The 1,153,433-nt window shown below is 39.4% G+C and overlaps 13 protein-coding genes and 2 long non-coding RNA genes across 26 annotated transcripts; 6 read left to right on the top strand and 9 right to left on the bottom strand.

Moving 5' to 3' along the window:
• Nucleotides 1–13,333: 13,333 nt before the first annotated feature.
• ADSS2 (adenylosuccinate synthase 2) lies at nucleotides 13,334–51,534 on the bottom strand. Its single transcript, XM_050314635.1, has 13 exons — nucleotides 51,335–51,534; nucleotides 34,884–34,986; nucleotides 32,344–32,412; nucleotides 31,564–31,614; nucleotides 29,273–29,339; nucleotides 26,122–26,229; nucleotides 25,737–25,818; nucleotides 23,933–24,059; nucleotides 20,970–21,124; nucleotides 20,402–20,526; nucleotides 19,664–19,761; nucleotides 14,874–15,023; nucleotides 13,334–14,118 (listed from the first exon to the last, which is right to left on the bottom strand). Exons 1-13 carry the CDS (start codon nucleotides 51,494–51,496, stop codon nucleotides 14,066–14,068), a joined length of 1,350 nt encoding a protein of 449 aa, XP_050170592.1. The 5' UTR covers nucleotides 51,497–51,534; the 3' UTR covers nucleotides 13,334–14,065.
• Nucleotides 51,535–72,403: 20,869 nt separating this feature from the next.
• Nucleotides 72,404–87,395, top strand: DESI2 (desumoylating isopeptidase 2). Of its 2 annotated transcripts, none has more exons than XM_050315264.1 (5): nucleotides 72,404–72,724; nucleotides 79,271–79,343; nucleotides 81,192–81,285; nucleotides 81,775–81,916; nucleotides 83,770–87,395. In XM_050315264.1, the coding sequence occupies exons 1-5, from the start codon at nucleotides 72,686–72,688 to the stop codon at nucleotides 84,001–84,003; spliced, it is 582 nt and encodes a 193-aa protein (XP_050171221.1). In that variant the 5' UTR covers nucleotides 72,404–72,685; the 3' UTR covers nucleotides 84,004–87,395. The 2 variants fall into 2 exon arrangements, with proteins under 2 accessions (XP_050171221.1, XP_050171222.1); XM_050315265.1 differs by lacking the exon at nucleotides 72,404–72,724 and adding an exon at nucleotides 72,898–73,491.
• Nucleotides 84,975–107,635, bottom strand: LOC126639918 (uncharacterized). Its single transcript, XR_007628904.1, has 2 exons — nucleotides 106,922–107,635; nucleotides 84,975–104,668 (listed from the first exon to the last, which is right to left on the bottom strand). It is a non-coding gene; the product is annotated as an uncharacterized LOC126639918 (long non-coding RNA).
• Nucleotides 107,631–111,883, top strand: LOC126639917 (cytochrome c oxidase assembly protein COX20, mitochondrial). Its single transcript, XM_050315269.1, has 4 exons — nucleotides 107,631–107,831; nucleotides 109,653–109,767; nucleotides 109,896–109,959; nucleotides 110,424–111,883. Exons 1-4 carry the CDS (start codon nucleotides 107,799–107,801, stop codon nucleotides 110,563–110,565), a joined length of 354 nt encoding a protein of 117 aa, XP_050171226.1. The 5' UTR covers nucleotides 107,631–107,798; the 3' UTR covers nucleotides 110,566–111,883.
• Nucleotides 111,884–121,677: 9,794 nt separating this feature from the next.
• Nucleotides 121,678–136,119, bottom strand: HNRNPU (heterogeneous nuclear ribonucleoprotein U). Its single transcript, XM_050315252.1, has 14 exons — nucleotides 135,162–136,119; nucleotides 134,271–134,382; nucleotides 134,070–134,143; nucleotides 131,644–131,783; nucleotides 130,019–130,118; nucleotides 128,820–128,932; nucleotides 128,161–128,424; nucleotides 127,789–127,908; nucleotides 127,164–127,292; nucleotides 126,636–126,804; nucleotides 125,856–126,095; nucleotides 125,413–125,615; nucleotides 124,240–124,311; nucleotides 121,678–123,817 (listed from the first exon to the last, which is right to left on the bottom strand). Exons 1-14 carry the CDS (start codon nucleotides 135,895–135,897, stop codon nucleotides 123,764–123,766), a joined length of 2,526 nt encoding a protein of 841 aa, XP_050171209.1. The 5' UTR covers nucleotides 135,898–136,119; the 3' UTR covers nucleotides 121,678–123,763.
• An 18,715-nt stretch (nucleotides 136,120–154,834) lies between these two features.
• On the top strand, nucleotides 154,835–184,115 carry EFCAB2 (EF-hand calcium binding domain 2). Of its 2 annotated transcripts, none has more exons than XM_050315267.1 (7): nucleotides 154,835–154,861; nucleotides 172,946–173,030; nucleotides 176,921–176,993; nucleotides 181,040–181,131; nucleotides 182,774–182,816; nucleotides 182,917–182,983; nucleotides 183,793–184,115. In XM_050315267.1, the coding sequence occupies exons 1-7, from the start codon at nucleotides 154,837–154,839 to the stop codon at nucleotides 183,927–183,929; spliced, it is 522 nt and encodes a 173-aa protein (XP_050171224.1). In that variant the 5' UTR covers nucleotides 154,835–154,836; the 3' UTR covers nucleotides 183,930–184,115. The 2 variants fall into 2 exon arrangements, with proteins under 2 accessions (XP_050171224.1, XP_050171223.1); XM_050315266.1 differs by lacking the exon at nucleotides 154,835–154,861 and adding an exon at nucleotides 162,538–162,881.
• Nucleotides 184,116–204,859: 20,744 nt separating this feature from the next.
• On the bottom strand, nucleotides 204,860–205,825 carry LOC126639919 (uncharacterized). The gene is made up of 2 exons (XR_007628905.1): nucleotides 205,674–205,825; nucleotides 204,860–205,575 (listed from the first exon to the last, which is right to left on the bottom strand). It is a non-coding gene; the product is annotated as an uncharacterized LOC126639919 (long non-coding RNA).
• Nucleotides 205,574–489,532, top strand: KIF26B (kinesin family member 26B). Of its 2 annotated transcripts, XM_050315249.1 has the most exons (15): nucleotides 205,574–205,884; nucleotides 206,128–206,529; nucleotides 292,296–292,829; nucleotides 318,186–318,352; nucleotides 380,314–380,497; nucleotides 423,645–423,851; nucleotides 425,399–425,492; nucleotides 426,854–427,116; nucleotides 429,755–429,938; nucleotides 433,996–434,155; nucleotides 462,067–462,229; nucleotides 463,352–466,784; nucleotides 480,223–480,425; nucleotides 481,443–481,593; nucleotides 483,147–489,532. In XM_050315249.1, the coding sequence occupies exons 1-15, from the start codon at nucleotides 205,822–205,824 to the stop codon at nucleotides 483,293–483,295; spliced, it is 6,357 nt and encodes a 2,118-aa protein (XP_050171206.1). In that variant the 5' UTR covers nucleotides 205,574–205,821; the 3' UTR covers nucleotides 483,296–489,532. The 2 variants fall into 2 exon arrangements, with proteins under 2 accessions (XP_050171206.1, XP_050171207.1); XM_050315250.1 differs by lacking the exons at nucleotides 205,574–205,884; nucleotides 206,128–206,529 and adding an exon at nucleotides 252,245–252,356.
• Nucleotides 489,533–500,834: 11,302 nt separating this feature from the next.
• On the bottom strand, nucleotides 500,835–893,503 carry SMYD3 (SET and MYND domain containing 3). 5 transcript variants are annotated; one of them, XM_050315257.1, is made up of 12 exons: nucleotides 893,326–893,503; nucleotides 846,803–846,866; nucleotides 840,604–840,711; nucleotides 839,466–839,523; nucleotides 834,067–834,203; nucleotides 585,192–585,259; nucleotides 582,660–582,762; nucleotides 574,100–574,210; nucleotides 552,503–552,590; nucleotides 549,110–549,284; nucleotides 508,247–508,355; nucleotides 500,835–501,558 (listed from the first exon to the last, which is right to left on the bottom strand). In XM_050315257.1, exons 1-12 carry the CDS (start codon nucleotides 893,487–893,489, stop codon nucleotides 501,457–501,459), a joined length of 1,287 nt encoding a protein of 428 aa, XP_050171214.1. In that variant the 5' UTR covers nucleotides 893,490–893,503; the 3' UTR covers nucleotides 500,835–501,456. The 5 variants fall into 5 exon arrangements, with proteins under 5 accessions (XP_050171214.1, XP_050171217.1, XP_050171215.1 ...); XM_050315260.1 differs by lacking the exon at nucleotides 893,326–893,503 and adding an exon at nucleotides 891,130–891,146; XM_050315258.1 differs by lacking the exon at nucleotides 893,326–893,503 and adding an exon at nucleotides 880,018–880,064.
• A 6,741-nt stretch (nucleotides 893,504–900,244) lies between these two features.
• Nucleotides 900,245–910,884, bottom strand: TFB2M (transcription factor B2, mitochondrial). Its single transcript, XM_050315263.1, has 8 exons — nucleotides 910,569–910,884; nucleotides 909,707–909,795; nucleotides 908,671–908,824; nucleotides 908,120–908,268; nucleotides 906,430–906,519; nucleotides 904,038–904,100; nucleotides 902,617–902,768; nucleotides 900,245–901,183 (listed from the first exon to the last, which is right to left on the bottom strand). Exons 1-8 carry the CDS (start codon nucleotides 910,867–910,869, stop codon nucleotides 900,997–900,999), a joined length of 1,185 nt encoding a protein of 394 aa, XP_050171220.1. The 5' UTR covers nucleotides 910,870–910,884; the 3' UTR covers nucleotides 900,245–900,996.
• A 79-nt stretch (nucleotides 910,885–910,963) lies between these two features.
• Nucleotides 910,964–959,716, top strand: CNST (consortin, connexin sorting protein). 3 transcript variants are annotated; one of them, XM_050315253.1, is made up of 12 exons: nucleotides 910,964–911,130; nucleotides 912,834–912,930; nucleotides 924,670–925,104; nucleotides 931,711–931,916; nucleotides 935,218–935,248; nucleotides 937,222–937,308; nucleotides 937,790–937,904; nucleotides 939,917–939,938; nucleotides 940,116–940,212; nucleotides 945,221–946,089; nucleotides 953,555–953,690; nucleotides 955,364–959,716. In XM_050315253.1, the coding sequence occupies exons 3-12, from the start codon at nucleotides 924,720–924,722 to the stop codon at nucleotides 955,567–955,569; spliced, it is 2,154 nt and encodes a 717-aa protein (XP_050171210.1). In that variant the 5' UTR covers nucleotides 910,964–911,130; nucleotides 912,834–912,930; nucleotides 924,670–924,719; the 3' UTR covers nucleotides 955,570–959,716. The 3 variants fall into 3 exon arrangements, with proteins under 3 accessions (XP_050171210.1, XP_050171211.1, XP_050171212.1); XM_050315255.1 differs by lacking the exon at nucleotides 910,964–911,130 and adding an exon at nucleotides 911,535–911,865; XM_050315254.1 differs by lacking the exon at nucleotides 912,834–912,930 and having other exon boundaries at nucleotides 910,968–911,130.
• Nucleotides 959,717–984,816: 25,100 nt separating this feature from the next.
• Nucleotides 984,817–995,110, top strand: SCCPDH (saccharopine dehydrogenase (putative)). Its single transcript, XM_050315256.1, has 12 exons — nucleotides 984,817–985,064; nucleotides 985,240–985,352; nucleotides 986,157–986,237; nucleotides 986,684–986,813; nucleotides 988,353–988,402; nucleotides 989,913–990,043; nucleotides 990,561–990,678; nucleotides 991,616–991,735; nucleotides 991,864–991,920; nucleotides 992,644–992,755; nucleotides 993,581–993,662; nucleotides 994,105–995,110. The coding sequence occupies exons 1-12, from the start codon at nucleotides 984,839–984,841 to the stop codon at nucleotides 994,208–994,210; spliced, it is 1,326 nt and encodes a 441-aa protein (XP_050171213.1). The 5' UTR covers nucleotides 984,817–984,838; the 3' UTR covers nucleotides 994,211–995,110.
• Nucleotides 995,111–997,567: 2,457 nt separating this feature from the next.
• LOC126639908 (protein ELYS-like) lies at nucleotides 997,568–1,021,461 on the bottom strand. The gene is made up of 25 exons (XM_050315251.1): nucleotides 1,021,436–1,021,461; nucleotides 1,014,798–1,014,924; nucleotides 1,013,342–1,013,595; nucleotides 1,012,768–1,012,948; nucleotides 1,011,777–1,011,984; nucleotides 1,011,036–1,011,152; nucleotides 1,010,321–1,010,405; nucleotides 1,008,456–1,008,606; nucleotides 1,007,085–1,007,217; nucleotides 1,006,816–1,006,997; nucleotides 1,006,291–1,006,352; nucleotides 1,005,391–1,005,519; nucleotides 1,004,007–1,004,097; nucleotides 1,003,831–1,003,920; nucleotides 1,003,528–1,003,668; nucleotides 1,002,911–1,003,042; nucleotides 1,002,535–1,002,628; nucleotides 1,002,026–1,002,149; nucleotides 1,001,867–1,001,923; nucleotides 1,000,561–1,000,707; nucleotides 999,622–999,809; nucleotides 999,302–999,446; nucleotides 999,073–999,204; nucleotides 997,807–997,954; nucleotides 997,568–997,722 (listed from the first exon to the last, which is right to left on the bottom strand). The coding sequence occupies exons 2-25, from the start codon at nucleotides 1,014,916–1,014,918 to the stop codon at nucleotides 997,568–997,570; spliced, it is 3,267 nt and encodes a 1,088-aa protein (XP_050171208.1). The 5' UTR covers nucleotides 1,014,919–1,014,924; nucleotides 1,021,436–1,021,461.
• Nucleotides 1,021,462–1,025,243: 3,782 nt separating this feature from the next.
• On the bottom strand, nucleotides 1,025,244–1,069,426 carry LOC126639906 (protein ELYS-like). 3 transcript variants are annotated; one of them, XM_050315245.1, is made up of 36 exons: nucleotides 1,069,289–1,069,426; nucleotides 1,064,503–1,064,629; nucleotides 1,063,085–1,063,338; nucleotides 1,059,347–1,059,527; nucleotides 1,058,344–1,058,551; nucleotides 1,057,419–1,057,535; nucleotides 1,056,624–1,056,708; nucleotides 1,052,214–1,052,364; nucleotides 1,051,362–1,051,494; nucleotides 1,051,092–1,051,273; nucleotides 1,050,648–1,050,709; nucleotides 1,049,569–1,049,697; nucleotides 1,047,400–1,047,490; nucleotides 1,047,225–1,047,314; nucleotides 1,046,922–1,047,062; nucleotides 1,046,074–1,046,178; nucleotides 1,044,941–1,045,034; nucleotides 1,044,432–1,044,555; nucleotides 1,044,261–1,044,317; nucleotides 1,042,999–1,043,145; nucleotides 1,042,059–1,042,246; nucleotides 1,041,738–1,041,882; nucleotides 1,041,509–1,041,640; nucleotides 1,040,616–1,040,763; nucleotides 1,040,380–1,040,530; nucleotides 1,039,748–1,039,855; nucleotides 1,039,063–1,039,258; nucleotides 1,037,659–1,037,856; nucleotides 1,035,984–1,036,413; nucleotides 1,034,355–1,034,457; nucleotides 1,033,338–1,033,444; nucleotides 1,030,624–1,030,784; nucleotides 1,027,784–1,029,590; nucleotides 1,026,881–1,027,014; nucleotides 1,026,329–1,026,435; nucleotides 1,025,244–1,025,711 (listed from the first exon to the last, which is right to left on the bottom strand). In XM_050315245.1, exons 2-36 carry the CDS (start codon nucleotides 1,064,621–1,064,623, stop codon nucleotides 1,025,522–1,025,524), a joined length of 6,777 nt encoding a protein of 2,258 aa, XP_050171202.1. In that variant the 5' UTR covers nucleotides 1,064,624–1,064,629; nucleotides 1,069,289–1,069,426; the 3' UTR covers nucleotides 1,025,244–1,025,521. The 3 variants fall into 3 exon arrangements, with proteins under 3 accessions (XP_050171202.1, XP_050171204.1, XP_050171205.1); XM_050315247.1 differs by lacking the exon at nucleotides 1,069,289–1,069,426 and adding an exon at nucleotides 1,069,202–1,069,245; XM_050315248.1 differs by lacking the exon at nucleotides 1,069,289–1,069,426 and adding an exon at nucleotides 1,068,442–1,068,622.
• An 18,923-nt stretch (nucleotides 1,069,427–1,088,349) lies between these two features.
• On the bottom strand, nucleotides 1,088,350–1,112,088 carry SRD5A2 (steroid 5 alpha-reductase 2). The gene is given in 6 exon segments (XM_050315400.1): nucleotides 1,088,350–1,089,666; nucleotides 1,090,204–1,090,354; nucleotides 1,091,327–1,091,428; nucleotides 1,093,203–1,093,366; nucleotides 1,111,707–1,112,043; nucleotides 1,112,046–1,112,088. Coding segments are annotated over 6 exon segments (864 nt in total). The 3' UTR covers nucleotides 1,088,350–1,089,599.
• Nucleotides 1,112,089–1,153,433: the final 41,345 nt, after the last annotated feature.

Here is a 1,153,433-nt window from a genome sequence, read left to right as displayed (position 1 = left end):
TCTTCTGGGGAGAGCTCTGCACAAAGTTACACTCGTGCACGAGAGCTTAGAGCCGTGCAGTGCTGCTCCCCTTCCTCTCTTTAAGTGTTACATACAGGCTGTCAACCTCCTTCACTTTTTTTGCTATTGCAGGCCAGCCCGTCTTGCAGTGGTGGGGGTTGTCCCTGGAGTTAGGGGAAGGGGAGGGAGCAGCATCTCCAGGTGTGCCTGGGTGGCTGTTGGTGCAGAGCTGTGGGACCAGGACCATTCTGCCTGGGTGAGCCTCTAAGAGCAGTTTTCCCAGAGCTGCTGTTTATGTTAAACCACTTACTCTGTCATCTTCCAGGGGGAAATTATTTTATTTTTTCCACAGATGAAGAACATTAATGCCATTAAAAAAATAAGAGATTTAGAGCATCCCTTTGTTTATACAGTGACATGCCACAGTGACAGGCACAATGTAAATAGCTAAACACTGAGATAACCAAACACTTAGACTGATGAAAAAAAAACCAGCATTTTTCCAATTCCAAATTCTTTAGAGTAATCTGATTTGACTTCCAGTACAATGCATACTTTAATGACGCCTGAATAATGACTAGGCAAGGAATTAACTCCCACAGTGGGTTAATGCACTCACTTTCACCCAGAAGACCTAGGCTCAAATCCCAAATAAATAAAATGGATTTGGTGATCTCATTCCAATTCCTCATAGTCCTTTGTTCCCAGTCTGCGATTTGATAGAGCCCATGGCCCCTGCCTGCCTCCTGCAGAGAGGGGCCAGCCTTTGGGGAACAGAAATGGTGTGGGTTGGGGGCGGGGGGAGCATAGCAAAAACCAGCATGTCCCTCTAATCCAGGGATCTCAGCTGCTGAAACAACAGGGGTAGGGGTGGGAAGGGCTTTCACAGATCAACAGCATTGCCACACCACCTCCTGGGTGTTGGACATTCACTGCTGTCAAACACCTTGATGTCAAAAAAAAGCATTTTTAACTGCATGACAGATGCTCGAATATAAACTGCCTAAGTGTGACCAACCGCAGGTTTGCCTCTCCAGGTTTATGCACGGGAGAGCAAACATAATTCACTTAGGCTATGGCAGGGGTCGAGGGAGGTCTTCAGTAGGTGACTGTGCTGACAGCATTTATGCGTCCTATGAAGGTGGCAGTGCCAGCAGGGTGGGATGAAACCATGCACCTATCAAACAGGGAACATGGAGAAAAAACGTTTTTTCTGGTGTCTGATATTTTCTGCATTACTTTTGTGATCATTGCTAGGGTCACTTGGATGACAATGGGAACCTTTGAGTGGCATTTCCAAATCCTGTTACAGAAAGCCAGACTCCTGGCACCCATATTGAAACCTGCAGATTATACTGGTGAAAGCTGAAGTTCTCCACAGCTGTGAAAATTCCATCACTCCTGCCTTGGTGCTACACTTTGGTTAAAAAAATTGAAAGGCTTCTTTGTCTTCTTCTATTGTTTTTTATTTAATTTCTCCTGCTAAGACTGCACCCAAATCACAACCAGTATCACTACAGGCAAGTCCCAAGGAAATAACTGAGTCAGAATATTCTACTATTTTACCTTTCCAAATATGGAATGCAAAACAAGAAGGTCGATTAAACAAAGTGCATGTATCTATGCAAATGTAACTGGTATTAAAAACACCCGGTGGGTAGTGCTCCATCCCAAAGAAGACAGAAAGACAAACATTAAAAGTTTTCCATGAAAAGTGACTCATCATGTAAATCTACAAGGACTAAGTGCTTTTTAAGACATTAATATGGGCAAGTTTTAACGAGTTTAACTATGGGGTTTTTGTTCCTCAAGTGCCATTGACTGCAACTCAGAGGCCCACAGAGTGATGTGAAGATAGCTTATGACAGCTGAGTAGCAATGGTTGGTGACATTCTGGTCACACCAGCATCCATGGGAGCACATGCCATCATTTAAGTAGTGACAGGATGTCATCCCATCTTTTCAAATTCTTGTTGCACATATTAATAATGAAGTCTTTGTGATGATGCACATTACTGAAATACTCAGAAAATAGTTAGGTTTCAGTTAGGAAACCAGAGGAATGTTGCTGGTACCAAGCAGGATATCCTTCCTGTGCTGACTTGACAGAGAGAAGCTTTATTTCACATATGTGACACATATGGGGACAAATCAATGCAGCTGAATTGAGGAGCCCACACGATGTCTACCAACTTCAGCAGGCAGTCCTCAGCCTTTGTAGCATCAATCCTATTTATTAGTAGTGGTAGAGGGGGCTCACAGTTCTTTCCAAGCTGTAGCTCGGCAATTAGTGCCTTCTGGTCTTAGCTCGGTATTTGTGAGCAGTACCTGAGGCACAGATGCTGCGTGCTGAGGTGAGTAATCTGAAGCACGAAGGGATAACATGGCTCCTGAGCATCATCTCTGGGAGGAGTCACTGCTGGGGAGCAGAGCTGGAAGGCACTCTCAGCCTTCTTCCTACGTACTGAGCACCAATGGCTCTTGCCTTAGAAGAGCTGGGAAATCCACGCTGTCTCTCCAGGTATGGAAAACCACACCCACCCTATCACAGCTCTCTACCCAGCACAGCCAGTCACCAAGTTCTGGTTACAGGCAGAAAGCTGGAGCAGGAAACCACTGAGGTGGGCTGGAATGGTGGTGAAACCCAAGTACCCAAGTGAATCCACAAATATCCTGACCTTCTTGGTACCTCGCTAAGGAAAACTTAGCAACACTGGAAGTCCACAGCAGCTCCCAGGAAATGATTCCCGTAATCCGCTGCAGCAGCAGAGGGAGCAGACGTTTTGAAAATATCACACAGACCTGCAGCAGCCAGACAGGGAGAGTGCAGCCAGAGAGAGGACAGAGGTGACACAGACTGGCAGAGTGTGTGCTACCGCCACCCCTTCGCTCGCTTTGCTCCTGCCAGCCAGGAGTGACGAAGCCATGGAAGTGGACGGGGAAAGACCAAGCGAAATTAATCTCACCCAGTACGCTCAGCACTCACGGCAGGGGCATGTGCTCTCCCAGAGCCCCGGAGTCAGGAGCGAGAGGCTCTCTGAAAACGCTTCTCTGGGAGGAGGGCTTTGCAGCGCTGGGCAACGCCGAGCCCTGCCGCTCGAGGTAAAGCCCCTGGGGGCGCTCGGTTTGTGGCAGGGTCTTCTAAAGCTCTCTGCTTCCCCGAGGGATTTCCAGAGGCCGCCGTGGGCAGGCAGGCCGGCGGACACCGAGCCTTTGCGTTCGCCCCGTGCCTCCCGGGACAGGCATCGCGGCCCCGGGAGCCGCACACGCCGCGCTGTTTGCGATCGCGCTGTTTACACACACGAATTTAAAGCATCTCCCCCGGTTTCTCCGCAAATTGCTGCATTCAGATGAAGTGGCAGCTGCTGTAATTAAGACACAGTTAATTACATATCCCCTTAATTGCAATGATAGGATTTTGCCAATTTGGTAAATAAGAATTGTTAGGTTTCTTCCGGCAAGTGCAGCCTCAGCACGGCTCAGATGCGGCTTCCCTTTGTCTCCCGGCAAGTGGCGAGCTGATCGGCACTGGGCCGGGACAGCAGCTCTCAGGTGCCAGAGGTGCTCACTTTCCCCTGCCCAGCAAATTTCAGTTCTCTAGCTGCCTCTGCCTGAAAAGCCTTTGCAGAGGGCAGCATCCGAAGGGAAAGGTTTAGCCCGAGTTTCAGTGCAAGTGTGGTGTTGGGAAACTTAGTGGGCAGGGGGTAATTGACAGGAGAGGAAAATGTTCTCAGTCCTTTCCTTTTCTTTATTTAAGAAATTAGCTGATAATTGAAATTAATCGGACTCCTTACAATAAGGAATGAAATCTCTCACCCACCTGCTACTACTGGGCACAGACCATAGCTGTCACAACCTTTTAAATTCCAGCTCTGCCCTCTAGAATGGCTATAAAAAAAACTTTGCAGGTATCTTTATTTACTGTACCTATTTTTCTCCCTTACTAACTGTGCTGAATTTGGAAATTGCCCTTCTAAGTAGCCCAGCAAAGCCCAGGACCAGCTCAAGCAAGTGCCCTCTGTCTCATCAGTTTCTGGTTCTGCTCTCCTGTGCAGCCCCATCGCTGGCAGGCTGCTTTTCCAGGGACAAGTCTCCACCTGCACTGAGATTACCACATTGACACTATTTTGCCTGAAGGGAGAAAACAGGAAGACAGAAGGGTTGCAAAACGTCAGGGCTGAATCTGACCATCATCGCCTGTTTCTGAAAGAGAGTGAACTGGGCTCCCACAGGGACGGCCAAAGCCCAGAGTGAGCAGGGTGGTCAGTATGAAGAAAATCCATCTTTCCATTCTGCTCTGAAAGCAGCTTGATACCAATGAGATTATGTCCTTTTGGAATTTCTTTTTGGTGCTTCAGTAGACAGAGCTGTCATCATATTAATTAATGAATTGTGGTTGACTGAACAAGTATGTTCAGAGTACTCTCACACCAAAAAAAGTGGCACAAAAATCATCTATTTACAGCCAACTTTCTAAGATCACTCTAATAATTATTAAGTAACTTAAAAAGTTATGATTAGCTAGGAATTAGTGAAAATATTGTTTGTATTTGCCTCCCACTTGTTTATTCAACATGCAGACTCGACCTTTCTCCTCATGGGAAGCAGCAAGTACCACCTCCAGGTGAGCAAGGCAAACTGCTTTGGCACAAGACTCAGCAACCGCAAAGTGAAGATCAAGTTATTTTCTTGACAGCATTAGCAAGCTGTTGGTATCAGCTCACACTGTGACATATTCAGACTTGTAGGATGTTTTCAGAAGCAAACAAAGGAATGTGGTCTAGATAAAACTGCTTTGGGGTAGGTGCAGACTTGGTCAGGAGAAAAAAAAAAAATCACACCCTGGAAAATGGTGTTTTCAGTGGATGGGCCCTGCTTTCATACAACTTGAAATTTTCATTGGTGAAGCCAGCAATGGGATAAAGTGTGTCCTCAGTAAATGTGCAGGTGATGCAAAACTGAAAGCAACTGAAAGTACGTTAGAAAAGAGAGTTCAAAAGTATTTTAACATATTGGAGAAATGGTCTGAGAAAAATAGTCTACTATGCAGTAAGGCTGTGGACAAGTTTCTACACCTAAGCAAAAAAATATCAATAAAGCAAATGAAAAATGGACCAAAATATGAATCAGCAAAGCTGTGACATTGAAAAGCTGGGAAACATCATTCTAGAATCCATAATTAAGTTTCCTCCAGCAAGGTACATGATGTCATCCATCCCTTTCACTCAGCACAGCAAACATCAGTGAAAAAAAATGTGACCACTTTCAAGTCCCAACTCCTCAGTGACAGAGAAAAATAAACCAAAGACACAGCCTTGGAGATTTCTAAAAATAATGTCCAAGCAGAGCTTCAGAAAATTGTTCAGCCTTGGGGAAAAACAGGGACACAGCAAATACCCAAAACATTGCAGCAGAAAAATAGGGAATGATCTGTCCTCTCTATCCATAGCAAACAGACCACCAAACAGTAAGCCTGAACTGCAGCAGGAGGGCTCTGAGTGGCTCGTAGCAGAAACTTTCTAAGAGCGAAACACTGGAGCAGATCACCCCAGAGGCTGTGATGTCTCAGGTTAGGCAAGTGCCTGTCTGTGTCACTGAAGGCAGAGACCCTCCTCTCATAGTCCCTCCTGGTTCCAGGAGTCTGTGTTTCAGAAGCAAGGCTCTTCCTTCTTCCCTGCCCCACCTCATTTTTCCTGGTCTCCCTATTTCAGTGCTGAGATGTAGGTCGTAGCTCATATGACAGAAGGGTGCATAAAAAAATCTACTCAAATTACGCCTACATTTCTAATTCCAGAAAGGTTAAAGAAAGCTTTACCTTCTGTCTACAGCAAGTAAGACGTACTGGAGAGCAGGTCCAGTAAGACATCAGAAAAAGATTTCCCCTTTAAGACCAACCCTGGACTCTCTCTCCTGTGCCAGATCACCTTTTTTTAATCCCTTTGACTTTTGTCTCTAAAATTCACCAGTTAGTAGATGATCCTACCCTCAGACCTAGGAGTAACTTGAGGAGATGCAACCTGAGGATTACCAGACACTACAGTCTAATTTACCAAAGTGCAGCAGCACTCCGGATGGTGGCTTGGGTGTGCAGGGGCACAAGTTTCCAAGTGATTTGTTGATAGATTAGCTTCTCCCCTCCCCTGTCCTGCTCTTAAATCTCCCAAGACACCACTCTATTTTATTGTGTATAGTCAACTGCAACATTGCTAGTAAATTGGCTTAAACAGCACTCCAAAATGCACTCACACAAGGCTGATGCTGATGGGACTGCTCCCCTTGCCCCTTCCACAGTCATTAAGAAAAAAAGGAACCATCGCAAAAGCCAAGCCTAGAGAGGCAGAGGGACTTGCTCACACCATCTTAGCGAGGGAAAAGTTGCTCAGGCAGACAGCCCCTGGGACTGTGCCTGCAAGCTTTGCCTTTCCCGATCTTCACTCCATAATTTATCAAAGTCTGTAACCTCACTGCGTGAACCCGGAAAGGTAAGCTCACACTGCAGCCTCGGTCTTCATCCAGTCTGTAAGCAGAAATACTACTTAGTTAAACTTTACTGGTATGGGCTTCCTTGGTTTTCAAAAGTAGTATGGATTTCACATTGGAAAAATAATTCTTTTTCAGTGTGTTAAGTTACATAGGGTTCAAAACCAAGATGAGGCTATTTTTTAAATGGATTATTACTGTTTAGCACAAGCAAGCAGATTACAGATGGTCCTGCAATTTTAACTGTATGGCTGTAGCATTTGGACATGCTGATTCCCCTTGTCTGCACAGGCTCCCTGCAGGTCCCTACATGAACCCTTTAACCTCTGCCTTAGGCCTCTCTCCTATGGGGCTGTCTGTTAAGTCCAAAGCCACATTCACTCAGAGCATGATGAGGTTTTTTAATATAGCATGTTTCCAAAAGCTTCTGAAACTTGTAACTAAAGTTTTACGTGCAAAGTTACAAGAGAAAGATGTAACCTAAACATCCCAATGGCAAATTTCAAAACTATTTCTGGGCCAAGGATAAATTCTGACATGAAGGGCCCTTGAAGTGTACACCAGGAGACAGGCAAGCGACCCAGGGTTTGGGAGAAACCTTCTCAATTCTGTGGCAGACGTGGTTGCTACTGGCACTCTCTCAGGTAGCTGGGTTGGCAACCTGAATACAAGATTCCTGCTGGAGAAAGGAAGATGCAAACATCCCCCACTTCCCAAAGACGAGGGATGAAGAATGCTTCCCGCTGAAGCCATGCCAGGGTAAAACTGGAGAAGAAGAATCACCCCCGGGGACGAGATGGGGAGAGGAGAGGAATCTCTGTTGGTGCTGCTGACTATGATGAGGACAACAGTTGTGCAGAACTGGCTGACAGGGATATGGAAATGTTGGTAAATATAACAGTGATTCTCAACAGCTCATATTGTGTGTGAGTGTTGGAGTTGTCACTTTTGTATGTTGTATAGCTACATTTTCCAAGATTGACTGAAATTATCTAAAGCATGAAAATACATTCTTTTGTAGACTGAATTAGATAAGGAGTTTTTACATCGTGCTCTACAAGTAAGTGGAAGATGCAATGGTCTTAGTTTTAGGAATAAAAAAGAAAATGTAACTGTGGATGTGTTCAAGGAGTTTTTAAGATGGCTGTCATGACACTGTTCAAAACAATAGTCTGACCAAGATCTCTGGTGAGAACCAATTTTAACACCAAACTCCTGGAGCTGCAATATTAATTCACACTCCAGTGAACTAGCTGCCACGGAGTGGCCAAAACATAAATCGCCAACTTTGATGGGCAACAAAGTACAGAAAACATCTACTTTGTTTTCCAAATACTGGTGAGTCAGTGTTTTATACACAGCAGCCAAATTTCATTCTTCAGGAGGCAGAATAAATTATTACTTAATTGTGACAAACAAGCAGACCATATCAGACCACAGATATAATGAATCAGTCTGCAAAGAAATTCTGCCTCCAGTCACAGAGCAGCACGCTGTTGTTGTGCCATAAAATACTCTTTAAAAAGTTAACTGGTTCCTGCATTTGTTTCGTCTCTAGGAACTACCACTGATATTGGGCAACTCATTCTTGAAACTCCCATAGCTCTGCAAAATTAAACATTTTGTAGAATCTTTACTATTACATGCAGACACTTTCTTTTCTTCCTGGGGGATCCCTAATAGGCATGCTATCCCACAGAGATTTTGTTACCAAAATGGAGATTAATACATTCAAGCCATGTAAGCAAGTTATTTTAGGTCTACCAGCTCCTTAACAAAAAAAACCCAACCAACCAACCAATCAACCATCCAACCAACCAATCAAATATCCCCAAACATTTAACATCATTGCCTGGAGGAATTTGGCATGTTATACTCTGCAAAGAAACTAAGGGAGTTTATAGATCCTGCCTCTTGAACCACAGAGTACACAGCATGTGCACAGGCCAGGCTATCGGTTAGTTGTATAAAAAAATCTGCTCAAGAGATTTAGCATTTCAGAAGGTTATTTTCTTTTCTTTTTTTTTTTTGGGGTGGGGGTGAGGAAAGAATTGCCCAGCTCTTAGTTCTTAAGTTAAGAAAAAGTGCATTCATCTGCACAAACTCACATTTCTTCAAGAGAAGCAAGATTTTGCATTGTTATCAATGCCATCCCCTTATTCATTTGTAAGCTCTGTAGTAGCACAAAAATATTTTTTTTCCGTAACTGCCATACAAAATAAATTGCTTTTCCATAGCTTGAGTGGGATTCCTGCTCTCTGGCCTCCTGCTTATACCTTCACTAACTTCTATTTGCTTGATTCATCATCTCAGCTGTTCATCCTGGAAAGGATGTCCAATTTCTATCCCACACAACTAGAATGGGTCCACAAGGCACCTGCTTCCAGAGGAGCTCCAGGGTAAGCTTATACATCAAAGTATACCCATTAGACCTGTGGAATAAGCCCTACCCTTTTATGCCTATTGTGGGCAATGCTGCAACAACTTCTAATGATTTTTTAATGACTTTGGTCTACAAGAGAAACAAGAGAATCCAGGCAGAGTAAACCAAAACTACACCCCAAAGTTTTAGGCCATGGCCATACCAGGAGTGCTGCATGACTTTATCATGTATATGAGAATCTAGAATGGAAATCATTGTAAAAAAATCTGGACTTTTTCCCACCATGCAAATTTGTTGTACTGCACATTAACTTCAAAAATGTTTAATTAAAAAAAATAGTAGAATGTCATTGGCTATTTCTGTTGGGAAGTCAAGGCTTTGGAAATTCGAGTGATATTAAACTAATACAGTTAGTTGCTTGGCTGCAAGAGGCACAACCCTTATCAAGCTAATTACAAGTCAGAGCCAATTGAACAATACTGAATTATTAAGGTCTTACTGTACATTCTCAGGCTGTTAATATCTATTAGATTACAGCTGCATTATACTCAGCACTCATTTCAGCAGGAGATTAGAAAGTACATTTATAATGCTGGCTACTCTTTGGGTGGATCATGGCATTTACATACCATATGTCAGCATGACATTACAGAATGATTTATGCTTTTTGCCCAGACCTTTCAGTAAACTGCAACTGGCTCCAGTAAATTACGAAGCTGAAACCCCATTCCAACCTGACTGACAAATCAGCTCTCAGGGAAAGACCACTAGTGACTGGTACAATCAAACTTCCTAAAAAGTGGCATTTGACTTACCCTATCTAAACACAATTAAGCGATCCATGCTGGTTTTCCTGTCAAGAGGGACACACCAGATGAACTAGGGAGGTCTGCCTCACTGTAAATGAACTAATCCTAACTTGCATGCACAAAAAAAGTGAACAGTCATCTCACTTTTTGGAAAAAAGGGCTGCCCCCAAAGCCATACAAACTACCAACACTCAGGTATCCCAGTTCCCTCTGTAACAATGTAGAGGGCATCCAATGAACAAGGAAAATTACTTGTACTTTGTGGTTGTTATCTGAAAATAGTTACTCAAACACACTGTAGATAATGCCAGTAGTGTGCATCAAAAGAGCTAAAAAGTACCTGGATGCATGCACAAATTGAATTCTGTTTAAAGTTGAATGAACATATTTTAATGTGTATCTATTGCAAGGTATTTTAAAGATGATATGTCAAATAAGTTGTAACACTGAGTCCAACAAAAAGTGGTGTAAAACTTTAAGTCTTTTCAAATAATGCATCACCTGTGTGTACATGTGCATTCACAGCAATCTGTACTTTACCTTCAGTAGGTAAAGCTGTCACGCACCAAAAACAAGAGTGCTTGATTACTGTAACACCGGGTTTACTAAGTTTCACTGTTTCAGAGACTAGGAACAGTATGGGCAGAGGAAAACTCACCAGATTTAGTTGTCAATTTCATTCCCAGCTACTTTGGCTTTTATTTTTTCTAAACCAGTCAAACTTTCGATTATGTTTCATTAAGGGAGCTGGCCATGACAGCAAAAGCAAACTATCATCTTCTATTAGGATGTAGACTTCCAGGATGATGACAGGCAAAAGCAGCTGTCATGCAGGACATCAACATTATCTATCTGCCACTTTATCCGAAGGTTTTGTCCATTAGCTGCATGCCAAACCCCAATTACACATGGAACACAAATGAAAAGCTAAGCAGCAGAAGAATCCCTCACTTTCCTTCCTACCTAGTTAGTAAAGGAGGCTCACTAAACTGTAGGGACATAAGGGCTATTAATGCTCCAGTACAGCACAAGCCTGGAAGAATCAGCCTTGTAAATATTTCAGTGGCAGCAAGAACAGATTGAGATCAAAATACCCTGTCTATCATTGGCCTTGTTAGGTCTAACAGGTATCCATTCCTGCTGAAAACATCCCATTAGCGGGAGGGGACGCTTAGAGGAGAATCAATTTCAACTGCTATCCTATGCTGCCATCCTCTCCCCTTACAAGCCAACAACAGAAGAGACTTCAGAGAGGAAGCAAACAGGAAGGGCCTAAGAATACATGCTTGTCCAAGCATGAATGTTTTTCTTTTTGTTACAGCTCACTCCTAGCCTGTGACAGACAACTGAAAGCCTTTTGCCAGTGAGTATGGCAATTCCTTTCAGACCAAGGCGAGGGGGGGGCAGGATGAGGGAGTGGAATAAAGCAAAACACTGGATTTTATCTAGAGGAAAAAACTACATGTGTCTTCAAAGCTATTTAACTTTGCCCCTGATGAACACACTGCTGGTGGCAGAGTATTCGGCTACTGATCTCTTCTTCCTTCTTGCTTCCGCAGTTGAACATGAAGTTTGAAACAATCTCTGTAACTTTTAATATTTGTTTCCACAACAGTCAGGTTGGTGATAACACATCGCAACCTTTCACCCCTATGTGCAAATGAAATAAAAGGTAAAAAAGGCAGCATTGGAGGAGGAAGAAATTCTTTAACAGAAGGAAAGTGTTTGTGCAGCAGGTCCAAGAATTCACTCCAGGAAAACCTGGGCAAAACTAGCATGCAGGGACAACATGATACACTTTACAGATGTCAAGTTTAACCACCTGAAATTGTAAAAGACAAATTCTTTGCTCCAGGTCATAAAAGTAAATAGACACCAACAGATCCCAGACCACGCATATCCTGGACCAGTACTGGTAAGAGGATGTTTTTAACTTTCCAGGTCTGCACCTGGGTGGAAGAACCACAGAAAAATCTCTGCTGAAATTAAAAGAAAGCAAAAGAACATAAGTCACTGTTGCATCCAAGACAATTCTGTTTCATTTCTTTCAAAATACTGCACAAATACTTTGTATCATTGTAGGCTGCAGCTGTATTGCTTACAAATATTGCTGCATCTGGGAATATGAATTCCTCCGCTGAAAAACAACAGCCGTTTGTACAGTGGAGTAACAACAGTGGAAGAACTGAAACATGCCTTGAACTTGAAGGTCTCTGCTTCGAAGAAGTGAAACACAACTTCATGGCTGTGCTTTATTCACTCACTGCAGAAGCAAATGCACGTCCTCATTTATCTATTTACTCACTTCTGGAACCAGTTAGGCCCCTAGTCCTTGGACAGTAGTTTCACTGACAGCACAAATCCCCTTGTTGCCTCCTACAGCTACAGGAAAACAAGAATACTCAGTAATTATTACTCATTGTTCACATTGCAAGGTCGATTCTCTCTATTGCCCAGAAAATAGCAATTTATTTTTTATTTCTAAATACACTGCAATTTATGTTTCACACAGTTATATCCCTCCTTCTCTCCATCAGGGAATTAGAAAGATATTTTCAACTCAAGATGTCATTTAGCTAGGGAGGGATGGTATGGCTCCTTCCTGGACTGTGAGGCTGACAGCAAAACTAGATCCTCACGCCCTCGGAGAAGAAACAAGCGTCAAGTTATTTGATTTTAATGCATAGGACAATCATCTTTACATGCAATGCTGATGCAAGTGTCTCTCAATGTATTTGCCAATTTTCCAGCATTCTGTGGTATCCTACTCTTTCTACATATTACTCAAGTAAAATACACACCCTGCTAACTGCTCTGTCCCATGCAAGCAACTCAGTAGAAAATGTTCCTTACATATCAGTAGTTTTATCCTTCAACCCTCCCGTCCCTCCTCTTATGATAAGCAATTTCAGTTTGTGTCATTTTAGAATATAAACATTGTGCTAAACACCTAAACAGCAGCTCCAGTATAACAAATCTATTCCATTTCAGGCAGTATATGGTTACTCAAGACAAACCAGAAGGCCTTGTATCTTTTATTTTGCATTAGAAATTTCTTATATTCATCTGCATGGCTGAAATCTATTAAACTAAATCTAAAACTACTGCCCCACCCTGATACAAATTTGGTTTCAGGAAACAAAGTAAGTTTTATTTTAAAGTGAAAAGAAGCATATGAACATCATAGTATAATGTGTAAAAACAGTAATTCTCAACAAATCTAGAAAAGGAATATGTAACTATAGGGTTGTTGCAAAAAGAAATCAGATTCTTTGGAATATATAATAATGGTTATAAATTTAAATAATTCTAGAACATTTTCCCATTTCTCAACAATAAAAAGCCAAAATATGTCAGATATCTTGAGGTGAATACTTGTTATTTACCCTACATCTAAAGCAAATACATGAAATACTTTAAATGTTATTTCTAAAGCATCTTCAGCTTATAATCACTAAGTGTCTGCACTTTGGCAATTCTCCAGAGAAACATCTTTTATTGACTCTAAAGAAAGGAATTTAAAAGGGCATCAAAATGTTAGACTTCTCACCAAATATAAATATAACCTCATTTAATTAGGGAAACAGTTTAAGATCTGCGCCTTGGAAGCAGAGAAGCACAGTTAATAAAATGCCAGAAAAAAATTAACATTATAAAACAGTTAACTCAAAATCAGAATAGTTCTTTAATAATCGCAAATGAACTTTTTACAATATCAGTTTTCTAACTTTCTGGGCACACTTCCTGGTAAACACTTGAGTATACTCTGTGAGTTACAAAGAGTAAGTTTTCTGTGTTACACAGATAAAAAAACCTGGACATTCTTAACAACTTGGCATCACATCTTCCTTTAAAAAACAGATCACACAATAATTTAGACAGCATTTATAGCATTATAAAATCAGACTCCCCCTCTTTAATCACTCACAAGAGCAGTCATTTAGAATACAACAGCTTTAGGAATACAAATAATGAGGATGTAAAACTATCTGTGCAAAACTGCATTGTTTTTACTGTCTAAAATTTCAGGGAAGTAACACCGCCAGAAGCAGAGAGAGGATAACAAAGACAAACAGTCATGAAAGCAATGCTACCTTAGATTTTCAAACAGGAATTACATTATGAAGTAAGTATTCGGTAAAGAAAAAAAAAAATCTGATGGCACCTTGAACAACAATGACAAGTGTCCTGGAAATTGCAGTTGAACAAGAATTGATACACGTTCATGTGAAAGTCTCTTTCAGGAGTAGCGACTGATTTAGGGGTATCAACTCTAGCATTTCTTTCCATGCAAAAATCTATCTTTCCAACATCTTTGCTTTGCGGGCTACTAATGCATTTAAGAATGAGCAGTCTTTTGAGGAGTGTGCTTTCTTCCATGCATCTGAAATCTTTAAAACAGCTGGATCATTGATTCCCTGGATTTCCCTACTCCAATCCATTTAACTGCAGGAGAGAAAAGCAAACTTTTATTGTAAGTAATACAAAGCAAGAGCAAATTGTATCTTAAGAGGTAAACTTATCTTCTTAAGCAGTTAAGATTTTAAGTGCCATACTCTGAATAAAAGCACAGCATATACTATTTGCACATTAAGAAATTTCAACGATGTCTGTTGCTCTCAAAGTAAGAACACACTGATAACTTAGAAAGGTGGGTACAGCCTTGGAGCTGCCCTAATAAATGAATCACTTTTCCAGATAAAAAGACAAATAGAAACTGTCACAAAAGTAAAGATCTGCATCATCTCCAAATTCCCAGCTTTGGTGGGAATGACAGGATCATCTTTATTAGGGAGCATAAGAGAAACTTATTAGTTTAGGAACTCTTACTGTCACATATAATTAATCACATTAATTAATAAACAGTACTGACAACATAAAGTAGCAAAACTAAACCCCTTTTATAACCAATCTGAAAGACAGTTAAGCAACTTATAAAAAAAAAAATCTCAGTTGAACAAGAACTATAGTATAAGCCAAAGAAAGAAGCATATTAAAGCTTCTGAAAATTTTCAGTTCAACAACTAAAACAGATGGATAAAAAGAAGTAAAACCATCATCACAAGTGTCACCAGGTACATCACTATTATGACAGCAACAAACTAGTTTTCAGTATTTTGCATGTTCATTAATACAAAAATACCAGACAGGTTTCATGGAGCAGGAATAAACCAAATAACAAGAAAATCTGTTTTACTTACCAGGAACGCCCAACTCCATTTCTATAAAGCGAACATAATTTTGTGCATTTACAGGCAGCTCATCAAACGCCCTTGCATTCGATATGTCCGTATCCCATCCTGGGAGTGTCTCATACTGAACCTCTACTTTATTTAAGACCTCCTGGTTGGCTGAGAAGCAAACAAAACCAAAAATATTATGTCTCTGCATATTATATATTCTCTGTTATGAAACACATAACTATAAGGCTTTTTATTCTTTTCTTACACAAAGAGGTTTGCCCATAAGATAATACAAGCACTTGAAGATGTAAATTTTTGTTAATATAAGCAAAGGGAAAAAAATCCAGTAACTATCAGGACTTTAGGAATTCCAGTGCTCAGTCACATGCATTTATTTTGCTTAAACCACAATCTCTTCAGTTCAGAAAACAACTTTTCAGGGAAAATAATTCCCAAAAATGTTGATTTTTTTTCTGAACAAACACCAAGATCCAGCTCCCCCTTCATGAGGGAATTGTGAAAGCAAAATTAAGCACCAGCTTGTAAGGCAGTTAAAACACATTTTAAAATGGCATAGGAGCGTACTTTTTACAAACGTAGTCACAAGATGCAGTTTATACTTAAAAAAACTTTCGATGCCCACAGTCCCTTTACTCCAATACTCTGCAATAGATTTGTCAACCAGTGTGGAGTCCCACAGGATGTATGAACAGTAACTGTTCCAACTGCTTCTCAGAATAGAAACAATAAGCACATTCCATTTTGTCCTTCATTTAGTAACTTGCTACAATGTTGTCCATTAACTCTGAACCCGCTGATGATTTCAAGTACTGAAAAAGATGCTAGGCATATTGTTCTGGCAATCACTCCAGTAATTATCTGAACATTAGTCTTGGAATGACACAGGACAGCAAAAAAAAAAAATAAGCCCTAAGCCTGAAAATGGTCAAAATACACTGATTACAAAAAATGAGAGGTGGCAGGCATTCATTCTTGCCTTCCTAAAAAAGACAGGGGCCTGCCAAAGGCACTGTAATTTACATTATGTAGGCTCCCTGTCTCACATCAAGTCGCTCCTGCAAAGACATCTAGTCAGCCTGGGAGAGCGTTTTAGGTGCAAGAGGCACAGCAGAGGCACAAACGCGAAGCCACAGCTAATCCCCTCCAGCACGTGCGCAGCCAACAAACTCAGGCTCAGCCTATTGAACCATTTGTCCTGGTGCAGGCAGTAGTTCAACAGCAGCAACGCTGTAGAGACAGCCTTTACAAACCACCTTTTTTGAGTAAGACAGAAAGAAACTCTGCTCTACTGTCCTCAAAACAGCAAAGAAATGTGCCATTTTTGGACTGAGGTGTTCACAGGTTAAAGGCAAATGATCCTGACTCAGTACTTGTAGTAATCCAAACAGACAGACAGGCACATTAAGTATGTTGGTTGTAGAGGCCAAGGGTAAGCACATTCTTAAACGCCAGCAGTAACAACTGAGGTGTTGTCTGCTGTCCAGGTGATCTGTAAAACAGGACAGATAAACTCAAAGTGCAAAACCACAAACTAATCTCCAGGGAGTGCAGATTGTCACCAGCCTTTCTTTCTGAAGAGGGACAGTGACTAACACCTCATCTTTGAGGTCCACAGGCATTTTTACTTTGAAGCCTCTCTGATGAGGTTAGAGGGAGAAAGCTGAAAGCAACTGGAATTGAATGGTCTCATTTTGACTACCATCTTCCATTAGTCTGTACTAGCTCAATTCCCTACTTCCCCATAAGAGAGAAGAAAAAGAAGGGGTACATTTCTTGATATTTCAAATGATTCTTTAATTTTGTTCCAGCAGGTGTGATAGAAGATGGGTGGTAAAGATAAGCAGTAAACTGAGCTCAATGTAGTAACAGTAACAGATGTAGTCACCATCTAGATTTCTCTCAGCCCTTCACTAAGGGATTTATCTTTTAGGGTTTCTAGAATATTCCTTAACAGCTTAATGAAATAACAGACAGAACAAATATAATGATATAATTCAGAAAGTGATGTGATGTTACTTCCAGCTCAGAAATAATAGCTTGCATTTGAGACTTGACACCATTGTAAGCGAAAGATCCTCCAGCAATTTCCAGAAACTGAACATAAAAATGGTCATACAGATCACACAAAGGTGCATCTAGAATAGTGTCCCAGCTCTCTGATCTACAGCAAAAGTCCAGGGAAAAAGTACAAGAGAAAAAAAGTAAGCAAGAAGTAAAGCTTCTCCAAAATAACCTCCAAATTTCCTAAGGATTTGTGTTTTCAAAGTTTCCTGAGCTCTACAGAGGTTGTGTGTCTCTCTGATGAGATCAGCTGATGTCTGAACTTAGACAGGAGGCCTTAGCAGAAGTAGACCCCAGCTTTCACGTTCCTTTTAAACTGACCAGCTCAGAGCTACCAGAGAGTTCTACCTTCCATAAACTTCTATGACTGGTCAGCTCCACAGTAAAAGACTACAACCTCAATCATACCAATCGAGGTCAGCTGTAAATTTATAAGACATTTAAAGTTCTTTTTCAAGAAGCCATTATGAAATGCCCACAGAAAGTTAAGCTAAAAAAAAAACCAAGTGAGACTCGTATGATTCTCTGATCCAGGTGGAAAAAGGAACAATATATGAAATATGGCATGCTTTTCCTGAGATGGTGGGTACTGTGTGTGCTTCTAATTTAGAGACAGTCATTTCACAAGAAGAGTAAATCATGAACATCTCCAAGAGAGTGGGAGGATAGCAAGGGGAGAGAGAAAGAAATAGTATGCCAGTGAGAGATTCCCAGACTGGATCTTTTCTAAATTAAATTCAAATGTCAGTGGCAAGTTTGGGGAAAAAAAAAAAAGCACACAGCATGCAGAGATGCAGACATCAGAAACAGTCCAATAGCCTGCAAAAGAAAGGGGGAAGAAAGTTACCTTTTGTTTTTTTGTGCCAGGGGCAGGGGTAACCTGCAGCATATGTGCTGAAAATGCTGCCAAATGTTGAGGAGTATAGCAAAGAGAGGTGTGGAACACAGAGGCACTGTGAGAGACAGCATCTTCCAGCTTACCAGAAGTTCAGCTCAAACTCCTTCCTGACACTTTAAGGAAGACAGTATGTCAACAGCTTCTACTAAATTTCTACCAGAATTCTTAATTGTTCGTACAGTAAAGAAAAACACAGGCAGATGAGCCACATTATGCTGCTAGGACCAAAAGGTCAGCTACCTGTTACCTGGGCACATACAAAGGGAATGAAGTCTGCCTCCTCAGGAGGTGTCTATAACCACATTCTGGTTCTGAGACACACAATGAATAAAAAAAAAAAGTACTGGACAACAGTCTTAGTACTGGACAACATGGCCCCTGCTTATGTCATCTTTAATGATGGACTGCCAGGGAAGGTCTTCCTGGCTTGAGCACAAGACAGTCCAAATAGCCTCAGGTTAAATGACAGGGCTACAGGAAAAGCATTTACTGAGTCATTCTCAATTCAAATGTGCAATCTCCATTATGTTCAAAGGCCATTTTAAGCACATACAAATGTCCTTAATGTTTTGATATGGCTATTAATTGGGATTATCTGACTCTTAAAAAGGGAAAAGCATCCCCTGGTTTAGTGCAAGATAAGTACTAATTTCCTGAATAAAACTGCACAACATGTCTTTCAGCATGCATTCAGACTAACTGGCACTTCTGTTTGAAGATACTGAAGGGCAAATCAGAGAATTCCCACAAGCACATGGAGAAACAAAAGATTTTTTTTAATTTCTTATGAATTACCAGATATGTGCCATTTTCAAGGACTACTGGCAGATCATCACTTATTCCTTTATAAGTAATTACATCTTTGTACTTCATAAATCCTGCTGTGAGTTGTATCCAATTACTACAGTTCATCTCCTCACTCACAAAAAGTTCTCTGTTGATGATATCATATGAAAAACTGTAACCTGTGACCAGCCTCTACTCGAGTTACCAATTAGAATGAAAATGGGCATCTATGCACACATTAGAAAAACAAAAAAGCCCTGTCTTTCATATTCTATAATGTTCTTCCTTTTTTCTGGAGCATCTCTACTACTGCAAACTGAACAAGACGCACTATCTATAAAAACACTGGCTTGTGGTAGTTGAATATTGATATATTTACATTGATGAAGTAAAAATGACCGCTAAAATGACCACTGTCCTCCTCAGGGGCTACAGTTTCTATCATGCTGAGACAATGTACTTTTGTCGTGCATTAGAAAATACTTGCTTTAAACTAAACTAATTGTTCATTTCCTCCTCCACCCATTTTCCACTTCATAGGTGTAACAGGTTTTTGGTTGCTCTGTGAGCCATTTAAGGGAAGCAAATTATTAGAAAAGTAACACACTGAGAGAAAAATGTGGCTTTTCAACAGCACCATGTCTCTCTCGTGGTTCACAACACGCTTAAATGAAACTTGGCCTGCTAAAATTGGGGATCAATACAGTACAGTGGGAACAAGGTAACTGGGTTTAGAGTATGAACCAAGCTTCTAATTTAGCCTGAAGGTGATTCAGGCTGTATAAAAGAAAAGGGATAAAGTAGTAACAACATTTATGTTTTAGAAGCTTTATATAGCAATTTGCATCTTTCTAGCAAACAACAGTATTTGGTACAGGTGTCTTTAGGGTGTGGTATTACACGTCCCTGTCACATCTAGGAACACATTAATGGCTAGAAACAGAAGTAACACATTGCTGCCCTAAGTTTTACAAGTAAAATGCATTTAAAGTATCAGATTATATTTCACCAAAATCTAAAATTGTTAAAGAAGCAATCTTACCAGGAAAATGAGGTATGATTTCACCATCTAGTTTGTATGCAACACCAATTTTGATTTCTGGAAATACATCTAAGATATCCAATTTGGTAAGTGCCAATCTACAAAGAAACATTACTCCAGTTAATCAAGTTCAACAACTCATGAATCTTATCACTCGTAAACAACAACAACAAAGAAATATAATACTGATTTCTGCTAACTGCAATCCATTTCATGTGGCACTAATCTACTATTCGGTCTGACTTCAAAAAAAAAAACCAAAAAACAACCACCACCCAAACAAAGCAATAAAACAAAAAGCCTTAAACATCCTTTTTGTTGCATCCTTAGATCTAGTACAACAAGAAAATGGCAAAAATCAAAGAACAGGTATTCTCTGGTTGAAATGATTGGTCTATAGCTTAAAGTGGTATAATTTTAATGATAATATATAATTTGTATTTTTAATGAGCATGCTGCCAAGATACTTTATGACCATTCATGAGATGGTTTTATTTCATGATGCCTGTTGCTGTCTGTTCCTGTCCTCTGCCAATATTCCTGTCCTACAGCAACAGCAGCAAAATAACCAAACACTGGCTCAGCAAATACCTGGCTGCATCTTATTTTAAATTAACAATCAACAAATCAATACTAACAGTCTGAATGTTACTAATTAGCATATGTACAATTTACAGTAATCTGCATCATTTCATGATTTTATGTCAGTTTGCCAGCAAAGCTGTCGAAAACACTCACGCAGTAAATCCATTAATCATGTAGGCGTATCGGAGTGAGACGAGGTCCAGCCAGCCACATCTTCTCTTTCTACCAGTGGTAACACCAAACTCTTTACCTCTCAGTTGCAGCAATTCTCCAATTTCCTAACAAAGAGTAAGACTATCACATAAGTGTGTTGGGTTTTTTTGCTTTGAAATACATCATGCAGGTGACTACTTAACAACACTTTACAATATACAGTAAATTACCTTAAGAAATTTTCATAGTGCTGTCTGCTGCGATGAAAACAGAAACACAAAACGCTCTTCCTAATTCATGAGAATGTTTTTTTATGCAAACTTTTCAAAATTTGTTCCTCCTCTAGCCTTCTATTCCATAGAAAGGTTTAAGAAACTTACAACCATATTACAACGGTTTACAATGGTTTACAAACTTGTAAGCTCAGTATAGAGTCAGAAGGTGGAGACATCCAAACACAGTCATCTACTTGCATTTAACCATTAACTCTAATTTAACATAAGAGAGACGAGACACAGCAAGATATTTCACCCAGTCACAGGTCACATCTAGGGCTAATAATACTCACATTATCTTGTTCTGTAGGAAAGGCACCGATTCCAACTCTTGTTGTATATGCTTTCACAACTCCATACACTTCCCCAACATTCTGTGGTGGCATGCCCAGACCAGTACACACACCTCCAACTGTGCAGTTTGATGAAGTCACAAAGGGATACGTGCCTATTAAAAAATAAACTCAATTGTTTTAGAAAATTATTAAAACTTGGTTTTAAAGTGTCGGGTTTTTTCAAAGATCTAACCTGGTGATAAATAGTACTTGCATTGCACTTACCTAGGTTTTACAACACTAAAAACCAGAACACAAAAAAAATGTATTCTGCAATCAAGAACACATTCAACGAGCTCTTAGATTTGTACATACATTGTCCACCTCTACTGAAAAAGGTAGAAATCTTACCACTTACTTCAACTGGTACAGAGGGAAAAGTTGACTACATAACAATTCTGAACGATACAGGTAAAAAATTGGAGTAGGACACCAGAAAGCCATGCCTTGCTATCTTATATATGATATACTCACCAACAGAACAATGCAAAAATTTAAGTGGAGATTTAAGAAAACTGTATTAAAAGGTTAGAGAATACAGGTTTGCCATTTTTAATTTTGAGAGAAAAAATAAAATACAATCTCTACATACTGGTCAGCACACTATAAGGATAAGAAACCGCAATAAAACGCAGAGTTCTGGAATGAACAACTTTGCTTCCATAATCAAATGAAAAAAAATAATTTAAAACAGAAGACTTCTGGAAGGTAGTCTAGTTCATTAGTGGTAATAGTTTGTTTCTAGTTAAATAGTTATCCTTCATTTAAAATGCATCCTGGACTGCAAAGAGAAGAGTTAAACATCTCAAAATCCTTAGGTTTATAGCTTCTTTTTTTTTTCTTAAGTAATGGAAAAATGAAACAGAGTATGACCGTTCTTAGCTGAATTGTGAATAAATACTTCAGCCTCATAATAACTGCACATCATCAAGAAACTTCTACCTCACACATCAGACTTTTTTTCGTCTTTCAATACAAGTCAGAGATTGGTAAGAGAGGAACAACCAAGACAAAAGCAACTGAAAGCAATAGAGTTCTTTCAGCAATACAGACAACTTTAAAAAGTCAAAATCCTTCAGAGACTGTTCAGTGAGGTTTTGCAGATTAGCTTCAGGTATCTCTAGCTTCTTTTGCTTAATTCAAATTGCTCAAGAGGAGGAAAACCCAGGCTTAAAGGTGACAGTAACAGCAGTTTGCAAGCATTAGTCTTTATCTTTCTTAAAACACAAAGCAGTTGAGCTTTTCTTTACTGACAGGTAAATATAGCAAGTAGAGGTCAAAAACAGAGTCAGTGAGACAACTCTTACTCACTTTTACCTCCCAGTCCGATATATTTACATTGGTTTATTCTCACTCAGTGTTTAAAAACAGGAGACCACACATCCCCAGAGCTGCACCCCCACCCCCAGACAAATGCACATGTGAGCTTCATTACAGGCTACAGGAAAAGGTGAGGGACTGCAAGGCTGGGGATTTACCAACCTCACTGACAAGAGCCACATATTCATAAAACTCACTTCAGTATTAAGACTTCTGTGCAACCAGGCACAGATAAAGGCCTTATTCAGAATGCTTAATGATCAAATTTGGCATGGTCAAACCTTTTGACTAGGGCTTGTCTATTGTTAACCCAAGTGTCCAGTCTACTAAAGGTGCATACCTAAGGAGAGCAGATATTCTGTGTGTGGGTCTCACAGCACAGGCATAAAAAAAAGATATCTAAGTGACCAAAGCAACTCTGTATATATCACAGACACATCTGATGAGTTTCAGACTATTTGCATCTCCTATTTAATTGAAATCCAAAATCCTCACCACTTACAAAACAACCACCTAGAGTTTTCTGTAAATACCTCAGTTTTGCATCAAAGATTTCCCTGTGACAACTATATTTGAAGAATTCTTTTCTCTTTGTTTTTTGATTTGTTAAAAAAAGAATGCATCCTTCTAATATTCAGATAATCATCGGAAAACTTGGTGCACTTACGGTGACTAATCTAACACATATCTTTTCCTCTTAAAGGAAGAGGCTTTCAAATTCAGTATGTTTGGAAATGCCCAATATCAAAACTCCAATCAGTTGAAAGCAGAGTGTATGTCAATTTTGTATTTGTTTGACAGCACTCCTTAGAGGCTTCAATTTCAGGCTTTAGCATCTTTCTAGCAATAAAAATGATACAGTTACAAGGTTAAAGAGACTGAAGAAAAATGTGACAAAATGCAGGAGTCAATCACAGAGTCTATGAGATGTATATATATATATATATATACACACACACAGAGGTATAATAAATTACCTGTTCTTACAATATAATGACAACAAAGCATAAAAAATAAGAAGCTGCTTCTATCTAGAAGCTTCTGATTTTACTGGCAAAATTACAGTGTTTTAAGAAAACTGCACCATTTTTAATACCAAATTGATTGGGATAACCTTTTCACTCTTGCCTCATTAGAAATTAGTGACACCTTTCCTGACATTGTGAAACAGTAGAAAACTAAGTGTTATATAAAGACTTTAGAAAAAAGGCAAGTTGATATTCCAAAAGTCAGGAAGTATTTTGCATATACACTTTGCCTCTTAAAGTTCTCCATTGCTGTTCTCAAGTCTTTTGCATAGATGTATAGAATTGTGAGTTATTACAGACACTGACGTAATAGGTACACTCTAAGAAAAGCCACCTCATCATTACTGTTCTTCAAATAATTACTCTAGGGAGAGTCTAAACCTTTTTGAAATACTTTAATTAACACACCCACTCATCCACCCCTTACTATTTGCTAGTAATATAGAGCACTGTTCTTCCAAAATACAAAACACTTCTGCCATAAGAGCAGCTAAGCACGGAAGAGTTTATATTTAGTGTTCTTCTTTCACAACATAAGTGTATAGCAACGTGTCTCAAAAAGGTCATACCTACCAAAATCTATGTCCAGCAGTGCTGCATTTGCACCTTCTACTAAGATCTTCTTTGGTGGTCCATGTAAAGCCTCATACATGAAATAAACACCATCCCTTACCATTGGTTTTACTTTTTCCATGTAGCCCTGAATAATACAAAAGACTGGTTGTATAGCATAATTTCATTATGATAAAGACAGCCCGAGTAGAATTGCTATTGTTACCTCATAACAATGCTCATATTCCTTCCGAAAAGGAAAAGCAAATGAAGAAATGCTAAATATGACATAATATGTCATATTGGAAGGAAGAATGTGAGACTTAGATTTACACAACAGACATGTATGCTCTAGGAGGAAAGAAAGAAAAAAGAGGTGGGAGTGGGAGCAAAGAAATAAAATCTAAACTTCTGGAATACTTAAGAAATATTCAAGCATGATTATAATCACTATACTTTACTGTATTTGGTATTTCACTTCCGAGGGAATTTCACTTCTGTCCATCTGAAGCCAACAAATGCACACAATTGTAAATTGTAATTTGTAAGTAAAAGAAAAAAGTTACTTATTGGAATTGGGGGTCAAATGCTTGAATGCCACTGAGTAGCTGGATGCAAGAAGCCAGTAATTTTCAGATTATCACTTGGTACAGAGTCTTCTTCCCCATTAGAGACACGTGGAAGTTCTCACTTTAACAATTTACTTCACATGAAATATAACACTTTGTCTTTCAGAACTGAATCAAGTGCATTAGCATAACACAAGTAATTTTCCTCAAGCTACAAATACATGTTTTTTTCCACCCTAACAACGAGTTTTAGACATTCTAATCCTAATGTGCATTAAGTAAACTATAAAGCATTATGAAGAACTCAACTAACAGATTTCTAGGTCTAAATATTGATAAAAATACTACAACTCAACCTCTGCAACAGGCATTATTTAAAGTAACAAAAACAGAAGTGCTATGAACTTCCAAATATTCTATTCTAGAGCTGTAGAAATGAGTTTAGTGACAACTAAGGGTACAAGAAAAATGGTTTCTTTGGTCTGATTTTCTGAAAGAATTAAACATGTAGTAACTCCCTGTTCCACACATATCACAATGGTTTTAAACACTGTGTCACATTTCTAAAGGTAAAAAAAATCTCATATAGTTAAGTTCCTATAAAAATTATGAACAAAAAGGCTGCGTGTAAGGGTAAGACACTTCACAACTTTTTCAAATAAGTTGGATGAGTGCAAAAAAAAAAAGTGAACACTAGTGAGAAATCTCTCAGCTGTCCCAATTGCAGGGAAAACACCAAATCAGAAACTGTAATTTACCACAAGACTAGTTTGCTGGCAATAAGGTTTCATTAGCTCTGCTACTATCAACTTACATTTTTCTGTGTTGCTAGACACAGGTCGTTTTTCTTTTCTTAAGGCTTGTTACTTAGAATAACAATTTAGGTCAGTTTCTGACACAAGGAATTAATATTCCACTTCACAATGAAACATATTTTCCCCAGCTACAATCCTGGGTCTTTTAATCCTAGGTAGTATGTCTGAGCCAGGGGAATTAAGTAAAAAATGATTCTCCATATGCAAGCCTTTTTCTTAAAATTTACAGTATTTCTCTTGAAACCAAGTACTGAAATGCTGCATGAAGTGGGATCAAAAGTGTCCTTAAGGATAGCAGACTCTTCAAAATGGATACATAACGATTTTCCATGATATGTATTCTAACTTCTCCCACAAGCACAAGCATCAGTCCCCAAGGGATTTACATATCAGTATCTGCATACAGTGATCATAAATTTTAAGATACAGAAGCAGGCTTACCTTGAGCTTTTCCAATTCCCCTTCAATATCTATCTTTAAGGTAGGATATATTGCTTTGTACTGATTGGCTAACACTTTGAACCTGGAAGGCAAAAATGCTTCATTACAGTTTTTGTTTGTTTGTTTTCTGCCTCAATCCCCCACCATTAGGTTTTACTGGTTACATATCTGCAATAATTTGGTAATTTAACAATTTTAAGTAATAAATTACATTAATAATTGACTATGATTTAATAATATTTAGATAAAGGTATTTTTATATTTTAAAATAATCTTGATATAAAAAAAATTAAATTAGGAGGAACCAGATGTAATTGCTTACACTGGGTACTACCCAGAAGCTCAAAACTAGGCTTACAAGAGTGTATTAAAATACAGAAGTTACCTCTCAGAAAATTCATCGAAATCAGAGACAAGATCACACATCCTGAGTCCACTTCGAGCTGCCTTTGAAGAATACACTGGACCAATTCCTTTTTTGGTAGTTCCCAAACTTGCAAAAGATAATAACAGGAGTTATTCTTGATATAAAACTAAGGTTTTTCTTGAAAGGCAATACATCCTCAGCATAAAATAAAATGCTGTTAATTGTGAGCATTTAACCTTGTTTTAAGCATTTAAAACAAGATACTTCTAGTATGCGATCTAGTTTCAGAATATCACTGTTTATACACACAAATATGTTAATCTTATACATACTTCTGGTTTTAAACCAATAGCTTTTCATACTTAAGTGAATTCTTAAATATTTATTTGTACGCGATTCCCAACTTTTATACTCAAAGAACGGAATGCAAAGAAAACATCCTTCAGTACTAAGAACTGAAACTAATCAAATACCTTCTAAAACACTGTCCTGAAGACCTAAAGAAGTTCTCCATAAAGTAACAACAAAATCAGTATGGATTTCAAGTTTGTATACAAGAAATATTTAATTTAATTCCAAATACACGAGTTGGAGTCAGGAAAACAGAAAACACTGCCAAGCATCCAAGAGTGGCAATGATACTCAAAATGCTGCATGTTAAGAGTTTAGGGATGGATTTTCCACTGCAGTTGATTCTGAAAACCTGAATTCCTTCTTCTCCTTACCTGCCCACTTTGCCTGAAAAGCTTTTTTCAGCTTTAGTCCGTGATATCGTAACATGTAACTTGCTTGCACTGATTTTACTGTGAGAGAAGTACTAGTTCTTCTACCAGAGTCTTGCTAAACAGCTATCAAAACGGAGCCAACCTGCACTCGTTACGGGCAGATTATCAAATATCTTCCTCATAACTCTCAATAGATTTAAGGAACTTTCTAAAAAGTGCAATGGCTGCAGCATTTTCAGAAATCTGCTGTATATTGCTAAGCTGAGTTTTGCACTTAATTTAAACTATTTTGGTTTGTTTGTTTTTCCTGACCAGACACACAACCTTATTTTCTTCAATTATAAATTCCGCATACACAGAGGGGCCCATATTTCTTCCAACTGCCTTGAAGGTACTATACCAGAACCCAGTTCAAGAGGGTCTCCATTTCAAGTAGGAGGCACAGGTCATATCTGGATTTTATGTTAAAAAGTATCAATTGATACGTGAGTAAACAGAAATACAGTTCACTATTCGTTTTAATTAGGTCCTTAGTGGTTTGTATTGCATTCAACACAATAATTTTTTAAAAAATACCTGGAGTTCTTCCAATTAGACTCAAAATCATGTAATCTCAGGGACTGATGTTTACCTCCAGTCCCAAAAACCAGACATTCTAATCAACTTTGCATCACTCAGTATCATTTAGCCAGACCAGGATACTGTGGATTAAATAACTCACCCCAATTCATACCCTCCACAGAGAATCTTTTTAAGGAGGAAGAGTTTCCATTTATTTTGTTTCATTATGACATACCAGACAGTTAAGCTGTCAGAAGATTGTATTTACAGAAGTTATAACAACTGTATAAGTAGAACGTACTTTATTAGATTACCTTCTCTATAACATTCTCCAAGGAAAACTACATGAGCCTTACTTGTGACTGTTTTTGAGCTACATTTGAACAGGTAAAAGCATTTATTTATTAAAATAAAAAATAACCTTACCACTTACAATGTTCAAAGTGTTAGACACAAAAGAATTTAAACACCAGATATGCTATGTAGTCAAATCTACATGAAGACATAACAGCAGGCTATTTCAATTCCTCACCCCCAACAAACAGGAGACAATCTTTTGATAATCCACGATAGTCTGTTCTTAGCCAGCCTGCAGTGCTTCTCTCCCCACTACCGTCACTTAGACAGCCTTAAAATTTAGGAGGAAATCGAGAGTAGTTTTAACGAGTTTGGAAACTGTACGATTGTTGCAGAATTTCAAGAACTCCACAGAAAGAAGAAATACAGCATTTTTAAAAATGACTTGAGTTTTTTAGCTTTGAATGTAGCTTTTTTTCCTGTTTGGTTTTTTTTTTTTTTTTTTAAAAAACCTAATTGGGCTTTCCCTGACAATCATTAACACTAACGAACAAAGTAGTGCCTTCTCTCAAGTAGCTCATTGATCAACAGTGTTTTTCATTGCAAATATTGTCATACAGCAACGTTGGGTTTCACTCCATCAGTATTCAAGAATAGCTGATAACCACATACTGACTCAAGTATATTCTTCCATATACATATATGTGTTTGTGTAGTCTTTCTGATTGCTTTTTAATTCCTAAAATAACAGGTAAGGAGACAGCAGGTACAGCAAACTCATGTGAAAATGACCCAGTGTAAAAATAACTGACAATTATCACTCAACAGCAGCCTGTGTGAAGTTAAGATACACTCAAACCAGACACTCTCTTAAAGGTTATCAGTGGATGATACCTTTTACAGGTAAGGATGTCAGAATTACTTTTCATCCACACAATATCTCTTTTTGGAAGTTTGTCTAAGTTTACTGGTATCTGAGAAGTTTATAGCGTAACCATTACTTCCCAGTTGTAGACAGGTCACTGTTAATTCTGCCACCTTCTTCCCCAGCCCCAAGAACTAGGTAGCTACTTGGAAAGCACAATTTAAAAACACAGCAGATAGTTTCTGAAAGCTTCAAAAAGTCATTAGCAGCCCGTAGTAGACAATGTGAACATCTACTTGCACTTCTAACAATAAAGCATCATGAGATACTAAATTAGTTATATAAGACACCTTTCAGTTATTTGGAGATGACAGAAGTGTCCTTCTATCTTCATAGCAAGAAATATACTGTTACAGAAACTAATACCTCCAGTAAACAAAACATTTGGAAGCAGGAACTCATTTTATAAAGCAAATTAAGAACTAGGAACTTTTTCATAAGACAAAATATCAAGATAAAACTCTTTAATTAGGAATATAATCTTTCACTAGCCCCTGAAAGACAAAAGTGTAAGAAATGATCCCTGCATTCTCCACATTTAAGAGTTACATGGATAATTAATATTTTTTTTTAACTAAATGACAAACAGTAACAGATATTCAATGCATTAAGTCATGTTTGTACTAAGTCATCCCACATTTGACAAAATAAAACTACCTACTTCTTTCCTGCTTGTTCCTGCCTCTGTTGTTCTTGGATGCCATCAGCAGCTTGGTGGAAATCAAACACTAAGAAAATAAATAAGTTGAAAATTTGTGTGAAACAAATAACTGTATCATTATTTCTGCATTATTATTAATTATTTGGATTATTATTAATCAACTGCAGCCTATCTTTTTATCAATGTGGAAAAATAATACATACACTGAAGAAAGGCACGTAAAATGAGAAGAGTTTTTTTCTCCTCTTTTACAAGTAACATTTTTTCAGAGGGAAGAGTTATAAGGTTTTTCAGATACTTTCTTTAAAGTGTTTATTTTGTAGAATACTTGCAGACTGAGTATACAGATCCCACAGAATAACTAAGTCATTTCAGCTTTGTAGTAGCCCTAAAAATTATACAGATTAAAAAAATCATGCAGTAGAAAAAAATCCTGGAAATAGATTGTAGTAAAAAAAAAAAGGAATACTGCTGAAACTTAGGTGGGAACTTAAAGTGAACATTCTCACTTATTCTAAAGATTTCTTAAACCATTTTTATGTTCTAAACAACATCAATTAAAACACATCTGGAAATACAAAAACTCCTGCCAATATCTGTTATGATAACAGAGGTCATCTTCATAAGGCCTGATTTTTTATGCATTACATTGTTACTAACGACAAAGATTATGCAAAGTATCCCTTGCATCAAGTCTTTGTCTATCATAAAAGCCAAAAAATCCCCAACCAAAATCCCAAATCTTACAAGACTCATGTCAAATACAAACATCGGCACACAGTATACAGGTGAACAGAAGCCAGTTTAATCTTTTTAAGTGCTATCCTCCTGAAAGTTAAAAACTAATGTACACATTATACAGGAAAGATTGAAAACTTACAAGTACTTACTTCATTTAGTAAGTACTCATCTCTCTACAAGTGTGGTTTTCCTGTTTGCCTTATCAATTTGGTTTTGTGTTTATTTCCACACATTCCCGTGTTGTAAAGGATTACATTATGCCCAGCAGCCTGAACCTATCTTTGGTTGACCCTTTGTTACAAACTAATTATTCACAGAACAACAACAGCCCTTTTAGAGAAGACATTTTTATCATGACAACAGATCTTCAGATTGCCATCAAAATCTTCGTAAACAGAGGCAATCTGAAAGTTCATTTCTGTTAAGAGGCTGAATGATTATGAGTGACAGTCAGTTACTAAGCCTTCTTATTCACAATTTGTTTAGTGATAAAAACCTCCCACTATTGCCATTGCCATATAATCACCACAGAAAAGTTTTTCTAATAATCAAGCAAGTTCCAAGTCGTTCACCTACAGTGAGTCTACTATCAGAAAAGATATTGGTAACTTAGAAACAGTTACTAACTATTCAACTCATTAGTTACTCCAAAGTAAAAACATTTACTGTAAATAACATGTTCATTCACTACGCTACTCCGGAGTTGTTTAAGAAAACAACATACAAAAAACCCCAAAGAAAGCAAAACCAAAAGCAAAACCTTTTTTCAGTGTTATAAGCTTTAATCTCATAAAGTCCTAAACAGCTTGCATCTTCAGAAAACGACTACCAGAGCAGCAATAATGTTACAATATCCAAAGAGCTAATTTAAAGGATGAATCCATGTAATAAAGATGTGGTAGAGGAAGAGTCTCTGAAGCTCTGCATTGGTGGATTTGACTCTAAACACTATTTTACTCCAGGCTCTGAACTGCAGCGCTGTCTGGAGCATAGGCTGGAATCGGTGCTTGACTGATGAGCTCCTTGTGAGAAGGGCAGTCATTCTCTCCATCCCTACAGAGTCCTCACCACAAAATCTCCTTTCGGAAGCATGTGGCAATTTCCTTGGTAAGGAGACCATTAGTTTGAAGTCAAACCCGGTCATGTGGTTTCCCAACAGAAAAGTTGCTGTAAGCAACACAGCTTTTGCACCAAAAGGGTAAATGAATCCTCCAGTCAATTCACTTTTGAATGCTTTTTGACTGCTGCGTCTTCTCATCTTTGACTTACAGTGAACCTGCTTTCCTGACTAGGTGATGTGTATGGAGTAGGATTAAAGAGTCACTAGGATATAAAATTGGGAGGGTCCTGAGTGAGGAATGTTTTTTTCTAGGACCTTCAGTAAACCAAAGCAGCCCACAGAGACTTAATCCAAAGAAAAGTACAGACCTACGTAAAGAGATGGCTAAAAGTTGTCACACTTTTAATGCCACAAAAAGTTCAGAGAAATCAAAGAATAACAAAAAAAAAAAAAAAATCAACAGAAAACCAAACCCCAAACAGGAACTTACCAATATGAGCCCTGTCAGAAATTATTAGCCTTTTCTCCCAGCCTTCCAGCCCTTAAAAGACAAAAGTAAATAGTTAAAATTATGTTTTGTATAGTGTTTTTGTCTTCTGATGTATAAAGTATAAATGTTTTTCATGTTTAGTCTTCAGTCAATCTATTTAAAGACCAAGCAACCACATTGTAGAGTTTAAAAAAAAAAAAGTAATTCCAGTAATTAAAAGTTGGCATCAACATATAAAGTTGAGAAAATCAGGCTTATTCTGAAGAATTGAAGCTACTCTACTAATTCCTCAATTTTAGCAAATAATTAGGAGCTTTTCTGGTTTTGAATAATCTAGACCACTGCTGCCAAGCACAGCAATAGACATAACACAAAGTATCCAAAAACTGAGTTCTGAATCAAGAAGTGATTACCACAGCACTTGTTTACATTAACAAGGTCAAAGTGTACATCAAAACTGTAAAACGCAAAACAACTGTGAACCGGTTAACACACTTAAAGAAGTTGTTTCACTCCTTAAATTCACTTTTTTAAGCAAAGAAAAATGTCTGTAGGTAATTCGTATTTAGAATATATTCTGAAACTGTACAGAGACTTCTTTTATCTGTCTTCCCATAAGGGACATGAAACTTCTAGCAAGACTCCTGTCAGAAAGCAGCAGCTAAAGGGAGTTATGGAAAAATACATTGTATATAACCTCAACAGAGGCATTCTCCATCTAAATTTTTTGAGGAAAGACCCACAAAATATTTTAAAAGTAGTATGTTAAAATTTTCTCACCTTTTCCTTTCTTTAAGTTTTTTTCAGCTTCTTCAAAGAGTCCTGGCAAATGAATTACAACGCCATTTCCTGAAGAAAACCATTACATTACATTAATTTAATGCATTGTTGAGCATGGGAAAAAATAACAGCTCAAAGGCACTTCATGTTTTATGTGCAGAGTATTTTATTTAAGTTTTTTAACTTTCAAGATAAAGCAATTTTTTTCCTCAGGTATTTGTCTAAAAGACAGATTTACTCCTTTCTACCTACATGTGTTGAATCATTTTAATAAACTCAACTAAACTTTCAATTTAGATGAGGACAAACAGTAACAAAATCGTGGGACAGTCTGAAATGCAACTTCCTCCTCCTCTTACCTAAAATGAACTTCCTGCTTTATACTTCATTTTAATAACTCTATTGTTTTTTAAAAGCTTAGCACATTTCTATGATCATTATAAATGCTAGCATCCTCTCAGGCTGTGTTCCCTCAGCAGCAGACACAAGATATTCTGTACACAGAGTTGGGGTTGTTAACAGACTAGCAAAAATAACAGAGGAAAAAGATCTGTCAAAAGCAAGCTCACCTTCCTACAGCTGTCACACTGCTCAGAAAAAGACTACTAGCTCATACAATTAACTGGCATCACTGAGTGCCTAAGGAGGAGCATTCCCACATGGCAAAACTGAACCATCTTAAGGTCACGCTAAACTCAGTAGATCAAAAGCTACCAGTACAACACCTAGGTAAAAAAGGGACCTGCTGTTCAAAACTATTTACATAACACCTAATTTCACAGAAATAAAGGCATTTTAAGCATCAAAATATAAAGTATTTTATTTATATAAAATTTAAAGTATTTTAAAAATAAAGTATATTATTTATATATAATATAAAGTATTTTATTTATAACCTTCATGGTGCAGTCCTAATCAATGGGAATACTTTATTATAATACTTCAATCATTTTGCCCTTGCCCTTTTTTGAACCTATAAGCTCTTTCACTGGAATCCTAAGTTGGTTCTTTTTCCCCAAAAAGAGACTTTAGGCACCAGGCAAATCTGTAAGAAGCTAGAACAACAAGCTTCAGAACAGCCAAGATCAAAAGACAGAAGATACAGACAAGAGGTTCTGTAAAAAGCTCTCTACTAACTACTGTGTTTTAAAGGATGGGGGCTTTCCTACTCAACCAAGTCCACAAACAACACATGACAAAGAGGCATCCTTTTTTACTGTTTTCAAGCAATAATCTCCTTAAGAAACATAACTGCCTCAGCCCTCAAAATTAGAAACAGTTAACATCCCAAACTCCCTCTCATCAACAGGAATCTATTTCCATGCCCATTGGCTCAATTTCTATAGAAGTATTAGTCAGGGCAAGCTGATCCAAAACTATCCCATTAGCAAGTCACAATATAACAGCTGAAAAGAGGTAATTAACCACCAAATCCCATCAAATATAGAGTTAGTGCTGACTGAGAGTACACAGTCACTACAAACTGGACTGTTGATAATCGAGTAACTTGTGACAGAGACTCTCAAGCTGATGTTTAGCAAACTGTCAATACTGTCAATGACCACTTGCTCTTGGCACATGTACCAAGCTGAGAGGCAAGACTACAGGCTCAAAGCAATGAGGTGCAGGAAGAAGGGACAGGAAGAGCATGGTAACAGAGTCCTGATTTGGACAAGTACACTGTTTAAGGGACAGGAGTTCTGGGTATCAAAAAAGCAAGATGGAAGTGTTGTGAGGTCATAGTCTTTAGTGACCCAGAGATCCACCTACTTAGGGAAACAGCACTCAAGGATATACGTAGTTATAATGCTGTGTACACATTTTATATTTGTCTTCATTTTTAGAAGGAAATTGTATTGGCTACACAGTATTATTAAGCAGGTTGGTCATATAAACAATCTAAAGGAAAAAAAACAAACATGTAGGATTGGAAACAGGATTCCAAGACAAGGAGGGGAGTAAGTAGGTTTGTAGGGACAACATATAGAACAGTCTAAATCCCCTTTCAGGAATAAAACAAATCATAGATCCTGACATCACCTAATACTGCCGCTGCGCTAAACTTCTAATGTACTCTCCTGAGAGGACTTCTTGGTAAGAACTTTACAGTGAGGAAGTCTTTTGGAGTCAGCATTCATTTCACAATTCAATGGAAAAGAGAGGGAAGATCTGTGTTTCAAAAAGTACCGGTAGGGACTTAGCAGGGCTAAAAATTTAAACGGAGAGGAGGTATTTGGAGAATAAAATAAATAATTGATAAAGAAAATAAGAGTGAATAGGAAAATGAAGATATCCTGGGTGGCTAGCTGTTTGTATCGATAGATAAGAACAAATGTGAACTATCCAAGACAGTACAAGAAGCTTCCATAATCCAAACTTCAGAAATGAGTTAGGGCAGTATTAGGATGACAGCAGAACAGTTCAAGTCTATTAAAAATTGAAGAAAAAGAATCCTCACCTTGTATGTCCTCAGATACATTATTTTAACATGTCAGAAGGCTGTAACTACAGTACTCTATCTTTTAGAGATGTCCACTTACCAATGAATGCAGTGACCTTTGGATTGATGATCCCACTTGGCAGAAGGTGAAAGTCATACTCCACAGCATCCACAACAACTGTATGTCCTGCATTATTGCCTCCCTGAGTGGGAGGGAGAGAGGGAAGAAAAGAAAGTTTTTTATTAGTTTTTGACACTAAAGGCAAATGAACACAGTATAAATATGGAATAAACTTGTTTCCAGCTCCAATTCCACATTTTCATTTCTGTTACTGACAAAAGATCTTTCAGAGATTTCCTTTTCCCAGGAAGTCAGCCAAACTTCTGTCAAACTGGACAATTTCAACATCAGTATTATCTGCCATACAGACTTTGCACAGTGTTTTGGTTCATCAAAGGTACAGAAGCTTGGAATAAGATTAAAATGTTTCTAAAAATTATTGGACAGAAGCATGAATATTCTAGATAATGTAGTCATTTCTGAAAGCCATCATCAATTTCATTAGCTTTCTGTTACAATTATGGGAAGTGTTGAAAGTGGAACTGCAACCTTAGTAAAGTAAAAAAAAAAAACCTAATTAAACTCCATAAAACCATACAGTTATTGGGAAAGATAAGTCTAGCTGTTTGGCAACGTGCAAGCTTGTTGTTCTGAATTTTGAGTTCAGTCTTTTGAGTGCTTTTGTATGAACAGCAACCAGCAAAGTTAACTAGTTCATTCTACACCTCCTGTGTGATGAGAGAGGTTCTGTAACAGTACAAATTCATTTTTACCTAAAATGTTTCATTTAAGGAGAGAATCTAGAAACAACTATGACTTTGTGGTTTTGGAAGTTACCAGAAACCATTTACTTAAAACTAACACTTAACATTTCTAACTCTTTTCACTACCACAGAGAAAGAATTGAGAGATTTGTTAAAGTGTGAAATAGGTCTAAAATACAAAAAGAAGCTTGTGACTAAGTCTTAAAGAGGGTCAAGAAAGGCTTATGAAACTGAAAAGATTACGAAACAGTTACTAAATATCCCCAGATCTTGTTTGTTGTACTTTTGAAAATAAGCTTATACTCTCTTGTGACCCAGTCATTTGTGCAAGATAAGGTTACATACAAAATGGTTGTTTGTCATAACCACAGGAACAGGCACCTTGCACCAGAAATAAACAAACTGCTTCAAAGAAGGAAAACCTTAAAGCAAAGACTTTTAAACTCAGCTGCATTTCAGCACAAGACAAACTCAATAAAGCATTATATTAAAAGAAGAAGAAAAAGAAATTATATGAAGTATTAAGCCATGGAGTTATAAATCTGAAATATTTCAGAATATTGCCTCACATAAGATCTTTTCTAAGCAATGAACTCACTACTTCTACAATGTCAAAGCATGAATCCAATACATAAAGCCGTATCTGACAATACAAATAGAGAACAGTTGTAGATACCAAACATTTTTGCCAGTACATAAACACACATGCCACAGTTTTTTCCATGTAGTGAACACTACCTGGAAGCAGCTGTAAAGATTTCTGGATGCAGATTTTCACTGCAAGTGATCTGGGGGACTCAGGCAGAGAATGACAAATTTTTGATTCACAACATGTGAAACCAGGTCTTTCAAGTTTATTCTTTTAAGAAAATAATAAATGTTCAGGAATAATCCTCCTGCTTCCGTTTTTTCTACTCAATAGTAGCTCTAAGAAAGATTATTTCACAATCTACCACTCTACAACTGTATCTTTGATTTTAAAGTATGTTAACTAGCTGCATTAGCACATAGATCATTTACAGTTACTTTTGAAATGCAGTGCTGATACTCCTCAGCTACTGCAAGTTACTCCAAAACTAGATATTATTCTAAGAACCATTAAGTCCTATACTAGTAACTAAGTAACTAACTAAGTAACAAGAGACACCAGTTTTCTACTCAGTGTTTGAGAACCTAAGCAAAACGTTTCCTGGTGAAGAACAGTTATGCACTGAAGTAGCATTTATAGTCAAGTACATCTGCTGAAAGTGGTAATTAACTTCTTCCACATCAGGTTCCTTCAAATTATTTCTTTCTATTAGATCCACTGTTATTATCAGTCTAGTTAATATCAGTTTAACATGAACACCAAAGCACTTTAGATGAATATTCAATAGATAGGTCTAAGTACAACACTGAACTAATAAGGTACTAGTAATTTACAAATGGGAAGGTAAGTCCAAAGTCTCCCACTGCAGCATAAACAAACTGGACTAATCCATAAGCAATACTAAGATCAGTAAATTCATTTGAAATTCTCTACAAGCTGGATGAGTTAATGTTTTGCTTCTCAATTTAAGAAAAAAAAAAAAAGAGTTCTCTAGTGTCACGAATGTCAAATAAAGAAAAAAATGGTCACTATAGAGATTAGATCATGATCAACAATAAATTCTTAGTGTCAAAGTTTGCCAAGCCACTGGTGCCATTCAGACGCGGAAACTTAAAGTTCAGCAGTCACATGTGCTTGAGTAAGGTGTACAGCATGCAGCCTCTGACTCTGCTAATCACGAGAACACAGCTCCTGACTTTTGGTGGTGTCAAGATTTCTTCTTTGCACTGCTGAGTGATGCCAACGTGTGTTGGTTCCACGCTCACTGAAAAATACCCCACTGTTAACAGAATAAAAATGGTATTTTACCTTTTAAACCTTGAACTACTTACACAACAGCATTCATGATTCATCTAGAAGTAAGATAGTTCTATTTACTTCTGCATATTTACTGTGAGTATTCTTCAAGAGATTTTGCTAGAGACTAATGTAGAAAACGTGTGATGAATCACCCTCTGAAGACACTCTTAGACCATAACTAATACCTCAAGGTTTCCAAAAGCTTATTTTCAGAGTAGACTCAAATTTGAATCTCAGAATTTAGTTGTTGATAATATTATGATGCCAACAACCGGAAAAGATTCAGTCCCAAAAGTGCTATTGATAGCAGCTGTCTGGTAAAACATTAAGTCACTTCACGCTCTGCTTTGGATGTTACACTGTCATAATATGCCATTTTGAAAAATATTTTTAATTTCAAATGCTACTTTAGGAGCCATTAAAATAACAGCATGTCATGAACTCAGTTTTCAAAATTCTTCTGCTGATTTACAGGTAAGCTCTACCCTAACCACAGAAGTGCAAGCATATGAATTGTAATATATTAAAATAATGGTGCACACTTTACAGTGAACTTGCAGTAAAGTGTACACATGTGTGCTCAGACATTGCTCAACATGGGTTTGGTAAACAATTCTCATAACAGAAATCTGAACTCAGAGTTCTAGTGGTGGTGAGGTGAAGGAGAGTGTTGTTGTTAGGTTATGAGGTTTGAGTTTGTTTTGGGTTGTTTTTCCCTCATCCAGAAACTGATGTTAATGCAGGCAACTATTGCCTCTGAGTATAACTCCAGGTGTAAACTGATGATGTCGCTCCCGGTTTCTTTGCTTTCCATCTGGATTCCTCACTCCTCCTCCCTCAAACTAAACCAAATGGGATCAGTTAGGTCATTCAAACTAACATTCCTTTCATTCAAATGTTTAAACACTATTAATGGAGAACTAACTGTGGAATTTATTTTCACTATTACTTAAAGTTCATGCTCAAATGATCTTCAATATCTTGCATAAAGCTTTTGCCAGAGGGAAATTGAGACATACAAGTAACTTCTTGAGGTTGGTAATACTCCCTAGTTAAGTAAATAAAATAATCAGTTTACTACATCTCGGTAACCTTCTAGGTACCAAAAAAACAGAAGTTCTCTCCCATAAATGGGAGAGAAAAAACTGAAACACCCCTGTGCAAACACAAACAGCGGAGAAGTGTGCAGCAAGAGCAAAAGATGTTGCTACTCAGTCTGGAATACACTAAGTGCATGTAGCATTCTGCCTTTCACTTTGCACAACAAGACTTCCTTCAGCTGAGCCAGCACATGTGCCATGGCCAAGATACTCATGAGGGCAAGGCAACTCTGGATTCAGCTACAAATAGATGGATCGCACAAAAGGACAGAGAGGGAAAAGATGACTTCTTATATCTGAGAGGTACAAGAAGGCCCCAGTAGCACTCTGAACAAAGAGCTTCTTTACTGGGATGCTTCCTTCCCGTTCTGCAGAATGGTAGCAGAGAACTGGTAGAAGAATGGTAGCAGAATTCAGAATGCAGGCTATGAAGGACGACGTCAAGTAGCCCAGGCTTTGCCAGAGGAAGAGAAGTAATATTGTGCAGGTATAGAAAAACCAAGAAAAAAAATTAAGAAGGTAATCAATACAACAAAAGAGCATGATATAGTCAGCAATGTCTAACAGACTCAAGACTGTGCTTTCATGGTACTGCAATGTAATATTTTATTCCAAAATTACTCAAAAGACACTTTTTGAAGGACAGCAAAGACACAAATACCTAATAAAAAAGACAAGCAGAGAAGCCCTGTTGAGGAGAAAAACCAAAAAACCCTAACAAAACAGTCCAGGATAGGGGATATACATAGGACCAGAAGAGAGCTTTCAAGGTCAAAACACAGACCTCCTGAACCTTCTTCATAAATTTTTGTGTTCTCTCCCTCTGCTTCCATGGTTTCCACGCTCAGATACAGTTGTATAAGAGTGGTCTAAACCCACTGATCTAACATATGAAGAAGGAAAAAAAAAAAACCCCACACACCAAAACAAAGCAACCACACACACACACAAGACCTACTCATTTCTTTATGTGCTTCCTAAAACCATGTTTGTGAAAATTTTCTTTTTTCACTGCTGCATCTCACAGGATGTTACAATACCATATACAGCACTGTAAACTCTCAGATCACCTGACAGAACAGGAGAATCAAGATTTTGGACCTAAATAAGACTGTCTCAAGTCACTTAAAAACCCTTCCCTTCTCCCCAAAACCTCCTGCCTCTGTCAGTTTAAACAGTTATTACGAAGAAAATGTGTAATTAAAAAACAAAATTAAAAATTCATAATACTCTAAACATTAATCACAGAAATTCTGATTTTCTTTCAACTAACAACTGTGTATATTATTTTCTTAAATACAAAATTACCAAAGAGAAGATCAATCATTGTGTTCATTTCTAAGTATACCCCTGTGCACATTATTTAAGTTCACTTACATACAGCAGAATCCCTAAACAATGTGAGCTTCTCATTTCAATAGACACAATCTAGGATATCCCAACATTTTGTTATTTTAAGTCATCCTGGAATTCATGACAGAAGGTATTTGCTAGTTACCTGAACATTTTCTTAGCAGAGCATCATCCCAGAACATACCAAGGACACAAAATCAAAGAAACACAAGAGAAAAACAGGTGTTCATTGCCCAAAAGGCTGTATCGCCTGATATTCAAATTGTGTGAACTGACAGTATTATTGGAAAGTATTAGAAAAAAAAAAGTTGGAAAAGGTGGAAAGTATTAGAAAAAAAACAGTTGTTAATATTACACCAGAGACTAAGAACTTAATGAAGTTAATGTGCGTAATGCTTAACTTTTGCTTATTTAACACTGAAGTATCTCTCTAGATTAGGTTAGGTTATTACTAGGCTATTTAGGTAAGAATATGAACAGACTTCTTCATTAAGTTTAATACAGCTCACTTAGAAGAGAGTGACTTTTAAAAGAACACCCAAACCGTTTCTCTTTTGGTTTTCCTTACATTAGAAAACATCCTCTAGACTTGGGCTCATTTCATCACAGAAAAATTAGTATGTAGGAAAAGAACAAAGAACAGAGCACAAAACCGATTCTCCATCTAGCAACAAAGCAGTGACCCAAAACAAAGACCACTAAGAACCAGTAACAACACACTGTACTCCTATCTAGACGCTAATGTAGCCACGACTTGTGAAGTTCCAAGTATACTTTGTTTCAATATAGCACCATTTATTTGTGCATCTCTATCAAGGCATAGAACTGCAGTTTAAGCACACTCTGAGGTGTCCAAAATTGGATTTTCTGTTTCAGCAACCTTCTTAGCACTAAAAAGTTAAAAGCATTGTTTGTTTGACCCTTCTCCTTTTCTTCCATTATTTTTTATCTTGTATTTTTCAGCACAGTATTTGGAAAAGTTCTCTATCCTTTCCCAAAGGACTTTTTGGTGACCAAAGAAGCTGCACTTTCAGCAGCCCACAGATGTACCAAATTACAATGTTAAATTGTATCTCTAATTGAATTTCTCCAACTTTTCAACCACCAGGAGCATGAACTTCGTAATAGAAAGTAATATAAATATAAGCTGTCCTTCCTCAACTTTTTACTTCACCTTGGAGTCAACACCTAGGACCACTGCTGTTGCTCAAGACTTTGAAACACATCAAAGATAGGGCAGCTGGTCTCATCGTTGAACCTAGTCTCCAGTTTTCAAGATTCCCAGTTCCAGCCTGCAATGCTGAAGGAAGAACTGCCACCAGGTGACACTGAACACTTGGGCTGGTAACATAGAAAACACGAACTTGCTCCAAGCTGAGGGAAAACCAAACACCTATTTTTTTCCCCACAACAGTATCAGTTCAAACAATTCACGTAATTAGGAAGTTGGGCATCTTAGAAATACCTGCTTTAATCACAGTCTTCATGCAAAAAGAAACAAACCAAAATAGAACTGGAAAAAACACCTCAGCCATGAAAGTTTCCTAGTACAATTTAAAGAGCTGCTGGTTTGTTTGGGGGGGGGGAAGCTGTTTGTTTTTTAAAGCTTCTGCACTTTTCCAACTCAGAAGGGTACCAGTTGGATTGGAAAGAAAATATTTCTTTCCATCTATCTGAGGACACAGTGTGAAAGTCATCATGAATAACAAATGTGAAACTATGCTGTACGCCCCACATGACATGAACATGTTGGAGCAAGTCCAGCGTAGGGCCATGACGATGATCAGTTTTGCCAAATCTCTCCTGTGAACACAGGTTGAGAGCGTAGTGCTTGCTCAGCTTGGAGAAGAGAATGCTTTGGGGTGACCTTACTGAAGCCTCCCACTACCTGCAGACCTACAAGAGAGCTGGAGAGGGACTTCTGACAAGACCATGTAGCAACAGGACAAGAGGGAATGGCTTTAAACTGAATGCGGGTAGGTTTAGATTAGGTATTAGGAAGAAACTCCTTACTGTGAGGGTGGTGAGGCACTGGAACAGGTTGCCCAGAGAACTCGTGGATGCCCCACTGTTCAAGTGTCTAAGACCAGACTCGGATGGGGCTCTGAGCAACCTGGTCTAGTGGAAGTTGTCCCTGACAACAGTAAGGGTGTTGGCAGTTGATGATCTTTAAGGTCCCTTCCAACTCAAACCATTATATGTTTCTACGATTTCAGTATACAGATTTAGTTTAGGGACTTCTGATGGATGAACAATTTAAAATCCTATTAAGAGACAGTAGCTTTTTTTCTCCTTGCATAATCCTGACACTACTGAATTATAGTATTTTAGTATTATTTTAGAGTATTTCAAGTGGAATATTGAGAGTAAGATCAGGACCATGAGCTTTACACCCAGGCTATAATATTTTAAGCAAAACCTGTTGTAGGATAACCAAATACATAAGCTTTTTTAAAAAGCATTATTCCAGCTTTACTGGTACAGTACGCTTAAATCACTTTCTTGAAAAAACATACGATCCCTAACCAGTAGCTGGTAATCTTGAAATATCCAAGCTATTTAATATGTAGAAAAGCAAAGTATACAGGACATATGACAGAAAGTTGTACACTAAGAGACAAATTATCACACTAGTACTGTTAGAGCGACAGCAACCCTTGTAAAAAACCCCATATTTACCCGCTTTTCTAAAAGCCTAACTCCATAAAACAGTTCCCATGAAACACTACTTTTGAAATGTTTTACAGTGGTAAGCTGTTCAGAGATATAATTTTTTTAAGAAAAACAAACAAAAAAAACCAAACCAAACCAAACCAAAAGGGGGTGGTTTTTTCTTCAGCTCATTAAAGAATATTAAGTAGCCTAAAAATCCTTCTCCTTGTAAGCACCACACCCAAGAATCTGCATATTCAATTTAGATAGGCTGATCAGTACTACACACAAAACAAGATACTATTCTAAAACACACCTATCCTGGCAAATGTGAACGGAATCAGTGACACATGCACAGAGGGGTTATTAGATAGCAAAGGCTGCTGCAAGTATTGCTCATCTGGGGGCTGTTCGATAAACATACTTTGGAAACACCCTTTTTGCAATAGTTTTGAGTGCCTGAAAACAGTAACTTGGAAGTGGGAAAAGTCATTATCTGCTAGCTGACATTGGACTAGACACAAGCCTTGAAACATCAATAAATCAAACAAGTTACTCCCAGTAGCCAAAAACCACTATCAAAGCGCTGGAAGGCAACAAACACCACGCTCGTGCACCTGACACAAACACACCAGGTAACACAACACTGTGCCACAGTCCAGATGGTACCACTGGAAGACCTACAGAAGACTAATCAATAATATCGAAGAGGACACATTTAAACCACACTGACTGAACAGTGTTTCTAATAGGACATCTATGGTACTTTTAAGGTCAATCATGTCAGCACTTCTCCAATCTATGCAAAATTTACTTACTGCCTCTTGCATTCTATAGCTTTTAACTATCATAACAGCCACCTAAGTATTTTGGGTAAAGAACAGAATAGAGCTAGCAACAAAAGTAACGCAAGTACCTGACTACAGTTTTGTGACTTTTTGTTTTCCTTAGAGCTTTGAACAGTGAAACAATTTTTACAAGTGTAACTCTTAGAAAGGTATATTTTGGATCCAGACTGGTAAACTCATCCCTAAAGTTGTTCATGCATTCTTATAAGTCTTCTCCCTTTGAACCTTCCCACAGCACAAGAGTTCTTTAGCTTGTTATATTCTGTCCATGCGCAAGAGCTTTCAAATCAAATATAGAGCGTGGAGAAGGAGCATTGATAATAATATTTAACAGTACTTTTTCTTATGGAATTGCACTGCTGTACTAGCGAGAAGCCCCCAAGGAACATTCATGTATTGAGCTGATTCACTAGATAAGTAAGAAGCAATCTTTTTTTCTGGAGTTATAGTAGAGTTTTGATAATTTAATGAAGTTAATTTGACAAAACAGTAATGGCTTATGCTGGTCTTCAGAAAGTTGTACTGATGACTACTTCACCAGCCTTTTTGCAACATGACCTCTAGTGACAGGACTATAGAAGGATGCTCTTTTTAAACAAAAAGATTATTTTCTTGCTGAATTTAAATAGCACAATAAAGTTTATCAGCTAAGACTTCAAGTTTACAGTGCATAACCAGCACTAACCAAAACTCAGCTAATGGAACCGGGTGTTACAAGCTCTGGTTTATTCTACATGCCTGCTAACTTAGAAGCTCATCTGAAGCTAAGTACAGTCAAAAATTAAGGAAACATGGAATCTCCAAAAAGACACTGAAAATGATACAAAGCCCTATTCAAATGCTTACACAAGGACATTCTGAACCAGAACCTTTTTTCTCTGGTGAGTTTGATCAAAGAAGTTCCTTGCTCCTGGGTTTGCAGCCAATCTCACTGGTCTGCCTGAAAAGTATGCAAAGGACTTGACCACTCAAGGGATAAGGATTTGCAGTTCTTCCATTTTCCTGGCACATGGGACTCTTCCAGATAAAGTGTGCACATTTAATATATCCATTGTTCACTTAATTTCAAATTCATTCTAACTTAAAACTTTGGGGTTTTCCTATTCTTTTTTAGAAAAAACGTGCCAACAGTCTAATAGGAAACATGAACATACCAAGTTATATTTTCAGCAAAAACAAAAAGGAAAGCAGAGTTGCTTACTCTTAAAATGAAAGCAAAAATATGACTCCTCATATTCCTCGCTTTTTAAAACCTTTGTGTAGCGCACAAAGAGCAAGAATAAATGTGTGCCACGTGTGCTAGCCAAGGAAGTATACGCTTCAGTATGACACACATGCACATACATAAGTAGAACATGCAACTCAGAAATCACTGCACGTGAAACTAAGATGGAGGAATAGCAGTGTATCTTTCTCCATTTTAGATCTCTGCAAGTTGATTTATGTTTTTTATTTTCAGAGTATGTCTCCATTAGTCAAGGGCAGACTAGATGTTCGTATAACACCCAGAACAGTTAAGTTCATTTTGGATGCAACAAGACAGCAGTTCGAGCCCTGCTGCCCCACCTACAGCCAGCAGTACTCCTCTAACTGCTAAGACTGGTCTGCATTACTGCAACTTTAGCGGGCAGTGGAGGTGCACAGGGAAAAAAACATTTGAGGAAAGCAGACTGGAACTGCAAGTAACAGCATATTGTGAACGGCTTTCTATACTGGTATTAAATACAAAAGCATTTAAAGCAGCTCTGAAATACTGACATGTGCATTTAAGAGAACCATCTACCCAAAAAGTCTATGATGACAATCACTGCCTTTTCTTATGACACGATCATGCCAAGTTGTCTGTCTCAAAAATATGATGCCTCAGGGAAGAGCAAAGAAGTCTTTCAAGTTATTTCCTCTAGAATAAAAATTAGTTGTCTACTTTAAAGAGATGTTATCTCATGTAACGTTAAGGAAGAAGCCATACACTCCTTTCAACTCTCCCCATCAGATGTGTGTGTGCATAATTTTTTCTACAGTTTACTTTTATTGCTACCACATTCCAGCATTCATTTTTAGCTCAGGGCAACCACTGTTGTTTCTGAGCTAGCTGTCCAAGTGACTGCCAAGTTGGACAAGAAGCAAGTCGATGCTGCTTTGGCATCATATAGCTGTAAACATTTTCTTTTAACTCTTAGATGAAAAGTTAAAAATACTTTGAGAAAGCTGGATACTACCATTACTTACAAGAAACACACTAAAGGCTGCTTCTTGCCACAATCAGATTCTGGGAATGCTGAGCACATCTTTAGAAAGTTCATCAGTCTAGGGAAGAGATATACCTGAACCCCTGTGACACACCCCAACTAGGTACAGCTCTGCAATTTCTAGGCTATTTGCTTCTCATTTCAATACATATTGTCCAAAATCTATTTTGAACTTAAGACTGCAAAAAATCCCCCTTTCAAAAATGCATGAATAAGTAAAAAGAACTAAAAAATAAAGGTTTTGATAACAAATTCATTCTCTCACATCCCAGATCTTGTGATTAATTTCTTTCACCCCCCCTTCATCCCCAATTAATTAACATCTAACAAACTCTACTTTGTATAACATATTCCCAAACTTCAGTATGAACAACATCAAGCAGCTAGCCATTTTCTCCTTTAGCAAATCCATTCATGTTTGCAAGACCTAACCTAGTTAAAGGAGTCATTATGGCACTGACTTTATGAAGGTTTCTGAAACTTTGGCTAGACTTCAGAAATTTTTGAGCATGTAGTACAAGTATTGTTAAATCAGAACATGATCGAGATATAGTTTGAGGCAGAATATGACGGAATAAGCACGTTATGTTTTACACATTCACCTGTGTTCTAACAAATAAAACATTAACTTTACTGAAGTGTATTAATCTCAAGAAACTCCATCCATTTCTCTGTACTGACAGAATTAGCTCTGATGAACTGCTATTGAAAGATAATATTCAGAAAGACTCTTTAGAGTTGGTTTTGGCTTTATTTTATCTCACTTGCAAAACTTTATATTGTTGTAATGCCTGCATATGTTAGGTAGCCAAGAGGAGACATTATTCAAGTCCAGAATAAAGACCAATTTATCCCAAAGAGATAGAAGAGATCAAGTGAGGCAGGCAAATCAGGAACAAGAAAATGTTCAAAGCACAGATATGCCCAGCACTGCGTTGCTTCAGTGCACAAAACCCCACCAATGTTTGCTACAGTCACAAGAACATTTGAGAAAGGATATCAAAACCAAAAAGTGACTCTGTGAATACTTACAGAGAACACCTTCCAAATGTGTGAGGTAGTATAGTAGAAATAAAAAAATGCATTTGAAATCTTAATAAGCTGCTACAGATTACTGCATCTTAACCAACCAAATTAAGCTTTTGTACATTAAGCTTTTGTAATAACAGTAAGATTGAAAGAGCAATAAGAAATCAGTAGATCAAGGTGTAATTTGCTCTTCAGTGCTCTTAAGGCTACCTTTGTTAATTGTACAAACTTTATGAACTGGAAAATCAGATTTCAACTGTTGTTGTATTTAAAATAACGCAGACTTTGTGTGGTTGTTTACAATAACAAGAGATCACCTGTCAGTGATGCTCTAAAGCAGGTCTGTAAAGCATATGACTCACTGATGGAGTAGGCCAAAGAACTCATTTTACTGACCTCTCTCCTCACCAGAGCATATCACTGGCACATTGCCAACCACTACAAGGTCCAAAAGTGCACCCAGCACAGAAAAAAAGAAAGCTCTAGCTAGGCATCACTTACTAAATGCCTGAGCAGCTAAAAAAAGCACTAATAGCTACAGCTATTGATTCTGCTATTCCTAATTCTGCATGGTTTCCATAAGCTTTAGACTAAAACACTTTTTTAAATGAGAATATTTAGAAGAACAGTGGGCTTGGAGAATGGAAGATTAAAAAAAGTAGCCATATACAGACTAGTGATATGGAGGTATCAGGCAGCATTGGTGTGAGGACTTCAGTCAGCAGTTATCAGCTGGTCGATGGTAACTGCTTAACCCCAAGGATCTGCACACTGAAGACTTCTCTAGATCGTGCACTGCAGTTGCCACATAAAAAGTCATCAACAGTGGTGTTACTAAACAGTCTTATTGGGGCAGAAGGAAGAGGAAAAGGGAGTATAAAGACTTCACACATTGCTTAGCACTTCAGGAGTACGAATTGTGTGACCCCACAGCAGGCAGACCCCACTGAAACCGGATGAGAAGATGTGGTAAGAAGCTGTATATCTGTTTAGAAGTAGCAACAAGATGTACAACAGAACTGAAGAAGCAGGAAAATGGGATTTTTTAGCATGGGGAACATGGCATAGAAACAATGTGGAGGCTTAGCAATCTTACCTCTGTCAATTATGTTCTCTGAATAAATCAGCTCCCTCCAACAGTAAGAACAGGAAGTGAACAAAAATTTGTTGATGAAATGAATGAATGAGAACAGATTCAAGCAGTGCAGACATTACATATTTTGCTGCATGGCTTACATTGGTAGATTGGGTGGGAGTGGTGATGTTAATACAAGAGACATATAGCATATTCTGGTACCGTATTTGATAAAACTATTATCTAAAATAATTTGTTTGCATTAATTTGTCACTTCCATCATTCCCACAAATGAATGAAACGTGGTAATTAATTTCCCAATTTGGTTGCATTCTGCAATGGTGAGGAAGTCCCTTAATCAGAATAGGAAACTTTTTCCTTTAACTTTCCATTACCTGGGGAATTGACAAAAATACAGCGTATACTTTCAAAATTTCCAGGTTTGATGGCAGCAAGGTTAGCTGCTTACTCAGAGAAAACTATGTCGATCAAAACACACAAACCAAAAATTTCTCTGGCAACTATCTGTGAATCTCAAACCAGTTCTTGTTCTATTTTACTCTCTGGACTATGATTTATGTGATAGCAGGTAAACAGACCTTGTTTTTTAAGCCACTGAAAACAAGATGTAAGTTTAAGGGCAAAAGTCTCACCAACATGTTTGTTTTATCAACACCATCGTGTTACCAGATACCTCTTGGAGGTAAATCAAGACCAGTTCAAATTTTACAGTAGAAGAACAAGCACGTTATACAGACATGTTTGTTTAAACTGCATCTGAACCCTTGGTGCTAGCAAAATTTTCACAAAACTAACACAGTTGCCAGTGCCACAGCATTAGAAACAACATGCGGCCCCTTGGACCTATTTTAACTTTAGCTTAGCCTCTTCAAACAATTGGATTTGAAACCGTAATATTAATTCTGATAAATACAAAACTGTCTCCTGAAAAGAAAATACCATTCACTTTCTCTGAGCACAAGACTCCTTTCCACAAACTCTAAATCTAAGACAAAATACTTGGGAGGGTAGTGTTTAGAAGAAGTAAGTAGTCATATCGTAACTTATTTCCTGACACACATTCAGCTAACTGCGCCTAAGCAAGGACCTGGTTCCAAATGCCACAGCTAGTCAATCAAACAAATCACTGGAATCATTAGCACACCTGCTATGTAGGAGACAAGAAGGCATAGCCATAGATTTATTTGAGAGTACAACTTCTTGGAATGCCTTTACAGGCATTGTAAAATTAAGCAATAAGTTGCTTCTCATTTCTGCGGGAGGACCTTTTTAATGCTTTGCATCTGCCCAGAACAAGGGACAGTGCGCTCAACCCTAGAGTGCTTCACTGCAAGCATAACCCAAGTTTCTAAGACATCTTAGACCTGCTACAACAACTTCCCTAGTCCCCCAACAGATGTACTAATAAATTTTCCAGAAGAACACGCTGGAAATATGTGACGTCATCCACAGGCATTCTAGCAACTCTGGCATGATGAACAGAAAGAACTGTCCTGGAATACGTAAGAGTATAGCGTTGAAATAAGGATCAGAAGCTCCAGTTATGGAAAGCTGATATTAGCAAGGGCCAAACCAAGTGTGTTGTGATTTTTCTTTCTGGACTTGTACCACTACAAAAAGCGCAAGGGTCACACTCTGATTTACCAGTAGTAACAAAAGCATCGCAAATATGCTCGCACACATAAAAGATTATCTAATAATATTAAATTATTTAATAATTTAACAATAAATTTATTTAATAGCTCAGTACCACTGAAAGAAAATATTCCTATTTTCCCCTCTCATTCTGAGAAATTGTTCTTTGTGCTTACCCTGTCCTGGGCTCTTCTATTCACCAAAGTCCTCTAAGCCAATAAAGTTCAGTTTTATTTACTAAAACCATAGCAAGTAAATCCTACAGAAAAGAGTTTCCTGCCACTCTGATGAGTTTAATCAACTTACAGAAGTGTTCAAGTGCCAGAGCCAGTGCATGGGAGGAGACTCGGGGAGCACAGTCATCAACAGGAAAGGGAAGAAAAGAGGAAGAAAAACTCCTTCCTTCATCAGAAGCAACAAGCTGTTAGAAATGGCAGAACTGGCCAGGAAATTCAAGCCTGAAATAACACCATAATTTTTCCCTTTTCTTGATCCTTTACCTAGTGGATTCAAAACAAGTAACAAATACACTAAGACATGCACACAGAAATTCTCTGTTTGCCTCTCTGTTTCTCCTCCAAAACTTCCTAGCATTAAACATACACACTCACATAGGTGCCCTTCAAGTCTCAAGAACAAAGTCATAAAGGACGAACTGAGTCACTCTGTTCTATGACCCACAAAGCCAGGCAGTCATGCCCCAGCACCAAATCAGATTATTTAAAAAAAACCCCACGATCTAAGGGGGAAAAAAAATTTCATCTGTGAAAACATTATTTAGAAATATGTTTGTTTACTTCAAAATTAAATTCTCTGAAGTTCAAGGTATTGATTTGTCAGGTTTGCAAGGACTTGTTTTTGAAAACACCAGTCTATGTGCAGTTCTCATTGGATAACATCTCTTCAGCGTCTGCGCTCCCTGGGGAATGGTATGCTCTTCCAAAATATGTTTATTTAGGAGAAAATTTAAATTGTGCATTCAACGAAAGCACACAGATAACAACACTTACACGAAGCCTGCACGTGCTGTGGGCATTTTATGCTGCTGTATCTCTTAACTTTAAGAAAAAAACCGTGCAAGGCTTTAGCTCATTGTGTTGTACTCTACAGCACTACTACACTAGAGATGTTAAAAAAAATAACATCTCCTCAGATCTGTGTTGTTTTAACGTAGGCATTTAAGACTACTGTGCTTGTAGGCTAGACTCGTCTGGTTTCATGTCTTTTTTTTTTTCCCTCTTTTGCTGGAATAAGGCCTCAGCACAGAGAAGAAAAATTACAAATAAATAAACAAACACCTAATTGTAGGATTCCACTGACACAACAATCTCGAAAGAAAGGGCAGGCGAGTCCTTTAGCACCTCGTTTTGGCCGAATGAGCCCGAGCTGTGGCAGACTACAGGGATCCCCCCACGTGCATCCTGCAACTGGCGCTCGGCTCCGCGCAGCTCCCGGCGCCGCGGCCCGGGAGGGCTCCCGCCGACACAGCCGGCAACGGGATCCTGGACCCGCGGCGATGCTGCGGGAGCTGCCGAGCGCGGCCCCTTCCCCGACACAAAGAATGGGAAGCCTGAGGGAAGGGAGGACGCGATCCCGGGCGCGTTCCTCCTGCCAGGGGCCAGCTCTGGGCGACGAGGAGGGCGCCTTCCTCCTCCTCCTCCTCTTCCCCCGGCGCCGGGACAAAGAAGGCGCAGGAGGGCTGGAGGGCAGCGGAGCCTTCCCCGGCGAAAGCCCCACAGCCCCCGCCGACCCCGGCCCTGCGCCTCCCCGGTCGCTGGGGGCAGAACGGTGGCGGGCACGAGCGCCCGGCGGGTCAAGGTGACACCCGCGGCCTCCCCCGAGCCCCCGGCCGCCTCCTCCTCCTCCTCCTCCTCACCTGGCACCTGCAGACGATGTCGGCGTCCTGCGCCAGCAGATCCACCACCTTGCCCTTGCCCTCGTCGCCCCACTGCGCGCCCAGCACGACGGTGACCCTGTTGCCGGGGCGGCGGGCGGCGCACTCGCCGTTGGGGATGGCGGGGCCGCCGTGCTCCGCCATGGCTCGCGCTGCCCGCTCCGGCGCCGCTCCAGGCACATGCGGCAGCGCGCGGCGGCTCCGCTCCCCCCGCCTCCGCCTCCGCCTTCCCCTCCCCGCCGGCCGGGCGGGCGGTGCCGCCGCTCCCGCGGCCAGGTGGTGCCGCCGCCTACCGGCCTGGCCTGCCCCGCCGCTCCCCGCCAGCCCAACACCTCTGCTCTCAGCCAGAGGTCCCCTCTCACTCTCGCGAAAAACCGAAGCCGCCACTGCCCCCGGACGCCTTTTTTCCTCCTGCCACTCCCTCCGCGCCTCGCGGCCGCGACTACATTACCCAGCGTGCCGCGCGGCCTTCCCCGCGCGGAGGTCTGCGGGGAGGCAGGCGCAGTGCACGCTGGGGCGCGTAGTTCCCGTGGGCCACCTGCGGCAGGACGGCGCCCCGGCGGTTGCCCCGGGCGGCCCCGCGGCCACAGCGGCTGAGCCGGACCAGGGGGAGGGGCCGGGGGCGGCCATGGCGGGGCGGCCGGGGCGGGATGGCGGCGGCGCTTGGCAGGGGGGAAGGAGGAGACCGGGGGCGCAGATGTTGTGCCCGTTCCCCAGAGCTGGCGCCCGTTAGCCCTCGGGTTTCAGCTACGGCGGGGCTGCGGCCCCTGTCACGGGTGTCAGCGCTGCGTGTGTGCAGCGTGTCGGACCACTGCCCGCGTCCTTGGTGCTGCTGGATTAACGATCACAAGAGTGTAAATTAAAGTTTGGGGAGCCAGGGGGTGAATGTGAGAGGCCATTTTCTCATTATCTCCAGAGACACCGGAACATGGCCTCAAGCTTATTCATGAGAAAAAAAAAAAAGGAAAAACCCATAGCAGAGAAAGTACACACATTTCATCGTGTGTCCTTAGAAGTGGAACTGATGCCTCAGCGGCTGTTTTCATTCTTTCCTGCTTCACAGAACCAACAACCCTAGGGGAAGCCTTTTTTTTTTTTTTTTCCCTTGGTAAAGTAGCTATTAAAAAGACATAAAAATCAGAATGATGTAATTATTGCTAAGACAGTTATTCAAAGACCTGAGTCACTGAACAGTCACAGTCTGCAGCTGTCTGGCGGGCTGTAGTGCTTGATCTTAGTTGCTTTGCTCCTTCAGATTTACTCCAACCAAGAAATTTGGGATCTATAAAAGCCACTGGAGAAAAGTTTAACTGCATCTTCTAAAGCAAGGAAGACATATAACAGATAATTAAATACTAAGTCGTCAGCAATTTTTTAAACAACTGAAAATATCTAAGTCCTGAATGTCAGTACAGAGAGATTCTATGACCAAGTAGTCAGTTCAGAACAAAAATGTTGAGCAATTGCAAATGATGAGAGGCAACTGTGTGTATACATTTTAAAGAGTGTAGTTCCTTAAAGGTACCTTAAGAGCCCACATTTTGTCTGCTTATACTAAAAAAAATATATAGACACTGCTTGTGGGAGTCACTAAAAGCCACAAGGAGCTGCTGAAATCAGTTTCTCCAGTCTGGTTGACACAATGGCAAACTTTGTTTTAGTGCACTCACTTCTCAGGCCATCGATCATCTCACCACTCCCCAAACAATGGTCAAGATTAATGTTTCAGGATGTGATTTTCCAGTATAGCTGAATCATATTAACACCACACCGCTGCCAATGCAAATATTCCCTCGGATCTCAAAATAAATTCGAGCCTCTCATAGTGTCCCAGTAATGTGGTATTAGTGTAATGTCACTTTCCAAAGAGTCTCAGGCACAGGAATCCATTGTTCTGCTATTTTTATGGTGTAGAAGAGCTCTGAGATTATGTTTTAGTATGGTGCCTTGATAGGGAAGAAAGCTACAAACACTCCACTTCAAGAAAACCTTTAAGTATTTAATGAAGATCAAGTTAATCAGTACTGACTGGTACTGTTGGGTTGAGAATTTTTATTTAATATATGGTATTAACTGCATCCATCATCCACCCCCTTTTCCTTGCAAACCGAAGGCAAGCTTTCATTCTAATACTAAAAGATACTAAATACTCTTTATTGATACGACTCACTAACTGTATAATATAGTTCTAAAACATGGTAACTCTTGACCAAAGCACAAACACAACTGGTGTCTAATGCCCCTTACCAAAAACAGGCATTGCACTTGTGTTCACTCACTATAGGCAAGAAAAACAGCAAGAGCATGCAGTGGTACTGTGCTGGGTTTTCCCTCTAACACACTTTTTTTGCTACCTGGGCAAGCTGAGTCTGCTCTGTGAGAGGTCAGGTGGGCATTTAGAGGTGGCACAAAGCAGCAAGAGTTACATTCGAGGAATGAAGGAATGTCAATGCCTTTTCTGACATCAGCAAGATAGTACATAGGATTGACTTTGTGAAGCTGAATCCATGGTAGAAGCATACACTGATAAAGTTTAGGTTGTATTGTCTTCTGGATTCTTCAATGCTATTGACTAGGTATGAAAAACTAGAAAGTTACATTTATCACAAATTTCATTCTAATTTGGGTACATTCAGGCTTTTTGTGTGACTGCCTCCCAATAAATTGCAAGAGACTCAGGAACTTTTTATAAATGCTGAACAGAAGCAGTATGAGATGCATTTCATTCAGATGTGTCAAAGTTATACGTAGAATTGTTACATCTACATGTTTTCAGTTATATTGACAAAGCATTCCACATATTCTGATTGTGCATTTAAAAAATTACGTACAAAGTAGTTTAGAGGAGAATTTGGGTAAGATCTCCAGTAAATCAAAAGTAAGCATGAACAAAGGGAAAATGCTGTAACAACCAAGAAGGCCAGCTGGACTATTAGCTAATGGCTGATGGGTCATAGTGGGCTATTTCTTTCTCCTTAATAATACTTCTTAATTGTGTTGAAGGACTACTGAGTGATGTTAATACTTTTTTGATACTGTTTCTCCTAGTGTAAGCAATTTCTGAGTTTCAGGAAAAGTATAGATTGAAGAAATAACCGTTGGCAATGAAAATGTCAGGGCACGTGGTAGGAGCTTTCTGTTAAAATTGGTTCTGCCTGTGACAATGATGTATTACACAGATACTTTACACTGAGGTCTTATCTGCACTAGAACAGTGGTTGCAGAAAAGTAGTCTGTGGGCCATGGTTAGCTAATCTGCATATGCCCTACAGAACTGTGATAAAAAATAAAATTTTGAAGTTTTTCACTTATATCATTAAAACATTCAATGAAATGTAAGTTAGTTTTACTTCCTGATTATTTACAGCACCTTTAGAGCATTTTTCTCATTTAATTTGATGTTAAGATGTAGAGTGACTCACAAAAAAATATTAGGTATTGATAGTGTCATAGTCAAAAGAAGTCTAAGAATCACTGTGCCAGACACAGTTGGCATCTGTAGTGCTTCAAACTCTCCAGAATGCTGTCAGCTTAGCTTAGGAGGAAGAGAAATCATTATGCAGTTAGGACATACATAATTTTATTTGGAGAGTATGCTAATGTAATTGAACCCTGCTTGTTGCTTGTTATTACTATTTTTAAATTAGTTTTTCCCGTTAAAATGTCCCTTAATTGTTTTTGTTACTTTTTTATTTTGGTTAATATTTTTTATCATTATAAAAATAAGATTGAGAACATTATAATGTTTTTATATGTTGTCACAAATTATTTGGACACTCTAGCAAGTGTTTTCAACCTTTTGGCTAGGTGTACCTAGAATATGAAAGAACTTCATTTATTGAATGGGAGTTTCCTAATGTATGCACTGCACAAGATAATTGCTGTCTTTACAGAGCAGAAATGAAACGGAGATTTCTGTAGGTATGATACTGTAGTTTAAATATATATTTAAAATAGCTTATAATATGTTAAATATTAAAATGGACAGATATGTTACAAGTTGGCTTTTATTACAGTGTTCCCCCCTGATTTTCATTGCTTTTTGTGATTTGAGCAGCAGTTTATCCTTCAGGACGGGTGTAAATTAGTTCCCTGTTCCTTGATGTTACATGTTAAGTGTGCACAAAGACCCTGTGGTTCTGTCTCTCTCTTAGTCTCTAACAGCATCAGCCACTGAAAGTTTAATAGAATGGATATATGATAGATATTGGGTGATTTTTTTTTTCAGGACTTTTTGGATTTATAAATTTCTCAGAATATGTCTCTCTGAGTCAGAGAGAATGAAGCACTATGTAAGAGAAACAAACAAACAAACAAATCCATCCAACAGGTATAAATCCGTTTTGTTGTTTTTATTTACTAAAACAGGATGTCAAACATCACACAATGTTTAACAAAGAAGGATCTCGAATTCACTGAAGTATTTCTTTTCTCCAAAAACCAAAAATTCTGGTTTTTGGTCAGAATAGGTCCCTTATCTGGGTCATTGCAAAAGTGTCAGCTCAAGGCAGGGGAGCACAGTAGCCCCAGTTTACACAGTCTTAATCTGTTTGAAAACAGCACCCTGAGTTCACAATCTCTCAAAAGTGCAACTAGGGCTGTGGGTGAGAGCTGCTGCATCAACAAAAATTCTACTTGGTTGTTAAATACAGGTTAGAATAAAGGGTTTTATCTTTGTTAACCTGTAATCCATATACCCAAGCTCTGATAAACCCTCAATTTCTTTTGCTACTAGGTTTTGGGACATCACAGTATGAGACTAAACTGGTGAATGGGGTGAATTGTGACCTTAAAGGCGAGTGATCGAGATACGTCAGCTTTCAGAATGACCCATACCACATTCTTAGAGAGCTCAGGGGCTGGGAAATGTGCCCTGCCAGTTGTCTGTCATTAAGAGACTTGTTTATATACCTGTTGGGAGTCATCTTGTAGTTCCCCAGACTGTCACTGATATTGTACAGTAGTTAGGTTGTCTCACACATATGTAAGAAAAACTTGAGCCAAAAGCTGATGAATATTATACATACTTTTAGACTCAGGCTTCTCTCACATTCTTCTTTCTTTTTAGTTTTTTCCTTTTTCTTTTTTTTTAAGTTGGTCCAGTGTGCTTGTAAATAACACTATAATCATTCTTAGAAAGATAGATTATCTGTCACTGAAATGCTGAACTGTAGATGTATGCGTTGTTTAATAAAAATGTGAGGTTTTTCTCAGAGGACTCTGAAGTCCTAAATTTTCAAGATTTAATCTAAATACATTCTCAGATGCTCTTATCTCACATCAACTAGGGTTAAGCATCTGTGTTTTGTGTGGTGTTTTTTTTAAATTTTAGTTCACCAAAACCAACACTGAACTGTCCATTTGCTGGGCATTACAGAGCAAAACCTCAGGTAAAGTCTAAGGTAAGCTGTGTAAATACATTGTGAGAAAACTAATTGTGTTATTTTCATTGTATACTCATGATAGTTTGGATGCAGATGTCTCTGATAGCATCCATTGTCCACACAGAAATGGAGCTCCAGGATTGAAATATGCTATCTACAAAATAACCCATCTTTATTTCTAAAGGTTGTGAAGGAAAACTGCCAAGTAAGAACAGAGTTTAACTAGGGTAGAGGTGGTTTGATGAATCAATGAATCTGAGATTTCTGATAGGCTCAGGTTTTTTATTGCAATATTAAGTATTTTATACTTATGCCTTTATCATCCAGCTACTGTTTGCTCCACAGTCCTATCTGCATCCCATACTTTCTCCGGGGACAAAGGTCCGCTGCTTATCATGTACAGCTGCAAAACCCCTCAGCTTTCTTACAGGAGTTTTTGTAATGACCACTGAGTGGTTTCATAGCTCTTTCTGTATTTTCTAATATGATTAAAGCTTAAAAACAGTGTGGGACACTGTTAACAGATTTTAATCCTACATTTTGAGCCCCTTTTATAATTGCTGTTAATACAAAGCATCACGTGTTTGTCCTCAAAGCCACGTAACTGTTCTGTTTATTTGTATAGTAGCTAGCAAGCTCCTTACTTGGATTTTTTTCTGTCAACCCCATGGTAAATTGCTTGCATGTCCTCTGTTTGATTAGTGTTAATATTGCCTGAGAATGTCTTCCTACACTTACCAGATATTACTGCAGAAAGGAGCACTTAATTGCCTTTTTAAATTTTGCTTTGCTGGAAGGAATGCACCAACTATAGTTACCAAACTTAAACAAAACATGATTGACAAGAAGGTCTTGACAAAGACAGCCCTAATAGCAGCAATCTCTCTCATCCTAAAAGAACCATAGATCAAACTTTTTTCTCCTTCTTCAATCACAGTAGTTAAAATTACTTGTGTCTTTTTTTGAAAACTGCAAATTTAGTTTTGTAGTAATACAGATTTTTTTTCAGCAAATTTGAAGATAAGCTGTAGTTATAGAATAACAGAATCACAGAATTGTTAGGGTTGCAAGAGACCTCTGGAGATCATCCAGTCCAATCCCCCCTGCCAAGTCAGGGTCACCTAGAGTAGGCTACACAGGAACACATCCAGGTGGGTTTTGTATGTTTCTGGAGATTCCACAGCCTCCCTGGGCAGCCTGTTCCAGTGCTCTGCCACCCTCAGTGTAAAGACCTTATTCCTTGTTTTGAGGTAAAATTTCTTGTGGTTTAGTTTATGGTCATTGCTCCTTGTCCTGTGGCTGAGCACCACTGAAAAGAGTCTGGCACCATCCTCTTAGCACCTGCCTTTGAGATATTTATACAGAGTGATGAGGTCTCCTCTCAGTCTTTTCTTCTCTAAACTGGAGCAGCTCCCACAGTCTCTCTTCACAAGAGAGTTGCTCTAGACCTCTAATCATCTTTGTGGCCCTCCATTTAACCCTCTTCAGTTAGTCCTTTTGTTTTTTGTACTGAGGATCACAGAAATGGACCCAGTACTCCAGATGTGGCCTCGCTAAGGCCAAGTAGAGGAGCAGGATCATCTCCATTGACCTGCTGACCACACTTTTCCTGATGCACCCCAGGATACCATTTGCCCTCCTGGCTGCAAGGGCACACTGCTGGCTCATGGTCAACTTGTCATCCACCAAGACTCTGAGATCATTCTCAGCTGAGCTGCTCTCCAGTGGGTCAGCTCCCAGTCTGTACTGGTACTGGAGGTTATTCCCCCCCAGCTGCAGGGCCCTGCACTTGCCCTTGTTGAACCTCATCAGGTTTCTCTCCGCCCAGCACTCCAGCCTATCAAGGTCCCCCTGAATGGCAGCACAGCCTTCAGGTGCTTCAGCGACTACCCTGGGTTTCATATCATCAGCAAACTGGCTGAGGGTGCATTCTATCCTTCATCCAGGTCATTGATAAACAAGGGTTTCAGAGTTTATAAGACTGTAAGAGTTATAAGAGACTTAAAAATGTTTATCAAACTGGACCCAGTATTGATCCCTGGGAAATGCCACTGACTACAGGCCTCTATCTGGATTCTACTCTGCTGACCACGACCCTCTGAACTATGCCATAACTCTTTAACATTTTACTTGAATGGTGATTAAAATATGCTTCATATTCTAAACTCTGATCACTGGCTACAGCTTTTTTTTTCTGCTTTAACTGATGGATAAATTCTTGAACTCCTTGGGAGGCAGTGGATGTTTTAGCGTTCACTTCATCAGATTTAACATTTCATCCAGAATGTTTAATGGGGTTTGATTTCATGCAAACCAAATTCTATTTTATTTCTGACATCCAAGATGCAGCAGTTTCCCTGCCTTTCCCTCAACCTTGGACGTTGCCCACTCCAGCTGCAGCAAGACTGCAGAAGACTCGGAGTCCCTAATTTTGACACAAGCAGTACTTTTCTCCCTGTCATGTTACAGAGAGGGATGTGTCTCCTTTATTGGAGAAAGGAGTCTTCTCCTCACACAGGTCACAACACAGGGTCTCCATTGTGTACTCTGATACAACAAATGTACTTCCTTGCGAACTGATCTTTTTAATCTGATAACTTTAAATAAGAAGTCACGCTTCCTTTAAATAGTACATACTTCTGGTCAGAGAGAAATTATAAAAAAAGCCTATGACAGATGCTTAGAGCACGTTTTAAAATGAGAAACATCAGCAAATATGGATCTCTCTTTAAATATTAAAATATTTATGCAGTGGAACAACCAAAGCCAGTATGTTAAAAACATTATTTTAGACAGTGTATACATATCTGATACAAGCAGACTGATTTAAATTGTGTCAAATACTTTTATTCAATAGCAAGCTTTTTTAATGATAATTTAAAGTAATACATAATTTAGTATTTTTCTAGAACAGATCCACTCTCCATCAGTGAAAGAAAGGTAAATTTAAATTTGAATGTGTTCTTTGGTCTTATATCTTAATTTAGCTCCTCCGGTTTTTTTATTTTTATGGAAAACAATTTTGACACAAACTCAGGCTGATTATGGGAGACTTTGGCAGACAAACCTATTATTAATTTCTTTGAATTTCTGTACTTGTTTGAAATTTTTAAAATGTGTGTGGCATACAATGATTCTGATTAAACATTCCATTGGTACAGTAAACTAATATTGTCTTGCTTATGAAATTCCTTGTTTTATAGCATCTGCCAAATTTAATATAAAGAGATGATAACATACATTATTTCCTATCTCACCCCCTCTTTGAGAGATTGTGATCGTGTGGGGAAATATGAAAGCTTTAAATAATTTTTAAAAGTGTCCTTGCTAACAAACTGAATTCATAAGTAGTTTGCAGTCTGCTAAAAATGATTAAACTGCACAGCTGTGGAGGCAAGCCTTACATTCTCCCTGTGCAAGTTCTTCTACTCAGCCACCTCTGAGCAAGCAGCTGTATGATTACTCAGCTTGCCCTATTCTAAGGATGGATTGCAAGGCTTGGCATTTTGATTTGAGTAGATGAATAGGAAACTGCAGGATGTAAACTTGCAGCATGTCAGCTGTTTTATGATAATTGCCTCTGTGCACATCCTTGCACTGCTATACTTTGTGGTAAATGTGGTGAGTCTACCTCACCAAATGTTTATTCCTCTTGCACGTACCCTGATATGGAAATATCAGGTGTTTGTCTTCTTCCTGACCGAAACAGCAGTGTGTCAGCGATGTGCCAGTCATGGAAGCATACATGATGCATCTTGAAATAACAGCTTTGCAACATTTCCTTGACAAAAAAATTCAACAGTGACTAACCTCTCTTCCCCTGCTGCAGCAGAACAAGCTGTATGTAGCTGCACAGCCCACAAGAATGGAGAAAGACTGAGGAAGGGCTTCTGAGAGAAGTGTGATGTCATCAGAGGATAAAAAATTCTTCTGCATAAATTCTTACTCTTTCCTCCTTTATTTCTGAGAAAGAAGGTGCTGCGTCCCTCAGAGAATCACAGAATCTCAGAATGGGTCAGGTTGGAAGGGACCACAGTGGGCCCTATGGTTCCAACCTCCCTGCTCAAGCAGGGTCATCCTAGAGCACGTGGCACAGGATTGTGTCCAGAAGGTTCTTGAATATCTCTAGTCAGGGAGACTCCACAACCTCCCTGGTCAATCTGTTCCAGTGCTCAGTCACTTGCACAGTGAAGAAGTTCTTCCTCATGTTGAGGTAGAATTTCCCATGCCTCACTTTCTGCCCATTGCCTCTTGTCCTATTGCTCAGCACTGCTGAGCAGAGCCTGGCTGCATCCTCTTGGCGACCCCCTCCACCAGATACTTACAGACATTGAGGTTCCCCCTCAGTCATCTCTTCTCAAGGCTGAACAGGCCCAGCTTCCTCAGCCTGTTCTCATAAATAAGAGAGGTGCTCTTATTTATGCCCTTAATCATCTTTGTTACCCTACGTTGGACCCAATCCAGGAGCTCCATGTTTGCCTTGTACTGGGAAGCACAGAACTAACTGGACAGGTGCAGCCTCATGAGGGCTGAGTAGAGGGGCTGGATCACCTCCCTCAACCTGCTGGTAATGCTCTTCCTAAAGCACCCCAGGATAACACTGGCCTTGTTGGCCACCAGAGCACACTGCTGGCTCATGGAGAACTTGTTGTCCACCATGACCCCCCAGGTCCCTCTCCTCAGAGCTACTTTCCAGCAGGTCAGCACCCAGCCTGTACTGGTGCTTGGGATTATTCTTGCCCAGGTGCAGGACCCTGCATTTGCCTTTGCTGAATTTCAGAAGGTTCCTCTCTGCCCATCTTTCCAACCTGTCAGGGTCCTTCTGGAGGACTGTACAGCACTAAGGGGTATCACCCACTGCTACCGGTTCTGTCAGCAAACTCACAGAGGAGACACTCTGTCCCTTCATCTAAGACACTGATGAATAAGATAAACAATACTGGGGCCAGTACTGAACCTTGAGAGACACCACTAGTGACAGGCCTCCAGCTGGACCCTTTGCCCCTGATTTTGATCCTCTGGGATCTGCCATTCAGCCAGTTCTCAGTCCACCTCACTGTGCACTCATTCAGTCCACACTTCCTGAGTTTGCCCAGGAGGAAGTTATGAGATACTGTGTTTAAAGCCTTGACGAAGCTGAGGTAGACATTATCCTCTGCTTTCCCCTCATCCATCCAGGTAGTTGTTTCATTGTAGAAGGTTATAAGGTTGGTCAAGCATAATTTACCTTTAGTGAGTCCATGCTGACCTCTTGTCATCCCTATGGATAGAGGTTTTCTCCAGGATGGGGTGCTCCATCACCTTTCCAGGGATGAGGTGACTGAGCCAGTTGCTGTTGCCTGTTCAAATCAAAAAGAAATAAAACTACAAGACTAGCTTGCAGCACTTGCATTACCTGATTCAATATTGTTACACTATCTTATGTGTACACTATCTTGTCACAAGAGGAAATACCGTCACAGTGACAAATTAGTATTTCTTTAAAAACTATCCATTTGTGTCTCTTTTTTACTTGTTAGAAGTTAATTTTGTCACTATACGATCCTGAAAGTGCAGGTGCTTCCACACTGAGCAAACTGCAATTATTCCATCACAAGAACATTGCAATGATGCCACTTAAGAAATAAAGTTAAATGCATGTCTTGTGAAAATTTACCAGTTGAAAGTGGAAATGTCTCATTGAAATATACTGCCTGTATACATCTTTACTTATTTTTCTTTTACTGTGTTATGAAAAATAGATTTGCAGGGGGTTCTTTCCTGTTAATACTGCAGTAATAACACAGGTATAATGAGGTGAAGCCTATTATCTATTTCATAGGGATAGAATGCCACCACAATTTATTTTAATTTTTTCTTTATTCTTAAGGCGCCATAATTTTATCTTTTTTGGTTTTTTGCTTTTTTTGGGTTTCTTTCTAACCTTTGTAACTACCTCAAAAAAAACCTGAATAGTATTTTGAAGTAATTTTTGTTGCCTTTACTAGATGTTAGGAAAGTGATTTTGTTTTCTGTCTGCTGCTATGGAAAGAATGCAGTGATAACTGAACTTGGCTGTGAGTGTTGGGTATTCTGAAATTAATAGATTGACTAAATATTATCTTATTTTTTAGATATTAATTTTTCCCAGATATTATTTTTTAGTATGTCATTGTTTGAAAATTTATTTTATAATATCAAAGCTGATTCCAACTTAAGAATTTCAAAAAAGAAATGTTGTAATGTACTGCCTTAAGCTAGCTGGACAAAAATATAATTAATAACAACCTTTATTTTAATATATTAAACAGAGTTCTGAGACACTCTGTAGGCTGTTTTGGAACTTGAGACAGGAACCTGTTGTTCATACCTATTGCTCTACTTTTATCGCTGCTTACGGTATTTTAGTGCAATTACTTAATTTCCAAGAGTATGTACTATTCACCATATTTTGCAGCCTGCCATGAAAACACAAGAGGTCAGGAGTGACAAAAATTCAGTTTTTATTTGATTGTGAGTTTATGAGAAAACAGAACAAAGCAGTAACCAACAGTGATGTGAACATACCAGGAGTTATGTGTAGCAAAGGTATTTGTTACAAATTATGCTATCTGTAAAATTTTATCCTACATAGGTCTTCAGTGAAGCTAATCGAAATCCATCAAAGTTAATTTTTGTCACAGGGTAGTGACAGTGACCCCGGGTTTACATTTTACAAGGGATTCTCAACTGCAGATGTTTCCTGCAGCATATTTGCCATCTGACCCTAACCCATTTTATACACTCTCTTAATGCCAGTTACAAAAACTTCACTACTATTTTGTGGCTTCATCTTCTTCTTATTAAAGAGTTTAGTCTCAGCATGTAATTAGTACTATGTATTATACTGCAAGAAATGGGTACAGCTTTTAATGGAGTAAATAGTGCTGTTTGTGTAGGTTTGGTTTCCTCTCTATTGTACCTTTCTATTTTATCACTAGATGGCAACATAGCAACACTCCATATCAAAAGTTGCTATAACCAGAGACGGGCTTTTTCTATCCTGTTTTTCACGGCAGAGCTTAAATAATTCACCCCACCCCTTGAAATGGGGACATATGCATTGTGGCAATTTCAGTAAATTGCTTCTTAATGGTGTGAGCTCTAGTATTACTTACTAAATGATGCCCTCTTAGACAACTGAAGTGCAGAATAATCAAGTAAAGAAAAAAATAAAATTGCTTTATTTACGAAGTCTTTTTTTCTATCAAATGAGGAAGAGGGTCCATTGATTCAACTGAATCAACTCACATATGGTTGATTATTTTGTGGAAACACCTTTTATTGAAGCTAGTGGCACTTATGCTCACATCTACAGGAGCAGAATTAGCATAATTTTTGACTTTCCAAATATTTCATTTGTTAAGATAAGTCTGGAAGTTAATATATCTGTTGATAGAAACTACAAAAGTGAGTTTGGGGTGAAACAACTTGTATCCAATAATCATATGCAAGAGACGCCTTACCATCCTTCTTGAGAGCACTGACCCCAAAGACTAATTCAAATTCTAGTCAGATTGGAGAGGATGATTATCACTAGAAAAGATATGAAAACTGAAATCTCAAGGTCAGTTTCTCTGCAGATATATTTTCCAGTGAAATGAGAGAAAAAGAAACAAAACCAATCAACTGAGCTACCAGCTTATTTTGCTTTTGGAACCTTAAACAGACTAAACAGTTTTTCTTCAATACATCAAAATACAGCAGGGCTGAAACTAAAAAAATCAAACAATTCAGCTCAGTATTAAGCTTTCTAGTTTGGGCTTCTGGAGTAAAAGTGATGCAGGATAGAACCTAGTCCCACCCTGACAAACTGTGTTCAGTTCCCTGAGAAAGCTGAGTTTCAGAGAGGACTTAAGAAGCCTAAGAGCCTCTCACTGTTTACCAAGGCAGCAACACTCAAGAACAAGATACCTTTTTCTGTGTCGTGTTCTCCCTTTCTATACTGAGCCACAGCTTAATCTGATTTTTGTTACTGGTATAAAGTGGTTTGCTTAATATAGTCTTATGCAGCTGTAACTGAGAATAAAATTAGATCTTAGTGTGCTAACTGGGGCCCTGACCCAGAGGAGCAGTTAAGCACACACTTATGTTTTACAACAGCAAGTTTTGTTATAAAATTTTGGAACTGCCTACGCATACTATAGATTCAAAGCTTAGACAGAAATAAAAGTACCCCCAGATGCTTTGACCCAAGGTCTAAATAACAATATAACTGCTGTGACATAAGAAAAAAATGGAATCGTATTTTTAATAAATGGTACTTTTTGTAAGTCATAAATTAATATTTTTTTTCAACTTGGAGTAGAACACAAGCTTCCTGAAAGTGAAATAACTGGAATACAATCAAGATATTGATGTTCATCTGTCTATCTTGTGCAGGTAAGCTATCTGTAATTCTCATTTGACAGTTAAGATGTGGATGGTCTTCATTGAATATCTGCATAAATCTATTTTATATCTACTTTTCATTGATGTAATGCTGGTTTTAGAATTTAAAATGACCAGACAGCAACAAGTTTATTTAAAGAAAATTTTGACATAAGGTCATCACACTGTCTGTTGTTCTCACTGCATGAGCTCATGGCAGCCATATGAAATCATTTTTAGGATCACAGCTTAAATTTGTAAATGCATTTCAGTGAAGGGCTCCTAATTACATTAGCTGCAAATGTATCCCAAACCATCTTGATTTCTTAATGTACATCCCTGATATAACTTTAAGAGAAGTTACTATTTACCTAATCATTGTGTCATTTTTTTAACAGAGTGGAAAACAAGTATTTGGTAGCATGGACATCTAGGATATTTTGAAACATTTAATAAAATAGGAGATACAGAAAACTTAGTGAAGTTCTTCAATTTTCCATGCTGCTTCTTTATCTACAGAGACTGCTATCTATGACTCAGTCCCATCTGAATGTATGTTGTTGCTGATAATGCAGAGGCTGCAGCTCCTCCAGATTTTTTTTTTCCTGGATGTTTATAATGAAGACAGACAATTCTGGGGCTTAAGAAATTTTTAGTTACCTGTTCCTTGCAGATCTGTTATGAATATGACATGCATAAGGACAGCATTATCATCTGGGCTGCTGTGGGATGATGTGAACATTTTCTACACTTAGAAAAACAACACAGCTAATGGATATTTTCAAGTATTTAGATCAAAACCTTCTCCATCAGAAATGTTTCATGGGATCACTATTCATCAGATTATTCTCAGTTAAGTATATAATAAGTACTTATTATTTTTTTCTTAAGTTGTAAACTAATAGATCACTGAAGCTAACTTTTTATAAATGACAGCAGCAGAATAACACTCATTTCATTGGTGTGTTAAGACTGAAAATTATTACTTTTAGATGAACAGATACACCATGAAGAGAGTTAGCTAACTAGAGTTATGTATTCTTCAGATATTGTAAACTTGCATCTGTCTCAGTATGATTCTTAGAAGAAAATTATGGTTTTCAGCCTCAGCACTTGTTACAGGAAGACAATTTGACTTTTTTGTCAAATTCTGTTTGACTAGAAATTTATTGGCATGACAGCTTTGATTTCTCTTAAGAGGAGGTGACTAAAATGGCATGACAACTTTTTCAGTACACCAAAAAGAGATTATTTTGCAACTTTCTGTTACTTTAAGGTACATGTTTTAAGATTATAATCACAGCATCATATTGAAAATACCTGGAATTCCCAAGTAGAACACAACTGTTATTAATGAAAGTCCCTTTGTTCATTATTCCAGCTTCAGAAAACCCCATCAAGTCTTTTCCGAAGGTAGTTGTTCCACTTTAGTTGGCTGTTAAAGGAGAATTCAACAGGTGCCATTCACTCAACAGAATGTCTTTTTGGCTGCTTGAGTCACCTGGTGACTGCACAAAAGACCAATCAGAGTCCACCGCTATGAAGTTCAGAGTTCAGTGGAGCGGTTACGAACATTACCACAGCCATGTCCTACAAAATTGATCATGAAGCTTGAGAGATCTTACCCTACGGTTTTGAGCTGCTGTTCTATTAAAACATCCTTCAGACAGCAAAGGATCACATGGAAAAAAACTCTCAGACAAAATCAGCCAGTTCCAAAGGCCACGATAAATGCCCACTGGGACAAGGCTTGCAAGATGAAGGTATCAGGCTTACTGGACACTCAGTTTTACCTACTGATGCATCTTATGTGACACAGAGGATCGATCCTAACAAGGTAGCGTCGTGATGGCTTGAGAGGCAAGCTTATCCTGCACATACAGCAGCAGCTGGGGCACTACATACAAAGGACAAGAAGCATCCAGGCAGAGTACGGCAGAACTGCCAGCCCAACCACTGCACAGTGCCGGCAGCCAGGCCAAGGGTACTGGCAGGAAAATTTTCAAAAAGGACTTGACAAATTACTTCTGCTGAGAATAACCTCTGGATACCATAGAAATGCATACTGACAGTGCCACGAGAGGAGGTCAAGTACTGAAGCCGTTTTCTTCTTAGTCCTTTTTAAACACAAGTCAGGCTTGAAGGCTCACAAAAGACTACTCCAGTACCATTTCCATACTGATTCAGTAAGGAGAAGCATGAGAAGGAAACCGATTAACCAGTCTTCGAGTGCTCTTTGTTGAGAGAGTTTCTGCCACATGGTCACTGCAGCTTCCCTTGCCTGACTAGAGCTGACCCACAAAAGTCTTGTGTTACTACTCCTGGCATAGGCAAGAGAATTCTCTGTCCAAATGGAAAGACAGGCTAGCCTTTGACCTTTTTTCTCGATAGACTGTGGGATGTTTAAAATAGAAGTGCACTTTAATATACTGTAGCTATAAACAGATCTGCAGACTCAAAATCAGGTCCAGCAATGTACTCTACATGAGATAATGACTGAGCTCAAATGCAAAACCAAAATGTACAGTAGATGGAAGCAGGGCAAGCTACCAAGGACATGCAGGAACAGAACTGGGAAAATCTAAGTTTGGCTGGAATTTAAACTAGCAAGGAGTATGAAGGAATAACAAAAAATGCTTTTGTAGGTACATCAATAGCATAAAGAAGAAAACAGAAAAGGTGAGCCCACTGCTAGGTCAGGCTGGAGATCTACTGACTAAGGATAAAGAGAAGGCTGGAGTAGTTAGTGCCTTCCTCTTTCCATCAGTCTCTATTGACAAATTCTGTTTTCAGTCTTTCCAGACCTCCATTCACATTAGTAAATGTAGTGGGAGGGTTACTACACATAGTATCAGTGGATCTAAATAGGGACTCCTTAGATAAGCTGGACACACACACAGTTCACAGGATCAGACTGGATACCTTTATGACTGCTGGGAGATCTGGCAGATGTCATTGCAAGGCCACTCTTTGTTGTCTTTGAATAGTTGTGACAAACAGAGGAAAAAGGCAAACATCTCAGCCACCTGAAGGAGAGAAGGAAGACAAGGGAAACCTATGGGCCAATCAGCCTAACCTCAGTTCTTAGGAATATTATTGATCAAATCATCCTGGAAGGCATTTCCAGTCACAGAAAGAAGGAGAAAGCAATTGTAAACAGTCAGCATGGTTTTACCAGGAAAAAATCATGCTTGACCAACCTTTCAGCAAGATCACTTTCAGCAAGAAGATGACTGACTTGGTGGACGAGGTCGTAACACAAATGTCATTTACCTTAACCTTAGCAAAGCATTTGGTATATACAGTGAATAACTGGTGCACAAGTTGGGTGGAAAACTGGATGACCACTCAGGGTCACCACTTCAAAATCCAGCTGGCAGAGGTGGTCTGATAAGTTCCACATCTCCATCAGTGGGATGAAATGCACTCTCAGCAAAGTCATGAATAGTACAAAATTGGAGGCAGCAGCTGATAACCTGGAAATACCTCCTCATAATTTTGAAACTAGTTAGTGCATTTTTACCACCCCTTTCAGACTATACTAGATTAAGAGAGCCACAGTAAGTTTTCAGAAGGGCATAGGCCGTAACATGAAAAACAGTACCCAATACAGGGCCTGGAAAACGCATATATATCTGTGCCAGAAACAAAGTCAATGAAAATAAATACACCATCACTGGATTTGAGTAGTGTTTGAGCCACGTGGTTAGGGACAAGAAAATAAAAGGTAAATGAGGCTCTATTCGACCACCGATCAAAATAATATTATTGATAATAATGATGATGGATTGTCACTGTTAATTTCTGCTACATTTTCTATTTTGTTTGCCCAGTCATTGGCTTCACCAGAGGTGTCCCTCCAAGAAAAGATGATCTGATAGAAACCTTCAGCAGGGTTTCAGAGTATTCAAGGAAAGATATAGCAAACATCTGATTCCTGTAAAAAATTGATACTCCAAACTGTTGCATCCAGAGTAAAAGTTGGAGCAGTATTGCCTAAGGATGCTGACTAACAGAAGGAGAGTCTTCAGTACCTGAGTCAGAGATCTTCACTGCTTTGACATTCATTCAGAGTTGTGTTAAGTCTTCCCTCTGTCAGAACAGCCTGTTCTACAGCAGGAGTTACACTTGCTGCTCACAACTTTCCTAAACTAGAGATTTGAGCTTATGGTGATTTGATTTGTTCATTCACCTCTGTATAAACGTGGTCACCTCAACCACTGTGGAAAAAAAAAAAAAAAATCAAGGCACTAATGGTTGCTCTTCCTCCATGTGAAACAGTCTGGAACTCGTTCAAAATTTCAACCATATCTGAATTTCATTACATTAGGAAATCTGTGCTGTTTCCTAAACTCCCTGTAGTTTCAGGGCTGAGATGGACAGCAGACAGATCTTAATCTGAGCAGGACCAAATTATTTAGACATTGTTAATGGCAGTTGCTCTGTTTGTCCCAAAATAAGTTTAATAATGCTCCATAAGTAAATAAATGTCTGAAGTTCTCATAATTACTGTATTTTATATTCACAAGTTTATGAAAATTTTCTTAAAATATGATAAAAGATGTAGAAATCTGGCACAAAGAATACATGAGCATTTAAAAAAAATTGCTACTGATTTATTTTTCATGTTTCATATTCCATCTATTTCTGTACAGTTTGTACCAAGACAGAAATCAGAAAAAAAAATCAGAAATCAACTCCGAAATTTCACCTTCAGTGAAAAGTCTGGTCCTATTGAACATTAAGTCAGTCTTCCCTTAAGAGAGGATGGTTCCATGAGCTGTTGCACAGATGAGAGCCCTACAGTTTCTTCTGTAGCATTTGCACATCTTTGTTCCACCTTAGCTGCACCTATGCCAAGTGCAAGAGGCATACAGGAGCTGCAGGGCAACAACTGTGCAGGGTGCCTTAGGCTTCTCTAACTTCTCTTTTATGGCTGAAAATTGGTCCTCCTCTAATCATTACTATTTCCACACCTTTGAAAACTAAAACAGACACAATGACATTTTCCATAAAGACAAGAAAACAGACTCTTTGAGCATATTTCTCCCATAGAAGGATAGGAAAATGTCATGGCATAAAGTAAACGTAGCACAGATTGGTAGACAATGATTTTGGTTTGTGGTGTTCTCTAAGGAGAGGATTTTCTGTGTTCCCATTAAGGGCTCAGGCAGCTTGTCATTCAATTTTACAGTGCAGAAGTGCCTGGGTTCACCATATTATACTTTTGTGATGACAGTGCTCATGACTGATCTCTGCCCCTTTACCAAACTGCCAGACTGATGTTTGTGAGCATCTTGGAGTATCCCCATACCATACGTCCTCACTCTCCAAACTACTCAGAGATGTGCAAACTGCTGTAACACCAAACCATATACAGCATAACTTTCTGCAGTATTCACTCATGCTTAACATTACTTCTGACACATAGCTAATCACAGTCTTTTCACTCAAAAGAAGGATTTTCCTGCTTTTTGCAGATAACTGCATGAAAAGATAAACTGCATCACTGAGGAAGTCAGAGCTCTAATATTGTGTTACTCCCCTATGTATTAAGACTAGTATTTAAATGCCAAAATTCAATTTTTAAGTCAAATAAATGACACTTTGGGGGTTTATTCTTCACCTTTCATAGAACATGAATTTTCTGTTTCCTGGTTAGAAGTTATGTATTCCTCTCCTTCTGCTTCACAGTGCCTCTTGTAGACAGAAAATCAGGAGAGAATGAAGACCAAGTGACTCGCTACAAGTCATTCCAACACTCTGTATTTCTGTCTTGCAGCTAATGAATACTGTTAGTTGAAAATCAAGTCCCTGCCTTCTCAGATTTATGATATAATCGTATTTTCCTCAGTATTCCCTGACATGAAAGCAACTTTTTCCCACAAAACTTTTTGGTTTCATAACTACCAGTTTGTTTCCTAGCTTTCAGCCAAAGGAGTAAAGAACATGGCCCAGAGGAGTTATGGACCTGTCCCATGTTTACGGCTTTACTGGCAAAGTAAGGCATTACTGCCAAGTCCTCACATGGCTAAGGTGAACCTCCGTTTCACACACCAGTCTCTCAGGTGTCTGAATTACATATTCTGACACTCAGCAGCCAAACCTGTGGGAAGTTTTTGCAACAATTCATTTTGTCTAACCAAATATCACTCCCCAAAGCAGGAATTGCTTTTTCTAACTGCCAGGTACATCAGCTGTGCTGTAGTACCTGAGGGACAAAGCTGTTCTGCACACAAAATGGAGCTCAGCAGCCAAGCGAAATTTTAGCTAAGAAAGAGGGGCTAAAGATCTAAAAGTCTGCAGCCAGAAATGATAGTGGAAGCCAGGATACCCCTGGGGTGGTACATCCTCCTTCCTGCAGCACCTTCATCCCAAGGGTGCAACCACAGCCTGCTGTGAACAGCACCTTTTTTCAAGTGCTATAAAGGGCCATTATTATTTATTATTATAAAGGGGCAGTAGTTGTCTTTATAAACTGAATCTGCTGGGTTTTAGAGAGAAGGTATCTTTTCTCCTGCTTTTACCAAGTGGATTTTTGTTTTGCTGTTGCTTGACAAGGTTACAGGCAGAGGTTGCCTTACCACCAGGTTGTAAGACAAGGTTACTCTCGAAGGTGCCTGAAGCCTTAGGATCGACCACTCATTCACCAGCATCCACATGCCGGTTATCCGCCCGTCTACACGGCTCAAACGTTGCTGCTGTCGAGCCAGTTAAAATTCCCGTTCTTCCCTGAACTCAAACGTAAAATGGCGGTGCCGGGGGACGCTGGGAACGGACTGGGAACCGAAGAATCCTGCCGCTAGGAACTACGAGCCTTAACCGCACGTGTGGCATGTGCGGCATGGGACGGGGCGGCCGGGCAGTCCCGCGGCCGTCAGGCGGTGCCGGGGCGGGCTAGGCTGCGGTGTAGGGCGGGTCGCGTCTCCCCGCGACTCTCCCGCCATCCCTAACACCTCCCAGCAGGGAGACAGGACACACGCGTGTTTCCACAGCCCGGGCTGGGCTCCCGCGGGGCGGGGCGGGCCGTGGCGGCGCCGGGCACGCCGGGACCGCATTCCCGCGCTGCGCGCCGGGAGCTGTAGGCGCCGCCGTCCCGCTCGGCGCGGGCGCTGGGGGCGGGCTGGAGCGGCTCCATCTTGCGCCCATTGGCGGGGCTGCCCGGCCGTCCCGCGGCCCCGGCGCCGCCGCCAGCGCCAGGCAGGGCGCGACCTGCCGCCCGCGCCTCTCCCGCGCCTCCTCCTTCCCTTCTTCCCTCCCTTCTTCCCTCCTCCCACCCCCCCAGCCACCGGCACCGCCATCGCTACCGGGGTGGGGCCCGCGCCCGCTGCCCCCCGGCCCCCGCCGCCGGCCGCGGGCTGAGCGCGTCTCCCGGGGGCGCGGCCCGGTCCCTCCGCGGCGGCGGCTCCATGGTGCCCGCCGCCCGCCCCCGCCCCGCAGCAACAGGCAGGACGAGGAGGAAGCGGCCCCGGGGTCCGCACGGCCCCGCCGCCGGCCTGAGCGCCGCCGCCGCCGCAGCGGGAGCTCCGAGCGGGCGGGGGGCGCCCGCGGGCCGCCGGCGATGGCGAACCAGCTGGTCATCCTGAACGTCTACGACATGGTGAGCCAGGGCTCGGCACGGCCCGGCGGCGGCGGGGCGGGCGGGGGTCCCGGCCCCATCCCGGGAGGGCGGCGGCGGGGAGCGCCCTGTCCTCTCCTGTCCTCTCCTGTCCTCTCCTGTCCTGCGGGGGGCGGGGGCGGCCGGGAAACTTTTCGTGCCCTTCCTCTGCCTGTCCCCGCGGGAGCGGGCTCGGTGGGCGGCGGAGCGGGAGAAATAAGGAACCCGGGAAAGGGGGGTCGCGGGCGGTGATTTGAGAGGTCTTTCGATTTCTACAGATCTTTCATGACCTACGACCAAAGTTTGCCGGGACGGGTCTTCCAGCGGCAGGTGGATCCACTCCCTGTTGTAGGGAAAAGTTCCCCTGCCCCTGCCATGAGCGTCCCCGAGCTGTGCTGCTGCCCCTGCTGTTGCCCCAAAGCTCAGCAGCGGGGAGGCCCTGCCTTTCTGCTCACGGATACCATAAAAGTGTCTAATTTTACCAGCGGGATAGTTAGTTGGGGATATCCCACTGTCTCTGTAGGGATAAGAGCTTATTAGCGCAGTGTCAGTAAGGTGATTTTTTTTTTTTTTTTTAAATCAGAATTTTTGAACAGTTTTGGTGTGGCTGCGATTTGGTAGAAATAGAGGAATCGTTCCAGCTTGATTTGCAGCCCTATGAGCTCACCTTCCCACCCTCCTGGGTAATCTTTCTGTGACATCTACAGCAACTGTTGTATTGTCTTATGTTCAGCTGGAAGCTGCTCAAATGCCATGGTAACAAATGAGGTGTAAGTACCTGCATGGAACAGGAGGTGCGGATAAATAATATTAACAAAATATTATCCCTTAATGCGTTTCAGCTGCTGGAAATTAGAACGAGTGGCATTAGTTCTCTGGCCAAGTTTTGAGTCTACTGATAAAGGGGACAGTAAGATCAACAACTAGCTTCAGGTGATAGTGTTTGTATTACTTAGCTTGTTTTGGATAGGCTTTCCTACCACCATTTTAAAGTGACCTTTGGTGTTTTGAAAGGGTGAAGGTATATAGTGTAGAGTCAGTGACTGCTGGAAGGAGAAAATACAGCTTATTTGCTTGGGAGCAGTCATGTTCAAATGCTAAAATGTTTGATAGCAATCAATAGGGAGCTATCTGGCCTGAAATCAAATATGATATTTACAGGAACTAGCCTGATTTTTGTCATGATTATTTCACCCTAATAGTTCTTGTAGAAGTCAACATCCCTCTCAAAGGAGTTTCTTGGGCCTTTTTTTTTTGTCCACTCCTGTGTTTGAGTTCTGTCTCCAGTGAATATAACCTGTTACTTCGACTTTGGTTTGCCTTCTTTGTAGAGCATAAGGGGAGACAGGATCAGTTTGCTCACTGTGATTTTTCTGAGGAGGCGAGGGAGCTCACCTGGTTGAGCTCATATGTGGTGCTGATACGAGGAAGAAGTCACAGTGTGCCTTATACTAGACTTGAGGAGGGAAAGATGCTCTGTCACATGCATATATATGACTTCTCTAGATTACAGTGCAAAAATACACATTGTAGAATCCCTTTTAGCATGAAAAGAGATGGTTTTACATATATTAACTATAAATATTTGTACAGAGAAAGAAGTAGGGCTTCAGTTTCAGGACTCTTACATAAGAGAGTGTCTTTAAAGTCAAGGCTTGACGCACTTCTGACTCACCAAGATGGAAGACCTAGTGTTCCCACAAAGACTTGCTTAGCTGTGCAAAGTGTCACCTGGGCCCAGTTCACAGGCAGGCTGTGAAAACTCTACAGAATGGATTGTCTCCTGTATAAATGCCTGCCTGGAAAGTATGGCCGTGGCCTCTGTGAGAAACTCCATTCTCACTATGATGGTAGCACTGGTCGGGTGTGACTTCAGCATGCCGTTTCTTTTTTTCTTGTGATAGTCTACTCTTTCATTCACATGGTTCTCCTTCATCTCTTACTCCTTAGATTTCTGCAACCCATATCCTGCTTGCTTTTTCCTCCAGAGCTGAATTGCTGTGATCAGTTTTACTCCAGCCAACCTGGGAAGGCTGGCAGTTGACACAAAGGGAAGGGAGGTAAAAAAAGCAACGGGAAGGATGTGCTGATGGAAACTAGCGTCATACTTTTCCTTAGGATGTGTTAGGGAATGATCATTGTCCTGTTGTGATTGCTGAAGCTCTGCCTCCATTGAGAAGTTACATGGCCTTTAGAGACACCATTTGTGGAAGGAACTTACCCTCCAAAAAAGCAACCAAGTACATTTATTTGCAGGTGTTTGACTGCATGTAGGGGGTGACTTTTTTTTGCATTAGTCCACAGTTGTGGAATTTGTTAAAGCTGTACATCAGCACAAATTATACATAGTATAAGCTGAGGCCACAAAGGAGAATATTTCTATTATTTCTATTTCCTGCTTCAGTCCTGTTTGTTGTTTTATAGCAATGTCTACATTACTTGACCATTAGAGAAACACATTTCCTTTAAACGGGTAAGAAAAACCCCGGTTCCCGTGATGTCTGATACCGTCAGTGTACATCCTGCCTCAAACTCTTGTTAAATGACACCTCAGTCCATTTAAACTTGTTTGAAGCAGGAATTTAAACCAAAGCCTCACTTTCATGTTGCATAGCAGTCGTTACTGCATGTACACAGCCTGCTGAAATCAATGGTACTGCGTTATTTGGGGGCACTGAGAGCTGATGGAAGAAGGGAAGAGTCTTCTGTAAAGGCTATTTTGAAGTTCTGCTTGTTCATCAAATCCTGCCAGCTGTGTATTTGAGACATTAGCAGGTTTGCTGTTTGCTCCTGACATTCTGTGTCACTTGGAAGTGGATTTGGGGGTTTTCTGTATTTTAGGTCTGGGACTGGATTTTTTTCGTTTCTCTTTTGGAACAAGAGACCACTGTTACTCACCTGGTTGAGAATCAACACTACTGTAATAATTGCAAAGCCATATGAACAGCTTTACTTTAACCTGAATACTAATTGTAGCTTCATTTCCCAAGCAGCTGCTTAGGTGTGCGGGGAGTACTAGGTGACCTTGCTACTGCTGGATCTCCTTACATGACTGAGTCGTTGGTTTTGGAGCATATACCCTTCCAATGTCCTTATCACTTGAAAAAATGAAAATCTTTGATAAAACCAAAGAGGGACGAGGGTTGAGTGTATTGTACAAGAAAGTGGACTTTCAAGTGCTGGTGATTTTGTGGAGGGAGAAAAGCTTAAGGCCATATTTACATGGTGCAGTTCATACCTTTGAAAATCTTTTATGATCATTAAAAGGGTAGGGTGAAGACTTTGATATACTGTGTTTTGAGAACTGGAGTACTTTATAGTTTCATTTTAACTAACTTCTGTTTTTAGGAGTCTAGTTTTTTTGTGCCCAAAGAAGTATCCTATTTTTTCCCCTTGTCAAATAAGGTGATAACAAGCGAAAGTATTAACATAAATGAAAGCTCTGAAGATATTTTTGAAGCACTGGGATTAGTGCTTTTCTTTCATTGCAGTGACATGACTTTATTGTGCACATAGAAAAACACTTCTCTAATATTTTCATTATGATAGTTGCATTAAACCTGAAATCCTGTTTTACAAGACTGACATATTGCAAAATATCGAGGATATGGAATTGAAGCATTATACTATGGCAAAATTCATATCAAGACCAAAGGGAATCCAGTTTGGATGTAATGGAAGCAAGGATGTAGCGTTTGGGATGAGTTTGGGATTACAGAATTTATGGCATATTACTGAACTAGTGAGTTATATAGATGTCGTTTGATTTACAGTCTTTATTTTGTGAGTTATTATATAATCTTTTCAGCTATAACCAAATTCAGCACACTTTGTTGCACTGCTCCTGCATTTCTTCAATGAGAAAATGTGACCAACCTTCCAATAGCTCATCCAGATTAAGTAATAATTAGATATAATTACTGTTCCTAGGGGGAAAGTAATTCTGCCTCATTGAAATTCTTTTATCTTCAATTAACCTACTCTGTTCTTACTGGAAATACAAAGCGAAGTGCCAGCTTACTTCGGTCTCTTCTTCCAAAGCTCTGCTACCTTTTGTTTTATCTGCCACCAGTGCTCAGTTTTTGGAGTCTAGTGAGCCCTTTGTATTGAGGTGGCACCAGTACTGACTGCGTACTTGAATAGCACATGCTGAATACCTTGTTGGAGCAGCTTTCCTTCCTGTTCATCTGCTTCTGTGCAGATCGAAGAGAAGGGTTGGTGACTCACTTTTCTGTCCTCTCCCTATACTTTGTGTCAGGTTTCACAGGTTGTGGGTGGGCAGGAGCATGAATATTTTTTTTCCTCATTTTTTCTGTCTAGTAACCAATTAGGCTTTATTCTTCTGCTCCTTGTGGGGTATCTTGTCTAACTTTTGTTCCATTTTCAGGGAGCAGCCATAACCTTGCTTGTCATTAGCAGATCCAATAGGTATGTGACGTGTAGGTTGTTTGGAATTCAAAGGCCAGATTCTGAGTTTTCTGGTCAAAAGTGGTCAGGAGAGGGAAGGACTTCAGAGTACCAGGACCGTGTCTAGCTCAGTTTGAGATTAGGTTCATTTGGATACACCTCATTAGGCAAACTTACTTTCTTCCAGTGCTGACAAACTGTATGCTTACTGTGCCTACGGTTTTAACTATAAATATAAACCTGAGGCTATTTTGGAATGGTCAGCTGGTAAACTGTGAGATAGGACTGGGTTCAGAACTAAAACAGGTTTATATTGCAGTAGCTCTTCTGTTTTCCAGGAGATTTGCATTTCACCTCATGACCAGAATCCATTGTTTTATGGTCCCAAACCCATGAAGTTGGATGAGTAGTCCTAGCATCATTCTGCTTTCTTCTCCTGTTTGTTTTTTCCCTGTTCTATGTCTTTCTATACAGAGCAAATCAACTCCGTGTGTTTCTGGATGTAGTTTGTTCATACAAGACCAGCTCTTTGCTCTTTCCTGGGGAGTGGAAGGAAAGAACTGCTAAGCCCTTTAAATAGACTAAGGTGATGATTTAGTGTAGTCATCCATACCCCACTAGCTAACACAGCAATGCATTGACAAAACCAGAGATTAAAGCAAAGGGTAAAGTTAAGTCTTGAACAAAATTTATCCACAGATCACAATGAGCTTTAAAAAAATATAAGGTGCAAAAAACCTGTCTTCTGTTAATTCATGTTGACAAAATTTCTCACAAACTGGCCTGCCTATTTGTAGCTTTTTGCCATTGAACTTGTCTTAATTTTCATGAATAGCTTGTCAATATGAGGTTTAGTGTATGATTTTTATGGGGAGAAAACGAAGCTTTCAGAAATGCATGTTATACGTCATAACGTTTGCACTGTAAATTATGCAGTAACTGCTTTAATAGTGACACTGATTGTGTCAACAGGTTGTGCAGAGCTTCTTTTTTCTGTTTGCTAAACCAGTATTGATGCCAGTTGATGTTTTGGAGTCTGCTCTATAAAAGTTCGAAGTGAAACTCTCTGAGGAAAAAAAATCCTGTTACTGGAGTAATTGACAAAATACTTTCCTTGTATTTTCCAGAGGCTTTTCTTTCTAGTTAATTTGACTTTTAAGGGCACAACTGAGGCTTTTTTTTTAAAGACCTTGAGGTTCCTTTTAATTATGTGCCACTTGAAAATTTTTAATGCTTGGAGACTGATAGTTTGAGGGTGGTGATGTAGACAAGCAAAGAGTAATTTTGAGGTTTTCATTTTCCAGAACTCTCTGCATCTTTAAGGACTTGAGGGTAATAGCTTCTGATAGACACTCGTTGCTGGTACGGCTATTGTTAAAAGAAAAGAGAAAGCACTAAGGGAAATTTCACTTCTTTCCTGTTTTTTCCCTTTTAAAAAAAATTATCAATTCCTGTATTCCTTTTGAAATGCGTCTATTTTCTGTTGCCAACAATACAAGTGATATATTGGAAACTGGTGTTAGACCTACGCAAAAGACTTAAACCTGATATGGGAGACCCCTGCATCAGCAGCCTGGAGAGAGCTTTGTCTCTTGTATGGTGACCACTATTTAAGTATTCAAAGACAAAATACAGTAAGGTCATTTCATTCCATCTTACAGATCTCTGAGTATGTCTCATGCTCATCTGCTCATAAGCAAGTGTAATCATATATATGTAAGTGACAGTCAGTGTGTGTATATTACAGCCCTGCACTGTGATGTTATTTCTTAAAAATGTGCTCCTTCAAGATTACTGCAGTTGGTCCTAGAATGTGTTCCACCAAATGGAAAACTTTACAACCTACAACTTGTTGACAAATAGAAAGTTGATCTGGATTTCTTCTGGGTACAGACTCCTTGCTTGACAGACACTGACAGCACTAAAGCACTGGCATAGAACCTAATGGAATTAATTCAGTGCATACAGTTGGGGAATTTTAATGACATGTTCTGTTCTCATAAAATGAGTTATGCAGTTTCACTTTGTGGCAGGGTTTAAGGCTTTTCACGTGGGGGACAAATACATGTCAGTCTGCTATGAGAAGACAAATCTGTGTTGTAAACTAACTAGAGTTGTTCTTGTTTTCTTCTTTCCTTTTAGTACTGGATGAATGAATATACTTCTTCCCTTGGAATTGGAGTTTTTCATTCAGGTATAGAGGTGTATGGCCGAGGTACGTATAAAAAAAGTGTAACTTACTCTTTGTTTTGGGAATTCTGTTATTTAAAACCATTTTTCAGGTAGTGAGGGAAGTCTGGCTCCTGAAACCCATTCATCTCTTTTCTCATCCATTCTGCCTCTGGAAAAAATCTTGGACAGGAATAAACTGGTAGCCATCGTGCATTCTTTTGTATAAAGCTATGCAGCTATGGAAAAGTGTGCAATTTATTCAGCCAGGCATGGAAATCTCTAGGTTTGGAAACACCTGTTGCAAAAACAAATGTACACTTTATGTAAGCATGGTTGAATCATATTCTGCCAGCACTTAATGCAAGGAGGTAATTTTTAGGTACAGAAACAAGAGAGACACCCAAAAGTGCATGATGCTCAGGAAAAAGGTCCATTCCTTATTGGTAGGTTGGTCTGCTTTAAAGAGACTGTTTCTTTAAAAGACACCTCGTGCATGCTGTCCATAAAAGATACCCTAGTGGTAAATACAGCAATACATTTCGATTTTGCTAAATAGGTTGTACCGTGGGGCTGCAGCATCTTATCTGTTCAGGCCACTTTGAATCTGCACTGCTGCCACGAGGTGTTTCTGGGGAAGATGTAGAGCACAGGCTCAGGTCTGAGGTGTTTCTGCACAGCAGTATAATGATGCTCGGAAGGTGATGGTGTTGCTGAAAGTAGTTCGTTTAAAGAAGAAAAATCTACTTCAGTTCTTTTTTTGGAATGTGTTGGGAGGTGAGGGGAAGCAGCAAAAGGCATGGCGTGCACTGGAAAGACCAGGCTGCTCAAAATTATCCTAAACTATGTTTCAGCTACTATAATGGTCACATTGTAACTGGGTTTGCAAGTGTTACCAGAGCAACAAATTGACAATACCATGATTATCGTAAAAACTTTTTTTTTAAATTTGTTTTAATCCGAACCAGAAATACCTGACTCTTAATAGTGCTGTGCACTGAAACCCAGTTTTTGAGCTGTGCCAAATATATGTGCCTCCCTTCCTGTGGGATTATAACAGCTTTCTCATAGCAGGTCATGCCCCTGCTGGAACAATGACTTGCATTTTTCAAAGTACCTCAGACTTTTTATTCATTAACGTGTTGTAAAAAAGATTATCCACAAAACTGAGTGCTAGACTTGCATGATGTGTTACGAGTTTTGAGGAAAGGAAGCGTGAAGTCATACTTAAAGCCTTTTATTGCAGTCTGGGCATGGTGTGCTGTGTTATCTGACAGTCACAGATGGAAGCTACAGCATACCATGATATTGTCATGTACTGTGAGTGCTTGTCCCAGCAGATGCCACGTGCAGACTTCAGATGCGTGCACTGGTTTACTTTCTTGTTACAGTAAAAGAACTCGTGACAGTTCATGGACCTTTGCAAATCAAGACATTTAAAAACCTCTTAGGCCACTACTTGCTGCCACACTTAGAGCTGTAGTGCACTCTGAACAGAAGTGCCATCAGACCTTTGAGGATGCTGTACTTTGAATCCCCAATTTAGACATATCAAAGTGGGCTTTTAAAGACAAGCATGTATAAAGAACATTGGTAGGATTTACAATTTAACTTGTAAATCCTCACTTATACAACGAAAATTATATACTTACTGTAAAGTGAGTCAAGTTAAATCCATACACTGATGTAGGAAATTTCCTGTCAGTTTTTACTCAGGCTGACTAGTAACCGAACAAAACTACTCATTTCCAGCTCCTTTCATTTGTTACCCATGTAAATAAGATGCCTGGTTCCTAGCTTTAGATCCACATGAAGTTGTCTTTGGCCAGTGAGCCCTGCTGTTCTTTGCTGTCATCATATGCTGGTTTTGTTAAATCTGAACTTTCTCTTTTAGAATTTGCCTACGGTGGTCATCCATACCCTTTTTCTGGAATATTTGAAATTTCACCGGGAAATGCTTCTGAGCTAGGAGAAACATTTAAATTTAAGTAAGACAGTTACCTATTTTCTTGTTTTTTCGAGAAGGCATGTGAAAAAGACAATTTGTTGCATTTCTTTTTGAGGACGGAGGAGTTGTACAAGGATTTCTGACTTTCGGAGAAATTCATGTGTTTACTTAGAATTGAAAGATGGACAGAAGTGATGAGACAGTGAAGCGTCTGCAGCAAAGAACATTTTTTTAGCAAACCATTAAATTTCTTAAATGCATACAAATTTTGTGGACTTGTGGCTAACTTTTATTATTCATGCAGCGTATAAAATGCAGTAACTTTTTCAAGGTAGATAATAGGCAAGAAAACATAATATCTCATGATAAAGATGAAAGTGGTGCCATAAAATGGAATAGAAAGAGTTTATGTTGTTCTAGGAGGACCGAAAGATCTCACCATCTACAATGGGGTGACTTTTGATCAATGTATGAACAGTAATCCACCTATATCATGGAAGCCTGATCATTTACTCTGTTTCTCTTCTAGAGAGGCTGTGGTTCTAGGCAGCACTGACTTTATGGAAGATGACATAGAAAAAATAGTAGAAGAGCTTGGAAAAGAATTCAAAGGCAATGCTTATCATCTAATGCACAAAAACTGCAATCACTTTTCTTCAGCTTTATCCGAGGTAAACAAACATGAAGATCTATAGAAAGGTGCTTCCCAAGTGGCTACAGAGTGTCATCTTCCTGTCCTTTGGAATGTTTGGTCTAATTTCCAACTTCTTATCTCTGGTACTTTGGGCAAATGTCATCATTTTTCAGATTGTATTTGTGCTTATGTTCAGAGCACAAGATTATGCTGCCAAAAATGATAAATATTGTTCTCATACATAGCTTGTGTTCAAGCAAGGGTGCATTCCTAAATGAGAAACCTAGTAAATGAATTAACAGGATTTCAGAATCATTTCAGTTGCTTCAGAGATTGCTATCGAAGATAGAACCACAGTATTTTTATCAGTATTTCCCCACAGAAACATCACACTGAAAATAATTTTTAAAGTTAGGACCTGCTGTTAAAGAGTAACAGATCCATTGAAGTTACACAGACAGTGTTAATCTTCTGTTTGAAAGGCTTTTATCACGTTATTACTCTGCCAGCATCTGTGTCCCGGTCATGTAGATATTTGAGTCATGCAAAGTGTCTGATTGAGGAGTCAAACGGGCTTTGCTTTTCTCCCTTGGCAACGTGATCACAGTTTGCCAATATGACTGAATGCCTGATCATTCGCATGTGTATCAACACGAGGGGAGGGGTCAGGAACAAGTATCCCAGGACAAAGACGTGAATGGAAATTTTGATTTTTTTTATTGATAGATGGCTATCTGTGCTTGCCAGAATTTATGATGTTCCACTGAAACACCCCCAAACAAGAATGGCTGTTTTTTCTGTGGTGAACTGTCATAGATTTTAATTGGGGTTTTTTTTCCCAAAATAGTTAATGTACTCTTACTGTATAGCCTGTGTTTTGTGTAGACTGATCTTCCAGTGGTACTGGAAAATTTTATTGAGATGATGATTTGTGTGCAGTGCTGGTACAAGTAAAAGTAAGTAGGGTGAGACACTAACAAAGCTGCAGTTGGTGTGAAATCTGGCCTATATGGACAGGGTTTTGCTATACTCTTCAGCTGCATGGTCATATTATCTCTTATTTCAGTGTTTGTCCTATTTAGTGTTCTCTTTAGTGTTCAAATTGACTATAAAAATGAGTATAATTACAAGGTAAATGCTGCTGAGTTAGAGCAGAGTAATGCTCCCATTCTCCAGATTTGCACTGGAGTAAATAATACCAGAAGTGAACATGGAGGCAATTAAGTAAAACGGCTCACTTCTTGAATAGTGACAATGGAATTATTTAATGACCGATGTGCAGTAAAAATAAGTATTTAATGCTACTTTATATATTTTTGAGGAGTTGAAGCCAGCTGTTCAGTGTATATCTTCTTTTGTTCCAGTGAACCTAAGTGTGTGTGCTTGTTTTGTAAGATAGTGATATATCATGAAAGTTGTGAGAGGCCATCACAGTAAATCAGCTGTAGGTGTAACTACACACAGCTATCGTATTTTTGGCCATTTGATTTCAGGGTGCTTTTTTGTAACAATGAAGCTTCTCCGGCAATTTCTGTTTCTGAGGAATTAGCAGTGAATAGAAAACATACCTTAACTAATTTCTGTGCCTTTCGTAGAAGTTATTCAAGGAGAGTGAGGTGGTTAGGCTTTCCAGGACTTCTAAGAAAAGCACAGAACCATGTGTCCAAATTTCACAGTGAAAAATGAGTCTCCTTGTGGGACTTGGGATGCTGCTTTTACTGATGGAGAACACTTGTCTTAGTGCAGCTAAATTGGGTGCTTCTTGAGTGGCATTTGTGATACATCAACTGTAAGGCTGTTGCAGGTTTTGATTTTTATTTACCACACTGCAGTTTTGTTACTGCTGAATCCAGAAAACAAATTAATCCTTTCTTTTTCCTTCCCCTGTAGATTCTCTGTGGAAAAGAGATTCCACGATGGGTGAATCGCCTTGCCTACTTCAGCTCTTGTATACCCTTTCTCCAGAGCTGCCTGCCGAAGGAGTGGCTAACTCCTGCAGCTCTCCAGTCCAGTGTTAGCCAGGAGCTACACGATGAGCTGGAGGAAGCTGAGGATGCAGCAGCATCAGCTTCCTTGGCAAGCTCGGCATCTGGGTCTAGAACTGGACGCCACACCAAATTATAAGTCCTCCTCCAAAGTAAAAAGTGGTTTTGAAATACTTCAGTTTAATCTCTCCAGCAAGCAACTGACTTCCTGACAGAACATGAGAGCTGACTCTAGAACGTTGTTTTTATATGCAAAAAAAAAAAAAAAAGCTCTCAGCAACCCATGTTTCAGCTCAGGATTATTTATGTAGTGAGAGGAATTGCTGGGAGAAAAGGGAAGGATTTTGTGTGAAGCCACCCTTTTCATTTTCACCTGATGTTTGGTAGACCTGGATTAACTTAACATCTTGTATAAAGCAGAACTTAAATTATTTGTTTACAGTATTGTGTACTGCTGTTTACAAGTCCTGTAAGGACTCCTGCCACCATGGAAGAAGAAAGAATTTGAGTTTGATTTAACTGTTGGTGTAACTCAAAACAGTGGTATGATATCCTGGATGAACTCTCCCCTTTGTTTTCAAGATTTAAGGCAGGTGAACGTTAAATAGAGAAATGCCAGAAACTGCTGAATACTATATATGTGAACAGGGTATTGTGCACTTAAAGTGGCTGATGTAAGCAGGTAGATTCCAGGATGTAGGGAGACTGGTTCCGTCTGAGATCTGTTCCTAGAAGTATGACCTCTACATTAATGAAACTGTGGATTTTTGCACATATGAAGGGAAATTTCTATCTCATTACAATGCACATCGATCCTTCTCTTCTTTTTTAACTCAGCCATGTAGTTTACATCTGATCTCCCATCTTTATTTACAGTTTACTTCAATCAGGATTTAGACGTGCGAAAATCATCTGTTAGAAGCATGAAACGTTTTTTGCTGTTTGCTTTACTTGATTTCAAACTTGTATCTACAAGTTAGTACTTGTATTTCTTTTTAGTTTGTTTCATATAGTTTGGAATCGTGTAAAACAAGCCATTTAGGTTTGGAGAATGGCCTTGCTTCCTGCTGCTGATTTTGCTTCATTTTGAGTTTGTAAACTTTCATGTCCTTTTTATTTTTTATTTCTGAGCTATGAAGTGCTGCCCAGTTGTGCACGTCCGCACAAATGATAGAGAAATCCCAATTTATTTTCCCACCGTCTCTATCTGTGGCATTAACTTTTTTGTCAGATGTAATGAAGAAAAACCTGAAAACTGCTTATGCACCTGCGTATTTACACAGCAGAACCCACTAATCTGCACACACAATTATATCTGAAGGTAAGAGATATTATTTTCTAAAACACAGAAGTATGTTTGCTGGTAGAGTATAATTAGAGCTAAATTATAATTAGTGATCAGAATATATAATGGAATGCCTTATTCTTGTTCACTTACCAAGAGAATTAATGGATCTTCCAATCATTAGTGTAAATTAGTGAGGTTCTATTGTGCATATAAGGCTACAGTAGCACAAACATGAGGGAGGTGAGCTTGTGTATTTTGTAGGAGTTGCTGCCTTAAAGAAAAAACATACCATCCCTAAACTGATCAGCTCACAAAGAAGTGTGCATTACTAGAAATATAAATGATTCTTACAACTTTACTTTCAGTCTGTTGCTGGGTTTAGTTTTTCCACTAAGTGAAATACTGACTCTACAGTTTCTGCTGTTTAAAAGGAAAAAAAAAAAAGTCCTCTAGGGAGGCAGGAATGCTTCATGTTATGAATGCTCCCAGCCATGTGTAGTTGGTGCCATTGAATCCTACAGGAAGGTGCAATAGGCTGTATCCTAGTAAGAATTCTTCTGATGGCTAACTGTGACTCGTGCTAGAAACAAGTGCAAGTTTCTCTGCTGGCAGCTGAGTTGAATCCTTTGTCAGACAGGCTTTGTTTTCACTTATCTTCTGTGATGCCATGTAGGTACAGAGAGATGCTCAGTTCTGGAGGGGGAAAAATCATGTGAGACTCTTTGTGGAAAGAGTGAGGTAATAGTAGAGAGTCTCCTTAACTGTATTTTGGTACGTATTTTAATATCTCTTCTACTACATGGGAAAATGCTTAAGACTGATGAGTCTGCCACTGACTTCGTTCTCTGATCTCCAGAAGCTGGACATACTGACCCTCCCTGTTGAGTGCTTTTCACTTGAATCTCTGAGAATTTGAGTTCTCCTTTCCTTTTTTCCTCTGTAGTGAAAATGAATATGGTGGTCTCCAGTCAACTCTCAAGCATTACAGAACTGAATCTCGCACTACTCACAGCGAAGACAACAGGCTGCAGACAGGTTATTTTGTCTCTGCTGTGCAGCTGTGGTAGTAATGTGACTAAGTCTCTTGGCCAAGGCAGGTCCTTTATTTCAGCTCAGGGTTGAGGCCACTGATCTAGCAATGTACTGTAGCTTTTCCTAAGCTTTAGGAAAAATAAATAGAATGAATTTTCATTGCTACCTTTTATGTACCAAAATCAGCTTTTTAGGCTTCTGATACATCCAGAGCGCTAGGTCACAAATCTCTACACCTTCATTAACACACACAATTACAGCATGTACAATGCAAGAACGTGACAGATCACAGCACAGTTTTTATTTAGAAGTAAAACTAAGACTATTTTTTATAAAGCAGACTGGAAAGTTTGTAACAAAAACATTCATTTTATTGGTAGCTGTACAGGTGAAAATACTGTCTCATGCTCCATAATGATTTTTGTGTTTGTTTCAAAACCATCCATTTGTAAATCCTGTGAGGAAACTGACACCTGAACCCTGAAGGCTGTTGGGTATTGTATCGAAGCGAGTGGTACTGTAAACTCCAATCGTGTGCTGTCAGCTCAGCTTCCGCTGGATGCCTCCGAAAAGTTGCCCTGCCAGTGGTTACTCCGATTTGTTAGCAATAGAGCAAGTTACCTTTCACCAGCATTACTGCCAAGCAGGGATTACTTTAGTCTACTAATGACCACACTGTGCTAGGACTAGAACACTCCAAAATGCTGTGAGAAAGCTGGACACCTGTGGAATCTTTTCCATCAAAACGGGTAGAAAAATCACCACTTCAGGGTTCTGCTCTGTTTACTTTCTCATTCTTGTTTAGTCTTCTGTGAGATAGTACTTTTGATACTTAGGACATTGTTTAACTCGGTCATTTTATTTAAATGCCATTTTCTGTTCAGCAAGCCAAAAAAATCCAATGTACTGTCAGTGTGCACCAATAACTCCAGAGTGGCTTGGTAAAAAAAGGATAGTTGCATTACTTCTAAAATTGACAATGCAATTCTGATCACTATTGATAGATGATAATTTTCACTGTTGGAAGTTGCTTACAAGCTGAATATTCACTGATGCATTTTTTGTAAACTTGTATTCAAGTTTACTGTACTACATAGTATTTGTATAAAATTCGAAGAATTTTGACTTTTGTTACCTGTACATGGCAACAATTTGTCTAGCATCTTAAACTTAAATCCATCAGTTTATTAAAAATACTTTTATAAAAAAAAAAAAAAGACAGTTGGCTCTGTGTGTTACTCCCGTTGTACCTACAGCTTGTTTTGGCAGTGCCACCCAGGCTGATCTTTGGTTTAGAAATACGGTTTTGAGGACAGTAAAACTATCCAAGGGTTTCCTATAGTTAGGGTGTAGGCTGTTATGCTGACGTGAGCATCAGGTGGTATAGTTTGGTTTGTCTGAGGCGTTATTAAAAGCCACTAGTTTCCATCAGACTAAATTCAAAATGTGTTTAGATTTGGTGTACTAACTACATCTGTTGGGGTATCCAAACACCGCGCTGTGCTTGGGACACATCACAGGTACTGTGTGCCACATCCTACAGCTTGGTTTTAAAGCCTGGCTCTGTGGCCTGGATTTGCAGCAGACTGAGCAGCCACGAGGCATGTGGGGGCTGTGATGTCTGTGCCCTGCCAGTTCCTCTGAGCAGAGCAGAAGTACCAATGGCAACACCAGCCTCACTCTGGCTGCCTGTGCTGTGCCTGCTCCTGCAGCGGCAGCACCACTGGTGGCACAGTCCAGTGCTGACCCAGACCAGAGGAACTCCCCTGGCTGTTGAATTAAAAAGTTGCCAAGCTATTTCCTGGGCAGGGCCACATAACAGTTGGATTGCAGCCTGACAGAACCTGTGGGGTGGTGGCACCTCTGTTTAAAGCTGTGGTTGCTCTGGGCAGCAGAGCTGGCCTGCTCCTTGCAGCCACACTGGCTGTGAGGTGCTGTGGAGCAGCTGCATGGTGAACTAACTGGCACAGCCTGTTCCCCAGACTCTCCCAAGCTCTGGCACAGTGTTTGCCAGCACCCAGAGGAGTTGGCGTTGGAATTTGCAAAGGGCAGGTGGGTACACGTGTTCCAACAGGAGAGAGACTTCTCTGCACATTGAGGGCACTGATAAATGGGAGCACTCTCTGAGCTGGTGCTGCTCCTCCCTCTCTTGCCCCACAGCTCAGTGTAGTGGGTTGACCCTGGCTGGATACCAGGTACCCACTAAAGCTGCACTCTCCCTCTCCTGCTGCAACTGGACACAGGAGGGAGAAAAAAAAAACAAACTAAGGATTCGTGAGTAGAGATAGCTGGGAGAGGTCACTTACTGATTACCTTCCTGGGCAAAACAGACTCAAAGTGGGGACAGTACTTATATTTATTACTAACAGGACAAGAACCAAAGAGTAAGAAACAAAACAGTCTTAAAAACACCTTCCCCCCACCCCTCCTTCCATGTTCTCCCTCCTCCCCCCCCAGCAGTGCAGGGGCACAGGGAGTGGGGGTAACAGTCGGTTGTTGTTTCTGTTGCTGCTCAGGGAGAGGAGTCCTTCCCCTGCTCCCATGGGGTCCCTCCCATGGGACACAGTCCTTGATGGACCTCTTCACCATGAGTCCATCCCTTGGGCAGCAGTTCTTCCCAATCTGCTGTCCTCTGAGTTGCAGATGAGCTGTATCAATGTGGATCCCCCACAGGGGCCACAAGTCCTACCTGGGAAAAACCTTCTCCAGTGTGGGTTTCCCCTCCATGGGCTGCAGATCTCCAGCAGGACCCTGCTCCATCTTGTGCCTCCCATGGGGTCACAGCTTCCATGCATCCACCTGCTCCAGCATGGGCTCCCCCATGGGCTGCAGGGGGGTCTCTGCACCCCGATGTCCCTCCATAGGCTTCAGGGGCACAGCTGCCCCACCATGGTCTGCACCACAGGCTGCAGGGCCTCAGCTCTGGCACCTGGAGCATCTCCTGCCCCTCCTTCTGCACTGACCTTGGTGTCTGCATTGTTGTTCCCATGTTCTCACCCTGCTCTTCCCTGACCGGAATTCTTTCTACACAACAACCTTCTGTTCTTAAATACGTTATCACAGAGGTGTTACTATTACTCCTAATTGGCCAGCGGCAGGAAGTTCATGCTGGAGCCAGCTGGCATTGGCTCCAGGGGACAGGGGAAGCTTCTAGCAGCTTCTAACAGAAGCCATCCCTGTATCCTCCTCCCCCCTCTACCAAAACCCAGCCACAGAAACCCACAACGCTGGGAAAGGGACATGTTTTGCTATGGTTTGTGTGCTGCTCCTGGCATTGCTGTGTGCGTGGATAATGAAGATTGGCTAGAGCATGACCTGTTGGAGAAGCTGCCCAGACACAGGTGTGTTCCCTTTTCTGACTGCTAAAAGGGACCCTAATAACTAACAAAGATGCAAGGCAGTTTGAGGAACTTGTAACCTATTGAAAGGAAGGTTGACAAGAGTTCATCAAATAAAACTAATGTGACTTCCAGGTAAACTTATTTCTGGCATCCAATGGCCAAGAGTGCCTATCACTTCTAGGAAGGTGATCAATATGCAAAAATACATACTGCATAACATAACTAACCATTTGTTAATTGGTGAGTGGCTGAACTTAACTGAGCTGCTCTTGAAGAAAATAGAAATGTTTCAAATGAAAATTTTATTTTCTAAAAGTTTCTTCAGGCGTGCAGAAGTACATGACAAATTTGTCACTGGAACAGCTTCTCAACAGGCAAAGGTGTTTTCTGTGGCTAAAGGCACCTTAGTTTTATCACACCCCCAAAATAAATATATTCTTCCACAGTACTTCATAAAGTGCAATGAAAGTGGCTAGTGGACAGTTCCTGACTTGCTCTGATACCCTGTGGTTTGATCTAAATAAGATCACAAAAAAACCCTTCAAACTTGTCAATGTAACAACTCGTCAGGGAGGCCATGGCAGTTCTTTGGAAAAGCAGCTGTGCTCCACTAGCAACTCCCATTCCTGTTGGGCTAAAGTAGGAATCCTTTATTCTTCCCATAATCTGGTCCACTAAAATTAGCATGCAGCAAACTAAAAATAGGATCTGGCCATTAAGAAATGCTAGATCTTGCACCGGTGTGGTTTTTAGCTTGCCTTGGGGATGACAGAGGGCCGCATCTATCTCCATGTCTCCTTAGAAAGGTACATGGCTCACACCAGAGTGGCTCTCCATCCCTGTCCATCTCTGAGCAGCATCCTGGGACAAGCAGTACCAAGGTAACGCTGCTCCTTTTGCAGGTGGAAGATGAGTGGCCAGCAGTCCTCATAGTCTTTCCAAAGTGGTGTGTTGATCCTGGAATCCTGAAAGCAGAAAGTCTGCTGCACTTGCTGGTTACCTGGTGTGCTGCTTCTAGCCTGTGTGGTTATGTGAAAGGAGCCTCCTGAACGAAGCAAAGGTGGAGGAGGTGGAGGAGAGGGGCTTCCTGCATGCCCTGCAGGGGCTGTTCATGGGTTTCAACTCATGATTTCCTTTTAGGGAGCCGTTCTTAACTCTTTATCCCCTTTCACTCTTACACAGCCTGAAACAAGGCACCCAAATACTGGACTTCAAGAAGCCAGGGCTGTGTTGCTGAACTGTTCCTGCTGGGGCTCACCATAGCTTGAGTGGAGGAGTAGGAAGGGGTTCAAGCCATCTCAGATGAGAAAAGCCTTTCATGCATCCATGATGCCAGCCTCGTCTTCTGCCCCGGGTGACTGGGGCAGTAGCAGGGTGGGGCTAAAATGCACCTTTTGTGGAGTTCCCGTGTGGTCCCAGCGTGGCTGGTGGTCCATACGGGCCCTCCTTTGCAGTGAGGTAAGTGACGGGAATCAGGCTACCCCCGGCCAAACAGCACAGACCGGTTTTTATCAGGCTCCAGTAAAACACGTCCAGACTCCTGCACCAGGAAGAGGTGGGGGCGGAAGGGACCCTCTGTTTGCAGTGAGTGCCTGAGTGACATGGTGAATGCGGTTTCAGCTCCCTCCCTCGTGTTTCCCAGGTCTGAGCAGTCAATACTGTTAGCTCCAGCAGAGCCAGGGCTTTCCTCACAGCATAAGAATAAAGCCCCATTAAGCCCACCTAATGACAACACAAATCATGTTGAACAGAAAATGTCTTGTGTTCCCTACTCAGGCTTTGGAGGTTTGTGGGTTTTGTTCTGGTTTTCCCACTCCTAATTTGCCTGTGGGAAACGCTGCCTTCCCTCAGCCCTCCCAGTGCCAGCACACAATAGCTACTTGTTTTTTGCCTGGAAGGAGTTGCTGAGCCTTTAAATAGCTGGAACTGAGTTTATTACTCAGTCCTAGCATCCTAAAAGTGAAGATTTCCAAAAGAATTGGAATTTGCCTCCTTTTTTTCTTTACCTCAGAAGGATGCTCTGCATCTTAAATTCCCTACACCAGTGCTGTGTTAGTCTCTAACTAATCCTGCAGCAAAGTGTCAGCTTCCAACAAATTAATTCACATGCCATTAAGCAAACATGAACAGAGTAGTGAGGACTAGCAATGGCAGTGTAGCTGGCTCAAATACAACTGTAAAGATCAATTGTTTTTTGTGTCAGAGGGACTTGGAAAGTTTAGTAAAAGCACTGAACAAGAAATGATGATAGTAAAGGTGACTGGCTGAGTGGAGGCTGCTTGGGCTGGCTCTTCCCTCCAGCACTTTGGAGCCGAGGGCAGCGGAACACCTCAGGGAGTGCCCAGCTTTTGAGGATGCTCTCATCTCTTCAGTTGCTTTCTATAAACTGCTTTGCCCTTCTAGGAGCCCTGTGGCTTCTGTGCATTTTAAAAGGTTTAAAGGAAGGACAGGCTCTGTGGCCTAAAGCTCTCCCTCTGCTCCACGATTCACTGCGCAAACGCTCTCCCAGTGAAATGCCACACCAAGACGCACACAGGGATGCCACACTCGCCCCATGCTTTTGGAGAGTATGGAGAAGAATGCTGTGGTAACCTGCAATGCATCCTTCAGAGAGAAAAGCAGCCTTTAGCATCTCTCCAGGTTGCATTGAGCTTCAAAAATGTAATCAGTGGTGATGATATTGCTAAGATTATCTTCAAATGAGGGGGGGAAAAAAAGGCTTTTATACTGGCATGTCATTAGGTATTGATAATAAACTAAATACTGCATAATTCAACTAAGTACAAACAGGAATCCATTCAGAGACAGACTATGCATCTTCCCAGTCCTGGCCTGTAACATGACCTATATGTATAGTACATCCAGAGCAATTAGCTCCTGACAGTCATCTTTTTCTCCCTCACTCTGTCCTCTATAGACACTGAACTTCCAAAATGGTCTCTGAGGATCTGCTTTTTTTAGGGTTACTCAGGTAACCCTGTTGGTCATGACACTTCCCTGACTGTGTCACGAGCAAATCTATACTACTTCCTCCATATCTTCTGGGGAGGTTTACTGAGAATGTCTTGAGGCAGCAGCAACCCCTTCCTCCCCCCCCCCCAAAATGAGCTCTTGTTTAATGTCCACCAGGGGCAGCCTTTGCAGCACATCCCTAGTAGTCCGGAAAAGCTCGCTCCCTCCTCACAGGCTCCGAGGTGATTTTCTGGCCCCTTTCCAAGACAACAGTTGTCTTTAAGCCATGTTTGCAAACAGGATCAAAGTGCTGAAGTAGGTTACTTTTCAATTGATCCCCTTCATATATTTTAACATTTCAGTTTTATAGGAAAGAACCCTCACCCTAAAAACGCACTTCTGGTGACTGCTGCCTTCACTTTGAGAAGCCGGTCTGTGAAAAACATTAGAAACTCCATATCCATTGGCAGCTGGCAAGGCCAAAGTACTCTATTAACAGCTCTTTTAGTTTTTCAACTATGGAAGCCTGTTCTATTGACATCATTCTTCCGTGATGACCTCAGAACAAGGAAACCTTTGCCCTCCTATCTGAGAAGCCCACATAAGCTCTCTTGCTGCTCTTTTCCCAATGGCAACAGCAACCTGCTTTTGGGATAAGAGCCACAGGACACACTGTCTGCAAGGTTGCTGCTATTGGGGTGCTGCAGGGGACACAGAGCATGCCCTGCAAAGGGACCCGGGCCAGTGCCTCACAGCACTGAGCCACTCAGATGAGCAGGATGAGCTCCCAGAGACACAGCAATGGATTTCAAGGGCTCCATCTTGAAGGAAGGCTCCCCCTTCCCCATGGCATCACTCTACTCACCTCAGAAGCGGCCCCGACACAACTGTTCTAGCATTAAGTGACTTTCCAGGCCAAGGGCGAAAGCTGCTCTTAAAATTAAAACATGTTTTTAAGTAACATACTCCATGCTGGGGCCTGCAGTGTTTGAAGAAACCAAACAACCAAAAGCTGCAGCTGAGCCTGGGTCAGACAAGTTCCCCCTCTCTGCCCAAACACACAGACAAAACTGTTAGTTATTGAAGAGTGTGCCATGGGTTTGTGGCTCCTTAAGGAACACCACAGGTAATGGAACCTTCACCTAGAAAGCAGATACTTCTGGTAGTAGTAAGGAAGAATTCCAAGAATATTTGTAAATCAGGTGCCACCATGCATATAGGGCTGGTATTCACAAATATAAATCCTTTACAAGTTAACCTACAGGAATATTCTAGAAGCAGTGGAATAAATAGGTCAACAAAATACAGAGTAATGGGTAAGATGTCCAAAAAGGAAGAGGCACACACACGTTCAGAGCTTCCATCACAAGTCCTTCCATCACTGCTGGGGCCTGGGAATGATATAGGGGTGGGAGGGGGTGTGAAGACCTCTGCAGACCTTTCTTCCCTCTGCCCTCCTCCCCTGGCTACAGGACAAGCTGCCCTGAGAGGCAGGATGAGGTGGGATGAGGAGGATGGGCAGCAGCCCATCTGCACTCGGGGCAACAAGCTGAAGCACTTGGGCCTGGTCTCGTACACCCCACAGCAATGAGCAATGGATGTGCCTGTGCAAATGGAGGGAAGCCTGGCCACAGAGGCCAGGGAAGGACAATCAGGTCAGCTGTCTTCTTTACTATACAGGCTGCCAGTCGTTTCTCGGTTTCCATGGAAACCGGCTGCTGCAGAAATGATGTTATGGAAATTACCTCCAAGATTTAAAGCTCACAGATTTGCTTTGCTGTAATGAGAGCAGAGGGACCTGCCTCTGTATTGCCCTGCACGTGGTGTAAAAGCAGTTTCAGAGGAGTTGCAGGTACCCCCGAGACAACCTGCTGGCAGCGAATGCATCTTCTGCCCTGTGTCACTGAGAGCACGTGCAGCCCCAAATCCCAGGTAGCAGAGAAGGTGAGGAGGAGGAGGAGGTGGAGAAGGAAAAAGCAGAGACTTCCAGATCCCACTAGCTCCCTACCGCTGGGTACAGCTCACGCCAGCACAAGAGACAGCACTGTTGCCACCTCTGAGGGCTGAAATCTATTGTTTGCCCTGCAAAGGCCGAGCCAGCAAGTGCAGCATGTGGTGAGATGTCCAAGAGGCTGCAAGGTGACTGAGCTTCAGCACCTTCAGTGGAAACAGTAAAGGCAGCAATGGTGGCTTAGAGACAAGTGCAGCCACTGTGAGGCTGCCCATCCCTCGAACCCAGATACCGAGCAGGGAACACTTTATTCAGTGTTCGCTTTCGTATTTGACATGGCCACTGAATGGTCAAAAATCAGTCTTGAATGAAGACAAAGTTTGGATAGGCCAACTTATGTAAGTTGCTCTCAGAAATACATGTATTATTGAATAAACCAAGGTCGTGCCTCACTGAGAAGCTCTGTAGCAACAAAGCGAGCCAGTCTTTGATGGAATAATTGGCAGAAAAACAGGCAGAACTTAAAAAGCTTAACTCTCCCTCCATATTATTAATTAGTCAATCAAGTTTCATTTGGAAGGAGTCCATGAAAATATAAAGAGGCATTTAACCTAACAAGAGAAACGCCACAGCCCAAGTTCGGCAGCGTGGTGGAGGCCTGAGGTTGGTGCTCAGGGCTGGTGGCGTGAAGACAAGCTGTGCTCTCCACCACAACAGCAACTCACATCTCCTGTGGAAGGCAGCAGAACAGAGGTGTGGAGTGAGCCCTGTGCCTGCTCAACTTAATGCAGTATTTGCACCTTCTCCCTTCAGAGGAAGAACAGCCTTCCTAGTGGATGCTAATCAGGCAAGTCACAGAAAACATCTGGAAACAGGTGACAACAGGATGGAATTCATTTCAAGCATGAATTTTGATGTTTCTAGGAGCTGACCCAACATTTTACAAAAATGTTGTCAATAATACAGAAATGCTGAAGGCAGCAAAATCAGACATCAAATATTTTTGTTTAAGTCCTGCAAATGACAGCTGATCATAGCACTATCCAACAAGTGTTTGTTGTTGAAAAGTCCCCATGTTTCTTGGTGCAGGGAGAGAGCCACATGATCCTGGTACCTTCCTGTGAATATTTTTCTGCATCTCTGCTGTGAAATCCACTCAAAATGACTATGCCAGGTTACCCATGACTCAGTTTCTGGATGGAGTCCCTCAGCAAGGCTCTACAAAAATTGAGGATGTAAAACTAGAAATCCTGGGAGCAATGGGTACTCTGTTGTGGAGTGTTCCATCTCCTTATGCAGTGTTAAAGTGCTGCTTACGCAGGCCTGGGGAGTATTAACACCAAGTACTGTAGCCATGTAACCCAAGACATAAAGAACTTCACAGTACGACTATTTAAGCGATCAGATGCCTCTTAATCTTGAAGCAGAACTTGATGGTCTGTAGTCCATCAAAGGAGGAACAAGCCCCTCAGAAGACAGGTGTGGTATTTTATGGAAGAAGCGTGTAGCTCACAAATTCTGGTAACTGCAGCATTTGAAGATACACAGCACGAAGAGGCATATGATATTGCCAAAGACTTGATTTTACATGTAAGCTTAGCCTACCAATAAAGTGTTTAAAACAGCATGAATGGTCACTCCAGAGAAGAGGACAGCAAAAGAATAATACATTATATTTTTTATATATATAAAACAGTGATTAAATGTAGAGAGGGGAGCTGTGCTTGCATTCTTTGGACTCAAGCTGCTGGACAGTCAGGGCACTGTTCAGCTGCCTGCACCACTGGCATTGGGTCCCTCTTGGCTTAGTACGTAAGGTACTTTTCCAGCTGATTTAAATCTATTATGGGAGTAACAAAGCACACATACATGAAAGGAACTTGTTTGGCAAGGACAGGATTTGTAGGATTGAGCTCACCGTCATGTAGCCTTTCCCAGATTTCCTTCTCAACCTTCCTTCCAGCTCATGTCAGTAGAGGCTCAGATGTTCTTTGGAGCCTCGCCAGGGAGAGTAGAGGGTGATGTGAGGGAATCAGCTTTCCATCCAACTACCTTTCTTCCTGGATGAGCAATTTGTGTCAAAGCACTCCACCTCCTCTGAACACTACTCACCCACGTGGGCACATTCCCTGACAGAACAGCTCAGTGGTTTTCCTGATGAACTTGCAAAGTGCATGATGGCTTTGTGCTCCAGCTGGTCCAGCCATGGCTTAGCACTTCCAAGCTTCTAGGAAAAGCATAGTGCCAGGGTGCTGTCTAAATGGTTAGGATCAGAACAGAGTGAATCAGGTGGATCACGTAGGTCCCATAAAGGTTTTAGACAGCAACCTGAGAGGCCAGGTTTTGTATCAAACCAAGGATGTAAGGAGGAAGCTTGGTCAGAAGATAAGACGATGTTGAGAAGTCAAGGCGGGAGCCTGGACTGAGAACTAGAGGCACTCAAGGAAACCACAGCGCAAAGCCTTGTATTTATCTGCCTGAATACCCACTGAGTAAAGGATAGATGTGTTTTCAGAATCCCTTTTATTCTGTCTTACAGTGTAGTTTAGAGAGTTGTGTTGTCAGACTTAACTGTTTTTCTAGTCTAACAAAGCAGCCTTGAACAGCCATGTGAAGAAAAGTGGAGAACAGCAGCACATGCTCAGCTCAGCTCAGCACACTGGGTGACTTGTCCCAGCAGAGACATCAACCCTGCCAGCTTTGGGATACCAGTCCATACATCCCTCTTTGCTTCTCAAAGCCTCAAGCTGCCACTGAGACAGTCAAACCTTCAGATCAGGAAATGAATGCTCATGTCTGCCTCACAGATTGTTCAGATGGTCTTTCTTGCCTCTGTTCAGCCAAACACATGAACTTTCAAACCAATTTGCAGTCTAGAATTTGCCTGACCCACAGTTGTGATGGGAGTGTAGACTGAGTTTCAAAATTGGTTTCCCATAGCAGCACAGGAAGTATGGGAAAATCACACATCAGCCTTGTAAAGAGCAACTTGTGCAACTTCTCGACTGAGAATTTGACAAATATAATTTGTCACACAGAAATAACTGAACTCTCTCCCAAATCAATATTCTCTCCCAACACCAAGGCACTCTTTCAGCTCACTGATACTGTTGTGCAGCCACTGTCCCATAGAAGTGACACTTGAGTATCCTCAGCAGTGTGAGAAGAAACCAGGACTGGCAGATACACACCCAGAAGTGCTGCAGGCAAGCTGAGGAAATGACACAGATGAAGTCTGTATATCCTGATGAGTGATAAAACAATACAGGCATTTTGGTTTTTTAAAACCGACTCATGCATTCCGTTTCTTTGTCTAAAGATAATATGTATGTGAGAACTTCATTTCCAGGAACTAGGAGAGTTTTTCCCCTGATGGGAATTCCTTGGTCAGTAACTGCTGGCAAGCAGCCTGGGGAATTTCAAATGTGGTTGTAAAATAGTTTCTGAAGCAGGAAGAGACCTTGAAAAAGGTGGTAAAACTGAGTATTTCTGAACTGTCAACTAAGCCTGGACTAAGTGTGTTACCTTCTAACCATGGAAGATCTATGACAAGATCTGTAAGAGGAGCTTGGCACAGCTGGCATAGAGTGGGAATGGTACAGTGGTACCAGGAAGTCTTTGTGGTGGGCACTTTCACTGACCCACTTCTGTAACTATGCATCTGATCTGTGCCTAGAGCTGCACACTTTACTAGTATTTGTATTCTTTGGGGGACCTGGAAGGGGACAGAGAACATGGCCCAAGGGTTGCTGATAGCCTCTCCTGACCCTGGATGAATAGGTATCAAGAACTCTCCCAGGGTGAAAATATCTGCATATCTTGGTGCTTTTTCCTGCAGAAGGCAAAGTTTGTGGGACAAAAGGCCTATCAGGACCCTATGGGGAAGGAGCATGGGGCATGTGTGGTCATGATGCTGTCAGTGCAAGGATAGGTGATCTCTCCTGAGAGCTGAAATGGGGCAGAGACAGAAAGCTATTGAACCTTCCTTGCTGAGAAGGTTCCTTCAAACCTTCTGGGGCAGGAGCCATCAGCTCCACCTCCAGCCTCTCTAACCTTTATAAAATTTCCCATCTGTGGCTGTTGCTTGTAGTGCCTTTATCAAGTTTCCCTCCAATCTGCTTTTTCACAGAAGTTATACTAACAACCTCAATGTATTTTAAGTTATCAGAAAGCTTTAAGATTTTAGGAGGTTATTGTTTTGGTAAAATATCAGGGAATGCGTGTTAAATGGATTCTAGAAACTTTCCAGAAACGGAGCTGGTTTAATTATGAGAAAATTAGGTTTAACCAACACTTATATAAATTTGCAGATTCTGGACAACTTTTATCTGACAGGCCTTTACAAATTAGCTACAATCAATCCATATGCCATTCTTTGTAACTGCAGACTAAAATTGTCTAGGAATGTGAAATCAAGTCAAAAAGCAGCACTTTTGTGGATCACATAAAATATTAGCACTTTTCTCAACTGAAGTCTGCATGATTTTGTTAATTACCTGTCTTAGCTCTGTATCTGAAATCACAGTCACTTAAAAGTGCAGTGACAGGTTCTTAGCATTGTTCTTAGCAGGCACACCCCTAGCAACTAAGGAGCTGATGGTTACTGAGGTTTAAATAAAACCAAAGTGCTTTAATTCTATTCCTCTGAGTGCACAGCAGCTCTGTGTTTTTTGAAGAAAAACCTAATAAGTGAAATGGTGAAGGTTTGGGGACCATTCCATGATTTGACTTAAAAATAACAGTGTCATGCCCGAGGTTCTTCTTAGGGATTGGTCTTTCACCACGACTTGTCTGAGCAAATAATTATGCCAGTTATAGATAAGATTTTGAAGAAACCTCTAACATGTTCCAAATCTGAGGCTTGCCTGTTGTTAGGTTGGGGAAAAAAAGCAAAAACCCAGAAGTCTGAACAGCACTAGTCTTTTAGTACTCATTACAAGCATTTGAAGAAGATGGAGGATTTAAGAAAAACTGCTGTCTCGCAATGATCATCTTGTGTCACGAATTTGAAGTACCCACACGGGAAGCAAAGAAATGTAAAAAGGAAACCATAAACTCCAGGAATGTATTTCTTGCTCCCAAGCACAAGAATGAAGAGGGAATTGGATGGAACAGACACCATTATTCAGAATTACACTACTTTAAGCCCAAGTTAGCGCTCTGAAGGACCATTCATCACAATAAGCACTCCTTTCCTTTCCTCTCCTCGACTGAGAAAGGTCCCCTCTCTAAAGCACCCGATTTGGTGACGCTTGTTGTTGAAGATTCTTGCCAACACAGGCTTCCCTAGGACTGGAAGAACAGCTCACCAGCCACCTCTGACTGACGTTAGGCTACTTTAGCTTTAGCAGACCAGAAAAACCAATCTATCAGGCATCAATCACATCCAGCTACCTAAGAATTTTAAACAGTTTATAAGTGAGGCAATTAAGCATGTGTTTAGCTTCTGCACTTGTTCCTGCAGAGGTACTGAGAAGGCACAAGTCAGACATGCTGAGAAAATAGAGCTACCAGCATGGGAAAGTGTATGGGAAAATAAAAGCACCAGCATAAAGAAAGAAACCCTTCTGCACAGTTCAGTGGCCACTGAATAGATGCCCATGCTCAGGAGGTCTGAAACTCAATTTAGGGAGCCGCTAGCTGTCTCACTGGTGAGGACAACAGCAGCAGGCCCTGCACTAGGGAGTCTTCTGAAGGTTTCTCAAGCAGCACCACTGGGCACATGGAGGGGGACGGCAACAGTTCAGTGCAGAGAGTGCACACAAATCCTCCTGGCCCACTCACGAACAATTCCCCCAGCAACCCCAAGAGCTCCAGTTGTCCTACTATTTTCCAAAACCTCAGAACTCAGCTTGTGCACTACACGTACCCTCCCTCCTGCCAAATTCTGCTTGGCTGTCTCGCATCAGGTGCTCTGTAGAGTTAATGCATAGATGCGATTTTAGCCCAGCACCCAATTCTTTAGGCAGGAAACTAGGATCCTCCAAAACCAAAATATGACAGAAGGTTGTAGCCCTTGGTAGCCAGTCACCAACAGACTGACTCAGCCTTCAGGCCAGGTCACAGTGAGGCATCAGGAAAAGTGCAAAAAATACTGGATCCAAAACCACTAAGCAACGAGACATGAGGTATTTTTAATCTCTCCTTCTTCTCAAAAAGCAGCAGAAACCACACCAGGTACAGAAATATTTATATGCTAAACTAACACTCTCAGTGTGCAAGACATGAAGTCATTCCTGTCACGAATGAGAAAAATCCTTTAATTCTTGCCAGGGAATCTGGACACCACAGCGGGACACCTGAGGTGCCTGCAAATCTGGAACAACTGTTTGGAAATAATACATTGTGTTTGACTTTGAACTCTCAAATCTCAGCCTTGCAGACTGCCTGTTTCTTGTGAGATCCTTCTGAAGCCATGAGCAAATTATTTTCCTTTACCCCTTGCCAAACGTGCACTATTTTGTGTAGGAGATCCTGCCCTAGCAGACTGAAACCAGCCTTTGTAGCATGATGAAACAACATAGGCTGACTTCTCGGAATATTTCCATGTATTTTGGACAGTGGCTGTCTCAGGACTATACTGTAACTTCCAGTGCAACAAATCACCTTGCATCCGGCAGGGTACTAGCAGACAGTCGCGTTGCCAGACCATGTGGGGTGAAATCCACTTTAAACCTGATTACAAAATTAAAATCAAATCCACAAACTCCTTACCCTCCCCCACCTGCCAAATAGGAAAAAAAAAAAAAAAAGAGAGGAAAAAAATGGAAAAAAAACCCCAAACAAGATATAATGACATCTACCTGATGCATCATAATTTTCTCAAGATGATACAAGGCATGGCTTCTGAACATCCTCTCCAGTTGCCTGGTCTGAGCGTCTACTTTGACGTGCTCTGCTCCTTGAATGTGACTCCTCTCTTCCTCTCTGCTGCTAATTACACATCTTCTTGGACAGCACATTGCATGCAAAACACATTACCAAAATGGCTCCTGGCACACCATTTCTTTCCTCTCTTACCCTTAAGTTCAGAGATATCATTGTATTATATCCCTGTCTGTATTAGCAATGAACCAGCTGTCCAGCCTATAGTACATTAAAGCAATAAGAAGGACTTTTCCCTTTGCTGGGCTTTAGCCTAATCTTGGCAAAAATGCAAGAACCACAGCCAGTAATGCAAAAAAGTTAATTTATTTAGTGTTGGATACATAGGGAAAAGTGTAACGATAGGAGAAGCACACCATGATTCCTTCTCAGAATACCCTTGCAGCCTCCAGTGATTTGTGCCAAGGGAATTCTTATGTCTAAGAGGGTGCCTGAGCATTTAATAACCTTCAGTATATTTTTTCGCCATGAATTTTCTAATTTTGTTGTGCTATTTAAACACCTTATTTCTAAATAAATTTCTTAGTAGTGCAATCCTCTCCAGTTTGTTATGAATTCTCAGAAACCATGTCCCAAAAGAAACAATTATCATACAAATATCTTGTTAACTCCAGTCTCCGGTTTTCCCTCGGGAGCTAATAAAGATTAAGCCTGACACATTCACATGACAGACGTGGAACATGAGGCACAAAGTTCATAAGAAACCCCGTCCATACTGTTCATGATAGAAACCTCAGGACAGTTACTGTATTTTGAAAAATTAAGATGTGAAATGGAAGGGGAAGTTTAAAAGGAAAGTTAGATGAACAAAACAGGCCTAAGGAAAATAGCTCTGAGGCAAAAAGGGAGTCCCTTCCACTCCTGTTTCTGTGACCTTAAGGCTACTAGGTAATCATTCAAACTTGTTTCAGAAACAGTATAGATCTCCTAATGTTTTCAGTTTCAAAAGAAAAGTTCTACATCTTAAAATGATGCAACTTAAGAAAAAGGGCCAAAAATGGCAGAAATAAATAGTGCCATCATCTACTTGAAGTGGATTACAGTGACATACAAGAAAACTCAAGTGTCCATCAGTAATTGCCACTAATACATTCAAGACATGCCTTATAGACAAAGTAATTTACATTATATGAAAAAAAAGGGTTATCTAAGAAAAACTCTGTTCTTTTTTTAGTCAGAATCATCCTTAAGTCCAATTGATACTAATAAGTCAGGAAATTTTAAACGTAGCTCTATATCTAACAGTGCAATTTCAATTATAACCTTCATGTTTTATATAAGCCTCCTTTTATAATATAAACTCTTCTTCCTTTTTGAATCAAGTGTCTAAGTAACATAAACAGATTAAGACATCAGGCAGAAAAAAATAAAGCTATTAGGAGCCTGCCCTTGTTTCCTTAGCTTTCAGAAGAATACATTGAATTAAAATCTCTTGTGTGTTGCAGATGAAAAGATCATCTGTACAGGCAGTTAGGAATAAGTTAGGCAAAGTCAACCTACAGAAATGATCAGCAAAGCCAACCCGGAATAAAACTGCCATGCAGCTGAAATGTAATTTGCATTAACATTAATGCTCGAGGAAAAAAAAAAATAATTTTTTTTTATGTGATTGCATGAGTGTGGTTGATGACTGCCTTGGCAACAGGAGCCTGCTCACGCTCCTCGTGCCTGCCCTGTCCCCACAAGGGTGGTTACACAACCTACTGCACAGTATCTCTGCAGCCATCATAATAACCATTTACCCCCACAAAACCATCGCAGAGACACAGAATCATAGAGTACCTTGGGATGGAAGGAATTATAAAGGTCACCTAATCCACCCCACCCCCCCAATAATCAGGGTCATCTTCAATTAGATCAGGTTGCTCAGAGCCCCATCCAATCTGATGTTCAATTTTTCCAGGGACAGGGCATTTACCAGTTCTCTGGTCAAGCTGTTTCAGAGCCTCACCATGCTTATAGTGAAGAATTTCTTCCTAATATCCAATCTAAATGTACCCTCATTCAGTCTAAAGCCCTTTGTCCTATTGCAACAGACCCTGCTACAAAGTTCCTCTCCAGCTCTCTTGTAGGCTTCCTCTAGGTACTGGAAGGTGCTATAAGATATCCCAGAGCCTTTTCTCCTCCCAGCTGAATAACCCCAGCTCTCTCAGCCTGTCTCGACAGCAGAGGTGCTCCAGCCCTCTGATCATCTTCATGGCCCTCCTTTGAGCTCCCTCCAACAGGCCCATGTCTTCCCTGCGCTGAGGATCCCAGAGTGGGGTCTCAAGAGAGCAGAGTAGATTAGAACTCAACCAGGTGGCTCGATACAGTCCAGGACACAGTTGGCTTTCTGGGCTGCAAAGTACTCCTTGCTTTCAAGGCTTACAAAATGGTACATGGCCAGCACAAGCTACTCTTGACTGCTATTTAAGTAGCTTCAGGGTGACTATGAAGAGAGATAAAAAGTCCCACTGGACATCTCCAAAATTTGCCTTGAGGCATGCCTCAACTACTGATGGCCTGCTACTTAATAAACAACATCTTCAACAGAGCAATTTCTTGAGGCACTCGATCTAAATTGGCACTTGCTCTCAAAAAATAAAAAAACCACAACCACCCACTCCGTTTCTCCCCTCACCATGGCCAGGAAGCAGCTTTTTGTGTAGTGTTAACTTTCAGCTTCTCAGGAGGCAGGGCTGGTGGTACAAAGGAGAAGACAGGATTCCCAGCAGAGAAGAGGAAGGCCTGGTTTACCTCAGGTGTCAGCAGTCCCCCTCAGAACAGTTTAAGTTGCATGTGGAGCTGAAAGGATATCTACGGACACCAACAGACAGAACAGCCTCCACTGGTCATTAAAAACTGCTACAGATGGACCAGGAGGACCTTCACAAACTACCCAGGCAGAGCATGCAGCCCTCAGGAGATGCTGAATTCACCATGAAGGTTAGTTATCTGAAAGGTCTGTGGTGGCCATCAACCTAAAGTGGTTATCAATCATCCACAACCTAATAAATAGGACAGGCTGTCACAGCTTTTGCATGTGCTCGCTTTTCCACAAGGCTATATAATAACTTACATGACCAAGAGGTGCTAAAGGTAGCAATGTCCATGTTTGTGTGATGGCTTCCTCCTCCCTGAGAGTATAGCCCAAAATTGTTTCAGAAGTGACAAGATACATACCTACCAGTATGTAGGTTCAGATGCCTCAATAAAGTTCCCTGTGTGATGAAGGAAATAAGCACTGGAGAAGTCAGTGAGGTCGGTTTCTGTCTGCAGTACTGTGACATGACAACCTTCTGTCTGCTGCTTCATGTCCTGTACACAGTGGCCTTCTTCCTGCTGCTGGACTGGCAAGAGTTTTGCCTGGCCCGACCTTTAAATACAGAGGTGAAGGGTGACAGAACAGAAACTGCTGTTAAAAGCCAATCCAAACCATTCCCAATGTCAATTTCAAGACATACAGCTAAGGATGCTACACTTAATTGATCAATACAAATAAAAATAAGAACTGCATAAGTATAGGAAAAGCTCAAACTGCAGAGAGCAAGTGACAATCAGCACGTTATGACTGATAGAACTGAGGCAGGTTCTGTCAAGGGTATCCAGCTCCAAGAGGAGAAAGAAGAATATTTTTATATATCTATTTTGTCCTGTAGGTTCAGAAATCCAAGGCAACAATTCCAAACTTGCATATACCAGATGCCCAGCTTCCAGAAACAGCACAGGTCCCTGTTAATGGAGGAAGGCATGCAGGGCTCTCGCTCAACCACCTTCCCTGCAGGCACACTGGCAGGTACAATGGAAGATACTCTGGGATATGCCTTTGCTGGGCCAGGTGTACCAATGCCTTAAACCAAGGTTGGTCCAGCCCTTGCAGCAAGTCATGCTGGCAAGGCAGCAAGCATACCCAGCAGCTCTCACATTCCCTGTGCTATCACCCTCATAAATGCAACAGCACCACATGCCCACACAGCCTCATCCTGCTTTATCAACTTACAGACTAAAACCTGCATTTCAGCTAGCTAGAGCTATCTATCCGCACTTTTATTTGAATCCAGGATGTGAAAAAGAACATCCTACTTCCAGAGCTTCCAATGCACATCAGGGGAAAAGCAGCAGAAGTATGAGGCCCACACTTCAAGAGCCCTGCCTTCCTCATGTGCCGGAGGACGTCAGCTACCATCCCTCTGCACACACTCAGGCCCCTCTGGGACACAAGGGAATGATGGCTGCACACTTCAGGCTATCCCAAAGACCTGTCAATGGTCCCTCTGCTCTTAAGCTAAGGAGGCTCCAGCACCTTCACTGATCCCGAGGACTGAGAAGCAGCCGTCTGTGTACTTCTAACTCCACAAAGGGTAATAGTTATTAATTTTAGAACGGCTTCTGAATTAGATGAAGCAGAACCGTGAGGTGCAGCAGTAAAGTAGAGTAATGACTGAGTACCAAAAAGAGAGGGGGGGAAATTGAATATGTTTATTGGCAATGGGTATTTTAGTGTAATTCGTGTGACTTGGATGTTTGGAAAAGGGATACAAAACATACAGGCAAAACCACACACTTCCTAGCCTATTCTTGACTCTCAGTCAGAAGATGCTCTATTTGTGTTCTCTGCTCTCCAGCACCTTCATGCTAAAACCCATTTCCTCTTTCAAAGAAAAAAAGATCCTTCCACTCTTTTCCTTCAAAATATGAACTGCTGCAGGCCAGGACACCTCATCAGCAGTAAAAGCAGTGTCTCTCACCACTGTGGTGGTCTTGTTAATCTCAGACATATTAACACATTCCTGAGATTCCTTATTATATTCCTCAACGTTTGCCACTGCTTAATTTTTAAACCAAGATAAGACCAGACATTACAGACTTTTCCAATGAGAGATTATGCCAATAATTTTTCTTTTTCACATATTACAGCAAACGTTGTGTCTGCAGCACCACATCCATAATATACATTAGCTTTAAACAGGCCAAGCTACTCCAAGTGACTCCTACTGATCTTTTTAAAATGGATAGTAAATGCATTGAATCAGTGTGTTTCGTGAATTCAGAGCACTGCCTGCAAGATCTACAAAGATGACAAAACAGTGATAGATTGGGACTGTTGGGAAGGATTGAGATTTGTTTCTAATCCATCTGGGATTTAAAATAGCTCATGCAAATGTACAGTAGCACTTTTCAGCTAGTGATACATGAAAATCCATTACGTGTGAAAGTACATTGTTTCCAAAATCCTGCAAACACGTAAGTAATGAGATAAAATTAAAACTGCCAGAAATTTCAGTGTGTGAAAAAGACTGATTTATTTAGCATAGGATTAAAAAAAACCCAATACATAATAATATTCAACAAGGTCTGAAGACATCTCATGCCTCCTAGGTCAAGACGCACTATTTTTTAAATCAAAGAGCAGTATTACACGTCTCTCATTCTTGTGATACTTCACTGCTAAGATGGAAAAGATCCTAAATTGAACCTACCCTGTAATTCACTCCTTAGCGGGTAGAGACTTGTTTTCTTGCAGCAAAACGTATTTTTTTCAGTATCTTGCAGAACTGTAACTCTGTCCTGAGTCACCTGGCACTATTTATAACCTCTTCACACCCTTACTGCAGGTACAATTACATACCTAATAGGTCATTTCCACCATGTCCAAGTGATTTAACGCAGGCTTTGCCCCTGTCGAACCCACTGGGGTTTTGCCTGAAGTAGACGTACATGGCCTCCTCACAAGAGGCCATTTTCCAGACAAACAATTCTTCCTCCACCTCCTGCTTCCCGCTGCCACCGGGGTACTTTTCTGCCAGCCGCACAAGCCATCTTTTCCTCGTCCCTTTCCAGCACTCTGGGTCGCGGTCACGGACAGTCAGCTCTCCCCCATCGGCCGTGAGGGGTACATCCCCACATCCTCCAGGCTCCCTACACGCCCTGAGGGATCCCATCACCTCCTCCCAGTAGGTGCTGCCCACCGAGCGCGTTTACATCCCCCAGCCCCGTGATTCTCTTTTGGCTTTTAACAAGGCGGCTCGGCCGGGCTGCGGCAGGGCCTCTCTTCCAGCATTTATGGTACACCCGCGCACGGAATTCCCCGCAACCCTGCCGGGTGCCCGCCGGGAGCCAGGAATCGGGACGCAGACTCCATGCGCTGCCCACAGTCCCCGCCCCGCCGCGGCCCGCGGAGGCGCGCGCCGGGAGCGGGCAGGGAAGGGAAGGGAAGGGAAGGGGAGGGGAGGGGAGGGAAGGGGCGGGAGGATCCCGGCGCTCCGCCCCCCCCGCCCGCGTGCCCGCGCGCGCGCCCCCCGCGCCGTGACCCATTTCGCCGAACAAAGGATTTTCGCTGGAATCTCGCTCGGCGCCGGGACCTAAAATGGCGCCGGCGCGGCCGCCCCCGCCCCTTCCGCGGGCGCCATAGAGACGGGGCGGGCGGAGCGGCCGCTCCCCGGCGCCGCTCCCCACGCGGGCGCGGCCCCGGCTCGCTGGTGCGGGCGGGAAGGCGCTGCCGCGGCATGGCGGGCGAGGGCGACTCTGAGCCGAGGAAGGTAATGGAGAGGGGGGGCGGAGAGGGGCGAGGAGGAGGAGAAGGAGGAAGAGCTGCGCGGGCACCCGTGTCCCCGCGGGAGCCCCGCGCTGCGGACACGGGAGGTTGTGGCAGAGCGGCCGTGACCCCCAAACCCGCTGTTTTACCTCCAGAGGAAATAATTAGGGAACAATACACGGAAACTCACGGCGGAACCGAGGCTCTGTAGGGCCGAGTGGGTGTGGTGTGGGGGGGTGGCGTGTGTTTGTTTTTCCCCAGGCCGCCCCCTTTCTCCCCCCCCGCCCCGTAGGACTTTCTCTCTGTGGGCGAAACGCCGTCGTGGCACTCGAACCTCCTTAACACCGGTGGTTACAGTGCTTAGAGACATAACAAATGATTTCCAGTTCGGCAGCAGGTGAAATGCTATTTTAAAAGGGTGCATCACGCTGCACGGATGTGGCAGGGATGCCGCCTTGGCCAACGACAGCAGCGTATCCAGTGACTTCTTCCATGTGAGAGTACTTGAAATTGCTCTTTAGGAGATTCGACCAACACAGACCACATCCTTTCTGTCTGGCCTGTACACAGGGATTAATTATGTAGAAACAGCTGACGGTTTTCCATGGGGAACATGGATAAAACAAACTATGGGGATTTCCATACTTGCATACAAATCCAGCTGTTGTCAGATGCTTGCCATCCCTGTTACCACAGTTTTGTAATTACTTGTCTCAGACATGTGGGTCCTCCACGAACGTTTGATTGTAGTTCTCCATCTTTAAAATCCACTTTGACCAAGTAAAATACCTTCACGAAAAATAAACTGGTCATCTTTGGTGAATTTAGATACAGTTGCACACATGGCAGTTAATGCTCCAAGGATTTAAACACAACAGAACGGAGATGTATTCTCACATCATCACTGACAAAAGAATGATAGCAGAAAGATGTGAAGATGTTACTGCAGTGCAGACACCTTAACCCTGTCCCGTGTCATCTTGAGGCTTCTTTTCTGTATGCAGTTTCTCACTCCTGCTTGTGGTGCCAGCCTGCATTTGCAAGGATGTTCGTCGGGTGGGAAATAGAAGTTGCATGCAGAAGCCAGAGTGGGCGTCTCTGAAAGGAAAATCATACTTTTCAGTTCGCAGTTGACTTTGTGAATGCCACATGTAATTGCCATTTGAGTGAAATAAAAGGGTAGTTTATAGTTAGAAGACAGCATATGTAATAGTTTGATTCTTTTTACCAGTAGGTTAATTAAAAAAATTACTTGTTGTGTATAGAAGAATATCTGTGCCCAGCCCCTGTCTGTACATAGGGTTAGGTTAAAAATTACTGGTTTATAAAGGTTTCCATTCACTGTTCAGTACAAGATTGTCTATTACGTGCTCATTCTCTAGTAATTTCACTTTTTTTAAAGCACATTTGCCTTTTCAGATACTAAAATTACATGGCATGACTAACTGTGTACTTGATTGTAGCCTTATTTGTGTGTTGTCATGTAACAAAAATCCTGCATTCTTATGGTTTTCTCCCTTCCTTTTTTGGGGAATGTAAAGGGGAAAAATTAAGTGGTCATTTATAACATTCAGTAGAAAGGATGGATCAATAGGTTTGTAGAAAATATATTGCGTAAATTAGTAGTTAATTCTTCCAAAACCATTCCTGATACAGCTGTGTGTGTTCACTTTTCCTCAGCTATAACCCTGCAAGCAGTAAATCCTCAAGTGGTTACATTTGACTACTAAAATAACAAGTCAGTTTACAATGGAGTTGGCATCATAGACGTCTACAAAAGTGATTTTTTTTAAGTTTATGGTGTGTTTTTTATTTTGTCTTACAGTCCTTTAAACTGTTGGGATTTCTTGATGTTCAAAGTGTCCCATGTGCACGAGAATCCGTGCTCTATGGCTCCCTTGGGTCTTTAGTTGTGGGTCTTGGACATTTTTTAGCAACTAGTAAGTACTTATCTCTTCTGATTATATACTTATTCTCAAGAAAAAAGATTGCTATTTGCTGTTAGGTGTTACTAATAATGGGAAGTCCTCTAATGTTATGGAGAATTTTTGTTTGGTTTTTTTTTCAGGTAGAGTTAGAAGATCTTGTGACTTTGCAGTTGGTGGCTTTATTTCCACAATGTTAGGATACTGGTATGTAAAATGCTTCTTCAGTTTTGACAGGCCTGTGTTGGTTGAACTGTACTACATGATCCCCATGTTTGATTTCAGAAACAGTATTTCACATTGCTTTTGAAACTCCGTTAAAAAACTTGCCTAGCAAGGCATCCTCTTCCTTCTCCTCAAGATATTCCTCTTGTTTAAAGGGAAACGGTTCAATGTGATTGAATTTTTATGTTCATATATTTTAAAAAAACTCGCTATTGTTTCTTGACTCCTAAGAGATCAAGCCACCCAGTTATTTCCGTTTTTCTTAATTCTTTCTTTTTTATCTTTGCATACCCCATCCTTCTGTCCTAATTCCAAAGGCAGCATGCTGAATTTTACTAGCATTTTCATATGTGGCTGCAACTTTTCAACTGGCTGAGCAAGTCTGATTTTCTACTGTAACTCATATAAGGCAGGGAATCATGTTTTCTTTTCATCCCCTCCTCTAGGTTTTACTGCAGGTACAATTTGGCTCAACAAAGAATCCGGCAAAGAATGCTTAAAGAAGGAATGAAAAACAGAATTTTATTTGAAGGCAGTTATCTAGACCCAGAAAAAAAACAAACTGGCAATGAAAGAAGCGATTCATAGGCTGCTGTGGAGGAGTTGTGGTCTAAGACTGCTTTGGGAGAAGGTGGTCCAAAAATGTCAGTCTGCCTTGTAAACGTGTGAGGTGTCTAAAACTGGCAAATCATGGTTTTGCTGGCAAATGTGAGCAAGAAATTCATAGTGAATCTTTTAAGTCTGTACAAGCCTTGCTTTGTTTCATGTATGTATGTGTGTATGTGTGTGACTGTGCACATAGTTAGGAATGACCTCCTGTGAAACATCTGGAAACTGATGTGTTCTGTTACAGAGAGGATTAACGGCACTGATTTGGGACTGCTTTTAACTTCATTGCACACAGAGCGGTTCATTTTAGCAGAGTTGTAATTACATCTTATTTAAATACAGGAAAATATTTTCATCAGCTGTTGAGTAAATGTATCTTCCTTCAGAGGTACAGTTAACAGTGCTGTTTGTAAAACACAGGTATTTAAACTGTAGGTGAAGGCTTTGCTTGTGCAAGATGGGTGAGGTCAGCGGCCTTTGTAAGATTTCAGCTGCAGGATAACCAGATAACTTACATACACTGTGAAGTTGAAAGATTTCCACGTTTGTTCTGTCTATATGAAACCAAGAATAAAATCTGAATAAAATTCAGAAGCAATCTAAATTATGTAAGTAATTTTTTTACTTGATTGAAAATCGTGCTATTTAGGACAATCCCTACAATTGTGCAATAATAATTTGCATTATTTCTAAGTACCAGTGGTGAGTAGTTTGTTCTTGGTGGTTTTTTTTTAAAGGCGTGTTCTACTTAACCATTTCACTGTACATTTTATGGTTAAAAGAAATATCACTATAATTTCAAGGAAACAATCTTATTTGGAAATACAGTGTTAAGTCTAATTGAATATTGTTAAAAATATGACTGATGACATCATATTCCTTGCTTGCTTCTGTCTCCAGGACTGACACCTCTACTTACTTTTTCATAAAATGATTTATAGTCTATAATGCTTTAAGAATTTCTTGGCCTAAAGGTACTCACTGAGCCAAAATATTCCCTTCCCCGTGTTCTGTATGTAGTCTGAGAGAGTTTGTGATCTGTTATTGACTCAGGTTGGTGGGGGGAGGTTTGAGACTCCAGATGTAAACAGCAGTATTGCTCTACTGATTTATTTTGAAAATATATGCGAGAACACTAAGCAAACGTGTTATTTACACTGAGAAAATTAAACTTTTACCCTCTGTGGATTGGCCTCATACAAAAAGAGAACAAACCTGCATAATCTAATTCTTTTTTTTCCCCTCTATTCCCCTTGTTTCTTTTGGAGGAAAAAATAAAGATTCATTTTATTGAGGACATTAATTTCAGTGTTTTATATAAAAAAGTCTTCAGAAGACCTGAGTTAGTGCAATGAAACACTTCCTGTCCTCGCTGCAAAATCTGAGCTCAGAAGTGAATTGGTAGCTAATTCAGAAAAGTGTTTCCTCTGGTTCTGTGCTGGGCAGGGGGCCATGGGGGAGGGAGGCTCCTTCCCTTTGGGATGGGAGGTGTTGCTTCATAAAGCCCTTAGAGCAGCAGTGGGAAACTGAGCGAGCCATGAAGCAGGTCTTAGCAAGCTCCTATTTTAATACATGGTTGAGTTCTCTCCTATCGGACATGAGAAAAGAAAGTGCAGCCTAAGCAGCAGGTCTTTTGGCTGTGAGGTCATAGTTCAGCTTAGGGGAGTTAGGGTAACAAAAGCACGGGGATGAAAATGTACTCTTTGGCAAAGAGCAGTTGTAGAGAAAGAAGAGAATGGTGTTCTGTGCTGATGGGAGAGGAGGGAGCATGTGCATCGTGGCATCCTTCAAAACACACAAGTACTGTGACCAATGAGGAGGAAGGAGCAGCATTATGATACTGTGTAAATCAAAAAATCTGGGGAAGACTGCAGCATTAAATCCTCTCTGGTGTTAATTGGTATTGGTTTAAATTACTGCATTTAAGGATATTAGCTCAATAGTAGCTTAACTACAGTATTAGCAATTCTGGCCAGTAACTGTGAAATGCTGGACGTATCTGCATTGTGTAGATAACCAATCTAATACTTCTGCTTCACTGTGCAGAATGTAAAATGAGCCTGCCAGATGTGAACAGAAAAATGGGGAAAGAGGCAATATGCAGAGGCAGCCTGGCCAACATGTTTGAACTTCAGTATCTACTAAAAATTGAGGTGGAACTGAGCTAACTAAAAGTTGGGGCCTTTGCTGAATAGGACAGGGTGGGGATATAAGACAAGGAGGCTGTGCACAGGACTCGGTGTGAAAGGGGGGGCCTGCAACAGCAGAGGGAAGAATGCTTATGGCTAAACAAGCAGGGGAAAATGTCTCATATAATTCCTGAAAGTGCTGGCTAGGCTGCTTCCCTGCCAGCTGTGGAAAGTGAATTGAAAGTGACTGGTGGGTTACCACATTGAAAAGGTGAGAAACTGGATAAAACAAAAAAACTCAAAGCTATTAGTTGTTATAAATTAGGATACATTGATAAGAAAATAAAAATCACAGTAACTTTATAGAACTAATTTTAACATTTGAAAACAATACTATTTTTAAAAATTAGCGAGCTGTATCCCTACTTATCCCTTACTGCTAATTTCTTAAATCTGAGTCATTGGTGGAAATACACACTAAGCCTCTGTATTTTATTTTCAGACTTGATCTCTTTAAGTGTTGCTGCTAATGACATGTGATAGTTTTTGCTTACTCGATGTTCAAAATAGTCCTTAAATTAAAACTTTACTAGACAGTCGCTAGAAAGGAAGAGAAACAGTAGTTTTGAAGATGTTTGGTTTTCAGCCCTCTGAATGAGCCATAAGAAGGGAGAGAATGAAGTACAGCAACTTGAAATTGTAGAGCTGTTAAAATCCTGTTTATTTTACTGACAATTGTGGCAATTGGTCACTGAACAGTGACTGACAAGCACACTTAGTTTTTGTCCCTGAAGTTACTAAAATCCTTCCTTAAAGCAGCCTACAACACCAACAAAATAAAGAAATGGGTTTATGGCCTCCATAGCTCCTCCACACCTTGTCTCTTCCTGTTCCTTGCAGTAGTGATACCCTTGGGAAAAGGTGTGTGCCAGCCTTCTCCAGCAGGAGCGTGCACTTGGGACACTTGCGCAAGGGCACCGTGTGTGTGTCCTCCAGGTCCTTCAGGAAGGAAAGTCCATGTTGAGGCAACAGGCTGAAACGTGGCAATCCAAGGTTAATTGCCAACCCCATTGCCAGGGATGCATGTGAGCAGATTGACTGCTCTTCCATGCTTCTCACTTGCCTCAGCCATCGACAGCTGCAGACAGGCTCAGAACCCAGGAACTGTTTTGAAGGTGACAGCAATTACAGCTTGTTACATCTCAAACTCATAATTCATGTCTTTACTAGGTAGCAATTTTTGGGAGACATTGGCCCTCGCTGCATTTTGCAGGCTTCCATGCTATTCTGTGTGTGACACAGACCACCCCAAGTCCTCTGGTGCTGCAAAGGAAAGGGCATCTCCTGTCACTGAGTCTGGCTTTTGGTAGGTGGGGGTTTTTTTTAAGGCTTGGAGGAAGCACGTTTGTTATTTCTGGTGTAAGCAACCCAGGTAACAATGAACTACTGTGTGAATTCAGTTGTAATGAGCTCCCAAGCGAAAGATTTTCTCCAACTTAGTAGACTAATTCCCATACTTCTCTCATTCCTGTCCAGGCTTTTATATCAAGAGCTAGGTGGTTACCAGTGAAAGTTTTTGCTGTGTTCCATTTAAAGTTTGAAACAAATATGTTGCTCTTGCCTTGGAAAACTGATCAAACCAAAAGTTTTACAGTATGTGCAGATAGCAGGAAGATGATCCTTTGATGTGTTTTGTTTTTGGGTTTGTTTTTCCTAATTGAAGTACCAAGAATTTATTAAATATCAGAAGTGGAGCTGAGTTTTAATTAAGGTGACTCAAGGCCTGGGAACATACATCCTCCTTACCCTTAAAATGAAAATATTACACTATAAGCAAGTACGGCTGCTAAACCTTCAAATGGAGGGGGGGCAGCGGGCTGATGAGTGGTAGAACTTCAGATGAGACAATTTGGGGAATGCTCAGCCCTTTGTTCATGGCTAACAACACTCTGACTGAGACTATTTGTAGGCTCCCACTTTTTCACACGTTCTTTGTTTTTTCTCTGCTTAGGTTCATAGTTTGCCTGAGAGCCATCCAGCAGTGGGTCTGCCTGTTCCTGCAGGAATAGGTCACGGCATCCTTATGTCTGCTTGTTTTAAAGATTAAGAGCAGTTTGTTCTGAGGCTATTTTAATCCTTCCAGCTTCTGTCATCTATCATGAGCAAGGCTGCGTCAGAACCCTCAGCTTTCCTGAACATGCCAGGAGCCCACTGGCAGTACCTAAAATGTACTGTGGGAGCGAACAATTACCACTGCAGGGATCCTTTTCTTTAGATTGGCCACATCTCCAAAAATATCCAGCCTGTAAATTGTGCTGATCTGTTTAACAGAAGCAAAGGTTTCCCCCTCTTCCTGCTCTGGAGAGAAGGAAACACATGCTTTGCTTGTTGTTTAAACTTGTTTATCTTGTCAAATACTGTAAAATAGAGCAGCAGGTGCGCTCTTGGCCAGTGTGAGTTTTCTCCCTGGACAACATATCCTCATGTCCTACTGATGGCAAATGGCTTGTGATCAACTCTGGTGGTCATGGTGTGCATTTATCCCTGACACACCTTGGCCTTCAGTCTTGCATATACATATGTGACAGGTCTTTGGAGTTCACTTACAAGCTTTACAACTCTGGCTGATACTCGTGCTTTCTGTCATCCAGGTCAAGGGTTCTTACCACCTTTACCTTTGCCAGGTGGCAAAAACCAGAAAAATCTTCACCACCTCATCACTGTGACACTGCACAGATGCTGTGGAAACAGGATGAGAGATCTACCCAGCCCATCTGCCCGTTGCTCCTTGGTCTGAGCAAATTCACAGTCTGGGTGCCCCAGTCCCCACCAACAGAGCATTTAGGGTATGTTACTTACGTGATTAAAGGGAAGCGAACATCCCCTTCCCTGTCAGAAAACGCTCAGGCTCTGGCTGAGATTGTTACAATATTGCTGAAGATGAAAAGCCAATAACAGCTTTATTACTGGGCAGATACATTACCACAAATGGCTGTTGCAGGAATCCTTCACAGAGCAAATACAGAGGAAAAAAGCCAGCCAACAGCCTGTGCCTCAAAATAGAGGGGATAGTACCCTGTTCAGGTCCACCAAAGAAATCTGGAACTACCAATTGATTGTTACATGCTGTGCTTTCATCCAAGATTTAAAGCCCTTGAGGGTTGCCTTGAGGCAGCACTGGAGGCCATGACAAAACTTGTTTGACTTGGTTTCTTAGCTCTGATAGTAGTATCCCAGTGCCATGTTCTTCAGTAACTGCCTACTAAGACTCCCAGAGAGATGAAAAAAGCAAAAGCTCAGCCTTTCTTTCTATGCCTCACAAAGTCCCCTTGAACCACTAGAGGGGGTAGAAGGCTTCCTACCCCCGCTAACAAGCACAATAGTGCTCCCCAAAAGCCAGTCACCATTTATTTCTACTCACCATTTGCTGTATCACCATTCATCTTTCTACTAGGGACACCATATCGCAGTCTGTACATCTCTTGTCACCCACACCTGCACTCTCAAGATCTTCTAAGAGATGTATCTCAAGAGCATCTGAGTGGGTCACAGAGTGGCCACTTACCAGATGGTCAGGAAGCCGCTCCCTCAGAGCAATGTTCTGTTCCAGCAGAGTGAAGGATGGTATGGCAGCAAACTGGACAAAATTCGGAGGAGTTCAGTTTCTGATACATCAGCAACAGTGTCCATCAGCTGGTGGCCTCCAGTGGGATTCACACCAGTTGGAACACTTAAGACACAGCCACCATTCAAGGAGGAGCCCATCCACTCCCTGCCTTCTTCCCATCAGCCCTTCAGTTGCTTTCAGCCATGTAATTTCCATTGGTTTGTTCTCGAACTAGAGGATACTTGTACTTGCTAGATAACACACCTTTCAAGGCAGTAAGCACCTATAAATGCAAGATCACTCCTGAAAACTTTTCTTCATTGCCTGTGCTAGGATCTGCTGAAAGAAATGGTTGGAGCATCTCATTTCCCTTCTGCAGGTGTTTCCTTGAAGGAAAAAATAAAAAAGGACTGGCTGGCTAACTGCCAGGCTGTGGAGGCACATAAATATCCTGTGGCTGTGCCAACGTGGCTGCTGCAGCAGCCCCCTCCCGTGAATGTCTGGGAGCCACTGGGGAGATGTTAATCTTCAGGAAGTGTCTCCCGGCCTCCACCACCTTCTCCACTGCCAAACAGACTGTGGAGTTTTCTCAGTGCTGAGCAGGGCTGGGCTCAGCATGCAGCTCTTCTGAGTGGAACACTGGATCACAGTGATTCCTTCCACATCCTCCTTTCCTTTGGAGGAAGTGGCTCCTATCGCAGCCACATATGGGAACCAGCCGGTCATCTCGAGCGTCGGCAGCCGGTGTGGCACTTGGTGGCCCCTGCTCCACACAGGAGATAACTTTTGTAAAAAAGGGGCAGGCAGGTTCATGCAAAAGGTATGATTGAAGGAATGTCCTAGGCCTGGAATCCAGATGTGGTTTTTGATATTTAAGTGTAGCGTTTGCTGATGTGTAAGTACTGAAGTTGTTCTTATTGCATATCTTGGCTGCTTTCTCTGAGGTCTCCCAAAGTAAACGGGGAGAATACACAAGACATTTACTTTGCACAAGTAATTTAAAACTAATATTTCTTTTTGAGGTGCTTAACTTACTATTTATCCATTTAATAAGTTAGATTTTAAATATTGCTGTTATTATTATTGTTATAGTTATTTTTACATAGTGGCTGCTTGCATAATGGAGTGTCCACTAGAGGCTGGGAAGCAGCAAACTGAATAGCTGCCCTCCTGAAAGGGATAAGACTTACAGTGGATGCCAAGTTGAACATGGGCCAGGGGAGTGTTCTCTCTGCAAATAAGTCAAGCTGCAGTCTGGGCTCCATCAGGAAGTATGTGGCCAACAAATCAAGGGACGCGCTTATCCGCCAGCACGTGACACTGAGGAGGCAGTGCATCCAATATTGCTGTCCAGCGTTGGGCCTCTCACCTAACAAGGATGCTGAAAAACTGTAGAGGCTCCAATGATGGGCTCCTGAGGTATGTCTGCGGAGCTCAAGTGCCTACCCTCTGGAAGAACAGTGGAAGGAGCTGGACGTAGTCTGAGGACGAGGCGGCTGTGGGGTGACCTAATAACAGCCTAATATTATCTGCAGGACAGCTACAAAGATGGAGCCAAACACCACCTGATAGCTGCAGGTGACGTGGCAGAGGCAGCGGCCACAAACTCCGGCTTGGGAGCTCCAGGCCAGGCAGCAGGACAAACTGCTTTGCTCTGAGGACAATGCACTGGGCTGCCCAGAGAGATCATGCAGTTTCCACCCTTGCAGGTTTTCAAGCTTCATCCAGACAAAGCTACGGCTGACCTGGACACTAGTGCCAGTCCTGCTGCAAGCAGGAGGATGGACTGCATGTCCAGAAACAAAATTTCTGCAGTGCTACAACCTACAGAGAGACAGAGAATCTGCAAAACCCAAGGCAGAAAAAAACCATTTTGGTACAGAGGGTGACCTCGACTGAGACAGTAACATCCTGTTTGGCTTGTTCCCTCAGGTGCAGGGAGGATGTAGTGGAGAAGACACAGTATGCACAATGTGGGGGTGCCAGGCTTTGGGGTACATAGTTCTGCTGCTCACAACCTGCACATGATGCTGCATGTGGACTCGCCTCTGCTCGCTCAACTTTTCTCAACCTTGTTTCTCAGCATGATGTGAGCAAATCCCAAGTGTCGTTTGCTTCAGAACAAAATATTGCAGGAAATCCCTCCTTCTAGGCTTACTCATGTCTTCTCCCTCATCTCTTACTACTTTCTTATTACAAAGACAGAAATTCTTTTATAATACAAGGCTTATCTTACCTGCTTGCTCAACAGCCCCAAAATGCTGAAAGTTCAGCAGAGCCCAAATATAGCTCTAGCTGTGTCTGAGTAGGTTACAAGGAAACTAGAAAGAAAGAATCAGACCTTTCATGCATCTCTCACTTTGTAAACAATCATTGTACTTTAGGCATGCATTTACATCCAGGGAGATCTTTAGTACTATTCTGAGCCTATTTATTTTGCCATTGTCTTGGGCATCATCACCATTTCAGAACTCGTGGTCTGTTAAGTGCCAGCACAGACCTCCCCATGTCTAAGGCAAACAAGTATTTATTAAAACCTGGAGGAAAACCTCCAGAGCAGAGAGTAGCAGAGGAGTTAACATGGGCTAATGTGACATAAATGAAGGCCACACTCAGACCAGAGAACACACACTTGCATTTATATGCCACAGCAGTCACCAGCGGTGTCCTACTAAGCGGCCATCTGATCCTAGCAAAGGGAGAATTAACACTGAGAAAAACAAGTACACTTTGGATCCTTGTATGCTAACCAGACAAGAGATCCCCACGTCATTATTGTAAATTGGATCTGCCCTGAACTACCAAGTTGTAAAAATTTTTTGAGCATGAAAAAGTTTGAAGGAAAAATTGGCTGAGTTGTCTTACCCATAGTTTTGACTTCAGTAACTTCTAGGACCAAAATTACTCTGCAGGTCAAAGATTGTCAGTCAAACCAGAAGAGGGAACAAAAACCTTGGTCTAAAGTAACACCTGTATATCAAGTCACCCACACAAGTAATTGTGTTTCTAGGCTTTTTACACTGTTTTTCCACCTTTGATGTTGACAATGTGTTAAGTATTTAGCATCTTTTTTAAACCGCAGTTGAGTTTTTTTAAGCTACAACATAGCAACCGATTCACTGCCGAATCCTCCTGCCACTCCCAGTACTGGCAGAAAGACAAACTAAGGCAAGAGTTGCATCCAGATTAATTGTTGGTGTAGTCCTGATTTCAGCCAGTTTCCTGCGAGGGCTGGCTCTGGGGAGGCCTGCTGTGCTGGGGAAGATGGCTCATGCCTTGCAAAGGAGAAAAGCTGCACAAAACTAACCACTCATCTGCCACTGTTAAGAGTAGGTGTCCTTCCCCCTCCACCTGCACGGGGAGGTGGCTTTGCCCAGGATGAGAACTGCGCATGGCAGAGAGAGGCGCTACTTTAAGTTCACCACAGCCGGTTTGTTAACACCTGACTTACAAAGCTACTCTCGAGGGAGCTTTCCCCTCAGCAGTTTTTCTGACATCCTGGAGCTTTCCTTGTCCTCCACAGCGCTTTGGGCTGAATTGCCTCCAGCAGTTCTTGCTCCTCCCTTGCTAGTTCACAAATACAGTATATGCACACTTCTTCGCTTGGGAGAGCCCAGCCCCTGGCACTTAAACATCTGCAGGAGTCTCAAAGTACTTCACCTCTCTCTGTAACTCAGTTTGATTTCTTGTGGTTTAGTCTGAGGTTGCCCTTCTAGAAAGCACTGGCCTAGCTTTTCAAAAGGTCATGAACAAGGAAACTTCCTAATCTTAAAAGATGACTTCATCACCTATTTCTAATTAAAAACACTGCTCCAGTGTTGCGAGAAATTAAGAAAAATACCCAAACTAGTGGCTTACACCATGAATATTTTTTTAAATGCAAGTGGCTTGCACTGCATGTGGCATTGCCAGAACACTGGTTCATTCTGCTGTCTGAAAAATTGGGCACAATGTCTAAAAATGTCTTCACTGATGAAGAGTTATCCTGCAGTAGGCACAGAAAGTACAGGCACCACTTACACTGAGCTCCTACACACGTGGCAGCACTGCCAAGTACTCCCTGTGCAGCACAGGAAGCAGTGCAGCACTGGAAGGGCCAGCTCGTGACAGCAGAGCCAGGGTTTTGGGGTAGGGATCTCATATGGCACCCCAGAACCAAAGCCTGGCCTGGCTGTCCCACAGCTGAGTGCGTTTACCAAGTCCTTTGACCCAGGACAGATCTCCTTGCCAAGCCTGTTGCATGTCAGGGAAGCACCTCCCTGTACACAGTGTGTATCCTAGCGACTGTTACTAGCGAAGGCCGAAATACAACTGGAGTTTATGTTTCGTTGTTAAATGAGCACTTCCTCCCAGGATACCCAGCACAGACCTGCCTTCAGTGTGCAGCCAGACGAGCGTGGCCCCCTCATGTGATGCAGGGCGGCTACAGCCTGTTCTAGGATGGGGGATGTCAGCAGATTCAGCGGACAGGGCTGCAGGGAGAGTACCATCACCAGCAGTGCTCCTGCTGCCAGGAGCTGCACGGGCATCATAAGCCATGCTCCTCCTGCCACACAGCCAGGCCCAAGGTTCTCCAGCTTTGTACTCCGTTAGGAGAAAAAACCCATCTCAGTTAGGAAAAAAGCAAACTCAGTTTGCCCTCCAATATGAAAACCACCCAAAACCACAAACCCCAAACCCAGCTGTAGGTCAGTGCCTGCGCAGCTGCTGCCAGCAGCGTGGCTGCTGTAATCCAGGTACTTTTCTGCATGTAAACAAGCCCTCGTAAGCTGCAAGAAATCACTCAATATGACAGATGGCTCATCCCTCTTGTGTTGGCAGTGTATAGCTGTGCCTTCCTCACCTTTCTGTAGCCACCAGCCAAGTCTGATATTGTCCTTTTTAAATGCAAACCACAATTTTTTTTAGCATTACTGATTTTCTAGGTAATGTCTTCTCTATAAAAGCCATTTTCACATGGCAAACCAAATCTCTCTTCTATGAATCATCACAGCTATACTGAGGTGGTCTCTCTGGGCAGACCCAGGCTGAACACACAGCCTCACACAAGTGCTGGTCTCCACTCTAACGTGACAAATCACGAGCAGGACCTACATGGGACTTTTCTGTGCCCTCTCTGAACTACACGTGCCCCAGTGGTGCAATGTGCTAAAGCTCTTCTGAATTCTGTTCCTTAGAACACGAGCAGCACAGCCAGTGCTGAAGTTACCAAAACAGCTTTTGTCATACAGGAGCATTTTCAACAGAAACAAGATACTCCTCTTTTGAGACAAGTGAAAGCACTGTATGTGTGAGAAAGACTTGAAAACAAAACATCCCCAACTTTTGAATTAAAATACAAGCTTTACAACCACATAGTAAGTGTAGGCTCTTATATTTCAGTTTAAGACTATATCATTTTATAGAGTACCAAAATAAGCAAAGGATCAGCACTCCATACAAAGTGTTAGTTCTCGTGAAGAGGGTAGAAGGGAGATGGACTTTAATTACACTAAACTTTTTTTTTCAAGTCTAAAGAAAATTCCATTTCAGCAGAACAGATTTGGGTTTCAATTCCCCAAATTTCTAGTTCATTAAATAGCGTTTCTTTAAAGACAATTTACATTTTTTTCATTCAAAGGGATGATTTAAAGCAATATTAACAAGGAGGTGGTGCTGTTAATGTTTAATGTCAATATGCATCTGCTATAAAGGCTAGAAGAGCAACACAACTTTATCTTGACTTCTGAAAACTACTAGAAATTGACTAACATTTGAGAAAAGTTTGCAGCGCCCACTACACGGACTCCAGCTCTAGGCTGCTGCCAGGGAGCCTCTGCCAGTCCAAACGCTGCCGTGAGGACCCGGCCAGCACAGCCCGACGCCGGCAGTGACACGTGTTCTCGCACGCGTACGCCGAGCCCCACTTACAGCGGTTACATCTCTCCCCTGTCTCATGGCATTAAAATACAAGTCAGCAGCTAACATTGCCACTACAATTTTACAGAAGCGTAAAGCTGAACATAATAGCAGTTAAAACAAATTGAAGCTCTCTGTTAAACTTCATGACAAGCCTCCTTCCCATCCTACTCCCTGTCCAGTCCCTTCCCTAATGTCTATTTTACAATAAAGAGGATAAGTGGATTTACATGATGCAAGCCAACTCAAAGACTTTTGCCCTATACATATAACCATGTTAAACTGTGAAATTATACATGTGATAGATCTCTAACAGAGCGACCACCACTTCAGATTTTAAAGAAACACAAGTATTTGAGCATGTACACAGCAATGAGTTTTAAAACTGTCCAACATCGTCACTTTCATACATTCTCTTCCTCTTTATAGCCTTAAAGGGATTTTAGACCTTGATGGCGACAATCCCAAACAAGAGTAAAATGAATTTATTTTATTGCAAACAAACGTCTAGAGTTAAACTTCTCCACCCACCTTCTTTAAAGAGAAAAGGAATCAGCAGGCTAAGGAGATACACCCATTTGAGAATTGACATGATTAAAAATTAAGATATAAAATGGGTGACTCACAGTTTCATTAGCTTACAAAATGGTGGAGTAACTACTACAAGCACACTAGGTATACAGTATTTTGTGGGGAAAGAGTTATACAGACACACAGCTAACTTCATATAGATCCCATTAGACAACTGGATTTACAACAAGTTTTGTTTAATAAGAAATGGGCAAAGCCAGCTTCTTTTCAGAATCAAAATGCAGAACAAATGGAAAAGAAATTATGGTGTTGTACCTTCACAAGTTTGAGCCTCCACAAATAAAGCAACCGAGTTTTACAACTTTAAGAGCTTCTACATACACTCCACCTTCACTATTTAGCCCCAGGTTTCTGCTTTGCCCCCAACATCTTAAAGAGTTCCAAGTGTTACAAAAAAGTCCTAGTTATTGCCAGAAACTTTTACCTCCCCCTCCTCCCCTCCCGACCCAAAAGCTTCATAGTGAAGATGGAGTGTAATATGGAGCTTTACATAATCTCATGGTATTTGAGGGCTGCCGAGAAGCCTCCGTACGAATCTGGTTGCTAACATTGCTATCGTATTGTGACATGACTCACGACTGTTTCTTAGAAATCGGGGGATGGGGAAAAAGGAGAAAATTCTTTAATAAAAAGACACCAGGTACAAAGCAACGTTTTACTTTTGTTGTGGTAAAAAAAAAGTCACATTTTACAGATAAAATGCAGAACCCTGAAATACTGACACATTCTCTTATCGTGCACAATGCTGAGGTTCTCTTACGAATCACTTTAAAACTGCAATTAAAAATGTACAAAAAAAGAAAAGAAAAAAATCAACCCACAAAGCTTCTAAAAAAGGAACCCGCAGGCACTTCCTCTTGTGGAATGTTTAAAAAGTTAGCCTACTAAAGAAAACAGTCGACTTCTTGTGAAGGTTTTGGAGAAATATGTATCAGTTCATTTATTTGGGTATTCAATAATATCCTTGGTGATAATGCTGACTCCATGGCTTCTGACCCCAGAATTGCTGCAATAAAGAATAAATAGTTAGTTTTAATCTGCAATCACAAAATGGTTACATTTCTTACAGGAAAAAAAAAAAAAAAGCATTTAACAAACATCTAGTTCCCCTGGAACTTGAGAAGATTAAAATCCTCTCCAATAGCAGCAAGTTTCTGAACAACTGAAGGCAGTTATGAGCTCACTTCACAGCAGTAATGTGACACCAACTACTACATACCATTAAGGCCGTTAAGCCACAGCTGATATTTGATATATCAAGACCATGAAGCCAGATTAAATTTTGCACAGGAAACTATTTATAGTGATATTACCTAGCATTAGAAAATTTTAATATCCAGTTTTGATTACACATTTATTTATTTCAGTCAGCATTTTGAAATATTCAAGTTAAAAAATCAGCAAAAAGGTAAAGTTGGGACTACTTACACCCTGCTGCCACTGGTTGTAGCCCTGAGATTGGTTTTTGTAGCCACGATTATTTCCCCTTCCTCTGAAGTTCTGCAAGAGGACAACAGCTTTTAACAACTTCATCTATGTGTGTTTTTCAGAAGTGTACTAATACTAATCTTTATTTCCACTGAAACACCACACAGCGTATAGAAGCTTTCAAATACAAGCTACCAGTCCTGGGTTAAAACAAAGCAACAAAAAAAACTACACAAAAAAACCCTCCTGAGAAACACTAGAATATCAAAAGCCTCCCCTCTCTAAGCAACTCCTTTTCTAACATGGGGCAAGAACATCAGAATTAATAAGCCAGCTCAAACTGTTGTTGCCAGTGGTCTGGAAAGCTGGCTAATCCCGTTTTGACTCACCCTATTTTCAGCTGCTAAACTGCACCAGGACAACTAAAAATACAAGAGCTTGTCTATTTTCAGTTAGGAAAGGCTGTAGTTGCTACAAGGATATGTTATCTGATCAGACAAAAGGATGTGGGTCACACAACTGAAAATAGAAGAGCTAGCCCACAGAACTTTAAACAGAAGTTATGGTACAACAAAAGGACATTGACATTAGTAGATAAAATATTGCATTTCTCCTGTTTGTCAGTATTATGCAAACCTGAGCCATGTTTACTGGCTTGGGCTCCATCTGCTGGCTTTTCAGTAATCCAAATTTTTTTCCATTAATTCCACTGATATTCCACCAGGTAAGACCTAGGCTAGTGTCTTTACTAGCTGTGGTTGATACCAGACACCAAGACAAGTCTGAGTCATTTCCATAAGTTCCCTAAATATTTGATAAAGATACATCTTGACCCTGAAGTCAAACAACAGTTACTACTATTGTCAGGATGGAGAGGGGAAGACATGTGACAAAAAATCCCAAACGCAAGCCTTCACATACATGCCCTAGAAATCTTGGTCTTTAACAGGACAGAGGCACAGCCTTAACATGGAACCTCCACATCCCTATCACCACTTCTTACATTCAGAGCCCTGGGCACATGCACTGAACTGGAAAGGCCTTGCAGTGTGGCAGTGCTGTAGCACCACAACCAAGCGTGCGGCTGTTTACAGCCACCAAACCTTTCAAACAACCTCATCCACAGTACTTGCAGTTAACCCAGTCAATCCCCCCTCCCCACCCAAGCATCACCTGGTTGTAGTTCCCCCTGTTGGGCATTCCACCTCTGTTATAGTTTCCTCTGTTTGAGTAGCCACCTCTGCTTGGAAAGACAGGGCCGCGAGGATACGGGTAGCCAATCGCACCGCTGCTGCCACCACCACCACCGCCACCTCCACCACCTCGCTGAGGCATGTTGCCTCCCCTTCTGTTGTATCCACCACGATTGCCAGGGACTGCAGGGAGAGAGTTACTTCAGGTCTTACGCATTTCCTACATGAAGTCAACAGTGCCATCCAGGATTTTGACAATTTTCTCATTTAAGCGGGACAATTAACTCTGCACTAGAACATTAAAACTTGCTGAAATTGAAAGCAAGATTGCCGCTAAATAATAACTGCATTGCAAGTACTACACCCTTTTTTCCCCTCAGTATCAGCAACCTCCAGAATTCACAGCCTTATTTTTAGGCTCACCTCCTCCTCTGAAGTTGCCCCGCATGTTGAATCCTCCACGTCCTCTCTGACCCCTATTAAACTGATTTTTATTGCTCTTCTTGTTCTTCTTTGAGCCAGTGTTCTGTTTCTTTTCTGGCGGAAGAGCTTTCTTACTTTCTTCTTTGTACTGTTCCAAAAGCTTCTGAGCTTCTTCTTTTTGCAACTCTACATAGATTATTTCATCAAAACATTCTGCTACCTCTGGCAGTGTGAAGTTCCCTATAATTGCAAAAACACTGAGTATTCAGCATCTACATCCAGCTACAATCAAAGCTGCAATTTAACCACCTTTCTCCCATTCTTCCTCCCACCCCCTGCATTCCCTCAAGCACAGGGACAAAATTACATAATTTGAGCATTTAGGAAATGTAACAGTGACAAAAGAAATAAACAGGTCTTCATGGAGTTACCAGTACTGTTCCAAACCTCAAAAACATTCTGCCTGTATCTTTTTTTTTTTCTTTTATAAGCCTCCACTCAGAATACCAGTTTCTGCCAAATATATCACTCATATAGGGCACTTTATGCCAAGACAGCTTTGTGCATCTGCATGAAGCGTATCAGCATAACTGAGTAGTGTTAAGGACTGCAGCAGAGGGAACACAATATAGTGTTATCCTACCAAGTTACAATAGTCTTCCAGTTTTGTTTAAGTACAACTGTTTAAGATAAAGTGATTTTTTTTAGACTTCACGTTTACTTAATCCTTTAAACAGATAGTCAGCATCCTAAAACACAGTATAGGATTATGTTCCATGCCTTTCATTTTGAGAACTGCATGCTCTGGAAGATCTTTTCCCTCCACCTCTGCCTTCTTTTGTGTTCTTTGCTTGTAGTCTTCATCTTTTGGGCAAACAACAACTGCTTTGCGCTGGAAGCCTGCAAACAGGCACATTTTTCTCCTCTGCGCAGCTGCAGACACATTTGTCTGAAAAAAATGCAGTAACTTACTACACGTAGCTGTCATTGTAAGAGTTAAGGAAGTCAACTTATGGTGTATAGACTTCACCTCTACAAGAGCTTGCAATGAAGTTTACAAATAACTGGACATAAAGATGCTGCACAATGCAAAGTTACGAACTCATATCCACGTGTTAAAACACTATTCCTCCCACATCCCATAAATCTAAAGAAGTTCAGACAAGCACTTGTAGTAATATCTCAACTTTGTGTCCCCTGAACAGTAAGTAAGTGAAACTGCTATTACAATGTAACTTTAATCCCAGTTAATTACTACATTACAGCCTATAACAAATTTCCTTAACCGTTTTTCACTGAAGTTTCTACCTGATCCAAAATGAAATTCCGCTTCTTACGAGCTGCAATCTCAATGAACTTCCCAAGACACTGTGGAGCTCTCTGCAACAGTGTGTTAAGTTTCCCAGTGTCTGCCATCTGACGCTTAAAACCTGCAACCTACGGAGAGATTTTCCAGAGTTAAAGTAGTCCTGAAACACATGGCTAACATTTTCTTTGCCAACTACTTTCCACCTCAATTCATGGATTGTTCAGTTGAAGGCCATAGCTGCAAACTCATAACTAAAACTCTCAAGCCTCCATAAGACACAGAGCTTTATAAACAAATACTCTAGGCGAATCAATACAGTTCAGTTCAAGGTATGCTCACCACAATACTAAGTCCAGCTAAACATTCTATTCTCTGAACAGTAACATAGAAATAGAAATACATTAAAGAGTCAACAACAGCTATTTCTTATATATTACCACAAAAAGCTTCAGAATTCTGCTGTGCCACATACAAATGAGCAGCTCAGCAGGGCAAAAAGACTTTTACCAGTCACTAGCTAACATGTAGCCAGTTTGATATAAAAGAATCCCACAGCAGCCAGAGACCTTGGATTTATAACAAGTCTTTATATATCAAAAAATCAAGTGTCGCATTTTCACTTACCATCATTTTGTCCATAATAGTATTTGTCCCAAGAATGTTGTATTTCCCAGGATTTGCTGCTGCATGTTTAGTAACCCATGTAGTCTTGCCAGCCCCAGGCAAACCAATCATCATCACCACCTATGACAAAAAGTTCTGTACTTGAGACACTAGTTCAAAGATTTTCTTTAATATGCAACTTAGCCCAGAAAGCCTAATGAATACTGAGAGGGAATGTGGGAGTGTCAGGGGGGGTGGTGGTAGTGAACAGTCACAGGATACCAAGTATTAAAGCTCCCAAACATCAGAGAGTGTGGTGTAATAGTCTGCTTAGGTCTATCACTGCCATGCATCTTATTTTAACAACGTTGAGATTATCAAGAAGAAACTTACCTCACAGTCTTTCTTTTGCTCAGGTCCCTTTGGTCCTCGGACCCTATCCTCCAGGGGGACCTTCTGGATGAAGGTATACTCTTCAGGAACAGGAAAGTAAGGTTCCTCCTTCTGACCAAAGTTAAACTCAACCGCACAGTTATGGCAGAGAACATGTGGAAAGAGTGGTCGCCCATCAAGAACTTCCTTGCTTATTTTGAATGCAACACCAAGCTCTTGTCCATTCTTGGAATATGAGAGTTCCACTTCATCACCATCAAAATTCTGTTTTTCAGACAAAAGATCAAGTTGGATACAGTTACCTACTCTATAGTTGTATTAGTCACTTCACAATACTCACTATATTTATTTAACTTCTGTAACACTGCTATATCATAAAGGAACTAAAACAAATTTTCTCTTACAATGTGTTACTGCCAATGATCATCTTGTTTAAGATCTGATTTTTTGTTAAAGGTTTTGAAGACATTTGTTTATGAATACAAAATCATGCTGCCAGCAGCCACTGTTGATAATAGCTGCTGCTTCTACCGTTTTCCTGTTAAACAACTTGTCTTGCTCCTACGATTTTATGTATTTGCTTTACCGCTTATCACATCAAAGGAGTCTAAAAATTCAAGGATGTTTTTCCTCAAAAGAGAATATAAGTGAAAACTTACAGCAAAACATCCAATCACATCATTTTCATCAAACTTCTCACCAAAGTCTTCAGTCTCACAATTGCAAGTCTTTATTCCTTTTAGAGAATACCCATAAGAAAATTCTTCTTCACCTGAAGAAATAATTTAAACTAATTAAAAACAGGCATTCCCACCTAACTTTTTAGAAATAAGTTACTTTACAGCTACTTAGGTAAGCTGCAGTTCAGAGTATTTTTATTAATGCCAAAACAAGCTATGACTCCAAACAGTTACACAAACTCAATTTTCTGCTCAAGAATACTCTCACTTGAGATGGAATGGCAGTGTTTCCTCATCCCAGTTTTAAGAGCCTTATGCTGCTGGTTCCAGTATCATGCTGGCAATAAAGCTGAACTGCCCGATAAAGACATAAGCAAGTATTTTTAAACTCTAAAGACCTCACATTATGCACTGGTATACCTGCTGTAACGTAGTCAGAAAGGCTTTCTAAATGCTCCAGTAGCACTTACCCCTCCCATTTTAAAGGGAGTTTAGCAGACAGTCAGCCTATGCGACAGCTGAGGATGAAGCTGCAAGGAACAAGCTAACAGGAAGTGTCAAACACAAGCACTCAGGTGGAACTTAAGTACTTAACTAGAAAGCTGTTGCTGATGTCAGAACATCCCAACTCATACACATTTCCCACAAAGATGTGTTTCAGCAACAAATATGATCTGTCAATATTATTATGACTATTTGCCATATATTTAAGAAGTTGTACTTCTTTCTTTCCAACTATTTTCAAAAATTAGGATTTCCCCTCCCAAGCCGAAAGATTGATAATGGAGTTATCCATTAATTTCTTTCACTGGTTAAATCTTACACTACACCCCACCCTTGAAGAAAAATGGGGGAGAGGGAAGGGCAGCCCCTGTTCCCACTTAAGACACTACATGAAAAGGAGAAATCCTTATCTTGTCAAGTATTTGATAATGTTCTCCACAAGCCATACCTGACCACTGGAAATTATGTACTCCTTACAAGCCTGTAAAACTTAATGGTTTCATTTGAGTCATTTACAGGACATGGTGCAGGAAGTTTATTACTAGGACCAAATAAAGACTTTCAGAACAAACAGACTACTAAGCTTGCCCCACCTGCTTCAGAAAAAGATGATTTAAAACTTCAGCCATATTCAGCATATACAACACAAAAGCAATCAAACATTTAAGTCTTACCAAGCAACATTCCACTTGTGTTCAGTGACCAGCCAACTCGCACTTCATGTATGTCAATGTCTTTTGTATACAGGTGTTTAACAGGAATCTTTTCTGTAACCTATTTTTAAATTATTCAGCAAAAGGTAAGCGATATTTATTAGACACTAACAAGATGGAAACACAAAAGGTAGTATTTGGAACCTTTACACATTGGTTAAATCTTTGCTAGGTCTAAGTAATCACCTTCTGCAAAAATAAAACATTCTGAAACCACAAGCCAATGACTAAATAGTTTCATCTCCTGACTTAGAAAGGAAGACTGAAGCCAAAAGCCTTAAGTCCTTTTGACACTGTATTAATATCACAAACAAGATGTATACATATTTATAAAAATCAAAAGAGCTGCCATAAAGGTGGGATTAACAGTAAATTACTCTGCTAAAAAAATATGCAATGGATAAAAAAAATTGCTTTTTATAGACTGGGGCAAATATTACACTCATCCCTTTCCGCTGTAAGCAGACTTCCTGGGCAAACTGCCAACTTCCAAACAACATAACCAGATTTAAACAAAAAAAACCCAACAAACCACCTAAAAGCACTGGAAATCTGTAGGCAATCAGTTATTTCTTAACTGCATTTACAAACTTCACCAAATTCAAGTGAAAAACCCATCAGTATCGTACCAGCTTCCACTATTATTCAAGTCATGTGACTGAGGTCAAACTGATTTGAAAGCAAACAGGGCAATAGTGACATTAATTTCACTTCACTGGCCTCTCAAAGCTAAAGGTACCAACAGACACAGAAATCACTCCATGCAACAGCATGGAGAATGGGATTACTACCTAGTTCTCATGGTAGGAGTTACATTTGGAAGCACTAGAGGAAGAGAAGAGTAAGCATTTGTATACACAGGCACATCATATGCAAAGAAGCCTTTAACATGGTTTAATTAAAAAAAAAAAAGTAATAAAAAAACCATTCAAGTTTTGTGCTCCTGTTACTCTTCCATCCACAAGTTGGAGAAATCAGTTTATTACAAGGCAGATTGCTCTTTGCTGTTTTTAGCCTTAAGGAGAACTTTTGTTCTCAAATTTTAACTACCTGCTAAATACTCACATTCAATGCATCAAGTCAAGAGTTAATCATGTTGAAAGGGACCTCTGGAGGTCATCCAGCCCAAATCTCTACCTGAAGCAAGTCAAACTCAAGGACTAAGTGGAAATGGAAAGGACTGCTGGGATAATTTATATTCCCTTTTTAAAGAAAAAGTCAAGCTCTCTGTAATCTTCAGAAAGTCCATGCAAACTTCTGACTAGACAGTATAAAAATTCTGCAAGCGTTGATGCATGAGATGCCAAACAGAATTCTTGGTTAAAAAATGAGACAAGAAGTCTCATTCAGATGAAATGAAGGGGTTTGTGGGGGTTTGTTTGGGGTTTTTTTTGCTGTTAAATGAAAGTTCTTATAATTGAGCCATCTTTTATCAAGAATATTTCACAGGCACGTAAGACAGGGCCTTTCCAGAGTGCTGTTCACATGAAACAGTTTTAACTTAACTAAGTGCAGAAAATCTGACAAATATAAACAACATATTTAAGCATGCAAAACAGTCTCCTGTAAGCATCAGTTTAACTCACCTTCATCTCAAAGCAGACTTTGCCTTTAGAAACTCCATAGGAGGCTCTCCCTCCAGCCCAAAGGAAAGCAAAGCTTTCCATGGTCAGAGAGGAAGCACTAAACCGGTCTCTTGAGATTTTAAAATGCAGGTCACAGTTATCTGTTAACATAAAAATCATTCTGTTTACTCTGATTACAAAATAACGCACAGGTGTCCAATTGTATGCATTAAAGGTGACGTCAGCTTTCAAAAGTGATATTCAAGACAAACTGCCAGCAAGTACTCAGCAGCTTTCAGAAAAGCAACTCGCAACTCAACACATGCTTAGATGGAGCTGCAGGCTGAAGCTCAGCATGAAGTCTTAAAAGAAAAACAGCTAAGAAGAGCAATTTTTCAAGGTGTTATCTTCACTTTTGTCACCCATTTCCCCTCTGTTTTTTCCATCTGCTTAAAAGCCCCTGAATTTCACCTTATCTACCTACTTGAGTCTTCTTTGTTGATTACCTATATCTGCCAGTATAGAGCAATCTGCATCGTGCTCTTGGCAGTATGTGCTAGAGACCTGGTTTTGAAGTATTCTTACGGCTCACCCCCAAATTTAAGGGCTGCTAAGAAGTAAACATGAATGAAAGTATTTCTGAGTCCTGAAAATGGTCTCTGGTTAATACAGTCAATTAGGGAGTCCCATTAGATTAAGCCAATTAAAATACAGGTGTTTAAGTCAAACACTCTCTGTGTTTAGCCTGAGAGCCTACTTCAGACCAGAAACAAGACCTACACTATGAATTCGCCTATCACTCTAAGAACTTAAGTGGAACCCTGCTTTTACAGGCATCTTCAGAGCTGAACACCATCAAATTCCTAATGAATCTTTTAAGAGGCTTCAGAAAGACAACGCCAAATGGTAAGATGGGGTGCAGCATCGAGCATTTTAATTCTCCGGATCAGGGAATCCATAGAGGAAGCTCCAAACCTATTTGATGGTTACAAAAAAGGTGAGAAAGGAGCTAACAGTGAGTTCTCCTCTAGTGTAAAACCTGCATGCTGCCTGAGCACACCAAATGCAGTCTGCCCTGTATTACTGGCAACTGTCGTGCACAAGATCTTTTGTTTGCATACAGCCATCCCCAACTGCAACAGTATTTGTTTTCCAAGTGTTTCCTCATTAGTACTTCTAACTTTTATTTGTTGTGTGAAAATCAGATAAAATCACACTGAAGAAACCCACCTTTGCATGTTACTTATAGAACAGGAAATAACATAATTTCAAATTACAGCTTCCTTGTAACCATGAGAAATGAAACGCATTTTAGGTCTTTAAGATACATTTGAATCTTATCTCCAAACAGTCTGTTAACACTTTAAATCACAGTTTGTCCAGTAAGAAAACTTTTCACTAGGAATTATTTTTATTACTAGAAATAGTAATAATTAACAACAGCCATTTACTCAGTCATTGGGAAAATCCAAAGCTGCCACAGAGGTGGCTACTCACCAGGTTAGCAGCTAGAGACTTGAGATTTAGTTACCAAAATGTCAAGGATGGCATATTCAGTAGTTTATGTGGGTTATAAACTAACACCTCCTTCCTTTTCAGAGCATTTGTTGGGGGAACAAAACCACCTGGAACTACTAACAAATATGCGAGATAATGCCAGAAGTTAAGCGTTCCTTCCAGGCACTTTAAGAATCCAACAAGTTCAAGCACTACTTTTTCCAGTTTTCTAATACTGCACTAAGTTCTTATACTTACCCTCAAGAATACAAATGCCAGCTCTGCTCTTACAGTACATCCCAGTTAATGGCAATGTTTATAATCTGCCCCAAAAACCCCATTTGCAGGTACTTTTTAACGTCTGCGCTCTGCCAACCAATTCTCTCTGCCTTCTCACTTACACAAATCACCACCCAAGCCCATAAATCCCCAGGTTGCACAAATGGGTCACTTTTCAGGAGGCCTTACCAGATTTTGTTAAATTTCTCAAAAGATGTGAAAGAACACCTGACTGGTTGGTACATAAATAGTGCAAGCTATGCAAGAAGCTCACTTCACCAACCACACTATTGTAACCACCTACACTACTGACTATCTTTCTGAAGCATTAGTGTTGGACAACTATTTTCTCAAGCTGTTTCCAGGGTGTTCTATGTTCACTCCACATCTGGCCACTCAAGCTTCCATAGTAGATAAGAGTTTTGGTTAAGATTTCTTCACAGAACTGTCACCACAGACTCTGCAGGACAACCAAGCTTATTACTGCTAATATACCTGCATATCCTTCTGATCTCTGTATACTGAAAATGGGTAGAAACACTTTTTTTTTTAGTTACCTGGTAATGAAAGTCAACAAATGTATTCTCCCTGCATTTCAGAAAGTGTGGCATTAAGATTATATATATATAACATCACATCTTTCCAGAGCAAAGGAAAGCATGTCTACTCACAAGTATCAAGACAAACCACTGTGTCATCAAAATGTTCATCTTCTTCTTCAACAGGTGGCTGAGGGGACTTGGCCCTGACAAAACAAAGACCAAAGAAAAGATAATAAAGCTACACGTATTTTCACAATATTAAAACAGACACTTTTCTGTACTTTACCCCTCCTCATTCCCAAAATGCTGCCCAGCATCAAGTCTGTTTACCTGCTATACTTATTTTCCTCAATGTATTCGAAATATCCACGGCCATGGTCTTCACGTGGTCTTTTCACTCCCCTCTTCTTCTCACCAGGTTTTTGTTCCATTTTACCATCTCCTGTAACAAAATCAATGATTCATTTTAATTATTTCAAGTTTTAATCTAATTAGGAATAAAATCCATCCGATGGCTACAAGCTTGTTAATTGTAAGAACCTATACTATAGGAAAAGCAATAATATCCTAAAAAAGAGTCTTCCTTTTTTATTAAGATAAAACCCCGTATCTCGAATTTTCTCGGGAGACTCAAAATCTGTCGTGGGTCAGAAGTGATTTAGCAGACAGAAATGGCCAGTACACCACGCAGCAGCCGGTACGGCCGTCGGTGTTAAGATCCCCACGGAAAAGCCAGAAAAATAAAAGGACCACAAAAAGAAAAAAAAATCGGACCCGCCGCGACGCCGCACCCCCATCCTCCCCCCCGCGGGGACAGCGGGACATTCCCGTCCGCTCGCAAGGGCACGGCGCGATCCGCACGACTGCGCCTCCTCCCGGTGGGCCGCGGGCGGGAGCCCCAGGGCAGGAATTCCTCCTCCTCCTCCCGCCTCCATTGTACCGCCGGGCCTTCCCAGCGCCATCCCCTGCGCCCAGACAGGAAGTGACGTCACGCGCGCCGCGCGCCCCCCGGCGCACAATGCGCAGCGCGCCCCAGCGGCCCCTCGGCCGCCCCTCCCCCACGGCCCCTCCCCCGCGCGGCCCCCCCGCCGGCCCGCACGAGGCGCGGGGCCGCCAACGGCCTCCCGCGCGCGCCCCGGAAGCCGCCCCCACACCCCCTGCGGGCAGCCCCGCCATGGCGGGCGGGGGATGGGATTAATGGCCCCCCCCGCGCTCACTCACCCCCTGCGCCCTGAGCCCCGGGGCGGCCGCCGCCGCCGCCTTCCGCTTTCTTCTGCTGCTGCTGCTGCTTGGCGGGGCCCGCCGGGCCGGAGGCAGCGGCCGCGGCGGGCCCCGAGGCGTCCCCGGCGCTCTTGCCCGGGGCCTCCTTGGCGGCGGCGGCGCCGCGCGGCGGGAGGAGCGGCGGGGGCTGCTGCAGCTGCTGGGGCTGTGGCGGCTGCTGGTCGCCGTGCCCGTTGGCGTCTCCGGCCACGGCCTCCTCCTCGTCGGCCAGCTCGTCCTCCCCCTCTTGGAATCCCTGGTCATCGCCGTTCTCATCCTCCTCCTCCTCCTCTTCCTCCTCCTCGCCGCCCGCCTCCTCCTCCATGGGGCCGCCCCCGGCCCCCGCCCGCTCGCCGTTCTCCTCGCCCAGCTCCATGGCGTCGCCATCGGCGGCCTCCAGCCCTTCCTCGTCGTCGTCCTCCATGGCGGAGGCCGCGGCCTGGCCGGGGCCTCCCCCCTGGCGGAGCTGCGCGGCGCCTCCGCCGCTCTCGGCCGCCTCCCCCTCCACGCTGCCGTTGCCGGGCTCGGCCGCGCCGCTGGCGGGGCCGCCCCCGCCGGCCTCCTCCTGGTCAAGCGCGGCCTGGAGCCGCTCCATGAGCTCGGCCTTGAGGCCCTTGTCGGAGAGGCGCCGCTTTTTCAGCTCCTCCTTCAGCTCCGACACCTTCAGCTTCTTCACGTTCACGGGCGAGCAGCTCATGGCGGCGGCGCTGGCGGCTCGGTCCCTGGGCGGCGCGCGGGCGGCGGCGGGCAGGGACGGTCGGGCGGCTCTGGCTGTGCCTGCGGAGTGTGGGTGCCCCGGCGGGCGGTGGGAGCGGGCGGGAGGCGCGGGGGGCCGGTGCGGCTGCGGCGGCTGCGGGAGCTGCGGAGCGGGACCCGCCTGGCGCCAAATCCTTTCACCGCGAGCTCGCGAGGGAGACGCGCCTCGCGGGGCCGCGCACGCACCGCCGCCGCGCGCGCGCCGCCCCGCCCCGCCCCCGCGCACGTAGGCCCTCCCGCGCTACCGTAACCACCCTGTTACCGTAAATGCCCGGCCGAGCGCAGCGGGGCCCGCCGCCCCTTTCCTGGCGGCAGAGTCACCGGCACGCCGCTCCGGCACGCCGACCCATCCCCCGCTCGCTGACATGAGGCCACGGCCCGACCGAAATGCCCCCCCGCGTTCGAGCCGCCGCCTCGCAGCGCTGTGCCCTGCTTCCCCTCGCTCCCCGGCGCCCATCTCGGGCCTAGTCCCGCACGGTTTATTGCGCAGAGGCTTCCAAAAGGGGCACTGCCGCCCGAAATAGCTCCCCTGGCACAGCCCTGCTAACGCGGTTATGTAAGGGCAGGAGCGGGGCGAGCGACCCGCGTCCCCGCAGCAGCGGGAGGAAGCGGGCGCGGGGCTGACCCTACAGCACAGCCCGGCCATAACAAAGGTTCGCGAGTGCCTCAGCCGGGGCTCGGCACAGAGCCCGCCCGCCAACCAACATCGCTCAGCTTTCCCTCCTGTCCCCCACCCCCCTCTGCGCAGCATCAACTGGGGGCTCTCCCCAGCCACCCAAGTGGCACAGTGGATGAATTCTGGCTTTTACCAATTCGGTCAGAACTAACATGAGAACTAACAAGGGAGAGGATTTCGCATGAACAGGAAGGCAGCACTGATCTACGACTCGGCTTCCTTAGGGAGCAGGAATAAAAAACTAATTTTCCCTTGCAGGAAAAGGAAAGCAAGTCAAAACCATCGGTATGAGGCGCAACAGAAGGGAAGGCGTGTTTGGCACGAAGTTGCCTTGTGTTGGTGCACATCGCGTGGCCTTCTGAACCAGAACAAATTACTTTTACCTGCCCCGAGAGGAAGGGAGGAGAGACAAGGAAGTCACTCTCTTTTAACCGCACAAGGAAAGGGCTCTTTCAAGCACATACAGGCACACACTGCTCTCTCCTCAGTCAGGCTACATCGATTGCGAGGAAACACGACTCAGTCAGCAAGGTTAGCTCAACCCAGCGCTACAGAACAGCTTGCTGGAACTGAGACAGGACGAGATGAAATATGTACAGATGAGAAAAAGGTTGCCAGAACCTTTCCCTTACTATAAGTGCAAGTTAGTAGATTTTATCTCACTCCAGTAGGTCAGAGTCATCTCAATAGGGGAAGAAAAGGGTAAGAGTGCATCAGTGCAAGGGAGAGATTAGTGTGTGAGGAAGCTGTGCTACTATAAATCATTACCTTTGTTCATTTCTTCATGAAAGAACTCTCTTAGCTAGTCCGCTGAGGAATTCTTGATGTATGCTGTTCTGCCAAGGTGGCAACAAAAGTAAACAGAGATCACCTAGTTAATATTGCAGGATTACTGACTAAAACTTACAGACAGCTCTGTATTAATTTAGATGTCATCTGCTTGTCCAACCTCCATGTTCTTTTTTTGTATGTAAACAAATTTAAACAGAAAAGACATCATTAAGTCTTTCTGATTTCTGTTATATCAGATGGAGCTCTACATTTAGACCTTGATCGGGCATAGCCCTTTTCACATGTTCAGCCACGTTTCTGTAAGAGCCTAATCGACCTGTCTGCAAACTTTATAGACTGATAGAGTGTTTTAGGCCAGCTTTGGGTTCATAAGCCTTGACTTTATTTAGCTCATCTGCACACATTCACAGCACCTGTGTATTAGAAAACACCTAATTCAGAATCACTCCAGAGCTGCAGTCCTAACATGTAATCCCATTCCTAAACAATGTCATGTCTCCCTACTTCAGTAATATGCTCATACTGCTTTATACTCCTGTTACCATGGAGAAACAAAACACCTAACAGCTTTGAGGCACATGGAGAGATTTCTTATCCTAAAGCATTCAAGCCTGTTTAAAAAGGCACAAGTACATAAAGTCAAAATCATATTCCTCCCTCTACCCCCCCGAATTTTAGCACTACTAACTTTTTTTTTTTTTTTCAGTTATTACAGCTATCTGTTTATTAAACCACTTAGAAGGCTAAACATATTTTTAAAGGAGATTAATTCGTACCATCATAGTACGGCTAATGCTTATTATCTAACCACACACTTAACTAACTACCAAACAAGTGTAGCAGGACTGTTTTCAGACTACAGTTACGTTACCTATTGTTATAGAAGTGAGAAATTTCAGTTGATTTTCAGATGTCAGGCGCTTCAACTGTAAATAATAAATTGTAAATAAATAGTTGCAAATAATCATAAAGCTAACAAAATACACGTATAACTGAAATAGATATGTAACCTGAATGACTGCCTCTCAGTACAAAAAAAAAATATGTTTAAGTTAAATACGTATTTCTTACATATCTGTGCCTGGGAAAAGAATCTAAGATTCTTTCCCTTGTCCTCTTTGAATCCTGTGTTTCAGATGTTTGCCTTTTCCTTATTCATACTTTGAAGAAGACAAATGAGTTAGAGGGATATGCTCTCCTAATTGCTGTACCCTCTCTTAATTCAGATAGTAAATAGATGCTTCAACTCTGCTTTTCACAGACCATGCAGATAAACAGATGCCAGCCATGTCAAAAATTAGTGTTTGGTAATGCGAACTCCTGAAACAAGAAAGTTCTAGAAGAAAGCACATTAACCTTTAATTTGCAAAGCTGCTACTTGTATGATTATGGCCACATGAAAAACAAAACATCATTGCTGATAACCACAAGTACACCTCCATTAAAATTGTGTTCTGTCTCTCTCTCTATATAAAAAAAAAAAATATATAAAAACTTCTTTTCCATTCAAATTAGAAGTGACATCTCCCTATATGCAATCCTATGCACTTTTTACCATCAGATAACGTTTTCCTCCTAACTGTTTTACTTTCTAACCTAAACTGTTCTTCTCCAAACCAGTCTCCCCTCTCAAATGTAATTTGGGATCCTCCCTCTGGAACTTGGCCCTTCAACAGATCCCTTGCTCTGGTTTCCCTCACTTCTTTAGCTTTAATTCATTGATCTCTTCACCTTTAATGTTCTTCCCATTATGCACCCTTAGTCCTTCCAAATCTCTCTCCTCCTCCAGTTTGCCAAGAGCAGTCACAAAGGCGTAACAAAAAGAAGAGCAGGCTTTCAGGAGGGGACTGAACAGTCTCAAGAGTCCATCCCACCTGGGTTTTGAACCTTTATATACACTGTCAGTGTTGCAGGGGAACCCAGGCATTTATCTTGCCCTGTTCTGTTCTCCTACAGGCCTTATCTGTCCCTTTCTGGCTTTTCTTCTCATGCTTTACCCTATGTCTAACCATCACTGAACCATGTTCTTGGTCTCTTCTGCCCGTCCTTAACCCATCTACCCTCAATTAATATTGCCTTCAGAGTTCCACATTCACCATACTGTTACTTTAAAAGAGAATATCATTCTTGCAATACTCTGCTGCCTTTTATGATAGCAAGCAACATGTGGAACAAGTCTTTTTCTTTCTCCCTTTTCATCTCTCCTTGCCAAATCTTCATCAATCATTATTAGAACCAGTCAGAAATTTTCAGACATTTTTAAAGTGCTAATTTGTCACAAGTGAGGTTTCATGACAAAGGGTCAGTTCTGATGATTTCTTAGCCCAGAGAAACCCCCTATCTATATATCTCCATAGGCAGGCTCTATCTGTAGAGGATATCTTTAGGCTCTATCTGCCAGGAGGCTGGGAGTTTGTTTTGGAGAAATACCACTACCCTTGCCCTGTGCTCCTCTTTCCCTGACATGCACTACCGCTCACTATCAGGGTCAGGATGCTGAACTAGACTGACCTTGCCTTGTACTATCTATAATCTCTCCATGACATTTTAATATCAAAGGAGTTCAATTTGTCTCAGAAATAAGGTGGTCATATGTCACACCTAGGCCTATTATTTGCAAAGGAACTAGATCAGTCAGGTCCTGAGGATGCTTTCAGACCTAAGGGTAGTTACTGCCTAATTACAAGTAGATCTAACAGTATTCAAGGGACTGAAATTCAGCTTTCTGGCACTGATTTGGTTAGCCAGTCCTCCTCCGTAGCAGCTTTCTCTTACTACACTTCCTGGGCCTCCATGTGGGCTGTCAGTCCTGATGCTATTTTGTTTTTCCTTTGCTGGATGAAGTGTTTGAACAACCCCATCAAGCAGAAGTACTGAAAAGCTACACTGGGACATTACAAATTAGCCACAAGCCACGTTTCTCACAGTTTAAAGGGCAAGCGCTCACTGACCCCATAGCAACAAGAATCTCTCTCTCTCCCTTTTCAAGAAGTAACTTTTCTTACAGAAAAAAAAAAAAGAAAAAAAGAAAAGCCAAAACCCAAGCCCATGAGTTTCTAAGAGAAACAGTTTCTCAATTCAGAGCATTCTAAGACTTACAGCTTTTAAGCCTGGCCTTGAAAAAAAGGGCTGCATTCTCCAACATAAAAGCCAGGATTCATTTGGCTTTATTCAGAACCATACAGAAGTTTACTGACTACACAATTCTTGAGTGTTGCATATGAACTAGTTCATAAGAAGATATTCAGCTCCACAAATCAGACATCTGCAGTTCCTTAAGATTTTTTTGTAACTTGCCAGATATACACATTCACTAGAGTGGAGCTGTGAACTCTGGAAATTTAGACAAGCTAAACTCCTCTGCACAGCAGTCAGTCTGTGAAAGAGGAGGTAGCATTGTAAATCAGCTTCCAAAATATACAGTTTTCTTGTGAGAAGACTACGTGAAACAAGTATTTCAAGAGAGTATCAATTAATCTCACTAAGGGACTATTAAAACAATCATAAGTAGGTTTTGCAGTTGAGCTCCAGTGTACCTTTCTGCTCATTTATGAGGACACATGTGGTCAATATATGTAACTAAACCCAAACAATCATGGAAGGCAGATGCAAAAAGTGCAGGTGACAGGACAATTCACAATAGGCAGCCAGTTGATCAGCTCTTGCATAATACAACTTTTCTGTTCAATCTGACTTTAAAAAAAACAACGCCCACTAATGTCCAGATTACTATGTTTTTGAGTTGTTTTTCCGTCCTGTTCTGGTACTCTACACCCTCTGTAGTACACACAGTATACACCTATCATAATTTTACTCTTTAAACCTTATTAATACAACTTTCTCTTTCCCCTCTTGAGATGTTTTGGTCAAAGAAGAGAAGTAGCCACACACTTTTTGTGGCACCAGAGCACTGGCAGCTCTTAGGCCATTTCGTCTGTCCCCTCAGTTCACAAAGAATGGCTTCTACAGATTGCGAAGGCTGTGCTAAACAAAATCCCATAAGTGACCCAGAACTTATAAGAATATTGTATGCTAACAAAAGGTGCCACCATGGTCCAATTGAATACCTTGAATCTGTGGTGGGCAAAACTGAGTAAGCAAACTATTTTTGAATATTCATTAACCCATTACTTGTTCGCTTATTTGTTTTGAAGTTCTACAGCATCAAGAGAACTACATGCAGAGAGAAGCAGTAACTTGAACTTCTCCGCAGCATTACTTTCTAGATAGGAAAATTGTCCAGCCCATTAAAAAAAAAATTAAAAAAAAAAAGAAAAAAAAAAGAAATAAAGGGGGAAGAAAGCTAGGTGCCATGTAGCTTTCCTGTTTAGGCACTGCTCTGGCAATCCTACAAGGCAGCTGGTAAAAAATTCTGAGGTCTACTAAGCAGACTCCTAAGCACCAGAAAATAACTTGGAAAGTACAAAACTGCCTTTTCCCAGAGTCTTGGTCTTTGGAAGCAGTATCCCAAAGTCCAGTTCTGTTAAGCCCCAGAAGAAGTCAGCTCAAAGAAGAAAATTAAAACCTCCCTACACAGAGAGTGAGAGAAGGAAATGGAGCCTTTTTCTTTCTGCCCACTCACCTCCCATCACACATGCACGGGCTCAGGAGAATACACAAAAACTAACTACGCACCAGGGAACAGCAGTTCAAGCATTAGCAACACTTAAAGACTGTACACAATATCATCTTTAAATCAAAAAATATAGACAAGCAGGATAAAGAAAGAGATCAGAAGTTTGGTCAGTTGATTCTTTTTAGGAAACTGCATTTTATCCAGCTGAGTTAACCTCGAAGAACGGCCCCTGGAAAGAAAGTCATTTTGTCCTAGACTGCTCTTTAACCCACTCTGCTGGAGCACATTCGCTCAGCCTTTCTTTTTTTTTTTTTTTCAATCTGAGAAGAACCAGCATCATTTCATATGACAGACTAAGGCACAACAGAAACTTTTTTTGGCAACACAGAAAAGTAACTGCTAGCAATCAACTACAGGTTTTCCTAGGAAAGCATCAAAAAACTCAGTTCCCTGCAAACGAAGAACAATTATTTGACCATAAGCATCAGAGGAAAAGCACTGTCACCTAACCTTGCTATCCAGCATCCATAGGCTAAGGATAGTCCCGGGAGCTCACCCTGGCCAGAAAGCAGGCAGCTTTTCCAGCAGGTATTATAAACCACAACCAGGTATCCCATCAGGTCTCGCTGCTTTAAAGGAACAGTGCCAGCAAAGCCTTGGGGAGGAAAAGGGTCAAAAGTTTTCTAGAACTTTTCTGCTAATCCAAGACTTAAAAAGCTCTAAAAGTATCTAACCGAAATTTTCTGATAGGAACATAAAGCAAGCTATCATTTTAAATAACATCAGGCCATCATGTTTTGTGCAGTGTCCTGAATTATCAGTATTTGCAATAGAGGGCTCTCAATCCTACAGCTTTTAAAACGTCCCAGGACCCATGTGACTCTGCTGAGTTCATTACAGGGTCAGGGCCTCAATGAGATTCTGGATTTTATGAATTCTTTTCCATACAAAAGAAAACAGAACTGCCTGGCAGTTTCTCTATGAGACAAGGCATCTGCACCTGTTGCTCCTGCTCTGCACACCAGCGAAGTAAGAGATCCTCAACAGCAAAAGTTAAGAAAGTAAGAAGGAAGGTGAGCACAGCATGCCAATCTTAACAGGGAACTGTTTTAACAATACTCTTATCATAGACAGGATAGTGTTTCTAAAATTAAATAAGAGTTAGTTGCTCTTTGACAACAGTGAGCTTGTCTATTATTTACAAACTTGAAGAACTTGTAACCAAAAGTATTATTAAAAAGGACTGAAAACAGGCATGCACTGCAAGCACAAATCTCACACCTTCAAAAGAGGGAAGAATCAGATTGTCCACAGTATCTAGAAATTTTTTTTAATCACCAGTATGTTCCACATGGGAAAGTCTCGGATGCTTTAGTTATGGATAGCACTGTGAAATCATAATATACTGACACAAAAAAGGCAATTAAGAGTAAAAGAAAAGAAAACAAAACCAAAACCTGACAAAACACTTAAAAAATAAGCAATTACATGAGAAAATAATGTTGTAACTGTTCAGCTTTAAAGGAAATGAATGCAGAGTATTCAGATGGGAAATCTTTAAATGAATGTTTAAAACCAGCTTTTTTCCTTTATCCTCTGTTTCTTCTCTGAAGCTGATCTCATCACAAAAGCCAACATGTTGTTCTCAGTAGATAGCACATATGCTCTCTCCAGCTTCTAGATATTAGCACTTTTATTCTTGATTTCCAAGTGACAATGTAAGTGATTAATTATGTGCAATTATTTGTGATCACAAAGTTGACAGAAAAAAGAGCTCTTACAAGCTAGTTTTGTCTGTGAAATCCTATGCTTAATATAAAACAAGCTCTTATCTGCTGCAATCCACCAGGCTACTGAATGATGTGGGGAGGATGGAAAAAAGAATTGGTGATGGATCTGTTAAAAGCAGAAGATACTTCCCAGCCATTGACTTCCTGCTAATGGCACTGGCCCCTTCAAAACTAACCACACCTTATGCAGATGAAATGCCAGGCCTGGAGCTTTGAATGATCTGTGAATTTATGGAGCTCCTCCCTACCCCTGTGTCCTTTTTAACTCTGATATTACTGAAGATTGTCTCTACTGAGAAAAAGAGTATTTACTTCTTACAAAGTCTCAAATCAGAGATTCTCCTCTGTGTTTCTCATTTCTCAAATCTATGGGGAAGCCAATAGCTTTAGGCTGATAACTTTATGCATTCATATTTCATGGCAATGAATATAGGTTGGAAAGTGATATAAACAGAGCTCTGAAAATCAGTTTCTTGCTTCTATTACTGAATCAAAGTAATCCCGCAAAGACAAACCCCCTCTTTTATTCCTTTCTGTGTCATATTTATTGAAGAAGTCTTCAGTCTTCAGTTACTTTGGAAGACTGGACTTCTGAAAATATACTCAAAAAATTGGCTGCTAGAGTTGTTTAGGAGAACAAGAGGTTCTCAGACTTGTCAAATTTTAGATCAGAATAATCATGTGTATCTCCATGGTTACCAGATCAGTTTATGAGCATCCTGGCAGATTTCTGGTAGCCATTTTGGAAGGTTTCATAGATAAATTGCTTAGTGAAAAGACTAGTCTAGCCATGCAGGCTTGCTGGGGAGACCAAGGGAGGTTGGACCAGATGACCCTACTGGTGATCTCTTCCGACCTTAACCATTCTGTGATTCTGTGAAGGCTGTATATATCTGACCATCCATTAGAAAGGAGAACATGTTGCTGCACCACCTTGTTATTCGACCTTGTTAAACTTGCTGGTGTCACGGCAACAGATCAACAAAGTGGTCGGTTTAGTGTCTTGTGATCTGGCCATCATGAGTCTGTCTACACGTCTGTGAAGCCTGGACTTGTAGCCCGCAGGTATTTCACTAAGGGAGCAAGAAAAGTGGTGGTGGTGCCACTGAAGGGAAGGCTTTGTTGCAAGTGGGATTGGAAGGCTTAGACAAAGTTATTAAAAAGCAAAGCCTCGCTGGTGACTCTCGAGGTATGGAAAGGACTCCCTTGCTTTCTAAACTCCTTCGCAGAGAAGGGTTTAGGTGCGATTAAACCCAGTCTTAGCCTTGGACTGTGTTAATGGTTTAAATTTAAAGGAATTATATAGGTGTGATTGAACCACTTTTGTCCTGCAGGTTTTAATGTTTGGCAAAATGACAAGTATTTATATAAAGTGAATAATTTATTTTATATGAATGATCAGACAAAAGATCTTAATCAGAACTATTTACTACACAATATAAACACTAAAAATCTACTGGTAGATAGTAAAGTAGTAAAGTAGTATAGTGCTCTGTAACAAAGCAATTATTGAAACAGTTATATTAAAGCTGGCAAAAAGAAATAATTCTTAAGTAGAGAGCTGAGGTAACTCACCCATACCAACCCTTGTGGGGAGATCTCTTTCTCTCAGCCTTGAGGAGTATCCTTGGAGGGTGTCATCAGCCCAAGGGAGGAATCTCCACACACATCCCCCAAGAAGGGTTATGTCAAAAGAACGTGACTGCAGGAGAGGGGACTGGACTTCTATAGTAAAAAAAGTGACTGACTGCTAGTCACACCTTTACAGGCCAGCTATCAGCTTATCTGGATGCTAGCTGGCAGAGGAAGGTAAGGTCACCAAGAGACAACAGTAGTGCCTCAAATCACAGGTAGCAACGTTTGGTCTTCAGGCTCCCAGAACTTGCAGCTTAGTTAAAAACTATTCTCCTTCTTGAACTCTGTCTGGTTGAGTTAATGTGAACTGACAGTAACTATAGCTCTCAAGGTGGCAAAGATGTATACAGCAATGCCAACAAATACTGTTATTTCATGGAAGTGTATATAAACCAGATAAAAAACTGTGTTCTGTTTTACTTACATACTTCAATAAACAATTAGAAGAAAATAACTATCTCACACTGTGATATCACTTTTAGGTTTATTTTCATAGCCATCCTGTTCCTAAGGGTAAATCATGGTGCCAATGACATAGAACTGAGAAGTTACCTATCTAGGACTTACAGATCCTCACTTTCAGGTGGTTTATTAAACTTATATTTCCACTTTGTAAAATTCAGTTAGCACGTAAAACTTATGCATATATTCGGTAGTCCATTTTCACTGTCCTGCATAATCTTAGCCATGGCTCTTTCCTACGCTGTTAAACTTTATATGTTGGAATAATCTTACATACTGATCTGTGTGTGATCAATGTGTCTAACCAGCAACCATAGGTTAAGCAGTTACTCCCCATCTTATTCTGTGCAAGTATTTATGTGGCTATTCAACAAATTCGTTTCATGGAGAAAAAGCCCATTAGTATTTTGTTGCCTATTTGTATTTCCTGGGTTATTTTTCACGTTGTTTGTCATTTCCCTGGTGTGGTTCATTGCACAGTTTCATAAATTCATTAGCGATACAGCTCTGAATGTCCATACTGAAGACAATTTAAATGGCTTTATCAGGATATTTAAGTGCCTTTAAGTGCCTTTAAGTCTCCTTTATTTGCATCTATCTACAGTATCTATTAGAATCAGTTTAGTATGTTGCAGTTTTCCCTGCTCCTTAGGGCTCTGGATGGGATAACTGCTTGTCTTTCTGTTCCTTAAGCTAATGTCCTTATCACGTTTTCCTTTGCAAACACTCACCTGTACCTTGCAAGTAAGTTCCAACTAGCCATTTCACTCCAATAGTCCAAATGATGTAACATAATAAAGCTAAATCTATTTGAAAGTGAGACCACTGTACTCTGGTGAAGGGATGCAATTTCTGCTTCAGAGCTGAAAAAGGGATTTTATGTCCAAAACCACTGTTGGTTGGTTTGTTTATTTGTTTTTATCCCTCCAGCTAGTCTAATAATTTTCTTTTTCCAAGCTCTGCTTTTGCTTCCTCAGTGGCCTTCTGTGTGAATGGAGCATGACAGGAAAACAGTTCAAGACGGCAGCCATATGAGTTGGGAGAAGGCAAGCCAGTGATGGAACAAAATTCCCTTCTTGGAGGATCCTGTCAAAAGTCTCAGTCTGCTCCTTGGTGGCAGGTCTGTGTTTCGTCAGCCCCTGACAACCTGGTAACCACAATCACAAAAAAAAAAAAAAAAAAAAAGAGTATTTTTTTAGCTGAATCAGCTTCCTACTCAGATCCTTTCATGGCCATGCCTTGGGGCATTGCAGAGAAGGTGATACAAAAGGAGGTGATGCCTTTGCTTGCCCTGGCACAGTGCCTCTGCAAACTCGACCAATCCAAAGTATTTGTTACTTTGCTCTTAGTTTGAGTTACTCTGTCTGAATGGTGCAGCAGTCCCTTCCTATTTCTAGATTTATGCCATATCTAAATAGTTGCACTGGCAAAATTTACAAGAGGAGGAGCGGTTTTGATGGCTGATTTTTTCAGTTCCTGAGAATGAAGAATACAGCAAAATGTCAACTCTTCCTGGTAAAATTGGCTGAACTTCAGCTTTTGACAGTGTAAGAGTCTATTGTGGTATGAATATTTTACATTCATAGCCAACATGCAGTCTCTGAGAACAGATTCAATATTCATTAATACATCTATGTCTCTTCTGGCCACAGTGCATCAAAGTCCCCTATCCCTCCCAAGGGAATCAAATAGGAGTTCAATTTCTTTCTTATTCTGAAAGTAGACAAAATATTTCTGGGTTGCATCTTAGTTCTCTTCCTTTTTAAAATAACAAAGTATATTTTTATTTCAAAGCAACTTTCATTTTACAATAGTAAGTCTATATAGGAAAGTCTACAAAACATACCCTGTATTGTATCTTTAGTTAGAACAGAGATAACTTTTTTAAAATATGGAAATGAATTTAATAACTGCAAAGTTAAAGCTTATATTTCAGTAATAAATAAAATTTGTGAACCTGGAAAAACAAGCTAGCCATGCAATTAGCCCTTTGAATAAAAAACCACTGAGATGAAGCAGAATTGAGTTGATGCTTATGCTATAAAAACTAGTCTTCATCCTGTGCCACTTGTATCAGTAGACACAAATTGTGAATCAAATTAATATCTGTCACCCAGAACTTAACCTAATTCCCACAGAAATTCTAAAGTTAACATGAGCAGGTAGTAGGGTCAGATTTGTAAAGTAAAATCCTGAACACATTAATGGAATATAGTTTTCTCCCTTACAATCTTTCTACCGTAGCTTTAAAAGGTTAGTGCTACATCAGTTCTCCAAACATTATCTTCACAAGCAGATGGTCTAGAATTTTTTTTTAATAAATGAAAATTTGCATTCTGAAGAAAGCAGAATAATCAGAGGTGCTTAAATTGATGGATTTTCTATACCCTGGTTCATTTTGGCTTTGATTATTACTAACTTTGTGAGTACAGCAAAATCCCTATACCCAAATAATCTTGAGAGATGATTTAAATGAAAGTAGTTATGTTACTCATGAGCCAGAAGGGTTTTCCTAAGTATTAGAAAGTACTGTATCATGCCTCATGTAAAGTGGTTAAGTGCCATATACAATCAGTCAGATGTATAACCTCAGTTCCTTCTCTCATCCTGTGTCATGGCTGACAGCTTTGTAAAATTTACTTTGGGCCAACTTACCTACGTTACGGCCTTTATAACCTTAAATTTCATGTTATGACACAACAAACAACTAAGTAAGAGCGTTTTTTAATGTTAGCTTCACAATATTGGTAACAAAAAATTCCAGCGTTCAACATTCCCATTTGTGGCAGGATAGACCCAAGCTAAAGGATAAGACCTAGAATCTAATCAAGATATCAGTCAAGCTATCATAAAAGATCAATTGCTGGAGCCAGGGTGTTAATTATGGTCTTGGTGTTAATTATGCTAAAATCATCCTGGTTCACCACACTTTGAATACACACCCTGCTTTTCTGAAGTCTGGCAGATAAGCTGATAGATGGCCTGTAAAGGTGTGACTAGCAGTCAATCACTTTTTTTACTATAGAAGTCCAGTCCCCTCTCCTGCAGTCAGGTTCTTTTGACATAACCCTTCTTGGGGGGTGTGTGTGGAGATTCCTCCCTTGGGCTGGGAATGTCCTTCAAGGGTACTCCTCAAGGCTGAGAGAAAGAGATCTCCCCACAAGGGTTGGTATGTGTGAGTTACCTCAGCTCTCTACTTAAGAATTATTTCTTTTTGCCAGCTTTAATATCACTGCTTCAAGAATTGCTTTGTTACAGAGCACTATACTACTTTACTACTTTACTATCTACCAGTAGATTTTTAGTGTTTATATTGTGTAGTAAATAATTCTGATTGAAATCTTTCATCTCTTCACCTGTTTGCTAATTTGTCATAATAAATTCATTCATATAAATATATCTGTTTTGCCAGTCATTAAAACCTGCAGGACAAAGTGGTTTAATGATACGTCTATAATTCCTTTAAATTTAAACTGTTAACACAGTCCAAGGCTAAGGTAGGATTCAGCCTCACCTAGACTCCTCTCTCAGAAGGAGTTTAGAAAGCAAGGGGACTCCTTTCTGTACCTCGAGACTCACCAGCAAGGTTTTGCTTTTTAATAGCTTTGTATATGCCTTCCACTCCCACCTATGGCACCATTCAATTACAATTGTCTAAACATCAGTCTGACACTTTTGATTTTGTGTTTTCCTCATGTATCTCTATTTTTACACATCTTGTAGGTGACCACCTTATTAGAGGGCTCCCTTAAATATTAAACAATTATCAAATAATCTTTTGCTTTTTTAAGAATTCCAAAATGAGCCTTCTGGGACATGTCAAATGTTCATCTCTTTAAGAATCCTTTTTCTAGTGAGGCCTAAAGAAGGTGCTCAGTGGAGAATCAGGCAAATGAGTATCTTGAATACTCTGTCTCTCAGCCTCCTACAAATGGTTTGTGATTCAAGGATTTCCTGAGCTAGGGACATTATAGAGTATTTCCATGTGTTTAGTACCACTCAGGGGTTTTTCTTCCCTTCTTCCTAAATGTGTAAATTCAGTCACTTGATGGTATGTTATTCGGGATTTTTTTTTGGCATGGTATTGAAACATGCAAAGAACTTTCTCAAAAGAAACAGAGAAGGCAAGAATGGAGTTTGCATTGATGTTGCCAACATCACTGCTTTTGTCTCTTGCAAGAGGAGTTTCACTGACCTCCTCTCGGTACTCCAAAGTCCCTCATCCCTGAATGTCAGGCTGCTGGCTGATACATTCTAGGCTCCAGAGGAACACAGGCATCTTGGATATAGAATCCAAGATCTTCATTTGAGGAAGCAGGCTTTCTCTACCACTATGGGGCCCTTGAACTTGGCTCGGTGCTCAGTGGTGAGCCCCTGCTGCCTGTGGAGCACGGGGAGAAGTACTCATGGCAACCCATGTTGCTAGGCAGATGGATGATTGTGTTTTGTTCCTGCTACCGTGTTCTCAGGGATCCTGGCTTCACTTCTAGATATAATTAATGGTAATAAAGTCTGAAGGTTAAAATATATGGATCCCTAGGGCCATTTTTTTGCCTGGGTGGGATGGGGAACAGCATCCTGGCACTTACATATAAAAGAGAGAGCTTTTTTCTGCTGCAGCTCTTTAGGCGTAGTCCCAGAGGCCGAGCACTGCCAGCAACTCCTTGACATTGAAGAATATTGCTGCAGTAAAAAATGCGCTTTTTTTCCTAGTAACTCATTTTTAATGTATGTTCAGTCACTTTTCCTCAAGTGCAGCTTTGTTGAAGCTGGACAGGAGGAGCAAAAGATCCAAAAGATCCATAGCTGTACATGATAGGTATTTACCAGGACAGTTCCAAAGCAATCCCATGGACTGAGAAGGGTTTGAGATGCTGCTATTGTAAGCACACTTCAGACCTGATTTTTCCCCTTTCTTCCTTCTGTGTTTTACTTACAGACTTGGCCAATCACTGAGCCTTCCCCTGTAAAAGAATATCTCACCCTTTCTGCCTTCCTCTCTGTTTCTCCCTCTCTTCTAATTGCATGGTCCAACTTCCTGGATGTGCTGATTGAGGTACTTGTCAGACCCTTTTCTGAATTTCTTAATATGGCAGAACACTATTCACTTTTTGATGGATTGTTTTTTTAGTACTTTAGTGACTCATATCTGCTTGCAGTGAGTGGCAGAACAAGCACAAGGTAGAAGAAGGTTGTGCAGCCAGCAATAGGGAAGGAAGAGCAAGACTTGGATCTTCCCCTTTCAGCATTGGCGAATTCCACATTTGTCAGGGAATCATATGCTGACATTTTATTTAAGAGATCAGATTTTTTGCTTCGAGGTTTATGGCCTGTAGAAAAAGTAAAGGAACTCCCCAGCCAATTTATGTGTTCTTTGCTATTCTGTAGGTGAGAACAGGAAGACAAAGAAACCAAAATTTTGACAGATAAGGTTAATATAAACATACCAGTAGCCCAGAAGAGGTCAGTGGTAGAGCAGATAATGGTGGGCATGCCTATATATCTGTCTCTACCCACTCCTAGGGGTAGAAGCCTCCTAGACTTTTCTTCATCTGGTCCAAACATAGGATCAAAGCCTACTGTTACAAAGAGAACAAGACAGAAGAAAAGCTGTCTTCCCTCCCACTCATCAAGGAACTGAGCTAACTGCTCCCAGTGTAATTTACCTAAATTCTGTAGGGAAAGATACAGCAGAGGCAATGAATAACGGAGTTTTTTATCTGGTTGATGTGTATTTGGGCGAACAGATGTTTAGTTAATACTCTGTTTTGAAGAGTCTGTTTCTGAGTGACACAAATCAGCCCCTAATCCCAGAGAAAGAGTGGAATGAAGGTGCCAAATGCACTTGGGTCATTCATGTCACACTGGTTAAAAAGGGTACTGTGACATGGAAATGCCTGCTGAGTGGTATGGCTGTACCCATTTAGCTGCAGAGGAGTTACAGGTAGAGTCCTGTCACAGAATTACAGTTATCCACCTACTTTTTCTGGGAAGAGCAAATGAATATGCTTCTTTGTGCCTTCAGTTACATGGTCCCAGAGGACCCACAGAGGGAGTCCTGTAGTGAAGGTTTTCAGCAAGTGTTTGGAAAAAAGATGTGTCCAAATGCTGCAGCCCTGAAGCCATGGGCGGGACACTGCTTTGTCAGATGTTGCTACACCTCCTTGAACTGCTTTATCTTTTACGTCACTTCTCCCATTTTAGAGCTGTTTTTTGTTGATGAATAACATTTCTGAACATATGCATGGAAAATATGCAAAATGTGTGATAGGACCCTGATAGCTAACACGAATGTATGTGATTAAATTAGGTTCAAAAGTAAGGGTTCTTATGTCTATCAGACTTCAGTGGATCCAGGATTTGTATCAGTAATGCTGGATCTTTCCATATTTTCCCTGAGATATTTTCTGACATTTTTTAAATGAAAAATTACAATTTTAAAAGGGTATGTTCTCTTCAGAGAAGCTCTGTAAAGATCTTGCATGCAGCAGCTGATATTTCAAGCTGTTGAATTAGTAGTTCTGGGTTTCCTTTTGTACTTGGCTGTGCCAAAATGTGATTAGTTGTTTCAGCCCACTCATACCCTTGGTTTGAGATATCTGTGCATTAAGTTAGAAGGGAAACAGCCATGTGGTTTAGGTCCAATATTTGATCTGCATTATAATTGTTAACATTTTTTCCCTATATAGATTTTTCAAGATATGTTGCCAGGAAATTTTAAAGCAGTGAGTTCTCATTTTGAAGTGCTTTCTCATTCCATATTTTGTTCTGCTCTTGGAGACAGCCAAGATATCAGAGCCCTGTGTGTCAGGAGTTGCGAGAAGGAGAAACAGGTGCTGACACTTGGCTGCAAGCTACTGGAAGCAAAAGGAAACTCCATGCTGGAGCAGACAATGCAGATGAAGCACTTTGATTTACAGTAATTGTCCTGAGTGGAATCTCAACGACACAGACAGGACAGCTCAAAATACTGTTTGTTGAAATTAATATGAGCTCTGAGTCACTGAAGATTCTTCAGCTAGACTAAAGGTATCAAACTTAGCAAGTACAAACATCCAGAATTTGAGCAATACCTTTATACACTCAGAATGACACTCTCCCCAAGGAGCTGTAGTAGCAGCTCATGTGGGCCAGAGTCGGCTGCTGCAACAGGACGTAGATGTTGTGGTGTATATGACGTGTCATTGCTGTAGCATATTTCATGATTTCCCTTTTCTTCATCAGCTTTTGCACATTGCTTTCATTACCATCCCTCTTGGAGGAAGCAAAGGGGTAGCGAGGAAAGCCAAGTGCAAGCCCTGGTGAAATTGCTGGGAAGATGTTTTACAGGTGGATGCCTGAGTGGAGTTCCTGTCTTTTCACGTCACGTTTGCAGTAACTCACTTCAGTTCAAAGGCTACTTTAAACACCTAATAATCTCAATAAATTTGCACAATAACCAATATTTGTATTTATTTTAAACCTGAAAGCTGTTCATATTCTGCACATGGATTTATCATGAAAACCTGAATAACTAGAACAGGATTTTTTAGACCTTATTTTAGGGATATGTAGTAAACATTTGAATCAGTGTAGTGTTTGTAGAAGAGCTGTAAGTGTGCTATGATTAATTAGGTGATCTGGAAAATGACATAAGAAATGTAATTCTGGGTACAATATTCAAGAACCTGAAATTCCACATTTGGGGTAGGAGAGGGAAGAGATAAGAAAACTCCGTCCTTGCCAAAACAATGTATTTCACGCTTTTCTTCAATTTCAAACATGTGATTGATCCACCACCACATGCCTACAACCAGGAAAGACAAAAGTTTTCTGTGTAGAGAGGTTGAGGGAATAAGAAATGGGACCCTTGTGAGACTGAAAGATAAGGGTCTTTCTTTCTGCTGCCACTGCATCCTCTAAATTCGGCTGCCATGCTGTTCTCACAAAAATTTCTGTTAGCATTTGATAGGAAACAAATCTGTGTTCCTCTTGTAGTCAAATGTGTAATTTGAAATATTTAATTACTTTAATAAACTGCTCAAGTCGGTAGATAACCTTTCTGAGGGATCAGCTTTGTTCGAGAGCATAATCAGCTGTTTTCCCAGCAGAGTAAAGATGTATTCTCTTGGGTATCTATTACGCCCTCTTTATTCTGAGCCACATTCAATAAAAATGCAAAAAAAAGTGTCTGAAAGGCAAATAACAAATGCTAAAATGTTTTTAAAAAGTGATTCTTTTAAAGCAGAGAAGACCTCTTTTTGAACCAAACAAAATGTGTTTTTTTAAATTTCAGGCTTCCTGAATGTTCCAATGTTCAATACTGGGAACATTGTAACTGAGAGCTGGAAATGAATGTGTGAGGAGAAGTCGTCCACACGGGCTTTGCAAAAATTTAATATCTGACAAACAAGCACCTGCTGGGGTGAGGACAAGGTTTTAGTCCTAGGAATTTCATAAATATTTATTTTCTAGGAAAATATGATTGCATCTTGCCAGAATATTAATATTTATATTTTTTTTCTATCTTCACAGTTGTTTTAGAGTCAGAAGAACCAGGCATCACAACCCTGTCTGTTAAAACACACAGCTAAATTTAAACCACACAGTTTTATTTAATATCACTAAGACAGAATATTTTAGCTGTTCCAGAGCGATGGTATTTAGAATAAAATGTTCTTTCACTTTCTACAGCTGAGATAACGCGGAAATCTATGCGATTGCGAGGAAAACTCTTATTTTTAAGAGAAATGTAGTCCTCTGAAGTGTCAGGTTTAAGCGGCGGGTTTAACTTGATCCCTGGCCGGAAGGGCAGTGAGGTGCAGTGGGGGGTCAGACGGGAGTTTGGGCACGTTCTCCATCTCTAGCCCAGCGGGGAGCGGCCCTGTTACCCCGCCGGGGTGCGCAGGAGAGGGCCCGCCCGGGCCCGGCCAGGCCCGCGTCGCCATGGCGACAGCGCCGGCGGCTGCCATGGCGGAGAAGGAGGGCGGCGAGGGTAAGGCTGGGCCGGGGCCGGGCCGGGCCAACCCCGGGGCTCCCGCCTGTGCAGGCGGGCAGCGCGGGGCACGGGCCGCCGCCGGCCGCTACCGACAGAGGCCCGCCCGCCTCGGGCCTCCGGCGGCGGGAGAGGCGGCGGCGGCGGGGTCAGCCCTGGCCTAGGGCTGGTGCCAGAGTGGCACAGGGACACGCACTGAGCGACACAGGCACGCGTATGCATACACACCCTCACCCACACAAATATATATATATATATATAGGAGTGTGTGTACTGTAGTCTTCAACATCTTCACGAGGGAAAGCAGAGGGGCAAGCGCTGATCTCTTCGTTCTTGTGACCAGTGACAGGACTTGAGGAAATGGCCCGGAGCTGTGCCAGGGGAGGCTGAGGTTAGGCAGTAGGAAAAGGTGCTTCACGCAGAGGGTGGTTGGGCACTGGAACAGGCTCCCCAGGGAAGTGGTCGAGAGTTCAAGAAGCCTTCTGACAATGTTCTCAGGTACACGGTGTGATTCTTAGGGTGTCCTGTACAGAGCCAGGAGTTGGACTCAATGATCCTGATGGGTCCCTCCCAACTCAGCATAATCTATGATTCTGTGATGCTATATATGTATATATATATGTGTGTATGTATATATATATTTGCATATATCTGTGTGTACGTATGCACATATGTATATGAAAGCATGCACACGTGCATATTCACACACACACACACACACACACACACACAGAAATACACCCTCTGCCCCCCATACCATTCAGAGTGGCCACAGCCGTGCCTCCACCTCAGCTGCTCCCCAGCACTCCCAGCCACAGGGGATGCCACCAGTGGCCCACGGCCAGTGTCACCCATGGCCAGTGCCACCCGTGGGCAATGGCCACAGGCACTGGCAGCCTTATGGTTGTGTTGCTGCCACTCAGCTGAGCGGCTGAACTCACTGCTGGAGTCACTTGGTCATCACCTCTTCCAGTCATTTCTGGATGCATCGGACTCTCTCTGCCAGAAAAAAAGTAATCTGTGCTGCTGATAGCACTCTGGCTTATTTTTAGAGGCAAGTGTGTTCTACTTTGGGAGAGTTGCCAGAAATTATATTTTATAGGCTAAAGGTAATTCATTCTTCAAGGGTATTCAAGTACCATTTCAAGGAAAACGTATTTTCTGCAAAGCTCACAATATTGTGACTTCTGAAATCCATCCTTTCTGTAAGTAAACTTGGTGTGTTGCAGTAGTTTGCAAATTCTGAGCATTGTATTTTAAATAGTTTAAACAATGGATTATTTCATACTATTTAGAAAACAAATAATATATTCCACAGGGCAGTCCTGTATAAATAGTTGCTGTGGATAGTGCTAGATGAGTAATCTGATTTTGGTAGAAGTATTTCTAGCTGCACACACAGATACTTTACAGACATTAAAAAATAAGACTGATGTAGCTTCATTGAGGACTGTTCTAAAAGTGGTTGTTTTTAATATTGTCATTTTTGTTTAGTCTTGTGAAAGCGCATTTTTTGCATCTTTTCAGTGTTGCAAATGAAACTGAGATGCAGGGCTGGCAGAGGTGAATAGAGAGGATAGCAGCCTAGAAGTCTGCCAAACCGCCTGAGAAGGGAGAATCTGGTGTTCTGGCAGGATAACAGTAGTATTGGGAAGTTCTAGCTCCATATATGTGGGGCACCCATATGTGTAATACTGAGATTTTGCACCATTTTGGTAATCCACAACCAGAAACTCTCGGAGAAGAAAGGTCATGGGTTTTTGACTTCTCGAATTATGACTTTAAATGACTTTTTTTTGTAGCTTCAAAGTGAGAATACTTTCTAAGTTTAATTATTGTATTACTAAAGACAGATCTCTTGGGTTTTTTTACACTTCATGTTTTTTAACATCCTGTGAAACACTATTTCCAGTAGAGTATCAGATGCCATCTTCTAGAGGAAAATTGTACTGTCATCCTAAATACTCTTGATCCATAAACTCCATCCCTGGCCCTGCCAATGGTTCATGGAAAGTGACACTTAGTTTCTTATATATAGAATGAAGAAAATAACTTGTATCACAGGGAAAAGTCACTCAAGAGACTCACAGCAGTGTCTGCTGTTAGGCAAACCAGTTGCTTATCGCCCTATAAAGGTGCCTCATTATTATAAACACAGCTGAGGTAAGCTAAAAGTCTCATTAGCAGAAGCAATCCCCTAAGAATAAGTCGCTTACACCATTTTAGGCTTGCTATTAGCCTTCTTGCTGATAGCAGTTAGAGGGTTAATTAGGATTCCTCGACTTTGGATTCGCACGTTGATTATGCTTTCTTCTGACAAGTATCCCACATCTGTGCAAAGTGCAGCTTTTACTTTATTATGCTTCAAACTAATAACATTAGTTACATTGTCAAATAATTAGTCCTTAGAGTATTCCTCTCTGTTCTTTGTAGAACTGCAGTTCTACCAGCTTTCATGGAAAGGTTTCCCTTAGGTCCTATTATCTTCCAGGTTCTGTCTTCTTCAAAGTAGAAATGCCTGCTTAAATGTTTTACAGATGTACATGATGTACACAAGGAAAAATGGTGAAAGGCCAAATCCTTCTACCTATTGAACATGTTATTCACATGAATATTACCCTCTAACTTAAGCAAATGTTGTGAATAAAATCTTGTATGTGCGTAAGTGTTAATGGGATCGTGCCCATAATATCTGTAGCTCTGTGTTTTATGTATGAATTTATAGCCCTACATTTGTGCTTTCAACTATATTTAATGTTTTTTCATACCCATCTGATCATGCTAGACTGTTTGCTTAATGTTTCACTTTCGTACATTTATCCTTAACTTCCCTCCTATTATTCTGTTCCTTTCCCTTTTCTGCTACTTAATTCAGTCTGTCTGTTCTTCCATTTGCTCTCAGATACTGTCTTTGTAATTTGACACAATATGTCAGATTTTCTAAGTTTTAATACCTTTGATCTCAATACTGATGTTACCAGAACCTGAAAGCGAAATGTCAGACTGGTAGTGCCTCCAGTAAAATTAGACAGAAGACATATTTTTTTCCATATGGGATTTTAAAAAGTACATAAAGGAGAGAACGCTCAGTGTTCCTGTATCATTATGGAAATGTTCTGTAATTGATTGGTATTAGAGTTTTTGGTAAGACCATATTCTTTGTGCCAGACAGTGCATATTTAAAATGTAACTAGTAGGTCATTAATTTTAAATCCAAACAGAAGTATTTTAAATAATCTGAGTTCCTGGTTCACCCTGTTACGCCCACATGAAACCAAATAACTACTTCTGGATAACAGGTGTCCTTCAGAAAGTTACTCTTTTCAGATGTGAAGACTTATGGAGAATAACCTTATGGAGAATAACCTACTGCAATGATGGTTTTCTCTGGTAAATGATTAGTAGTTGTTCTGGGTAGTTTGAGTTACAGATGCCATATGTAATGGGGCGTCACAAAACATCTTCCTACCACATATGAAGACACACTGTCGAGTGGATGTTATAAGTGGACATGAGAGTTTTCACCCCAGTTTTAGTATGTAAATACAGTAACAGTGTGTTCATTCATACCTATATGTCTGCTCTTTACCTGCCCAGGTTGGCTGCCTGGCACGCTGGTGAAATCAGGGCTTTACTGGAGATAACATTTTGTAAGATCTAGCTACATATCCCGTTCAACTACTACCTTCTTGCAAAGAAGCAGAGTTGCCACTACATCACCTGCCATGCTGAATCTTCTTGTGTCCGGAATTAACATCTAAACCTTCCCTTTCCATGTCACCTGGCTCTGCCTGCCTTTTGATACTGCTAGAGATACTGAAAATGCGCTGTCACTGTTCGTTGTGTTTTAATAAAGTTTCAAGTCAAAGCTTAGGGAGCCTAGGAGCCACCATGAGCACTGTAGGCAGTCATAACCATTAATTCTGCTTGGAGCACACTTAATTAACATGAGAGTTTTAAACCTGACACAGAAAAGCACTTAAGCCTTGTAAGGCTTTGGGGAATCCCGCTGAATGGGATAACATGAGGCACATGATGGTTAAGCACATGAGTACATTTAAGGGTCTTGCTATACTGAGGATTTTAAAATATGTTTTTGAGAGTTTCATGAATGAGCATCAGCATTTGAAAGGTACAAAACCTATAAATTAAACACTCACAATAAACCTTCAGGCTAGAGTAGTCTATCAGACAGATTATCTCAATTTAAAAAGTGGAGTGTTTCATTTATGGGAAAATATACAAAATTAGTATGAGCTGTTAAAAATAAGTGGCTTTCATAGGGCTCAAGCAAGCAATATTTCAGCTCTGGAAGAAAATCTGAATATATGAGATCACTTAGGAAATCAGTGTGCAGTTTTATCACAGTGGAATTTACAGATGAACACTATGAATATTTTTATATTCTCCTGTTGACATTGCTGTAAGAAATTACATGAGAATAAGAGTTTATAGCCTTTATTAAACTGTAATGCAGTTTAAGATGCATCCTGGCATCAATCTGATTTATGTTTTAATATTTATACTTCTTTGAGAGTGAAACAAAAAATAAATTTTGTCCATGGACAAATACAGGTTGTAGATCTGATCCTCTTGGCTACACTTCCCCAGCAAAAATTGATCTCAAATGAATGTAGAATAGGTAATTGCAGATTGACTTGTTTCTTGTTTCCATGGTGCATAAAATGACAGAAGTTTTTCAGTTTGGCTCTACTTCTAGATGATTTATTGAATAAAAATTGGCTGGTGTGCAGAAAAAGGCTTTAAACTTTTTTGTCTTTTAAACAATACCAACCAGCAGATACACAGGGCTGACAGGGAGCTTGAGAACTCCCACAAATTAGCTTTCCAACAATAGTTAACATGTTATTAAGAATTTCCATGTCTACATACTAATTACTCTGAGATCTGAGAGGTTGGGAGGGGTTTTTTTTTGCAATTTAGGAGCACCTGTATTTTGTGTGAACGGATACCACTTCGTTGCTATTGGCAATAAAATGTGTTGGGCTAGAGGTTGTGGAAGGGAAATGGTCTTTTGGGTAACAGAGATCTGGCATGAACCTGTTGTCATGCCCAGTGTTTAGCCCCTAGGTGGGAGGTGGCCGTGCAGACAGGGTGCTGGTTACACCAATGCTCTGTCCTGGCCAAATCCCACCGTGGGGTTTGGCTGCCGCAGCTGTTTCTGCCTTGAGATTATGGCTGAGGTGAGGGGCAGAAGCTGAGAATATCTCCTACACATCCTGTGAGGTATCCTGAGGGAAGAAGGGGCTGTGGCAGCGGCATCCCAGCCCAGCCTATGTGGAGGTGGGCCTTGTACTCAGCATGGCAGTGACATGGGGAAGGGAATGAGATGGTCAGTGGAGGGCCTTGGAGTGTGCAGAGATGGCCAGAGAAGCAGAGCTCATAGGTACCCGATGCAAGGGTAAAAGCTAGTGGCACGATGAGGGGCTGGAGTTGCCAAACCTACCTCTGATCCCCACTGCTTTTGAGGTTGGATTAGACGCTGCCTGGTGGGTCTCAGAAGATATTTTTATAAACGGGCTTCAATTGTAAGTGTCCATCTCTAAGAAAGTATAGAGTACCCGATTTCTGAAAATGACAGCTTAGCCTGCCTCAAATGATTACAGGAATGTTGTTAATTGATTGTTAAATGTATATGTCTTGAATTTGTCAGTTGAAATGCTGTACAAATTCAGGATATTGCTCTTAGGCAAACAAAAAGAAAAATTCTAGGTTCATCTTCTTTCATGGTATATAAAGAAAGTGATTCAGGACTGTAAATGATACTTTCAAGACAGCTCCTTAAAAAGGAGCAGCTGCTGCAAACCCCTGTAATCCTTTGCCATTTTGTTTCCCTCTAAAAGTCTTCCTTTGCTTGGTCAAAGACAGAGTAGTACAGATAGAATTGCAACCAGTGTGGAAACTGTTTTTCTAACCCATTTAACACCCTATGAGGCAACTTGAAGGGCTTGTGCTACATTACATAATAACAGCATGCATTAAAAGTTATACTTAAACCCCTCATTCTGCTGTTATATTGTAGATTCAAAAGAAGAAAGCTTACAAACTGTTGTATTCTAGCAGCTATACTGTGGTACTGCAGTTAAACTTCATAATGGCTTTTGTTTAAAATACTTTAGTTCTCAGAGCACTAGTGTCCAGTCGATTCTGGTCCCTGGTTCTGGACCACTTGAGCAGTGTCTGTGCAGAGGCAGTTCAGTAGGCATATTCAATTTACGAGATGTTTGCTGCTGCCACACGTGCAGTCAGGTGTTCACTGTCAGTGTCAAGTGTCAGTGTGTCCTGTTGGGGCTGTCCCAGGTCCTTGGCAGAGTGAGCTGCTGTTTTGGGGCCGCAGCAGCATGTGCATTGATGCATGTTATTGGAACGTGGGGTGGTGCATGGGTGTAGTAAGCTGTGGATGTTGGAGTTGTCCTTTGTGGCTCTCCCATCTGCTTCTGGGGCCAGCACTGTGGAGAATCTGGGAGAAAAGGAGACAAATGCCTTCTGCGACCAGACAGCATGGGTTGTATTCTGCCAGTGTCACAGCCTATGTAAGCTTTTCCTTTTCAGCAGCAGCTGGAGACACAGTGAGACTTGGCATCACCGGGAGAGCTACATATCCTTGCAGGGCAGTTTGCTGGTGATGATGAAAGAGAATATAAGTATGGGCTACACATAGCTCTTTCGTTATATCTCAGGTGTGGCTGAGACTAAAGAAAGATATAGAACAAATTGCAACAGTGTAGATGGCTGTTTTCGCCAGCTCTGAGCTGCCACAGGGGTGCTGGTTGATGCCGCTGCCAGAGTTGGGACTTCAGGGATGTACAAGATATCCCTGATGGAGATTTTTCCTGCCTTATGAAAAGGGACACTGCATGCAGCTGGTATTGACTTTAAAAAAAGTGTCACAATTATTTTCTACAGGCTAGAAAACATCAAGTGCTGACATTTCTTTGACTTCTCTGAAGGAAGAATAACATCCTGACTTTCCTCAAGAGAAGTATAAGGTATTTGAATGTATATTACCTGTGAATCACAGGCATACAAGGAACAATCCAGATCTATGCATACATCAGAGTTCCTTGCTTTCTTTCTTTGGATGACTGGAGGCACATCTCCACATCATCTGATCAGAAGAGAAGACCTTTGTATCAAAAGGAAAGGATTTTCCCCCATCAATCTGCAACTCAGCGCAGAGCATGTTGTTTCACTGCCCTCAGTGTCGATTGCATGCAATGGCAAGTATCTGGCAACTTGTCTGTGGTCACCAGCTCGCAGAAGGAGAGCTTTGTTGTTAGAGCTGGACCTGTGCAAATGATTAGGGTGAGGGTGTTAGTCAGACCTTGCTGCTTTGGCTCATGAAGCTCCAGGTTTTGCTAAGTCAATCTCAGTCACCAGTGGAGTAGCTGCAAAATGATGATATGCTTGTCTGGCTCAAATTCAGGTCATAATTGAGACCAGTTAGGTCCAATTTGGATTCTTCCTGAGAGTCCTTATTGCATGCTGCTTCCAAAATAATAATCTGCAACAGTTGTGAGGCCTGTGGAACTAAAGCAGCATGGGCTATGGCCAACTGCTTGGGAAGACAGGCAGGGCCAGATCCTGAGAGCTGCAGTTGAACATTTCCTGCTGTGCCCCAATTATTGCTCTAAAAATGTTACAGCTACTCCTGACATAAAATGTTGGACATCTGTGATGCAGGGCTCAATAGCTTTCTCTGTCCTGTAATACTACTGTAACTGTCCTATCTTAAGGCCCGTCTCATCCAACATTTCCCTCCAAGAAGTGAGAAAAGGAAAAATGGATTTCAGGAAAAAAAATTTTTTTCAAGACTCAACCAAATATGAGAGACAAAAAAGAAGAAACTGGCTTTTCTTCAAGGATTCTGCAACAACAAATGCAGAACGTGTGGGCTGACAGACTCCTCTGAATGCTGGGAAGAGAGAAACCCCCATGGTCAGCCTGGGTGCTGTTGTATTTTGAAAGATGCGCAGGAGGACTGCCAAGCGTTTCTGCAGTAAGTAACGATGACTCCAGGTTCTTTCAAGCTCTAAAAGATTACCCTTACTTTTTATCTGAGGTTTGAGCGTATGCAGGGCAAACCCCATACGCATTCCTTGTGTTTCCTGGTGTTATGTATTCTGCAGAGGGCACGGGCAATAAGATGTATGTTACTGTTCACAGCATGACTATTTAAAATGGGGGTGGGGTGACAGTGTGTCAAGGCACAAGGAGTAAGGTGCTTAAGAAGATCAGGTCAGGGCATTAGCTCTCACTGTTGAGGGTTTCAGAGCTCAGAAGGACTTTGTACTCATGGTGATAAAAATCTGTAAGCTGCAGCTATAGGGAAAGGTGCAAGGCTGAGCTATGAAGTCACACAGCAGCAAGGTGCTTGTCACTGGGCACTGGCTCCCACAGGCAAGAGACTGTGAGAGATGACAGGAGGAGCTCAGGGCTATGACAAGGTGGAGCAGCAGCAGAGCAACTTGAAGTTGGAGCTGGAGGAGGGCTGTGTGCCAAGTATTTGCTTGCACACTTCCCTGCTACTTAAAGGTAGTAATCGTAGTAATCTTCCTGCCCAGTGTCATCCTGGCTGGTCAAAACAGAGAGCAGAAAACCTACCTGTGCTGCTGCCTATGTGGAAATCCAACTTGCTTTGCCATTTTCTGATGGAAGAGTTTCTCCCTATTACCACCAATCAGGTAGTGGATGATGACCTCCATTGGGCCATTTTCCTTACAGATGAAGAAGGAATGCTGTAGCATGGCTTACAAATTACTCTCTAGAAAATGTCTCAGAATTTTAACCAGAATTAGGCCAAATTACTGTTTTCTTTTTTTATTTTTTTCCCCCTGGACATGCTACTAGGTCCAGAACACTTAATCAGCAGATGTATCTAGTGCTGTAGCCAAGTCCTGGCCAAGCCTCCACACTTCCAAGACCTTCCACTTCCCATCTCAGCAAGCTGCTGCTATGAGCTGCTGCCTGGACTTGTGGCAGCTCAGGAATCCCTACCAGAGTCTTTGTCATTGTAATTGCTTTGACCTGGAACATGATGTGTGTTCCATCCCAGATGCATGGTCATACCAGCCGGCCAGCCACTGCACCTCCATTTTTCCTCTTTGATGGACACAGACCAAATCCAAAAGTCATTCTGTGAAGTGAAAGTAGGAAGGACTCCTTCCATACTATCCCTCCAAAAAAAAAAAAAAAAAAAAAAAAAAAAAAAAAAAAAAAAAATTTCTTACCTGAGTACAGTCAAGTGGTATTCTTTGATCATTTCCCAGGATTACAGGCTTTTCTGCTGATGCTTATGAAGACTGATGCTTCAGTATCTATAGATATATATGCAGATATAGCATACCCCACAGATTGTGTACTGTAAAAACATCAGGGCATATTTTGTTGAGCTTCTCCTGGGATTCATGAACTGCTGTCACTAACATGGATTGATAGGCACCTGTGTTGCATCATTCAGATGAGCTGCCTACAAGGGAATGATTTTTCCCTAACAAACCCTGTGATTGTAGTGTTTTGCCTCAATATGTCCCAGAACTGTGTAGACTGAGCTTGTCCTCACCAAAAAGGTCCTGAGGAATAATTTGAGCAGAAGGAAGGAAGGGATTTCTTGCCTGTGGGGTAGGGGAGAGACTCATCACAGACAGCATATGAAAAGAACTGGAGATTATGATGGGAAAAGCACGAGGCTGAGAAAGGAGATTCAGCAGAGCAAATGGGTGCTATCCTAGAGGAACAACAAAGCGAGCAGAGCTGAGGTAGTGTCAGTCACCCCTGCCTTTGTGCATTTCTGTGTAAAGGAGATCCACCAGATAATAGGAGGGGCAGATTCGTATTCCCTACCACATTCTCAGCATGTGCTGATACCTTTTTTTTTTTCTTTCCAGTGGCACCAGACTTGCAGTCTGTCTTTCATATCTCTTCCTCAGGAGCAAACACTCCACATGCCCAGTCCCAAAGAGCCTTTAGTGGAATTTTAGGGACTGTAAGAAACACTGTATCCCATTAGCAGGATTCTTGCTGGTTCCCAATCCCACTCAGCCACTCCTAACATTTAACATTGCCTTCACTAGCAAGTTCTGCTTGGCTATAAATAGTTTCAGTAAGTTTAAAGAAAGTTTGGTTTGCGTTTTGGGTGTAGGAGTTCCTTACGCCTTTTATTTCTTTGACAAATTGCAATCCTCCATTCTGGGGACTTCCCAAAAGAATTGGGTGGAACTAGGGAAATTAATGCTTCAGATTCAGGAGTCTGGGCACAGGGAGGCTGTCAGGGTTGTAGTATAGGAACTGATGCAGGAAAAAATGGTTTATTGGTCCCCTCCAACATATGGACAATTTTGTGTTGCAGCAAGCATCTGTTAAGGAATTTGGAGAGATAGCAAGGCTATTCCTTGTAATTTGCCCTTCTCCATTCCCTTAGGCAAATGCATTCTCTGCAGCAAGCCCAGGCAGTGGTTGTAGTTCCACTGTGGCTTCATGCTGACGTACTTTGCCATCTGCATCCCCTGGCTTTGAGAAATACAGTGCAAGCTCAGGACAGAGCAAGCAAACAGCAGCTCTGAATACAGCAGCTCTTCAAGCTGTTATATCCTAATGATTCGAGGCAGACAGGGATGACTTACCAGGTACTGAGGTTACTGAGTGATCTCTCTGTACTGGCGTGGGGGCTGCATGCCCAGCACAGACCGGGATAAACAATAGCATCTTGCAGGAGCAACCAGAAGTGACAGCATTATAATTGGCTTGATGACCTACAAGAATGTGTACCACGAGGGAAACAAATGTTTTTCCATTGATGAAGAACTGTGTTTGATCCAGAAGGGAGGGCAGCAGACAAGACTGACCATGACTCCAGCACTTCTGGGGAGAGATGAATGGGATAAGAACTTTGTGAATGGTGGCTATTCCCTTTCAAATCAATGACACTTTAATATGAATTGGGTTTTGAGGTAGTGTGAACTCTGGGTTTAAACACCTTTGGAAATACTGGGGGTGAGAGACATTGACTATTTATGCCTTCTTTTCCAGCTTGATGTGGCATCCTCCATGGCCTATTTTGTTCTGTGCTACAACAATTAGAAGCTTGACTGCTTATCAAGGCAGCAATAGCTTCTATACTTTGTTTCTCAAGAATTGAATTGGTTTGCTAATTGCCCCATTAGTTTTGTTAGTTGTTGTTCCCACATGCATTGAAACATCTGCATCTATGGTAGATTAGAATGCCCCCATTTAAAATAACACCTACTGAACAGTCAAAACCTAAGATAATATTCAGGATATCTTGTTTCATTAGGTGAAGTTACTGGCAACTTGTAACTTCAGTAGTTGCTGCCAACTGACTACCACAAACTAGGTATATTTTGCAAAGTGTTATATTGTTGCATTTTTCAACTTTGAGGTTGAAATGCACAGTTGCTATATTATTTTTTATAAGTCTTTAATGAATTTGTCAACTTCTAATGAAACTAAACAAGGTATTTCCATCGTGGTTGATCTGAACTCTTTTTACTTTTTAATGCTATCAGAATTGTATAAAATAATATCGTTTTCATAGTCAAAACTGGAGTCAAGGTAGTGCTTAATTTTTTACGTCACTTTATTATGTATTTTGTCCATGTTACAATTGTCTTATGTAAAGAAGATAAAAAGGAAAACTTGTGTTTAATATTTTTGTGTCAGAATTTGAAGTAGCTTTTGCAGTTAACTTTTCCACAGCTGTCATGAAACTGACAGCCTGTGTTTTATTATCAGACATCAAATTAATTACCTGATTTTTTCAAACTCTATTTGCTGCTGGCGGTTTTGTTCTTGTGGTTATTCTTATTAGGTACCATAGGGCTGTGCAAAGATTGTTCTGATTGCTCCACTCTGAAAGCTCCATTCTGTGTATCTATTTTTAAATATAGTCACTTTATTTTTATTCTCTATTAGTTTCCACGAGTCAGTTACTGTGATGGAAACACCCAGGTAACTTTTCAGCTCTCACATGTACTGCCATTAGGAAAAGAGGTATGACAATAGGGTGAGGTTATGCTTTTAGTCCAAGGTTGCTTGCATAGATGATGATGATGAGTGTAGGGTTTTGGTTTTGTTGATTCACAGTGATGATGGGGTTTGCTTGTTTATCTGCATACTGCATAGAATCATAGAATTGACCAGGTTGGAAAAGACGTCTGAGATCATCAAGTCCAACCCTTGATCCAACACCACCGTGGTTACTAGGCCATGGCACTAAGTGCCACATTCAGTCTCATCTTAAAAACCTCCAGGGATGGTTAATGCACCACCTCCCTGGGTTTCTCATTCCAGTGTCTGATTACTCTCTCCATAAAAAATTTTTTCCTAATATCCATCCTAAATTTCCCCTGGCACAGGTGGAGACCATGCCCTCTTATCCTACTGCTGGTTGTCTGGGAGAAGAGACCAACCCCCACCTGGCTACAACATCCTCTCAGTTAGATGTAGAGAGTGATGAGGTCACCCCTGAGCCTCCTCTTCTCCAGACTAAACAACCCCAGCTCCCTCAGCCTCTCCTCACAGGACTTGTACTCAAGTCCCTTCACCAGCCTGGTTGCTCTTCTCTGGACCTGCTCCAACACCTCAATATTCTTCCTGAACTGAGGGGCCCAGAACTGGACACAGCACTCCAGGTGTGGCCTCACCAGTGCTGAGTACAGGGGAAGAAGTACAGGTCCTGCTGGCCACACTGTTCCTGATCCAGGCCAGGATGCCATTGGCCTTCTTGGCCACCTGGACACACTGCTGGCTCATGTTCAGCTTCCTGTCAGTCCAGACTCCCACGTCCATACATGGTGTATGTTGTGACAAACATAAGCAATAAGGAACAATGACATGGCTAGTTCTCAAAAATTCTGAAAATTATGCACCAAAAAGCTTTTGCTGTTCTTGAGATTTCATTTTTATCTCTTTGAAAATGCATGGAATTGCCCTCTACATAAACCAGTTAAGCCTTTTTATTCTTCTACACCAACAGACTAAAATTCAGATTGTCTGAGTATTATTATATTAACATGGGATGCTTCTTATCTAGGAGAGAAAGCATTATCCCTCTCCTGAGTCTGCAAGCCATAGCTTGCATCCCCAAACTGGAATAGGTAGTACTGTCAGTGAAGACTGGTCATTTCTTGGGAACTGACGTTTACCAAATGCCATGAAGCTACTTGTTTTAGCTCTTCATTCAATTTTAATGGCTAAACTCAGGTGACAGATTTCCCATTGATGCCATCAATACATCAATACTTTTCATCAATTTATTTTCTTTGGGGTTGCACTTAAGGCATAGGTTTATCCCTTCTTTGGAGGACTCGAGCTGCTTTATAAACCTCGTTTTTCTTCAAAATATCCTTGATTTGTCTTTCTAGAATGCAGACTCTTCAATGATCACATATCTTCAATTACTTCATTATGTATCACAAAACACAGAGAAACAACATTGCATATTCTGCAAGCTTGCAGCTTAATCATATTCATTTATTTTCTGATACATAATACATTAATACCATACATGATGTAGAAGGTACAGAGTAAAGAAGGAAAAATATTTGTCTTACCTCAAAATTTTTAGAGCATGGCGTACAATTGCTGGTTCAGCACATTAGGCTGACTGTACATTAAGCTTCCTCTGGAATTAAGAAGGTCACTAGAAAAATATCTAATGCATGCCTTTTCCTCTACAGAGCAGAAAGGTCTTGCCAATAAGTCAGATTCAAATGGTCTCAGAATGGTTTTCTCTATGTTCCTTTGTCTTGGTAATTTTCTTAAAATAGAATTAGTTAAATGCTCTAAGGTTTTTTTCTTTGGGGTGCAGCAAGCTTTCTGAATTATTTTTAAGTCAATCAAGCTCCCCACATTTAACATGAAGGCAATGCAAATGTTTGTGGCAGAAAAATGTAGGAAGTTGTATACTTTGCTTTGAATCTAGGAAAGACAAGCAGTAGCATAGGAACAACTTATGCTGATACCATCACCAAGAATTCATGTTATGACACAACACTGGCTTTCCCTTTTTGTTCTGGAAACACAGCACCTTGATAAAACTGATGAGCTTAATTGAAAATGTTTGAGATTTCACCTGTACAGGTGATGCTGAGTATTGTGACAGCTCTTTAAATCTTGACCTAGGTGATGGTCCAGTTAAAACTTGCTTAAAATTCTGGTTAGATCTCGTAACTCAGAGTTTGAATTATGAAGTCTCTTACTGTTGTTGTTTGTTTGTTTGTTTTTCCTGCAAACATCAAAGACAAATCTCTTTTGGTTTTTAGTTCATCTCTTTCATCCTAAAAAGGGTGATTATAGGGGCCTTATAGAAGAGTGTTGGAGCAGTGTGGGGAGGGTGGTTAAAAACAGTCACTTGGATCCATGAGCAGAAAGAGAAGGTTTACTGAATTTGAGTGCAGATTGCAGGAGGCTTTAAGACTCAGATTTTTTTATATGGTTGACCGCATAGTCACATCCCCTTTTGTGTCCATTGCCTTCTTAAAAATGTTACTTTTACATCATGGCAGTCTTTGTATTTCATTCCCAGTTCAACTGACAGGATCAAGGTCACTGACCACTTATTTTGTTGAAATAGTGGTTAGTGGAAAAGAGAAGAAGTGGTGCTGTAGTATATTGCCACTGATATGATTTTGTACTTTGTGCTGATAAACTCCATTTAGTGGATGGGAGATCTACAAAAGAGCTGTTGATAACAGCACTTTAAGTAAAACTGGAACAACAACATGTAAATGATTCTAAACTGTCTTCCACTGAGTTGGAGTTACCTGCTTGTGTCCCTTGTCCTTTCAGACTGACTAGTTCCACAAGTCAGCCCCATCTGAGAAAGGGTTTCTGTCAGCAGAGACCTCAGGGGTTTCCTCACACCTCCTTGTAACCATAATATGGTACCATGAAGAGAGGATGGAGTAATTAGTGAGGTGTCCACATACACAGAAGAGTTTAAATATAAAATTGACTATATTTATTAAAATATACTTAAAATTAATGTTTCTAAAGACTAATGTTTCAAGTGTGTGAGCAGTAACACTAAGTAATAAAATCATCCAGTAAATGTTAATAGGTCCATCAGGCAGCACAGGGACTAAATGTTTTCCTCTGAGCAGCAGACAAATGCTGCTCCCCAGCATGTTAAGTGGTTGTTTAATGTTGGGCTATGTGTTCTTATGATAAGTCTTTTTTTCTCTTAAGTGAAAGGAAAGGTTAGGTTTTTGAACCATCAGATCAACGGGCCCAAGAAAGGAAAGACAGCAAGCTCATACAGTTAAATGAATGGTAGAATCTAGTCTAACTGCATCACCTAGAAAGCCCCTTTTAAAATCCTCCTTACTCAAGAGTCTGGCAGAGTCACATCCAGTTAATGGCTTCTGTTCCCTACAAAGACTCAAGTGTAGTCTTTGAAGAAGAAATGTCACAACCGAGGTAGGTGTGCTGCTTAAGGGCTGGCTTCAAGTGGGCCTCAGAGTGCTGGGCAATAGTGTGGACAAGCTGAAGAGGAGCAGTTCAATCTGAAAGAACCACCAGAATTGTTCTGGGAGTCCCAGATCCCCTCCAGTCTTATTTAACTCACAGTGTCTAGAGCTCTATCTAGTTCAGACTAAACAAACTGGGAAGATAGCAAAGGATAGTACAGGAAAGAAAATGATAATGAATACACTTTCAGTTAATGTGTCTGAGGAGTAGATTTTAAGACATTTTGTCTTCTTTTTGCGCGTGTGGTAGGAAGATAAATAAGAATGAGACAACAGTGACAAATATCTGAAGCATTTTAGCAGCATAGAATTGGAAATAATATATCATCTCTACAGGACTCATATGAGGGAATAAGTATTTGTAGGTATTGGAATCCTGTGTAGCATGGTATGTTTCAATATTTGTTTATTTAAACAATTAGAAGCAGATAATTTTATCTTTGATATTGTGTATTGTTTTTCTTGTTAGTAGAATAGGTGAGTGAAATCTTTTATTCAATCAAGGTGTAAGTATTTCTGTCCTGAAAAATAGATAAAACATTGTTCCACAGAGCAACACGTAACTTTCACTGATCTGCCCATGGTGCAGAGTCTCCTTGTACAGGAAGATTTCAGTACATTAGAGCATCACATCTGCTGGGTTAACTGCCTATCTGGTCTCTTGAGCCCTTCTTGAAGGTATAATTTTAAAATGTTACCCTTTTTTTATCCTAAAGCTGGAATCCGTCTTCTTTTCGCCTACAGGGAGGTTTAGAGTGAATCATAGAAGGCATTACTGTCAAGCTGTGAAAAGAATACAGCTTGTCCTGTGTCTGGGGACTGGACAGGGCTCTTCTTCCTCAGTGAGCTCCAGTCTCCAGTCCATTGTACGAGTTCCTGCCCATGCTTCCATCAGGGGAATAAAGTCCAAGGAAGGAATACAGGATATATTCATACCTCTCTTTTCTTTATGAATTCTCTGGGGAGTTCAGTACCAAACACAGATGGAAAGCAGCAGGCAGCTGTAGCTTTATAAGGGAATGCACCTCTGCTACATGAAGAAGAGGTTCCTTATAGCTGGTTCAATCCACTGCTGTACTGAAGAGTTTGCAGCCTGTGGTGAGCTGACCTTGGCAAGCTGTCAGGCACCCACCCAGCCTCTCTCTGCCCTCCTCAACAGCACAGAGGGAGAAAATATGATGAAAAAAGCTCATGGGTCAAGATAAAGAGGGAGATCACAAAGCCAGTGTATCATTCAACTATGTTCAGTTCTGATACCCTTTGCCAGCAGAAAGATACTTCTGTCACGAGGGCAAGAAATCAAATGAAAAAACTGCTTGCACACTACAGTCCCAGGGATTCCCTACTATTGGGATTGTAGAAAACTAGGTATGAATTTGTTATGCCTGTAGAAGAAAGGTCCAGTGGCTTAATGTTCGTCAGAGCTGCTCAACAAAACTTAACAATCACATCAGCTAAAGAAGAAAATAAATTGTCTACTAGAGGAGAACTGTGTTTTACTTATTGTGTTGAAAATACAGAAGTATGAAAACGAGAAAACAAGGGTCCCTCATACCAATCTAATTTTGACTGTCACTCAGATTTTCCTTGTGGCGTTGCTGTGGAGGCTGGGGACTAGCTCAAAAAATGCTGCCTCATGAGCTGCTTTGCCAAACAAAGTTTGGGGTTGTATTTAGCCACAGGAACCAAAAGTTCAGCTCCATGTGACTTTGCTTCCCATATTCTCTCACCTGGAGTCAAACATTCATAAATAAACATTCAGTTCACTCTTTATTTACCCCAACTTTCTTGCCAGGGGGATTTTCTTTTGAGACAGACCCTTTCCTCTCTTTACATTTTTTCTTCATAATTTATTTCCTGGTACTTATCTTGCCCCAAGAATGCAATTTCTGTCTTATACAAGATGTATCTGTGATAACTTGTGGTTCTTCTTCCCCTGTTCCTTGAGATTGAGATATGAAAAGAAAATGCAGCAAATTACTCCTTCCCCTTTGCTGAGATTGTCTTCTTTTCCAAACTGTTGCAATAAATTATTTACCATGAGCCGTATTCACTGTGCACCTATCTTAGCCATCTCTTTATCCCTGGTTCTCAGCTTTTCATACATTATGACTAACTCAGTGGACATGAGAGCACTTATGTTTCCCTGGATGCAGGAACCTGGATGAAGTGACTCAGCCCCGTCTCAGGGCAAGCCCATGTTTGCCTTGCTTCTTCCACTGACACTGTGGCATCCAGGAAGGGCTCAGGCCTGTGGTCCAGAGGGAGCTGTGGCACACTCTGGGCAGGGTCCACACCTGGGCAGCCTGGTTGGTGATCATGCAGTTCAGGCACACCATTGCCACCAGACTTGATGTGGCTGCAGAGTCGTAGCAAGGCCATATTACTAATACAAAATGAGAGATTCGGCATTTAGAGTGGATTTTTTTCAGAATAATTTCTGCTTTTTCAAGTATCTTTCCTGTCTGCTCCTTTATCAGTTTTGGTGCTTCTGCTGTTGCAAGTCTCAAAGTGGAAATAAAACAGTTTGCAACAGCACAGTGAATCTTTCTTTTTCTTATGTTTCTCTTTGCAGATGGCAAAGTAGCTGAAATTGAGAAAAAGATTAGAGAAGCTTTTGAGGTGTTTGACCGGGAAAGCAATAAAACTGTGGATGCCAGGTTTGTAAATATATTCACAAAGAAATATTACAGGGTCAAATATAGAGATAAATAACTCTGGCCAGATTGGATAAGTATGTCTTTGCTGGTTTAATAGACATTTTGTATTGTTCACTGGTTGAAATTGGCTTGAGAAAGGAATGCTGGGACTGGTGGTGCAATGGGGCAAGAGGAAGCTGCAGCTAGACAAGAGGTCTAAGGCCACAATTACTGCTAGCAAATAAATCCCTGCTCTAATAGCTCATTTGGCACTACAGGACCTGGATCCCGTATGAAACTCCTTGCTTTTAGGATATTCCAGCACACCAAGGAGTGTCCCTGCCAGTGTGTGTCACAGGTACCTGCACTCAGTAGGTGTTTTCAATGGAAAGTGCATCCTTCCTCTGGGATAATGTGGGAGATGGATATTGCTATGGTAGGGAGGTGGTTTTAGGAGACTTGGGGGAAACTTGCCTATAATTTAGTTGTATATAGTAATAATGATAGCAACAACAATAATATAAAAACTAACATAAAGATGATCATACTTGATTGCACCAAAAGTCTATTTAGCCCAGTACCCTCAGTTGAGCTACCAGTAGTTTCCTAGGGGAGGAATATAAGGAATTGAACAAATATGCAGTATTTCTTGTTGGTTTTGTACATCTGCTACATTATGATTTGAGTGGCCCCTGGTTTAATTTTTTTCTATCCTATGATAAATAGCAAACACTTGTTCTCTATTATTAAAAATTCCTCAGTAATCTTAATTCTGCTATTTTTAAAGTTTGAATATTTAGCAGTGCTACATAAACTTCATTTTAATATAAGCATTCCTAGGCATAACTAAGGCTTTTGTTGTAAAATACATAAACCACATGTTTATGTGTCACAGAGCAGGTTGTTATAAGCTGTTGTCATAAAAGCTTACTGGAGTAATTTTTCATATTTCCAATTACTACTTTCAAAAGAATATCATCAGAGCTTTTAGTTATAAACCAATTATTGAGCATAAACACTACAAAGGAGTGTGAAAACTGGTGAAATTGTTGTCATTAAACATTCTTCATGAAGCCAAATTGGAAAATATCTTTAAATGTTCCAAACATCTTTTCTACATTCTAGAGCATAGGTGAGAGAGATGCAAAATATTTATATGATGGTTTTAGCAATGCATGCTTACTAGTGCCTCTAAATTTAAGAAATTGCCAGTACTTCATAGAAGGAATCATTTTTCATCTATATTAGATAGGGGGAATTTCAGGATATATCTCCACACACAGTATAATTGCTGTTCCCTTGTTCACAGGGCTCTTTAGGGAGGAGTGATCTTACATGTCCTGTCCCATGCCCAGAGAAGTACCTGATGCCCAGAGATGGAGCTGCCCCAGTGCCACCCAGGTGCCCTGCTTCTGGATGGGCCCTGGCTGCCTGACCCCCATGCAGAATCCCCACTACTACCACCCCACAGTCCTGGGGAGCCCCTAGCCCTCACTGCATCATGGCATACTCATTGCTTATTTGTTTGCCATTTACATCTGCAGTCTTGGCTAAATAGATGTACAATTTTCCACACTCCTCACTCTGTTATATCAAGGATATACAGCTTGATGAAATGTTACAACAATTAAATGATACAAATAGATCTTTTAAAAATGTATTCATTCAGACAGGAGACATCCAAAAGTGTATTTAACATAGTAAATGCCCAATTTCATGTTAATTTTTATTGTAGTACAGTTAAAGACAAAGAGCAACAGTTTATTGTCTGATTATTTCTAGGTTCATAGTGCAGGGCTGTATCACAGTAATGGGATTATTAATGACCGATTATCTTGTATCAGAAGGTGGCAGTACAGCACAATTCTTAACCACAGTTGCAGACGTATGAATATTATTGCCTGAAATATGAGATACCCAAGAAAAACATGGAAAATTACACTGGCTCGACAGGCTAACATTGGCATTGCATGACTCCTAATGCAAATACAAATTGGTAAGAAATTAAGCATGAGGAAGATAGTATTGTTTCATGCTGCTTACAACATACTCTCAGTCAAGGACTTCGGTGATTTTGCAAATCTTGCCATTGAAAGGGTGAAAACCATGACCCAATATTTTATTGTGATTATTTATTGACTTGTATGATCATGAATTTGATTTTAGATGTCATTTTTGTATTCTAGAAACTACACGGGAGAAATTGCAGCTGCTGAACTAAGTGAGAGGAAGTGGCTGGGAGCAAAATACAGTTTCCTATCAGGGTCCTTTAAACTCTGTGTTATTTCCAAATGGAACCTGACTTTTTTCACCACAGACACTGCAGACAACATCCTCATGTTGGCACGCATGCAGGCTGCCAGATACAGCACCAGGAATGCCAGATTTTGCAGACTCTTCTAGGCCTGCCTTACCTTAGTCACATCACAGTTTTGCTGGCTGTGAGTGAGGTGAGGCAGGAGGGTGACGGCAGCTTTACTATCTCTGACGTCGTGAGAGTAGAAATAGTGTGGGACAGGAAGGAGGCAGGATTTGTGTTGGGTGTTCCTCTGGGGGAGGCAAGGAATACTTAGAAATATCTTTTAGCTGGAAAAGGTGAGAGAGTGCAGGAGTGAGAACAACAAATGCAGTATATCCATATTAGAAATAGGATGGATGGACAAGAATTATGCCTAAACGAGTGACCTCCCTGACACCAATGACCATTTGCATCCACAGAGACAAGGCTTCACCTAGTCATTTGAGTAGATGGCCTCATTTCATAACAACTGGATCTGTGGGATTGGGTTTTGTTTTGTAACTAGTTTTGTCCAGCCTTTTCCTCTCTTTTGTCTGTTGTAGTGCTTCTCACATGTTTTCAGTCAGAATGGGAACTCCTTGGGACCTGTCTGAAGAGGTCAAAGACTTACAATTTTGCATGTACTTGGTGTTCCACATTCAGGGCCTTACTGTTCTAAGATTTTACAAAGGTCACTGCTCCTTGTATCTACCATTTTTATTAGGCAATCTGATTTTTCCACCAAATGGAAAAATTCACCACTGGTCAAGATGAAGAGACCACAGAGGTTTGGATCATGAGAACCACCAGCACTCTGAATAGATATTCAAATGTGCTTAAATTTCTGTGTTGCTGAATTGGATTGTAAATCACAAGCAATAGTGATTTTAAATTATTCTGTTTTTAATCGTACTGTAAGTCTCACTGAAGCTTTTTTACAGCTTTGCAGTACTTTTGTTTCTAATCTGTGATATTTTTCATCTTACACTATTTTGAGGCGTTGGCAGTTTGGTCAGAATTTTATTTAGAGCCTCAGAACAGCTGCACCAGGTTCAGCAGTAAAAGCAAGCTATGAATATATTTGCAGCATAAACAGAGTGGTGATAAGCCACTTTGTTGTTCTGTTTGACTGTTTCAGAGCACAGCAGGGACATAGCAGGGCTGTCTCCTTCCTGACCTTTTGTAATTGTTCTTTATTGCAGTTAGAATTTGTATCTTTATAGCATTTAATGTACACATATATATTTTTTCCTTTCTTCTCAGTATACTGCTTCCAAGTGATTTGTTAACTCTATACATGTAGACTTTACTGAAATAAAGCTTAACAATTAGAGAGCAGCAGTTGAAAATTAACTTGCACGCAGTACACTGCAACACAGTGGTAAAGAATTTTTTGGGAAAGTCACAAGAACAATTACACTCTTCCAAAGAGCTCCAGAGTATTTAATGTCTGTAAAAATAGACATTGGTTACTGAAACATCATCTTAAAAGTCCACATGCATATGCTTGTGCCTGCTTGTGGTCTTGTACAGTGCACATTCCTACATGCAAACTCTGAACTAGTATCTGGATTCTCCACAGAGACTCTTGTATTGCAGACTTATTGACAAAGATGTTCTTTCTTTCTTTCAGAGATATTGGTTGCATTGTCAGGTCACTGGGTTGCTTCCCAAGTGAGGTAGAACTACATGAATTGCTTGCAAAGGTAAACCCTTAGATCTTTTATGTTTTTTTCAGTCTTAAACTTGCACAAGTTTGGCCCTTCTGCCTTGCTGCAGTGGGAAACCTAAGTTCTGGAAGAGTCATGGAAGTGTGTGAGACAGACAGCCAATCTCTCAGGTTGCCCTGAAGCAAACCTTTAGGCTGGTGAAGTAACAACGCTGATGGGTAAAAATGAGGAGTATTTGACTCTCTATTACCCCAGAGGATCATTGTGACACTGTGCTAAGGTGGAGGAGCATTTATAGGAAATGGACAAAAATTGGTTTTGACTGATGAAAAAGAATGTCCTAAACCTCAGTCAGATTATGATCTCTAAACCCTGACCATCTCACTCCTCAGGACATGCAATGGACACACAGTGCGTGATTAGGTAATAAAAATTAATTCTTGAGAAGATGTTAAATTCCAAAAATACAGAGGGGGAAGGCAGGCCATTTTTTTCACTGGGTTATTGCTATCTTATAGCCAGACCTTTCAACTTTCTGCCCTTCATGAGGTCTCTCCCAGTCTTGAGATTTCTCAGTTGTAGATAGGTAATCTTGATTACTTAAGCCTGTAAATCAGGATTCAGGACATAAAACTCCACAAGACCTAGTGGTCCTCCCATTCTCTCACTGACATGCAGTGGTAAGGAAATCCAATGACATTTCTCCACAATATTTTCTTATCCTAGTTTTTGTCTCCTTACCCCATGCTTGCAATAGAAAGGATGATGTGCTGGTGCATTGGCAGGGTATGGCTAATAGATGGGATGAAGAAGTGGGAAAAAGTCTTCAGATTCTTTTTGTAAATGGGCATGCTGCCTTAAGGAGTGGATGATGCTGGAGCTGAGAGGTGGGGTAAGGATTTTTCTCCTTTTCATATGTAGCTCAGTCTACTGAGAATTGATTGCTCTTACTGTTTTCTTCCTGCCCCAACAAAAATTGGATGGTTGCAGTAGTAGTCTCTCCTCAGTAGGCTTGTCTGGTCTCTTGTAAGTCAGAATTTAGAGTGAGAAATCTTGTGCTAAGTCTTGTGAAAAATGACACAGCTGCTTCAGATGAGGAAGTGCAAAGCACCACCAGAGGAGAAAGCTCTTTTAACATGATACTGCAATCTGTCTGCTCTGGTTCTGTACTCTCAGTACCAGATTGTCCCAGCTCCCACTGACAAACAAGGCAAAATAGAAATTATGGTGCTTAATATAGATGATATTTTTAGTGTCCCACAGTAACTTTTCTTCACAGCAAATGAACAGTGCAACTGACTCAAGATACAGAATTGTGAAAAGGAAGGGGATCCTTTGACAACCCCCTTCAATTTCAGGAGAATCCTGAGAGTTTAAAGCCTGCCTCTGCCTTCCAAAGAGATTGGACTTTGTCTTCTTACCTGATTTTGAACATTACTGAAAATTTAAGATGAGTAATACATAACAAAGTACAGTGCAATGCAACCACAAGGCAGATGATTCTTGAGATATTGAAGTACAAATACTGCAAGAAGAAAGAATATATTCGAGAGTAATGGTTAACCTTAAAGAGCACTGAACAGGAAATCAAATAGCAAAGAACAATGCCTGTAAGTGAAATCTTGGCATAGGTTTAGTACTAGAAGAACACTGTCTTCTTGTAGAACCCTTCATATATTATGGTAATCACAAATGTATCTTAGTTTATATAAGATACCATTATAACTGACTGTGGTAATTCCATTTCATCTTAATCTAGATAAAGTAAAAATTGTGTCTGTTAGTTGGTTTGTAGCTAAGCTGTTTCTCCAGTATTACTGTCCAATGTAAATGGTGGTTTATTTCTCTTTCTCACTACTTGGGCCTCTCAGTCATCTGATCTTCCTGTTAGCCTTATTGTAGTTAAACTAGTGTATGCTGCTGTCAAATTATTCATATCTGTAAAATCAGCATTCATATAATTATGTTGTCTTTATAACTTATCATTACTGTTTCCTAGATTGCCCTATACTCAGTGTTATGCTTAATATCGTATCTTTAGGCCTACTTAGAAGTTTAAGATTAAATGATAAGCCTAGAGATGGTAAAAGCTAATCTAAGGGTCATTACAGTGCCTGGAGTTCGGTACGCTGCTCTGCCTGGATCACTCTGGAAGGTGTTTTTGTTTCTTTGTGACTCAAGTCCCCCAGTGTTATGTGGACAGAAATAGTGTGGGTGTAAGAGTAGAGATACAAAACATAAAGGGTGCCACAATACAATTGTTGTGGGAGCTATGGATGCACCCAAAGGAAAGAAAGAGAGTGAAGCTCACAGAGTGTGAACATCCAAATACTGTTATTGGGAAAAAAAGGAGGAATTACAGAAAAAGGAAAACAATGAGGAATGAGGTGTAGAACAGGAGTGAGCATGAGAAAGAGGATACATATACCTGCAGATCCCAATACTTAATGATTTAGGCAAAGTTAATATGTGCAATTTATCCACATATCAATCCAGTGTTAGAAATAGGATTGATTTTAACTGTTTAGGATGTTTCTGGACCTGTTGAGCCTCTGAAATGGAAGCTGTTTCTTCCATGTCAGAGGAAGGTGAGGTTGCTGATCACCTCCCAGGACTAGGTTTTGCCATGTATTTTTTACATCTTTTCAATCAAGCAAGCAGTAACACACATGGTTCTGTAATGGTAAAAGGTACCATAGCATGAACGCCTTCATTTCCTTGCTAAAGATCCTTTCACTAGGCTCACCAAACAGAAGGGAATATGGTTTTTCACAAGCCAATTTCCACTCTAAAGCAAGAGGTGATGACTGTTTTCTCTTAGCACCCAAGGCCCTTCAAGAACACCGTAGAAGAGCATGCAGCAGCTCTCTGTTTAAGCAAATGGATGTATCAGGAACCACCCCAGCTCTGACCCATCTCCCAGGAGGAAGATTCCATGTTAAGTGTTTCCTGGCTCAGTTAGAACATTTCAAATTAGTGCCTATTTGAGTTTTCCTTCAGTCTGAGCAGTGTCTCAGAGAGCCTAGCAAGGTGTTGATGCTGCCATGTGAGACCTCAAGGTGTGCATCCAGTTTCAACATAGACGGGAACAGGCTAGCTCCATTAACAGGACTCCTTTTGGGAGAAAAACTTGACATTTTCAGGGAAGGGGTGATGACAGGGAGCAGTTTTTACCATGTTGCTTATCTCCTGTGGAAGTATAGGAATGAAGTCAGAATGCTGCTAGAAGTCCCTGATGTTTTGGGACTAATCTGTTAATTTGCTTGGGAGGAAAAAGGAAGGTTTTCTTTGTGTAGCATTTTATGGGCTGCCTTATGACTGTTTTGGACAGCCCTGACTCAGTCTGCCTGCCTCTCTGGTCCTGATGACTCTCTTTGGCTATGAAATGTGTAGAGGCAACAAATTCCATCCTTGAGGTGTGCTAGACAGAGGCTATGTCCAAGCTAGCCCATTAAATATGCCCAGAAACATACTTGGGTGTTGAAGCCAGCTGGCACAGAGCAGCTTGTGTCTACCCTGGTAAATCTTTTATGCAGAGTGGCTGCACAACATATTCTACTGGGGAAAAGCCCTTAAGGTCCCAGCCAGGATCTGCTGAGGGTAATGTTGGGTGGCACAGGCCAAAATCATGCCAGGGAATGTGCTCATGGTTTGTTGTAATGTGTGGTCACATTATGCTTCTTGGGAATGTTCCAGATCCTGATAGACTTTAGTAGTATGAATTCAGTCTGAATGTTGAAACCTCTACTGAGTTATTGTGGGAGATAAGATCAGTTACACCGTGTCAGGTTGCTTTGCAAGAACGGTATCGAAGCACAAGAGGGCAATCTTGAGTTGTTGGAAGTGTCTGTAATAGCGGGCCTATGTTTTCCCTGGGATATTATTTCTTCCTCGAATTTCCTTCTGTTTGATCACAAGCATTTCACTCAGATGTTGTGGTGCCCTGTGGTTTTAAAGACTTGATATAAATATTCAGAGTCTAACTCTGTAATTTCAATGCAGGGACTACCCCAATTTTCGGTTTTTCTGTATTAGTTTACTAATGAATCATATACCTTGTGATACTTAAGTTTTATTTTTAGCTAGTAGAAAAAGAAGAAGAAGAAGAAGCAACCAGATTCATTCATCTGGAAAAATTTCTTCCAGTGATGACAAAAGTACTACTCGACAGAAGGTAATGGAAAGTGAATTTTATGTGTCTATAGTTTATTCCAGATTGACAGGGATGATTCTGAATAAATATATCAACAGAAATTGTATATAACTGGAAGAAGTACAGATTTTGTCTGTCATTTAAGCTCACTTTACATTAGCTAGATAGATTTTGTTTCAAAATTACTTTGTCTACATAAAATTATGTTATACTGATGATGTAAATATCATGAATTGTGATAACATGTAGCTTTTGTATTTTTGATGGGAATCAGAATTAACTTGCTATTCAACATTTTTTATGTACCTCTAAAATGTTTTGTATGCAAATTAGGGTCATAACTGTTACTTTCTGTGAACATATGGGTTACGGTTACTGAGAAGCACAGTCTGTTACGGTGTATTTTAAATAAGTCATGTAAACCAGCTTCATATTCATGTCTCAAAGTGACAGCCAGGTAAAGCTGAATGTATACAACTAGCACTCTAAAAGACTGCTGACCTAAAAGTCTCAAATAAAACCACTGTTCATTATACAAAGGTGCATGGAAGTCTTTGCATGTACACAGGAACTTGTGCTATTTTGACATTTGCACTAAAGCCAGATTACTTACAGGTAGTTTATCTTTCCTTGTAAAGATGGTAGTGAAGGCCTTTGAAAAACTCAGTCTTGTCCAATACCGAGGAGTTATTTTGCACACAGGGAGCCTTTAGTAGGAGGGTGTTCTAGGCATGAAATAGCTGTGGCTCCACACTGATATTCACCCTTTCACACAATGATGCCTTGCTGCTCTGGGCTCTCTTCTCCTCCTCCACAACCTCTCCACACAAACATACACACAAAAAAACCCCACCAATGTGCTTTCCCCAGGCTAGTTCAGGCTTGTCAAGACCCACTTTATCTTTTGGGGCACTCTGTCCATGGTTCACTTATCCAAGGGTACATGAGATTTGGATCATAAAAACCAAGACTACTTCTTAGAACGTTTGATTTTTAGATAGAAAAAGACTGAGGCGGGTCTGGACGAAGCAATGAAGCAGTTAGAATCTCCCTGGATTCAGCTCCTGTTTAGTATTCTGGGGGGTTGGTGAGAGTCTGCTGGGATGCAGAAGCTCTTGGTTGCTGCACAGAGCTTCTTTTCCGTCTCTGAAATCAAGCACGCATATGCATGCACACATGTGCCCAGTTCTCCCATCTCTCTGAAATTGTTAGTGACAGACCTTTTCTTTTAAAGCTACCAGCCTCCTTTGCTCATCATTGGCTCATTAGACTGCCCAAGTCCCACAGGTGATCTGTTGCCTAGCTACCAGTGTACCTGGACAAAACTTTGTTTTCTTGGTTTGGCCATCTTCTGTGCAGTGCATTGGCCATGTGAGTGATTCAGCTGTTACTGACTCCTGCTAACCCACTCAGCCAGCCCAGACATGCAGAAGCCATTCTTCTGGCTTCTCAGCACAAGGGAAGTTAAACAGTAGTACAACAAAAGACAAAAGAGTTAAATACGTGGACAATTCGAAAAAGTCCGTCTGGAATTAAATGTTTGATAGAAAAACTTGTCAGTTGTTATAGAAAAGTAAGTTTTCCTTTTCCTTTAGTACTCGTGTTTTGTTCTTTCAGAACACTGGCAAACAGTAACTTAACTTTTCTGATTCAATGGTTTCAGCTACTGGCCTATTCGAGAAGATGTTCTTCTACATGCATTTGAGGTCTGTAACTAAATATTCAAGTACCTAATTGCTGGGAAGAAGTTGCTGCTTCTTGATACAATATGGTTAAAACTACAAGTTTTATTCTTTTTCTTTAAAGGCCTTGGATGAGAATAAATGTGGATATATTACTAAAGAGGACTTGGTCAAATATTTGACTGAAGAAGGTAACATGACTTTTGTAATATCAGTATTTAAGTAAAAAGCATTACTTGTATATATGGCACTTTGAGGTCCTTAGTCTGAGTGCCAAAACCTGCGGGTTTTGTCTTCAAAATCTCTGAGCTTCCTAAGTTGCGACTCTTCTTCTGTCCTCCTGTAAAATTGTAGCTTAGATTTGCAGACGTGTAGTTTTCAGGCAGTTTCAGTGCTCATTCATTCCTCCATTATCTTGATCTTAATTCTAGAGCCATACACAAACCAAGAGATTCAAGGGCAAGATTGAAGTTGTACATCCTGTAATCCTCAATATCCCTTGAAGAGCCTGCTTTTCTTGCACGGCTGACTCATGCCCGCCTGCCTCAAGTACAAAACCTCAGATGGTAACCTGCTTCTCAAAGAGGGATGATGTGGGCCAGGAGCTCCTAAAAGAGAAAAACGAGAGGTCTTTCATGATGTAAATACAAGTGCAAGGATAGCCAAATGAGAGATCATGATAATGTGCACATTAGAAAAATTCCTTTTGACAAAAATGGTTGTTTCAAAATCCCCGTGGCAGAGAGGAATAGGCTGTTTTGGAGTCTGTGAACCAGAAGATCAAAAGATCCAGATCCTTTGCCTCCTTTCCCTTAGAATGGCTCACTTGGTGTGCAGGACTTACATTGGCAAAAGTGAAGGAATCAGATCCTTAGTTTTCCTCCTTTTCTTCTCTATGTGAGAACCAAAAGGAAATTCTTTCAAGGGAAAAGCAGTATAATTTGCTAATCCTGGAAAGAATACTTACCAAAACAAAGTGTTATTCTCTGCTGTCTTTCAGGTGAGCCCTTTACTCAGGAAGAAATGGAAGAAATGCTCTCTGTTGCTCTGGATCCAGAAACAGATACTCTTCACTACAGAGACTACCTTTCAAAGTTGGTAGTAGATGAAGCTAAGATCTTCCCCTTTCATGTTTGAGATGCCTCTTGGTAACAACAGTGAGCTTGGCAGATAGTTAAAATGTGTATTTTTAAGTATAACAAATCTCAGCTTGTGACTTGATGCTTATAATTAAAATAAAATCTGTGAAGTTATATTTCCTTGGGTTCTATGTATATATATATATGAATATATATATATATAAAAATATATTCACACCTGGCAAAAGAGCTCTTGACAGAAATATTGTGTAAGGTCTGGAAAAGAAATCATGGAATTTAGTTGGAAAATAAAAGGAAAAATAATGTTAATGGAGTCAAGAAATTACTTTACAATTGCTTTTGAAAAACTAGCAGAAAATGAGACCTGTGGAAACAGGTAACAAGTAGGTAAGTGAATATCTTAAGATGACTAATACTAGTAAGATAAAGCTTTTTTATTTAAATGTAATTCTTGTGTTTGTGTTTAGCTAGTCAGACCTCAGGTAGGGTACACCTTTTGAAATAATATAATATCTCAAATGAGGTGTCTGTAATTTCTAGTTGTTTTCAAATATTTTTGTTTTGTTTACCATAAGCAATTGATCTGGACCAGTTAGTTCCATTTTATGTAACTAACCTACTGACATATGCTTCCATATTTTTTCCTTCCATTTTAAACATGCAGGTAAGACTCCAACCATTGCCATAGTCAAGTTTACAGACAAAGTAATCCTTGAGAACATTACTGTAGGCGATAAACAGAGGTTCCCCTTTCAGAACCAGTTTGAAAGTCAGTAATTTCATCTTCAAAACTTAGGATCACAGGAAGGGAATTTGATTTTCATGAACTAATGAAGCACCATTTTTTGAAAGATGTTACTGTAGAATAGGTGTCTCAGCTTTCCTTGCTAGCAGACTACAACAGACCTCACAGCTCTTCTCACTTCTAGTTTAATAATTTTCTTGACTGTTACTGTACTTCTGTTCCTTAACTTGAGTTCAAGTTCCTTCCCATTGAGCTCTTGCCTTGTACATTATCTTCTAACAAGTGGCCAGCAATTGCCCTCAATTGATGAGGTCTCAGTTTGTAGAAGATTCTGTGGTCTGGTCCTCAAGGGCACCATCTTGCACTTTGTACTCCACACCTTCCACCCCATTTGTTTTCTATTCTCTATGAAGTTTGCTTTCCTCCTGTACTGTGTCCTACCACTCCTCTGTCTTAACTGCATATCCCAGCTCTGTGTCATCCACAGACCCACAGCTGATGAAATCTGGGGAAGACTGACACACAGAGGCACTGAGTGCCTTACCCCTATCATGCCTTTCTAGTGTCAGGGCTGAGAACAGAGACAGGACTCCTCCTCATGTCAGGTCTTTTGCTTTACCCATTTGTTTCCCTTGAGCTGGAAGTTCAGATGAGCTGTTCTCGTGTACAGCTGCAAGGGAGCTGCTGTGCTTCACGAGGAAGAGCTTGGCATGATCTAATTGTGGTGATGGAAGCAGTCTGAAAGAGATCATTTTTAAATTCAGTTTTTTCTTCTCTATCCCAAGTTGTCTTTCACTGATTTTTTTTTAAACAGCAGGGCAATGAAGAGTTAATGCAAGTAGACAACATTTGTCTAGTTCCAAGCTGAGTTTCCATCTGAGAAACACTGTTGCACTGGTCCAGAGACTTTGTGATGCACTCTGATTAACACATTTACTGTGTGTTTCACTTCATTGTCAGAAAGAATGAAAAACAAAGGCAATCACTGGTGTTATACTGGTTGAAGATAGAAGTTTTTGAAGATTAAAGCAAGAACAATAAAGACCCATTATTAGCCTTGTTCAGGCTCTCTGAGGAAGCTGAAATTATTTTCCCTAGATGAATTCTTCTTCCATTTGATATACAGTGTGTTATATTGGATTTCTGACCCAGCTGGCGGGAGTACAAGTTTCATTCGTATTCTGCAATCTTTGAGTCCTTGTCAGCCTCATGTGTGATGTCAGTGGGAAGATGCTTATTTCAGGGTGTCATTTCCTAGCTCCCAGTGCTCCACAGAGAGCACAATTTGTTTCTAGTGGTTCTGTCCCAGAGGCCACCTCAGCTGATGCTGTGTCAAATCAGGATGCCCATGTACAACACAGTTACAATTCATAGTGCAGATAGGTTCTTAACATACATCCTTTTATGATATATATATTTTTTTAACCTGCAGTCCTCAAATGCAAGAGAAGAGGGTATTCTGGCAAATGATTGTGTCTGAATTTATCATCTAGCATCTCCTCCAGCCTTGTCTTCTTATACCTGTCCCCAAGAAAGAAACGTGCAAACAGGACAGACAAAAGCGAGTTGCAGTCTTCCTTTTGGGCATACACAAGGATATTCCATTGCCTAGAGAGTTTCCAAACTGTAGGTGAAAGAGTTGTCAAGAACCAGTCTCAGGCTCGAGGGTCCTAAAAGCTGAGTTCTCCCTGCCAGCTAGGATCACATAGCAGTGACCTGACCGGCTCATGAAGGGGCTGCACCACGGGGTGCCCCAGAGGCACCTGAGCAGTGGTCACACGTGACTGTCCCCTTGCCTGTGTCTTTCATGACTTGCCAGCCCATGCTGTGCCCACCTATTTCCCCATGGTGGTGGTAGGCTGCATGAGGGGACTCTTCAAAGCTCCCTGGGGTGGGTTCTCTGAGTGCCCTGCATCTCCATGGTGCCTGGGGATGAGCAGGAACCCATACTCTAGGGGAAGGTAGAGAAGACTTAGGGAACCATTTTGCTGTAGCTAAAACCCCTCTTTGTTTCCCGATTTGAAGGGAAAAATATGTTACTTTGTCCTCATCTTTGAGGTGGACAAATTGAACTGCTTAGTGGTCTTGAGCTATCTCTTGCTACATGCGTGTCCTTACTAGCTGTTTTGCCCCTTCCCTCAAGATCAGGAACCAAGATAATGAATTGGATCACAAGGAGAAGTCTAGGGAGGAACCAGCCTAGCACCTGGACTAAATCCACACAGGGAAGTAGAGCCAAAGCTTTGAAGAAACTGGGGAAGTCAGAGGGTTTTTGACCTAGTTGAAGGAGGGAGAGGGAAGGGAACTCATTATCCAGATGTAAAGAAGAAAGCAAAAGCAAAAGAAGGAAGAAGCAAACACTGGAAACCATCTACAAGTACAACTGAATCAGCAGACTGTTTACTTCACTGCTGTGATTTGTAGGCTGGACAAGACTTTACATGTTTAAAACTAAGTAGGTTCAGCTGTGTCAGGGCTGGTATATAGTGGATAGTGGAGACCTTCTCCTTCATCTTACTGATACTGGAGAGAAATTCTTCCAGCTGCTAAACTTGTACTTGGGAGTCCAATTGCTCATATTCCAGGTAATGCATTGCTTTTTATGCTTCCTTCATCAGCTTGAAGTTGCTTCTTCAAAACAGTTTTCTGTCTGCTAGTGACAGTCCCATATATGTGCACACCTGAAGACTTCAGTATTTTCCCCCTACATTGAATACCAACATGGTATTTACAATTCTTTTAGACCCTCCACTGACTGTAGGCAGAAGAAGAAGTTGCCAGACTTTCCCCACCAAAATACTAAAGGGCCAGGATGAGACCTGGGACTCCAGGAAAAGAACTGGGCTGTTCACCTGTGCATCTCCACTCATCACAGAGGTAAGAGCCTGTAAAATGTTCAGGCTCCTACCTCTGTTCAGGGAATAAGAATTTGCTATATTTTTTTCCTTCTTTCTCTTGTTTCAGTCTGTCTTTTCTCCTGCTTCTCCTATATGTTTTTTCATTAATCCAGTTGCATGGTAACTTGTGAGGATTAAAATGCAAGAGAGTTTTGCTCTGCTCCACACTACTGATGCCCTGCTGCTTGCTCTGACAGCTGCCCATATCAGGATGGTGTTTATCACCGGATCTAGACTTGTTGCCACTGAAATCAACACTGGCAAAACACTCATCGCAGGTAGGGGGGAGAAGTGGCTGGGGATGTTGGAGTTGAGCCAAGGCTGTGATAAGCATGGGAAGGTATGATTTTTTAAGTCCTGTAATACACTGTTATCATTGTGTGAAAGGGGTAGTGTAATAATGGCCAGTCTTTGCGAGCGAAGATCCGGGGAAGGTCTTTTACACCTTCCAGCCTGCGCATTGGATTTTTTAGGTGAGACACAGTGTGCGCGGAACTGAGCCCACCCTTTAATCCTAAGGTTCATCTGCCGGGGCCAAGCGAGCTTGGACGGTGGCAGCGAGGTCCTTAGGACGTAGGTGGGTTGCCTTTAAGGGCTAACGAGCCCCACCTGCCCGGGAGTGGCCCTGACCGGGAATCGAACCCGGGTCTCCGCGGTGATAGCGCCGCGCCTTTACCACTAGACCACCAGGGGTAGTGTAGTCTTGACAATAAGGCACGAGGTTGGCAGGCAGGTTCATTCTAGACTTTGTGAGAGGTATTAGTAAGTCACACAGTCTCTCCCTAGTTGAACTTTCCATCTAAAAAGTCAGTGTAATTATAAGGAATGGGAGACAGGGAGTATCTGTCTTGCCTACCTGGACTGTTGACTTTTTATATCACTAATTCTGATGTTTGCACAGAGTCTGGTTCTGATGTTCTGATCAAAATCAGTGCCTAAAGTCCTCCCAATTGATAAAGGTCTCAGCCTTCAAGTCTTTTGTTCCAGAGTGTACATTCAGGTCACGACTTCTAAACATGTCAGTCTACTGCAAGTATGTTTGTTTCTCATTGAATACCACTCTGTTTCACAGTATCTCATGCCATGATAGGTTTGACTATAAAACTAACTACTGAAACGTATTGTCTTAGTATTGGAGTATTTTTTTGGGCAGGTCAGTACTAGGCATAGGGACTATGGTGATTTAAAAGCTCAATAAAGATGTAGGTTGAAACAAAGCAGATTCTCCCATTTAACCTATTTTGAATCCCTTGGGCTACTATTAGGCTTAGTGTAGTTCTGAAAGCCAAGAAGATGTTACTCATTATGCTCAAAAGATTGATCACAGTATTTATGACCTGAGGCCCAAATCCTGAAGTCCTTATTCAGACAGAACTCCCATTGACTTCAAAGGCAGTTCTGTCTGCAGAAGAACTTCAGAAATAGTGATGCACTGGCTCACAAGGCACTGTAAAAACCTGTTAGTCTCTTTAATGAAGCCTCCTCTGTGGAGGATCTAACAGAGAAGTGCAACCAGCAAGTAAGTTGTGTCGTTGAAATGCCACAAACTGTAAAACCATGGGCACAAGGAGTTAATTCTTGTCTATAGTAATGCAAGCAAGAATCAGTGAGAGTCAGCAGTCAGAACTTCTACTGTTGTTTAGAGCACAAAAAGTAAAATCTAGGGATGCTACTGCATGGAAACGTAAAGTTACTTTTTCCTGCTGTTATCCTGGAAGTGCTGCAGAGTTAAAAACACACACATGTCTCTTCTGTGATTTCATATACTATACCTATTCCTTTTATCCTGGACTCTATTTCTTTTAGAAGCCCTTTAGAAGAGGCTTCCCTGATGCAAAAACCTGCCTAAATGATAGCACAAAAGAAAAGTTTTAAATAATGTATTTCATGTAGAGGAAAGCCTTTGAATATTTGCTGTCAACAGCAGTCTCTTTCCTGCCAAGACAACAGCTTCCCCCAGTGTAGAATGGGTCCTAAGATGCCCTTATGTTGTGCAGCCATGTCTTCCCCTAGACACCACCCTAGTGATGAAAACAACCAGACTGGAGTTCTAAGGTTTTCTAGAGGTGTGATTTTGGAGCTGATAATGCCAGAATTTGAAGCTCTCTGAGATCTTCCATATTTGTAAGTGATCCCAGTCTTCTGCATTACAATAAATTTTACAGAAATGGAATGCTAAATATGGTCCAGATCAAAACTAGTAGCAAAGACTGAAATTTAGCTTCATTTTAATCCATAGTAACACAGCCAAGAAAAACTCAGTAGTGCAACTTTAAGGGCAACTTTGTTGGAACACCTTTTTGCCTGGTGAAGTTGTACTTAATACTGCACAGACAAAACTAAAAAAACCCCTGCTGTAGCCTGTTTTCATATAGTCTGAAGTTGTTGCCTTGAGAAGCAATGCCATTCTTCAGAGCTCCCTAAACACAAAGGTGCACAGAAATTCAGCTGAAATTTAATGGAAAACTGAGAACCTCTCTCTAGTTCTTTGGCATCATCAACGTTGGCATCGTCAACAGCCAACTAGAGATAGTTTTTTATGCTAAATTTGATGTTCTACTATCTTTGAGATCAGTAGAGGAGAACTTTCTGAGGAATTTGTATAACCAGGAGTGGGAAGAAGAGCACTCTAAATACACGGCCCTTGACTCAACTGATTCCAACAAAGAAAAAAGGAAAGAAAGAAGGAAAGAAGAAAAGAAGGCAAGAAAAAAGGCAAGAGGGAAGGAAAGAAGGAAAGAGAGAGGGAAGAAAGAGGCAAAGAGAGAGGGAAGAAAGGGACAAAGAAAGAAAGAGGGAAAGACAGAGGGAAAGAAAGAGGGAAAGGAAGAGGGAAGGAAAGGAAAAAGAAAGAGAAAGAGTAAAAGAAAAAGAGAGAGAAGGAGAAAGAGAGAGAGAGAGAGAAAGCAAGCAAGCAAGTAATCAAGAAAGAAAGAAAGAAAGAAAGAAAGAAAGAAAGAAAGAAAGAAAGAAAGAAAGAAAGAAAAAAAAAAAAACCAAGAGCCCCACCAGAGCCACAGTTTGTTGACTTTCATATGCTATAAGACATGTCTATTTGCTTATTATTCAGTTTACAGAGGCTGGCCTGAGCCTGAGGTTCAGCTGTTTGAATGCAGTTTGTTTTCATTGCAAGTCTCCTCTGGCACCTCCTCATTGGGAGGCACAATGCAGTTCTGCTCTCATTCACCTTTTATTACAGTAGCCCTCTGAATCTCAAATCAGGAAGAGTGTGTGCTCTCAAAAAACACCAGCTATCTAATCTAAGAACATCTATCATGAGAAGCAGGGGACAAACAGCAAAGAAACAGTTACATACTCTTTTTATAGCTATTTAATTACAGTGTTTTACAGTTTATATAAATAAGCTATGAGTTTCCCCTGCTGTTCTTTTGCCAAGACAGGTTTCTTTTTGATGTCACACCAGAGTACATATCCTGAAAGCATCTGTACAAATGCACTGGAAACAGAGGTAAAAGAAAGAAAGAATGTAAGCATTGGTTTTACAGGAATATGAAAAAAGAGATTCTTCCTCTTATTTCCTATTGGCATGTGCAGTTGGGTTTTCAGGAAGGTGTTCTCACAAAAATCGTGTGGCTCCAGTGGATACAACTAAGTGGCCATGAAGAAAGGCAGCACATGGAAATGTGTCTCTTGGATTTTCCCATATAAAGGCCTGAAACTTCTTTTTCCATCTTTCAAACCACAGAGGGATGCAATCTCTTTTGGCAAAGTAGTACAATATGAAATGTGCTTGTTGGTGACATCTCTGCTGTCCTCTTCAGAAATGCACCACTTCTCCAGCATAACATAGTGGATTAGTTGGAGCAGGGCATCTTTGCCCATAACTTAGTCTTTAAAACAGCTAAATGAACACCAGAGACAGTAACAGACACTGCAGAGCTTTGGGAAAAAAAGAAAAAAAAAAAGGTAAGAGGTAAATCCCTTCATATGGACTTTTCTAATTGTCAGGGGTGTGTGTTCTCTCTGGCAGAGATGATTTAACAATACCCACCAAGAGGATGAGTTGAAGTGTCAGAAAGGAGTAATGATAACTCTACTTTTGGATGGGTTGTCAGAATTTTAACAAACACCATAAACTTTCTCCCTAGCATCCTTATTTCAGAATCTGACCACTTGGTGTTGAGGGGAAAGGACCATTTAAATGTTCTGAGAATAGTCTATACCCACAGATATTAGTGCCTAATTGTGGAAGAACACAGTGACTATGTAAGCCGTGCTAGCTGGCCTTCGATAGCCAGAAACTGTTGCTCCCATGGGAGGCAATGTCAGCTGGAAACATACAGCTATAAATTGAAGAGAAAGTCTGTTCTGTTTCCTCGGGATAACACGGAAGTTGAACATCATTACTCACTCCCTGCCTGTTCTCACTGGGGAAGCAAAGCCTTTACAGTGATACAGTCTCAAGGGGAAATGCTGAACAACAAACTGCAGACATTTGGGACAAACGCAGAATTACAAAAAATTACCTACCAGCAGACATGTTGAGCCCATACACCTTTTACATGCAATGTTCATACCCAAGATAGCTAATGTCAATCATGCTATTATATGCTTACAAAAAGGTAAGCTCAGGAAACATGTTTGAATTCATAGAAAAAGTACACAAATCAAGATGGGAAGTAAAGTCCCATTCAGTGACCAGGGCTTGCCAAACCCAGTTCCTACAAAATGGGAAGGACCAAAACCTGCATTCAAAGACTGAGACACACACTGAAACAGTGGTTGCCTGGGCTAATATGACAACTTCAGGAGATAAATAACCATGGAAACCTCAGTAAAAGGAATGAATCTTCAATGACGTTAAGAAGAGAGACGAAGAAATGGTAACTGGAGAATTCTTCAGAGGCAAAAATACATGTATTTCCTTCCCCAGAGATGCTTGTGTTACAAACAGGTTTGATTTTTAAACAAAGTATGTTCTCGCTGGCATCCATGAGAAACTATTTGATGCAAAGACTTTGTAATTTATTGAGTTGCCATATTTTTGCATTTATGAAGGCCTTGATTTTAGAACCTCTTGGACAAACCCATATTCAGTTTTCATTTAAATAAGAAATAAGAAATAATCTGCCTTCCTCACTTCTGTCAATAGCTTCAAAAATAATAAACCCCATCTAAAGTAGCTCTGGAAGACTACAGCATGCCTTTCTAACTCATATTTAATGTGTGCCGTACTGTCCCTTGTTGGAAGCCAGATTCTGACTGCTGCTATTCAGATATGATTCTTATTTCTATACTCAGTATACTTTATATATTTATTTCTGTACTCTATATATCTCTTAGACTCAGTGAGGTCTGTGAGGTACACTGTTAGAAACTACAGGTAAATAATGGTGGGGAAAAGACCAGCTCTCTGCTTAAGCTAATAAATATGGCTCAGGGAGCAAAAGAAGAAACAATGCATTCATTACTGCTAAAATTTAACTTTGTAACTTTCCTTTCCGCAATAAAAATTCATAACAAGGACAATAAAAATGGCAACAGAGGAACATTTTCCCCCTTTCTCTATTGTTGTTTGTCTGGCACTCATGTGCACCGAGCCAAGACCAGCAAGTTCACTTTCCTTTTGTTATGCTCTGAACCAGATATAAACTGTAAGGTAAACTCTTGCACTAAACTTCTGCTCTGTCGATTAAATCTTTAAGCCTTACAATATTTGTTTAAGAACAACAGATAAGATTCTGTTTACAGGGCATTTTTCAGGTAGTGGGTGGATTAAATAAATTTGTTCAGAAATGGCTGCCTTCAGTCCCTGCCGATCAATGAGTGTTCCTCTGAACAGCGACATTTACAAACCATTGCAGTTCCCCACCTGGGGAGAAAGCCTTGCTTTGTCCCATGTAAAAGAAATTACATTAAGGACAAGCCAGGTTGCAGAATGTCACAATTGTCTCACTGAGGATTGTAAAAATAGAATAAACTCTCCACATTCATTCCCTTATTACTACAATGATGTTACCAACCACATCATTAATCTACTACAACAATCCATAAGGGAACAGCTTTGCTGTCCACTAAGTGTCCATCTCGCAGAGATGGTACAGTTTTTTATTATCCTTGCCTCTCATACTGAGGGTATTTACCTCATACAGATGCACGCAGATGCCTCTGGAGATGCCAGGGAGGGGTCTCAAAGTTCCCATCTCCCCGGCCTTTGTCAGAGGGGCTCACAATTAAAGTGACTGTATATAGTCAGCAAACTCTGTATCTTCTGTGTTCTCATCATAGACTATTTTCATATAAATCTGAAATCAACTGGTTATGTCCCCATAAAGGGTCACTCTATGTTGAGAAGAAATCAGTCTCTTTGAAAAGTGTGTATAACTGGGCTGCATGTACTGTGTCTGATTTGTACAATTAAGTTCTTGCTGGCCCATTGATACCTGTACAGCTGAATGCAGAATTAGGCTGTTCTGAAGGGAACAATGCAATAGAGGAATATACATTATATATATAATATGAGAATATACAATGCAATAGAGGAAAAGTACCTTTACCATTTCAGTTGTTGTGTGTCTAATCAACATCGACGTGCACAAGTGCAAATTACAGGAAGCACAAGGTCTTTAGCTTGGAGCCCAATCTAATGGGTTGTTGTAAAGTCTCTGCCTTGGACTTTACTAGAGGCAAACCAGGGGAACATGGTTAACCTATTCAATTTCATGGTATTGTGTAAATCTCTCTCATTGTTCTAGAAACTGCTGCTCTTGGTATTTCCTTTGAGTTCTCTTTGCCTATCTTGTTTCTAGGAGCGTGTCAGACACGTGCTGCTGAGGAATGAATAGTGCCAAACTGCTTTCTTGTCTTCTCCTACCTGTCCTCACACCAATGCTTCCCAAGAACATAATTATTTCCTATACTGAAAGTTCAGGGAGCAAGCTGAGCCTTCTTCAGCAGTACTTAGATGGGTCAAAAGTTCATATTCAAGAGCATACTTTGACTACCACCTTCCTCCTCCTGGAGAGAATGCCTCCTCCTGCAGAGGGTTCTGGTGGCGTCAAGCAGCATACTTTGGATGCCTGCTACTTAGAGAAATCTGTAGATTGGACACACACTGCTACATTCACAGATTAGAAATTGTTTCCATTTTTGCAGAACAGTCCTTCAACTCCTCATTAATTCGGGCTCCATGTTCCACTTTCTTCCATGGTCTGTATTTGCCAATCTGGTCCAAAGGTCAAAGGAAGGTATTTCCTTTAGCAGAGTTTGTTAAGATGGATTCTTCCCCTTACTGACATCTTCAAGACCCTGAAGAGAAGGTGAGACTGAGAAGGTAGCCTGGAACCTTTCTTGGAACAGATATGATGTCAAAGTGCACCAGCAAATAAATCTCATTAAGATGCCTCATCCTGGCACCAACTACTTGGCAGGTATGGTGAATAAGGAATGCAGGCCCTATTTAAATTTAAGGACCTTCTTAACCTGTTTGAAGAAGGTATGCAGAAGAATTTTAGGATTAGTCTTGTGCTTCATGAAAAAAAGTCTTTGTGGTTGTGATGTATGCAGGTTATCCTCATTTATCAAGACAAGAGCTATAAGGTTCTTGCATTTTAAGGATTGCTATTATCAGTATTCCATGTGGCTAAATCTTGAAGAGCAATTATGAATATACAGGATGTTGGGTTTAGTTAGAAAACTAACTTCATTTATGTAATCCACTAAAAACCACTTCCTTGGCCTGCTTGCTCAAAGGAATGTGAGTTGACCGTTATTCAGGACTGGTTTACGGGACTATTGCTGGTAATGCTTAAAAGACATATAAAATAAATATCTATGGATAAGTATCTATAATGATTTCTTGTGTCACTTCCCGAAGTTTTAGTATCTCCTTAGTAAGTCTGAATGCAACTCTAGTCCCTAATTAATCCTAGTTTTGTTTAATTAGTATGCTATAAACAAAAAGAGCAACAAGTGTCCAGGCAGGTAGGAAACCTTTAAACACTTCAGCTTAGGAGGAGACACAGTTATTTTTCTTTCAACACAAAAAATGGTAAACACACACCCACTCGACCATTGCCAGACTCCTGAATGTTGTCAGGACCTTCCCCTGAAGAAGCATTCAAGATTGTAGCCTTCATTTTATTGCTATTTGCATAGGAATTAGTAATCTTTAAGTCACCATGTGGCCCCGGCTGCCCATTCTTTTCCAGATGGACTTGAATTATATATAGCAATTGTTTTTCTTCCTAGTTTCTCAGAGACTCATGCAACAAAGATTCGTCAACTCATGTGGACCCCCCATTTACTAGTTAGAATCTGAGCAGCTTCCTAAAACACTTCCTTAAAAGTTTTTAACCTTCCTTTTGAAGTCTATGAAAAATTGTGTCCAGTCAAGCATGTGAAAGAACACAAAGAACTGGACAAACCTGACATATACAGGATAAAAGGTAAGTCAACTCATCTATACTTGCTAGACAAAGATGTTTGCACTCCAGGTAGTTCTGAGAACCACCTTCACGAGACATCAACATTTATAAGTGAGATCAGGGTGACTGTCTGACAGGATAGGATCTATATCTCCACACAGGTTCTCCAAATGCTGTGTGGCATCTAATAGGAGAGTTTCAACTTTATACATTTTGACAGTACTCTTACTGGTCCCTCTGGAGTTTTCTCCATACTTTTTAGCAATAAAAATGGTTTCTCTGTGATAAATTCTCAGCTTGAAGCCAAATAAGATGAAAATTCTTTGAATGATACAACCTTACACATATTTCTCTCTGGAGGGTGATCTTGGCATCAGCTGTCATCCCTACCCTGAGGCAGAGTGCAGCTTTTTTGAGGAAAAAAAAAGCACAGTTCATCAAAAATGGAACCAATTTTTCTTAAGATCTTCCACTCAGCGGTACTGGTTCATTTATTTATTTGTGTGCAAACAACACTGGAAGAACACACCTCCCAGGTTTGCAGTGTCTCCTCCAACTAGCAAAGCATCATCCTTGCACAGACTAAAGTGTAAATGACATGGGAGCAACAACATCAGCCTCCCACTGCCAACAAGAACACAGATCAATACAAAATCACCAGATCCTTTGGGATCCAAAAGGCACCCTGTCCTCAGGTTACCTCCCCAGCCTCACTTTTTTCCCATCAGTGAGCAACAACAGCTGCTCCAAGCAGTGTGGAAGGGCTCCTGTACACATTCACAAACAGAGATTTGCCACCTCCAGGGCACGGATTGGACTCTTTTGGACCAAAAGCCTGTTTCACTTTGCAGTCTCATTAAAGAAGTAACCGTGTGAACATAGTGGCACTCATAGCTTCTCAGTAAGCATGATTAACAAGTGATCTCACCTAGCAATGTTCATCCCAGAATATTAGTTCATACTTTCAGATGGGACAAGTCTCAGCTATCACTGCAGCCCACCCCATTTTCCTAATACCTGACTGCTGCCCAAAGCTCCTTGGCCACAGAATGGGAGTGTCACTCTCATATGCACCAGACACTTTCCAGTCTCTCACTCGGTCTGTACTAGGAGATTTGGACCAAATACTCTAAACTGATATTGTTGCATTATTGCAGATCAGGCATCATGCAATAGATACAGCAGTGAGGCTAGCACTGGTTAATGTGCTCAATAAGGTTAATTTCATGGGTGAACAATTCTTCAGTATGGACAAGACTAAACAACCAAATTAAAATGTAGGTGATCATAAATGCTTTGAAGCCTTATCTATGCATGCAGAGACATCCTGATGGGTCTGAAGAGAGGGAAACCTCCGGGAAAGAGGCAGTGGGGAGCAGTGCAGTCAGACTAAGAGCGCTAACCTCCTCCATCAGCACAGTTGTTTGTAAAATATTCATCTTTCTTCAGTGCAGTTATGGTTATGTGCTGGTTTTGCCTGGGGTAGAGTTAATTTTCTTCATGGCAGCTGGTATGCGACTCCATTTTCATTTGGGATGAAAATACTGTTGATGACAATGTTTTAGTTACTACTGAGCTGTGCTTACACAGAACCAAGGCCTTTTCTGCTTTTCACAGCACCCCACCAGTGAGTGGGCTGGGGGTGCACAAGAATGTGGGAGGGAACACAGCTGGGACAGCTGACCCCAACTGACCTAAGGGATGTCCCATACCATATCTGTCACTTTCAGCATAAAAGGTGCAGAAAGGTTGCCAAGGGCCCCACTGCTCAGGGACTGGCTGGACATCGGTTGGTGCCTATCAATAGTTTTCATTTGCATCGCTTGTCTTCTCTTTTTTTTTTTCTTTGTTATTTTCCTTTTTATTACAAATTTGTATTACTGCTATGTTTTATTTCAATTCAATTATTAAACTGATCTCAACACATGAGTTTTCTCACCTTTACGTTTCCAGTTCTCTTCCCTATGCTGCTGGGGGTGGCCTGAGCAAGTGGCTGTGTGATCCTCGGTTGTCGGCTGGGGTTAAACCACGGCAGGCTGTTAGGTTAAGCTGGCTTTTTCAAACAGATGCATCTTTATGTCTGAACACTGCTGCCAGCTTAAAGCTGGCGCTCTCCAGTTCAGCTTGCACCTGCTCACATGGGTGCAAGCTAAATGGGTGTCACTGGTAAAAGGGACTTTACATTCATACAAATAACCATCCAGGTTACATTGATTTCCTTAAGGCAATTGAACTTTGTTTAAAACTGGTGAAACTTTCACTAGCAGACAAGCCCTTTCTACAGAATAGAAGACCTAGTTCTGCTGGATTTGGTAACATGGGGTAATGCATTCCACGCTGCCAAAGCTTTCCAACAGGAAGAATTACCCATCAGTTTCTGCCAGTCCACCTCTGAAGCTGTGTTTGTGTTGACAGCTTCCAAGGCATGGGATTGTTTTCTCTCTGTCGTGGTGTTTAACAGAATAGTTATGGATCAGAAAAGAGCTACATCATTAAGGCAGCGGGTGGGGATATGCTGCTGAGCTCAGCTGCCCCTTGCTTGTGTTGCTTCCAGGGACAGAGCACAGCTTGAGAGGACAGACAGAGATTTTCCTAGAGCTGTGAGTATGCATGCCCTGGAACTGGGTATAGCAACACTTTACCACAGCCTGCCTGGGCACACAGACAGGCTGTTGGAGTCAGTTTGCCACACTGACATCTGTGCTCAGTGACAAGACTGCTCATTTGTTTAAACCTGAAAGAAGTTCCTGTGCAAACCATGTTCACCTGGAGCATGGTGTCCCTCTGAGGAACAGGTTTGCCTTATTCAGCCCTTGCTCTCCAGAGCTGTGCTGCCAGGTCTGAACATCCCTTGATGGGCAGACACAGAAACTGAAGTCATTTGGGTCTAGTCATGAAACCTCCTGGACTTCCCCACTTGGTTATTCATGCAGTCAGAGCAGGAGAATGAATATACTAGAGAAAAACTCGTTGTAGTGGACAGGGAAAGGCAAAGAGAGCAGCTCTGTACCTTTCTTAGCCACTGACCTGCATCCACAGATGTGAGGTCTAGCCATGGCTCTGCCTCCCCAGCTGCCAGCGAGCAGATGAAGAGAGGGATACAGAAACCAAACTGCGTCTCTCAAGCCAATGTGAAACTAGAGGCAGGTAACAAAGATGTTTGAGGGAAATGGCAGGCAGATAAGCCAGTCATTGGCTCTCTGTGGTTGCTTCATAAAGAATATAATCAGTGTGGAATGTACAGCAAAGAGAAAAAGGAACATTAACATTTTTTGGAAATCTGCATGCTCTAAAGTTCACTTTTAACCCTAACTTGGTGATAAAAGGAATGTATGAAGTGTTTGAAAAGGAGTTGAAAAAGGGTTACAGATGAAGCAGATGTTCACAGATCTGGAGTGCCTACTGTTATAAAAATCTCAGGAACATACTGCAGTGAGACCTCTGACGTAGTACATACATTATCATGAATGTAATTCTCTGTTGCTTGAGCACTGAATTGAATTAGCTCACCTCAGGTGAGCTGAGGGGCAGAAAAGAAATGCCTGCTGCCTTCTATATCATGTTTTGTTCGAGGCATTTACACATTCAAGGCTATGATAAACTCTTGCCTGTGATGCCAGATCTGTTGTTGCTCTGGGCTGCTATAAATTACTCCTGCAACAAGAAAGGATGCAGCATAAAAATGTGATGATATAAACCCTTCACTGTTTATTTCTCAGGGCTGCCTGTTCACTTTGCTGCGTTGTCTCCGCTTAGCTCCTTCCACACCATCTGCACTGCTTGCCTGTGTCCCTGGCTCCTAGGGTGAAGCAGGCACACATGCTGGCTTTGTGCTTGCTACCCTCCAGCAGCCACTTTGCCTGTTTTCTAGCTTTGGCACATGCTGGCCTATATTCCACCTGTTAATGCTGTTATTTGCTAACACCATTAATAGCATCTTCTCCCCTTTTCTGTCCAAGGAGGATTACTGAGAATAATTCTTTTGGAAGACACGTTTTTCCTCGGCACCTGAGGTAGTTAGGAGGTTCTCTGAAGAACATTTAAAAGAAAGCCTTTGCCCTCTAATGTCTCCAGCCATGTCTTTGTGCTCAGGGAAAAGTGCTAGCAGTATTCGAGAGCCAGGCCCTGGCAGTTCAGCAGGTCCACAGGAGCAAGCAAGGTTTCTAGACAAGAAGCAGCCTGTATCTTTCCCTATTAGAGCCTGTGACTGGCTGTTGGTACTCCAATAACTTCTTGCTCTGTTGCTGTTCTATGTAATATCTGCACTGCTAGGGCTTGGTGCTTTGCGATTCACAGGTACTTCTCCCTTTGTTCCATTTTTCAGACCCGTCTTTAGTTCTGGAGTTCCAATGAATGCTCATTGTGACTGAGAAACAGAAAATGGGATTCTGTCAAATTTCAGTATTTGAATTTATGAACTTAACCAAAATTGGCTGCAGACTTGTTACTGCAATGCACCCTGCTGCATAAAATGACTGCAAACTTCTCCATGCAATCCTGCTGTGTGAGTATATGTACGTGCATGATACCGCATCCTTTAGTACTTATGAAAAACATATCAATATTGTATAAATAAGTAGACATTGATTTTTACTGAGAACATAAAGATTTATGGAAGCAGGCAGTGCTGTGTGGCAGAAACTACGACAGCAGTTTCTAGAAAAATCTATGAAATATTTTACATTTGAGATATAGAAAAAAATTCCATTAAAAATGAATCCAAGTAGACAGGTCCCTTTGTGGAAAACAGATTGCTTCTGGTAGTGGACAAGGGTAAGTTTTAAAGGCAACTGGTTTACAACAAATGAAACTCTTTGTCCAAATTTGAACACAAATGGCTTCCTTTAAGATTCTGGAGATTTTCAAGGAGGCTCTCAGTGGAGCAAGAAGAGTACAGGCTAAACACCTGTGCAATGGCCCTGAGTCAAAAGGACTAAACTAAGCAAATAAGGAGATGTACCCGTGTCAGGCAGAGAGTAAAACTGTGCTGTTGTTTCAAGGTGGAAAAATGACATTCAAAGTTGACTGATTCAGGTTCTGCTGGTAACAGCAGTAAGTAGAAGCTGTAATAAGGACCACGTAGAGGGTTCCCTGTCCGTGATACACCATCCAGAACTAGGGATTGTAGCAGTGACTGAGAAGCACGTTTTCCAGTGTCAGTCGACTTTTACACTGACACACAAGGTAAATCTCGGGACTGATTTAGAAATCGTGCTACAGCAAACACCTCAGCAGCCAGCTCATACAGAGGAAATGCCCAACCTCAATTCTCCATGGCATCATGCTTTACAATTGTCAAGAGCAAGTAGAAGAACACAATGCAGAAGCATAGTATATACCAGATACTGTGGAAGGAACATAATCCACAACACCAGAAATACAAATGCATTCCATATAGCTGGTTTCCTCCTGTGCTGCATGTATTCATAAACCCTGCAGAATACTTGGGCTGTGGCTGTATGTGTTTCTGCTCACGTGTGGGCTATACAAAACAATAAGGGACTTAATTTTCTTGATGTGCTAGAGCTTTTTGCTGAAAATGTCCTATTTTTTGGGCAAGGGGAAGAGAACGAGAACTGGAATGGTTTTAGAGAAAAAAAATCATATAAAACTGGGAAAGTTCTGCTGATTTTATTTGTAGCTTTTAATGATTAGCAGCTTCTATCTTTACAATTAATTCTTTGTCAGTATTACTACAAATGCCTTCAATTTCCTTGCTGTCCCCCAACGGACTCCAGCTCATTAATATGCAGCTCTAAGCAAGTATTGAAGCTGTTGTGCATTTCAAATCTCCCCAAGGAAGCTTTTTAAAATTGTAAGTAAGACCTGATACTGAGAGTTATTAGCACCAAACCTGCAAAAAAAAAAGCTTCTGTGCAGGCAGCAATGACTCTTCAAGTTACAGTTGCTGTCACCTTTTTTATCCTGAAATTTATTATAAATGTGAATACCTCAAAGGATTTCTTTGATGCAGCCAACATTTCCAGCTCTCAAAAACTATTGTTTATGGATAGAACTGGGCTTGTGCCAGCATCTTAGATTTGAGTGATGAAGCTGAACTTCTAGGTCAGATTTAATTGCATCCACACTGAGAAATACTCAGAAGATATCCAATGAAGGCAGCAGAGGGATAGTACACCGTGTCAAATGCACTGCAGTGGGATGGAGAAACTGGAAGTTTGTAGACTTGCTAAAAGGCAGGTCATAACACTCCACAGATGTGTCAGATTTAGATCAAGATCAAAGTCCAGCCGCAATGCTTTGAGACCAGCTTTTGCTCAAACCTCTGATACTTAAGCCTGCATCCAAAGTTTGGATCTTGTCCACTTACTTATAAAAGTCTGAACAGCTCCATTTTTTCAGCTCTGTCTCGAATTAAGAAGAACAATCAGTCTAACTTCTAAACTGCTAGCAGAAATGATTTGCCAGGACTAAGGTGAAGGCAGACTCCCATGACTACAGTTATAATAACAGAAAGAATGTGTAAACTTGAAATTGAGAGGTAGCTGTGGAGCTGCCTGCCATTGGCATGTTGGTGATTCTGCTAACTAATCTTCTTTCATTAGTGACACATGGAGTGTGAGGTTTTTGTTAGAGGAAACCAAACCAACTTCCACATAAGGGAGCCTAAAGAGAGGGAGAAAGCCATTCCTCAACACTTCTCAGAGAGAAAGGTATTATTCCAGAGAAAGGGTTCTTAGCAGAGCATCTTGGTAGAGTGATACTATAGTGTCCCATACATTGTCCAGCACAAAATAACTGGAAAGATTTTTAGCAGCAAAATACCTCAAATTGGAATTTGGAATGTCCCTCAGCTTCCAAAAGTGTTCACAATTTAGTAAAGCCTTTATTGAATGACCCAAAATATCAGTAAATACTGACACCTATCAGGAGGGAGAGCTGATCCAACAGAGCTATTGCCCAATAAAGATGCAAAACCTCAAGTTGTGAGAGTCCTCTTCCATTGCACCTTCTTAACAGTTCCCCCAGACCTGAGAAATGAGGAAATGCAGATTTGCTACCGAGCCTCTTCAGGCTCAAATGACAATTTCATTGTGTCCTGAGGTCCCAATTTCCTGATTAGGGGTGTCCTTCTTCCTCACCAGCCCTGACCCTACTTCATTTCCAACCAAACTTAGCCATCAGCTACGGGCCGAGGAAGCCCCTCTCCTCTAGATCCTGCTGCGTGTATAGGTTCCACTCGTTTCCTGCTGGGCTACTCCATCTGCTCCAGCACCCCTTCAGCCACGCTGTTGCAGCCAACATCACCCGGGCTGCCGCTGCCTCCCGAAGGGCCTGGGTGTGAACACATCTCCTTTGGGATGCTGCGGGAGCCCTCACCCAGCCGGACAGCCCGCAGCACCTCCTGTCCTACATCTCCTAGGCGGAGTTCCGCCTGGGAAAACGCACGCTCCGGCAGCCTTTCGCAGCCGTGCCCGGGGGAGCCCCGGCTCAGCAAACCCTCCCCTGAAGGAGGGGCGGTGCCGCCCCCTCCCCGCCCGGCTCCTCACGGCCGCCGGCAGGGGGCGCTCGCCGCCCGCCAACGCCGCGGGGCCGCGCCCCGGCCCGGCCCAGCACGCCCGCCCGCCCGCCCCGCCCGGCTGCGGGGGCTCCCGAGGACCGGCGGGCGGCACCGTCCCGGACCGGCGTCCTGTCGCCGGAGCCGGGAAGGAGCGCAGCCACTCAGCCCACCTCGCCTCCCGCGGGACGGTGCCCGCCCTCCGCGCTCCCCCAGCCCGGCAGCCGCGGGCCCGCAGAGCCGCCGTGCGCCCCTGTCCCGCCGGCCCGCGGTCAGCGCTGCCGCACCGGGGTCCGCCCGCTGCCGTGGCCCCCGGGTCTGTGCGGAGAGCGCAGGCCGGGGTGCCGGCCGGCAGAGCCTCCCGGTCCCGGCCAGACCCAGCGCGCCCGGGGTGGAAGGGTCAGCCCGGCCCTGCCCGCAGGATCGCCCGCGGGCACGGCGCTGCGCCCGGGGCGGCGGTCCCTGGCAGCACGCGTGGTTAGGCAGGCATAGCTGGCATAGCTGGCAGCTTGGGAATTGAACGTCTGCCGAAAAACAAAGGAAATCTGCCAGCTCGCCACCAGAACCGCCGAGCCCAGAGAAGGAGCAGTTCCACGCCGCAGTGTGAGCGGCCCCTCGTCAGCGCCGTGGGGCCAGCGGAGGCTGCACTGCTCTGCACTGCTGCGGGCTCGCACGGCATTTCCCTGCCTTACCTTGTCATCCCTATCACGTCTGCCTACAGAACAAACCACGGGATTTCCGCATGCGGATTTATGTGAAACCTATTCGCATGCAGCAGCAGCTGGGGTGCACCTCCTTTTGTTTGCTCGTTTGTTCAAATTTTTGGGGTCACCCACGTAAACGCACAAGCACTACCGATGTAGCCTGGCTATCTTGGCTGGCATCACTTGTGTCAGCTTTAAATTAAAGCTTTCCTAACATGAATGGAATGGCTGTTCCACTCTAAGGGTGATAACATAGTAAAGTTAAAACACAGCAGAGCATCTTACACATCTTTACTATTGTCGGAGTATCTGTGAAGACAGACAAGGACTAGGAGATTCCTTGCTCAGTGATGCTGGTTTTGTTTCCGCACGGCTTTTATGGCCCAGGTACACTAGGGATGCTGGAAGGATGCATTTATATGGAAGCAACAATAGGAGGTTGGTAAGGTGGATGCAAGTCCCCTGTGTGTTCTGCCCTCTCATCTGCATCAACCTATCCATGTTATGACCCTATCAGGGGATCTGACATTTAGCTCTTTATTGCCTCCATTTCTGAGAAAATGAGCAACTTGTTTTGAGAGGGAAGATTTATTAGAGATGATTTTACGATCTACAGGATTTGAAATAAAATAGGATATGTAACTAGATACACATGACCATCAAATAGAAGTCATAATTAGAAGGAAAAGATTAACAGGGACACAAGTCTGGAGAATTTCATTGTTAAGAGATCAATTTATTATGCCCTTGGCTGCAAGTTGAATGAATAACATTTAAAATTACAACAAGGAAAAGAGATGCCACTGCCTGTCATAAATACAGCTTGCTTTTCTTTCCTAGTTATTTAGGGAAGATTGGAAACACTTGTGAATAAAGCCCGAATAGAGGCAACTAACCAATAACTGCGGTGAAAGCAACAAGGTTCTCCCCCCCACCCCGCCCCCGCACCCGCCCGCCTTTGCAAAAACGGGAGGAAAATCACAGATGTCAATCAAGGAATACTGCAAAATAAAATGGACCCTCCCGTCAGCCGAGGCACCGCGCAGAGCAGCGGTGAGCCTCTGGCAGTCTGCTCGCAGCCGCCGGCCCTGCAGCTCCGCCGCTGACCGGGGAGCGCACGGGGCTCCGCAGCCTGGGTCTTCCCTTCCCTCCCTTGCAAAACTGTCAGGCACAAATGGGCAGGAGGATATTGGCTGTAAGGGACGCGGAGGCTCCTCCCAGAGCCTGGATCCCGATATTTTCGGAGGATTTCTTTTAACTCAGTTACAAACCTTGGTGAAGGGAACAAGTTGCCGATGTAACGGAGGCGGAGAGCCCGGCTCCCACTCCTTCCTTTGCCTTCCTAGTGCTACCTTGGATGCTTCGCCTTACTTGCGGATAAGAGCTTTGCTGCCTGCCGGGGGATAGTTCCTGCTCTGGATGTTGCTGTTTCTGTGAAAACAAGGGTTGTAAGGGAATGAGAGGGAAGACAATGAAGAAAAACCGACCGGGAGAAAACCCCAGTCCCAAGCGTTTTCCTGAGAACTGACGGGTGTTTTGTGGCTGAGTGATTCCGTCGGAGGCGGAGGAGGGAGCAAGCCTGCCCGCTCCTCGGGGGACTTCCCGGGACCGGCTATTCCCTTCGGATGCGGACTGGGAAACCTGTAGGAAATTCTCCCGCCTCCCTACGAAGCCACCATGAATTCAGTGGCTGGAAATAAGGAGAGGATTGCGGTCACGGCTCGGAGCAGAAAATACGGGGTAAGTTGTAGGCGGAGAGGCGGCTCGGAGCGGTGGCCACCGCCGTGCTGGGGTTCCCGCGCCCGTCGCCCGCCGGCTGCCAGCGATCGCCCTGCCGCCTCGCGCAAGTTCCGCGGTGCGGGGCGGCAGCGGCTCCGGGCGGGGGAGGCGCGGGGGCCGCCGCGGGCGCGGAGCGTCCGAGCGAAACTTGGCGGCGCCGCTGGGCCTCCCTGCCTGACCCGCTGCTCCTTCTTCCCGCTCCAGGTGACCGACCCCTGCTCCCCCACCAAGCCCGCCGCTCCCTTCTCCCCCGAGAGCTGGTACAGGAAGGCATATGAGGAGTCCCGGGCGGGCGGTCGCCCGGCGCCGGAGGGAGCCGGCTCTGCCCTGGGCTCCTCCGGCACCCCGTCCCCAGGCTCCGGCACGTCCTCGCCGGGCTCCTTCACCGGCTCGCCGGGACCTGCCTCGCCCGGCATCGGCACCAGCTCCCCTGGCTCGCTGGGCGGCTCTCCGGGCTTCGGCACCGGCTCTCCGGGCTCCGGCAGCGGCGGCGGCTCCTCGCCGGGCTCGGACCGCGGCGTCTGGTGCGAGCACTGCAACGCCCGCCTGGCGGAGCTGAAGAGGCAGGCGCTGAAGCTCTTCATCCCCGGGCCCGTCAGCAGCAAGGTGAGCGCGGCGCCGAGGGGAGCGGGGCTTGCCTGTGCCCGGAGCGGCCTCCAGCAGCCCCTGGGGCTGTCGGCCATCTGGGCTCCCCTCTGACAGTGTCACCGCTGAGGGCTTTGGGTTTATTTGTGTTCGCCCCTTCTTGGTCTTGTTCTCTTTTCCCATCCCTTCCTCCTGCTTCGTGTGGAGAAGGGTGCCTCTGTCTCCGGAGAGTTGCCAGGCTTCCGGGGGCATTTGCGACAGTCCCTGCAGCTCAGGTCTTGTCTCCCTCTTTCATTGCACTGGTAGTGGTTCTGTGGTATTTCCTGCGTGCCTTTTTTTTTTTTTTTCCAAGTGGGAGGTAAGTAAGGGTGGGAATTCTACATGGAAGTCATTGGCCCCTTCCCATTCTGCTATCTTTGATCCCTACAGGATGGATTTACAAAATGCCCTGAGACTTGGCAGCCAACTTAGTGGTAAGGTGTGTATGTATGGTCTGGTGCCAGTGGTCTCTACCTCCATTGAGGGAGAGACTCTCCTGTAGCTCTGGATTCAGATGAGGCAGTGAAATGCTGTGTGAGCCCAAAGGTCACCCAGGGAGGCTGTGGCAGACTATGGCATTGAACCCAGCTCTCTTGGGTGTCATTAAAAGAAGGATAACTTGCTGATGCTTCTCTGTTATAGAGAAGTGTTGACTTTTTATTTTTTTTTATTCTTAAGAGGACTTGAAAATACTTGGAGCTTCAGGACCCTGAACACTGGGTTTAATAATCCTGTGTCTAAAGAGGATGTAAGCATTTCTGATATTTGGCACCAGGTTTTAAGAGCTGACTGATCCAGAATAGAGCTGGAAGTTTGCTTTCTGCCTCTGTTGGGGAATTTGGTACCTCCAAAAGCATACTCTGAAATTTCTTGGGTTTGTTTTTTTGGGCACTGTTTTTTGTTTTCCCTGTTTGTTGCCTATAGAAAGATTAGGGCTAACAGCCCTAAACGAGCGACCAGAAGCCCTTGGCTGACCTCATGCTACCAAAATAGTAAGCACTGGGTCCCTCCATAGCAACTCTGTGAGTGTTGTATTGTGAATGGGTCTATAGCTCCTGGAATGTAGTACAATACAATTTTGTTTGCCCTGTTGGGTCCAGGTACTATCAAATGAAAATATTTACTCTTCCACTTCAAAGACTTTTCATTAGTGGTTACAATAAAGAGGTATCGTGGAAAAGAGCAGACTGCTGAGAAAGGATCCCTGGTATTGCTGTTTTGTTGTACTCTCCATTATTTATTTATGTGCTTTTGAGAGGGAGTTGGTGCTCTCATGAACAAAAGACTCAAGGGCTGGTTGTTACCTTGTCTCAAGAGCTGACTTAACTGAATTATTCATGAAAAGGGAAAGGTAGAACCACCAAAATTAATAGTAAATTTAACCATTTAATACATGGCTGATTCACTGTAAACTGGCCCTGTACCAAAATCTTCACAAATTTCAGGCTGTGTGATTTGGTAGTGATTGCCAACTGTGAACATGGGTGGGAAATTACTGATACACATAGGGGAGCCACCAGAATAACAGAGATTATTGGGGTGGAGGGGAGGATAAAACTAGCATGAAGACATAGTGTTAATAGAAATTTTGCAATCATGTAAAGGTTTGCATAGCGTTCCCTTATTTCAGTAGTGGATGACATAGCCTTCCTGAGGTGTTACCCTTGTATTGCTATTATTATTTATTCTGTTGTTCACTACGTTGAGTTGATGCTGTTGTATGGGCCAGTCTTCATTTGTGTCAATACTAAGCCTTACTTCTCTTTTTTAGCCACTCTAACCTATGGGGTTTTTTATTTCTTACACCTCCTTTCCAAACCTTCCAGTTCTATAAGAGTGCCACTTACCAAACCATTGCTATCTAATCTGTGCATGTAGAGGCAAGGAAGGAGGCACAAGTAAGGTGGTCTTTGTGGGACCCTCTACCCTATTTGCTATGCTCAGTAGTACTTACAGGCTCAGTTCTTTTGAGATACTCCAGCCTTTTGCACACAGTTCTTTTCTGTGCCTGGGTGCTACTGGCTTTGACTGTTTGCTGAAGTATCCCTTTCTCTCATCCTTTCTGTTTTTTTTGTGACTATTAAGAACTTTCTGTCCTTGTGATTTTTGGCTTCAGCCAGCAGAGTGAAGCTTTGTCCTAGGTGATGTGATATACAGACATCATGGCTAGTGCCATTGATTTCTTTGGACCAGCTGTGATGGTCTTGCATGTTTGTTTTTGCTGGTGTCATTGGGTAGCTTTTTCAGTGTTTGCTTTGGGGAAAGTAAGGCATTGGAGGTGGGCTCTGTCAGGGCCTGTGAGCTGCCTTTGCAGGTGTGTGCCACAGTAACACAGTTGCCCTCTGAGGGCAAGATGTAGAGGGGCTCTCAAGAATGTGAAAATCTGTCTTTGTCTGGGGAGAACTTGGTTTGGGTTGAGGCAGGAGTCCACCACACTGTGTTTAATGGAGCTGGAATTTTTCAGGGTCCTGTGAGGTGTGCTCTTGATTGCTGGTATGGAAGTAGGTTTTTTGGGTGTAGAATGGATCCTGCCACTTAGTGGAAGTAGGAGCAGATCACATTTCTGGTTCTGGGTATTCCTTCAGAAATTGCAGAGTGTCTTACAACTCAAGACTGTGGTGCCCATGGGATATAGCTAATTGGCAATATGCCTTCATTAGAACAATTAAATGAAGCATTTAAAATGTATCTGCTGTCATCTAGTCACCCAGATCTGACTTGCATGTTTTGTGTTGTTGCTGTTGAAGACTGCCTAGAAATATCATTAGCATTACAGATACATTCTGTGGCACCTGATCCACATCTATACTGTATTTAGAAATAAATATAATTGGGGTATTATGTATTGCAGAACAAACAGAATATGAAGGTTTATCTCTTTATATGTTTTAGGCTATATCTAGTAGCATATACTGAAACCTACAGTAACTACCCAGATGTGAATCTACATTGATGTTTTCTATGTGTGCAATCACATAAAGGTTGGTGTGTGTCTGTAAACTGCATTAGTATACTTAATTGCTTCATACACAGACCAGGCTTTATGCATGAAGTTATGTACTGAAGTTTTTCATTTGACTGAGGAAAAGCCACACTTAACCTAGAGCAAACTGCTTCTGACTAGCTGATTGTTAATGCTGAGGTGTTGAGCTTCCAGTTTTAAATAGAAACATTCTCTCCTAATATGTCAACAGGATAGATTTTTTTTTTTTTTGGTGAGGCACAAAGGTGAAGAATATATAATTATGGTTGTGCTAACTTATTTTAATTGTTTAAAATGCCAGGTTCCCTGCCTATAGCAAAAAGAAAAGTGCTAAAAGCTTATTGTTTCCTTCTTCCTCCTCTTGTGATACAGATATGACTTAATGATGTTCAGCAATTATGTGCATACAAGGGGTTATGTTTTACGAGAATTAAATCTTATTCTATCCCTCATGTGAAGCAGGCCTATGGGAAATGACTAGTACAGGTGGTTGGTATAGTTGTACTCTGAGGGCATATTGGAGCATTTGGTGACTGTTGCTGGTGGGGTTTATTCTACATTTGCATGATGAGGAAGATTGCCTCAAAAATTACTAATACATATATATAATTTTTTTTTAAAATTTTAAGGTTTTACTTAGGCTATATTTTCAGAAGGGCACCAGACAAAATTCTAGCATAGGAGGTTATGGCATCATATTCCCTATTTATCAGAATGTGTGTGAAATATGTTTGCCATGAATTTAATCCTGTGATATCACCTGTCTTCAATGAAGACTAACCTCACAGGCATCTAACAATTGAAGAGTTACTATACTGATGTGTATCCAGTTATATTGTGTATAAATAAACAGTTGAATGGTAGTAAGAATACTCTTCAGCTGATGGCTATAAATTTGTACAGGATTCCGAAAATGCTGGATAGAGCATATAAACAAAGGTAATTGGAATGCGTAGATATGAATAGCCGCTTAGGCGTGTTGTGATCATGTTGGCAAGTAAGGATACTATTATAAACGGTAGAGATGGATAGCACTGATGTTATTGGGTGGCTTATATTGTGGGCTATCCCATAACTAAAAAGTCTGTGCTGCTTAGTATAAGAATTGAGTAAAGTCTGAGCACAGTGTGTCTGTGAAGAAGGAAGGAAAGGACTTGCATTCACTGTCAAGTTTTGTGGGTTTTTTTGTGAATTTACTGACACCGTCTCATTTTTTGCTTGCGTATTGTTGAATTAGCCTCTTCTTTCAGGAGAGTTCAGTGGTCAAAGACTTGACTAATAATTATTAATAATGAAGAAAGCCCCCAAGCTGATCTAATGAAAAATAGGTTCCCGTTAGCTTGTAGCTACTTTAGAAACGTTCCCAGTAGAGATAGGACAGTAATGAACCCTTCCTCAAAGCTTAGCAAGTGGCACAATAATGGAATTTCATTTCCGTCCAGACCTTTAATTTGTGAACAAGCACGGCCAGTCTGTATGGTGACTTAATTCACTGTGCAAAAAAATCTCAGGCACCTAATCATTTCATCCCAACTCATTGTAATGCAGATAGGATTATTGCATTAGAAATGTGATTTTAAATGGCCTGAGGCAGTAATTTGTCAGCATTTGGAAGGATTAACTCCATTAAAGTTTAGGCAACAACAACCATTCTTTTGTGTTGCATCACAGGTCACAATACCAAACATTTAGCATAACTCATCTGTGAATTTTCTTACAATTGTATGCTTCCTGGCAAGTTGGGAAGCCATGAGGTACTTCACTTGTGCTGGAATTACAGCTGCTTGCAGAGCTCCAGAGGAGACAAACGGATATGCCTTCACCTCTTATGAATTAATGTAAACCCTTTTCTAGGAGCAGCTGGAAATCTTGCTGCTGCAGTCCCCAGTGTTAACATGTGAAATAGTTATATAATTTCTTTCGAGCTTGCAAATGTCTTCGAGGTCATGGTGAAGATACTGTATATTAAAGACTGCTCTTTAGAAAGCTGTCAAAACTGTTAGCTCTGCAGCTTTCTCTGTGGGATGAAAAACACTTGCCACTGTTAAGTGCCCTGGAAATTAGAAATCGGCCTATAATCACAGATTATATTTAGTGAATTGAAACTATAGTGTTTCCTGTCAGAAAAGAAAATACTTCTGGACCATAGACAAAAGTCTTGAAGGTGGAGAGGGAAGTATTGATGTTTTAACTGAAGTAAATCTCTAGGGAGCAGAATTTTTTTTTTTTTTTGCAAGGACTTGTCTGTGCATCTGAAATATTGTGTTCAGAAATAGTCAATGCTGAGTATGTAATTGGCCTCTTCATACCAGGCTGTTATTAATTAACAATGCATCTTCAAGGTGTTTTATGCATGAAATCTGCACAGATCTCTAAAATACCCTTGTGTTTTAGAGAGTCTTGTATTTCCTTAGAAGTGACTGTAACATCCATAGGTATATTGTATAATAAGCACAGGATTTTGGCATATAGTTTTGGAAGGGGAGAAGGAAGAAAGGTAGTCCATCTGAGTTCCCCAGACAGTGTTTGAAATAGTGTCAAACATTCCTAGTGTGGGCCATCGGCATGTAATGGGAGTCACGACTGCATCAGCAGATTATTAGAACATTGCAGTGCTGTGTAGGTAGGGCTCAAAGACATAGCAGTTTTGCCACATCAGCAGCACATAGCCTTTGACATCATATAATTGGGGTGCTTCCAAGCACTGAACTTGCAGCCCGCCACCACAATAAACTTGACTGTCATGCTCTACATAATGATGTAGTAGGAACTGCAGCATTCTGTGACATGTGGTCTGCACGTCAAAAGCGTGAGAGATGTTCTAAGTTAAATTGCTAGCTTAGATCTTAAAGTGTCATGCTGTAGCTTGAGAGGCATAGATGTTATTAAAATGGAAAAACACAAGCGTATGTTTTCCCCTCCTGCCACTGAATAAATAATTCCTAGCCCACAGTGTTTGTTGTTGAAGCTGCAATTCAAGAACTATTCCTGATTGCAGAAAATTAGATTGTATGTTTACTTTGAACTAAACAAACTGTAGCTTGTAACAACACCGCGATAAACAAAGTAGTATCTCAGGAGCAGAAAGCTCTAAAGGGTATTTTACAGTGTGTCCCCTTGTACCAAATTTTGGCTGTGCTGTGACACTGATGGAAGTCACAATGAAAGCATGGCTCGTCTAGAAAGCAGTGATGAAGTAATAACTGCAAGCAGTCTGCTGCAGTCCCACACAGAAGCACTGCTCTGCTCTGGAAGCTTCAGCTTGCATGTTTGAAAGACACAGTAATGTTTCACCCAGCACTTTCTGTTAACATAGAATGGTCAATAGGTTGTTTTAATGATCATACCATTGCTGCATCCTTATCTGTAGGTTTATAGAACTCAAATCCCAGTGTCTTCTGTTGTTGATCTTTATTTTCAGTTGCTTTCTATACAACCTTCCTACATTAAACCAGGTTTAAAAAACCCCACAAATAGGTACTGAGCGTTACAAAGCTGTTAAGAGCTGTGTTTACCTCTAGTTTTGAAACCTGAAAAATATAATCAGACTGGCACAGATCAGACTCTGCACAGTTGTAAAATCTTGTAGTATCTACAGCCAGAATATGCATTTGCTTATGCTTCTTTTTTCTCCACTCTCCTCTTTAGATAACTTCACAACATAGCTTAGTAATATTTTGATGGGATTGTGTTTGAGGCTTCTTCAAGTAAAATCAGACCTACACAAGACTCTTAATAGAGTAGAGGAAAGTTGACTGGACCATTCTGAGCTTGACGTGAAGGCTGCTCGAAAGATCCTGCTTGAAATATCAAACATTGAAAATTCTTTGTATAACATAAACTATTGCTTGTTACTTGTAAAATAGTGGGGAAGGGGAGAGAGAGAAGTAGTCTGGATCTGAACCTTGTCAATCTACTGACTCACATGAAACTGACCTTAGTGAGGGCACTTTGGATTTCAGTGAAATCAGTAGGATTTCATTTAGGCCACAGCTCTTGTGTATCATATACCTCTAACCAGGGAATACTTGCTTGCATTCAAGGCAGCAGACATGCTGCTCAGGCTGAGCAGGGCTAAGATATCCTGTCTCCCTCTGGCCTTCCCGTGTGCCTTTTCTTTCTCTTCTCCATATGAAGGTCATAAGTTAGCATCACTGCAGGTCTCCTGTGTGAATACATGGTGGTTGCTCTCTGCTTTAGTTCTTATAAAAGTGATAGATAGTTCAAACGCTTTCAATAGTGCTGCTTTCTAAACTCGGATCTTTTTGATCACGATTATTACAACAGCAGATGTGAGGAGCTAGTGATCTCTGAGAAAGGTACTGATGTGAGTAGCACAATTCTGTAGCCTCTGCTAGGGATTACTTTTTAATTACTTTACAAAAGAGAAAGTAAAGGAAAATATGATACCAGCTATACGGAAGAATCAGTCTTAAGGAATTAGTGTGTTTAATTTCAGCTCAGATTTATTGTTATGCTATCAGAATTCAATTTATTTTAATTGAAATAATACAGGGTAGTAGGGTTGTTAAAAACTACTTGCCATTCCAGCAGTGGTGTACTTCTTAAAAATTATTTTAATCCTCAACTGTGTTTATTTTTATTGTCTGTTATGATTTAACCCCATCTGGCAACCAAGCCCCACATAGCCCCTCACTCACTCCCCCACCTGCAAGATCAGGGAGACAATTGCAAGGGTAAAAGCTAGAAAACTCAGGGGTTGAAATAAAGATTGCTTAAAAGTGAAAGCAAAAGCTGTGCCACAAGCAAAGCAAAACAAGGAATTAATTCACTCCTTCCAGTGGACAGGCTGGTGTTCAGCCATCTCCAGGAGCGCAGGGCCCCATCATGTGCAAAGGTTACTTGGGAAGACAAATGCCATTGCTCCAACCATCCCTTTCTTTCCCCCACTTTATGTGCTGAGCACAGTGTCACAGGGTATGGAATATTCCTTTGGTCAGTTTGGGTCACCTGTCCCAGCTGTGTCTCCTCCCTGCCTCCTCACCAGTGTGGCAGTATGAGAAAAGGCCTTGGCTCTGTGTAAGCTCTGCTCAGCAATGACTAAAACATCTCTATTTTATCAACCCTGTGTTCAGGCAAATCCAAAACATAGTCCCATAGTAGCCACTGGGAAGAAAATTAACTCTACCCTGGCCAAGACCAACCCATTGTCACTGAGACCTTCTGTTCAATCTGTATTATTAAATCACGTCGCATATGTTGATCTTGACTTTCTTACATATTATATAAAATATTTTGTGTTTTCTGGGAGAAAAAAAAATTCAGTCTGAAGAAAGCTTCAGACTGGTTTCCTCTTCTCACCTTTCTCCTGAAACTGTATTTGGTAGTAATCTCTGGGTTAAAAGAGTTAAATTGCCAAGGAATATTGCTCAAGAGATCTGAGGAAACTGCTGGGGTATTAAACTGACCTTTGTTTACAGTTCATGATGAAAACAAATGACTGCTCAGAAGGAGCTGGATGCTTCTAGATTCACACAAGTAAAGGAGTTGTTGATATAAGATTTTTGCATATTTAAAGTTGTCATGGCTTCCTATTAAACAAATAAGGTCTGAGTTTGCTCACTTTATTGCTCTACAAGTAGGAGAACTTAACAGATACCTACGGTATCTGTTTTGTTAGTGCCTGGTAAACCATCTTATTCAATGGATTTGTTGATTTGTGAAAAGAGGGTAAAATGCCTTTGAAAAATTATTTTATTCCAGTAAAAAAATACTGCAAGCTGAGTTGAACTTCAGATTTCTTGCTGGCCATATGTGTTGAAGGAACTGTGTCTGCTGAAGGTAGGATATCTTTATCCAGTGCAATATGAGTTATGTAAAGCATCCATCCAACTCTGGTGTCTGTAGGAAAATCTTAAATTGGGAATACAGTGTGTTTAAGTGTTTGGGCTTCCAGAGTACCTTCAAGTGGAACTTGCTTTATATGTCCTTATTTCCTACAAGTGTGTTTTGATCTTTGGATTTTCTATGATCTATTAAGAGCAAACCTCTACTCTAACTTATATTTCTTCATGGCCCCTAAATCATAAATAGTTTGATGTGATCATTTATTTGCACCTGAGTATTCACAACATTTTCTCTGTTCCATGGTCTTGCTCTGGAACAAAATTCTACTCACATGAATGTCTGGGGAAAAGCAAATGAAAGGGGACTTTGACATCCACCACAGTAAATATTTTCTTTTTCTGAAGAAAAAGTGAAATTAAACAGTGGTTTGGGAGTTTCAACTTTTGTTCAGAACTGTCTGAACAGAATCTGCCTCAGCAGTGCTATTGATTTTCCCCAAGTTGTGCATGCTTCACTCCCTCTCTCCCTACCAACCTCAAAATTGACTGAAGGTAAATGAGGACTCAAGATATAACCCCTCGATTTCTGTGGGCCTCTGCGACATTCTGTTGGGAATTGCCCATTCCTTTTACCAAAGGTGTACTTGAAGATATAAAAAAATTCCTGCAGTGCTGAAGATGGTGGTTGCTCTGGAGCCCTTTGTTAAAAGTGGGGCAGAACTTTTCAGAGGAGCCAGGAGAGAAATATGTGAGTCACCTGGGCAAACTCCTGTCTTATCAAAGCTAAGCTTTGGTATGCTGAAGCATAAGCTAAGCTTGGTTATGCTGAAGTTATTCAGAAGAGGGGACTTCTGCCTGCTAACTGATTGTCTGAATGATTGCACGCTACTATTTCTTTTGGACAGTTTTATTTTTCTGTGCCTCTTGGCTAAATGAACCTCTGACCTGTTAAGTGCCGAATGCTGAAAGAATTGCCCATTTACTCCGTCCACCTGATGGACTCCAGCAGAAAGCCTAGTGGGCAATAAGGCAGTCTTGGCCTTCATGCAGGCACTGAACATTGAGAATAGAAGTCATTACTCTTCATTTCTCTAGTAGTTTCACTGCTCATTTAATAGGGCCAGGCAAAGAAAACATTAATATCCTATTCAGGAGCTGAATGCACCAAAGCGGGAGTTGTGACTTGTGTGCTTTCCTCTTTTCTAATGGTATCATTAAAATTTAACAAGTCCTTTAAATCATGTTAGTATTCCCAGGGTTAATATGCTGAAATTGGTGGCAGCATTCCCACAGGAAGAGTTAACAGTGGCTGAGGCTGTGTGGCTGGCATTTGTTGCTCAGAGGGAGGTGCTGGGTCTGGAGAAGCCCTGGCACCAGAAAGGCACAATCAAGTCTTTGGCGACAGGGGGCATTTACAATACACATACATATTCTTTGCTATTTACCTCTCCCTTTTCACTCCCTCCTTGCTTTTCTCTCCCCATTAGCACTAAAGCTGTCATTTCAGCTCATATCCCGTTAGATGTCTAATGGAAATTCTTGACAATAAGGCTGCACGCATGTGAACCTAGCAGGAAGGCACACAAGTGTGCTAGTCAGTGTTAGTGTCAGATTTAAGAGATTGTTAGACCATAGATGGCTTTTACTGGAGGTCGAGAAGGCTAACAAAGTGGGAGATGCAATTAAAATGGTATTTGTTAGAAAGGAATAGCTAGCTGTCTGGGCAGACTGAACGTGGGGAAATGATGGGTAGCTGGAGGGCCATTAATGATGGCTTTGTAAGCAGTTCTGCAGCATGGGTGGTAAGCCTAAATCCAGAACTGCTCTTTTAGTATGCCTAATAAGACTTCCATTCTTTTCCTGTGTGTCAAATCCATTTTTGAATAATGGATTTGACAAAAGTTCTGTGGATTTTGGTTTAGATTTAGAGGTGAGTGAAAGATTGGTTCAGATCTAGAGGTTTAGGTTTAAAGGTGGGTGAGGTAAGAGAAGAAACTGGCTTTTGGGAGCACTCTCAACACCTTGAAAACAAAGCTTTGCAAGATTTTACAGAATTGGTTTTTACAAAGTCGTTGACTCAGTGCTCTTGAAAAGAGGCTGTTTGGTGAGGACTATGAGATGGGGCAGGCAACTCATCAAAATGCTTTCTTTTAGATGAACAATTTGGATCTGATTCTTGTAAGCTCTTGACAAGAGCTTTGATATTAAATAATAATACTATCTTCTCAGAATTACTTTTGCCACAGCAATCACCTTTAATTATTAGAGGTATTTGATCACATTTTTCCTTTATAATTTTTTTTTGACTGATGGGCAGTTGGGTATTTGGCTTCAACATCATGGTTAATAACTTCCAAAGTTGCAAGGAGCATGGTGGGCACTTACAGCAGGTTGGCCAATATATTTTGGTGTCCTGAAAGACATAAGCAGCTGTGCATATAGAAAAGGCCCATTACAAGGAGAAATATGGGGCTTTGAGAGGAAGAAGGCAAGCTATGGAGACAGAAATGCAGTGGGGAATGAAGTGTGCCTTGGTTGGTCCAGGCAGCAAAGCAACAGTGCTTTCATGGGAAAGGTGGCACACTGGGGAAGCAGGGAAAAACGGGTGATAAACCAGGGTTCTGTAAAAGCCTGAGCTCATTTTAAAGTTTTGAAGAACTGATTCATATGAAGGTTGTGTTTTGTTTTGTTTTTCTTTAAAAAGGCTATCCCTGTAATTTTTCGTCTCTCAATCTTTCTCTCTCTTAAAACAGAAACCAGCAAGCAGCCAGAAGAGTAGAAAGAGGTTAAACTGAAGTTGTCCTTGGTTTAATGCACTTCAGTATTTTTCATTCTGAAAATTATTGTTTTTTCCAAAGACTAAGGTACTGGTACATCCTGTGATCTAAAGGTGTAACAAGGTTTTCTTTCTTACCTCTAATTAATTTGTTTCTCTTTTTACCAGTCACAAAGACATATATGTTCCATACTGTCCATTTGAGATTTGGTATAAGATAGGGATTCAACCCACTGCACTAGCAATTTTATCTATCATGGCAAATAAATGACATGTTTTAGTGCATCAGCAATAGCTATGAATTCAGGCTGGCTTTCCCTTTCCCCGTTCCTGTCTCTGAAGGAAAAAAATGTTTGATTTCCAGATTAATTTGAATTCTTATAGTGTTAAGCTTGCTAATTCTGTAGTATTATTATACTAGACACTCTAAGGTCACATTATTAAGTAGCAGTACTTGTTTCAAATACTTTAAAAGCAGAATAGAAAAGACTTAAGGTGTGAGAGAAAAGCTGAAGGTGGTGGGGTATACATGAGGGCTGAATGCACAGGCATTGATGGCTCTAAATGAAGCACTTTACAGACTGAAGTGCTTTAAATTGCCATCCTTCTTTGTCAGTCCTAGTTACTTAGTTCTTCCTAGCCTGCTCTACCACTGTCTTGCCTGTTTAATATTCCACTTCAGTATAACAAGAGATGAAACATCCAAGATGCCTGTATCCTCCAGGAGTCAGCATTACTGATGTGAGTATTTGTGTTAGCTGTTTATAAGCAATGTGCCAAACAGGGCCATAAAGAGGAGAGGGAGCAGGGGAAGGGAAACTGTTGCGACTTCTCTTAATTTGCTGGGTTTTTTATCAGCGAAGGAAATAAATTCTGTCGCTTTCCTACTCCAAACGCACGTGCTCTGGATAATACAAATTGTTTCACTAAGCACACACTGCTGAGGCCTAGATAAGGGCTATTTCTGTGCCTGAAATATCAAGGACCAGTGTGTGCTATGTGGAAAGCTGGTGTGGAATCATGCTGCTGAGGAAGCTGTGTGTAGTAATGCGCATGGGTGACACTGATAAATGGCTCCTCTAAGCAGGCATCTGCAGCAAATTGTCAGATTGAGACTTCCCAGCATACCCCAGACCTCGACATGAATGAAATCTCTGTTGTGCCATTATTTACTCACCTCCATGTGAAATGAGAGGGTAGGATTCATTGCTTCAGTGCAGCTTTTATATGATTTTGCTCTCTTTATGTATGCATGTGTGTATATATTTCTTTTCCTGCACTTTCTGCAGCAATGGCTGCAGAACTCCCAGTGTTTTCTCACTGATCAGACAAACAGCATTTTGAAACAGGATAAAATGGTTTTCAGGGTAAAGGTTGGGTGTTTTACTTCTAGAAACCCAAAATGAATGTTCTATGTATTCTGTTTTTTTGGCTAGACACGTGTATGTTTAAAGGTAGGTGAGCATGGTTTGCTTTTTGTTGTTTTATTTTGTTGTGGCTATTCTAGTAGAGGTTGTGATGGTTGGGAAAGAAAAGGGAAAAGTCTTGGATTATTTTCCTTTTTGAAGAATTATGATTACTATCTTCAAAAGGCAGTGGGACAGTCAGCAAATCTATTTTGCATTGAAGTAGAGCCTCATCTTTTCCTTGTTACCACTGGACGTTACTGATGCATGAAAAGAATCAGACTTGCTTCTTGTCTTCCTTCAACATGTTGTTTGAGTTTTTATTTTTTCCTTCTTTGAGGTGATTTTCTAGAATCATCTTGTCATTGGAACTGAGACTCTGGTTATTTAAGCTTTGTTGGAAAGGTCTCTTGAGATCAGAGTAGAATTTCTGGCCAATTTAGTAGGAAAAAAAAGGAATTTTTTGTAGTTAGTGTATACTCCCAGTACATAAAGATCCTGATAAGTTCCCTACTCTTTGTAATTCCAACCAATATGTCAAACCTGAACCTGAACCTTGGGCTCTGAACTGCTTGAGTTAACCTACAACGATATAAAATGGTAACCTCTGACAATGCAGCAGAAAGGGAACACAAGTGTGTTGAGGCAGAAGGACTTATTGTGCACACAAAATTTAGCTATTAGATTGCACTAACAGCCACCCTACGTGAAGTTTGCCTTCACTGGCAGTGTGAATGTATCTGAAATGCAGCTGAGGTGAGGTGAGGATCTATGTCTTGTCCCACCACCCTGCTGTGGTGTTGATGGTTGTCTGCGGAGGTCTGCTCCACCCTTCTGCTGCAGCTCCCTTAAATTGTTGCTTCATTATCAGAGCCTTTAGCTTCTTGCTACCGTAGCCTTTGCCCTCAGGCTATTTCTCTATGTCTTTCTGGCTTTTAGTAAAAATGTTTAATATTTGCGGGTTATGTGGAATGGGACTTTCCACACAGAAATTTCCACAAGAAAAGACCTTTTTTAATCACTTGGTGGAGAAGGACAGATGGTCTTAGAGTAGACAAGTGGTTTCTAACACCAAGATGCTCATGGAAGTCACAGGGCTTCACACAGCTGCAAATATTCACACCAGCGTGCCCATTCCTGGTTTACACGTGTAGATCTCATCTCAGTAAAGTATTTACTTTTTCTGTCTTTACAGCTGAGGAGAAGAGATACAGAGCAACTTGGTGAATTAATTAGTTGCTTAGAACAGAGCCCAGAGTTCTTACATCCCTGTACTCTTGACTAACTGGCTTTTCCCTCTCTTTTTGATGTTGACCATCCCATTCTGCAGCAGCTCTTGTATGCTGGCTCAGTGTTGGCTCGTCTGACTCTGTACAGAGAGGAAGAAGGGAGGCGTAGTTTGCATTTCAAAGCTGTTGACCTTAGAGGGATTGCAATATGGCAGTTGAATATGTGCTAACTAATTATCCAGTTATGACAAAAAGTCTTTTGGAAAGACCTTGACTTCTGATTCCCCAGAAGCTGGCTGGTAGTTTAATTTAAAAAAAAAAAAAAAAAGCTAATGGGTTTGGTGTGGGGTTTTTTTGGTGGTTCTTCAAGAGGGTGTTTATTAATTCTCTTTCTTTTTCTTCCTACCTTGGACAGTTCATATCTATGAATAATTTAATTGTCCTTGGCTGTCTACTGTTGTGAATGGCATGCTGTTAGGCATTCTGTATTCATGTAGTATTTGTTAATGTTTGTTTTGTGTTCCGTCTGCTTCTCTGCCTTTCCAGAGATCAAATGGATGATGCAAGGCTTGACAACATATAAATGTTATTAAACTGGATCTGAAAGAACAGAAAAGGAGGCCTTTGTCATTTCATTACTTAGAGCATTAATTGGAATAGATTGTTCAGTGTTTTTCTTGCCAGTGGAGAAGAAATTTTTATGTGAAAGCATTTTTCTACTTTTTGAAAAGTTTGTCTTGAGAATATGTCTTGAATTTACAAGTAACAATTTATACTGGCTTACATGATATCTCAAATGTGTTCCCTCTGTTTTCTTGAGCTAGACATTCTTTTATACTGTCACTATTCACAGATTTCATGCTGCAGAAATACTAGTTTTGAGATGTTAATTCTTTTTGCATTGAGGATTGTATTGCTTTAACTGCTTTTGTCATGATCCTTGTTAAGCAAAAAAAAAAAAAGCAAACATCTGTAATTTTTTTTCTCTTTGCATTTTTTCTGATCCAAACATAAGCATTTTTATCAGTATTTATTAGATCTTGTCGGTAACTCTTATGAGCCTCAGGTTGAGACCTTGAGGACAGGAAGCAGAAAGCACATTCCAAGCTACCCTGTTGTCTGCAGTTTTGCCAGGTGAATGGGAAACCAGATTAAGGCCTTACTGCAAGTATAGAAAGTGATCTCATCCTTTTTGGAGAAAGCTTCATCTTTGAGAAAAAAAACATGCTGAAAACAAGAAATAATAACATTTTCTATCATGGTTAATTCACTTAATGACTGCTTTCCTGCTGTCTGTTAAATTAATAGTAACTTTTTAACATGACATTGAATTTTTTCATCATCCACAATTAAAGACTGTTTGAATGTATGTTGCTGATCTCACAGCCTCTGCTTTTGTAACTGTTTTGCCCAAGGTCCTCAGAGTTCCTCAAAGCTCTTTATCTTCGTATATTTTCTTGTGGTGCTTCCCAGAGTGACACTACACATTGCTGGTCTTCATAAAAACATTGCATAGCCCAGTAGGCAGCAGAGGGTCTTTTAAAATGTTTCTGATGCTGGGTGCATCTAATGCAGAGGGATAACTTCCTATAAAGTTCACCCCACTGCTGTTGGACATCTGGTAAGCAAGTATGTGATGTTTTGCTTGTTCTTTAGAGTCCGGTCCTGTAGCTGTTGTTAATGGGTGTTATCCAAGTGCCTGTGTGCTGTGGGGCTGTGTGTCGGTGCTGCAGTGTCTCCTGAGGCAGGCACGTTTGGAGACACCATTCTCAGTGTGGGCAGTGCTGGGTGTGCTGCCTCTTTGTCTGTGGAATGTCTTGTTAGGCTGCCTTTAATTTGAACCATCTGTGGCAACCTGCACGCTCTGTTATAATGCTGTTTTTATGTCAGACCTCCAGTGGCATGCTGTGAGAGTGCTGGAGACCAGCATGGGAATTAAGGTAAAAAATCCACGGGAAACATATTGCAGTGCGTGTACAATTAACTGGAAAATAATTGTGTTCATTGTGAGCTGTACATCCTGCACCAGACTCCATCTTTGTTTTTATTCTGTCAACAGTAGTGACTCTAATGAAATTACAGAGTGTAAAACAAGAGTGAAATGTATATGTAATTGTTCCAGTGTTTGTTAAAGGCCTCCCTTCTGTTGGGTGAAGCAGTATTGGACTTTGTGCTTCCCTTTATCATTGTCTGTTGAAGGACCCTTTCAGGTAGTCTGAGGCTTGTTAGAGCATCCAAAACATGGAGCTGCTAATTGGCTACAGCCCTGTCTTTTCTTTACATACTGCTGTTTCTCTTCCTGTAACTACCAAACATACTGTACGCCTCTTCCTTTAAAAAACTTCTATGCTGTTTTAACCTCTCTACCCCATTTTCTGCTCTGTTTTGATAATTTTCTTTTCCCTAACTAATGACTCACCTGGACAGGATTGCTGCTGGCTGTGTGATTATAGCAATTAACTCTAACCCTAAGGAAATGTCTTGCTGTGTTTCCTGGCAGCCAGGATCTATGGGAGCTGGTAAAACAGAATGGATCAGACTTCATTTTTCTTTCATTTTAATCTTGCTACTGATTTACAAGGAAAACAACTTACTGTGAAGGATCTTGTCAATCTTTGGACTGGCTAAGTTATTAAAAAATTTGTTTACTTGATTTTTTCAGAGTTGCTGTGACTTCCTTACAACTTCTAGCAATCTGCAATAGCTTTGGTTGTTCTGTAAACAGGGCTTCTTAAGCCTGGCTTAAAGGAATTGAGAACTACAACTGGAAACAGTGTCATAACAATTTTTTCTTCTGCATGTAAGGCTTGATTTTATAGTGGTGTTTAGCCAAGCCCTAAGATTGTCTTTGACTTGATGGTATAGAATAATGAAAATCCAGTTCTCAGTGAAGTTAGGACCTTGGGAATACATCATTGTCTTTAGCAAACTTGCTCACACGTTAATAACTCAAACCAGATGTGTAAGCAAGAGTTTTGAACATTGGACAAAATGGGAGTGAGAGGTGTTTACGTAGGTGTCTAAAAGCAGGCCTAACTCTGGGTACCAGGTGTTACCAAAGAGCACCTCTTAACTCACATCAGAGGTAATAATGTGAACAAGCCATCTGAACTGGGGCAATACGACACAATTAAATCTTTATAGGGCTAACCTCAGCCTGCTGAATTGGTTACATGAGAGGAAATGGAGATCTGCTTACAAACAAACGCTGAGCTAATAAACCTGCAATTTGTTTTTGTACCCCCATTGCCCCTTTTAATCATTCTTTTGCCAAATGTCAGCACAGATGGAAAATTCAAACCAAGCTCACAGAGCCAATTCTATGGAATTGGAAAGATGTGTAGTACACCAGTGCAGCTCTCCGGGGCTGGAGAGCTGCCAAGCTTGACAGCAGATGTTTTAGGGTTGGAAGAGACTACTGAAAACTACCTAGTCAGCCTCCACTTCAAAGCAGGGTGGACATCAGTGTTAAATCAACTTGTTTTGGGGCTCATGCAGTGAAATGATGAGCATCTCCAAGGCCAGAAACTGTACAATCTCTTGGGCCCCTGTTGCCCTTGCCTCCGCAGTCCCGTTCTCTCAAGTGCACATTCTTGCCCTGTCTCATGCCAGCAATTACTCATCTGATCTTTTGGCGAACTTCTTAGGGAGCTAACCTGGCAAAACCAATCCCTTCCCCAAAACCATTGAACTAGTGAAAAGGGAGCTTAATTAAAAGTTACACAGTAAATCAGACCTTGTTTCACCTATGTTCTCCTTCAGTCTGGAGGTATTTGTGTTTTCTAGAGCCAAATCTACACCCAGATGAGTGACTAAGACATGAACTGCTCGACTGACATCAGTATATTTGTAAACACTATGATTCTACACACAGCCACAGGCAAGTGATGTTTTTCTTTTCCCCCACAGTATATGACTGTGCAATGAAAAAAATGTGCCTGTAACTAGAGGGGAACAATCCAGCCTTTTCATATACTGCAGTCTTAGTGATTACACATCTGTTAGCATTTCTCATGGTATTTTGTTGGGTTACATTTTTTTTTTTTTAGGTGGTATAAAGGTGGTCAGAGATGCCAATTTAAATGACAATGCCTATGCTTAGAAATCAGTGTGAAGGCAGTGAATTTTCTATGGCAGTGCAAGTAGATGGACAAGTGCAGTATTGACAGTAACAGTTTAAATATATAGTGTTTCATGCTCTATTTATGTGTGGCCATGGGTGACCACTTGCGGTGACAAATAGTGGATTATGTATCATCCAATCGAAGAAAGTGTATAAGAAAGGAAAAGGTGCTCGAAATCCATAGATGCATCTTACAGACACATCGATGTTCCCCCATACTGAAAAGATGTGATTTAACTCTGCTGAGACCGAGGTGTTTGTGCTGGGCTCTACTGGTGTCAGTCCAGTGCAGGAGGCTTCTTTTCTGCAGCTGTACAATATGAAGACCTTTACCTTGAGATGCTTTTCCTAAGTGGCAAAACAGTCTGCTGCAGGTGTCTCTGCCTTTGGGAGGGAGTGTGACAACAAGCCTGGGGCTTGTCTAGGTTCTGTGTTTCTGATCACCACAGGCAACCGAGCCATTAAGCTTCTCTGGGACATGTACATTAGGTGTTCAGGGCTTTAGCCTTTGTGCTGTTAATTCACTTTCTCTTCATTCACCTGTGGTGAAAAAAGAGAACTAAGTGCAGGTCCCCTGGCTGTGACTGCTGATCATACTTTGGATTTAATACAAATAAAGGGCTGCTTGTACCTGTTAGAGGTATTTCAACAGGTTCAAGGAATCCTAGGAGTAGAGTAGATGTTGATCTATTTTGCTTGCATCATCCACTGCCCTTTTGTTTCCATTTCTGTCCCATATACCCAGTAACTCTGTCTCAGTGTTTCTTGGAATTACAGCTATTTTGAAAAGCTTACAAACATTCTTAGTAAAAATAAAACCATATATCTAATGGTCAAATTTAAAAGAGATAGCGGGACTCACCTCAGACCTGGGTGCCAGACACTTACACCAAGTAAGTGTATTTATATTTATCCTTTTGAATTCTGATGATTCTGAGGTTGGTCTATTCTTGCCCATTTCAAGGTGCAAATCCAAAGACTCACATATTACAATTATTGTCTCATGGGCCAAAAGAATAACTATGTACTGACAAAGTGGAAATGAGCTCTGACAAGGGCTTTCCCTCTCTGAATGGAGATGTGTGTGTGCCTGCAGTGGACGGAGCCCTGATGTGGTAGAGGAATAAGGATTCTAGATACTCAATTTTCTAGCTGGACATGTCCTCTAGAGGCTGGTCACCTGGGTTTGCTGGCAGAATTGACTAATGTTGTTTTGATTCCACAAGTGGCTCCACTATGGAAACATGGTGAGCATGTGTGATGGGAAAAGAAAAGGCCAGGGAAGAGAGGGGAAAAATCCACCCCATTTTTTTTTTTCATTGCAGTCAGTTTCTAATGTCTTTTGAGCTGCCTACTTATACCAACGAGAATCATGCTTCATAGAAACCTTTCCATGTTCAGACAGTTGAATTATTTAAAATGCATGAAGACTTTTTAAAATATCTGGACAGAGTTCTAGTAGTAAATATGTTAGTTCAGTTTTGAAAATGCACTCAAATAATTCACAAATATTAATGAATTATCCTCCAGCCTTCCATCTGCTGGAGGGATATATGACTAGAGATCAAAGGCATGGAGGAGTGAAATGACTTGTCACAGTCACAGGGAGCGTGATAGTGTGATTCCCAGGACCTGTGTTTTAATGACAAAAAGCAATGTGTCACAGTGAATAGCTGCTAAACTTCTATGTGGAAGCTGAAAATCTCTTACAGTAGCACAGACAAATCATGTGGCCTTGAACAAGCTGTGTTACCTACAAATTATTTTTACCTTTGTTTCTTTGCCCTAGCTCCTTTGTCTCCCTACTAAGACTGTAAATTCTAATTGGGGAAAAACTTGTGTCTTTGTACAGCTTAAGGGATCTTGGTGGTTTTTTAGTTTTTTCAGCTGTTGCCTCTAAGAGCTACCAAAATACAAAACATAAAAAAAAAAAAAGTAGAAAGCAATTTTCTGTGTTACATTCTTTCAGGCTTTACTTTCTTTGATGTATTTTTTTGCATTTCTACTTTAAGCACCGTGGCTGTCCATAGTGCTCTAGATAGCCATAAGTTTTTATATTCTACATACCTGCATACTAAATTACTTTCTGCAGTCTAGTTGCTGCTGTTACACAAATTAAATGCTCAAACAGCAGTCTTTTTCACCCTCTCTCATTTACCTTCCTTTTATTTTGAATCATGGAAAAAACTAGGTAGATTTGGTTTTGCTACTCCTGCTCTCATTTTTCTTTTTTTTTTTTAAATACACTGCATATAAATACACTGACAAATTTAAATTAGCTGCAACAGTAACTTACTGTTGAACCAGAAACTGACTCCATCTTACTCTATCCTGTAAAAAACAAGAAGCATGTGTTAATATCACAAACACATCCTCTCTCTAAAGGCTCTGTAGTTTTAAGCATCCTGGTTGCCTGTGTAATGCTTGCTGACACTCAGAATTTTGTCTTCTAATTGTAGCAGGGGAAAATACCACCTCAGTCAGAGTCAGTGGTGGGTCAGTGGAGAACAAAGGCAGTAATCAATCCAAGGCCTAATTAAAGGCAGTGGTACCAGGAGATGATAGGGAATTCAACAGCCTGACACTCAAGCTTCCCTAATTGGACTAGTGTTCTTTATTACTGCCCTGTGCCCCACTCCACATTGCCCCAGCTATGATAGCAGTATCTCACTCTGTGTTTAGTGTTTTGCTTTGCTCTGGAGTTCAAGGCAGAGATGGATAGAAGATCAATTAGCAGGGATTGTTGTAGGTTTATACACTTTCACTTCACTATTTTTGGTTTCTCAATGATAGTTATAGGCCAGTCAATACTCTATCACAGTTGATAAACTCATAAAAAGAGACAGAGTAGCTAAGAGAGGAACACAATGAGGCTGCTGCTGTTCTCACATTCTTTAAATGAGAAGCAAATAAGGGAAATGGTTCTTTTGGATGGAGAAGGTGACTTTGGTTCATTAGCTATTTCATTTGAAGTGTCATGTGTTCTACTTCATGAGATTAAAAGAAACTCTCTCTGAAGAACTTCAGGTCAAAAGTAGAGCTTAAAAGCGGATATTTGTGACCAAGAAACAAAAATGCTTTCTGCATCCTGTAAGTATATGATAAAGTGCAGCAGTTGATGCAGAAATCTGAGGAAAAAATCTTAAAAACCATTTATGAGTTCTCCATTAGTGTAAATACAATAAATACATGTTCACATAAGCTGTGCAATATGTTCTAGTTAAAGTTCTGTCAATCCTGCAGAACATCTTAAGTGTAAAAAAGAAGTCCCAACGGAATCTTCAGTACTTTTGCAGAAAATATGTTTTGAGCATCAGACTAGTTTGTACTGCAGAAATTCCTTCTCCCACACTTGATATTTTCCTGTCTATTGGAGGTTTCTGTACAAGAGTGAGAAATAGTTAATTCTTTCTTTCATGCAGAGAAAAAACTGCTTGGGAGTGAAGTGGAATTAATGTCTGGAAAAAATGTGAAGATCTAGATTTTTTTTTTACCCTGGATGTGAATATCTACAACTGAGGACAGGGAGAAGATTGTAGGTAATAATTTGCAGCACGACAAACAGTTGATATATGGTTGATATACCATGCAGGATTTGATTCTGAATTTTTGTGGTTGTATCACTCTTGTAATTCCCTCCTCAGCGATATAATAAGATGTCATAGCACAAGATAGTCAACTCTAAGTAATTTCATGGGCTTCAGTGGAATGTTGCCCATGTAACATATATGAACACGTTTTTGCAGGACTGGGCTGCAGGCTGGGCTGTGGTGTTAGCGTGTTCCTGGTAGCAGGGTGGTGGGACAGAAGCCTTCCCAGTGCCAGCTGCCTGTCAGTATCAGTGAAATGTGCGCCTGTTCAGTTTGCTTAGTAACGTGAATGCCATGTGTAGTGGAGAGAGCGATGTTTCCCTCTAAAGATGACTTAAAATAATTTTGTTTTCTTTTCAGAGAAATTGCAGGAGTTATAGCCACATCACTCAGTGGCATAGTTAAGTGAGTTACCCCTATGACTCTTATTCCCAGGTATTTTTCAACTGAGAGTTGGGTGTCACTGAGTAAAGGTATTCACTGTGAAGTGGAAAGACCATCGTAAAACAGCATTTAAAATATAGAGAAATGCAAGCTACACTATTTGTGTTAATAGCGATTTTTTTCATCCCAGAGCCATGTAAATGTTTCAAGAATTATTTAATTTTGTACGTAGGTGAAACAGATCTGAGGGAACTAGATAGTCTCTGGACACAAATGAAGCCAGGTCTCTAGTCTTTTTGCCATGTCTGCCACACCTGACTGCAAATAAGCTCTAGATGAAACTGTACTAAAGTAAGCACTGAGCAACCTTTTTTCCTGTTGTTGACCCTTCTAAACAGTTTTAAATTATGTAAATCTTCATGTAACAGAACAATTTTTTTTTGTCTACCAACAAATTTGAGCTGAGTTATTCTCTAGTTCCCTAATCACGGTAATGAAACGTAATCCAAGTTTGGACTTCAAACCATTTGAAGAATAACCAATAAACGCAACTAATAAGGGGTCTTCCTGTGTATATATGAGAAACAGTGTTTCTTTGTATGTTACTTTAAAAACTTGGAAATGTCTCAGTTGCCTGTTACAGGAGGTGTGGAAAACCCTCCACAGACTTGCCTGTCTCCTAAGCTGCCCAGACTCCTGCAAATTATGTACCTTGCAGGGAAGCATTATTAATTCCAGTGTATTGGCCTGTGGCACAGTCCAAATCTGTTTATAATCTTTCAGCACTCGGATATTGCCTACACTCCTAACAAGAAGGATCAGAGGCATGCAGAGGGAGAGATATGGACCCACATTTCAGTGTGATAAATACTTAAAAAAAAAAAAAAAGAACAGCAACTGCTCTCTGTTAAATATCTACTGGTGTTTAACTCTGTCTAGTGGCATAGGAGTTTTATAATTGTTCACAAATAAAAAACCAATTGAATAAACATATCTACCCAACCAGTTCCCAAGAGATGGAGTGCAGCCCTTTTTTATATCTGCGTGGTATTCTGATGGACTAAGTTATTGTTGAGATCATGAACCTCCTATAAAAAAAAAAAAAAATTGAAAGAGGGGAAGGCAACACCAAACCATAATGAAATAATAATATTGTATCTCAGGCTCTCAAAGACTTGTACCATTACTTATCTTCTTAGATTGATGAGTTTATTACTATGGTTTTTTGGTGCTCTAATAGGTTGCCATGTACTGGGACTTAATAGCTGCATATTATACATGTGTGTTTCTATATTTTGTGTATTAGTATATGATATTTAACTACAGATCTAGCTGAGTAGAAAATTTATTGAGCAGAAAGACCAGTCAAAATCAGGACTCTTTCTAATTGACAGGTCAATAATACAGCTCTGCTTCTATCTGGCAAGATAAGTTTTCCCAGCCTCATTCTGGTTTTCTGTTGTGCAGTGTGTAGTAGATGGATTTGAATCACAAGTTTGGCTGATGTACAGTATGGAATGAAGCACAAGATACATGTCTGTTTAAATTCTCCTAAACTTGGTGCAGAAAATAATGCTGACTGCAGTAAAACAGGATGAGTAGTTTTTTAAATAGACTTTAGAGGATTTGTCAATCCCAAATGGAGAATTTCCTCTGGCTTTTGAGCTGATAGAACACTTCAGTCACAACTGAGTTTCTCCAGTGCAGTGGTTCAAAGGCATCCATACTACAATTAGTCTGTGTTATTACTTGTAAACTTTACATGTGAATTAATTCAGAAAGCCTTCTGATGGAGTCCTGGTTTTTCATCATTGGTCTGTATCTGAGTCATGCACAATATTTGATACCTGCTGTTGTTCTGCAGAATTAGCAAGACTTACTTTTGCAAAGAGTCCATACTTCTTTCTGTGGTTCCAAAGTTGCCAGTTTTACTTCAAATTGCACTTTGACTATTCACATGAAAGGTTTGGGTTGTAATTGAGGTTTTTGTGAGTTAGTGGCTATTCACCACCATTTGGCTCTGAGTGGAAGTGGGCAAGTGAGAAGTTTTCAGTGGCAGAATTTGTCAGGTGAAGTGCAGCCCAGGACCAAGGCCTTTGCATGCCAGCACTTGACCTCATGCTGGACTTAGATGCTTGGAATGACATTCACACAGGGCTATTAACTCATGCTTACCTTCTTCTGAAATCTTCTTTTTGAATTGGCATCACTGAGAAAATTGTTATCTTCTTTCTTACTTGTGTTCAGATTTCCACTGCAATGCCTCCTAACCCACAGCCATCACTGAGCTTTTAAACTCATCTCATTACAATAATGTTTCTCCTTTCGGTTGTGTTTGCCATTAAAAATGAGTATTTGCTGACACTTACACAACATTCAAAGCTGAGGTTCACTGGTGTGAGCTATGAACACTTGCTGTCTATCATACACAGCAGGGCATTAATTAGAGGGAAATGACAGACTCCTTAACAATGTTGTTATACTTTGAAGGCCCAGCTTAATGTTATCTAGTGTCTTACATGAGATTGTTGTGTTCATAATAGGGCAGGTTAGGAGAATAAAAAATACAGCTCATTGAAATTGTTTATGGAAGTTTGTACACAATGTCATGTTCTTTCTTGCTTCATTAGTACTGGTTGAGTTGATTCCTGCTTTGTTTTACCTTTTCATGCCTCTCAGGCAGACTCCATCATGTTGGCTGATGTATTTCATTATTTGCATCTCATGCTAAATACTTTCTATGGAAAACAGCGTCCTATTATGGTGTGCACTGTATACACAACAGAAAGGAGTGCTCTCTGCTCTTAAATGATAGCAGCAACACTCAAACTAATCAGAATGTCTGAGGGTGTTGCTCTGAGTATTATTCTCTTGCTTGTGACATGGGAGTACTGATTAGTCATGTTACACTAGTAGTTACTCACCCTGACAGTTTTTCTGGATTATAAAGCTAACACTTCTATGTTGCAGAATGCTGTGTAGCCCCAGAAATGGGGTTGCCAAACCTAGAATATGGTACCTCCCTATGCTTCAAGAGTGTGCAAGAGGATCTGTAGAAGGATTTTAGGGCTGAGGCAATGAGATGGAAATTAAAGTTTCACAGACTTGCCATGTAATTTTCTGCAAATTCCACTGCCTGACTTTGACTGCCTGAAATACCACAAGAAAAGGACCTGTTATATAAGGGCCACAGGAAACTTTAGCTGTTTTATGTTTTCTTCAGAAATCTTTGGGGCAAATTACTTGCAAAACTTCTATGTGCTGTGGTTAAACAGTATTATCACTCTAACTTATCACCACAATTGCAATAGCATAAACGGATTTGATGATTAAGTTACCATGAATAATTTGACAAGGTAATAAAAAAAATTAATTCTAAGCTGTAAACTGTAAACACAGCTGTTTATTCTGGTTTTATTGTAGAAATAAATGAGGGATAAAATGCTGTTATATTGATATGAACTTCCCTCAAGTCTCTGAACTTTCAACTGGTAAGGCACTGGAGAGGAAGAAAATGTTTCTTCAAACATTTTTACTCCTTTTTCTTTTCCTCTAGGCAGCTGTTTTCATTACCATAGGGAATTCTGCTCTGCAAGGGTTATTTACCACCTGGATCATTATAGTACTGTAACTTTTAGGATGTTTCTACCCAGAGGCAGGAGGAGGCAACTTTGGTAAATGGCCTATAATTCTAGTTCTTGCATCTTTCACCCTACCCTTTACTTAATGCTCTCTTCTGTAGACACAGGTGGGGAGAAGCTTTTGGCCTGAGAAACCCAAAGTCATGAAATGCTCTCACAGGTTGTTATTTTGCTTTCAGATTAGCTAACACTGTCAACACAATCAAATCCTTGTGTTTGTGGTGGCAGCATTTTTCTAAGGATTGTTTTTCAGTAGTGAGTGTGTGTGGCTACAGCTCTGATCCCACAGGCAATTGAACTGGCAGGGTAATTCTGTGCCCATGTGACTGGAAACGTTGGTAATGGTTCCTGGGTGTAGGCAAGTGCAATGGCCAACTTGACATGCCAGCAAGCACTTTTTTATGGCCTTCCTTCTTCCCTCCTCTGGTGCCCAGAAGTTACACAGCATGGCGTGCTTCTCTTGTAGCATTCCACAATTTTTGCTAGATTTTCTGGCTGTAATGTATGGGCTTCCCCACTAAGCACTGGGAGGCTGATCTATGTCCACGTATGTGTGCCAATTTAATACCCTATGTTCAGATGCAACAGAGTGTTCTGGCATCTCTTTTGTCATTTGGTATGTCAATAAGGTATCTGATGTATGTGTTACTGCTACGATGCTAATGCACAGCCCTCTCTCCTCCTTCTCGCTTCTCTGAGCACCAGTGCATGGCATTTCAGCTGAATTCTGTGCTCATAGGAGTGTGACTCTTCAGTCTTTTAAAATCCATGGTAGGATTTTAGGTAGGTGTGTGGAAATCCTTGATTTGTGAATCAGAACACTTTGTCTAGACTCAGGCACAGCTTGGTTCTTAATTCTCTGTGGTCATTTGGGCTGGAACAAGATGAGTGCAAAAGGGTGGAAACGGTTATTTCATATTTTGCCTAACACAGCCTGGTCCTAATGAAAATGTGTAATGTTCAAGGCAGTAGGGAGCACAGGGTGCTCTCAAGTCCATTCTGTCATCAATGGCATCATATAATCAGATTAGATTTTAATACTTGGACTTGCTGGATTTGCTGTTATTTTCTTTCAAATGCCTATAAAATAGAGCCCCCCCCCCTTTTTTTTTTTTTTTTTTTTTTGTCCTGAAATCAGTGCTGTGCTGAGCTTAACACCTAGCCCACTGTTCGAGTAGGATCTGCAGAAATTATTAAGGCTTAAAAGTAAGTTCCGCTTGAATGAGGATTTAGTCCGGTGGATATAGCCTTAAAAGAAATACTTTGGAGGAAAGGGCACGGATGGGTTGCCTTTGCCCAAGGTTTTTGAAAAACTATTTTGCATGCAATACTTTATCTGTGTTGAAAACAGCTTTAAGTGTTTTACTGCTGTTGTGGTGCGGGTAGTAGTGGAGGGGAATTACGCAAATGGATAGAAGTGAGTTTTGACTTGACTTGCTGTGAATCACTTATCAGGTGTTGAGTGAGGGAGTAAATATTAACACCTTTCAGGACACTAAGCACCTATAAACTCTACAGTAAATTCCTGTAAGGGTACTTGGCATGGAGAGAGCAGAAGCAATTTGTTTGAAGGGTGGGCATGCATTTGAAAAGAGTTTGTTGATTTGAGAGGTAATTCCTAATTGGGCGCAATGATGAGCTAAATTTCTAATTCAAATGCAGCTGTATGTTAGTAATAATACTGAACAAATGCTGTTTTCTGGATGTTTGAAAGGAGTAGGTGATCAAATTGCATATGTATCGCCCTTCCGATCTAGCAAGACCCTCAGTGGTGAGCTGATCCTAACTTGAAGGTAAGCCCCGAATGATAGACTTGCTTCTGCCTCTAGCAGGATGGTGATGAGGGCAAAAACAAGGGGAAAACCCTTGTGGGTTGAGATAGAGACAGTTTAAGAAGAGAAAAAAGGATCCCCCTGCCCCTTACCTGCACCCTGAAAAACAAGTGATGTAAAACCAGTCACTTGCCACCAGCAGATCACTGCCCAGCTACTTTAGGAAACCTTCCTTCCCTGGTCTTACTGCTGAGCATGATGTTATATGTTCTGGAACATCCTTTTGGTTAGTTAGGGTGAGCTGTCCTGGGACTATGTCCCTTCCCAACCTCTTGTCCACCCTAAGCCTGCACACTGGGATGGCAGAGTGAGAAACAGGGAATACCTTGGGACTGCACAAAACTAGCAGAAACGTTGGGGTGTTATCGACACTGTTGTGGTCAACCATCTAAAACACAGATAGGCTGCTGTGAAGAAAATTATCTCCACCCTAGCTAAATCCAGTACACCCTGCCAGCTGACAGGTTGAACACTGGTTTTCAGAACACAGTAATGTGATGGTTTAGCCAAAGCCTCTTTTGAGAAGGACTTCAACAGTCAAGATTGCTAACCTGTCCACAACAACGTGCTGTTAAAAACTCAATTCTCCCTTTTGTTCGGAAGATTGTTTTTGTTTGTTTTTATTGAAGTTACCGAAAACAAAGAGGAAATTATACAAAATGCCTAAACAGATGTAGGGGATGGAGAGAAAAGGATGCAAGGCTCTATATGTTGTGCGAATAGTTTACTGGGCTTTTTGTTGTTGTTTGTTGTTTGGTTTTTTTTTTTTGGTAAGGTTTTTTATTTGAGGCTACTTGTAGGTACAGATTGTGGATACCCGATTTGTACAGAAACTAAAGGTAGAAGCGCATCTCCCATAACTATTATCTCCCCTTTTAAATACTAGTTTGTGACTTAGCCTTTACTTTTCCTTGTTTTAAGTCCTGTAATTAAAGTAGCTCCCATCACATTTCTAACCCTGCTATTGAATGGCAGCTGAAGAACTTGGTACAGGAAGGTATCTTGATCTGTCCACCTGCTCAGGTAGCACTACTTGTTTAAAAAAATTGGAGGCACAATTTTATTTTTATTGCCAAAGCTATGTGAACAAGTAGAAGTAAAAAAACAAGGCCAAAGTCCATATTCAGTTAACTTACTTATCCCAAGCTGCTGAAAGCATCTATTTTGGGTGAAGTTCTAGATCAACTCTCACTCTAGTCCTAAGCTTGAAAAATATCTGAATAACAAAATTATAATTGCTATTCTTCCCCATGACAGAGAGCTAGCTGCAATTATATAGAAAATACTGAGTGTGCCTGTGGGCTTTTTTGGCATGTAAAATAAACCTAAAGTGTGGCCTGCCTTTAAAAACATCAAGTGCTGTTGCTGGAGAGCCTATATTCTTTAGAATGAGCAAGAGGGCGTAGGAAAGGAAGAAAAGGGTCAAATTGCCTACAGCAAGTCTTGTGCTTTAGGTAGTGATGGACTGGCAGGTTGTCAAAACACAGACGGATGCTTCTGCAATGTATGAACAACATGGCATGAGAATGAATGAGCAGTGTTCTACTTTACCAGCCTCCTTCCACCCCTGTCGAGTTATTAGCTGCATTGCATAATTTGTGCGTGTGAAACATTTTATAAAGTCAATACGGTGCTTGTCAAACTACCTGTCATTATCCCCCTTGTAAGGCAGTTCCTCTGTCTGCTCCTGCTTTGGTCTGTTCCCTTCCCTTAGGGAGGTACAGCAGAGCTAACTTGGATTTCAGTTTCAGCGGCTGCCTAAAATTGTCCCTTCTGAAAGGCATTGTTCGACTCTTGATGGGAGCGTTGTTTGTAGATAGATCTATTGGTAAGCTAAGACTTAGGCACTTTCAGGCCAGCAAGAGAAAGCTGGTCACATTTTCTTTACTTGAATGACTCTATTAACTTTATTGAGTTAATTGAGTGCTGACAGGAGAGATGAATCTCTCCCTGGGTTTTGTACATCCCTTTTAATTTTGTTGTTTATTTTTCTATCTTTAATTTTTCTCAGTTCTCTTACAAAAGTGCTGTATATTTTTGCTTAAAACATGTATATTTTATGCTTTGGACAGTTTTACTTAGAAATCCTAATGAATGGGTTTTGGTTTTTTTGTTTAAAGTATTTAAACTCATGCTTACAAAGACTTGTAAGAACAAAGCAGTTCATCACTGTTAACAATTTATAAGACCAGATTTTTATCTCGGGAAATCAACAAGTGACAGTTGAGGAAAACTCCCCACATTCTTTCATGTGTCAGAATATATCCATGTGGAGTGAATGGGTGACAAAGCCTGGGAAGTTTCACTGCTGAAGAGAAAGTTAGATGCAGAAGATAAGTTTTCAGTTAACGTTTGCTGAGTGTTCTAGGACTTCACTTAAAGTTGTATTGTAAAAAATAGGAGATACAGCAACACACACAAACAGAGTGTAGTAAAAACTTAAATCCCAAATAAATGTTCACCAGATTTTCCTTATTACCTCTGTCTTTCCATTCTGACAGGTTTTAGGGAGCCTAAAATGCCACAGGCACTGGAGAATAGTCCCTGTCAGCAATGTGGGCAAGGTACCAAGTGTGCCATGTATATGCAGGAGATGGTGAAGTACCCAGCTGTTCTCATTTGAGTTTGTGCTCATTTCTGTCGTGGCTGCTTCTGCCTAAGTGGGCATAGCTCCCTGCGAAAACAAGGTTGGAGGTGTGCTCCAACTGAGGAGATTCTGACATTGCAGTGTTAAAAGTCACAGAAATAATTGGGCTGCCAGCAACTCTGTGCCTGTAAGACAGATGGGTGCCAGCAACAGGCAAGGAGGAGGTAGGAAGTGAAGGTGTGTGTAAGGTCAGAGGGAGGGATAGGCTATGGGAATCTTCAGGGAGGATGAAGGGACTGATGGAATTGTAATACAGGTTGTCTGGAAATGTGAACCATAGAACCAGGATATGTGTGGGAAAAAACAGTGGGTTTGGATGCAGATTGTGGGAGAGGAGACAGTTGACATCCAGCTGCTGTAAGATGTTTTCAGCCGTAGGTTCTATGTGGTGGTCTCTGCCCAGATTGCTGTGTCCCAGACTGAGCTCTGGCTCTGTTTGCTGTAGGTAAAAATAGAGGAGCACTGTTTGTTGCACAGCCTCCATAGTTATCAAGGAAAAAAGTATTTTATCTTGTTGTGTGACATTTCTGTGTTGGTGTGGTACAGCTCCAGAACTCTCCTATAGACAGTATGGTTTTCCTGGCAGTCTGTGATACCATTCTATGTTGGAGCATGCAGTGAGAGACTATTTTTGGCCAGTGATAAAATGACAATGATTACGCATAATTACTGAAAACAATTTTGAATTTTATTAATGAGATACTCCCAACAAGAACTTGTAGACTATTGTCTCAGTTAACAGCCAATTCCTAAGAGTTAAATGTTGTGTAATTTATGTTTATTTCCTCTACTGATATTGCAATGACACTTGCTGTCCGTAATTATCCATCCTCCAGATACAAGTTGTTGCTTTTGGGTTGCTATTTCCCTTAAAAGAAGTGAAAATAAACACACAATTTAGAGTCCTATTGATTAGTCTCATCCAGGGTATAAGCAGAGTTTTTACCATGCATCTGTTCTTCTACATTTTGGGAAGGCTAGCTGCAGGCACTAAGAATAATTCTAATAAAAATTTAAGTGCTAAGGCTGATCACAGGGAAGCGTTTTCTTTAAATGGCATGAAATGGTGCTATGAATCTTTCCTGTCTTAGTTCTTCAAGGGTTTCTATTTTGTGCTCTCATTAGGACTGTTTAAAGAAAAATAATCGAAGAATGAGCAGTAAAGAAAATGAAGGGAACAAATGTTAGCAGAGAGAAAAAAATCTAAGTTGTCCTGTCAATTTATGGTGTGGTTTGCCTCTCTCCTGGGAGGGACAAGCAAGTAGGAGTGACAGGTACAGTGAAGTGGTTGTGGGAATTCTTGATCTGGTAATTTGTATATGAAGTAAAGTCAAGAACATGTAACTCCCACAATTCTGTTCAGGAATAAAAGATTTTGTTGTGTGTCCTGCATGTAATGAACAATTTCTTCCCAAACTTTGATGTTACTCTTCAGGGTGAGTAGAGGGGTAACTGCTGCTGATTCTTCACATGTGCCAGGATTTTGGGTAGTAGGGCTCATTGGCACTCCACATCCCTCTTTTTCTTCCCTTCAATCTTCCGTGCAGTGAAATTATGGATGTACTGTCCTCAACATAGCTTGGTCCTAATTAGTATGAGAAAGTTCCTTGGTGATACTGAAATCAGCTCAGCTGAGTGTGTACTCCGATGAGCTAGTCCTGCTTTGGGAAGGAAGATGGATCTGAGGCTTCTTGAGATCCCTTTCAGTCTGAGGGGTTCTGTGATCGTATTCTGTGATTTATGCCTGTTTTACCACCCTGTTCTAGCCATACTGAATCCAATGTGAGAAACAGGTTTTACTGCCGGGTTATATGTAATGCTTACTTTCTTCAGTAGCAAGTTTATTTTAGGTTGAAGCTGTAGTAGTCATCTGGGATCAAAACATTAGGAAAAGTGGTTCTCCTCCAACAGAACAATAGAGAAGGCTTTTATGTACATAATTTCTTCTCACAAATATTACAGGTTTGAGGAAATACAGTCTGTTGCAGGAAAATGGAAGGAAGGTGAACTATTCCACTCTTTTTTGGTTTGTTCATCAACGCTCTTTGTTTCAGGATCGAGAGAACACAGAGGTAAACTCAATGCTTTGGGTTAACTCTCTCCCCACTTGTGACAGGTTTAATAGAAATGCATATGATTGATTTCTAGTTTGGTTTTGGTCTCCCTTCCATCAATTGCTGATGTACCTGGGGAGGTATTACTGCTCGTTTCCTTCAGGTGGTGTTAAGTGTTGTAGAATATTTTATCTGACTGTGGGGGAGGAGGAAGAGAAATTTCAATCAAGCAATTAATTTTTCTTTTGTGAAATCCTAATGCTGACAGATACCTATCCATTGATAGAGGAACTCCATCCACAGGCTTGATATTACCCTCTACAGGGGAAGAGCATGCAGGAAACTTCTGACATGAATCTGTCTCAGTTGCTAAACCTTCTTCAGATTTTTGTGTATCTTGGTAACTAAAGTTGTGTATACTTCTATGAAAAACATACCTGTCTAAATACTACCAGAGGGAATAGTATATGGAATAATCCAATTACTTGCTTAATCAAACAAGTGGTTATATTCAAATATAGTTTTTCAGAGGGCATACTGTAATCTTCTCATTCCCTGACCTCTTTGGGAACTGATATCTTAGTTGCCGTGGAATTCACAATTTGGGTCGTATAGGCTGAGGAAAAAGAACTGAAGACAGTCTTCCTTACTTTCTTCAACGATGTACAAATGGGATGTGTCACTGTACAGTTCTGGTGAACATCACAGTCTGGTAGACAGTTGAATTTCTTGCTTACATGATGAATTACAGGAATGTTTCCACAGATGCTACCTGATGCAATTAAGAATGGAAGCTACATCTCTCTCCCCTTTCTTTTCACTCTTCATTTGCTGTTGCTAGCTTTGCTTTTGTGCTGACTTGCTCAGGAGGAGCAGAAATGCGGGATTCAGAAATGTGTTGCTCAAAATAAAAGCATTCAGTGTAATCATTACATCTTTGAAGTTGATGATAAAAGACTGGTTTTGACTTTCTTTTGCTTGTGAATGTATGAATAAATTTGTTGGTGCACTTCTCATTAGGGAAGTCTCCCAGCAGTGAGTCTAACAACTACTACCTTCTCCTTGAAACAGGACCTCAAGAGTGCACCTTGAATGAAAAAAATATTGTTCTTGTAGGGGACTGAACTGGTGGAAAGAATGGAGTGAAGCACAGAAAGCTTGTAAGAGATTAGTTAATCAAACTTTGGACTTAATAATTTAATCATAGTTTCCTTCAGGTTTTTAAGAAAGCTGCAGTAACCATTAAAATGAAGAATTTCTTTCAACTTTGCAGGTAGAAGCACTGGAAATACTTTAGTTGGTTTGGTCAGTTTTGAAAAAACAATGCTATTAAACAGGTTTGTAATCAAACAGGCCTGCAAAAAGTAATCATTGGGTAAGAAATAATGGCCTCTTTGAAGCACAGGGAATATCTAATTAATCCCTGAAGCTATGGGTGGGCTAGAACACACCTGCTGTGATGTCTGGAAGATGACACCTTAGGTGTAAATGGGCAGGAGAGCAGGAGTATTAATCCTTTATTAAAAAAAGTTAAAACAAAATAAAACAAAAATTCATAGAAAAAAGACCACAGACAAAATACAAACCATAGTATTTATTTTTCTCCAAGTTCATTGTAGAATTTTCCATTCATGTTTCTTTTGTAAGGGTCTGTCTGTATCAGTTTTTGAGGAGACAATCAGTGCCAAATGCTAACAATCACAGCGTAAATATCTGTCTATCAAGCAGGCCTTGGATTATTCTTATTAACAGCCATTAATGAGTGTACACAGTAAGCATGCAGTCATTGTACTTGCAAGGTGAAAATGGTAGTTTTACCTTAGCCTAGTACAAGGCACCTCTCTGATGCACTTACCTGTAGTGGGAAGTGTGAGTCGGAGCCTTCCAATTTGGAGTAGTTCTGACTCCTAGAGATACGTATGCTTGCCTTACACCCCCCCTTTCCACCCCTCAAAGTCTTTATTAAAAGCATCCTCACAAGGCCTGCAGGGCTTGTATCACGTAGGAGTTAACTGATGTATAAAACACGAGTCTATGCATTTCCACAGAAAATCTTAGCTTTTCTGTTCCAAAAAATAACTTTTAGTCATCCACTGTAATGTCTTCTTGCCAAAGTTGAAAAGTATTGCACTATTAAAAATAGAAACATCTTATTTGCAAGATAATTTCAGCTGTGCTTGTGCTTGGATGTGAATGTGAGGTGAATCAGAAATATGAGGAATTAAGTTTCTTTTGGGCAGGTATGTAACTACTCATTCTGTGGTGCACACATTACTTTTTTTCTGTCTCTGTGTGTAGTTAAAACAGTTCCTTGGGTATTTGGATTTGTAAATTAAGCCAGTCCTAGGGATGGTATGAATTTTAAGTGAAGTAGGAAGGTGAAAAAAGGAACTGGGATTCAGGGGAATATATTTTCCTTAATCTTTGTACTGTCTCACACATACACTTCTGACAAACAAGATTTCCCCCCACATAGTCCTGATGTACTGTTTTGTTTGGGAGAAAAATTGATGGCTTGTTTACAAGTATTAGTGTCCTGATATTTATTTTAATTTTAAAATAGTTACATGCTCTACAAAGTTTAAAAAGGTTGGCACTGAGTAGGAGGTACAGCATCTGAAAACAAAAATCCAGCCCTGGATAGAGGCCCCATCAACATCTGCCATTCCAAGAGTGGACTGGTCCCAAGAACTGAAGAAGTTGTAGCATAAGTGATAGGACACCACCCATGGCCTGCAGATACTGTGTCTGAGCACTGTAAAAGTGTTTAATTTCTAAAAGCTTTAGTTACACTTGTTTTTTTACTGTATAGTCTATATTTTTCCCTTACTTTATAAACTATTGAGGTGTGGTTTTCTTCAGTCTGCAGGTTCAGTGAAGGATTGGGATTACTATCATGAAGTAATGTGTTCCTTTCTTAAAATCTTGAATTGGCAGATCTTCAGGAGACTAAATCTATAGTGAAATTGATAGTTTGTCAATCACTTCTCCCTTTACTTATTGACATAGCATTACCTATTTTTCTTCTAGCTATGAGGTTACATGCAGAGTACATTTTCCTCCCTTGTTCCTCTGATTTGCTGCTCCAAGGAAGGCATGGGACCTTGAAAAAGGGATTTGATTACATGAGTGAAGGAGAATCTGACCTTCAGATGTTTCACCCTCCACAACTGAGGGAGGGGAGATAACAGTTTAAGCATCTACTTGAGGGAAGAGAAATGTGCAAATCTTGCTTAGGGAGGCAAAACTCTTGTGCTCAATTACTGTTTTATCTGAACGAAGCTTGATGGTTTTGTCCCTGCTGTTTCATTCAGGAACAGTAACTGATGTGGCAGACAGAGTAATAGGAAAGAAATCCTTACAAAAGCTTTCCAGAAGCTGACATTTCATTCTGGGACTTTTTTGTCTGGTAGCAGCTGGTTTGCCAGCTTGCAATCTTGAGATCTGGGTGTCGCAGCACTTTCTTCTTTCCAAAACCCATCCTTTTATTCTACCTCATCTCCTCTAGCAGGTGATGTGTATCTTTACTTACAGGGGTGCTTATGGTTGCTGCTAATGGCTGAGGAGTGAGACGTTTCTGGGGTGCTAGCTGTTATCTAGACACAGGTGATGCTTGGAATGAAACTTTTTGACGTCAACTTCAAGTGGTCCTTAATCTCTGTGAGGTAATCCTCTTTGTCTCAGGTCACTATTGTTCATGTGAAAATGAACACGTGAAAGATGGTTTTGCAGGCATACTTTTATGTGCCCTTCAGAGCTGTTGTGATGCCAGTTTCAACCACTTCATGATAGTCAAAATCTAAGTGTCTCTTGAGACCCTCGTGGTTTCAAAAGTGTCATGGAACTCTTTATGTCTGAGTATTTCTGTTCTGCCTGAGAGCACCTCTCTCAACATGTGTTTGGGCCTAGCCTGTTAATCTAGTTGTCAGTACGAGGATCAGCTATTATTAAATTTCTCAAATTTATAATCAAGTTTTATAATAAACCATGACTCAGAACTTAGGTTATTGTTACCATTGCCTGTCAGAGCAATTTCCAAACTTGAGCCTATCAAATATTATGCTTCTCAGACATCAGCTTGAAGAATAACATCAAACCAGCAGGATAAGAGTGCTAGGAAGTGTTAGACTCTTTCTTCTTGAAATACTGCAAGACTACTGCTCAACACTTATAACTCTTCTTGAATCTGAGGGCTTCCTTTTCCATTTACTGGATCAGTCACTTTTAGTTGGAGAAAAAATGAAATGTTTTTATTTGGAAACAGAGAAATGCTGTTGCATGTTAGCCCTGGCCTTTAAGGTGCCTGTAATACTTCTCTGGACTGTAAAGTTCCACAAAATCTGCAAGTGCAGACAGTCTTTCATAAAATCACTGTTAAAAATATCATGAAGTACTGGACTGTGAGTAAAACCTTCTAGTGCCATGCTTCACACTTTCCTAGCTTGATAGTGAATGACCAAGAGTGATTGATCAAAAAAAATTTTTTTTCAGCCAGCTGTGTTCTTCTGTAGCTGTAATTGGATATAAACCATACTTCCATAGTCCACAAATGAAATATATGGTATAACTCAATTATATTCAGACAGTTGAGTGTTACATCTACTCCTTCTCTGCCATAATTTAAGTCACATATTGACTTGACAGTATTTGCTTTCTGTTGACTGTTGTTATTCCCTACATGATTCTAGGTTAAGTTTTCTTCTTTCCCTTGAGCGTTGTTAAGGGTATCAAAGCTATATGGACCATGCTGTCTCATCTCTTCCTTTCTACAGCAAGTGGTTCAGTTTGTCCTCTCAGGATTTTCTCTGTTCTTGATGAATTCTTAGAAACTAGTTTATTTCTTTAAGTGTTCTTGGTACCTCTCTTTAAACTATGCCAGCCTAAATATATACCCTGTACTTACCTATATTAATCTCTTTCTAATTTTTTTCCTAATTTACAATCTTAGTTTTTAATTTTTATTAAATATAATGTGAAGCTAAAGGTTAAAGTAATTGTCTGTGCTGTGTCATCAATATTTCTCCACATTGACAGTTAACAGAACACTTTCCTACAGTAATGGATTTGTCTATTCTGCTTCCTTTCACTTTTAATTATTAGTGTAACCTCCTTATTGTAATTTTTTATTTCCCTTGGTAGTTGCAACTTATAAGCAGCCTGTGCACTAGGCTTTCTGACTTTTGCATCTCTCTGTTTGTACTCTTTATACTCAGCCTTAACAATGTATCTTTGTTTGCGTTTTTGTACCACTCCTTTTTTGACTTTTAAGATCCTGAAAGGGCTCTTGATGAAACCTTATTGAGCTCCTGTTATATATCTTGACTTTCATCCCAGAAGAACATTTTGCCATTGAGTTTTTTTAATGCTACTCTCCTATAGAAAAGAGCAGCTTTTCATTTTTCCTCTCTGAGTTGCTTCCTATGGGATCACAAACTCCCTCACCTCTTCCCCCCCTCCCTATTCATACTCATTGTTGCAGAATCACTTCAATCTAAAATGCCTTTTATGCTTAGTCTGGCAACTAGAGGCATTTGTTGCAAAGGGGGTTACAAATGTGATCACTAATTTTGATATAATTGACAAACTAGGGTGACTAGAGGCTGAAGGAAACTTGAGCCCAGGAGGGTTTATGTTACTCAAAATCAGATTAAGTATCTAGAAGGGGACAAACTCTCATGCATCAGGGGACAAACGAACTCCTAAATGAATTGGTATAGAAGAGATAGATGGACCATTGCTATGATCAGATACAGCTGTTCCTGTGCTTTGCTGATAACGTGAGGGGTGACAGATTGGTGTATGGTCTGTCAGAAAGAGGGGAGAAAACAATTTCTTCTTCCACTGTCTGTCAACATGTGCGTATTTTGGGGATAAGGATTAAATAATCATAATACACATCAGCATTGCCACTGGCCGTGATAGGGAATTATTTAGGTATATGAGCTGTGTATGGGATCAGATACCAGTACCTCTAACGGTGGTGTCCATGGAGAGGAATTTCTTTCAAGGTTGGTGGAATTACTTTAAATCTACCCTTGTAACAATTCATTTGCTTGGAAACGAAATACATACAGCTGTATCTAGAAAATACATGTGTGAGGACAGATAACTGAAGATGCAGTAATTTTCATGTTGCCGATGTTCTGTGTTTGCCAGCAGGATTGGCTTCACGCTTATTGTCCATTCTGTGATATATGTGTCACAAATACCTGTAGGCACATGCTACTTCAGCACAGACCTGAGCTTCCTCAGTTGTTCCTGTGTCTGTGTTTGACAAGCATATGGCAAATAAGGATGGCAGCTTCAGCTATGGTGTTGCTCTGAAGTTCATGATTTTATCAAACTTTTTTCTGCTGAAAAAAAGTACCAGCTGTCCTTCAGCTGCTTATTGGTTTGTTGTTTTGATGGATTTTTTTAAACTGTTTAAATCATGTTCCCAAATAATTTTTTTTTTGTGGGAGGTTTATTTATTTATTTATTTATTTATTTATTTATTTATTTATTTTTTAAATTTGTCACTTGGTATAAAGTACATCACAAACTTTGGAAACTAGGAAATCGCTTTCCACAGAAATACTTTTTTGTTTTTGTTTTGTGATTTCTGATTGATCTCTTTATCAAAGAAAAATGGTTTTCCCATGTTAAACACATTGCTGTGGATGAGGGAGTGTTATGGGTCTTAAGCATGGTCTACTGTGAGGAAGACAGACCACCCATTTTCAAAACATTCCAGAGAACAAAAGATGTTCATACTGATGGATCATGTGTTCTCTCATTGTAACACCAAACTGTTAAGTAGAACTGTCCCTCAAGGCAAAGCATTTCATTTATTATCCTTTGAATGAGTATCATGTTTATTAAGATGTCTAAGTGGCTAAATCCAGATTGTACCGCAGGCAAGGAAAATTGATTTATCACAGTGCTTTCTTATTGGATGTTTTATATTTAGTGTTAGTGCCTTTAGTTTTAGGCTCAGGAGGATATTTTCAAATACCAAGTCCTGCTCCAGAATAAGCAATTTATTGTTTTTAAACTCTTCCACTCTAGAAGTTGTGGTGTTGCCCGAAAAGACAGTCTGACAACGGTTGCTTGCAGGAGTGAGCAAGGCACATGAGCAGCACGTGCACACCTGTCTTCATTGGAGCTCTTATACTGACTAAGGAAAAAACTTGACACTCTGATGCAGACACTGGATCGTCTTTTAGGGAATGAAAATAGATGTAGTCATGCTGAACTCAGTTTATGTAATCTCAGTGGGGGTCATCTGGTCGACATGGACTGTCATTGGAAGAAATGACATTAGCTTTCCTGTCTGAAACTGTTTCCCTGAGTGGTCAGAAGAGATGAGAGGGGGGAAGGGGTAAACTAAAGACAGCAAAGAAAGGAATTCTGTAAGGCATGGAAGTGTTTGAGAAACTATGTGCTTGTGAGTTATGTGGAGGTGGGAGGCAAAAATGTTCTCAGTGTTTGCATTTACGTCTATACATGGGATCTTGATCTGGCAGAAGGGACTAAAGCTCAGGGGCACACAAGAATTAGTGATAACAGTTAAAAATCAAAAGAAAGTAAAATCCCAGCACCAGATGGTCTAACCTTGTGCAGTGCTACTCAGTCATCTTGTGGGGACACATGGTGCTGATTAAGCTTAAAACTGCAAATAATGATATAAATTAGCTGGCTAGTTGTAGACTGTTTATGATTCCTAGCTTAGCAAGATTTTGTTACCTCATCTGAAAAACATCAGCTCAGACAATCATGTCTAAAGCTTTCAGGAAAGGGTTTAAGGAAAGCCAGTGGTATCACTGCTAATGATTTCTTCTCCCCATTCCCAGATGCTTCCAATCTTCCCCATTTTCTCTTTCCTTTAAAAGAGGAGAATTACTCACTGTTACATATACTGTAGCTCTTGGCATGCTGGAACTGCTCATGGGTTTTCATTCTGTCTGTAGACTGGGTCTTTGTCCTTTGCACTCTTTGAGTTTGGTTTGGACATGGCTTTGTGATCGAGCTATGCCACTGAGGTTGAGTAGTAAAACCTCCTCTGACAGACTGTGAAGCTGAGAAAGCCACAGTGATGTTGAGCATCATTTCTTCCATCTGTGAAAAGCTGAAGAAAAGGTGGAATGAAATATTACTTGTCTTGTTTCACAAGGATTGTGAGCTGCCCAAGGAAGGGGGGTGATCTTTAGCTGAGTACTTGAACAGTACGTAGCACACCCGCCTCCTAAGTTAGCAATTTCTCTAAACCATAGTACAACTGATGATGATAGTTTGTATCCCTTGGTTCTAGAATAGCAACAAGGACTATCTACTGAGGGATGAGATTTAGAAATTCCTGTTTTCCGATGACTAATAGAGCCGCCTCAAATATTGTTGTAAGATCTTTCTAAAACTTGAACTGAAGTCGACACTATAGCTGTCCCACGTGCTGTGTGTTGGAGTCTGTTAATTCTCACCTGTATGTGCTGGGTATCTTGCTGTGCAATCCTCCTAGACACCTGAGCAAACAGAGATAAAGCCTGAATCATCTGACTGACCAGGAATATGTCCACAGCAATTGTGTGGAAATCAGGAACACACTGGTTAGAGAATGCTAGTAGGCTACAGCTTTGTTTCCCATTCAAGATGTTTCTCTGTAGCACATGTGTGTTTTATCTTTCTCATTTGTACCTTTTAGGAGAGAGGGAGAGGGGGAGAGCAGTAATCTGCAGAGCCTTCCAATCCAATTTATTTTTTCTCCTCCCCTTTTGAAAGTCTTGTTTCCCCACTAGATGCAGACCACAGCCTTGTGTTCTAAGTACAAAATAGACTGTAGTCAATTCTGCCATCTGCTGATGATCTCTTCTGGCTGCTTACCAGCATGCTTATGATGTGTGGTTAAATCCAAATTGGTTGAGGACATTAGTAGGATTTGGCCTGTGCTAGAGGTAAAGAGAGGTAAAATATGTCCTGGCTTTTGATAAAACAATTATTTTTGTGCTACTAGAATTATTCTTCATGCTCTAAATCAGCATTCACAGGCAAGAACTATATATGTTTCTCTTACAGCTTTATTAACTATGTCATATTAATCTCTTAATTAATGCTGATTGCAAAAAAAGTAGAAGCTAGCCAGTATTTTGAATTTGAATGTCCTCGATTGCTGGGGAATATAGGCAGTAAGAGGGGAATTTCACTAGTAAGGGAGTTAAACTTTGCCTGTGTTGGTACTGGGGCATACCACACTTGCTTCTGTTGTAGTTTGGGCACAGCTAAAATGTCAACGATGTATTACTTATCTCCTGCTGATTTGTCGAGGGGACCTTCCAGAAATAGGGGATCTCACAGTGTTCATGGTTTTTTGGGAAAAATTACAGAAGAGAGTGGAAATGTATCTGGCTGTTGATTTTTATCTGCATTCCTAGTACTTGCCTTGCCCTGGGTCCCCAGTGATTTTTTTGAGTGTATCCCAGCATCAAAAGCTGCCTCTTGGGCTGATTTCTTCCTAACCATCGCACCACAAAGGCGACAAAAATGAGAGCAAACCTACCACAAGCCTGCAGCAGATAACTTACAGAACACGCTGTAGAGTTACAACACTAAAACAATCTCTGAAGATATACCTCCTTTATTTATTCTTTTATTAATTTTTCCTGTAAAAGAAACTGTTACTGTGGCTGCAGCAGTCAGGATGTAACTGCTCTAGACAGGCTGGTCACTGGAGAAGGGGGAAAATGACATCTGATATATTGCACATCAGGCTGCATTTTAAGTGTTTTGTGTCTCCCTCAAGAATATACAGTTAGTTGTTTAGAGCAGAAATTCTAGCTGGGCTGTGTTTCTGGTGTAACACGGCTTATGTGGTACTTCTAATGCTATATTCTAACTCCTTTTTAGTGGCTGAATATGTATAGAACATAGAGTTAGCAAAGGAATGATTTTAGAACACATGTATGCTGGCAAGGGTATGAAAATGATTTCAAGTAAATGGGAAGTATGGTAATATTTTAATAAACTGTACCCAGTCTTGTCTGTTTTGCTGCCATGTTATTCTTTCAAGTATTGCTGATATCTGCAGATAGCACCTTTTCTCGGGACAGGTGTAGCTTAGAGATTCTTCTCAGTTCTTTTCCTGTCTTTTTTTCCACATTGCTGTTTCCCAGCAGAGGCACCTGGAAACTCAATGACACACCTGAACATTTTCTTTCCTCTGGATTCCTCTTTAAGTTGTACTATGGCTTGGCCTCAATTTCTACTGGGCATGCCTTAGGTAAAGCTACCAAAAATAAGTGTAAAAGCAGAAAGAAGGCTATAGAAAGATATGAGCAGGTGTCAGATAATGACAAAATAATTGGATATTTTAGCCTCCAATCCTGGAAGTGCTTAAGTGTCTGCTTTATTTTATGCACCATGACTAACTGTATGAAAAGCAGTGGGACTGCAGAGACCCTAATGCTGTGCAAGGGAGTGATGTTACATAGCTTCATCCTGCAGTATAACTTTGATCTGTTAAATGGCATTTACTTTACAAAACGGCTCTCCACCTTCTTGCATCACACTATGCTGATACCTTTGTGTTTTAACTGAAATTCAGAAAGCACCTGGTGGTTGAGGAAGTACCTACCAAGAGGGAGAGCATTTTTCACCCACTGTGGTTTTCCAAATACCTTTTGTGCTTATTGCTTTTCAGTTCTAGATACTCCCTCTCTTCCTGCTCCTTGACTGGAGAAGGAGAAAGTTACCCATTTATTAACAACGTTTCACATTCTCAGTCAAAAAGACCAGTTGTAAGTAGGGGTGAGGGAAGGGAGGGGAGAGAGTGAGTGGGTATGAACTGAAGAGGTTCTTGGACTCTGCAGTAATTCAAGTTCTGGCTTGGATTACTGCCAGCCACTGGGGGTTACAGTGCAGTGGGAGGAGGAAAGGGGTAGGTATAGGGATTTATTTAGCAGTTAATTCAAGTGGTTTGTAAGCTTTTGAATGGTGAGCAATCAGCCCAGTAGGGGAGCTCTTCCACTGTGTCTTGTGATGTGTGCTTGCTATGAAGTGTTTATAACAGAATGAAAGCATGTTGTGTTAAAACACTGACTACTTAACAAGCAGCATGCCTCTTGGCTAATCTAACAGACATCCTGTGTTTGGTTGGAGAAGTATAAGAGGTCAGCATGGCCTTTTTTAAATGATGTTGTTTAAATTCTTGTTGACCTCCACCCTCTTATAAAATAACTGAAAAGTCAAACTCAGAAATTCAGCAGCTTTTCTTAAAACTATAAGTGGTTCACTGACACAGCCATTGAGAAAGAGGGAATCAGTGTCTCCCTGCCATGCCTGAATGCCAGTCAGTGTGCATATGTTCTTACTTGAGAAAGGGTCTAAATGCAATAGATGATGTACACAAAGTGATTGAGTGCACCCTCAGCAAATTTGCAGATGACACCAAACTGAGTGGTGTGGTTGACACACCTGAAGGATGGCATGCCATCCGGAGGGAGCTGGACAAGCTCAAGAAGTGGGGCCATGGGAATTTCATGTGGTTTAACAAGAGCAAGTGCAAGGGGCTATACCTGGGTCATAGCAGGTTGGGGGTTGTCAATACAACACCTGTTGTCAATACAGGCTGGGGGTTGAACAGACTGAGAGCTGCCCTGGTGAGAAGGACTTGGGGGTGCTGGTGGATGAGAGTCTGGACATGTCCCAGCACTGTGCACTTGCAGCTCAGAAAGCCGATTGTGTCCTGGGCTGCTTCCAAAGCAATGTGGGCCACAGATCAAGGGAGGGGATTCTCCCCCTCTGCTCTGCTTTTGTGAGACCCCTGGAGTGCTGCATCCAGCTCTGGGGTCCCCAGCACAGGAAGGACATCAGCCTGTTGGAGTGAGTCCAGAGGAGGGCCAACAATGTGACTGGAGGAATGAGGCACCTCTGTGATGAGGAAAGGCTGAGAGAATTGTGATTGTTCACCCTGGAAAAGAGAAGGCTTAGGAGTCACCTAATTACAGCCTTTCAGTACTTGAAGAGAGCCTGCAAGAAAGATAGAGAGAGTCTATTTACGAGAGCATGTAGTGACAGAACAAGGGGTAATGGATTTAAACTGAAACAGTGTAGGTTAAATTAGATATTAGGAAAAAATTCTGCACTGTGAGTGTGGTGAGGCACTGGAACAGGTTGCCGAGAGAAGCTGTGGATGCCCCATGCCTGAAAGTGTTCAAGGCAAGCTTGGATGGGTCTTCAAGCAATCTGGTCTAGTGGAAACTGTTCCTGTCCATGGTAGGGTGCTTGGAACTAGATAATCTTTAAGGTCCCCTCCAACCGAAACCATTCTGTGATACTTTTAAAGTGGCCTTTAAATAGCTGGGATTTGTAACTTTTGTTTATTTCTGTTTCCAGTACAAATGTTCAAGTTTGCCCTATTCTCTTCTGTGTCTGTACTCTTCGTTTGTGTCAGGAATATTAAGCTTATGATCTGTCTTATCAAAGCCAAGCTTAGAAATGCATGATCTGGGATGGCAAGAGGATGTATTAACTGAAGGTAATAAATCTTAGCTAAAGGGCCTTTATCTAAAATTTCAGTTGTATGGTTGTGTTAAATGAATGGAAATAAAATACTTGTAAAGTACTCTGACATAAAACATTATCTTTTCTTGACAGACTGTCTATGGCTGTCAGGATAGGTGGTGGCAAGATGCCTTTGGGATACAGGAGACTTGCAATGTGCTCTGTGAGCTATTTTAGTGTCAGAGTGAGTACGTGAGGTGCTATGTAATCCTATATCCCCAAAGGTGGTTGATATATAAGTTTGGAAAGACAGAGTAACAGGAGGAGTTCTCTAAGAACTTAAAAAGTACAGCACTTGATGTGAATATAGAGGTGAAAAATAGCATATGGATTTTTGCTGATTGTTTGTTTTGTCCAGCTACATTTTGTGAACTCCTTCCTGCTATAAGCAAGCTGTGCAAAGGAAAGAGTAGTGGTCAACCCATCATGAATCTCCTGTGCTCAAATGGGGAGTTTAAAAATATTTTTCTAGGCTTTCCTTCTGTTGGCTGTAGGCACAAAGCAATTCTTTAGCTGTAAGACTGGTGTTTAAGGACTGTGGAGAGGAAAGGGGCAGAGTTCCTGGGGAAAAGGAAAGATCTGTTTCTGCAGAGGAGCTGACCCAGTGCAAGCTGGTCTTACAGCAGTGCAGCTGCCAAGACTTGCGTGTGTTGTGAGGGAGGAAAGAGAGGGTGGTGTCTCCTGGCTCAAGATGGCAGATTTCTCTTCTGCTGTGGGAACTGGCTGGCAAGTTCTGAAGAAGTGCAAGTGCCTGCCCACAGGGGCATTCTCTGTTCTGAGACCAGAATCTCTGTTACCTGGTACAGGTAAGAATTAATTGTACTTGTCCCAAATCTTTAGAAAGAGCTGCTAGTGCTTCAGTGAATGTTGTGTGAAACCTGCTTTGGTTTAGATCAGATATATAAGGGAATGACTTTCTCTTGCAGTCCTTTATTTTGTTCCCCATGCAGCAAATGTTATGTTTCTACTAAACGCTAACAGCTACTGATAATAGACAGGTATCAAGCCTTCCACTGGTTCCCGTGCAATGTGAAGGTGTGTTCAAGGCTGCCACACCAAAACACCAACTATATAGCAAACTACTTACCTCCTTCCAGCTGTGTTTTTTTTAAAGAATATCTGGTTTTGCCTTCAGGATATGCTTCCATCATATTGAATTGAAAGTTTTATAGAACTTTAAAAGAGAAAAAAAAGTCTGTTTCAATACAGCTTTCCAAACAGTAGGTACCAAGCCCACTCCACCTTCTTTTATCTGTAATACTCAAATACCTTCTGCAAGTCATTGGTACCACTCATGTCTTTGTACTCTTTAACCTCTGGAGAGGTTACTATTAAAAGTCTTTTCAGTAAACATGGCAGCAGCTGTGAAAGTATGTTTTCCTTACAGGTAAATGAATGTTTACCTGCAAGAAAGTCAGTCCAGCATTTTGGGGCCAGAAGAGTCCTGGGTGTGAATAGTAAGAGTAGTGAAATATGCAGCCAATCTCTGAAATAATTCCAGATCAAGGCTGAACATATCGAACACAACAGTGTTTGTGTTGGAGCTGGATCAAAGCTCTCTTTTCTTCTGTTTTAAATAGCTGAAGAATAAACAGGTTAGTGATTAGAGATTAACATTCATTTTAGTAATTTCAGGTCTGCTTGATTAGGAGTGGGCTTCTTTCCAGGCTTCACCTGTTTCATGTTAGGCTACCAAACTGCAGGGTGTGCAAGTTCTGCAACTGAGTTTTCAGAAGAAAGAGACAGTGTTCAGCTAACACAGTTCTGGAGATCCACTTGCAGGAAAATATGCTTTAAAATAAGCCAAGGTACTTCAAAACTTACAGCTGATCTTTTGCTGTACTGAAGAGATGGCTCTGTCTTTTTATTTCTTGGTTCTTTGTTGATCCAAGATATTTGACTACATAGTGATTTACTTTCTGTAACAACCTTTACTAGGAAAGTTTCCTGACAGAGTTTTTTAGAAATAGAAATAAATGAGAAACTACTTGCCACTCATTTACTATCTACATGCTGAGGAACTTGAATAGGTGGTAGTAAAAGCCTTGCATGGTCTGTATTGACTAGCATGTTATGCTGTGTGTCTTTTCCTGTATTCTTCCTCCTGCTACAGAACAAATGGTAATGGCACACATTTGTGTCCAGAACACGGTGCAAAATGTTTTCCTGTGTGGAAAAACCTCCACTTTCCTGAGGAGTGGAGGCTTCCACATCTGACACTGCCAGCGAGCAGGTATTCCCGTGTTTATTATCTATCTTATCTGAGGTATTTGTGCAGGGCAGTTGTGCAGTGCAGCCTCCCACTGCCGAGGCTCAGGATGAGCCTGTTGGTAGAACGGATGCTGTGAAAGTTTGGTAGTGCCTATAGCTCACCTATCACACACACACAGAGAACATTCTGGGTTGGTGTGCATGATGCCACACAGAGTCAGGATCAAAAGTGGGACTAGGAGCTGGGCTAATGTATGAAACCCGCAGTGGTCCTCGAGGTAAAGCTTTGTGTATCGAGTTTTGTTTGCCTGTTCGTAAGGAATGGAAATAGGACGTGGTAGTTTAAACTGCACACAGTATCTCCATTGTAAAGTTCCTTCTATACACAATATTGGATTTATCTGGAGTGTTTATTACCTAAATCTTTCTGCCACTGGCTGCCCCTTCAGAGTGGTTGCTCTCCTAATCAAATCCCAAGACCACCATAGCACCAATTGACATATCTGTTATGCTTTTGTTTTGTTTTCTTTATTTGTTTGTTTTTTCCTTGTTTCCCCCCCCCCTTCAGTTTTTCATTTCTTAGAGAACAGAAACCTATGTCAAACAATAAATTGAAGCAAACCACAGTTGGGTTTGGCCCTTGACGCAAACCTGGTATGCCTTCTACCTTTCAGAAGTCTACATGTTCTACAGAAATCTAGGTTATAGATTTATTTTTTTATCAGTAAGATCTAGTGTGGTATTGGGACCAGTTGATGTTAAATATAAAACTCAGTGATCAGTTGGTTGTTGATTTTATAGGAAAAGATTTAACTCCTCCTGTGTTAGGAACATTAGTATTGACTACTAAACAGAACTACTATTTTGATGTGGTGATTTTATTAAAAAAACCCAAAAACAAAACAAGCCAAACCAGCACAAAAATAGTCTTTATCCTTAAGTCATCCTCTGTTACTAGATATAGCACTGCAGCACATCCAGAAAACTAGTTAGTATTACAAAGATTTGCCTGTTGGCATTTGTAAAGGTAAGCCACTCTGCAACTGTTACTGTATGTTTAGATTTCCTTTTTCTAAAGTAAATGAGTAAATTATTTGGCTTTCATTATTAGATACAGGAAAAAGTAATAATTGAAGTGATAAAGTGATGCTTTTAAATGGATTTTCTTTTACTGATATGGTTCTATATAGGTTTTTAGAAAAAAGAAGAATACTATCAACTGTTAGGACCAGGTTGCAATTTGGTGGTAAATACCAGTGATGGATCTTTTTCCTTACACATACTCTATACTTGAAAAAAATCCTGAGGATAGGGAAGTGTAGGGATCTGAAAACTGATTTACAGGGCAGCCATGAAATACTTGAGTTTGTGCATTTTAAGTGTACTCACAGTTTTTCAGAGATACCTCTGAGGTGGTGGCAATGCCTTATATGGAAGAGGTTTAGCTAATTAAGAATGTGATTCATGGCAATCCATAAGATATTCATATTTGCTTAGCAGATTTGCTGTTTGCAACGACTCAAAGAAGAGATCATGAGAAGAAAGTACAAGAAACTTTGTTGAAGGTTGGGTTTTGTCTGAGTTGTACCTGTGAGTTTTAGGTGTATTTTTTAAAATCGGACAACACACTGAAGACATCATGTTGTTTACAGATAATACAAATATCTAGTTGTATGGAGCTATCTGTTTTATAGTTAGGTAGAGTTTTATTCTTGTCAGCACCTACTGTTCTCAACATAACAACTGGGATGTGAGAATCAAGATAATAAATAACTGACTTAAAAACAACTTATTTGAAACTATACCCTGTTTTCTTCCATAAAGTTCAAGAGTTCAGAGCATTTTTGAGAAAAGTGTAATACAAGTAGGAGATGTTGTAAAGAAATGTGTTAAGGAATATTAAACCTGATAAAAGTTGCTTAACTGGTGGTTTCAGAGTATCTTTTGCAGTCTTCTGGTTGTAGCTGGAAACATTAGTCAAGATCTGATTTCTATCACTCCTGCTTTAGTGGCTCAAAGTCCTTGAACTACTTACTGTTTGTGTTTTCTTTTCCTAAACAGGACGTCCATAAATGACCATTTATTGCATGTCCCCTGGCTTGTGCTTTTCCAGGTTGCTTTGACTTCTGCTTCCAAGCTCTGAATCCTTTTTTTTTTTCTGTGCACCAGGCGAGTTTTATTTTGCGCTTTTGTTTGAGTCTTACCCTTTAATTCAGTATTCATGTGGGCAGCTTGACTGGGTCTCCAAACTGATTTTTGGAAGTAAAGCTCCACTGGAAGTAGATTGATTTGATTAGAATGTACCTGGACTCTCCTTCTTGGGACAGCAAACCTGAGAGAGTCAAAATAATTCTTGGCAGAAGAAGCCTGTAGATGTGCTCTGAGAGCACGATAGGAAAATTACTTAAACCTCAGTAAAGCATTCTACTGAGTTGCTGTTATAATGACTTTGGTAGATTTAACCTTGAAATTTTGTGTCTGAGAATGTAAGGCTAATTTGTAGGATTGCGAGAGACTTCAGTGACCCCTATCTTAACTCAGCTGTCGAAAAGACAAATTAACCCCTTTCCAAAATCTTTCTTATCATTCATCACTTCTGGTGTAGTCTGAGAGCTCAACCACTCACTTTCAGTTGCCCACAAAAATACTGCTTGTGTATGATAAGGAGGCATTTGTTAAATCATTTTGGGAAATGAAAGCTTAGAGAGGTAAGTTAATTTTGGTAATCTCTTGGTTAGTTTTCTTCCCTTATTCCCAAAATTACAAGTTACCTACAATACATGGTTTACTTAAAAAGTTACAATAGTTCTTAGTGTGAATGAAATATATGTCAAATTAAGTTAAATTTACTCTTCGGATATTGCAAGCCCATACCTATTCCTTCAGAGCCTAAGTCTAGTAATAGATGTAGGAGTAGAAATAACTTGTAAAGTTCCATAGCTAGTTGAATGTCCAGCATTGGTTGCTGCAGGCTCTCTTAGGTTAGTTATTTGTGTCTGAAGTGGGGAAAAATAATTCCATTGTATGTAACTTTTCCTACTTCCTTTGTTTCTCCTGTACTGGGAGAGAACTACATTCAAGAAAGGTTCTTATTTTGGGGCTGAGTACTGCTTAGGTTTCTCATGGAGCAGAAGTGGGTGGAGGTGGCTTGTTTTGTTGCTTTGGTATTTTTGTGGGTTTTAACTGTTGACATTATTTAGTAATGCAAAATTTTACATTGTCAGATTAATTTCTAGCAGAGTATTAAATTCAGATCTCCCTGTTACTATGCATGGCTTCTTAGTCTTTGTACATTTTAATAGTGTATGTGAAGGTATATTTCTGATTCCTTGCTTCTCTGGTAAGGAGGCAAACTTGGAGTTGCTTTGTTCTTTATTTACTCTTTGACTGATTCTGAGCTAACAGACAGGGAAGCTGGAAGAAGCAAAGTTGATGTGGAGAGTTTTATCACATCAAAACCAGTGTAAGAAGAAAACAAAGTCTTGGAAACTTTGCATCTGAGTATGTTTGCTTCTAAGCTGAGCAGTGAGAGTATGGTTTGAGTAAATCAGTTGCTATGATCATGCATTGCTCTTTCGATGCATAAGAACAGAAACTCAGAAAGACAGTTTGGAAGCAAAGCGAGGTTTACAAAATTTAAAAAGAAAGGTGTCAAGGAAAAGGATTCTAAGAGCAGTTCAAGGAAAAAACCAAAACACAAAGAGTGAAATATTACTGAATTATAATGCTGTAGTTTTTAACCTTTTCCACAGACTGCATTTCAGTCTTTGTGTATAAATGTTAGTGCAGAAGTCTTAATATTATTTATGTAGACAGCTTTTCAATCATCTGATTTCATTATCATAGGATAATATTCTTGGTTCATTCCACTCACTCCAAAATATTCCTTTTTAAAGTTCCACTGAGCCTTACAGGTAAACTTCAGTGTTTCATATCTGTTGCATGCTTCACGCTGTACTGATTTCTTTGGATCTGCTTGCACAGATAAGTACTTGGCTGCTTAGCAGCTGCTGTAGGTAAATCCAGAGCATTTGGTGTTTTGGGCTTCAGACCTCAGCCTTCCTCTGATGCACTTACTGGGATGAAGTTTTGAAAGATATGAGGTTTTGAAATCACTAAACATTCTGTGTGTAGTTTAAAAAAAAAAAACAAAACACACAAAAAGGGAGAATTCCTGCTCTTAAGTTTAAGAACATTTTGGAAAAAAACCTGACCTGATCTATTTTAGGGGGCGTGATGTGTTCTGAGAGACTATTGGCACAGAAAAGATGCAAAACCACTGGGTTAAAAGACCAATAGGGGAGAATGGGGAATCTACAGAACTTGTATGGGACAGAACTTCTTCCTCGGCTCTGTTATTGAAGGTTATAGGTTGCTGTTCAAGCACTTTTGCACAGCGTCCTACCTTGTATCATGAATGAGAGAATAAATAATGTCAAGAGCTGCTGAACTGGTGACTTATTTCCTTCTCCATAGTTCCAAGTGGTTGCTTTGGGGCTTGTTTTTATTTTTCATTGTTTCTCATTTTTAGTATTTGAATAGATGAGCTTGTTCTGTTTACTAGCTCTTGAGTCTGGAAAATATCCTATGTCATGGAGGCCCCCAACTTGTAGCTGACATAAGTTTAAGAATAAAGGAGAAATATTCTGGGCTATTATTGATGGAGACTTATCTCAGAAAACTGTTACTGGAAGAAGTTTTAAAGTAGACAAAATCTTTCCATGGCTTGATGTCATGATGACAAGTACAAAAGTCACCAAGCCTTCAAAATGACTGACATAATGAATACCGATATCCATAATATGGCACTTTAATTAAAAAAAAAAAATCTTTAAAATGTTGGTGTTTCGCAGTGTGAGAAGGAGGGGTGGGGGATAGTGTTTAGGTTTTCTGGATCTTTGGTACATTGTCTCTAAAATAGATCTTACCACCTTCTACTAGCATCACCATGTTGATCTCATACAATCTCCAAAAAATGCCATTCTCCCCTGCAGCCACCCTGCTGCTCTCCCAGACCTGGCTGAGATCTTGGGAAGGATGAGTAGCCATTGGTGGTTCCTTCTCTGGCAAATGACAGGGCTGAAGGGAATTGTCTCCAGGCAGTCTTCCCTGTCCTTTTTCCCCTGGCCTGCTCTGCTGGGCAGAAAAGAAGAAAACTCTCTCCTTCTGCAAGAAGGGAAAAATGCACTTCCCAGAACCTTGACAACAAATGGAGTTCTACTGGATCAAGATGTCTCTATTGACTTCGTGTGTTTAATGTACTGTATTTTAGGGTGTTTTTTTGAGGGAAGAGTTAATGTGAGTACTTGAATAAATAAAACAGCTTTAAAAATCACAAGATGACTTTGCCAAAGAAGTGTGACAGCAGCTAGAAACACTGATGTGCTTTGCAGTTACATCAGACACTGTTCCTTGTCATTGGCTTGCTCTGCTTTCATGATTAGGAGGCTATTAACTGATTGTATAGTACCTTTTAAGGATTATCTGTCTCTGGTGTAACTTCCATTAAAAAACCCAAATGAAAACAATCACCAAACAAAAAAACCTCTACACCCACAAGTAATACCTTTTCTGTTTTGCAAACAAACAATTGTGTTCTTCAATTGAACCACTTTAATTTAACTGCCACTGTAAAAAATATTTTTTCTGCTTTTTTTTTTCTCTCCACTTCCCTAGCTGATAAGCAATGTAATGAACGTAGCCAAGACAGTTTGACCAGGTTTGCTTGAGCAGTGAGATGATTCATTAATAGATAGGTGGGCTAGAGAGCCAGAAAGCTACACCAGGAATGGGCAAGGACCTGAAGAATACTGAGGCAAATCTGTGCTTATTAATCTCAAGTGAGACAAAGAGAAATCAATTTCTGAATAAACAGTTCTCTTTTAGGCTCTAGGTTTGGTTTTGCCTCTTATTCACTGGACATGATGGTTAACCCAGTCTTAAAGGGATAGAAGTCATCAGATCTAGCAGAGAAATGGTGTTTGCGTGAGTGTGGACAGTTTGTTCCCTCTTGCCTGGGAACTAGTGGAAGTCTCTGCATGCTCTCCCCTATTGGGCCATCTCCCATATTGCCCCATGACTTCTTTAGTGCCTGAACAAGCCTGGTACTTTAGAGTGTCTCAAGACAATTGGGCTTCAGTAGCCTGTGCAGTGATTCCAACCCACAGGGATAACTGAAAGGAAGAAGAGAAATCAAAATGGCCACATTTGCCTTGGAATATAAATTCTGAACCTGAATTTCTCATCAACTCATAAGCATGGGTGTGTGTACATGTAGGGTACTCTGTTTGTGTCTTTCTCTATATGTGGGTTTACAAAATTATCAAATGGATAAGAACAAAAATAATATATTTATTTGTAGTCTGAGCAGAATTATTCACAAATGGAAGATCTGGTTTTTTTTTCCCCATTTGTTTGCCATTAGTGGGTGTTTTCAAGAAAATACTGTGTTCTAGTAAAAACCTAAGAGTTGGTTTTTCATATGCATACACATAATCCACTCAAGCTATTCCCTGTTCACCTCATCCAACTCTGTTCCCTCCTTCCATTTAAGAAATTCAGTGTTCTCTGAAGCCCAGATAGGGGATATCAATCATGTTCAATATTAGGTTACTTGCAGAAGAGAGTCATTACCTTTAATGTGTAATAACTGTGCCATGAAGATAATACAATAAAATCTTAGAAATGTAATTTAGAAAGGCTTCCTGCTCAAGCTAAAAAAAATAAAAATGTTATAATCCCATCCTTAGGGTCACAGAAAATCTTGTTTATTTTATTCCTTCTACTTTGTTTGTGCCTTTTGGGGCTTCTTGCAGAGTAATGCATCATCTGCCTGGGATGGTTCTCAGTGTGGGTCTGCTGCATTCAGCTATATCTATAGAAACACCCAAGGTGTTTTAGTGTAGCTGCTGTGCTAAGGGCTGTGCAGCACAGAGAGCAACTGTTGGGTTGGATTGTGATTGTAACGGTCCTGATAAAAATCCCCAGTTTCATGGATTACGAGGAATAGGACTACGCTGTACTTTTGACATAGGTATGAATGGTGCCCAAATGGAGATACTGGAAACTTGGATAAATAAGAAAGTTTTTTGTGGTCAAATGTGCCCCTCGGGAAACAAATGGCTGTTTTTTTGGAGTGAGGTCTGTTGGAGTGAGAGTCAGGATGTGGAGCTGCTGTTACTACTTTTGTACTTTTCCCTCTGGCTTTGTTTTCCAGCATTGACACACTAGTGTGCCTGGCTGTCCCTCTGAAAGGGAACAAGATAGTGTCAGCTTTAGTAAATAGAAGAGTAATGAGGAGATAAATAGCAAGAGAACTTCTCTATCTTGGGAAGAGCAGTGTATCCTAGTTATTTCAACCAATCTTTTGTGAGAGATTCCCAGCTCTGACTGGATTTCTTAGGAACCGTTTAATGCAGTGGTTCAAAGTTTTTTTATTATTAATTTTTTAACCCAACAGTGGCAATGGCAGATCCAAACTCTGGTTTTGGGCTTTGTGTTTTTCCACTCCTAGAGATGATGTGGCTGTTAGACATTCTTGAATGAGGGGTCATTACTTTTTTTCCCCTCAGCATCTTGAATTAAAATTCTGACTCAGCTACCAGAATTCTTCTCCTTTCATTTACTTTATTGGAAAATGTTTACCTTTTCAAGTTTTTTTCAAAATGTTCATTTTAATTTTATTTCACATTTTTTTATCTCTTTTAGGTACCTTCCCACAAGGCTATATGTTGTTCTACTTACTATAATCCAAATTTCAGCAACTAACAGTTTCTGATAATTTGATAGATTCAGTGTTCCATGTTGGAATTTTCAACAGGGAGAGCACTTCCATGAACTATGCTCTCCAGAATTAAAGATGATGGTTTACAGTTAGCACGTGTCTTTGCTGTCATATACTTTGTTGTTAAACTTTTAATGGGGTTCTTACTATATTCTGTTGGAATATGCCTCCTCCTGCTGTTGTCTAATTGTACACATCTTGGAGAGCAAAGCAGCCTTGTTAGGCAAAGATGACCTTCTCTGGATTTACTCCTTTATTCCCTTTAGGTGCATGACTATAGGTAAGCAAGCAACCACACAAAGTAAAAAAATCAGTCAACTGAACTCAAGTCCTTTTGGATCTGAAATTATAACTAAGCAGCTGATGGAGTTTACAGTACTGGTTCTCTGTATTACTAGCAGAGGTACTGATCAATGTTTGAGAGGGAAGTCTAAACAAGGACTGGAGTACTACTGGAAAAACTTCACTGAGGATTTTATTCCGAAGGAGGATAACAAAAAGCAGGACAACTAAACAAGCTTCTGACCCACTCCTACATGAAGAATTTGGTCAGGTTGTGTGGTACCAAGGGGGCTCGGGTTGGTCCTGCTGGGAAGAAGTGGACTGTTAGTAAAGCTTCTAACAGTGTTTTGCCACTTCAGCTGCTTAATATTTAACGCTGACAACTATTGTTTCAGTAGGCAATACTAGGAATTATGCTTCTTTAACAGCCCCACTTCATACAGAGGTGCAAATTTGTAGTTTCAGTGGATAATTCTTTATATAAGTAGTTTGAAGGAAAACTGAATGAACTCAAATTTTCTCTCTATGGGCAGTGTCTCTTTTCCCCAGAACTCTGAAAAAATAGCTATCAATGAAAAATAGAGGCAGCTGAATATACAGAAAGCTCTCTCTTCTTCCTTAATTGTATTTCTTCCCACATGTACAGCCAAAACTCAAAATGAACTTGCCTTAACTCTTCTCATGTTGCGTTGATGTTGTGTTGTCTCTGGACACTGAAATAAGCCAGCAGACGTGCTCTCTGCTTAAGTGCAACTTTAATTTGAAAATCACATCCGTAGCAGTTCTCAGAAATCCTATCTGAAATTACTAAGCATGATTGCTCATGCTGTAAGTGCTTATAAGAATCAGTCCAGTCAGATACCAGAAGCTATTTCAAGTGACTTTTCTTTGTTACATAGCACGGGTCAAAATAAAAGACCCTGTACATCAAATATAGTCAACTCCCTGACTGTTCTGTAGAGTAGGAATCTTGAAAAAACACTATGGAATAAATTTTAAAAGAGAATCATGGTTGATATACCCTACAAAAATGTGAAGTAGCTTTGTCAAATTATATCTGCTGTGAATTAGTGTCTTGGCTTGAATTAATATGAGAAAATCATCTAGAGACAATTTTCTGGATGAAACTTGTTGAGGCAATGTTTAATCTATTAAATACCTTTTCTCTAATACTGCAACTATTGCTAGTCAACACTAGTTAGATGTTTCTTATTTTTCTAGCCTTAAAACTTTCTCCAAGACTTCCAGAAGCAAGCTTTGTTTCTCCCTCTAATAAAATAAATGTTGCATAAATGAGAGGGTAAATCTGTTGCCTGTGTATGTGCTCGTGGTCGGCTGTCAGATTTTGCTTAGCTGGAAACTGCATCTGACTAAGAACAGTAGTCTTTGGAAAGATGTTGGCATGTGATGAGTCCTGACGCAGTACTGGCGGAGTGCGTGTGTGGATGGGCAAATCAAGGTAACTGTATTTTGCTGTAAATTAAACAGGGCTATGACCTAAGCCTGCATTTCCTTAAAAGTTCTCACGAATTTTGTCTCAAATGCTTGGCTATATTTGTTGCTCTTACTTTGCATGAAACCAAGGCACCATAGCCCTAGTTGTAAATCATTCCAGTTTGTCCTGGGCTTTGTCGGTGTACCAGTTGGAGAAGAAGATGCCATTCAGTGTATCCTGCAGCTGTTTGAACTAGAATTGATTTGAAAGATAAAGATCTTAAAATTTGTCAACCAGCTGAGGTAGCTCATCTTTTTCAGTTTAAGTCTCTACTGAGTTGGTTGCAGATCCTGGTAGTTGGTACTTAGGTTCCCAACATTTCTTTTTGCTTGTATGTGAAGCAAAAAGCCTTCAATGAAGCTTCAAGTTGGTTGGAGGTGGTGTGAAAAAGTCTAAGAGTAAATCATGCACTCAACCACGCAACTTTCTGCATCCTGATTTCTGGCTCATAGTGGGTTTTTTTTGGAAGTATTCTATAAGCTGTGAGTTCACCAGGAGGATTGAACATAATCACAGACAGCAAATGAATATTAGCATTGCAATGTAGGAGTAATATCTCTCACTTCAGTACTCCTCTTTATGAGAGTTCAGTAGTGAGAGAAACTGTTGGAATAACCTTGAATTGTAGTGGAAACTGGAGATCTTTGCTTAACTGACACCCATTTTAGCTTTGATTATAATTACAGATAGAAAAGAAGGTAGAGGTAACCAGTTTAGATCTTAACTCATTAATAAGCAGAATGAGATTAACTGTGCTTTATTAAAGAATGCCAGTTTAGAGATTTCCATTTTGTGTGTTGTTGGAGAAATTCCTCACTTTAATCTGAGTATTAGTTTTTTGTGTTTTACATTTTTAAAATTGAAATAGCTTGTTAGAGAAATTATTTTTATGGCAAACTTCTGAATAACTTTGCTTAAAGGGATATGTCTCTTGTTTTCTTCAAGTTGCTGCCTTTCACTATAAGACTGCATAGTAGTGGATAGTGTCCCTTTTCTTAAGTTTATTTTTTGTGGGATTTTACTTACTGTATATGAACCCACAGAACAAAACCAAGACTCATATAAAAGTAGATAGCCCTTGTCTTCACGTATTTGTGTCCATGAGGTTTTGTGGTTTCCTCTGAAATGGAAACTGGACTTAGAAGTGTATGCTCTACTTCTGTAGCAGGGTGTCATGCAGGAGACCTTGTGAAACTGGGAAATAATTTTTTTCTCTGAAGGGAGAGGATATCTAGGGCTCCAACTCTTGTGTTCTTTGAATAGCAGTCTGCTTTTGTTTTGCTTTGAGAAAATGATTCTGTGGTCTATTTACTGTGACCAGAATCTCAAGCAAGGAGAGACGAAGAACTGGCAAAATCATCCATCTGGGGCTCCCAAACACAGTTTATTCGGGTTTGTGATTTAAAAAAAAAAAGACACTAAAATCCTAAAATTACACTTAAAGAGGATAGCTTTTACTTTGAACCCTTAATGGAACTGCAGTGGCTTGAGCAAAGCTAATTTATTTCCATAGTTTAACCTTGTGTCTGTTCCTTATGGTTTCTTTTAGCTTTGGATTTTGTTGTGATAGTTTTGCACAAATCTAATTTAAAATCTGCACTGGGAATAATGGGAATAGAGGCATCAGTAGTGTCAGGAGATGTGGGCACAACGTAACTTAGCATTTCTTTGGCTACCTTAGATTGAGCTTGCTGCCTGATTTTTATGTTGCTGGGTATCTGTGACTAGACTTCTGTCAAATACATGTAAACACGTAAAGTGGTTCTGCTAAGCTGAGTTTATTATTTTTATGCAGGTCAATGTAATGTATTAGTCAATTGTCTTAAGATCACAGGAGATGTTAAACATATGGCGCATGCTTAGTATGACAGGGTAGCGTTAACAAACTCTTCTTTTGCATTTGCTGCGTTTAAATTTGACAGTGGCTCCTGAGCTGTGGCTCACAACATACTCGTTAGTGGTTAAAGGGGAGCAGTAGTGCTCTGTGGCACTGACTGTCTCCATCTGCCATTCACATTGAGAGAAAACCACACACATGATGCCCTTGCCTAGTGTCAATCTGTGGTTCCTATAATTTCTGGATTGTCACATAATTATGGCTTGGAGAGATGTAGTCTTTGTGGTAGGGACTGTGCCTTCCAGTTCCTTCTGGTAAGCCATGCACTGTTTTGTGAAAGCGTTTTGGAAGCCTTGAAATGCTGCATTTTATGTTTCTTAAAAAAAATAATTATATAAAAAAATCCTGTGAGTTTCATCACAAGATTTATTTGAGCCGTTAACTGCTGTGATGAAGGTGATCCCTGAAGTCTTCAGCACAAGCTTGGTAACAGATGACTTTGTCAGAGTGGTATATTGAATCTGTTACAAGCAAATGATGTATGACTTGGTCAGATCGTGTTTGTCTTGGATTTCTGTTCTCTTGTAGTGGAAATTCTGTTGCACAGCCCTTCACCTGATTATTAAATAAGGACAGATACTCCAGAAGTATGTGCCACACATCCACTGGTGTTCAACAAACATTAAAGACCTAACTTTTTCTAATTTGAATTTAGATTTTCATTCAAGTCTATTGACAAAGGAGTTCTTAAATGGGAGACAGAAAAAGACTTGCCATGTAGTTCATGCTGCTTTTCATAAACCCTGTGGTCCCTTTGAGCTGACTGATCCATTTCTTCCAAAGAACAGGACATGGACTGGTCCTGTGCTCCTTGCTCTCTGTTTCTCAGTGGCGGCTGCCTTGTATTGGGCTTGAAGTGGGCACTGCTTTGGTTCTTAGTTGTATATAAAAATATGGCAAAACAAGAAAGAAATACTAATTTTGTATTCATCCTGGAAAAGTATTGTTTTCTTTGTCTGGCTAGTCCAAGGGAAAACAGCAGGATGGTGTTTGTGAGCCAGGCAAATTGGGTTTGTTCTTTGAATTTGTAACAGAAATACTTGTAACTTGAACAAAAACAATTAAAGTATCTGACCTGCTTATGGATTCATCATGTTTTTTTAGTACTTGATGAAGTAAAGCTTGGAGCAAACAGATGGAAAGTATCATGAGAATTGGAATGAATATAGCTTTCAGTAGAAACCAAAATATGATTTGATCTAGTAGCCTTTCTTTTCTATTATTTTAACTCTCACTATTTCATTCAGGGAACAAAATGAGTCTTCCTGTGGGTTATTCATCACCTGTAATTTTCCATAACTGTTTCTCAAAGTCTCCTGGAGTAACTCTATTTGTTTCACATATCAAAGGAAGTGAGAACAAATCCTGTTATGGTGTTCTTTTCCATCAGGTTAGCTGAGTTTTTTCATTTTAGAATAAACTTAGGGAGGGGGAAGGGCAAAAAAATTAAAGTAATATCCTATCAGCAATTGTTTGCATCTTAAATAATCCAAATAAAATTACACCTTGCAAAGACGATGTAAGGGATACCTTAGAGAAGATGAGCTATGAAAGACATCCCACAAATATTATGTGCCTATAAATGTGCTCCATGTGAATGTTACCATTAGTGGGCTCAGGCAAAGAACCTTGCCTGTGCAGTAGTGTGTAGGCCCTCACTCTAGTCCTTAATCTGTCCATTATAGAAGAAATTCTGTTGTTTCTGTAGCCGTTGGAAGGCAAACTGGTCATGCACAACACTTCTGTCTCCTAACTACCTGGAGAGTCCTGATTTTCTTCCAACCTTCCCTAATGACTAGCTTACTACTAGCCACGATCATAAAATTCCCTCCAACTATTCTTCTCTTCCTAACATCCCCTTCACTCAATCCCACCCTACTATTTACAATGGCTAATTGCTTCCACAGCTTTAGGGGGCTGAATAGGACTTAATCAAATCAAAGTCCACAAAATCATAGCCTTCTCATCTATCTCTCACCTAGGCTGAATAACTATTATCCTCATTTAAAACCCTAAACTCACACTAATTACTTTCTATCTTTATTCCCTAACAACAGCAGCCATTTTCTTCGCCCTCAACTCCACTAATACCCTAAAACTATTGACTCTAATAACTGCATGATCCAAAAGCCCTACACTAACTGCAACCCTCATACTTACCCTCCTAGTCAGAAGTATCAAGTGGTGGGGTTTTTGTTTTCTTTTTGCTTGTGGTTTTTTTTTTTTTTTTGTTGTTGGTTTTTTTGTTGTTTTTTTTGTTTGTTTGTTTGAGCAAACTTTTTATGGGATAGTGCCACTGTCAGAGCAAACTTGCTGTGGGAAGTGTTTGTACAACCTCTGTGGGCAATATGTTTTCTTGGAGTCTGAAGTGCAACATCTGAGAGAATAAGAAGAGATCCTAGAGAGTAAAATATGTTGCCAGGGTATTTGGCTAAGTGTGTTCGCTCACCTTGCCTAAGCAAGGCAGGGTGTCCGTCACAGGACTTAGGAGAAAGGTTGCCCTTTTAGAGCCATTTTGTATGAGGAGATAAAACTCTGTGGACAAGTGAGCAACTGAATGTATTGCTTGGTGGTTGAGGTATTCTCCATAAGAGTATACTGGCAGGAAACAACCTGTGCCTTACACAAACATCCAGACTGGCGGGTGGGGACACAGAAGACAGAAGCAAAATACTCTGTTTCATAGGCATGCATAAAAAGATGAAAATATTATGATTCTTCAAACTCTGCAGAGTTTGTCCTCATTCCATCTGATTAGCAGTGGCACAAAGGCATTCTCTACACTAGCAGGCCAGATTTTGGTGTCTGAAACTTTGTAGTTTTGGCAATGGCATTCACTTTGGAACCTGATGCTCTGTAACTGGGGTAGCGAGCTCTGTTTTTCTGCATTTGTCCTCCAAGTGCATGTCTTGTGTGGAAAAGTGTTGGGTAGGCTTTTTTGCTGGGTGCCTTACAGATGCTGATTGCAGAATCTCTCAGCAGGAAGTTGTGAAAGAAGAGGTTTCATATTGCATCAGAAGACAAGTAAGGTGAGAATTTCACCATTGACTCAACTCTTTGGTCATTGGCAGCAATATGAATTTTATCACTATCTTGGAGTTGCTGTGTCTCCTTGGAAGTCCCATTCTTGAGAAGCACAGTAGCCTAGATTTGGCTCCGGCTCTGGTCAGTTTTGTACTGTTCTTGTGGTTTTGAGAAAAGTCAAAGGGCTGGAACAGAACATGCAAAGCAGATATATAGGCATAATTTTAAAGGATGTATGCAGAATGGTGGTGGTGATGGTGATGAAATCACAGTTTAACTAACTATGGTAGTCTTGTTGGCTTTTCCCAATGATTTGACAGCTGCCTGTTGTCCAAAACCGGGGCAAGGCCATTTGCCTCTGGAGGCCAAGGCATATCCACAGGTGACTGGGCTGTGTTCTACATGTGGCAGAGAACAGACTCTGTGAACTCTCTCAGTGCTACTTACAAAGTACCTATTTACCTCAAAGTTGATGGTAATTCACCTCTGTTTCTAAAAGTGAAAGTCTTTTGCCACTCTAGGTTTATGAGAAGAAACCTCAGAGACTGGCTTTCAGTTAAATCAAAAAATCTCCCCCCATTTTACAGCTAATCCTTTTGTTTCAGAGTCGTGTTTCTGGACCCATTTTTTTCTCCCACTTGACAGACAGTCAGTAGCTGCCAGATGCTAATAAAATTGTAGGGAATGGAGATGCTGAAATGGCATCCCTTTGGTACAACTAGTGTATTCCAGGGGCAGCCATAAATGCAATCTATCAGGAGCAGGGAGCCATTTCACTCTAGCACAGATGGTTTAGTGTCGTTGGAAGAGAGGGGGAGATGATAAAACCCCACCTGAGGGCTGGGAGGAGAACTGTGGGCATTGCAGCCCTGCATTTGGGATACAGGACAGACAACATCAGAGAGATGTGACCTGCCATGAATAATGCACCTAGGTGGGATTTACAACTCTGTATTTGTCTGCTTGGGTGTATGATGCTCAGTGTAAATAGAAGTCTACTGAACTGCAGGAGACAATGTGTTGTTTGGCTGTGCTGTTGGCTTAGATTTCATAGAAAAAAGTAAAAAATCCAATCTTCCAAAGAACACCACCACTAAGAAACTCCTCTTTTAGTCCATGTGCCAGGAATAAGAGCCAGGCATGAAAGCTGTTTGGCACCAAGGACTGAGTGTTTTTAGTCTCCACACAACCTGTACATTTTGAGGTTTCTTTAATGTCTTCTGTAAGATAATCACTATGCTAACTTTGTTAAAATAGAAACAAAGCGGAAAATTGACAAAATGACTCTTTTTAACAGGATCATAAGGAGCAAGAACACTTCATTTTTGGGCCTGAAAACACTCTTTTTAGCCTGCTTCTCTGCTCACTCGCAGAGGACAAACTAAAGAACATCTACCAGGCTCTGAACATCCTTCCCAGGTCTAATTCCTGAGACCTGTGGAGGTACTCTCCTGAGGTAGAGCCTGATTGTTCTGCAGGAATTGCTTCCAAAGTCAGGTGCTAAGTCTCCACCACTGCTGGCGAAGACAACTTAGAAAAAAATAAGCTTTTACTACTTAATGATAGGCACCAACCTGATGAGTTTCCATTTTTATCCCTACTTCCATACCCCATTTTCCCAAAATATTTACTGTTGTTATCACTACACTGAGCTGGAATTTGTGAACAATTTGGGTGGCTGTCAGCTCACTGTGGTGGCTGTTGCTGTAGCCAAGAGGAATTACTTGAGAAGAGGTGCAATAATGGGAGAGACTGGTATTTTTCCAGGGGGAACTATTTTCCTACTTCTTTCTTTTGCCCTCTTCCATATTTTCCTCTTATTTTTGTCACCTCAAGACCTATATCTTTAAAGCCAAGTGGACAGCCACTCAACCACTAACCTCCAGTAGCAACAGCTATGTTTTATTTAGGCTGCATCCTAACTCTGTAAATCTCATAGAACAGGCATGTTGTATTACCTTGTGTACTGCTGGATGCTGCATTTCACCTGGAGGTAACTGTGAAGAAAGCAGGGCAGTGGACCAACTTGATGAGACCATGTGGTTAAGTTTGCAGACAAGGTGGACACGTTGGCTCATTGAAAGAGTGTATTTTTATTATTTAATTTAAACTTCTGGTTTTTAAGTGTCTGGGGAAGTGTATCAAGTACTAAAGTAGCAGAGCTACTCTTGTGGTCAAACTAAACTAACTTGCCAAGCTAAGAGTTGGAGGGTGCATTTATTCAGCTGTGGAGGTGCTTTGCCTTCTTATCTCCATCCTCTTGGTTTTCTTATCTCCATCCTTTTGGGTTTTTTTTTTTCAGCTGATCTCTGCTGCTGAGGGGCTCAGGGCTGCAGGTATTCTGGTGCTCAGTAGCAGAAGGAAGCTCTGAAAAGAAGCATGGGGGATGTGGGAGACTTTGGGCTGCTGAGCTGGCAGTAAAACCTTCCCTTTGCAAAGTGATGCAGGTTGCTTCTTACTCTTCTTTACCCTTCTCAGCATCTTTTAGGTTGCTCTGGTGCAACATTTGAAGAAATGTGGGAGATAAAAATTTTAACTTCCTGCCTTTTCTGGAAGGAAAGACAGATCATGCTGTCTGTCCATAAAGAGATGAAGACAAGTGAAATCTTGATTCTTAATGTTGTTATGGGTTACTCTTCTGCTCTTTTGTTCTGCTGTTCCTGCCTTGCTGTGGCAAAGATGACAGGTTTAGTTTGTAATGTGTCTCAAAGTACACTGCTCGTATGCTTTTAGATAAATATGCCATTGCATATAGACAATTTCAGTTTTATTTCCTGTTCATCAGGTGTTTAGTGGTGGTCCAATATTCCGTAGCGTAAATGTTTGTTTTCTCCCCAGTACATAGGATTTCCATGTTATTTCCCATCTGAGCATTAGCTATGTTTCCAGAATCAGATAAGTAGCTGTACTTTGTCCAGCTGTAGGCAGCAGTGGGTTGTAGGCTGTATATAAAGCTGGTTATTAAATGCTGTTTTCCCCTTTTCTCAATGTATTCCACTGTGAAGTGGAATTATCGAAGAGCTGCATATAGTCTGAGAAATTACACCCGAACTGTAGAAACAAAAAGTGTAAGAGATGTAGGGCAAACTTTAGTAGGACAATAGACCACACCTTGAGTAAGTACTGTGTCCAATTCTGGGTCCCTCACTATGAGAAGAACATTTGAGATACTGGAGTGTGTCCAGAGAATGGCAACAGAGCTGGTGAAAGATCTGGAACAGAAGCCTTATGAGAAGTGTCTGAGGTAGCTGGGGGTGTTTAGCCTGGAGAAAAGAAGGCTCAGCAGAAACCACTCTCTACAACTACCTGAAAGGAGGTTGTAGAGAGGTGGGAGTAGTCTCTCCTAGTTACAGATGACAGGGCAAGAGGAAATGGCCTCAAACTGTGCCAGTTGAGGTCTAGGTAGGATATTAAGAAAAATTTATTCATGGGAAAATTTGTCAAGTATTGGAAAAGGCTGCCCAGGGAAGTAGTTGAGTTGCCATCCCTGAAGGTATTTAAAAGCCATGTAGATGTTGCACTTAGGGGCATGGTTTAATCATGGACTTGGCAACTGTGGGTTAATGGTTGGACTCAGTGATCTTAAAACTCTTTTCTAACCTAAATGGTTCTATGATTCTTAACTCTCCTCTAATCTGTATCAGCACTGTGGCTATCAGAAACATGTTTGGTGAGGACAAGTAGGTGATTAGTGAATTCTAGATCAGAATGCTAGTCTGTCTTTCTTTTTTTTTATAAGTAGGTGCTGAAGTCTCAATGATTGTAAGGGTCTGTCCTGTGAATGATGCTAAAGCCGGAGCTGTTTCATGGTGCTGAATAACCACGATAAATTGTTAATCCTCTGCTCTTGAGAACAGGAGTGAGAGAGGGATCCATTCAGGAAGATATATTGCTTTCAAGAATAAGCCCAAAGAAAATCAATCCACAGCCAGCAGAAAAGGCCACTTCCTTGTTGGTTGAAACTGTTTATTGCAGAAGTTTTAGCCACTCTGGTCTAGAAATTGCTGTAAATTTTCAATTTTACAGTGAATTTTTTTTTAATACACTAGTGCTGTTTGCTTTACTGGTTTTGATTATTGTGAGGGTTTTTGTTCTATGAAAAGGTATATGTGTGTTTTGTTTGCTTTATTTTTCTTCTTTTATGCTCCTACATGTCATTTGTATTGTTTGGTGTTGTGCTTTTGCATCCCAGGGACCCATTAAATTTCATACATCAAATTTGTTGTGAGACTATTGTTCATTTCAGAATTCAGAAATCTCTATCTAATTTTAACATATTTACTGGTTTTGCAGTATTTTTTGCCTTTTAGTAAATTAAATGGCTTTAATGGTAATGAACAGCAATTAAGGAAGGACAAAGAACAGAAACACTCAATTTCCTGGTCGTTCAGTATTAACAGAATAATCTTGAAGGCATCCTCCTCACTTATCTGAAAACAATTGATGACTTTTTATAGGATTTGGAATATAAGGATTTGGTTCCTGACTCTGCACAGGCTCTCAGTTTAATCTGGCTGTGTTCTCTGAATGTTTCTGGGCTGTAAATACACCTGCCAGAGCAGTGGCAGATTCATCCTCTCATGAGAGAGACAGTATTCCTTTTCCCGTACCTGTCATTACTTGGACCAGAGGGTCAGGAATGCCTGACTCTGCTTTATTTACCAATATTTTACCAAAGGGAAGTCCAAGGTTGATATTCAACTTGTGGGCTAATGAAAAAAAAAAAAAAAGTGCAAGTGTGGTATTTTTCTGCCATCTTAGGGGTGCTGCAACACTTCTGTTGGTTATTCCAAAAACTTTAATAGATATATTTTTTGGAATATTCATCTGGTCATTTATGAACTGAGTAAATGAACCAAGCTATAAACCATACTGTTAGCCTTTGTTCTTTTGAGTAGGAGGTGGAGTTGTTCTTTAGTGCATAAGCTGATCTAATGGATGAGAGCTAACAGATAAAAATCACATTTCTGTGGTACTTAAGCTAAGAGTAAGTTGCCTGTTTGTGATTTGTATTTGACAGTAGTGTCACACAGATGCTTTGTGTGGTGATCTGGAGAGCCCCTTTATCTTGGTGATGTTTTTCAAAGTGAAAAAATGGTCTGACAATTGTGAGGTAAGAGTCTAAACTGAAACAAATTGACATGGTCTGTAGACTTTATCTTGTGCTAGACTGATTCGTTAAGTTTAAAACTTGCTCCTTTTAAAACTGCCTGTGGAAGAGAGAGGTGTAGTATTTCTTATATACTGTGTTGTTTTGTGAAGTTTTCTCCTGTGAAATAAAGTAATTTTTTTCCTTTTCCTTGTATTACTTTTGACCTTTCCTCTGCAGAGGTGCCGTATGGAGTCATATGGAATCCCCATACTTCTGACAGCGCTTAAGTAGGGCTGGTCAAACCAAAGTCTTTGTACTTTCTTTTCCTTGTGTGTAAGGAAACACAAAAGAGTGTGCTTGCACTAGAAGAAATCGGTCCCAGGTATTTTTCTTTTAGTAGCACTAATTAAATCATATCTCCAAAGCAGCTGGACTTGTCATTGAGGGGTCCCTAAATGAGAGATCCTGACCTTAACACAGATTCCAGGTCAGGAAGACTAATGCTTTCTCTGCTGAACTTTTTATGTGATGAATGAGCCTTTTCTTGGTCAATAAAGTTCCACCTTGCTGACTGTTTTGATTTTCTTTTCCATTTGCTTCAACTTCCTGCATCAATTCCATTTGCATTGGCTTATTGTTTTCCCCTCACCGTCTTAAGTTTCTGGTCTTATGTTAACAGCTTGGTTCGTAAGATACTATAAATCTTATGCTGGATGGAGAAAAGGGGGAATCTCATCAGTTCAGTAAGGGAGTCTTGGTAGGGGGAAAAAATAATGTACTCTCTCCACTCACAGAAGTGCTAGTTGATCTGCCACCTGGGCAGGATTTGGTTTTCAAGTGGGGTATAATATCTTCTAGTGTAGTATGGTCTCCCTCTGTTTCCTGATGGCTGGGCTCTGGTCACTTGTCAGACAAAGTGATGATCTGTATGGCAACATGGAGTAGAAGGACTTGGCATGTACCCTTGCTGGTCTGTGGGCTTGTGAGGTACTTAACTTTATGGAGAGCAAAGCAGAGAACCAATTTTTTTTTTCTTAATTATGAGTGCTAGTCCAGTAGACTGTTAACTAGTCTGTACTGCATGGAACATAACTTGGGAGGCATAAATCTGTATCTTTAGCTTTTATTATACCTTAAAGATTTCAGTTAGGCTTTAAAGATGAAATGGATATGCCTGAAGAAGAGCACGATGCACAAAGCCTTCAGTCTGACTATTTCTACTATTGCAGAAGCATTTCTTCTGCTGCTGAAGCATAGGAGCACCTTAGCAATGCAATCTGTCCTCCCCACTTAGCAATGACTTCCAGTGAAATACAGTGTCAAACTTGAAGTGCTCAGTGAGTGGCTTAGCATAACCAAACTGTTAATTAAAATTCTGGAACATAAACTGAAGATCCAAGGCTATTCAGAGTGAAACTACAAAACCTGCTTATTTCTGATTGAAATATAGCCCTTGTGCACCCAGCTTCAGGATGAGTCTTAGTCTTGAAATTCACTGCAAATCTCCCTGTAGCCTGTTTCATGTACAAAGTAATTTCTTTGATTTGGTTTTCTCTGGTGAGTGTATTGCGATTTGTGTGGTCGACGTCTGTTGGTCTAAACACCTGGTATGTTAAAAGAAGCGTTCATACTCTATTTCATCTGCTTCTCCATCTGGAGAGAAGATGAAAACTAACAGTTTAATTTTAGAGCTGAAAGATGATTGCATGTTGCTGTGGTGAGTGTAGTAGAATTTAAGCAGAGCAAAATGTCCAAATATCGACTTTCATCATGTCTGCTCACTAGTGTTTGTGTTTTACTTAAATCAACACCCTTCATCTCTTAATGTTTCTGCACCATACCTAAAATATAAATTATCTATTGAATCTTCCTTATGTGCACAGCTGAATGGGCAGGATGTTGGTTAGAAGCTCCGTTAAAAAAATTGAAATCTTGGGCAGCAGCTCCTTTAAAGTTACTCAGCTTTTCAAACTATGCCTCAATTGAGAAGCTGATATTCATGAGCTATGTAGAAGAAGTGGATGCTGAGGAAACAAATAAGTAACTGAATGGTAGTAATTTGCTCAGATATTTGACCAAAGGTTTCTTATGTAAGGAGAACCTGGTAAAAGACAGGAAACTTGCTTTTCTATTTGTTCTTTTTAAAAAGGTAAAATAAAATGCTCCAAGGAGCAAATGTTTCCTAATTTAAACTTCTCTAATTTTAAATGTGAACACTATTTTCTCCATTTTACAGAGAAAGTGGAAAATTAGTTAATTCTCAACATGCTGTGATCTTCTAGCATTTCCCTCGAGGTAGCTGTTGTGTGCTACATTGGCTGATAATCATTTGAAGTTTCATATACAAAGACATTCTGTGTTTTATGGAAAGGTTTTTTTAATTCACAGAAGACTGGAAAGAAAGTAAAGTTGTTCAGTGTCTATGCAATACTCATAGAAATGTGGAGGAGTAAGTACAGAAAAACTTTGGGACTCTGTGAGGGGGAAAAATGGAAAGATGCAGTCCTGAAATTTGGTACTAATGGAATTAGAGTGATCAAGACCAGGCCTTGAGTGTTTTAAAGGATATAGAGCACTTTAAAGAACTAAAGACCTGCTCTTGTTGTCTGACTGCAGTGAAAGTTGTTTATCGTTAAAGGCAAAAAATTGGATACCTTCTCGCTCTTGGAAGATTTAATTTCTTTTGGTTAGTATTTTACATTAAAAAACCCTACCTAGTGTGTTTCAAATTAGGATAATTTGAGGTTTTGGATAGGAGTTCTCTAATAAACATAATCAAGAAAAGATGTTCCATGGAGTAAGCTGTATAATATCTGGATTTGTTACTGTGTTTTTCTTCCCTGTCTTCCCCACCCGACCAATACCAGAATAGTTTACATTTATTTTTAGCTGTATAGGGTTTCTATTTTATTTTTTCTAGTTGCTTACATATTGCACTGGTATCTTGACTTCTGAAAAGTTTCTGGTAGCTGGAAACCCTGGGGAGCTCTGAGGGGCAGGAGAGGGGTGGGGGTGGCAGTGAAGGGAGAGGGGGTGGCTCAGCACACACAGGTGTTTGTCTGCATGGGGCCTCTGTGATCTCCAAGCGCAGAACTGAGACGGTAGTATACCAAATATCTTCTGAAAACTGCATTTTTTACTGGTATCAAGGCCCAGTGCTTCAAGTCAGGGAGCTCCACAGCTGGGAGTACAGGGCTGTGGGTCTGTGGCATGAGTACCCAGACACCATGTTTGTTGGCCAAGCTTTATTACAGCTCAGTGACCCCACTTCCCTCCCATGGTATTTTTCTGCATGTAGGACTGCTGTGATACCACTTAAAATTATTATCTTGGCTGTTTCTTATACTATTTACTTCTGTTTTCACACTTGTTTTAATATGAAATGAACAGACATTTGCAGAAGACAAAGGGACAAAATTTCTGTAAGTCACTGCATGCTATGAGCCCTTATGGCTGAAATACATCCCTCCTTGTGGAAGTGCTTTACAACCTTGTTTGGCTATGTGAGGAATCACCAGGTTGCAGACTGACTTTACCCTAAAAAAATCCTTCCCTTTGTAGACAGTGACTTAGGCAACCTGATTCATGGATGTATCTCATAAGTGATGTACTGAAGCTGTGAATGAAATGTGGTGCAGGAATTGCTTCATTGTAATGAGACCTGAAGGCATTTTAATGCATTTAATTAAGAATAGACTTAAGGCAGCATCCCAAATCTGTGGGCTGGACGATAGTTGCTTCCCACCCAGGCAGGGTGTGCATCACAGGGCTGCGCTGCACCGGTTTGCCCGTTTGCTCCTGTTTTGGACTGTGCCACAAAAACACTTCTAAATGTGATAGAGAGGAATAACTTGTGCTGTCTTCAAGACTTTGAGATGCATTTTTACATTGTCTTTGTTGACTTTGTATATTATTAAATAGCAAAGGAGCTTTTCTGTGTAAATTTTTTAAAAATACTAACTTGGGCAGGAGGAAACTAGCCATAACAGAGTTCTGGACAGAGACATTTTGATGCTTATTTGTGTGTAAGAAGACTGGGAGCAACCTATGCATCTGATATGTCTGGCATTGCCAAGAATAAATGTGAAAGCAATTGCATAAAAAGCCTGACTAGGAACAGGGGCAGGAGGTTGGGTGGGAAATGAGAGGTTCACATCTGTTGTGGAGGATGGTATAGAATGTTCTAGCTATGCAGGTATAATTCTCCCTAGAAAAAAAATGATCCTAAGTAGTAGGGTATACAATGCTTATTAAAAAAAAAAAAAAGCCATAAAAACTATGAATGTATATATACATGTCAGATTTCATTAGTTATATTTGTGCTGGATCCCAAGTGATGGCTCTGTAATCCTTCCCTTTCCACATCCTTTAAGTTTTACATAATAAATTAGAAAACTCTATAGAAGTGGATGCCAGAAAAGGTCTCTGGTGGAATTCTGTGAGCATGCCAGAAAACATTCTATGGATGGTAACAGGGGAGAGTAAGTTAAATTACAATACTAAATGCAGGGTTTAGTTGAGAACACGAAAAGCGTTTAAAATTAGAGGAGAGAGGGGGAGTTGAACTTCCCAGTAACTCCAGACTGCCAATCCCTTTGGTAATCAGTGGAGTCCTCAATGGGGAATCTGTAAGTGTTAATAAAACAAAAATATCCCAGTGTTCTAGTATCACTTCTGGAAAAGCCTTGAAGACCTTACATGTAGCTTGTGTAGTGTTGATGATAAAATAATTTCAGACAGAAACTGTGAGCTGGAGCCACAGTTCTGGTTATTAATATCAGACTGTACAAATGGTTGCAAAAATAGCTAAAGTGCTTGTAATTAAAAATGTCAAACAATTTTATTTTGCAATGCAACTACATTTCCATCCACCAAATTGAAATATGGGTAACAAAAAATCCCCTTCACTTCAAACACACTAAGTGGAGCCACTGTGTGCTTCCAAAGAGGACTGTCGGCATATAGGAATCAGGGACTTACCTACAGTAAGCAAATTGGAAGTTGGAAAATGCAGTTTGTTTTTCCTATGGGACACATCTAGTTTTCCTGCTAACTTGATTGGTGTTCTAGGGTTTTTCTTCCTTTTGGGGGCGTAGAGCAGCAAGATACAACCTTATGTTTGGCAGCTTTTCTTTGAGAGGTTGTGTTGTTCACTTCCAGATGTCACTTGCTCAAGTGTCCCTGTTGCTCCTCGTGGCCTATCTAATGGCTGCAGTCACTGAGGTCCAGGATGCAGATACTGCTATGGGAGCTGCTGGCAAAGGGCAAGCACAATGCTTCATGTTGCCGCACTTTGTGAAACCAGCCCAAACCCACAGTGCCACCATTAATCACTGCTGACCTGCTCAGGCTGCTTCAACCCTCCAACTCTACCTCCATCTTAGTGCAACTCTTCTGCAGAGCATCAGAAATAGCGAGATTTGGTGCTAATTCCAGGACATTATGCTCCTTAGCCCCTGCCTCATCAGCTTCAAAGAATGAAGAGCAACCTCTGACAAAAACCATCCAGGTTTGCCTGGATCAGAAGGTGTAAAGATGTGTATGGGAATTAAATAGAGAATAATAAAATAATGATAAATTTAAATAAATGAGACCCAGGCTCTGGAGATGAAACTAAGGAAAATAAGGTAATGCAACAGTAGGAGAGCATTCTATCTCACAGCTGTTTTCTTTCTTTATATGTAGCTTTCTGCTATTCAGAGAAAAATAAATTTAAGCCAGTAAAATAACAACTCCTTGTTTCCCCATTCCTTGCAATGTTTTCCTTGAAGCATCTTTCCAGGGTGATGTTGACACTATTCTTTTTGTTTGTTTGTTTAGGGATTTTTTTTTGGTTTAAAATCTAAATCCAGATGTTCTCTTGTCTGTCAATAAATAACAAAAATTAGATTTATTTTTTATTTTAGATCCAGGCTGCATGAATTATGTAGGTATGTAGATTTTATAATGTGTTTACCTAATCAGTGGTTGCTGAAATTCTTAAAAGGTGTTTTAAGAGGCCACTGGATTACCCTACTGATTGTAAATAATATTTTTAAGGAGTTATTTCTACATTTTCTTAAATTTGGTTTGATTTTTGTATCTATAGACCTGAATCAGCAGTGAAGAACCTGGAGCTGGAATTTAGAGGGTTACTCTGTAGATTAATTGCAGGGGGTGTCCTTGGGGAGAGGGGAGAGGGTGAGTAGCCTTACTCAGTGTATTTCAAGAGCAGTGTCATAGTGGCAGTGACTGCCTCTAGAACTATTAACTTCATTCTTTCAGATGAGATTCCCATATCCTTATTGGTTATGGTGTCACTGGGTATACAAGGAGTGCTGTATTAGTCTGAAATCACAGTCAGTGTCTTGTGTTTTTAATTTCTACAAAGGTTCGAAATCCATTCTTCTCCCCACTGGTTAGAGAGCTTTTCATCTGACACTGTAGCTCGAGGTACATTGTATTTTGGTTTAAGGACAGCTAATGTTACCAGCCCCTACTGGAAGTTTTTCACCCTCCTCCTCTCTTTTTCTCTGTGTGTGTGTGTGTATGTGGCTCACTTGGGGACTATTTGGAAAAAGATTTGTAATCTTAGCCTTCATCAGACCACACAAGTCAAGAGGCTGATCCCCTCTTGGGCTTGTCAGCAGTCAGCTTAATCAGGGGAGAACGTGAGCTGTGGTGAGAGTGGGGGAGGTATGTTTTTAGCCCACACTTGTAGATCAGTGTCACGGGGGGCCAGCAACACTGTGCTGTTTGACATTGAGGGCTCATTATGTGTCTGTCCCCTGTGGTCCCACAGCAAGGGCTTGAGGCTTCTGTTCACAGTGAATGGATGTGGGGAGGGGAGTGCTTGGCCTCCTTTAGCTCTGAATGCTTTCATTGAGACCTTGGTGAGAACTTTTTCCAACTGAGCCCTATTGCATCCTTCACCATTTGAATTGCTTGGGACCTTGTGAGGGGGTGGAGGATGGGATACTGGCTGTGGAGGCTATGACAGCCTGAGGTTGCACAGTGTGAGCAATCTTGAACAAACCCAATAGTTCTGAACTGAAACAACATCTACTTTTTGAGTTTGGGATGCTCTGTTTTTAGTAGGTGACAACAACAAGAGGTTATTAGCAGTACTCCAAAGCTCCAGCAGTGTCACAAATTTGACCGTAGGATACGTATAGAAATAAAGCATTTATCAGCTGTAGAAGTGCAGTGGTAAATGTCAGACCGTGTTTGCTTGCTCCTGGCTGTGAGTATCAGAAGCAGCAGTCTTCTCAGGGGGCTGACCAAGGCCCATGGAATCACACTGTACTCTGTACCAACTTCATTTGGCTTCAGATCCATGGCGGTTTCTTCTATACCCACATCACCAGATGCCTGGCAGCCAAGTAGCTTGTCAAGCTGCTGGACCCCAGCCAGTACTTTTCCTCAGAGCTGCCTTGCGTCATGCAGCTTGAGTCATTGCTGGTGTAGTAGGTGCCTTCTGGATCACCTGGCATGGAAGCAGCCCAAAGCAGGTTCTGCAAAAACCATAATGAGTGGAGTTGGAGCTCTCCTCGTGTAAAGCTGCACTCAGCAGCCCAACAGCTTCCATCCTGATCACGGCTTCCTATCTTCCCTGCACATCTTCCTGCACTCACCAGCCCCTCAAACCCAGACTGTCACTACCCTTGGCACAAAATACCAAACCCTGTGCAATCACTGCCTCAGCAGATGCAGGCAGAGTCCGCTGAATTGGAGCTGAAGCATACGCTGAAGTATACACATTAGTTTATAGTTTGTGTAGAAAGTCACGCACTGACAGTGTAATGAAATTCAGCAGGTATGTTTGCAGTGGACTTGAGAGAAAAAGGCTGTGTCATAGCACACTTTCTACCATGTGTGTTGGCATAGTTAAACAGTGCAACTACCCCAGGGCTGGAGAAAAGAGCTTTGCCTGGCAAAAAGGTGTCCTGTGCACAGCAGTTTATCTTCTTGATGTATTTTAGAGTCATGACAGAGTAATTCAGTTCCCACTGAGAGTTGTCAGATTCCAGTTACTTTCATTAGTTTCTTCAAGATTTTGTTTTGTTTTTTTTTCTTTTCTTTCTTTCCCTTTGCATACCACAAATATTTATACTGTGCTAACCAAACATAAGCTGATCTTGCAACTGAAGTGGAAATCTGCAAACAACTTTGCTCATGAAATTATTCCTAACTGAAAAGCTGAGGTGTGCTCCTGCCTCTTGCCCTTTATCCTAGGTGGAATACATGTTCTTCCATGGTTGCTGTAATGTGTTTAGATTTGGCTGCACAGCAGTTGGGGGCACTCAGCACCCTCTAAGACAGATTTTTACTTTTCTGGTGCATTTTTGTTTGTTTTCATATGTCTGTAGTATTTTTCTGCAAGCATAAAAACGGTATCAATATATCTAAACTATTGTACATAAGAAATATGTATAATGTGATGAGATCAGAAGTGGTAAAATTTTAGAGGGAGTAGTGTACTTACATTTTCAAATTTCACTTCCAAAGAAAAGCCATTGATATGATATCTCATTTTAGGTGTTCTAGGGATCACAGGCAATGATTATAAGTGATTTCATGTGCACAAAAGAAATTAAGCAAACCCATAATTAGACAATTTGATAATTATATCATTAATAAGCTCTTAATATAACTGTGTTAATGGAAACAGCTATAAATACAAAACTATATCTGGTTACTGTCTGTTATTTTGTCAAAGCTTCAAAGCTGAGGAGCTTTCACAAGCTAACATAACTCACTCTGAGGTAACCTAAAACTGTTAGAATAAAATGTCAGTGGGTTGTGCTGGGATTTTTCTTAGTTCACAGTATTAATACAAACAAACCCCCGTGCTAATAAAAACCGGTGAATAACGTCTTGCACACCTGAAGTGGTAAGTATGGTATCAGTTAACCTGAAGCTGGGATTAGTGTACAGAATGAGGTGGGGTGTCACAGCCGAGGGGCAGGAGGAGGGTCAAAGGGTATCTGCTGGGTTTGGGAGTTGTGCACCTGATAAGCCTGGGGAGCCTGAGGCTGGAATCCAAAAAGCCTACGCAAACCAGAAAGGGAGCATGGGAATTGTATTGCTGTCAGGAAAAGAATAGGATGGTGGTGCTTTTGCCTCTCTGAGGTAAAAAGGGGATTTCCAAGAGGCTGAGTCACTGAAATGTAGTTTTATCTTAGACGCCACTGGAGTTTGCAGAATCCTGATGCAGAAACAAGCAGAGCAGCCCTTCTGTGGATGAGTGAGAAGGAGGTGATAAATGATAACAGGCCAAATGTTACTGAGGGAGAAAGATTTAACAGATCGAAGTGAGACTGTGAGAGCCTGTATGGCTAGACAGCAGGGGATGTTAGCTGCCTGTGGAGCAAGTGACTGTCAACACCTGGTATGTGGCTACTATTTAAAGCAGCAGCCTGCTACAGGCCTGGTATGTGTCAAGGAGAATGTTTCAGACAGGTGCTGTGCTGTCAAACCTCAGGGTTGCTTACAGGATGCTCTTATGCAACCTCTGTCCACCCAAACCAGCATCAAGTCCTTTAGGAAAGCAGGGTGGCATACAGCTTATTAATAGGGATGTTGTGATCTTCCTTCTAGGTTAGCAATTGCATATCTTTGCTGACCCCATCAGGAGACCTTCAAATTACTTGTATCAGAAATTAAGGGGAAAAAATTCTTCCATAGATCTTTGCCTTGATTTCTCATTTTTCCCTCCTTCATCCCTTCTCTTTCATCCCCTTCCAGTCTCACCATCAGCTTCAAGTAGGTATTTCGTCATCTTCTTCTGCAGTCTAAAGGGTTGTACAGTCATCTAGGACTGTTCTCAACAGTCTTAACTAACCCTCCAGCTTTCTCAATGCCCATTTGCTTGATCTTGGGTCATTCCCTAAAGAAGGCATGTAACAACTCTGTGGGCACTGAGGTGTATGTTTACTTCAGTTGAGATAAAAAGCTTATAGAAATCCCCAGTCAATACTAGTGTGATATGTGACTACCACTGAGTGGTAAGAGCAGGTTTGTATGCAACTTGGAATGCTCTGCATGTACAAGGATTTGAGAATCAGTGCGGAGAGGAGACTCACTTCTGTTTCCAAATTGCATGTTTTTAACAAGTTATCTATCTAATCAAAAACATAAAGAAGAGACAAACACATTTCAGTTTTTCATGTGACCCTGACTGTGAATATGCGTGGGAGGGACTTCATTATTACTGTGAAGTGACTACTGCCTTCATGATCTACTTTCTCAGTGATTTGGAACAATATGAATTCTGTTGTTTCCTAGATGGCATGCAGAGAAGCTCCATCTGATTTGAAGAATTTTGTTTGTTAAGATTGAGATTACTTGAGTTACCTGGTGTTTTCATATGCAAGGACATGAAAGAAAGTCAATTTAAAATGTGAATGTCAAATGGCCTTGATAAACTTCAGCTCTTCAGGTTTTAACTGAGCATAATTAGTTCTTTACTAAGGTTTGCAATGTTCTAATTCTGGTCAATCTTTGACCTTCCCATCTCCTCTCCAGTCAAGCTGAGAACCATGGAAAAGAAACTGGAGAAGAGAGCCTGAATGACTATTGCTTGAGGAGAGGTTATCTAAGATGAATGAAAGGTAGATTTGCTGCACCACGTTGGAACATCAGTGTGAACTGGAGGAAATGGTAGAATTGTTTCCAAAAGTCAAGTGAATTAAAACAAACAGAAGAAGAGCCAGAGAAAGAGCAACCAGGCTGGTGAAGGGCCTTGAACACAAGCCCTATGAGGAGAGGCTGAGGGAGCTGAGGTTGTTTAGCCTGGAGAAGAGGAGGCTCAGGGGTGACCTCATCACTCTCGACAGCTCCCTGAAAGGAGGTTGTAGCCAGGTGGGGGTCGTTCTCTTCTCCCAGGCAGCTGTCAGTAAGACAAGAGGGCATGGTCTCAAGCTCTGCAAGGGAGGTTTTGATTGGATATTAGGAAGAAATTCATTACAGAGAGGATAATCAGGCATTGGAATGGGCTGCTCAGGGAGGTGGTGGATTCTCCATCCCTGGAGGTTTTTAAGGTGAGACTGGAGTGGCACTGAGTGCCATGGTCTAGTAACCACGGTGGTGTTGGATCAAGGGTTGGACCTGACCTCAGAGGTCCTTTCCAGCCTGGCTGATTCTATAATTCTGAGTCAAAATTAAAAGGAAGATTGGACATGCAAAGGCAATGTTTTTTACCCTTAGTAAAAGGTACCAATAACTTGTATCATTCTACTGACCTTTTTTTTCTTTTTTTTAATTTTCATGCCTCCCTCCCAGTGATTTTGAATGGAATTTAAAGATTGTAATGCTTCTTAGAGTGGAGAGAAAAGTGTAAGAGTGAGCCTGCAGAAATGGTTTAAAAAAGCAGGATACAGAAGTAAGCTAAGGAGACCAAAAGTTCCTGATTCTATGATGCATGTTAATTGTAGACATGTTGAAGCTGAACAAATTTGACAAAAAAAAAGGTAACATATTCAGTATTTCTTTCGAGAATGCTAAGTTATGAAATAAAATCCACAATAATCTTTCTAATGATTGTTTACCTAAAATAAAAGATTACAGTTACAAGAGATTTCAATTTGCTACAAACCTCTTTTTAAATCAGGAGAACAGTAAGTATATAGGTGTCACAAATACTGTCCTGACCTTTGCATCTGTGATGTTTAGTTACTGTACTTCAAGTACAACAGCTTTTTGAGAAATCAGTGGTTACTGTGTCAATAGTAGCTCTGTGCTGGCATTTGTCAAAGAATTATAATGCTCTTCTCTCAGGAAAAGCAAACTACTAAACTTTGAAAATGTGGAGGTGTGTCAGACCAAGAATTGCTACTGTAGCCTGGTTGCTCAAAGAGGAGGTTTGAGTGATCTGTTGATTTGGTGTTTATCAAAGCTTGAAATAATGGGAAGGTTTGAAAGGATCAAAGAAAAAATAATATTATTCCAGTATTTTAACGTGTCTGGCCCACATAATCATAGGTCTGTCATGCTTGTCCCAGATGGGTTTGAAAGGGTGGGTAACAGGATATCAACTGTACAGAACAATGTCTTTGTGAATGGTAATCAGAAGGATTTTATGAAAAAAGGTTATCATATTGCCACTGTGGTGACCAGTGAGAGTAACATTCTGTTGATAAAGCAAACACTTTGCAAGCTCACAAGAGCATCTAATCCTAACTTAGTAGCTAAGTCAAATTTATATCTGGACCCAAATTGAGTGAAGAGGCAGCAATAGCCAACAACTTCTGTGAGGTGATTGGAAACTTGACCAAAAATGCATCTGTAGTACATCTGGGTTCCATGCATGACACAAAACTCCTTATATCAATGATGCAGGAAAGTACCAGGGAGTCAAGGTGAACAGTCAGTTGAATACAAGCTCATAGTGTGCTCTGGTGGCTAAGAAAGCAAATGCAATCCTTCCACGTCCAGGCAGGAAAGTAGAAAACAAGGAAGAGAGAATAGAGCTGCTGCATTTTCCAGCATAAGGCATGAGGTTTCTGCAATTCTAAGTTTGTGTCTATTCTTTGTTCTATCAAAAGGATGCTGACAAATGCTGCCCTTTCAGCACCAGCTGAGTTTGTCTGCCACATAGCTGTAGAAGTAGCTTCCCTCCAGAAGACCCTGTGCGTGCCGTGGCCAGAGACTGAGTCTGGGCTGCAGGGCTCTAGACAACTGCAGAGCAGAGCTCATTGGGCAAGACTTGGACTTGCACCACTGAGTGTGTATTTAGATTTTCCTGCTGCTATTTCATCTCTTCTTCCCAACCCAATTAAAAATCTGGCTGCTGTCTAGCTATCGAATGCTAACGCAAACACCTGTGTGCCAGATGTGTACAGCTGCAAGTCCGTCAGTGCTGATCCATCATCAGAGCCGTGAGCCATAAGCCAATCCATGGAGCAATTAGAGAACACTCCTTATTTTTCTTCCCCTGTTTCTGTCCTTCCTCCCTATTTTTAATCCTCCTATTTTCCCAGAGTTTTCTCTCTTCTGCTGCAAGTTTGTAAGGTGAGCCCTGCTCAGACCTTCTGTCTCTTTCAGAAAAGAAAACCGCCTAAACCAAAGGAATAAATTTTTCTGGCTGCAGAGTGGCTGGTTTATACTGACAAGTGTTAAATTATAAAAGTCCAAATGTCAGTTGTATGTGCCAGCTCAAGAAAGACGCCTTGAAATACTAATGTTGTGAGTGCTACACCAGGCAGGATTAAGACTTGATTTTTGAATTCCTCCTCTTTCTGAAAAGAACTAGTCCCCTAGATGTGTTTTGGAAACACCAACTGGAGGACAGGGTGCACTCTTATTGCGTTTTTGAAAGTGAAGACTCAAATCAGCAGTAGAAAGTTTGAGGGACAAGAACGGTAATAGTTAAAATGGTGGGATATAATAAGACTGCAGAGATTTTACTGGTAAGACAGTCTTTTTACATGGGCTTACTGGAAATGGGCTGTTATAAAAAGCCTCTCTCTTATTCTACTATGCTTTCCTTGTGATCTCAGTTTCCTACTTAAAGTGCTCCACTTTAGGATTACCTCCTCTCTACTGTCCCCAACATGCAGTAACAGTGATTATGGGGGGATATTCCTGCTGGGGAAAGGAGAGAGTTTCAGAAGGACAAGAGGGAAATATGTTCTTCTCTAGTAGAGGAGATAAGATAGTTTTATTTGCTCAGGTGGTAGTGATAATGGAAGGCTTGTGTGAAAAAGACCTACTGGGTGTGAGGGATGACTGCTGTGGCAGGGAGGGTAAGGCAGTGTGCTTTTGCCCAGAGAAGGTGCCAGTTGCTGTGTACAGAGCAACAGAGCAAGGGAGGCCAGTTTGCTGGGCCCCTTGGTCTTACTCATGTGCAACTTTGGCTTTTACTTACCAAAACAGTGCTTGTGCTAGCAGACATCATGCCAAGTTGGATAATTCGGAGGATTCAGTCTTTCAGTCTACTTGGGTTACTTTACCAAAGCTAACTGATTTTTATCCAAGAGTTCCAGGCTTAGTTTGATGGTACAGTACTACTAATTTAGAGTCATAGCATGTATCCTGTCATGCTTTCTTTAAGGAAAAACTCCCATTGACTTCTGTATATTTGAAGATACTTTTGCTTTAATGGAAGTGGTACCATCATAACAGTGAGGGGCTCTGGAATGGTGAAAACAGCAAATCTCTAAAATGTAGCCTAGAAGATGATAGGCTTTTAAGTTAGGATGCAGAGTCTTGGAAAACAGACCAACTGCCTCTGGAAAACAAATTACAAGTATAATCTCTGTATTGAACTGGAAAGTACACCCTAAAGAGAGAAAGGAGAATGGAGGAGACTATTTTGTTTAAATTCCCCTCCCCGCCCCCATTTTTCCTAAATAGTAATCAACTATGGACTTGCAGGATTGTGTTTAGAGTAGACATGTTTGCACAATCATAGAATAACATGGGGTTTTTATCAGGTTAAGGCTTCCCTCCTACTGAAGTTTCTTAAGTTGTTCTACTCCTCACCTGTGGAGAGGGAGAATCTGGAAAACATACTTTTTCATGGGAAGAACTCTGATGCTTTTCCCTTTTCTCCTCACCTTGTGTGATGAATTACATACCAATAGTCATTCCTGTCTGGACCCTTTCAGAAACAAGAGAACTCCATAAATCTTTTGTGAGCATCTTCGAGTGGAAGCTGACCTCTGTGATTTAGTTAGTATTGACTCTTTGTTTTTCTGTAAAGGTTGGTGAGTAATATTGCTGTTGAAGAATGCAATTTGTTCAAGAAGGTCTTGAGATCCTTTGTGTATTTGAGTTTTCTCTGAGGTAACGAGGTAGGGTTACAATGTCTAACTTGCATAGCCTGTTACTGGCCAAATCAAATACAGTTGTGTATGAAATTTTAGAGAACATGTCCTGTATTAGTATCTGCCTGCTGTATGCTTGCAAAAGAGTAGAATGTATATGAGGTATTTGTATATGAATCTATGATCAACTAGGATCCATGTAACATATAAAAGTGCAAATAGTTCTTCTTATTTCTTGCCTGTCTCTCTGTCCACCAGTTGAGCTCATCCTACTTTCATCATGTCTCCTTATGAGCTTTGTGTAAATGTATGTGTGAAACAGATGGTGCTTCATGCTGGAAGTGGTTGTTTGCTCTCTCTCTTGAGGAAGACGGGCTCTAAGCTTTGTCATCTGCTTTCTTAGCAGTGGAGTTAAAACATCATGAGAACTATACAGTAAGGCACAGTTTTATGAAGGGAGATGAAAGAGAGGAGGATGCTTCTGCAGTCCCTTACATGATCATATAGTAATGCTGTTCCTCCTCCCCTGTGAAATTAGGATTGCATTTACTCTGGTAGAACTGTCTGTGCAAGAAGCACTTCAGTGTTTCTTAACTAGTGCCTCTACTCAGTACATTTGCACTGGTTAAAGCAGAAATTCCTCAACATACCTATGATGGGTCTCAAAAACGCAAAATTTTGTTCCCTCTTCTGTGTTTCCCATGTGGGTTTTTAGTTCAGGATCAAAGATAAGAATTTAGTGACTATTTGGTTACAGTGGAGAACATGACCAACTAAACATATCTGGAATTGGTGTTTGCTTGACCTGGAAAACTCAAAGGTAAGGTGAAAAGAGCCTTCTTGCAGGATAGATCAGTTAGTGCTCTGTTTAGTTCGCTGTTGCCGTGTGCATTTGTGCTATGGTCTGTGTTGTGTCTGATCTCCCGAAGCTTTCAGACCTCTTACACGCTTCCATTTGTTTATTATAGGAACAGGAGTTTACAGTAATGATGTTTATACTAAAGATGGGTGAACCATTACAGCAAGGAGAAAAACCATCATGAACATTTGCCCTGAACTCAAACCAAACTCTTTTGTGATTTTTAAAGTTCTGTTTCAGTTTTCAGTGTCACTGTACTTTGTTCTGTCAGGACTGGAAATGAGTGCCAAAACATAAATGGTATTTCCAATATCAACCTCAGATTTCACAAGCAAATCTGCTCTTTCGCCAGGGAGTGTGGAGTTTCTTAGACCTCACAAATTTCAGTAGTGAGTTTTCAACTTTTTCAACTCCTGCTGCTCAGTGCAGCTAGCTCAAAGTGCTTACCAGTGAGTCTTGCCCATCACTGTTTCGTATGGGACAAGATACTGTTTATTGAACTATTAAGCATTCCCAGGGGAATGTGTGCAGATGATTGCTTGCAGCTGAAATACTAAAACAGAAAGTGTGGTGTAGCTGCATTTCCTTGCTATTCCAACAAGGGTGTAGGGACTGTCCAGCTTTGTTCTCCTCCCTGCTAAATGTGTTGTAAATGTGTTGTCAGACACTTTGAAATTACAATGGATCTGCCCAGTGCAGAATATGAAAGTAAGCTCTTAGGCTCCATCAGTTTTGTTTTGAGAACAAAATGTGACTAATGTACTGAAACCTGTGTTCCTCCAAATTTATTTGCTGTCCTGTAGGCTTTTCTGTTTCATATCCCAGACTTGGATCCAGATAGAACTATCTGTCTAGTAGAGTCTGATAGATTACTAGGGCCAATCTTGGGAGCAACCATTTCAGGTTGTGCCTGTTTCTCCTTTCTGCTCCTGAGGAGGAACAGCTTTCCATCTTCCCTTCCTCCCTCTCTCTCTCTGTTTATTGTTGTATCAGAGAATGATCTGATGTTTGTTTTAACACTGAGATGAAACTGAATTCACTGCTGTCCAGTACTTTTTAAAGTTGGTGTGCTACTTGAATATTTATATCATGCTGACATTTGCTTACGTTAAAGAAGGCATTATTTCCTTGGAATATTTATCATAGTATCCTGGAATTTCTGCTGCTGGATCTGAATGTTGTATATAATTACCTGGGTCCAAGCCCAGTTGCCTAAGGGAAGTTAACTTTCAAAGAACAACAGCTACCTCTGTGACCCTTGCTAGCTGAAGGAAGAGCTGGCAAGGATTTTTCCTGGACTGACGTGGAGCAGCCTGGAAAGAAGGCACACACCTCACTTCAGCTATGTAGGTAGCTTTGTCTAGCTCATTATGGGAAAAGTAGAGAATCATTTCCCTGCACACCTGGCATCACAGAGTGGGTGCCTATATCTGATGTGATCTGTTGACCTAGTTATGGTCTGGGATGGAAAATGGGATTTGACATCCTTTGCATCCTGTCTTTTCCCCCTGATTTCCACCAGTGCCTTTCCCGAAGGTTAAGGGGGAAGGGTTGTTACAGAATCCAGTTCCTGCCTTCCTGACACACTTTGAAGCTCTGACCCCCTTTGTGCATAGAATAGAAATGACCAGCTTGAGGCTTGATCAGATCTCAGTCTCCTGTTGTTTCCCATCAGCTTATATGACTCTCCCGGGCTTCTGGGACTGGAACTGCTCTTTTGCTGCTGTGCATAAAGAGGCACCGTGATTTATGAATCAATTAATCACTGCATGCTGAGGAGCTGTTCACGGTAGTTAAACAGTGAAAATAAAATGCTCAAGTATATTATAAAGACGGATCATAATGAATATGACCCTCTACCAATGAATTCTCTCCCTCCCTATATTATACCCCCTACCCACTTTCCCAGCACAGCCAAACTATCTAGACATGAAATTTGTCTATCTCGATGGCATGGGGTTCATCAAATTACTTAATTACTTGATAAGGGTGCTGCCTATTTGTGGGATTTTTTTTCCCCCTCACACACACATGCGTTCTCTCAGTCTGATTTCATTTTGCTGTTTCAGTAAAGCTATTAGAGCCACAAAGATGGACAGAATAAAAAAGATTCTGATACTGCTGATTAAACCTTTTTGAGTAGTCATAAGAAAATCCAACAGTAAGTCTCCAAAAATTAAGGAGGGGCACGTAAAGTCTGCCCTACTTGGTCTCTAAAACCACAGAAATTTGGTGTGAAAATTCCAAGAAATATTTCCATCAAACCACTGTCACCTTTTTGCTCTGTGTAGCACACACATCATTGCTGTGAGTTTCTAAAACTGTGTGATACTGTGAGAACTAGGCAGGTTTGGTGCTAAGCCTCCATTAAGACTGCTGTTGGGCTTCAGAGCTCACTGAAGCACTTTGCAATTTGGGCCAGCATTCAGATCAGAGTGGCTTATTGCTCTGTGGGGAGCACCACTGGTGTTCGAATACCTACCCATGAAATAGGCATTTGCTATGAGGCAAAAGGCTTTAAACTTCATTATATGGTTTTGCACCAAAACTATGCTTTCCAAGGAGAAAATTAATCTTTACAGACTATTAACTCTATATGTGTTGTATTTTATAAGTAAAATTATTAGTTTATTTTACGTAATCAGCAGATGCTCAAAATAGTGGTAGAACATTTCAGTAACAGAAAGATGATTTGTTTTCATTTGGATATTTTTAGGGTTGTTTTGGGGGAGGATGGGATTTGGTGAAAAGTGTATTCTTGGTAAATGACTTTATCAACTATCCATCTGTTTTGAATTCTGAAAAGAATTTTGGGAGAGTGATAGTACTTCTGTTTTTTCATTTTGTTTCTTTACAGCAGTCTTTGAAGTGTGACATTTTTGTTGCAGAGTATTTCCTGGGTTTTCTGAGTACCAAAAGCTGGCACTGATGAGTAAATGGATTTATGAACCATGATACAAGTCCACTGGCTATAGTGGAGTTGCTCTTAATCTCACCTGTGTAACTAAGAGTAGGTTTCATTCAAGCCAGAAATTAGGTGCAGTGGCGTGAAGCAGGTTAATTCCTTTTCTCTGCTATGCATTGAAGCTTGCAGTGGAATTATAATATTTGCCACTTATCAGTAAAAGAATTTTTTTCTTTCCAACACAATCTAGTTTCTCAGTTTTGTTCAGCTCTGCTGCTGGCATATGTTGACTGTATCTAATGGCCTTTGTTTGCATTCTAAGCTTAGTTTGCATTCTAAGCTTATCTCATAAACTGGCTTTTGAAATACATTAATAGTGTTTCACTGTGGTGACCATGGTTAAACATTTCTCTTCTGTCCTCCCCTTACCCTTCTCTGTTTGATTTTCAGGACCCGGGTTTCTCTTCAGTGATTCACGAGAAGCTCCAAGTTCCCAATACCATTCGTAAGGCATGGAACGAGAAGGACAACAGATGTGATGTTTGTGCCACACACCTGAACCAGTTGAAGCAAGAGGCCATTCAGATGGTGCTGACCTTGGAGCAAGCTGCCAACTCAGAACATTACGATGCCTCGCCAAGCTCTCCCCCACCTCTCTCCAATATCCCCACGTTAGTGAGTCCCCGGCACATGGGCAGCCTGCAGCCCAGGGACTGGGCATACATGCCTTCTCCTTATGCTACATCTAACTACACAGGCTTTGTCGCCAACAAACACGGTGGAAAACCCAACAGTTTAGGAATCGGCAACGGGGTGGAGAAAAAAAATGGCTCTCCTGGACACCAAGCCAAGGTCAGCTTTCAAATGGCCACCAGCCCCAGCAACGGTAATGTTCTCAACTCTGTGGCCATCCAGGCCCATCAGTACCTTGACGGCTCCTGGTCTTTGTCAAGAACGAATGGAGTCACTCTATATCCCTACCAAGTAAGTATTTTCAAATGACAGAATGTGTTCGTTTCCCTCCCATTAAAGCTTGCATGGGCAGACTAACACGGCTTGCTCCTGGAGGGTAACAGTGGAGCCATTTGTGTAGGGAGCACCAGAACAAGGAATATTTATAAATTTGTGTTTTCCTGATGGGGGATTGAGTTGGGGGGGGGCACAGATTAAAAGCAGAGTTAATTAGAACACCTTTTATTAATTCAATTGTTATTAAGAGCAGAATTGTTATTCAACTGTTATTAAGAGCTGTTGTTTTTAAGTGCAGATAACTAATCATACATTATAGGCAATTATTTGCTTGTACAATTACTTACTCTCTCTCAGAATACTTGGTTGGAGGAATAGTTGGTAGCCAACCACACTTGTTTACTCACAAGTGGAAGGTGGCACTAGTGCACCAGTGACTGAGCTGGAACTCAGGAAGGACCCAGGAGTTTTTTTATCTCGTATGTATACGATCCTTTGACTACATATAGCAGGCACTAACTTCATCAGCATGTTCTAAGTTTCATGCAGTCTTGATGCTAGTGTGCTGGTGGCCTTCTGCAGGTTCAGCTGATTCTTGGTGTTTTGATTTTTATCTGTTCTCATGGATTCAGGAGGTCCAGTAACCTTCAGATCTTAGAAATTCTGGGAGATTTTCGAGTACTTCTCAGCACAGTCTTTTCCTCCTTCTTGGCCTACTGTTTTCTGGTACACCACACCCATAAATACCTGTAGAACCCATCCATAGCAGATGGCAGAGAAGAAGCTTTTGTATGACAGGAGGTAGGCTTTCTGATGCACGTAACTGTAGCTCGTGGGATTTTCAGAGTGCCCCAGTGCTTGCAGACTGGGACATATAAGCCTGTTCTTCCTGCGTTCTCCCAACCATCCCTGTTGGCTTCCTTAAGTCCATAAATAACTTTGAAAGTTGGACTTTCTATTAAGTTATGAACATAGTGCAAGGTAGATCCCTAAATTAATATTTAACCTTTGTTAGTATAAGTAACTGATATTACAGCCAGAAAAATGTGAAGTTATTCATAAGCATTAAGATATTGTCATGCACCAAAGCAAACTAGGTAAAACCAGAAGTGAACTACAGTTATTTTATCTGGAAAAATATGTGACTTTATGGTTTTGTAATTTATGCTCTAGTGAACCTGAATCACATTTGGGTAGGTCAGTATGTGGTCATATTTTTGATCTAAGAAAAAAAGTCTGATCTAAGTTTGAGCTAAGAAAAAAAAGCCTAAACAAAGAATGCACATTAACAAATCTGAATAACTATTGTTTGTATTAGGAAAATTAGTTGAATTTTGTTGCATTCACAGTCTCTTAGGTTCTTGAAAATGTGGGTTTTATTTACTTTTTTATAATTTTTGCATTTCCTAGATGATTCATTTTGACTTCAAAATATAAGAAGGAGAACCTAAGATTCAAAATTGTCCAAACTGATTTTGTAGTTTGGCTTCAGTTAAATTAAGGATTCTTCCCTGTCCTTCCCTTTCAAGAAACCTTGAAAGAAAAAAGATTGCCTACCCTCCAGACCCTCCTGCCAAAACTCCCCAAAAACAACACAAAAACCAAACTAACCACTCGGAAAACAGAAAACAAACAAAAAATCTGGCAAAGCCAAACAAAAAATCTGACAAATCCAAACTCTAACAATAAATGTCTTTGATAGAAGGTGTTTATTGTTTCATTGTTTTCTTTAAGACTGTACTTTCAAATGTTGAAATTCTCACTATACTCAAGTTGCCACGTTTAGTTCTCCAGTTCAGAAATAATAATGATAGCTTTCATCTTTAAACACACTAAAAGGAATTTAGTATTTGTTTACATAGTGTCTGTATTCTGTATCAAACTGGGAATTAGTCAAGTAAGAAGAAAAACTTTGAAATGTAATTTATTTGTAATTTCAAATATTGGCAAGATGCCAGCTTTGGGGTTTTTTTCTACTTTTGTGTGCAGAAATCAATCTTATTTGCTACAGATTTTAGATTTCTGTCCCATATCATTATATTTTTGTTATGCACTTACAAAACTCTGCTGGGGAAGAACACTAGGAAGTTGAATCTGTTATCTCATCTTAATTAGAACCCTTCTTGATTTGAAGGTGAATTAAAAAAAGAGTTGCCAGCTACTTACTTGTGAATGTCTATATATTAATTAAGTTTTCTTACCTTCCCTTAAGAATAGTGATTAGAAAAACCTCACTGTACATTAGCTAAGAGGAATAGAAGATAATTTCTTGGGATAAAAAGCCTTGCACTTCACACAAAGAAGTGCAGTATGCTTCTACATCATAATCTTGTTAAACACATGTCCAGGGAAAAGTCAGTCTCGTGGCTCTAGACTTAATGGCACCTGTGGTAGACACCTCCCACTGTAAATTAGCTTTTTATAGACAGTCTAGATAACTTGAGAGAAATGATTGAGTACCTTGAAAACTGACAATGATTTCTTCCCTAAAGTATCACCAAAAAGAGAAAATATTAGTTTGGAAGTGATTTTCTTAGGCTCAGAATTGACTCACTGCAATTTTAGGCACCAAAAAGTATTCCTAAAATTGTAAGTTGTATGATGTTATTCCTTTCCTAGCATCTTCTTTCCAGACTGCTTAAAATTAGAACCTTGTTATGGGGAATTAATTACAATTTTTGTTTTGGTTCCAGTAGAAAAATAATTTTAAAAAATAAAATAAAGGGATTGCTGTGGTATTTGAAGGCTTGGTTGCTACAATAGTGTAAGACAAGTCTTAAATGACTTACCACTATTAAATAATTTTGCAGAAAGAGCACTTGCTACAAGGAGTGTAAGTAAAACACGTGAATTTGTATATTATCAGATTTAGTAATGTATTATATGTTTAAAATCTGAAAAGTAGAAGTAGTGCTGTCTTCAACTGGAGATACATGCCGACTATAAAAGAAAGTTTCTAATAATTTTGTGGGTGCATAATTTGAACCAGTCAATGGAGTCTCCTAAGAACTTCAGAGAAGTTGCTACTAGCAATTTTTTAGGCAAAACTGATCCCACCTGGAGATTAGGAGATGATGTAGATGACCCCATCAGTCCTCCTTGTCCCTGTTTTATGTGATTCTATATTTAGTCACCCCTTGAAACACAAACAAAGATCTGGTTCTAAAGATCTGTGGTGTCCCCTAGGCCTGACAAAAAGGGGCTGAATCAAATTTTGCTGAGAAGTGGTCCTTTTGAAAAATCAGGGAATTAGATGCAGGGAAACGGAATTATTGATCTTGAACAAAGAGCATGGCCTGTTAAAACACTTCTATGACTACTGGAATTCTGAAGTGTTTACCTGGTCAGAGTAAAACTGACCCCTTGTTGTTTAATACATGTAAAAAAATACTAGCCAAAATTCATTAGAATTTGATTCAGAGTTTGAAAACTGTGCTCTTTCAGTGCTTGTTGCCGGGTAGTATTTGTAAACCCTGCAGATCAGACTGTGTTTTAACACTTGTAAAGGCTTCTGTTGATCTCTCTATCATTCAGAGGGATTTCAGTCCTTCCCTGCTCTGAGAAAACTAATTTACATTGGTGAGGTTTTGCCTGAGAAGGGCTGGAATTATTTGTCCAGCTTCTGATGTGAATTACAGGATACCACAGTGTTAAGTACACTTCTGTTGCTTATGCATTATTACATAACACTTCTAAAGAAAAAGAAACCTTTGGCCTTGGGGTAGTAATATAGGAGCCAAAAGTCCAAATTCCTTAATGAAATTATTGCTTCTTCTAATTTTTATAGAGAATGTGATATTAAATTGAATGCATAACATTTTCGTTACTTTATAATCCCAAGCTGATAAAGTAGCTAAAACAAAAACACCACTTTGGAGAATAAGATTTGAGCCCTTAGGAGTTCAGGCTGATTAAGGGTTTGTTTTCAAAGGGAAAGGACTTGAAAATAGTGACTAGATTAAGCTGGTTACACTTTTTCTGGAGTCAAAGCACTTCAGTATTTTACTAAAATATTAAATCAACTGCATGGTTGTCATGTGTTGGTGTGAGCTACAGAACATAAAATGATGGACACATTTCCTTGGTATTCTAGTTGTCCTTCTGGAGCTGCATAAGAATCTCTTCATGACTTTAAGTAGATAATTTCAAAAGGGAAACCAAAGGAAATTTAGCACAGTGTGTGTGGTAGATTTGAGTGACAGGAAGGTAAGAGTGAGCCTGAGAACTGGAGAAGGTCAACTGTTCCAGGAACAACTTAGACCATAAAAGGGAACGATGAGAAACAGAAAATGTAGCAGCTGATGTGGGTGAGCACTTCCTACTCCTGACTTTGAGGATGTAAAGTTTGATTCTGGTAAGGAAAAAGGTAGTGCATACAAGGATTTGAGTAGGGGCATTGTGAACATAACAATATTCATGGAAAAAGTGTTTCTTTCTCCCCTGCACTTAAAAAGACTCTTTTGACCAAAAGTTTGGAAAATGAGATCTTAAACTACTGAGAGCCTCTTGGCCTGGGGCATAATGATCTCAAGCCTATTCAGAATTATCAAAGGCTTTGCTTGTGCACAATTGATGAAAGTCTACAGAAAGTATGTGTTTTCTGTTTTCGTGTATAACATGTATAACACTCTTCTCTGAGAAAGTACCAGCTTGTTCTGGAGCTTTGCTGTGATGAATGATTTGTTTGGAGTTTACTTAGATTGTGGCTGTCTCATAATGCATCAGTTCATTCAGGCACAGGCTTTTAAAAAGAAACTGGTAATGATTAGAGTTGGGCACAAGATGGAGAATTCAGATACAGAGCCAATGCCTGTGTGGAGGGTATTCCAGTCCAGTACTTTGATTCCAAGCTTTTTTTACAAGTCTTTGCTGTCTAATTTATTTCTCTTCCATTTGCTGCTGCTTCTGTCACTTCTTAAAGTGTTCAGCAGGATAAAGATAAAATGTTAATGATTGCTACATCAGTGCCAGGGTAGTTTAAGTACCTTCTAAAGCATGTAATGCAAGGTAGAGAAATCAAGATACTTGCTCCATCTGTGAATTAACAGTGTCTTCTGTTAGTTATTCCATGCTTCCTAGAGTCAGACCTATTTTACCAAAGCATCTTAGAAACAAAAGAAAAGATTTGTGTACTGACCTTTCTAGTACCATGTTTTTATGCAACCAGACACTATACACCGAGATACCTAACGCTGGAGTAATTTTGCTTTTGTGCAGTTAGGTTTTGGTTCAGAATTTTTTGGATGGCTCATGTTTCAATAGCAGTTCAGTCACTGTATATATGAGATCCACATTTGAGTGTGATGACTCCCTGAACATAGCCAAAAACTTTTTGTTCCTATTACTGTGAGCCAACAAATGATGATGCTGAGCAAATGTGTGCAAATTCTTGCACTGATATTTTTTTTTTTCCTTCATTCTGTGACCTGGACTCTTAACAACAAAGTGACTCCATAGTGAGACTATATACTGAAAGTGCAGGAATTTTATTTATAAAGATTGTTTAACTGGGCCATGAAGCAGAATGTCAAACAAAGTCATTGGCACTGAAATTATATCCTTGCTTAATTATCTCTGTTGCCCTCTTCCCCCATGCATTAGTTTTTATCTCTGAAGTAGCTCTCTTCCGACTAAAAGCCTTTTTCAACTGAGTCGCTAATAATTAGATATGACCCTACCAAAGTCAGTGTATGTCATCAGCTGACATTTTGCCATGATTGTTTGATCATTCAGTTTGTATATTACAGGAGTTAGCTATTTGTATTTCATTCCTCCTGTCCACCCCCTCAACTAACAGCCCAGTTGTATACTGATTTTCTAATTTCATAAAGAGGGGAAACTGAAGTCTGTGTGAACCGGAGTGTGATTTGATCTCTTACGGCATTTTTATGCATGGCTTAATGACCTTAGAATCATTACTCTTCCCCTTCATGATGCTGGGGTGACTAAGGGAAGAAAGAGGTAAAGGGTATCCCATGGGCTGAAAAGAGCTAAATAGGCTTATCCTGCGAATATGAAAACCCCATGACTCAATTGTGATGTGAGGAAGAAATCTGGACTGTTATAGGAGTGAGTTAATCCTGTAAATTAGCAAAAGCCAGAAGATCACAATTAGTGAGGATTTGGAGTCTTGGTTTCCTTTCCTGGTCTGTAGCTTAAGGATTTTGTCCACATGTGAGACTAGTTTCTTTTCTGATATAATAGCTGTGCTGATTGCTTGTATCATTGAACAAAAATATAAACTGAGAGAAGTGATGTTTTAACTGTGAGAAAAATGATGTAGAGATGGAATGGAGCGAGGGAGAAGTAAGGAATAAATGGCTAGAGACTCATCTCACTCTGAAATGTGATTCCACACAGCTATCACGTGGAACCATTGTTTTCTTTTCTCTAAAGTGCTCCTGAAATGGTGTCAGAAAGGGAGCATCAACTTCTCTGTTGGGACTGCTCTCTTTAATTCAGTGGATTTGATTTACAGTGTGTAATCCAGAGTGTGAGAACAGTTGTGGTGATTGGAGTAAATGTGGTGTCTCGCGTTCATAGTGGGCTTCACTTCCCTTTTGGGTTGGTGAATGGGGGAACTTTCTTTTTCTATGCTCTTACGGTCTGACCTGACACTGAATAGCCTTTTGGAACTGCTCTTCTTGGCAAATGAAAACAGAAACCTGATTGTCCAGTGTCTTTTGAACTTTGAATGGACCTAGATGTGTCTTATGAAGAATAAGGAAGGATAGCATCTCTGCAGGGGTGAGAAAAAGCCCTTGCAGCTACTGAAAACATCTTTTAGGTCTGAAAACGGCTCTGAGAAGAAATGAAATTGCATTTCACCTTTCACTCCCACCTAATCTCTCAAATTGAATTCAGACGTGCTCCAAGGGTTGAAGGGAAAGGAACAGTAGTGAGCTTTCCTCTTCCATGGGGTTGGTTGTTGCTCATGGTGGTTAATGCTGCTAGCAAATCTCAGCAGAAACATCTGTAGCCCTTCATTGTGTGACTGCACCGGAGTCACCGTCACTTATGTCATTAAGGTGTCTGAGGACTTGGGTTCTATACACCAGGAAAGCCTCAGCTCTCTCTGGTGTCTCTGAACATCAGGTGACCAAGCTGCAACCAGTGCAAGGTTGTATGGATGGGTGTGCAAGTGAAGTGTTTCTATTGTGACAGCTCTTTGAATCAAATACGGCCAAGCTTTACTTCAAAGTGATACTTTTTAAACTGTATATATGTTTATTAAATATCTGGCTAAATTTGTGTACAGGCGTTTGGCTGATGGGAAAGGCAGAAAAAGAATTAAAGGTTGTAACTATGATGAAATCACTTCTGTTTCCCTAACTTCACTGTAGTTGCATGCTTGGTGTCACTGGATAATTGTAAAACACACCTGCAATGTGAATCCTGAAATTTGACACCTTTTACTTTCCAAGAAAGTCGAGACTATTAGTATAAGCAGATTTTAGGCCTAGTTTTGAAAAAAATTTCGGTTTTAAAGCATTTAGAGTGATACATTATTTCCTGTAAGAGAAAGGGAGTTGACAGATAGGGTTTATTATTGATTTCCTTCCTGACAGGTTTTAGGCTGCTGGAGCTAAGCAGTGTTGCTGGATTTAAACACAAATCATAAGCATAATAATTTCTGTGTTTTGTTCTTGTGGATTTTCTCAGTTACTGCAGTGCAACATAGAAGATGGAAATTTAATTCAAGTGCTATTAGAGAAATTGTACAGAACACATCAGAAGAATGTATAGTAATGAGATACTATCAGTGCTTAATTGATCAGACTCTATGATCCCTGAAGACTTTGCATGAAGTTTGTTGCCAGTGTGCAGGATGTAAAAATGGATGTAATGTGATCCTCAGTTGTACCATACAGATTTATTATGGCAGTGATCAGAGACAGGACTGACAGGGAAAACGCACTCAGAAAGCTTTGTCTGCATATGGACCAGCTTCTGTGAAAGTCATTGTGAAAAATCTTGCAACGTTAGGTAGGATTAACTGAGGCTTGATGTACAAGCTTGTGGAGATTTCTGTTCTTTTTTTCTTTGAATTAATGTAAATAAAAAATATCATCATTTGTCCTGGGCAGCAAGTAATATAACCAGATACTATTCAAATGACTTAGGAGAACACCACAGCAAAGGATTCCTGGCCACCAGGCTTCCCTCATAAATTATAAGAGCATCAGAGGGTGTCCTAAAGCTTATCTATTTTACTTTACTTTTAGACGTAAATGCTAAATGAGGGATCAAGTTGTTTTCATGTAGCTAAGTGCTTTGGAGGGAAAAATCTCATTCTCATGTTACTGGCTTTTCATTGTTTTCTCTCCTTAGTCCATCATCACAAAGGTTTTTGTCTGTGTAATCCTAAATGCTGGGATATGCCATTTTCAACTAGGATTTAGTAGTGATGCTTATGATCTCCTGGCTGTTGTCTTGCATTCAGAACCTTTGTAAAGATCCTTTTAAACATTGCCAGATCTCAGCTTACCAGGATTTATTCCTATTTATGTAAAAGTAGGTGAAATGCAGACACTTGGCCTGGGTTAGATGAAGATTTCTGGAAAGGGGCTTGAGATAAGGGTTATGTATGTACAGGTTATGTAGGTTACGAGATTTTTCCAAGCTGAGTGATGTGGGTTCCTCTGCTTCCTTTTCCATTGACTGCTCAATTACTTTAATCACATATTATGCATATTTGCTGCTTCTCCCTGCCACCTCAATTCTTTGTCTCTGAAGCAGGGACAGTCACTACTAGTGCAAGGGGACATTACTTCTGTAGCCTCTAGACATTTTATGATTCAATGAATATGAATAATAAAGTACCTTATTCCTCCTATGTTCTCCAGTAAAGGTGATTTTAAGTGTGCCAGTGGAGGATTATTATGGCTTGGTTTCCTTTTGAGTATGAGAGAGTGGGAGGGCATCTATTAATTATAAGAGCCTAATAGAAATGCTGGAAAACAGCTATTTGCTCCTCAGTATCCCATTCTATCTGCTGGAAAATTTGATATAATTAATTATAAAAAAAACTTTGTTAATAGTATTGGTGCTAGTATTCTTGTGCCAAATTTGAATACACCAAGTACAAATGTCTCTTTATAATTTCTTGAAGTATCTGTAGTAGATGATAACACAGAAAGCCAAAGGACCTATCAGTAGCCAAACTCTAATAGACCAAGAGAATGGTTTGTGCTTAGGTGATTAGAGAATGTGCTTCCGAGACTTTTAAAATGTTGCATGGGCATGAAGTGGGGGAAAAGGAAATTTTACCAAGAAAGATATAATATAAATTCAGCTGAGCTGTATAATATTTTGCAGACTTTAAAGTCCATTTCTGTAAAATGATCAAAAATGCTTGGAGGGAGGTAACAATTTTTTTTTGTGCTGCGTTTTACATAATAAGAAGTGGATATACTGGAAAGTGGAAGGATATGCCTGAGATGGCTGCTATGCAATTTGTAAAGAGTTGAGAAAATAACCTTTTTTCCCTTTTATACTCAGGATAAAAGGGCCATCTTGTCATTTCATATGCTGAGGTTAGATCATTCTGTGCCTGCCTGAAAGAATCAATATCAGAGTGAATTATGAAACAGACACATTTTAGGGGGCCAGAACTATTTGGAAAAATGCTAGTAACAGAAGGGACAGACTAAAAATATCTTGGTGGTTGATAGTTTTTATCTTCAAATACAACTTGAGCTGGAATTTTTATCAGCTGCACAGAGTTCATACACTTTGCCTTTTACAACAAGCTGCTACTGTGCTTTCTGAGAAGAAAAGAAACTTGCAAATAAGGACTTTGCTTTAGAGGGGTTCACTTGAAAGCATGCCCTTGGGAAAGAAAAAGACTGTAGAAGTTTTAAATTGACCTCTGAAGTTTTTAGGTTTTACCATCATTGAAACATATTCTTTCAAAAAGCTCCTGAGTCTAGGATATGTATTTCTTGTTTATCCTGCCTTAATTTCTGCCTTAATAAATGTAGTTCCAGCAAATATTAAAATCCTGTTGTTCTACTAGAATGCTCTGTTTTCAGCAAGGGAACCAAATGTAATGCTGTTCTGCTAGAAAACCGAGCTTTGAAACAATAATTTTTTTTTCCTGGAGTTTTATAATCATCCGTTCCCATTTGATAAGACTGAACCCTGTGTGAATGAAACCCACTGTCTCTAGGGCACACTCTGCAGGGATGGATGTTTTGGAGTTCCAGTCCTCTGGGTTGGTTGCAGGGCTAATCTGCACCTGTTATACATGACTCCTGTTCCTGTGGCCATGGTGAGCATAGCTACTTAGTAGTGGAAAGTATTTGGAGAATTATCCTAGAATTTTTTTGTTTGATGCATAAGTAGTATGGAGAATTTAATGGTTTAATGTATAAATACACTAATTCCACTTCTGATTTTTTGGGCATCCTTGATTTGTTTCTTTATTTGCTCGTGCATATGTTTATGAATATACACACACAAATAGATCTTCCACCTAATTTCCTCTAAGAAAGACTACTCTGCTGCTTTTCCAAAAGAAATTGCTGGTGAAGTTCAAAATAGGTTCTGATCTGAAATCAAGTTCACTCTGCTGGTGATAAGGCATCATCATGCTTTTTCCTTTTAGTGCCTGTATACCATTCTGAAAATGAGTCCACAGAGTGGGAGTGTTACAGCCCCTCTTTAGAATACACAGCAAGCATCAGTTCTAGAAGTGTTGCACGCTTAGTTCTTTCTTACCCTGCATGTGGAGTAGTGTTCTACATTTTTTGAGCTAGTTCATGCCCATCTTGTATTCCCTTTGTCTTAGTGTAAATGTCTGTTTGAGATGACATAGTAAATGCCTACAAAATACCTTGTGAAGGGACAGTGAGACCTTTTTCTTCAGTTATACAGATTGCAGCACTATACTTCCACTGAACTCTAGTCATTGATCGTTCTTTTGACATGTCAGTCCATGATACCTTATTAAAAAATAATACAATTAAGAGTTCCTTTCAAAAAACTGATTTAAAAGTAACTTCTGAAACTTTTACATTGCAAACCCATTAAACAACTTGGAGGGGAAAGATTTGAAACATTTCATGTGCAGATAAAAATTCTCTGAAGATAACAATGAGACATTTATTAGAGTTCAGAATGGATTACTAGAGTTCAGGCATCATTTCAGATGATGCACTGTTTTGTTGTTGTTATACTTGGGCTTCATTAAATGCATTTAATTAAATCTATTGTAGATCTGTTTTATTCCCAAAGCACCACTTAATGTAGTCTTGCTGTTTGCTTATTAAAAATATCAACCCATTGTTCTTCCACTAATTTTAATCACTGTTTATTTTTAAACCCTAGTGAAATGCATTTTGTCAGTTTAGTTTATTGTGTGAACTCCTTGGGGCGGTGACTTTTTGTCTTTTTTTTTGTGTCCTGTGTAGAAGAAACTTTATATTATTTGTCACTGTGTTTAACAGAAAAAAAAAGATAAAGGAAAAAAAGAAAAATAAGTAAAGCAATGCTATTTAAAGTTTATTTAGGCTGACTTCATTGAGAAAGAAATAAATGTAGCTATAAGACTTGAACTGTCAGACAGTAATAAAAATTAGTGAATGTCGGTACCAAAAATTGGGAAATAATAAGCCTATAAGAATACAAAAATTAAGAAAATTAGGAGCTTCTTAGACAATTCGCAAAGTATGAGTCTATTGGAGACTAGTGTAGTACAGAGACAGGAAATAATTTTTAACAAAAACTGGAAGAACATTCTGTGTATGTACTGTGAATAAGTTTTGCTGTGAAAGTATGCACAAAGTATAACTATGAGTAAAGAGTAAATAATTTGCTACATTTACTGTGTGCACTGCATTCCAGAGTTGAATGCATTAGGTAGTAAGATGCATAAGGCTTTGCATATGACTGTCTTCTATTTGTCTTTGACAGCTCTTCTCCTAGACTGGAAATCATACAAGATCATTAAAGCTGTATGGAGTCTACCCTTGGTTTGGTCTGAGTTCTATTTTAGTGGAAAGTAATCCCTGATGAATCAGGTTATCTTATTTCCACTCAAAATTCTCAGGATAGGCTATACTGTTGAAATTTGAAAGAATATCATCTCTTGAGGGGAATGATTGTTTGTTAGTGCTGCAGGTTATGGGTGTTCAATTGTTTCCTCTCCTACCTTTTCAGAAAGAGCTGTAGCACAGTCAGACTAAAGCCTGTGCCCCTTCCTCTCTATAATTAATTTTCCTGAGCTGTGCAATTTTGAGAATACCCATGCCTGTAGTTTATATCTTCTAAATGGATCACTGATTTTTTTTTTAATGCCCTCCAAGAAAAGTAAAGGAGATATATCTCAGCATTATCTAAAAAGATGCATTTAAAGTCACTGGTGAAAAGAAAATATTGTTCTTCATCTGACCTTATTTAGCTGGTCAATGGAGATAGGGATTAGTATTAATTACTCAGTCTGCAAGTGAATGTGCATGAAATTCCAGCTGAGAGTGGACAGTTAGCATGTTTAAAGTTCTCAGTGTACAAGGGCCCTAAGGGGAAACGTGGGAATGTCATCTTTGTACTGTAAAGCTGTCACAGTGAAGATGGATTATGATGGTTCCTGCAAACCAAAATGCAAATTGCATATACTGGGGAAAGATCATTGTGTGCATTTGAATTAAATGGTAGGTCAGCTTCAGATAATGAATATAGTGTTGAGTTAGAGCCTCAAAAACTGTGCTCAGCTTGGGTCCCTTCAAGGCTTGCAAATCAAACAAAGCCAGCTGCAACAAATAATTTGGACGGACAACATGATAGAAGTTGTAGCAAATAGGAAGAGACAAAAACATGATTTGCTTGGAAAATAGAATTAATCTAGGAGCATATGTAAAAAGCTGAGGCAGTTTGGTGTGGTGTATGAAAGATCCATCCCATTCAGCAGAGTACCCTAGCAAGTGTGTGGTCTGGTGGTCACAATTTGATCCTTTGTGCCACTGAAAGAGAACTACAACAGAGAGAGGCCCACTTAGTAACAATTTACAATATGCACCAGCAGTGGTTAATTTGTTTAGTTGAGGATGTGCTCCTCCTCTTTTTTGCTTTCATTAGCTGAGAGGGCTGTAAATCTAGAGCAAACAGAAGACAGTGTAGCATAACTGAACACCTTCTTGGCCTATGGAATTCACCCCAGGAAGCGGCCTCCAAGTCAAATGCTTATAGCTGAGTGATTTTTATGACTGTTAATAACAGCTGTAGCTATGCAAACTAAGGTTGTAGGGCAACCAATTGTATGACTGAAGGCATTCACCTTCAGGGTAGGAAGGAACTGTTTCTGTCCAGCTCTGCCCTCATTTGCAGGCTCTTCTGGCACCTTTGGAATTCTTCGCATGTATTGCTGTGAAAAATTAGGATTCCTGCTATGGTTTTAAAATTATTTTTTGACAGCAACACATTTTTATTATTAATATGAAAGTAAGACATGCTCATGTATTGTGACAGAGATTAGAAAGACCAACCTTGTCAGCTTTATAGAGGTCACTCCTGGTGCATAACTTCTGCAAGGGACTATTTATATAGGGACAGAAAAGAGGAAGGTAGCTACACAAAGCCAAAGGGCAGTGCAGTTTAGCATGACTGTTACATTGTGAGGTGGTGGCTTAAGTTTGTGGAATTCACTGCAAAGGTAGAAGTCTTCAGCATGGAAGTTGAGGCTAAATGTTGGTTCTCTGTGGGAAAAGAACGTGATACTGTTATGCTTTTTGACTTGAGATGTTGATTGCTGTCAAGGTCTTGTATTTGCATTGAAAAGCAGCTTCTGAAGAGTGTTGGCTTCTGAAGTGTGTATCAACATCTGCTTGTAGGAATGAAATAAGAGGGATTCCTAGGCAAGTGCAAGGCTCACAGTTCTGAGGCTTTTCTAGCTGGAATTTAGGCCCCTAAAAGTGCCTTTCTTGCAACACCACTCTGTTGGTATTTCTCATGTTTCCACTTCTGCACATCTTCAGTGCATTTTTGGAGGTTACACCACCATATGTTCAAACGGGCTCAGTGGGGCTAAATGTAAATGCAAGGGATTGGCTATTACTTGGTCCAAAAATCTTAAAAAGAACAATTTACCTCATTTCTGAAAAAGAAAGCATCTTTTCTATTTCCTCTATTTGGGCTTGACTCCCCAGGAAGCATTTAGAACTGCAAAGCCCAAAATATTCAAGCTTAGAATATTTAATGAGTTGAGAAAGATTTTCACTCTCTCAACTTAAATTTCCCAGGCTTCTTTATTGCTACTTCCAAAATATTCCTGGCTTCTAAATGACTCTTCTCTCCTAGAAGCTCTTTTGTATTTGTTCAAAAGTTCATGCCTCATTCAAGGTTCAAGTCCTCTGGTTTCTCCCTTTATAAAGGTACACTACTGATAGTCTTATGATCTAACACACAGAGAAAACAATTTGTATTGTTGTAGTATCTACCTGCACTAATTAAACCTGTGGCAGCAGTTCATAGAAAAGCTGATATCCATGATTTCTTTCTGATGGGGACGTCACTGGAATGGTAATAGTTTCCAAATAGATTCAAGGCATTTTCTAGATTCCTGGGGATCAAACCTGTGCACCCTTCCATGGGTAGCTTGGTAAGACACCCATCAGATATGTACTGATCTTATCCCCCCGAAAGGTCTGATATTGAAGTGATTATGTGTGTGGACTGAATTTGCACTGTGCCACATTGTTATGTAGTAATCATTGCAGGAATCTCTAAACCTGTCAGATTTTTTTTTCATACTGTAAATGTAGTAGTTCTCTCTCCTCATATATTCATGGTGGAATTTGACCATACATGTTTTAAATAAAAGCTAATGATCTGGTTCATAGATTTGTGTGGAGAAACTAATTGTAGTTTCTATTCCTTACTCTCTTGCTAGCTAGGGAAAGAAGTTCCTTTTGGGTCAATAATGCCATTTAAGTTAAGCCCACATGCTGACACACTCTCGTAGCTTCTAGAGCTGTTCTTGTCAACTGACAAGGGAAAGGTCAGTGGCTCACAGATTGTTGTTTGTGATAGGGAAACAGCTACAGTAAGATTTGAACTTCTTGTGATGTCTTGACATTGCTGGCAGTTAGTAACTGATCAGAGAAATGGAAGTTTGTTTTCATAACAAATACATTATTCCTGCCCACAGTGAACCAGAGAGACTTGTGCCTCGGCTTCAAAAGTGCAGTCACTTCACGGAGCTGCTGCCCTGTGTGTACACGTGTACAGACAGAAGTCAGACATGCTCATCTTTTGTAGTCTGCATACATTCTTCATTGCTGTGCTAGTTATTTTAGCACAATTAGCTTGGCTGCTGAGGACTCAAAAGGTAGCTGATACAACAAGGGATTACAGTGCAAATGCTGAATCTGGATGTATGAAATCAACTTTAACTGAGTCACACAAAAGAAAGGCCTTTTCTCTTGTAAAATGTTACTAATCTGATAGCAAACAAGTCATAGTAGCAAAAGATCCGATTATTTCCAGCTGCACAGCTTTATAATGCAACAAGACATACAGGTAATTAGGAGAATTAACAACTTCATAAAAACAGATTTAAAAAAAAAACTTCTGAAAGCTAGAGGCAGCCTCAGCTTTCCCACAGATTGCTGTGTTATTGTCATCTTCTTGACAAGAAAGGAAGCAATTTTATTGTGTTGCTGCACAGTGTCTTTTTTCATTGTTAAAATGCTTAGAGACACAAAATTGAGAACAGAACGTCTCTTTGCTAGCTGATGTTCCTACTTTTCATTTGCACAGTCAGTGTGGGAATATGCCAACTGGGAAATCTTAACATTGCTGTTCTGTCATCAGAGCCTCGGCTGGTGGAGCTTTGTGAACGAGAGGTGTATGTGGGCCTAGCTGGTGGTGCTTTATTGCTCTGCTCACAAGGGATGGTTCACAACCCTGCAGGGGTCTGCCTGTGGGCAGTCTGCTTTTCTGAGGGACCTGTGGCATGGGAAGGGCAAACAGATTTGTGCACCAGGATGGCTATCCAGCCTGTAGCTTCCTTGGAGAGGAATAGGAAAGGCTGTCATAACCCTGAGGGGACATCAGAAAACATTGAAGGTGTTCAGAAAGGTAGTTCTGATAGCTATTGCAGTTTTGTAATAAGATAGAGGCCTTACCTTTCAGAAAACAGTTTGACAGTTAAGTAGTAGCCAGTAGACAAAATTTGCAATCACTCAGACTAAAGGAACACTGCAGACTAGAATCTTCAACTTCTCTAGAAGGGTTGAGTTACCTCAAGGTTAGAATGCTTCAGATCATGAAATTTCTCCTCCTCTAATATTTTTTTCTTCTGTTTACTTTTCTGCTTATTAGAGCAGATTTCCTGTTTTATAATAAAGCTTTCATTGTTGCTAATGCAATTCTCATTTGATAGTGTTTCTGAGGGGTGTGTGCTCAAGAAGTAGCTCACAGACTTTTTGGGTATTACTGTTTCACTGTATGGTTTTGATTTTGCTTGTTTTGCTTTGCTTTTCATTTAAAAAGCTAGGGCAAGAGGGTGCACATAGTGACTGAGTGAGAGTGCTCTTCCTCTTGAGGAAGTTGTAGACTGTGATGATGTGTCCCCTCAGTCTTCTCTTCTCCAAGCTGAACAGACCAAGCTCAGCTACTCCTCATACGGCTTCCCCCCAAGGCCCCTCACCATCTTCCTTGATCTCGTTTGGACACTCTCTAAGAGCTTAATATCTTTCTATGTTATTGTGCCCAAAACTGCACACAATTTTCAAGGGAAGGCTGACCCTCAGGTCCGTTTCCACGCCCCTGCTTTCCAGCATCTCATTCCCCAGTCTGGACGTACATCCAGGGTTGCCACATCCCAGGTGCAGAATCTGTCACTTCCCCATGTTGAACTTCACGATTGGTGGTTGCCTCTCTCTTTGCAGGGCTTTTCTGACTTTAGGGGACCCAAAATCTCCTCCCAGTTTAGTATCTCCAGCAAATGTACTTATTATTCCTTTGAGTCCTGAGTCCAAGTTGTTTATGAAGATGTTAAAGACAACTGGCCCTAAAATGGAGCCCTGTAGAACCTGACTAGTGACAGGTCACCAGCCTGATGTTACCCCATTAACTATTCCCCTTGTGTCTGACCCAAGAGCCAGGTGCTCACCCATGATGTGTTTATCCAGCTGTGTGCTGGACACTTTGTCCAGAAGGATTCTGTGAGAGACAGTATCAAAAGCTTTACTAAAATCCAAAAAGATTACATCGACTGGCTTCCTTTGATCAGCCAGGGGGGTTACCTTGTCAAAAAGGAAATTCAGTTTGACAAGCAGGATTTTCCTCTCACAGAGCCATGCTGGCTGTGACCAATGACTGTGTTGTCCTTCAGGTGTTTTTCAGTAACTCCCATTATAATCTTCTTTGTGATTTTACCAGGCACTGAAGTGAGACTGACAGGCTTGTAGTTACCAAGGTCATTCCTCTTATCCTTCTTGAAAATTAGGACAGTGTTTGCCAGTTTTCAGTCAATCGGGACTTTGATTTCCAAGATTCATTTCCGAAAATCATTGTGAGAGGTCTCACAATGACATCACCCTGCTCTTTGAATAGTACTCTTGGATGAATCCCATCAGGCTCCATACACTTATAGGGATCCAGATTGAAAAAACCCCTCTCTTTTGTACGTCAGAATTCTTAGGAGTAAGAGTTGGAAGAAAATGTCTTACAGTAGAGAACTCCACTATTATTTGAATGTCCAGTTAGCCTCTAAGTAGCTGATCTTGAGACACTGTCATTTGTGGCAAAGTATTTAATTTAATGGGCTTTTGAGTGTGACATGGAACTAAGTATATCATAGCAGCTTTGATGGGAGGATATACCCATGCGTGCGAAAATTTGGATTTCACCTGTGCTGAGGAGTGCACATCTGTGTAATAACAACAACAACAACAACAACAATATCTGTTTTATAAAGGGATACGGGAGGGAGCTGCAACAGTCAAAGGTCATCTTTCTTTTGGACAGCAGGAAGCTGAAGGTTGCAATTAAGCTCTACATGCTGTCATGGTAATTAAGTTATGTTTAAATAGAAGTAGTTTATACTAAATACATTTTGACTCTTTCCTGTTAAATACAAAGCACGATCAGCATTTTTGCCATGCCAGTGATTCTGCCTTTGAAAAACCTCACTCTTTGTAAGATACATTGTTTTGTGTTTAGACACAATTTATGCCATTACAGTAGCCCATTCTGCTAGAAATATTTCAGATTTTGTGTGCAAATTTGCTTCAAGTAGGAGCAGAGCATGCCTGAAGATCCTCCCTAGAGCTTCAATATTCACAACTAATAGCAAGTTGCCTTTACTAAGCAGCATTCTGTATGTCTACCTTCAAGAAGGAGTCTGAACACAGCAGACTTTATGCATGTCCTTTTTCAGCCCCTTGCTCACTGAACACATTCTTTTGACAAGGAAAGGACTATGAAGATCTGATGTCTTGCTCTTGTTTGCACAGAGACTGTGTCAGCAGTTGCAGTGATCTCTAGCTATACAGCAGCTTAGTATTTTAATATGAGAGACAAAGGTCATAGTCAAATGGCAAGATGCTATATAAGATTATGCCAATGCCCTTAACTACAGGAACTTGCTACTGTTTCCAAATTATTTTCCCTAAAGGTGGATTTTGTCCCGAATAATTCCTTAAATGTTTCCTCTGTTGTAGAGGGTGATTTTTGAGAGATGAAGAGTACATCCTTGGTATTCCATGGTGTATTAAAAGATGACCGATTTAGCAAATCACCATCACTTTCAAGTTACTCTGATTGAATGGTGTAATTGTTCCTTTTTACCTTGTAAAGGCTACTTTAATTATTTGATAGTTGTGTGGGCAGCACAATATTCCTCTTTTCCTCTACATCTTCATCCTTAAAATCCCTCTTCAGTTTACTGGTAGTTCAGTAAATCCTCTACCAGATTTACCTCAAAGTATTTGTAGTTGTATTTAACAATGATATTTGAAATTGACCCTTTATTATTTTCCTTTCCTTTTTTCATGTTAATCTCTCCCAACAAGATGCTAAAATGATGAAAATGAAATATAGTAAATGTCAAATTATCCACCCTTTTAGTTTTTGGTACTGTGAATCCCAGCTGTTACTTGTGCTTTAAATGTTACTGAACATAAATTTATGCTGCAGTTTTTTATTACCTCACAGAGCTTAGTGCAGAACTTCCATGTTAGGCAGAAGTGATGAACAATATTACCAAGGGAGTTCAGAGAAAATAGCCAGACTGTAGGAAGGGAGCCTACTTCTTACTGATAAATTTCCATGTTGAGGGAAACCTTCTCCAGGTGAGGTAGAACTCCAATATTTCCTTCATTAACGTCCCTTCTGAAGAGGCTAAGAAGAATCAGTTCCTGCTCTGATTGTTTTCTGATGCTGCTTCCTATAGGCAAGTTGCTGTAATTTCACTGACAGTTTTAGCAGCTGGGAAGGTGGTATCTTACTGAAGACCTCAGATTTTTGTCTCATTCTATAATTCAGTACACCGTCACATCAGAGAACGAACACTTAAACACTAAAGAAAGTTGAAGAATTCTTTCAGTTTTCAAAATTAGTTTGTAAATTAGAGTCTTGCCTCAACCTTTAAGAATTAATAGGTAAAACCAATATAAAACAGGGTTGCTTGGTTCTCGGGAAAGTTTTCTGTGTGTATGTCAGAAGAAAGACAGGTGAATAATGTACTGTAAGTTGTATCTCCCAGTGCTTGTTTCGTCACTCCCATAGACCAGAAACCAGGCTTCTTGAGCCAAACAGGAAGAATAACTTTATCTTGTTATGACTGAGAGTAAACTGAAGAGCCAAAAGGAGCTGGACAGATGGTAAAAAATTAATATCTTAGAAGAGCCAGAATACCTGATTGTGTGTAATGGAAAACTTGGTATTTAGCTGTTCAGCTTGTGTTATAAACAGATTTATAAGAATTTATGATTTTCTGGTGTGCTAAAGCTTTGAGAGATCTATCTTTTAATGTTTCCCTCAACTCATCTTTAGAAGGGGAGTCTTTAAGAAGAGCCTTTTTCTTGGTTAATGTAGACATTTGCTGTCTAAAATAACCCAGGAAGTAATTTCATCAGTATTTATTGGGCAGAAAATTCAGTGCTGCTCTGAATAAAGAGTGGATTGCCAAAGAAGCCATTCATGAGTGTATGTGCATTTATGAAAGAGAGCTTTCTACCTTCACTTTCTTCTTGCTGGTGAGCTTCTCTCCTGAGGTTAGGAACTCTGGACACTGAGAATTGCTTTATAGAGAATTTAAATTTTTGAATTGAGCTTTAAACATGAATATATTTCACACATTTCTGTGCATCCAGTTAATTCATCAGTTACTGATGTTAACTAGATATTGGGGATATTCCTCATTGCTTTGCTACCTCCAGAGCAATGGAAGTTTCACATCTTTCAGAAATACTAACTTCCATTTGTACAGTAGTTTCAGTTGGGAGTCCTCAGTTAGGAGCTTTAGAAACCACTAATGAGCCTGGCTGTAAAATGCCCTTATGTAAATATAATTAACCTCATACTGCATGATGGCAAGTCTTATGCACAGAGAGACTCTGTAATTGGAATAGGAAGGGAATCTAGCCTGGCTGACACCTGTGGTTTAACTGTAGAACCATCTTTTTCCTATGAAGTAGGGAATTTAAATCATGATTTATCTCCAACTCTTGCTGTATACTGTCAGCAACCAGAGAAAGGGGAAGTTAATGGATGCCTTGCATTTATGAGACAGGAGAAAAAAATAGAGCCTTGGGAGGGATATCTGTCTTGTCCCACATGCACTTAGAAGGTTTTTATTGAGGCATGAAAGGTTGCGTTGTTTCATTCTTTGTCTTTTTGTTCCTTTTCCAGGCACTGATGTGCTGCCAGCAATTCTGTGAAGGAATTTCTCCTATTAAGTGATCTTAAACCTCTTGTATGTGCTATGTGGGTACTCACAGAAGAGAAGGGAAAGAAAATTTAAGAATCAGGTCTTTTCCCCCTTAAATACTGAAATAGCATCTAGTAAGAGAGATGGTGACACTAAAGAGGCAGATTTACGTGAACCGTACTTGCCAGACATATATTAGTGTGGAAAAAGGGAAAGGTAAAAAAGAAAAAGTGAGTTTGTTAATGCCAAAGTGCAATTTTCAACTAAGTCTTTGGCACTGGGACAGGGAAAACCAAATTCTCTAAGAACTTTGGAAATGTCTGTTCTATGAGTGTTTTTCCTTAAATACTTTATATATTTTGGGTGATTTACTTGGGTTTGTATATGCGTGAACTTCAGTGAGTAATGTCAGAAGATAAATGGATGATTTGCTATTGTGACTGGAGGACAGAACAAATGAGATGGTAAGATTACCTCCAAAGCCCGCTCTTCAGTTTGGTTTAACAGTTTGAATGATTTCTACACTCTTCAATCTATGAAGGAAAAGAAAGTAATGCAAAATAACTGAGTTAAAGTCATTGGTCTCTGGATATATGAATTGTCTGGATTTCTTTCTGCCCCCCTGCTTTATGTATTGAAGTCTGGGAATAAATGAGGATTTATTAGTCAAATATTGTGGGCACACATGTAGTGAGGTACTCAGTCTGTGGACTGACACACTTGTACAAATTTGTGCAGTATGAACAATACTCTGAAAACTACTGGATGCCAACAAGGTTCACAGCCTGGCCCATTGTTTGGAGTAGCACCATCTTTACCTTTCATCCCCACTGGCTGCACAACCAAAGGGATATAAGGCAAAGACAGCAACAGAGTGACTTGAACTTGTTTGGACAAAAGTTGTTCTGTTAGAGGCTATGGGTGTTGCAATATCACAAGATATATCTGTGAGCTTTTACCTTTGTAACACCAAGTGGTGTTGCAGGCTTCCCAGTTTAGGAGTTGGAGAATGTTTGAAATTCAAGAAAATATTTCAGCTTTCATTTCCCCTCGAGACATTTCACTGCTGAAAAAATCCCACATTGGAAGGAAGTAATAAAGTACTAAAACTGGAGATATTCCTACATTAGGAAATCCTGGACTGTGGCTTAAGACAGATTTTATTTTATCTTGATTTTTCTATGTCTTGTGTTAGAGAAAACAAAGTATGTTCCCATTTTAGTATCTCTATAATACACTGTTGACTATGAAGTGTCCCTGCTGAGGAAAAGAGTAAATCAAAGGAGCTCAAGGCCAGACAGTATGTACATGTAGAGTTTAGTTCTGAGCGACTTCATGCTGAGAAACAGATTTTTTTATTTGTCCAGGAAGTATGCCAGCATCTGTAAGGAAACCAGGCAGTGGTGCTGGACCCTCAGGATCAAGAAGGTGTTTAAGTAGTCCAACACACTGCATTGTGAGTGTCCATCCAGGGCTCCTCTAGGAGGTCTCTCAGGAATGCTGCTTTTCACAGCTGGTACATCAATGTCAAGAAGTAGCTTCCTGTGTTCTGCAACAAAGCAAGTGGTGTGAATGAACAGGAAGAAGAGCTGCTGCCTGTCCAGCAGGCTCTGGTGGTCAGTACCATACAGATGTTTCACAGCTTGCAGTTTGAGCAGTTGACATCCCCTGTAGTACTTGGACTGTTGTGTAGGAGACACAACAAAATAGCAGCAGTACTGAAAACCCTACTTTTATGTAGAAACAACCCCATTCTGCATCATGCAATTACTAAAAGAAGTATTATTTATCTCTTTTCTCTCAGTTCTATGGATAGCATGAACCTTCACAAATACAGCATTTGTAAATATGTTTGATTATTTCCAGCTTCTTCTTCAGTCTCTTTGCATTTCACTGTAAGAAAATGTGACCTAAATAACAGGCTTTATAAGATCTTCATCCCCATTTATTAAAAAAGCATTAACATTCCACTGGATGACTAAGATTCATTTCTCTCTAAGTACATAGGTGAGGAGCAGTGGTTTATATTTATAACTTTGTAAAACAATCTCATGTTTCTTTGGTAAGGGATTACTTTGGAGTGCTTGTGTATAAGAACTAATTATCCAATAAACTCAGGAACTAAGCATCTAAACAGATTCTGAGGAAGCTTGAGAGTAATACGTACAGGCAGTGTGAACAATCAGCTTGAAGCATTTTATTGCTCTGTGCTGTTCACATTAGTAGGACTTGTGGATGTGGACATAGATCACCTCAAAGTCTCTCTAATTGCAGAAACCATGTAACAAACATGACACGGGCTTTTACGCCCATGTCACCTTCTATGTTTTCTAGTTGTTCCAAATACCAATATACACTAATCCTTTCCTGTTTTGCAGTCTGCTCAAATGCCTCTCAAGCCTCACCATCTTAAAACTTCAGGGGATCTGCTGACACCAATAGAAATGTACTGCACTGTCTGTGGAAATTCATGTTTGGAGTTGTAAACATTTATTTGGCAGAACAGGGAGAGGTCATGATTGCAGTTGAGATAAATCCACTCATCAATTTCTTAACTGCTGTTCAGTTGCCATGGGAGTAGCATTTCCTAGTGACACTGTCAACAATGGTAATTAATTAATGATAATCCGTTCTGATTTCAGATATATGAGTTGGATGAACTAAGATGAGGTTAGGTTTATATGTACACTCTGCTCTGAAGAGCAGGCTTTTAAAATCTGTCTGCTTAGAACTTGATGAATTTGGTTTCGGGATAATTTGAGGGGACAGGGTAGAATCTTGTACTAGTTAATTGCAAATATAAATAGCTGAGTTAGGAGAAATTATGCAATATTTAAGGAATCATTGTTTAGTGAATTCAAGTGTGTTGGATGCCTCAAATGGACATACATAGGGTAGCAGAACACTGAAAAACTGTCTGCCTGCACACTGGAAATGTGGAGGTATCCTGGCAGACAGCCTAAATTCCTGCATTCTATCAGTAGTATGAGATGAATTAAGTCCAGGATTTCAACTATAGTCTTCCAAGAGCACTTCTCCAGTGTAGTGAATCCTGTAAATTAGAAGGGCTCAGCATGGGATTACCATGATGGGGCCACTTTCAGCAGTTTTACTGGTTCCTCCTGAAAATAAACTGGCTGCTTTAGCATTTATGTTCTTGAAGTATTACAGTTGATTGGTCTAAAAGTATGCAATTAAGGATAAACGCTTAGATTATCTTCTTAGCTGTAGTAGAATGGATAGCAATTCTCCATGAGAGAAAGAGAAGTTGTGTGATAGTTGGTCTAAAAACTGTTACCATATCACATCTTTTTCCCTTCCCAAACATAAATCTGTTCTTCAGCTTTGCTTTTAATAACTGAAGTGTTTAACAGCTGAAATAAAGCAAGTCTGAGTGGAAGAAGAACTACAGGATTATTTCAAGTACTTTTCTTGACATGCCTCACAAAATGTTCTGTTGTTATTGTGGAGAAAAGGAGAGGCATAGAAACAGAAATTGAACTGGTCAGAGATGGCCTCTTGCAAACTTTTTGCAGGGAGAAGGAAGTTATGCCTTGGATGATTGCTAGAGATAATTTGAGAGAGCTCTTTTAAGGCATATGTTGCAATTTTGTGACACACATTGGTGAACAAAAGCTAGTTGTCATTGAAACAAGGGAAAGAGGAAAGGGAATTTTTTAGGAATTGCATGAAGTACAGTAGATGACATTACATCGTTGTAAATTCATGCAGAAGAAATCAGGAAATTGAAATCAAAGTTTTGAGGAGGTGCTTCAGTAAAAGCTGAGCCAGGTTTCTCTGAAGTCAAAGGATATTTCAATTGGCTTGAGGAGAGCTGGGTCAGGTCAGTTTAAACTCTGGTTCTTTTTCAGACAATGAAAAGCTGAGATGAGCTTCCTAACAGGGAAAAAAATGGTAAATGGGCCATCAGAAGAATGAAGTCATGAGATGTTTAAAATCTTTTAATAAAGCCAATGAAAGTGAGTAGTAATGATCCCAGTTCTCCAGAGAGATGATAAATTGTCTAAGATCCCAAGGGACTTCTTCCTATGCTGTGTGTTGGGTTTGCTGGAGAAAGATCAACAAAAATACTTCATACACTAATGCTGTGTTATTTTACAGAGGTCTGAAGTAAAATATAAATATCTTGCACATAGCACGTAGCTAAGCTGTCTCTCTTGTACTATGAGGTAAAACCAAGCAAGGATTATGGTTTGCTCTTTCTTTTCTGTATGGATGGAAAACTACTGATATTATTGTCATTTATTGATGGGATAAATTTATCCTATTAGTTTTAATGCAGACAAGGTTAGAGCTGAGCTAAAGTACTGTAGATTAGCATGAAAGAAGCAACAAGCTTGTTCACAGAGCAGCAAAAGGTAGTGAATGAAATACCTCTCTTACTCCATCTGCAATCTGGAGGCACTTCTGGATTGGGAGGGGTCAGCTAGTGAGCTTTAGCTAATGACACTTCTGGTTTTTTTTTTTGTTTTCAGATATCTCAGCTTATGACAGAGACTAGTCGAGAGGGCCTGACTGAAGCAGCATTGAACCGCTACAATGCAGATAAACCCTCCCTGTACAGCTTCCCTGCTTCCCAGAGCACGTATGTTGCCAGTGAAGTATCCACGGGCACCTCAGTGGCAGCATCATTTTTTGCCAGGTAAGAGAGATTTCTCAGGTTTTCCTTCTCTGGAAACATAATTTCTTTCAAAGGAGGTGAGTCTGTAGCGAAGAAGGGGGATTGACAGACTACAGCATGCGTGTCAAAAACGTGGCTGTAGATACAGACCTATCGCAGACTGTCAGGAATGACCATGAAAATATTGTTCAATCCACCTGTATGCATTTATCTGTAAAATGGGGGTAGTACTTCTACCCTCTTCTGTAAAACACCTCTTTAATGCTTGATTTGGGGTATAATGGGATTGTGCTTCCAGAATAATGTTTTACTGACATTTTTAGAGGGGTGCATCCCTGAATGAGAAGGGCCCATCCAAGCAAGTTTTTGAGATAGGCAATTAATTATAGACCTAACTGGAGGTGTGTGGTTCTATTTGGTAGTGATCTTCAGACTTTATTGAATTTTACTTCCATCTAGGGAAATTATCAAGATTCCCAGGCTTAATTTTCAAGCTGAAAAATTAAGGTTTCTGATTTCAGCTCCTGTCCCTGTCATGTCATTAAATTGACCTGAGGGTCTAAATTCAGCCTTGGAACAGCCTTTTGGTTGAATATTCAGACAATGTTAAAAAAAAATATTGAGGTAAAATTTCATAAAAAAAGTCTTACAACTATCTTTATTAGTTTGTTAGTAAAAACGTTTTGTTAAATGGTCATAGCAGCTAATAAGTGAAATATCAATTTTCACCAATGGAAATATTTTTTTGTGCAGAAATACACTCTTTGCAGAACATAATCTCGTTAGCCCAGTTGAATCCTTATGTAACAAAAGACGTTGAAATAATCCTTGTCTTTTAATGCTTTTTATTAATTAAGAGATTGACTTGGGAAGAGTTGTGAAAGCAATGAAATAACAAGAGAATAAGCTATTATTATAGCACTTGCAAACCAATCCAGTGAGAGATCTTGATTTCAAAATGTGGAGTGAACTTTGAGTGAATGCCTCAAGCATTTTCAGATTAGCTTCCTTCCCTCGAGAGAGCCAAATTATTAGTAATTCCATATGATTCTATTTTATTTTAAAGGTAAATGGAAAATTTATAAAGTTGTTTGACTCCATAAATCTGGAAAGAATATTTTCCTCTCCTATTTTTCCTCGGCAACATGAGGGTAACATATGTTCAATCAGTGTCACACAGCAAGGGAGTCATGTAAAAGGATTAAGAGTAGAGTTTTAGAAGATCCAGTTTGGGACAGCTCTGAAATTCTTTTCTTTACAGATGTGATGCTGCAATAGCATATGTGAATGGTGACAGTGGTCTGCTGGCCTTTTCTGTTTAACTGCAGGCAATTTAAATTAAAATTGCTGAATGTACACACATGGTAATATGTAACTGGTGTGCAGATTGGGATCAGCACATATTTTAGCATGAGTTGATTTATGAAGATGGCTTTACTCATTTGTTCTTCATTGTTTCACTGTTTATGCTGAGAGAATTAATTTGCTCTTAGTATACTCTGCTGAAATGTAGGAAACTAATTAAATATACTCAAAATCCCTAGTGTAAATCACATAATTTTAAGTAGAACTCCGTTAGCTTCTAGCTGATGTTATGAATTCTTGGGTGTGCTTGGCCCTGCAGAGATCTCATGTTTAGGCTGTTTATTTTTAAACTCTACTTAGCAAGACAAAACCACCTGGTTTAGTTTGGGGTATTGCACAATTAGTTTATAAGTTTATATAAGTCAGTTTTGTCCTGGACTTCAAGTTACATCATCTGCAGGCAATTTAAGCATATTCAAGTCAGTTGTTCACTGCTTGACCTTTTAACAAGAAAATCCACACTTTGTTTTCAAAATGTGAATGTTTATTTTTTGTTTTGCATCTTATGTGTCTATTTGCATTTTTTTAAAGTTGGGGTAAGAAGCATAAGAACCCACATGTATGTGTATTATAAAACACAAGGTAGAAGGCAGTGGTTGTCTAACTCACTAAGATGCTGCACTGTTTACAATGTGAAACAGTACTTTGTACCAGGCCTGTGAATTCCAAACTTTTGCTTTTTTCTGATGGTTAGTGGCACATGGAATAGTTACTACCAACCACGTCTGGTTTTTTTGAATTTGTGTCACATACAATGTTTACACAGTCAGTAAGTGAGAAATTATTACAAAGCCAGAGAAATTTGCTAATGTGAAGCTGAAGTTCGAAGTAGAAAAGTGAAACACTTTCTTTTGAAATTTGAATAGTGTCCCATAGTATTTCACTCTAAGTTCCTTAACAAGCAAAGCAAACTTCAGATGAGGCTCACATATAAGTCATCCATAGTGAGGAAAAATCCCAATTAACTAAAATACCACAGTACAGAGGAAACGTCAAGGCATCCATGGGAAATTTTGGTTGTAATTACTTGAGAAACATCAAGAGTGGAACACTGGGAGCTTATGACTTTTCTGTTCTCAGGCATACTAGTCCAACATAGATAGTCACTTGATTGGTCTACAGCTGGCATTGAGCCATGAAGAAGTGTCCTGAGGCCATAGTGATTCTCAGGGTTTATAAAAAACAGGAGACTTATCAGATATCTCAATAATTGACTGTTATATTTCATGATCTATAGCTGACAGATTTCCAAACCAGCTAAAAGGGCTGCAACTCTTGTGAATTGTCATTTGTTGGAATATTGCTGCAAGGGAACTTATGACACATCAGAATTCCCAGGGAACAGCATGTGAATGTTTTAAAGGAAAAAACACTGAAAACTGTCCAAAGTGCTCAGCTGGTAGGCTTATGAATATTAGATGATACAGGTATGAATAATGAATTTCTAATGGTGATTCTGCCACAGAAACTGAATCTAATTAGTTGTGGTTTTAATGACAAGCACCAAATTTGCCTTTCAGTTCAGGGCTATCACTCATTTTTGTTTCAGATACATTTTAATCATGCTAATTTGGCATCAACTCGCTTCTTAGTGATACACATTTGTGATGAGAATAATTCACTTAGTGAATGTGAAATAATGTTAAGATTCTTTACAGACGAAGAATCATTTATAGAGCATTTTCAATTTTTTTGCTATGAATTGACTTTTGTCTCCAGTTTGGGTCTTTGTCACAGGGAGCGCTGTATCTTTGGGCCATTGCAGTTTGAGGTGTTCTAGCCTCTTACCTTATGTCCTTCAAGCACGATGTAAGAGTGTGCCACCCCTAGTCAGGGGATCAGTATATGCTGGTGCTGATGCTGCCGAAACACTGAGAGAGGAGCCTTCTGTTGTCTGTTCAGCTTGTCTCCCTGGTGTCTCTGTGAAGCTCTAATAGGCCAAGAGACACAGCACTGAATCTTATTCCTATCTAGGCTGGTTTCTACACAGAGAACTTCTGGGAATCTGACTTCAGCTTTGGCCTGACTACTCTGTAAACAAAGCTGCTCTTCTGAACAAAATTTCTCTCTTGTGACTGGGCTGTAGAGTTCCAATAGTCTCTCAAAGGGTGATAGGATGATACAGGAACTAAAAGGCAGAGCTGGACCAGAGCCTTTCAGTTGTCCTTTACAATACCTTAGAGTTTTTGAGATCTTGGTGCTGTTCCTTTTTACCCCATCACAGCAAGCTTGCTTTCTTGGAGAGGAGGAACTTTTATTGCATCAGGACAAAGGAGAAACATAACACTTGGAGTGTAAAAAAAAAAGTAATTTTTCAAGAAGGAGATATTTTTGAAGGTTAGTCTTGAAAGTTGTTTCCTGTTGCTAGTCAGAAGTGTAACAGTGTATTCTGAACAGAAGCCTGCCTCAGTCTGAAATCAGATATAGTCATATTTGTATTAATTGAGCCTAATGGGAATATAGATAGTCTTGAAAGTAGCCTGAAAAATCTGTTCTAGGGATCATTTTCCATGTCTTTCTATAGCTAAACACTAAACAGGGCCACACAATGCTACTGTTGTAGATGTAGCAAGGCATGTTTTTTTGAAAGAAATGCAGAAATGCCCAGATTTTTTAAAAACTTCTTATTTTAAAACAAAATTAGAATAGAAAAACTTAGTTTCATGTATAAATGAGATGCAGCTACTCAGCAAGGGATAAGCTGTACTTACAGTTACCTCCATTCTTGGAAAAACTGCAGGTGACCCTTTCCACACTCATTCTCCATTCCTGTGTGGTTTGGCAGCTGGAGGAGGAGGAGGAGGTGAGGGGCAGTGCCTTACTGCCAAGGGGTACTGTGGATGTTGTGTTCAAAATGCTGCTGAATGTTCCATAGATTTCCCTTTCCCTCCTGGGAATCCTTTTTGAATATTTTTTAAAATTCTCATGCATCTTACATGAGCTATAAAGCTTACAAGAGGATGGTATTTGTGGGGCCTCTTTTTAAAGTTGCTGTGCTGTTTTGATGACTTAACTCTCCTGAGCCTCTGGCATCTCATGTCTCCCTGTTTTTTGCATACATGTAGTAAACTTCAGTTTATCATACAACTTTTGATGTTTGCTGGTTTTTCTCATAGGTGCTATATTATGTGACCTGTGTTGAAATTTAAAGTAAGGAGCTAGTCTGTACAATCTTTCTTTAAAATAGACAATATATGCCTATTTTAAAGCCCTAAGGAACCCAGGAACACCAGAGTTTTAATTCCTTAAAGACTGTGTATTGTTTAAAATTAATCATTTCATTTTAATATCCTGGCTTCAGTTTGTCAGAGGTCCAGGGGAAGTTCATAAAACTGAACTTTTCCTGGCATTGCAACAGAGGATTTGTTGGACCATGTGCAGGAACAACAGGTAAGAAACAGAGGCAGCATCTAGTAGAGAAAGAAATGGGTTGGAGAGGATATCCTTGTACCACAGAGTCCAGCTTTGGCTTGGGAAGCTCCACAGGAGAAACGTTTGATTTGTGTCAGTACTCTGGCTACAGCTACTGGTGTAGCTGGAGTGTGACACCAGCAGAGGTGAGAGCCGGGTCAGGGGGTCAGGAATCTGCTGTTGATACTCCTGTAAGTGGTGCAGGTGCACAGCAGCTGTGCAGGTACACCCAGGGCATTGGTGCTGCTGAGGCCAGAGAGATCTCAGAAAAGAACCTGTGAACACTGTCAGAGAGTGAAAGCTGCTTGTCTGTGCCTTTCTGAAGAAAGTTGTGTTGAAGTTTTGAATGTTTTTGTCTGAACAGCAAATGACTTGGCTGAGAGTGTTTCTTCAGGCTGGAGAGGGATGGACCCAACTGCTCTTTCAAGCCATGGTTCCCTGGTTTGGGCACTGCCTGGGAGGTTCTTCATGTTAAATAGTTGTCACCTCAACATCCTTAGGAGAAAATTATTTTCTGAGACTTAGATGAAAACAATTTGGTTTCTTGCTGTCCAAACTATTCAGAATCTATCAGAATTTTCTTTCATTAGCTGAACAAACTAAATTTAACATTTAAATTCTGCTCACTGCCTTGGACATTTTGAAGAGCTATATATTAATAACTCTAATCTGAATTTCTACTCTTTTCCCTCATCCTCATCATATACTGAATAAGAAATACATAAAAAGAATGTTAAGATAAAAGATCTATAGACTGTCTTTCCATAGGAGTGCTGGCAGAAAGTTTTAAAACATCTGTAAATCATTTTCACAAGTATTTCTACCTTCAAAGCCTGTCTTGGGCTGACTAGTGGAGGAAATTTTAATCACAATGATCTCAGTCATCCTGAAAGACCATGAAAGGTCTTTTTGGAATTTGAGGGCACAACTTTGGTGGCTGATTTTTAATACTTGCTCAACATTCCTCAGAAATGTAGGAGATCCACGCTCATAGTCATTGCTTCTCTGTGTTCCCTGTTGCTGTGAGAGCCCCAACTATCAGGCTGTTTCTACTTTCTGTTATTGGTGTTATTTCATATATATAAATTAAATGCCAATCAAAAGGGAATTGTGACTCTCCTGAAGTGAAAGAAGGCTGGGAGTTGGGGCATAAAGAATATTCAGTGTAAACAAAATGAAAATATCCTGATGAGAAAGACTATGAGAGTTACATGCAAATTTAGCCAGTGTGTAGTAATGGAGGCAATAATCTGATTAGGACTTAAGTGCCACATTTGGAAGAGGGAAAGCAGATGTATTTGAATGATCTCTAATTTTGCATGGTAGCTCTATCTTGGATCCCCAGAAATTTCCAGTGATGGGTTTTATTTCAAAGCTAACACATTCCTCATGACACTTTTGTTTGAATCAGTTCATGTCATTTGATTACAAAAAAAAAAAAGAAAAGCTTAACAAGATTCCAGACTAGGTCCATTGCTAACACAAATTGTCTGGGGTACATACCTGAAACCATGGTGTTTGAATCTTTGGATACTTGCATGTCGCCATTATTTAAACAAAAGCTTAAGAAAATATATACACTCTTTAGACCTGGGTTGGAAATCTAGTTGTGATATGTTTAAGTTGGCACTGGGGTGTAAACAAAAATAATTTGAACCTTCATGCCAATTAGATCCACTATGTGTTGTCTGCAGATTACTAGCTTTCATTCACAGCTTAAAATACAGATAATGGACCTTGATTTTCAAACAGGGTTTTGTGAGTGATCCGTGGAGCTATAAAAAGAAATAAACTAAAGCTATCCTAGGTTACCATAGAATACTATACTTGCAGGGGCGTGCCATCTGCTTAGCCTCAAAGCATGTTCCTCGTATCAAACTAATCCACTTAAGGTAAACAACTCTGTACATTTGAAGTTAACAAACACCGTTTTCTGGTCTAAGCATGTTTTAAAAATGTGATTATTAAGAAGAAACTAAAGGAAAAATTACCATCCAGAACAATTTATTTAGCATTGAACAGAGAAATTAAAATTCCAGTCCGTGAAAGGTATGTTACTTTGATGTTTTGTCTGTATTGAAATATGCTACACCTGCTGCTGTGCACTGCACAAGGTGAGTGTTTTCTGACCTGCACTTGCCCCATATATGGTATATTTTGTATTGATGGAAATGGCAATCACTGAATAATGCCGTTATTGAAATGGTCATCAAGATTTGCAGTGTCTTGTGTAACTGACCTTTCATAGTTTGGAGAAAACTAGCCCTTTTCCTCCCTTTGTCTTTGGAAAGTTTTGAGATATGTTGTTTCTCTGTAATGCAATGAATATCTGGTTCTGTTAAGCAAAGGACACATACCATGAAATGTTTTCTGCTAAGAGATTATCTTAAAATGGATGTCTTGTCTCCTAAGTGAAATTCATTATATTATTTCTTTCTCATACATATTACCTGAAAACTAGAATCCCAGAGTTTTTCTCATTCCCGTAAGAATCTGTGGTGTTTAGTTATATCTTTTTGTTTCTATAAATGTGTCAATATTTTACACCATTTTAGCTTTTATTTTCTTATGTACACAAATTATAACTTGTGTCTGGAATTAATTTTCTCTATTAATTTTTATATGATCAGTTGTATTCAAATTTTAAATTTAAAAAAATAACCTGGGAGTACATTTGTATGTGCTCTTCCCTCCTTTTTTTCCTATCTGCTTATTTTCTCGCTTACAGTTCATGAAAATGCATGACAACTGAGGACCCGTTTACCTTGTAAACAAACACCGACCATCTCTTTGAGATCCTAGAGTCAATAGCTGATTGAATTACAATGAAAAGGGGCAGTAATGCAAACACCTACTTAATCTACTTCATGCAATGTAAAAGCTTTGTAGAAGCTCTTAAGTTTTACGTAGCCTCAATCAAGGTGGAAGGAGGTAACCAAGACACTTCCTATCTTCAGAAGTTAGCAATGGCCTTTGTCCGATGTTTCTGAGATGTTACCTTAGCCTGAAGTTTGCTTTCTCCATTTGTACCCCACTGATTGCTGCTATTACAGATAAGAAACTTTAGACCTGTAAATAACTGTGCTGGCCCCACTCTTGCTGGGACTGTTGTGTCTTAGGTGCTGTGTACCAATAAATGCTTCACATTGAAGGAAAGAGTATTGGATGATGGTGATATGGCACTGAAGCTCTGATTATTTTAGTGGTTTGCTAAGGATGGCACTGAAGCTCTGATTATTTTAGTGGTTTGCTAAGGACGGAGGGAATTTTTCATGGTTTTGTATTCCTAATTCTCCTCGGTGATTTCAAGCATTCAGTGCAAAAGTAGCTAGGTGTATGAAAGCTGAATTCCTGCTGCTCTCAATACACTATGCTAAAACAGAGGTAACTTCTTTTCTACTTCTTGTCACATCCTGTTGATTTCGATAGATTGCAAAGGGGGAGGCTAATTAAGCATAGGGTTTTGTCTTTTAATTTCTAACAGGGTTTCTGGAGTGTCAGAATACTTGCTACGTGAACATCCACTCCCTGCATTGATTTAAGAAAACTTAAAAGGAACTGAGGCTATTTCCTTCCCTCAGTGCTGCCTTTCCCTGAAATCTGACATATACATTGAGAAAAATTGCTAGCAGCATATGCAGTAATCCCTCAGCACCTGTTACCAAAGATTCCTGGTGTTCAATCTTGCTTTTTACTCTTAGGGCAGTGGAAATAAAAATGGTCAGCATTAATCTTCTGACTTCTAGTATAGTTGTGACTGCCAACTATAGTACAGGCAATCTCATGTTGATTTACTATTTTGCATATTTCTTGCTTCCCTTAAACCTTGACATGAGAGTTCTGATTTATAGTGTCTCTATCTTGACTTGTAGAGAGAGAAAGATGAATTGATGTAGTTGCACTGTCTATAGAAGAAAATTATGTACACTACCAGTTGTTTTTTCCCCTCTGTTTTTAAAAACATCAAACTAACCTTCACTCAAAGAGATCATAAATCCAGAGTAACAAGACTTTTTCCTAAACACCTGGAAGTTCAGAGTGGTGAACTTTTATTCTGATTACTGCTTTCCTGTTACAAGTACTGTTACAGTGCTGTCCCAGCAGTCTTGGAATTCCAGCTCTGCTTTACCTTGTCTGTAACGCTCTCCTTAGTCAGTGTTTTCTTAACCTTGAGAGCAATCTCTTCAACTGCTGAATAACTGACTTTTCCTTACAATTACCAAGGAACACACACCATTTTAGTTTTTTCTTTGCTCGTTGAATAAAAACTCTAAAAAGGAAATGTGCTGAAATGTTGAAGTAGTGGTTTATTGCCAAATAATTTAATATTAGGCAGACAACTGCCAGTTGGGCTTGTATACATTCACACCTAAATTGTATATAAGGACCACAGTACACCCGTATATGTGACTAAGTGGATCATAGCAAATAGAGATTTAGAATCTCTTTACTCAGCTGTGAATTGAACATGATGCCCATCTTACAACTGCTATCGATTGGCATATTTCAGTCAAACTATTGGTCTCTTCTGAGTTACTCAAGTTCAGGAATACATGAATGCACTGCATGCAGGAAAGGGACTCCAGAGCTTTCTACCACACATCTTGATTTGACAATACTAGTTGCCTCTCAGGAAACAGACCTGTTAAAGGATAAACCAAGAAACGAATGTACACACTCATAGGTAATTACAGGAACATTGCAACTAATAGAGATAATTTTCCCTGTGAATACATTTCTTGAGGTTTCATGAGTTTGGGGTGTAGCTTTAGAGATTTTCCTGTGATTGGGGAATTCTAGAGGCTTTTTCCTCAACTGTGTTTCCTGTTGTTTAATAAAGATATTTCAGCAATTTCTTCAATGAAAGCATTGACAGAATCTGCCTCTTCTATTCAGCTGTCTATTTTCAGGAGATGAACAAACACTTAATTTCTTTAGTGTCTCTGTTCTTCTGGTTAAAATTGGCCAATGGATTCAAGTCTCCTTTTAGGGTATAGTCAGACATTCATGTAGATTGTATATTAGTTCATTTTTTTTAATAACCAGGCTAAAAAACTTCTGCTGATAGTTAGTGACATGATCTTTGGTTTTATTATTCTAACAGTCATGAGAGGAAGGAACCAAGCTAGTTACTCCATTGTCAAAAATTACAGTAATAATCTCTTTGAATCTAAGAAAGAATGCTGAGTAAGTGAAAACTGGAAACCTAGGCAAAGACAGAAAATGCAACATTGGCAGAAATTATAGTTGTTTCTTTTCTGAATGCCTCTTTGTATGCAAATAAAGGGAAAAATCAGACAGCCTTTCATTAGAAAGGAAGAGGTATATTGAGATAAATTGGACAGCATTGTGTCTCTTGTTCAAGCCATCTGTAAGCAAGCCGCGTTCCTAACCTGTCCAGGATGAGCATATCAACACTGTATGAATGTTCAAAGTTTCTACTTTTGCTTCTTATTATGGAGAAACAAATTATTGTGAATCTAAGCTTTCTCATTACAATAGCTATTCCTTTTCCATCTAACTCTTCTACCATGTTTGTCCTTTCCTACAGCAACATCAACCTTTTATTAAGGCAGAACTACTTCAATGAGCTATGTTATGCCGTGGAAATATCAGACTAGTTGTGCAAGGTGAAAGACATTCGAGTTATGTCCAACAAAGTATTTCTAAAATGTGCAAGATAGCACTGTTCAGAGATTCCCAAGGGCCTCATGACCTTTTGTTCAGGTCTTTCAATTAGCCTTGGACTTTCTGTTTGAAACTTGCTTCTTCTGATTTATTTTGGTTATCTCCATAGGATACCACACGACAGGGTTTATGCTCCAAAACTGGCGTTTCTATCAGCCTTAACTATTACCTGTCATGAGTGAGATGCAAACCACTATGAGATTTGAAAAAAAAAGGATAATTTTTTTGATCTTTGAGTTATAAAAGTCTTTAAATTTTACGTATTAAGATTATGTTGGCTTTTTTTTTTTTCCCTTTTCCCTCTCTCTCTGCCTGTTTCAAGATCAGAATTGGACTTGCATAATGAAAGCTAAGAAGGGTATTCTTATGATTCCACAAGTTGAAGAGAAACATTTTATATTACAGAAGTCATGAAATAATGTTGAGAGCTGATAGGAGTAAGATATGGATGTACCTTCTCCATCAAACTATGAGTGAGAATGGGACTGGAAGGGGGAAAACAAAATAAAACTCTGAAAAGGAAATAGAAGTATTTCACTAAGTCACGAAATTCTGGGGAAACCAGTGAAGTTATATGGCATCATTTAAGGAATATTACCTTTATTGCTTAATTAGAGGTTTAGTGAAACAATCCAAGTCCCCATAAACAATACTAGACATTACATTGATCCAGGACAAACAGGAAAATTCATATGATAGGATAAAAAAAAAATTAAAAAAATATATTGCCAATGACTTTAGGATTACGGAAAGCAGGTGTTGGTTATACTGGCTTGAAATGTTATTCCTGAGATGATTACATATTTGGTTAATAAAATACTACTGATGCAATACAGTCTGTGTGTGTTTTACTGAGCTATTTGGGTTAACACACTTTGAGTTCTTGATCAATACATTGCAGCAATGTGAAAAAAAAATGGGAATACATTAAATAGACTAAACTAGATGAAATTCTGTATTATGTTAAATGACTGTTCCTCTTGGGACTCTGTAGAGAATACCCTAGAGCACTATCTGGAAAAATATTGCTAAACCTTTCAGGTGGTGTTGGGAAGGTTGCTGGTAAGAGATTGCTTAGTCATCTGTGCCAGCAACAGGTGTTACATCAGTGTCAAATGTAATGTCATGAAACCAATAGCAAAGAATGTAGGCCATGCTTACAGAGCAGGGACCAGTGGACTGAGCAGGGCTCACTGGAATAGATCTGTGTGTCATGATTAATTAGTTCCATATGAGCTCACAGTGGGACACTTTTACCAGGAGGGATAATGCAACTCTTGAATATCTGTAAGAATAAGAACATACGAAGAGAGTCTGGGAAGTTACTTTATCTCTACATTGGGAATAGATATGGCTACTGCTAGAATATTCTGTATAATTCTGATGTCCACGGTCAAGAAAGATGTTGAAAAAATGGAGAAGCCTCTGAGAAGAGGCACTGAGATGATTAAAAGTTTGGAAACCATACCTTCCAACAGCTTGACTTTAGTTTATCAAACAGATTTAGAGAGAGATGTGCTGACAGTGTGCAGGGAACCTCTGCAGGGAACAGAAACGTGATACTAGAGGACTTCAGTCTAGCAGACAAAAGCATGTCAGGATGTAATGGCAGGAAGTCAAATTTAGACAAACTCTGAATCGTAATGAAATGTGCATGTTTTGGAAAGGGCAGTGACCTGCTGAAATGAACAAGACTAGCAAAGAGTTGTCTTTTAGAGTCTGTTTTTTAAATCAGAATTGATATTTGAAAAAAAAAAAAAAAGCTGAAGTTAACCACACTTTGGGAGGCTTTAAGAGATTTAATGTAGGAAAGATCTATTGCTTTTGCTATGTGGGAAGCTACATTAGAGAGTCATAATAGTCTTAACAATCTGATAAGACATATTCACTTGTGTGTGAAGGTGCAACAACAAGGAAAACTATTTCTTCTGCTCCTTTACACAGCATTGCTGTAACAAAGCTTGAGAAAAAATTGCCATTGAAGAAAGGAGTAAACTATTATTTTTCTTAATTTATTTAGGAGTGATTAAAAATTAAGTATTCTAATTGTTGGTTTTGGTTTTTGTTTTGGGGGTTTTGTTTGTTTGTTTTTGTAGATGAACTTTTGAGGGTTTTGCTTGCCTGTTTCTGTTAAACCACCATTATCTGTCATTTTCATTTTTACCTTTTTATGCAACAAGATGTGGAAATCTTTGCTTTTTTTCAGAGCTTCTCTGGGCACACAGCTGCTGTAGTGGTGCATTGTTTTCCTGTTCTTTTGAAATTCCATCCATTGCTTGTCAGCTACAAAAAGTACATCAGTGTATATATCATTAGGGGAAAAGAAAAAAAAAAAAGAACCCTTCCTAAGGTTATAAATGCTTTACTTATTCCATTGCTTCTTGGGTTGAGGATGTCAGTCAGCAAAGGTGATGGATGATTCATGCCTGAGACAAATAGATGAGTAAAAGTCATGAAGAATGGGAAAAGAGCAGCTTAATATTTTGACATATAAATGAAGAGTAGAATTTAGCAGCAAAAGCTGAAATAAAAACATATTGCATCTGGAGGCAAACGCTTTGGGGGAAATGTCTGTGCTTGAAAATTATTGAACTGATTAAACCAACGGAAAAAAAAAAAGTCAAACAAAAAACCCCTACCAAAAAAATCCCAGCTGTTCCACTTGATGGCTCATAAAATCTGAATAAAGTCCTTCAAGGGCTTTTTTATAGGAAGATACTATTTTTTGTATGCATAGTTATGGTAGCATCTGGTTCCCATCTCTGGGAGTTCAGAGAATCCACAGGCACTGACACGCTGTCTGCTGCAGAGAAGCTCTACAACACAGATAAACGCTTCAGACAAGTGCGCAGTATGTACTGTAATGTAATTGTCTGCAAGCTGGAAAGATGTTGGGGTCTGCTGGAAGGAGGCAAAATCTGAATCAGTAAATTTTGATTAACATGAGCAATAGGAGCAGCCCTTGCATCAAATTTCCTTTGTTCACCTGTGAGGAGTGGACTGATAAGCTAACAACCCCTGAGTCAATAAGATTAATCGATCAGAGAAGGTAAGCAAGGAATGCCTAAGGCAAGAGGAATCATGGAATTTCCACAGAGGCTACATGCTTCACAGAGTGATCAAACAATGGGATCAGTAAACTAATTGTCCACAGATATGAGCAGGAAATACAAAAGGCCTTTTATGAATAATCACATTTACTTTATTATCAATGACAAAAGAAAGCTGAATTTGTCTCTGTTATTTCTGGCTCATCACATTTGTCCTGCTAATGCTTTATCCTCTTTATAAGCAGGATCTGTATGTAAGTAGTAATCACACTATTATGTGAAATTATCTTACATCATGCTAAGAGTTTGTTACGCATTGTTGACATCTAGTATCACAGAAAGCAAAATCTTCGGGATGCCTTGAATGTGGGCACGGACACAGCACTGAGTTTTCTGATTTTTTTGGTTTGTATTGTACTTGGCACATTGTTTTTGCGTAATGAGTAGTAGGAATGAGAAAATAGAACATACAGAGATTTTGCTTCTGTTAAAGCTGGTGATGGACTGAACCTCAAGAGGAGTCTAATCGATATGCCTGTAAATACAAATCTGTGCTTGGATGAAGCTTGCCTAGGCATCCCTGAACCTGAAAAGAGTAAAAGATGACAGCTCATGCAACCTTAAAGAATGTTTTTAAATGATACACAAAGATGGAGTAGTTGCTTTTTCTTGTCTCTGACAAGAATGTCGCTTGAGGATGCTTTGCTGCAGAGGGAGGAGTGTGGGATCCATAGGGTCGCTGGCAGCGAGTGAGAAGGAACGAGCTCTTGCTTAGATGGATGGATACTGTAGCTGCCATTCTCTTCCTCCAGCAGCCACACCTAAAAGAGAAGGGAGTTGCCAGCTATTATCTGCGACTTAGTGACCACACCAAGGAAGAAATTTGGGGTTGTAACTCGCTTTTCCACACAGGTGCCTAATTTTGTGCTACAAAAGTGCTGTGGTCTAGGAAAGAGGCATTGTTTCAGAAACGTCTGTCTTCAGTGTTTCCTATGGGTCAATTAATATGTTTGCAGCATGCGAAGCTGGAGTGATGTTAAGCCAAGTGCCTCAATCTTCCTATACTCTGTGTTTAGAAATTAGGTGCCTACCTGAGGTTTTAACTCTCCCATTAATGAAGATGCTAAGAAACTGCCATGCGTAAGGATGGCTTGGATCTAGGCTGAAGTTTACACCCGGATCTGAAGAGTCTGCACAGACTCAAAGTTTCAGATTTAACTTGCACTAAAAATGACAAGTACATTGTGAATATGGAACAATATATTCCTAAAGTAAAAAAATTCAAAATTGCAGAGAGATCAGGTTTAAAAGAGCAGTGAGATGGGTATAATTTAGAAGCCTCGATCCCATTTTCTAGAACTATTGATGTGCTTATGAGTCCAGTGATGACCATTGGAATCTAGATTCTTGCACATCTAGCTAACTTGTGAAATTGTACCTGTGAAGCAATTACAACTTTTTCAGTACTTCCAGGAGGCAGAGCTTATAGGTGTGTTCTGATTCAGATTTATCTCTGGTTCTGCCATGAAGTACTGTTCTCAAATTTTGGAAATTTTGTTTATATTCAATTCCTAAAAAATAATACACTTAAACCTCAAACACATTATACATTATGTTAGCTCCAAGGGACAATATCCTAAATGAAAACAGACCCTTTTCTTTTTCTTCATGCCAGCTCTTTGTTTAGCAGTGTGGCAATTGCACACACATATTCCAGATGTTCATGGAAACAAAATTCCTCTTTAATTTACAGCAGAAACTGGTTTTATCCCTTGCTTGCTTTGTATTTGTCAAACACACAAATGTTTAAAACCTTATACTCAAATACCTACAGTAGTATTTTTCATACTTAAAAACTAAACTAATGTTTGTAAAATCACGGAATAATTCAGATTGGAAGAAACATCTCAAGGTCTTTTAGTCCAATTCCCTACTCAGAGGAGGTCCAGTTACATCAAGTTGCTCAGGGCTGCATTTCGTGGAGTTTTGAATATATCTGGATGGACCTTCTACAACTTCTGAGGACAGATTCCAGTGGCTGGCCATGCTCATGATGGAAAGAAATGCTCTTTATGTATAATTTGACTTCCTCATTGCAATTTGTGTCCCTTGTCTCCCCTTCTGTTCTTTTGCACCTCCACGAAGGAGTCTGGCTCTATATTCTCTAAACCCTCTCATCAGTTTTAGACAGCACGAAGAGCTCCCCTTCACCTACTCAGTACTGAGTAAATCCTGTTGTCATGGTATTCCTCCCACATTACATGCTCCATGCCCTGACCATGCTGGGTTTTCATCTCAGTGGACAAAGAGATCATTGTCTCATTGGAGGGAAGATCATGGAGATAAGCCTTCAGTGAGGTACTGTTCTAGAAATTTAAACTGCTTATATGGGAGCTCTGGGTATTGTGCAGTTTATTTATTTGTTGGGACTGGTCTTGGAGATCACGCTCAAAATACGAACTTTGAGATTTGGGTTTTAATTTTTGACCCCAACTGTATTTTCCATTGCTTTTACCTAAGCAATGCATAGTCAGGAGGGGATGAAATGTTTAAATATTTGTAAAGAAGATGTGTGATTTCAGATGTAATAATTCCTATAACTAGTGTTTTCTTTGCTCTTCTAAGTAGTGAATGTGGGCAATACTGCAGAACACCCATGGCAGATCATTCATATTTGCTTTGCAAAGTTCTTGGCTGGAAGTCAAATAACCCTGACAGCTGAGCCTCTGTTTCACATACTCAGGAAGTATTAAATATTGATGTTTCTTGGAAAAAGCCATCATTGCAGATTGAGCCGATTTGGCCACCACATGACTGTGTAGGCCATAAAAGGATTTTTCCCTGGAGAGCTTTTCCATACAGACTGATGCTGTGGGCTATAGGAGGGTCAGGGCTTAGCCAATGCCATGGTCTTGTCAGGTGCTGCAGGGCTGGGACTCCCCATAGGGGTGACAGGGCTGGGGAGCCAGGGGCTGTCCTACCATCCAGCCAGGAGCAGCCCAGGGGCACTGGAGCAGCCCTGGGCATTGGGCTCCTTCCTGGGTACAGCCTGAGGCCAGGCAGCGATGTGGGCCCATGGCAAGGCTTGGCTCAGTAGGACCCACAGCATGCCTGGGCTGTGGGGAGCTGGAGCCCAGACCTGCAGTAGGTGCGAGGCTAGAAAGGGCTGCAAAACACCAGTGCAAGCTGTGGAAATGTTTGGGTTTTTTTTTCCGTGTCAGATGGGTCATCTGGGCCACAGTGCTGGGGGAGCTAAAGTTTAGCAAAGCCTAGGATTAGGATTAGAAGGTGGCATCTGTCATGGGGCTGTGAAGGGGCTGCAAAATCGTGGAGCAGTCTGCACAAAGATTTCTCCCCCCCAGTGATTTGCAGAGAAATTTGTCTGAGGATCACATTAATATAGATGATTGGAGGAATTGCTGCAAAACTCACCATACTGTGAGCATCTACCACATTCTCCGAGCACATCCCAATCTTGTGTTTGTAGCCCAGGAGAAACACACTAGGAAAGAGACCTGTCTGAACTTATCTGAACTGTAATTTTTTGCTGTAGTGCTCAGTTTGTTCAGTACTCTTTATTTTTCACAGTGGAACAAACATATTCTCAAACTTTTTTCACTCCCTCTGTGGAGAGTCATCAGATATGAATACAGATGTGACATTCATTTCCATGAACCTTTTTGCACTGGCAACACACTATCACTGCTTTGGTTTCCTTATTGCTTCAGCTGCTACTGAAAGGGGCAATAGGGAAGATTCAGAAAATTCAGCCCAGGCACAATTCATTTTGCATACAAGCCACAGAAAAACATCAGCAAGTGCTAATTATGTTTTTTAAGTTGAGCTCAAATTGTTTAGTGTCTGTTTGCAAACAGCAAATTCCCTCCGCACCAAAGTAGTTGAACACACAAAGAGGAAACTGGAGCATTCAAATACAGACTTGTCTATAAATTATCTTTCCTCCTTAGTACGGAGGAGTTTGTTTAGCTTACTTGGTAAGTCTTTCTTGACTAGTTGGATCTGCTAAATTTTAGCCCACACTTTCTGCACTGGCAAGCACAGGAAAGAATAGCTTTAAAAATCCTTTTGAGCAGTCAGAGGACGTGGTATTTTGTGTTACCTTATATAAGCTAGATCTTGCAGATTCAAGGGCAAAAGAATGCTTGATTCTCTGAGTCCTTCCTTTGTGCTTTGATAGGCAGAGAATTATTTTTTTCTCGGTATTTCTGCACCTCTTTCAATACACTGACTTGAAGTTCATAGTGCTTGTACTGATATGGCCAACAGCATTTCATTAGAGCCCAATGCAGACGTCTAAGTTTGCTTTTGACCTGCAGCTTCTACAGTGAAGTTCTTTGTTGCATTTTTCAGACTTCTCTACCATTTTGAAAACACACAGTTGCTCGTGGAGATCCAGTTATGCGCTCTTCAAAACAGAGCAGCATATTGAAATTAATAAAGATTAATTAAAAAAGAATTAAAAGAAGGCAATATAATTAATGCCAATCAACATGAACCTGTGGAAAATAGCTCTTGTCAAAATGACTTGTAATCTCATCAAAAAGAAATATCAAGTAGAGTTGATTAAATATAATTGCATTGATGTGAAATTTGGTAGTTGATGACTCTTAAGTCTACAGTGCGTGTAAAGACAGGCAATGGCTAGGAAATAAAGAAATGCTTGGAGTTGAAATAAAGTCTTTACTCTGATGACAGTTAACCATTGCAGATTGAAGGCTGGTAAAAGCTTATTAATTAAGGTATCTGTAAATGTGCATTGCAGATTTGTGGCCTGTTGTGTAAGAGAGCATGCATGGTGAGCGTGATGCTCTTTTCTGGGTATATAAACCAGCAGATCTCAAAATGGGAAGGCACTGAATGTTGGCTGGGGGAGAGTGAGAGGATGTTGGGCACACCTTGGAGCAGCATCAAGGAGGTTGTTAGAGATGGGGCCAGGAGAAAAATCTGAGCTGAGAAGCTCTGTGCTTTGAGGAGCAGTGAAGCAGCTTATTTGCTTTTCAGTGAATAGTCATTTCTGTTAAAATTTATGAAATTTTTAGTTTGTAAAATTGTTTCTCAAAATGTCTCTTAGTTTCATGAATTCTCATTTTTAAAATTATGGCTCTCTCTTCCACCTACTGTCATGGTGCACAGCACTTGATATTTGACCATCTGACTTTTTTTTTCTTCTTAGTTTTGAGTGAAGTTATTTGTGTAGAAAGTTTCTGCTGAATATGAACAAGGGACATACCAGTTGCTCTAGAAAATAGGAAAAATCATATAGCTAAATACTTGGTTGCTGCCACTTCTTATTTACATTATATAGTACCTTCTACTACTAATGCACCATTTAAGCCTGTGGAAAGACATTGGTCAGAGTATGACATAGTGTTCAAGATTCATCACCTTGACAACAGCTACAAGAAGTTTTTTGCCTTATAGGATAAACTTGAGTGAAAGTGGGCTTGGGAGAGCCATGGAGGATCCCTTAGGACAAAATTCCTTCCTTTCTATGCCCTTATTCTAGGTCAGATTTAGAAGCTTGTAATTTCTTTCTGACTGGCTTCCAACATCATGTTTTAGTATTCCTTAATCATTTCAATTCCACCAACTAATACAAAGGGAAAAAATAACCATTGAAATAATATGTTTCTTCCACCTTCTTACCTAGTTCTTGCATACCTGGTGCTGTGCAAAAGGGTCAGTTCTGATGAATTTTTTTTAAAAACCTTTTTCAACAGAAGCAGTGCCCTGTACTGAATCCTGTCTTTGCATCAGTGTGAAGCCAGTTAGAAGACCTGCCAAGAAAAAAAACCAGTATAATTGGTTTTTACAAATTGCAGACTGTCTTAGTGTGGCAAGAGAAATCTGAAACACAAACCATAACATTTGAAAATACATGATAAGCTTGTTGTGTTGTTTTGCTCTGTGTCATTGCCTTTTACTGAAGGGTTCTGAGGAAAAGGAGTCAGCCAGGTGAGCTCTTGGCTATGCAGTCAGTCTTTTGGCAAGCTCAGCACCTCAGTGCCACACCACTCAGGATGGTGGGGGTTTGTGTGTTTTTTCCCCTACTATGATAATAAGTGTGGCTTCTACTCATCTGTGATATGAACAACCACATTCAGAAGTTCAGAAAAAAAAGATGGATTTGCCTGTCAATTTGTCAGTTTTTGAACTTAGAAATAATGCAAAGCCTTTCTTTGTGTTTTTTAACAAATTTGACAGACTTAAGCACTTCAGGAGTATCAAGCCTATCTTTAATAAGACTCTTATGCTCCTCTCATGTTTCCTCATGTTGTCTTCCTGCGATCCATGCTTGCATTATCCAGTTATCACAGATTATTTTTGGCAGTACATGGATAGGTATTGGAGAGAGATCCAGTTCTCATGGAAACTAATATAGGTCTTTAATATGAAGGATCCAGTTCTTTTCAAGGTGTTAGATAACTATTGAGTGATAATTTATCACTTTTAAAGTAACATCAACAGATATTGCACTGCTTTCGATAAGGTAACCTTATCTCAGGTCTTCATCTTCTTTCTGGAATAAGTTTTTCTTTACTTGTGGAGAAAGAAGGCTTTAACTTACAGAAACTTTGTAAAAGAAGACTCTCTGAAGTTATAGCTGATAATTAATGGGATGCCAGACAAGATAGTTTAGTAATACAGTAAGAAGAACTCATATACATTAACTCCATATTCCTATTAAAATCAAATGTATTTTCTGTCTCTCTTTTTCTTTTTGGCATTTGGATTATAAATTGGACACAATGTCATGGGCCACTGGACAGTCATCTGAGTGCAGCTTGCTCTGAATAAATGATGCTGAACAGCATTAGGCAACCCTTGTTCCTTTAAAGGGATGATTTTTAATTTAAATTTCATTTGAACTAAAAAACAAGCAAAGAAAGCAATTAAAATTTTTAAGAGGTATTTCAGTTGGCATAATCTGTCAGTAAGAAAGAAAGAAAATCTATCTGTCACAGAGTTCTCTGGCACCATTTGTCCTCAAAGCCTTTGCATTATGATCTTGATTGGCAACCGCAGTGGAGGAGTTACCTAATTAGTAATATTAAATCAATACTTTTATTCTCTAAGTGGTTCTGTATAGTATTAGTGAAGCGTCTGTCTCAGTTAAATATATGTTAGTCAATGTTTTCTTAGTGCATGGTTTTCATCATGTATATTTAATACTGTTACTTCTGCTCCTCCTAAATGTCCCTGAACCAGTGGCCATGGTAACCCTTACTCTCTGTACTTTAGGTTACCTCCAGCACTGCCTTACTTGGGCTGGTTGCTAATGAGCATTGTTTGCTGGTTCATTTGTACAAGGTCATTCTTAATTTCCTTCTGGTTTTAGTGTCACCTCAGCATTGAAGAATCTCAGCACTAACATCCCTAGGGTGTTTTTTTCTGTCTGGGAGAAAAAAAATGGAATGTATACATATTTAAATATAAACAGTACTTTGTTTAGCATTTAACTAATGTGTCATCTTACCAGCTTGCTATTTATTTATTCATCTTTTAATTGTTGAAATATGACATTTTACCAATTCATCACTCTTCACTACATCTCTACATCCTCCCTGTATACAATCTAGTTCTGCAGATAAGAATTTAAAAATGCCATGGATTTATTGCTGTCTGTCTGCCTGTGGGCCACTGTATGGTAAATGGAGTACTATTAACATATGATTATATAGTTCTGCCCTTGTTGTTAATACATTAATTGTGCATCATTGACAGACCCCTATTTGACTTCAGCTTTTTCTGTAGACTGATTAGGCAGCGCTATCTGTATCAGAGTGGTTTTCAGCAGAGCCTCCCTTGCAGCTGCAAGGACACTTACTGAGCAGCAAGAAATCATGGCCAGAACTGCTGAATAGTTGAACATGGTTTCCTTTTAAAAATGTAGCCTCTTGGAACTATGACTGAAAATATTATCGGTCCCATTTTAAGTTCTGTTAGCATTACAGAGCTCATAGAGCCATGGGAGAGAGAGTTTTTTTGGCCCACACATGCAGGTTTTTCTTCAGGAAGCATAAAGCTGTGTGTGTACCCTTTGTGTGAAAGCAGGAGGCACAAGGCTGCTCACCTGTACCAGCACTCCCTTTGGAGCTGAACAAAAGAGTCAGAAAGGACACCATTTTCTTTTGACTTCAGCATTTTAGATTGGCGGTGGGAGAATAATAATCTTGTGAGTTTGAAAACAGAGCTAATTCGCTCAGGGTAATTAGAGGACAGTGAAGAAGGAATCTCATGCTGCCTCTTTTAGCAACATTTCAGAGTGGAAACAACTAGAAGGTTCGGGGTTTACCAGTATGAATGATATGCAAAGAAATTAATTGGTGCTTGAAACTTGTGGCTAACTTGTCTGTTCATTCCACAGGATACTTGTTTGGAGGTTATTTACTGGGCTTCCTTCTCCAGCCATTTCAGTGTCAACTCAGAAACCACTTATGTAACCATTTCTCAAAGGGAATAAGAAACCATATTTGGAAATTCAGTTCCTAAACAGTATTTCAAGTAGTTTGTGTGAGACTTGCTGGGTCTTCTAGTTCTGTCAGGGTCATGAAACTAATTAATAACTCTGTTGCAAGTGACATATCAGCTGGAGAAAATGACACTGAAAAGCTGGTTAAAGGTAAATATTTCTTATCCTTAAACATCATGAGGAAAGTGCAGTAACATAAAATAATCAATCTCAGTTGTCACTATTGTATGAGAAATAGAAATGGGGTTTCTGGAGTAAAGAGAAAGGCAAATGAAGGGTAATGTTTAAACTTGTTTTTATTGCATCTGAAGAAAAACCTGCAATTATACCTTAAAAATCCAAAAATGTTCAATTTATTTAACAGCAGAAACTGATTCATGCTTCTTTTGATGTCCCATGGTGGTGTCTATGCTGTGTACATTCATTGTTATATTTAGTCTGGGACATTTGATCTTTAAAGGTAAAAAGACTATGTACAAGACAGTGAAAATCTTGTGAAGACTTTGTGAAATCACTGCAAAAAAATGGCTAATTTCATTGACAAAGAAATGGACATGTTTCAGTGTATGTCTAATGTCTATTCAAAAAACCCCCAACAAACAAACTGTGAAGAACATATCATATTTCCATAGATGAGAAATGTCTGGAATGGAATGTCTGAAGTATTGATTCAAATTTAAAAAGAATAGGAATAAAATGCAAAAAAAAAGTCCAACATGCAGCCATTTTGTGCTGTTTTCTGCCCATAGATGGTGATGGAATACTTCCACAATGTGCCACTGTTGGCAATCCACCCCATTTCAACCACCATTGAAATAATCAAAAGAAACATTTCATTCCTTGTAAAGTGATGGTTTGGAAAGAATCTTCTCTATATCCAGAGGGTGTCCAAAGATTAGTTTTAAATACCTACAGAAAACACACAAATTTATGAAAGGCCAAGCCATAAATAATAAAAACTATGGGTTTTTTTCGGAGTCTTTTTAAGATGGAAAGCGACTGCAGAATAGTGGGTTGTAAGTACAAAGTACTGTGTTCATTTCTCTTTGTCATGGCTGTTGTTTTAGCACTGAGCTGTGTTAGCAGAAAACTATTAGCTGGGTTTAGTTAGGTCTGCTGGTGAGCAGGATTTGAACAAGCACCAAAGCCAGTGCTAGAGAAGAGGAGAAATTACAAAGCTGCTGTCAAGGGAAGAATAATGCTGAAAATCTGCAGTGAGAGGTGCTGGGAGCAGTTGTCTGTCAGTAAATGCCCCGTGTTGGGTGGCTCGTAAGCATGATGACAAACATGGCACCATCTGCCTATGTCCAGGTGGGTTGCTATGGATTAACTCTGCTAGGGAGGCTCCTTGGATTGAGGGTTAGCTACTGCTGCCTGTCATAGGAACGACTTGGTTTTGATGGCCATCAGAGAAGAACCTTCTCTCTTAGAGCATAGGTTGACTGTGATCCAAAAGTACCCATTGAGGACAAGTATACTGTTAATTCACTAAAAGATAAATAGCAAGAAAAGAGATAAAACAGCAAAAGGTCTCTGTGTTCTTTCTGAAACCTCCTTTCCTTGTAAATCTTTTAAAGTTAGCAGCTTATCCTCCTACTCATAGTACACAGTCTGCTGCATTGTTCACATGATGATATTAGGATCTTGCTTAGGCACCTTCTGCCATTTGTCTCAAGCTTTCTCCATAGATTGAAGTCTTTCATACATTGGTCTCCACTACATCCTACATTCTGTATTTTCTGAGGAAAGGAACCTACATCTGAGGAGACTGGCATTTCTTCAGTAGGTAGCTCTTCTTTTCTCTTGTTTTACTAAAGAGCCTGCTGTTCTTTCTGATAGCATCTTATATTTGGTGGTTTTTTTCCTGCTTCTTGCACATTACAGCTTCTCCTGATTTAATTCTGTAGGATCAGATTAGTTACTATCTTGATCTACCTCCAGTATAAAACTGATATGCAAAAAATGTCTAGTGATCTGATCACCCTCTTTCTCTGCAGGACAGTAATGGAGTAATAGCGTTCTCTGTAAAAAGAAAAAGATGGCTTTTAAGACTGAGCAGAGAGCTCTTTACAGCTGAAGTCTGAACTCTTTTATCACCCTACCTTTGGATGTTTTAACCAGATAACCCAAATAATATTAATAGTTCTTTTAAAAAGATGAAATATGCTGTACTATATATTTGCTACCTCTCAATGACAGCTGTCAGACTCCCAAGGCAATTCAACAGTGACAATAAATCATTCTATCAGCCTGCTGCAAGGTGGTGCCATTAGTTCTGTGTTGCTGGAATTGTACATGAGCTAAAGGACTTGAATTTCTGTGTGAGCTCACGTTTTTAGTTTCCATCGAACAGATGAAACCAGGGCTATGTACGTGCTGTCTCTGTGCATGTCTTATCTTGTGACTCTTAACATTTTCGCACTGGAACATCTGTGTTCATAGTATTCCCATTTTCTGTGTAGCATAAGCATGTATCAGAGGTTGAGGAATAAAAGCCAGTTGCTCTTATTATATTTTTTTAGTGACTCAGACTCTGCATGACTCAGGCACTACATATTTCATATACCTTAGGCTACTAAGGCATGGACTTTAAATGAAGCACTTGTTGGACTTTGTAGCTGGGCTTTAAAATGTTGAGCATTTTACTTCAGTGATTTCTGGAGCAGTATCTTTCAATATGAGAAGTGTTTCTTTCAGGGAGGGGCACCAAGTAAAAAAGTGCATCAAGCAGTGGTTTCACAAATTGATAAATTTGTTTTAAAGCACTCAGAACTGGCTGAAAAACAGCAGGTAAATGGTGCAAATCAGTGAAATTACGTCATTCATGTTTGTTTAAAGTTACATGAAGGGCTAATTTGCCTTTATAAGCCATTTTAACTAGATTGAGTATAATCTGTCCCCCCAGCATTCACAGAAATGTCAGCATGAACTCTCTAGACAGTGAATTAGGTAGGTCAAGAGAAATATAAGTTGTACTTTTATCCCAGTTAGAGAAAATTGTAGTGCTGAGTAAATAGGGAATATACGGACATTGTAGAACCATGACTGTAATCTTTAAGAATTAGAGAAAGAACAAAATACAGAGGCTCAGTGATGAAGTAAATTGTAGAAAAAATTAATTTGAGGAGCTGACTCAAACTTTTGTGTTGTTTACCCGTGCCCAGTTGGGACTGCATGCTGTCCTGGTGATACACAACCACACAAGAAGCTCGATATGTGGCACAGTCGAGGCTAATACATCTGCTGGGCTTATTAGCGAGGGCTCTGCAGTGGCACCACAGGAGGCAGCAGGAGGGATGCAGGTGTAAAAGGATGCTGATGAATCAACAACATGACTCCTGTGGAATGAGGAAACATCTGTGAAGTTTTTCTGAAAAAAAAAAAAAAAAGTGAGAAAACCAATACAGTCATGGATATTTGCTGACATTATGAACTTTCACACACCATTTTGTTTTTTCTTTGGTGTGGGTCATGGTCTGCTGCTATCACAGTGGGTGCTTAACAAGCCCTAGTAAAAGAGCACTGTGTTTGTGGAAGCTGCTGTGCAGATTTGGTAGGATGTTAGGATGGAGAAGAGGAACAATCAATATGCTGAGACGTAGCAACAGACAAAAACAAAGTGAAGATAAATATATTTTTTTGGTTTTGAAGTGGTGTGAATCTTTGTGCTGGGGAGCTCAAATGTTAAATGCCTTTCATTTTAATTCCAGGATGTCTACTTTGACCATGATGGCTTCAGAACAATCTCTATAACACACTGTAAGACACAGGGTCTGCAAAGGCTGTGCTAAGAAATTGGTAATCCTCTCTTTTAATTGCAGTCCTACAGTGTTAGTGGTAGCACAGCACTCTTGCTTTACTTTTTTCCTTTGTAATATATACTTCACTGGATTTTGAAAAAAATGCTGTAAAAGCTCTGAAGATGTATAACACAATTCCTTTTTCACAACACCACAAGCCTGCATTCTGAATGCAAGAAGCAATGAAGTATTCCAGCAGGAAACATATTTAGTGGATAAATGGACAAGAGGTTTGTTCAAATGTATTTCCAACAGTTGTCCAGAAGAAGGAGGATGATAATGCCATAGTACTGAGAGTTTTATTGCTATAAATACCCTACAGGTCCCTCTACTGGTTGTTCACAGTGGCTGTTTCACTCAGCAGCCTCCTAGTAGGCCACATTAGTTCTGAATAAGACTATGAAAAAGTGCCTGTACTGCCACATAGATTTTATGGTACTCAGCCTTTTGTGTTCATCAGAGACAGCTTGTGTTGGCTAGGCCAGAATCTCATGGAGAGGTTGCTGAAGGTTGGGTTGGCAGTTTCAAACACCAGAACCAAAACCATCAGATGCTATTTTTTGCTATTATTAGAGTATAGTAATTTTGTTCACAGTTTATTTAAAACATAACTTAAAGACTACAGTTTGATTTCCTGAGACTAAAATGAGAGTGCTTGATCATTTTCTCAAATTACATGAACATGTCGATTATTAATATACATGGAACACAGATGTAGACATAGAAAAATATATTGTACACTAACTGAATTATTCCCTTCTGAGTTCTTTTTGGTGAGAAATTAAATGAGATGTAATGAAGTCTTGGAGTGGAAATCAAAGAAATGTCACCCTGTATGATTGGGTGGAATGGCATCAGGGGAGTCTGAAAGTATTGTCTCAATTTATCATTTCCAAGACAAGCACCTTGCATTTGAAAACAGGAAAACCTTCAGAAACATTCAATAGCTCCTTTTCTGCATTTATAATTCTCATAGTATACTTGAATTCTTGGCTTTTAAACAGCCTTTTGGTTGCATTGACTCTCTTCTGGTCAAACGTACTTTTCCAGCTAGAAAAGGAAAAGAAAAATTCCCTTCCCTATTCTCCTTCACTCTCCACCAAATAAAAACCACTGACTAAAAATGTTCATTCTTCCTTAAGGGTTTTGTCTGATTGAGACCCATAGAATAAGGATCAGCATGAATGCCTCTGGATTATTGCCTACTCGGTATTTTCTTATGCTAATAAAACTCACATCTCATGTCCTCCTTTTCACTGGTGATTTTCCATCCATAACATTTTTAAATTCTTCATTCATTTATTATATAGTTCATAATTTCCTATCAGCTACTAAATCACATGAGTGGCTTTTCCCCCTGCTTCTCTCCTGCCTTTACTTGCACTGCTCTGTATAAGACCCCACCAAAATAAGAAGCTAAAATGAATTATTTTTCTAAAACACTTTCCAGTGCTCTTGTATGCCTTCTCCTCTTGCATTGCTTCTGGGGAGAGCTGGGGTATTTGTTTCATTGATTAAAAAGTCCTGTAGAATGTGTGGAGGGCTATATCCTATTCATAGCCCTCTTAAAGCAGCTCATGGGATTTATTAGGGTAATGCCTCTCTGCTATAGAATTCAGTTAGCTACATAAATATTTTTTTGAACTCTCCTATGACCCATATGATGTTTAGAGTAATTTCTATGGAGTTTGTTTAATTTCTTTCAAACTTTATTGGTTTCATCCTTATTATACTTAATGGGAATTTCCCATGAGAAGAGGATAAAAAAGCCAATGAAGTATGACTTGAAAAAAATACCCTCTAGTTGTATACATTCTTCGTAGAAGAGATGTAGAACTGTGTCCTTAATTGGTAACATAATAAATTGATGTATGTGCCTGCATTCTTTTAGGCTTATACTGTATTTGGGAAAAAATATGAAATTACAAATGTTTTTCAAATTATAAAATGTTTACTAAAGGATTGAGTGAAAACCTTTCTTAAAGAAAAAAAAATCCTTACTGTAATGCTGAGGTGTCTGCACTATTTTTCTCTACTTTCTGAGCTTCAGATTTGCATCATGATATTAAATACGCCATAGTATAAATAATATGTACTTTGTAAGATAAAACTTTATATCAGAGTACATGAAAGGCAAAATAACAATACAGATTGTAGCACTGTATGATCGGTATCACTTACTGTTTCCTATACATTTCAATATAAATGTAGAGAGTACCTGTTCTAAAAAAAGGTGAATTTTGTTATCTGTTGCACTTTCCTGATGAAAATACAGCAGCAGTGTCCTATCCAGTTTGAAGCTATTATTAACTTTTTAAATTTAGTCAGAGCTTTGGATTGTGGAAGGAAGCACAAAGGACAGATTCATCATACCGCCTACCATTCCTTAATGCAAATACATTCTGTCTCCTGTAGTAGTAGTTTATGTTGCACCTTTGTTCTACATTCAAGTAATCTATGACCAAGCTATGGCTCTGGAGCTGGAAGTGTGGTATTTTCTGGTAAAATATTTCACATATATTGCTGGAATTGCTGGAATTTCACATATATTCACATATATTCACACACACAGAACTCCAGACAGTGGTACCTGTGATGCAATAGTGCTTTTCATTGATTTAGGATATGATAATATTTTAGATACCACTAATATAAAAGCTCTGCTTTCTTTTTAAGAGATCTAATCTAGGGGTGTTGTAACTTCCTTTACATCTTGGCCATTGTGCAAAGCCAGCCATTAGACTGTGCACATGAGCTGAAGGAGAGGTGAGTATGCACATAATTGACTGGTTTGAACTGTGAGCGAGTACAGCTTTCCCATATCACGTTTAGAATTTCCAAGGCAAACCCCAGCACCAAAGCCTGGCTACTCAAGACTCCTTAGAGTTTTCAGGGTATTCAATGGTTTTTGATACCTTATAGAGACATACCTAGTAGAAGAAAACACATAAACTTCACCTGTCTACCTGTGTTTTCTCATTATGTCGAGACTGCAAACAAAACAATTCTTATACAACACATAGGCGGTGCTTTCATGTAATTTACACTCCCTTCATGTTGTAAAGTTGCACTTCATGGCCACATAATATGGGAGGGAAATGAGGAAATTTACAGAACACTTAACATCATAAAACTTTACCAAATCTACAGGTTTAGAAAAACATTAAGATTTCAGAACACAGGCGATTCTGATGCAGTAAAAATGCGGAACACAATTTTGTATATCTCCTATATGGAACAGCCAAGTACAGAAAGATCAGCAGATCAATTTACACACCTTTTCAAATGGAGAGGGTGTTTTTTGAACAAAGAGAAGTCCAGTGATTTCAAGCCTGCCAATATTTTAACATGGGTCAAATGGGAGACTACAATGAAAATATGTTTGTATCTTTGGTCACTGAAGTTCTTTTTGCCTTGGTCTTTCTCTTTTCACAGGGTTTTGTTTCTGCCACCTACATTTTACCCTGAGTACGGGGGTACCACTGAGGATGTGTGCCATATTGCACTATTTGCATTTTCAACCTCATTATTCTTGTGTGATTGGAGAAGACAGAAACTGAACTGGAAACCTTAAGGGCCTCTAAAGTGAAAAGTCAGGCAGAGGTGTTCAGGTTAACACTATCACATTTGTATGCTTAATTAGAAGTTCAGTCGCAGATTATCTTTTACTTAAGCTGTGTTGAAACCTTCATTAGAAATGAAACTATGATGAAGAGGAGCATGTGGCAAACAGTCTGTGAACCATAACTAAAGCCTGTTTATCTGAGGCAACCACTAGAGAGAATGAGAAGAGAGAATTGCTATGACTGTTGTTACGCTGCATGAATGAATTTAAGTTGGTACTTGTGTAGAGCTGTTGAAATGAGCGTGTAAGGGGGAAGGAAATAGTCTTAAAGACATTATGCTTTTCAGTTGCTGACATTTGCTTTTTCCTTAAAACAAAGTATTTAAAAACAGGACAGAAACAACAGGAGTCCAGTGCAGAGCCAGTGCCCAGATACATAAACTGGCATCAAGGTGAATCATGTTCCATGGCTGTGGATGGGACTGGGTGATTTTCCTCACTATCGGGATGCTTTGTCTCCTTGGAGCTCTTGTTTTAAAAACCTGCTCCCCAGACCCCGCAGTACCACATTGGTAGCTAGCAGCTAGTGAGCTTCATCTTACCTGTTCAGATATGTTCTTATTCCCTAAAAACAAAAACAAACCCCAAAGCCCCCAAACTAACCAAATGAAAAACCAACAAAACCCAAACCATCCTGGCTGTTAATTGTGAGAATGAAGGAGTACAGTCAGTTGAGGCTTGATGAGATGGACTCTTCCCAAGCCTCGGTGAGCGAGTCATCCCACTGTTCATGCAGAGGCTTGCAGGCAGGCTGGCTCTGTTAGCTCTGATAACCACAGCATTTGCATTTTCACCCTCAACTGCCGATTTACTCCAGTGCTTTTACATCAGATGACTTATTTAAATAATGATAACAGACAGGTGAGGAGCAATGACTAAGAAGGTTGTAATGGCCTAGGCAGGGAGATTTTAAGATATTTAAGGAAAGCAGATTTTAGTTAAAAATCATGAACAAATAGATGCATAAGGGAAGTACTGCCAGATATTTTCATTGTGTATTTTAAGTGTAGTTTCTGTCTATGGTAGATCTCTGGTGTATATTAGCAACAGCAGGAAATTCCCATTTTCCCCTAGCACAGACTGTTATATATTGAAGCAATTTTGAACAACAAGAAAAGCTTTCTCAAAATAGTGACTGGCAAGAGTTGGGTGTGTGATTTGGAATTAAATTCTGTTCCTAGTGCTAACATTGCTACTAGCTTAATGGGAGTATTTCAATATAGAAATATATAGAGAAAATAAGATCTTTCTTCTTCTGAATAGAGCAGTTCAGGTGGATGAAAGTCCTGTGGCAGCGTTCTGTATGTAGATGTTGTGTAATTGTGTTAGACAATGTGAGAAATAATGCCTTACTTATTCTTATTGCTGCTTATTCTTAAAAAATTGGCCTTTCACCCAAGCAAAGTGAATTGTCCTTGGGGCTTCAGAGATCTAAACTTGCTATTTTTTCCCTTTAATGGTTATAAGCAAGAAAACTTACCAGACTCATGAAATCCTTTTCTGTATGCCTCTGTTCCAAGAGAAAGCTTTGCCTACAAATGTAGCAAGACTTGCAGAGAGATTTGCTTGTTCCCTTTGCTTGAACCAGTGTGAAGAAGTCTGAGAAGACAACAATACCAAGCAGTCAAAAGTTGGTATCCAAAGATTTACCATGTGTTGCTGGTGCCTGGATAGCAACGATGCCCGTTCTGTTTTGTAGATACCTGTGGCTTGATGTAGCGTCTCCTCTCACATGACTAGACATGTTTCTATCCCAAGATCAGCCTTTACATTTCACCCATCGTTTTACAATGCTGACGTGTTTCTTGTTCATATAATGGATGTACATCAGGCCATGTGACAGGGAGAGGCAGCAGAGCCCTTATGGGGAAGAGAGGGGACAGGAGTCATCTGATGATGCTAAAACAATTGGGCTCCCTAGAGCCCACCCCTGTCCCTGGCTGAGGGCCCTGTGAGAAAACAAGGGTGGCAGGAAACCATATGTAGGTGGATGAAATGTCTTGACAGCCTGGTCCTTGCCAGCAATTTGTAGGTGTGGTGTGTGCTGATACTCTGGGGGTCGTTCCTTTATTAGGCTTTTTGAACTTTCTAGATTGGTGGCAATGGTGTGATGGTGATAGTGCTGACGATGCCAATGAGATAAAAGCTATTTTTTTCCTGAACTCCAAACACTATGAAAGGTAAATTCAACAGAATTAATATAAATGCGTCTGGTCCACTACCTGTTAACATATTAAATGCCTTGAGTGTGTTGGCAGTGCTTTTGGTATTATTGCCAGAACCTTCATTATTACCAACCGACTGGATTTTCTTTTAGAATGCCCAGAAAAATATCTAGGAGTACCTTGCAGAATACAGGTACCAGGATAATGGTCCCATGTTATCTTCAGACTCCATCACAGTAGAGACAAACTGCTGCCCAGCTCTGGGATCATGCTGAATTAGAAAAGCTAAGTTGCTACATTCTGAAGCATCTGTGAGCTCATGAAGGTACAAAAACATGCTCTAGCCCCAAGAGATAGAGTAGATGATTGCTTCATGCTTTATAAGCATGTCGAGTGGATGCCAAAGATGTTAGCTTTGCTGGCACGCCTCCTCTTTTATTTTTATTTTTTTTTAATTATTAATTTTTTTTGGTTTGTTTCTGTATAATATGCACACAGCTGGGACTACTAGCCATTTTCCTTAGTCTTAGCTGTGAAAGCAAGCTCCTTAATGAAACTTGAAATTAAATTCTTCCCTTTCCATTGGCAAGTTTTTAAATTTTTCCATTTAATTAAAAAAGATGCCACATGCGAAGAGGGGAATGTTCTCCACACAAATGTGTTCAATCTGTTTTGTTGTGGACCATATCTAAATGACTCAACGTTTTTTTGGATGTAATTTCTTGTTAAAATTATGAGGTTTTTATCATATAAAATACTTTAGGCAAATATTTTGAGCATGTTTTAATGCACGTATAGTGCTTTTTATGGTTCATGCCCAGTAAAACTGGATTTACAGTCATCTTGCGCATTACAGCAGGTACTATTTGTGCTTGTTGGTAGTGCCATCTTTGATTTGGTTTTCATGCATATTAATTAACTACCTGGGAACATATATATCCCATCAATGTTCCAAGTATCTGCGTAGAGTTAAAGAATAAGGCTTAGTGCTGTCAGTCTTAGAAGACTGGAAAAGACTTCTGCAGTGAATGATTTTTTTTTCCTCCCTAGCATATTTAAACAATCCATAGTATCTCAGCAGAAGGTGTGGGCTCATACCAATACTTCCTGAGTAAGTTTCCGTGGCTTGTATTATGCAGGAGGTCAGACAGGATTATAGGATGATGCTTTTGACTTTGATACAAAAAAATAGCTTCTTATATAGAATATAAGAATAGAAACTTACTCAAGTCTTCTATTTTGCATAATTTCATAAATTAGGGCTTTATTATTGCATCCCACTGTTTTCGTACAAGCTTTAAAAAGGCAGATTCAAACACAGACTGTGCCTTGAAAGGAGTATTTGTATGCTTTTTATACATTTGGCAGTTGCCATGGTTAGTTAGTGTCAGCACAACACAGTTTACAATATAATGAGCTATTTTGGAGAAAATTAATTGGCTGAAGAGCATGAGTTAGTGCATATGAGCTTGTGCACGTGCATGCACACAAGCATATGCCAGCACATAGCCATTTACACTGGTACATGCTCCTGACCCAAACATCCAGTTGAACTGGCCTGTTACTTCACACATACATGTTTTGGAAGGAATAGTATTGCTTGTTGTTTTTGGAAAGTATCTTACAGTACAAGAGAGGTATTATGTAGCTCATGAATGCTTTAACAGCATTTGACATAATTATGTGTTATAGTTGATTCCCCATTACAAAAGATAAGAAAGAAACTGAAACACCTTGAAAAATCCAGATTAGGTGGTAGTAAGGGGAGATAGCTGAGTGACCATTACTCATAGCCAACTCATCCACAATTTGGACAGCTTTGTGCGGGAGTTACTAATCCGGTGCTGACTTCTGTGGAGCAGGTAGGAGGCCGGGGCTATTGCTCTTCCAGAGTATCCATCTGTGCTGCTCTTCATTGCGGCTAAGATTGCTTCCAAGAGCTCGGAGATCTAGGAAGCATTGCCTGAGCGGCTCATGTGGAGGCACGTCAACTTGAGTCTGGCTTGTCAGCTCCAGGTGTCCTTCTGCGACTGATTCCAGCAGCAGCTGATGTATTGTGCTTCAGGGGCACTTGTGGTTGGTGTCATGAGTTTCATGGAGCTCCAGGGCTTCTAGCTTAGGTGGGTCAGGGATGGCAGGGCAGAAAGTCACTGTGAGAGTCTCTGCATCAATGTTACTGTTGATCTGTGATCGTTAAATTGTCCTGAAACACTGAAAGGTTGACTGAGTTTGCAGAGTGGTTATTAAGCACCAGAAGGTTTGGACTTAGAAAGCCCATTTTGTTACTTGAGCTAAAGGAATGAGTCTATTAACTGTGTATGAGAGGTAGGTTTTGATACTTTTTGAATTCAGCCACTGAAAGGAGGGATGTGATCTTGTGAATTAAAGCAAGTATAGTACATAGAAGATTGCACAATGGCCTTTCTGTAGCACGCCTTTATTTTCCGAGCAGCTGTGAATAGGACTTGTCTGAAAAGCAATGCAAGTAGACATTTTTGATTAAAATTTAAAACATTTTATTGCTGTCTAAAATTTAGGTTAGATTTTGTATTTTCTATTAAGTATTTTTTTAAGAAGTAGTAACCCTCCCTATCTCTTCCGTAAATAAAGAAAAAAAAACAACAAAAAAATGAAACCTATAAAAAGAAAGATTTGCAAAAAAAAATTGATACTGGAAACTAGTTGAAACTTTGCCTCATCAGAATAGTGATTTCTTCCCTAATCTTTTATGTGGCTTAAGTTCTACCTAGACTAGGTATTACTGATGGTGGAGAGCTGTGTTTGCCTTCCATGAAGGAAAAATTTCTAGTAGAAGATCCCAACCACTTACATTTCCTTAAAATAAGGTTTTGAGTTAGATCTTTTTCACAAGAATTGTTTTTGAGCAACCACGCTTACAAAAGACATTGAAAAAAAAATTGGTCCTCCCAGGAAGAATTTCTCTGGCATTCCATGACTACAAGGAAAGCTGGAGGCATTGTACCAAATAGTGCAGGGAAGGGTTAAAGAGCCCTATTTTTAGTCTCTCTCAAGCCCTTCAGAGGCTTGTAGATGTTATGTCCTTCATACTTCAGATATTCCTGGCACACACAGGCTGTTCTGGAGAATGTGCCCTCAGTGAGTGCTGAGGATCCTAGCAGTGTTGTTCCAAGGCTACAAATTGATCTGAAATGAAATTTCAGATAATTTCTCCATCTACATGTTATGGATCATTCCACTGTGTTGGTTAATTGTGATCCAGCGATGTAATTGGAATTCTGGAAATATAAATTAGTGTCATCCTCAAAAAGAACCAGAGCTAAGTGACATGTTTTATTGGTTATTCCATTTAGATGTAATGTAATTTCAGATGCTTGTAAAATTATAACATTGAGGCCTAATATGATAGATTCTGTAAGTGTGTAGACTTGGTGCTTGCATGCACAACATGAGAAGAGGAATAATTGGAAATGAGAGAAAAGGGGACCTGGGAGCACTGCATGTAAAGGTGACTGGGAGAGCCAAGGGTGGGGAAATGAGTTCAGTATTTTCTTTGAGTGGTTTCTATCAAATCAAGTTCTGCTTAGTGACCTGCCATACTCCTGACAGCTCCAAGGATTCTGCTCATTCTCATCCTAAATTGGTTTCTGCAGTTACAAATCCAAGAGGAAAAGTAAAGCTACTACTAATTGAATGTAAAGGCTTTCTGACTTGGCTCACAGCTTACTCCAGGGCTGCTGTGTGTCTACTTGCAAGCCGTAAGTAGGAATGTGCTTTGTGTTTACAAACAGTACATTTGGCTGGGCTGAGACTGCCCATTTAGAAAAAAAAAAAAGTTAAAAATTTACTGTTGTGACATATTTGAAACACAGTAAGCTATGCTACAGTCTAAACTGTATTTGCTTCATAGGCACATTGTCAGTGGAAAAGATGCAGAGCTGTTTTTAACCTTAAGAGCAGCAACTATTTTCTTCTTCTAAGATTTATGTCTCGAAGCTTTGAACAGTGCAGGTAGCATTTCCAAAGTTAAAACAGTTGGCTTGAAAGAATGAGATAACACTCCAGAAGTGTGAAAAAGAAAAAAAAAAAAGAAAAGACATTCGTGATGAAATCCCCCTCATCTCCCACAGCCTGCTCTTTCCTTATGGACCTCCTGGCTGTAACATGGACAGGCATGGGCCCAAGCAGTGACAGGTTTGGGTTTAAGAACTTAAAGCACCCAGATTATAGGGGTATATGAGCATGTCTTAAGCAATTTTGAAAAAACCTCACCACTTCCATATTTACTGCCAGCCTCTTTTTACCTCTTATTAAGCTGAAGTTGAGGGTTGTGTTTTCTTTTTGTGTGTTTACAGTCAGTGGGGTACACAATAGGGCAACAGAAAAGCATTAGTAGTTACAACCAAACCTTTAGCTATGATGGGAAAGGTCATGTGTCTGGGCTCTTTGCTTGCAGCAAGAAGTGAATGAACCAGGAAAAGGATAGAGGAGAGAAGGGAGCATATCTAAAAAATAAAGTCTCCAAGGATACACAGAAAGAAACAGAGCTATTTACAAAGAAGACTGAGAAATGATTCAATAATGGTCTAAAAAAGTAGTAGAGAATATCTCCACCATAGTTGTGATGAATGGGATAAATTATAGCAAGGATATTTCAGATAGGACATTTGAAAAACTTCCTGTATTGTAAGGATAATGGAGCACTGTGGTAGATAACCTAGGAAAGTTGTAGAGTTGCCATCAAAAGATATCTGTAAGAGCAGAATGGTCAAGCATCTGTCAAAAATGGCTTAGGTACAGTCAGCTGTGGTAGGAAAACTTGGATCTGTCAGTACATAGAAGATTAGAACTTTTTGAGGCAGGTTTTCAGAATACAAAAATAAATAAATAGGTTCTACCTGCTGACACTGTTATTCATGTAAAGAAGTGACCAAAATACAAAGGTATAACTGAGGGAAACCTGTGCTTATTGCAGGTTTAATTTGACTTTGAGTGGTTTTACACTGTGACCGTCTACAAAGAATGATTTTGATAATGCAGATAATTACAAGTGGAATTTCCTTCAAACTTTTAGCAAATCTTTTAATTCACTGTGAGTGGATATTGTTGCTGAAAGGCTTTTCCATGTGCAAAGGATGTTCATGATGAAAGATTTCTATTGAAAGGAGTTTCTGCAGAGGGGTTGCTCTGGTTGTCTGTTGTGGGAAAACTCTGTGCAGAAAAGTGTTTTCTGACTGTGGATGCAATATGCATAATAACTTCAGCAGAGAAATGGTTCTAGTCACCCACAGATAATGGCAGCTCCAGTGGACAGCAGGGTACTCAATGATGAATTGCATTTTGACACTTTTTCAGTGCTCCTTCATAATTTCTTTTTCAGTCAGTTGCCTCTATTTGCCTCTACTGTGATTTATCATTCACATCCCAGCACTTCTTACCCTTATTCTCTTCATGTGTTCTGGTTGTCTCCTTGCCTTTTGCACGTTCCCGGTAGTAGACTCTTTGTCACTGGCATGTCAGATGCTCTGATGTCTCCTTCTCCCTACAATTCCTCTGAATATTCCTTGATTCCCATGGACATGCAGTCCAAGCCCCAACAGGACTGGACCAGACTGCTGAAAAGCATGTTCTCTATAGCTAGTTCTGATGTTTTGAAGTTACAGTGTTCACTTGAAAGTTCATTGGTTAGTTGTCAGTGGCCCGGGAATGGAAGTACTAACTAGGATAAAAATCAGTCATTATGTATGTTCCCTTCCTGGTGGGTGTGCTTATGAATAAATATTTGGTTGTCTAATCATGAAAACTAAATATTTTGCTTCTTGCGATGTGGGCATACATTTTATTAAGGAGCCAATGCGAAAGAAAAAATACATTTTGAGTCAGAAAATGAAAACAGATTTTTGGAAAACATGTTTTTGAAAAGTGATTATGAAGGGCAGCAGATACTTAGAGCTGCTTCTAAATTTGAAGAAAACCTGCATGTGCAGCTAAGAACAGAAGTGATAGCCTTGTGATTTTCTGCAAGTCTCTGGAGCAGGCCATATCAGTTGTATGCTGAACTATTAAACTTATTTGTATGTGTTGTAGTTTAACCCCAGCCAGCAACCAAGCCCCACACAGCTGCTCGTTCACTCCCCATCAGTGGGATCAGGGAGAGAATGGGAAGGGTAAAATCCAGAAAAGTTATGGGTTGAGATAAAGACAGTTTAATAGGAAAAGCAAAACCGTGTGCACAAGCAAAACAAAGCAAGGAATTAATTCACTGCTTCCCAAGGGCAGGCAGGTGTTCAGCCATCTCCAGGAGAGCAGGGCCACATTAAATGTAACAGTTACTTGGGAAGACAAACACCATCACTCCAAATGTCTCCCACTTTCTTCTTCTCCCCACTCTGTTCCCTCCTTCATATACTGAGCATGATGTCACATGGTATGGAATATCCCTTTGGTCAGTTTGGGTCACCTGGCTGTGTCCCCTCCCAACCTCTCATGCACCCCCAGCCTCCTCACCAGCGTGGCAGTATGAAAAGCAGAAGAGGCCTTGGCTCTGTGTAAGCCCTGCTCAGTAATAACAAAAACATCTCTATATTATCAGCCAGGTGTTCAGCACAAACCCAAAACACAGTCCCATACTAGCCACTCTGAAGAAAATTACCTCTTCCCCAGCCAAAACCGGCACAGTACATGATGAAGGACATTCCTACCAAGCCAGCTGCTGAAATCCTTAATTTATGGGTAAGGAACTGAACTCTTACAGGCATCAACTTAGAGTAGAGACCAAACAGAAATGCTCTCAATGTCTTTTAGAGGAGTTTATCTCTCTCCACAGACTGTATAGAGGCTAGAAATACTATTTGGACAGCTAAATCAGATTCATGTGGTTCAGCATTACGTATACACCTAATTGTTTTCTATACACTTCCCCTCACTGGAGGTGACATAAATCTGAATTTATGTGCAGATCTATGGAGACAAAAGGAAGTTACTGATTCAGCATTTGGCTGTCTAATTATTTGTTGCTGCTGTCAGAATTACCTTTCTAAAAGAAACCTTACTGTGACTTTTGGTCTTGGGCTTCTTTCTGGGTTAGAGAATATTTGTGCTGCCTGAGGGGTGCCCCAGGGCCCTTTCCCAAACAGCACTTTTATTGTTTTAAACTCAAACAGTTTAGTGAATTGTGTAGGTCTGGTGAATTTACTAATAGACCAACCAACATGGAAGCTAGTCTCAGTTTAGTCATGCAATGTATCTTCTGTTTTAAATGAAGCTTTCCCAAATGAAAATTATATCCATTTAAATGAAAAACTCTCAAATAATGTTCTCCACAGACTGTAGTTGGAATAGTTACCTCTAAGCACTGTCTCCACTGATTGCTATTACATTACTCGTTGCAAGATTTTCTTTTCCTACAGTCTTTTCTGAATGTAAATGAATTTAGATTATTATAATCATTTGCCTCAGATCCTGCCAATTAAAAAAGAAGATGGAATAGAAGTATTGTTTTGCAAGTGACAATTAGATATCTTGCACTGCCTTAGGTTGCATTTCTGTTTGTTTTCCTAATTTCCTTTGAATACAGTTCCATGTTTTTCTTTCTTTTCACCTCTTTTATCTTCTGTGGGGATTGTCAGCAGAAAATTTTCATCTAATTATTCATGGATCACATTCATGCTATGGAATGCCTTTCTCACCACAAAGCCCTTTGATAGGTTCCCCACGGTATTTCTGGCTGACGTCTTCCTAGTCCTGGAGTTTTCGTATTCACATCCTGGTCATGTTATTGAGCAGAATGTGTAAAACAGCCTCTTTCACTGAAAGGTCTTCAAGATCCATACGTGTTAGTTTTTAAGTGGCTTGACTGGTGAACATGAAATGCTGCTGCCCATACCCTCATGCAGTATGGAATGTGGTAGGTCTGCTATGGACTATGAACAGTAGGTCTGAGGAGCCAGATGGTGGTCACAGTGTTACAGCACTGTCCTGTCTTACTAAATATGTGGTCATGCCTTACGAATCAGAGCTATGCTCACGTGAAACAAAAAGCGCTTCAGCTAATGAAGCAAAGGGTGCATCATTGCAGTAGGCAGAGCCAAAGTAGCATCAAATGGTTAAAGGGTTTCTGCAGAACAGGACGTGTGCTGGCACATCATCAAGTGGCAATTAGTCGGTGTGATGTTGCAGAACAGAAATAACTTCTGGATCAAGTTCACACTTGTTTAGTTCACTATCTTCTTTATAATGAGCACCTTGTAGCTTCTGAGGAAATGCAAGAAATTGTGTGGGGGTCAGGCATAAACACATCTTATGACTTCTAGTATAGCACTGCATGGTTCATTTGATCTGGATTCTTGATTAAGTAGCAATCCATGTATCATCAGCTTGACCAAGTGGTGCACAGCATTTTCCTGGCCAACACTAGTGGCTGCACACTGTTGGTTTTTCCCTAACAGATGAGGGTAGGGCAAGAAATACCCTGCAGAAATGAAAGAAATATTGTGAGTGCAAGTCCTTGGCTAGGTTGGAATGGCATTTAGTCAGCAGTCTGGATTTAATACCAAAGTTTGACTTTATAGTATCTCAACTATAGAGGACATATTAAGCTGTGAACAGCATTAAACTGCCTTTCTCCTTCCTATTTCTTCAGGTTTAACCTTCTTTATTTAATATTCTTGTTTACAGTAGATTTTTAGCAAAAAAAAAAAAAAAGACCAAAATTTTGATACAAATGATTAAAAACTGTTAACTTTAGACAGGATAAAATCTTAATTTTGGAAAGAAACGTATTTTTTTCCCCAACAACAACAAAGCCTTGATCCCTTTTTCAAAAGGACTTCTACAACTTAGCCTACTGCAATAGAAAAATTGCTTTTCTATATTACGGCCTGTCACATTGTACTTATAGACAACTTTAGTTTAATTGAGTAAAAATTTTGTGATCATGGGAGATAGGATCTAAAAAGCCATAGGAGATTTTTTTAGAGACAGAGACTAGTATATGAAGATAAAATGTAGCATGCATCTGAAGGTAAATCAGGGGTTGGTGAGCACAGGCATAGGATGTGTTACTGACGTTTGGACTTCATAACATAAATGGCTGAAACAGTCAGGTTTTTGCTAGAGAAAGAATGTAATGCCAACAGAGGAGAATATTTGGTTGATGTTTTGAGATGCTATTTAAATAGTGATGAGAACATTAAGAGTGTCATTGGAAAACAAAGTTCTTCACTGATATAGTCAAGGCTCCTCTGAGCTTTATAATGTTTCTGGCATACTCTGAAGTCGCAGCATCTGATAAAGGATATGTTGACCTGTCAGTTGAATTTGGATCTAATAAATTCAACTCTAGGTAGAGCTTCATCATTTCATCCTAGTCAGAGACTGTTCTTTTAGTAGCTATGGACATCTGTGCACAGCTCCTATACTCTTAGCCAAAGCTGCTCTGAAAGAGTGGAAGTTGTTTTTCTGATAAATGTTTTCCATTAACCACCAGGGCTGTTCAGCAGATGAGTATTTATGTCACCATCTCTCTTCTTGTCATGCCTTGAGATTTGCCTTCTCTTGCTGTGCTGAGGTCTCCGAGTATCAGTTATGTAGGTGTGAGCTAAGGCTGTGGGAGAAGTGGGGCAGGATGCTCCTTTGCCTTCACACAAAGGCAAAGGAGAGAAATCAGTTCACATTCTGTGCTCCCTCTTTACCTCTCCAAGGCTACAAAGCATCCCATTCCGCACGGGTGGAGAAAGGGATAAGAATTTGTTCTTTACTCACTTGGTCAACATATGCTGTAGCCACTGAGAAGGATTGATTCTATGGGAGATAAGATGTATCCTACAAATATGTGCTGTACCTACTCCCCAGTGCTTGCCTCTATAACCATCTTTCAGGTCAACGTGATTCAGAGTCATCTCCTTAGCATTTCAGGGCTTTTAGTGGTGTAAACTAAAGCCACTGATACCGGCAGTGAATCCATATTATTTTGTTTGGCCAGTGCTTCACTGAATGCACAAAATCAGTTTTTTTCTTAAATACTACCTCATTAATAAGAGCATTAGTTGCAGCAAGGCACTGCTTGTATTTTTTAAAAGGGAGTTTGGGGTTTTTTTTACAGCCAAAATGTACAGAAAGTGCCCATGGTGACAGAATCATTGAAATTCTAAAAATAAAGTAGGGCGGATGTGTGACATAAGTATACCTACCTTGTTATTGGAACTGAACTATGCAGCACTGAAAATACCATACTTGGAAAGAAAATTGATTCCTAAATATCAGTCTCTGAATTCTCAAGTGTACTGGCTTGAGCACAATATGGTGTTAATAGTATTTAAGCCAGATTTTAGGTATTTAGATGCTTAACATTCAGCAGCTTTAGATACTAATGAAAATATGTAAAAACCATTCAAAACTAGGGCCTTTTATTACTGCAAAAGTGAACATTGTACCAAACCTTGAAAGAGAGAACAATGAATTAAAGAAAAAAAAACAACTTTATAGAAGCCAACACAGTTTGAGATGCAGGTGAAAGCCAACTCTTAATCCTGTTTGTGGGCTTTGCTCCAGCTGGGCTAGTTGTGTGGGTGAGGGAAGCCAGATTTGGCACTGGGAAGCAATAACACTGAAGAAGATATAGGGATGAAAAGATGCAGTATGCAAGAGCTAAATTGCAGTCTATATTTCCAGGAACACTGGGATGAGGAGAGGAGAGTTCCTCTTTACAAAATTATGATGCAAAAGCATGGGCTACAATGATGTGAGAGAGACTGAGAAACCAGGGATTTCAGAGAAAGGGATTAAGAGTAATTAATGATCCTAATAAAAAGGACTAAATGTGTATAGTTTGGCTAAGTGGTGACTAATATAGCCCGAGGGATAGAACAGCCCACAAGTTTTTGAGGAATGGAACTCCCCTAAAGAGAGAGAGAAGAAGAATTATTTAGCATAAAGGATGAATTGCAACTATAAGTAAATGGAGAAAACAAGACAAAGGAAAATTTAATCTCAATATTGGGAACAAATTCCTGAATGAGAGTTCAGTTACTACCCCCTGGAATAATCATCCCAAAGAAGTGTGGGAGCCTAACTTTTCCCTGTATTAAACGCTTGGCTGGAAAAATACTACACACACAATTGGAGCAAACTTAATCTTGATCTGAGAGAAAAGAGAAGGTCTAGAGGTCCACTACTCTTATACTGTCTGAAGCAATAACATGTACATGGACATGCTCTTCTTCCCTGATGTTTGGGAGGTTTTTCTCTTAGAAATCAGTTCAAGTTTCAAACTATATTGGTAGAAATGCCTCTGTAGATGTAGCTACCCTGGGCAGGATGAAGCCCTTGTGCCATGGGAAGCCAGGCCCTGGCTACCTGGGGAGCAGTGGTGCAGGAGAGGACCCAGGGTGCTGCTGGACACTGAGTAGGCACAGCCTGCAGTGTGTCCAACAGCGAGGGACAGCATCGGTGTCCTGGGCTGTACTGGCAGGAGCAGAGCTATGGATCGAGGGCAATGATGATCCCTCTCATATCAGCATTTGTTATATTCTGTCTAGGCACTGAGTCCAGCTGGGAGGGAGTCTCCAGTGCAAGAGGGACAAATAAGTTGAAGGGAGTTAATCAGGGGCCACCAAGGCCCTGGTTTGAGCAGGAGGATGTACCAGAGACCACCCTTCCAGCCTGAATTATCCTACATAGTATCAGTCTTGTTTTGCTGTAGACAGTGATGCATACCAGATAACCATTAGAAGGTTTTATAAAAACAGTTTGTTCCACAGAAAGTGTGAGATTATGTCCAAGTTTAGGAAAAAGATGAAGAACATTTTTGCTTTTAACAGAATTTGTTCTGTTGGGCTGCATTGCTACACGTTTTTTACCTGGAAAAAAAGGGAACCTCAGAGAAATTGTAAACAGCATTGAATCCTTCAGACAATTCTGCCTCTCCAAGCCACAGTTGTGTATGAGGAGTGTGTGCTTCCCCACTGTCCCATAGTGACATATTCCTGACGCTGATTTCAGTTGCATCCCCTTTGTGCTGGTGCTGCCTTTGGCAATGCCTTTCTTTGGAGTGGACTGCAGTGTGCTTGCTGTGCTGTACTGTATGCAGTCTGGTACTACTGGGAGGTTATGTAAATGCCATCATTGGAGGTTCTTCCAACCATAGGGAGATGGTGCAGTGTTTCTCAGAGTGTCTCTTTGCTTATAGGCAGGACATGCTTCACTTGCTCTGACTTTCTGCCTCTTGTGCAAACATTAATACCTAAGCCAGCTGAGTTTATAATGTTTTCACATCTGAATTTTATGCAGGTGTAAACAATTAATGAGTTTGCAAGGTAATGAAAAATCAGGCCTTAGGTCCTCAGGAGCAGGCTCCATTGTTATTTGAATAAGGGGACATGGAACAGTGATTCTAAAATCTCAGGAGAGTTTTTGCAAACATGCTTAAATCAAACTGCAGTTAGAGAAATTAAATTGAAAGCTATGTTATGGCTGGGCTGGGAGGAAGATCAAAGGAAGGACCAAGGTGGCACAGAAAAAGAGAGAGGGGAAAAAGGGAATCACTCCGCATCATGCTTCTGGCTACACCTCCATTTCATGGCAGAGTTCACTGACCTCTCTTCCCCTTTCTTCTGCATGTTGTGCCAACATAACCCTTTGCGGGTCAGTGTTGTAAACTGGATCACTGGTAGGCTAAAAATGCATCCCTTCAGGGGTGGGCTTGCTCTCCTGACAAGGTAAACCACAACCATCAGTGCAGCAGAGGGAAATGCAGTTCATCTTGGCTGTTACATGTGAGCCTTGGCTTTTGCACTGCAGTAATTGGATGTGCCCTTTCCATCAGCTGTTCCAACAGCCAAGGTTTGCATGTATGCAAGAGAGATATGTGCTACTGTTCTTTATGTGTACTTTGCTATATAAACTATATTTAGCTCATTGCATTACAGAGGTAAAAATTACATTCTGTGCTTGTGTGTATAGAGAAACAGTGTTAAAGGCTTAACCTCTTCAGCCCTCTGCAAAGGGATTCTTGAGTTACACGCTAAATAGAGTCTCAGCAGGTGTTTGCATCTCTCTTTGCCTTTCCCAGTTACACACATGCTGTGTGTTTTGCTCTTTCACAACCACTCTTAAACACTGAATAGCGTGGTTGAGGGAAACTGAGACAGCTTCTTTCAGAAAGCTGTAGGGAGAAGTTTGTAGCGTGCTATTCAAAACCTCCTACAAATGAGAAACCTTTTGCTGGAGCAGGTACTATGTGGGGTGGGAAGTTAGCATGACATTCAGTCGAGATACCTTCTCAGATGAAATCTGTTAGGTGGTGGTAGTGTTTGCCCAGAGAATCATGACTCTTCCATTCCTTCTGGCTTTGTAGCATCTCTTGTGGATTTGGAGATCTTTCTGGCTTTCTGTCTTGACCTCCATACTGTTGCACTTCTGTGGGGGAAGCTACAGCTCTAACCAGGAACATCTGAACAAAATGTTTTATTATCAGACACAAAGAAAAGTTTCTTGCATTTGATTTTCTGGCCATAATGTAGTAATGATAATGATGGAATGGCAGGCAATATAAATAATGTGATTACACTTATTTGGATGGGGAACTGGAGGAGTTTTATTACCTTTGCTTCTTTCATAAGTTTCAGTATGCCCATTTAAAAAGTATAACCAAAACAATATGTTTCCTTGGTTTATACATTAGTCACTATGAAAAGTTCCTAGCATTGAGATATACAGATGTTTTTTCATGAAGGAAAAGCTTAATATTACATGTGAAAGACGTGCCTAAATGGATCTTTCTCTTTTTGAGTCAGCATACCAAGAACTAAATGGATAAAACCCAGTAAACATTACACTAACCTTTAGTAATATTCAGTTATTGTAATTTGCTATATTTATTTCTATTTTTATTAGCTGACCTAACTTTCATCCTTTCATCTTTTTTCTCCCATTTTCGCAGTCATTTGTGGATTAAGAGGCTTTTAGTTTTGTATCTAACTGGGACAAAGAGTGGGACAAATTTCAAGCTTTCCATGAACCAGCTGCTGTGAAATCATGCAGAAGTATTTGGAGCAAGGCTAGCTTAGATTTCCTGAAAATTTGCCCCATATGTGTTACGCACAGTTACATGTTAGTGCCTAAATTGTTTTCTTGTCTTGAGGTTTGCAAGTTCCTCTGTGGCATTGCTTTTCTGGATAATAAACCTGCACAGCCTTGGGAAAAGCAAAAGTGGCTGTTTGGGGTAAAGCTCCACAAACCTGTGCAGTGTCCACATAATTCCTTCTTTAACTCTTATCAGGTTAGTAACTAAAGCTGTATGAACCATCGATTTTTGGTTTGGCATCAGAAACGAAACCAAAAAAATTCTGGTTTAACTTAGACAGAACATTCTTTTCAATCTGATACAATTTTATTTCTCTTTCCATGTATGCTAAAGTTTTTCAAAAAATATGCATGCGCATGGCTTTAAGGCACTGAAGTGTTTCACTGGTGTTCTTAAAATTCTAGTACATCCTTTCATCTTAAACACTGTTTATGACCAAAGCTACTAGCCACATTTTAATGCATAACCTAGAATCTAAGAACCTGAGGACTGCATCCTATCCTTCTGTTCCATGTGTGTGAGTGTAGAGAGGAAAGGTAGAGGAGATGTGTTAGGTCTCTGCACCAGCAGCTGTGGGCACTACTGAAGCACTCCCAGGTTAAGCTGGAGTAGTGACTAATGAGCCATCTGGTCCACCACAACCTTGAGGGACACTTCTAGTGCTGCAGCTGGATCGTACATAGATAGCTGATGCTTCACTCATTATCTCTTGGACTCAAAGAAAAGTGCTTCTTTGCCTTCCTGAAAGTGTATATTCCTGCCATGAAGAATTCAGACCAATGTGAGTGCTTGCCACCTGTAGATACCACACACTGACTGCCAACCTCAACTCTGAGCTTGCCATTTGCAAAGACAGACCTATTTTCCCCATAGCTTTGGAATGATTTAGATATTGTGTGGGCTTAGTCTCAATGGCACTTTCTTCCTCTGATTCAACCTGCAAGGATTTATATAACCAACATTATTACAGACTAATTAAAACTAACAGTCTTCAAATGGTCTCACATACTTCTTTATACTTCCTTTGCTTGTGGCAATGTGACAGATAGTGTTCAAGCATCCAGAATAACTGTGCTTGCTTCCTGTTATATAAGATGACTCCTTAAAATAGACTGCTTAGGGATTTTTTGAGTTGGTGGTTGTTTTTTTTTTCCTTCCCCCCCAATTAGCTTCCTAATATCACAGTACTGTCCTCATATAAGCCAGTGTGACTGCCCTTCTGCTTCTGCTATAATCTTATTTAGCCTTGGAAAGGAACATAAAAATAGCTTTGTTTTTGTCATTCCATGTTTTCCTGTGGCATCAGAGAGAGAAGAGGAGACAGCATGCCCTATATTTATACTCCTTTAATTCCAAAATGTCTTGCCCTTGAAGTTCTTATGATAGTGAGTTTATCTGCAGCAAAGGCAGCCAGCCTCTCTGTGCTCATGAGCCAGTTTTACTCACAGCCAGGTGTTCAATTCAGTCGTGCTTGAAAAAATTCTGCATCTTGCTTGGTAAATAATGATTGTGTAATCATGTCTTGCACTCCTAACACACACAGTGGTGACTCCAGTTTGGCTGGCTGCCCCACCACCTAATTTTCTGGGAGCCTCCTAACAGTTGTATTGACGAGCATTCCATGCATGAGCTGGTTGTCTTGTGTTCTAACTTTAGGGCTTCTTGTAATCTCCCTCCCCAAGAGAATAAGTATTTTTTGCCTTTTTTTTTTTTTTTTTTTTTTTTTCCCCAGCAGCAATTCAGGACATACTTCATGGTATTGGATCAGGTCCACAGACAGGAATTGCTTTCATAATTTGAAAAATGCCTGTTCCTGAAATTTGTCCAGGCCCTTAAAGGTTCCATTAGTTTCAGTGAGAGCTAAAAGCATGCAGCACGTACTGCAGAAGGTAGTTGGGTCCTTGTGAAATTGAACTTGCAGAGCAAATTGATCATACATTCAGAAACAAGTGACCCAAGATTGGCCTCTGTGAGCTTCAAAGCATGATCATATCTCTGGAGAGTCGCTGAAACTGCCCCTTACATTATTGATTTGAATTTAATTTGAGAAGAGTGTGTCTCCTTGAAGTGAGACACTGTTTCTCCTGGTACAAAATGCTGTAATTGTGTCTAATTGTGTCACGTAGTCCACCGGTCTTCTTTCCAGATCTTCATTATCTAGAACAGAAAGTAAATCCAAAGGGGAGTATAAATGGACTCTAGCCAAGGGAACAGAATGGCAAATGAAAGTCTAACTTGGTGCAGTGGGGAGGAGTTAATCATAGAGCAAGGACTGTAACATAACTCCCAAATGGGCATCAGCCTGTTGGTGACGAGCTGAATGCATTTCATCCTCCTACTGTGTTTTCAATATTACCTGTTTAAGTGAATCGATGTGCCAGTAACCAGATAAAATGAAAACATGATGCATATGTAAATTAGCTACAAGAACACATAATAAAATGAAAGAAAAAAGGACTCAGTGATACTGGTGACTGAAAAGGAGAGATCTGTAGCCACTTGCTTTGTCTGGCATGGGCTTGTGCTGTCCCTGCTCAGGTGTGAAGCAGTGTGGTGATGCTTGCCCAAGCTAACAAAGTCCAGAATTGATTCCCTGTTCTGTGCTCCACAGTGCTTCTCTTCTTCTGTTTGTGTATGCAGGACTGGTGTGGGTGTTGATCTGTACAGGGGACAGTGAACTTTCTGTACTGCATGTGTGTGTTCATATATATACAAAGCACATATAAAAAAATATAAAATATATGTACATAACTCATATATCTAAAAATATATATAATACACACACACATACAAAGCAACAATTTTTGTTATGGGTCATATTCTTGCCAACATAATTATATCAGTATTGCTGCTCTTGAGTATCTGCTATTTTATCATTAAGTGCTACTCTACATTATATTCCCATATTCATCGTGCTGCTTAGGAATAAACTGACCAGAATAACTACTTTCACACTAAGAAGGCTATTTGCTGTAACCATACTGCTGTAATTACACTGGGATAGCTTATGTTTAGACAGGGGCAAAAAAATCTGTATTTATATAAGGTAAGTTAGGGCTTATCTGTCAGCATCAGCTTTACAGTGCTTCTGCACTGTGGGCATAGCATATACCTATTGCTTTCTTGCTGAAGAACCATATCAGGGAGAAGAATAACATTTATATTTAGAAATTTAGTGTTTCTTTTGGTATAAAAGGGTTGTGTTATCATCTACTTGAAGCTAAAGTACTTTACCCCTCTCTTCTTCCCCAATATTTGTAGTCTTCTGAGTTGTAACATTCATTCTTGAATGACTACTTGAGTGGGGCTGCTTCAGTGATGCCCACAGTTTATGGTGATGTTGCAAGTGTACAAAACAGAAGATTTACTAAAAATAACCTCAGTTCTGAGAGTGTGAAAGCCTGTGTGGCTGTGTACAAAGCTGTGCAGAGCCCCACTCTTTATTATGAGTCTAAAGGACTGGTTTTATACTCTGTGGCTCAGTGAGAGGGTGCAGGGAGCATTTTCTGGTTGTGAGAAATGAAAGTGCTATGATATGGTGATATCTGCAAAAAGTCCTTTAGAGAGGACTGATTGCAACCTACATTTCCTGGGTATTAGTTCACAGAACAATCAGGGTGGGAGGATGAGGGGACAGTCTGCTTGAAGTTCCTCAGAGAGTATTGCAGTTTTGTTTTGAGCCTAGAAGGCCTAAACTGATAAAGTTAGATGGCTTAAATAAGTCCCAAATGGATCAATACCCCACAGATAGAACGAAGTTTTAATTTTGTTCTGAAATTTCAACAGGAATATGTTTTACTCCAAAGAAATGGAGAGTTCCTTAATACAAGGAGGCAGCCCCAGACATGCCAGATCACTTGGTCAGCTTAATTTTAACTACACTACCCACTCAATAAGGTTTCCATCCTGTCTAGTGTAAATCAGATAAAAGCACTTCAAGTGAGAGCAGAGTCTTGTGATGTTGGAAACTAAATGCAAAGTTTTATTTCCTGACTAGTTTATGGTTATTTAAAATATAAATATTACCAATATACTGAATGTGTCAGGGTGATCAAATTTCCAGAATGGAAAATAGGGGCTTCTCTTGCTGCAAACACAGGGTGAGGAACTATTTGGATGGCTTGTGCCTTGCTGCAGGCAGCTGTAGTAGGCCAAAAGAAAGAAATTAATCTTTCTGTTTTCTTCTTTTCTGGAAAGCGAAGCATACTCAAATTTTTCTGTACGCAGAGTGTGCTCTCTTCTTCTCCTGTCCTCTCTCTGGTACAAAAGAAATATAGTAAAAAAATACAATTTTTGTCTTATTATTGGCCCGGGGAGATGGAGAGGGATGTACAAAGAGCTGCTGTTTGTTACACAGAAGAGAGATGGTAGGATCTGACTGCAGGCTGTCATACATCTTACTTCCTGTGTTTATAAACTTTTTTCTGTATAGCAAATAGGACAGGAGGATTAAATCTATTGTAGAACCATATAAATACACTTTTGCAATTGTAGGAATTTCTGAGGTAAGTGTGCAGAGAAAGAAGTACGGGAAATGGTTTCCAAGTTCAAAAGAAAACTGTCAATAACCCTAACTTGACTTTCTGGTTTCCTGACAATGGGATATTTATTATAAAGGAGGTAGATGAACCAATTTTCCAGGCCTTCTCATCAAAGAAAGTACTTCACAGAGCAGTGATTCTGCTATGATGGAGGCAATGCAGTGACTTGATCTGTGTCAGGGAGCTGCATTATTAAACAAGAGGTCTCTTGGAAGAACAATTCTATTCCTGTGTTTTTTTTTTTTTTTTTTTTTAAAGTATTCTCTGAGTTGTTGGTAATGTTTAGCCTACCTTTGCTTTGGTGATGAGGACCAGGATCTTTAGAAGAACACACTGTACCAAGATGCTGTAACGTGGGGGATGTGCCTTTTGATAGGATTGCACCAAGCAGTAGGTGCTGTGGGTCAGAAACCTACGGGTCACTGGAGAGGGAAGAACCAGAAGTCCCCAGCACAGAGAGAGCTGATTCAGCCTTCAGTAGGCCAGCTGTCCTGGAAGCAAAGCTTTAGGTACAGACAACTCTGGGAAAGCTTCAGGTATTCCCTGAGCGTGATTTGTCTTCTGAAAAACAAGAAACAGAAAGTTTATCATGCTTCTAACAATTAACTATAGAGAATAGTGGAGAAAGAAAATAGGATGGCAAGGGGAGAGCTCAGAGTTATGACCAAATCTACCTGCTTGGGAAATGAGCTTTCATTCTGACTGCACCAAGTGATACATTCATGCCTAGCTCTCATTAGAGCAAACAACAATATTTTGGCCTGCAGATGATAAAAATATATCACAGAAAAGCCTATATCCAAAAAGAAATAGGAGGATTATAAAAGGGAGCATTTATAAGAGGGAAAAGATTTTTCTCGGTAATATCGTTCCTTGTATTTGTAATACCTGCCATGGACCCATGAGATTCAGATACTTCAGTCTCTTTGGTGTTCTGACAATACCTTTTCTAATTCCTCTGATATCCCTTCCCACTGCATCTCTCAGTCTCAGCTGTATTTTAGCAGTACTGAACATGAGTTACTGGCACTTTTTTCAGGTGGAACAGAGGTGTGAATATGGGTGCTATCAACAAATCACAAAAGAGATTGAGATCCAAGTAAAATCAAAGAGCAAATACATTTTTCTGTCTTCTTTATATAAGACAGGATGAGTTTAAAAAACATTTTGGCATAAAATTTTGAGCCACTTTAAATAACTTATTTTCCACTTTTAGAGGTATTTTCAGGGATTTACTTTCCCTAAGAAATAAAAATACATGTCAACTGCTTGTTCAGTATAGCAGTATACCCAACTGTCTGAGAAGCCCTCAGAACTGAAAATTAATTAGTTTTCACTGAAATTTGTACAGGTAATAAGCAAAAAGCTGCTGATTAAATTCTTTACATTTCTTATAAATTCTACTTTTTGGTACCTGTGCCACACATCTGTACAGTTCATTTTTTTTTCTGGCAATAGCTTACTACTCTGTGTGGTGTGTTTAATTTCATTGGTGGGTTGTTTGTTGGTGGTTTTTTTTTTTTCACTTTACTGGAAATAGAAAAAAGAGAACAAAAGGTTTGTTTAAAAAAATTAGTATTTGCCAACACCAAGAGTGTTTTCCAGTTCTATAATTTTTCATATTAATTCATTTTGCAGTATGATTAAAGTAGGTTAAATATTAAGGTCAGCTCCCAAAGGAGGTGGGATCTGAGCCAGCAGAATGCTGAGCATTCCTGCAAGAGGCTGGGTGCATGGGACTTTCCCTGCAAATGGTAGGATATGAGGACATCTAGTATTGAGTAGAATTACTTCCTTCTGCTATCAGTAGATAGAGATAGAGGTCTTATCGCAAAACATTGAAGGGGACTTGGGTGAAATTTGTGTCAAATTTTTTTCTCAGCAGGATATGTGTATTTCATTCAGAATAAATTCATCAGTCTCTGCTGATTAGCTAATGTCCTCCCAGCAAGGCAACAATAATCAAGAAATTTTTTAATGTGCTTTGGTTACAGCCTTGCGAAAAGAAGTAGCCATTAACTTTTTCAGTATGAAATTGTAGTTTGACATTTCTCCAATTACATTTACATTAATATTCTAAAAATTAAAGCTTTAATTTTTGATTTCATGAATTTCTGAGACTGATGCCAAGTGAGTTTGTTGAAAAATTTCAGAGAAAATACATTTTGAAAGAAAAAATAAAACATAATATTTTATTGCTTTCAGAATTGCAGCAACATTTCTTTCGTAGGATCATTGGATCAGAGAGCGTTGAAGTGACCTCAGAATATTTTTAATCCAACTTCCAGCTCAAAGCAGGCTCAGCTCTGAAGTCAGGCACATTGCTCAGACCCTTATCCATTTAGATCTTACACTTTCCCAAGCACAAAAAATGCACTATGTTGCTTGGCTGCCCTCAGGATGAAAAAGCCTTTCGTTTTAACCTGTCCAAACTTCTCTTATTTCAATATATGTCTTTCAGTTCTTTTTCTCCTTCCATATCCTGGTACAGAGTGTAAGTCCATCATCTTGGTACCCTTCTTTTAGGTGCCAGGAGGTGGAGGTGGGGGGGGGGACGCTGAGTGTGGCATCTTCAAAACCATCGTAACTATTTGTGTGAATTTGCTGAGATGATCAAGATTAAATTATTGTTTCCCACCATTCATGAATCTCTTTGTGCTTCAGCCTATTTCCATGAAGGTGGGATCATAACATTTCTTTCTTTTGTTTTGTCTACTTTGCTTATTTGCTGTTGGGACTGGACTGATTTTAAGATGTGTGCAGTCTGTTATGAGAAGAACCTCAGTCTTGGACCGTATCATATTATATGTAGTAATGGCTATAGTCGCCAGTAGTTGAAAACAACTTGTCTCAAAGAATTATCACTATCTCAAGGGGGTGACTTAAATAAGTACAAGACAAGACTAACAGGAACTCTTAAAGGAAATAGTTTTTACTACGACAGGAGATTGCTTGTCAGAGCTGGGCTGAAGTGCATTGAATTTCAGTGCATCTGCATTGTCAGAATAGTTTACCATTTGTACGCTGGTGTTATTTTAAATGTGCTGACCTCAAAAATATTGATGAGGCAAAATCCCCTGTAAAACATACCTGCCTTTTAACCTTTTTATGGTTCTGCCAACTGGAAAGTTAAACAATGACAAAATGGACTGTGAATCTGTGTGCTGGCTGCTTTTCCTCCTGGTGTTATGAGAGGTTTTTGCTGAATGGGACAGAGACGAAGCAAAATAGCTTTCCACACAGTATGTGGTCAGGCTTTAGCATCCAAGGTAATAGAATAACCGTAATCATATAAGCTCCATAAAACTTACAGCTAAAGAATTTTCTTTATGTGATTTTAAGGACTGTTATTAAGTGGCCGGTGGTTTGCGGGCCTCTCATTGCAAAGCTTCTGTTAGTCATGTTTTTGAGCTGTCACGAAAGCTCATGAAAAGAGTCAGCTAGAGGCTAACTAACCAGGAGTCCTGTCCCCTGGTTTGGCATTTGCTATGTTGTCTCAGACATAGGGAAAATCTGCCAGCTATTCCTGGTGGAACTTTTATGAGAAGGCAGTGTAACTGTACATCTAAAGCCCTAATATATTATAGCTGACACTTGAAGACTGTCAGATCTGCATGTTTCTTGGTTTACACAACAACAGTATAAATATAAAACAGTGCACATCTCCTTTCTTATTGCTTAGTGGCCATGCCAGTGTCTTGCTTTATAAATCTTTATTATATATAGGTAATGCTTCTTAACATCCAAAGCTTGAGAGCCTGTTTCTGACCTTTCCTTGGAAGATACTAGAACCCTTGCCCTCAGCTCTGTGAGTCTGAAATTAAGACTACTCTAGTTTGTGGTTGTTGCTCTCTTGCCTATGCAGTTTTCCCACAGGGACTTGAAAATGCATTGTCAAGTCACCACGGCAGTAATTGGTAAGTTCTTACCTTTGAATTCGAGTTATAGTAAATATAGCTTGTTTTCTTCTCCTATTAAACTAATGCTAAACATCTGATTTTATTTTACCCAAGTATAACGGTTCAGCTTGCTTTGTGTATTAAGCATGCAGTGACACATGTCCAACTAATCCTCAGAGCTTTCCAAGAACGGGATAATGTAGTGCGCACTGTGATCTGTCTAACTACCATTTTTTATAAAAACATTTTTCATAAAACCATTTTTAGAGAGAAAAATAAGGTAGGTTAATAATTAAAAACAACTTTAACCCATTCTTAAAAAAATGGAATAGTGATTTCTCTACTGTTTTTGAATGCTGAACATTTTCTTAGAGTTGGGTTCTTTTGCTGGTCACCAAAATCACTTTTCTTTTTCTCTAAAGGTCCAGACTGATTATGTGTTTCTGCAATAACTCAGAAGGAGGGGTGAATCTGGTCATTTTTATAGTGTGTGTGGTGACATGAGTCAGTAATACCTCAAATTTAGGAACCATACTGAGATGAGAAAAAGAAAGGGAAGAAATCAGAAATGACCTTTCTTTAGCTAAATGTATCAAGATATTGAGTAAAGAAGTAGTTTCCTTGATAGGTAGTATTGAAGGACAAGGGTATGATCTTGTAAAAATTCCAAATGTGATGGTTCATTTGAGTTGTTACTTTTTTTGCCAACGTTACCTTGATGCATGAGTGCTAATTAATGGTCCCATTGCCAAAGGCAGAAGGACATCTGTCACTGAATCAGAGTTTTCCAGGAATTTTTAGGTTAGATAAAATGATCTTTACTGGAATACAGTGATTCTTGGTGCAGAGAATCTTGTGAATCAAATAGTAATGACACAAGAAGGCATTTGTTTCATATCTTGTTATATCCTTCCCTAAAACTGGGAGTTTCACTTAAGTAACAGCTATGTAGAATGTAAGTTCTCTGTCCCACAATGTGTAGGTGCATAGAATTTTGAGCTTTTGATTAAGCTACTGATCTTCAAGCATATTCATCATCTTTGTTTTGGTGCAGTCTAGGAGTAGCTGTGTTGCTAGCAAATTTACACAAATTTCAAGTTTGATGTAAGACCATGTCTGAGCTGTTAATTTTACTATTGTACATTTTACTGTTCACTATTGCCTGTGTGCAGCAAGCCTCAGCTTTCATAAGACCTGTCCTGAATAAAGTTTGAAACCCCATTTTGACTGTTTTATAATCAAATAAATTGAAAACAATGAGTTTCTGGACAGTTACAGCACAGTTCCTGGGGAGATTGCAGTCACTAAGGCTCTGTGGCCAAAATATCCTTACTACCACCCAAGATGTGAAAGATTACAGCCTGGGACAGCTTTATTGTTGCTATGAAATTGGATGCATCCATAAAAATAAAGAGAACAATAAGGGGCAAGTGTTTACTGGGCATTAGAGAGATGTTTATTATACCTTCTACAGCATAAGCAGAAAGCTCAAATTATCTCCAGATTTTAAAGGCATTGTAAAATAATTAAACAGGAATACTAAGAATCTTACTGGAAGTACAAATCTAGGAAGTGTTCCTCTGAGGATTCTTATTTCATTCTTTACATATCTTACTGGGCTGCAACACCACAGCCCAGGGTTTGGCCACACAGAGAATTAAAGGGGAGTAAAGTTGCCCTGATTCTTGTTTACAGCTTGTAACTTCCTGTTGGAAGGCAGGGAACGAGGACTGAGAAGTGACATGGCAAGCCAGCTGCAGGATTTGTTGCTCTGCCTTTTTGCTTTCACTCTGGGGGAGAAAAACTGTTCCATGTAGAGGTACGAGGAGAAGCTCTTGGAGGTTGTTCTCTCTCTGCCATGGAGCATGCTTCCCAGATGGTACCCCTGGTTTGCAGCAGATGGTGGAGAGGCAACCTGGCCCCTTGAAGCAGAGCGTGTCTGTTAGCTTGTTGGTTAAACATCCTGTACAGCATCTCTTTTTCTCTTTGCTTTAGAAGATGCAAGGAAAGGCACGGCACAAAGGAAGCCATGGCTCCTGGCCAGTTTGTTGCCCTCTAAAAGAGAAATAAGAGATTTGTATGAAACCACATTTCATACCACATGCCTCAGATTTTAAGGCTGGGAAAGTACTTGCCATAGTAGTTCAGGCATATTAGCTGTGTCAAATAAGTATGATTTGGAGAACTCTTGGCACAAGCCCACAGGAGGTTGAAGTAGTAGTGGTAAAGCCAAAATAAATGAAGAAAAAAAAAAAGAAAAAGAAGGAAGGGAGGGAAAGGAAGTGTGCAGACAGGGCCATGACAGGTGTAGGGTTTCCGCTTTTGATAGTAGTACTCAGGACAACTTGGTTGTAGCGTCACATTAGTAAGCCTGCATCGCCTATAGAGGTGATTGGCAGAAAAAGAATAATTTTTTGTGATGATTCAGAGAAGGTATATTAGATCCCCACAGTCAGAAAATGTGAACATCCCATTAAGTGCGCTGTGTCTACTTTTTATAGGCAGCAGGTGGCTGACGTAATTCAGTAATGGAAGATTATAGAGAAGACATTGTTGAATGGCCCTCTGTAACTGAAAATCAAGACTGACTTTTCTCATAGAAAACAAGTCTGCATAGTTGTAAATTTGCTGTATTCCGTTGTTTTTTACCTTCCAGCTACATGAGGACCTATATATGATATGATATGATATGATGACTCATTTTATAGAAACATAATTAGCCAAAGCAGAAAATACACTGTGAAACCATGTTTACAAACCTTTGAGTTGGAAATAATCAAAACTAATGGCAGGCTTCCAGTATACCTTTGTTTGACATTCTGTCACTTAAATAAAATACTATGCAGACTACATTTTACTTTGTAGCTGACAGGCAAGAGTTTCTACTTTTTCTGCAGGAAGAATTATGTCTGGGGTTTAAAAAAAAAAAAAAACACACAACAAAAACCCCCAGAACATAAGTAGGGTTTTTGATTTGAGGGTGAGGCTTGGGATATGAATGTTTCATGCTGGCTATCCAACACTTCTGGCCATAAATATCAATGTATTTTAGAACTGATGATACAGCTGCACAAATATGCTTAAAGAGTTTGCTCAGAAGACTCATTTCCAAACTAAACTTGCATCTATTTTCCAACCTAGCATTAAGATACAGCAGGCAAGGCAGTTTTGGATAAGTAAAGGTTGTGGTTTAGTTGCTAGGGAAGATTATTAACCTCCTTTGGTCTTGTCAAACCAGGACATCCTCTGGTAAGCCATTCCTTGCAAGGATAAAGTTCATACCTTACTCTTTGAACGTGTTCCCATCCAAGACTATTTGTGTCACAAAAGGAAATGTATGCCTCCAAATAAAAAAGAAAAATAGATTTTTAGTTTTAATTGAAATTGTAAATATTTACATTAAAGTCAGCTAAACCATGGCTGTTCAACCTCTGTAGCTTGAGAGCCGTTTTCTCTGTGGAAAATATGATATGCAAATGAGCATATTTCAGTTTCTATTTTGACACAGAAACTACAATGCTAGCTCAATGGCTCCTGTGATCTGAAATTGTGTTTCCAAGGGTTGTAAGTACTAAATGCCTTGTAGGGGAATATGAATATACAGTAAGGAATAATTATACAAAGATACACACCTAAGGAAATCTCTTCTGATGTCAGTGATGAAGAAGTAAGTCAGTCAGTGTTACTTATGAATGATGATCTTTGCTGACACAACTGTGAATAATATTTTAAGTATTCGCTCAGTGTTTCTCCTCCCTCTGAATTTAATGAACCAAGTTGCCTTAGTGACCTCTACTTTGACAGTGGGTTCTGAAGTTTTAACTTTGCCTTGGATGATGTGTTGCTGAAAAAACGTTTTCTTTTATGAAGCTGAAGATGTGTCCCTTGAATTTTATTAACATTAATTTAGAAAATATGAATTTTCCAACTGTTCCTTCCATGGAGTTTGCTTATATATGTTGTACTATAAGAAATGACTCAGTGACTTCTGTAAGGAAGGTATTTACAGAGCTTTCCATAATGGTTTTTATTTTGTCTAAAGAGTTTTGTCAACTTCATTTTTATATTTCTTATAAGTAGTAAGAATAACTTGAAGTGCCTTTGTTTTGTGTTAAAAATGATTTAATCCATTTATGCTCATTTGGCTCTCTAGACAAGTTTCCAAAGAGCATACTTTGTCCCCCTACATCTCAGAATTACCTCTAAGCTGGTTTATTTCCATTTCTTCAGTGAATCCTATAGAGGACCTTCAGCTTTCAGAAAGTTCCTATCAATCATGAATTGGCTTCCAGTGGAGGGGAGTTAGCTCTACAATCATATGTTTGAAAATCCCAGCCTGGTCGTGAATTTTAAAGGGAAAAAATATATCAGCTTTTCTGCATAGGTGGGAGGTGAAAAGTATTCTGACTGCCCAAAGATATACCTTATTAGACTTTTATTTTAAAGAACAAAAAGCAGAGAATGTTCTTTCAAGAAATGATCTTGGTCTTTGCAAAGGATCAGGTGAATTTTCAAAGTAGTTCCTCTTTGCTGCCAGCAATCTATCAGTTTTATTTGGACTGAACTTTAATCTGCTTTCTAATGTCCCTCCTGCAATTTCAGCTCTTGATCTTGTGATTATTTCTTCTGCCAAAAATCTTGTAAGCTTTCAAAAAGTCTGCAGATGCTTGTTTACATCCAGAAAAAATAGTCCAAAATATCTGAAGGCATTAATCCAAAGTATATTAGCTAAACTGAATTAAATCTGCATTATTTTGGAAGGTAATTCGGTAAAATGACATTAAAGAGAGTTCTGTTGTGAATGAGTGTGTCCATACAGTTTAATTTGCACGCTTCATAAATTTAGTTTGGATCAAGTTCCTTGTGTGCCTCTGGGGACACAATCCCTACCACACCCATGCCCCACACAGTGGGGAAGCGGTTTGTGATGCACTGGAACCCACTGCACACCCCTGCATAGTTCAGAGCTGATATCACTGGCCTCAAGCGGGAGCTAATATAACTTTTAGCGTGATCAGCTTATTGTCTGTACATAAAGCCGTGCTGCCATCATTGTCATTACCTTTACTGCAGTAGTGTGCAGAGTCTCGAGTGGAAATCAGAGTCCTATTATACCAGATATTAAATGAAAAAAAATAAAATAGCTGGCTCCTGTACAAAGTGCAGAGGCTAAACAGCTGCTGGCTGAGCTGGGCAGGCTGTGAGCAGGCAGCAGCATCAGGTCTCCCAAGGTCCAGCCTGGTGCTTTGCCTGAGGTGTCTAGTGATGCAGGGAGTCTGCATGGGAGAGCCAGGCCTCTGACTCCCTGAAAAAGTAAAATATGAGAATTTCTAACCTCCTGTGCTGGATCACAGAGCCAAATCAGCATCAGCTGGCATGACCAGCTGTATTCAGAGCAATACTAGCCACCCAAGTTGAATTATTTTACTCATGCAAATGTGCTCATAAGGAAGCCACACTCTATGTATTTGTGTCATACTGCAGGCTACATCTGGTTAAAATATCCTTCTCTTCCCAGTTAAATGCTCTGGGAATTACCTGATGCTTACTGCCTTTTTGATCCCCTTCAAAATTCAGTCAAGTCTGATAGGACTTGTAAATGATTTTCTAGCCTGCCATGCATTGATTTTTCTCTCCTTGGGGAAAAACAGAAAACCCTATGAAGTTCTGGGAAATAGTTTATTGGTTTTCATACATTTAACCAGTTTCAGGCCAAAAATATAAGAAAATGCAGGTTATTCCATCTGAATGCAATCTCAAAGGTTGTAACTGTCAAACAAGAATACAGTTCCAAGATTTTGAAAAGGCCAGGTACCTCCGACAACATTTTTCTTTAATAAAATGCCAGCTATGGGCTTGGTTGGGTCAAAAAGTGGTTTGTATTACATTGTCAGCTTTGTAAAAGGAACAGCAAAGTCTGGAGAAGCATTTTGTGGCAAGAGGAATAATACCTCTGTCAGTCAATTCAGAAAACAGCTTTTAGGAAATGTATTTTCACCCAAAGTGAGTCAGTGGGACCAGATGGATGGCCACAGTAAGTAGAGCCACTGCCTATATTTAAAACTGGACTAATGAGCTTGACCACAAGGGTAAATTTTTCAGTATGTTTGGCCCATATTTATGTTTTCAGTTGTTGCACATAGTACAAGATTGTTCTTGAAATAATTTCGTAATGAAACTTAAGGTATACAGAAGATCTTGACTCAACATGGACAACTTCATAAAAGTGTTAGTGATGGACAGTGTGGAAGCTGAAATCATTGAATTCTCTCAAACCATTGAAATGTTCCTAGGAACAGGAAAAATTGTTTTGACCAACATATTTTGATTATATTTTCTTTGAAAAAAGAAGCAGATGCTTAAATGAGGGGGATAGATTATAAACAGCAGTGTTTAGGGCAGAGTGAAAAGGAAGGACAAGGAGGTGGTACAGAAACTTCTGAGTTCTAATTCTGTGTCAGGTCAATTAAAATCTCTTAATGTTTTCCTTTTATTAGAAACTTGCCATAGGCTAAAAGAATATATACTGGTGGTGCACACACAGTGTGCACGTGACTAGCTGATATATGGTAGCTTCATGCCCAGCAGTAATTTGTTCATATTCCTGAGGCACTTGATACAAGTAGAGGTTACTTGTATACTGAAATATGTGTTTGTGTATCTATCTATCTATCTATCTATCTATCTATCTATCTATCTATCTATCTATCTATCAATCTTTTTTTCCCTTACTCTTGGGATAAAATGATGCAATTACTTTTGTAAGTTCAGAGTTGGATAATGTATACTGATACCAGTGGAAGGGAACTAAGGCTTCTTAAAACTTTTGAGAATTTAGAATTATTGGTCTTGACTGTCACACCTCAGCAAAGTGAGGAGAGCTACTGTCAGTAGAGACTGCTTTTATACCTATCTTAAGTCCCAGTTTGTCTGCCAAAGCAAACAACCTGAAATTGTTGTATCCATCTCTCCTTTGAGATGGTGTTCCCATCAACCTGATCTGTTTAAAGGAGTCATTTTACAAAAGGGAAGCCATGGGACAGCTTGATTAATTTTAATGTTATCCATGGGCAGTGCAGAATGCACAAGTGTTGGACCAAAACAGCTGCAACAAAGAGTGCATTTTGGATTATCTCTCAAAATAAAACATTTTAAAACCAGAAGTACTGAAGGTTTCTGTTCCAGAAAAGCTTAGTTTTTTAATCAAAGTCTATACAAACTTCAACATTCTTATCTAAGAATACTATACTATTAAAAACAGTCTTCACTGTTTTCCCTGCTTAGGGGTTTGGAGTTTGTATGATTCTCTCCGTCTCATCGCAAATAACAATATTTTCATTAGTCACCATTTGTTCAGTTTTTAGACCAACTTATATTTTAAGAGGTGATAAAAATTTTAAACAGCAAGTGCAATGCTTCTTACACCTCAGCAAATGCAGTGAGCATTTATTGCTAATTAACTAATTAATTAACAGTGGCTGCCTGCATCCAAACACTGCACAAATATTAATTTTCTAATTGGAGACTTTTGAATGAGACACAATTCTGTGTGAACCATTTTAAAACAGAAATTGCCAGATTGCTCACTGATTTAATTGGAGGGTTCGGAACGCTCTTGCAAGTTGAATTGTTTCAACAGATTAGATAGTGATAGAGGGCCAATGTGACCCTATTTGATGCAGATTGTAAATTTAGAGCAACTTTGCGATATCAATGGCATTAAACTAGTAATAATGAATGAAAAACAAGAATTATAAAACTGTTGGGATCGATAAGGTCCAAATTGAGAGCCTGCACAAGCAGTAACCTGAAAAATACCTTTATTCATTTTTCTTGATGAATTTGAGGATGCTTTAGCTTACTCTTGTTGTTTTTTCCACAGAGCTGCTCAGAAATTGAACCTGTCTTCCAAAAAGAAGAAGCACAGGCCTTCTGCATCATCTGTTCCTGAATCTCCTCTCTTCTCTACCTGCTTCAGCAGTATTCTTCAGACTTCCCCACCACCTGCACCACCATGTTTGTTGAGGGCAGTCAGCAAAGTGAAAGACACCCCTGGTTTGGGCAAGGTAGGCCTTGCAAATATCACTTAAACACTTGTTTTCTTTGGGATAAGATTTTATCCTTGTTCAAAACATTAGGGAATTGGAAGATCATGTCCTTTCTCAGTCGGATTTACTGCAGTTGGTCCCTGAACATGTGTACAAAGGCTTAATAACCTGAGTCACTTAGGGCAAATGAATTTCTAATGAAGTTGACTTGAACACAGACAGTAATTCTGTAGCAGTAATACAATTCAAGACCCAGCTACAGTAATGTGCTTTCACAGACCACAGTGTGGAGGTAATATCCATTCTGCCAGGATTTCAGGAGCATTTGGTCTCTGTAGCTGTGTTTAAACTGCATAGTAGTTGTTTGCTGTAGTATGTTTTGTATTCCTGATTCCCTGGCTTTCCAGACTGGTGTCTTGGCTGGACACACTGTAATTTGCTTCTGGCTCATGTTTCTTGGCTTTCTTCCAGTATATATACCTGAACAAAACCTATGCTGATAATGATAAATTGCTCCTATTTCCTTCTGTCATGTTATTTCCTCCCTTTCTGCATAATCATTCCCTCTTAAAATGCTGTTTAGGTGCACACTTATGCAGGGGCGATGGAGGAGGTGGCCACATAGTTTGCTGTTGCTTTGTAGTTCGTCTGAGTGGTCCTTCCTTTTTCCTTGTTATAATTGAAGAGCATGGCTTATTGCATCTGGGAATACATGCAGGCAGTTGCTGAGGACAGCAGTTTGCTTTAATCAAGGTAGTTTCTTATGCAAGCATCTGTGTGCGTGGCTTTTCCATATTCATTGAATACTAAGCAGTGACAATGAATTTGGTGAAAGTTTTTGTTTAGAGGAGAAATTGTAATGTGTGATCTAGGAGTGCTGAGGATGGGCTCCAGAATTTTCACTGCTGATTTTGGGTACTTCCTTTCTTATATTGTGCAGTTCCAGGGGTTTCTTTCAAATAACAATGGTATTACTTTCCTGGCTGGTGTAATGCCTGTTTGAAAAGAGATTCCCTTCACACGGGGCTTCCTTTCTTTCCTCTGATGTGGTAGGTGGGAAGAAATGCAGAAATCTGCCATGATCTTGGAAAAGTTTAATTGTGATGCATACTCTGACTGGTGGGAGGAGGAGTAGTAAACTTGAACCTGTTCATTGTTGTAAGAAGTTGCTATAAAATAGATTTAAAATGGAAGCCATCCTTTCAGGAGTCTTACTTTTCTGTGCTTGAGATAGGTTACATCTGAATAAAAAGTCCATTGAGGAATAATGAAGGGTGTGTTCTTGAAAACAAGGAGCTAATGTTGAACTATGTGAGCACTTTTCAGGACTGTTGGTCTGGAAGACCACAGAGACGAAAACGTAGCTCTGTCTAAACATTCCAAGCTTGATCTGAGCCTTTCTTGTTCCTCTCATCACTGGTTTCCAGTGGAGAGGGCTTGGAAAACAGTTTTGCAGTATGTCCAAACAGACCTGTGATTTGCTTCTTCATCAAGACCACGTACCAGAACAGGCCCCAGACCTTCCAGCAGTGTAAGTAAAACTGAAATTTTGCAGCCCAGATCGTGAAGGTGAGCTTTTCACTTTAGACCTGCCATCCTGAAGCTATCAGGCTACATGATACATAACACATGCTTCTTCAAAGTAGTAAACCAAATAAGTTTATTTCATATAGTTGAAATAGAGAAAATTTTTTTTTCCACATTTCCATTAGTAAAAATATGTCTAACCAGCAGTTCCTGGAAGCATTTCATTTTTCCTCTCTTTGGTTTCTTCTAGAAGTCACCCTATAATTATGACCTGAAGCTTTTATATTTTCATCAAAGTTTCCCATCAGTTTACCTCTGTAGCACAATTTTCATTTTAATATGTAGAAATAGGTGTGAGGCACAATTAGTAAATAACTGCAGGATAACAATATGATTTATCTGTCAGACTGTGAAAACTTCAGGTGAGGTAGTGGGATTTCCAGCTTATTTGCTTTTAATTTTCATTGCTGTTTATACATGTTCTGTTCAGTTTTGTTGGGATATGTTTCAATGGGAGTGTGCTAAAAAACTCAGCATTTGTCTCATACAATGTTTTCTGTAAGGGTATAAATTTATAAAATATAGACCCACGTGTAGGTAGTGGGTTAAAGGAAGCTAAATGTTATTTCCAATCACTTAGGTTTTTTCTTGGTTTGTGTTTAAATAGCATATTACCAGCAATCTCAATGTGATAAAACTCTGTTTCACTTTGGGTTTAAGTGGGCTGGGCAATTTCTGACATGATGGTTTGTTACTGGAAAGTCTGGTTCACCAGAACTGAAAGGATAGCCACTGCCACAGATTCTGGATTTCTGAGACTCCAGGGGCAGCTGTGCATGGGCTGCCTGGAAGGCAAGCTCACTCCTACAGGACTGTGAGCCCTGGCACAGACTCTGGGTATCACTGGCTTGGTGTCAACCTGAGAGCTGCTCTTGTACCAGGGGAAGTGGGTGTTGGAGACGTGAAGATAGGAAGTCAGGTACTTCAAAGCTTAGACTTTGAGGTTAAATTTAAATTCGCAGTTTTCTAAAATGAACTTGCAAGCTTACAGCTGGTATTTTCACTTGTACTAGAAATTTCAAAGATTCTACTTCTCATTGCAAATTAATGACTATGATTTATTTAAAATTATAGAATTGCTCATCTGCTATATGTAGGCGTACGATTTTTTTTAGTTAAAATAGGAAGATTTGCTTATCAGTAATATATTTAAAAGTTAGTTAGCAGCTCAGTTAGTATGGATATGGGTACTACTAAAGAGTCTAAACTGACAAAGAGAATTAGAGATTATATATTCAGGTTGCATGCTTCACACTCTTTCTTACGAAATGCCTTGTGAATCAAAACTGTACCAGTCTTAAGAAAAGTATTATTTGAAATCTAAAGATCAGCTTCACAGAAACAGGAAGATGATATTAATAATGAAAGGGTGGGACTGCATAATCAGCATTTTACTTTGATGTTAGATACACCACTGAGCCTAGCAGAAAATACAGTAGTGTCAAAGGGAAATAAAGTAGTTAAGAACTGGATTCTTTGTTGCACTCATTTCCAGATGATGATGTTAAATGAAAGGGTGTGACCATGCTGCAAATGTATTAACAGTGGTGCTTGTATGGGTCATAATGTATGCATGTGCTTTAGGTTTGCATTTGCTGGCAGAAGGATATGATCTTGAGTGGTAGTGTGGTATCCCCACACCTGCTCCTTGAGAGCAGAGATTGCCCTTTGGCCTGAGTGACAATCCTGCTCCATAAACTGACACGGCTTGATCGTCACTTGTCTCTCTGCTGTCTTTGAGTCATCATATTCTGAGTGGCAGATTGCTTTTACTGAGTTTACAGAGAGTGCTACTGTTCTGGATGGTTGAACGTGATGTTTCCCCAAGTCCCATAGTTTTCTGGAAGACATTCTGTTTTGTCCTTCCTGACAATAAGACAAAAACAGAGAAAAAAGGCTTTCTGTGAATAAAGAAAGAATTATTCCATGCCTGCATGGAATGGCCATGTAGGGCCATTCTAGTAAGGTTTGCTCCCTAGTCTGCATCCTTCCTTCCTCCCCCTGCACTACCTTTGTTTCTGCCAAACAACCTCAAATCTAAACCAATACTTTTGATGAAAATCTAAAATGTTCTTTCTGTGAAAGATGTTTTGCTGATTTCCACATGAAAAACAGCTGAAATGAAACATTTTCTGCCAGCCTTAATAAATAGGTTGTTTTCAGGTGGCACAGGCTTTAGGATGAATAGATGTGTTTTCTGTGCTTTCTTTCATTTATTATTTTTCTGTGTGTAGTCTTATAAACCTCTGTCACTGAGAGGTATTTGTTATGTTTTGGCAGAGATTAGTTTACTTTTCATTACTTATAATTTTTTTGCTGTGAATTTTGTTAGTTGGTACTTGTTAATCTCAAAATAAAATAGCAATTCTTGGGTGTTAAAATAATCCCTATGCAAAAGGTTTCTGCCAGGGAGAAACAAGTCACCACTGAACTTTCTTCAAGTAGTCTTTTCAACCTATTAATAAAAGTGACTCTAATTTGTGATTCTGTTTACTTTTCATTTTTCCGTAGCAATAGGACCCCTGCTTTGCAGACCCTAGCCCTGTTTTGCTAAATTATGTGTAAATTCAGATTTTAAAAAAATCCTGTTTCTGTCCAGAGCACTTATGATCTCACTGTAGGGAGGAAGACCAGACAGGCACAGAGACAGGATGCAAGAAGAAACAATTAGGTGTTATCGGTCATCTTGATAGTGGTGTCCTGAACCCATCAGGAGTCTAATATTAGATACCCCTCTTCAAGCTGTTGTACGTGTTGTAGAAGAGGAGATTAATAAAATCTTTGAAGAGTGAGTAATAGGTTATGCTGCAGATGCTTCCTGAGAAGCCCTTTCCAAGTGTGTAGGACAGGTTAGGAAGCAGCACAGAGAGGGCTTTTTGAGAGTCTAGTGCGTGAGTGAGAGATGTGGGAGCTGTTCTTCTGGCATCAAGCACAGGGCTGAGCATGGAGTCTGGCTGGGAGGGGCCATCAATGGGAACCAAGCCGTGACCAAATGCCAGGAGTGGCAGTAAGAGGTTAGTAAAAGATTGGCAGTGTGACAGAAACTCCTGAGTCAACACCTTTCTCCCAAGGACCTGTGTCATGTACTAAGGAAGGTTCAGTTGAAAACAGTTTTTCAGTGCATGGCTGAAGAATCTAATCTTCATTACAGCACAATATTTAATTGAAATAAGCCCTAAATCTAGTATTCAGTTTACGTTATGCTGCAGCTTAGCTTTTCTTCACAGTGATTTGCATAAAAATCCATATGGAAGCATCAGAAAGATTTTTGTCTGCCCTGAAAGTACCTCCACCATACCAGCACAGGATTTCCAGAGCACTCAACTTTGTCATTCCTTTTGTGAATGCCACTGGGAGCTGGTACCCATTTCCCCAAGCCCAGTGAAGGTTCCCACCATAACGGCTAGCTGGTGACTGTAATGTTTGGTGAGGGAGAACACATTTGTGTGGGGAGAAGTGTGTTACTCCTCATGTCTTTGGAGGCAGAGGGTCCACAAAAGGGAGAATACCACTGATGACTAATGAGCAGTCTAATGTCTTTGGCCTTAAAAGGCAGTGGTAGTATCATTGTTAAAAATCAAAGGGTGGCCTTATATGGTACTTTGTAGACTGATCATATAGCATGTTACTATCCTTTTGATTGGAGTGGCTATCAAGATGCAATGTTTATGCGAATTTTTTTCAGATAAAGGTTATGAAGGGAATAGATAATAGAATCATTTAGGTTGGAGAAGGCCTTTAAGATCACTGAGTCCAACTATTAAGCTAACATTACCAAGTCCACCACTTTACAGTTTCTTTACAAGGAAATACAAAATTTTTAGTACCAACAGAGAGAAGCAACCAAAGGCAATTTTCCTTCTTACTCCACCAAGCCCTTTCAGCTAGGACTTCAGTGTCTCATTCCTTCCTTGGTTTAAGGGCATTTCTTTGTCTTAAAGTAAAAATGTTTGTTCAGATTTTTCTTCTCCCTGTTACTTTTTCTGTCCCTTGTACTGTTTATTGTTTATATGTACTCTTGCCAAAAGTAACAGTGAAGAAAGCTCTAATACCCAAGCAGTTCAGTTTCTGAATAGATTCACAACTCTCTTTTGGCTGGGACAAAAATGTATGCCAATACTTTGGGTTCACAAACTGCTAGTATTTCAGCTGTCCACCGCCTTAAAATAGTTTTTGTGGACTTTTCACTAAGTAGAGAAACAGTTGTTGGACTGGCCTTGACATGCTTTAATCCAAGCTATATAACAGCACAATACTTGTGTTAATAATGAGTAAGTATTACATTGGCTATGACCTGTATGAATCATGATGTGAATAGTCTTTGTCAAAAGATGTTTTCAATGGCTATGTCAACTCTTTGTTTCAGTGCAGCAAGAAGCAAAGAGACATTCTTTAAATTATGTGATTTGAAAAGTTGATTTGAAGGGAACAAAATTGATGCACATCTTGATGAAGTCCAAAAGGTAGAGGAAACCCCCTTTTCTACCATCAGAGTTTGCATTTTGAGCTGCTGATTTACAGATGTTAGGATTTTTTGGTTTTTTGCAACATTATGGTGTACGTTAGCAGGCATTTATGAAAACCTGAGTTATGGTGAGCAAAAAAACCCCCAGAACTTGCAAAATGTGTTCTTATATCACTTCACTGCCATCCATCTTGGAGGTTTTTCAGAGAGAATCAGAAGAGGTTCTCTTTCCTTCATCCTTCAGGTGTACAGGGGGGAAAGTTAACAGTTAGTTGATAAATGGGATTGAAAACCCTTTATCACAGGAAACAATTTCTGAGGTGAGAGCTGGTTTTTTTCTCAAAGTTACCATGGCTACTGAAAGGTGGGAGGATGATCCCTTGAGGCATTTAAAGGAGACATATGTGTTCATCTTTGTTGTCAACATGATTGTTGTACAAATTAGTTAGTTCCACTTGGAATGAAATCCAGATGGCCTTTTGCCCTCCAGACAGAGTTGCTCAGAACTGAGATTTTTCTCACGAAATGTACTGTTTGGACCCGGTGGAGGATTTCATGCTCTTTGCATAGATTCCAGCTTGATGAGATTTTCTGGGAGGAGTTTTAATACCTCAAGCTGATTTAAGTAAAATATGAAATTAACAGAAGCTGGAAGAATTGCTGTAATCAATAATCTCTTACCTTCGTCAATCACATTTTCTATGAACACTTAGTTTTTCTTTCTGTAAAGTAAAGCTTATTCTGGATGTGGAAGTAGCAATCCAGGCATGCCAGGAGCGTGTTGGATTGCATTTTGGTTGACTGTGAAGTTTGAAGTAAGGCATATTTTAAACACATCTCAATGCAGTCATGTTTCCATGATGTAGAGAATAGCCATAACTGCTGTTCCTTCTCTATGAAGTCCAGAAGCTACTACTTCATGGGAGTTAGGTGCACATATCAACAAGACTACTAAAGGAAAACCTGTCCTGTTTCCTAAACTTTATACCATGCAAGAGGGAATTCCTGTGTGCAGAAGCAGGGCTGTTTTTCTGCCATATAATCTAGCCAGCCCCTTTAGGAGGGGGAGATTAGGTCTTGCCCCTACCTATTAATGAACAGTTTAAGGGCTGTGGGTCCATTTTGATCCAGCTGCAAGTTTTTAAAAGCTTAGAAAGTGGCTCCACAGTTCCTGTCCTGACAAGCTGTCTTTCCTGCTAATGGGATTCCTAAAGTGAGTTGGCAAGAAGATGACCCCAGAGAGGGGAATTCACTGCAAGTGGATGCTAGTATAGTGGTTTCCTGGAGCATTGCAGATGCAGGCAAGTAAATGGAGGTTGACACCAAGGAATGGGCTCACATCTGAAATGGGAAACTTAAAGAATACTGCTGCTTTCCTTATGTCTGACTCCATAAAACAGAACAGTTTTTCTGTATGGCATTAGGAGTGCTCCTCTGATGTAGGCACTGTGTGGGCAAACATGATACTAAGTTATCTTTCTCTTATGTTGATTCCTTTACCTCTGCTGATTTTCCAAAATAAAGACATCTTTCAAACTAGTAGACATCATTCTCTTCACTGGAGGAGGGAGGGTGGTGTGAAAACAACAGCACAGAAAGTGAGGTTTTCTAGAGAGTAATTTGCAATCCCTAACTGAATCTTTTGGCTTTGGAAGAAAAGATCTCTTTCCATATGTCATAGACAAAAGCTTGAATGCTAATCTGAGTACCAGCTACTGGTAATAGCAAATACAGACAAGAGACTAGTGTTCATTAAATTCCTTTTTTTGCCTCAAAGAATACAAAAATGATGTTTCTCCCTTTAGTGACACCTTCTCATGTGTATTCAGTATTGTACTGATGAGCTTGTGAGCACAAGAGGTGGCTAAAGATTTCCAGGTGTAATTGAACTGGACAGAAAAAATATGATAGCACTTTGATAGCACTTTTTATTTCTGCGCTAGAAGAATCAATCTCTTCTGTGTTTCTTTTCTAGTACATTTCACACAGGAAAAGAGCTGCAAAGTCTAGTTTTGTACTGCTTACCTTTGTCTGTTTTGATGATTTTTCTGTAAACTAATGATCAAAAGAAAATAGCTTGCTCAAATCATATCAGGCTGGCGGTACTAGGGTTTGTATGTTCCTAAGTGACTTTATTTATCTAGCACCCTCTCCATTGTCATATGATTTTATGCCCAGCAATCTGTAACTTTTATGCTAGTTGACTTTTCTTGATTCAAGTCACTTAGCTGAATAAAGGACCATAATTTGTAGGCATCTAATTAGCTATGGGCCCACGTGGATCAATTAATTTCAGTGTTTTCATGTTGATAGGCTAATGAAGCTACAGAAATCTTTACCCTTGTTCACTTAGTAAGTATGCTTTAAGTATGTTCTCATGTTGTTGAAATAGTATGACAGTACAGTGGGCACATATTTTGAAGTCTCTTAAGCATTGCATGAAAACAACTAGATTTTCTAGAATATAAAAACATTGGGTTTAACATTGATCTTCTCCAAGTTTTTCTGAGCTATTGTATTTTTATTTCCTTTGTTTTCCAATTTAGGTTGTACTGCTGGTTGATATTTTGATAGTTCTAGTTAGTCACTTCTACATCCTTTTTAAAACTTTGAGTAGTATTTGCTGAAATGACCCCTTCTTCCCTGCCCTCTCCCCACTACATCTCACTCCATTAAATTAATTTTTAAATTCATGAAGGAAAGGTTAATATAAATCAGGAAAATCAAGGTGAAAGAAACTGAAAATTACAAGAGTATTTCTCAGACAATACTAAGCAAGGAATTTAAATGCTGGAGAATTTGCTAAACCTCAGGAGCAGGGTAAGATTTCTGAGATCTTATGCAAGTACTGGGCACTGTACTTCGAGCACTCAGCTGTAGACATTATTAAAATCTTTTTTCTTTAAAACTTCCTAAAGCTCTTCTCCTCCTATCCTTTTTCTTTTGTGTTTCACTTCTCTCAGCATGTGTCGAAGAGCAGTGGTGCAGGCAGGATGGTGACACTGCGGGAGGCTCCACTATAGCGCTGATGTAACATCATGGACTAATGATTTGTCTGAGCCTCTTGGTTCAACCTCAAGGTTATTATACTTTTTCTTATCCTAAAGGTCTAGGCTCTACCTCATTTCTCTGGTACAACATTGTCTTAAATGGATAACCGGCTCAGCTGAGGAAGGGGCAATGTAGACTGTATTTTAATACTGAGAAAACCATTGGAACATATCTCTTCTTATTCAGTCTCCCTTCTTTTTTTTGCCTTTTCCTTTAGGATTCACACCCATTTTTGGGAATATTTCTCTATTGACATTCATCCATTTTTTGTGCTTTTATGAGAAACGGGTATCCCCATGCTTTGAGTCATTATCTCCCTGTGTTTCTCCTCACTCTTTAGTACCACCATTATTTTCATTTAGGACACGATTCGTATTGGTAGCTTAGGTGACCTGATCGCTATCCTTCTGATCTAGGCTGGTCATATGTATTCCTCTCATGAAGAAATGGAGACAAGTGTTATGTATTTTATGATGGGCTGACTACCTACCAGATATTGCTTTCTTTTTCAATTGATTACAGAGGCAACTGCCTTAAAATGAGATATCTGTGTTTTGGCTGGCTCAAATAAGGTGAAAAACAGCTACTGTGAGATATGGTAACAAGGTGCTTGCAGAAAGTTCTAGGTGCATTCATTTCCTCTGGATTGAAGTCTGCATCCTCTGCTTTCCAGTCTATGAAACACAGAGGTTCACTGTAAAGCACTCAGGTCTGGTTGAGCAGACCTGCATGCTACTGAGCAGGTTGCATAAAGCAGCCAGACCTTCATGGAGAAGGACCAAGCAGACTTTTTCACATTTGGTCTTGGGCAAACCAAAGGAAAGTTGAATCGACCTTTATTGAGACAAGGACCAGAGATGTTCAGCTGTACTTCTGTTGGGATGGATCTATAAAGATGGTCATTATGTGCACACCTGTTAGATTAGAGCCTCTGGCCCTCAGATGCCCAAATTCTTACTGCTCTGTAATGTGACCTGTGAATTGCTTCCAGTAAGGACTCCTTCCCAGGAGTGTAGGCAGTGTGGCTTGAGCTTTCTTTACTGGATCTGGATTCCTGATATCCAAATGCTTTTTCCTTTCCAAATATAAGTAGACTTTTTCCTCTATATTGTTGATAACGTGATTAGCAGTTAAATTATCTTTCATCGGATAGTAAGATACAAAATGTCAGATATGAAAAGTAACACTTTAGTGTTCCTATTTTAATTTATGAAAGAATTTTCCTATATAGTAAAGGTAAAAACAAAGTTTGATGAAATCATTGACCTGTTTGAAATTAAAAATCAGGAGGTATTTCAATACATTTTTAAATCTTGTGACTCCCAAACTCTCTTGTAGCAATCAGAAGTGAGAAACAGAGTGGGTGCACCTGTGATGGGTGGATGAAAATGTGTGTGTGTAATTCGCACTTTACTTTGGTGTGTACATTTGCATCTAGAAACATATAGGTGCATGTGTGTATATATATATGTGTGTATATATATATATACATACATATTCATCTCCCCTTCCCCACCAGCATAGGGGAAATATATAGGAAAAAGCTGCACATGGAGTTTCTGAGCAAGTTATCTGAAAAAAAAAAGTAAGGCTAGCTGGCTGTAGACTTGCTTTTATTTGTAAACAAGCAGATTTTTTTTTTTTAGGGGAACTCAACATTCGCTTAAGACATTGCCATTAAACTCATAGATTTTAATCCAGAGTAATATAATTTTTCTTGTTTAGCCCAATCCTCCTGTACAATGCATTATATTTTTTTCTCCTATATGGTGGTTGAAAATGCTTATACAAATAACAGCATTTTACATTAAATTCTCTAGGTATCTCTGAGGCTCTGTTACATTTCTGTAGATCACAGCTGCTTTCATCCCTGTTAATTGATGCTGGATCTTTCCACAGATCTGTTCAATATACAATGTTTGTACTGAAGGGGAGACGTAGAAAAAGATGTGGTGTCAAAATGTGGTGTGTATTAAAATGCCAGGAGGAAAGCTGTACAATAACCTTTACAGCACTACATACACCATTGCAGAAAAATAGATGTGGGAAGCCTTAAGAGCTCTTGATCCTTTCTTACCTGCCCCCTTTTCCCACAGAAAATATGACATATGTATTTCATATATCACACCGTATGGTGTGAGCATAATTCTCTTTGCTTTAATGTCTTGCCTCTTCTTTCCACTACTCAGTACTGATGGAGTTTTATCCAAATACAAATCTTGATTTGCAATAGGAGTCTGTTCTTGACTAGCTTGTCTGTAGCCCCTGAGCCCAGATTCTGGAAGTAGCATGGCTAGAAAAGCTATGCCTCCTCCAATAAAATACCTTAAGCTATAAAAGCTACCCACCTCCAGTAAAATACCTTAAGCACTGCTTTTTTTTTGTCAGCTGAGAGGAGCAGTTCTAAGGTATGTGCTGGCAAGAGCTCTGACAGAGGCACCGGGGACGTGTCTCGCCTGGCCACACAGAAGTAGAAGGCATGCACCCTGATTGATAACAGTGTGTGCAGATGTGGTAAGCACAAGGAGGCCCAGGCTGCTTTTGGGAAATGGAATACCAACACAGAGGAGGAAACAGGATTCCCCCAGGGCCTCGTACACTGTGAGCAGGGGGAATCATGAATCTCTGCAGATGGGAGGGAGTTATTCATCATGAAGGCTATTATGCCGTGCAAGGCATTGCTGAAACAGAACACCACCAAGCTATTTCCTATCTTATCAGGGTGTATTAATAATGCAACAGTAATAATAGAAGTACAAATTAAAAATAACTGGATGGGCAGATAAGCAGTGTTCTTGAGATTAAGGATATTGGGAATTGCTTCAAAGAGTTAATTGCAGAGCAGCACATAGAGGGAAATTTGCCTTTATTATTTTCTTATTCTTCATCTTATCTCTGCCAGCATTATTTCTAGGGCTTTCACATAGACGCTAGTAGGCAGAATATTTCCTCAAGAATTCAGACTGTTCTTTTTTATCTCCAAAGAAATTAAGTATCTTTTGCTAATCCATCTAATTCTGTAGAGACTAATAATGCCGAATAAAAAGAGTATTCTGATTATTAGTCTTCCTGTACATAAATCTCTTATAATTTTCTCTTTCTGCTTGCATCCCACAATATAAAGGCAGACAAGGCATTACAAGTGTCAAATATTCAGGCTTCAGGACAAATCGATGCAGACAATTCCCTAGAGGTTTGTAAGCTCCTTTTGGATTGCAGTTGCATGAAATCCCCAGAGTCCCTGAATCTCTTAAGGTGCAATAGCTGGCTTGGGCAAAGAGAAATCTGAGCATGTGGTTCTCCGGCACTGGATGACTATGCTACCCCCAAGTCCTTTCTTTCACTAGCTATGTCTCTCAGTCACTGATCTGGCAGGGTTTTACCTGATTTGGGAGGCTCTGCAGCGTTCCTTCCAATAGAAGAATTAAAAGAGAAACTTAGAACTAGTTTTTGGTCCCTTGCTGGGTACCAAAACATGCCTTACATAGGGCATTAAACTGCTGTCACTTTGATTTCAAGTTGTATTTGCTAAGCAATTTTCAGGACACTCAAATTCTGCTCTCAATGAAGTAGATACTGAAGCCAGTGCAATGCACAGTCATTTCACACAGCTCAGTCTGAGCAACACTGGCCCACTGAGAGATAAAGCTATCAAGGGAAGATCATTTGATTGAACATCTGATACACTGATGGAGCAGAAGCTTAGCAAAGAACTGCAGCACAACTATTACAGCACTGTTTTTCTGGAAAGCAACATAATTTGAGAAACTAGCAATATTAGATCTTGGTGTCAAAGATGGTAAATCATGTCATCCTGCTTTTAACATGGTTTTAGTAGTCCAAAAAGCCTCTCCATGTAACACTGTTAGTACTGAAGAACCTAATCTACTGTATAGAATAGTTCCTCGCAATTGGTTGCCACAAGAATATCCTGCATGACTTGTCAGATTAAAAGCTTAAATATTGATTTCTTCAGCAACAGGAGAAAAAGAAAGCCCTTTGGCAGGGATGGAATGAGTCAAAACTCAGGCTAGGGTGGAAGGTAGAGGGTGTCAAGGACAAGAGGTTGCATACTGATCCTGAACTTCCTGTGCATGCCATTAAAATGGTAAGCACTCAGCACAGTTTGATGCTTACTTTCTGAAACAGAGTGGTGCACTGTTGGTTGGTCACTCTTCAGTCAGGTTGTACCTCCACTAAGGTAAATGGTGTAGATTAGAGCATCAAGGATGAACACAGCAGCAGGTGAATTCACCTGCTGTGAAACTGTGAAAGTAAGGAAACTACACTGGCCAAGTGAGAAGTGGACAAACTCCATTTACTTGTGCTTACACTTGACCAAATCACTGTATGGAACATTTCATCTTGTGAACTAGGTGACTGAAGCACTCTGAGCACATGAACTCATATGGATGGTGAAACTATTGGGGTTCATAGGCATTTTTACACAATCCGCCCAGAATCTGTGTCCGTGATACTAATTAAATATGATAGATGCTGTCATGCTATTAAGTCTATCAATCCAAATCCTCCCCAGAAATTATTCACAAATGTTTTCCATCTACCTATACATGTCTCTGGCGTGCATCTTCTTGTACCTTATTCCCACTAATGTCTCTTGTTTGTCTCGGTTTTGCTGTTGCACCTCCATCAGCTGGGATGATCTCACCATTTCTGCACCCTTGAGTGCAGACCTCTTTACTGAACCTGTGATCCTTCTACTCGTGCCTTTTCCAGTCTGAGCACTGCATCTCAAACGTCTAAATTTCTTCTTATTCAGGAAGGCTTTTCTTTTTTTCCTGTATGTGACTTCCACATGTATCAGTAAATGATTTACTTTTTTTGTTGCATCTAAAGAGAGACAAGACAAAGGGGTTACAGAAAACTGGAGTTAAAGTATAAAAATCGGAACTACTTTTTTCATATATCTGGTCTCTATTCACTAAACTTTCAGGCAGTTTTCTCAAAACAATGGCTTATGAGACAATCCTTGTTTTAAGGTGTAGTTGGCATCCACTGTGTCTCAGGGCTGGACTCTGGGGACTTGCTCAGGGGACTAAGCAGCAAAGAGTACCACAGAGGCAGGCTATTAACATTTTCTTGCAGATTTCTCAGTTACTGTCTTGACAGAAAGTATTCAAGATGGGTGCATGCCCTGCACTTATTTCCATCCTTCCCCATGCCAACTGCCTGCCCTTGCTTTTTCAAAGAAACTTTGTAAGCACCGAAAACACCTTAGAGGCTCTAAGAGTTTTCATAGGAAGCCTTTTTCATCTCAGTGTGGTTTTAGTGGTTTTCTGGGGTTTATTGTGTGTTACACAATGATTTATATCAATCTGTTTCTCCTACAGGGTTGTCCTAGAGCATATGAAAACATAGATAGAGATGATATGTTCTACCTAGCAAGGGAGTCTAAGACATCACAATGGACAACAGTCAGCTTTCCTTTCTCAGCAAGTTACACTTTACCTGTCTCAATGACCCTTCCACTTCAGTTTAACTTGCACCCCACTAGTCTAATTCTTTTTTTTCCCTTTATTTTTGAGGTTCTTTAGCTACTGTAAAACAGAAGACTGCTCACCAAAATCTCTTACCCCCTTGGAAATCTTTTAAAATTACACTACTGCTTGGTAAGAAATGCAGGTATTCCCAGAAATGCCAAGGCAGTGGGAAAGAATTAAAAAAAAAAAAAGATTAGAAGGCCAGAACACAAAAACCTAATGTAGTTTGCAAACCGGGCCTCAGGGAGCAAAAGGCAAGTTCCCACTGCCTCAGGGCCCTTTTTATCCTCTGTTTCTCCCCACCTTCCCAAGGCCTCGGTGTATGTCTGCTAGGGCTGTCTCTCTCTTCTCACATACCAGAGAGCAAAGCTGAGAACTTCTCTTGCTCTGCAGGGGAGAAAGCGTTGAAATTGCCTTTGAGAAAGAGTTACCATTTAGGCAGAAAAACCTTCCTAGAGAAAACCAAGTTCCTAGCTTTCCCTTACAAATTCTTCTGGAATTGTATCTATTCCTACACTGCTGAAGTAAGCATGTCCATTACTTAGTCCAGGATCAAATGACCTGATAAGATGGACAGAGCAAAGCTGTGGTAGCATGGTCTCTCCCTCCCTTGCTCATGGCACCTTAATCCTATAGCACTGCTGCCCATCCAAACCCCTTGATCATCTCCTTGTAGGAGTATTAGCCTCTTCCTCCTAACTGGCAGAAGCAAATGCACACAGCCTTACACTGCAACATGCTTACTTGTTTTGAAGTAAATTATTCAAGCCCAAATTTGTAAAAGTTCTTCAAAGTCCAACTGATAAGAAACTCAAACTGTGAATGGTTTAAGGCTGGTAATTGATTTTGATACTTTCTGAAGGCTTGACCTTTCATACTATATAGAACTATGTTTTAGGCAATTATGGAAATACAACAAATTGCTAAGATCTGTATCAGAAGCTGAACTGAGTATTTGTCATGTAAATGTTATCATCTGAAGTGAATTTATTTGAAACTAGATTTCAAAACAGATTTCTGAATGAAAGGTAAAAGGATGTAAGGCTCTTTAAAACTGACTGCTTTCTGAAACAGTATGAACCAAATTCAGCTATGACTCTCAGAAGCAGAGGATAAATACTGAATTAAAATTGTTGTTTCCTGAGCACTGCACTTCTGATGTTGTGGTTTTAAGAATGGAAATAGGGATTGCACCTTGCTTTTGGCTGGCTATGCAAGCCTTGGGAGACGTTTGCAGATCTGCTACCCTTGTGCCCACCCAGTAACACCACACATGAGAGCAACACATCTGTGACTGGAGTATAAGGATTATTTAGGACAGCAGTCACTGCACAGTGTGCAGAAGTCCCTCTGACAACTGCCCTTTACTGTGTGGAGATGTGCAGGAATTCTGTTATTTCCATTCTCAGAGGAATGTTATTCTGGAGAAATCAAATTTTCAAAGAGACAATGGGAACCTGTTTAATTTTAATGTTTTTTATTACATCCCAAAATAGAAGCCAAATGGAGCGATACTTTCTTAAAAGGAGCGTTTTAGGACCTGATATTTTCAAACTCCAGACAGCCAGATATTCAGAGCAGTGGAGGGAAGGCTGTTGGTGGTCTCTCAGTGAATAGACAAATAGATCAGGAAAACCAGTATATGAGCTAGCAGTCTTAACTGAGAGCCGAAGATTAAACAGGCACATACACTAAACAATTCTCTGGCCCCTTGAAACGGCCCTAGTCAAATACAGCTGAGGTATGTTAATGGGTAAACTGATCTGGATACAGCTTATGCAGTACCTGGTCCGTTTAGAGAAAAGAATTGTCAACACGGCAATTTCCTAGTTTTTAAGTCACTTCATGAAAAAAAAAAACAAACCACCAAAAATAAATTGTGATTTATGTATGTTGGGCAGGCTGTCCTAGCCTGTGCATGCAGAAGTCAAACAAAACCACCTCTGTTGTGTAGCGATGCCTTTTAATTTGCACAAACCAAATAGCTTCCATAGACCACATCATATCCAAGAGTATGCAGGGGCTGGTGGAAGGATGAGGAGGATTGTAGACTGCAAGAAGAGATTTGTATTAAATGAGATTTAATTTGCATTTGATACTATTTAGCTGAACTTGAAAGTACAGGCTGTTGCAACCTCATAGTATAAAAATGCTTTTGCTTGTGCTTTTTTCCTCCCTGTTAAGAAGACAATTTGTCTGTGTTTCACTGATCTTAGAGATAAGACAGACAGGGGAAAAAAATGAATCTTCCTGTCAACTCAGACTGAAAAAAATCCCAGTGTTACTCCTAGCTCCATCTAGACATGCCTTTGTCATCATGGTTCAAATCTGGTCTCTTTGAAGAATTTCTTTTGAGCAGATGTTAAAAATGCCACAAAAGAATGAAGGAAGAAAAGTAAGAATGAACTGGAAATTCTTGGACCTTGCCTGACTGAGAACTTTGCCTTCACAGGAAAGTACACAAGGTAGTAGATAAATCATCATAGCAGATGAATCAATATTTTTTATGTTGTTTTGTAAATTTCTGTATTTTGTCAGTTATACTCATCTGACCCTTATACTTATGGATCTGTCAGGATGTTACATGAGATGCATGGGTTTACTTGCCTTTGAATTACCAGTACAAACAGATGAGAAGGTACTAAAAAAACTTAACTGATAATACAAAGGTAGTGCAATTTCATATAAATCAGATACACAATGCAGTTCAGAGATTAAAGCAGTGTATTGTCGTTATGAAGAGTTCCTTTGAAATTATTCTTTCTTTTCTTTGACCATGTGAGTTTTTTTCAACTGTAGTTAATACAGCAGATGATGATGTGCAGAGTGAAGATGGGTTAAATGAAGAAGGCTGACAGGAGCAGTATCAAAAGTGTAAATGAAGGTGCACAAGGACCAGTGTGCTGTGCTCACCTACTTTCTTTTGTTGGTGTTTTCAGCTACAGCATATCACAAATACTCAGTTTTTCGAGGGTTTGTTTTTCATTTGTTTGGTCATAGAGAGGTTACAAGGATGCTTCTATGTATTTACATTGATTCTGCTTTAAGGCTGAATATTGTTCTCAGAGGAGATTCATTGCTATATGCTTCTGACAGACAAAGAGGAATAAATCCTAACTGAGAAATCAGGTACTTATAAGTACCAGCCTTTTAGAATAGTGTTTGCAGTCAGAAAGACTAATCGTCCAAATGATAGAGATGCAGCCCTGATTGAGACACGATGAACATGCTGTTGGCCTTTGCACTAGATAATTTTGTTAGAACAATATCCTTTGGGAAAGGCTTTTATGTGGCAAGGATGACAAGTGTGGCAAATTGCTTACAAACCATAGACCCAGAGGCTTCTCTTTCTGAAAGCTGCCAGCCCACAGTACAGCAGTGCTACAAAGCTTTAATTCAATAGCTGTTTATGCTGCTGTAAAAAATTTTCACTTTCTTCCTAAACTTTTTGCTTATTTTCTCAGAATACTTATTTTCACAGGTCCAGTAGGTTTGGAAAGTCTAGAGGACACAAAAACAGAACAGGACTGGGTACAGATTGCTTGTTCTTATACCAAAACCAAGAGAAGTCATCACCTCCTGATGAAGTGAAATGGGTCACTATCTTCTTTCCATTCAATTTCTGATACAGAAATTTTGTCTGTGACAACTGCGCCTCATGTCCCATAGTTTTTTTTCCTTTTTATTTTCCTTTTCCTTTTTTCCTTTTTGCTGTTGTTAAGCAACAGCAGCTGCCAAAAATATTCTATCCCACTGAATTTCTTACATACTTTATGGTAGCTATACCACAAGTGTGTATTTTGAGATGTGCTGGTTTTCTGATCTGTGTATCTTCTGACTTATTTTGCAGTGACAAGGGATCTTGTTTTAATTGCTTGCAGTCTCATAAGCAGAAATGGTCTCTGCAGTGAAATGAAGAGGCAGGGCATCATTACCACAATGGGTAACAGACCTGACAGGACTTAAAATTTAATTTTAGTTCATTAATGACTGTGATATTTGACTCAGCCTGCCCTTTTCCTAACTGTGTCTAGTTTTCTGGACTGCAATGTCACTCTTACACAGCCCCTGACTACAGGTTGCCCCTCACTGTCTTACGTCTTTGCTTTCAAAATATGATCTATTCATGTTGTTTTCTTTATTGTCCCTTTTTCCATCCTCCCACATTTGTCTCAGGGCTTTCTTCTGTATTATCTCCTTATTTTTTGAACCCATCTTTTCTCTTTCACCAGTCAGTGTCTTCACTCCCATCCAGCTTCTCCCAGCTGTTCTACTGACCTTACTCTGTTATAAAAATGGAGGAAGATGCCTGAAACACAGCTGGAGACAAGACTGAGTAGATCAGGGCAGAGTTCTGTGACATCAGCTCTGCTCATGGGTGCTTATTTATATCTGCAAAAGATTTGGTCCCTAAAATCTTAGGAACTTGCACCTAATACATCATATCTTATTTTCTTTATAGATAGAAGAAGTAGAACTTAGTTTCACTCTGGTTATGTGAAGAGGCGTTACTAAAGAACTGTAATTTGTCCAGATGCCAATAACTTCAATATCAAATGTCTGTATTAGCTGATACTTGAGATATTGCATGCCAGAAACAGCATTTCAACAGAATTACCAGAACCAGAAGGTTCACATTCTCTTCCCTTCTGCTCAGCTAATGCTTCTGCTCACTGTGTGGGCCAGGGTGGGGCTGCCAGCTCCCTCTTACCCTCCCTTCCTGACCTTCCTCTGGTGCCTTCTAATGTGAGGATCTGCTGCTATTTCTCCCATAATGCTTTTTATTTCTGCTGATGCCATGAGCTTTATTGTACCTTTAGGAAGTATTTGTATGTTATGAATTATATTTTACGCCCACACTGGTTTCTCTTTTCATAAACAAGCCTTACAAAAATCTCAGTGTTGGGCAGTTACTTATAATTTGATCCTTTTTTCTTCATTGAGAGGATAAGGTAAATGATGGATTGCATTAATAAAAAAATGTGTATTGCTACATGTAAACTGGTCCCTTATGGTATAATATACCACTCTTCCGTCTGTATCAACAATGTGTTGAACAAGGCATTCATTTAGAAAAGGGGAAAAATATCACCTAGCCTGAAAGTTCAACCCTAGAGTTAGTACAAAGTGAGGGTCAGAGAAAGAGACAGTCACTTCTTTGTCTAAACAGTGTACCAGGGAGAAAAAGGCCGGAAAAGACCCACTTGGAATGTGGAAACTTTGGAACCATAAATGAAGAACCCCATTTTCACTAACAAAGAGTGTGGTTAGAGGTCTACTTGTTATTTATTAGTATGTTCACCCAGAAAATAACTCAAAAGCTGAATAGGCTGATCTGGCTTATGCACACAGTGGAACATGACAGATTTTTCATACTTTCCTGTTGAACATACCTGTAGATGTTCTTTCAGGATGCACACTGGTAATCCTAGAGAATAATCCAGTCATATCCTGGCCTCTCATAGCCTACCCCTCCACCAAGAGAACTGTTGTCATGTGGAATTAAAGTACTCCTGAAATGACTTACCATGGCTGTTGCATCATGTTCCTATTTGCAACTCTCTGGAGGTTATCAGTACAGTTAATTAGTGTCATGGTTATTCTAGAAGTTAACATCACAAATCAAAGTATTTTTACAATACTGGTTTAGAAGTCAGAGAGTTAGAAATGTGTGCATGTTAAAAAAGAAAACCCTCATCATTCAGCCAAAAAAGTAATGCTGAATTTTCTGTCATTAAACTGACATTTACTGCTGTAAATAATAGTGACTGCTAAAATCTTTTGGTTTCCCCAGTGTACAAATCAACCAAACATGGATTAACTGGTTTCCTCTGATGTGGTTTACACTAATCCAATATCCTCTGATAACAGGAGAAGGCCTTTAATTAGAACGTTTTGGTTTTTCTTCTGTGTATGTTGTGGCTTCTCAGAAAACACTCTTTAGCTTTATGGAGTTCAAAGTCAAGTAAACTTTAAAAATCTACTACCTGAATGATACCTGGGGACATCTGTGCAGGTTTTTGCTGGGACCTTGGGGCTGGATGCATGTGCCTTGGATGAGAATTACCTTGAACATTACCAGGAGCAAGATAGACAGATTGCTGCCTTCCCTTTCCTCAGACTGGAAAGTCTGCAGATGAGTGGTACTGTGCCATATTCTCAGTCCCCCATGTCCTTCATTTCACACAGGAATGATGAGAGGGATAACAGGGGCTCTAGGCAACTCCTCACCTTCCTTGTATGTTGCACTATCTTTTGTTCTTGGTTACAAGAGCTGCAAGGTTGCTCTTGTGTGCTCTCAGTGGAGTGGTCCATGCTCCTGCAGCATTTCCTTTGCTCGTTGGCATGCCTTTGTCACAGTGGTCCCCTCTGGGTCTGTTCAGCAGGAATACAGATTTCCCAGGTATGCTGCTCTACCTTGGGAGCCCCATACACTCTGGGTATTATGTGAATATTGAATTCAGCAGCTCAATGACTTTGTTGTGCTGCTGTGGAGAAATACAGAAACCAAATTGCTCTCTGAGGCTGACAGGCAGACAGACTGGCAGCAGCCATCTGAGTTGAATGGTTTCATTTTCATGTTTTAACAAAAAACAAGATGAAAGTTATTAAGGGTGACAGTAGAAGAAGCCAGGTTCTTTGCTAGTCTCTGTGCTTTCACCTTTCCCTAGATGTCATTATGGTCTTTAAACAGGTACTAATTGACTCCCTGGTAATGTCACCTTTGCTCTCTTCTGCCCCTCTTGGTCAACACATTTATAACAAAATTGTTAGGGGTTGGAGGGAAAGAGATGGGGAGAGAAAGAAGAGGCTGAACAGGGGAAGCAGTAGTGGGTTACTTTATTAGAATACAGGCAGTCTGGTGGCTGAATAGCTTAACTGAAATACTTGTGTAACAAAGCAAAAAACATCTACAATTCATCTACATGAATTCTTGAAATACCTCTGAGTTCTTGCTGAGGGTGAGGGATATATTTAGCTTAGAAGTCTTATTAGCTTCTGATTAGCTTATTAGGAGATATAATAACCTCAGAAGATAATTCTTACAGAGCTTGCATTTGGTTTTTTTTAGGATTTTCAGTGTGTGTGGTTAGCTGAACCCCTTGGGTTGGCATTCCTAGAAAACCAGGCTTCCTCCTATTTAGCAATTCTATAGACTTTTCCCACTTTGTGGGAATCAACAGTTGCTCTGGGAGTACCTCATGGTACCCATGGCTGCAATGCCAGAGACATGTCAAACAGTTTTAACGGGGCTTAAGATTTAAGCAAGATTGCCAAGTCTTCTGTGATGCACATAAGATGGACTGCAGCTGAACCTCATCCCAAGCTCCCCTAAGGCCAAGACTGCATCTCCCAGTTTTGGAGCCTGGTGACGTGTCCTTCTCACTTTCTGATATGCTGACTGATGTGCTAACTAGCTGCGCCTGGTGTGTTGGGCCGAGGAGGAGAAGTACATGTTTCACAGACTAGCTTTGGGGCTCTTCCACCATGCGAGTGGATGCGTAGCTGTCCTGTGCACATGACATGCTGTTATGCAACTCGACACACGGAGTTTCGTCTGCTGGAAAAAGGAAATGATGAATCTAATCAGACATCTGTTTTTGACTCCCTCAACAGACGTTTTACACCCTCAAGAAGTGTATCATACTCATGTGGGTTTTCTCTTGACTACCTAAGCATACACTTAAAGTCTTTCACCACAACCACCAGTCTTCTACATCATTGTGAAATTGGCTTTGCTGCAGAACAGTAATGACTTGAGCAGCTGGGAATCAGAGTAAGGAGGAAGAGTGAAAAGAGAAAAGGAAGTTATATCTCTGTCTTAATGAACACAGTCAATTTTAAAGACTTTTCTGGGCAGAGAAATATTTATTTGATACACAGTAATTTGGCAGTGTAAACAATTAGATGAACTCATACTAAAAAACTGAATTCTCCATTTTTTACTTTTTTTCCTCTTAAAATACATTTGGAACATTTTGAGAAGCCTGTGTATAAAAGTATTGAAACTCACAGCTTGGGGGAGAGAACATTGATTTTCTCATTTGTGTAAACACATACATACACAGACAGAAGCCAAGTCAGTGAAATAGTCTGTAACAAATGGATCTGATCCAGAAAAGTCTATGTAATTAGATTAGCCTTTGGCCCAGCAAACACTTCATAAAGTTTAGTTAATACAATGTGAGAGAGCTAGTAAAATAAAGAGGAATTTATCATAGGCTGAAGGGGGAAAAAACCCACACCAAACCTATTCTTTTTTAATTTCATGGCAATGAATCCACTGGATAAATATATTTCTTGGTTGGCCACAATAAGGGTGTTAGACTAGGAATGCTCAATCAACAATCTCCATACTTTTTAGAGCACTATTTTAAAAATCTTTACAGCTCTCAGATGAGACAAATTTCCCTTCCATCATGAACTGAAAAATTGATCTTTAGTGGTAGTTGTTGTTTTTATCTTTCCCATCAGTTTGTTCAGTGTTTTTTCAATTATCTTTAATAAATGAGTCTAGAAAAGTAGATGATATAAAGGAGCAGATTATGGAACAGGTCCAAATGACCTCAGGAAAACAGAGTCTGAGCTGTGGCTTAACACATGGGTGAGATAGCAGAGGCACAGCAAGGCCCCACCTCTCTTCCTATTCCTCTAAAGGGAATAGGAATTTTATCACTGGATTCAGTGGCAGCCTACTTGGGTCTCTGAAGACTTTTGAAAAATCCCCCTTGATATCTGGTTACTTTTTCCCTGTGGTGTCAATAGAAAAGTACGTATCTTCTGTCAGTGCAAAAGATGGCTCCTCGTGGAACTTTTTTTCCCTACAAATTGTATATTATAGCACTTCTTTTGTCACCGTGTGGCTGAAGAAAGTACAGCCTTGTCCATGAAATACAGTGTGAGTTTGTTACGAATGCAGACAAATGGCACGGTAGGTTAATGCAATGGTCTATCTCTAGACATCTGGGTTCACACCCTTGCTCAGACCTTGTGTAAAAACGAGTCTATAGTCTCAGAAGACTCCTTAGCACACCTCATTCACAGTACTCCTGCATGTTTTGGCAGGTTTCCATCTCTAGCTAGAAAAGGCTTAGGACTGAAATAGCAGTAGAGCTTTTCCAGGTGAGAAGTGAAGAGTGGTGATAGAGAACTGCTAGAAATTTGGTCAGACTCTGCCTATGGTAGATGAATGGAAATACCACCAACACCATGAGCATTTTTTGGTGCTTGTTTGGGCATTTCCACATTGTCATTTGTTCCAGGTAGATACAGTTCAGCACCTTTATGCCTTCCCTGTTCTGGTGGGTTGACCTTGTCCAGTTGCAGAGTGGAGTGATAGAGTGGTTTTGGTGGGTACCTGGCATCCAGTCTAGGTTAGACCACCACACCTGTGTGATACCGTAAGGAAGGTGAGATTCTGCAAGTCCTGTGACTACTTAACACTTACTCTTTCAGTAATTTAATGACTAATTTTGAAATTTGAGGCTACATTAAGTAATTCATTACTTAAAAAAAAAATCCACAGAATTTATAAGGAGAGAGTCATATTTAACCCTATTAAGTGCTGGGTTTATCAGTTGTCAGATGCTGAGGTCAGAGAGACTATCTTTTCTCCTCGAGATATTTGAGTTTCTTGCAAAGTAATAATAGTATACTCCCAATGAGTTACAATAGTAAGGTATAGAGAATTGAGTTATATATGAATGTACAAGAGCATGAAGGGAATTCTACTCTTGAGGGCATTGAGCACAGGTGGAGCTGCAAGGACATCAAGCAGATCTATATAAACTCATGTACATGCTTATCCATAATTGGCAAAGTTTAGGTCAGTGGCCTATACAGTCCAGTGTCCTGCCACCTATATCAAAGCCATTGCTTGGTGGTTTAAAGGACATCTTGAACTAAGTTGTAACCTGTGAAGCAGCATGGGCTGGGAAAAGGAGAGGAAGGATTCTTTCCTAATGCTTATGGACAATTAGGTGTATGGTGGGAGGAGGTTTGATTATTTGAAGCATCCACTTTGTATCATAACTACAGAAGGAATTCTGTTAAGGTCATGTCATCATCCAGACATGACCAAAAAAAAAAAAAAAAAAAATCCAGTTACACTGCTTATCTTAATAGCTTTATATAGTAGTGAGTACTGCATATTGGAGGGAAAAGCTTTGTATTATCATTCCTAGAGCTACTTACACTGCTTGAGACTTCAAAGTGCACTTTTTATTTAAGTGTTTCTTGTGGATGTTAGAACTAGAAAAGCCAGATTCATCTTCCTGCTCTTCACAAACACTTTCCTTAGTAAAGTCCCTGGTATTTCAACAGCACAGTTCCCAATGTACAGAGGGTAGGTGAACCTCAACATAGGGATGATGTCATATTTGGGGGAATTATATTACTGGCCGTATTGAGGGAGAAAATGTTCTAAGTGTTTGACCACACATAGACTTTCTTCCTCCTCTTCACCAAGGGCATCAGCAGGGTTACAGTAATTGTCTGCATTCAAACTTGGGAGAGATATTCAGTCCTTGGGGCAATGGTGGTATCCAACCAGTGCTTCTCTTTCTCTTCTGAGGACAATGGTGGTGGAGAAGACTTGAAGGCTAAGTCCAGCTCCTGATCCCCAGCCCCAGATATACTCCTCTTTCCAGAGAGTTTGACTGTAGTTCTTAATAGTTTACTCTGTTGCGAGACCCTCATTTTCCAGGGTTACTCTGACTATAATCTTCCTTTCTTACTTTTCATTCCTTTTAGTGAAACCTTTCTAGCCTGAAAAGATTCCATTAATCTTCAAGAGTTCAATTCACTTAAAGAAGTCAAGCTACTATGATTAGCTAATCTCTCTAAAAGATCATGTGTGGATAAACTCAATTGACCAGGATTTCAACTTGTATGTTTTGTTGCACAAATCCTGACAAATATTAAAAAAAAAAAAAAAAATCTACCATAATTTTTCTTCAGAGATTTTCTGTGTACTTCTCCTCTACATTTTTATACTTATGCAGAAACTATTTGAAAAGGGTTAATTATAAAGATTTCTACATGCTTTTCTACTTTTATATGTGAAAAGCATTCTTATATTTTCTTTGGAACAAAATAGGTGCAGAATAGTACACCATGAATGACTACAGAAACTTGAAGGTTTTCTGCACAAAAATGTGTTGACTTTAAAGCTGGATTTTGGGGGGTTCTTTATTTATTTATTTATTTATTTATTTATTTTTTTTTTCTGTGAGTGGGTGGGTTTTTTTGGTGTTTGTGTGTGTGTGTGTGTGTGTGTGTGTGTGTGTTTTGTGTGTGTGGGTTTTTTAAGAACTTGTTCTGTTTCATGTTAAGATAATGAATGTTTTTTAATGGGAAATGTGGTGTATGAGTATAGACGTTGCCCTGACTGTGCATCTCTAGAGGGATTAATGAAGTGTAGATTAACTTTGCAAAATACATGTTACACTAGTTCAAAAAGATAATAAAATTGTGTGATTAGAACTCTTTATAGATATCAGTTTGATCAATCTTACTTTTTAATGGAGTTTTATGGAATCTAATGTAAGTATTTAAAAAATGATTTTTTTTTTTTCTACTGGCATTTTCTTAACTCTTTCAGCACTCAAGTGTTTAATATGTGCCCACTTTGTAGGTCTCATTCTACTAAAGTAACAACTTGGTTATTTTATGTCTTCTTTGTATTACTACCTGTGTTTCAGGATAGCTGCTCTCTGTCAGGTTACGCTAGTTTTCAATATTCACCTAATCGGATTGTTTAAAAACTGACGATTGAAAGTTGAACCAGCAATTGAGCTAAAAAATAGCTGAACCTTTTTCAATCAGATTTTGTTTGGTTGGTTTGCTTGGTTTGGTGTGGTTTTTGTTTTGTTTTTGTTTTTTTTTTTTTCTTTTTTTCCCTAAGAAGCAAATTTGTGTTGCCAGTATTCCATAGGTATTGGAGTATTTTTATTTCACAATTATTTTTATTTATGTAATGCATCATATAAGCTACACTTTCAAAGTATTTTTAAAGTTAGAGAGGAAAACACTTTTTTTTTTTACCAACACAGATTTCTTAAATGATTCTGAAATTATTTCAGTATTTGAACTAGCAAAGTTTCTATCCTTGCAAAATAGAAATTCTTAGTGTTGGGTCTTTAAAGATGTAACTGAAAGTTGCTGAGTTAAAATGTAATTGATTTCCTGTAACCAAAAGAGCTTCAATTGTATATGTTGCAGCAAGATACAAATTTACAATTTACATATGTATAAGAGTCCTTCTTTTACCCAGGGAAAAAAAGTATTTTGCAAAATATGCTGCCTGATCTGAGTTTGGAATTTTAACTTCAGGAAATAAAAGATATGTTGTAAAGGTCCAGCGAGACAGGCTTTGAGTTCATCCCTTCCTTTTGGGGGAGAGTGGGCTATGCTTTAGTGCCCTTTATAAGTGTTGGCAACAGTGAGTGACTGTTGCTCAGAACTGAGTGGCTTGGTCCAGCTGTGTCTGTATGGTCTATATAGGGCTGAGTTCCATAATCCTAACCCTTTGCCTACAGTGTCTGTGGTTTCTTGTATGATCTGAGGTTTGCTTCAGTCTTCAGAAGTAATTAAAGATGACTCAAATATATCCAGATAAGAAGTTTTGGGTTCAAGTGGGTTTTTTTGAGGATCATGTTAATATAGCAGTCTAGATTAATCTGTTGGTTATTATAAAATTTCTCTCCTGTAGTAGGGCTATAGAAAATATTAGCCTCCTGAACCAGCAAATAAACCACCTTTTTCTGATGGAAATCACTGGAGAGTCATGGTAGCTGATTCATAAAGCGGATCCCATGTAACATAATCAGGCACTGGTGTACTTTGTTAATGGTAGTAACTTTTCTGCAGGTGAGCTGGTAGGAAGGATTCTGAGTTACTCTTCTCTGGACATCATGGCTAATTAATGGCATTTTCTTCCTCGTGCCTTTGTCCATCTGGTTAGTTGCAATATCTCAGAATACATTTTAGAGGATGTTGCAGTCTGTGGATGTTCATGCAGTTAGAGACACAGTAAATTAGGCTTACTGTGCATGTCAGTGAGCTATACAGAAAAGATTTGAACCATAGACCACAATAGTTTGGAAAGAGTTATTATAATCTGTCAAGTCAATAATTCACATTTTAGAAAAGCCCACAGTATAAATTTATAGTTAGGATTCATTTTATAACCTATCAGGCCATTAATCAGGGCTTTGTAAGGTCTTCTAATGCAGTTTTGTATGATCTGTATGTTTATGTTTTGACACGATGAATTGTAACAGCTTAATTAAAATAATATTAAGAGGTTTACTGAATCCTACAGTATCTGAAGACATCCTGAGATAGTCACTCCACTGAAAATATGTTTTGTTCTGTCTTACACAGAGAACAGGGTATGTCCTGAAGCACCTTCAAAGAGACCACATTTCTCGAAACGTACATACAGATTGGTAGAAATTAATGATAAAATGAATTTCCTTTCCATTCCATTCATTACATTACCTTTTTTACAATTTCCTTTTCATATGCTTTCATATGCTTTTCATAGGCTTATGTTCACCTTACCAAAACTTGTATTGAATATTTTCTCATGTGCATTCATATGCAGTCAGGGAAGACATGCAACATTTAACAGAAATACAGGAAGAGCAGTGGTATAGACAAAGATGTATGTGAACCATGACATATTATCATTTATTAGGTTTAATCTTATGGAATAATCTGAATCAAAATCCAGATGTAAATATACCCAAAGTTGAGATGCACCCTGTCTAAAGATCTATAGCCCAATTTTTTATCTGTATAGCAAAAATACTATGTAAGGATGAAAGATACTTGACTATTAAAGAGGTAAGCACAGAGGTCCATGGTTTGCAGCATTCACAGATGAATGTTGCTGTGAGGGCAGTCCTTAAAAAAAAAGAACTAAGGTGCAGCTATAATACTGGACAACAAGTGATAAAGGCAGCTTCAGAAGTGCAATTAAAAACCTGTATTGTTAATTTTTCACCATAATAGTTGTCATAATACCTGTGACTGTACCTGAAGCTTCCCAGCTGGCCAGGTTTGTGCTCCATCTAAATGTGGTACTGTCAATTCCAGGAACTGTTGGGAAGGTTTTATGTACTGAAAGAAGTGAGGAAAAACCAAGTTGATCCAAGTTAGGGCTTTGGCTCCACTAGTGCAAGTCTGGATATTGTTGTGGTTGGCATGACTCTGATTTGGATTGTGGCCCAACTCTGGCCACACTGGCTTTCTGTGCTTCTCACAGTTCATACTGATGTATATGACCAGTCTGCACTCAAACAGTCTCACTTATTTCAAGGCATACCTTTTTCAGGTTTAGTGGTGTAAAACCATCCTTCACCACACAGACAGGTGGTAGATCTGTCTCTTTCCCTACCCCACAATGCTGATTTAGGATCATGTTTAGATTTGAAGTTTGAATATTTCACCAAGGTTCCTTCTGTGCTGCACATTAAAAATTACTCTGTGAGTGTAATTTTTTGTGGTATCTTCTACCTTTTATCATTCTGATATATTTTACCTTGATTATTTGTTCTGCCTATGCTCTAATCTACTGTGGGAAGATGGTTCTTGAAAAAAAATAATCCTCACCACCTGTTTTTCTCCTTCATTAATCTCTCTATTTTGTCATGAGTGATAAAACCTTAGAAGGCATTGAAGAATGTTTCTTTGCTGATAGTAAGCTACAGTAGCGACAAGCATGGAGGATGAATTATCTTAAATGAAAGATCTGTTTGTTCCTCAAGAGAAGGCTAGTTGCTTCAGTCATCTGTGAAACCTGTGCATGGATTGCTACTTTCATAGGCATTGTCTGGCATGCAGTACCATCAATGACAAATAGCAGTGTCTCCATAGAAATTGTCATAGTAGGTGGAAAAGCACTGTTTAGAGAAACAGGGTAATTGGTGTAATAGCTAGGATATCTCCACAGTATCAAGAGAGATGCAGGCTCTCTGCAGGAATTGTTACCCACCAAAGGCACCAAGGTGACCAAAGTGGAAATCCTCAGATTTAAGAGGAGATGAAGCAGCCAGCTCTGTCACCCACCTGTGAGAGAGGGGTGGAAGTATAAAACTGTGGCCTGCCCAACCTCATCAAGGTTCTCCGCTTGTTCTTATCTATCACTCCTTCTGCCTGCATCAGAAAAGAGAAATCAAATGGCCAGTGTAGTCCAGTCGAGCTAGAAGTGAAGCCTTCTTAAGCAGATTCTAACTGATCAAGAGCCTGATCTTTAGAGAGTAAGCTTACATGGCTGATGCAGTCCCCATCCTGGTGTATTCCAGGTGCTGTGGAAGGAGCTTTACTTGGATGTGTAGAGTCCAGGATGAGATTATTTTTAGCTGTTTAAATAACATGCCTCAAAAACTGATCACACTGGACTCAGGATTCAACAACTTTGGCACTTAAAATTAAGGTTTTTAAGCCATATGGGACTAAAGCAAGCTTCATTAAACCTCTATTTTCATTACCTTGCTTCTATATGTCAGTGATGATTATAACCCTTAACTATTGTTACTCTATATATCACTGGATGAGAATTAGCTGGAACTGGAGTTGCCTTGTGCTTGTTAGACCATATATTAATAAAGGTAAAAGCTTTCCAAAACAGTCAAAACTCTTACTGCTTTGATACATGCTTCATCTGGATACCAGGAAGAGGTAAAGTGCTTACCATTGTCTTGGTTTGTAATGGTTGTCTTATGGTTTGTAATGATTACCTTTCTACTGAAACCCAAATACAAATGCATTTTTGCATTCGTACTAAGCAGCTCAGCCTGTCTAGAGTTACAGTGAGGATTGTTTTATATGGGCACTTGGAAATCAAGATAAAATAATCCTGTATAACTAGCAGCTTAGGGACAAAGTACTATTATGGCAAAGTTTTACTTTAACAAAGCTCGGGTAATGGCCATTGCATTCATACTCAATAAGTCCTTATTTTGTGTTTTGGTCATGGAAAATATACTCAATACAAAAAACATATTTTCAGGACTCAACAAAGAATGTTTTTATAATTCTTGTGGACAGCAGCTGCAGGCTATCAGCCTGGACCCTTGATAAATGGTTTTGACATTTCCTGCAGACACTCTTCATGAAAAAAGCTTTTTATTTATTCTCAAATGTTGAATTCTGCATTATTGATCAGGTGCCATTCATTAAAGGCTGCAACTTGCTAGAAGAATTACACAGTCCCTAAATTACACACAGCATAATGAATTATTCTGTTGACAAACAGCAGTGTTAAAGGAATCTTAAGGTTGCATGGTTAAGCCCTCAGAAGTCAAGAAATGGCAGTTGAGGTGGAAGATGATGGGAATTTTGCCTGAATTAAGATTGCAGAATTACAACTGAGGGCATGTTCAAAGACTACTAACAAGCACTGGATACTCGTTCTAGGGCAAGTGGTTGGTTATCTGATCTCTTCACAAATACTGCTGTTATTTATTGCAGTGTTTAACAAAGCAGTGAGCAGTGGATGAAATCATTAGCGGCAGGGATCACTAGGCAGAGGGCACTTTGTTGACTGCTACTCCTTGCTACAGAGTTACATTCATCAAGGGACAGGGTCAGTTGCAATGTTATCCTGTATACTAAAGCCAAGGGTAAAAGAAGTTAGTGGCTCCTTGTGATATGAGACAAGTTCCCCTTGTCAAAGTACTATTTGCATTTATTTCCCATCTAGGGTCCTGTTTAGTTTTCTTTTTCTCTTTTTTGTTTGTCTGTCTCTCTGATTTGCTTCTGTTATTTAGCTAGTTATGTTTAGTAAAAAAAAACAACAAACCAAACAACAAAAACACAGGAAAGCATTGCACTCCTGATATCTTTGTTCTGTGGTCAGTCAGGCCAGGAGCAGAGCTAAGCATACCATACCATACCATCCTCCTTGCCTGTATATCTGGATTTCTTCCCGTGGGACCACAGGATGCAGTGGAGTTGAGCTGTACTGTACCTGGAGTGAGATGTGTGCCCAGGAGTCAGTATTGCAGAGTAATACTCAGGCATGATTTGCACCAACAGTGTAGACTTAGTGAATATGTCTGTTTATTTCCAAGTAAGTAAGAGCACCCTTGTGCCACCACAGGCTGTGTTTGCTGATCTCCAGCTTTTAGGAACAAATTTCCTCAGATCTATGACTTCCTTGGATTTAATTTCCTTCAGGAGCAAGAGTCAGGCTCTAGTGCATTCTAGAGGCTATTGAAAATCCCAACACATTGTTCACTACCGGTCAGAAAACAATTGAATGTTAGGACTGGGGAAGGCATTAAAAAACCCCAAAATCTGAGCAGCACAAGCAATCAGAGCCTCGAAATCAGGTTTTGGAAGAGCTGGGAGAGGCAACTTCATGTACTGTATGTACCCAGGGGAGGAGACCTTTGTGTGACACTTCTCACTCCACCTCCAAAAGCAGTGACAACATCCCACAAATATCACTGTGAACATGCTCAAGCCAAATAATGTTCTGAATGGGCTGTGGATTTGATTTAGACTACAAGTTGACTCACTGGAGCCTGTGGCTCTCTCCTGATAGTGTATGTTCCTCCCAGTTTGTGTCTCACTAGGATGCAAGTGTTACGTGAGCCATAGCAGTACTGGCAAAACACAGCTTGAGAAGGAGCAGGGGGATGGCAGTGCAGTCCACCATAGTGGGAGGATCACAGGGCAGACTGTTGGATAACTGTTAGAGATGAAATATTACGGAGTTAGGTGAAGCTTCAGATGTATCTTGTATGTATCTTGGGTTCTGTTCTCATTTTCCAGGCACAATAAATAATTCTGTTTGTTTCAGGGGAATGCAAAATCAAGCCCAACAAAAAATCTGTTGCATGGATTTCTGTTAAAGCTCAAAAAAAAAAAAAAAGGCATTTTTAGTTAGATATAATATATAGCATTACAAATGGATCTCATTAATTCTGACTAGCTGCTTGGGCTCTGAAATTATTGTGCCTCCTTGTACCACTCCCAAAGATAAAAGCATGAAGGTAGTATTAAATAGGATACAATATGAAAGAAAAACTAAATTTAATATCAATTTTATATGCTTATAAACATTATAGCCTACAGTTATGGGATAAGAAAGAGGAGAATGACAGTTCAAGTAGTCTGGTAAAGTTTAGATAAAACATGCTTTTCCCAGGATCTTTGGTGATTCATTTACTCTTAGGCTTTATTTCTGCAGTGGAAAAATGAGAATAATTGTAAGTATATGTCTTGATTATGTCAGAAGATTTTGGAAAGCCCTAAGGGATTGTCAGGTAAAAGGTCTGTATAAATATAGACCATATAATTGATTGGATCCAGATTTTATCATTTCCTCCTTTTTCAAATTTCATTTTGTTGATGGCTGTTCCTAACTAAGGTCAAATCCTCCTCCTGTATAGCTGCAGGTAAATAAGGAATTCTTCCTGAATTCAATGGCATTGTAATGTATTACATTTCTCATTGAAGCATCTAGCTCTAATCCTTGAAGTGTCTGTTGATTGTTTCATGCACGAATGGTACTGGATGTTGCTTATACTCCACTTCTGGAGACTGGATTTCTCCTCTGAATACCCAAGCACTTATTAGATATCTCACCTATATTGCCTAATATAATAGTTGTACCTCCTTCCATTTCTATAGACTCTCTTTCACAATGGGGCCCTGTGCTTTCTTTGGGATATTTTTTCCTCACCATGAAGTCCCAAATCTTTTTCCTAGTCAGAACTATCCCTTTTATTTTCTGTCTGTCATTAGCAACTGCCACTCCAAAGTTTTACAAATCTTTTTTCACACATCTACATTAAACTGCAATTTTTCACTTCTGGCTTAGCCTAAATAATGTAAATTCTTCTTGTCTGATTGTACTGCTACTTGTTATTTATGGCAGTATGGCATACACTTTTATGTGCGTACTGGGGAATCTTCTTTTATATGCAGTCATGGAGATCATCTTTATAAATAATGGAAAAGCTTACAATTGTGATTATACATCTCTTTGCAATACCTATATATCCTTTGTTTCTCTAGCATGAAGAGACATCTATCTCAAAGACACGTATAAGAGAAATTTTGTCTTTTATTTGCATTTTTTCAATACAAATTCTTGATTTCCTAGATAAAAAAACTGATAGCCTTGGTCATCTGGGAATTCTTCTTCTCCAGAGAACATATAATGTGAAGCCCTCAGTGCCACACTTTCTTTAATTAGGGATGAGATGACCTGCTGCTTATACTTACCAAGCTGCATCTTATACACCTCTTTCACAGCCTCACAAAAAGGGAAACTGGGGCTCTTAGAAATAATATACCAGAAATAATTATCAAGGCATGTGCTTGAGACATTGCTGTATTGATACTGCTTCTGCTTTCTATCAACACCAGTCTTTGTGGCAGACGAGGCAGTAGAGTCATGTTTTACTGGAAGGGCAGGTTTCTAAGAGGAAACTTTAAAAGGCAAAGCAAAGTTCTCATCAGTCTTTCTGCACAGCAGCACGGTATGAGCATGGCCTATGAGAAAGAGCCAAGTGACTCACCATTGCCATCTCCCTCCTTCCTGGGGCTCTGATGGTGGCCTTGTGTAGGCAGCAAGAATGACAGAAGCCTTGTCATCAATCATGAGAGCATGGAAGTTCCTTTAGGGAGGCTCGCCTCCCTGGTGCCACAAATGGCTTTGATGGGTTTGGTTGATCTGCCTGTAGGATCTGTAGATATCAAATATCTACAGATCTGGGACGAAATAGAACAGAGCAACATATGAGACATTACATGCTCAAGAGGCCACTACTGCACAACTTTAGTTTCTTGTATTTAACGTAAAGAATGTAAAACAGGGCTAAGCTGTGCAGTGCTCTGTGACTGGGACCATTCTGTGGTTTAACCCTGACAGGCAGTTTAGCCCCATATTGCCTCTTGCTCACTCCCTCCCAGTGGGATGTGCAAGAGAATTGGAAGGGTAAAAATGAAAATTTGTAGGTTGAGATAAAGACAGTTTCCTAGAAAGAGCAAAAGCTGCATGAACAAGCAAAGCAAAATAAGGAATTCATCCATTACTTCCCATGGGAAGGCAGGTGCTCAGCCATCTCCAGGAAAGCAGGGCTTTATCACGTGTAATGGAAAGACAAGCACCACATCTCTGAATGTGTCCCTTGTCCTCCTTCTTTCCCCAGATTTATGTGCTGAACATGATGCCATATGGTGTGGAATATTCCTTTGGCCAGCTGGGGGCACTGTCCTGGCTGTGTCCCCTTCCCACTTCTTGCAAACCCCCAGCTTACATGCTTGCAGTGTGCTACAAGAAGCAGTAAAGGCCTTGATTCTATGTAAGCATTGCTCAGCAATAACTAAAATATCCCTCTGTCATCAACACTGTTTTAATTGCTAATTCAAAACCCAGTTCCATACCAGCTACTATGAAACCCAGTACAGATTCAAACATAACTTAAAGAAGAACAGGAAATATTCCTGAGCGTAATATTCCTGGTACGTAATCATTGCACTCCTGCATTGTTAGCAAGGACCCTGGCATGGTGTTGGGGTGCTAGACTCTCCCAAACAATTCTAGGCATGGTTTGTAAATTAGCATGGGCAAGGGACCATCTTGACAGACCACTGGATATGGCCACACCATAGCAGAGGATGAAAATACCAGGAAGGATGCCATTTCTCCATTTTGTGCCAGGGAACAGTTCTTTCCTTGCTTAATTTACTAGATAGATATTTTATTTTTTAGACCCTTTTGAAAAAGTTTTATTAGGTAGAAAAAAAAAAAACGAAGAAGGGAAACTGTCTGCTTTAAACAGTCACTGAAGTCAAGCAAAATATGTGTTTGACTTTGAAAGGTAAAGAGATGTGGCAGCAAGGAAAAGATAAGATCTTGAAATTCCTGGCAGTCAACTGTACTTATATTAAGCATAGAAAAATAAATTCTTATTAGAGTGGGAAAAGAAATTTTTGCAGTAGCATGCTGGAGACTTAAGTAAGCATCTACTGACTATACCAGTAGGTCAGTACTTACATATCTGCAGAACCACTACAGGAAAGACAAGATTTGCCAGCTGATCCCATGTTGTCCATGCTGAGGTTGTTGGAGGCTGTTTTGGTTTGTTCAGTTCTTGTGAAAATACCCCTCTCAGAGATATTTAAAGATATTCTCTCTCTCTCTAAACAAACAAACAAACAAGCTGGAATTTAATCCCAGCACATGGGCTGAGTTAGGCTGTTGTTGGCCCCATCATAGCTGCTGCAGGATGCTTCTGTGGATCCACGTACAGGTATGTGGAGAGCATCAGAAGCTGGGAAAAATCCTTCTCCTGTTTTGAGGGAACACAAAGACTGCCCAGTTACGCAGTTCTGAAATGCAGACTTGGCTCAAAGAGGTCAAAAAGAAGTAAAAGGAAAACCAAGAACCCATAGTCTGCATGTGGGGAGCCTTAGGGAAAGATTGTTTCCATGGCAGGATGATCCTCATGTCTTTTTTTTTTTTTTTTTTTCTGGTTTGGGTTTATTTTTTTGTGTGGTTTGTTTTGAGTTTTTTTAAATTATTTTTTACTTTGAATTTTTTTTTTCAAGAGTAGAAGAAGGTCGTGGTGGTCTATATTAATTTAGAATCTAGTAAATAATGAAGTAGCAATGCAACAACTGCATGGCTGGGCTGATGTATGTGGTGGTTTCAGATTGTTGGTGCTCAACATTGTCTTTTGACTGTACCAAACCATAGTGACAAAACTCACAGCTACTGCTGACACGAACAAGACAGGAGGTCACTGAGCCATGCCCTGCGACCTTGAGGATATTTACACACAGGATTTTTCTGAATTCATTATTAAAGTTGCACCATCCAACTGAAAAAGGGTACAGTCATGATAAGTGCAGGGTTTTAGAATGACATGATTGGTGTTTTGTACAGCACACTGCCACTACTTCCCATTATTGCTACAAGTGCAAATTAGTTTAACTGCTGTACAGGATGGGGTTGATGAGCCGGTAAAGTTTTAGCAATTACACAAGATATAGAAACAGAGGGACAGTCATAAAAAAAAAAAAAAAAAAGAGGAGACCTGCTATTGCTTTTTCAATTGTTTTCACTGCTTTTTCAAAGCATTAGTAGCAGTAACAGCCATTTCCATGAAGAGCAAAAGTGATCAGGCCTATGTATTTTCTAAATTTGTGCTGAAGTGAAGCACTCAAACCTAGGAAAGCTACTTTTGTGAAAATAGAAAGAGAGGACAATGAGACCTATTTACACATGCTTCCTGACCAGCTTCCTGAACTGGCATAATTTACCAGAGTTTGTTTGTTGTTTTATTTTTTCCAAATGTGACCAGATTTCCATTAAAGCAACATCCACTCATCCAATCCCGTGTTTGTCGCATTCTGGGTCAGTCCATTTTGCTTGACCTCCTAGATTTCATGTTTGCAGCATCAGTTAATTGTCTCAAGATCTGTAAGAAAAATCCTTTAAAATACTTAACAGACAATTTCCAGATTCACTGGGAACCAAATGAAGGTTTGAAGCTTTGCACCCATCATGCAAAAGCATGTAAGTGTGTAAGCGTATGGGATGTTATAGATTCTTTTGTGCTGTAGTACTTTGTGGCTGGCTACAGCAAAAATGCCTGCCTGCCACCATTATTTACAACTGTAACAGTGAGAAATTACAAAACCTACTCTTCATTAACCTCCAATAAGGCTGTTCCGGCAGCCAGTGATTGCCATTACATTGATGGAGTGCTGATACAGCTCAATAGCCCTGGCTGGCCTGTCTCAACTGCGACTGCACTGCAGCTCCTGCCTCCCACCACTACCCAGCTCACATCCAGCAGAAGCTGCTCAAATGATTGATGAGAAAAGCAGCTCATAAAGGCAAGCACAGTGCCTGAAGCAACAGCTGTCTAGCCCTGTCCCTGCAGTAATTAGATAAATGAACCCCAAATGAAATCTTACAGGCAAGAGTAGAAGGAAGTGATAATATCCCCAGTGTTATCTCTGATTGCTTGTGTTGCCTCATTCCAGTCTCTGTTTGCAGCTATTTGTGTGTGATACAGATTTGACACAGCTTACCTCTCCCACCTTCCCTGCTCATTTTGCTTCCTGTCCTCCAGACAGACCCCTGTGGGCACAAGAGACATGGCAGTATCAATGGCTGGGCTCTGCTTTCTTTTTTTTTTCTATGGCACCAGTTCTACTTTGCAGAGTGTGCTGAACCTTTGTCCTTCTCCACAGAGTATGAACATAACAAAAGGTCCATGACAGGTCACAAATTGAATTCATCTGGAGAAAATCCTGCAATTAGCAAATTCCTTGTTCAAGGAATAGTGGATGTGGATACAGGGATGCATTAGGGGACAAAAAGGAGAAAGCAAAGGAGCATAGTTCAGGAAATCGAAGTTATCATAGAGTTAGTTAAAAGGTCTATGCTTATTTTTACAGTACAGTAACATAGTGATAATACAGCAATTCCCCTAAATCTTCCCTTAATGCTTCTGAATGGTACCCATGAAGGAACCCTTCAGTGCCAATAATTGCCTTTTAGAGAGAAACTTAATGGCAAACCATTACACTTAGGGAAAAAATACTGATTTTTATATATGTTCAGAAAATGAATATGCTTTAAAAAAATGGTGTGTATAATTTAAATACAGACACATATGTGTAAAATAAATGCATAGACAAAAATACAAAAATTTCCTGTTGAGGACACCTCAACAGTACAGCTCTGATTCTGCTTTTATTTGTGGCATTGCACACCAGGAATAATATTGTGGAATTCAATGACTATAGAACTCATGCAAGAACAAACCATGTTTTTGAAGGCAGGAACTGAAATCCAGACAAGTAAATGGGGATGCTGTTGGATTAAATAGTTGTCCAGTGAAATCCTGTAAACTCGTAAGAGAAAACACATTAAAAATGCTAAAAATGCATGAGCCGAATTAAGAAATGAAGATACATTCTAGAAAAGGCAGGATAATGCTGCAGAGCCAGTGACCTTTTATTCTCTCTCTCTTCTCCTCAGGTAGAGTAATTCTTGCTGAGTTCAGCTAGATTTGCATAGCTGCAAAATCAGGTCAAAATTAGGCCCAGGTTGTTTTTTTTAATCAAAAGCCCACGTCTCAACAGATTGCTTTTGTGTTTCCCCATAGAAACAGCCAGAGGTACCTCTAAGGCTGGGCACTGCCAAGACCTGGTCACTGGAATTCAGACAAGAATTTCTGACTGACTGAGTGGTCCTGTTAATCGCAAGTGGTATCTCTTAGATGCTTCAATTACACAAGATTAGTGGGAAACTGTAGCATTGGGCTAAAGGGGTAATGACATATAGGAGGTGGAGCAGAAAACCTGCTTTCTTCTTTTTAAGGAGAAGTTCAATTTTCAGTTTATTTAAATATAAATTGCAAGCATAAAGTATCAGAGTTCTCAAACTTCACTCTTCAGTTAGTTTCAAATTAACTGTACTGTATTTCTGCCTTTCCCAAAGCAGCACTGTGATCTTCAGCCTGTCTGTTCCTTAAATTGAGCTGAAGTCTTTTAAGTCCGTTAAGTTCCTTTGCAATCTCCATAGCTGACTGAGTTACACTTGCCTATCCTCTTACTGCCTTCCCTGTGGTGTGGATTTTCAGGGTCCAGCACAGACTCTGATCCTCCCCAGTTAACTCCAGCTATAAATTGCAATGAAGGACTGTGAAATGGCAGAGCAGGAGGCCTTGGTCTCCCATTGTTTCTACTGCTGTAACTTAGTTGATTTACTCTTGTCATAACTACTGTTGGGAAGTGCTTTGCTTGAGTCCTTGGGTTTAGGTTACAAGCAGAATAATGTTTTATAATGGAGTGTCTACCTAATGGCTACTCCCAGTCCTTTGAGGCCTGGCAAGGACTGTATGAATGTACCAGTGTGCCTTGCAGTGAAGTAAACTGTGACTATGCCCACTGTACAGGTGGGTAGTGTGAAACGGAGATTGCAGCACTAGCTCACAATCGTACTGCATCTGAGGCACAGCAGCCAGAAGAGGTCCTAGCTCCCCAGTCTCAGCCTGATTCCCAAACCAGAAGCCTACCTGTCTTGTCAGAAGGTTTATCTGGCTCAGATGTTTTAAAGTATGTTTTGGTCTCCGTATTCTAGTGTGCCATAATTATATATGCAGTTCTGAATCCCAGTATGTATTTCTCAGGGCTGAATTTTGCCTGTATCTTGCCTGACTGTTGGGTTTTTGTTACAGTCACAGCTCCCACAGAATATAGGCAACATACATTTTGCACAGATGGGATCTAATTGTCTTCTCAATTAATGTAATGTAAATCAGGAGCAATTTGAAAGAATTGCACTGGTGTGAAACTGGCCTGGAATAATACCCTAAGTGTCTACAAATTACCATTGTTACTGCTTGTGTTCAGTGTCCATCACACTCATCTGCCTAATTTTTTTTTGCTAGAGACTGTCACACTAGAGATTTGTGTTTGTGTGTATGCTGCTGAATTTGGGCCAAGAAGAGCAATTTTTTTTATGCTTACAGCAAAACCAATAACTTTAGGCAGCCTAGGATGTAGGGACCTGCATCTCAGGTAAATATTTAAGATACTTCTGGTGCTGTAGAGACATCAAGAAGCATTTGTGGAGTGCAACTCTCCCTACCTGTTATAAAACAGAACGTTCTAATTAAGTGCTAGAAATACCTGTTTCTCTCTATTGCCTACAAAGGGGTCAAACAACTGACTCAGAAGGGTACAGCTCCTGCAGGTTGGTCTAAATGGAGGTGAACCAAATTAGCCATAATATGGTGTGCCACAGTGCACAGACATCTTCATGATAAGTAAGAAGTAGTCCAGATATAAGGATACCCAGATGTAATCAATAGCATATTCCTCTGCCCTAACACACATGAACATGGTGATTTCCCATCTAAATTATTCTAGGATTCCATGTAGAGGTGGCCCTTAGGGACATGGTATTGTGATGGACTTGTCAGTCATTGGTTAACAGTTGAACTTGATCTTATGGGTGTTTTCCAACCTATGTGATTCTATGACTCTGTGAACCATTAGGTCTCAAAACAAAAATCCCCAACGCACAGGACATACAAGGGTTCATGACAATAGCAGTATTTTTCTTGAGAGACATTTATATTCATCAGAGTTGAGGAACTAAATGGTCAGAAAACGTTTGCTGTTAGACAGCTCCTGGGACTTCAGAGTTGAGCTCCTTTTTTATAGAGGTTCATTCAGTTTATCTGATGCTAGTAAATTTTTAGGATTTAAGTTAAATTGGTGTTTTATTCCAGGGAAAGAAAAACCTGTTGGAAGCTGTTGAAAGTTAGGGGGATTTGCAGTATTACTTCAGTAAGAAGTGGTAGGTATTAAGCTGACTTTGTGTGAAAAAGGTTTAAATCTGGACCCAAGTCAGTCATATTATACCATAACAAAATGTGTGTAGCTGAAGTTAAAACTGAATGCCTGTATAGTTTGAGGCCAGAAAGAACTTAGACTGCCTGTATACGAAGGCTTGCTAAATTTCACACACTGTCCATTCTCCAAACTCCCAAAAAACTTAACCCAGGGTATTCAGTAAGCTCTCCTTTGCACAGGGGGATCGAGGTTTAAGAGGTACATGGATTCATAGCAGCTAAAAATACACATAAACTTAAAGGGAAAAAGTTTTCTAAAACAGAGCAAGTATTTGATTTAAAGTAGTTGAAGTATAACATTTATGTTGTTTTCCAGCAGATCAGTCTAGTGCTCTTGATATTGGTATCTGTTTAAAAATGTGGGACACAGCAGAAAAAAGCCAAAGGCTCGCAAAGTTGAAAACAGGAAAACAGCCCAAGACTAGTACTGTCCTTTGTTTTCTTGATACTCTAGGATTTACAGTTGTACTCCCTCTCTTTCCTGCTGACTTGACTAGTGCCTCCCTTCTGAGCTTCCAGGAGACCTAGGGCTGGAATAAACATTCAGACCTTGCCCATTTCATGTGGAATGACCAGGGGTGTTGGCTGCCTTTGTCCTCAGTAGAAATCAGCTCTACTTAGGGTTGGGTTTAGAAGAATGCCTTTGGCAAGACATTAGAAGTGGCTTTTTTTGGTTAGAGGTTAGGTTGCATAGGCAGCTCAGCTGAGCAGTTAAAGGAGAACACATTCACACCATTCACACAAAGCAGTATATTCCTTTTTCCCTCAGCTAATTGTGTAAAACTGAAGTCACATGGGCAGATTTGCAACCATTTCACCATTTCATGACAACTTGTTTTCCCGGGTTAAAATACATGTCAAATTACTGATTTGACTCACTGACATATAGAGAAGATATACCAGAAATACTGAATAATTACAACTAATCCCTGTTTCTTTCTGTTGTTTTAAAAGGAGTGATGTCAAAAATGAGTTTGTCCAGATTTTACCTCTTAAAGCAGTTGATTTATTTGAATGCAGGATGATCTTACGCCAGCATGAAATGAGATCTGCATTAAAGAGCACTACTCTCAGTGAGACCAACAGGAACTGCAGCCTAACTTCTAGGGACACAACCTCTTCCCAGAAGGCATTTGCCATTCCAACAGCAGATGAACTGTCACCCTGTGCACCTTTGTGGTCACTCACATGCCAAACGTGGGTGGGTTTGATGCAAGTGATGTACGACTAAGGAGCATTAAGATAAAAAGTTCAGTCCAGTTGGTATGAAAGTCAGTCTGCTCTAGGACAAAGTGGGTGTGGGTATGGCTAGAGCTGGCAGAGAGAGAGCGGTGATGTTTGCCCTGTAAAGTTCAGGAAGCTTAAGTGTCTGCAGGTGGTGAATTTATGGGGAGAGCCAAAGCCAGACTGATTGTCCTCAGTTTTCCTCACAGCTAAGTTGCTTACGAACTGGGCTAAGGATGCAGCATAACCTCATTAAATCTATGAACATTTATTTTTGTCTCAGGAATAACATTTTATTATGTAGCTATTTAATGAATTGTGAACTAACATGTTTTAACAAATCTTTTAGAACTTATTACATCCACTCTTGACGATAATTTCAAAATCTGACCATTAAAACAGGACTCTTTTCACAACTCTTTGATGATGACACTTAGAACAGAGCACTTCATCTTTGCTTTTGAATTAAAATTGTAAAGGTGTAAATTACAGATCTTTTATGTGCTTTTTTTGATCAGACTTTTTGTAGAAACTGCAGCAGTTCTGATAGCTTAGCAGTCTAGATTACCTTTCAGCTTTCTTAATTGGGTCACTAGGGCATGGTTAATTTTCAATTTACATTGAGAGTAAGACAAGGTGATGTAATACTTCATCATTGTACTTGAGTAACATTGACACTAAAACACCATGATGTACATCATCATTCTAAATACGCAAGTAGATGGAGGTGAGTTATGGCTTTATTTACTCTGTATTTTAGGACAAATTCTGCCTAATAATTCCTGTGTGTTCGTTAACTTCCACTGAGACACTAGCTACAATAAGCAAGTATGAGTTGGTTGAGTGTAATTGGAAAATTTGTTCAACATACCAGTCTAGACCAGGCAACAGACTAATGAAATGTCCTCGTCTATTTGTGTGTTTGCTGACAGGTCAAAGTTATGGTGCGCATTTCTTCCACGCTTGCCAGAGACACCTCTGAATCCAGCTCTTTCTTAAAAGTTGACCCTCGTAAGAAGCAAATCACACTCTATGACCCACTGGCCTGCGGAGGTCAGAATGCTTTCCAGAAAAGGGGAAATCAGGTTCCACCCAAGATGTTTGCTTTTGATGCGGTTTTCCCCCAAGATGCTTCACAGGTAGGCAATATATGATCAGAATAATTATCGAAATAGTAGTGTGCACCAGAGCCAAATTCATTTCTGCTGCAGCAGTAGTGCCTTCAGGGCTGAATTTGGTCTATCATCATCAATAATGAAATCACTTTATTAAATTTTAACTTGATAATTGTGTGTTTTCTTTATTCTTTACTTTAAATAATTTCTCCTAAAATTATACATGCAATAAATGTGCTAAATGGTGCCTAGTAGGAAAATCCTAAATATCAACAAGAATATTATAGAATATTATTTGATGTATACAGAGATCTGATCAGAAATGCAGTTCTCTAATACAGTCCTCTATGCATTAAGGGGTCAAGGGTTATTTTTACAGTGTTCTATTGTACAGTTTGCAATAAGAAGCTGGGGATTTTAATCTACAAATCTTTATTCATGTGTATATATGCAGATTTCTTCTTTTTATTAGACTTCTTTGGATTGATGAACTGTGGTACCCATATGTCACGAGGACAGCAGAAATGTACAGTAGCATTGCAGAGTATAATTAGACAACCATCCTCTAAGGCTGTTTCTGTACTCATAAACTAAACAGAACTAGGACACAGGACCAGCTAAAGTACTGCCATATAATTGTGTCATTAGGCCAGTCCCTCACCTAGTTCTGGTCCCAGCAGCTAGCACCTCCCAGATTAATGCCTGGCTGCAGTTCAATGGGCCGACCTGTGAACAGTCCCTTACTTGGCCCATTTTATGTTATATGGTAGAGATAGTTTAGAAATAGTCATGAAATAGGTGAATTTATGTATTTATTATCAAATGCAAAGTACTTCCCATCAAGGACTAAACTGTGAATTCTGATTTAGTTTCGTGAACTATTGATGGGCAGTTACTGCAGAAGCTCTGTAAACCATTCAGCCTTCTTGAACCTTAAATCCAAGAATGCCTAGTTATGCTTCTTAAAATACTGCTACAGTCTTCAGAATAGAGCCTACTGCTACAAAATGCTGAGAAGACTCATAGTAATATAGAGTCACCTAGCTAGTACCAAAGAGGCTGTTTGTTCCCCTGATATTCTTTACCAACATGCTACTGTAATTGAACTCAATCCATAATTGGGCAAATAATAGAGCCTGTAAAAATTCCTCAGTATTGGATTGATTTTTAATCAAAATTTTAAAATCCTGTATTTTAAAATCCCCTAAATAGGCAGTTCTAACAGACCAACCACATCTCCTTACAATACGTGCAGGTTTTTTTAACCCCACGAAGAACGTTGATGGTTCAGCAAATGAAGCTTACTTGACACTGAACAAAAGTCCTGCTTCATGTGCTTACACAAGTAATGTCATTCCCATTGACAGCACAGGTCACATGAATGAGACAAGCAGAATTAGACTTTTTGATACTTCAACATGCTAACTGGAGCAGGGATGACATTACTACCATTTTCCAGTGAAAATAGTTATTTTCCTTGTTATTATTAGTGCTTTTCTTTTTTTCTTTTTTTTTTTTCTTTTTTTTTTTAATTCTATTTTTATTTTTTCTTTTTTAAATACCTGTGACAGGCTGAAGTATGTGCTGGGACTGTGGCTGAGGTGATCCAGTCTGTGGTCAATGGGGCAGACGGCTGCGTGTTCTGCTTTGGTCATTCCAAGCTTGGTTGGTATTGTTAAATTTCCCTACTCAAGCAGCAAAATTAATATTTTAACCCAAGATTGCTAGTATATTAGATTAGGGAAAAGAAACTTTCATTTGTCTGAGTATATTAATTGTATTTGAAAGTAGTACACGGTGCATGATTTGTACTACACCTTCACCTCTTGCTTACACATCTTTGAATACTGTGTAAATATTGAACAACATGGTCTTTGAAACAGAAGTTATCTTTGAATTGTTGCTTCATTCCATCTCCTGATTACTACAACAATTTTTAGCATTGTCTTCAGTTGTTAATGAATTATCCAACAATGATTTACAGTTTTACAAATGTGCTTGGTATTGGAGATGGTTTGCCAAAATACCACTTTTATCAAACTGTGTAAAGGCTGTTAGTATTCACTTAAATACTTGATGTTTGTGATGACACTGTTCAAGTGTTGTGACTGGACACTCAAAAGAGTTTGATTCATATTCTATTCCCTAATTAATTAAACAGTTCATTCATTACTAACCTGTTCCTGCAGTGTCTCTAACAATTCTTACTTTAATGGTTAACTGAACGTCACCAGTGGATCAAAACGAACACTTTGCAAACACTTTAATAGAATTTTAGAGTAGGTATTCATGGAAGGAAAAGAAAGAAGAATAAAGGAAAATAAAAAAGGAGAATTGTCATGATTAACACACCATTCTTTTGAAATAATTGGATTTCAAGAGTAATAATATGTTTTTCTCATGCTTATCTAGTTGTATTTTGAAAGTACTGTCTCTTGAATGAAGAGGGTTTTGTTGTCTGTGTGCAATGATCTCCATTCTTTACTGTCTCAAAGAAACGCAGACATATACATGTAACTTGAAAGGATAATTTAGTTTTTCAGGTGGTAAAGAAGATCATGCTGCGTCAGGCCACGATTATGCCAAATTATAGGCAACAAAACTGGAGACATATGAAATATAATATAGTGCTTTGACGTAAAATGGTATTGAAAGAATACTACACTTACAGTATCTAAAGTAGGGATTTTTAGAGACCGTGACACTTCTCTACTCAATTCTCTCCACAATTCACCCACATCCTTCAGAGTCTGCACTTTTACATGGTAGGGTCCTGCAGCACCCTGCCTGGGGAATGGAACATGTCAGGGGAATGCACGAGGTAATGGTTTTTGAAAGCAGCTCAAGATTTCATCTGCATTCTCCATGTACTGATTTGTCTGTCTGCCTACCTTTTCCATTTGCTGACTGTGCTTGTTGTAGTGAAGTTGTTTCCAGGAGTTTGTGCAGGAAAATCTCTCTTGGCAGAAGGCTATGAAGGTCCTGGGAATAATGTTTTATTTTCTTCATCCCCCTGTTCCTGACAGGGAAGTCATACACCATGATTGGGAAGGATGATTCCATGCAAAACCTTGGCATAATTCCTTGTGCCATCTCATGGCTCTTCAAGTTGATTAACGAGCGGAAAGAGAAGACAGGAGCCCGCTTCTCAGTCCGAATTTCTGCAGTGGAAGTGTGGGGGAAAGAAGAAAATCTGAGAGACCTGTTGTCAGAAGTGGCTACAGGCAGCCTGCAAGATGGCCAGTCCCCAGGTGTCTACCTTTGTGAAGATCCCATTTGTGGCATGCAGGTGAATCCAAAGTTCATTTTACATTGAAACAAGGAACATGACTTTTTTTTTTTTTCTTTAATTATTGAGATGGTTCAAATTCAAGAACTACCCAGAGCATTAAGTTTATAGACTTGAAAGTGTTTACTTTAAAACATGCAAGAACTTTATGACCTGCAGCTGCAGGACCATCTGCTCTCCTGGCCTAAATATTTGTACCTCTGGTATAACTGATATTGAGCAGGGGCTTGTGTTTGCAATAAAATTTGAAAACATTCAGTGCAAACAAAAATTCACCTCATTTAAAAAAAAAAAAAAAAGTGTGATCTCTCTTTTGTAAAACAACAAGCTAAAATATTTACAGTACTGCACAAATAGCTGTAGGCCATTAATATGGCTGTTTATTTCTTTATAAACTACATTATTTATAGCATTTGCATTAGCAATGTTGCAGGAAGCATTAATCACTACTTATTAATTGCTGCCAAGAAGTAAATTCCTGAGCTGGGCAAGTAAAAAATAACTTAAACTCTTCTCAGGTTCAGAGGTTTAGCAGAAATGAGTTACTGGCTCATGTATTTTCTGGATAACCCTGAGAAATGCTCAGCAGCCCTATCTTTTCCCCACTGTTGCTTTGAGGGAAAAAAAAAGTCTATTCTTTCATTTTGCTGTCTGTGAGGGCCTAAATACGCTTTTTATATGAGTAGATGAAGAGGGAGCAAACCAGCATGATAGAGCTTGAATATGTCCTTTCAACCTGAAAGGCAAAGGCTGATTCCATTGAGAACCTGCAGAGCTCTGCCTATCCAAGGATGGGGAAGGGAGGGAGGAGGGAACAGACCCACAGGGTCATCTACACTATATCCAGCTCCAAGCATCTAGAGATCATTATTCATATCTACAAAAGTCATGAACTGTGAGATTTTAAACAACAAGTAATAAATTTTGTGTCTTATCTCTCTGTGGTTTAAGCTTTTTAGGCACACTTAGGTCATATTTTTTTCATTGTTTTCTTTTCTACCTAAGGACTACAAAGTTGCTTGTTGGTTTTAAATAACAGTTAGGGTTCTCTTTCTCTCTTAACTCCTGACTTTAGTGTTTTATGAAATACTTACACTATTTCAAGAGATCTCACCCTCTGGTATCCACTAATGGGTGCAGTCTAGTGAATGTGAGACGAGAGACTTGGGTCTTCACAGTTCCCATTGTGGTGGTAGATGGGTCAGTTAAGATCTGAATTAGCATATGTACATTACTTGTGTTACATAACTGTGTGACATCTACCATCTCCTTAGAGCTTAATCCTTTACTAAGGTATTTAAGCACAATAGCAATAATAATAAATATCCCATTATAGTGGCTTATTTTTATATAGATGCAGAACAGCTATATACAAAATGAATTATTTTAGATCAGTGAACAAGAAGTATCTCCATGAGACATCTACGTATCTCTGCAGTGTAAAATACTGAATTAAATTGCAAGGGGAAAAACCCTTTTTATGTGTACTTAAAAGACATAGCGACTCTGGAGGTCCTACACCTGAATTCTCAAAATCCTCAAATGAGAGCAGGTTATTATATTATAGCCATACAAATATGCAGAATCAGCAGTGTGTATAGCAGATGAATGATGACCATATGTCATACTGTCTGTCACTGGACCTTTCCAAGTGTGCACATTGTTGCTTACATTAGTGAGATCAGCCCACAGACTGGCCTGCTTTCTGCTTGCCTTGTTAACTCTTTCCTGCCCGCCTCTCTCTTTCTTGAGAGCGCTTAGCCTTCAGCTGCGTCGCCCCATCCCACACACAGCCTCAGCTTTATCCCTCCTCAGGCTGATTAACTGTCTTTAAGAGAACTTTACTATATTATATAGTAGGGGAACAAACCCCAAGAAGGGGAGTTCCTTGCTGTTTTTACACCAGACAAAACAAGTTTATCCTATGGGCTGTGGGCCAGCTCTGCGTACTGCCGAAACTGATGCTATCAGATTGCGCAGTCACGTGTCCCTTCACAGACAACCTAATCTTAGATGACATGAAACATGCATGCATTCCTAATGTTATGGGAGGGTTAATAATATCTGCCCTCCTAAGCTGTCTGTCACTTTGGGGAGTTAAGAGCAGGCTGGTGACTGGGACTGAAGTCCCGCAAATGTGAATGTATGTACATTACCTGCCTTGTTCCATTTAATGGATTGCCCTGGCTTATTAGCAGGTGCATAAGCTTTTGGTAAGAAGGGGTAAGGAAAGGGCTTCTCTTCTGTGCTGCTCCCCGTATGCCATGGGACTGGGCACAATTTTCAGTCCTGTTATTTCCCTGATTTATTTGGGACCATTTATCTGTGGTCTACTCCCTTCTAACACATTCTGAAGGGTAACACATAGCCCTGCCACTGCCACTCTCCACCACCTACTGAGTTTTGGATTGACGTGTCGTTCACAATTTTTTTTTCCTAATATTAGCCATCAGGGCTCCTGGAGGGCATGTTATTGCCACTGCCAGTGTTAGGAGAGTCTCATTCCTTTGGCAGCTCCTCCTATTTGGTCCCAGCAGAAGGCAGCAAATCCACAGTATATGTTGACTGGTGTAAGTTGTCTGATGGTGTTGACTTGTGTGGGAGTTTCTAAATCATTTCTCCTTTGTGTCGACTGCAGCTTCAGAATCAGAGTGAGCTTCGTGCCCCTACAGCAGAGAAGGCTGCCTTCTTCCTGGATGCTGCCATCGCCTCACGCCGCAGCAGCCAGCGGGACTGTGATGAGGAGGATCATCGCAACTCCCACATGCTCTTCACTCTGCACATCTACCAGTACCGCATGGAGAAGAGCGGCAAAGGCGGAAGTAAGTTGTCCTCTTGCTGCTTTCTCTCTCCTCCAGGCCTCTCTGGAAACTGGCTTTATATGGGCCTTTAAACAATATTCTTTAGTGGTAAAAATTAGCAGAGTTTTTCATTTAGCATTGGATGGGGCCATTCATACCAGCAGACCATCCGCGTACCAGGTGAAGACACACCAAAGACCACTGAAGGCCACTGGGAATTATTACCGTCACTTGTCCATTTAATTGCTATTGTGGACATACTGACAGTTCTTAGCATTGTGTGTGCCTTTCCATCTGAAAAAAAAAAAAAGTGCTTCTCAAATTGTCTTTTATTATTATCTCTACAGATAGTGTTGAGGTAATGGATTAAAATATTGTGGTGATGGGAATTACTCCTCACCCTTCTGTTAACTGTTCCTCTTCAATACCTGAATAGGGCATTGTGTGGCGAAGCTCATGCTGGCAATCCAGGAACTGGGAAGCTGATGTTAGCAATCCATAAACTGTACCTTGTCTTGGAGATACATGTTATTTTAGTTGCTGGCCAAACTATGTGTAGTGCAGAGGACTCTTGTAGTCCTTTGTAAAGGCTCTGGAGTTTTCAGATAGACTTGCTCCCTCTCTTTGTTAGAGATGGTTTTACTGGCTTGTGTCTTTACTTCTATCTCCCACTTGTCCATGAGATGCTTCTGTGTCTACTTTTATATTGCTATAATTTTCAAAGCTTTCATTTGGCTCACACCATTTATATTTTTTATTATATTTGTCTTCTGTTTCAAGACTCCCAAATTGTTTATGACTACAGATATACTGAGAGGTTTTTTTTTTCAGTAAGTTCCAATGATGAAAGATTTGTATAATATGAGGCACCCCTCCTGTAAAAGGAAACTCTCACATTAAAACTCGTTTTTCAAATAATAGTTTTTTACAGGGAAAAAAGTTTGTTCAAAAGACACTGGAGACATCTGCTTCTTTAAATTTGTGGGCTTAAGCAATTCTGCAGAATCAGCATGTGTTTCAGCTTCTGGCTCTGCATAGGTTATCTGCAATAAGGAATAGATTGCAAGCTATGATGTGTAGTGGGTGCTCACCACTGCAGTGTTAATGTCTAATGTTTGAATGAAGAAAATTTACATTGACTGTACTTTTAAGAGAGAAAACCAGAAAGTTGCTCTAAGTGGAAATGCAGCTTGCATGTGTTTAAGTAATAACCCCTGTGGAATTGGCAGGCAGAAATCTCAGTTAACTAAAGGTTTATTAATTAACTACCCTGCAGTGGAAAGGAAGACTATGAATACTCAAACAGATTGGTTTATAGAAATAAAATGGCTGATTTTGAGGGAATAATTATTGCAATTATTTAATATTTAATGCTTTTTACTGCATGCAAGCACATGTACACACAGTCCTTTACTACTGTTTTCAAATGCCATTAGTAAAAGGGAAAATATTATTTTCCTGTGGCTATAATTTCAAAAAAAGAAGACATGATCCTATTGGATTAGAATATTGCATGCTTTGCCCACTGTCTCTAGTTATATCTTTGTCTAGTGGTCATACCACCTCCTGTCTTCAAGTTCCCATATCTGAGTGGCCTTACAAGCTAGGCAGGGTCAGATCTTGCTGATAATTGAATGAGGAGGGAATTCCAGTTGCTCAGAAAGGGCGCCTAGTGATTATCACTGTCTCCTGCTGTAATGAAGGACTTCTCAGAAAAAAACCATGAAGATAGGAGAGATATATAGATTCCAGTAACAGGATTAAAAAATGATAGGAAGAAGGAAAAGAAAAAAAAACACAAAATAAACCTCAAAAACCTCAGCTTCTGAAGGATAAGAGATTAAAGGGCTGACTAACGTGTGATTTTGATAAAAAATTACTGTTAGAATAAGGCATTGGTACTGTACTTACCTCCTTGTTAGATTCATTACCAAGAATGTCATGAAGCAGGCCTAGCACCATTGAAATAAATGACATTGTGGCAGGACTGGCACAGTCATTTTTCAGCTGTCAGCTCTGCAGTCTCTCTGGCCATAGACAAAAACAAGTGTTACAATGTTTCACTTCTTTTCTCTGTAGTTGCCAGGTACATTAGTGGAGAACTTGCCTAACAAATAACTTCATTTTCAAGCGAAAGGATCTACAATCTTGAAAATGTTACTTCAGCATGTAAATGAAATTAAAAGGAAAGATCTAGCAATTTATTTTATTCTGCATTTCCTCAATCTCTGTAATGGGAATATATGTGGAAACAATATGACTGAGCTTTCGAAAGTTAGTGATTTCTTTCATTTTCTTTTGTTTCCCTGACATCTGGTAATCTTAGCAACAGAAATACTCATTACATATGATTCAATAATGTCACCTGCAATCATTTTCAGTAGGCAACAAAATGCATTTCTTTGTTTTTCCAGTGAAATGATTGGGAGATACTCAAAAAAGATAATTTCAGCTTTCTGAGAGTAGCAATCTTAGAAGACTCAGAGACTCTGAAGTTTAAGATTTTTAAGGACTCTTAGAGGGGAGACAAAAGTCCTCCATGAGCAATTCAGAGGTGCAGATGCCTGACCGGTTCCCCAAGGAAGCCTAACTTTCTGGGGCAAATGCAGGAGCCTGCAGTGTGTGTGGATTCTACTTCCTTGTGAGAGGAATACATAGAAGTCCAGTGTTGCCAAACACCTGATGTAGCTGAACAACTAACAGGCCTTAAAAACAAAATTTCTGACAAAGACACTGGATACACTTTTGGAATGTTATTCTCAAATACCATAGCATAAATCACTTTCACAGGAAGAGTGTTCTGTCTTCTTTCATCTTCTCTCTTCTTTCTTACTTCTTTTTTTCCCTCTGCTTGCTTTATTTTCATATCTTCTCTTTTTCTCTTAATTAATTTTTTTCTTTTATAATAAAAATCTACTTGTTTTATTGTTATTAATTTTCAACTAACCATCAACTATAATTGAAACAGAATTACAGAATTATATATAACACATTTTAGAGAAACCCATTCTTTATTTTAATAGAAATTTTTGTGTCATGCAAGACACCAGGTAAATAGGACTAAGTAGTGAGCCCTGTGTCTTGCAGTGCTAGTAAAATGAAATCTTTCCTTATTTTTTCAGCGTAAGTTAATACATTTTATGTTATAGTTAATAGTTATATATAGCATTAGTAGCTGCATGTTTTCTATATTTATATACATTTTCATAGTACACTTTCTGAATCTGAAAAATTATATGATTGTGAATCACATTTTTGTCAATACGTAGAAGTTTTACAAGTGTGTTCTTCACTTTTCTATGTAATCCTTCTACCTCTTACAGTACCAATGTGTCTGCCATGGCACGGTACCTCAGCTGCTGAATGCAGGGCCCTTGAGAAAGGACGTCTGTGATTGATAAGACATTTACAAAGCAATTAAATACATCTGTAAAATTCTTTTCTAAGGTTCCTATCATGTAGTTGCTCCCATTGCCATACTTGCTTGTGAAATGTCCCTGCTCAGTGCTAATACTTCTTTTTAGCAAATGTATAACTTGAGATGGTGCGTAGCACGGCAAACCTTTTATTAGCTGAAGTGATAATGTAAGAGTATGTAGACTTAAAGCAAAGTTGAACATCCCACAAACACCACAGGTTCTTCTTAAGATTCAGTATTCAGGATGGGAAGAAAAAGAGAAGGATCCTTGCTCACTAAGCAGCAGTTCCCAGCCTTGTAGTATTCCAGACAGAGGAAGAGTAGTGACAGTGACAGAACAGAGCCAACCCAGGTAAAGGCTAATAAAGCTATATTTAAAATATAGAATCATGTTGGTGGCTCTCACAGAGTTAAAACTGCAGGAGAGGGTGAGTACTGAAAGCCTTGGCAACTTTTAAACAAGGCTGGAGTAGACAGCAGTGTACAGCAATAAAGACTGACAATGAGTTAACAGGACTCCTACAGTTTGTGTCTGCTAACATGAATTAGGGAAAGTTTCTGTGCTGTTTCCTCTTCACAAGTCTTGATGAGTGCTCTGCTTTCATGGGAAGCTGCTCTTGGAGACATGCACTAACTGTTTGCTTTCTTTGTTTATGGCAGTGTCTGGAGGTCGCAGCCGCTTGCACCTTATTGACCTGGGCAGCTGTGTGAAAGTACTCGGCAAAAACCGTGAGGGAAGCTCTGGCCTCTGCCTCTCGTTGCCAGCACTGGGCAATGTCATCCTTGCCCTTGTCAATGGAAGCAAACACATCCCGTACAAGTAAGTGGTATTCTGGGTTGCACCTAATGGGAGGATGCTTGAAAGCAATTTGTCTGTCTGGGCCTGAGGCAGATTTGGGTAAGGAGGAAAACAGTCTGCTGGGGTCAATGCAGCCCTCTTGAGCTACAGCAAAACCTTCCCAAGGTTCAGTGACACCTGACCTAACCTTACATCTGGTAGCTGCACTGTATTTGACAAACAGGTTTCATAGGAAGAAGCCTGCTGAAATAGGACCCAGGTGCCTGACAGATCCTAAGGCTTGAAGTTCAGCACATTAGGGTTTTGTTTTCTGGGACTGTTCAAAGATTTTTCTGTGTTCCAAAGCATTTCATGTTTGTTCCAAGGAGAGAAACATTGCTGCCATAATGCAGCACTATAGAGAAAATTATTTTCCTGTCCGTTGTGTGGAATTTACATTCTTGAAAATATATGTCACAATGAGTATGCATGTTTGTCATCAGATTCCTTCTGTGACCCAAGGTTACTTTGCATTTTTTTTAATATAGTTTGAATCTCAGTGTCAGCCTTTAGCTTGCAAAAAAGAAGTAGCCCTATTTGTCACACTAGACAAGTGGCCTTTGCTACTGCAGGCGGCTTCTGGGGAATGAGAGGAATTGCTCACCTCGTAGGTACTCTTTGTACTCATTTCTCTTCATCGTTGCCTCACCCCATTTGTCATGTGTGCAGGTCTGAGAGGAAGCTTGGATTCATTACCCAAGCCAGACACTCACACTGCTTTCCTATTGAGAATTTCTGATTTTGTGGATGGTATTGCTTTTCTCTGGCCTAGAGCCTAAGGAATAGCAACTAGCATCGTGGGAATGGCTTACAGTAGCAACCTGTAATCAAACTGCCAATGAGTGCCACCATTCATGAAGGACGTGTATGACATCGGGAGTTAGGAACAATAGGATGACATGGAAAACAAAACAAGTCATTCACAGAGCAATATTTCAGTCTGTAGATTTTACCCTTTTTATAATTTAAAACGTTGCAAACATGATTATTTTCTCATGTTCATTCAAGATTGCTTCTTTGGTTTTGCCTTCATTTTGGAAAATAAAAATGAATTGAGGTTGGTTATAATTTTATTTATCTTCTAACATTTATTTTCAAAAATTATTTAGAAGTCTGTACTTAAAATGTGCTTTCTGGAAATATTCCCATTCCTAGAGCTCAGTAAGACTGAAATTCAGTTAAGGGCCAACAAAATTTCTTTGTATAAACATTCATTAAACTGTTTGTGAATCATGCACCTAGTCATAGTGTGAAAATAGCTTGAATTTTGAACTTCACAAAGTGTAACTCAAACTATACTTATCAAAAATCTGTTTTCCTTCCTGTTGAACTTCATGGACTGAAGGGAAGGTCAACTGTATATATAGAATAGAAAAAAAGATGTTAATGATGCTCTCTAGGCTTGAGCTAAACATACAAGGAGTAGTTACCAAATGCAACTGTCTTTCCTGGCAATGACTGACCAGGAGAAAGCATTACCAAACATTTCTTCTACTTACTGCATGTCCAATCTCTCACACAGCCAGAGGTGCCAGCATAGTTTCCCATCAATGTCTATACTACTGAAGCTCTCTTCAGACCACAATCTCCTCTTGAATTCACTCCTTTCAGAACAGGTGTTATAGACTATAGAGAAGTGGTTGGTCATCTGTAAATCAGAGGCAGCACCTTGTTTCTAAGAAGGACTTTTAAAATGTAATCTGAAAAAAAACACTGGCCTATTTTGGATCAAATTTTGTCTTCTTCTCGTTGAGTAGAATCCAGAAAACATTTTTCCCTGTATGTGATCTGTTCATGAGCAATGGAAATAGGAGTTTTGGTGGCTGAGTGAACATAAACACTTTTTGCTCAGTAATCTGGCAGAACAGGTGTGTGCTGCTCCTTGGTGGTGATGAGAGGAAGGGAGATGTGGGGATGTGTGTGCTGCATTGTAGAAGAGTCTGAGTATCCCATAGATAGATGTGATATGTGTTCAGTGGCACCTCTTGTTTAGAGCAATGACTAGCCTATCTAGCTGAGATAATTTGCCTTTCTCTAGGGGTGTTCACTTTCATGGTTGAGGATAAAATAAAATTTTTGTTCACTGCCTTTTTTTAGTGGGACCAAATTAAAACAATGGAAGTGTTTTATGTGATAGCTCTGCACAATGTGTGTGGTCTCAGCAAATTTCCATAGACCAGCAGACAAAATGGAGCATCTTTTCTTTATCTGAGCTAATTAACAGCCATTAAGTGTTTTGTGGCAGCCTGTCAGTAGGTATTGCATTGCTTCCTGAGAGCCCGGAAACTCACAATTCATAGATTTTTCTCTTACTGCAGAAATTTGGTTCTCTAATCTCTAAGAGGCTGCAGGTTCTTAAACTGCCTTCAGTGCTGTATCCAGCTTTATCTCTGCAGGTAGTAGTTGTAGGGAAAAGCTTGTTCAGATTCATAGCTGGTATAAGCAGATGCTACTGCTATACTGCCTTCAGTGATCTGTGTGTTTGTGCCAGGGATGAATTTGCCTCTCTGCCTGCAGTATCTATGAAAAACACATGCTGTTGTTCAGCATGTTGCTTTCCTTTTATTGTTTTTCTTGTATTGTTACCTTGGAAGTCATTAAATTGGAATCTTTCTCCCTTGGGAACCCCGCTCCCCCACTCCCATTCAATTTTTGGAAATAGTAACACAGGTTGACACTAGCTTTAGCAGGAACTTGTCTACTGAAGTTGTAAGAAAGTAATACAGAAATTCTCAGACATCAAACAATATGGTTTGGGGTCTTGTCCTGTGTCCAAGTTAAATTCCACATGGGTCTGAAGAATGGGCAAGAATCTCTATAGTGGGCAAATACTTGCAGCTAAGGAGCAAGGACCAGGCCATGATTTCTGGGAGTTTTTATGTTCCATATACGTACTTATAATCTCTTTCTAATATCTCAGTGGATGATCTCTTTGCCACTATTATGTCCAGTCCTATTTTGAACCTTAGTAAGCATATAATTCTGTCATGGTATGAACCAGTGAGTTCTTCCAGCTCAGCATGTTATATAAAAATAGAATTTTTAATTTGGATTAAATACATTGCCATTTTATGTCACCAGTTTCTTTTGCTCTTGAGTTATGAAAAAAATCCTTCAGAAGACTGGGCAAGAATCATTTTCTCCATGGTAATGTCAAATATCTTCATAAAAATTGGAAAGGGGCACTTGCAAGCCCAAGGAAGAGCAAGGGAGTAAACTGCTGCCCTGACCAAGTATGATAGGGTTTAGATCTGCTACAGAAGGGTTTTGCTGAGCTACAGTAATTGTTAGTGCCATTTTATGTTTTTAAGAGAATTTCAGTTTTACATTAGTGCTGCATTATCTGCCTCTGATTTCCAAGATGAATGTGTTTTAAACCCCCAAATGAACATCCATTTGCACAAACTCCAGATACTGGTTTATATAGCTCACAATTCAAAAATTACTCGAGTTGCTAGGCAACATGGGTGGTGATAATTCATGGTAATGCTGTTTTGGAAATAGTCATTTTTATACATTTTAATGACTGTGAGAATGTAAGAAAACTGTATGGGAAAGTGCAAAGCTGTATGATTTTCTCTTTCAGAAACTGTTGCTTGTTTTATTTAATAGGCTTCTCTCTTACTGTGCTAGTGTTTCCAGAGGAATCCTATGTTTTAAACTACATGCTTATCCAAGGAGGAAGTCTTGTCTGTAAAATAAATCGGTGTGAGTTAAAAGCATGAATTTTTTACTTGGCACTTCTGCTTCTCTGTCATGTGGTTGCAGTTCCTCCCAGATCATACATGCTGGTATTAGTTTTTTCAATCCTATCCACAGAAAATAAAATGATATTAAGTGTGTGGTGCAAGGTTGCACAAGAGACTTCGTGGCAGAGCCACCATGTTTTAGGATCTAATCTGGTGTTTAAACCATAGGCCAATCCATTTTTTCTTTCTGCATGACCTTTGGAAAATAATTTATTTATATATTTACTTATTTATTCCCATTTATAAAACTGAATTAGAAAACGTTCAAATAGGACTTTTTAAAGGGCATTCAGCTGGCAAAAAGCATTATGCAATTTTTAACTGTTGCTAGGACTGTGTTGCCTTATTTTTTCCCCTTATTCAGAGTTAATGACTCACATAAATGACCCTAATGGGAAGCATAATCTGGTGTTTTTTTGGTCAAGAGTAGAATATTATTACTTTTAAGTAAAGAGAAAAGGAAAAATGTTGGCTTATAATATTGTGGTATACTAGCCTAAAGAATGAACTGCATATCGGATATTTTCTTTAAATTGTTAGTTGATTATTGGAATAAAAATGAAAATGAGGATTGGAGGCATCCAATAGTTCAGATTCTGAGTTAAATGGGTGTATCTGGTGTTGTTTCATCTTTGTAAAAAGCTGTGTGTGAAAACTGGGATTCCAGGCATCTTTTGCTTATGTATCTTGCCTTTTCATTTGTAGCATGAGTTATATTATTTTCTCAAAAGAATTGTTAATGGAAACTTTTCAAAAAGAGATAAGGAAAGCTAAAAACCAGTTCACAATACAGTTCCTGTACAATAACTAGTACTAGTACTGGAGATTTTATCCTTTTTTATGAGCTTGTACTAAGTCCTAGCTTTGTTGAATTCTGTTGAATTTTGTTGAACTGTGTAATTCACACAAGCATGTCTGCTTACTAGGCCTAAGAATTCAATGGTACATTTGAACTATATGCCAATGAGCAATCTATTTAACAGTTACTTCATCAACACCTAAACCTAAAATAACATTTGTTGGTTTTCATTGAGAAATTTAAAACACTTTTATTTTGCACTATTGCACCTATGTCTTTTGCTCCTCCTCAATGAAAACATGGTACCAAGACCACAGAAAGCCTAAGAAAAAAATCCGGTGTGCCCTTTGGGATCTCCAATCTTTCTGTGTTAATTTAGTATTGAATATATAAGAAGTGGATGAAGAACTGTTTTACTGTTTTACTTGTGGAATGTGAGAGCAAAAGAAGGGGTAAAAAAAAAGAACAAAAGTGAGGACATGAGAGACAGCTGAAACAGAATCACAGGGCTGGGAAATAGCCTGAAATTAATGGAAGAGCTCTGAAAGACACTGAAGTTATGTGTAAAGGAGACAACAATCCACAGAGAAGAACCAGGAAGTAAAGAAAGAAGAGGAAATGAGCCTATTGAAAAAGAGGAATAAGCCTGAGAAACACCCTTGAATGATCCAGTTGTAGGAGAGCCGTCAATAAATACTTTGTTGAATGTGAAATAGTTCCTAATTAGCTATCAAAACCACAAGCTGCTCAGGAACAAAAAAAATTTCCACGAAGTTGGCAGCCAGGTCATATGGACAAGAGCCTTGGTTAACAGGCACTGAAGCCACTGGAGCAATGCCATCGTACACCAGCTGAGGCCCTGGCCTTAGGTGCATGCTCCTTGACACTGGACAGAGGGCTTTGGCAAATATGTAAGTGCAGTGCAGTTGCCTGCAAGAGCACTGAAACACTGTCAGCATGGACATAACGAGAACTTGGAGCATCTGGCGCAATTACTTCCACCTTTGGGGTTTTTCTGTATCTGACAGTTTTACTAGGTTGAATTTCTGACAATTTCCTCTTTTATTTCAGGGAACTACGTAAAATAGATGGAATAAGGGAGATACACAGTCTGTGAATGTAGGAAAACTTCTTGTGTTTTGTTAGAGTAATTTAATCTGCAACTCAGGAGCATGAGAATAATGGATTTATATGCCCCAGCAATCACTGCTTGTAGAGTTCATCAACGATGCACTTTATTGTCGAATAGTTTATACAGCTGATAGTGCAAATTTGAGCTTTATCTGCACACATCTTACAGTGTTATGTTTCATCCTCAAGTTAATGAGAGATAGTAGACAAAATCCTCAAGGAGAGCTTCAGTGGTGCTGCCATTCCCCAGCTTTGTTTTTCAGCTCAGTCCTGCTAGCCTGGCAGGACTATATAATGTGATAATAACTGGAGCAGAGGTGTTTGTGTGTATGCGTAGTGGGTGTGAGTATGTTACATGCACTGAGCCTGAACACCTGTTACACCAGGCTTACAACAGACCTCAGCAGACAGACTCCATTCTGCACAAGTATTCCAGCAAGAAGAATCAGACCTCACCAACTAGCTCTTCTAATGCTCTTTGAACATCTCAACAAATTACTACTTTACAGATACTGTAACAAGCAAATGATGATGGACTGCAAAATGAAACGAGAAGGGAAGTGCTTGTGGTTTATAGTCAGACTTAATAGCAATTACGAATTGCATTTAGATAGCCATTCCTATGAGCAGCAGATAACTGCATCATGGAAGGACACTACTTTGGTCTCGGGCCAGCACAGACGTGACTGGTAATGAACAAGCAATCCAATAGCGTGCAGTTATTCCTGAAATATAGCTTGAATGGAGCCCAAATAGGCCATTGTGGTGCTTTCATTTTTCACAAATTAAGCTGTACTTAATTCATTAAAATGCCATTTTGAACCTTCAGTCAGGGTATCCAGCAGTTGATTCTCACCTGTTCCCCCACTGGTTCAGGCTCAATTGAACATTAATACATTTTCTCTTGTGGAAATGTGGTGATAATTCATTTCATGTATAATTGAACAATTTTTAAATAGTCATATCCTTGGAATAACTAGCTCTTGTACAATGCAGCAAATTATCAAAAAGCATGTAATAATTTTTATTAGGCTCACTTCACATTTTTGGTTATCTCTAGTTTCATGAATAGTTGCATATGGATATGATGTGTGAAATTAACTTTCATTTCCCTACTGATCCTTCTTTCCTTGCACAAAACCAGTGTGACTCAGGGCAAAAGATATCCCACTGCAGTCGGAACAGCTTTTCATAGTGTAGTGCGAGTATGTAGCGCCTTGTTTGGAGCTGGGCATCTCATCACTAAGAAAAGGTTGCAGACTGCAGAGAATTTAAAAGAGAAGCAAGAAGAATTATGAATGGTCTGAGATGAGAGGGTTACCCACCTGGAAGATCACAGCAACAGAAAAAAGCTTCATAGCTTGCAGGAAAAAGGAGACCTCTGAGAGGGGAGATGACAACTACTCTGTAGTGCTTCAAGGATGTGAATACACACAGGAGGAAAGAGTTGTTTCTCATGAGATAAAGTGGCAGAATGATTTCTTATCCTTAAGTAATGAGAGGGAGGAATACAAAATTTAAAGCATGCCAACAGGGATTCCTGTAAGTCAGTGGAATAACTACTGAAGAGCAGAAGTGAACACGTCCTTGGTAGAATGATTTAAAAGCAAAATAAATGTGTAACTAACAACTATGAATGAACAGTTATATAATAAACTGTTTAAGATGAGTTAGGGACTAGGCTTATGCAATTTCAGTTTAGAATTCTGGGTCCAAATCTTTGTCAATTTTCAGTATCTGTACTTTCATTTTGATAATTTATCTTCATCCTTGATTGTAAAGTGTTTGCACATGACTGACAGATACACAAATAAACAATAAAATATGTTCTGGTGTGTCTGCTAGAATCAACTCTGCTTTTAGGAGCCTGTAAACCAGCAGTTGTATGGATTGTTACACTTGTATGACATCAAAGAAATCCGTAAAGTCTCAGCAATATCTTTCTCAAGACCCCACCAAATTGTCCAGTCCATTCCTGTGACAGATGATTCAGCTCTGTTAAACACTTTTTTTTCTTCATCATTTAGTTACACATTTTTTTAAGGTTTCTTTCTCTTTGAATTGCAAAATCAAGTTCTCCCAGTGCTTGATCCAAAACTCAATGTAAATCAATGGAAATCTTTTTATTGGGATTTGGCTTAAACCCACAGATTAGAAAACATGCTTATATGTAATTAGATGAGATAATCCTCAAATCCTTGCTAAGGGATATTTCATGTTCAGTGTTTGATGATTAACAGCTTATTTGTTGAAAGAGGCAGTATGTGGTTACGTGTTACCTAATGTTGAGTTTGTTTGGGATTGCAATGGATGTAATTGATGGAATTGGTGAATGGGAAGACTGCGAAAGTACAAGCATCTATTGATTGGTTGCAGGTGGGTCTATGACCATGAATTTGAAGCTCAAGAAATTTATACAGAAACTTGACACTTAACTAGGGATTTGTGACCACTGAAGTGGCACAAGCAGGACTCTCTGATTTTCCTCTTCAATGTATATAAATAGTATTTGTGACCTTAACTTAAAAATAAACAGAACCTGTGTTTACATTTTCTGGGCAAATAGTTGAACAGTTTTTCTTCAAACTCTTTCTTTTCTTGGACTCTTTTTGACATCACCCCCTTGATGGAGTGCTACAGGCCCTAGAAGCTTTTAAGAGAATTCTGTGGTTGCAAGTGGAGTATATTTCAGCCAGTTTGCTTCAATAGTATTTGAATAGCATTACAACTGCAAGCTGTTTTTTTCCATACGAACTTTTGTTGAAGTTCTTATTTTCATAGCATCTATTGAGAGTAAAGCAATGAAGATAATCCTCTTGTGCTCTTCAGATACCAGATTCTGCTGGATGATCAAAGTTTTGTGGTTGATGTTTGCCTCCAGGTCTATACACAATGAACAGATGTTAGGGGGATTTTTTAAAATATGCATTGACTTTTTAGAATTTAGCAAGCTGGTTAGAACTATCTTCTGAAATATGAAAATTACTTCTCTCTCCTGTTGCAGGATGAACTTGTTAGATTATTTTAATTTTTAAAACATTGTTTGTTTATAAATGCCATACAGGTGACATGCTTCCTAGCAATATCTGACAAGACTCAGTAAAATGAATGTCAGACAGCAGGTTAAACTGTTTTAGCTGTATTTTCTTTCAGCTATGTTTTGTCTTATCATCCCATCAGAAAAAATCGTTCTATCTGCCATATTTAAAATTATTTTCCAGTGGGTTATTTTTGAGAGATGGTGGGAGTTACTAGATTGTTTCTCCCTATTTCTTAGTTCATGCTCTTGATAATAAATAAAGCTTTGCTCACTTTGAAAATCAGTGACAAAATGTACGTCCGTAATGTTGGAAGTATCAGCCCTTCTGGTTCCCTTTGGTACAGCTGGTTCCAGAGAGCAGAGAGCTGAGTAGAAGAATGAAGGTGGTGGCTGTTTTGGGTGCTGTTACAAACATGGAAGCTATGGAGATACAGTCTTCAATCCCTATAAATAGAACAAAAAAGTTGGGAGTAGTAATAGGCATGAAGGGATTTTGGAGTTTGGAAAAGGGCACATTATACTCTGCAGGAATAGGTACTCTCACTGAAGTCTTTCTCCTGCTGCCCTCACCGTAACTTGGACAGCCTGCTGCTTTACCTGGTGTCCTGCCTGCCTTCAGTGGGAGCACCAGAGGGCAGGGGTCTCACATGGCTCCACTGTCGTGTGTGCCAGTTCCTTCGGGCAGCTCAGACTGCACCAGGCACCTGCACTGCTCAGCTCAGAGAGAGAGATGGAAAACAAAGGAGGGGAGCCACTTACAAGATGAGCTGTCAAAAGCACATGGTCAGGTGCAAGTGGGACCTGAAACTCCTTTGAGCAGTCTTTTAAGGATTAAACACAATTTACATGTCTGCCTCCAGCTTTAAACAGAGTAGCAGAATCTTTTGTGCTCCTAGGCTGTGTTTCCTCTCTTTCTTTTGCAAACAACAGTTTTCACAGGCTCCATGTGAAGTGTTTTGAAGTTACATGCCTGTGCAGGAGGACAGGAATTAGATGCAGTATCCAGATCTGCTGCCCAGCTGGCATGTATGCATAACAAACAAAAATGTTTTCAAAGGTTAGAAACTTCAAAAAAATTCAAATTTTCCAAGAGGGAGAGAGTATTCTTGGAGTTCCGTGTTCTCAGTCAGGTCATGCCAACATGCACCTGCTGAATTCTGATCATCTCTCTCATGTGTGGAAATTACTGGGGTGGTGAAGGACAGCTCCTCTGATGTCAAAGGGGACTGAGAGTAACAGCTGTAGTTGCAATAGATTACAGGGATGTATAAACTGTTGGGGGGACGCTGATGAAGGACCGAGGCTGAATAAGATTTAACTCTCAAAATACGTGTCTGTGAAAGAGAACCAGTTGGCACCCTACCGCACTGTGTCCAGTGAGATTTGTGAAACATTCCTGTTTTTTTCTGCTAATGTTGAAGCTGCTTACTGTGAAGTGTGTTTTATAGAAAAAGTGAGGGTGTGCTTTGGTAACCTTTAGGGTCTTTTCATCATACAGAATACAAAGTAAGCCTGTTAAGCTGGTAAGAGATTTCCTTTTCTCTTGTTAGGTGACTGCTGCCATTTTGGATGGCTCTGTGCTGTGCATTGGCATTACAATCAGTGGCTTTTCTTGGTTTTGAGCTGCTCGTGATTGCAGTCTGTCGTGACTGAAACCAGGGCACAGTCCTCTGTGGGCTCCTTTGCCCAGAATCATTCCTGTGTGTGTTAGACATAAACATCAAGTTGGTCTCACAACTAGTAAAGTCCTTTGTGTCCATTTGCAGGTACCATGTCTGTTTTCGTTGATGAGGGTGTTGTTTGCAGGAAGACTCTGGCTGATGTGAATCTGAATGTACATGCTCCCAGGGACTGTCACCTGTCTTCACAGTAGGGTCAGGGATAGTCCAGGCAGGGACATGCTGCTCCTGCAGCACTGTAGCAGAACTCTTCTGGTCTCCAGTGGTATCACAATCACATCTGTTAGGTGTCCTCTGAAAATTGAAATGGATTTTTTCATACTCCCAAGAAAATTCATAGTGTCTCTGAACACACTACTACATCACACCGTGCAAAAGATAGTATAAGCCTTAAAAATAAATTTTCAATTCCACTGGCCAGGTTCCATCTGTCAATGGTGCTTCTCTGTGGAGCAATACCTGATCCTTTTAAGGAATCTGAGCATCACACTAATAGCTGTTCCAATAACTAATCAGCGAGCAAACTCTGCTGTTCCTAAAGGTATCCCTCTCATGGAAGATGAGAGAACAGTAGATAACTGAAGAGAGTAACAACAAAATACCAGATCTTTTCAACAGGGAACATCTACTGTTGGGCTATGAATAAAGAATGTTGCAGGCTGTGTATGAAATGATAGTGAGTTAATATTCGACTCTAAGAGTAATAGTGTGGGTGTGTGAGAGTCATTTTGACTAGCAATTACACATCTTTTTTATGCAACAAACAGCGATGTTTTCTCTCTATGGAAACTAATGTTAAGTTCAGAACACAAATAACTTTCTTAATAATTTTGTGTTTGCATTCATATAGATATAAAACCAATAACTGTATGCTGCATGATAAGTATTACCAGTGTGTTGCTTCACCTTACTTCATCTCTCAGAAATATAAAATATCAAATATTTCCTACTAATATCCAATCTGTAATCCATATTACCTAATGAGTTCTGTATTCTTCTCTCTGTATTAAACATTAACTGGGCCACCAACTGGAGCTTCATATAAGTTCCTTTTTAAGACTGCATAATTTGAAAGTAAAATGCCCTTGTGCCAGAAGCCAGCTAGTAAATTTTACCAATGATTATTCTCGGAAATACAAAGGGACTTATCTAACAAGGAGTTAAGTATTCTATGATGACATTGTAAGTTATATGCTGCCTATATGATCTTTCACTACATTTTTCAATGCATGAATGTGAAAGTAAATTACCCTTGGTTAATCTCCTAATATGCAGTAGGACTATATGTACAGTGCTTTTTCTTTCTAGCTCCTTTCTTATAGGGAATGAACATCTCCCAACCCTATGGTCTGATTGTGTTCATAATGAAACATTTCTGGCACTTAAATCTGAAAACCATTGCATATTTATGTAGAGAACATTCTTTTGGTAGATCTAAAAATCTGGGCAGAGCAACAGATCTTCAGTTCTCTTGCTGTGCAGGTTCTGAGAAGAAGAATCGTGAGGGATTCTTTCTCCTTTCACCCACAATAGGAAGAAAAATTCTCTACTGCCATGTTTAGGAAAAAAAGGTCCAGCTTCTTGCATATCAAAGGCTTACTGTTTTGATGTCAGAGCTAGATGAGTGTTAAAAACTTGCTCAACATACTGCGTTCTGCCATTATCTAAGTTTTGAGTTGTACAAGTATAAATCAACAATAGATGTGTCTGAGTGGTTGTTTTACAAACATAATTTCTTTGAGGCATTATTGTGAATTTTGATCATATCTATTTTGACTAATTCAGAGCTGGAATCAGTAAACACAGGGCACAATATTCGTACTATTGCCTGAATATCACAGTCCTCAGAAAAGAAACTAGCACAGTTAAGAATGCAGGAAATGAGATAGCCCCTAAATGTGGTCTTGTTCTGTTTTTCAAATATTTTTGTTATTGCTCAATCTGTTTATATTAGTTATTAAATATGTAACTTTTATATCCCATGATGACCTTAATTTACACAAGCTTAACAGAATGTGGATCAGATACATTTTCCTACCTGATCCTACCTGCATCTTTCCATCTTTAAACTTTTTCACCCATAAACAAATGGTAACATTATGAAACATAGGTTTCTTTTCTTTCTGTATCTCCAACATATCTATGAAGTAACTTTGATTTATCATATAATTCTGGAAAATAACTAAGAAGCACTCATTGTCACTGCTGGAGTATCTTTAGTTTCTCAAATACGTTTGTAGTCTCAAGCAGGTGAGGTAGAAGAAGGCAAGCATAAGTGCAAGCCACGCTTCTGATTCTGGGACATTCCAGACCCAGCCCCTCATGTTGAATATTCTGGAGGCTTAACCAGCAGCAGGCACCCCAGGATGCGTATTGAGTCACCTTGCTGCCCGACATCTCCACAGGACACGATGCACAATGCTGTAACCCCAACTTTGACATGTCCCCTCTACTAGCAGCAGTCACATTCTTGGTATCATTGTAGAAGACCCACAGGAAATTGTGTCTTGACTGCTGTCTCAGTGACTGTGCACCTAAACATCCTTTGATACTATATATGATGCTCTTCTACATGGTGGAGAAGGCCTAGAGGTGTGTGAAGCTTTCACCCTTTTCTGTTTTCTTTTATATTTGCCAGCTCTGAAATGGAATGATATGTTCTGCTGTGCTAATTGATTAAATGGCATCTATCATAACATAAAGAGATCAAACAGAATTGTTTTTTCTCCCATGTTACCATTTAGAGCTCTCAATTCTTCGCAGATCATTAGTGTATAATTTTCAGATGAGCTAGCCAGTAGGTCCCTAAATAAAAATTAGTAGAAAAGATTAGCTAGGAAAGCTAGACTGGTAATGAGCTGTTGCACTACAGTAATGTGATACATTTATAGTTCATATTTAGCCCTAATCAGTGATAAGAGCAAGTTGTCAGCATTTGATAGCTAATTGGTGTTTCTTGGAATTGCATTGCAACAAAACCACTGAAATGAAAATAAAGCTTTTCTTGATATATGACAAGTTCAGGCTTAACTATAAATACTTGGGTCAAATACACCTCTTAGCTACACTATATGCAAATCAGCTGCACTGAGGGAAGGTTCATGAGTTGTCAAAACATCTTTGGTTCCTTTTGGTTAATTACAATTTTTTTAAAAGTGGTACAGGAGTGGCTTTGAAAACAAAACCAGGCCTTTAAGCCATTTGCTATGTATTTAATATGTCATATGGCACACACAAAACCTGTAAACCTGAACTACTGAAAAATATTAACAATGCAATGACGACTTGAACTCTTATAGAAGTCCATTTCTTAATGATTTTGTTTACTCTGTGTTCATTTGGGAACTTCTGTCCTCCCACAGAATTAATTGGATATAAAATCATAACATGGATCTGAAAAATTATAAGGCAGGAATAATCTAAGCCACGGGATATGAAAGACTTAAAAGCCTGGCTAACTTGACATCTGTGAGCTGAGATTTTTGTCATTGCACAGCTATAATTAGGTGACTCTAATCACTCTCATAATTGCTAATACGGGAAATGTCCTGTCTGTCCTCAGTAGCTGGTGGTGGGAATGACTGCTACGCACAACACTGTGCTTCCAAACTGTGAAGCCGGACAAGCTCCACAAGCAGAATTTTCTCTGACACGCACGCTCCGAGAGAATTTTAGCCATCTCTTGAGAGGCTAAAGTATACATGGTCATGCAATCTCATTGCTAGTCATTCAAATACATTTTTAATTGGCCATTTAATTGGCCATTTCCAATCAGATTTAATGCAGGGACAGGTCTTTAGGTATCCAAGGTCTGTGCAAGACTCTTGAGACTGAGAGAGGAATGGGGTAGAAGCAGTCCGGGCCATGAAGGTATGAAACCAGCAGTTACCTGTTCCACTGGTGCTGTCTTGCTAACCAGCTGAGCCGAATGCCAGCCAGCCAGCATGCACAGGCCAAGAAGGAGAGAGGAAGAAGCTGCATCTGAAGGAGATGAGTTAGGTGGGATGTAGCAATGTGGGGTCATAGGAACTATGCAGAAGAAGGGACAGCCAAAGTACTGAAAATGGAGTAACACAGGACACCAAACTGGTCTTCATTACTTCCTCTACTCATAGAACAACTTGTTAATTTTTTTAGATCCTCACCATTTGAAATGCAATTAGGTGAATGTATTTTCCTACTGAGTGAAATTCATGCAGTCAACAGTCAGACTTCTCTCATGATTTGCTTATCAGTGTGTATGGAGCAGGAGAAGGAAGAATAGTGAGAAGAAAGAATTTTGAGTGCACTGCTAGATCATCTGAATTAAGAGATCAATTTTTGTTAGCGAAACTAGCAGCAAAAGTTAACACTAACATGTTAAGAAAGTCCTGCTGCAACTGTAATTCAGTTTTAGTATTCAGATGTGAGAGGAACAAATCCTGAAGGCCTGAGTTAGAACTCACTTTAGAGTGAATTGATACAACAAGTATTGCCATCTTAGATGTTGAGCTTTGAAATATCTTGACTGTTCCTGAAACTGGGAAATCTGGAATAGCTGTCTGTGTGGTTAAATTCAACCCTCCTTTCAAAATGGCAATATATTTTTGGATACAACCCTCTGAATATAGCCCTCACCCTCTGTTCTATGCAGAAGTGGTACCTAATGTCTAGGTAAAAGAAATGTAATTTAATCTCTCTAGATCTAAGTGAATATCTAAATGGGTAACACTTGAGAATTTATTAAGCTGAGAAGACAAGGATCTGTAAGATGCATCAGGTAGTGAAGACTGAAGAGACAACACTAGCTAGCATTGAAGTAGCAGCTGTCAAACTAGAGGGAAGGCCACTGGGAAAGTTCTTCAAGGATCAGTTTTGGGAGTGATTTTATTTTACTTGATGTTGTTATCAGCAGCCTTGGCACACAAAGCAGGAGGTTGCTAATCATAAGGACTGGTGTTGCAAAGCTGAGAGCCGTCATCTGTGCAAAGGCATATCAGAACATCAGATGAGAGCAGCTGTGAGGGCTACAGTAGTACAAAGGAGACTAATGCAAGGGAGTTCTCTGATGGACTGCTGACAATTTCTTATGCAATCTGGGAGCTCATCAGCTAGAAAGTGGATGGGGGTGTGTGCTGATTTAGGCATATTGGTTAATGATCACAGGTGTCCACAACTGAATTAACAGTGACAAAGTAATGAAATCTGAGAAGGCATTAGGAATGACAGCAGAAAAACAGTAATAGCTATGCAAGGTGCTGGCAATTCCTCTCTGGGGTACAGCTTTGGTATATTTATCCCATATAGATGAAGGAAGAATTCAGACTGCAACAAGAACAAGAAAGCCTGACAAGGGTTGCTTTTCACATGAGAGAATGTGAAATTAATTTGGCTTGCATATCCAAATAGAGTTAAGGAACGGAGATCACATTTCTGTATATGTGGAGGAGCATTCCCTGGGAGCAAGAGCAATGGAAACCAAAGAGCATGGGCAGATAGGGAAGTACCTGGCTTCCAGCATACCACTCTGAAATGGAAGTGTGTGTGGGCAGTGCTAGGTTTTAAGGATGGGTTTTCTAAATGCTTAAGGAGGATTATATGATTCTCTGTACTGGGTAGGGGCAGGAGCTAATAATTCAGTTTCTTCTGACCCCAAGCATCACCCTTGCTTTGGTGATAACCCAAGGGGATTGGGCTTACAGGATCAAGCAATGCATTTCTCTTTCCTCCTTTTCCCTCTGTGGTGGTTGTCCATGCTCTGTCTTTACCAGGAGGCCTGTCTTTCCTCTTGGCCTTTCTGTGTCTCCAGACACATTGACAAGTGTTGATTGGATGCTGAGGAACTCTTTGCTCTGTCCCTAGGGGAACACAGCAGGCATGCAAAGGGGATGCAGGAAGGAGACTACAGAGTCGGCCTATAAATCTCTATAACGTAAGAACGTAAAAGTGGCCATACTGATTCAAGCCAAACGTCCCTATAGTATCTTGTCTCTGTCTAAATTCAACAGCAGATGCCAAGGATGGAGTGTAAAACTAGAATAAATACTTTGTCAAAAAGTACTCAAGCCTCAGCTATTTTCAGCTGTGGGAATTCACCGGCTTTGTAAACAGAAGAAGGACCTTCCAGGCACATCGTGAATGATTCCAGTTTGAGGCTTTTTGAGGACAGTTGGGTTGAAGGTTGAAAGCAGCTTTTTATGAAAGACTGGCTCAGCTTATCTTTGAAATTTTATTTTAGTGCTTCTTGGATTTTGAACAGCTAACTTTAATAGATATCTTTTTATCATTTAAAACTAAATATATACAAACATCAGTATTGGATATTGCTTTCTGTCACTCACAACTCTATTCTGACTACCAATCTCATGGAAAGGCAGCTGTTAACATGGAACAACTCAAATTTATAGTCATTTTTCTGAGCAGAATAGATATAATATTGAACTCTAAAGCATGTTCTGGTTACCTCAGGTAAAACTGCAAGCTATGTAACAATTACTAAATGGCAAATTTAAGAGAGTTCCTTTTCTTTGCTGCCAAAGGCTATAAGAAGATCTCTGAAGCGTTAGAGGTATAAGAGCCTATTGAAAAGCTTCTCTACTCAGTGGTGTTATAATGGGCAAAATAAATATAAGAATCCATTTAAAGGGGGAGTGAAACTTCACATAACATGAAAAATAAATGTGTCTCATTAATATTTTAAATTGCTGCATGGATGAAGATAAATATATTTGATACAGCTTATTTCCTCTTGGTTTAAATAGCAAATATATACATTAAAATATGTATACATCAATTTTGCCACTTTTACTTACAATACATAGTACTTGCCTGAGTCTGGAGTCCCTCAGGTTTTGTTTAGGCTCACTGTGTATGAAGTATGGTGGAGTGTGAGAGATGTTAAAGAATCATACATTTACTTTCCTTATGCCTGGGTTTATAGATGACAGAATTCCCACTGCCCTACACCAGCTATATTTGGTCCTTTTCTGCCAAAACTGTCATCATAAACCTGCCTAGTGCTACAGTTTAAGTTCAATGCCACGTATTTGACTTGAGAAGAGACTGGTTTAGTCTTTGTCTCATGTATCCTGTCACTAAATCTGTAAAAGCCCAGTTCAGACTCTGAAGCATATGGGAGCTTTTCTGGAGATTTCAATGATGGCTGGGTATGGATCACAGTGCCATGGGTTTCAGTGAATAAAATCTCTAGTTCTGGGACTTGTTTTTGGACATCACCAAACCCAGGCATACGTAGAGAATTTTCATCTGTGATCTTTAATTGCCATGCAAGTCGCCATCATCGCTGCTGTTGCTCAGCCTGTCTCATCACATCTCTAAATCAGCCAGTAGTGTGAGCAGCTCAGCCCATCTGTGGTCTGTCTGATGGCCATTCATTTTTACGTGAAAGGACTTCTTGGTCTCTTTCTAGCTCCTAACAAGCTCACCCCACCCATACTGACTGCTGGCAGTACAAATATAGGACTTACAGGATATGTAGGCCAAGGACTAGCAGGCCAGAGATCATTCTGTTCATTAGATTCTGCAAACATCATTGCAGTTATCTAAAACACTTATTTTGATCCTAAAATTATATATTGAGTAGTAAAGTGAGTTCTTGAAGTGCAACCAGCTTTCTAGTCCATTTTGGTTTTTTAAAAAATTGGTATAATGGAGAAATTCAGCTTTCTTACTCTTCATGAAAGAGAAAGAATGTGTAAACTTAAACAGTGAAGTCCATACTTAGCCACTATTACTTACCCAGATTTTTGGAAAGACAGTCTTGCATGTTGTCTAGGGTCTAGGTGTGTATTACATGTACATGCCAGTATAGTATTCCTTAATAGAAGTCATGGGTTTTTAATTTGTAGATGGTTTGGAGCTGAGCAACTGAGGCCAATGTGTCCCCAGCTGTTAAATGGGAGATGACACATTAAAAAATTCTCCATTTTGGAACTTCCTTCATCTGCTTAATTCCTATCCTCGGTTAGCAGATAGCTTGGCTGCTGCAAAGTCCATCTTCCTTGCCAACAGACAGGGATTGCTTCTGTTATCAGGTTTTATCAGTTTCATGCTTTGTGAAGGAGACTTGGGAGCTGTATGTGAAAAGGAATTTTTAAAGGTATTAAATTTATTACCAGAGAGAGAAGCATGACTTGGGGCTTCTGACTGTATATTTTGCTTTATGCTGATAGTTTAATATTTTCACTGCTTTACTTCGGGTTTTGACAGCTTATAGTAAAGACCCACTTTCATGTAAGTGCATATTTTTTTGTCTGTTGATCTAAATGGACAGTTCTGGGAGCATCAGCATCCAGAAAATAATGTCTGTAACAACTTGCCTCTCAGTTTGACATCCAAAAGGGTATAAAACTGGCCAAAAGTTTTCCTACTTTGGGGATTTCCTCTCATTTGTGCGATTTCTCTGTTGTGTTCAGGAGTGGAGTTTGAAGAGTTTCAGTCTGGTTTCTGTGGAAGCACAAATAAGATTTCTCTCCATCCACCCAGCTACCAATTCTCACAGTGTTTACAGAGGCTTACTAACTTGAGCTTTTTGTATTATTTTCTCAAAGTTTCTTCACACTGGCCAACATTCTAGCATTTTATTGCTGGAGGTGATAAAGCAAGCTTGTGTGCAGGTACATAGGCAGCATGAACTCTTAAGCCTAACTTTCTTTGGGAGTAAATCTAGAGTGGCATAGAGGAATTAGAAATTTTCATATCATTACTGACAACCCAAATCTACCCTCTTCTTTCTTTTTTTTTTCTTCCCACACAGGAGTGTGTGTGCTTTCACTGCCCTCTGCTACAATGCTGAAGGCTATAGGAGGTTGGCATATAAAATCTTACTTATCAAAATGTGAATTATTTCGCTGAGTGACCTTCCCAGTTTCCTGAAGATGTCATCTATTTACACTAGTAGCAGTGCCAACTGGAGTGGTTTCTAAAACTGAACAGCAGTCAATTTATTTTCAGGTACCACTCCATTTGGGATTGCAATTAGAATAACTAGAGTTGCTCTCCAGCACAGGAAACTGGGAAGGTCATGCTGCCAAATTGTTGGCATCTTGATGAAGGAGTGTAAACTACTGCTATCGCTGCTGCAGATCAAATGAGCCTAACCAGAATGAAGTAATTATGAAATCCTCCCAAAAGATCATGAATATTCATGGATCAATTACAAACATTTGAAGTTAATTTTCATTTGAGGAAATAACCCTGGTATTCCACTCTCAGTACATATGAATCATAACACTCCTTGCAGGCAGAGGGCAAAGCTGCTTCTTGCTGCTCTGGCTCATGGGTGCTGCTGTGTGCACAGCAGTGGCTGCCTCTGGCCGGGTTGCACAGCAGTGCTCTGTGTGGCAGCCAAGCTGCCTTTCAGTCCCACCACCAAATTCCCAGTCTGTTCATCAGGCAGCAGCCAAAATGGTCACCAACCTGCCTGGGGTGAGGGTAACACATGACTCATACCAGTCTGGTAGGCAGATGCTTCTCTGCACTGAAAGGGGAGCTGAGGTGACTGCTGCCCTGCCCTCTCAGCAGGGCCTGTCACCCATGGTGGCTCCTCAACACGTATGAAGCCCGATGATGAGACTGGCAGCAACTCAGCTGCAGGGAGCTGAGGCCTTTTGCAAACCAAGCTCTTTGCTTGGCCTCTGGAATGCAGAGTTGAGAGCCTTGATTTAATCTCCCCACTGCTTGGCCCTGTTAAGGCAGTGGGAGCTGGGGCCAGTAGCACTGGAAGGGAAGATGCTGAGCAAGGGGAGTGGGACCTGCTCTTCATCGTGATGGAGTGATGGTGGAAATGCCCTCGCTGTGTGTCTGCTCTGTTCCTGCCAATTTTAGCCACTAGAAGGGCTGGTATGAAGGTGGTTTCCATAACATGTCCTCAGGGACATGTCAGGGAGTGTTTCCTCATGCTTTTTCTTGCTATGTGCCCTATAGGCATAGGCACTGTCCAACTACATTCCAATCCTTCCCTTCCCAGCACTCCTGCTGCACTGCCAGGGTGCAGGCAGAGCAGAGGAGAGGCAGGCAGGCTCCTAAGCTGCTCCAGTTGCTGTTCCATAGCAGCTATACTGTTGTCTTCTCATATAAAGTAACCAAACCATTCAGATAGGCTGAGGCAAACGTTGCCGTAATGCTTCCAAGTACGGGAAACAAGGAGGGGCATGGGGAGACAGAAGGCTTTTTCCTTCCTTTTCTGAGTGTATCTTGGTAGAAGTTAGCACATGCAGAGTCCTTATATTATTTAAAATCTGGATCACTATTGGTTTTAACTGTATGATTTTTTTCTCCTATAAATCATAGTCTACTTATTGCTCACATTTTCTTAACCAGTGGCATTGCCAGTTTTGGGGGATCTGGCCTTAGCTCCAAGATAGAGTTGCTGAGCCTAATTAGCTCCCTGGATTAATTGAGCTTTGGTTTTTCAGCTAGAATTTATTAGGAGCTGGCACTGTAATGAGGCAGACCAGTAGGATCCTTTTCTTTATTATCTTTGAGCTTTGTTTGCATGTTTTTAATGGTTGCTTGTGAATGGCATTTGGTTCTATGCTGGGAGTTGGAGTACAGAGAGGAGAAGGATAATTTTTTTTTTCATTTTCAGTGTAGACTTCTCTCTGAAACCATCACTGATCTCCAATAGAGCTGCCCTCCCAATCATCTTCCTCCTCCCACCCCAAAACTTGCTCTTGCAAGTGCTGTGCTGCATGACTTTAAACTACGTTTTGATCTCTTAGCTCTCATTTGAGTAATACATTGAACTGTAGATAAGTGTTTATGTCTTCAGTTTGGTATTGCCAAAATGCCAAATACAAGTGAACCAAACCATATAAATTAACGAAAAGGCCAACCCCCACCTGGTTACAACCTCCTTTCAGGTGGTTGTAGAGAGCAATAAGGTCTCCCCTGAGCCTCATTTTCTCCAGGCTAAACAATGCCAGCTCCTTCAACTGCTCCTCTTAAGACTTGTGCTCCAGACCCTTCACCAGCTCCATTCCTCTCTGGACATGCTCCAGCACCTCAATGTCCTTCTTGTATTAAGGGACCAAAAACTGAACTGATTTGAATTGCAGCCTCAACAGTGGGACTCTCTCCTTCTCTCATTGATTTTATGTTCTGTTTTTGCTGAAAAGAAACAAAAAGATGCTATTTTGCGCATCTGCCATATGCTCATGTGTTGTGCATGTCAAAACCACAAGGATTGTTCTGCAATATGAACTTTGCTCTTAAAAGACAACAATTGTAGGGGGAATCTCCCTACATTTTATATGCATTTTGTGATAGTACTATTTAAATGTAAACCCCATACTTGGCTGCAGCAACCCCTTTCTCCTGCTCCTGACCTCTTGACTGCTGCAGTGTCACATCCCTTCCAGATGTGGTTGTGATTTTCCCAGTACATGAACCTGAGCACAGTATCCTCTCAGCATAGTCCTTTTAGCTGGGTCCCCCTTCCTCTGCGCAGTGAGCACAATGTTCTGGGCTGTGCTAGTGTACTTCATACAAGATACCTAACTGCAGTGGCAGTGGAAATTTCCACTTTGCTTTATTTTCCCTTTAAAGCTCCTGAGCTTCCACCTGGAACAAGTTCATTATCTCTCCAATGCCTTGTTTCACCAGGTGAAAGATTCCCCAGGTTAAAGGTTCAAGACGTTACTCATCTTTCTTCAGCTGCCTTGCTTCGTTCCACTAACAAAGCCAGGCTTACGTGGCTGAACCACTGAAGGCTTTATCACTCCACCTAGCCTCATTTTGCCTGTGCCTACACATATTGCTCCCATTTCCTCTCTCCCTCTATCAGAATTATTAGCAGAAAGGAAAGACATAACTAAGCAAACTATACTGGTTCATTGTGAGCTCAGCTGCTACACACCTGTAACATCTGCTGTTGGGTTTGTGCCTTTTGAGCTACAAACTATCCTCGATAGAGATTATTCCCAGGCAATAAGAGCCAAAACCAAATATAGTCTTTATCTGATTCCCTTGTCATGTAAGCATTTATTACTGTGAATAAAGCAGTGCATCAGCTCAAGGGAGCAGACTTCATGATCAAAAATAACTGCCATAGTTACTGAGATTTTTCCTTTGACATACCTCTGTAAATAATTAGATTACAAGACACCTGAGGGCATACATCATCTGATGCTGTAACAATAACACCTTGAGCGAGTTGACAACTCTCTCCTTTTGGCCAAGTGCCTAGGAAGACACTAAGGTATATGATTAATAGAGAGCACAAACACACAGCCTTGCTCTTCCTAAAGCTTAGCTATACTATTGTACTGTCTCCCTTGTGGAATGTTATTATTCCTATTCCTAATGGTGCTGCCGTTGTTGTTGAATAGCCAAAAATCCTCATAGCCGTGGAGTGAGAGGAAAGGGAAGACAAAGAAAATATTAAGGTGGTCTTGGGAAAGACCAAAACAAAGCATGTAATTCAACTGGCTAAATAATTCCACAGAAAAATCATTATTCTAATATTCCAGCTGAATATTCTTCTCCAGTATTCCCTTCTTTTTGTGGAACAATTCTGTGTTTGCATCTCCCATGCACAGAGTGAAATGCTGGGCAATGAAAATTCCTCTGAATTTCCTAAGCGTAATGTTTATTCTTACTGCTTCATTTTCTATTCATGGATTCTATTTTGCAGCCCTAAACAAAAGCAATTACCGTTTGCCTCTTTTCTGTGTAGCTCACTTTGAACACATTGCTTGCATGGATTCTTGTCAAGCTGGAGGACCTGGCAGAGGAAAATCCAGGAAGTGAAGGACATTAGTGGGAGGAAGAGGGGAAGAAAGAGGAGATTGATACTGGAAGACTGTCTGGCAGTGATACTGGAGAATGGCAAAGTCTGGTGTTGCTAGTTAGACCACTGTAGGATGAAACTGAGCTCTGTCAGGCTGTTTAGGGGAGGAATTGGGGGTGGGTGTCATGGTAAGGGAGTAAGAACAAGCAAGAAGGTTAGATGAGAAAAGCCCAGGAGAGATGCTGATTGAAGAGAATAGGATTGTCTGACAAGAGAAGAGCATGTCAAAAAGGACATGAAAACACATGAGATCACAGCTTTCGTACAGCACAGCAGAAACACTGTGATAGTGATACTATAGTGATACTATCACTATGCTATTGTGATGCTCCTGAGGCTCACTGCTTTTCTATAGGCAGCAAATACTAGCAAAACCTCATGGTAAATTGTGAGTCATGTTCTCCTTCTTTACTGCTTGTCCAAACAAGAGGTGGCATCTGGCTGCTGCCACCAGCTAGTTCAGCAACTGAGGCTATTTAACCCATAGGAATGTTCCAGGCTTGCTGGAGTCTCATTGAAGTATAAACACAAATTCATATGAAATTACATAAAATACAAATAATAAGGGCATTTGGATTTTGAAATCAGTTGCTACAGGGGCAGGAAGTGTAAAAATTAATGGGCTATATATTATGTTGTCTGTTCAAGTATCATCTTTTTCAAGGCAGATAAACGACTTGCTTTATACATGAATTGGATCTGTGCAGCAATGTGGTCATTGTGAATAAAACCTTCCCTAATTTGTAGCAGAAGTTGGAAGGTATATGGAAAATGGAATTGAGGACTGTGGAAGTGAAGGGAAATCTTCTGAAGGCAACTGGTACCACTTCCAGAACTAGCTCTGCCAATGTGCTCCTAAAATTTTTAGATGGGCTACTAATTGTGTGTTCCTGGTTTTTTTGTGTACCCAGACTGAGAACCAGCTGACCCATTTTATGTTTAAGAGAAGTCAAAATTAGCTGTACTTTGAATGTGAAAGACTATGTAATGATCAGTATTCTGAAAGATTGGTGCTTCACACCAAACACTTGTACTTAGTGAAGTCTTCGATGCTTCAGGTATGATCAGAGGATTATGTACCTCACCTCAGAGGCATTAATCAGATACTGCATTAATGAACTCCACAGGGGAAGGAAAAAATAATAAAGAGCCTTTGAAGAAATCAGTCATTCTGGGTTCAGAGATGAGTATGTATAGTACTTAACAGTAGATAATGGACAAGTCTGTCCATTTCAAGGCAAGGATTAAACGAAAGACTAAATAATTTATGGTTCAGTGAGCACTGTTTTTCCTGTGCAGGGATTGAGGGAAGGGTCTAGTGTAAAAATGGTATCCAGTCATGAAATTAAGGATTTTGATTTAGCAGCACTGTAAGTTCTTTAGCAGCTTTTGTAATATGAGAGAGTGGAAATAATAGAGGAGAAAAGGGAGCAGAATGGAGAAGTGAGAAGCCCTCCGTACGGAGGGCTGTTACTCCATGGAATTAACTGAAGATTTCTACCTGGCAATCTTCTGTGCCACACCTGCACACATGCTTCATAGAGACATTTAGGTTTAGTTTCCTGCCCATGGAGCTCCTGCCTCTGGACTTTTCCAGAGATAAAACTGCATACTTTCTTTTGGAGTTTTACCTGTGTGACATGTATGAATAATATTTAGTAGCATCTTCCTGTAGCAGTGACTATCTAAGGAGCTAGGCAAGGAAAGGTGTAAGAGTAATCTATTTTATTAGACCAAGTGATGTAATAAGAAAAAAATGGGATGACTTTTAAATACTGAAAGAATTGACTTACTGGCATACAGGCATTGAAGTCTGACGTGTGGTATCCTGACCGCACCTTCATTTTTCTCTGTGTGTTACATCCTCATATTCTTGATAGGTTATGGTAAATTTCCTAAACTATAAAATCATTAGTGGATGGGACAGAAATTTATTTAAAATGAGGACAGGTATATTAAATGGTGTCATCATGCTGCTCTGGCATATAATTTTTATTGCTTTTGGAGCAGAATAGAAATAGACCATTGGCATTGGCATTCCTGAAGTTCTCTCATCTGCTATAAAAACATTGGTGTATTTCACTATGCTGCTGTGAGAACTCTGGGACCTTCTACTAGCCAGCCTCTGCTTAATACAATGAACAACATGCACCCAGGAGCAGCAGACCTTCTGTGAGCTTCTTCAAAATTTCTGTGTCACTTAGTTTAGTTTGCAGAGCCAGAGGATCAACAAAGGTCTTGCTTCTCAAAGCCCTTCCACTGCAGAAGTGCAGACCTTCTCTTTGTAAAACTTCTGCTTTCATGGGATATTTTGCATTTGCAAATACCAGCTGATGAATCACCTAATGAAACAATTCATAGCTTTCCATTTTGTTCAGGCAGAAATGCTGTGTCAGCACTCAGAAGAACAAAATATCTACTTTGTGTCTCATACTGTCTGTCAATCAAATTTCAGTGAGACATCTAAAATTTTTTACCAATATTTTAATTGAAGAGGATAGAATGAGTTCAAAATTAAACCACATATTTTTGTGTTTTATATTCTCTTTTATTTTATTTCATTCCTTCCAAAGTGAGTAGGTGGTATTGTGAGAGATCAGTGAACAGCTGAACTTGTCTTATGACAATGTCCAGAATTGACAAAAATCTGTGTTTCATGACTTTCTTCCCCTTTATTTTTTTTTTTTCAGTGTAGAGTAGTGACATGTGGTTAATTATTTTTTCTGGGTGCAGAGTGAAGTTGATAGTCAAGATGCAGACTGCCGAATGAACAAACTCTGAAATTAGAAATCAGTGTTGCCTGGGCTTTTTACTGCTGGGTTTCATGCTTTAATCCTTAACAAATCTGCCCTTTATTTTCCATCTGATATATGTCAGAGGATCATTTGCATTGTCATTCTTCTTGCCAGTGTGTATTTCAGTACAGGCAGATGGCAAAGATTATTTTATATTCCTAATGCATATGTCTGTAGGAGAGCCACACCTCAGTTTGCTGATGCTGGCTGCATGGGCTATGTGTTCTCAGGAGACCAACATGTTTGGAATGTATTCTTTTGCCCTTTCCTCTGTCCTCTCATGTTTTGCTATGATAGAAGCACTGGCAAATGAAAGGCTTGTTATTGATTTCTGTGCAGATGTTAATAATTTCCTTGTTACTCTGCACTGGAGTGGCAGTAACTGATGTACAAAATTTGACATCTTAATTATTCCATGATGGAAAGGAGGGACACTAAGCTGAGATACAGCAGCTTATTAACTCTGGGTCTGTGGATTTAAAGCAGCCTTGGGTCACAACTGAAATGAGTGAGGCTGTCTCAGTATAGTCTGTACGAATATTTGTTTGCTTCTCAAAGACACCTGACTGTCTTCACTGTATGTGGAGCAGATGGAAGCAGAAATCCCAAAACAAAAAAAAGTTTTACTTCCAGTATTGCTAGCCAAGCTGAAATTGTAAGTACTAGAAATCTCAGGAGATGCACGATTTATGAGCTTTCCAAAGTTATTGCTAAATATATCAAAATATGCAGCCCAAATGCTGCTGTTTATTAATCAAAAAGAGAGGTCCAAGAGTTTTAGTGTTTGTCCATCAGTCCCATCCAGTAGGCGTAGCTTCAGTTCCCAGCAGTTGCAGCTTTATGCAGAGCTCCTGTGAGCTGGAAATGTCAAGTGAATGACCAAGGTCACACACGCACCACAGGTCAATAGAAGATATTGAACAGTGAGCCCCAAAAATCTGATCCGCAGCCACTGATGGTGTTGCTATCATTGCAATAGTGAAAGCAATTCATTTACCAATAGATAAATATCAGGCTGTCATTGCCTTTGTTTTCAGCTGTACGTGACTGTCATCCCCAACCTTAAGCATAGGAGAGGCTGTCTTCAAGGGGATGCCATTTCACAAAGAACCATCCAATTGACCTGTGCACCATGTAGATAAAGTTCTCTTTAAAAATTATATATTTTGCATTTCTGAATACAGGATTAGATGACCACCACAGAATTATTATGTATGCATCATTATGCTGTTAAAATTCATATTCTCAGTCCAGTCACAGGCAGCCCCACAATAAGGCATCAGCATTTCAAAAGCTATCCGATGCTGAACAATAGACTAAGTAGCAAGAACAGAAAATTTGATTTCCGCCTCAGTGGAAGAAAAGATCTAGTATGAAAGAACAATTGTGTGAAGTCTGAAGACTTGATTGTTTTGTATTTCACCAGTAGCATCCAAAATTGACTTCAGTGATTTAACTACTATTAATCTTGAGTTATCCAGTGCCCTAGAAGGCAAGAAAAAATTGGTATTCTCTAATCTAATCCACTACCCTCTTTGTCCTCCAGAGCTGGGCCAGGGTTTGCCTGCATACTCTGCACTTCAAAAGGGCAGCAGTTTGATGTTTGCTACTTGGGTTTAATAGTCTCTAGTCCTGGTCTGAATCTCTGTATAGGCAGTAGTAACAGTGCAGGGATGACTGAGACCAGAAGAAGACAGAAAGCAGGAACTGGGAAAAGAAGTTTGAATTGTAGTCCAGCGTTTTTCGGCATGCTCAGCTGCAGAAACAGCATAGCCTAAACCTGAGGAAGGGAACCAATTAGGATTCCATTAAAAAGAGGAGAAAATATCTTTCCGAGACCCAAGTTACATCATAGTGGCTGAAGTGAAACCTTGGCCACTAATGTAGCCTTAATTAATTTTATTTTGCAGAGACAGCAAGCTCACCATGTTGCTTCGAGAGTCCTTGGGGAATATGAACTGCCGCACCACAATGATAGCTCACATTTCAGCTGCTGCAGGGAACTATGCTGAGACACTGTCCACCATCCAGATTGCATCACGGGTCCTCAGGATGAAGAAAAAGAAAACTAAGGTAAGACAATGTATAAGTCCCTTCTTGTAATGGTGGAGGAGGGAGGAAGAAGGATCCTTAATAGCATAGACCAAAATGTAAAAAAATCAGTAATCAATTCCAAAGTGCATGGGTTGTATGTACCTTGTTCTAGGCAAGCGTCACAGGGCACATATCAGAGACTAGGGTGGGTAAATGGTTCAGCTTCAGAGATAGAGGAGTGAGTTCAGACATATCTACTGTAGCAGATTTGTAAGCTGGCCTCATTTAATGATATAGCTGTCAGAGAGCATTTATTTTCCATTACGCTCTTAGTGCTAATGAAATAATAAGGAATGAAACTGCTGTAGAGTTAAAGGAAATTGGGATTAATTAAGAATTAGATTCTCTATGCTTCTCAGAGAGAGCAGTAGCAAAATAAATGCAAAACAGTGTGTCCGTTGCCAGCATTGGCGCCTCTTTTATTCCTACTGCTTCTAAATAGAGGTGGTAGATTTTCCAAGAAACAGAATGAGAATGGGCTGTATCCTGTTTCATGTTTTAGAGACCCGGTTCCTTCTGTGCAGCTTATGGTGTGAATTGGGCAGAACAAGTGAATGTTATGCATTTCACTTAAATTGACAGCCTAGAGATTGACAAAAGCTTTTTTTGTCATCTGACTGAAGAGAGGCAAGTGAAGGGATTTGGTCCACACACCATCAAAGCACTGTGTCTCCAGAGACCTCTGAGTGGATGTTATACAGTTCCACACACTACAAATATGACCAAACAGGATGATATGTAATGAGTTTGCTTGATCCTCTTCACATACACATACACACAAAATCAGCAAAGGCTTTGTTAAATATCTGATTTCTTTGGACAGGCTCAACTAAGAGTGGGGTCCTAATCAATTTTTTTAGCACTTTTTTTTGCAAGTCTCATGATTTTGAGTTGGACTCTGAGTTGAGGCATTGGGTTCTCCACTGAACATTAGCTGTGTGTTTGCTGTAGGACTGTGAATAAGCAGCTTCAAAGCTCTGTGCACTTAGTTTGGAAACCTCCCAGTTTAGGTGTGACTGTGACCTTATTGTGCACGTGGTTTGTGCAAGGAGCAGCTTGCAATGCTGAAATGTCATGGACTCTTTTTCTCTCATATTGCAGTACACATCGAGTTCTTCTGGAGGAGAGAGTTCTTGTGAGGAGGGCAGGATGCGGAGGCCAACCCAGCTGAGACCTTTCCATTCTAGAAACACTGTTGACCCAGACTTTCCTATTTTGCATTTATCAAGTGATCCTGATTATTCATCCAGCAGTGAGCAGTCATGTGATACGGTGATTTACGTTGGTCCCAATGGCACTGCCCTTTCTGATAAGGAACTGACAGATAACGAGGGTCCCCCTGACTTTGTTCCCATAGTTCCTGCTCTGCAAAAGACCAAAAATGAGGGCAGGTTGGAGGAAGTTAGTGAATCAGGGCCCAGCACATCTGAAAGAGACTGCCTGAAGTGCAACACCTTTGCAGAGCTCCAGGAGAGGCTGGATTGCATAGATGGCAGTGAAGAGACTGACAAATTTCCCTTTGAAGAGATGCCTGCTCAATTTAGCTCAGACCAGATGTCTAAGTGCTCTGTCTCAAGCCAGCTGGCAGAACTTAGCCACTTACCAGAGTCAGATAAGGAAGATACGATGCCAGAATGTCAGCATCCTGATAGAGAAGCCAAGGAAAATATAAATGCAACACCCAGTAAAACTAAGAGAAATCACTCCCCTGTTCCTTCTGGAGCTCTTACTAATCTTTCAACTCCTTCTTCTCCCAGGAGTGTAACAGGCAGCTCTAGTAAAGAGCTTAGCTCTTGTCAGTTAGCACACAGCACCAGCTTGCAGAGTAGCAGAGAAGGGCTCAACACTTGTGGATTCATGGAAGGCAAACCTCGGCCAATGGGTTCACCCCGGCTTGGGATTGCAAGCCTCTCAAAGACGTCTGAGTACAAGCCACCAACTTCTCCTTCCCAGAGATGCAAGGTCTATACACAGAAAGGAGTCCTGCCCAGCTCCACTCCCCCACCAGCTGCCCTGAGTAAGGATGCTGGGATGACATCTAGTGAATCTTTATTACAACCAGAAATTCGGACCCCACCTGTAGGCATGAGCCCTCAGATTGTGAAGAAGTCGGTGTCCTCCAGCAATGGGGATTTTGAAGAGACTGTTCTCAATGAAGATCAGCAACAAAGCATGTCTCCAGAATCCAAGAAGGAGATTCTGAGCACCACCATGGTGACCGTTCAGCAACCTTTGGAGCTGAATGGAGAGGACGAGCTGGTGTTCACCCTTGTAGAAGAGCTAACCATTAGTGGGGTCCTCGACAATGGGCGCCCGACCAGTATCATCAGTTTTAACAGTGACTGCTCAGTGCAGGCTTTGGCCTCTGGGTCTAGACCAGTCAGTATTATCAGCAGCATATCTGAAGATCTTGAATGTTACTCCAGTGCAGCTCCTGTGTCTGAAGTCAGCATCACACAGTTCCTTCCACTTCCAAAGTTGAGTCTGGATGACAAATCCCAAGATGATGGCAGCAGGCGCTCATCCATCAGCTCGTGGTTGAGCGAAATGAGCACAGGAAGTGATGGTGAACAGTCGTGCCATAGTTTCATAGCCCAGGCATGCTATGGGCATGGGGAAGCTATGGCAGAACCCCCTGTCTCCGAGTTTGCAAGCACCATACAAAGTGCCAGCATGATTTGTGTAAGTGACAAACAGAAGTCAGTGGCTGACAACATGCTTATACTGTCGGAAATAGGGGAGGAAGCTTTCGGCAAAGTGTCACCCATCAAAGGCTGTAAAATATCAGCTCTAGGGAAAACTACTGTCACAATCAAAAACACCGCAAGCCTTAGCAACTGTGAAGGCTACATCCCAATGAAGACAAACATTACTGTGTACCCATGTATTGCTGTTAATCCCTTCAAAACACAAGACACTGATGATACTGTACCGACAGTAACTGCAGACCCAAAGGTTGCTCATTCCCACGACAGGAAAGAGTCTAGTGCTAGGAAGGATATCAAATTTGAAGACCCTTGGCTGAAGAGAGAAGAAGATGTTAAAAAGGACAGCCCTGGGAGCAGTGATGGGCCAAGGCCTGACATGGCTGTGGTTTCAGCCAAGCCTGAGCACAGCACAAAGCAGTCCTCCTCAGATAGGTTTAGCACCAGCAGTGGAGACACTTCTATTTCCCCAGGATCTGACAGTCTAAAAAGGATTGTGGATGGGTGTGAGGTGGCAGCATCCAGCTCTGCAACCCAAAGTCCTGTTCATTCCAGTGACGGCTTGAAGAATTTTAGCCTCCCTCGAGGGGTCCCAAAGGCAAGCAAGGTGGAGGAGTCTGACAGTCATCTCCATCCTACAACCACTGACAGCAGCGGAGTCAGTTCTCCTGCCCTTCCCCTGTTTTCTAAGGCTAGTCTTGACAAGAAAATGGTATCTCCCAAACACTGCATCCTCACTCGTCCCAAAGGGACCCCTCCTCTACCACCAGTGAGAAAGTCAAGCTTGGATCAGAAGAACAGAGCCAGCCCCCAGCATAGTGCAGCCAGCAGCACCACAAGCAGTCCCTCGAACCAGCCTGTGTCCTTCCTGGCCAGTTTCCCCGAGGAGCTGAATGCCAAACAAAAGGGCCCTGGCGTTGACAGCAGCGTCAGCAACAGCAGCAGCAAGCTCTTCAGTGCCAAACTGGAGCAACTTGCCAGCAGGACCAACTCCCTTGGGAGGTCCACAGGAAGCCACTATGAGTGTTTGTCACTGGAAAGAGCAGAAAGCCTGTCCTCTGTGAGTTCCAAGATGAGCCCTGGCAGAGACACCACAATGCCTAGGGCTGGAAGGAGCCTCAGCCGCAGTGCCATGTCCTCACCCACCAACTCCGGCCTCTCCCAGTCAGCAGGTGCCTCCCCAAAAGCCAGCCAGTCAAAGATCTCTGCAGTCAGCAAGCTCCTGCTGGCAAGTCCCAAGGCCCGCAGCCTGTCTGCCTCTGCCACCAAAACACTCAGCTTCTCCACCAAGTCTCTGCCTCAGTCCGTAGGGCAGAGCTCCAGTTTGCCCCCAAGTGGGAAGAACATGTCTTGGTCAATGCAGTCCCTCAGCAGAAGCCGGGGCTCCAGCCTTGCTTCCAAATTGCCTCTTCGGGCTGTCAACGGGCGGATTTCAGAGCTGCTTCAGGGAAGCGCCAGTGCCAGAGGCTTACAGCTGCAGGGAAACTCAGAGGCAGATGAGCGTGGGGGCCTTCCTGGAGATGAGAAGCCAGCTGTTCACATGCTACCTTCACCTTACAGCAAGATCACCCCTCCTCGGAAACCTCACCGCTGCAGCAGTGGCCATGGGAGCGACAACAGCAGTGTCCTGAGTGGGGAGCTGCCCCCTGCCATGGGGAAAACAGCCCTCTTCTACCACAGTGGGGGTAGCAGCGGCTATGAGAGCATGATGAGGGACAGCGAGGCGACAGGGAGTGCCTCTTCAGCGCAAGACTCCATGAGTGAGAACAGTAGCTCTGCAAGCGGCAGGTGCCGAAGTCTCAAAAATCCAAAGAAACGATCAAACGCAGGTAAGCTTGTGGTGGTGTGAAAGAGGGATGCAGATCAAAGCAGGTAACTAGTAACATGGTGGGTAAGCTAGCCCTAAAGGTGAGCTAGTTAAATACCATTCTTAGCTGAGAAGAGAGGACAGGGTGTGTCCTAGGCTCTGCCTTGCTTCAGTTTGGAACATGCGCAAATCCTTTGTGGTTTCATTGCTTTGGCAGTGGAGTCTCTCCCTCACCTGTTGGACTTAGGTTTACTTCAGATGAACAAAAAGTGGTTAGTAATGCCAATGACCGCCACATTCAAGTATTTATTTATACAAATATACTTGTGACTTGATTCCAGAAAGATGCCTTTGTGAGACCATGAAATGTAGCTGTTAATCTTAAGCACTTGGGACACATGCACATTTCACCAGTTCAAGACCAGAGTCTTTCCAAATAGCTGTATCTGTTGTGATCCCACTTTTTCTCTTTATGTGCTCTGGATGCCCAAAGGTGCAAGATGCCCTGCATCTGAAACCATTGCTGAATTCTTTCTTCCATCATAGAAGATGGAATGAATTGTACCTATGCCCCTTGAAAGATGTTGTCCTGTGTCTGAAACTTTTGTTTTTTAACTTTTAACTTGACAGTCCTTTTCCCAGTAATTTATTGATAAAAAATAGTAGATTATATTAAGAATAATACATGGGAACTATTGCACTGAAGCAGTTGCAAATCTGAAACCTTTTTGGTAAGGATCAGAAAGACTTTCCCTTTGTTCGAATAGAATCCTCAGTAACTTTCACACTACATCAGGACTTTTTAATTAGAGGTCAAGAGCCTCCTGTGTAACACCAAGACTTTGTGCAGTTGCAACTGGTACATATTGTCACCAGAATGAGTTTCATAAAGTTGCAGAACAGGGATGGGGAGCATTAATGAGCTGGTCACCTCATCTTTTTCCTGGGCACTGCTCTCCCAACCTGTAGTTCAAGTCCTTCCTAACTTACTTTTGAAAAAAATACACGTTGACATTGGAACCGGTGTGCATAGGTATGTGGAATATCAGTGGCTACTTATTCTACAGCAGCTCTGGCTGTCCAAGATGTGTTTCTCTCCCAGTTTTCCTAATTCACCAGCCATTTCACTTGCTACGATACTCACCTCATTTGCAGTGAACAAACTGAGTAATGCATAACTCACTTTTCTTATGCTCTTGACTGTGGTGGCAGAAAGAACACATGCAGCACAGATGTGAATGATATAGATACTGCTGTTAAAACAATATCCATAAGTGCATGGCTGATTGTACCTGTTAAGAGGATGCATCTGAAAGTGATCTCTCTATATAGCGCAAACCCAGATGAAGTGATTAAATAATGTTTCTGAAGTTAATTTTGCATCCTGTGAGAAAACCTCTTTCCTATCCCTTCAGTTTAAGTGGTAAATTGATTTTCCTCTTTCTGAGGACCTCTTCCTCTAAAAGCTCCTTTCAAATATAAACTTTTACAGTAACTTGTGAGAAAAATAGGGATGATTTGTGTGTTGGGGAAAAGGAAAACAAAGCTGTCTACAGAGATGGAATTTGTGTGTGCATGCTGGATTGTCTTGTGGAGAAACTGCCCATATAACATAGACTTTTTCCACAGGTCATTTAGATGCAAAAATTTATCAAGTTCTGCAAAAACAGTCAACTGGGCAGATGAGGGAACAGATTAGACACTAGGGGACAATGTCTCCCATCCCTCCACTCCTTCCCTAAGGGACATATTTTTTAGAAGTATTCTGAGAAAAGCTTTAGGCAGAGCCTCTGTATTCTTTAGTCTGAAGAGTTCCTCCCAGAAGTAAATCAGTAGACGAGTAGGATTTGTTTACTCTGATGCTCACAAAACTAGTTTCATTTCACCTCTCTCTGCTTTGATAGCCCATTGGAGGCTGGACAAGGGTGGAGATGTGAGTGGGAAAAACATTGCCTCTGTGTTGTATTGACATACAACCTTCAGATGTGTGTGTTGTATTTTATACCAGGGCTGAATTTTGGCTCACAACTGTGGCTTTTGATAACTACTGTGCAGGACCGAACATTGTGTCTGTGGCCAAAAAAAGGGAGTTTTGGGGGAGAGGACATTTTGAGACTCAGATTTCAGTTCGATTTTGTAGCAGTCTGGAGGACACATCAGGTGAGAAGAGATTTCTCCAGCCTTGAGCCTACCTGGCACAGCATTGACACTGGTTTTTCACGCAATATAGGTATGCAAAGTTAGCATAGGGGGTAAGCAGAAACCTTTCCTTAGCAGGAACCATGAGGAGTCCTAGCTTTACTGCTTTTCTACTGTTGTATAACATCTAACCTGTCTTTTTCACCAAGTACAGCTGTTTTTTTGCTGGCTAAGAGCTTCATCTCTTTATTCTAATTTCTGGTGTGGGTTTGTTCCTCTTTCATTTGTCAGCAGTGTTGCAGTTATCTACTTGATACTGGACCTGAATGGGGGTGGAAGGCTTTCAGTGGAGAGCCTGTGTCCTTGGAAGTTACCTGCCCCAGTGAACTTGGCACAGCCTAGCACATTAACCTCCTACAAAGTAATTTACAAAGCTTCTCTCTTAATTCAGTATGTCACCTGATGTGGAGAGATTCTGAGTGTATCATCTCTGGAACTTTACTTTTGCATGTGATTGCCTATATCAGCAAGTAATTTCTGTATTGTTTTGAATGACTTGCGTTTGTGTATAAGTACAACAAGGGGTTTTATAGAAATAAAAAAAAAAAATTATCACTATCCCTATCTAGTATCTAAGCACTGTCCAGAAATCAATCAGGCTTCACTTTCTTATAGCCTAGATCCAGTTTGCATTTGGTCCTGCAGCAGTGAAATCATAATTCTGTTTTGATGCGTTTGATAATAGTATAATTTTTCACATGTCAGCAGATTTATGACAGCATGAAACCAGGATTATTGCTTCAGTGCAGGAGAACATGAAGGAGGAGTTGAGGTATAAGGGAGAATGGAGCTGTTCACAAATGCATTTTTATTGCATAATAAAAAATTGCAAATTTTTGCAATCTTTCATCCTCTGTAATATCTCTTTTCTTATAAGTGTAAGTGTTCTCTCTTAAGGTAAAATATTTAACGAAAAAGATAGAACACAAAGATTCTGAGCTCTTAAAAGACAGATATTATTTTAATACAAAGTGTCAAGAGCACTGGACCTTTCCTGATTTGTGGTCACAGATTCACTGTGCTGTAATGGATATGGCACTATAGATATGCTCATTTCAGGTCAGGCAACCTTGTCCACTTTATTTATGATTATTATTAACAGAAATGCTAGCTGTCAGACACAATCAACATGAATCAGCCCAAGGCCCCTGTAAAAGGAGCTATAAAGAGTCTTTAAGAGAATCACCAGCAGATCTCACAATTACTTTTGAAGTTCTGACACATTGGAGAGACATCATTTTTTCTTGAGATTAAGATCTTGTCTTTCAGTGCTCTTAAGTGCATTATTTGTATGTGTAGGTGCTTCTGCCCTGAATGTCGTACGTGAAGCATCAGACCTATATTGACAGCTTTTGAAGGATACAGCTAATTCATATCCTTCACTGTTAGCCTTAGGTTAAATTTTGGGCTCTGCCTGAGTGCCTGTACAGTTCACAGACAGCCTAGTACAAAATTGTGTATGTACAAAATTAGAAGAAAGTAGAAAAAATATATTTGCCTCTTGAATTCTGGTACCCATTGAAAAATCACATGTTTACATTATGAAGCACACAAGCTTTTCACCTGAAGCTAACCTATCTATTTAATCAACATTTAATAACATCTAATATTGGTTCTATAACATCATGTCAGCACATATTGGCCCAAAGTGACTGTTTATGGTAGAAACAGAGCTATTTAGCCCTGATCTATGGTTGTACATTTCAAAGCTTTGTACAGCTGCTCTTTAATTCACCCTGCAGTCCAAGTATTATTCCAGACCCCATTTTACAGATGGAGAAATGAAGGCAGAGAATTTTACTGCCTTGCCCAATGGCCTCAACCAAGTGAGAGCTGGATCCAGGGTTAAATTACAGGCACCCATGACTCCTAACCTCAACCACAACTGACTTTTGCCATACATCCTCCCCAGCCATTGCTGAGCAGTGGAGAGGAGAACTTCATTTGTTATTTTCTTTTTATGGCAGGCCCTTCCTCGCTCTCTGCCCACAATCATATGTACAACTATGCTTTCTTTGATTTCTTAGCTCACTCCATTACCCTTTCCCTGTAAGAAACAACTGGCGTCTCAGCCACATTTTTGTACTGTTATCAGTATTATTTTTAAATTCCTCAGAAATTTCAGTTTCAATGACCAAGTGATACTCCATGGAAAGGCAATAATAAGGGTACTTTTATAATACATATTCCTGTATGTGATCAGGAAGTGCATTCTGGTTGAACTCCATTTTGCGAAAGCTGTTATTTGTCTCCTGGGGATGCAACACATATGAGAAGGAGGCAGGCAGGGTGGCAGATTAGGACTTGCAAGATCTATGTTGTATTCTCTGGTGTGCTGGTTCACTGTATCACCTTGGGCAACTTGTGTAATTTTTGTCTTCTCTAGTTACCAGCTCATAAAAGTAGATAATGGTGGTACAAAAAAAGTGACAGCAGGGTCCTTAGATCAGAAGTGTTATCTGCCTGCTTTTTGCTCTTCTGATTTGATTTTTAGCATTTTTTCCTGAGTTTAGTTTTGATGTATGAGGGCATTACTTTGAGGTAATTCTCAATGCAAACATGACTGGATGATTTCAGAGATGCAGCTTTGGTGTTAGCTCCACGTCTTGCCCACTGTGAGCTAACATTGAAGCAAGATTCTAGGCTCGGATGAGGTTTAGCTAGTAAAGCCAGGTCTTGTTTGCATTCTCATGTAATGTTCATAAATACTTTGCTTCTACCTTTTGCCACTCTCTCCTACAGATGTTATTTTCAGGTTATGGCCCCTTATAGTGTTTCAATGCTGCCTATCAGGAAACCTTCCCGGAGAACAGCAGAACAGGAAGGGCTCTGAGATGATTATCATAAATGAGGCTTTTTCATGGAGACCGCATAGATCTTTCTGAGGCTGCTCTCTTTCCTATTCCCTTTGGAAATAGGGTTGGGTGCCTAAGAGAATCCCCATCCTATGTACACTGAGTTAGACTTATGGGCTACAGTCTGTCACTTCTTGAAGCACTCTGCTGAGATGGGATGGACCTGTGCTGAGGAGTGTGTCTCCTTTGATTTCTCCAGTTGAGGCTTTTTGGAGCTGAGTCTGAGCCAGGAGCTTTACTGGTGCCGGGGCTTGTGCCAGCAAGGTGAAACACTCAGGGCAGTGATCTGTGGCCCGAGCAGGCTTGGGGAAGCAGCAAGTGTGCAGCAATGTCAGTGGGACCACTGCCTCTCAGTTGGTGTGCACAGACTCACTCATGGGAGCAAAGACACAGACTTGGGCATGAGAGGAAGATGTGAGAAGGAAAGAGACAGTCTGAAGACATGAGACTTTGGGCATAAAGTCCTTCCCTGCAAAGCGTTTTCAAGTTGGGTCAGTCAGGGCCAGTTCATCCTTTTCCTGAATGTTAAATATCAGAAGACTGGAGCCCCTGGTGGTCTAGTGGTAAAGGCGCGGCGCTGTCACCGCCGAGACCCGGGTTCGATTCCCGGTCAGGGCCACTCCCGGGCAGGTGGGGCTCATTAGCCCTTAAAGGCAACCCATCTACGTCCTAAGGACCTCGCTGCCACCGTCCAAGCTCGCTTGGCCCCAGCAGATGAACTTTAGGATTAAAGGGTGGGCTCAGTTCCGCGCACACTGTGTCTCACCTAAAAAATCCAATGCGCAGGCTGGAAGGTGGAAAGACCTTCCCCGGATCTTCGCTCGCGAAGACTGGCCATTATTATTATTTATTATTATTTATTATTATTATAAATATCAGAAGGGAAGAACGTAAGGGGGGCTGTTGAAAGTCGGGCCAAGCAGAAACATGGCTGGGAAAAATTAAGGTTTTCAAATGCTTACTTTCTGAAGTTTAAACCTGTGCCCTGAGTTGGAATTGCTTATCTCAGCCTTTGCAGGACCCTGCTTTTATCAGTCCAGGATAGGATTTGCATGTGTGCGTGTGTGTGTTTGTGGACATTCTTTCATCTTTTGCACAGGGAACCTGTTTGACTATAGATAATTAAAGATTCCTACTGCAGTGTTTGATGTCATTCACAGAAAAGTTTGATGACTCCTTGAGGCTCTTTCTCAGTACTAACTTTCAACACCAAAGCAGAGCAAATTGCTACATGATTTTAAACACTTTAATAAAAAGACAGAATGTTAAGACATGACAATAATTATCTACAATTAGAGTCCTTTTCTCTCTTACTAGTGTGCTCTAGCTTTCACTGGTGGGATGGTTTTAAAGACGGAGATTTAGGGGTTCCTGGAAAGCCCTGAAAATTTTATACTTGAACATATTCACTCTCTGGAAGCACTTAGCCCTGTCTATGAAAGCAGCAGAAAAAGCCAGAGGCTGAATCCACAGACTGTAAATTATGAAAGTCCATCTCCAACCAACATTGCAAAGCATCACATTTTGAAACACAGCCAAAATGATAATGATAAAACAAAACACCAACAAAGAGAGTCTGAGCTTTTCTTGTTGAATCCAAGTGAAAAGGAATTTGGTTCATGTTTAGACTGCCTAAGGCACAGTGTGGGGAGCTGAAAATTGCCCTTTGTATCAGAAAGCTGTAGGGCATTTCCAGCATTTCTACTTTAACTTGCTTACAAGTGATGGCAGCTAATTGATATCCTGCATTATACCTTTACTGTGACAAAGGATGTTTAGAATTATACGGGGAAAATGCTGTTTGCTTGCAGGTGACCACTTTATGCATGTGACTCGCTGGCTGGACAGCCCTGGGGGGAGCAAAGGGAGAGGAAGTGCAGGCTTCAGCTCCAATTTTTTTTTTTTTTGTTCATTAAAACAACAGCATTGATTTTCCCAGGTCAAAGCCAGGCCATTTCATGCAGCAAATCTGTGTTGAAAGGGATCAGAGTAATCATTTTTTACACGCTTGACTACTGCATGCCAGCACTGAGCTTTCAGCCACATGAACATAGGAATGATTTAATAGAGGAAGTGGCAGCAGGCTATTGTGCACGGTAAAGGCTCCATGTAACATGCATGACTGAGTCGCACGCCATTAGGCTGGGTGTAAATAAAACCTGCTCCTGACACTGCCACAGAATTAGCTCACTGGAATGCCTCCACCACTGTCCTGTTGGGAGCTAATGCTCTGGCATTAGAGCCCCTTCCCCCTCCAGCCTCTGCTGCCCAAGCGACTGGAGCAGCTATTAAGTGCAGTACTGTAGTAACAATAAGCAGATTCTTAAATAATGCCACAATGCTGAGAAATACCTGCTAAACCAAAATCCAGCCTGAAGTGAGATAAATATTTAGAAGAGACTCTGGTTGTTTTTTGCTAGGAATTGTGGGTGATGTGCATCTTCCGCGGAGCATCTCCCAGGTTACTTGTTAACCTGCCACGCTGCAGGAGGACTGCTTCCTGATCTGGTTTCAGCCGTGCTCATTCACCAGCTCTAAATTGCCCTGAAAAGCTCCTTTTAAAACAAAACGGTAATTCAGAAAGCAAGGTTAAGAAATTAACTGGGTAGATAGAAAAAAAAATTAGGAGTTGACTGTACATCAGCATGTTCCTATACCAGAACAGCATATCTAGTATAGGTATGGATGAAATATTACAAACAAAGGTTGCTTTATTTCTACATACAGGCAGCAGTGATTTCTTGCCTCAAATGTCCTTGTACTTCTTATCAATTCACAACAGTGGGATTGCGTAAAAGTCAACACAGAATATGGTCTGAATTACTTTACAGTGAGGTGGGCATAGAAAATTTTCTGCTATGAACAATGGATCTTGTCAGTATTTCCTATTTCACGTGTTTGGGTGCAATGTGGTCCTTCCTAAGAAATCTGTGTAATCTGAGTTGTCAGGATGAGTGAATGTTATTTAGATTTTCTGGAAATACATGCTTGGATTCTTTGATCTTTGGAGTATTAACCTCAAGATGGGCACTCTAAATAGGCACTTCTGGTGAAGTATTTAGTACACCCTTCAGAGGGGCCTTCCACTGGAAAACATTGGCAATGTCTTCAGTAATCAGGAGGGGACCTGTGCAAACTGTGTGAAAATCTGAGGAGTGAATGTGCTAGCTGTGTGCTCTGCACTGGGCAAAGTGCACCATAAAATAAACTCAGAGAATGGAGGTCAAAGGATGGGGAAGGAGTTGGTTCAGTCATGGACAATTGCCCGTAAGGGCAGATCCCATTAGGAAATGAGAATGAGAGGCAAAGTCAGCATCATGTTTTCAACTCAAATAAAACATGAGTCCTGTTGTCAGACAGTGAGGAGCAGCAGCAGGAACAGGACAGATAATCTTTGCTAATAACCAGTTTGATGCTACAATTGACACTGATGCTATTGCTATTGGAGGCACAATTTTTCTTGGAAATTAAGCTACAGAAGGAACGGTGAGAGCTTAGGGGTACTGCTGTAGTTAGCCAGGACTGGTTTTTGTAATTGTCTTGGACTGTCTGGTGAGAAAAAAAACAAAATGCTGAAGAGCAAATTCTGTACAGAAAGGCAATTTTACATCCCATAACATTAAGTGCTGCAGGGAATAACTTTGGCTGCACATCCTGCCTTTGAGCACACACTATAAACTTCTGAAATGATGTTATATCAAGTTACAGTTTCATTTTCTGTTTGAAACACCTTGGAATTTCTAGGACAGAGTTGTTTTGAATCCTGTTCAGATGTATCCTGCTTTAAAGAGATATGCATCACACTGCTTTTCATTAAAATTTTGTATTTGCAGTTTTTGCCTTTACCTTTTTCACAGAGAAGATGCTCAGTCTGGAGTGTGTACTTGGAAAGCAATCTAAGGGGAACACTTCAAAACATACAGTACTTAAGCAAAACCAGGCTTTTTAGAGCCTCTGCCCTGGTCAACACATACTTTTTTGAGCACACATCCTTATGCATGCTGGCAATTTTGTGTCTTCTTATCCTTATAGTTACCCTTGGTCTGTATTTCTCATACCTTAAGTCTTCTCTGGACTTGTCTTTTCTGAAGCATGCTCCTTAAATGCTTCGGTCAGATCTGCTTTCACACCGCACACCTTCACTGCTCTGCTAATCTCTGTATCTTAAATTTAACTTGGCTGAACCTTAACCTATAGCTCAAGGTAGAGCAACAGATCTGTTGCAAAAGCAAATCTTGTATCCTGAGCATTTTGAGGGCTATTTCATAGCTTGGTTATTCATACTCCAGCTAGGTTCATGAGTGTGGATGAATTCAAGCTAAGTGAAAAACATATCCTTCAAGGCATTTAGCAAATTACATGTTGCTTTACATGCTGCATGGTCATAAATGAACATGTGGTTATTCTGCCCCGGGTTCATCTTACTGGATTTCTTTCAGATTGATTTTTGGTATAAATTTCTTTTTTGAATGGAGAAATTAATCCCATTTACATGGCAGGAGGGTCAGCCAGTTTGCCGAGGGGCAGAGGTGGGGCAGAGGTGGGAGGGACATGCTGAGTGCTGCTCCTGTTGAGCTCCCTGGCTGTCCACTTTCTCCCTAAGTCATGCATGAGGAAGCAGAGGAGCAGTGCGCTATAATTCCTACAAAGACTTCTATTTATTATACAGTCAAAATTGATGAGATCCTAACTCCATCAAGTGCTCCCAATAAATTTGAGACTTCAAATGGGTATTTTCTGTATAAAGGGAAAACTGTATTAACAATTTAATTGTTGTGTCTGTGTGTTGTTACGGATGAGCAAGCTGTCAGCTGCTTTGTGACACTCACCCTGAAGCTCTGCTTTGGCTGTATCTCCTTACTGATCCCAATTAAGGTAACATCAGAAAAAAAACCAGAGGCTAAATGGAGAGGTCAGTGGCAGGAGTCTCTTGTCAAAAGACATTGTTATTTTCTGTACCTGGGCTAATAAACAGCCTATTAATTAGTGCGTGTTTAGAATAAACTAGATCTGGTTTTGCCTTACTAGAAAGATGAAGAAGATCTTTCATTTAATTTCCCCTCAAAGCACTATAAACCTCAGATAAATCATCCTGAGTCAGCATTCAAGGCTCAGATAAAAAGCCATCTCTCTCTCTTTCCCCTCTGCATGTCACACAGTCGTATCCACATGGAGACCTGTGTCCCAAAGGAGTCCTTGGGCAGACAGTGAGTCGAGTAGCCTGTGGTGGCTCTGCCCTGTTGCATTGCCCCAGTGCACAAAGGGCCAGCAGCTCTTTTGTTGTAATAAACCATAGGCAATCCAGGCATGAGCTCTGGCCAGAAAAATATAACGAGTTAATGTCTCCTGCCATGCTGTAGTCCCCACTGCCTCTCCACCAAGGGGTAAGCAAGTGCTGTTAAATGAAGCCTCAGACTGGAGGCCTCCTTCTAGACCCCAGGCTTCTGTTTCTCATTGAGCCAAAGGCATATGGATTTATATATGGGAATTAAATGCAAAAATATTTACCATCATCCCTATTTACTTCATACCCTGATGATATCTGTTTTGCTTTGCTCCAAGTAGCAGCATGATGCTGTTCTCATGGCAAGGTGCATTGGAGCCATCCACCTGCATTCCCAGAGAGTCTCAGATCTGGGCTTTGTCTCTGGGCAGAGATTACAGTGGGGTGGTTTAAAAGTGTCTCATTACACAAGAAGGGGACATTAACAGCCACATTGAGGAAAAGGGGAAGAAAATCAATCACAGAAAAAGGCACTACTTTAGTCATAATTCAGCCATGCATGGAGAGCTAGGCAGAAGGAATTTCCAGTCTGCTCAGCTGCTTCCTGGAAATGCTAGATCTAGTCTGTAGGCATGTCAAAAGAGGAGATATGACCACCAATGTGGGACAGAAAATAAAAAGAATTAACAGCATTCTGTGCATTAAACAGGAGGTCAGATCTGATGCTTGTAGATATTGCCAGGTCTAAAAGTTGACAAACAACAAAGAAATTACTTTTACACACAGACAAAATTTGAAAGACTGCTCCTGTGGGACACTAAAAACCAAAAAAGTATTTTAAAACATATTTAATGCCTGAATCCTTTTGATCTTGAGTGACACTAGGACTATACTCAGTGCCCTTCCCATCTAACCAAGCAGAGGGTTTGTTTCCCAGGAGGGCCTGAGCCTGTTGCAGGATGTATTCCTGCATGTAATGAAATTTAATAGTCTCACTTCCCTTCAAGTATGCAGCTGCTCCCACCATTTGGTTACCTTTCTCTAGCATTGCTGACAAGAGTCACCCTTAGCATTACAGTTTGTTGAGGTCTTCCCAAACTGTGTCTCTCTTATTTTTGTCAGTTTTTGTCTATGGTAATGGGTCAGGTCTTCTTTCCTTTTATCAAGATCTGACTCTTCTCTTGATCGGGCAGTTTAATCTAGAGATTAACTGAAATGCTTTCAAGGTAAGTGAATACTGACATTGTCTTCCAGTGACTGGTACTACAGATCTAAAATAACTCCTACTTGCTGGTATTTGTAAGGCTTAATTTGTTCTGGCATGAACTTTTTTGCTGGGTTGCAGTTTGAGTAGTAAATACAACTATTATAGGTGTCACAGGATAGGCAGTCCAAGATCTCAGGCTGTTTGGAATAGAACAGCCTTGTAGAGCTCCGTGACTAACCAGAGCTCTACAAGCTCTCTGTCCATCTGAGCCACTTGGGCTGTGCTCTCCTTTTCTTGCATCAAATTATCTCAGATGAATTCAACTAAAAGCTCTGTAGACTACGCTTTACAAATAGACGGAAAATAGACCATTCTCATCTATTTTAGAGCTAACATTTACAGGTTAATTACTAGTTCTTTAACTTCTGGTTTCTAGCACAGACTGCTGCACTCAGAAATCATGGGATAAGATGTGATAGTTCACAAAGTCAGCAGAGAAACAGACTACCATGAATAAAACTAAGCAATGCTTTGTTACTGGCAAATTCAAAACCTAGGCAATCAATAGATATTGGGGGTTTTTGTTTTGGGTGGGTTTTGTTTGGGGTTTTTCTTGGCTTTCATTGAAGCACCAAGTTGACAGACATGTTGGAACTATTTGCATTCAAGTCGCAATAAATGTAATGTGGGATATTCCTATAAATGATTTTATCTTGTTTTTAAAATAAAATCTGCATGATCATTCTGCATCTCTTCCTGCTGGCATCACTTTTATTCTTGCAGCCAAGAGAGTCAGTTAATAATTTCATTCAAACTTGCTGGCTCTGACTTTTGTTTTTGGCTTCTCCCATCCCTTCCATTCTTGCTGTCTCCTAGGGGAGACCTTGCAGGAATTTTGCAGGAATTGTCAGCTACAATTTTTTTTTTTTTTATTAAACCTGCCCATTGCTCTGACTGTGCTAAATCAAGCAAGAAAATGCAAGCAGTTGTTTTCTTTTTTGTGTGTGTGTTTGTTCTTTCTCCCAAAAAACCACATGCTCAGCTTCCTTACCCCTGCCATTAGGCCAGTGAAGTACGTTTTCTTCCTTGCTTTACCTTAGGCCCTGACTTGGCAACTCACATGGCAGATGCCTTTTTCAGTGTCCCCATCCACTGCACTGCTATTACAAAGCAGGATGAGTGTACATGAGCACCGGTATTGAAGCAGGCACAGTGACTAACCTGCCTGCCAGCCTGTGCTTGCTTCTGTCTGGCCCATCATTAGTGCTGCAGAAAAGGCGTAAATGGGAAATGTTATAGAAGAACATTCTACTGAATGGGGACAAGGCTAATGCAAGTCTGGTGGCAACCAACAAGCTTGGGTGTACTTACTGAAGGCAGTTTGTCCTCTCTACTGGCTTTGCTGCTTTAGTCAGCCTACAGTGTTATTATGCAAAGAATTAGATGGTGGTATACTGGCACTCAACTCCAAGATAATAAAAGAACTTGGGTATCACAGTGGGTTTTGTGCTGTGATTAAAAAAAGCCTAAACCCACACCTCTCTTGGAGATGGTCTTTGCAGAGGCTGGCTAATGCTTGTCCTTCTGCTGTAAGAACCAGTACCAGTAAAGAGATAGGAAAACAAAGCTGTTCTAGGCCTGCTGCTTTGATCCTTTGTTGGCACATCTGTACACAAGACCTAAGCTAAAGGGAGCAGACACAAGCACTGTAAACTTAAGGGTACTTATGCCCTCTGAGTATCAAATCCTGGAGTCAGACACCAAAGAACACATGAGGATCTGACCCATGGGGAGGTGGTAAAACATATCACATCTACAGCTCCCATGGCTTCCCTGGGTTTTCCCTCCATTTTCTTCTGTGCACAGAAAGGCCCCATATATATAATTTAGATATAATGTAGATTTATCTGCAGGTGGGGCAGAAAGGAGAGGCAGTAACTCTGCTAACATGTAGTGGCACTTTCTGCATTCACAGGTTCACAGAGACGGAGGCTTATTCCAGCTTTATCACTGGACACCGCTTCCCCAGCAAGGAAGCCTGCCAACAGCCCTGGGGTCCGCTGGGTGGATGGGCCACTGAGAAGTGGGCAGAGGGGCCTGGGGGAGCCCTTTGAGATCAAAGTCTATGAGATAGATGACGTGGAGAGGCTCCAACGACGGCGAGGTGGGGACAGCAAGGTGAGTGCAATCTGTGTAATCTCCTGGAGTGTGTAAATCGTAAAGGTCAGGTCTTGATATGGAAGACTGCGAAGATTATCTGAAGTTGAGTATTTTAGAGTAACTGTGGATATAGGCTTTATTATTATTTTAAGGCATTTTTTCTTCCTGCCTCTTATCACTTGTTTAGGAAGTTTGTGATGTTGTTCTCTGATATGATTATGTTTGGAGAAACTTTCTGCAGTGGGTTTTCCACTGCACTTCACCCACACAGCAGATTTGTTTATAGAGAAAAAAGTGGAAAAGTGTTGAGACCTTCACACAGGCTTGAAGGAGGATAGTTCTGTTACTGGAATTGCTTCCATGCTGGTGAGGGTAGCACAGCCCTCACTGTGGAGTCACTTGCTGCACATCTTGATGGCTGGCACCTCTCAAAAGTCACATGAGGCCAGGCTTCTTGTCTGCAGACAGCACTGCACCTCATGCTGTCACTGTGTTCCATATCTTTACAGCAAATATATCATCTTTATTAATGATTGTGGATTGCTAGAGCTTTTCTTAATACACTGCCTTTGTTTAAGAATATTTTAAATTCGATATTGCTACCGGTTTTCTATTTTAAAATATGACTACTGCATTTCTTATGTGCACAGGGGTGTATTTAGGCTTTTAATACAGCAAGCAATGGATTTTCTTCTCCCAAGAGCTTAGGTTTTCTTAGCCAAACTCGGGTGACAAAAAGCAGAAATATTTTACTGCAGTTAATCTAATTTCAGGATGCTGCCTGTTATTAATCGTTATGGTTTTTTATTAACTACCATTACAAAGTCTCCAAAGCTCACTGATGGAAAACATCAAAACCAAACAAAAGCAATAAAAATAAAAAAGGTGATAGATTTCATGCAGTGATTCATATGCTTCCAGAATAAACGGCTCATTGTCATCATTATTGATTGGAAGATCATTTCACTGAATGGATCTGAGAATTTCTTCTCTTCTTCATCTATTCCTTCCCTGCTTCTTTTTCCTGGTTGGCAGGAGGTGATATGTTTCAATGCCAAGCTGAAAATCCTGGAGCATCGCCAGCAGAGAATCGCTGAGGTCAAGGCCAAGTACGAGTGGTTAATGAGAGAACTGGAGGTGACAAAACAGTACCTGATGCTGGATCCTAATAAATGGCTTAGTGAATGTAAGGACATGCTTTTATTGCCTGGACTCATAGGTTCCCTTTGGTTTATATAATTGGGGTGGATGGAGGGGAGCAGAAACATGTGGTAAGAGAGTGAGATGTGAGCTACTATGTTTGTGAACTAAAATGAAACAACATATAACCTAAGGGCAAGTTTTAGATTGACTGTATTTCTAGAACTATTTCCTATAATTCTTATTAAATGTTTACAGTAGAACTGAACAATCATTTTTGCCTGAGAGCTGAATGTTGAAGTGGTACAGCATTCTAGTGGTGGATATTGCCATTGGTAGATTAACATTCACGTGTTTCAGTCCACAGCTCCTGAAAATGGGATTTTTTTTTTTGGCCTCAGATCACTCAAACATATAAGCAATATTATAAATCTGCTCTTCTGCCACAAAATAACACTGTGGAGCAAACTTGTCCCTTGGCACCAGTGGGCTTACATGAAAAATGAATTTGGCCCATTTTTTATAACTATATATTTAAAGTTCAGAGAGCTTAAAGATCATTCACATTCAAATGAAGAAGGTCCTCAGCACCTCAAAGGAAAAAACATAAAGAGTACTGCAGTAGTTATACAACAGCTTTTATTATGAGCAAGAAGACAAGTTCATATCAGAGTTATAGGAAAAAACCCACAATATGCAATTTATCTAGGATAATGGTATGTAGCAAAAGGAGGCTGGCTGGTGGGTTCTCTTACAGCATCCTAACTCTTCCTTTGACAGTTTAAGTTGACACTAGATTGGTACATCCTTCAAAACAGCCACAGTATAGGTTTCAGGAACACTCTTACGGAAGAAAAGTAAAAAGGACAGTTTTAAAGAGAGCAGGGAATTTGCTATACAATGTTGTTCACTTACAGTGTGATGCCTTTGCTTCTGATTCCAGGGTGGTAAATGCAGAAAGTCTTAAGGATTGCAAAGACCTCAGGAACCAGATAAGATCGGAAATGCTGGCCCAGAACATATATCTCACACTTGGCTTCCATGCAAGCTGCTATTGGCTAGTTTCTGGCAGCATATGGGCACCTAAGTTGGAGTTTTTGATGTGTGTGCCACGCTTGAGTGGTCTGGTGAGAATCACATGGAACGGAGAAAGGTGTGAGGAACATGGAGGCCAGGGATTAGGTTCTAATTGCAAGTTCTGAATTCAACAAAAGGCTTGTCCTCCCAGGGCAGAGCAGCTATTTAAAGCTCTTTGTGGTCAGGAGAATGTGTGAGAAAGTCAGTACATGCTTAGCACTCAACGTTTGCTTAAGGGTGATGGAGCATGGCAAAAGCCATCTGCAGCTCTGGTGAGGAGCATATTGCTCAAGAAAACATCCCATGCAACTTAGAAGTATTTTTCACAATGGGCAAGCCACTGTGCCCTTTTAATAGCCATTAAATAGAAAAGGCAACTTTTCGTTACAGTGGCAAGCCAGAGGTAATAGTGTTGTATACTGATAGGTCTGAAGACTTGAATTAGTTCTGAGTCTCCCACCAGTAAACACTGCAGAGTTTTTTATTTTTCCTATCTGTGTGTTGGTTTTTTTTTTCCCACAGTTGATCTGGAGCAGGTATTTGAGCTGGATTCTCTGGAATACCTGGAGGCCCTGGAATGTGTGACTGAGCGTTTGGAAAACCGTGTCAACTTCTGCAAGGCCCATCTTATGATGATCACCTGTTTTGACATCACCTCTAGACGCCGATAAAGTATGAACCTCAAGAGAATTTCAATGCACATCTCTACCATCCTCCTTTTCCCTTCCAAGTAGCATCCCAAAGATAAAAGAATGAGGATGAAGGTTGGAGTCAAGTCTCAACTGTGTGTATGAGAGATTTGCTATACTATACAGAGGTCTGGTATTAAAAAAAAACAAAACAGGACAAGCATGAAAAATGGAGATATAAGGTTGTTGATTCTCTTAGCCTAAAAGAGCACTTTGAGGAACCTTTAAGGACATGTCTGTAAATAGGAACTGCTGGCAGAAAACACTTCTTTCCCTGCATTAGCTGAGGAAGGAGAAAAGGTGGTTGTAGGACTTCCACTGAGAGGTTCATTAAAAGAAAACCTATCCAGAAAAACTGTTTAAGTGCCTTGCAAATCTTTATTATCCAAACATTTATGTTCATACTTTATTGTGTACAGATGGTGCTAGTCAAGAAAAGAAAAAGGAAAAAAAAACAAATACACTTTTGAAATGTATTTACAGCTTGTTTTTCTCTTGGTGTTTTCTCCTATTTCAGACTTGCTGTTTCTAAGTAACTTGTGTTTGTAGAGATATTTCCTAATCAGTACAACATATGAATAAATGTTAACTGTCTTTTCTTGTTACCAGAGTAAGGCCACTCAAAGAGAAATTCAGCTTTCCCAGATGACACAAAACTATTTCTAGCAGAGAGTAAGATTTGCTTATGTCTTCTGTACTCTCTTATATACTGGAGAACACAGTAATTTTACCAGTCTGTAGGTTTTGCAATGTATGAGAGAGGAGAAATGACATTACCGTGAAGTAAATATCTTTTCAGTTTGATCCAACCCTCCCCACTTGTTTTCTTTTTTCATATTTTTTTTTGCTTTGTACTGCCTGAAGTTATGAATGAGGAGGTACTTTTATCCTAACCCCTTTTTTTGGTGCTAATAACTTGCTGAAAAATTACCCTTTAGGCTAAGTGTTCCCACAGTTATCAGTCAAAAAACGAGTGATTATTCTGTGATTTCTTTCTTCAGGCTCTGATAAAATTTACCTTCACCTCTTTATGACATACACCACTGCAAAACATGTTTTGGCAGCTTTCGACCCTTGGCCCAGTGTGTCGATAGTCACAGACATATCTCAGAAGCACAGACTCTACTTAGTTTAGTACATCTGGAAATAAAGTAAATGAGTAGATACAGCACTTCAAGTATGTTGGCTATGGCATCTTCTTCACTAAGCCTCCAGTATGTGAAGCCATGGCAGAATTCACATTGACGTCAAAAGGACAAGGCCCGGTGCCTCAATGCACATCCAAATGTTTTACTAGTTTGCCTCTTTATCTACAAAAGAGTGTGTGGGAAGGAAAACTCTTTGTGTTTTATAAACAAATGTGCAAAATCTGCATTTTAACGACAGGAGCATGAAGAAGTATTTTGTTGAATTAGGTTTCTTATTCCTCTGTGTTGAAATAAGCACATGCACAAGAATTCCTCTTTCACATACGTTTGTGCTACCCTCCTGTTGCCTATGAGGAAATAAGAGCCTCATTTAATATATACTCAAAAGGCATCAACTACTGTACTTATGTACAACTTTTCTTTTATCTGCAACATCATATCAATGTCATCTTAAAATACCCCAAGCAACATGTTCCAATGGAAAAATAATACTGATAGATTTTCTAGTGGTTAGGCAAAAAAGAAGCTTTTTTTTAAAAATAGAAATAACATTTTTATAGTCTTATTTTCATTTGGTAATAACAACTCTTATTAATTCTATTTCCCTTGTCACTGGATTTTGTAGAAGATTCTTCTTACAATCTACAAGATTATTTGGAGGGGAAAAAGGGTCCTATATGAAAGTCAGTTTTTACTCTGTTCCACATCAATTTCCTATCATGAAACTTTTATTCCAAGTAAGAATTAAAGACAAATACCCTTCTCTCTCAAGGAAAAAAACCACCACCACCACTAAAAACTCAAACCAAAACCAAACCAAAACAAAAAACCGCAGCTGCAGAGAGCCAAGGAAATTGCCCTTACACACAGTCTGGGACTTAAACAGGAGTGGTGATGTTTCTATAGATCAAGTGGACACATTTCAGAGGTATTGTAAAATATCTAGTGAATGTAATATTCCTCACCATCATTAACTTAATTATTCATTTACTCTAGATTTGGTACTTCTGTAGATTGGGAAGCATAGAAAGCAGTGTGTCTACCTAGCCATTACTTTAAACAGTAAGGGCATGTGTTCACCCTGTTTACCACGATTGACCAAAATCGATTCCTGAAACCAAATTGATTATGCCAAGGATAAATTTTGCACACTGAAAATTATGTACTAATTGGTAGAATCATAGTACTTACAAATATTTTATTTCTGAGGACCTAATTAAAGTGGCCATTAACACTCTCTTTATATACCAGTATTCATATCCTAAAATCCATACTCATCTTCTTTTTCTTGACTTTCTGTCATTGTAATTCAGAATTTGCCACTATGTTTTTAAGAATTGTGATGGCTTAATGGAAAAAAGAGGAATGAAAAATATGCGGAGATTTGAAAACTATAAAATGTTTCTTCTCAAAAAATAGCTTTTTACTTCAGAACTTATATTATTTCAAATATCTGCGAAACAGGTAATTAAAAGCACCAGGACCTTATTATTGCAATTGATCTTAGTCTGCAGTAGTCAGCATTTTACAGAAGACCCATACGCTTCTGCAAGTCATCCAGATAGTCCCATTATTTAAGGAATTGCCAGCATAATGCTGGTTTTTATGCTGATTTTTTTAAAAGGCATCATGTTGCCTAAGATACACAAGGAACACCATGAATGTAATGCTTAATCGTTTGCACATTCAGAAATCAATCTTCTTTCCCTGGGACAGCTTTAGTAGTGAACAGCAGTGTTAATGTAATTAGGTTTGAAGGTTAATTCTTTGTTTGCATGTGTGACAGGAGATCACAGCTCCTCATTGCTGGGTTGTGTGACAGCTGCAGAACAGCATTACTGCTCCGTATCCCCACCACTGTTCTCCAGCACAGGCAGCTGTGGGGCAGCTTGGGGCTTGTTCTGGGAACTGCTCATCTTTGCACATGTGAGCCTTATTCATACAAGGGACAGAAGTTGCTTTATAGCCACAAATTCAAGTGTAGCCTTAGAGTGGAGACTTTGGCTGCAGTCTGGATTCACACATCCTTCTGGTCGGTGTGAGCTCTTGCAGCAGGCAGAAAGCTCTGGGTCACACCCCTGCTGGCTGCAGGTGCTGGGTCACTTTGTGTCCCAGAGGGTATGGGAGAGCCCTAATTCCTGGTGCTGTTTGTCATCATGACACAAGTCTTTTCTTTAGCCATGCATGCCTTGTATTTGCCTCAGACTGATTCCTCATCAATTGGTTCAGATCTAAGCAATCTGAAGTATACTTTACAGAGAGACAAGGAAGCAAACCAATACTTGGGCTCTCCTTTCTTAGGTCTTTACTGGGCTTCTTCTCATCTCAGCTGCACTGGTAAAACTTAGGCACAATTGTGTTAAGAGTCAGGAGAGTCATAGCAGAGTAACCTTCCAGTTGCAAGGAAAAGGAAAATTCATCCATTTGCCTTTTTTTTTTGGTATCTCCTCATATTGCATAAGAGTCACACAGAGCTATTACTGAACATCTGCTGACTTTAGTCCAGTCTTGGAAGATCCACTGCCATAAAACCTAACTTCTGAAACTTGCAGGTACATAAAACAGTAACTGGTAACCAGCAGTGGCATGATCCTCTGGCATGAAGAAAGCTAAGTGAGAGCTGCAGATAATGTACAGAAAAGGATGAAAGATACATGCTGCCATTTTTCTCTTTTATATGGCAATTATAGAGGCTGAAAACTGGGAGTGATGCTCACCAAGTCCCGTGCTTGCTCACAGGATAGACTCAGTCCATCTTAAAGTATGAGAGGTTTAAATTTTTTTTTTTTCATTTATCTCGATAATATGGTATGTCTTAAAATGGGGGCTATTATCTGTGGCATGGAATCCAAATGTGATGACAGCTGAAGAACCTAGACTCTTTTACAAACATCACCTTTTATAAATGTTTGTGATTTTGTTTCATCTTTTTTATGAATTAAAAATAATTGTAAAAACAAAGGGTATGTACATACAGAGAACTATATATGCAAACAGTCTGAGACAGTCTCCACATGCATTATTGTGGGGAGGTGGTACAGCTGTTCACAAATGGCAACACCACTGCTTCCCCTTCCTCCTCCAAGGAGTGCCTACAAAATCTTTCTCCTTGCACTCACCAGGATGAAGGTGACTCATGCCACACTATAGGGAAAACTTATGCTTAAAACACTTTTAAGGCCTGCTTTAAAAAGTCCTTTCTTCCCCACATTCTTCAGCCTACAAAAGCAAATTGCTGCAACCTCCCATCTAGAGGCCTGTAAAAGTATTCCGAATGAACTACGTCTATATTTCAGGGTGTCGTGAATTTAAGGCAAGATATTTTACAATCTCAGCTGTTAAGTATAACAAATTCTGCATATGCATGAGGAATACAGCACAGTTACGTCAAGTGAGAACCTGGACTCTTGGTGGCCTATGAGATCAAGCTTTCTGTCTAGTCCTAGTAGCTTTAAAATTATAACTTGAAGCTTCTTCACTGAAGAAGGAAATTCCATTCTCATAAAGCAGAGGCTGAACGACCCTCTGATGCCAGTTCATGGGAGGGTCGGTTGCACAGCATCAGAGATGCACCAAGTCTCTGCAGAGATCAAAGCATTGGTATTGTTAAACACTGATAGGAGTGGATGATGACCATACAGAGAGGCACTTTTTCTCAAATCCACGGATGGGTGGCATACCTTGCTTAATCCTGATGTCCTCATGGTCTTTGATTTGTTACTCCACAGGCTTTTGCATTGGCAACACACAGCAGCTTTTTAAGACACAAGGCTGGACATTGCTAGCTATCGTGATTTGAAACAGGTTTCCAAATAACTATAGCAAACAAAACTGTGAATGATTTGTTAGTGCAAAGTTAATAATCTCTCTCTCTCTCTTGCATTTATTGTGTGCTCATCCCAGGGTTATCAGAGCTTCCATACCTGCTCTTGGGAATAATAAACCTTTTTATTATTGTCTTTATCTTTTCTTCTTTCTCCTTCTCAAGCAACCTTTCAAAAAAAAAAAAATCTCTTTTCCCTGAAAATGTAGCACTCTTTTACTAAACCAGTTGAAGTCAGTATGGATTTTGCCACCAGCTTTATAAACAGCAGTCTCGTGCTTGCTTATGCAACATTTTGAAGCTCACAAAGGGCGTGATGATTCTGCAAAGAATGGAGGTGCTGAAAGTGAAATAGTAGCATTCAGATATAATATTTCAAACTACCTTCAAACGCTCCTGGACAGCAAATAAAACACAACCCAAACCATCTTACTTTGAGTGGTCGTACTTAAGTATTGAGCAAACTTTATAATAATGGTAATAAATTGGTGCTTGAGGCAGTTTCAGCTACATTACATATTCTCTATATACTATAGATATGGATGTATTCACCCTTTATATTGTATGTGTATGTGTGTGAGTATTTACATGTAGCACACATACATATATGTTTTATGTATGCATAGATACTAACTTTTCTACGTTTTACTTCTTTCCCTCCCATAGCTGAAACTGCTGGTTACTAACATCCACATCATATTCTATGTATGAAGGATATAATTTATTTGTAAACTCAGGATGGTCTTGTTTTATAGAGTTGCTTGTATTTTATAATTTATTTACACATGATGGTTGGAAATGCTTATCTAAGTGCTATGCATTGAAGTGTATGTTTGCTAAATCCATTTCACTCTGTCCGTGGCTATGTTCTTTCTCATTTTAACAGTGATATAAAATAGGGCTAAGGAGGAGAGAAACTGATAGATATAGAACTTATGCTGGTCCCACCAGTGGGCAGTTCCAGAAGAGGATGTATCAGTAGTAGATATATATATTTTATCAACTAAATTTTATGGGGGAAAAAAAAGAACAGCATGAGGATAAGTTCAAAATGTGGAAAGTCACAGCCATTTTCAAGTTGGTCAACAAATGCATTGAGCCTTTTGCCATTAAAATTGTAAAGTTTATTGTTTGCTGGCTAAAAAATATCCTTTTTGTGGTATCTGAGGTGTGAAACATTGTCAAAAATATGATGTCTGGAAAAAAAAAATCAAACTATAGTGGCATTAAATGTTTACTTTTACCTTACCAATATATCTGCTTCCTCCTCCTGACTATTTCACTTTGAATGAGAAAATTTCATGCCATTTCTACCACGAAATGGCAGATAAGAAGGTGCTTTTGACCCAAAAGAAGACATGCAATTATAATAGTGAGAGTAAGCAAGATCAGACCTGAAAATAAAATGACCGAAGGGGTTCTACCAAGCAAGTATTGCTGAGAAGCAAATTCACCAGAAAACACTTGGGAATTGCAGGGTTCAATAGCAATGACAGAAATATTACAAGCAAGCAGAGCACCATTAACTTCTTCCCTGCTGCTGTCCAGAAACAGAAAGAAAGCATAGTCACAAGCCTGAATTAATCAGGCTTTTACAAAAGCTGGTTATGCCTATGCGCCTCCCCATATCAGCAGAGATTGGTCTGTCTGTGTCTGTGAGCAAGGGGAAAATCTGAGACCAAACAAATTATGTGTTCATAGGCATAATTTCTTGTCATCTCTGGAATTGTGTCAGATTTTCCTTGGCCACCATGCAGGTACGTAACACAACAGGGGAGTAATAAAGACTTTGTGTCTTGTGTCAAGACATGCTTCTCTCTCAGCGAGGCAATGGTGGCGGGTCCTGCTGACCCCTGAGCTGCTGCTAAGGTGTATACAATATCTTCTTGCCTTCAGCTCACATTTGTGTCATTCCCTGTCAGTAATTGAGAGTGTGCCTCACTTGCAGGACAAGATGTGAATATGCTCTCTCTCTATGCCCACTAGCACCTGGTTGAGCCCTGATAAGGACACTGGTCTCTTCCTATTGGAAGGAAACAGCAAATCTTGCTTATCACAGGGAAGGGATAAAAAAAAAGGGGAAATAATTTAAAATTTCCTTTAAGACACATCATGTGCTGGCAGATGATTCCCTCATATTCCCTACTTTAGAGGGGGCATGTTAGGGCACTAGGCATCTAAATGTTTGTTTAACAGTTTGGTAAGAATTTAGTGGAGCCCCTGGTGGTCTAGTGGTAAAGGCGCGGCGCTGTCACCACCGAGGCCCGGGTTCGATTCCCGGTCAGGGCCACTCCCGGGCAGGTGGAGCTCGTTAGCCCTTAAAGGCAACCCACCTACGTCCTAAGGACCTCGCTGCCACCGTCCAAGCTCGCTTGGCCCCGGCAGATGAACCTTAGGATTAAAGGGTGGGCTCAGTTCCGCGCACACTGTGTCTCACCTAAAAAATCCAATGTGCAGGCTGGAAGGTGTAAAGACCTTCCCCGGATCTTCGCTCGCGAAGACTGGCCGTTATTTAAGAATTTAGTATAGTCCCTCTATCTTATTCTTCAGCTCAGTGGCAGAGCTAGCAGTCATGGAGATGAGATATGTAGTCATCTGTGGTGACCAGATCTTACAAACAAAAAATATTGAGGTGGCTACAGAGGTAAAGGCTGATGGTGGGGAGGAGAGAGTCTTGTCCTCCCCCCTCCACAGCAAGCTCTGTGCCTGCAGTACTACCTTAGCTGTTGCCCCTGGCCCAGTGAATTTGCATGTTGTGCCACTCCACAGTAGCTGTAAATGAAGATAAACAACCATTTCTTTTGTCTGTGGGCTGTTCAGAATAGCTCTGTTTTGCTCTGAAGAGCTAAAAGGCTTATTGCCTATTTTTGAGGTAATTTATCTTCATTGCTGTTATCATGCAGCCACATCAGTAGTAAGAAACCCAAAGTGCCTTACAGTGACAAAACCAGAAAAATGGGTTAGTGCAAGTCCTAGCCTGTGTCTAAGACAGAACTGATGGTGAGGCACTCTAGATGAGCTGGAAACAAAATCAATTCACTCATGATCTGATCTGGACCCTTGCAGGCCTCACTTCTGATTTGGGGCAAGACAGCAAGGAAAGATTTCGCTCACGGAGGCAGAGAAGGGACTCACACCTATCAAAAGGCTGGTGTCCTTATGAGGCCTGCCTGAAATCGTTGGTGCCTCTTTTAAACCAATGCCCTATACATGACCAAGTCTTGTCTTTAAAACCAAAAGCTTACTGGACTAAAAATCTGAGGAGGGTTTAGCATGAAAACCTGACAGGCCCCACCTCCTTGTGGGGTACTGAATAAGCTCCCCAACTACTGCAGAAGCAGGATAAGGGGAAGCTCTTGATAAAGGACGTTCCTCTCCCACATCCATCCTCAAAACAGGGTCCCAGGACTTCACCCTCACTTTGGCTGGCTGAAGTAGCTACCTGTAAACTGCTGAGGTGGAATGAGGTTAAGAAAATTCAGTTCCAGTCACTGAGATGAACACAAAGTTAATGTTTAGTTCCTCTAGAAAAGGCCATCTGTGGATTTTACATTTTATGGCATGTTAGTAGTCTTGACAGTTGCCAATCTGGCAGTCTTGGAGTCTGGCATCTGCTATTTAACCACTAAGCAATGCTTTACTGGCTGTGACCACATGAATGCTCTACATTGCTCAAAGACCACTTTCATAACCTACAAAAACAAGTAGGTAGCCTGGAGGTCCTGTCTACTCCCAAGAACAATTCTGGCAAGTGCTGACCTGGGAGAAGCTTCAGGACAGCCAAAACTAGTCCCTCCCCAATGGATGTTTCTCTAGGGAGAAAACCTGCATTCATTTCCATATACGTTTGTACGTGTCTCTTCTGTGGACACTTAAGCACAGGTTTGGCTGTCTTGCCATCAGATTGTGGGTTTCATGCCAGCCAACTGGCAGCCAAACCTACTCAGCTGTGTGTGTCTGGCACATATCCATATTTCCATTTCTATTTTCTAGAGACTGAAGTGCTGCCAGACGTGTCGGTACTGTGTGTGGGACTCGGGGCTTGCTGCAGAGACGAAGTCTCACACCTCCAGCGATGGGGGACCTTTGTCACTCACTTTAAAAGGAGCAGGGTCTGTCCTCGTCCCTTTCTCATTCCTGCTCATCTTCATTCTCTGAATGACAGGAAACCAGGGAGATGGGAGAAAACGTTGACATTTTCCTATATTTAGTTTGTCAGTACACAAATTGCTCATTGTAGCTACAATAAGGAAGAAGCGGGGGAGCACAAAAGCCACCCTGCTCACTGGGCTGTGCTCTGCAGACTACTCCATAGTAGTGCTGTCGGATGCTCTGTGCCAGTTCAGCACTACCCCTCATAAACTGCCCCTTGGAGCTTGCTTGAAACAAAAGCTCATGGTGGTGCAAAGGAGTAGCAGTGCTCCTACCCACCTTATCTTTCAGGGCCTGTCCATGCTGAGCAGCCCAGCTCGCTCCCATCTCCGTGCTTTAATCAGATGCCCAGGGACACAACTGTGAAGAAAGTCATGGCAGCTGCCTGATTTTATTTAAGAGCAAGTTGCCTGCTGCTAAAACGTATTTGATGGAAACCTCACTATATCCAACAAGCATCACTGAGGGATTCAAGCAAGACACAGTAACTGTAATGGCAATTTCTCCTAATTTCCAAGGACATTAGAAGGCATGGCAATTACCTAATAATGGGAAAGACAACAGCTGGCTCCTGGCCCTGGGGCAAGTGACTCTTGCAGCCCTGGGGGCTAGTGTAGCTCTGAGTTTCCAGAGGCTCAAAGAATATTTCTGAAGGTTAAATGTAAAGCCATTAAGATGCTGTGAAATGCACAGAAAAGCTTCTGGACAGCCTCTAAGCCTTGGTATTGCAGAGTTTGCATCCATTGGACTCCCTTTTTTCTGCTGTCAAGGCTGAAACAATGGGAGCACCCATTCCAGTCTGCTTCACAATCAGGATTGCAGTGGCATGAAGAGATCTGCAGAGCAGGTCAGTCACAGGAACAAACACTATCTGCATACTAAATAAACCTGTAGCCTAGCAAGAGGTCTTTGCACCTGAAATCTGTCATGGGGATTGCAGTTATTGTGAGGGGGTGTTACTGGTACACAGCCCCCAAGACACATTCAGTACAATTTGGTTACAGACTTCTCCTCCAGTCTGTAACGGAGAACAGTGCTGCTGGAGCATGGACAAGGCAGCACTATGCCACAGAGAGGAGATAAAGGGAATGGCAGAATCCATTCAGGTTCATGGAGACAGGAGGCCATTCACAGATGTGTCAGCAATTTAAGAACAGTGATACCAGGTGAATTGTAGAGAAGATGATCATAATGGTGCATCACTCATCCCTACAAAGGCATAGGACGTAAAATGGCACCCCCTGGCCAGAGGCCCCTGGGGCAGAGACAGAATTTCATTTTGGGATTCATTTCATTGACTCACTGAAAGCAGAAAACTCACTGAGTCCAGGGGATAAAAACAAACAACACAAACACCTATAACCTAATAGTTATGTCAAAGCCAGCTATGAAGATTTAGGATGTTACTTCCCCTCCTTAAACAGGAACTCTAAGTAAAACTGACCCTTATGCTAAGCCATTTTGACCTTTTCATAAGCTCTCCTCATAAAGTGTGGAGGCTATTATACTACCTTATCTTGCTAGGATTGTAAACCTTTGAGCTCTAAATTCTATAATTCTATGACCCTAGAAATTCTTCCCAAGGAAATACAGAGTAGAACTTTTTTTTTTTTTTTTTTTTTAACAGAAAGGTAACTTCTCATTAAACCCAAAATAATCAATGTGTTTCAGATAATAAAGACGTAAACCCATCTCAGTAAGGAATCCTACACCTGACCACACCCTGGAAGCTTTGGTTGGCTGCAGAACCATGCTGGCTGGTCAGGAGCTGGCCCACTGGCTGTGAGAAAGTTCATGTTGTGCCTGAGGTATACAGCAGGGCTGGATGAAGGCTGGCACAGGGACACTGGTGCAAAACTTGGCTTTCTCTGCCTGGGACAGTCTACTGGCCTGAGGCAATGCAGGATTTCCATCATTTTCATCTGGCAGGCTGTGTAAGCTTTTTCATGGGAGTTGCAGATGGTAGAGGGCATTCCAGCGCAATGATAACAAGATTCTCTTTCCTTGGCTGCCTTTTGCAGACCTCCTTCACAGGTGTGCTCAGGTGGCAAAGCCCTCCTCCACATACTGGTGGTGGCAGCTGAGCCTGAACCTCTGCATCCTCCTTTGCAGGGCTGGGGGGGAAAGGCAGGTAGTGCCAGACAATGCCTTGCTCAGCTGGTAGCAGAGAGCAGCAGGCACAAAATAGCTGCTGTGACCCAAAGCCAGTGAAGGAGTTTGGAACTTATCCTGCTTAACTGTTGCTCTCTGACACTTGCCAAGAGTGAAACAGCAAGCTAAACATTTCCATGCCAATTCAGAATTTTTTTTTTTTAATAGAGCTTTTTGCTCGCTATTTCCTCCCTCCTCCCCCCTCAACAGGAGTTGGACACTTGATATCTTTTTACAAGGGTAAAACCTTCACAGCTTCAAGAGCAGTGGCCCCTGTTGAGAGGCTGCATCACTGGCAGAGCAGGACATAAAGTAGGCAGTGAGGAAAGTGCTGATTTCTCCGTGATGCAGAGCAGGGAAAAGGGAAGCTCCCTAAGGCTTGCTGCAGTGAGAGGTGGACAGCCTCAAAAAACACACCAAGGCACCTTTGTCCTATATAGAGGAAAATGCTATATGCTCTGGAGTTGGCTTTGGCACATTGCTGCATTCCCCACATGTAAAGGAAAGGTGTTGCTGAAGGCATCACATCTGGCGGGAATAAAATCCTTGCCTTTGCCTGCCTTGGCTCCTCATTTGGCTCTGGTCTGAACTGGGATACCTGCCCAGCTAAGTGACTGTCTGATAGGTCTTGGTAAAGAGGCAAGACACCCAGCTAAAAGCCCATTTGGGCCACAGGCTAGATGTGAGTCTGCAGGGCTTCAGAGTTCTAAACCCATGTCAATACTGCAGCTCTGCAAACGCCAACCAAGCAAAGCAGCCTTTTTCCAACTCACAAGCAGGACAAGCTCCTTGCTTGCTCACAACAGCCAATAACCATCATTTCATGTGATTTAGCAGCAGATTTCAAAGGACTTTTTCACAGCAGAGGAGATGTTGATCTATTTATGAGCTCCTCGACATTGGAAGGACATGTGTTGCCAAGGCTTTAGATTTTAATGGTAAAACAGACAGTTTTGTGGCATGGGTGTATCACAGTCATATTACATAGGCTGCAGAAAGTGCTTTGGGGCTCCAGTGAAATGAATTTGGACAATGCCCATCTGAAAGATTTTCATCCATTTTCCCATTTGCCAGCCATAAATAAGGCAGCATCCTTGCCTGGTGGCTGGCGGGTTGCCTCATCCCAGACTTGGGATCATTATTCCTCTGGTCTTTGCAGAAAACACAAATTATATAACAGTCCCCACAGAAAACATTTGGTAATGGTGAAAGAAAAAGAAGTCTTTATATAGCCTAATTATTCTGACCTTTAAAAGTACGACTATTTACTGGTTTGCTCAACCACAGATGTTCAGAAATTAACATTCCCAACTAATTAGTATTCCTGACATCATGATAGGGAACATCACTCCCCAGCAATGGTATTCTGATCACAGTCCCATATAGAGTATAATCCAGGTACAAACATCAATGACATTAAAAAGAATAGAAATCCAGACATTGTCAGTACCTCATTGAAGATTTTCTCCCCAGAGCTTGACATGACTTTCAAGGAGACTGAAGTACAACAAGGGCCCTTGCATCCAAATGGGGGAGTGCAAGAAGCAGAGGCAACCCCCCAGCACTGACTGCTCTGTTCCTTGCAGTCCCCATCACCTTTGCTACTCCAGTTCCCAGACCACCAGCTATCCCTCAGGTGTATGGCTACTGCTATATGTATGGAGTATGCAGAGAAATTCCTCTCTGAAGTGGTGTGATGCCTGAAACTCTCTCCCAAGATCACAACAGCCTTTCCATCCTGCAGGCTCCTGCAGTGTGCTGCTGTTGGTGGGAAGGGTGGCAGTCCCATGGCTTTACAATGCATCACTTTGAGTGTTCCCAGCTCAGCAAGGAACAGTTCAAGGAGGGTCAGGCCAGAGCTCTTCTCTACGTGCTTCATCACGGGCTGCTCAGCACCACACCCGGCATCTAGTGCAACAGCAAGACAACACAAAAAATGCTTCACTGAAAGGAACTTCATCAAAAGTCAATAGGCGAGAATAGCACAGAGCAGAGCACAAGGCTTGGGGGAGGGGAAGAGTGGAGCTCTGCTAATTTTCTCATCAGACGCCCTCCTCTATTACCGTCTCATGGCTCCTGCTCTGAAAGTCAAGTGGAATTGTCAAGAGGAATCACCTGTGATTTAAAGAGCAGTTTTCCTCCAAGAGGTATGTAAAATTGCCACCTTCCTATTTGGAGCCTCTGGGGACTGGGAATCAGAGCTGCTGAATTGGAGGGGCGGAGGAAGAAAGCACCACACTTTCCTCTACTCTTGTCAGCCCTTAGCAGAAATGGAGATGGGGGAGCAGGCTCCTTAGCTCCAGATAAGGGGACCAGCAAATGCTGCCTGCCTGGAGGGGACGCAGGGGAAGATGGAGGGGAACCTTAAGCATGGAAGAGTCTGCATGATTATTCTCTTCCTCCTGTCCAGGGGGCAAGGAAATCAGAAGAAGAGATTGTACTCTGTCCTGATTTAGGCATCTTTGGAGTTAAAACGGACTCAGGCAGGATGCTTCAGCCCTGCCTTTTTGACACATGCCCCATCAGAATTTGGTTAACAAGGAGCTGGAGCATCTGAGGCTGCTGAAAAGCTTGTGTGTATGTGCATTTCTGCGTGTGCCTGTCTCTATGGCTATATAGAGATATATTTAAAAGAAGGTTAATTGGTCTCCTGGGAGCTATAAAGAACCTGTTAGGTTCCTCTGTGTGAGCAGTGACTGTATGAAGCCTAATTACTAAGCCTGAGTTATTCTTTTTTATTTTGGAGGGGGGAAGGAATCTCTAAGGTCCTTATTAAAACCTACGAAAAGTCTAAAGAATGATGGAATTAGAATTGATTTGTCCATGTTGATACAAGTGCAGAGAAAATAAAAACATTGAACTTTCCCCATGAAATACTAATAGGGGTCATATAGGCCTGGCTTATACACCACTATTGTGGGGATAAACAAACACTGTGCTGAATGGCAAGAATTGAAGACCACAGGATTTCACATGAGGTGCAATTCTTAAGCTTAGGGTAGGGAAAATGCACACTTGGATGTTCTTGTAGGGAACACTTTACAAAACAGCCATACCAAATGTATTTTCAGAATGATTAAATTTGTAAAATCATAAAGGAATTTATTTTTCTTTTTTTTCTTTTTTTTCTTTTTCTTTTTCTTTTTCTTTTTTCTTTTTCTTTTTCTTTTTCTTTTTCTTTTTCTTTTTCTTTTTCTTTTTCTTTTTCTTTTTCAGCAGTGAGGAGCTATTTCCCAAGGATCCACAATGACAAAACCCAAGTGTGGACATCTAAACCTGTCTGATTTGCCCAAGGTCAGGCACAGTTTCTGGTGCAGCAGAGAAGCCAAACCAGAACTCCATGTCCATAACTTTAAGACCTTTCTTCTTCTCCTTGGCTTATGGGAGATTTAATTCTGACTCAGGAAAAAAATCCTCATATTTGGCACAACCTCTGTGAAAAATTGAACTCTGTTCATTAGGAGCTTTGCAGTGGCCAGGGAATGTTTGGAATATACTGTGCAGAAAACAGGCTCTGTATTTCATAAATGTGCTATGTAAAAAAATAACAAGCCTAAGAAAAACTTGCTTAAAAAAACCTAACCATCAGAGACTTGGGTTAGAGTGAGAAGCAGAAAAAGGGCTGAGTAGTGGACGAGTTTTGCTGGCATAAACCCATGCACAATAGACTTCATACACAGGTTGATAGACTCAAAGAGGTCAAAGCTCTAAAAAACTGGTTTACTGCATTGTCTTACATTCTACCACTGCTACTGTGTATGCAAGCTCTGTTTGCCAAGAGCCTGGAGACTTTTTACTTCAGCATCAGGTCAGCACCCCTCGAGGGGCAGGGATACAGAGAATTATGCCATGCTCAAAGAAATAGCCCAATTTAGTGAACTTTTTTTTTTTTTTCCAAGACAAATGTTCTGTTCGACTGTAATCACTTATTCTTAGCAAAACTGTATAATCCTCCCTGGTTTTTTTTCCTGTGTCCTGGTACTGCTCTTTGTCCAAACACATACTACCATGCAATTCTTCTCCCTTTAAGCCCAATCTAACATTGTTTTTCCTGGACTCATTTAAGGAATACTGACAAAACAAAAGTAACTCAAAATGTATTCCTAAAACTTGAGGTGAACCCAAATTACCATTGCTTTCCAAAAGGCACTGGAAAAGCCTCCAACCTGTGGGAAGCAAGCAGCAAGACCGCCAGCATTACAGATAACGTTGCAGTCTGCCTCTTTCTGACTTTAGCATCTCTATCTCACCAAACTAACACCACCATACTGAAAAATTTGACAGATATTACTCATGAAAACTGAAACATGATGTCTGTGCAAAGATAAGATTACTTGATTTGAAATGAGTGCTTATCTAATGTTCCCTCCTTGCTTCCTTGCCACTGCACTTTTCACTGCATTTAAGTAAATCTCTCTACAGTCATGGGCCAGCATTCTGTGCAGAAAATAGGCTGGAGTGGGACCACCAGGAGACAAAATCTGCCCACAACAACCTCCCCTGCAGCACTGTCAGCCCTGTTGGTGGTATTAGTGCATGGGAATCTCCGAGAGAAACTGCTCAGTAAATGATTGAAACCAACCAGAAAACATGACTCTTGCCTTGACCAAGCTGAAAGAAGTGTAAGATTGGCATCAACAGTAATGAATATAAAGCACGGTTTATGCCCCCACACTAGGGAGCCTTCCCAGAGAAGGCCAGGCAGGGCAGGCAGTGCAGTGGTGCCCTTGAGCCACAAACCAACACAGTGCTGATTTGTTTCCTTGCATTGCTCAGTGGGCTGTGGATGGACTTACAACAGCCCTGCACTCTCAGCAGCCCACTTGCTGTTGTTACGCTCTACAACCGACATAGCATGTTCCTCCTCCGTTTCCTGTTCCGGCAGCTGTTGGAAGTGTTTATTTCATTACCTTTTATCTAAGCGTCTTCTTAGACCTTAGAGAAGGCCACTGCTGGAGAGAAAATCCCATTGTAGGTAGGCGCTTCAGCTTGATGTAAGGTGGCTGTTCTCATCTGACATCAGGTAACCCTGCCTCTCCCCTAGCACCCACCTTTCCCTGCTATTGTGCTTGGAGCGTTGAGGTGTCCTTGTACCAGAAGCCCCAGGAAACAGTGCTCCAGTTCATACACACAGATGTGTCTGTATGCATGAGAGTTGGCGGGCTGTCTCCCAGTACGTGCTGCATAAACTAACGCATCATTTTACCTGACGTTCTTAAGTCCTTCCCACTTGAAAATCTTAGTACTAAATACATAATAACAACACAAACATCATCTTTATGCAAAAATCATATAGATTCTAATAGGCATGTGTCCCTTTAAAACCAGAAAATAGCTCTAGAAGACTGAGTTCCCCTCACATTTTCTGGTTGTCCATCAGCGATGCCAGTACTTTGTCAGAAATCCCAATAAATGCAAAGGTCTGACCTTTTCCCCCAGACAATTTCCTTTTCCTAATAGCAGGAAGACCCAACCAAGCAGTGAATTTCTGTGAGGATTACTGCACTTCTTGGGTGGCTGATATGACTTGGCCTCTGGCACCAAGCCATGCTACGTACTCCAGAAATGCGCTGCATTTCCTAGGTTATTGCTTGCCTATTACTGCCGGGCAAGTGAACGCTCCATACGCTGGAACAAATTCAAATGCCTTGAAAGGAGATATCTTCCTCAGCATTGTGCTGTGGCTGTAAATTACGCCCAGAGTGTTCATTTTCTTTTTAAATGTGTTCTCATCGTGTAATAATTAATGGTGTCAAGTTACTGGTGTGAAAAAAGCCTGACTTCAAAACAACGATGGATTAATGAGGTAACAGTCATGGCTGGAGTAGCAGCAGTAAATTGTTAGAGAGGAGCAACATACCTGAAGCAATACTTTCCAAGTCCTTAAATTATTTAGGTTTCGGTGTTCCTCATAAATATTTGGCTTTTGTTAATATTTGTTTCTGTGTCAAAAATGGAAGTCAACAGCTGTGGTAAGAAAAACTCTCTAGCTGATAGCATGGAGAAATGGGGTGCCTGTGCTTTCCAAGACATCCTTCTCTTCCTTGTGGATGACAGCTTTCATCTGTAAGTCTCTGGGCTTTGCTGTTTGGGTAAGTGACATTCAAACCCCACAGGCTCAGAAAGGTCTAGAAATCATACACTGAGCTCACATGCCCCAATCTCTCTGTTTTTAAAAGTGGTATGAAGTAAAGCACCCTTAAAGGAGGCGTAACGGGGAGAAAGCAGATTAAGCAATTTCCACAGATACACTTTTGATAAGATTTTTTTATTCAATCCATTTTAATATGAAATATTGTAACATAAAAAATGCAAGAAGAAGAGGGACAGAGCACTGAAGATACATTGGGAGGGATGAAAATCTCATTTAGAACATTGGGAAACTTATTTGATGTCAAAGGGCACTGAATCAGGCTTTTGGAAACCATATCTAAGGTCAAGGCAAAGGGAAAAATATATTCTCTGCAATTATAATGTGTCTGACATGAGATTCTTAATTGCTGGCATAAACTGATACCAAAATTGACTGCTGATATCCATGGAATTAGATCAGTTTGTAACTGCTGAAGAATCTGTATGCATTTCCCAATACTTTTTATCAATTAAATTAGGTGTTGTAAATTGATAATGAGGTATTGTCAATTAGATTGATTATAGGAGCAAAAAAAAATTCAGAAAATCACAGGAATTCCTCCAAACATCAACTCAACTCAAATTACACAGCAAAACTAATAAAACTCAAACTTTTTTTACAGCAAATAGGTCTTAGGGAAAAGACACTAACATCATCAGGAAGCTTCACAATGAAATAAAAATAATTTGATTTTCTTTCTCCTTGAATATTTTGTTTGCCAGACTAGAGATTATTTTCACTGTATTCTCATCATGGCCTCACACTCTTCCTTTATCTCCATCAAGGTTTTCATCAGGCTGTGATCTGTCCCGTGGGTCACCTTCATAATATTATAGGCCTTGAGGAAAGCACAGAAAGGGACATGTTAGTCATTGTGCAGACCACGCAAAGGGGTTGGATCCTGGCAGCAGGGTGGTCATGTGAGTACTAGACCTCAAGTGGTTGGCAGCTGGGGGCTTGAATGCACAGTACAGTCAAAATAGGGGAGAAGTATCCCAAAGTGTGTGATGATTTGTCCCTGACAAAGGACGAGGCACTGACGCATTATTCTTAGGTGTTAAAACCCACAAATATGTTGCAAAACTGAATGTTTGGAATAACATGGGAAGATACTTTTGCAATGAGGCATGAAGGCCACTTCAAGATTGGTCAACTGCAGCACCCAAAGTTTCAATATACTATTTGAAAGATGACAGAGATGTTCATGATGTTAGCAGCCCCAAAGTCCTGTAAATAGAAACGGATTAATGTTTAACTAATGGAATAAAGTGCTCTAATTCTATCAGGCAGGAACTATACGTAGCGCCAAACAAATCAATATATTACTAGTTTCACTGCAAAAAGGCATGCAGAGTTAATGGGTTTTTGCTGCTATTCCCAGAGATTAGTTCCTCTGTATGTTTGCCATATTCTATTGCTAGGCCAATTTACACTTGGTGATATTGCCTGCAGTTTTGCTGATTCCCTGCCACAGATATGTCTGAAATGCTCTTTGCCCAGCTCATGTTGAGATCATCACTTTTCATATGACATTTCTGCTTCTTCCTTCTATTAAATTCTTCCTGCAAGGAGGGAAATACCAGATGGAAATTGATTCAGCACTTCTGAAGACAGAACAAGGGAGCTAAAAGTGTACTGGCAAGAGAAAGACATCACAGATTTTTCATCATCCCAAACTGAGAAATTGCCAAAAACTAAATGCAGCGTGTGTTTCAAAGGGTTCCTTGTCCAGTCAGCTGACGAAATTCAGCTAAATCAGCTTTGCATTGCAGAAGGAGTATCTTTTTGGAAACAAAGTTGAGGAAAGGGGCTTCATTTAAATTGGAAAGATAAAAATAAATACATTCTTTTGTGGAAGAAATGAAAACCTACTTCTAAATTCTAGAGACTGGAAAGCATATGGAAATTCTAGCACCATTTATTTTTGCTTCAAATTAGTTAATTCTTAAAAGAAGAGAGAGGTAGCAAAAGATTGAAAGAACAAGTTGAAATAGCAGTCAAAATGAATCATAGTAAGTAAGGAGCTCTAAAAAGAGTCAAATATATATACCGAGCTACCAGAGTGCCAACTACTAAATGATAAAGTACTCAGTTAAGCAGAACAATGAAACACTTTCATAACTATTAGAAATGCCTAAGAAATGTGACTGAAACCAGAAATCCTCATTTTTTCCATGCTTCTGTTTGCTGAAATTCAAAGCTGGTCCTGTTTTTGCAAAATGGTTTGCAAGTTATAATTATACTTCCTGAAAAAAAATGAAAAAAGTTGTACAAAAGAATTTTTTTAAAAATATAAATAATTGAAAAAGTAATCTGAAAAGCAAGAAAAAGAGTCAGTCCTTCCTGGGATGGAGAAGGATGAATACTTGCATGATTTAGGAAACTCCGAGTAGTGCAGAGCAGATTGCTTCAGGAGGGATCCCGGGTGTGTTGTAGTAGAGTAACATGTCGTTGTGCCCAGGATAACTAGGAAGGGGCAGGATAACCCTCGATCAAAGTAGCCAGGGGAATTGGCCCTGGATCCTGACACACTTGGTGCACAGTGCTTGCATGCCCCATCCCAGAAAGCCGATGGATTTGTTGTGAATGGTGTATGCAAAGAGCTGTGCACCTGGACACATCTGGGTGACAGGGCAGCTGACCTTGATCTTCAGTCCCTGTACAGAACAGAGGTCAGGCTCATGGTGATGGACTTGGACCCTGACACCCTGATGCCCAGCCAGAGATGTCCATAGGGATATGCATCTGTTAAAAGGCAAAAATCCTTAATATCAAACCTAATTTTCAGGTAATGCTGCCCTTGCTGACTGTCTCTTGTCTCCAACATTTCCTTTAAGCTTCTTTTCTTTCCTCAGTATGGCAGAAAAAACCAGCTCGGTCTTTATCCTTTTGTTTCCTCGGAGAAACTCATTCTCATTCAACGTACTGTCTCACGCACTGCAGTTCGAGTCAGAACCCGCTGCATCAAAGTTAGAACAGCAATGATTTGTGTGATCCCTAAATTAAACTGGTATTAGGCTATGTAGCTGTTTTTGCAGAGGTCAGTGCAAAACTGGGGATAATTTCGGCTCCAATGCAAGGAATTTTTTAACTGGACAGAAGCAGGAACCTGTGGGCTCTTTGACCACTCCCCTGCCCTCACAGCTAGCCAGCAGAGTCAAGGCTGAGCAGATTCATGTGGTCTGTGTGGTCTTCCTCTCAGCTAAAAGAGCAAATCTAATTATGAAAAACTACAGTAATTGCAAGACGGCAACACAGGCCACAGTGTCATCAGGCACATGCTGTTTCCCTGAAGAATATAAAACTCATTAGATTAGAGGTATGGCTGTTGCTCCATGAATGCAAATGAGATGCAGTGAAGGCATTTGTGCCTGATTTGCATGGGGATGGGATAGGATGCCCATTGCCATGGCTGTGGAGAACTGTAAGCAGATGCAGGACAGCACAGCTCTGTCACAAGGAAAGCAGAAAGCAAATGGCCACATGCCAGAATGGCAGGAAGCGTAGCCTAGTGTTTCACAGAGAGTATCTGAGGTTTTCCAGCTTGACTGAAGCGGAACAGTTGTCAAAACAGGCATAGGAATACCAAAAACTTTCACAGTTACTATCAATAACAGCTCGTAAACAATTCAGCCTTTGAAACAAACACCTAGAGAAAGGGTATTTCTTCAGCGTTGCTGTGAAATCTGGGAAGGATTTTACCCCCATTCCTGAGCTTTTTGCCTCCACAACAGGGATTACCATAAGAAAGGAAATGACACAGTGCCTATTGCAGGCATTCATGAGACAAGACAACCACGCCCATCAGCTCAGGTGGGAGAAAAGTACTCCTAAAACCACGCCAGCCAAGTGCAGAGTCTGCAGGGGAAAGTGGATGATCAGTGTCCTACACATGTGTATCCTCCTGCCTGCCCCCATCCCCACCTGCAATCGCTCAGCAGATGGGCTCCACAGCCCTGCTCAGGAAGGTCCATGGGTACAAGGCAGCCACCACCGCCACAGCCCAGCAGACAGAGCAGCAGCCAAGACATCGTGCTGCAGCACCCATCGTCTTGCTTTGAGGAGACACTAAGCAATGAAGTCATCTTCTTGAATCCAAGCCTTCCCCTCTGCATCCTGCCTGTGACTCCTAGCCAAGTCCAGTTCAACCCAGGCTATGGGCAACCCAACAAGTTTGCTTACAGTGCTGTGCAGGTAACAAATGACACCAAACAAATAGTTATGTGAATAAGTGCACCTTAGGGCAAATCTGTACGCTTATTAGCTTCAGAGATGCAGCTAGGTCTGCTGATCTTCTGTAGGAGTGCTGCTTCCCCATCAAGAAGATTTTTCTTCTGTAGGAATGCTGCTTCCCCATCAAGAAGATTTTCTCTTCACAAGACGGCTTGTGGCAACTTTTGTTATTGGAGCTTTACAGTCATTTCAAGCTCTTTAAATTACGTTTTTCAGACTGGGCTCCAATTCTGGTCCTTTCCTGATAAAAGTTTTCCTGATCTATAATTCCATTCATCCTCCCACCATTATATCTTTCATATATGTATGTACATAAATTTAAAAACAATATGTTGGTTGTACAATAAACCAAGGGCTACCTTTGGGTTTTATTCCAGTGGAGTATTGCCTCTCTGTAACACTTCTATTTCCAAAATCTGTCAAATTAGATTCTGCAGGGCCTACTATACATTTAGGAGGTGGTTTCTTTCTCATGGGCAGCATAAAGCCCTCCACATTATTTCAGCCCTCTTTAAGGGTGCAGGGCAGAGAGCTAAACCCACAGGGCACTAAGGGCAAGGTGGTTATGATAGTGATTAATTTTTGGGTGGCACAGAGAGCAGCAATAAGGGCTGGTCTGGAGAGCTGTGTTTGAAGATCCACTGGTCTTAAACTGTGCATCTGCTGCAGAGACACTGTCAATCCCCAGCAGCTCTGAGGCTGTGCCTGATTAAACAGGATTTATATATGAGGCGAATTTCACTCAGATTGACTCAATTTCTCTGCACCTTGCACATCCTTCTCCTTAATGCCACACTGAAATTAGTCGGACGAGGGTTCCAACAGGGTGCTGCTATTCAGTGTCAGAGTGTATTAAGAAGAGTAATGAAGCAGAGAAGGTAATCGAGTTTCTGCTCTGAGCATGTAGCATGCTCTGTTGACACATCTAATCACAAAGGGCCAAACTGTGTTCTCATATAACTCTAGGGCATTATCTGAGTTATATTAGGAATCACATCTTTTACTCACAACAAACTGGGAATTATATCTTCCTCTAATTTGTTCCAGTGTAGACAGCAAGGAAGTGAATCAGTTGCAGAGCTCATCCAAAGAAGTGTTCTGTCCTGTGTTTACAAGTTACGTGGGGAAACAGAATGACAAGAAGCTTTTCCTCCTCTCAGCTGTGCTCCCAGAGAGTGGGATTTCAGTCTCTCCTTGTCTCACACATGTGGATGAAAAGGGGGAGGCTGAACAGGGAATAGGTGAAACCACAGCAGGATTCATCGCCTCAGTTGTAAAGCATTTACTGTGTCCTTGTGGACCACTAATGGCTTGGAGACCACAGAGGTATGGCACAGAACAGTAAGCAGGACCTTAATCTCCCTTTGCAGAGAAAGAGGAGATCACAGCTTGAAAAAAGATTTCTTTGTTAGGCATTGCTCAGTATTCAAAGGATCATACAGTAGCAATCTGGCAATTGGGCAACTTCTTAACTAAAAAATGTATGAACATAAAAACATTCTTCCCTAAAAACATATTAATCCCCATCACAGTGTCCACCTTCATTGAAAAGCAGCATTCAGATGTCTCTGGGAATTTATTTCAGTTTAATTTAATGCTGTATCATATTAGAAATGTAATTAGAAGAATGCCTGTTGATATATTGTGGCAGTATAAATGAAAACAGAAGCTCCTCTGACTGGGGTCTCATTCCACCACTAAAAAGGAAAGTCAGAATGTTTGGAAACTAAATATTACAGGGGAAAGAGTAAAGCAGATTACTTGGCATATGACAGATATATGACATACTTCTGAATAATGTATGGAAAATAGAATTGACTACTCTTCCATCTGCTTTATAATGACCAGAATTGGCCATAACTTAAGCAAAATATATCAAGTGAACATTTAAGTTATATCATGACTTAACAAGAGTGGCATCATATTAAATATAATATTAATTATTATATTAAATATTAATTTATTACTACATGTGAAAATTATCCGTTATTCAGCTTGCATCATTAATCAGATGTTAAAACCAAAGAAAGATGGGTGTTGAAAAAAAAGTAAGTACAAAATAATAAATTACCTAGAGAGTCATGATTGATATTAACTTTATAGGGGATCTGGGCAGGAGTAAAAAAGCACCTCTCCCCACCCCCCATGCAGACAATCATCCCCTTTCTTCCCAAGCAGTTACCCTCTTTGCCACAAGACTAGCTCTTCATATAGTAGAGACATTATTCAAAGGGAACATCGAGCCAAATTCTGCACTCCTTTCCAACACTGGTGCCACCCTGAGGCCCACTCCTGCCCAGCAGGTGCAGGCAAGTATCTGGGCCAGGTGGCTTTCTGCAGCACCTGGCAAAGGCAGTGAGGAGCTGTGTCAGGCACTGGAGGTGGGCTGAGAGCTGAGACGGTGAACCAAATGGAGCATGTACTGTCTTCAGGCCAAACTGACCACAGGACAATCAATAATACAGGAGAATAAGCATAAAAACTCTTTGAGGGAAACAGGAGGCAGCACATCTTCCAGAGGGGAAAAAGCACCCAGCAGTGATTGAGGGCTTGAGATGGGAAGCAAGTAAGATTCTACATCCTGAGGACATGTGGCACGTGGAATGGGATTATTCAATATATTTAAGATGATACTAACAGCAATTTAACAGCAGGACAAAAAGGAGCCTGAGGTACATGGAAATTAATATAAAAGTCAGCTCAGGTCCAAGAGGGATGGCTTCAAGCTGAAATGTAACTAACAAAGCACCAGCTGCAAAGCCAGATCAAAGGTGATGAATGATATAAGAAATAGGGAGGATCAAGAAGCATGCCTGTTGATTTGAGTGTGGCTCACAAGAAAATACATTCTCTAAAGACAAAGTTCTCCAACCTGAAATCACAGACACTGATTGTGAATAAGGAGGGGAGAAACTGCAGCTCTGCACCTGTTTTTGTACTTTCAGTGCTCCCAGATTCACTTTGTTACGGGAAGAAGGAACATATGAGGCAGTGAGATAATTTTATTTCTTCAGATCTAATAGTAATTTTTCATCCAGGCACCTTTGAGCTATCAAACTGTAATTAGCAGTGACTGATACTGGAGGATGTCAGTGCCTGAAATGCCGAGCAGCAGTGACCCACCACCACACTCAGCTGCAGACTGGGGAAACACCGCTGGTGAAAGAAGCAGAAAGGAGTATCGAAAGGCATGAGGTACAGCCAGAGTAAAAGTGTGTGTGGGTGGGGGGCACATGGCATTTTCGGGGGAAGCAATGGAGGAGAGCAGAGAAAAAACAGTTCACATTACTGACCTGTTTCAAGGTCTCCAGTGCCTGAGGAAACATGTCTTGACTGTACTGCAGTTTGCCCACTCGCAGCAGCTGGACAGCCCTCAGAGGATGGAAACCAGGATAGTACAGTCTATGTAGAAAAAGAAGGAAAATGTGTCACTGTCAGCTCTCACCTTCACAGTCACTGCCTCTGCTAAGAGCTATTAGGGTGGGACTGTAAAGTCATCGTGAATGTTAATAAGGTACAAAGAGAAAATTAGCTGCAATACTGAGAAGCATGAAATACTGAAGGGAATTAGAAAATTATTACTCTCCATCCCAGAGGAATGCCTTTAACATTATCCTGTTAGAAAGTGACGGGAGTAGGATTATTTAATTCGCTACTGTTGGATAATACAATAGCATTTACTGTACTTAGTGTTGCAAACAGAGGTCCTTCACAATCTCAGGTCTCTGGAGAGGCATAATTTTAAGGGAAAGCTTCATCTGGGAATCCAGTCCTGGATCCTCCAAGATGAAGGAGTGGTACTGCAGGGAAAGCAGGTATGTAACAGTGACACCACTGTTTCTGAGGCTTTGCTTGCTGCTCCCTGTTGCAGAAAGTACTGGTTCTGCACATTCAAGGAAATGTCTCAGATTTGGCTTGTACATCTAGACAAGGTATCTGCTAGTGTGAGAATACACTCCCATTCTTACTCAATTAATGTCAGAGAAGTAGAAGTTCTGTTAAAAAAAAACAACAAACCAAAACAAAAGAATGCTCTTTTTTTTTTTCTAGGCAGTAGAAAAAAAAGGAGATGGAGAGCAATATCATCATTAATTCCTCTCAAGATGTCCATGAAATGTCCATGCTTTCATGGTGGCTGCTCCACATTTTCAAATTCCACTGGCCTTTAGCCCACCATACCTGGATCTCACCCCACCCATGTGTCCTGGATGTGGAGAGCACGGTATCTTGGGCCAGCAACTTGAGGACTGCAGAAAGCCCTGGATGTAACTTGCCTAGAACTGGTCATCAGGAAACATGAGATGAAAGGACACATTTGGAAGTTAAGTCATCTGCAAAAAGACTTTATATCTTTTTTGACTAACTATCACAGAATTTTTAGGGTTGGAAGGGACCTCTGGAGGTCATCTAGTCCATGCACCCTGCCAAGGCAGGCTCATCTAGAGCAGGTTACACAGGAATGCATGCAGGTGGGTTTGAATGTCTCCAAAGAGGAGGAGACTCCATGAGCATCCTGAGCAGCCTGTTCCAGTGCTCTGCCACCCTCAGTGTAAGGAAGTTCTTCCTCATGTTGAGGTGGACCTTCTTGTGTTTCATTTTATGGCCACTGCTCCTTGTCCTGTTGCTGGGCATCACCTAAAAGAGTCTGGCACCATCCTCTTGGCACTCACCTTTGAGATATTTATAAGTATTGATGAGATCAGGGTTCTCTTCTCTAGACTAAACAGGAGCAGCTCCCACAGTCTCTTCTCACAAGAGAGATGCTCCAGACCCCTAATCATCTTTCTGGCCCTCCAGTGGACCCTCTCCAGTACCTCCTTGTCTTTCTTGTACTGAAGAGAACTGGACAAAATACTCCAGATGTGGCCTCGCTAAGGCCAAGTAGAGGAGCAGGATCATCTCCATTGACCTGCTGACCACACTCTTCCCGATGCACCCCAGGATACCATTGGTCCTCCTGGCTGCAAGGGCACACTGCTGGCTCATGGTCAACTTGTCATCCACCAGGACTCCAAGGTCCTTCTCCATAGATCTGCTCTCCACTAGATCACCAGCCTGTACTGGTACTTGAGGTTAACCCCCCCAGCTGCAGGGCCCTGCACTTGCCCTTGTTGAACCTCATCAGGTTTCTCTCCGCCCAGCGCTCCAGCCTATCAAGGTCCCCCTGAATGGCAGCACAGCCTTCAGGTGCTTCAGTGACTATCCCTGGCTTCATATCATCAGCAAACTGGCTGAGGGTGCATTCCATCCTCCATCCAGATTGCTGATAAACAAGCTGAATAAGACTGGACCCAGTACTGATCCCTGGAGAACACCACTGACTACAGACTATGCAAATGAAAGAATAAAACCCTTAAGCATGACTCACCAAAGACAAACATCCTACTTGATCAAAGAGCATTTTATTTCCTCAAGTACACCAGCAGCGTGCTTGAGGAGTATCTAAAATACACAAAGTGTGTCACAGTTTCAGGAAGAATAGTCAATAAGCTTTCTGAAATATACTTTATGAAGAATATTTTTGGTGTATTTACACCAAACCGATGATCACCAGAGTTCAGGGTAACTGCTAATGAATGATACCACTGCAGTCAGGAAGACACTTAAATTTGCATGAATATGATTAAATGCATACTAAAACATTAAATGAAGGAAATTTGTACAATGTACAGGAATCTTCTGATAAGTCTGCATGCAAATTAATTAGTTATCTTTCTCCATTATTTTACACTAATGAAAATGCAAATACAATTAAATACTGTTTAAATGGCAGCGTATCTGGCTGTCCTTATAAATCTCAAATTAAGATGTTTAAACATAATGAAAAATGTTTTCACACCCAAAACCCCCTATTCCACTGATCTCAAGCAGTTTCAGTGAAGACATTGAGAAATACATGGGAAGTATGCCTGGCAGGATCTCAGCTGCAACAGCTTTTGATCTGCCAAAGCCTCTCATGAAGCAGCAGAAGCCAATTCCTCAATGAGAATAATCCATCCTGAATTGCCATAAGCACCTCCTGCTCAGACCCCTTGTGGGTTGCAGTTCAAAAAGACTGGAGAGCCAGCAGACAAGAAAGAAGAAAAATGATAGCACTTATCTCAGCCCAAACTGACCACTCAGGACCTTCAAGGGTCTGGTCAAACAAACACTAGAGAATTATCAGTGGGTTTATTTTTAGATTTTGTTTCTGGTTATTATATCAACATGGTGCTATCTGCTACTAGTGAAATAGGGAGAACTAAGAAATTTTGGTGTTAATTAGTGAAGAGTAATAGAAATTCCAGCACTTACGTGACACAAGTGAAAGTAATGAGCACATGCACAACTTTGTAAAAATTGAAAAGAAAATGTCTCTGTGGTTGTAAAGACATTTCTACCCTCACCTGTGTCTACTGTAAAGGAAGGAGTAAAAAGTCATTTCCTCTCCTCTGGGCCACCAAACCATCAAGCTGCCTGGGGAAGGATCATGGCCACAGGAGAATGTGCCAGGGAGACAAAGAGGATAACCCATCTTTTCAGGCCCCATTAGACTGTTTCTGCTGTATCCTGATAGCTCTGATTCTTTTGCCACTGTTCCTTCACAGTTCCTTTACATCTCTTTCATTCCACACCTTTCATCCTATTAACCATTTTTTAAATCTCCCTTTCCTCACCCTTCTGAATAACCAGCCTCATCCTAATACCAGCACAAACAAGGAATGTGGGTCCTGCCTCACCTGCAGCCAAATGAGGGATAGCAGCTCACGCAGGAAAATCCAGGCTGTGTTTTAGTTCAGCAACATGGTGCCTGCTACACTTCACACAGATACATTAGAATTCAGAATATGCCCCTCCATGAGGACATGTTTCCTTCTATAGATCATTCACCTGCAGTCAATAAAGATCTAGGATTGTGGTATATGCAATACCAGAGAAAACAGACAGCAATTTAGCAATGGTAGGTACTTCACCCAAACTACCAGCCATAAACTAAGGCAAGTGAAAACTTAAGATGAGGGCAGAGAAGGAGTAAAATGTGTGAAAGGAAGAGCCCTGTGCTCATAAATATTTACAAAGCTGTTTTACTGAGATGATTTATGCTCTGATCTTATGCATGTACATAGTTATAGTTTGCAAGCCTTAAAATTGACATTTGAAACAACTGTTTATTATCATATTCTGGAATAAATTTATTAAACTATTGGAACACCTTTTATGGAAGCACATCCACTGAGTTTACTAGAGAAATCCAGGCAGTTTGCAGCTCTTCTGGGAGATGTGCAAGTGGGAAAAATGCTGCTGGCTTCTTCCAGACATCCCCAGGATTCAGTATTATTCATAATACACTGGTAAGACAGAAAGAACTAAGATATAGTGTCAGGTACTTGTGAGCCAACTTATTATCCTCATGCATTGCTCTGAATAAAACAAAGTGGATAGATTAAGAATAAGGAAGACATTTACCAGCCAAGGAACTGTAACTAAAGACTGTCAACAAGAGACTAAGATAACTATAGAGAAATACATGCTGTAAAACATGTTACAGCTTGGGAAGAGTAGGATTTCAACCTGAAAAGGGTTTTATGAGATTTACCAGAGCCTGAGGGACAGAAAGGGGAAGAAGAGTAACATAATGAAAGCTGAAATAAAGATAGTTTTTGGAGTGATGTTTCCTGGCCCTTGGCACTGGTCAATGCCCAGTAGACCACTTGCAAAGAGAGATTAAACAAAATACAACAACTAACAAGTAAAGCTGCCCTGCAAACAAGAGAACTGGAGGAGCCTGAGAAAGATCTGTACATTTGGTATCACATCCTCTGCTTACATAAGGTAGGACAGCTTTGTTCCCATCTAAGCCCAACAGCATCTATGCTAGCCTGCTCCTCCAGCCTGCTCTTCTGCCTTTCAATTGGTCCCCTCAGTTTGATGTCAGCTGCAAACACCACAGAAGTGCCTTCTGTTGCCTTCTCCAGGTCACTGATACAGTTGTTACACAGGACGAGTCCCAGGACAGACCCCTGGGGTACCCCACTGTTACTGGTATCCAGAGAGTGAACAACCTAACAACCATGTCCTCTCATCCCCACCACCCAACCAGTCTTTTACCTATCTAGCTCCTTGCTCACCTGGACTGTAACATCCTAACTCGCATGTTAACTCCCTTCTCTTCTCAGCCTTGCAAAGATTATAGTGAGCAAGCTGGCCAGCTCTCTCAATGCCTGTTCCAGAGGTAACTATCAGGTCTGATGGATCTGTAGGGGTCACACGCTGTCAGGCAATCCCTTGGTTAACTTTCTTTCTGGGATCTGCCTGAGAGACTTCATATGTGAACTGTGATGCAAGGAAGGCACTGTACAGCTTACTATTCAAAACTGCAAATGCAAGCTATGTCCCAGTCTTCAGGTAGCTTGCATCAGTGTCTCACTGTTCCAGGCATCAGCAGTTCCTGCATTTCATTCACAAAATATGAGGATACCAATTTTCACTCAGCAAAGAAATGGACCATACTTTGTAAAACAATAGCTACTTCTAATACCCCATGAAAATGATTGCTCCTATTTGTAATTCAGCCTCAAGGTTTGCCTTGATTAACTCCCAGAGCAGTCAATGATAATATATTTTATAAAGAAAAATATATTTTCCTTCATTCCATGTATTATCTCTGAATCTCTCCAAGCAATCCCTTGTGTTCTTATGTAAAGGACAGTGTAAAAAACACAACCCTCGACAAAATTTAGCTAGTTCTATTTCTTAATACTGTAGTTCCATTCATTCCACTCATCTCTGACTAGAGGGTAAAGAATCAGAGCTTTTGTGTTCTCTTGTAAATTAAAGCCTAGTATTAAAAAAATAAGACTCTGCAAAATCACTGCCATTTCTGATGTCCCATATTTTAAAATAAATAGACGCCTACCATTCCTTGTAAACCAGTTTGTTAACTTTACACTGTTCTAATTAGAAGCAGGCAGGATTTATAAACCCTAAAATAAGGGTTTGAAATGGGAGTGTTACAAGACTCTTTAATATGGTGACATGTAGAAAGTGATGTCATACATAACTGCAAATTAGTTTGCAGTACCTTTTAGCGCAAGTAAATATGACAGCATAAAAGACATAGAGCAGTTTTAGTAGCCCCAGAAACAGAAAAGGGATTAAGAGGCTCCTGGGCTTCAGCAAAGATGGTGAGCAGAATGCAAAGAGGACAGCATCAGCCTCACAACAGAAATGTACACCACAAATACAGCAACCAATAAGTTAAGTCTTTTCTTCTTTCTCTGACTGGTTCTTGATTTCTGAACTGCTCAGTGTTCGAGTACATTCATTAAAGCTGTTCACTGAACTGCAGCCTAGGAATTGGTTTTATGTTGTCTAATTATTTGCTTTTTAATTAGTCAGTGATGTGAGACTGGTCATCTAATTCACATATTACTTCTACTCCTTGGATGGGATGATCAATGGGTTCTGAATATGGGAATTATGAGAAATACTTTTATGACAAACTTACGGCCAAATAATTATTTGTGCTAAATTATGAAACATTTGGTATCTATCAACATTTCCATGGATGAACCAGTTATTTTATGAATAGTCAAAGCAATCACATGTCTCAGGAACATAAGACAGGTAAACTAACTGTACTCATTTAGTATAGTTTACAGATCTTAATGCCAAAGGTGCTGTAGATGTTCAGTCTGATCTTCCTAAACAGAATTTCACCTAGCAATTCATGCTACAAACCCAGAAATTTGAGGCTAAAGTAGTGCTTAAGAAGAAATGTTCTATTTATAGAAAAAATCTTAAGCAGTTTTATACATAATTTGCTCAGTATTTTTTTTTAATGAGCCCAAGCCCTGTGCAAGAATTTTGCCTGGAAAGAACAAGGCTACAGGGTTATTTTTGGAGAAAGTGGAAATGTATCATTGATACTAGATTAAGTGATTGTTTTGCATAGTGTATTAGAAGTGTGGTTGGAACTTTAAATTTTTTAAGGGCACTATATCTGTATAAACCTGTGTGAAATCTTTAGGGGTCCCCGTGAAAGCCTTCCTAAAAAATACTGGCCTGGCATTAACATTACTATTGTATTTTTTTCTTGGAATAATAATGATGTTAACCTGATATTCTTTCTTGCTTCTCTTTCTCTCTCTTTCTTCCTCTCTTTCTCCTCTCTTTTAACAACTTCCTATTTATCACAGGTGACCAGGGAAGTATAAATCAGTTCAGTACTTCACAACTCCCCTTATACTTTCTGCAGCAGCCATGCCATTTTTGGAGTAGAAGACTTAATCCTTTGACTGTAACAGAACTGATATACTCCAGCTGCCCTGAAATGTTTATTGTCCATTTTATATCCCCATCACAGTGTCTCATGGAGATGATCAAAGCATTAGTGAGCAGTTTAATGCTGGCATCAGTTTTTTCTATTTTTTCCTAGATTTGACTTCTCTCACTTGTGTTTTGGGATCAGCTCCTCAGCACTAGCAGGGAGGTTTTCCTGGAGCTAACTGCTAGTGCACATCCCTAAAGCATTATAAAAAACCTTTGCCAGCAATGAGAAAATGTTATTAGTAGAAGTTTTATGCTGTAAAGTCTCTTACACACTAAAGCAGAGAAGTTACTTTCTGTGATTACTATGCAAACCTAGTAATTATCCCCAAGAGACTTCTTCTGGTTTAACCAAATAAAGCAGAAAGTTGGCATAATTTTCTGACCCAGCTGGGGTAATATCAGTAGAGATGTGCAGACCTAAAACCTCTGATCAGAATTCATTTGGAAGTCTCCATACTCTTTATAAATACACCCTGACTGCACATTTTTGCAGTCTAATTTACATGAGCTCTCTCTCTGAATTGTTTTGTATTGGCAAAACTCTTGGTTATACCCACTATTGATATTTTCACCAATGATCACAGCTCATGTACGAGCCTCATCATACTAAGCAGTAAAGTGTACAGCATGACAGCCTTTGTTCTGCACAGAGAAGATATGGAGACCAAGGCAAATGAAATGGTTTGACCAGTGTTACAATGTTAAATCTCTGGGAAAGCCAAAAGTTAAACCTAGATCTCATTGTAACTTTAGGATGGCTGTTGGTTCATGGAGAGAGTCTGGTTCTTGTGTCTATGCTGTCTTGCCTCTATTTCTGGCTCTAACAATCCAAATGAAAGTAAATGTAGTTTTATAGGCTTAACAGTCTTGCTGTAATTTGCAAACAAAACATAGAGACAGTAACCTTCATTCAGAAATTTTTGTGCCAGAATGCCAACTTATTTTTCAGTGTGTTTCACCCCCCTCCCCCCATTCTGTTGTAACTCAAGAAATGTGCCATTATTTCAGTGAAATAACTGCCTCTGGAAACAGTTCAGGATTTAGATCTGTGAAATAATGGCTCAAAATATTTTTCATCACATCTGCATCTCATACTGTTCTGTTACTATTTGTTTCAGTAATTTAACTGATGTGATCAAATAAGCAATCATACTTCTTAATTGACTGAATTCTCAACAAATGTTAGCTATCCACTGCAGAAATTATTTTTCTCTGGCTGCTGATCATTCTACCATATTCCTTATGATGATAATTTATGTCACATTAAAGTGAATATTGTTCCAGCTGTTGGCTCTGCCAAGATTTGAATGATAACCTCAATAAAATGAAAAAAGTATATAAGTATAAACTGCAATTTTCATCTTGGCTCTTAATCTGTCTAACTCACCCACTTAAAATATTAACTCTGTCTCTTTTAACTGTCCTCTGCAATGTTCTCTCCTCTTCTGCTATTATGAGATGTTAAGGAAAGAAAGGGTGCTCAATCTGGAATGGAAGTAGGAAAAGGTTTTATATATTGTCTCTGTGTCCTGTCTGAGCTTCAGAACATCTTGTAGCTCTTAGGGGTTTTTTGTTATGAGTTCACCACCTTTACAGATAAAGATGGTAGTACGGACTGTCCCAGCAGATAAGGAGATTAAGATCAACGGTTTAGTTCAAAGGATTTATAAAAAGATTTTAAAAGCCATACAGAGTACATTGGAAAAATGCCAGAAAACTCAAGAGATGTAGGAAAGACAGCAAAGGAACAATGGGAAAGCTAATTAAAGAGAACATGGGAAGAGAAGCAAAAAAATGAAGGAAAATGTACACCAGAGACACTAATTTGTGACAAAGATCTTGGTGTCACCTTCTCATCCAGCAGTAAGCCTATGACTAGCTGTTGATGTTATGAAAAATAGCTCACCTTCCGTTTCTCATACTCTGAGAATACAAAACTGCAGCTACAAGAAATGCAAGTTTAGACCGGTTTTCTTACAGCAAATCACAGATCTGCAGGTTCTCACGACCTCTCTTTTTCAGCCACAGAATCAGAGAGTGACAGAAAAATGAAAATCACTGCTGGATACCTACACAAGTCACATATAACTTTCCTCTAATTGATTCCCTCTGCTATAATATGAGCATCCCAATATCAAAGCCATACAAATTTAATTACTACTAGTCTCAGCAAACCTTGGAGTAGTTGTGTCTGTGTGTGTGCTTGCACAAACTGCAGAAGGAAGGATGCAGCTGGCAGTACTGGCATCTTCAGTGCAAAGTGCCTTCTCCCCACTCACCAGTATCTGAGATCATCTCAGAAGTCTGTTGTAATACAAAAGACTGATAACATGCAAGTTAGACCCCTGATTTAAGCAATAGTATAAAACTTTCCTGTTCCCTTTTCTGTTGAATCTCCAGAAATGGTCAGGTGCAGTGCAACGACTCTCTCTTTTTAAAGAGATGATTACAAATACCAGTTTCAGACAGGACGGATGAAATCTGAGAGATACTGTCATTTTTCTCATGACAGCTGTTGGTCAGGGAAGAATCAAAACAGCATGGTCTTTAACTAGAATTCTGTCACTTTTGACTCCTGGAGACTTGTTTTATGTTTTTGTTTTTTTTTCATTTTTTTTTTTTTTTTCTTTTTTTTTTTTTTTTTTTTTTTGTACACATAGGTCAGTGTTTTAGTAGGCATTTATATACACACTGACAGGCTCTGAAGTACCATGCATAATTTGGGAAATGGATCTTGGTTTTAGAATGGGTATTTCTTTAAGAACATTAGCTCAGTGAACATTACGGTCAGAAAAAACAAACAAACAAACAAAGGAAAAGGGAGAAGTGCTGTAAAACTACATCCCAATCCTACATCTTGGGTATTGTATGCAATTCTGATCTTGTCTACTCAAAAGAGTTCAGTAGAGAGGTACAGGCAGGGGTGATGAGGACAATTAGAGGCAGTGCAATGAAAGAGCAGATAAAGAGTCCAGGACAAGTCTGCAAAAGAAATTATTGTGGAAGGACTTGATGGATTTACAAAATCACAGTCAGTGTGGAAAAGGCAAATGTCACTCGTAACACCCAGAAGACCAAATCAACAATTGACACATTCAGAACAAGTACAGTGTTCTGTCTCACTCAGAACATTGGTTGAATTATCAGCCCAGTACCTCGAGGTACAGTTGATTTCTGATCAAAAAACACATGAATAAGCAAGTCAGGTTCATATTTTCTTCCTCCATGACTACATCATTTGTCATGTTACAGTCCTCCTGGGATCTTGAAATCTTCCCAGTCTGCTATTTTCAGAAGATAAGCTTCTAGTTTAGAACAGATGGAACTGTGGAAGGACTCAGAAATATCCCTGTTTTTTGATATCTCCTCAAACCAGCCTCTTTCTTACCCAGTTTCTTACCCATCTTATAATTTCTGTGCATATGACCTAGGAGAATGAAGGTGACTTTGTAGAGTTCCATTACATTCTTCATTGGAGCTTAGCTCTGTGTTATATTCCTGCATTTAGATTATACTGTCTTATCAAAAATACAGTCTTGCACACTCCATTTCCAGCAAATCTGCACTGGTTTTTTACAGCACTTTCCACTCTTTTTACTTTTTTCTCCCTTCATAATTTGCCCTAAATCTTTGAGGCGATAGCCCTCTAGATCCCCCTTCTAAGATACTATGGCCTTTTTCTTCAATTGTTTACTGTCACCTCTGATGTGAGGATGTTCTTTGAGCATGCTTTGGAAATTTACCATGTCCATAGCTAATAGTGAAGCAATTTGAATGCAGAAAGGAATTTACTCTGCATCCAATTAACAAGATGGCCCTTTTTTCTTTGTGTAATCTTGTGCCTCTGTGGTTCCCTAAGTAACAGTTCCCTGTTTCCTGTTTGCCCTTACAACTACATGTTTCCCAATAGAATTTCATGTTAATATCAATATGGGGTTATGTTAAAAAGCAAGACCAGGGATCTCTCCTTTACCCCACAGTCTTCACACTAGCAAGAGGCTGTTTCACTGTCATTCCAACAGCAGATAAATGATACAGCTCAACATTTACAGGCTTCTAATTTAGTTGAGTAGCTGTTAAACCTAGTGATACTAATCTCACTGTCCTGATGATGTCTGGCTGGCTCATTAGCTCATTTTTGACCACACAGCCACCTTACAGGCTCATCTCTCTAACAACTCTTTTTTGTTTGTTCGTTTGTTTTGTTGGTGTTTTTTTTGTTGTTTTGTTTTCTCCCACAGTGTTTTCACTTTTTAAGATTTGTCAGGCCTGTGCTTGACCAGCTGCCATTTCAGTTTATCTTTCTTCTGGAATACTTACTGTGAAGAATAGCAACAATAACAGCTGAATTAGCATTTACAAAATTTAGTGAAATTCTTGTGCGTAACTTGTTACCAGCATGTCTGAACAGGAACTTCATTGCCTGATGTCAGACATCTCATTTAGACAACTAGCCTTACTCATCTTCATGTCTCATCTTTTCCATCTGTAAGATGAGAATACTGATCTATTTATTCAGTGGAGCTGATGTGATGGCTAAATTCTATTGTGTTTGTGAAGAGCTTTAAGAGTTCAATAGGAAGATTCGGTAGAAGTTCGAAATATTAGCAGTAGTTCTGAAAAGAACACCAAATCCTTGGTAAGCTACACAGTTAAAACATGACTGCTAAACAAAACCATATGGATGAACTGGAGAACACATAACTTCCATTCAGTTGCTCAGCTGGCTAGAAAATTTCTCTCATGACCCAAAAGGCATGTAAATTGCTCCAGAGCTTCCTAGGAAATAAAACAATCTGGAAGAAAGGGGAGGGGGAAAATAGCTTTCTTTACAGAAAAAAGGAGACCAACTATGAACTTTATGAATAGCAATCATGAGCAATAATCTCTCCCAGGCTCTAAAGTGCTGCCTGAAATGCTAGCTGAATACAAAGGAGAGATTTTTTTCAGGTAACACTACAATGCCTCTTCGCAGCACAGAAAACAGTGTGTGATACTTCAAATGACCAAGGCATGCTTGAATTCTCAATTTGTAATTGAAAGTAGCATGTTCACTGAGCAAGCATTTTTCCGGGAAAGCCAGGTTTGCTGTACACCTTGATTAATGGGTACACTGTACCTTGGCAGAACAGGCAGGAGGTAAAAATTTTTTAAGAGAAGATTTCAGTCTACCATTTTGTAATTATATGTTATTGTCCTGAAAGATTCTGAGGTTTTTCAAAAGTATACCTAGCTACATTTATGTGGCTCAGCCATTCAGACCTTGTTTAGAGATATTTGAGACCGGGGTATGAAAGATACTCTCCAATAGGCACTTTGTATCAAATTTCCTCAGTATGAGGTTTTGGATTGCATTTCTAGATTAGATCATTGGAGGTCCATGTCTTGATGTGATGAGGATATATTTCTATAGGCAAAATAAGGGATGAACAATTCATTTAAGCTAAACTGTAATGCATTCAGGGACCTACTGAATAAATCTCCTGTATAAAAACAGATACAAAGAGTTCCCACATGGAAAATATAGGGTACACTACACAGGAACCCACCAAATAATTAGCTGCTTTTTCTTCCACTTAGTGGCTACTACATAAAAATATATGACGGGTCTGTTGAAAGGATGCTTTCTTCAATCATGAGAACTTCAGCCCTTATGAGAAGAGCCTTGGAAGGGTGGCCACGTCTTGAGGCCAGACCACAACTGAAGTGGCTGAACATGACAATGAATATGAATTTGAGCCCATCAGAAAAAAAACAAAAACAAAACCAAAAACAAAACCAAAAAACCCCCACAAACAAAAAAACCAAACCAACCGAAAAAAAACCAAAAAACACACAAACAAAAAACAACCCCATCCGACCAACCATACAAAAAACCCCATTGAAGCTTCACAGGAAATCCTGTGGAGTTACTTGAGAGAGACCTGAATAGTCAAGCCCTTACAATGATACTTGCTCAGACACTAGTGGAGGTACAGGTATTTCATGTCCAACCTCCTTTCCCAAGGCCATGGGTAGATGTTCCATGGTGCAGCACAATTCTGACAAGAAACCTCTGAAAAAATTCAGTAAAATTTTACCTTGCACCCCATTCACTGTGGGCAGCATAGGCACAAAACAAGAGCTACAACTGCACTATCATGCCTAAAGTGCATGAGTAAATGGCTTTCAACAGCCTAAAATTATGAAACAGTGAGCAACCACATTCTCTCTCAGCCGATTCTGTGCAGGCATTTACCACATTGATTTATGGATGAGTGGGGATAGAGGAGGGGAAATGAGCAAAAGGAACATACATGGACTCTATCAAGTACTGTTTTTTCTGTCAAATGTTAGTTGGGTCCCACTGAGCTAAAGAAAGACTGTAATTCTTGGCCCACATTTCCCAGTAGAGGATTTCTGTGCAATGAGACAAGGTACACAGTTCTAGCTCAAATAATAGCCAGCACATGGGGAAGCCAGTGAGCTGGTTGTGCAAGTGCAGCAGAGCTGTCAGGGTAATCAATCCATGGGTCCTGCACCACTATTTCATCCTATATACCAGGTTATACCTCTTTGTTGGCTAAAGCACTCTGGTATAGTATTTATTATTGGTTTCCCATTACAGGTACCAGCTGTGTCTGAGGCAGAACTCCAGTCTATCTCACAACTCATTATTTCAAACAGCAAGAAGAAATTCCCTTTCCTCCCTCTTCAGAGATACTTGACTCCTTTTTTTTTTTTTTTCTGTTTTCTCCTTCTAGTTTTTGCATCTTTCTTTCATGGTTTCTCTATCCTTACCCTTACATTTTCTTTTTTCAGTACTCTCTATCCTTTTTTTATCTCTAGTTGCTTTTCTTCCCCTCTAACCAACTCTTCTAATATTTTTGTTCATATTTTTAACATTTTTTTCACTCCAGGGTCCTCTCTACCTACTGTGTAACTAAAGCAGTAGGTCCTGGGGAGGTTGCTCATTTGGATGTGCAACATGCAAGGTATACATCTTTGAAGCAACTGCTAGACTACTAACAGCTGTTTCAAGGTAAACTCTCTTTGCACTCTAAAAATTACATGTAAAGACATGCAATGGTGTACTGTTCACAAAGGCTCAGGAAACTGCACATTGATCTATGATATGTCCATTACTCTCTGCAGCCTAAAGGGCATCTTTCTAAATTGGTACAGGAGCCGGCCATGAGAAGAAATCTGTCAATACGCTTTTGTGAGGCACAGGAAAACCACATACTGAGTCTTTGCTATTAAATGTGAATCCATAGAATGAGGCAGGCATCAAAATCTAAAATGCCATTTACTTGCCTCAAGCAGAAATAAAATGTCATGGCTCCTTCTGATTTCACAAAGTAGCAGTTTGATTGTCAATTTGTGATTTCTCTGAAATATGGCTTAGATATCTCTTGGCTTTCACAGCGTTCATTCTGAGAATTCTTGTATCACATCCAGTTTGTATTTCCTGCTGGACCAGATGTATCTTAATAGAGTGCAGAAAAAGGCCTCTGCTAGGTGACAGCTTCTTTCCCAGAAAAATGGAGATCTCTCCTGGAATCACCTTGCATCGCAGATGCACATTACAGCACTGCAAGCTTTTGTAATAAAAAGGACTTCATGCTCTCTCTCGTGTCTGTATTTTCTTTCTTTCTCTGCTCATGCTGGTACATCAAGTAATGTTCTTGGTCTGCTTCCTCCCATTTTTAAGAAAGACCAGCTCTTAGAAAGGGCTCTGATAATTTCTGACTGGCTTTTGGCAGACTTTTTTGAGAAAAACCATGATATACCTTATCACAGTCCTTGATATTTATTTTACATTGTCCCTTATCAGTGGCAGCTGATGAAGGTTGTGCTTTCATATAAAAAGGTATATGGCTCAGTTCTAGCCCTTACTTGGTTGGTGCCATTCTTAGCCTTGAATCAACAGACCCTCTCCCATCCAGATCTGCCATGGCCAGGCAACAGGGTGGTCAGTGGTTGAGCTCCTGCTTTGAGCAGCTTTCCCATACGTGCATTTTACCTCTCCCAGGTATCCTAAAGCTGAATGACCTCTGCTTTGGTGTTTGGTTTTGAGATCTAACATCCCTTCCCCTCAGAAAGCATCTGGATTATAGTTGTAATTTTTTGGTATAAATTTAATTTTAAGGTAAAAGATAATAATTACATGAAAAGAAAAGACAAAGTTATGCATTTCTAGACACAATCTTTCTAGATTCAGTCTTTTTAACAGTGCATTTCAAGAATAGATGGAAGAATGAAGCTGACTTCTGAACACAGACTTATTTACCTACAACACATCGGAAGGCCTCAATAGTTTATCTATTTTAATGTGTTACTCTAAAGTACAAATAATGATAACCATGCAAGTAAGTTTTGCAAAATACATACCTTTTTCATTGCTGTTTTGAGGCATGATACAGTAGTTTGTTTAAAACTGCAGAGTATTAACTTCTCTGTGACATTTGTTTATGAATAGTGGTGAGCCAAGAGGGAAATTTTGCTGTGCATGGATGTACACTGACAGCATGAACACTACAGTGCAGTAAAAGTATTCCCACCGTGACATAAGTAGATTTAAAATGAATGCATGAAGATATGCAGATTGCCTAAAAGATGAGCCCAGACAGATGAAATACAGCCATTATACAATTTTTCTGATTCCTACATGATAAAATACAGATCAAGTCATTTAATACAGTATGTCATACAATGGTATACAACACACAAGATGTAACAATTTAAGCCAGTTTCAGGTGGAGAAATACCTATATCAGAAAACAGCCACTGAACAAGGCTATCTTCCCCTCAACAGAGAAGCAATAAATGAAGAGATTACTGGGTTAGACAGTACAGGAATGTCTTGTTTTGTCTCCACTCCAGAGCACATACACTAATCTATTCTTTTTTTCTCTACCTTACAGATAGAGATTCAAAAATTCAAAATAGATAAAAGAAAGTTTACACATAAAGAAAGTGTTTGGTCAAACCTCAGCTCTATATTTGCCAGTGTACATGAAACTACCCCAATAATCCCTCAGTTGACTTGATTTGAAATAATGACTGCAACATGAAACAGTTCTCAAGTTATAATTTCAAATATTCAGCATTTGTAATATGGGGGCAAGCATAGATTTTCAGGAAGAGTCTGGAAATAACTGCAGTTGTTGGATAGACATAATTCTTCTGCATAAGACTAGAATTAAACAGCTTGTCTACTATAGACTTTCAAGGTTAATTTGAATTCATTAATAGTGTGAATTTTAAATAATCACTTCAGCCATGTTGTAGACTCTGTCATTGAAAACTAACACAGAATTATTTCATATTTAGCTTGATTCATTTCCAAAGCAAACTCAGCCAGACTCCATTAAATTGAGAAAAATACAGGTATTCAGAAAGATTAATTAAAACACTTTAAAATCTATTTGGGTTATTTACCCTTGAGGCAGAAGTATTGGTTAAACAATGGTATACTTAAAAAACCAAAGCCCTTCTTTCTTCAGAACACTGGTCCAAAACATATGTAAAGCTAAAATCCTGTGATGATGATCATGTAATTGTCGCCTCTTCAGAATAAAATTTGATTTTTTTACATGACTTGCTCAAAACAAACAGGAGGTAGCTAGAAATTTGGCTAATGTGATGAAAAAAAAAAATTTATCTTTTAAGATGCTAAACAAAAAGGGGCAAGAGGCAAACTAGATACAAGAATACATTTTGCATTATTAGGTTAATAAACTGGTTGTGCGATATTTTGATCCAAAATTGATGGTACAATAACTATAAATTATGAAGTATTAGTCAGAAATGGCATATTGTGTTTAATGTACTAGCAAATACTAAACTACCAACAAACACATAATCAGTTGCTATAGGAATTCTAATCTCCAATTCTAATGCCTCAAGAATTTTTAAGGGATGTGATGAATTCTGTCCTTTAAAAAACGTGTACTTTCCCATAATCGTGTTTAGTGGATTTTCTGCACAATCCTCATGTGCATACTGCACAGATCACACAGCACCTCATCAGATCCGAATATCTGATTTGAATTTTTATTGAACACTGACCTTTCCAACATACATTTAATTTGTGTTTATATCTAATATATATCTCGTGATCTCAAATATCCCACTCTGCTTATTTTTAAACCCTAAGCAGCATGAAAGCAGTTTACTAAGAAAAAAAAGGGAGCAGATCAAAAAGAATAAAAGATTTTTAAAGGAAAGTGCAATAGTTAATTATTTCAAGCCTAAAAACTGGGAGCAATTCTCCCATGTGTATAAGGGCCAGTAGAGGTCCTGTACATCAATTAGGCCCACTTAAAGCACATTTTGAAGGCTTAGACAGGATTTCTATGGTGCATAAGCCTGGGGCTGTCTGTCTGCATGTGAATTTCATTCCCTATGAATATACCTGTCAAGATAGCTGAAATCCGAACATTAAGGAGGTTGTTAGCAAATCAAAATCTAAATTCGCAGACATTGCCACCTCAATTGTATTTGTCACTCTTCCCTTTCTCACAGCAAAACAAAGTGGTTACATGCACAAAGCAAGTGCAAGAAATAGTGGCCACAGCACTACATTTTCTCAGTTAAACTGCTTTTAAGGGGAAGATGGATGGTACTCTCTGAAGAAAAAGATTGTTTCTCTCTCTTGCTGTCTTTAAAAGAAGAGCTTTTAGTGGTACTCAATAAAATTCGTTTCTATGTCAGGAAATGCAGAGCAGAACAAATACTGCACTAATGCTGCAAACCTTCGATTGCCTGTTTTGTTCACATACATATAGAAGACTTAAAATGCATGATTAAATGGTATTATATATGGAGTTGGAATTTAATCCCTGATGAGCAACTATTTAGGATTCATGGATTCTTAGTAATTACAGGTTTCTCCATTCCTTTACATTTCTGCATCAGTCATGATTTCTAAGGAAGGTAGAATCTGGAAATCTGGAACCTCTACTTACTCCCAGAATTTACTGGAAAACAGTAAATTAAACATTTTGACAAGTATTCAACTAGTTGGATCCATGTTAAACTATGAAATAAAGGAAAAACTATGGCAATAGTTGTAATTCCTGGAGAAAAGTCAAAGATACTTCATGTGGGGTCTTTGCACTGAAAGCACACAGAATTCAGGCTTTGCATTCTATTTGAACCTGTCCTATCAGATTCTATCTGATCTATTAATGATATCAAATTTGAGAAAACTTTTTAATTTCCAGTTTGATTTCTGAGCATTTTTCTATGTATCTCCTTACATTTCATGTCATGCCAAATTGTCAAAATATCACCACTGCCTCATTTAAATCCCTCTCGAGAAATAACATGTTCTGCTGTACCTAAAGAAAGCACAATTTGTGTCTTTTCTCACCCCACGAATTCTCTAGTATACATTGTCACTGGATTATTTTAGGAAACACTGCATTCTGTCCATCTTTCAGCCTGTGCTCTGAGGTCACTTAATGTCTTACATTAAGTGGTCATACAAACTGAAATGAGGATACAGAAGGATTGATTTTGCTTGTCATTTGGTAATATTTGACAAATATGGAAAGCTTCAGTACAGTGCATTTATATAGGAACAACACACTTCCAAAGAGAGAAGCCATCTACACCACAAACCTCCTCCTATAAGTATGTGCAAACTTCATCAATGAACACATTTACTAAATGCTGTAGAAGTAAATGTCTAGACACTAAAAGCACCATTCTTAAAGGGCCATAGTTTCTAATTTCTTTGGAAAACAGACACAATCTACACCATGAAAAATTTAATGGCACTTTAATTATCAGTCAGTTGAATAGCATGAGATATGCGTGCCTTCATTTTTTAATACCTTCTGCCCTTTCCAGCAAATTGTGGAAAGAAATAATGGATGCCTTGAGTATTCTTCCTTTCTGTTTCTAACAAAATTAAAGGGAAAAAAAAAAGATTCAAATTCTTTTGAACGCTAGCAATGATGACTATGGATTCACAAACGCAGCTGCAGCATTCACATCAGTGCCAAGGTAATGCAAAAAATTTGCCCCTTTGGTTGAGTTCTGCTACATAAACTGCTAAAAAGCTCTTGGCTGTCTGACTCAAGGTTGCTTCTTTGTTTTATAAGGCCAGAGCGCTAGCATTTGAAAAATATTTTGTATTTTGCAATATTTACCACATTTCCTTCTACAGAGATGTTGTAATCATTCAAGAATAGCAAAGAATATTACATATATAGAGAAACCTTTATGAATAAAAGCAATCCAGCATTGGGTGTATAGTTAATGAAAAATGTTAAGCTGGATACAATGCAGCCTAGGCTGTGTTTTAAACCACACGTCACACACATACAGTGGCACCTGAACAGCAGAAAAATTGACATTATATTGACAGTCTCTGTAATGCTTAAATCTTCTCAGAACTGAAAACCAGCTTACTTTATAAAAGCGTTTCTGTTTAGCATTACGGGGAAATGGGCAAACTAGCATGTCTTCATTTTGGCCTCAGTGGTTTTTGTTCATGCTGATCTCCAGCACAGGAGAGCTTCCTAAGTATGAAAGTACACCTGCATTATTTAATTCAATATATACTATTATATACAGTACACAGCATTGAGGAATTAGCAAGAACAGTAAGTGTGTGATAGGGAGAAATCTTTTTGTCTATTCATGCTCATTGAAAGACGATGGAAGTAAAAGATATGTTCAAAGCTTTGTGCTCCTTACCATAATAATGTGTTTGACCACAGGATACATGCATTAGCTACAAATGAACATTAGTTACAAATGTAAATATCCCTCTGGGGATTTATCTTTGGTAAATCTGCATAGCAATAAATAAGGCATAGCAATGTGGATTGTATTACTATTATTATTACTACTATTATGTATTCCATATTTTAAGGAAGGAATTAAATAGTGATACAAATAATTGGAAGAACTGGTGCTACTCACTGTGCTAAATCCTCTCTGCTGCTTTGCTTAAAAGGTATATCACACAAGAAAACATTTAGCCTCTAAAGATACAGTACTGCCAAAGCTGAAAAATCAAAATGCTCTCACTTTGTTATTATGTCAAGAATTAGTATTACACTGAAAGTCTAAATGATGCAGAATCACATATTGGCAAATTTCAGAGGAAACATCTTGAAAGGAACACTGTATTTTTTCCATACTACTTATTCTATATTATAGAATTATATATATTATAGAATAATAGCATTTTAAACATCCTGTTGTGATGAAGAGTAGTAATGAAAACCAGGAAAATGGCACATGCCTAACTATGTATAAAGTACCTATTAAAGCACAGTTATCCAACCTGATAATTCATAAATAAGGAACATTCACTGGAAGCAAGTAATTTTGAGTGTCATCTTGCATGTTTATATATGTTCAGGTCCTCTAGTTTCTCTTGCAATTATTATCATGATGAAAGAGTACAAAATAAATCGGCTATAGTACATTTTTTTCTCTTTTTTTCTTTTTCTGGAAGTTGTGAAATGTGAGCTTTTTAATAGCAGAATATTGTTTTTTAAAGTAAGAACCTGGAAAGCCTTGATGTTTCAGTGGCGTTTTAAAATCTGACTAGAGGTTGCAAGGAGGTTAATATTAGTCATCGCTTTCTTATTGTTATGCTGCTTTATTCCCACAGGTTTTCCATAAACAGCATGAATTTGCATAGGCAACACAATATTGAAGGACAAGATTAGAGCATGGATACCTGAAAAACTGTTAAATAAAAAGTCAGAAACATTAGCTGGTGTAGCACGAATGTTTTTTAGAGGATTTGCATTGGAGAATAATATTCTTCCGGAGCACTTGCTCTATTTCCACAGTCCACGATGACTAATCACAAAAGCACTGGTATTAAATCAGTTAGCAGAGCTGAAACCCAGCAAAATGTGTCAAATGTAGATGAGTTTAACCTTGCAGTATTCAAGGAACGGAAACTATACCCTGGGGCACATTAGAGAAATACATGGATAGTAATTATCTAAAAGGAGATAACCAATGTGGATTTAGAAAGGCAAGAGCCTCCCTAACTAATCTACTTGACCTTTATCATGAAGCTAAAGACAAGGCTGATAATAAGCTCAGCAAATAAAAGGAGTGTATTTATATTTTCAGGAGGTCATGTGGGCATACATAACAAATAGATGAAAGGGGTGAAAAGAAAATAGTTTTATAAAAAACCTCTGAAAACTCATAAGAAAGCATGCACTGCAAGGGAATGAATTTAACCCTCCACCAACCATTGAGGGACACACAACTGCAACACTGTGGGAGCATTTGTTGCACCATCCTCATGGTAAGTTTGCCCAGTAATGTAAATGGTAACCAGAGATGGTTGTTCCATGGGAGCTGCTGGTCCTTTTAAATGTACATAAAGCATCAACAGCATAGTATCGACACAGTATTGACAGGAATCTTAGTACTGCTAAAAAATCAAATTGACAGATCAAGAAGCTATAGTACATAAATCCCTTTCTACACTCAGCTTTTATTTTTCAATTGTCTTTTTCTTTTTTTTTGAGATAGCATATGAACCTAGGGAAGGCAATGCTGAAAGGGTAACAAAGGTAAAGCTACTTTCAAAAAAAAAGGTTTTTCTTGAAACTGATTTTCTCATTCATGACAGTCTGCAGATGCTTTGTGCAGAGAATGCTTGGGCCATAGTGAAAGTCTCTCTTCTGACAACCACTTCCAAACCCCATAAAAATTAATGACATTTGGACAATGCTCTCACAGTTTCATTTTCCTCTAACCAGGTGACAAGGTGCTCATCTGTCCATTTGGAATGGAGCAGTCATGCTAGTGCGCTCATTATTTTCCTCCTTCCTGCATTGCCTGAGCAGGGAATATGGCTCCTCTCTCCATTCTTGGAAGATGAAAAAGGTCCTCTGATACCTTGGTTGGAGAAATGACCATTTATGGAAGGAGGACTTTGTGTGACAGAAACAATCTCTTCCTTGGAGAAAAAAGAAGTTAAGTTCTAAGCTCTTCATCCTTTTTCCACAGGAGCTACTGGAAGGAGGACTATTTTTCTGTCTCCTGTTGTAAATGGAGAGGCCATCAGCTATGATGCACATTTGCATCATCTGAAGTTGCTGAGGTAATGGGGGATAAAGGAGAGGAAATTAAGAAGTACACGTCCCATACACTGACACTGCCACTGCCTTTGCCCCCTCCATTTTTCATCAAGGAACAATGTCAAAGAAATGAAGATAAACAGAGTCAAAGAAGCAGTAATGAGTATAAAAATAATTTGTGAGAGGAAAGAACTTGATCTAAAACACTTCCCTGTGTCTCAGATACCCAGCCAAAGAAAAAGAAGACCCTTAACCAAGATCCTTGTTATCTCTAACACCAAACATTCACAGATCTTTAAACCCCAGAACAGAAATGCATCACAGTCTTTCCAAGAGCATTTTCTATGTTCCCCTGCTTTTTCTACTGAGCAGTGCTCATCATCAGCTCTCCTCCAGAGTGTCATGAATACACGTGTACAGTTCCAGTTCCCTCTTCTTGGGCAGATAGGCTATGGAAATATATATGAGTCAGCAAACTTGCATAGCAGTGGGTGCAACCTGTGAATCAACTCTCTCATGTCTAATACCAGGTTTTGCATACTTAACCAGAGACTTGTTTACCATCCTGATCTCACCCAGAAGTTCATGAAGAGATTTTAAACATCTGGATTTTTTACTTTAATCACTGTTGCCAGTGGTACTGCTGGATCCAGCACGAAAATTATGTTACTCTTTTCTTTTTTTCAGAGTGAATGGTTCAGATGGAGTACTTTGGGTAGTCTCTAAGAAGTCAGGAACCACTCAGAAAGTGTGAAGTAACAGGGTTGGGAACACAGAAGAGAGCTAAACTAGAATTCCAAACTAGAGAATATAGATCTTCTACAGATAGTTCGTTTGTTGTCACCAAGAAAAAAAATAATTTTCAAATATTTAAAGCATTTGACCATCTAAACAGCATCTGGAAATGTACACATTGCTTCCCCCCCAGCATTTCAGAAGAGTGCTAGATGAAGCAAAAAATATCCTGTTCTTTGCATTGAGGTGCAACATACCTGTCTGCATTTTAACTGAATTTATCAGGTCTTTGATTTTGTTTCACAGTCAATGACAACTTGAATTCTACTATAATAAATATTCATAGCATGCATATTCCAGTCGTATGTGTAAACTGGTAAAGTTAAAGCTTGGTTCCCATAATTATAGCCATTAGTAAGGATTCCAAGATGGCTTTGTGCTTGTGGAGGAATTTGCAAAAGAATTATCTCCATTTTTTTAACACCTACATTTGGCTGGAAATGCCTCAGTGCTCAGCTAGTATGGCAGCATACTTTTTTCACTTCAGGGATAAAAACTATTTTCACTTGAGGGATAAAAACTAAGCATTGAATTTTAAAGGTTCACAATACAGTCACATAGTAAAATATTCTAAAATAGTCTAAAAAACACTTATTTGAAGAATTCCACTAAAAATAAATCTGAGAAAGCTGCACATTGTTCTGAAGGCAAAGGAGGAAGTAATTTTGGGAAACAAATTTGTCATTTTTTTTTGCTTTCTCAGCTCTACTAATAATTTGCTCTGTTCAGGCCCAATTTTAATATCAGTGACAGAGGCCAGTAACCTCTGGCTAAGCTGAATTACATTGTGTAGGAGTGGCACATTCAGCTGCTGAAAAATCATTACTGGGAACTACAAAATGCAAGACTGTGATGTATCCTAATGTAGCAATTCCCAGGATGTGGTACCTTGAGGATTGCTTAGGGTTATGCAAGGTTCTCCCCTTGATTTAAATATCTAAGTTTTAAATGGTGGGAAAGCATCTGCAGAAGGACATCATCTGCATAGTGGAAATGGTGATAGTATTTTGGGGCAAATACAGGAGGAAAATCCTGTGCCGCTGCTTGTCATTTGTAGCTTGCCTTCTAAGAGACAAAGGTTGGTATTGGAAAAGGAAATACACACCTACAGCTGAGTTGGTAGGGGTGGGAAGGTATCCTGAGATGTGTAGGAATGTGGGGAAATAGGAAAATAGTATTTGGTGTTATGTGAGATAGGAAAAGTGAGTACAATGCCATGTGGGAAAGAGAGTAACTCCTGCAGATTTGACAGCTGCCAAAACTGCCTTTGCAAAAAGAAGTTGATGCTCCACTGCAATCAGTAGACTGATTAGCTAAAGCTATCTAATCAGTGCTAGGGTACCTTACAAACTGAGATGTTCAATTGTCATTGCTCAACTCCACTAACAGGAGAAACAAGCACACCCCCTGCACCAAGTTTAAACTCTCAAATTTTCCCTGCTATACTTTCTCTCAAGCCGCCCTTCATACCTGGAAGAAGTTTCCTATATGCATCCATAAAACTCTTTTGTTAGATATCAGCAAATCCCTCATTAGAACTCCTCCTTGTCACAGTTCCTGGATAATGCCTAGATTATGTGAGGACTGGGAACATGTCACTCACTCCCACCAGTAGTCAGAGTGTCTAAGGCTGGAAAGAACTGATGTCCTGGTCATACTCTGTCCTTGTTAGCCTGTCCTTCCTTGACCTGCTGGCTTTATCTTCTGTGACAGCTAGGGAGAAGAATCCCTTTTTCAGCCTGATAACAAGATTTATGGAGCCATCATCTGTCTGCCTGTTCTTCTCTAGTAACTTCTGAATCCATTGGTCAATTTTACTTAAATCTGGCACTGAAGTAGAAATCTCAAAGGTGTTTTAGTAATCTAAAAAACCAAGATAGCAGAAGATAAAGCTACCAAAGCTCCATTCCCCAAGGTAAAAAATTGTGAGCTTTGCCCTGAGATAGATAAGATGCAATACACACAGGAGAAAAGTTATAAATTCTCCGCTCCTGGGAAACTCTGGTTTGTGTACTATAAAATCCATTATGCCCATATAGAATTCTAGAGAATCTCTAATGTGTAATAAGCACTACATGAACACTGCAGCATAGCTATCATTCAGTCAATCAGCCTAAAAAGTCAGCCAGGCAACCAGAGAAAAAAATGTAATGGAAAACAGCTTCCTTAGTTCTGGAGGCCAGTTAACAACTCAGTTGTTGAGCATTGGCATGGTAGTATTTTTTCCTTTAGAGCTAACATACCACTGCCTGGAGCTTTTTACAGCCAGAAGTTATCCCAGTGTTGATAACAGTCCACAGCAAACTTTTCCGTATGCTTGTACATTTATGGATAGCACTTCAGGAAAATCTGTGGCTTACAGAAAGCAAACATTTAAACACAGAGAAGAAAACCAGATCTCCTGAGTGACTGTTATTAGCAAGCTATCTTCAGGAGGAGAAGAAACCAGACAACATTCTATAAAGTAGGTCTATTTAATTAATATTTTTTCTGAAATAATGCAGTATTCTTATTAGACACAGAAGGTTGGATATATCTTACATAAATATCCCTTGACTCTGGTCACTGCTATGATTTCTATCAGCAAAAAGTTAAAGGTCAGTGACAGCTTGGACAAAAGGCATGCAGAGGTTGCATGAAACAGGGCAACATGCACTGACACAAAAGGCAGACCATATACAAAATTGGAGATATTTTCACACTGGAGATGGAACAAAGCTATTAAAAAAAAGGAGTACATAAATCAGGGCTTGCTCCTTCAGATTGAGATGAGCTATACCCAACACTTCCACAAACAACAAATTACCAGCATCAGTCAGAGGCTGGATTTATTCTCACTAGCTACACACTGACTTCATTTTTCTATTACTCCAAGTTAAATAGCATCATTGCCTCTGGCCCCTCTGATCCACCCACCTATCTTTGTTTTATTTTTGAAAATATTTTGAACTAAAAAGACACTATACTGAAGCCACTGAAAAAAAGCGCTGTGAAATAGTAAAGAAAAAAATGGCAGTCATGCAAATATCAATCTTTACAACAATGGATACAAAATCTTGGGATGTTTTGGCCCCATATATACTCCCTGTAAAAAAAAGTTTCTGAGTAATGTTAAGTACATAAATACCAGCCTACTAAGGACTGTCATAATTTGTGACAAACTCCTACAATGCAGTGTGCTTTTCAAGAAGATGAAAGCATTGTAGCTGGATAGTTTCAAAAGTCTTAATTGTAAGTTCACCTATTATTTCCATGACCTTGCATTCAGTAGTTTTTATTACTTATGTAAAATTAAAGAGCAATAACTAAAAACCCCCCAGCTTGATAATAATGGCGATTTTTTTCATTATCCAAAATTCTTTTGCTCAGCATAAGAAGGTGCATTACACAGCGAAGAGCAATCTAATGATACCTCATGAAACCTTCTCTGGTTTCTAAGTCACTGTTTTGTCTGGGTTACATAATAAAAGAATTTGCAATCTCCATCAGACTGTGAAAAGCAGGTGTCTTCAACTACTGAGAATAAAGTAAAATTGCAAAACATGGCTACACTGAAATTAAAGAGCAGATGATGCTTCACTGAACTCAGGGGGAAATAGAAACATCTGTCAACACATTGCAACAAAACCTCCTACAGTGAACAAAAGTCATACGTGCAGCTCTCTTCCAGAGGAGTTTGCTAATTTAAAAATTATGTATGTGAAAGGAATCAGGTCTTGAATTTATGAAAGTGTACTAATCCATAAAGAACTGAGGAAAAGAAACACACTACAGGAATCACACACACAAGATTCCAAGCATTGGATGACAAGTGTATGAGCGTGTGACTGACTGCACTTCCAGGCACATAAGAGAGGAAGACCTGTCACTGCATTGCTCCTGGATAATGAATCATCTAGCAATAAATTATTCCAGCTAACTTTTCCCAGGGATCCTTATTGTCAGGTGCAACAGACACAGAAAGATCAGAAGACCAAATTTCCTACCCAGCACGTGAGACTTGACATCTCTGAAGATTCAGGGGACTCTTGTGCATGACTCATCCATAAGCCATTGACAGCTGACTGATCTAGAACCAGCACAGAAGATGAAACTCCAGCTTTAAGGAAGACAGGAGAACTTTGCCAATAACTACAACAGTGCCAAGTATTCCACTTGATGGCTTTGAATTTGTTCCAAAAACACTAACCAAAGACTGTGTTGACTTTGATGTATAAAAGAATGCAGACTTGACAAAACCTCTCAACCTCATCCAGGTATTGTACTAAGAACGGCTGTGTAGGCAGTGACTTTTTCTTTCACATAAACTTCAAGTAACACTGAAGCCGCAGACAGGATTCAAGATTTTCCTTGTTTTTAACGTTTTTGCCCTATTTTTACCCTGGTAAATTTTTTTGCTCTATACATTAAAAATAAAACAAAATAATTATAACATACCAAATCAACAATTCTGTAGCACAAAAAGTAGGCAGGAAAGCAAATGTTTTCACTGACACTGAGCAAATTCTAAAGCATTCATTGAGATACAATATCAGAGAGCGCTATGCTCGTAAACTGCAGATGTTGAGCTCTGATGACATCATTTCTAAAAGGAATATGGGCCTCAGCAGAAACAAATACACTGGCTGCTATTTATGCCTCTCTTTCATGTTCATTTTACCTTCTTTCTTTCCCCAATAGGGGTGAGAAGGGGTTTATCTTCTGTCCATAGCAGTGCCACTGAGGTGAGCAGCAGAATGACAACATTCAACTAGTTGTAGGAGCACCTAAATTTATCAAACTCCTTGTGATTCGTGGTTGTTCTATGCTACCATAATAAGATAGGTGTGAAGCTTTTTCCCCTCCATCAGGACATTAAAACTGCTTTTTGCTATGTGGACATTTTGGTGTCTACTAATACACTCGAACACGAGCTTAACTTCTCTCTTTATAGGCACTCTGTACATGGCCTCTTATTTTCTACAGACTTGTAGGAACTTCATACGCTCGACATCTCTGTCTTTATGCAAGTTTCTAGATAGCACCAACAAGCAAAGACACAGAAAACACAGTCATAGAAGCCTCATTGACACTGAAATGTCTTTCATTTCTTAGTGGTTGCTGCAAGACTGAGCTCTTACTGGGGCAACGTATGGCAATCTTTCAGCGTATCCCTGACCCTCGCCATTCTGCTCTCCAGTGCTCTGAGTGAAAAGAAGATGCATGACACACTACTCCTGGGGAAAATTAAGGGTTTGGGTATGTTTTTTTTTCTGCAGCTATACAGGCTTTTCCATGCTCTGCGTAGTCAAGATTCACTTAGGTTTGAAAAGGTATGACATTTAGTGAGCCTTTCAGAAGCATACTGAGGATGTGTCCTACTACCAACAGCAAACTAACCCAATAGGATATTATATACCATACCCTGAAGAACATGTAAAATATAGTTTTAAAATTAACTGAAGACTCCAGCACACATAATTCACAAGAGTAGAATTATATTTCCATTTTTAATATTATTTCTTACTCTGCTCACTCCAGGCAAATTTCTCGCAATCAGCTGAAACAAGATCTTTGCTACAGGTACAGAAATTCTGCACTACACAGAAGGCAAGGCAATAGAAATCTATATCCTTTTTTAATTTTGGGAGACACATTGATTTGCTTGCTTTCAAAATTGGAAAAAACCCCAAGCTTCTAAAAATCTAGCCTTTCTTTTGATTCACTTATTAAGCTGATTTAATTCAGTATAATACAATAGGATAAACGTCAATGCAGGCTGCCTGAAAATTCCATGCCAATGTTCAACTTGGTGCAAATTTTGGAACAGAAAAACTAAATTGTCACTGTCACAATGGCACACAACTCAAAATCCTTGAAGTAGTGACTACGGTGATAGCTTTGACATGGGGTTTATTATTTCTTCAGATTAGCAAATGGTGTAGATCAGAAAGTCACCTTTAAGGGTACAAATGTAATGTTTTCCTTACATACATACCCTAGTGGAATTCAACTTACAACCATATCCATTGTCTGCAGAATTTTACAGTACGCTTCAACAGATCTGTAGGATGCTTAACATTTTTTTAATTAAATGTTACAGATTTTTATTTAATTTCCATACAACTCTACCTCATTTTTATAGATGCTATTGATTTATACTAGAATTTTAAGACATTCCTGCTATGGACTTAATTTTCCATTGAACAGTAATGAGACTCCAGCATCTTACTCTTTATGTTGTTGTAGAATCCTTAATCTGATTTTTTTTTGTGGTTCTTTAAGATAAATCCTCAGTGATACAGTGATTTTTACCCATCTCATTATTTTAGGAGAGAAGCATGCCTTTTAAACAAAAGTTCCTTCTTGATGAATTTCTGTGCACCTATTAATGTTGGGTTCCTCACATTTAGCTACCAGCACCTTACTGGAAATTCGAGCATATGTGGCCTGTGTTTATTTGGGTTAAAACAAGTAAGCATCAAACAAATCTGATAGAAGCTGCATGCTTTCACAAATCAATCTATTTTACAGGTTCCATCTGCTCTTAAGTGCTTCCCAGAGAACAAACACTGTGTCACTTTACCACATATTTCCATTGCACTATCCCAAACACACTTAAGCTGCTGACAGATTAATGCTTAGTTCACTTGTGGCATACATTCTTGGGTTCTTACACATGTTCTTATAAGGAAATGGAACTCACTAAGCACTTAATCACAAGTTGGGGTAGTGTTATGGTCTTGAATACAACACACCAACTCTGTTTCAGGAATAGGCTAAGGTATCTCTATATAAGCTATCTCTGTCACTGGCACTGCCAAAGACTCTGGAAATCAAATTACTTTTGTCAACCTCAGTTAAACAAAAGCAAGCAGAAATTTGCCAAAGGGTGGCCCTGTGGACTAGGGATGAGCCACCTGAGGAGTGTGCAGAAACGGCCTAAGGACTGTGCTGTTTACTGGAAGGTAACTTGTGTGGCTTAAGTGTATATTGGCTTGAATCCATTACAAAGAAATATTGATAAAATGACTGCAAAGACAGGAAATAAGAAGCAGATACAAAAAACAATAGCAAACAAAACCTGAAGAAAAATACAACCCAACTTTCTAAATATATCAACAACTCAGTTAATTGTGAATTTACCTGGTTAGGAAGCAGTGACAGCAAGAGGAACTCACATGAGTATATGCAAAATGTGAACATACACTATGAATATCTGCATCTGTGCTTGGGAGAAAGGTGAAATTTCATGGAAAATCCTTTGCATCCTTACTTGATGTAAGCCAAATACAAATAGTTCAGAGCAGTCAAGAGCTTCAGCTGTTTTTATGCTTAAATACAGGACACAAAAAGGAAGGGGTAAATAGAAGAGAAATTGTAAATTTTCTTCCACATTCAACCTGGTAAATATTTATCAAGTTCTGATCTTTGAAATAGATTTTTATGGAAGAAAACACAGTACTTTGCTCCCTAAGCAGACCGATCCCCCATTATGTACACCACACCATTATCACTGACAGTGAATCTTAGAACCATAAAAGTTGGAAAAGACCTCTAAGATCACAAACTGTTAACCCAGAACTATTGTGTGCACCAATAAACCATATCCACAAATGCTACATCCACACACGTTCTGAATACTTCCATGGACAGTTATTCCACTGCTTCCCTGGGCAGCCTATTGCTTTCAGTGAGGAAATTTTTCCTAATATCCAACCTAAACCTCCCCTGGTGCAACTTGAGGTCTGTTCCTCTAGTCCTGACACTTGCTGCCTGGGAGAAAAGACTGACCCCCAGTGAAGGGCTTTTGCCATTGAATTGTATGCTGCTGGGTGCCATGGTGAAATTGGAATCCACAAGCCATCTCTGATTTTCATGGAGGTGTGTCCTTTTGATTTATGAGCAACTTTGTTGTCACTCTTCCCTTGCTTAGCTTAGCATCGTCTGAGTACAACTCTGCTGGGGGTTTTTCTTAGTGTCACTGGATGCAGTAAATGCTCTCTACCCTCGTGTTTTTCAAATGCAAAGATCAAGCACAGTGACGATCCTCACCCCTGCAAATGGGACGGGAAAAATCCTGTCCTGCTGCAATACTTGGAGCTGGTTGTTCTTTGACTGACACAGTTTAACACATCAAAGGTTAACCACTGTACTTTCTTGTTCTCCTCAATGTATCAGAAGGCAGGAGTACTTCCCTGGCACAATGCTGGTCTCAGAGCAAGGCAGGGGAATGAAAGCATGGGGTACTTAATGAAATTAACAATTTTAGTTAAAGTCAATACACTTTTTATTTGTGTCACAGATTATGTCGATGCTCTCTTACATGGAAAATGCATTCCCCCCACCTCTGTTTTTCTCTCTACTTGCACAAGCAGCCTTGCACAATATGATGGCATTTCTTGATAAATATCCAGCATTGGTAGAGCTCATTTGCACTGCAAACTTGCCAGCAAGACAATACGCAGATGAACTGAATCCAGACAGGTAGCAACAGATAAAGCTTGAATATGCATTCAGGATGTTATCTTACTGTTAGCATGTAAACCTGGTTTTCATCTCAAAATTCTGAGATGTTGAATTGGTAGAGACAATATTACCCAACTTGGTCACACATTTTGAAATCCCTTAAAAAATAAAAGACCTTATGACAGTGCAGTATTGAGACAAATATCTGAAACAACTTAGCTTTGGCTACTGTCATGAGAGCAAGCAACTAACTAGTAGGGCATTCCACTGGTCATAAGTTACTTTGTGTGATTGTTTTGCAAGTTTTGAGAAGTTACACTGTGTTTCACAGGACACAATGTCTGTGTTTCAGAACACCTCAAATTGCAACATGCAGCAATTTCCCATTCTTCCTCAGCAAGGTCTCCAATAGTATTTACATACACATGTGAAAAACAGCTACTTTGTGCTACTGTCTAAAGCAAAGTTCTCCACAAAACACTTATAGTAAATATTGCAAATTCCCCATATGTTGAGAAAATTAACATCCTAAATATTTTTTCCTTTTTATGACTGTATATACTGAAACTTTTGTTTTGCAGCAATGTAGGATCTAATTCCATTTTTTAAAGTTTGCCAAGCACACTACTGCATGAAAATATTTTCTCTTTCTCTTTTCTAGTTCATCAACAATGATTTGAGTAGAAAGACCTCGTTCAGGATGCTTCTACTTGTTGGTTGTCACTTTTGCCAGTTTTCAGAAGACTTCTGAAGTGCTGGCCAGCCTTGAAAGTACGTTGAATCCTTGGTGTGCATTACTCAACATACCTGAATTAATATAAAATGAATTCATGATGTTGTTGTAATGAGCACACTTTGATTCCAGAACTTTATCTTCCCTTCTGGTAGCCCATCAGCCATATTTTCCAAGAGCACACTGAATGCCTAGAAAAAGCTGATTTTCCTCTTAGCAAAGTTTTTGCAACTGTGGCAGTATCCTTTTTTCTTTGCCCTCTCTCTGTTTTATCTTTTGTGATGATGGGGAGAAGTAAAAAAAAAAGGTTTTCCTTACTTAATTTTGATATTTCTAGGCTTCTTGGCATTGCTCCTTAGTTGCCTATACCCTATACCTATACTCTCTCCCTTTACTGGTCACGTGTGCCTTGCACACCTCAGTTTTCCTCCAAGATGACTATTTGGTTGTAAAACACATATTTTTTTATTATTAATTAGTAGAATCACAGCATTTTCCGAGAGTGAGTTTTTCCTCTTTGATATATTTATCTTGCTCTCACTTTTGTCAGTTTTTGTGGCCCTTTGGGCAGCTTCTTTCTATTTCTCTGAGCCTTTTTTTTTTCTCAGTGCTATAGCCTGTCTTTTGTTAGCCTTCCAGTACTTCTAATCAGCTACCATCTTTTTTCAGCTCCCTACAAACGATCATTTCTTTTTGTTTCTTCCTTCTTACTTTCATCTTCAAATTCACCATAGTAAAGGTGATTCAGGTTTCTGTGTCTTGCCTGATGATGAAATGACAAACTGAACCAGAGGAAAGAGGTTCCAGTATACCCAGGGGAAGAGAGGGTCACCTGGGAGAGGAGAAGCACTGATTAACCATGGAACTGGTTTGTCTGAAGGTTGACAAACATCTCAGGATTAGATACCAACAGACAGTGTTTGGGATTCTGGCCTAAAGCAGATAGAATTTCTAATAGAAAATCAGAGTAGGAAGGAAGGAAGGAGCACCTTTGGTGGCAGCCAAGGGAATACATGCAGAAGGATTTTACTGGTGACCACAGGGTCACAACACAACGTGAACTCTCACTCAAAATTGCATAATTCAATATTAGATGTTGTACAGATAAGTAAGGAGAGGATTAGCAATTGACTAAATTTCTGAAGGCCAGGAACTATTGTATTTATGAGGTAGCACAACTAGTGCTTATGTGGCAGTCAATATTCTCAGCATTTCCTTGAGTAGCCCTCCGTGGCACAATTCTACTGCTAATTATATGAGGCAGAGTGCTATCCTAATGTGGCTGTGTCATTTCTCATACCAAGATTAGACAATTTACAATTAGTTTTGATACCTCCAATGTTCTCTTATAGAAGGACTGGATTTTCTGGTTATATGAGGTTAAGGAAAACTGGCTAACAAACCCTGACCAAGTCAAGATAAATATAGTTCACAGAGATTTGATATGTTGGATAGGAGTATGTATAAATCTGTTAACCAAGGTAAAATTATGCACAAGCTCAGTAAAAATAGAAACTGAAAATAAAGATATTTCCGGTTTTCAGGGACATCTGAGTGATGCATTCCTAATAAGATCTTCCATTACATTTTAGCCCTTTTACTCAGTAACTGGTAAATTCAGGATCAGGTGAGCTTGTAGGCTACCATCACATCAGCATATGTGTGGTCTCTAGGATTTGCTCACTGCAGTAACTTACCTTTTCCTCTTATCTGCATGTTCTTTCTTTTCCTTTGCTGTCAGTATATGTCTGGGAAATTTCAGCTTTGCTCAGCATCACCTATTTTACTACAGATCTTCTCTCATCTTCACTCTCTGGTTTCCCTGCTGGATGGATCATCTCACTTGGAATTTATTATTTCCTTGGCACAGTTCTTATTTGACAATACTTCAGTTTTCAGGGTCTTCATGGCCCCTTCAAAGCACTGTCTTTACATCACTCGCTCTCCCTGGCCAATCTCATTGATTCCCCCTTTAAACAAACGTATGTTATTCAATTTCTTTGCTCTCCTTATTTCCTGCTTCTTTCCTCTTCTCTTCCTTATGACTGTGTTTTTCCTTTTCAGTAACTTTTCTGATTTTTCAGTAGAAAAAAATACTGCTTTTTTGCTTTTCTCAGACTTTATCTCTAATGTTGCTTAGACTGTTTTCTTGCTTAAATACCACAATTGTCCTTTTTCACTACTGTTCACATCTCCACCACAAGAAATTCTTAATTGATTTCCTCCTTAAAAGTACTGCCAAGTCTCCACTCTGTGCCTCCTCAACTCAAATTGACAATTTATTCAAACAAAGAAATAGATATTTTCTGACTAAAATCACTCATCCTAATTCTCCCCCCCAGAAAATGCATTGTTCCTTACAACTGCTCTGCTCCTATTTCCTGCATGACCTCTCTCTTATTAATCTTTCATCAGAGATAGAATTGTAAGTTTGTCTTTCGTTTTTAATGATTCTCCTCCCCTTTGTCTCACTTTCCACCATAACTTCTGCCTCTGATATAGCTTTTGCAAAGCAACGCTCAGTTATTGTCAAAGGAATCCAAAATTCCACATATGCTTCATATGTCTCTATTCTTTACCTGTTAATTGTTCCCTTGACATCACTTCCCAACTCCATTTTAGTTCAAGTTCTAAACAAACCTTTGTTCAGAATCTGTATGTCATCAACTCCACCCTTTTCTTCTTAACAAAATTCATAAAGACACTGTGAATTCCCCAAAATTGTTCTCAAAATCATTCCAGGTGAATAACCATGCTGCATGTTTTTCACAGCACACAGGTCTTTGTAATATTCATTCATGCACTGGAAGGCTAGTATACGAGAGCTTTGTATTTTCTTAGTATATGTTTAATACTCCAATTTAATTCATGTGTGTCCTTTAATTAGTGTGTAATAGCAAGCAGACTAATGAAAAAAGCTCAGGTAAGGGCTGCATAAGTCAAATTGCAATGCATGCATGTACAAAAAGATAAAAAAAAGGATCCCCTTATTACAAGACAAAAATACCAACTGTTACTGCTTTGGTTAAAAAAAAAATCAAACTAACAAAAAATGAAAGCCAAACTGAATCTTTCAGTTGTGGTAGGTAGATAGACTAGGACTAAAATCCTCATTTGAGATAAAGCCTGAACTCCTGAGTGGTCTAACATCTTAATCTGAAAGAGATCCTACAGTGAAGAAAAGAAATTAAATCTCTACAGGTAAAGTTATCATTGGAAAGAACACAGTTCTTTTAAGAAGTGTCTAAAACACCTTGGAAATGCTATGTGAGAGATGGAGAAATAACACTTGTAGTTGTGTCAGAGAAAAACGAAACTCTGGGAAACTTGGTAATTTAGTTCACTAACATCACTAGGAGATCACTATCTGTAAAATTCAGATTCAAATAGCTCCTGGCATAAGTGAAAGGTGAAACTAAAACTAAACCTGAAACTAGAAGCTCAAACTGAAGATAGTAAGCACCAGTATAGAAATATAGAGTGACTAGATGAACACTGACAGAAAAAATATTGCAGTGATGGAGCTGTTCAAGAAAATCTTAGCCTACCTAAGAAATGTGATATATACTGAATTAACACTGATGATGCTGAACTTCTACTCATGTGTGATAGAGTATATTTGGCAAACCAGCATCATCAAAATCATACCTGAAAAAGGAGCTGGCATGACTGGAGAGAATAGTAAGAAATTCTACCCATACACACAATATGTGAAAATGAGGAAAGGTAGATGATGGAGCATTTATGGGAGTGTGCTTTTACAGAAGTCATTGAGAATTATGCAGGTCAGCATCACTTTGGGGAACAACACATAGTTTTGATGGAAAGATGCAAGAAAAACTACTAGAAAAGAACCAAAGAATGTAAGGTGATGGTGCTATGCAGACAAACAGCAAACCAGAAAATCCATTTCCTATGTGGGAAATGGATTGACCAGGATGTAGATAACTTAGGTACCAGACTTGAGTCATAAAACCTTTCTTTTTCATTTTTGGAAAAGGCTGTTGGGATTGAAGGGGAAGGAAGTAGGAAGGAATGGAAGACCTAAGTGGGCTGCTGAAGTGTTTTAAGGGATTCCTAAACATATTGCCCAGGGACAGGCATTCTCCCTGTTTACCTATAAAATAGGTACACTAAGCCAAAAGTGGTGCAAATATTGCTAGAAAAAATCTGTCTTTTGGAAGAATTACCAACAATGAACCAGAGACAATACACTCTCTAATTTATACTGGGTTTTCTTATTCTTTTGACATATTTTTCTCTAAACTTTAAATGCCATGGGCATTTTCTAAAACCTCAGCAAAGTGAAGAAGGTAGATTTTATTCTTTCTATTCTTTGTTTCATCCTTCCTTTGAATTGCTTTCTCCACCTTCACGTTTTTCTCTCCCTCTCAGGTTATCCCAGAGGTAAGATTTATGTTTACAACTGACGGTTTATGATTAAGACATTGAACTTTGGTCACCGAATTAGTATTGTCTGTAGGTTTAGAAATCTGCCAGCCAGGCACGAGTCCTCAAGGGACCTCCCACAACCAGGGTGCCGACTGGCGCCGAATTCAGGCTGTAACCCTTAAGCAGTAGCAACCCCCAGTGGCCCTAGTTATCACTGCAGTGCACTTTTTTAGATAATTTTAGGCTCTCTAACTTTCAATGTAAATTCAATTCAAGTGCCTCAGAATTAGCCAGGACTCAGGAGTCTGTTAAACTCAGTAAAGAACCATACATACTTATTGAAAAAAATTATTTTCAGTCATTGAATATACCATGTGTGTATTGCAAAACACATAGCTGTAAAAGCAGGTGTTTTTTTGGGTTTTTTTTGGGTTTTTTTGGTTAAACGCATTCAAAAAGGAGGTAAAATCAGACCGAAAGAAAATCAACCTCTTTGTTGGAAGAGAAGAAGAGAAAATAGCTTTAGATTTTGTTCCAAGAATATTAGTTTCTACAGCTATTTTTGTTTTTTTACAAGATCAGGACTCCTGGAAGGGATACTACAGCAACCTTCAATTTTTAATCTGCCTTTTGATTGAAGTTCACATACTTAGAAACGATAGTCCATCATATATATTGAATTAGAATTCTAAATCAAGAATCCCTGGCTGGTGTTTAATTTACTCAATGAAAATTCAACCATATTCTCAGAAAATACTCAATAAGAACATACCACATACCAGCCACTATTCTCAAACCCAGCCCTTTGCAAAACAATCCAAAACTGGGATTGCTTTCCCTGTTCCCTAAAAGAACTCAGTCACTGAGAAAAGGTGAAGTAACTGGTACTTCAAATTGTCACCGGAAGAGAATAGAAGGTAGAAGGGCAGACAAATGATGCACAGGTAACACAAATATGGGATGCTCGCACCTACCCAGCTCCCTCCCACTCCAGAAGCAGAACAGACACATCAGCACAATCCCTGTACCAGTGCTGACTCAGCAGAGAGAGGATGGAGGAGGAAGGATGAGCAAGGCTGCCAGGGGAAGAGCCAGAACAGCACTTCTGCACAACTCTTGTGTACGGGATAAGAAAAAGCAATTTTCTCTTGTTAATGTCGGAGCCCCCCAGTAACTTCTAACGCTGCAGCAGTGGAGATGAAGGGTTGTTAATTAAAACAACCCATATGAAAATCGGTAGAATTCTACATTAGCTTGAAGTTCAGTAGGGGATTATGAGCAGTGCAGAGCAGAAACCAATGAACATGTTTGTCCTCCCTGTGCCAGAATCTCAGCAGACCTGGCGCCACAGGACCCCAAAGAGGTGGCATGGCTTTATCCAGTAGGTAAATCCAATAGGTCTACGGCATCATGTAGTTACTTCTTTCTTCCTATTACTCTTGTCACAACAGCTGAGTACATCTAGTAGGGTTTTATAACAGATGCATACTTCCATTCTCTGGCTGCAGTGTGAAGCACTGAATACTTGAGACAGGCAGAAAAAAAAACCCAAGCCTAATCCCCAGAACATATGTGCCTTCTCAGAAATTTAAGGGCTAAATGCTGGGGTCCTTCCTCTGAGGTAACCTAAGGGAAATCTGTCTTTCTCAGTATCTCTGAATCTGATCCTTCATGAGCAGCAGTCAGCCCAGAGTGTGAATGTGCTAACTGAGACACGACAAACCCATGTAACACCTCTTCCTGATATTCTGTTATTCTGTGGTTAAGGCTCATGAGGATTTTTGAAAGGAAGTTTATTTTTGCAAGCTGCTGAGTGCTGACTATGATGTGGGGCAGCTTTCACTTAGGCAAATGTCTTAACTTTTGTTAAGGATCTTGGACAGACAGGCTATTACTGCGACATTTACAAGGAAAGCCTGGCTTGGCTTAGGCTATTCAGTGAAAGGAGATTTTGTAGGTTTTAACAAATAATGGACAGCTATTGTTCAGCACAAAGAGAGAAGGCAGCTTTTCATCTTGTCAGACACTGCCTTTCCCTTTCTTTTCGAAGTTCTAAAAACATTTCAGAGGTCCTAAATAATGCTCCTCATAGCTTAATGTCACTACCTAAAACATAGGGGCTGGTATTCAGTATGACAAATCAGTTTTATGTAGCTTAGCCATCTATCTCTGCCAGTTGCATGAAGTGGATGATTCTGAAAAAGTCAGCAACCATCATAATGAAAATATACATTACGATACAATGCGTCACACAGCACTGGAAATTAATCCTGCTGCTAAAGAAATAAAAAATGCACAATAAACACATTACCTGAAATTAAAAGTGGTTTTGACCAAATCTCCAGAGCCTTTTAAGTTGTAACAATGATTTCCTATTTATATGGACTGTGTGAATTCTCAGGTGATTCCCCTGTGGAGAGTTATATGAATACTTTTTCCAGAGCTGAGGAAAGGAAAATAGGTAGCTATAATGGAACTACAGGAGCAGCCAAGCAGTAGATTGATTCAACAGGAGAAATTCAATGTATCCCAAAAGATTTCCTAGGATTTGCTCTCCTGCTGCTTAGGGCACAATTTGTTGTAATGAGAAACTGAGGATTTTGTTTCAGGTGTCAAAGCTTGTAGTGATGACTTGAAGGTATAAAGAGAACGCAACAACTGAAAATCTCTTTTAAATAATGCTTTTGGATGAGGATAGAACAAGGACAAGCTCTTCAAGGTGCAGAAAAGGTCAAATATCTCATGTAAATAACATTCCTTAAGAGATACTAATTGGATGCACAATCGAACCCTTTCCTTCATCTCCAAACTGCCGCATTAAACAGCTTGAAAACTACAGTACACTTCTGCAAGCAAAACAAAGAAAGCTTTATTAAATTATCTGGTAAAATTGGACTCGGTCTCACTGTAATCTCTGCTCTCAGAAATGTCTGCAGAAAAAAATACTCAGTTTTCAGTTGTGAAGAACTGAGCTAACAAGTCATAAAAAACCCCAAACCAAACGAAAAAAAGGTGAGGTTCAGGTTTTTTATTTAATAAGGGAACATTTAAACAGGCAGACTATTCTGTTCGTCTGGAGCATGCCACATGGTAGAAAGCTGGCAGGAAGCATGTACTGCTGCAGTACTACATAAGCCATGTTTAAAAGGTTAAGTGGGACATGCTCGACATGAATTTCACCCTGCAGAAATGTGAAAATTTGTAGGTACTCATGTCCTCCTCTGTGAAAAGGAACACTCATTATGAACACAGAGCTACTCTACAGCTGTGATGTACCACAGCCTCTGCAGGTTTTATTGATAATCACTTTTTAGTGAAAGCTCTGAAACACTATGTCGTTTCTCAAGTGGAGCCCAGAGTTTTATTCAGAAACAGACTGCCACATGGAATTTCCTCAGGCAAAATGCTGAATGATGATGGCATCCCCATTTGATTAGGGAAAACATGTAAAATCCGAAATGTTCATATTCACAGCAGAACACATTGTTCAGCACTAGCATGCTCCTCACACTTCTCAACATCACACTTTGTGCTGAAACACTACACAGTGTACCACCAGAGGAGAAATGGATGCTCCAAAAAATACCTTACCAAGCATGAACATTCATGTGTGAATGACATTACATCTGGACATTTGGGAGAGGCTTACACTTAGTTACAAACAATGTAACCATTCAGAACCCAAAGATTTCAGTCTTAAAGCTTTTACAACACAGACCAAAGCAGATAGCACCTGCCCTTTCTCTACTAGATGACCAAAGCTGCATTACAGCCCCAGGCTCCAATCAATTTCAAACCTGGCACGTGATGTATGATCTCCTAGACTATCCATTCTTATCAATAAATGACCATCAGACTCAGAAACCTTCCCAGCAGGTAGCATAGGAACAGGTACTGACCAGGAGAGAAGAAAAGTAAGTCCTTCACCACTTTGGCCCCTTCCCAAAATAAGGACCAGAAGCTCATTAATTTCCATTTGAAATTGCATTTTCCAAGACTTTAAAAATTCTTTTTTTGGTAAATTTTATGTATAGAGTATACAGAGAATATACATTATTTCAACCTGCTACCTGTCCCTCAGGTCTGATCTATCTCAGCATAAAACACTGATACCCTCATGTCAATGGAGTCTGAACCAGAAAGTCAGCTTCTGATCAGGGATGGGGGAGCATCTGAACACATGAAACAGCAAGAACCTAATAATGAGTTATTATTATAGTTCTTGTTATCATTCTGTTTCCTCACAGCCTGACTATGAAGCAGAATGGGAGTTCTGCCTCATTCTTTAACCTAGAAAGCAATGCAAGATATACACAAAAAGAGAAAGAAGAATCGAGACGAAGCACAGCCTTTGTTTTTAAGGAGCCAGTTAGCTCTCCCCCACCTTTGGAACCAGTTGAATGAATTACATCTCTTACCTGTACGGTTCCAGAGTCCTGAGGCCATAACACAGTGCTTCTTCCCAGGATTCAAGGTTAATACAGGCATCCATGGCACAGTCAAGCATTTTCAGCTGATAGATATTTGTGTCTGGTAGATGACTCATGTTACTGCTCAAGAGATTCTGGCATCTTGCCAGAACATGCTTCCACTCTGTTATTGGTCTTAGTTAAAGAAAGATATTTAATCAAACAAAAATACAAGTTCTAAATGCTGTTTAGCACGGTGTAAGAGCTACAAAGCATTAAAATAGAAAAGCTGCCATCATTTCAGACTCTGCTACAATTCTTGAAAACACACTTGAACACAGTGGCAGCTTAAGTAACTATGTTTTGTATACATCTAGCAAAATAATGTCTAAAGAAGGCAGTATTTTAGCAATAAATGGTAAAAGAAAGATGACAAATTATAACGATATTTTAATGCACAACAAAAATTCAAACAACTTTTATTTAGGTGCTAAAACATTATTTACTTAAGATACTCCTCCAAATCTTACAGCCAAGGGCAAGAGCCCATGGAAATGAATCTTAAAAAAATACCTCAGTACTAAAAAAAGAAAACTATTTTTTTATATATTAAATAATTACACATTCTTTTAAGCTGTCCAAGATTTTTTTAGAATTCTCATGAAATTAGAATCTTCTCTTGAAATAAAATAATTTTCTTTCTCCTCGAAACAGTCATAAAGAGCATTGTGGATTTTTTTCATGTACAGCTGCATGTTTCATGCATGAGAAAGAAAAACATCACAGTTTTTATATCTGACTAGTTCAAGACTAATGAACTTGGCAGTACAGAAGATTTTCACCTCCAGTGTTACAAGAAGATTTTTTGTGAGTTTGGAATAGAGGAAAAGTAACCTGGGGCTTGCACTCACTTTATTTGGATATTCCTTATCATAAATCACTTATTTTCATTACATTCTACACTGACTCAGTTTCTGTGTGGACCAGATTCTTCTCTCTCTGACCACATCTAAGCTGAACACTTAAAAAATTTTCAGTTTTAAAACGAGTTCTGCTATCTGTGACTGAACTCATGGGAGTCCCAGAGCGCAGCAGTCTAAACACCAAAAAGTCACCATACACATCAGTAAGAACAAATGAAAGAAAGAAAAAATTAGACTTATAGTAAGAGAAGTAATAACATTGATTGTATCATAGCCCTTTCCATACAATCAGTTCAAGGAAGTCCAGCAGTTATCTTCACAACATTACTGAAAGTACCATTCACAGTAATCCAACAATGAATTTAAAGTGTACAGTGCAAACCTGTGATGAAGTAAGTAGTCCTTCTTGAACATGGGAATATTTACATACTTAAATTTAAGAATGTGACCACTATGTGGCTGGGCCAGGATTTATAGCATGGTTGTTACAAGGCTAAACTAATTATTTGTGAATTGCTCTCATGCCCTTGGATTGAAAGAACCATATAAGGGAAGGAATGTGTTATTATAATTGCACCTTAACCTTCATATCTCTGGCAAACATCCATGTATTCTTTACAACCGATTAAGGACAGACAAACAGAAGAATGAGGGATATTATTTCCACTTGATACAATTTTTGTAGAAAGTACAAAGCACTGACATTCTTGAAAGATTACCATTTTAGCTGATGCGTAGTCTGTCTGCTCTTCCTTCTTGTTATTCTGCTTTGTTCACTCACTAGCATACAACAGCAGATGTGCTATATACCAAAACCTGTTGGGACCAAATTTGTAGGTCCCAGCTTAGAAAACTCTCTGTCAGCTGCAATAGGACAAAAGAGAAACCTCGTATCCTGTATCTGCCGAAGACTAGAGGAGGACTGCCTCAAGCAGACTGCCTCTAACTGCAGATCTGGCATTACAGTCCTGTATCAGTTATAATCAGTAGGTCAGATAGTGGGAGTTACAAACTTTCTCGACTGCAGAAACTGTTGGTTTAATTTGCTAAAAAGCCCAGCATTTGCAGAAACTAATAAGTATGTGCCTCAGTCAGCCAGGAAGGTTTTCTACTTATTATTGGCAAGTAGACAAAAGTCTAGTTCCCTCTTCAATTGCACTCGCCAATGCACATCAATTAGCACTGGTATTGTGGTGCAATGGAAGGAAAGATGACACATTTCAAATAGCCCATGACTGAGAACAGAAGCTGAACAGACACCAAGAACAGATTTTTTTCAACTACTCCTGATACCTTTTACTATGGTGTATTTGATTAATTCTTAAGTATCAGTTAAATCAGTAATCTTAGTTAAAGATACTAGTAGATTTAATTAGGTGCAATTTCTCCTGCTATTAAATATAGGAACATTAAATAGGACCAGTATTGTGACTCCACAGTTTTGGTATAAAAAATATTGGAACTTAAGGTTGCATACTTATAATTTAACTTTCAGATTAAAACATGGCCCTTGAAATATAACTGAATGCCTGAAGGTCTGTTTCAGTATTGTCTGTCTCAATCCAGTGACCACAAAGGAACTTTAGACAGACTAGAAACTATATGAAAATTAAAGTAAGATGAGTTGAGTGATTCTCCTCCGCTAATAAATGAATCTTTCTGGATTAGAAAGAAACAAACTCTGTTGCGTGGGTTTTTTCTTTTTTGTACAATAAAAATTGTAATCACTTGTTTCCAGCCTGGAATATCACTATGCAAACCTGCTTTTCATCCTGCCAAAAAGGAGTACTGGAAGATTAAATTCTCTCTAGGTTGAGAGAAAGCCCATGTTTCTAAAATGGTAAGACATCTTGCCACAATAAGCCAGATTCACAGTCAGAGACATTCCACTGAATAGACCAAGATAAGAGAGAGATCAATATGCTCATAGTATTCCAGTAAAAATCTCCATCTCTCTTCTGCTCATCTTTTCTTGGTTGTTGCTTTTCACTGATTTCTTTAATTGGATTGAACATCTACACGACAGCCATTAGGCTCCAGTTCTGTTTATTAGTGCGAGATCATCTCATTCAATTTACTTAATTATAAATCATTACTATAACTTATTATAACCTATTATAATTATTCTATAATGTCTGCTGTGAAAATAATTTAACCACCTTTTTTTCCATTTAAAAGTGGATTTATATGAAGTGGTGGGCTGGGATGGCAGAAACCCAAACTTGAACTAAAATATCCCTTTACATCCTAGGTAGTTGCTATCCATGCCGTGAAGCAGTTCCAGTCCAAGTAATCAGAGACTATATTAATACAATTATGAATAGTACCCATTTTAAACATCGAATTATTTAAAAACATTAAAATAAAAAGAATGTAAATGTAAGGAAAATAATCTCAAGAGATGAACTGCATAATAAGGGGCTCTCTGGATTATTTTCACAACTGAATGACACACTGTGGCCTGTCACTGAAAGGATACCTTCTTTTGATTTTGGATATCTCACTTTATTTACAGCATCTTTGACTTCTTTCCAGGCATGCTCTTCACCGGCCAGTTTCTCAGAATCCTGTTTAATTGAAACAAATGCATTTAATGAGAAAAACAGAAAAACAAGAATATGCAGTAATGATGAAAAGCAGGGTAAAAAGATGTCACTGCTAAAAGCTACGTGCAGAGACTGTATTGCTATTTTTTGTAAAAACTCAAAAAATCATTTCACCTGGCATTCATACTCATCCTGTGTTCGGAAGTAAATGAGGTGATCTAAAGAAAAATTAATGCAAACTTGGAAATATTAGATTCTTAAATCAGATATTAAGTTTGCAACAAAAACTATGATCAACCAGAAAAGAGAAATAATAGCATGTGACTTTTTACTATCAAACCACATTGAGAAGTTCAAATTCTTTCAAAGACCTTCTATCTAATACTTCACAGACCCTCAGGTACACTGTAGAAAAGATTTAGCAAATAATTTTGATTAACCATGTGGTGATTATAGATTCTTTACAAACAGTAGGAGGCTACAGTTATGAACGTGAGCTTACAGGAGAAGTCTATGACTCAGAAAAACCTGAACTTTGGTTTAATAACTCACTGCTGTTTCTTCCCTATTCCATCGGATTCCACAAACAGCTATATTTTCCCATCGCTTTGTCACAAAGAAAGCAAAAATGATTAATGGCTATAGCAATAAAGAGAAAATTTCCCTTTTCACCTCTCTAGCAGTGACTAACTGCATCTTAGGTAAAACCACTTGGAACAAATTTATTAAAGCATCTACAGACACAGTTTTGCATTTTAAGAGGTTTCCAAAAGCATCTAGATATTCAATTTCCATTGCTATAGCATTTAAATACCTTTAAAAATCTGGCCTGTAAGACACTGAAGTTTATTACCTCTCTCCTTATGAAAGGCCCTACTTCTTCCAAAAGAGTTTTTTTAAGTGCAAAGTCTTGCAGGAATATTTTAAATACAGTTCTAAAAAGATTAGCTCTCAGTAGGGATGGAGGTCTGAAGATGAACAGAGAAGGTGTGTTAACATCTAACCAAGTACTTTGTAACCAACAGATGCTCACTGGGCATCAGAGAAGTACTTCCACTGAAAATCCTGTAATCTGTAACTACCTAGAATTGAATCATTTTCTTATCCCACTGTTCCTTTTTCAGAACAGAAAATATTTACAGTGAGAATCAGCACTTAGTTTCAGATTTAATTTGCAGTTTTGTCTTTCCATCTGCTTCATGAAACGGTAGACCTCTGTGTATTGCTGGGATGATTAAATCAAGATTAAACTGAGATTGTTCTCAGCTGCCCTACCATTCTGTAGGGCCTTACAAGGAGGGTGGTATGACCTCACTGCATTTTGAACATGTACTTCCCCTACAATCAGTTCTCTGATCAAAATAATCATCTGGAAATAATTTTGTGCAGAGCTGAATCTGCCACCAGAAGGCATAAGGTGAATGTTAGGACAAACAAGCTCATACTGCAGAAATTTTGTCAGCAAAGTTAAAGTACCTACCCAGCAGTCTTAACAGCTTTGCAAAAGATGTATGTTAAGTCTCTTACCATCAATGTAACCTCTACCAACTTTTATGAGACTACGTTTATTCTGAACATAGCCTGTTAACCTGTAGCAATCTCTCTAAAACATCTTTGTGGATCAACCGCTGCTCACTGATTGATCAAACAAATAAATCTAGCCTGTAAGATGCTAAGAATGATGTCTGTGAAACTTTAGGTTTAAGGAGCTATCAAAACAGAAAAATTGTTTTAAGCTATCTTTTCTCACTGGCCCAGGTATTATTCTCAGTGTTTCTCTAATATGCTGTAAGCCTAGAACCTCAGAAACATGAGAATCGAGAGATATTTGTAAGTGAAAGAAAGCAAAAACTATGCACCAAGGCCAATAACTCAGGCATCATTAGGGCTCACTCTGCACACAGCAAGACTGATGGATGAATCAGACTAAAGTGTTCACTCACATGGGATTAATCTTTCTCTGTCTAGTGCAGCCTTTTGAAATGCTTTCCATCGTCTTCTAGCATTTCATTGACAACACAAAGCAGTGCAGGGCTGGAGTTTCCTCTAAACTTTAAACTAATGCACAGGGTTAAGTCCACACTTAAGTCCACACTATCTTCACATCCAGGTAGAGAATACAGAGTGTCTGTTGGACCAGTAATCCCCCAACCCTCTCTGGATTCATGGTCTTTATCCCTTTTGTAAGAGAGACTAGGATGAAGGGAAGCTCTGTGAAGGCTTTAAGTCTCAAGTTTCAATGAGATATTTCCTGTGTTCTCAAGATGAGGCATTTTGGGGATTGGCTGATATAAGAACAAGAGAAAACATGGCTAGCTGGGCACTTTACACCTCTCTTCTTTATCAGATTTCCATACATGAAAGAAGTCCTGTCCTTTACTAAACACTAGTTCAAGACATGGAAGCTGCTTCCAAATAAGCAGCCAAGCAGGGGCTGCAAAACAACTTGGAGAGCCTGTCACCAGGAACATTTCTGCCTTGCAGCTTAACAAGCTTTTTCCAAGTAAGCTGTTTCTCTGCCTTGGAGAACACCTTGAAAGTCATGGTTATGTGATATGATTAAGCCAGCTGAAAATACAAAACTACCTTGGAGTTGGAATTATGAAAATAATTGAAGTGATTAATAGTTACACTGAACTGCTTAATTTAATCTAAGAGCATGACATTAACAGCTATGGGATATACAGCTTTCCATCGAGTAACAGCTATTCAAAGTATCTCTTTTCAGAACATGCTCCCAGTCAAACCTCCAGGTGTGCAGAGACAATAAAGGCATCACAGAATCACAGAATATGCTGAGTTGGAAGGGACTCACAAGGATCATGGAGCCCAACCCTTAGGCCTCCACAGGACCATCCCCAAGAGTCACACCATGGACCTGGAAGACAGGGGTCATCTGCAGAAAAGAACACTAGGTGAAGAAAAGGAAGAGGTTTTTGAAAAAGAAGGAAGAGTTAGCAACTTTTGCCTGATTATTTCCCTTATTTCTAACACTGACACAAAACACAAGAGTTTGCTCCTCACAACAATAAAATATTTTTGTTTTGGTCCAAAAAGTAATTAGACCAGATAATTTAGTCACAAAAATGCATGACAACCTTATGACAGCTGAAACTGGTATGCTTTACAGTTTAGCTTTTGCACATAGAAACACACTGGAGAAAACCAAGAGTAGAAGTGTGGAAGGCTCTTGGGGAAAGCAGAAAAGACAGCTGCATCACATGCTTTTCTATGGCAAGAAGACATAGCAATACTCTTAACACAGGTACAAGCCATTGGATATAGAAGTGCCACTGCATCTTCTAGCTGAATCCATAGTCTAGGGCACAAGGAAAGACAAAAACGACTTATTTTGAACTATTATTCTGGATGGGAGAGGGTTCTAGTATCTGCTTTCCCCTTACTCGAAGCAAATGCAGGGAAAACTTGTTAATTAAAAGGTGAGTTAAGACTCAACAACAACATTTCAATTTCAACTCTCCATTCTTCAAATACTGTGGCAGGTGCTACTACAGCATTCTTGATAAAACACATCTGGGGATTCATCATTTTTACACTGAAGCCTTCTGGAAATCTCTGTGGACTACCTATTCTTGATTGATTAGATCTGTGCTTCTAATGCTCTAGACAAAACAATTTCCAGTATATTCACTTCTTGTAAAACAAGCCATAAGCTGAACTTCACACCTGACACCTTTTGCCTTCATATCTTCCTGAATTTACAGTACATAAAACATGAAGGCCCACCTACAAAATTCCACCAGAGAAAATTCTACCTTTGAAATCTTTTTGGCTTTTCAAGGTGGGTAAATGCAAAATATTTTGTGAAGTAAAATTTTCCTGCCATAATGAATCATACTTCCTCCCCCAAATTTCACTACTTAGAAAGTTTGCTCTATAAAGGGTTCAATAATGAGATTAATTTTTAAAAAAATATTTGCTTGAACATCATAATTTCTATAGATTTTATATCAGAACAACATTAGTTGTTGTTTTTCTTTAGAATACTTCCAGCTTTTGTATCCAATAATTCTCCACTGTGTAGATACTCACTGCAAACTTGTTTCAGGAGCCTGAGAATGGACATGATCAGCTCTGCCCAGTGCATCCTGTAAATGCTCATAAAAATAGCTTGTTATATACAATATACCACTAAATGTCAATATTTGCTATAAATATTACAGTTTTGGTTCCGTTAGTGACACTTTTAAAAATGGAGTTATAACCACTCATAACAAAGAATTAACAAAAGAGAGAGAAATAAGAAACCTGGAGAGTATTTGATGAGGATTGTAATCTATTTAAAGCATTACCAAATATAAAATGTTCTGCTGTTCTCATTTTAAGTGATAGGAAAATTTATTACAAAAGTGTCATCTCCTGAAACAAGTACAGACATCAGCCACCACAGAAATAAGCATTTGAAATAATCACCTGTTCCATTCTCTACTATTCCTTTCCCATGTTCTTTCTAAGAATTAGTTCTTTCCCTATCTCTTCTGCTATTTAAGTGTCCTAAACACATGCGATCTTTAATGGAATTCTCCTGAAAAAGGAGTATAATCTTCAAAGTACAGATAAATGTTTCCTTCCTGCTCCTTTACACAACTACTCCTTCCCAGACTACTCTCCTGTTTCTTATACCTCCTAAAAGTGTTCCTTGTCTATTAATTTCAGGTACCAGTGCTTTAACACACTGTTTTAGCAATCATTGTTCTTTGCTATCCAGTATTTAAAATCTTGACTGCTGAAAGATTCCCACATGGACAGCATGTCCCCTGCAAGAAGGTGTCCCTCTTACCAAAACAAGCACATGCCAACCAGTAAGCATTACTGCCCTTTCTCCCCAGATGTGCTCCCACAACCCCAAGACTGCTCATCTGTAATGCACTACAGCTCCAAAACTCTCCTGAACATTGGGAAGATTGATTAAGGGCTAGTTCTCCTTTCATACTTAGGCTACAGGATAGAAAATAAGACATGGATTTTCTGTCCTCTCTACAAAATTCATCTTTCTCCTTCTCCCAGAAGGAAAGAAACAAGAGAAAAACAGGCCAAAGATTGTCCACAGTAAGGAACCATGAAACTGTCCTTCCCTCCCTCCACAGAATGAAGAAGTGGGGATTGGGAACTCCAAATGGTAAGCAACCCCTATATCTCTTTTTCCTCCTACTAGAAATATATCCAAGGGCATCTTCACTACATGTCTATGTTCAGTATTCAGGTATCCAGTCCCACACAGAGAGAAGTAAGCAAAGCTTTGTAGGAGGTATTGGAGTTCCAGGCTGACCTGAGACAAGTAAAAATAAGGACTAAAGTTTTCCCTGACCAGTATCTTCTCTTAACCTCCAGCAAATGTCAGTTTTACAAGGGTAAAAACCTTTAAACCATAGTTCAAATTGAAATTAGCAGTCAAATATTGGATATGATATTTTTGTAAAACAGAAAAATCACACTAAATAATAACATTCGTTTTCTTCTGGACACAAAATCTATTACTATATAATCATAATCCTGTGAGAAAGCAGCACATAACTCTGTTCTTATTCTCTTTTTTGTGGAAGCTTTAAAAATACCTTCAAAAAGATGTTTCCTGAACCACAATATTTTAACTCTTTAAAAATTAAAGATACCTCATACACCTGAACATTTCATAGAAATTGCTGATCATTGCTTATGATTTGCTTAATTTCTAAAAACTTAAGTGGCAACTACAGATGTAAATCTGACAAAACAATTCTGACCAACTTGACAGGTTCAAATCAAAGAGGTTTTCTTAGGTTTTATTCTAAGAAAGTGTCGAGGAGCTCAAACACATTTAAATTAGGGCATGACATTTTAGAGCAGACCTCTGATACATTATGCTCTGAAAGCATAAATAACAATTTTCTATTTCTGGTTCTATTTAAAGGTGCAGCAACTAATGAATGTATGCTTCTAGTAAACTCAGTAACTCATTTTCTTATACTAGGCAGCAAAAGAAAAGCATTAAATGAGTAAAGACATTGCAGATCTGAACTTTCAGAAAGATGAAGAAAATGTTAGAAAATGTGATATGGAAGCTGTTATACTGCAGCTAGACTAAATTTCTGACTTGGCTGCTTCAGAGTAAAGAGGGTGTAAGGGCCTGATGGGCAACCACAGGGGCACAAAGCTAAAGGCACAGCAAGAGAAAGGGCACTTGAGTGGTTTCCTGAAATATCTGAGGTCATCTCCTATGAAACATCTCCTATGAAACATTTTCTGGATAAAGTTTAAACTCCAAAAAAAAGACTTCTCGTCTCTTATTATGAGAGCTGTGGCTTACAGAAGCCTATAGCTTCAGTTGAGGATTCACTCACCTTCACTCTCGTGAATGTGCTTTGTTAAGAACTACAAGTATGTGAAATTCTCAGTGCTCAGAGCCCTATCATGGTTCCAGATTTACATATGATTTCTGAGGTTTCAAAAGTTCCCCCGCCCGTTTTCCAAGTTCCCCTGTTCCATGAAAAATAATGCCAGGTCCAAAAATGCCAGTTCAGCTATCCTTTCCAATCCACATAAGGTTGTCCTCACCAGGAGCTGAGCTGTCAGAATAGAAGACCTTGTGTTTTCTGTCATACGGCTCTGAAGAGGGTGGATGGGACACATGGCACATTCCAAAGCTACTCTGTTTGTGGACAAAAACAACGCTGTATTCCTTGTGAGGCTATTGGGAGGGAGTGAATCCAACTTTTGAACAAACTGAATTTGTACTTTCTGGTTTTGAATTCTGAAGGTAAAACGAGACACACTGTAGCTGGATGCCATATTGCATCTGTGCAGTACATTGCTCAGTATTAGGCAGGCTGCATTACCTCACATAATCGATATCATCTCTTCATGGGTTACTGATTCTGGTGTCTGGAAGTGCACAAGCATGGCACAGCCTAATAATACTCTAACTCGTGTAGGTATTGGAAAATTTAACAGTTGTTCACACCATTCACGTTTAAGTGCTCTACTTAGGCATTGAAATCAAGATGAAGGTTTCCCCAGACCCTGCATAAAAGTAGTGCAAGAAGGCAAGTACTTTCAAAGGGTATGAAGAACCTTCCCTTAACATTATCCAACTTGGTTACAACATTATAATATTCACCTAGAAATTTGAAAGTGATATCAAAAACAGCTGTGGGAAATTTATTAAAATGAGATGCTTTCAATAAACAGAAAATTAAGATCAGCAAGGCTATTTTAAGAAGTCAGTTTAATTTAATAAATTAAATGAGATGAAGATAAGTTTATCCCAGTAACATCTTAGATTTAATTAAGATTTAAAGTATAAGGTAAGAGGAGCAACTAGACAAACAGTTTTACTCAAACAGTTTTACAACCTGTTTACTGTAAGTCCATTATCTGTCAGGTTCACAAGCTCAGATTTACACTGTAGCTGTCTGGGTTTCTTCTGAAATAAATCATAACTCTAGATCCCCATTTCAGATGTTGAATATGTGTTCTATCTTTGCAGTGGTGATGCATTTTATTTCAATAGGTCTAATTTACCAGGCAATTCCAGTTACTCTGTATTATTTACCTGTCCTAATAAATATTTATTATTCTCTCTGTCTTTCATCCATTAACTTTACTGGCAATGATTTCAAAATTACTTCCACTTCATTCATGAAAATGCATGGTACAGTAGAAACAGGGTTATTGTGGACACACTTTGAAACTATCTGGCAAGCATTATATATAACTGATGATTATGGTGATTTAGTGTTTAAGTGTGTTGTCAGATATATCTTTAGAGTACATATATATTTAGAGTGTATATATATAAATTCCTGTAGTAAGAGAAAATACACTGAAAAAGCTAAAAGTCTTCATTAGTCTTGAACATCACAGCCCAGTGGAACTTCTTTGAGACCAAAAATGCACAGAGATCAAGTGTTATTACTAGAGCTTTTTTGTTTTACATCTACTCTTTGTGATAAAAATCTCAGCAAATAACATTACAGACAGTATTTTCTCTCTCAAAAAGCAGTATAAAAGGATGCTAGGCTACTTAGGAAGAAAATGAGATAGTATCTAAAGAGTTCTGTCAGAATATAAATACACAGGGCTAAGCAGCTAAACTACATCATATCACCTTGCTTGCTACCTGGACACTCTTCAGATGAAAGGCACATGAACTTAACACATTCTGCAGTCATTTCAGTTAACTGTTGGTCATTCTTGTTGCTGACCAAAACATTTTCCATATTTATTTTTACAACTGGGTCCCTTAAATACTATTACTCTTTTTGGTGATAAAGGAGGCATAATTACACAAGGGCTACCTCGTGTCCCACACCGCTCAGGCCCCTGGGGATGACTGACACTTTGCAGGCCCAGGACCTCAATGCCTACTCCCAGTCAAGATGATGGAAGTTGCATGAGCAACAGGACTGAGCTCTGTGTCTGTAACAGCACTGCCTTTATAAACCTCCCTTTTCAGGAGCTTAGAGCTGACTGCACAATTCCCATCCAAACTGCAGAGGCTACAAGCGGAAATAAAAATTGATTGGATGATGGGAAAAGCAATAAATAAAAGTTCACTATTTATCAACTCATAAAAGCCAGAGGAAGGGAGGAAAAGCAAAGGAAACTACTTACAGCTTAGCATGAGTGAAACAGGGCCTTGTGCCAGATCACCCACAAATTCCTGTCACGTTTGTAATTCCATTGTAATTTCCAGCATCAGTCCAAAAATAAACCCTGTGGGTAATTCACTTACCTGAGGAAGGATACTGTTCAACCTAATCCCTAGCAACTGTGAGGCTGGTATTTCACAGACTGTCTCAGACATTACACATTTCTTAAGGCAATCTCTAGGTCTCTCTTACCACACAATCTGTCAGTTATAAGGCAAATCTGCTTTATTTCTTAATTCTGCAACCTGTGGAGACATAGAGTGCCACTGAGTGCATTTAGTGGCTCAAAATAGGCATGTAGGTCCAAAATCTTCAGAATGTTTAGATATTCACAATGCATAATCCAATCCACATTCATCAGTCCATTGAAATATGCATTTAAGTTTAAAAGCATGTAAAAATCCCATTAAAGTTAATATTTATGCAAATGACTAAACACTTAACACTAAGTAGAAGTGTAGTTACTTGTGTATCAAAGTTAAATTTATGCTTCTGTGATTTGAAGAATTTGTGCCCATTGAATTATTGCTTCTAACTGAAGAGATACTGACATTAAGTTGGATATTTATTTTTCAACACTAATATCAAAACAATTTAATATCTTAATGCATGATATACCTCATGATAAAATTGCAGCTATAGTAATTATGTTTTTTAACGTACACTGCAACGCAAAAAACAGTATTTACTTCAGCATATGGTTTCTGAATGAATGAGTACAGAATACAGGAAGATGATTGTTTAGAAAAGGACATGCAACATGATTACATCATACATGGTTGATCAGTCTACTCTATACCTTAAAATATTTAACTGATCTCAAAAGTTAAAAGTGGCAATTCCTAGAGCACTGATACAAATTGATTGCCTAACTCACCTGCATGTTTCTTGAATATTCAGTGTCAATACTCAAATCCACACTCTCCAGTCTCCAAGTTTTAAAGTCATGAATAAAAAAGATTGAATTAATCTTTGACAACTGCAGCTCCTTAGGAGAGTACAATGTTTGCAGTTTCCTCCTCTAGACTTTTGCCAACAAATCTGCCTGACTACTACACGAATATTAGTTTAATATAATCAAAGAAGGGGTTTGCAAATAGCTTTAAAAGATATTGTACAGTGTTTTAGTAACTTCAAGAACTTCTGCTTTAGAGAATTATTATTGACTATCCTCTAACTAAAACCAATTTAAACCAGTAAAGGCTCTTCCAGTGTTCAAGGGAAGTAGTTAGAAACATTCTATAAGCAAATGTGCTTGAAACAGTTTCCATACCTTTCTAGCACTCTATTGTTCTGATTCAATAATATGGACATTTTAGTCATTGCCACAAAATATAGAAAAAGAGTGAAAAGGCCACTCTCTAAAACATCATAATGTTATGGAAGCTATTATGAGACCCTTGAATATTTCTCAGGGCCTTTATTTACTCTTCGGATAGCTATCATGCAGCTGGTTCCTGTTGACTGCCAGTGTCACGAGTATTTACATGCCTCAGCAATCAGTGGTGATCAGCCAAGGTGATTCAAAGCAAAGAGAGGTAGCCTATGTCACAAAACATATACTGAAAGTTAGACATCTTGACTTACCCAGAAACCACTGTTAATGGGATTTGATGCAACAGCATAATTTGGTGATACATAATCTATACTGGATTTCCAATTTTCCAAAACAGTTCACAGTAGTAGTAATCTATTTCTCTATCTCCTGATAAGTACTCTCCCCTAAGTACTTCACTTACTGATCAAAACCAGATAAACTGTTCTCCTAACATATTTTTCCCAGTCAAATGGATGAGTGTTGCCCCTCTGAAAAGCATGCTACCTCAAGCCTTTCTTTTTAAAATATCTTTTGCAAGTCAGGGTTTGGGGTAGGGGAGAAGCAGCTCACTTTGTATGGATCCCTACCTTCCTTAGCCAACTGCAATTTACTAGTAAATGAACTTCACAGTATCGATCTCCACTATACCATATGCCTATAGATTTAAACTACTGCATTTTTAGGCAGTAGCTGGAATCAACTCAAAAGGTTTCAAAACTTGGAAGGATTTCTTTTGAATGATGCAAACTTAACATAAAATTATACATTAGAAATACTCTGAGAGTAAAAATTCAGTTGTCTAGTTATTGTTGAAGGAAGTGCAGGAGCTTTAGTTTATATCCAAGAGTTGTCAGCACTGACTAAGACAAAGATTCACACCATAAGCAATATGACACAGCAACATATTTTTCTTAATGACAGTGTTCAGATAAATCTTGGGCAGAACTGTGATACACTGTTTTACTACAGTCCCCAGTTCAAATAACTTTTTATGGTATAATCAACAGCTTTCATAAAATTCCCTGAGCAATCCTGTGGAAAATAGCAGGACATCCTGCAATGGATCATCAAATTACAGAGTCCTCTGCTGTAACTCATGTGGTTGGAGTAAATACAGCCTTTTTGGGCCTGATTTTCAAGTCTTTTACAGAAAAGAAAGCTCCTATTCATGTCTTAGAATAAAGCTCAGAAACACAAAATTTGTGATCTTTATGACACTTTATTGCACTCTTGTGATATTAATTGAATTAATAGCAAGAAACTGATATGGCACACTGCTTATCATAGCAATTTTTCAACCCAAAGCATTCAGTCTACAGTTTTACAGACTCAAAAGTTATAGGCTACCTTGTTATTCAGATGAGTTCATTCTTGCTTTAATAGGCCTCAGAAGATATTAGTTGGGACTGCCACTGATTTAAGCACTGAAGAGTGTGATTCTGTCTTTCTCAACCTATGATGCTTCCTACGAATTCAGCCAGAGCCTCAAACTTTGAATTATTACACTGTCAAAAAGAATTTAGAATGAATTCATGATACCTGATGAATTTGCCACAGGGTCCTAAATCAGTCAATCAATCTTTGAAAAAGAAAATTAAAAATAAAATTTGGCTTGCGAAGACTGTTTAAAAGTTTAGAGGCAGCTGACAGGAAAGCCATCTTTTGTAATTTAAATAAGGCTAGAGTGAAAGATGCATTTCCACAGTGTGGCATGGGAAATGGCAATGTGAGTCTTTGCAGTAAGTTTCATACTAAGATATACTAAAGAATAATTAATCTTTTTAATGCAACTTGTATAATGGGCAGGAGATATGAAATACTTAACAGAGATCACAAAACAAATAGCAGCAAAAGAAAACAACCACTATCGGGTATTGCATGTGTAATATATTGCTCACTAAATAGGCATATCTTTAAAATTGTCCCTGTATGTTTCACACATGGACCTATGCACATATATGATCACAATATTGCTTTTCCCATTAAAACCTATGCTTGTCCAGTGTGGATTCATGTCCACTTCATCACAAAAAGCAATTACAGTGAAATGGGTCACAAAATACACTGTTCTTTTCAAGACAGACAGGCTAAGGAGATGGTTTAGTTCAAAGATTTAATGATGGGCAGACTACCAGGTTAAAATCTGGACTACTAGATTAAACTTTCCCCCAGACTTTTTTAACCTATTTTGGACCCATATGAAGTAAAACCATGATCATACTTCGGGGTCCAATGTGCGCAAGTCTGCTTAACACAACCATTCATTATTCCTCTCCTCTCCTCTGACTGGGATTATCCGAAAACTAGGACAACAAACACAGCAATGACACTAATTTTACCAAGCATTTACAAGTACTGTATATGTAGTGATTCCCAGGTATTGAATGGACAGCAATTGATATCAGATAAAATATACTGTAAGAAAGTTAAGATTTATTAACACAATTTTTTTTGGCTAAGGAAAAAAAGAAAAAAAAAAAAAAAAAAAAGAAGAAAAACTGCTCCACATCATGAAGTGTATAGTATACAATCAGGATGACACTAAGAACCAGAAATTTGGAGTATGAAGAAAGTATATTCAGAATTTGAAGAGAAAGACACAGAATGCATTGATATGAAGGAGAACCATAGGAACTACAGTTGAAAAACATTTATTCAGAATGAAAAAGTTTTGGGTGATGTCTTCAACAGGGAATGAATTTGGAAATAACAAAAACTTTTGCTGAAATTACTCGAAGATGGTATATTGCAAAAAATTTCAGTGAGTTGATAAAATAGTGTCCTATTTCAAGTTACTCACAATTTTGCTGATAAACAGTAGAGTCCTTTTCCATCTTGTTTTCTTTCCCTATGTTGTCGTGACTCAGACTGTGTGTTGACTTTACTGTTGTTATTATTTATAAAACTGGCAGCATCAGAAACAGCTACACTGCTTTAGGTTTTCAGACTGTACAGAGTAAAAAGAATACTCATCCCAAAGATGAGAAAAAACAGTGATATGGAGCAAAATATACAGCATACCAGCAAAGGCTGAAGTTATGGTCAACTCATATAATGTTGATGTCCTGATTTGGACCTATAAAGGTAAAGGGTAAAATTCTTTCCTTATCAGAAGGGGATTTAGCTTACATACAGAGAATGAATGAGAAAAAGGTATTTCCACTCACTTTTTTCCTTTTTCTTTAAAATTCATAGCCCATTACTTAAAATATACACTTGGAAAGACAAAGATCTAAGCTCCCAATTTCTACTTGCTTTGGAGCAGGAATCTAGAAAAAGATACGTTGTGCTTTCTGTATCCTGGACTCACTGAAACTCACCCATCACTTGAAGCACTAAAAGAATTGTGGGGTATCCCTACCCCACGGGGTCTGCTCTTACACTAAGGATAAAATTTCATTCTGGCTCTGATGAAGATATTATTTTGTCCAAAGAGGAAGACCTTCAACAGGAGAGATTCTTGTATCTAGAAAACAGAATACCAGTCGGTCCAGAAAACTGTGATTTAAAGTTGCAACATCTTTTTTTTTTCTCTTTAAATGACTGAAATCGGATATGAATTTAAATCCACCATATTTCAAATAAATTACTTAATTAATGAGATTTTAAAAGATCAAACATGTTGCAGAGTAAAAAAAAGTGACTGATAAAGAGATCAAGAAAAGGCATCCAAAATCAAGATTACTCCCTTAGGTACTACTGTTGCTAGAAACCACCTTGACAGGCTGAAAAATTCAAGACCTCAGTGAAAGAGAATTCAGAGATTCAAGCTCAGATAATGCAACAACTGACTTCAATACATATTTAGGAAAAAAAAAAGTGAACTGATGTCTCCAAAATCAGTGCAGGAAAAGGCATTTGGAAAGTCATCTGTCTGATCTAATCCCATATTTTAAATTTTTTAATTACTGCTGTTTCTATCTTGCTAACCCAGAGCAGGGGCCCCTGGTGGTCTAGTGGTAAAGGTGCGGCGCTGTCACCGCCGAGACCCGGGTTCGATTCCCAGTCAGGGCCACTCCCGGGCAGGTGGGGCTCGTTAGCCCTTAAAGGCAACCCACCTACGTCCTAAGGACCTCGCTGCCACCGTCCAAGCTCGCTTGGCCCCGGCAGATGAACCTTAGGATTAAAGGGTGGGCTCAGTTCCGCGCACACTGTGTCTCACCTAAAAAATCCAATGCGCAGGCTGGAAGGTGGAAAGACCTTCCCCGGATCTTCACTTTCTTATTTCTATTAATAATTCAGAAGAGACCAAATAGTGACTGCTATAGGAAGGACAATATTTGAAAAAAAAAAAAATCATAACAGTAATATCTACTTCTAACAACAGTCCCAAGCAAGTTGGACATTAGTAAAGGGGTAGCACTGCTATCCAGCCACTTAAAAGTAGCTGCAATAGCCTAAAACAATGATGATAGTGGACTCAGTTCCCTTGGCAAAATAGTGTTTCTCCTTAAAACATCTGCCAGAAGATTTACATTTCCTCTTAAATGGCTGGATCTGATAGGAATGAGATTCTGCTCCCCTCAGATGAGCAGAAAGCCAGACTCCCAGGACAGTGCCACAATCCAAGTTCTACATTTGCTTCAAATATGAACTAATATGGACCAAACCAATACAGGTTTCCCTATCAAGGATCTCCTGAACAGGCAAGGAGTTTGCATAAAGTTTTCAACTCATGTCTGTTTATAAGAACAGCTGCATCATTTCCATGACCTTGAGAACCCAAGTGAGCTCCAGCTGATTGCTGCCACAGGGTGACCAGAGCACACTGAGGCAGTCCCAAAAACAACTGAGATAGGCAAGTTGTTATGGAAAAATGACCACAGTCCATTTGTCACTGTCTTTGGAATGGACCTTTAGTGGAAAAGAATGAAAATGCTGAAAGACAGAAGGAGCCTCAGAAGTCTCGTAAGAAATGCTAAGAAGCTGAAGAGGTGGCACCTTTGTTAATAAACAAGAGATCCCAGAAATTGGAAGCGGTTGCCTTGGGTTTTGCTGTCATTTTTGGCACTACAAAATTAAAAGCCCTCTGTCCTTGGCTTTTTGGAAATCCCTCCCAAGAGGGTAAGATCTTCTGAAAGGGAACAGAAAAGTATTAGACTGACTGTTGGATTTCAGGAACCAATCCAGGGTTTACGTCACTACGAAATGTCTTGCCAGAAGAAAGGAGCTGTTAATCAGACAATCACCTATGGAAAGAATCAGCACTGTGTCCCAGTGGGCTGATAATTACTGATGCTTGTACTTGGTGCTTTTGTAGGCGCTGGTTATACTAACACTGGGCTGAAAGAATAGGTGCATGAAATATTTTTGATCTGCGGCTTGATGTAATTTTGTAGTTTGCTTCAAAGGCAATGCAAAGGTCAGTGGCAAAACAGTAAAAAAGATGAGGAATAAACACTTTTTACAATTAACTACTGCAAACTCTATATTTTATTAAGAAATTATTAAACCAGAATTTCATTGGAACAAAGTCCTAATCTTTTATTTTTTCTTAACACACCCTTCTGTAGGTTAGTACTTAGAAAGTTCCTTAGAATCATGACTAGAGATACAGATGTTCTTAGTTAATTCTTTGCTTTGATCAAGGGATTTTATGTTCAGTTAGCTGTATAAACAGACTTATTTTCAACAATCTCATTTAATCCTTGCTTCCCAGGCCTTGTCTTTTGAATTAATTTGGAGATCTCATCTTTTATATTGCACTTGAAAAACTTAGTGAGAACGTAAATGTCTCAAAATAAATAAATATTGGGGAAACTGGGACGCAAACTTCTGGAATTTGGCAATTCAGCCATTTAAAAAGGCATTCCTTAACATATAATTTTGTGTTCCCTGTGTCCTAAATATATGATCCCTGAGGGAGGGGTGATATTTCTGTACTAACACCAGCACAGTGATCTTGCATGAAGCCTTTTCATGCTAATTCAAAACAACAGTCAATAATAATGTTCTTTATGTAACAATGTCTATGTGATTTAAGCACATATTCTTAAAAGGTATTGCTGACACCAAACATGGACATCAAAGGTAAAAGTGTCATATCCTAGTGTACTCTTGGTCATATTGAAGTATCTTTCAGAAAACCTGGTGAGGTAAATCAAACATGCAGATATGCTGTAGCAACAAGTTCATTCAACTTACGCAGAGGTTCATTTACATTTGATGAAATTCTTAACTACAGTTGTGTTGTTTTCTCAGCTTGTAAAAGAATGTCAAAACAGGAACTTATTCTGTGTGTTTTTTGTTTTTTTTCCTAATAACAGAGTTGGTGGATGTATGCAGTAACAGCTAAAGAATTGCATGTGACATTTTCATGTAGAGGTAGATAGCTTGGCTGCTATTCAGGTGACCTAAATTTGAAAGTCCTTGAGTTGGAAACTGGACTTACGATGTTCTCTACCAAAACTCAGGATGCAATATGAAGTACTTTGTAAAGCAATAAACTGATTAAAGGAATAACACGCTTACTGGTATTTTGTTAATATTAACTTTGGCAACTATCAAACACTGACAAAATATAAAAATTATTCAGATTCAAACTAATTGTTTTTGACCTTGTAATAAATAAAAGCTTTCAAAAAACAAAGATAGACTAAAATACTAAATCCTGGATCCAAAAGAGAAAGACAGCTCATAACAAAGCGATTCTATAAGCACAAATGTCCCTGAAATCCTTGGCTGGAAATGTAGAACAGGAACAATACCCTGGCTCATGACTGTGGAAAATACTGTCTTCATTTAAAATGTTTGTCATCAATGTAATCCCATCTTTAATTATAATTAAGGCAAGGGGTTTTATATGCTGGAATGGTAATATGTTGCCAAGAGTTCAGCTTTTACAAAGGCACACATTTCTTAATTACAGTGGAGATTGATCTTAACATGGAGTGAAGAAGAATAATGCATAAAGCTGTCAGAGATACAACGAACTGAAGACATTACAGTAGCTATAACTTAGAGTACTGACAGTCAGCAAGTATTCTATGAGTGACTTTTAGCAAGACATGTTTATTTCCCTCTCTTAGTTACTAGGGATTTTTTCCAACTTTAGCCAAAAGTGTTGTTTAGATTTGTAGCTATTGGCATTTAATTTGTCAGGAACCAAACCACCAATCTTATCTCAACCAGTTTACAGTGATGTAAGCACTGGCCAGGCTGCTTGACCAGCTGCCAGAAGACACCGGCCACCATTTTGTTAAGTCCTCTTAGAATTAAAATACAGCTGATACTGAGACCCAGGCACCAAAAACTATTTAAGATTCCCAGGTCCAGCTAGTGTCACTGTTTGCCTCTATGTATTCTCATCCTTGTGACATCTATGCACCTGGGTCATTTCATGGCTGTGCTCACAGTTAGAAAGGAAGTAAAAAACTACTAATATATACCAAACAGAGATTAGTTTTGAAGTCCTTTGATCAGCTGTGACCAATGAGGGATGTTTCTCTCATTTTGCATGCAATGCAGTTGTGACTGTACAGCCATGGAACTCTGGTCTAGGGCTGTGTCTGCTCACACTGATTGCCAGTGTGCATCAACTGATGCTAAACTTCAATAACTTTTGCTTCAGAAAGGGGCTTTGTGGTTGGGCTGCAGCCTGTTTCAGGATCCTTGAAAATGTAGCCTTTCCCATGTTACAGTCTCAAATATTGACAACTGTGCAAGGGAACTTTGTATACTTAGGCAGTGGTTAGAGAAGATTGTTATGCTGTATGAAGTTGGCATATCTAGCTAAAAAGACCAAGTGACCATGAATTTCAGTCCTTGCTGATGCTGGAGAGAGAGAATTTTGCTTTTTTTGTATAGCTATAACATGAAATATTACAGTAAATGAGAAATAAGAAACATTTCTTCATAGATAAGTTGCATCTTAAATCATAGGTCAGAGTCTGAAATCTTATAAAAAGCCCTCACGTAACCTAGAATGGCAAAAGACCACTTTGACACACTACTTGTTTGCACGCATACCTAAAATGTGTGACTGTAGTATGATGTAACCACTATCTGAGTTTAATCAATTTTAACACAAATAACAGTGAAGAAACAGTGACACTGACTGTAAGATATATTTGTCTACAGCAGCAGCCAGAGACAAATGCTTGAAGTGATTTGCATAAACAAATTTTAACAACAAGCTGGGTGTTGGCATGCTGAAACCTACATCGTTGCAACTGCACTCTGCTTATCCATGTCAGCTGGCACAGAAATGTAAACATGTGATTCCTCATTTTGTGTTTATATACCCTTCATGGAGCAGCATAATTTATCTCACCAAACGTCATCTGTTTAAAGTGTGGGCATTTACTTGAAGGCATTCCTTTAACCTCTTATATCCATTCCAGTTTTCACAGATTTCTACTGAAAGACAGAATGAATGAGCTGCTTGTCTTTTCTTTGGGTATGGAGGTAGGTATAAAGCACACAAATAAACCTCAAAACATTCCACTTCAAGGAAGTATTTTCATTTAAACAAATCCATCACATAAAGCTAAAAGACCTTAGAAAATACAGCAGCTTTCTTAATTATCCGTTGGGCATCAGAATGCTCACCAGACATATAAATTACCATCTTCACCCTGCATTTGTGGAAACTGAGCAAACCAGAACTTCACAGAACGTTCACAAAAATGACTACCAATACAAATAGACTGATCTGGTTTCCAGTCAAAAACCTGTTCAGTTCCAACTGAAATGGCACCTTCTCACTAATTATGAAAAATAAGAGTAGAATCTTAGAAAACACAAAGGTTGCTTTTGACCAAAATGAATGCCCAAGATCACTTACAGTCAGTAACTGACTTGAGAAGAGAAACTTGATACCATGTTCCCTTTTCACTCAGGTATATAACAATAAATGAACAAGCCTTTAAAAATACAGCAGGAAACATAAATTTCATTGATAATAATCTTGCAAAGTATTTTTATAAATATGAATAAATAAGCATGCATGTAACCAAGTTCAAATAGATATAAGATTTACATGCTCTTCATATAAATTATAATGTACATTTCCCACAGGATTCTTAGTGTTACTTTTAAAACATTACAAAGGATGTAGAATAAAAGCTACAATGGAAATTACCTGACTTAGAGTTTTACTGTAAATTGCTGTGTGCATCTCAGGAGCTTTCACTGGTCCCTAGTATGTGCTCAGTAGCTTGCAGGCACACTCAGTAAGACTGGAGTAAAAAGAAACTATGAACTCTGTAAGTGTTTGTGTAAGTGTTTGTTAGTGTTTGTTTCAAAAAGGATTCTACCTTTCCTGATGAGATGACTGAGTTGAAAAAATTCCCAACACCCAAGAACTTACTTGAATGCATAAAGCATTTCTGCAATTTGCATTTTTACCTTTAAGAAAGATATAAAATATGAATTGCTGTTGACTAAACCATCTTTTTTTGCAAAGCAACGTTGTAGTATGGGAATTTACTGTTAGCTGATTATATTTGTTGATTCACAATGTTGAATCTGCCACTCCTGATGACCCAAAGTTGTAGATGTTACCTATTCTGTTGACAGTGACTTTGCTTTTTAAAAATTTTCTAAGATGTCTTGGAAATTTGTCTCAGTATCAAAGGTATTTCAGTAGGGATGCTATTGAATCATTTTGTCAACTGATGACTTTTAAGCATCTAAATTCAGACATTTTATAGTTTAAACACCCAGGATTTCACCTGTGGTACCTGCAGTGTTACTTGCCTCTCAGCATACCAACAGTGACTGAAATCAATAGAAAAAATAAAAGTCTAAGTTTCCAAGATAGTCATGTAGGGATTTTATAAAAACAATTTTTGTCACAGAGAAATGAAATGCAATCCTATGAGGACTGCTGCAGATTATGTCTAATCACTCTAGACTAAAGCTGAGGATAAAGACGTCTTGTTTATAGACATCAAGAGACAAAGTTGCCATGAGGCTCCTAGACTTTCATAGACCTCTCTACATGGTACCAATAAGGCAATTACAGAATTTCAGAATGCAGTCACACAGAGATTTCCAAACATTTTCTAATATTATTCCCAAGGAAAGTTTGCGAATGGACAAAAAAAATCTACACAATCTGAACACAAACCACAGTTATATTTTCAAAAAGAAAAAAAAAATTAATTTTAACCTATGCATGAGACAACTTTTTCATTAATATATGCACATATAATTTCACTAAAATTTTTTCTATGTTATATATTGATTTTTACAATGACATGTACACCAACTTGGGGATATTGTTTCTTACAACATTCCACATGCTGAATGGTCTTTATACCACTCGTCTACCTTTTCACAAACTGCTAAATGATCCTTAAAGACTCTTTAGTCTGCTTATTTTTCTTAATCATCATTGCATCCATGAGGATGCCATTTACCCAAAACTAATCCAAGATTTCACGGCATTTGAGTGTCCATCTTTAAAAGAAAGACAAAAGGAGGTCTTCACTTCACTGCCTCTGAGTAGAATTGCAGCAGTCTTTACCAGGCACAGAATGCCAACACAGACAGGAAGTAATTTAGCATTATGTCATAAGCCTAAAACTTTTTTGTGTTCTCTTTTTTGAACTGCTTACTGATGAATCAAAGTAGAAGTTACAGTTTAAACTTTTGGGGATTCCTTTTTGTTTTTTGTATAGCAATTATTTAATGAATCCCATTATATTCCTTGGAATTACATTTTCACATTTTTTATTATTTCTAATCAAGCAGGAACACATTTAGTCATGGCATGTGACTCACCCCAAAAAGGCATTTGTAAAAATAAGAACAAGTGTACACATAACTGTACAAAAGAGACGAAGTACATAAACTGCTATAAAGACAACCTCATTCTCCATATTCCATTTGATCAGTCATGAAGCCCTGAGCCAAAATTATTCTGTCAAGCCTGTATAAATATGAGGCAACCCAGAATATAATTAAACCAGGCTAGGCTGAACCCTGGTAAAAGGTCACACTGAACAAAATTTTATCTACTACAACTACTGACCTGCTACTCCAAGAACTTGTGATGTAAGTGAGCATAAAAACTACAGTCACCCAAGGAGATTCACCATTCTCTCTAAGAACTGCTGTCTAAGTCTGGTAGTTCTTGAAAATTACTGATGCAGGTGTTTCTCAGAATTAATTCAATATTATTTATGAGGATAAGCACAGCCCTCTTGTACTATCAGACAACTGGTTTCAGTTAAAGTTCCAAGATTATTCTTTTGAATGGAAACCCAGACCAATTTCTTTCATCTTAAAGTCATGTTAAGTCTCCTGTTTCAAGGTCCTTGAATCTCAAAGTGATCTGAACCACATATTGGAACTGAAAGTGGTTCCTAGCTTTATGAACAATGCATATTTCAGCAAAAAATTCATCTTATCATATTGTCACATTTCCTCCTTTTCTTTCCTTCACAGTTGTCTTCCACAGCAACATAAACAGCACTGAGGGCAGAGGTCATTTTCTCCTCTAATCTGGCCATTCAATTAACAGCAAAAGATAAGTATTACGTAAAGGAAGGGAAGCTGCTGACAGGCCTTGGAAAACTCTGTTCATTGGCAAGGAATATTTTTACTCAGCCTACCTTCTCCTGATTTTGGCAGAGAAGACAATCACATTCAAAGCAATACTGGCGCATCAGCTGCTTTTGGCGTTCGCTGGTAGGCATCAGTGATTCAACATAGCTGATGGTGAGCTGTGTGCAAGACATAAAAAACCAGAGTTGGTATATTTCACAAAAATTCCATTTTCAGTGTATGTATAGCTAAGATAACATTTTTTGGATACAACATTTTTTCCAGCATAAAATAAAATGGTAATAGATTATTTCCTAGAAGAAATTGCCTCCTTTTATAAAGAGCGGGGAAAAAAAGGAACAAAAAAAATTTCCACAGAAGAACGCTTTTTCACATTTCAAGATCAATATTCTTTGAAATTATTAATGACCACCAAATTATCACTATTTCAACTTTTCATTCTAATTTGAAAGAAAAAGAAAAAAGAAAGGAGAAGAAGAAAGGAGAGCAAAGTCAGTATTTAAATTCCATGTGCATGAAATCTCATTTTCTGTCTAGCTTCAAAGTTTAAATGTGTATTTATCACTGCTGTTACACAACATTCAACTATCTCCAAAATTTTTTTCTCAAGGAAGCCCCTACTTTTTTATATGTTTGAGCCTAAGGATAATTCCCTCTATGTCATATCCATCTTCAGTTCGTCTGTGGTTTCCCTTGCGACCAAGGAAGCACAAAAGCATTGCAGTCTAAAGTTGTTGAAACTATTGACAAGAAGATTTACTAAAATGATAAAAGAAAATTTATGCCTACATTTGTGCCATTTTCAACTTCTCATGCTGTACAAAGTGAATTCCAGCACACTACAGAGAAGTCTGTAGTTTGTTCACTTTGACGCCTGCCAGAAGGAATTTTGCAGGGCTAACCATTTGTAGAGTTCTTGAAATGTTCAAAGTGCTGCACAGGCACAAACTAATGATAAGGAAAAGAATATAACAAAAAAACCAGTCCAGTTCAGACCAGCATGCAGTCACACATGCTATTGAGTGATTACACTACATGCCCAACACACTTTGAAACATTACAGAGAGGTCAGAGCTAAAAAAAAAACCAGGTCATTATTTCATCCTGAGCCTAGGCACTTCAACTAATTGGGAGAATTTTCACATGGTTCTCAGTGAAATCATGAGAGTCCACTCAAAGAAATTACAGGAAAACCTGACCAATTTGCAGCAATGACTATGAAATCCATTATCAGAACCTGCATTTTGTGAATTAGCGAGCATTCTAATTGAATGAGCAATTAAGAAGCAACTAAAACAATGCCTGCTTTCTTTTTTGCTTGCTATTACAGTGTAATTTGATTACATAATGAAGGAGGACTCTATTAAAAGAAGTCTACTGAGATGGCAAAATTAAGTATTTAAAATTATCATAAGCAGAAAGCCTGCAGGAAAAAATAAATATGGTCTCATAATTGAAGATTAATAGTATAACTAATGAAAGAGACAAATTAAAGTTCCATAATTAATCAAAAGTTAGAAAGTGTGAGAACTTTTAGGTTTTGCATTCTATATAACGTTGTTCTGTCCCAGCTTGTGCATGTCTGAGCCAAGAGAGGATTAGTTTCACCACTACTGGCTTACAGCAGAACAGAACCATAGGCTTCCCTCTGATCTTTCTACAGTGAATGGATGGAAATTGTGCTGCCTATTTATTTTCCATTCTTTTCTCCCAAGCTTGATATCTTCTGTCCCATTATCTGCAATGTTCCTTTTCTTCTTTCTCTTCTCTACCCCTCAAAATGAGTATAATTTTCCTGTCTTATTCTCAACACCAATTATTTAAACCTGTTTTCCACCTCTCAATTCTAGCTCCCTAAATAGCCATTCTTGGTATAAATGGGATGATTTCTTCATTGTGCCAGTCTCAGATCTGTCCTTATGCCTCATCTTACACCTTTTCCCCATATCTGATCACCAACACTCTCACTCTCCCAAGTTAAAAGTCCTTATTGTCCTACTCTATTTTCCCAAACATCTTCAGTGACCTCAATAATTTTCTCCTTGCTTCTTTCTTCAGCTGGTCCTAATCTGCAACTTTCCTGGTGTGGCAAGAAAGATCTGTCTCCTTTCCTTCCCACAAAGCATTTTCCAGCCAATCTGCAGTCCTAACCTCATCCTTCAGACATTCCAAACCCAATTTCCCTCTCCCATCACAAGCCTCCCGATCATCATGCCTCCTTACAACTTGCAAGTGTTTTCTGTCAAAATCATTCCACACAGGCTGTTCCCTGTCTCTTATCCTCTGCATAAACATCTCTGGTTCTGACCTGTGTCCTACTGGGCTTTAGGTTCAGGTGACATCCAGAAGTAAAAGGGATTTGATCAAGTTCAGACACAGTGTAAGACAGTAGGAATCTTATGGGAAAAATAATTCATGTGAGATTGGTCTATTCTTTGCCAAAATATTTAAAACAATGGTTTAAACCCTATCATTACTGGTCAAATCATCATTAGGCAGGGTTCAGTTTTAATACTGCAAAACAAACACAGAGCCAACATCAAATATACTTTATCTATCATCAGTCTACAGGCTTCATCCCTTTCTCCCTTTATATTTTTGTATCTTTTTTTCTTTCTTTTTTTCATTTATGTTGCAGAAACCTTGGAAGTAGAAACAAGTTTGAAACCAGTAATTTCTTCTTGAGAGGTTATAAAACAGTTGTGGATATGAACAGTCACATAACAACCTGCTCTGGATTCGAGTGTATGACTGGGCAGAAGAAGACAAAGAAGCTTTTAGCATTTTAACAACTTAAGACTTTCTCTTGCTGTCAGAGGCCTGAGTTCAAATTCCTGGTCCTGCCAGCAGAAACCCATAAGTGAAAAAATTTTTGTAGCTGGCAGACTAAGTGGGAAAATATAATTAGAATATTTAGAAATACGATCAACCTAACAGTGACTAAGCCTACACTAATTATTTAATTGTTTCAAAATAAGAATTCTGTATTCAAGTCTCTCTCTTACACTCGCTTTAATTTTGGATCACTTCATTAGAGGCAAGGCTCATTTAACTTGTACATAGTTAGGAAATGTGCACATTTATCAAAGGTTGTCTTAATGGTGTTTGCATGCGGGATGTATGCTATTAATTAAAACATTATTTCAGCTTACCATAGCTTGCCTCTTTATTGCATTGCTTATGAAGAATGCAGTAAATCTTTTGCCCCCGAGCTGGAGAATATATATTAAAAAACATTTATGAAAGCATGGGACTTATTGACTCTCAAGACTTTTCCCTTAGAAATTCAGAACTCCCTGAGCCCTGCTTCTCCCTCTGACATAGAAATTCTTTAAACATGGGTATGATGGTTAGTTTTATCATGTTCCTCATCTGCCAAATGAGATGGACACAATTTTCCAGTACTAACATGATGCATTGGACTTAATTTACGGAGGGCTTTTTGTAACAGACTATAAGCTACAAAATTTCTAGACAGAAAGTTCTGTAGAAATTTGAAATTAATTATTTTAATGCAAACTGCAGACAGAAAAAAGTGAATCTTATTTTTGCAGTCATGGGTCTCAGGGTCTTAGGGAGGGTTTTGTACAGAATTCTTTTAGTAAGATAGAGTTATAGACTGTTACGGGTAACAGTCTATGCTCTTTCTGCTCTGGCATAAAGATAAAAATGCCTTCTAACTCAACAAAAAATTTGCTTTTAAAAAATGTAATGTGACAAAATGCAATGTGACAAACATAAACCAATATAAAACTTCTCATAGAATTTCAATAACAAAAAAATTATATAATTTGGTTGAAATCTATATTGAAAATAGATTTAATTGAACATCTGAGATTATGATCTGTGTATAGTATTATTTTTTTAAAAATAGTTGCTCTGCAAAGGTAGATGCAGTTATGTGATTTTCTGAAGAAAGAGACAAATTTCTTGTAACTGAACTCTGAAGCTGATGAGAAGCCAAGCACCCATTTTGGAGCAGAACTGCACCTCAGCTAAACCATCCTGTCTCTGAGCAGGACTAATTGTTTTGAAGGCATACAACTTCTTATCTGAGAAGAGGAAAAATCAGCTTGTGCCTGCCTACAAAACACCAGGTAGAATCAGTAATTAACAAAAAATTAATTTAAATTATAGCACACATCTTGATGCTGTTTAAAGTGGTTACTTAAGGGTAGGGAAATGATGAAGACCTCTTCAGAGTAGGCTGCTTGTCTTTTTGACAAAAGTAGCTGATAAACTACCTTATCACTAAAGGAGCCCTCATGATCTCTAGGAGAATAATTTTTGCTTTCTTATGATCCTTCCACATCTCTTACCTTTCTTTGTGACACTTAAATTTCATTTCTGTGAAGAAGAAAGTGCAAGAAAAGGATAACTTTGTATACTGTCAAAGTAAAATCACCTAAAGTTATCCGAACTGTGATAGCGCTACAGAGAAGTTGTAAAAGCCCCATCCCTGGAAGAGTTCAAGACCAGGTTGGATGGAGCTCTGAGCAACCTGATCTAGTGGTAGGTGGCCCTGCCCACAGTAGAGTGGTTGGAATTAGATGAGCTCTGAGGTCCCTTCTAACCCAAGCCATTCTAAGATTATCTCGGTGGGCAAAAATTTGTTATAATTAGTTTTGAGCTGCTGGAAGCAAGTTTCAGAATTCAGAAAGTCCTGCAGCCTTAAGTAGCGATGTACAGAAAAAAAGTCTATTGGCTTTTTTTCCCTTCACATTATTAGACTCAATTATGCTCAGAATAGAGTCTACAGAGCTTTAGTAGATCCCTTCTAGCCACCTTGACCCCACATCTATGCATGGAGATCAACGGTTGCTCCCAAGCCTTCTCCTGCTTTCACTTCCTTTGTTCTCTCCTATTTCATTCCCGTGATGCCACTTTCAGGGCAGAAGACATTTAAATGTAGTGGTGACATTACCAGCTGATCAAGCACTAGAATTTGAGGTACTAGCATAGACCCATACTGCCTTATATGAATTATAACAGAGTCAGAGCAAGGACAGGTAAGTTAAAATGAGAAAGGTTACCAAGCTTGAAGGAAATTTCCCATCACAGCCAAGTTTTCACTTTAAAAATTCTACATTTGATGACCACTTTAAATGTTGTTTAAATAAGTTATATGACAGAAATGAAAGCCTTTATTCTGAATATCACCTAAAGCATTCATTGGCTAAAGCCCATGGGAACACAGAATGTTTTTGTTTAAAATGGTAAGTTTCTGCTCTCAAAAAGCATAGAACATCACTAGCATAAAAATCAAATAATATACTTAAATATAAATCTGATTTCCAAAGCAAAATTTAAGGACCACATACTTCTTACTATTTCTGCAACACACTGACTCCTTAAAGCTTGCACATGGGAAACCATGCAATTACGCATAAATCCCTTCTTTCAGTGCCTTCAAAAATAAAGAAACATTCATGAATTATTATTTTGTAGCACTTCAGGACTGTCAACACTGTTTTTGTCACAAAGAAAGGCCTAGATTGCTAGGATTTGTGTGTATGATTTTGGGAGTGATTAGTTTTCCATCAAATTTAGCAGTTTCATTCTATAAGGATACAGGTAAAATTCAAATAAAGAACACAAAATATCACATGCTTTCCTGCAAAGCTGAAGAAATTTGCTTAGACAAAAAAAAAACTGAAATGAAACAACTTCAATCAGAATATAAAAACTCTAAGGTTCTCATAATTTTGCACACTTTTTATCACTGACCTGATAAATATAATTACTGTGTGTAGCTTGAGCACTCTGAAGTGTGGTTGGGGCATAAACGTTACTCCTGAATAAATCTGCACTACAGTGCAGCAACTACATCCAATGTAATAACATCTCTTCTAGTTTACAACCAAAGTAACATCCAGTGGTGCCTCCCTCTTTATATGATTGTGCAATGACCACAACAGCCCGTGAGCTCTGCTCCCTCTGTTTCTGTTTTCCCTGTGACTATAGGTGGTCAAAAACTCCTAAACATGTGTTAAGGAGTTAACTGCTGCAGTGTAATCTGACAGGAAGCACTACAAATGTGCAAAAATATTTTTGCTTCTCACTGGCCTAGTGAACACAACATATTGCAGCGGCTGATACTTTCAGGGCAAGGGTCCAGAAGCACTATCAAGTTTGTTCTTGTATGGATAGTAAAGCCATAGTCCTCCTCCACTAATCTGAGCTTGACTTGCTACTTAGCTTCTTACTTGTAATAAATTTTGGTGCTTCCCTAATTTCTATTATTTATTATATAAGGAATCTCATTCTGTCTGAGTCTAGTGTAAGTTTGAACAGGATAAGACAAATTTTCTAGTGATTATATTTAAGTTTTCTTGTTGCCTCATGACTTGAAATAACATTCATCTTTCCATCTCAAGGCACCCAATTTATTCAGAAAACCCAATCAGATTTCTCCCTAATGTATTTTTTCTCCTGTTAGCTCAGATTCTGATGTCAGTAATAGAAGTTAAAACTCAGCTTGTAACAGGTGATGTAGTTTTATGTACATATGTGTGTAAAGTCAATACAGGGCTATTAATAAAACTCAGCTCACCCTACCGCAGGCAAGCAGTAAGGTGGTGTGGAAAGAAGTTGTACCAAAGTCACCATGCAGAACACAAAATGGAAAGCGGTAGCAGCAATGTATGAGGAAAACTAACTGGGTGTTGAAAATAATATTGAACTGCTGACTTGTACATATCCTCAAAATAATTTTATTTCCCTCCCTCTTCCCACGACGGATCTAAGCTAATACTGACTTTGCAGCTTTACTTTGTCACTTAAACCTTAAGCCATTTTCATAGACACAGCCTTATTTAAAGAGTCACGTACCTCAGATGGAGACTTTTATTTCCAGGAAAGTCAAAGGGACAGCTGCTTTAAAACAGTAGGTATGTTTACATGTTCCTTAAGGCAAGTATTCCTTTCAGTACCAATCCCACAAGCAGCAGTTGCAACAAAGGCACCAGAACATGAACACTTTGGAAAATCCTGACTTTATTTTACCACCTCATTGGTGGCAAAGAAAATACAATATGTCACATAAGCTGCAGTAATTTTAAAGCCTGTATTCACACAACTGCAAAGTCACCACAAACAAACTAGTCCTAGCTGCCCTGCTTTGTAATTTACATGCAGTGCCTGACTGCCTTAAAAGGGATTAGTAAATTACATTGTATCTGTTTCACCACCAGTTTTAATCTGGAGACTTTGGGGGGCTACAGACCACTAACACAAAGTCTAAAGTTTGGGTCACAGTTTCACAGCCATAGTTCAGTCTGCATGTCATACCTGCACAGAGTTCTACTTCACTTCTCACTCCAGAACCACCCAGGGGCCACATCAGGGCCTCTCCACTCAGTAAAAGCTGCTTGTCACAAAGAATCGCCTTACAAAATTTACTTAAAAAAATATACCCAGGTACAAAGTAAGATGGCTTCAGAATTTTCAGCTCTAATAATTAAGCCAAAGGCATTCTGGAAGACATTAATATCTACTGTATTTTAAAATGAATAGCTCATCTTAGCAAAATGGGAAGCCAAGAGGAAAGTTATAGTTTAAGGATAAAATAGAAGAAAAGTGTCTATAATTTGCTTTAAAAAGAATGACAGACTAAAAGATGTCTAGAGTTAATAGCTCCACAAATATATATTGCATCTTAAAAAATTTCTCTTAGTAAAAATGTAAGTATGCAAAAACATTGCAGTTGGTTCTTAACAAGGTTTTACCTAAAAAAAAACCCCAAAACCAAATTTACCATTTACTTATTTTCATGGCCTACTATATTTGAGAAAGGATACATTAAAAAAGAAAAGCTTCATAGGAAGGAAAAGAGGTACTACTTCTAAATTAGAATATATATGCTTTTCATATTCTCAGGGTTTTAAGCACAGGAGTGATCTGTATTTACATCAGGTCATGATTTTGAAATGACCAACAGCTGGGACTGTGTAGGTCATTGGTGCATTTAAAGTTACATATATACACACATCTTTACAGGTCTTAATAAGCAAATTCAATAATGCATTGCTGCAAAACACATTTACTTTGAAATTATTTCCTAGCCACAAATTATTATTTTCAAATTAGTACAAATGCTGTCATAAAGTTGAGAATAGCCTAAATCAAATCAGAAATCTCTTGAAAAGGATATTTGGAAGTCTTTCCTAGTGAAATGGACAAGAAAAAACCCCATGTTTTGCTGCTTGCCCTGTCAATGAAAGGTTTACTACAACTGCATGGTTGCAGCCTGACAAATGCTTGTTGTTGCAATGACTTAGTGAACACTGCATTCCACTCAAAAATATTGTAAGTGTTTCTGTCAGGGTAAAGACGTCCAAATACAAACAAAATGAAGTGCCTAGAGGAGAAAAGGAGGAACAAGAATTTATCAAGACTGCTAGTGATTTATGAGAAGTAATGATTATGGGGCCCAGGCAGTGTGAAGAGATTATTCTATTTATCATTTCCCCCCTGATAGCTATGTGCTAGAAAGTGGCATCAATATATCATCAAAATATTAAGCTGGTGGCCCTGCAGTCTGGAATTTATTTAGGGAGATGTCATTGTTGCAGGTGTCTGTGACAGAAGGGAGGACAAGTTAATTACCTCTTCACTAATCTGGATCTCTCGGACGGAGCGAAGTAAAAGCTGGTATCCTTCAAAAACGATCACGCAGTTTGGGTCACAGCTGTGGTTCAGTAAAGACATGCTGTGAGGGGTGGTAGAGGGGTAAAGAGAGAGAAAAAAACCTTAACAGAGGAGTCTCCATTGTCATTTACCTTTAATAATTTAAAAGTGTCTAACATGATTACATCTGAACCATCAGGCAATTAAGCTACGAAACAAATAAAATCAACTGCTCTTAGTTAGGGGAAGAAAATTAATACTTAGAAGATTTATATTTATTGCTAACAGGAGCTATGCCTGGATCTCCTAATATGTTTCTGCCTTCTGCGTAGTCAGGCAGGAGGGAGGCAATGGCCTTCCAGCAACTCTCCTAGAGGCCCCACTCACGGAACAGGGCAAGTGGGGAACAAGGTAACCTGGACAGTTCAGAGCAAAAACTCAGCCTTGGGTCTAAATTATATTTCTGCTGCTTCTGCTCAGTTTCAGGGTAGTAACCTTATCAATTACCTGACTGTCATTGGAACCACAGTATAAGGGGGTCAACAATCAACCTATATTTCATTATCAGGAGAAAATGGAGTATACTACGATCCAAAGCCAAAGAATTTGGTGTATAGAGCTGAAAGAAGAAACGTGGCCATTGCCTCTGTTTTACACATATTTTGGTCCAACCTCTATTCTGGTGGCATGTGACAGCTGAAGCAGCACAGCCCATTAGGGAGTTGCTGCCACCTTCAAGAGACACATACACTGTACAAACATGTTCTTTTGTCTGCTTGAAGGATCTGTTAAGAACAACATGTTGCTATATACTTCTGAGTCACATGTTGCATGAGCTGAGAAACAACTGCCTTTGCCAGACCAACACCAGTCCCGTAGCAGAAGTGGGGCTGATGGTTCTTTCCCTATGGGAATGACCCACTGAAAGAATGATTCTGGCATCATCAGCCTGGAAGAATTTTTGGCTTATGCAGCTCCTGGCTGCATTTATTTGCTTTCCTCAAAATCCTAACTGTTGGCAAAATAGAGGATGTTGCCAAGGGTCAGAGACCTGCACTAAACTATGTTTATTCAGTTTTTGACTCTTAAAGGAGGCATCAACAGGAGCCTGACTCTTCTGATATCCCTTCTGGCCTAATAAAATATCTATGGTTAATCTCCACAAGAACCCAGTGATGTATGCTGGGACAGAGTATCCATGACACTTACTGTGAGCTCATTGGGCATACTCCCAAACCCACTGGCAAGGTGATGTAAAGGAGGGTCATAGGATTTTATCCATTTTAAAAATATGTTGTGATGTTGAAGCCATCAAGCCATACAACAATATACAACCTCTCAATGAGGCTAAAAAAACACTTTTAATTAAATTTCATCTCATGGAAGCACTGGTGGGTTTGATGACAATTTCCTCTGGAAGCATATGGATCCATCAGGAAGGAATTTTGCCCAGGATTTGCAAACTACAGATTTAAATTCACAATTTTCCCAGCTCAGAGTGGTTTGCTACAGCAAATCTCAAACTGCTCTGAAGTGACTTGGGAAAGAGTCTCCTGCATCCCTTGGCAATGTATTATCATTGGACAGAGACAGACACTTTATTCACAGTTACAGGCTTTTTTTCAACCAAACACAAACATTTCCCTAATAATAATGCTCAAAAACAAGATTTCATTTTTCTCAAATGTGAAGAGTATTTGTTTGCATTCCACTATGAAATCAAATGTTTTGCACTTTCCATAACACTAATTCCCATATCCTCCTCACCAACTTTCCCTTAACCTTACCATAAGGCAGGCATCAAGATATTAAGTGTCCTTAGTCAAATCTTACATGTGTGACATTAGTAGGAAAAGAATCAACAGTAAGACGCCCACTGAGGTATTGACAAAATGGTTCAGCCATGCATTACCAAAAAATTTAGACGGTAAAATGTCATTTTAAATGATACATACTAATTTTCCATATTAATGATTACAGGTAACTAATTCTATGAAGATAAAACCTTAACTGGTACATACTTCTTACCTAATACAAATAAGAAATTCAAATTCATCTCTCAAGAGACTTATCTTTTCACCTTACTGTTTTGTTTGTTGTGGTAATTTACTAAAACATACTCAATCTTTTCATTTTAATTGCCAATTCTGAAGAATCTCTGCTGCAAAATATCTGTGTTCTAAAGCATCGCTGAACAGGTTTCTTTTAACTAGTCCCAGTTACACATTTTTGACATCAGCATTTATTCTTACTTAGAAAAGACTATCACCCCCATAAAAATAAAATATTAAAATGTATCTTATTTAAATTGGTTTAATGTTGTAATCAGGGCTATTAAGAATGTTTTCAACTAGGTCATATTTTTTATTCTCCTTTAATTTATTTCCACTTCCCAGTTTCTTGTTTAGACATGTTACCTCCAGCTTTGATGGCCCTTACAGCTACCTTGAAAAAAAAGGAAAAAAAAACTAACATAGATTTTGCCTGTGAATGAAACAGTGTCCACAGTACCTGGGATACAGGCCAACACCAACATCCTGCATCTCTCCATTACTGATGGTGAAACAGTTACAGGTCACCTGTAAAAACAAGGGAAAAAATCCAGGATTACCAGAATCATTTGGAAACCCCACACTCAAATGAAAAAAAAAAAAAAAAACCTTCCAAAATAAAACGAAGGGGCAATTGGTAAATTGGATGGAAAACATTCAAGCCCAACACTGGTGCTCTTTCATTTTAGAGCAATCACATCTGGGACACACTGTCCTGTAAAACTGCAGTCAATTAAAAGCAGAAATATAAGTATCCTGCAAAAATGCGGGGTTAAACACATGCAGAGGCCCTACTTTCCTGTCCAGAGAACAAAAAAACCAACAAAACCACCCTACACAGAGCCTGAGAAGCTCAGCCCAGAAACAACATAACAGATGACAGTGACTGGTGATGAAAGGAGTGGCTGTTTCCATGCAGGGACTCCGCTGACACCAGGCTGTCACAGCACCTTTTAATGAGTAGCAGCAAAGCCCAAAGAAGATGTATGGGACAAGTTTTGAAGTAAACAGCAGCTCTGGTTGCAGCAACCTGACATGGGCATAAATAAATGTAAAGACTGTGCAATAAAATGTCTTTCACACTATGGGAATTTTGGTTAGCATGTAAAAGGTCCCAAAACAAAGCATGTTCAAATTGCCATTAAAGAGAAATATAACCTTGCCTTTAACCTCAAATATTCAGCTTGTGAGTGTATTCTTCCTTCATACAATCATACAAAGATAGTTTTAGAAAAGGGAGGAGAAGGATGGAAGACACCTGCAAGCAGATCCAGTTCTACCCCAAACTATCAGAAGTTTCATGGTGTTCAAGATATATCAACACTTAGCAAATTATTAGAAAGTATCATTTTCATGTGTTTAAACCACAAACAGAGCCCAGTTGTGAATGTATTTTTTAAACATTTGACTTTTTGGGGAAGAGCTAATTTGGTTTTTTTTTTTTTTTTAATTTATTTTTTAGATATGTTGGTCAGTTATCAATGACATACTAACAAAATATTTTATTTAGAAAAACACTGCATAATACTGCATATTCAACAAAAGCCCCAGGTCTCTTCTGCATAACATGAGATTATTAATATAATTAATTCTCATTAGAACAGAAAATGAGTAAGAGTATGATTTGGCAGACATGGAAATGAGATTTGAAAGTTGCACTTTTATCCACAGAGTAATTGTCCAGAACAGTAAATGCACACCTATGCTTTAAAGAGGTATGCTGAACAATATAATAATATAACTTATCCTACAAATTGACAAATTATTATTTATGAGACCATTAACCATAAGGTGCAAATGAAATCCTCTTTCAAAATTTCTCATAAATTCTGACAGCTACATTAATTTAAATAAATGTACATGCAGTAGGGCATGTGTTTTTTATAAACGGTTAGACAATACTTTGATTAGTCTATTATTTATGTAACCCATTCAAATGTTCTCGATCAATTACCAAAAGAATAGATCTTAATTATTTCTTTCCTGCTGGCATTGGATATAAAGTGCCAGGCAACTTCTGAGCAAAGATTAGTCCATTTCAAGTGGCAGTTATCCTGGCTCTAACAATATTGACTTGATTTTGCTACTTATTGAAAAAATAATGCCTTCCAGGTAAAATAGAAAGAAAGCCAGCTTTTGTGACCCTTAGCTCTCTCTAACGGATCATGAAGTAGCAGAGGTCAAACATCTCTTAGAACTAAATGAACTTCTCTTTCTTGCAAATCTCTCATTATTACCATGAAACATTTATATTAATAATATTAAATTTTGATAACTGTAGAGTTATAGAGACTATTTCATCATTTTCTATTAAAGGTATGTATTCTATTATGTGAAAAGTTTTACACAAAGAAGTCACAATAGTTTTACTTCTTCTTTTTTAGGAACTTTACTACTTCCTTTTTTACTTCTTTCTTTTCACACATTCAGAAACATTCAGGACATATGTGAAGAAAAATGTGAGTGGAATGAATAAGCTGAGATTCAGACTTCAAGAGCTTCTTTCAAGAGTAGTTCACTGTGAGGCACTTTTTAACCTCTCTTAGATATTTTCACAGTATGCAGGTGAATATCAATATCCCAATGAGGTAGTGAAATGCCATACAGATTTTAATTATTTGCAGTTTCAGATATAAGACCAAGAGAATCCAAAGTATACAGGGTCAGATCTAAAGTGGTTTTAATACATAAACACAGGCAGAAGCCTAATAGGTCACATGAATTTTGAGCTACATGATTTTGCACACAATCCTACTACAGGTATACCAAGTTTCAGGTTTATTTAACCTCCTAAGAGACAATCTTTCCCCACTTTTAAACAGAGGTATGAAAAAAACCCAACAGTGGTAGACATATAATGTGTACTACAGATAATAACCATTTACAGTACGATAAATTCTGATATAATGGCAATCCTTCACAGGGAGTTGCCAGCTTGCAACAGTCATAAAATATGGAATATTCATAGCCTGTCAGCAGAGGATGTGGTTGTTTTTTTGTTTTCTTTTAGATTTGTTACAAAGTCTCTAAAAATCTGCTGAATCACCTCTACATTTCTATTCACATAAACTTTTAGGATGTTTTAAATCTCAGAGTTGAAGATCAGTCCTACCAAGGGGAGTTAAGAGATTTCAACACAAGAGTTGATGTTGTAGATCACACTTCCAAGAAACAAAAGGAAGAAGGCTTTTTTTTTTTCTTACAGAATGCCCAAAGAAAAATCAGTTCACAAATTCTTTTTCTAGGGGAAAAAAAAAAAGAAAATACCACAAACAAAAAGCCAACAGACCCCCCCACCCAAAAAAAAAAAAAACAAAACAACCAAAACAACAAAGCAAAGCAAACAACATTTTTTCCTGCATCATAGATTTCTTTCAGGTTTCATGGTCACCTTGTGCTATGTTTTTTCTGCCCTAACTGGCCAACCTTAGTCCTTATATTACAACGAGGTTCTGACTCTGTGTGATCATAGATTTTCAAATAAAAGAATAAACAATTGTTGGTAATTGAGTGCTTCAGTATGTTCTTCCATACAAAGGTATGTCCCTTGTCATCTTAACTCCTGCAGAATCATTTATCTCAGTAATTTAACTTGTGTTTGTCCCTTTTGATTCCTCTAAAAATTCCTCCTTACCCATGTACAAAGCACTAAAACTGTTTTTTTACACATAGAAACAGAAGAGTACTCACAGTTTGTTATACCCACAAATAAAGAAAATTGCCACATATTTCAGAACTTCAGAGTTCTGAAAGATATCTGGCAAAGATAAATTCCTTGCCATTTCTAAAATTTCTGAAATAACACATCTTCCAGCATGAGAATCGCGGGAAAATTCTCAGGAGAGATTCACAAACTTTTCAAACTTCTACAATGCAAAGCTTAGAAGTATCCTAGAGCTCTGAGGCTTATCATCAGAGCTCACTAACAGTTTAAAGAATCAATTTGTAGTGTTTGAGTTAGCTCTGTGGCACTAAATCCTGCAAGTTTATTTAAAAGGGACTACTATTTCAAACAACAAACATTGTTATATAAACTGATTGATTTAAATAAAAAGATTTATTCTTTTGAGAGGCTGAGAATATTTCAGAAAGGCATCCTGTACTCGGTAAGGTAACCCAAGTAGAAGACACAATCTTTCCTAGACTAGTAAACACACTATGAGTAAACCAGTTTTACTGACTGGCCAGTACTCTCAGGCATACCTTATCATCAAACAAAAATTATTGCAATCTGTTAAACTTGATTTCCTCTCTGAGTGACTAATGAAAACTGTGTAAATTTAGCCCATAAAGAGGTCCCTGTTCTCAAGATGTCTGGAACTACTGTTTGAGTAATCTCTGTCTGTGCCAGACTCACAGTCTAGTGGACAGCCATGAAGATTTATTTTGGTGTTTGCATTTGACAGAGTATGAAGCCTTCAGTTTGGCAACATAATGAGTTGAATTTGTTTTCAGTTCAGAACTCATTCATACTGCTTTATACTAAGGATTTGCCTTTGGGTTAAACAAAGCAGAGTTACACTTGATAGAAGGATATTCCAGATTTGGAATTTTGGACACTAAGACAATGAAACACATCAATAAGGGAGTAAGGGAAAGAAAACAAATCATTATTGGCTAACACTTGCTGCACTGATCAAATTACAAACACCAGGGCTAATAATCAATCATTTTGTCTCCACGTGTTGCTGTATGTTACTGCAACACAGTGAGGCAGCTCTTATAACACGTGTAAAAAACCCCCACAAGATATACTACCAAAGGGTTATTGCACTGGTAGAATCGATATAATTTTCAGCTTTGATATACAATGACTCCAGTCATCTCTGTAAATGGTGTGTTACAGCTGGTGTATTCTAATGCACCGCCAGGAAGAAAGCCATAAGCAGCACTTTTTCCCCCTAATTTGTGAACTCAATGTAATGTAAATTAAAGTTATATAAAAAGCCCCTTCATGGATTATTAAGTTTCTCATTCACACCATAGCTGGCTTGGTATTGCTGGTCATTGCCAAAAATGAAACAAAAGATACTGCATCCAGTTCTCATGTTAAAAGGCTTCTCAAGAGACTCAAACATTTTTCCAGGAGGAAGAGGTGAGCAATAAATGCTATGTGAGGGGCACACTAACTCAAATGACCAAGGCATACCCCAGAGACCTTCTAGCATCACTACATCCCAGTGCAACTCTGCACTGATAGCTCTTTCCCACTCGAGGATGAACAGATACCAGGCACAGGTGGTTGATAGACCTCAAATCTGCTAATGACTTCATTTGGCACATGAAGCACTAGATTGACAGTGCTAAACCATAAATGCACAGTATGCCACGGCAGTGACAGACCTGTCAAGCCCCTGTTTTGAGTGTATTTCACTCAACAGCTCCTGCTCACAGCCCATGACACCCAGGCTTCCCATTCAGGAAGAGCTTCATGCTCTGAAACCTCAGCTCTGTCCATGGTGAAAAGGCATCTGCTAACCTGAACAGTGTGATGAAAGGAGCCCTGTTACAATGCACATTTGAAAACTAGATATTTGTGGCTTGTACATACATGCTTACATGTTTTCACGAAATCAGGAACTTTGAATCCAATTCTACATTACATTCAACTTGGGACCTACTTACTGGCTTTCATGGGAGCCACAGCACCAAAACTAGATGACAGAGACATCTGAAAGAAGAAAATAACTGATTGGGGAAAAAAAAAAAAAAGAAAAAAGATTATTTTGTTCCAAACAGAAATTAAAAAATATTTGAAGAGTTTAGGGAAAGTTTTCTTACTTAGATTTTCAAACTAAGGGAACAAGTAGTTAACTGTTCATGATATTTGCTCAGAAGCCAAAGAATGCCACGATACCATGAAATTTGGAGAATTTCTTTGCAAATATTTAATTTTACTTCAAAAACTTCCTATTAATCTCTTGTGCCAAAACAGCGATGTTTTGGCTGAATTAGAGACTACCATTACTTCAGAGTTAGTTACAGTGAAGATGGGCATATCAAATAGTTTTCTTAGTTCTTCATATTAATCTTTGGACATCTTTCTTCACATCAACTAACAGTATTTCAGGCTTTCTTCGCTATCCTAGCACATAAAAGTTTCTGATGAGTGTACAGAACATAGGTATCCATTGCAGATAGGCTGTCACTGCCAACAAGGCAGCAGACCAGAAATTTGGCTTGACATTAACAGATGATTTAATGCAAGTGTGCTTCAGGCATCCCTTTACAGTACTTAGCTAAGTGGTGCAATTTTGATTGGAATGGAATGAAAATAGGTCAAGGCAAATTACCTTCTCTCCTTTTAACCCCACACATACTTCTCCAATCTTTTAAATAAAAGTATTTAGTTATGCAGCTACGTATATTGGATTACTTAGAATTTCAACATCATTACTAGGACAAATGTTATGTTTGCTATGGTCCTTTTTTTTTTTTTCAAATGTGTGTGTAATGTGTAGTTAGAAACCTGAGAATTGAAAAGATGAAGCTCAAAACATGCAAAATTATTGCACTCTTTGGGTAAAATGAAATATCTTGAAATTTTGTAGAACTCCCATTAAAACTTTTGTGCAACCTGTCCTAAGCTTTTGACAAGTTTCTCCTCTGACAACAGTCACAAGTCCCATATTCCCCTCGGTGAAATTCTAGCTTTTACCCAGCTCTGCAAATGTCATTATTATTCCTGCTTTTTGGAACAGAACTGAAATGCATCTATTTCTGGAGCAGAACTGGAGGGTGGGAGCTGCAAAGTCACTAATAGATCATATTACAGTATGCTTGAAGCATTTGGCCTTATTAATTGGAGCGGAGTAGGAGCATGACAACCTTCTCTTCATCCTCATTTTCCTACTGCTAACTCCACTCCTGTAAAATGGGGCAGAGTTATGAACTTGATTTCAACATCCACTGCATGCCCATCTAATGAAAACACACTGCTTGTTTACTGAATGAGATCAAACTTCATGGGTATTCAGGAGTGATTAAATGACTGTATTTTTCTTGCCTATTTTGTTACAGATAGATGTTTATATGCTTTGTAACGGTATATTAAAAAAATAAATGTGGACCTAATTTTTATACCAGCAACCATAGCCGAATTTCAGACTAATTTTTCATATTACATAGGCAAAAGCAAAACATTAATGAATTAGTCTTATATACCCTCAGCTAATGATACTGGTGGAATAAAGTACTCTATGTCACCTCCTTCCATTACCCAGATGATTTCCTCATACCAAACTCATAACTGCTAGGCAGTCCAAGGTAGGTGAGAGCAAATCTAACCTAAATGCTTCAGGGTTTGATGACTTCATTATCACAGATGCAATATAATTGCTATTCATTTGGGTGTGCTTCTTCAGCTAGACCTTCAAGCATATTTACCTCTTGAGGTTCATTGATCATAAGTCTCTGGGTTTGGTCTATTAGGCTTAGTGGATTTTTGCCTCTCTTTCCTTTTCTCTTCTTAACTCTTTAACTATTGCCCAACAACATCTTTTCTACTGGGGTGGGGGCGGGGGTGGGAGAGGTTTGATGACAATAAGGAGAAGATAAAAATGGGGAAATTTTTTTCACACTATCGCTTTAAAATTGTTTCTATGAAGAAATTCCTGAAAGCACAAAAGCTGAGAATGTTTGAAGAGAAGAATATTTCAAAAAGGGTAGAAAAGATGAAACATCTCTTCCAAAATGTGATGGCATGAAATGAGTACTTTTAACTCTTAAAATCTTAAAGAAATGTAAATAAAAGGCTTGATTTTGAAACTTCTTCTGAAAATGGCAACAAAAAAACCGTTAAACTTGATTTAGAAATGTGGAAAGCATTTTTTAAAAAACAATCCACGTTTTTTCAAATTTTTTTTTCTATGTAGCACATGGTTTTTGAACCAGTGCTAGTCTTACTTGGCTACTCGAGTTACAACCTAAAACAGAGATGACTGAGAAGTTTTAGAACTGAACCTAAGACTTTTTTTCCTTAGTATGCTGAAAAGAAATACATAGAAACTCCGCATGCAGCATACAACACTGCAAGCCTGCATGTGTCCGTGATCACTGACAAGCAAGGCTATCTAAAACCTCCCTTGTTTTGTATTACACAAAATTACAGGCTCTTGAAATGTTTGCACATTGAGGCCCAAAAGAACCCTGATATCTCTTCCAGTTCCTTCCATTTTTCTTATGTTTTTTTCCTATAGATAAACTACTAATATTTTTCTCCTTTTGAGATACAGTTTTATCGAAAGGAGAAAGTCTTGTTCCTTTTATGATATCAACAAAGCAGAAAAATAATTATACAAAGGTTTTAAGTTATTTAGATATCATTTATTTTCCAGCTTATTCCTGTAATTAAAACTGAGTTACACTACTACTTCTAAAAATCAGTGGGTCAGACATATACTTTTATCAGCCCATTACCTTTAGTGTTACAACCCTTCTCTCCCCATTAAAGGCATTTGGAATTCAGTAAGGCAACAGAAAACATGCAGTATGTTCCTCTAGATAGCTGGCAGACCAAATATCTGCTGAGAGTTGGTCTTTTAAATTAGGTGCAAAAACACAATTTGAAAATCATGTGAGCTCTTCACAACATGCCAAAGTAACATTTAACAAATAAAATACTATAAAGTTTTTAAGCACTTGATTAGCATATGCCTGCACAATGCTTTTAAACTCACCCTTATGCCTTCCTTCCATGGAAGGTATATGAACAGCACTGTCAGGTAAGTTGACCGATGCTACTGTACCTTAGCAGGTATTCTGAATGAGGCAGGCTAGAGCTGCCCAGGATGGTGAAAAGGAGAGGAGTACCAGCTGATATTAGTCAAATATATTAAGTCCAGGCAGCAATTAGAAGCTTAACAGGACACAATAAAACTGTGAAACAAAAAGCTCACTACATATTCAGCTCTGAAACACTGAAATACCCAGCTGATTGGCTTAATGAAAGGTCTTTGGGGAAATAAAGGGTAACCACCTATAAAAGGCATTGAAGAGATGGTTAAATCCAGACTATAGTTCTAGACCTCTTTCTGACTGAAAGGGAAAACTGATTGCACTCTAAGCATGTGTCCTGGCACACAGGGGTGAATATAACCATATCAGAAAATAGCAGGATTTGATAAGGCAGAATATATTAGTCAAACTCAATATAAGTATGAAATAGAAAATTATTACATTTAACTTAAGGTGTGATGCGATGCATAGAACAAATTAAAGCTAAAGCTGTAAATTTAAGGCCTGTATAACTCAAGCACTCAGTATTCTATGAGTTCTTAGATTTCTACAGGTTGCATGCATTCTTTGTATCTCTGAAAAATCAACTCCCCAGGGGTTTCCAGCCATCATTTCTTTTATATCTCTCAATTTTTGGGCTATTTCAAACACTGCTCTGATCAGAAAACAGTTGAAATAATTCAATTTTCAGAATTCCATAACACTGGACATGTTTAGTCTCAACACAGTACATACGTTTCCAGTTACAATGAGGTACAACTTCCATGCTGATGCCACTCATTTTCTCATTCCCTCAGTGCTAGTCTAACATTCCTGGACTATCCTATCTGATGATAAAATATAGTCAATCAATGATGTCTAACAACATCAAAGACAATTCGCTAGAATCGTATTTGACCATACTAGGAAGTGACAGGAGTAAAGTCAGGAAAAAAAACCAGTCCTGCTCTACTCCTTTGGACCACTGGGTGCATGTGGCCACCAGGATCTAAACCAGAGCATTGCAGAGCTGCATTTCCCATTGGTAGGCCGTGGTGGGGGATTTTGCTTAAAAGTCTTTGAATGCTACAACCTGCTCCAATCAGAAATGACTGGATAGTTTGTATCGAGGCATAGGAAACCCTTTCATGCTTTGTTTGGATTCCTTTATGATTTTTGAAAGTACTAATAGAAAATAACCGCTTTTCATGACAAGGAAAGGAACCATGGATACATATTGGGCATTCACCTGGGAACAAGACTTGCAGAACCCACAACGCCTGTACGCCAGAAAGTAGTAGAGAAAAGATCACCATCCCATCCATTCCTTAGCAGAAGGCCATTACTTCAACAAAACAGAAAACTCCCAGTATATTGTTCTATCTACAGCAGTTTCCTTTGAAACACTACTTTTCTTCATTGTACCAGATTAGACATAGCCATTATACAGATTTTCTGAATTGTTACTATATACTATTACTAGCTTTAAGCAGCACTTGCATTTGAGTAAGAGCCACAGAGAAAAGAAAATATAACAATTTACTCCAAAATAAGCTCACAAATTAAGATCAAACAGAGAACTCCTAGTCAAGGAACATCTAGCAATGAGCTGACAAAAGAACTGTAAAATAGATACATACAGAATAGCTTTTATTTGCATAGCTAGAATCACAGCTTGCAGAAAAAGTCAGGAAAAAGCTGAACTCCTATGTATCCTTCCTACTTAATGAACTCTCTTAGGGTATACAGACTGTAAATTGGTGAGAAAATGTGGTCAAAGTATTCCATTATTTGATCTTTCACTTGTAACGGGGGGAAAAAAAAGTATTTAATTTTGAAAAGCCTTTACTAGATATCTTGGAAATAAAGGAAGGTTATACAAACACTACATTGAGCTCACAGTTCAAATGCTTGTGGGTAGCTAACTAAAGTTCACAGACCTGTATGTAATTGCTGTCTACAGGAAATACTTGTGTTAGCAAAAGAATTTTCTCCTCGCTCCTTCACCTTTGCCCTTCCACAAACTCTGCAGCGAACAAACCTCCTAAGAGCGTTTCTGTAATGAACAGGGCTTTCCCCACCTCTACCAGATGAACTAAATCTAACAGTCAGGCAACAGAATCTGTCAACTTCTCAGAAACATACTCCTACCCACTATTAATTGATGAAAGGTATACTTTTATACAAGTAGATGTGAAACAACATGATCCACTCCCTGCACATTTGTCTTTGTCTAAACTCTACAACGGTTTTTTTGAATCTTGCAACATGAATAAAAGCACAAAAATTTGCACTTATTGTAATGTAAACTGGCAGTGACTTTAGTGGCACCAGATGAGTTACACAATACAACAATTATGTAAGAAGAAAGTTCATAAATTGAACTTGAATTAAAATTTCTGTAAGCACTCAAATTGGGTGTTCTAATTCCACGTGGCTAAAATTCTATACATTTCAGACAAAACAAATCCTTGCCACTAAAGGTCTTCAAGCTTTGGTTTGCTTGATTCTTAACCTAAGCTCTTCACCACAAATATACCATTTAACACTAAATAATAAAATAAAAAGCCAGAATCTTTCTTCTTAAAAACACCCCAGACAGTAGATGTGATATTATTAAACAGCCTGAAACTTGAAAGCTGAGCAAACATTTTTAAAAATAACAGGCAATTTTGTTTCATTTTCCCCCCCAGCTTTAGATATCTTGAAAGGTACTGAAACTTTGCATTTATCAAAAATGTCTGTGTTTTCCCAACACTCAAATGATATACTACCATTTAAAAAGTGCCATTTAATGTACTTTTCCATGTGAAAGTGACACTATTGCCTATGGAAAACTATCAGAGTTTCTCTATAGGAAAAGTTGTATCATCCTCACTTATATATGCAAGACCAGGAAAGTAATCACCAGTAGCGTACTCTGGAAAGCTGATGTTTTAATTTAATTTTCTTTATCTTAAAATTTTTAAGTTAATTCAATTGTTTTCATAACCTTGGTTCGTGATTTCATAAACTTTGGGAACATTTCAAAGTCCCAAAATACACCACATTCACTGAGAAAATTACAATGGTCTTATGTTATATATTTCAAGCAAGAAAGATGGCTGAGATGGCTGTGTGGGATTTACAAAACTCAAGAAATATTTATGAAACATCCCTTTGAATCACAATACTCTCCTAGTGCTTCATGCTATTTTTTTTCTAATACACAGACTCGCTCTCTGCAAATCCTTATTTACAGTTTTCATACTCCTTGCTTCAAGGGTTTTTTTTCCATTTTGTGCAAACAAGGTCTTTACATGGATCCAAGACAAGGAAATCAGATAGCTAAACAGTGATTGCAGCAAGCAGCAAGGAGCAGCTGGAATTTCTATTGGCTTTTTCTACACCTGCAAAAATGCAGGGTGACAGCAAAGAACGTACTCATTTTTTGTCATCACAACAACACTAGTGGATCCTAGCAAATGCCTCACCTTACCTCCAAATGAAAACTCCAAGTTTACACCATGAAGCTCTCTTATAATCAGCATATAACTAAAGACAGTGCAAAATTGGATCATAAATATGAACCAAAAAGCACGAGGTTATTCAAATCTACTGTTGCATTTCTCCTACAGTTTATGACACTGACTCCCTTCCCAAACATCATGTCAAAATACATTCTTCCTTGAGGAATTATGAGGAATTTAAAATTGAATATTCTGGCTATTATTTAGAAATACATTTCCCTTTCATTTACAACTTGCCTCTCATCTGATTTGGCTGCATATGAAATCTTTTCCTTTAAGTTTTCATTAATAGAATGAGGTAAAACTACAAAGTAATTCCAAAACCCAGTCTTTCATGATACAATAAGAATTTAAAACAAAAATTATAAAATCATGCTACGTAAGTTTTCATTGTTAGCTTTTGTTATGAGAGCCATATGAGAACAAACAAAATACACTCATACCTTTTTTCACCAGTGTGGAAATAATTCTCTTTTTTTTACATGTTATGACAGAAAAGAGTAATTTGTTCCAATAATTCCTATTTAAGTTACAGTTAAAATGTATTTTTTAAGTATTTTACACGCTGTGCTACTTTTGGCACATCTAAAATATAAATCAGCTGTGTAAAACTGTAAAATTGTAACCTTTAGGTCATATAACAGGAATTTAAAATATCGAGCTTTCAAATACCAAATACTTCCACTGTTTGGGGATTTTTTTTCAATCCTAATGAAGATGCAAAACATTTTGAAAATTTTAATCATGATCTAGCCTTTGTGATCAGTCTTTCCAGACTGAGTCCAGCTGTTTTCCCATGGACAGTCAGTAACATCACCTCCTTGGTGATGCTGCCTCTTTTCACTGTCAAGGCTCTTACTAACCACGAATGAAGCACTTCTCTTAAACTTCAATGTTTTATTTCTTTGACATTTTACACTCACTGTGATAGCACTGCACCCAAGAATTGAGCTATTACTACTTGATGGATCATTTAAATCTGTTGTACAGATTGTGTGAGACAATGAAACCAAATAAGTGAAAATTGTCCCTTAGGATAAAACTTAGACTTCTAAATCTGTTTCTCAAACTACATCACCAAACCTCAAATTACATGTTCACGGTTTTTAACAAAGAAGATAAGAAGCAGGAGAATGAAAAGTAACAAACACTGTAAAATGAGCTAATTAAGTAAAAAGAAATAAAATAGAATGCAAAACTGCAGGAGATGATATATTCAATACCAAGTTTAAACAGATATCTTGCTTATTAATTAGCACCCATTAACAGTTTGCGCATAGAACCTAGTATGGAGGAGAGACTCTGGCAAAATACCAGTTAAGGCCAATGGTGCTTAATTTCCTCCACCAGCAGCTCAAAGGTGTTACAATATACAGGCTGCAATGGAATTTAGGTAGAGTTTTATTTTAAAAATTATTACACATTCGCTCAGTAGTTCTGAGCAGCAATCCAGGCACAGTACCTGCCCATAAGCGCCTGCTGGTATGCTCTTAAAGGTGTCAGTGCGGCAATTGACGGCCAGCAGTGGTTTTTGCCTCTGCACATAAATGCAGGGCTGAATTCAGCCCCATGAAACTGAACCTTCACCTGTCTGTGGATCTCAGGTCCCTGGCTCCAAGCCACACTCACCAATTCAAAAAACCTGCTTCTTATTAACTAAGGACACCTTTACCTGCAGGACTACTGGGGTTACATAAATCACATGCCTTGCCTTGCAAAGGTGGTTGCATAAATACTGAGCTACATCCACCGACACCTTCTCACCTGGTCAGCATCTACCCATGGATATCATACTTTCAACTGTCCTATTGTAGGAATGAATAAATGAATGAGTACTGACATCTTGAACAAATAATTATTACCTCCTGCTGCTTTATGAGTAAAAAGTTTGAAATTGTCAAAAAGTTTCAGATTGACTACATACAAACAAGTCAGCCACATGAAAACGGAGAAATAAATCTCCATGCGTTGTGCTTGTTTGAGAAAGAGGCCTTACTTACTAAAGCATTTGCACAGAACTTTTTCAGCTGAGCTTTCTCACTAATCACAAAAGGGTGGCTCACATGTTACTGCTGCTGTTTCTTGCCTGCTTCAGTAAGTCACCCTGCAACCCAAGCCCCACGAATGGTTCATCCATTCGCTTTAGTATTTCTATTGCTATAACTATTCTAGTTATAACTAGTCGTGGCTTATTGTGTCTAAAGTCCCTTCAATAGGACTACTGTAAGAAAGGCAATGTTAACTTTAAACTTATTTTTTATTGAATATGGATACGATTTTCATACAAAATCTGGCCATTGGGAGGATCTGTAATGCAGAAAGATCAGCAGCAGGCCCAGAATCTGTGCATGAGATGGGAAGAAGACAATTACAACTGTGTGGGGTGACTTTTTCACATGTTGCTTATTGTTAAATGTGCCACTGAGTAATACTTGACAATATTTAATGAAATGAATGCAGAAGTCTTTTATCATAGGAGACCTGTTAAAGTGAGAAACAACTGAAGTACACTCGGTCCTGAGAACTGAAAGACGATCTCTCTGTACCACAATACTTCCCTAAGACTGGACAACAATAGCAAAGGGCAGGAAAGCTGACCAGGCTTTAGGAGGACTGTGTTAGTACCAGCATGTGGGAAGATAGAAGCAGGGATGTTTTAGTCAAAACAAAAATAATGATTGAACTTCTATATAAAAGCCATTATTTAAAAGCCTTATTTATACAGATCTGACAAATCTATTCCAAGACATACATAAAGAAAATTGCAAAATAAAGTTCACTGATATTTACTTATTCAGGCTTCTTTTTGCCAGATCTGTGTGCATGATATGAACATACTCTCATGCCACTTCATGTGTTTGCCTGAAAAAAGAGATGATATTTAACAATAAGGTCTTCCGCAGATCTTTAGCCATAAAGCCACACATTTTGCAAACCAAGTATCCATAGTAACTGACTGCACAATAATTGAGCTTAGGTATTATCAGTCTCAAAATTATTCAAAAGCAAAAATGCTAAGTATCTGAATCAATAAACAGCTGAGCCTGTACATTCCCTTCATTTCCACAAGGAAAAATATGTAGCCTAATTATATAGCTCAGCAAATAATTTTGAAGAAATCATTTACCCTCCTAAAGTAGTCTGTCTTTACTTTTGGAATCCCTGAAAGCAGGTTATAAATCTGTCAAAACTAACTCAAAATCAGCTCAAATCTTTCTTTCTTGTTGTTGCTATTTTTGAACTCAACGAGCCAACCATGAACTAGGTAGTAAAAATTCTCATTCAAATACTAAAATTGTGACAGTTGTTGAGTCTGCAGACACATTGGCTGACTCAAAATATGAAATTTTTTAGTTTATTGTATCTTACTGTGATTACATTGCAGCATAGGTACTAAATGTAAATCATAATCCCAAAGACAAGCTGGAAGAAGCCCTGCCCTATTACAGTAGCAATTAATGGAACAATGAATCTTGGAAAATATTGATTCTTTATTTTGTGTCCCACACAAAAATTGTCATCCAGAACATGCTGAGAATTATTATTTTGGGAATAAACTTTTCTTCTCCCAGTATCATCCCATTATTGGAATAACAACTATTTTTTGCTATCTTTTTGTCTCAAATTTGGGAAGTTAAATAATGGAGCACTTCATCAGTAGCGAGAAAACAAAAAGGTAATGTTTATGGAGATCCTTGCTTCTTTCCTGCTTCTCACTTTGGCAATTCAGTTTTGTGACTACAGGCTAAAACCAGAGTTGAACAGGCCTCAAACACTATTATTTGCTTGTATATCTGCAGTTTTATATTTTTCTTTGCTCAAGGACATCAAACAACACATAGACATTAATTAGTTAAGTGTTACAACAGCCTTGTGAAGATTGGAAATGCAGAACTGAATCATAAATACGTTGAACATAACACCAATGCCACAAAGCAACTCAGCGGCAGTTTGGCACATAAAGGAGTTATTTTTATACTTTGACTGTGCAAAAGGTTTACAATTAGAAAGAAAAACCCCTTAATGTTATTTGAAAAATAACAGAAGCATAAAATCCACAACTGAAATAGGATTCCTGGCGTTACACTTCCCTGTGGCACATGTTGATGGTGTAGTGCTGTACACACAGCTGCAGGCACAGTGTTGGTCTTGTTATGCCATTTAAGGGGCCATGTATTATTTCATGTCTTCTGTCTTGGCTGCGTGATGCTGTGAAATTAGCTGGTAGTTCCAATGCACTTCTCTGCTGCATGTTCTGTCGGCATTTGCCTTTCTCCACCTAATTACTGCATGACCATTAACTGGCATTACATGGCAAACTCATCATACAGAAAACACAAAAATAGGGAACACAAAGAGGAGGGAAAGAAATCTCAGCAGCCCAAAACCTATTAAGCACAAGAGTGCTTTTAAAAGCTCACCCATAAACCAGGAAGGGAAACCCCTGAAGAACTGGAGACAAGAGCAACCAAACAGTACAAGAAAGACAAGGAGCAACTGGATAGGGTCCAGTAGAGGGCCATGAAGATAATTAAGAGTCTGGAGAGTCTACCTTATGAGGAGACACTGCAGGAGCTGGGCCTGTTTAATCTAGATAAGAGAAGACTGAGAGGAGACATCATCAATTCATATAAATATCTCAAAGGTCGGTGCCAAGAGGATGGTGCCAGACGCTTTCACAGCAGCAGGATGGGGAGCAAGGGCCATAAACTAAACATGAGAAGTTTCACCTCAACGTGAGGAAGAACTTCTTTACGTTGGGGGTGGCAGAGCACTGGAACAGGCTGCCCAGGGAGATTGTGGAGTCACTCTCTCTGCAGACATTCAAAACCCACCTGGACACAATCCTGCATAACCTGCTCTAGGTAACTCTGCCTTGGCAGGGAGGTTGGACTAGATGGAGATTAGATGATGTCCAGAGGTCCCTTCCAACCCTAACTATTCTGTGACATTCTTTGATACACAGACTAGCTCTGAGAGGCTGTATAGCCCAGCTCACCCCCTTGTTGCAGAGCATTTGCCATCCCTACGCCACAGCCTGCCTTGGCAGGGGTGATGTTGCCTCTCAGCACGTGCAGCATTGACAGTGAAGGAGTTGCTGCTGTGGGGAACAAGAGGCAGCAGTGCAGGGCTGCCATGTCTACACCCTCAAACATATGTGACTGTTCCAGGACAGGATGGCACCCAGTACTAAACTTATCAAGCCCCAAATTCAAAACAACTGGTGTGCTTTTTATATACCCTACTAGCATTCACATTGTCCAAACGCTTGTAACTTGGGGGCTGAAAAGCTCCGAGTCAGCTTCTGTCTCCTAGTGAGCTGAGAAAGACACCTGCCCTGTGGAGTGGGAGCTTTCCAGGAGAGGCCCTCATCAGGACAGTCACCAGGGGCAGTCAAAGCACAAAGGTGGTAGAGTTTCTTGTCAGTGCCCAGTGGGCACCAGCAAGTCCTGGCTGCCTGTCCATGCCCTGAGCCCTCAGGGAGCCCCCCGCACCAAGCCTGCACTGGGCCAGTTGACATGACTTGGTTTCTTCAGTGGACCGAGACATTGCAAAATACTGCTATGAAAAGACTGCAGTACTTAAGACATAATCACAACAGAAGCATAATTATTCCAGCCTGACAACAAATACTTTTTGTTTCTCCTTCTCACCCTCCATGATGACGGAAGACTCCAAACGAAACAACTGCAGAACGCAGCTTTAGCAGAAAACTAGTGCATAAACAGATGCCTCTAAAACAGGTGTTACAAGAAAACAACAGAGATTCTGGAAGAATTTAAATGATTTTCTTTCACTGAAAGAAGAAAATGTGACAAGATTTAAAAGGCCATCTTCCCCCTTCCCCTTTTTCCATGAGGAAATAACCCTCAATAGTCAAACTTTTGCTGTGACACAAGATAAACAATTCATCACCAACTGCTTATTTTCCAAAATTATACTCCTCTCTGTATATTGACAGCGTGTACAGTTTCTGGCTGTATACAAGCTATCTGTAATGGATTTTAGAAAAAAAAACCTTTTTTTTTGTCTCAGAAAACTGAAACACGTATAAATGGCACATATAACTGTATGTAGGAAAATAATACATGTGGGAAAATAATGCGTGTATCTAGGAAAACATTCATTGGTACTCGTTTTCAGTGGACAAATACTATGAGCTGGTTTTCTTGGAGTCATTGAAAGTGCACAGTGAAATCTGTGCTATTCTCCACTTTAAGAGGAGCAGGTTGGGATGAATAGTAACTTCTTTCCTTCTGTTTTAACAGAAGGCCCCAACTAGAAAGTCTTAATTCAAATCTATATGTAACTCTGTTAAAAACTGTGAGAAACATTCTGGTTCCAGATCATGCACCCATTTGCTCAAGTTTACATTTTAAAGGGCAATTTTTGTCACACAAATGATAGTCTCACTGGAAATACAAGCTTTACCCTTCTAGGATCTATCTATAAGCCTTCATAATATCACCAACTAAAAGAAAAATGCAAATTCTTGCATGATTCATGCTGCTTTCAAGAACTTTTCTTCAGTCTTCATGCAAGACAGTTGAAAGAACTCTGCAGGTGCCATGAATTTAAGAAGGCAAAAGAATTTATATTAGCAGACCAGAAACTTAATTCTCAAACAAGTAAGATTTTAGCAAAAGTATAGTGGTTTGTGTTAGATAGCACAGGGTACCTGACCATAGGTTTTACACAGACAATATCTCTTCTGGAGATTATAATCAAAAGCAGCTGTGGCTCAGACAAATCAGAGGGGAATATCCTTCACAGGAAGGAGAAAATGGGTTTGACATTGAACACTAAGGATAATATGTAAACTAGATTCAACTGATTCAAATGCCACATTGCAGCATGTGATTATTTTATAGAAATGCCAGTGTCATACAATTCATGCTGCGATACAGGTGAGCTCATTTAACTTGAGCAATAACCTCTATGAGGTCTGGGGAGTTTTCTGAATTATTTCACAGAAATTTCCTATTTGTAAGATTTTTTTTGAATGAAGTCTCATTCTAAATTGTCATGAGTCAGGCACTTGAGCTCAACGACCCACATCTCTACAAAGTACATTCAACATCACAAATAAAGACATTATTCTAAAACTACAATAAATGTTTCTAATAGTGTTGCTGAACAGTCTGCATATCATATTATTGGGCTAATTTGATTTCTCCATTCAACAAATAACTGGAAGCTGCCTGTGCTAATGCCATGCTTGTAACAATTAGGCCCATTCAACTTCCAAGACCCAATAGGTACTTGCAGTACTGGACCAGTTCCTTAGCTATACATATCAGCACAGTTCAAGCAGATTTCACATCATACTAATACAATTTATAACAGTGAAGAATCTATTCTAGAACAGTGATGAAAATGTAATATAATTAGGGAGGAATTTGGTTGCTTTCTTTGTAATATTAAATATTCTACCTAGGCCCAATTCATTTGCTGAATTCTTTCAGTCTCCTTTCTTTTTAACAGGAACGTCTCTTAAGGTTAGAATGAATTAAACATAATCACAAGAAAGAAAAAGGCAATAAGTACATTAATTGGTACTGACAGCAGTTTCACGATAGCATCCTTTTTTACTGTACAGTAATAAATTTGTCAAAATGTGAATTCTCTGCTCTGAGAACATGAAAACATAAACTCAACCAACTCTTATATGGACTCTAAGAAACATCAGCAAATTGATCAAACAAAAATGTAGATTTATCACAGAAGTCCTTGACCTCCAAGACAGCTTTTCAAACCAGTTAAGTTTCTTTCTTGAAGTAGAACAATTTTCTTATGTTTATCTCAGACTGTGTGGGTGGATGAATGAAATCAAGCGCCTGTGAATCACTCACAAAGATATGATGTCTCTGTTCTCAGGCTCTAACAGTGTATCTTGTTTTTTTTAAACCAACATGCCTGATGAATGATACATTTTTCACCATCATTTTAAATATTCAAAAGAATGTGCATAATTATTTTCTAAAAATACACCAGATACAATCTCTGTCTAGGTTTTTAAACTGTCTAGCTGGAGCCCTACTTTGGCAGCACTCATTGTAGGATCTGAGCACTTCCCGACTATCAGTCTGTACTCTGTATTCTGGAAGACTGTCCCAAAATCTCCCCCCAACAGCACATGTCTGTTTATTGTCCCATTCTGAAAATCTCCTTCTTCTGAGGGTAATTCTAGCTATGAAGAGCTTCACTGATACCCAAGAAAACACTGTGCCTGTGTCAACCAATAATATGTAAGACTACATTGAACAAAGGAATACTAAGTGATCATTCTGGCTCATGCCTTGCCCTTCCTTCTAAAATCTGCCAAAATTATATCTATATAGAGCCATTTAGTAGGGAACAGCAACACTTAGGAGACTTCCAAGAAAATTGTATGTTAGTTACTGAATATAAAGATGTCAACATCTAACACTGTTTACTTCAGTAAACACAGCAAACTCAAAGGCAATAGAGAGGGTACAGAGGCCACACTGTATCCAAGGACAGAGTGTTCAGTGCTCATGCCAGTGCAACCATGCTGGCTGGTGTGCTGCCATGCACCTGCACTGGAAACAAAACCTAAAACAAGCAACAGCCTCCAGTGCCATACACACATCCCTAAACAGAATTCATTTTCTGAAACATAAGAGTCAAGTGTGTGACCTTGCATTGACACTGTTAGATCAATAAGTTTTAGATAGCTTGTAAGCAGCTTCAGACTTCATAGTGAAAAAATCCAAACCCACTAAGCATTTAAAAGCATTGATTTTAAGGTATGGTCAAACAATCAGGCACTGCATAGTGACTTAAATTAGCATTAAATTAGCTAGAGTTTACCTGTCATGAAAGAGAGGCGTGCAGCAATCAGTTACTGCATCTCAGCTCAAGGGTAGTAACTTCTTAAGACATGCTAACTTAATAATTTACAATTATCATCTCACAATTCTAATTCTAATTTACATGACATTGCTTCAGCAAACAGATTATGCAGGTTGCAAATGCCCTGCAGGGATATTATTGTATTAGTTAAAATTGTAACAATGCAGATTAGGACAGGCCCTTGGCTATACACTCAGTCACAAATCATTATTCTAGTGGTGCCAAATGAAGAGTACATAACATACAAATATGGCTTTCAGAAACTGTGGGACATCAGTAAAAATACACCAGCTACTGCCTTCCTGTTTTGTTTGTTTTGTTGTTTTTGTGTGGGCATTTTGATTGGTTTTTGGTTTTTGTTGTTGTTGTTGTTTTGGTTTTGTTGTTGTTGATGGGTTTTGTTGGTCTTTTTTTTGCAGTGTCACATAAGAAGATAAAACAAAGTGTAGCAAATCCAGGAAGAGAGTGATAAAAACTGAGTGAGAAACTCTCACAAAACAACAGGGTGTTGTTTGGCTGCAATGCCCACTAGTTCTTACAGTAAAATAACTGAGAATCTGAGCACCAATTTTTAAACCTTTGACTTGCAGCATACTTGCTCTGTGGCTTTAGTCAAACCACTTAGCCTCTCTGTGACCCACAGTTCTGCATTTAATAGAGATTGTTTGATCCTACTCTACAGCTCTCTATCCCAGTTTTCTTTGTATTCTCCCTGTCCTTTGAGGCTTATAATACCATTTTGTAAGAATGTGATGCAACAACAACAAAAAGCTCACACCCTTTGTTCTTGTTTCCTACAACTTGCCCTAAATGTCACACCCTGTTTTCTGCAGTGAATAAGCCCAGAGTCAAGTTATAGCCAAATCACTTGGAATGTAAAATCTGTTCATCTGTCATAAGCCCAAACAAGCTACACATTAGTGTTTCAAACATATCTGAACTGTTAACCAGAATTAACTGACTTCCATTAGACTATTTCCTATGGTTGACAGAGAGATGCCAATTTCTCAAACACTGTTATGCAAAAATATGCTTACAATCATAGAATCATAGAATCAGCCGGGTTGGAAAGGACCTCTGAGATCATCAAGTCCAACCCTTGACCCACTACCACTTTGGGTTACTAGACCATGGTACTCAGTGCCACATCCAGTCTCATCTTAGAAACCTACAGGGACAGAGAATCCAGCACTTCCCTGAGCAGCCCATTCCAACGCCTGATTACCCTCTCTGTTGGATTTCTTTTAATATCTAACCTAAACCTCCCCTGGTAGAGCTTAAGACCACGCCCTCATGTCTTACTGATGGTTACCTGGGAGAAGAGACTGACCCCCATCTGGCTACAACCTCCTTTCAGGTAGAGAGTGATGAGGTGTCCCCTGAGACTCCTCTTTTCCAGGCTAAACAACCCCAGCTCCCTCAGCCTCTCCTCACAGGACTTGTGCTCAAGTCCCTTCACCAGCCTGGTTGCTCTTCTCTGGACCCGCTCCAGCACCTCAATATCCTTCCTGAACTGAGAGGCCCAGAACTGAACACAATACTCAAGGTGTGGCCTCACCAGCGCAGAGTACAGGGGAAGGATCAGTTCCCCTGCTCCTGCTGGCCACACTGTTCCTGATACAGGCCAGGATGCCATTGGCCTTCTTGGCCACCTGGGCACACTGCTGGCTCATGTTCAGCTTCCTGTCAATCCAGACTCCCAGGTCCTTTTCTGCCTGGCTGCTCTCCAGCCACTCTGTCCCCAGAGCACTACAGGGGGTTGTTGTGGCCAAAATGCAGGACCTGGCACTTGGCCTTGTTGAACCTCATCCGGTTGGAATCAGTCCAACTTTCCAGTCTGTCCAGGTTCCTCTGCAGAGCCCTCCTGCCTTCCAGTGGGTCAACATTCTCCCCCAACTTAGTGTCATCTGTGAATTTGCAAAGGGTGGACTCCATCCCCTTATCTAAATCATCAATAAAGACATGAAATACAACCAGCCCCAACAGTGATCCCTGGGGAACACCACTGGTGACTGGCCACCAGCTGGATGCAGTCCCATTCACCAGCACTCTCTGGATTCATCCAGCCAGCCAGTTCTTAACCCAGCACAGAGTGCCCCTGTCCAAGCCGTGGGCTTCTACAGGAAAACGTATCCAGAGGTCTTTCTTCAACTATTTTGGATAATTCTAGCTTCTACCCTTCTATTTATAAGAACCGTGACCTTCTGTAATGTTGCTTAATGAACTGTGATTTCCAATTATTCTAGGGAAGAAAACAGTAAGTTTTCTTAAATGTAGCTTTAAGCCAGCAGCATCTTGAGTGACAGAAAAAATTACTAGAGTTACACTTATTGCAAATAAAGTACTTATCAGTAAAAGATTGTTTTAACTCAATTATACTTCCATCCAAGAGGAAAAGAAAAAGTATAAATATAAAAAATTAGGTGCTTAAAGTCTGGTTCTTCATGGGAAGAATGGTAGGAGAGAAACTTCTCTCATAAGAGGCCCTGAATACTTCCTGCAATTTTACTTGCTTGAAACCAACTGAAATGAGAAACTCCCTTGCCCTTAATAACATAATAGAAATTTAATCATGAAACATTGTCATCACTGAGTGAACGGATCAAAATTTTTTTACTGTATGTGGTAATGCAAGAAGTGATGGATATTCTCTAAAGAAATTGCTTATTAATGTGTCCCAAACATGCTCCAAGAAAATTATTTCATATATTGAGAAGTAAATTCTGTCTTTAAGAATTCTTTTGCCCTTGGTCTTTATTACCACCAGAAAAAGTTAGGAAGAAGATAGTAACATCTGCTGTCATAGGAAGATGCTCAGTACTGCCATGACTAAGGTCTTTCTGTCTTTAACATCTGTCCAATAACACTCAAAATTATCATGTGTTGGCATCAGAAGGACAAACTTTATACTTGGTCTCTGCACAGGCTGAAAGGAGTTACCTAAAAATGTTAATTTTCTCATCAGCACAGAACTAGGTAAAACCTATTGGCTGTCCTGTAACCTGCAATGCAGAAAAACAACATTATTTTTCCACTGGCAGCATCAAAACAGTGGAGAAACAGATTCCCCATGTCCAGCATGTTAGTACAAGTTATAAGACACAAGCATCGACACAGAGCTCATGACATGCAGTGGAAAAACTCCCACTGAGTTTGAAGTGTTTTGATCCACTGTTTTTCTATTCAAGCCTGAGAGTAGATGATTTGCAGAAAATGAACAAATAGAATATATTTTCATATTATTTATTCAGTCCTTTGGCTCTTTAAAAAATGGAATTTTTTCCCTTCCATTCCTGAGGACTTTTTCTCTATGTTTTGTTTGTAGTAATACATATCATAAATTATATATATTTTATATATATAATGTTTATAATAATATAATATAAAAATTTTTGTTAAAATTATATTTAAATAGCAACCACTTTTGTAGAAAACAGATCTGTGAAATATTTGCTCTGTTACTAAAGAGCATTTCCACTAGCGCTGGTAGAACAAACATAAATACACCAAAAAATCACTGTGAACAAAGAATTGTGGATTAAAATCATCTTCAGCAGTACTCTAGGGTGGTATTAAAATTTCCTGCTGAACTAAGCAAAAAAAATATTCCGTTGTCTGCATATTTCTCATTACCATCCTTATTGCAGATCATTTTGTGGTAGTCCAGTAAGTCATTTAAGGGTATTCTAGAAAAAAACACCCAACAGTAAGATGATCACAATTGTTTCCAAGATAACTATCTATGTTTTCATAGGTGTGATAAAAGACCCTCTAGGAATTTATAATGCCTAATTGATTATAATCAGAAATTGCCACACCCAACCCCTCTGATCTCCTAGGACCAGCTGGAATGCAAGAGGGTTTATTTTCTGCTAAATTTCTACAGTATTAATGCAACAGGCCCATCTCTGCCATCGCTTTCTAATCACTACAGTATCAGCTACTGAAAATAGCATAGCCATACATCACACGTTTCCTCTCCACAAAAGTTACAAGCAGACTGCCAGGTGATGCTACCGGTTCAGCATCACAGGAACATATTAGTTTTAGAAATGTTCATGACTCATGAGGTTCAAACTTACCTTTCTATTTTAGAGTGTTGATTCCAAGTTTTAGACTCCTTTTAATTGACTGTACACGTCAAGATAGTCACCAAGGAAAAAAAAAAAATCAATCAATAAAAAAAGAGTTTACAAATTGCAAACTGGAGATAAAATCATGCTGATCCTCTGAATCAGGCTGTACTACCTTCTCAGTCTTGCACTATTTACTTTCCATCTGAGTTTTAATTGATTGTTAGGACTTCCGAGCCTCATTTCTACATTAGGAATAACACATCCAACTTGTGGACTGTCCTTCGCCAGTCATCTCAGCTAACTGGCTGTGGTGCAAAATGCTCTTGCTCTTCCTGCTCTTCCTCAGGTCACACATTTATGACCATTTCCTCCTGTGAAGAATAGGTCCTCAAAGCCTAAACTGCAATTTTGGTGGCATGGATACATTGAGAGAAATAATGTGAGGAACAGGTGATCAGTTGTGGCTTCACCTTGACAGGAAGTTTTAAGTGCTGTAGACAGTTAAAATAAAGGATGTATTTATTATTGAATTATTATTAATTCAGTCTATCTGATAAAAGCACCTGCTCTGGAAAAACATGTCTGTGATTCATTCAGCTCCATTGGAAGAATAAAGGATGTTAACTGGATGACTCACACAGGCAAATGTATATCCTGTAGCATTAAGCACTGACATTTAACTTCACAGTATTTTTTCTGTTATTCTGGTTGACTGAAAATGCCCCTCAGTAACTCAGAGTTTAAAGACACAGAACTTCCAAATGGCTATATACTTAATAGGGGAATCAGATCACAGGCACCAGAGAGCACAGAACCCTACTGTCTGTTCACCTCTGCAGTAATTGCCATGTGGTGCATGGACCCTGGCCAGAAATGAAGTATCCACCCAGAACCACCACAGCAGTGGGATGAGGAAGAGAGCAGGAAGAGCAAATGCAAGAAAACCTGTGGATTGAGATAAAGACCATTTACCAACCACACCTTGACCCCTCCCTCAAAACTGGAGTTCCTTTTGTTGAGAAAGATGTTATATGGCATGCAATATCCCTTTGGCTGATTTGGGTCAGATGTCTCAGCTGTGCCCCCTTCCCAGCCTACTCACTTGGAGAGGGCAGAGTGTGAAAAAGAAGGATAGGCTTGGGGCTGTTCCAGCACCGCTCAGCAACAGCCAAAACATGGGTATGTTTCTAACGCTATTTTAGTCACAATTCCAAAACACAGTGCCATAGGGGTCGCTGTGAAGAAAGTTAACTCCACCTCAGCCAAACCTAGTACAGTCCAGTACATCTGTAACTATTCTGTTTGCTGACAAACTAAGAAAAATCACTGTCCTCTATGCTCACAAGTGCTCACTACTCTTCACTTCTCTTCCATAGTTACTTTTACACAAACTAAAATGGATCACAGCCGAACTCTACAAACCTGACATCTCTGTTGGTCTCCCATGCCATTCCTAACTGCTCGGTAAAGCAAGGACATAACTATTGCCATAATTATTTTCCTTTCCCACATGAGATGCAGCTCACACCAACACTGCTATAGGTGCTCTTTGGTATCTCTGGGAGCTAATGTACACTAAGGCTACATAATTGAAACAAATGATGTTTTTTCATTTTCCTATTTTTCCTTCTGGCAGATTGAAAACATCACTTCAACTTTCAAAATCCAGAACAAAAATTCTTTGCAGATATATTTTTCTGTCATTGTTCTCAACCATCAGGAACCATATGATCATTTCCTGCTTTAATTGCCTCATTGACACATTTTTTCCTCAAAGCTTTCAATAATTATCAAGTTACTCTTATCTCTTAGAGCTCTGTTTATTATGCTTAAGTTTAAGGTCTCAAATGATTTTTCTTGAGAAATAGGAGGTGAATCTATCTGACTCTAATTCACTCAGCAAGCAAATATGACCTTCTACTGAGCCGTGAAAGCTTTAGATTTCAGGTCCTTCATTCTGTCCATAAAAGGCCAAAAATTCATATGATAACATTTTTCAGTTAACATTTCATGCATTAGAAAGCACCAAAACTAACAGAAGTCCAGCCAGTGATCTGTGTCAAGCTACAGTACACACATCATGCTCGAAATCCAACATCTTCAGATATTTCTGTCTCCCATTTAGTTGGCAATGAATGAAGATTTGGATTGCTCAAGGGATGGGTAGCACAACAAGACTAACATATGGGGCATACAAGTATATTAGAGATGGAATTGCAAGTGCAGGTGGAAGCAATTAAAAAACATTTTACTAAAAATTCTACCCACATGAAAAAGGAAAGCTTAAGTCAATTGGTTGCAATCTATTTTAACAAAAATCTCAGACTCAAGATATACTAAGTGGATGATCATGTTAGTAGAGGCAGTTCTGGAAAAGTTTTGAAGGACATGGATAAATTCTCCTGTATTTGCACTCTTATATCCAGAGCATACATCTTTCCTCCCAAGAAATAACATGAGCCAAACTATGCCTTCAAGAAGCTGCATCCTCACTTACTTCTCTTTACAAAATGATTCATTTCATTTTCAATATATTTAATTTGTATGTCTTTTCATCTGATATATTTGGATATTACTCTTTTTCTTAGAAATACCCAGTCACGTATGGCAGTATCCCCAAACACATTAAAAAGGATGGCCATTTAGGAAATAATTTTCAGCACAAAGCTACTATTTGCATTATTAATATGTAAAACAGAATTTATACTCAAAGTTCCCAGTGAACTAGAAATGGTAAGTCTAGTAACACACATATTTACAATGAGTACTTCTCATAAAGTGTATGATTTATAGAGTTGGGTAGCGATTGTGGAGTTGCTGTAAACAGGAAAAAGCCAGCCAAGCTAGAAGGAATGTGCTAATTACAGGATACAAGTGAAATGCAAGTGAAAAGCAGCCTGATAAGGAGAAGGGAAAATCCTGGCCCCAAACAGGAAGGAAGGAAGGATGAAGCGTACTCCTTGCTAGATTTGCATATCGTATCCCAGGGCCCAGCCACAGCTAGCAGGAGAGGGAAACACTGATCCTTCACATAATTATTTAGTGCAGGTCCCCAGGCAGCTTTCCTATTGAAAAAGATCTAGGAAGGAAGTTGAAAAGAAGGATGACAAAAGGAACAAAAGAGAGAGTGAGGGAGCAGAGCTCAGAGCAGAAGCTGCTCTGAGGGAAGGGCGGCTTCTCAGCAGATACAATCCAAGGACAGCCAAAGTCATTCCAGTCAAAATTAAGACACAGTGACTAAGAGGGCAAGCTGTGTTCCCAGTGGGTTAAGTATTTAGGCAAGGTAAAGTTTGTATTTTGCACTAAATATAATGCCTTCCATCAGAACAACTGATACAGTAGGGAGGGGGAAAAAGGGAATTCTTTTTGGCTATACAAACCCTTCTTCAAGTAAGGTGCTGAGCTGTAACACTTAGGGGCAGTGTGTGAGGGAGGAGAGGGCCCTCAGCTCCAGGACTTCAGTGAGATGTCCCAAAAAAGACACAGAATTAAATCACAGGTATACCTGACCATATGTAGCACTTTTTTCTTATTCTGTAATGCAATGTCTAACACACATTTGACTCATTATTTTCTTTTGACTTTCCCTAGCAATATGAGTAATTTCCAAATAAACTTATAGATAAGGAACTCCCTGTTCTTGATGAAACAACCACGCTGCTAACCCTAATTGCAAGTATAATCTTATTTTCAACACTTATTTTACGGTTGTGAGGATGTGAAATGTGTCCTTCCTTCAAGTTGTGATTGGCACGGCAGGGAATGGCAGGGACACATGTGGGCATGGAAGAAGGCTTTAGCAAAACTTCATGTGCCTTCCATGAGCAACAGGTTCTGGGAAGATGGCCTCTACCTATGGTGATATCCATGGATGTAAGAACAGGTGTAGAATTTGATGGCATGATCCAAAGTCCCCCAAAGCCCACAGTGAACCTGCTGACTTAGGGGACATCGAGTCAGGTCCTTAAATCAGATCTCATGTAGGAAGCTACAGACAAATCCATGATGCAAAACAGACTGACATTGCACTTTAGATCTGAAACAACTCAAACGATTTCCCTGGGTTTAAGTTGCTCTAGTGCTCTTTGGTATTCAGATAGCTGGCTTTTCTCAAACAGAGTCTGCCAACAATGGAAATGAAGCATAAAGAGGAAACACTTAAAATAATTAATAATCATTATGGGCTGGTTCTAATTTAACATGGTCTCAAACATCATCTGTGGTCTTGGAATATTTCTCTGAGGTTTACTGGAAATTTATGAACCATGGGAAAAGACTACTGATAATGGCAGGAACAGACAAAAGGAACAGCGTTTTAAGACTGCAGAATGTTAAGGGGTTGTTCGTTTCAAATTATTTTAAAAAAAACTACATCAGAATTTTTTAATTATTTTGCCAAACTCTGAAGCATAAACAGAATAACAGACAGAAAAAAATATAAATAAATAATTCTTTTGGCTTCTTAGAGCTCTACAAAGATCTAAATTACTGGAGGTCTTAAAAGCCAGTTCTTCAGTAAAGGGAGTAAACAAATTAAACCACCATTCTGCTATTCCCCTCTGATATCTCTATTGTTAAATGGTTCCAAATAACATTAAAGAGAAAGTTTTCAACTGTTGAGGATCAGAAGGGTTTTTCAGAGTTTCAGTTTAATTAGCTTAAACCTAAGAATATGTCCCATAAACCAATACCAAGTTCTTCATCTATCTTTTCACATTTTTGCCATTAATCATTTCTGTTTTGCCAGTGGGAAAACAAAGATACAGGCCCTAATCAGTGCTCCCAAGTGTTTGTTAATGAACTCTGAAGGGACCAAACAGCCATAATTGTTTTTCAAGACTGGAAACCTTCCTTGTAAAGAGGTTCACTGTCTGCATATCCCATCTTTATATACCTTAATGTTGCTTTTATCACTTCATTGCTTTTGTTACTTTTTCATGTGGGTAATGTTTTGATTAGATAGAATATACCTTCAGAGATTCTTCCTTATCTTTCACAATAGCTATTTCTGCATTTACAGCAATAATGTAATCTCTGTAATCCTGATTTTGTAGAATTTTCTCATTATTTATCATAGTATCTTCACTAGCAGTTATCATTCTCTAATACACATAGCCAGCTTAGCTATTATAATGACTGCATTATTGCCATTTAACAGTGAGTGGTAAAGTTTATGACTAAAACAGAAAACTGGACCAGAATCAAAATTTTAATAACAGAGTGCTACATTATGACAACACTAAGAACTACTCTTTACTTAAGAACACCTTCACTATTCATCTGGGCCTGTGACTACCATGGTGTTTCTGGATAAAGATTTTTGATTTAAATATTTCCAAAGAATGCTCTAAGCAAGCAAACAGGCAGACTTTTTCTAGTAGTTGCCTAACACAGTGAACCTGAGGGTCTTTAAAGGTACATCTACAAAACCATTTGATTGCAACTCACACAGGCACATCTAAGCAAGGCAAATAATTTCAACAATAATATTTATTTCAATCCAAATATCAGCCAAAGCAGCTGAACTGTGATACTGGCCAGCGTGCAGGTGAGCTTGTATAGCCTATACTGTGATGTGTGCTATGACTGTTGTGTTGCTGGAATCCACCTGGGCAAGTTTACAGGTGCAGTGCACACGCCTCAGCTAAGTGCTGAGACAACTTTATGTTATGCATGCACAGGGTGAGTCTAGGATGCTTACTCAGCCACCTCAGATGACTGGAAGGAGCAGGTAGGGCTTTCTCAAGGCAGGAGGACTCCCTGACAGAATACAGATGTGATCAGATAAAATGCTTATGTTTCTCTTTCCCAAAAAGAAGTACCTGCCTAGCATATACTGTAGCTGTCAGCTGGATCTAAACACCTGTGCAGACCTGTCTGTCACATAAAAACATTCTTTTCCTTGCATACTAGTTTCCAAATGACATATTATGCTCACTCTTTGTCAGACTGGGTGTGAACGAATTACACTGCTTTGACTTTCCACCAACGCAGCCCTTTGCTAAGAATCCTGCAAACAGGCATCACAATGAATTCAGTACTACTTGTATCTTATGTGGCATTTTTACAAATACAATAATTATCTGTAAATCTACTGAGAAACGACTCAGATTAGACCTAGGTCAAAATCTGAAGCAGAGTAACTGAACTCTGATAGAGTAAATTAATTTCAGAGATCAAGCGATTCAAAATATTCCAGGCTAAACAGCTTGGTTTCTTCCTGTTTAACTGTCATGCCAAATTTTAATCACTAATCTGTTCCTCAGCATAATCCAGAAAAATATATAGCGTACCATGCAGTTCTTAAGCTTTCAATTTATTTTTAAAAAAAAGCAAATGTGCAAATCTGGTTCAATATCTTGAGATGAAATTGTGGGTTCATTTAACTCAGTGGAAGATTTGTCATTGACTTATACACTCAATAATGTCAGCAGGCACTTTTTCACATAAAAGATTAAACTTTCAGAATAAGCATGAAGGGACTGGCTTTGAAACTAAATTCATGTTTTCTTATTACTTTTGTTCATCTCCCTCCAAAAGAAAGGAGAAATCAATATTGGTTAATACAATGTTTATATTTCTGTCATCCTGTTTTAAATCTAAAGTGAAAAGGGTTGTTTTAACATTGCAAATGCTTCTTTCCTCCACAGAACTGTAGATCAAGGTTTGACATAAGAAAAGCATAACTCTATAGGGAAGCTGAAAATTATTTAAAGTATTTTTCCATCGTCTTTGAACACATGGAGTTCATTGCAAAGATTTATTACTATTAATTCATGATGCGTGCAGTCACACATTTTTTTAACTTTTGTTAAAGTTGTGTCCCGTTCTTTGTTATTGCATCTGTGCCAGCCTCCTCCTTTTTTTTTTTTGGGAACCATGCCTCACATCAAATCCCTACTCAGTCAACATGTGCATCAGTCCAAGAGGTAGGGCAACAATGAGGGCAGTAGGGCACACTGATAGCTTGGTGTAACTGGCTTTCACAATCAAAGATATCTTTCTCTGATAGATAACATCCTTTGTTGAGAAGAGATGTTTCTTGGGAGTGGTCAGAGTAATGAGCCCTTGGAGAGGAGGCAGGCATGACCTTCTTTTGCCTGCACACAACATTCCCCAAATAAACCCTCAAAACTCCCCACCTGTTCTTGGGAAGAATGAAGACTGAATTGAGATTAATCCTAAAGAGCTCACTGAAAAACAAGCAAAACTGACAAGTTCTTTTCCCTTTCTTTTGGACTTCGTGCTTTCTCTAAGGGTTTTTGTGCAAATGCATCCAAGCACTGAAGTTATGCACTGCTTAAATAATACTAGACAATATGATAGAAACCAGGCAATATGACCAGAGAGGATTTTTGATCACATAAAGCAGGAGTAGGATTCAATTAAAAAAAGAGGTTAAACCTACCCTTAAATATATTAAACCCAAAATTAACACACACCAAAGTCTGAGTTAAATTATGGAATGAGTCATACATAAAATAGAAAACCAGGTTTGCACTTTCAGTGACAACTGTGCACAGCTATGGTCTTACTTTTTTCATTTTAATCTTCTATTTAAAAATACCTTTTTAAAAATTATTATTATTAATCAATTATATTTGAAAACCTATGAATGTATCATCTGGAATGCCTGGGATTACATTACTGGTAACTGCCACTAACATATATAGTAAATAATGAACATAAACTTCCTTTTTCTAATGTGCACATTCACCCGGCTTGTCTGCTGGTATAAAGTAAGTGCACTGCTCTACTGACTCAGTAAAACAAGGCTGATTGATACCAGCTGGGGATCTAGCCATTCTTGCTTCCATGACCTCAAACAGTATCTCATAGAGCTGTACAGATCTCTTACACAGGTGTGTAACAGAAAATGTAGAAAGATCCAAGATGGCTGAAAATTTCCTCAGATGCTTCCTTCCTGTTCATTTCACTTGTAAGAGAGAAAAAACTCTCTGATGATTTGACCTCTTCAAAAAGAAAAAAAAATTCTGTACTGATGTCTGCTAATCAGGTCAAAATGCAGCAGCAAACTTATTGTTATGACCCTCAGAAAACTGAAAATGCTTAATATTTCCTTACCCAAAGGCCTGAGGATAAATTCTGAAACAAGCTTTCCCTGATTTACACTAGAAAATCACCTTACCCATTTGATTTACACATCACTGTCTAGTGAAGAACTAGCACATGTTTCCTTACATTATATCTACAAATTATACCACCATTTTTAGGATATAAATCATCTAGAGTTTCACAGATGGTATGTCAAGGCTCCAGGTCATCTGTATGATCACAAAGATAAGTATGTAAAGTCTGTCAGTATTTAAAAAACTTACATAAAATCAATTTCTCACTGAGAAAGATTAGACATTGCACGGACATGCAGGTGTACAGAGTCCTGACGAGACAATGTCAATACTTCAGGCATGCTGCCAATTATTATTCAAACACAATCCCTGAAATGGATTTTCTTCTTGCAAAAGAACAATAGAATGTTTCCTGAAATTAAGAAAGTGCACAATGCTGTTGGGCAGCAGGATGAAAATACTAAACTATCTTATTTTGTCCATTAAAAAAGGAGACATTTATCATAAAAAGCTACATTAAAAAATGGAGCAAATCAGGTCATCTTCAAACATTGAGTCTTGAGAGGTTTAGCTATGAAAGGTGGATACTTTTGCCTCTTGACATGAGATTTATAAGAAATGCTGGATTTGGCAAGCTGTTATAACATGTCACAGTGCTACTAAATGCAAGTCAGAAGTTCTGTATAATTCATCAGCATTCTTTCTTGATTGGAAACTATGCAGCCACCTGTCCATGTTGTTATTCAAAAATAGAAGACAAGGTGCTCATTCAAAAAGTACTGGACTGACAAGCATTTGGCAGGGATGAATACCAGCACATCAAAACACAAGTACCAAACAAGAGCAGTGAAACTACAGATGATTTACTGGTCAAACTGCTGATGTAAAGTACTGGGACTTACAGAAACCTTGTTTCTGCATCAGATAACAAGTGACTTGCACCAATCTCAGGTAAATCCCTTTTTTTCTGGGAAACTGAGTTGTGCAGAAATCATGCACAAAGCATAATTGTTGGTGCATCAGTTGTTACAACACTCACACAAATTACATAAATACAAGAACTAGCAGAGAAAAATCTTCAGCATTTAAAGGAAATCACTGTCTAAAGTAACATATAATTTGCACATTCCACAATTCTCATTAGTGAATGCAGTGCTAACTTCCAAGGATTCACCTTCTACATCTCTCATCCTTAATTCTATCAAAAAATATAAACAGTCTAATTCTACTAAAAACACATCCTACTTTCACCAAACATATGTTTCTAATACCAAGAAATAACAAGTCAACATTGTACTTTTCTACAGACATCTGCATGAAGTTGTTGAAGGTAAAATCACTTCTGTTTTTTAATTGTCTCAGTTCATGCTGTAGACCAGCTGGATGTAACCATTCCCCTTTTGCATTTCTTTACTTTGAAAATTCTATATCTAAACAGTGAAATGTGAATTCATTCTATACAGTGTGTTACAATACCAATGTCTGTTTAGGACTGCACATTTTTCACAGACAACAAACTGCCAAAGACTATCATTGTGATTACTGACATTTCACACGCTTATCCAGGTCCAAAGACAGGCTGTGGTAGTCAGATGAAACCGTTTGCTATGCCATGTTCTCTAGACATATGAAAAACATATGTATCCTCCAAAGTGTAGCTAGTTTAGCTGTAATACAATTTTTCTTCAAGTAATGTAAAACTTTAAAGAGATACAGAGTCACCGTTTACTTTCAGTACACTCTGTTACTAGCAGATAAAAGCGACCTGCTTTCACTGAGCAATTGATATGCTTAAAATGTGAAGCTTTGAAAAAGCGGATTTGTTGGTAGAAACCCAGTCAGTAACAGTGAGCAAAGTGAAGTATTGCAAAGCTGTTTTCTAATGTAAACTATGTCACACGTGTGGTAGGCCAGTTTTCTACGCAGAATTTTATAAGCAGTTGAAAAAAGTGTGAAAGAGTGTCATGCTCTGGAGTTGCTCTGTTTTGAAAACCAGTAACTAAGTTTTCAAAATCCGTATACATCCCTTTAAGCTTTGAAATGATTATATACCAAGTTCACAGCCAGAGCTTCTTTTTTATCCTGAAAGGAGAGCACAGGAAGAATAAAATTTCTAGTGGGCTCCCAGATGAAACTTCAACTATGAATCACTTCTATAATATCTCTACAGACTTCCCTTAAAAACCATTCCCCCATAGCTTGCATAACACTCTCATACTGTGCTTACCTGCATATATGTAATGTCTGAGCACATATCTTCAACATAATAATTATTGATTAAATTTCAAGGTTCACCGTTGTTATTTTTCAATCTCTCTGTAGAGGGTTGGTAAAAAAGAGACTGAAAATAATCCTATGTGAGGAAAGCAAAGAGGAAATACCAGTGAACAGGGCCTCCTGTTATTACAGAGGAGCCTAGATAAGCTGGATAGCTAGGACTGCAATTTTCTACCCTGCAAAAAGCCCAACATCGTCACTATATACACTCTTCCAGTTTTCTAGGAACAATTTAATGGCCTTCATCTGGAGGTTTAGACTGGACATTAGGAAGTATTTTTTAACTGAGAGGGTGGTCAAACATTGAGGCTTCCTGGGTCGATGCCCCAGGCCTGTCATTTCAACAATGCCCTTAACAACTTGCTTCAACTTGGTCCGTCCTTGGTCAGGCAGTTGGACTAGATGATCACTGCAGGTCCCTTTCAATGAAATAATCTATTCTATCCTACCTTATTCTATCACATCTCTTCTAGTAGTAAGGAAGCAGAGGATGTAGCTCAGGTTCTAGCTCTTATTTTTTAATTTATTCCTGCTAAAATGTTTTGAGGGGGTCACAGCTGATGTAATTTTGCCAATATCACACCAAAAACCTCAAGCTTCACAGTATGAAACCTGGTACAGAGAGAATCCTCTTAAGATAAGTATTTACAACTAAAAAGGGCTATTGAATGAAAGTTCTTTCTTTCATCAGCAGTTATGCAGATCACCTTCTGCTCTACCAGAAATATTGATTTATATTAGTCATGAAAACTTCATGACTTGTAGGCCTGAAAGAAAATCAATAAAGTAATGTTCTTGTTGGTTTTCTGCTAGCCAACACATTTGCATGATGGAAGAGGGCACACAGTGAAGCCCTGTGGTAAGTCTGTAGGTAAACAGATGAGAAATGTGACAGCAAAAATGTTGGTAATGAACAGAAAGTGAATCTCTTAACAGCCCTAACACAAATATGTCTTGAATGCTGATTTTATTCTTTCATATCAGAAGCCTATCTCTAGCACCCAGTGTAAGAGTACAGGTTTAGGAACCACATTTCCACTAGGCATTTGGTACCTCTCCAGCTTATTATTCAGAAAGACAGAAAGACAGATCTCCTCTTGTACTCTCCATACTTAAAAATTGCCCCAATGAAGCTTAGTTATTCAATTCTAAGAGTGCATTTCATTCATACATACTTCTCTGTGAACCAGACGTAGCCCTGTTGTGTGACTTCATGACCAGTGTAACAATATGCCCTTTAAAATATAACTCTCCATGTTCTCAAACATATTTGTGTCAGAAAAGTCAGGATACTGGATGAACCGGTACTGATATAATAGCATCTGTGACATGAAAACCAAAGCATGGATGCAAGCTGAATCACGTAGCTAATAGAATGAGACTAACAGAGCTGAAATACATTCATTTGTGCAATGTGAGGTACTGACTCCTTAGACTGCTCTGTTTCCTGAAATGCACAAGACCAGTGGACTTAGTGGAGATATTCCTGTTTATGCTTACCATGTATTTTCATATAGAAGTTTTTCTACTGAATTGTGGTTCACTGCTAAAAAGTTTAACCTAGTTCTTCTTAAAAAAAAAAAAAAGGTATTATTACTCTACGTGATTCTATAATAGAATATGAAAGGAAGATGATTATAAAAAGCCACCGAATTCACTCTCTTAGAGCGTCCTAGCATTCCCTTTGCACATAAGCAGTTTGGAGAAATCAGTTTTCTTTTTGTATTGCACCAGGAAGGCAACACTAGATGTCAACAACTTAACTGCAGTTTTACATGCTGTGAAATTAACTACTTGGTTTGTAGTTTGCAGTTGTAATAAAAGGAAGCAGAATCTAATTCTTACTACGAGAAGACAACATAACAAAAGTATTACTATACATTAGCAGCATTTCAAGAGATCATAATATGGTTTAAGTTTTTTTAAAACAAACTTCCAATATTTATGAATGCCTGTGAATTTCAGCCGTAATTTCAGTCTCTATTTAGTTTTAAAGGCTGTCAGTTTGTCTTTAAACACAACAATCCAAAAGAGGAACCAAAATTATCATCACAAAATGAATAGCCACTTAAATTTGTCCTCATGTAGAACCAACTCCACAAATAAACTATTTGCAGTAGTACATTCCTCTCCAGAGAAAATATTAAGATTTACAAGGTAAAGGAACATAAAATTTTCTAGTTCTCTTCTAGAAACTCAGGGAAGAAGAGTCATATTGTGTTTTCCCTCTCTTAATGAAGCTGGAGGAACTCTCCAGAGCACATGAATAAAAATATAAATATAAAAATATAATATTGTGAATTTGGAGAAGTGCAGGTGAACAATAACAAGAAATACATAACTAAATTGTATAACTGATTACTGTACCAATTATTTTTTCCAGTCTCACTTTAAGTCATCATTTTCTACTAATTTTTGCTATTTAAAGGCTGAATTATCTCAAATTTTTATTGGAATTCAAACAATTGGTAAAATTCCTAAAGTAGTAATGCTAATACGGACTTTAGGGGGTGGGTGGGAAGCAACAAGAAGGAAGATTTAACAAAATATTTGGAAATTTAAAACATAATTTTACTCTGCAAGTCCAAAGAAGGTGGGTATGCATTTTGTAGAATTCAGTAAGTGGAAAAGTTTATCTGCTAACACTATTTCTCTTTCTGTCCACATAGAAACTATATATTATGTAAGAAATCTCTGAAAAATATTTTATTATCTAAAAGCAAACCCACATCATGCAGCCTAAGGAACAATTGTGATTTATAAAAAAAGAAAAAAAGGTTTTTTTTATAAATCAAAATGCTTTACAGAATGATATGTTCTGATGGGTTTTTTTTATTTTGAAAATTTCAGGGTTTGTTTTTTTTTTTCTTGTACTATCAATTGAAACAAAAGTATTTTGACATTAAAGCCTCAAAACATTTAATGCCAGTGCTGGAATATATTTCCCTGAGTCCCTCTATAATGCTACTTTTCAGGAATAATAAGTCAAATTCAGTGTAAAATCTGCAATCCTCAAGCACTGGAGAATTACGGGAGCTGCAGTTCCAGTGACTATCACCACACCTTCTCCTGTCACCTACAACATCTGTGGTCAGACTCTCACTCTTTTGCCAAATTCAGAAATATCTCTGTGCACAAGGAGACCTAGGGAGCAGGCAGCACAGGAGGAGTGAAGGATGAGGGAACAACATATCTGCACACAGCTTTCACGAGGCACCAGGATGGCACACACCAGCCACACTGACCTCAAACTCACCTGAAATGAGACTTTGCAATTCAGCAAACTGAAATGTTTTCATTTTGTTTAATTAAAACCAAAGATAGAAGGTTTCCTTTAGATTTCTAAGGCAGAATATTTGCATCTGAAGGCACTGAGAGGGAGCTGAGCTTATTGTGCTTGATGACCACAAGATACATGAAAACAGGCTTTCTGGAGGAGTACAACTCACAGAATTCATCAGTCATGTGTTTCCCAGCATGCAGCCCAATCCTGCAAGAACCTAAGCTGCATACAGCAGCAATAAATCCTTCTTCACAAGTAAATTCTATGCCTATGTAATTTGATCCAGTTCTACTGCAGTTAATAAAGCAGCAGAAATTTATAGCAACAGATAATTTGGCCCAGAAAGAATGAACTGGTAATTAGCAAGAACAAGGGTTAGCACGACAATCTCAGCCAGCTTCAACCTTAGTATTAAGTACAGAATATCTCCATTTATCTCATTTGTTCTTGTCATAAACATCTTTAGAAGAGTTCTACCTAATGCATAAGATTTTATTTCCTCAAATTACTACATTGTGCATCAGAGCAATTTCAACACTTATTTCCTTTCAACAATTTAGATAATTATGTTTAAGAACTTAGAACAGGCTTACATAAAGTTTCTTTACTCTATTTGTTATGTGACGGTTACTGTATTACTCATGAGAGCCTGTCACATTGCAAAATTTCATGAATAATATGTCATATATTATGCATGCATGTATAGTTCAGCACTGTCAAATATAGCCAAACAATTAATAAAACAAACGAAGAATGCATAATTGAAGTGCTAAATCTGAGAACTCAAAACTGAAATGACTAGCAGAGGATTATTCATCTGCCAGGAAAATATCCATTGTAAAGTAATCCAGATGCACTCAACCAACCTACAGTCTTTTTAAAAAATTAAGTATTGCTATTAGAAATTGATTATACTTTTTAATAGCAATAAATCCTGTGAAATTAGTTATTGCTTACCACAGCTGTAGCATTAACCTTTTGAAGAAAATTTAGCAAATTGCTAGCTAATGCTAATGACCAATTTTGAAAGGGATTACTACTTAATTAAATTATATCATATACAGTAGCAGTCATAAGATAAGATAATTTTTATGCCAACTGCACCTTAAGGTGAACAGTTTGTATTGGAATGAAACACATTAATCCAAAATCAGTAGCTCCTGTAATTAGGAGCATGAGGACTACTTAGATCTGTTATTTTTTTTATGATCACGAAAAAAAGCCATCACCTTGGGTTTACATTAAAATAATTATTCTCTCTTAAAAAAATGGCCTCCCAAGGAGCTATCTATTGTCAGACTTCTTCAGTGTGTTTGCTCAGTTGTCTTCCTCATGTGACCCAACCACCATGACATAAGGGAGCATGGGACAGCCTTATTTTCAAGACAGACATTCATTACTTAGGAGTCATTGAGTTCTTGAGCCACTAGCTCCTTTTCTTACAAAAGCAAGAACAACAAGGCAAATAATATCTTCAAAACCTGTCCATTCTATATAATATGTCATATGTCATAGATTGGTGTTGGTCTTCTCTGTGGTTGAAATGGAATGAAGTGAAAAATGATTGACACAATTCCACTCTCTCTTATTCCAGGGGAGCTGCTGGATGTGCTTTGGACCCCAAATCAGGCAGAACACAGAGGAAGTGTCTTTTAGGATTTCAGGTAGTGAAACTCTAGCAAAATCAGGTCTCTTACAAGAAGCAGGGACTTACTAGCTCCTCCAAACACTAAGGACCTCCTGCCACAACAGAAGTGCAAGAGAAAAGGAAAAAGGTCGTAGACGACTGTCACACGAACTCCAGCAACCAAAGCCATTTTCTCAAGTTCTAATAAATCAAGCAGTCTCCAGCATCATCTGTGTACTCTGTATCATGCAGTTAGGTCGGGAACGTGAGCCCATGATGTCCACGTTTACGTTTGTAGCAGCAGAGTCCCCAGTAGAAATCAGACCTCCCATGCAGTAAATGGGGCTGATCAGTAAAATGTAGCGATGTTCTACAAGGAGTGCACCTCGCTGCAGTGGTTTCAGCCTGGGATTTTGTGGCTGCCACATCACTGCCAGCACAGTGGTTTCCAGCCAGTCTCTTCTTCCTTAGTAGGGCTGAAAAGCTGGTTTTAGAGTAAGGGATGAGCTCACTCTCTCCTGCAGATAACCAGGTTCTCCCTAAAGCACAAGATCTAATATGGAGGCACAAGTGGTGTTTACTCCAAACCTGATTTTAGGCTCATTTAAGATTGAACTGCAGTACACATGACAAAGTATTTGTCATATATAAGTTTGTTAAAGTAAAGCAAAGCAAATGTCACAGGCAATCTCATGTAATCCCCTGGTTAATAAAAACTGCTAAAGGGCTTACATACTTAAATGAAGCATACTTATGGCTGCAACTTGAAAATCCTCTTTGTTCATGTTTCTTACTTATTTTGTGCATGGTTAAGATGAGCAAAATCTCAAACCAGAGGGCTAACTATTCCCAAACATGCAGAAGTTTGGACCCAGATCTGAACTTTGTGGTTGGCCATGCCTCCCTACTGGCTGAAGCCTAAGCCTCCCGTTATCCAGCACCCCAAATTGTGATATGGATGAGAACACGTGTGGGAAACTTTGCTTACGCACGTATAACTCCACAGTTGTCATCACTCCCCTCTTCACAGTCTTGGCTGCAAAACTGAGTGAAGCCTAGTGGTGCCTCAGTCCTTTCCTCCCCCTCTTTATATTCATCTTTTTCTCCCCACTTTGAAATATATTTTCATACAATGCCAACTGAAAGCCCTCAAAGCTGGAATGCTTAATATCACTTAGACTATGCAAGGGAGGCGAACTTTTATTGGAAACATTCCTTCCCTTGCTATTAATTTTTTGCTGCTCCCACGCTGTTGTTGGCAGCTTTAGATCCGTATCAGAAGGAAAGCATGTAAAATGTATGCAGTTAGGCAGTGGTCCTGTAAGGTACTTCATGTGCACAAGTATCTGCAGCTGTGCACTGCTTCTGATCTGTAGGAGACTACATATGGGCACTGAGATCAGAACACATCAAATCCCTGTTATTAAATGCATGTGTCTTTAAACCAATGACTCTTAATTCCTGTTAAGAGAGTCCAGTAATAACAAGAAAAATAAATTATATTCACCCCCAGCAGAAAGGAAATTATGATCTCCTTCTCTCTGTTCAGGTCATAGAGCTCGGAAATGCAAGAACATGAAAGACTAATAATAAGGCCTATAGTAAGATGTCTTTAAAAATCCTGAAGCACAATTAGCATTCAAATAATATTTAAGTTTTTCCTCTCTATAGCCAAAGGCTTTGTATGGCTTCACACTCTTGGAAGGCAGCAAGAACTGTCAGCTAGAAACCAAAACCAGGTGCATTCAGATTCCTACCTGATGTACATTTTTAATAGTAAAAAGGAGAAGCTGCAAACAAATTAATATGCAGGTTTTTCATCTTCAAGTACATTCATATTTAGTTTAGCTGTCTTACTGAAAGCAATCCTTAGAAGCCAAGGAGCACAGAGCACAATACAGGAGAAGGTAAATGATAATTAAGGAATTGCTGTATGCAACTGAGACTAGCAGATGCAAATGTCCACTCTGGCTTCATGCCCTGAAATCTTATGCTGCAAATGAAGTATAAATAAAAAATAGATTTATGGAAAAGCCAATGAATAGCAACTCTTTCTTGCAGTTATTATTTTTCTTTCTTATATATGCATTGAGACATAACTCCATGCTGACCTCTGAAATACATGCCTAAAAGGTACAGCATTTTTACTATGAATTTAGGAAATGTAAGACAAGAGACTTGGGAAGGCTTACAGTAATAATGCACAAGAAATATGGCATTTCAGTCACGAAATTTTACAACCAACGTAAATTCTTACAGGTACATACTTCAGTAGCCTTCTGGAGAGCTACTGTTAGTACAAATCCTCACAGAATGAAGCAGTGATATGCCTCAAAAGGTATAGACATTACTAGAATTATATCTTGCAGCCTTGCTCATACAGAAATCCCTACCAACAACAGTAAAAATTTGACTGATACACATAGTTTAGGACTATATAACATAACAGAGAAGTTGGCAAAATGCTGAACAAAGGCCACGTTCTTTATCTGGACTCTGCTTACCAAGTTACTGATAAAATCAAGACTTTATAAATGTTTGTGTTTCTGCCCTGCTTTTATTTTCAGATTCTCATTACATGTGCAAATCTACGTTCAGTCATTCATCCACAGTTGTGCATAAGGTGTTTCAGGCCATCTCTCCAGTCCGAGCACTGCCCCTAGAGGAATCACTTGTGTTTATGGGTGTTACAACTCACAAAGGACTCAAAGCTGTCATCTCCAAGGAATATTCAATGATATGCATGGAATAGGTTGGTGACCCCTACCCTAGCTGACCTCTGGGCTTACAGTGAGGTCAGGACATGCATCCCGACACAAGTTTATATATTTGTAATTTTACTTGCAGTAGGAACAAATCTCAACTGTAAAATTTAGTAGGGAAATAAAAGATTTTAATTATTTGTAATTATTGTAAATACTTAATTCTACATATATAATATTCAATTAAATTATCTTAGGCAACAGTTAGTTTAAGAAGGTTAGAGATTTTTCAGGGGTATTTCTGTTTTATTTCCCTTTGTAGTAAAATCTTAAATTACGGATATGGGTATCTGACAAGACACTATGCCAAGCCAAACACTTCACACTTTCATTTATTTTTTTCTAGTCAGTAGATTGCCACTTAGTGGGTGAAAACTCAAGCTTCTACACTGCGGTATTAGAGTTGCCCTTAGAACTTTTACTTTTGGAGTGAGGTGGACTTGGTACCCTTCAGTTACTTTATCCTTCAGTATGGGTCTACCACTGAGATTTCCACTTGCTTGTTCGTGCTCTGAAATTATGAGCCTTGGTGAGTTTGTTTCAACAACATTGCAGCTTCCTAGGGAAATGGTCACAGCACCAAGTCTGAGTTCAAGAAGTGTTTGGACAATGCTCTCAGGTGCATGGTGTGACTCTTAGGGTTTCCTGTACAGGGCCAGGAGTTGGACTCAATGATCCTGATGGTTTCCTTCCAATTCAGCACATTTTATGACTCTATGATTCCACAAATTCTCCTATGAATCAGATGAGAATTTCAGTTGATAATATATCAAAATGTTCTCCTCACAAGGCAGCCTCCAACCAACTCATAGGTGATATAATACAAGTATTTTTCCTAAACCTGATTTCAGGAATATTTTGTCACCTGAAGTGAGGCGGAGACAGGTTTCAAATTGACACTGATCACCCCCCACATTTCAATTCCTATATCCCTCTGGTGTGCAACTGATAGGCCTGGGCAATTCATCTGTGCTGTCCTGCATTCCTCATCTGCTGTTACCAGCTGTTCTTACACTGAAAACCAACTCTTGTTTGCAACTAGTCATGTAAAATACAACTGAAAAAAACATATCAGTAACAGTGAAGATGGCAATATGAAAATGTTAAATGCCAGACTGTTTTTGACTTTGGTGTTTCATGTTTGATGAACAAGCTGGAATTCCCAAGTTGAGGAAGTGGCAATTAGCGTGCTGGCTGTCTCAAATACACATCCATCCCTATTAAAAGGAAGGTCTTGCTGTCTGTTCAGAGGTAGTAATAGACTGCATTCTTTATCCTTATAACATGTAAAGCCATATTGTGAAGATAAGATGTACAATTTGTGACAAACCTGCAAACGTCAAAGTTCTCTTGGTGAGAAGTGCTTTGTTCACATCACTGAGCATTTATTTTTCTTAGATTCAGAAATCAGATGATGACTCACCAAGTATTGGCAAAGCTCTCTGAAAGCAGTAAGAGAGTGGTGAGTGGAACAGAGACATTGGGGATGTCTTGAAAATGCCACAGTGAACAATGTGGAACCATTTTTACTTGGCATATATGGCCAAATTTTCTGATACAAAGTGTTAGCACCTGTGTGTCAAGGAATAAAAATATGACAATATTTAAGACCTCTTGCACTGTTCCCCTACCTTCTCAGTAAACATGAATACCCCACTTTTACCTCCATGTTTAACAATCAGTGATGTTACAGTCATATTTAATATATTTTTACCTTACAGCAGTAAAAAAAACTTCACCAAGGAATTATGATGTCAACTTTAGTGACCAAATTGAGGATTTGGTTTCAGTTCAAACAATCTTTTCTTGGAACCTGTTTGTTCAGTCATCACATTTACAAAACAAAACAAAAGTCCCCTAAACCTCTTAATCTTACTGGACATTTACAGTTCTTCCCAGTCTTTACTAAGACTTTTGTTATCAGTACAGTCAATAGACTGAAGGAATTACACATTTGAATGTCATGACAATTTTGTCTGAGTAGTAAAGATCAAATTGTGCTCACATATATCTTCTAGTACGAATCTTTAGACAGGACCAGGGAAAAGGAGAAATACAAGTTATATAAGAAAAAAGTATGAAAAATTATAAAACAAAGGATTGTCTTAATTCTGATTATTTTCTGATGTACCTTTGCATAAAAAATCCATCATCATACACTCCTTTTCCTCGCTTTTGCTGAAATAGATGAAAAAACCCTGTGCCTGCCTTGTCTGAGAGAGCGGGTGCATATTAAAACAAAATCTATGGGTCATCTGAAAATGGAGTTTTATAATAGAACATATTATTATACAAAGCACAGTAAAATTAGAGAAGCAAGACTTGCTACGAGCAAATTTCATTATTTCATACTGTGGTGCATCTGTATAAAACACCAGCCGGAACAACTCTGCAGGCCTTATAACCTGCTATTAGTGGTTCTCAACATGCTGAGTTACCGGCAATATGAGCACAAACAGAACACATCAGACAGGCAAGAGAATGCATTTCTCCCTTTTCTCCTATCCCTAGCTAATGTCTCATCATAAAAACCTCGTCAGCTATCACTGACAATGTGCCCTATCTCTTGTCTTCATCTCAAATGCAACCTCAAAATTACGATAAGGAAATAACCATGCCCAGCTTGGCTGTGAGCTAAGGGCAGACAGGGAAACTGGCAAAAGCAGTACGTGCAAAGGGCTGACCTTCAAAACAGCAGTCTGCAAAACATGTGTGGTTGCCACAAAATAATATTAAGCAACCTTTTCCAGTGTTGCTGCTCTTAGATTCACACTGAGGCTAAACAATATTGCCCTGCAGCACCAGAGAGGCATTTCCACACCCTCATGAAGGATCCTGGTTTAAAGTAATTCAGCATAATAATACCACAAGCTTCAAAATAGATCAGGTTGCTTCATGGAGGTGGCAAGTAAGCTAAAGCCAAGCCCAGCCAGACTCCTCAAAGTGCCCCTCCAGCAGATGACCCCAATGGCGGTTTGGGGCAGAGGGTATGGCCCTCTTCTGCAAATCCCCTTAAAGACAGAAGCACTTTCAGGGCCAACAAGCTAGACCGTAGGAAATTAAGTTGACAAGGTCAGTAAATTTGCTACTTCTGTGAAAGATGCCAGGCTCCCCTCCACCCAGCTTGACTATAGCTTTGTGGGGAAAAGATTTTGTTTTGTAAATAAGGTTTTGTTTTATAAATAATGGCCTATGCCCATCAGGCATCCTGGGGCTCACCATAACAGCCCTGGTGCTGAGGGTTTCTTTTCCTCACCTATAACTGGAAATTAGACTGCAGAGTCCTGCACTCCCTCAAATTGCAGAAAACCCTCTGCAGTATTACCTAGACCAAAGAGGCTTGGGTAACCAGCATGGTTTCAGCCACAGCCCTACTCTGTTCATCCTCAACGGGCTAATGATTGCAGCTCAGAGCATGAAGCACACACGGTAAAGAAAGAGCTCAAAGACAACTTTTTCCCTCCACACTGCTCATTAACTGTCTCTGGTGGTTCTTGGGTAGTGTAGCTTTCTGGCTCACAGCAGGAACTTCAGTCCAGTGTCTTATGATAGACACACTCCAGTGGCTAAGGCAGCCCCTCTAATGCGCCAGCAGTCTCACTCATAAACTCCTTGCAGCGTTTTAAAAATTAAAAAATAACCTGATTTGTCATGCATCTGATATACTTCTTCCACACAAAAGCCCATGTGCATGGAAAGGGGTATTTTAAATGTTCCTTTCTCTGTTATTTAATCCCTCCATACTTTGCACTTATACTTTGTGAGGCACAGAATGATCTGTTGTTCATTTAAAGAGCTTAAAATCCGTACCAGTTTCTCATAACTACAACCAACAGACTGCTGTACTAAAGCGAGATCTACTGCATAAAATACAATTATCCATCAGTGGAGTATACATCAATGGGACAGCACATGATTAGACAACAGTGGGGAATCCTAATGATTCCCTGTGAGAATTGGGGTAGTGCAAGCTTCTCATTTTCTGCTCCATGATGTGTAGATGAAAAGTACACTAGAAAGAATACAAAATGAATGGCACTATTTCTGTGCACATCCTAACTTTATTTTCATGAGAATGTGGAAATCTAACAAAGAAAAAGACTAGAATTATCAGATGGAAGGCAAAACAATTACTCACTGTAATGTCTTACTTAGGAGCACAATGACTTGTCCACATCTTAAGCCCTGATATTTTCAAAGGACTTATATTTGCAAAGTGGCTGTTAGGCACACACACTCAACCCCCAAGAATTTGGGGCTTTGCCAACATCCATAGGTGGGTGGCAGGTACACTGTGCCACGGCTCTAGGAATGATCTACACATCTGATCTACACGAAGGCTTACTCTGCAGTGATGCTGCTCCTCTCACAGGGCACTGCAGTCAAATGAATACGGCCCTCCCAGGACCAGACATAGTGCAACTGCATGCTGGAAGGATTTGTGTTTATTTCATTCCCTATCACCCAAGTAGGGGAAAGTTCCAACCATGCATAGGAGTTTCTTTAATCTTCTGAAGAAGACAATAATTCTAAAATGAGCTATAAAACATGATTACACACTCTATTCATTTCAGCCCAGGACATATTAACATCCCAAGAGAGATCTGAGTGTTACCAAAGGCTGTCAAATTAACAGAAATACATTGACAAAAAGAGTGATGCTATGTTAGTGCAGCAATTTGTTGATTTGTTTGACATATTTTAAAAGAATTCTGTGGCTTTCTCTTCCATGGTTCTTTCACAGTCAGTACTTTACATGCTGTGACACATAGAAACTCCTCAAAAGAGCTGTTCAGAATGCTTTGCAGTTTTAGGGAATTTAGTAATGCATACACCACAGTACAAATCTAGCCATTGCACAGGGAACAGTATAATGGGAAATTACGGAAGATCTTTGTCAAGCACATACAATTTTACCAAATACCTCCTATCTAGTGTGTATTATCAGTAACTTTGACTTTTTGACTGCTATGAGTCCCTTGTGTCACACACTAAAATAAACAACTGTGCTTCCCTTGATCCCTGGGCAGCCAATTTTGTGGAGTACATGCCAACATTATGAATGGCATTTTCCATAGTAGATTAACCCCACAGTTCAACTTGTCCAGTACCAAGTGACTGATGTTATCCATATGGTATTTTCAAATATTCCTTATTTTGCCAGTCTCAATACAACCTAATTTGGTTTACTTTCTTGGAAACAGATGTGCATTGAACAGGACTCTCAGGGAGCAAGAGCTCCCTAAAATGTACCTCCATTTTCTCTTAACCTCATCCTCTCCCAAAACTTTCCTTTCTCACTGCTCAATTGCTGTGCAAGTAGTAAGCTCCTTCCTTTCTTTAGTTTTTTTTCTACAACACAAATTCAGTAGAAATTAGTATGTTTTGAAGACTCTTTGAAGGAATTAAATCACTGATTTAGCCTGAAACTTATTTAATGCCATGTCGGGTGATGATCCACACCAAAGGAGTTACAGTAATGTACTTTTTACACTGCTCTAAACTATAATTAGCAAGGGACCGGGAGAGAACAGACTGGAACATTTCTATCTTCCAAGCAGGCATGAACATCTACTGTTGTTGGAAGCTTCTGAGACCTGCAGATCTGACTGAAAGCTGTCTTTCCCTCCAGTGCTCTGGTTCTGTGGTGAAATAGTGCAGGCAATCAGAAAGATCTGACAGCATATCTATCTTTCTAGTACTTGCTCTCATGCAACTTGAACAGTTGATAACAAGCAGGGTACCAAAACCAATGTGCTTTGGCAAATATTACTTAGCACACTTCTGTTGCAAGCTTTATACATGTAAAGTAAATACTTCCCTTTTACTTCAAGGAAATAATAAAGCCTTTGAACCACAGACATTAAAATTACTCATATATTGAGATACTTATAAGATGAAATACAAAGGCCGCTATCCCACATTTCAGATGACCTTCTCAATCCTAAAGTGCCCATGACTATGTGATGTTGTTTGCTCCCTGTCCCGAGTCATTTCCTGTATATTCAATTAACTAAAATAACTTCTTCATCACAAACTGATTAAAAAACTTACTTAGAGACAACAGTGATCATTAAACAAAACCCATTTGCAGGAGAGCAGAAGGCATTTCTAATACTCATATGAGATTTAAAAACAGAAGAACACTTCAGAGTGCTTAAACCGCAGACAAAAACTCCATCCAATATGATGGGAAATATGTGAGATTTACCAAATATAAAACGTAATGTGAACAAGTTTTTCAAAAGATGCCTTAGTTTGCATGAGTGAACATTGCAAAAGACATAACTTATCATCACAGGCTCAGCTTTGGAAATTGCTGTTCAGTCATGAGCCTCAAATAGTCAACTCAGAAGGCCATCTCTCCCTTTTATTCCATAATGCTGGAAAAACAAAGTGTTGTTTATATAGCTGGAAGGCTTTGCTCTATTATAAAACACAACAGGGGAGTAATTTATTTAATATCATTATTTAGCATGTGCATGACCATAGATAAATAGCAATTCACTCAAGAATTTAAGGCCTCCCCTGAAATATTTTTACAATCCTCTCACAACCAATGAACTCTTGAGTCAAGGCTGGGTTTTCTTTTCCATAATTATTTTCCCTATATCTATTAGCAAGCTCTTATTACCTTTACACTAAATGCAATTAAAAACCCGGTACCATTCATACAGGAAGGGCATATGCCTGGATACTGGGATCCTCATTCTCAGGCTGAGCTAGCAAGAGATGTTCCTTTACTGGCTCCATACAGAAATTCAGTCAAGTCCCCAAATAAAATATTAAAAATTATGTTTGGTTTATGTTTAAAAGTTTGCCTTGCATTTAGGAGCTCATATAAACACAACACTGTGTGGTTAATACCAAGTCCCCAGACACCTAAGGTGTGCTATGCTGGATCCTTTGGATCAAATTGTATTGATGAGAAAATATTCACCTGGAGAGATTCAAGCCCACCCATTTTTATGTAACTATAATTTACTCTATGGATGTAAAGATGAGCCTTTAAGATGCTTTCAGAAGAGGAGTATAAGGAATATATAATGAAAATATTCAATGTCACTCAAGTTTACCAACAAAATCCCCAAACCTGTGTTTAAAAAAAAAAAAAAAAGACAAGAAATCAAGAAATGAGAACTGCACAGTTCTTTGCAAGTAGTGGTTCTGTAAATAAATTTTGTCACAGGAGTAGGTACACACTGTGTGACAAGGGACTAGTTCCCTGCCAAGTCTGAATTTTCGTCAGAACTTACATGTCTCCATCTGATGCAGAGAGCCAAAACAAGAGCTTGGAACTCCACAATTGCTTTGAAATTGAGACAAACCGCTGCCAGGACACTGAGTGCAAGTTCAAACCTTGTAAAAGAATGATTCTTAATGAGTACTGTTTAATATATGATGGCTATTGATCCAGTTATTGAATGTGCTTTACAGTGAAGTATTCCTGAAAGAAGAGACAACACTGAGAAATAAATGGAACTTTTCTAGCCTTTTTCTACCACTTTCACCTACGTGTGTGTGTATATATATTAGGTATAATACTTAGATCAGAGTCTCCAGCTTTTGTCAAACAAAAGAAACGTCAAAGTAGTAACGTCATATTTTCCCTATTAATAAAACAAGAGGATGTTACCAACTTTCAGGAGATGGAATGTCTCATCGCATTCCCCCTTCCTCTCCAAACTCACCGAACAGTAAATATTTCAAAGGGTTCACGCTTGCTCATTTACTCTGTTTTTCCCAGCTTTGCATAGCTTCTTTGAAGCAACTGTCCTTAAAGGATCAGATTCTGAGTTTTCTAATCCTGTTTCAACTTCTCAGCAAGACTTCTGAGTTCTATTAAAGATTAGGTAACATTTTTCTGTGCTGAGGCCTTCTAGGCATGTGAACAAAGAATGAGCCCCCAAATACAGTACGCAAACGTGACATTGCTGTTGGCCATGAAACTCCTTAAAGGAGATAATTTCCATTAACAAGAAAAATTACAAAAAAATACATTATTTAAACCAGACCTTATGATTCCATTTGAATCAAAAAACATATGTACATAACAAACTTCTACAACAAAGCAAATAGGAAACAACTGGGATTTTAGGAATTGTGCTATATATGAAAAATGTTCAAAAAAGGGTAAAGTGTAATGTGTGATGGAAAAACAAATGTTCCTGCACATTCCTTCCTTTAAATGCTGCAAAGATTTCAAACAGCCGACTCTTGGGTAGAAAGTATGGGGACTGAATCCTACCAAAATAGTCCTGCAGGCAAGAATTTTCTTTATATATGGACTATTGCAGGCAATTTCAAGTACATGTGTACATGTGTATATGTGTGTGTGGACACAAACTGACAGGCATAGGTACATTTATGAGAGCAAGTCCACAATGTCATAAACTATCACATCTCATGAGTTCAGTGTTTCAAGTTTCAGCTGGGTTGACAGTGCTTCTTAGTTAAATTATTCTTTATCGATTTCTGTGAAATATTTGGTGACACACAGGATCGAGATTTTATCTTCTGAAATTAAGTAGAATGAATTCTAGGTAGCTGTTTGGGTTACTAATATCATGCATAAACGGCAAATTTCTTTAAACACACACTCTCCCAACCCCTCCTGTAGTTAAGAGATTTTACAGGTGAACTGACAACTCAGGCTGCTGAGTTCATACCTATACAAAGGCTCCTGCCCAGAAGGTGTCAGGATGGGGCTGTAACAGTAAGGATAAGATCCAAGGTGAAAAAAAAGACATGTTGCTGACCTTTAACTGTTCCTTTGAGATGAGATACCATCTGGAACTCACAGGCGGGGTGTGTGTTGGCACCTGGGGGGTTTTTATTCTATCAGTAGATGCAGAGGACATGCTGCCAGCTGCCCTCTCTTCATGCAGTGAGAAAAGGGCAGAGAGGGGTCCTTTATCTTAGCCAAAGAGTTCAGAGATGAGATCAAACCCTTCAACAGGGGAACTGTACCAGGAGAAAAGGTTGCAAACGTACGCACTAATGGCACATTTCAAAGTTGAAGAGATACAAGTGAGTATCCTGCCCTTCTCCTTTGAATGTTTGTATGTACAGTCGGTCTCTGAATGGCTTCAGCTAGGACCCTGTGACTACAGACAGGGGAGGTATAGCAGTTTACAAAGCTGAGACATGAACAAAAACCTAAGCACAGACACTGCCAAGTGTAGCATTGATCCTAAAACACCAAGAGTGACACACATGGCACAACTGCAGCTGGCACTCCAGGCAGCTGCTCTGCCAACTCCCAGACTTGGAGCAATGAAGAAACCTCAAGTCTGGCTGGCTGGCCTTCAGGGAAGGGAGGAATCCCCATCTGCAATTTGATAATGTTCCTTACATTGTAAGAATTTCACTGTGATGGATTTTTTTATTTATTTATTTTTAAGCAGAATAGGGGCCTGTTTGACATCTCTGTTGTAGACACACAAAGATGAGTGGTTCTCTAGAGTTGTGTTCTACCAACACAGAAAAACAGAAACTGTCAGCAGTTCTGGTGCTGAAAAGTTTCTCTTGAAGACCCATTTTGTCTGGTTTTGGAGCCTAGCTGACGAGAGCACAACTTCCTGCCAGAGAGCAGCCCTGGAACCAAGGGTGGTTTTAATTAGGTTTGTTTTCCTTTGTAGCTGATTCTAGGACTGCTGAAGAGGGAAAATGTGCAATTCTTTGTATGCAAATATATCCAGCAGCTGGGGATACTCCATTTCTTTCTAGCTCTGCATTTAAGTGCCCTGCAGGATATTTAATTGTGATGCTTTCTTCTTCCAGACAGGAAAGACAACTGGATAGACGTACTAGAGACCAAAAATTCTCTACCATAGCCCTCGATTCCAGGGATGATCATAACCACACACTTGCTGGACCAAAGTCAGAAGCTACAGTATGAGATTAAAGAATGAGATAAAGAAATCCAGAACCAAAGTTATAAAGTAAAAGTATAAAATAGTACAAGTTCTCACAGGCATTAAAAGAGAAGGTAAAGCATATGAAAATTAAAAATTAAAAGGATTGTGATGCATTTAAACAGGAGGGAGAAAACAGAAAGTGTAACACAGACAACAAACCGGAGGCAAGCGAGGTAGGAAGGAGCTCCAGTGTTCTTACTGTTATGTGAACCACATAATGTGAGTGTTCTTACCATTACGTGAACCACAGAGTGTGGAAAACCCAAGTTACATGCTACAAGTACTACAGAGCTAAATAAATAATTATCTGAACAGCAACCCTTGAATGTATGTGCCCAAGATGTGAACACAAGTACATATATGAACCAACTGGATCAGTGATTCAGTCACTGGAAGGAAATCTAGGACTTCTGCACACTTGGTATGGTAATATTGTCTTATTTCTTACTTCTCACTGTCTGCAAGCCACCACGGAACTGACAAAACATGAAACATCATAAATTTCATAGCTGATGAGATGGTTTTATAGCATTTATTGTCTGGCTACGAAACACAAGGAGATCAAAGATAAGATCAAAGACACAAGAAATCCCCTAATTGGGGCTTTTTTCATCAGAAAGTCACACACTTATACAGAATTAGCATGAGTAACTAATAATCCAGACTGGGATTAGCCAAACAAATTACAGACATAGATCCCAGAGAGCAGTTCAATCTCCCTAGATAAATAGCCTTTTCTAGATCATGAGACATCTTATTTTAAAGATGCTGTCTGGTTTAGATTTGATTAATTTCATCCAAGATTACTTTTGAACTTCTGATTGCAAAGAGAGTCCAACCAACCTGCTTTCACATAGATACCTGTCTTAAAAATATGTAAAATTTCACAGGACAGATTCTGCCTCTAAGGCAAGGCCCACTATGGTGAGCAGAAGTTTAAATATTGAGCAGTGCCACTAACACATTTGACAGCTTTGGCTATCTCCCTAGAATTGGTTCCTAACAGCAGCAGTGCCTCATGAAAGCTCATAGCTCATCCTAGTCTTTGGTAGACTTCTGTGTAGCTTCTTTAAACCTAGAAAATCTCAGTTCTGGAAACAAGCTCTATAACACTTATGCAACAGTGCCTCTGACTTTAGCCCTTGAAAAGAAGACTTATTTGAAGCAAAACCAACTCATCCATTTTAAAGTGCAATATTCCAAAAACATCAAGAGATCACAAGAGACAGTATGAGACCCTAGTTGAAAGAATAAGTGTTAATAAAAACAGCACAATGTACTGAAAACAAAAGATTATTTCCAAACTCTAAGTTGGCAGAGTAAAACATAGGATTCCACATTCAGAGAGGTTAGACAAGCATTTCAAATAAATACGAATAACACATCAATTGAGCTTGGGTAAATACAGTGCCAGGTACCTGAAGACAGTCTGGCACTTCATAGATTATAACCCTCCCTTTTCCAGTACTAAAGATCAGGATTTAGAAGCCTTTATCTAATTTTAATAGTGCAAATTATTGCATTATTGAGGGACGAGGAAGAAGACATGAGGAACAAGGGAGGGACCAGCAGGGGAATTCCACACCCGTACTTTATTGTGAAAAAATACAACTTTGTGAAACGCAACTTTGGCAGCCAGATAATGTAGCAGATGGCTTTATTTGTTTAAATAAGAAGTTTCACTAAAGTTGCATCTGATCTAGAATTTCAAGAGGCTAAAGATTTTCCAGCACTATGCTTTTATTCTGCTCAATGTTTTGATACACAAAAAGAGGAATTACTTCAAATATTTATTCACTGTCCACTCAATTTTTTAGAAAAGAGAGATCTAAAAGCGTATCTGGCAGCCTGTTTCAGTGCAGAAACACTCAAGTACTTGTCATCTGGCATCAGCCAACCAAATAATGCTGAGTCCCTTCTACTTTTTATTCCTTCAAAGGATTAAGTACAGAGATTACCCGTAACATCTTTCAAATACAGGCTCACATATTCATGAATAACAACAAGAAAATCTAAATCTGTACTTAACATGTAATTTTATGCTGCATTTTCAAGAGTAGCGTGCTAGCAGCTATAATAGTACAGAGACAGGAGTCATTCCATAAGCTGATTCTGAAATACTGCCTACATAGTTTTGGGGGTTTTAGGAATTCTCTTATTTAGGCTCAGGGGAAAAGGTCAGATGGGTTTCTAGGTTATTATTTCAAAAGATAATTAAGATTGCAGACAACTTCAATCTTTTTTTATAGTACCATAGAATACAAATATTTTAAATATAATAGCAAGAAGCAACACAAGATCATTTTAGAATAAGGTATTAAACAAAGATAATTTAGGTTTAGAGACGTGTGCTAGAACTCTTCATTTGCTCAGCTTTGACATTCAGAACTGATGCAGACTTGTGAGCACCCAGGAATAGGCTTTGCTTGGATGATGGAGTGCAGTAGAAGAGAGAAGCAGCCTTGCTATGATCCTGCCTTCTCAGTGCAGAGTTCAGGAGCCAGACACACTCTCTGTGAGCCCACCACAATCTATAACCTAAATCCTTGCTGCTGTGTCCTGGAAAACTTTTGCAATGTACAAGTCACCTTGCATCCCAGTGAGGCTTCCCACTGGATACAACAACATATTCTGTGATATAGAGTGTACAGTTTTCTTGGTTTAGCAAAGCAGGCACAGATTCAGCTCACAATTAATTTTTTAACTTTTTCATGCACATAAAAGGTTTTCATGCACACAAAGGGGCCACAGCACTGGGTATTCAGTAGCCTCAGAAAATAAGTAGAACTGCCTAAATGTCTAAGAAATACAGAATTAAGGGGTTGTTTTAGCTGTTATTAAAGAAGCCAAATACCAGAAGTATGAAACTCTAAGGAAAATAGCCTAATTATTCACATTCTAGCCTCCTTTATGCAAACCTTATAGAAAAAAATTATTCAAGGCTTGCAAACTTTTTTTCCCTAAAATTCAGATAGTAAATAAAGGATAAAATTGGTTTCTAAATATGCAGTTACATTTTAAGCTTTATTCATATATCCTAAGTGCAAATATTATATATCTATATCTGCAAATATTCTAGGAAATGCAATGTACATTTGAATTTCTAAGCTGTTATTTACTGTAGACAAATTCTGAATTCATCGCTCCAAGCACTGGCATGTGAAAACTGAACTATTCTAAACACATGAAATATCGTGAAATATTTCTTTGTCAATCATTTAATTTTGTTCTTTCCTAAGCATTTAAGACAGGTTGGAGATCTCAGCATTGTTTTTCATAGATTCTTTTTTAGCAATATCAACATTTTCATTTCAGCTTTTCAATTGGTCTATTATGCTATAAAATGAGAATAACTTTATTTTTACATTCTGTAAATTAAAATGAAGGTTCAGAAAGAAATGCTCTCAATAGTAGAAAAAATGAAATACATATATTCTTATAAACATTCTGATTCTGAAGAATCTGCATATCTCAATGTAATATGTGATGATGGAAAGAAACCCAGACCTGATTTTGAATGAGAACTACAGAAAGCAGGCCAAGGGTGATATAAATGCTTTCAAATCATTCATTCAATTACATCAAATCAAAGTGAGATAAATGAAAACCAGAAGCTTTGCAGATATTATTCACACAGAACATAAAAGGAATAAATGTACTTATTCCTTTTGTGATGCACTGGGTGTGGTTGAAAAAAAATTTATGGTCTGATTAATAAGAACTTACATACACTCACCAAAATAATACAGCAGTATGTATTGGCTTCAAACACTTATGCAGTTGCATAATTTCAGGAAATTTGTTCCACTGTACTGCAACAATGCTTTTCACGTGCATCTGCCTCTGACAGATCCTAATATGTATTGAGGTAATACATATTTGTGAAAATTATCATGGGATAAACTGAAATGTTAGCACCTCAGCTAAACTGCTCTTCCTGCCTTAAGTTTTGAATTGTCCACAGTGAAGCTATTAAATTATTTTAAAGCTTTTCTACAATTAGACCCCAAGTTCTTAATTTTATTTTGAGCTGACATCAAAATTCTTGTAACAAACACTGAAATGAGATAAGAAATAGCAGGAATCAGAGCGGCTACAACATGGTAATGGACTGAGCACTGAATCTGTGTTATAAAACCTGGATTCACTTCCCAGCATTACCTCAGTTCTTGGATTGCCTTCAGCAAGTTCCTTCACCTTCCTGCACCTTGCTTTGTTTTTTTTCCCAGTTGCCTTGGCTGTTTTCATTGTATATTCCAGGCAGGGACCCTTTCACATAATGTGTTTGGGCAGCTCTAGTGCAGGGTGGCACTACAGCAAATCCAAGCCCTTAGATGCTACTGTAGAATTAATTAGAATGTAAAAATAAAAGCTTAAGATGTTGTCTGAATGTCACTGTTTCCATTCTGAAGAGTCTGGTACTTTGACTACTACTATCCAATAAATCTGTTGCAAAGACTAAATACTGTTAATCCCTTAATCAAAATATTTTTTCAATTTATTAACATGAAATTTACACAGGAGGCAATTTTAATATCTCTAAATACTTGTTTACTTACCATGATCTTATGAACTATTATGAAAAATTAATGGTGTGAGCTGAACTGATATTAAAAAAGGGTTTACAGACATTTCTGCTCTCTTTAAGCTTTCTTTTAAAAAATGTCTTCATCAGCATCAGTGACTTTTTTGAGGGAAAGGGGGAGAGCACTGCATTTGCTTACGTATATCTGCTCATACAGTTATCCTCTCTGAATCACTTGTCTTGGCTGAATATTTTAAACCAGAAAGCAGTCCTTTCTTAAACAAGAAACATTCTCCTCAAAGTGAGAGCTGAGATCTGTGTCTCTCATCTCATTTCCTGTCTTTCTGGTTTTTTATCAAAATATATGAAGTCATTGTTTAAAATGGGTATTCAGTCACATGAATATTGTGGAAATGGGAGAATATAGACATTTAGCAGTAGAAGAGAAGAATGTCAGAGTTTAAATGCCACTGATCTCATGCCTTATCAGAGCCACTGGATCATATTTCACATGAACTTCAGGGGATTGCACATAAAGACTATCAACCACAGGTAGCCTCCTATACCCTCCCAGCAGCATGAATTTGCTATTGTATAAACATCTAAAAAAATAAATCTGTATTCTACGAAGTATTGAATGGTCTTACTACAATCTCAGCCAAAATGCGAGCTCGTAGTTCAGGGCTCAGCTGAAACAGCATTAGAGTGCTCTGCATGTGCCTCACTAAATCTAAACGACACTGAAGTGCAAACATCTTCCTATATGTAAATACATACACACAGAAAGAGCAGGAAAAAGATTTCCCTCTTTTGATTAAAGGTATTAATGATATTTCTGTATGATACAAACTCCAAAGCACTGTTAAAAGTGAGAACTCCTGACTGATACCGAGTAACTGCAACCCTGAAACTGACAACAGTTAATACTTATTTCTTGAACCAATCTCAGTATTTTATCTCAAGTTAGTTTTAATGTTCCCTGTTATCCTGCCTCTCTGAGGATAAGAAAGAAATATAATCCTCATGAGGCAAACACACTTTTACCTGTTGTGGTAGACAACCGTGTATAAGCACTCCTGGGAAGACTGGTAGTGCTCTTTCAACCCATATTCCTTTCACAAGATCTCAAGTTGCTAGTTTTTATGGGTTGATGTTGGCTGGATGCCTGGTGCCCACCACTCTATCATTTCCCTCCTCAGCTGGACAGGGAAAAGAAAATATAATTAAAAGCTCATGGGTCAAGATAAGGAAGGTGGGAGATCACTCACCAGTTACCATTATGGGCAAAACAGATGAGATATAGGGAAATTAGTTTCATTTATTATCAGTCACATCACACTAGGAAAACGAGAAATGGTGCTACATCCAGTTGCCAGCTAATCACTAGTGGGGTTCCCCAGGGCTCAGTGCTGGGGCCAGTCCTGTTTAATATCTTTATTGGTGATCTGGACAAGTGGGTTCCCTCAGTGCACCCTCAGTAAGTTCACAGAAGATACTAAGTTGGGTGGGAGTATTGATCTGTTGGAGGGTAGGAGGGCTCTGCAGAGGGATCTGGACAGGCTGGATTGATGGGCTGAGGCCAATGGTATGAGGTTCAATAGGGCCAAGTGTCGGGTCCTGCACTTGAGTCACAAAAACTGCAGGCAGTGCTACAGGCTGGGGGAGGAGCGGCTGGAAAGTGGCCCAGCAGAAAAGGGCTGGTTGGGGATGCTGGTTGACAGGGGCTGAACATGAGCCAGCAGTGTGCCCAGGTGGCCAAGAAGGCCAAGGGCATCCTGACCTGTATCAAAAACAGTGTGGCCAGCAGGACCAGGGAAATGATTGTCCCTCTGTACTCAGCACTGGTGAGGCTGCATCTCCAGTACACTGTGTCGAGTTCTGGGTTTCCCAATTCAAGAAGGACATTGATGAGCTGGAGCATATCCAGAGAAGAGAAACTAAGCTGGTGAAGATCTACAGAGTAAGTCCTATGAGGAATGGCAGAGGGAGATGGCATTGTTTAGCCTGGAGAAAAGCAGGCTCAGGGGAGACCTTATCGCTCTCTACAACTATCTTGCAGCAAGGTGAGGGTTGGTCTCTTCTCCCAGGCAACTAGTGACAGGACAAGAGGACATAGCCCCAAGCTGTTCCAGGGGAGGTTCAGGTTGGGCATCAGGAAGAATTTCTTCACTGAAAGGGTGGTTAAGCACTGGGACAGGCTGTCCAGAGACGTGGTGGAGTCACTATCACTGCAGGTATTCAAGAAATGACTGGATGTGGCACTTAGTGCTATGGTTTATTTGGCACAGTGGTGCTTGATCAAAGGTTGGACTTTGTGATCTTGGAGGTCTTGTCCAACATTAATGATTCTACGATTATAAATAAAACTAAATCTTAAAAACACCTTTCCCCCTCTCCTCTTCTTTCCCCCCTTTCCCCTGCTTCTTAATTTTGTTATCCCAGAGGCACTAGCACCGTAGCTGATGGGCTTGGCCTTGGCCAGTGGTGGGTTCATCTTGGAGCCAGCTGGCACTGACTCTGTTGGACATGGGGGAAGTTTCTGGCAGCTTCTCATAGAAGCCACCCCTGTAGCCCACCCAATACCACAACCTGTCCACACAAACCAAATACACTAGTTTACGTATTATATTACAAGAGTTGACACAAATTTTGTTACTGCAGAAATATCAAACTGCTCTTTCCCATTGTGATGCATCAGCTTTACAGAAGTGACAGTCTGAGAATGTGGTGCTCTCATTTTTCTAAAAGAGCTGGGCTTCCCAACAAGACAGTGCACTTTCTACTTTAGAGAACCTCTAGGGAGTACCCTTGGATTGTGGTTCCCATAACACCCTCAGAAAGGTATGCCATCCGGCATTATAGAAGTTGCTCTCTACCAGAAAAAATGTCATAACACCATATCAAGCAAAAGAACACAACTTCAGTTTCTTTAAGGCAAAATGAAAGAAATTGAGTCAGTCACATTCTCGTTTTCTGCAATGCTTCACGTAACCGATAAATCTTCACAAGAACAAAATATAGATATAAATATTTCTTGGAATATGGAACCACCTACTCAAATGCTAAGGAAAAAGCATTCTTTTCTTTAGTAACATAATATGTAAACATAAACATCACCAGCAGTACTCAATGAGTTAATTAATGTACAACATGTATACTATGAATACTGTATACAATTGCGTTTTCTGATTTTTTTTTTCTACTTGCAATCATAATATTGCATGAGTTTAACTTTTTTTTTTTAATTTAATGTTCTCTAAGCACCCAGCACTCTAGTTCAGGTTATTCCTAAAATCTCTCTTGTAACCTGCAAGGCCACACAAGGACTGTACTTTCAGATATTGAACTACTGCCATCTGAAGATTTTCCAGCTGTGAGTTACCTAGTTTTCCTCTCCTGAACATCTCCTTCAGTTATCAGATTACTTTTGCCACCTTTCCATTTCCACTCCGTAAACAAAAATTACATGAATCTCTATCTTAATGAGAAAAAAAATACAAATCAAAGATCTCATGTCAGAAACCCAGTGGTTCAAGTAAGGTTGTTTTCCTTCCATCTTTCTACTCTTAATACTTACTTCTCCTTTTCCCTGTGTTCATTAAACTTTCCTGACTATGGTAATATGGATCAAAGTCCACTCAGAATTACACAACTCTAATACAAAATGATCTACAAAGAACTTCATAATGCTGCTTAATTTGCCTATCTTTAGGGTAAGTTGCCCAAGATACAGAGATACCATTCACATATCAGCTTTCCTAATGACTGGAAGTCAATTCTTAGATTAAACTATCAGAAAGAATATTCATCAAGGCTAATTTAACCAGGTGTAGCTAATGTGTCTAAACAGCCATCAGTCAATGGAGAGAAAAACATTCAGCAGCAAAGCCTCATCTGACTGTTCTGAGTCCCTCTGTGGAGGAGAAATGCCCTCTCCTCCACTGAGTATAGACAGAGCTGATGGAGATCATCCTTACTGAGCTTCAAGTTTATCTGCTCATCTCCATTTTTTCAGACTTGACTGTCAGAGAACAAAATTGCTGCCAAAGCTCAAGATTCTGGAGGTCTTAGGAAATAGTCTCCATACTCGCAGAATGAATACATTTGGCCAGTTCTATCTGAAATTCAGAATCATGCATGGAAATGTCATATTCCAGACAAATAAAACTATAACTAAAAGCCTAGACATAAACACAGAATTTACAAAGTAAACTAAAACCTGAGCACCTGCGAAAAAAATCATATACTCATTTTTTGCTATGCAGGTGACAAGCACAGAACTTTAAGGGATATAAACAGAGGTCTGCACTATTGGACATTTATATGTATGTATGCCAGTAAAAATTAAGATGTGTGTGTATGTATTGACCACATCCACCCATGAAAGTGAGTTCAAAACCACATCTGATGATATAAAAACAGTGTCAGTGCATATGTATTTATGACTTTAAGGTGGATTTCTGCACTTCAGAAATTTCTGAAGCAATCAAAGAGCCCAGAAAGGAAGCTGATGCCGTGATGTTGATCGTATCATCTCGGGCAGCTGCACTGTCCAGCAGGAAGAGGCAGGCCCTTGACAACAGCACCAGTGTCACTTCTTTTCAGCACACAGTTTTTGGGAATGGGTATGGGGAGTGTATCAAGATATAGGTAAGATGGGTATAGAGAAATATAAAATACATATAGGGAATCTGAGGAATGGACACCAATATTTATGTAATAGAAGATTACTGTTTACTCTTTGTTACTTCCTTAGTCCGTGATACTCCGATATTTGAGGGCACCACAGTATCATAAAGCATTGGCCTTCACAACAACTCCATATAGGTGAGAAGTACACAGGGGAGATATGAGGTATAAGTGGACAAGAATAAAGGAGGAGGGAGCCTGATACAGCCTGGGAGATGGCACTGAGAAGTTTGGCCAGCTGACCGACCTGAGACGAGAACTGAGGAGCCAGAGCATATCTCTTCATTCAGCTCCTGAAGAAAGAACCAGGGACTCAGTCAAGTACAATTTCCAAGTTAAGGCCTGGGAGAACAGAGGGAAAGGACTGAAGATCACTCCAAATTGTAAGTGAAACACAACCTGATTTTATGAATATCTCTTTCCACAGCAATAATCATCAAATGAACTAGATTTTCCTATGGCCTGTGAAGAGGGAATTCTCTACAACTAGGAAGAATACATAAAATTTAGTTTCCTTACTTGAAAGTATATTACATCTAATTTCCTTATTGCAATAAAGCATACAACTAAGTTCAGAAACACCAAAATAGGAAAACATTGGCCATAAACTGTTCTTTTCAAAAACATACCACCAGCTAAAGCATGGTATGAAAGTTAATTTTAACATAATCTGAGATAGGATCAGAATAAGGATCACATTTCCCATGTTGTGTCTATTTTCAGGATTAAATTTTTCAAAATGAAAATGTTTACTTTTTCTAAATTGAAAAGCAGCATGCATGAAAAATTACATTCTGGCCAAAACTGGTCATCAATCAAACATTTCAGGGTTTTCCTGGACATATAGAGCTCTCACTGCAATGATTCAGATAGAATATAAATTTTTACCTTGAACCAAACAGAGGTCTTAATACTTATTAGTGAAGGATTACTTTCAAATTCTTCTTTTAACTCATTTCTCATTTTTAGTCACATTTTCTCTGAGTTTTAAGAATGAATGTAGGGTAAAACTGGCTAGAAAAATCAATGGTATCACACATTTTGCGTCAGAGCAAATATTGATCCATAAAGAGTTATTTCTGAAGTTTATTAGAAATGGAAAACTTCCACGTGTTCTTCTTTGTAGCTCATTCCCCTATGTCTATACAAACTAAAGTTTTATTTATGATTTTACAGTTTGGTCTATATTTACTCTGGAAAAATATTCAGAAGAAGCACACAAAACTACCATGAATTTAGGAATTCTAAAGTATAAAACTGCACTTTTAAACTACAAATACCCACTTCTAATACTTGCAGATAAGATAGTAAGCTATTTTATGATTTATATTTAACTAGTTCTTCAGAGAAACTAAAGTAAAGAATTAAAAAATTTGGGAATAACAATTCCACCAAAACTTTAAGGATATGATCTTCCAAGAAAATCCACAATCAACTGAAAACATGACCATTAATGCCCATTCCTGATTTCAAGGAGAGTTAAAAGCACAGCAAATTCTTACAGGATTTGTGTACTCCGTTGTGCTTTGTAAGAACTCAGTAAAATTAATAATTTTCAGCTTAAAAAGACATGACGTTATGTAGCTGAGCTGGAAGCCATCTTCTTTGTATATTATTTAAACACATTCAAAAGGATGTAACACAGAGCTTAGATTCTGGCCTGGCAACATTTCTCAGCTGCTTTATATCAAGTTTGCTGCTAATAACTAGATAGGATGCAAAACACTAAGCAAAATCAAAAGGTGGTTCTAGGATAAATACATTTCCCTGCCAACAAAGGAACTGAGGGTTTGTGCAAATCTAAGACAGAGTTTGATTTTGTTTAAGAACTGATGCTTTGTCAATGCCTTTAAACATGAGCAGTTTCCATAATGCAGACAGTATATTAAATTACCAGTTTAGCCTTCCAGCAGAGTCTACTGACCCAAGTATGGTTTACCTCCCATATGTTTCAAACTTCAAAGATTTTTCAAATATCTGTTTTGGTCCCAACGACATTCTATTGAGAACAGGCACAAACAAAATTTGTGGAAGACAAAGGTAATGAAATTACAGTATATGTCACTTTGATCCATTTCCTTCAGTGTGCCACACAAACCAGACCCAGAAATGAACATCTGAAGATAAACATACACAGTACAGCATTTCCTGTACTGAGAATCAGCCTTGAGTGGGCTATGTAGATAAATGAATACCATGGAAAGCACAGATAGATCTGCTCGCAAGATGCTTAACGCTACCTGTGGGATAAACATTCATACAAGTCAAGACTCCACTGAGTATATATAAATTAAATATACCCTTTGGAAATACAATTAAAAAAATGTTTCACAAACTTAGAGCTGATCTGAGTAAGTGCAGATCAAACAGAGAACAATCTCATAAAGTTACAGAACCCGCTGACACTGCAGCAGTATCTGTGGACACCGAAATTTCATGCCATATACTTATCCTACACGTTGTACAGTGAGCTGAGTGTAAACACAGATGAAGGCACAGGTTGATTCTTGCTTTTGCTGAAGTGGTGTGCAGTGACAGTCTGTCTGGGTGAAATAACACTGGAGAGCCACTTCCCCCCTTCCATGCAACAAGCAGCAGGGAAGTGATACTTCTCTAAAGCACAGGTACACTAACCCATCCAAAGAGAGGCACTTGAGTCACTAAAAGGACCTACAAGAAAAAGAGACAGCCACTAGTTAGCTAATTAGCCAGCTAATGCTGGGCTATGTTTTGGATTTGTGCTGAACGCACCGTTGATAATACAGAGATGTTTTTGTTATTGCTGAGCAGGGCTTACACTGAGCCATGACCTTTTCTGCTTTTCATACTGCAGCACTGGTGAGGAAGCTGGGAGTGTATGAGAGGCTGGGAGGAGACACAGCCAGGACAGGTGACCCAAACTGACCAAAGGCATATTCCAGAACATATGGTATCATACTCAGTATATAAAGTGGGGGGAAGAAGAAGGAAATAAAGGAAATGTTTAGAGTGATGGCATTTTTCTTCCCAAGTAACTATTCCATGGGACGGGGTCCAGCTTTTCTGGACATGACTGAACACCTTCCTGCCCAAAGGAACTTGTTTTGCTTTGCTTGAATGCACAGCTTTTGCTGTTTCTATTAAACTGTCTTCATCTCAATCCACAAGTTGTCTCACTTTTACCCTTCCAGTTCTCTCCATGATCCTCTTAGTGGGGGAGTGAGTGAGCAGCTGCGTGGGGCTGGGCTGCTGGCTGGGGTTAAGCCATGGCAGTGGCGAAGTGAAAGCCTCAGGAACAAGCATATGAAGAGAATAAACTCAACTTCCTCCAAATACTCTCCTGTACCCAAACAGTTATAGCCACAGCTTTTCTTAAGCCAACCATGCTTTCATTCATTTATTAATTCTCAAGAGAACACTTTCAGGAATTTGTGTGATGTTTTAATATGCACAATGTCCTATGGCAAGGATTTCCACTGATTAACAATAAATCACGTAGATAACTGGTTTCTTTGTTTTGCTTTGAATTTACCACCTGCAAATTTAAGGATGAATCCTTTACCAACATTCAGTAGCTATAACATTCCTAGGAAGGATAAGTACCACTGAAGTTTAACTTCCTCCTCTTTCCTCAACTAGTTTTGGCTGAATTAACCCCAAATTTGCTTCCTGCAGGATCCCTGAAGCATAATCCCCTTGCCCAGGGTTTCCCACCTTCCCCAAAAAAGTTATCATGAGCTCCACCAGCCACAGGGAGCCCAGCAGGACTCAGACAGCTCTTTCTGGGACACTTCTGGCACCTATCAAGGCAGTGGCACCCTTCCTATCACAATCTTTTCCGCAGAGACAAATTCAGTGAATAAGTGTTAGGAATAGCTTGCCTTGCACTAATAAAACAGCTGTACCTTAAGTACATTAGAGAGTGGTGGCCACCTTTACTCCATTGTCACATAGTTTAGGAGGGCAAAATCTGCTTCCGCTGACAGACCCTGCTTTGTCCTTTGCCAAGTTTGAACGCTGTGCTGTTATTTATTTAACTTTGGTACTTGCAATGTAAACAGATAGACAATTCTGGTTACATATGTCTTTTAGTGGGTTAGAGAAAATTAGAAGCAGATGGTAGCAATACTAAGTGTACTTGTAAAAAAACAAGCACTCTCTGTTCTAAGGGTCTGGTTCAGAACTATCTGACACGGAGGGAGAAGCTTTCACCAGTCTGAAGGGGTTCTGCACCACGCTGTGGGCTCTTGGGATAAAGTTCAAAGCAGTCAGCCATGGCTAAATGGCCTGGTCTGCCCCTTAGCAGATACAGCAAGCACAGTCCTGGGGGATGTACCTTGTGCACTTGCACTAATGGGAGGCAGGGAGAGAGGGGACACATCCATATCTGCATACCTCTGGTGTCTGAGGGGATTGTGTCCCTCAGGAGGCAGCATGTTGATGAGCTGTGCAAGTGCAAACTATAGACAGGACTCTTCACCCTTCACAGAAATCAGCATCCCTGCAGGTGTGGAGCTGGAGGACAATTTTGCTAGTACATCAGAAAGCAAAGGCACAGATGAAGTGTGATTCCCACTAAATCAAAACCTACAATTAAAGAAACTGTTGTCTGCACTACATAGTCAAGTTGTGTTTACACAGCAATTTTCTCCAGCTTGCCAACTTATCAGCTTTCAGAACTTCATGTATTTCAAAGAATTCATTGCCTATACAATTTTTCTAGAATTTACAATCAATTTTAATTAGAATTTACACTTAAAATGAAATGTTGCATAATCCAGTCTCATTCTCTTAAAAACCATTAAATTTATTAAAGGAAACCAAGTTACTATTTTTTTCACTTAGTCTAGGAGTGGTTCTTTTTCAGTTCAGTAATAGTATAGATACATATATTGTCCATTCAAAGATGGGAAAATTGATGAAAAGTAATTAACAGCAAAAATTAAGTTTGCTATCACACTGAAACAAAATGACTATCACAAGATGCTAATTAGCTGACAAAGTATAAGGAAAGACTGTCTGACAAGGGCATTTGGAAAGAAAAAGAAAAGAACCAAGTTCTATTTAGTACAATCATCCAATTTTTATGTGCTGCATGCCTCTGTCTCCCTTATTCAAGATCTCTCTTTAAGGATGGGGTGGCTGTTTCATTCCTTGTCAGGAGCAGATAATGAAGGGCCAAAGAGTACATGCAATGTCAATCTCATTTCTAAGTCAAATTCAGCCAGCTATGAGCATAATTCACAATATAAAGTAGTGATGATGCAAATTATAGTCTGGGCTTTGTTTCTTTTTCCTCTCACAGATATGACCTATACATCAGGCTGAATTCTGGGTTTCTTCTCCATATGCCAAATTATGCAAGTCTTTGCATTTTCTTTGAGTTTCCTGACACACCTCTACAGAAAAATATGCTGCTCCCCCCACCAAAAGGCAGGCTGTCAGGAGCAGTGGGTTTCATTATTTCTATGCACGATCTAAAGCACAGCAACAAATGTGGCAGGTGGGTATCCTATGCTCCCCCTACAAGGAAGAGAGAAAAAGCAAGACACTGGTTCAACAGTCTTTGGGACCTTTCAAATCCCTACAGGAACTATGGGAACCAACTGCAAGAAAAAAAATTAAAAAAAAAAAAGCAGCCAAGTCCACAGGAAAGGGTCAGAATTGATGTGCAGATTTGATGCGTTTTCTTTGAATTTGCCACAGCTGTTTTCCAGTACATCTGGCTGGTCTAGGCAAATATACACAGTTTCTTCAGTAATTAAATAAAATAGATAATGGGCACAAATGCAGAAAGAGGAAAGAAAACATTTTCTATATTTCTGGGCCACTTCTTCCCCCCTATAATCCCATATTCCTAAAACTCTGAGGGTACAAATGAAGCCAGTGCAGCTGCCAAGACGCAACTGAGGGGTAATGGTATCTACTGGACTTCAAGAGCAAAATGCAAGAACAAACACAGGCAATGCAGTCTCAAAATCTCCTACTGACAGGAGAGAAAAAGTCACATTTCCTACAGGATCCTTCCTTGTTTATGTCTAGGAATTTGTCTGAGACTAAAGACTACTATCTTCCCTGTCACTTTTACAATGTTTGGTACCTTTCTCTTTTCCCACCCATGGTTTCTTTTTTTTCAATAAATTACACGTGTTGGTAATAGAAAACAGAAGCTACACAATGTGGATTCCCAAATTCTTGAAGTTAATTAGTACTTCACTGAAGAGCCATTTAAGAAAAATGGACTTTTATTACTATGACTAATCAGAGCAATGCTGTTTACAGTAAGGGTATACTGTGGATGCCTCTACACCGCTTTTGCAATATACAAGAAAAATTGGCAGCAAATGGCATATATTGGCTTGCATCCATCCTGTTCCAGGTTGGTTATATTTACCCTGCTCTGTAGTAGGCAGGCCCCAGTGGATATGTGGAAAATATGTCAATATATCTGTGTTCAGCAGCCAGGGTTTCCTCTAAAAGGGAACAACTTGGTTTTGTGCCAAGAGGAGGCCAGAAGACAACTGACACCAGACAATCACAGAGCTGGGGCCACGGTGCAAAACAGAGACTGAGCCAAAATGAGAGCACAAACATATCCATGAACTGTGTGTCACACGCTCACATGCGTAAATCACTTTAGAAGATTTTGGAAGGACATCAATAACTGCAAAAATAATTTGTAATCTAATCACTGTGTGGGCATTTACCGCTACAGCCCATAGTACCCAGGGTCATGGTAAGGGAATTAGAGAGATATGAAGCCTTTCCACCTGCTTTCATTTTGCTTACTTTCTATGACAGCAACATTTTGTGCACACTGAGTTTTGCTGTCCTCTCTCCACATGTGCTCCTGTAGTGCTGTGGGTGTTTTATCCAGAGGTAGAAAAGAAAACCAAGAGAAATTGACACAATATGCAGTGGGAAGATGAACAGCATCACACTAGGCAAAGCTATTACTTCTTTTTTGATTGGTTTCAAATCAGCAGTATTTCACTGTGTCTCTTTTTAAATTAATATTTTTTTATGACAGGCTTTATCCGTTGTGATTTACATACTTCTTTGCAATATTTAAGACATTTTATACAACACAAATGTCTCTGTGAGTCTCTGCTCTTTGTTTTAATTCAACCAAAGAATCTGTGTAGCAGTTGACAAGACTGCACATATCAAGCAAACCTGCAAGAACCCTGTTCCCACTGGCCCACTATTTAAACTGATGTTTATTTTGGCACCGGTAGTTATGGTATGTCTCTGCTAACATAAACTATGAACTGTGATCAATAAACAGACAACAAAGTTCTTTCATAGAAGCCATCCCATCTGTTACTTGTTGTTAAGGTATTGATTTGTATTCTGCACGTGCAGCCATGTTACCACACAATATACATAATATGACAATGCAATTACTGAAACTAGGAGCTTTTTTTTTTTTGTCTCATATGTGGGCCAAGTAGAAATAATGGACTCATGAAATTCATACACAAGCAATATTATTACTTCTATTGGTCCTTCATTTTGGTGCCAAGGAAAATACAACCACATAAAACATACCTAGCAGTATCTTGAGAACAACAAAAGGTTTCAAAAGTTATGGTATTGTAATAATTCCCCTCTCAGAAAGCTGACTAGACAATCTTAATAGGAAGTTCGGAATTTCAACAACAACAAAAAATCCTCTGCCTCGTTTAATGAGATCCTTTAATGAAGACTATTCAATTACAGTTTTATGAAGACTTCCTCACGTCCCCTTAATTGCTCTTTCCCATTCTAATTAACCTCTTGAATGCCAATCTAGCTTTCTTTCTGGCATGTCCAATACTATGCCTTTTAAAGTGTGATGCAGTTACCCACAGTAACAGCACGATGTATAGCACACATCCTCCACATCATGCATGATCCCTCCAATGAACATCCTGCAAATAGCACATTCCAGGCATGTGCACGGTCCAGCCTGGTGTCTGCTGAGTTATCACAGGCACACACTTTGTGAAGAACTATATGCTTTACTCTCTGGTTTTAGCAGAGTTTCTGAACTGAACTCTGGAAATGGAAAGAGTAACAATTAATCATATTCATTAATATATTTTACAGATCAGTTAGTAAAAGGAAGATCCACCAAAAATTGTTTGCTTTTCTCTTTCCCATAATGAACTGAAAGTCCTCTCAGATAAATTCTGCAGCTTCTTGTCACTCTTGCATGACAAAGATGAGCCTTATTCCGAACTGCCTTTCAAGGACAAGATTTTGGTGAATATTTCTGAGGAAGTAATTTATTCCACAGCAGGGAGAAAAAAATGCATTTTAAAAAGAGACTGAAGATTTTATTATATTTAGGATACAACTAGTAATGTTGAGATAGATGCCAGAAAATCTAGATCACTTAGAGAATAATAAGAATAAAGCTTTGTTGATATTTGTTTTCTTCTTTGCAAGATAAACTACTACAAGCTTAAACTACTACTTTACAACACCGCCTTTCTCTGCAATGTAACACAGAAATATTACAGCCAGACACAAAAATTATATGCAGTATGTCTGCTCCTTTAGTTCCCACCTGAGGCAGGGCAAAGATTGCACAGAGAAAATTCAGTAAGGGAAACTTGTCTGATAACAGACAGAGCCTAAAACATTTGCACTATAAAGAGTAAATTGCCATAAGCAATCCTGGATTAAGCTACATAAAATCAAGGAGAAGAATTAAGACTGAAAATTCAGAGATTTCTGCTCAGGCAGAGGAAAGAAGTAGTCAGGGAGATATAAACAATCTTGCTGCATGTTTAGCTCTTCACATACCTTCTCTGTTTCTTGTCAAGTGCTCCCATAGCAGGAGGATCTCTGTACTCATAAATACATCTCTGACCATGACTTATCTTCTTGTCATTCAGACTCTAGGAGAAAGTTTACAGGCAACTATATCTCCTTCACATCTACCATTTGTGGACAGGTTTGGTTTTCTTTGTAAGAGCATTTTAGTAGGTTACAAAACCTAAGAAAGTAAACAGGATGGCCCAGTAATTTCCTGAAATCTCATTTAAAAACTCGATGTGTTTTAAACAGAAGCTACAAGACAGGGGGAGATCTTAGCTGTAAGTCAATCAGGAACAAGCATCAGACGTCAACCCTATGTGTCTGTCAACCCTGGGAAGAACAGCTTCCTCAAATATTGCTTTTGGCCCTGCACAGTTTCACTGCGTTTAGAGTATTAATTACCATAATTAAGCAATAAACAAGTTTCCTGAAACAGCAGCCTGACTGCTTATTTTATTATGTTGTTGTCTACCCCTATGATGGATGTTTCTTATACGGGAAGTCTCACTGAGCACCTCTTGACTGAGGAAGTGTGTTTTCAGAATCAGCCTCCATCAAATAATGTTCTTGCAACTCCTATGCTTAAATGAAGATGTCAGCAATGTCCACCTCCATTATCTTCTTATAAATAAACCACTGTCAGATCACACTTCTGACAGTCACTAACTCTTCCAAGCACGGCTGTCGGTGAAAGTGGCACTGGCCCCATTGACAAGCAACACAACACAGACACGAACAGTGGGCTGGAATTCATGGTGACTTTTTGACGGCCCCCAGGTATCCGGATGGTTGGAGGGTCAAAGCCGGGCAAAAAGCAGTCCCTAAGAGGAGCACAGAGTCTACAGGGAACTGGGAGTACAATAAAAGGATACAGGCAGAGCAAATGCAACCCTACAAATATATTACCTGCTTGAACTTATCTGCATCTCTCAGACTTTAACATTTAACCAAAGAGCATGCCTCAAATAATTGCTGCTCCTAAGACTGAGAGCTTGGGAGCCCTCAGCCATGCGATAAGCCTCTTCCAACTGAATTAGAATTCATTAGGACACATACCTCAAGATAGGTTACAAAGAACCCTGCTCCCTCTCCTCTCAACTTTTATTTTTTAGGTCATGATGAATGCTATAGACAAATATAATCTAATTAAAAGTCCAGAAATGTCTCCTAAGTCTCTAGGTTAGATTTTACAGAAGCAGTTTCTACCTTTCTTCCCTCAAAATAGATGCTAACAGTACGTGGGAATTTTGTAAGATGGGGAATAATACGACAGACTTAAAAATGGACTGATTGCACAGAACCCACACAAACAAATTACAGCAGCTATCAGAAAACAAGTATGTTGTCTAGGTTTAGAAATTTTTTTCATCTCATAATACCTTCAGCAAAATGTGTAGATTATGCCTTTGCTTTGCTATAAAATGGTTTCATTTAAGTCCATTTATGAGATCAAGTTCCTCTTTCCCATGACTCCTGTAATTTCAAACTGTTTCTGATTTGCTTCTTTAAATATCTTTCACTGTATATCATATCAAGAAGATATACAAGAAGAGAGGGCTTAGGTCAGTCATAGCTTTATTGTAACAAGTTACTATTGTAATGTTGCTAATACTCTGAGACTTTTAATAATAAATGCAACTCACAGCAGAGTTTTGTTTTTTTCTTCTGCCATCATTTAAAAATCCTATATGGAAACATAAATTATTTTTCTGACACAAACACACAGGTTGATCACGACACATTGAAAAATCATCTGCAATTAGTGCTGTGATCAAGGAGTCAATACATCATGACTACCTTTTAAGAAACTTATTATCTCTTGAGCGAGATACAAACAATGATCATTCTAAACATGCAAAAGAAATAGTGTGGGGGGGGGTTGAGACTGTTTCTAAAGTGAAGAAGTTATCTATATATTCATACACACACTAATGACTACAAACCAAATATTTATACAGACTTCAGAGAAAACTTCTACTTCATTTTTTTTCATGCAAAGTTAGGATAGAAAAAACTGAATCTTGTTCAAATTTGGATACTGAATGTGTTTTCACATAAATACAGCACTTGATTTTAAGTGTGCCGTTATGTAGCTCAGCAAGATTGGTTTGCTCTTAGTGAAAAACAATGGATAAGTTGTCACAGTCTTACCAAAACTTACAGGTTTCAGTTTTACGATAGTGGTCTGCCGACTTCTAAATTATATTGGAACAATCCACAGAGGGATTTGAAGAAAAAAATAAGGAAAATCATAATTAAACTGGGCAAATAGCACATAAAACCAAAAACAATCATGCCAAACCATTAAGATAATGAACTTCTGCTATCGCTTCTGTACTGCAGAGGCAGACTGGAATCAAAAAACATTACCAAATTCTATGAAGTTGTGCGTATGGTTCTTAAAATGCAGCCAAAACCCAGTCAATGGGAAAGATCAAAAATTACACATGTATTTCCTTCTGAGGGAATTACTGGTATTATTAAAAAACCCAAAACCTAAACATCAGAAGCAGTCTTGTGGTAACAAAGTTTCTTTCTGTACTTCTAAGTTACTTCTAAGTACAGAAAGGATACTAATTTTAAGCACTATTCACAAAACCTGAAATCTAAATAAATCAGAGCTGAGTGCAAATGAGTATTCCTCCACATCATGTTTCACAATCATGATCTTGGGTACAGAACATGTGAAAAATTAAGAAAGTTCAAGTAAAACCTTATAAAATGTCCTTAAAGACTTTTTGTAAGCCCTCCCAGTACAAACCCATATGCCTTTTACCAACTGACCCAGTGTAAAAGAGTCACTGGAAGGCACACAAACCTCACCAGGAAGTCCGGGCACTTGGTCCCAGTATCATTCTAAGATCAGAAGGAGGTCTCACTGAAAGCCATTTCTCTCCATTTTTGAATCCAATCCTAAATCCATCAGCAGAATTTATGAAGGAAACATTACTTAATAAATGAAGACTTGCTTCTTTTCAAATACTTATGGAAATGAGATTGCAAAACATATTTAGCATCCAACCACGAATAATGAGTTCAAAGTCAAACAAAAGTTTGTGGCATGATTTACACTTACAAAGCCTTCAAGTTCTTCCAGACCAGCAGCATTGCAGGAAAGATCCTAATCTGTGATTTCAGAAACTAACCCAAGTCCTGAAAGTAATTCACTGGCATTTGGATACTATCTGAGTTACTTCAGTGTGAACTTCTACCCAGTGAACCTGTGGTGGAAGATCTTGCAGTGGGACAGCGGTTTCCCCAAGGCACACAGGTAGCTGTGCCCTCTGCAGAAAAGGTACTATCAAACACCACTATCACCACCTACAGTAGCCTCTTGTTGCCCCCAAGCCTCTCTCAGAATCACAGGGCTTCAATGACAGACATAGCAGACTCAAGCTTCCAGACAGATCAGCATTCACTAGGTACATCTGTCACAACTTTGAGGTGACTGGGATGTATCAAAACTACACCACACACTCCCTTAAAAGATGCTCTTAACAGACTGAGATGTTTGCTTTTGAAGTGACCTGACTGAAATTGAAATTGAAGTGCTTTGCTTTGTCCCAAAGTAAATCAAAATATTTCAGAAAAAGTGAATGGGCTCCAATGTGAAAATTTGATTTTAATGGAATTTCCCTTTCCATTGTAGATACACTGGCAGAAGGTTCCCAATAAAATATAAACTTCACAATCACTGGCAGTGAAAAAGCTGTCTGGATAATCCACTCTGTTAGTCTTATTTTAAAAAACAATACTGAGAAATGGGAACTCAAGTCTAAAAATTATCAATCCATGCAAGAAAACAACAAAAATAGTGCTCTTTTCAATAACACAAACATGAAATAACGAATACATACAACTAAAAGCAATAGAAACTGCTACCTCAGCAACACTTGTTGCATATGAGAGGGAGGGCTTAGCTTAAGCTTGGTTCCAAAATTCTGGTCCCTCCTGGTCCTTCATAAAAGGCAAAAGTAAGATATCAATAGGCAACACCATTTCTCCTAACTCACCCACAAAAAACAGAGAAGTGGGATACCAACCTGGCTGTGATCTTCCCAAGATATACTACAATGACTTTTGTAGAAATTAAGGGTTTCCCTAGTCCTCCCAAGAAAAAAAAACAAACACCCAAATAAGCAGTGGCATGGGTGACATCTATTCAAAACTTAGTAATTATCAAGCCTTCAACACAGGCACTGATACTTTGTGTAAAGCTTATATTTTAGCACTTTGGATGTCCTCTGGCCTATCCTCTTTTTCACTAATGTTTTGTCTGAAGTAAATTCTATTTAATCTTGTCACAGAAATAACAGCAATTTTGAGCACAATGTTGATTGCTAAGTACTTTTGATAGCACTAGTTTCCAGAGCCTTCTCTTTGGGGTATGACTTTTCTCTGGGGCACCTTTTGGCAGACAGGAGAGCAAATGGCAAGCATACCTGCAGGCACTTCATGCAGGGTGTTAGCAGGCATTCTGCTACCAATCCAGCTGACTACAATAGCTCCTCAGACTAGATGCACCTTCTTCTGCCATACTTACTTGTTATTTTTTTCCCCTGCCAACTTGTTAAAAATCATCCAAAGCCAATCAAACTTTTTTGTTTGGTTTTGGCTGCTTCCTTATCAAAACTTTACAAAACTTCAATTTCAGTCTCATGAGCTCTGCAGCTGTAAATTAATTGAATAAAATTTACAAACATTATGCATTGATAAAGCACTTCCAAGGCTTTTTCCCTATTCAGTTGACTTAGCTGCTTGGCATGACAGTTTTGCTTGACATGAGTTCAGAGCCTCTGGAAACCTTCCTAATCCCAATTTCCAGGCCTTGTGCCTATTCATGGAACCATGTTAACCCAACTCCAGAAAATTAATAAATCTCAAATGGTTTTAAGCCCTTTGAAACATCCCTTGATACATATTCTACCTTCTTTATATTGCAGGCATCTTGTTGCACAGAGTAATTCTTACTTGAAAGACCTAAGCAGAAACCAATCTAGTCCCCAAAGTTATTAACATTTAATAAAATATTTAATTTAAGATTATTGCTAGTTGAAGCATAATTGCATTTACTGCGTCATTCTGAAGTCATCTGTTTATGTTTTAGTGCAATATTTCCGTATCAGTGTTCAAAGCAAATCTTTTCAACAAAACCACTGGATAACTTCCTTTACACTAAAGAGCAAAGAAATCTCTTCTGTCCATATAGTAATCCATGAAAACCCTCATCCTCACCATTTCTGCTAATATTTTTGACCAGACCACAAAGCATGACTGCTCTGAGACACATTGTACTGATAGCAATCTAAAGATGATTTCTTACATTCTGTGCTGAAGTGGGAGTACAAACTACCTATATATTTCATGAAATATTTGACTGCAGGGTAAAGGAGTTTTCTTGTATCTTTATCTGTTTACTGTTTTGAAAACAACTGTAAGCAATAACCGCTAGGGAGTACATTCCTTAGGGACTGTGCTTAAAATGAAATCCAAGCAACATCTCTGAGTCATACTTACTGGAGCTCAGAAGCAAAACACACAGAAGTAAATATTCAGGTTGTAAATAAATTGTTACATATAGGCATGGAAAAAATGGCTGTCTATGTTGACCCAGAATATATATGTATACAGATCAAAAAAGTTTTGACAGGGATTAATTAATCCCAGCAACTTTATCTCACCCCAAGCTTCCTTTCATTTCTATGTATGTGGGCAATTAACTACAAATGACATGATGCTAAAATGCTGCCAAAACCCAGAAATACTACTCTTTTAAATGGTCAAAAAGTTTTTGAAAAGTTTCAGGTGCTTAAGGAAGGGAGGACCAACTGTTCCCAATACATCAGAAGAAAGTTTCATAAAATCTTCATGCATGCAACAAAGGAATGTAATTCAAAACAAATTCCATAACATAAATAAAATATTGGAATCTATCCAGCCATATAACAGATGGAGAGAATACAAAATGTTGTTCGTGTTTTGGCAGACTAATAATTTTAACAGAATCAGATCACGATTTGCATCGGACCTCTAAATCCACAGATGTGATGATGTAATGAAACTCCAAGAAAACTTTGCAAATATATTTCAGAAGTGAGATCAAAACTATTGAATAACACAAAGAAACATGAAAGAGCAATGGTTTTTCGGCTCATCCTATTCATAGTTCAGTCAAGTGCTATAACTGGCTAATATTTATTGGGTAGCATTTAAGCAATAAAAAACAAAATAAATTGGGGAACAAAAGAAGAAGCATTTTCAAAGGCTTGGAGTTCTTTTAGTGCCCTTTTCCCACAGTGGGAAAACAGAATTTGGGCACATTACTACCATTTTTGCTTTGAAAAGCTCCCACATGAATCAGCTGTGCCCTTAAGACCAAGTATTTGAAATGCCTTGGACGAATTTTAGGAGGGAAAAAAAATATATATACACTGAGAGCAATTGGTACAATAACACCCTTGGTGGGACTGACATGGGACACAAAGTGTCACTGAACAAGGGATACCAGTGCCAGAGCTTCTGTGGGGAATATTGCACCAACGTCACTCAGCTGATCCCTGGAAAAATAAAGCAAGCCTAACCAACCAAGGAGAAAAGAACAAAACAAAAAAAAAAAGATCATTGAAAGTGGGGCAATTTTCAAATCCAGTATTAAAGTATTTAAGTCAATTTGATGTTCAAACCCCAACTTTTAAGTTGTTCTTTCTAGTTAGTATAAACTGCCTTCCTGATTCCTCATGTGCCTAGTATTTAATTTATACCATTCAAATCTTTATCTATCATGACACAGTCAAGTAGCCAAATCCACCTTAGCCAACACTTACTGTACTAAGAAAGGTGAAATACAAGTTTTTTCCTCTTGATAGCATAGAGGAAAATAATAGCCAATCCCAGAAATTTTTGCCTTTATTGTTATCTATTTAATATTATTGCAATTTCTAGAAGTATACCCTTGAGGGGATATAGGCATTTTATATAAAGACTATATATTGTAGACACGGCACTGATAGAAGCAGATAGGGTAGCCTAGATAATGATAAATCCTAAAACCTCTGTATGAATTATATCTGAAGCTCAATGAGAACACACAAGGTTAAAAAAAACCTTCCTGCAAGCAGTAAAACAGGTTTTAAAAGTTAATGGTTTTGAGCTTGTGTTTTGTTTTGAACCAATCATTTACAAGGGTTATGCTCCATTGTATATCATCTCGGCATCATTTGAAGAGCAATCCTTTTCATCCTCTTATCACTTAGGAACCCGATCTTAATTTCTCACACCAATATTTCAATTGCAAGAAGGTAGGCAAGCTTATAAAACACCTGAATTGAAGAGCAGGAACTCTGTTGTCATTCCCATGTGAGTACCGGGGGAAAATACTGAGGCAGACTATACATTTTGTGTGTCATCTCCTTGCAAGTCACTTGATTTATACTCAAAAATCCTGCCAAACCAACTCTTAGCACCTAATATCACGGTCTGTATACCATGTTATATTAGCTGGTTGGCAGGTTCTGTTGCTCATTTATCAATATGCTTGAGAAATAAGGGCTGAATTTCTTTCTGTTTTTTTACTAGTGATACTGATAAGCTCCAAGAATCCTGGAAGAGCTCCAAAGCAGACACATTACATGGTTGCTTCAATACACATAAGAGTTAAAAAGAGTGCAAGCCTAAGAATACATAAAGCCTACGAGAAATGCAGAAGACCTCTGGTAAGTACAGTTAGTTTTGTTTTTTTTTTAATGGAGCATGTTTTTTAAAAATAATGATGGTCTTGCATAACAATCTAACATGAAACTCAGGGCAACACTAAAGCTCACAAAATAGATAGATATGTGAAATAAGCAGCAGGTATGTCCCTTCAAAAGTAACTTAGTAACTTTTAGTGAAATGCAATTAAAGAAGTGGAATAGTAGAACTTATAAAGCAAATGGTTTTGCACGTTACAAGAACTCTCAGACTCTAATAATTGTAATTTTTCCATACATGGTTCTTCCATAGGTCTTCTCTGGTGTTTTATCACTATTATTTATTTACAACATATGGTTGCCCCTTTGCAAATGGGTAATGATTTGAAGGAACTGACCATAGGTTACAAGCTCTTCTGGAAGAGAAGATGCCCCTTATTTTCTCCTAGTTTCTTTTTGCTCACAACATGTGCACAGACTGAAATAATTTAAAGAGGATGCTGCAAACAGTTGCCGAACCACGCAGGGACAATTCCAGTAGCAGCCCAGATAAAATCACTTTGTCCAGGCAGGTGGTCAGAAACCACTCTTTCAGCTTGTGATATCTCATTCTGACCTCAGTAAAGTGCCTTCCTGCAACATTTGCACATGACCCTGTGTCAAAGACAGGTCCCAGCAGGTATGAATATTAACCTGAAACACAGTAGTCATTTTCCTTTCTCTCTGTTCCAGTTTAGCTCCCTTGTTGTGAGGACAAAATATATAATACAGTACAAAAATGGTACATTTTAAAAATATTTCAGGACAATGATGCAGTTGTAAAGCTGAGACCTCCCTTAAGTCCAAGTCTTAAATGTGATAAGCCAAATAAGTTAGAAAGACAATCAGCCTCTGTTGCTCTGATGGAAGACTAAGAGAGGAGCTGGTGAGCCAGGAGCAGGCAGCACGCATAGACCCAGGGATGCTGCTATAAAATGAGCAGTGATGACTGCATAACTCATGGGTGATAGTCTGAAAGCTTTTCAGATGATCAGAAAGTGAGTCACTGTACTGATAAGAGTGCAAAATTTCATCTAATGATGGGTAGTTTTTCTCTACATTATTCAGAGAGCAATGCACTGAAATTGTTATATTTAAATAAATGCCTTTGGAGGCATTTCCCACATGAAATAGAGATGTAAGGCATTTAACTCACATAGGTATGAAAGAGGTAAAATTACACTTAAGCTGAAGACAAGGTTAAAAAAAGATGAAAGAAAATGTATAAGGATGGTTTAATTTTTTTATGTGTCTGAAGAAAAGAACAAATAAAAAACAAATAAATGTACTTAGAGAAGCACTGTAAGCCCTCAGCAGTTCCAGTCATGCAACTCAATCTGCTGTGACCTTCAGCTTCACCTGTGCACCTTTAGAAATTACGCTGCAGGTACCTAATACGTGTTTTATTCACCATCTTTTGTCTAGCCAAGTATCACGAAGAGATCTGGCCTTCAAAGTGTGAAAAATAACATTCATTTCAGGTTTTAAAATGACTTATCAGTGAAATAAAAACCTGGACAGTTTCAAATAACTAAACCAGAAATGAGATCTGTCTTTGTAATGACTAGGGAGTAGGAGGACAGACTGCCTACATCCACCCCAAAGTGTCTTCATCCATTCTGCAATATACTATTTGTGAAGATAATATGATCAACAGCATCTCATATTCAGTTAAAAATCAAGTAAGAAAGGCAACATACTATTATATAACTGTAAATACTGTCTAAGGGTTTGCATATGTAAGGTCTTTTGCAATTCTGCTGACAGATTATCACCCATTTAATTATTGAGGTCTGTACAAATTATGGAAAGACATGCAAATGTAATTAGGAAGGCTGGTCTTTTAATGAACTAACAAGAAGTGCTACAGGTAGTTAGACACTCTCTCATTGCTATCAGCAACACTAGAAGCATTCTCATTAAAAACTTAGTTTGCGAAGATTTTTTTTTCAGGTGATGAAAAATGCATGTAGAAACCTAATACAAGTTAAATTATGATTTCTGCTCATTTTCATCTCTCTCTTTATGCCAGAAAAATAGCAAGCAGTGCTCTGCTTCATTAGTCCCTTGAATGTGAAGTCATGGCTTCACACCTATATACACAAACAGTGAAAGGAGAGCACTCAAAGGGCCAGGCAAAACTGCATGCTAAGATCCATTAAAAAAAGGAAAAGCCCACCTGTGACAATACCACTGCACATCTTCCAAACTTCAGGCTCCAGTCAAACAGGTGGGAATGTTACTTTTCACACAGCCCAATCATGAACTGGAATATTCACAGTGTTAAACCTTGCTTGAGCAGGTCAAGTTAAATTACTGGACTGCAGAGGTACCATCCCATTCTTTGGGACTTTATGCACTCAAAATGTGCATGCTCATGTTTCCTTCAGTCTTTAAAATGATGCCTCAATCCCTCTCCTGGGTTTCTGCACAACAAAACAGTCTGGGAGAAAACTTTCTCGAGAGCAGAGGTTTAAGAGCAGCTGTGTGATAGAAACTAATCTGCTCTCATCACACCACAGCAGCATTTAGAAGGGACCATGGAGCCAAGGAGTGTGTTACAGGCTGTATAATAACACCAGTTCTATATGGCTCTTTGAAGAATAATTCTGGGGTTTTCTTTCCTTTTCCTTAAAATAGATATTGGAATCATCCAATCATTCTGTAACAATGTTATTGAAGGAAACCCAACCTTGTCTCAGGACATTAATGGGTTCAAATAAACAAAGCTGACTGATACTTCCAAAGCATAATTAACACAACTGTGGAATCTCCACTGTTGAAGATATCTCACCTGGGCAAGTCCCTGAGCAACTTGATCTCCCTGGCCCTGATTTGAGAGGGGTAGGATCAGAGGCCTACTCCTCTGATCCAGAGGTCCCCTTTGATCCTGAATTACTCTGTGATTGTCTGATATAGGTACAAATTCAGTGCAGCCCAACACACTCTGACAAGTTTCTCTACATAAATACACAATACAGCTTGCATTATGGTAATAGATGAACTAAAAAGAATGGAATAATTTTTGTTATGAGATTTAACATGGTACAACATTATGTGAATGACATTTTCACAAAGGTTCCTGAGTTTATAAATTTTAGAATGCCTTTTTGATTACTGAATGCTGAATACCAAGGTTGAATTTTGCAAGCAGGGGATGTTCCATTCTCCAATCAAATCCAGTTAAGATTTACAAGCAATATTGACAACTTTTGTTTTTCAGTACCATCAGTGCCTGCTAATACCTGCATCCTTTCACAAAGGGATCAATTCTAATTCTATTGCATCAAATTAAAAACAAACTGATGCATGGAAATGAAAAAAAATATTAATCTATCTGAATTTTAATTAATTAAAAGGGGAAAATAAGCAATTATTGATTCAGTTCCATAATACTAAGAGCTTGCCAGAGCTACCAGTGACCCAGAGATATAAGCATAAACAGTCATAATAGAAGCAAATCAATAATCAGCCTTCTAGTTCCCTGTCAAACTTTGGGTTTTATTTTGATGTTGTCAATTTTATACCATGAAGGTAGCTATGAATTTACATGATACATTATATCCAATTTAGCTCAGCATCTTTAAAATTAATTCTGCTCACCACATACCCTGGTTTTAATTATTATTTTTAGCAGCCACCTTGTACAATTCCTGGACCTAACAAATTGGTGAGGCAGGTAACCCTTTGCTACTGCTCTGATGTAAGAGGCAGCCACTGCTGGACAAATAAAGCTTCGATACCTCAGACCTCCAGCAGCAACACTCAGAACTTGCAAAATGAACATCTGAATAGGAAAAATGCATTAAATTTGGAATCTTTATTAATCTCTTGTTCCTCAGTGAGCCAGTGTAAAACATTACCAAGTATGTGATAAAGCTAGAGTATTAGAGTCAACATCACACTCCCAAACTCTCAGCCACACCACATAGTATTCAGCAAACAGCCTGAGCTCACACAGTCTCACAAAAATATGGAATAACCCTGTGACCTTCACCTGACTCAAGATGATGAGGACACTTCCATGGGCGCATAGTAATCACAGAATAAAGAGTTGCAAGTTTGTTTCAGCTATTGGCAATTTCAATCAAATTTTTTTAAATTTGGAGGTGAAATCTTAAATTCACATTTTAATTTAAAAGAGATACCTAGAAATTCTAGTGAGTCTTCAGCTTGGCTAACTACAGAACAAACACCAACAGACTGTTTCTTTGATGAATGGAATTTAGGTGGAGACAGACAAAGCAATTCAATATTCATATACCCTGGCATTTGCTGATATATATTTCTCCTTTCTTCATCTGTGTCCTAAGAGCTTCTTGCAAATGATTCCCAAAAAGCAGCAATCAAACATTGTTTTTATGCCAGGCAGGATGAACCATCAAGAATCAGAAACTGTGACATTCCTCTGCTCCTGCTCTCACCAACATGTACAGTGTTATTCCCAGATATAAATAACTAACCATGCCTGCAAGTGGGAATCAGTTCAGCAATTTAAGAACATCATCACTTAACTCCCTCCAAACTCTTGATGATGAATGTAATGTTTGCTAATTGTTTGGAGTCACTCAATTAGGATAATCTCAATAGTGGGAATTGCATAGTAAATGTTTTGGGGATCTGATAATTTAATTACCATTTGTAACTCGGGCTATTGATTTGTTATTTGTGCAGTTTTTCTAGGTCATGAATGAAAGGCCACTGTGAACCTGATGCTGTTAACATCTAGCATACTGCAGAACGAAAGTTCAGTTGAATATTAGGCTTAGACGCCTTATCTCCTAGAAGAACTTAGTTTAATCTTCTAAGTTCTGAAATAAAAAACATCACCTACATTACCCATTTAACAACTTACAGAGTTTTCAGTAAAATCATAACTGGAACTTAAATTTGATCCTCAGATGAAATAAAAGAGAAAAGACAGCTCTCAAAATAGTTCATAGAAAAATTCTGAAGTATCCTTTTAGTACTAATGTTATATATATATTGCACCAATTACTTGTAGGAAATGACAGGTATTAAAAATACATTTTACACCTACAACTGAATTTGAAACATCTTAGTTGTTAAAGTAAGTAATTTTATTTCCTTGTAATCCATAAATTGACTATGGTTTTAAAATGTCTGCCTTAAGTAATCACAAGTACTAATGAAAATTGCTAAACATGAGATAATATTCAATAAAAATCCTGTATGATCATGAACTTATTAACTTACCTAAAGACAAATGTGTGGGTCCTAGCATTATTAATTTCAATGGCAAAATGTCTATTGAATTTAGCAGCATTAAGGTTTGAGCTGGTATTTTTCTCCATCTAGAAGTGCTAAATATAATAGAAATTCTCAGACTCTGGAAGGACTCTGAACCAAACTTGAAAACAGTAAAAGACAGTTTTCAGTGACAAATTGAAATGAGACTTCCTGGGGAAAACTAAATGGAAGCAACAAAAGAGCATATCTTTTGTCTTTTTTTTTTTATAATTAAAATCTATAAATGGAAACTGAATTTAAAATGAGAGCAGAAAAAAAAAGGTAGTGATTAATTATTCACTGCATGCAGGGAGCAGCCCCTTAAATAAAGCTTTCATAGACCAACTGAGCTAACTTCCTATACTAAATTATTGTTATTTGTAAATACAAGATTCAAATAAATGCAAGAAAATAAAGTAGCATCATCAAATTAAAAAATAACTTAAAAAATTATTTGGTAATTAATATAGCTCCACAGGAAGAAAAAAAAAGAAAAAAGGAAACAAAAGTGGAAAAAATCCTAGTGTAACTGTGAAGTTTCAAACCGCAATATACTGAACTTCCCACACTGACACACAGATCCAATTACTCTATCTACATACTATATTATTCTTCAGTCATAGCAACAGCCACCAGCTCACATCTCTGGCAAAGTTAAGCAAATGTAACCTGAGCAGGGAGATTTACAGTTTGAGCTTGGGACAAGGTAATTGCCCACAGAGAACCCAAAGTTGGAAGTTGTGTAAAGTACAGCAAAGACATGGGTGAGCCTAAACCAGAAGACAAGCTACCTTTCCACCAGGGAATCTTCACACTACAATGAGGACATGGAAAAATTGCCTACATGCCTCTAAGAAAAATGCCCAGTTTCTAGCTTCCTGGTCAACTGTAAGACTCATGAAATACTCCTTTGAACTATTTTCATTACTGAGCAGTAACTGATGTCCAGCAACTACATTAGATGCCTCTAATCAGCTGATACAATCATCATGTCTATTCTACCAATGGTACCTCAGAAAGACAGGGAAAGAAAAGGGAAGTTGTTGCCAGGGAGCATGGGATTAATTCAGAGCAGCTTAAACATACAATTACCCGGCAGTACTAGCTTAGTTCTCACATAAGGAAAAATATGAGGTTCAAACTGAAAATATCCTTTGGAAAAAGAATCGTGAGAATTCATCAATAATTAAGATTTTACCCCCCACATGGGGAAAAATGGATTCAATTCCCCATAATAATTACAGTATTGTACCCATACCCCTTGTTAGTATTCTATATAATTAAAAAAAATATATATCTTCCAAGGGGGAAATGGAAGTCCTTTGAATCTCCCTTGATAAAGAGATACAGAAATGCTAGCTCAGAGTCAAGCAGAAAGATCTTTTCCAGCTGTACAAAGAAGCCACTTGAGCAATGATTATCATGAGGATTCCTTTTTACTGTTCATTTCCAGGCAATGAAATCTGTGCTAATGTGGCTGCCCCACAACAGCTGCTAATACTTAAGAGACACTTTTGATATTCTGGTTTCCAGTGCTGCATCACAATACTGAGGGAAGCACAGGTAAAAGCAGGACACTGTCAAGGAAACACACTTACCTGCACAACCCCTATAAACTATCCAGTGCAGGCACACTTTAGGGACATTTATTTTGAGGTTAATAAAACTTGTCTTACAGGACACCATAGTCAGTAAAGCAAATGACTACCAATGACACTAGAAATGGACCGCCTTTTGTACTAAGTAATACTTTCTACAGTTTATGTCATGACATAAAGCCTTAAGATTTTAACATACCTTCAAGTGCCTTTTAATAGTCTTTATAATCAGTTCTGTGCCAGCAGGACAGATGTAAATTCTAAAGGGTAGCTAGTGGTTGGCAGGTGCATTCATAAATGTGTTTCACCATACTTCACCATCTTCAGTTTCTCAAGACTAAAAAAAGAGCTGGATTCAGAATTGAAAACAGTGTACCTGCATAATATTAGGAAATCTAATAGCTGTCCCTTAAAATCCCTATACCTAGCCAGAGTCAAAGGATGTTGGGAAGTATAAAGCACAGAGGTTGTAGAAGTATTAAGAAGCAGCACAGAGGTGCTCCAGTAATGCCACAGGTAGGCTATGGTAAGTTTTAGATCCAAAAGTAGTACATACCTGAGGGGACAAAAGAGCAGGGCAAATTTTTTCCATGCTTCAAATCCATTATGCTGCTCTTGTGCCCCCTAAGTAGCAAGTTTTGAATCTTTAGGTCATTAAACCTTTCCTCACAGGTCAGACTCACCAATGCCCATGGGGCAGAGCTGCCCTGAGGAAAGCCTCATCTCTACCACCTAGGGGTTATCTGGGTCTCAGTGTCTGGTGCTATGTTCAAACCAACACACTGATGTAGCAGGTGATAACTGGTCAGCTCTAATGCTTTCTGGTGAGCACACCCTCTTTGGGGCTGCACTGATGACTTCAGACCTCACAGTAGAGCTGGGTTACCAGCAGAACACAGAGCGTGTGCTCTCTGTCCACATGCAGGCAGAGCTGGCAGACGCTGCAACTGCCATGGTTATTTCACAACACTGTGACAGAAGCCCTGGATGTGACAAGGATCTCTACAGTAGCTGTGACAAGAATCCCTGTGGCTGTGGCAAAGCTCACTGTGGTGTCCTGCTGCAGGGATGCTGGCAGAATCCACAGTGGAGCTCAGCAACACTTGCTCTGTAATCCCTTTGACAGACACATTTACCCAGAAGGAGTTTTTCTAGCAAATCTAGAAGTCTCAGAGGATTAGGTATGTCTCCTTGAGGTCTTGCTTGGCTAAAACCCCCAAGATGGATTACATCATCATCATGTTTGGACTGCCAAGGTAAAAATATGAGGTCAAAGTTACACTGACGGAAGAAGGGCAGCAGGACTTATTTTTTAATTTCAGGAGGACTTGTTTCCATCAGTTCAAGATGGTTCTAGAGCTATTGCCAGTGACCAAGCTAACCAGCAGAAACACGTCCCAGTGGTTTTTCTAGCATTTCCACCTTAAACAATTTCAATGCCCTAAAAAGGCAGTCAGTGCAGAGGCACATGCTTCTCTGTCACAGAGAGAACTGTATGATATGTACAGGTAGAGGCTTTTAAGATAGAAGTCATGCTGAGAGAAGGAATCACTCCAAGGGAAATGGATGATTTGGTCCTGACCAGCACTGTGAAGAATGGAGTTATCTGCTACCAATCACTCCACCAACCCCTGGGGAGAAAAACAACCTCTGGACAAAAAAGTTAATTGCAAACTACTTCCTCTATACAATATATATATCAGGTAAATCTGCATGTTTCTATAACATGGTTACTATTAGCTCTTGCTCAGCACTCATCTGAAGCACTTTTCTCTAATAAGAAATAATGGAAAGGAGTAATCTACCACTTCCAAGCTAGCAGTGTTACTTGAAGAAACTAAAATTATGCAATTTATATAGTACGTTTTTTCAAACTTCTGTCCTTTCTTTCCACATATACTTGAGAACAACAATAGCAGCCCATCACCAAATAAAAGATTTTTGAGAGAGTAAAGGAAGAATCTTCATTTTGGGGGAATGCCCAATGAACAAATGCCTTTTTGTTCCACCCTCAAAATAATGGTACATGTTTTTCTAGTGTTCCCCGTGAGACTATACAGGTATAACTGAGAATAAAATTAAACTCATTTATGCTATGGGTTGTTATGAAACGGCACTTTAAAGGGAAGCTTCATTCTGCTATGTTTGGAAACAATATTGTCAATAGCATTTTTGGTTCGGTGGGATGAAAAAAAAATCTGAGGATAGGACTTAACCTTACAAAAGGACATGTATGTATTTATTCAAAAGAAGTGGTTCACTTTAAGGTATCTCAAAATTTTTGATGAGGTATTGAGCTGGTCCTTTTTAGGGCCAATGTCTTGCCCCATGTGTACAGGTATAAACATAATATTTTGTGGAGAGTCAGTAACAGAGACCACAGATCTGCCCTTTACTTAACACGTCACTTCCATTGTAAGCATCTATTTTCAGAGGCTTACCATAAGTGGCTAGTGTTTGCAAATACTGATATTTGGAACACAAGAGAGCAATATTCAAAAGAAGCTAGTTTGTTTTGCATTTTTTGTTTGTAGGGAATTAACAAACTTTTAGATGAATGCAGTATACCTGTGTTGAATTAGAAATATACACATTTATGTATTAGAAATATATAAATGAAAATAGTAGTTACCAAACTCAAATATTAACAACACATAATTATATATGGTTTCAGTTAATGATATCAATCTAACTAGCAAATCCACAAAGCCTTTTTAGCATCCTAAAATAAAAAGAAACTGCTGTGACACTGACAGCAGCGCCACAAAGCTGTGAGTCCATCACGGCCTGGCAGCAAGCAGACAGCAGTTCTACATAGTCTCTTCATGGTCAGGAGTACCCTTTGGCTGTCTGCACAAACCAAGGGAAGATACTTTTATTTTGACCTTAGCACTCAAGGCACCAGCTGTGACCACAAAAACTTTCAGGTGAAGGAGCACTGAGCTCCAGCCATCTGTCTCTTGCCCATGCAAGGTTAAACAGAGCAAAGATTTTTCTGTTATTACAGCTCCTCCTGCTTGCTCCCCTTTTCTTTGTTTGAACCTTGTCTGTCAAGAACCTGTTATTATCAGTGGTCACTTGCCCCTTGCCATTGTTTTCCTCAATGGATTTGTGTAGCTCTAAGGAGCTGTAGGCAAAGGTATCACTGCAAGAAACTCTTTAAACCGAATCCTGCTTTCCTGAAGAAATAAGGGTCCATTCTACTTCCCTCCCTAAAGCAAGGTGGGAGATTACATTTTCTTTTAAAAAAACCACAACAATCTACAATATAAACTTACACAATACCGGTTGTGTCTACTGATTTCAGCAGTCAGGCAGGACACAGTATGTCCACTGAGTTTCACACCTTTGCCATGTGCAATGAAACCAGATTCTCTCAAAGATAGTTACTGCCATCTGGTTCAACTTGCAGTCTTCCACCATAATAAGATTCTCACATTAGGTTTTTCTTAAAAAACCCACACAAACAAAATGCATAAGTTACTGGACAGCAACCACACTGAGTATTCAAATCATATAGGTATAAATTACAATTCAGTTTCTAACATGGTCCTGTAGGACTAGTCATAAATTTGTACTTCTGGGACGGAACTGGGGTTGTAATTTTTTTTAAATTTACTTTAACGTTATTCTAGAGCCTTATAATGGTCTCCATTATTGTGGCTTGATATACTGGTAGCAAACAAGTACCTACACAGTATGCTATAATTTTTGGAATTATAAATGCAGTCCTTGCTAAGCATTCATGTTAATTTGCACATTGAACACATGAAGAAATCTAAAGAAATTTAAAGGGAAGTGAACCAAATTTGTTCATTCTTCTGATGAGGTTAAGGGAAGACCATGGTCTTTAACTGAAATAAAAGTAGACTCACATCACAAAATGCACCCTTGCATGAAAGCTTTTCTTCAGCTAAGTTTACTGGACTGAGGCAATAACCTGAGTCAAATCATGCCTTTCACGCAAGACCAGAAGCTGCCTTAGATGTCCAGGCAGACCCAGTGGTCACCAGGTGGAGTGAACATGGCGCTGTCATTGGGCTCAGTTCCATGGGCTCTTTCAGAAACCCTCAAAAATCCTCCTCTGAATTTCTGTAGTCCTTCCTCTTCCCTCTGGTTCCATTATAATGCTCCTAATGTTCAGCAGCCATTTTTTCACTTACAAAGAACCAGTTCTTAACGAATAAAAAATAGCACTTTATTTCAGAATAATTGCTATAACACTGAAACATCCATCATCTAGCTCATACAGAGCCACTTGGTCATTAGTTAATGGGTTCAAATAATGAGAGTTAAACAACAAAAACACAGACCACCACACCAAATACACTAGATTAAAGCAACTTTTCATGTTTTGCCAGTTTTCTTCCCTGACTTATATTACAGTTTGCAAATATAAAGAGTCTGGCTTGGGGCTAGCAAGTAAGATAAAAAGTATCTAAAAAAACAAATCAAAGATGTATTCCTTTTTCCCACTATAAAATCCTAGTAGACCACGTTTTTATCACGGTACAGAAATTCAACCAGTGTCCCTTACTCAGACTAAAATTGTCAAGTAGTACCCAAGTAATATAAACTTTCACAAATATATGGAAACTATTTAAGATGTCTGATAAAGATTCTGGAAGACCAAATATGATTATCTCTCCCCATAAAAGAGTCCTTGAGTCTAAACTGAAAGTACTTTCTTAACACACATCCTATTGCGTTGTCACAAACCAAACACTTCTTGTTCAAAAGAACAATGAATTATATCTAAAATTAGAGATGAAGTGTTCATATTAGTGAAATAATGAGAACAGAAAATGTTGTGCTTAGAAGAAAAAAAGTATTATACAATTTCATACATCAGCCTAAATATACCTCTATTGTCTCTGGAAGAGAATAAAATACCAACTTCTGCTTTACTGCGAGTTGAGTCTTTCCTTCTCTTTAGAAGAGTAGGAGTATAATGTTACGTATAATGGAGAGTTTTTCTCCTAAAAGCATTGCTAAGTAAATTAGGAGGCTATCAAAGTAAAAATATCAGGATGGACTTAATCAGCAGGCTTTTGTAGATGACCTCCACTCAGATAGGAAGTTAATGACTGGGCAAACTTTTCAGGCAGCATTGATCTAAGGAGAGTGGCTGACATGATGAGTGCCAGAGCCTCAGTCCAGAAGGACTTCAAAAAATTTGAGGGTTAACCAACAGAAATGTCATTACTTTCCACAGGGAAAAACAGAGAATCCAGAGGGGAATAACACCATACATTGACTGATACCTTACCAAGTAGCAGTAATTAAAAATGTGCCTGTGATGTTACAGTAGATACCAGGTTGCAACAGTGAGTCTTCACAGTGAACAAAACAAACTGCTTGCTGAACTGCATCAGGAAGATCATGGCAGCAGATTGAGAGAAGCTAGTGGTAAGACAGTCCTGGGAGACCTTCAGTTCAAGAGGGATACAGAGAAAGTGGAAAAGGTCCAACAAAGGTCCCTAAAACACATAACTTGTGTAGGGAAGCTGAAGGAGCTGGGCCTGGTAAGTCTGGAAAAGAGAAAACCATAGAGGTATTCACTCAGTCTGCCACCACGGTCCTCCTGATGCAGTTCAGCATGCAATTTGTTTTGTTCACAGTGAGGGCTCACCAGTGTTGCAAACTGAACATTAAGCACAGCAGAGGGAGATTTGCAAGAGTGCTGAAAATGCAGCAGCCATGCAGCATCACCTCCTAAAATAATCACAGAATCTGCTGTGTCGGAAGGGACCACAAGGATCATCTAATCCAACTCTCAGCCCTGCATAGGACCATCCCTAAGAGTCACACCATATGCCTGAGAGAATTGTCCAAACACTTCTTGAACTCCCTCAGGCTTGGTGCTGTGACCACTTCTCTGTCATAATCCTCATCATAATCTCTGTACTTGGTTAGAATGCACTGATGAACTTGTACGAAACTCTTACATACAAAAAGAGGGCATATCATCTGGGAAACAGAGGTCACTTGAACACCATTTTTCAATGAAATTCAAATGCTCTAATCACTGACAAAGTTTCTTTCTTGAAAGGTATCTTCTTCCTTAAATCTCTAACCAGACAGTGACGTGTGTCAATATTCAAAATAGACACAAAGCTTGGGGAAAAGCAGCACAGTAAGTAATGTTAAGACATAATGCCTTATTGAAATCCTCACTGACTTGGAGCTGGGAGGAGTCTGGGGAATGAGCGCTCACCGCTGCACTGCTGAGTCACTGGCAACCAGCACCCCTCTGCTGATGCCTATGACCCAGCTCCAAGGGTGCCCACTCCCCAACCCCAGTGGTGCCTATTGCCTAGCCTTGCCCTTTCCTCCCCAAAAAACTCCTCACGCATTTCTCTAGAGGCAGGAATCACCACTGCCTTATTAGCCTGTTTCCGATTAACAACCTGGTTTGGTTTGCAAATAAGCATATGGTATTGTTTAAAGATGCAGCCTTTGGCACTTTGGACATCACAGATCATGCAGACTACCACTATGGTTTCCCCACAGAGGAAGGCTGAAAGGGCTGAGGATGTCCTTGGATTCTTTCAAATAACAGGCAGGTACACTTTATGCTGTCATAAATACGTAAAGGTGCTTGCTTGCAAATTCAATAAGTGTGTTGCCATTTTGAATAAGAAGCTTTGATGCAAATACTTTGCTGTGATCTTTAGTTAGTGAAAGGAAGAAGTGTCTTACAGCAGCAAAGAGAATCTTTTTGCAGCAGATCACAGAGTGTCTTACATAATACTCAAAGAGATATCCTTTAACCACTTTCAATATTTCTTTGCCAGTTTGAACTCTTAGTACTTGATCTAACCCAAATAAATTGAGATCAAAATAAACATCTGATTTCACATGCAATACACATTACAAATGTTTTTATATAGTTTAAGCATAATGGTTATTTTAAAATAAATTGCTACTGCAAACCTAAAATTATTAATAGAAAACATTCAAAAATTGTTTACCATTTGTGTATCAAAATACATGAAATATTACTCAGGGTTGCCTTTTTTTTTTTTTTTTGAGACAGCAAGGAGCAATGGAAGGAAAGATTCTTTTGACTAGAGAAATTTCAGATTGTTAAATTTTTAATAGAATTTGACTAAGTCCTACAGCTCATTTTGAAAGTTCAGTCCAAACTCACTCCCTGTGATAATAATAAGAGTTTCCGAAAAAAAAAAAAAATTAAAAAAAATGAACAGCTGATTCACTGAGTTTAAAAGTTTTGAGAACATTAGAGGTAGAAACCAATGCAAATGAAGGAAAAATAAAACAAAAGGAAATAAGTTTTTTGCTCTTTATCCCTTGAAAGGCTTATCTTTGAAATCACTGAGCCTCACAGCAATGGTCCCAGTTGATGGCTCTCTTTTAAAAATGGTTCATTTACAGTATGAGTAGAGATGGGTACATATAGCTAATTGAGAATGTCAAAAGGCACGGCTTCAGGGCATCAGGTGTTCGGCATAATTCACACCACTTTAAAATACCCAGAACAGCTCTCACTAATTTCTAGGGCCCCAACACTTGTGTTCAGACACATCACGGAGCAAGTGCCAGCTCCTTGGGGCAACTTAAATACTCTGGGACAAAATGTTGTGAGTGCAGAACATAGGAAAATAGAGAGACTTGTCGCCACAGCACCCCAGAGAGCCCCTGTGGCTCGGGCAGGGGGCAGAAGCACATTAAGGCATCAGTTTCCCAAAATATATATTTCTTTGTTCATTAGAACAGATATGGAAGATTTGCTAGGAGTGTAGAGGAAGCAGGTTAGACCGAGGCTTGATTCATTTCCTAGCTGATGCAGATATCCTTATAACTCATCCTTCAGGGATGGAATCGTTTCTACCAAACAGGTAGGGATGTGAAACAGGAATCCTATAAATGTCACCCCCAAACTGTCAGCTTAATAATAGAGAATGAAAACAGACACATGAAACAAGTCTTTCCAACAGATCAAATCCCCAACAGCAGCTTGCAAACATGATACATTTTGTTCTCTATATAGTACTATAAAACTGCTGTACACATTACTGCAGCGGGTTCTCCCACTATCTTATGATCACCACAGGAATCAAAATCCATTTGGAGAGTTATGGGGAAATGCTGAGGCTCATGCAAACAAGCAAGACCAAGCATTACCATAAATGCCTACGATATATAAACACAATTACAGTTTGGAAGTTAAAGAACAGAATTAAGACTGCTATCCGGTCAGAGAAAGATGACTAAAGGCAATGGAGACAAAAAGTGAGATTACATCTAATAAGTTCACCAAAAAAGGAACAACTCTAAAAGAAGCAATTCCAAAGCTGATTAATTAATTAAAATTAGAAAAATATTTGCTATGTAAATGTAAACCACTATATTTAAATTAAGGGTTGCTCACTTTGACTTTAATAGTCATCTTTGGGAAAGGACCGTAGATTATTAGGTACAGAAAAACACCTTTCACAGCATATGCCACAGGCTTTTCCACTTCTTTTTGCCATCATACATATTCTGTATATTTAATAATGAAGCAATAGTCTGGCTTCTCGTGGGGTTCATTTCATATAGATGCTATATTTTTGAGAGAATGAGAAAAAGTCTTAGCACCTCTAAGACAGTCTTTAGAAAAAAGACCATTATGAAAAAAAATTATAAAGAGATAAGAAAATAGTTGATTGCCTTTAAAAATTATTTTTTTTCTTTCCCAAAAGAAACATGAGTAATGGAGTAAGTTAAAATGGGGAATATATCTCAGGTATGTTAAAATCTAAAGCACTGTGTCAGACTACAGCATCTTGAGGGGATACTTTTACATATAAACACATTTTATAGGCATTGCAGGGTACTTTAAAGAGATCAGATGAAGGATCCAGGGTCAGGTGTCATTACAGAGTCCAGAACCAGCAGCTCTGGAGCTCCAAGTCAGAGGTGAGTTCCCAAGCTGAGTTATGCACATTTATGCCTATTTGGAAATTCAGGCCAATTTACTGCCCAATTATGCTAGAATTCACATCTCTGAAATCCCCAAACCTTTCTTTTATGACAGAGTGAGTTGGGGCAAGGAATAGGTCAAAATTCTCTTGGAATTATTAACTGAATTCAGTTATTTTGCAGAGTCTACTGGTAAATGTAAGTAATGCTTCAGAATTAAAAATAACAATTATAAATAAAACTATTCAGAAAAAAGTAGTTTATGAGACTTGCAGACCCTGATCCCACAAACACACCATCAAATATGACTGTTGGAAATCATGTTAAAAATGTTTATGAGATTATTTATTTTGCTAAGTATAACAGTTGGTAGAAAACAATCTGGAAGCTCCAGCTTCTTCTTGATGTAGACTGATAAAGAATATCTCCATACTACCATGGAAAGATCATTCAATGTTGTTTTCCACAGGCCAGAATAGCAGCTTCAGTGGGGTTAGAAAAATATTAATTAAGGAATCCTTTCTATTTTCAAAAATAGCATTGCTACAATCATCCCTCCCCATTTTCTTAGAAGTTTCATATTTTTTCTTAATGTTTTACAAAAAATTTTCACTTAACATCAAACATGATTTCTTACTAAGAAGTATATTTTTGGCCAATATGCACATCTGAGACATTATTTCAAAGACATTTCTGTAAGAGGCATCAAAAGAATTGTTACACAAAAGAGGAAAACTGGTCTGGTTTAAATCCAATGAAACAACAATTTTCACCTTTTAAAAAAATCATGAAAATCTATTCCTTCGGGTTATTTTAACCAGACTAAAGAATTTATAATAATCTTCTCAGTGACGATTAATTTATCAGAAGCTCCACCTAAACCAAAAATTAAGAGCATCATACAAACACTCACTTTTTATCTCCATTTTTTTCACTGGGTTTCCTTGGTCAAACAGTGCCCTTACCAACCTTTGGCCACTTCTGCCAGCTGTGTTTGTGATGAGCCAGAGACCCCACCTGTCATGCTTGAACCTGTCCCAGCTCTGCAAGCTGAATGTTGAGGGACTTTTTTTTCAAAATTATTGTTTGAGAATAAAAAAATCTTTACTTCTCTATATTCTTGATGATTAGATACTGTATAAATACACAAAAAGAATTGTGAGCATTTGATTCAGAGACTCATTCAGATCCATATTCTTATATGTAAATAGACTAGAAGGTCAGATACATGTCTACACACGTACAGAAACATCAATGCACATTTATATACCTACACACATAGCCCTGGGTATGTGGCAATCATCTGCACATCTACACAATAGATAGTCAACACAAATATGAAACTGCAGATGCACATATTGTTTCTTAATACGCATCCTTCCATCAATTAATTTAAATATAAATTAATGCTAAGTACTTAAAAATATTTGATACACACACTAACAGTCTCTAGGATTAATATAAAATTTGATGGGAGGATAATAGTCATAATAACTCTCACCAGCAGTAGCCTCTTTCTATCAACACCCAAAGGGTAAAGAAGAACTAATCTGAGCCCGGGTTTCTTTCTATATTCTACAGATAGTCATCTCTGGCATCAGCAGACTGAGTCCAGGCTTCACATTGATTTTTTTTTTTCTGATGTATACAGTGAAATTGAAGACCTATGCATTTCTGCTAAATAAGGTTCTGCCTTAGCTAATAGCAAACTATGACAATGGTCTGCAAAGAATTGGGGAAAGAGAAGAGGTCTTTAAAAAAAATTTGCCAACAGCAGCTGTAAATTCGTAACTGTCAATAAAATTGCTGAGGTTTTTATATGCACATTAACAACATGCTTCAGTGTAAAATAGGATTCTTAATTCTTTTCACAGGGCATTAAATCATATTTAAGATTTAAAAAAATCCTCGATCAGCTACTGACAGGTCCCCTCCTTAACAAAACCGCTTTGCTCCCCTGCGTTTGTGCTTCACAAACTTCAACAGCAAGCTAACTGCAAAAAAATCTTCTAAAAGTAAAATACAAAACAATAGGGTGCAACTATACAACATATGTTGTTCTTCATTTACTCCAAGCATGATTCCAGGAGCCCAATATGTTTTCTTGTAACACCAGTGAGATGTATTTCAAAAGGAAAGTAAGCCACAAGCAGAAGATGGTGCAAGACAGGGCTTCAGGTTCCTTCAGCTGCATGGGAAAATGTTTTATGCTTACTGCATACTTCATGAGAGACCATCCTACACTCTCTGAGAATGGAATGATTAATTTGTGACATGGTTCCCAACGTTCTGTTAGGGCTTACCCAAGAAACCAGCAATACTTGGGCCTCCAGAGAACTGTGTTACCAAAATGATTCTCAGTTCCCAAATCCCACTGGGCACCAAGGGCACTTTCTTACCCTTGCTTATATTTCATCCTATCCCTCAGAAGTAACACGGAATGTATTAGACAAAAGCTGGCCATCTGAGGTTATCTTGTTCCTTAAGAGATTGATAAAACTAAGCCACACTGCCTACAACTTGTCCACCCATCTTTTTCTTAAGTTCACTGACAGTGCAAACTAGCTAAGGCACGAGGGCAGCACAGGAGCTGTGAGTATCAGACCTGTGACCATTGCTAAAAAAAAATTGTTAAAGCCAAAAAACCTCTGTCATTAGGGCAGTATATTGCTTGCATTTACTTTACATCATAATGAATTATTTATTCATAACTGTAGGACTTCCTTTTGGTAGGAATTTGACTGTGAGAATTCTCTTTATGAGAATTCTGGAAGAAGCAGGACCACAATAACTTTGTGACACAGTCAACACTAGCATTATGTAAATTCAGTGGCCCAGCAGTGCTCTGGCCTAAAAACTTCATCTAACTTGGCTTCTAGTTACAAAATAAAATCAGATAAACATCCCCAAACAGCTCTGGTAAAGGCACTTTGACATCTGCATGACCACAGGGTTATCAACTACCATCCACTACCAGATTAAAAACATGAATGGATCATATGGTGACACACAAGGGTTAGACTGATATCGTGCATGGGGACAGTCCCCACGCCAGGTACAGGCAGATGTTCCAGCAGCAGCAGTGCCCACTTGGGAACACTGTCCCTGACACTGCCCCAGGGGAAGGCTGGGGTTCCAGCAGGACAGTGAGGGAGGCTGAGTCAGCCTGGCCAAAGGGATTGCTGGCACCCTCTCCATCGGCTACCATGCCGAGTGTTTGCCAGCCTGCTGCTCTGTGCCCACCCCTCTGCTCTCAGGGCTCACATCAGCATTTGCATCCAGACCTAGGGGGTTTCTGAAATGAAACCCTGGGGTGCTCAGCTTGCACCATGCCCCTCCTACCCAACACAGCGTGCTGGCACAGTACATGAGAGATAAGGCAGCACACATTTGGCTGCCCAACCTTCTCCGGAGAAAATGACATCTCGAGTGACCCATCATTAATAATAAATAATATAAATATGAACGGGTTTTAATGAAATGCTAGAACTGCACACAACTACACAAATAACATATGTGGCTTCAAGTGATTAATTACATTTTTAAAGAACCTAATAAGAGACTCTCATATTTAAAATACTTTATGGCAACTATTAATTTTTTTTCTCTAATTATCACAGTAGCAATGAAGTAATGCGCCCTTCACCTCAAATCCTTTTTTTTTTCTCCTTTCTTATAGCTTTGTTTATGCTAATTCGGGTAGGTGGGGCTCGTTAGCCCTTAAAGGCAACCCACCTACGTCCTAAGGACCTCGCTGCCACTGTCCAAGCTCGCTTGACCCCGGCAGATGAACCTTAGGATTAAAGGGTGGGCTCAGTTCCGCGCACACTGTATCTCACCTAAAAAATCCAATGCGCAGGCTGGAAGGTGGAAAGACCTTCCCCGGATCTTCGCTCGCGAAGACTGGCCATTATATATATATATGCTAATTGTTGGTTCTGTGCAACAACCAACCTTATTTCCCTTTTTTTAATTTATAAATATAAAATACATCAAGGATGAAATCAAACAAAAACTCTAATTTCATCAGAAGTATTTTTTTCCCAGATACATCTGCCCTAGGAAATTTACACTATTTTGTTTTCACATTTCCAAAGAGAATGAATTTTAGTATTGTGGCTCTCTCAGGGATCTGTCTTCTGATGCTGAAAATGCTAAGCAGAAATACACCACCTTTGAGAAGTGATAAGCATCTAATGTTGAGCACTGAAAATTGGTGGTAATGTGCAAACACAAAAGAACTAACAATTCAGACCTATGTACACTACCTTCAGGAAGCTACATTCTGATACCACCCAAAATAGAAATACGAGTTTTCACCATAACAACCTGTTTGACAAGTATGGACAGCCCTGTGCTTTAAATGGGACTCTACACAGAAATCAATTAAACCAGTATTTGAGAAACAGCTTTGCTTTTCTGCACTGGACCATGAGCAACTTTGAAAAAAGTTATTGACCTTCTCTGTAGCCTGACCCAAAACCACTGGTCAGCAGAAGAATTTCAGTACCAGCTCCTAACTACTGAAGGAATATTGTTCATGCTGATATGAACTTTCATATTGATCAAATGTAACAAAACCGCATTAATCTTTCACTAATTTTAATATACTGCAAAAGACTACAAAGCACATTGCTGCTTGCTTGTTGCCACAGAGGAGCTGACCCTTCTGAATACTCCTTTATGGTCAATCTGGATGCTACTTTCCAATGCTAAACTATTATTAAACCTTTCTTTCATACTGATGGAAACTGACTAAAGCCAGAACAGAAAAGAAACAAACTCTGAGGATACTAATCCCTATACCCCTAAATGCATTTATACCTTTCCCAAATTAGAGAAAACACACCACACTCTCTGAGTACATACAATTGATATCAATACTATAAAATGTAACCAATTTCAGGAAAAAAGCAATTATTTCAGGCATTCTTAAAATTATTTTCAATTTTACAACAGGTTTGTGGATCTCTGCTTTTAGCTGCTGACATGGAGTCACGACACCTGGCTCAGCAGACGGTTGTGCAGGCACTGCAGAACTACAAGCACTGGCTTGGCTTGTTAATTTGCACATGAGGGTGCTGCTGGCTGGAAGAGGACAGGCAGCCCAAGAACAATTAGTTTGTCTTTTACCACTCCTGTTGCTGTTAGCTGCAGCCAAAGCATTTAAAATGCCATCTATTTGCTGCCATCTACACATATCAGGATAGAAATAGATATGTGCAGACACCTATGATAAATATGCTTGCCTTTGCAAGCCTGATAGGAGGATGAAAGCCTCATTTTTTGGGAAAATTAACATGATGAGTTCTGCTGTTTTGTCCCTCGAAACACAACTCACACATTGAAATAGTGTGTTCTCAAGAGTGAGGAGCGTAATGATGCTTTATTGCTTGAGAAAGCCACATGCCCCCAGAGAATTTGTGCCATCATACACCAGGAATAAGGCTGATGGAGCCAGTTTTAGGCTCTAATAATAGAGGTGGAGAATAGCAGATGAAAAAACACTATGATAAAAGATGCTTTTGTTACTTGTTGAGATTAATCTGAATAAAAATGTGTTCACAGTTATAATTTCTTCTACAACTGGAAAAACTCTTAGTAGAAATAGCGTGATTTTACTTTCCAATGCCACTATAATTCTTATTCTTATCAAAGGAGGCTGAAAAAATTGCCAAGTTATTTCATTAGGAAATGCAGCTAATTTACAGGCATGGTAATTTTCCCCCTACAAAATTGTATAATGAGCCTTAAATTCACTAAATAAAGGGTCTCTTCTCTGAGTGATTATGCTTAATTTACAGAGGAATTAGTGGTGACTGGACCTCCTTTCAGAATAGCTTTAAAAGAGCTGCATTACAAAAACAACAACATCCTTGAAAAACAGTTGATGGACTAAAAATACTTCTCTTTGCAGCAGTGCATACATATAGTTGTCTTCAAAAATATCTTTTATAGGATAAGCACATAACTTTTAAATCAGGTATCAGAATCCAGCAAATCTATAATGTTGATTTTATATTAAAATATTTGCTTAGGCATTATGCTGATAGAATATATAGAAAAGCCTAAAGAAACAGATGGACAGAAATGTGAGGGAGCAATATTTCATTTGCAAAAACTGTTCTCACTGTATTCAATAATTATTCAATAATTATATTCTAATAATTATTTATTATTTATTATTATTATTATTATTATTATTATCTATTTTATTGTGGGGTTTTACAGGTTAGTCTGTCTAAAGAATGGACACTTTGGTTTATATATACGTCTTGCCAAATGTAGCCCAATTTTCACACAGTTATGTAGTACCTAGAAAACCCCAACATCTCCAAAATTCAGGTATTTTTAGATATTTACATAGGTACTAGACACTAGAAGTCATTCCCAATAGCAGCTTGTTTGCAGTCTCACTAAGTTAGTAGATATGCCACATAAAAAGGTAGTATTTGTCTCTAAGCAAAATATTTAAAAAAAAATAAAATACTTATTCCTCTTACCAAGAGTAGTTGGCCCTGAGGCTGTGGAAGCAGGAGAAGTGCATTTGGAAGTTTTAGTTAAGAAAAAACCCTGTTCTTCCTTTGGGAAGTCTTAGGAAAGTCCTTTGGGAAGTCCTAGTAATCTTTTCAGTGTACCTTAGAAGGGAGATACATATTTCAGGTCTGGAAGGGGCCATTAAATCATGTAGCCTGTCCTCCTCTATCACTGTATTTCATAAGAAGTCTACAGATAATATAGAATCAGTGACATCTGTGAAAGCTATCAACAAAATCTAAGCCAGAATATCACAAGTCAGCAACACTGACCAAGATCCTGCTACCACAACAGCATGATTAATTTAAAAGTAGTAGTAGTAAAAATGAATCACTGAAATACAATCCTCGGGAACCTAGCTTATCCATCGTGACTGGGGCATCAGTGTTTCCTCCGATCAAAATCGGGATGAAGCAGCGTTTTTGGCACATCATTACCATCTGCTGGACTGGAGGGAGAATGCAGCTCGGAAATGACACCGAGCAAATGGACACCCAGGCAGAAAAGGGACTGCCAGGTTTACCAGGAAATCCTGTACAGCCTTCTTCCCTACATCCTTGCTTCACTTTCACCCTCCACACACCCACCCTAACATGGTCTGACCTCCCTCTGAAGTTTAGAAGAATACCAGTCCAAAGGTGTGAAACAGATCTGGTAATTAACGCATAACCCAGCACCATGCCATGAACGGAGGCTGAGTCTGAGGTCTGCCAGGAGCACAATGAACCAGAGCATGAAGCTTCTCCGGCAAGTGACACACGTGCTGTCTAGTTCCCAGCAGCTCTGACAAAAGGAAACCCTTAGGTCAGGTTCCTGATGCAGAGTTACAAAGGCTTTCTGGAAGAGTTTGAAGCACCTCTCCCCTCTCCCACTACCTGGAAATCATTTGCACACTTTGAAATGAAATTCAACACTTAGGGAAGGTGCAGGAGAGCAACAAGACCAAAGAATTCGAGAATGACGATGGTTTTCTCTGACAGAGAAGTCTCTACTTCATCATACAGAAATTCATCTACATCCATGTAATGGAAACATCTGCTTCTGAAAGTGACTGCATTTCCATACGATGTATGCAAAAGGAGCATATTCCTCTTGAATACAAATGTAGTCAGGCACCTGTGAAAATGCTTTTTAAATCAGAAGCAGTATTTACTGAATTGACACGCACCATTTGAAATAATTTAGGTAATAAACACTATCAAATAACATAAAATGAACTTACTAATACTTGCAAAATTATGAGGGACAATTTACCGACAGTATTGCCACTCAATAAAATTTGGACGTCACAGTATCTCATGGAAAACATTCAACCTAGAGTGTCAGATTATTTATGAACTTTGCATGACTGCACATAGCTTTTGGTAGCAACCGGTTACGCTGGCCATTTCCAGGAGGAGTACAATCCCAGCATTCCTTCTCGCTATCCCAGATCCAGGTACTATGCAGGCTGAGGAGGCCACCAGAGTGGTGGCAGCTCCCAGAGGCTGGGTGAGCATGCCCATCCTATGCCATAGAGCCACAAACTGGTATTTGTTGGTTTACGTGTACTGTGCACACTGAGAACTATCTGATACTTTAGGGGGACTGGGAAATACTGCTTAATCTGTTTGAATCAACTGACCGACTTCAAACAAGTAATTTTCACGCACTCCCCATGCCCTCGCACCACCCAGCCCCCTCAGTTAGTTTTTCTCTCATTCACCAGAAGTCTCCCTAAAGCAGGAAAGGTGCACAAGCAACTTTGTGACCTCTTCCCTCAGCCTTCAGCAACACTGAACTTCATTCGGTATCAGTGAACTTACTTCATTCAGCAATTTCATGAGCTGATTGATTGTGCTGTTACTCAGACATGCTCAATTGGTACATGGAAAGGTGCTGAAGCTTTGCACAGTGCCTGGAACAGTATATTATTAAAACCCACAGCAACCTTCACTCTCCAAAATATTCATAAGACTAAGGCATAACAACAATGTCCCAACTCAAGTAGCTGCTCTGATTTTTCTGGAGATTAGAGACCACCAATAACAAAAGGAGGAAAGGTTTATTTGTCATTAACCCCAAAGAAACATTTTTTGCTTTGGACTCATTCTTCATGGTACGTGGAAAAGACAGCTCTCCAGAGTGTTCAACACATGGAACTCACCCTGCACATGAATGAAAAGGTTCATGCATCTCTAACAATAAAGCAAGCATCCTGTCTCTTCTTTTTAGATACAATCAAGAACTGCCTTTCCAGATGAAGAAATGCTAAATATGCATAAATGCACTTAAACACACAAAACCTGAGCAGAAGCACCCATTTTGTAATTCTCAGCTTTGACTCTCCTCACATACTAACACTCACTTTCCAATCTGCACAATGACACACGCTTCTGTATTCTATCAGTACTAAGTATTGCAGAATAATAATTCATGCAGGAACAGTGCTAGCATAAATTACAAAAGTGGACAAGATATCTTTGTCTTGGAGATGGTTTAACTCCATGAGGCAGTAAGCAGCCAAAAGGCATATGCTAGCACTGGATGCGTCTATGCTAGCAGGTATTATAGACAAATAGGAGCTGGTCTACAGACCAAAAATTTAGTGCTGAGGATCTGTCATCCCTATACTATACATATTTCAGATTTTTCTGATTCTCTGTTTAAACTTCAGACTGGCTATGCTTCAGTGCCTTGTCCTGAAGCTCACTTGCACTTGCATGCAAGACTCCATGAGCACATTCTCTAGTTTAGTCTCATAAAAAAAAGCATCAACTTCACGTACTTAGTGTGCTGCTTTTCAACCAAAACCAACTAAAGGGGACTGTTTGGGAAACTCACTTCAGAGAAACACTCCTGAATTAAAACGTGACTATAGATGCGCTTGTTGAGACACTCATTTTTTGTGGTCCATTAAGTTTTGACAAAGGACCATAGATCAGTAATCACCATGTGGAAGCTCATCACAGGAATAGGATTTATATTTTTGTTGTAGCTACATAAGACACCAACTAACACCATCCCCCTCCCCCCTAGACTTTAGGTATATATATATATGTGCTGAATTGTTTCCTTCCAAAAAGAGCTCCATTATTTTCAGACTGAGCTTAATCACAGCTTACCATCTCAGCAGGAGCACCTCCACTGAAACAGGCTTGTTCCCTTCTTTCTAAGATCCTGTGATCTTTATTGTCAAAAAGTTTGCCAAACTGCCTGTGTTAGTTACTCACAGGCCTGAGTTACACTGCATGGGATCCTGGGCATGGCCAGCATACCAGGAATACCAGCATCCCTGCTCACAACCACATTGTGCTTCCTAGCTGAAGGATGAGATCCTGCTCTTGCCCGCATTTCAGGATGATCTGGATGTAGAGGAGAAGACCAATACAGCAGCAGTGCCAAGCCCAGGCAGCTCCCTTGCTCTAAGTGGGGCATAGACACTACATAAGTTGCTTCTAGATTGTAACTTGACACTTTCAGCTTCAAAGTCAAGTCAGCAAAGTGGCTGCTGTTATGAAAGCATTACAAAGCAAACAGAAAATAATAAAAGCTTTGAAAAACAGGATAACGGGCAACAGAAATTCCTCCATAAGCTATTAGTATGAATTCATCTCAACTATTTTGATCATTGCTACAATTTAGCAGCACCTGATTGCTCAGTGACGTTATCTTGGCAGTATCAACCCAGCCTATAGGGAAGCACCCAACGTGATGAAAGTCAGCACAGAAGTTAGTGTTTGTCACAAAAAGAGGGACATACTCTCATAAACCCAGATGTGGTCCCTTAGATCTTCCTCCTGAGACACACTGACAAAACAGGGCAGTGAAGCTGCGACTTATGCTGTTCTATAAATGGTGTGCACTCCTCCACCCTGGAAACTGGGAACTTTAAATAATATTAGATTGAGAACCTTTCACTTTCAGGAAACCAGTCAATATATTTCTGCTTGATGCAAGTTTCAACATTTAAAGAAGTTAAAAATGTGTTTGTTTTAAAGGATGCCAAAGAAGTAGTAGGAAACAACCAAAACAACGTTAGTTACCTGTTACATGTCAACAGCTACAGAACTAAAAATCTTCAATCAATTCCTTAAATTTTTACAAGTCAAACACCCAGGTAATTATCCTCTGACATGAAAGAGGGATTTTTCATTTTTAGATGGAAGAAATTAGTGCCTTGCTGTCTTTCTTGCTATCATCTCTTTTCCCAAGCTTTTAGAAAGTCTAGTGAAAGTCAGAGCATACCTTTTACACTTTCAAGATAGCACCTAAATTTTCACCTTACATATTCCAACAAGGAAGTTAGCATAATATTTTGAGAAGCTCAACAAGACATAAATGTATCAGGGTAACTCAATGAGAACAGAACGCCTGACAGCCACTGTTCTTATTCTTTCCTTCACTGATGCAACTATAGTAATGAAAGAGTTATAAAATGGTGAATATGACAGTTGCATGTTAAGATGGAGTCAAACAGAGAGGAACTGATATTTTATTATTACTTTAATAAATACATAATCTGGCTGCTTTACTTAGATAAGACATGAAATGGGATGCATTGGTTCAAGTGTAATTATTTCTATTGCTTATGGTTTTTGGTGCTATATGAGAGTAAATCCCTGCCATCTAAAGCCAATAGTAGAGCTAATCTTGACTGCCTATAAAAGTGAAGTACTATGCAACTGCTCAGACAAAGGGAAGAGGACCATTATTTCAACTGATGTTTAGTATTTTATATATCTTGTTACAATGCTGACGATACTCTTAGGAAGATGTAAGGCCTATTTTCTGTCCAGAGTTTGCATTGTTTCAGTATAAACAGTACAAGAGCAAATCAGGCACTAAAGGAAAAACAGGAAAGATAAACAGTGCATGAAATTTTACAGTGAAATAACAAGTGATCATGGCTGCATCTTGCTGCCAGTGAAAATGAGGACAGACTTCCCTTTTCCAGATTATCAGAGTCAGAAAGCATGGCAGGAGAAGGTGCACAGCAGTGCCCACCCAAACCACAGTCAACAGATTAGCAGAAGGTGATATTTCTGTTAAGGCTATCTTGAGTAAATAGGTTCATCCAGAATAAGAAGTAAAAGCACTTCTAGAGAGTACAAATCTCGATTATTTCTTTAAAGAAATAATTTATTTTCAACTGCTTCAGCATAGCAACTCCCAGGTACAAGCAAAAAAGAAAAATTATCTCTAGAAATATTGTCATAAACTCCACAGTACTCACTAGTCACCTTTCTAGGAACTTTCATGCATGTAAGGCACTGTCTTTGAGACCACTTCCAACAATAACAATAAACACAGTTGAAGACATGAGAAATTTCCCACATACAAGAAAAGTTTAAAACATTAATTTCATCTCAGTCTAAATAATGAGTCTGTGGAAAAATTGTACCTCAAGAATAAAGAATATTGTTTTGAAGAGATGTATCATATTTTTCAGATATAATCTTATGATATATTTCAGTTCTTTAACCAAAAAGCTCAATGTTTTTGCAGTATGATCTGCTTATATGATATACTCCATTTCTGCTGGAAAGTGGAAAATATGCTAGGAAATATCTTAGGAGAACATATTGAAAGTTTTGGAAAAAAGTATATTAAAAAAAAAATTATGTCCAAATCAATCAACACCAGAGCTATTCTTAATTTTTACCTCTGCTGTTCAGAGGTAACCTTTTTAGACGGAAAACCTGCTAGTAGTTTTAAATGGGTTAGCCAAAGTAAGGTCAGTGAGACCTTCTAGATTTTCTTAATTCTAGGATTAATATGAGGCACTAGAGCTAGGAAATCACCTCTTGAAACCCAATCCCGCAGTGGGACAATGAGCTGAGTCTGCCAGGAAAAGCTGTAAGTGCAAGACCCACCTCCCCAACTCTGAGTGGAAAGAACAATGAACACATGAATGAAAATCATCCATTCATCCCTCTTATTTGACTATACCAGCCCTGTAACCCGCCTTCAAAAAATTAAATTATGGAAACACAGCGATGTAACCAATTTAGCACACAGGAAATAAAATGGTGATGCAAGGTCATAATGGAGTCCCAAAGGGCAGAAGGAATTCAGAGTTGACCTCTGCAGAGAACATGTAGTTCCATGTCCAGACGGCTTTAGCAGGCATATCTTATTTCTCTGTCAGCCAGCGCTTAAATGTGACTTCACATCTACTTTTGCATGTGCATGTACAAATATACGTTAAAAAAATCCCAGGGAAAAAAGTGATCATTGATACAGAGAAATAATCCTCTGGCAAAACATTTTACAAAAGATGACAGAAAGCAGGCAGAGCAACCAAACCTTTGTAGAAGATGCCATGGGAAAATGAGAAAACATAGTCAAAGAAAATCAGATAATTAAGGCACTGGTATAACAAACACAGTTGAATGACTAGAATTTAAAATAAACATAGGCTAGATCATAAACTTACAGGGGTTGTCGATGTACAGTAAGGTTGAAAGAAAAATCTTCTGTGACTAAGGGTGATGAATTTGTGTGATTACTTACAAAGAATACAAATTTAAAATAAAAACATCTCTGGGACAAAAAATGAGACCTGTAAAGAGAAGAAAGGAAAAAATGTTAAAAAAACCACCCAAAACCAAACCACAAAAAAAGCACCAAAACCAAGGTAGGAATTCTATGGAGTTGAGCAATAACAACAACGACAAAAAAAATCTTCTACAAAGTTAGAACTATGAAGAGGAAAAACACAGTCATTTTCTAAGAGGATCAAAAGCTCAAATAGCATCTGTGTCAAGTGCTGAGAGTCTATCAGTCTTACCACAAGAAAAATGTGCCATCTACACTTATTAAATTCCAAACACTGCAGTGCAAAGACATAACACCTTTCACAGTGTATTAGCAGTGTAACAACTGCCTCTGGAGAGGCTGGGAAGTTGAAAAAGCTAAAAATGAACAACTGAATTTTAAAGTTTACTTGGGCAGCAAGTAGGTACATTATTAAGACCTTAAACTAACAAGACAATTGATGCATATTACAAAAACTGGATTTATTTGATAACACCTGTGCACCCACATAGGATGGCAAGCTCTGTCAGAGCCCTGACAGTGACCCAGGATATATCTTTTCACTATACATTGCAAATATGGTCTCTTCACCACTCCTGGGTCAGACTAGATGATCTCCAGAGGTCCATTGCAACCATTCTGTGATTCTTTCCCCAGCTGAACAGTAAGGAAGATGATACTGGCATATTGTAGGAAGCACACTGAGATCTATTAATTTTACTAGATAGATAAGAACTCAAGTGTTGATAGTATTTATATCAAGCCAAAGACAGGATAAGCAAAAGACTCTAAGATATCCTGTAGCAAACAAATTTAAAGGGACACCAAGGTTTATATACTGCATTTGTTTTTCAGATTTTCATTTAGTTAGAGCAACTTCCAAGATTACTATGGCTGAAAGGAGTTGAGACTAAAAAAGAAACCCCCATTTGTTAATTGTGTTTAAAGTAAATATTGTTAGCTCAACTTCCTTGAAATGTTGCCTTGAGTATTTATATTTACTTCTTCCTGAAACAGATGAATAACACTTTGAGGAGAAAAATGTAAACCCATGACATCTGCAAATATTGTGGGCACTGACTAGCATCTGATACAAATTTTAATGAATAACTTTCTACTTTGTATATTGCCTTTAAAGAACAAAACAGGAGTTCAATTTTGGTTTTGCCAATTACAAAATACACTTACCATAAATTGTTGACTATCAGGTGCTAAATGCTACTTACCTACAAAAAGAAATTAAAAAAAAAGGTTACTTAACAGCACAATAAACTGCATAGGAGAGTGGATATAATTGAGGGGGCTTGCCATTCCTATTTTGACTACTAGAGTTAGATGGAAGAATGGAGAGAATCAGGAGTTTGAAAACAAAAGAAACCAAAAATTAAAAACTGCAGCTTGAAAACTGATTATGTAAGTGCAAAGCTCAGTCTCAGTAAAAGTGTTTTATGACTGAACTTCACTGTCCCCAGCGTGATGGAAAAACTGCTGAAAGAAAAACTTGTTTGCTCTGACTCTCAGAATTGTTTCTATCCCACATAAGATGAACACCTGTAACATGAGATACAAGCTCTTTATGAGGTGCAGTCTCCAGCATGTTCCTTTTCCAGACTAATTTCACAGGAACCATGAACCAATATTGTTTATATTACACAGAATTTCACAGCTTAAAGTAATTCATTAGCAAACTCCACTAAGGCCTGTACACCCTCACTGAGAGCTGGATAAGAGTACTCCCATCACTGCATCTAACATTGCTGTGTCTTAGCCTCATTTTGCTTCTAAAAAAACTTTTTTCCTTCTGAAAATTATAAATGTAATATCTGTTACTATCTCTCTATCAAAGGTGACAAAACTACAAGGCTACAAGTAATTAATAGCAGTGTCTTTAATCGAACAGTGATAGAAATGTCGGTTGGAAAGAGCCTCTGGATGTCATCTAGTCCAAATTCCTTTATTGGGAATGCATAAAAGTAGATAAATTCTTGAGTTTAGTGTTCTTTGAAATAGAAATATCAAACAAGGAGTTAAATAAAGGAACAACCCATGTTTCATTGATGAAATATTATAATTTAACATTCTCACTATGTATTACAGTCAGACACTGCATATTTTCATAGGAGGCATTCTATTATTTTTGTATTTAGAGATACAAAGGACTGGAGTTATTAGAGTTAACAGCTTGTTCATTCAAACCCCAATTTTGCAGGAAATTATCTGAATACTCTTTGGCATGCAGCATCTTTGGCACTGTTATACCAAACATGTTTTATTTATTCCTTAAATCACAAAATGTATATGAGGATACCAAATTTTTTTAATACATAGTCCACACCAAATCAAAATCATTTTTTACTACATATACACAATTTCCAAATCCTATATTCATAAAACCACCTTGCACTTATATTGGGGTTCTGGAAGCTTCCATAAAAGAGAAGAGTGACAAGTGAACCAGAAATTTAATTAGAAATATAACTTATTACAATGCACCATGGCAATAATGTCTTTTGCTTTGAAGAATTAAAAATAGAACAAAAATTTGAATGATAAAACTTGAAAAAGAAATATATTTTTAAAGAAAAATAAATAAATAAAAATCCCTGGGATTAAGACAGAAGAAGGAGTGAAGCCTTAAAAAGGGAAAGACATTTTCTCTGGTAGCTTTGCCATTGCTCATAGTATAATCCTTGTTAAGTGAATTTCATCTCAGCTCAAAATTTGAAACAGGTCTCGTGCAGTTGGAATAAATCTAGAAATGGCTCATATGCATATTCCTCTTTTAAGCCAAGTTTTCTGAAGAGTAGCAAAGAACAACAATCTTTAGACTCCTGACTATCAGCCCAACAGTTATTTTTCATATCCAGAGTTCACCATGTGACGTAAGAATATTCATACACCACGCTATTCACAACATTATGACATGCTATAATTATCTCCATGGATGCCAGAAACAATCTGACCACTGTGATAGGCTGGGTGCTATCCAAAAGAAACAAAACCAGTATAGATTTTAAAATATATGGGTACAAGTGCACTATACTTTGATTGCTCTGACAAAAACTTGAAGAAAGCCAAGGGCACCTGGGTCTAGGAAAGGATGATGCCAATTTAATCTTTAAGACTGACAGCTCTGCTTGGGATAAGGAAAGCTATGCGGATGCTATTCAGAAAGGAAAATCACTGTGGAGGAAGAGAAGCTGTAGAAGTAATATATTAAAAATAAATATGGAACTTGAGGGCATGTTTAACGTAAAGCAAGCCAAATAATTTGCTAAAAAAATGTGGCCTTTGTGCTCTTTTGAAACTATTACCATAATTTTTTTTCTCCCCTTGAGCTAAGTTCCTAAGCAGACTTTAAAATAGTTGTAAACAGTAATTAGTATTCAGAAACCCATTTCAGCATGAGAAATAGAAATGTGCCCTGGGACAACTCTGCCCCCAACATCAACCCTGGGCAAACAGCTTCCCAAGGCCTTGCACTATCATGGTTGCAGGAGCACAACACAACACTATTGCCCACTCCTACATGAGTGAACCCCTGGGAAAAACCAAGAACGGTGCCAACAAGTGACAGCGAAGGCTCTGGGTGGCACAGACACACAGATCTGCCATCCTGGTGACAGGGAGTGACAAGTATTGCTTGAGTCTTCAAGAATCTGGAAAAATCTGAACATATAAACCAGTTGGAGAGTAGGAAAAGCCACTAGGAAAAGTTTCTCCAATTAAAGTGAATTCTGGAAACCAATGTAATTTCCCAGGATATCCAGCTCTAGTGTTTGCACAGGTCTGTTTCTTACACACTGCTTGTAACAATAATTTTGGCTCAAGGTTCACTACTTTAAGGAAGAACCAAGACTCTTCAAATCTTGTACATCTTCTCCAACAGAAAGCTGACTGGTAGTTCTGCATCTGCTCCCACTCAACATAAGCAATCAAGTACACATGATTTGGCCTCACAGCCTTCCCAGACCTGCCTTTTCATAGCACTTTATGTCTTGTTCTTCTCTCTGCACACTGGACAAATTCTGCTTCAAGCTGGCCACCAAAACAAGGCCAGGATTTGGCCATAAGAATTTTTAAATAAAGAAATTCCACTGATGCAACAGTTTCTGCCTTCATACAACAACAATAAAAAGGCACCAACAGTGCAATCTGATGCCATGCCCCTGAGGATTACCTGATGACTGGGTTGAATCCTACCATGCACATTTTCCTCTAGGAAGCAGAAGTATAATACTCTTAATGATTTATAGAGAGCTGTTGAAAAGCCTTTGCCAACCTCAGGAAACCAGGAAAAGTTATGTTTTTGCTGGGTTTGGAAAGACAGGAAAACACCACAGAGCCTGTAGGTGTTGTTCTTGGTTTGCTGATCGAATGGCTAACTGTAAATGTAAATGTATGTAAATACCTGATATAGCTGAACGAGGCTACAAGATGCAAGGATGTGCTTTCAGTCAACAGGCTGTAATTCATCAGTCACTTGTAAGAAAATAAGACATAAAACACATTTTGCACAGGCACAGCAAACCTGCACTGCTACAGATTTCTAAACTCACAAAGGAAGGTCTCCAGCTTCCAGGGTTTTATACAGACATCTTATTCATATTAACAACGTCAATGTTCACTGGGGTAAACAGGAAAAGAATTGTTTCTGTTTGCACGATAACCTCCATCTGCAGAAAAACTTTCCCTATAAAGGGTAAAGTGCATCCCTATTGCTCTCCTTCAAAATTCCTACTATCTTTTACTGTAATCCCAATAGAAATCTTCAATATTTGGGATTTGCCAAAAGTCTCTTATTAAAACTAACATTCTCCTTTGAGCCCACAAGAGATCCCATGTGCTAGTTTCTCTCATCCATGATCACGTAAAAGGATTCACTCCTCTGGACAACAAATAAAAATACTTTAATGTTAACTTCTGTTTCAGTATATACTTGTGTAAAGCATATGTTATTTCTCTGATAGGACTGTATTTCTGCTTCACAAACACTCCTTCACCCACCCTCCATATGCGCTATAACTGATTTACTTGGCTGTATCTAAGTTTAATATACATTAATAAATTTTATTGCCTAAAAAGTTTATTCACTTTCTAAACATAGTGCTCCATTTTTCAAAGGTATTTAAGATGCACCTGATTTCAAACATGTTACACACTAATTGAAAGCATGTTGAAGTCAAAATTTGGATCAAGTTTTTGGTGCTCAAAGAAAGCATGTTTTTACCATATTTCAATGCACTCAAAGGCATTTAATTCTGTTCTGAAACTATATCTTAAACATGATTTTCCAGAAATAATAATTAAAAATTCAGGAAATAGGTGGTTCCTAAAGCAGAAATTTTAATGAACTTGCATCCATTAAGTGGATCCACTAGTGTTTTGGTATGAGTAAAAACTTTATTTCTTACCAAAGAACAATCATATCATTCTCTCCATCCATAAAATGCCAACAGCAACTGCTATCCAGGTGTTGGTAATGGGTAAAAAAGGGCTTATACCAAACCTAATAACTTTCAGAATCAACATTATTAAAAATAAAAAATTGTAAATTAAATGTAGATCTTGGTGTACTTTCATTATACCCGAACACTTACTATAACAATGCACTTCAGTTCTTTTCTAAAAATCCTTACATCTATTTAAGTTATGGGGTAAAATAATAAAATTCTTACTCGAACAGTTCATTAACTAAGTTTTGCTGGACCAAGGACTGCAGATTTTGAGCTTAAACTCAGAAGGGAACCTGGACAGGGAAATTCCTCCTGCAGTAGGTCTTTAAATAGTACCTTGATTTCTGTTACAGGTCTGATTTAATCTGGGTAGGTTCTCAGATATATTGCAGAATTTATTTCTGAAGACACGAACTCAATTGATTAGCTTTAGAAATTCTGCAGCTCTTCCCTGTAAACAAGTTCTCCACATTCATGTTGATAGTTACTGGTGTCAAGCTGCAGCACAGGTGACCACCTTGCTTTCAGCTTTTCCCAGTATGACAACGCAACAGCTTCAGATTTCATTTTCAAAACCTCTTCTTTCTCCAGTCATCAAACACTCATACATGTTACCAGCACAAAAATGACTTAAAACAACCTCAGTAATAGCTGTGATCATACATGCAATTATGCACTACAAGAAACTGATGAAAGTTTTCTTCTGGAAGCCGGCAAATTTATATGGATTTATCCCATATGTGCTTTGGATAAAGTCATTCATCCCAACAAATAATTTCAGAAGCTTGGCGGTCAGCGAGGCTGAAAGTCTGTGCTTGTGGTAAAAGGTGACACTTGAAATGCAGTAGATATGGCATTATTTTTAGCTTTGCACATTAATAAAAACTCCCAGTGACACAAAATACAATAATGCTGAGCTTTGCTAGGCAACACCTGATCTAAACCAACACAACTGGGGTTCATACAACCCAGTCTGCAGTTCCATTAATTCAGTTCCTGTGGATCAATCAAAGACTTTTTTTGTCCAAAAACTTAGAGACACTGCAGTCACTGTCAGTGACTGACCTTGATGCAAACATCAGTTGATTATCTGTCAGACATCCCCTTTTTGACAGGCAGCTTATGTTTCTTTTTTTAGCAGCATTTGGCTTCCCAAACCAGGGATTATTCCGTTTCTCACCAGCACTGCTATTTTCTTCTGTCTGTTTTTGATTTTTTAAATACTAGGATAGAAACTATTCTATTGATAACCTTCTTAATACTTTCCTGTTCCAAAATAACCCTCTAAAATATCCTTTAATATTTCCATTTTTCCTTTCATTTGGACTCCCATGTCATTCATTGCTTTTTATCTATTTGTTTATTGGTATTTCTGCATTCTGCCTAAGCCCTCTCACTGTTAGTTCTGATAAATTCAACACTAATCTGTTATTTTCCAGTGAAATATCTGTTTCATTAGTTCTCTAATGTTACTCTATCCCATTTACGGCCACTAAATACATAACAGTTTTAAAATTAAATACAAAACATAGAAATGCTGAAACAATGGGGAATTTCAAATCATGACTTCATAATCACAAATACTAGAACCAACTTTCAGGTGGAAATTACTTCAGTTTAGTTTGCTTCACCACAAACCTATCCAAAACAAAACACTCAAGTGGATTAACAAGCATATATAAACTTTCAATTTGATGACTTGGTTCAAATTTCTAGTGAAGGCATATAATTATGCCAAAAAACCCCATACAATTGGAAAAAACCCCATCAGTCAACATTCTAAGAAAATGGTTATTTTTTTTAGTCATGGAAAAATACTCTGACTGAGTTTGAAAGCACAGAGACCCAGCATACACACTGAGTACACATCATTCCATCTCCTTCACAAATGCTTCTTCCTGTGGGCCGACATATTTTTATCTTGGCCTTCCTCAGCAGAAATGCATGTACAAAGATCATGCCCATTCAACTGACACATCAGCAAAGTCCATGGCCTAAGGTGGGCTCACTGCACTGCAAACATGACTTTCCCATGATGTGTCAAGCCTTACCACAGGCACTGGGGAGCACCTGAGATTTGCCAAGCAAACAGCAGACACGCTGTTATTCCTGTCCACATGCTCGAGAAATAACAGACCATGACAGGAGTAACCAAAATGCTCCCATACATAGTGAAATGTCAGGCAAATTCCTCCTGAACACAATGTCTGCCCTGAAAAGCACAAATGGCATATTGAAAAAAGGCCACCGCCTCAGACTCCATGTCAAAGTCAGTTTGGTTTTGTTTCTGTTTCACAAATTTCTCCAACTGCTCCTTCTGAAGGTTGCTCCAAGAGCTTACCACTTTCCTGTTTAAAATATTTTTCTAATTAACAGTCTTCATCTTTCCCTTCTCATTATAGTTATTAGTGGTAATGAAAACAAGAGCAGTAAGGTGCCTTTCAAAGACTTCACATCTCTGAACAGTCAAACTCTCTCAGTCCTTCCTATTCCCCATAATCAATCATTTTCATAGCCCTGCTTTGTTCCTGCTCCACTTTGATTTAATCAATTTTTAACAGGACTTGAGCTACATTTAAAATCCATCTCTGGGAATTCCTGAGCCAATAACTTCCGAGTGCATTTGCCTTTTTTGTCAGCATCTCACTAGTGCTTGGTGTTGGTGGTTCATGGTATGGCTTAGCAATACACACCAGTACATACTGGTCAGTTATTTCCAGACTGCCAGAAATCTCTAGAAGTGGGGACTCACACTCCATAAACAGTTCTTATTACCTGTCCCGAGACACTGCAATTCAGTTTTGTTGATATTTTTTGTTGTTGTTGTTGTTGTTGTTGATTTTTTTTTTTTTTTTAAGACAAGGTGGTCAAATACTGAAACAGGTTGCCCAGACAAGTTGTAGATCTCCCTCCTTGGAGATATTCAAGACTTGACACAGCCCTGATTCAGCAATCTGATCTAATCAGATCTGCTTTGAACAAATGGTTGTACTAGATGACTCCCTGGATGTCCCTTCAACGTAAATTATTCTAGAGCTCTTTTATTTTAGTGACTTGAGCAGCCAGGTTCTTACAACAGATGAACCATTGTTATCATTATACATAAGGTACCCCTTACACTTATTTTGCAAGACTTAAGCAGCAATTTCACTTTATCCTCATTTTTCCTAACTGTGACAATAAAGCTGTGTTTTTCATTTGCTGTAGGCTTTTTGTTCACTTCTTAAGGTCTGTTTTGGAAGTGGTTATTCATCCAAGTAGATCTGGAGTCCTTCTTTACCTTCCTTTCCAAGACATATAAGAATTCAAGTTTTTCTACAGGCTTTGCATCTCTGACATGTGGAATTCTAGTCTGGCCCTATATTTAGTTCTTGAGCTCATCACCACAGCTATCTATGAACAAGAATCCTTACAGTTGATGCTAAGTTAGAAGGTAAAACAAATTACAGACCCACTTTTGTCCATTCAATCAATAGATTCAAGTAGCATTACAGAGAGGTTCTTCCCAGATAACATTTTGGCATGTTTAAGTTTAGACCAAAAGAACACAATCCCCTGCTGGCACAGGGGATATTAAGTAAAGAAGTCTCTTATATATTCAGAAATAACTGGATATATGCAGTTCAACCATCATTCTCAGATATATATTTAACAAGTAATACAGCATGGCTGTTGTGTATGTTATCGTATGGCTCTGAATCAGAGTCATATTCAAGGAATAGAAAACGACAATTCATTCTGCAGTATTTATGATGCAATGTATGAACACAGGTGTTTGCTGAGCAATGATGAATGATAAGACTAAAAGCCAGACATCTGCACTGAAAAACGTGAATAATTCAACTCCTGTTTGCTCCTCAGAAGCACGGAGGACCTATACCTTTAATCTGCAAATGCTTAAATGCATCAGCTGTCAGGTGCATGTCTCTGCCTCAACAATCTGCTGGATAGAGACTCAAGTTATTTCTGCTCAATTCATCACATTTTAGCCAGCGTGGAACTCTGTAGTCCACTATCAGTGTAATAACATTAACACACACACACAGCTTTCACTTTCACCTCTTAGGCCAAGAAGCAAACCATTCCTTAGGGCAAAAGAGCGTGGTCTTGCTATGGAGTCAATAAACCTTCTGGTTTCACAGGATGTAGCCAGTTTGTCTACAAAGGTGGGCATCATGCAGAGACACCGTCAATAAAGACTACTTCAGCTTGTAATCAGTGCTGCAGGAGTTAGCACCAGCTGGTAAGAGGCTGGTATCTTCTCACATTTCTCCAAGTACAGTTTCAGCTACTCAGAGGGCTGGTGCTCACATTATGATTCCTGCTGTAATCCTAAACTGTCTGGACCCCTTCAGTACATCACTTGACTTCTTTCTAGTCTGCTAATTTTACTTGCTCCAGATCTTGCAAATCCTGAGAATGTGCACTTCTTAATATCTGAAATAAAGCTCTTTGAAATCATGCTGGCAAAATAGACGTACATACTTCTAGCTTGAAGCAAAAGGGTAACCAGCATTTTAAAATTAAAATTAAAAAATAGCACAAGGCAGGCACTGTTTTCCTGCTAACAAATGTATCAGACAATGTAGGAGACATGCACTTTTGAAATGCAGGTGGGCTTTTATTCCTGGCAGTGCAATGAGAGAGGTAGTTCCAGATGTGGCAAAAACGACACCCCTCAAAGAGGGATTTGCAATGATACAGCACAGAGGAAGCCTGGAGCAAATTGGCACCATCTAAAAAGCTGGAAGAGAGCCAAACAAATTATGGCCCAGGTTCTTTGGAGTCCTGTCTGAAATCAAAGGTGCTCCCCCCTTTGGTGGGAACTGCACAGGAAAAGGATAATTGTGAGAAGGGAAATGATGGGTATAGTCTTCATTGCACATGCAAAAGAGTGTAAATTACAATCCCTTGAGCATATAGAGGCAAAGCAAGGTTCACAATGCCTTATTATATTAAGCCACTCTATGAAAATGACTGTTTACATTGGTTCATTAATGTTTGTACAAGGCTGTGAACATGCAAGGTGGTAACTATCAGCACAAGCATCAGCATGGTATCTCAACTTTGACACGTTCATAAATGTTGTAACAAAACAAAATACACTTTGGTCATAACAATTATTGCCCACGGAACATGGTGTTTAGCATATTGTCTCTCTACATCATTTCTGATCACAGAAACTAAGTCAGAAAGTGATATCATCAGTGTATATTGCTATACTGAGCATTTATTCTTCCAAAAGACAAAATGTGTGCCATCATCAATAAATTAACAAAATCAACCCACTAAACTAGTACATTTGGCACTGCAAGGTTGTTTAGGTTCTGTGTTGTTAAAACATCTTTAGTCAGTTCAGTACAATGCCTTATGTTGTACTGCCTGGTGAAAGAGAGGTTATTTCTCAGCTTCCTACTTTTTCTTTTTTTTTTTTAAATCTTTCATAACTGTAACAGACCTCAAACCAACACGAGGTTTTAGAATGGATTTGGAGAACTATTGCCTGAGTTGAATACCCCAGCATCTCTGCAAGTCAGTTTTGTTTGAACACCAGCTACAGCAGTAAACACTATCAACAGAAGAAATGCTCATCTCTGCTGGATGAAAGAGTGAAAGCAAAGGGGATTTCAAATAAATCTCTCCCCTAACCTCTGAGCCCTTGCAGGGCAGGCCCTATCCTCCAGACAGGCTTTTGGCTGAGCACTACCTGCTCATTTCCCGGATCAAAGCAAATTCTGCCAAGTCTTTCTGGCGTCCTTTCATATACCTCTCTGCCATCCCGAAAGGTTGTCTGTGTCTCTCTGGCTCTCGGCAGCGGTCCACCTGTGGACACAGGACTCACCATGCGCACTTGGCAGCTCTGCTCCACCAGTCCCTCCTCCACAAGCTTCCCCAGTGGTTCTGAGGGAAAAGGTAGCCTGCTCTGCGCCCCAAAGGCATCTAAGTGGGTGCAGGGGCTGGGGCAGGCTTCCCCTCTCCTTCTTAGCTACAGCCTGTAAAAAGGGTACATGGCAGGAAGGAAACTGTTAAATTTCAAGCAGGTGAATAAAAAAAAACGTTGAAGACTGGTGTTGGGACCAATCCCACTTAATACTAGCATTAATGACTGGCATGAAAATATAAAAACAAATAAATAAATTCACTGAGACCTAAAAGACTGGAGGTCCTGTCAATAGGAGGACTGGGGACTCAAATGGCAAGGGCTAGATTATCTGGAGGGGTAATAGAAGAGGGATCAAATTTATTAGCAGTGTGCAAGGTCAGAAGTTTTGGAACTAATAACAAGACTTTCTGCTATAAACTATGAGGTTGTCAGCTGGAGGAACTGTGTAGGAAGTAGTACGTTTGTAGAATATGGGATGTCTGCAAATCATCAACTATGAAAAGAGTAAACTCATCAGGTGATGTATGCTCAGAAGACTGAAGGAAGACTAATTTTCATGGTAAATGACCCTATGAGAGCTCATCCTTTGAACTACTATGTACAATGCCAGCCATGCTCCAGAAAGAGTCCTACCGACCAGAACATCCCCAGAAATAGGCTTCAAAATTAGCAAGATAACATTCTGATGCAACAGGACTAAACAACCTCCCTTTTTACTCTAGCAAGACCAGGATGGGAAGGATAGGATTCCTGTCTGGTCATTTACCAGGCAAATTAAACAGTTGAAAAGGGAATTTAAACTAAAGGTGTACATTTTAGAGGAACATAAGAAAAAATGAAGCAGCAATATCTGCAAGTGCCTCCCCATCAGAGTCCCAACATCTTAGATGGGGTTTGAAAAGTTCATAGGAAGGTGAAGGTCGGAGAACTAATGACGAAACAAGGAACTGATTTACAGTAGGAAAACCACTACCTATATGCAACATATTGGCACTCAATTGTTATCCAACACTTTCCTTTGTGTTTCCCTGCAGCAAACTTCCACAAAAATTGTTTACCTTTTTTTAGCATTTCTGAATAGCAGTGGCAAAGTTTCCCCCCATGTTTTGCAAATGTGCCAATAGCTTTTCTGCTTTTCACACTAACACTATAATGGTGCATCTCTCAAACACCTGAAGGTACACCTGACAGTCTATGTCCTGCTGTACCCCACAGAACCTCTTTGCAACTCTGCAAAGTAGGATGTGCCCATTCTGCCTTACTCCAGCAGCCTCCCCTCAGCTGACTTGGTATTTTTCTGATTTCTAAAACACCTTCAAAGTGTGCACCACTTCAAAATGGGCTGTCTGTCACACTTCCCTAGCCTACAATGAGCCACCAGTAAAAATGCATCATTTGCACTGCCCTCTCCACTAAGATGCTGTTGCAGATTCATCTCTTCCCATTAAACAAGACCACTTGTTTTAGAACAGCACTGACCTTAGCCTTGCACCACAACAACCACTGATGGGTTATTCTGGGAGAGAAAAGCATGCAAAATACAAATCAGGCTGTTAGAAAGACTAAACCCTGTGAATGACAAAATCTGCAACAAGAAGAAAAGGATTGAAGCAATTGTATAAAGAAGGCAGAAGCAAGATTTTGATGGAAAGAGTTAAAGTAAGTACAGAAAGTAGAAGATAAGAACTTTCCTCATCTCAAATTCTAAAAGCTCCAAAGACACACAGGGCTCCTCGGAGCTCTACCTATGCCTGAATTATTGTATTGCACCTTACCAGGACAGCTTTATTTTACAGGCTGGAGACAAATAGTCCCTTCTTAAATGTTAGGAGTCAACTACTAAGCCATGAATGTAAATAAAAAGACATTTGCAGACCACGACAGAAGCATGATCAGTTCCTCCTGACACTATACCTATTACTTAGACGTCACTCTTCTAACAGCATCAGACTCAAGCCCAGTGCTCCAAGCTCCATCTAGTTTGCAATTAAAACAAGCAAAACTTTCATTTCTCTGGTTTTCTCTGTTAAAGCAGTAAAGGTCTTTTTCACCGACTCTGGCAGAACCACTTAAAAATTCCAAAGGCCTTAAAAATTGCAACATAAATGAGCTCCGAAAAAAAGTTCGAGAGAAACAATTTCCTCACTTCTTTAAGGTTTCCCTGTTAGAATCTGTCTTTCGTAATGACTGCACATTAGAAAACTGAAATTGTTGCCAACATGAACACTACACTTAGATCACAATATGAATTAATGAGCTTGCTTTTCACCTTCTTCAACACTTTCCTCCCCCTCCCAAATAAATGAGACGTGTTCCTAATAAAGTGCTTGAAAGGAAGGCTGGGAAATTTAATAATAAAAAGCTCTCTGAAATTAAGTTTCTGGCAGTGCTTTAAAAAAGAAAATGTTATTACTTGGTCCTTTGCTTTTCCCCAAAGCAAATTTCAGTCCTTTGAGGACCCCACAAATATAAAGCAGATAATTTACAAACCTTTTATTCGGCAATTTGCCTGGTCCAAATAAGCAACTATAATAGGAATTGCCAATTGAGTATTTAAAGATTCTACTATAGGAAGAGAAACTGCACATTGCAGAAGAAGAAAGTCTCTGTCTAAACTATCAAATTCTAGACTTTCAATAGGGCACAAATTGTTGAATATGTTAATTTTCATAAGAAATAGAAGGGAGCATGAAGAAGTGAAAACCCACTGATAATTGCTGGAGTTCTTATCATATAATAAATTTTCTGATCTCAATGCTTTTGCATTTGCTGCACTGAAGATGGCAAAGAGGAAAATACTGAGTTTGCCTTAGACTATTCAAGTCCAGAGCCACAAATGAGAAAATATTTGGTGAAGCAAATCCAGACTTTTGCCTCTGCTCATGTCTTATCAAAAAGAGTTATCAAAATACTCTTGACAATTTTAAAAACCTAAAAAAGTGTCAGGATTGTGCTATAATGCAATACATAATTGTGTAGAATTATTTATCAAGGGACCTAAAGGTTAACCTACAGGGTTCTGATACTGACATACATATCAAGGTTACCTTCCTTGTAAAATAAAAACAGGTCAAGAAATCGGATTTGGAGTTTCAAGTTGAAAACCTGTTGGGTCTTGTGCAAGTTGAAATTTGGACAGATTAAAATTTTGAAATTATGCAAATGACACCTTGATATTTAGAGGCAGGAAGCCTGTAAAACTATTAATTTTTGACTGAGAAAAGTGGGAAAGATGTATACATGTATCAGAACCAATTGCAATTTGTACTTTTCTATCTAACAACAGCAAAGCATTCAGATGAATCAAAGGTACAAATTCTGATCCATTTTTCACATTCTGAGAAATTTCTATTGGAAATTATGTTTTTAATTGGTCAGGATTTTCAAAAGACTATGAATAACTTCTAAACAGCTTCTTACAAACAGAAAGAGAAGTTATGTATGCCAGAACTTAGGATTTAAATTCAAGCATCACTTCAATATTAACTATCAGATCACTAATTTGATGTAATCATTAATGCAAAATTACCTGTTTTATTCTTGTACCTTAACTGTAAATCTTCTAATCACATTCTATACACAAAGTTTAGCAATGAAATATGTGTTACTAGTGTTACTGAAACATTCCATATAATCTTGGTCCTATCTTGATTTATCCCTCACGCACAGAGTCATGAAAAATACACATAAAAGATTTTATCTGTGGAAGTGTTTCCATGAGTAATGTTAAATGAAGAAATCTATGAAGGCTTACAGAAACCTCTCTTCCTCCCACAGGAAATGTCAAGATCTACTGAATAACTCCCAATGATAAGATTTTTGCATATATATTTCTAATTCAGCTGCAAATAAATTTGATGATGTTTCTGGACAACTCCCTGTCCTCTCAGAACTAGAGGAGGCTTAGGAAGAAAACCTTATCTCCATGTTAAGCATGTTAAGTGTAAAATGGTTAAAAAACGTCATCTTCTCTCTCATGAAAGCAACACAGAAAGGTGTTCCTGTGTCACCACTGCTGGCATATTTAAGGCTGCAGAGGGGCTGGAGGCTTCCAAGCCTTACTTGTTCCTACAAACGCCTCTTCCTGCAAGATCTGCTAGCACAGGCTCTTGGCTGTCTCCCATCTCACAAACAACATAAAGCATTTTTAAAATCTTATGTCTTTTAAACAGCACAGAAGACACAGGCTTCTCTGGTCTAGCTTCATTAAAGCAGCTCCCCCTAATAAAAGGTCAGGTTATGCTTTAAAAGGGTTAAATTCTGCCACATAATAAAATCAGGTTTTGCCTTGGAAAGGTAGAGCTAAAGCTGGGGTTTTTTTCTCATGAATGGGAATTGTATATTTATACCAAGAGCAAAAAGAGCTCAGTGAAAACTGACAAAGTGTGGATAATCCTTGGATGAATTAGAAAAGCCAGAATCCATAAGCAACTCTGTGTTAAGAAGGATTCCCAAGTGGAGAATCTCATCCTGAATGATAGTACTTTTCAGAAGTTAAAAGGGGACAGAGAGATTATCCCTCTACATCTTCTTCACGCCTGGTGTAAAATAAAGTGGATTTCCCCCCCCAAAAAAAAAAAGAAATCTAGACCAAACCATGTAACTTATGGATTCACTATTGAGCTGAGTTAACTGTGCTGGGAGGAGAGCTTCTCTGCTCCTGAGAAGGAATCATTCATGGCTTTTAGCACCCAGGGGAAACACACAGTTTTCATGCATCCTTCCAGAAAGACAGTTAACAGGGACTTTCAGCTTTACTCAGCTAAAAATGTCAGAAAATGGCCTTCTCATGTTTTATGGTGAATTCTGAAGTAAATAACCAAATAAAAATACATCATACAGTGGTTTCCACATTTCTGGAGCCTGCTCCTGATATGCTTCACAGGACTGACAAGGCAGCTTTAGCTGAGAAGAGCCAGATCTGACCTTTCATTAACAACAAGCTGCATTTCACCTGAGAAGACATGTCACTCTGCTTTGACAACACAGAAGTCCGGGAGAAGTGGTGCTTGTTCTTACAGCATCATTTGAAAAATTGTCAACAGAAGAGAAGTAAGGCAATGTACTGAGGATATGGAAACAGTCACCAGAATACAGCTTTGATGCTGCTGCCTCCGAAGCGGGAGGTACATCACACAGTGGGCTGTACATCCCAGTGCCAGAGGACAGCATCTTCCTGGGTCTTTGTGTGTCTTAGTGCCACTGCAAGGGGATGGCTCTCCATAGCTCAGCACCCCTCCAACCACTGCACCCTTCCTTTCATTGTTACTGTCTTGAAGGACTATTTTAAATTGTAGACCTCAAAATAATCTGGAAAGTTAAATCCTCTGAAAAGTGAGTGCAAACAACTTCCAGTTCTCATTCAGCTGTACCACCACAGCTCCTCTGACCTCGGCAGTGGAACAGATATCACACAGGCAGAACAACAAAGGACGTTGGGGGGTTATTTCACTTTTTGCTCTAAGGAGAGAGGACGACAGAGGTAAGAGACCTACTTACTAGTATTTTTATTCCGACTGTACACTTCCCTCTCTCTTTTGGCTTGTGGGGTTTCACTTCTGACTGAGGTCTCGCACACTTCCCCACATGGGGGACAGCACGAGAGCCCCTCTTGCAAAGATTATCCTCGCCTTTGACACTCATGCCCCTCACTCATCTCAGTAGAGCCCTCCTCTCCAGCACCAGTTTTCCTCCCCATCCCCACGCTGCAGCAGAAGCAGTCCAGCATAAGCCCTTCATCTGTTCTGCAATAAAAATCAGTGCTGCTCATGCTGCTTCTAAGTCAACAGGCAGCTCTACCTGGGAGCTTTTGTACTACACTGATTGGAGTTTTCATTGCCTTCCTGGCTGCTCGGACACCAGCACCTCAGAGGATTATGCTTCTGCTCATTCAAGCAATTATAGTGGATTTATGAATAAGCAGAAATTTAATACTTCAGGGTGGAAGACAAGATTTTTAAACAGAAAGTTACTTCACTTGACTTCTTCGAGATGGATGGTATAGCCATTTGTCAATCCCTACACTGATATTTACAGGGCAAATCACCTCTTGGGGAGAGACCTGCAGCAACCACCAGAGAATGGCTGAAGTTAAACACTCCTAAAGCCACTTTGGTTATGCATTTCAGATTTCGGAAATCTTGGGGCTGGCCAATTCAAGAGGCAGACCTTAATACAAAGTCCAGGTCCAAAGTAAAGGCGCAAAAAGACTCTTGGTTCCTTGGAGTTCAGTGTTCAAAACACCCTAAAACATCCTAGTTGTGGTACCAGCATTGATGGACACATAAGACTCAGAAAAATGTGATTTTTTCATTAGATACAGTCAGTCCTACAGCAACTGAAGCTTGTCTCATATGCATTTCAGTCAATATTGTACCCACATATAAAGTAAGGCTACTGTTTCAGAACTGCATCACTCTTGTACATTAACTAGCACTCAATATTTCTGCCCATAGAGTTTGCTTATCATTACCCTGAATCTCCTCACAATTTTCCTATCGCTCTACATGGCTATATACTTGCCTTTATAAATCTCTTGCTTCCTATTGTAGATGTAGGAACATTCTTTCCCGTAAACATACTTTCCTGTAAATAATCCTTGTAGACAAAAACCAAATAACAATTTAAAAAAAGAGGCAAAAGTAGCAGTGAAATACTTCCTGTCACTACAAATAGCTTGGGCAATGGGCTAGAGTCACTCCTCTCAAAGGACAGGAGATGCCCCTCTGATTAGATTTCAGTGGAGAAGGAAGCAGACAATTAGATGATGAGACAGCATCTCCCACTCTGGACAGACTTTGAAGTGTTTAAACTGTTTTTTAAACATAGTTAAATGATAAAGAGATTTGGTTTTCAGTTTTTAAAACAATTTACTTAACTTTTAAATGGAACTGAATTCCATTCATTACAGTGTTTAGAAAACATTTCTTTGTCTTAATACACTTCATAAAACAGTGATAAGCACAATTTCCCATTTATGAGTGTTGATTTAACTTTATGTATATTTGTCTTAAACTCCTCCCTCCCTTCCAATGAATAAATTTTCTTTAAAATTATGTGAACATTTTCTATATTAAGGAGTATCTATAAAATTATTTTGTTCTCAAAACATAAATAAGAATAACAACCTTTTTCTTGTGAAGGTCACTGCAGATATCTTGAATCTGGGGAAGACTGAAGCAAAAGCCATAATTTGTATCCCTCTTAAATCCTATAGAGGCTGTCGAAACTTTGATTCTTTAGCTCAGCTGACTTAACAAAAACCCCACTAAAACAAACAAACAAAAATTATTATTAATTGTCTTCTGTGCATATAACCCAAGATGGCATTCTGTCAGATAGAGACAGCTGGCAGCAAAGTTGCCCATCTCTGTTTTGCAGATATTTGTAGTTGCCAGCTATTTGGAAGAGTCCCCAGTCTTGTCTCACAGCAAGTGAGTTTGTGTACCCAGCTGTCATCAAGCCACAGCCATTATGGCAAACTGCAACAGACTCTGAAGAAGGCACAGATTTCCACAGAAAGACAGATAAAAGAAAAAAATAAACAAAAAAAGAAACTGGACTGTGTAAGTATAAGACAAAAAGTTGAAGGTATTCAGAACGAAAACCTCTGCAAGAAATTCTTTATCTCTGGAATTCAGAATACAGTTTTAGGGATCATCTGTCCTTTCACTGGAAGTTACCAGCATGTAACTGGGAAAGCTGACTAATCCAATCCTCCGGATCACATGAAGAGAATTTACAGCATGTCCTTGAGCTCTTACCTGATTCAAGACAGATGACTTTTAAATAATAACTTCTTTAGGACACTCAAAACTTCACATGAACGTGATCAAGCAAAAGTTAGGAGATCTCCTGATCTCCTAACTTGCTCTTACTGTGCTAGCACACAGTAAGGGGATGCAGAAATTAGTACAGACGTATCGATGAATCAGGCTATTTGGCAAGAGTTGGGGTGATGAAAACGTAAGTTCTGCAGCCCGCAGAGCACACCCAGCAGTGAGCTCAAAGGGAACCCCAGCCCCTCTGCCACCAAGTGAGGGACTTGGACACATCAGGCAGCTCCTGCTTTATCAGCACCAAGCCAAACCACCAAAACTCCTCATAGGGATGGCAAAGAAATTTAGTGTGGGACTTCAGCACTAGCTGTGCCAATCTGTGTGCACAGAAACATTCAGTAGGAACAGGTAAAGAAATGGTGTACCAGAGCATCATGGATTTACTAACCACTTTATGCATCAGTGGCAGAGCCATAAATAATTTGAGCAGTTATTTTAGAATAACTAAAATGTAATTAACAAAGCAGGGGAAGGAATTATACAGCCACTGAAGGGACAGGAGTCACCTAGAAATCACTGCAAACAGAATGCTGAAAGCCATGAGAACCACAGTGCTGACAGATAACGAAGACAGAGCTCAAAGTGAAGCAAAAAACTCAAATTCCTGTCCTCACACTTGGCCATGTTTTCAGCCACAGCTGCTGATGCACACTTGCAACGCAGGGGAAGATTATTTTTAAACAAGAAACTTCCCAAACCACGCAACTCTTACTAGCAATTTTCACTATTTTTCAATGGATAAATCAGAATTACAGATCAGATTTGACATTCCTTAAATCCTCCCCATGTTGATGCTCATTCCTGGAGACCATGGGGCAGGGAGGATTTCTTCTATCCAGGGAAACCTATTCCATAAATCTCCCTTTGCCCACAAATCTCAAACAATGCTGCACACCCACCTGGCCTTTCCCTTTCCTCTCCTTTTCACATAACACAAAGTCCAAACTGTGTCATGAGAACCAATTTTGATAATTGAACTTTTAAGCCATTTGTAGAACTAAAGCCAGACCATCCAGTGTGCCTCACAAACCCTTTTGCAACCATTTCTTCTGCTCCCTCATCCAAGCTATAGATAGGATTCTAAGACAGATTGTAGGTATTTTCCTTTTATACATTAACTACTACTGATGTTTAAATTGCACAACATGTTCTTTCTACCACAGGTGGTGTTTTAGCTGCTCTAGTTGTTTCCTGGTCTTGTTTTTTCAGAACATAATGCCCCTGTGGTACTTTGCAAGTGACTTTGCAGTTTCAGATTAATTTTGCACGTGCCTCCTGCAAAGGAGAGTGCACACAGGTAGTGCACACAGGGTGCCCAAAACAGAACTACATTGCAGTACTCCCACACAGCAAGAGAAAAAGACCAGATGCATCTCCAATTTCCAGTCTGCAACTGAAGTATCTTGTTAATTTTGTGCTATTACATCATTTTCATTACACTGTACATCTTTAAACTTTATGGGCTCCTAATACCATTCTGGTTCCAGAAATCTTAAAGGATTATTAATTGCTGCTATGATACTACCTTGCCCAGGTTGAAGAGAACACTCTTTTTCAAGTTTTGTAATTGATCACACTCAGGAAAGATATAATTATAGTTACCAAAAGACACAAAATGACACAAAATTAGTCATTCCTCCGTCACTGACTGCTTGACATTTACAAAATTGGCCCAATTTAAAAGGAAAAAAAATTACCTTGAGGGTATCTAAGCTCACAGAGTTATTAGCCTGAGGCTCACTGAAGAATGGTAATACATTCATTAATTCCTAACAGAGCAAAATAGTCAAGGTGCAGAGCACAGCCTCAAAATCCCCTGCACCCCATTTCAATTTAAACTGCTTATTGCTTATCAGCTGCCTAACTGCCCAACCTGCAACACACTGCCTGCTTCAAAACCCAAAGGTGGACTGGGGCAATGCACAGCTTCACCGCAACCTGCCCTGGCTGTAAGCTGTGCCAGGAGCAATCCTGTTACTGGAATCTCTTGACAAATTCACAGAGAGGCTCCAGGAAACATCCTGGATTCATTTCAAAGAACAGACAGCATATAGTAGGGCTGCCCCAGTGTAGGACTTCTCAGCTGTTGTACATCTGTGTCTGCACTTTTTATGCCAGACCAGAATCTAATTTGCCTGCTTCACAAAAGGTTGCAGAGAAACAGCAGATGCACTAACAACATGCTTAAGCAATCAAAAAAGATGTTTTTCTATCAGTTACAAAGCTGAGATTTCTGGGTTTTGGCTACTGATTCATAACAGTTCATTTGCACATTTTCAAGCTATCCTCTGAATCACAACGGTCAAAAATTTGTATCAAGCAAGAAACATAAATAAAGTTTGTGGAATTTATCTGTCAATGGGTAAGAGATGATCCTTAGTTCTATATTTTATTACTACTGTGCAGGGCGGGATAAACTACACATTCTTATCACAGCTCTTGAGTACATGTCCTGCATGGCTCACCCAAGGCACAGGTCCAGGAAACTGGGCACTAAATATCTGAGATCTCTCAATAAACACAATATTGGCAAAAATGACACTTTACTGCAGCTGACTGACACTTGTAACCCCAGACTGAGTGAAAATTGATGAAAACACCAGAGTGGTGAACAGGGCACAAAGAAAACATTTTATTTGGCCAGCCTCTATGGAAGGGCAGTAAATGAAAAGATCTCCACTTGAAAACAAGTTACCTCCCAGCCCTGAAGCCAGGAGTCCAAAAGCTAGGCTAGGTTTATTCCATAATTACAGAAAACAGAGAAATTGGCAAAAGTTTGCTTCCTGTTTTGGTAAAATGCTTAAAATGGCATAAGATCATGGTTTTTTCCTGATAATCATTAATGCTCTACCTGCCTCAAAAACTGAATTAGCAAACAAGGTAATAATCCTCAAAGAGATTTCACAGAACTGAAGTGGTGGTGCCCCTTCCGTCATCAAAATACAAGATTTCAGCTGCTGTAATAAAATATTCACTATGATAGTATAGTGCTTCCATGGCATTCCCAGGTATATACACTAAAAACAATGCCCTAAACACTATTTAAATATAGTTCCAGAGTAAGAATAAATTGTGAACATTTTAAAATAAAATTGAATATAATGAAATAATAAAATCTTGCAGCAAATCTGCTCGCTGCCTTTACACAGGCAGATCTGCTGGTTGAAGAGCAAACCAAAATACTTCCTTCTATTAGCAAAGCTCTCTTATCTGTGGATGAAGTTTTTCTGCCACTTTTCATAACTAAATGCTGGCTGAGTCCACTTGCTTGACTTGAGGTCACACCAGAAGAGCCGTTCCGCTTGCCGTGAGCTGGTAGCATGGAAATGACACGGCACAGGGACGCCCACATACAACAGCCACCACTTCCCCTTCCCTGTTCTGCATACACCTGGCTCCACTTGCTGCGCATGTTTCAGGAGTGGTGTGCTTTAAGCTGGATGAGGATTTCAGCAGTCACGTGTGCCCGACTTTGTTCTGGCTAAGTCACAAATGAAATCTCTGGCAAGCACGGATATCAACACTTTGTGTTGAAATTTTGGCTGGCCCTCAAAGAAACAAGCAGCTTAGAGTGTCATGAGTCCCTCTTTCTGACTTGATACATATTTTAAAGCAGTTCTAAGTTTCAAAAATTCTTTGTAGAAACCTTTTTTTCTAAGGTATTTCAAACACTAGTTTAATAGAGAATCTAAAAAAAAGCAGAAAGCTATCTGATGTTTTAAATAATTCCTAAAATCTACAAGACTGTATTAGGTATGTCTTCCACAAAATTGATGGATACATAGCAGTAGTTATTCTCTAAATTAAAAAAATTCTTAATTACCCACAGATTTTCAGTACACTCAGCAGTATGTATTCAAAAATAAATGGAATTCAGACTAAACTTACTATCATAGCCTTTGTTTGGAAAAAAAAAAAAAGAAAAAAAGGGCAACTGAGTAGAGATCAGCAGTAATATATAACATGCTGCAATTGTTCATCTTATGATAAGACATTACTTGTTAAGAATATACACATTTAAGAGGACAGCACTTTTTCAGCTGCCAAGAATATGCGCACACAAAAAGAAACACCGAATTCTTAGGTGAATTTAATGACTCATCTCTAGTCTCAGACAGTGACAATCTCCAAGAACATGTACCCTGGTCATTTCTAAGAAAACTAATTAGAGAGAAGTCTGGCTGAACTCTAAACCCGTACTTTCTTCATTTGGATGTTTTAACAAGTTCTGAATTACAGCTTTGCTTGTTTTCCATGAGAATTAAAATTTCAATGCTAAAAGTTACAGTTTCTCTCACACAGAAAGCCTTTTCCACACTCTGATCCAAGTGATTTGGCAGATGTCTTTACCTAACTGCAATTCAGAGCAAGTACTTCCATTGAAATGTCAAATCAGAGCGATGCAAAATTAGCTCACTGCTATCTTTTTGTAGATGAGGACTAAGCCCCCAAAAGAGAATGTGATCTCATTACACAGGTCCCATATCTACAAGATTTTCTGAATGAATTAGTATTGATTAAGGTGTGATTTAGCCAGAGGCATCTGAAAAGCCTGGCTGTCAGCTGATGCATAATTTTCTTCAGTATTCAAAACAAAATTAAGCTTAAGTTCTTCACATGCAGAAATGTTTTATTACATCTCTTTTCTCTACCATATTAGTGCTTCCTAGAGTAGTTATTAACTTGTTTTTCACAAAGCTCTCTATAATTTGATAGTCTAAGTATACCCAACGGTTCCCCTGACCCTTCTCCTACCCCTTTAATTCTCATCCCCCTGCAATTCCTGAACAATCATATTTCAAATGGAGACTATCACAACACCTCACCTATACTCTCTTTTCAGTTGAAAATCACTCTTCTGCAATTTCTTCAGCCAGTGCTCCACCTCACATTCCTGACCTGTCAGGGCATGGGCATCCCAAAGCCACAGGATGCCAACGCCGTGCAGCTGCAGGGCTGCGTGGAGCATGTGCGAGCGTGCGGAGGGAGATAGGAAGTAATCAAAGACTTTGGAAATGAATGACAGTATTCTACAAGCTGTTGTGATAATATGAGCAAACGACAGAAATATATAACTAGCCCACAGAAAAGGGACTGGATTTTCTATTAACCACTTCAGATGTTCTCCAGTGGCAGCAGAAGAGAAAACCTCTGCTAGGGAGAATATAATGTAAACTGCCAGTCTACCTCCAACAAATAACATTGTTACATATTCCTATATACAGCAAGCAGAGCACTTTTCCGTGGCACGCAGGCATTGTCTCCTGATGTGCATTTTTGGGACTGTGCCTGTGCCATGACTGCAAAACTGGGCTGCTGTTCTCAGATACTACAGAAGAAAAACTGTGGGCAATGTCTCGTCTGAGGGGACCATGCCATTTTGTTGCCCAAACCAGGGGTTAGCATGGCATTCAAAAGCACAAGTTCAATTTCTTGTATTGGTCAAAAAAAACAAAAAACCAAAACACAAAAACCAAAACAAAACAAACAAAAAAAAAACAACAAAGAAAACCAAAAAAAAACAAAAAAACCCCACCACTTAATTTTACATTGGGATGACTGCAGATACTGTGCATGTAAGGATATAATACATAAAAACCAGCTCATCAAGTAATTTTCCAAATTAGATTTACAGAGATAAACTTTTTATTATCTTCATCAAGATATATGAGATTGTTAGCTTGTTAGCTTTTGGCCATGGCAGACTTGAAACACAGTAGACAGCTTTGATTTCTAAAAATCCCATTGTTATAGTAACTTCTTTTTGAATGTATCAGCATATTTTAATATACAATAATTCCACCTAATTACTTAGAGAGCCCTGGCACAGATTCTGAGAGGGCAGCTGCAGCCAACTCGCATCCTCATGCCCAGAGGCGATGCAGGACACACCAAACAGAGCACACACACCTGCACATTCAACAGCTTCATCATTCAAACCATGGCACAGATGCACAGAGTATGAGAACTCAAGCAGAACTGTAGAGGCCCAAGACAGCTCATTATCAAAATGATCATTTCTTCATAAGATAGATCTTTCCAGCAGAAGCCTCAGCAGAAGCCTCAGCTGAATAATATGGACTATGAAATGGACAACAGACTTCCAAAACTCAGAGACTCTACAGCTCTGGTAATGCATTTTCCCAAGAATTAATATCCCTCCTTTCTTAATGCATGAAAATGGTAGCTGCTACCAAATGCTTTCAGTACTGAAATTTCAAGTCAGCATTTCAGGCAATCTTAAATAATTTTTGGTGTATTTAAAACATTGCATTAGTGTCCCTGTCTGTTTTCTTATGAGAAATAGGGTATAAAGGGTACCAGGATGAAATAGGTTCTTCAACTGATAAAAAAATGTGTTCTTTAGCAGTTGTATGTATTTTGCTTAGTCTTTTAAGTCTAAACATGCCTTTTTTTTTTTTTCCTAGTATGAATCATCCTAAGTCAAAGCACTTTGGGTGACCTAATGAGATTAAAGAACAGCAAATTCCAGTAATACTCACTAAATAAGAATTATTAAAGAAAAAACCCTTTCTTGAATCAGATATCGTCTTTAGCACTAGGAATTCTAATTTTCCCTACTTATGCAGGTGTTTCTCACCTAAATTTCCATGCTAGCATGGCAGCACCAGCAGGTGCTCTGCTGTCTGGAGTATGTTGCTTTGAATGCAGCCTCTAGTGAAATACACACTAAATCTGACACAAATAGAGTCCTGAGAATATAAGGAGTCATAAAGGAGATTTGATAGGCTTTAACTGCAGCTGAATGCTACACAAGGAACACACTCTGCAATAACGTGCACCTCGTATGGATCCTATTTGCTTCCCCATGATAAAGAGGCAACTTAAGCTGCAAAAATTACTGCCATCCATCTCACCCCATGCATTCACATGCTTGGAAAGCATAAGAGAATATGCAGCTACGTGTTTTGCAAACAAAATATTTCTCCTAAGTTAAAAAAGAGAATAATGCATATCACAAGAAATGATCAGGCAATGCACGGAGGCCTGGCACGAGTCCAGCCCAGCAAAAACCATCAAACCTGCTTCACACTGAACTCTCCTCTCTTCCAGGCCAGAATCAGATCCACAATACAAAGGTCCAACAACTCTGAAGTCAAAAGGGCAGGATTTGTCCCTAACTCAAAATTTGCTTTTTTTATATGCTACAAAGGCACCTCCTTTTTGCTATTTTTGTATGGACTGATGGTATTTGTTCTGTCCTCCCACAGGATTTCACTGATCTCACAGGGTGTTTATATGAAGCTTGATGCGTGAGGACCATGTGGGCATATAATACAGATTTATAAATATATAAATACATAAATATACACACATATATGTATAGATACACATATATATGTAACCTATATATGTAGGTTACTAGAACTTAACTAGACTTCAGTCCTCTGAAAGCAGTGCACACCGGTGAGAAAAGTGTGTGTTCTGCAACGCAGTGCTTGTGAATTTAAAGACTGTTGTCTTAAATTTTTCTTTTGATTTCAGGAATATTTCTTTGAAATATTTCCTTGAAATATAAGACATTTGAATCATGTAGGGCACATTTCCTTTTTCTATATTACCAATTCTTTACACACTTCTATTACATTTCTATTTTCATGATACGCCTTTAAATACAATAGTTCCTTCACTCATTGTTTTATCTTTAATGTTGTCATCAAATTTTCATTTTCTGACTCTGGTTCTTTATCTACTTTGCTGCAGAGAGATCACAATCCCACACTCTTAATCTTACAGTAATATTGAGGAATTTATTGCTAATGATGTAATAGGAAAGTCTAATTATTTTAACAAAGATACACTTGGATCCATTTTTGTAGGACATTAACTCAGCAGAACTCTTACAGTCCCAACCTCTATGACTGATGATAACATGGCAGTGTAACCTGCTCCAGTAAATCTAAGAGCAGGAAGATTCCAAAATTTTGCCCTAATAGCCAAACGCTAGAGTCTCTGCAATGCTTTGTGAAACAGAATTGGGTTTCTGAGACATCACATACATTCAGAGGTCCAGGGACTGGCAGCTATGTTTTCATTTGTTAAGTGGGATAGAAATTTACAGGTGGTTTTGCCTTCAACAACTGACAAAATTATCCATTTCACAACTAAATACTCTTTTGATGGGATTCTCAGAAAAGGGAGAAGCCATGGGGAAACAGTGGAGAAACGTTAAGTCAATAAAATGTTAAGTCAATAAAAGCGTCAGCACAAGCAAGACCTGAAGCAGTTCACAAAGCCACTTTTGAAAGGTTCAGGGCCCGGGCATAGCACCAAAAAATGGAAAATCAAGTAATGTAATGAAGGAGAAGTTATTTACTGCTTTTTTATTCTGTGGATGCAGAAACACAAGAAGCAAAGTAATCGGCAGAACAATAAGACTAAGTGATCTGTGAGAAGAGAGAAACCCCCACACACACCAAAAAAAATAGAATCAGACTTCAGTACCCTGACAGCTTATACATTGATATACACAAAAAATCTTGGCAGACAGAGCTACCATGGCTTCCTCAGTATCACTGAGGGACCTGGCAAACAGGCAGGAATATCAGCAGGACAGCTTGTCCCTGCCAGCTAGCAGGCATAGTGATTCAGCACAGGCTGTCTATTAAAATCTTTATATTACATTTTCTATCATCATAGCAGCAGGCCAGAATTAATAGCCAATATTTAAAAATACTAAAAAAAATTTTTTTAATTATTCTGAATTAACTGAGAGGTACTGTTTATAACTGATTTATTAAAAGCCTTTAAATAGAAGATTGGGAGAAGAAAAGGGATGGAAAAGGATATATTCAACTTTAACTTGCCCACTACCTCTCTTGGGTTTGGAAATATATACCATTTGAGCTGTGCTTGTATGCTGATACTACATCTCAGACATTCTGGGAGCTATTTAGTGTAAATAATTCTTAGTAGTGGTTCCCTTCGAGGATACCAGTTAAGTGTCCTCAGATACCAGATGGGCCAAGAGACTTTGAACTCTATACTCATCATCCCTGCCTCAGACTTCAAAGCCTGCTGCCCAGTCCCCTTGGTACAGAAGCACAAGAGATGACACCAAGGCCCAGTGTCTGAAAAAATAAAAGGTTGTTTCTTAAAAAGTAAGACTAACCTGAAAAAAATGTCTCCCAAAGGCAGCAATATCAGCAAGATCAGGCTTAGCAAGCACAGACCAGCCTCCCAAAGCACCAAGGAGCCACCACTCCTGGTCCCTGTATTTGGGCAGGACTAAGTCCAAGCTGGCAAAGGCAACAGGAAGAGGCATTTTCCCTCCAGGGCTGACAGAGAACTTTCAAAAGTGGCTTTGGATTATTACGGTGGGCTGTGTTTTATTAGTCCTCATCGGACTCAAGAAGGGTACAAACAATGGTATGATCCCTGCAAGGAGAGAAGAGGATTGAAGCAGAAAAGATAAAATAATTGCCAAAAAAAAATCTCCTGGCTTCTTTTCTCCCCAGGTATACGTAGAAACATTGCAGGGTACAGAAGCTATAAGATGTCTGAAGCTAGAAAATTAATATTGTTGAACATTTACATTTAATAACTGGAGGAAAAAAAATGGCAGAGTGACTGCCAGCACTCACTGGGTTGTTTTAAATTGCTTTTCACCAGCACTATCAGTTGAACAGACCTGTGCCAAGACACCAGGAAAAGAAATTAGTATAACAATATGTTTATACACTTCAGAGCAGTACTAGAAGGTATTACAATAGGGATTGACAACAATATGGAGAAATTCACAAGAAACGAAGGAAGGAAAAAAATATGTGGATGGATTCGGTAGACTGAGTGGAAATACAAAGTTCATGAGGAAACAGTTTTACAGTACACAACTGCACAGATTAGCAAGTTAGATATCACCCAAACAAAATATCCAGCATTGAGATTAAAGACCATAAAAACATCCCAATAGAAAGACGGAGTTTCACTGAAACTTAACATATATTGCAAACAATTATTAAATAAGTTAATCTTTGAGGACACCAAAAAAGTATCTCTAGATATTGGAAGGGTCAAGTGACTATAATGTCTTTTCAGTTTTTACCTTATAATTCACATTTTTAGACTGTCATGGAGCTGCAAAGTTTTCAGGAAGCATCAGTGATAACCTTGAAAGTCACAGTAAGATGAACAGAAATGATATGGTAAAAAGAAAGGAACATTCTTCATTCATTTTCTTAACTTCAGCTTTACACAATGTGTACTAAGAATCAGTATTTTTACATTGAAAAGCACCTAAACTGAAATATCTCAAATTTCAAAGTGCTTAGATTTAAAAAAACAACAGTATTTTTAGAAACTAGCAGTGTTCAGTTGCAAGATTCCACCTCTTTTGGGAAGCAAAATTCAGTTGAAAAAGGGTTATCTATGGTTTTATTATTCAAATGACTTTCAGTGGCACAAAAAAACAATAGGAAGAACTGTAGAAGAATCTGTTCAGAAATTAGTACAGTGACATATGAAAAAACTCTGTGGAGTTCAAGGACCTCCTCTAACTAGTCCTGAAAAAAAGAACCTCAGAACAAGCCCTCCTTCAATAAAAAAATTGTAATTTCTGCAAATTTTACCTTCTTATTATTTTCTTTATCAATAAAGGAAACAATACCAAGAAAATGATTTGGGACTTCCCATGCAGACCAGAGTGAGTTCAGAAGTCAAACAATTAAAGTTGTAAGAAAACTCCAGATCAAATCAGATGAACTATTCACAATTTCAGTTTTGCAAGACTGACATCTTTCTAGCGCTAAGTTTAGAGAGAAAACAGTATCCAGTTTTACAAAGGTATCCAACATGATGCACTAAATGTTAAATAGAATATTTAATAGAAGTGCTAAAAAGAAGCAGGAAGAAGTATGAGTAGACTGTGTTGGACAAGAACCAGCTTAATCCTTAGTGAATAAATGTACTGCAACAAGACACTGGAAATCAGTTACAGAAGTTAAATAAATCTAGCTCATTTCTACTGACACCTCATTATAGAAGTACTTTATAGAAAACTGACAGTACACAATACAGCATACAAAAAAAAGGAAATCAAGTCCCAACTGACACATAAAAAAAGGAAGCAGAAAGACATAATGCCTAATTTCTTAAGCCCTTAAAATATATTTCTGGCTTTTTCCAGTCTGTTCAGACTTTTATTCAGCTTTTAAACAGACCTTTAACATTTAGGTCTTTGTTAGCACATATGTCTTTTACTATGTGTCAGCACCTTCGGTATGTAAAAATCCCTGCACATTATGTTTTACCATGTATTTCACAGTTCTTTGTTCCTTGCACCACAAATAGAACTGTGTTTTTGAAAACTCTCTAGACACTTGCTGTACCTTTTGCAATCTATTTTCTGCAAAGAGTTGCTCTCAAATTAGGCAGTGCTCTCTCTTGTACATCTAATAAATACAAGAATGTTAGGACATACTCAGAAGTTATTTATGCCTAATACCTTTTTTTCATCTGGTAAGTAAATCATTCTTCACCTGAAAGTACATAAAGGTAATTACATTGGCTTGTGCTGAAAGCAGAAAAACAGCACATAAGATAATAAATAGCAGAAAGAGAATATTGAAATAGGCATGCAAAGTATGCTTTTTACATTAAAGAACTTAATAAGAGAAATACAATCCCATTTTAGCAGAACCCATAGGACAGTAGGATGGCAGTGGTGTGGTCTCTTCAAAGGGTCTTACACTGACCAAACAGCATAACAAAATAATAAATTTTCAACTGCAAAGGGAAAAGAATGGATGTCAGTCAAGAAAATATAAGAAACTGCACCTCAACAGCCACAGTAGTTCCTTAAAGAAGAAAAGGAAAATGATTAAAGACTGAACAGAGAGCTATGACCAAACAATGTCCTTCTGGCATCATTTCAAATAAATTCTACTGACCACAGTACATTACTCAATAGGGGTATTCCAGTTTTAGTACATCATAAATGACTCCTGAATTAGTATTTTAACCATGTACATTACAGCTGGACTCCGTAATCAGTGGGAACATCTGACTTGCACAATAAAAACACAATATTTTCTTCTCCTCCCTGAGCCCCAAACTGACCCTAAATACCTCTGCCTCCCTCACAAATGTCAATGAAATACAAAGACCAAAACCAGTTTCATCACTGTGGGCCTGCACCGCTGTGAAACAGCCCCTCCTGGGAGAGACCAGATAGGTCTGTGGTCTGTGCTGCTGGATCACAACCTCACTTTGCAAACTGAGGAGCTGGCTCAGGGCTCTGATCCTGCTCCAGAAGAACCCATGTAACATCAGGGTATCCTGAGCAGGGTCTTCCCAGCTCCACAAGGCTGAACCTAGGAGAGACAAACCCTTGCAGAAAAGCACTCTGTGCTGTGAGCAGCCCCTCATAGCAGTGCTTGGACTTACTACCATGCAAACACTTTATTTATATGACTTTCACCAGTGACTGACGCTTTGGCTGGTCATGGATAGCTCTGGCATCTCTTCTCCAGTGCAGCACTTGTGTGTCAGCCTCTCCTTCACTGTTCCTAACTAGGATTTCCTGGAAATTTTCTCTTTTTCTACCAGTGTTGTTTTGCTCCTGGAATGAATATTATGAAGCAAGCACAGAATAGCATTTGATAGACAGTCTGTCAGGCCTACCTACACCACTTCTTTCCATAACACACAGAAACTCAGGTTTATGGGAGTTCTAAGACAATTATAACCACAGCAGCTTAGACTATGAGGTAATGTAGAAGTAGTTGTGCTATTACAGGAATTTGAAAGATACCAAGAGAGGAAAACAGGAGGAGGGTAGGTGGAATACTTTCAGGATTTATTAGTGTTGCCACCTAACGCCTTTCTTTGAAAAAATAGCATGTGGTACCATTCCCTGCTGGTTGTAAAGCACTGTGAGTACAACCATGGCTCACAATTACGGCAAACTTTGAAACCTTTCAGTCAAGGAACAGAGCTGCTAATACCAAACAAAACAGCTGATTTACACATGGGAAAAGAGGCTATAATATAAGAAATACATTTTCTTTGCTCTCATTTATAACAATAGCGGGGGAATTAACTACAGGGGATTCTTAGCATATTTACAAGACACTACAGGAGGTTTTTAGCATATTTACAAGCAACAATGGCATAATTTTACATGCTGAAGTTTAAATACTGTAAAGTCTGCTCTGTCTTTAGCTTCTGTGATTTAAGGCGTCTGTATCTACACCTCAAGTTGATACAGCTCCATGCTCTACTAACTTGTCACGCTCACAGAGATCTTGATATGAATTCTCTAAAAGCAGCAGGGCATTTTGGTTTGGAGTCTATTTTATTTTATTTTATTTTATGCTTTGTTTAAAAGGGTGAAAGAAAAAAGCTTTGCTAGTGCTTCAAAATAATATGGATTTTTATTTTTTTTATTTGCAACAATAATATGTGCTGACACTAAAGATGCATGCAGTAGTTTGTGACAGCTCAGTCCTGATAAGCTGCTGGGCCCTACCTCTTTTACAGGACAAGAATAAGAAATCAATGTATTTTCTATTCTACTCTTTGGTCTTGGAAAAGGATGCCTGGACAGGGATAAAAGGGACAGGATATATGACAGCAATGGTCTGTGCCTGCTACAAAGGAAGGTGAGTTTAAAACCAAAACTGAGCCTGAGACTAACAGGAATCTGGTTTTTTTTTTTCCCATTCTCCAGTACTGGACACAATCAAACTCTGTGCCGTTTGTTTTGCAGCCAAACAGAGGTGGAGCTGAGGGTTGCTCAGATGGCACGACTGGCTAAAGCTGCCCTTTGGTCACATTCATCTTAAATTTTATTGTTTGAAATATAAAACCTAGATTATATAAATACAGATCCCACCCCTCCTAAACCTTCAGTTTAAGAAATGTAAGGGTTTACATAAAAATCGTGTCCTTGATCTCTACGGACAGGGCACTGTACCATGTGTGAGCACAGTGATATCCAGAACTCATCTTTTAGACAGACTGAAGGACCAAGCCTGATAGTTTCCCCCATAGGAACACCACCTACAGGAGCCGTGGCTGTCAGCAGCATATGCTCCCTGACATATCACAGGCCACAATCTTTTATAACCTTGATCTGTGACACGTGACTGCAGCCTGGGGATGAAAATCTGTTTCATTCCTCCTCTTTCAATGCACTTTAACACATTTACTTACAGCAAGACTTGCACCATCCTAAAAGGAAAGATGAGACAGAAGACAGATTCATTTCCCCCTGAATTTAGGAATGCAACTGAGGGACTTAATATAGAAATGTCACCCAGACCTCTCCCTGGACAGGTACTCAAGAGTAACTCAGAGAGTAACTCAGAGTTACAATAGTAACTCAGTCCACCCACAATCAGCTTCAATAAGAAAAAAGCAAAACCAGAATTACCAATTGTTTGAACTCGACACTAATTACCACTAACAAAAACAAAATATTGCAATAGATTTTTTTGTAGACATTATTGGCTTTTACTACCTTATAATGCATTTACATTTTTAACGAAATTCTGGATATATATCAATACATAAAATTTCCCTCAATTTTTCCATTAAGCCAAATAAACATTCATTATATATTCATGCAACTCCAGGAAACTTCCCAGTTATGCATGGCTGGATCTAGACTGTAATTTATAATACTCAAAAACTATGTTCATCCAGGGTCTTCAGTAAACACAATGTCAAAAGAAAACTCAAATTTTCCATATTTCCACATCTCAAATGCAGTGAGACACCACAGAAGACAAGACCTGAAGTAGCTTTGTTATTTTTGCTTAATCATGGTTCATCTCTGAAGGAAAGTGATGAAAAAGAAGAGATTCATGGGTTAGAAACACTGGAGCTTAACACAGAGCCATTTTCTGGTCTTCTTTGAAAACCCATTTGAACAGGACACTGCTTGTGACAAAACCAAAGGGAAATGCACTTTAAAACAGCCCTTCATGTGAGCTGGAAGCAGCCTATCTGCCCACTCACAGCCCTCCAGCTGCCTTCTCCCAGCATCTTTAACATGAAACCCAACATTCCCCTGAAGAACAGGCTTTTGCTCATTCCACCTTACATTACTCATAACAATAATGTATGGGTCAAACTCTGCCATCACTTAATTCTAAATACACCCATTTCATTAAATTAAGGTAGAATCCAGACATAGCCCCATATGTGTAGATGATCTGTTCGGGTCTTTGGCTACATATAGGAAGGAGGGGTTTAGTACCTAATGTTATGACACTAAAGTAGATGCTTGGGTTTCCTGATTAAAATGAGGCAGGCTTCTAACACAGATATGCCTATTTGGCTTTGGAAGTCTGAAATAAAGAGCCTGAGCTAATTGAGACCTGAGATTGCATGGTATGTGGGACTCCTGGTCCAACACACGGAGTCATGAACATTCAGACCCCTACTGAAAGTAACTGTGGCTGTAAAACAGGATTTTGCCTCTAGAAATCAAGATACTGATTTTTTTTTCTGTGCCTGATGCAATTGCTGCTGCTGTTGCGTCATGGCGGGAGCTTCATTTCTTCATGCAGTAATTTCCTTTTCACTGCTCTGCTTTCCTTTCTTCTTACAAATAAGATTGAGTGTGTGCTAATCCACAAACCCAAGTAACTTGGAGCTCATGAAAACCGGACTCTTTGCAGTGCCTGAACTATCATTATAAATAACTTGGATTTAGACCCTGTTGCAAAGAAACAAGACTGCCAAGTATTAAGTTAAATAATTAATTAGCTGAGTTTAAAAGTAGTCACTCTTCAACTTAATAAATTATAACTGATGAAAACTGAGCTGAAGTCCACCTCTAATAAGAGATGTATTACACTGCCATAAATGTAACTGTTCAATACAACTCAAAATGTGCCAGTTAAGTATCCCTGAGTAGATAAATTCACTTATCTGGATTATTTACTACTGTAGTATGCATCACTTTGGTACTATCCATATTCCTTCCCTTTATTGTGTATACATCTCATATTCAATGAAAACCCATATTTATGAAATTATTAAGTGACATAGGATCTCTAAGGCCCCTTACACAATATAATACTTTGATAGTATATGGTCTGACATATAATTATTTTATTCTATGATTTATTTATATGCTGTAAACTAAAAATATTTAGAAAGCTGTCTTCTAGGCTGTGAATAACAGACTATAAGAATCTGGCATTATTTTATTCAGGAAACTACTATTATACACAGCCTTGTCTCAGATAAGTCATTCCACTTCTATGGCTTTTCCATTTTCTACTACTATATCTATGGCAGTTTAGAGTCCAATGAAAAGGGATTCATTCTGGTCTATTCACTTTATTTTATTTTTTTTTTTTTAGCGTACAAACCACCTTGACCCAACTTCCATTCTTATTGCCATTTTTACAGTGCAAAGTTTGAATCCTACTCTATCAATCCCCATGCGGGTAGATAATTTTTACTCACAATTTGTGTTGGTATTTGAAAAAGCAGCACCAGATTTACTTGGATATATATTGTATGCCAGCCTGAGCCTCAAGGGAGGATTTCCTTACTTCAAAAATTTTACAGTTTCAAGAAAACTACCTATAGAACACCACACACAACCACAGGAGGAACAGTGCCCCACAGTTCATCCCTTCAGAAAACAGAGAAGCCGGCAGAGGTAATGTAGTGAATTTTCAGACACAGTAGTGCACTGAAAATCAGCCCAAACTGAAGCTTTCTCTTTGCAGTCTCCAGGAAGGTATTTTTCAGTACATGCTGTAGCACTGGAGACAGTGCATTTGTTTGCAAAGTGATATCAAGAATCATATTTGCAACAAGTAAAACTTGACATATATTCATATTCTAATACATTGTAAAATGACTTCTGAAACTCATTTTCTGAGGTTTTTTTAATGACTGTTGAAAGCTAGCAGCAAACTTCTAGGACATAAAAAATACTTTCTTAACTCATTGCAAATGCCTATTGATACCTTTCCACAAAGAATGCTGCCTTTTAAGATTAATTTTAAGGCATTCAAATTATATTCAAATTTCTGTAGGGGAGAGTATTGAATTCCACTAACAGTCTTTCTGTCCTGGGGGAATATGTCCAGACTCTTCTTCATTTTACATCAGGAAGACCACATAAAGTAGAGAAATAGAAAACAATAGGCTGAATAATGAATAGTGTTATAGCGCATATGCATTATTTACAAGACAAAAGGTTTAAGCACTAAAAAAGTTGAAATTAGTTACCACATTAAAGAAAATGATATTCAAGACAAGATTGCGTGACTCCAATACTAGTCTTTTAGGACATTTTGAATTCAAATTCTATTCAGAGAGAAGCACTGTAGATTGTGGTACATTTATAAACAGTAGTCAAAAACACCTTTTCAATTTTATCTTCAAAACAATTGGAATGGGTTAAAATCAACTTACATTAACAAGATTGAATAGAAGAATAAAGGCTTGCAGAATCAAATTCTTTTGTTTCTAAAACCTCATCATCAAAATATGAAACAAAAAATTGCCACAATATGAAAAATATCTTGTGAACAAGACTGTCACTCATTTACAACATTTGGACCTGCCACATTGCTTTCTGAGCAGGCACTCTCGAAACCACATGAAATCACCAGTGGACAGGAGAGAATTAGAGTTTCCACACACAGAGTTTGATTTACTATGTTGTTGCAGCACAAGGGCATTGCTTCAGTCATTCAAAATGGTTGACCAACTCTGCCTCTTACAGAAGTCACAGAGCAGAAGGGATCTTTGACACCTCAGCGGATGAGGCTAAACCTTTGCTTTAGTAAGCTGCTAAAAATGAGGTAACATAGTATCACTGAGTGGGGAGAGGGGCACTTGGTTTCTGTTATGGAGACAACGCAAAGTGCCTTCGTGACTCTTCCTGGTAGCACATCAGGAAAAAAAAAAAAAAAGCAAGAGAAACAAACCAAAAACCCTAAGAAATACCAAAGGTCTGGTTAGCACCTGTCTACTCTAGCTTTGTGAGGCAGCTCAGGTGCCCTCTTCCCTCTACTGAGTGATGCACCCTTCAAAGCACTCAACCTACTGCCCATTGTACTTTTTTCTCCGAATTTCACTAAATGATGTTTTTCAAAAGAAGACCAACACAAAACAACAGTATTTGAACAGCTAGCTCTGAAGTATTTACTATCTTTTCCGTCACACCAATTATCATCTTTTGATATGCTTTTTTTAAGCAAGGAATACTTTAGTAAAGGTAGTAGAATAGACAAATGTCTAATTTCAAACACTGCTATTCCTAAATGCTTATGGTATAAAAGGCCTGACATGCAATCTATCCTCCTTGCCTTGCCTTCTTCCCTCTTTCTTTCTCTTTTTCTTCTCCTTGATTTACTCTCTCTTCAGCCTTTCTCATATTTGGCAATATTTTTCTTCTACTGTACATGTTTAAATAAAACAGAAACACAAGTCCTGCCCTTCCAAAGCCTCCTATTTCCAGTTTCACCTAGCCTGAATCATTTGTAGACATCTTGATGGCTTTCCATTTTCACACAGCTTTCTACTTAATTCCATATTCTTTCCATTGTTTCTTTCTCTTCTGTCAGTTCTTCTTTCTCTCTCATAATTTCCTCCTGCCACCTCATTCCATTCAATACTTCATTCAGCATATTAGCAACAAAGGGTATGAGGAAATATTCTTTCCCTCTCAAAAAACACAGCACTCTCAACACGCATTCTAATGGACAATTTGGAGATGCTATGTGAACAATTACTGACCTTTGTCTTACGGGACTTTTAAAGAAAACAATCTCTGCAGAGAAACCTTTTCTGGGGTATCAAGATCATTCATGATGATGTATGTACAGTGCTCTGTATTTAATTGACACTCCTAGATTTTACTGCAGAATCGCTTGTTTTTCAAAGTGTTCATTATTCATACAGAATACCTCACACTGCATCACAGAACCTGAAAATGTAGATTAACTGCCATATTAGAAATCCTGCTTAGTATGAGACAAGGGTTGTTGTTCTGGAAAAAACAAAAAGCTATTCCTTAGGCTTTCAGTGCACATTTTTGGTAGTAGAGCATCTTTCTCAGTGGACCATGTCTTTTCCTAGGCTTGTCCTGAAAATCCTATATTCTTTAGCCACCATAGGACCAATGTCAGAAATAATTAAACTTGCTTCCTCAACGTCATGTCACTTCACTAGAAACTCCAAAATTACCACCTGAAGTCAGCAGTACAAGCTTTAATGGCACCTAAGTACACTGACAGCAGTTTTATGAGAAAGCAAAAAGCTTGTAAGTGAACACTTCTCAGCCAGACCTACCTTGTCTGACTCTGCTTCACATCAAAGCTAAAATAGTTACAAAAACCTTGTCACCATTTCAGGTAATCAAATTCTGTGGCTGGCTGCGGGGTGTGTGCAGACACTGACCTCTACAATGTCATGACTTTCAGGCTGCTCATTGATTTCCAGAAATCAGAAATGTGATGCAAATAAGGAATTGCTAGTCAATTAGCTCTTATCACAAGCTCACAGTCTGTGGCAATGGTATGACACACAGTTCTGCATAACAATTGAAAATAAGCTTTTTCTAGCCAGGTAACTGTCCTCAAAGGCAAGATGTGTCTCCTTTCCCAAGAACAGATGTAGTCAGCAACATGATTAATGCCTTTGTGCATGGTACAAGACTGATTTTAACAGTTGTCAGCAATTTCAGAGGGTATGAGCAGTCCCTTCCCACTTATCCTATACATGTGATACCAACATAATCATGGCTTCAGCCTGCACACAGAAGGAAAGCTTTTCTTTTTCTCCTTATTACTCTTTAATTCCATCACTGCCAGCTAACTGTAACGAAACTATTTAAAACTTCCTTAAAATGCTGATCATTTACCATATGTTCATTTAATTTTTAAGAGACAGCTATATTGTGCAAGTTGCACTTCTTCGCCTACCAATATATGTCATTAAAATGAATATTCATGTGGCACTTCCAGTGGCTTTGCTTAGTATCAAACCTACTGCAGTCATTAAAAGTCTTGTCAACATAGCCCACCAGTGCCTCTGGCACTTGTAAATGATGAACTTTAACTCTCTGTCTGCAAGTGCTAATCTAAGCATAAAACAGAAAAATAAATTGCTGGCATCAATTATCAAAGTTCATCAGTTTCATCAGTAAAGTGGGATTTTTATAGTACCTCCATCATGCTTTTAGCTTTATTACAAGTCACTAATAAGTTACCCTTGCCTGTTCCAAACAAACACAAAGCCCCTTTAAATACATTATAATTTCTCTTTCTAGATTTCATGAAATTCCCATTATAAGCAAGAAAATATTCTTATTTATTCAAGAAATACTACCATTTATTATCTTAAATCATAGAATGGCTAGGTTTAGAAGGGACCTTAAAAATTAATTAGTTCCAACTCCCCTGCCATGGGCAGGTACAGCTTCCACTAGACCAGGTTGCTCAAAGCTCCATCTAATCTGGCCTCAAACACTTCCAGGGATGGGGCATCCACAGCTTCTCTTGGCAAACTATTCCACTGCCTCACCAACACTCACAGTAAAGAATTTCTTCCTAAGATCCAATCTAAACCTACCATTTTTTATGCTTAAAGCCATTCTCCCTTGTCCTATCACTACATGTCCTTGGAAAAAGTCCCTCCCCATCTTTCTTTTAGGTTCCCTTTAGGTATCGGAAGGCCACAATGATTTCTCCCCAAGGCCTTCAACAGGTTGAACAATCTCAATTCTCTCAGCCTTTTCTCATAGGAAAGGCTGCTCCATCCCTTTAATCATCTTGTTGGCCCTCCTCTGGAATTGTCCCAACAGGCCAATGGCCTTCCTGGGCAGGGGATCCCAGAGTTGGATGCAGCACTCCAGGTGGGGTCTCATCAAAGAGGAGTAAGGGGCAGAATTCCCTCCCTTGCCCTGCTGGCCCCTGCTCTTGATGCAGCCCAGGACACAATTGGCTTTCTGGGCTACGAGTGCACATTGCTGGCTCATCTCCAGCCTCTCATGCACTAGCACCCCCAAGTCCTTCTCAGCAAGGTTGCTATCAGTCTCAGGCAAGGTGCTGCAGAACTTGTGTGTGAAATAAAGGCTCATTACCTTCCCTTTTGTGGAAATCGCCCAGAGCAAAGCCCAAGAGAACACCAGCTTGTGTGGGGGAAAAGTGAGAACCGATAGCTAATTAAGGGTCTCTTGATCCAGATTGGTCTCCCCTGGATTATCCTTGCACAATCAGTGTACAGGGTAACACACCTTAAGATTATGTGGAATTAAAAGGTGCTGCCACTCCACACCCACCACATTTGGGGTGTCAAGGCTGCCATGGAGGGTGACACAGGAAGGGAGGAAGGGATGCTGTTTTGCCTGCCTGATGTGAGCAGCCATAAAGGAGGCCTACTTAAAGGGAGGAAAATTACTGATCAAAAGAAAATGCCTCCTGAAAAGTACTGGCAAGAAAAATACCTGCCAACTCAGGAGCTGTGAGCCTTGAAAAAATCCTTGACAAGTGCAGCTGGCTGCCTTGGAGTATAGAAACCTAAGACATCCTCAGGTAACACTGATTGGTGAAAAACCAAGGAACAGTAACAGTATCTTACCATCTGAAAAGGTGAAAAATAGTCTGGCAAAGAAGTTCTCTCCAAGAACTTCTTGTACCTCTCCTTTTCCTAAACGGGTTGACTTTTATTCAAGTTTTCTACAAGCTCCTAGACCTGGGACGACCACCTGACTGCAGACCCTGTGATACAGATCATCTTTCATAGAATCATAATAGTTTGGGTTGGAAAAGACTTTTAAAAGTCATGTTCCCCACACAAAAACAGGGCCGCCTTCTACTAGACCAGGTTGCTCAGAGCTCCATCCAACCTGACCTTGAATATGTCCAGGGCATCCACAGCATTTGTCTAAACAATACAAAGAATATTTAGTATTTGCCATGTCCTTAAAATCATGGGTTTCTCTTCTTTTTTGAATTTTTTTTTCCATATATGCCAGATTCCCTTCAGTCTATGTATATGAGTTGAGCCAGGTTTTTTAAAATATGGGTTCTTGTTAATACTCAGTTTTTTGGGAATGCTGCCTTAGTGTAACACTTGTGTGAAATCCAAGGACCTTTAAAAATATGGCCTTCATGCATGCCAGTGCCAGATATACAATGTGCTGTATATAGATCTCTGCTTAGCGTTCAGCACCTAAAAACCAGGGCATGCAATCTTCCAAAAGGCTGGCAATAACTGTCCAAGACAATAATTTACCAGAATAAAAAAGGATATAACTCAAAGTAGGCAACTAGAGCAGTTCCTGAAGTTGCCTCAGTCTACAATGCTGGTGTAAATGTCTTTATGTTTCATTTTGGTCATTGTATCACTGAACAACTAAACAGATGGTACATGAACAGTATGCAAAACGTTTGATGGTGCCAGTACAGTAATACCAGCTGTTCTGGCCTGCTGACCTTGGTGTAGTTTAGATAACATTGACAGAAAGATGCACACCATTTTATTCTTTTTTTCCCTCCTGAGTCCTCCTTTGGTCTCACCTCTACAAAACAGAAGCTAAGGCTAGGAAGTTAGACTAATATGCTGTTGATGGAAGAAGAATTCTACACATTTTACCTTGCCCACATACGAATTTAGTACTAAAGATAGAAAATAATGCAACCTGTAAAGGTGCTGCCTCCACAGCCTTATTATCCTTCCCAGGTCTATGGTCAAATATGTGTATGGCACATAATTCTGACCATAATTTGGCTACAGATTCGGCTACAGGCTGAAGCTACCAATAAATTAGCAAAAGTGCTCCTCTTCAGTTGAACTGTGGGTGCTGGACTGGTAGGAGAACAGGGATACCTACATTACCTTCCTATCACCTTCCTTATGTGTCACCTTTAAATCAAAGAAATAACTGTAGCCCCTGAATAAGGATTGATAAGATCCATACTTTGTCACCTATAAGCATTTTTCACTGTGCCAAAGTGAGAGGCCAGGAGCAGACAGAGCTCTTGGGCCAGGTTTTCCTGCCAAAACCACACTGCAGATGGCGATATATAAAAAGAGGGAAGTTAGAAATATGTTACCTCCTGCACCAATATAAGGCTCCTGATTTTGTCTTTGTCCCAAAGACATGCATTTTTCCTAATACCTTAACTTCTAGAAAGTAAAACAAATTAAAAGTCAGAAACAATAAAAAGTTCATCAGCATTAACAGATCATAAAGCCACTACAAAATTACAAAATAAGCCACAGCTAAAAATTAAATTAACCCAAAATCTGAGGGAAAGTTATTTCAGTCTACATTTCTTATGCAAGCCTCAAGACTTTTTCATACTTCGAGGTTGACTTTAGCATGCACAGCTCACTCCTGCTTCTCTGGGTTGAAGCTGAAACACTTGCATTTCAGATTGTCAGCTAGCTAGTTTTATGGTTTGAAAACTCTCACAAAAGCAACTACCTTCAAAAATATTTAAGCATTTAAAGTTAGTTGGGGAATCTTTTCAATGAGGCCACACCACACCACCAATCTAGATTTAGCAAAGTGGTCTCAGTAAATATAGGAAAAAAACCTTCCAGGGCCATCTGGCCATTAGAATACTGTTTCCCCTATATTTCAAGAAATCTCTAATACCTCTATTTGAGGTTTTTTTATAAGAATGAACAAAAGGTACTTCTAACTTTGCCCATGTTCTCCCTCACCGAGCCAATAAACCATCATTAAGTTATCTGAATTACTTTTTAAATTAAGAGAGCAGCACACATTCCTGCATTTGAGAACAAGGAGAGCTTTTGGCAATGATCCTGTTCACTAATTATAATATCTTACACTTTTGCACTGCCTTTCATCTCCTTGAGTTCCAGAGTGCTTCACTAAACAGAAGGCTCTGTCCACAACTATTCCCTCCCAGTCATGTCACATTTGCTTATAGGACATGTGAAGTCCAACCCACTTCACAGGTGTTTGCCTCACACACACAAGCAAAAATGACACTGTTGGCACTATACTGAATTAATTCCATTAAGATAGAAAGCATAGGAGTAATACATTTAGGTCAAGGAATCCGGCCTGATTCAATGAAATCTCGTTGAAAAAGGAAAATGTTTCCATCACACAAACCTACAGTACCTTAAAAGCAATACCAGCCCCCAAGAGATATCTCCTAAATTTCTCCTGAAAGTAGTGATGTTTTTATAGCTACACACTAAAATTCCTGCCACAGGTGAAGATACTCACATTGCATAGTTTATTACAGCTACATTTGACCATGAAGGTGTTACTCAAAACCAAAGACCTCATGCTGGTACTCCTTATGGTTGTGGGGTCTCCTCACTCCACAAGCTGATCACACAAAGTGTACCATTATCACCATGCTGTCTTTGAAGGGTAAAAACCTGCTTTTCCAACCAGGAAAACCATGGATAGCCTATGTCTGGGTACCACCTATTGACAACAGCAGTAACAACTGAGCTGAACTGAAGTAAGAACACTCCCAAAAAAAACATCTCTAGCTGAGAGAGCCCCTGCTGCATAGCCATGCAGACCTCACACAACTCCCTGCAGCTCTGCGTTTCTGACCGACAAAAGCTGGGAAGATGGAGTAACTCCCACAGTCAAGATCTCGGCAGAAAAATGCTGCCTCTCCCCCTTCACTCCCCCACCACTAGAACCACAGCTGGGCTCAGCATGGGGCCATTTTCAGCCAGGCTTTTTGCTACTAAATAGAAGCGGTTGTTATTTGTTTTGTGCTAACTGCAAAGTGCTTTTTTTACCCCTACAAAGTACTGCCATCCCTTAGTCCTCAAGACTTTCTGTGAGTGCAGAGCTGTACAGTCTGTCAGGGAAACCTATGATTTTGTCCATTGTGCTGGTTGAGTTGTGAGCAGGGTTGTAATGGGAGCTCTGATGGCCATAATTCGTGACAAGCCACTCCACTGAAGTCACTGTGTTGTTTTGTCCATTTAGAATAAAAGGCAAGGAAAAATGTCAGTAGTGCTTCAGCAGCAGCTTCAGCTCCTTTTAGACATTTGGTAAGTGAATGTGTACGTAATCATATGCCGAAAAGGAAAAGGCACTTCAGTGGCAGAGGAGATGCAGTGATCTGCAGGAGTGGTACCAGCCACAGCCACTCAGGTCACAGGTCCAGCAGCACAAACATATGCTCCTTACACATCTCTTAGAGAAACAACAGGAATTTAAATTACATCAGAGTTGCACTGGTTTTAACCCCAGGCAAACTTCAAAGTTTTCTTGATTTACACACATACAAGATCAAAACAAGCCCCCCACCATCTTCAGCTCATTGTAAACAAAGAAACTCTTGAAGGTCTGGCCCTGAGCCTTTGGGGGAAGACAATATATCTGAAACCTTCACAGATTTTTTTTTTCCCAAATCATTACCAGTTAGGTTTGTATTTCTCGTTTAAAAACTTTCCCTCCAAGTAACTACAATACTAAAAGAAACATGGTAAAAAGTGTGTCAAGACAGAGTAAATTTAATTTCTGCAAGTGAAAAGTATGAAACAATTACAGAAAGAGGAATCACACTCTGCTGAGAGACACCTCACATCCAGTGCTCTCAGGAGCTAACTGGGAAAGAACACAATTTGCATAATGTTAAATTAGCAGCATACATTTATCCTAATCATACCCAGCTGCAAGCATCTCACTTTATCTCATGTGTTTAGCACAATGAAGTGGTACAAAAAAAACTAAAGCTAAGCTTGTGCTGCAAAACTTAAAGGCAAATCCAAACTTCCTCAAACTTGTTCTCAGCTCCTCCTGACGCTTGTTCTCAGCTTGGGATCTTTGGAGGATTTCAGGCAGAGCAGTCCCTGGAGTTTCTCTCTCTAACTTTCCCCATATTGACCCAATACCAGCTTACCTCAGCAAAGACCTGCTGACTTACTGTTCTCAGAACATCATTTTCATCTTGCAGACTTTCCATTAAGCTTTCATTAAGCTCCAGATCAAACACAAGTGTTTTTAAAATTGTTTAAAGCCTAAGTTGCCACCATCAGCCACCGAGTGCAGTGAAGTACAGCAAAGTATCTAAACTGACTGAAGCTGACAGGTCTTATTGTAATTAAAAAATCAAAATAAGAGGTTTCTAAACAATATTTTCCCAAAAGGTAAGGTAACTCATAACTCAAGTTTGGGTTATAGCAATTCTATATACTGTGGCAATATAGAAATATAATAACTGCTGACCAGAACAGATGCTTTCTGGTTAGTCGCCTCACAGGTGTTTAGGAGGTACTTCTCAGTGCACATAAACAAACCCTTTACATGAATTTCGGGTATTTTGTTGAGGCAAAAAAAGATATCTATAAATCTCCACATTAGCAAACCCAGATCATTTGCAGACACATACACCACTCCAGATTCAGCATGAAGAAAGCAAGTCACACATAAATAAAAGCAGAAGTCGAGATTCAGGCTTTGAACTAAAAGAATATTACTTAAGTAAGGGACTCAGTAAAATCTGAGATATGACTTCAGAGTCTGGTGACAGTAACAAAAATGATAATGACTTTAAGTGAATGCTTTATGGTTTTCTATGTAAAAATAAATGAGGATTTAATGCAAAATATTTGAAAGTGAGAGAAGTGAGACTTTTTTATTATTATTATCTTGGGCAGATATATATATGTATGTAAGAAAGCTCATACCAAAAACCATGCTATTTTGGTATGGTTACTGCATGAGTATGCATTGTCTGGTGATACAAATACAAAACAGATTAGAAAAATCAATACTCAATTCCTTTTCTAGATTTTTATCCACTGTAGTACACAAAAGCAATTTCGGTCCTGGCTGCATTGGATCCTTACTTCAGCATTTCTGAGATGAGTATATTTGTCATTCCTTCCAACAAACAACAGGTAACGGGTGGCAAATCAAGATTGTTTTATATTTAGTACATTTTAAAAATTTAAGCAAAACAGATAACTTTTTTTGAAAATAAAATATACTTAGTTTCTGATGCTAAGAGAGGCAAGAGTCAGAAAGAGCATCAGCCTTTACTAACCATGGCCAAACTCATTTCTATCTGAGGAGTCCACAGACTTTTTAAAACGTTGTTGCTAGAAAATGAGAAAGAAAGGCTGGTATCATGAGTAGCTGACTGTTCCACAACTTTGAATAATCACTGTGTGTTTAAGAACACTCTGTATGAAGAGCATTATCCTCTGACAGCAATGTTGACTAGTTTGCACAGTAAAGCTATAGACACAAGAAAGAAACATTTTTATGCTGATCTACCTCTGCACTCCCAGGTGGAGTCTGAAAACCTTTAGCAGCAAGAATCAAGTGCAGAGTAACCTACTGTCACATTATTTTAATACCGAGCTTAGACATGAAATGTTCAGCTTTCTCCACTTGGCCATGGACTGCAAATTCACTCTGCTAGCAGCAGATCTACTTTTGGATGCAACTTTCTCTGGTTACTCTTTGCTATAATTTTCCTTTTTTTCCCTGGTAATAGTGCCAGCCTAGCACATGAATAGCAGTCTGACATTTGACACTGTAAGGAAGACCATCTGACCAGGCTTTAGGTCAACTAAGAGCATTTTTTTCCTAGCAAAGACTTTTTAAATTTTTTTTTCACTTTAAACTGTATTTCTTTTCTATTCTAGTGTCAATTACACCAATGGCCCACATTATATCGAATTAACCAGCCATTGGCTTTTGCCTGTATTAAAGACTCCGATTTTTCATTCTTGTAGTGCATGAATGTGTTCCTGCCCTCCTCTGCTTTCAGTATTCAGTAGGTTGTGTATGAAATTCATGTATTACTGTCTGTTTTTCAGAAAATCCTGAAGTTGCCGTACAATGGAAAGAAAATGAGTCGCAGCTCCAAGAGAAGGAATTCCCACTGAACAAACACAAATTGGTTGGTACTGCAAGTAAATAGCAAGGTGAAACACATGAGTAGACGTACTGTAGCATCTGCCTAGTGTGTTTTCATACACTGATTCAGATGAGAACAATAACAAAAAGGAAGACTGTGCCTCAGAATCAGTGAAAAGTTAAAACCAAAAGGAAGTTATATAGGAGATGTTTTATAGCCACAAATTCAGGACACAGGAAAACAAAGACAAAAAGATGTTTAGTACAGCATTTGGGAGACATGCAGATATCTCTAAAACCAAGTTGTCATGTGTCTCAAGGCACTCTGAATGCAGAATACAGTACTATTTCTATATTAATTCCATGATTTGTTCTGGACTTAAGCAACATAACGATGGCTCACATTGCTGAGGACTGAAACCCAGCCCTAGCTGGATGCATTATTCCTATCCCTTATTGGTTTGGGCACACACACACACACACACACACACACACACACACACACACTAAAACCTGAGAAAAGTTTACTTGTAGTTGGAGGAAATGTCAGGTCTGTCTTGTCACCCAGTAGTGCAGTAGTAATGAACTTACAGGCAAGGGTCTAGCCAGTATCTCTGAACTTTAAACAAAGCCCATGAAAATTACAGCCACTAGTGAAAAAGAAGAGTATTACAAAAAAGTTTTTCATAACAGATGGGGAACTGAATAAAAGCAATCTGAAGATAAATATAGAACTTTTAAACATAAAATATCACAGACTGATGAAAAGATTTTTCATTGAGAATAAGACCAATGAAAGTAAGCTGACAAAAGTTACGATTTCAACAATGTTCATTCAGTGAAGCAAAAAATGAGCAATTTCAGGGACAGAAATATATGTACCAACTCCTGACACTAGATAGAACATCAACAAAATAGCTAATGTCCAAAACTTACAGATCACCTTCTTCTTTTCCAAAATCACAGTCTCACTCCCTGTGCTCTGTACTGAACTGAAGGATTTCAGTTGCTGTCTCAGCACTTCACTTCTTTCAAATCCCAGAATATAATGTGTGCTGCTTATTGGACAAAAGACACACCTGGTTTAGCAGAATTATTTAAATTCCCTCTCCATATCCATAACAAGTAGATCATCTGCTCAAAACACAGGAACAGAGCTACAATACCATTATTTCTGCAGTATTTGTGATACTTTAAAGACATTTATGCTCTAGAAACCGAATTGAGACCTCTAATTTATTTCATACAAGTCCTCCAACAGCTGTCAAATGGTAATGACTTTGACAGACTGGGAAAGATTAACTTTTGTCTTTTTAATATATTATCTCATTCTCACCTGAAACAAAGTACTGAAAACAGCAAATTTCTGCAAAATGCCTTTCCTTTTCTCATGGTGAAGTCATTTGTACCTCTCAACACTCTTGAAACACTAAATAAGAATTCACCTTAGAAATTACTGAAAATCTTTTCAAAATATCCTAATCGTAATTCACATGTGCAATACTCATTATTATTAATGTGAAATACATGTATAAAGGAAGGAAGATTATGTACCTTGAGACCAAGTATTGCACTGCTCCACGAAACCGAAAAGGAAGCTATTGGCATTCATACCAAGCAACTGAAGTACAAACATTTCTTTTACACCATACCAAAACTAAAGTATTCTTCACTATACCTGTTCATTTCATGAGGTTTTAATAGCTGGGATTACAGAAGTTAAGATCTAAAAGGACCTCTCAGACATAATGGAGTTACTCCCTCAAGCTTCATGACTAAAACATATTCAAAGCCAATTTAAAGAAAAGATCGCTCATAAATATAAATGTGTATTTTATTTTTTTAAAATACACATTCATTTCTCCATCCTACCTCAGAGGCTCTTCACCACATTTTTTCGGGCGAGGAAAAAGAAAGAAATGTACAGCACAGAAAAGCAATATAAGGTCATCTCCATTAAAATTGTTTGTGATTAGTGCAACACTTAAATCCCACCTGATGAACTGATTAACTGGAAACAAACAAATGACAGATATTATGCTACACAAGAGAAACTAGAAGAACTCTTGTAAGGGTTAAACAGTGAGGTCAAGAATGTTATGAATAGAGATACATTGCAAGTCCTGCTTCATAAACATTTGTGCATTTATGTTTATAAAACATCTGCACTGTTAGTTCTCATGAAAGCATAATGATGACTTGATTGGCAAGTTAATAATCAGCATGCATTTGCCCTTACGTGGGTACTTAGAAAACTAAATTTTCTGTTTGTAAAGCTGCAGCTGTACTGAAACCTCATTCCTTCTTAGAATATGCATTTGTCTTCTGAGTATATAGATGGTACTATTTTGTAAACTTATTTAAGAGGTCAAATCTATTCCTCTGGAACTGTATAAGCTTTAAAAATACCTATCACAATACAAAATTTTCACTTCAAAATATCTGAATTCACAGGCAAAGCCTTTTTGTTTAGAGTTTACTTTGAAATAACAAAAATCCAAAACAAACAAACCCCAAAACCAAAACAACCCCCCTCCTGCAGCTGTTTTTGCAAAACATTGCTAACATTATAAAAACCTTATGAAACTCAAATAATTATAATGGGTATATGTGTTTTCTCTGTCTGTTGGACTTCAGCCTGAAAACTGCCCACTACTTTCACCAGTGCAGCAGCTCAGACCTGTTTATGGAGTTCTCCACAGCCCTAGAGCTCTTACCATATAACTTGTCTACACGGTACTGAGAACATCGATTGTCCCTCAGCAATAACACATATAATTACTCAAGTGACAGCAAGGCTGGGAGGAAAGTTTGCCATACACTGATTAATTAAGAAAACAAAACCAGAACACCTGTGGCTAAAACCATTTGGGGACTTCTGCCTCAGCACTCAGTCTTCCCATTCCCTTCTGGGCTGTGGAAACACGCACTTCTCAGAGCAACTAAGGATGCCCTGCTTATGTCACTCCTGGGATATCCCATCTGTCCTACCTGCAGCCACAACAGCACACATGCTGTGGTACAGACCATAAACCCAAACCAGCAGGTCCAGATTAATTTCTTCTGAAGACATCATTATTTCCTTTAAGCTGTAGGGAGAAAAGCAGAAAGGAACCTCTTGTCTCCAAACTCCCTCTTCCCCTAAAGGAAGAAGCAGATCCTCCCTTCTATATCCAGGGGTTAAAAACAAAAAGCCTACTCACAACCTGTGAAACCAAAAAAAAGAGATAAACTGAAGACTATCACAGATCATATTACCTTGCACTCTCTATCAACTCCAGTGATTTAACCTCATATTCCCTAAATTACAGTTCAAATACTTGTAGCTTAAAAATCAGGTGTGATGATGAACTCCTTTCACCTTTTATGTCTTTGCCTCATTCACATCCCACATGCCAAAAGCCAGCACAACATACAGCACCACAGAGTAGGAAAATAATGTTATTTTCACCACACCCCAGTGGCAACCATCTTCTGAAAGAAGAGCTTTTGCATCCATTTGGCCTTCTAAATCTGAGGTCTTCTGAAAGGAAATCACCACAGGCTGCATACGAGTTTTCAATTGACATCCAAACAGACTGCTCTCTCACTCTCTGTCTGGAATATAATATACTTAATTTTGAATTGTAAAAGTAAATAACATAAGTAAGCACATTCTGGGAGTTAAGTATAAATGACAAAAACATATGTTACACCACTGTTTATACAGAAGAACAGATCAGATTTCTTTATACACTCTGGATATTGTCTTTCTAAGCACTGATACAATCCGTTGACTAGGAATGATGTTTCCTGTAAAACAAATACCACAAAATCATGCTACATAGCTTGTTGGACTGTGTTACTCTGAGAGAAAATATGTCTTGCAAATGCTACATGGGGCTGAGAAGACCTGGGTTCTGCTTTCAGTCCTGTCGCTGCCTAACAGCAGCTTTTCATTGGAATGTCTAAACTATCTGTGCACCATTTCCACACAGGCAGAATGGGAATAATGGCATTTTTCTTTACAAAGGACTTTGTGATCAACAGGTGAAAACATACTAATACAAGCTTATTTTATCCAATGTGTCAAGCTTTCTCCATGCAATCTCATTTGTATTATTCATGCCTGAAGGATGCAAGAGAAAGATACTTTAGCACCGTGATGCTAAAATTGTTATCCTTTGCTATTCCCTGCTGCTGCTCTAATGTATTTTGTGCCCAGACTTTAGTATGGCTGGTGTTAAACAAACAGGAATGGTACCTACATCTGCTCAGAGAAGGGTTGCCTAGCAACTGCAATCAAAGGGTGTTTTACCCTCACCGATCTACTGTAAATTAATAGAAATCTCTCTACAATATTCGAACACTTTATGTTTTAGTGGCTATAGAAATGGCTTATTATTATTATTATTTCGTAGCTAATGTGTATAATTTCATGATCTGATTCAGTCAAAAAACAGGGCAGCTAGAAAAGGTCAGATTATGAAGCACAAAAAGGTTCAGAGACTTGTTTGATGTAGAAATACTCTTTGACAGCTCATTGCATTTATTTACTGTATACCCTTTTCTTCTGCCATTTCAGAATCTATTTCAGCTGCCCCACAGGAGCCTGAAGCCATTAGCCCAAATTATCATTCTGAATGCAAATTTCACAAGGTAACACCAAATCATGAAGGTTTTGATTTCTTTAGTTACAGAGATGCTTTCCTTTTAAAGAGGTTACAGGTCTGTTATTTGTTTACATATTAGCAGCAATAATTTTCGGTATGCCTGACATTACAGTGTTCATGTATCATATGTGTAATAGCTGTATACTAGAAGATGTGCTGCAGAGTGCATGTCAACACATAGAAAAGAAGTTAGTATCTGAGATACTAAACAGGCTATGCAAGCAAGGGAACAAATCAATCAAACACAGAGTAAAGAAAGCTAGTAGATCCTATTCATCATGTTTCAGCAAGTTTCATTTCAAACCATATTGAAATAGAAGCATAATTTTGATTTTAAAGGCTTTTACTGAAGACACTGAACCAAAAAAGGTGGGACTTATTGGTGAACATTAAAGGTCTCATACTCTCCTCATGACAAAATAACTACCTTTGGTAGCAGGAATGATCCAACAGGTTGGTAGAATCCAGATGGGCCTACCTACCTGCTTTCTTCCATTACATTCAGACATATTTTTACCAGGTCTTTATCTGAGCATGTAAATGTCCTGGTCTACAGTCGGCCCCTAAAATATCCTCCATTTAATGCAGCTGCCCTATGTTCTCCATCTTCCACACCAGACACACTGTCCACATGTATTTCAATGGTATGCAATCATTTAAATTCATCCATCCATCCCCCCACAACTTTCCATACATTAATTGCTAAAAGGAAAATGGCTTTGCTATTTGCTAGACAAAGGCATTTCCTTGTATAGCAGCTAGTGGAGCAGGATGTTAAACAAATATCCTGATGGAACAAAACCATGCATGAAGAAGCAACAGATATATACTTGTACTTAAACAGCAGTCTCCCATAACAGTCCAGACAGAGCCAAGAAATAACAAAATTATTAAGCTTCTGTTTGGTTTGTCCATAACTATAATAAAGGTGAGAAATTAAAAGTGTTTTGCTTAAAAGAACCCTCCACACCTCCCCTCCTCCCTCATATCAATGCCCATGCAGTCCAATATCGAAAGCAACTCTAGTAAAAACAACTCTCAGTTTTTCTGTTATGCCTCTGACTAAAGAGTAAAGCCAGGTCAGGAACTCACACAAGGCCAGTAACACCATAGGATGCAACACGGACTTGATACTTCCAGAAGCTAATGGAGGCTTGAGCCACGTAGTAACTTCAATTTAGCACTGGCTGTGCTTATATCAGTTTTCATACTCTAAAAATATGCACTATATTTGTGCAGTTACCTCAGAAGAATGGGGGCATATTCTGTAAGAATAACAGCTAATAGACATCGACATGTTTAAGAACTAAAGACACAGAAGTCTGATGCAAGATTATTTAGTAATTGCACAACTCTCTTGAAAATTTACTTTAAAATCACATCTAAACTCTTTAGAGATGGGGGCTACTTTGTTTGTTTAAAGAGGCATGTTAAATTACTGCATTTTCAATCCAGGAAAAGTATCTGTGGTAAATGCTGACATAACTCAGCTTGAAAATACATTTCTTCAGAGTTGACTTTTCCAGCCTGGAGAGTCCTAAACCAGGGATTCTCTAGAATGAAAAGTGCTCTGTAATTTCAATGCTTCTTCCAGATATCTAATTCAAATCTACCACACCTTCACGAACTGAGAGAGAAGAAGACTCCAAATGTGAGAGAGCTCCACTGACCTACAAACTGGTATGATGCTTCCTCCTCTGTTTCTCAATTTCTTTTCCAATAATTTCTACTTCTTTTCAGGTTTTGATGCATTCCCCTTCCTTGTGCATCATTTAAGATTTCTCTACACTGAATTAGATCCAGCATTAATCACCACAGTATGCAAGCTCTTTCCTGTATCATTTATGAATATGTTGTGCTGCATGGACTCATACCACACTTCACTAATTCCCCCTCTCCTTCAACTGAACTAATACACCTTCTCTGTTTTATCTTTCAGTCAATAGATTATTCTCTTACTTCATGGGAATTTAATACCTTTGAGAACCTTTAATGAGAGACTTCCCTTGCCCACACTTGTAGAGACCATCGGGAATTACACTGATTTCTGAAGCATGACTTCTCTTTATAAATGCTGTGTTGCCTCTTCTCCATATGGCCTTTAAATTCCCATGAATTATGGGCCACATGCCCATAATTTTCACTCTTTACCACAGTTCCTATTCAATTCCTCTGAAACATTGGTTTGTGATTTCCCTTGGAGCTTCTTCTTTTATTTTATTATTTTTTAACTACCATGTCATTAGCCTCTTGAAGTCAGAAGGTAACAAAGTGGTTTTAAACAGCTGGTTGCACACCAAATGGTTTGGCGGCTACTTCACTTCTACCAGGGATACTGACACCCTGATAATTTTGCCTATTGGATGCACACCTTCACCTATCAGCTGTTCAAATTGAAACCGATCTTTCCTGTAAATGAGAATGAGTTGGAGCTAATGCCTTCTAGCACACTGTTAAAAATTATAAAGAAAATTTTGCACAGAACAGCCCCACAGCTGCTAAATTTATCTTATTTATGTAGTTCTTTAATATAGATATATACATAAACATGAGTTACATAAAAGCTCAGAACTGGTGGAGAGTTTTATACTGAGATAAAAACTAATAACAAATTAATTATGACAAAGACACAAGGTAGCACTAATATTTTGGAAAAACATTTTTTGTTCTTTGATCTAACATAAAAGGCTATCAAAAACACATGCCACGCAAGCAGCTGAAACAAAATTCTACAACCATTAATTCCAGAAAATGTTAGCAAATATTTACTTGTCTCTGTAGCCAGCCTTACCAGACTCTGTCTCCTTCCCTGGGGCAGGACTGTGTCCCTGAAGGACACAAGGAAGGAGTGAGCAGGCACTGAGCCTTCACTCTATGAGCAAATGGGTAAGGACAGACATGCTGGCTTTTACTCCACCAAAATAGTCATCCATCACAGCTGGGATGGTCAGAGAGAGCTCAAAATGTGAGACTGGTGTAGGCCAAGGACAAACTACTACATATGCACACAGCAAGAGAAAATTGGACAAAGTCATACCTCGGAGAGTGCCTTGGTGGCAACATGGCTTCTGAAGGCTTTTACTGGTCTAGTCACACCTAATAGCTGTACTGACCCAGAGCTGCACTCAGAAACTAAATCCAGCCTTCCCTTTGCAAGAAATAAGTTCAGAGACCTAAGGCTATTTAATGGGTACTAATTTGTTCATGAAGCTGACAGGTGAATTTCTTCTTCAATCTACATTATATTGCATGTTACTTTTGTTGGTTTCTGGGGAAAACAGCGGGGAAAAAAGCAGCCCCAATTTAAAAACAAAAAAAACCTTTGTGATGAGATTGACATGAAAGAAACTTGTTTCTCATCAGTAATTACTTCCCCCTGGGTTTGACAATGTTTAAAAATGAAAGCTTTTCCTTCATATATGACTTGACCTATCATGAATTACAGCTGATGTTACCAATCCACTCCTCCCTGCACACAACGCTTGCTATCTCAATTTTATACTGTAATTAAATATTTTCTGATGGCATGTTATTTATTATTCTTCACCTGCAGCTCTCCTGGTGTTTATAAATCTCCACATATTAGGAGGCAATTAAAAAACTGTTATTAAGAATATTATTATCTTAAGAGCTTGTTTGATGTGAGTGAAACACAGGGATGAACTGCTTGACTGCAAGGAACAGGGGTGTGGGTTTTTTGATGGTGTTTGTTTTTTTTTTTAATTTGTATATTATCTAGCACCTTGCCATCTTTGTTCACAGTCAAAGATCTTAGCAGTCTAGGATGAGTCAAATTTATCACTAATCTCATTTGACTGCTATAAAAGTACCAAACAGTGAACCAAAGTATTAAAGGAGAACAATATGTATAATTTTATCATTTTACTTTCTTATTAATGTTTTGTTCTTAAAAAAAAATCAAAACAAGTCACATTTTTCCACCCAAAACCAGCTTCAGAGATAAGTAGGGCCTGCTGCACAAGGAGGAAAGCTGAGATCAAACAGAACAGGAATGCCATATTTCAGATATTCAAACCTGTCTGTCTGTATGACTGTTCCAAAACTTCAGGGTTGGGGTTTTTTCTGTACTCATCTTCTCTACATTCATCTCTACTGATAATAACACAGCATCATCCAGTGCAGCAGCTGAGTGAGTTGGTACCAACTGAGAATTTGGCCAGGGAGATAAATAAATAAAGGAATTTAATCACAGACTCAACTCAGTGTGCTTCAGAGCTGGTAATTAAAATCATCTCAACTACAATTCTAGTTTGCCACACTTAACACACTTGACAACTTTTGACAGTCAGCATGCCCTTTTGCATCTTGCTCCATATTGCTTGTGATCTTTTGCAGGAGATGGGCCACAGTTGACACCCCACATCTCCCTCCTCTGCTCCCCCAAACAGCAGTGGAGGCAAGAGGGACTGTCTGCACCTTCATGAGTGGGAAGCCAAGGATCAGACAACCCTCTAGCAATTTCTCAGTCAGGAAGGGCACCAGAACTCAGAGGCCTGAGGACCATTCAGTGGGGTGGGACAAACACAGAGGGAATGAGTGAGGAGCAGACCCCAATGGGCATGGGAACAGGAAAAGCAGGCAGAACTCAGAGAAGATCCATTTTGTTAAGTGTTTTGCTTAAAATATCATGGATGAATGAAAGCATCCACTGAAAGGAATTTGTGTATGGCCAGGATTTCTTTTTACAGAGAAGATCACCCTGTGCTGTGGGGTGCTCGCAGCCCTGGTGCAGGGTGGGGCAGATAGAGAGCATACAGTCCTCACTACCTCTTCGCAAGTGACAGACCAAGCCTCAAGCAAAGCTCTAACATGGCTTCAGGTATGCACGAGGGGACAAGCCTGCAGCTGTTCTTCCCCAGAATTACTTGCCGATGCAACAAATCCAGTTTAAATATACATTAATATCTAGATCAACAATAAACTCTTTAGAGGCTCCACATGCAAAGCACCTGTAACCATCAATAAGTGTTTTGCTTTATTACAGACAATACAATTTGACTTTATGTGCACAGTGTACTAATGAAAAATAAATTGTATGCTGCACAATGATCACTGCATACCAACATAGCCATATTTGGTTGCTAAAGCTTTTGTTATCCAAAAAGTCAGAGATCTTCCCATTTAGTTAGGCCATGACTAAAAGGAATTATCTTGGCAAAGGTCACTAACTTGAGGTTGAAGTACATCCAGAAGCCAGGATCTGCAAACCTCTTATTTCTCACTTACTTTTAATTTAAACCTAATCTATTTGTTTTTAAAGACTTGATTCAGGCCCTCTGATACATGCTGAACTATAAATATATTGAAAGTAACAAATTTTGCAAAGGGCATTTTATAGCATTTATTTTATCAACTTCAGTTAAAACACAAAAATGAAAATATGCATTTTGTGCCCAACATTTAAATGAATGTAGCTCATGTAGCGGAATGTTTTTGAGACGCTAATTAGTGTTCCTGACAAATGTTGAATTTTAGGCAATTTAAGGTACTGAAAATATTTTCATTTATTCTCTACCCTTACTACTCTCTTTTTCAGACACAAAGCTATGTATATTTATGTCTATTTTTTCCCCTCAACAGAAGAAATAAATTAGCAGCATCGGGAAAATGGGATTTTACAATGAGTTAGCATTTATCACACTAAACCACTAAGACGTCTTGCTCAGCTGGAACTGCGCACATTCCCAGATGGTGTATTGGATTATAATTTCACAAAATGAGTTTGCTCTCTCAACAGTTTCTCTTGCAATTTCCTCTGAAAAGTCATCTAAATATTCCACAGTCTCTGTTCCTACTCCCTGTGGAGTCTCCCATATCTTTGCTCTATGGCCTTATTTTATTTTGCTATTATGGAACAATTATATGTAGGAATTATTCTACTGAGGTATTTCTATGTCATTCTTATTTTTTATTATTTCATTATAATATTTATATTAAGCTCTTTACAAGTTGGCTTTTTTTAAAAAATTTTTTATCCAATACCTTTTACATCATTCATTTTCCCCGCACTCATTATGTTTAATAACCAATCGATGAGTTACCATGTTTTTTCATGGTCTATTCTGAAGGACAACGAAAAGTAAAACTTTTTCTATGTTAACACCTAGATGATCTGAGATTTAATTGACAGTAGCAATATATTATATCTCAGGTTATTCAACACTGATAAATATACCAGTTGTGAAGGAGACAAAAGCCTTCGCTATAGGAGAACTGCACAAATCTTAGAAAGACCATTGCATTTCTGCTGTACGGTGAGATCAACTCAGTGGCCTACAGCATGGGGTCAGGTGGTGACCCTGCACTTTTTGAATGTTGGTGCTGAGTGCCAGCCCTGAGCAGCAGCCTCTGCTGCTGCACAGATGGGAGATGGTGACAGACCCACTTTGCTTTCACTATGCATCTGCTGCCCACAGCCACTCGTTGTGCTGGCAGCTGGGGGATGAGGAGGAGGCAACAACAGTGAGAGGCCAGAGGTGGTTCATGTTTACCCACAGTCATCAGAGAAACCCAGCACCGACTGGATTCATGAAATCTGAGTGATGGAGGTACCATGTTAACCTTTCTGAACAAAAATTTCTCCTCAGGGGCATCATCTGCAGAAGTCTCCACATGAAGCTCATGAGGCAGAGAGCAATATGCTGATGTGTACTATTTCAGAGTTGAAACAGCACATTTGCTTCTTCATCTAACCTGGACTCACACAATCTTAGTCCTTCTATAATTCTAAGGTAAGTATATCAAGAAAAAGAAACAATTTTACAGTTAAATTAGCAGGTCACAATGCTCAGAGAATAATACTCCCTTACAAAAGGGTTTTACTTGGCTTTAGAGCTAGTCAGCAGCATTATATAATCCAACATCCAAGGATTTATATCATTCTCCCTTTGTTCTCAAATGAAGGCTTATCACTGATTTATTGATTTCGTTTGTACAAATGGAAGGAAGCTCATGGGTATTTTCGGTGGTGGGTCATTACAGCTCTAATTAGGTTCCCATCTCCTGCTAAATTGGAACATGGCTTGGTTTATTAAACCTGATACTTTTTGCACATTTCAGAAGTTTAAAAACACATAGTTCACTGTGCACATACGTTCAATATATCTCAAATAACAGCAGATCAAGTTCACACAATTAACTCAGCAGTTACAGTGTTTCAGTGACACCTTTGCTACTGCAGACCTCCTAAAATAGCCCAGTTTTTGTAATCTGCATAGATACTGAAACAAAACACAATTTCTGAGAAGCATCATGCTCCTGCTCCTACAGCATCACTCTTGTTCCCAAGAGATAAGTAATGAAACAAACATAGCCATGTACTCTCGAAATAATTCTGCCAAGTGAATGCAAGTAAATTTGATATCCAGCTAAGCATCTTATTTGGTTATAATCACTGTGAGGATGCCTATTGCTTCTAGCTGCATAGGGTATGTCCGAGTTGCTCAGTCAAACATCAATACTGGTTAATGCCAGAAAAGCTCATACATAGAAGTTTGCTTGGCCTTTACTCTCAACCTTGTGAAACATCTGAGGTGGTTTAGTATGCATGAAGTATTAAAGAAGAAAAGATGATTTAAGAATCTACAGTCTTAACAAAAGGGAACCAGTAACCAACAATTAGTGTTCCACTCCAATTTCTGTTGACCACAACATACTTTCCTGGACATGAAAATGAGAAAATAAGGTGGTAACATTTAAATTAATACACTGTATACATATTCACAATGTGCTGCTCTTACAAAATCCTGCATACAGCCGAGCTATTTAAGCTATTATTGGAACTGACATACTGATCAAAGCACCTGGAAAGCCACAGTGTTTTGAACAGGAGCTCTGCTTTCTCTTTCTGTTTTACCAGAGCTCTGGTGACTAATCTGTAAAACTATTCATGCATTTCTCCATCATGTACTCTTTTTTAACATTTTACTCCCTTTACTTAATACAACAGGTTAACTTCAGAAAAAGTCTAATGGAGAAAATAATTAAAAGCTATTTAAAATTCACAAATTTGGAGTTTAGTAAAAATATGTAAATGTATGGATCAGTAAAAGGATAAATTTACTTTTTCATGAATAAGTGTAGTTCCTTGAGATTTTTGATTTTCCTCATGCATTTCATGTGTCCTAGATGACAGATTTTAATAGCAATGCTTCAACCCATGAAGGCTGCATATTGGAACTAGAATGTATGTATACATTTACACACCCATACCTACATATAAGATACATATATATGTCTATTCACACACACACATATATGCACACATTCCTATATATACACAACTATATGTATATTTACACACATACACACAGCATTTCAGAGACCCAGAGACACTGAAACAAAGCACCAGAGGAGACAGGATATATATGAATTAGTAGATCTGAAGATCAGCCACGACTTAGGAAGGAACTTCTATTTCTTTGGCAGTTTGTGAACATATGCTCTCCTTTGGATGTGAGTCATATGTGGGACTCCATCATACACACACACAAAATCACACATCATTTACAAATGACAGACATTTCACATCTAAACATTTCCGGATCATGACTGAATCCAAAACATCAATATTATAAGGAAGTTCATTGGAGAGACAATTTGACAGACTAGAAGATATCTTTCCCAAGATACTTTACCAAATTATCTTGTGCTATTTGCTAAATGGACAGAACAATAATGCTTGTGTCCCAGACAAATTTCTTGCCAAGACCAAGAAGTGAGAAGGACAAACATTCAGGCTGTGATTATTGCAGTCATCTCAGATGGCTAAAAATACAGCTTTACCCCAGCAACTCAAGCCCCACCTCTCATTTTAGAGATGCGTAGCTGTGCTGGTTTTGGCCAGGATAGAATTAATTTCCTTCATAGCAGCTGGTATGGGGCTGTGTTTTGGATTTGTGCCGAAGACAGTGTTGATGACACAGGGATGTTTTAGTCACTCCTCATCAGCCCTTACACAGCGTCCAGGCCTTTTCTGCTTCTCACCCCACCCCACCAGTGAGTGGGCTGGGGGTGCAAAAGAAGTGGGGAGGGGACACAGCTGACCTAAGGTATATTCCACACCATACAGCATCATACTCAGTATAGAAAGCTGGGTGAAGAAGGAGGAAGGGGGGACATTCAACATGACGGTATTTGTCTTCCCAAGTCACTGATACACATGATGGAGCCCAGCTACTCTGGAGATGACTGTACTCCTGCCTGCCCATAGAAAGTGATGAATGAACTTCCTGTTTTGTTTTGCTTGTGTGCACAGTTTTTGCTTTACCTATTAAACTGCTTTTATCTCAACCCCCAACTTTTCTCACTTTTACTTTTTCAGTTGTCTCCCCAGTCCCACTGGTAAGGGAGTGAGCGAGCGGCTGGCTGCGTGGTCTTTAGATGCTGCCTGGGTTTAAACCATGACAACAGCAGAGCTCAATTGGGAAGACATATTTTTTAAACACATAAGAAACAGGAATAACAAGAATAACCAGCGCTGGTTATTGGTTTTGGGTTTTGGTTCAGCCAAAGGTCTTTCAACTGCCTCAAAGTACTCCACAACCTGGAACTGGGAAATACAGTTGGGGTTTCAAAGACCAGATCATAGAGCCCTGCTCTGCTTGATTGATGGGGACACAGCCAGTCATGTCTAACCCTCTTGCTCTGTCTTTAACCATGCCAGTTTCTCCAGTGATTGTCTCTACCTGAAGACTTTGAAGAAACACTAGGTTATAATGCGAGGGGTGGGGGAGGTGGATCATAAACAGTAAAAGAGTTTTGATTCCTGAAAGACAGAAATTCCCATCTAGTCTCTTCACTTCAGGCACAAGAGGATGCTGCACAAAACACTGACCACCCTACCAGAGGCAACTTACTTTTTCTCAGTTCAGCCTGAATGGAGTAGAGCAAATAGGTACATTCAGACTCAGAGCTGCAGAAGAAACCCATATCAGCATTTTGACATTCATCAAAGTACTGAGTTAAGAGAGTTAAGAGTTCAGAGAAAGAGCATTTTCTGGTATTATCTTCCCTTCATCATTAATCAGAAACAACAGCTGGTCAGAAAGCTGATTCCCACACAACTTTGGCTGCACACAGATAGCAAGCAAACTTTTTCTCTCACTATTTCACTTAAACTGTACTTTTTCTTTCCTCTCCAGTCCTTTCTCAACCCCTCAACATATACCCACACATTTTGCGTTCTTATCTACACAATTCTTCCTGCTAGGAAACATTTGATTACATCTTTCTTCATGTTCAGTGTTTTCTTTAAACTCTGCTTGGATTTTTTTGGCTCTTGATTCTTGAAGTTGCCATTTCTGTGTATCATTAATTCAGAGATGCATGAACAACCTTACTTGATGGAATGTGTATTATGTTACCTCTCACTTTCCTCTGTTATCTTACATGTTGTCAAATCAGACTTCAAATTATGTCACAGCTACTCTTTCTGAATGGTTAATTTTTCAGTGAAAGTTACACAGATGGGTAATTATTTTAAGACTTGAATACCTGCCAGCAATTGTAGTGGCATAAAGCTGATTCCCAAAGCCCACACAACTACTGACAACACCAAAACCAGAACACAACACTGAATATAAACTATACCAATTTTTATAGATGGCAGAATTAAAATGAAAATTTTCCACACTATTAAAAAAACCTTCAATCACTGCAAGAATGTACTTCTGTATCTATAAATGTGCAAACCCACACATTTTAAATCCACAAAGAGTAACAAGCGAGAACCAACTTAAATAAGAGTGTTTTATTTATTTATGTATTTTAAGACAAGCACACTACTCATGGGACAAGTAAGGCAACCATCCTTTAAGCTTCTACATGTATTTATCTATAAAAACGAATAAAACATAAGCACCGCTCTTGAAAAAAAAATGTCACCTACAGAAGTGGGAAGTGGGTCACTTTCCATGTCCTCTAGGTTGACAGCAGAATGGTCAGTGACTAATAAATCCTCTGCTATCCGTTAGTCACCCACTGAAACTGGGACAAGAAATGTGCAGCCTTTCCCAGAAGCCACTGGAAAACCATCCCTGCATTGTTGCTGTCTCTGGTTACTGGCATACATTGATTCTGCAGCCTGATGCTGTTACTGCTGCTATAAGGTTCCACCTACAGAATAGCCCAGGGCAGAACTGAGATCAAAGGAAATCACCAACTCTGCATCTACAGCCACCATGGACAAATATAACAATACAAGTTAAAGAATTTACCTATACATACGAAGTCGTACAGCACCCAGCCGAGCCTGACACTGGTCTAAATCACATGCTGCCTTCCTCTCTCTCTCCTCCTAAATGCCCTCCAAAGTTTTCATCAATTTTTCAAAACTCTTAAAGCAAACCACCAGAAGCCCTGAAAAATGCACACTGAGAATCACGACTTATTGGTTTGCACAGGATGAAACAAAACAGTGCTTACAAGGATAAAACACGACAACCATCTAAATCAGGCTTTCAACAGAAAGCATTGCCGTAAAGTGGTCCATGCTTCAAGGTCCGCAGGGAGAAGTATTTGATTTCCTGAAGGATCATTTACAGAGAGACACAAACATTTGATTCCAAATCCATAAATAATTAAATAAGTTAATAATTAAATATACGACCTAGACTTGTCTGAAAACAAAATTTAGACACTGTCGCAAGCACTTCTTTAATAACACTGACTTTCTTAAGCATAGTACAGACTTCTCTCAATGGTGAAAAATAGAGTATGTGATGTTTCACAAGCAGACTCAGGAAAGACTGAGTGCTGAGGCACAAATTTCTGGGGGACTGCTCATTTTACCAGGACTTTTTTGCATACTCTTGTAGACAATACCACCAAGTGCCATCTCCATACAATATATACCAGTAGAATAAAATGGAAAGAGAGTTCAGGCAAACTGTAAGAATAAACCCTGCTATTATTTGAATCACATCAAATAAACAATTTCATGATTGTATAACAATTTTTTTTTCCCCACATACGATACTCTTTCCTTTTCTCCACTTCCTTTCTAAAAATTTAGAGAATGGTCATGTTTGCAGAATGTCTAGTACAGAACTTTGAGGAAATCCTGATGTTGATTTGAGACACACGAAATTGTGTGTTCATACATGGACACATGAACAGCCCTGGAGATCTATAAAGATCCTTCTTGGCATAAGTATCCTACTAACCAATTACAGTCCATGAGTAAAGAAGAAAGGAATGAGAAAGTTAAAGGAACACACTGGAACCTGCCAGTGATTTATGATTAGCAAGGTCAACCATGACAATACACTCCAGGACTAAGTTTTAAAATTTCATTCAAATAAACTAACTTAAAGAGATGCTGTTACAAAAGAGCTGACTTGACAAACCACACACAGTTCTGATTTCAGAGCATGCAATAATTAGAGACATATTTGTAAGCTGCTGCAGAGATTTCCTATTTCCAGGAGGAGTGGAGCTAATTCATCTCTGGCTTTCCAAAAGCACTAACAACAAGAAACAGACTTCTTGACTGTGGTGATTTGGCTAAATGCTAAAGCTGGTTTATTAATGCAGGTTATCTATTTACCATCACATGAACTACCAAAAGTACCTTTGACTCCTCACAGAGGAAGGACTTGATGGTTCCTCTTAGCTCATGGCTACTTCACCCAAAACAGTCCCCAGACCAGAGTGCAGGTATTAATGGTAGTGTCCACCAGCCCACGAAAGGGAGGAAAGAGTACACATGTCACAGAACCATGATCTCTGTGAATGAATTTACACAGCAGATAGTGAAATAAGCAGTAAGTAGCATAGAGATACAGGGCATGAGAAAAAGCAGTGTACTATGGGAGAAGTCAGGCATGTGACAAAGAACTAAAAAAATTTCAACAGGAATTAATGCGAACTCTTCTAGTGCTCTCATTCAAATCAGTGCAGAAGGGCTCTCTGAGAAGAATATATTGGCCTTGCAACTAGCTGACTGCTAATTACTACCTGGACTGGGAAAGATTCTCCACTGCTTCCATACTTGAAAGAAAACTCACTGGCAACCTCCGTGTAATTAGTTTTCTAACAAGAGAAAGGTTTTCAGATGTAGGATGCCTGAGGAGGAGGGAGAGAGGATGGCTCAGCATATACATATTTTTTTTGTTCATTTGTTTGTTCTGTTTTCTCTCTGGTGACCTCCCCTTTATTTTCCTGAGCTGTAAGGAAGAAATTATCATTAATGGCATAACGCTTGTTATTATTCACTAGCATTGTTTTCCTTACGTTAACCTATTCTATCTTGTTGACTTTCACATTTCTGTCAGACAGACTCACTATATTTAAATATATATATATAAATTGCCATGACAGCTTTCCTTTAAAAGAAAACTGCTAGTACAGCTGACAAAAAATTATCATGAAAACAATTTTCTTCTACAGTATGTCTTTGAAAGCACCGTGCCTTTGCTAAGTATTATTACTAAGTTAAAATAACACCTGACATGTTTTTTCTTAAATCTAAATATTTCATAGTAACATCTGTTGTAAAATATATTTTACTTCATCCACTCATGAGTGTCCCTGATATTCATTCATACAATCATTGACAGTAGATTTCCACTCATAGCCCAGAATGGCAAGACACCACACTCACTTGATTTAGTATTACAGTTGAATAATTAGGCAGTGCAAAAGCATTGAGAATGTCATGAACCACTAATACTTTCATATCACTAATAATCTATACATAGAATAAAAGTAAAAATTATTTTGGTGTTGAAGAAATACTAAATTTTCTCAAGTTAAATCTTACATATTTTATCTCCACTTTACAATAGATTTTGGAAATATTTCAGTTTTGTAAACATGAAATCAATGCAAAATGCTTAATTCCTCTCCTCCCGTTATGCTGCTTCATATTCTCTCATTCACCAGTGCCAAACCCTCTATGACTCCACCAGCAGCTTATCCTGTCTCCCATATGTCTGTTTACCCCTATAGAAAACCCGAAACACCAGTCTCACAGCAACTGCTCTCTCTCGCTCTCTCTCAAGACAAGGATCTACTTAAGAGAATTATCTTCAGCTTCAGTGTACAGACACAGAATTCAAGTGTGGAAGTAACTTCAGTCCTTGCTTTTTGAGATTCTCCAACACAACAGCAAAATTATTTTACCATATAGTCTAAATGACTAACGGCACTCAGTTGGGAAAGTCCTCTTGGAGAACACTGGAGAGTTAGGCATAAGCTATAATAATATTTCCTAGGCACTTTTTGATAAGCATCTCTGGTCTACTGGACATTTCAGTGTTTTTCAAACCTCAGAAATCTTCTGAGACTTCATTTCACCATCTCTGAAGTATATTTCAGGACTTCTTACACTACTAGCACTGAAGAAAAAAAGAATAATAATTAAAAAAAAAACAGAGGGTAAGAAGAAAAAAAGTTCACAGAAAAAAAAAAGAAAATAAAATCTCACTTCATTCAGATCAATGTTAGTACTATTACTATTTCCATGCAACCTGAAACATCTAAAATAATCACAGGACAATGAAACCTGACAGACAAGGGGTAAAACTGCTTGCCTACAAACATTTTGCTGCCCCTATTTCACCTCCCTTGATGGTAAGAAGCCTTTAGCTTACTGTCCTGAGATAGGAATGGAAATTGTTTTCCTGATGAATCCCAGCTACAGTAAAATAAAAGAAAAAATTGTAGAACTGGATTCTATATCTGTATTGATAGTCAATGGTCTTAGACACAGATAGCATACACTTCTAAACTCTTCGGTCTGAGAAAGTTACTATTGCATCACTTCTCCATATGCAGAGTTTAAGAGACTTTACCGTAACATTCAGCAAGTTTTTCCCACATAACATGTTTTGAATTAATGACACAACAGTTTATAAAGGAGACAAAATCCATTTAATTTTTCATCTTTCCTGATGTCTTTTCTAACTTAAGTACTTAATTCAGTGATCAGGAGCTACACTGCCATCAGCTAAGTTTCACATAAGAGCTGAGAGACCAGAGGCACAGATATCATATCTTATAATTTACCATTACTGTCTGAAATCCCCACCACTGCATACTCTTTCTCCAGACCAATAAACAAAAACCACAAAACAAAACCAAACAAACAACAACACCCCTCCCCCACAAAAAAAATCATATTCACCTAAAATAATGAATGACAGTGAATGCATAAAGACACTGCAAAGCAAAAGTGCATCCGTGAAAAGAACAGCATTTCTTTTCCTTTCTACAAACATGAACACCTCTTTCTAAACACTGTCTGAAAGTGAAAGTTTTAGGCTCCATGCAATTTTTTATACGAAAAATATTCCATGACAAATGTGATCCTGTAAGCAGAAATTCTATTTTATATAGCAGAAGGTTTTAAATGCCTGTCTACATTTAAAGCCATGTTCATTTAATGGCCAGTCAGCTCACTCCTACTTTGGGTATCTTTAAGGGCAAAACGGATTCCCACTAAAAATTCTCAGGCTTGGAGAAAGCCCTGACCTGTGCACAGGGTTTAGTAAGGTCTGCTTTCTCTGAAACAGCTATAGATGGGTCAATCCTCAAGAGACTGGTTCCTGCTGTTCTCTTCTGATGAAGCAACCCTTTGCATCTCCTCTGATTTTTATCACTCAAAATACAGCTATCTTCAAAAACCATGGAAAGAGACATCTAACTTTTTTTTTAGTGTTTGGTTTTTTTCTCCAAACACAAGGCTAGAATACGAGGCATTAATCCAGTAAGCTTTAATGGTGAAGAAGACAACACCATGTAATCCCTCTTGGTAAAAGTTAGCAAAATACTAGGAAAAAGAGACAAGAAAATTCTTGAGGGTGTTTGAGGAGTAGGCTCTTTATAGAAAGACACTGAATGATCTTTAACATATAATCTGAACCATGAGGACAAACAAAGCAAGTCAATAATATACACATTCCACATCACCACCATCATCTTTTACTCACATTCAGGGTAAAGGTTTGTATGCAGTTCTGATCCAGTCAGCCCAACATAACATCGATGTCAATGGTGCTACTCTGACTACAATTTTATTATATAAATTGGGGTGTAAATTTTGCCTTAAAGAAGTACTAGATATTATGCTGTTTCTGTAACACATATGGTTTGTTTGTGGTGTGTCTTTTTTTTTTTTTCCCTTTTTTCCTCCTTAGAAATCTCCTTAATAATCTTTCTTTCTGACTGGGTAGAATCTGGAAAGGTTTCCTTTTCACAGAGATTTAACTGTCTCCTATAAATATTATTTCTACTACATCTACATGATCTAAGGTAATGGCTGTAATAGAAAAGACAATGAAGAATAATGGATGAGCTCATTTGAAATACAAGAGGCTTTGTCTTACTGGTAATAGCCAGAGAATGCCATAAAATAAAAGGATCCCTTAAAAATGCCAGTCCACAAAAGTAGTCAATAGACATCATGATAAGCACTTGCTAATCAATAGTGATAAGTCAGTGCAATTTAGTTTACAGAAGCTTCTTCAACAACTGTTTTTGTAATACCTAACTCACTAGTATAAACATATCAGGCTGATGCAGTAAATAAGAAAGCTCTTTAGTGGGTAACATGGTACAAAAATACAGTATCTAGAAAAATCCAATAGTTTTAGAAGACTTGTACCTGCTCATTAAATGCAAGGCTTCCTTAAATAGAAAAGAAGTGATAGGAAAAAAACATATAAAACTGAAAATTGTGGTTAATAAACATGAAACATGAAATGTATAAACTCATGAGATTGCTATGCTGTACAAAAAAAAAAATATCAATTTCAGATAATCACCTGGAGTATCTGGAAAACTGGCAGTATATCCTATGCATATTTTATTGCTCACATTTAACCATTACATGAAGTATTCAAGTATACAAGTCCATGTATACTACAGAGAATACACAGTTTATCTGGACAAGGCCTCCTGCTGCCTACCAAAGCCTTACTTTTACATAAGGGGGGAGGACATAAGGAGATTTGACACTTCTTGTCAAAAGCAACTGAACACTGCAGCACTCCAACATGCCTTCAAAGAATGCAGGAAACATCAGCCCGTGGAGAAATGGGACTTCTGAGTATCTACAGCTTTGATTTCTCTAATAAAGAAGTAGTGAAAAAATATGGAAAAGTTATTTACTAGACATTTGCTTCAAATAAATGTAACTGAAACGGGAACGCATGCAGGTTGACCATTTTTTCAAGCTGATTCAAATACTTTCACAGCAGAAACCTTATCTGTATGTGCAGACTTCAACAATAAAAAACTTCTTTGTAAGGTATAACTTAGGCTGCAAGAACATGTTCCTTTTTTGCATTTGAAAAATGTAGTTGTTCCTTATTCCAACCCATTCCCACATGGTGCTGTAGTGGATCCTAACCTCATTACTATGGGCAAGACACCTGCTTCTTTGGGCTCCCCTTGGTTTCTCCTGTTCTCTCCACTCACACAACTTCTTTGACCACCAAGGTGCTCTCTGGCCTATTCTTATTTCTCTCCACATTCCTGATATTTTGTTTACCAGTGAGGTCCATTTGTTACATTTTCAAATCTGCAGTTTCCTATGTACATCAAGGAGTAGCATTTCACTTTCTAGGGCTGTGCTGTCACTGTGTAACATGCTGACCAGTGCTGTGTCTCACTGCACTCTCCAAAAGATGGGATGGACCACATGTATCCACAGCTGTTCCCCTCCTTCCAGGCCCACTTCAAATAACATTTTTAGTTCTTTTATTTCTTGTTTCTCATCTTTCAGGAGGATTCTAAGCTTCTAACACAAGGAAGCTGTTTTTAAAGCCTACTCCCTTTAAAGTATCCAATCAAATTCAAGGTCTCAGGGCCAGATGGAGGCAGGGATTTCAGCTTGTTGTTGCTGATTTAAGATACTTGGTCATATCACAAAATTAGGCATACACCTGCATAACTTCACTGTGAAAACAGAGAATACCTGTGATTTCTCAGACACATAGGAAGTGGTTTGCTGTAGTGCCCGTTTTAAAAAAGTTAATTAGTTATTTATTTTCAACCTGGATATTTGGGACAAACAAGGACACAGGTTGTAGACATAGAAAGCATTACCTACTCTCCAAAGTAATGGCTACAGTCAACCCTCCTGACATGTCCAAGCCTCCAGCACTGACAGAGAGGCCTGTCTTGCAATACAGTTATAAGGAAGATAGTTCTTTGACAAGTTTATGAGCAACATCAGCATCCTTGCCTTCTGTGGGCAAGAAACACTTATCCGATTTGCTTTCCCCCCTAAAGCAACAGCACAAAATAAGCACATGAAGCCCCTTCAAATAAAATAAGGCCCCTTAAAATCCACCTGCCTCTCTGGAAAAGTTGAAAGAGCAAATCACATTAGTGAGGGTACTAGTTGCCTGAAACAAGATTACTGAACTGAACTGAAAGCCATGTGGGATGCATTGTGCATCTTAAATAACTTTGGAGACCAGCAGACATGACACAAACACAGGATCTGACAGAAACCAGCAACTGGAGGCCAGGTGGGACACTCAAGACTATCTCAAGTGGTGATGCAAGTTTAGGCTCAACATCTGGCCCCTAAGATACTACTCAAAGTTTTCAGATGTTGCAACAAGAAGAAATTAAGAACCTCTGAAGTAAAAGAAGGCCTCTGAATAAGGCAGTCATCCTTCACCTCCTACACAGCTGGAAGGCACTGTTAGAAAGAGATCTTACCATCGATGGGCTTCTGTACTCTGCATCTGGCTGCTCTGGTCACAGGAATTCAGGCTGGTTTGATGTTTTAATGGTTTTAACAGTGTAGCAACATGTCAGATAGTGAGCCCGCTGTATAATCTTAACAGAACCACACAAATATGAACACTATCACAACCAGAAGGAATTTTTCCTTTTGTTTCATTGCCACACCCTCCGAGATATCTCATAAAATTAGACACTGAGGAACAGAAACCATGATATGTGACGTTTCCTGATCTCTCAATCCCTGCAAGTATGTGTATGTTGGGTGAAGTACAGAGGGACATAAGGGAATTCTTCAGATGCCTTATAAATTATGCTGGAGCAACAAATCAAGAATGAAAGTAAATTCTGCCAAAACTTAAACAGATGTGTAAAGATACCATTTAAAATATTCTAGCGATAATATCTTCCATGCTTTGATACTCTCCAGTTAACTGAAGAGATGACTCTTACGTCACAGTTGGCAATTGAAGGTGCTTCGTGAATGACAATTTTGTGAAAAAATACGAATTATATCTGAAACACAATATACCCCAAATGCAAAAAAATATTCACTGGCTTTTCACTGCTGGCAATTACAATTTTTTTAGGAGAGTTCTAAAATCAGGTCCTATAGTTCCTTATTATAGGAGGGAAAACAAAATCAATCAAGAAGTGTTTATCCTACTGATTTGTTTGGGGGAGGGATATTGCACAGTGGTCTTGACTGGCTCTAATTCAATTCAATATAACTTTACTATGGCAACAGTTGCATCACTTCATATCACACAGTCTCAGATAAAAAAATTAAACCAGCACCACCTCCTTTTATTCTTGCACTTTGATCTTCTTGAAAGTGAGCTTAAAAAGCTTCCTAGATTTCTATGCCAGTGAGCCTGTGCCTACAACATTGACTGAGCAGATTTTTCCTATTTACAATTAATCTAGTAAAAGCATTTTTCGTTGAAAGCTCCTTTGTGCTACATGGTACCTCCAGTACTTAGGGGGTTAATGCATGAAATGGATCACTGGGTTGAAAGTAAAAATCACTGTTGAAAAATTGTGGTACCAGGAGAATTAGGCACAACATAATATTGTAACCACTGAGAATTCTCAACAGTAAAATAAAGCCTTATACTCCCAGCATTTTCATTAGTTTTCCAGTAGTGCTGGATGCAGTGTGAATTACAATGAGCTAGAAAGCAGTGGTTGCTCTCTTTAAAGAACATTCACTGTATAGGGGGAAGTCATTTCTTCAAATCATACTGTGCTGGTTATTGGTTTGTATATGCTGGTATGCATTTTAGCACTTAGAAATTATATTTAAATCCATTATTGGATGCTACATATAGCCTGAAAAACAATATGTGTTTAGCAGCTCTCAAAATGAATCTCATTGTAAGGTAAATATTTGTTTAGAAGTGGGTACAGTGATACAAATCTGCAGAAAGAGCATTCTGCACTAAGTCTTTCACTGAAAGAATGTTTTTAAGTCTGGACAGCAGGTGCTGTGTTTTCATTAAAAGAACTGCAGAAGACAACATTAAGATGACTAAAAGCTAAAACAGGACAAAAATCGAGGTTGATATTAGCTTCTACTACAGAATGTTGTTAGCTGTTCATAAGGAAAAAACCCAAACAAACAAACCCCAAACCAAAGCTGAAATTAATTCATTTGGGCAAGCAGAGCATGTGTTTGTTGTGGTTTAATCCTGGCCCGGTCCAAACCAGTATTAAAATACCACCAATCATCCTGGAAAAAAAACAAAATAAGCCTATGCATACAGAACTACTAACTTCTCCAAAACGTTACTTTATAGCTCTTTAAGAATTGAACATACTATCTGCATTCGAAGGAAGATTAGAGTTGATTCAGGCCTCAGCTTGAAGTTCCCAACTACTTATTTGGGGAATCTATAAGTATGGGTCAAAAAAAACCCCAAACATGTGCTCTCTGGCCATTTGCCAGATCTCTATTTCCAGCTGTCTGACATTATCTAGAAGAGCAAGCAAGCTCAGACCAACCTGCACAACCACTGGAAAACCCAATCCTCTCACTCTCAAGAAACCCAAACAGCCCAGAAAAAATTGTATAGAGCCTGTAATATGCTCTATATTGCAATATGTTCTATTGATTAAAAAAAAAAAATCTTGCTCTATATTGCAATATGCTCCACCACTGGGAGGACTCTGGAATGAATTCAGTTACATGCGCCACATGCAGGAGTTTGTAGCAAGTAACTTTTCTCAGAGCCTAACTTCATTCAAGCCTTGGTCTCAGAAAGCCTGAAAAAGTGCTGAAAACTAACAGCTTACCACCTAAACAATTACCTATACTATGCAATATGGACATTTCAAGATCTTCCACACGCTGGGAATTTCCATGTAATTCACAGAAACACTGAGGTCTGCTAGAGAACTTCTAGTCCACCTCCCCCTGCTCAGACAGAGTTGCCTGTGACAGATTGCCCAGGATCGCACCCCAGCAGGTTTTGAATATCTCCACAGATGGAGACTTTACAACATCTACAGGCAGTCTCTTCCAGTATATGATCACCCTAAGAGAGAAAAAGGGTTTTATCTTGTTCAGATTGAATTTTGTGGGTTTTTTTATTTGTGCCTATTGCCTCTTGTACCATGAGTGGGCACTGCTAAGAGTATGACTCCACCTTCTTCATTCTCTCCTATTAGGCATTTAAACACAGTGATAAGATTGCCCCTGAGCCTTCCCATCTCCAGGCTCAACAATATCAGCTCAGTCAGCCTCTCATCCTCTGGCAGATGCTCAAATCCCTTAATTATTTTTTGGCCCTACACTAGGCCCAAACCAGTAAGTCCATATCCTCCAGTGACATGGGAACCCAGATCTGGACCAAGCACTGCAGATGTGGCCTCACTGGTGCTTCATAGGGAGGAAAGGATTACCTCCCACAACCTGTCAGCAACACTACATAATGAACATCAGGATGCTTTTGGTCTCCTTTGCCATGAGAGTGCATTGGTAGTCCGTGGTCAGTTTGCTGTGCACCAGGATCTCGAGGTCCATTTCTACACGACTGCTTTCCAGCCCATCATTCCCCAGCATACATTGGTGCTTGAGGTTGTTCAAGGACAGGACTGTGCATTTGCCTTTGCTGAACTTCATGCAATTCCTATTGGCCCATTCCTCCACCCTGTAAAGGTCCCTCTGAAAAGCAGCACAGCTGTCTGATATCTCAGCCACTCCTCCCAGTTCCGTATCGCCTGCAAACTTGCTCTCTCCACCTCTTCCTTCAATCATGAATGCCAAAATGAGTAGTAGAGATTTCTGTGTGAGCAATGCTCCCCTGGCTCTGGACACAGATGCAGGGGTGGGTCTGAGCTGCTCAGCTCCAGGGCAAGACCTTCCCTGCTCAGAAACAGCAATGAACAAGCTGGTCATCCAGCTCCTGGGCTCCTGGCCCTGCACAAAAACACACAGATCACTGTGGCACAGGAGTGCACACACAGCTTCTTGGCCTACAGTATGAGACAAAGACTTCTGACATTTTATTAACTTTTTGCCTCACTGTTCATACACTCTCTAGTTAGGCATACTCTAGTTTAAGTAGAGGCACAATAGTTCTTGGATTTTTATTTACAAATTATAACATTACATTCTACAGTGTCTCATTATACACCTTCTTTTCATGTGGCACTGCCCCATCCTCAATAAAAGTGAGGTGGCTTGTTGTTTGCTTTTTAAGGAATTGATTAAAAAAAATTTTTTTTTTCTGCACTACTTAAAGGGAAAGACTTGTCTCTAACCAGCTATGCTAAAAACAGAAGACTCTAAATCATGCAATTAACAAGCATTAAAGATTTTTTCCTTAACAAACAATCTGATACTGTTCTCTTGAGGACTCTTTTTTAGTTTTCATCCCCCAAATGCAAACAGCCTTACAAAGTCATTAAGATGAACTATTTACTGAAGAAAAATAAATAAATTTCAATAAGTAATAATCAGATTTGGTGCTGTTTTCTGTTTTAGAGCACGTACCTATAGATATCAAAACTTTGTTGGATTTCAGTGGCAATAAAAAGTCAAGAATGCAAGGTGTAGAACATTTGCTCCTTTCAGAGAGATAACTAAAGTCATGCAGCCCCCTCTGAACACAGGAAAAGCAAGGATGGGTGAGGCAGAGAGCATATACAGTATGATCTATCATGTCTAGACCTGCTACAGTTTAGTCCCATTACAGGATAGCAAAGGACAAGACCACCAGTTAAATCAATGGTTGTTTCACATCATGATATAAAAATCATCACATCATCAATAAAGATTCATCTCATAACAAAATAAAGATCTGATGCATTTAAATCATTGGGTTTACTACAGCAGATCTTTATTTCATGAGAAAGAATCATGGAAATGAAGCTATTACTCCTACAGAGACTGTCTGGACTGAACAAGGAGGAGATGACCCATCCATGATGGTTGTTACACCTCTCAGAGGCTAGAAAGCCCAAGGCACTCCCTGGTCAGCTGACAGAACAAAGCCTGGTTTCTGAGGCCTTCACTCACATGGATTCACTGGCATCTCTGGTGTTATAGGCAGTCCACACCCTAGCCTTTTCCTCCGTTGGGCACTCCCCAAACAAGATACTGCTGTTGAGGAAGCTCATGTAAATATAACTTTGAGAACTTCATCCTCCTGCCAAAGTCACTGATGGATTTAAAACATTCACGAATAAGGAGGCAGCAACATGGAGAGATTGAAAACCCTTGTCTTCCTTAAAAATCTGGATAAAATCAGCCAAACAACTGCAACAAAATAAGAGCAGAGGAGGTAGCCACAGCTGACATACTAATAAAAAAGTCTCTTTGAGAATACAGATATTCAGCATACATAAGAAAGCAGTTCTGATGAACTAACAATACACTATATTATACTTCTGTTGCTCTCTACACCTCAGAAAAAGAATTTTAAGACCCCTTCCTACAACTCTTTTCGTGGAAGTAAGGCAGTGTCTTGGCACGACTGAGTTCCATCAAACAGTCCAAGAGAGCATCACTTTTTCCTTGAAAGCCCTGAAGACTGCAGGGCAGAAACACAGCAACGTCACAAGTGTTATACTTCAAATGCATATTTGAAAGTTTGACTATCCTAGAGCAAGGCCTGTCAGGAGGGCAATGCTACACTGAATTTTTCAGGACTAGCATTCAAACATGCTGCATTCTCACGGAGAATCACAGTAGGATTTTGTAATTGTATCAGGTTTGTGTGGCCAGGTTTTGATAGAAGGGGGCCTTCAAGGACAGCTTCTGTGAGAAGCTGGTAGAAGCTTTCCTTGTGTCTGACAGAACCAATGCCAGCCAGCTCCAAGACACATTTGCCATTGGCTGAGCCCATCAGCAATGGTGGTAGCACCTCTGGAATAACTGAGTTAAGAACAGGAGGAAAAAACTTGTGCAATTGCAGCCAGACAGAGGATTAAGAATGTCTGAAGGGGTTCTACAGGCACCAAGGTTAGTGAAGGAAGAGGGGGAGGTGATGTTGGAGTAGAGATTTCCGGAGCAGAGATTTCCCTACAACCTATTGTGAAGACCATGGTGAGGCAGGCTGTCCTTCTGCAGCACATGGAGGTCTACGGTGGAGCACAAATCCATGGAGGACCCCATGCAAGAGCAGGCAGATGCCAGAAGAAGGTTGTGACCCCTTGGAAGGGACCCACACCAGAGCACTTCATGAAGAACTGCACCCGGTGGGAAGGACTCATGTTGGAAAAGTTCATGGAAGACTGTCTCCTGTGGGAGGGATCCCACGCTGGAGCAGGTGAAGAAGGCAGGAGTGACAATGTGTGATGAACTGACTGCAACCTTCATTCCCCATCCCCCTGTACCATTGCAGGGCAGGGAGTAGGTAGGGAAAATTAGGAGTGGAGTTGAGCCTGGGAAGTAGGGTGGGGTAAGATGTTCTTAAGATTTGGTTTTATTTCTTATTACCCTTCTCTTGTAATAAACTAATTTCCACAAGTGGAGTCTGTTTTGCCAATTAAAGTAATCAGTGAGTGAACTCTCCCTACCCTTATCTCAAACCATGAGCCTTTTGTTACATTTTCTCTCCCTGGTCCAGGTGGGGAGGGGCGTGGCAGAGCAACTTGGTGGGCACCCGGTCTCCAGCCAAGGTCAACATCAGAGTAACATGGGCATCTCTTGCGTAGTACACAGCAACACCTCCAGACTCCAAGGCAGCTCACAACATTGCTTACAATCATTAACACTGAGGAATCAGGATATCTGTCCTTGTCCCATCTGAAAGTCCAATCATGATGTTCAACCCTTGCAAATCAAACTTGAGTCCAGTCTTAAGCAGCAAAAAACCTATGGATCAACTTTTTTGTGTGTTATCTTACCCTACTGCAGAAAAAAGTAGTAAACTATAGATTAATGAACCACTCAAAAATGTTTCTTCTGTCAATTACAGATGCAATACTCATTAACCGCATCTAACAGAAAACTTTTCATTTCCAATTAAAAAAGCATTGCTTAGGACTTCATGAGTTTTTCAACAAATATTAGGAATTAAAAAAAAAATGCATATTAAGGTAATCTGTTAAGAGTACTCATGTTTTTCCAGGTGTTTAGTGTGATTGGAGTAGTATGCATTTGCATAACTTTTGGATTTTCTAGACATTAAGAGAGAAAAAAACAGAAAGCAAAGCCTGTGATTTATCAAGTGGGTTTTCAGGAAGGAAGAGTAATTTGCCTTTACAAGCCATCTGTACGGCTCACCATGTAAATAATTCTCTGTTCAAGACAACAGAATCATATTTTACTTGTTAGTTTAACATACACAGCACAGTCCCACCTCAGTTCTGTTCCACCACCAGAGGCTCATTAGGAATTACTAATTAACACAACAGCTACACTAGCAGGCGGACTAACGAAGGACATTTACACCTTAAAAGCTTGTTTTCCTTCCTTTAATTTTCAGCTAATTTCAGCGAGGAGTGGTCAACATATTAGTATACAGTTTATGGATGTTTCTCCCACAAGGCTTCTAGTGAAGACAAATTGTGATCGCCTTCCTATGGCACCTCACTAAATCTCCTGAGTCTTTATTTATTTATATGGAATCCATCACTGCAAAGTCTACGAGCACAAACAGATTAAATATGCTCCCTGCATGCACACAGGCTGCTGTCGCTGACATTGCCCAAGAAAGCAATCGCAGATTCTATTTTCTCCTTTATCCCTTCAAACCTGAGCACAGCAGAGAAAGCGTGAACTGAGATTTCCTTCCTGAGACTAAACCACACTATTTACTGAGCATCGATCACAGACCAACCGATGGATGCTTGAGCTACCAAAGCTTCAAACTTTTAATTTTTTTAACACCTTGATACACAAAACCTCAAAAAGCTGCTTGGAAAAGAAAATTTTAGCTAAAAACAGTTCACTGTTTGTAAACTACAGATAGTTGGTTTTTTCCCCCAAATATAAACATCTGCTTTCTCCTGTGATTTCCTTGGCATGAGTGCCCTCTACCAAAGCGCTTGTAATTGAGGCATTTCACTTTAATGGCCTGAGACTCAGCAGTGTAGTTTCAATGCTGCCAACCCAGCATCACTGTGACACAAACAGAGCAGCCCAGGAGATCATGAATCCATGGAGGAAAGAAGAAGAAAAGATGATTTTCCATGGAATTCTTCTGCACAGAGTATAAATTAGCATATTGATAAAGCAGACTCCTATCCATCATACTTTTCTGTTACTGGGAAACTCAAAGATATGTTGTTGCAGGTATGATAAATTGTCTTCTGTGGGCATTTAGTTTTCACAGATAAACACAAAAAATCTCATTCCTTTCAATAACCCGGCAAGAAATTGCCTAATAATTAGGTAGTGCGATTTATAGTTTAATAGCCTGTGGGATTTAGGGCTTCCACCTTCTCTGAGACTGTCACACCTATGCCCTTTTAGCATTACATAGTAGCCTAGTGTTCTCATTAGAGTCTGGAGATTAATATTAATGAGACAGATTCTCACTGGAGGCACACTAGCTTACATGACATTAATTTACATTTTATAGTGAATTAAATTTTATAGTTAGAATTTACCTTTATTACTATTATTTTTTAAGAGTTTTCAGTTCCTTTCTCATTTCATCTAAAATGATATCAGAAATAATTCAATCTTGATTAAAGCCAGGAGGACAGTAATTGGAATATCTGAATTGATATTAAAAGGATATTTCCAAGTCTGTACTCCTTATCTCTTTGACAACAGATGAGTTAGTTTTGACTCAGGAACACAAGCCTTGATTAAGTAAACAATTTGTAAATACAGGGGTTGAGGAAGCATACTACTTAAGACTATCAGAATTCCTAATTCAGGCAGACCTGTAAGAGGATTGTGATTACACAGTAAGCATTATTTTTCCTGTTATCTGAACAAGGAGATAAAATCTAGCTTTGCAGAATGGGTTTTCTGACTGTCTCATAAGGAAGGAATTACAATGCAACTCAAGATTTAAAATTTCAGTCACTTTTCAGGGATTCTCCAGGAACTCAATATAATACAACAAAATTTGTTTTGCTGAGAAGAAAAATCCACTGCGGAATACCAGTGTGTTAATGATAGACGTACAGTAATGCTTCGATTGCTGAATCCAAATAGGCAGATCAAGCACATGGAGACATGTGAATATTGTCTCTTTTGCAAAATTAAGGTGTTCTTTTTCTTGAGGGTTGGGTGGGTTTTTAGTCACAGGATACACAAAAGCAGGCATGCACAGCCCTGTCAGATCTTCTACGGGTAACTCACAAAATTTCTGGTCTTTTAGCTTTACTTGACAACAGAAGAGTGGTCTGGAAGACATCACATTTTAGCAAGTTACGGGAAAATTAGAGGCTGGGTAAAAGGACAAATATAAAAATTGTCCTTCTTTTAAGGAACATCAGCACACTGACCCAGTGCTCTGGCTGGACATGGGTCATGTTGCCTCTTACTTAGGTGATCTGGAAGAGACCTAGAATGCAACAAATGAAGCACAAAGCAGGTTAAGATCTAATTCTCAAAAATTTAAAAAAAAAAAAAGGTATTCTTTTAAACTTTTAAGATTTTTTGCAGACAAAAGCTGAGCTTTGAGACAACATAACAAAATTTATGGGACAGCTTAATTCTGCAGCTGTGCACTGACACTTCTGAAATACAGCAGCTCACTGTCCTGCTCAATGTTGTTCTAAGCTGAATTATTCTCAAAGCCAATACATCACAGGGTGATGCCAGCCTGGCATTTGCAGATCCTTCATGTGCTCTACAATTTAGGAAAAAACCCAAACAACTAACTCAGAAAAATGCCCAAGCAGGCTCTGAGAACATTTCTATCTAAATAGAAAGTTCACTAAATTAGCTCCTTAACATAATTAAGGCTCCTAGATTTGGGGAAGACCTCAGCTAACTAGAATTTGCATTTTTATTTATTTTTTAATAATGACCCAAACTCAGTTTTTTCCTCCTGCATAGGCTTCTATGCTTTGCAAAAATTAGAATATGTCAAACATATTTAAAAGCATACAGTACTTTTGCAGAGCTTCATTAATGGCCAAAGGTGACAGGATACAGCAGCACACGTGGTACTTGCTCTGCATGCAGGTTATTGCACTACCAATGTAGCTGTACTGGATTGTTTTGCATTATATGCCCCAGTGGAACCACAATGAAAAATTAGCTTTCCACATTACAAATTACCTTGTTCTCAACTACAGCAGGTAATGGCATTTCAAGGTGCACTTACAGCATAGGAGAGGAGGGAGGAAAAAAAATTAGGTATTTAGCCTGTATGCCTCACAAACTCACTCTTTCCCTGTATTCCATAATAGCATTTGTAAATAATTCAGATTTGCTCTCCTACTTTGCAAAATAGTAAAATGAAGGTCTAAGAAGCAGTTTAATTTTAAAGTTTTGTTTACTACATATTTTACCCCACACACCACAGAGGCTCACAGACAGCACAGCAGCCAGGGCCAGCTTCCCTTGGGGGATCCATGAGACTGCAAGGGGACAGCAGAGCAGCCTGATCACGAGCTGCCAGCAGTGAGAGGTTTTGAAGAAGAACCTTCCAAAAAGCTTCCCACAGCCACATGAGAGTCTGTGCCTTCCAGGGACAGACCCAGGTCCAAGGGTGCAGGCACCATGCTCCCTTCTGCTGTCTGTCTCTGTCCCATGGAGCAACAGCCTAAGAGCAACCTGTAGCCCTTGTTGACAGCTACAGGTTGCTCTTCTCTTGTAACCAACTATTATTTGTTGTATATCACTTTTATTATGACTGCTCTCAAAAGCATTTTTTGTCTGCTTTGCCTCAGACCATTTGAGTTTGAAATCCTTTTCAAGGGAAGTGGCCAAAGAGGGAGGCACAAATCCCAGTGCATCCCTATCTATGCACTCATCACACATCCTCCATCTTGCATGGCAAAGCAGGGTAAAATCTTCCCAAAACTAGTGTGCTTTTATCTCATATTCATTGCACTGAACATTCATATTCCAGCCATAATCCTTCACTATCTGCAACCCTTTTCTTCATATTCTTAGATAAGATTTATACATACGTTAGTAAATACTTGTTCCTGGTTACACAAAGAAGTGCAAAATTAACTATAATCCTCACAGCATCATCCGTGCTTTTGTTTATTAATATGACTTCTGGCAGTTTAATATTCAGTCCTCACTTGTCTCAAAATACACAGCAGCCTAGAAGCTTTTTGTTTCTGAGACACTACAAAAGACATAGTAAAACATATTTGCAAAGTTTTTCTCTGTTAGAAAAAAAAAAAATCCCATCCATTTCTATTTCAGGCTGGGCAGAGAATGGATTAAGAGCACTCCTGAAGAGAAAGACTTGGGGTGTTCAACATGACCTGGAAATGTGCAATTGCAGCCCAGATAGCCAACTGCGTCCTGGGCTGCATCGAAAGTGCAGCCAGCAGGTTGAGGAAGGGGATTCTCCCCCTCTACTCTGCTCTCATGAGACCCCACCTGCAGTACTGCATCCAGCTCTGGGGCTCCCAACATAAGAAGGACATGGACCTACTGGAGAGAGCTCAGAGGAGGGTCAGAGAGATGTCAGAGAGCTGAAGCACCTCTCCTATGAAGACAGGCTGAGAGAGTTGGGGTTGTTCAGCCTAGAGAAGAGAAGGCTCCACTGAGACCTTACCATCTTCCAGTACCTAAAGGGGACTTACAGAAAGCTAGAGAGGGACTGTTAACAAGAGCATGTAATGACAGGACAAGGAGTAATGGCTTTACACAGAAAGAGGACTGGTTTAAATTAGGCATTAGGAAGAAATTCTTTACTGTGAGAGGTGAGACACTGGAATAGGTTATCCAGAGAAGCTGCAGATGTCCCATCCCTGGCCAGTTTGCACAGAGCTTTGAGTAAACTGGTCTAGTGGAAGGTATCCCTGCCCTTAGAATTGGGATTGGAACTAGATGATCTTTAAGGTCCCTTCCAACCCAAAACATTTTATGATTTTTTATGATTTTAATTCTTCCACAGAAAAAACATTTGTCCACTTAACATAGGACAATTACATATTCTTCACTCTCATTTAGAATTTGATTGTGATGGTTCTAAGGAAACCTGAGGGATGAAATGGAATCATAGAATCAGACAGGTTAGAAAAGACCTCTGAGATCATCAAGTCCAACCCTTGATCCAACTACCACTGTGGTTACTAGACCATGGCACTAAGTGCCACATCCAGTCTCATCTTAAAAACCTCCAGGGATGGAGAATCCACCACCTCCCTGGGCAGCCCATTCCAATGCCTGATTACCCTCTCTGTAAAGAATTTCTTCCTAATATCTAACCTAAACCTCCCCTGGCAGAGCTTAAGGTCATGCCCTCCTGTCTTACTGATAGTTGCCTGGGAGAAGAGACCGACTCCCACCTGGCTACAACCTCCTTTCAGGGAGTTGTAGAGAATGGTGAGATCACCCCTGATCCTCCCCTTCTCCAGGCTAAACAACCCCAGCTCCCTCAGCCTCTCCTCACAGGACTTGTGCTCAAGTCCCTTCACCAGCCTGGTTGCTCTTCTCTGGACCTGCTCCAGCACCTCAATATCCTTCCTGAACTGAGGGGCCCAGAACTGGGCACAGCACTCCAGGTGTGGCCTCACCAGTGCTGAGTACAGGGGCAGAATCACTTCCCTGGACCTGCTGGCCACACTGTTCCTGATCCAGGCCAGGATGCCACTGGCCTTCTTGGCCACCTGGTCAATACAACACTTGTATTCAAACATAAATTAAGGGTTCAGTCTTCCCATTATAAAGTGACAAGCATTTGCATAATCAGGGAGATTAATCCTAAATTCACATTTCTATTTTGTCTAACCAACTCCCAGCTATAGTTCTTCAAACAAAAAAAAACCCAAAAAACAGACATACACGCACAAACAAAAAGCCCTACACAAGACCACTAAAAAAACAAACAAAAAACCAAACCAAAAACAATAACAAAAAACCAAAACAAAAACAAACAAACAAACAAACAAATAAAGCCCAACAAAACCAATATGATCTTGTCACTCTGGTAAATAAACTAGAAAGTGCATCCTCCTCTCAGGTTTGTTACACCCAAAGTCCCATAACATCCTCTCTTTAAAGATAAGGGGCAGACAGCCAGTCTTGTCTCTTGCCCACTTGTCACATACTATGACTAAATTACCACATGCTAAATTTGTCTAAAATCCCTAGACCCAGGAGCTGCTGAAGTCTTTGTCTCCTCTACCCCCATTCCCTGAAGGCACAGGGGCTGAAGGAGCACAGCTCAGTGCAGGAGTGGCACATTGAGAACACAGCTGGGAAAGCATGGTGTAGTTGTGTGGGATGGGAGCAGGGAGGTTGGAATAAGTAAGACAAGGTTAGCCAGTGTTATGGGATGAGCTATGACAGTCCATGAACGATAGAAAACAGGAGAAAAACAGAACTGCACAAGCAGAAAAAAATTACTAAAATTCCAAAGACAGAATTAGGGGAACAAAAAATTATCAGAAGCCTGAAAATAGACTGGGAAGGGAAAGAACACATAGCCTTCAACATTTTAATGTTGCATTTGCACGTGAAAAAGGAAAAGGGAGAGCATAAAGTATGAGACATATGAAGATGCAGAGCAAAAGGACAATGGAGAAGAAAAGGTACAGCAGCAGTGAGAAAAAAAAACAATACCAGCAGCTTCTAATGGTCACAGGTAGACAGGTTTAGAAGTTTCCTCTGGTAAAGAGGCAACCAAAAGCTCTTTGCTTTGCATGCTGACAGTAGCTTGGCACCAACATGGTATAAAACTACCCACTCTTAAAATATGCTGCAGTATCACACAGGACTTGATTTTGGTTCATATGTGTTTTTTGAAACGTATGTGTTAATAGAAGCAGGCATGGATAAGTCTCACAAATGTTTGTGTCATGCCTGGTAGCATTAAAAATGCACAAAGAGGCAGATTCAGCAGTCTCCTTCCTGAAGCCAGAGAAAAAACCCTTTTTGTCCCATATTTCCAAAACCCTGCAGCAGCTCCCAGGCCCCACAGAGCTCCAGACAGCACCCAGAAGCCAGGAAATACAACTTTCTGTAAGCATGGACATAGCACCTCCACAACCAACAAGTCAATTAGAAAAGCTAGGAAAACCACCCAGGAGCTGACTTACACTAGCAGAGGAACTGGCAGTGTGGCCAACACTCTGGGGCATGAGCAAGCCACAGCTGATGTTTGTGCTCCAACACCTTGGACACTACACTTCTGATTAGCAGAAAGTTTTCACTATTAAAAACAAAATAAATGTATTTCACCCTAAAACCTTGATACTGGGTATATTTATGCTCAGAGTTGTAGAAAAGTAGTTTTCTGTAACTACCTTAGAATAAATACTTTTTATCTTTTTCCTTTACTGTTATTTTCCTCCACTCTGCTTTTTCTCAGTATTTGCTTATAGAAAAATATAAATCAAACTTTTCATTCCAGGATTCTGGTAGCTGGGTAGGAATGAAGGCACTCAGTGTTTGAAACAGGAAAAGAATCTGTAGGACTGGCCAAGGATAAATCAGGGAAGGGGAACCCAGGGTGGGCTGTAGTTTTGCTCTGGCATTTCACACCGAGCAGACAGCATGCTAATGTGCAGAGAATGAACTTTCTTAATGTGGCTGTGCTGATCCATCCTACCTCTGACTCTGCTGTGGATGGGGCCAGGAGGTCAATACTGCACCAGAACCGTGCAGCACCAAGAATGATTTCTGCCAGACTGAGATACAGACTTTTAGAACACCTCCTAGTTGTTAAATAGACCATAAAGCAACATGGTTTACAGTTTTTGGCTTAGCATTACTGTGTGCATTTCAATAAGAAATTATGCTCCATGCAACAGCCAAACTTAGAAATCAAATCTTGGTGGTATTAACAAATGTAAGAAATTAAAATTTTTTAAAGCTCAGGAAATGGCAACTGCTGGAAATTCAGACTTGTGGTTACAAAGAACCACAGACCTAACTCTGTCTGGAATTGGGGCTATAAGAAGACTCACAGAATAAAAAAATATTTATAGCACTGTTAAAAAAGTCATTGTAATCTAAAATAAATTCAACAAACACTAAAACTTACCTTCTCACAGTAATTTTTTTGTTGGAAATTAAATTGAAGGTATTCAGACACTTTATATTTACCTAGTTTTTCTAATTTAGTATTTTCTGTGACTGACTCCAAAATTCCTCATTTCCTAATTTCCAATTATAATTCTCACAGAACAACTGCACTATTTTTTGCTCTTGGTATTTATCCTTAACTTCAATGACATTCTAAAGTGATTCTTTTTTCTTTAAGGATTTTCTTTTTCTTTAAATAAACAACCCACGTAAATAAAGCATCTTCTTTTAAAAATTAAGAAATACTAGGAGCTTCTTACAGGTACGGAAGTACTCAGGTTCCTTTTTTTGATCCATCCATATCTGAAAGTCTAAATCATATGAAATATTAAATGTAGCTATATTATTTAGCACTAGTGTTTGTATGAAACCATCAATTAACATTAATCCTGTTCAGCTACTCTACAGAGGATCAATCCTTCACTTCAATTTGACTTTGGAAAAGAGTAGAGTTCAGGCTTGCAACAGAATTACACAAGATGGTATGTATCTCTTTGCCATAAATATAGTAAGGACTGGAAACAGAACCCATAACTCACAAAGATTGATGAATGTCTCTTGGCATCACTGAAAATGTTAAACTTTCTTCACTTCTGACTAGTATTGCCCAGTCATAATAATGAATTATGTTGATAGAGCTTTACTGAAACATATAGGAACTCATAAATGCACAGCATCTCTTGCAGCATAACATTATCTAAATGTAAACAACAATACTGTAATAAAAGAGAAAATTAAAGAGTTGCTGAAACATCTGCAATGGCAGCCTCATTATAGATTACAGATCAGGCTGCTCATCAGGACTGCTCAGTCTCACCATTCTGAGAGGGCCTGAGCTTCTGAGAGCAGACTCGGCTTTCAGCATTGTGTTAAGCAAAAGTCATCCTATAATGCTGTTTTATCTTTTCTAATTTATCTTGGATAATGGCTCAACTGATCCTGATATTTGTCTTCCCCTGCTGATGGTCTCAAAAAAGTACCAAACAAAACCAACAAAAAACCTCTATGAAAAAGCTTCACTCTACCAATAACACAGCACCACAAAAGCTTTATAAGACTTTTCAGCTCTCCCTGAACCTGAGCAATTATATAGCAGCCCAGAAGGAAAAACCTTTACCAAAGCAAATCAATAGATGTGAATAACAAATTAAATCACATACATAGAATGATTGGACTGTACTGGTATGGATACATTTTCTTTTCCAAGCAAAGAGGGCTCTTGTCAATCAACTTAAGATGACACTCCTCTATTGTGGTGTTCATGCCCATGTCACTACACAATAAAAACAAAGCTTTTTAGATCACAGAATCACAGAATTTTTAGGGTCGGAAGAGACATCCGGAGATATCTAGTCAAAACCCCTGCCAAGGCACGGTCACCAAAAACAGGTTACAAAGAAAAACGTCCAGTTGGGATTTGAATGTATTCAGACAGCGTGACTTCATGACCTCTTTGGGATGCTAGGAAGTCTGACACCCTCAACATAAAGAAGTTCTTCCTCATGTTAAGGTGAAACTTCTTGTGGTTTAGTTTATGGCCATTGCTCCTTGTCCTGTCACAGCACCACCAACAAGAGATTTTCTGGAAATATTGTATTCAAACCTTGCCAATTTTAGTAGGATCCATAGCATACTACAGTAGCAAACACATCTCAGTGCTGTCAAGCAGGAGTAGATGAAAAATCTCAAACGTCATCCTTACACAGTAGTAATGCCACTTTGTCAGCAGCATTGAACAAAACAGTCAGGGACAGAGATCTTGTCACAACACAGCAAAGAACAAACAGGACTCTAACAACATACCAATACAAGGTATTAGTGAATATATTCTGCCATAAAACATAAAATTTCTCATTTTGATTCACTCTCTCATGTTCTTGTGCTTGCCCTAAAGAAACTGGGAATCTCATGAGAATTGCTGAGCTCCTCTAAAGCCTACAGCCTAAAGCCCAGATTTCCTGGTGTGGGATGCAAGATTTTAACACAGTGGTACAAGTGGATGAAAAGCTGGACATTTAATGGAAAGAAGAAAATTAGATACTGTTTCTGACTTAACTGCTTGTATTTCATGTAGAAACATGACCATTGACCAGGCAATCAATGGATTTTTGCTGCTGTTGCAGAGAACCCCATTGAGCTGCAGTGCTGGGAGCCTCTCCTTCTCAAGAAAAATATCTTTTCAGGTCTAAGGAAGTTTCTACTGTCTCCTGTCTCCTTAGCACTTTCTGAAGCTAAATGTGACCCCCATGTTCCTCCACCTATTTTCTATTCTGAACATTCATCCAAAAGCAGAGAAATTACCATGCACAAGAAGTCTTGAATGCACTGAGCACAGCAAGTCAGAAGTCAGAGCCCCATCAGAAGGAGCTGCTTTCAAAAATTAGATGGAGCCTTTGCTTCTCTCTAAATCAGTTCCTTCACAGCTCCTACCTCCTGAGAGCAGTGAAATTTCCCATCTCCAAGGTGGCTGTGAGCCCTCAGTCATAGCCCTTCAGGTCAGCCAGCCCCATGGTGCTCCTAAAGGCATTGTCAGGGGGACTCCTCTCCCAAATAAACCATACTGTACAGAGGCGTTAATAATAAATAAATAAAAAGAAAGGATAATGCAACACATGAATACCTCTACTCCAAGTGCTCCTTTCATACCTGAAAGCAAATCCTTCCCTTCATTTCAAAGTCAAACTATAATCCAACAAGAAGCTAAACCCCAAACCCATGTTCCTTCAACCCATTTCCTACTTGGAGTAAGTAGCAGAAGCCAGAAAGAGTAGCACATACAAGAACACCCACATGCAGTTGAAAATTCATTATACGCTTCAAAACTGTTTTAAGGAGATTTATTAAGAACTACTACAACAACTGCAGACGTACCAAAGCCAAGCTGGCTTCTGCAGTCAGAACAGATCACATGCTTTTGGAAAGGTGCTGCTCAACACCCAATCTGCAGACTTTTTACCCACCTAATGTGGTTTCTTGGAATAGCTATTTTTTAAAGTCTAATCAAATACCATCACAGAGGAAGATGATGTATCTGGGGAGTGTTTTAGCTGTCAGTCACATTGTTAAGTCTCCTAAAAGATGCTCTGCGCTTTACTGGGAGCTGCATGTTGTGCATGTGGATGGTATGCAGTCTGAACTGCAGGCCCTGTACAATACAATAACAACTACCTTTAGAGCATCTAGCTTTGCACAAATGTCACACTGTAGCTATGGGAAATCTATCACCACCCAGAGAATAGGAAAGTAAGAAACACTGATCCTCAGTTAACTTAGTGGTCAAGTCTTGAACAAGCAACATTTATCAGGAAGGTCTTACTGACAAGAGAGCAGACAGTAACCAAACCATGCCCACAGCCAGCTTAGAATTTGAACTAGAGATCTTACAGCAACGTGATTTTCTGTGGTTTGCTGTGGAAACCCTGGTAGTGTGTATAGACCAGGGAATGAGAGGATAGGGAGCAGCACTGAGGAAAGGGACCTGGGGTCCTGGTTGATGGCAAGTTGAAGATGAGTCAGCAGTGCCTCTGGCAGCCAGGAGGGCCAACCACGTCCTGGGGGACATCAGGCAAACCATCTGCCAGCCAGTCAAGGGAGGGGATTGTCCTGCTCTGCTCTGCACTGGGGCAGCCTCATCTTGAATATTGTGTGCAGTTTTGGGCACCACAATATAAAAGAGACATTAAGCTATTAGAGAATGTTCAAAGGAGAGCCACGAGGATGGTGAAGGACCTTGAGGGGAAGCTGTATGAGGAGTGGCTGATGTCACTTGGTCTGTTCAGCGTGGAGAACAGGAGACTGAGGGAAGATCTCATTATGGTCTTCAACATCCTCATGAGGGGAAGAGGATGGACCAGCACTGATCTCTTCAGTCTCGTGACTGAAGCAAGCTCATCAGCTTGCTTGTCCTGACCTCTGCTCCTTCGTCTCACCAGTGGTTTCCAAAAGGGTGTAGGAAAATCACTCTGTAAATTAGAGATGAACCCTAAGGAAAAAGAGTAAATCCCCACACTATCCCCTGACCTGTTTCATATATCTATAAGCTGCTGCTCTCAGTTTCATTTATAATACAATTGCCACCACTAGTGGCATTAACTACCACCTTCACTGCCGCTTGTAGACAGGACCACAATTCATGACCACAAATGGTAGTCTCCATTAACAAGTTCAGAGAATTGTGCTCATCTCTCTCCATACCTCAAGAGCCACAACAGAGACACATAAGCATGTTGGTAACTTAAGATGTCGGAGGATTGCTTCTCCCAAGAAAAGTAACACCCCTCTTGTCTCATCTTTGTGACTCAGTGTGGTTTAAAAATTTTCAAACAGTCAAGTCATTGAATACCAACTCCTCTTTGAAAATGGTAAAGTAGCTGTAAAAATAACAGGACACTTGAGAATTACACCAGCCCAGCTCTTATCAATAGCATACATAGATAGCATTTCCATGGTAGAACTGGTACACGAAGTAAAAAATGTAAAAGATAGGCTACAAAATACAAAGGAACACCCTACTTGCCTGGATTTTTACTTACCCCCATATTTGCCTGGATTTTCTAGAATTTTTTATGATATGTGAGGAAAGTAGGTACTTCATAATAACATCTACCAAAGTACAAGCAACAGTCAAAGTGACAGAAGAGAGACTGGAAAAGCTCCATTTGATATCTTATGGCACTTTCTGTCTAGCACGCATGCCCAAGCTCTTTGCCTGTTTCTAACCAAGTTTATCTCCATGCCACGCTGGACAATTGTCCTGATTACACAAATTTGTAGTCCAAGCATAATCACCTTTTAAAATATCCTTCAGATTACATATCCAAACTGTCACTTATACTGACACAACATTTCAAAACTTAAGTCCCGCATTAAGAACAGAAACCAGATTTTTTAAAGTAACTGTGCAGCTTTATAGTACCCCTGCAAGATTTACATAATAACTTACAAAAACTATACTGGCCATGGTGGCATCAAGGGAAGCCATGTATTTGCATCACCCTCTAGAAGGTGGCTGTCTTTGCACACCACAGTGTGATTCACTGTAGTCAGGAGGATGGTAAAGAAAAAACAGGAGTGTAACAAGGGCATCAGGGAAAGCAGAAGGACAAAAAAATATTTAGGATAAAGTTCCCTTAACATTATCAGCAAAAACTCCAGTAGAAACTACATCACTGATTATAACTGGAATTGGAGAACTGCTATTCTTGACAATCTTTAGAAAAAGGCTCTGAAGTGATTTACCAATGAAGCTTAAATCAGCCACATGAAAAAGCAATTATTTGATAACTACCCTGAAATAGCTAGCACACAGTCAACAATATAACATTAAAAATAAGTAAAATTCATAACCAATTCAGAATACTAAATCAGTTTGACAGAGGTAGTATTCAATAATTTTTTTTTTTAAATACTGAAAATCATTGCAATCTTTGGAGCAAATTGATAATATTTTCATCTTCCGTGTAGCACAGCATTAATTTTTTAATTTATAACTAATTCTAAAATGCATGGACAAAAGCAGTATCTCAAATATAATAAATGTTTTAAAACACATTCTATTAGTAATCCACCATGTGATCTTGATATGGCAAATAAATCAACTTACAGAAAGAGTTTCTATTTTCTGCCATCAAAGCTATATAATCTTCAAAGAAAGACATTCACTAAATTGGGCAAGGTCATCAATCTGCAAGTTTTAATAAATGTGTATGAATCTCAGAAGCTATGAAAATTAGAAAAAAAGTCAGGAAAATTTCATTATACTGAGGAGAAATTACAGTAAAAAATGAGTCAGTAACACATGAGTTGACCTTAGGAAATATAAGTAAGTGATCCCTTCTCCTCTTCACAGGTTATATACCAATTTTCTTCTCTGGAAACTGCAGCAGAGATTAAATCTATAAAAGAACCTAATTAATGACACAAACAGCAGCAATATTTTTTGCAGCTGTCACTTAAAAGGAAACTTATTGGATGTGGATACATGCCTCCAATCTAAAAAGTTAACGGGGCGATGCACACATACAGCATTCAGTTGTGCTTTGAGTCATTGCAAATGTACCTGTGCATTTGTGCTTATCTGCTTTGTCCTTGGATGTAAACTGATCTAGGATTTGCAAACAGTATTTTCTGGGTGCACTCAATAGTAGAAAAAGGAGGTGAAACATGCAAATGAAACTCTAATATGGCTACTGATGCCACTCAGAAAGTTCAGAAAGATATTCCACTTTCAGACAGTTGTACTGGAAGATATTTTTCTTATTCTTTTTTCAGCTACCAGAAATATCAACAGCAAAGCAGAATCTTAGCTGCTTTTTCACATTTCTTCTGTCCCTGAAGCTCATTGTTCATCTAAATTCATAACTGTAGTTCGGGATATCACTGTTAATTGCTTCAGAGACATGGAATGTCAAAAAGTAGGTGGTTTTGAATTGATGCAGGAAATTAAGCATGGGAAACAGAGCAATTCCTGAAGTCCAAATTCATTAACTGACATTGTTTAAAGCAATTCTCTCTCTCCTGTTTTCTAAGCTTTAAAAATTACTATGCAATACAGTAATTACATATGGGAAATTATAATCTTTAGGTTAAAATTTTCCATTTTATTTACCTATTTCATACTTTGGAATTGAGAAGGAGAAAGCTGGCAGCTTTGTTCTCTTTCATACTTTTAGCCCTCTCACACGTTTCACCACTGAAACTAGTCAATAGATTTGGAGCACAGTGAATTCTGCCCATTTTTTCAATTTTGATTTGATTGGCTGGAGGAAGAGGCACAGCAGTACCTTTTCAGCTCACATAACATGTGCTTTAGTTTTCCCACTGTTAGTGACCTGGAACAGGGGAAAAAAATGGAAATAGATAAAGTAAAAATGGCAGTAATATTCACAGATAAAGCTACTACAGTGTGCAGGACCAGAGAATACAATAAGACACTTCAGAAGACAGTAAGAGCACTAGTAAAACAAAAGCAAAATATACTTCCATGTTGATGAACGCAAAATAAGTGAGAAAAATAACTGCACAAATTATCACATCAAGAAAGCTGGCAACACAGAAAGTAATGGCCAAGAAAAAGAAAAAAATTCTCTGCTTATCAGCAGTTGTAGTCAAAAAAAGATGGGGATGCATAAGGAATATGATGGCAAACCATATGGATTAAAATATGAGGGATATTACTAAATTACTAGATTAAAAGAGGACAGCGATGATAATCTCTTTAAGTCATATGCATGAAAAACAAATCATGACTCTTACTTTTGAAAAGAAAACATAAAAGCACATGACATTGTAAATGGTTCAGAAACCAGCCATGAGCTGCTGATAATGTTAAAACTAAGAAATTTTCAACCAAAGAGAACACTCAAAAGAGAATAAACTCAAAATGGATAAATCAAATACTCTTCCCAAATTACATGTTTAAAACTCTTTCACCAAAATAATTTCACCAAAAAGTAAGTGAAAAAATATTAACAGATTTCAAGGCAGGAATGGATATTCAGGCATTTGCCAGTAATATCCTTATGATTTCTAATTAATTTATAGCAGACGTGTTAATCTTCCTGCTTGTGAAAATAAGTCCAAATTTCTTCCTCTTAAAACCTCATCCATTCTTCTAACAATGTGGCTAGAGTTGATTACTTTTGGAATTTGGTGACTGCTGCACATGATTGCCATATCTAAATTAATTGGGTTTTGCTATGATTCAAACAGAAACCCACTTCCATGCCCTCTGAAGGACCTCCAACAGCTTAGAGGTAGAAAGCAAAGGAAGAAATGCCAAAAAACCCCACAATTCTTTACCTTTAGCAGAAGTAACAGAAAATGTTTCTTCAAACTGCCTAAATCTCAGCACAGCTAGGTATTTTATCTGTTTCATGCTTTCAAAGCACAAACACTTTTTAAAATGTTTATTAGAGATGGCATTACAAAGCTAAGTGATCAGAGATGAAGTTGAGAGGGCATCAGTTCGTACTAGAAAAAACAGTCTGCACAGCCTCACTAGGTACTATAGGAATAGGAGCTCATTAACAATGAAGTGCCAGAGTATGTTTATGGACAGCTACCACAGAGCAGGTAACAACACCTGCTTTGTTCACATGTCTAAATCTTTACACTCTCACAGCTTGGAACAACTCAGTGGGGTTTGATGTTTGTTGTTAGTTGTTTTTTGTCTTTTCCATCCTTTTTAAGATGAAACTCAATTTGATATTTCAACTTCAAAAACATTATAAGAAAATGAAGATAGTTTCATTACCTGACATACCTCTGTACTGAATTAAACTGCAACAGAAAAGTTGAATCCAGGCTACTGTACATCATCAGCTTTCAAATGCAACAGTTTGAAATTACTACTAAAATTATTTGTTAAGATGAGGAAAAATAACTTGATCTGAATAAAAACAGTACAATGTAGTTTATACTGATTTAGCCCATGTCAACCTTAAACAAGTCCAGATGTGTTCAAGTAAGATTTTTCACTAGATTAACTAAACCAAATTTTAGCTAAATTGAACAACTTCGGTGCTTGTTCTTTCTTTAATACAATGAACAGATGAGAAGTTGGCACCTTCAGCTTTGTCAGAATGATGATGATCTTAATCTAATAGTTCTGAAAGAATTCAAAAGGAAAAGAAATTCAATATTTTCTAGTGCTTATACCTGGAAAACCTGTGAACAGGCATAAAGCAGAGAGAGATAAGAATGAACTAAACAGCCTTCAGTTTACTGGATCGATAATGCTTTAGTGTGTTCTCTTATTAACCAGCATACAGGTCGTTCTTTCTAGCAACCCCTTTGATTTGTCTCCAGTCTGCAAATGCTGCTGCATAAAGAATGCTAGATTATATTTATATTCATTGTTATTAGTTTGTATCTCTTCTCACATATTTGTATAGCTGGGTAAAGGATGGATCAAACCAGTAGATTTCTCTTATTAATTTAATCCAATACTGGAAATAACTAATTTATATAATCAACGAAGTAACACTGCCCTAAGACAGATTTGACTTTGCTTTGTTTATCTTGGTAGGAAATACAACCAAATGCCGAAAAACACAAGGTCATCCAAATTACTGCTAGTAAGAAAACAGTGTGCTATTGATTTTCTTCAGAAGACCTCCTCTAATGCAATTTAGAATACTCCTCCAGCACAAAGAAATGTCATCTTTCCCCATAATGTCTATGCCTTTTTTGCCATCGCACATTTTACATACACAGAAAAACTGAGAACACTTTGTTCTTGCCTTAGAAATAAAACTAATATAAAACTAATTGTTTAAAAATATTAATGGCAAAATGAGAAACTAAAAGTGAAGAAGAGCACATCGCATGTACAGCTTCATATAAATGAAGTAATTTTTCTTACCAGTTTAGGCAGAACGGGCGGAATAAATCTACTCTTCAGAGGACAAAAAGCTATTCAATGCACAGATTTCTATAAAGGATTTTCCTTTCAATAAGGAATTTACCCCAAAGTTTGTAAAATCTGTCAGCTTCTCTTTTGTAGCTGCTACACAAGATAATTTTGGATACAATCATTTCTGTCTCACTTCAAATTACACTTCAAAAAGTGGCTATCTGAATGATATGGGTTGGCATGCAGAATGCTGAGACAGTAACTTTTTATTTCATTTTAAAAATGCTAAATTTTAATCACTAGTTTAGCCATTATCTTAAAGTGAACTGGAAAACCAAGTGAAATCTATTTGACTTTCACATATTTTATTAAGGTTACTTAAAGAGCATCAGAAGTCATAATAAAAGACTGTTTTACAGACAATACAGATAGATGACAGATATGATTCTGCGCAGCAGGGGCCAAAACATAGTTGCTTAAACCATTAGGTCCAAAACTAAACATCATGCCAAAATGCATGCTAAGAGTCATCAGCCATTAGACAAACTTCCTGAGTACCTATTTTTGCTCACCTTTGGCTTGACCTTAGTGAAAATATGAGCTTCTCTGACTCAAATCACAGCTGAAAAACCCAGGACCTCAATGAGTTTCTGGCTCTTCTTTATACCGTACCTGCTCTGAAATGAAGAGTGAACTGCTCCCTGAAAGTTAGGTCAAGCACCAGTAGAGTTAACCAAGATTAATTCTGAATGCTGAAGGTCCATATATGTTGCTTTGTTTTGGAGAAGATGAATTCAAAAGTCAGGATGCTTTAACAAAACCTGCCAATCACAGAGCAGAACAACTGCTGAAAACCCTGTTTGAAACTCACTATTTGTAAGCATCCACCTTCATCACTTCCAAATGCCCTCCTACCCAGTGGGCCTTCTTATTCTCTTTCTGTTGTCCTGCCCTTAAACAGGTATTGTTGAAGTTTATTTGATGGGAAAAGTTATGGGCACAATTGAATGCAAATATCCAGCACCACTGCTCTCCCCACACACAGGAGGTTGTTTCTCACATATATTATCCTATTCTAGTCTGAAGGACCATTTAAAAATATTGAGCAATGCAAAGACAAATACCCTCAGCATTCTGGTCTACTAGGTTTCATTTAGCCCATTAAAAAAAAGACAAACATTCTCTAGGTACTTAGAATTTCTTACCCACATTAGAATTGCTTTCTTGCTTTCTGAGGTCCCTATTAACATGGCTTTAGATTGAAACATAACTGATGAAGATTGAGAAAAGAAGCTTTAATAGCCACAGAAGTTATATATTGTTACTGCTGCCTTGTAGGTCCTCTAATTTATACAAGCACAGACCAGTTCCTGCCTCAGTCATTGGAAGATACTGAATTCAAACATCTGAAATAAACCATCTTTAAGTTGCAAAGGGGTCAGGTGTGTAATGGTTGTTGGGGTCATGGGACTTTTGTGGTTTTAATGAGCATAATAGTGTCTTGTGTTTTCTTGTGCAACACTCCTTTTATCCATCAGGATAAATTTGGGAACACTACCACTATCCTAGGTACTTTCATACAGAAATGCTTCCTCATCAAGGTTTGCATTGAAACAGCAAACTCCTGAGAATCTTTTGACCCTCAGAGTCCTTTACAGGTGTCTGGTTTCTCAGACCACCTACCTTATTAGAGCCAATTTCAAAACAAGCAGAAGAAATTCCCACACACCACCTCTCATCCTGTGGGGCATTTTATGCACTGGGGGCTTACACACATTTTAGAGCAAGATTTCCACTTACAGACGTAGTGGTTTCCTGTTCTTTGTTACTCTATGTTATTAGCCTCAAAGTATGCATTATCAAGTGATTGCATCAGCAAACCTGATGATTATAGTAAATTATTTCCATATCATTGAGAGTTTTGCCAATTTTGCAACGTATTCTCCTCATTTCCCACATCTTACAGGCACCATATGTCTGACATACCTTCTGCAAAGCAAAAAGCTCTGCAACAGAGCACTGCTGGGGCATCTCTAGGTTATGTGCCAATTGATGAGATACAGAAGGTAATAGCAGGGTTTGGAACAGGAATTCAAGAGTTTTGGCAGTTTTGGTGCTCCTCCTCGCTTCATCTCTATAGAAAATACAGCAGTCCTCCTCTAATATTAGCACACAACACAGGCAGACCTAGGCCTATTTTGGGTCCATGACTGGAAGTACAAAAGACAGTCTTTCAGAAGTCCTGTTGTTGGATTTTTTTTAAATCAAAAACATGCTAGTTAAAGACACAATGCTCTCTACGTAAAGAGTTAAAATCTAAATACTCTCTATGGGATAAAACCTTACTTATTCAAAGGAGGACTAGAGGTCAAGAAAAGAAAGGGTTTGTCCTCTGTGGAGGATAAAATGGAGAGTCACAAATGGTTCTGAGCAAGCAATCCTGTTTCTAAGACTTAAGCAAAGATGAAGACACAATATGTGAGGATAGACCTTGAAAGACTGGTGCCCAGTACGGTTGAGAGAGTGCAAGAGCATAACTGAGGAAGAAAGTGATGAAATATTGGGGGAGAGAAGCCAGTTAAATATTTTTGTGTTCAAGGGTTCAACTGAGTAGAAAAGAATAATGATTTAAGACCTACGTCCAAGACTTGTAGATCCATCTCTGGGGAACTAGGTTGGCCAGAAAAGTATTCTTTTCTTGTGTGCCCAGGGAAAAAACCACAGGTGGCAATGCAGAGTGGTAAACACATGGAATGACAAAAGGAAACAAAGCTTTGAATTGTGGCAGCTTAAAAAGGACAAGGGAGAGGAGGCAGCAGCTCCCAGCTGCTTTTTTAACTATGATTTATCAAAACACCTACTCTCTAAATTGAGGAAGGAAAATGGGACTCAACACTTACACTGCAAGTATTAGCAATCTTTCAACGAGCAATTTTTCGTAAGTTGGCCAAAGGTAACTTTACAATGGAAAGTCAGTGAAGAGGTGCATAATTGCCAATGTAGGTTTTAAAAAGCAGTAGACTTCGTCTCCAAACATTAAAAATTAATTTATTCCTTTTTTTTTCAAACTTCATACAAGATCATTTTAAGGAATATTATGCTCTGATGGGAAAATGTTTTCCTTCAAAGTATGTAAAAGTGCAGTGAATAAAACAGTATTCTAATTCATGACTTCTTTCTAGAGAAACATGGGCAAGTCACTAAGACCTTTTAGAAATGTAAACATGGACAGAGGTATCTAATATTTGTACCTGAAATCCCAAAGTTTGGTGCATCTTGGACCAGCTTTAGATACCAGACAAAGTCAAAATTATCACAGAAAATCTCTGAGAAATTATGAGAAATAGAAGATAGGGCCTCACTCTCAATTTCCATGTAATTTAATTGCATATATTTCAGTGATGCATAAAGTCATACCCACCTCAGTTTCATAATATGCAGAGTGTGATAGGGTGGAAATAGAAGTACAGAGAAAAACAGGAGGAGGATACAGCTTCCAAAGAAAAGGAGATTTAAAAAAAAAATCACAACAAATTAAAAATTGTTATATTTGCTGCTGCTGCTACAGTAAAAAAATTTTCCAGTACCATGACGTTATTCCAATCTTTCAATCTTGAAATGCATGACGTTATTTCAATATTGACTGCAATACAAATTTGAATCAAAAAAAAAAAAAATTTTAATGTTCTCAATGCTATGTTTCCTTCTATACTTTAAACATATAGACTTTATACTTTACTTAAAACACAGCACTTTGTAACCCTGGCTTCAGTTACATCATTACATTGCATTAATTATATCATTAAAACTAATATTTGAGGCAACCTGAACTCTACTTGTGAGTGACCAAATGCAAACTAGGAATTTTTACAGATGTTACTATTGATCTAAGAAAAATGTTAAACCTCTCTAAAAGATATATGCTGTTATTTACTTCTTCCTAGAATGCAAGAATTAAAAAATGGATTCACCTATGGAGTTATTCTATACATGCAGGATGTATCAAAATGGCAAAGACTGATTTTATATGTTAGACGTGTTTACCTTAGTGAATAACTACGGCCCTGTGTGATCTCAGGCAAACATTAGAAATTCAGAAGCACACCAGTGGTTCAAAAGAAGTCAGTGCAGATCTCTTTACGGGAGGAAAGAAGGTAGGAGGGATGTAAAGCTTCAGGTGGTAGGTAACCTTTATGCATATACCAGTACTTCTGCCTTTGAAGAACCTGGAGACTTTCAGGTACCTATATAAGGTTCAAATGTTTCCTTTTAAATGTGAGACATCACAGAAATCAGTCTTTTTTTCATATCCTATTGCTTCTATGCTTTTTTGTAATGAAGATGCACTTTTTTTGCAAAGTGGCAAACACAACATTCACATACTCTTCAAGGAAAAAGTAATGAAAACATTGTGGGAAATCAGCAAAATTCCAGCAGTGGTTATTCGTTCATTGATTTTTAAGAAAATGATTCAAACCCAAATCAAGTAGGAATAGCAAAAATGGTTTTAATGTCTCTCTACCAAGTTATATACATTGTTTATTTAGTCTAATTACACAAAGTTTCACATTTGTTCTAGCTCCTCAAGTCTAGTCCTGCTGTTTCAATTTCCATTGGTACTAAACTGACCTCTGCTGGCATGATTTGAAGTTGTTGAAAACACCTGGATATTTAAAAAGATTTATAAGGATGGAAACAGCTTTTTAATGGCACCCAAAAGTGTGCTAATACACCTCCTTGTACAAATCTTTGTAGCACAAGGAACTCAAAAAATTAGTTTCTGAAATGACCCAAAAAGGAGAAATGAGAGTATGGGGAGGAAAAAGGAAAGCAGATATATAAGATTATGTGGTTATTCAGCAAGTCAGTGCATGAGATAACACTTTTTCCCCAATCTTAAAACCATAACAACTCTTCATAACAATATTATGTCACATCAAAAATATTTAACAATATATTAATATAGTCACACATTTTTGAAGTTGAATTATGTGAGGGTTAAGGTACTTGGCTTTTGGGGAGTTTAATATGTTAACAGCAAGTGTTGAAACTGATGTTTTTGCTTGGAGATTTTTTTTTTCTCTTTTAGGTTAGTTTTTCCCAGAGAATGCTCACATAAGGATGTTGTAGAGTAATAAAATTCCCTCACATGGATACCATGACAAAATTTTCTCAGAAATATTAAGTTGAAGGGAAAGTTGTTTTTCTGGGCTTGGCCCAAACTTCTGTATCTCATTCAAATAAAACTATCCATCAGGAGAAAGGTCACACAAAAGTTGGAAAAATGCTGTCATATTTCCCTACAGGTCTTGAAAATGCTTCTTATGATTGCACTTCTCCCTCACTTCTAATTCTGTCAAATTTCCTTTACTGCTATTCCCCATCTGCTAAATGGCAGCCTCTGAGACAGACAGAAAAGGGAGCCCCAGGTTACTCAAGGTCTCCTCTCACGCACACACGTATACTTGTAAATAGGTTGGTCCATACATCCTTTTTTTTAAAACTAATAAAAATAAATGGCATCTAATTCATTCTATAAGTCCATAATGAACATCACCATGGTAATAAATACGATGTGTGTGTGCCTCATATGTGTTTTGGCACTGAAAATTCTTAGACACGGAAACTGAATTCACAAACAGCAAAACTCACAAATGTCTCCTTGGTTTTTGTTCACATCCCTCTCTGCTTCAGTTATCTTGGGTCTATTACTATACTGTGATGGCCATATCCTTAGTGAGAACACTAAGGGGTCTCTTTCCTTCTTACCTGTGTATCATATTCCCTCAGGAAACCAAGCCAAAAATGAATGGGATATAAAAATAAGGATCGCAAAAGAAGGGAAAAGGAATTAAGTTACAGAAGAGAAGAGCTAGAAAGAAATGTGGTTTTTTCTTAGGACAGAATAACTAGAGAGTGTCATGACAGTGAAAAGAAACTGAAAACAGTGAAATAACAGCATTAGGAAAATAGGGTCAAAACCCACCATACTTTTTAGAGTACCTTTTTTTCTTGATCCTGTCAAAAAGTAACTCAGTCATTTTTCTCATACAATCAATACTTCAGTCCTTTCAAACAATTGCAGCCATAGCATGCAAAGCTATATGTGCTTGAAAAGAAAATACTGAGAACAGTAAGAATGGGGGATGAAGTTTAATTTAAAAGACAATACAAACTAACAATCTCCTAAGACATGTTTAGGGAAACTAGAAATAGAAGAAGCTTTATCCCACCAGGCTCAGGATACATTTTTATAGACATATGTGCAAACATCTCCCCGGTAACCAATAAGCAAGATGTTCTATATGTGTTTGACTGTCACATACGCATGTGTGGAAAATATAATTACAAAAAACTTCAAGAATATATCTGAAACATCTGGATAGCTGGGATTGATGAAGTGCCATTTGTGGACATGCACATATTTTAGATAATGTAAAGCAGGTATCAACAGTCCCGATAACCAATAATTGCCCAGGCATTTATAACACTTCCAGACAGAGGTTACCAAATATGATCACAACCCTGCAAATTAATTTTAAAGAGTCTTTAGTCAGGCCTTGTACTTCTGCTGTTACCTTTAGGTTATGATGTGGGTTTGGACATTCTGAAATATTTCCTGCTTTTATTCAGTCTTTAAGAATAATAAGGTTGACAACAGTGAATTAATACACACAGAAGGAAATGTTATGATGAAATTATTAAGATGATCTAAAAACCTCACCTTAAGTGAGGAATTTTTTTTTTATCTTTTAATTTTAAGATGATATGAATGTTATTAAGGCTGTGTGTTAGTGCATACACAGGAAAAAGAATCTGTGTATTATAGTCAGGAGAGAAACATCTTAAAAAGTGAAAAAAATGTTAATTCAGGTATGGAATTGAGGCTCTCCCTATGTCCATGGGCCATACTTCCCCCCCCCAGTTAGCAGTGATCATGAAATCAAAACAAAGCTTCAAATATAACTATTTAAAGAAACAGAAAAAAAAAACCTAACAATTTTTTTTCTGGTTAAACAGCTATTCCCATCCACCACTTTGCAAGTTGCCTTAGACAAAATTTGTCATTTGTTCTCAGAGCGTGCAAAAGTACTGAAAACATCAGAGAGGTTCAGATTTACATTCCGTTTTAATGAAGTGACAAGACCCAAGAACTGCCCCTTGACTAGACCAGGCTGCCTAAAAAAACTCCTTTAGGAATTATACAAAGATGCAAATGCCTTTCATGCATACTCTAGGGGGCTTTTTTTGCAATATCATAATCCAAACTAATGAAGGATAGTGACAAAACCTATGACCTCCTTAAACTGTATAATACAAGCTTGCTGCTGTCACTTACCAGATGTAAATTTCTTCTGATGATGTGTCAACCTCATTTCAACAAGGCAAATATATTATATTTCTAAGCATTCAAGTGGAACTGTATGTGGTCTGCTACGAGAAAATGAGTTGAGACTCTAAAGTAAACTGCTGCATCTCAAGGAAAAAAAGCCAAAGGAGAGGGACTGCATATTGCAAAATACACTATTAAAAAAATAAATAAATCCCCCACACCAAAACACAATTCCATATTAAACTCTTGAAAAATTAAAGACAGTGACCCAACAAGTAAGAGGTGAGTCAGCAAGAATTCTAGCTTGCATTATTGATTTTTCAATTTACTGAGCAAATACATTTCTGCCTCAGTTTTTTCATCTGAAACATATAGCAAAACACTGAAGGACTCAATAATAGTAAAAAATTAAATAGGAACATTTTAAGGATGCAAAAGATTTCAAATAATTCAACAGTAAAAACAGTTTATTATCTTTCATCTCCTGCTTTGTCATCTTGTATTAATCACCCACTAATTAAAAAAAGTTAAAGACTGCATACTAAAAACACAGGCCCATTTAAAAGGGTACTGACCTGAATTACATAAGCAGAATAATTCTTCATGACACAAAATGCTATTTCAGATGGTATGCTGAGAAACCAAGTCCTCTCACCTATTCACTCAGTTGCATCTGAGCATAAGTACCTTGCTGACATAGATAAACCCTATTTCTCAAAAGGATAAACCATGTTTTGAAAGCAAACACAAAACTTGTACTCTGACTCAAAAGCCAGGCGCTGAGTCCCAGGTAACCAGCCATACTCGGGGAACAGCTCAGGTTCACTTCCATTCTAATGGTGCTGATCTCAGAGCCCCGTTCGACTACCTGAGAGCTTTACAGGAGCACATTCAAAGCTGCCTGCAAAGCAATGTACCAAAACACTCGGTCGTCTCTTCAAAAAGGTTAATTTTGCTTAAGGGATCAAGCAAACGTAAGTCAATTAAGGTTATTTTAAATAAAGACAAAGTAAGTAGAATACTCCCCACTACACATTTGGAAGAGCACTATTTGCAAACTGTGTATTTTACACAGTTTCTTAAGAAACAATGCTGTTTGTCTCTACCTCTGAATACATGCAAAACACAGTTACACAAAGTTTGTAGCTGAAATTCAATGTTCTGTTCTGTAAATGGTATTTACTTGTTCACAGCACTGGTGAAAGCCCAATTTGTGACTTGCATTTAGCCAGAAGTACTAGACCACAGGTTTGGAGGCCATTAGGAGTGTAGGAGGCCCCCTGCATCTGGTTCTCTTTATCATCTGGGTTTTGATGCTCATTTATATGTCGACTTCAGCTCAGTTTCAGATAAGGTAATTTCCTAAATGAAGATGAATAAATAATAATTCTTCAAAAACTGTAGCAATCTTCTTTATAGATGATTAGAAAAGTAGATGAATGCTGAGAAACTTGGAATACTACCACAATAAAAATATGTAAACTTTTTGCTGACACAGTTGATACGAGTTGACAAAACAGCTTAGTCAACACAAATGCCCATATGTCTAGACCACTGAGTACAACCACAATTTGCACATACAGCATGAGTAATCTATCTTATTAAAAACTGAGCAGACATAAAAAAATTTTACCAGAAATAATATGCCACACTCTTTAAAAGTCAACACAGGTACTCAACTGAATAAGTATCAGAATTTGGGTTTTTTATGGATGCACAGATCCTGTTTCAAACAGTCTTTTTAAGCTTTCTCAGAATTACAGTTTCACGTGTTCATCTGGCATGATGACTGCTACATCTTTCAATACCAAAGATTAAGTCTTCAACAGACCAAATCTAATAAGAGAGTTGGGTTTTAGGGGGGTTCCTTTTGTTTTCTTTCTAATGGAAAAGGCTGATCTGTGAATTCATAATGCTGCCTGTGGAAGTTTGTTTAGTTTCCACAAGCACGTCAGTCTGGTATTCACAAACCATGAGTAGAGAGGATGAAAAAGAGACATTAGTATATGCAAATTTGAGGGCAGCATTTCAAAATATTCAGTCAACTGGCACATATAAATAGCTAACGTAGATTTTTAAACTGCATGTAATGGATAAATAACTTCTTTCTTGCAGTTCAAACAGCATATCAACAATATAACTATCAAGCCAATTTTAAGAAATCTATAAGTTTTCTTTTCTTTTGCTTAATAGAAAAAAAATAGTTTGGGAATGGATAAAGGAAAGGTTTTTCAGCAGCTATAGATCTGAGGCCACTGAAGCTATGAAGCTCATTATTCTTACATATCAGTCATCTGCTTTGGCTGAAATTTTCCAAGTAGACTGTCAGATTTAGGCCTTCTTTTTTGGGGAAAGTGTTCAGAGACTGGAAGCAGAGAGAAGTGAAATATTTAGGCAATAGTATCTCAAAAATGTTCAGGGTGGACAGAAATATTTTCTTTTGACCACAAAGGAAAAAAAGAATCTTGTTTTTTGCAGGCTTACTGTACCACTTCTACATGTTAAAGCAATGATTGAATCTGTTAAATGTGTCTAAAAAATAGTTAACAAGAAACCAAACCTATAAGACTTGGAAGAAATGTCAGAATAAATTATTTCAGTACCAACTTGTTAGAGTTGAACAATCTTCTAGTTTTGCTCCAAATACACATTAGCCTCTCAACTCCTATACATGACTGAAAACGTATTTGCCACTTTTGGAGTAACTAGCTTTTCACATGACTTTCTTTAATTTACTTACCTTCTAGTTTTTGATAACATAAAAGTATGTTGATATGTTAGTGCAAAAGAGCTGTTGCATTTGTTCCAGTGAATTCATACTGATCAGGATCATTGCTAACATCCAAGCAATACTGAAAACGCACAGGAGATCATGTGTTTCAGTCTACATTCCTACTACACCTCATTGCTGAAAGATGGGTGAAACCAATCACAAAGCATAGGTACTCTATACTGGCAAAAATGGACTGAAGGAAACTCAATCTTTTGTTAAAATCTCAAACCCTGTAGATGCAAAATATAGTGCGAATTCTTCTCTATTGCAATGACTTTTCCATGAATGGAAATATATACAAGACACCTTAGCATAACTATTGATTAAAGATACGATGCAGAAACTGTAGAAAAGCAAAGTTATCTCTATTATGTTGCCAAAATTGTTTTCACCTTCTGTATATATACTCTTCAGTTTAACTGTAATAAGAATGTTGTTAAGCATTTTTTTTATCTGAGGGTTTTTAATGTCACAGAGTCTTAGTGTTAACAAGAAAATAGTTATATTCTTGCCAAGAGAAATAAGACAAAAAATATCACGAAAGAGCCCAATAGAGCAGCTGACAGACATAAACCTCAGCCATTGTCATTCTGAGAACACTGACAGGATTTAAATGTACAGCAGGAGGCCCTGAGGTCACGATACCCACTCTACCTGTAAAATTAAAAGATTTTGACCTTGACACCAAAGCAGGATAAAGTCACCAGCCCCAGACAGTTGGATTCCCTGGGCAGCAAAGATAAATTGTGAAACAATCAAGAGGCACGCCAAATAGGGGAAGGAGGAAAGGACACTAGGGATCTGAATTCATAAAGGCAGAACAAAGATGAAGCTCAAAGAAAGCATAGAGATTTTAAAAATGGCTCTCCTCACATATTTTACAAGCAAAGTTCATTTTTACACTTTAATATGTGCTTTTTAGCTTTAAGTTTTTCTCAACCTTCAAATAGACTTTTTTAAGGATTTGCAATAGCATTTCTAAATGCATCAAGGCATTGCATTTTTAGAACTCAAACCACGTTGACAGAACACATGCTACATAGCAAGTAAATTGAGTGTGTAAGTAAATTGAGTTTGGAAAAGAATGGCCTAACACAGAAATCTACTAAGCAATCCTACCACTTCCATGTGAAACCACCAAGGAACATCTGTCTTATTTTTACGACCTCTCTTGTTAGAGCTACATCATATTTCTCCTCAGCCCTTGCCACCTTCTCAGTTTTGTCACCTCATCTAGTACCCTTTCTTGTTTCCTGCCTTTTATTTTCTCACACCCTTAATCATAACCTGTAACTTGGATAGCTCTTCTTACAACCCATTTTTTGCACCCTATGCTCTGCTTTTTCTTTTCTCTCCTTAGCCTGCTTACTATTTTGTGTTTCCCCTGCAACAGTCACCTATCACTTAAATGGTCTCTTCTTTACCTGGAAAACAACCCTTTCAAATACTTAGTCAAATCCTTCTCTCTTTGGCTGTTACTGGTCTTCACTTCAATGTGATCTCCTCCTGCTTTGCTGCCTGACCTTAAAAAAATTCCTGCACATACTACAAATATTGTAGCTCCTACAATCTATTTGAAGACCAGGCTGGTTTGCAGCACCTCAGCGAATGCAACACTTGTGATCTTCCTGTGTACTGAAATTGCTTTGCTGTGCAAAATTCCAAGTTCCATTTTATAACACAGCATAGCCATTCCTTATTTTCTTCCAAACTCTCTCCTGACACAGAAATGTGCACACAAGCCTTGTGACATGTTGAATACACAGACTCATTTTCAACCCCCAGATATGAGGTGGGAATGAAAAAAAGAAGAGGTGGGAAAAGGAACTGAGGAAGGTCAGCTAAAGTCCACTGTAGGCAGATTCAAAAAAAACCCCAAAACCTGAAGAGCAAAAGGCAAGTTAAAAAACAAACAAACAAACCCCCACAATTTATTTTTGCATTATTTTCTCAAATTGTAATTAGTTCACTTCTAAGCCTGTGCTATAATATTTTATACTTGGGTTTGGCAAAATATACAAGGCAGCATCTAGTTCTGTGTCCCTTTGGACTCCTTTGAATGAGAAGAAATTACAAGCATACTGAGGTAACTGATCTGCATTCCTTCTGCGTGATGATAGTTGTGAAACCAACAGCTACCAAAAGAGGCCATGCTTCTACTTCCCTTAAAAGCAAAGCAAAGCACAGCTCCTGATTCCTTTCTCTTTCCTGCACCTGAGGGAGTTCCTCCTCTTCCCACTTAATTAGTGAAGAAAGAGGTGTTTAAGTGGAATATAACAAGTAGGCATGCAGGAGCAAATGTCAACTGAACCTGCAGTGACAGAGGAAAGAGAAGCATTGATATGACCAAGCAGCCCTTCTTTACTACACACTTTTTGGTACTTGGAAGAAAATCATTAGGCTTCTTGTTTTACTGTGATCTATCAATCTTGCTCTTCACTACATGTTTTATATGCAAGATTATGCAAGCGTACCAACATATCAATTTTTATATGATCCTATGGTCTACTAGGGTCTGACCAGGCACTGGAACCACTTACACATACTTTCAATATTGCCCAAAACAGATGAGCAGATGAACTGACTTAACCATGCTACAGCTTCATTTCTTGTAAAATTTTATATGCTGTAAACAGTGACTGAGGAATCTGCAATAGCTTCAGTTACTACAGTCCATGGAGAGTGCCTATGATTGCCAACACAAGATTATGCTTGGACACAGAATAAAAGTTTTAAATGCAAAAACTCAGAACAACCAGTCAGAAAATCCTAAAAAGGGGTGATGCAGAAGAGAAACACATTTTCTTTTTTTTTTTATCTGAGAAGCTTAGAATAATTTCTTTTAGTTGGAAAAGTACATAACACAATGCGGGGAAAAGGAAGAGGCCACCCAATTCTATCAGTTCAGGGCCCATGAGGAACTTGTCCTTTCCTTTAGTGGATTCTCCCCATACCAGGAACCCAGGCTTAATACTGGTGACTTGACAAAAAGCCAGTGTTACTGTGGAGTCATGCTAACAAGTTAAAGATACTGTTAAAGACTGGATTCCTGGGCCTGTTTTATAGTCCTGATAAATTACTCTGAACAGGCTTGATATCTATTAGTGTCTAGTATCAATTTCAATGATACTTTTCTGAGCAATCAGGGTGCAACATTAGAATGTGAAAAAACAAGTTTCTTCCATTCTTTATAGCACAGTATGTAAATACCATTCCTAAAAAGTTACAGACTAAAAAACAAATGTGCACCATCCCAATTTTGTTAATCATTATTTCAATATTCCTGCATCTGAGAAATTCAGAAAGTAAAATTCATTACATCTCAGGATGGTTGTATATTGAAATAAGCCATCAGTGTCTCAGACTGCTGGTCCAGTAACTTTATGATAGATAGATAGATAAATAAACGTCATTCTAGCAAGACAGAGGTGATGAAGAGCAGCTTTATAACGGATGACCCTTTGCTATCAGACCAATTACAAGAAATGCTGAACCAGTAGCATGACAGTAGCTAAGGTGTTCCAGCCATGTGAAACAACAAATCCCTTCTCTCTTCTTAGCTGGAGAAGTGCAGACTGAGGCTCATTAACAGTTGATAAAATGAAGATTCATCAAGCAAAAGAAATGTCACTTCATCATAGGCAATTGTTTCTGTTAAATGTATTATATTGTTCCGGTGGTTCTCGGAAAATGCAAGGCAGTATCATAATGCAAACGTTATTTTTTTAAGTTCTTGTTATGTCATGTTTTAAAATGCATGCTTCAAGCCTTAGCTTTTATGGACACTGAAACATAGTGCCTTTTACAAATACAGAAACATGTAACACTACTCTGAAAAATCCTAGAGGCAGAACTTATCAGAACAAGTCATTGCGGAAAAAAAGCTGGGTTTATCATTATCTTTTCACTATAAGAGGCAAAGGGTTGCATTGCCTATTTTGTGTTTGCCAGCAAATTGACATTTAATATTTTGCTAATTCTTTCTCCATCAGATAAGTTTCTTGGCAAAAAAAAGTGATACTTTCTCATCTTTAAATGTCAAAAATTCATTTACTTTTTGGCTTGCAAACAGTGCAGACCCATAAAATCCAACCATAGAGGGTTACACAATCTTTCTAGGATTAATTATGCTTTTAATTAAATTAAAAGATTCCTCCTTACGTGACCTCTGTATCAGTCCCATATGCACATTATCTCTTCTCAAGCTTGTCTCGGAGGGCAACAGACTCCCCATTACAAAACTAGATCATTTTGCCTTTTGTTGTATTTGCCAAGAGGCTGTTTGGAATTTAATTGCTGTCCTTATTTATGAATTACAACTTCAAGAACAGTTGTTTGCATGACAAATATTCGATGAATTTGAATTTTTATTGCAATAATTATTGTAGGAGAAGAAAAGAAACACAGTAGATTTTTGGTTTGTACTCAATTTTTGAAGACAAGTACAATCTGCTTTATAATTAAATTTTACATGCCCAAAACCAACTATTGTATCTGAATACTAAATACTGTACACATCTAATTTAAAACACACAAAAACAAACATCTGCATATATATTTTATGCACAAACTTTTTGAAAGGCTAAATATTCCTGGGAGGCATCAGCAAGCCAAATAGATTGGGGAAAGAAAAAAAAAAAAAAAAAGAAAAAAAAAGCAGATATTCAGTGGATACAAAAGAAGAGACAAACTGCAGTGACATGCAGCATTGCATACACAGCAGGTAAAAAAAAAAAAGCCCAAAACAAAAACAAAGAACCACACACACACAACAACAACAACAAAATACCCTACCACAAACAAAAAACAGAAATCAGAAAACTCACAAAACAATCCACAAATATTGTTCATTAATCACCTTCTGCAGTAGAGGCTGAATAAAATAAACAAACCCCCAAAACTGAATTAGGTATGGTCTGATTAAAAAGGAAAGCACATGGTGGAAGATAAAAGCTGTAAACAACATAATGGGGTCCTTACGTGAAAGCATGTTTGTAACACAATTCTAGATAACATCCCTTTACTTTTTCCTTTCTGAGCAGTCACAGCAGCAGCATTAGTTTCTTCTGAGCCTGTCACAAAACATGAGGGACTGGAAATCAAACAACTGCATGCTGATGAAACAGAAGATAGATTCCTGACAAGCTGTAATCTTTCAGACCTTAGCAGTGTTTCTTAAAAGAAAACAAATGGGAATAGGTCAACTCTTTCCCCCACACACCACCTTTTCTTAACACAGCCTGATTCACATTTAGTTTTGGCTTGACACACTTAGTTTTATCATAGGCAACTGAACAGGAAAGTGGGAAGTGGCATCCATCTCTCACTAAAACCTAAAAAGCACATTGTATTAGCTCTCTGTAGAGGTCAGCAAGGCATTGGCTTATGATAAATTAACCACTGGGAAGTGTACTAACAGCATCAAGGACAAGGAGTGATCCTCTGGGCTGGCCATCACCTCCCTTTCCGTGGGAGGGCACCCAAATCCACAGAAGTTCTACAGAGAGACCTGGACAGACTTGGTCAAGGGGCTACTTGATCAAGAACAACTGCATGAGGTTCAGTAAGGCAAAGTGCCGGGTCCTGCACTTGTATCACAGCAACACTAGAGCTACAGGCTGGGGGAAGACTGGTTTGAGAGCTGTTCAGCAGAAAGGGACTTGGGAGTGCTGGTCAACACCAGCTGAACATAAGCCAGCAGTGTGCCCAGGTAGCCAAGAAGGCCAACGGCATCTTGGCTTGTATCAAAAGTAGTGTAGCCAGCAGGACCTGGGAAGTGATCATTCACCTGTACTAAAGCATTGGTGAGGCTGCACCTCAAGTACTATGTTCAGTTTTGGGTCCTCACACTTTTAAAAGGACATTGAGATGCTGGAGCTTGTCCAGTAAAGGACAACAAGGCTCATGAAAGTTTTAGAAAACACATTTTATGAGGAAAGGCTGAGGGAGCTCTCTTCAGCTATCTGAAAGGAGGTAGTAGTGAGGTGGGGGTCAGTCCCTTCTATGGTGCCTGCAGTGAGAGGACAAGAGGAAATGGCCGTAAGCTGAGACCAGGGAGATTCAGCTTAGATATTAGAAAAAAAAATACCCTGCATTGGGATAGGTTGCCCAGAGAATTGGTACAGTCACCATCCCTGGAGGTGTTTAAGAAGCATCTGGATCTGGCACTGGGTGATATGATTTAGTTGGTTTAGCAGCTGCAGTGGTAGTGCTGGGTGGACAGTTGGACTTGATAACCTTAAAGGTCTCTTCCAATCTTTTATGACTCTACGATTATTGTGGAACACCAGGTCTAAATACCTCTTAATATAATTCTCAGGTGAAAAATCTGTAGAGCAATGTCTAATTGGAATTAAAAAAAGAAAATGAAAGAAAGAAGCCAAGGCAGAGACCCTGACATATGAACCCAACCCCCTCTAGACAAGCCTGACCATTCAGGTAACTGCATGTACTCTTTTGGACACTAACAAGCTCATGAGCCCCTTAAGAACAACTAACAGCTATTACAAACAAGACAGACAGTTGTCACAAAGTGATGCTCTACAGATGAAATATGGAAAACTAAGAATCTTAAGAGGATTGATTCTGAAACACAAAAGATAAAGTAAGTTTCTTGTACCTAAGATTCCTTAATTTTAAAATTAATTTCAAGATGGAATGAAAAGTATTGCTTACTGGAAAGGTGATTTTTGGTAATATATTCAATATTCCTTATTTCAAATTCTTACTTAGAACTTTTAACAACCTTCTTCATCCAAACTGTCAAAGCCCAACAGCTTCCTCTGCAATGGCTCTTCCTGTCCTACCAAGTCACTCATGTTTTCATCTAATGTGCTGAACAGTTGTCTAACAGAGTGGCATTTGCTCCTTACATCATTAATTACCTCTGCATTTTGACTCAAATGGGGTTTTTTTCCAATAGGTCTATCACTTCACCATGAAGATGCCACCTCCATATTGAAAATCAACTTGAATGAGCATCAAAAGGCCAAACATCTCCTCCCTCCCCCCTAACTGATTTGTTCTGCTCTATGGGAGAGGGCAACTAATCAGGTGTTTTCCAGGATGATAATCACTATCCTGCAATTCTTTTACTGGAAGAGCTTATCAGTTAGACATGAGACTGTGATGTGTCCTAGAAGCACTGGGACTTCAGTCATTGAGCTCAATGCTTAAGGACTGCCCTACTCATCCTCCTGGCACTGGGAGGTATTCAGGACAGATCCTGCCCATCTTCATGATGTGTATCACACAGACAGGCAGCAAGGAAGATAAGACTTCAAGAAATGTGATTTCACCCTGCTACACATTTTCAGTTGAGGATTACTGCAAGATGAGATCTCTTCATGGGCCCACTACTCAGTGCAAACTATGCTGTAACAGACTCTCTTACATGAACTACTTTCAAAGCTAAGAGGAAGTCAGAAAGTTCTTGCAGTTTTTTTTTTTTCAATTAAAAGGTCATTTCAATACTGCGGTGCCATCTGTTCATGCTGTAATGAAGCATTTTTTTATCATTGCATATCTCAAAATTTATGTTATTGTGGGAAAAAATACATGAAAAACAGTTGCAAATGCTGAGATAATTTCTTAAAATAATTGTAAAGAGCTGTTTTATAGAAAAAAATGTAAACTAGTTTTAAATTGGATTGAAAAATGTTGATTTGGGGTTTAATTCAGAAATTTGACCTTTTCTAAACTTCTAAAATTCAGCTTCCCATTGTGCCTGAGTTAATCTCAGACTCCAGCAGCAAGGAGGTAGGGAAGGGATTCTGCATGGATTACTCCAGCAGAACTTTAAATAAATAGCTATATGAAGGATGGAAGGAAGTATACTAATTTTTAGCCCAGGAAAAAAAAAAATCTCTCTGTGACTTCTTATCACCATCTGGACATCTAATTGCAGTAACGGAGACCCAAAGAGAACAAGATATATCTTGGTAACCAGAGAAAGAGGTTTTCAATATGGGGCAGAAGGGGAACAACAACACACCTCCCATTATTCATCCAAGTGATTTCCCATCCCAGTGGCACCTTCTGCTAATGTTCAAAAACATAGCTTGTCTTTAGACAAACCTCTGATTTCTGAAAACAGTGGCATGATTTGGAAGGCAACATAAAAGCTAGGAAATTGAGAGTTAAACATTGTGTATTAACAGTAGCCAATCCTCTTCCTCCATAAGGCTTCCAGAGGCTCTCTGACTGATTGTCATCACCATGCAAATGTCATTTGATTATGATCTGTTTTGGTAAACAATAAAAATACTTTGTTGAAAAGTATTCTAACCTTATCAGAATGCAGTGTACATGTACTACTACATTAGAAGATTTCTTAAAGTAAAGTCTAAAAATATTTTCACAAAGAAGACTTCCCAGTCCAAATCTGAGGTTTTTCTCCTTTGTTATCACAAGAACAGCCCTTCTTCACTATGCAATATCTCAGACTATAATTAAGTTTCACATTATAGCTAAAAGAAGACCAAGTAAACACATCACTTTTTAACATAAGGGAGGCATAAAGACAGTAGCACCGGAAAAAGTAAACATATTATGGGATTGGTTTTCTTTCCTTCTTTCTGTCTTCTTTTTTAACATCCTCAACAGAGCAAATTATCCCAATAACCTGCAATACAAACCTCAGCGGTTTCTCATAATTTACCTGTGAATACTTGTCTTAACTTCATCACTTACAGGTCTTCCCTCAAATCTACTTCATAAGGAAATGACAATTCAAAAACAGAAAAGGGGGAAATAAATAGTTGAAGAGTAATGCATACACTTATTTTCTTGTACTTGTACAGCTACAGTTTGCTGTTCGACCAAGTTTTATTTCCAGGGCAAGTATTACTATTTTTAAAATTACTTCTGTCTGCTAAGACAGAAGAGACCTGGTCTTACTTCTAACATGCTCATGAAATTTCACCCAGAAGCAGCATTCAACCATAGCAGAGCCAAATTACTAAAGTTCTCATTACATTCTGGCTGGTGCAGAGTCATGGTTGATATATGAGTCCGTCACTCTCAGCATTGATTTGCAGAGCTCTCTGAATGTCTCTGAGCAGTACAATCCCCTTAAAGCATTTTTCCCCTTTTCTCTACAATACACCATAACTCAAATTTTCAAGTCCTATTTAAATTTCTTTGTGACATTTAAAAGATTCATCAGGCAAATCACTGTTTTAGCTATGCATCTTTTTGCCTTAAAAAAAAAAAAAAGGAAAATAAACCAAATCACAGCAACTAAAAAAAAAATAGAGAAACAGCTGATGCAGCAATATAAATCTTTCATGACTACCATAATGAGGAATGTTAAAGAAATATATTACAGATATATTTTGCTGAAGTGTATAGGTTAGGCAAAGACTTTCCTGTGCCCCATTGTAGACATTGCTCATGTTAGCAGTATGGGGTTCAAGGCCCATGAATCTTTCACTGAATTCTTCATGCTCTCTAGCTCTCCTCTCTGAGTAGACCTATACAGAGTAATTGCATCATGTGCAGGTAAAACACACACAAAAAGAATAAGCCTCCTATTTCTTTTAAGCTCCAGCACTTCTTGGTAGTACATATACATAAAGACAACAAACCAAATCATAAAATCATTTCTTGACAAAAGTATAGCATGTAAATTCACATAAATAATTAACAACTTAGTAAAAGTTCCTTACTGAGAGAAACTGCATCAGTTTAATTCTACATAAAACAAGCTAAGGAGAATATTCTTCATGGGAGGTAAGGAAACTGCCCTCTCAGCAAGTTTACCAAACTCACGCCTGCACTACATCCTCAGTAGGTAATCAAATAAAAGCATGCCTGTCAAAGGCCAGATGTATTCAGCCCAACAAACTGCTCTACTCAAAAAGAAAGGTAGTGTTTTCATTTTCTTTTGCCTATATAATACTGGGGGAAAAATTTATTAAAGAAAAAAAATCAGAACAAGCTATCAGTATAAATGTTTGCCAGCACTGATTACTACAGCTGACATGTGAGGGTGCTCTAACAGCAAAGGCCCTAGGCAAACATACAAATTAAACTACAGGGTCTCCACATATATTATTGTTTATAATCATTCCCATACATGACTTTGCTTACAAGACGCTGTTCCCTCATAATTTTTGGTTACTGACAAAGAGGAGGATGGGAAACAATTCTTGCCAGCCCATGAGAAGAACTGGTCTGATGGCAAGATGAGAGTAGCTTATTTAAATAACATTTACTACTAATTTTAGTATGTCTAAATCTAAATTTAATTTCTCATTACGAGTGGGAGTATCCGCAGTTGAAATTCTTCTTAAAGCAAGTTTAGGATAGGACCAAAGCCTTACTTAAACAACCTTCTACTTCACCAGTCTCACCTTAAATAGCTCCATAATTTCTTCCCCTGAAATAAAGCACAATAAAGCTTAACATGGTTTTCACTTACTTTCAAAAGCTCCCTTTCTCCAGCCAAAAACTATCTCAAATTCTAGTTACTGTATAGCAAGCATCAACTTTTTCCCCACCACTTCAAAATTGCTGATAAAATATGTTTCATTTAAAGGAATTTGGTTTAACAAGAATGAATTCTCAACAACTGGGTCTCTATAATTCACTCAGAAATATCAGTATGGTCAATAAGACTTTCACCAAGAGACATTTAGAAGCAGATCCTGAAATAATTTGGTTTTCATACCGTAGGATTCCTGAGAAATTATTTTAAAACCACAGAGAATATTCTATTATATGAACCAAATGCAAATGTGTGAGAAAAGTTAATTTACTGAAAGGTCACTCACAAATTAGTTATAGCAGAAAGCACTAGAAAACAAATATACTAAAACCAAATACAGCAGTAATCCTGAACTACCAAGATGCAGCCATGCCTGGACTTCTAATTATGATGACACCTTCAAGCCTACTTTTTTATTACCTTTACAGATTTTGAGACTTTTAAATTCTATTACCTGCTTTTCCACCTCACACTGATGAGACTTACTTTCCCTGGATTGGTTTTAGCTGGTTCAGACCCTGAACCATCCTTCTCCTTTTGATTAGTTGAGTGCTAATGCTGTGGCAAAGATGCAACTATGTGGTTAAGGATGGCAAGAAAAGGAAACCAAGTGTGCCCACTTCAGTTTTACTTAAATGCTTCACAGGTAGCTCAGTTTAGCACAGTACGACCACACTTCTGCTCCTTTCCTTCTCTGGCACAGGTAGCTGGGGGCCAGCCAAATAAAATTCACTAATTAACACCTTTTTTCTCATCAGTCTGGCCTTACTAAGACCATGATTCAAAAATTCATACTTAAATAAGAATTCGGATACAAATATACTATACTGCTAATTTAGGGTCAGCTACACAACCTCAGCAAGTCAGGCCAACAGCCAGGCCAGATGCTTGCTTACATAGCACAAATGCAGTAAAAAACCAGTCCAATATGCGGTGGGGTCCTTAGGAGTCAGCAGAATAGAAATTAGGTAGACTAAGTTAACTATAGAATAAAAATTAGGGTAGTTTTTCCATGACAAACATCAACAACCTTCCAGCACTTCCTGAATGTACAGGCGCCCATGAAAAAAGTGACACCCACAGTGGTGATTTGAGTACAGGTTCACCTGGAAATATACACTGATAATTAATCCCTTGAGAGAAAAAGCTGGCTTAGTCCTCTAACAAGATAATTGAAAACTGTCAATTCCACTCTGACATTATTTTTGGATAGTGATCTAATGTTTAATTATATTCATTTGCTAGCTGACTGGCACTTTTTATAATATCTGCCTTCACCTGAAACCTCTTGAGATTCTTTTATTATAGTGAGTGCATCAGAAATCTAATAGAAAAATGCGCTTTTCAACAGTATTTCGCTTCGTTGTTCGAGATTTAGAAATAAGATTGCGAATGTGGACTATAATTTGCTGTCTCTGCTATATCAAAGTCATTGATTGTGTTTGCTAAGAACACACAAATCAGTACAGCACCTATAGATTGTGATAGACTAGAAATATCAAAGCATACTTTTTATTCATAACAGGAAATAAGCTAATTCAGGTAGCTCAAGGACTACCTTTTTTTTTGGGTAATAGAAAGAATTTTAGTGGCAGGGAGAACACATTCTTTCAATTGTTTACCAAGGACTGATTTCAATAGCCTATTTTTCTCCTAGAAATGTCACTTTATGGTGTTTTTGCCTGACAGGCTGCAACACATGCTTCAGAATATCCAAGTTTGGCAACAGCATATTTTCTGAAGCATCAACAAGAAAAGGAATGAGAACATGGGAAGATAAATAATTAGAAATAAAATAATGTCTATGAAGAAGCTGGCATGGGTGCATTCTGTAGGTCCTTATAGAAAAAGGAATAAAAATGCTAGAAGGTAAGAAAGACTGAAGCAACAGCTGTAGAGGAAAGGATCTTATTTTACCTCTTTCCCATTTTAAGGAGAAAATGTAAATGAAAGAGATCTCTGTCCCAAGAGGGGAGGTGGTAAAGACAAGAAAGTTGTTTCAGCTTTTTGAGTGAGTTTTCAATAGTTTGTAAAATGTACAGAACTTTAAATTTCTCCTTTTTTAACCAAAAAAAAGCTCAACCATCCTGACAACAAATACAGTTGCCTTTAAGAACCCATTAAGGAATTCAAATACAGTGTAATAGTGACATCTACTTTATTTTCAAATTTCCTTTTCTTTCTTAACTTGTTTAATTTAATTATACCACCCAATTAACTCAGAAAGTTACAGAAACAACTTATTTTGCTGAGGTAACATAAAATTCAAGCTATTATTATTATAATTGTTTTCTTTACAGTAATCATAAGCTGCTTCTCAATACCACGTTTTCCTATGAGCCTTCTCATAAAATGCATTTACATTAACTCATATATCAAACAAATCATTTAAATGTTACTACGTGATGTCAACTGACAGCACACAGGAGTACTGCATGACAGTCTTGCATTTTTATGTATGACTATAAACATTTGATACAATATGTGATCTGTGGTTAAACACATATTGCCTTTCTTCACAAAAAAAAATTCGAAAAAGGGATTTAAAGGAATAAAGTTGAAAGTATGTAATCAGGAAATATTTAATGAGAAATATAAACATTATTGGGGAAAAGATATCGCGGGGGGGTTTATTTTTGGGTGTGCTTTTTTTGTGTTCACATTTGTACCATTTTCAGATTTCCAAGGCAAGGGGGGAATTGCTGTTACTATGGTAAAAGTTCTCACTGGTAAATACCATCTTCTAGAAAAGTTAAGAAATGTCATTTTGTCATTGCATTTATGCCAATTATTTCATTTTTTCTTTTGTTTCCTGTTTGCGAGTATTGGGGGAGGGAGGTACATATATTATGTATACATACAGTATTTGGACAAAAACTCTGCCTCCTTTACAGATTTACAGGACTCAGGATAAGGTTATGAAGCTATTACCTCACAATTTTATATAAAACTGTTCTATAGGATTTTCCTCAAAATTTAAATTAAAACATAATACCAAAACCGAAAATTAAACAGCATTCCTGTGTAACAACATCAACTAAGCACCAGTGTTATGGTTTAGATAAATTGTAAATTCATAACTGTAAGGACTATACTTTCAACAGCTACAATATTATAATTTGATTAGAAACTTTTTTTAAAGAAATATCCTCATGTTTCATTAAAAAAATTCACAAGTTCACTTTAAGTGACTATAAATAGTGAACTGCTTACTTCCTCACTTACTGGTGTGGAAACTGGAAGTATAGGGGAGGTAATAGCTGGAATTGCTCTTTTGTAAAATGCCTGAGATACCTGTGTCTACACACAATGTCCAGCCAGTTCTCTACTCTGCCTTGGCCAAAGGAAGAGTATGACTGAGCAGTAAGGCTAATTCAGTATTTCCCATTTTCAGGCATCAAGTTCCATCCCTATAATCTATAATAAAGCAGTACACTAGTAAGCATGTGATCAGCACACTAAAACCTCATCATAACTCAAAATTTAAAATACTTGGCCAAAGACTTGGCCAAACTCCCACAGCAAGTATAAAGCTCCCCTCTGTAGTCTAAATGTCACAAAAAATACACCAAACACACATTCATAATACACAATGAACTGATTGTGTCTTATGGGGATCTGATGAACTTATGGTAGAATATCGGTGCTGGAGCATTTGCAATCACTGATTTAGAAGGACAAATTGAATTGACCTGAATCCATATAATGCACCAACACTCTAAAATAAACATTAGGTAGTGGAAACCATAAAAGAATAAATTTTTGACATATAAACAGTTTCCAGCAGAGGGGGAGAGTATTTGCTTTTGCAAATTCCCATGAGCTAGCTACAGAAAATTTCAGCCCTCCTCCCAAAGAGAACAGTGCAGATTTTATGCCCCTCTTCAATTCAATAAAAAGACATAACTGGTATGTTTGAAAGGAATTTTAGTCAGGCACGGTTTTACTACACTGATGTCGTATAATCCTTTGTTCAGTCAGACTGACTTGTGAAAGAACTGACGGTTGCAATCATTTCTTCAAGCTTGAAGCACATGAATCAGACCTACACCTTTCACTGGAGCTACTGACCCCTTCCATGAATACAGCCAGAACCTGGACCAGATGCAGATGGCTAAGGCTGCTGAGGCAAAACTGAACTAACACCAGAAAATTGTGGAAATCAATCAGAACAGAGGGGGTTACTGCAATGCTTTTGCTTGGCAGTACTAACAAAATGTAATAAGAGTACAGAGCCTTGCTCTGAGGTAGAGCAATCAAGACACAGTGCCACGGCTTCTGTGAAGACAAACTTAGTAGGAGCAGTGGCCAGGTGAAAATGATGCAGAGAATATTGTCCCTGTAACTGAGCTGATGAAACGGATTTGTTAATAAGACAGAAGCAAACCTTTCCCCTCCACAAAGTACATATATGGTTGGCCTTTTACATAAGTAAATTTTAAAGAGAAATCCCAGAAAAAGCCTAAGTTTCAGCCAAGTGATAAATGTGTACATGACTGTCCAGGGAAGAACTAAACTCCATTTCTTTTCATACAAGATCACACCTAAGGGTCTCATTAATTCTTGAGACACCCTTATTCAAATGGATAGCCATAAGTTGTAAGCACTACTTTTTTGCCTCTGCTATTCCTCCAAAGAAGTATGTAAGAAAAGACAGTACCAGTTCCGTTCATTGCTATGTTTACCCAAGACTGTCACATCAAGAACAAATTACTCTAACAAAATCCAGCCAGACCACACGAGGCCAGCTAAAAGTTGAAAGGCAGAGCAGAAGAGAGTTGCTTGTTTAACTTTGCTATATGCTGGCAACATAATAGAATTTCTCTGTAGATCAGCCTCTAACTTCATCTTGCTTTTCAGATGGCATTTACTGTTTAAAGATCTACACAGGGTATAATTTGTTTACTGGCAAATATCCAGCTAATACTCTACTTAATATTCTTTAGTGAAAAAGCATTAATGATCATGCCTTTTCTATGAAAAGTCCCAGATTTCAGAGTTGACTTCTCAGCAGAAGGCAGAGCCTGCCAACTTTACCAGCAGCAAGCTTACTTTTTTTCTCCTTACGTGGAAGGGAATGGTGGCCACAAGGATTATTATGAAAATTGGTTAAGTATCTTTGAATGAGAATGTCAAGATTTTCCTTGGGATGTGATGTGAAGATGTAGTGTATTTTTCAAAAGGTGTCTGCAATTTTTGCCTGTTAGACTTTAAAGAGAATAATCTCAAACATATATCCTTCAATGATGTTTCCTTCACTTCTAAGAAACATTTCCATTTCTATCAGATCAAAAGGTTGCTTTTTAAAACTGACTGGATAAAATCACTGTACAGACATAGATTTATGATAACACAGAGAATTTTCTCAATTTGATTATCATGAAGGACATCAAAAGATTACTTATCTCCAAATATGACCTCAGCAAAAATTTAGTCAGTAAGCCACAGAAAACCAAGGACACTATTTTTTGAGCTTGCCCTATCTCCCTCTGACAGTCTCATGCCTACCAAGAAATTCTGCATATTTATTTCTTTCTATGTTGCCAAAATTTGCAAGTTTTGGTTAAGTTTTGTATAATTATTAAATATCTTTTTATCGAGCAATTCTGTGACTTCCTAATACGAAAGGCTTACATTTGTACAAATCCAAGATTTGCTCTCACAATAACCAGAAAATTAGTTACTTACATATTTTGAAGCATTTTAGCTGTTCTCATTTACTGGAAGTGAACATTTGACTTCATTCCAAGCAAAACATTGTAGACATCTCTATCTAGTTATGCAAGTAAATAACAAGCTAGTCTTACCTGAACACTTCAAATGAAATTATGCACAGGCAAAAATCTTTTTATTAAAATGTTAATGTAATTTTAAAACCAATGTCTAGATCAAGACTATCCACAGTATTGCTATGACTATAATCCCCACAGAAATGTTTGTTTGCAGTTCTCCACTGTAAGAAATCACCATCTCCCTGTTCTGACCCCAAGCATACCTACCATGATGCCCCTCAAATTAGGAAGGATATTGAGGTGCTAGATTGTGTCCAGAGAAGAGCAACCAGGCTGGTGAAGGAACTGGAGCACAAGCCCTATGAGGAGAGGCTGAGGGAGCTGGGGCTGTTTAGCCTGGAGAAGGGAAGGCTCAGGGGAGACCTTACAACTCTCTACAACTACCTGAAAGGAGGTTGTAGTCAGGTAGGTATCAGTCTCTTCTCCCAGGCAACCAACAGTAGGACAAGAGGGCATGGGCTTAAGAGGAGAGGTTTAGGTTAGACATTAAGAAGAAATTCTTTACAGAGAGATTCTGGTGGATTCACTGTCCCTGGAGGTATTTAAGAAGAGACTGGATGTAGCCTTAGTGCCATGGTCTAATTGACAAGGTTGAGGTGGGTCACAGGTTGGACTCGATGATCTCAGAGGTCTTTTCCAACCTAGTTGATTCTGTGTGAATTCTGTGGGAAAAAAAGTTGGACACAATGTGTATATACACACACACAATGTGTCTATACACCTTTTCATTAATACCCACTCCTCTCACGAGTACCCAAACTGATATGATTAAATCCTAGAGAACAGATAAGAAGGAATGTATCCTGGCTACTTCTGTATGGCACACCTGACACTTTGACAAAGAATTGTCAAAAGAGTCCGAAGTTCCCAATTCTTTCCCAAGAAGCTATTACGTAACTTCAGCTTCAGAGAGAGTAGTGTACAGCTTCTGACCTCTTTGTCTTTTTTACAGAGAAAAGTAACAGAAGCATTGTCAAACTTGAATAAAGACAGTAGCATGAAAGGTCTTCCAAGCATTATGAAAACACTCAACTGTAATAAGATATACTACTGTGGTAATTTGTTAGATGGAGGGAGAAAAACATTGTCTGTCATACCAGCTTTTAAAACAGAAATGTTTTTTACACACTGACTGGTTTAAATAATTCCTTTTACTATAAAAGTCTTTTGCTTTCTTCAACTTTGAAAAAAATGAAAATATGTCAGCTCCTGTCTCTCTTTCACCACACAAATAGAATAATAAAGATTTTAGCCCTTACTCAATAAAAATTCCTGTAAGTTTGTACTCTAAGCCCATAAGCAATTTCTGTCACAGTAAGAGTGGTTTTGGTCAACTGAGGATGCAATTCACAAGATAACAATATAACGTAATAAATATTGTCTGTATTGAAATAAAAGGTTTGTCTTTATCCCATGCCTTGCCAGGTCATACCAAATAGCTTTAGTTTAGCCTAGTCTTTTGCCAGCGCTTGGACAAATGAATTAAGTAATCACTGGCTGCAAAGACTCCGACTAAAGTATTGAATAGCACAAGGTCAAGAATCTACCCCTGTGAGTCAGAAATCAAAAGAGTATGTCTGTAGAGTGAATATTCTCATTTTCAATGAATGCTATGATCACTGTAAAATTCTGCATGATTTTTAGTTGGTATGTGATCTATTTTTTCTTAATTTAGATGACCACAAAAATAAAACTTGGCTTAATAGCTGTATTATCTTTCTCCACCTAACACGTAAACTCATAAAAAACCCCATATAATTAGTTTAGCAAGAATCCATTTTCCATAAGGTCAGAAAATCACAGAATCATTTAGGTTGGAAAAGACCTTCATAAAGTCCAACCACAAACTCAGCACTGCCAAGTCCACTACTAAACCATGTCCCTAAGTACCACATCTACATATCTTTTAAATACCTCCAGGAATGGTGACTCCAGCACTTCCCTAGGCAGCCTGTTCGAAGGCTTGATGACCCTTTCCATGAAAAAAGTTTTCCTAACAGGCAATGCGAACCTCCCCTTGTGCCTTTTCCTCTTGTCCTATCACTTGTTACGTGGAAGAGCCTGACACCAGCTGAGGTCTCCCCTACAACTCCTTTTCTACAGACTAAATCAGTCAAGACTGATTTGATAAGATTTGACTTTCATCTGTATATTGTCTTTATTTTGTATTTGACAGTGACATTATTATCAGGATAAAGTGCTGAACTTTTTCTTTTAAAACACTGATCAAACATCATCCTCTGTCCATTTTTCAAAAAATTAACTACTTAAAGACCTGGCAATGAGCATTAGTATTGCTGACACTGTTTTGTCCTGCTACATCAGAGTTGTCAGGTTATGGTGATAAAAAGATACCATGGCATTAAAATAAAGCATATATTAAAAACAAAACAAAACAAACAAACAAACAAAAAAAACACCCCACAACTTATTTTTGTACTAAATACACTAAAAAACCTCCACAAAAAATACCAATTGTGTTATGTATTATTTTCTTTTTATAAGAATATTGTTTATAAAAATAACTGCCAATATTTTTGCCAACTGCTCTGTATTGTCATCAGAAGACCAGCCTACTGTGGCATGCATGTACATGATTCCCATGAAAGGACAAAAGTAATTTATTTGTTTGCTTTTCCACATACAAATCAAATGCAAATCATTTCCACCTATTGACTATAAAATCCACATTATTAATCAGCTGCCCCCCTGCTAGAGGCCACTATATTTTGTTTCTGTTAAAAAGTATAGAGCTGAAGTTCCTAACACTATGCACTGAAATCAGCAAAGCTATTTGAATTTATTTCAGTTAAATATTTTTCACATGGTATGGAGAGAGTATATGAGCGTACAAAAATGACCAATGCTCATTATAAGGATAAAGATTTACAGTGATTGCTACAATTTCATCACACCATTAAATATCCATCCTGTTTAATAATGTGATCTATTTTAAAGAGCTTGAAGTATTTGAAACCCATATAATTTAATTTCACTCCTTTAGGGAGTTTTAATTCTTATTCCAATGAATGTGAGCTCCAATACAAGTAGGTATATCAGAATTCTCACCTCAAGTTCATCTTCCCCCTAAATCCAGTGCCAGAGCTTAACTACTTAAGTGCTGCTCACCTTCTTCCAGTACAATAACAAAATGCAACTTTACAAAACATATACCAAAATTATCTTTAAAAATAAAAAAGTGAAAAACCCTTACACTGGGATTGAGGAGACCTACTGGGTATTTTACTTGCAGGCGTGTTTTGTAACAAGACTCAGTAGGTCTCAATTCTGGTTTCCAATCAAGATTAAAAATTAAATGTTTTGCAACATTTAACTTTCTGCTCCACAAGACACTGATAGAAGAGGTGATAAATTAAGAAAGAAGCGAGCAGCCCAAAGTAGGTGTGCCAATATAGTCAAAAAATGGTGCTGTGTCTTGTAAGCAAAGCAGGGTTTGGATCAGGATCAGGTTTGGATTGGTGAAACAAAGTAACCATTACAAGTCAGATCACACTGTTTTTCTCACTAACATGGAAACAAATAATTCTTCCTGTCTTTTAAAGGGTGTTTGAAAAGACATGAGGAATTCCAGAGACAGGCTGACAGACAGATCGTCAGGTTTCTGTTTTGATAGAACAGGATTTACAAATCATCGTTTAAGAACAGCTATGCCAGCTCTAAACAAAGGTCAATGTGCAGCATAATATCCTGTTACTGACCAGCCCACACCAGATTCTTTGTGAAAAGGTGTAGCAAATCCACAGATATAGAGGGATCTTTCCACCAATATATCCTTTCCAGTACCCATAAACCCCTGCCTTAGGAATTTTATGAGCCAAAGGCTGTATTCATTTTTAAAATGACAGTGACTTCTTTTCCAAATCTGCAGACCAGCAGTCACACCAGTCTAAAACATGACAAATCTGATGTTATCGTCTTCCCTCAGGCCTTACCTTTTGATCTCAAACTTCTTACACATAACTAACAGTACTACAGCAACACAGCACTAGAAACACAGGATGAAAGGGCTCCCACAGCTCCACCCAACCTACCAAAGACTGATGAAGCAGAAACATCGAATCAGAGCAGCCAGATGGTACTTCTGATGAGGGGAAAATACTCCAAAGTCCAAGGTAACAGCTGTCAAGGCAAACCTGCCAACCCATAGCTTGTCTGTAGCTACCCAGCATCTTGGATCCCATGCATATGGACCAAAAATAAATAAAAGTCATCAACTAAAACATTTACTTGTTCTTTTATACTCCTTCTCCTCCCTTTTCTCTGTCTCCTTTTCTCCACAACAGGGGAAGTGAGGATGGGGGTTCAGCTACAAGAATGACTTGTCCTTTATTCTGCACCATGCCAATCCAAAATATTTTTATGTAGAAGGCATTTAAAATGTTCTATAGCATTTCAGAATCTCATAAATCTCTTGGTCTGTTTGGTATAGCAACCAAATCAGGGAAAATCCCTGAATTCAAAACAATAAGTGTTTTACTCTGTTTATAAAGGACTTCATTAAAACCATCTGCCATAAGATCCAAAGCTTGTTTATTGTGAAATGCTACATAAAACACAACTGTGATTGGAACTCTGGCCCTTTTCTCATTAATGTGAGATCTCCCTACCTGAAGCTATTTAAAGAATAGGAAAAGACCACAAGCCCTCTTACTTCAGCCTTTCTTGCTCCTCTTTTGCAAGCATGTCAAGCAGGTTTTTTGTTTGTTTGTTTGTGGTTGTTTTTTTTTTTTTTGCTATCACCTAAAGAATAGTTAGTATTTTCACAATTGAAATATATATAAAAAAAAAAAGGGTTGAGCCGAACACAGAAGAGTTTATTTTTTTCAAGTTTGGAAAACACCATCTTTTAAATTATAATGGCATTAAAAAAAAAAAAGTAAATCATTGCATTAATATGATTAGATCACAATATGCTGACCCAGTTCAATTTAATTTATATGATGTTAACAGGCTGTTAGAGACACCAAAGTCTTTGATGTGAACTAGTCCTACCCCTTTCAAAAAGTGCAGTAAGAGAACAAGAACAAATAGAGCCTCCATTAACAAAGCAGTTTCTGGAAGCCACATTCAAACACCAGTAGTGTTATTCAAAACAATCCAAATTGGCCCACAAGAGGTTGATATAGTCCTTTTTTAATAAAAATAAATGAGCTTGAAAACTAATCTATAGAAATAGATTGTGTTTAGTAAAAAAGAAAAAGAACTATCAGCAACAACATGCCCTTAAAGAAAGCCAAAAAGTCTGACAGTCTTTTCAGTCATTCACAGTAACCTACTGCATCTGGATTTCCAAGGGCAATCCCAACCCTATAATTACACAGCAGTCACAACTAGTTTTCTGAACAAAGCTGAGCCTACACAGAAATACCAATTATAATAATGTTGTGTTGAGATTATTCTTCACTGTGTTTTCTAATGCTAAAACAAGAAAAATTCAGAGAAATACTGAATGCCAAAAGGGATAAAAACATGAACAATTCCACCTAGATCATGTCACACATGATCAACGTTTCCTGTTTTCTAGCTTAGCTTCCTCTGAAAGTCAGTGATACATTTTAAATTATAAGAAAGAAGAGTCCCATTTAAGACTTACGCTACTTCTGTAACAACACACTTTTAAAAGAGCAGAAATAAATCCACTGCATCCATAAAATTCATGAGGGATTTTGCTGAAAATTTATATATCATGTCATGTCTGGATACAACTGTTAGCACTGTCTTCGCAAAAGCAGTAGGCTAATACCTAATCATGGTAAAAATGCACTGATTACTTTTTATCTGCATGTACTGGTTTCTTGACACATGCAGGGTAGCATTTACTCAAAACATAGAAAGCAGTTACAAATGACGCTAACTTTATTTACTTTATGGATTTTCTGGCAATCCAGTAACACTGCAAGAAGAGAAAATAAATGCTTTGGTAAAATGTCTATTTTATTTTGCACCATATCAGAAGTCCATGCTCAAATAACCTTTGGATTGCTTCTTTTACTCTTTGAAACCTTCCTAGCCCATAGGAGATAATCCTGCCTAAAGATCTGTTCTGGTTGCAACAATGCTTTCCTGCAGCCAGCAATCTCCACAGAATGCAGTTCTGCAAGTGTAGTATTACCAGGCTCATTCAGTCAGACCAAAAGTCGTTTAGATCCAAAGAGAGAGGTAGATCTTTCCTGAAAGAGCAGCAATACTGAAGCTGTTCATTAAGTGTTAAGTATCATAATGGGTCCCTTTCTCTTCAGTGCATTTCAGTTGAAAAACAAACAAACAAACAAATGACATTGATTTAAAGTCCTTGGGAACTCTTCTGTAATATACCTACCACTCAAAAAATCACAGTATCGTTATACTCGCCTTGGCTCTACATGTGTATAAGATAGAACTGGAAAACTATAAAAATAACTTCAGAAAGCCTAATTACTTATTTCACTCTCATTGATCTAATGAAATTTCAGTTCTCCATTTGCCTGGAAATAGGTAAAAATTAAATATTTTTTGTTATTTAAATCCAACAGTCTTTTTCAGTTTATGTACTGCCAGTTCCTTGTATTCAAGTGAGCTCCAGAAATCCCCAAAAGCACTCATTTATTAAGTGAATTTTATTCAAAGCATCTTGGTGTGATCCAAAAAGCTATTTACCTTAGACAGGTAGCCTGTTGGCAACAACTGCTGAAGCTTAAAATATGAGACATCAGACAAGGATTTTGTCTCACTTTAGAAGACATGAAAGGTAAATGCTTCTTTTAACTTACCAACTACTAGAAATACATCTGAAATAATTTTTCATGGGTAAAGTCCATTAATACAAATAACTGCATAACCAAATGCTGTTTACAGGCTATCTTTTATATCACGTGATAGTTGTGGATGGATGACCCCTTGCTCAACATTTTTAACATTGTATTGTCTATCCCTTATGCTTTTGCACAAAAGTCTTCAAACTTATTTCCCAATTATTCAGTCACAGAACCACAAAGCCCTCAAAAAATGAAATATGCAAGAGTTAATCTGGGCAATGTTTCAACCTCAGAATGAAGAGGCAAATGAGTACACTTTCTTCTGCTGCTTCTTCTTTCTCAAAAGAAGATATCAATGATAAGCTTCCTTGGCAAAAAGGCATAAACACATAACATCACTGATTCAAACAGTTTACCAAGGACAGATGTTTCAAGAGAGCATCAAAGCAGCCTTCTGCATTTCCAAGCATGTCTTTCTTTACTACAAATAAAAATATCCCCAGAGCTAGGAAATCCAGTAGAATTCTCAAAGTAAAGACATGACTTGTTTTCCAGTGCATCTTTCTATAGCTTAATTACAGGTTCCCTCACAGTTTGAAGAAAGGAGCAGAAACATTTGTCACAGCCATATGGAAGCATCAGAGAGCAAGACTGTTTCAGGGGAGATACTTTTAAAGTAATTTTCATCCTGACTTCCAAAGTACTGTATCACACCTTTAAGATGCTGAGTGCCTTAATTTATAACTAACACATCAATAATATTTTTAAAATTATTTCAGCATGTTCTGACATAAAATCAAGCTTCATGACAGCTAAAAATGTGTTCTCCTAGGGATTCAAAGATCACAGGTTCATATATACTTTTCTGTATAACCTACATGTACAGAAGTCTTGCATGATCTGTAAGACTCCAGTTTCATTTTTCCTAGCAAATGCATCCTACATCAAGTAAAACCCCAAGAAATCCTTAATTTTAACCTTTCTTTTGCATAACAACACATGCCAGTTACGTATGTGAAACAGTTTATTGAGCAGATTATTGAAAACCTTTTACAGCATATGACTAGAGTGTAATATTAATTAGTAACACTGTAATAATAGCAGTGCTAATTAATTCATCCTAACCTATAGCAAAACAGTATGTGCAATACCACTAGCAGTAATCATCGTTCCTTAGAGTACATCTCACATTGAACATACTCACATAGTGCTGAACATAATTCAAATATAACATCTCCCAGAACACAGAAGAGTTAAGGCAAATATGTGGAGGCATGCTGACTTACCAAGACAGAATGGCATGTGAGAGAATGCAGGCAGCTTCTGGCAACAAATCGGTGGGGGAAAAATTCAAGTGAAGTTCCCTGTTTGCTCTTAAGCAGCAATAAGTACATTCAGATCTTTTCCCAACTCCCATGAAATCAATAATGGGACTCTGAATGGCTTAATCTCAGTTTACTAGAATCTCAATACACAAGGTTCAACATAAGGTCAGTCTCAGGGTCAGAACGGATACCCAAGTCAAACAATACATATATGCCTGGGCACCTGATCCCAGTACAAGCTAATTTGCAATCTGGACCAGAACAGTAGATAACCATTACCATGAAAAATTATCTTTCAGCTTTAAAAATCTTTCAGGCATTCTGGATTTAAAAATCTACTGGGTTTTGTGTTGGGTTTTTTTGATTGGTTTTGTTTGTTTGTTTGTTTTGTTTTTTGGGTTTTTTTTGTTTGTTTGGTTGGTTTTTTTTATTTAGGCCTAGTTATAAAATCAGTGTTACCAAGAGAAAAGCAAATTTGACTATTTAAACAAAGCCTGGTTACAGTTTTCAAAAAGACCAAGTGAAGGCAACTTCAAAAAGATCAAAGGAAGATATTGTAGGATCCCATAGTCAGATCTTTTACTGTATCTTTTTTTTCTGAGAACTCAGCTTTTCTTGGAGCAATTAATCAAAGTCACTGTGCCTCATTATTCCAAATTCCACAATTAATCATTACATGTACTTAATCAACGTCATTTCCTTTCATGAGCTAGAACAGCCACCTGCCATCTCTCTTGATGGGCCTCTAAATTCACTATGCAATTTTCATTCTAAAGAGTGGTAAGAGCATTCTTATACTCAGGACTTTTAATTTGCTGAGTGATGAGTACTTTTGTTAGTAGCACTGCAATGACAGGGAGATGAAGCAAATTTGTTGGTCTAAAAGAGTTGTTCCTTTTTCTGCCATGAAGAACTAAGACAATTAACATCTCCCCACTGAAATGGCAGAAGATGTACAACAATTACACACTGGAAAGGTGAGACATCAGGAGAAAACTTGACGAACTGCAGCTAGACACCTTAATTCATATTACTACATGAAAATAAATCATTAAATGAGACCCAAGGAGATTCCTAATTACTAACAATACTAATTACCGAATTATCATCAGACAATTGAGAATTCCCTACTTAAAACTAGCTCAACTAACTATCAATTGCCACAGAAAGACAGTATGTAACACTCTCCTCTCTTCATGACTTGGAAAGCTGACTGTATGAACTCTGGAGTAAAACAGCTAAGAGAAGGCAGTAGATAAATACAAATTACTGTTATTACATGCTTGCTTGATGCAGCAAGCTTAGTGCAACAAGTTTTGTCCTATATCTGCCTATGTACCATTTCTCCCCTCCACCACAGCAATGCAAAAATGCAATTGAGAGAAATCTCCTCAAATTTTCTCATTCCAAAAATTTAAGAGATGCTCTAGCAGCAAACAGTGGTGCTAAGTATTGTCTCACAGTTAACCAGAAGTTCCCTTACAAGTGGGCTTGTTTTTCTCTCTGTGTGTCTTTCACTTGAGCTTCATATTTCTCTCATCCATCTCATCTAGAAATTGAGTGATCAGAAAATTGAATTTGCAAATTTAATTTCTTGTGGATCTATAACATTTAGATGTTGTAATAGTAAAAAGAGTTACTAGAAATCATACAATGGTGGACATTCTAAATTAGACTGGTTGGTTTGTTTATATCATCGACAGCTTTGCCAGCATAACTTATATTTTTTCTGTTTGCAGCACAGTGCCTTGATTCGCAGACAAAGACTTTCAAAGAAACATAGCTGGTGGCAACATCTCGGAAAGCAGATGTATTTATGCTTACTCTTCTCCCAAACAGTAGGCTACTTCATGGCCATAAGAATCTCACTGCTCTGGACACTCACAGCTCTTTCAATTCACTTTCCCAGCAGAGCTGTACCAATGAATTTCTTCCAGAATGTACAAGCTACCAGACAAATCTCTATTTATTTGAAGTGTTTCTCTATATTTACACAATTTGTGTGGTTATGGATATATTATCTCTCTGGTCTTGTACCCTCATACAGATTTGCTTTTACCTATCTGACACAAGAGCTTGCACTATAATTCATTATCTACTGATACCACCTGCAACAGCAAGGGCCAACGTCAGACATCAGCGACTCTACCTAAATTCAGATGCTTCCAGAAAGATGAAAGCTTGCAAATAAGAACAATTAATGTTGTACAAAATCCTGCTGTTGGAGTGCTTTTTGTTTTCAGGTTCTTATATTCTCTAATTTTGTGCCATGACAAGATATTATAAAGGAAGTTAAATAAAATACAGGAAGCATATCCATTAACATCTTCATCAGGTCAAGAAGTTTGTTAAGGAACTGTGTAAGCCAAAGTTAACCAGAAAAAGATATTTTTCAAAATCACAGTTAACACAATTACCCCAAATTGTTTCTGTTTTTTATACTTTATGGTTCATGCATGCTGAAGATGAAGGTACAGATCTTGCTGTGATTCTCAGCAGGCACTGTTAATTCATCTCAAGTATACTCTTTTTATAGGAGAATAAATTTTTAAACTTATTCCATTTTATCAAACATATATAAAGATATTGAGACAAGATGAATTCTCCTCTTGGTGATTCCTGCCATCACTCAGCTGTGGAGTCAGCCTAGTTACATCGCCCAGGCAATTGTACAAATTTTGGTCCTGAGCATCACTGCTGGCAAACTGACAGAATGAGGGCAAACTGCTAAAGTATTGCACTAAGCTCTACCACTGGAACTTTTGAGAATTATGGCTTTTCAATCAAATGAACTGGAACTTACATTAAAAATTACTAGGTGATTGTCTGATATGTCTAGAAAGTTAGTTTAATGAAAAAAAAATTGCTATGGAATGAGAAACATAATGATCTTGTATAATTAAGGCAGCAAATTATGTTGGACTCATATCTGTCATTGATTCAAACCCACTAGAAAAATTCCAAAACTATCATTATATTCTCACAAACTGCTTCTTCAGCTACTACGTAACTTTTTATAAAACTATAGACATACTTCACTTTTTAATACCCAAAACAATAGTCATACATGCAACATTAATTATAAAATGTAGGGAAATGAAATCCCTCATTTAGAGAGATGCTTAGTTCAGACTTATGCAATTTAAATTTTCATCTGGACAACGGATATTGTCTAAAGTTAAAAAAAACCTAAATGCATAAAAATATTAAAAAGTTGGATGTTTAAAAGCAAAATAAGTGATTCTGTGCTGTTGCAAGAGCTTCTCACTACCAGCCACTCATGGAATTTTACCTCATACTCTGTAAAGAATAAAGCCAAACATGACTCTTTCAAAAGATTAGACAGGACAAATGCATATGGTGCAAGTTGTTGCTTAAATACAGATGTTTGTAATTTGAGTAAAAGCTTAAAGGCTGCAATTACTACAAAATGAAAAACATGTCAACATTACATATTCTACATAATTTCTACATAGCAGAGGAAATTGATGTCAGAGACAACAAACAGTGTGTGTACCCTTCTTTACTATCTTCCCAGACTAGAGGCCCAAACCAGCAGAGTAATGTTCACCCACAACACTGAATGAATGTTGACAAAACAGTAAGCTGGCACTTCACCATTTATCCCTTAAGTAACAGCAACATATAACCCCATCCTGTCATGATGAGTAACACAGTAGACAACTCTGACTTAAATGACCTTCTGAGGTATAGAAATATTCATCAATGAGTGGGCATCCAATCCAGCTTCCTCTGAAAGTTGAAAGATACCTTGGTCTTGATGGTCATGGAAGAAGAAAGAAGATGCATTTTCTACTTGTGAGTACAGGTAAAGAGCAAGGTCTGCTGATGGACTGAAGAATATTCTTGTGGAACGGAAGATGGAAGAAAGCTTTAATATTGTAGGTTTTTATTTTAAACTAGAAAAATACTCCCAGACTTCCAAAAGTGATTATAAAAATGTTAATAGCAGTCCACAATTACTCTAAATTCAGAAGGGACGTTTGTTCAAATCCATCATTTGCAGTATCTATATGACATCAGGGACACATTTCAGCAAACATATTTAAAATTTCAAAAAGCCCATAGCCAGTACAGAAAGTTTCAGAGGATTTGTGAGAAGAAGTACAATTTATTGGTGGTTATAGATATGAAAAAAATCTAGTGAATATTTACATAATCAAGAGGAAAGGGAGAGAAAGAAAATTAAATCACTAAGGCAAATTAGGTGATCTCCTAAAAGAAATACTCCTGGATTTCTCTCTGCCAGACAATCAACATCTAACTTAGCTGAGGACAGCATGGTAACTTCCAGTGAAGGTCTGTAGGGAGAGGCAAGCAAGAAAGTTGTCAGTTGTAGAGTTCTTGCACCTTGCTTGCAGTATCTGCTGTCAGCCACTATTAACAGAATAGCTATAAGCACTGTCATGCCAAGAGATTATTAAAGTTAGCCTTTGTCAGCTTCAGGTTGCTATGGTACAAGCTAAGGGATCAAGCCAGCCTACCACGTATCAGTGCTACAACCATGCTGTGACAGCTGCTCACCAAGCTAAAACACAGCATAGTGGATCAATTAGACTATAATACTGAAGTAATATCATAGTTTAATGGTTTCCTTTCTCCATCTCATTTCTGCACAAACTTAGGAGTAGTTTTAATGAAATAGAATATGTCAAAAGTATTTTAACATCACAATTACAGTTAGAACAAAAAGATATACTCATATACTGGGCAATAGGGAGAGAACACACTTCTGAAGACTAAATTTCATGTGGGCAGGTATCATTTAATTGACATCCACTGCTACTTGAACTGTAACAGCTATTTAGCTCTATAGCATACCTCAGACAGACAACGTTATCCTCGTTTTCAGAGAGGTTCTGAAACAGCTCAGACAATTGCAAGCCAACAATAACACCACAAATACATGGTTCCCCATCCTATATTCAAAGAGAATGGTATTTTTTCAACCAACTATCAATCTACTCCAACGCCATTCTGGAAGGAAAACAATTTTTTGTCTTTTCATCCATTAAACATGTTGAACAAGTCTCAGAGCTGATTAATAATCCTTCCACACAAAATTCTAGCTCTGTTCAAAGCCAAAACAAACAAGCAAAAAATGCTTTAAGCAACCCCACTGCAGATCATCCTGAAGACAAGGATAGAACAGTTTGCTGCCAACAGCATTACAAGCAGTTATCAGGCTTATCCTCCTCAATTAGATGCTTTTAAAATTGCTGATAATGGGTTCCATTTACTACTCAGATCTTTACTATCACCATGACCTTGTTTCATGCTGGCTTTTCCTAAAAATAGGAGATGCCTCAACCCCACATATTTTTGTACATGTACTCCAATTACTAAAACCACTAAAGCTTTTTATCATTACTGCTTCCAGTTCACTCCATAAGGGTGTCAGAAAACAGACTGATGTATATCACGTGTCAGATCCACTGGCTTTTTAAACACTATTTTGTGGTTATGCTCTGAGCAGCATTAGGCAAAGTAAGGGTAATTAAGTTCCTGGCCACCTGGATCCTTTTCAGTTCTGCACTAAAACAAACACAAAAACAAACCCCAAAAAATAAAAACAAAACAATGTCACAAAATAGCCTACACCACCCTGACATTTATTTCTCCAGAGTCTTTTCTGTCATCTTACTTCCAACCTAGTATGACAGAAAAAGGCCAACTAAACAAGAGATATACACACGCTTTCCTCACGCACACCCTTCCCACCCTGGCCCACTCAAGGCAGTAACTTTTCTAGAAGATTATGCTTTTCAATCTGCGCTGAATTAACCTCCTTTAAAATTAGTCTTTTTACTACCACCCTCTTCAAGAGCAGAACTTTCTTTCCTACCATACACAACCAAATTATTACAAATTCTACCCAGCCATTCCTTGGTTTAAAGCTCTTCTACCTCATTTTATATATCCAGTACTTGTTATACTAGAGACAGTTTGTAAAACAGATGGTGCACACTACAACTAAATGAGGAGATCCAAATGATACCATAAGTTCAGTTTGAAGTATCAAAGTCTTATGATCTCAGAAACAAACTTTCTTAGCAAAAGTTTACATTTTAATTGTCATCGCACTGCTCTAATTTAAAACCAGATAGAAAGGTTGAAGCCCTGTCTCATGGTCTAGTATAGTATCTTTTTGCTTTTCAAGGTAACTTTTGTGACTAAAAATTAAGATAATTGCTATGAGAAATTATCTCCCCAAATTTTAATTCAATGATGAAATAACAGGACATCACTAAACCTGAAAAATCACATTTGACAGAAATAACTTCCTGTAAAGATGCAACACCTTCATTTGGAGAAGTAAAGAGAGAAGAGTCTTATCAGACTGTTTGTCACCATTATTACAGAGTACCGTTGCAATATTTCTTCCCATTTTATTAAAATTTTCACTGTTTTTCTCTAGTTTCTATTTGCACCATTGTTTCCAAAGCTGATGCACAGTGGCTGTCACTTTGTCTGCAATCTTGACTTCAAGAAAAAACACCAAGCTAACCAAATGTCACGAGAAACATAGTGAGAATTCTAGCAGCATACATCTATTTCTGAAAAATTAAAAAGATACAACTTAAGACATAGGCTCTACTCACAATTCTGTATATTCCAATTGTCTTTATACTTGTTTACTGTTACATCATGGAAATAAGTAGCAGACTGTGATCGCTACACTGTGTGGTAAGGGTAGATGTGATTTGGTTCTGATTACCCTATAGAACTCTTATGAAAAGGCAGCTATAGGGCCACTTTCTATTAGCCTTAATTTTCTTATAAATACTTGTCTGCTACACAAGAAAACTAAAAATCTTACTCAAGTTCTTCTTGAGCCCTATCGGTAGCACTACACAAGTGAAAGGCATTATTACCGTTTCACAGACAAGCTGAAATGACAGGCAGAGGTAAATGAAAAACAGGAAGGTCAACTTCAGATTTTCTGCATACTCCTATGCTTTCAAGAGTAGCAGAATTGATGGGAGACAACCCTGTGATCCAAGACCAAGGAAATGAATTATGAAATAGCACCAAGACTTTCCCTACCTTTCCTTGCTCAAACAACAGCTCCTGACCTTTTTCACCTCCTAGTACTTACAAAATATCACCCATTCCTCAAAAGAGCTAAGATGCAGAATGGAAATTATGACACAGATTAGTCTGCATCATGGACTTTTTCTAGTGCTGTTCTCAGTTCCAGGGGTTAAACAGACTTCTTCAAGGCCATCTAACAAATCCAAGAGAGCCATTTTGTCAGGAAGCGTGGGCAGGCACCTGAATCTTTCTAATGTCTTGTTTATTGGAACATCACCAAAAAAAAAGTGAGTTTAAAATGCTGAACTTAAGTATGTAAAGAATAAAATCTAATATTAAAATAAATTTTGTCTGTTTGCTATGCTGCACAAACCAGTGCTTAATTTTCCCCTAATACATTCAGCTTTTCCCATTTCCTTTGGGTTGGCATACTGCAACTCAGAATTAACAATAAATGTTAAGAAACTGATCATTGATGTCTTCTCAGTACAAATATGAAGGTCTACCAGAATGAGTTTTCTTATTTTCTTGTGGAATACACTGGAAAGAGAGTATAGAAAATTTTTTCTGAAATTATTTTGGCAGTAACTGAGCACAATATTTATGATCACTGCAAGTCAGTTCTTAACAGCTGTAGGCATGATGCTTTCCATGGCTTAAAACAACACACACAGAGTACAGGAGACAGGACGCGCCATGTCCACATTCCCACCAGCCAAAACTCTATCAACAGAAATATTAAATCAAAGGCACATTAGCTAAAAAGACAATCACAAATCTCATGCAATAGACTTAATAGACTTAACAATGGCAATAGTCAGAGAAAAAGGTTCTGATATAGTCTGATGAGGAGAAACATAGTCCCACAACTTTAAAACAAACAAACAAAAACCAACCAACCAACCAACCAACCAACCAAACAAAACCAACAAAGGGAACAAGAAGATTGACAAACATAAGTATATGTTGAGCACCAGGGCTTATCCATTTTTGCAAACCAGTTTCCTGGACCACGAGTTAAAAAAAAAAATAATATCAGTACTGGTCTGGTCATCAATTCACCATGAACACACAAATTTGCATAAGGCAGGGTAACAATGTACATTAGCTTTGAATTACACGAAGAACAATGACAGATTAAACATGTGCTTGCTTTTGTTATTTCCAGGAAAAGAACTTCATGGCCTCCTAGTCAAAGGGAAACTCAACAAGTGCATCCAGGGTTAATTAGGTAAGGAGACCTGGCATCAGAAAGCAACCTTCACCTGTGTGTATTTAAAAATTCTTAACCTGCTCATAACTTTACTCTTAACTTTATCCTAATTCTTTCTTTTACTTACTTTCTTGACACAAATCACTTTTAATTTCCCTGCTAGAATGGATTACTAAGTTAACCAGTGAATCCTAAGAAAGAGTAAGTTACTGAAAAAAGTACTGAAGACCAGGTAGATGTATCTTTTATTCCAAGGTCTTGCCAGAGAATGCACGCTATCTGATGCCTAAAAGATCTGGGGGATCAACGTGAAGATCAAACATACTTTATCCAGTTATATCATTAAGTAAGACTTTCCTTCAACTTGCACTTAAAAAGACACCTAAATAAATTACCATAACTTAGCATTCAGACTTTACAAAGGCCAAGTGGCACTGCTCAACTCTAGTTCACTTCTGTCTACGCAGATATGTACCAAAATCTTTTAACACTAAAATTTCTTTTTAATTGGTACTAATACCTTTTATGTTGAAAAGAAACTCTTTCAAAGCACTGAGTGGAATAAACAGTGAGTGCCAAGAGCTTAGAAGAACAAAGAAAATATGTCTAAACTTTGGTAGGAGGAATAAACAAAGGATTTTAAAGAGATCAGAGCACTTTGTCTCTTGAGGGATGTACCTCTGCAGTTTACAGAGCCCCCTTACTTCTTCTTAAGTTAAAAATAAAATCAATTACGCCAATGGCCTAAACAGACAACTGGTCTTTTGGTTAAAACTGTTCATGGGCACATAGAGACTAGCATACAGCATCAAACTTAAATCTTTTCTTCACTTTAATGTCAACTTCACAAGCTTCAAAAAATAAGATGGAAAAAAATTAGTTCGACTTATATAAAGGTTGCACATACGTTTCTAATGTATATGGATACTTTCTTTTTCCTGCTATCCCAGACTTAACAGCTCTACACTTATTCAGACCTGTTTTTACTCTGTCTTTGATCTGTGTCAATTCTAAATTGACCTGAAAAGGAAAGAGTAGGATAGCACCTGAGAAGAGGGTGGTGAGCAGTGCATTCAGCACCTGCATAAAGATGACTATTCAACTCACACATACATAGGTGTGTGACCTCTCCTGGGAACTGAATGAAAGCAGCACACCTACTGTCAAAGTAGAATCTGTTCATAAGAAAACGTGTCAAGATTGAAAATGCAGGAAAGATTAAAAATTTCAGAAAGCTAAAAATTCTCTGTCTAGTCACTATTACCCCTTGTGCAGTTAAGATACTGTTCGAAAGGTGAAATTTTGCACAAAAGAAAAATTAGGAAGACTGCTATTTCAGGAGTTAAGTCTCATCTCTGCTCTATGGGGTTTCCTAGACGACTTAATCCAGCATCCTTTCTGCAAAATTTTATCAACAGTTAAATCAAAACATCATTTAGAAAACTTTTTTAAAAAAAATCTGTTTTAAGATTACTAAACTGCTCTAGAAGTCTGCTGTGTAACAGTTCATTAACTGTCACTGGATTTTATCTTACTATTATTTAATGACAGAGGTTACTATTCTTATAAATGTGAGGACCTGGAATTAGGAGGTCTTTAAAATGGCCATGATTCTATCAAACATCAGAAACTCTTATTTTTTCTCACTAATTGGAAAAGAAATTTTCAATGTATTTCAAAATGCTCAAAAAGTTAATTCTGACACAGTATAAGTAGTTGTAATTCTACGTCTACATTTGGTCTAAAAAAATCATCATCTTAGGCCTGATTCCAGTCAGTAGAGTCACTCACAGTTTTAGAGTCAACATAGTAGGTACAGAAATTATTCAGTGTCTTAAAGTACTCCACATGGTTCTATCTGCTATTATGAAAAGAACCATAAATGTATACAAAAAATTGAATTCTTTATCCTGCATCCATTAAATGTCCCAAAGGATTCCAGGCCACCTCCTCACACATGTAAGTAAAAGCTGAAGGATAAAAAGCAAGGACTGATTTTATCTCAAGGTTATGGAAACATCATTAAACCATAAAACCACGCTGTCAAAAATTTATCTTGACATTAGAAAATGTCTCAGTGGAGTTAAAGCTTCAACACGTAATTAGCTGCAGATAATTCTGTTTAATACTGAGGATCAGAATTTTAAAACAGTCACAACCTTGATAAATGGCATGTTAAATAAACTGAAGCTTCCGAAAAGTGATCAGATAACAAGAATGAGAAAATTCTACTCCAGCTCAAAGGGCAGTTGATACAAAAGCAAATTGTCAAGTAAGGACAGGGCAACACTGTCAGAAAAGAAGGTACATTACCCTTCTGAAACACCTCCCCATCCAGTACAGCTTTTCCCCGCCACCCCCAAAGGTCTCATGCAAACTAAAAAAACATTGGGGTGAAATTCTTTTCCCATGGAAAGAAATGGCCAAATTGTCTTTGATTTTCAGTGGGCAGTTTCTACAAGTTTGTACTCAGGGGGGATCTCTGCCTACTAAACATCATAAGCAAGTGAATAAAACTATAATTAATTCTCACAAAGACAAGAGCAGTGGCCAGCAGAGAAGGAAGACTGTTTAAAAGAGCTTCCGAGAAGCTCTTTTGACCTAAATTAGGTTGGAGATTTTCCAAGAAGTATCTGGAATTTAGTCATCTCACTGCAGGACCATTTTTCTCTTTTGTCTGGCAGTCTGCTTATTTTCCTTCTTGAAGATTCAGCATCAAACAGAATTAAAAAAAAAAAAAAAGACCTTTGACTGGATCTTTTTGTGGAATGCAATGAAAGAACTGATCCAAAAAAGTTCAATGTTCGAATAAGCACCTACTGAACTTGAAAGGAATGTTGGAAGAGGTTGAGAAAACAAGATTACATCTTGGAGTCATGTATCTGCAGTATTTCTTTATTCTATGACCACACAGAGAAGTCATCACAGCTGGTCTTTTTTAGTTATACTAGAGAGAAGAGACCACAAAAGTCTTATCAGAGATTTTACAGTTCCAAAGCCTTAAATTTTACCTGCTGAGAATAAGCATCTTTATTCGGCTTAAGAAAAAAAAACAGCCTATGAGAATGTCAGAAAATGCCCACTCCTGCCTCACTAGGGATAGGGGGAAATTAAATTCATATTTTAATATAATATCACACTTCATAGAACACTCATCTAACAACCAAATTGGGAAGGCTGTAAAATGCCATATGGAAAATTAGAGTGGCAACAAAGTCTTCCAAAAAGCATTGTGCTTGTCTGAACTCTGAATGAGATACTAATTTCTCCTATGTAAAGCACATGGGTATATATTGTCAACTGTTCCCTTCTCCCAACCAACTCACCTGTTCAGTCAGATCCTTCTACCAACACAAGACAGTAAAACAGTTGGAGTGGAGCTAAGCAGTACATGAAGTTTTTGTTTATGAGTCTTTTTGAATGGGTGCATTTTAGACTGTGTGGTTTTTCAGGTCAACTTGCAACTTTACATCACAGCAGTCTAATCACCAATAGAAAAATAAAATATCCAAAAAAACACCACAGTTGATTATATTGTTCTTACTTCTTCTGTCCATAGCAAAAAAAAAAAAAAAAAAAATCCCCTAACTGTGCGAAAAGATTTTTAAAAATGTAAAAAAATAATATATAGCACTTTTATTTCATTTCTTTGAAAGAGCTTTTTTCTTTTATTTATGTCAGAAGAAAAAATGTAACAGTTTGGCTTATTTAATAAAAAAACACTTATTAAAGCAAGCATAATGTAAAATGTTATGTTACAAAATAACATTTATTTAAGCAAATGAATAACTTAAATCTTATGGTAGAATTTATCAATCTATTAGAAATTAAAAAATTAAATGGAGTTAACGCTGAGTATTCTCCATAAAAAGTATTTCTGGGGCACTGTTCAGATTTAGCATTCTGAATTGAAAGCAATAAAATACAAATGGCAAAAGCCAACAATATTTATTTTGTAACATAACATTTTACATTTTCAAATGTAAATTTCAAATACTTTACATGTAGTCTTCTAGAATAGATAATCCACAATGCCCCTGGAGAAAGCAGTTTGTGGGATACAAAAACCTGTCACAAACTCCTGTTAGCATACACTACTAAATGACAAAATAGCATGGAAGTATATCTGCAAATACAAGATATTTCACCTTGCAGAAAAATTCCAGGCTGAAGAGTGATGTTATATGCTCTTTATTACTGTGAAAAAATTACTTTGGTTGATTGACTCAATTTTATTTAAACTTGCTTGGGTTTTTATGCAACCTTTCTTTTTTCCCCCCCCGCCAAGAGCTTTAACACAATAATTTTGAAAAAGGAAAAGAAATAATATCCTCTGTCTATTGCTTTAATTTTGAAGTGTTACAATTATATAAATTTATACTTTTGCTTAAATACTAACTGAATAAAAAAAAATTTAGTTTGATTTCACATTGTCATCTCTCACATTCTGGATGTATCTACTAAACTCCCACTCGAAAATAAATCAAGAACACGAGGAAAGCATAATTTATGAGTTGTCAAGCAACCTGATTTTAACACTTACTTTTGTGAAGATCTGAAAAAAGTCAATTGCAGGTGGCAACTGAGACTCATCCTGGATCTCAGTTTTCAAATACAGTCGCAAAGTCTCTGCAAGGTGCCTGAGGCCATCTTTCATTTCTTCACTTAACCGTTCAATATCTTGAGGAGAAAGGAAAAAAGTATACCATGTCATAAACAGAACACCAACATTTTGAAAATGTCCAATAGCAGCCATACAGTCTAGACATTTCCAGTCCCAAAATTAATCTTGACAGAGGGCAATTTTGACAGAGGACAGACATTTCTCATTTTTTTGTGACAGTTACCTATCAACACACAGCAGTTTATCATGTTGCTACTGCCAAATCATATGAATATGATGGCAAGTTAAAGTTCAAAAGCTGATAAATAAAGCAGATGTGTAAGCAGATGTAAGACACAAAAAATCAGGCATCTGGGTTTGTAACATTAACCATATTAAAAATGTGCTTGAAACTTTATGCAGCAGTACTTATTTTGTTCTGCATTCTCCACAGATGTGTCAGAAACACTTTATGCTAGCAGATGAAACAGAAAAGTATTTTAGAGACAAAAGGAGTTTTGTACACTGCAGCTGGTTGTGAAGGTCCAAAACTAATCGATCCCAGTTTTGGGGGTGCAAACCAGAATCTTTTATTGAATATGCAATTCACAATACAAGGGACCGGTGGGTGGGACCTGTTAATGAGGAGGACGAGTTATGCTAACCAGGGGACGGATTATGCTAACTAGAGGATTACACAATTCTCAGTTACAGTTACACAAAATGGTTAATATTTTCCTGTGGTGAGGAATCACATGGTGGGGAGAGAACAAAGAGCTTTCTACACATCTGACAACATCACCAAAAAGTCTTTCCATATCTTGCTGAAGGAGACAGGACAATCATCATAGCTAAATGTTAACAGGTCTTGTGAGGAGGCATTTGTCTCTCAAAGCAAAGACCTTCCCTCAGCCCCATTGACCATGGCTTTCTGTTTAATCCTGTCAGCTCTCCTTCTGCTGATAGCTAAGTTTCAGATTCCAACAGCTGGTAAACAATGAATATGGAAGAATATTAAGTAAATATCACTTTATTATAAAGCACCACTATTTATATTTTACAGATAGAAATCCTGAAGCAGAAAAATACACAGTGCCTCATTTTCTACTGAAGTGATTATGCATGCATCATGCATCTGATAAGATGGAAAGTGAAACTCTGCTGCTGCCCTAGTAAGTTCACCATCTGATTACCTGCTTCACATTTTCTTTCTCCTGCCAGATAGTACAATATAAATTAGATCTAAATGGAGAATGAGAACGTGAACAGATTCAAGCACCAATCTACAACAAAAGGTAGAGATTTATTATGCACTATGAATCAATTTTATCTCTGCATAATAGTGAATTGTTATTTTATTATAAATATGTATCCTTAAGGGAATTGAAATAACCTTTTACCAAGAAAGGTTCTTTCATGTTCTTTAGATCCAAACTTGTGGGTCTCCTGGAAGGACAATTCAAGATCTGTGTTCCCCTTTAAAGCTAACTCCTTAGTCACTTACTTGAAAAGATGATTCAATTAAAGTAGAGGTCACTGGGTTTATTCAACAGGAGTCTGGTGTACATACTTGGGCTCCCATAGTCTCTCTGATCTGCTGTCCCTCTGCTAGAAGGTATTTTATCAGTTGCAGGTTGGTTATCAGAGTTTGCATTTCACACACAAGTGAGCTGCTTTAACAGTCTGTGAACTACTACTACAAGAGTACTAAATGCTGGCTTACTAAATTGGCAAGTGCCAATGGTTAGCTACCAGCCAGGAGCCTTTCAGTGGAACCAGTAACAATTTCATTCCAGTCTGGTATGGGTATCCTTATTTGCAAACTCTTCAGTTCTGTTTAGATTTCCTCTGGAGTCACTGGGGGTCACTCTGCTTAGCTGAACGATTCAATCCTACCAGTACACTGTGGTATGGCAAATGTACCCCTTTTCATGCCATGTATCTCCTGTATAGTGTTTTCATTTCAGTGTAAAGTAACACTTTCCAAGACCTGCTCCCATTCCAATGGTCATTCATTGATGCATACATGCTACCTACAAGCCGTACCTGGGATGAATCTGCAATGTGCTGAACAAGCAGTGACTACAGAGAAATCTTAAGGGAGGTGTGTCTCTTACTAGGGTTAGGGAAGGAGGGACATGCTCTCCCAGAGCAATCGTATCCAACTCCTCACAAAGGTCAAACCAGCTAATACTAAGAATGCTGAGATATGCCCTTCCATACCTGGCACAAGGATGATTTAACCAAATTATCTGCCTTTTTATAGCTGCCCACAGCACCACCCACGTGCACCTTAACAGTGTGGACATTGCAAGTATGAATGAATGCAAATATTAGAAATCCAGACATGTATACTCTTAGCAATGTACAGAAAATCTCTGGTATAGAAAAGTATAGTATCTATGAGGACTGTGTCTTCAAGAAAAGCAGGACATTTTTAGATGACTGAAAAAATATAAAAGAAAAATCATGAGCACATACTTGCATTTCTTATATAATATTCATTTGAAACCAAAAATGCTTTTTTGTTCAAATATAAGAATTCAAGACAACATGTGATTCACATTAAACTACCTGACACACACTGCAAAATATATAGTAACAAAGAGAGGAAGGCATGGTTTGTTTCACTATTAGTAAATAAAACACCTCCAGAATGGGGAAGAGGAATTGTATAAGCGGCATGTTATAAATGGACTCTGCAGCTTAGGACAGATGTGAACATGAATACTGAACCAACTGGAACTTCAGGGAGAACTGACAGAGATGGAAGCAGAATGCAATTATCCACACTGGAATCTGTCCAGGACATCAGAGCTAATGATCCAGCAAAAGGTCCCATGGGATCCTTAATAGTAAATGATCAAGACCTGGTTTTCATAGCACACAAGAAGACAAGACCAAAAGCAAAATTACATGAAATTTCTGAATCTTTTCATTTTTTAAGAAACTTTTTTCAATTGTTTAAGAACCCTGGTGTGGGAGACAAAATGCTACAAAAAGCCAGTGGAAAGTTTTCTAAATAAGGCATGGGGATTTAATTATGCAACTCTGATACTGATACAAGTAAAGTAGCAGCATATCTACCCATAGTACAGCACACAAGCTTTTTTCTGCAAACTGAATCTTGGTACCTAAAAACAAAGATGATTTCTGACTTACTGTAACATATAGGGAGCCTGTAGGTAAGGAAGGAATAGTCTTCATATAGGTGAGAGCTAGCAAAAGTAACAATGCAGACAGATACCCCTTCTATTTAATATTTTCAGGGTATGCAATGAATTTGAAGGAACTACAGAGATGGGAACAGATTTTACAAAGGGCTTAATGCCTCCATATAATTTGGGGGGGAGGGTTATGTATTAGATATTTCATCAGATAATTATTCAACAAGTGTATAAGACTTTATATGCTTCTGTTCCATTTTTATGTCTCGCACATTAAAAACCAACCCACCACATAAAGTAATGTTAAAAAGTAATAGTGTAAAGCAGACTGAGACAGCATAGTAACAATAATAATTTGCAAATATTTTGGACTTCCAGGTTGGGGGGGGAGGGAGGAAAGGAAAAATAAAGGAGTATCAATTAGAATTCTGTCATATTTCTGATCAGTGTTGAAACGCTATCCTCTATTACAAAGATTCTTCCTAAGAACTTTTTCGCTTCAGAAGATTACAGTCTGTATTTTTAGTTCATGTGATTCCTTTCAAAGAAATCTTTTCCCCTATATACTTAGGCCTCTAATGAAAATGCATTTTTGACTACAGATTCTACTACACAAGGAATTAAAAAAAGTCTTTATCAACACCATCCACCAATTGTGCAGCAAATGGAAAAAGTGTTATGAAATGACAGCAGCTTTTCAAGGATACAGAAAATTGGATACAAAAATTGTCACAGCTACTACAAGTTGTCACACCAGTCCAAAACACTTTTGGACTATTTTAACTGCAAAACCATAGAGACCATCTACTCACTCTAAAAGAGGAATCCAGGAAAACAACAAAAGTAAAGAATCAGCCAAAATCTTTACCTAAGCCATTCTAGATTTTTGTACCATTTCTCTCCAGACGAAACTTATCACACTATTCCTCTTGCCTCCAGTCAAATCAAGGAAAGTGGAGATCATCTTCTGAAGGCTACTGTGAAACCTCAGTGATCACAGTTACACAAAAATCTCTGCCTACTCTAGGGACAACTACGCTAGATACAAGTGATGAATATTTAATTTTTAAAGGGAAACTCTTCCCTCCAGCTCCTCCTGGGCCACTCTGCAAGCAGACATTGGTACAGTAAAGACTTTTTTCCTTAGACCCCAGCAGTACCATGAAGTATAAAAGTCCACAAGTCTTCATCATTTTAACTTCATTTGAAGCATCTGTTCTCCATAAACCCTTGTTACACGATTTGAAAATAACCACTGCAGAAAACCATGACGTTTGAAATATTTGAAATTTAATCCATTTTAATTTGCTGCCTTAAGGTCTTTTGCCCTTGCAGTTTGGAAGAAGGCAGAAGAATGTCAGGAGGTAAAGAAGTAAAATGTAACACTCTGTATTGCAATTTTTATGTTTATGTGGGTTTTATTTCTAACTAACTATACCAATAGATCAAGCTGGTTTATAGTCAAAGTTTTGGAAAATACTAAAAACACATTGAGGTAATCAAAATATTCACATTACAGAAAATCCCTCTAAACAGATGCAAAAATGAACCAAGGATGTATTTCTTCCTTTCTAAGTCTTCACCTTTATGATGCCACAAAATCTGAAAAAAATGTTTTCTATATCAACTTTAGCTCTGCTGAGAGATTGTAATGAGCATTCTTTTCTACTCAAGCAGTTGAAACTTATGAAATCACAAAAGTAATACCTGAAAAATTTAATCCTTTTTTCTCCATTGAAAAGTCCATTCAAAATTTTACATTTCTTTCCTTTTTCTGGAAGTTCTTTTGAAGCTTTATGCAATAGTACGTAAGTACTAAAAAAGTAAACCTCATGTATGTAAAAATATATGTATTTTGTATATGTATGTAAAAATATTGTATGTAGTACCTAGTAAGGCACACATCAGTTAAATTAAAAATTGAACAGGTAAGATGTGCACTACAAAATGAGAAAAAAATATCAAAGCAAAAAATAAGATGGAAGTTATCTATTTCTAAGTTGATCTTAGAAAAAAACTGTTCTTCCCCACAGAGTTTTTTGCAAGTTTTGTCTTTGATTCTGTTATTCTACAGAGCAAACCTTCAGAAGGCAAGTTGCAAGAAAATCCCATGGCCATTCTGTAAAGCAGACCTTGGAAGTATTTCCTGAAATATGGCTGGCAATTACTTACTTGACTGAAGATCAGCAACAGAGTAGAGTCTCTCAGAAAGGCATACTGATTGTCTGAGCTGTAGAGAAAACCAGATAATTAACACTTACATACCATGCTTTATCTTAAAAACACTCTAAAAGATTGATTATTCCATGTGATATGCCCGTGAGATAATTAGGTAAGGTTAACGGCATCAACATAAATGCAGTACTTTGCATAAACTATCCTAAAAAAAATAATTTTTTTTGTTGTTATAACTTCTACTAATTTTAATTTTTTTCAGCACTTTGACAGCTGACCTTTAGTAATTTACTCTGGCCCTTCACAGTATAATTGAAAGCAATTTATGAGGTTTACAGTTTCAGATTTCATGTGGCTATAATTAATGCACAGTATTACTAGGTACATATTTGCCCTTTAAAAACCATCATGCACAAACTCTTGCCAACAATGTATGATGTGCAATCATATTTTATCACCTCAGACCACAACAAATGCACACATTTTTATCCAAGACAGAGAGCATCATGGAAGGCTTAGCAAAAAAATGAGCAAATCCCTTTTGATTTACAATCCCACACAGTCATAAGCTGCTTAACCTAACAGAAAATTTAGTCCACATAAAGTAATCAAACTGTGGGAATGTCAAACACCCAGGACTTCGAAGAGATTTTAGGAAAAAAAAAGAAGTCATTCAGATTAAGAGAATCCAAGATGGAAAGCATGGCCTTATGCCCTCTAAAAAAAAGGCTAACAGTGCTTCTGTCCTTACCACTCATTCAAATAAAGCTGAATGAGGTTCCCCATGAAGTTAATAGAAAAGCACCAATAACTCAGTAGTGTTGAAGGAAAAACAAAGTCTCCCTACGCCTTCCTTACAGGCAGAAATAAGTTTGGAATGCTACCACATAGTCATAGGAAAAGAAAATCAATAAACAGCTCCCTTGAGCTTAATTATGTCCATTTTGGTATCTCTTGATCCTTTCAGCATTTCTGCAAACAAGTCAGTAATCTTGTAACACAATATGCAGTCCAACTTTCTTCAGCAATCCCAGTCACTTCAGCCTTCTAGTTCTTAATCACATTAAAAATGTAGAGTGAGAAAGTATTTATCTGAATCTGCTGCACTAAATTGATCTTAAAAGAATTCACTTACTAGTTTAAAAACAATTCTTCCAGCAAGTCTGACAGAGTCTGGAGGAAAATTCGGCTCAATGCTCTTAAGACATCTGCATTCCCGCTTGTGGTCCAGCCAAGCTTCTTTCTATTAGAATTTTTAAAAATGAAAAAAAAAAAAAAAAAAAGTGCATGTTATTATACATAATATTGTATCCTATTTATATAGATATACATATTTTTATTTATATAGTTATTTACAGTTATATATACACACAAAAATGCTCATAGCTGAAAGTCAGCTCCAGAGGACCATGACGGGAACCTTCCACAGGTACTGATGTACAGTGACCCTGGCAGCCTCCAACACAGCAACCTTGGATGCCAACTGCAGAAGAAACAGCAGCACATGTGCTTTAGTAGTATAGTCCAAGAATGTAGCTAAAACATGAGTCTTGTGGAAAACAACATTCTGGGTTAACCAAGCCCATCATGCCATTTCCTCCTCAAATGTAACTAAAATGGGTAACTGATACTATGGACACTGGAGCTACAGCAGTGCAGGTTCAAGACACAAGAGTATCATCATTAGGCTACCTCTGAATTCAATAAAATCTAATAAAAACACAAACAAAAGTTCCTTGTCCACTTCCTTGCCAATACAAACCTCACTTAGTCTGCTTCATACTGCTGTCTGACAGCTTTGTACCATCTACAATCATTGTGTGTGACGCCACTGGTGCACAAAAGGAGCAAGTGAAGATAGAATGAAAACTCCACAGAAACCTAGAAGAAACACCTCCATTTTTCACCACATGTTCCTGCTACCACAAATAATTTTCTTTACCTTTATGCACCATGCTATAAATGGCATCACCAGCTTAGTTTGCATCGATACCACCATTCCAGCTAGCTTAAATTGTTATTCGATAAAAAAAGTGGGCTCTGATTCTCATTTTGTTGTCTCAAGAAGCAGTAACAGTATGTTGTTGTAGACTTCACAAGATGGGAGAGAATTAGAAAGGATACTAACCAACATCCACAATACTCTAGGAGTGTGTTCCCTCAGCAATTAAGACTGTAAAGACTTTTGAGAACATCCACTTCACTAAATGCAGCTGTTTTAAAGCAATGGTCAAGTTTCATGCACTTTCAATGCTGAAAAAACTGTCCCCAAGGATCCCTGAGCTAACGAGGCATTCATGCCCACAGGTAGGAGGACTGACGATGATATTTTCACAGTTCAGACCAGGAGTAGTCACTGAAACGAAAACAGAAGATGGAACCAAAAATATTGAAGTTGCATACACTACCCCAACCTGCAGTTTTTGTTTCATGGACCACTTTAACTAAAGTAGCACACAGAGACTAACATTTCCATAGCAGAGAAGAAACAGGATGACAAGATAGAGGAAAGCTGCTATATATTGAAATATGTCTTTTTTCTCCCCTCATTTATTGTTTCCTCCAGATCAGTGTAGAAGAGCAACAAGAATGAGTCATCAGCTAAAGAAACATCCTTGAGGAGACAATTTCTGATCATCTTTTTTCCTTGCCTTCCCTCTTTACGTGCAGAAAATTCTGTTTATAATTTACAAAAATTCCATCTCATTAACATACGACATATTTACACAATTTATTTGCATATTCACAATTTATGTTTGAAACCACACAGTTGCTTCAGGTAGTTTTAAGAGCAAATTGAAAGAACGGGGCACAACAAAAAATTTGCTACAATGACAAGAACTCAGAATAACCAAGGGCTTCTGAAGGTGTCATTCTCTCACAGATATGCAGTAAGGGGGGAAAAAATTGAACTCAGAAAAACAGCTTCCATTAGGTAACTGCCATGGAGAAAATGATAAAAAGTTTAATATAAAGAAATTACACATTCAGCAATTAAAAAATAGGGAAAAAAAAAGGAAATGGCAGATATATGTGCAAGGGTACATCACATCTGTGGATGCTGACATCCTAGTTATAAAGATTCCAAAGGCAATCACGCAATTTTCTTCTTAAGCTGCATACAAGTGGGGGAATTGTTTCAGGTAACTAGGTTTTGTCAGCAGTAGCATTTATTCTATTTCATTCCAGATTTTCCCCCCGTGGCTTACACATAATAAATAAATTGGATTTTTTATTTCTTTCAGATACATATGAGATTTGTGATTTCGTTTCCTTTACTCATAACTCTACGAGGGGAAAAAGTGACCCCAAGAAGGCATTAATCCAAATACGGTTAGTGTCACATGCTGTCTGACAAATAAAAGTTCAGTATTTAGTGCTGAATAGAATTATCCTTGTCTAGAAGAAACAAGGTCATGCTTGTAAATGTCCAGACATCATTCTGTGTAATATAATTACAATGGCATTTTTATCCCACTTAAACTAAAAATGTTCTATGGAGCAAGCCTTTATGTGTCAGAATTTTTCCTCTACATAAATGTTGAACAGAATTTTAAACATGCTAGAGGTGACATCAAAATGATTAATAGCTTACCCAACCAGTAAAGCCCTAACGAGATGAAATATGCTGTACCACACAGCATCATATGCCATGTTTCTTTGAGATGCGTTCCCATGTGATAAGAACAGTTCAAACACGTGCCTTCTACGGAAGAGCACTTCGGCCAAAACTAATGCCAAAAAGGAGTTAGTCTGACTCCTCCGCAGAAGGACCTGGAATGGGGACTGCCATTCACTTCTTCCCAACTGGTCAGGGAGAGAAGGGAAAGCTCCAAATGCATTAAGTATAATGAAATTCAACAATATTTCTTCTCACTACCACTACAATAATGATACAAATTACAGAATATGAAACCATGAAGATCTGTGACCCTGGAGAGACTTAATTTAAGAGTCAGTCTCTAACAGTACTTGTTGGATGGGCTTATGTTAGTCCCACAGTTCCTTGTGGGAGGGTTTTCTTAATTCTGCGTATCCTGGTTTTCAGTCAAGGTTTTTATATTCCAGATCCATCATGAGTGTAAATACCGTAATGCAGAGGTATGGCCACCTGGTGTGACCCTTCTCCTCCATGCCAGGGAAGGGCTTCCAATTTTGCAGTAGATTTTGTTTTCCCTATTAGAAATGAACACTAATAGAAGGAGGCAAAGAAAGGCAAGTGAACAGTGCAGGGCAGTAGACAGCCCTCCTCCTTCAGGCTTGACTACACTCAGTAACTCAGACAGAATATCCCTCTTTTTATCTCCTCCCAAAGCATTGTCTCTCATTGAAGCTCAGAGTATCCCAAGTGCAAATCCTCAGGCTTTACCCAGGTGAAAAAGGTCAGCACCCACATGGCTTAGGAGACAGCGCAGCACAGAGCTGATGCTGGTGGCAGATTGAGATTGCCCACTGAACCAGCACCACACAGACTCTAATGCCTCACTGGACAATCCAGGCACAGGATCACCTTCTGCTGGCTCAGGGCACAAGCAAAAAGACCACTCGCATATGCCTGCAACATCTTGCATATTTTTAGCTAAGCTATTTTGCCAGTGTGCATCCATTCTTTCACAGACACATGCTACCCCAGTCTCCCAACAGTGCCTAATTGTTTATATTTTTACAGAATGTCTTTCTTTCTTTTTTTTTTTTATTGAGACATTTCACTCTTATTACATAATTTTAACAATGTTGGATAATGTCACATTCCAAATTCTGCCTGAAATGACCCTCTCATTTGTCAGGGATTATCATCAATATCACTGGTCCCCAATCTAAGGGATGCACCATATTAATAAACATTGCCTGGGGAGGTCACAGCATTTTGAAGATTATGAGGAGCAGCAGACATGGTAACTCTACATTTGAAGAGACAGTCAACCAACATAACACTGCTAGAAGGCAGACAGCACCATGACATTAGGCATCAACAAGTGGGAAAGGGACTACAACACAGAAATGGCAAATAGGGGCAAAAGTCAATGAAGTCTGACCAAAAAAAAAAAAATTAAAAGTAAAAAGTCTACATTTACTTGATCCTGAAATGAGAATTCAATTGAAAAAGGTTACCCTAAAGGATCTCTTCCAATAAGTTCCATTTCCTCCTTTCTAATATTTTTTAAAGTTAATTAAAGTGGTAGAAGGGAAATCAGCTTGCTTCAGCTGGCCTGAAAAATAATAGTAATGTTTGAAATTTGGAACAACTCACTTGTAATTTTCAATACTAACATTATGGAGATCTGTCAAAACTGGATATTCTGATTTCCTTTTTTTTTTTTTTCCAGGACTCCTGGCTCTGCATACATATCCCCTTAAAGGACAGTTACTCTCACAGAAAGTTTTAAAAAGAGAAACATTTCAAAACTATTTATTCTCCATAAGGTTGGCCTGAAGAAAGTTTTTTGGACCACATGACATTTTAAAACAAATGAAGCTGCTTACAAGATATTTGCAGGTTTAAAAATGGCTCTTTTTGGTACATCCTAACATAGAAATCCCCTGCTACACTTACTTTGAAGTTTCCCTCACAAAGTCTACATTTTTCCTAAACCTAGGTCAGCTATTGAGATTAACCTTTCTTTTTAAGTCAGATTTTTATATTAATTCTGATTTCATTTAATGTATTAATCACAAAACTAGTAGATTTTAAGCCTAAGTTTTTTGAGTTGCAGTATTTATTTAACACACAACAAAAAATAAATCAGTCTTCAACTAAGTGTAAACTGCAAATCCAACTGCATAATTTGCATTTCAAAATTATCTGTATTTATAAAACTAAAATAGTCCTGTTCTGCCAGTATTCACTTTTATAAATGTGCAAACTGCAGTTTCACTCCATACCCTGCTGTTTATTTGTTGACCAATTAGTTCAATTAGAAGTGCACATATTAATGAATTTCACTAAAGCTACAGAGGTTAAGTAGGGCACAAAACATTTGGTTCAGCTTTGCTAACACCTGCTATAAAACCAGAGCTGCATAATAGTTTAGCTAGCTTATCAAAATAAACAGGAATTAGAGGACAGTTCTCAAGAGAAAGAGATCTGGCTGGTCTCAGTTTTATCTGGATCATGTGTCCTGAGTCATCAATCCCAATAAATTCACTGTTTTGACTAAAAACTAACTTTTCTGTTATCTCAATTGCTACCCAACATCACAGGATATTACATAACATTAATTCAATATTTATTTATACTGACAGTTCAAGACATTATGTAGTCAAAAATACACAGCATTTTAAGTGCAGATTACTTTTAGCACCAGTAGCCTGTCTCACTGAAATCCCTACCTACAGCCGTGGATGGCTTCAAGCTCACAAACCCCAGAGCTGGAAGCATAAACCAAAGACACCCAGGATGCCTTCAGTCTGTCCCTTATGAATCCTTGAAGCACATTCACATAGCTGTGTTCTCCAAGGAGCAAGCCCCATTTCCTGCCTGCATTCATGGCCTCTACACCTAGGTTGGAACGCTACTGTATTACACCTTGCAGATTTGCTTGTGCAGGTCAGTGCCAGCACAGTCTCATTTCACATTAGAGAGCTGCCAACAGAAGCTTTACCAATGACTCTCCTGGAAGATATTTGTTTTGAACATACCTTGAAAATACTCTGGTCTTTTGCATTCTTTACAGCCATATTTTTCTTATGATCTCCCATAATATATCTACCTGTGGCATTATTATTGATGCTACAGTAAGCACCTAATGTACGCTGCACACATGAGCCATATGATGAATCAAAATGACATATCTTCCTCCTCTCCCTCTCCATATGTTTTAATCCCCAAAAGAAGGGGTTTCTGGCATGTTGAGAATACTATAGATTATACTAAGGCAGAATTGTTTATAGAAGCACATGATACATGAAAAGAGCAGCCCTGAGGAGAAAGACTTGGGGATGTTGGTTGACAAGATGCTCAACATGACCCAGCAATGTGTAACTGCAGCCCCAAAAGCCAACTGTATCCTGGGCTGCATCAAAAGCAGTGTGACCAATAGGTTAAGGAAGGGCTCTTGTGAGACCCCACCTGGAGTGCTGCATCCCCAACATAATGAGATCAAACACCATACATTTAAACTTTTGTTTATTGCACTGATTTTAATCTTATATTTGTAACTATAAAAGTATTCAAATAAAACAAGGTGGCATGTTTACACACCCTCTCCAAAACTACAAATAACAAATTGCAGTGTGGAGGTATGACAACATGTAAAATGCATGGACACCCTGTAAATAAAGTGTTCAAATGCCTGCTTTCTTAAAACCTTTGTAGTTGTTATTTTTCATCTTACCTGACAAGATTTACCACAGTATTTAGCAACCTTGCATTGAGAGCATCTGTGCAGATGTTCATTCCTGTTTAGGAAAAAAAAAAAAGAAAAAAAAAGAAAAAATGTCATAAATAAAAATGGAGTTTTGTATTTATCCTTACATAACCAGTAATTTTCAAATATTCCAATGCAATAATTCCAATGCAGAAAAACCTGAAAAACAAGAACAGTCTAAAAGGCACTGTTATGCAAGAAGAAGCTGTGCATAATCGTGTTCAAAGCTATATTCACAATCCTTTACTCATGTCACTCAACACTTCTGGGGCCACGTTGGATCAGCAGTAAAGGTATCAAATGTGCTTTGTCATATAGTTATAACTCTGAAGAGTTTGATTTTGCAGATAACATTATAATTAGAGCTGTGCAATACAGTTAGCTAATCTGTTTACTATCTGAGTCTCGTCTTAAGCAAGTGTCACTATCTGTCTTAAACAAGACCTTGCTGTGAACCTGCAGCAGTGACATCAAATTTCATCTTTATAACAGAGTCTGAAGTTGACATGTCAGCAGAAATTTCTGTTCTAAGAAAATACTGCTGGTCAGTGGACAGTGAGAACAAAATAAAAATTCATGGGGGGAGGATAAAAACACAATGAAAACCAGAAGGAGAACTACCAGACCAGTACATCACAATCTAATGGCTAAAAGCACCTTCTGACTGTAGGACTGTTTTCTGATGATGTCTTAATTCACAGTTATATGAATTAAGAAAACGTCATTGAAGTTCTGTAAATTTTTAAACACTAAGTAACCATTAAACATGAAAGTACATACAGAGCAAGTCTTGCACCTCAAAAATATAAGTTCAAGTAAAGACACTTCCAATGAGTAGAAATGAGACAGATTTTGGGGCTTCTCTCCCCTCTTATTTTCTTGTAGAAGATAGTGAACATGAGACATTATTCTGGTAACACTGCGAATTGTTCACTTTGATACCTTAACATGCAAGGTTACTTACATGCATCATCATCATTCACTAGGCTGGAAAAACAGTATATGTTTTTTTTTGTCATTGTTAAAACTGAAGGCAGGAGATTCACATTATAGACTGTTGTGATTTTGCCCAGCCGGCCAACTTCTGGGACTGAGGATAGTTTTGTCCAGGTGGATTTCCAGACAAGAAGTCAATTAAAACTCTCAGTAACGCCTTTGCTAATTACGTATTTAAGAAAAACAGAAGAGAAGGCTTGTTGCACAGTTGAAATTAGGAGCAGTAGCCATGTAGGAGAGGCAGCAAACCCCAGGTGGAGGGCCAGGTCCTCTCCTTCCCCGGCCTGGGCCAGGGGCAGGTGTAGCACTGAAGCCCCCCTTCTCCCTTGTGGGAGAGTGAAGAAAAAAAAACTTTAGAGGATTGACTATTTGGACAGAAACCATGGCAGAAGAATTCCAGCAGAGAGATAAGGCACCTCCAAGGTCAAAGCTAGCAGCCAGGAGGAGAGAGAAGTTAGAAGGGGGGGACTCTTTCTCCCCCCTTTCACTCTCTCCCTTCAGCAGGGAAGAGACTGAAAAATAAATCCCTGCCACCTATGCAAGTTTGTTGGGATGAGGAGATCTCCGTGCTGCTCGTGGAAGAGTCTACACTGGAGTAAATTAATGCACGAAGAAGTCGAGACTTTATGAGAAACCTGAGGTGAAGCAGAGTCCTGTTGAAAATTTGTGACCCTGAGAGAGAGAACTTACGCCGGAGCAAACGGTTCAGGTAAGATGTGGGGATCCAAGTAAGAGATCCATGTTAGACCCATGCCGGAGAGGTCTATTAAGGACTATTCTCTCGTGGGAAGGGACCTCCACAAGAAACAGGGGTGGACTCAAAAGCCATTATCACCTGTAATCCCGTGGAAGAAGATCCATGGTAGGCAAGTGTCCCCTTGCAAAACCATGGAAGAAAAACCAGTTCCAGCTGCGACAAGAGTGCTGCAGAGTTATTGAAGAAACCTGAAGCTCCGAGAATGGAGAAAGAAACTGCTTTTCCTTATTGGACTGATATAAAGGGGGGAGAAGTATTTCTGTAAATACATAGTACTTTTACTTAAGTAGAACTGTTGTAGATATAGTTCTTTAGTTTTAGCTTGCTAGTAATAAATGTTCATATTATTTTCCCAAGTCAAATCTCTTTTGTCTGCCTAAACCTTCTCTCAACTAACAATAATTGTGTAGGGAGTATGAAAGCAAATTGACCCAGAGCAAAACCACAACATAGACACAACAACTATCTGGAGTTTATGGGCAACGCAACCCTTACTATTTCCCCTCACACTTCCTCATGGCCACCCCTCTGCCTTGGTGAAGCACAGTATCTCACTGGGTGCCACTATTATCTTATGAGAAGCACATGGCTGAACACAGCTCAGTTACACCCAAGAATCTGTCACCATGACCTACTCCTCAGTACCTCCTTCTCCATTCTTCTACAAGGCAAGAAGAAAAGTGTTAGTCGTGCCACTGTCCCCCTCTAAAGGCAATATTAGTAACGCAATATTTGCATTGCTGTAGTGCTTTACATTTAACTGCCTCATATCTTACTATATAGATTAATTCAGCTTTCCAATTTAATTGGGAGATAAGTAAGTATCTAGCACAGCCCATTTCAAACTGAAGGGACAAGTTTAAACAATCAGATTCTCTGCAAGATTGCTGGTACATCAGTACCAGGTATGCTCTTTTCACTTGCACTCCCAACTGATGCAACTAAAAGAAGGTGTAATTCACTGTCTCTGCTGTCATCAGTGCAAAATTCCACTGCTGTTGTCAGCAATCTAGAGGCTGAATACCATATACTCAGATTCCCAGCTCAACTGCTTTACAACATGACATTTATTTCTTCTTTTACTTACACTGCTCGGTTGTTCCCAAATTTTAATTTCATGGGTGACTTCAAAAAGGTAGAACACTATCCAAAGGCCACATCCAAAACAGACAGTACCAACATGTCCACAATGCCCAAATATGCCCAAACTTCAGTCTAGAACTTCTGGCTAAACAGTGTAGCCCACTTACTGCAACTGAGACACCAAAACTATCAAGAGTAAGGGCAGAACATCAGAAATAGCACAGAGCATCCTCTAGCACAAACTAACCTCTCCTTTTCCTTAAGTCCTACAAGTGGGAAAGGTATTTCAATGATATAGCAAATTTTTGCTACGTTTGAATTATTAAAAATAAGAGTTTATGCACGATCTTAGAACTCTTACAAGCATTTGGGGAGTTTAGATAGCTGCATTGGTCAAAGATTGAGAATAGCATTATGAACAGATCCTTACAATCAAGAAACAATCTTTTGTACTGCATAAAAATCCCTGTTTTGTTTCACAATGTTTTGTATGCATTCCTACTAACTACCAGGAGAACAGTAATTTATAAATATTTCAGATAAAAATACATGTTTTGCTACTGCATTCTTTAACCTTCCTACCTGCAAAGCCAGCCCTGGAGATGGAAAAAATAGCAACTGTTGGATTCCTATAAACAGAATCTAAAATCCTGTATGTGCCCAATAGGTTTTTGACTTTAAGGTGCAATGCCTAAGGATGACTCACAGTTAGAAACAGGTGTGAAATCTTCATTTTGTCAGCTGGGGAGAACGGCTTCATTTTCAAGGTTGAGCAATGACACAACTTCACCTTATGATAGAGGAGTGTATATTTCTCAGTTTAGATTAGAAGCTCATATCAGACTAATTTGGGGAAAAAATACACTTCAGTATAATAATTACTGTAAACAAAAAAACCCAACCAACCAAAACAAAACAAATAAACAAGGAAGCAAAACAAAACAAAAAAAAATGGTAGGGGAGGGAGGAAATTCAGCCAAAGAGAAATGCTGGTTTATATATTTGGATATCAGAAGCAGTTCAGGTAAGAATAAATGCTTGTAAACTATGCAGAGAAATTCTTTCACACCGAGACAAGTTCTGACACATCTTTCATTACTAAGCAGCACTTCGTATCAAGGACATAAAAGAATCATTTATAAAAAATCCACATCTTATTTCTAGATATTTCACATTTAACATGATACATTAAAATTTTTCTGAAGCTAGACCTTTCAAATTGAAAGACTTTCAAAACTGAAAGATGACACTACAAGAATTTTAAGTTGTTTAGCTATGGCTTTTTTACCTTCAGAGTCTGCCAGTGGACCATTCACAACATTGCAGGCAACGTTACCAATAAAAATCCACCTACCAACCTAGAACAAAAAAAGATAGCCAAGCAGCTAGAACTGTGGTTTGCTGTTAAGCTCCCCATATGTACAGCCACAGCCCTCAAGATTGTCACTCTTTGGTGTGTCCCTGTTGCCTTTTATAAGTCTGTTTTACCTGGCTGTGCAGAGTGGCAGAGAGGTCACAAAGGAGCTTTTGGCCTCTCTCTTTCCAGATACCTCCTTTGTATTCAATATTCTACACCCAGCGGCCTCTGTGAAACTTCTCTTTATCATTCTATAGTATTATCTGAATGACTAAGTGCTCACCTTACAGCAGAATGACTGAACCATTTCGAAGGCAGACCTTTTTTTTGTTCCAAATGCCATTCATCAAAACACAGTAATGAGTTTGGAGTTTGATAACAGAGCATATGCAATTGTAGTCCTATACACATTAAAGTAGCAAAAAGTCCCAGCAGCAATGGCTAAAAATACATGTTTTCCTGGACCATCAGGCCCTATCAGAGCCACACCTGCACTCTCACAACTTAAAAAACATCTGCCCTTATAAAAGCATCACAAAATACTTCTGCTTGCTACAAAGTGGCCTAATATATTTTAAAATACCACAACAAAAGCCAACCAAATACAATTGGACTACTTAATTTATAATGGAAATATGCATCTACACTTCTGTGCTGATTGCAGGCACTTGACTTTCAGCTCTACTCACAAGATAAGTGTCAGATATAACAGAACATTTGATTACCAGACCGCATTCAACACACCTTTCTATGCAGTTTATTCACACTTTTGTTTCCACAGCTTGCAGGAAAAAACTACTATCTCACACAAATCCCCTACTGCATTTTTGTTGATACTATTTTTCAGCTAATAATTCAGTCCTATAATACGTGTAACAAAAGAGCAGCTCTTTCAGATGCCTGTCATATTGAACTAATTTTCTCAACAAATTCTTAGACCTTTGTAATTCAGTCAAACCTGTCAAGGGCATAAAGTCTACCTGGATTTTCTCAAGTATGTGCATTTGAGATCTGTCACAAGGTGAAAGCAATCAATACTTACAATAAGCAAATAAGTTCATTGTTTTAACTAATAATAAAATTAAGTTGTGAATTGCAAAGAGCCATTTTACATTTGGTAGATTTCAGAGCAGAGGGGTTATGTCACATGCAATTACACATTTCTTTCCTCACCTCTCTCCCAGCAGAAGAACAAGGTGGTGCAGCTGACACAGCTGGCCCCCCGCTGTTACCCCCCAGCTGACCCACATGGGCACCAGGCACTGTCGGGGACAAGGACGAACAGTGCTGAGGGCCAGGCAGCAATAACCCCAAGGCACACGCCTCTGCAACATCCCAAATCCAAGCCCTGGGCAGGCAAGAACTCTCTGCAGCCAGCCAGCCATGCCCACAGCCAGGATTCCCAGCCCCTCTGGTGCCCTGAGTGCCCACTTGGGGCAGCTTGGCAAGCTCCTTTGCCAGGGCCCTCGACCTGCTCTGTAATTGAGCATGAGTTGGCAGAGGAGAAGCCATCTTTCCTAAGTCACAAGGCCCACAGCCTCTGAAATACAGCTGCCAGGTTTTTCTGCCCTAAGGTTGCTGTGCTCACTGCTCTCAGGTCCCACATTGGATCCAGGCGAATAGGAGCACACCAGGTAAGAAGCCTTTGAACTCTGTGTTCCTAAAAGTCATGCAAAAATCTCACATACTGTCCACTTGCATGGTTCATTGTGTTAAGTATAGGAATTAATCTTTCTTAACCTAACAGCAGCACGGGAAGAAGTAGCTTTCAGGGAGGTAGTAAGAATGACAAAAAACTATAGAGTTAAAAGATAGCAACTACAGCTAATCATTAATGATCAGAGTCACTTATTTAAGCAAGAACTAAGACCTTCTATGTAAGGAAAACACACCTACTTTATTTCAAAATACAATGATCATCTACTTCATACTTCAACACAGAAGAGATATTGCACTGTTCAGGTTAAAAAAAAGGAGAATACACGAATAACCGAAGGACCTACTCAAATTGTCAGTTAAGGCAATTTGCACTCCAAAGCACACCACCTACTAACAGAAATAAAAATTTAGGCATTGAGGATGACTTCCCATAACTTAAATCTTGGCTTCTGAAGTCTTACACGTCATCCTGAATGCCCACATTTGCTGCTATTTTGCATAATTCATGTTACACCGAGCCATACATTTAACCCCCAAAACATTTCTGCACACATTCTACAGGGAAAAATTAGAATTCAAATAGATGGCGAGAAAAATGATCCTTCTGCTTAAATGGGTATCAGTTCTGTTCAAGTCTTACAAATATTTTTTACAAATGCATTGTCTGTATTTGGTTTTAAAATATACACTCAACGGGTGTATGAGTCATACGACTTTAGCTGACACGAGGTCTTGGATCTTATTTTTTCCCTGGTTTTGTGTATTACATATATTGCCCATCATTCTTCTCTGTGTCTTGATTTTCCTTCTGAAGAATACCTGGTCTGCAAATTGTGAAGAACATTTTCTAAATAAAAACTTGTAAGGGTCTACAGTCATTTCCACATTGCAGTATGATCTGACAATATATATTGGAATTTTAGCTTTTTCTTCTTGTGGAGGTTGCAGGAGCCAAAGTTAAAGCTTGAAAAAAACGTCCAAGGGGTAGATTTACTTATATGTAGAATCTGGTCTTTGTGTTCACACAGTGATTTAAGTATTGCTAAATTCTGATAAGAAAATGTCTATTTTTCAAAACGTTTTTGCACTACTTTGAAAAAGATCGATTTTTTTTAAATATCCAACATTCACAGAATGGAGCAAGATTCCTTGCTGAAACTGAAAAGTTATCTAGAGCCACAAAGAGATGATGCTCCAATGGTTAAACTAAAAAAAACAAACAAAACAAAACAAACAAACAAACAAAAAAAACCACCCACCCCATTGATTTTCCAAAAATAGAGCCACTAGAAGTGTAGTATTTATTCTGATATAACTAATAACAGAATTATACACCTCTCCACCAAACTGGTAAAAATTAAAAAGCTTCAGATGCAGTGCTTTCCTTAGTGAAGGAACTTATAAGAAATACTTAAAAATATGGCCTTCAAACAGGCATGAAATTTAATCTTACTTATGAATTCTACTTCTTCAGCCAACATTTACTCGTTATCCTAACCTATGCAAGGAAATACAAGATAATCGCTCTACTGAAAACCAAAATAAAATTTACCTCAGAAGTAATTTCTGAGTACCAGGCTCTTTAACTTGTTCAGGAGAAGCACTCAGCATCTCCCAAAACAGTGATTTTTTTGTTGTTGTTTTAGAAGACCGACTAATAATAAGAAGAATAATGACCAGTCTTCGCGAGCGAAGATCCGGGGAAGGTCTTTACACCTTCCAGCCTGCGCATTGGATTTTTTAGGTGAGACACAGTGTGCGCGGAACTGAGCCCACCCTTTAATCCTAAGGTTCATCTGCCGGGGCCAAGCGAGCTTGGACGGTGGCAGCGAGGTCCTTAGGACGTAGATGGGTTACCTTTAAGGGCTAACGAGCTCCATCTGCCCGGGAGTGGCCCTGACAGGGAATCGAACCCGGGTCTCGGCAGTGACAGCAAGACCGACTAGCTTTGGCATAAAATACCTTTTCCATTTATATCTGTGTATATATGTACCCACATGGCGCACACACACACGAGACTATCTACATGCATGATGAATAGAACAAACACCATCACAACTGAAATGAATAGTTATGTGAAAACACCGCAATTATCCCCCCAGCAAAACTCACAGCTGCTCCCCACTGAGAGCACTGAAGCAGGAACACAGCAGAAGTTTGCTCCAAGAGCATCAGGTAACTACTACAAATTGTCTCCAGCATCTACTTGCCCTGCAAAGCGACTTTGACACAATTTTGCTCAAATCAATGCCATCTCCAGTGTTTGCCTGCAGTAGGCTCGCCAACATGCCTCCAGCAATTTCAGGCTTAAACAGATTATTTTCAGTCACACAGTACATTCATTCCACCTTGGGATTTTAATCAAAGAAGAAAGCCAAATACTGAGGAAGACCAGATTATATTTCACAATATGAAAAGGTCATATCTGTAACTTAGAAAGCTGTAAAAAAAGAAAAAAAGAAAAAAAAAAGCTACAGGCAATATTTTTAAATGCTCATTTCTGGAACATGTGGTTAAAATCCAGCAAAGCCAAGTATAACAAAACATCCCATCTTTCACTTTTCCCTATAAAAACGATAAATTAATTCATTAATCTGCTGTATATGCAAGTAGCTTTTTCTTCAACCCAAAGGTCAACATTCCACCAAAACAAAGCTGTTACTCTAAAATACCATACTGATGTAAATATTTACATCCCGCTAGTATTACCTCCTGGGTCATATGGATGTATGATTTTCAGTGAAATACAAGCTCCTCTGACCCATTCAGAGAAGAACATGTTCTTGAGCTTTTTGTTTTCTTAGCTCCTTCTCTTCTTTACCACATTCATGTTTTTGGCATACACATTTTTAGAGGTCCTGCAATACCTATTTACTTGCTTTTCTTTTTCCCAAATATGAACATCTACACACAAAAGTCCTTTCATCCCCTATGGAACACATTTGGAAGGTGATGAACAGAAAATAAAATATTTCAGGCAACTTGGACAAAATAGTAATAGAGATGGCCTTGAAATAAATTCCAGTACATTTTGTCCTGTAGATTTAGAATTGGGAAAGGATATACATAAAGTGAACTTCTCATTTTCAACCTGCTTAGCTCTTATGGTCAGATGACACCCAGGTTAAGATTCAAATGCAGGTGACTATAACAGGATAGCCAGTTATGCTTACTTATAAGATGAAGAACCTACAAAACTAGAAAACTGGAGTAAAACACAGGAAAAATGTTATTTCTATCAAACAGCAGAAAGTGCTGAGGCCACACAGAAAGAGATTCATGCACATACTGGCACAGAACCCAGAGAAACAGCTTATTTCCCCTTTGCTCAGGTGTAACTAATATCGTGAGGTCTCGACAAGAACACTTCAGATATCTTGCATGAACTGGATGCTCATAAAATCCCACTGAAGACTTTTGTATTAGAAGAATGCGCAATGTTCTTGACATGAGTAACTCTGCTTCCTGCCTCCATCCAGCCCTCCAGAGTAGGATGGGGTTTTGCTGTAATTGTTCCTCTTGGGAAGGTATTTCATACTAACATAGGAATAGCAACACTACATAGAAATTATTCAGAAAATGCAGAATATACATATAATATTTACTATTGACTCCTATAAGGCAGTTAAAACAAAATTGTTATTTTCATTACAGCTGCTTGAAACCATTAGAAATGGAAAGAAAGATCTTCATGCAGGCCTAAAAATATAATAGCTAAACATTGAAGTTAAGCCTCAGAAGTGCCCTATGGCCCACCTAATAGGGCAAGATTGCCTGAAAGAAATCTTACTATTAGAAAACATAGTCACTAAACTTTTCACACCTCAAAGCATAAAGTCCTTAATGATTCACTGGAACCTCCATCTTGTTCTCAAAGATCTTTGTAAGGTTCAGTTAACCTGTTTGCACTGAAACTCCTGCAAACACCCCCAAACTCAGCTCAGGCACCGTGGGCAGAGTGCCTGCAGGAAAGCACAGGCAGGGTATGGTGCTGCCCAAGAAGGCAGTAAGCACCCTAGCATCTCAAAGAGCAAAGGGCCACGTCCCTGTACCACTGGCAGAGCACCACCCAAATGTCGGAAAGCAAACGAAGGTACACGAGCTAATAAGCAGTTCCATTGCTCTGTGTGCAGTGCAGACACAAGTTGCTTTCAAGGACTCTGCCAAGTATGCCACTGAAACACGCTTGGAAATACCAAGGCTGAAGTGTGTGGCCATATTTGTTCACCTCTTGCTTGCTTCCTCCCACGCTTCGCTGTTGTCAATGCCCCTACAGAAGCAAGACAAGGTCCCAAACACATTTCTTGCTCAATATTCTAAATTTAAGAGAGTCATAGACATGGTGAAGCCAGCCAAGGCACTGTGACTGCTGATCTGAAAAAGCCTCCGCAGGACCAGAGCCTTCCCACTCCAAAATAAACAGCCAAGGGAAGTCATAAATCAGTTCCACATCAGTAATAGTTACTCTCTGTACTCTGGTGACATCTGATGGCTAAAAACGTAATAGATGTTTCTTCAGTTTCAAAAAGCAGTTATCCAAGTTACTCTTTTCCCTTTTTTTCAGTAGGGAAGCAAAAAAAAAAGTCACAAGAAGTGACACCTCTGTATTTTCAGAAAAAAGGTAAGTACAATTTAACAGCTGAGAGAACTAGTTTTACTTTGCCTCAGACCACTTCCCACCCATTCTATATATCTATTAGTAAGTAAGCAAAACCTATACACCCTTCAAGGTTCTCAAATTTGTCCATTTGCAGCAGAAAGGTCTTTTTAAAGAAATTGGCCTGATTCAGAAGTGTACTTTGTGACCCCAAGTCATCACTACCTTCAGAACAAGCTCTCCTGCTGAAAAATTAACGTTTTCCTGGTTTGACCAGGAAAGCATCTAACACTAGGAGTAATCCTGAAAATTTCCTTAGCACTAACTGACGTGCTTGAAGATACACACATACTTAGGCATGCCTGAAAATGGCAGCCCTCTCTTACAAACTGGTTCTGTTATTAGTATTGCTACATTTCTAACTACAGTCAATACCTTCATAAAAGATACTTATTCATATTAAGGAAGTGTCCAAATGATTTAATGTCTCCCAGACACTACCCCCTATTTTAGAGAGGAAGCACAGAAAATACCAACCAAAAAAAAAAAAAAAATTTGAATACTCTGGTGGAACTGTAAAAATGGAGATAAACCTTGAACTACTCTCATTCAATCCTAATTTTTTAATAAAAATTTCCACATGTTAAGTGAAAGTTTCTCCATTTCTATCTCAGTTTATCAAGCATTATAATAATGACGTTGCATTAACATGAGAAATAACCAAGTGTTTTTTAAAAATCTAAAGCTAATATTTTAATTAAGAAATTGATTTCTTAATTAAGTTATGGGAATTTCAACATACAACATGCTTCCCCACACTTAGCTGCTGGTTCCAATGTTTCTCTTACAACATTCCATAGCAAATGTTAAAAGAAGAGGACATGCCAAGCCATAATCTCTTCCATAATATAAGAGACTATCATCTACCTTCCTGCTGATTTGTCCCAATCATAATACAACAGTGCACACATTTCCATTTCAAAAATTGCCATTGATATTGAAGAAGCTTCAAAGAGGGACAGACACAGCAAGGAGGTTTAAACTAATAAGGAGAATCACAAATTTATATGGATTGGTCATGGATTTTGCACAATTATCTAGTTAAAATTGGTTTTTATGTTCCAGAAAATATTATTTTTACATCACTATAAGTCTTCAGTTAAATCTCATTTTCTCCATGGCCAAGAAACATGGGCCTTTAATCATCATATCGCAGCTTTAGCAATGGGTCATGAGCAAAATCAGATTTTTTGTTTCAGTTCAACAACCATGGACTCAGACTTTGCAGAGCACAGTACAAGAAGATGAGAAATATGTTATTACTTATTTGCAAAGGAGTAAAGTGAAGGTTTATTGTGATAGGCAATTGCTGGAAGAGAGCTAGAGTTTTGTTAATGCATGTCAGTGATGATATGGCTTATAGATATCAGTAAAAGTTAAATAATCAACAGCAATGCTCTGCTCTGCAGAATAAAAGAAATGCTTGCAGTACATGTTTGAGAAACATGAGCCTCTGACAATTTCTGAAGTCAACCATGCCTCAAATCAATGAGCTGAAAAAGCCTTTTGGGAAGAAATGATCCATCAAACCCTCGCTGTTTTATAAAAACTTCACTTTCATCAAGATTGCAAAATAAAAATATTTTTTCAAGCGTGTATATATTCTTATCCATATATATACAATCTCTATTGGCATTTTATTGCTATTCAGAATTTTTCATCCCATATTTCCTATTTCCTTTAATGTCTCCCAAAAACGTTACACTCTTATTCATTACCTTTCCCAAACATCTACCACACTCCTGCAGTAACATTATGAAACTCAGAAGAGGTTCCTCACCCCCTTGGGCACCCGTCCCCTTGGACAACTCTACTGTTACACACAGGTAGTTCATGCACATTAGTTCATGCATGCTTCACTCAAAAGCATTACAGCATGCCAACAACTTTAAGTAGCTTACATTAAGTCCCCACTGTTGTTTCACAACAGCAATAGGTACTTAAGTTAAAACTGATTTGAGTATTTCTTATGAAAGCATCAATGTGTGTTAGCTGTACATCAGAAGTGCAGAGAAGGTATTCCTCCAGAGGACAGCTGAAAGACCAGGTGACTTGCAGAGGCAAACATCCAACTTCAGTCATTCTGGTTCCTCAGGCTGTGCAGGAAATACTCGCTGAAGTAGATAATTTTTTAACGTCTGACCAAAAAGCCCAAAATTGAAGTGTCAATATAAAAATAGTAGGAGATGCAGGTGTAGTTTTGAGTTTAGGGATTTTTGTTTTGTTTCATTTTAATCAAGAGATTGCCTCCCTCTGTTTGCTTAGACTGGGGTTATTCTTAACTAGTAAGTGGATCAAAGCCTCTGATTAATTTCACATAGATTATTAAAACAGTTAAAAGAACCCAAATTACACCTACAATTTTAGCTGAATGAAAGAACTCTACATGAAAAGACTCCACTCCTCCTTTTGGTGGACTCCTCAAAACCAGAATACACCATCTCAAAAAGAGATCTGTTGGGTTCACTGAAAAGTGGCAAAGGGAACTCAGCTCTATCAACTATAAAAGAGTTCCACTACTAAAAAACTTGCCTGAAGAATAAGAGCACTTTTGTGTTTATAAGTGCTAATGCAAAATAAAAATTATAAAAACATTTTAATACAGGAAGGATAAAACTAATAACAAAAGATGAAGAAAACCTTTAACACAACACAATGCATCTGCTATTACCATGGCAAAATTCAACTTTAAAGATGACGAGATTTCTTCACGGCTGTAAACATGAAACAAAATTCTATTCAGTCAAGGAACCACTCAGATTTCAAATCAGAAATCTAATCTCTAGATGATCCACACTTACTTGGTTTATGTATCTTAAAAGTAAATTCTATTTTGAAAATGACATGTAGTGCATATTCTCCAGGTATGATGGCTTTCATATCATAGGCTGATGAACAGGGTGGTGAACAGGTTATGTATAAAGAATCTATGGTTTTTCCAGGCTGTCAATTAGAAAAATTACCTATTTTAATTAAGCTGTGTTCTTACTTCAAAATAATTCTTGTTTTCTTCTTAAAAGCAGATTGAATTTACAGTCTGCTATTACATTGGTATTTCAGCTGTTCTGGAAAAACCTCACCCAGCAAGGCTGAGTCGCGGCATCTCCTCTGCTGTCCACCAGTGTTACCAAAGTCAGGCTAAGACCATGCTGGTTACACGACAATTAATAAAATGTGATTAGTTTCACATTTTGTAGAAATTTCTAATTTCTTCACAACAGAAACTGTCACAAAACCTGAAAAGCTTTCCTTTATGTTAGACAGACAGACAGATGTATGCCAGGTGTTTCCAAACTAAGATACATTAAACTGGGAGGTTATATAGAAGACATTGACATAGAACTCTCGTTGCATCAGGACTACGTGTTTGCACTTCATATAAGGCTACTTTTCCACCTAATTTAATAAAAGTTCCCAGCATGATACTAGCTCTTTGCACTGTTGAAGATGAGCCCTTGTGCAGGAGATTGAAAAGAAAAAAAAAAAAACCAAATCACAGAAAACATCCTCAAACTCTTAGGTTCTGACAACTGTATTCTTTTTAAAAACAAACAAACAAACAAACAAACCACAAAAAAAATACCAAAAAATACCCAAAACAAAACACCACAACAACAACAAATCACCAACCTACAAGTTCAGGTTTTGGGTCAAAAAAAAAGCCACAAAACAAAACAAAAACCCAAACATGATAAGGCAAGAACTAACTAATGGATCAATCACACACAATCAATCTTCTTAAATTATTTTACTGCATTCCTTGTCCTAAACTATGGGTTAGGTGAACAGCAGCAGTGTCTCAACCAACAAGAGACAGCAGAAATTCCTTAACCTATCTGAATGGAAAGGGAAACTGCAAGGTTCATACTTGCAAAGACTTTTAAAGAACCTTGGGTGGAAATCTGGATTAGAGTGTATTAATCACTGTTGCAAAATTCATGAACCTTGAAAATGTCTGTGAACATTTTAACCTAAAATATTAAGTGAGCTTCCAAGACTAATTTGTGTTGGCAGTGTTTAAGACAGAATTACAAACAGATGTTTTAGGTCTGTCTGAGGAACTAAGGGATTTGGGGACAAAAGTCTCCTGAACAATTAATAATATTGCCAAAATAAATAAATATGCAGTCATCTGCTAAAACTAAATACATATAAACACATAACCCCAACCAAAGTATATATTCTCTGAAAATATGAAACAGATTACTGTCACCCACGTAATGCCAAAACAGTTGTTTTAGGACACTAAAAGAATATGCTACAACTCTCTTTTAGAGTGAAATTATTATATTCTTAATAGTGCCACCAGATATTAAAAAAATACATTTGGGGGAAAAAAACCCAAACACTGAGACTTGGACTCTGTAAAATATTTGAGAGTAAATTATTCTGAAAATCAGTAAGTAATAATAATGGCCAGTCTTCGCGAGCGAAGATCCGGGGAAGGTCTTTACACCTTCCAGCCTGCGCATTGGATTTTTTAGGTGAGACACAGTGTGCGCAGAACTGAGCCCACCCTTTAATCGTAAGGTTCATCTGCCGGGGCCAAGCGAGCTTGGACGGTGGCAGCGAGGTCCTTAGGACGTAGGTGGGTTGCCTTTAAGGGCTAACGAGCTCCACCTGCCCGGGAGTGGCCCTGACTGGGAATCGAACCCAGGCATCAGCGGTGACAGCGCTGCACCCTTAACCACTAGACCACCAGGGGCTCCTCTGAAAATCAGACCCTTTGCTAAGGACAAAAACAGACTATCAATTTATTAGCACTTTTACATGCCCCTAAAGGGTGCTTTTATTTTCACAGGGACATTGACTTTACAAAGAAAATTAGATTTAAAAAAAAAGAAGAGTGCAAATATTTTAGAATGCTGGCAAGTAAAAAGAAATCCTAAATGAAGTACATCATTACATTTAATTTGTGTAGTATTAAAATAACATATTCAGTGTACTGTAAACTAATTGCAAACAGACAAATTGGCAGAATAAAGCATCCTACTATCCTATAATCCTTATAATGTTTAACTGAAATTCTTATAACGACATAAACCAAAAATCATCTTAAGACCATTTTTGTACTGAATTTGTGTGTTTTGAAAAAGGAGTTACTCAGTCTTTGTATCTCTCCTACTCTTACAATTCTCTAATTCTGTGTAATTACTAAGACAACAACTCTCGTAGCTATGACTTGAAGAAACCAATTAAGTTTCCAAATGCTTATAGGATTTAAACTGTTCCAGCACATTTTCTAAGATGAGAAAAATTCTGTTTACGAAAGCATAGTCAGAATGTTCACATCAAAAATGTTTACACATTAGTGTTTTCTACTGGAAAACATGTTTGTTGGATGAGTGGACAGCTGCAGGTAAAAATACTGGATAAAGAGGCAACTAAGTAAATGAAAGGAGGAAAACTACCTATTCTGGAAATAAGAACTGGTGTTTTCTCCAGTGTTGATTGCTGAGTCCAAAAGACAAAACCTACATAACAGAATATCATCAGCTTGCTCAGCAACAGACTTCTCCTGCACCACTGAAGTTTTTGACAAACTTTTCACCAACCCTGCTACAGCCAGATGAAGGTAGCAGTAGAAAAACAAGTTATACAATTTGGTCAGTTTCTTCCAGCAAGGATTGCTCTCCTTTGACTAGTGAAAAAGTAAATTAGCATTGACACCAAAACATCTAGGTTTCAGGTGAGATCAGAGTAGATTGACTGTCGACTAATACACCAAAAAAAGCCCCCAAAAATAAATAAAAACAACAACAAAGTCTAACACTTTCTGATGGAGTTAGCTGGAGCAAACAAGGGGCAATTATGAGCTGCAGCCCCTTGTGCTACGACCCAGCTGAAAGCAGCAGTCAAACCAGCAAATCTAAAGTTTCATGCAACTGCAGCACTCTCCAGTCAGTCACTGTGAAGCACAGACACACATTCAGCTCTGCATTTTGTAACAAAAACATTTCAAAACCTTAATTTGGGAAAAAACTCTTTTACAAAAACTTCAGCACTAATGGAAAGCTGGTTTAGTGTTCATTATTCATAAATAAACCACCTACATAACTATAACCAGGAATTAGTCCATCCTCCAAATTTAAGACTCACTGATATGTTTGTCAATAACAACTAAAGCTACAAGCATGACTGATTCAGGAACTGGGGAAAAAAAAAAAATGGAAAAGAGAAAAAGCAGGTATAAATTAGACCAGCCTAAGGGGAGTTTTCTAAAGATTTTCAATTCAAATTAACAGACAAGTTTTGTGGGAACCATTTGCATGACCTCTTGTAACTCCACGGAGAAGGTATCATGTATTGTGGAACTGCACTTACACCACAACTCAGTGTAGCAGATCACAGAGCCATAAAACCAATTAGGTTGTGCAAAACCTCCAGAAGTCACCAAGTTCCACCTCCTGCCCAAAGAAGGGCTGACTTCCAAGGCTGATCAGGTGTAACACACCTGTTCTCCTCAAATATAAGTGCCAGTGAAAATCCTGCAATCATCAACCCTGCTGGTCTTGCTATACATCTATATTTATACATACATCTATATACATTTATTTGTACTTATGTGGTGAGCAGCTACCAACATGAGCTGGGTCACCAATTCCTTTTGGTGACATCCAGGAGCCACTGAAACGCAAACTGCCATCCTGGAATCCAGGAACAAGTATGGAGAATCAAGGGTGAGTACAGAAGAACACAGCAGATTACTCGTTCAAGAGTTACTGGAAGAGGTCATTATTTAGAATCAATAAGCATAGGTCACATACATCACCAGAAAATCCAGTTCTTTCAAACTGTCTGAAGACTCTACAGAAACATTATCAAGTATACATGACACATTTTCACAGTTTCTCTCCACACAACAAAAGAAAAAATATTTTGCTAAAATAAAAAAAAAACCAGAAAAAAAACCCACAAAAAGCAAACAAGTAAATAAGCAAAAACTACCATTAAAAAAAATAGGCAAAAAAGGAAAAAGATTACTTTACATATCCACACCTTTAAGAATTATATTGTTGGGGAAAACAGATAGAAAAAGTGGTAACTAAAAGTACATCTAATGCTCATTATAAAAAAATCAATATACATATTTATTAAAAAATAATTCAGAATCTATACATTGCAGAGATTACATAATTTTTTCTTACACAGACAGGAAGCTTACTACATTTAGGATACAAACTCAACATTCTTGCAATTATCTAGCATTCAGTAACTACACAAACACTGTTAAAAAGATAAAACAGTTCATCAACAATTCTTTAAATCCATTTGAAAGACGATAGGACATCCATATACAATGACCTAGTGAGTTCGTGACAAATTCCTCCATTCATCACACCAATAAAGGAAAGGAAAGGAAAGGTTATACATGTTAATAGATACCGAATATCCATAACTGTCTCCTGTATTTTACTACACAAACACCTTCCAATAATCACTGACCCATTGGAAAATATGTATGAATCAATGCTTTCTTCATGTTCAAGATATAAAACTCTGAAGACAAATTATAATTATACAAATCTTTACTACAATACATAATTTTAAGACAGTATCTATTTACAGTAACAAGCAGAGGGCAAACATATCCTTAACTACAGAGGCTCAAATGTCAGTGATGGCATAAATACAAGATGCACCCTTGAAAGATACATTCTCACATTATTGGTTACCTTTTCTGATACAATATTTGCAATTATGCAAGACAACTTTCTGCCCAAATCCTCCTCCCCCTCTCCCTTTGCAGGGAATGAGGGGCAATTCTTTCTTTTCTCCCCTGCAGCTGATCACTTGTAGATTCAATTGAAGCTCTAAACAAACAGGTATCAATGAATTTCACTCATTTCATTGTTTTGAGTTCTGTGCACCTGGTTATTTTCCACAAAGCTGGCACTGGATCAGTGTCACGAATTCTCACAGACTTTTAGGTACTGTGGCATTGGTATCAATTCTGAATTCATATTAACAGTAGAATTTAACTTTCATTTGTTTGGAGAACAACCAAACAGAGAATAAAATAGGAAACACAGTAAAAGCATCAAGCAGAATGCAAGGAATGAGGCAAAGCAGACAAGAAAACCAAGCAACTTTAAAAAACCCAAGATCAGAAGAGACCATGGGCAGTGTTTTATGGGAAGAGCCACTGCTGTTGGTCACCCACCCTGGTAGCACACCAGCATTTGCAAAAAAAAGTGAACTGGCCAGACTCAGAGCAACAGCATCTTCAGCCCTCTGCCTTTCCACCACTGTTTAGAGTGCAAATACCAGAAGAAATATGCACAACAGCACAGGTGGACATGTGCACCCTCCTTGCCAAGGACATATTGCCTTGGTAATTCGGAGGTGCCATTCAGAGCACCCCAAATTTCTCTTGAACCACTCTGCTACCACAAAATTCTTCTGTATGCTGGAGGCTTCCATGAGCTCAAACACCAACAGTGTCACCAAGACCTGCCAGTGGTACAGGCATTACACAGTAGGCAGCTTCACTAAATTTAGTGCTACTCAGGGGACTGCTTTAAAGGAAGACAAATATAGCAACCTGTGAAGGTTTGATACTTAATGGAAGACAAAGCCTAGAATAAACATAAGCCAGAACAGAAACACAGACTCACAGATAGGCTTTTTAGGCATTTCATCTCATCTCCATTTGTATGTTACCCATGATGTACTTTAATAAAATTTGGCAAGAAAATCTTCCAGCAAAATAACAGTTGAGCTGTGTTTGCATGCCCCAAAGGAGTCACACAAAGACTGATGCTCTCACTAATGTATATAAATGACTGCCTGAAGGTTGCACAGATGCTCCACTGGGCATCTGCACAGATGATGTGGTCATTTTGAAAAGCCCTTTTCCAGTCTGTTACGGAATACCTGTTTCTAGTTCCTGACTTGGGGAATAAGCTTCACCATCAAATGGCTTACTGATAATTGCCTCATGTTCAATCTGTTACGAATAAAATGCCTCACTTTGAGGAACAGTTGCACATAAAGCAGTTGGAGAACTGACAGTAGCATTTAGGTAGATGATAAACTTAGCAATTTAATACATTTTAGAGTCTACACTTTAGTTCTTCTACACAAGTCATGTGGTTTTTAATAGCTGATAAATTTTCCCCTCCAACATAGCTGCAACCATACTGCCTGAGAGCACTAATTATGGACTAATCAATGTTAGCCCATACTCCTAGCTAAATGGTTTACAAAGAATGAATAATAAAAGCCTCTTGCAAATGGAAACAGATTACCTTATTATCATAGATTCTGGGTCTGCGTTCAACCATTTGCTATCAATGATACCAAGAATTAATCCGTAGTAAAATTTCTTTGCTCTCTCTAGTCAAATAGAAGAGAAACATTTACTGCTTATGCATACAGGGTTGAATGCAACAGTTCTCAAAGACAACCTTAATTCAGCAACCAGATTACTAATTATCATAAACAAAGTAAAGAAGATTTTAAATTTAAGATCACAGGGACAGAGAATTTTTCCATATATCACTGCTATCTCCACATTATTCCATTTGTGTACAACGATTTACTGTGACCCAGGAGCCAAAAACATCCCCTATAACAGACAAAGTAGCAATAATACAGAAGAATTGATTGCACACACTGCTACACTACACCTTGTCACTTAATTTTTCAGATGGTTCACCACTCTCACCTTAAAATTGGGGGTGGGGGAAAAAAGGAGTGTCTTCAAACAACCCCGGTAGATTTCAATGTGACTTTTACTGCTTCCTACACTGGTCATTTCAACAGTGTGTTTGTTACCATTTCTGGAAATACCATGTAAGTAGCACTGGGTATCAAAAAGATGTCTGGAAGGTGCCATGAAACAAGATGTCCCACAGCCCATGGCAAGTCAGCACAAAGGAGACTGACGTGAAGGGGCACCAGCTTGCACAGAGGTCGCAGTTCAGACCTATGAGCACCTCCATAAAAATGGAAGGGAGTGGCACCATCCTGGTGCAGCAAAATATTGCCAGCCCTTCTTTGGCCACTCAACGAACAAACAGAAACTGGCCTCAGGCAGAAGCAGTGAGCTTTGCTCCTGTGGTTTTCAAAGGGTATTTTAGGTTTTTGTCGTGCACACAATTCCAACATCTTTCCCATCTGTCCATATGCTCGCACACACCTCAGTGTTTGCAGGCAAGGTCCTCCTCAGGGGTAGGGTTCAGCAGTGCTGCTCCCAGGTGGAAGAATGGTAGTTCAGCTGCCTTAACTATGAAACAGGTTGCCCTGACAGTCTACTTTTATTCTGCAGAGGTTTTGTGTCACTTTAATCATCTTTGATAATTTTTTTTCTTTATGTACAGTTTTCTTCAAATGTATGTATAGATTTGGATTTCACAGTAGCTGGTGATGAGTCAACAACTGCAGGTGATAAAACCTTCAGAAGAAGAAATGTTGATAACTTGACTATTTTTTAGAGCACAGAAATAATTTGCAACTAAATTGAGCTTTGAATGCAACTAAATTAAGTACTCAGCTGCTATATAAGAACTGTATGAGAATAATTACATCGTACTCCAAAAAGAAAATTATTATTTGAACATATATCCGGATGTGGATGTGACTAAAGTTACTTTGTTTCACAGAATATGTTTTAATATTTAATATTTTAACATATGCGCATACCAGAATCTCTCACACATTTACCATCCAACCATGCTTGGCCAGAAATACTTTATATATGTAAAAGCTATAAAAACAATTTCAAAGGCAATCTGTTGAAGTTTCCATTGGAAATGATGCATAATTTGTAGTTTTCCTGCCTATTTGCCCATCTAAACATGAGACAGACAATATGGGTTCGAAACACAAACATTGAATAAGACACATTATCATCACACTTGTAAATATAGATTAAACAAGTTCAACCAAAGTTATGCTGTACAGAATAAAAGCTATGTATTATACTCTGGTTTTGCCCTAAGAATTATTACCACAGTAATGTTCTCATCATGAAAGTATTTTAATTTGTAAACATTAATTGCAGGCATAAATAGCTAAGGCAAGTATCCCCAAAATAAACTGGCAATTATTTTTCAACCATGTTAAAAAATTGCAAGAGATATTAGTTCAAGGGATATGCCTATTAATTATAACCGAATATTTTTTCCAAAAATGAGTAAGTCATAGGACAATTTTTGTTCAAAAATACACACACACCCAGACATGAATATGCATAGCCTATTCTTTCTTCTTCTTCATCCTTTTTCTAGGATGTGGTAGCATGTGGCAGCAGCCCAGCTAACCAATTAAAACAAAGATTTAAAATGACATTTGGCAAGCCCATAATGTGGGGCTTTTATAAAACACTGATAATTTCAAGAGCAGACACTGAGTATGAACTAAACCCTAAGAAAGCAAAAGTAAAGTCTCTGACAATCAATACCTAACTAGTGTTTTGGAAGAATTACCTGTGAACTTAAAATCACCTTGAAGCTTATAAACGTCTTGTAAGATTGTTTGTACTATCAAACCTATCTAATAAGGGCAAAGTGCATGGTGACCACTGTCAAACTAATTGCCCAATCAAGAATCAGTAAGTAAAAGGCATTAGCTCTGCTATGCTCCACTGCATACAGTTACATCTTTGATAACTGCCCCGTGGGAGTTTATGGATCCTACATGACCCCTGTCGAAACTCAATTGACTTCTTCCCTGCAAATTCTATTAGAATTGGTCCCCGCATCACTGCCCACAATAATCAAGAGCAGAGAGACTGATTTATGTATAAGCATTTTGTTTTAGCCTAACTCAATAGAATATAAAATAGATGATGTTCTGAGAAGGCTGTTTAAAGAGAAGAAAAAAAAAAAAAAGGTTCTAAATCTCTAGTTTAAAAATTGGAAAAGTAGAAACAGTTTTGTCTAAATATTGCTCTTTCAGAAAGTATCATTATCCAGTAAAAAAAATCGTAAACAACTAATATAGCATGCAAATCTAACTGTTCTGAAGTTCACCTATAGCAAAAAGCATTACTTTCACAGAATTTAAAAGTTCTTAATAGGAGTAAGAAAGCATATGCTATTTATTAGCAACTTTAAATATCTGGATTACCTCTTTTTCAGAGACTTGGAAACTTCAAGGAAAGAGCCCATAATCCTTCATTTTCTTAAAGTTGTTGACTCTCCTCAGATATAAATATTTAGCACTGTTCAACTCTTCAGCTTAGTTCATATTTTTAAGACACTGAAATTGACCAACAACCTCAAATCTTCAAAACATATCTCAAAACACAGAACACTGGTACAACAAAAGCACTAATTGAACTTTAGATATTTCTTTTTCATGATTATCATTTCATTCCTGAATTTCTACAATTTAAGTCCTCCTACAAAAAAGGATCCAAGTAGCTTTATGTATAGAAATTACTCTCATAATTATGAAAATAATTATCAAATTATGAGAAGTACACACTTAGAGAAAAAAGCAGATAAATTTAATTAGCCAAATGTCATACTGTAATACATAGGACAATGAAAGCAAGAAACACATCAGCTATGAGTTATTTCATGGGAATAAGAGGACAATTGAACAAAACTACACTAAAAGTTCAGGAGGTTATAAAGAAGATTGTAAAAGTCAGGATGGGACCATTCTCAGGAATGTTTATGTGTATGGAAAACAGAAGGGCAATATAACACAAAGCACAAGAAATAAGCAGACTACATCAAAACCAAAAATATTTAACCACTGCTAGTTTAAATGAACTTCGGAAATAATTTGAAGCCATGCATAGATAGATTTCAAAGAGGAAGATACTTTAAACACTTGAACTAGACACCAACATAGAACCTCTGGAAGAGTTAGGCAGAGAATGTAGAACCTGAAGGGAACACTTTGAAAAGTCCCAACCACATGAATGATGTACCTACAATGCACAGGTTAGAAAACTTGCAACTACAACACAACTGACATCACTATCATAACAGTAGGACCCTCTGCTGGTTTGTTTTAAATGGATAAGCCCTTTCATTAAATGCATTAGCTACACTCTAATTACACTACTAATTTTAATCAGAGAGCAACCAGTCTCCCTGAGATTATAGAAAAATCCACCATTCATTAACCTTTACCACTATCACCCTGACCACTAAAAGTCAAGATGCAACCCACAACCAGGCTTGTTTCACTGTAGCTTTATGAATCCAAAACTTACCTACAGTAAAGGTAGAAAAAACCTTGCATATTTGCACATCTTCTAATTGTTTTAAGTATCATCAATAGACCATTCTTAAAAAAATACATGCAACAGTTACCTATTATGCTTTAAAATCAAACAAACAAAAAATACAACTTGGATTCTCATTTCAAATCTGCCTCACAGAGAATATTTATTAATTGCACTTATAAAATACAGTGTTACCAAGCCTCTGTCACACAAAATATTTAATATCTGTGCAAAACTTACTACCTCAATCAAAATAAAAACTAAAATATTTCTCCTAAAATAAGCTAAAACCATATAGCAGAAAAACTACACAGTTGATCTGCATACGACCAACATTACAATCTTTAACAGAGTCTACAAATATTTCAGACTGTCTATGAATTTTGGAATTTTATCCATTTATTGGAAGAGCTTACACAGTGATGGCTGCAGTTGTGGGATGCCTAGAAAGAGCCTGTCAAACTCTCTCATTTGTAGTCTATTTTGTATTTTACATACTCTAAAGACTGATTACAAGTTTAAATCTGCTTTTGAAGGAAGGAAAAAAATTCTGCTTCAGTGAAAGAATTCTAGGTATTTCACATCAATTATAGTCAATCATTATGTTCTCACAAAGACATTTTTCCTTAATTAAAGGAATTACAGGAATACTCAATCTGAATAAATTTATTGCTCGAGACTAAATACATTACCCAGGATTAATGCACTTTACTTGAAATAGAATTATCTTTTTTTTCCTACTATTATAAGTACACCCTTGAAAATGTTTCCACTTGTAGTCAGAGATGACTTTTTATCAGAAACCACAGACCAACAGTTTCAAGTCTGTTTCCTAATGTAGTGCTCTATTTGAAATATCAGTTGCTCAGCAAAAGAAATTCTAATATTTGGATACCAAAGTTTACTCTGGCAAACTAAAGCCATCCTTTCTAAAATGGAAAATACCTGTGGGACTCCAAACCCTGTCAGTCATAACTCACTGCAATAAGGGCCACAGATGTGCAACCCAGTGACTACCACCTCAGAAGCTGCTTCACTGTATGAGCACCTGACAAATGATTTGGCATCTGAGGGATGAAAACCCTACAACTTACCAGTTAGAAGTGAACCTCCTAACAGAACCAAAAGATTATTTGCAAGTTTAAAGTAAATGTTATTCTTGGAATAGTCACACTTTTGGTCACTACGCTATTTGAATTCTGAGCTTTATTCCACCAAAACTACTTTGTCTTTTGTCCCTTTTGGAACAAACCAATTCCGTTTTCAAGCTCAAAATTCATACCTTAGGCCTAGATCTAAAGTTCATATCTACCAGTTTTTCTTATCTTCAGTTTCCAAAACATTCCAAGTTTTGAGCAAACCTGAAAATACACACATATATTTGTATGCATTTAAAAGTTATTGATTTTGCTCAGAAGCCAATTTCTAACATAAATACCTAACTCAAATTTAATCATCCAAACAAAGTTTGAAACCTCAGCTTTATTTTCAACTGTTTGTTACATAAACCCAATATCAAATAATAATTGGAAACCATAATCCAGCCATTTGTCACTATTCTGTTCCTGCAGAAGCACCTGAACACCCCATTAAGTGGTGTACTGCAGGCACCCAGTGACCAGTGTAGCCTCATCACTGACCCGTTACCAAAACAATACCCTACTGATTCATCATGAGAAAACCCACTTACTCATTACAGGAATATAAGAAAGAGTGAACTCGCTCCTCACATGGTTTTGAAGAAATCAAAATTGTCTCCTCTAGTGGTACAGTTTCAATAGTTCAGATCAGCATTAACACTGCATGTGATAAGACTGTGAATACAGATGACTTGCAGCTATAAACATGTCTAGGAAGGCTTCCTGTAATCTTTGAATAAATTTGCACATATTGTCATTGATTTGGTTTGTTCTATAGGAGAGGACAATAGCATCATCTTGGATAATAATTCTACTATGTTTAAAATAAGACATGCATGAACTACCACAAAAATGTATATAAAAATTACCATAAAAATTCACAACTGACTCTTGGAAAACAGGATCTATGTAACATCGGATACAGCTAAGGAAGTCGCAAAATAAGCACAAATTAACAGATCCAAGACAATTTCCATATGATGCAGCCTAGATCCAACATCTAACTCAAGTAAACTCCAAGGTTTATACACTAATAAGGAAGAAACAAAGCACAGTTTGCTCTGGGTTGTTTTTTAGTATTAGCAACACAAAGTTTCTGAATAAAAGGGGAAAGCTTGGGGCTTTTAACCACATTGCACCTGATGGGAACAGGCAGTAGAATGAGCAGAACACAGCCATCAATCTCATCCTGCCTTTGGGCCACCAACTGCTGCCAGGCTGCAAAGTCGCAGCCATGATGCTTATCCTGGTTCTTTAGCTCCATCTAGTTACCAGTCAATCAACAAAACAGGTCTCCTTAGACCTCCCTCCTACCATTTCCTTAGCGTCATTTCTGCGTACACCTACTGCAGTGCATTTTTTTCGCTGTCTTACTCTTGAAGCCCAGCTGAAACTTCCTATTTCAGGATACTGCAGCCAGGCTGCTGAGGAGAATGGGTTGGTATGCACAGTCTACCTTAACTTCATCGACTGCTCTACTTCCCAAACATTTCTGGATGCAGTTAGAGGCAACAGCTCCACAGAGGGTTACATTCTGCTGCTTACTAAAATTGATCCATTCTCTTGATCATCAGAAAACAAGCTCAACTACCCTCTGCAGAGGCAATTACAACATTACCCATCACGTGGTTCCCCACCTTAGCTTTCAGTTCTTGAGCAACACTCCCTCCCTTACAACTTACTAGTTAGCAACACACCTCCCGCACCAGAATTGTTACCAGGTTTTTTTGTAATTTTATTTTACAGAGAGTAGGATGTTACTTGTTACCACAAGACAGCTGAAGAATACATGATGTCAAGTCATCTCATTTCACTGCGCAAACTACTCTGACGACAAATAGTCCTGAACTGCAAAACTAAAGCTAAACAAAAGCTCCGTCCTTCTCTATGGAATACTAACAATTTATTATTTTCTTTTCATCTGGTATGTATAACAACCATGAGGAAAGAACATCTTTTAACTAGAAATGACACTGAATTGACTCTGGTAGAAGTTAATGCAGAACTCCTGTAGCATTCAACTCCCTTAAAATCCCTCCTCATATAAGGTATCTGCCAGCAGAAAGAAAAACAGTTGGCAAAGCCTTTTTTTATCAAATAAATCTTACCTCACACAAGTGTGTCACATGATCACCTAACTGCTCCACTATGCTCTGTATGCTTTAAATTAATTCTGAGCCAGCAAAACCATTTCACAGAAAATTCTATGTGATCACTCCTGTGATCAGAGACAAATAATGTAAAACATACTCAGTTATTCACAGCAGCCACAGCTGATATCCATGGATTTTGGGCACAGCCTGTTACAACTGAACATGGAAGACTACAATACCACCTAATATTTTCTTAATAAAATCCACAATTCAGTTTTTTTGAAGTCTCAGGTCACTTGTTATTCATTTCATATAGCAACAGCATATGTAAATTTTATATCCTATTTCATATTTTCAAAATAGAGGGAGTTTTCTTAAAGTAAAATTGCCATAGCTTTTTCAGAGCCTCACTCAACCTTTGTAGTATCAGTTCTTCATAGTCATTTTTATTCTCATTAGCAAATTCATTTCTCAGCTGGCACAATAATCATCAAATGCATCAGGCATCAATAGCCAGAACAAGAAAAGTAATTATGTCTTAGATAAGTACAGAGTTTTAGATTATAGCCAGTATCTACAGAAGTAGTTTTAAACACCTCAGCACTGTAAGAGACTGCTTCCTGATTTAAGACCTCAAAAACTGAGCATCATCTAGTCACAGAGTGGCCCATATTCATTGTTCACATTCTGCTAGACAGTTCCCAACAAAACAGATCAATCATTTGAAGATAACTTTCCATTTCAACGTTGAATATGCTTTCTCATCTGCCAGAAAGATAACCATATTAGTATCCTCCTGGAGAAAATGTCCAGCACACAGCTGGATAAACACACCGTGGGGTGGGTGAGCGATTGGCTCACGGGTCAAGCACAGAGGGTAACAGTGAATGGGGGAACATCAGACTGGTGACCTGTCACTAGTGGGGTTCCACAGCTCTGTCTTAGGTCATGTGCTCTTCAACGTCTTCATAAATGATTTGGATGCAGGACTGGAAGGAATATTCAGCAAGTCTGCAGATGACACGAAACTGGGAGGAGCTGTTTACTCCCTCAAAGGCAGAGAGACCCTGCAGAGAGACTTAGACAAATCAGAGGACTGGGCAATCACCAACCATATGAAGTTCAACATGGAAAGGTGCTGGATTTTGCACCTGGGACAGGGCAACCCTGGATGTAAATAGAGACTGTGGAATGAGATGCTGGAAAACAGTGCCACAGAATGGGACCTGGGGCTCCTGGTTGATGGCAAGTTCAGCATGAGTCAGCAGAGCCCTGGCAGCCAGGAGGGCCAACCCTGTCCTGGGAGGCATCAGGCAAAGCATGCCCAGCTGGTAGAGGGAGGGGATTGTCCCTGTCTGGTCTGCACTGGTGAGGCTTCACCTTGAATATTGTGTATAGTTTTGGTCACTGCAATATAAGAAAGATATTAAGCTCTTAGAGAGTGTCCAAAGGAGGGCAATGAAGATGGTGAAGGGCCTTAAGTGGAAGCTGAATGAGGAGCGGCTGAGGTCACTTGGTCTGTTCAGCCTGGAGGAGACTGAGGGGAGACCTCATTGCAGTTACAACTTCCTTGTGAGGGGAAGAGGAGAGGCAAGCACTGATCTCTTCTCTGTGGTGACCAGTGACAGGACCCAAGGGAATGACCTCAAGTTGTGTCAAGGGAAGTTTAGGTTGGATATTAGAAAAAGTTTCTTCACCCAGAGCGTGGTTGGGCATTGGAACAGGGTTACCAAGGAAGTGGTCACAGTACCAAGCCTGACAGAGTTCAAGAAGTGTTTGGATGATACTGTCAGGTACATGGTGTGACTTGGGGATAGTCCTGTGCAGGGCTGAGTTGGACCCGATGATCCTTGTGGGTCCCTTCCCAACTCAGCATATTCTGTGATTCTGTGATAAGTATTGAGGGTATCTTTACATCCAGGGGAGAACCTGCAGATTAAAGCCAGTGTGTCTGAACACAAGGAACTAACCCCAGCTTACACAATCAGGATGATTGGACTCCCTCCTCATCTTTCTGTTTTGAAATTTCTGTTTCTTTCTCAGTAGGGTTGTGTTTTTTTGAGTAATCCTCCAGAGTTAACCTCCAGAAAAACATCATCCATCCAGTGTCATAGGACAGGATCAAAAATGAGGAAGGAACAAAGGTATTTAAACACAACTGCATCAACAATAACAAAGACAAATGTATCAAAATCTTCACTTGCTATTAGAAAAGAAAAAAAAGGGGGGGCATATCTGAAGATATAAATCGGCTCTTCTATTACTGAAAACTTCTCAGCATTAGGCTATTTAATTCACCAACACTCAGAGAAACAGTCTAATTAATGTCTTTTGGTACTAAGAGGGATCTACACTTTGTATCAAAAATGTTATACAGAATAGTTCAAAAAAACAGGAGGGGAAAAAACCCAAAACTCCATGGGGGAAAAAAAAAATAAAAGAGGCAGAACAAGTACACGTTCCTTGTACATACACTGTACGTAACTCAGGCTTTAAAATTCAAACTTGATTTTCTAACCAAAATTCAAATTCACAGTCTAAGTTTTAACCAGAAGTAACTTTAGCAAATTAATTATTTAAAAATCCTATAGTCCTGAAAAATGCTGCAGGCTCACTCTTTTCAGTCTTCTGCAAATAATAGAGGAAGAATTCAAGAGGGAAAAGAAAAAGGGGTTAAATAAATAAGCAACTCCAAAATATATGGAGATCTGAAGCATTTATTTTTCTTATGCTAGGCACGTGAAATGCACATTTCACTAGTGCTGAACAGATGTTCTGAGTTCTCATGTACTCTTGAATTTTTTAATTCACCACAGTGTCTTACAGAAATGAAATAGCAAGACTAAGAACTCATTTCCTGAGACTTGTGTTCAAATACTGATTAGGTTACAAATTAAATGAAACAGCTCAATCCTATAAGACGACCCATCTCCTGCACCTTATGTCTAATGTCTATGCCCTTCAACAGGAGTGGATACACCTAAACACCTCCTAAGGTCAGACTTGTCACTAAGAAAAGAGAGCTACAAACCCAACACTCACTGAGAAATCTGTTTGCAACTGCAAAAACATCTTCAAGATAGAGTCTAATTTAAAATTTCAGATTGGCTGAAGCACGTGGAAGGCATCAATTGATACTAGTGCCAAAGAGCACCAACTCCTATTCTCTTGGAAAGAGATAAACAAGTGTACTCCAGCTGCCTAGCAAACAAAACCAAACTATCCGAAGCCAGAGTTAATTTAATTTTGGTGGTTTTCACTTGGCTTTTCTTGCTGCTGGCCATTTTGCAAGTGGATAAATAATTTGTAATTTCTTCCTTTAAAAAAAACAAAAAAAACACACTTATCTACAGAAATAGATAAAATCAACATCTGTCAAGAAAGATTAAGTTGTCTAAGTGTAAGTTTCTACAGCGTAACTAAATACTGTTTCTGTGTCTGGCACTGATCTTTTCAATGAGCTTTTTTTCAGTTAAACTGAACATGCAATTAAAAAATCTGAGGTCACTGCTAAGTCTCTTTAGATACATTAGCTTTTCAAAGGTTTAGAATTTAAAGGGAGCGTACAGAGAATGTAAGTCAAATGCAACTAAAAATTGTTGCTTAGGTAAAAAGAAAAGCAAACAGAATAGTGTTTTTGTCTGATATATGGAAGTAATTTTTTTCCTGGATAACTCTTGTGTTAGGCTAATTCTAGAAACAAACTGAAGTTATTGTAAGTTATGTTTTCTCCAGACATATATTTAAGTCTCCACACTAAAAAAACAGCCAAACAAACAAACAATCAACCAAAACAACACCAAGAAAACCCACAAAACAAGAAAAAAACCCCAAAACACACACACCACCAAACACCACCACCACCCCCAATCAAAAATACATCCACACACCAATTAGGCATTTTCCTGCTTACATGAGCAATTATATATTTTAATAAGGTGGGTTTTTAAAAAAAATTCAGTATAATTTCTCATTATTAAAAAAAAATCCATTATTTATGTTTTTCTTACTTTAGCCATGTTAAGTTTTTGCTAACTATATTCTCACATTAAAACCAAACAAACAACCCCAATCAAACAAAACCAGACAGAAAACAACCTCTCTACCTGTAAAATATTAAATGTTGGAAAATAATCATACAAAAAAGCCAGTCGTGAAATAAAAGCATGACTCCTCCTATTCTCACACCACATGAATCAGCAGACTCTAACATATTTTCTGTGGTGAAATTTCCTTTTTCCTTTCATAAATCTAATATAGTTTCAGATGAATGTATTGTAAAGCAGTACAAAAAAGAATGTTCTTAATCATAATCATGTCCATTCACTTCTTCAGACTACACTGATCCTCTTGGATATTCATTCCCTGGGCTGCTACTACCTCTGCTCAAAACATCATCCTGGAAAACATCTTCATCTTTTTGGAAAACAACTTTCTTTACATGACAAACCAGGACACATCAACCCTCCCTATGGAAACCTTTTGGCCCTGGAGTGCCCCAGAAAAGAAAGCTGCAGGTGGTCTTGCTCACTGGTGAAGCCCTGACAGTTGTTGCAGAAGTCAAGCAATGAAAGGAAACCACAGTTCCTGAAAATAGTTAGGGCCAGGATCTGCTTGTAGCGTGTAATCCAGAAACAATGTGGATCACCAGGCCCCACACAGAGCACCCAGCAATACCTACCTTAGCACCACCTACATCCCACTCTTTGGGTGTTTAAATCAAAGCACAAGAGCAGCAGCTGCACTGACATCCCCCAACCCCACAGCATAATTAAGTGGCTCACAGTCTTTCAGTCTGAGGAGGAGGGACATTTGCTTTCAAACAAGTCTACAGGCTGAGGAATTAGACTGCATCACTGGAAAACATTGCTCTTCATGGACAGTTCTGCAGGAATTGTAATCACATCAACAAAGAATGTTTATGCTTATTGTACACATTTGAGAGTCAACTTTCTGGCAACAAGGCTTTGTCAACACAGTTATGCAAAAACTGAAATAAACCCTATAAAAAAAGGCAAGAAAAGAACAGTCCAAATGGTTTTAATTTTTTCCAGTAACCGCTATGACATTTTTTAAATGGAATAAAATATAATTTTTATATGAAGGGTTCCTCCAAAAGCCTGATATTGAAGCCAATACTCTACAAAGTTTTGTGGTAAAACTCATTAAGTGACAGATCTATTTGATGGTCTACCACCATATTACCTTGCAGTACAGAGTGCCAGCAGTAACTATTGCTATAATATGTTTCCTCAAATGCAAACCATATTTACTTGTTAAAAACATCCTCAGTAACTTTAAAAAAAATGAAGAAGAAGGAATTAATGAATTTTAAAAATTAATCTAAAATTGGGTGGGAAATAACTTTGCAAAAATAAGAACTAGATTAAAGATTATTAAAACATAATTTATTTATTTCAGCTACAAGGTGAGTTTAAGAGAACACAATTCTTCCATTTAAAATTCATCCAGAAATTATTGTTGCATAAGAAACACACATATGCAGAAGAAAAACACACAAAAGAAAACACACCTGAACACAAAAAAAATGCACTTTTGGAAATTACAAATTCTAGGAGTCATACAAGCTGAAGCTGAAAAAAATTAAAACCTTTTCCCATCTTTATTAGAAATTCTGATAGAAGATAATTGCAGGAACGAGCCCGCAGAGATTTTTTTGTTCCTTACTGTGAACTCACATCCCCAACAGCAGTAAACAAGATGCATGCATGTCAGGGACAGACTTCATTTCATAGGTACAAACCTGGGAAAAATTGGAGGTCATTCATTTTCACCAGTCAGAAAGCATACTACAGACTCACGACCAAGATAAAGACAAAACACCTGCTCTATTAAAAGCTACTAAACGTTTGTGGCAAAATTGGAAGCATTTCAAAGCTGAGAAAAGTTTTGCTTGCAGAATGGGGCAGGATGTCAGAGGAAGAAAAACTTCTGTTCTGGAGTCCTGGGGGGAAGCACAGCCTGGAATGACATTCTTAAACCTAAACCCACCGATTAAACATTGTCTTAAGGCAAAAATTCTACACAATGAGCTTATGCATGCATTGCAGTTTGAAGCTAAGTTATTATCCGCAATAAACTGATAACTATTCATTAACTTCTAAGCATAAGAGACAACTGGCAAGCTATTTCATGCCTCAAAGAATTTACAGCAAAAGGGAGAGAGATAAACACACAGTGCAGGTGACTTTGTATCTGGAAAATAAAATGAACATTTCAAAATGCCGTTACCTTCCAGTTGTAAAATAGATCGACATTGACATGTCCCAACAAACGCAGATTTTAAAACCAATACTGAATCCTTTTGTGCTGTAGGCAGAAAAGCAAGCAATTCAATTAATATCAAACAGCTATTAGAACTTTTTAGTGGAAATTAATTTTATTATTAGGGCCTATAAGAACAAGTGCCAAATACATGCTTCGCAAGCAGCGCTAAGTACAAGGGTCATAAAATAGTATGTGTAGTGACAGTTATGGCTTGTAAGACTCCACGGGGGGAGGTTAAAAAGAAAATATGAAAATTAAAAATTAATAAGTCTACAGTACAGTTGTTCTGAACAGACGTATTCCTAAAGTCACAACTACCAAGGCAATCTCTAAAGGCAAGATCTTTGGCTCCATAATAATTTCTGAAGCACTTGGGAGTTCTGTGAATTATTTCACCTGCCTCAAAGCAGATTAGGGGAAGGAACGCTGCAGAAGTGACCAGAAGCCTACATCAGCTCCCCCCAGCAGAAAGCCAAACATCACTGTATTCTGTGCACACAAAATACTGACATTGCTGAGAGCTACCTGTTCAAAGACAAAATATGTCCTTTAATAATTCAACTCCTACTGAGACTCAGAAACAAGATAAGAGGCTAAAAAACAACTTTGAAGCAGGATATTCAGAATTGCAGGTAACATCCATATTCACTGGTATGGACTGTGATACCTGTGTGCTCTTCTACCACCAGGCAGCACCCTTACTCCAGGAGGCAAACAGTCACAGGCTCTCCAGTTGTGTGTTTAGCATTGGTGCTTTCATCTCACAGCTCTCCTGACCAAATACAAAGACAAAACTTTCCGCTGTCCAGCTCAAAATCCAGTACCTTCCACATCAGTTTGCCTACAGGATGCCTACAGACCTTTTCTATTAAAAAACCCTGTCCACTTAAAACATTTCTACCCTCTCCTTAAGATGCTTGGGAACTTCAGGAAATTCAAATTTTGTACAGAAAATACAAATCTCTTCCCAGTCCTGTATTTGCCTCTTCATTCTTTTAAATGTTCCCATAAATCACACGGAGGGCCACAGCCTTGTAACTTTCCAGGAAAACCAGGACTGCAGGTCTCACCTTTCCAAATCTCACTAAGATTTTTATGCATACGTGCAAAAATCAGAAAGCATATTTCATAACTCTTCGTATCATACATAGTTAACTTTAGCTTCCATCTGCTAAATTCTTTGATTTGGGATTTTGATTTATATCACAGTATCCTTCACAGAAGACCAGCACTTTAAAAACTGTCATGTTCTTTCTTTATGATCAGTTTTTCCCAGAAATATTTAATATCCCTTCTTCGGAGAGCAGCTCTCCAGGTTATGTCTCCTGAGTCCATCTCAGATAAACAATTTTTCACACTGACATTTTCTTTAGTCTGTTGTAATTCACATTCCACTGGCCCCTTTTCTGTTCCCTCTATGGTATCAGTTAAGCTGCTTTTTTTTCACACATACACTTTTTTCTTGGCCCAAGGACAAGCAAGTTTCACGGCTTTTGAAAAAGTTTTGCATGGCAAAGCTTTCAGCTCTGACAGAATTAGGATGTATTTTAGGAATTTTAAAAAGCTGTGTTAATTCTAAGTATACGTATAAACCTGTTGGTGTTGAACTTTTTCCTAGTGGTACTATTAAATTTATAAAATATATGCTTTCTGCTGCCAATAATCACTTTTAAGATGTTCAAGTGGGTTAAGGTCAGACACTTCGCTTACACTGATATAAAAGCACATAATTAAAATATTTTCTATTTTACATGCTATCAACAACTTCTAAATATATGCATGAATGCAATAAACTTCAAATCCTTCTCAAATAGGTAATCAAGAAAAGACCTTACTAAATTTAACAGACAAAAGAAGGATTCTAATCGTCCAATTGTGCTTCTCATACATGTATTAAATTATACACATCAGCTGAAAATATCTTCATTTTTATACATGAGCAGGACAAATTAAAAAGAGGTGAGCACTATAATTTTTTGATTGGATTTACCCCTTGCCCCAAGTTCTGTTCAAAGACTGTACCTGAAGGCTTCATCTGGTGGCAGAAAGGGAGAAAAATGACAACTGGTCCTTACAAGTGAGAAACCTTACCATAGGCTCTTCAGATAAAAACATAAGTAAAGTGACAAGTACGATTGCAAAGGGAATTTCTAGAAATACATTGAATACCATCAGAAGGGTAAATGTTTCCTGAAATACTGAATAAAACAAGCATCATCAAAATAAAATCTTGACAAATCCAGTGACTTCCTAATCAATGAAAAATTAGTCGAATATGTAATTCAGTACACACATACCATATTTCACACACTTATTTATTATCCTAAATTCCATAAGGGGCATTAATTCAGCACAAGTGAATCCAGTTTGTGTCATATTTTATATACATGCAACAGGATTCTCATGTCAGTCCACTTTTCAGTAGAAAGGTGAATCCAGTAAAACAACCCCACACCAAATTATTTGTGAAGTCTTTAGAGGGGTCTAATTGTTTTGTGTACAATGCTCAGTAAGTCTGCACTCCTTATGGAGTTTCAATGAAAACCTAATTTAAGTAGTTTTGACTTATCAGAACACAGAATAAAGCACTAACCACACAAAACAGTTAGTGTAATTTAACCAAAGAGACTGCCAAAGCAGCCAAGACTATTAAAAGGCAGCAAAACCCACATACAAGCAACATACAGACTGACCACAAGTCTAGTAAAATACTAGGTATCCATTAGAAGTGGAAAAATTAACTTGTTTCAGCAATTGGGTTGCTAATTAAGAGCCTTTTTAACTTTCCCACTATTATTTATGCCTGACCTGTCACTCTTTTTAGTGCTCATTAGCACAATTCATCTACTGTCTTGTCCACAGAAAGGGACATTTTTAAAGTAAGAGAAACTATCATATGCTTATTTTGTGGAATAAAACCAAAACTTTAAAAAAAAGACACAAAAAAACCCAAAAACCATAACACTGAAGAAGATTTTACTGAAGATAAAATACATTTACTTGCTTTATCTGTTTTAACACCTGATATCATACATATCTTGTGTGGATTAGTGCATAGCCTCTTTTTCCTGGGGCAAAGACTTCAGATAAATCAATCATCACATGTTGAAAACAGCGTTTCAAGAAATTGTTTCCAAGGCTATTCCATCTGTTGTACAGTTATTTCAACTACTAACATTGTTTTAATATGACAAGAGGATAAAATTCATAAACAGCTGAGCAGCCAGTCTCATTTGCTAAAACAACACAGACACTTATGAACCTAAATCTCTGAAGTGGTTTTCTGTCCAACTACAATTTTTCTTTTTAATCTTTCAGTCTGTTTTTGCTCTTTGAGAAATCTGGACTAAGACAGTTTCAACAGCTGGAGGACTTGGAGTCAAGGCACCACAGAAATCAAAGCCAGCTACACAAAGAACAGACTCACATCAACTTTCACCCAATGCTTAAAATAACTGTATCCAGAGTTTGATCAAAAAAATCTCGATCTTTTTTTTTTTCAGAGGAAATTAAACTGTAGTGCACTAGCCTGGCACAAGCTTTTTCATTTCATTCAATATTCAATAAAGATTTCTGACACAAAGATCTGCAAAGTAGCACTTGAATTTATTTCTCACAGACAACGTACATAGGAATGGAGGAGGCAAAATCTAAGATATGTACTTTTATACACAGCAAGTCTTCCTTGGTACACCACTTATCTCAGAAGGAGTTGCAAGCTCTATTTCTGTGATGGAAAATAGTAGTCAGATCACAGCAAGGAGAGCTGCTATAATTTATGTTGCCAAGGAGAAGCAGTACTTAAAAAAAAACCGACAGCAACAACAAAAACACCTTTTACTTGACAAATAAATAAAAACAAGTTTCTGCCTCGAGAAGCCCAAAATACACTGAACAAACATTTTACATACATAGGAAACATACGTAGTTTATTTCATCCTCAACATTTCCTGAGACAAATCTCTCCTCTTTGAGGACAGTGCTTCACCAAACATCTTGTCTCAACTTCTCTCTCCCTATTTTACCTTCCCACTACCACACCACACCCAATGCCATCACCACAGAAGTTGTCTTTTTAGGTCATCAGTGCACACTCCTAGCAGTTGAATGAACCATTTCAATTAAACGGTACAAATGAGCCATATTTGTGTGAATTGTAAGACAGGGTTTATAGTTGATAAGACAAGACCGTTTTCACTCCCTCTTGTTTCTTGCTGATGATCTTTTATTCATTTTCTGCATTTCTACATCACAACCACTCCTAATCACAGCCTCACAAGTAGTCCTTCTCAACATACTTGCTGGTTTTTCCCCTTTGAATGCTTAAACCTGATGACGTAGGCAGTACACAAACACTAAAAACATTTGAGGGGAAGTCCTCCCCAGGTGAAGCCAGAAGTTGTGTTTCCTACCTACTGACTCCAGGATCAGGTACTCAGAGCCCAAATAGATAACTTAAAAAAATATTCAGTCTTCAATTTCACTTAGGCTTGAGCAACCAAGCTAATAGCATAACAAGCTGTAAACTGAAGGCAGCTAGTAGCTAAGATGATAACAAGAAAGCTAAATATTTCAGGAATAGGGGATTATAGCTTGAGTTAGCATAGGAACTACTGGTGTTCAACCAATTGTGCCACTTAGTGCCAACCCTACAATCATCACGACACCTTTGTGAATGATACAAAACTTTAACTTGGCCTCTAAAGAAAATCTGCCATTCAGCCACAGAGGTGCTCCAAGAATTGTGACTGCAGGAATTAAGTGCAGATCTCAAAATAAGTAAAATCAATGCAAAAAATTAAGTCAGAAAAGTCAAGACATTCCTTCTGTAACCAAGAACTCAATCAAAGAGAAAATATTTTCTTTGTGGTAAGAACCCTTGCAAATCCCTTCCAACTCAGGATATTCTATGATTCTGTGACAAATGTCTGCAGTGAAGGAAATGCTAGGAAATACTTCTGGGGAAGCAAAATATGGCTGAAACATGACTTGTTAAAGGAATGAAGGTGGGGTCTGATGGCCCAAGACCAGGCTGGACCACCAGGCAAAAAAAAAAAATCACCCTCCACACTAACAAGCCAGTCAATCCTGCACACCTGAAAGCCCTGCTTCTCCTAAAGACACCCCTAAGACCTCAGAAATTCCCCTCACTGTCCTTTTCAGATTTCGTTTTTAGCTACAGCAGACTAAAGGCCAGCTACTACCAGAAGGCACAGCCCTGATCATACGACCTTGAGCCACCCCTTCAATGGCACTTCAGCTCCTTTCTTCCCCCAGCAATAAGCTGATTCAAGTGCACTAAGATTTTTCTCGTTTGGTAAAGTATGCTTTCTGCCAGTTTATCTCTCTGCACCAGTACCTCACGGTCATATAAGAAGTAAAGTGCCAAAGGAGAAGCAGAAGGTGCATGTAGAAGGGACAGCAAGGACTTGGGAGAGCAGTAAGACTACCTGCCCTTTCAGCAGCTCCTGGCTGGCACACTGGGTAAGTTGTCATGCAGACCCAGACCCCACTTCAAAACATGAAGAGGTGTGGCAGAGAGATATGCAGAAAATTCTCTTTGCCTCACCCATATAATTTTGGATAATTCAAAACAGCTGTTGCAACCAGTTCTGAAGAAGATGAGATTCTTCAAGGGAAAACAGCATCATTCTATTCACCATACAGCCAAAAGCACAGTGGCTTTTGAGTACAGTCACAATGGAAGCAATCACTAACAGTTCATGAATTCCAGTGCCGAAGGACAAGAGAGTATTAACAGTTTCTAAAGAATTTAAAGAATAAATGCAGTGTAAAACTTTGAGCAATTTACAAATAATTAAAAACTTTCTATGGAGATATCTGAAACTAATTGTGTCATTACATTAGCTAGAAGTTACCCTAATTTTAATAACTAATGTTTTCCCTGGTAGGGCTAATTATAATTTTGTATTTGCACAATTACAATTTACCCTAAGAAAACGCATACTAAAGACAGTCCAATTCACAAACTTGTTTTCATGGTTTTATCAATAACCACAAGCAAAGAATATTTATGCAGAGCATATTAATATTTTTCAACATTAATATTATGGACTGCACTATGCGGAACGGAAATATAATATCAGGTGTGTATTGCAGATACACAATAAAGCCTAAATTGAGTAGAATGTTCAAGATCACTACAACTTAAATTGTCAGTCACAGCTTGACAGGACAACATTTTTTACATAATACCTTTCAAATTACAGAGCAGTATGAGCATGGAAATTGTAAACACAAAATCCCAACAAGGTAATAGCTTTAGGGTCCTTTAAAGCATGGCTAAACTTAAATTTTCATTTTCTATAAATGACAGGCATGGCAATAAAAACTCTTAACCTGGGAGAATTTATTTTTAACAGTGCCTCTCCCTTTTCTGTTTTTCCTGTTATTAACAGGAGCTGAGCCAGGTTGGCAGCTGAAGAAATGAACAATAGTCTCAAGACCACAAGGCGACCCAGACCTCACCTAAAGCAAAACCAGAGCATTCAAAGCAGTAAGGAGGCACTGAGCAAAGGCTGAAATACTGTGCAATGGAAAGAAGGTTTTATAGCAAACAGAACCTGAATTACACTCCCAAACAAGTCTCCAAGATAACCAAACTGTTGGTCGAAAACACCTACCAAGGGATATTCCTAACAGCAACACGGGAAACTCCTGACCACCCTAAAGGGTGCTGTGAGGAAGATAAACCAAATCAATTGGCAGATTAAGACAACTTATTATGAATGCTATCCTGAATGCCAGATCTTCCTTTTCCCTACCTTCAACCTGATTCTGAACAGAAGGAAAGGGAGATGGAGTGTGTAAGTGGAATTTCTGCTACAGGCCTTCTCTAAATGAGATACTGCAGCAAAGCACAGTCTATAGTGTATTTTCTTCACTCTCTTGCAGATTTTCCTGGCAGCATGGGACAGCAGCCTGAAAACCACTTCTATGGCTCTGGTTGGCATGAGGGTGGAAAAAAGCATTTCTGTCCTGCTTTTTGTAAAGTGCTTCAACATTGTGGTGCTAAGATGACATGGGGGAGTGAAAGCCTCTTCTCAGGAAAATGCTACGGGTTTTTTTGCTATTAGTCATTCAGCTACAGATAGAAACGTTTCTGTTGGTGGTGATGTGATTTCTCAGGTCTTGGGAAACATTCTCACAAATTTACATAGGACCTGAAATTATGGTACTTCATATAGCACGTCTCACATAAATTTTTGTTTCACATGCTTTGCTCTTACTTCACACTAAATCACTTATATTAAGAGACAGTGCTGCAATTGCACTCCTACCTGTCAGAATGCTGCATCAAGTTACAGCATATAATTCCCAGGATTATCCTACCTTGGAAGCACAAAAACATATCTTCGTCTAATACTCACCCTGTTTCCACACTGCAATGGAATACTAATAAGATATCTTTTTATATTCCTGTACTTCATAGGAGGTTATACAGCTTGAAGGCTACTGAAAATATATCTAGGACATCGACTCTCACTGAAAGAACATGAAACACACTATATTTCTCACATCCTAAAAATGTTATTGACTTCTTGACATGGCACCAAGTCATGTTTTAACTCATTTGTGTGGCAAGTTTTATGTAGCAAGAATTATTTTTTAAGATAAGTTTGAGGAATTTTTAAAACCTTGCTATTCCATTGTATAAACAATCATGAAACTACAATACTCTACAGGGGAAAAAACCCTTTCTATAGAAGCAAACTATAAAACATGGATTTTGTTCTCTATCTAAAAAAAATATAATACTTAATTATCTTCATTTGATGAGAACTGATGAAAGGTTAAAAAAATCAAAGAATTTATCATCAAATACTAGTTTTCCACATTTTAGAATTCCTGTAGAACAAAATAAAGTATACTAGGAGCACCTCGAGCAACAAACGTGGATGTTTTCAAGAAACTAGCATAGCTTTAAAGCTATGTCTGTATTAACCTGCAACAGAAGTATTTTTCAGATATAAATGAGGAGACCATGTAGATTTTATAGCCTCGTGTATTACTGAGTCTCATAAAGGCTAACCTTCAATCCATAAAAACAAAGAGCATCCCTTAGCTCGCACCTAATCACCCAGCAAAGCTGGAAACAGCAGAACTCTGGTGTTGTGCTAAGAGAGAGATGCTCTCTTTGGTGTTTAAGGAAGCATTTTAGGTTTACTGATGAATGGAGAAACTCCCACTGTTACAGAACCAAAATCAGGAGCTCTCTCCTCTCTAAACCTCCCAATAGCAGTGTGAAAGGGGTACACTTGAAGACTATTTGTCCTCAGGCAGAACAGCACTACTCCAAGTCAGGGTCACAGTGGTACAAAGGATCATACAATCACAACCATCCTCCTTGACACACACTTTTTCTGAATCAAACCCTGCTTCTCACTGCTTAAGAAATTCTACACCATGCTTATAGCTTAACAGTATTTTTGTACCTTCAGGATGCCATTAACTTAGGCACTCCATACTTTAACAATGGTATGCCAACTTTCATGATGATGATAATCACACAGTGTAACATTATTATAAACATTTAAAACAATAACAATAAATTAACCAGCAGCTACTTTAAGAGCATGCCAATGCTGAAGACACAGTCCTGAATGTAAAGGTGTTTCCATTTGGCTATTTTTAAGTCAGGTGAAATCGAGTAAGGAGTATACAATCACTGGCCTGTGTTCAGCACTTTGTAATCACCCAATTATTTGGTCAATTCTTGGTTTCATCTCCCATACTGCAATAAGGTCTGCTGCCACATCTATCTTATCACCACCCCCAGTTAAATGTTTTTCCTCTTTCTAAATATGTTTAGAAAACTTGTAGTCATTCAAAAACACATTCCTACCTCTTCTTAATCTGTTACAAGAGTCTGAACCTCTGACCTTACCCAAACAAGAAACACTTATGCCTTTTATTTCATACTCGATACATAATGTTCATTACCTACTCTCAAATATTCATTTTTATTAAGTGTCTCTTTCCTTTAAAGGTATAAGTGGTATAGCATTTTGAAATACAGGTTTGTTTGACCTCCTTTTCCCACTTTCTCTGAGACTCAGATTCTAGAAAGTTTGTTGGTTTGCTCCTAAGTATCAACCAGGACTTAAGTTTTCTCGCAGTGGATTCCTGTAACTACAACCCATCACAGAAATGTTCTGTGAAAAGCAAGGCATAATTGACTTTCACCTCATTTTGACTTCCACCTATAACAGACTGGATATATTTTCAATTCAAAATATGAAAGTCATATTCAAAATTCGCTTATCAGACAAAGAACATCTTTACAAGCCATGTAAAGATTTAACAAGCTGAGCAAACTGAGCAACACCTCCAGGTAAAGCAAACAGCCTGATAAATCAGCATATGCAAGCAAACTTTGCAATGTTAAACTGGCAACCATTAAAAGTCAATACTGATTTTGGACTATATTGTTACATCAAGACATAACTGGCTATATCCAGGTATTAATGGAATTTCTAATCTGATTAACTATACAAAACCATATTCTAATACACTATAAAATTTTTTAAAAAAAGTAAAATTAAAAATAGTACCAATTAAAGGCAGGAAAAGGGATCAGATAAGTCTTTCCCTTTAATCTTAAAATTTTGCCTAGAAAGTTGAGAAAATTTCCTGATTTATCCTGATATCTTCTATAATCTCATGTAACATTAATAGAAACATACAACCAACTGCAGTGTTTGCAGTTAATTTGCTTTTTTAAGGAAATAAAAAAAAAAAAACAGTCATCACACTCAGTTGACCATGCAAACTGCAAGCCTGGTTTTCTGACCCAGGGAAGACAAGAGAGACTATAATCAAGAATGAAATCATTAATCACCTGGATTAATAAAATCTACAAACACAGAGCAAGCACAGCTCCCACAGAAGGACAGCCTACTTTTCTAACTTGCCCAAATTCTATGAAAGCGTCAACTCACAAACAAATAAAAGGAGCCTACTGAACATAATGTAATTGTAAAAAGGCTTAATCAAGCTAAATTGTCAAGGACTGAAAGAAAGGTCATTTTATAGCCTGAGAGCTGAGTAAAGGATAGAGAAGAAAAAGTAAGGCACAGCAGTTGCTTTCCAGAACAGAGAAAGGTGATGGAAGCCTCTGGGGATCACTGGCAGTTAGATTTATTCACCACTTTTATCAATTTACAACAGAATGGAAAGTACAGTCAAATCCCCTAAATTTGTAAACAGAACAGCTTGCTTTACCCCCTCAGTACTGCTACATAAATCTGTACTGAGCTGTACTGCCACTGACCCCACATTAAAGAGGTATTAAAGCAGGAAGAAATTGTATCGAAAAGTTTTAGTTAATAAGAGAGGAAGAATCTTTTCTATTGCTTTCACCAGTAAATTGCTGAAAAAAGATGCTGGCCATTCAAATCTTGTCAGACTTCCACAAAGCAAAACCAGCATGCTTCCAGAAAGGCACTGACCCTAACACTACAAATACTCTTGCAAAAAATGTACCATCATGCAACACAACATTATGTGTTCTCTCAAGACACTGCTTTCATAGAAATACACATTGTCAACACTTTTCTTTTCAAAATTTGTATTTCAGAGTAAATCTTTACTATGTATCCTATTTCAGGTTAGTATTTATTTAATTGCTAAAGGAATATAATCCAAAAGCTATGCTATCATATTAAATCAGCTATAGTATTTTCACCCAGCCTTGTATAGAAAAGAACATGAACCTCTTCACTGGAAAATACACTTTCTATTTATATACATTTGAAGAAGAAATCGCAGACGGGGAGAAAATTACAAAAATCTACCATCTGAGCTGCATATAACTTAGACCTAATAACACTGACCAAAAATTTTAATTTCACTATGAAAACAGTTCCAGTAAGGTAAGGAAGGGTTGTTAGTCTTTCTACCATTAGATGCATTAACTATACACACACACATATATATAATTAAATCCAAAATAACATTCACTTTAACTGAGGTAAGACTAAGCAGAACTTCTGCACTATCTGAGCTTTCCTTTCTGAAACAGAGCAGCAAACTGTCCCCAACAGCCATCCTTACCCTGCTTTGGTACCTCAGACCCTTGCCGTAAGGCTTGGCCAAGGTCATAGAGAAAGTCAGTACTGTAACAAGCCTGTGACCTCAAATCCTGGTGAGATCTTGCTGCCTCTCAGCAAGTCGTTCAGAAAGAAAATATTCTGCACATCATTACCTATCTTCTGGCTCACCCAGCACTTCTCACGCAGTCAAAAGCTGCATCAAGCAACATTTACTACTACATGCTGACAGACAAAAGCAAGTTTAGAATTACACTTCACAGTGTAAAGCCTCAAACATTAATTGCATATATAATAAGATTGCTGAAATGCTACATCAATGTCAAGAACTAGATTTCTTTTTCTTTTTTATTTGCGTTCCTGTACTGCCACCTAAAGCTCAGATTGAAAAATAGGAACAGTAGTGGACAACACGACTTTTATCTGTAGATAAAATGGAAATGAGCAGGAATGATTTTTCTGATACCTGGCTTTGAACAAAGATCACTGCCGATTCAACCAGATCAAAACCAGATACATGAAACATTTTGAAACACGATTCCACATCCCAGTCTAGCAGTACTTCATCATTTTTCTAAATTCCATCCACTACACAAAAAACAAACAAACAAAAACCCCAAACCAAACAAAACCCACAAAAAATTGAGATCTATGTATGGGTTATGTATGGATTTTATGGATTTTATTTAACAAAGTCCACTCAACAAGAAGTCACTGCCTTTAAGAACATCTACTTGGACAGTCTTATCTATAAACTCTGTCTAGCCATAGTATATTTTACAAAGGAAGACAACTGGTGGAAAAATATTTTTAACTTCCTTATTTAACTTTTTAAAATTTAATTATATCACTATTTAGGGGAAAAAGAATGCATTGCCTTTCACGATATAACAAGTTGGTAACACTACTGTTTCTCCCAACAAAACACAGCCTGGTTATACATCTACATCCAAACACTTCAGATTCGTTTTTATTCTACCTATTGTCTTCCAAAGTCTGCAGCCTCTCACAACTTCAAACTGAAAAGATACATACAGTCACCACCCCGAAGGACTCAGATGTCACCAGTCAAACTTCATAAATATATTGGCTAAAAATCTGTTTTTCACTTTGGTGTCTGCTTGGAGTTTGTTTGAGTATGCTGAGGTGAGATGCAAGCATGACCTGGAATACATCGTCAAACTTTTCTCTGAGAAAATGAGGATACGTTCTCTTAAACCAGAAGCTAAGATGTCCTGAGACAAAAAAGACACAGAGCAAATCACTGAGACTGTTTTAACAAACAAAACTTGCAGTATTTTCAAAATAAAATGAACCAGAAATAAAACAAACAAAAAGTTAGCAGTAATGGATTTTCTCCTCTTTGCTTTACCTCTTGGCAATTATACACAGGTTTGGATTACCTACCAATTTGTTTCAGGTCTTAATATACAAATCTACAAACAACTCGTCACAATCTGGCTTGCTGGGGAATTGCTAAAGGTTAGACAACAGGTTAGTTTGTTTGTTTGTTTCTAAACAAACACAGAAAGGTAAAGTCAGTTCGCAGTTTCCACCTGTAAGCACCCGTGGGAAGACGGAAGGCATTTATTTAACGCAGGTCTCAAAACCACGTGCTCCTTAAACGGATAAATCTGCGCGCTCGACAGGGAGCTCAACTCCGCCTATTTCAAAAAGGCTGGTGCCTCGTCACCCCTGCGACAGTCCAGGGCAGAGCTCCGTTTTGTCCCCGCCAGTCTCAGGAATATCTAAGGGGAAACGGGAGCCGCCAGGCACCGCCAGCCCAGCAGGAAAACGCCGCTGCGCAGCGGCACCGCACCGAGCCACGCCGGCACTGCTGGCTCCGGCCAGCCCGGCAAACTCCCACCAAACTACCGACGTCCGGGAGTTCGGCGAAAGCGCAAAAATAAAAATAAAAATAAAAATAAATAAAAAAAAAAAAAAAAAAACCACAAAACCACAACTTAAAGGAGCGGCAGGAAGCAGCAAGTCGCGCCCTCAGCCCCCGGAGGCACCCGGCCGGGGAATTGCAGCACGACCTCCTCCCCGCAGAAGTAGAAACCCACTCCACCGCCCCCACCCCATCCCATGCCATGCCGTCCACTCCGCCCCGCACAGCCCGGCACTGCCCCGCCCCAGCGGAAGGGGCGGCGCTGCCCCGGCGGGGCGGGGGAAGGGCGGCCGTGCGGCCCGCCGGTACCTGCGCAGGCAGCGCTCGCACAGGCTGCCCAGCTGCTCCTTGGTGAGGACGTAGGCGAAGGGCTCGGCGCGGTAGAGCAGCTCGCCGGGCCGCACCCGCCGGCGGGAACGGAGGCCGCTGCCCTTTCCCGGGCTCGGGAACCGCTCCAGCGCCGCCGGCTCCATCCTTCCGCGCGCGCCGCCACGGGCACAGGGGAGCGCGGGCGGCCCCGCCCGCCGGCACGTGACGCGGTGCTGCCGCCGCCATCTTAAGTCAGGGCCAAGGCCGGGTGGGACTGTGGGCATTGAATCGGGGTTTTCCGTAGTGGTGTGTCCTGGCACAGGGCTGGACAGGACAGCTGCACTGAAAGGCCGTGCGGCAAAGGGCAGCCCTTTGCCCGAAGAGGGGGTTAATAATACATATAACAGAGTCCCAGAGTGGGTAAGGATGAAAGGGACCACAGTGGGCCATCTGGTCCAGCTTCCCTGCTCAAGCAGGGTCAGCCTAGACCCCATTGCACAGGTTTGTGTACAGACAGTTCTTGAATATCTCCAGTGAGGGAGACTCCACAACCTCTCTGGGCAATCTGTTCCAGTGCTCAGTCACCCACACAGTAAAGAAGTTCTTCGCTGTGTTTTATGCATCCGTTTCTGCCTGTTACCTCCTGTCCTATTGCTTGGCCCCACCAAGAAGAGCCTGGTTCCATCCTCTTGGCACTCTCCCTTCAGATACTTATACACATTAATGAGGTTGCCTCTTAGTAATTTCTTCTGAAGGCTGAACAAACCCAGCTCTCCTAACCTTTCCTCATAAGAGAATTTCTATTAACACATCACTCTGTGCTGCTAACCGTAGTGGCTGTCAGTGTTTCCATGGCCAGCTACAAATGGTATTCTGGAGTTTCTTCAGTTGCTGTAGAACTTCATGGGTTGGTTGGTTTGCTTTTAAAGGGAATGAGGGGCAGTCACAAAATGTCTAATTGTAAATTCTTCTTAACCACCATACAGGAAGCCCTTGTGACACAGACACCTCACAGCTGCTGCAGGTCAGCCTCAGAAGGAACATGAAGCAATAGGAAGTCCCAGCTGCCACGTTAGCCTTGTCCAGCACCATTCCTGATTTATTCCTGTACCCACCCAGCTTCAATGCTGACATGGAAGTGCAAAAAAACACAGGATACATGGAGATTCCATTCCTGCAGCTTTGTATGTAATGAAGGGAATTTCCCCAGGTCCTACTCAGCCCCAGCCTAGGGCCATTGCCTTCAAGGGACCACAAGCAATCAGAAAGCCCCTCAAGCCAGGCAGCTGTTGCATGTTAATGCAAGAACTCTTCATCCTTCGATGTACTGCAAAGAGAAAATCATACTATTTTTGTATTGACACACAAGGGTTTCTCAGTGACTTTTCTTCACTGATGCAACACTGAAACCAGCATAGAAGAGTTAGATCTGAAGCAGGGGCTTCATCGTGTGTATACCCATTTGTTACAGATAGTACACTTTTCAGTTCGTTATCTCGATCAAAATATTAAAGAGTTTGGTTCACAAAGGAAGAGATATGAAAATGATTCTGTCAAAAAACACCCCAAAATGAGACATTTTATTTATGAACTAGCATATGGATGTATTTCTGGATCACATTTGTGATGCAGATTGACTTTGTCTGGTTTTCCTTATTACGCCTATAGAGGGAGGTAGGGCTTGTGTTTTGGAAAGGGCGGTTGAGTCATCCTGTCAAAGCTCGAGACGAAGACCTAAAAGTTCTGCAAAACAGGCGTGCATTGCTGAAACACACTGAAGTTTTGTTCTTGGTAATGATTATTTCAGTTTGCAATTGTTTCCATCCAAGCTGCAACAAGGTAATCAGGAATGACAATATAAATATCCAAAACACTGCTATTGGGAAGACTCAAGTCACAAGATTTTCAAAGAAAAATGTATTTTAACATTCACTTAAATGCTGTAGTGATGTAATTCACTACCAAAAGAACTGACAGCAGTCTGGCTGTCAGTGAAATCATTATGCATATTACTATGTTTATCTTTAGCCCTCCTGGCAAATTTTTAAAAAGTGTTCAATTACAGTGGTGGTGTGAGATTCTCAAGAATTACCCTTAACAGTTATTAAAATATTAGAAGATTACCTCTGTATTTGGTTTGTATGCTTTGCTCCTTCACCTGTATGATCTTCTGCATTTCCCTGTCTATAATGTTTTATTGAGTTTCTAAGCAGACATTGCCCAAAACCTGTGACAAAAACAAAACCAGTAATAACAGAAGGTAACATCTGTATCTATTTGTGCATAAATTTAAGAAATGAACAGTCAAACAATATGCAAAAAGCATGAACTTAAAGTTCTACCTATGGCAAAAGGTGCCTTCAGGAAAGAGCTAGTATGAACATATATTACCACATGTAATTTTCATTATTTTCTCAGTTTCCCATGTCAGGTTTTCTCACTCTCATGTCCCATAACACAACTAATTCTCGCAAAATACAGAAACATATCTGAGGGAATGACAGTATACAGTCTCTCTCATGCACAAACAAAATGAAAACCACAACATTGAAGAGCCCAGCTACTCTAGCAAAACTAAAGTATGAACAGCTGAAGGGACATCCATCAGTTTGGCATAAGTAAAATAAGCCACAGAAGCCCAAGATCAGCTTTTAGCTGATGTTACATTTCAAGTGGTACAACAACATAGTTGTAGTAATAAAGTTTTTTTATTATGGGTAAGCTTTTAACACATCATAAACATTTTCATTGCAGTGTTGGGTATTTTGACTTCTGTACAAAGAGCCTGGAGAGCTTATTCTGGATATCTACATCTACATGGTATAGGCTGGTCTGCCTAGGAGGGCCATTCAACACAGTCTTTAAGCAATGGTAATCAATGGAATGCCCAATTTGGATGTTTTTGGAAACATCAATGAGAATTTTCTGAGAAGCATAATGATAGTAGGGCTAGATATTCCAATAAGTGGTTCTTTAGCCCCTGACAATATTTAGTTGAATTTAATCCCTGTTATCAGTATGTTGTTTTTATATGACCAAGTCATACGCTGACCTAAACAGGTCAGACTTCTCAACAGCTATTTGAAGTGCCTGACACATTCTGGACAGAAGCAGCTGTCAAGGTGTGTAATTAAGGCACTTTTGTGGGAAATATCACTTAATTGTGGCTGATAGTGCTGAATTAGTCATACTTCCTTACAGCCAGGAGACACTGTACTGGAAGTTTAGCTCTTCTATCCCAAGACAGCATGTTTTACAACAGGAATTTAGAGAAACAATTGCAATAATTAAATAATTAAGATTCTGCTCTTTAGTCATAAATGTGCAATAGCCAGTCCAAACAACACAGCACAGAAGGGAATTTTTCTGGGAGCAAAATATGGCTTAAAAGACAAAATGTTACATTTTGGATTGTACAAAAATCTATGTTAATAATGGCCTAGAATAGCTATCAAGTGGCTTAGAATAGCTATCAATGAGTTGAAATCTGGTAAACACAGAGAAATCTTTTATGAAGACATGTCTCTCGAAGAGGTCTCTTCACTTTCAGTGTTGGTGCACTAGTAAAAAATTTATTCTAGAATGTAAAATTAAAAATCTCCACAGAAGCATTTTAAGCACAAATTCATAATAAATTTCACTCACAGCAACAGATTTTATCTGTTGATTTTTTACTAGGAACTTCAGAAAACCATTCTACTTTTATTTGTGTCTTCCCTGCCTCAATTTCCTTCAAAAGACAGAAGCACACTCATACAGTTCTTTGCTGTTTTGTCTATTTGGGGTCTTATCAATAGAATCAACTACATCAAGGGTTGAAGACTTGCTTACATGATGAGTAACTGACTGTTTCATTTGGTGTTTCTTAACTACTCCTAATTTCCCTTGGGCTTCATATGTTTGCTGCATGTTGCGTTCTATCAGCTGGGGACAGCCAGCGTGCCTAATTTTAGCAGTGACGTTAAAACAGCCCACACAGGGAAAAACGCAGTAGCTGTTGAGAAAGGATACAATGTGAGTGAATAAACATCTCCCACTGGCTTCTTGTCCTTTCTGGAAAAGTTACTTGTTATTTCCATTTTCTCAATGTTTCCAGAAGAAACATACAGGTTTGCTAATTAGAGGCTTGTAAAGCTCAGGTTGGAGTTTTCAATCTGCAGCCCCACAGATTGCATGTAGCCTGACAAAACAATTAATTCAACATGTTTCTCAGGAAGCCTGGGGTTCTTCCTGTCACACCTGCACATCTTAAACTACACCACACAGTCTGTTTCTTGAGTTTTATGTTGATATTTCTATCAACATTATCATTATCACCTGCAAGGCTGAGCTCTAATTATTAAAATGCTCAATGCTGAACAGGTCTAGTCTAGCCTAGCCTATACACATTCCACCTTAACAACCCCTTACAACCGCATCTACTATGTTAATTACTACAACGGCTCAAACCCTTCCTCTGGATCAAAAGTGAATTGACTAGAGAATTCAACTAGACTGATCTTCTAGTTCCCAATTTCTTATTAGCTGGGCACCACAAGGACCAACTTTACTTCTGTTTGTATTTGTGTTTGTTATGATTATAATATAGTTGATGTTAAAAATTAAGCAATTGTCATCATAGTCACGTAATTTTCTTTCACAGGCAGACGGATAGTACAAATGATAAGCACCACTGGAAAAGACTTAACATCTCTAAAGTCATAATCAATATAGAAACTATGATGTATGGGTGCACTTTTTTTATGGCCAAAAGCCTTTTTTTTGGCAGCTCCTCTACGAAACAGTATTGGAAGAGCAGGCGCAACACTTAAAAAAAAGTGTTTCACCAAGTAGCTGTGTCATGTGTGGTTCACATTTCATGTATTACATTGGTCCTGGGAGAAAAGGAGGAAAAAATAGTAACCACAACCCTATATGTTTGGAAATATTTGAAAGGAGTAGGTATACTGTGGACCTTCCATAAAGTATATGTATGAATGTTGTAACCTCCATCTCATCTGAGATCACAGATTTGAAGACAGAAAAACATAGGAGGAAATAAATGTGACCAAAAGTTTCCAGCTAATCAGTGTAATTGCAAAAATCTACTACTTTGTATCTTGAATAGATATATCTTAAACATATCTTAAATATCTTATATTTAAGATATTCAGAACAACTGAATTGTGCAACATTTTCAAATGTTGGTGCATCTTTAAAGATACTATTTCTGATTTACTGTATCTGGCACAGTAACTCACAAATTAATGCACTTTCAGAAATGGTAAACTTTGCTCTCCCACCATGATAGAAAATGGTTTCTGTAAACCTTAGCATGAAGATCATCTTTTCTGAGAAAGTCTAGCATTTTGAATTTTGAGTGAAATTGCAGTTTTCTCTTTGAAAAGCATTTTTGAGGGTTATTAAACTGTACATGTTAACCTGAATTTATATACTGTTTTCCTAGTTTCAAGTTCTGTCCTTGTATTTACGTGAATCAAAAATAACTGAAGAGATGGCTGCCTCGATTTTCCATAAACACATAGAGGAATATAGCAAAGGCAGTTATGCAAAGAAAAGGAATACAAGTAGTACGGGGTAGGTTAAACATCATAAGAAGAATGTATGGCAAACCTTTATATACAATTTAAAACTTGAAAGTCAAGTGAAAGTTTACAGTCAATATTATCCTACAAAAGCTGTAAACCTGCAACAGTAGGAAGCACTGAGTGGATAGCATCAATTAATCAAATCCATAGACCTAATTAATTTCCACTACCCCTGTATTGATTCACGTACAACAGTAATTTTCACTTTTTCCATCTCTTCCATGAATACCAAGACCATTTTTATAATGACATTTCTCCATTTCGCATTTGTGTTCAGGGCTAAACATTGCTTACACTTAGCCTTAATGCCAGATTTCTGGTGACCATTAAATCCCCTCATTTTAAGTCCACGGTTATGCAACATTCCTTCCACTTACAGACTGCTGCTGTTACAGTGGGAGTCTCTGCATTGGCTCAATGAATGCTGCTTTCCAACATCAAAATAAAACAATTTTTTCAGTTCATGTTTGAAATGTTATCAGCACACAGTCAAAGACATTTATGTGGACAGTGCTGTCTTACATTTTATGCATTGAATACTTCTCCTAGTATGTTGGTATAAGACATCTTGCTGCAGCAACACCGAGATATTTTGATTCAAAGTGTGTGTGGGTCATCAGCTTAGGAGACAAGCACTCTCACAGACTAGCAGGTAAGACAGTTACCATTTAATGAGACTGAAAAAGGTGGAATTGCTTCTGTTAATGCAAGCTTGCAATTCACGGTTAATTTACAATGCAAGTTATCCGAAACAGAGACATGGACAAAAAGCAAGCATAAAATCTTCACGACTTACACTGTAACACCAGCAACACTCAGAGACACACTGCAAACTAAGCCTCAGCTTTCCAGGAGTTTCATCGTAGCATTAGGAAAGCTTACCAGCAGCTTCAAGAGGCCTACCTAGCAGAGGCAACTGAGGCTGCTCAAAGTTAGTTTTCCATCAGCAGGAGGAAGACCAAGATGAATGCTTGTCACATCTATACTTCACACTCTGCTTAAGAAATACAATTCTGTGTTTGCAGTGTTTTGGGCACTTCTGTATTCCAAAGTCTGATAAAATAGCTCAGCCTTCACCAAAATGGCATTTTATTAACTTGTACTTTGCTAGAGGCATATTTTTGGCCACAGCTCTTCCCAGAGGGTACTGTATTGAGCACAGAACCAGTACAGCCTCTCAGCCTTGTTGAACAACAGAACAGTTACATGGTAAGATGGGAAGAGAAATTAGAAACAGGTTGCATTATGGAGTACTATGGCTAAAAAGAGAATTTCATGGGTTTGAAGTAAATTTTTTGTACATGTATTACACATTAAACAAAGTCATGGTCAATGGTTTCAAATAAGATAATTTTATTTTAATTTTTCCAAATTGTTTATACAGCACTGAATATTCTGGTGACTTTCAGACCTAAAATAATCGCCATAAACATACAGCTGTTTGTGTATTGAAAACCAGTACAGATTGTCCTGTGTTATTTTCAAAAGAAAGAACTGTTACAACTTTTCCCCACAGATATTACAGTCTTTACTTACAGCAACTCTCAGTTAATGTCTTGTCATGCTGTCACTACCTTGTCTTATATTAACACACCACTATTAATTTATTAATATTTTGTTGACTTTAGACTGCAAGGTTTTTAGGTAACAAGACAACGTAGCAGACTCAGTGGTCGTAAAGACCTATGTATTTTGGTAATCTGTCAAAAGGGCATTCAAATCACTAAGAACTAAAATACAAACCAGACAAATAATCATTATTTGGTCTGTTAACTGTTTTCAAATGTTGTAAATATACAGCAGTGTAACAAAAGTTCCATTTAAGTGGTACATCCAAAAGCAGCAAGTGACTAATAACTTCCCAGAAAAGTTGCAAAGTTTGTCCATTCTGGATAGGATTGTGCTCAAATAACTGTGAATCCATTACTTTCATCTTGTATAGAAGGGCTCTTGTTACTTGCTGAATTTATTTTCCTTTTTGGGCAGGAAATCATCTAGCTAATTGCACCTGTGATTTTATTTAAATCATTTCTTGTCAAAGTAACCTTCCGGAAGCTAAAGTGATCTTCCAAAAGCTTTAGTTTTAGAAGTTTATGGTCCTTACACTTTCTGAGACTTCATCATAGAACCAGGTTTCAGTAAACATACTAGAGTTTTGTAAAGTCTCAAAAAGACGCCTGTAGTCTTCTGGATACAAGTCACGCATTATAGCATTTTCTGGAATTTCTAGCGCTTTCAGTAATTCGCCACCATTGTCCAAGCTCCATGAACTGAAACAAACAAACAAAGTCTTAATGCAGCATTCCTTTCTGTGAAAAATTTAAAAGCAAGAAATGTTATCTGAAGGTCCATTTTACTCTTTCACAACTTCTAGAAGAAGTTAACCTCTTCCTACAACATAAGTTATTTTCAATTTGTACTGCAAACAGGAAGAAACATCTGCTAATAAGACACATAAATACCAAATAAAGCCCCGGCAGATACAGACAATACCAAACCACGTAAGTGTCCTCATTACAGGGTGGGTGGCCTCCTCGTTACAGAACGGGTGCCCGCCCTCCCTCCCTCATCCACCTCAAATGCGTATGTCAGTAACAGGCATTACAGCATAAACAGGGGTTATTCTTCAGTGCCTGGGTAATGAAAGCCCAGGTAATCCTCAAGAAGATGACTCAGTATAGCATGAATTAGTGACTTACACCTCCCAGGTATTTTCTTCTATATATAAACAGATGTATCCACTCTCTCTCCATCTACATCATTGCTATGAAAGCTAGACCTTCATAAATGTGCACATACATTAACTATTTCCCAGACAGGAAAAGGGTGTATAAATACACAGAAGATTCACATTAGAAGTCTTCAACTTCCTGGCTGAAGGACTGAGTTGAAATGAGAGACATCACTGAGCTTTAAGAGAGAAATCCATTAAGGCTCTTTGCACTTGTCTTTGCTAAAAGAGTTACTGGAATTTAGTAGCTTTTCCTTCTTCCCTCTTTCTGGAAATTAACTTTCATAAGCTATTATCAGCAAGTGAGAAGTATATTCAGTATTTTCATCACCCAGTAGAAGTCAATGCTTTCCAGACTGTAAACACCTTCCATTTCTGGGAAACGGAAATCTACTGATCATAAAACAAACATGAATAGCTCCAATGTAATACCAAAACCAATAATTACAGTTTCATAATTAGTAAATAAGCCTAAAGCCTAATTTTTTAATTAGATAACAGCCATTTGAGGACATCCCCATTCCACCTTCAATAACCTTCAGCGGTTTTCATTAGCATGACTTTGATATCTGTTATAAACTGAAACTTCTTCAGCTTTTAATTTCTATACCTGCAAACTCTTGGTGGCTTTATTATTACGTCTGTAAAGTAAGTGAAAACTTCTTGCAGATACATGACCTCACCTCCACTGGAGGTACAGAGAATTACTGCACATATACATCCTAAATACTTGTTGACCTTTCTGTCAAATCTCAAGTTTTTATTATCTGTAAATACAGGCCAGGAACAGTCCCCAAAATACTGTATTGTGGGTTGCACAAGTGAAAAATCTTCTATTCTACATATAGATAATTAATTTTTAAAAAGCACAGTATTTCATCTGCAAATAAATACCACTTTAAGAACATATGTTAGTATTTTCCTATATTTCTCTGAAAAAAAGTATAAAAACTGTAATTCTTTCTTACTTACTTTAGTCTATCGCTAAGTCTAGACGTAGGCTTAGCAAGACACTGTTTCACCATGAAAATAAAGGTAGTTGCATTTGTGGGCTTCAAGCCTCCTGTAAATAGATTTTTCTGAGGAGTCAGTCGTACCAAACATAAATGGTCATTTGGCAGCCACTGCAAGAAAAACAAAATAAATCACTGAAAAAATGATAGACAATATCTGTCTTTAGCTAAGGGTTTCATCTTCACCACCACTAACATTTCTTATTAGAAGTCTTAACTTGATGATTTCATTGGAAGATGAGGCTTTACCTCCTCCGTGCCCCAAAGAGGAAAGGAAATAGAAAACAGAAGAAACATACTATCACTAGGGTTTTATTTTTACATTTTAAGACTGAACTTTCTTAGTTGATATAGACAATACAGGCTTGATGTGAGCTTTCAAGATATTATATGGCCTGTAGTATTCCTATACTATGCAAGGCATCAGATCACTTCAACTACCTGCCTTTTGTATATAAAGATGGAATTATTTGAGTGTAACACTAAGAAAACACTGTAATTGAAGGATTTTATGAAATTGGGATGGAGTCTTTAACAGAAATAAACGTACTTCTGTATTAGCAGCAATGGATATATTGTCCAATAGATCTCACATTTGTACTTGTCCTAAGGCTATCACAATATATCTTGCATAATCCACCTGATATGCCTCTCTACACGGTTTTTCAGCAACACAATTAAGCATGTAAGGCACACCCAGTCACTTACATTCACTGATAGTCACTTGTATCTTAAAGAAACATTGCAAACAACACTCAAACCATAGCAGTTTTGTGGGGAGGCCAAAACCAAATATTAAGTAAACATGCTTTTGTATCATCAGAATTAAATAAGGATCTTCTTCTATTACACAAAGGAACATCGTTACTTCTTTGAAAGAGAAAAGTAAATAAGTTTACACAAGGTATTTTTGCACTTCTCAAATTTAAGCTTTGAGACTCATGCTTTTCAGCAATTAGCTAGCACATGAAATCTTTAGTGGAGATACAAATAGATATGACTAACCATTTGAATCAAAACCAGCAGGATACTGATTGTGTTATTAACTGTGATAACACTTGTTTTGTTCAAGTAGGTAGATGTTTTCCTGTCAGTAACATTTTCTGAAAAATACTTTATCTGTTAACATTCCTTTATGCTATTTATTCACCATATTTTTTCCATCATAGACACTAAAGATAATAGGGTTTTTCTCAGTTTCTAAGTGAATAGCAATCCTTCACTCACGTTTTGATGAATCTACATGCTGCCTGTAGATTTTAATTAGAACACTTCTTAAAAAATACAGCTATAAATGCTGTTAAAAAGTTATTTTAACCTTTAGTAAAAAGCAGTTTAGCTGCATCTTCAAAAGAAGAAAAGTGTACACTACAATCTTACCTTACTTTTTGGTACTGCCAGGTTCCCACTTTTCAAATTAGTTGTAAATGATGACCAAGGTTCCTATGGAAGGAAGCAAATATATTACAGAATTAAAGCCCTTTGTTAGAATAGAATAGACTATTTCAATTGGAAGGGACCTACAACAATTGTCTAGTCTAACTGCCTGAGCAATTCAGGGCTGACAAAGTTAAAGCATGTTCTTAAGGGCACTGTCCAAATATTTCCTGGGCCATCGACCACCTCTGTAGGAAGCCTGTTCCAGTATTTGATCAGCCTCTTGGTAAAGAAATGCTTCCTAGTGTCCAGTTTAAACCTCCCCTGGCACAGCTTTGAACTATTCCAATGTGTCCTATCACTGGATATAAGGGAAAAGAGTTTAGTATCTCCCTTTAGCCTTCCTCTCCTCAGGAAGTCGTAGAGAGTAATGAGGTCACCCCTCCTCAGCTTCCTTTGCTCCAAAATAGCCAAGCCCAAAGGCTGAAGCTGCTCCTCATGTAACACTCCTTCCAGCTCTTTCACTGGCTTCATTGCCATTCTTTGGATGCATTCAGGGACCTTCATAACCTTCTTAAGTTGTGGGACCTACAACTGTCCAAACATTCAAGGTGAGGCTGCACCTACTCTAAATTCAGTGGAACAACCATGTCTTTCAATCAGCAGATGATGCCATGTTTGATGCACCCTAGGATGCAGTTTGCCCTACTGGCTGCCAGGGAACACACTGATGACTCATACTGAGCTGCTGTCAGCCAGCACCCCCAAGTTCCTTTCTGCAGGACTGCTATCCAGTCACTCCTCTCCCCATTACTACTTGTGTTCAGTGTTACTCCATCCTAGGTGCAGAATCCAGCATTTTGACTGCTTTGATCTACTTAGACCCCTCTGCAAGACATCTTGTCCCTCAAGAGAGTAAACAGCACCTTCCAGTGTTGTGTCATCAGGAAATGTGCTAGTGGTTCATTCAACTCTTGGCATCCAGATTGTTGGTAAATATATTCAACAGGACTGGCTCTCAAATTGAACCAGTGGTCAGCCAGGTGTAGCCTCATTCAGTGCAGCCCTCTGAGCTCTGCCCTTCAGCCAGTTCATCACCCAGCACACCATGAACTCTCTCATCCTACAGCTGGACAACTTCTCCAGGAAGATGCTGTGAGGGGCAGTGTCAAAAGCCTCACTGAAATCCAGAAAAAGGACACCCACCACCTTCCCTTCATCCGCTGGGCAGGTGACCTTATCATAGAAGGGTGTCAAATGAGTTAAACAGGACTTTCCTTTGTGAACCCATGTTGACTGTGCCTGATGACTGCATTATTCTTCAAATGCCTTTCAACAGTACACAGTACAATCTTCTCCATAATTTTTCCAGGTACTGAGGTTAGATTGACAGGTCTGCAGTTCACTGGGTCTTCCCTCACACCCTTTTTGTAGCCTGGAATAACACTGGCCAGCTTCCAGTCAGCAGGAACCTCCCTAGACTCCCAAGACCTTTGGTAGCTAACTGAGAAAGGTCCTCCCATAATTTCCACTTGCTCCTCAGTACTCTAGATTGAATCCCATCAGGCCCCATGGACTTGTGAACATTCAGCTGATACAGCTGGTCCCTTACAATTTCAGTGTCTGCAAATGGAAAGTCACTGTTCCCACACTCATGGTCCTCCAGCTCAGGGGACCAGGTGGTCCAAGGTTTATCAGCATTATTAAAGACTGAGGCAAACAACACATTGAATGCCTCCACTTTTTCTTCATCCCTCTTAATAAGATGACCATCTTCAAAGAGTATCATTCTTCAACTCCTGAATATTTACCTTAATATATACCTTGTGATATAAAGTATTTGGAAGACAATAGATAATGAAACTTAATTTTAGATTAGGAAAATACTTAAACTATGAAGGTAGGTTCCTAAAAAAACAGAGCACAAAGAAAGGTAATTCTGAAAAGCATAAACTAGGGGAAAATTGATGGCCATGTGTTCATGCTGAGGTGGGGGAACAATGTAAACCATTTTTAAAACTAAATCATATGCTTGACAAGGTAAGATACTGACTAGCAGGAGAAGCAGGTATGCTTGGAACACAAAAGCACCAGAACTCAAATACTGAATACAGCTTAGGAAGTCCAAAGCATACATGAAGGCAAAATTCAGAGGACAGTGGCTTGCAATGAAAATACTGACATCATAGTGAATCATGATGCCACTTAATGGAGAGTTTTACACAAAATCTGAGTGTTTCAGCTCTTTACATCAATGGTTTCTACACAAGTTTTCAACAGTTTTCCAAGCTAATAAATTAACTTCCAATTAGTTTACAATAGTAAACCACTATCAACTCTTTTCTAAAATCATGTCCATAGCATTAGGCCATATCAGCTGGTACAAAACACTTACCATGTGCAGTAGTTCAATTTCACATCCTATTTGAGCAAGTACACTAAGGGGTTGATAAGCCCATATTTCGCCAGGCTTTGCTTTTAAAATCTAGAAAATGGCAAAGAAAGAGCTTTTTTGTGTTGCAGAAACTAAGATTGTTTCTTTATCTAAGCAAAATCCTCATTCATATATATATATATAAAATTCAGTTAAGTCTAAAATTCCAAAGCAGTTACATTAGGCCTCAAATACATACTTTGTGCTATTTTAGTACATCTTGTCAGAAGACGTGACTAGAAAACATTATAACAGGCTAAGTATTTCTTCACAGCAGTTATCTGGATAACTGAACCGTGTATGAATCTCCACTATACACTTTCTGGTCCCTTCTAAGGCAGAGAAGTTTCACACAGAAGAGAAGCAGGGATCATATTACATATAAAAACTGTAACTTTGGCAGAGTTATCAGCTTGCACTGATAAAGTAATATTCCCAAGAAGACATGCAAGCAGAGTAAGTAAAACATCAGGTAAGCTCACTGAACATTAAGCAACTTGTACAGTCATCATCCTGATCAATATTACAGATCAAACAACTCTTAGGACAAGAAACAAAGAAAAGCTTGTGATTATTCTCAAACAGAGCAAGGAAAGGAGTAGATTGTAGCAGGGAGATTTAACTTCTCATAATAGATTTACACAGCCTTGTCATATAATAAAAAAACAAACCAAAAAAACCAACAAAAATGAATCAACAGTGCCCACTAAACAAAGGTTTCAACAGCTTTTACTACGCAACTCTCATTTAACAGAGTTCACAATAAAGCCAGAAAGCTTAACAAAAAAAACCCCAACAGCACAGCGACTGCATTAAATGAATGGGCTGCCCTGTATTTACTCAAAAATCTGGCCATTAAAAACATGCCATGCAAGTGGGTATTTCAGTGGTGTCCAACCTGTCATTTCACAGAATAATATTCTTAAGACTTCTAATTTTTTTTTCAGTGAGGTGTTAGACACAACACAGGTTGGGTAAGCAGACCTCAAAGTTTTACAAGTAATTAAAGGTTTATGGCTCTGTATGAACCTCCTAGTTTCTCAGAAAAAAAAGTATCCTTGAAGTATAAGTACAGTTCTAGAGCTTCCAGACAGTGTAAATTAGGAACATTAAGAAACCCAGAAAGCTGCTCTGCACCTCTGTGTATAAAATATTAATAAAAAGGTGTGTAAATCATTATATTTTGGCTCAGTTCTTTTCAGCACTGCATAAAAAAGTGGCTCAGGAGGACAAGTGCATCTCACTGAGTATGGCATTTAGTAACTTGGAATCCTCTACCCGGAATCCTTTTCACTTGCATTTTGAATTCAGTCTTCATTGTCTATTACATGCAACTAGTAAACAATTTTGTTGCAAAAGCATATTACAGAATTTAAGCACCTCAGAATTTACAATGGAAAGCAGCTAGTCTGCTGCTGCATATTCTTCTCAAGGACCAGTCTTCACACTTGTAAAATTTGTGGTTATATGACAAGAGAATGTTTCTTGATAATGCTATCACTGCATAAAGTGAACAAGTAGGAAACAGACAAGACCTAAAAACTGTGGTAGAAAAAAATTCACAAGCAGAAACATTAATGACACAATATAAATGGGTTTGTGTTCTGTGAAGCACTACATCTTCACTACCTGTACAATACCTTGCACATACCATGTATTCTCTTTCACTTATAAAGAGGTTGAGTTCTACTCTTCCGTATTTGTATATGGAATTGCATTCATACAGGCCAAAAAGAAGCCTCCAAAGTCTGTTTCTTTCCAATGTGTGCGGCATGATTCCAAAAATTCTCAGAGGTACATCTGTTTCAATAACATGCAAAAGCATTTTAAAATTTTTGCAATACATATTAGACAATTTCATTAATTCTAATGTCTAAACTACAAACAAATAAGAGAAGAAAGTCTGTGAGCTCATGTTGTTCAAGAACGAATACAATTCAAGCCTTAGTCAAAGTTAAGCCCAGTTTGTGTTAGACTAAACCTTTAACAGACAAGAAAATACTTGATATCCCATATTGCCACATGGGGTATTTTTTGAAGCTATCACGAGTTTAAATAAAGCTGAAATGTAGAAAGTAGTATCTATTAATTGAGCACACATATTAAACAGAACATATACCTCAAGCAAATCCAAAAGACTTTGCCAAACTGCCTATGCACCCCTCAAATGTATTTGTAACAGGTGTGATCATATACATATACCTGCCCTCCAAGGAACTGCTGCTACACCAATGGTTGCAAAAAGCTTGTCAGAACACACGGCAGGCGGTTTCAGTGTTCCACTCACCAAAGGATCCAGCCTGCAGAAGTCACCATAAACGACCTTTAATTTTCCATCCAGGCTATTCTCTAGGGACTGAATAAAATCAGCTTCAGTTGAAGAAATCTGGATACAGTAACTGGTCTCGCAAAACATCCCACCCAAACAAAAAATATGTTCAAGCACTACCTAAAATTGTTACTCAGTCAACAAGAGTCAAATCTCAGAGCTGCTTCTTATAGCTGATAAAAAGAATTGCTTCTTCCTTCATTGTGCTAGGCATTTTGACATCTTTTGTGCTGTGCAAGTTGAGCATCATTAAAACAATTCTTAAATTACTAAGATGTTCTGCAATGTTTTTCCTAAAGAAACCCCAAACTATACCCAACTAAGCAAACCACTTCATGTAATGATTTACAACTAGAAATCTTTATGTATGCAGAGAGAATGCCTTTTATACACATTTTAAGTCAGAGTGAGAGTTGTTGGTTCCAAACCAGCACTGTAACACCATCCTGCTAGTACAGCTTCTGCTGAACTTAGAATCCATGAAAAGCCCAGGTGAGCAGGAGAGGACAACACGTGTCTTAATATGTAAGTGTCAATTACAGGAAAACACATTAAATAGCACTTCAAGATAAGCAGAATAACTAAGAGTATTTTTACAGACTTCTTAAAGCTACATATGGACCTCCTGTTTAAACATACACAACTACAATGACTCTGATTGATATTAGTTTCAAATTTATACATGAAACTATTCATAGAAAGACTATGTATGAACTTGAATTCCTGCATACACAAAATGTCAAATCATACCAAACAATACTTACTGTTATTAAGCATTATGTCAGATGTTACAAGTAACAATTACTGTATAATTCCTTTCTGATCCAACAGCCATTACAAATTGTAAGTTAATTTCTTATTTTCTCTTTAATTAGGTTTTAGAAATATGCAACTGAATCAAAAGTGTACCTGTAAGTTTGGCAGATAAGCTAAGTCACTTTCCAGAGCTACCACTCTAATACCTGCATTGAGCAGAGTTTGAGTCAAGATTCCAGGACCTGAAGTGGGAAAATAAAATAAAATTAAAAATTTTAAAAGTGTATTTCTGTTTCTAAGTAATGTCCTTTAGTGATTTTCTCAACACAGCACTTGGAACATTTCACCTTCAAAAGGAGAGAGTTTGTATTTGCTTAAACACACTTCAAAACAAGAGTTAGAAAAACCATTTAGAGGCAGCCTGCCCGAGATTTGCTCACTGAATTACCCTAAGCGCAGCATTACAATGAGATACTGAGGAACATTGGAGATAACGTTTCAAATACTTTTTCTTCTGCCAACTGAAATATACTTTGAAGCCTTAGCCGTAACACTCTGCAGAGATAAAAACAAACAAACAAACAAAACCCCAAAAAACCAGACATTAAGTAACTGCAGAGGGCAACCTGTCTTGGATGTGCTTTTACTGACAAAGTCCGCCTACAAAACCACAATATGACCTGACAGACGCCTACATCTCTTCTGACTCTACAGCAGTTTGAAGAGCAGTGACCCGCCGGGGCGGCGGGCTGGGACAACCCCCTGCACGGATCCCGTCCCGGGCAGCGCCCTAACGCAAAGAAGCCGCCACCCCCGCCCGAAATCCCGGGAGAGGCCGGGCCCCGGGTCCTTCCCTCAGCACCACCACCCCTTCGCGGAGCCGCTGCGGCCGGTGACGAGGGCGGCAGCTCGCCCTGTCCCCGCAAGGTCACCGTGGCGCCGAGCAGCGCCGCACCCCGGCGGCCCCGGAGGAGCCCCCGGCCGGGAGCACGGCCGGAGCCCCGAGACAGCTCACCGGGCGCGAACTCGAGCAGGAGGGGCTGGGGGCCGGCCCCGCGCTGCAGGCATTGCTGCACGGTGCGCGCCAGCCGCGGGCAGTCGATGTAGCGGCGCACCGGCACGCCGCTCCGCTTCCTCCGCTTCACCACCTGCACCTGCGCCTTCTCCTCCGCCGCCGCCGCCTCCGCTAGCCGCAGGCCCCGGCACTGCCGCCCCGCCGCCCAGCACGGCGACAGCCCGCACAGCAGCGGCCGCAGCGCCGCTGCCAGGAGGCGGCCGCAGCCCGCGGCGCCCGGCGGGGCCCGTCCCGCCAGCATCGCCCGCCGCCCGCGCCGCGCCACGAGCACCGGGGGCGCGATCGCCGCGGCAACCGGAGCGTCACTTCCTCCGCTGCCCGGCCTCGCCAGCGCGCTTCCGCTCCGCCGGCGAGGGCTCGCCTCCCTCCTTCCCTCCCTCCCTGTTTATGGTGCCCGCCCCGCACCGCCGCCAGCCTGCGGCAGCCCGGCGACACCAGCTCCCGCGCCTCCACGCCATGCCGGGCGGCGGGTCCCGGCCGCCCGAGCCGCCGCGGAGCTGAGGTGAGCTGACAGCGGCTTGTCCGCAGAAGGACGGGAAGGGGAGATGCTTCCCCCGGTGCCGCGCGCTGCCGCCGCCTCCTGCTCGTCCCGGCCGCCACCGGCAGCTCCAGGGGCGGGCCGGGGCCGCCAGTCGGGCGGCGGGAAGGTGGCGGTCCCGGTGCTGGTGCCGGTCCCGGTCCCGGTGGGGCTGAGCGCCCTGCCCGCCCCGGCCGGGATGGGCGGGCGCCGGCGCTGCGGCTCCTTCCCCGGCGCGGTGCCCCTGGAGCAGGGCAGGCAGAGGGCTGGGGCGGGTGGCGGTGGCTCGGGAGGGGGAGGCTGGGGCCGGCCAGCGAGACGCTGTGCGGCGATGTGTGCGCTCGGGGTGCTGGTGAAGTCCCAGGAGCTACGTATTTAGTTTGAGGTTTGCCAGGGTGTTTCACGGGAGTCTTTGATCTCCTCGTCTGCAGCTAAATAGTCACTTCGGGACTCGGGTGTTTGTATCGCCCTGCCGCCGTCAGCAGGTGCAGGATCCTGCTCCGGCGTCGGTCCCTGTCGGCTCCTTTCTGCTCGATACCTTGTTGCAATCGCGCCTTAGGTCAAACCAGTAATTCAATAGCAGGGACGTTGTCCTTTTAGCAATGTCTCTAATGCCTTAACGAGAAATAACTTTTAAGAACATCTTCCAAACGTTATCAAGTTTTGCAAAACCGGAGTTCTTCCTTCAGGGATACCTGTGCTGAAACCTGTCAGTGGCAGGTGAGTGGCCACAGTGGGATGGTGAAAGGGAGAGAGACGCCTCCCAAACGTGTTTTCGTGCTCCCCGTCTATTTTGTACAGAAGGCAAGAGAGATCTGGCAATCACAGTGTATACTGGTATTCAAATTAATGGTTCAAAAGTAGGCTTTAGGTATGAATTTGCGAGAATTGCTTAATTTCTTAGATCTCATTTTTCTGTTTGTGAAGTGAGAGATTAACACCTGCCTGTTTACCAAACAAAATCATTTTGTTTGACATATCTCTCTTAAACAGACTGGGACAGAAAATTGTGGCTTTGTTTTTCTCTTTTTGGCAGATCTGCATGTGGCATGAAGAGGGGTTGGGCTGAGTTTAGAAAAGATTGTAAATGCCATGTCAAATGCACCAGTTCTTTATATCTGAAATTTAAATACTCTGCTTTTTTACACTGAGTGCTGTAATAGTTCTCCCTGTGCCTTAAGGGAAATGGACAGACTGTTCAGCTGGATGATGGGATAGACCTCAATCCATTTTTAAACTGGAGTTTATGTTTTTAATAGCTCTTTTCGTCTCTTACTAATTAGTCTGATAATTCAGTAATCTGTAGGACTTTTAGAACGTCAAGCATAACTTAGTTTTCTTAGAGTAAGTGTTTACTCATGTCCTAATTCAGCATTCCTTATCAGAGTTTATGACTACTATGGCCACAAAAATTAGGTATGGCTTTAAGCTTAATTAATTAATTTGGGGAATTTTTTGTTGCTAGTCAAAGCACTCAGGAGTGCTAGGGTCATCTTTGAATAGAGCATTCAGAGTAATTGAGATTATTCAGATGAGTGTTTTGGAGGAATCAGAGGCAAAATGCCCTGACAATTCTTTTTACACTAGAAATTACTCATTTTTATTTACTTCAGCTTAGCAATTGCCTGGATGGAATCACACATCTCTATAGGCTAAACTTATGTTTTGGAATTTTTTCCCCCTACTAGAACTGCTATATATGTACTGAATCTTGCAATCATAAAGGACTACCTCTTTATGACCTGGTCATTATCTTTGAGAAACTGTTGACACCCTAGGAAAATGGTAAGTTATGTACATTTTTTGTTCAGAAAATACAATGCAGAAAGTTGTTGAATACACTAAAGTGTATCACAAGGATGCTCAAACAGTTATCTTTATGTTAATGGCTGATTGTGCCATATATTTTCTAGTTTAATCCAGCTATCTGCACATGAAAATATTTCAATTTACAACCTTACCTCATAGAGCCTTATGTCTTTGTAATTTACGTGCATTGTTGGGTGTGCTGAAATTATTGTTTCCTCCTAATTATTGTTTTCTGAAATAAACCAGAGGTAATCAAAAGGGCTACCTGTTTGTTTGGATTCCAGTCTATGCTTGCACCAAAAGAGCTCATTAGTTGTATGGGTCAAAAAGATAGTAAGGAAATATTTTTCTTCTCAGTGGTTCTAAATCTCTCTTGCATTTACCTTTATTTTACTCAATTTAAAGCTTATTTTTCAAGCTAATATTAAAGCACTAGTCTTTTAGTATTATTTTGCTATGTATTAACCACTTAGCCATGGCAAATATTGACAATCATTTATAAGTAAGGGTGAAAATTGCTGTAGTATATAGATCTAGATCTCAGTTTTTCAAATTCTAATGTCCTTACTTAATTTTAAGTACAGATGTGGTAGAATTTCCATCTTGCACAAAAAAACCCACAAAGAATATGTGATTGGAAATTTGCAGGATCATATTGTTCTGGTAGTGATACTTACCAGTATCACTGGTACATTTTCTTACCAGAACAAGAGATGAAAGAATCACTTAAGTGTATTTGCTTCAGTAATGTGAAAATAAAATAACCTGATACATGCTTGAGTTGGCAGAAATGTCTCTGCCTTGCTGAGATGCAGGATGCCACAGAATTATCATTTTCACTTATTTTATTCACAAACTTAATAATTTTGCTGTAGTAGTTTGGTTGGTGACCAAGGAAAATAGTAAAAGGAGTGGTAGGAGATTTCCTCAGAAGTGCTGTAAACATTGCATACTCAGGGTTTTTTAAAAATCAGTGAGAGAGTAACTTTATTTTTTGGTCATGTTTTCTTGTCATCACTGTCCCCCACTCCATGCCCTTACATACACAAAGGAAATCTCCCAAGAACTGAAGTAGCATTTAATCCTACACCACAGTCTGGTTTGAGATCTAGCGAGTTTGCAACCTGTGGGTTATATTGGATGTCTTCCTTTGAGGTGAAAGTCAGTCCTTATAATGAGGTCAGTAATTTTGTATTTAGAGCCATTATGGACTATAAACCTTAGTTTACTGCTTCCCTACGTGTCATCTGTTGGCAACTAAAAATGGCTTGATGCTTGGATGGGGACAGGGGCCGGGGAGTGGGGGGAGGCTATTTGGTGTTTGGCCAAGCTATTAGTAGTAAGGGAAATAAGAATCCAAAGTTCCTTGGAAGCCTGCCTGCTCCATGTGACAGTGTAGCTTCCAGCCCAGCACTGAAAACCTGATTAGTAGGGAGTTACTGTCCATTACAAGTCGGTTAGATCAATTGTGCAGATCACTGGAGAGTGAGGGCCTAGGTGCCAATTAAGTGAAACAATCAAGTTAGTTCTCCTTTGAGATAATTTCTGAGCACTAGATGTGTGGTCATGTATGTTGATGTAAGGTTATTTGAAAAAAAAGTTAAACCACTCCTCCTTTGCTATTTTGTGCGTGTAATAACATGCTGTTTAGTGGGAAAGCATTTTCATACCAGGTGCAGCTTGACTTTGTAGCCTTACAAACACTGCAGCAAAGTTCAGAGCTGACAAAAGAGCCATTCAGCATAAAAATAAACATTTTTAAATGAGCAGATGCCTTGAGTTCTGTCCCTGCTGATGCTAAAAACACTGTCCATGTTTTATTCCCCTTATAATGAACACTAAGCAACAATATTTTTTACATTTTCAGCAGAGGGGCAAAGGGTTCTATAGTGTGAAGATGGTTGCATAAGCTATGTATTGTAAGGCATTTTGGCAGGGGGACAAACTTTCTCACTCTGTGCTTTATCTGTTCTGTGTGTACAGAGAAATTCAGTCCCTAGGGCTATCAATCTGGCATCTTTCATCAGCACTAAATTTACTGCAAATGTTTTTTGTGTGCAAGCAGAAAAAAAGTCCTATTAAACCTTTGTAGACAGGAGCAAAAACATTCAAATAGGCACTTTTTCTGTTTCTTTCTCCCAAATTTCCTCTTCATTTAGTTCTGATGAGCGTATTGTGCTGACTCAAATTCACTGAGCACGTTTGTGTCTATCTCTTGTCATAAGTCTTTATTCTGAAGGCTTTTGCAGTGTTACCTTGCTCAAGAGCTTGACACACTAAAGATTTTCATGGACTTTTTTACTTATTAATCTACCTGCAGTATAACTGTGATGTCTTTGAAAATGTCTGGCTAACTGATAAGGAAAGGGTAGAGGTTTTAGTGATGTTAGTGTCAAATTTTTCTGTTCACAAATTTTAACGTGTTGCATGCTTGCTGTTCAGGAACAGAGGTGCTTAGGAGTGTGAAGTTTTTTCTATTGTTGTTCCAATACATTGTTCTGCCTGTCCCAAGTGAATTGCTAATGCATGGCTGTAGAACGTGAGCTTTAACACTCCTTTTCTCTGTCTGTGTAATAAATTTAATTTTCTTGTTGTAAGTTGTTTGGAACATTAATATTATACTGCAGAGCAAATTCAGATTAATTCAAAATAACTCTGTTTTTAAAAAAGAAAAGAACCCAGACTTTAGTATTTGTTATGTGAGCATGTTAGGAAGATTTTTAGGTTCACTTGGTGAATATGTTATTGAAATCATGCAGACATTCATAATATACATTAAACTTGGGATTTTGTGTGCTTTATGGCTCAAAGAGAGGGCATGATGGTCTTATCTTATCTCGCAGCTGGACCTGCATCATAGTTCAGGTGTTGTTCATTCTGTTGTTACAGTGTTACAGTTGACTAATGGCAAAATAAACAAATTAGGTTGCATCTGTCCTGAACTTACAAGTTTATAAGTTTATAGTTTGGCACCTTCCTTGCCTCAGACTCCTGTGTTTATAAAATAAAGTGACATGCACAGTGCAAAGCTTACACGTTTGGTCCCAGGAAGATCTTATGGCAGTTGGCATATAAAGTTACCCTTTATCCAATATTGTTTTGGTAGCTGCTTAGTTTCTTATCTGGATTTCTCTTTTCCTCATGAATGACTGTTAAAGCATACAATTTTAGCACTGAAATATGACATCATTAACACAAGGAGAAATAGTAATCACTTGGTTTCTCTATAGGCTGTAAAACTCCTGTCTTTATGTCATTGAAACTATCTTGCTTTGGGTTTCAACTGAAAATAGTTTTTACCATCCTACAGTACTGATGCTAGGTTTTGTTAATGTTGGTGGCATTTGTGACTTTGTAATGAAAAGTTCTTTAATGGAAACTACTTAAAGTGGCCTTTATAATAGGAGTTTTCTGAAAAACTGGTCTAAAACAAATTCGATCTCTGTTTACAGTCTCAGGTATTGCAAGCATACATTCAAATTCCAAAAGAGAAACTGATAGCCCTCTGCTTCAGAAAACCTCTCCACAATCTATTAATCAAAACTATGTGTAAATTGTTACAGACAGCTCATATAACCCAGCATTTATTTGCACAATTAGAGCTGAAATGAATTTACCTTAATAACTTCCTGTTGGAAAGCGGAGGGTTGAAACAGCACTTCAGGCTAAATTCACCACTGGGTTTAAGTTGTTTCAGCTTCATTAACTTCAATCAAGTTACACCAGTGATTAGTTTTTTGGGGGGTTGTGATTTGATTAACATAGGTCTCATCCGGTTTATACATGGTTGAGTTCTTGCTCATCCATTTAAAGGCAAAAAAAAAAAAAATGTTGGTGTGACTGACTTCATGGAGGAGGTTTAGGGCAAAGAAGGGATTTGATCTCAGTCATTCATATCCGACATTGAATAATGTAGAAATTAGATCATACTTCCCTTTGGAAATATAAAACAAACTGATGCAAGATTTTGGAAGAGCTCATGGATATTCTCATTTTCTAATGATGACAATTATTGAAGCTCTAGCAATTAACTCTGTTCTTAATTCATCTTCTGGCTGGACCTGCAGACTTGATAACAAAGGGACTGTAAGTATGTAATACTTATGGACAAGAATCATTCAATAACTTTTATGGATAGCTTACCATTCTATTTGTGGTTGCTTCTGGCCTTGATGTGATTTAGGGCCTCACTGAATATTTTGACAATGCTGGTTTTCTTTGTGTCAGTGGGGGCTATAAACTTACTCATCCCTCATCAATACATAAAAACTATGGAATTCAATCTCATTATGAAATTCAACTGTCAGAAAGTCTTTAACACTCGTTTCTTCAGTGGGACAGCTTTTAGATGATTGCCTCATTCTTCTTGCACCTCCTGTTCAAGGGACTCTGTTCTGTCATCTCTGCCTTTTCATATATGTTTAAAGTTTTTTCATGAGATCGTGAGAGATTTTGTATCATTGTATGTTTTCTAGCAACCTCTTATGAGGTGGTAGGATCTGTCAGCTTTCTCAGGTCCTTGTAAAGATTTGGATAAAAGTGAGTTGAGCTGATTAGTTCTCACAAATATAGTCTGTGTGGATTTGCAGGACTTTTTAATTTTTTTTTCCTGTAAGAAAAATGTACTTATCCTAGAAAACATGCATAAATTTGTCTCATAGGAAGTCTTTAATTTTTGTTATACTTTGTAATCAAACTTGTGCACATGTTCTGTAGCGTAACAAAAATCTGGCCACTCTTCAATTAGAAGGAAAATCCAAAAATCAAAAACAGGCAAATTGCTACTTCTCATAAGACTTTAAAGGAGGTTCATGCATCCCAAGGCAAGACCTGTTACTCATAGGTAATTCCTGACCAATGTTTGCTTAAAAATAGCTGCAGGGATGAGAGTTCTCCATTCTCCTAAAACAGGCTATTCTACTGTTTTTCTGCCCCTGCCCAAGACATGTTCTGGTGTTTTGTTGCAGACAAGAACAAAAAATCAACACATCGAATGGTGAGGTCACCTTTTGTTCTTATAACATTCAATGAAATTTGTTCTAGTGAAGCTTGAAACTCAAAACTTTTCAGACACTTGGAGGACTGATCACTGTGTGTTTTGAATGCTGACAAAGAGGTGGTTTATGTGAAATTTTTGACAGAACTCTGTCATATGTTCTACTAAAAGCTGCTATTTCTTCCCAGACAAACCTCTTGTATTTGGCTGCTGACTGAAACATGTTTTTATAGTAATGTTAAATGTGGAATAGTAGATTATGCCTGGCAGTATATGTTTATCATTGTTTATTAAAGCTGTGAATAAGCAGTATGACTAGGAAGCTTAGAAGTTGAAAATAGAATGTGGAACTTCCTCTCTAAACCTCACTATTCCTGCTGTTTATAGATGTGAAGATCATCGTGGTTTTAAATGCCACTGACACTTGAGAAATGTCAGAAAGTGCCAAACCACCAAGCTGTTCGTGCTCAGAGATTTTTGTAAATTCAGTGAAATTAGATAAACCACTCCTGTGTCTGGATACTTCTTGGAGGACAGCAGACTTAACACGTTTGAAGAAATAGACTTCCTAACCTGTGTATCTGACACAGAAGCAGAAAACATGTATAAAGATATTTTTACCCCTAGTACATTTTTTGAAAGCCAAACGTAGGGCAAACTGAACAGTTAGGAGGATTTAATGAGATTCTCTCATAGCCAGGCTATCCAGTAATGGGATTGTACATAAGATTATCTTGTGAAACAATAAACTGCTAATGAGTCCATGCTATAAGACAGCACAAGAAGATACAATGTTTTTTCTGCAGAGATGTCAGGTTGGATAATGGAAGCATACAAATGTTTTTATTTCCCTTTCTTTAGCAGCAGCAGCATTCTAACTGTAGTGTTGCACATACAATGCAGAGCAGAATTGTGCTATCTGGAAGTGGTCTGGCTTTGTGAGACGATTACAAGTAGATGAAATGCCTACCACCTTTGTCTGCTGTCTCTTTCCTTCTGCAGCAAATTCCGTGATGCTCAAGTACATCTTCAGCAACTAGTACTTTTCTTGGTTGTGGTGAGGCAAGGCCACTCTGTTGATAGTATTCTAGGTTTCTTTAGGTATATCTTGGTTTCCACATCAGACAAAGAAGCAAACAGTTGCAGAGAAATTGCACGTGCACTTTTCTAAAGAACATGTGGGCTTTTTGTTTATTAGCTCCAATAACAGCATAGTAGGCATTGTCCTTTTTCCTTGCAAGCTAATGAACTTGTAATGCTGTGTTGTATGCAGTTTTTGCATAGTGTCATGTAGTTACTACATCATTTAGAGTTTCCTCTCCATCGGTGAATCTTCATTTTGGTAGTAAATATATTTATTCATAAAATAAGGTCAATCTTCTTTCCTCTATGTGGGCATTAATGGGCAGTAATAAGAATTTGTAGTACATGTTTTGACTGTGTATGGCCATGGTAGTTTTTACATTGGTTTGTACTAATTTGTAGAAGATTATTTATCAATATGAAAGGAGATACTAACATTTAAATATGCTCTTGTAATGTATCTTCACACCAGCTATCAGAAAGGTCAACAGAGTTATTCTTTTTAAGAAATATGTGGCATAGGTTTAGTAATTCTTTAAATTTTAGTGTTTCCACAGTTTTACTTTTTTTTCTTTAAAGGTAGAAGCAACAACTCTGTAAACATAATGGTTTTTAAAAATATTTGCTTCATTTTCATAGAATCGATTTGGGGTTTTGTTTTCTCTAGGACTTGTAAAGCTGCTTATATTGAAATAAAAAGAGGGAAAGAGATGACATAACTACTGCAACAATAAAGAAAATTGAATTTCTTTAATCCCAGCTACTGTCTATTTTTTACCTGACTTTGAACCTGAGACTTGCTTAATTTCTTTTTTTAAAAGAATGGGGATTCCACAACAGCTCTAGACAGCCTGTTTGGTTGTTTATGTAACAACCTTTTCTAGACTTAATAGCTGTTGCCATATGTGGTGCTGTCCCTTCCTCTCTAAAACTCTTACCTTGCTGTGATCCAGGTTTTCTTCTCCGTGTACAGCTTGCTCCATGTATATTGTGCACAAAACAAAAATACATGATTATAATTCGTTAGTGTCTGCTAGGACATAATGAATTCTCTTGTACCTTGTAACACTTACTGTATTATATCTCAGGAGAAAAAAAAACACTTGGACTCTTGGCCAGTTTTCAGTTTGATATCTCCTTATGAGATGCTTTTCATCACAACAAAACAACTGGTTAATCCCTGTTTCACATAGATGTGCTTCATTTATTCGGAAAGATACAGGATATTCTGTTGGTCTTAGTGAATTTTGTGCTACTCCTTTTGGAGCACTTATTGCTACAATTAATTTTGAATTAAATCCTCCAAAATGCTTATAACTGCTTCTAACTGCAGATTTTATACGGCTATTGTGTTTTATCATTAAAGTTAATTAAAAGATTGCATAGCAGCAACACTGGGAGCCAGTCTGAAATGCCCATTCATTTTGAATAGCGCAGTGTAGGTGATATAATGGGGAAAACTAACTTTCAAAGAATTAAAAGACTTAATTGTCTTTAATTAACATAGAATAATTAAGTGGCATGAGAATGAGAGAGGGGAAAATAGTGTTTTTGGCAGAGGAGCTATATGAAGGCAGTCAAATGGGATAAAAAACAATTTGACGTAAACTTTTTGAATGTTGGAAGATACGATGTTGTGATCTTGATCTGTTTTCTAAGATACTTCTGAGATCAGTAAATGAAATACTATGCTGTGTGCTCAGTAAACATTCACAAAACCCACCAGCTTTATGGGAGAGAGGAGCTGCTTAGTACTAATGTTTAGGCATGGTGGTGCTTTTACTTGTGGTTTGGTTTGGTTATTTTTTGTTCTGATTTTAATGCTTTCTTCAAGTTTCATCTGTGCCAGGTCAGGAATGATCCCAGTTCTTACTAAATTTTTTTTTTTTTAATTCAAAACACAATCCAAACATCTGTATTTAAGATTATATTTCCATAGTAAGGATAGATGGGAAGAAGGCTTTGTATACACACAAAAGCGAGTAACTAAGAAAGTTGTTGGAATTCCATTAAGTTGTATGAATTACATGAAAGAGAACGCTGATGAGCATGGGCTTTTTAAAATAGAAATTGATGTAAAATAGAAGTGAGGGTCATGATATTTATCTAATGTACATATTGTTTGTCCTAAAGCAAACAAACATAAAACTAATTTCTTCAATACATACTTTGTCTTTTAGCAGCTAGGCAAATATTTTCCATTTTATTTTTCATTTGTGCTATAATCACCATGATTACATGTGCCAATTATATGAATCTGTGAGGCAATTGGAACTGACACACCTTCATTCATCGGCACCTTTTAACAGAGGTCAACACAGTTCTAATCAGTGTTAGCTTTTGTTTCAATTTTGGACAACCAATGAAAGGAGGAAAGATGGGCTTAGGAAGTAACAAACATTTTTTATTAGCATGTTGGTTTGTGTGTATAATTCATTTCAATAGCAAATCACTAAATGCAGAAACTGCATGATCTGTTGAACATAGTTCAGATCATGATGGATTTTAATTCCATTTTTGTTTATAACTAAGTGTTCTGTGTTTTTAGACAGAGCTAAAGTTTGTTCTCACAGGATTTAGCTTCAGTTTGATACCTGCCTAGTGCCTTGGTGAACTCGAAAGGAATTGCAAATAGAAACACTGAAAACCAGGAAGGAAAAAAGTTTCATCTAGGGGGTGGAAAAATGCTTTTAAAAGATCAAGGGCAAAAATGTTCTAAATTCTTTAAAAACTAGCTCACTTTGGATTTTCATTCTCTAAGGAGTCCTAAGGATTGTAGAAAGGAATAGATTTTCATGACTACTTTTTTTGCAGAAATATTGAGTTTCAAGCAATAAAGCAAGAAATTTTGTGCTCTCCAGCCTCTCAGCTAGTGAGGGACTATCGTTTTAGCCAGATGTTCAAAGGAAATGAGTTAACATTTTCTATCAAAATGTTAGCTTCCTCTAGAGAAAATGTCACTTGTCAAAAGCATCTTTTCTCATTTCGCACAATCTAATAGGAAACACCTTGTTCAACTGCATTCATATTTCTGTTTCCCTGTGCTGGCTGGTGAATGGATAAACTGTTGTCTACAGATAGAAGCAAAACAGTGATGGTAGGACATGCTGATTTTTAATTTTTGCTGTTAAAATTAATTCCTTGTTGGCTTTGGGCAACTTACTTCAGCCTTTTGTTTAATGCATCATTTAATCTATGAGATGGCAAGGGCAGCAGTAGTTATTATTTCATATGGTAGTAAGAGTAAGAAGTGAACCTTTCAAGTTTAACATTGTGTTTGGGATTTATTTTTAATGCTTTAGAACAGTTATCCTTAAATCAACATAACTAAAGTGTGGGTGTCTAAAAATATCTTCTAGTTCTGATTCCTTCTGATATGACTGAAGTTCTGTCTTCCTCTTAACCTTTCATTTTGTGTTTAACTATCTTTGAGAGAAAATGGTTTGGTTAAGGAGCATCCTTCTAACAAACAGATGCGTATCTTCTCTAGAGTTCCCTTCTTTGTCTTTCTGGTGTTCAAGGAAAACCAATTATATGGCTGCCAACGGAAAATTCCATTTGCATCTCTAATGTACAATTCATTATTCTTCTAGACTAGGATAGAATATTTCCTATGGAAGGGACCTACAGTGATTACCAGTCCAACTACCTGAGCAATTCAAGGCTGCCCAAAAGTTAAAGGCTGTTGTAAAGGGCATTGTCCAAATGCCTCTTAAAGAGGCTTGGGGTGTTGACCACCTCTCTAAGAAGCCTGTTCAGTGTTTGTCCACACTCTCAGTAAAGAAATGCTTTCTAATGTCCAGTCTAAACCTGCCCTCGTGCACCTTATATGTTATAGGATAGACAGTATTTTTTGCTAGACTGGTATGTCTGGAAACAGTTAGCAAGTTCTTCAGGTTGGAAGCAGAGGTGGAGTTGTCCTGGGTGGTGCTGACTTTTGCTTTTGTGTTGTCCAGATGGTGATGGCTTTTTGCCCTCTACATGCTTCCCTCGAACTCCCCACTGTCTGTTTATTCTAGACTGTACTTTGTATAATTGTCTGTGAGGATGTTAGTGGAGACAGTGTCAAAAGCCTCACCAAAATTACGGTAAACAACATCCATTATTCTCCCCTCCTCTGCTGAGCAAGCCACCTTTATGTAGAAGCCTATCAAGTTGGTTAAGCACCACTTACCCATCATAAATCCATGCTGCCTACTCTTGATGTCCTTTTTATCCTTCATATGTTTGAAAATGGTTTCTGGGATAACTTGCTGTGTCACCTTCAAAGGAATGAGGTGAAGTAGAGCAGCCTGTAGCTCTATGAATCCTCCTTCTTGTCCTGCTCTAAGATAGGAGTGATGTTTTATTTTTTCTTTCCTCACAGTCCTTTTAGCAACTACTAAGATGGTAGATAAATAATTTGGGGGAAATCTTTTTAGTAATCTTTATCAGAAACATGTTCCTATGTGTGAAGGAAAACCTACTTATTCTTTAGGGCCTTTATTTCAATTTTTCTACAATTTAAATTCTTCTAGCAAGTAAAAGGAAACATTATCTTTAGCAAGTGTGTATTTCATTTGGTTCAGTTGTGTATAGGAGGAGGTCATCAGAGTTAAGAAAGACTGGTGAAGACAGGTATCCTGAAATGTTTTTTCATGTAAAGGAAAGCATAGGAAGCTGCTGGTAGGAGGCTCATCTGAGCTCTTCTATAGTACAAAAGTGCTTGCTGATTTTTGGCTTCACTGTTTAAAACAAGTGAGATAAATCTAGTGAGATGTACATAATGGAGCTGTGTTTCATGTATGTAATTGCTAAGTTGAAGCAACAGTATTGCCGTGCTTCTAAAGGCTAAAGATAGAAACTGATACAATAGTAGTCCTATACAACAAACATGTAGCTCTTCTGCTACAAGTTACCCTTTTTTGTTCATGAATGTCTTTAATTGCAGCATTGATTAGAGTTGCGTGTTCACAAAAAGGGAAAATTGACTCCTGCTGAGAGTAGGTGGGGGATTAGGTTTTTCATGAACAAACCATCTGCTTCTGTGTATACTGAAGACATATTGAATGTTTCCTTGAAAATAGTGCGACAATTTGAGTCAATAAACAGGTTCTACTTGTGTCTAATTCTTGAAACAGAGTTAATCTGTCTGCAAGTTTGATCTGATAATCATCACTGACAGAAATAAATGTTGTTCTACTTTTATTCCTCCTTGGTTTATTTTTATTTCAGGTAACCTATGATCTTATGTGACAAGAATGCTTTTGTTTTAGCCATGGATTTAAAATGAGGGGGGGAGGGAAGGGGGGGGCAACAGGGTGGCTTCTGTTTATCTTTTTGTTTTTCTCATTACCTCAGCTGTAACACTGTGAGCATTGCTGTAAAGGTCAGCTGTGCTGTTGAACAGGTAACTGGAACCAATTATAATTGGGTAAAAATACAACATTATAGGGCTTTTTTTGTATGCAATACGAAAATATTTATAGCCTTTGGTTTAAGACTTTAAATGACTCAATGCATTACTGTATGAAAGAAATTCCCCACACTTTTAAACTGTACCGCTTGGCTAATGTGATTCTTTATTGGTTGGCATTGGCTGAGATTATTTATCTGTTATGCATATTATAAATGCTTCTTCTGGTTCTATGTTTTAGGTTTAAAAATATCTGGAGAGAGATTAAGGGGTTCAACAAGTAACGCTCTAATGGATGACAGCGAATTTCCTCCAAATGATCTGCAAATAGACTCAAAGGACAGTCTTACTGCTAACTATAGGGTAGAAAGTTTGGCATCTCATTTGTTTCCTTCAGCTGATGAAAATGAAAATCAACTTGACAGTGATGGGAATGAAGTTCTGACCAGTAGCAGCTTTGCTATGGGACGACAGGATAAAGGTGAACAGGATAACATCAATAATAATGAGAATATGGACAGTGGAGACTGTATCCCAAGCTGTAAGGAAAGTGAGACTGAGAGATCTGTAAATGTCCATATGGACCCTCAGCTGGAGGAAAAGCCTATTACAGAAAAACAGCCAGGTGGAAAAAGAAGTCCAAGAAGCAAAAGAAGCTCCAGTAAAAAGTCTAAAGGTACTTTATTTTAAAAGTTTTTATTCTGTTTACTTAAAAAATAACATTCTAGTTTAAATCTGTGAGCTAATAAAAAAATTATACATTACCAATACATACCAGTTATACATACCAATTTCTGTTAGCATTTCACTACAGGTTTGGTGGGTTTTGGTTTGTTTTCCTTTTTTTTTCCAGAAGTGCTAATGGTACTTAACCAGCTTCAACTGTAGATGTTTTCACCTTCTGTATTTAAACAGTGGCTATGTAGAAAGTGTAACACATCAAGTAAACAGGAGTAGAGGATGTACACGGTTTCAGTAAGGAAACTGGGCTGGCTTCCAAATCAAAATAGACAGAAATTCAGGTAATATGGTTTTATTCATTTGAACATTGTGATCAAGTGCAAGATTTCTGTGTCTTGATCCAGTGTCAAGGTTTGACATTTTGTTATGAGTACCAAATAGTTTGATCTTGCCCTCCTGTTGTCAAAATTTACTTACATTTTTCAAAGCTTAACAGATAGTCCTAGGATGTGTGTTTTGGTAATGAACTGTTAAAAAAGTGTGTTCCTACCAATTTTTGATGTTATTTTGTCTTTACAGGTTTTGGATATGTATTGGATAAGGAAAATGTGATGTTTATTCTATGTCCTTAGATGAGATCCTTCTTTCCTTTTTGAAGGAGTAGGATTTCTTGTAACACAAACTGTTATTATATTAGGGTTTTGCCATCTATCCTAAAGCTTATGTGTCATAGTGCTGTAAATATATTGATTAAAATCAGTGTGTTTCATGCATAGGTTTCTTCGAAAGCTACTTGGAACAACTGATTCATGCCTGCTTTTTTCCCCCCACATGCATTTTAAAATGGATTAGAATTTTCCTTATAAATGGCAAGTCTTTTGTGACCTAATCTGAAAACTGATTATGATCAGTTGACAGATGATAAAATAGGTAAAGATGGGAAAAGAAGGAAGCCTTGTGTTCCATATCTTGTACGTATAGGCAAAATCTAGAAGAGAAAGATAATATTTTCTTGTGGAGATAAGAGCATTTTGAAATCTGTCATTATAGGGAGAATGATTTCTTAATACCTTTCTGCACCATTTAATACGTATTTATTTAATTTGTAGATTTAAGGTTTAATAATAACATAAAATATTTAAAATCAGATTGGCAGAAGTAATTGAGAATCGATCATCTGTATGATGGGAATAACAAAAAACAAGTTGATGAAAAGTTACAAGGTAGCTGAAGCACAGTGAGAGGAAGAAAAGGAAAAAAACTCACCTAAACTCTGAAAGTTCAACTTTACCCTTATTCTCTCTCCATTAGTATGTGTTCTGGTAGATAAATGCAATGAACTGATGCAGAAATACCACAAAATGAGCTGTCCACAGTAGAAGGAAGTTTTAAGACAAAAAACAGATTTCTGAAATAATAGAAAATTTCGTGGAAAAATCCAGCGACTTAAAATACCACACCAGAGAACATCCTACCTGCAAAATTATTTAGAGTTTTGTTGAATTGTTATGAATAAATCTTACTACTTTATTAATAAGGGACCTTGATTGTTGTAGAGGAAGATCAAAATATAAAATTACTTTGTATCTCCCATTGTTTATGGGCTAATATACATTTACTTTTTTAGATACGCTCATATGATAGTTCTTCTGTTTTCACACAATGCAGTGACTGTGTCATGATTTCTTGATGTTGCAAATGTCTTTATTTTAGTGACAATCTTCCACTTCACTTCCAATGCCAGCTATTTTAAATGATTCCTGAATATCCCTCTACGTAAACTAGCTTTTATGTCTTTGTACCAACTCAGTTTAAAAGAGAGAATAATCAAACTAGAGTGGAAGATCCCTGAGTGGGTGACAGCAGAGCACCAGACAAGCAAGCTGGAATTTCAAACTAAGTTATTGCATAGCATGTATTATGGTGATATTAAAAAAAAAACTATTGAGAAATCACGAAGGAGTTACTTTGACTCATAACTAAAGAATAGATTTATGAATCTTTTTCTCTTTCTCTACAAGCACTCCTGTTAAGGTTGCTGTTAAATGTTGCCATTCTGGAAAAGATGACGTTTGACTTAAAAAGCATATTGTTCGTACTCCTCCTCTTGCTAGTGACTAAAGCAATCAATGTGGAATATGGAAAATTATGTTTTGCTCATTTCTGCTTACTTGGGACTTGCTCAGCAGAGTATTGGTGGTCATTAGAGAAGCCAGTCTTTCAACATGTTTTTAATTTAGAAGAAGGAGAAAGCACTCACACTTGCAATGTGTTTGAAATCCTCTAAATATTTGTTGTAAAAAACATAAACAGTTACAAGTTTGATTATTGTCTTTCTGTATATGCATGGAATGTGTTGGAGCTAGAATTATCCTAGCTTCTACTATCACTAGGCTGGAATGCAAGATTAAGAATCACCATATCTGGTTGAAAATTCACTCATTTCAGTATTTTCTCTGACAGTGGCCAATAAGGGATGTGTAGGTGAGAGTATAAGGACAAGGCAGAGATGCAGTGATTTGTTTGCATGTTCTGCTTGACATCTACAATCTACAATTATTCATTCAGGACTTTACCAAGTGGGAATTGATAGACTGTAATACCTTAGAGTGAATTTGTCACCTGACTTACAGTTGGTTTTTTGCATCCATTTCGGTGTCCTAGAGTAAATAGTTCAAAGATTTCATTTCTTTATAGTTTGAAGAAGCACCTCCTTTTAGCTCTTTTGATGCTGCAATAGACTTATTAAATTGACAAGTCTGTAGCTTCTAGATCCCGTTTTTTTCTGACATTCTTTTGTATCTAATTATAGTTTTGAATATACTATGATTATCTATGTTTAAGGAGGACTGGTGATCAAAGAACTGATGTAAATTTAAATTGATGAATTTAAACTTTGGTGATTATTCATTTAAACTTTGGTGATTATTCATACTGTGATTCCTTGTAATGAATCATACTAAGTGCAGTAGAGATAGTAATTCATGAAGTGTCATCTGTTTCAATGTATTTTTGTAAATGTGGACATGAAATTATCCCTGTTCTCTGAAAATAAGGTCATCTTTTTTGAAAACATCAGTCCTGGCTTAACTAGTAACTTAATATTGTAAAATCAGTGTGTAATTCCTTAACGTAGGATAGCATAGTAACTTGCATGGAATTTTTTTCCCCAAGTTAAATTCTGCAATATACACTTTTTCTTATAGATTATTCAACTTATTTCTGAAAGCAGCTTGAAGGTGGAGGAAGGAAGGAAGTGGTGTGATTGGGATGGATTTGGTGTTGAAGCAAATGAAATATATGAATATAAGTTTGTCAAATTTTATGAAAATTCAAGCAATGTTATTTTATTTAGGGTTCTGTGCCACACTAAACAAGATTTGGGGTTTGCTCAGTTAAAGCTGTATCTTTAACACCAACACTTTTGTCTTAAAACCTCTTCTCTTGAAAATTAATGGTTTTTAAATACTTGCTGATGTTTGGGGGTTTTTTGTTTGTTTGTTTGGGGTTTTTTTAAATAGTTCTTGAATGAATCAGTCTGAACCAGCTTTCTGATTCTGGGTACCAAAGAATGTTTAAAAAAGAGATTGCCATATGTTTTCTCTATTAGAAACTTCTGTTACTGGTGACTTGAGGTAATGCTTCTGAATGTGAAAACTAAAATTCAATTGAGAAACAGAGGACAATATCCATAATTGCATTTTGGTAACAAATGCCTCATACTTGCACCTCTGACTGATTTTCAGGCAGGTGGCAAGTGCATCTTAATTTCATAGACTTGCAGTACTGATAAATAAAAATCTTTGAGGCATATTGAAAAATGTGTTTGTCATTTTTATTCACAAAATTTGACCTTTTTGCAAACATGGGGCTGCTTCTGTGGACTGTTGGGGAAATTGTAGGAAAGTTTGCTTCTCCTCATGTCTTAGGAAACATTGGCACACTCAGCTGGGCCTAGATGATGTCAGTCGAAACATCTGTGAGCCTGGCAGAGCAAAAACTTGAACCCAGCTCTCTGTCCCATGCCTAGTGAACACTCTGGCCACTGATACCTTCTGTGTCTTTTCACATATATTTTCATAAAGGCTTTGCTTTCTATTCTACTATGAAGTAAATATCAATGCTTTATAAAGTGAGAAAGTTAATCCTTCCTTATTAAAAAAATCAGAAAAATATATAAGATACCAGTCTTCAGTAAAAAAAATAAATTAATCTGCTTTGGACAGCTTGATTGATTTAACGAAAAAGTAGTTTGTTTTCAAGAATAGGGAGAAAAAATAAATAGGGATCTTAGCCCATCACACCTTTATGTTGAAATAGCATTATTAAGTGTTACTATAAAAGCTCTTTGTTATAGTGCTACTAAGGCACAAATGTTGTCTTGTATTAAAATCCAACAAGGTAGAATTAACTTGAATGACTGTAAGATCTTGTTTTCAGAATCAGGGAAGTATGTATTAGCAACAGTATCATGATAACATAATTAAGGTTTTTCATGACAGTTGCTATTGAGCATATTTCCGTCAATGTTCTTGTTTTGATATGACAGGTGATTATTAGCTGCTTAATAAAGTGCAGTTTGAAGTGATGTTTCATTTCTTAATTTGTTCTTCTGAGATGTTTTGAGTTTGCCAGAACATGTGGACCCTCATTTCTGTTTTCATGATCATGTGCTGAACAGGAAGCTATATTTTTTAAGACAGCCCTAATTCCATCTCCAGAAGTATTTCCTGGTTTGTATCTTGCATCTAGTTATGTCTCTTGTTGCTTCTGACCCACAGGAAGCTCAAATAAATGCCGGAAAATCAGAGATGTGCATTAATATTGGAAAAGCAATGTTAAGTTACACCCATATTTTTTCTGGCAGTACGCCCTGTGAAAATAACCACCCACAGAGATTATAAGTACTCATGACCTGGGTAGTTTATTTAGTAAAGAGTTTAAAATAACCAAAAGTAAAACTGAAGCCTTCAGTGGACAAGCTAACGCCTTTCTAATGCCCTAAATCTTACAGCTGAACCATCAGTAAAGGGTCTCAGTTGCAGTAAACACAAGGGGGTCTGAAACCCAGTACCCAAGCTGTAGACATAAAGTGTGGTGGTTACTTGAAACAGTGCCCCCACCTGTCCTGCTTTTAAATGATAACATGATTTTCAGAAAATGGATGTAGCTGGGGAACAATAACATACTCATCATGACTTCAGTTTCTAAAAACTTATTGTGCACATTTGTGGCCAACTTCTCTAAATTGTTTTTACAAATTAGTGGATTTTTTTAGAAGTTCAGTTCTATGTACATCTATCAAATTTAATATTGTTTTTGGGGAAAAAAAGGTGTTCATTCATTGGTGGAATCAGCTGTAATTTTCTGGTTGCTCATAAGACTGTGTGTTATAGGAAGCTTTTAGGTGTTCTCTGATCTTGGTGAGATACTGATCCAGTCAGTATGTGGGTAGTTGATTTCTCCCAGTACTGCTGTCACTAGTACTACTCTACACTTCTTCGCTTATCTCATTTAATATTTTCTCATAACTGACATATTAATGATCAGAAATACACTACAAATATTGCATTTCTAACAATAAAATACGGGATTTTCACCCAGAAAAATTTTCCTGTAATATTTTTATACTGTTTTGCTTTAAGTCATCCTTCATATATCCTCCACTTGCATGTTTGACTTTTTTGAGTTTGATAAAATTGAAGATAAGCAACAGTGAACTGCCAGGGGACATACCACTGAGAACTGAGTTTTCTGTCTAGCAAGAAGTTCTGGAATATAAATTCAGTTTAAATGTCATTGTTACTAGCGTAGATCAGCACTGTTGGCTCATTCCCTGGACTCTCAAACAAACTGTCCAACTGTCTAGAGGGGTATTCCTTTTCACTCAGCTGGACAGTCCCCCTGGACATCTCTTCCCCCCAGTAGAATCCCCCACTATCATCATCTGCATCTTTCTATCCTTTAAGATCTTGTCAGTGTGTTATCATCAGAACAGGAACAGGTCAAATTTTCCTTCCTGCCTTGCATCTGCCCATCCTCAGGACACCTCCTTATACAAGGTCCTTGGCAGGATTGAAGAGGCAAACTGAGAACCTCATTCACACTGTCCTCACCTATCTGCTTTTTGCCTTTTCTGAGCGAAACTCTGTTATAAACAACTCTATTTTCTGCTGTACTACTGTTCAGTCTTAATGTAGAAATTTGACTACCTGGATCTGAGTATTGATTTTTCAGCTAGAAGTTCAACACCAGTCACAACACAATATCTTTTTATGTCATCCTGGTCTCTTATTAATAAACTCTGTGGAACACTTTAAGTGTTTTGGTTTGGTTTTTTTCCCCCCTAAGTTAAAGCAGGGTCCCAGTTAGAAGTGTACAAAAATATCTGATGTATGTTGCTGTGTTCTTTCAGGTAGGTGAGCTGATGGTGAGACAGGCCTGTCACAACTAATTCTGACAGGGACAGTATTTTGTTTACTTGCAGGGATGTTATTTAAGATACTAGGTTTTTATTCATGGCTTTATATTGAAATTTACTATAAAAACCAACTCCTTATATTTTTTTGAATCCTAACCCAAGTTCTTGTCCTTTTTAAAGGAATTTCTACAGCAGGAACTGCAACAATCAAGGAGGAAAATACTCTTATTACAGATACAGATTCTGTGCAGGTTGAAGAGGCTGTTGAAGCAAAGGAAAACTTTCACCCAGAAGAACAAAACCAAATGTTGCAGTCTCTTTTCTCTTTGCTCCGTGACGAGGTTGAGCAGATGGATTCAAAGATACTGCCCCTGTGTCTGCATCAGGTACTTCCTGTGATTCTGGGTTGCTGCACCAAATATTGTTTTAATTTGAGATTTTATTTGTTAGGAAAAAAGGCAATAAATGCAATAAATACCGTGGACTGGATATTTTGATGGTCAAGGCAAATATCTCCTCTAAGGTCTTCTAATATCTGTTAAGTTATAAATTGCCTTGTAAGTATATTCTGCAGTTAAAGGAAACTCTTAAACATGGGTTTTCTAATTCCCCAAATGGTGAAATTCTAGTTTGGCAAGAATTTAGGAAAATCACTGTTCAGTATAAATTAAATATGGTTTGTAATACGCTGATATAGGTACAAGAGAGCAAATACGTAAATAACATTTTAAACCTAGATTTGTTTTTACTGTTGCAGACTTCTTTCATGCATGAATGCTAAGATTCAAAGTGTTTACCTTTATATAAGCACATTTGCCAAACCTGCAAGACCAAAGCAAAAACAGTGCAGTTTGAAAAGCAATCTTGTTTATTAACTGGCCAGTGTGCAGGTGTTTTTTTTCTGATGGTTATGATGCAGAACAAATATGTGGATAGGACTTAATGCAGTATTAATTTATAGCTTAGTTGTGTCAGACTAAGAGTGGACTGGAAGAGTTTTCATTTGACTGTGCTGTCTTATATGGACAATATGTAGATATTATATGTGCCTGATTTAACTTAGTTGGATTATCTTTATTTTGGAAAGTTGGATGATTTTGATATTTTAAATTTCTAAACTGCAATCACACTCCTGCATTCTTATTCTCTGATACAAATAAGCAATTATATTTGAGAAAGGTTTCTCTTCAGTTGTTGCATATTATAGGTAATTTACCTTTGACATAGAATTTTAAATTATTTTTTTTAATCTGTGCTTCAGCAAAGGTATTTGATACTGTTCCTTAACTTAGTGAAACTTGGCTTTAGGGTTAACTGTTTATACTTTTAGACATATCTGAATTTGGTGGTCGTTCATGAGTCAGTACAAAGGCCATTTTTGGGAAACAACACGGGGCAAAAACTTCAAAACACTTTACAAACACCAAGAGGTGTCATCAGAACATGATGGAGGTGAAATCTTGTTTGTTGCTTTTTAGATGAGTAAGTCCCTACCCTAAGGGTAAGAACATTTTGAAAGTCCTACAGGAACTGTGACAGAATCTGCATTTCCAGATTCAAACATGTACATTTTGAATGGACTGTTTGAAAGAAAGCTAGCAGAACTTATTGTGGGGAGGACAGAGGGGAAAAGATTTTAAATTTAGCATTCATGTAAAGTGAGTCTATTAAGAATTTTTTTCTTTTTCTAGTGAATTAACCTGTCATCTTCAGTCTTTTTTTTTTTTTTTAGATTGCTAGCTAATACAGCCTGCCAGTAACTTTTTTTTATGCCAAGTCTAGCAAATAGTCTTATATCACATTCTGGTTTTATTCTGTATGATAAAATTCAATGCAAAATCAAGAGCTGTGTCAGATGTTCTGGAGAATTAATAATCTACAGCGTTAGTGGAAAGTCTGTATTGAGTATTTAAAGGCTGTGGAATATTGGGGACTGTTCTAAGGTTTAACTTTTAATTAAAATGGGATCTGATTTTTTTTCCCTGTCTTAAATGAGATTAATTTGATTTGTTTAGCATTTGTTACAGAATCTAATTTATTCATAAGACGTAGAAATAGAGTTTTGATAGCTCTAGAAATCCTTAGAAGACTACTGTGGAATGCAGACAAAATGTGCAAATAAAGAACCTTAGAAATCACTTACCAATTCTTGTTTGAAGGTAATGGGCTCAGAATGGTCTGGTGGCTATTAATAAGGCTGAGAGGCAGGAAAACATACAATTTGTAGTCTCGACTCATCTATCAAGTTGCTGTATTTTTTTGTGCAATCATCTTTAGACTTTTACAAAAGTACCTACTTGTTAAGCCTTTTGTATTATGATTGAATTGATATCCCAAAGATTTTGAGACTGCATTTTCATGTGCTCCCACAGAAATCATTGGAGTATCATCTATGAGGGACCTCAACCAGAACGTTCTGGTCTCAGGGTGCCTGCAATTCCTGGACACATTTTGCTAGCATGGCCCTTGCCTCACCATGCATGGCAAATAGGAAGACTGCCAACATTCACTGTCCCTGAAGACTGATTAGTTGTTCGTAAAGGTCACTGATAGTGCAGAGTTCTGTAGAATAAAATATTTTTACTTTTGAGGTTATGTTTTTTGTATTTCATTGCATTCATAAACAAAGCTGTCAGTATTCCTCAGCTGCCTATGAAAGCCTGCACAGCTCTCTAGCAAGCACAAATAAGTTGTTGTGGCAATTGTCAACAATTATTTGTGTAAAGGGAGGAATTGGAAGAAAAAAGTTTCAGTTACTACGTTAGCTTTTCTATACAGTGTTACATCTTTTCTTTTCCAGGAGTCAGCTAGCTTTTCTATGATATTCCCCACTAACAGCTGTGTCAAAGTGAAATTCTGATTAAAAATATGTTCATTTTCTGACTGCCTGTGGATGCTTGCTTTCTCTGAGCTGGTTGCATGGCCTTAGTGACATGAGGTAGAGGATCTTTAAGGTTTTTTTTCCACACAGTAGAGCAGCTTCAGGAAAGAAAGTGGCATAAGGCTGATGCAGGGGTATTACCTGGCTCCTGTGGATAGGCTCAGAGTAATACAGAAAAAAGTTCAGAACTTGAGTCCTTTTAGGTTTATCTCATGAATTTCAAATATTCATATTTTACACAGAATTTGAAATATTTGTTGTAATTATCTATTGTGAAAAGGATATAAACAGGAAAGTCGTTGTTTTGTTACTTGTGCGGTGATAGGCAATATTTTTAGTGTCTTTTATCCAAAGACTGTTCTTTTCTCATCAGTCAGGAAACCTCCATTTTTCCATTTTAACATATTTCAGTGTAATACTCAGGAAAGCACAGCAATGATCTTAAAACTCTTGAACTCTGTCAGTAAACACAGTACTTTTGTGCTAGGTCATTTTAAGGCTTTTTTATATGATAACTGAAAATGTTTCTGAAATAACTTTTCTCATAACAGCATAAAACTCACTAACATTGGAGCATACCCATTTATGTGAGAGGACTTAATATTTCTTTGTTGTTTGATACTCTTTTAAAACATTTTTCTTAGAATAAGAATACATGTATTTTGTCTGAACATTCAAATTTTACCCAAACTAAATATGAACCTGCAAATCAGATGTTTAAACATGATAAAAAAGTTCACATTACATGCTTAGCACTCTCATGACAGTTATAGATTCCTAATTTTTTTTTTTTTTTGCCTTTGCAGATAGCTGAGACCTATTTTCAAGAGGAGGAATGTATCCTTTTACTTATAAAAATTGTTATACAATACTGAAATAATGTGGCATGACAATGCATAAAAGACAATTGCTTTACTGTTGACTCATATGTTTGGTCAAAAAATTATTATAGTTAAACTACTGATAATTACTTTGATATATTTCAGTAATTTTGGGAGAGAATAATCATATTAAACTTTAAAGTTAAATTACAGTTTTATAAAAAGCAGACTGGGATTTCCTCTTAGGTTTTAGGGGAAAATGATCAGGCTATAAAAAGAAGCAAGAGTGGTAAACCCTTAAGGTATATGTGATTCATTAAGATTCATCATAAATTACAGAATTTGTGCATACAGATTATTTCTTTATTATGTAATTTGTTACATACAAAATATAGCAAATAGGCAATTGTAATGGCTAAATAACAAGGCATAAGAAACCTAGTCAAATTATCTTAGCCTGTAGTACAAAACCAGAGAACTAACTGTTTCAGTATTATAAGAGCAGTATTTAAATACAGTATCCATCACTGTCTTAGAAGGCTACACTTTTGTCTCAATCATCCTAATTGTAAAGCATCCATCAGAAAATCCAAAATGCACTGCTCAAGATAAAGGCATGGAAAAATTCTGTGGTAAATCATTGCAATGCAGGGGGGGAAATACAGTAAATTTAAAATTTAAAAAGCATGATAGAAAGACATTTCCTCTTTCATCAAAGTTGCTTTAATTGAGGGGCACTCTATTTAAAGCTGATCAAAAGAAATATTTTTTAATGCAATGTACACCTGATGCGTGGAATTCAACACCACTATATAATACATATTTATGAAGGATATCTCCTCTGTACTTGCAGCCATCAGTTTCCTGAGGTTAATAAAGAACTTACTTGATCATGTTGCACTATATTAATTATCCATGACAGACATTTTAATTCATCCAGCATGGCACTTCATATTAACAATAATTCAGGGTTTGTTGCTGTGTGATCCTCTAAGGCTATCTCTCTGATCTGTAATTCTGTTTCTAATAACAGATTTCTTGAAGGCAGGGAATATTCTTTCCATTAATATTGTTGTTCATAAACCGTGTTATGTATATGTTGCATGAGGCTAACAAGACTAACAAGTACTGGTTGTGTTTTTGTAATAATTGCTCCATTATTTTAATTAGCATGAATAATAGAAAGTGTTTTTTCTGTGTGACTAAGGATGTCATTCACCGTACCTCTATCCTCATTGCATTGTAGAATTTAATTTCAAATAGCTGGTAAAACAGCTTTAAAGAGCACAACTAACAACTTAGGCTTGGTGTAGCTAGAATTATCCCGAGTATTATAAAATATGTGATTCTCAGTATGCCTTTGTGAATATATTGATAACCCTAAGGGAGGGGAAAGAGTTCTTCATATAGAAGAAAAGTAAGCAGAATCTTCAGGAAGACAAAAGGTAAGCTCAGCAGTGCAACAGTGTTGTATACAATGGTTAAGAAGGGGACAGATATTTTTCAGAAGTTTAGGCTGGAGAAATTTTTTTTAATACTGTCTCCATCTGGTCAGTAGAGAGAAGCCATATTTTCAGCTGGTCATGGTTATTGGCATATAATTGTATCTTGAGAGATACTTGCTAGTATTGGTGTAATTGTTTTGCTTTTCATTTCCCAGAGATTTTTTGGTAAGAGTTATCAACATAATAACATTTTGTTTGGGTTTTTTTCTAGAAGAATCATTTGTTGGTGTTAGGGCATGTGGGAAAAGGTAGCTGCTGAAAAGAATAGGATTTTTGTTTTTGGAACTTTTATCAACTTAGTTTACTTCTTACCTGCTGTTTTTATATCTGCTGTTTTTTACTTTCTTGCTAGCTATTATTCATTTTGATTCACTTATTTCAAATTTCAAGTGCATGATGACTTCCCTTTCAAGTATGGTGCCAAATATAAATAAATTATAACACATCCACAGATGTGTGCATTTTTCTTTAACCTTCCATTCAGATGAGAAGGCAATGAAGTTCATTCAGCTTGAACGACTGTATCATGAGCGGCTGCTTGCAAATCTTTCTTCCATACAGGAGCAGTGGGGTGAGTACCAGCTAAACTAATATGGTAGAAGAAAGAGTTATTTTAGTTTGTACTTCTAAATAATAGAGTATACATATTGCCAGATTAAAAAAGTTACATAGCAAAAGCAGCATTTCTATCAGAATTCTTCTGAGCTTATTACAAGAAATATATTCCCACTTTAGATTTGTTCGCACGTATTTTATGGTAAAGCTGCAAATAGTTTGTAATACTTTAATTATTAATGTTTTATTAATTAAGACTTAGATCAGCAGTTGTTTTCAGGTTATTTTTGGGTTAGAGTTGGTGAGTCTGATGCAATGAAAATAAAGTGTGTTGTGAAAGAGTAGGATGCCATTTTGCATATTCTGAAACAAGATTGTAGAGCATACACAGAACGGTTGTCAATATTTCTCCATTAATTAGTTTCCACTATTTGTTTTGTGTTAAGCAAATACTACTTTTATAATATTTTGAGTGCAATTACTTTGATTTCATTTAGAAAGAAAATGGAAAACTGCAGCTCCTAGTCCAGTTACGACACTGAGGAATTCAGCTAAAGAACTTAGCGGCCAAGAGCTGGAAAAACTTACTAGAGTTTGCTCTTTGCATCTACAGTAAGTATTAGAACACATTATTAATTTCCAAATACTAATATATTAGTGCAGCTGTTGTCTCCTTGCTGGTATAGGTGTTTTAAAATAGTCAGTGTCAAAATAAAAGTTGTGTCCCGCTGACTTCAATTTGGTTATAAAGTGATGGTTCTTTTGGGTATGTAACTAAAATATCTTTGTATAGTGACACACATGGGATTGTACCCATCAGGAAGGTGAAGATCTGTTATTTCATGGGTGAATGCCCTACCACCTAGACATTGATTTTAAGGGACAAATGGAAAAAAATATACAAGCTACCACTGAAAAATTATTAGCCAATGACCGTAAGGAAACTAACCATATTCAAAGGCTGTGAAAAAACCTGCCAGTGACAAGAGAGATGCTCTCAATCAGATGGGGAGAGAAAATTTTTTCAAGTACATTTGCACTGACTTAGTCAATCTGAATATAACAAAAGCCAGAATGCTCCTGTTGTTCTTAAAGAGTATGATTTGGCTATCACATTTTTTCTTCTGGGTGATGACAGTGAAGTTTGAAAACACTCAGGATGATTGCCAGAACTCAGGCAGGGATGTAATATTGTTTATTTGTAGTCCAAATACCTTTGGGAGGGAGCCCCTTGGAAGCGCACTCCTGCGTTTCCGCAGGAAGAGGAGGCAGGTCGAGCACCGTGGTTGCATGTTTACCCCGCAGTGTGCTGCCACTGAGAGAGTGCACTCAGAGTGCCTGCAGGCTTCCTCAGCCTACATTTCCTTGCACGTGACTTTGCAAGCCCACAGAAAGATTTAAGATCCGAGTCTGTTGCGATTTATATGCTGCAATGAGCAGCACCTCCCTATAGTCACCTGGATTGTCACCTTGCTGAGAATAATTCTGCTTTCTTCTTCATTTTACTTATGAAATATCACTCTGTGTTCTGAGACACCCTGCAATTTGATAAAAAATTAAGACTCGTGTTCATCTGCCATGATTAGTGCTCTATATTTAATATTATTACTCTTTGAAACTCTCTAGGCAAAAGCTTGATTGCTTTTATTGTTTCATATGGGGTTTTTTTCCTAAACTTTAAACTCAATTTACTTTTTAATTAAAATTACACTTATTACACTTTAATATTGAATGAATAACATGCAGGTCTTGGAAAATATGAACATTTCGCTTTTGTAATTGAAAGTAATTTTTCTGATTGCTAAGGTTTTACAGCTACATACTGGACATGTTTATTCTTTAAAGATAGTTTTGAGTGTCCCTTATTTGAAGTTTAAATGGTAAAATTTAAAAGTCAATGTACCTTTTAAAAGTTTTTGTTAGACTATGAACATCGGTACTTTTCCCTTCTATCTCTCCTATTTTTTTCAATAGATTTAAATAAAATGCTCTGCAATTTATCTTCATTGTTATATGAAAGACTGCATGATAGACTGTGTGTGATAAATCACATTGTGCGTGAATCTCCACACAGTTTGCCAAGTCCACACTGACTGTTAGCAGTGCTGATCCACCTCTGAATCTGAGTGGAATCAGTGGGAGCTGCTGTACCTTACAGTACCCAGAAATTGTGTCCCAGTCTGTGGAGAGGGGAGTATGTTTTGTGGGGATTTTTTTCCATTCTTCAATCTCTGCCATAGTGATCAGTATTTTTAATAGTATATTAAATATACTATTAAATATACTATCTATATAAATAGATATCAAGTCCTGACATGATTTTTAAAGTTGGTAGAGTTCCTTCTGAGCATAAACTTTCACAGGGATTCACATTTCCTGATACGTTGCGGTAAATTTTTTTCTGACTTCTTGATTAGGTGGAGCAATGTGAGGGTGAATTGGTCTTCTGATGATATTCCCACAAGTACAGATGTATGCTAGCATGCTAACACTGTCTCAATGTAAGAAAAGTTCTGGGCTAATTTTAGAGCAGAGTAAAAAGTTTGTAAGATTTCAATTACATTTATTATTAAGAATGTTGCTAGTAGGTTGTTCAATTTATTCTTTTTTCTTTATTGCTGCAGGCCACAGGCATCCAAAAATAAGGTAAGCAGCTGTTCAATTGCATTCTGCTTTGTCAAAAAATGGTAATAAATATATTTCAAAAAATTATCAGATAAAATCTTTCAATTTTTGGAGGTGTTTTAAGTTTGAATGTCTCCAAAAGTCACAGCATTCCCATTTAATTCCAAAAATTACAGGAAAAACTATCATATTTTACAGTTATTAGCTGCCGAAAATACATGGGAAAGCAGTTGTTTGCCTCAGTTAATGGAATCCAAAAATTTAAAGGAAAGAGAAGCTGCTGCTTTTAAATCAGGTATGTGTATATGTATGTACGTGTGCATACATTTGTTTTAAATGTTACACTATAATGATATATTCCTATAAATGCAATGAAGCTATTTCATTTGAATCTACAGCATTTGTTGGATTTCCACAAATGGATTAAGTTGGGTTTTTTTCATGACTGCACAATGGATGTGCTATGCAATTTTAATTAGTCATTGATATTCAGAATTGTAAAGTAATTCTAGCCTCCATCAAAAAAGTCTTAAACGTGCTTGCATTTAGAGCAAATTACATAAGCTACAAAATTGTATAGACCTAGAGGTAAGATACATTATTTGTGTGTGTAAAATACAAGGTAAACAAGCTGATGATAAATATTCTGAGGTGTGGCAATTCAGTATACTAAACAGTATTAGTAACTGTTTTAAGTTACATGCAATGTACATATTTTGAGATTCATTTTTCTGAAGCACCATAGGAAATGATGAATCTTTTGGGGGCTCTTGAAGAGAAAAACGTACTTCAGTTCATTGTTTTCAGTACACACTTTTATGTTCCTGCCTTGAGACAGTGGCTGTTTTGTTTGAGTAATATTTTAGAATCTTTGGGTTCTTATGAAACATTTACAAATTAATAGATTGTTAAAATGGAAACAGAGTGGGAAAGAATATTGGTAGATTACCAGGCTGTGCTTCATCTCTCCTCTCTTTGAGCAAAAAGTTTCTTTCTTTTTTTTTTTTTTTTTTTTTTTGCTACATTCCAGTTGCCAAAAATTGGCCTAAACTAAGTACCTTCCCTTAAAACCAGCTAGAATTTGTCATAAGGTAATGCTCGGCTTAACTGATCCTAGAAGGTACCTTTCAACCTAAACTATCCTACAAGTGTGTGTCAGGCAGGATGTTCATGAGAATCAGAAATGGACAAAGACACAGAGTCACAGTTCTCTACATGCATAGATTTTCCTCATCTCCATCCTCTTACCATGACCTCTGCCGCCTTTACTGCCTTTTCTCTATCTTTATTCTTGTAACCTAACTAAACATAAAACACTGAAAACATGTGAGAAACCACAGCTCAGAAAGCAGATAAAAGAACCCAATGCTTTTATTTTTGGATAGTTGGAAATTCCTGTAGAAAAAAATTAGGTGATTACAATTTTTCCAGTGATCTTATTCCAAGTGGGAGCAAAAATTTTCTGGAGAGCAGAATTTCCAAACATTTGAAACTTCTGAATTTTGTTTCCAAGTTGAAATACTGTAGTACAACATACTGACTTAATGTGGAAGTAATTAAGGGTCTAAATGGATTTTTCATGCCTTGCTCTTTGTGTAAATCTTGTCAAAATGTCATCAAAAATCTCTGGGTTTCTGTGAAATCCTGGTAAATTAAGGAAGCTATGCCATCCAATAGAAAGCAGTTCTGCTGAGAACTTTTCAGCAGTGGTAAATAGTTTCAATACAGAGATAGGAATATTTCAACCCTAACTCAAGTTTAAATGGTTGAGATTTGCAAAAGATGCTTTTCAGAAGATTAGCATGTTCCTGAGGAAGAAATGACTTCTCTCCCTGACAAGTCTCATCATCTGTTCAGGCAACACATGGTCATTAACTACTCACAGTAGCTGCCCCTCACAGTGTCAACCTCTCAGTAGCACAGGGGTGAATGTTTTTTGTTGCAGTTAGAAGGATTTGGGTAGGGAAGCCATTGGTATGAACCAGTAGAGAAATTTGTCAAAAGTAGTTCATGACTCTAAAATAATATTGAGGCTGTGTCTGAGTGATTCAGCTCAGGACTAGAAGCAATATGGCCATTTGGGGCTGGTTCTGGATTTTGCCTAACTCCAGCAGAATCCTATACTATAATAACCATACAGTTCCTGATACTCAACCTGTTCAGCAGTAGCCTAAATGCATGGGCCTTCTCATGGAAAACTTAGAATGCTTGACTTCTGCTTTTTGGGTGTTTTTTTCCTCTTATAAAAAAAAAAAAGTAAAATGAGAAGTAAATGTGTGAACTGTATCTGCCAATCTGCAGGCAGAACTGTTTAAGTCAACTGCTTGTAATAGAAGTCTGACTTATAGTATGACACGAAAAGGAAACTCTCAAGTGGTTTGAGGACTGGCCTTCATATGAATTCATATTCAATAAGAATTTATATAGCAATTATCAATAAGAATACATATCATACATTGTAGAGGTAGCTATATTATACTGTAAAGATTGTTGCACTGTACTATGGTAGCATCTTTGAAGTAAAATAAAACTTCTTTAGTAATCTAAAGCAAAAATTACTCCATTAACTTGTTGAAGGCATTTGGGAACTTAGTTTGAGGCTCTGTAGGCAATCAATCCTAAGAATTCACAATTCCTGTATCGTGGTGACTCAGTAACCGAGAAACAGCTTTATAAGTAGTCAGCCAGTCAGGGTTCCTGGAACAGTCACCGAATTAGTTTTCTGTACTTCTGAGCAAAGGTTGAGAATGGTCTGTTCTACTACATTTTCCTTTCTGACAGATCTTCACTCTGAGTCTTCCAACAGAGAGAACTGGGCCCTTACAGTTATGTGTGTGTGTATTAAAAGATGATCATCCTATACACTATAGTGAATTTCTTCAGCTTCTGACTGAAAGCCTTAATAGCCTTAGTGTAAATTAAAGATAAATTAATGTGTTTCATGGAAACTTTTCTAATGAAATACTGCATTTAATAAACCCCTTAGCAGAAATTTGCAGTGTGTGCATATAGACTTGTTTCCAAGGTGAGGAGGAATTCCTTATACCCTGTTTTCTTTCAGGTCCTATGCAATTTGTTATCGGTTGGGAAGAAGGACAGAGGTGGAGAAGTGTGAATTCTCCTCTGGTAGATTAATGTAGATCAGTACTCTAGATCAGTCTGCTAGGCTGTCTTGGATTAACAGGATAAAGTGGTGGCTGTAGGTTTCTGGGATGAACAAAGCAAGTGTTGATTTTAAAGCAACTCAGTTAGGGGGAAAAAAGCATTTCTTAAATTTCTATAAGTTCTTTTGTTGCTAAAAAATTTTCAGTAGACACTTTGTTGTATTTCTATCAGTCAGCTAAAAATTACTGCCACTGGTGGATATTTCATCATTTAACTTTGTAGGCAAAGGCATCTTTTCTAATTAAGTGTTTGAGTATTTGTCTTAACTTGCCTTTAGTTGATAGTGGGCATGGAAGTAGGTGTAAAGAATGTAAAGAAAATACTGAACACTGCTGAAAACTTGATGTGGAATGTAACAGTGATCATTGCATCTCAGTTCCTGTACGTCTGTGGTTAGATAGCAGTGCTAGGATCATTTATTACTTTCTTAGGAACCGAGCCCTGAGCTCAAGGGGCCACCTTTCACGGTAAAGAGTTTGATTTAATTTCCAATTCCATTTAATCTTTGTTGCAGTTGGGGCTGCCAGCAAAGATGCCTGTTGTAATGTGGATGTATCCACTAGGAAAAATTGACAGATGGTAACAAAACCTTGTACCAATAATCCAGGCTGTGTTTGAACTCATGACCTATATGTGAAGGGCTCAGTATCCTGTTACAAATCCCTTGAGCTGTCTACTCATCTGTGTCTAATTTTCAAAAAGTCCCTGTCTCATACCTATTTCTTCTTTCAGTGCCTTACAGAAATTAGGTTCCTTGTACCTTTTCTGTCTGTTAACATCATTCTGATATTGATTTGCTTGTATATTCTCTTTTTCAATTTCTAAGCCTGTCTTTTCTGTACTACCTTGTATTTCATTATCCATTTAAAGGGGGATAGTTTGGAATTTAATAAAATTGTTCAATACAATGAATTAATGCAAACATTTTTTTAATGAATGTGACCCTGTTTCATGTAACAAGTTCGGGAAATTGCTTGGATTTGAAGTGAGGTTTTAACAGGTGAGGAAGAATAAAATTTGCATAGAGATCTTCAGTTATTCTTGTAAGAACACATAGAGTTAATAAGGGCATTGCTTGATATTTTCCTGATCTGTTCATAAGACCTTTCTGCTCTTTGCTCTGAATAAAAAATGCAAACAAGTGTTTTCTAGAGGTATTAATTTGCTCTTTTAGGTTATTAATATACTGTAACAGTAGTCCTATTATAAGATGGTCATAACTTAGTCTTTCTTCAAGTATGGAATAAAAGGCAGTTTCTGTCATAGCTGGCTTACTTTGTTATTCTAATTCTTAACAGCCCCTTTCTCTCCTCATAAGCCTAGAACGGAGTTTGGCTCTGAGCTTCTTGTAATGGCTAATATCTAATGATTTGATTGACAACTTGGGCTAACCATCTACTCCTTCATCAGCAGATCATGCCAGCAGTAGAGGAATTCACAAGCTACACAAAATTCCTCATGTTTCCCTCTGAAATTTTAGATAAGAAAAAATAATTTTCATATGTATTGTAAATGTGAATACAGAAATAAGCTAAAACAAATTGCATTTTTAATATGTAAACTAACTTATGTATCCAAAAAGCAGCATTTTTTTATGCCATCCTTTATGGGACATTAAATAATGGATATTTAATTTAGTGTTGACCAAAGGAGCTAATGACCTGCAAATTTAATATTAGCATTAAATTAGCATTATTTCAGTTTCTTTAAAGGAAATTCAGATATCTCCCTGTGCAACAGATACACCAGCATCAAGATAGCTTTCTGTAATTAAGTGCATTTGTCTGAATTCCAGGCCTCCATGAGACACGCTCACATAAAATATCCTTTAGAAGAAAAGGGGCTGTTCAGAAAGATACTTACATACATATAGAGAGTAACTCTTTTCAGAAGGGCTGTGAATCACGTGCTTTGCCTGCAAGAATGTTTGTAAATCCTTTTTTTTTTTTTCCTGAATCAAGAGTCAGAGACTACTAATAAAATTATTCTGACTGGTACATAAAATACCTACCCTTTATGGGAGTGCATTTTGAAGCATTAGGTTACAATGTTATCAAATCACAGTATACTCTTTCCCCCCTGGGCTGATGCTTTGAATCATTTAAAAACTCTGGAACTGTTTTTCCTATTGCACTTAGGTACTGAAACTTGTCCTGGCATTGGACCAAAGAAAGAAGATAAACAGCTGAGCACTGTTTCCTCAGGTGAAAACAAAACTGAGAGACAGTTAGAGGCAGGAAGTCTCTGGGTAGCTGCAGGAAAGGACCACATGGAGGAGCAGCACTGCAGTGCTGAATCAACATTGGAGCCACACACCCAGTCCACAGGGACAGTGGGCAGGCCTTCTTCGGGCTGTTTATCATCTGGTGATGCTGGTAAAGATAACAGTTTGCAGCTGAGAGAAAGACAGCTCTCAAAGGATGCAGAAGAAACAGAAAGGGCTGGGGAGCCTGGAGTGAAACTCTCTCTTGAGCCAATGGTAGATGCTTCAGTTTTAACAGATGGTGACTATATGCCTACTGATTTGGTTCCTTCTGATAAAGATGTGCGAGCTGATAGAAATCTGCTCAGATCAAAACATGCTGCTGGCTCTTCAGAAATTGCTAGCGCCCAGCTTGGAAACAGTGATTTAAAGGAGCAACAGGCACAGCCTGATGACGATGATGAAAAGTCTTCACGGGACAGAACTGCATCAGATGTATGCTCTGGGTGCCATAAAGTGTCTGAGCACGAGAGTACTGCCCATTCACAAGTGTGCAAGGAAATACAGAGAGCAGCAGGATGGGAGGAGAAGGTAAATAATGAAGAACAAGAAGATTTATTTCTCAGATTTTTAAATGGTAACATAACAGACACTGAGACATCAATCTTAGAAAACCAAGAGGACTTGGACACTGTTCCAGATATTTCACCCGAACGAGCATCTTATAACTCACTGGAAGCTTTATCACTAGATGACAGCTTTTCTTCTCTTGATGAACTTGCAAGAAGGATAGAGATTGCTGAGGTAAAGATTATGAATTCTATAAAATCTTTCATGTTTGTCTCAAAATATTTTAGATATTTCCAACTTCAAAATGGGTTAAATATTCCTTAGTATATCACTTTAAATCTGAAATCTGTACATATTTAATTGTTCTGAGTTATTCAGAGAAAAAAGTTTGGGTTTGCCTGTTTGTCTCCTTCTTGACCAGCACCACACAGCATTTCTAAAAATTAGATTGATTTTTACATATGAGTGTGAACAGCTGGGGTTTTTTAACTTTTTTATTCTGACAGAGACTGTTAGGAGGTGTTCTCGTAATTCCTGTTAAATCAATTTTCTTGTCAGATGAGATGTACATAATGCTTATGATGTAATGTGGTTTATTTCTATTCAAAGAACAAAATTTCCTTTTTTATTCCTATTCTGTAGAGGTGAGAACTACATATGTATAAATTCTGTATATGAATGCGTGGGCTTCTAATTTTGCCACATTTAGATAGCTTTGTTGTTCAACCAAAGCTAAGAAAACTTCTAATCCTGAAACCAACTTTCTGAAGCACTGCTGATAGGCCACAACAAGAGTGAGTGCTTCATAAGCTAAGTTGCTCTTCTGAAAATAGAGAAGATTTATTGCTTTGGGACTGTTTTGGAAAGTGTATGATGACATTTTTGCTTTATTTGTTTTCTGGTTTTGCTGCATTTGCATCCATGGGACCTTAAGAGCTTTTTCTTTAAAGGAAAAAATAAATTTTTTGTGAAATTATGTGATTTCAGATGCTGGAGGGGTAAGACTTGTATAAAGGTACTTTCTTAGGTCATCTCTATTTTTAATGTATTTAACAATGCAATATCTCTTGGCAATAAAGTAACAGCACTTCTCTATGGATCAGAAGCTAATGCACAGAGACCAAGAACTTCCATGATTACTCAGAGACAGCAGCCACACAGGGAACTAAATACTAGGCATCATTGCTGATGTTATTACATTTGGCAAAATCTCTAGAGCTGGAAACAGAGCATTTTGCTTTTCTCCCCACCTAAACAGTTTCTTACATCGTCTCCAAGATCATATCTCTAGTGTTTTTGTGGGCTGTTGGGAAGCATGCCACATACCAGGACTGAGAGCCATGTGCACAAAGCTATACAAGCTCCTGACAACACGCAGATGTGGAAACCCATATACGTGTTAATACATGTATTCAAACTTTTCCACTAAATCCACTGGCTTGTGTCCATTTAGAGGATGGTTTTCAAAAAAAGTTGACAGGCTTTTGCTAAGCCCTTGTACATGTCTAACAGAACAGCAATTTAAACATCATTCCTCAGCATTAGATTTCTTTTGTGCTCACTGAAAGTTCAGCATTTTAACAGAGGTGTACTGTTCTGTTTCACATAGATAAATCCTAAATTAATCCTATTGCAACTATTTTTAAATTGCTACGTTTGTGCCATTTGCATTCTAGGGGATGGGACAGGAAGCAGCATATTGATACTATTTGAAAAATTATGCTTGTATTGATTGTCTCTGTGACTGATGGTGATGCTTTACAGGGAATCTAGTTTCACTTCTAGTTTGCTCTTCCGATGCTAGGACTGCCAGTACTCTGATGGCAGAGTTGAGTCTCTGCAGAGCAAAAAGTACCTTGGGTTTTTCCATAGTGCTTTTTTTGGCCATATAAGGCATAATATTGGCTGTGCTGATGGGAATCCATTTGAATCATTCTTATAGCAAGAGGCCTGAGTTGTGTGTGAGGCAAGGGGTTTAAATCGGAAAAGAAAAGAAGGATTAACTTCAGTAACAGTTAAGGTTTGTAATATGCAGCACCTGGGGTTGTTTTGCAATGTGTGACATTTCTAGGTGCAGCAGGGTGAGTTAAGGACAGCACACCAGCTTGTACTGTTTCATTATACTCTTATATGTTGTTTTTCCTATTAATCTTACCACCCATCACTAGCCTGGGGGTTTCTTTTCAGAAGTGGAGAGCACCTACAGCTTTCCTGTAGGTGAGACACATTGAAAGAGTTTGGCACCCCTGAGAAAGCAGCATTGTTAGCTTGTGTTCATTGATTTTGTTTTGGTGTTAAAATAAGATCACACTGATGTTTTGACAAGCAGACTGATCTTTGTAACTAGCTGTAAGACTTCTTCCTTTCTTGTCCTCTTGAAGCCTTTGAAAGAAGATAACAGTGTTTTCACACAATTGTTGTTAATGAAATATCTAGAAAATGCATTGGTAGCCACATGAATGAAATGAATCACATGAAATGTACCAACGAGGCAGTAAAAAAAAGGAAAAAAAAATCAGTTTGACTGTGATAAAACTTGTCATGGAGTGAATATTTACAAACCTGCCACAAACAGATTAGAATGGACAGCAGAAATAAAGATAATTTTGAAGTAACCTAGGTACAAAATCATATGGTAGAACAAAATTTCATTAAAGTTCTTCAATGGACATGCAATACTAATTTATTGATAATGGGGAAAGGTAAATACTTGTGCATGTATTTACAGTTAGGAATTTTGTTTGACCCCATATTGAGATCCACGAATCATCTCCTGTAGTTTTCTAATTTAGATACTTTGTCCCTTGCTTTTAGTCTGTCATTTACCAAAACTCATCCTAAGAGTGAAAATCCACCAAATTCTGACTCTGACTTTAAATAATTGTGAAACTGAAATAGTACTTTGCATATTGTACGGTCCTTTATACTGCATATTTCATCACTGGTCCAAATCATGTACAACAACGTGCAAATGATGGAAAATCACTGTCACTTTATAGAAGCAAGATTCATACAGCTAACAAGGAGCTTTGAAGCACAGTCAGCAGTTGGCAGCAACAGATATCGGAAGTGTATAGCCTCTTCTTAGATATCTTTGCTGTCATTTCTATGAGCATGAAATGACACACCAGCAGCGAAACAAATTGTGACCTTAAAAATGTAAGTTTCATTTTGCTGTATAAAGTAAAATTTTATAACACAAACTTTTTATGTGAGTGACAATTAGGGAAACGAGTAAAATCTTACTGCTTTTCCTGATTAGAAGAGTATAATTTGAAATTTATTTTTAGAAAGCAAAGATAATGAGACTGTCAACCACAACACAAAGCTTTTGGTTGGCACTGTTTATACACCAAGAAATGAAGTCTCCACTTATCTGTACTAGGTTTAGAGAAAATGTTTCAGCTTCCCTGTTCTGTTTTATATCTTGGGTCCTGTAATTTTGAATTTGCAAGAACTACAGTTCTGCTTGAAATGCTTACATGGTATCTGAGTTATTTGTTGCTATATAAAGGAGCCCTGGTACTTTCATGGCAAGTATATCAGCAGAAAAATTAGTTAAAGTCTGTTGCTGTGGTATGAATACTGAATCTGCTAAGTTAGCTCCTTTTCTACTCAAATTACTCACGGATTAAATGTATTTTATTAGCAAAAGGGTGTGTCTGCTGGTTTTATTGTAACCCAGGGCAGTCTTGGTTTTTGTCAGTTTGTTATACGGTTGTGGATTACTGCTTTAAAAAAAAATCTGGTTTTTGCTAGTAATGAAACTGTAGTCCTTTGCCAAGTAACTCAATAAGGAATACAGCCCACAGAAGAATACACAAACAAAACAGCTTCTTGAGTAGTTCTCAGACCAAAATACTTTATACACTGAACTTTTCTTCCTAGTTCCCAGTTTGCAGTGCCTCCCTTTTGGGGTTTTTATTTACATCTATATGGTACAAATAATTCTAATAGTCAGGTTCAGTCTGTTTTCTCTAAGAGTTTGAAGCACAAGACCTTACTAGTTTTGTTCAGTATGTTTATAAATATATACATCATATTTTTTGAAAATATGTACAGTGTAAGAAGCTTTTTAATATTTTATTAGCAAATGCTGTTTTAAACAGAGAAGAGACAGGTAGTTTATTAAAGCTAATTTTTTCTAATTTTGCAATCTGGTTATTAGACTTTGTCCAAAAAGTGTAAAACTTTTCATCGAAGCAGAATTGCTTTCTCTTAACGGTGGTAAAAAGAGAAAAGCTAAAATATTTAACAGAGTTTCAATTAACCAACAGTCATTGATGCTTTCCTTTCTGACTGTTGGTCAAAATGCCACCACACATTCATATGCCATTTTCAGTTTCTGTACAGTAATTATAAAAGTCAAAAGATTTTGTCAAGGCCAGCAGAGCTGAGAGAGTTAGATCAGTTACACAGATGCTCCAAGACCATTTTTTGTTAATTATCTAGCTTAGAATTAAGAATATATTTGATGTTTCAATGGGGTCCTTTATGCAGCTCTTTCATGTAAGAGCTGTTTTCAGTGCAGTCTTATGCAAGCCTACATTTTTCCTCCTGTGGTTCAAGTCAAGAAGAGGCTTGATTTGTGGTCAACTGTATTAACCACAGTTCCCTTGTTAACTTCAATTTACATAATAGACTCTGCCTTTTTAAATTCCTCCTGCCTCCTAAAGACTGGGATTTAAAACTTCATCTTGTGTGGCAGCTAAGTCCCTCTCCTTGGATGTTTAATTAATGGGAGATGGATCTAATATAATCACTTTGTATATTGAAGTACAAAACAAAAAACCTTAATTACATGACTTGTGAAATTCAAAGACGGATGAAATATGGCAGATGAAGTGTATTTACAGCATGAAGCTGGGTCAGAGGAGGTTTAGGTTAGATATGAGGAAAAGGTGCTTCACCCAGAGGGTGGTCAGGCACTGGAACAGGTTCCCCAGGGAAGTGGCCACAGCACCAAACCTGAGAGAGTTCAAGATGCGTTTGGACAATGTTCTCAGTCACATGGTGATACTCTTGGGGATGGTCCTGTGTGGGGTCAGGAGCTGGAATTTAATGATCCTTGTGGGTCCCTTCCAACTCAGAACATTCTATGATTCTATTCTAGGTATGAATTATATACCGTGTAAAGGGACCGTTTTTCAAAATACAGCCTATGACATTTGCTGGGAGAGAAGAGTAACACTAACCACACTGTTTCTATTGCAAAATCAAAAGCACTTTCTCCCCATTTTTAAGCAAAGGGAAAATACTCAGAATAGAGGGACCTACGCTGTGTCAATTAGTTATTTATATATTTAAAGTAAATCCTGAAACATAGCCATGTAGGCTGACAGGAAAAGTAAATGAACCTTACTGTAGCAAGACTTTCCTCCACAAGCCTTTTATGTAACTGTAATCACTGAAACACATTTCCACATAATCCTGTCAAGGATAGTCCTCTGGTTTTAAGCTTGGGGAAGACCGAGTTTGTGACACAGTAATTCAGAAACTCCCATGAGCCAACAGACAAATGAAGTGCCTCAGTTTGAAATGATGACTAGACCACCACGTATAGTCTTAGGGTGGACTGGCATGAATGCCCTGCTGTCCCTGGGTGACATTCCCACCTAGTGCAGTCTGAGCCACTTGGGAACAAGCGTGCCAGGAGACAGCTAGCCTGCTGTGTGGGTGGTGTGGGAGGAGCCATTGATCCTCTTTATGAAAGCAATGATGTAAGCAGAAGCTTAAAATAATCTACTCTTCTAAAGGACATCATTTCATCTTCACCCTCCCAAATAAATAAGTCAAAGTGAAGCACTCCTACATGATCCTCCTTCATCATCACAACAAGGAAGTTTAAGTGTTGCTTTTCCTGCTGGCCTGTTAAATTTTTGTGGTGGTTCTGTAAGGCTGATTTGACATTACCAGTAGAAGCCTCACCTCAGTGTGCTTGTCTGTTGTGATGAGACACTTGCAGACCATAATTTTTGGTTCATTTGTGCCAAATACTGGTCCTCTGTATGTTGACTTACTTTATTTCTGCCACCTCCACACTTTCCCTAAATATTCATTAAATAATCCATTCAAGCTCTTGAGAAGATTATCAAAAGGGAAAGTGGGTATCAAAAGTGGTAGTGTGGCAGAGATCACTTTTAACCTCTCAGTTGGAATTTCAGGAAAAATTATTAGACGTCTAGGCATACACCCACAGTACCCAGCTCAGTGTTAAGTTGTGCAGGGTAACTTTATTTGTCCGTTTGAGGGCTACAAAGTACTGGCAGACTAGAGACTTGTAGGTGTAATTGCCAAATTTATCAGTTAAAATGTTGCAAACGCCAAAGTTGGTGCCTGTTGGATTGTGCTCTGTCTCTTGCTGTGTTCAGTCCAGCACCTCTCTGATTACAGCAGGCATCGATGCATTATATAAGCTTGTAGCATGAAGCATGTTTAAGGGTGTAAGTTATGAAGTCACTTGTTTTCAGTTTTTCTACAGCTCTTGGAATTGGAATGCAAACAGGTTTTTATGGGTGCTGTTCTAACTTAATTCTGTTACAGGTAGGGTTAAGCAGTCAATTGTCTGCAACTATGGTGTTACTTGGAAAGTTGGGGTTTCTTGAGTATTTGTGAAAATTACAGGCCTTTGGGGTCATCTCCTTACAGAGGAGTTGCAAACTCAGTTGTAAATGTGATGTTCATCTGTAGCACAAATGAATAAATATTACTTTTCAATTTAATGAATGTTATTGCTGATCTACAGAATGAGTTTTTAAAGCCCTACTAACATCTAGCAAGAAATCATTAAGTCTTTCTTTAAGGTAAAGATAAAAAAAAGGGCATGTCTAAACATACTTCTTATTTTAATTTCTGTTTATTTCTAGCCCACCAGGAACTACTTGCTTAGGAAAGCATTTGTCTCTTGATACTTCACCTACTTTCATTTCTCTAATAACTAGGAAGTTACAAGCTGCTCATTCATCCCAGTATGGCTTAGCATACATGTGCTCTTGCAACTAGTCCAAATGCTATAGCAAATAAAAGAGAAGTTCTGGTTTATTGACTTGTTGACTGTGTTGCTGTTTGTGCAAGCTGTTTGGATGACCAGCCTGTAGGGAAGGATTTTTGAACTGCTGCTATATCCAGAGAGCTTATTACAATGTGGAGCTAGAATTTATCCAGAGCATTGAAGCTTTCTTTTTCCCTAGTGTTCTCTCTCTTTGGTTTTGTAGCCCCACTGTAGCTGCTTGTTCACCCTGGGGAACCAATTGCAGTGCTGGAAAATTAATCTTGCAATAAGTATTTGATGGTCTCTGCAGGATTATATCTTTGGAGAGGCAGCAGCAGTGTGTCATTGACTTCTTATTGCCCTCTGATGATAGTGCTTTTGACACAAATCCGCCTCATCACTGCCCCAACCCGTGTGAGCTTACAAAGGAGCTATTGCAGTGAACACAGAGTATGATCCAAATAGCAAATGTGTGTGTGTTTAACTTTGGTAACACTTAAGGGCAAGCAGTGTCAGTCAACAGCAGAATGATACTGCAGCTGTCCTGCATGTTAAGGAATTGAGTTTTCAAGAAGGAGGTTTTGCAAGAGCTGCAATGTTTAAGAAAAGTAAAGTGGAAAACATTTATTAACTGTTTAGCTCATTTCTTCCCTAAGTCATGCTTCCATTTCTCACATCTCTTGTGCCACTCACTGACTTTCCTGATAGATTGCTCCAGCGGAAGGATTGGTGTCTATACTAAAGAAGAGAGATGACAGGGACGGTAAAACAATTTCTCAAGTCCAGCAAAGACAAACAAAGAGAAGAGTGCGATTCCAAGAAATGGAAGACACGTTGGATCAAGGTAATTTAAAGCTGTTAATTCATGGATTGCACTCTTGGGGTGCAAATGACGTTGATCTTTTTGTTCACAAGAGCGAAGCAGGCATTCATTGAACATACTGTCTCGGGTTTTTTAAACTTAATCAGTAAGTGAAGGTGATTGATCAAAGATTATTAATCTGTACCAGGTTTGGGTAACAAGTCTACAGAAGGATACAATAAGCACGCTTCCATTTTAGAGCTTGTCTGAGAATGAAGTCCCATTTTTTTTCCTCTGACTGAATGACTTGCAAGTGACAGCTAATGGAAGTCCTTTCATTAATGTTTATTGCTTAGAGGTGAGAGGTGTAGGCTTTCTCCATAAATCAATTTACCTTGTGGGTAAAGAGGGATGCAGAAGAAACAAGTCTGTTGTCCTTTTTCTGCCGGTAGCTTTCCAACCCTTTCTAGTAGACCAGGATTTTAACCTTGCTCTATAATTTAATATCCATACATATTGGCCAGCCATCATTAAATTTGGCTTTACACCCTACCATCTTTTTGATGGGCTGAATAACCTCATGAGAAATACAATATGTTATTTTGTTCTGCTTTTCTTGGAGTTTAAGCTCTTTATTATTCAAACTAGAGAGATATTAAGAAAAATACTTTTGGTTGCTAATGATAGTACTTTCTATATCTACTGTGCACGCCAGCCACTAAATGGTATTAATTAGTGCTTAGAAGTGTCTCAAACATGTCTCAAACATTCACAGCCTAAAAGAGAGTATATCCCATCTTCTTGTTTAAATTATTTTTAAAGTATTTATGTTTTAAATAAAATTTCAATTAAAGCTTTTTCTATGATTTTTTCCCCAAGGATTTAGTGATTCAAAAGGAAAGTTGTTTTATACTACTATTGCTGTTATTTCAAATCTGATTTCAAACACACATACATAAAAGCACATGAATCTTTATTCTTTTTTTTCTTCTTCTACAGTGTTTCTTCTCCCTGATATAGAGTGGAGTTCAGCAATTTTCTTAGAGCCAGTCAATCTGACAGAAGATGCAGATGTTGTTTTTATGTGCAGACTACCAAAGTAATCTGACTCCAAAGTAAAATTATAAGTGAGGTTGTGAGGATGTAGCAGCACCTCTGCAACCTCTGTATTGCTCTTACTCTGAAATAAACAATCATGGAAAGAGGTAGCAGAGAATAACTGAAATATAAAACAACCCTTCACATTACCCTGAAGCTTTTTGTCTCTATCCTTACAGCCAAAATGTGAGAGGAAACACAAGCAGTTTGTGGTAGCACAGTCAGTGTTATTACAAATGATGCAAGAGTGTTTCTGTTTGTTTTAGTTTCAAAGCTTTCATTTCATTTCAGCTATTTTCATGAAAAAATGCTTTGGCTGTGTGGCATTCTCATAGGTGAGTGCATTTTGCTTCAATGTGGAATGACTCCACAAGTGATAGGAGCAAGTACAGGTACACAGACTGCAGAAATGAAGCTATATAATGAGGTTTCTGAAAAGGCTGAGAAAAATACAATTACTGACTGCTATGTATTATGGCCACTTTGACACGTGAGCATTATTAAATGCATTTACCTCCTGACCCATTTCTTGGTAAAAACTTTTCTCAGGTTTTCTCGCATGTGTTTGTATTGCTTTGTATATCATCCTTTTTCACCTTTTCTGCTCTTCTTTACAGATGAAGTGTCTGGCGGCTCCTGTATTTTGCTGATCCTGCTGTGCATAGCAACTGTTTTCCTTAGCATTGGAGGAACTGCATTGTACTGTACCTTTGGTGACATGGAATCCCCTGTGTGTACTGATTTTGCTGCCAACATGGATTTCTATTATACACAGATACTGCAGCGTGTGGAAGAACTTAAACACTGGATAGCCTTCTCATAGCTGAAATGAGCAGGGACAGCACATCAGGAACTCACCAATGGTTATTGGAGAGGGTAGAAAAAAATTGTGATTTCAAGTTCTCTAACACTTGCCACCTGCAGGTGATGTGTATTTGTTGATATACTTTCACTTTTACTTAGAAATCAAGAAAATTTTAGTTTAGCAATCGGGTGGCAAAATGTTCACATCTGTTCACAACTGTAGCAGTGTGGTATGGGAGCATAAAAAGTTATTATCTTCACCCTTTTGAGAGCAGGCAAGTTGCTTTTCATCAACTTGAGCAAGCAAAGAAGAAAGAAGAAAATTAACTATCTTCTATATTCTCTCCCATTGCCACACGTTGTGTAAGCAATCTCTGGAAGCTTAGCAAAAGGACAGCTTTAATTTACAGCTGTTTGTGCAAAGGTGTTGCCTCCAGCTATCATGCAATAAGTCTGTGTTTTATGGAAACATTATTTTTCTTTTAAGTCTTACAGGTTTTGTCCATTTTATTTCTCCTGGTGAGCCATGTAATTATTTGGTGGAGTGAGAAGAGTGCAGCAGCATTCATGGAGCCCTCATTTGGTGATTACCAGGCTGACCCTGTATCTATAGCTTACAGTGAATATCATGAGTGAGATAAATCTGCTGGCAGATTTCACTAAATTTCCTAAACCTTTACTCTCAGTATTGTATGGGTTGATTTAGAAATGGAAGGTTAAAAAAGAAATCATTAGTCTCAGTAAACACAGAAACAAAAGTAGGATGTTTAGTAAATTATTCATATTAAATAGTCAAGTGTCTTTGGCCAATTTTAAAGCACCTGTTAGAAGGTGTGGGGCTAACTGGTTTTTCTGTCCAGCTAAGTCACTGACTTAGAGTAATCACTTTGTGCCTCAATTTCTCCTCCATAAATGGGGAATAATGATCCTTGCCTTTGTCTATGAATATTTATTGCAATTAGGGTTCGTGTCTGATTCCTCCCAAATGAGTGCACAGGATCACAGAACTGTGTGGCTGCAGCCTCTCTCAATGAGTGAATGTTATGTAAAGTGGGACTGATCCAACAGAAGAGATTCAGAGGCTCACTGCAGGCCTGCAGTATGTTAGTAGTCCAGGGCACTTGTTCCAGCAGATAAAGCACATTTGTATCTATTTGCCCTGCAGTTCTGAGACCGGTATTGTAAAATCTGATCTTTTTCTATCCACTATACAAACAAATTTAGATCAATACAAAGAGTCATTTGAAATGGGTATTTCTATCGCTTGGTGCTCAGCCCTCCCTGTGTGGTGGTATGTGAGAGAAACACTGACAGAGATACACAGGCCTTTGGCCCACACTCTGGTCAAAATGTGGCAACTCTTCTTGCACAGCGCGTAATGGTCGAGCCCTGCTGAAGGTGTTAGTGTGAAACGATTCCTTTACACCTCAGGAAACAGCATTTTTGAGGGGTCCGCTTCACTCCACTCCGTGACTTCCTGCTTACTAACATTGTATGATGCAGTGTGTTCAGGTTTAGGATATTGTTTTGTAAAATGCTATGAAGTGAAATCTTCAAGATGCTACTCAGAATTATAACATTAAATGATCATGCTTTCTGGCATCTGCAAGTAAATTGTCCCTCTAGTGAGCTTGATTGTTCCTAAAGCACTGTTACACTTAACGGGTTTTTAAAGTGAAATTTAAAATCATGTTTTTTCTAGAATAAACTGCATGTATGATTTCTCTTTTTGTTTTCACTGTGAAGGCTTAGTTTATTTATACCCTAGGAAGCCTCGTGTGCAGCTTTATATTAAGCTAGCAAATTTAAAATGTCCAAAGTAATGAAAAGTTTTGCTTTCAGAATGAAACTTGAGAACAGTAGTTTGATATATTTTTGTTTGCTTGTTTGTTTGTTGTCCTCAGAGTATTATAATGCTGGGCTAATCTAAAAGAGAAAGGGAAAGACACTTTTGTATTTTAAAGTGTTACTGGCTGGGTCAGTTTATTATTTGAATTCTTGGTTTGTTTGTTTATTTATTTAGTTCATCTTTTAAAGAGAATCCTAATTTCCTTTTTTGGTAACTTCCTCACAGAGTAATTAAAAAGCATGCATTTAGTTAAAATATGTATTTATAGTGACTATGTAATTAGAATATATTTTGGGTTTCTGCGACTTTGCATTGAGTGTTTCAGGATACTAAGTTTATTCCTAAGGAGACAACTGTTGATTTCAGGTTAAAAAAATCTTTTAAACTTTTTGTGCATTTCATCACTAAAAAGATCAAGAGGTATATATAGATCTATTTATTCAAAAATATATCGGACATGGAGGCCAAGGATCCTCTACTTCTAGGTTCATTTAATTAAAACTATTTAAAAATAATTACTTTATTTAAAACTCTAAAGCTATTTAAAGTCAAAGCAATTTTTAATAAGCATTTCAGTTTCAAATCAGTGGTCCAAATCCTGGTATGTTCACTTTGTGCTACATTCCTAGCACAGACTCACTAATATCAGCAGAACTGCCTCCAAGAAGATCATGAAGAGGTTGGGCACCACTTTACCAACATGTACGCCTTGAAAAATGAGTGACCAGGCGTTCTGTGTAACTCAGCTACCTTATACTTGTAACTTGGAGAATCTCCTCAACCTTCCCAACCTATGCCAAGGTACCACACCTGCAAAGTCTGTCAGGATTTGGAGGAGCAGAAATGGCACACACACACAGGCTGTCCAGCTCCTGATCTGAGCTGCTCACTCCTCAGTTGCAACCAAGTATTTGAATCTGGATCCAGTTTCTGTTGGCATTCCTTTATGAAAAGCTGATGATATAAATTGTTGGTTCGTGTGACAATTCTGTTGGAGCAAATAGTTTGCATGGCCTGTAATACATTATCAAAATTGTAGTTACCAACACGACAAAATTTGCTTTGCATTGGAACTCCAAAGAGTGTGTGGGTAGGCCTGATATTTGCCTTCCTATATACTCTGTTCTTTGGACTACTGGTGACATTGCTTCCACCTGGGTGACCTGAGGGGTTAGGATCTTACAGTCAGGTAAATCCAAGTGAAAAGAAATAGGGAATTTGAACAGTTATTCATCTTGTCTGAGTATTTTGAGGTAAAATAATATCAAGCAACAGCTGAGATTGTTTAAGGAGGAAGAAAACAGAGGAAAAAGACTTCTCCCTCACACATACTTGGTGCATTTAAAAGCCTTTTGTGTACAAATTCCTATTTGTTCTGTTTCCTTCCCTGCCACTGTCTTTATGCTGCTCTGCTTGGCAGTAGGAGAAGCGTACTATGCTGGCATAAAAACATATTTGTAGTTGGTATGAAAATTCAGGGAATGGTTCTGTACTTGACAGTAGTTAAAAGTAATTTCTTAAAATGTGACTGGATTTTAGGCTGCTAGTGTACCTTCACAGAAGTTGTGGCCACTTAAATCACCTGCAGCACTCTACTAGAAACCCCCACCTTCCTGTTTATTCTTTGACTATAATTATTTTGAAGAGATTCTTGGGATAAAGAAAAACCAATAAGACTTTTGATGTAGATTCAGCATATGCTGCCAAAAAAGAGCTTTTTGACGACATAAGTAATGCACTCACCCCAAATAGCCTAGACTACACCAAGAAAAGCACTGTGATGTAGCATAGCCACAATATACTACAGGCTTGTTTTCAAGACAGTGTAAGAAAGCAGAGATTCCACAGCCCAGATATGCCAGCAGAAGTCTGTCATCTAGACAAAGCCTGTGTTTTAAATTTTTTCCATTATCTTTGCTTTCATACCTGGAAAATGCATAGCCCTGGTGACAAGCAGTAAGAAGTAGTGTAATGAAAAGGGAAAGTTTTGTTTAGGGTTTTTGGTAGTAAAGGGCAAGTTTGAACTATCAAATAAGCAGAGTACACTGGAAGTCCAGATTCTTGTGTGACTGGGTACTGTTCCACTTAATAACTTAAAGGGATGTTACCCTCCTAAGAGAACGTTTACCTGCTTTGTACTGTAATGTAAAACCAAGAACATCTGCAAGGAATCAAAACTATTTGTAACAAATTTAACTTAAGCTTCCTTTAGCGAAAGGAGGAAGTAATTGTCTTTGGAACTGTCACCCAAGCTTGTAATTTAAATACTGTAGCAAAAAAAAAAAAAATAAAAACTGTCCCAAAGAAAATACATGAACCTTTTTGGGTACTGTGATTACTAAATGTCTAAAAAGACTGTGAAGATTTTCTGTGAAACTGAAGTAAATGAGCAGTACCTCCAATAAGAATTTTATGGTCAAAGCCAAACCAGAATGGAAGATGAGGATAAAACATGTAAGGTTTGGTCTGATTTTTGGTTTAGTTTTCCTGGGTTGGTTGATTTTTCTTTGTTTCAATAGTTTAACAAAAACCTAGCTTCCTCACAGAGCCTTGTTCTGCCAGACAGGTGGCTTTCACGTACTAAAATGTTGCCTTACTGCATCATCATGAAAACAAATAGACAGGTGGTGAGTTTCAGAATTCCTAGTAATTGGGGGGTGACCTGGATAGTGGTCATAGGACATTCTGCCCTCTGGGCTCAATTAAATAAATAAAAACCCAAATGGTTGCAACGCAACCCAACCCAGAAGCCTATGATTTGAACAGGACCGTGCCAGTGCTACATTCTGCAACACTCCTCCACCCACTTTTATTCCTTTGGTCTCCCTCCCCCTTTACCATTTCTTTCCCAGTAAGAAATAGCATGTGTTTTATCATTCATAGGACTATAAGGTAATTGAGTTAGGAAGGGACCTCAGGAAGTCTCCAGTCTAACCTTCTGCTCAAGGCGGGATCAGCTGAGATCAGACCAAATTGCTCAGGGCTTTATCCAGTCAGATCTTGAAACCCTCCAAGGGATGGAGGTTGTACAACCTCCCTGGGCATATTCTTCTGCTTGGCTGTCCTCAGGGTGAAAAAGTTCTTCTTTATACCCTGTCTAATCTCTCTTTCAATTTGTTGTCTCTCATACTGCTGATATGCACTGCTGTGAGAGAGCTTCTTAGTAACATCTTCATAAAAGCAGTCCCTTCTCCAGGCTATACACTGTGTTTTCTAATACTGATCCTTCTCACTTTCTTGTCCGCAGTATCTTCTTTCCTGGCAGGGATCCAGTGTTCTTCTATTAGAATAGGGATCCTCTATGCTTCTCCCTTTCCTCTCCCACCTTACACTCTCGAATTCAATATTAAGTTTTAGAAATCAGCAGTGAGACCACAGGCAAAACTGAAATAGCAATTACAACAAATATTCATTAAAAACTATTGATGACTATCACCGATTCATTAGCATATAGCAGGGATTTCAGAATTTCTGCTGATTCTTGTACTACTCTTAAACAGCTGGTATTTAAAGGATCACATACAACATCCATGTGCCTTAATGAAATCATCTAAATATTTTTCTCTAAAACAGCTACCCAAGGAAGCCTACAATATTTGACTATAAAGTTCTTTTTTAAAAATGAATTTTTTAGACTTTGGGGTTTTTTTAAGGCTCCTTTGTATTATTTGTGATTTGTACGACTTTGAATTAAATCTCATGGTAATTCTTCTTTGTAATAACATGAGCCCAGGGTTTACTGCATTCAGTAATGTCCAAAAATTGTGGTTATCTCTTGAAGAAAATGATGGGGAATAGATGCATGCTCTGACAACTGTAAAAGAATTGATACTGGTGAATTTCAGCAAAAATTGTGCACTTGGGTTCATCATGAACTTTTAATATGGCAAATATTCTAAAATAAAAAATGTAGAGACAGCACTGCCACACATCCAACATTTCTAAGGCATGTCCAATACTATACCAAAGTCCTCCATTAATCTAAAATTGTTAAGCTGCTCTTTCTTGGAAACAAGTTTGAATCCATCTTCACATGACAACAGATCCATCAGCTCTCTCCCTCTGCTTTTTGCCAAGGAACTGTCTGGCAAAGTGTCATCTTTTAGCCAAGTTGGGCCCCTGATGTAGGACTCATTCGTTAGGCTGTTGGGAAGTTTCCAGTAACACTTCTGTCAAGTGACATTTAACGATTGTGTCCCATTTCATTGCCTGGCAGTGAAAATGAGTTTAAGCCCCACTATTGTGCTTTCATAGACTGATCAAATTTAAAGCTGTTACCAAAAACAACTTTCAGAGTGGGAGCTGTCTGTTTTACAGGAAGCGCCATGTGCCAAGTACTGTGATGAGAAAACTTGACCGGTTTTCCCAGTTTTGCTAAAACCTGTCCAGATTCCACAACTGCTGTTTGCAGTGCATGGGGGCTCATGCAGTGTTTCCAGCAGTGCACCCCTTAAGCTGGCCAGAAGTCATTCTGTTCTCCTGAGCTGGCAGCCTTGCACGACAAGGTAGTGGCTGGATCAGAAGTGGTGAAAGCATATATGGGCTAGAAGTTGAGCAACGTGAGGGTATTGTTACTTCCATGTAAACCTTTCATCTAAAAATGTACTTTCTTTTAAAAAAACCCTTTCATCTAGGAACGATTTGTCACATCTTTTTATTAGAAAAAAGCAGCATCAAGCCAATTCCTCTGCTTCTTCCCCAGAAATAGGAATTAATGGGTTTTTTTGCCAGAGAAAACATGCATCTTACCACGTGCTGTGGAGAATTCTCATGCTTGTACAGCTTTTCTGCCCGAATTTCTAAAGAAATTGGAGGATAGCCTCTGATAGAGGCTATGAGAGTAGCAAGAATATTTTCACACTACTTTTCCTGAGCTAGCTGAATTCAGTGCACTATAAAAAGGACTTGCAGCAAAAAAGGGCAGCGGAACGTTGGAATCACTAAGGATCTATACATATCTATCTATCTATATTTTAGCAATATCAGAATGGTCAATATCAGTATCTATCAGCTAACTGGCAAGCTTGCTTCAAAAAGACCCGCCATAAATAATAGAAAAGGGTATATTTGAAAAGAGTTATAAAGAAAAAAGTTATACTGAAGTTTCTCACTGACTTTTCGAAGACTGAGGCTTTTATGTAGAAGTTAGAAAATAAAATAAGGGGGAACAACTTCTCACGGTTGTACAAGGGTAAATACCAAGTATCTTATGGCTAAAAGGGCTGCAGAAATTATGTAACAACAACCTTCGATCAAATATGGTAATTTTTTGGGGGTAAAGGTTAAAAAATATTTCTGATAATGAAAACCCCATATCAGTGATGGGGGTTTTTCATGAGATTTTGCAGAAACAGAAAAAAATGCATAATAGTTTAATGACATCAGGGAAGAAAAGGGGCTAAGGGTTGAAATATTGCTGAATTCTTTGTAGGACTCCTTAGGAGGAATTTAAGTGGTTTATACAAGGTCATGTAGCAGGAAGGACCAGATCTTATAAATCCTAACTTCTGATCTTTTGTCTGTTACCAGTTCCCTCTAGGACAAAACAAATTAGGGAAGATAAATGAGTACCCTTTGGTCGTGGTATTTTTTAAGACTTTAAGATATTTTTATATTCTCATAAATTTTGTGGTGATCTTAAGGAATCAATTTTATGCAAGGGATGAATTTCCTCTCTAGTATGCAGCACTAAGTCCAAATGCCATTTTAGCATATTTTTAGTACTTGATATCATCATAGCCATGGTAGCCAGTTGCTATTTACGTCTATTAAAGCAAATGGTATCAACAGACCACATGGGAACACAAAGTATAATGGCAACTCCTATTATCAGAAAACCAGGGTCAAGCTGTCTGTAGTCACTCTGTGTTTCACCATCTAACCCTTGCTACTCACACTCTGTTAAGTACCAGGAAAGTAACAATGCTCAGCAGAACGAGCCCTTCTGAGAATCCTCATCAGGCCACAGTCTTGCAACTCTGCTGGGCTTCAGACAATTACCCACCCCTGTGCCAAGAGTGAGGAAACAAAGCGATGTGGAAAGAAGTCGCGGTCACCAGATCCTGCCTCCCAGAAGAAATAAAGTTCTTGTAGGCACAAAAATGTTTTGACCATAAAGTGGATGTTGTCGTCACTGTCTGCAAATGTGAAAGATGGAAATAATTTCAAATGTTCTTGATGTCCCTCAAAATGCCTTTAATAACCCTTTTCTTCATTTCAATTTTTGTATTGCTGAAAGCTTTCTCTTAGTCGAAGGCAAAGAGGAAAATTACACAATGTTTTGGGTTGGGTTTTTTTCTTGGCATGTACTCTCTCTTACATTTTTCTATAAATAGGGCATTACTTTTCTGAGTCAATTCACTGGGTAATAGCTCATGGTTTACCTACAAAGGGAAAATAGATGGCCATTAGCAATAAATGACTCATGTATTATAAAACAGCCCCATTAAAAGGAACCATCCCCACTGTCTCATGCAGTAGGATGATGAAACGATATTTTCAGTGAATTAGCTGAATTTTGCAATGCAGAGCAAGCCTTGCACAGCCCACCCACACTGCCAGCTCAGTCTGGCAGTTTGTTCATCTTTGTACTGGGACCTTTCACAGCTACAATTTTCCCAGTACAGAGCAGCCAGGGAGGCAAGTATTCTTCTCTTTGCTCCTTTGACCACAGAGATGACCAGCAGCTGCAGATTTCTCAAAGCCAAACAGAACAGTAGAGCTGTCTGCAAAGACATCTGGAGTTTCAGTCATGAAACTCCAAAACTGCGAATCAAATGTTGTTCTTCAGGAACCGAGCCTGAAATTGTTTGACCTGCGGTTCAGCATAGAAGAGATCGTATGCTGTGTCCTGTGGTCCTTTCAGGAGTATTTCAAAGTAATTTGCTATCCCGAGCACTCCCAAAAATGTTGTAAGAATCTAAACCTGCTGATCTCCCACAAGGAGAAATATGTAGTATGAGGGACTGAAGGCTTTAGGATCCCTGAACAGGAACATCACAGAAACCCTGAAAATACTTGCAGAAAGTTCCGAATGAAAACAGTGCTGCTGAGACTGCGTCAGGATTTCAATATCACTTAAATAGGATCAGAAGGGCAGACTTCAAATAGTTTCTTAAGGAAAACATTCTACACTCTGTGGTACTTACCATTACAGAGCACTTGGCATCACAATCATGAATTCAAATATGGTGTAACAGGTTACACTAGGACACAGACAAGGCAAGTTTAAAATTATTTTTTTCTAAGGCTCTGTTCTGAACTGCAGTGTTACATAGTAGATCACTTTGTTTCCAGATCTGCCCTTATATTCTTTTCTGTTTTATTTTCCTCAAATCTTCATTTCTGCCTCTGAACAACATCCATTTTAACTAATTGGTTGAGTATTTTTTTGATATGGCCAAAGAAGAAAAAGGCTGAAATAGACTTCAAATAAGTGGGAGAGAGGGTTGATTAGGTGATAAGAGCACAAAACTGGAATTTGGAAGGGTTTGATTTAATTGTTAACTCTCCCACAAATTTTCTCTATTGTCCTAAGCACACCACATAATTCTCCTGCATTTCAGTACCCTGCCTATGTAATGGGGGCAATTCTCCTTTAATGCTCCCTGTGGCTTATGTAGCAATACCTATTCTAATGATCCTTATAGTGAGTGGAGTCATGGTAATTTCAGAAATAAAACATTTTAAGCAGTATCAGCAACTTGCTGATGAATATGATAGCTCCTTCAGAGTGGCTGGAGGACAGAAGTATTGAACAATAGGGAAATACACTTTAGTATTCCTGACAGGTTTTGTGCTGTGCCATCAGGTGAAGAAATTACAACAGGTTTTGGTTGAGGGTTTTGTTTGTTTGTTTGGTTGGTTTGGTTTTGGGTTTGGGGTTTTTTGGTTGGTTTTTTTGTTTTTGTTTTTTGGTGAGTGGATTTAGCATCATAATGACTATACTGTGAGATTTTACAGCTATTTTTAAGCTAGGTGTAAAACAGTTTTTCCATCCTAGCATTTTCCTATGGGTGTGAAGGGTAAAGCCAGTTGCTTGGTGGACTTCAGTCTCTGGTATCTGCAGAGCATAGACTTGTTGGTCCTTCTCACTTTATCCCACCATACTTTATTAATGATCTTAATATGATCAGTGGTCTCTGGGATGGGTGGAGGGGGTGTGGGCAGAAACAGACTGGAAAATAATGATCAGGCTGGTTTTTAAAGTGTTCATAATAAAAGCTTTAAGAGAGAATCTGAAAGTCTGTCCCCCATGCTACTCGCATTTATAGCAATTAAGCTTTTTGCTACTTTGTGACTCACTGGAGCAACAGGATTAGTTGGGATTTTGTGATTTAGATATATTTAGTGATTTAGATTCTCAAGTTCACTGAGAAATTGCCCCTCATAAGCTATTCACTGGAAATCTTGAAAATAATGTAGGGAGGCTCACAGAAAGGAAGAAATGAGCCAAATTAAGTTACACCTTCTGGTACAAACACAACCTAGAAAGTCCCCAGTGCAGAAGCATCCAGAAGCATCCTTCTGTCACAGGTATTAGCTATGGAAACTGCCCTTGACTGCAGTGAAATTCAGGCATCTTGCCTGCTGGTTCTGTGGGGTTTTCCCTTTTAGAAGTGACTTCCTTGTAGGTTTTTGTGCCAGACGTGGAGGTTATAGCTTTTGCCCATTTTCTTCCAAATATGTACCCAGGTAGTGGCAGAGAAGAGTGATGTTATCATAATCTCTTACAGAAATAGAAAAAGATTATGATCACAACAGGTAACACCCATTTTTTGGCGCTATTGGTACATTTCTGTGGACCCATTTTTCAGACCCATGCATATCCTGTTCTTTTCAGTTGATTCTGGGAGTACTAAATAGGGAGAAGCCACCATTTAATGCTGTCTATCCCCATGTCACACAGGAAAACCAGAAACGGATGTTAGATGAATAATCCTAACAGCACCTATTAAAATTCATTGTTAGCCTTTATGAGCTGGGGTACTTATCTCAGCACATCTCACCGAGGTGCAGCTTTTCAGCAGTTATGATTTCTGAGGCATACATGAGTAAATGGTAAAGAAACCTTTAGGAGCGGGAGGGGAAAGGTAGGTCATGTAATTAGATGAAAATAGGTCGCATGACTGGGATTTTCCTTGTGATGAAATACTCATTGCTGCCAATTTATTCAAACTCGGGAGGGAGAGAGGAGCAAGGGATGTAACTGTATTGTCCTTTCTTCAGGCTATTTCTTGTTTCTCATTGTCTCTCAACCTCAAATATCTCATTCTACAAAAAAAATTCCCAGACTCCTGCTGCTGCTTCTGTTACTGTGAGAGGCACTGCTTTTTAAAAGTAAATTGCTGATAGACTATGCTGGAAATGTCACCAGAACTGCATATGGTCATTACAATAAGTTACTTGCTTCCTTTTGAGTTTTTCTCCTTTGGAAGAAGAATTTTATTTAGGTGTACTGCAAATTTCCAGTGTAACTACCTTTGAATTTCAAAATCACTTCAAACCAGCACATGGCCCATGCATGACATCTGTATTTGGCCCAGCTTGCACTAGTTTAATGTGAATTGTAGAGCAGCCTTCTCTCAAATTATGCAAAATTATTGAAAGAGATCAAGTCTTCTATCCTTGTAAGACAATTCCCCAATATTTACAAGAAAGCCTTCAAACACTGTAGTTAAATTAGTGCTAATCCATCACTTCAAATGAATAGTTTTGTATGCAGAACCTGATGTGGAGGAGGCATTTCAACTAAGACCTGAATCCTCTCATTGAGGAAGGCAAAAAGAATACTGAATAGCTTCCCAGTGACTACATGCATGGGAATCCTAGAAACAACAGGCTATGTTAATGTAATTAAAGACAACATCATAATACTTAAGTACCAAAAGCCCAAATCACAAAGTACAAGCAGTCTTATTTCTGGGATTTGAGGCATTGACTTTACAATCTGAATAAACTGTGCTCTTCAGAGAAGCAGCAACAGAGCTGCATTACTTTAAAATATGCAGCTCCATGAAAACCAGAACACCCTGTTAGGCTATTTTCTTCCGAAACAAAATCCTAGCAAAATGGAAAAAGGCTTTTGATAGTCTTGCAACATCATTTCTAGCTAGAGCAAAGCCAGAATTTTATACTCTCTCAAATGTTCTTGCACAGATATTCTCATACAGAGTTGCCATTGATCTTTGAATCTTGGAGGTATGTATTTTATTACTATTATAATTAGCATTTAAAGCACACTGTGCGCCATACTACTCGGCAGTATGGTCCTGGTGTCATGAGGGTTCTGTTTATGCTTTACTTCTATATATGTCTGCATGTCCCCAAGCTAGGGGCACTGAGTACACAGACAGACCTCCTTCCATCCCCTAGATATGTTGTACTTACCTACAGGGAATAGCAGTGTAAAGGCAGCCTGGCTCCTCAGACACTGCACTTCTGCCCCGTACTTTGACAGGACAGGGCTGGGGTGTAAGGGTGCCTAATTTCCCTCCCACTGTGTCTGTGAACTCCACAGAGGAATTTGGTTTCAAGTACATTTGACACATACCTAAAACTACTAAAATGCTTTGAGACATTCTTGACTTTAAAAAAAAATAAAAAGTGCTAAAAAAGTGAAAAAGATCTTACTGTTATGATGACACCAACAGGATTTAATTTCAAGCTACCTATCTCATACTTTTTCAATAAAAGACATACTGAAAGAATCCCATAACTGTCTGCTACCACTTTCCTGTTGTTTCTATATCTTACTATCCTGGTAGAAATTTTATCTCTTTGTTTCTTCTAACATGGCACTTCATAAATTGGAAAGCAGCATGAAAGCATTGGGAAGCCTTTTTCCTTTTCATGACACTGCCTACTTCCTTTTCATGACACTACGTCCTGATATTACTGGGTTTTTTCCTTCCAGATTAACAAGAGAGGCTGGAAATATATTTTAATGGCAGATTCTATTTTCCTGCAATTCCTTTTTTTCATGCTGGCTGGGTAATTTAATTTGTTGTTGACCTAGTTCCAGTTACAAAAATTTAGACTATTCATTATCACAGAAACGTCATCTCTTGGCCCTTAAAATAATTAGACTTTTAAAAAATACATGCTATAGATTATTAATAAATGTTACAATATTTTTCTGACTCAGTTCCTTGTTTCATATGAAAACATTTTCTTTGTACACAGCCCTGATAATGATTCCTTTTTAATTGTAAGGTGTAATTACCACCAGGAAGGGTGACGCTCAGATTTAGTCCTGAACTAGTATTTGATCAGCACAGCACATGATGTGGCTGTCGCAGACACCGCGGCTTCATTGCATGAGTGTTTCCCTCCAGCGATATTGAGGCAGAAGCAGCCGCTGTAATTAGAGGTTTGAAACCCGTGTTGTGTAATTGGTTCTGCTACACTGCACAGAACGAGTGACCCTTTTAAAAAGTGGAAGAACACAGAAAAGCAGGTTAAAGAGCAGGTTATCTGAGTGAGTCTTTCTAGCTCCCTGCTGGTCCTGCCATCCCCTCTAGGTGAATGATTCTTGCTTGCTTGCTTACTCTCCCTTTGGCAATCCTGGGACTAGCAATCAGTTCTCTCAAAGCTTTTTGGCAATTTTTTTCTGACTTCTGACAGGTTTTGGGGAGGAGCTGAATCTAACTGACCTTGGAGAAGAGGTTGCAGCTGTGAGGGTGATGACTATGACTTTTTTTGGTTCCACCTAGAATGGGAATTTGTCCTAGTTCCATCAATGAATGACTCATTTCCTGGACAGCTAAATCAACATAAATCTCTGGTGTAGGTAAGGAAAATACAATTGCTGTTAATTATAATTTCCAGCGGACCTAAGGTAAGTTCAACTTATTTTTTTACTACACTTTAGATTTGGATGCAGCTCCAAGGTTTTGCTGCTTGGCCAGAAGCTTGATGGAATCTTGGACAAATTCCCAAAGTGCCTCCAGGAGGTTTCTAGGGTGGCAAGTTCCACAGAGCAACATTCCTGAAGCTGCTCCGTGATTGATGCTGAAGTCTGTAATAACATGTTCACTATAAATATTTCTGCTGTTTTCCATTCTAAGCATGGATTTAGAAACAGTACATGGAGACCTTTGTGCCATCCATACCTACCAGACTCCTTTGCCATTCTGTTTCCATCTGCCATAGGAAATTATGTGAGTGAGGAAGAGATGCAGCTACATTTACTAGTGAAGCTAGCTCAGCCTGGGAGAAAGCAAAAGGGCCCAGGGGTGGGAATAAAACTGAAAACATTACAGCCACAGTTTTTGGATTTGAATGAGAGGGAGAAACTCCTCATGGGCCTTTTTTGTAAGTGTCATTTAGGGGTATCCTCTAGGCAGTCCAGAATCCTTACCTGCTGCTAACCAATTATACAATATGTCAGTTGAGATTTCAGGTGTTTTATAGAATCAGTTGTTTCTAGGAGACTGATAATCAGAGCTAAGGGCCTCCTCTGTTGTGTTTTCAAGCCTTTGTGTTTTATCCCAGGTTGTAGTCTCGGCTAATGGGTCTGTATTCTTACCGGGGTCTGCATTTTTTAATATAAAAACTTCTGTCCCTTGTGGCTATGGAGACAGAAATATTTTAAGTAGATTGAAGCCTCAGAAACTGAAAGTAAAATATAAAAAGCCTCATCTTCACTAGATTGTTTGTTTTTATTAACTATTCATTGTACTCAAATATTTCACGGTCAGTAATATTGTCAGTTACAGTATACACAGATATTAGTTGTTTATATCCACAAAACAGTGTTAAATCAGTCTCTTAGCCAGCAAAACAGATAGTTCAAAGATTAAGAGGTTATTAAGATGTTTTGCAACCAACCCTAAACCTAAAGTCTTTATGGGAGTTCCCCACTTGGAGGATCTGAGGAAGATAAATGCCATGCACAAAAGACGATTTCTTAGTTATTTGCAAGCAAGAAACTGTGCATCCAGACTATGAAAAACATTGTGCAGAATCAAAATGAGTTCTTGGTAATATGTTGCCACATCAAACTGAGGAGATGTCCTCTCCCTTCTTCAGTAAAATGCAGGTAAGTGTGAGGTCACAGATCATAGTCCTGTGGTCCATGTTTTTCTGCACATTTGGCACTTTAAGATGCATCGGAGACAATGCAAGCAGGAAATAAGTTAGAAGAAGACACACGTGGAGGCTGAAGGCAGAGGGAGTGAGCTCTGGGCACAGCTTGATGGTTTCTAGGAACTGGAGGAAGAGAGAGGGAAAAGCTAGAGACAATTTTGTTCAAGGAAGAGGCCAGATGTAACAGTGCCCCTCATAGTGTTTAGTTTAGTTCTGTGTACATCCCCAGTCTTAGTTTTGGCAGAAATTATTATTTTCACTTTCCTTCTTTCACTCTTCTCCACTGTTCCTTCAAGAGGGAGAAAATGCGGGGGGTGGGGGGTGGGCCGACAATTTGAGAGAAGAGAGTATTGAAACTCCGATGAAAAGAAAATCACACGTAGTGTCTGAGAATGCTGATAGGCAGAAACCTCAAACCCAAACAAACATCCAGATTTTTATTTCAAAACAAACGTTGACCTTTGCGCAGCAAGCACTTTCTGGGCTGTTACTTGGATAACCTTTTACGCGCCCTGTCGTTCTCCGGGTTTTCCCTATTCCCTCCCTGCTTACATCTAAAGAAGTAACACCCACTCCGCAGCCCCGACCCTGAGGACGGGGAGCCATCCCCAGCAGGACGGAGCGGACCGTGCGGGGACAGAGCCGTGTGACCCGCCCAGGCCCCGCACGGGCGGCGGTGCCACCTGCTGGTCCCGAGGGCTCGGCTCCGCCCGGCACCTGCCTCTGGCTGGGAAGCTGGTGGAATCACGGAGTATCCTCAGCTGGAAGGGACCCACAAGGATCATCAAGTCCAGCTCCTGGCCCTGCACAGGACCATCCCCAAGAGTCACACCCTGTGTGCCTGAGAGGATTGTGCAAACACTTCTTGAACTCTGGCAGACTTGGTGCTGTGACCACTTCCCTGGGGAGCCTGTTCCAGTGCCAGCCTCTGGGTAAAGAATCTTTTCCTGATATTTAACCTAAATCTCCCCTGGTGCAACTTCAGGCCATTTCCTTGGGTTCTGTCTCTGGTCACCACAGAGAAGAGATTTCTCTTTCCCTTTGGAGGAAATCGTAGACTGCAATGAGTTGTCCCCTCAGTCTCCTCTTCTCCAGGCTGAACAAACCAAGTGACCTCTTCTGCTCCCCACACAGCTTCCCCTCGAGCCCTTCAACATCTCTGTAGCCCTCTTTTGGATGCTCTTTAATAGCTTTATATCTTTCCTATATTGTGGCACCAAAAACACAATTCTCAAGCAGTCATTGTCTGTTTTCAGGTGACTTCCATACTTAGATCCTAATTAGTTATTTTTGAGCTAAAATGGCCTAGTTTCAGTTTCAGCCTTCATCTGCCGCATTTTGTTATTTATTCCTCTAAAGGAGATTCTTAATTCTTCCAAAAAAGTAAAATTCCAGTGTTGCTATGAAAAAAAAATTACAGAGTAAGAAGCGCAACCAGAGCTCTTCATATTTACTGCAGATATGAAATCACTTTAGGAGCAATGAGAAAGTGTTCATTAGAAATAACCTTTCTTTGCTGCAGCAGGTATTGCTGTTACGTATGTAATGAAATATAAGGCCGCTCTGCCTCCAGGCCCATTAAATAGCTTTTGGTGGTGCTATATCAGCACTTGCTTTGTTTTAGTGATGTGCTGGTTTTTAACAAGGCCCTGGCATGCTGCCATTAACTTGGTTTTATGCCTCTTTGCTGCTTTCATAGCCACATGCCAGATGGTTTCAGCATTATATTCTTCCTCTGATATGAAATCTGATCACGGTGCTCCAAATTACCTCCATTCCACATGCTACATATTTTGTGATAGGTGTATCATAGTGCATTCAGCTTAAACCAAACCTAGAAAATTTGTCATATTGTAGAAAGCATGTAGCACTGGTCAATGGGGCTGTTACTGTCTTTGGAAGCCTCAGCTACCACTGGATTTGTAGCACAAGGTAGAACAACTACTTTGAAAAAGTCAAACATTTAGTGCATGATCAAATGGTGAACTAGCCTGGGAGATGGTGAGACAGAGCAGCTATTTCTACCACCACAGCCTTTAGGTACTTCTCCTTTTGCTGAGATCTTTTGTAAAAACAAGCAAACAAAACTCCTGTTGGTGAGCCTGTGATGAGCCTGATGTGGTGAGCAGGGAAATATTGCTGCCCAGCAACGTCAAAATGCAGAGCTCCAGTTCTTCATTCTCTTTCTCATTTGGGCAAATTAACTTCCTCTACAGCACTCGGCAGATGGGACAACACTTCTTGTTCTGCTCTGATTAACTTCATACCCGCTCCTAAATGTGTATCTGGATTTAAGAACTCTGGAAATGAGTTCTCAGTGAGGCAGGGCAGTGTGAGGACAGGAACCATGAGGGAACTACTTCTCTTAGAAAAGAGTAGGACTGTAAAAAGTTGTTAGTGGCATATATCTAGGAGACAGGGATTTTTTTTTGTGAAACAGCAATCTTGAAAAAAGATGAATGTATATAGCAGAAGCTAATCTGTGGTTGTGGCTGAATGATGCAGTGAAATGCAGTCCCATGGGCATAGCAGAAATGATAACAAGACAGAGAACAGCATCAGCAGGAAACAGCAATGCTGGTGCCCACAGCTTGTCTAGACAAGAGGTTGCAACCAACACAAGGGGTCCCACATTCCTCTGCTCACTGCATAAAAAAGGTCCCTTCCATTCCTCATTCCAGGAGGAAATAATTAAACTAGCAGGCTGAGAACATACATGTCTCAGGTTGCATGTTCCATGACAATTTTTTTTTGTCTACTTTAGTTTTTTTTGTAAAAATAAATTGAAAAACTGAAGTATTTCAAACATTTTCCAAAGTTTACAAATGGGATGTTATTGTAGGAGAACCCCAAATCCTGACACTGAAATGAATTGCACAGTCTCATCTTTAGGCTTACAGTGGACATGTTTTGAAGTTCATATCTCATGTAGGAAATCGATCAGTCTGAATTTTTAAAAAAAGTTAGTGATTCACCCATTTGCTTATTCCATAAGACATCAGGAAAAACGGACCTTTATGCCAGCCTTATTTGTGACAGTTTTTCATTTGTGATGGCAAAAGCCCTCTAGTACACTCCCTTCTGTGTTTTAGAAAATATTTGTGTTACCTGCAGTAGGAACTTACACAAGCCTGCTGCTTTTTGTTTTTCAAGTGTTCTGGAAACAGTTTAGTTTCAATTTGTCTCCAACAGCATTAAAACTGAATTGGTTCTTTTTTACTTTTCTAGAAACTTCTGAAAAGAAGAATTTAGCATTGTGTGGCAGAATTGATGTGAACTATTACCATACAGGTGCAAAGATCATTTGCCAGTTTATTTCTTTTGAAATTATTTGCGTTTGAATTTAGCTAGTCAATCGATAGGTATACGACAGCTGGTAGTGGTCTTTGGGCATAGAAAAGCAACACAAGTCACTAGAGGGAGCCCAGACACAGTTTCTGAGCTGAGCAAGGAGCTACTACACCTCACCCTGTTAACCTGCCGTGTGTTTTGATGGTAAATCTCTCCAGTTCCTGTATGGGCAACTACATAGCCTGCATTATAAAAAGCCCACTGAACTTTCAGTTACATATAATTTGCAAATCACTACTGAACTGGGCAGGGAGGTCTCAAACTTTAATTTGTTCTGTTAGCACTGGTAGACATCACCACAATATGTTTTTCCAAACCATAAAATGGGTCAGAAGAGGTTTGTTTCACCTCCTGTCTGCCTCTTCCCTCCTAGTGTATTCTTTCCCCTTCATTAAGTCCTCAGATCCATGTACTGAGACCCTTCTGCTGCAAAAAAGGCTGCTGCTCCTACAAACCGCTTATCTCCCTCAGGCTCTCTACTCTCCTGTACGACACACCTCATTCAGAGCCCAACCTTTCACCTCTGCCCCCAACCTAATCCACTCACCAACCTGCCACACGTCAGGTTTCACTAATACCCTGTGCTTTATCTTTTGCTTTCCCCTTATCTTTCCTTACTCCACCATTGTAAGCTGCAAGGGTAGGTTCAGTCACACTTGGGTTGCTGCTGGAGGCATTCTGAGAGGAGTGGTTGAATGCACTATGTACAGCAGTGAGGGTCTAATGACTCTAATGCCGTAATTGCTGTTGTGAAAGTGTTTACCTAATGCTTCAGAAGTGATTAAGGAGTAAAGGCCTTCATCAATGACTTGTGGTCAGGTATTATCTGCCATCAGACAGTCCTCCCCACATCACGAAGTCGCAGCTCACGTGGAGGCATTTGTTCTTGCTCGGACACAAGTCAGCACGAGGCAGACTTGGGATGTGCTGCTGCCACCATGTTAGCTCATCTTTTCTTTAGAAAACACTTGTAAGGAAGTCTGTCTGCAACACCTTTGTGAGCCTTTTTGCTGGAGAACACTGAAATACTAATATGAGTTAGAAAAACCATCCAAACCACTTAGGACAGTCTTAGGCACTCTGCTAAAGGTGAGGTGCTACAGGATGAGGTCAGAAAAGATCAGATTGGGGCCTTTTATGCTTATCACCCTGCACATGTTCAGCCATATAGTGAAAGTGGTTTTAATAAGGCCAATTCTTTATTTCATGAGCTGAGCAAGCTTCAGTAGGTGACAAATAAGACATTGTTACTCAAGTAAAGCATTAAATACCTGATTATCAATCCAGGTTAGACACCTTGATGATATCCCAGAAGTTCAGAAAAGTGGGAGGTAACTGTGTTGTTAAGTGAGACTCTGTCCTCAGTGAGTCAAATTGATGCAAGGCTCTGCACAGGCCTTGCAAAGACTTATCTGGTGTGCTGGAAGTGTCTCAAGAACAAGGCAAAACATGCTGCACTGTAGATATTCCTCATCTTGTAGGACTATTTTGTTCTTTAGTATTTCTCAAATTTCAGTTACTGGCCCTGCATGCTGCTGAGCAGGCCAGTTCTACTAAATGAGGGGAATTTGCTGTCTCTGCATTACATTCTGTGTTTTTGTTCTTTCCATCCTCACAGTAAATGTTACATGGGCTGGTTGCTCAGCTCAGGATTAAACTCAGTCGTGAGGCAAGGCAGTGGTCTGAGAGTTAAACTTTTGCTTTCTACAAATCCTAACAAAAGGATAAAGCTGGTAATTCTTGTGGCAATTCTCAGAAAACCTCCTTGATTAGATGTATTTGTGAGCAGAAGATTTCAAAAAATGGGTCCCATTCCCACATTACAGACAATCAAGGTCTGTTTGGATCTTTGCTATGAGGAAGATGGAAGACATCGTGCCTTTGTCCACATTACAGACAGAACTAAGTTCAATTGCAGCTGCCCTGTGAGAAGCTTAGTTAGGGGCTATTGAATAGCCCCTACATGGGAGACACAGAAGGAGCAGCTTTGAAGTGTGGCTCCTCACCCTAATTTCAGTATAGAAATAACTTTGCAGGGTGTGGTGCCTGAGAGAACAGGACATTTGGCATTCTGCTCTCACTCCCAAAATTCTACAACAATTGTCCTGCACGAAACATCCACACAGAGCAAAGGCAGCTGCACTAAACTAAACTCTCTTCTCTCTCTTTCACAGGAACAGGAAGGAGGGAAAAAAAGCTCTACCACTACACTATTTCCTCTCCCCTTATCAGTGAATTCCCTTCCCTTCAATCTCTGACAGTTCATGAGGGTGTAGCATTGTGGTGGTACAACATCAGCCCCCTTACCCCTCTCTGCCAATCTACAATCTCAGGAACACTTGTTAGGTCTCAGCCTTGATTAATGGTTCGTGGGCAGCTGGCTCCCCTTGAGTTTATCAGAAACACTGTCTGCTTCCAGGAACTTCTGTTGCCTACTGAGCTCCTGTTTTCTAACAAATAGCCTTGAAAACCAATTTTTACCTGAATAACAGCCGGAGCAGAACAATATTATTATTAGACTTTTCAAGGAAAATTCCTGTAACTTCCAGCCTGGATTGTGGTCAGGATGGAAATTTACTGATAATCAGAGTCAATCATCTTGCAACCCTGATAAACAGTGCTCTAATTGAGATCCTTTGAGCTCTTCTGGGCTGCAGTGGGCTGCAATAGCATCTCCCTCTGAGTGGGACATCTCTAGAGCTCGACAACTCTCAAGTTTGCAATACTCAGAGGACCACTGAAGACAGGCGCTGGACTGATACCCTCCACTCCTTAAAGCTCAACCCTTTTAGCTATTGAAAGTGCAAAGGTTTCCGACATGAATACTTCACTGAACTCAAGGGGAATTTTTCACAGGTATACCTTTGTATGTAATTCTTTGTGTGTGTGTGTGTGTGTGAGAATTGATTTAAATATGTACTATGAATGTTCCCATCCTAGATTTATAGTTGCATTAGATTCATAATTAAGTTATTGTTGTGCTTATAGCAAATCCTATTGGATAATTTTGTTAAATGTTAAATTAGTTAAGTATTAGGTTGTGCTAAATTCCTTAGACATAAACCATTGATCAAGTCTGAGGCTAAGTTTGGCAAGGAGATTCCCTCTAAACCTCGTGACTCAACATGAGGGTCTCCCTTACCCTTTGGCACCCTTACCCTTTTCCATCCCCAGTCTCCATGTAAATCATGCTAGATTTGGTACTAATCTGATTTTCCTTTGTGTGCTTTATCACTGTGTTATCAGGGGTAGAGTGAACCTTGCCATTGAACTTTATCATGCTTTTGCAAATTTATATGAAACTTTATTTTGCTGATCCCTTTGCCAGTGATTCTGCAAATGACTCAGACCACTTGTTCATGACAAACATTAGTGAGAGAGGGTGGCTTCAGGGGACGTTCTGATTGCACGGAGGTTTTAAAACTGCTATAGGATTAGGTGAAATAACTATATGCTCTGCTTGTAGAATGAGAGAGGGATGTTTGCACTTAGCTGCTACAGCTCCTGGGATGAAGGTCAGAGTCTTGTGAAAGACCATCCTTCCTAGTCCTTAACATAAAGGAAAGAGGTGCAGGGGATAGCTTGGCCTCACACCAGAGCTGTTCAAGATAGTACTGGGAAAAAAATAAGTCTTTGGAGGTCAAAAGATGGAATATATTACCATTTCAAAGACAGCTACAAGGCTTTTGAGAAGAGTAATACCTGTGTAGTTCAGCTGTGATTTATAAATGTGACAAAAAATAAGTGGTTGTGATTTTGCCAACGTGTAAAGTGGATAATCTGATAGTCTTTGTTTGGGTGTGAACAGACAATATATAACCTGAGGGAAGAAAAGTACTTGTGGATAGGTTGCATGAACACTGGTAGACCATTCACATGCACTATACAGAGGCACCTGGGTGTGGGGTCAGGCCTTGACTGACACCCAAGAAGTTCTGTAGGCAACAAAAGCCAATAGAGTACAGAGACTAATGCTAAGGAACTGTATGTCTTTGCCTGCAAACAGTTTTAGCTAATTAGAGCATACAGACATTTTTCCTTTATAATGACCTTGCTTAAGTAAGATCCAAGGAATATTTCAAGGACTGTTAGACTCTGCTGTTATTATTCACAACATACTTGAGGGAGAGGTAGCTAGACAATTTTACAGTTCAGTCTAGTACTGAAGACTGCAGACACTGAAGAACAGGTGATCTATCTAGCCATCCACTTACCCTTGCTGCAGCATATGGTTTCCTCACACTTAACATTCTGGTGCTTTGTCCCAGAATTACATAGTCAGTTTCAGACTACTTGTCCATCGGCACCCATCAACTGGTTTTGTTCGCCTGTCGACTCCTCCCTTGCTGGGAGGAATGGGTCACCCTGTCAGCCACTGTCAGTTTGCTCAGGTGGGCACCTCTGTTCGTGTTCCAAGTCTTCATCATCCATCCCTGAAAGTTACATCCTCAGATATTTGCAAAGTGTTATCACACCTCTGTAGCTATTTTCAGTTTAATAATATATACCTTGAACTTTGGATTTTCCCCGGAAGGTATATCCATTCCTATTCCTGGAGAATTCATTATTTACTGGATGATTTTCATGAAATTGTCTTCAATTTGCCAGTCAATTCATTGTAGCAAAGTGGTTGAACTGGAACGCAATGTTTTAAATTACACTTTCAAATGGAGATGATAGGTTTTTATATCCTTCTATGCAATCTGATACTCTACATGGCTAATGTCTCCCACAGTTTTCATCCCCTGGGGAAAACATTTATCCTTTTTCTTTGAGCATAGTGTATTCCAGATTTTAACTTCTCCGGTACAGATTAGTTTGCATTTTCTGAATATTTTCACTTTTAATTTCTTACTTGTATTTAAATTATTTCTCTGCAACTATGGGAGAAAGTTTCAAATCTCTAATTATTGTCTCATCAAAATGACTTCTGAGCTGAGAGGTAGGGCAGAGCCCTGCAGTACCCAGCAAGAGAACTCTGGCATTTAAATCTTCACGTCTTCATTTACTGTGCGGCCACATTTTATTATAGAGCATCCTAATGCAATGTTGGTTATTACTCAGTGTTATCAGAGGAAACATGCTCTTCCTCTGCACTTTCTTGTTTGGTCTCCCTAAACTAACAAAACTGTACATTTATCAGTCCTTTTATACCTGCATTTCAAGTTCAGTGTGAGAATTGACAACTGCATTAAGTGTTGAAGGAAAAGCCTGAACTCCAGTGTCAATCAAGAGCTTTGACCTCTGCTGTACTTCTATGGCTTAATGGTGCTTTCGGTTTTTTATTCAAGAAATTGTATAAAGTTGTGAATTAATGGAAATGTGCATAGAGCTTATTAAAAAATAAAAGGATGGGATCTGCAAGTGTCATAGGCTGCCATTTGTTGTTTTATATCTCCCAATTTAGAAATAAACAAAATAAGTGGAAATAACTTCATTCATTTATTATTATTATTAATTGGCTGAATATATATTTGGTTGAATAGATATATTTATACAATATACATATTCCATATGTGTATGCATACATATCGATTAAGACGGTGCTGCACTTAGTTCACAACAACTCCATGGGAAAGCTGCCCAGTGGAAAAGGACCTGGGGGCGTTAGTCAATAGAGGCTGAACATGAGCCAGCAGTGTGCCCAGGCGGCCAAGAAGGCCAAGGGCATCCTGGCCTGTATCAGGAATGGTGTGGTCAGCAGGACTAGGGAAGTGTACTCAGCGCTGCTGAGGCCCTACCTTGAGTACTGTGTCCAGTTTTGGGCCCCTCACTACAAGGAGGACACTGAGGTGCTGGAGCATGTCCAGAAGGGCAGCCAAGCTGGTGAAGGATCTGGATGCAAGTGTAATGAGGAGCAGCTGAGGGAGCTGGGGTTGTTTATCCTGGAGAACAGGAGACTCAGGGGGGACCATATTGTTCTCTACAACTACCTGAAAGGAGGTTGTAGCCAGGCAGGGATCAACCTCTTCTTCCAGGTACCAAGAGACAGGATGAGAGGAAATGGCCTCAAGTTGTGCCACACTGGGTTAGGCTGGATATTAGGAAGAATTTCTTTGTGGAAAGAGTGGTCAAGCGTTGGAACAGGCTGCCCAGGGAAGTGGTAAAGTCACCATACATGGAGACATTTAAAAAATGTATAGATGTGGTGGTTAGGGACATGGTTTAGTGGTGGACTTGGCAGTGTTAGATTTACATTTGGACTCAGTGACCTTAAGGGTCTTTTCCAACCTAAATGATTTTATGATTCAAGGTTGTTTTTTTTCAAAGAAATTAGATGATATTTTAATTTTAAAATGAAATTAAAATAAAATAAAGTGTTACTAAACTGCCACATGGGGCAAGCAGCTGTCTGTTGGGGTGTCTGCAGTCTTTCAAGCTTACTGAGCATTTCAAGCTCACAGAGCATTTCAAGCTCCTCCTTTTCATCCCAGTCTAAATGGTTTAGTTTATTGCCAATTCTTAAGTTCTATATAGGTTTTTGGAGCCCATTGTCTCTTGATTATAAAGTAATATTCTGCATAAATTAAGAATAAGATACATCATCCACTAAAAACTGTTGGCTTTGTTCCAGAAACTTTTGTTCTCACGGTTGTAGAGTACTGAGTAACTGTAGCAGGTACATGGATGCCTGCCTTATTTTTTTTTTTTGTAAATCCCTTATATACTCACCCACATAACTCTTCATACCCTGCAGTGAATTATCTCTGCATTGTTAATCAGCTTTATTTCCCAACACCTCTGCTTACTCTTATGCTCTATTTTTCTTTTGTTCTGTACTAGCTTTTGCAATGATGCAAGCCAACTATCATATTTCATCCTTTGAGGTACAAGACAATTACCATGCTGTGTTTAAAAAATGGCCTTCATGCAACATTGTGTGATTGACATCATATTGCACTCTCTCTGCTACCTTATTATTATCACTATTTTAATGAAAAAGTACTAATGGAACATCTGCATTTCCACTCTAATAAATAAAAAGTATCTTAAAGTTATAAACAGATATAAAAAACTTTACTACAAAGATTGGTGTCCAAGAAAAATATGAAACACGGGAAAGAAATATAGATATGAAGGATTTTATCCAAACAACTACTACATGAAATGAAGGGGTATATAGGTGTTCTTATAAATGCTTACACAGATTCCTTAGATTCTGCTGGAGGCTCTAGGTGGAACAGGAGAAGGTGGCCAAGGGAGGCATGCCCATTTTTATTTAAGGAATGATCTGGTGAGTTCACACACGGGTGTGTGTGGGGGTGTGCTTTTCTGTCCCAAAGAAATTGGTAGAGACCTCTAGTAATTGAAGCTATTTTAGACTGAGTCAGTTTAGCTAAAGGAGTCTTTAAAGAACTGAAATCTTGAAGTATCTGTATGCAGATACACATGGGAAAAAAAACAAAACATCTTCAAATCTGAAAAACAATTTTTTTGGGTTTTTTGGGTTTTTTGGGTTTTGGTTTTTGTTCGTTTTTTTTTTTTTTTTTTTTGTGAGCTTCTGATGCTGATTCAAGTTGGAAACTTCTTTGCAGAACTGCACTTGGCAGCAGATCTGACACTTCTTGTCTTCCTATTGGATGAGGAAAAACTGTAAATCATCCCACTGCTTTCCCACAGAATAATTTTTGCAATCCTGCATTGGTGCCACTAACTAGGGAGAGAGGTTAACCTTTGCCTTTAGTAAAGACTGCTCTAAGCCTTCCATTTAAAATCAGAGCCTTGACATCGCCTTTATGTTTGCTATTTTGAAATCTACTTGTTAGTTACACAGGCAGGAATGTAAACTGTTTTAGAGACTTTGATTTTTATTCTTTTTTAACCCAGAGACCTGGAGGGAAACTGGAGATGTCTGCATACAGAATTCTTCAACTTGCCAAAGAGAGAGGTCTCTCAAAAAAAAAATGAATTGGAGCTACCATAATGATATTTTATGTAAGCCAAAAAAAACCCAAAACAACCAAACAATAATAAAAAAAAAGACAAAAAATAAAAAAAACCCCACTCAAAACAAAACAAACTACAATAACAACAACAACAAAAATCCAAGTTTGCCACATGTTTTGATACCCCTCTAGTTGTTTCTCAGGTATCCTTCTGCAATTCTTAAAGCCTGATTTCTTGCTTGTGCAAGGTGCAATTTACAAGAGTTATCTTGTTCCTGTAGTGTGTTTTAAAGAACAGAGATGACACTGAAAGAGTAGGTGAAATCTTGAGAGTTGTGAATTGATAAACAGGGTAGGTCTGCCCAAACTGGTGTAATGTTTCAGTCATCAAGAGGAGATAGGGCACTCAGCACTGCATACAAGCTTGTGCTTGCCAAGCCCCTGCCTATCAACACAATGAAGGTCTTATCCAATACATGTGGCCCGAGGAAGCTTGTGCAGTCCTGATTCTTTACAAATGGTTGAGCCAGAATCATAGGTTTATAAATTGCTTTGTTTTCTGGGAGTGACAGGGCATAATATGGAAAAGGAAGAGAGGCAAGCATCTGGAGCAAAGACATGAAGAAAGTATTCTGAGGATCCCAGCCAGACCTGCACACTGTGTCAAAACCCCTCAGTAAATTTGCAGACTTATTAAAACCTCCTGTTGCTGAATAATTTCAAATATTAAGGCAAAGTCTGAAGAAAAAATATTTTTGTTAACTTCAGATTGGGGGGAAAAATATATATTGTTTATTGCTGAAATGTTTTACAAAAGAGAAAGGAGAATGGAAGACCAAAGTCAGTGGCCTCAGAGAAAACAGACTTGACTTCAACAATTGGTGGCAGAAGAAAAAAAATGAGAGTAAGAAGAAAGTAGCTCAGAGGAGTTCAACACTCCTGTGAGCACAGATGGAAATTATCCCTGAGTGTAGGCAGGAGTGGAAGGTAGAAGAGACCAACTTGACTAATGGGATGTTCAGTGACCTCAAGCACAAGAAACTGGTTTTGCAGGGTTACTCTGTAAATCAGATCAACAAAATTATCTGAATTAAAAAGGAGCACAAAACCCGTCTTTGTCCTTCCCTCCCCCACTCTTTGTTTTTTGTTAGACTGATTTGTTTCACTGACACAGCTGATGGTGTAGGCCTACAAACAACTGCATCAGCACTACTCAAGGAGTTGATACTGATGCCTAGAGGAGAGGATATGCCTTGGAGATGAGATGTTTAGCATGTATTCATAAAGGTCATTACTCTTCAGTACAGATCTGAGATGGGAAAAGTTAGGACTAGTTAGGTAGCAGTAATTTGAAAAAACCTCGGAGGTGGAACAGATTATGAGATTCAAGTGCAGCAACAATAACACTTGAAAAAAAAGGAAAAAAAAATAAAAAGGCTAATGTTTGAGGCATGTGGAAACAGTGGTAAACTCCATCCCATCAACTAACCCTCTCAATCATTTTGGTACCGACAATGTGAATGTGGGGTCTAGTAGTGGACACTAGGTTACCAGAAACATGCAAAACAGCTGGAGAAAGTTCAGAAGAGAACAGGAAAAATGTAGGTAGGAAGTGGTCTGTATGGAAAAATCAAAAACCTCTTTTTAGTATAGGGAAGACTGAGGAGATGCATGACAGTTTCCAGTTTCGCAGCATCTTTGTATATACTCCTCTGGGATTAAATCTTTTGCCAAGATGTCTTCAAGAAACAAGAGAAATAGTTTGGGGCTAAAACTACAGGCCTGAAGATCTAGCTCCTTGTCTCCAGTCATATGTATAAGAAATGCAGGTGGAGACTGCCTGAGGAACAGTGTGAAAGCGTCTATCACTGGAGGTTTTAAAACAGGTTTGACAGGCCTCTGTTGGGAAGAGTTTAGATACGGTAGACGCTCCCTGGGAAAAAGGACCAGAGAGCAGGATTCACGAGGCTGTTCCCGCGTGACTTGCTGCGAGGCTCTGGAATCCAGGTGAGCAGCCTGGCCATGGAAAGCACAGAAAACACAGCCAGACCTCACCACTCGGTGCAGACTTGGATGCTCCATACCGAAGTGTCTCTGCAGGGCCACTGCTTCTCCTCACCACAGCAGAAACTTCACATTTTGTGTTGTTCTGCTTTCGTTGTTGAGCAAACCATAAATATTTGCTGCAATTTTGGGGAAAACAGTGTGTTTCATTTTACTTCTAGGTAATTAAAGTTTTCTATTTTGCAGACTACCTGTGCTGAAACGCCTATTGCAGTAGCTCATAGCAGTGAGCCATGGTCATCACAAGAGAGTATGTCTGCTGTGGGACCAATGATGGTGATCCAGAGGAGGGCCACCAAGTTGATCAGGGGTTGGAGCACCTTCCCTCTGAGGAAAGGCTGAGAGAATTTAGATTGTTCAACCTGTAAAAGAGAAGGCTTCACGGTGACATAATTGTGGTCTTCCAGTACTTGAACGGAACTTAAAGGATAGATGCAGCAAGACTATTTACAAGAGAATGTAGTGACAGGACAAGCGGTAATGGGTTCAAATGGAAAGAAGATAGGCTTAGATTAGATTTTAGGGAAAAATTCTTTACTGTGAGGGTGGTGAGACAATGGAACAGGTTGCCCAGAGAAGCTGTGGATGCTCCATCCCTGTAGGTGTTCAAAACTAGGTTGGATGGGGCTCTGAGCAACCTGGTCTAGCTGAAGGCACCCCTGCCCACAGCAGACGCCTTGAGGAACTAGATGATCCTCAAGGTGCCCTCCAACCCGAACCATTCCCTGATTCTGTGGTGGCTTCTCCCTACAAATGTTGTTGCTTATACTGCCGGGCTCCAAGCCCTCTCGGCCGTGCGCTGACACACTTCTATTACGGTATGGTATGCTTATGGTATGTCAACTTCCCCCATCCGCCCAGGCACCACCTCGCCTTCTTCCCCAGCTGCTGCAACGCGACCAAAGGTGGTTTCTGCCCCCGCGGGTGCCGGAGCCCGGGCGGGGCGGGGCTGAGGCCGCGGGGGCCGGCGGGGCGGAGCGGGGCGGTGCTGTGATCGCTGTGATCGCTGTGATCCCGGCGGTGTCCGGAGTGCGACGGCTGCTCTCGCCATGGCGGCCGGCAGCGGCACTAAGGCGGCCGAGCGGCCCTACGACATGGTGGTGTTCGGCGCCTCGGGCTTCACCGGGCAGTTCGTGGTGGAGGAGGTGGCGCGGGCGGCGGCGGCGGCGGCTGCCGGCGAGGGCCCGCTGTGCCGCGGCCCCCTGCGCTGGGCCGTGGCCGGGCGGAGCCGCGAGAAGCTGCGGGCGGTGCTGGAGCGGGCGGCCGAGCGGCTGGGTACGGGCCGGGCCGGGGGCGCAGCGCTGGGCTGGGAGCGCAGCGGGTCGGGCCCGGAGCCCGCCGCGGGCGGGTGTGCGGGGAAGGGCTGCGGGGCGAGCCGCGGCGCTGCGGCGCGGAGGTGGGGCGAGCCCCGGGGAGGGCGGCGAGGGTGACCGCGGTCTCCGGTGCGCAGGGAAGGCGACGCTCGGGGCAGAGGTCGACGTGCTGCTGTGCGATGTGAGCGACGCGGGCTCGCTGGCCGCCATGGCGAGGCAGACCCGGGTGGTGCTCAACTGCGTGGGCCCGGTGAGTGCGGGGTGCGGGCGGCGCCGCGCCGGGGCTGGGGCGGCCGCGCTTCCCGCGCCTCCCTGGGCACGGCGAGCTGCCGGCGCCCGCCGCGGGGCTACGCGGCTCCTTGAACCCGACCCCGAAGGACAGCCGCGTACTGCGGTGGCCGCAGGGTGTCCCACTGCAGTGGCTGGTGGGGTGATGCGCGGACAGGTCTCCTCACTCAAATGCACCGGGGTTCGGTTTAGGTCTTCCATAGGCAGTGTAAGAAACTGATGGCAAAGTTGGCCCAACGTTTCTGGTTGGACCAGAGCGTTTTGAGTGGCACTAGGGTTGAAAGAAGAGCAGGAAGAGGGGCCCGCAGGTTTGCTTCTGTAAGCTTGGCTCTTCTAAAACTTCCAGCGGCAGTATTTCCAGTACATTCAGAGGGCATCGGAGTATGGGAGGTGGAAGTTGGGACATGGCAAACTCTTCGAAATTAAGAGTGTTTAAGCAGAGAATATACTGATAATGAAGCGCAAAAAACATAAGAGTGAGGTTAGCAGCAGTATTCAATTGGTCTTGGTGATCTGATTTTCTGAGAAATCAGGTGTAGTAGTCTGTGCAGCTAACTCCATTATCAGTGACGAAATTGATCACACTGTTCCTTCTCCCCACACTCCCTAGAAATAAAAGTGCCATTACATTTTTAGCCCCACTTGGCAAAATCAATAGCCACCAAGTTAACTTTTGTTGTAGAGATGTACATTAGATGAAAGACGTTTCTGAAGTTCCGATGTTTGGGGTTGCTTTTGTTATGTGTGGTGTTCTTTCCTTCTATAGTATAGATTCTTCGGAGAGCCTGTGGTAGAAGCTTGTGTTGAAAATGGTGCAAGCTGCCTTGACATCAGTGGAGAGCCCCAGGTATGTAAAAACCACTACCTTACATGAAGGATCTGTGAATGGAGGGTGTTTCATGTTTCTGCATAAACACAAGTTTTGCCTCCTCATCTGCAATTACTGCAAAAGATGCAGTAATTCTTTTAAAGTACGCTAATGTGTATTGGTTGTATAGTTTTCTTGCTTTTAAGACTAGAGTCTTTTAAGTTCTCTCTGGAAATCCCAAGTTGCTGAATTCTGCTTCAAGCCTCAGTTGTGATTCTGCATAGGAATTCTCTACATTTCTTTAGACTGCTGTGAAACTTTCATACCATAGACCAGGAATTACATATACATCTGTCTTAAAGATGCTTGTAGGTGGTTTGAAGCATGTAGGGTACTATAATGTGACAGTAAAGCACTGATGGCTAATATTGGATATGGCCAAGAATGAATTTCTGCTTAAAATACTTGTTCTGACTGTGTTCTAGTTCCTGGAGGGAATGTACCTGAAATACAACGAAAAAGCTGCGCAAAAGGGAGTATATGTCATTGGAAGCTGTGGCTTTGATTCCATACCAGCTGATATGGGAGTACTGTACACCAGAGACAAGTTGAAAGGTGACTTGAATAAATATGTCCTTACGGTGAAAAGGAAATGCAGATTATGCTTTCATTTGGTTTCCTAAAGCAGCAGTGCTTTTGTGGAAACTCTTTCAGTGTCTCTTTTTGCCTGCCTTTACCAGGTGACCAGTTTCAACCAAATGTGGTAGAGAGAAATTTCAAAGTAAGTCATATTCTCATACTGGAGAAGATTGGTCACTGGTAGAGTGGGGATTCAAGGTCAGGTTGCTCGCTGAGAGGACAGAACCTTCAGCTGTGAGCTGTTCAGCCAGCGTCTGGACTTCTCTAGGCAAGCCTCAGCACACTGCCTCTTGAGCAAAGGATCTTGTGGGGAAGAGACAGTAGGGGGGGAGAAGGACAGCTGTGGGAAAGGGTCCACAGACTGGTAGGTAATCAGGTTTCCTAAGTTTTCTTTTTCAACTGCAAGCTCTTAGAAGCTGTTGTGTAAGTAGCAGGACAGTGCCATGCAGTGCCTTTTACTTTAATAGTACCTAGAGGGTAATTGAAAGAAGACAAATATATTTGAGAAAAGATGTGAGAGGATTTAATTCTATGTAAATAATACTTGATACTGGTCTCAAATGAGATCTCTGTTCATCAGATCTGACTTTCAGTTGCGAGGGCCGATAGGAGTATCCAAATATTTTGCTTCTATGGACTATTAAAAAGGGTGTTAAATGGAGTTGGTTTAGTGTATTGAGAACTTTCAGTTGAAGAAACCTCAAGTGGGATCTGATTGGAAGGAGAAGCAAGGCATGGAAATGAGTATCTGGTTGTTCATGAAGCTGTAATTTCATGTTTGAAACTTGTTTTGAATAAAGATGTCTTTTATGTTGTCTTATTTTGACTTTATGGCATTACCACCTGTTTATCCAGTTACTTGTTATATGGAAATTTACTGTACAAGTAGTTTTATAGTCTCATAAGGAACTGAGCAAAGCAAAACAAAACAGAATTTGGAGGCATTGTTTTGTTCTGCTGCTCATCACAACTAAGCATTCTTTGCAGAACACAAACTGTACTAAAATGAATGTTTTAGGATATTTTGTTCTGTTTCGGGCTATTTGGTTTTTGGGGGGATTCATGGGTTGTTTTATTTTGGTGGGGTGTTTTTTGTAGTTCAGGTGTACCAGAATTTTTAGTCCATCTTTGCTTTCACAGCCTACATCATCCTTTATTTTGAAATGTGCAGGAAAACAAAATGTGGCTCCTAATATTACTTTCCTTTTCTTTACCCCAATGAATTTTTTACATTACCTCATTAACCAGATAAGACAAATGAAAAAAATGTAATGACTGAAGGTCATACAAGTGACCCTTATTGAAGTACTTTACACAAGAAATTTAATACTTGCTTACTCAAATAGCTTTGCATCCTAATGTTATGTTATTTGGCTTTGAGATAAAGATGTAACTCTGCCTTTTCAGCTGATAGTGTCAGTGGCCTGCCATTTGAGTTTACCAGAGCCTAGTAGTATGGTCTTGCAAACTAATGGCTGCATGTGCCAAGTAATGTTTTCTCCTCCCTTTTGACAGGTACCTTAACTGCTGTTGAAAGTTTCCTGTCGGTAAAATCTGGGCCTGAGGTTAGTTGGTTTGTGCCTTCTTGGAACTCAGTGGTTTTTGTGATAACATCTCGGTAGCCCATCACAGTAACTGTTGCTGCATTAATACAGTCCAAGGAGCAAGTTGGCAGTTCTTTGAGTCAAATGACTTTATTCTTTAGATGCTAAGTAAAGCTTTCCAAGCAAACACCTTTTTGTAAGGTCTGTTTGCAGAGGGTGTCTACCTACAGTTTGTTGTGGTAAGCTGTTTCAAGAATTATTTGGTTTTGCAGAGATGTGGGAAGGATTCTTACACAAGTAAAACTGTAACAAGATCCATGGTGTGTTGCCAGTAATCCTAGTGTTTGTCTCTGGGTTTTTTGTTTGTTGGGGGATGAGTTGTTTCAATATATTTATTGCATGTAATCATAATACAGGTCAGCAGTAATCGTAATAATGTGAAATATATGTAATATTTCTAATGTCGTTGTTAAAGCAATGCAGTGATGATCCAAACCAGTCTTGATGCCCAACAACCAAACATGCTATTTCTGGCCTAATCACCCATCTTTATAGATGGGGCTCAAGTCACAGCCTGTTCTTACAAACATCTGGAGGAGTGGAGGAAGCCCTTGGAATGAGAGAGTTATATCCATCTGTTAATGAACAGGGAATAGTAGTGAAAGAGTATGTATAAATCTGTATGCTGGGAAGAAAGATGGTTTACCTGTGTATGGTGTTGGTAAGATGAGATATCAATAATAGGAATTAACAACAATGAGATGGTTAGAAAGAGATACAGATCTGTATTAAATATGTGGGGCCTCAGCATGTTGCGGATCATATGGAATGAGGGATGGAGGTTGCATGGCATGTGGCTGAGTTCATTTCCCCATAGAAGCCCTCACTGCACTGTGCTTCGTGTGGTAGCTGCAAAGGTGTTGATAACACACCAGTGTTTTGGCTACTGCTGAGCACTGCTCCCACTCTGCGACATTCTGCCCCTCATCCAGTAGTCGGGGAGTGGGCAAGATCCTGGGAGGAGCCGTAGTCAGGACAGCTGACCATAGGGATATTGCAAGTGCCATGCAAGTGCCACGCAAGTTGTGCTCAGCACTAGAAGCTAAGTGAAAGGAGGAAGGGTGGGGGGCATTTGTTACTACGACACCTGCGCTGGGGAGCAAGTGTCTGAAGCTCTGCCTCCCGGGAAGCGGCTGGACATCACCTGTTGATGGAAAGTAGAGGGGAAATCTTTTGTTTTCCTTTGCTTCCATGCGCAACTTTTGCTTTATTAAGGTGCCTTTGTCTTGACACACAAGGGATTTTTCTGTCTTATTTTCTCCTCTCCCTATCCTACCCAGGAAGAGACTGATAAAGTGTCTTGGTGAGCACCTGGCATCCAGCCAAGGTCATCCCACTCCACTATAATGCATGTAATCATAAGACATATATGTAATAATTGTAATATGTGTAATAGTTCTAGTATCATTGTTTAAATAATGTGTGAAACCTTTAACTACTGAACTAATTACTGTTTTGGGTGTGTCACCAGGGCGTTTGTGTACATGATGGGACCTGGAAGTCAGCTGTCTATGGCCTTGCGGATGAAGACAACCTGAGGAACCTTCGAAAAAAGATAGGATATGCCCCTGTTCCAGTAGTTGGTGCAAAGCTTAAAAAAAGGTATAAGATGTGAAACATGCTGTCTTCTAACAGTTCCAGTATTTATGACGCAGATTGCTAACATAGTATTAAATACTGAAAGGATGCATTTAGGACTTCATTATAATATGAACTCATAGATGCTTATCTATTAGAACTGAAGATAAGTTCAGCTTTGCTGATTTATTCATATCTTATTGAAGAGAGAACACGTCCCAGCATTTACTGGGTTTCAGAGTTCACTTATTCTAAGACTTCTAGTGACGTGGCAAACTTTTGATTTCAGAAGTGATTAGTAGAATGTGGGGGGGAAGGAGAAAGCTATTATATTGATTATCAAACTCATCCTTGCTATAGTGCATGGAATTTTGAGTGAGCAAGGGATAAATTTGGAATTGTTTGCTTTCACTGAAAAGAGATAGTGTCATAAAAATGCTTGAGAGAAAGCTGATAATGGTAAGGCCAGTATGATCAGTTTCTTTCCATTTGCACAAACATTGAAACATTCTTAATGAGTTACTTTCTTTTCCATTTGCAGAGGATTTTTGTTTTACAATCGGGAATTCAAAGAGTACTCTATTCCATTCATGGGATCTGATGGTTCTGTTGTGAAACGGACCCAGCGTTATTTGCACACAGAGTTGCAGGAAACACCCGTAAGTTACTGTTGCTTGTATATTATGTCTTCTGGGTGCTCTGGCCTGTTCCATGCTGCTTTATACTGTGGCTGATGAGCCTGTCTTTGACTGCTAGCATGATAGTTATGAGAGTGTCTTGTAAGGTTGCCCTGCTGTTTGATTTCTGGTTATGTATTTGTAAGGAATGGAAACCATGAGTCACAGTCACATTTGAAAGGTTGCATTAAATGCATTAATTTCTGTTTCTGTGCAGAGGCTTTTCTTGTTGTACCAGTAGAGCTTCCAAAAGGATCATAATTTTAGTGTGCATAGCTATAGCTAGGTCAGTATATAGTGTAGTAAATTCTCTTGTAAAGAATTCATATGCTGCTCATTTATATCTTAAGACTTTGATGCTTGGCTCTCCAGTGTGCAGAGTAAAGGCAGTGTGAAGTGATGGTGGTGGAAAAGATGTTTAATTTTTGTGTTCCATGGTTTCCCAAGAGGACACCAGCACCAATAGTCTGTATAACTGCTGTGCAGAATCACGTGCATCAGTTAAGAGATGAGAGTGAGATAGTGATTTAAAAATGTCCTTGGAAGCTACTAATGAGAAAGGCTTGCCATTGCTTTTTCATTTTCTCTTACGGAAAAGGGTAAAGAGGATGAAAGGAGGATCTAGGAAAGAAGGCTGAAATCGGATACCAGAAACATATCTTTCTGTAAAGTTGTCCATTCTCGTTTACCATGCCTGCTCCCTCCCCACTCTGTAGTTATATTGTCTTCTCAGAACGAATGATAAAGTGAAGCATTCCTCAAAGAGTTGCTTAGAACTAAGACACTCCTTAAACCCTCTTTAAACTGCTATCTGTTCTATGAAACAACTGCATCTTAATTTGGGGTAGATTTATTTTTTAAAAATTGATGCAAAAGATGTAATGTAAATCTTATCAGTGAAAATATGTTTTTGCTTCAGGTCCAGTATGGTGCTTATGTGAATGTAGGTGGTCTTGGCTCTGTTATCAAGCTGATGTTTGCTGGCATGTTATTTCTTCTTCTGGTGAAGTTTAACTTTGGAAGAAAACTTCTGACAAAAGTAAGTTTTCAAAACACGAAATAACTTAGTGTTGGGAGATAATTTTTTTTCTCTCTAGTTTACTGTTGGTCTTTTTTTTGTCTTTTTCTATTTTTCTTTTTTTTTTCCCCTCCTCTCTCATCATATAGTACCCAGAATTTTTCTCTGGTGGACGCTTCACAAAGGAAGGACCAACCCAGAAACAGGTAACTGACTGTTTTCCATCACAGTTATTCGATACATTTGTTACAGTAATAGTGGAATAGTAATTTAGAATCAACTGCTTAGTCTCAGAGAAATAATTTCCAAATGAATCAAAGAATATTCTGAGTTGGAAGGGACCCACTAAGATCATCAAAGTCCAACACAGGCCCTGCAGAGGACAGCTCCAAGTGTGCCTGAGAGCATTGTCCAAACGCTTCTTGAACTCTGTCGGGCTTGGTGCTGTGACCACTTCCCTGGGGAACCTGTTCCAGTGCCCAGCCACCCTGTGGGTGAAGAATCTTTTTCCAACCTAAACTCTCCTGATGCAACTTCAGGCCATTTCCTCAGGTCCTGGTCACCACAGAGAAGAGATCAGTGTCTTCCTCTCTGCTTCCCCTCATGAGAAAGCTGTAGACTGAAATGAGGTCTCCACTCAGTCTCCTCTTCTCTAGGCTGAATAGACCAAGTGACTTCATCTGCTCCTCATACAGCTTCCCCTCTAGGCCCAAATGCACACTGTGTGTGCCTGTTCAGATAGTTAGTGAATATTTACATAATCATACCTTCTGTTAGTAGACATCAGAGTACGTGTAACTCCTATGAGGAAAATGGATAATGTTGCTGGGCCTGATGTATTTACATGGGATACTTATATTTACTACTTGTGTTTGCCTGGTATTGGTAAGCTACTGTTTTGGTGACCGTGCTTGTCTTGTTCACTACAGATGGATGGAACCTCTTTTACAATGACATTTTTTGGTGAGGGTTACAGTGAGGGGCAAGATCCCCAGAGTGGCAAACCAAATGTGAAGATCTGCACTGAAGTGAAAGGACCAGGTATGTATGTTAGTAGCAGCTAACTGCTTTTGCTTTGCATTCCCTGCTCCAAAATAGGTTTATGATCCCACTGCTCTCTCTTTCACCCTTGAGAAGCACTTGCAACATGAACAAGGTCAACAACCTTTACAGTGTATTACCTTGGATACTAGAATTCATTGTGACCTGGCTTTTGAAACAGCCAGTTCACTTGCATTCTTGTCATTATCTTTCCTCTGGCTTTCCCTGTTCCAATTCTCATTTTTGCCTAGTAGAGCCATTGAAGGGAGAGGGCTTTAAGGATAGCCTTTAGTTGTTATAGCCTGGACTTTTTACTTGTTTTTTTCCAGTTCCCTGAGAGTGAACTTAACCAGGTCTGGTGTGATATAATTTCTAGCTCTAGCATACTTCTGTTCAGGTCATTCCTTGAGGGGAGATGACACCCAAAGTGGATTGGAGAGAGCAAGAATCTACGTTCAGAAAGGAGTTAATGTAGCATAGCTTCTTTAAATAACTAGAGATGTAGCTGAATTCAAGCATGTCACAGCAAAGGCCTGAATTCAGGCATAGGATGGGGAAAGTTCTTGCTGTATCAGAGAGTACTCTCTCACTATGGTGGTGTGGTGTGGTTATAGGCCTATATGTGAAGCAGTATTTGTCTGGATTAAATCTTAAGGATTTCACCAGCTACTTGGGCTGATTACTAGGTAAAAAACGCTGTTCTTAAATTGGGAAGGCTGTTTCATTGCCAAAGAGATTATTCTTCAGAATGCCATAGGGAAGAACAAGATTACATTCTACATTTCAACACACTAAATCATTTGGGGTTTTTGTTTTGTTTGTCAGAGCCTGGATATGTTGCTACACCTATTGCAATGGTTCAAGCAGCTGTATCTCTTCTGGAAGATGCAGCTTCTCTGCCTAAACGGTAAGTACTTTCCCATTCTGAGCAGTTTGCTCTCCCTTAAACATTTTCACACAGTGGCTTTCTCTTTGAAAATACACTTATCCACCCTGTGGATTTCTGTGTTACCTGACCCAACTGGCTGTGCAAGGGAGATGCTTCACCACAAGCTCATTTAAAGCCACTTAGTCTTTCCCAGTCTTTCAGTTTGAAAGGATGTAGTCATAGGCTTTTAGTCAGGCTTTTGCATCAGTGTCTCTAAGTTCAGTTAATGCAATGGTTTCTCTTGGGTTTGCTGGATGCAGAAATGAATCTGTGATTATAACCACCTTGCCAAATTACTTATCCACTCTGTTCTGGGACAAAGTGGCTTTTTCTTTCTTAGTCATGGAAGCACATCCTTGACTTCACAAAAAGATATCCCTCAGTCACTGTGCCACTAATGTTTTTCTCTTTTCACCAACAGGGGTGGTGTATATTCTCCAGGAGCTGCCTTCTCCAAAACAAAACTGATTGATCGCCTCAACAGCCGTGGTGTTGAGTTCTCTGTTATTAGCAGGCCTGAAGTCTGAAGTCAAAATATAACTATGAATTAACACCTTTCCTGGGTCTAATTCCAATAAAACTCATTTGGCTGCAAAAGCCTAATCGTAAAATAGTTTCACTGTGCTATTGTTTGCAGCAGAAATAGAAGAAAATTTGAGTTAAATGTATAATACTATTTGCTATAGTGAGCAAACACCTAAAGGGTGGGTACTGAGTTTTAATTCACAGACATATTAAATTGGTAACTTCTTGGGTACTAGTTCTAGAATTTTAATCTCATTCATCTAAGTTTTTCAGGTTCCTACTTAGTGGACCCGCTATAGCGTCTGCTTCACAAGTAATCATAGCTGCCTCGCTTCACCCCTTCTGCAACTATGTAAAGCAGGCAGGCCTGGGATAACAAGTGCCTTAGCAGGTGAAACCAGTAGTTACTCCTCGTGTTTGGCATGTGTCTTTAATACCATTTTCAATTAATCTTTATTTAATAACTGTTCTTAGTGCAGATCTCTGTATTAGGGTTTCTGTAGTTAGGTAAGTAGTAATAAACTGTATTGTGCTTTTGCACATTGTAACGATGGAGGCTTGTTCTGTTGATCATTTTGGAAGCTGTTTGACCTGGTGTGATCCAGTTTCTAGGTGCACTGGCCTATTTGATACTACTTGATATTGTAACTGAGTCTGCTTTTTCCTGCTGGCATAATTATGAGAGTGTCGTGTCGGGTTATCCTGCTCTCTGGGTATGTATTGGTAGGGAATGGAAGACTTGAGTCACAGAAATATTGTAAGGTAGCCTTCTTGATTTTGGGGAGTGATAAATACATAAAATTATTTTTCTGTGCACAGGTTTGGTTTTTTTTGTATCAGTAGAAGTTGTAAAAACTCTGAAAATTACTCTGAGATATATAAAGGTCTCTATCTCAACTGCATCACATTCAGTGTTTTTATTATCAGGCAAATCACACAAAAACTGATCTTTTATAGTATCATAGCTGTATTGAAGATTGCCTTATGGATGTAGTTCACCATGTAATGGTGGTTTAGGTGCTGCTTCTTAAGTTTTTATGCCTTCACTGCACTTTCTTCAATAACCTAAAGTTAAAAAATTTCCATTAGTCTGTTTGGTAAGGAATAAAGTATTAACTTCACACTGAGCTAGATGAACTGCTAGTTGAAGACAGTGAAAAGCTGCTTTTCCTTTCAGATCACCACCACTATGAAGTTAACACCATACAATGTACTCTCTATTAGAGATGAAAGTTTATACATTGAAGGGGCAGAGATCAGAGCAGTCAGTGTATGCAATTCCCAGGCTCCCTGTCTGGTATTTCCATTCAGGACTAACACTGTGCAGGGGGCAGTTTCACAACACAAGGTGTGTGCACAACTGGCACTGATCATCACGTTGCAGTGCCTTCTGCACTACTCCACACCCACACAGAGTGACCCACTCTGTGTCTGACAGGGTAAAATACAATTGTGTCCCGGGAGCTTGAAGTATTGGTCATGACAACAAAAAAAGTATTTTTCAAATTAATTTCCTGAAGAAATAAGAATGTGGCATCTTCTGTGTCTGCAGTACTGTCTCCTATCCCAGTAATTTTTGCAATTCCTACACTACTTTTCCAAAAGGCACACAATGTGTTATTCCACATGGCAGCGTTTCCAGTTGCTGTGTCCAACATGGCAACTCAGCAGAGCAACAACCACAGCTTATTCCTTCGCTAATCAGGTGTGCATGACATGAAATGAAGTGACTGCTATAAAAGTACCTACACATCTTCTTGTACCTGAAGTGTTCAGGTCTTCTCAACTTGGCTCAGAAATGTTTTGCAGTATTGAAAGGGTTTAAAAGGAGGAGGAAGAAGCTGGTTCAAGGGTATAGTCACGTTTTGTAACAAGAGAAAGGTCACAACCATTTTGTTCAGGTAGGCAAATGCAAAAAGGTCAAGTCAGGGTTCATTGCCTTGCCATGGTATTAGTTTGATGGCAGTGAATAGAAATGCAGCTTAACAAACACAAACAACTGATGACTAAAATAACTGCAAAAATCATCACTGAATTTGACAGATACTTGGCTGATACTGCTTAGCTGTCATTCACATAACTGGATTAAGAATCTGAAGCATGCAGATTTGGCTTCTAGAAATGCATGTCAAACTACACAGAGCTACTTAGCACTTAAATGCTGAGATAGTTAAGCTACAAATTGCATCTTCTAAATAGCTAAGTGTAGACTGAAATGTCCAAGTTTAATTTACTTCGTCCCATGCAATAAAAATAAGTGCATTTCTCAAAGCTATGGGACAAGCTGCAACTGAGAACTAAACTTCCATCTTCAAGACTGTTCTCAACTTACTGCTTCCAATATGTTTTTGGTTTGGTTAGGTTGATACCAGCTTTTTGATACAAACCTTAGCCACAAGAGGAGTCTCCAGTAATTTCAGCTTTGATGCTCCTGGAGAATTCTTTTCTGAGATAGAGCGATGTGTCTTTGATTTCAGTGGGATGGATACCACAAAAGAAGTAGAAGCTCTGCATGGTGTCTGCCAGCTTTCATCCTGTGCCGTAGAACAGGAAGGAACAGGACGAACCACCAAATCCAGCAATCTGTTAAGACACACGACGTAAACTATGAACATAAATAAATAAATGAAAAAAATGCTATATTCATCTGAGATGATACAGAACAAAAACATTCAATGGTCAACAAGTGCAGGTGAAGCCTCACTGCTGGGGTGCTGTATCAGGATCACAAACAAGTGACAGGCACTTTGGGGTGTCAAAGTCTATATACCAACAGCTTGATGGTAGTCAAGGTTTTAGTCTCAGCTGTCCTAAACTCTGTAAGCACATTTACATGTATTTGCATAACTAAGATTGTTATACAAAAACAGTTTCTCTATTACTTCTGAGGAGCCCCTGGTGGTCTAGTGGTAAGGGCACGGCGCTATCACCGCCGAGGCCCGGGTTCGATTCCCGGTCAGGGCCACTCCCGGGCAGGTGGAGCTCGTTAGCCCTTAAAGGCAACCCACCTACATCCTAAGGACCTCGCTGCCACCGTCCAAGCTCGCTTGGCCCCGGCAGATGAACCTTAGGATTAAAGGGTGGGCTCAGTTCCGCGCACACTGTGTCTCACCTAAAAAAATCCAATGCGCAGGCTGGAAGGTGTAAAGACCTTCCCGGGATCTTCGCTTGCGAAGACTGGCCATTATTATTACTTCTGATGAATTGATTCATAAATGTTACATATTGTAAGTGCAAAAACGTGAAACAAAGCTTTATTTACATGTACCTTCACACCAAATCCCTAATTCAGATTTCTCTCTTTCACTCTCTCTTCCCCCAAAAATGTAGCTCAAGAGTGAACTCTGCAAAAACGCTGCTTACCTGTAATATTGTGAGATACTTGTTTTCTGCTCATTTCCCAACCATACTTCTCTAAATTTGGACAATACTTTACTGATGAAAGTTGCTCGTGTATGCACATTTCCTGCATTAGCCTGTCGTGTTACTGCTGATAATGCCTTTGGCCTTGGGACTGTAAAGCAAGAGAGAAAAAATATCAGCCTTGTGTAATCAAGGTGATGACTGGTTGTTGATATTTCCCCCCTCTAAAAGTTACCTTCTCTTAAGACTGATGAAGGCAAACGGTAAGGCTTGGCTCTCTCTACAGCCAGCTTCCTTTGAACGGTAGGCAGGACCTTGCTATATTGGTCTAACAGAGAATTTCTGGCAACTGCTCTCTCTCTCAAGTGAGGATCACGATCATTCTGATAAATGAAATGAGTAAAGCTGCAAGTTATTTACAAGAGGTTCATTGCATGGAACTATCTCTGCTTTTCCTAATTGGGGCCTAAATTTGCTCAACAGACACAATAAAGTACATCCACTGCACAGAACTGCAGCAAGTTCTATCTAGCTGCACACCTGTTTCAACCAGTAGTTGAAAAGTGCAAGGAAGATGGGAATAACAACAGAACCTGCAACTCCCATTTAAAACTACTCTGGCACTCTATAGAGCTTAATTCTTATGTACTTGGTATCACCTGCAATTTTCAAATGGCTTACAGAAGGGAAGTTTTCCCCTGGTTTTCCTGAAATGCTAATGTCCAAGATGACTGACTACACAGGGCAACTGCAAAGTATGTTGGACAGAATTATGGGAAAATTAAAACAAGTTAGCAAAAGCTGCTTACACAAACCTTCTGGTTGTAACACAGTTTTCATGTGCAGGACCTAAACATTCCAAGACCACCTTATGAGTTTGATTTACTGGAAAACTATGGTTCCAGAAAACAGCAAATGTATTAAAGATCCCCAATGGAAGCTCACATAACACAAAATTTCATCTTAATATTTTTTAGAAACATAGGTAAGAATTTACGTCATAAAAGTAACATGAAGGTTGTGGAATCACAGAGCTTGCGCTTAAATTAGAGAAAGTAATTAAAAAACCACAAATCACTAACCAAAATCCACTATGTGTATTTTACCTGTGGAGCATCTAGACTGCTCTCAGCTTGAAAAATGAAATTGTGTGCAAGACACAGTATACAACATGCATTTCATTCCACAGAAATGAGTGACACAAACAACTTCCATAGTGTAAGCCATGCATAGCAAAGGGATCTGAGGAACTGAAGGAACAGATGGGCTGGTAAGAAAAGATACATATTTATTCCTCAGATGCAAACAGTTTTAAGTGGAGTCAGCCATGGTCTGTAATATTTAATTTATAATTTCACACAGCAGTTTTGCCATAGTAAAATTATTCCTAGTCTTTCAAGGAATGATACAAGAAACAAAGCAGGCCTTTTACTGAGGACTATCAAAACCGGTTAGTTACACCAAGAGAAACTTGCACACTCAGCAGGACTTCTACCCTTACCAGGAGATTAACCTTCATTGTCTGATTCAGCTGCAGTGCAGGGATATAGTTGGCACGCTGCAGATGGTGGACTAAAAGGAATTCGTGATTCTGAACACCAGCATTGGTCTGCAAAAACTTCTCCAGACACTCCTGTAAGAAATAACACAGTACAAAAATCTATTATGAGTCTGCCTCTTCTCTTGCCAAAGAGACGATTAAGACCTTTTTTTATCTTCTCCAAACTTACTTTTTCAGTGTCTGTGAACGGCAGCTTCAGTAAATCTTCCATTAGCCCCATCTCCTGACAGATTTCATACATGTGCTTTAACAGCTCTTCGACGTTTAACTTAGTGGTGTGTTGCTGCAACAGACCCCAAGCCTCCACCATGCACCTGTAGTTAATTTTTGGGAGAGGGACAGGAATGGGAACAGTATAACCAAAATGACACCCCAAAGTCATTGTACTCATTCAAAGATTAAAGGAAATGTAGAGGAACACAACTTGCATTATCTCTTCTCCCCTTTCCCAGTATCTGAATGCCAAAACACTGGGATAGATTTCCTTACCTATTGGACAACAACACAGTGAGGAAAAGCCGCACTTCACTGCTGCTTGACATGGATGGCTTCATCATCTGCATGTACCTGAGGGCTCGCCTGTGCTCTCCTTGGCACATGAGGGACTGAATAATTCTCGTGTGCTGCCACGGCACAGTTTTGATTGTAGCTGGATGAAAGAGCAGGGCCAGAGAATTCTGCACAAGTCAGAGATCACGTTTGTTACAATATTTGCAGACACACGTGCAACACATACAGTCCACGCTTTCTTAAGCAAGGCTGGAGGTGGCTTAAACTGACTGAGATGTCTAATGAAATGTTTGATCCAGGACATGTCAATAAACATTCTTCAGTATTTGTACAGAAAAAATTCAGTTAGCCATATGGAACAAAGTGAGTGTTTTAAAAGGAGTAATTCAGACTTTTCTACGTTAACAAATCTTTGTGCACAAATATTCCTTTTTTACAAATGCATTACTAAATAATAAGTTACTCTACAAACAAATTGTTTCTAGTGACATGGTGACAGGCAAAGGAAAACCTCCAGCATCAGGAAGAAAAGGAATTAGGTTCAAAAGTCACTTCTGCAATCTTCCATCTCAAATCTTGCTGCTATCATCATAGATACCACATTTAAAGTACCAAAATACTGTTTATGAGAAAGTGTTCACCTGGTCTGCTGAAAACCTCCTACAGTAGATAATAGCTTTGAAAATTCAAATATCAAGCATTATTGAAGTCGACTACTCCTGTGTTTTAATTAACTTCCCGTCAAACTAGTTGAAGCAAAATTTATAATCATGACATTGCTGGAGAGGTCAGAGCAACGTTACAAAACAAGCTTTATTGTTGTAGTACATTCTAATAGCTAAGAATCAATTTTTAAAAATAATTTTATTGATTACAGTACGCTGCAATGTGTATCTAAGTAAACTGTTACATACTCACTTCATAATCATTGTGATCTAGAAGCCAAAACCCTTGAATAAGCTTAACGAGACCCCAAGGGATAGCAAAGGCAGTTAGAAAAGAGTCAATTACACTTTCTGTTTTATCCGGAGAGGTATGCATGATATCCAACAGCAAATAAATTGTCTGAGAGTGAGTGCCTAATTAAGGTGAATAAATTGGTAAGAACAATAATTTATCACATTACATTTAGCAAAACAATGACATGAGAATATAAAAATGGTAGGAAGCAGAACATACTTATTAGTCTTGCCATTTTAAGCTATTATAACCTGAAGGTCATCAGGTCCTAACCACAAATTGCATTCTGAAAAAACAGCCAGAAATAAACACTCCTGGATTTCTGTAAGACAATCATAAAAGCCAAATCTGGGCATTTAAATACTGCCATAATAAACTCAGGCTCCTGTTTTAGTCAGTGGAGCTAGCAGTTGAACATCCAACTAATTAATTATTAATTATTTTGTATACTCTGGAAATGAGGAAAAATAACTATATAAATTATGGTGCCCTTAAAATACAACTTAGCACTGAATAATTGAAACTAGATTTAAAATGGTGTGTGGATCCTGCATTTGAAGTGTCATTTTCCCTTCCTGACATCAGTTGTTAGGGACATACTCTAATAAGACAGTGTGGGAGTACAACATTGTTTGAAGCCCTTGCTCTCTAGGCTCCCTTTTCATGTTACCCAACAAACCACAAAAGCAGGTCTGCATGGTCCAGCAGCATAAAAATTACGTTTCCACCCCATGACTCCACTCTTCTCCCTCTTTATTATTCTGTGTGCCTGGCAACTTTCAACACAACCAAAACAAGCAGAGATAGCTGGGATGGAAAATGGATGATTCTGGCAAAATCAGGTACTGGACAACCACTGTTAGGAATCCTTTTGCTCTGAAGCAGCACCTTTCAGTGCACCATTCTAACATGCAGTCATTTGCTACAGATATGGGTACTTAAAATTTAAGAACTGGAAAATTTTGAGAAAAACTAGGGGAAGTTTTTAACTTGAACTTCTTTAGGGAACCTGTTTTCTCATATCAGAAAAGACTTTGCAATACAACATTTAAAGGAAAAAAAAAAAAGGAAATCAGAAAAGATCCAAACTAGAAAGAAATAAAGCAATGCTTCTGTCCAGGACTTAATTCTATACTAAATGTGTTCACTCACATTGTGTTTGAAGTATACATTTAAAAACACTGGTAAACACATACGTGACAAACACATAAGAACATTTATGTGCCTATTCTGAAGGTGCAATGGCAAAAACTGGAAAGGATACAATTGCATGTTTGTCGCTTTCTTCAACGTTTTCCAGCAAATAGAGATCCAGCAGTGCCTGAAATGAAAGATTAAAAGGTTTTCTGTTGCTCCTGTCTTTCAAAAGACTTTGGGGACTGATGCTGCTGCTGCTGCTGCTTTCAGTGAACAGAACACTCACATGTAAACTAGCAGGTGGGTATTTCCCAGTTCCTCCTTCATCTCTCTGCCACAACTTCTCAACTTGGTCTCCTAACTGGGAAACCATTCCATCAATCATCAAGCAGTCAGAATCCCATTTGCCTCTACAACAAAAAGCAGCAAGAATTTAGACAGAATAAACCACTAATTCCAGCCTCCCAGTGTAACAGATTTCCACCAGTCAAAACAAAAAAAATCCCTCCTATGAGTCAAAGAAAGGAACACACCTACACAGGCATGATTATGGTTTGAAATGCACATGGTAGATATTTCTGTGTTGGAGGAAAGATGGTCTTTACATCACAAGGAATTAGTAAAGGAGTCTAAAGTAGAAATCCAAGAGAAAAGTTGCAGGTTTCTAGGTTTTCTTTGCTGTTGTATTACATGCAATCCCAAGGATGCACAGGCAAAGGGGTTTAAGTGGAAAAAGATGTCCTCTCCTAGAGTCTAACAGAGGAAGCTTTTCTAGAGCTTTCCTGCAAGTCTTACCTTGATAAACGCTCGAGTTTCTGTCGGTGACCAGTATAGTAGCTCTGAATCAAAGGATAGTTGTAGAAAGGTCTAGACAAATGCATGTGGTCATCTACAGCCAATAAAGTAAAAGCAAGTTAAAGAAGTAAGACCACTTCTTTAAGTGTTTTTTCTCAAGTACAATATTAAATAAGCAACTACCAAAGGGAACGGTTTTTTGAACATGACGTGAACATTCATAAAACAGATGTGGGCTGATAATAGAATTTGTAATCTATTTAAATGAAGAGCACTTCCAAGTTGTATTTTCACCTCGAGTAAGAAACAAAAGGTCCAGAAAATAAAATGCTTCTACTGTAAAAACAAGTGTTCCGGTATTACAGTTTAGGCTTACCTAGATCCTCAGAAGGGAGACTGGACCGACAGAACCAGATGACCACTTGTGCATACAAAGAAAGGAGGTTAGTTACCAGTTGCTTATTTGTCAAGTCTGTAAAACCCGAAAAAAGACATGAGATGATAAAGCCTGAACTGTTAGATACACTCAGGAAAAAGACATTTGTTTTTCACATAGGAGAAATTTTTACTATAGCAAAGGGATGTTGATGCCAACAACAATTTCTAATAACAGAAGCTACAGAAGCTCAAGGAACTTACAAGTTACTCATTTTGGCTTCCTTTATATTTTCTAGCCATTTGCACACAACTATAAATTGCTAGCCAAGAGTTAAGAATACTTTTCAGCATTACCACACACAGTTGCTTACACAGCTCACTGCTGAATCAATGCAGCCTCCCCTACCCACTCACATCAACTCCACAACCAGCCATTCCCCTGAAATCAAAACATCTTAAATCATAGTCCCAACTTCTCAGATTTAAGCCCCTCATCCCACCTCAATCTGATTCTCTCCCAACCATCCAAAACAGCAAAAGCTCCACACTTACAACCCAAGCATCCTTCCAAATCTTCATCAAACACACCAAAGATTTAGCAGTGCTATCACCAACCTTTCTCAGTAAGCTCTCGTGCTTCTGTCAGAAAACAGTTTAAGACTGTGCTAAGGCTGCTCAAAAGCAACTGGCAGTGCTGAAGGGACTGTAAGGTCTGTGGGTCAATGAAGTTGCAGGAGCCGTCAAACAGCGGAACACCTTGTCAAGAATAAATATTACATCATTAGTCCACAGAGCAACTGCAGAGTTCCAAAGGATACTTAAAGAACCGTGGGCAGTATCATGTCCTGGCAGATCACGGAATAAGATCCTTTAGGAAGGATTATTTTAGGTTTCAAAAATGACAACATGAGTACTCACATATTTGGTCCAGTTCATCTTTTGTACAGACTACTTTGTTCCATGTCCACTCGAGAACAAACCATAAATTAACAGTAGAACTTGGCTGCTCTTTAAAAAGAGAAAGCAGAAAAGAAATAAATACACAGTTTCAAACTAAAACATACAGAACATAAAAATAATATAAGGGGCACTACCTTCAGAAGTCCAGTGTTTAATACATCCAGTCAGAAGTTCTGAAGAACCTGTCTGGACAGCAGCTGACAATACTGCTTCCAACTGCTCCTCCTAAACAGACAGAACAGACAAAATAAAATGAGAACCTCACAAGCTTCTGATACCTTTTGAACCATCCACAGAAGTGTTTATTTCTAACTGGAAACTCATGCAGACATCACAAAGTCAACTAGTGCACATGCAACTAATTCCACATTCTTTCTCTTAATTCTAGCCCTGCCTGGACTCCTTGTTGGTCTGAGGAACACAGCAAAAATTTCCTCTGACATTTCAACTTCCTGCAGGTTAATTCCAATCTGCATTTGCGTGCCTCTGTGTTTTAGTCTCCATTTATTGAGTTCCAAGGAACTATTTTCAGTAACATCTTGTGCTAATACCCCTGATGCACTTTGTGCACATTTGCCATCAGGAACAGGTGAAGGGGACAGAACTAAAACGACTGTGTCTGCACAGAAACAGTGAAGCTCAGGTCAAGCAGCACAACATGAAGCAACTTTGACACCCAAAACATTAAGTTTTGTTAAAGTGCCGGAAGAGAAGTGAAATGTCTAAATTATAAGGGGTTGAGATTTCAGGCAGTTCAAATACTGCAGCATAACATCATGGCAATCTTTGAGAAGGCCAATGTATTCGTATGCATACACATGGGATATAAGGTAGCAGCTTATTTCAGCTGGTGTTCAGATGCTTCTTTCATGTGAAATGATCCTGTATAACATTTTACATTTTCCTTTTTATTTTCCTCTATGTTTGTTGTTTTGGTTTTCTTAAATTCAACACATTTGCTTCCTAGATGATTTCATTACATTCAAGGAGATTTCTACACATTAGAAAACATTTTTTTCTGAAAATGGCTTTGAAACAAGGAAACACATCAAATACTACTTACAGTGGCAAACAAAACTCTAAACCAAGCTTCTTGACCCTAATTCTGAAATTTATCTTTCTAGCACTCAAAAGCAATCCCCAGTCAAATGCATAATAACAAGTCTCCAAACAATATAGTCACAATTCAGCGAAGGTCGTCACAAAATGTTTTGCTTTCCCAAGTTATTTCCAAACCAGAATTAATACCAGAACATCTTATCAGAATATAAGAGCCTTCATCAGGCTTGCAAAATAAGTGTTCTGTGGGCTGGGTCATCTTCCAAAGAGGGCTGTTCCCAGTTAAACTCAGTTGTTTGAATCTAACAATACTTTTACTTTTCCTAACTAAAGGCAACACCTGCCTTTAAATGCAAATTGCAAAACACATAAAAATCAGATGATCATGTCTTGTAGCCTCTACGCTCCCATCACACAATATGGATGTATTTTCCCCTGGATTCCCCAGCGTACACTAACCTGACTCAAACTTGATGGCTGGACATCAACCAGCCCTGGAGTCAGCAAGTCACCTACAAGACACCTGGTGTAGCTGTCATGAATGGCTTCACTTATTAAGGAATCAGATTTCTTCAAAAACTTTGGCTTCTGAAACATGAGTCAAAACCCACTGATTAAAACAGTATTAATACTCCATCACTAAGGTGGAAGCACCAAAATAACAGTTCAAGTTTATAAAAAATATACTGTAGAAGAAAATATGAAAATATCAGCCATTGCAATGCTAAAGGAAGGATTTCCTAGTTTCTCTATCACTACACAGGCCCTGCCTTTTCACTGACCACTGACACAAAGTACATTCTGTAGAAAATAAAGCTAACACACAACTTTAAATCACACTTTGGAAGATCCCATCTATGCTTGTTTGTGCAGAAGCTGATTCAAGCTGGAATATTTAGTGAGCTGGAACTTAATTTGAAAGGATTTGTCACAAGCTGTGCAGTGGCTCAGAAGTTATAATTTGGCCAAGGTGGGGAGAAAAATGATTAATTTCTTCTTTGACAGTTAAATAATTTTTCCTTTTCTCCATTCTGTCCTCCTTTCTCAAGTTAATCAGGGATCAAAACCTAACTCCAGACTGTGCAGGCAGTTTGACTGATGGGCAATGAAGTAACTGCTTTCCCCAACTTCTACAACACTTTTGTTCTTACTCCAACAGCAACACTGCATTCCTTTCTAGGCATTCTATCTCTACCTGTGCTTCCCTGAAACAGTACTATTTGCATAAAACTGGCAGGACATAATTGCAGTTGTGCATGTGGACAGACAGGATGAACATAATGATCTCCAACCCTGAAGGCAATGCAAACCTAGAGAAGGTTCATTTCATCCTCAACATAGATACAGTAAAAAAGTCACCTCTTTCTGGGAGCTGGTGCAAGTCACGTGAACGACTCCTGAGTTCAGCAAGCACGTAACATCTGCAGAAACAAGGAGTGTTCAATAGCCTTCCATGCTCTCACAGTATGACCTGTTTCTGTTCTTTACATAGCAGAATCTGGAAAGACATACCCTGAGTGCCTCTTTTCTTCATCATATGACTTACAAATTTCCTTTAAAAAATTATTTTTGTCTGTAGAAACTTTATCTGTAGAGCTACCCAGGTGCTGTGCTTTGTGCCTCAGCTCAAAGTCATTTCATCTTGTAACCACCAGCCCTTCACAGGCTACGTTACAAAAGCACCAAAACTCAGCAGACTGTCAGATACGTTTCACAGGATTGAAGACCTTGTTAGTGCGAGGTGACCAGAGTTAGGTTTGTGAAGGTTTAGAGGTTTTTTTATTTGGTTTGGTTGTTGCCTGATAAACAAGGAACAAGATAACATCCAAGTGGCATTTGACCTCAGTTGAAATTTGTCACTATTCAAAGCAGTGAAATACCTACCAAAGTTATAGGTGCTTGGATTAAAAAACTGCTCAGGTGGTGGATAAGAAGGAGGAACTCCCCGACTTAAACTCCGCTCGTGTACCAGAATATCCAAAATGAGGTTTGGAGAAGTCAGGCTTATTACAGTATCCAGTGACCACAATGCAAAGTAGGGGCAATCATGAAGGAATTCTTCTGGCCTTAAAGAAAACAGGTGCAGAAGCTAAACACCAACTTTCAAATTATTTACTTGTGGGGATATTGAAAACCACTGAATAAAAACCTACCTCAGTGAGTCTGGCATTTGAGCATGATACCAGCGATTGATGTCAAATACACCCAAATAAACAGATGGTTTTTCATGACCGTGTGTTTTCACTTGCCAACTCAAGATTGATACACTGGTGTCAGGAGAGACTCCTGCCAAAGACAAGACATTGTTTCTTAATGTAGAAAATACATGGTATCTGTTGTTTTTAAAACACCACCTTCTATTTTGGTTTAATTCTCTTAAATTTCACTGATGAAACCCAACACCCAAGAATGATAAAAACAATTTAGAGAATATCAAACATTTCAGTAATAGGTTTCAGTCATACTGTCTCTTTTGTTTGTTCAAATTATATTTGTTCTAAACCAAATCAAATACATAATTATTAACTAATTAAGTTTTACACGCTAGATGAATAGTTTAGGGGGAAAATAAGCTAGGAGCACATATATAGATAGTTTTAGAAAGTTCATCTTTCTAAAGATTTATTTATCTTTACTTTTATACAGTTGTATCACTCAGCTAGAATGATTAATTTCCAGATTTGTCTCAATTACAAGTTCAAAGGATAACTCCAGCATATTCAGATTGAAATAACAGTATTATCACACTAAATAAATAAATAAATATAAAAATTAAAGACACAATCAAGACATTGGAATAAAGATTTTAACACAAAACATTCATAGTGTTCTATTTTGGTTCTCTCAATATGCGGAATGCTCTGTCTTCCCTGCTGAGAATGCACTCTCTAGACACAAAGTAAAGTATGTGAATATCCTCCGCAGGCCTGCAGTGTTGCAAGGGGTTCTTGAACCTCATACAGTTGGCCAACCCATCAATCCAGCCTGTCCAGATCCCTCTGCAGAGCCTTCCTACTCTCCAGCAGATCAACACTCCTGTCCAAGGTGATCCCAAACCGACTGAGGGTGCACTTGATCCCCTCATCCAGATCATTGATAAAGGTATCCCATAGGACTGGCCTCAATGCTGAGCCCTGGGAAACACCACTAGTGACCGGCTGCCAGCTGGATGCAGCCATAGGTCTGAATGGGGGAAAAATCCTCAGGTAACACTCCTGAGCAGTAGAGAGAATGATCTTGCTGTTCAAAGATGACAGCTGGCAGAATAAACTGACTGACCAGCATTATGAAGATGACCCCACTATACATCCCTCTAGCATGTCAGCAAGAGTAAAATAAAACCTATTTTTCCCTTTAAAGAATGATGTCCAGAGGAATAAAAAAGTCCCACATAACTTAAGCATCCAATTTCTTTTAAATAAGCCCAATAAGCTTGGCTAGACAGCAGGTACAGAACAGCACTCAGTGCTTAGATTCCCAAACCATGCAGTTTAGAATAACCAAACATGGACATCAGAACAAACCTTCACTAACACTGTCCTCTCTGTCAACATGGTTGCAAAATTTTTCTATGGTCTGAAAGCTGAGGAATTTAGTATTGCTGGTCTGACCTCCCAAGGGAAAGATCCCATCAGTGAGATCTAAACTGTACAGTTTAACGCAGTATTTAAAATCCTGGGGGAAAAAATTGAAGAAGAGAGAAAAGGTCACTTTGAGATAAAAACACACATTATACCTCAATATGAAATAATGAAAATATCTAATATGATATGTGTATTGTAATGTGTATTTCCTATGAATAGAAACTACATCTGACATGCAAGATAATTAAGTGTCAAATCATAATGGGCAAGTTTGGCTATTAAAAAAAAAAAAAAAAGAAAATCTTTTTAGCACTTCCCTAACATTAGTCAGATCTCTTACCAGCTCCTCCTCTAATCTTGTAGGAGACTAATGGGTGAGATATCCCTCAATTCCTTATAAAGAGAGGGCATGGACTGCACATGGACAATGCGTTTAGGATCACAAATTACTACAGAGTAAGCAACCTCTTTGATATACAAAGAAGTGGACATATAGAAAAGATTGTCAGGAACCTCTGATATCACCATTTTCTAAGAAAACATTAACTGAAATACTGTCTTTCCAAATATAACATCCATTCAAACTGTCTACCATACAATATGTGAATACTGTATGTACTTCTGAGGGTTGAAAGTCTAACATTAAATACACCACAGCTCTCTCAGGTTACAAACACAATAACATTATTTAATCACCTTGTGTGCTTTTTTTTTTTAAAGAGTGTCACTGTCAGAGATGATGCATTTTAAAGGAACATCCCCTTCTGCAAACACCCAACCTTTGTCTGTTCAAAAGCAGCACTTCCAAATGAGGAAGTTTTCCTATATATAAGGAGAAAGGGACAAAATTTAAACTCTTTCAAAAAATTCAAAATGCCCAGTCCCTATAGAGTACAACACTTGAAGAATCACCTCAATTTCACTCCATACCCTGTGAGAAAATGCAAGATGAACTACCAAAGTAGGAGGAAAGACTTACTCTGAATTAAGATTACTTTCCCACCAAAAAGATCTTGGAAGAGTTTCAAGCACACTACTGAACAGAATTATGCATTATACAGGTGCCTCTCATATATGTTGGACATCTGAGACCTAATGATGCCTCATTTATATTTTAAACACAATCATCTCTGGAACCAGTTCTAAAAATTGACAGAGACTCTTTGACCAAATCATACCACTGTTCATTGCATTTACATCTTTTGCTGGCTGTAGCCAGCAAAATTCTTCAGGGGCAACCCAACCAAAAAGTAAAACAGTTATATTTACAGCTACTGAGTTTCAGGATCAACGCTTAAGAGACATTTGTAGGTATGTGTTGCTTGAAGTCCAGCTGACTGAGGTCAAAAGAAAAACAGGACTGTAAAACGGAGATCGGAAGTGTATTATATATATACATTATATATATATATATGACCATATTTTAAGAAAGGGAGACAGACAATCTTCCTCAAGTCTACAGTTTGGTTACACAAAGCTATTGGAAGTCCTGTCTTCTCTTCCTACTTGCCATTCATGTGATGTTTAAATAATTTCATTGTAAGAGTTGTTTCCTCTTCAGGAATTGAAAGTGTACAGGTTCTTTGCAGATGAATGTAGTTGGAACACATAGCTTTGTAGTATAAAATTGTATGACTTGGTTTTGAAAAGTATGGACAAAAGACATGTCCAAAAAACTCACCAAAAGACTTTTTTTTTTCCTTCACTTCCTCTCTGAAGTTTCATTGTAAATATTAGCCTGACCAACTTAACTGATACTCAAGGAAAACTGATCTTTTCATGTCTCACATACAAGCACGTCTTACCTCATACATGACTTGTCCAGATTCCAGGCATTTTCTGCCACCAAATGCTAACTGCAACAGATGTAAACTCAGAGCATTCCCTTCACTGAAAAAGATATAAATTAGGAAATTTGATTACAAAGCTACTTTACAGTCCTCATTATCATTTTAATAGATCCAGGCTGAAACTTACTCAAAAACATGCTCTTGCTGAAAAGAAAAACACTGCTTTCAAACACATGATATTTGGTCACATTTAGCCACTAAAACAGAAAGAAGACAATTTTGACACTGACAGATTCCATACCATTGGAAAGTTCCAATATATTGTATGGACTTAACATTTTTGGAAATAGCTCTATATAGTGTTCTCCATCAAAACTGCTTTGAAGTCAAACTGAAGGCTGCCACTCTATGAACAGCTGGGGCTGATTAAACAGCTTGCTGAGGCTGAGACAAAGAGGTATCTCTCTCCTTCCCACGTGCACTGCACCCTTCCACACTCTGACTTGATTTCTTAGCCCAGCAGGAAACCATTGATTTGTCTGCTCAACACTGTTTGTTTTCTGCCAGGGAAGCCAAACTGGCTCACAAAGGCTCCAAAGACTGCTGAAGCTGTCACAAGGCGACCAGCAATACTTTCACCTCTCTCCTTTAGGGACAGCTGTATGTGAACAAATTATTAAAAAAAAAAAAAAAAAAGCAAAATCAGTGGCTTATGATAAATTTTATTCACCTTTGTTGTGTAGACTGAACAGCCCACAAGTAGCAACAATTGCGAAGATCACTCTCAGGCTCTTGAAAAGCAAGAGCACAGACAGGAATCCTTCCTCCTCCAAGCCTAGTGTAGTGCCTACATTTTTGAAAAAAAAAAAAATTGAATCATGTGCATCCTTGCCTTGGAATGGGTTAACCCATTCTACATTTCAAGGTTGAATGTAGAAAAGGATGTGTTATCAGGCACAGATTAGCTATTGATTTTTCATGTCTCACTTATTTAATTCTGGATACTTTAAAGAATATTGTCACAAAAATCCCATTATTCACATACTGAAGCCGCTCAGTGTACGCCCTAATTGCAGTAACTCGTTCTGAAAGATACATTCTAAAACCTTTTACATCAAACAACACCCATTACCTAATTTCGCTGAATACTACTGGATAGAACAAAGTGCCTTATAAAAATCAGATCTATTGCATCCCTACTGTCTGACATGACTCAAAGCAGCATGCTTTCCACAATTCCTCAATCCACAGACACAATAAGGAGAGCAATCTTAGTCCACTGCAGAGAAGGTGCTCCACATCGCCCATATAATACCTAATATTTACTTCAAATTAGGATTTCTGAACATTCCAAGGTTATACTCAACATTTCAGTCATGGAAAAAGGTCTCTTGAAGTTAACATACTTTCTGAAGCAAAAAATCGAGACCACTGCATCTCCAAGTGTGGCCAAGTGGAACGCAGTACTTACGCCCTCTTCAAAGTTCCCATATTTCCCAGTGACAGGTAGCCATCGGAAAAACCCACAACGAGCTGATTGCTTCTGCTTATGTAGCTCAGGGTTGACACTGCTGTTCCTGAAGGACTTCGTAATTGAAAACAGAGATGCCTCCCTGCTCTGGTCACAGCTTCTCTTCTTTGTGGAACTTCAGCAGGAATTCTAATGACAACTTCTAGATCTGCACACATAAAAGCAGGCAATACATGAGCGTGTTATGCCATTTCGGTTGCATTTTAGACTCATGTGAAAACACGGATAAACTAATTCTACCATCCCAGGTAAAATACCCATTTCTGCAAAACCTTTTTTGCTGTTTCTGTATCAATTCAAAGAACAGAAGAGCTCTTCAATTGGACAGGTACTCTCACTCCTATTTCAAAACCAGGTACAAGTGTAACCTTTGTAGACAAATTCTACTTGGACTCCATAAATCAGGACTTTGGGCCTCAGATAAATCTACCTGAAGGGACATCAACACCTGAAGCTGCTCCTGAAATAGCCAAAACAGTCTATGCAAGCTGAATACACAACTTACAGAGTTCATTCAATGCAAGATTTTTTCATAAGTCAGATTCATTTTAAAGGCCAAAGTTTGCCCCAAGTCTATTAATGGAAAAGGGAGAACATTCCCAAGAAATTTGGTACCTCTGACACAACTCCCTGTCAGGCAGCTGCACTGGCTCAGATGGTAAAATTTCTACATCCCAAGTATCACAGTGACAAAGGGATCTGGGTGGGAAGAAGCATTTACAACACCAGGAGGAGTACTAAGCCACTCCCAGTTTTGATCAGGTCAGGACCATAGGATGTCAAACTGCCATCTGCAACCCGTAGGCAGAAGTGTCAGAAACGTCCTTAGTGAACCTGCACTCTGCTATCTTCACAGTGGGTTCCATGCTGGTTTTCTACAAGACAAAAATTTTCTTACTTCTAAATTCAAATTCAAAAACTGCAGGCTTACCTGATGCTTCTACTTCATTCTGACTGCAAGATAAATCATCCAAACGAAGGTCAACCAGAAGTACACGACCAACATCTGTAGCCACTGCTGCCACTCCAAAAAGCCATCGCAGGCTCTGATGTAGGTGCCGAGTGCTCACACTGGCTCCTCCATCATTGCTTATGGGTTCTATTGCAGTTACCTACAGGAAAACTACAAGTTAACATTGAAGCTGTTTGACAAGATAAATAGTAATGACTCAGAAGTGCAGCCAGCAGTTAGCACATCAGAAAAACAAGAAAGTACAGGATCATAAGAAAAACAAGAAAAACAGTTCTGAAATATGCAGCCATTTTAAACTCACACACAAAAAAATAGTCCAGAAAAACATGATGCTGATTAAAGCCTTAGAAGAATAATGACAAAAATGCAGAAAGGGATGTTGAGAAAAAGGCTCTACTGGGTACTCCAAAGTGACAATACAGTAATACAGTACAGAAAACATGTCTTAAAAGAGATGCTCGGAGCTTTTCCTGAAATAGGACTGTGTAGAAGCTAACAACACAAAACCTTCCTTTCCCCAAAAAGTACATACCCTGCCTGGAAGAACAACTGCTTTAACCACTCTGGAGATCCCAAGGTCGTACAGACAGAGAACACTTCCCTCGGCTTCTTCCAACCCAACCAGGAGTCCACTTCTCTTCTGCCACGAAAACTCCTTTACCACGCGAACGGTGGGAGGCTGCTCATTGACTCCGCTGAAACGATACGCAGAGAGCCGCTCTCCTGTCACAGAGTTCACCACCTCCAGCTGAGGACCACACGCCAGCCACGCCAGGCCACTTCTCCCTGTAAGACAGAAGAAAGCTGACCAAACAAATCCCAGGCAGAAGGCGGAAACAACGGAAAAGTCACTGTCGCTGCACCTCCCCTTCAACAAATGCACCAAAGAGAGCAAGACCGACTTACCTACTTCTGGACAATCAGTGAAAATCACCCATTGCAATCCTCAGGCAGCACCTCCTACAACTAACAACCTCAGTGTTTTGCATTTGTACTTGTCATTCCTGTGCTCAACAACACTGACTCTCTGGGATAAAGATTACAATACATTGACCTCCAGTCTTTATTTGGCCTGGGTTTGCTACAAACCACCACCAAACGCACACAGGAACACAAGTTGTAAAGCATACTTCAATATAACCCATCTAAAACAATTCATTCCCAATTTATTAATTTTACTTCACGCATCACTACTCTGGGAAGGGATTGGGACATCAACAGCAAATTATCTTCAAATGGGCACTGCATGCACAAGTCTAAACTTCTGCAAGTGCTGATCACAGAAAGAATTCAATACCTGTTGCTTCCCTGAAGAACTTCAAGCTCAAAGGAAGGATTAGCTCCAGTACTGCACTTACAGTCAGGTAAGTAAGATTCTACCTGGTCTTAACACAAGCTCAGACACCCAGAGAGACATCCAGCTTGACTTTCAGGTTGCCTAGAAAGTCAACTACCTAATCTACTTAGCTGCTTTCAGCAACTCTCACTGCATCCTCCTCTGCATCCTATTAAATACTTTGGAAATCTGTGGGCAGTGCTTAACAGAGCTGTCCTCTCCCTTCTGTCTTTTCACTCAGACTGGAGAAGAAAAAGCAGCATGTTCTGCCTCTGTAACATTGTAGAAGAACTATTTCTGCATGGGATGTTATGACAGACAGAGCTTGAGCTGGTACAAAGAAATACGGCTCAAAACAAAACCACTGCTTTTTTCAAAACTGCCTTCTATTCCATTCAAAACTGAGGAGAATTCATTGACTCAGTAAGGTCATGGTATAAATTATTTTAATAGCACAAGATTGGTGCAGGCTTTTGTAATTTCAGTGCTGAACTCTACTGATGGTTTAATATTAGCATTTCTAGTTGTTAAAATATCCTGCTTTTTCGATCAGAACCTGATGCATTTTAACAGAACCAACCTGATGCTACGACCCCGTGCTTCAGGTAGTAACAACTTTGTATGAAGACCAAATCTAAAGGAAAATGCTCACCTCCAGAAAACTTCCCACACAGTACAGAGTCTAGGGTGGTCTCAGCTTCCTTAAGTGCCTCAACAGTCACCTCTGGAAACTGCAGCAGACTGCTCGTTACCTGAGCTGTTAGGTCTCGCATTCTTCACTGAAAATAAAGAAAAAAAGGCAAAATGAGTCTCATGTCAGCCATAAATATTTTTGACAGTGACCCAAGTTTCATCAGTATGCAGTGAAGAATCTCCTATACATCACCTCTACTATGCATTAAAAAACTTCTCAGTAGGAGGTATAATTTTCCATTTGTCCTCTCCCTTGATTTAATACTTTAATACTTTAATATTTGTTGTCAATTGTCTTCTAGTAGATATCACACATCATTCATGTCTTATTTACTTTTTATACTGCTAATGTTTTGAAGCAATACAGACTTTCATAGCTCATCAATTACACGTACTTTTCCATTACACTCAGGAGGTAAACATAACATAGTGCTTCAAAATACTCGTGTTTTTCTGTACTGAGATCCTCATATTCCTTATTGCTTCCCATTCTTCCTATTGCCTTTCCTTATCACTCTGCAGTATTTGACAAAAATTTCTAGGCCTTGAGGGGGCATGCACAAGGACCAGAAGGTTATTCTATACCACCTAACTTCATTGCTGGGGGTGGGGAGAAAGGGAGTCTCTTCCAGGGAGAAGGGCTCTCTTCCAGTCGGAGTGGTGTGGCTGCAGTTGGTTGGCTCAGGTTCCACAATGAAAATTTTCCATGTAAATCACTGCCTCTCTTTTGTACACTTTCATTATTAATATTGTTCATGTTACTCAGGAACTTCATTTTCTTATCCTATTTCTGTTTCCAGTAAATTGTTCTTATCTCAACCTGTGATTTTTACCTCTGTGCCTCTAATTCTCCTCTCCGGGACACCGTGGAAGAGGGGGAAGTGGTAGCGTTGTGTGGTTTTAGTGGGAGTGTTAAATTGGAGAATACCATTCCTAAACCACAAAGGACTATCAGACAGTTTCACACCTCTGCAGGTGCCCCACAAGAGTTCATGTTTCAGTATGTCAAGACAAATTTTTTTGTGGAAAAACCGAAGAGCTGAACTGACCTACAGGATTAAATAGGTGGCTAAACATGAGACATTCCATACACATGGAAATACAAATTACTTTAAGTATCTATATTTTGCACATTGTCTGAGTTATAGAAGAGACCTCTGGAAGACAAGACAGATTCAATTATCTTGTTCAAACAGCACTGCTTTCTTCATACCATCTCGAGATATTACACACAGGTCACTGTGCCTGGGTTGTGCTCCTGTATCTGCTGCTGGAGTGACAACAACAGGAAGCACGGGAAGCACAGGAAGGGTAACTCAGGGTCCTGCTCTAAGCACAAGTCAACATTTGAAGAATAATGTTGCTGATGGCAAAGCCACTATTGCAGGACGCTGCTGCAGCCAGGCCTGACCACTCTGCCAGCATTCACTGCTAGCACAGAGCAAGTTCCAAATGGGACAACTTATTTGCAGTAGTTTTGCTGGGTTTCCTTTCGGGTACTTGCCATCAGTTCCAAGTGACAACTTCTGCACTGCATCCAGGGCCTCCAGAGAGTAAAGAGCCCCACAATTTCACCAGCATTCTGACTTAACTGTAAGGATTTAATGGATATATTTTAGGAGTGACCTTTAACACCAAAGACTAAGGCAGGTGCATCTAGTTGGGGAATAGCATCTCCAAAATGTTTCTGTGTGTGTGCCCATTGCCTTTGAGGAATGTTCACTGGTTCCATCTGCTTTACACCCTCCCTTCAGGTATTGAAATGAATTGATGAGATCCCCCCTGAGCCTTCTCTTCTCCAGGCTGAACGGTTCCAGCCTCTCCTCAGAGAAGAGGTGCTCCAATCCCCTCTAACCACCTCTGTGGCCCTTTGCTGCACTCTTTCCACTACCTTCATCTCTCTCTTACATTGGGGAGCCCACACCTGGACACAGCATTCCAACTGTGGCCTCACCAGTGCTGGACTAGAGGAAGGATCACTTCCCTCCACCTCCTGGAAACGTTCCTCCAGCTCAGGAGACCATCAGCCCTCTGCTGCAGGGACAGCAAGGTGCTGGCTCACCATCACTCAACATCCCACTGCCTTTCCTGCCAAGCTCTTTCCAGTTGGGCAGCCCCCAGCACATACTGGTGCCTGGGGTTGCCTGGGGTTGTTCCTCCCCTGGTGCAGGACTTTGCGCTTCCCCTTGTTGAACTGCAGGAGGTTCCTGTCAGTTTATTTCTCAAGCCTGACAGAGTCCCTCTGGGTACCAGCAAGACCCATGGGTCTATCACCACTCTTCCCAATTTTGTATCATCAGCCAGCTTGCTGAGAGCACACTCTGCCCCATTGTCCAGATCATTAATGAAAACAATGAACAATGACCACCACCCACCCGCCCCAAAATTGTCTATCAGAGTTCTATGGTCAGGTGTTTTTCACTCAAGTGCAGTGTACAGATTCTTTTGCAGAGTTTGCACAGGTGCTCCACAAGCTCTCCAAGAAGCAGAAACATACAGCAGAAGTTGAAGAGAAAGGAATTTAGCACTCTGTCCCAATAGCCCCAACAGCTAAGACACTGTATCTGATGCAGACCAAAGATTTGATTTTCCTTTAAATAAGAGAATAAGCAAAAGCAACACAGATAAGAATTGGGCACTAGAGCAAATTTACCAAGCTATCTCCTATGGTTCTTGTCCAACATGACTCTACTTTCATTCAAGAGTTGCATCCTGTCTAATGTGGCTAAGCTAGTAAAAGTCCATGAAGTCAGTTCTGAAATGATGCTTGTCTTTACATTCCTTGGCTGACTTGGACAGAGAGACATAGATGCCAAGTGTCTCAGTACAGAGCACACCATTACACTATCTCACTGCCTGCCCCTCCCAGCACAAATTCTAGAATCTTCATTGGCCTTCTGGAACCACTGGCAGTCATCTTGTCCAGTCCCTGCTGTTCAAGTAGGGTCACCTGGAGCAGGCTGCCCAGCAGCATATCCAGATAAATCTGGAATATCTAATTCCCAAACAGGATTTTAAACCCAACAATCTGACAAGCTCAACTGCAGAAACATTTGCATCCCGTGCAACAGGCCCTGGTGTTTGGTGACTCGCTCTTACCAATTTGAGGATTCCATTCTCTCACCCACACAACTAAAACAATGTCAACCACCAAAGGCCTGTCACCACTCTTTCTCTAAAACTATATCCAACACCTTACTAGCCAGAAGACACTGAATTAACAGAAGCCTGATCATGCTAATTGCACTGACTTGAAAAAGACAACCCAGACACATGGACCAGGAAAGAGAGCTGAGGCAGCACGTGAATGAGGAGCTGTCCTCCGCAGCACAGGATGCAGAGCTGTGCCCAAACGCTGGGACAGCTGCCAGTCAAGGCTTACACCGTCACACAGACCGACCGGCCCCGCAAAGGCACCTGAATGGCCACGCTTGGCCATACACCCCACACCGAGTGCAGCAGTTTACGCCAGCAACTTTGCTGCACGATGCTTTGCTTCCTGCAAAGAGACCCCCACAAATCGCACTGGATTCCTGTGAAACTGTGCCCTCCCCATTACACCCATCCCTCGTCCTGCAATCATCATTCCTTGCACAGAGAGCATTTCCCGCCTCCTCTACTTGGCAGTTCCCAACAGTTCACAGAGAGCAGCCGGGAGGGGAGCAGTGTGGGCGGCCCCTTCAGCGAAGGTGTGCATTGAAAGCCTTATTAATCAAATCATCAGATCCCTTGACTCCCAGAGCAGCAAATCACACACTGCTTGCCTCTTACACACCACGGCCTCCTGCTGAAGTGCTTCTGCCTGGCTGAACAATGGCCACGTTGTTGTCATGCACTCGCAGGGTGCATGCTCAGCCTCGCTACTTTCAGAAACAGTATATATATATATATATATAACCTGCATAAGGGTACCTGCAATGCGAGAGCATACGCTACATTATGGTGTTCAGGTCATAGGAAGGCCCCGGTGCCAGCAGCAGGTGGGAATTGCTGCAAATCACGCCGAAGCAGCAGTTAACAGAACTTACGTAACGATGAGCGGAAGGTTGGGAGCTCGGTAACAAGTCCAACCGGCCCAACACAGCTTGTTCAGAAACACGTTGTACAGCTTACATAACCAGGGCTAACAACTTCATATGCAACACTTTTCCGATTAATATGTATATCCCTGGTTAATAAATATGTGTATCACCTTGAGCCAGGCATGCACCTCAGGCAGAGTTATCCCCCCTGTGTGTCCAGCTCCGTAACAAGGTAATGTCTACTTCTTGATACTACACGGGTTTTAAGGAGTTTTATTCCTGAATTTTGGTGACAGGACCACAGGTCATTGTGCGAGTGTCAGCAACCAAAGTCAGGTCACGGGGCACAGAGGCCCATCCGTGTGTGCAGTGTCAGCAAGTGGGGCAGTGAGGGTCTCAGTGCCAGGAGCTGGGCTGGAGACCACAGGGATGGGTCACGTGTATCCAAGCTGCCAGCAAGCGAAGGGGGGTGTATTTTCCCCTTGCCATATCACAGAATCAACTAGGCTGGAAAAGACCGCTGAGGTCTTACATTGAGTCCATGTAAAGTGGTAGCAGACTTCAGGGCAGGCTAGCCAGTAAGTAGGAGGAAAAACCAGTCTCTGGGAAGATGAAGTGTTTCAGGCAGAGGGCAGGGATGCAGCCCAGGGTGGGGGCACAGCCAATTGCTGGGCTAGAAGCTGTGCTGAGCTTTCCGGGTGTATGTAAATGCAGGTGTGTGTGGGAACCTACAGGCAAGGGAGGGGGATTTTGGTGAGTTGCCACAGTGCTAGATGGGAGGTGTCAAAGGCACAGCCCTGGTTCTAGGAATCTATACAGCCAGACATGTTGTTGCCATGCACGTGCACGGTGCACGCTCAGCCTCACTCCTGGCCAAACCTGCCAAGAGGAAAGCAGCAGCCACGTCCATGGGACTAGGACAAAAACACCTCCAAGGTATGGAGTGCACCAAGGCAGGCTCCTGTGACCAGGAAGGAAGATGTCCTGGGTCAGCAGATTTGTAACAGCCCGTCACTACTTGGGCAGGAACTGACATCAAATGTTAACCTTCACAAAGGTAAATTCATTAACTTTAAAAAACCACCAAAACCCAACCTGTTCTGTACCAGCTTAAAGGTTGAGAATTAAAATTAAAAATAAAGATCCAGGACATGATTTTTTTACTCCCTCTGTCCAAGACCTGTCTTAAACAGGAGTAACTCAGATTCTATTAGGGCTATGCATTTCCATGTTGATATGCGAAGCGAGATGGGAAGGAGTGAGTTTTCACTGTTGTGTTTATCCCAGGGACGCACAGGGGATGATGTCAAAGGGAAACAGCAACATGTTCACAAATTGTATCCTTACATTATTTTGTGGGCACAGAGCTGGGGAGGTTGGTTAGGGAAAACAAAGTGCTCTTTCTTCAGGGAAGTAACACAGGAGTAATTCACAAGCAGCCACCAGTCACCAGGGTGGTATTATTGTAGATAGAAGGCACTACGGCACAGGAGTGAAGGTTTCTGCTTACAGTAGTGCTATAATCCACTCGACTATAAGCACAGCAGGACTAGTGATGGAGTGGGAGCACCCAGCAGCTACAAAAGCTGTATTAAGACTGAAAAAAAGACTTCTAATGCATAGAGAGGTATGGCACAATAAAGCTTCTGTCCTATACAAAGTTGTACAGAAGAAAGCATCAATTTTCTTTACTGAGGTGCTAGAACGACTTTCTCCTTAATACCCTGTGCAAGAGTGAAGTTAGGAAGCATAAAGAATATTAAAGATCAGTGTTTGAAGAGTTGTTTTAAAAGAGGTTACTATAACCTGACATTTTTGGTTCTAATACTAGGAATCAGTTAATTACACCCTTGACAAATTGTTAGGGTTTATCTGTAAATCTAGCTGTAATATATCAACTTCTAATTCAACACTATTTTATAGGATCCACAATGGCTTTACTCTAAGTTGCTCCATATACTCAGTTTTTAATTTTTCCCAATTTGAAGTTAACTGATTCTTTTATAGCACAACCTGGAAAATTCTTGGAAATAAATGATGCTTTGTGCTACTCCCACACGGTATTGCTTGATCTTTCCCTGATGTCAGATGACTTTGAAGAGCTCTTTACACACAACAGGCACCAGGCCACTGCTTGCACCATAAACAATCATCCAATAGCTCTTCTCCGGACTGGTCTGATTGTACACCAGCAGAGCAGCATTATAACCTGACCACGTGTTCTCCAGCACTCCATGCCCAAAACCACAAAATGCCCCACTCTAAAAACAAAAACCCCACCAAACCACCAAGTGCAGCCTCTTCACAGATGTGCAAGCGCTGCTGTCCAGTTAAGTGTCCCCACTAAGAGTTTAAATTAGCAATCAAGATTTGCAAAAATGCTTGAAAGTAGCAGAGTTGCAGGATGTCAAAAATGTAGATAACATCTAGGTAACACTTCAAACCAGTAAACAAACCAGACATTTGCATTACATTTATGTGAATGTTAATAAGGAGATATTAAAAAAACCTGATCAGTCTACAACAGTATATTAGCTAAAACTAACTTTAGTTGGTTCTTTGAGTAAAATCTTACCTGGCCTGTGTAACTGCTGGATCCTGCTGAGATGAACGTGCCATTCTTGTCCTTGAGGAAAGACACCATAGTCAAAAGCCCCAACAGATCAGATCAAAAGTAAAGATTTCCCTGTGCCCTGGATTCCCGAGGTCGTGTGTGCTTGTGCTGTTCATTTTTACAGAAATCACACACACCTACTTCCTGCACCCTGCTGTTATTAAAATCCCAATTATAGGATCAAAATACAAGCCATCAGTCATTCATTAATAATTCATGTTTTAGCCCGGATTTAAACCAAGTTCTGCAGAATGCACAGCACATCAATGACTGCTGTGGGATAAGCCTGTTCTAGAACCACGACAGACAGGGAGTAACTGACCTGAATGAATGGACACATCATTCAGCAAGTAAACCAAACCACCACACCACAACTTGCATTTTTGCCTCTGCCTCACACATACTGGTCATCCACACAGCCCAGGGCATTGGAAAATGCATTTTATTTTAGGACAGCTTTAATTCAAAAGGAACCACAGTACATTGATCTCCAAGCATATCAAACAGACTCATTATCTTGACTAGTTTGGTGAAAAAAGCATTCCTAGAATGGTAAACCAGAAGTTTTGCACAGAAGACAAAAGTACAAACAAAAGAAGAAACAAATCTACCCTATTACCTAAAATTCTGTTATTTTAGTATTTTCAGATTGGTCTAGTCTAATCAGTTACAAGCATTGCTTAACTACTCAAGAGAACCTATGGAATGGTTTCTGCCTGTACCTTCTCTTTTCCCAAGAGAAATCAACAACTATTAGCTATTTATGATTAGTTACATGGGAAGTAATCACATGGGAAGTGATGAAATTGCAGCAAATAAAAAAAGTACTGTGCTAACAACCCTGAGAGTAGTCTTCCATGAGAGGAAGTTCTGATATTTAGTTATCTGTGCCCTTATTTGCACACTGGGCATGTACAAATATTAAGGCAAATAAACAAAGTCAGTGTGAATCAATTAGCACTTTAAGCACCAAGTGGCTATCAAAAGTAAAACAGATTCACTTTAACTCTCCTTTGTGTTATAACCTGGAATGAATACTTTCATCAGCCTTAACTTCTAAACATTTGAAGAAAAAAGGTCTTAGGAATATTTGTGTTAACTCTCAGAGGTAATGCAGGGAACCATTTCCACTGAAACATTTCTTTTCTTGACAAAATACCTACTAACAACAGCCCTTAATATTTTTCAATCTCCCTCCATAATAACTCCTACTGTGTGTTTCCTGGAAATAAAATCTGCCATTACACCTAATTTTATTCTTTCTGAGAGGTGGGATTCTGCTACCCCAAGGCCATCAACATTCCATTGGAATTTTCTCATGTTACATCCCCAAAGGAACAGATGCACAATTTGGCTTCAGCTTTTAGCCATCCGACATTGGATCAAAGGAGATGCACCAAAACACTCGTGAGGAATTCTAGCACCCTTCAAGCAATTACTTGCCCATGGAAAACAATGTTCTGTTTAGTGATGAGCTGTATCGAGTAGCTCCCGTGAAATTCTCATTGTTTGCACGAAAACTGCCACTCTATGCCCCTACAGCCTTCTGCATGCATCCACCACAGTGCATCACCTCTTCCTTTCACAGGCCCCTCACACCCTTCTCTGGCACTACAAATATCATCTTCCTCTCAGGTACAAATGCAAACATCTGCAAATCATCCTTTCCGCTCATCCTACACATACTTGTAGCAAGCCTACACAAAAAGCACCCACATAAAATGTTCTCTCCACTCCATTAGAAACTGATCTTAGCTAGCTTCTCCCTTTCTCAGGCTCATACTAGAAATTCAGTGTCTGTTTTTGCTTCCATTTCCTCCTATGTCCTTCAAATTTCTGAACTCTCACTCCTTGTTACACATTATCCTCACACTCCTTTTTAAACCGCTCCTTGGGGAAACCGGTGAGCACTGGAGAACAATGCACCAAACCCAAATTACAAAAACAAAACCAAAAACCAAACCAAAACAAACCCACAAACAAACAAAAAATAACACACACACAAAAAAAAAGGAAAAGCAAGGGAAAAAAGGAAACATTTTAACACATAATTAACATTCCTTCAAACTAAAAAATTAGTAGAAAATTACAAACTTTTAGGAAGTTATTACATTTAATGCCAACTGTCTTTTATTGCTATTGCTTGCTTTCTTCCTAAGCACAGCCAAATGAGAATTCAGCTGATGCAAATGAAGAGGCTAAACATTAATTAGCTAATATTATGTTTTCATTTGTTCTAATTGATTTTCATACAAAAAATATACACATATGTAAGTGTACATGGCAGAAACACGTTAAAACCCTATTAAGTAATCTTCACTAGAATTTTATCAGAAAATTCCATTTGAGAAGAACTGGAGTACTTTATAAATACTCTTGTGTACTACACAAAACATAATCTGATTTGCCATCTATATTCTCTTCCAGTTTTGAAAGTTTGATCTTTCACCTCATTTTCTGAGCTATTCACTGCATTTCTGTACAATGTAGATATAAAAAAAATATTGCTAGAACTTCCCTCCCTTCTCCTCTGACTGTATTTATACTGTCATTCAAGTACAGGATACTCAGAGAAAATAATTACTAACCTGACTAAAGGTCTCATCCAAACTGCCACTCTCACACTTGAAACATCTGACATTTTTTAAAAGTTTTCATTCAGTCATGAATACTCCCTCAAGGAGAAAAATACCCAAGTGTGTGCAACTGCTTCTCTAGAATGACCTGTTCTGATAGAAAAATCGTGGCCTCAGAACAATCTTCTTTTACAAGCTTAGTCTGTTATTAATACATTCATTCACTATGTACAAGCTATTAGTTAATAAATAAATTATGTCTTAGAGTAACTGTAGTAGTTTTTACTAATTGAAAAGTTTAATATCAGGTTCCACCATTCTGTAGTCTTCAAAGTTGCATCCATATATAAATTAACATACAGAAAAATAATCCATTGTCTAAAAGACTGCACATCAAAATAGTACTTCCATGTCTGCTTTTAAAAGAATAGGTTTGTGACTTTATTTATACAAATTGAAGCTTTATAGGGACATTTACTCCTTAACCAAAGACTGTTAATGAAATAATTATTCAAAAATATGGTTTGTAACTAAGATTTCTGTACATTTTTGTACCTTTTTCAGACTATTATATTAACTTTACCACTGGGTTTTCAGTGCTGTGATATGCAGGCCCCAAATACTGCAAAATGTTTACAGACAGTAAGTATTTCAATTCTAGTAGCATTCATATTAACATTATGAAAATAATTTTGGCTCAAATTTCAAAGTATGTGGGTAGTAACCCATCAAATTCAATATGCTATTGTAAGCATCACACCATCTATACAGTTAATTTTTTGCTGACAACAAACTGTAAGAAATAGCAAAACATCTGAGGTGTGATCTAGTTTTATGAACTAAAGAGCAGCTTTCCCAAAGTTTAAGACAAATACAAAAAAATATTGCACAGCTTAAAACACAATTGTTTACATTCTGACTTCAGTACAGTACAACTTAACCGTGAACATAAGGAATTACCAGTTTGTATTGCGAGTCCAATTATTTGTACCAGAAGGTCAAACATAATTTCTAAAATTTAAAACAGTATGTTTAAAATGTTTACTTGTTATAGGAATTCTAAACAAACCTTTGAAAAGCTTGTGGAATTACTTTTAAGGGTCTGTAACTCCCACAAACCAACATTAAAAGTTCTGAGCAATACAGGTCATTCAACCCAATATTCCCTCAAAAAGCTATCAGACAGTAAGCACATTGTGAAGTATACATTTTTATTTAACATTCCTAAAATAAGCTGTATTTACATATTATATAAATGTATGAAGTCTTAATATAAAATAGAAAACTGCATTGACTGAGGAAATCACACTCCATATGGAGTTACTTACTGAAGACCATTTTTTATGAAATTTTACAATAATTTATATAAATTATCTCTTCCAAATTAGATGATTTTTCTTCTTTTTACTAATTCACACAATTTTGATGACTTTACAAACAGTGGTGTACATTATAAACTTAAAAAAAACAGTTACAGCATCTTCCGGCGCAAAACTGGCTTTGGAAAATTGGACAGTCTTTTTTTGTTCTTTCTCAGAGTTTTCCCTGCTGCATCTGTGGTTTCTTTCTGCTTGCTTTTTGTTCCATCTACTGGAGTTGCAAAAGGAGAGATGAATTTTACTTCCACGGGTGGAGGTGACCAAGAACACTCTTTTGTGGTTCTGAAAAGAAAGGTAATTATCAAAACAATTTTTTATTTCCAACAGTATTTAGTAGAGGGAAAAAAAATTACCATGGAATTACAAAATCAATGCTGAAGAAATATTAACTGACTTCTTTGTAGACAGAAGTAAAAAGTACCTAAGTAAGTTTCATTTTGCTTTAATTCCTTAACAGACTGTCCCAAGCATTCTTGGTCACTATCTGTAAGAGTTTTTAGAGCTCCCTGTCCCAGCTTTTAAGAGGTAAATTGTCCTCAAACAGCTTTCCAGAAGGAACCAGGAAACATGTCCAGAAGAAAAAAGTTCCACAAAGAGCGTGGAACCTCTTTTCACCATAAGGTGAATTAAGACAATTAATTAAGAGTGAATTAAGAGCATGACATTATTGCAATGATTAGTATCCACCTGCCCTTTTCTAGCCCCTCCCTCTTCCGTTTCCTTTAGAAAAACAAACCCTTAAATGGGGAAAAAGGTGCCTATTACACCAGCAAACCGGACAGGCTCATAAAGTCAGAGAAGAGAATTATGCAGACAAGTGAGGAAGAAGTAGGTGCTTAACAGCTGAATCACTGTAACAATAAAGAAATGCAAATAACTATTTAAAAATAATTTCATACTTGCTTGCTTTCGTCGTTTTTGATTTTGTAGTTCTAGCTCTCTTCAATTTTTGCTTTCCCTCAGACTCTATGGATTTGGTATCCTCTTCCTCTTTAGTTGGAAGCTCCTATGATAAGGCAACAAAAAATGTTACTCAGGAACAAGTTCTTAACACTTCAACAGAACAAAAATTAATGTTTCTTTCATTAAGAAGTCATTATAACGTAATTCCAAAAGCATTAGTTACCCTCTGCAAAAACAAACCTTCCGCCTCAAATTATTTTCCCATCCTAAAAGTTCAAATTCTCAAATTAACAGATAACATACCAAGTAAGTTTAAAGAAAGCCACTGTGCCTTCAAAAGTTTTTATCAATTCCTGACTTATATACCTTCAAAACTGATTTTTGTACCTAGTTTTCATGAAGAAAAGAAAAATAGTTTAGTTGATTCATTTAAAGTTCTCTTTTTAGATATGTTTCCAAGGAATAAGGCAAAACATTGGAAAGTATGATTTCAAAAAGTGGTACAGAGCAAAAATCAAAAACAAGGGATAACTAGTGCCTTTACTTACTGGTTCTTTCACAATTCGGGAAATGCTGGATACATCTTTTCTCCTTGACCTCAAAAGAGGGGGTGAAAAGACGAACTGAGAAGACAAATCTGGGTCTAAATCCTTAAACTGCACAGGATGGTCTGCTTTTCCAGCTAAAATGACAATGCATCGTTAGCATGCATGTACATTATACACGAAGGACAGTAATGTTAAATTACAGCTGATAAACAAGAGTACAATAGCTTCCTGAAATAAAAGGTCTAATCAAGTTTATAAACTCCCCATAAAAAGGTATTTTTCCACCAGTAACTGTCCCTCGGGATCCATTCTTTTACAGCAAATTGTGGGAAAAAACCCCAAACTAGGTAAGCCTAGTGATTTTACCTGCACTTATGTAAGATACTATGCTCAAGAGGCGTCAACAGCCCTTACACATCTCAAAAAAATTTTATCATTTACTCCAATTAAAATATTCCCAGGCACACTAATTTTGCTGACAAAGTATATGCCCATGAAAAATAATCACATCATTTAACAGCTGTACACTTTGTTGCAAGATGCAACTCATTTGAACTTCAAAACTGAACAGAACTTGGAATCGTGCCTCCTTTATTCCCCTGCTGGGGGGAAGGGATGGCATGGCAATCAGAGATAACCCCTGGTTTTCAGAGCTGACAGAAACAAAAACTCAGCTTAAATTTCATTTCACTGCTTAGATCAGCCTTATAACCTCTTAGTTCCACTAGAATGAACCAGGTAGTCATGTCGAGTTCAGACAACTGGACTGCCTCTTGCCAAATTTTTTTTTTTTTTTGCATGGTTACATTCTTTACAATACTTCAAGCCATCCTCACATTTTGTATTCTGTGGATTAAAGAAGAGGAACATGCCCTGTGTTGTGTACAAACATAGTGCACCTACCTTCAAATTTCTTTGTCAGCTTTGTGAGAGGAGGAGAGAAATGAAAAGATTCATTTTCCTCAAAAGTCAGTTTCTGATGCACGGCAGTTTTGCGGGATCTGGTTCTTGTAACACGATCTGTTGGAGCTCTTGATGTTTGATCGTGTCCTGATGGGTTTATGTCTTCAAGCAGTAAAGGAGTGCCATCAGGTCCCTGCGGGAGGGCCCCCTCCGACATTGATCGCCTCTTTCTGCCCCGGCGCCCTGTCCTTACTGTAGTCCTGGGTGTGGCTGGCTCCTCGCTTGGCTGTGCAGGTGTCTGCTCAGGAGTATCCGTTTTTTCTGGTTTCTCACGTGGCACTCTTCTAGTTCTTCTCCTAGGAGTATCAAGGACTTCTACCTTCCCACCTGAATTTATGTCTTCCTGAGTAGAGGTAGACTCTGTGTCTGCCGTAAGATTTTGTGCCCCCTTCCTAGCACTTCTTCTAGGAGTGACAGGAAGTTTAAATTCTGTTTGAGGAAGCGATGATTTAGATAGATCAAGATCAGAATTTTCTGAAACTTCTGATGAACTAATCTTTCTTCTTCTGCCTCTTTTAGTTGGCACAGGTAAAAGGAGTTGGTCACTAGGCTGCACCTCTTGATCCTTGACAATATTTTCAGTAAGTTGTAAAGTAAAGCTTTTCGGTTTTCTTGCACTTCTACTGGGACTGACTGCTGGTTTCACCTTACGATCAGTGTCAGTCTGGCCAGTTTTTGGACCTCCAGCTGAACGTTTTCCTCCTCTAATCCTTTTGGAAGTAGAAGAGGTAATAATGCTACCTTCAGCAAGAGACATTTCCTCATTAGCCTCTTCTGAGGATTCAGATGCAGCTTCCTTTGCTCTCCTTAATCTTCTTCTTGGAGTAACAGCTACGGACTGTGTAGTATCAGATGAGGTTTGTCCATCAGAATGGCTGCTTTCTGTTTTTTCTAAATGCGTCAGTTTAGGTTTCCTACCTCTCCTAGGAGTAACAGGTGTCGCAGGTATTTGCTCCTCTTGAAGATTTTCCTCTGTTTGAAGACTGGAAGTCTCAGATGCTTCTTTTGTTCGCCTGGTACTTCTCCGAGGAGACAGTCCAAACGGAACTGGTGTGCCTGCCTTCAGTAGTTGTTGAGGGTCTGCTGACAGAATACTTAGATTTCTACTCAGTTGTCCCCTTGTGCGTGTTCTTGGAGTAACGGCATACTCTACTTGATGTCTGTTGGTGTCCTCTTCCACTCTTTCTGGCACAGGTGTTAAGAAGGCTTTTGCCTTCTGGAATCTAGTTACCTTTTTACCTATAGTTTCATGAATAGATTGTTCTACAACTTCAGATGTAAATTCTTTACTTCTTGTGTCTTTGATTACATCCAGTAAGTTCTCAGCAATAGCAACCTTAATGGGTTCAGGCACATATGGGAATGACTCTGCAGTATTTTGAGATTCCTGATCACCAGTTACAGTGGACACTGAGTTTGTAACATGTTCTTGGCTTTCAGCATTTTCTAAATTGGTCACAGGTTTTTCCTCCATTGTTGGACCTTCTGGTTTACAAGCATCTACTAATGTAGGGTCTCCCATCTCTGCTTCACCTTCTTCTCCTTCCAAAACTAAGCTAAAACTACTCTGAGATAGAAAAAGGTCTCCCTCTCCCTCAGCTGCATCACATTCACTATCTTTATTATCAGGCAAATCACAGGCAAACTGTTGCTCTATGTTTTCATAGCTATAATGAAGACTGCCCGATGGATCTAGTTCACTATATGGTGATGTTTCAGGTGGTGGTTCTGAGGTATCTTCAATAACCTAAAGTTAAAAATTGTCCGTTAATACTTTATTCCTTACCAAACAGACTAACTTCACACTGAGCTAGATGAACTGCTAGTTGAAGACAGTGAAAAGCTGCTTTTCCTTTCAGATCACCACCAATATGTAAAGTTAACACCATACAATGTACTCTCTACTAGAGATGAAAGTTTATACATTGAAGGGGCAGAGATCAGAGCAGTCAGTGTATGCAATTCCCAGGCTCCCTTTCTGGTATTTCCGTTCAGGACTAACACTGTGCAGGGGGCAGTTTCACAACACAAGGTGTGTGCACAACTGGCACTGATCATCACGTTGCAGTGCCTTCTGCACTACTCCACACCCACAGAGAGTGACCCACTCTGTGACAGGGTAAAATACAATTATGTCCCCAGAGTTCTGGTCATGACAGTTGTAACTGCAACACCTAGTCAGACTGGCCAGGTATCACATCCAGAAAGTCAACACTGCACTTGAAGGAGTCACTTGGATTGCACGAGATAACATAGTCTAAATATCTCCATCACATGAAGAAATGTCTTGACACCAAAATGAGTTTATTACTGGGAATTCTGTTTGTGTTAAGAAGGAACAAATAGTAAAGGACCTAAATCATTTTGAAAGTCAGTTTGGTTCCCACATAATATTGTCATTTGGTAAATGGCTCCCAGTATCAAGAAGCTTTCTTATTGATTTTAACATTAGAACGATTTCAAGTCAAATAAAAAATGCTTGAATTTCAGTAAACCAAATGAATGCAGGGTTATTTTGAAAAACAGTCAGGTACTTATTTTTTTACTAATATAGCTCTCAAAGGCCTACGTCTTGACAGGTTCTATTCTGTGTTATAGGAACAGAAAACGGACAAGTGAAAAAAAGTACCTGCCCTTACACAATGAGGTTTTAACTCGTGTCAAGCGGCTAAAGAAACTGAGACATTTTTGTATGCCTTCTAATTGCCAGTAAAACAGATCTGTCCTCAATTTCAAAACTCTTTTCTATTTTGTAGAAAATAGGAAATTAGTTTACTCACATGAATTTCCTCAGTTTTAGGAAGACTAGTAGAAACGGGGACTTTTTCAACTTCAGCTGCTTCGGGGTTACATTCTTCAGGTACATCCACACACTTCCCCTCAAGGCGATTTTCTGATTGAGTACTGACCACATCCTCACTGTCAAGGATACTTATCACAGCTGGAAGAGATTTATGTCATTTTAACTTAACTGTTATATAAATAACACAAGTTTAATCAACAGGAAGTAACAGAGGGATCAGGAGGCAACAATCCAGTTCTCCGTCCTGCCACATATACTGGGCTTTCTCCAAAAACTAGAAGCCAAAACTACTGTGCTGATTTGGGCTGGGATAAAGTTAATTTTCTTCTATAGTAGCTGGTATTGACTGCTGTGTTCTGGATTTGAGCTTAAGACAGTGTTGATGACACAGGGATGTTTTTAGTTACTGCTGAGCAGCGCTTACACAGGGCCAAAGTCTCTTCCACTTCTCACCCCACCCCACTGGTGAGTGGGCTGGGGATGCAAAACAAGTTTGGGGTGGGGGCAGATACAGTCAGGACAGCTGACCCCAACTGACCTAAGGGATATCCCATACATATGGCATTATGCTCAGCACAAAAGGCAGGGGAAAGGAGGAAGCAGGCAGTATTTGCAGTTATGGCGACTTGTCTTCCCATTACACACAATGGAGCCCTGCTTTCCTGTAGACGGCTGAACACCTGGTGAATTAATTCCTTGTTTTGCCTTGTTTGCATGCAAGACTTTTGCTTTCCCTATTAAACTGTCTTTATTTCAAACCACAGTTTTTCTCACCTTTAGCTTTTCAATTCTCTCCCCCATTCCACTCCAGGGTAAATGAGTGAGCAGCTGTTTGGGACTTAGTTGTCAACTGTGTTTAAACCACAGTAACTATATACCTGGTAAAGGATGCAGCCCCACAGTAAGAAAAAGAGGAAGGAGAAAATCAGCTGTCAAGTTGTCGTGGTTTTGCCCAGCCAGCCAGCCCCTGGGGCTGAGGATGGTTTTGTCCAGGTGGATTTCCGGACAAAAAGCCAATCAAAACTCTTAGTGACGCCTTTGCTAATTACATATTTAAGAAAAACGGAAGAGAAGGTTTGTTGCGCAGTTGAAATTAGGCAGCCATGTAGGAGAGGCAGCAAACCCCAGGTGGGGACCAGGCCCTCTTCTCCCCTGGCTTGGGCCAGGGGCAGGTGTAGCACTGAAGCCCCCCCTTCTCTCATGTAAGAGAGTGAAGAAAAAAAAACTTTAGAGAAGGACTGACTGCTTGGACGAGAAATGCTGCAGAAGAAATTCCAGCAAAGAGATAACGAAGTGTCCAAGGTCAAAGCTGGCAGCTGCAGGAGAGAGAAGAAAAGTGCGAAGGGGAGCTTGTTTCTCCCCCACTTTCGCTCTCTCCCTTCAGCAGGGAAAAGACTAAAAAATAATCCCTGCCACCTGTAGGAGTTTTTGGGTGAAGAGACCCCATGTTGCTCATGGAGGAGCCTACACTGGAGTAAGTTGCATGAGGAAGCCGAGACTTCATGAAAAGGACTGAGATAAAGCAGAGTCCTGTTGAAGATTTATGACCCTGAAGGGATGAGGCTTACACTGGAGCAGATGGCTCGGGTAAGCTTGGGATCTGAGTGAGGGATCCATGCTGCTACTGAAGATTTGTGACCTTGAGAGAGAGCCTTATGCTGGAGCGAACAGCTCGGGTAAGATGTGGGGATCCGAGTAAGGGATCCGTGCTAGACCCATGTCACAGAGGTCCATCAAGGACTGTTCTCCTGTGGGAAGGGACCTCTACAGGAAACAGGGATGGACTCATAACCCATTATCCCCTGTAATCCCGTGGAAGAAGATCCATGGTAGGCAAGTGTCCCCTTACAAGACCATGGAAGAAAAACCTTCAGGGCTTGGGTAACCCCCCAGCCTCGGGTCTTAGCCCAGGAGGCGGATAGGCCCAGCCCTGGAGGCCAACACAGAGCAGGAGAGAAAGAGTTCCAGCTGCGACGAGAGTGCTGCAGAGTTATTGAAGAGACCTGGAGCTCTGAGAATAGAGAAGGAGACTGCTTTTCTTTCTTGGACTGATAAAAAGGGGGGATAAGTATTTTCTGTAAATACGTAGCACTTTTACTTAAGTAGAATTGTTATAGATGTAGTTCTTTAGTAGCTTTTATTTTGCTAGTAATAAATGTTCATACTATCTTCCCCAAATCCAGTCTCTTTTGTCTGCATAAACCTTCTCTCAACTAATAGTAATTGTGTAGGGGGTGTGAAAGCAAATTGACCCAGAGCAAAACCACGACACAAGTCCATAGGGAAAAAAACAGAGGAAAAGGCGGCTGGAAAGACACACTGGTGGACAGTTTCTTCAGTCTTAGTACTGAGGATGCATCAATTTTTAAAATAGAAACTCAGCAGATCCCATGGCACACAAATTAGTAGTGGTGTACAACATTAAAATAAATACTGATCTCTCCTTATAATACTTCAAGTTCTGCCAGTATTCTCAGCATCTTGTTCAAGAATAGGAAGATTCACTACGCATCTTCTACAAGGGCTTTCTTTAGGGAGGGTATTGACTCTGTAGTTTAATGAAAGTTGACAGTAATATGCTACTGTGCTACTTCAATCTGAGACAACTGTAGTGGTATCACAAACTACACATTTCACTTCAGGAGTTCTGCTACCTTAACACACAGAGCACCTCCAACACAGTGTACGTACATTCACTGTCTGCCTCCGGGAACTCAGAGAGCTGTGGATTTGCTGCAACTGGTATGGCTTTTTCTTCTGATGAAGAGGTCATTTCAGACTCCTGGTAGTTTGTTTCACTTCATGAACAGAAAGAAAGGAATTCATCATAAATCTTGAAAACAAACCTTGAAGAGCTTTACAGGTTACTTTCTCACTGTAAAATCTTCAAGTTTCACACCAGAAAAAACACAAGAAAAATTAAGAAATTCCTTTAACGACATATTTTCATTCAATTTGTGACTCATTTTACGGAATGAATCAAATACTTCCCATTCTTCCCAGCTATCTAACACTAGATAATAACACAATAGAGTTGTGTTACAGAATAATATAGTATTTCTCTTCTGTAGAAAGAGGGCAACTACTATAACAGAGGTTCAGAACAAACTGAACAAAAGTCTGTACCAGTGTTAGTTACCATTTGAAATTAAAGGCTATTACATTGCTAACATTCTGTCTTTATCACTAAGCACCGGTAGCTTTTAAAGTACATGGTGAGAAAACTGCTTCCCTTTCCATAAACAAACAAATGCTTATTGAGCACACACAGAAAACAGAAATTAAGTGTATAAAATACTGCCCGAAAGCACTCAAACTCCAAAATAAACACGCTGAAGCTGCAGGCATCTCAGGATTAATTTTTAACTACACAATTTTCAGACAAAAACAGGGCTTATGTTGACAGTATCTGCTTAGTAAGCCTCAAACTGTAATAAGGTTTATATAGTCTGTTGACTTAAGTCTTTATCATTATACTATGGGGTCTGCAATGATTTGAGAAACAAGACTCAAACTGACAGCTAGTCAACGTGCATTAAATTCACGCCAGATTACTTTTGCTCACAGACAGAATGGAATAGACAGGCCCCTATACGTAAGAACACAGAAAAGAACCAATCCCAGGCCAAAATCACAGTTTTCAAATGCAGAAAAGCCAGCAGTTATATTTTGTGTGAACCTAAAGATGTATCTATTTCATAAGCTCACCCTTCATTTGCAGCCCCAAAAGTAGTGGCCTCAGCAGCTTTAAACACCAATTTATCATCCTCGAGAAGGGTAAGACATTCAGCATTTGATTCTTCCACACATCCTACAAAAATGAAGAGATGGATTACTTCCTAGTGGCACTTAACATCATTTTTTTTCTTTTAAAATGTTCATATGATTTTAAAGTGATCCTTTATGCATTTCATCTAGGATAGTGATTTAACAAAATAATGCAGGTCTGAATCCTTCTTTACACTGAAACAAGAAGCTTGATGCATAATTTCAGTCAAGAAAACAAAATGACCACTAATAATTCTGTTTACAAACTAAACTTGCTATGTTACTAATACACAAAAAGTTCAGAAAATATTGCTCCTTCTTAAAATTGGGTAAGAAGGTTTTTTTTATTTTTCTTTGGATATGCATCTCATTCCAGCACTTCTTTCCTTTCTTACTCCATTCCTCCTCTTTACAAGAATGCAAAGATAAAGATTCTTTATAAGATTATTGTTTAGTGATTAGTACCTTACTAATTTTAATGAAAAGCACCTTTGATTTCTTGTCCAAATCCAAGACAGCTAAAATAGGACAGCCAAATGTTTTGACCTATCTTACTGAAAACATGCAGATCTGGTGAATCCTTTTTAGCAATGTACACAGATAGAGTCTGTATTTGAGCATTCCTGTTACTGAGAAAGAAAAGGAGCTGAGGAACTTCATAAGCAACAATCACTCTTCAGGATCTTCCAGAACATCTCAGACTTAGGACTGAATCAGCATGCATATGATACACTGACACTGGAGTACCCACTCACTGTTTATGAGGTGTTTCAAGACCTCAGACACAGAACTCCCAAAACTTGCCTACATGTCCCAGGAAAACTTTTTTATAAAGGGTTCAGCAGACTCAGCTGTTTATCAAATACTGACTGTAAAGGCTGGCACATCTTCTCCCTGTTCCTGAACTACTTTCATTCCCAGCTCTTCATCACTGCTCACCAGCTAGTGAGCTACATCTCTTCTAATTTGTCAGCTGACCTTCCAAAATGAGCACATCCTCTGCAGCTGGACTGGCTTCAATGAGTTGAATTGAGCTGATTTATCAAAGATCAACTGAAAGAGGTTTGGAAAAGGCTGTATAAGCTCTTGAGCCAGCAAAATGATCAACCACAGCTGTAATGAGCAGCAGATACACAAGCAGACTCACTTCCAGAAGAAAACTATTCAACTGAGCACTAATGAGGTGGTTGAAAGAAAAAAAAAAAATAGTCAAAGCATGCCATACATTAAACTTGCTGTAAAAAACCCTGCTGACTAGGAGTACCCCTAAAACATAGCCAGAAGCCCAAGTTTTCAACTTGCCTCCTTCTGAAAACTCCCACAAATCACTGCTGCCTTTCAGCTGCAACTACACACAAAAAATGCCAGTCAAACAAAGTATACGTTCATAATGTCCAGGATGCATAAAAAATTACTTAAAATGTAATGGTAATTTTTAAAACCTAGGACAAGGAAATGCCTAGGACACTTGTTAACATTCACCATTAACTGCTGCACTCATCAGCATCTTAATCTTCTAAAGACATTTGAAAAATTCAGAAATTTAGGTTATCATAGGATGAAACACACCAGCTTCTTCTCTTGGTTCCGAAGGATCTGGTTGATCCATCTGGAAAGGTTTATCTTCAACCATTTCACTGTCTCCTTCCTTCTCCAATTCTTGAACATCAGCAGTTTCTTCAGTGGAAGAATTAGCTGGTTTAGCAGCTATAAAGATGACATCATCTTCAAAATCACCAGGTGATTTTGCATCATGATACTCCAAAGTAGTTTGGTCCGATCTGACAGAGAAGTTACTGTTTTCTTTGCTGACATCCAGTTTTTCCAAATCACCTCCAGATAAGTTTTCTGAAGACTCCTGCGATTCAGCATGATTGTCTCCAGCACTGCTCAGAGTAAACAGAGTTGTTTTACCTCTACTTTCAGACCAAGCATCCTCTACTACATCATCATGATGCTCAGATGAAGCTCCAAATAGTGCTTTATCATCTTCTGTTACCTAAAAAAAGTTCAGATCAGTAACACGAGCATGCTTTCTGTCAAAGCAAAACAAAAAAAACCCCAAACATATACTGATATTTTTAAGTTAGACGTGTTCCCTTAAAAGGTAATACAAAATTAATTCTCACCCTAGAACTATCTTAAATTTAAAGCTGAGCGTAAAAATTAATCACACTTTTGACTGCTTATTGAGTTTCCACAACATTAAAGAATTAAGATAAAGTCACTCTTATAAGTGCTTGCTTATAATGTCATCTCAAGGCTGTTCATTGGGTTCAGCAGTGTGTTTTCAACAGGACAGCTTTGCCTAATAAAATTGTAACTCAAGACTCGTCTCTGTTATACTTTCCAATGCACATGAACTACTAAAATATGCTCGTGTTCACTACGCCTGCAGTACAGAACAAGTAAATTAATCTGGCTACAGTGCCACTATTAGTAAGAACTTCATACAGGAGAGAGCACCTCTTGTTACAATTGAGTGGCTCTTTAAAACGAACAACAAAAGGTGTAAAACCAGATTGAGACAATTTGTTAGGACATGTACAGAAAGCTCATATATGTGCATTCTAGAACATGCCCCCTTTTCTGCCCCTGATTTTGGTACATTACGTTGGCAACTGCATGATGGGCTGAACCATGGAATCCAGCTCCAGAACAACTATAGGAGCAGAAGGGGCCACTGTCAGACGGACCAACTTCATTAGAAAACCACACGGATGCTATCCGGGATGCAAGGTGAGAAGCAAACATGAGAACTTCAGGGTTAGAGAACAGACAACGCTACAGCTCTCCTCATAGGGGGTCTCTTTTACCAGAATTTAGGTAAACCTAGCCTTGCAAAATGACAGGCAGGAAGTCAACACAGTTTATGACTTTTGTTAACTGCTAAGATGTTTAATTCACAAAATTTAACAAATCCAAACAAGTGGCTCAGTCTATATTCCTTACCTTCCTGCCACACCTCCATTTGAAAAGGTACAGCTGGAAGCTGAATTAGCAGTTTGAACAAGCACAGGTCCTAACAACCCCTGAGTAAAAACCACCAAAGTCCCTGACATTTATTATGAATAAAAATAATAAACCTGCAGGCACGTGAACAAGTCTAACATAACAACCTTTTTTTGACCAAATTCTGCCATTCTGATTTGCAATCCAAATTCTCAGTATAAAGAGTACTGGCAAACTTTAAAGTAAATCACAGCATTTAACTGCAAAAATCACTAACGGCAGGCCAGCTTACCCCAACAGTCCACTTTGCATTGGAATTCTCTTCCCTGAAAGTTATTCTAAGTTCCTTTGCTCGTAGTGGAGGAGTAACTGATCGTCCTGGAGATGCAGAAGGAGTTGCTAGGGGTGTAGTGCGAAGGTTGGACCTGAGAATAGACTGAGGAGTAAATCCAGGAAAACCAGAAGAAGATGAGGCCAAAACTTTAGCTCTCTAGGAAAAGAAATAAAAACACTTAATTTGAAAACAGTTAAATCTTCAAAACATAAAACTGCAGTTGTCAAAATTATGAGTTTAAATTATAATATAATAATGGCCAGTCTTCGCGAGCGAAGATCCGGGGAAGGTCTTTCCACCTTCCAGCCTGCGCATTGGATTTTTTAGGTGAGACACAGTGTGTGCAGAACTGAGCCCACCCTTTAATCCTAAGGTTCATCTGCCGGGGCCAAGCGAGCTTGGACGGTGGCAGCGAGGTCCTTAGGACGTAGGTGGGTTGCCTTTAAGGGCTAACGAGCCCCACCTGCCCGGGAGTGTCCCTGACCGGGAATCGAACCCGGGTCTCCGCGGTGATAGCGCGGCGCCTTTACCACTAGACCACCAGGGGCTCCTGAGTTTAAATTACAAACTGGGTTTATAGCAGTAGGGAGGAAAAAGTATTGCCTCTGCACTGTTTTTCCAAATGTACAAAAATTTTAAAGATAAAACTCCCTGTTTCTTATGTTTCTTCTGGGGTTTTTTAATGCCAACAAAAAAAAGTTATTTTTAAGTTAATTTCCTGAAGAAACAATAATATGGCACCTTGTTGTCTGCAATGTTATCTTCTATCCCAGTAAATTTACAATTTCTACACTACTTTACCAAAAGGCACACAACATCAACTGTTATTCCACATGGCAGCGTTTCCAGTTGCTGTGTCCAACATGGCAACTCAGCAAAGCAACAGCCACAGCTTATTTCTTCACTAATTAATCAGCTGTCCATGACATGAAGTGACATTGCTGTAAAAGTACATGCAAATCTTCGTGTAGAAGTGTTCAGGTCTTCTTAGCTCAGAAATATTTTACAGAATTGAAAGGGTTTGAAAGGAGGAGGAAGCTGGTTCAGTGGTATGGGTGCTATTTCATAACAAGATTATAATTCAAAGATTAATTGTTCCATGGAATAAAAACAAGTGTATTTCTCAAAGCTATGGGACGAGGGGACCACTGCAATTAATGAGAATTAAACTTCCCTCTTCAAGACTGTTCTCACCTTACTGCTTCCAGAAAGACTGTGTATACAATAACCACATGCATACTGAAAATATCTTGCAATTTTAATCCAGCAGTGTTCTCGTTAAATACTTTGATGGCTTCATTTTAAACAAAACTCACAAGTTTTTCTTCTGGTTGGCTGCTAACAGCTTTTTAAAATACAAACCTTTACCACAAGAGGAGTCTCCAGTAAATTCAGCTCTGATGCTCTTGGAAAATTCTTTTGAGAGATAGAGTAATGTGTATTTGATTTCAGTGGGCTGGATGCCACAAAAGAAGTAGAAGCTCTGCATGGTGTCTGCCAGCTTTCATCCTGTGCCGTAGAACAGGAAGGAACAGGACGAACCACCAAATCCAGCAATCTGTTAAGACACACGACGTAAACTATGAACATAAATGAAAAAAATCATGCTGTGTTCATCTGAGATGATACAGAACAAAAACATTTGATGAACAAATACAGTTGAAGCCTCACTGCTGGGGTGATGCATTAGGCCCACAAAGAAATGAGAGGTACTTTGGGGTGTTCTTTAATCATTTCTTTACATTTGATACCTAATTTCCTAAATCCCTGCCTCTGACATAAGAGTAACCCAATTTTAAGGTGCACAAGTGGCCTAATTCTCAATTCAGGAGAAAACTCATCTACATTTCAATGCAGGGACCAATTTCCACTTAACTGTGTCCCTACGTTGACCTTTTCTTTAAGAGATACAAAGCTAAATGCAATAGAACCTCTGGTAAACACAAAAAGTACACACAAACACATTTTTATATATATATGTATATGTATGTATATATATATATAAGAAACACCTTTTTGAAACATACAGTCTCTAGATCTTTAATACCTGGAACATTTTTGAGAAAACTTTGTAACAGGTGTCCCAAGAAATGCATCGGGCAACTCTGTACCAGGGAGAGGATGTGTAATGGCTGCTGGTTCTGTAGCCCTAGGACTAGAAGCAAAAGAAAAATGAACTGACTTTCACTCCTTCAAAGTCCAGACATACCAAAATTCCAGTTTAGTTGATCATATCAGTTGTAGGACAATCACCTGACGACTATGAGCCTCTTTTCTGCTCTTCATAATTCTGCTTATTTTTAAGTAAAAAAGGCAGAAACGGGGCAGGACACGGTAAAAGATTACTACGTGTTCATACAAGTCTATCAACATATGTACACCAACTGCTTGATGATAATACAAGTCTGAGTTTCAGCTATCTTAAATACTGTAAACACATTTACCATAATGTAAATACATATATTTGTATAGATAAGACTATTATAGCAGAAAAGCTACTATTTATGATTGATTCTTAAATATGTGGTATATGCGAAAACACAAAACAAAGCTTTATTCTCATGCACCCTCCCACCAAAACACTAACATAATTCAAACAGAATTCTTGCTCTTTCTCTCCCCCTCCCTCCCTGTCCAAACATGTAGCTCAAGACTGAACTCTGCAAAAAGACTGCTTACCTATCATATTGTGACATGTTTGGTTTTTGCTCGTTTCCTAACCATACTTCTCCAATTTTGGACAATACTTTACTGATGAAAGTTGCTCGTGTATGCACATTTCCTGCATTAGCCTGTCGTGTCACTGTTGATAATGGCTTTGGCCTTGACACTGTAAAGCAAGAGAAAAAACATCAGCCTTGTGTAACCAAAGTGAGGGCTGGTAGACCACAATGTTGCCACCCTCTAAAAATTACCTTCTCTTAAGACTGAGGAAGGCAAACGGTAAGGCTTGGCTCTCTCTACAGCCAGCTTCCTTTGAACTCTAGGAAGGATCTTGCCATATTGGTCTAACAGAGAATTTCTGGCAACTGCTCTCTCTCTCAAGCGAGGATCACGATCATTCTGACAAACAAAATGCACAAAGCAAGAAGTTAGCTATTTGCAAGAAGTTCATTGCACGGAACTATCTCTGCTCTTCCTAACTAGGGCCTAAATTTGCTCTACGGATACAGTAAAATATGTCCACTGCACTGAATCGCAGCAAGTTTTCTATCCAGTGGCACAGACCAATTTCATCTGGTAGTTCTAGCAAAGTTTTCAAGGAAGACTAATTAAAAAAAAACAACCAATCAAAAAAAAAAAAAAAAACCAAACAAACAACAACCCCAAACCCCACCAACAAAACCCACCATTCGTATTTCACCTGTGGAGCATTCAGATTGCTCTCAGCTACAAAAACAAGACATGACATACAACATACACTACAATACACAGAAACAAGTGACATAACTTCTGCAGTCTAAACAATACATAACATAGGGATCTGAGGAACTGAAGGAACAGATGAGCTGGTAAGAAAAGATACATATTTGTTCCTCAGGTGCAAAGAAACTACTTTAAATGGAGTCAACCACAGTCTGTAACATTTAATGTACAACTTCACAAAGCAACTTTGCAGTAGTTTAGGTTCAGTTTAGTTTTTCAGTAGTTCAGCTTTTAGGTTTAGCTGTAACTTGATGTGTAGTAACTTATTCATAGTCTTTCAAAAATGATACAAAAAACAAAGCAGGTCTTTTACTGAGGACTATCAAAACTGGTTAGTTACACCAAGAGAAACTTGCACACTCAGCAGGACTTCTACCCTTACCAGGAGATTAACCTTCATTGTCTGATTCAGCTGCAGTGCAGGGATATAGTTGGCACGCTGCAGATGGTGGACTAAAAGGAATTCATGATTCTGAACACCAGCATTGGTCTGCAAAAACTTCTCCAGACACTCCTGTAAGAAATAACACAGTACAAAAATCTATTATGAGTCTGCCTCTTCTCTTGCCAAAGAGACGATTAAGACCTTTTTTTATCTTCTCCAAACTTACTTTTTCAGTGTCTGTGAACGGCAGCTTCAGTAAATCTTCCATTAGCCCCATCTCCTGACAGATTTCATACATGTGCTTTAACAGCTCTTCGACGTTTAACTTAGTGGTGTGTTGCTGCAACAGACCCCAAGCCTCCACCATGCACCTGTAGTTAATTTTTGGGAGATGGACAGGAATGGGAACAGTATAACCAAAATGACACCCCAAGTCATTGTACTCATTCAAAGATTAAAGGAAATGTAGAGGATCACGACTTGCATTATCTCTTCTCCCCTTTCCCAGTATCTGAATGCCAAAATTTCTTGCCAAGGATTTCCTTACCTATTGGACAACAACACAGTGAGGAAAAGCCGCACTTCACTGCTGCTTGACATGGATGGCTTCATCATCTGCATGTACCTGAGGGCTCGCCTGTGCTCTCCTTGGCACATGAGGGACTGAATAATTCTCGTGTGCTGCCACGGCACAGTTTTGATTGTAGCTGGATGAAAGAGCAGGGCCAGAGAATTCTGCACAAGTCAGAGATCACGTTTGTTACAATATTTACAGGCACACGTGCAACACATACAGTCCACGCTTTCTTAAGCAAGGCTGGAGGTGGGTTAAACAGACTGAGATGTTTAATGAAATGTTTGATCCAGGACATGTCAATAAACATTCTTCAGTATTTGTACAGAAAAAATTCAGTTAGCCATGTGGAACAAAGTGAGTGTTTTAAAAGGAGTAATTCAGACTTTTCTACGTTAACAAATCTTTGTGCACAAATATTCCTTTTTTACAAATGCATTACCAAATAATAAGTTACTCTACAAACAAATTGTTTCTACTGACATGGTGACAGGCAAAGGACAACCTCCAGCATCAGGAAGAAAAGGAATTAGGTTCAAAAGTCACTTCTGCAATCTTCCATCTCAAATCTTGCTGCTATAATCATAGCTTTCACATTCAAAGTACTCAAAACATTTTAGACAAAATGTTCAACTGGTCTGCTGAAAACCTCCTATGATGGCTAGCTTTGAAAATTCAAATATCAAGCATTATTGAAGTGGACTACTCCTGTGTTTTAATTAATTTCCTGTCAAAGCAGTTAAAATGAAATTTCAAATCATAACTTACTGCTCCACATGCCACAGAAGTGTTACAAAAATGCTTCTAATGTTTCAATATCTCCTAATATCTAAGCACAAATGTTTTAAAAATAATTTTATCAATTACAGTTCTGCACTGCAATGTGTATCTAAGTAAACTGTTACATACTTACTTCATAATCATTGTGATCTAGAAGCCAAAACCCTTGAATAAGCTTAACGAGACCCCAAGGGATAGCAAAGGCAGTTGGAAAGGAGTCGATGGAAGTTTCTGGTTTATTTGGAAAGGAATGCATGATATCCAACAGCAAATAAATTGTCTGAGAGTGAGTACCTAATTAAGGTGAATAAATTGGTAAGACCAAAAATTTATCACATTACATTTAGCAAAACAATGAAATGAGAATATAAAAATGGTAGGAAGCAGAAAGTACTAACATGTTAGTCTTGCCATTTTAAGCTACTGTGACCTGTTATGTAGAGACAGTCAAGTCCAAACTACAAAATCTTATTCTCAATTAATAGCCAGCAAGAAATATCTTAGATTTCTGTAAGGCAGTCAAGAAGGTGACCATTAGATATTTAAATACTGCTATTATAATCTTAGGTCCCTGTTTCAGTCAGTGGAGCTATTGATTGGACACGTGAATGTCAAATGTTTAATTATTAAACCAAACAAATTCTACAGCTGTTTTGTTTTCTTTATTTCCAGTGTAAACTATGGTGCCCTTACAATACAATTTGGCACTCACTGAGTGATTCAAACTGTGGATCCCTCATTTAGAAGTGTCGTTTTCCCTTTTTGCCATCAGTTGTTAGGGTCATAAGGTAGCTCTCTAGGCTCCCCTCTCAGGTCTCCATGGTCCAGCAGCTTAAAAACTACATTTCCACCCAATGACCAATGGCTCTACTCTTCTCCCTCTTTATTATTCTGTGTGCTGGCAACTTTCAACACAACCAAAACAAGCAGAGATAGCTGGGATGGAAAATGGATGATTCTGGCAAAATCAGGTACTGGACAACCACTGTTAGGAATCCTTTTGCTCTGAAGCAGCACCTTTTAGTGCACCATTCTAACACACAGTCATTTGCTACAGATATGGGTACTTAAAATTTAAGAACTGGAAAATTTTGAGAAAAACTAGGGGAAGTTTTTAACTTGAACTTTTTTAGGGAACCTGTTTTCTCATATCAGAAAAGACTTTGCAATACAACATTTAAAGGAAAAAAAAAAAAAAGGAAATCAGAAAAGATCCAAACTAGAAAGAAATAAAGCAATGCTTCTGTCCAGGACTTAATTCTATACTAAATGTGTTCACTCACATTGTGTTTGAAGTATACATTTAAAAACATTGGTAAACACATACGTGACAAACACATAAGAACATTTATGTGCCTATTCTGAAGGTGCAATGGCAAAAACTGGAAAGGATACAATTGCATGTTTGTCGCTTTCTTCAACGTTTTCCAGCAAATAGAGATCCAGCAGTGCCTGAAATGAAAGATTAAAAGGTTTTCTGTTGCTCCTGTCTTTCAAAATCATTGGCTTTGGAGGACTGATGCTGCTGCTGCTGCTGATGATGCTTTCAGTGAACAGAACACTCACATGTAAACTAGCAGGTGGGTATTTCCCAGTTCCTCCTTCATCTCTCTGCCACAACTTCTCAACTTGGTCTCCTAACTGGGAAACCATTCCATCAATCATCAAGCAGTCAGAATCCCATTTGCCTCTACAACAAAAAGCAGCAAGAATTTAGACAGAATAAACCACTAATTCCAGCCTCTCAGTGTAACAGATTTCCACCAGTCAAAACAAAAAAAATCCCTCCTATGAGTCAAAGAAAGGAACACACCTACACAGGCATGATTATGGTTTGAAATGCACATGGCAGATATTTCTGTGTTGGAGGAAAGATGGTCTTTACATCACAAGGAATTAGTAAAGGAGTCTAAAGTAGAAATCCAAGAGAAAAGTTGCAGGTTTCTAGGTTTTCTTTGCTGTTGTATTACATGTAATCCCAAGGAAGCACAGGCAAAGGGGTTTAAGTGGAAAAAGATGTCCTCTCCTACAGTCTAACAGAGGAAGCTTTTCTAGAGCTTTCCTGCAAGTCTTACCTTGATAAACGCTCGAGTTTCTGTCGGTGACCAGTATAGTAGCTCTGAATCAAAGGATAGTTGTAGAAAGGTCTAGACAAACGCATATGGTCATCTACAGCCAATAAAGTGAAAGCAAGTTAAAGAGGTATTTCAACTAAGACTTCTGACAGAAGATTAGACAAGCATCAAGAAGCCTCTGTCATCAAAAATCATCAGAAGAAATGACACCTTCCAACACTACCTTTTAAGTGCTAGTGAGCCAGGCATTACTTTATTCTGATCAGAGATATGCAGTGAATTGTTCCAACTACATATATCTCTTTCAAGACTTTTCACATATTTATACTTCTTAGGAAAAAAAGACATTAATGTTCATTGGTTCTAAATTACACAATTTTCTGCATTAATTAGTATTGTATCTTTTAGTGATTATTGATCTCTCACCCTTAATGCTAATTTAATCTGCATTCTTTGTTCCTGTTATGATTCTTCCTCAGACAGAGAGTCTCCAACTCTCAGACTGTAATGTCTTTGTTAATCTCAACTGTATCTTCTGGTTACTCCAATATGTCTTTGAAGGACTGTAAACTTAAGATCCCCTATGTCCAGTCTTCAAGTCCCTCAGGCTTTGTTTATTGAATCTTATCAGAACCAGTCCAGAGAAACTCAAAGCTTCCATTGTTTAAAGATGATACTGACAAGAGTCTGTGAAAAGAAACCTAGCAACCCCCTGCCATTAATTAAGAAAATTTATTAAAGCTGTATCATTTCTAACACCTCCAACTCTCAAAGAATGCAATAGTGTGTTCTCTTGCTGAAAGAGAACTAAAGACAGAAGGTCTGAATACTTCTTCCTGTATCAAGATCCATTTCAAGTTTACTGCTGATGCAGCATTCAGAGCATGGAGTGTAAGCTCAAGTTCACTATTAAATAAATGAATATCAAAGGGAATGGTTTTCTGAACATCCCATATGAGCATCTGTAAGGTAGTAAGCAATTAAGGTTGGCAATAAAATTTATAAACTACTTAAATTAAGAGCATTTCCAAGGCGTATGTTCACCTTGAGCAATAAACAAAAGGTTCAACAAAACATGCAGGTAATGCTTCTACTGTAAAAAAAAGCATTCCAGTACTACAGTTCAGGCTTACCTAAACCCTCAGGAAGGAGACTGGATCGACAGAACCAGATGACCACTTGTGCATACAAAGAAATGAGGCTAGTTACCAGCTGCTTATTTGTCAAGTCTGTAAAACCTGAAAAAAAGGCATGAGATGATTTTTGTATTGCAATTCCTTTCATTTTTACAAAAGTCCCTTCATCAGGCCAAACAAAAAGTATAAAGAAACACACTGGAAATCTGTTATTTGCATTTGTCCCTCTGGATTGCTTTCCCATTTGAAGGAAAACCTCACCATCACACAGAAACAAAACACAAACCCTACAGAGAACCAGATTCAGTAAAGATAAAAAAAAAAAAAAAAAAGCCTGAACTATTAGATACGCTCAGGAAAAAGACATTTGTTTTTCACATAGGAGAAATTTTTACTATAGCAAACTATAGCAAAGGAATGGTCATCTTTCTCCCTCAAGATCCCAGCAACAATTTCTAATAACAGAAGCTACAGAAGCTCAAGGAACTTACAAGTTACTCATTTCGGCTTCCTTTATATTTTCTAGCCATTTGCACACAACTATAAATTGCTAGCCAAGAGTTAAGAATACTTTTCAGCATTACCACACCCAGTTGCTTACACAGCTCATTGCTGAATCAATGCAGCCTCCCCTACCCACTCACATCAACTCCACAACCAGCCATTCCCCTGAAATCAAAACATCTTAAATCATAGTCCCAACTTCTCAGATTTAAGCCCCTCATCCCACCTCAATCTGATTCTCTCCCAACCATCCAAAACAACAAAAGCTCCACACTTACAACCCAAGCATCCTTCCAAATCTTCATCAAACACACCAAAGATTTAGCAGTGCTATCACCAACCTTTCTCAGTAAGCTCTCGTGCTTCTGTCAGAAAACAGTTTAAGACTGTGCTAAGGCTGCTCAAAAGCAACTGGCAGTGCTGAAGGGACTGTAAGGTCTGTGGGTCAATGAAGTTGCAGGAGCCGTCAAACAGCGGAACACCTTGTCAAGAATAAATATTACATCATTAGTCTACAGAGCAACTGCAGAGTTCCAAAGGACACTTAAAGAACCGTGGGCAGTATCATGTACTGGCAGATCACGGAATAAGATCCTTTAGGAAGGATTATTTTAGGTTTCAAAAATGACAACATGAGTACTCACATATTTGGTCCAGTTCATCTTTTGTACAGACTACTTTGTTCCATGTCCACTCGAGAACAAACCGTAAATTAACAGCAGAACTTGGCTGCTCTTTAAAAAGAGAAAGCAGAAAAGAAATAAATACACAATGTCGAACTAAAACATACAGAACATAAAAATAATATAAGGGCACTACCTTCAGAAGTCCAGTGTTTAATACATCCAGTCAGAAGTTCTAAAGAACCTGTCTGGACAGCAGCTGACAATACTGCTTCCAACTGCTCCTCCTAAACAGACAGAACAGACAAAATAAAATGAGAACCTCACATGCTTCTGATACCTTTTGAACCATCCACAGAAGTGTTTATTTCTAACTGGAAACTCATGCAGACATCACAAAGTCAACTAGTGCACATGCAACTAATTCCACACTCTTTCTCTTAATTCTAGCCCTGCCTGGACTCCTTGTTGGTCTGAGGAACACAGCAAAAATTTCCTCTGACATTTCAACTTCCTGCAGGCTAATTCCAATCTGCATTTGCGTGCCTCTGTGTTTTAGTCTCCATTTATTGAGTTCCAAGGAGCTATTTTCAGTAACATCTTGTGCTAATACCCCTCATGCACTTTGTGCACACATTTGCCATCAGGAACAGGTGAAGGGGACAGAACTAAAACGACTGTGTCTGCACGGAAACAGTGAAGCTCAGGTCAAGCAGCTTCCAGGACTATGACAACATAAAGCAGCTTTGACACCCAAAACATTAAGTTGTGATTTGTTAAAGTGCCAGAAGAGAAGTGAAGCGTCTAAATTCTAAGGGGTTGAGATTTCAGGCAGTTCAAATACTGCAGTATAACATCATGGCAATCCTTGAGAAGGACAATGCACTGGTATACACATACATGAGAAATTGGGTAGCAGCTTATTTCAGCTGGTGTTCAGACACTTCTTGCAGGTGAAATGATCCCACATAACATTTTACATTTTTCTTTTTTTTTTTCCTTCCAATTTTTTAAAACAAATTCAAAAGTATGTTTGCCTTCTAGGTAAAATCATAACATTTAAAGAGATTTTTTCACTTCAGAAAGCACATGCTACTTCCACTTTTTTCTGGAAACAGGTTTCAGACAAGGAAACACACCAATACTACTTACAGTGGCAAACAAAACTCCAAATCAAGCTTCTTGACCCTAATTCTGAAATTTATCTTTCTAGCATTCAAAAGCAATCCCCACTCAAATGCCTAACAAGTCTCTGAACAATAGAGTCACAATTCAGCAAAGGTCATCACAAAATTTTTTGCTTTCCCAAGTTATTTCCAAACCAGAGTTCACATCAGAACATCTAATTGGAACACAGAACATAAAAGCCTTCATCAGGTTTGAAAAATAAGTGTTCTGTGGGTTGGGTCAGCTTGCCAAGAAATATATTTTAGCTACTACACTCTGCTGAAGTGTTATTTGCTGTAACACAGTTCCACAAAGTGGTGGCAAATCCCACAGGAAGATGAGGGCAGGGGAAGACTACTCCCTCCTTCCTACTGCTCACTGCTATGAGTATGATGAGTAACCAACCATTTAGCTTTGACTCAGTCTCAGGAAAGACAGGCTATTTATCACAAAGGTTCCTTCTCTCATGGAACTCTTCAGATGAGAGAAGATGTTGCACTGCAAATGGAAAACCCATGACAGATGACGGAGGGGTGTGAAGTCACAACGATGGGACATAAAGCAGACAGAAGGTATCGGTGTAAGTGAGATAAAAGTGATGCAGGTGTCGCAGCAACAAGAGGAGGAAATTGGTCTACCATAGCTCAAGGCCAAGGCTACAGAGACAAAGATTAGTACAGAAAAGCCTACTGATGAAAAATGAGGAAAATGAGGGGAAGTGGTGATGAAATTGTCAGAGCCGACAATATTAACTGGATAGCACTGCCCACCTTCTGGGAAGCAAATGATCATGCCTAGTGCAGCAAGCTGATGTCCGCAATAGCACGGCCTGAGGGAGGCACTCCATCATCAGCTACTGCACTGAAACCAGTGCTCTGAGACACTGACAGGAATGAAGGCTGTTCCAAGGGAAAGACACTTTCCAACGCACATGACCAGTACTGACTGCACGCTTCCTTGTGCGCGGTTGGGGCATGGAACTAACAGATGGGTCCCTAAAGACAGACCTTCTCGGGCTGTTTCCAGTCAAACTCAGTAGTTTGGATCTAATAAAACTTCTACTTTTGCTAACTGAAGTCAACACCTGCCTTTAAATGCAACTTGCAAAACACATAAAAATAAGATGATCATGTAGCCTCTACAGTCCTATCAGAAAAGATGGATGTATTTTCCCCTGGATTCCCCAACGTACACTGACCTGACTCAAACTGGATGGCTGGACATCAACCAGCCTTGGAGACAACAAGCCAGCTACAAGACACCTGGTGTAGCTGTCATGAATGGCTTCACTTATTAAAGGACCAGATTTCTTCAAAAACTTCAAGGTCTGAAACATCAATAAAAAACACAGGTTAAGACAACATTCAATCACTAAGTTTCTGGGTAATCACTAACAGAAATAATATTAACTTTCACTTAAATTGTCGGAAAGCTGCATCAGTAGTAGGCTCTAGGTTAGCAATTTGAGTAAGCATTGCTATGCAGAGTCTCAAAGACAGCAGCCAAACTAATAGTTCCAGATTAAAAAAAAACATAGAATAGAATACCTATTGGAATAATTAGAATACCTAATGGAACTAGTAGTTCCAGATTATAAAAAAAAGTAGAAGAACATAGAATACCAGCCCTTGCAATGCTGAAGGAAGGATATTCTAGTTTCTCTGTCAATACACGTCTTGCTTTTCCCTGAACACTGACACAAATTACATTCTACAGAAGCTAAAACTAATACAGTGTCAAATCACTCTCTGAAAGACCCTTTCTGTGCTTGTTTGTGTGGAAGCTGATTTAGAAGGAAATATTTAGTGAGCTGAAACTTAATTCAAAAGGATTTATCACAAGCTGTGCAGTGGCTCAGAAGTTATAATTTGGTCAAGGTGGAAAGAAAAAATATTAATTTCTTCTTCAACAGTTAAATAATTTTTCCTTTTCTCCATTCTGTCCTCCTTCCTCAAGGTAACCAAGGATCAAAACCTAACTCCAGACTGTGCAGGTAGTTTGACTGATGGCTAATCAAGAAGTAACTGCTTTCCCCAACTTCCACAACACTTCTGTTCTTGCTCCAACAGCAACATTACATTCCTTTCCAGGCATTCCATCCCTGCCTGTGCTTCCCTGAAACAGTACTATTTGCATAAAACTGGCAGGATATGATTACAGTTAGGCATGTAGACAGACAGGATGAGCATAAAATGGTCTCTGGCCCTCAAAGCAGTGCAGGAGAAAACCTGGAGAAGGCACATCTCCTGAAATTCTCAATAAAGTAAAAAAAGTCACCTCTTTCTGAAATCCGGTGCAAGTCAGGTGAACAACTCCAGAGTTCAGCAAGCACGTAACATCTGCAGAAACAAGGAATGATTGAAAACTTTCAATACTCTCATCACTTACAAACTTCCTTAAAAAATTATTTTTGTCTGTAGAAACTTTATCTGTAGAGCTACCCAGGTGCTGTGCTTTGTGCCTCAACTCAAAGTCATTTTGTCTTGCAACCATCAGCCCTTCACAGGCTACGTTACAAAAGCACCAAAACTCAGCAGACTGTCAGATACGTTTCACAGGATTGAAGACCTTGTTAGTGCGAGGTAATCAGGTTTGTGAGGGCTGGGGGTTTCTTGTTTGTTTTGCTTTTGGTATGACAAAGGATGAACAAGAAAGATAACCACTAAGTGGCATTTGACCTCAGTTGAAATTTGTCACTATTCAAAGCAGTGAAATACCTACCAAAGTTATAGGTGCTTGGATTAAAAAACTGCTCAGGTGGTGGATAAGAAGGAGGAACTCCCCGACTTAAACTCCGCTCATGTACCAGAATATCCAAAATGAGGTTTGGAGAAGTCATGCTTATTACAGTATCCAGTGACCACAATGCAAAGTAGGGGCAATCATGAAGGAATTCTTCTGGCCTTAAAGAAAACAGGTGCATAAGCTAAACACCAACTTTCAAATTACTGACTTGTGGGGATATTGAAAACCACTGAATAAAAAACCTACCTCAGTGAGTCTGGCATTTGAGCATGATACCAGCGATTGATGTCAAATACACCCAAATAAGTAGATGGTTTTCCCTGACCATATGTATTCACTTGCCAACTGAAGATTGATACACTGGTGTCAGGAGAGATTACTGTTGAAGACAAGACATTGTTTCTTATTGTAGAAAATACACAGTATCTGTTGTTTTTAAAACACCACATTCTATTTTAGCTTAATTCTGTCATTTCACTCATGAAACACAATATTTCACTAAGAACAAGAAAAATGATTTACAGAATATCAAACATCTCAGTGAGAGGCTTCAGTCATACCGTCCCTTTTTCTCGTCCAAGTAGTATCAGTTCTAAGCCAAACCAAATATACAATTATTAGCTAATTAGAGTTTTTTATCTGGATGATCAATAAAGATATTTAACAGAACTGGTTCCAATACTATAAGTCCTCCGGAACACCACTAGTGATCAGCTGCCAACTGGATGCAGCCACAGTTTTGATTAGGAAAAAAAAATACAGGTAACATTCCTAAGCAACAGGAAGAACAACCTTACTGTTCAAAGACAACAACTGGCAGAACCAACTGACTAACCAGCATTATACAGATGACCCCAACCATACATCCTTCTAGCATGTCAGCAAACATACAGTAAAACCTATTTTTTCCCTTAAAGAATGATGTTTAGAGAAATAAAAAAGTCCCACATAACTTCAGCAAACAACTCTTCTTTTTAAATACGCCCAACGAGCTCAGCTAGACAGATATTGAAGACTGTGGGTACAGAACAGCACTCACTGCTTAGATTTCCAAACCATGCAGTTTAGAATAACCAAACATGGGACATCAGAACAAACCTTCATTAACGTTGTCCTCTCTGTCAACATGGTTGCGAAATTTTTCTATGGTCTGACAGCTGAGTAATTTAGTATTGCTGGTCTGCCCTCTTAAGGGAAAGATCCCACCAGTGAGATCTAAACTGTACCTTTCATCACAGTACTCCAAACCCTGGCAGGGAAAAAAAAAATCATTAGATCTACTAGGAAATAATGTAGATAGCTAATATAAAATGCATATTATACACTATTTATTTTCCATGAGCTTACTTCCGATGGGAATAAAAACTACATTTGACATGCAAGAGAATTAAGTGTCAAACTGTAACAGGTAAGTTTGGCTGTTTGCACATTTTTTTTAAATTACCATTTCCTTAGCCAAACTTTGCTCTGAACTATGCACAGTCCACTTCTTTTTATCCAGGAATTTTGGAAATAACAGACACATGTACAGTAGATAAGAAAAACGAAACCTATCTCTTTGAAAAAGTAACTTGAAGTCTAAGCAATGAATCTCATCTTTATTATAGAATGACTAATCACTAAAATCAAATTTAATAAAAGATGCTGTCCTGAACAAGAAGTCCACCATTCCAAAAGACAGTTCCACAAGATAAAGCACTATTATTTCGTAAACTTGTTCAGGCATTCATTTTAATGGCTAGAAATTTCAGCTTTCATTCATATATGAAGAGCCAACCCCACACAAAGTTGGTGCAGAGGGGAAGGAGAAAAGAGCATCAAACAAGTTTTTAAGAAAACCACATTTTTTAAAATTTTCCACACTGGGGAAAGCAAATCTAAGTTAAGAAACTCCATTGCATGGAATATTTTAGGTAATGACATTATTGACCAGTGAAATAAGAGAGGTTTCAAATTAGATGCACTGGTCAGACTCTGAGATGAATGGAGACACTGTACACAAGCATTGGGTAGGAAAAGGTAAAGAGACGATCCATGACCGTGAGTTGGTCCATTCAGTTTAATTAATTGAGCAGACTTAAACGAGCCTTGAAGGCAACAGACATACAAGTTTGACATATGTTTATAAAAATGGTGTCATGTATTCCAGAAGTTCCACCTGTGATTTTTTACCACATTCAAAGTCAAAGCTGCATGGTTTCATAGCCTCAAGTCTGATTCCTGGAATCAGTAAAGCACTGATGTAGCAGACAAGTATTTCAAGCTCCTGTGACCTCTATTCAGTGAACAAGGAGCAACAGCAGATTGATTTCTCCTTGTTTACTCAAGCCTGTCCTGGTAAATGGGAACAACTCTTAAATTTTATATCACTTAAGGCAGACAAGAAACTCGATTCTGTCATGTAGGCAAACAGTCATGTCATACTGACCAATCTGTGACCACGAGGAAGTATTCTGAGACTAAAGTATCCACTGGAGAGCAAAGATCCTGTATTGATGTGTCTTTTGGGGCGGAGTTAGTAGTTGTTTGAGGGGGGTATATTGTCAGTAGTTGTTATCAGGTCTCAGCATGAAGCTACAAGCATAAGTGGTACATCTGGAAGCCAGCTGAGGAACCTGTCTTTTCTCCTCAGAGGGTCCAGATGTTCAGTTCTCTCTTCAACAGCCTCCTAAGAATGGTTCCTGTTGCAATCTTCTAACACACTCACCACAGGGGAGCAGAAACAGCAGGGGAGTAAAAGATCGCAAATTCAGGGAATGGTGCCTGACACTACTTATAAGCCTGTCAATGTACTACTGCTTGTATAGTCTGTAGGATTCAGAGTCTTACATTAACTACACAAGTTTTTCAGTTCACAAACACAATTTTTAATCACTTTGTTTGTTTTTTTTTAAAGAGTGTCAACTGGACTTTCTAGTAGATCCATTTTTAAAGGCTGATGAAACCTTTCAACCATCTGAGGTAAAAACTGATATTTTTCACATCTTGTTCAGAGAAATAAGAACCAATATAAAACCCTGCCAAATAGTTAAAGGTCCCACATTTTAACATTAAAGTGTTTAGACAGAAAAAAGTAGCCATGAGAAAAAGAGACAATTTCTTTTCTTTACAATGCAGCACACAGTAAAAGTTAATGTCTTTGTCACTGCTAAGACTGTAGCTGAAAATAACTTTTAAAAGAGGTTAAAACAAAGCAGAAATTAGATGTGAGTCTTGAGAGAGATTAAAGAAACTTTCTCCTATCAACCTGCCAAAGTGCTTAGAGCACTAGAAGAGAAGCAGCAGTGAACTGCAATGAAAGCCATTTTAAAATTAAAAATAAAAAAACCACAACAAAAAACAAACCTGGGTGCTCTGTTCATCTAGAGCACTGTATATTTATGTCATTAAAAAACTGCACAGAGATGACATCCATATTTAGAACATGTTGAACCACTTGAAGATACTTCTACTTTGTCACCATGATAGATGAAGAATTTTAAAGAAACATCACCTTCTCCAAACACTAACCTTTATCTGTTCAAAAGTAACACTTACAAATAAGGAAGGAACTTTCCTATACATAAGGAGAAAGGGACAAAATTTAAACTCTTTCATAAAAATTCAAAATGTTCTGTCTCTATAAAATCAAGAGTACCACAATCCAATAATCACCTCAATTTCATTTCATACTTAATGAGAATATGCAAGATGAAGTACCAAATAGGAGCAAAGACTTGCTCTGAATTAAGATTACTTTCCTATCAAAAAGATTTTGGAAGAGTTTCAAGCACACTACTGAACAGAATTATGCATCATACAGGTGCCTCTCAGATCTGTTATGTATATGAGACCTAATGATACCTCATCTATATTTTAAACACATCATCTCTGGAACCAGTTCTAAAAATTTACAGACTCTTGTGACCAAATCATACCACTGTTCATTGCATTTATGTCTTTTGCTGGTTTAAAGAGTAGATTTCATAGGTGACCCTGGAAAAAGGTTGAAGAGAGTTATCTTTACAGCTGCTAAGTTTCAGGATCAATGCTAAAGAGACACTGTAGGTGTGTGTTATTTGGAGTCCAGCTGACAGAGCTCAAAACAAGACTATAAAATGGAGAACAGAAAAGAACAGATATACATGACCATATTTTAAGAAAGGGAGAGAAGTTTCTTCATTTCTACAGTCTGGTTACACAAAGCTATTGAAAGCCCTGTCTTCTCCTCCTCCATGCCATTCACATGACCTTTATATTTAAGAGTAATTTCATTTGTAAGAGTTGTTTCCTCTTCAGGAATTGAATGCATACAGGTTCTCTGCAGATGAATCTAGCTGGAATACTATGACACTGCAATACAAAATTTATGACTTCATGACGGACAGATTGCATCTGATCAATCTGGTGGCCTTCCATGATGAAGTGACTACAACAGTCAACAACGGAAGACACCAATATCATCTACTTAAGACTTCTGTAAAGCCTTTGACATGATCAAGACATCATCTCTAAATTGAAGAGACATGGATTTGAAGGGTGGACTATTCAGTGGATAAGGAAGTGGTTGGATGGACACAGCCAGAGTTGTGGTGAATGGCTCTATCTCCAGGTGTAGGTCAATGTTGAGTGATGTCCCTCAGAGCTCTGTCCTGGGACTGGTGCTCTTCAATATCTTCACCAATGACAAAAACAACGAGATCAAGTGTACCCTAAGGAAGTTTGCAAATGACACAAACCTGAGCAGTGCAGCTGACACAACAGCTGAGAAGAGCAGGATGCTATCCAGACAGACCTGGACAAGCTTAAGAATGGGTCCATGCAAATGTAAGTCAGCAAAAACAAGAGCAAGGTGTTGCACCTCGGTTGGGGCAATCCCAGACACGTGCAGGCTGCCAGAAGAACTCATTGAGAGCAGCCCTGCCAAGAAGGACCTTGGGGTTTTGGTGGACAAGAAGTTGGACATGAGCCAGCAATGTGCGCTCCCAGCCCAGAAGTCCAACATCATCCTGGGAGACCTCAGTGCAGCCGTTCTGCACTTTAAGGGAGCTTATGAGAGAGACTGACATTTTACAACGGTAGATAGGGATAGGACAAGGGGGAAGGAGTTTTCAACTAAAAGAGGAGATTTAAATTAGATGTTAGGAAGAAATTCTCTACTGGGAGAGTGGTGAGGACCTGGAACAGGCTACCCAGAAATGTTGTAGATGTCAAATCCCTGGAAGTGTTCAAGGCCAGAATGAATGGGGTCATGATGACCTGATCTAGTCAGCAGTATTCATACCCACAGTGGGGGGCTGGAATTAGATGAACTTTAAGTCTTCCAACCAAAACAATTCTATGATTCCACAACTCTAGGAATTGTTTTGAAAAGTATGACTAAGGCCATGTCCAAGAAGATGCACCAAAAGACTTTCTTTTCTTTAGTCCTCTCTGATCTTTCATGGTAAACATAAATTAGCCTGACCAACTTAACTGATGCTCAGGGAAAATTACTACTTACATCTTTCACATACAGGCATGTCTTACCTCATACATGACTTGTCCAGATGCCAGACGTTTCCTATCACCAAATGCCAACTGCAACAGATGTAAACTCACAACATCACCTTCACTGAAAAAGGTATAAATAAAGAAATTTGATTACAGAGCTTCTTTACAGTCCTCATTATAATTTTTTAGATCTAGGCTGAAACGTACTCAATTAGTATGCTCTTGCTGAAAACAAAAACACTACTTTCCAAAACTTGATAATTGGGTACATTTAACTACTAAAAAACTGAGGAAGTTTTGACACTAAGAGCTTCAGGGGCAAATGCTAACTATACCATTGGAAAGCTTTAACATGCTGTATGGACCAAAAAAATTGCTGGAAATAACTCTTAACAGTAAAGTGTTCTCCATCAAAACTGCTTTGAAGTCAAATTTAAGAAGACTGCCACTCTCTGAACAGCTGGGCAGATTAAGTAGCTTGCTGATGATGTTTACTGTTCTGCATCTGCAGCCTAAACCATTTTACATGGAATTTAATATCATGGTGGGAATATCAAACAAATCCTGGAGCAATCATCAAGAAACAAGCGAAATCATTGAAGATTGAAAGAATAAATACATAGTCACTGTTGCTTTGCCTTCTTTCACAAGGTAGAAGTGAGTGGAATCCTCTTTAGGAGTGTAAAATCCTGAAAAAAACTGCACTGTTATCTTAACATCTTTCATACCTGAATCTCCTGCACAGTTTCATAAACCAAACATATACACAGATATCAACTGTATATAAGTAAATATTAAAAAAAAAGTGGTTTATGGCAACTTTTTATTCACCTTTGCTGTGTAGACTGAACAGCCCACAAGTAGCAACAATTGCGAGGATCATTCTCAGGCTCTTGAAAAGTAACAGCATAGATAGGAATTCTTCCTCCTTCAAGCTGAGAATAGTGCCTAGAGTATTAAAAAAAAAAAAGAAAAAAAGGATAAAGAAGAAAGGTGAACTTGCTGGTCCTGTTTGTAGAAGGGTAGAAGCATCTTCTGAGAAAAAAGTACCTCATATGTTTACCCTCAAAGTAGGGAAGGTCATATATCCATCTTGAACAATTGACAAGTGACTACTTCTTAAACATTTTTCTTCCCGACTTCCAAACCTTAGTTGTACCTTCACAATTCCTTCTCGCCACCTAATTATGCCTCCACTGTCCATTTATGCTTTCAGTAGTTTCTGGTGAGTCACTGTAGTAAAGCCCTATCTGAATTGGGTCCAATATTTCAACCAGAAGATTTAAAATAATTTCTTAATTTTTCAACTGCTTATAAATTTAAATCTCCCTTATTCTGACCTCCAAGTCTTCCAAACAAATTTTCATTCACATGCATCCTTGCCTTGGAATGCGTCAACCACCTATTTCCATCAAGGCTGAAATGTAGGAAAGAACATGTTTTCAGGCACAGATCAGCTACTGCATCATCACGTTTCACTAGTTTCATCATGGGCACTTTAAAGAATATTATCACCAAAATCACATCATTCACATACTGAAGCCTTTCAGTGTATGTCCTAACTGCAGTAACTGGTTCTGAAAAACACTTTCTAAAACCTGTTTCATCCCAACACACACTACCTAGTTTTACTAAATACTACTGGATAGAACTGACAAAAATCAGCTCTATCACATCCCTACTGCATGACTTCCTGAAGCAAAACACTGAGACCCACTGCATCTCCAACCATGGCCAAGTGGAAAGGACTACTTACTCCCTCTTCAAGGTTTTCATATTCCATAATGACAGGTAGCCATCGGAAAAACCCACAACGAGCTGATTGCTTCTGCTTATGTAGCTCAGGGTTGACACTGCTGTTCCTGAAGGACTTCGTAACTGAAAACAGAGATGCCTCCCTGCTCTGGTCACAGCTTCTCTTCTTTGTGGAACTTCAGCAGGAATTCTAATGACAACTTCTAGATCTGCACACATAAAAGCAGGCAATACATGAGCGTGTTATGCCATTTCGGTTGCATTTTAGACTCACGTGAAAACACGGATAAACTAATTCTACCATCCCATGTAAAATACCCATTTCTGCAAAACCTTTTTTGCTGTTTCTGTATCAATTCAAAGAACAGAAGAACTCTTCAATTGGACAGGTACTCTCACTCCTATTTCAAAACCAGGTACAAGTGTAACCTTTGTAGACAAATTCTACTTGGACTCCATAAATCAGGACTTTGGGCCTCAGATAAATCTACCTGAAGGGACATCAACACCTGAAGCTGCTCCTGAAATAGCCAAAACAGTCTATGCAATCTGAATACACAACTTACAGAGTTCATTCATCCAAACACAGGATTTTTGATAAGTTGGATTTATCTTAAAATGCAAGCCTGAAGTTTGCCCCAAGTCTATTTTAATGGAAAAGGGAGAACATTCCCAAGAAATTTGGTACCTCTGACACAACTCCCTGTCAGGCAGCTGCACTGGCTCAGATGGTAAAATTTCTACATCCCAAGTATCACAGTGACAAAGGGATCTGGGTGGGAAGAAGCATTTACAACACCAGGAGGAGTACTAAGCCACTCCCAGTTTTGATCAGGTCAGGACCATAGGATGTCAAACTGCCATCTGCAACCCGTAGGCAGAAGTGTCAGAAACGTCCTTAGTGAACCTGCACTCTGCTATCTTCACAGTGGGTTGCATGTTGGTTTTCTACAAGACAAAAATTTTCTTACTTCTAAATTCAAATTCAAAAACTGCAGGCTTACCTGATGCTTCTACTTCATTCTGACTGCAAGATAAATCATCCAAACAAAGGTCAACCAGAAGTACATGACCAACATCTGTAGCCACTGCTGCCACTCCAAAAAGCCATCGCAGGCTCTGATGTAGGTGCCGAGTGCTCACACTGGCTCCTCCATCATTGCTTATGGGTTCTATTGCAGTTACCTACAGGAAAACTACAAGTTAACATTGAAGCTGTTTGACAAGATAAATAGTAATGACTCAGAATTGCAGCCAGCAGTTAGCACATCAGAAACAAGAAAGTAAATACAGGATCACAAGACTTAAAAACAAAGCATTGCTTCCAATTATATCGAGCAAAAAGGAAACTAATAAAAAGGAAACCTTCTCCCCTTAAATGGTGCATTCTCTTTACAGTTTACCAATTTCCATTTCCTACTTAGAAATAAGTAAGTCTAAAAAAACACATAAAATCCATTACATGCAAGAAGATTTATCATATCTAAGGGATTTAAGTAAGAAAGACACAACCAAATCCAGTTCTCCCACTGTTCACAGCCCATCAGCACTGTGATACACTCCAGGCCTTCTTTGCCAAACAAGCAGTGGGATAAATCAGGGCTGCAAGTCCGATCGATGCACTGGCCAAAGGGCACAGTGGACACACCATTCCCATGGCAATCAAACATTCTTAGAAAGGGTTGAAGGGAAATGCTGGTTAGCAGAAATTACACTTCTCCTCACTTAGACTGAAAACATCCAAAAGACAAATTTTAAACATACACCAGCAACTGTTGCAGATGTCCACGGTATCTGTAGTCGTCAACCTAAATAAGCCTGAAGCACGAGTGCTCTCTGCTCCCTGACATGCCAAGCAGTCTGCACACTCTTTCAGGAAAAGGCGAAGACAGATCTTTCAGCACCCACAGGACAGCCTCAGGACAACACTGGCTGTTCTAGCAGAGACATGAGCACACGAAGGCTCCTGCACTGAAGCTGAACAACAGAAGAACATGGGCTGCTGTTCAGCCTCTTACAAAACATCACACCATGAAAACAGGCAGCTTTACATCAACAACGTTTACTGGAAAAGAAGTGAGCATCACAAGGCAGTCCATCTTTTTATGCAAACTCTTTTACCCCTAGAAGTGGGGAAAAATATCCATACCCCTAAGCCCCCTAAAATCTTCTTCTCTCCTAATCAAGCATGTGCTATGACTGCACTGCCTGGCAATCTACTACAGAATTCATCCTTCATCCTGGGACAAGCACTCCAGCCTTACAGGTACCTATACCCATTTAGGTAACTCTGTTTTCTTTCAGAATTCCTATGATTCAAATGAAATTTCCAATCCTCTCTGATGCTCACATGACTAGCAAAAGCATTTTCATTGTTTGAGTTCTTGCTGCTCCAAGTCTTAGTGACTGTGATGAGGAAAGCAGGAACTGCAATACACATCTTGCTGCAGAATTAGCCAAAGTTCAACCATTGCTACTTCTGATTCTTTTCTAAGATATTTTTTTGTATTGTACAACTGGCTCCAAATGAATCTTTTCCACTTTTGCATAGAGTCTTCCAAAAATGTTTCCTGGTTACTTCCATTTTCCATGTACAAGCTCCTGAAATGACATTTTTCCACTGTGCTGTCCACTGCTTTTTCCTATTCTCCTAGAGTACTGCCAGCTCATTCTGGGAATGAACAAAGAAAACTTTTCTCAGCTCACTGATTTTGAATGCTGCCCTTCTGCCTCGTACAAACCAGGAAAATTTGGGAAAATACCATTCAACAGTTCTGAAACATACAATTGCTATAAACCAAATCAATGTAGTTTGTGTTTCTAACTCAGGTCTGCTGTTACTAGAATCCAATTCAAATCATACTCATCAAAATTTCCAGTTTTCTGCTGCATTTCACATGTATATCCAGAGGGCAATGAGAGACGCTTGCACACGCACAAAAATATGCGAAAATTCATTTTAAGGTCCTGAGCTCGGTTTTTTAATCGATTTCTTTACTCTGAATGACTAAACATCCACTGTTACACCAGAAGGCAGTCATGCAGTCACTATACACAACCTGCATTAATAAAAAATTACTTGATACCTTGGACCAGGTACCCCAAGGTATGTTAACCGCTACAATTTAATTGTCCACAGAGCTTACACCCACACAGAATATAGTCCCAAAAACATGGTGCTCATTAAAGCCTTACAACACTGATGACAAAACTTCCGAAAGCTACGTTAAGACCTGAATTTTACTTCAAAAAAAAAAAAATTTTGAAAATCAGAGAAACATTCAGACAGATCAATCCCCCAAATTATACATTACATGAGAATATGAGTTGCAGAAAGAATTCAAAACATAGAGACAGCAGCCAAATACAAGTTTTATCTACTTGTTTTTGCTTACCCTTACTCCCACTCATAGCCTGAAAGTTAACATTCCAACTAGCAATACCTGTGTCCTCTCTATGATGACTTAACTGACGCAATACCAGAGGCAGAAAGCAAAATGAAAGCAGAGGACCGTACTTGTAATCAAGAGCTTTCAGCGCATATAAGCAAAACTTTCGGGTCAGCTTTGGCTTTATTCCAAAATTCATACCCTTCATCACACAACAGCCAACACTCCCTACAGGGCTTCATCATTTTTGATACATTAAAACTCTTCATAGACACGGACTTGATATGCAACATTACACTTACTTCTTAACCTCTCCTATTCCTATTTCCAGTTTACTTGGACAGAAGACATAAAACCTAGCATACCAACATCACTTATCACCCCACAATTTACTTATCGATTACATGCTCATGCCAGCACACAGCCTGCCTCTGCATCTCAAACTCTAACTGGTACTGAACCGAGAGCAAACCAACACAGAGGAGCGTTGACCCAACCCTTATCTTTAGAACTTACCAAAACACAAACACTTACTACTAGTAATCACACTTCCACCTGTATCCTAGCAAGTCAAACCAAACAATGTTATGGAAAGCTGAGCAATAAATATTTATTTGTTGCAGATTCTAAGATGACAAAAACATAATTATATTCTGATAATTTACTCTGATCCTTGTTTCCACTAGGCTAATGCAACTTGGGGCCATTACATCATTTGAGTTTACAGGTTTAAGAAGGCAGAAAAATTTAGTAACATTACACCAGTGTATCCCATCTACACAAACACTAGATTCAATAAGCAGATTTAAGGACTGCAGATTGAAAGTAATCTACCAACAATGGGACAGGTAACTCACTAAAACCCCTTTTTTGCAATCCTAAGTCAACATAAAAATCTGTCCTGTTCCCTAGTCAGCCGCTTCCTTGTCCAAGATTCATGGGAATGTGTCGAAGTCATTTAGAGCACAACGATATAAGTTTGTGATACTTTAAAGACGGTATTTCTGACACAAATTAGCCATTTAAAAACAATATATCACAGACACTTTAAACAGTGGAGTTTTCTTCTTTTTTGCTCTGACAAAAAAAAAAAGGTTTCAATGCCTTTTTGTAGAAGTGGAGAATTAAGTCACTATGTGTTCTACAGTATGTTTTATTATGAGTCAACTCAAAAGACATTGGTACTGCTAAGCTCAAGATTTTACTTCAATGTATATGCTCTATTGACTGGGTACTCTGAAGTGACAATATGGAAAACGTAAGTTCCACAAAGAGATGTTCAGAGTTTTTTCCGAAATAGGACTGTGCAGAAGCTAACAACACAAAACCTTCCTTTCCCCAAAAAGTACATACCCTGCCTGGAAGAACAACTGCTTTAACCACTCTGGAGATCCCAAGGTCGTACAGACAGAGAACACTTCCCTCGGCTTCTTCCAACCCAACCAGGAGTCCACTTCTCTTCTGCCACGAAAACTCCTTTACCACGCGAACGGTGGGAGGCTGCTCATTGACTCCGCTGAAACGATACGCAGAGAGCCGCTCTCCTGTCACAGAGTTCACCACCTCCAGCTGAGGACCACACGCCAGCCACGCCAGGCCACTTCTCCCTGTAAGACAGAAGAAAACTGACCAAAAACATCCCAGGCAGAAGGCGGAAACAACGGAAGAGTCACTGTCGCTGCACCTCCCCTTCAACAAATGCACCAAAGAGAGCAAGACCGACTTACCTACTTCTGGACAATCAGTGAAAATCACCCATTGCAATCCTCAGGCAGCACCTCTTACAATTAACAACCTCAGTGTTTTGCATTTGTACTTGTCATTCATGTGCTCAACAACACTGACTGTCTGGGATAAAGATTACAATACATTGACCTCCAGTCTTTATTTGGCTTGGGTTTGCTACAAACCACCACCAAACGCACACAGGAACACAAGTTGTACAGCATACTTCAATATAACCCACCTAAAACAATTCATTCCCAATTTATTAATTTTACTTCACACATCACTACTCTGGGAAGGGATTGGGACATCAACAGCAAATTATCTTCAAATGGGCACTGCATGCACCAGTCTAAACTTCTGCAAGTGCTGATCACAGAAAGAATTCAACATCTGTTGCTTCCCTGAAGAACTTCAAGCTCAAAGGAAGGATTAGCTCCAGTACTGCACTTACAGGCAGGTAGCTAAGATTCTACCTGGTCTTAACACAAGCTCAGACACCCAGAGACACATCCAGCTTGACTTTCAGGTTGCCTAGAAAGTCAACTACCTAATCTGCTTAGCTGCTTTCAGCAACTCTCACTGGGTCCTCCTCTGCATCCTATTAAATACTTTGGAAATCTGTGGGCAGTGCTTAACAGAGCTGTCTTTTCACTCAGACTGGAGAAGAAAAAGCAGCATGTTCTGCCTCTGTAACATTGTAGAAGAACTATTTCTGCATGGGATGGTACAAAGAAATACAGCTCAAAACAAAACCACTGCTTTTTTCAAAACTGCCTTCTATTCCATTCAAAACTGAGGAGAATTCATTGACTCAGTAAGGTCATGGTATAAATTATTTTAATAGCACAAGATTGGTGCAGGCTTTTGTAATTTCAGTGCTTAACTCTACTGATGGTTTAATATTAGCATTTCTAGTTGTTAAAATATCCTGCTTTTTCGATCAGAACCTGATGCACTTTAACAGAACCAACCTGATGCTACGACCCTATGTTTCAGGCAGTAACAACTTTAAACCAAGACCAAATCTAAAGGAAAATGCTCACCTCCAGAAAACTTCCCACACAGCACAGAGTCTAGGGTGATCTCATCTTCCCCAAGTGCCTCAACAGTCACCTCTGGAAACTGCAGCAGACTGCTCGTTACCTGAGCTGTTAGGTCTCGCATTCTTCACTGAAAATGAAGAAAAAACAAAAGGCAAAATGAGTCTCATGTCAGCCATAAATATTTTTGAGAGTGACCCACGTTTCATCAGTATGCAGTGAAAAATCTCCTATACATCACCTGTAGCTCTTTTGTAAAAATTAAAAAAAAGGAACTTATGGCAATTTTTCTTCTCACAGTAGAGCAACAGGAGAAAACTTTTTTCTGATGCTGATGAGATTAGCAACAAAAAGTGACACAGAGGTAAGGACAGTATAAGTAACAGGGAAGAAAACAACACACCAAGTTCAAGTCTACTCACACAGGTTAGCAAGATGTGATTTCAGAAAAATTATGTATTAAAAAGCATCTCAGTAAGAGTTATAACTTTCCATTTGTCCTTTCCTTTGATTTAATACGTTAATATTTGTTGTCAATTGTCTTCTAGTCGATATTACACATCATTTATGTCCTTGTTCACTTGCTGCATGTTTATTTTGGACATCCAGGAATACAAAGATATTACACACAGGTCACTGTGCCTGGGTTGTGCTCCTGTATCTGCTGCCGGAGTGACAACAACAGGAAGCACGGGAAGGGTAACTCAGGGTCCTGCACTAAGCACAAGTCAACATTTGAAGAATAATGTTGCTGATGGCAAAGCCACTATTGCAGGACGCTGCTGCAGCCAGGCCTGACCACTCTGACAGCATTCACTGCTAGCACAGAGCAAGTTCCAAATGGGACAACTTATTTGCAGTAGTTTTGCTGAGTTTCCTTTCGGGTACTTGCCATCAGTTCCAAGTGACAACTTCTGCACTGCATCCAGGGCCTCCAGAGAGTAAAGAGCCCCACAATTTCACCAGCATTCTGACTTAACTGTAAGGATTTAATGGATATATTTTAGGAGTGACCTTTAACACCAAAGACTAAGGCAGATGCATCTCCAAAGTGTTTCTGTGTGTGTGCCATTGCCTTTGAGGCTGTCACTGGGCACCACTGGGATGTTCCTGGTTCCATCTGCTTTACACCCTCCCTTCAGGTATTGAAATGCATTGATGAGATCCCCCCTGAGCCTTCTCTTCTCCAGGCTGAACAGTTCCAGCCTCTCCTCAGAGAAGAGGTGCTCCAATCCCCTCTAACCACCTCTGTGACCCTTTGCTGCACTCTTCCCACTACCTTCATCTCTCTCTTACATTGGGGAGCCCACACCTGGACACAGCATTCCAACTGTGGCCTCACCAGTGTTGTACTAGAGGAAGGATCACCTCCCTCCACCTCCTGGAAATGCTCCCCCAGCTCAGGAGACCATCAGCCCTCTTTGCTGCAGGGACAGCAAGGTGCTGGTTCACCATCACTGGGTGGCCACCAGGACTCCCACGGCCTTTCCTGTCAAGCTCTTTCCAGTTGGGCAGCCCCCAGCACATACTGGTGCCTGGGGTTGTTCCTCCCCTGGTGCAGGACTTTGCGCTTCCCCTTGTTGAACTGCAGGAGGTTCCTGTCAGTCTGTTTCTCCAGCCTGAGAGTCCCCCTGGGTGCCAGCAAGACTCACTGGTGTATGACCACTCTTCCCAGTTTTGTATCATCAACCAACTTATGAAGTGTAACTCTGCCCCACTGTCCAGATAACTAATGAAAGCACTGAACAATCACCCTGAACCTGCCCTGAGTTGCCTATTTTAAAATTCAATTAGTCAATCCTGGTTTAATGGAGAACACTGACTCTGACAACAAATATTAAGGAGTTTTAGAAAAGAGCCCAAAATTTCAAAATTATTGTAATGAATAAAATTTTTTTTTTGCGTAAATAAGCATAGAGATGCCTGTGTGGTAAGAATTTTATGATTATTAATACAATATATCACAGTAATAGGAAGATAATTTTAAGAAAAGAGTGGACAAATATCTTCTAGTAGGGCAGGTAGCAGCATGCAAGGGAACTTCTCAGTTGCGTGCTCCCCCTGAGTCACCCTGAGAGACCCTTCCTGGGTCACTGCTACTTGCCAAGAACGTAGTACCTTGTTTGGCCAAACTGGCAATCGAATTTAAAGATACTCTATTATAAGATACTATTACGGAGATGTTTAAAGCAAACCGCTCACCACTTCAAACTTCCCACTAACTCAGAGAGAATTCTTCTCTGATGGATAGCTCATACTTTGACACAGTGTAGTCCTGTCCACAGTCCAAATCAAACATGCTTATCAGTCCAAGCACACCAGTGAGAACCGTCAAATAAGTAACACTCCAACACCTGGACCATTCATGTAACAAATGAATGTTTGCTCTCAGGCCGGTGCAGGTTTCCTCCAGTAAGCCAATGAGCATTTTACACAATTCCTTTATTCCAGAAACCTGGCTTGGCCATATGGAACAAGAATGACAAACATAATAATAAATTACAAACAATATATAGCGACCTGTCTATTAGGATGTTTTACTTGCATCATTCTGCTTAATTAAATCACAGATTACTGGGAAATCAAAACAGAAGGAAAATAGTTAGAGCTAGGTTAAAGGCATGAAGCCTCTTTTTTAAGAGATATACCCAACAGCAACTGCATTTCTGCTCTCTTTGAAAACAATTACTACAATCACATTCCTATTTCTGTTAGAAATTAGATTAGGATGAAATGCCACAGGCCCACTCCCATTCTTCAGGAACAAACCAGAATCAAACCTCCCAGTGGTATTCTACAGCAAAGCGGTCTGTGTGCAAGTTGCCAAAATGACCATTCTTCTTTACCCTAGGTACTTTCAAACATCATGAACTATTTCCAAGGAAAGGTGTGTGATAGATTTTTGGATTAAAAAGCTCCAGGGGGAAAAAAAAGGAGAAAAAGAGAAATTGCATGTTCAAGCACAATCACATACAGCCAAGTCAGAGTTCTAAAATGTCACTTTTGACTGATGGTAGTACATGAAAATCAGTTTCAGAGGCCAACAATGTTATGGGCTTACTGAGGAAAAAGCTAAAAATATGGCCAGTCACAGCTGAAGACATGATTCCACAGGACATGTTGACCTCACTGACACCAAAAGAGAGGCCTTGATGCCATCTCTCATCTATCTGCTCCTTTGTTTTCCTACTGTATTATGGAAGACATTTCCAGCATACTGCACTGCTATTCCATCACACCGCTCATGCTTTCAGCACAAATTCCAGAATCACAACAAAGAGAAAGACCTGCCAGAATCACCGGAGGTCATCTGTTCCAACCTCCCTACTCAAGCACGGTCACCTGGAGTAGGCTGCCCAGCAGCGTATCCAGATAAATCTGGAATATCTAATTCCCAAACAGGATTTTAAACCCAGCAATCTGACAAGCTCAACTGCAGAAACATTTGCATCCCATGCAATAGGCCCTGGTGTTTGGTGACTCGCTCTCACCAATTTGAGGATTCCATTCTCTCACCCACACAAGTAAAACAATGGCACACCACCAAAGGCCTGTCACCACTCTTTCTCTAAAACTATATCCAACACCTTACTAGCCAGAAGACACTGAATTAACAGAAGCCTGATCATGCTAATTGCACTGACTTGAAAAAGACAACCAGACACATGGACCAGGAAAGAGAGCTGAGGCAGCACGTGAATGAGGAGCTGTCCTCCGCAGCACAGGATCCAGAGCTGTGCCCAAACGCTGGGACAGCTGCCAGCCAAGGCTGACACCGTCACCCAGACCGACCGGCCCCGCAAAGGCACCTGAACGGCCACGCTTGGCCATACACCCCACACCGAGTGCAGCAGTCCCGACACAATCAAGTCCCAAAAACTCTACTAATTTCCCCTGACGTGATCAGGAAGCAATTGTTAGACCTGAAAGACTGACCCTGACCTTTCTATCGGCAGAAGCTCCAGACCTGGAGTCACGCTTTATTAAGGAAGATGCTGAGCACTTTCGTTTACGCCAGCAACTTTGCTGCACGATGCTTTGCTTCCTGCAAAGAGACCCCCCCCACACAAATCGCACTGGATTCCCGTGAAGCTGTGCCCTCCCCATTACACCCATCCCTCGTCCCGCAGTCGCCGCTCCGCGCAGAGAGCATTTCCCGCCTCCTCATGGAATACAAGTCGGGGGGAAGGGAAGGTGGAATTAAAAGACAAGAAACCCCCTCCAAGACCGTGACCGAAGGAACGAGAGCAGCGGGCGTGCGCAGCTGACCGAGCCAAGAGGCAAAGCTCCCGCCGCCGCATGCCCCACGCCCCCCAGCCCGGCGGAGCTCCCGGCCGCGGAGCCTCCCTCCCATGTGCGCTGCCCAGGCCGCGCCGCCCGGGCCTGCCCCGCCGCCGGCAGCCGGCACATGTGCGGCGGGCCGGGCGCCGCAGCCCGGGGGTCACTTACATAAGGGACGGGCGGGCCCGAGGCCCCCGCGGGCCCGCGCTGCGCCAGCGGCGGTGCCGGCCTGGGCCGCTCGGGAGCGCCCGGTACCGGCTGGGACGGAGGAGAGGGAAGAAAGGGACGAACGAAGGCGGGCGGGCAGGCGGGCGGGGGTCGCCGCCGCCACCGCCTCCTCTTGCCCGCGCCGCTTCCCCAGCGCAGCGCAGCCCATCCCAGCGCAGCGCAGCCCATCCCACCCCGCTGTCCCGGTACGTGCCGGCGGTGGCGGCCGCATCTCCCGCTCCCGCTCCCGCAGCGCCCACAACGGCCCGGCCCGGCCCGGCCCGCGCGCCCCCGCACCCACCTCGCTCGCTCACCCGCCGCGCGGGGGGCGGGACGGGACGGGCACCGGGGGGCAGGGGGGGAGAGGAACGAGATCTCGCGAGAGCCGCCGCGAGCCTCCGCGGGAATTTTCAAATGCGCGGGGCACGGCCTCGGGCCGTGGCGACGGCCGACTCCGGACTACGAGTCCCGGCGTGCTGCGCGCCGGCCGCTTCCGCTCTCGCCCCTCCCCCTCCCGGCCTCGCTTCTCGCGGGGCACGCCGGGAGCTGTAGTTCCTGGGCCGGCAGAACCACGCTCCCTGCGGAACCCATTCCCGGCCCACGACCCTCACCTCGTGGGGAAGGGTCTGCTCCCCGCCACGCCAACGGGGAAGCTGCCGTGGCCGGCACATGGCAGCCCCTGCCTGTCTGTGTCCCTGTCATTGCAGGAGCTGCTCACTCTATTCTCCCTGTGTCCCCCCCAATCCCATCTCCCCAGGTCTGTGTGGATTTCATAGGATCACAGGATGGTTTGGGTTGGAAGGGACCTTAAAGGTCATCCAGTTCCACTCCCCCTGCTGTCAGGGGACAGGGACAGCTTCCACTAGACCAGGTTGCTCAATGCCCCTTCCAACCTGACCTTAAAAACTTCCAGGGATGCGGCATCTACAACTTCCCTGGGCAACCTGTGCCAGTGCCTCACCACCTACAACAGCAGAGAACTTCCTCCTAGTATCTAATCTAAATCTATTAGTTTGGATCCAACCCACCTTGTCCTGTCACTACATGCAAAAAGCCCCTCTCTGTCTTTCTTGAAGGCTCCATTTAGGTACTGAAAAGCTGCAATTAGGTCACCCATTTAAAGGATTTAAAAGGGGTAGGCTATTAACTGCAGTTTTCCTCTTACTTTACAAAGTATATATAAAAATATACAAAGTATATATATAAAAACCCAACACAGTTCACATAAAATTAAGGTTATACTGTCAGTCACTGCAAGAAGAAAAAGTAAGTATTAAGTCAAAAATGCAAGCCTAATGCTATTCCTTTCAGTTTGTATATTGTAAAGTGTTCAAAACACTCTTTGACATTAAAAAAAAATTAAACATTTTCAGGTATTAATAAACAAATTGATCTAGTATGGCAGGGGGGTTGGAACTAAATGATCTTTAAGGTCCCTTCCAACCCAAACCATTCTATGATTCTGTGAAATCTGCAAGGCTTCTAAGAAGTGGCATCACCATCAAAGGAGTGACAAAGGCATTTGGTTTCTCCCAGCATACATTATCTCTAAATTACAGCCGTGCCTCTGAATGTTGTCTGACTTTGTTTTATATTATTACGCAAATGTTTATTGTGGCTGCTGTTGCCATTTTAGATCTACTAATTTGTCGCATATAGGAGCATGGATGAGGCACTACCCCAGGCAGCTGCTCCTGGCCTAAGGGAGCGGTTGTGCACACAATCAGGAGGTGTCAGTGAGGCAGCATTACCTGCACAGGAGGAGACCAAACCCTGGTCACCAGACGATGGATGATGTCAGAGCTAACTCTGTTACGCATGAGGGGCTGTGCATGGGACAGACAGATCTGGGTTGGGCTACGGAAGGTCTTGAAAGTGAGGACAAGCATCTCTCATGTGATGTGACAGGGAGCTAAGGGAGGAATGAGAATATAGGCACGGCAGCACAAGAGGACCAGCTAGACCTGTATCCTTTGCCAAGACATTTAGAGTGATTATGTGCAGGACAGGGCTGCATTTATTAAGGGCAGGACAAGTGCTTTGGCAGTAAGCACAATTCAAAGTGGCCATTCAGTGTGGATGAGAGCCTTAGCTCCATGGATGGAGACAGAAATGCTTCGTGTCAGGAAGTATTTAGAGAACAATCCCTGCAAGGCTCAGGCTTGACCTGAATAAGTGCACGGGAAGAAGTCTGGACCAAAGATATCCCCCAAATTGTAGGCATATGTAATCATTGGCCTAAAGAGCAGCTGAGGAGCAGTAGGATGAAGTGGGCTGGTTTAGCCGAGCTTGAGCTTGAACTGACAAGCAAGACTTATCTGAGCAGGCATCAGAGAGGTGGGCAAGGATGTGTTTCAAAAGAAGGTCTGCAACTCATCTTGCCCAGTTTTAAGTGTCTATGATGCCAGTCATGAGCATCAGAGCCACTCAGATGGACTTCCTTTTTAGGTGGGAAACAAAAAAAGGTTTTTCCTGGGTACCATTCATCCGGCTGGCTTTAGATACCTCCTATAGAATTACCTGTAAAGGGAGCCTAGATGGCATTGTAGGTAGAGACACCTACACTGTACCCTTTTATTTTTGGTTAAGTTGATCTCACTTTTACATGTTGATCTGAATAAAGCACTGGATCTTTAAGTTGTTCAGAAGGTGAATTTGTGTTTGTGGTTGGGATTATAGAGAGATAAGGTACAGAAGAGAAAGAGGAAAAGGGCAGAGCTTTATACTACCTATGCTGGAGTTTCGTGAGGGATGAAGAGGAATCTCCAAAAGCCATAGTGGTCGAGTGAGGGAAGGGCAAGGAAAGGGTAGAACTTCAAAAGACAGGAGGATATGCAAAGTGTATGCAGATTGAACATGTTCAGCTAAGCTGGAAAAATCAGGCTGCTTGGTGTACAAATGTCACCAGGTTTCATGCAGTTAAGATTGTTGACAACCTGAGAGACAAGCTATATTAGGAAGCTAATGCTCTTACTTAGCTGAGTTAATGATTGCCAAATCCAATTGTTAAGGCTGGAGTCACAGCTGCAGCAGCACAGCAGCTCTGAAATGGGCCCCCTGAGATGCTGGTACCAAGTTAGCTGCTGAGGGTGCCTGGGCACTCTGATGCACACCATGGGAGGTAGCTGGCCTTGGCAATACCCCTTCCTGTAGGACTGGGGTGCAGGGAAAGCCTCCAGCACCGCTGCCTTCCCCACTGAGGCAGACCCTCTGCTCTGGGAAAGGTGGGAGGAGAACCCAAAAGCAATTCTTGAATTACAGAGAGCTGGGGGTGTGGTTCAGGCTCCCCAGTGGTGTCCTGGGCAGCACAACCTTTCTTCCAAGTCAATAAGTCAGTGTCTAATTATAGAGGTGAGACTCACTAACATGGTCTGCTGCTTTGTGCTGCCCTGGCACTGCGGTGCTGCTGTTGCTCCTTTGTACCCAGTCTGCATCCACTTTTGCCTCTATGTTGTATTAGAGTATCTGTGATTCCGACTCAGAAATTTAAAATGGAAAGTGTTGCATGTTTGATAATATTTTTTTCAGATCATTATGAAGAGCATACAGTAGTATCCTCTACAAGCACTTCTTAGTTGGTACTCACGGTCTGACATCTTCGGTAAGCTGTACCAAAAGCAGGCAAATCATCAGATGAAGAAACCCCTGTGTTAAAATGAAGTTCATACTGTCAGCACGTATCAGGGATGTAAAGGTGAAACAAAGAAAATGCTGCAGTAGTGTAATGATCATTTTCAAGCACAGGAATTGTTTACAGAGACAGGATGCTCAGTGATGTGATTATACTTATCCAAATATGTAATTACAAGGGCACAATTTTAAAAACAGGAATTAAATACTGCCTTTCAGTAATTACATAGGAGAAATCAATTTGAAAAAATGTATGTGGTGTCTTTAAAGCAAAATATTAAAAAAAAACCTCAGACACAATAGACAGGAGTTTGCGATCTTTGAGAGGTTTTATTGTGAATTGTTTAATCTGAGAATTTTGTGGGTTTTAAAACTCTCATCTTAATTTAATTTTCTGGATTTAGAATGTCTGGTTGTGAGACACTAGCAATTAGTTCTATGCATTTTTTACTCTTAAGTAGTTTATAAGTATTCTCAGCCTTTAATTCTACTATACATTTCATTAAGAATAAATATTTTTTATTTTTCCCTTAAAATTGATTAATTGATTTATTTTCCTTTAAAATTTTCCCTTTAAAATTGTAGGGCATTAATAATACTATACATTAAAAGCATTAATTAGTGCTTTTCGATATCAAAACCGAAGTATTTAGATACTTAATGAACCAAAAATAATATAACGGGATCTCTTCTATTCTCCACTGGAGCGGCAATAATTTAATATAAAGAGAGGCACTCCAGAATTCCCCAGAGAAAGAGAAAATTAAATGGTGGTTGAAACTGCAGTTGCTGAAGAGTCATGCATCTATAAGAAAAAAGAGGGAGAGAAGTGTCCGCATTTCAGTTTAAACAGAAAAAGAGGAACTTTAGGAGGCCTTGAAAACTGCATTTTTGAGTAGCACAGTGTATGATCTCATATTTGTTTCATCTGTAGAAAATGTTTCAGCTTGATTGTCAGAGCTACTCCCAGCTGCATTTTGTGCATTACAGTTTATATATTACTAAGTTGGGATTTTTTTTCTGTTTGGTTTTTTTCCCTTCTGTTTTTTCTTCTTTTCTTTTGTTGTTGTTGTTGTTTTTGTGGTTTTTTTCCATTGTGGTAACCTGAAGCCTAGACATCTTCCTCCTGCAGGTTGAAAACATGACTTTTCTTCCCTTAAAATCAAGTTGGGACAGAAAGGTGCTTTCTGGGTCTGATCCTCTGACACTTTAGGAGTTCTTGTTTGCCCTGTTGCAAGAGAGACAACTGGGTAGGTCAGACCCTTTGGAGTGTGTGGTTCCCTTTCTAACATTAGAGGGAACCTAGAGAAATTACAAGGAAAGGTTAATTCACTTTTACATAGCCACCTGTGGTGGGAGGAATCACTCTGTTCATCCAGAGCTAGGAAGCGGCTGCTGGTACACCTTGCTTAGTGCATAGCCAATTAAATTCCCTTAAAATTAGCTTCTCCCATGTGTTGTGCTTGTTAGACTGCTCTAAAACCTTCCAATTATCCATACTGATCATGAAATGAAAGGCAAAATAACTCCCCAGATGCAGGAGTCTCTAATTATATAATGTAGTTCTTTATAGGGAAGTCCATAGCCTGCATTTATTTACCCTTCCTTTTATGTTTATTTTTAGGTTTGTACAGGTAAAGGTAGGTGGTGGCTTCAATGTGACTAAAATAGCCCACATATCAAAGCAAACCAAGGGTAAGTAGAGCTGATGTGGACATGCCTTACACCAGCCAGTTCAGAGCGGGAAGTTTCTTTCTTCACAGTTGTTTTGTCAGCTGACCACAGAAGAATTTCCTGAGTTCACCAGTAGTATTTCACTTGCCCAGCCTTTTTGATAACTGATATTCCTCTCAACAAAGCAGGGCCTTCACGTTCTGGTAATAGCACTTGTCCTGCATTGCACATCTGGAGAATACTGGGGTTTACGCTTGATGGTGTAAACAACCAATACCCCTTTACACAGGAAAGGAATAGAATTTCCTACGTGGCACTTGTGCAATGTAGCTGAATTAATTGCACCGTTCAAGCATGATGGTTTTTATGCCTATGGTTTTTGCTGATAAATCCCAATGGTTAGTAGTCCAAAATCAAGCTGTTCCAATTAAATAAAAAGGACAATTTATTCAGACCTGGCCTCCCTTACACCTCTGACAAATGCCTATCAGCCTTCATATTGAAACAAAGGAATAATGAGCTTGCACATTTAGAAAATAAGAAATTAATCTTAAAGAATAAAGTCTTAAAATCGAACTTGGAAACACAATTGCCACGTTTTCTTGTACAGAGGGATTTTTGAACTCAGTTAAAGCAGTGCAATAGCAACAGACAGTGCACTGAACTGAAAAGTGGGTTGCTATGTTGAGGTGCTGCAAACTAGCCTGCAGATGCTTTCTGAGGTCTAAAATAAAAACACTTCATTTCCATTGGCACCAAAATCACTCTGCTGACTACAGTTCATTATCACTGTGCAAATACTGCATGTGTAAGGTGGTTTATATCATGTTCAAATTTGGAGTGCCCTAATTCAATCCAAACTGAGCTGGAAAGGGAGATTTGAGATTGCTGGTATTATGCACTTTCTTGGGTGATTATAGTCTCCATGTGTCACCTTAGGGCAAAGTACCAAAAAGTGTTATCTAGAAAACTTGGAGGCAATCAAATTCAAACTTATGTAGCAAAACCTCAGATGCTGGAAAATGCAATCTGGAAAAAAAAAAAATTCAGACTGGCTTTTTTTCACAAGGAAAGTGGTCTTATATGTTGAAATTACTATCAAGGACAGATTTTTGAAAAGCACACAGTACCCAGCCATTCCCTTATAAGCATAGAAAGCAAATTACAGAAGTTGCTCATGACCTTGTGCAGGCGAGCTCAGAATATCTGTGTTTCCTCAAACCACCTGCAACAGACTGACTCTTGAAAATATTTAAGAGAAAGACTGATTTCCTTGTGCAGGTAAGGTTTAATGTCAGTGTGCCCAGTTGTGTGAGAAGCATTGCTGAGTGTGAGTGACTAATACATTTGCCAGCACAGCAACTTCAATGTGTAGTTTTTTGTGTAGGCTGTCTGGATAGCTCATCCCTGCAGCCTTTTATTCTGCCAGCTGCTGATCACCTTCTGAGAGGTGCTAAGACATCTCATTTGTCAATGAGGTGCCTTGTAGAAAGTGATCAGAGCCTTACTGGGTTTGACCCACAGTACTGAAAAACTAAGGTGATCCGTCCTCTGCGTAGAGATGTAGATGACATCTATGTCTACATGACACAGAGACAGCTAACACAAAGCCAGTGCCCTTGAAAGAGCCACTGTGACCTCCAGTGTGAGCAATTTAGAAGATACATCACTCAGTCTGCTGAATCTGCTCATTAACTGCTGGAACAAAGAATCACTGTGAATAAATAGTCTTTTTAGCTTTTCCTACTTCACCATTTCAAAGCTAGAAAGTATTTTTCTGGAAGTGGCACATGGAAATTAACTGAGTGGCACCAGCTTGAGGTTCTCCGTGGCAGGCTCAGGCATGGGGCAATGCCTAGCTAGGCTCCCAGGGAGCCTGGGGAGAGTATCCCACATGCTTCATCCTCCTGCCTCACTGACCCTGCCTGCATGCCTGGGTTGGCTTGTGTTGGGATCATGTCCCTGGCACACCTGAGGCAGCTCCCAGCACTGGTACTACCTGACCTGCAACAGACTTTGCTTCTTTGCCTGGGGCTCCAAGGTGCTTTCTAGGGAGGTGTCTTTTTCCTGCCAGAGAGTCCTAGCTTGTATGTAGCACCAGCTCTGTTGAAGCACATCACCTGAGGCAAGGATCACCAGGATTGTCCTCTCATCTCCACTAGAAACTACACAAGCAGCCTCTACCATATTAATTAAATAAGACAGTGCAGCTTTCAGGAAATAAAGGGATGGTGATTCCTATAACAAATATTTAAGATGAGTATGTTTGCCAACTTGTGTTGCTTGCTGATTGTAAAAAAATATTTAAGTGGGGGAGGTATATTTAGTAATTTTTCCCTTCCTCTAGCAAATATTTCTGCTGTAGATTGTGTAGCTTTCAGCATCAGCCAGTTCATCACAGGGTTCCCTGAAAACGTGCTGACAAAGAAGCAATGAATTTTCTTGATGCTGAACCTCAAAAAGTGGATAAATCTAGGAATTCTTTCAATAACTCAATAAGGACATAGAGCAAGGTGCTACCTCCTTGCCACCAGTGCCTCCCACAGAGCCAGCTGCTCCTCCTGGGTGCCACCACTGCATGTTGCAGCACCAAGGCTGGCACACTGTTTCCACAACTACATTGTGTCTGGCTTCTTCCTGTGAAGGATTATTTTCACCCAGAATTCCATAGAATTTAGAAAAGGACCAGACATTTAAAAGCTACCAGGGATCTCTGGAGGAAAGAAACCAGTCCATGGGTCCCGTCAGAGACATCACCAGTTGTGTGATCCAACACTGGTTGTGAGCAAGTTGTGTGATTTCACTTACTATCAGTTTTTTATTGCAGCATCTCAGTGAGAGGACTCTGACTGGGGAATCTCACTGATACCAGTGACACCAGCACTGGTTTTGCTATGTGACTTGTCCTGAAGTCTTAGAGGAGATTTCAGATTTCTTTGCTGTCTCACGATGGTCCCTGGCTCTGCTGCTGCTGCCAAAAAGGCTTATGAGCCTTTTTTTTTTAATATGTACCTAACAAAAAAAAAAATCTAAGTTCAACAAGTTTGATCTAGGTGCACTGGCTGAGGTCAGAGTCCCATTTCATTACGCTTCTATATATGATGACAGGATTACATTCATCCTGTCACGCAAAGTGCTTGCACCTTGACAAACTGGACGGGAAACCACTACAGTAAGAAATGCCTTGCCAAAATGCATGCAACATATCAAATGTCGAGCCAGAAATGTTAGCTACCTACCAGTTCCTGCCATCTGAGTAGACCTGCTCCAAACCGGGTAGCAGGTGGAGCTGTGTACTTATTCATACCAGTGGCTGCCCCCTCTTAAGAAATATACTCAAAAACTTACAATGCAAAGTTAAATAGACTTTGGAGGAATTGCTGGCCTCTGGCTGAGCAGCACTTCAGCCAAGGAACAGCTCCAGGAGCAGCTGCCCATGCTGGATGATGAACATCACCTTCCTTGAATTTTGCAAAGCTTTATAACAGCATACTGAAGTGCCAAATGGCACCACTGACTTCTAGCACATTTACCCTTGATTGCATCAGATCATTTTACCCAAAAATAATTGCTGTGACTTGTCCCTGGCTTTGGAGAATAAAGATACACAGATTTTTCAAGCTGTGAGAAGCTAATTCAGTGTCCTAATCCTTCCTTGTGTGAGAACAAATCACTGGATTTTACCTAGTCGTTTCCACATCCAGATCGTGACTTCTGATGAAATGACAAATTATGCTGCTACAGTATGCATGCTAGCTGAGCGCCTCTCACTTCAGCTGGAATTAAACTGTGGGAGTGGGGATCCTCCTCCCCAGCCCACTGCCCTTCTGAATGAGTGCAGTTTGTTCCAAAGTATCACAAACTATTTTAGCTCCTGGCATATGTGATAGATTTGTAGCTGCTCTGCACATTTCACTTTCTTAATCAAAAGCAGCTCCCTGTGAAGGGGGTTGGGTCTAGCATTTGCTTTTGACCATGTTGCCCATTAGATCTGCCAGGAAAAAATGTACTGCTGTAACTGAAGAAACATAACCCTGGAGATTAATACACCGGATCCCTGAGCATGCACCTAGAATTATGTACATAATAGTTCTGTTGCAGTTTTGAGAAGGGGATTCAAAGTCCTCAATACTAGTCAATCTCTTTTAAGACTATTTTACAGTGAGCTGATCCAAGTTATTTCACCTTATCCTGAAGCTTTTTTGGACAGTACCAGGACATGGTGTGATGTACCAGTGAAAGAGGCAGAGGGACAAAGGTGAGGTCCTCAGAATGAAAAGGAAGAGAAACAAGGAACCAAACTGTGGAGGTTACATACAATATTAAAACCCCACAGCCAACTGAGAGAAATCAGAACTCAGGGATTGCCTGTACTGAGAAGGTGATTTTTTTTGTTTCTGTGACACACAGTAGTAGGGATTGGGTTCACCCAGCAAAGATTTAGCTTGCCTGCAGAGCTGGTGCTATATGGGTTGCTAGCTGCTGTAGTACCAGGCTTCCTTGTCAGAGTTTCCCCTGGGAAGACTGTTGTTGTGGTCATGACACTGAGCAATCATAAGAAAAGGCTGAGTGCATCACCAAAACAATGTTTCCATCTACTTTGTCAGCTCAGGTGAGGAGATGTGGTATTACTGAACCAGACATAGCTTGCAAGTGTGTGCTGGCAGCAGAGAGCAGAGAGGGAGAGCAGCCACACACTGGGGAGCCCTGCTATGCTGTTTAATTGTCACAAGGCAGGCACTTTCTCCTGGCTCAATGTGGAACAAATAAAGTTTCTATCAAGAAAGTGATTTGCTCTCCAGGGGAAGAAGTAGTGCCATGGCTGATACAGCAGCAAAGGACTTGAAGGAAATCTGAGGCAGTGCCCCACCGAGTGACAGAGGGTTATAATTTCTGCTGCTGTTGCCCTTCTTCCTATGTTAGTGAAAGGGTCAAGTCTAGTTTCAGGGCTATTATGTCTTCATATGTTCAGATTATTCTTTTTTCTTGTTTGGGTGCCAACCATAGAAAACAAATTTGATTCGTTGCACAACTTCTACCATTTTGGAGAGTTATTTTCCTTTTGTCTGTTATAAAATTCTGTATGGGGTCAGCATCAACACAGCAAACAGTACACTTGCCAGAGGCAACAGCTGTTACACTTGTGCTTGAAGAGGAAGAACGAAAATCTTTTTGTGATGACTGCCAGCAACTTCTTCATGTTTTTTGGATAAGAATGAGACAACAGCTGGTACAGACATGTGTTCCTCTCCCTCCCTATCTTGCATTATTAGCAACTGTAAGTGCAAGTCAAAATAATAGTCATTTGGTGGCAATAAGTAATTTTATCTGAAAATAGTTAATTCCCTACATGTGTGAACACATTCTGAAATGAAAAGATACAAATTTTTCATGGTAGTTTTATTGAAGTTAAGGGGATTTTAGGCTGTTTGGACTAAAACTTGCACAGCATCTGATGTTTACGGCTGTAGCAATAAAATTGTCACGGTATTTTCATCAAATCTTTTGAATGAGGGGTTAGAAACTTGCAATGCTCTGTCTGAGAAGCTAGTAATGTGACAAAATTCTGCATTAAGCAATTGCAGCATTGCAGTTGGTAGGAAGTAAGACTATTGACATCTCCTCAGATCAAGGGACAAAAACATCATCAAAACACACTTCGGTGTGATTGTGAAATTCTTCCAGTGAAGGATTAAATATTGCTTAAAATACAATAAACCAAAAGGTTTCAAACCCAGCATCATGAGCAGGTGACATGCAGCACTTGGCCCAACTCAGGCAATGTATTATGGATGAGCTGCTCCTCCAGCCACCTGCCTTCTTCACTCCTTGCTCCTCAGAGAGGAGCAGGCCCAAAACAGCTTTGCTTTCACCATTTCCACATGGGATAATATATCACTGCTTCTGTTACCTTCCTCAGCTCAAGGACATGTTGGAATAAATCTGTGTCCTATCTTGGGTGCATTTTTTTTTTTTCCCAGGAGGAGTGTGCTTTACTCTTTGAGCTCTTCTGGACATGTTTCTTAGCCCTTCCTGCCACTTCCCATGATAGCAGCTGAGCAACATATATTCATACTGAAGGACAGTCTCATACAGCAGAATGGAGAGAGCACAGCACCCACCTCAGGAGAGTGAGCAAGTGCCTGCCTCTAACAGTGGCTCCCCCACGACAGCTCTGGCTGTTGGGGGTGCTAACAAGCTGCTTCTTGCAAGGATCAGCTGCTAAAGCTGAGCAGTTGTCCAGGCTGGATAAAGCCACCGTAGGAGGTCCTGCCCAGTAGCACAGAGATTCCTTGTGCAGGTGTCATGGGTGGTCACTGTGGTGCATTAATCAGCCATGGGACTGTGATGGGTCACCAGTGTGATATAGACATAAAATAAGGTAAATGCAGTTGTCAGATGTGTCAGATCAGGCATTTGCATTAGGCTTTGGTGCTAGAACATGAAGCCAGAGGTTGAGGCCTTGCCTGCAATGCCATGACTAAGCCTGGTCACTTGTGCTCAGAGAAGATTAAGTCAGATGAAAACATGTGAATATTTGGGGCATTTTTTGGCAGAGAATGTGCTAAAAGGTGCCAAGAAATAGTCACTGCATCTTTTGTCAGGGTTGCTAGTAAGGAGAGCGTGCTGGGAGCCTCTCCAGCCCCACCACTGCCCTGTGACTTTGAGCCAGCTCCACCTCTGCGTCATCCTGCCTCCAGCATGTCCATGAGTCATCCCTCCTTGTGTGTTCCTCCTCTCAGAGTTTAAGCACAGCAGAAACACCCAAATAAAAGTGTGTTGGGTGGAAGAATGGTGTCAAAAATCATCACACACTCACTGACCTCCTGCAGGATGTCCAGGCAGATCTACTTCTACAGTTAAGATCTTTTCTCTCTCTAGTTCTCTAATTGCTCAGGGCACCTAGCAAAATCAAAACCATTCTTCTGATTTTCTCACATTCCAGTTCACTCAGTTCCCAGTCACTGCTCCATGTCCTTTGAGCAGCAGCAACAATGCAGTGTCAGTAGATCTCAAATGAGATGTGTTCACAACTAGAAAAACGGAGGAGATATGGTGCTGTGGCACCACCTGCAAAGCCAGGGCTTGACCAGAAACTGTGGATCAGTTTCACTGAGTATTGGTTGCAAATTAGTGATAACAATTAGCTGGATATAACCAGGTGATGTCTGGATTACAAGAACATCCAGACATCATGCAGATGTCTGGATTGCACAAATAGGTACATTTGAGGCAGCATCAGAGCCCACCTTATCTTATAAAGGAAGCCCATTACTAAACTTTTTCATGGTAGCCTTGCTAACCAGGACCCATTCATGTAGTCTGAAATAAGTCAGAGGTAGACCTGGTCTAAACGGAGCCCTGGTCAATCAACAGAGAGTCCCGGGGGATTCATAGCCCACCATCAACTGCTAGCATCACCCTGCTTCAGGAAACATAACATCATGCTCAGAGCAAGGATGACACCCTGAACATGCAGACCTGTCCACTGATATTCATCAGATCAGATGTTAGAGGTGGTCCTTCATCCTTAGCCTGAAGAGATAAGACTGGGCTTGACTTGTCTGGGCAGAGAGCACTGGCCTTGTTGTTGCCTTCATACCATCCTGAACTTTTCCCCAAAATTCCCAGTGACCTTCCTAGCCATGTGCATGTACCTTTCCTGTTCCTTACTATCACTGAACCTTGTATGGAGCTCCTCATCTGACCTGGCCTGGCCTCCCAAGCAAGCCAGTCCTACCACAGACTCCCTTCCCTAGTTCAGAACCTGACCCTTTTGTCCCTCCCAGGGGGTACAAGGAAGTTACCCCTATGTTCACCTCCTCCGTAACATGCTGAAGGGTGAAAATTCAGCTCTTTTCTAGTCTCTTCTGACTTCACTTGCTTTTAGGGCAGGAAACTCCACTTTCTTTCCTCTACTGGCTTCTATTTACCACGTGAGATTGTAGGCTGCATGCTGGGTAGGTGCATAACGGAAGTATGCAGGATACAGGCTTGCATCTCCTGGAGAGGTGAAATCCCAACTGCAGCATCCCGGAGAACCTGGTACCTCAAATGCTGTGATCCATTTTAAAAAGAGCAGAGGAAAAGCAAGAGATGACAGGGCATTGACCCACACAGAGCCAAGACACAGCTCAGGGGCTTTCAGCTCAGGTGGGATCTGAAGGGTATTTGGACTTGCTAACACAGACCCCAACAACATACCACACATTTCAAAAAGACTGAAGGAGAAGAAACTCTTCAAGGAGGTTGTTCTTGGCCCAAGAACAGAAAAAAAAAAAACTAAGCAAACTGTAAGTTAATGAAATGGTGCAAGGTTTTGCCATCATGGGATGCTGTGGAAGATCTGTTTGGGTTGGCCTCCATCCTGCCAGAAGGGCAGATACTCTCAGCTGGGCTGCAGGAGTGGCAGTCTCTGCTTGAGCTGGTGGCTAAACCAGACTGGAAAGCATTACTCTGATAACAAAAAGAAGGGAAAGGCATAGGTGTACAAACTCAGTCTATCCTACTCCTCCTTGTCGGTAATGTTTAAGTGCCTGTCATTGTTTAAGGCCAAGTCCAAACCACTGGAGTGCCTAAGACCTAGGGAGAGGAGAAATTCTGAAACGCCTGTGAAAGCATATCTCAGTCAGAAATGAGGGAAAACAGTGATACTGTTTATGAAAAGAAGCTTGCCTGAGTTGCCAGAGTTAACATGTGCTGGGTAGGAACAGTGCTGAAAATCACTGGCTACAGGCCACTAGTACATCTGAACAGAGAAAGCACATGTGGAACCAAAGCCTTGCTGAAGTCAGGGGTAATTTCACCATTTGACATTCTGCAAAGTGCCGGTTGCCAAGCTCGAGTTCAGCCCAGTGTTACTACGCAGCTCTACGGTGTTCATCTCAGTTTTGTTATGGTCCCTGTTGATGACTTTATCTACAGATAGGCTTGTAACCCCTTGGGGCTCAGTCTCTGGCTTGCTGGCTGTGAAGCCAGAGTTGTATCACATGTAAGAGGACTGCCTGGCATAGCTCAGTTAGCACCCCCAGAAACATTTCTCAGTGTGCAAAGCTACCAGGGTGCATGAGGGTAAAGTTTCACCCCACTGTGTAGAAGGAAGGATTAGTACATTCAGTGCTGAAATACGCATTTTCCTATTTACTACCAGAGTGCCAGATATACATTACCAGGAGAGGGAAGAGAGGATTTAGATCAGGGGACTCCGCTGATGCAAATGCACTTTAATTCCAGCTTTTTATGACAAGAGTGATGTTTGCTGGTATTTTAAAATTACCTGTAGGCCTGCCAGAGCCAGCTTCCCACATCTTTAGAAATCCACCATGAACATAATTTTCTTGGTTTCCTCTCCTGCAATGTCTTCCAAGTTTGTAACTGGTGAAAGGATGGGGTTTGTGTTCCTGTGGACGTCTGAAACTCAGATTTTCTGGTCAAATGGCAGAGATACTATTTTGGCAGAGGAAGATTTCCAAATCATCTGCAAGCTGCTCTCTTGCCAGGGAGAGTCAGAGAGTCATTTCAGAAGTTTCCATCACAGAAAACAAATTCACTCAGGGCTGTGTATGTGTGTGTATGTGCCTGACTGCTGGGTGAGGAGGGATTTGCTGTGGTGTAATATCCCAAGGTGTGGCAGCCCCCTACTAATGAGGCTGAGGATGAAAAAGATGAGGATGCAGAAGAGGACTCTCCCAGGGTTGCCAGAAAGCTGAGTTACCCTTCAGAGTTGTGATACCCAGTGCCCTATTGGCATGGGGAGCCCATGACCAGGTCTGGTGGGAACAGAGTGGGGGCACTGTGAGGCTCACAGAGCTGCTCCCCCTCTTACCACTTGGACAGGCAGGGCAAACCCACCCCACCCAAACTCGGTTCAGGCCCAGGCAAGGCTGCTGTGAATTCATTGAAATGAACCCCTTGGCAGTCTCCTCATCTTTTACCACACAGCATAAAAACGCAACATATCGCCATACAAGGAAAGGCCTTTCCTCATGGCAGCAACACTGCAAGGTGGGGGCAAATTCAGCCTGAACAGACATAGGGTATTTGGTATAGTAGGGAAGTGTGGTTGTGAAAATATTATGTGTAATCTCACATGGCAAACTTGGGAAAGGCAGGCAAGTAGACTGGAAAGCAACCTGAGAGGTGCCTGTGATACCAGAGCTGATATGAGAAGTGTTGAAGTAGGATAACTCAGGTTCTGGGAATGACACTGCTGGTCAGAGAACCCAAACACACCTGGTCATATGAAATGCATTTGCTACTAAAGGGATGGATGAGGGCTTACTGGGATGTATTTCTACCATCTTTGTCTCCTATGTGCATTGTAGCCTTGCAGCCTGGTTGTTGGTTGTGAATCACTGCCTGGAGGAGCCAATGTCTCCACTGACTCTGCTGGAGGGGAGATGCCTCAGCACCTACCCAAAAGGCACGGTGCTCCAATTATTCCAAGCACTGGATCAGTTAAGATTAGTCTTGCCCTCTTCTCAATATGCAAAGGAAGTAACCTGAACAATCTAGTCTAGTAACCTGAACAATCTCTGCCCATGGCCAGAGGATTGGAACTGGATGATCTTTAAGGTCCCTTCCAAGCCAAACCATTCTATGATTCCGTAATAATGAACTGAAAACTGTGCCTTCTTCTTTTACCTTATAGACTTAGAGCACTACATAGAGGTTGGTTAGAAAAGCAGTTGTAACTTGTGGTGACAGAGACCAGAACCAGATCTGAATGTCTCCCTTTACATTTCCTGGCGTTACTACTAGGCACTAGTTGATTAGGCACCAACTTTGCTCCTTCAGATATCAAACTTGCTACCTCTTTTTGTAGTGAATAATGGCATATTTCTGAGCAGCTCAGTGGCCCTCAATGCCTTTACTCACAGAGTATGATACTACTCATGAGGAACTGGCAGGCCCTGGCCCTGAATTAGTATCTAATGCTTGTGTTTCCTAGATCACATTACTCGCACAGGGACAGCAGTGTTTGAGTCTGACAGGAGACATCTCTAGTAATGCCTGCTTTGAGAAATTAGACTAGTTTAGGAGGACCTCAGAGGTAGCAGAAGAGAGGACATGATGCTTGCAGGACTATGCTTGGATTTAAATGAGACCCTGTGATGATTTGCATTGAAAAGGATTTTGTTAATTGGACAAGCAAATCAAATATAAGCAGGCAATCCTTCAGCTGTCAGCCGATGATCATTAAGTCCAGTAGGTAAGACAGAGAAGCCTTTTTCTGTTATGAAATACCACAGAAATATCTCCCACATTTTGGTGTCTTTGGATCTCTTATGGCTTTACACTATTTTGCAATACTATAATGACTCAGTCTTCCAAGAATATGCAATAAGCTATACCTTATTTGTGTTGTATCTGCAACTACAGGTCTCAGCTGAGTTTAGGACTGCTTTGTCAAGTGCTATGAAGACAAATCCTGGCTTTTGAGACCATTTCTAGAGACAAGCAATAGGAAAGGCAAGGGGGAAGGGGGAAAGGCGGAAGGGGAAAGGTGGAAGGGGGAAGGGGAAGGGCCCCAAAAGTTGTGAATAACTAGACAGAGTTTGTCAGTCAATCAGTGACACAGTCAAGAATACAAAAGAGATATTCGCGAGCTTAAGCCATTAGAGCACCCTGCCTACTTACAGAGAGTTCCTCAGTATTTGTGGTTTCTGGACACACCATGGTTTGATATTTCTGCAGAAACATTCAGAGCTTCTGGCCAAGCGAAAGAGACTCTGCATTCTGGGAGAGTAATGGGAGCAGAAGTGCAGCTCCCAGATGAGTGCTTGTCCTCAAGGAGTCACTCAAGGGCCATTCAAGACAGTCACTCAAGGGCCAAAAACGAGGTTGGGGGGAGCAGGTGGGTATTGCCTTTTGTGTAAATATATTATGTAACATATGTGAAACAACAACTACAAATGCCCTACTTTGTCCAGAGCCGGTTTCTATTGTCTTGAGTGACCTGTCATCTGGAGCATGGACTAAAGCCAGGCGAAGGCTGAAGTGTGTGTGGCACACTGAGATGGGAATGAGGGCTGGCAAGTGCCATTGTTCTCCTCTTTGGCTCCCAGTGAACACCATTTAATTCTGGGTTTGGTTGTCAGAAGAGATTAGTTGTCTAAATTCTGGTATCCGTGAGTGGTCTATCTGATCGCTTAGGTGCAGAAAGCACGTTCTACAGAATAAACTGTCAGACGCATGATTAAGCCATTTGTGTATTACCACAGCTGTATAGTGCATGTTTGTAGAAAGTCAGCTTTTGAAAAAAGCACTCAAACAGTACAAAATTAATTAAATTAACAGGAGTCCTGGGCATAAAGGATGCGTTTTCCCAGCAGACTGACTGCAGGGATGAAGCCTGGGTAATCAGCTTTCCGTAAGAGAGGTCTTTCTAGCAGAGCAGTGGCACTCAGAGCTGTTCCAGGGAAGACTTTCTCCAGGCGAACAGCACCCAAACATAAATGTTCCTCAAAGGTACATGAAAACTAAAATGTGAATGACGGGAGGAAACCAAACAGAAAAACGGTATTGCAAAAGGGGGAGAAAAGGAACGAGCTATTATTTTAAACACTTACCAGCAGAGGACACATTTGTTTGTTTTTGGCAGAACAAAAGGACATTGCAAAGAAAGTCAGAGAAGTGCTACTTTACAAAGCAATTTACAGTCATCTCTGAAATCATATGTGTACATAGCCTCCAGAGGCTTGAGCAGAGGAATATGAAAATGTCTGCTGCTTTTTTTTTTTCTCCCGCAGACAAGGGGAATATATTTTTCCTTGTAGAAGTAAGGGATAATGAAAGAAATTTCTCAGGAGCATTGTAGTCCCAGGTGTGCTGCCCTGGTGCATTCCTGTGCACAGTGGGACAGACTGGTGTCCCTACAGGGAGGGCAGCTGCCACCAGCCCCACAAGGGAACTCAACATGGTGAGAACCTATGTCTCCTCTCCATCATGATTAACCACAGTCAGTGTCTGTAGGGTGTTTGAAGCACGTGTGTGTCACTCCTGCTCTCCAAAAATGCCACAGGAGAGGGCAGTAGGAAGTTGTGCTCCTTTCCTGCCTGCAACCCTTTTTCACATAACATGTCCAAGAGCCATGACAGAGAGGATGCAGTTGTTGCCGCAAGGCATCCACCACCTCAAGGCACCCTGTGCTACAGGGGTGCCAGGCTGTGGATCCTCCTAGCCTGCAGGCAGGCTATCTCCCAACTAGGGTCAGCACCAGTTCTCCCATCCTGATCCCCGACTCCTTGCAGTGGATATCTGGGACTTACAGTGGCAATAACATTCCCTCTGCTGCACATATTAAGCAAACCAAAATAAATGCAGGGAATAGTCCTGTTCTGATGTGAGAAGCAGTTGGGAAGGACAGAGGAGTTTGCACAAGTCCTGTTCTGGTCCAAGGAGTGAGAAAGAGCTTAGTCCCTGCTCTCCTCCTGGCTTAGAAGTAGATGGAGAAGAGAGCAGCTAGGAACACTGGCACTCATGGACTATTTGCTCTCTCATAATTTGCAAGGCTTTGGAGGTAAAAATTGCAAGGAGGAATAGTCAAGGAGGAGATGCTAACACAGGGAGCTCTGGGGAGCACGGCTACTGCTCACACTCAATGTTCATTCCCTGGGGAAGAGGCCATTCCCTCCTAACTGGTATCCTTGATGCCTCCAGCCTTGCTTTAAATAAGGAAACCAACAGAAAATGCAGTTGTGGTGCTAATGTGGAACTCTCATCCCATGCAACAAGAAGTCTGCTTATGCCTTATTTTGTCCTTCCATTCCCTTTGCCTACCCATGGCAAAGGCTCTGGTTCTCTGGTGGGCTGAAGAGGGACTGTGCAATGGCTCTCACCCTCAGCTGGCTACTCCACTCTCTGGAAATGAAGATAGTTAATAATATGATCAAAGAAGGGAGGGTTTGCCCAGAAGGAGGAAGACAGCACGAGCAGGTTTGGTAAGCAATATTGCAGAGACTTGTTTCTGCAAACAGTAAGTTATAGGCTAGCACAGGTCTGCATTTTACATAAATTTTATTGTGTTTTGGAGGAAATTGCATACAATCAATCAGGTTACTCCAGCAGCAGGTAGTATGTTCCATGTGTGCAGTCTGGTCTTTTTTATTTTCAGCTACTCAGCATAATTCTTAGCAGGATTTTATGCTCTGAAGGGTAACTAAAATCATCCACGAGGACATCTCTTCCGAAAAGGGTTAATGACTTTTTTTTAATGTTCCTGACTGTATTCTGAAATTAGGAAGAGACATTTTGTGCTTTTGTGAAAATTCAGTAACATCTCTGCATCATTTCCTAATAAGAGTATCTGAAAACGTTTTCCACAGACAAAATGTACTGCCAGTGTCAGAGAACATTTTCTTTAACACAAGGCTTCTTATTTGTTGTCATTTTTGTCATACATCATCATCTCAAGTCTTTTTATGAACAACAACTGAGTGGTTTTGAGTGGAAAAATTTTTATTCTGAAAAGGGATCTGGATTTGCAAGAGAAAAAGAAATCCTAATGGAGCTGCAATTGCTATAACAAAGTACATTTGAAAAAACAAACCCTGGTGTCTGAAGATTAATCATCTGACAGTGAGGAAAGTATTGCTTAAGGAAGGAACACAGACATTGTGCTTGTGAGTGCCAGCTTCCATCTCTTAATGTGTACTTAACATCACCTCTGTGCCATGGCACACTGCTCCCAGCCTGGTGCCAGCACAAATACTCTCTTGTAATATTATGTTTCTGGGAGCTAAGCTGGCTTTTAGATGAAGAATAATGGGCTGAGTAATTTTGGGGGCAAATGAGACCCCTACTCTGGTTTAAAGAGTGGCAACATATAGGGCACTGCCAGCAGAGCAAGGGCACGTGTACTACAGCATGGAGGCAGGAAGAAGCAGTTGCAGAAGTGCTATAAACTGGAGTGGCTGCTGAAGACTTGCTCCGAAGTAATGGGTTTACGTTCTACTTTTCTTCATCAATATTTATCCAGTGCTTTTTCTCTGATGTCAGCGTAGTTATATGTTCATTTTCCATAGAACTCCACAGACAAGCAAATATGTTGTTTGGGGAGTCCCTGTGCCCTCAAGTATCTGCAATTTACCCTGCAGATGGGGTAAAAAGGGTAAAAAAACCCAAAAACAAAAACACAAAAAAGGGTAAAACCACAAGAATTTCCACTCCAAATTACCTTCTTTTCTGTTGTACCCCCAGATTGTCATTTGTACAATTGTAGTCAGACCTAACATTAAAACCAGGAACTGGAAAAAAAAAAAAATCCTATAAAAACAAACAAAAAAAAAGAGTCCATATTTCAATCATTAAAAAACAAAAGGAATCAAGGCTTTCCTTGATTTTGGATAGTCCGTAAATGTCTTGAGATAGTACCTGAAAGAAAATAAGCAAGAGAGTGAACCTGCATACATACAGGGAAACTGCACAGTTTTAATCCATCTGAGCTGAGGAAACTTAAAACTCCTCCAAACTGACTCGCTGTGTTGTTTTGGTGTGCTACTCCTGCAAAAGAGCCTTCCACCAATTTATTTAACGAAGTGAAAGCTGATAATGCTGCTAAGGTTCTAACAGACCTGAAGTAGAAACTTTAGGAATTCAGGGCAGGGGACCGTATCTACTCCAAAGGACTGCAGAGGTTGCAAGAGAACCCTTAGGGAAGGCTCACATTTTCGAGGCTCAGTGAAAAGAGGCTTTAACGTGGCAGAAGCAGTGATGCAACTCATGTTGGATTAAATGACTGTCCGGCCCATATGACAGAGGCTCCACCCAGTCACAAATAGGCCAATACGCTTCCTGTACATAGCATTAAATTTCAGTTTTGTCCTGAATCCTGGCTCTGCTTCCTCTCTGGCATTTTGCAAACTGCACTCTAAGTGTAAACAGCACATACAGCAAGGAACACTTTGATACCTGTGATGGTGATAAGCACGTGGCCCAATGCAGCAAAGAGTGAAAAAGGCAAAGGCGAAGGCTGGGAGGGACCAGGTTGCTATGGCAAAACCAAACCATTCCACAATTTCTCCAAAGTAGTTTGCTCCAGAAACATAGGTGAACAGTCCCCCTGCATCAACAGACAAAATATTTAATTCTTACAGTCATCTCCATGGAGAATTATTTCCCATAAAGGCAGTAGCAGAATACTCTCACTTTCTTATTCAAGGTCCATAATAGCAACCCAAACCCACTTCCTTGAAGCCAGTGGAACCATGCCAAATGGGGATTTTGTACAGGACTCTTGTATAAATACAAGAATCAAAGAATCAAAGGTAATTCTCACCCAGAGCTTTCCAGCACTTACACAATAGTTTATTTCCATTTGGCAAATAGCTCAAGATAGCCCATTATTTGATTTAAATTAAAATTATTAACAGTAGTCAATTCTTTTCATGCCCTAAAAATATTTTGCAAATTCACTGCCTTTGGGGAATGCGAAATCTGGATCTCAGTTTTTTCACAACATTTACAAGAGGCAGGTAAGTACTGGAGGTGAGAAACTCTGGGGAGAGATATTACCATCCATAACAAGGCAGCAGAAGGAGTCAACATCAAAACCAAGAAATTCTTGGATCCCTATCCATATTGCTCTACATTTCCTAGGAAAGGCAATTCAGCACCTTGCATCCTTGGTGTTATTTTTCCCCTCTAAAGTTTACACTTTAAATCTCCCTTTTCCAGTGTAAGAAGTCTGCTACTTCTTCTTCTTGGGCATGGAAAAGGAGTATTTCCATCTCTACAGCTGTCTTTCACAAAGCTAAAATCCTCTTCCTATTTCCCACTTCAATCATCTTTAAATTACCTAGCCCACTTCCAAAAATGTGTCCTCACAGCTCATATTTTCCAGATGGTCATTCTGCTTCTCTTGGACTGTCTGCAGCCAGCTCATGCTGGTCCCTGTAGCTTAGAGGGGCACCTGAACTGAGTACCTGTGTGGTACCAGCACCTCTGCCACTGCTGTAGTTTTCCAGTGAATTCAGTCAGAAAACGTTATCCTGATGCCCTACTATCTTCAAGGATATGGGGGACAAGGATATACCTTGAGGAATCTTGTAAGTGACTTCTCCAGGTTTCCTCAGCTGGCGCAGCAGGAGGTCACTGTGAATGTTGATTCCCATTCCCAGCAGAAATAAGAGGAGGCCTAGGGAATAAATAAGAAATGGATTAGAAGGCCAGCTCTGTTTAGTCATTCCTACTCAAGCACATACACGAGGTTTAACTTTGCAGCAGGCAGATAGGGGTCCTAACATGAGGTGAGTGGATTCTTTCTCAAGTCAAAAGATGTGCTGCTACCAAGAAGGCCACTGAACAGGAGAAGCATAGATGACTGGTGACACCAGAGCACTTACAGCTGATATGAGAAAAAGCAGAACTTCCCAGGTGGGCATTGTCACTCTTTGTTGGACATTCAAGGGGAGACACAAAGTACCCAACCGACACTAACTGGCTGGTGACAGTCAGCCACGGATGTGGACATCGCTGCAGAGTAACCACTGAGCTGTAGGCAAGTACCAATACTCTCATTTTACTGCTGGGGAAGAGGAGCATGGAGTCACAAACTTATCCAGCACATCCCTGTATCCAGGAAGTGAACCTACATCTCAGCACCCCAGTCTGCTGCTGGTGAGGCTGCTTGGACAGAGCGATGGGCATGCCCAGAGAGCAGGTACTCCCTGAAGGATGCTGATGGTTTCTGGCTAGAGTGATCCATTAGCCATATTCCATTTAGCTGAAAAACTAGAGGCATTTGATTGAGAAACTCTGCAGGTGACCTGCCCTACATTTCATGCTACATTAAACACTGAGAAAACCACCTCTGACAATGACTGGAAAGTGAGGAAAGTAATAGAGGTGGCATGTGCGCTATGAAGTATAGGGAAAAGCTAAATGTTGATAAAACCTCAACACTTCCAGTAGTAACAGAGTCTGTAGAGGAAGAATATACTGTTTGTTTTCTATTTAATATTTCAAGTACTACTGAAGCTGATTTTCTTCCCCCACCATTAAATATATGATATTTTATTTATCACAAAAATTAAGTGATGTGTTGTTTCCTTTATTGGGTGTGGGAGCTCTTACTAAACAATGTCCAGAATTTTTAATACATGCTGTCTGAAAGGACTGAATTTGCATCCACAGTCTGAAATGGGGTACAGAAAGTACCTTGGTTAGTTTGAACTTACCATATCCAAAATGTTTCCTCAGAGCCCCACTTTAATCTTCATTGCTATGCTTACATTTAAAAAACACCCTTTGTGCAGCACCAAATCTGTAATGCCACCTAGCTACTCTTGTTCAGTTACTCTCTGAGGGATTTTACAGGGAGAAGTTCAGCTAAGCTATTAAGTTACAAAATATAAAGGAATTGTATTAACATATAACCAGACTGTGCGTGATCTCTAATCTTCCCCTGTGCCTCCCACGAGAAAAAAGAGCCCTTTGTCCTTAAAGCCTCATTCATGCCGGGGTTTTGCCCTTCTTTTCTCTCTCAGTCAGAATAGCTGCATCAAGTGCAAAGCTCCCTGGCAGGGAAGAGAAAGTCACAGCTTGCACTCACACACAACCACTGCTGGGTGGACACTTCTGGCTGAGCAAGGATACATCCCTGTGCACCTGGGACCTGAGATTGCATCTCCACAGCCCATAGCAGCAGAAGGCTCTGGAGTGGTGTCAGTAAAAGCTGACTTGTGATTTGAGACTAATGCACAACATCGTACATCTTATAAGGTGGCTGGCTAGCAGCAAAAAAAAGTCACTGCACATTTATTTGTTTTATCTGGGCCAGCAGGCAGGTCTTAGGCTGATTTCCATCACAACAGATTTGACTCACATGTTCAGTAAAGATTAGAACATAATTCAAAATGCTTACAAATTGCTTGGAGATTAGATCTTGGTAATCCTGCAGCTGTAATTACCTGATGTAAATCTGATGTCGGTGCACCAGTCGTTTGGATATTCAGCACAGTAAATCAGGTAGTACCCCTGGAGGAAGCCATTATAGATACAGAATAACATGCCAAAGAAAAGCAATTGCAGTGGGAAAGGTCTGCCTCTAGTGAAGAAAGGGTAAATAAATGTCCTAAGGTAGACAAGAAAAAAAAGTCAGCATATTGCTCATGGTAACATTGTATTTGCAATTTCTCTGTGATAGGGAAAAAAACTTGAAAAAAACACAAAATAGAAAATAAGTCAATAAATATTAAAAAATGAAAACAACTATAACAATATAAGATCAGCAATTAATGGGAACATGAAATGCTACAGATACCCATCTTTTCCTGTCCTTCAGGACTACACACAAGCTGGGAAATTAGACAGCTCATCCATATTCACTGAAACTTTGGGAATGTTTCTGTACTTTCCTTCTCCTTTCTTGATGAAAATGAGGAATTTGTGCCCACTGACACCATTTTCATTTTAAAACCTTGATGTAAAGCTCTGGTGGACCAGGTGAAGGGTGCTGTGGAGGCACATGGGCACAATGATGGTCAAACATCATCAGTGTAAGTAGTAAAATCTACACTCTTTCTTTTGCCTTCTTGGGCTTTGGATGGTGCTCATCATATTAGTATAGAAGCATTGTTGACAAGTAATTCACATCCCATGTTGCCAACATCAATTTAAGCAAGCTGAGGCATAAAATGTTGTAACATTGTAAATCTAGATTAAGTCATACTGAGCATGTCTGAAAGGGAGTAAGCAGAGTACAGGCAGCAACATTAGTGTATTCATTGCTTTCCAAAGCAAGGTAGAACAGATTTCCAGCAATTAAGGCAGTTGTGATGCAGAAGTGACAAATATTTCTAAATACAGTAAAACCTAAGAAGTCGGAAAATATTTTTCAGATAGTGATATCACATTTGTCATATTTATTACAGTATGAAAAGGAATGCTCTTTGGAGCAATATTACTAATAATCATTGGTTTTGCCCCTTCAGAATGTGATGCTGGAGTTCTGAGTAGGCGAGGCCAGATTTAGCAACCCAACCTGCCTGTTGAAGTCATATTGACAAATTGGACTGAACAGTTACGAGAAAAAGTGTGAAACTTACAAAGAGAGGCTTGGAAAAAGCAAATTGTATAGAAGAGGGAATGATGCCAAACCACGCAAAATGAGTTTAGGAGGGGAATTTATATAGCAGGTTTAAGAGGGACTGGCATTGCTTTATCCTTTGTCAGAACATTACATTTAAGTAACATTTAAGTTACATGTAAGAGTCTCCGAATTTTTACAGCTGATGCAAACAGAAGTTTTTGTCACCTCCCAACAAAGCTGATTGTTTCCATCATGCTTCCTGATTCTACTATTGCAGGACAGAGGTTATAGGCCTTGAGAGGTGACTTATCCTGCAGTAACAGGAGGGCAAAAATTGGCCATAGGCCTATCTGCTATGGATGTGTGGACACAGGACACAAAGAACCTACTTGCAAGGTATAAGTACAGTAGAAGGGTGGCCAGGAAGCACCAGCTTTTTTCTGTTGTTGTTGGGGAACTGAAATCCTGGCATCATTGTAATCCTGCCTCATAGCAGTTTGGACAATCCAGGTCAGGATTTCATCCAAGATTGTTTGTTGTGGAACAAATTCTCCAAGGAAATCTCTGTAGGTCTGTAAGTCCAGAGGCCAGATTCAGTTCCCTATATCAGAACAATGCCCTAAGTAGTTATTTTAATACAGCACTTGTTGGGTGCTACTACACAGCTACTTGAGGGGACACAACCTATTCCTGATGGGGTTTGAAAAAGCAACAGAGTTAAAACAGGAACATTTAATAGGCTTAAACATTCCATCTCTGCCAGAGCTATTTTGCAGTGTGAAAAATCAAAGGGGGACTGAAGGCCATCATTTTAGAACAACAGAACAAATCTGACCTTTTGGATTTAGTCCAATGACAAATTCGACCTTTTTCTTTCGGTGCAGTATTGATGACTAATTCATTATTCCTTTATCATCTTTATTGGCCAAAGGCACTGCATCTGACTAAACCATTGCCAACAGCTTCTTTTTAAATGAGTGAATAATGAATTATTCATTTTCTTCTCCATCATTTATTTTCTAGAACAACAGGTTTTGAAGTGAAAATAATTTGATATTGCATGAAATTTCTTGCTCAAGGTATTAGCCCAGCTTCTTGAAAACTCCAGACTCTCACTTAAACTAAGGGAAACTATAGGTTTGTTCTTCTTTCCACAGAAGGAGGAAATTTTCTCACAAATATTATCGTAATCCGTTAAGAGTGGGCTCTCAGTCCTCCAACAGCTTGTCATTTGGAGATGTTTATGCTCCTGCTGTGTCTTCTGCTGTCCAGGGCCTAGATGCAATAGGTCAGACAGTAGCAGCTCATGTTTTCTAGTCTGGAAACTCGAGGTGTTTTACACCTGGGGCAATTGAGTCAAGGGCTCAGGACTTGTGCTAAGAATGGGAGGCACCTGGCTGCCTCCAAGCCTGGGGATCACCAGCCTCCTGCTGTGTCTGCCCAGCTAGCCCTCTGCCCCCAGGCCCTCTTCTGGGTCTAACTGGGATGAGCAAGGGGTTAGGAATCAGAAAGGTTGCAATGGCAGGCAGGCATGATGTGGTGCCTTTCCCCTCGAAGACAAGAGCTGGCCATAACCCAGCTGTGTTCTTCCCATGCTGGGGCACTATCTGAATGCCCTGGCTCATCCTCTGTAACCCTGGCCAGGCTCCAGAAGAGAGTTGCGGACTCCTTCTGAGCAGGAATGCTCTGAATCCCTGCAGGAATTTTTTTAGCTCTCCTTGGACAATGCAGAGCAAGGTCTGCCCTGAATCCCCAGTGAGGATGAACCAACATACTGAATGGTTGCCTGAGAACCATTTCTGCATGGTCTGGGCTCCACACACTCTGGTTCCTTGCTTGTCCCACCCAGATGTACAAAAGCTGAGGAGGGTTGGTGGCCCAAGTGAGGGCAGGCAGCTGGGCCCTGGCAAGGGTGATGCCTTCAGGGCCCTTGCAGCTCACTTGCCGTGGAGTCACTGAGTGACTCCATGGCACCGAAAAACATGCCACTGAGGGGTGTGTATGGGTGCAATTACTGCAGAGGTCATGTAGGTAGATGAGACACCCTGTTACACTGAGGGCACAGGTTGCAGTCCCTTTTCTCACTCACAGAAAACTCTTTGCTTAGGTGTTGTCTGCAAGTTCTCACCACGTTATTGGTACATTCTCAACCAAAGACCTTTCTAAGTCAGACCTCTGTTTAGACCCTTTGCTGCAGCTCCTTCCTGAGGGGGAGCTTTCATTTTCTTATTTGTACAAATATCTGTACCTCAGGTGATAAGCAAAACAATATGATTGTGTTACACAAACTTACCATCAGACCTGAAAAGAAAGGACTTGCCTGCTATCAAACAGTGGAGTTACTTTTGATCTGTCTTGTGCACAGGTTGAAAAGGCTGATGTCCAAACCTAGGGAGATTATACCAACCTCAAGCCAGTTCTATTTGCAACAATTAACATCACAGGAGTCTTTGCCATAGATTGTCCCTGGAATCACAGTACCAGAGAGCTGTGGACACCCTCAGCATACCTGACCACTTGGACAAAGGCTTAAGTTGTTCACAAACATGATGGACTTCTACCTGGGGTATCTGTGATGCCTTGCACAAAGCCTCTAATTATTCTGGAGAGTTATGGATGTCAAATTACATGTTCCAAAGGCATCTACTGCTGAAGGGTCTACACATACTTTCTCTTTTTGAGCCCAATCCTGGAGGTTATTTGTGAATTGCACTCTGAGGTAATGTTTAACTTTTACTATTTTTGAGTTGTGTTTCACTGTTTTTCATGGAATAGTTATAGGAGAAGACTGTGAAGTTTATTCTCCATGTATAGTAAACACCAGAACAAAATCTGGCACTAAGTTTCCTGTGGTCAATTAGTCAATCAAAAATTTTCAGTTATCCCAAACTGGGTTTAAACAAATGTACTGGTTCAATTGTCAGTTCCGAGCAGCAGGCAATCTTGTGTCCATTCAAAGGGAAAGTAAAACAAAATACTGTAAAATACTTTCAAATTAAAATGAACCATTTTAACCCTCTTTCATCATGAGGACTCCAGATGCCCCAGCATCACAAACCCAGTAAAACCTCCTCACTTCTTGTATTCCTCTCCTTGAACATCCTACCCTGCTTTGCCTTTTTGTTCCCCACTTACTCTTATGGATTCTGCTGTAGGTAAACAAGCCAGGAATATTTAGACAAGGAGAGAAAGTAGTTTATTAGTAGCCATTTGTACCGTGCAGGGTGGACCGTGTCCCTTTTGTTAAGGTCTGCACTGTGAGACATGGTCCTGCATAGCCTCAGGAACAAAATCTGAGCTACAGCCCAGCTGACAAACACACCAGCAATGCTGGCAAGCAGGAATGTTGGACTGCCCATTAAGCCCCTGGCAATACCTCCTGCAGGTGCAGGACAGAGACCTGATCTCAAATGCTGTAATGCATTTGTATCTCATCTCCTGATGTAAGGAAGGCTGTAAGTTCAGGAGCTGGGCTCTTTTTTTGGAGCTGATGTCTAGCTACAGCTGCCTGCGGAGCCTGCTGATGCAGAGTGTGCGATGGCTGTGTGTGCCAGCAGGTGACCACCAGCTGCAGGGAACATCTTCCTGGCCCGGACAGGGAGCCGCTCTGGGCCCCATTCCTGCATCACTGGGACAATGTGAAACCATCAGATAACTGTAATCAGTTATCTTCCCGGTCCCCAGCCTGATTTGTAAGCTCATTTTAAATCACATTGAACAGTGACAGTGATGGGAGTGAGAGGACTCCCTTTTTATTTTAAACATGCTGATTTATGTATCTAGGGATGACTAACACAAGTTTGGAATGAGCTGTCCTTCCCAAGCCACGTACAAAACACACTACTTCCATGTTCCTCTAAAGATCTTTGGACAGACTTTTGATGACTGTAATTAAAGCAACAAGAAAGATAGATGTATCACTGAAAAGCTTACATTTCAGCTGTATAAAACAATAGTGAACCTGTTATGTCAGGATTATATCCGAGTGTTCTGCCTAAAAAAATTGACTCAATCTACAATCCCTGCAGCCCCTCTGAGATGTTTGTGGTTCACTTGTGAAATTCATCCAACCTGAAGTCTGTTTGTAGGGACAATCTTTCTTTGTGGTCTCTTAGTAGCAAGTTCAGGGCTAGATAAAGACTTCTGTCAGGAGCAGATTCCTTTTTCTTGGGCAAGAGATACAAGCACAGATACGATCAAGGGATGGGAGAAGGACTGAGGAAACCCTGAGACAGATGGCACTGTGCTTGGGTTTGAGGAAGTTCTTGAGAAGAGGGACAGTGGAGAGGAGGAAGACTGGGCAGCACTGGTTTAATGCAAAGACAGCAGAAATGCGTCGGGATTCAGTGGCAAAATGAAAAGAGACATAGAAGAGATTGCCATAGTGAACCATGGGGGCTGCTGAACTTGTACTGGATATTAACAGGAACAATCTTATTAAAGATAAAAAGTAACACACAATACTAGAAAGTAATTTATTTAGGAGAGCTGAATAGCTGTGACCAAGAGTTTTCATGACACTGACAGGAAGTTGATTTGAATGGAACGAAAAGAAATTTCTGCTAAATGTGATACAGAAATAACATCAAATTAAAGCTTAGTAGGACTGAGAGAAGAAGGAGAATAACCACAGGTTACAGACAAATGCAGGTCCTTTATTAAAGAGAAGAAAAAGTCTAAAGGTTTGAAATCGGTATTAATCTTCGTATTTCAGGGAATAAATTGTATTCCATTTAAGGGAGGTAGAAGGAAGCAGCTACCCTGGACAACTGACTGTCATCTGCAGCACTTTGCTTTGAATGATCTGATACTGGCTTCTGCAAAGGGAATGCTGACTATGAAGGACTTCTGCTCTAACCCAGTGTGATAACTTCAGGGTTTCCTAATGTCTCATGGCTCATCTAACATTTTACACAACTGAACATGTTAAAGATTATAGAGTAAAATCCCTAGAATAGATTAGCAACTGCTTAACACCAGCATTTACGGGTGAAGCTCCAGAGTGGTACTTGCTATGCCAGGAAGGCTGACACCATGGATGACAAAATCTGCAGAAGAGTCAAAGTGAATCAGCAACTGTGCTTGACTTGTGGCCACACTGTTAAATACAGACTTCAGGTTGAAGCCTTGGCAGTGGGTCAGAAAAGCTCAGTTGCTTACCACTACATTTGAATAAAGTGGGATCAGAGGAAAAAATACACAGATTTTCAAAAGCATGTGTATCTGACGGGAAAGGCTAAAAATAAAATGCTGCATCTATTTTACTATCAATCATAGCTGAAAAAAACATGATGCGTTTGACCTGGGATAAATTTAAGGAATCTGAACTGTGTAACGCTCGGTTCCAACACTATAAACACCTCAACTCAGTCAATTTGGTCTATCTAGCACTAGTCAGTAATGCCTCATTGATTGCTATAAATTTTAAGCATGCTATGCAGTTAGCAAAGTTAGAAGGATAGTGATACGGCTTGGTCCTCATTACATTGCATACGTGCATTATTATCTGTTCTATATTTAATAAAATATAAGTAGTTGTAAAAAAATAAGGAAAAGGAAAGGTATAGAGCCTAAAAATGGGTATTTGGTTTTACTTAGTAAAGAAGAACTGTGTAAGATTAATTCCAAGGCAAAAATTTTTGTTCTTCTAAATTCACTACAACAGCAGACAGATTACAAAAGTGTTTTGCAAGTTTGTTTATAAATTACTTTGCTACTCCTCTTGGTTTTCTTCCATTTCTGAAAATGTCACTAGAAAATCTAGTATCTCCCAGTGATTACCAGAATCAACAAAGGAGAATTCTTCCTTGTCACTGGAAAAAATTATTGAATCATGAAGAACATTGATCTTCTATGATGGTTTTGCAGGTATAGAAACAAATCCCTGTACTTCAATTAGTATGCATTTTCTAAAGGGACACCAACAACAGAATTGTTTGGTTTGGTGCAGTAACAAGCTGACTCAGCAAGCCACAATCCATCAGCTAGTTACACTCAGTATACACTTATGCTGGTATATTTGTTTCCCAAATGCTTCCATTTTGGTGTATAAACAATTAATTAAAAATATTATTTTCTTTTTATTTGCTATTAGCTAGCCACTACTTTTTCCTCTTTGTTGGTAATGTGGAAAGGAGATCAGAATGAGAGCTGAACTAAACGATGGGAAAAATTGATTGAATGCCCATAGCAAAAAGCAACTGAAGCAAGTGCCAGATGAACCAGATGTTAATATCTTTCTCACCATCACCTGTCAAACTAGGCATATTCATTGGAAAAATGGGGATTTGTTTTTAAATGCTTTTCTCATAGCCAAATAAGGTAAGGTGAAGCTAATAGAGCAAAGGAAATAAGTCCCTTGTACAGATTCTTGTCAAAATCAGTACCATCCCGTACAAACTCACAACTTCTCCTCAGACACTGTACAGCCAAGATACTAGAGTCCAGAATGTACAGCAGGATGGACTTCTTGTCTAAAAAGCCAAACACTTCTACTTGGAACAACTCTTTGTCTCAGAATCCGATATTTCTGCAACAGCACGAGACAGGATTCGTTCCTATACGTGGCTTAGGTAATCCTGTTTTCTTAAAGTAGGTTTGTAGAGTGAAGGAATTGACATAAAGTGGATATATTGTAGGAGAGGGATGGTAGGAGCAGAAGGTGTTCCATGTCTTGACCTTACTAAGATTTTTTACACTGTCTCACCTGTCCATTTTATAAATAACTTGGGATTTCCTGATTTAGAGCATGTTAAGTGGCTGCAAAACTATTGCAAAACTATATTGAGGGATAGTTAAAAATTGTTTACTATCAAAATAGAAGGATCTTGTGAGAGAGGTTCTGCAAAAGACTTTTCTCGTACTGCTCAGGGGGTTTTTCGTCAATTTTATTCCTCTGGGAGGAAAAAAAAAATTGCAATGTTTGTGGTTGACACAACTCTGGAAGATGCTGAGCACAAGAGTGAAGGCTAGTGATCTTGCAATACTGGTTTGATAGTTTTTAAATAATAGATTTGATTCAATAAAGACAATGGCAAAATACTATACTTGCTAAGACCAAATGTAAAAGACAAGCTGGAAAACAGGTTGCATATAGGGAGAGTGCTGGTAGTGAAAAAGGCATATATTAAAATGTAATGTGGGAGTGGGAATGTTGTTGGAGACACCTGAAGTAATCTTTCTACTTTGGATGCTGTTCTATAAAAGACAAAGACAAAGCAGAAGCAGCCCAGAAAATACAAGTAGGAAGACTGAAGGACTCAGGTCTATTTAAAATAGCTAAGACAAAACCAGTGGTATTATAACAATCTACAACTGTACAAAAAGTTGCTACAAAGAAGAAAGTCGTAAAACATTCTCCTTGTCTACTGGGAACACAATAAGAAGCAATAGGCCTAAACAGCTGTATAGAAAATGCAGCTTAGACATTAGAGAGAGACAGAGAAGCAGTGGTGCGTATTAGGAGTCCCAATCAGGCCAGAGAAACGTCCATCAGGAACGAGAAGAAAATCTGAGGACTCTATGTGTCCAGGAACTGCCTAGGAATGGGAACTTGAAGCTATCTTGGTGAGAGAGGGGCTCTGATGAGCTCGGCGCCAGGCCAGCTGTCACAGTTGAAACCCTAATTAAACTTGTTCCAGATTTATATTTGTATGAGGATTAGAGGACAGGACAAGGTTCAACATGACTAGATGGATTATGGTGATGACAAATGTGCAGATCCAGCAGTGCTTCATGATTACCTCTCCTATTTGACATTATCTAAAGGGCAGCAGTACTCAAATATTAGGAGAATGTTTGTTGTTTTATCTAAGCAGTAGTGTGTCAAAGGCTTAGCCAGCCAAAGCATATCTTTCAGAAAGGTATCTTACTCTTTTCTTCTTCAGAAATAATCACTTGATATTTATGAAAACTCACTTTGTTCCTGTTGCTAAACTATGGGTGTCTGCCAAAAGCGTGAAGTGTGTTCCAGAGTAACTTAACCAGACACTGTGTTATGCACTTTGAAAAGCTCCCTGCTCTACCGGAGCAGAGTGCGAAGAGTTCACAGAGTCTGAGAGCATGAGCAGAACACAAGGGTGCATCTATGTGAAAAGTGGTACAAAATCCAAGGACATGCAAATCTGTGCTCCTATAGCTGCACTTAGCTGATTAAGTGTCATTATTTTCCAGAAATTGTCCATATGGGTATGAGAAATTACCATTTGGTAAGCTATTCCTCTTCAGAGTTAAAGCTTGGTCTGACTGTATCCAACCAACACACACTAGACTCTGGAGTTGCAACTAGATTTGTAAGACACATGACTAGTAGTTTTTAAAACATTCTTAACTGGCTTTTCCCACTCTAGTAGTTCCTTCTTTTCCTCCTTTATGCCTGAACTCCTGCTCTGCCTGCATTTTGCTTTTCCAGTCTTCCTGACACTGTTCCTTCTTTGTCCTTCCTTCTTCATATTCTCACCTCTTTATGGCTCTCAGTGGGCTCACAGAACTGCGAGAAAACTGAGGCTGTAAACTAAAGTAGTTTCTCTTTAGCTCCATTTTATAGATGCTCTCATCAAAACCAGTTTGAAGTCCTGCCTCTGTTGAGAGTGCTTTTTTCACCATGCAGCAGATTACTGATAAAGGGATTTTTGATCATTTCACCACAGTCCCCAGAGTATATAAGTGCCTCATTGGGTCATCTTCTTCCCTATTTGTTATGATACAATGAAACTTGTTACACAATATGATGGAACTGAAAGATTCAGTAATAAACCTCTGCAGCAGTTTAGACCTGTTTTGTTTTGGGAAAGTCTTCTTCATAACTAAAATGGCCAGAAAAAGTGAATTTTTTTTATTTTTAATAGGAAGAAAGTTAAGGCTGAAAACTTTAATTTCTAAATCCTTTGGGTCACATTTTGAAGACCATTGGTTGAAATATCTTACATTTGAAAGGTTAGTATTCCAAATTTCTTCTGAAACTGAACGACCTCATTGCCATGGCACTACATGTACTCAGGGAGGAACAAAATTTGAAATGACCAGGTCAGGTCCTGAGTTTGTACTTACTAAGTCCTCTGATCATTCTAATGTATCATATTTTTTTTTTATAAGACTACCATGGGCTGACTATGAGTCACAGTAATCTTTCTCTCCTCACAAAATACATCCCAAGATTTCCTAACACTGAAAGTTGCTAAGCGAATCACTCAACACAGTGGACAGTGTCAGTATGAAAGTGTCACTTGATACCTGGATATTGGCCTATCACATTGCCTGCTTTTCCTTTCCATTTCTTCTCACTCCTGCCCCTCACTACTGCCCTAGCTGTTTTTAACAACTCTCCTACTTGTCCCTTCCTTGCTATTCTCTTCCCACCTTCTAGCCCTCACTGTAAGCCTCACAGTATTTTTTATTTTGTGGCATTCAAGACAAGTTGTATTTTCCCAATCCATGCTGCCAGGACTTCTGCTAGGAGATAATTTTTTGTCTGTTGTGTCCTCAAACCTTACATAGGTGAGATCAGAGGAGCCTACCTGAGCCTCGGTGACAGCCTTGGGACTGGGAATGGGGTCTCTGCCCTGGGTCTGCAGTTTGAACAGCTCCCTGAAGAGCAGCTGGGACTGAGTGCCCACCAAGTCTTTTGTATTTAACAGTGACAGTGAAGTTTCAGAGCAAACATGAATACTCCTTGAGTGCATTTAATGGCCCTGCTCCAGGTAGCAGAGATGAAACTAAAAAAACTTCTGTGACCTGTTCTGTGTGTATGGCACTTCCCTCTACTTCTGGAGGGCAGAACAGGCTTTCTGGATATGGACTTCAGGCCAATGATCTGACCACAAAACAACAAATGTCTCTGGAATTGTAAACTGTAATACCCTGAAGCACACAAGCATACAAAACCTCCTTGAACAACCGGATTAGGGAATTACAGCCTTAGCTGCACAGTAGGAGTAGTGGATATGATGGGGAATGGAGAGCAGGAGCACAGTACACAGTAATGTCTACCTGGGAGAAAAAAATCTGAAGTACAAATACAAAATCATAAAAGGATTGTAAAGCTGCCTCGTAATGACAAAACAGCACAGACAAATTGGAGTCAGATAGAAATAAACTGTTAATGGGCTTGTTGTCTTGAAAAGAAATGAAGAAAGACAAAAGTCAGAAGTTTAGTTATCTCTTTGTTTCGTCTCTGCGTAAAATCTTCCAGACCAAGAGAGAAAAGGAAAAATCACATGCGTACAATTTGGGCTGGGCAAAACCAATAGTTTCTGTAATGTTAACCCACTTTCCAATGGGAAATGAATGCACAGATAGAATTATTTTGGGAATAGTTGGGAAAGCAATCAGCCAGTATTCTATTTTGAGAGCAGAATTTGGAAGGTATTCCATAATGCTAGAGAAGACTGCAAAATAAAAAACTCCATGAAGCACTGGGTACATGAGCATCTTACAATTATGAGGCAAAACATATAAAGGGATGTTTTTTGTTGACTATTAATACATTAATTTGAGGAACCTGGATGAAAATAGCAAAGAATCTAATATTTTCACTTAAGAGCAGGAATCATATATTAGCATTACTGATACACACTGGGATAAATCACAGTTACACTCGTTGAGTGGGGAGCAAGGAATGGGCGAAAGAGGCAGAGCAAATGGCCAGCCTCTGTTAAGGAAATCACTGCCAGATCTTGAATTACTGCCAAGTTCAAACAGCAGGAAAGGATGAAAATGTATTACTGAGTAGCTGGTGAAGACCAAAAGGAATCTGGTTAGGGTTTACTCCAAAGCATCAAGTTGAAGGAAAAGAGAACAAGATTTGTTACCTGCTAAATACCTGCATGTTTTATACTGGGAGATTAGTGATAAAGGTTTCATGAGGCCCACAATGAAAATGTCTTTAGTTATTGACACTTACTGATGGTGACTTTCTAAGATAAAAGGATAAAATAACTGTTTCTATGGGTAAAAAAAATAGTCTCTGGATTGGATCTGGTGGTTATTATATAGGCTGATCATAATCACTTGCATATTCCTATAATAGAGTACCACTTAGAAATATATACATACACTTTAATCTTAATCTTAATTTCCATATATCCACTTCATATTTTAAAAAAATGTAACTAAAACTGTACGAACTAATGCAGAATACCTCTACAAATTATGAGCAAATTAATTCATAAATGACTTACTCATTTGGAGCCTCCATCCATCTGCATTTCTCTGGAGGCTTGAGCTGCTTTTCTTACTGATCACAAGTAGGCACACCTACATGAAAAAAGGACCAGCACGCCCAGGTAAACATGGCACCTGCTGACCAACCAGGCAGTGCAGGCAGGCTTAAAAAGGGACTATATGGGTCGCATTGTACAGAGCAAAGGAAGAGGGAGAGTCTGTCTTTCTCCCCCCAACTTAGTTTCAGAGAGAGGATAACTGGCCAAAAGAAGTGCTAAAATCTGTTTTAACATTTTAAAAATGCTGTTTTCAAATGCTGCTCATTTTCCATTCTTTTGCCATGAAAGCCTGCATTCCCTGATCATTTTAGAAAGATGTCAATTTGTAGAAAACCCAGTACAGGCACACTAAATGGATCACCTTCAATCAAAGGAGTTTGGGGATCCAGCTACATCTCAGAGCAGCCTACTTAACGTCATCCAGATTCACCTCAGTACACTCCAGGAATGAAAACAACAGTTTGGTTTGTTTATATACTAACACAGTAAAGAATTATGGCTTTGACTGAAAACAAAGTTGCAAGAGAAGAAAATAAATAAATAAATAAATGTGATTCTAGATAGTCTTTGAAACTGAAATGCCTCTTTTAATTGCTCGTGCCTCAGTTATTATGGGCAGCACAGTAGGGGTAAATCTGGCACCCTGTGTCCTTTACACCAGTATCTTCAGGATTAACTTTGTAAATCAGTGAAAGAAAACCTTTCCTGCTGCCACTGACAATGGTGACATCTCCTCTGCTCCCTCACCATTATCTTACTCATTGCTAGAAGGAATGTAGCATTAAGGTTTATATGGACTTGGATTCCAAAGGCTTCCTCTCATCACCTTATATTTTTTTCCCCACCTTTGTTTTTTGAAGCTGAACTGCAAAATGGAAATGTAGCAAAGGAGCTTCTCCCTGCTACCTGAAGGCTTCAGCTGGTATCTTCTTAGCACAACTCCTCTGGGAGGAAAGGCTGTATTACAAACTACATTTCAAAGCAAAATACTTTGTAAGTCATTTATCACAAGAAGTATTCCTGTATTTACATTTTATGCCACTCATCCTTTTAAGCTCATGGCCAGCTTTCCACTGAGATTGGATACACAGATGGCAGACTTGGCATTTGTTGCTTTTCTCCCTTTCTTTTTCCTTTTCTCTGCCTTCCCACCCCATCAATTTGGGAGGTCCTACCATCACAGAATCTACCTGCTCAAAGTGAAGAAGCTATGAGTTTGACTAGAATAGATGTGATAAATTCAGATTTATATTTTTTTTCAGATTTTATATAATTCAGATTTTAAGGATGTTATGTTTAGCACCAAAGAGCATTTGAATTTCATTACATTCACACCATGCTGCGGCAATAAAGTGCACACTGAGACACAAAGAACTGGCTAGCTAAGGATGGCAGCCAAACAAGGAGGGGGTGGGACTGGAGATTTCTCCCTTCCATCTCCTCCCCTCAGCAGCAGCAGCAGCTGCTTGCTTTCAGTCCTTCAGGAAAGCCACAAAGAGAGAGGCTGCTGCCTAGTGGTGGCAGAGAAAGGCAGAAAGCGTACTGCTGTCACAGTTCGCCACAGGACACTGGACAAGGCAGGATGGAGGCAAGGTCTCCTGGCTTCTTCCACCTCCGTCTCACATCCTCTTGGGCAGCAAATTTTGTGTGGGCAGCACTAGGGGAGGGCTGGCACTTTGGCCTGCAGTCAGCACTCAGATGACCCTCTCCTTTCTCTGTCAGCAGTGGGCTGGGTGGGGGCACAGGACCTGCCAGACCTGGCTCATGGGGCTCCTCCGGGCAAGCAGAGAGGTCCTCTAAAGTCTTTGTTAGTGAGGAGCCATCAGCATTAACCCAGTGAGTTTTCAGAAAAGGGTTAGAGTGATCATTACAACACTCCAACATACTCCTCTACAATCTGACAATAAATACAAAATTACCACTGATTAAGCTGGCACACGGCACAAATTCTAGACAACTGGTGAATATCAACCTGTGTGAGACGAAACTATAGAGCAGTATGACCAGATAGAAAAGTTACTTTAAAATCAAAGAAATACAGTGATACAAACAGAAACAACTCCTAAGGAGCGATAGATTGTAACCTTGGTTACAGTCCTGGTTACACCAGCTCCAGAGCGTTCTAAGTAGCCTGGAAATACAGGGCATCCTACCATGACTCCAAGCCAAAAAGCACTCTCCCAATCTGTAAACATGGGAGTAAGCATGGGGGAACAGGAAAGTAATGTTTTCTCTAGACATGCTACTACAACTCCACCTCTGTATTATGCATCACACTGATGTCTTAATTTTAAAAAGGATATAGAAAAAGAGGAGAGCTTAAAATGACACAGAAATTATCTGAGGACTGAGGGGAGGGGGAGAAATGTCCTGCATTGTAAGCCTTCTGCTGTGGTTCAGTGTCATTATAAATCTAGTTTACGATACCTCGGATCAAATAAAAAATGCTGTAGCTACCTGACACCACGTCCAAAGGCAGGACAAGTTAATTTCGCTGGTTTAAACCTGTTCCTAAATTTATGAAAAGGTAATTTTATCCTGACCAACCTCGTGTTAAATGAAGTATCATGTGTCTGCACCACTCCAACTCTGTGTCAGATCAGGTAATGTCTGTACCCCTGTCACTGGCATAAATCCACCACAAACCCACAAATTCAGTATAAACACCATAGCACATCCAGTAACTAATGCATCAGAAATATGATCATGTGTTCCTACATTAAGTCGATCAAACTGCTGCTGATAAAGGACATGACAGCTCCGTAACAAGTAAATCGGAACATGATCCAGTTGCCATGTAAGTGATATCATGGTAAGAAAATACTGAAGGATACCAAGGAGTGCTTTAAATTAGCACAGGGTGAGAAAGGGCAGGCACCACTGAGAGAAAATCAAGGCTAGCCAAATTTAAGCAAGGCATTTTAAACACACTTAAATAAAAGAGTTCAGAAAATAACACTACCAAAGAAAACGATGGAAACCGATGGATGTTTTTATCTTCTGGGATCTTCAGGTCCAGACTTGAAGTTACCCTGAAATATGTGCTTTAGGCAAACAGAAGCTACCGGCAACAACAACATGACAAAGAAAGACAGAATAGCTGGGCACAGTGGTCCTTGAAAAATTTGTTTCTCCGTTGTGGACTATATTGTCCTTCTGAGCACACCTCTACTAAAAACTACCCTTCCACTTGCATGTTTGGTATAGTAGATGAGACAAAATTAGGAACTAAAAAGCTTCCCTATGGAGAGAAAGAAGTCACAAAATCATGCAAAAATATACAAGGAAACTTTTCTCTATTTCATGCAAACATAAAGGAATGCTTAAGTAGAGATGTCAGATGATCCAGTACTTAAAATAGGAGTGGATTAACAAAATTTGTTTATAATTAGAAGTAGAACAGCTTTATTCACTTCAAAAATTTAAAGTCAGAAAATGTGAACGGCTACAGCCATTAAGTAAATGTAATTTTGTTATCAATTGATTGAATGTTTTACTCATTATCCCTGCAGTCAAATATAATCACAAAAGTATTTAAAACTGTTATTAGATTGTTTCTAGCAAAGATAATAAATGGAAAAGGAAAATCTAGATAAAGCCTGGCTGTTATGTCAAACCAGTGAACTTCTTTTCAAACACTGTGTGACAAAGAACCACCCTAATCCACTGTGACCCTCTGGAAATATGGTTAGCATAGAAAACATCATTTTATAAGGCAAACATCCATTATCCATAAGTGCATTGCACACACCCACCCCACACCCCCTTCTTTCTACCTGTTTTTCAACATTGTAATAAGACTGCTTGCCCACCAGTGTTGTCACCAGGACGTGGTGGCACTCGGTACAGAACAGGGAAGCCTAAGAGCCCATGTCCACTAACAGCCCTAACAGCTGCAAGTGGGCTTAGACTGGAGCTGATGTTGGATGGCAAAACCCGTGAATTCCTGATGGTCAGGGATGTTTCTACCATCATCCTCTTCTTCCGCCAAGGACTGAGTAGCTCATGTTTTAGTTTTTTTAGTTAAAGGCTGAGCCTAGATTACAGTATTGTGTCACATGCTGATTACTAAGAATTTGACCCAATCTGCAGAGGGTCCAAGTAACTTAAATGTCTAGGTAAATAAAAAAAATTCTAGAAAATAAGAAAGCTACTCAAATTCTGTTTAAGCTGTAAGCTATGCTAATTGCTGAAAAAAATCTGTGTGATGATAAACTGTCCCGCCTGCTAGAAATTGTGGATAACAATGCTATGATGATTGTTAAAGTTTTTATTTTATAATAAAACTCTAATTATAATCACAACCATGTGGAAATTGGTCTTTCTGCCAAGGATCCCTCAAACAACCTGCCTGTTCCCATAGTGTCAGGTGAAAACCAGAAAAACTCCTAATTTGGGATTTTGCTGCTCTTTGACATAACAATAGAGTATTAATATTTAATACAATATTAATATTACTTGATTTAGTAGAATCTTAGAATGGCTTGTGTGAGAAGGGGCTGCACACTGTAAGAACATTATTGGAGTAACATGCAGTATTAGAAAGAAAATTGTTATACAGACTTGGCTGAAGGGAGGGCTTTTATTTTTACAAGAGAAAAAGTATACTGCAGCAACAGATGAGAAGACTCCTGAATTATTTGAGAAAGAGAGTGTACGAAAACACAGTACTTCTGCCTAAGTCCAGCTCAAACTATCAGAAATTCTTGATAATAACAGAATACATTAAATCAAATTTTGTATAATTACATATAAATAATACATCTAGCTGGAAGTCAAATGTGTTATAGATGTGTTCTTCAGCTGACTCCTTCAGCAAAGACAATGTTAGGGATAATAAATATATCTTTAACATAGTCATGGCACTGTAAACCATTCTCTGTTTTATATTTACCTTCAACAGCCTGGAGTTTCTATCCCTAAACTATCTGTAGAGATACTGCAATTTGATTTTCAATATATTGATTTTGGTTGAGTTGCAAATAATAATTTCTGATCAAATATTACAAGAATATTTTCTATTTCTATGAAGAAAACTAAAAAAAAAAAATTGTGATATAAAAAATAGCAAAACAAGTCAGAAAAAGATTTGCCTCAAAAGTTATGTAGCTCTTTACTGTGCAAAGGCATAATGTTGTTCACATGCACTTGCCATTCATGAATAAAAGCTTTTTTTTTTTTCATAAACAGATAACTAAAAGTCAAATTCCTTATGAAAGAACTCCACAGAAAATCGAAGTGGAGCAGAAGATATATTCTGGTGATATACTCCAGAACCAAGTCCCACTGGCTGCAGAACTAAGTGGCAATTATAGAGCTCTGTCTCTTAAAAGTTATGAGCAACAGTGGATCAAAACTCTACTTTTTCTTTGAGCTCCTGATTAGTAAATACAGAATTAAGTAGAGTTACAGCATTCGTTGACTCTGAGATGACAAGGTTTCTAAAAAGAAAAGAAATCAGAAGAAAAAAAATATAAATTGCTACTTTGACAGTGAAGTAAGAATGACGAATTGAGCATAAATAACCAACTTTCCTGCTGTGGCACAGAAAGCCCGCAGTATCCCTGTCTCCCCTGCCCTGACGGCTCAGCCGTGCTCTCCCCTGCTCCCCGCGCTTCTGAGGGTTTGCCCTTGGCAATCCTCGAGCCTGTTCCCACGGCTGGATTTGGCGCCCGGCGCTGCTCCTGGCGCTGCACATGCGACGCTTCTGCTGCCCGAAATAAGCACTTCGCATGTGCCTTTACATAATATTTGGATTAGTTTTATCCAAACCTTTGCTCCAGCTTAGTGAAACGTCTTTTTTTCTTTATTCGTTTTTTTTTTCCCCCTTTTTTTTTTTTTTTTTTTTTTTTTAAGGGAACAATCGAGACCACACACCATCCATCCTCTCCCTTGACTCAAGCATCCGAGCACCACCTGTTCCTTCCCCCGGCTGCCGGGCTGGGGCGTAGATGCCCACCCGGCCGGCCCCTGCACTTCGAGGGGGGTCCAGGGACGCGGACCAGGGATCGCCAGCCTGACACGGGAGGCAGCGATGCTGCAGAGCCAGGACCTGCCCCGACCTCACCGCCCGCCCGGCTCCGGCTGCGCGCGTTCCCGCAGCTTCCCTCGGTTTATCGCTTCCCGCGGGGAGGCCGCGGCGGAGCCGTGCCCGGCGGCGGTACCTGTAGAAGTAGTGCCAGCAGAAGAGGCAGCAGAGGAGGCGGCAGCCGAGCGGCTCGAGGCGGGGCGGGCTGCGCAGCGCCAGCAGCAGCGCGGGCACCAGGAAGGAGGGAAGCTCCTGCAGGAACCAGGCGCAGCGAGCGGGCAGCCGGCCCCGCGGCCGGCACAGCCGCTCCTCGTGCTTCCCGTAGCGGGACGGCACCCGCAGGTACAGCGAGAGCTGCAGCAGCGCCAGGGCGCCCAGCAGCGAGCTCAGGGCCAGCACCAGCCCGGGGAAGCACTGCATGCTCGGGGGCGGGCGGGGGCAAACAGCCCTCGGCCAGCGCCAGCCACGGCCTTATTAGAGCCGCGGCCGTCACCCCGCCCCGCCGCGCTGCCTCCCATCGCCCGGGCTCGTCAGAGGGCGCAGCCCCTCGGGCCGGCGCGGCGAGGCGCCCCGGCCCGCCGGGAGGGGAGCTGCCCCCCCCGCTCCATCCCTCCCTCCTTCCATCCCTCCATCCTTCCATCCCTCCATCCTTCCATCCCTCCAACCCTCCATCCATCCATCTCTCCATCCCTCCATCCCTCTACCCCTCCATCTCTACATCCCTCTATCCCTACATCCATCCATCCCACCTGTCCGGCCCGGAGGGGAGCTGCCGCCCCCCCTAAAAAAAACATCCCCCCCGTCTCACCCGGAGCGGAGCTGCCCCGCTCCATCCATCCCACCCGTTTCGCCCAGAGGGTGGATGCTCCCCTCCATTCATCCCACCCGTCTCTCCCGGAGGTAAGCTGTTCCTCTCCATCTCTTTTCCCGTTTCGCCCGGAGGAGAGCTGTCCCCTGTCCCCCTCTCTTCCTCCCTCCCGTCCCCCACACCGACGGGGCCCTCGCTGGCCCCTCCTTTCTGCGGCCCGGTTCGGCCCGGGGGTGGCGGCGGTGGAGGGAGGAAGGAGGGTCGGGGGCGACACGGTCGGCACCAGGCAGAGGCGAGCCGGCGCTGGGGCGGAGGTGTGCGGGGGTGACTCCCCCGGGCGGCAATCGCTCCCAGCGAGGTGGGAGCGAGTGGTGCAGTTCCCTTCCCGCTGCCCCGGTGTGTCACCCTGCCCCGCGACTTGCCTGGCGATCTGTGCTGCAAGGGCTGAGCAGCCGCCTGGTACCAGGGAGTGCCGCTCCACTGAGGGCACGTAGAGAGTAAAGGAGACGTGCCAAAGGTCAGGTGAAAATAAACAAATGTAGATATGTCCGTGGTAGAACGAGAGAAAGCCAGTGAGTGCAAAACTTGCAAGTCTGACAAGTCCAGCTCATATTTAGCATAACCAGAGCATGCTTAAACTTTTTGAGTGCCCCAAGTTTTAGAGAAGGTGGTCCTAATGCAAGTGTGCTGCGGTGTGCTCAGAAACCCTTTGGTTTCAACTGCATAAAGTAGTTTAGACAACAGTTTGCCTAAAACTACAGTCCAGGAATTAGGCTTTTGCTTGCCTGTTTCCCCAGAGATCTTTGTTTGGTAAGGATTATCAGGGTGCTGAATTACTGCATAAGGACTAACAGAACATTAAACTTTGTATTGTTACTGGCCTCAGCACATCACCCTAAGGCCATAAATTACAGTTGCATCCATGTCATTTTGCAGCTTCATTGAGAAAGCAGTTGGATGCAGCTCCACAAAGATTGGACATCACACAAAATGCTCTTCTGGAGCATAGGTGGTAATTGATTTTAATCCAGGGTCTGAGTGGTGAATGCACTGATTTAGGATGTGGGAGACTCGGGTTCAATTGTCTCCTCTGTTTACAGGGATTCTCTTCCTGCAGAGGGAGACCAAACCATCGGCTGTAGCTTATCCTGTAGTCCAGGAGGCACTTGTTCTGTTGTGTTGGCTATTCCATGGGACAGCTACTTAGAGGAGCAGAGTTCTACCTTATCCTTGCAGAGTGCTGTAGTCACTGAGATCATGTTTGCTGCAGTAAGTAAAACAGGTCAAGGTTTTTTTGGCCTCGGAGATGTGTGACATACTATGGCTGTCAACCACATGCCAGAGCACTCTTCTCTCACAGAAGATGCACGTGGGCATGCAGGCTGCTTGCTGGATGCAGTCTGGTACATGCTGTCTCGCAGCTGTGAAGGAGAGAGGGCTGGACCAGAGCTGTGCCAGGTATGCCAGCCATAAAATATATAGATGATCACAAGCTGGTGGCATTGGCACCGGTGTTCAAGCAGTAGTTCCTGGCTGTGTACCATCAGTGGAAAAGGTGCCCGTAGGGCAGATTTTAGAAATCTGCATCTGTATCTGAATTAGGAAGAAGTGCAGTCTAAAACAAATGTCTCTGTAGCAAAACAGCTGAATATGAGAACCTGTCAACCATAATATGCATGTTTCATAGGGATTACTTCAAACTCTCTCTAGTCTGATCCCATGAGTTGAAGACATCAGCAATAGGGGCATTTTTGGAGTGCTCTTCTGGCATAGTTTCATCTGAAGGAGAACCAGTGACAAACTCAGAGTGTTTCACAAAGCATATCAAAGCTCAGTAGTTAGTTGGGAATGACTGTGGGAATGACTTCAAAAGAATGGTTTGGATTCAAACTAAAACCCTGAAGGAGTCACAGCATAAGAACCAGAGAGGGGTGTGATCTCAAACGCAGCACCGGTAGCTTGAGGCAGTCCCCTGCTCGTCGTCCTGGTTGGTTGCTTTCAAGCTGAAGGGGTCTAGTTCTGCTTATTTACAGGGGAAGACAAATGGGGTGGAAATGCTTCTAATGGTAAAAAAATGAGCTGGTCACAAAGAAACCATTTCCAGTCCATGGAGTAAAGGAGGCACTTTTAAGGAGAAATTGATCTCATACAATGAGGTAATAAAACAGATCAATGAATCATAATGTAGAAAAGCTTAATTCTCTCCATTGGCTCTAAAAGATGTCTAGACGAATGCGTCAGAAGAACTGAATCCCACTCTTGCTCCTTAAATTAGAGTTCTGAAGAAATTTCTGTGGACAGGCACTCCTCTAAGCTAAGAACTCCAGCATTTATGTTCACTGTTAGAAACAAACACTGCATAATTATTCATCATATTCAACCACTGCACAAGTCTTCACCCAATAATTCCTTCTTCTTGCCTAAGCACCACATCAGGGATTGTGATAAGAAAGGTGAAAGCTGTGCTGCAAAAGCATTCTTTGTATTCATCACTGGGTTCTGAGAAGGTGGCAAGGTGCAGCATTGAAAGTGTGGTTTGTATGGGATCACCAAAACTTTTATTTTAAACCAACCTTTATTTTTTTTCCATGGGAGTGTTTCACCAGCCCAAAGGACTACTAGGTAGTAATGAATCTTGCCTTGAGATTATCTCAGGCCAGCAGTGATCAAGCTACAAGACAGAGACCATTTAATTCAGATTTTTCTGTATTTTTCTGAATTTTCAGGCTTTTTATGTCTCAACAGTGAATAATCCAGTGGGAGTGTTTGTTGAAAAAAATATTTCAACAATAAAGCTTTTGCAGGCCTGCTGAATTTGAAGGGAGTGGAGAAAAAATGTACAGGCTAAGCCCTGTTTGCATATCTGATAAGACTTCAGAACTCTTGGTTTATTTTACTTTGAAGAGAAAAATCCAACTCTTCTGAAGAATTGAATTGTACAAAATATATGGCAGGTACAAAATTACATATGTCATAAGTATAAATTTATAAATAGGAATCATTAAACCACAACACAGTTGCACACGTATAATCTTTAGGAAGGATTTAGGATTAAGTTTTGAATGAGAACACCCAATAAAATGAACAGTTGCATAAGATAGTTCCTTAGATCTCCCAGAAGTTATATTTGCACTGCTGCAATTTCGAACACCTCTTTTCAGTGCTGGCAGGAATGTAGCTAGACTGAAGTTAGGAAACATCGGGAATCAGCAATTTACTGTTTGTTTTGCATTATATGTATCCTGTGCTGAATAAGGAACTGTCTATTTTCTCATGGTTCATTCTGCTATTCTCATAAAATTTTTAATTCTGCAAAAGCACAGAGTTAATAATCCAATACAATAATAATCCAATATTTCCTTCTCAGTCAGAAGTAGACTTTTACTACTTATCAGAAATTGTCATCCACTGACATTAGAAGCTTCATGGCTGTCACTTTGCATCACATGTTAAATCCAGCAGGTGAAATTTAAAATATTTTTTAAGAAGAGAAAATTATTTTCATTTTCCTTCAGTCAAAGATGTTGATGCATAGGAAGAGCAGGAACAGAACAACATATGGTTAATAAAACTATCTTTGTAAGGGTCTCTGTGTTAATAAGCAAATGTAGAAAAGCAATTAAAACAGCAGAAGTGGGCATTAACTTGGCTTGTGAAATTTGATAAGCTGCTGCTGTTTGTACTCCTAACACTGACAGAAGTGTGAGAATAGGTTTTGAGGAAGACAGGGCAGATTACTTCAGGGTGTGCGAAGTAGGAGGAATAATTCACTTACAGGATTAACTTTAACCTAGTGCACATGGGTTTGCAACAAGTTATTTTTAATGGTGTGTTCACATCGTTACCGGTATGAATATAAAAATATAAAACCTATGACAAACAAAGCCCACAAGCGATAGGTAGAGGCTGAATATTTTAAAGCTGATTTTCCTTTTACTTCAGATTTTCTTGAACAGTATCTATATAAATCAGCCACAAGAGCGGAATCTGACCCTCAGTTTTTTCCTTTAATTAGTCTTTTATCTGGTGACACTCTTGCTGTGTTGTCTGATTTTCACATTCTGATTTGTGAGAACACAGTTCTTTCAGCAGAGAAGGACAGTACCTTTACACCCACATTGCCCCACTTATTAATTCTAGCCACTCTATTAAAAGAAGATGAGGAAACACACTGAGGTTAACTGTCTGAGCTCATTGAAGCTGAGCCAGAGAATCACAGAATGAAAAGCAGGGGGAGCTTGAGGAGCACAAGAGAATCTTCCTCATCTGGTGTCTGGTATAAAGCCCACTGAGCCCACAGAACTGCAGTTTCTGTGCTCACCAGAAGCTGGGACATTGTCCTTGCAGATGGTTTCTCCGGGGAAATTAGCTATAAACTCTAAGATGTTTCTCCTGATCATTGTAAACCACATATTTTCAAAGACTTCTTTCTTAATATGTCCCAGATGGGAAGGCCACCTCCTGACAAATTTCATTAATTTAATGCTCCAAAGCTTGGGGGTGCTAGAGCAGCTCAAAGAAACCATCACTATTTTTTTAAAATATGGTTAGTTATTTACTCTTCAGAAACAGTTGAATTGTTGGCTGACCTTTTCCAAAAACTTTGAGCAGGCATCAAGCTTGGAAAATGGCAGGTTAGAGCTGGCAACGTTATAAACAATGTAATATGCGGCCTAACTATGGGAAATACATCCTTAATGATTTTTCATGGTTTTCTCCTTATGTACCATGTATGGAAATAAATCAGGTAGGGCAGCCCCTGTGCTGCCACCTTTCCCTGCCTGAATCCCAGCGGCAGGGGTTGCCACTGTACCACTATTGTTGCTGGCCCAGCCTGTGATTGGATGGCATGGGTAGTCCGAGCCAGCAGTGCACGTACCCTGTGGAAGCTCTGGCTATGCTGGACTGCAGGGCAGATGCCTTCCCTGGAGGCCCTCAGCCCTCTCCAATTAAAATCAGAGACCCACCTGGAGGTGTGCCACAGCTGATGCAACTGGCTTTCTCCTTCATGGAAATGAGGAGTCCAGGAAGGGAACAGGACCTGGAAGGAATAGGTCTGTTGCCCTCATATAGAGTTGGCTGTGTAGTAACTTCTGAGTATCCAGGTCACAGGATCACAGAATCACAGAAGCAACCAGGTTGGAAAAGAACTCTGAGATCATTGAGTCCAACCCATGACCCAATACCACCCTGTCAGCTAGACCATGGCACTAAGGGCCACATCCAATCTCTTCGTAAATACCTCCAGAGTCAGTGACTCCACCACCTCCCCGGGCAGCCCATTCCAATGCCTGATCACTCTCTCTGTAAAGAACTTCTTTCTAATGTGTAACCTAAACCTCCCCTGGCCCAGTTTACAACTATACCCTCTTGTCCTACTGCTGGTTCCTAGGAGAAGAGACTGACCCCCATCTCACTCCAGTCTCCTTTCAGGTAGTTGTAGAGAGTGATGAGGTCACCCCTGAGCCTTCTCTTCTCCAGACTAAACAGCCTCCCTCAGCCTCTCCTCACAGGACTTGTGTTCGAGTCCCTTCACCAGCCTGGTTGCTCTTCTTTGGATGCTCTCCATCACCTCAGTGTGCTTCCTAAACTGAGGGGCCCAGAACTGGACACAGCACTCAAGGTATGGCCTAACTTGTGCCAAGTACAGGGACAGAATCACTGCCCTGGTCCTGCTGCCCTGGCCACACTATTCCCAATACAGACCAGGATGCCACTGGCCTTCTTGGCCACCTGGGCACACTGCTGGCTCATGTTCAGCCTCCTGTTGATTAGAACCCCCAGGTCTCTCTCTGCCTGGTCACTCTCCAGCCACTCTGTCCTCAGCCTGTAGCACTGCAGGGGGTTGTTGTGGCCAAAGCGTAGGATCTGGTACTTGATCTAATCAAACATCATACCACTGAATTCATCCCATTTATGCAGACTGTCCAGGTCCCTCTGCAGAGCCCTCCTGCCTTCCGGCAGGTCGACACTCCCCCCCAGCTTGGTGTCATCAGCAAATTTGCTAATGGTGAGCTCAATCCCCTCATCTAGATCATCGATAAAGATGTTAAACAGGACTGGGCCCAGCACTGATCCCTGGGGGACACCACTGGTGACTGGTCACCAGCTGGATGCAGCCCCGTTCACCAGCACTCTCTGGGCCCGGCCCTCCAACCAGTTCTTAACCCAGCACAGAGTGCCCCTGTCTAAGCCGTGGGCTGCAGCTTTTCCAGGAGTATGCTGTGGGAGATGGTGTCAAAGGCTTTGCTGAAGTCCAGATAGACACATCCACAGCCTTCCCCTCATCCACCTGGCAGGTCACCTGATCATAAAAGGAGATCAGGTTGGTCAGACAGGACCTGCCCCTCCTAAATCTGTGCTGGCTGGGTCTGATCCCCTGTCCGTTCAGTAGGTGCCGTGTGATCTGCTCCATAACCTTGTGGGCACTGAGGTCAGGCTGACAGGCCTGTAGTTTTCTGAGTCTTCCTTCATTGTGAGAGTGACTGAGCACTGGCACATGTTGCCCAGAAAGGTAGTGGAGATACCTATCCTTGCAGGTAAATATTCAAAAGCTGTCTGGACTTGATCCTGGGCTGCCTGCTGTAGGTGACATTGCTGGAGCAGGGGGTTGAACCAGATGAGCTCCACAGGTCCCTTCCAACCTCAACTGTTCTGTGATTCTGTTAAATTTTCTGTCAACTTCTTTTAAACTGAGGTAGGAAGGTTACCAAGTGAACTGTTTACCATTTAAATGTTGGTAACACATTTGTTTCAGTAACTGGATGCATTTGTGCTTTCAGTGCATTTTCATTTTACCATAGATTTTGTGGTTATCAATCATGACAGTATCTATAATCACATTCATATTTAAGATTGCTAGTCCTTAGTGTTATTTTGTTTCCCATTTCTAATTGTTTACTCTGCCAGAATTACAAGACCTGAATGAAATTAACATCTTCATGTAATCTCTTGGTCCTCATATTTAGGGCTTTAGGACAAAACTCAATTGATGTAGAAGTTGCAATAATGCTGAGATGATAATGCTGTATCACTGACATGAGTTGTTTAGCTTGGACAAGTGCATAAGCCTCATCTAAACCAGGACTGAAACAGCCATTGGTGAAGCAGCTGAGAATACTGGTATGTGAACTGCAGTCTCAAAGTATATCTTGGAGTATGACCTGTCCCAGTGAGAGGAATGGAACAGGTCATATTTTTCAGAGATGATATTCCAGGCGATCTGCAGACTTATGGACCTATCTTAGATGTAAGCTGTTTACAGGGAATAGACCCTTGTAAACAGTAACTGCCAAAGCATGCATTATAATCCCAACTGAGAGTTCTTTTGTTGAGGCCAAATTTGTGTCAAGGATCATTCTAGTAATTTTACAGTTGCCCTCTAGTGCCATTCACGGCATCATCCAAGTAAGCAAAGTAGATGCGGCCGAAGTTTGCCAGAATGTATTTATTTTTAGTGAAAGATTGGATTTGTCTACATCTGTCTGAAGCCATTAGCAGCTTCTAAAACAAATTTCATAATCACAATTCAACATATTTTTGTTTGTTATGTTTTCAAAGAGGCAGGACAATTGACAATTTCATAAGTCAAATCAGCAGAATGCAAATAGTGAAAGAGAAATTTTTCCTTGAAAAAGCAAGAAGAGTCTGAGCAAGAAGAGTAATTACGGGTGTCTACCATCCCACTCTCAATTTCTGCAGAGCCACAGAGGCCCCATCTGTTAAACTGATTCCTGGAACCTGGATATCCTCCCTCCAATCTGGCAGGATAGATCCTTGTTGATTTTTGGCCTCTTATCATCTTGTGCAAGTTTGGTTTTCAGAAGATGTGTAAGATCAGCACTTCATTTATTCCTCTAAAGCAAATGTAAACAACTGTCTCAAAAAAATTTCCTTCTCCTGGTGAGACCCAATGGAATGCCTTGTAAGATGAGGACCTTCGTTTCCTGACCTTACATGAAATGGAGCACAGTTCTGTTTTCACCTTCTTGACTATTTCCACTTTCCTCTTAGTTACTTTGGGTGCTTTTAAATCCATGTGGTATTTACAAGTGGTAGTGATAGTGTCAGATACAAGGGGAATTCTGTTTCTGAATTATACCATTAACATTACTATGAAGAATGTTTCCAAAGTGCTGAAATGAGTATAAAATGACTCCAAGACTGAAAAAAAAATCATACATCAATATTTGAAGATTACTTGCTTTTGAAGATTGAGGGGTGACTTTATGCATGTGAAGGTATCTTCATAGAGGTAAAAAACTTGTTGCTAACTGACTCTCTAGCCTATCACAAAAATGTGTTAACAGAAACCAGTATCTGGAACTAAAGAATAGAAAATGTCAATTAAAAAATCACAATTTTTAAACTTGCATAGAATAAACTTTCAAAGAGAAGTAGTCAATTCTTTATCACTTAATGCTTTCCAAGGAAGACTGGCTGCATTTCCATTGGGTGTAATTCAGGTGACTATAATTCCTGAGTGCAATACATGAGTAGCCAGGTAGAAGGAAGTAGTTTCTTTTAGGTACTCAGATAAGACGAATGAGGTTCTTTCTGGACCTGAAGTGACTGAGTCTATGAGAAGCAAGACGAAACCATTAGTGGATCTATTAAATCCATTTCTCTTCTGCATGAGATTATGAACCTGTACTGCCCATACCAGAAATATTGTTCACTTCTTTCGCCGTTCAAGAAATCAGGAAAGAGCCTAGAAACAAAGAGCTCTCCAGAACAGTGTGACATGGTAACAACACCCAGCCACTTCCATCTGTGGATGTGTGGATGAGTTTCTTCAGCAGAAGCCAGAAAAAGTTAATAGAGGCACAAAACCACTACCAACACACAGGCTTACCAGCCCAGCCTCTTAGAGTTCAGCTTTTCATATATTGCATTGAATGGTTCAATTAGGTTTGCAGAAACAGTAAAAATAATATGATACTAGGTTAATCAAGAAAGTTTATGTGATCAAGTAACCAGGTGGACTGTTGCATGCTTATTTTTATATACCTACTTGTAAATTATTGAAAGTGTTTAGTTTAAATAGGGAAGCAGTGACAGCAAAGATGCTGTGATGTAGAAGCTGGAAAACAAATCTCCTTTCACTTGTTCTGCTAGAAGCTGATATCCCTGATTATATCTCTAATTGTTTCTTAGTGTATTTTGTTATCCTCACAGTTTGTATTAATTTTTGGCTCAGTTACTGTTTGGCACGATCTAGTAACAGAATACCACATGCTGCTGTGTTGTAACTTCTGAAAGCCTGGCTGCAGAATCACTATTTGCCAATTTCTACTAACTTTCACTTCTGTCAATATAACAGGCAGTGGATAGACCCTTATGATAGTATAATGCAGAATGAGAATCAGTTGTGTCTGGCAGTTACAGTAAGAATCAGGGTAACACACCATCTGGATAGTGAAAGGCACCCAGCATTTAGATTTCTGTCATTACAGCTGAAGATCTGCAGTACAGTGTCTGAAATGCCAGCAGGAACCGGAGGGGAGACACAGGGAAGGTCGGTCATGGATTGAGCAGAGGGTGGTGGCTGCTAAATCTGCAAGGGGTAAATGTGAGGAAGGACAGGTGTGTGATGTGGGGCAGAGCATCTGTACTGAACACATGATTAAATATGTTTGTGGATTCAAGCAGAATGTTTGAAGTATCTCAAGTATGAAGTATTCAGTGCAGAGTTACCAGGTGACAAGGTATAGCAAAAAGGACTTCTCTCTGAATTGTAACCTAACACCAAATGCTATGGCTTTTTTTTTTAAAATGTACACGTCTGTGGTTTTCATATTTTAATCAGCATAGCCTCTCTTTACCATGCACTTGTTCTTTGTTTGCTACATGCCTCCTCCCCATCCCTGCAGTTCACTGAGATTACTTGAAAAGACTCCTCTTGACTTCAGAAAGGTTGGATGTGGCCTTTTCTTAGATTTCAAGAGATCATTCTACTAGTACTTGGCTACCATTTTGTGTCAGATTTCATCAGTACCATTTGAGAGGGGAGCCTGGGGATCTGTATTTTCTCATATTGTTTCTTCATAATTTGTTGTTGTCTTGAGTATATGCCTGAGGAGAAAATAGAAGTTTAGCAAGAGAAAGAAGGGTTCAGTGTTTTACCCGGCACTTGGGAGATCTACGTTCACTTCTCAGATCTGCCAGAAACGCCCAACGTAGTTTTGAGCAAGTTATTCAGTTACTTTTTCCCTCAGTGCCTGGCCTGTGAAATGGCAATTATAGCACTCCATTAAGTCATGATTCCCTGGCTTGTGAGAAGGCTGATGTGTTCAGGACTATCACTTTCTTGAACACTAGAGTACTATGAGCTGCTTGCTTAAAACGGACGGCAAGGAATTGAAATGAAGGAAACGTGCATCACCAACCCTGCAAGACCTTGTCGTTAGCAACAGTGCTTTGTGGCAGAACCCGTACATGTGCCTTGGTGCACAAAGCAAGCTGTATCTGTGATGGAGCATTTCTGACTCACGGTCTGTGTGGTTGACAGGTTCCTGCCATGACCTTAAGCAACATGGGCCATGGTTTTATGACATGTATTGAAACATAATTATTCTATTTTACTCACAGCAGCATTCTTTTAGGAATAGTTTGCAATTTTTCTTATTTATGTTATAAGCATCTTTGGTTGTTCTTATATTTTTGTATGCTTGCAAGCCTGATATACAAGTAGGGATAGTGGAGGGTCCATAATACCCTTTTACTCTGTTTTGCCAGGCTGCCCTGACTATCTTACAGGAAGTAGAAATCTCTATGTTCAGTACTTCAAGTATTTGATTGCTTCCTTTCTGGAGCTGCTGACTGTGCTTACCTAAAGGATTGGCTGTAGCTAAGGGATGTGTCAAGTTTACGTGAGCTGTTTAGATTGCTATTTTGTTCACTAAGCTCCTGTTGTGTCTCATGAGGGTGTCCAGTGACATCATCCATCCTGCTGTCCATTTGGGAACTATAAACTGCCCCAGCTCTCACAGAGGCTCTTCTACCCAGCACTGGTATCCTATGCTCCCTGTAACCATGCTGCAGAGCCCTGTGTAAGGTTCACTGCCCAATTTCTCTCACTAGCCACTGAGACTTGTAGCAAAGGTGGGGTGAGTGGAAAGGAACAGGAGTGAGTAAGCATGTGAACCAAAAATGGCATTTCTGTAGTAGTAGCTCCAAAGTCATGTTGACCTTGTAATCAGGTTTTCGCCCATGTAAAACAGGGTTGCCAACAGCCAACTCCTGAGGCTTGGCTCAGCTTGGACGCTCGAGCAGAACAGAGAGCTCCTCCCTGCCAAAACTCTTCTTGAGTCACAGTGGTGGAATCTGTGGCTTTCCTCCATCACCTCCCTATCAGCTACGCTCTCCCTTCACAGTGAGCTTACAAGCCTGCTCCGAAGCCAACACAGCTCAACAGCACACTGAGACTTGGCACGGGCTGGGGGAAGACAAGGGGATATAACCTCTTCTTGCGGGTATTCTGACATTTTCTTTGAGTTGTACCTCCTCCATGGCTGAAGACAGGGACTTGCTGTTTGGGAGTACTTGAATCTAGCCTCTGTTTCAGAAAGGTGGCATTTGCCATTCTCTTGAAGATCCACATATATTTGTTCAAGTTACAAGCATTGTTATTATTAGTTAGAGCTAAAATGAAAATTTATGGCTTTTATTAAGAGAATTAGAATAAGATCAACATGATTTTGGCACAATTAGAGGACAACTCTAGCTGAAGTGCTGACCTACATACAGAACAAACTGAGAACATTTTCACTTGGCATCAGGGACAGGAGAGAAACAACTTTGCCTGTGTTAAGCAATATGCCAAGTACCATAACTTAAGAAGTTCTACATATTGGCAAGCGTACAGAACTACACACTTTTAAAACTAGCAAATGTCTACTTTCAGCTTTATAGAAATTCTAGAAATGTCTAGTTGTGATAACAAGTGGAATATGAATTCAAATGGGCTAACATTAAATTTCTAAAACTAGAATGAGCACTTCAACTAGTACGTAGCTAGGAACAACTCAAAACAAATTTTAGTGTCTCTGAGGAAAACGTTCTGAATTCATTTATTGTATATAAAAGTAGCATGTATTTTTACAAATAACCAAGCAATTCAGCATAAGAGAAATTGTAAATATGTGTTCTGTTCTTACATAATGCTTTTAATATAAATTCCATCAGGCCCATTGAATTTACCTAATTGTTTGCTGTTATCAAATGAGTGGCTGAGTGACTTGTGGACTCGCTGTATTGGTTCAGTATGAAACCGTGCATTTTCCTTGCTGTAAGACAGATCTGCATATGGAAAAATTTACTTTTCTTGGACAGGTCAGAGTCTGGCTGTGCTGTCACTGGTCAGCTGCCTGACCGTCTATGTCAGCTGTAGTTTTGTTATTGCACACAGCTAATAGATAGCTTCTGGTTGCATTAAGAACTGAATGAGAACTGATCTGCATACAGGATAGAATGTGAAAAGGAACCAGCTCACTACTCTGGAATTAAAAGACTATGATAGGAAGCCTATGGGGAAAAAAATCTGATTTAACCATCACATTCTAATTGAGCACTAAAAAAGACAAACATTTTCCTCTGAAACTAACTGAGCTGCCTCAAAGACAATCTGCACAATTAGGATCTGAAGAGTCACAGTAACTGAATCTTTGATGGCTGAGTTGATGGAACCAGTTTTACAAGTAGTAGTTTGCTTTGGGTGTTGATCTGCTGACTGCTGAGGAGGGATGGAGAAACCCACACTGCTGTCACACACCATTAGGCGTTTTGGTAACTCCTTGAGAAGGGTGAAAAAGATCTTAATTAATTTTCAGGTATGGGATGGAGGCTATTCAGCCATTCGATGGGGACCAAGAGTATTCAGCCTGCTGGGAGGGACTAGTGTCCAAACACAGACAAGTGTTTCACTATATTTCAGTGGGGACTGGTACAAGGTTAAATCTTTGCCACAGGGTGGGTGGTGGTGGGAGGTGTTTATAATTTACAAACAATTGTTGAGATTTTCTATTTTACAAGGGAAAGAACGTTAATCTTCTTTTCATCTTATTCTCAGAAGGCTGGCATCTTTCTCAGAATTAATTTTTGAAAGATTTTACTATAAATTACCATATTTTAACTAAAATATTTTGGTTTTCTTAAAACTGGAGGGAATGGTATTGTTTTTCCCACATGAGCAATGTCCCCAAAAGTGCTGAACATTTCACCTATTCTTTCAATCAGACTTAGGCAGATACCAAACAGGAAAAAGCAGCAAGGAAGAAAACAGGTAAGTGTCAGCAACACTAAGCAGAGGCATTATTATTATTGCCAGTGCTTGTAATGGCTTCTGGAGTAGTAGAAACAAGCTGGATCTGTTTATCCCCTTTTCCACTCTAGTTGTTTTATTTTACTTAGGCAAATTAATTTTTTATATCTATGTTATAACATGATAATTTGAATGGAGAAGATATTGTGCTGAAATGTTAGAGGCAACTACAAAGGAGTATTGTAGTGACTGAAGATTTTTTTCCCCATGGGAAAATAAAAAAAAAAGGCTTTTGTTGATGTTATCCCTTTTCTTTTTTCCAATTTAATGCATACTTTTTCTCAAAATAATTTGAAATAATTTTTCTGCTTCGTTAAAAGTTGAAAGCAAAATATATAAAAATGTCACCCTGATGTACATACATTGTTCTGGCATAGCCTGGGCTGAATGTCCCACTTTTCTCTGAACATGATTAGCATATGCCAAAGAGCTCATGGATGGCCTTATGAAGGATCAGACAGTATAACAACCTTAAGGAGTCTTGCCATGGAGACATGTCTCCCCATCAGCTTCTTCCTAGCAGTAACAGAATGCTAAAATATATTGAGAGTGGTAAACCAAATGTGGGAAAACAGCCACTTCTGAAATGCCCCTGGTGTTGTGGAAAAAACAGGCAACTGCATTAGGTCTGTACCAAAAAATAAGGATAATATAATCTATTCATCATCATCATAACATCTCCAGTAGAACTCATCTGAAAAGGAGTGTTACATTAGGACACACAACAATGGTACAAGAAGTTTGCCAGGAGATTTAACTGGAAAAATGCCTTTCCATTTTCAGGCCCTGCCCGCAATGGCAAGAGCAAAAAGAAATTAAATTCAAAAAAAAAAAGAAAAAAAAAAAGGAAAAACCCACATTTTATCTGGCAGTTCTGCTAGCAGTTGGCTAACATTTTTATGCCATGTAGCTATGTGGTTTCTCTGTTCTGGTAACCCCTGCCTGAGCATGGCCTACAGAGAAATGCTTGTTGATCTCACGAGTCATTCCCAGGAGATGGCAAACATGACTAAAAGACAGGAATACAAGACACATGCTACAGTGCAAGAACCAAAAGACCTGGAGGGTGATTGAAAAGCTGTCCAGAGATTAACTGTGCTGTGGCTGTGTAAGGAAAAGGACATGGAGGAAAGATGCAGAACATGATCACAGCACCCTTTTGTTCCCGTTTCCCTCCAAAGATGCTGCTTGAGCATGAAGAGTCCATTGCAATCTCACGGAGAGCTGAGAGAAAAGCAGTTTTCTCTCTGGTCCCAACCCCAAGACAAGAAGACCACCAATAGTCCCTCTGGCATATAACTACCATTATCCATTACAAGCATAATAGTTTGCTTGGCACAGGGTTGACATTGTCCTGCTATTTATGAAATCAGTACAAGGTTTTTTGTTTATTGAACATATGTTCTTGGTTAAAAGGTTTATTGAAGCACACTTGTCCTTCCTAAAACATGTGGATGCCTTTTGGGACGAACAGGCAAATTTTCACTGTCACAAAAGGTCATATTCAACTAGAAATACCATAGCATATTGACAACACATGTACAGCAGCTTCAACATTGATAATGTGCCGTAACAAGCTATTAAAGTTCATTAAAAGGGTTTCAGGCTTTTTGAGAATTGGTGCATGAAGAGGTACTGTGTCACACTTAATGCCCCTGCCTTTGAAGATATAAATGTCTCCACACACTTGCCCTACAGATGGAGGTACTGACCACTCATCTCTGACTCTCTGCTCTGTTAGGAAGAGCTTTCTGCTATTCCGCCACCCAGCGAGTAGTCATTTGCCTTTAGAAATGTCTAAAACAAAATAATGCATTGGTAATATAAGGCAGAAATTTCTCAAGTGTTTCAAGCCGTGGCCTGACATGTTTCCATTTTTCTTTCCCTCTTCCAGGATTCATGGTTATTATTCAAACATTGGTCTGTAGCTCAGAAGATATTTTCATCAGATTTCCACTTACTGAGAAGCTTACCACCCTGAGAGTAGATAAAATCAAAATAACAGTAGTAGTAACAGACCGTGTAATGTCTACAATATGGGACTGTGGAAAGTGGGGGAGATGCAATACATATGCAACCAAATGAGTTTTGAAACATCTTGCCATCAGAGACTCTTGCACTGCTTTGTAAACCATATAGCTTAAAGCAATTCAGGGAGAGAAATATGGAGATGTGTTTTCAGGCTCTGTTCAATATTTCAACAGAAGAGAAGCAAATAAAGAGAAAAAATTAGTCAGTATAGGTCAGTTATGCATTTAAAAGGGGATGCTTTCATTTAAAACATTAAAAAAACCTAAAACTACTTAAATCTATAAGGTATAACCTAATATGTCATTCAAAATTTTTAAAATATCCTATTTTATCTAGCTTTTGTTTATTGAAAAAGAAAAGCCACTAATCAATTATTTGTATATGCCTACCTGAAGCTGGCTGCTGTATGACATGTCCTATTCTCTTTCTTTCAGTTTTAACGCATTTTTGTACTTACACTTCATCTTATTATCTCCCTCTGATTCTGCACCTTTCCTTTTAGATAAAAAAAATAATTGAATTTTTTTACTTACTCTGAATCTAGCAGTGAAGGATGATAAGAAGACATTTTATATAGATGTGCTTGTTTGTTTGCTTGGACAGCAGAGATAACATTCTCAGCTGTGTTCTTTAACAAGAGTTCCCAACCCAGAACTGTGTAAAAAAGCAGCATACAGGTTGGTATTGAAAATTAATTCTACATTACTAAAGCCAAGTTTTAAAAGCACAGCAGCCTATTCTGTAACAAGTTATTGTAGTGAATAACTTCAGCCAGTGTGGGCTCTTTATGTTATAAGCTTTTGAAGCTAAAAAAATACACTAAACATATTAGAGATAAATATATTACCACTGATTTATTAATTTTATAATGTGGATCAGATGGCCAATTATAATTTAATCTCTCTCTATGCAAAATTTAGTAAGAATAAATTGTAGTGGACCCAAGCAGTTGCTTGGCATTTGTTTGTTAGCACAATTACATTCAAAGACTTGTCTTCATTTCCTAAAGGTCAAGTTATACATGTGTTCAGCCACGGTGTCACTGAATTTCCATTTCTGTCAGTAGTACAGTCAATGGAAACTTCACCAAATTCTTGCATTTTTCTGTGTGGAAGAAAGAAAAGCAGATTTGGCAGTAAAAGAATGTTGTAGTAGAAAGGTTCACAAGATAAGAGCTGGATAAAAACCAAGACTGTCATTGTAGCAAAAAAGTAATCTAGATGGGTTTTATTTTAAATTTAAAATGTGTTTTAAATTTAACTGCAGTTTCAGGGAAGAATTTCTTTGCTTTATGTAACAGTGGCTAATGGTAGTGAGTTTTACTTTGGAGAATTCAACTTGAATTTACTTTGGGTTTGTGAAGACTTTTTCCTTACCATAGCACTCTCAGTATGGACTGAAGAGGGTTTCTTTTTGAAAAGTATCAAAGAAATTGTCATTTCTTGAGGGACTGGCATCTTGCAGTCACTTCTACAAGTCAAATGTTAAGCAAATTCCTCCATCACACAGAAGTTTAATTTTTCTAATTGCATTAATTTCTGTGACATGTATGGTAGGATGCTGAAGTAAGGTGTCAGATTTCCTAGTTATAACAGATGTTAAATATAGGGTGACTTTGTATCTTTTTGGTTTTTTTCTGAAATTACAGTGCTTTTAAAAGTATTTTCTTCTAGTTTCTTAGGAAAATCTGAGAAAGTCTGACCTGAGTTCAGCAGGGATACCTGTTTGGGAGGAGGCATCTGTGTACTTCGGCTTTGTATTCCTGTTGCCTGGAGCAGTGACTCATGAAATCCATGTACCTACAACATGCTGGCTCCTGTGAAAACCCTGCTGACTCCCTCCCTGTAAGCTTCTCAGTGGATGCCCAGACCTGAGGTTCAGGGACAGACGTGGGATGATGCGATGACCAAGGCTGCTCATGTTGAACAATGGACACTGGGTGGGTACCTATGGATCTGGGAAACCCTGGCAGCTGAGTTCTTCTAGACCCATGTAGATTTGCCCTACTTTGATGAGAATATTTTTAAGTTGATATTCCTTCCCATGTCAGAAGCAAACAGGTTAACCCTCCAAAAATAAATTTCCTCTTTCCAGTCTTCGCTATTAAAGAAGTAGTACGGAGTGCAGGAAAGCAACATGCCATGGTCTCAATGGATGCTAGTGAGAAGTCGGTACCAAACCATTTGAGGTGCCTTGGAAAATCCCAGACGCTTACGAAATCAAGCAACTCTCAGCTGTCATCACACGTTCCAGCAAGGGCTGTACGTTTCTCATTTGCAGGCTCCAGACTGTCTCTCGTGTTAGCATGGGAACAGTGCTGCTTCAAGGAACAACAGCACGTTCCTGGTGCATTACAATGTAAAACTCTTGCTGCTGTGAAAGCGCCTATGGCCTGAAATACGGGGACAACAGATCTCACTGAAGATAGGTTCATATTCTGGCTGTCAAAATGTTTCTCAGGGACTGGGCTTCCTGTTCAAGCTTTTGCTATATTCCCTGTTTTGCATTTTGCCACTCATTTTTTCCATTCTTCCGCTCCTAGCTATTTTTCATTAATATCTCTGGTCAGCAGGAACCTACCCTGCTTCAACTTTACAAGAATTTTGACAATTGAAATTCACCCCGTCATGTGTGTCAAAGAAAATCACAACAATTCCTCATCTATTACTAGCTGTGAATTGCTGAGACATCTGACACAAATTATGGTTTCAGCTGGCAAGAACAGGAATTTGCTCAGTGAAAATCAGCCCCTCACAAAGAGTCTTTTTCATCCATGCAATATTTACAAATGTAAGTTTTAAGATTGGTAGAAACTCTTTTTATCACTTATTATCAACAAAAGCTTGATTTCCTCCACTGTTTTCAAAACAGATGGAAAATTAATTTCCCTGAAATCTCATTTTTAATGGGATTGCATCAGTTGTGATACAAAATTGCAAAATGATAATATTTGAATTATTTAGAATGAAAGTTTACAGCCCAAGTATCTCAGTTTATTTTCAGCCTTCCCATTTCCCTTTCATTGTTATATTACATCTTTTTTCATATTAGAAATGCGCTATTGGGTGATTTCTATGCCTACAAGACTCCAAATGCAAGAATTTGTCTTGGAGTTGAATTTTTTTTTCACCAGCTCAGAATGTGATCACAGCTGAATCATCCCAGTAACAGTCTTGTATCAGGTCACAAAGAACTGACTGCAGTTCATCTCCATCTGCAGAGAGATCTGTCTTCACTGTCTTCATCCTAGGCTGTTTGAACCTGGGTTAGGACCCATCTGCCATACTGAGGAAATTTTACTGGGGGCCCACGTGCCTCTAGGTAGATGGAGTGCAATTACAGGTCATCACTGATTTCAGCTCTAGGGCGCCTTCTGTCAGCATTTCCTTAGGATGTGAAACCCCATATTTCAAGCTCTTCCAGGTACTGAAACTAGAGTCACAGGTCATTCAGTGTTCTTCCTGGCTAGTCTCACTTCTTGGAGCTCTACCAATGCACGGGAACTCACACTTCATCATTTATTTCCTCCAGGATAGCAGAGTAAAAAAGAATGCAAGGCCACTTTAATATCTTAAGAAATTATACACAGAAATATGTCCCCACAGCAGTTCTCACCCCTGTCTGTGAGTCTGAGCCAGCAGACACAGCAAGAGCTGTGATGGAGACCTTGCTGTACTGCAGATCCCCACTTACATGCCCTGTGGATATGCACAAGCTCACTGAAAAGTAAACACAGTTCTGCAATGCCTTCTTGTAACCTCAGGGCCTGACTGTGTGCCACATCTCTTTTTTACTGGCATCTCACCGTGCCAGCAGTTTGCCCTGGGTTTCCACAGAAGAGTGTGCATCTTGTTCAAACTGTGCTTTGTGACAGCAAACAACCCTTAACAACACCTTGTAAAGTCTTGTGAAAGCGGTACTGTCAGATGCACCTTGTTAGCTGTCCAAAAAACCCTAGCCTTAGGAAGGAAGATACTTGATCCAGCTGCCATAAATATTAATGTCAATGCAGTAGAGGCTGCCACAGTGTACAGCCAGGGTTGCTGGGAGGCCACCCATGCCCAGAGGCGGAGTAGTATCAGCATCAACATTTCATAGGTCTGTGCCTCCTCTTCCAGTCAGGATATCATTGTGGTTAGAGGAAACCCTGAAGTACAGGAAGGGCGGAATGCAGGTCCATAAGCAAAGGTGTCTACTGCCATTTTACATGCAGGATTTTGTATGTCTCTCCCTCTCTAGCGTGCCTGTCTATCCCATTTGTCTTTAATCCATCTGTACCAAACTCCATCCCTTGTGCCATCCCTCATGCTTTCACAGTGTGAGTTCCCCATCAGTGAAAATGTCCTCGTGCACTAGAGTAGGAATTCATCAATACTCTCCCTGCCTGTGTGGAATAAAACCTTTCCACGTCATGGCTTGTATGCCAGGGGTCATCATCCAAATGACAGAGGTTGTGGCTGGAACAAAGCATGGTATTTGGTGACACCACTTGCATTTCTCTCTTTCCAACCCACCTCAGTGTTTCTGAGTGCCTACCTTGAAGTGTGTGGTTATTCTCAAGCCTATTTCAGAAAAACAGTTGCATTAAGCACAGATTTAAGAGCTATAAATTTTCTTGTTGCTGATATCCTAAGGTTTAAAATTAATTTGCTCAAGCAAATTCTTGTACCAACATGTCAGCATCATATTTTAGCCAAAAGCTGGTGCCATGTCTTACCTCAATCTCCAAGGCAATTTTCCAACATGTTATTTAGGAGTGAGGGAATTGCTACACAGATGAAGGTCCAGAGTCCCTTGGATCTCAACAACATCTGATTCTGGGTGCACCAAAGAAACACTGAAACTGGCACTTCTACCACCCACACAGGGCTTCTTTTGACAAGTAAGATGCAAGAAGTCTGATTTTAAAGGCAAGGTCTAAGAATGCTGCTAACTTCTCTTGCGATTAATGTTAATGAAAATGTTCTTCAGATGTGTCCACTCAGTGTCTAACTTGTGTATGAATTGTGAGATTTTGATCTGAGTGAAACTGTCTTGGCAGAGGGCTACAGTTCCGAGCTTGGGAGCAGGGAATCAGGGATGCTTTTGCTCTCACCATGCCCTGAGGAGGATATGCTCAGTTGTTTTTTCGGGTGGATCTGAAGATGGGATAGGGGTGATATTTGTTTCTGGATTTTACTTTGTTTTACTGACCTGATCAATGTATTGTGGTGCATATCTCTATACCCAAAGCCTGGTAACTGGAAATTATACAGGGTAAAGAGAACGAGAGCTGCTGTGTGTGTTGGACCCATGATAATGCTGGGGATTAGTGACTACCAGCCATCTTAGTTTCAGCTGTTTTTATGAGGCTTACCAGTTGACTCCTTTTTTGTGTCTGTAAAAGGTGTTTTGTGAACTATTCAAAGTATAGGTCTCTTCTTTTCATAGTGCGTATTCCAAGAGCTGATGGATTTATGTTTTGTGCCAGAGGTGCACTTGGGTAGACACATTTACACTGACTGGTTTACTGTGTAGGGAAGGGAAGTTTTCCTTAGTTGTGGTGTAGAGCTTGCAGCTCTGGCTTCATTTTATTTCTGTTCAGGAAGTTATTCCAGGTTGTTTTATTGGTGTTTTGATTTCCTCTTTTGATCAACATAATCTTTTCTTTAATTAACTTTTATGTCTCTTCCATAAGGATAATCTGTTCTTCGGGCAAATTATTTATTAACTTTTTATTCTGGGGGAGTGATTTGAAACACTCTTAACTATATGCTACATGGAAAACATTTGGAACTGCGTTCTCTCTGCTCAGTAATTTAGCCTTGGCTGATGTTTGGTAACATTTCCCCCCCCACACCCCGCCCTGGAAAGACAGTATAACTCACAGCATTTTAGTGCCATGATCTTTGTGGCCCACTTGACAGGTTTTATTACAATGGTAGATAATTTATTTTCCATCTTTATTGTCTCTAACAGAGCTGTAGATAAGAGTTTGAACTGGTACTTCATGGCTCATGTTTTATTTCAAACATTTTCCTCCCATGACTTTCTGTGACTCACCCTATATAAAACATGGAATTGTGGTACTGTTGCAGTTTCTCCTAAAAAGTAGGGTTTCTCATGAGGGATAGTTTCTTCTCCATTTAAGCAGTACTGGGAATTAGAAAATGAATATTAATTTTCAGTAAGCAGCACATGGAAGTTTTAGGATCCACAGGACTAACAAAAGCAGCCTTTTGATGTAACCTTAGGTACTACCAAGAGTACAAAATAGCAAAGAACAGTCTTATAGGAGGTGCGGTATCACAAAATTTGGGGTAAGTGGTCTGGGCTTGGCTCCTGGGTTCCCAAATTTCAGCACCAGCTCCCTTCTGCTTTGCTCTGGGCTGAAGTGTGGGACACAGAAGGCAAGTGGCAGTGTCAAGAGCCTTAGCAGATCAGCTCTTCTTTGACCTATAGTTTGCAGAACATGTGTCCAGTGGTGATTGCTCAGATCCCATCGAGACCCTCACAGTACCTCACCTTTAGACCTGAATGGCTTGGACAGGAGTTCATTCTCTCCAAACTGACCCTTGACTGAAACATCTTTGCTCCTGGGATGCTATCCAGTTCTAATGGTTCGCCACTTGAGTTTCACAAGATCTGTTAGTCCCTTTTTTCAGGCCCTATGAAAGAGTGTTGGGGAGAAGTTTTGTCACTCAGTTATCACCAGGCCTTTACCCTGAGGCTTACGGAGAGATAGACAAACCTCTAGGGAATGGGGCAGTGCAGAGTTCTGTCCCCCTTCTGGCTGTCATCTTTAGGCAAAGAATTTGACAAACAGACCGAAAACTGTGTGTGGTTTGGCTGTGAACCCTCATCATTCCTCCTTTGTTCTCAGTTGGGTTTTCTCTCTGGAGCATTCGACATTCAACTCTTGCCTAAAACACATGTGGTTCTTCCACCAGTTTGATTTCTGTTGATGGTAGATATCTTTTTATTGTGATAATTAGGGGTTCTTGGTCTGTATTCCAGGTGCTTTTGGAGTAAAGGCTGCATATGTCTCCTGTGTTCAATTATTGTATAATGCCTAAGGAAACGAGACAGGGCTTGGCCCTCACTGAGTCTCTTTTCAATTGAATCTTTGTTAGGAATGTTGTGAAATCTCTGACCTTTCCATTTTGCTTGTTCTAGGCTGCATCTGAGTGAGCAAAAGTATCTGAAGCAGGTATCTGAAAAACTTGGAATCTGATGCAAATGAGAGTTTTGACTCCAAAAGACGCAAAGCAAGACCTAAAAATTATTCAGATTATTTAGAAGTTTCCAAGGGGACTAGGACAGATAAATTTTAGCCTGACATCCTGAAGATCTGGTGGAAGTAACCTCAGGATGATGTAACCTCTGTAATCCCACAGAGGGTGAACAAAGTGGCCTGAAGATGATAAAATTGTAGGGAATAACTGTAAAAAGTGTAGAATGGAGATGGGAAATTATCAACTGACAAAAGGTAATTTTCATTGAAAAGATCTTGATGGAAAAAAAATGAACAAACTGTATATGGAAGACAAAGAAAATGTGTATTGGCTAAGATAGGTTTATCAAGTATAAATAATGTTAAACTGGTTTGCTTTCCTTCTGCAATAGGGATAACGTGCCTTGTGGAAAGGGCAAAAGCAAGAGTTTCCACATTCCTTTATTCTAGCTAGGCCTTCCCTAGCACTATTTCATTTGATATTAAAATTTAGGGAAGCACGGTTTAGATGATTGGTTTTCAGTTTTTTCAAATGCAGAACCATGAGGAACCTCACAGTACTCCATAGTAAATTTTAATTACTGAGAATACGCCTACTTCTCCCTGCTACATTTCAGAAACCCCTTAAAGGTAGCACATATCAAAGCCTGAAGACAATAGCTTCAAAATCACTGGTTTCCACAAAACTACCACAGGGACAGGGCAAAACTGGTTGTACCTATGACTGCAGAGTAGCCCCCAGTGGTCCACTACCAAACGTAAAACATACAGAGGTGGTTTGTCTGGAATCTCATCTAGGGTTGCTGTGCCACTAGGTAATGGGCCAAAAGTACACAGGGCTCTGGGTCATAAGTCATTACTGGGAATGCTGGGAAGCATTATCCAGAACATTATCTGAGAGGATTAATAAGCTAATTAGAGAAGTTGAACTCGTATAACCAGTGTTGTTCTGGTGGCAATGAAGCAAATACTGTTCTTGTAAAAGCAAGACTATAGACTGCAATAGATAAGAAATGACCACTCTGTTCTCCTCAGTGCTTGGTAACTGATGGAGAAAGTCAAGAGAAGAGCAGCACAAATGACTAGTGATCTAGAAAATACAACTTATGAAGGAAGATCTGAAGGAACTGGATTCTCAGACTGAAGGAAACTTAAGTTACTGCAAGGGCTATTCAACATAAACATTAAGGAAAATATTACAATATTAAGGGTTGCAAAGCGGACCCTTTGGGTGCTCCAAGGCTGCAGATCTTCGAAACATAAGTCTGTCAGGAAAGGTTCAAGTACACATGATTCAGCCTTAGGCCAGTGGACTGACCGGTCACAGAAGTTTCTTTACAGCCTTTATTTCTAGGAGCCTGTGAAGTTGCTCAATTTAAGCTAAGATAATATCTGATAGTGGATTTCAGCCAGTCCATGTGGCCATCTTCAGTTAAAAAGACAGCATAATTTACAATAAGCTGTTCTTTATAGCACTAATTTATAGTACTGTTTTACTCGAAAATTACGTGGATGAGACTATTTATAAATCCAGATTGTAACTGCTCTTTTGTTTTGCACCTGGGCTATATTTAATTTTTGTCCTAGACTTTTTGTGACTTTGTCTATTTTTACCCTTACAGATCTGCTTGTAAATCATTATGTGCCTTGAAAACTTTGACTGGACTCAAATGGGCATAGTAGAACTAAGTCACTTCTTTAGTCAACAGATTTTGTTGCCTCACTTTTCACACACTTCTGATTGTTTATGCACACATTGAAGAGCACAGACTCCACCCCTGATTCCTGAAGGATTCCAAGGACCTCCTTTCTCGATTGAGAAAATTTTGTTTTCTATTATCCAATTAGATATTAATATATAAATTGACTTCCTTCTAGCCCCCTGGCAGCTTAACTGGTTTTGAAGAGCTCCAAAGGAATCCAACACACGTTGTGACTTTTCTCTACACAGTATGGGACCTTTTCCAACATATCACATTTATCTCTGTGACTACTAGTCTTAGCCTGTGCTGTGTCCCTGAGTGGAAGTCAGGATGGCTGATCTGTTCCCTGGATTAAAAATTAGTGTCACATCTATCATCATGCATTCCTGTGGCACCACAGCTGAGGTATTATGTCTAGATGGATTATATATCCAAGTAGTAAATTCATGACTCAATATCTGCATTCTAGCTATATTCAGAACCCTGGTCTGAATACTCTCTGACCCTACCAACCAAGCATTATTCATATCAGGACCTCTGAAGTCTCATTTACTCATTCTCTAGTTTTAGGAAATTTCTTTGCCATAAAGACTAAAGTCCAACACAGTGGACACCAAAGCTTTTCTGCAGCCTTATTGCCTTGGCCTGGTTACCTGTCTTCCTTGCTCGTTTTACTCCTCAGTATCATATTAGTCCCACCGACTTTCAGCTGGTTTCTGTTAGGGGAAAATACATCGTGCTGGATCTGACAGCTCGAGGGAGGCAAATCTGCCACAGCTCCGTGTCCCAGGTCAAACCAGTAGTGAGACTGAAAATGCATTCCCAGTAGATACTGGCACACAAAGCATCTCAAGTCACTGAAATCCCTGCCTTTTCCTTCCTTTGTTTCCTCCTCTAAACTTTTTATCATAAGTCCCAAGCAATTCTAAACAGCTCTTCTCATAACGTGTCCTACAGCCCCAGACAGTGACTCCTGCAGTTCAAAAGGAGATCTGGAGAGGTGCTTCTGGTGACACCTTGCGATGGGTTTCAAGTCTGGACACTGGGACTGAAGTCCTCTGGGTACAGCCCTGGGAGGAGCCTGGAACAATTTCTTCCTTGTTCCTTGGGGATCCTTGATTTGCCCTCGTGCCTCTGTGCTCTTCTGGAGATGGACCTTTGGGAGGCTGATGGTCCCTGTGATGGGCCTGGAAGAAGCTGGGCAGGGTGTTATATGCCCCGTGCCCCCTCCCCCCGGCCCCCATCCTCTGTGGGTGTGAAAATGAGCTTTCCTTGCATAATCTAACAAATTCCTGCTTCTGATATGTTTAAAAATATTTAGTATGAGCCTTTGCCTCTGGTGATTTGCTCTTGAAAATCTTTTATATTTTCCAACTTCTGTATGATTTCACATTTAATTTGACAGACATTGTCTTTATTCCTTGCTTGAAATAACCTTTTTTTTTCTTGTAAATTTTTGTTACCTTCTGCTGTTTAACTACACTGACTTCTTTGGCTTATCAGGGTCTTTCAGAGTTTTTATTCATTAGAGAGACACATTTAGTCTCAATTTCTAAAACGGTGTCCTTAAGAAACCTCTGGGATGCAAATAAGCATATTATCCTCAATTTCTTTTTAATTTCTTATCAAACAGCCTCTTCATTTTTTTCATAAATCCCTTTTAAAAGTAATAATTAAGTCAATACTGTGGGATCTGTGTGTGTGTTTGTCTCTTTTGTTCCTGCCAGAAGGCTGGATTTAATACATTATGAGCCTTTGTATGGAATTCTACACAAATAATTACCCACTGAATCACATGCACTGCTGTGTCTTTGCTGCAGGTCCTCTAAGGTCATGGTTACAGCATGACTTTAGTCACTTTAATTAGTTTGTGACAACACTGAAGAGGATGGTCTCCCCTTTTCTCCCTACTGCTGCTCCTTCCCTCTGGATCAGGAAACAGAACTCAATAAAACTATGTGACACTTAACAGTTCCATTTGAAGCCCGCTGCTTTTCACTTTGGGAACAGCGTGTTAAGCAGGGAGTTGAGCCATCTAAAGCTCCAGCTCAGCTCCCTTTCAGGTTTGGCTGGGGCTGAAAGTGCTGCCATGAGCAAAACTTTAAAACCACGACTTAGGCTCAGCTCTCATCCAGGTTTCTGGTCCCATACTTACAACACGTCCTTTCATCCATCATTTGCCATGCTTAAGCGAGAGGGCCTATAACTGGCTTCTTAAAAAGCCAGTATAAAAGAAGAGAAGGTTTATCAGGAAGAGGTTCAGCACCTGTTGGAGGAGCAGCCTTTTGCACCCTTCCACAGTTCCAGAGGAAAGGCTTTGGCCTCTGCAGCTGGTAATTTTATTGCAAAGACAAGGAGATTGAAAACAGCACACTTCTTACCAACTTTGGCAAAAGCAGTTGAAAACAACTTCAAAGAAGGACACTCCCCTTCCAGGCTCTGCGTGCAAAACATCCCTTTGTAGAGAGTTAAACCAGACCAATGAAATGGGGGAGAGACATTTTCTTTGATCATTTGTTGCTCAGACAAACTCCTGGGTAACAGTTTCTAGGTTAATTAGATGTTACTTTGTACTGACAACGGCTGAGCTTGTGTTCAAGCCTAAGGATTTGTTTGTGTGGCTGAAAGCTTGAACTGCCTCATAGTCACAGCATAAACCACAAGCCTTCCAGCTACGTAACACACAAACATAACAGCAAACAGCAAGGTATGAGACCTGCCTTCTTGGCTTGAGTATTGGCTTTAGGGAATGAGCTCCCCACGTCAAGAACTGGTTATCATCTTCTCAAAATCCATTTCTTTTCTTCAGGGAAAGAAGCATGCATTCAGTTTTCATAAACTTTCCCCTTTTTTGTTGTTGTTTTTTTTTTTTTTTTAACTGCTCCATGATCAGACTGGCTCAGTCAACTTGCTCTCTCTACAAGAAGGAATAAATGGGAAGGGAAAACAAGTCTTGCCTATTCCTTTTATGATTAAGATTATGTATGGAGGGCTCTGGTTGCTCTGTTACTTTCCTATTGCTTTCCCATGTCCGTATGTCAAGTCTTGCTAAGCTTAATGATAGTACAAAAATCCTATTGTCATGCGAGAAGTGTTGTTTCTATGCAGTACTACTTATCTGCTGCTTATCTTAGTCCATCTGAGATAGATCCTGTCATAGCAGAAAAATTAAGATAGAAATTCAGCTGTCTCTTAGGTAGCCCTCCTTTACCTGTACTTTATTCTGTGCAGTTGTTCCAAAGATTTCAAAAGGCCTCAACCACTGGAATGAACCGAGCTTAAAAACACCCTGTGGTGCTGTGAATGTCAAGCCCCTGGTGACAAGCCTGATTCTGAACACTACCTCTTGATAAGTGTTTCTTTCTACAGACAAAAGCTAGAGACACCACAGGTAGCATTAGATGCTGTAATGCAGATGCTGATTAATTTTGGGCAGCATCTCCAGAACAGACCCAATACAGCCAGACATGTGGAGGTTTAACTGACAAATGGACATCGGGGTCCTAATTTCTAATATGTGCATGTGGCAAAGCACATGCTAAGTGACCTAGCATATGCAGGGTACTTCTATTCACAGAACTGACAACTACACATGTCCAAAAACCACAAATCAGGCTCTCTCTTTTATAAAGGGGCTAGTTTTAAAATAATTACATTTTTAAAAAATAAAATACCCATGACCTTTTGCTTGTTTGAACCCTTTAATAAAAACCAAGTGACAATTCCCAGCTTCTCTTTAGCTCATGACAGCTGGACTCTGAATTACTACTTTTAATCAATTCTGCAATTGTCCTGTGTTCCCTGGGCTGTGGGAGTCAGGGCTCTGAGAGACCCTCTGGTAGCATGACAATTACAATAAAATGCCTCAGTTCCACAGAGCACACCCTTTGGCAGCAGAAGGGAGATTTCCTTGTGAATTTCCTTCTAAATAGCTGTCGGATTAAATTCTCTTCTGCTTCAGTTATTTACATTCAGAAAACTGTGTGCTTCTGCAGGGATGGGCTCAGGCCTCTCACATCAGCACAGACAGCCCTGCTTTCAGTCTGACCAGCAAGGGCCACAGGAGGTTTGTTCCCACTACAACACAAGATTTCTGCTGTCTTTGCACTTGGGAAGGTACAAACAGATGACACTGTGGTTTCGCACAGGACCTTTTCCGATAGGGCCACTCTCTTTTAAAGTATCTGAGTGCTTTGCAATCCTTTTGAGCTGGTATTTCCAGAGAGACAAACTGCAAGTCAACTTTTAAGTCAGTATGGGGGAATGAAAGCCTCCTGATGCTGTGACCACCATGTGTGTTTTTACATAGAGACACTGAGCTCACAAGGTCTATTTCAGTGGAGGTGAAGTGTCAGTAATTTTTACCATAAAGAGCATAAAGGTAAAATGTAGGCTGTAAGCATGTGGCCAACCTCAATAACTCACACTCAGTTACACAGCACCTTGACTCTATGAGGTCTCTACGAGAGCAGTTTTATTCCAAGGTAATAATTTTAAGTATCTTGTCACAGGACCAGGACCTTTGGGCAGAGGCAGTACAAATGCAGCTCTCCAAAACACAGAAGAAGAGACCAGGATGGAGGAGGCATATCTCAGAAGGCCAGCGAAGCTCCAGTCTGTGTTCCCAGAAGTATTCTTGCTTTTTATCCAAAAACTGGAGTGCAATGTGTAAGCAGACCTGCTCTCTGCCCTGAGAGCACTCCCTCATCCCTTGGCTACGGGCTCTTTCTTGCTGATTTTCTCTGATGTGGTTTTGAACATTCTCCAGCTGAAAGCTTAAAAGGTATGTACCTCATTTCCTGAGCATGTATTCAAACTGATAATTTTGAATTTAAGCATTACCACCAATGACTTTTTTTTTTTGCTTTTAAAGGATGCAATTAACACGTTTGGTTCTGCAAGGCAGGATGTTACCACTAGCCCTCAAAAGGGGACCCAGGTTTGGGTGACTATGGTCTGGAGAAGAGGACTAGCACTGGACCTTTCCCAGTATGCCTCCTGGTACCAAACTGCAAAGGCTCCCTAACCTATAGTATGCCTGGTTCCCAATCCTCTTTAGAGGGTGTCAAACTTTCCCTGTCTACTGTATCAAAAGTATGAGCTTCAGGTTCTGGCTTCCATGTCAGGAGCCCTGACTGACGCAGCCTTGCAGTCCCTTAACACACTCAGGAGTTCAGAGACAGTCGCGCAGACAAAATACGATGGACCACGGATCCAGGTTTAGCTCCTCAGACTCACAGACCAGCACCCTGATGGCTTTCCCTCAACATCCAACTCCGAGCGAGGCTTGGCTTTGAACTTTGGAGCTATTACCTCTTGCTGCTAGGGAGTGATAACACAGCATTTAAAAGGAAATTAGGAGTGGTTTAGAGCCTTCAAAGTCATTCCATTGAAATTTAATAGAAATGATGCTTCTGGTATCAGATTCTCCATAATTAAAATACCACCAGAACAATACACATTTACTGAAATTACACATTTTAATAGACTGCTATTGCATAGCAACAGTCTGATTAGTTTCTTTTTCAGTAAGTCATCTAAGACTTTTCCCCTCACTGAAGAGGCTAACCTGACTTGGCAGTCTCAAAAGAGAAAGTACGTTTTTAATGCAAAGCAGTCTTGTGTAAGGATTTACTTTCAGGACACTGTTTTTATAAGAAAAAAAAATTGCCATTGCTAAGAAAACCTTGTGTATTGTCACACTAAATATCAATCTGCTTGCTGGAGGACTACTAAGTACTCTGTTCCATTATATAGAACGAAATAATACTTTTACTTCAGCATGAAAAAGTTCTCAACCCCTTCATGGTCCAAGGTAAGACAATCTTCTTGCCTGTTGCAGATAGAAAGAACTTTTTCTGAACTGACACTAGAAGAATATTTTCTTATTTCAGGACAAATATAAAAATGGCATTCCTCCTCAGGTTGAGTATTTGATGAAGGCAAAAGAAGAAAACAGATATACATTTATCTTGTCATAGACAAAGTGTGCTTTAATATCTCAGTATGATATCACATCCAAATACCATTTCAGATTCCCTGAGCAACGTAACAAGCCAGTCAAGTTCCCCAAAAATTCAAGGAGAATCACCCTACAGGTCAGCATGGGAGTTGGGATTATGCTCTGAAGATGATAAAATCTATGTTCTATTAAAAATTCCTGTGCGACTCTTTGCTGCAGGACCTCTCCTGTCTTTTTAACTTTTACGAAGCTGATGCCTGCACAAGTAACATTGCTCCACGATCATCCGGACTGATAAAGCCTGGTTTCATGTGGATACACCTCCCTACTTGAGCCATTCTGCAGATTTTCTAGAGGGTCCCCATCTCCTCCTTCCTCTTCTCCTGTACTGCAGCTGCCCAGCCCCGCTTTGCATTGTGCCCGGCTTTCCCCCACTGCCGTCTCCAGGCAATGCCTTTGGCTCCCCAACTCACACTGTGGCAGCCGGCAAGAGCTTCAGCCCTTTGCAGCAAGCTGGGTGAGCATAAAACTTGCTGGTCCAGTGGGAGAAGCAGCATCAGTGGTCCATCATAACCCCTTCAGGTGTTGTACTGAGCCAGGCACACTCGGATTCAGAATCTCCAACCCTGCTTTTCCACCAGTGACACCCTCCCTCATACCAGAGAACGAGGCAGATGCTGATATCGTACCTTCCTTCAGCATGAGCCAGAGCCTGTGAGAATTTGCCTGTGAGGGACATTGCGCTTTGTTCACAGGATTTTTTGTCCTTAGAACTATTTCACAACTATGAAAGGAGAAAAATTGCTCATGCCATGAGTTCTGTCTGCAAATTCTCTCCCACTTCTTGGCAGTGGAATTTATTAGGGGTGCTTTGGCACCATCATGCTCTCCTAGGATGAAAAGATCAGTTGTTTTAGTTGTTTCTAATTAATACACAATTTTAAGTAAGTTTTCCACATAACTTAGACTTTTGCACTCTTCAGTAGTGCCAGATGGACAGAGCCATCTGTCAGAGATTAACACTCACTAAAGGACCACTAGTATTAAAAAAAAACAAAAAACAAACAATGTAGCATCCCAGAAAATTTTTGCTTTATACATTGGTTGAACAAACAATTGTATGTGAAGATGCTCTTGTTTTCAAAGATTAGCATTTATGACTGCTTGTATAATGCTATGGAATTTGAAACAAGAGACTGTTGAATGATTAACCCATTTTTACAGCTTGGAGACATTTCTGAGGGTCTCTGATCTAGGATGATACTGCAAAAAAATTGGAGAGCTAGCGATGGTACAGCCATGGACAAGTCACAAGCAAATCATGGACTTCTGCAAGCAAAGTGAAGCCCTGAATAAAGTGTCTTTCCCTTTGAATTCAGAAGAACCTGTATAAAAGTTAGCAAAAACTTTGTTTAGATGCTGAGCGTTTCCATTACCCATACAGGCTCCCTCCTGGAAATCTTGTTTGTATCTTCCCTCCTTGCTGTCCCACCACCAGCCAAAGCTTTGCTCCAAGGGAGAACAAGTTGAAGCCTTGTACCTCTCCCGCTTTGCACCAAGGGCTGAAGGAGAGGCCCTTTGGCCATAACAGCCCACTCTCAGGCCACACTCTTCAGGCCACTGCAGTCACCTCCTGCCTTGGGGACTGTTTCCCCCTGTCCCTTTCCAGCCGCAGCCCATTTTGGCACCCCAACAGTGGTGCCTGGACGCTTGCAGAAGCTGTCCACCTGGCAAGGCAGTAGCCAAGAGCATGCTGGTGCTGCAGCCAGGAGTAGGAACATTATCCTCTGTAATAAGGGAAGGCATAATGTAAATCCACGGGTCTCCAGACCAAGCTTAGAGCTTCCCGGCAGGAACTCATTAAAGTAGGTTTGGCTTGTTAGGTGCTGATATCTGCATAGTCTCTGCATGATGTTATACTTTATGGCCATGGGAGATGAGACTTACTGAACCACGTTGTCCTTTCCCTTCCTCTGTTTCTGTTACTTAAATCTATCAATGTCAATAATTACAGTGTCTATTTTTTTTTCTTCTGTTTCCACTGAAGGGGCCAAGCTGTGATTGGACAGCTAACAGAACTGCCAACAAAAGACTGAGATTTCAGGGTACTAAAAAAATGAAAGCTATCTAAATTTATCCAGAAAGATCATTCAGATAAATATTTTCAAACTGGTTGTGTCTAATGAAACTCTCCATAGGTATTTCCACCACTGGCAGAAGCTATATCAGAACTGGCTGAGGTTACCTGAGAATTTGGGGTGGTGACCAAGGTCACACAAAATTGATCAAGGGTAAATGGAGTGATGAGCTTAATAAAGGGGGGGGGCAGAGGAGTAAACAACTGCAGACGAGTTGACTGAACCTCAGTGCCCAGAAAAACACTGTAAGAACAAACCAGGCTACTTGCAAACACATGACAGCTGCCAAGCAGATGAGTGATGGCAAATGCAGATTAATGAGGAACTAATATTTCAAGCTTTTTAAAGTTCCTTCTGTGAGAGGATAGCAGTGGAAACCATCATTCTACATAAGCAACTGATGTGCTTTGACTACAGTAAAGCTTTGACATTTTCTCCCATGGTGTGCTTCTAATGGGAGGTGACCTGAGCCAGCATGACACGATCATAAGGGCAGTTCAGAATTGGTTAGAAAACTTGTTTCTAAGAGTCACTGTCAGTAAATTTCTGGTCAAACTGGAAGGGTGCATTAAGTAGTATGGATTTCACTGAAGCCAGCCTGTGGTACTACACTGTACCTTCATTAATGGATACTGAGTTCCCAGAGTACAATTATTATATTTACAGACGGTGGTTAGGGTAGAAGGGCTTCCAGTACACAGGAGGCAGCCTAAGAATTCAAAATGATCTAGCCAGACTGGAGAAACTATCTACAAAACAGAAGGCAGTTTGATAAGGACAAGAAAAAGTGCAAATCTGGCATGGGTTTCTAGATGAGCAAACGTTTGACAAGGCAACACCTGGCTACAACAGTTGTTCTGTTGAATTTAGGTGTCAGTGTGTGCCACAGTGACTTGTTGCTGCAGGAAGGTTGAGCATCATCCTGGGTCACACCATGCACTGGTAAGATGTGTGAAAACATGAAGTTACACTCCCCCGTGTGTGGCACCAGCCAAGTCTCAGCACAAATGAGTCATTTGGGATGCTACAGTCTGAGGAAGTGTTGTCCAGCAGCCTGGAGGAAAGCAGCAAATAAAACTAGTCATGGTGTAGAAAAGGATGGAGAGAATTTGGGCTCTTCCTGCCAGGGAAGAGAAAAATGAGAGGAGATGCAATAAGGTTTTCACAATGAAAACCAGCAGCTGCAAAGGAGAAGGGAGAGTTTAACAAGTCTACTGGGATAGGTAAACAAATGGGATTAAAGAGCAGAGAAGAGACTCCAAATCAAGTGCTGCCCAGGTCCCCGGCAGGACTGTACCCGGGGACTGAGGGTCACCTTGGAGAAACATCTGCCACAGGCAATTTAAGTTTGTGCATCTTGAATGAGAGATGGGGTGACAGACCTCCCACGTGTCACATGATGTAACACCACTATCTCTCCCAAAGCCAGCAGGCAAGCAAAGACTCTGATAGACATGGTGGAGGTCATTAATGTCTTTCTGCCACCAAAAGGAAGTCAAGTATAATAGTTTCTGCTATAAAGATGAGGAAACTTGAAGCACAGATCCTACTTGGATGAAAGTTTGGCATTTGGTAAAGCATAGAGCTGGGCAAGAAGGCCAGTGCACTCTCATCCATAACATGCAACCCCACCACTAGAGATCTGAAGGAGCAATTGCCTGGCTGGAATATGCCTTTCGATAAAATTATCAGGGTTCATTTTTGTGTCAATGTTATGCTGCTCAGGGAAATATTTATGAAAAACATCATGTTTCATTTACAGAATACTTTAGAAAAAGTTTAATCCCTTTCATAAGGTGTATACATAAGAGAAGTCTGAAGATTTCAATGCACTTCATTTATCTGGAAAATTGATGTATCCCTCTTACTCTCCAAGGGGGTCTTTAAATTTCTTTCTAGAGTTACACATTGCAGAAAATTAGATATTTGTCTGTTATGCCAAAAGGAAGAGGGCAGTTAAAATCAGACTTAATTCTGATCTGTAGATAGGAGGGCTTAAGCTCTGACCTCCTCTAAAAAAGAATCTCAGGAGGGCAGAAACTGAGAGCTATTCCTAAAATATCCTTACAAAGCATTTTGAAAGCTTGCGATGAAAAATGCCTCATGGCAGTGACTGTAAAAGTACCTAACTGTGCTGTATCAGTGAGATCAAGCAGATGCAACTATCCCACATCACACCTGGGCACTGTGTCAAGTGGCCTTCCCCCAAGGTCAAGAGGGGGTTGCCTAGAGGGTCTGAGGAGCGGGGGGGTAAATGGCCCAAGATGGTTATAGGGTTGGAGACCTTGGCACATGAAGAAAGGCTGAAGGGATTGGGTTCATTCAGCCTAGGGAAGTGAGGGCTGAGGGGGATTTCATTCCTGCCTTTCAGTGATAGAAATGTAGCGATGGTGAAGGGACTCTCTTCGTGAGGAGTCACTGTGATGGACAGTTGAGTAGCTTCAGGCCAAATGTTGTCACCAGCTACAAGAACTTCTCCACTGTGAGACTGACTAAGGGCTGGGATAGGCAACCTGGAGGTGTAGGGATATTTCCCTAGATGGAACATGCCAGGTTTTGTTTGGCAATGCCCTAGATCACCTAACCTAAGGCTCTGCTTCCAACATGCACACGTACAGCTGCTCTCTCTGGCCATGGTCCAGTTGGGTTTTCCCTCAGTTTTTGTTTCTCTCAGTACAGCAAGATGCTGGAGACCCCAAGACACAGTCTCTTACCTCTGTTTTATCTTTTCTCCTATGGAGATACAGCTCAGCACTAGCAATAACCAACAGCAAAAGGGCATCTTTAGCATCCTGTCAGCTACACCATGCAAAGCAACTATATACACAACACAGATACAGCAGTTATACTGCCCATTTTAGCAGGCATCTTCCTGTTTCTGGAGGCAGAGCTATGCCAGTGCTAGGTCTGCAGTGGCATGTCCTCAGGAAGGACTAGTGATGGCACATGAGGAGGTGCCAGGGCCTTGATGTTCTCCGGTGACAAAAGCAACTCAGCAATGGAAAATGAAAAATACAAATTTCAAGATTTCTTCACGGGCCTAACTCTGTTCTAGCTAGACAGACCTGGAGGGGGGGTGTGTGGAAAGGGGGAAGTAGACATTGTCTCTTTTCTATTTTTGTCTTTTCCAGTCTGACTTTTTAGACCCTCACCTTCTGACTTCATTCTGGAATGCTCCTTAAGTATGAAATAAACTGGCCTGAGATTTCTCTCTCAGATAAAAGAAACTCTAGTTATGGAAAAGCTCAATATGTCAAGGAAACAGAACCTCCTTTTTAACAAACAAAACAATCTTGTAAAACTAACCGAAAGATCAGATAAACAAAACTTCTGCTTGGGGTTGGAAATCATGGACCTTTGTCTCCAGACACAATTTGAGTACATCTTCATCTCTGGTTTTGTTCCACTGCACAAGATGCCAGTACCATCCTCCCACAGTCTCTCCCCAAGTTACAACAGCTGAGACCTGGCTCCCTCACCACTTTTTTGAGTGGTTCCAAATCTCCTTAACAAGTTTGATGTGTCTCCCACTGACCTCAGCGAGAGCTTGATCCAACACAGAGATATTTTTTCAAGCTTTGAAAAAATAAGTATCTGTGCAGAGGTAGGTCACTCTAAGATACACGGCCCAGTGGGTGCCTCTCCCTCCTCGTGGGTGGGAACCCTCCACTTGCCAGGCCAAACCGAAGCACACAGACGAAGGTCTTGGGGTGAAAGGGTGTGAGATGTCACAGAGGATGCTCATATCCCTCCTGCCACCCCCAGCTCAGGCAGGGCAATAGCTCTAGTTGCCTTCTTGATCCCATGCTGCTGAAACGCATCAGACCAGCGCCACCACCCTTTACACCAGCAGGAGCATGTGCTGAATGCTTCCCAATCACGATGCCACCTGCAGTGGAGTCTGGGAGAAACCCTTCCCTTTCCTCACACAGCTCATAACCCAAACCACCACCCTGTCCTGAACTGAAGAACACCTTTCCTGAAACACCAAACAGACCAAGCGCAGTAGTTTGCATAGGACTTGCAAAACACAGATGGATTGAAGCAGAGCAAGAGGGCCTGTGCCCAGAGGCATGGTGAGTGCTGCACCATTTGCTTCTCTTGGAGTGTTTGGTTATAAGCCTTGTCAACCGAAATATTTGTACATAACTGATGTTGTTGCCATTTTTTCTGCAGTTTGTGACAGAGGTAACTCAGGAGGTGATGATCTCCAGTGTAACTTACAATGGTTCGCATTTAAAACGCAGTGTTGTAGAGCCCGCCTCCCCCAGCAGAGGGACTGCTGGGAAAGCAGCTTGTGGATGTGGCCACGAAACTCAGAACAAACTAGAAAATGAAAGGCTGTATCTGATCTTTTAAAAATAACAGCAACTGCTACTCCTGGAGGCCAGAGGCGCCGCCACTCCCGCTGGGACGCTCACTCAGGTCTGTCCCAGTGCCGGCGCGCTCCGACACTGACATCTAGTGCCAGCCACCCTACCCCTCCCAGCATGGCTTTTCCCTGTTCCTCAGAGAACACACTTTTTTTTTTTTCCTGAAATTTCTTGGGGTTTGGATTTTTTTTTTCTTTTTAAATTACTCTGAGAATACTTGTGTGGTCTCCATACAGTACAGGTTTACACCTAACCCATCTGTTATCCACTTAACTGGAATTATTTTCCCACATAATACCAGTTGGCTTGAAAGTATGAGGTGCACATCAGTAATGCATCCCATTGCCCTGCTGTCCATCTGATGGATGCAACTCTGAGCCTGTACCAGAGCTAAGAGCTTATATAGAATAACTAAGTCAGTTTGTTTTAGAACAGCTTGAAAGCATAATTTGGTTACATCCCAGCCCTCTGAACAGAAGAGCTCTTATAACGCAGAAACGTGCTTTCTCCCTGAAAGTAGTTCTGACGCCAGTCAGCATTTCCAGACCAGCCATTTCCAGCAGACATCTTACTGACAGATTATTTGTAACACAGGCTCTTTGGACTGTGATCATAAAAAAGTAGGTTTTGATCAGTTAAAAAAAAAAAAGGCAGCATGAATTCCAGCACTGATTCATCACAGCTGAGCTTAAAGGCTCACTCTTCAAAAATCTTTATAACAAGAATCCATTTATGACTAAATGGAAAATCATTTAAGTATCAGCTTCCAAATCCCAGGGGATGCCTATTCCTACCTGCCTGCACAGACCAGCAGCTCAGACAAGTCTCTGCAGCCCAGGCACTAAGAAGCCAACACTCCACTTTGTGCTGCAAGAGTTCAGCAGAACAATTAACGCCTTTTACCAACAAAGAGACTTCACCCACCTACTGTCCTCAGTATCATGAAGCTAGGGTCACAGGCTCAGGAAAGTAATCTTTCACTGTTTTAAAACTGACTAGAGGAAAAAAAAAATCGGTGTAGTTCAGGTTTAGAGAGTTTCTAGTTTGATGTTTAACACAATGTTTTATCCTCCTTGTCATTTAAGTACTCCTCATATACAGACCAGATACTGCATCACTGAAGTCTAAAGTTTCATTACTGGCTTCATTCACAGCAGATTTGAGGACCTGCTCATTTCTTTTAATGAGATTTAAATACAGCTAGAAGAATAAGGATACATTTTTGTTTGAAAAGACTAATTAAATAACTTTGTTTCAAACCTTGTGGAAAAAGTTATCTAGAACTGTCTGTAGGGAATACATATTTATATTTATATCAATGGAGATCACAGGGATGGGATAATTATTCACTTCTCTTAAATCCACCAGGAACCACATCGCCTTAGAAACCTGGGGGGTATGTGGGTCCATTTGTCACCTCCGAGTAAAGGCCAAGACATCCTTATTTATCTATAATTTAAATATTTCAGCACAGGATTTTCACCCTTGAGTTTCAACAAACTGAGTTACACTTGACAAAATATTCCAGCATTTTTCCTCTTGGAAGTAACAGTAAGATATTGCCACCACTGCAGCTGGCAGCATGCAGCTCTCAAACAGGATAGCAGAACAGTTGCTAACATCAAATTTGAAAAGCAACGATTTTCTTCCCCATCTATGACGATTATCCTCATTCCTCTGCCCTTTCCAAAATGATCCAAGCCTCTAGCAACACATTCTTCCACAACCCAAGAGAAAACAAATGGACATGCTTTCTCAATTTACAGATAATAGTACCATGGCATTTTCATTCCTGGGGTAGAAGAAATGGGAGAGATGTCTCAGACCCCAGCAGCAAGGAATGCACATACTAAATAGGTACCAGAAACACATGAAGAGCCCAGTGCTGAGTTTTCAGCTAGTGCTGGAATAATATAACCCCCAAATGACACCAGACATCTGGAACTTGTCTGTAGTGACAAACTCTTTTCAGACTTAGACAAAATCAAATAAGGAAAAAAAAAATTAAAAAAAAAGCTCTAGAGACAATAGACTTTGCATTACTGAGAATAAAGTAATTTCATCCCCACAGACTAGTTTCAAGTCATGTTTTCCAACCATCTACTGAAAAGGCCATGTGGCTGCACTGTGGGTTCCAAACCAAAACATCTCAGAGCTTTAAGGTGCGCTACACTGGATCCTGAAATTCATTTTTGATTCACACTGAAGATCTTTTTATAGGCTAGCTTCAAGGGGTAATTTTGGAAAGCTCTTCACTGAAGTAGGAAAGCAAAAGGTCATCTATACAAGGGATTTTAAACATTTCACCATAAACATAAAAGTTTTGGCAATTTTTGAGAGGGGATCAAATGTTAGTTAGCACACTGAACTCAATCCAAGGAAATAGCAACTGCAAATCTTGGTGACTGATACCACTTCAAAGCCAAGCATCCTTTGATGCAGAGGAGAACATTCTTCCTGAGGGAGTAAGGGGAAAATTACAAACATAAAATAGCAAAACCCTACACCAACAACCGAGGTGACATTCCAAAGTACTGGGAGGCTCTGCGTGCAGGTGTCAAACAGAACAACCCACCCCCATTTTAGCACTTGAAATGTCAATTCAAAATTCCCAAGTAAAGTCTACAGCAATATGCAGTACCCCTCAGACATAGCAATGAGCCCCTGGCCTGGGAAACACCGAGAGCAAGAGCTAGGCCTAAAAATACGAGGGCAAACTTGGCATTTCTGAAGGCTCTGAGGAAGGAGAACTGCACTGGAGTACATGTCCAGTTCAAAGAACAACACTGGATCAAAGCTACTCAACTCATGATCTTTAAAATAAATAACAAATATAGCAAGACAAATATAGTCAGGATGAACTGTGGAAGCATTCACCATCCCGCAGAGGGATGCTGCTTCTGCCTGTGCTTCCTCCTGCTTCTGCTGATCTAAACACAAAGTGGTGGAAGACCCATTGTTCCATTTCAATGTCAAAAACATTACACTGAAGAATTAAGAATTCAGTAGATAGTACTTGGAAAGAACTTTTTAGACAGTATTTAAAGAAAATAAAATCTATAAAGCTCCACTGAGAACATGAGAACAGAAAAACAAAGGAGTATTTTAATCTACATTTTCGCACATTTAACATTTCTCTAAAATGCCGAAATTTTAAAATGAGAATCACGTCCCTGTCTGGATTTACTGCATCAGAAACGTGGTTTAAGCTCAGTCATTCTGTGCATAGAAGGGACTGCCACAAAACTGAACAGGTCTGTGAATATTCGATATTGTCTAGACCAGAAATTCTTTGTCCCAACACACTATACTCAACGTATATTTAAGTGAGAATAAAATGTGACAAAGCCAGAACAATAGATTTGAGTGAAGGTCTATTCAGGAGATTATCTGCTTTTCCTCCTGACACATCTTAGACTAACACACCAGGAAACAGAGCACTGAACTCAACTCCTTCCAAGCTCACCTAAAGGACAAAAAAAAAAAAAAAAATCAGAGTTCTTTGAAGTCAGGTATTTTCTGCTTTCAGACAAACATGGTTTTCACAAGAAATCCTTCTAGGTTAGAGCAGATTCCACAAAGCTTTAAATTTCTCTCTGAGTGAGCTTCTGAACCGTCATTGCTGGTTATTACTAGTAGGCACAGAAATTCCCATTTTAATTAGAAACTTTATTTTGAAATAGATTACAGAGTTTGCATGTGAAGTGCTTTCAATATAAGATATTTCATAACATTGTGCTGAGCAAAACGGCTGACCAATTTCCTTGAAGCTCTTCCATTTATGTTTTTTTTTTTCATTAAAACTATCCTACAGAACTAAGATGCAACTTAGGCATTTGTATTCAGAAGCTAATTACTATGTTTACCTTAGGAAGAAAGTTAACGCTAATTAACTGTGTGTTTCAATAATGATGTTAAGCATTTGGCATAAGACTGAAAGAAACTTGACTCCCAATTAAAACTGAATTCACCACAGACTTTAAAAAAAAAAAATTCTTCCTGATCAAACTACTTTGTTAATAAGGCACAGTCAGGCAAATATTTATAAAGACTGTCTACCAATTCAGTTGTACCTGTACAGCCTTCTTGCTGGTCTGTCAAAAGTAATCCGAAGGTTGTTTTCCTTGTCTGCTGCTGAGACGTTTCAAGAACAAGGCAGAGCAATAAGGCAACTAAAAGAACAGGCGTGCAAAGGAGTTTGGCATTTGGGAGGGATTCTGAACATTTTCAAAGTAGTTCATTTTATAAATGGAGCATTCACCTGTTATTATTAAAATGGTGGCCAACTCTGATAAGGAAAAAAGAAGTGGTGCA

The sequence above is a fragment of the Myiozetetes cayanensis genome, unplaced genomic scaffold, assembly GCF_022539395.1.
Source record: "Myiozetetes cayanensis isolate MyiCay16 unplaced genomic scaffold, myiCay2020 scf2-11, whole genome shotgun sequence".
Lineage (NCBI taxonomy): Eukaryota > Metazoa > Chordata > Aves > Passeriformes > Tyrannidae > Myiozetetes > Myiozetetes cayanensis.
The sequence above is the reverse complement of the archived record's forward strand: the minus strand, read 5'-3'. Positions and strand labels throughout refer to the sequence as shown.

Excerpts from the sequence above, each read along its gene's own strand:
- ADSS2 (XM_050314635.1), bottom strand. The coding sequence starts at position 51,496 with ATGGCGGAGCACGGCGGCCCCGCCATCCCCAACGGCGAGTGCGCCGCC. Across the intron at positions 29,340-31,563 it reads TTCTGACAGGGCTCATATTG|TGTTTGATTTCCACCAAGCT; the intron begins GTAAGTTCCTGT and ends TTATTTTCTTAG. Across the intron at positions 24,060-25,736 it reads GGGAATTGGAAAAGCTCAAG|GGCTACATGGAAAAAGTAAA; the intron begins GTAAGCCTGCTT and ends TGTATTATTCAG.
- DESI2 (XM_050315264.1), top strand. The coding sequence starts at position 72,686 with ATGGCGAACCAGCTGGTCATCCTGAACGTCTACGACATG. Across the intron at positions 79,344-81,191 it reads TATAGAGGTGTATGGCCGAG|AATTTGCCTACGGTGGTCAT; the intron begins GTACGTATAAAA and ends TTTCTCTTTTAG. Across the intron at positions 81,286-81,774 it reads GGAGAAACATTTAAATTTAA|AGAGGCTGTGGTTCTAGGCA; the intron begins GTAAGACAGTTA and ends TTTCTCTTCTAG.
- LOC126639917 (XM_050315269.1), top strand. The coding sequence starts at position 107,799 with ATGGCGGGCGAGGGCGACTCTGAGCCGAGGAAG. Across the intron at positions 107,832-109,652 it reads GCGACTCTGAGCCGAGGAAG|TCCTTTAAACTGTTGGGATT; the intron begins GTAATGGAGAGG and ends TTTGTCTTACAG. Across the intron at positions 109,768-109,895 it reads TGGACATTTTTTAGCAACTA|GTAGAGTTAGAAGATCTTGT; the intron begins GTAAGTACTTAT and ends TTTTTTTTTCAG.
- HNRNPU (XM_050315252.1), bottom strand. The coding sequence starts at position 135,897 with ATGAGCTGCTCGCCCGTGAACGTGAAGAAGCTGAAGGTGTCGGAGCTG. Across the intron at positions 134,144-134,270 it reads GAGGAAAATAAGTATAGCAG|GGCCAAGTCCCCTCAGCCAC; the intron begins GTAAACAGACTT and ends TTGTTTTGTCAG. Across the intron at positions 123,818-124,239 it reads ACAACCAGTGGCAGCAGGGT|CAATTCTGGGGTCAGAAGCC; the intron begins GTAAGTAGTCCC and ends TCTTTATTGCAG.
- EFCAB2 (XM_050315266.1), top strand. The coding sequence starts at position 162,851 with ATGCGCAGGAGGACTGCCAAGCGTTTCTGCA. Across the intron at positions 176,994-181,039 it reads TACATGAATTGCTTGCAAAG|CTAGTAGAAAAAGAAGAAGA; the intron begins GTAAACCCTTAG and ends TTTTATTTTTAG. Across the intron at positions 181,132-182,773 it reads AAAGTACTACTCGACAGAAG|CTACTGGCCTATTCGAGAAG; the intron begins GTAATGGAAAGT and ends CAATGGTTTCAG.
- KIF26B (XM_050315249.1), top strand. The coding sequence starts at position 205,822 with ATGAATTCAGTGGCTGGAAATAAGGAGAGGATTGCGGTCACGGCTCGG. Across the intron at positions 434,156-462,066 it reads AGCAAACACATCCCGTACAA|AGACAGCAAGCTCACCATGT; the intron begins GTAAGTGGTATT and ends TTTATTTTGCAG. Across the intron at positions 480,426-481,442 it reads GGCGAGGTGGGGACAGCAAG|GAGGTGATATGTTTCAATGC; the intron begins GTGAGTGCAATC and ends CCTGGTTGGCAG.
- SMYD3 (XM_050315257.1), bottom strand. The coding sequence starts at position 893,489 with ATGGAGCCGGCGGCGCTGGAGCGGTTCCCGAGCCCGGGAAAGGGCAGC. Across the intron at positions 840,712-846,802 it reads ACTGTGGTAAATCTTGTCAG|AAAGAAGCTTGGCTGGACCA; the intron begins GTAAGATGAAAA and ends AAATTCTAATAG. Across the intron at positions 501,559-508,246 it reads CACTGGAGACCTTGAAACAG|GCCTATAATATTATGAAGGT; the intron begins GTCAGTAATGTG and ends GCTTTCCTCAAG.
- TFB2M (XM_050315263.1), bottom strand. The coding sequence starts at position 910,869 with ATGCTGGCGGGACGGGCCCCGCCGGGCGCCGCGGGCTGCGGCCGCCTC. Across the intron at positions 906,520-908,119 it reads TAAGTGAAAGAGAATACATG|ATTTTAAAAGCAAAGCCTGG; the intron begins GTATGTGCAAGG and ends GCCATTTTCTAG. Across the intron at positions 901,184-902,616 it reads AGACTTAGCGATAGACTAAA|TTCATGGAGCTTGGACAATG; the intron begins GTAAGTAAGAAA and ends TGTTTGTTTCAG.
- CNST (XM_050315253.1), top strand. The coding sequence starts at position 924,720 with ATGGATGACAGCGAATTTCCTCCAAATGATCTGCAAATAGACTCAAAG. Across the intron at positions 937,905-939,916 it reads GTTTGCTCTTTGCATCTACA|GCCACAGGCATCCAAAAATA; the intron begins GTAAGTATTAGA and ends TTATTGCTGCAG. Across the intron at positions 940,213-945,220 it reads AGCTGCTGCTTTTAAATCAG|GTACTGAAACTTGTCCTGGC; the intron begins GTATGTGTATAT and ends TATTGCACTTAG.
- SCCPDH (XM_050315256.1), top strand. The coding sequence starts at position 984,839 with ATGGCGGCCGGCAGCGGCACTAAGGCGGCCGAGCGGCCCTACGACATG. Across the intron at positions 986,814-988,352 it reads CACCAGAGACAAGTTGAAAG|GTACCTTAACTGCTGTTGAA; the intron begins GTGACTTGAATA and ends CCCTTTTGACAG. Across the intron at positions 992,756-993,580 it reads CACTGAAGTGAAAGGACCAG|AGCCTGGATATGTTGCTACA; the intron begins GTATGTATGTTA and ends TTTGTTTGTCAG.
- LOC126639908 (XM_050315251.1), bottom strand. The coding sequence starts at position 1,014,918 with ATGCGAGACCTAACAGCTCAGGTAACGAGCAGTCTGCTGCAGTTTCCA. Across the intron at positions 1,003,669-1,003,830 it reads AGATGAACTGGACCAAATAT|GTGTTCCGCTGTTTGACGGC; the intron begins GTGAGTACTCAT and ends ATTCTTGACAAG. Across the intron at positions 1,003,043-1,003,527 it reads ACGAGAGCTTACTGAGAAAG|GCTTTATCATCTCATGTCTT; the intron begins GTTGGTGATAGC and ends CTAACAGTTCAG.
- LOC126639906 (XM_050315245.1), bottom strand. The coding sequence starts at position 1,064,623 with ATGCGAGACCTAACAGCTCAGGTAACGAGCAGTCTGCTGCAGTTTCCA. Across the intron at positions 1,063,339-1,064,502 it reads GTGTGGGAAGTTTTCTGGAG|GGAGAAGTGGCCTGGCGTGG; the intron begins GTGAGCATTTTC and ends TCTGTCTTACAG. Across the intron at positions 1,044,318-1,044,431 it reads ACCCACCTGCTAGTTTACAT|GCACTGCTGGATCTCTATTT; the intron begins GTGAGTGTTCTG and ends CTTTCATTTCAG.